Genomic DNA, 1,153,433 nt, shown 5'->3' on the forward strand with positions numbered 1-1,153,433 from the left:
GGTGACTGGCCAGATCTGTTTTTGGACAAGTAATAGGGCATACAGTATGTCTTTTTAAACACCTACTTTAGATGCCTTCAAAGTAAATTCTATTATGTAACAAGAGAGAAATAACAGTCTTTAATAAAAATGTAGGAACTAATAATTAGTCACTCTTGTGCAGAAAACCCAGATGAAGTATGTTAACACGCAAGTCCTATTCTGAGGCCCAGAGGCAAACTGAAATACTGTATATGCATATATGAGATTAATTGAATTTTGGTTCATCCCTTTGAAAAAGGACGTTAAAAATAATCAGCCTAACCTTAAGTCTTCCTACTTAAGGTAAAGCATCACTATTTTTTTAAATATATGTTGTTTTTTGAATCAAAAGAACAGACTGACAGAAACATCTGGATTTAAAAATGCTTCTATTAGGAGCTAACATTTCTGCTCTGAGCTAATGATCTATTCAGAGAAATGAAGTCTGGGGAAAAGTATCTTATCTAAATGGAAATTTTAAGGAATAATCTTAGATGACAGAAAAACTTGAAATTTAGAGCTTAAGACATTGAGGTCTCCTTCATTTATTATTAAGCGATATTAGTATAAAAGAAGGTTTCAACTGGTTTGGGGTGTCTTTGTGGTCAGTATTAGAGACACATGATAAAAGACAGTTCCTGCCTCAAAAAAGAAAAAAAATGAAATTTATGACAAAAATTAAATACTTGCTTTGTTGATAGCTCTGAATAAGTCACTAACTGTGTCTGGAAATGTTTCCCTTCTCTTCCTGCTGGCTGGCAGGGCTTTATCTGAACTACGTATTTTATTTCCAGACCTCGAGTTTCCAAACTAGGCCTTTGTAGAAGCTGTAGAAGCAGAAATCACTTAATTTTTCTACAGCAGATAGTTTTAGTACAAACTCAGTATCCCTGCTGTGTTATTTAATAGTACTGCTACAACCTCCTGCTTCTGACAGCAGGACACAGCTCTCTCAGCAATATATCTAGTTGGTTAGGGCACATGAAGATGGAACATCTCTTTTTTCATCTTTGTCGCAGTCAATACCTGGGCTTATTATATGAAATAGAAGATATTCCCACCCTAGAATCCCATACGGTCAGGCGGGAAAGGCTGCTTTCTGGATTATGGGGGGAAAGAGTGTTCAGCTTTTTGAAGGAACTGAAACATTGTAGGTACTGACCATTCATGCTTGACCATTTATTTAAAATGATGATGAAATTATTTCTGTTATTTAAAAATACTCTTCCCCTTCATTTTTTTCCAGGTAAAACTGTTTGCTGAGTTTGACCCAACTTTGCTACTAGCCCCAGGTCAAACAAAACCACATATTTTGGCAAATGCTTTTTTGTTGGAAATCGGACACTGGTACTGATACCATCTCCTCTGCTAAACAACCAGAATTCTTCCTTTCTCCATCTTTTTATCCTGTTGATTTATACTTCAGCTTCTGGAGACAGGGTTAGAAAGCCTGTAAAACATCTTTTTAGCAAAGGGGACTTTTAGCTAGGAATCCTAAGCACCACAAAACCGCAAAGAGTAAATAAATACAGGGCAGGAAAATCATCTCTTCTACAGCTCCCTGTGACATTCCTGTCTCAGAGACCATTCATTTTGTCTCTCTGCAGGTACAATCTTTGTCCTACAAAATGCTAAAATCACTGGGAAAAGCACCTGTATAATGCCCAGGAAAACCTGCTATTTCCTTAAGCTCACAGGGCCAAAGGGAACTCTTCCCCCACCCGTCCATGTCTCTGTATTGCCTCCTCTGCAGACAACTACTCAAGCTGTTACCACCTCTTGTTCACTAGCTTCCTCATACCCAATTGCATGATTCTCTCTTACATGCACAGAGATGCCCAAACCGGTCATACAGGTTCATGCAATTTTTGTCACAGTATTTATCACCTGTAAATCTAATTATTTTCAACCCTGAACTTTATCAGAACACAGTCCCTTGTCCCCTTCCAGTGAGTTCAATATATCTGCAATACAGCATGTGAAAGTAGAAAACCCTAACAATCTTCCAGTGGCACACAAGGCATGCACATTTTCTTCTTTCCTGCATGCTCCCATCTCTCCTCCCCTCAGGCAAAACTCCAGCAGCCACACCAACTCTCCTGGTTTCAGGTGTAATTATAAACCACCTGAAGGCAATCATGGGTAACGTAGTTCTTCCTCTCCTTCCTGTTGGTCTAAGCAGGCGGTGACAGGCACTGGAGAGACTGCAAAGCCCAGCAGGCATTGCTCAATGCCCCTAAGAGTAGTGCACACCAGGTGTGCTCTGAGCAGCTAGCCTACCCCTGTTATGCTGGATTTTTTCAAAGTCAGAGTAAGAATAGGTCTCTAACAACGGTATTGATGTTCTAAACAATAATGTAATTTGGATCTAGGAGAAAGCCCCTAGTGCTTGTTTTCAGAATGGTGAGTTGTTAGCTTTTTTTTTTTTCTTTCGTGTATCTGTTGTTACTTCTATTTTAAATACTTTAGAGGGACTGAAATACTGGAGTAATAAGAAAACTCCTAATTATTTGCCGGGTGTTGACATTGCAGTCTGATGCCCTCTTTCTGGCCATAGCTAGTGCCAGATGCCTCTAAACAAGGTGCAGAACCCTTGTATATTTGGAATTGCATGGTACTTTACTCTAGGGTGGTCTGGGATCTGTGGAGGAAGGCACCGTGTTTGGTGAGTACTAATGACTGCCTTTCCTGAAAGCATAAATAATGGCAAAGCTGTTGCAGTCTTAAATCAACCAATATTAAGCTGTCTTTCTCTGTCTTTCTTATCTAAAGAAATGAGCCACTAGGTGGATTTTTTGTTTGTTTGTTTTACACAGTATATGATCTTTACATATAAAAATAGTTTGTGGAGGGAGGCTAAATGCTCCTTTTAGCTTATGCAGCAGTTGGACCGGTCTCCAGCTTTGTGAGTTGGAGATCTGGATCACACAAAAGGGTGTTGAACGCTATGTAACAACCATCATTGCTAACAAGATGACTGTTAGAAAACAGAAAAATAGTCTTTAAAGAGAATGTATACTTCTGAATTTTAAAATATTTATGTATTAAGCCTTGAAAGGTAATGTCTCTAGGCTAAATGGAGACAAATGCTGACAGACCTTCAACTATCTTCCTTTATGACTAAAAAATGACAGGTAGAGCTAGCAGGTCTGTTTTTAAAAACACACTCAGGTGAGAGACAAGGAAGAAAGTTCTTGTTGTTTTCCCACCTATTATTACCATGCAGCTGATAACAGCTGTTCTTTGATACACATCTCTTTGTTTTAAAGAGAACACTCAAAAACTTAACAACCTGAGAATTATTTTTGACTGATGTCAGTATGAAATGGCAAGGTGCGCTCTCCCAAGTTTATCTAGGAGGGGATTATTCTTACTGGGTAGATCTTAAGGAGGCACAAATTGCCACACTGGTGACGCTCTCCCTAGCCCAAAACCACATTTTTCACAGCACGAACTGCTCTATGGCTAGTGCAAAACACCTACATTGCAATCGGTTGCACAGTGTCCTTCCTGGAAGGAGCTATACAAGGGGATTTAAAACACAAGTAAGAGCCATTTTATTTTATGGCTTCTAGCAAGATGAAAAAGTGTTTACCTTGGGTACACTGAAAATGGGGAATACCTACAGTTGTATCCACTAAACTATTTAGCAGTTTAGCACAACGATATCCTGTGGGAATGTGTTCAGCAGGCTAATTATATGTTACAGTAGAAGGCTTATCGAGTATTTAAATGTCTGGTTTAAAATGTTATGCTGTTTTTCCCCTTCCCCCTCTTATCATGAAAACGGTTAACTATGTACGTCCAATTGAGCTCTTCTCTGCCCTTCACGCTTCCTTCTAACTCTTTATCACAGTGATTCTCAACCTGTGGCCCAAGAAAACCTGTGTTTGGACTATCTCTGAGGCATTTCTGTAAAGAATATCTGAGGGAAGCAATAAGTTTAAAATTCACTGCCTTTTAATTCAGGTGCTTTTACTTTCTATTTTCCACAGCAGATAAGCTCAGACTCCTTCAGGAAACTATGCAGGCTTATGCTACTGTAAATCTTGGCATGAGTCCCTGCAGTGGAAGTCTGCCATTGAAATAGGAATACAAAATAGGTGGAAGAAACCCAAAATGCACATAGAGTGCACAAATATAGATGACTGACTTAAAAGCCAAAAGACTGGTTAGTCAATCTAAGCTGACAATGTCCAAAGAAACTTCTGCTCGAAGAGCTGAGCTATACAACAACAGTGGCTGTTGTATGTCAGACTTCTGCACTGCACACTGTATGGTGCTTACCTGCGGAAAAAAAATTCTTAGAAGGGTAAGCATAGGCCTATCATGACTATAGGTTCTTCCATCCCTTTTCCTACAAAACAGTACATAAGATCCTAAGCCACCTTCCGGATCCCAGAGTGGGAAATGTAACACAACTGGAGAGGAAAGAAGTACTATTTCAACAGCAAGTCTTTCCTGACATTCTTATACCCTGCTACTGACATGAAGAGTTTAGCGCAATTTGACCTGATGTCTTTTTATTTTTTCTCCTCCTTCTTTGCAAGTCTTCTCCTCTCATTTCTTACCATCTTTCTTGCATTTCTTTCCAGTTCTTCATCTCTGTATTTTCATAAGTAAATAGTTTTTTCAGAAACTAAACTCCAGAGTGAAGTTGAGGTTATATACTCTCATAAAACATATTGGAGCCAAACAACACTTTTTTCCCACCATATTTCTATCTGCTTTTTAGTATAGTATGGTATCTTTTTCATTTTTTTTCTGGGCATCTTTGCACACTAAGCAAAACTTCCTTAATAAAGTGTCCAAGATCATGCTTAAACTTTCTCAGGCTTTTTGGTAGTTCCTTATATTCTGTCCTAGCTTTAATAACCTAAGCAATTTTGATCTGTCAACAAATGCTGTCATCTCAACCTGCCTTCCCTTCCCACTCTCCAGAATTTTACTTAAAGTACCTACATCTGCTGTATATTTCAAAAAGCTTAGGCATTGGAGCACTTCCCTATCAAGGAGTTGGGCCAAGCTGAATCAGGGCTTTGAACCACCAAAAACTTCAGAAAATCAAAAAAAAGTTTTCTAACTTTGAGCAAATGATCTGCTGTGCTCTGATTTGGTGTCCTCATGGTTGAGAGGAAAGTCTTTTAGGTTTGGAGGTACCTAGACTTTCCTTTCTAGGAATTTTATGGGAGGTATATACTGCTTAATTTCTGTAACGATAGGAGCTCCTTCAGTAGGAGCTGAACTTCACCTCCTGAGCCAGCCTGCTCAGGAGGAAGCAGACAGATTATTTAACTGAAAGCTGTGTTACATACCCTTGAATGCTGGCTCGCATGCTTCCTTTATGTGTGACTCTGCAGACTGAAATACTCTGGAAACCCAGCGAGTATCCTGGCAGCCTAAGAGATTCTTTCAGTTCTACTTTTTGGTATATATATTTATATAAGATTCTGGATGACAACTGTTTGAATCCAAAATTAAATAGTTGAATCACTTTGCCACTGTCTTTAGCTTTCTCAATGCGGATAAAAGTATATTTCAAGTTATTAGAGGAGGAGTGCCTTCACTGGAGAATCTGAATACCTAACAATCTTTGCGTTTCTCTTTACAACATACCTGTGAGATAGGGGGCTGCCATTTTATTCTGGGTAAGGTTTATCATTACATTTAAGCTGCTCTAATGGCTACCTGCTGCTGAACAGGCGGTCCCACTTTGCATACCCTAGCATTACTTCCCTTAGATAAGCACCGGTGAATACTGAGTTGTCAGTGCCTGGCTGATGGTACAGCGAGCTGGCAGAAAACTTAGCCCTACAAAAAGAAGTGAATAGCTTTCTGATGCTTCAGCCTCCTGAGCCAGCTCTCTGTGCAACCAGATGAGCACCAGTGTTGATACAAAGGAGAAGCAGGACTACTCCTTTCTGGAGCAGCCATCCACCTGGTCAGATGGCATCCTCAAGAGCAGGCATAGCCTTGAGCACAATGTTGGGTGATCCTGTCTGTTGTCTAGTGCCTTAAACTGGGTACGTTTGGCCCCAGCTCTCTCCCAGCCTTTTTCTGAATTAATTATTTAATCTCTCTGTCTCTCCATGGAGGCATTATAATGCTTCCCTGCTTTAACAGGAAGTTCAGGTGAGCTCATCTGTGTTCATAAGTATTTAAATCAATCCTAAATATAAAGGTGCTTTTGCTTCAGTCTGCACTGACCTCTAGTTAAAGAATTAATGGTATTAGTTTAGTCTGACTTCTTAATTTCTAATACAAACTGGCAACAGTGTTGCCTGTCCGAGCACCAGTCCTCTTGCAATTATACCAAAGCAAATAACTCATTTCCTGTTGACTGCAGTAGGCTGCATCACAACATATTTGTGCGATAACTTTACAAGGAGTTATTAGAATTCCTGTGTGAACCTAGATCTATAATGAACAGAAATTTCTCTTGTGAAACTTGTGAGCTGTCAATGGCAGACCTTATAGCCTAATTTGAGTTCCATGATCTAACTGGAACTTGAATTGAAACTTACTGCTTGTAATCTCTCCTGTGCCATAAGAAAGATAAGAAAGCTGAAAGCAACCCTAGCCCCTCAGTTCTTGTGCACAGGACAAGCTGACTCCTGGAAGCTAACAAGCAGCAAAGTTGTCTAGTCACACAGCTAGATGGTCGTAGGATATGAATTACAGTAGGAGAACCAAGCTCAGAAGCCTCCAAATTTAAATCCATATAGCTCTGAGAAGTCTGGGAGAAGCTAGCTTTGCTTCCACAATGGGATAACTATGCTTTTTTTTTTTTCTTTCTTTCTTTTTTTCCTTTTCTTTTTTTTCTTTTTTCTTTTTTCTTTTTTTTTTTTTGGGAGCACCTATAAGTGTTTTTGTTGAGGTGTGTGTGGGGAATCTAGTCTTAAGAGCTTAATGAATGCTTCATCCTAATATAAATATGCTAATTTCTGTATCTAATCAGCAGAGAACAATAGCTGCATATAATGGCTTTCAGAGGTACCTTTTTGTCTGCCTGAGTGTAGGCAATTAGGCTCTCCCAGCTGGATCCCACCCACAGTGGCTTGCTTGGCCTGCACTGTTGGGTGGCTTCTAATTCGTCTGCTGAGCAGAAAGTGCTGCTAATCTGGAAAATATGTAGGAGAGTCCTTTGTATATCTAGTCCTTGGAATTCCCCTGTGTATTTTTAACAGTAGTGATTGTTCTCCCATCATAAAGCATATAGTCAAGAGGGACTGTATGCACTATTAACTCGCTCCCTAGAAAAGTAGGAACTTTCCTAAGAGTAAGCTTGCTAGCTAGAGATAAGTATGAGCTGATCAGTAGATGAGCTGTTATGTATAACTCTCTTTAGGAGAAGTTTTTGTTTTCTCTTTTTTGTCTGAAGCAAGTATATAGTTGGAGGCTTAAAATGGATTATTTTTTTCAAATGTTCATTACAGTACAATCTTGTCTTCTCCTGTTCTGATCCTTTTTCACTCCATTTTTTTCCCCCAATGAGTGGGTAGCTGTTTTATGTCAAGAATATACTGGACTCTAGGTCTCTATCTTGGCTGAGATATGGGAGATGCATGTATAAAATCCTTAGGTAGAGGAGAGCCTTGGCCTTGTCTTATGGACCTGGGCCTTTGTTGCATGGATGTGTTGGTAGGTGCATATGCTTGATGGAAAACAAAACAGAAGGAAGGAGGTGAGCACACTCAAGCTGGAAGATGTGTGCAGGTGTCATCAGGTGAGGCCTTGCAAATAAGATAGTTGGAAGAAGGCACAGTTCAGGGCTTTAAGGCCTGATGTTGGCTTACCAATGCAAAAACAAATTATTTCTGGAGTGGCTTGAAACCTGGTATTTAAGTAGCCTGAAGGAATTTTGTGAGAGAAAACTTAGTGTCAAAAAATATAAGCAGCAACCGAGTAGGCCAGTGCATTTATGTGCCTCATTGTTGTCTAATGGGAAGTGCTCAAGTCCCATTGCGAATCTGGGCCCTGCTCCTGTTGTATTCAAATAGTGCTCTTTGTCCTGAAGTATGTGTCAGAGAATCTGGGTGCTGCATAATTCATTTCCAATAGATATGAATGATGACAAATAATCTAGTGATTAATCTACTGTTTAAAATGTCTCTCTTTACGCTGATGTTAGCAGGCAGCATTAATCCTCATGTTTATTTTCTAATTTGATATTGTTTGGAAAATGTTTTGAGTGTTTAGAAGACTCATGAGTAAAGATACCCAATAGAGAATATAATCTGTATAGTAAATAACAGCTCCACAAACATGAAATGGACAGGCTTATAACACAGACATATTTTGAAACATGATTTACAGTATATTAAAACAGATTTCCTGTTGCCATAACTACAGTCTTTACACACTTGCATAACATCATAAACCAGTGTTTCTCTGCTTTCCTTGTACACTTGGAGAGAGATGTTGGAAAAGAAAGTTCTTGATAAAGCTGTATGTGTAGAAAAAGTTCTATTAACAAAACACTTTAGATTTTAAGCTCAGGTAAACAAATGGTGCTTAACACTCAAGTTTTTTGGGGGGGAATTATGTTGACTGTGCTCATCTCATGTGGGATATGGTAAGAGAAACAGCAGGGCAATTTGCTTGAAAGCAGAATTTAGCCAAAGTTGTATTCACCTTTCTGTTTGTTTTTGTGTGTGTGTGTGTAGTATATGATCTTAGACTTACAGGCTTGGCTACTGGTCTATTATTAGATAAATGAAAACATAGGAAAAATAAAACAACATACACCAGTACTTCACTACTACCTTTTTATACATAACTACTCTCTACTTGTATCTAATTTTGATATATAATTTCTGCTCATGGCCAGAAGGCAAAGCCAAACCTAGCAATGTCATAGTTTGCCAACAGGTGTTATGAGTATCTGCCTCTCTGCTCTCAAGTTAACTGCCTTTTCAGAGTGCGAATACTTGGGGATAGGAAGGGCTCTTGTGATATTTATGCAGTTACGCATAAAACCCAGATCTTAGTAATAGGGTGTTTTCTTTCTCTTTTTTTTCCCCTTCTTTTTTCTTCCCTTGACACTCAAACATCCTGTGTTCTATCACAGAATTCCTGTGTGGTCTGGGACAAGCTGTTTGGAGCCATATTTTTAAGAGGCTTAGCACTTGTTTATGCCATTCTTCTTATTGTAGGAGTGGAAGTCTTTGGACTGCGGCTATCAACCTCTGTTTTAGCTTTCCATCTGTGAACTTGTCTGTCTCTCTCTTCCTCATCCCTGCCCTTCATTGTCTTGTATGTTAAATTATCAGAGCCTTGTGACCAGGATGTTCTTGTTGTATATTTGTACAAAGCTCAGCAGAGTGATGCTATTGCAGCTAGGCCTACCAGGATATAAATGAAAATAATCCCAAAACCTGGTTCAGTTCCCAACAGAATATAAACATTGACTCTGGGTCTGAAGATTCACTGTCTTGCTAAAGTTGCAGTTCAATAAAAGGTATTCAATTTGCACAGTAATTGCTAGGTAAAAAGCTGTGGTCTTTATTCTGCAGAGGAAGAGTGAAGATGACTGCTTTGGTTCCTTTTGGCTTTGAAATCCATGAATAAATCAAATTTAGTGATAACATTAGCCCTTCCCAAACAAAAGGGAAGTCACTGGGCATTAGCACTCGAACATCTATGCAAGGAATTCCCTTTTAGGGATAAACCGCCAGTTAGTGATATTAATTTGGGGACATCAGCTTAAACTCTGAAGATAAAGGAATATCATACAAATCTAAAACTGTAAAGCAGTGGAAAGGGTGGCTGATATGTATTTCAATTTAGGAACTGTTTCCATTTAGAACCAGAACAACACTGATATATTTGTTAAATAATAAAGTGCAAAGAAAGGTCACTTCTAACCCAAGTTTCTATTTTAAGAGCTGGTGATCCTCTATTCTAAGAATGTAAGGACGAAATAACTGTCTCTTCTCTTGCTCCACGTCGTCAGTGTAGCTCTGTGGCTGGCAAGAGTAACCAAGGTCAGGGAAGATCAGGTCTGCGCATATATGTGCATCTTGTTACTCCATGTATATGGAGCCAATACCCCCAGTAAAGATTTTAGTAAATTCAGCCCCCCAGTATGGTGGCTTTTTAAAGTCTGAACCCCTTCTGATGGGATATTTCAGGGACAGCATCTGCCATCAACTTCTAAAAGAGTTGGACCAGTAAAGGAGCTGCCAAGTGTTGAGTGTCTGTGCCTGTCATCTTGGGATTCATGTCTCAAGAGCCCTGCTCTTCTTAGGATATATGGATCTGGACACCCCCCCCCTGCCCCACCCCATATTTCTTAGGAGGTAGATTGCTTCTCTCTTAATATAGAGAAAGCAGAATAAAAGCTCACTTACTTTCCCTCTAGGCAAGAAGTTCAAACATGGATTACAATTTAAGCCTTATTTTTTTTTTATGCTAATCTTTAAAGACCGTTAAGATGAAAGTGTTTTGCATGGACACTAGTGATTCAGCATACAGAAGGCTGACAAACATTGACGCACCATTGTGAAAACTTGCTAAAACCAGCAGTGTTCAATGAATTTGCGCTGTAAAATGAAGTGATTTGACTTAATTTTTACCAAAAAAACAAACTGTTTAGCTACTTTTGTCAAGATCACCTGGGTATGCAGTCATTTCTGCGCAGCGTAAAGCTGAGCAGAATCTACTGAAGTTCCAGAGACTATACTTAACTTGCACAAAGATACATTGATGGTCAGCTGATATTTCTCCCTTCTTGTAGATGTGGCCTACCTATAAAATAGCTAACATGAAAACTGTTATGTTATAGAAGACCTTCAGAAAACCTTTTTTGGCCATGATAATTCAAGTTATAAGAGTTGTAAACACTTCAGTTCTTTGGAAGCTAAGTGACCTATACAAATATAACCCTGACTGTGATTTGCAGGTAGCTGACCTGAAACAATTCCGTGCCTGGACAACAATTGGATAGTACACACTCCAGGAACACTTGCCAAAACTAAGGTTTAGCTGAATCTTTGGAAGCAAAATATGCTTCTTTTTGTAGTTAATGTCTCTCTGTTGCAGAATCTTATGTTCTGCAGATATCTGCTTGTCATCAGCAGTGACCTGAAACATAGAAGAATAATTCCCACATAAAGAGAAACTGAAAGTCTCAGCCAATGAATTGCACAACTAGGATTACACAAATCTGTAGCGAAGAGATACAACAGGAGTTTCGAGTTTCCCTCCAGCCAAGGAGAAAACTTTGAAGCAAAGTAACTTGCCATCACATATCAAGGGGGTTGTGTTTGTCTGATTTGATTTATCAGCTAAATATAAAATTGATATGATGCTCTCATAATTTAAGCAAGGAGCCCCTGAACGTGATGGCAAAGATATTTGTACAATATTAGAGAGCTGCCTGGTCTAAGCAGTCTTTCAACTGCACTGTTAATGTTGTGTGTGTTGATCTCTATAGAAAACCAATAAAATACCAAATTTGGCTAGAATCCAACAGAACTTGACATACATGATTCTGTAATATTTCACATAACACAACATGTACTTTAAACCCATATTATTTGGAGGGGTAGGAGCTTGTTAAAGGTGCAAAACACCAGACTTCCTGCCAAGGAGGTGATGTGAGAAGGGAAATACTTTGATTATCAAAGGCAATGACCTTTTGGTAAGGCTGTGAATGCTTCCACCTATGTTTCAGTACAAATGGCACAAGGACAGTAAACTTAGGAAAAGGAAACTTAAAATTGTTTCTTTAGAGGTGGCATGTAGAAGGTGTTGCTATCTAGCCTGAATCCTCTGATCTAACGCGTGGCAAGTGCCCTCAGGTTCCTAACTGAGAAAGCCAAAACACTAAGAAGTCATTATAAACATGGTCTGGGTGTCAGTATATTTTCCTTGTAATCTTGTACCTGGTTTATTTCTTACTGAAGCAAACTTTACTCTGCTATTACATGTCAGACGGATTCTGGGGGTGAGGCTAGGAGAAACTGGCCAGCTAGAGGAACTCTAGCTCTGGGGAGGCAGTGACTTGGGCGGTGCTGGGACCGCCAGGGATTTTGAATGCTGAGCTGTTTAGTGATATCGGAGACAGTTGTCTGTTCCAATCTGCTATAGGCAATGTTTGGGATGCTGCCGATGGCTTCTGCCTGCAGGCACATTGGCTCCCTTCTGACAAGAGCAGCTGCCAGAAAAAAATTTTCATGTGCTACCTAGAGTTCTGAAGTTTTTTTATGTAATAATCTTGAAATTTAATGTTTTTGCATGAAACTTAAAATCCTAGTGGTCCCAAATCAATATTCTGTAACTTTGGTTTGGTAACAGTAGGCTGAAAATAACCTGTGCAGCTGTTTCACTTCATGTACGAGGTGATTTTTATTTCTGGTCAATGGAGCATCATATGGATGCAAAGATGACTTAGGATGACAAGTGATGCACAAGGTTTTTTGTGCAGGAAGCCAGTGAGGCCCAAGAACCACAGCCTTTTTCAGAGACTTAATGGTATAAAACACGGGGCTCCCTCAGTTTGTGCTAAGTTGGAAGGCGAGCATGCTTAGTGTCTAGACACTGAACATCCTGAAGAATGAGGCAAAACAAAAGATTGGCAGTTAGCTTTTCACAAGGCTGTACATTGGCTAGATCCTGCAGAGATTGCTACATCAATGAAAATGATTTTACCGTGTGTAAATATCTTGAAGGAGTGCAGAACTGATTGATGCTTTTTGTTGCTTTTTTTTTTTTTTCTTTGGAGGGGGGAGCTGGAGTTAACATACTGAAAAGCTGTGATTGGATTTAAGAGTTACTGATCTGCAGCCCTCCATTTCTTTTAGAAAGGCAATAACTTCAGCTGTGATGAAAATAGAGAAGCTTGTTGATGCAGAATAAATGAAATAGAAAACTGGCCACATGTTCTGAATTGATAGTGTAATCCACAACATTCTGGATCTGTTTCCTAAGGATTTCCTGTGGGGTTATCTAAGATACATTGTTTGGGCATCTGATAAATCTGGTGTGGGTCCATCTTCCTGAGCAATTTATAACTGTATTACTCCACCTGTTGTTTTCTTTAGCAGTATTCGTCAAAGTTGTATGGGGTAGATTAAAACTTTTCCTCCAATAAACTGACTTTTTGGGAGGAGTATAAAAAGATGATGATGATGATGATTATTATTATTTTCCCCAGCCTGGATTTTTTTTTTCCTCAGCCTGGATGTTGAGTTAGATTGGGGTAGGGGGGTCTTTTCTGCATGTTGATCAGGAGCAAAGAGTCTCCCTCATTCTATCACTTCAGCCCCCTCACCTGGGGGCAGGGGGAAGGTGGCTACTCCCCTCACACTGACCTTTTCACTCAGTTTCCATCCTGTGCTAGTTCCCTCCATTTCTCTAACACTCAATTTTGTAGCTAGTGCACCTGTGTGGGGCTAGGGAAGGAGAGTGGTAGGGAAGGAAGTAAGAAAGAAGGAAGCAACAGCTGTGTCTTCTTTCTCTTCTTACCACTGTCAAATCGACTGCAAAGAAGAAATAAGTAAGTAATACTTCCTATAGCACTAGAATGAATTTCCCAGACAGGGAAAACACATTAGCTTTCCACGGAGGTAATGCATCCAGGCTAAAAGTGTGGATCACCAGGGAGGACTGCTCTCGGGAAGGTATTTGGACACTGAGGTGTTATGGAGAGACTGAGGGCAGATAAGAGCTGGAGGAACAGGAGAACTGGAACAACAAATCCCCAGCAGTGCTTACTCTCAGTTCTTTTCCTTCTTTCAACAATGACTCAGTCACTAAAAATGGACAAGATGGGACATATCATTCTGCTTATCCTACCAAACACTAAGGAACAAAGGTACAAATTCCCTTTTCTCAGCATGCAAGAATAGGCAGTTCAATCAACAAACATGGACGGCAAAAAGGTTTAAGAACTATGGCACATAAGGACTTGCAGTTTGTTGGGAACTAGTTGCCTCAACTCTGCTTGAACTCGAGAGTTCCCTTAGAGGAACATTTACGTTGATAATGATGAGGGTTAGAGACTTTTTTTTTTTAAGGAATAGAATAAATTCTATTTTATGTTATAAAGCTACCAGTGATACTAGAGACAGCTCTTTCTCTGTCATCATATGTAGGACTTCTTACTTTCTCCTCTGAAATGTGTAGTCTGCTATGATCAGAGACAGGTTATTAAATAGGATCTGGAAATTTTTCTTATGAATTCATTCTTGTTGTGAGATAATTATCATTCTAGAGTTGATCTGGCAGTCATTACTTCAGTGGAAATATATTTGCTAGCAATGCTATTGATAAGTAGTAGTTGACTGGAATTCAGAGATTCAAATATCCTTCATGAGCAGAAAAACTGCCCATTTAAACATGAATTCCACTTGATAGAGATAAGATGCTTTTGCTTGTCAAGAACATGTATAATTGCTATGTAAATGGAGAGTCTGCAATATGAGAGGTGCTGGGTTTGGCTTTTGGGGGACAAATATGATTTTTGTGAATCCCCTCTCCCTTTTTACCTTCAAAATTAGTTTCAGCAAATAATGTCAAAAAATAACCAAAAATATTGGCTGGTGTACCTTAATGGAGAGCTCGTCCTGTCATTAACAACACAGATGCAAATATTATAAGTGAGATGACATCCCATTATCAGAGAATAGTTCAACCAAGCTTTGAGGACTCTGAATAATGTAAAAACAACATACAAAATGAGGGCTTTCTGTGGAATAGCTTGGGAAGTGTCACTGTGATTAAGACTCCCATTTTGATATTCTCTTCAGTATATTTGTTTCTAAAGCACCAAGGATTATTAAACAAGTTCTTCAGTCAAAACAGATCAATACATGAAAAATAGGCATCATTCTTTCCTTGAAAACATTATCACAATCTATCAAACGTACTCTTTGTGCTGTAACCTATCCACCGTGCCTGTTGTGTGGTCAGTCAGGTAGAGCAAAGCATAATGTGCGGATGCACTGAAGAATGATTACACTTAGGGCTATTAACTCTCTGAACTAACCACAATTGATGGCCAAAGGAGTCCTTGAGCCAAAAGACCTAATTTCTTCTACCATATTTAATGGAAGTGTTTTCCTAGCATGGATGTCTGCCAGTATATTTCCCAAGACAGATGGAACAAGTGTCTGACTTGAGGCATGTACCCCCATTCTCCCCCACCCCCAAATTCATGCCCCAGTTAACCGGGATTCCTTCTTGGCTTGTTTATGCATTTTTAGAAGCTTGCTTGTCAAGTCTTAAACTCTGCAAAACAAACTCATCATGTTTATTGCTGCCTTAACTCATTTTTTTCAAAAGTTAATCACCACCAAACAAAAGTGGTTCCATATAAAGAGGTTCATCTGACAGTCTGTCCTTTCTGATATATTTTTCCTTTCTGCTGGAGCAGAAGCCGCTCATGCCTGTATTAAGAACCCTGTTTTAGTCTCCTCTCATTGAAGAACAGCCCACTGTAATACCATCTAAATGTTTCCCCTGATACTCACTTCAAAATCCTGAAACCAGAACAGCTAACACCAGAGGAGTAAAGGCGCATTGCACATGCCAAAGCATCAGGCTGGATTTACTCCAAAGTTCACATTGCTTGGTTTTCCCATACATCTTTGATCTACAGTTGTCCAAAATAGAGAGGTAGTATCCAGACAGACAGGACAGGCAATTTGGTTTCATGGTAGAATGTTTAAGGTTAGGTGCTGACATAGTGTTGGCCACGTTGCTTTGTTATATAATTGCCATTAGTTTAGACGAGGAAAGAACACAACATCTTCGTGACATACCGAGCTGGTACAGATGCTTATAATTGAAGTCACATTAACATTTATGCTTTTAATGTTAAAAGCTTAAGAGCTGAGAAAGAGCAAAGTAGTGGCCTTTCTCTGCAGGTGAGTTCCATGTCGCATTCTGCTTTGCCTTAATGCCATGAGGAGAGCATTACTCTTCCAGAATTTTTTATTACATCACTGGGCCAGCTGGGACATCTTAGTGTTGAAAGTCAAGAGGATTTTTTCACTTATCTGTGCTGAGCAGTTAAGTTAAAAAGTAATTGCTTTTACGAAACATGTAACTCAGTAAAGTGTATGAATGTCAGCTGCTGATGAAGAACTAGTTTACTGCTTGGCCTGGGTTTGTGACTGTTCAGGAACTGTCATCCTTTACTTTCTGTCTGTGTAGCCAGTGGATATACTATTTTCCATACATAACTGTAAGAAATGTTGAAGAGTAAGATGCTGCCCAAATCTAGTCTTTGGGACAAAGGAAGCTTTTGGTCCCACCTCCCTTCCCCTTGACTCTAAGACCTGCAAAGACTTTTGTTTCTAGAAAATAATTTTCCTTTATTTTTCTTGAAGTCAGCCATCAAATTAAGTCATTCACCACTGTTAATGTTATTGCTATTTCTTTCTCTCCCCTGCTCTACTTCCTGCCCTCAAAGACCACAGCTTATATCTGCCCCTGTGCAAAGCTGACTTTTGGCGTTGGTAGAAATGAGCCTCTTCCTGGGAAGAGGGTAATACTAGGCAGAGTTGGGAGTGCTGTCTAAACTGGGCTAATGTGCAGGTGTCTAAGGCTTTATCTTGACTGACCTCTGTAAGCTTCTCAATTAAAGATCCAGTGTAATTTCTGTATGCGGTCTGAATGTGAGGAAAAGTCTAATTTAGTGGAAAAGGAAGAAGAATGGGGGGGGGGGTGTAAACTAAATTGAATATTCCTACTGTGGTCTTGTCAGCTCACATAAGCTTTCTACCTATATTCCATACCTTCAAACCTTAATTAATATTTATCCACCTCGGAGGCATTCTGCATTTAGAAATCCATGATCACACAGAAGCTACAGTTCACAAGGATGCAAATAGCTAGCAGAGATCTTGAGATTCCCAGTAGCTCCTGCTCTTTCAAGCTGCTCAAAAATGTTGAGAGTTCAGGTTTTTGTTTCATTGTGGCAAACATCAAAAGAACCTGAGGATGGACAGCAGCACTTCAATTTCTGTGCAGAACATGTGATACTGAAACACCTGCAGCTCCTAGATATGGGAACTTTTACTTTTTTAATGAGACTGCTAAATAAAAAGGGTTCCTTAAACTGAGTGCTTCCAATATCAGTTTTGAGGGGATAACTCTAGGGTCAGAGTCATTAGGAACCTGTAGTATTTTCTTCATAGACAAGGAGCCAGAAATGTTCTCATAAGACCTCCAAAAGTGAAGAAACTGGCTGTGCTTCCAAAGTGTGCATATTTAGATACAAACAAGTGAAGGTACCATTGTGACTTTTAAGTATTATTGTGTTTTAAAGGCTTTGTAGAGGTAGTCAGCAAATGAGATTGTAGAAGAATTGAGTGATAAACTTGCAAAGTTTGTTGCTCTGCCAAGCAAAAAGAAAAAATAGTACACAATAACACATTTAGTCTCTTTAATTTGTTTCTGTCATCTTTACTTTCCATTTCCATTTATTTATTTACATTACTATGTAACTGTTTAGAAGGCAATGTATTTCCTTCTCTAACATCAAAGAGAAATCATGAAGTATTTCAGAGTTGTAGTTGAAACCTGAAAGGTAACATCACAACTTAACTACACCTTGAGGCTTCCGCACAGCAGTATTCCCAAATGTTTATAACTGAAAATAAACGCTCTAACCCTTATGCTTACAGAAGCAGTTTTGGAAGTGTGGACCCATGGAATGAAGGGAAGGATACTTGTTTTGCAGAGAGTGTGTCTCTGGTACAGTCATTTTGCTTGCATAGGATTCCCCAAACTGTAAAGCAACCAGTCTGGGAACTTCTGGGTACTGCAAAGCTGAATGGAGGCTACACAACCCACCTGTGAAGTTGTGGAAATCTACTGAGAGGATGACCCACTTCCAGTTCCATTTTTGCTGTGCTGAGACTACTAGCTATAACCTTCAAAACTAGCTCAAATTAGGTATTATGAGCAGCAGTTGTATCAGCTACAAGCAGCAGGGTAGGCATGTGTTCAGTCTGCAGAAACCTTAAGCCCCTGGTTTAAGGGAGCATGAGTGGCTCTGATTCTCACTGACTGTTAAATTTTCAGAACTCTGAAACAGTAGGTATCAAGCTCGTCAACTATTTAAGAATTGAATAAATTAGTAGAAATATCCATTTGAGGTGTTTTTGCTATCGTCATAGGTAAAGCGACATGTAACAGGGTCACACTAAAGTTGCTGCTAAGTATTGGCAAGGTAGGTAACAGAGGGTTCAGATTTCTCCAGCTTGAACATTAAAAGACATTTCTGTCTCAGATCAAAGCAGCAACTGCAATTCCTTAGCTGCCTCACATGCACCAGGCTAGGAGATTAAGTCGAAGACTTTATCACTCCAACAGTTTTCTTTGCTATCACATACTGCCACTCGGTACAGTACAACAGTTCAGCCCTGTAACCAAAAAATAGTAAACTCATGTCCAACCACCTGTACCCAAACTCTGAGCTAGATTCTGTGTAAAGCTGTTCCGGGCCACAAGTGCCATAGGACTGTTAAAAGGTGATGCGTTAGTGTTACTAATGTTTACTTAGGAGCATGTTCATTTGCTGAGAACTGATGGTGTTTTAGATCAACTGGTGTGTAGTGCCTTCTAAAACCATCTGTCGTCTTTGTATTGCTTTCTCTTTAGATTTTTTTTTTCTCTTCTCTGTATTTAATAGAACTTAAACCATTGGCTTAAACCATGGTTAGGCCAAGAACACTGTATTTAACATCCTGATAGATAAATCGTAATGCTTTTGTGCTGTTTTTCTCTGCTGACATTTTCAGAAGTAGTGAGGAATTTATGAAGTTTAATAACCAAAGCTATATAACTGGTAAGTCATCTTTCCCCACTACAGCTAAAAGTGAGCCTGAGGGCCCAAGCACATCTCTGTCATCTGCTTGTGTTGCTTGTCTTGTCTCAGCAAATATCTAAGTTTCGTTCTCTGGATACAAAGGGTGGGAACCATTGTGAATAATGCGATGGGTGAGCAGCATGGTCTGTGTATGCTACATGCAGCAGTACATGGGGAGACACTGCTGCAGGAGAGCTCTGCTGTTAAACCAGCTTCTGAAAGAACACCAAGCAAGGTTAAAGTTGCATGAAAGGCAAATGCTAGTGTCTTGTTCTGGGATGTTGATATTTCAAAACCACAGAGGAACGTGTTCCCGCTCAGTTTTGAGTGCAGAGGCTGTGGGGAAGTGCCTTTTCCACCCCGCCCCTTTCCTCTTCTCTCTCTCTCTCTCTCTCTCTCTCTCTCTCTCTCTCTCTCTCTCTCTCTCTCCCCCCCCCCCCCCCCCCCCCACTATTTTAAGCACAGCAGGACATGTTTTCTTTGGTAGAGTCTCTGGGGAAAAAAAAAGTGCACTTCAGTTTTAAAGGGAGTGGAAGAGATTTCTAGAGGCATCACAGGCAGCAAAATTGCTATTTGCAGCAAATCTGTCTCCTGAGTTCTCTGAAGCTTTGAACTTTCTACCTGAGGCGTTCCCCTCCCTTAATGCATTTTTTTCTCGTCTGAACAAACCCTGTTGCAACATGCCTGCCAGAAGTATTCGGAGTCCTGATTTATTTATTTATTTATTTATTTATTTATTTTCCCCAATCTTATGGGTCCAACAATGGACTCCAGGCTTTAACAGCAGATAGCACCTAGCAAAATACCTCTTGCCCACATATAGGAAAAATGCCACATCTCTCACCAGTCACTCAGGTTCACTCACTGGTCACTCCATGTCTGATTTCTTTCCAAGCTCTTCATTTCCTGCTCAGTTCTCACTGTGAGCTGACATACTATCCGTCAAATTATTCTTTGCACCATTAAGCATTCGTCAGTTTACATCTTACTCAGTAGCTACAACAAATGAAAAGTTTAGCAAGAGGGTTTCATACCTTCCTCTTTGCTCCTGATCAGTGTGGCTTTATATACCATATGCGTTCATCTCCCCTCTATTGGGGATGGTCGTACTTCCAGATTTTTCCAGGTAAGTCCCTACTCGATAGGGTTGTCCTATCCAAAGTCTCGGCTATTTTATTGCAGCTTTTTCCCATGGGAAATGGGGAGCGTTAGATTTTCTTAGTTTCCCAGTCTCATACAAAGGCACTGAGGATGTACGCATTTCCAGCACCAAGGCTGGAGAGAGGGAGGGGACCCAACTCCTGTGTCACATCATGCAGCTTCCTTCAGGAGGCACTTTGCCTGGCACACGATGGCATATATGCAGATCATCCCCAGCATTTCCCACCCCTGGTCGTTCTGACCAAACGTGGTCATCTTCTGTACAGGAATGTTTATATCTCTCCCTTCTCTCCTCCTCTTCCTGGCTGGCCTGTAGATGTGCTTGAGTCAGTGGGGCTCCATCAATGTGCTCTTGTATCAGGGAATGCTTTCTTGAGAGAGAGGGGCCTTATTTTTGAAAGTGTTCTTCCTTTTCGCTACCTACCTTTTCTGTCTTTGTGCTAGACTAGTGGTGAAGGTTTTAAGGAGTTCCCAAAGGGAATTTTTAGGAAATAGCTTATTCTGTTTGCAGAGATTCTTAGTGTTTATAAAACTTCTGTATGCAATGTTGTTGTCATGTCTCTGTCAATATACTCCCACCGCATATGGAGACTTTTCTTACCTGTGCTCTTGTGCTGTTTCCTCATCCTCGCTTATTGCCTCTGATTTCATATACCCATTGAAATATTTGTGCTTTGGTATTATTTTTTGTCTTATTTTTTCTATATAAAAGAACCATTCTTAGCTTAATATGTCAATTGATCAATAAATCATCAGTCAGACATCAATATTGGCAATGAATGTGCTAATATTTTAAAAGGTGGACTTGCATGGTCCAAGTGAGAATCCCACACAGATTTTCTTGTACACTTATTGAGAATTAGACTATAATCTTACATATCAAGCAGTTAAAGCATCCACAATACCTGAAATGCAAAATTCTTAGCTTGGGCTTCCATGTTTATATGATGTATTCTGTTTTAGCAACATTTTGAGATGCAGCAACAAAACAAAACTTAATTATCTGAGAAAGGAATGCATACACATTATCAAAGATACTGCGTTTTATTGTTAGAAAGAAGTGTTTTACTTTTATATGGGTATGGAATGTCAGATCTTGAAATTTCAGCTTTGTGATTAAAGAAGCATGTTACATTCCAGTTTGGTTTTGGTGAGGCATTAATAACAGAACCCAAGAACTGTTGGAGGCTGACTTTCAGTATCATCTAGACTTTAAGGCCAAAATCTGAGATTTCTGGTAGAAGTGCTTCTTAGAGAAGACATTAAAATCATGTTGTAATTCAAGTGGAGGAGGAATAAAAAATGCACAGTATAAGAATAATGATAATTGTGACTTGCATGTATTTTGCTACCCATAGTTGAAATAAATGCTTTGCAGTTTTGAGAATTGTGGACTCTAGTGTCAAAATCTCATGTTCATAGCCCTGAGAGATGGTCCCAAAGTCTAGATGTTTTTTTTTAATGGAGTTCAAATCAGTTTAGTGTCTTTCCTTGTCTTATAACAACGTATATAAGTGCAGACAGCCTGCGTAGCTATCTTTAGATGATACTTCAAAATACAAACAAAACCCTCTACCCAGATGACAGTCTCAGAAACACAAGTCCAAACACAAGATGAATAGATCTAAACTCCAGCACACATTTGAGACAAAGATTTAGTTCTTCCTTCACTTAGGTAAGGATTGGTTCCACTGAAGTCAAAGATATTATACCTGTTGATGAATGCATCTGTCATTCATCAGTAGTCATGCTCTGAATACATTTAGTAGTTTTTAATTTCAGCTGTGGCAGAGGAACCTGAAAGTCCTTGCTGCACTGTGGCAGCAGAGGTGCTGGGTAATTGTCAGGCCTAGCATCAGTCTGGCTTCCCTGCCTGTGCGCCGATCAGCATATGAGCAAATTGCCATTAGCTGAAGGTAACATACAGTGGTACGAACACAAAGTACTAATTTACACTTGCAACTGGGGGAGGGAGGATCTTTATATTAAACCATTGCACTGTGTGCAATGGAAACTGAGTCAGCCAGCTTCCAGTTTCTCATTCAGTAATGCTTTGGTATAAGGTATGCCTTCCTTTTTTCCATAACTCACCTATTAGAATTGTAACTGAAAATTCCTTTTTCTTATGGATACAGCAAAACCAGGCACAATTCATCTTTTTTGTTTTAATCATGATAGAGAGAGCTGCTTTGGTTGCAATTGCTGCTGCAGAAGTGGCAGGCAGCAATACACCAGTCCTGTGAGCAAAGCTGACTATTGTAACCAATGGATGGGCCCAAAATCTTCCCCCCTCCCCAAACCATATCTGTTAATATATCTATTTCTTGCCCCTCATCGTTTACACCCCACTACATACAGGACCAGTCAGAGGATTTAGGGAAAGTTAGTAAATGATCTCTTGGTTTATAGCACAGATTTAATAAGCTCTTCTGTGCAAGGAAGTCTAGAAGATTGCACTTGCTCCAGCTTCTGTTGCTGGGATACAGTGACTTTGGCACTTAGGACATCCAGTGCTCTTCCAAGTTGTGTGGACCTGCAACTCCTTTTCCTGGGCAGCTCAAAACAGCAGTAGACAGGGGTACCCTGAGACTCTTGCTTTGCCACTGCAATGGGTTTGCTTCTGGCTGTTTCTTTCAGCCACAGCACCTGATTTACAGTTCTCGTGCAGCCCAGTCCATGTGCAGACTGTATCAAAGAACAAAACGATTTTATAGTAGCTGGTTAAGGAAGTGGAGAGACCCAAATGTCCTTTCTTGGGCTGTTGCTGTGCTGGCATGGGTCCTGTAGAAGGGTAGTCTAAGTTATGCTTGTGAGGACCAAAAGGAAAATCTGACCTGACGTTCACTCAGGGAAGAGCATACAAAGAATAATATAGCAGAAGGGGTTAAAAATATTTTATTTTCGTCTGGTAGAGGAAGGAACAGATTTAGATCTTCCTCTTTAATGTTTCTATTCAACCTTATCTCAAAACAGGAATTAGGATTATTTATTAAAAATCCGTGTCTTCATTCAAGATATTCCGAATGGAAGTTATTGTACAATTTTCTCAGTTCCAGTTACAAGACACTTAACTGTGACTTACTGAACTTCAGTGGGGTACTGTGTTGTCCTGGGGCTGTAGCACCTGGTGTTTTTGCTGCAAACCAGATAGTAAGACTCACTGTGGACTATGATGCTCTTGGGCAGATTCCATAAATTTACTCATAAACCACAACTTCACTTGTAAGGTTTTTCATTTGTGTCACATTGCAGAAACAAAGCTCGATTATCCTTCCAGTTTCCCCTTTTTCAAACTGCATGCTTACTAATATACTGTACCTTAACTGTTTCCTAGGAGGAAAATATTTCCAGTAGTGAAATAGCTTCCTTACATGCTGGAGAGACTCCACGGAGCAGATCAGAAGGGACTCTGATTGACATGGATGACCAAGCACCTTCATCCAGCTACAGTATGCCTATTCTACTATTTTATTTACTCAGGGTTTCTACTTAGTCTGTACTTATGGAGAACTCTCAGTGGCATCAAGAGCTACAGCTATTCTGTAAACCACTGCACATCACTTCTTTTGTATTGCTTGTGTTTTGCACTAGTCCCCAGGGACATCTATGATGTCTCCAGTGTTGGAGTGCAAGGGGGCTGTCACAAGGTGACCTAGGAGTGGCATAGAAGAACTCCCTTGCCCTCTGCTAGAGCAAAAAGGGGTTAGGGGGACAGGGAGGAAAAGTTGCAGTTGCATTAACCTTACATGAAAGAAGTGCTACTTAGGGTATGTTGATAGGGGCTTGGGAAGGGGGGAAGAGGGAGTTCTTAGCCAAACTACTGAAGCTAAAATCAAAGATACATTAACTTCATTGCTATTTTAACCCCCAAATTAAGAAAATGTTCCTCTTCACAAGGCAGACATTCTCTTAGCTTTTGTACAGTAGCAGATGTGAGTAACGGTGGGCCTGGCACTTGCTGTGCAAGTCAGGCAGTGGCAATTATTTCTTTACTAACCTACTGCAACCCACTGTTACCTGTGCTGGAAGCTGACATGACAAAGAGTCCAGTCTAATGACTTGGGCTCTGCTACAGTCTTTCCTTCAGGTTCTTTTCCCAAAGAAGTATGTCCTTCAGAAAAATAGTCTAACACTTTTTGGATTAATTTATTTTTAAGAAATAAAAATGATTCTCCTTTTCCACTGGGAAATTTAAAGCAGCACAGTGTAGGGAAGGCTTTTTGGCCTGCAGGCAGAAACTATGGCCCTTTTCAGTTGGAGCTTGAGCAACCCAGCCCTGTCTGCCAGGCATCTGGCCAAGCCCAGCTGCCAGAAAGGCAAAGGGCTGGGTGGCCGGGCTCTGTTTCTCTCTGGCAGCTGACCTGGAAGGTTGTTGACGAGACAACTCCAGAGCCTTCCAGATGGGTGGCTGGGAAACTGATAAATTCCATTTGGGTTCTTCCAAACTGGAATTTTTCTGGAACTGTGGAAAAACTTCATGGTTTTGGCTCTCGGTCACAATTTGTGACAAATTGAAATTAAAAATGTACAAAATGGTTTCAATTTTTTTGGCTGAATGCACAGTCATTCTTGTGACTGAGTGATAATTAGTAACCTTGGAGATGGAAGTTACTATGGGAAAGAAAATAATGAAGATACAGGTATGCTAAAAAAAAATAGAAATGCTGAATTTCCCCTCTAAAATTAAAATCCTTTACAAAGATGTACAAAGAAGGGATGGTATAAACCTCTATGTATAAAAATAACATCAAACTGAGTGATAGAAACCCTTATGATAAAAAGTTGCAGGCATGCTGTTCAATGCAGGAATTAGAAGTCTTAAAATCAACCTCTAAACCAGGTTTTGCAAACAGTTATTAATATAAAATATGAATGAAACTTTTCAAAGGCCATCTTGTATTCACAGCAAATAGGCATTACCGTTAATAGTCAGTACTTTGATTAGAAAGCATAATTAAATATCACTTATGCACTCCTATTTGTCTGTTAAAAAGCAATCTCAGTAAAACCAGAAGACTCAAAAACATTTCTTTCTCAATTTCAAACAGTACAAGAATTCATAAGCTATACCAATCAGACTTTTAAATTAGAAGCTGTTATAACAGATTCCACTCGCATTGAGATAAATTGCAAGAGTGCCATCATCACACAGTGCATGGGCACTAGTATGAAAAGGAACCCCAAATAATACATTTACCTGTACTGGCTGCACAGTCTAAACAGGTGTTGTTTACTCTGCACAGATGTAGTCACAAATCAAAAATATCCAGTCTTTCGTAAGAGGCCAGAGATTACTGTCATTTAAGGGTTTAAACCTCACAGGACCTTAGCATACTCAAAGTCCGTTAATAGTTGTAGGAGTTAACAATGATCAGCACCTTGTAGAAGATGCTTTATATTTTTCAAGACTAATTTGTTAAAACTCTTTAATGTAAATTCCTAAATGTTACTTAGAAGTGAATACTGATACTCTTTAAAAACTTGAAGGAGAAGTTTATTAATATGTTCGTTAACAGCTTGAGCTATGTGCACTTTCGTAGGTTAAATTTAGTCACCAGTTATTCAGTTTAACGGACTTTCACCTGGAAGGGAATGGAATGGAATGTCTCATTGTCATCAGCTTTAAAAAAAAAAAAAAAAAAAAAAAAAAAAGTGCTTTAGGAAATACTTCTGTTTTCTCTTTTCAACAGATGACAGTGAAAGTAAATTGGATTTGAATATTGACTGTTCTGATGTATTCAAACATGTCCATGCTGTTTCCAAGACTAACCCTTTCTGGAATGAACTGTCAACATCCAACCCTTTCATACATGACATAGCTGCTTCAAATAGAAATGAAAATAATAAATACCTTTCTGTACTAAAAGAAAAACCCTATTTGTTCTCCAGAGTTTCTAGCAACAGGGACTCTTTGGCTTCCTCAGGTGATGAGCTAGATATTGATTGTCTTCTGAGAAAGACTTCAGCAAGAAGATCTGGACGATCCAAAAGTGTCTCTGACTTCCTGGATATTATTGATAACCAAAGACTTAATGCTCACAAGACAGCACCTCAAAAAACTGTAGTTTCAGATACAGCATGGCTTCAAAATGACCGTGAAGCCTACAGGATGGCTTGGTTGAGTCACCGACAGCTGACCCGGTCTTGTTTAGATTTAGAAACAATGAGTCATAGTCCTGGATGGGCACAAACGCAAGCTACAGATATTCATGTAGTTTGTAAACTGAATCATGAAGGGGGATCAATACAGCTACCTGACTCTGATATCAATGTTCACATCCCTATGGGCCACGTATTACCTGGAGAATACCAAGAAGTTGGTTTAAAGGCCATTCTTAACCCTCCACTATCACTTAACAATGAACTGTCTAGCACTGTAAGTCCTCTAATAGAACTTACATTAAGCAACCTCAACACAAGGGAAGCCATTTTCCTAGAAGTGAAAGTTGCAGCTGAAGTGAAGAACGATCCTCTCAGCCAAGTTATGACTGATATTGTATGCTTTTACAGTCTCAGTAAAGAAGGGCCTTTTAAGAAGTTACGGAACTGTTACTTTTATCAAGATACCATACAAGTGAAGCTAACAGACCTAAGTCGCGTGATGTATACAGTGATTGCAGTACAAGCAAATAAAATTCAGCCTCCAGCCACTAATATCTGGGACTATGTTCATAGAACTGTCTCAGTTGGAATTTATGGTCCCAAATATATTCACCCATCTTTTACAGCAGTTTTTACAGTCTTTGGTCATAACTACATTCCAAGAAAACTTACAATTTGTGATATTAAAAAGGGGGGGAAAAATATGCCCCCTGTTGTGTTTCAGCTGTGGGGAAAGCACACATTTCTGCTTGAAAAGCCACAAGATCTAAACATTTCTTTGATATCCTGTGATCCAGATTTTGAAGTGAAGATGGAAAATGAAAGCAAAAGTATTAAGGAAGAAGAACTGAAAACTGGTGAAATGGTGCACCAGCAATTCCTGTTTTCCATGCTAGGATCTGGGGAGATGCATTTCTTTGTTTTCCTTGTTCGGATTAAAGACTTAAAAAGTAGCCGAGTGATGCAGTTCTGTGTTACGACTCCTGATCCAGCTCCAAAATTAAGCGGAATTGTCAGTAGGCCAAAGCGCTTACAAAAACGCAAAGAAATCAAGTCTGCACCTTTGCTATTAATACCAACAGTTAAATATCCGAAGTTTCAAGATAAACGTTTAAACGTTAACACTTACGGAGTGGCTTTGAAAACTGTGTTACGTCAAAGTAAGATTGACTATTTGCTAGAATATTTTAAAGGGGACACAATAGCACTTCTTGGTGAAGATAAAGTAAAAGCCATTGGGCAGACTAAAATAAAAGAATGGTATGTAGGAGTTCTTAGAAGAAAGGTTGGTCTTGTACATTGCAGAAATGTAAAAGTGATTTCCAAAGAACAAGCTATGGATATTGCTGATAGTGAGCTACCAACCAGGAATCTTGTTGAACAAATTGCACTGCCATTTAAAAAACTGACTTACATCTACTCAGTCGTCTTATCTACAGTATCCGAGAATGTTTATGATTGGAGAGCTTTGGCTGACGTGCTAGGACATTCACATGTGTCATGGGATGACTTTAATGAGGCATATGTTGATAAGGAATCAGAAAGAGTTGCACATGTTGTGAAGAGGCTGAAGGAAGACTGCCATGCTAACAAAAAGAAAAGACTATTTCTTTATGAGCTCGTTGTTGTAAGTATTGCACAAACTAACTTGGTTATTGGGAACACATTGCCAAGAATCCCAAACTACTTAGTAGTAATGTCTGAGCAACAAAATGTGGTCCTTTATCCTTGTAGGAATGTTTACAAATGTGAATGCATTACTAGAAGTTGCGGACGCATATAGATGGAAAATGCATCCAGAATCTCTTTGAAAAAATAATACTTATATCAATTCATTCTAAGCAGCATTCTTAAAAATTCTAAGAACCTTGCTCATTTAGTAGATTTTTTTGAGTTTTTATATACATATATGTATATAAAATGTGTGTGTGTGTGTATATATATATATATGTATATATAGAATCATGATTGAAACAGTTGCCATGATCGTGGCAAGTGTGGCCTACCCAAGCAATTCACAATCCCAGTTTGAACTAGTTAACCTCATAGTGTGGAGCTCCAGTATTTGTCTATCTTCTCTACCATAAATTGTACATCTAAAATTGCTTTCTATATTTAAAGGAAGGAAAACCTAAGTAGTTTATTGAAGACAACATTTCTATCCATATGTGACAACTTCATAGTTAATGTTGCCACCGAAAAAAGATATTGCAAGAATTTTGGTACAGTTTTCATGGGGCTGATTTGGAAACCACTAAACAGCTTCTACATGACTCAATACTGTGACATGGGATCACACAAAAGTGTGTTTATTCTAAACACTGCCAGGTGGTAGGTTGCATTGTTAATAATCATATTTTACTATGTTCTTCTACAAATTTATACAGGAATCTGTGTGCAAATTAATTTGGAATTCAGGGTTATTCAGCACTGTCCTTGGCTCTGACTGAAAAGTATATCAGCCTATTTAGAAACGGATGAGAATTAAGTTGCTCATAGAAAGGTATAGCAAATGTATTATGAAAATGAGTATTTGAAAAATTCACGTTGTAGCATTTTATTTTTAAAGCCTTTTGGCTACCCCTGAAAAATAGTTGGAAAAAAGGAAGGCAGAGATGTTAAAGCTTTTAATTTAATACGATGTTATGAAGAACTCATTACAGAGCAGGCAAAAGGTGGGGCATAATTGGACCGACAAGAGGGCCCATTTTTAAGATGTATATGATTTGGGGCTGTGAAATGCAAATACAGCGCTCTGTTTTTGTAAAGCTAGACTTAAAGCTACCTATCATCTGTGTCACTTGTGGATAGAATTTACTGAATTTTTTTCTTTTTTATGTACTATATTCTTGACTCTCAGAGCAAAAGCAAACTGAACAGTTTCTTTCTCTCTGCTTTGCCAAAATGTATAGGGATTTGGTATTGTAGGCTATATTGTGTTTCTCAAGAGAGTGACTTCTTAAGTATTTTATTCTAGGCATGCATTACTGGTTTGGGATCTATGTTGAGTGTATTCTGGTTAGTTACATGAGACAAACATCTTGCTCACTAACAGTTCTACTGTTTGTAATGAGGATTTTTATAGAAAAATACTTTTCAGTTAAATCACACAAATGTCTGATTTCTGCAGAAATATTTGATATTAAAAATCTGTCTCTGAAAAACAAGGAAATTGTCTGGTTTTGGCTCTTGATCTTTCACTGAAAAGCTAATATTTTCAGTGGAACTTTTTTTTTTTCTGTTAATTGGGGCTGGGGGGGGGGGGGGAATTCCCCTATTATCTCATTAGCTGTGGTCCAAACAAAGAAGAAAGGAGAATGCAACATATCTGCATTTTACTTCTGGAAACCACTTTAATCCTGGAACCACTTTAATATGTTTGTTCTTAAAAGCTCACGTGGCAGGAGGGAGTTTTATGCTTGCGTTTCTGCATAATGGACAGCATATTTTAAGTTCTGCAGAAGGAGTAAATCCAAAGGTGCTGGCCAATGTAATTAATGACTTTCTGGAAAAGAAGTAGACTAAGGACTATACTTTAGTATAATTGTGCTGTAATTTCATTTTCAAGTTTCATGTTGTATTTTAAGAAGCTAAAGTTTGTGCCCCAAATGTTTTTGTTGGAGAAGAGTATTTTTCCTTCAGGATTCTTGAGCTTGGGAGGATCCATGTGACACTGGAATGCTGAAGCAGCTGAATGGCAGCTTAATTTTTTCTTAAGCTTGTGGGCATTTTTCCTATGAAATTATTGGCAACACCCTTCTGAGGGAAAACAAAAAGTATAAACAGAGTTACATATTTTCAAGAACACAAAACAGGCGAAAAGCCGTCCTGTCCACTTAGAAATGCAGATTAGAGCTATAAAAACAAATTATACTGATCTGATTGTGATTACTGGTGAAGGAACCCTAACAAATGTAATTGTTGTAGGCACTTCTGAAGATAGATTGCCAGGGATTAGTGGCACGTCTTACCCAGGACACTGTCATTTTGACTTCAGCTGTGAAGCTTGGCAGATACTGGAGGGAACTTGCAGAGAAGCTAGCCAGACTCACAAAGCAGCAAATTGAGGCTTATGAAGTACCTCATCAAGAGAAAAATGGAGAGGTAGCTCTGGAGGTAAGTCTCTGGTGTAACAGTGTGTGCACGCTTGCTCCTCTGCATGAACGAAGCCAGGATTTTTCTTCTTATTGTGTGTCCCTCTTTCCTTCTGTAGTTACTTATTTAATTTACCTTATTTAATTTGTCAGGTCTTCAATGCAAGGAGTTCTCATCATGTTTTGTTTGCAGCTATCTAAGATGTTTCTTTGAGGCCAGTTGTTCAGTGTTATCCTAACAAAATAATTTACTGTGGAGGTCCTAGTTTCTGTTTGTCCTGAGCTTCAGCTCTTTGGTCCTGTCCAAGGGCCTGTTATTGTCCTGTCCCTCTTCAATGTTCGCGTTACCTGCTCCATTCTTGGTGGGTGCTTCCTCTGTTTAGATTAACCCTTGCTCCCTTTGTCACCATCTTTTCCCTACCTGGTGTGGTTTCAAAGACAATGAGGAAGACCAGTCTGTGACTGAGCCACCCAATCACTCTTAGTACAGCTTTTGCTCTCTCCGCTGAAAGTTTACCTCTACCATTAATGGTTTTATATTCTATGTTTGTGTCAGATTTGTCACCATTTAGCTTACAAGAATTAAGAGGTTAGAGGCCTAGACACCATTTTCACCACTGTCCTCTTATTTGAACATGGCCAAATCCATGTCTTAATTTCATTTTTGTCATGCAGTTAATGCTATTTACCGTTTGTTGTAAAACATTTTGGTTATACAGAAGTATAATTTCTAAATGAAAGCTAAGCAATTGTCTTCTCAGATGTGTTTTAGTGCATACACATGTAAGGAGCAATTTAAGTACCTAAATATATCTCTAATGGTATTTTAGATGCCCAGAGGAATCCTTGGCATCTGTGTAATGTAGCGTGTTTGACACAAGCCTTAGGGTGGGCCTGCACCCACCCGCACCTGAGAGCTGAAGGGCAGACTATCCTCCCGGCACATCTCTGTCCAGACAGATGAGTTGCTTCCTGAGTTTCTCCACCCTTACTTTGTTAACACCAAAGCATGCAGTAGATGCACTGCTGCCCACAGAGTTATGTGCCAAGGACTTCTAGTAGTCTAGTCTCAGATGGGGTTTTCCCAGAGCATCCTCTCTTACCAGTTTTGCTGAATACTCAGGCAGACCTTTCTGCCTAAGGCCCTTGCCTTCAGGCTAGACTTGCCCTCTGCCTGCAGTATCTATTCTCTGACTATTGTAGATAATGCACATGATCCAACCTGAATTCCTTCTCTCTCGCACCTATTCATACATTCACAACAACTCAAGACAATTTCTTATTCTTTTTCTTTTCTTTTCTTTGTGGCTGAGTCTCCTGTTCCCTGCCAGACATATCTTCCTTTCCAGTGTCCCTAACCCACTCTGCTGTTCACCTCAGTTTTACCTGCCTTATGAGGGCTATCTAGAATTTCCTGTTCTGATTGTGAACCACCACCTCTTATTCACTTTCCATGGCTCCCCCTCTCTAGACTAATATTTGAGTAAAACTCCACACCTTCACTTTCAAGGTGCTGCACATTTCTGCAAAATTTTCTCTATCATTGTTGTTTGCAAACATTTGCTACTTCTTTGATCTTGCTTTTCTCTTTGGGCTATTTCATGTACTTTTTTAGACTGTTCTGAGTGCACTGTTTGTGCCTGGATGCATCTTCTTTCTTAAAATGTTTTCTCATAAAACTCTCAGCTCCACCAATCCATAGCCTACTACTTTCTTTTCAGTGAAAAATCACTGTTATTAGCTCTATTTTTGCACTATCTCATTATAAAATACTAAAATCAAAAAGAATGCGAATGCTTGTCAGTTTCATTGTGTTTGGGTTTTTTTAACCTGTTGTGTAGTGCCTAGTCCAATTTCCCAGGCTTTGCATATTAAGCTGTTGGCATGTGTGTGACAAAATCTCAGCTTTCTGAAGCAGGAATTATAGACCTGAATTATACCTGAACAATATGTGATTCCATTAATCTCCGTGGTATTTGGAAATGTTTTCTCCATAGCTAACAGACAGCAGAAACAAAATAATCTTAAATCTCTTTTTTCCAATACCTTACTCATTTACACACACATACACACACACACACATACACACACACACTTTTACTTTGCATTTAAATAGGTGCCCATTTCCATGAAGCCCATTTTATACAGGATGTTTGTGTTATGAAAATGAAAAACTTAAGCAAAGCTAAAAAGCTGAAACACAGCTTTTTTGTGTCTGAACTGTAAAAATTGTAAGTTACACCAGTGGCCATCGAAAATGAAATTCCCTTTGAAATCAGTGTAGTAATGTGCACTGTTAAAGACCCTCTGCCGTATGCCTTCAGTTGTGAAAGTGCAGTCTGTTACTACCAATTTTCTCCATCACAACAATCGTTGATCAACAGAAAGCTATCTGCATGAATGGTGCTGTTTACCATTCTTTCAACTGCTGTTTATTATTGCATACCAAGTTAATAATTTGCCCAAATTGGTAATGGACAAGCAGGGAGGAAGTCTCAGTATGACCCAAACTTAATATAAAATGATGAAATGATTTCCCTGAACAGAATTTAAAGTCTACACAGGTTTCCTAGTTTAACTGATTGTATTATTGCTCTGTCGTCTAAGCAGTCCTGCTGCAAAACAAGTTTTCCTTTAAGGTGTGATAAACAGTTACACCCAGAATTCAGTTTCTGTAACTGAACTGGAATGCAGAGAAAATATAAACAGTTAGCATGTTTTCATCAGGAGATAATAAGAATACCGTCTAAGATTTCAAATGAGTGATACTGGTCTCTCATTTGCATGGCAACATGTGTATTTAGGCACCAGTGAGACTATGAATTTGATAGGACATCCAAATCTTACAGAGAAATTACCACTTATTTATATGTTGCACTATGCACATCATTATCTCGTGCCAAGCGACCCTCAGTTATCTCATGATCTTATCCTCTCTTTGGCAATAGTGACATCATATGAAAAGGCGTGAGTCAATTGTTGATGCAACATCCATATAAACAAACATGATCAATACTAAACATTTGCTATGAAACAACAGAACTAGTTGCATAAAAAGTGTTTCTCTGCCTCTCCAAAGGAACTGCCCTCCTCTGCCCCTAAAATAACCAGTCTGCTGCCTCAAACACACCATTCTTTTATTTTCAAGAGATTTTTACATTCTTTTTGTAATAAACCACTTCCAAGATTTCCCTCTTTTCAGTGACAGTAGCTGCTGCTAGAATATAGTAGTCATATTCCTCATAAAAATGGCAAAATTAGAGCACACTATTTTTAAGAGCACATTCAACAAGCAAACAGAAACATCAGCATTTTGCTTTATTTTTATTTCACTTCTCAAGGCCCAGGATGGGCCCACGAGTCTTGTAGCAGTGCTTGTCCACACAGGTGTAAATTTAAAGCAGACTAGGTATCTAGCACAGGTATCTCACATGAATGCTCAGCATCCTCACTGTCCTGTGAATCTAAGCCTAAATTTCAGTGCTTTCTACTGACCCCTAAACTCTGGTGGATTGACCTCTATATATGGGAAGCATTGTAATCCACTTCTGTTTATAAAGTGCTTCATGGTTATTGTTCATCAGGAGGGTGAATGTAGCTACTATACTGTAATTCACACCTGTGTGGACAAGCCCACAAAGCTGTTACAAGGTTAGCACTGGTCTGACTGCTTATTGCACAGTGATTGCTAATCGTGATATTTACTTAGTGAGTATAAAAGAATCCTCATTAAAAGCATCTTATTGCAGTCTTCAGTTTTCTAATAGAAATGCTTTCTCATTCATAATGGTGTTGGTCTGAAAAGAAGAAAACAAGCAGACATGGGGGAGTAATAAGTTTTGACTAATTATTGATAGTTATCTGAAAATATTCACCACTTCTTTACTCAAAGGCTATTCTATCATCAAGAGGTTTATCTGGTTGAAGAATGTTGCTACTGTTAATATTTTTCTTAGCAGGAGAAATTTCCTCTCAAATGATCACATAAGCAACCTGAGATGCATGCAATCGGTGGCTAGCTTTTGAAGTGCTTTTCATCAGTAAATTCCAAATCACTTTACAGAGTATGCAGGTATCATTATTACCTACTCAGCTGAGGTAGTGGGAGCAGAGGGAAAACTCGGGCACAAAGCTCTGAGATGTGACTTTCACAGCATGCTGCAGTGATTTAGTTTTTTGCCTAAAATCTGCTTTGATGTAATTCAGGAATGTCAAGCACAATTCAAGTCAGCCTTTGCATTAGTGCGCATGGATGTGGAGAAGGATGTGCGCTACGAGCCTGATTTGGAGTGCTAGTTATGTGTGATAAGCACGTAGATTACTGCTGAGTTAATAATGCATTGCTGATGACCACTTTATAAAGCTTTTTATTTTTTATTTATTTATTTTTTATTCCCATCACCACCACCCCCAGGAAAAATATACAGTTGTGCTAGAGGAGAAGAAAGCTAGGTTTGTGTCTTAGGCATATTTGAGACAGATCTCTGATTGTGCAGTGTCAAACTGACCTTCAGCGTAAATCAAAGCACAGCATCTTATAGTACTCGCTATTGTCTTTTCACAAACTAGTGAAGATCACCAGATAGACTGCTGAAGTCCCAAACACTTCAGATAACCTGGTCCAACAGAAATGAGAGGAAAGGAAGCAGGAGACAGAGAAAAGGCATAGCCAGCGTTAGAAGATCAGGAAATCCCAGATTCTCCTGTTGGCTACCGTGGTTATGAAGGTAGGAGTAGGAATAGAGCAGCTTTCTACTCCCAGCACAAATGCCCCAGTGGTTAGCTCCTTTATTTTATTAAAATTTAAAATATATTGGAATAACTACTATTTTCAGCAATACATTACAAAATCTTAATTTTATTTTTTCCTGTTATCAGACAGGATATGTTTGAAAAAAAATCATCATTCTCCCTCTCTCCACCACTTTACTTTTTTTTCTTCTTTTTGCAAAACAGACTTAGTTAAAGCCAGTAGAGGCAGCTGGCACCATTCATTCTGGGTAAATGAAGATATGCTTCCCTCCTTTAGCAAGCTAAAATGACAGACTTCACTGTCATAGTGCACAGGCACTTTTTATGGCTCAAACCAAAGGCAGAAACCAGACTAATAAGTCTGTGAAACACACTGCTGGGGAGACGAGTTGGGGTGGTCCTGCCCCCCCGCTCCCCCCAAGGTTGGGGAGGGTAAGGCAACAGAAGTTGAGGGAGATGGTTACAGGAACTATGGTAGAGTGGATCCTGGAATAAACTAAGAGGTTTTAGCCTGGATCTGGAGAGAAGCTCGGAACTGTGAGCAGACAGACTTTTACCTGCTACTTGATTCTGCTAGTAATCAAGGAAATAGAGCTTTATATTGTGTATTATTTTAAAAGTAATAGTATTAAATCAAATAAATAACCAATTTCCTCCTGCATTATCCTTCAAAATCATGAAACCTGCTTTTCCATTAAAAAGGGAAAGCAATGTTTAAAAAAACTTTTAAAATTAAGAGACTTCTTGGTTGCTTCTATGTGTATATATACATGTACACACATCACTCCATATGCTTATATAACTATACATAATTGTATTTCTCTTACTACAGCAAAAGCCAATACCTTTGGGAAAGTCATAGGTTCCTTTGTGGCTTTATGCATCATCCATGCAATTTCCAATTAAACTGCAGTCTGCAGAACCTTTATTGCTGATGTGGAGTAGCAAACTAGAAAGCAGATAGCCCAAGTTAAATTTGCAGAAGCAGCAGCTGGGAAAACAATCTTTTTTGTTTGTAAACTGAACAAACTTACTCTGGACATCAGCACTTTGAAAGATATAAGGCCAGCTTGGTAGCTGAATCTTTCTGTCATAGCTTAATTAATGTCACTAGATTATTGACAAATTACATCTGCTACAGATATGCTCTGTATTTGTTAGTCATAAAATAAACATACAGTAATTTGAAGTGAGGAGCACTGGTAACCTGTTTTTTCAATTTCTTTGTTTCTTATAGGACAGTTTTTGAAAAACATGTCCTGATTTTAAGTTAATTATCAATGCTTTTAACTCTCCTGCTCTTGTTGTTGTTCTGGTTGTTATTATTTTAAACAGAGGTTTTATAGACAGATCCAGTCTTCCTGCTGCTGTTACCAGAAATCACTTTTGTAAAGACAAGAAGCATATTTAAAAGTTATAGGCAGTAATGCAGTAGGGGTACAGTATGATGTTGATTAACGAGACAAAGTGAGATATTAGCCATCAAAAGTACAATCAAACTCCAGATTAGCAAACTGCTGTTAAGTGATTGCATCACAAAAATGACCAGGGGAAAAAGTGTTTTCCTTCTGTCTGCTGTGCTTTGTGTTATACTTTCTGACATATATATATATAGACTTGGTGATAGTCATCTGAAAGAAGATTTTGTTTTTTCAATGATTTATTGTGCTAAAAATTCAAGAATTTAATAGAAATGAAGTGTATAAGGTTGCTGGAAATTTTATATGAACATGTCATATATGATAAAGTATTTCAGTGTGGTTAAGGATCAAACTTTCTTTTTTTTCTTTTGTGAGACTTTTCTACTACTGCAAAGATTGAGCTTTTTTTACCCCCCACAATAATTCAATTTCTGCAACTAAACTTTTCTGTTTCTCACTTTGCAGATGATGTGGAAACCTGCATATGACTTTCTGTACACATGGGCTGCCCATTACGGAGATAGTTACAGAGATGTCTTACAAGACCTGCAATCGGCTTTGGACAAAATGAAAAACCCTGTAACAAAACATTGGCGAGAGTTGACTGGAACTTTGATTCTTGTGAACTGCATGGATGTTTTAAGGGCAAGTGCTTTCTCCACAAAGGAGGAAGAAGAATAGAGCACCAAGTTATTTTCTGGAAAATCCCTTGGGAACTATACTGATGATTTTTGTTTGTTTGTTTGTTTCAGTTATGCTTACAAAAAAGGACAGAGCACAGTTCATTTTACCTGTGTTCATGCTGCATCTAGCCCCCCAGGCCTCAGCTGCAGCTACCTGAGATCCTGAGAGCCTGAGACAGACCTTGCCAGTGGCTGCTGAATAGGTCTTTGAGAAACAGTGGGGATTAAACTAGTGAGGCCAGCAGAAATAATTTGAGTTCTAAGAACTGATTTCTAAAAGGAGCTACTTCTGATTGCACTGACTTCTGGCCGGAGATCAGTTTTATGAAAAGAGTCATGCATGGACGAGTTCAGCCCATGAGACATAGGTTTACATTTCCAGTGGGGCATTCAAATCTAAATCCGTGATTTTCATTGGTGCCAGAAGCTCTTGACTGCAAGTCAATGGGAGCAGGGTAGCCTAAAAAACCCATAGGTTTCTTCTGTCCTCAACTGGGACAAAATTCATATTCTCATAAAACAGGAATTCAAGCAGTTATTTAGACCTGGAAAAATATAGATGGGCTGTTCAGTCCTTTCAAAACAGTTTCTAGTGGATTTTTTTTTTTTGAGACTCCAAGACAGAAACAGGCAATTTATTGATCAAAATGGTTGTTTATTGAGGTGGTTGAAGAGGTTTTGTCCCTCTTTCCACACCAGCAAATCTGCCTAGATTCTGCACAGTGGAAATTTAGTAAGCCTTTTTAAGTACATTGTTCTTCTGTCTGATCACTTGCTTATTATTACTCCGTTATTACGTAGGGAAGGATGGCTTGGTCAGTACAAAGACTGTAGACAGTTCGTATACACTTCTGTTCATCATTCTTTTCTACATTATTGTATGAAAAATATGGGAGGCAGCTATTTTCTAAAAAAAAACAACCCCCCCCCCAAACTAACAGTGGGGTGCATTTTAGATTCATTTTTTTTAATACAGCAGTTAATTCCCATTAGTCATATGCTCTAAAATAACCCTGCTTGTCAGTAAATCTTGTGATTAGAAAATATAAATGCAGAGAATGCAAGTTGAATAACAGTCACAGTCTAACTGACTTTCTTTTAATTTTTTAACATAAGCTTCTAAATAAATTATTAGTTAAAAGGTAACTCTAAAAGGTAAAGCCATTTTGAGTATCTTTAATCAAGGTTCATTGAGAAACATCAGCAAACAGCTGTCATTCTGCTCATGACAACCAGCTGAAAAGAAAATTGATGTTCTGCCATCACTTCTAGTTGACAAGACAAAGACAGATTCTTTCTGGACTACCACAAAATAGTAGAATTTCAGCCCAGAACTTGTGCTTCAGTTGTTTTCTGTCGTTAGTTGATCTCTGTTCGGGAGGAAGGTTTTGTGATTCTAAAACAAAATAGAACATTTAACCCCCCCCCCCCCCCCGCCTCTTTTCCTCTACCTGCTTTCTTTTCTAATTTAATTAAGCTTTTCCAAAGCATTTATGGCTAAAGAAAGAGGCTGAGGAAAGAGCACTTGTTCCAGTAAATGGAAAACTCACTCACCAACCAACAGATCCTTAACCATCAGGGCATGACTGAATTAGCATGCATGCAAGTCATCTGGCTTCGATAGACTTGCTCCTGATGTGCAACAGGAAGGGGAATTCAGCGCACAAAACATTGTATTTGTTGATCAAGAAAAGATGGAGAAAGAGTCAGATTATCTGAAATCTCTGTTTCAGGTACTAGCACCTATTTGATATCTTGCCCTGTGCAGTTTTGAAAAGAGCTTCAGAGAAAATATAAAATGACATTCTCTTAGTACCGTATATGTTCATGTAGAGACGAGCACTTCCTCTCTGCTTGCTTGCAGGGAGAAAATGTCTGTTCTCTTTCTCTGTTGTGCTGCTGGGTAAGGAAAAGGTGCATGCTATTTCCTTTTAAAGTACACTTTAAAGTATTAAAAATCAAAATATTGTTAATATTATAAATAAAATTTAAAATTACAAATTCAACTAAAGTTATTTAAAAAATAATATTTACTAGGAAAAACTGCATATTCTCAGGGGAACATTTTTGTTTGAACTATAGCTGCTGCTCATAGCAGAATCACAACTTGAATGAGATTTTGCAACGGTACAACAGATTACAGGCCCTGTCCCAGCATTGAACTGCAAGGAAATACTTTTTTGGCTTCCTGCAAGCAGACATATTTGAGCAGGTCCCATAAATATCTTTCAGCTTCACCATATTCTCTTGCCAGAAAATCCTCTTCAAGCGAGGCAGGCTATTCTGTCTTTACTTAAAACCCTGTTAAGCTACCATTTTTCCTCTGGCTGCAACAGCTGAGCAACTCAGCTTGCTTCTGCTTCTGTGGACATGTCTTTGCTGCTATACTATTCTTGCACCTTTAATACCACTACTCAATGTTTACTGCATGCCCTATTGAAAAAAAAAAAGTAGTCTCTTAATAATAAGAACAGGAAAATACAAAACTGAATTACAAGTCAAAATGAGGAAATGTTGCCAGAAGCTACCCATTCCTGGCTGTGTGATTCTACCCAATATGATGGACAAGCTGCCCAAAGCCACGTCTGAAGGACAGTTCAGACTGAGAAAGTGGATTGTGATCAGGGATTCATGAAGAAAAGTGTTTGGAGAGCAGAAGCTGGGTGCCCATCAGTCTCAAGGCCAGATCCTTTCGTTGCTGTGAAACAGCAGCAAAGATGTCTCTGCCTTGAACAAGAGTTGAATTTGGCCTCATAGATATAGAAAATATTGACTTAGTGAGTCAGTGTTCTCTCTAGCATGAAATATGCAGCTGGTCCTCCAAGTATATGTCTTTAAAAGGGAATTTATATCTGTCTGTGTAGTTGTGCTGTATGCTGGAGTCTTTGTGAACTTTGGTTGCTAATTGCATTCCCCATCCTTTGCTATAAGCTTCTGCTTATATGAATGAAATGTGCACTCGTGCAATATTCTGTTTACTTTAGCAGCCCACACTGGATATAAAAAAATAGGTATTAAAAACCTATATTTTATTTATTGCTCTAGTATTCAAAACCGCAAAATGCCAGCTGAGAGTTGAAGCAGCTGCACTCAGCAGCAACACACAGCTAGGAGCACATGGCTTTGGTAAACACACTCTGTTCTTGACCTTTTCTCCTTTCCTCCCACCCTGTCAAGAGAGAACAGCTTTCCCATGAGCCTGCACACATACCTCCTTGCTTTTCTGCAAAGAGGGGTAAGATTAACAGCTCCTGGGGAGGAGACAAGGAAAAATACCAGCTCCTGGTCCTAGCCTTAAGTGACCCTTCAGTCTTAGGTTTCCCAGTTTTTCTTGCCAGCACAGCCTGGGGAAGAGAGCTGTCAGCCCGTTCCATTGCCCTTTGTATATATAGGTAGAAAAAAGTGTCAACCATCCATCGAAGATCGGAATGGCTAAGTTCTTTAAACAACCAAGCAAAAAACTTAGGAGCATGCCAACTGCCTCATCACTTCACCTGCCAGTGAAAACTGGAGGAAGTATTCCTTCTGGTCTGGCTGCCCTCACCCCTGGCTGGGGCAGGCACATTCCACAGTGCGCAGCAATAAGAAAAGTCCTGCTGTCACTCACACTAGAAATGCTGTTTCTTTTCATTGAAATTAGAAGCCCTTCCTGTTATTACAGTGCAGAGGCATCTCAGCTCCATGCCATTTAATGGCACAGTGCAGTGACATATTTCTAAACTAATAGCTGTCAAAACAAGAGAGAAAAGACAAATTATTCCCCCATATCAGTTCCAGCCCTGAGCTGGGTTTGGGGAAGGTTTCAGTTCCCTAGGTTTCAATTCCTGGGTGCTGTTTTGGAAAGCAGAAGGATGGGGAAGGAAATGAAAGTTTCCTGTGAAATATAAGTAAATGGCTAGTCGACAAGCCAGTCTATGGAGATGCGCAAAGCAGCAGAACAGATGCCAGGAGCAAGCTACAGGGTCAATGCTGCGTAGCACGTTCTTCAGGGAATCATCCAGGGAATGACATGGAGGCATCAGCCTCCATCTTCCTATCAAGGCCAGAGAAGTGGAGAGAGCTGGGTAAGTGTCTCTCTTAAGTCATTTCTGTGAAAATGTCTGGCTTTCACAAATTATGCTTTAAAACCTAACCTGTGTGAAAACTAATAACCAAGCATCTCCTGAGAAGCAACTCTATTTCTTGTTTCGAGGTAATTCTGAACACCTATTTCTGAAGTACCTCTGAATTCATTCTCAGTAAGCAATCAGGCCAACAATCATTTAAACAATAGACTATGGTTTAGAAGTGCAGATTGTAATACCATGTTCCCAGCTAAACTTCATGAACCTGGTTCTTCTTCAGCTAACAGCTTGTGTCAGCCATCATGGACAGTTGAAGCAAATATGGATACAAAGCTTTACTATTTTGTTCTGTTTCTGTTGTAGCTATGAAAAATGCTCATGAAGATAATGCAATGGAGGGTAAGTGGTTTGGATTTTTTTCTTCCCTAGGAAGAACATGTAGCAAATGGTACTCTGCACTTGATTTCTTCTTCTCACTTCTAACTCATTAACCAATAATAACCCCAGTATACTTTAGTGTGAGAGAGCAAGCAGTGTATTAAAGTCTCTGGAGGTATTTAAAAAAAATGTTAGTCCAGTGAAGGTGATATCCTTTGCTACTTAGTAGTTCTTGTGCTGTCAATAAATGGCTACAGACACTATGGGATGTAGTCCTTCAAATAATCTGGAGACTATTCTTAGTATAGAAAATGTGATTTTATATTTACTGTCAAACTATATGTATTATCTATTTTTTTAACTTACAGTATATATTTTTAAACATAATAAACATGGGAAAATGATATTGTCCACTGGAATCCTTGTATGGATTTTATTGTACACTTGTAAGACAAAGAAGACAAGGAGAATAGGTGAACAATGATGGTTCTGTTAATACCAGGGAAATGCGTAATGCCTGCACACATGGTTTTCTTGTGTCTGTTAAAAATAGGAATATACACTGCTTTTAGCCTCTTATAAGCAAAAGTAACTTCTTATATTACTTCCTAAAAGAACAGAATTAACTCATTTTTGTGACAGAGCCATTTGTGGAGCTTGCTGGGGAAGGAAGGCCTTGTCACATGAATACGTTCCAGAATGTTTTATTTTTTGTTACAGAATTGTGAAAGTAAGTTTGAAGGGGTGAATCTTTGTCTGAAAATGTCGGTCAAAACTAGCATGACTTCTGAATCTTCAGAGGAGAGAAATAATACTGCTGGTTCGTTTCAATTACCCATTCATTTCAGTTTTCTCCAATCAAGTTGTATACCAGCTCCCGATTTGTTCCTAAAGAACCTTCAGTAAAGAACCTTTTCTTGTCCAGGAATACTGACTATATCTTGAAGCCTAAATTTATCATGAGGATTTCAATTTAAAAATAAGTAATAGGAATTACTATATTGACTGGTGTGTTTACATATTCATTCTAAATCTCAGGTTTTAAAATGTGAATGAGCTGGTCTGTGAAGAATAAGGATGGCAGCACAATAGTCTCAAGAGACCAGACAAAGATGAGGTGCGTTCAGCTACATCCTACAACTACATAATTTTAAACATTACATTTGTGGTAAATTCAGAACAAGATATAAAATCTAGCCTTGTCAAATAGAATACACTGAGAACAAAGAAAACCAGGAATGACATGGAGGAAGTGAACAAGCAGTGACTATTCAGTATGTCTCATAACAATGAAGTTTTCAGGCAATGGGTTTAAAAATAAGCTAAAGTACTGTTTCATACAGGGTGAAATTGTGGAATGCGTTTTTATGAGATGTTGTTGAAGACAAAAGCATAAATGGGTGCAGAAAGCAATTAGACAAATTTATTGGAAAAAGTGCCTTATGGATATAATGGTCTGCATACTACCTTCAGCTCAGTAAAACTCAGTCACATACTGGAAATGCAACAGCGAAAAATATTATCCCACATTTGCTCTGTTTCTCATGCTTTTCCCTGGAGATCAAGAGCCCGGGCTAGGCAAACCTCTGATGTCACCCTGGCTCTCTCAATGCTCTCATAGACGTGCGACTCGCACAGTCCACTCACACATCCCAGCAGCCTCGTATGCCCCTGCTGTCCTCCCTCACGGTCCCAGATGAGGTTATAGCTCATGAATTCATTCAGTGAGGACCGCAGCCCTTCTCCTGGTCCATGACCTCAAGTGCTGGGGCTGCTGGTTGGACGGATCAACAATCCTTCGCCTGGCTGCCTCTGGTGCATGGGCTCACTGACTGGGGGGGGGAAGAGTGACGCTAAGCTGTAGGCAGGGAGACAGCAACGCAGCCAGGCTCTACGCCCTGAGGGCAAGCTCCTCAGTTATGGCCTTGCCCTTTGATCTTTCTTCCACCTCAGGATTCAGCATAGCCCTGTTTCATGCATCAGAGATAATAACATGAAGGGGACAAAGGATGAGGGGGGAACGGGAGTGGCGAATTTAAACCTCACATGAGAAAGCTTATTTCTTAATTCTACTGACAAGTAGGAAGTGTTATTATTAGACCCTGAAACCATTTCATACAATGCCACCCTCTATTCTTCATACAAAAGCCTCTATTACTATTAATAAAGGAGTTTAAAAAATTCCCAGCTAATGGATGGTTTAATAATGCTGCTTATAAAGCTAATTGTGTGTAACTGAAAAGCTCTCTCTGGAGTCCCATTTGCAGGAAGGTTAAATAGGATTATCAAATCTAAAAAATAATAATAATAATAAAAAAAGCCCAATGCCTGAAGCTGCAGCAAGAAGACGTCACAAAGCAAGAGAGCTGGGACATTTTGCTGAATAAATTACAAACCTTAGTCACAGTGCCAGGAGATTATCACATAGAAACTGAAGTCTGAATTAGCTCTGTATGCCTGCAAGCATCAGGAAAGGCTTTAGGTCACAATCAGTCCATTTTCATACATGCAGATGGATCTCTCTCTACCTGGAGACCTCAAGCCAGCAGCATGACTTCGGTGACAGTCCATATACGCTGCATGTTATGATTGAAGCCTTACAGATATCAAACTGTTGTAGAAAGACGGAATCGACCTTGCCTTTTCCTCATTTTCATTTGTCTATAAAAGGCCTATGTTGCTCCATAAAGCAAAAGAGGTGGTGCAGCTGAGATGAGGAGAGTGAGAGAGCAACTTGTGAAGACCCATGTAGGAGCTTTGAGAGAGCTTCTCTGAAGCTCTCAACTCATTATACCCCATGCACAACAGCTCAGAGCCCCACAGGTCCTTGCTGTTTTTTTATCAGCAAACTCTGTTGTTACCCCTCTCTAGGCCTTTGGTCAACTGCTTGCGATGCTGGGCCCAGCCCTTAGTTTAGCTCTTTGCTCCGGAGCAAAGTCCAGGATGTCCCGATAAAGGCTGAAAACAACCTGGACACAGGCGTCACCAGCCAGAAATCTGCCAACAAGGAGCTTTAGGGGCAGGAAGAAAGAACACATCCAGACAAAAATCAAAAGAAAACACAGAAACTTGATAGTTTTCTGCTTATAGACAAGTCAAAGATGAAGGATGATTTTTCACCCTAGACAAGAGACACCTTCTCACAGATTCCTGGTTTCTTAGTATTTTATACATCAGTATTTTATACATTCTTAATGAAACAAGGTTAGAAATTTAAGTTTTGGTCTCCAATAGCACAGTAGTTAAGGCCAGTCTGTTTTTGACAGTGCCTTTAACCTCACATGGCTTTTGTCCTTTGGAAAGACTTTATAAGTAGGATTGTATTTTGGAGATTAGGTTGTGTAAGGGTAAGCACTACCGGCACAGAAACTCAGTCTGTTAGAGTCCAGGAACCATGCTGATGGAGCTTTTGTGGGTCTAACACACTCTGAAAAGTCATGTCATCTTACTTCACCAGAGAAAGAAAATATAATAAATACAGGATGTGGAAGATAAAGTAATTAAAAGCACTACAAGATATTAACTGCCAATCAACACATTTCAAATCCTCTTCACAATTTAGTTGTGTCTACTCTAAAGCAGGTGCAGAAAGGAGGGCAAGGTAAATGGAGAGAGAAAAGAGAGATTTTAATTACTTGGATGATGATGGTTATTATCTATTTGTACTATATCAATGGCTTGTTTGATGCTGAAGACTTATTGTGGAAAGATCTCAGATAAAAGAGGAAGTGAGAAAAAGCACAAGAAGCAAAGTGAAGGTATAAAAAATTATTCTGAAGTCATCCAAAGGATATCAGCAGGATTCTTCCAAACTCTGAATCAGGCCTTTTCCACTGGGCAATGCTGCCTTTATAGTTATTTGGCTTATCATTAATCACTATGCTAGTTAAAAAATATCAGTGTTTTGTCTGCGGCAAGGTGCACAGGTTCTTGCGAAAGCATTTGCTGTATCCTGTGATCTTTTTCCCTCATGTAACTGGACACATGCCCATTACAGGGCTGAAATGTGGACATCCGCTGTCATGTGTTAACTATGCAACCCATTAGACGGGTGGTGCGCTCATGTCCTGCTCTGCAGCAGGACTTGAAGAGAGGACTGAATCATGTAGATGACACCATCACATCATGGGCTCCCTTGGGACAGACCTGTAGGCCAGATGAGCTAGCCTGGATTTTGACTATAGGCCACAAAATGCCATGATCTATGAGATTAGCTAGATAGGAGATGTTTTCATTCACTTAGTGGTGCACCTCCAAGACAGGATGTTTTAGTAGAAATCCAGACTGCTGTGTTCATTTATTTCAGCCTTGGCAACATGCATATGGCCAACAAAAATAAAAGCAGGGGAATAGCAGACAAAGGCATGGATAGAGAAGAGGCGTTCCTCTGTCTTTCTCTGTAAAACCCAACTGTGTAATCACCACATTTGCCTTTAGAGAAGAAAACAAATATGCAATCCAAGCATCTTTTCTGGGCAATACCAGATACATCTTTAGAATGGGCTGTTAGCAGAATTTTGGCCAATTTGTACTAATGGAAATATTATGTCATGTTTCACTTTATAATTGCATCATTCTGAAAGTGGACAACTTTCTTTAACAGTATTATTTTCAGATGAGCTGTCTCCAGGAGACCGGTCCTTTCACAACTGATATCACTGAATATTGGAAAATAACATCCTAGGTTGGTTAATCTGAATGAGAAGTTTTGAACTTGGACCTACCTACAAGCCTCCAAACAGGATGCTGGCTTTGCATTCAGTTTTTTTCACTCAACTCCAATTATTTCTGTCCTCAGGGATATCCATTAACTCAGAATAATGCTGCTAGCTCTCTCTTTTTTTCATCAAGTGTAGAAGGGACTCATTAAAAGATGTGTATAAGCTAAGGATGCTAAGGGCCCTTCATTATGTGCAGCAATAATAGTTTTCTCTGCAACTGTTAAAATATCCCAGGTGTATAGCTACATTCTTCCGTATTTTGCTAGTTTTATGTCACCAAGTGTTACGCTTTTAGGAACAGTGTCTTGCAGCTGCTAGCAGAATAACTCTCCTTCCCCTCCCCCTTGCCAAGGAGCCACACTAAATAGCCTACAGCACAAATCATCAATTTTTTTCTGTCTTTCTTCTTTTTTTAGAAAAGGAACTTAAAATTCCCAAGTTCCTCTGCTCCTCTTCTTTACACACAGTAAGCAGGAACATTTTTGTGGGAGATCCTTATTGAAATACTGGCAGCACATGACTAAGATTGCAATGAGGACAAAAGTGCTTACACAAATGTTTAGAGAAAACCAGCAGAGTCCACTTTATTTAGTACAGAGTAACAGGCAGAGAAAGAAATGCTGAGGTTAGTTATAGAGTTCCTGGATGATGTTATTAGTTATGGCCTACGAGAATCTTTCAAAACAACTTGACTTAAAAGGAAATAAACACTAATATTGGCCATTGTTTCAAATCACAAACTAATAAAAAACAGAGTGGCTTTTCATCATTTTGGAATTATTTTTCTCTCTGTTTCAGTTAGTAGAAGATGCCTCACAGTTTCCATGCATGCATGCATGCAATAATTAAAAAAATATAGATTCCTTTTTCGAGCCTTGTTTGGCTCATATACACTATTGGAAAACATTCCTCTGTGGCTAGTACTTCTCTCAAGAAAATCAACCATCTCTGAGCACAATACAATCCAAAGTCTAGCTTGCATAATTTTGCATGCATTCCTATTTATTAACTTTACTAATGTAGGAGAGGAGGAGATGAAGGTTTAAGTACCTAGAAATAGCTGGTAGGTAGTAGGATCACTAAAGTGACCACAGTCTTCAAACTTCTTTTCTTTTGCCTATTCCAATTGTTTTAATTCCTTCTTTTTTTTGTAGACTGGTTTACTGTTTCTTCCTTCTCTGTTATATTCACATCAAGACTCTTTATGATTACTTTAATGGCTATAGTCCTGTCTTTGCTTTTTGTTACTCTTCTATTACAGCTGCGTCTCCTCCCATCTCTTGCACACATCTTTGGTTTTGATGTAAACCACGAAAAAAATGTACTGTGGAGATCTGTACTCTGATGCTGATAGGACTCAGCTGAAGGTCAAGAGATAATTTAGACCAACATATTTAAAGGGATTTATTAGTGTGCTATTTGTAGCAACTGATCCAGAGACAGCCAGAATCACTACTCTGTTATGCTAGGCGTTGCATAGAGTCAGAGCAAAAAGCAGTTGTCAAGAACTCCTTGAAGCAACTACAGAATTCAACTGTAAAGGGCACAGAGACTCTTTTCATCTATGCAGAAAGGTCACAGATGTCCACTAATTTATGACTGTCATATTCTCTCAGATCATGACTGTTATTTTATTGCCATTAGCCATGTGATTCTGCAACAGCAGTTTGAGTACCATGGACCTAATTCTCACTCAGACCAGGATTGTACACACATGAATATTCATGATCCATTGCACAGGACAAGTCAAGGTGATTGGCATAAAATAAGGAACAGAAACTCATGCATTCTAGCCCCAACTTAGTTACCTTGACTCCTGCAATGTTGAACACACCATGGTCAATATTTTCCTCATATGCCCTGTGATTTGAGGGTCCAGACTGACCCAAAAAGCTGGTTTGAAGCACTATCTGTCTGCCTGCTCCCATTACTCACTTCTCAGAGCTCACATAACTGTCAGTATAAATTAGCAGGAACAACAAATGCAAACTATTTCCAGAAATGTTCACTAAGTGGAGCGACTACTTCTGGAGGAGACTTGGAGTCCAAGCACACATTCCATTATCTTGCTAAATGCTGAAGTGTTTTCTTGGTCACTGCCCTTTATTGGAAGATACTTCTTTCAGACAACTGTGGCACCAGACCTTTAACTGGCTCTCACCTTTAGGTCCTCTGGAGGGTGCATTGCAGAGCTGGGGTGCTCCAGCATAGGGCTTTGTCACGCTGCTGTATGAGGAATGCCCTGCTGCTATTCAGTTATCAGCTGTTAGAGCTGAATCTTTAGACAGACTCCGTCAGAGAGCGCTTCTGTGCCAGCAAGGCACATTCACCTCTTAGCCAAGCTACTCTTCAGTGTCTTCCAAGGGACTCAGATAGATTTAACTTTTCTCCCCAGAACTCAAGGGGGGAGATTTCCAGCTAATAACCAAATAACTCATTACTCCTTAGAGGGCCTATGTTTCTTCTCTTTTCTATCACTAGGTCATGGGTGTATAGTCCTTCCCCTTCCTTTGCTCTTCTCTGACAAAAATTTGACATTTGTAAACCTGAAGAAGACTAATCACTTTTTCTTCTAGGCTAGTTTCCTACTGATTCAGTGAGCTGAACTGGCTGACTGTGGTGTCACAGCATAGCTCATCAGTCTTGTGAAATCCCACCTTGAATCTGTTCTTTCTTATCAAGGAGATGCCTGGCCATTCTCAATTAAAATAAGTATAGTGTCATTTTCTGGGAGATGCAAATATATCTGTATACATTAAATGTCATCTGTCACATATGACCAGCTAATTGACAAGACCATGCCTCAAACAAAGGGTAGAGTCTGTATCTTAACAAGCATATTCCATGCAGATATATAAATGGGATAAATATAGGTAGTTTATTACTGTTTTTTGACTGAGGGTATGTATGAAGCAACTAGTTGTGCTGGGGTGATAATATGTTGGGGTAACTGATTGCCAATCTCTTTCTTTAAAGGCTAGCACAACACATGCTAGGAGAGATATTCAGGTATGTAACTGTAAGCACTCAACTGGAAAGCTTTGGCTTGCCTGTTTGTAGCTGAGCACCCCACTGTTGCAGGATTGGAAGCAGCTGCTGCCTGGATGAAAGGGGAGAAGTCATGCTACACAGGCATCTCAGCAGTGTAGGATACAAAGTGAGCACACTGAGCCGAGGTGGTTAAGGAAGGAGCTACAGCCCTCCTAGGGTAGCACCATAAATCTATGGCTGGTTCATTCAGTACCAGAGGCTACTTTCAAAATTTTCCACTTCTTAAGCTTTCTGCATATAAAACAGACATAAAAGTTTGCTTATCGAACTCATGTGGCTAGTAACCGCAGGTCAGATCCACAGCTGATGTGTATCAGCCCAGCTCCGCTGATTTCAACATACACTCACTGAGGTTTTGGCCCAATGTTTTTAAAGTGATAATAAATATATACAAATGGCATAACTTATAAAGCAACACTATTATGATCGTTTTTAAACTCTTGTTGCAAATGTGCTTCAATTTTAAATAAGTGCCTGAAACAAAGTAGCAGGTCCCCTCGCCTTCCAGACCAAAATCACACTTTGTGGCACTGTGAAAGCTGTGGAGATTGCCATTGGAATTTTATCACAAAAGCCAGCAGGTATTTGGAGGCACATTATAAATGGTTTGTTGGTTTTGCTAAGCTGCTTTTATATGGTTAGCCTCTTCTGGAACACATACATCTATGAGACAGCCTAGGTAACTGCAAAATGTCCATTTGATGTCAGCAGCAGAATGCCAAGAGCACAATGAACTGGATACAATTTAAAAGCAATGAATCTGAGGGCAAAGCACACTAATTATTTTTCAGTAACACTCTTTCTTTTATATTGTGAAATTAGCTGAAAGTATGTTTAAAATGGTAATAAAAGTATATTGATATTTACTCAACTCTCCGAAGCATATAAACTGCCATTCTCATAGAGGATAAAACTGAGTCCAGTGCAGAGGGTAGGCACAAAATATTGGTGCTACTCATTTCACTCCTGATGCCTGGGCTTCTCACTGAGCCTTCTGCACACACCTGAATTCTACCCTAGATGCTCACCTTCTTCATATACTTAACTTGCTCTTTACATTGGCATTTGCCAGGCACTGAATGAAAGGAAGGAGTGCTTTTGCAGAGAGAAAAAAGCCTTGAGAAATACAGAACAATTCTCAGACCTGTCCAGTTTGGGATACTTTAATGTACTGGTTTGGGAAGGGGTATTACCTAACCCTTTCTGCACGTTTAATTATAATTTATTTTCACGCTATAACAGTAACAGTCATTCATTCTCAAGTCAACAGAGGGATGCCTAGCTGTGCACACAGCCACATGGCCCCTGGTAACACATTCTAGCCTAATTAAAGTGGAGAGCAAGAGAGAACATATTGTTTGTATTCTCTTTATTCTAAATAGGGATGTAAACTTGTTTAGACAGAGATCAGAAATTCTCTAAGCTCTGGGGGCCATGTTATCTTATGTAGTAACTAAGCCCAATGACCTCATTAGAGTTTTCACTATTCATACTGCCAAGAAATTTGACTCTATTGGGCAAGTATCTTTTTCCTTCTTTTAATGAAAACCACAAATAACCTAAGTCAGATGACTAAGTGAGCCATGTTCCGTCTTAGACTGCTGACTTACCATGTGCTAGTGTTAATTGTGCAACACAGATATAAAATGCTACAAGTTCAAAATGATAGTATTTTAAGCTCACAGACAATTGTAAAAGTTTTAAGAGACTTAAAACTACACCTATATCACAAAAAATACATGGTCACTTACTTAGGCATAACAAATTATTATTCATTTTTGCTATCTTTACCAGCTAACATTTTGTAGCAATATTGATTATTTTTCAAAGATCATTTTAAAAAGCTGAGACTCTGATCCCATTGAAATTAGCAGGTGCTGATCATCAAAATATTTGTCTGGGCCTAACAATGTATCTGTGGTCTAATAGCAAAGGTGGGAATTCAGCCATATTCACTCTTTTTGTTTAGGGAATTGGAAGGGTGACATGGAACAAATTTTAAACAATGAAAGAAAAACACTGGTCAGTGACATGCAGTAGAGGCGTGCTCCAAACAGAGCAGAGGAACAGCCTTTGAGTCCTCAGGGAGTGAATTATATGCTTGTTGCAAGCCAAGAGAGCAGGCTGAGAAAGCGAGCTGACTGCAATGGCAGGCTGAGCCCCGCAGCTGTTAGAAGAACAGATTTTCCTCTACAAACTCACAACAGGGTAGGCACAGCTTGCAAAGGGTGGGAAGGGGAGAAGCTGGATGAGGAGAGGTTGATGCTAGGACCTGTTGGGTGGCCTTCAGTGGTTAAACCATTCCAGCTACCTTTTGTTACATTCTCAGTAGAAGCTCAGCCCTATCTCAGACCTTTAGCTTTGCTATGTTAAAGGCGTCTCCATCACCATTTTGTTTCCAAAAAGAATTTGTCTTTGCCCTATAAGCAAAGTGGGTCAGGAAACCTCTCCCATCTTCACATCCACCTTCAAAACACAGGATGAGACACTGCTTTTCAAAGGTTCCTGGGTGAAGGAGTAGAAGCCTGCATCTCTGAAGTGGTGCATTACTTCGAAGTGTCTAGTTTCCAAAAACTTTGGTACAGAAATGTATCTAGAAGTATGCCACCAAGCCTAAACATGATAGCTCTTAGTCCTCTGTTTCCATGCAGGCATCCTGTGTAATCCCAGCCGAGTGGCTAAGGCCACTCTGGATGCCCTGGCATACATGTCCATGCCCTCCACTGCCCACTGGCTGCACATTATGCTGAAGAGGTAGCAGTTACTGCCTGTTACTACTAAGTGTATTAGCAAACTCAACATCTTCAAACAAATTATAGGCACTGTTTTAAGGCTTCTCTGACCCCCTGCTGAGCAGGGAGGAGAGTCCTGATGGTATCGAACTGGAATGGCATAATCCAACCAGCCAGACAAATCCCGCTGTCTGAACCCTGGTGAGCCAGTGCAGGCCTCTTCTGCCTCTTCCACAGCAACGACCCAAGGGCTGTGAGGCACAGTGAGCAGAGAGGCCAGGCTATGAATCAGATTGTGGCCTCTCACATCATGCATTCACTCTCTTTGATTTCCCCTATCTAGCTCTGTTTGGCTCTGTTCTGGGCAGACCATATCCAGCTTTTTCACACCATCTTGATTAGGGACTTGCTCTCTTTTCTTTAGTGACCAGTCATCTCTGGCCACCTCACTGCAGTATCTGTCCTTCTGAAGGTCAGAAATCAGGCTCAATCTCTTGGTTGCTAGTTGGAATTTATCAGCATTAATAATGCAAGCAGCCAACTTCAGCTGTCTTTGCAAAAGAAAGAAAAAAGCAAACCCTAAACAAACAAAATGTCATTCTGAGTAAAACTATCAGTAACTTGTTTGAGGGGAGGGGGCTATCTGATAATTCAAAATAGCCACAAATCTTTAGAATGCTGCAGCTAACTATCTTCATCTTTTTATTTTAGACTGCTTAGGTCAAATACTCATATTCTTGTCATGTTGCTGTTTGACAGTTTATTTCTTCACATAAATACCCAATTACTCCATATTACCATTTTTTTATCATCTTTCTTACATTTTTTCCTTAATTTTATCAAGGATTTTCATTACAGTGTCTGTGCAGTTCAGGTATAGTACTGCATTTGTATTACTGTGTTTATTCCACGAACTAAGATTTTATTTACGTGATTAAGTGTAGATGATAGTTTGGTATAGACATGATTTCAAATTTTTTGATGAATTGGTGGAATGTGCACTATTTTTAAAATATGCAAAAGATTTTACTAATGACCACTACAGTCTTTAAGATCATTTTTTAAACATTATTCACAGAGAAGAAAGTAAAAAAGTGAAGTTACAGGTCCTTAAAGGATGATGAAATTATGATGGAAAATTTTCCATTATGTATTCACAGTTAGCCCAATTCAATAAGAAGACTAGAAGCATCCTTATCAACTGTATATTTTATTTTTCTTGACTCTAGTGAATGCAACATGTCAAGCCAAATGAGCTAGTATGAAAGGTGTCAGTACTACAGTATGAGCTGAGAGTTATTGCAGCTACAGAGTGACTCTGAAGAAAAGGGCTTAGTTGGTCCCTTATTCATTCTCATTATTTTCACTATTATTGCTTTAAAAGCAACCTGTTAGTTATTAAATAAAGATCTAAAAGTAAGTCCCTTTCTATAACTTCTTGTTTGAAAAGTGCTGTCTCCAGAGGATAGAAATATCACAAAACTAACTTCAGCTCAAACCAAACTTCGTCTTAGCACTGCCTGAAAATGTACACAGTGTTTTTATAATATGTCCGGTAGCCCCTGGAGAGCTGATATGAGAGCAGCAGTGGTAACAGAAATGCATTTCAGAACTGATGGAGTTGAATATCATATTATCAGATGATAGTTTATTCAACGGTTTTCCTGGTTGTTTGGGATTTTTGCACTGAGTTGCCATGGAGCTTTCATTTGGCTGCTGATCTCTGTGTACAGGTTATAAGCTGCACTGTTCCAGCGGGATTTGTAATTGCATGGCATTTTGTCAGACTCACTGAACTGAAGAGTCTGTATTAGTATGTTAGGTAATAACACAGATGTGGTACTAGCCATAATATTTTGTGTCTGTTTGATATTTTTTGTGTCTGAAAGCAAAGCACAGTCTATTACTGTATGGCCAATTCCCCAGGTGCAACCTTGCATTCCTTTTGTGGTAGAGAATATATTCAAACTAAAGTCATATCCTTATAAGTGCCCTGGGTCAGAGATGTTTTATGGGCCCTCTCAAGAAGGAGACAGTGGAGAATACATCTATTCATGTTGCAAGGAAAGCACACATTTCTGGCACCATCAAAGATGGAAAGACAGGCCCTGGTTCTCAGTGTGTCTAGTGGGTGCTGCTCTACTCATCAACGTTTTATTTCAGAGGAAATAATTTAGAAACTAATAAATACAGCCTCTGCCATGAATTAAACATATTTAACAATTTATTTCTTGTATAAAATTCTACATGACTAGATTCACTAAAGAAACTTTTTATAAGGAGAAAATATTTCAAAGGAGGTATTATTTAAAAGGAAGCTATTTTGAAAGCTCTTTACATATTTATTGCTATACAACTTACAGCATTTGTTATGACAGAAAAGTCTATATTACAAGTGTGATTTTTAGAGGACTAATCAGTGTCTTATATTTGTGCATATATGTGTGTGTGGGGGTGAGGTGTGTGTATGTGCACATACAAATTGAATGCAACTGAATCATTAATCCAAAAACTGGTGTTGAAAAAGTGCTTATATCTTCCAACAGACTTTTGGGGAACTTGACCTGAAAAAAAGGTCAAATTTTCTGTATTTCTGCAACAACAATCTGCTTCCCAAAGTGTGGAGAAGTACTTTCTATAACAAAAGCAAACAAAAAGGAGACATTCCCAGTGTGTAAGACACAGGTGCCCTAAGTGCTTAGCAAAAGCCAGAATTTAAGGTAGTTGTAATGCAGCTGCAAATTGCAGGACAATCGTTCTTCTGATTTCAAAGAAGTCACAATGATTTTCAACAACTGAGGAGCAAATCTCTTAGGGTACTTTCCTTTCCTTTCTTCCTTTAGGAAAACCAAAGGGTTCTTCATGAATTCTCAATACCGAAACTTTGGCTTCAGATCATCCTCGCTCCCAGGTTACTGTGGAAATGCAAAGCCAGAAGAAGGTCTCGCTTTGCTTTACACCATGAGTAAATTCAGGCTATCAGGAGACTGCTGAGCACACTAACTAGTGTGCTGAATGCTGCTGCCTCCTCTGTCAGCTCTGCTGCTGTCCCCAGAGGGAGAAACCATGAGGGCCAGACTTAGGCCCCAAGAAAAGCCAGGAGCAGAGGTGGCAGTGTGTGTGTTTGAGTATCCTTACTCTCAAACCTGTTCATTGTGCTGAAGGAAATGGACCTAGCTCGCAGGTGACTATTGAGACTCATTTCATTGCATGTTAAATAATGTAATAAACTTTCTGTAAGCAAGAGCTCCCACTGGAACACAATTAGGCCTCTGACGGGAACGAGGAAGATGATGAAAACTATTCAATGGTGAAAATACTGTGTCAGCACAAAACTGGGCTATTCTGTTGCTCTGGTACGTGAATTGTCTGTGCACAAGATAAGACACTGCTTGTGCCTTGTCAGTTAAGTAGGTTGGATGATTTTGTGAAGAAAGCACGTAACGTCAGTGAAATGTAACCAGCATGAAAGGAATAACTGGGTGGAGTTTTGGGATGCAAGGCCACCTGTACCTAGATAACTATATCAGTAATACTATATTGACTGAGATTGCCTAGATAAAGGTGGCAGAAACACCATATTTAGATACGTATTGCATAGCAGAATTGGGACCCATGAGGAGAAAGCAATTAGGAGAATATCATTTACCTTTTAGGAGCCTCGGCCAATAAAAGGAGGCACAGGGGTGGTGAAAAAATGGGTTCAAAATAATAATAATAATAAGAATAAGAATAAGAAATTGTAGAATTAGGCAGAGAATAGAGAAGGGTGGCATCTTCTGGCGGGTGGGATTGCAGATGCCTGCAAGTGGTGGTGAAGCTGACCTGAGGACCAAGTCCCCTGGGATGCTGGAGAGAGCCTCCTCAGACAGCCATTGGACCCTCCATCAGTTGTATGTCCAAAAGACTTGGCATGAGAGGGTGGAATAAGACAAAATGGATTTGCACCCTAGTACTAAATGGAGAAGGAGAAGCAACAAAGCTTATGTGTGATTTACAAGGTTTCTTTCTATTGATGCAACTGTGAATTAACACTACTCATAAGAGAGGTGTGTTCATTAGATAATTAAGGTGTTGGTAGTTTCTTAATGGTGTGCTGCTTAATCAATACGCATCATAACCATCTAAATGGACTCCAGTCTGAAGGGCATGGTCAGACTTGGGCAGTAATGCACTGATCCCAAGGCACAGTGCTATTAGCTCTCACAATTTTAATTTTCTTCAAACCTCCATGTCCTAGGGGTTTATGATTAAGAGAATCTCAGGTTGCTTTCTTTTTATAAGACTTTCTGTTCATGTGGGTCACAAAGGAAAGGCTGCAAAATATAACCAAAAGGCATATCTAAAAGCTCAGAAGCCAGAGGGCACACATAAAGCATTTGGAATATATTTTACAGCCTTGTCTTTTTCAGTTAATCTCCTGTTTTTCTGAGGTGTAGCTGAAAATTATGAAACTCTTGGGGTAGAAAATGTTAATATAGACAGCAGTTGAACCTTCTGACATCATATTAAATAGCTTATGTTTCTGCTGCATGCTGGGAAAATATAATGAAGAAGCTACAGTTGTTAAATAATTTAAGTGCACTCTTAGATACATTTTTAGAATTGGTGAAGAAACATGGGTGACACCTGCCCTAGAAGTGATAGAAAATAATATCTTCTCAAGTGGGGAATATTAATCACCACAAGAAATGTGAAAAAATGTAAGACACAGGAACGATGTCTGATAAATCACAATATAATTGAAAATGAGAGATTTATATCTAACAAAGACATCCACTTTGGCAGCTATGTAGAAACATGGATTTGAGTTCAGCATTAAATTACTGGAGTGTATCAATTCAACCAGCAGAAATGAAAGTGTAAACAGAGAGATGAAGAGTTTTAATAAACTAATCCTTATAATAATGAATAAGTTCTCTTCAATGAGATTAATGAAAGATAAGAGAATGATACATCCAGGCAAAAACAGAAGCTTAATTTTAGAATACTAAATCCATATTAAAGGTACCCACGGGTGGATTATCAAAGGTAACAATAAAATTTTAAAAAATGTACACAAGATTCATTGAGGATAATTATTTTTATTTCCTTTGATGGGTACAGTGATTTCAGATGTGATTTTTTTTGTTGATACTGATTTATTAGTAATATCAATACTAGTATCAATAATAGAGTATCAATACTATTTCCTTAATAATACTTAAAATATTTGATCACATTAAATTACATTTTTAGTTAATATTAGAAAAATAATTCTGACTGGGAAAATATCAGAAATGAAAAATGTCAATGTTATTGGAAAGCACTTAATTAAACATTATATAAATAGAAGCTGTAAATTAATTTCTCTTGAAAAGTACCACCCCTTCTAAAAAACCAAAAGATTTGCTGATGAAACAATAATGTTTGCAGAAAAATACAACAATTTCTTTTCTAGGAGGGCACGTTAAGATGATGTGTTATTGTCATTCTTCTGATTTAGGTATCCACCCATGTAGAGTCATTAATGTTTCTTCACATAAAATAATAGATTTTTTTTTTTTTAAGAGAGATATCACTCTGCCTTTTACCACATATAAGTCTGTTGCCAATATGTTTTCTGAGCACTTGTATTATCTCTGTCAAGTATGGGTTTGTCAGTGGAAAGAAAAGGAGAAACATTAAGCTATCACATGATAGTAATGGATTTTGAATTTTCATAAGAACTTCAGCTACCAGAATTATTAAGATACCCTGAATTATGGCATTATCAATGAAATTAGAGCACACCTGTAGGCAATATTAATGATTATGCATTTGCTAAAAATAATTTTGGGACAAAGTTATTTGAAAAAAGACCAAGGTCTTGTGCAGACATTCCTCATGTTAATCCAATTGCCACTATACAAAAAGTCCTTAAAGCATGTTGTAATAACTTTTATTAAAAATGCCATTTGCTGATGATTCTATTTCTAAATAGTTTTATGCAAAGACACTACTTTATTATGGAAGATTATAGGCACATTATCATTTCTGTTCCCCAAACTTTCATGACTTGAAGGGTTCATGGATTTTTGCTCCTGACTCATTAACTGTTGCTATTTCAGGTCTCCCTCTACTTATGACCATCCTTGTTCAGCCAGACCTCCCTTTGACTCTTTTTACTTTTGTTGGAATAGCTTTTGTCCTCAGGACATCTCACATAGTCGGCTCTCTTGGCCCTTGTTCATGATTCCTGACCACAGTTAGAATTATTCCCCAATTTTTTTCCTAGATTGCTTGGAAGTCAGCATTGTAGTCCTTATCTAGAAAAGTTTTCTGTGTCTCTGCTGCAAAAAAAAAATAATAAAAATCAGCTAGTCAACACTGTCATCTCAGTGACTTCCACAGTGCTCAGAGTTTCTGATTCAAATCTCTCTTTAAAATTATGGATCTGTTTGTCATAACTTTCATTACAAATAAAATCATTATGTTGCCATGTAATTCATTTCAATGTTTTCATGAAAAGAAATGAAAAAAAAACCCACAGAAGGCTCAAGTGAGGAAACAAAAAATTTTCTTTAGCATCCTTCATCCTCCCCAGCCTCCCTCTGATGAGTCAACCCTTACAGATGAGAAATGAGCCAATTCTAAGAGCCTGAATAGTCCTATAGCCCAATTAGTTCAGTAGGACTGCCATGATTTTCATGTTAGGCATATTATAGTGCTGAAGACTGGACTGAGAACACACACAAACATTTTATATAGACTATTGAATAGAACTAGACACAGTTTTAAGATGCATGATTTATTTACTAAAATCTCTTTTACAGAGAAAATCTTCCCCTCTCCCAATTATTCAGAATTTTAGGCCAAAATTTATTAGGGAAAAATAACCATGATGGGTAAGAAAAAAAAAATCCAAAAGTATCAGAATAGTTTGTTTTGACATTTTCTAAACAGACATTTAAAAAATTTTTTTAAATGGTTAATTTAGACATTCATTAGAAAAACAAGATTTTCAGAAATGGAAAATGGTAGAAAATGAAATGCAGCTTTTTATAGTTATTAGTTTTAACATGAAAAAGTGGATTTTGAGTCTACCTGATTATTTTATTTGGTCAAGCACTGACTCACAATAAAACAACCACAGAATGATTTGTACAACTTTGCTGGTAACATTCTGGGATCCCAGGGCTGGAAGGCAGCATATTACATTCTGCATCAAGTTTTCAGGTCCAGTCCTGCCTTTGGCCTTTTAAACTTGTCAGAAGGTTGCAAAAGTGAAAATTTTACTAGAGCAGTGTGACAATACAGCTTGCATAGCTAAGGCAAGAACTCCCTCTCGGCCAACGCATTTAGGAGGAAAGGATAAGATTTTTCTCAAATGGAAGATGTATTTGCAGCATCGTCCCTTTACAAAAAGCCAGACCAAAGCAACCATCCCACGTCGTTTCTATTTTTAAATCCTTTCTCCTTCCTGTAATGTTAAATGAAGCATTTACACAATGCAATGCAGCATGCAGTAAGTAGGGGTGATAAGGAAGGGTGATGCTGTCTCAGCGAGAGGGTCTGTATTACAGTATTGATTTAACTGCACAAGGTTAACACTGAGCCAGCCCTTCTGCTCTATTCTCACTTTTCAGATCTTTAACTGTATCAGAATTTGCATCTGGGCTGAAACCTATCCCCATGACTTATGCTGTAGAAATTGCTTACATTAACTATCGTGTCCCACACTTCTGAAAGGAGAGTTTACGAGCACTCTTTGAACCCAACAGTCATGAAAATACAGTGATCCATTGTAAACTTGACAGGATTTTCAAGATGGACTAATGATTTGAACTAGCTGCTTTTGAATCACCAATTTTAGGCAATTTCAAAGGATCATGTTTCATAAAATGGTCATCTTTTAAAATTGGAAAACTTCAGTGTTACTAGTTTAGGCCACTCTGATGACATTAGATCGGTGACATGCATTTGTTTACTGTTCTTCAGTGGCTGAAGCTATAATGAAAATCATACTACAGTTCTTAGGAGTTTTAACATTCTCCATCCCTTAAACATCTAACCCTAAAGAGTTTTAAGCATATTTTCAGATAGGTTAAATTATCACCCATTATTTAGGTTCTAGAATGCCTCACCATGTCTCTCTGAAAAGTTTTGGACCTCTGTTATTGTAATTCTGGTGTACCTGATACATCTTTTCACAACACTTCAGGGAAATGAGATTTATCCCTGTTTCAGAGCTGGAGGATTGATTTATCTGAGGTCAAATAGGAAGCCTGGAGCAGAGCAGTGCACTAAAGCTGGCTCATCCGTTTCCCTAACTGGCAGCCTGAGACCTGGGCTGTCGTTCATTTCCCTGTTCTTCTGGTATAATACTGGAGAGAGACTAAAACTATTATTTGTTTCATTATTTCAACAGTTACCAGACACACAGACAAAATTTCTAGTGTTTGACTGTTAGGATGTAGGTTTTTTTTCTCTACAACTGTTCTGCAGATTTTCCTTTTCTTTTATTCTAGAGCGGTACCTCTGGAGAGGTAGCACAGTAATGGATAGAAAGATGCAGGAGACAAACTATTTACCTTTGTTCTTGACAAAGTCTGTGGTTTAGGCTAAATGACGGTTTTGATTTTGCTCACTGTAAAATGGATATTGACTTAACTAAATTACAGGTGTATAAAAAATTTAGACTGTAATTCAGCAAAACCTTTATGTGCTTAACTTCCACTGAAAATAAAGGTTTTATGCACATCCTTAAACTGTTTTGTTAAACCGACCCTTCACCATCACATCTGCACTATGCACTAAAATGGTGCTGTATTTGTATAGTACTGTATATCAACCTTACATTGTCATGTTTCTAAACATTTTATTGCCTAAATATAGAATTAATTTGTCACTAAAATGAATGTGCAAGATGTAAACAATAGATTCTTTCAGATGTATTTATTTGAGGTTTAGAAAAAGAATCCCAAATAAAACATTTGGACATTATAAAGCCCATTTTGGCTTATAAAAATCACTAGCTGTCAAACTAGTATGTTCCATTAAGCCTTCATCCTTAAAATTTTGTGGAGTGGATGTCAAAACATGGGCTTAACAGCAAACCATATAAAAATTGACTCTGCCTACTTTGACTTATATGATTATAATAGGATAAGTAGATATCAAAGCCACCGTTTTTAGGGAGGAAATGACTGTAGTCAATAATATTTATTTTGGAAATCTTTACTCCTGTTTGCCTACTTAGAAAGAATGTAGAGTAGTGCTGTTATCCTAAACACCACAGTAGCATAAGAAACCTTAAGTAAGTACTACATTTTCTTTTTGCTTGATCTATTTTTCAGTTCAACCTCAATTAAAATAAATATTAATTTAAAGGATACTATCATTCTTCTCACTTTCTACTTGCATCCTTGTTTCTACCTTTAAAATAATACTCAACCATGTTAAAAGGGAATAGAATTGAAAAGTTCATGGATCATATGCTAATAATTGCACAGTTTTACTATAATACAGTGTGTTTGAATAGGTTACCATGAAAAAAAGCAGTCAGAACACCTGGATGAACTTGACCTGCAGAAGAAAAAGTGCAGGTTTGTTATTAGGCACAGTCTAATGATAAGCACAGTCTAGCAGGGAACTGTTGAGGAGGCTGGGCAATCTCTGCTATTAAAAACGTGTGACAGAATGCCACAGACCTACCTGGTACTGCCCTGGAGAAGAGGAATGTGCTAGATGACCTTTACAGGTCTCCTCTGATCCTATTTTCCCAGAATGCCCTGATTTCTTGACATGTGAACCTGTAAAACATATTAAGTGGCCTTTTAGATTGTAAGACCAATAGAGGCATTTTGGAGTGAACATCCACCTGCCTCAATTTTTTTTCCAAAACCATCCCTTTGGTATTCATGGCATGGTTAGAATGGTTTGGAAAAGGCTGAAACCCAAAGCACTTTCCCAACTAACTCAAAACAGGAGGCAATAGTTTAGATAGGGAGGAGAAGAGACTATTTTTGTAAAATCATTTCAAAATCACTTTACAGGAGCTTGCTCTTCTAGTTTTACAAAATAGATATTAAAAAAGGCAATCAGGTTTCACAGTATATTCTTTCTGCTGGCACACTGTGTGCTATCTTGGAAGAGAGAGGGGTTATTGTTTCGTTGTTCCTTTGGACTTTTCTGTCTATACCCATACATTTGTTGTCTCTTGTCTAACTTTTACATTGCTGTCTCCTTTGGGACAGGAATATCTGTCTGTTCTGAGCATCCAGTACAACATTCAGTAGTTTGACAGATTCCCGACTGGACTTCCTAAATTCTACAGTAACAAAAATAACAGCAGTGATAACAGATACAAGGAAGGCTGGGTCCTTAATAATACAGCTGTTAATTGAGTGAAGTTTACACATTTTAAGCAAGTTTCATAATCTCTGCCTAATTTTCATATTGACTGTCATCTTTTAGTATTTTATTACACATCTTTCTCCATCTTAATCGAATGTTCTTTATGCAGTGAGACTCTTTTAGCAGTCCTAGCACATCATGATATTGTTATCAGGCTGAATGTGACTAGAACTAGCATGGACAGAGAAGAATGAACTTTAAAACCTCTTTTGGAGCCTTTGCTGATGCTGAGCTCTCACATAAGACTTCTCATTTATGCAGCTTCCTAGCATTTCTGATTAACTAGTTGGCTTCACACCACTGGAAGATGGTGAGGCAGTCTCAATTATACATGCTTATGTCAGTTCTCAGCAATTTTACACGGGCATGAAATTAATACAGAAAGCTGCATTAAGTTCCCCAGGAACATAACTCCTGCAGATACATTATACCCATTCTCCATAGTGGCCTGAACAGGATACCTGGGAGCTCCAGAAGACTGACCAAAGCTGAGGTCTAAGGACCACTGTCAATAGCCTGCTTCTCCAGCAGGGTGGAAATCTGTACAGTAACAGCAGAATCCATCTGTGCAAGATGGAGAGATTCTGTGAAACTAAAAAGCATCACAAGACTCTCTCAGTAGCTGAAGTGAGAATTATATTTCTTCTATCTTCTGCAATGCACGTACGCATAGTAAGACAAAAGAAAAAAAAATCTAGGCCCCCAATAGCAAAAATAAATTCAGAAAAGAAATCTGCAAAAACCCAACTCCATAGCACCCCATTCTTCCTGTGCAGAGGCAATGAAACAGAAAAACAAGTCACAGTAACTATGCTACTTAATATTAAAGACTTCATATACCACTTAAGAGTGGTATAGAAGAGCAACTTTCCTTGGGAAAGGTTTCTCAAGTTGCAGAAAATGTTTTTAGTCAGAACATCAGAGCCAGCGCAAATATATTTGCCTTGTCATTTCAACATTCAGGTGAGATGGAAGAAAGCTTGAGTTCAAAGCCAGAAGTGTCATGATTCAGACTAGAATTTCTGATCATATTGGCCATTTTGTGCCTCGATGACCCATATGGAAACAGAGTTTCTGTACCATCAAAGTCCTTGATACTCTGGGTTCAGTCTCACAGTCCAGTGTTTCAGAGGTGGGAGAGAACCAATAGAAAGGTTTTGGGTTAATCCTATGGCTGACCAGGACATTTTTTTAGAACTATCAAGCAATTCTGTAAGACAGAAATGGCATTATACTAGTAGAAGTAATAAAGCAAGGGTGGGGTCATGAATCACTTTGCAGTGCAAGAGTCTGATGTGTGTGATATACCTGCCCACCAGTGTGTGATACTGCAGAGCCTGGGCTAGTCCGAGATTTTCATGGAAGTTCTAGCTGCAGCATCTACATCATGCTTGTGAACAATGGATGGCCTCTGGCACACAGCATAATTGCAACAATTCTCCCGTGTTTTTGTGTGGAATGCCAGTTAATCCGTTTGCTCAGGTTTACTATCTATGGTAGGTTTTCTTGTTGCTGATCAGACTGCCAAAGACATTGCATAAAGCAATACATTATTTTAATGGGTTCTGCAACACATTAATGATAATTTCTTCAACTATATAAAGAGGCTGTCTTCTGCCTGTGGTCTGCATAGTTATACTTGTTATTTAATAACCACAGTAATAACCACAAAAACGTACTTATCAAAACAGCTTTCCTCTTTTCAGGTCTGGCTATATTATTTATCATGTCACCTGGAGTAAATCACTCCCAGTACAGTGTTTCAGGGGTGCTGAAATTAAAACCTTCTTTGTCTTTAGCATGTGTTTTGGTTTCTGTGAGTACTAATAATGAATGCATTGTCCAGAGGAAAGGCTAAAGTACTTCGAAGTCATGTTCCTATGTTGGATTTTGTGCTCAGAAATAAGTTCAATGCTTTGAAGCCAGCATTTTGCCCCTGAAATCAAAATGACACAGCCTATCTCAAATTTTCATGGCCTCCTAGCCATTAGAGGGGAAAAGAAAGAAAATTAATACACAAAGTCATGTCCCCTTCTCCATCTACATTCAAAGGTTAGAACATAAGCCCATAATCATAGGTCACTTGCAGCTGAAATCAATGCAGTGCCAGCTAAGCAAAATTTGAACACCTTACCTCCGACAAATCAGAATAAGCTGCAGTTTTCCCAGGCACACTAACATCAGTGAAGCTTTGGACGTCTATGCTTAAAAATCAATAATGTCCTTACTTTAGCTTGAACATTAGTATAGCATCATCTTCAAAGAAATGACAGCAGTAATAGAGGACAAATATTAATTATTTCTATCACTCAGGTGAAAAAAATCTTAACAAATTCTTATCATAAAGTATGCAGCAATATGTACTGCCACAGTAAAAGACTCAGCAGACTGATCTCAAGTGGTTATAAGTGTGTGGAGTGAAAGGAACAGATAATTTTACTTCCTCATTTTCCTTTCTTGATCTTTTCAGCAAGGCTGAAAAAGTCTATCTTGTCAGGAATGATAAGAAACCAGATAAACAACAACACTGTACATTACCCTGTACAAACACTCCTTTCATCTACTTAGTGCTATAATGAAAGACATCCTTTGAAAGGATGAAGTCCATATCCAGGACCTGATTCAGAGCCAAACAAACACAATAGGAGTCTTCACAGAGGCTTAAACAGATATAAGGGTGTTTATTGTCTTCCTAGAGCAAGAAATGATTATTCTGCACCACTAAGTGGATCATTTTGGTGATGATTTTAAAAAAAGAAAAGAAAAAGAAACTGTTTTCCCAGTTTCCCAGTTTGATTAAGTAGCAAGAGCAAAAATAACATTAAACAAAGAAAGATAGATGAAAAAATCCCACCCAGACTCAACATCCCTGCAACCAATTGTGAAAGACTACTGGGAACCTTGACAGATGGACCCTTGCAATGAGAATTTGGCAGAGTTAAATGCAGAGTTAAGTTAAACACAATTTCAGTTGGTGTTAGCATGATTTTTTCCTCACAGGTAGTGGCTACCCAAGCTAGCAATACAATAATTGAATTTAGTTTAACCATAAACTGAATGTGTTGAATGTGCCCCGCTGATCCCAGGGCTGAGCAGTACTTGTTGTATTGCATCTCAAAAAGTCATCATTTTAATGAAAATAAACCTTATGATTTTTTCATTTTCACTACAGATTATTGTAAAGGGACAGCCCCTTAGTACTTGCCATTCTGTCTGAATTACCACATCCTTTGGGTTTACCCATGCAACTCTGTTTATTAGTGCATGATTAACAAGAAAAAAACCAAAACCAAAACCAAAACCAAAAATAGTTGTCCTTTATTATCCTGGAACATACAGAAACTTGAATCCACATTTTCTTTTGCTGTTCTTAAATTCACCTTTGTTTTATTACTATTTCATTATTTTCTCATGACAATGCAGTGTAATATACTCTCCCCAACGCTCTCCTGGTGACTTGTTTTCATCACTGACAGCTTGTTAAGGGCATGTGAGGAAAAGAAGCTAAACTTTCTTTTCTTAGATGCTAGAGAGTGATTCCAAATACTGTTACAAAACCTACAACAGATTAACAGCAAATGCCTATTGCTGTTCTTGCAGTTTCAGTAAAAGACGATTAATACTGTCCATAAAAGTCCTTGAGACTTGAAGAAAGGATTGTGCTCTGATGCTTGTTTTTCCCCATTAAATGCATGTCTGAAAGTAGCTAGGAAATTTGCATTTTGTAAAATGATTAATTTTAGAGTATTGTATTTTTTTGCTGTGTGTTCTGGGAGTGTGCCAGTTAAATGAACACTGCTATTTTCCTATTTATAAAATAAACCTGATATGGCCTTCCTGATGGGATGTCCCAAGATTATTATAGTGGCTACAAGTTATAGGAAATGGTAGAAGAATCGCAGGGTGAAATCCCACCCTCTATGCTTTGCAAGAGACTGAAATCATAATGATTCCTCTTGGCTTAAAAATAATTCCATGAATCAAAGTGCTTTTTGCAATCCTGAAATGAAAAATGCTACATTAAAAAGTTATTATTATGAATTTTGCCTTAAAGCTGTTAAAAGCTCATATTTCTTTTGGATAGAGGTGTTTATGAGATCTTAGCTGTAATGCAAAAGCAAGTGCCTGGCACTCTCTTGAACTTAATACCTGTTAGTTGGAATTGGCATGGTTGCCCTGTAAACCACAGTTACCTCCCGCAAAGGGATCTGGTCAGTGAAAAACCTAAAAGAGGTGTATAAAGACATAATCTATGGTCAAAATAGACCAGTATATACCACATTGTGTCTTCAACAATGCATACTGACATTTCCCATAGAAAACAAGATAGAATAGGGGCATATAAGATTTGATCTTTGCCAGTACTTCTGAAGTAGTGTTTCAACTACTGGTCATTAATCGCATATGTTTTTATATTTTTGAGTTTATTTATAGACTTCAAAATCATGAAACTTCACTCTTCAGTTGGACTCTTACATCATATAAACATTTGCCAGTGTACAGATCCAAAGAAAAACAAGTGAACATTACACAGATATTAAGTACACATTGATTTTGACATGTTATTTTAGTCCCATTAATTTTGGTCACACTATCTATTGGAACATACTTTTTTGTTTAGTCAAAACAATAATGTTCACACTTTCCTTCTAGGCCAACTGATATATGAAAGCTCTGAAGTGCTGCTGAGCAAAGTAAAGGTATATTTTCTAGGAGGCTATAAAACTGTCATTTCTAGCTGAGATGTTTCTGAAACAGTCTCAATATCTCATGTTAACCATTCACGTACTGACACTGGATTACGTATGATTTGAGTTGCTTTAATTATCTCACCCTCTAAACAGTGTTTTGACTAAGTGTTATTACCAGTCAAGATAGTTTAAATGTTCGATTCTTTCCTTTCTAATGCAACAGCTTCATGTACGTCAATACCTCACCTGGAAAGCTTCTATGAACCTAGTTAAATTTATACTGATTAATTTCCATAGCTGTTTTTGAATTCCAAACTTCTGGAAATATATTTAAGCCCATGCCTGGGGTGTAAGCAATCACTGTGAGCCTCCCACAACAGCCCCGCCAGGCGCCCGGGTCTGAAACGAGGGCTGGGTGCCTGCAGGGCTGCGCTGCTCAGCCACCACACCAGCCTCCCAGCCCAGCGGCCCCCACCGCCTTTATACGCACTATTAGCCCTCATACTTCAAAGTAAACATAGAGCATATTTTTTTTTAATTATGAAAATGTAAGCATGGAAAGATGCACATTTTTTCCTCCAAAAGCTAAATGCAAACCTGCTGTTCTGCAGAAGGACATCACTATGTCTGCAGTAAAGAGGTCAGTAATTTTATAAGGGTAAAATAGACCCCTCCCGTTGATTACCTTTTCTTAATATCTGTTCTGGAAAACAAGCTGTGCGTTCACATGGCAAATTTCCCCAATTTGCCCCAAACCTACTTCAGTGCAAAAGATCTGTTCCTACATGTTTTGCTTGCAACTATTAGTTCAAAGATAGTCAGATAAATTGCATGATATATTAATGTCTTAGCATCAAATCCACAGACTAAGAAAAAAGCTCCATGAGTCAAGGAGTGCAGAAGCAGCCATCCCATTACTCAGTTACTGGCTCTCTGTTCACTGAATATCTGCTATGCTCTAGCACTAACTCAAGGAAACCAAAAAAGTCTCGAGGTAGAAGGAACCTAGAAGTCCCACAGAAACAGGACTTATATCACTTATGGGAGGTCAGAAAATACCAAATGTATCACAGTACACTTGCAGCCACACTAATATCACCCTGGGTTAAGTGTGATCCATGATGATTTCCCTATAAATACCATGGAACTTGGCACTGGTGCCTCATTCCTGCATGACTGCCTCTGCTTTAAGGAGAGATTTTACTGGTGGCCATTCAGACCACCAGACAGCACCAATTAAGAAAAAAATGCCTCTAATTTAAAAGCTGTACTAGAGTGCTAATTCATGTGGAAATATTCCTTATTGAGGGGAAGAGCAGCCCAGAGCACCGTCACGTGCTGATGGGGAAGCACCCTCAGTGGGAGACTGAGAGCAATCCCCAAAGTTATTGCTGGCCTGGTACTCCATGCGCCAAACCTTCTTCTAGAGTTATTATTTCTATGGTGGCATAGTTAGGTCACCTAAACACATGGGGATTCAAAATATATGCTCAAAAATGTAATAATATCACAGTCCCTGTAACTTTTGAAGTCTGTGCTTTTCTGTACAAAAGGTACCTACCTCATCCATATCAAGTCAGAGCATTGGAAGTGGTGACTATAAACTTCAGCTACCCTCCTTGTATAACTGCCTTTGTTCTAAGCTGAGCCTTTAAGGTACTCTATTCAAAATGCCAGATAAGGTACCAGCTGAAAGTGAAATTTCACTCATGTTTTATTATTTAAAATGATTCCATAACTGATCTCTTAGGGATTTGGGAAAGCAGGGATTACATGTTTCAGAGGTAATGCAGACCATGTTGAGGTCCTAGAGAGCTGCCCACACCATAGTTTTGTTTTGCTCCTTCTTTAAAAGGCGATGCAAAGCAGTTGGATGCCAATGCCTGCATAATGATCTCCCTGGTGACAGTGTCTCTCCCAGGTTCCAAAGGCAGCTCCAGCATTGCCGCAGGGTCTTTTGAGGGCTGCTGTCTTCCCCAGTCCTTGTGAACACTTTATATCTTAGTCATCTTTACTTCTCAGTTCCTCCTGGAATGTAAAAAATTATTTCACAATGAAGTGTTACACAGGTTTAGCATCAGGTCTTTAACTAACCTGCCTTTGTGATGGAGAAAATAGCACCTTTTAATACAAAAGTTTTTTGCAAATATTCAGACAACTGTCTGCCTACTGAAGAACTTTGTATTTATATTTTCTGCTGGGAAAACATTTCATTCTCCTATAGCCCTCACATGCATTCATGCACACACACACTAAGATCTCTTTTGAAGATAAAGGAGTAAAATAAGCAATGCATATTTATAATACACTTGTCCCAGTTCTAAACTCAGTGGCTCAGTTTACACATCTTACTATTACTCTGGCGACATTACTGAACATTAAAGAAGTTTTCATTAATTTATTAGAACAAAAGTTTGACTTGCATTGCTGGAATGGTGTAATTTTTAATAACGTCTAGAAGGACACTTTTGCCATCACAGCCTTGTTCTCTTCTTCACCATTAGCTTGCAGCTGATTTAAACATATATTGATCATTGTGAAAAGTTATTTTGCTTTTCAGAAGTATTCTTGCAAATCAAGGACTAAAATTATTCTTTTCTATGGTTCTGGTTCTAATGCAGATAGTGACGGAAAGATTTGAAATTGGGAGAAGTGGAAATACTCTCATCTTTATTCAAGAGGTTAAACAAGACTTCATTGTAAATATGTTGCAGGATTAGCAGCATATTCTCAAAAGTAGATGTAGATCCATATGTAGCAGTCAGCATCTAGCCCTAAAAGTGACATTTGGGGACATGAGAGAGAACAAGGTTTGTCTTAAATCAGCCTGTTGCGATCTGTTCACTGACAATGAAGAAATGCTGATATTTCTACACCACTCATCTCTTTGTATCTCATTTCCTATCATCAGTCCCTTCTTTCTTTTTCTCCTGCTTTATTTTCCTTTGAATTTTTGGTCAACCTGTTATTCTGGCATGATGACCTCAATTTACTTCTTATTTCTCCACAATACAGCACTGACTGTCATCCAGACTGAGCAAGTAAAAAGTGAAAAGGGAAAAGAGGATGAAATTGGGGTGCCTAGTCAGATGCCCTGAGTGTATCCTGCAGCCCTACATGTGGGCACCAACTGATTTGGCAGGTTTGGAAGAGTGACAGCAGGGGCAAGTCATTTATTCTCTCTGCTGAGGGACATTCGAGTTTTCTTGAAGAAGCATGAGCTCATTCACTCCCACTGGCCCATACATTTCCACCAATACAATCTTTCGGTTTACTTTTTCATTTGCAAATTGTTTCCTTCCCCATGGTCAATGTCTCTACAGAGACATCTATTAGCATTTTAATTATTTTCTGGTCACAGGTGGTGTGCACAATTCCTGGCCAGCTTCTATTTCTGAACAGTGATTAACCATATTTTTGTTTGATTCTATCTTAACTCCGCTTTGGGGACAGTTATTAGATAATCAAAGCTTGAACCACACAGGAATGGGAGGAGGAGAAAATCACAGAAGAAAAATGAGACGAAGTTACTTAATAAAAAGATGGGACTAAGTATGAAACTGGAAAGGTGAAGCATCTCCAATGTGTTTTGGTTTTTAATGGAATAAGAACTATAGTTCTCTTGGCAGGGAGATCAGATAAACATCAGAACTTCTCATCTACTGATGTGTTTCACACATGCTTTTTTTTTTCCTTTCCATTTCCACAGCTAAGGCTAGAATGAACCATCACTTTGGCCTCTGATCGTTCTGTTTGCGTGTTATAAGATGGGGACCAATACATCCAGAACATGCTAAGCTGACCATGCACATCTGAATATATGTGGAATAAGCCTGTCACATTCTGGACATTTCAGTCTGCTCAAGTCAACTACCCACAGCATACACGGTCTTACCTTTGAGCATGCTCATGGCAGTGAGTGCCTCCATGTGATGGTCACTTGTCCTGAACTTCCACCTACCATATGGCTATGGGTGCTGTTCCTAGAAACACTAGGAAAGCCACCAGATCTCCCTTATTTGGTTGGCCAGCTATTTTTTGGCAAAAAAAAAAAAAAAAAAAAGTTCTGATATGACAGTCCTCTCATTCTGACCCACAGAGCCTACTGATACATCCAATTCTAATGCTATATCCCCTGCACTCAAAGACAGGAAGCATGTAGCAATCCCATTTCTAAGTGATTTACTGCTACAAGATAAATGCTATTCCAGTTGTGTTATAAAATAACTTTGTATGTACTTCTGCTTCAACAAATATGCTACTGAGTTCAAATGAGCAGTGATTGGGCAGTTAGATTGGGAAATTTTATGAGGAAGGAAGAAATATTTGGATTACATTGTATTATATTATATACTTCCTTAATAATTGCTAAAAAGAATCTGGCCACATTAAAGAGCAAGCTGTGAAACATTAAGTCTCATTGTCTTCTTGCATTGTCATGGGTTGGCTAATTTTCAGCTACAGCTAACAGTAATTGAATACTCAAGTGAGGTTGTTTGTATATACTGCTTGAGCACCCTTTTGATACTGTGAAGTGACAGCCAACTACTGGTGAGGCTGAGAAACCCTGTTGTTCCTGGTGCTAGAAGGAAATCGCAGAAATTTGGAAGAAGCTTAGAATGACAGTGGTTGAAACAGAATAGTCCCCTTGATACCCTTCAGCAGTATAGACTTGGTGTCAATATGAGGAAAGATTTGCCATGATGTGCTGACTTGAGATAGGACAGCAAGTGCCAGGGAGCAAGCCAGTGGAGTAACTAAAGCCTGAGTTTGGGTTTTAAACAGGAGAAATATTAAGGCTCAAAAGTAAGGTTCTGATCCAATAAATGATGACCAATAGCCTAAAAATGTAATGGTTAGAAGACTAGAAGGATAACAAACAGAAAATAACCCAGTCTTCTAGACATGGGAGCAAGGCACTCCCCTGAGAGGGGAAAACCTCTCTGTGTCTGTTTATTTATTTATTTATAAATTCAATGGTGATTTCATACATTTGTATAGCCCGTGGAGCAGGGATCTTAAATGAGGTCTTCTCTGTCCCTGTCAAGCATGCTAAGCATTGGCCTAGCAAGTCAGCTGCACTAACATTCTCTAGCACTAACTTCATGCTGGGTTATGAAGTGTGATAGAGGACTTCTCCTCCAAACTTGGATTGTTCACTTTTGGACCTCTTTAAAGTAGGTTGTAGAAAATGATTACAGGAAATCTCTCGGAAAGTTAGTATAGCCTGAGGGTATATATAGTACAGCATCCCGCATATCCCATGCTTTACTGCTGTGAAGTACTAAAATATCTCCAGCTGAAAAATCAGTTTTCGTTAGAGCAGAAAATTGCTTTATTTCAACATGGCAGCTTTCTCTTTGTGTTGGGGTAGGGTACCAGCTCCATGAATCCTGACTTCTCATTGCTTATCAGCCCTCTGAAAGTGATACAGCTTAAAGAAAACCACTGAGATTTTCTAAGTTTTCCTCTCCTCCTAACATCTTTCTATGTTTTTTTCCAGTCTTGAAATAAACCTCTGTATCCGAGTTTCTTTACATTTAAAACCAGGAACAGCAATATAGATAAGATATCTTTGGTCAAGAGCAAACATGAGATCATCCAACAAGCCTTATGCATGTTCATTTCTTTCCATTTCTGAAAATCAAACGTAATTGATACTCACATAGCAATCCTTGGATCAGCTGGCTAATCAATATGTTGTGCTTACTCTGACCATTTGCTGCCTGACTTTATATGAAGTAGTAATCTAAAAGATCTTCAAAGCAGTTTTCAAGAGGTAGTGATCTTTTGACAACACTGACAAAAGTGACAATAGAGGCAACATGTTGTACTACCGAGTAGGAAGATTTGAGCGTAAAAAAGGTTACATGATCCAAAATAATGATAATAATAAAAAAATTCCATAGCTTCAAAAGAGGCCCTCAAATTCCACAAGACAAAAACCAATCCCATTAAAAAACAAAGAATTGAAAAAAATTACTTTTTTTGTTTAATTGGAAGGCTTCTGTCTTTTTGTTTCTGAAAGTGTAAAGCGAACTCAAACTAAGTTTTCAAACTTTCCTATGCAGCTGCAGGCCTGGAGATTTCACCTAAATGAAACAGACGGTCTTACAATCACTCATCTTCAGGAGACAGGTCATTAACTTAAACAGCAAATGTCAGGAGACTTCAGCTTAAAATCACAAAGTTCGCAGTGCAGAAAGGCATGTTCCCTTCAAATCAAACCTATATAGTTTGGGCACATTTGGGTTCAATGGTCCTTATTTTTAGCACAAATCCATTTCAAGAAATAGCTTTAAAAGTATTGGGATAAAAGTCACACATCAAAAGGACAAGAGTGGTCTAGAGGAACCATTAAAGGCCTGTGATAAACTTAGCGACTTCTCTCATTCATCTGTCTCAGGTAGCAGTGTGGAATGTAGCTATAGATGTGCTGTCAGAGATTATCCCTTCAACTCCTCATTTTGGGTGATGAAGATGATGGGAGGGGTAGGGTTATATACAATTATCCAGAAGTTTCTTATGTTGCTGAAGGAGAGATTATTTCAATTTGGGGCAAACTTTAAAACTGTTGAAGGGCTCTCTAAACCCAGTAACTGTCTGAGACTGGAAGTTCCCAAAAATCAAGTTGAAGGTAGGCAGTAATAATCATATAATGAATAACTTTGGGCATGACTGGGAGAATGACAATGAACTTCATATTAGAAAGAGAGGTACTAAAACAGAAAAGAAGAGGAGGGATTATTAATGTTCAACCATATAATAAGTTCTTATCAGACATTATATTTCCCTAAACCAAGCTGTGTAGAAAATGAGTACTATATTACTTCAGTTACAGTAGCCATTCTAGTTTTACAAGTGCATAAAATACAATAAAAGGCTACAGTCATTTGTAAATTCCAACTGAATTTTACACACAATTTATAGTACTGCACACTGTGAGGAAATAAAAAATCTTTACAGGAGGAAAATCTATTTTCCCTTGAGAGAAAAATGACCTTATTAACTGACAGCCAATACTTCTGCAAGAATCTCTACTTTTTAGTGTTCTTAAAGCATTCAGCAGATACCTTTGTACTGCAGTTCCCAAATTTCTGTAGCAGAGTGCAATAAATAAAAGCAGTTTCTCTTTCTATTGCACCATGTTTTCTATTGCAACTTGTCTATGATATTCATTAAGTAAAACTTCAGAGTTTTGCTATGAGGTAGGCAAGTGTTATGGTCTGTATTAAAAACCTTAGAAAATGTCAAAGAAAAGCTGACTTTATTTACTAGACCTTTTTATATCTGGGCCATAGACAGCAAAGATGATCCTTCAGGTTGGTCTGTGCCTATCAGGTCTGACAAGCATGAAATCTATGCATGGCAGTTTGTATATCTGAACCTTGAAAGTAGTAAATTCTCTATGCTGTATTCTTTAAAAAGCAGGATGATTCCAATATAAAGTTATTTTGTTATGAATTTAGATGGCAACGTGCATCTTGGAGAATCATAGCAACTGCAAGGTAAGTTACTCTTTCCTCCTAGAGTCTGTAAGTGCTAGCATGATATGGTCTAGAAACTAGTCAGTAAGTTTCTATGGGCGAAGGGAGGAAGCCAACTTACTTTGTCCTTGCTCGATTAGCATACAGTCTGGTTACTACTCCCACAAAATTGTGATAAGTGAATAATCATTTGGATACTTCGCACATTACAAATGTTAGAATGCTGCTGAAGTACACTGTTGCAGTAGCTTTGCTCCAGGTGGATGAACATGGGTACGTTTAGTACGTTTAGTTTGATAACAACATACGGCGTTCTAGTTAGTATTTATTAGGTTTTGATGTCTTTTCAGATTTCTTGATAACTGCCAGAGCTATTCTGGAGACTAGAGTGTCTTGTAGTAGAAGTATATGAGAACAAAAATAAATATTCAGAATCTGGAACATGCAAATCTGATATATTCATTTGTATGTAGCAGAGAGGGGAACTTATGTGGACCATAAATCTTTTGCAAACTTCATATTTTCTTCATCAACTGGAAGGATCACTACTCTGGATAGCTGATTAGAAAATATAACCATTGCCATTCGCTTGCTTTGGCAATTGTTCTGAAAAGATCTTGAAAGATTTTAAAGCCATCTACCAGCCATCCGAGGATACTAGTGATATATCAGTAAAAGAGAATACAAAACATGAAGAACTGTGTGCTACTGTTTGTTGAACACTTCTCTGTCTACACTTGCTTATGTTCTGAGACGTCTGGATGCCCTTGTATTCAAGACCCATAATAAGCTTGGACTGATTATTTTACTATTGGTTGATTATCATTTCCGTTTTTTCAACCTTTTAGTGCAACAGGATTGTGATGTTCATTGTAGCAAGAGCTGAAAACTACAGTGAGAGAGCCTAACATATCACAGAGCAGATGGAGTCCTTGGTGTGCCAGTCCTAGATGTAAGATGACTTGCTTCCCACCATCAATTTCTCCCAAAATGATGGTGGAAAAAATTAAACCTAGAAATGAGTTTTTGTCAGTGTCAAGAAAAGTCACCAAATGGATCCCAAAATTTCGGCTGTGAGATTCACCCATCGCTAGTCCTAATTTGGTTAAAAATTTTTAGTGTGCAGTGCTTAGGAGCTGAGGGGAAAGGACCCAAAACTGAAATTGGCAATCAGTAACAACATCAGCAACTACAACAAAAACTACCAATTAAGTCTGCTTTGAAAGTCAAGGTCTGAGTGAGACACTAGCTGTCTCAGAATCTGTATTTAATTGTGCAGATCAAAGTATTATTTTCTCCCCATTCATTTATAACATAATACCATTCCCAGAATTCCAAACTTGTAAAAGTTAAAAACGAGATTAGGTCTGAGGTGATCAAGGCACACTGATAGTACTCTATTGAAATTAATGGATTCCTAGTCTTCTCACTGTCTGTGTTACCATCATTTCATCTAGATGATGCTTGTATTCAAGTGCATCGTTATTCTCAATTCTCAAAAGGACTAAAAACTGGGAAAAACACATAGAATTTTCTTTGTGTATCCAGGCACGTCCTCTGTCTCTCTCCTTTCATGGCATGTCCACTTCCCTCATAGCTGATGACACTCATGCCAGAAAGGTTTGCTTACACAGCTGAGCAGTGTTCACAGCCAGCCAAAGCGGAAACATCATTTCCCTTGAATGAGCCCCAAGTCAACATCCCCATTTAGATGATCAAGTGAGAGAGCATTAGTATTCTGCACTTCTTTAACAGCACTCAACCCTGAGACCCAAGCCAAAAGAGCACTCAGGATCACACTTAACATCAAGCACATACATACCTGTTTTACTAATTTTCCCTAATTAGAGCATGAATGGGTAGAAATTAGCTAGTCACCTTGATAATCTTTTCGGGACATTACTAGAGCAAAAGGTACTATCTAAATCTAGAAATATAGTGTTTCTTTCTCTGATTTCTCTTAAACCTGCTTTCTAGATAAAATAATAAGCTGCCTTAAATATTTTTAACCTGTTTTCCCTGGAAGTAAAAGGTTAGATTTGACATCATCTAGACTGGAATTTTGAAGCGCTGTTTAATTCTGAATAAAAAAGACTCAAGTGAGATTGTAGCTGAGGAAGATTACTGTTCACATCCTTTTATGAACAGGCAGAGCATGAAAAGATATCTTTATACAGCAAATCCACATAATAAATTACTCCTTTTGACAACTTGCACTGCTTCAGCCACTCAGATTGCTTACTTATGTGACCTCAGCCACAAACACACATACGACAGAACCCAAAATAGATCCAGAAGATGAGTCACAATGTTCAGGAAGGATTTTAAAACAAATGGGACTATTTACTCTTGCAGCTGTCTGCTAAAGTTAATACTATTTTACAGTGGTGTTATTAATTTGTTCTCATTATGTGCATCTGAGAAGTTTGTTTTTGTTTCGGGCTGTTTTTTTTTTTTTTTTTTTTTTTGCATCAGGTAATTAAAACAGCAGTTTAGTTCTTCAGTGGAAATGTTTAGGGAGTAAATATGCCACACACGTTCTCAATGATCTAAAATGGGAATATTATAACTGAGACATCCTCAACAGCATTGCAGGGATTTTACTTCCTGCTTGCCAAATGACATGCAATTGCACAGTGATTTAATATAGCACTGGGAAAGACGTGGAATATAATGGTTTTCTGTCGTGACACTAGGGACACTGCATACTTAGACCAAATCTACTATGCAATGTGCATGCAAACATGTCATGTTGGTTGTTCATATCTGTTTAATATGGTGGCAATGCGGCATGACCAAAATAAAAAGTCCAGTCATAAAGTGTGACTATAAAAGTTTGTATAGAAATGTTTTTCAGGTAGATGCTGCTTAGTTTCGGTGCAAATCCTAGTGCATCCTTATAGATAACACAGGTTTAAATTAGTAAAGCTCTCCATTTGACCTCTTCCCTAACAGTATTTCTCTTCAACTAATAATGATTTTGTGCTTGTTCTTAGTAATATTCCTATTTTAGAATAGATGTCCTATTTGACTGCAAATCCAATAATGTTTTAGGAAGCCAAATTATTTCCTTAGTGATATGATACCTCTTTAATCCAAAAGCAAGGTGATGCTTCATTTTTATTATTATTATTTTTTTAAAATAAGAAGTCAATCCCTAAAGGCCTAAGCCAACTGCTCTTGACGTGACAAAATGTACATTAACTTCAGTGGAAGCTGGATCAGGCCCTGGCAGCAAAAGATAATTACTACATAAATCTTAGGATCTCATATACTTCCAGTGTAGCTAACTTAAGTAAAAAAATCTCTGCAAGAAAATTATGGACCTGATTGCTTAAGATGGTTTTATGTTAGCATTGCTCCATATAAATTACTCATAATTTATATCATGGTAAATGAGAAGTGAATAAGCCTCTAACTGTTGAGCTATAAGTGTTAACCTTTTTGGCAAAAATTATTACTGTGATCACATGCAACCCTTGTTGCCAAACAGTAGACTGAAATGAAAGTAAAGTGTAAGTGATTACTTTACTACAGTAATGTAATGAGGGCATGAGGAAAGACTTGTACAAATTTTGTTTGTATCACGGATTTAAGGTAACTGGGAATACCTGTTATTTGCTTCGCAACCTAAGACATAAGAGAAGGGCCATTTTTCACCAAAAATCATGAAAAGATCTCCATTCAACAGTGTAAATAAAGTGAACTTTCTTTATTTATTTATTTTACTTATTTTAAAAAATGTAAGAATGTCACAAAAACCGATGAGAATTTTGACAGACTTCTATTAAAGGTGTCATTAAATATATGAAGTTATTGTGGAATTCCAGATGTGTGATTAAATATTTTGTGGATTTATATATGTGCCCAGCAGACAGCAGAGGTGACTTCAGAAGGACTCATTCACTGAAATAAAATTGAGTTTTATTAATCACTTTCATTTGCTTATTGAATTTAGCATTTGCATTTGGATTAGAGCTGTTTAATTTACTAAAAGGATACTTACATTTCTGGAATGTTGCTGACCTGCAACTAAATTGATGCTGACATTATTTGCAAAAGACTTCATCCTAACTCCCTTATGGTGTTTCAGACTCCAGGCAGGCAATTAAAATAGCATCATAAATAGCACAAATACACACTCGACCCAAAAAAATCGATATGTGAATATTGAAATTAAGTGCAATCAGTTACATAATATATTTTTCCTAGCAAGATAATAATACAAAATGACTCTTGTTTATATTTTGCAATTAATGATTATGTCCTTCACTAAAGTTTACTTGTTCCCATTCTTGAATTGAGGTCTCATGTATTTCTAAGCAAAAACAAGTATCACCAGTATAAAACAAAAGATTAAAAAAAGCCATAAAAGCATCACTCATCTTTGTAGACAATGTTATAGAAATCATCATCTGTTTTTGGCATTCTGCAGGCCAGATAAGTTTTTGATTTAACCATTGAAGCCATACATGAGTTGACAGAATACAGTAATCATTCTAAAAATAGCATTTACTCCAGAAAAGACAGCTTTGGCTCACTCAGCAGGCTGTGCCTGTTACTACTGAGAGAGGCAGGTATAGTTTTGAGCTCTTCACTTGTTTGCTTTGCCTTGAGAAATTTACATTGCTTATCTTCATAGATACAGAATCTGCAAATTTCTACTGTTTTTTTTTAAAGGAAACTAGGTGGCTTTATGATGCTTTGAAGGATACTTTGCTGCCTTAGACACAGAGTAAGAGCTTACCTTCCCTTTCCCTTTGAGTAGATTTCCATGGAAACTGAACACATTGTCTCTTTCAATGTGTCCTGCTGGCTGCATTTCCTATCTACCAAAGACAACACTTTCATTAAATGTGCCCTCATAGTTAACTAATTAATAATTAGTTAACTAATTATCTTAGTTTTAATATAATCTTTTAAAAAATCTTTAATCTGCTAACTTTTTAAAAAATGCTTTAATATTTTGAATTGAATTTAGCATACTTGCAAGGAAAACAAGAAACAGTGTTCTCTGATTTAGCTTGATGCTGCTACCACTCTGATAAATTTTATCACAGTGTCAACAATATGTGATGAACTGAAGTGTATCATCAACTCACTATTCACAACGGGATATAGATTCTCTAGTATACCTTTAGTACCCTACTTCAATGTTTGGGCCTTTTTTTAGGACCAGCTGTTTCAAAAAATAATTTCCCAATTCCCTTTCTCAAAGCCATCATCCTCTAATTTGCAGGCATCACAAGAAGATCTTGTGTTCAAATTAGTTTGTCCAATCCACAACAGGCTGGTAGTGCTTGCATTGAAATATTCCATTTTAGCGTATACAGGTCCTTCTAGGGAAAGAGTAATAGGTTCTGATTACTCCCTGAGAGAGCGTTTCATTTTTTCAGACAAGTTTAGGAAAGATAAAAATGGCTTGGGAAGCAGACCTACATTATGGGATGAGTAGGCTTGTCATAAAAGCCATAATAACCAAAGAAGAACTATGCTTAATAGTTTATTTTTATTTTCTTTGCCAATGAAACCAACCCTCCTCTCCAATGGCAAACTTTGACTATATTCCCAGATCAGAGATTTTAAATTAGTTTAGTATTTGAACTACTTCGTCACGGATAGTTTTATGAAAGTTTCTCAGAATCAAAGAAATCTAAAGGTGGGCAATATCTTCAAAATTTAATTTCTGACAAGACAGATGAGAACTGTTACTTTCACTGTAGACTTCCCTGGAGAATCTGGGGAAAAACATAACCAAAAAGAACCCCACCACACTGACAACAGCTTGTTCTTATGCATGACTATTCATAATCAGGCACAATAAAGAAATTCTTGCAAGTTCAATGATCAGGACTAAAAGTAAGCCAAGAAAATATATGTGAAAGTAGAAGAATGGGACTGTTATAAACAACATATTTTCATGGCTTTTTATGTCATGGACAAAACTTGAGAAGTTCAAATAGTGTTTAATTTGAACTGCAGGTGCATATAGTGCAGGGGCAGAGAAGAAAATAAGGACACTGTCTTATGAATGCCAATAATATCTGATTCTGACACGTCAAATCTAATATTGAGCAGTTTTTACTTAACTCAGACATGACAGGTTAACCATGAAGCTGTGGTATGACATCTGAGGATATTTGTATTTTGGTAGGTAAGAGAACATTAAGAGATGTTTTTAATTAGAATGTACAAAAAGAAATTGAAACTAGAGAACAGTTTGCAAGTGATCTGAACAAAAACCCATCAAACACAGAATTTCTAATTCTGTGCTGAGAAAGAGGAGGAAAGGTGTGGTCAGGAGATTATGGATGATTATTTGAATCTGGAATAGTCTTAGAAACAGTGGTAAGACTCAGAACAATGAGGATTTTCCAAGCCAAAGAAATCATTGTGCTCAAATTAGATCTGGCTATATTCTCTGATAGTTGTACTGGAGAACATCTCGTACTCCCATGGGCAAAATGGTGAGGATGGGTGTTCCTCCATATTGTTAAAGCCTCAGGACCTTTTGAGGCAGGGAGGTCATGGCCATGCTGCACACTGAAAGGAGCACGAAGCAGCACAAGAACTATCTTGTCACCTCATGTGCCTTAAAAATGCATGACTGGTGGCATTCTGATCTCGTCTGTCTACTTCCTGCTTATGTCATGACCACACCAACCTGTTTTATAGAGAGGATAACGCACAACATTTCTGCTTAGCCTCTTCTCACTTTCTGCACAACCTCTTACTGCTGGTCATGTTGGCAAAACATGGATCACCGAGGACGACCTCAGGGTCATTGAAGCCCTGTTAGAAATGACCAGGCAAGCCTGAAAAGAAGAGCAGAGTTTTCCATCATTGTCCTCTCTGTAGGGCTAAAACTTTCAGCGAGTATGAGGCTATTGCAGTTCAGACACTGCTCGCTGCAACTGGGATATTTAGCAGGAAGTATGAACTTCAAGATAAAAGAGGGCTGCGTTAGAGGCCCGGGGTGAGGAAATGCAGCATAATCTCCCCTGCCACACGTGCACACATACTTTTAGCCACTAGGAGAGCAGCAGTGCCCCTATGAAGCCCAGCTCCCTGATGAAGCCTAGCTCCCCTAATGCTATGGAACTATAGTGAACCGGTTTGGAGTTACAAATCTGCTGTTGGATTTGTCGTGGTGAAGGCAGATGCTGCTGCCTTACAGATTACGTATTTTTCATATTACTCCTTGCTAGCCTTCCTGTGGTCTTCAGGCAATCTGCCTAGCAGGGTTTTTACTACTGCATAGGTGATGCGCATCCCCATAAGCTACATGCCACAGCAAACCTTCAGTTATGTGAATGGGAATCCCTGATCCTACAGGTCACTGTCTGTCATGGTCTCCATTATTCATCCCTGGAGATGAATAATGGCGACCATGTCGGACTAAAAAGGCCAACTAAATGGTGTCCGTATTTTCAGAATCCAGGTGTCCTTCTCTGGAAGCACACTGACAGTCTCTTTCTTCCAAAATGTCAGGGAGCAGCAGGGCAGGAGTTGCTCCGTGAGTGAGGATCATCCAGGAAGCCAGTGATCAGCCAGCAAGTCCATAGCAATGCGACAGATCTGAGGTCGAGCCAGAAGGCCAAATCAACGGCTAAGGGTCAGAACAAGGGATGTACAAGACCAGCCACAGATAAGGTTGCAACATAGTTTAGAAACAGTTCCTCAGCAAAACTGAGGCTTGGGGCAAGGTGAAACTCTCATAGAAATTGTAGAGACACACCTTTTACAATGTATGGGCAGTGCTCTGACAGAGAATGAAAATGCTACAAGAAAAGAAAAAGCTTAAAGGGAAAGAATGCAGAGTCAGAGTCTGATCTGTATTTAGCACTATTTTATTACAAAATTGCATTTACTGTTTCTACTTTAAAGAAAATTGGAATAAGAGCCTCTTGACTATTAAAACAGTTGTACTGTTGGTTAGTAAGGATAAAAGAGGATGAAAAGACAAAAAAGACAAACCAAAGGCTGTTTGGTAAGGTTTAATATCCTAGAAGCATGAAATTGATGCTGTGCTTCTTTTGGAAAAAAACAAAAGTTTTAAACAGCAGTGCGTCACAATAGGTTGCCCCTAGGTCCTGTATGATTGTCACTCCAAACAAACAGTATTACCAGAAATAGGTGACCTATTCCTCAAATCTGATACACCATAAAGAGTACAGAGTGTCTCATTTTGCCCAGCAGAATCTCTGGTAACAGCAGGCAGAGCCCCTATACCAAAGCATAGAAGTGTGGACTTTCCATCTCCTAATGGAGATGGAAGAAACAGCAAATCGGGAATCTTCAGTAAACTCTATATGCCTAGTACACGGCGCCTCAGAAGACAGCTGAGCACCACAGATAATTTGGGTAACAATAAAATATACTATTACAAATAATTGTTATTTTATTTAATATAGGACTTGAGTCTTCATGTTGTGCCTTGGAAGGAAATACATAGCACTGGGGATTGTGCCATAAAGTGTGAACAGCTCTTATGAAGTGCAAAACTTGTTTTTAGGGACAATCAACTGTACTAAATATAAAATAAAATGACTTTCTTTTAAACCCTGCTATAATAAATGGTAATTAATCTTTCCCATTAGTGTGCACATCCCACTGTCTTCTAGTAACAGTTAGACTCTATAAAGTATTTAACCCACTTTTGGAAAATGAAGCAGGTATTTGTAGTTATTTCAGGTTGCTTTAAAAAATAGCATCTGCAGAGGGGAAGAAAGAATCTCCAGACTTCATTTCTGGTCAATGCTTGGTTTATTTTGCTGGAAAAGAGCCAGCCAGAAAGGCAACAGTGCCTTCAAAGAAATTTTCTGTTCCTAGTGACCCATACTGGCCTCATCACTCATTTGTACCCCTGAACTTCTGTCATCCTTCATGATGCACTCACCACTAATCTTAACCGTGTGAAGGGACTGATATACCTCATCAATGCATTCAACTACCTAGTCTTTCACGTGTGCAGCACACAATCCTCAGAGTAAAGCTGAAGAGTCTGGTTTCCGTACTTTGTCTTTTTTTTTGAAAGTTCAGATGCAGGCAGCCCCCAGTGGAGCCCACAGTTTGCTTCATGCCTATTTTTGTATCGTTTCTGCTTGTCCTGCAGAATTTGATAAATGAGGATCTGTGGAGCTGCTAATGGAAATATGGTTATGCAGAATTAAATTGTCAGGCTCATTAATTATTCTGATTAAACACGCAAAGCCAAGCAAAGAGATTTTTTGCCCCCTACAATGAATTGTGCATAGCCATTCTGTGGGCATTTACAGTTAGGCAGGTTTCTACCTTCTCTGAAAAGATCCTTTCTTTTCATCAGAGAAAAGGTTTGGTTCTTGCAGGAACGAAATTAAGAATCTGGAGAAATCTATTTTATTACTGTTCTGTTTACCACCATCCACTGCAATAAGCAGAAGGCAGCCCTTCTACTTTCCCCCAAATACCTAGCTTCCCACACCCAGTGTGTTTTGGTGTGATATTCTAGTCAATCTCCTGAACTGAATGAATACGGAGTGTCAAAGCATTGGGAGAACTGCTCTACACTTCTCTCTGAATATCAAAAAGGCTGAATCTTTGCCTTAGGAGCAAACTCTTCTTGATCTAAACTTTAAAGGTCCATCATGTACTCCCCAGTAACAACAAGAGAAGGTCAAGAACAAAAAAGCATAACAAGCACCCCAGAATTACTACAGATGGTAAGAAACACTGTCCTGGACCCAACATTAAAGGCTTCAAAATACCTGTTGAGAAGTGCTATATTACTTCATAAATTTTGCTAAAGGCCAGTCTAGTAATTCTCTAAATAATTCCAGGAAGAAACAACTCTTCAGAACTGAAATTTTCCAAGAACATGATGTTACTTAGGTATATTTAGCTATACAAAATGTATCTCTCCACCTCCTTTATTACCTGAACACTTCAAGTATTTGTTTCTGCTGTCAGATCCCTACTTTTCTTACTCCAGTTCTATAAAGGAGTTAGACTAGTTTGTCTATGTACCTGCAGGTAAAGGGGACTGTGGAGAAGCCACAGTGAAGTTTTGTGCTGAGCCCTGGAAGCATGAAAGCTCTGATCATTTTTACCTTTTTATTGTCTAAATCAGTAAATCCCAAACTTTTGGGTCAATGGACCATGATAAACCCTCAAAACTAATTGTCCAAGGACTAACCAAATTTCTGACTTAAAAATACTGCTAAAATTACTCCTTACTGAAGTTCTACAAGTTGAACAAAGACTATTTACTGTAACCTTAAAAACTGCAGTGTGGACCTTCTTGCCTGATCAGCCAGAAGCAGGTTCATAGGTTTCAGAGCCTGTACCCTCCTCAGAAAGGCACGGGTAGAGTTATGGAAGAGAGGAGGGAGAAAAGTTCTTTCATTTGGAGCAAATACAAGAAAAAGCTTTGAAACATCTTGACTTGGACTCTGAAAGCAAGAAGGAAACCAAAGCAGACAGACAGCTCTAGCCTGATGTGTAAGTTCAGAACTCCTTCAGAGCAAGGAGTTAGCAGCTTTCACTGGTATTTAACAGTGAGATGGACAAACACCCTTGGATTTCACCAAAAGAAATCCCAGAACAAGTTTAAACTTCTTATTTCATAGGTCAGACTACTAATTTACAAGAAACTTTGCTTTCAATTTGACCTTGCAGCTGAACTTGAAAGTTTGGGGGAATGTTTATATATGGCCCTTGTTGTTTTCCTGATCCTGAATCAATAAGGTAGAATAACCTAAATTTTTCCAAGTTTACAAATACTGGTTATCTTCAGAAAGATCCTCCTTTGCCCATCTCCCCATTTTATAAGGCTCTCGAGCTTGGAGTTTCTTGCTGCAGTTTTGGGGGTTGGTTGGAAAGGTCCTTGTAGGGCTCTCTATTCTCCTAAGAAACCCCCCCTGGCACTCATAATGCAGAGTAATACTTGTCCCCAACTCTGTCTTCCTCTGAGAGAAGTTCTTCACCTGATTACTTCAGAAATGCCTGAGGACTTTTTTCAGTTTTCACTCATGCTTTTGACAGTAACTGGAATCAAAATACGGAGTCTTGCCAGAAAACCTTTAAAGAAGTTTTTGTTCAAGCGTCACTGTACTCTGACTGCTGACATGAGCCCTTCACTTGCCTGCAGGGAAATGTGATTAAGACTCACCAACAAATCAGTCCCACAAGGATTACACTCATATTCCTGTCACTAACAATGACAAGAACACAGTTTTATTGTAAGGATGAATCAAAGGTTATGCAAGAATGCTTTTTTTCCCAAATTTCATTTCCCCATTTGCCCAGTGCCGCATCCTCTTACTCAACAGCTACTAGATACAAAACCAGAAACTGGAAGCCTGAGAGCCCACTACATTCACTGCTCATAGCAGTATTTCTGTTGGTTTCAGTGCAAATTTTCCTGCAGGTAGTGAGGGCATATATAAATAGCAGACACAAATTCATTCACAGAATGAAGGCACAGAAACACAGGACCAGTCACCTGCTGCAAAACTATATCTACCTACTCAGAAGTGATGAATTTCAAGGTGCTGAATGCAGTTTTCATCCTCCCCAGGGCACTGAGTAAAGTTTCTTTGGACTTAGAGACATCAGAGCCCTTTACATGAAATAATGATTTAGCCTCAATGCAGTACGATTTGCAGGATGGAAGAATGACCTGAGATAGGACTTCTGGTGTTAAGAGTGTAGTAAAAGTTTGTCCTCCTGCTATTAAATTTCAATTGTGAAAGAGAAAGATCTTTCAACTCTTTCTATTTCCTATCTTGCAAGTGATCATGTTTATTTTACATGTATTCGCTTTCATGCTTCATATCCATTAAAAATTAATATATATATATCAGCATGTGTTTTCTTTCTCTCTCATAGCATTTATTGTTTGTTGCTTTCCATTTTAAAGGATATATTATTGAACAGACCAGATGATACATTTTTGATGAATTTTTAAAATGACAGAAGCCCGACACAGAAGTGCTGGTTAAGTAAATTGTACCTATAAATAACATCATAACAAAGGCAAAAATACACTAAACGAAGTTTACATAAATATCTCTTGATCTAACGTCTCTGTTTCTTCCCACTAACATACAGTTTATTAGCCACAGACGTACTGGGCATGGTATTTTCAAAGTCTTTGCTACATGGATCAGTAAGTGATTCCACATGGTTGTGATATTTCTTGTACAAACAGAGGATTAATGTCAATTGCTACAAGAAGTGTGAAGTTTTCTAGAAAATTTTAAAGGGTAAGCCTGCCGCTGGCCTTCTTCCATATACTAGCTGGTGTGGCAAGGAATGATGGTCTCTGATGACACATAGCTTCTCAGAAGTTATGGGCAATTGTAGTCCCTTAGTTATGAATTTAAGGGCTTCAAAGTTTATGTTCCAAGAAATTCTGCGCAACCTAATGTAGGCAAGGAAGAAATGAGCAATTCCTCATATACAATACAGGATGAAATCTTTGGCCAGCTATGCTAAGAGCAGGAAGTTCAATATCAAAAGAAATGATGGACCTTTCCAGTTACCCTATATGCTAAGATCTAGTTGGAGAGAAGAATTAACTCTTCCTTTGTTTTCATTTTTACTACCTCCTTCCTGTTTTTATAGCTTGTACATACACACGAACTTCTGTGTAATAATTGGTTTAGCGCTCTAATTTTCCAAAAGTGTACAGTTATAGGCTCTGGTCAGAGTGCCGATTTTTTTAAGAGAATGCTGACTATATGTCTGGCAGGGGTAGAAAGAACCAACAGTCTAATGAAAGAATCAGTTCAAGTGATTACTCCTATTTTCATTTTGTCTAACTAAAATTTTTTTCAATTTTAAATCCAACATCTTAGTAAGTGAAGACTTCCCTGAACAAATTTCCTCACAGTAAAACCTTGACCAGTATGATGCACACAGGACTTACAACTTGCTGCCATAAATGACCTCAGCATTTCTCATCAGGTTGCTGTTTATTTTTGATTGATCTTGCAAAAGACAACAACGCAGTCTGTGCAAATGTGCAGGAAGTTGTTCAGGTCTGTGATGGATTACTATAAGTCATAATTCACAGAATTTTGCAGAGCTCACAAAAATAAAAAGGTATTTGTTCAGTATATGTCTTCTTTACTCTATACATTTTCCTTTCCTCCCACTTCTTAGTTCCTTGAAGGCAGCACGAATAAGCATTAAAAAGAAATATTAGTGATAATTTGCATAAGATGTAACCTAAGTATTCAATGACCTTCAAACACTGGCCCATATTCAGAAACATTTGGGCTGTTTTGATGCTTAAAACATCAAAACAGATCCTCTTCTGTTGCTTTCTGTGTTCTGGGTTCTCCTCTGTTGTAATATATTTTCTGCACCATTGTCTTCCAACATGATTTTCAAATCTCATTCACGTCACTTTCTGCGTGAATGGAAGAGCATCCCAAATTTATCCCAAGTTCACTGTCCCTTACCTTAAAATCCTCCTGTTTTTTAAAGCCTTCTTTTTTGGTCACACCACCTAAAAACCACAATCTTCGCAGTTCTTATGGTCATAATTCAAAATCAATTAATTTTCCCTGGGAGTTGCTAACTTCATCCTTAATTGCTCACTAACTTCAAGGGGCTCCTGAGCTTCATGCAGACCATGTGGTCCTTCCTGTAGAGGGACTATTAGCATATTAACACTGTGTTAAATGCCTCTTCTATATTTTGGTTGTGCTATTCTATACATCTCTAAATAAAGACATTCAGTCTATAAGGTATATCTTACTTCGGAGTTGTTGATTATTCTACAGGTGATAAGAAAGCTTTCTCAGGGAAAATACATTTTTCAGCTACTAAGTTTTCTTGTGCCTTTTTCATAGAACACAATTGGGATGCACAGCCCATATTCTCCGATCTATGTGAATCTTCTGTGTTCATTTAAACTTTGTGGTTGTCAGGGGACTGAAACAGGGACAGCTGGACCATTTATGGGATAAGCTGCAGGAATGAGATGAATGTGTAAAAACTAGAACAAGTGTTCAGTAGCTATTCTTGCAACAAGTTATTCACTAGAGACTCACTAGAGCATTCAAACCTTTTACCTCCTGTGCCCACTGCTGTTAGGATTTTTATAAAAACTATAACAGAATGGTCTCATTAGACAGCCAAGTCATCATCAAAAAAAAAAAACAAAAAACAAAAAACAAAAAACAAAAAACCCCCTAGTTTTTCACAAACTGAGCTAAAAGCCTGTCGTTACATTCAGCTAATGGTAATAACTACTATCTTTTAATTTTTCAAGCATATGAAGGAAGGTCTGAATTCCAAGTGAAAAAGAGAAAAGAACAGTGAGTTTAATCCCTCTGATTTGTCTGGGATTTGAGAGGTAGGAACCACAAGAAGCACAGAGAGAATCCTATAAGCCAATCTAAATTCCTTTTTTCTTTCTGAAGCATTAGACTAGAAGAAAGAGTTTTACTTAGAGAGTCCAAAGGCTCATGGTCTTGGCCAATTAAAAACAAATAAAAATCTAATTTTCTCCAAATGTGCCTGAATTTTGCAAGATTTGCATGCAGGCTTCATTTTAATAGCACTGTGTAATTCTGTCACTTTAACTGGCGATTGCCACTGTGCAAGCAGTTAAACATATGCAGAAGTCCTTGTAAATGCCTCTCTAAAAATAGCCTTCCTCGTAAAAGATGGATTTCAGTTGGGCATAATTTATTTTCATAAAAAAAAATAAAACAGATACAGTAGTTCCCTTAAAACATTCAGTTTTTACTACCTATTGCCTTTTTCCACAGAAATAACCATTGATAAAAATGTCCTTTCAAATGATGACCTTTAAATTTGTCCATACAGAGTTAGACAGCGTATTATGAACTCCAACTACAAATTAATGAAGGGATTTTGCAAGCTATCTTATTTCCTATCCAAGGGTTAATGTCCTGATCCAGAATCCATTTGAATCAACAGAATGAAATCCTCCAGCTTCAGCTAGCTACAAACCTTACTCTAAATAACAGTCATATCCATATAATCAAGTATATGATCAATCAAAATTGAGTATATATTCACTAGAGTCACTGGAAATCCCAAATTACCTCAGAATATATTGACTTAGAATAATAGAATATAGGCTATAAATTACCAGTGGTAAAACTGAAAAAAACACATTTTCTGTATGGTTTAAAATAGAATAAAGCTGTAAATGTTGTAACTGATTGAATAGCCCTTTTAGCTAACAAAAAACATTGATTTGTCTCAGCAGTCCAAGAAAATAACATCCTTTAGGGGATAATTGATACAAGCTATTCCTTGGTTTTTGTATTTGAGATTCTGTTGCTGAGTTATGTCTTTAGATGCAAGTACAATAGACTTGAAGCTGCTCTCGTTGAATTTACAGATATAATTTCTACCGATGTCAAAGGGCTGGGTCACGTGTGAGATAGATCACATATTGTATTAGCATATCAAAAGAAAGTAAGTAGTGTAATCAGCTGTGGCATATGCTAAATATGCATAGATCACACTTTCATGAAGTTTGCTGAGAAGTTTGCTGAGACATGTAGTGTTATACTTGGATTTCATTTGAACACTTTGAAACATTTGGGTTGATAAAATTTTAAATACTGAGGTATACACTAGAATCTGCTGTCCAAGTAGATAGACGCTTCCACTCAGACATGTGCACATACACAGAATCAATTATAGTATATAAGCAATATACAATATAGGGTGAAGATGTAAGATGTTCTGCAGATGTTTTAAATACCAAGAATTTTGTCATTGGGGAATCAGCCGTTACTAGCTGAAGAATGCATTTGGTACTGTATTTCCTGAAAGTCACAATAAGACAAAATGAAAGTGGGAAGTAAGGTAATGATAAAAAAAAAAAAAAAACTTTTAAATAAAAGGTATATCCTATCTAATTAACTCATGTTAAGAAAATATAAGCCCATATTACTTTTAATATTCAAGCCGTCATGACCATGGCCAAAGCTAAGTCTGTAACCTATTTGTCTTCCTTCCTTTTGTATGATTTTTCCTTAGCAATGGACTGCAACTCAGCTTCCCCCAAAGTTAGATGGTTCTGATTTGGGGACAAGGGATGCAAAGGAAAAGTAGAAACAGTTTCCTGTATTCTATTGAATCTCCTTTGCATTTATTACAGACAGTGATTGTCTAGTCTGAGACGACTTGAGAATTTCAGCAATAGGAAAGAAGTTAGTCATCCAAAACTGGCAGGCATGTCCATTAGCCCAATGAAACAGATCAGGACTAGAAAACATAATAGATGGAATTTCTTGACCAGGAAAAAATAAAGGTTAAAACAGTCAACACTTGTAAGTACACCAGTGTGAATGCTAAACATTATTGCTGCCCGTTGTTTCCTTTTCCCACCAGCAACAAATTTATTTTTATAAAAGCAATATCATAAATGCTAAGCAATCAATATTTCTGACTGCATGATCTAAGAAAAAGCCAAAAAAAGAAAAAAGTGATTGAAGAAGCTATGAAATATAGCACCCGTAATATTCTGAGATATCCATAGTAAAAGTCAGACAAATTTTTACTCTGATACCATCTAATTCATACATGTATTTTCCCCAGTACTCTTTTCTACTCCTTTCCCATTCCAATATGTCTGAAAATGGGCAAAGAGACCTAATTTTCATTTATAGTAGACACCTTCTAATGCAACATAATACTACTTAGGTAAAGTCTCCTAAAATAGAGGATAAGTAAATTTGTGCCTACTTTAAGATTCAGCCACTTTAAGTTTCTTGTACTGGCCAGATCTGTGTAAAGTCATTCTAATGTATACAGGAGCTGAACAATTCGGTTGTCTAAGATTACACAAACAGCCACATCTGGAGGAAGAAGTAAATTCAAGATCTCCCAATCCTGTGCTCAAACCATTCCACTACAACACCTATCTTCCTTACAGAATATTACCTCTGCAGGGTTTTTGCTTCATTTGTTTTATTTTTAGTATGGAGTCTAAGGCTTTTTTTTTTCCCTACCCTGCTTGCCTTCCACTGTAGGAGTTCTAAATCTTCTGAAATACTCACTTGAGACGATAAAATATACCCTCTTCCTAACTTTCTCTAGCTCCTTTGTAAACAGCTTAATGTGTTCTTTTAAATTCAGAGGGAGACTGCCACATGTTCAGTCACAGTGAAAGCTAAAGCTATGGATAGTGCCATAAAACTACTACAATTGATTTCCAGGGATAATAAGTTCAAATTAAATTTAATGATATGCTTTCTGGAAGTTTATGAATTTTGATTTTATTATTTTCTTTTTATTACATGCTATCCAGAGAAACATTCTGTCCAAAAAAATAGTTCTTATTGTACAGAGAATGATAAGAACTAAGTGATAAGGAGTAATCTGCTTTAACTTTGAAAGCAAAAAAGAACGAGAGAGAGATACTTTTAATAGATATCAGACAACTGATTAAATGAGGATAGAGTCAAATTTCCAAATATTAATCTAATTTTAGAACTTAAGAGAAACATTGAGTTTTTCCAAGCATATATTTCAGGAATGCTTACCATAGGTGTGGCCTACTTCATGTAAAGAATGTGCTTGATAGCAAATGCTGAATATAAATGTCCAATACGTTAGATACTAAAATCTAGGTTTTAGAAATTTAAAGATCAGAAATGGAATATCAAAGTAACTTACTCATTAGCAGCTGCTCATGAAACTAGTAGAGGTTAAACTGTTTAGACTTTTGGAAATTAGAACACTTAAATTGGGTGGATATCTAAATTGGGACATATCTAAAAAAAAAGACCCCTCACATTCTGTTTCTAAATACTGATGCATAAAACCAAGTTGTTTCAATACACCTGGAACAAAAGAGGTTTCCTAGGAAAGGGCTGTTCAGAGCTATAGCTAGAGTAGCAGAGGAGGGGCTGGACTATGGCTTGCCATGGCTGAATGATTTTGGGGAGAGAAAGTTCCCCGGCTGGCAACAATCTGCAGGATTACTATCCTACTTCACTTGTGGTCAAAGGGAGACCTAAAGCAGTGACCAATTTCAGTAATACAGGTAGATGCTGGTCAGTCTGTTTCCTCTGGGAGAGTACAGTGCTGCTACTCCTGTTGGTTTTGCAACAAAGCAAAGACGACTGTCTAAGCAGAAGCACGGCTTCAGCAGACTCACTAGAGTCCTCAGCCAAAGAACAGCCACTTCAGAGCTCTCACTAACCTGGCAAAGGAAGCCTGCCTGACTCAAAATCCAAATACCTAATTCAAGACTACTATTGATTGCATTACGCAGATTAACCACTGGACATCGTTAAAATGATTGGTATTAAAACAAAACATTCTCAGTAACATATAGGAAATGTTCTTGTCCAAATACCAAACTGAAGCTTTCGATCAGCGTTTACTTTTACTTCAAAATTGGCTGAAAGCTATGTTATGAAATATTGAAATTTTACACAAATATGAAATTCTGATCTTTAATCAGCTTTCAACTGAGCACTTGCAATCCCTACTGCCTTCAGCAATAGCTGTGGCTGCCAACACATCTGAAAGACATTTCAGGAGCATGAAAGTCAACAAAAAGAGAACTGTAGCTCAACAGTCTACAGCGTTGCTTTTGCGGTGTGCAGCGGCAGTAAAGTTGACGTAATCCGGAGCCGTGGGAATCCCCCCGGCGTGGGGCCGTGCCGCAGCTGCTAGCAGCACTCAGTGATGCCCAGCTGCTCGGGTGCAGCTCTGGGGCAGAGGTGGGTACACACCTCTGAGGAGTCAAAATTAAGGTCAGGCTGCATGTGACAGCTACGGACACAGCCCAGTCGAGACCCCAGCCATCAGCCTATGAAAGTTAGCTGTGCTAAAACTGTGTTTGGTTGGACCCAAAAGGCCAAATTTAAATCACTTGCCTGAAAGACAATGATTTCTCCGGTATGAACTGAAAAGGTTTTGCTTCCTGTAAGGTGTGTGTAGTACTGTCATACGCACACCACGAGCTGATCAGAGCATATGCACATTGCAAGAAAGAGGATGACTTCTAGGAATTTGAGAAGCTTGAAATCACATGTCTTTTAGAATTTCATGAGGACAGTTCAACTGTTCAAAGAAGTGTCTTTCAAGTTGAAATGCAAATCTTGATTTTTATAGATGTACAGATTCCATGTGCTAAATTCTTTGAATTCATTTGCTCATTTTATTCTGTACTTTTCTTTATTCAATTTATTTCATGGTTTTAGTTAGATACAAGGACAGGTCTATAAGTAAGGGTATACATTAGGACTATAAGTAAAGGTACACATCTGACAGAACTCTGATTTCTGTAACAAAAGAAATTACTTTTTTGGGAAATGCTTACCCCTTGTTTGCCTCTTGTGCGATAAGAATAATTTTTCAGATTTTTAAAAAAGATTGTTTATATCAAACAATAAAGCCAGAACTAAACAATTTTTTAACACAAAAATAAAGCAAACACACTAATCTAACACAAAGAAAGAGGAACTCTTTTCACTGCATGATGCCAGAGTGCAGCACTCAGGTGACGCCTGCTGTTTTGACTCCCAACAGAATTGGAAATCTGCTGAGGGACAAGTGTTGACACTCGGACACGGAGCTCAGCTAGCCTTGCAGTGGAGTTTTGTTTTCTGCAGATCACAGGGAGTGCTGGACTGTGCCCCAGCCATTTAGTTATGAGTCTCGCATCTATAGCAGGAGTATACCACAAATAAAACACGTTGCAGCCTACTAGCCAGTAAAACATTCCTAATGGGAGTACAGGTAGACTAGCAAATGTATGCTTTGTACAGTATTTGCTTAATTAGTCCTAGGGCATAATTAGCTCTTCAGGTAGAACTGAAATAAACCTCACTTGTGTCTATTGAGCTCTGTCCCAAGGAAGGCCAATTGTGTGGATCAGCTCAAGAGATGGAAGAAACCACAGAGGTGGTTGGTAATGGAGCAAATGATAGGGGATAGGTCTTAGGTTATTGTTTCATTTAGGGAAAGCATTTTCTTTATGTTTTATTCTATGTGCTTTTCCCCCTCAAATAGTCAATAAAGAATAGATTTCCCTTGATGGAAGCATGTTATTTTTTCTTAGGTCTGGAGTATATAGTTATATCACTGCTGGCATATATGCCTACAGCCCAGATACTCTTCTGTGCTATTCTGTGCTATTTAGAGATCATGCTACTGAGAGATATGTCTCTTATGGCAAGAATTTGTAGGTTTCTCTGCAAAACAAACAAATGTAAGTTCAGTGTATATTAAGAAGAAAAAGTTAATGAAAAAGAATTATCAATATTTAGCCTAGCCAAAGAGACAAAATTGATTGATTTAATTTAAAATGCAATGCTTTTTCTTGCCAGAAGTCAAAGACTTTTCAAAGCAGTCTAGACAGTTTAGACACTTCTCTCTAAATCCCCCAGACTGCTTTGAGAAATCTCCCAGCATATCTTGCTTTGGGTTCACTTCATTTTGTGTACAATTTTTCAAGCATGAACCATGTAAAACCCATTTGTATTTGATAAATTGGGTATCAGATAAGAATAACATAAGTTTTAATAATAAATGAGCTTATCGAAAGTGGCATTTTTAGGTAAACCTGAAAACTACAGCTCTGCATTTACCAGGATTATAAATTGTGTGTTCTTCCTGCTAGGTCTCCATAGAAACACAATTAATAATTTCTTGTCTAACAGTACTGTGGAGTCTGAATATTACTACTCTGGAAAGAGCCTCTCTTAGTGAAAACACTTAAAATTCTGCAGAATAATGAACTAGTACTGCTTGATTAAAAGCGATGAGAAGATTTAAGCCACTTGAAAAATAGTAGGCTTAATGGGACAGTTCAGAAATTTTAAAAAGTGATAATGAACTCCAGGGATGTCAATAGTGTTATTTCCAATCTGCATGGTGCTCTAATTAAACTTGATGTAGGATACAAATGTAAAATACATGTGAATATATGTGAAAAGCCTCTAAATAAAGGGGACAGGGGAATCATATAAGACCATTGTTCTATACCACACAAGAAAGTACAGGTAACCATTTAGTGCTACTGGTCATCTTGTTATTTAAAGAAGTTTTATAAATGTGTTACAGGTGATTCCTCAAGGGCTGGTTGACTAAAATGTCTATGGACAACATTTCAAATCAGAGGGGAAGTGGGCAAGGACTAAAAACTTCATATTTGACATAAAAATAATAAAATAACCACTGGATTCTCTGGAACAAATTTCATGCAGTAGAGGATGCCTTGCCTCAGGACTGCTGAATTGGGACTATGTCACCAAACACTCCAAAGGACGTTAGCCCCTCAGTCAGGACCTAGATGGGCTTTAATCCTAAATAAAAAATAACAAACCATCCTCCTTGAGTCCTCATAACTGTGGACATTCCTAAACCAAAGAGACATCTCTGATTGACATGAAAAATCTCCGTGAGCTTGTGGCCATGCATTACGTGATAGTCAGGGAGAGAGCAGGGTGCCCAGTTCCTGACTCAGTCACACTGGAACCGTGAATCTGGGAGGGGGAAGCACTTGAGTATCTTGATGCTTAAAACATGCCTGAGTGGTGTTTGACCACCTCCTTATCTGATCTGGGGAAGATCTGTGTTTGAATTCCCCCAGAAACAGGTGAGAGCTGGACTAATGGCTCCCATTCCCTGAATGAATTTTCCAAGTACTACATGAAGAGTAGAGGCAGGAGAAACACTTTCACTGGCTATTTTTGTTTATTTGCTTGTTTGTTTGTTTTGCTTTGCTTGTTTTAATTTGATTTAATGTTGTTCTTTTATTTTCTAGGACAAATTTGAGTGCTTGTCTGCATAAGCTGTTGCTGCCTAGTGTTTGGAAATGTCTGCCTGAACTTGGCTTGAATTTTCATGTCTGGAAAGGGGTGACATTTCAGACTTTAATTAGGCATTGCTTTTTGCTCAGTTACCTGATTTCAGTACAATTTCTTGGGCTGCTGTGCTGCCCACCCCACTGCCCAGGGAGTCGGAAGGCTAGAACAAAGTTATTAATAATCTGTGTGCACAATTCTAGGCTTTTGATTTCACATTAAGGATTGGGTCCCTAAAAACAGCATTTAAGTTATAGTCTTACAACATTGCCAGAGATTCCAACTCCATAGCAGAGCTACCAAATTTCTCCTACCACATCCCTAGCAGGTATTGGGATGGAGGAAACAGTGGCCTTTTTGGCTTTTAAAGGCAGGGTAGAGTGGAAATAAGCAGGGTACCAGTCTGGCAGAATTACACAAAAGAAATAGCCTATGCGAACAGCTTTCAAATTTTAACTCCCCACTCTCCAGAAGAAAAATTGAATGCACTCTAAGTATATCATATGCCTTTGCTCTTCCACTACTAGGTGAAAACAATAAAATATTCTGGTTATACCAAAGGAATATAAACTTTCTGCTCTGAAAATACTCACAAATTTGAGCTCTTTTTTCCAGCCAGTGGAAACACTGGTCAGCAGCTTCCAGTCCTGCATAGTTCATGAAGGCTCTGCATCATGGAATAACACACACAGACAGATTTGGAGGCTTATTAAGATTTCCAACTCAATAAGCTTCTAAATCCCCAACCCTCTTTAAAAAGCCTGGGGTATTTGATACTAAAAAAATACAGAAGTCAGGGAATTCTGGATGTACCGTAACAGGGTCCTGGGATGAGTACAAACATTAGCTTTCTGAAATCATTAACTAGGTCTAACATTGTGTAAATAGTAAACTGTATTTCTGCTTTAGCTGCAGAAAGACAATTTTCTTTCTTTCTTTTTGCTTTTATATATCTATAATACACAGCACCAAGAATGTTCTGCACAAAATACATACAACTTTCATTTTTGTGTAGGAGTCTTTTTTTGGACATAGGCAGCATTCTTCAGTACCTTATCCCTGATTTGCTATATTACCTTATTATTTTAGTAAGCAATTTAGGTAAAAAGAGGATGGGGTATTTTAATGTCTTTAAACTTAAAATCTTGTCATCAAAATCTGATGTTATAAGCAAGCATAATGTAATAATAAATGAGGACTATTAGCACCTCACAAATAGATGAGTTTCTGGTTTTGCATTTGAAATAAACTGCTAACTGACAAAGCCATATATCTGTGAAGTAGCAAGTAGCCTCTGTAGAAGACAGATCCAACACATTAGATGCATCTCCACTGACTTCAATGTACACTACACTAGCTCCTTATTTTGGAATTCTACTTTGGATGGTGTAATAGTGTTTTTGCAAATATGACTGAAGTAATACCTAAATATGAGTTCCCTAAGTTCTTTCCTACTAAAAATACCCTTACCACAGTTGGTAAATAGCTCTTTAGAGAGGGAAGACTCAGAAGAGAAAATTCTTTAACCCAACAAGCCCCTTAAAATAATTACGGGGAGGTGGTTATCTAATTCTCAAGCCATTTAGTCCAGCAAAGATGCCTAACAGATTTGACTTCCCGCTTTTCCACTGATTTGGACCCAACCTCAGTTTTAGCTTTTCTAAGATCAGCATGATTTGCCTCACTCAGGCATGTTCAGATGTTTCATTGTGCAGAGCTTTGAGATCCTCTAAGGAAAACTCTCAATAAGCATGAAGTAGTGAAATAAAAAGTGCTTACGAAGAAAAGATGAAAAGCATTTACTGCAGTTTCTTGAATCACTCAAGTTATTCATTTCAGCATGCCCAACTTACAGTAAATTTAGTATCAACATTTTCCATTTGCACTGCTATACCATTTGGTAGATGTTATGCATGACTTGATCAGAGAGAGTCTTACTGGGCACAATACGTTGAGACAAAAGTGTAAGAGAAACCTTTTTATTAATTATGCCCATGCTGTAATTTCTTCTTCAGCTATAGCATCTGCTTTTCATGCATAAATCTTTCATTATCCTCCTAGCAACACTTCAGTACTCCAACAGTCAGAAAAAAGGTGCAACTCCATAAAATTTTCTGAGGGCAGTTGTATTTGAAAAGCAGCTGTAATTCTTGCTTGCATTCTTCACAGTACATAGATTGGATGGCTTAATAATCAACATTCTACACATAAAGAGAGAGAGGTTAGAATGATTAGGACAGAGGATGAAATATCAGTTTTTATTTAGTCAAGCTAGTAAATTAATTACATATAGTATATAGAATAAATATAATAAGTTACATATAGTAGATTACAATGTAGGGCATATAGCAAATACTGTACACACATGTACTGTCTATATACATATACACATATGTAGTACATACAGTAAATATAGCAGGAGATAAGGAACATTTCTGCTTCAAGGGGGAAGGGACACATCTTTCTTTACATTTTCTTTAAGGAATGTAGGGCTGTTGCTGTGCTCTTCAAGAGTCTTGGTTTGTTTTTCAATGCTTACTGTAAAGTCTATCTTGCACATTTTGATAAGAAACTGTGGCTGAGACACTTGGCTCTTAGCTTAGGTGGAGTATTTTGGAAGGAAGGGGAGGTCTGGACCTTCCCCAGAGCAAGTCTACAGGTTGAGGTGGGTGTGCTGACTCTCCAAGAGCCTGGGGCAGGTTGGGAAGCTGCTGCAGAGCGGAGCAAGCTTCATGTGTGATGTAAGGAACAGCCTATAGCTAGGCCTGAGAAGGGATGACAGAAATGAGGCATCCCTCAAGACCCATGGAGACCAGCTGTCATTGGTTCAGTCCTGGGAAGGTTATGGTAAATTGTTGCATTAAAAAGCAGAATTGGAAGATTTCCTACACTGCTCATTAGGAACCCTGTGGGCAGATTACTTTTCTAGCCTTTTTGTTTATTCTCACCTCCCCAACAGATCTGGCTCTTCTGTATTCAAAGAGAAATAGGTTACTATATCATTATTTCTGTGTCCTGATGAAGCCTTGCTTTAGAGGCTGGTTGCTTTTGTTAGATATACTCACAGGGAAAGCTGTGGATGGGGTAGTTCCATTTTCAAACTCTAGTTGAGTTTCAATCTTGTCACAATCACAATTCCTGCCTCCCTGATCACACCCCTATGTGTCTGCACCCAAAAATAAATATTGTTGATTTGCTTCTGTCAGAAAGATGAATAAAGGCATCTGCAACCTAATCTCCCCGGGATCTCCTTTGGCAAGATTTCTCTGGCTGTGGCAGTGACAAGATGGCATAGAGCTATTCAGGCCAGTTCTACGCATGCCTTCCTGCCTGCTTTGTCACTGTGCATATTTATGTATAACACATGAGCCATATTATCAGTGTCATGTCAGTGAGTGGTCAAAGTTGGCATACAGCAGGTGCTCCAAAAATAAATGTACCTATGACTGTCATATGCAGTATGTAATATGCTACATATGATTTTATGTGTGATTTAAAAAAAATATTGCCAAGAGCTGTGGGATGAAAATGGAAATTTATTCAAAGGAAAGAGAAAAGGAAAAGAAGGGAATAAGTAAAGGTGAGAGGAAGAAGAAAGACCATGGCTAGATATTAATTCTGAAAAATGTGTTGTAACTCAGAGAGAATGTGTTCGTTTGAGACATGAATTACTGGTTTTATAGTCCATATTCTACAGGAAGTCCATCTAGATGACTGTACTAGTCCCTTCTAACTTTAAAATCTATGAATCAAGAGACATAACAGGTAACAAATAAGCAAATAAGTAACATATCCTGAAATATTAATTCCATGTTCCTTCTCCCAAATAATTATGTCCCATCTGTTAAAGTCAAGAGAAGTAAACTACCACAATCACAATACAAATGAAAGGTAAGTGCATGTATTCTAGAGCAAACTAGAAATCATAAGACTCAGTGATATCCATCATGGCTGTGATTTTATTAAAGTATTGATACATTGACCAGTTTTCTTGAAAATTCTGTAGGTCCTAGGCTGTCTTTGGGCCATTTTACCTAGTACTTCACTTTCCAGTGTGATCATTGTCATAGTGTACATCCTGGGTCCACAGGTTTCAGTCGGATTTGGGCAGGTCATCTCCTAAATTTTTCTGAAAATTCTGGCCTTAAAGCTAAAGATGACTTTCCTTGTTTGGACTTTCTAGCATGTAAATGGCACTACATTATGCCTTCAGCCTGATGCCACCTGCCTATCCATTCGCTGATCCTTCTTTCTGTTTAACCATGCATGGTGTTGTCTTTTGGAAGCAATTTTGCACAATAAAAAATGGAAATTGTAACTGCAGGCACTCATTTAAATGACAACTGTTTGGAGAACATGTGAAATAGTTCATGTTCAAGGAGAGAACAAGTACTGCAAAACGGTGTTTACCCTGGATTTGGTGCATCATGCAAAGTAGAATTTGCCTGATGCCAGGTGGAAGGGGGAGTGATAAAGCGCTTATTTATCCAGTAAATTCTCTCTTGCTGTAAAAAGGCAGATTGTGGGTTTTGTTTTAAGTGATTGGCATCAGAAGAGAAGAGGACGGAAAGCTCCCAGAGATCACTAGAAAAAATTGTGGGAGTTTCTTTCTCCATGTTTATTTACAGCAATACTGGCAACCTATGTTTAATGTTGTCAAGAAAGTAAGTATGTTTCCTTTACTGTTTTATATTGATTTGGTCTAGAAATCTGTAGAATGAAACTTTACCATCAGTATTTTAAATCAAAAGAAAATGGGAATGAAAACATAACAGGATCAATGAATTCCTCTCTCTGCTCCTTCAGTACTCCAAGATATTGTTTTGTCCAGCTTAAGGACTGTGGGACAAAAGTCACAGTGTTGGTGAGTATAATTCTAGTAATATCAGGAGAGTGGCATCAAGTATGTCAACTGAGGATTTGACTACTAGTTAAGATATTAGATTATTAATCCTATTCTATTAGGAGTTTTAGAATCTATCCTGAGTATTTACACTTTACATTGATATACATACTCATTTCAATTTTTATTTAAATTATACATTGATTGTTCTCCTTTTTTTTGTCTTCTTTTTTCCTCTGCAATCATTAAAGGTGGTTGTAAATGGGCACATAACCGGGAAAACACTCCAAAGAAATTAAATCAAAACTTTGATCTGAGAAGAGATGGGATGAAGTTTGTGCATTCAATTAGATTATAGACAATAGGCTTATTGCCAAAAAGGTGTCATTGGAAGCACTGGGAAAGGTGTGTCATGTTTCAGAGATTCTGAACAGCAATACAACTTTTGAGCTTAATTTTTATTTCTAATGCACAAGAAGCGATCTGATCTGATCTGCCTGTGCTGATCTGATTATTTGCAATGTGCTATACTTCCTCTGCACTGATTATATTACAGATTTTATTCACTAAGATAACTAGGTTGAGCAATCAGCTTAACTGTAGCAAAAGATATTATTGGCTAATGCAGACTAGTACACGAAAGCAGCTGAGAAGAGGCGGTTAGAAAGCAACTGTGTGAATGAATATGTACAGAATATCCATTAGTTCAATTAAACACATATACCTACACTAGAATAACACTACTATGACCATAGGGTCAAACACTTATTGGTTAAGAGGTGTCATAATTAATGATGCCTCATCACCCATAATTAATTTCCTTTGCATATACATTAGGACTTGTTCACATGCTGCTTTGTCCAGAGTATCTGCCTCCTCCTGTGCACAAAATCAGTAATACTCATTTTAATGACCAGCTATTTAATATTTTTATGTTCATCTCATCATTTCTAGGGCTTACTTAATTTTCAACATGTATTTTGAAGACATAATTATTAACTGACTATGTTTGTCTTTGGTATTCATCGCTGCATGGACTTAGGGGTCATGGTGATCAAGCTTTGGGAGCTGTGGTGTCAGATCCTGCTCTGAAGACCCTCCACTTAGCTCTGGTCAAAATGTCAGTAGTACACAGGGCTGGATCTCACTTGCAATCTCTTGATTGTGCCTCCCTCACTCCAGGCTCCAGAGACATTAGAGAATGGATCTTTACAAGATCCTTTTGAGATGTCAGAGTGCTGCTATCACTCTTCTACATTTAGATGGCAGATAGCTGAACCACAAAGATCAGAATTAACTTGGATGCTCAATTTGCAAATATTGTTCCTTTAAAGAAGCAGGTAGTATACTTTTTTAAATACGAAGCACACCTTCCATTGGTATGAGCAGAAGCCATGTCTGCCAAGCACTTCTACAGTTCTGACCCCAAATGGAAGCATACTTTAGGGTAAAGGCAAATTTTTTTCCTTCTAGTTGGTGCAATATAGAGATTGCTTGCAGCATCCACAAGAAATGAAATAAGAATATAATATGTGGCCATCTTCATAATTATAAAACCCCACTTCAACACCAGAGCAGGTATGTTGTGTGCACTGAAAGAGAGAAATACCTTTTTTTTTTTTTTTATCTGAACACTTGAAGGGTGCTTTACAAAGTCTTTGTACAAGGGAATGCAACTGTGGTTGGAGAAGGGATAAAAGATCAAGATCAGTGCACTTTCACCTGATGTTTCATCTGGGTGCACAAAGTTGCGCACTCATCTGCTCCCGTGCCTTACCCATTTCCCAGTGGAGGTATCTGCCTCTTGGATTAAATTGTATCCGTAGACAAACTTACTTCTGGTGATTCCTAAGCAGATTGTAATAATAGAAGTATCACGTTATGGTAACTCTGAATTGTCTCATATTTCATCAGCTGTGTAATAGTGTTTAGATCCATGTAAATCTCTGCTGACTGAGAAATTTAGTAACTGGTAATGACAGTAGTTTATCACCAAAAGGCTACATGGGTGTTTAATAACTGAAGAAACAGTGATAGTTAGGAATCACGGGTTCCATGTTGAGCTCCATGGAGTAGGTACTCTAACAGGCATAAATGATTTTGCTTCTTTCCCTGAGCATAACTTCCACCTTTTTCCTTCCCTTTCTCCTTCGGTTCCTTATTTACCTGCTTAGTCTTCCCAATTTTTCTCAAACTTTCTAGTTCAGTTCCCATTTTAGGGTGTTGCAGAAATCAAAATGCAAGCTGATGAATTACTGGATAAATGTCTTGGTAGATGTGTCCTTACTAATCTTAGAGATGTTGAAAAGGTATCAGCAAAACTTAGTTATAAACTTCTCTACATCCTACCATGCATAGTGAATCCAAGTCAACACTTAGTTACAAGCTGTTGTAACAAACAGTAGTGGTTAACAAACGGTAGTAGTTGGCAAGAAGAAATGTAGCATAGAAAACTTGGAAAAAAAAATAGGACACCTCTATTCTGGATGTGTTGAACTGACAGAAGTTTGGAGATAAACCAGAAGAGACTGACACTGTTATTTGGACAGAAAAATTCTGTGTAGGGTGCGTTGGTATCAGGAGAGTAATCGAATTTATCTTCATAGATTTGTGTCTCGAGGGAGAATAAAATGTGCCAAAGACTTTTGGACTTGTTGAAGCCCTTATAGAAGGTTAGAAGAAGGACGATAACATATAAAATAAAAATCGTGGAGAATGAGGTCAACAAAGGTTAGCTGGAGTCATGGAAGCTACATGCCAGAAGGGACTGTGTGCAAAATGTGGCTGGTAGCCCTTCAGATGGGGTGTAGTTCTTAATTTTGGCTATGAAGAGGTCATTACAGACTTTGCCAATTTAAAGGTGGAAAAGAAAGTCAACTGTGAACACAGTCAACAGCGATCTCTGTGGGTTGATGTTGGCTATAAGCAGGAATTACCTGGACAGTAGATGCCAGAAACTTGAAAAGACAGAAGGGAGAAGTGCTATTGAATGCTATTCAGAAGAAGACATTTGGGGAGACAGAATAGAAACAAGGATATTTAATGTTCTCCCAGCTGGCGAGAGGGGAACAGAGTGAAAGGAGAAAAGTTTAAGGAAGAGAAGGAAGTTCAAGTCATTTCTTTTTGGAATTGGCTGGTGTGTATTGCCTGAAGGTTAACCTGAGGTGGAGAGTATTGAATTTTTGGCCAAATTATAAGAAAAGGATAGCAGTGTATTGGGAAATAATGGACAATCTGGCCCTTTTTTCATCTAGATAATTGTCCCATTTTGATATTTCTGGAAGTTTTGATTCATGTAATCCCAAACTGACTTCATCATGTTTTTAAAATCTTTTAATAAAAGTTTAGAAAAAAATGTTTAGACTTTCTCATAACAAAACAATATGATTCCCTCAAATGCTTTTTTGTGATGTTTGTATGATGAAAGGGTATTTTATAGGACATTTCCATTACCATTTCATAATGGAAAAAAAAATTCAGCATTTCCTGAAAGATGGAATTATTCCCTCTTGACTTATTTCTATGCTACTTCACAAGGTATTGTGCAAGTTTAACTAGAAGGAGGAACATTGAACTGATTAAAGATAAAATGAGAACAGCAAGAATTAAACAAACAAAACCAAAGCAAATACATAGAAAAAAAGATTCAGAAAAAGCCCAGAGGAATTACTGATGTCATCATTCATTCAAGCAATCAAGACAAATGACGTCAAGATTTCAGAATGATGCTTGGGAAAAAACAGCAATTGTAAAATATAAATTTAATGGCCCACACAAGACAAAATAAATACATAGAGAATTATTTCAGGCAAGACTGACAACAATATTTCTACTACCTCTATTCCTATGCTTTCTATATATTTGTTTATTGTAGCCTCATTCCTATTTCAGTCACAATCATCTCTATTACAACATTTTCTGTGGAAAAGCGAATTATTAAATGCTGCTGCTATTTAGTGATGAATATTGATAACTTTAGTAATAAAATAACACCAGACTTACAAGTGCTGTTGTTGCAAGTTATTTCTGAAATAATAATTTCTGGGTGCAGTGAAGGGAGGCTTAAGGATAACTAAAAAATGCAAAAAGTTTCAGTTAACTATGCTACAGATGCTATGTCTGCTCAGCTTAAGTAAGGATCTTGGCATATAGTTTCAAGTAAAGATGTATCAGTTTCAGCAAATATATCCTATAAGCAGCTATGGAACTTGCCAAACATGGAATGAGATTTAAGTGGCTGAAACATCTTTGTTAGACTCTTTAAGAAGAACAAATACAAACAAAAGCATATATTAATGTGGAAAAGGTAACACAAATGGTCAAGCACAGACTGAATGACACAGGAGATGTCATGTATAGGATAATATTTTTTTAACTGCATTCTCTACACTTTGCATCTAATTCTTTGCACAGTGCCTATGATCATCCCAGAAAAAAAGGGATGAGAAAACAAAGAAATATAAGAAATATGAAAGTCATTATTTTCACTACCCCACTTTAACACACACTCTGCTAATAACAGTTTATACAGACATCTCAAAGTGGAAGAGAGAAACCGAAGACATGCAGATGGGACATAGAGGAGAAATGGAAAGCTGCAAGTGGGGGGTACCGAGACAGACAAAAAAGATACTTGAAAATGGTGAAGGTCAGAGCTTAGAAATTCTAATACAAAGAGCAAGGATGGTAATTTTACTCTGGAATTATTGTAGAGCTGCTAAGGATTTGATCAAGGCCACTAACACTGAAGGAAATGACTCAGAAGGCTCAAAGGTCTCAGGAAACCATTCCTGAAGTTTATCATTGAATTTTCTTTTCTCCTCTCATATTCCTAGATTTTAAGACTCTATCCAGTATCATTTCAGTTCATTTCCTATAACCCTATAGTATATGTGACCAAAGATGAATCTGACTAGTGTTTCCACAATGACATTGCAGATATCTGGAGTGCTAAATTGGCAACTCAGCATCTACTGGGTGCCAAATCATTTATCCCAGCCTCTATAGCAGCATGTATTTGATGTAATGTATTTGCTACATAGCAATTAACAGATTTATACAGGAAGGAAATCAGGCTGTGTGAAGAGAAAATGAAATATGTATCTCAGGCCAAAATATCAGAAAAGGAAAAACTGAGTAAACATGATAAAACAAAAACACTAAGGGATGGAAAGCACATATAGATGAGGGAAATCAGGAATAAAAATGGTTGCAAAACAAATACAGAGACGTATAATGGAAAAATACTAGCTAAATGAAAAACAGGAAAAAAAAAAACCCAAAGGAAGTGACAGATTTGCTAAAAGAAAATAGAAGTATGGGAACTGAGAGTTACCACTGTGGCCGACTCCAGTGTAGCCTTGCCATGATCATCTTGGGAAGTCTCATTTGGGACCATGCTTTATTTTTTCTAATTCAATACTTTTTAGTTCCAGTGCAATTATTTGGCCTCATACAACCCAGCTCTAGAGCAGCACATGGTATTGCTGACCAAGAACCAGATACTGCTTAGAGCCACAGAAAGAACTCTCATTTCCTTTCAGCTCTGGATGTAAAATAATCAAACAGTTGTCCATGGAAGGAGTGGGGTCAAGGATCCGTTCATTTCCTTGGCTCTGTATAGTCAAAATGAGATGAGAAGGCCCTCAGAGATAGTACTTTCACTCTCTCCTCATGTTCTGCCAGCCGGGAGACAGCCATCCTACTCAGTGTTTTGCAATGCCTTTTATTTTCGTGTGCAGGCACAAAGCCAAAGTCCTGCTTTCCAAGGTCTTGTGCTGCACCATATGAACTTCATCTGTAGCTACCCTGAAGGTTTGTTACTTTTCTTTTTACTGCACTAGAAGGGGATTCACTCTCTTTTCTCCCTTCCCTTCAAGGAGTGACAAAGACTCTTCTTTGCTCTCTTCTCCTACTGCTTGCCAGCCACCTTTGGTCTGAAGTGCTCTGCTTCCTCAGGAGGGGATGCTGAAAGGCCTTGTGAAAAAGGTATGGGAGAGAGGGTGGGAAGGAGAGGATGCAGCAACAGTGGGCAGAACCAGTGGGGCTTGAGGCTGACGAATGGGACTGCTGAGGTACAGTGGCCACTTGCACTGCAGACTGGGATTTTGAGGACTCTGACTGGGAGAGCGGCTGTGGCTGTCGTTGACTGCATAGAGGATGCTCTACTCAAGGATGCTTGATGGATCAGTGATTACGATTTAAGTATCCTCAAATGATCATTCCTGAATAAAGAATGATTTAAGGATCAGGACTGATTTAGACCTCGGATGGCAGATTAATTGCCAAGTTAGGGACTATTAGACAATTTTAGAAAAAAATAAAAACAAAAACAAACATTGCTGCTGTAATAAAGCTGTTTCCAAGAAGCAGTACAGCTGCAAAAAAGGGGTTTAGAGAGAAGGGGAAGAATTAGCAGTTGTTAAGATAACTAATCAATCTGAGAGAGCTTGTCTGCCTGAAACTTGTACAAAACTAGATGCCATACTAACCTGATCTGCAACTCTAACGACAAGCAAAATGGATAATTAAGTGAGCAGAATGTAAATTCACATGTAACAGTTTTTTATAATTGATTTTTTTTCTTAGATATCTATATTGATGAATGATACTGAATGATGAATAAGCGAATCCAACTAAAGTGTGCTAGAACATGTGCTACAGTGAAAGGGATAAGATAAAAATCTATTTGTGTATCCAGTTGAATTCCATGTGTAAATACATATGTTCCAGTGAAGATGATACTACACAAAGCTGCATATAATTTTTGTTTCAGGACTGCAGAAATTTCATGTACTGTAGCTCCCTTCACATCAATCCATTTAGGAGGAAGCGGCATCTAAGTAGCTGTAATAAGTGCTCAGACAGCAACCTTTATTCCCCTCCTGGCCAGGTAGGATAAATTGTGATATTGCCCATGAGTAAGGATTATAATTTATCATCATTAAGCTATACAAGCCAAAGTCTGTATCTACAAAGTCTGCATGTGACAACAGCAATCATACTGCTCTCTTGATTCACAGCATAGCTGTATCAGAAAAGAAATCACTGCACTTCATACTAGAGGGAGCAGAATCAATAACCTCAAGCATAGCAACAGGAGTCCATATGTCAGCACTGCAGGACATATGAGAACCACAGGCAAACACAAGTTAATAATTTTATTGAAATCAAGCTCACTTGAAGCTGAGTTATATAGTCTTATTTTTCCCATACAATATATTCTTGCAAAATTTTAAAACTCTGTTATTTTTAAAGGCACACAAAAAATTTTGGCTAATCTTCATTAGTTATGAGTAGCAAATAAGATTAGCATAAGCAAAACATTTTCCCTAATTAATTTATTTACTCTGTGCATTTATGTTTTTACATAATTGCTTTCTCTTGATTAATTTGTCTGACCCTGATTATTTTGTGAAGCAGTAATATTTACATGACATCATTTAAAGTACTTACATGAGTAAAATTAAGTATGTGTCTGACAGAGGTCCTAGTTTCTATCTTGGTGGAGAGACTTTTACAGTAAGTACAGGAGATAGATAGGAAAAAAAAAATCCTTCAAGGAAAGTACAGCTCTACAACATCCTAGTTAAAGGGAAGAATGGACACGTTAAATGAAGCATCCTTGATTTGAATTGGAAATGTTTCTTTCAGAATGTGAGTAGCCATCACTGAACTCCTTTTGGGTCAATACCCATTTTTTTTCCTCCATCATTCATACTCTCATTTTATTTATTAGAAGCAATTTAGAGGAAAAGGTGGTAAATACCTGGGGCCAAAGATCTGTGGATTAGTTTTCTGAGAATTTGTTTTTCATCTGTTATACTCTCCTTCATGAGATTTTGGACACCATTTTTTTGGCAACTTTTAAAGCTATTCTGACAGCTATATTATTAAACTCTTAGTTCAGCATGCTGGAAACGCATATGTAAAACCTGATGTAGTTACAAAAAAAGGTTAGACTTTAACTGGCAGTACTTCACAAATTACCCTGTTTGCATTAATAATTCATTTCAAAAAGAAAATGCAGTTGTTTTACACTGACAAAGAAAAAGTAGTGCACTGTCCAGTGACATCTGGCAGTGCCTTGGAACGCAAGGTGCGTGAGGATGTTCTCCTTCTTCCCAAAACTTGCAGGTTGAGAGAGAAATGCTGGCAGTGGAATAGCAGTGTCTGAAACAATAGACAGGAAGGTGAGTTAAAAGAAAACAAAAAAGATTTGGGGTTTTTGAGAGTTCTGGCTTCACTTCCTTGCCTTTTCACTTGTGTGAAGTCATTTCAGTGATCATTCACTCACTAGTGAAATGAGATTAGTTAATTGTGCTTTCTGTTATATTCATTTGTCTTGTGTGTCCTAATCTTGCCAAAGGATACATTTGACTAGATAGACCCCTTGAATGCTACCGAATAATCACTCTCAACACCAGTCATCTCAGGATTGCAAGCTCTTTGTGGCTACATGGACTCTGGCTAGGTGTAGGTACAAAGAGATTCAGATTTCCTGCCTCAACAGAAAAGCTATCAAATGATTAATTATGCTAGATTAAAAATGCTTTATACAGTACAGTATCTTCTGTCAAGTCATCTAATGTGTATCTGTTACTTTTAGATTTACTTCTGTATCCATTAGCATACAGTTAAGAACAGAAAAAAAATTAGAGTGAACTAGTTCTAAGAGACCAGTTTCCTTTGAATATAAAGGGGACGAGAAAACAAAAGATATATGGAAAAATTGTGGAGCCTGACTCCACAAAAGGACAAAAGGATACTTCGTACAGTGGTGAATATTAGATTATTTTATTGCCTACGGTTCTTTACATGTCTTCTAAAACTAGTCATATCAAAATTTGGTTGATTTTTAAATAGTTGTGCTCTAGCATAATTTATTAATGTTAATTAGCATTAGCATTTTATTTTTTCCAAATATATGGCTCCCTTGATTATTTCTTACACATAGTCTCATGGGACTTACACATTGTTCTCATGGGAGTAACTCTGCTGTCTTCAAGAAAGTGACTTGTATGAAAAAGACTTATAAAAATGATCATAATGTAATATTCACATGATGTGAAAAATGGGCCTAATGTCCTCTCATTTGTGATCATATAACAGTAAGGTCAGTGGGTTAGTCACCGGTGTAGCATAAACACTCTTGAACATTAGGCTTCCACTTTCTTTACTCTGGGGAATTTATACTCTGGTTTAGATGGATGAAATGCTCACATTTCACAGAGTAGAATGAAAAAAAGCCAAAAACCATCTGAGATCAGTGCTAAAAGCATTTAAGTAAAAGTAGCAGATTTCAGGGAAGAGGGAATTTTGTGAGCATGAAGAGGGATTTTGTGTCACAGGGCTGGAAAAAAGTAGGTGTTGAATCAAGAGTGGGAGGAAGAGACGGAAAGGAAAGGAAAGGAAAGGAAAGGAAAGGAAAGGAAAGGAAAGGAAAGGAAAGGAAAGGAAAGGAAAGGAAAGGAAAGGAAAGGAAAGGAAAGGAAAGGAAAGGAAAGGAAAGGAAAGGAAAGCATGGTGTGTGGTAATCAGTCAGAAAAAAGGTGCTTGGCAGAGCTGTCTGTTGGTGTCTCAGTGCTTTTGCTTTACATAGGACTCCTAGCAGGTTGGTGCTGGAGACCCTCTTTTTATGTTCCTCTTGATATGTTTGCCTGTAAGACTTGACGGGACCACTCAGGTCACTGAGTGCAGCTTCTTGCAAGCACAGGAACCCACAGGATGATCATTTAGTCTACAGTGGTCTATATAAAATAGTCCACAAGTCCTAACTGATCCATGCTGTAAAACATTTTCTAAAACCTAAAATAAAGCCTACAAACAAGGATTAACAATTGCAGCCAAAAGGTATCACAGGAAGTGGGGGTGGAGGGGAAAGGAAAAAACAAGAGCACTACTAAAAGTAGTTAATAGCAATTCATATTCCTTAATATAACCCAGAGCATGTGGGTTATGCTTTTGGGCTGAAAACTGGATTGATCTAGTCCCCAAAGAAAGCTTTCTGTTCCCTTTGAAGCAGAGCTTTGAGATTCTTTGCTAAATTTTGGTTGTACTTGCATTCAGTTAGTTCACTGAAGTCAATGGAGACAGAGAAGATTTCTGAGACGTTCTCATTTTCATTTATTCAAGATTTGGGAATCTTGAAAAAGTATTTCTTTTCCTCTTTTTTTTTTTTTTGGTCTCTTATTTTATATTTTGACTTCATCCTTAGTTATTTAGGTCTTCAACTACAGGAATTTGGGAGGTGAGGGGCTATTGGTAAAGGATTCATTAAATAAAAATATCGGCAGGATTACTTTCAACAGTTGGTACTAGATTTTACATTCCTTGCATATTCCAAGCTCTCATTAGTTTGATGGCATCTTTTGTTTTGTTAATAATGTAAGACTGTGTCTTTATTTTTCCCTTTGCTAAATGTTCTCCCTCTATTTGCCCTTATGAGAGCAAATGAAAGATTTAGTAGGCTACTTAGTGGCCTAATCTTATTCCTAGTAAGGAAACAGTTCTGTTTTTTGAAGGGAAAGGTATTTTTCATTCTTTTCCAAGACTTCCCCTAAAAATAAAAGGTGGAGATCTTTTTAAGATGTGTATGGGCAATTCTCTCATCTGTTTTTCTCCAGCTCTTTGACCTCCTTCTTACTGTTGTTTTTTATTAATTTAGCTTTTATATGCCATGGTTATAACCTTAGTATGCAAGAGGAGAGGAGAAATCTTGGTTTTATTTTTGTTCAAAGCACAGGTTGACCATAGCTGTATCAACTAACTTGCTAGCAAAATTACCAGTACAGTTCCTGACACTGATTCTATCTCTTGGTTTACAATTTGAGAAAAGTTGGGACTTCAAAAAGTGTAAAGATTAGATTGGCTTAATATATGCAATGCACTAAAATATTAAATGGGAACTAAGTGTAAAATAATGATGCTGAATGACAATACTGCAATAACATTGTGGAGAACTCAGCCACGGGTAGTGGATAGGATAAAATTAGCTTCCAAGTTTTTGCTTATTTTTCCTGTCATTCTTCTTATTGCTTTAATCACTGCTGTTAATTTGGAAACTTTTGCAAGGTTGACATTTAAGCTAAATAGAAAATCAATTGCTAACTGTCAGCAATAAAATGATTTACTGTGACTAGTGATATATTTTTAGCTGATCTATAAAGGCTGAAGGTCTCAGGGCACTTACAGAGGTCAACAGGAATTTTTGTCATTGGTGATATTTGGGCAAGGATTTATCTCTTTGGGTTTTTGTTGTTTGTCAGGCAAGAGTTCCTCAATAGGACGGCACACTAGTGAATTCTGTGCCCTCATGAAATGTCGGTGTTATCTGAGAAAATGCTTGCAAGTTATTTGTTCCTAACTGCAGGAGGTACACTAAGTTGGGTCTTGATGTCAAGTCAGCTTCTGATGTGGTGAAATGAAATATGTGCTCAGTGTTTCCAGAGAGAGCTTTTATGACAAATGGCAGAATAATAGTCCTTGCTAATTTGTATTGAGGTATACACATTGCTGGCTTGGTGGCATCACTTCAGCAAACTGTGAATGATGTGCAAAATGGAAAAAAATCTCTGCTTTTTCTGCACTAGGAGTGAATACAGAAGAGGCTGTTGTCTGTTCTGGATTTTGGCACTGGTGCTCCAGGTTTGGCTTTTCTTTCTTAATAAAAGACTGCAGAAAACCAAAAATGCCTTCAAGAATAAAATATAAGAAATTCTGTTCCAAATATTGTCCTTCTTCTGTTCCTGTGTTTATACTTTCAAATACTACCCTTATTCTTAGAAGTATAAAACCAGACAACTCCTGTTTCAAAAAACTTAGGTATGTTTAATAAATACTTGTTTACATCTCAGATGTTCAGTATATGGCTTCTGCTTTTTGTCTCCTCCTCTTTCTTCCTTTCCCATTTTGCAAATCTCCAGTCCACAATTCATAAACCTGCTGGTATGGGGAACATAATGTGAGCTGCCTCACTGTCACTTTGGGAGACAAACAAAAAAAGGGCTGTCTTCTGTACCTGGGAATCCCTTAACTGCTTTTCTGGGATGTAAATCTTCTGTAAGGTCTAATATAAGAAGAATATTTACTCATAAAGCAATATAGAAAGTCCACTGCATTCTGTGTACTTCAGGCCTTGGCCATTCGGCTGTCTGAAGGCCACTGTAAGATGCTGAATTAAACACTACGCAAAACCACTCTGCACTGCATGTGCAGTGAATGCATTCCTTGGGCAGTGCTGTGCATACGGTATGAAATTGTGCTATGCTTTCTTAAGTGAGATCAACCGTATGGCTCATGCAAAGCAGACCAGAAACACTCAGCATGAGATCTGCTGCACCAGCACGATTCGTCTGTGCAACATCGTTTCCAAAAAATCTGCAAAAGTAGTCAAGCCTATAATGTTTGAGCCATTTCCCTCTCAACTTGTATTCTCATTTTGACATGAGAGGAGTTAGGTATGTAATGTGCTTTGGGAATAGTTGTTTTGATGCAAGCTCTGTTAGGTGAAGAAAAAGCAGCTGCATTTAAACTTGACTATCAGGAAAATGAAAAATGTGTGGGAATCGTGTAGCGATACAATGTTTAAATAAGGAGTTTCTACAGTACTACTTTAGAGAAAGCTTCATCCCTGGCCAATTCACACCACATGGAAAATAGTGTCTGTGAGTAAATCTATCATGCTTCCTTCGACTGGGACAAGGGAGGCAAGTGACATGGACCCAGGGAGAGTCCGGCTAAGGCCCTTGGATGAAGTACAAGAACAGTATGTGCCTTCTAAGTATAATGTTTTCTGCATCTAAATTGTCCCATGGTTTGTGTTGGAGGAAGGGAAGAAAGTTGGGATGTCACAAAATTTCACAGATACTATGAATCACACACTTTTTTTTAAAGTTGGCTCTTAGAACCAATGGATCACTATGGGACTTTCAGCTTTCTTTTTTTTTTTTTTTTAAAAAAGAGTGAAATAAATATTTGTAGATTTGCAGATATCTTCTGTTTAAAAGATTTATTTTTTCAGTTTACGTGCATAGGGAGTATTTGTCTGATCCTCAGAATAGAAATTTTATGGATAACAACCAGTGTATTCTCCATGCCAGTTTATGGACTTTTTTTATTCTTTGCGTATTTACATATTCAATACAAGTTTGTGATATGTATCTCAGACCCAAGCCTGGATCAGAAATTCTCTCAGTTCAGGAGTTTGATCCAATACAGGCCAATCTAGAGGATTATGGAGCTTTATAAAAAGATCTTACTGAATTTTTTTTTTTTTTAATATCTTGCTACAGGATGAACACGGGTAGTGATTCAATTGTTTAGGTTTGTCTTTAACATCTTCTTCATTTATTCCCTATTAAATGCTTTCCTCAGTATGAAGATCTTCTTTGCATTATTTATACTAATTAATTAAAAATTACAAATAATGAGTTAATTAACAGTCATTTTGAATTTGCTAGGTTGGTCTAAGGAGGTAAATCTCTGGGAATTGTATATATGTGTATATACGTGTGTGTTTGTGTGCATACACACACAGCTGAGAAGTGGCCAGTAGCTATTAGGAAAATAAATGTCTGTTTTTCAGCCTATTGTAAAAAACACTTTTTTTTCTTTTTCCTGTAAAATTATCCATTATGTTTAGGAGTACCTTTGTTCAGTAACTTGGAAGAGGAGTCAAATTTCCTCATTTTGTTTTGGGAATCCTCTTTTACAAGATTTCCAGGGAAAATATAGTTCTCTGGTCACCTTCCACAGGTTCTAGCATAGACAGTGAGAGGTGAATTTTTAGAGTGTAGACTTCTAGTTTGTTGTCATTAGCACTGAACAAATGCAAATTTCAAAACTACTGGACCAATGCTTGCAGACTGATAGTACGTAAACATGCTTATTGTGAAGGGTTTTCAAAAACAGAAAGCTTAGCATGATTAAATAACTTCCTGCTTCCACAAACACAAAGTTCTTTACAGTATACTTAGGATGAATGTATAATTTTATAGCTATTTTTCCCCATTTTTTTTCTTCAGGTTGTTCTTTCATTTCTCATAGAATTACTATAAGGTTCACCCTTCACTGAAGAAATTATCTAGTGGGGTTCCTTGCCAAGATGCTGGAGAATCTTTCTCTATTGGAAGAACACTTACGGAAGTTTCCTGGATGTCTTTTTTTAAGTCATCTTCTTTCTCTGTTCTAATGTGAGGCCACTGCTTATTGTCAAAGTTTCTCTCTGTGTCAATGGTTGGCTGATAGGCTATCTGCTAGCTAATGTAATAGCTCTTTGACCTGAATTAACTCTTTTCCTACTGTTCTTCACTTGCATCTTGGCTACTCCAGCTTCTCATCCAAGTGATGATGCACAGTTCCTTATTTTTCTTTATGTTCCACATCGTGAAGTACGACACAGTGCTAATGTGCTATATTTTAAATGATATAGGGAGGAACCTGTAAATTATACTAAAATCCTGTGAGAGAGATGAACTCAGCTTCTTGTCTAACCATAGACTGACCATCCTTTATCCCCGGTCCAAAACTTAAAAAAGTGAAGGCCTCTTGCTTCTTATTGCAAACAGTGTATATGCTGTTTTCTCATATATTTGAATTTTGGATCTAAAGCTCAAATAAATAGTGTGTGTGTCAGGGGGAATAAAGTGTTGTCAAGTATCTTTACAGGCACCAGATAATATTCCAAGACGCCAGAAAGGGATGTCAGCTGACTGGGGAACAGAGACAGCACAGCTCCGGTTATTTTCTAAATTAACTACTGTTTGTTTGGCATAGAGAAGACTTTTTTTCTTGAAGGTAGTATTAAGTATTTTGCCTTTTCAGCACTTAGAGAGAAGATTTTTTTTCATAATAAAAAGACTGCAGAATATTATTGTGTCTTAGGGCTGAAACATTTACATTAGCTCAGTGAATGTTTTGTTATGAACTTTGTGTGAGGTAAATAAATTGCTGACTCCACAGCTTAATGACCAGAGCTCGTGCCCACATCCATCCCACTCCATTCCTTCCCTCAAAAGGCTGGCTGTAAATAGGAATTGTTTTTTTTTTTTTTTTTTTTTTTTGTCAGTCTCTTGTCTCATTATATTGCTATTTCTCTGAACGCTAGCCCAGAACTCATTGTGATAGGTGTTGTAAAAAAAAGTAGGATAGACTCATTAGCAGAGCTGGGCTGTGCTTTTCCCAGTTAAGATGATAGTCTAGGACATTAAAGAAAGAATTTCCTTTCTCTGCCACAACGGTAGCCCCATCCATAGAACCACATCCACAAAAGAATTTTGGCCTCATGGGATCCAAACACCTCCATCAGGTTTGTACGCTCCATATACTATGCAGCTCCCTATGATACACAGGTATATCTGATCTGAACTCCTAAAACTCACCAAAGTCACTGCTAATTTTAGGTAGCTCCCCAAGAGAAATCCCCAAAAGGGTGTCTATTTTAAACATTCTTCCTGGCTTCATGGAGGATGTATCTGCTGTCATCAGTCACAGCTTTGAATCTGTGGCAGGTGTTAAAGCAGGTATGGGTGCCTTTTTTCACAAAATAAGAAGATGTGGAGCGATAAGAGTTATCCAGTAACCAAGGGCTAAAGATCCCCTTCATCTTTTATTTCAGGTAAAGTGAGCCTGCATGTTGTTCAGCTCTGAACTCTCTATCACACAGGCCTAGAGGCTTAATGGTCATCATAGCCTTTCCTGCTGAGGATGCTCTACTTTGCTCACTGAAGTCAGCTGGTGACTTGGTATCTTAGTGGTTAGGGTTACCCAAACTTTGGGAAGACCTTCACTCTATCCCCTCCCACAATGAATGCCTCATGTAAAATATTTCAGTACTTAAAAATTCATTCCCAGGTGAGTATGCAAGGGATGAGGCAGCAAATTCATGTTTCTTTCTGACAAAATGGATATTTCATTAGTCTAAGGGGAATAGTTTTAGTAGGAAGGACTGATGCAATATACTTTACAGCGATGTGTAGTTATGTGATTAGAACATTCCCCAGGGAAGTGCAAGTTCAAGTTTCTTCAAAAAGAAAGAGCAAAGTATGTGCATATCCAATACTGTAGCAAATACTGAAAATATTATGTTGTTGGATATAGGATGGAAATGCATGGTACCATGTTTCCCTGGGTCTTTTTGGTTTTGTTTTAATGTGGTGCCCAGTTCCATTGGTAAGCTCTCAGGGTGTCTGTTAGACTGAAATATGCAAAGAATAAAGGCAGAAAAATATCTAATTTTCTGAGGCTTTAGGAAGCATGTCAAGAATTGCGGAATTCTGTCTGTGTTTGTGTGTTATCCTTAATGTGATACAAGAAACAGAGTATATGGCTGTCTGTGCTGTTGAGCAATAACCAAGTAGGATTTTGAAGGTATTATTCACAGGGCCAGGTGTAGTCCAAGCACAGTGCATGCACAGTTAACCACAACTGTGTGGCTGCAGTCAGACCATCTGGAACACACATGTTGCACTGGGTAATGTTAAGAGCTAAGTGTCCCTTGGCCTCCCTGCTCCCATAGCTCTGCACCTGTGGAAAATCTGAAGATGACTACATTGCTTTCTTGATGAGGGACAGATAAGGAAAAAGTTAAAAGACTAGAAGATAGGAAAAAGAAAAAAGGGTTTTATAATGTATAAATAAAAAAGTGTTAGCCAATGCACCTTGAAAAAAGAAATGTTTTGGAGAATTATTTGATCTGCATTGAAATCATCTGTAATTCTCTTTAACCTTTAGTCTTTCTGTAACTTGGACAACTAGTCCAAATCAAGAGTTTCATTTGGGCATGCATTTTAATCTGTATATATAGGTACAACAAAAATACAAAAAGCTTGTCCAGACAAAGTTAAAAGGAAGTGAGAGGCTCCAGTCCAGTTTTGCTCTATGTGCATTTCCAGGTGGTAAGTGATATCTGCTAACAACTAGGAAATGAAGTTTCCAATAAGGTTAACAGCTCCAGTTGAAACAAGGATGCTTTCACTGCAAGTATCAGGCTAAACCTTTATCTCCAGAGATTTTAAAAGGATCTTGTCTTTTTTAGTTTTGGGTAAGATCTAAGCAGCTCTGATATCATGTATGTGAATACTCAGATATCTTGAAACAATTTCCCTCCACTGTTCTGTTTTTTATTGAGAAAATCTTTTTGGTTTTTTTTTCTTTTGTTTTTCCTGGAACTAACAAATACCAATTGTTTTCTGTTAGTGAAAATGAGGGAGAAACAGAGTACTCTGCTTCCTACTACTTTGCACATGTAGCTAAAATTTTCCATTAGATTTTTACTCATACAGAAGCAAGTGGCAATGTAAATATTTATTTTAATTATTCTAGGCAGATGGCTTATTCTCCCATGGTAGAGTCCCACTTCTGCTATGGAACTTTGAAATCAGATGCAGCAGAAATGAGTGCTGTAACCATCAATTTGCTAGCTATGTTTAAACAGATCAGAAACACTTATGCTTAGGATCTGTTGCTTGCCAAAAAGGCAAAGGAGTCTTTTGCATATTCCAGAGTATTAGAAGGTACTAGCCACATATGAGTTGCCCAGCACTCAAGGTTTTGAGATCATCTGATTGTCAAGAATGGAATGCCATTTAATTTACCAGTTCCTAGGATTCACTTTCAAACTCAGACAGGTGCCTAATGTAAAAGTAAATATATATTTTTCTTTAGTCCTGGCATTAACACAGTTACCAAATTTAGAAACAGGTACAGATACAAGGAAAACTACCTTTTGTAGCTTCCTGTATTTTAGATAAGTTCTAGGCCTGTGTTACAGCTAGAAATCTTTTGAACACTAACTTAACCTTGGAGCTGTGTTTCAGTCTTCAGGCAATGTAATCAGGATACTGCTTTCAGTTAAAACAATCAGGATTTGGAGACAAACCTCTACTTGTATACTCATGTTTTCCTGTAGATTACGTTAGAGTCAAATCTCCCATGCAAGATTTCTTGTAATTTATAGCTTAATGATAACGTTGGTTTATAACATTACACTTAAGGAAATGCTAGTGTCCCTTGGGTATGGCTAGCTGGAGCCATCTCCTGTTCAGATAGTAAACAGACTGTGTTAATGACTGTCCTAGTTAATTTAAACTTGTTTTTATTTATTGCTTTGGAGTTGTTACCTTCTAACTTTCCAGGTTTGCATCCAAACCTTAGTGCAGACTCATACAGTGTATGAAACCTATAATTCACATTCAGTGTATACGCTGATAATCACACCTCATGCAAACTCTGGTCTGTACAGATTAATATCCTAAGTAAATATAATTCTTAAATGCAGGTAACAGAATTCTATGTCCTCCATGTTTAATAAAAGGAGCATTAAAAATATAATTTAGGTAAATATGATTTTCTTTGAAATACCAGATTTTCCCATTAGGATTAAATTATCTTGAATCAAGTGTTTTGTTTGTTTATGCAGTAAAATTTAGGACTGTCTTGTTTTACTTGCGGGAGGAAAGGGTTATGGTTTGCTGAGGATACGTAAGCTGAACATTGATCAAATGTATTTAAGATCCACTAGAAAGTATGTCATATTTAATTTACAGACTACAGCTCTGACTAAATTAGTGAATAAGACCTTTTTTGCACTTAGGATAAAACTTAGGATAAGAATGAAAAAGTACTCCAGAAGTCTGAGTTAAGTAAATGTTTACTTAAAGAAAGTTACAAACAGAGTAAGTATAGCTGTTGTCAGGAATCCAGAAGCAGAAAGAGAACTTCAAATTTTTACTCTGTCATTAAGAATAATAAAAATTTCTCAGTCCAGAGTCCCAGTTCTTCTGAGTTGTTTCTTAACTAGCTAGCGTTATCCTGGAGTGTGAAGGAGTTCTTCTGTTGCTTTTAAGTGACCATATTTCTTAGATAAAAATTAAAATACAGAAGTACACAAAATGCAACAAAACATATATATACTTTCACTAACTTAGTGAAGATAAAATGGTTAGAAAGAAAATAAGATGAGCTCATGTAGAGAGAAACTTTAGAACAGGTGACCTATTCCCTTTTATTACTGTCTGGGCTTTGGACATAGAGGTAGTTGCTAGAGCTACCCCAATTGTACTTTCTGTGACCTACACATCAAGAAATCCTGAAGCAATTCAAAAGCTAACTTAATCTGTATAGGCATTATTTTAGGTGACTTCTGCCATATTTTAGGGATCCATTCTGTCATACATCAAATCTGTCTCTAAGCTCAGGGACTAGTTTTAAGTAATCAGAAGATTTTGAGGTTAGATTCGAATTGTTCATTTTTACTGGACATCAAGACAATGAGTAGATTGACTAAGCAAAATGTGATGGATCCGAGTTTCTTTAAATCACAAAATCTGTAGCAGAAACGTCATGTCTTCTCTGCAAATACCACTCTGACTTGAGATTCACCAGCAAACAGTACATTTGGACTGTCTGCTTGCAGGTAGGGACAGCTGAAGTAATAGATTATACAGTAATCCTTCTGATTAAATTATTTATGAATTGTGTTTATGAATGAATCTTGAACTTGAATCAAGACACCTGGAGTTTAGAATTCTAATTTAGTAATTTTGCAGAGTTCTGGCTTCCATCTCTCAGTTTAAAAGACTATTTCATATTCACATTTTTATCTCCCCCTGGCCTGTGAGAGCTAAGCAATCCCATCCCCACTAGCATCTACACAAAGTATGTGGTTGACATTTGAGGGGAAAAAAGTACTGTCTGAGGACCAACCACTTTTGAACATCAGAAGTCTCCTATCAGCAGTGGCTATATTAGTCTTCATGCAGATCCTTTGCAGAACTTGACTGATATTTAGAAAAGTTTGCCAAGATTGTTGGATTCAAGGTGCTTTAGAAGTACAAAGGAAACCCTAAATATGGAAGATTATTTTTTTACTTTTTGCTTGAGTGGGCAAATATCCATTAAAATTTTCACAAAAAAAAAAAAAAAAAAAAAAAATTGGGGCTGAGACCATGTGTGTAAAGTTTAAGATTCTGAGTATGTTCTGTAATGGAAATCTGGCATCTTTACATGGCATCTACTGTTTGAATTTTTTAAACATATGAGTAAATATATTATTTCTGACTAGGAAGTGACAAAAATCATGAATTTGTGAAGTCATGGGAAAAATTACTTTAAAACTTTCTTACTATAAATTATTTCAAATAGATTCTTGTGAAGTGTGCTGTGTCTGCAGCTCTTTATCAAGTTTCAAAGGAGTTTTTAATATGAGGGAAAATGAAATCCAGAATAGCTAACTGGGTCAGTAGGGCATCCTTATGGATGAAATAAACAGTACACCTAACTGAGCGAAAAATTTGTATCTATGCTTTCAGCATTCGTCAGATGTACACTCCTCTCTGGCAGTGGCAAGAACAGGTGGCCTTCAAGGTCCCTGTCACAACTCTGTCCATCTGCTGCAGGGATCTCAACTTCGCTATGCAAGATCTCCTTCTGGAAAACTTCAGTCATATTGGCTAGTTAAGGAATTTATGTGTTTATTTTTGGAGGACGGGTTCAGTAGATGCCTGAAACATAGGCACATGTTAGATGCCAGTTGGATCGCATCCCAACATATTTGTAGAATACGGTGAAGTTGTATCCAAGCAACCTGAATCCTTAGCTTTATGGATTACCATCTAACCCCTTTTTCATTTACTTCCTTTTTTCCTGTCTTCTCAATGCGTTGTATAGTGTATTTTTATGCTGTTTTTCAAACTGATTACTGATACCGATTTTCATTTCCTCCTTCAAGTGGCTGCAAAATACATGGATTGTAGATCCATGTGAGGAAACTGCTACTTGATTGAAATAAGACCTGTCCCATTATTGCCCATTTTTATGGACGCTAGCAATGAATTTTCAGGAAGGGACAAATAGAGAAGATGAGATCTAAGGACTTTTGTAGACAAGATCCCATGTCTGGGTTTAGTTCATGTTTGGTGGCTGTTAATGAAAGCATCCCAAGCACTGCTCTGCTAACTACTCTGTGTTGAAAGCCTATGCTCAGTGAGCAGGGGAAAAGGAAAAGAAATTAAAACAACTGGTGTTCTTTTGTATTTGCATAGCATTTTCACAGGAATTTTACAGAGGAGCTCAGCAGCCATTTTGACTCTCTCACAAGGCCACCTCCACATCTGCTCAGCTATACATTTGCTAGAAAATGAAGGGCAGTTAAGAGAGTACTGGCACTTCACAGCTATTTGGGTTTGCTCATAGGTTTATACGTCGGTAATTTGGAAACAAAGCTATTATACTTTGGATGGTGTTATGGGTTTGATAAAAGAATTAACATGATAGATTAAAATACCCTCCTCTCAGGTGTTGCAAATTGCCAAAGAAGTTGTATTTAGGCTCATTGGGTCATTTATCTTCAAACTACACAGCTGACTCGGCACTTGGGTGGGATGAGAAGTAAGCAGTTTTGACATTTAGCAGCCTGAGGGTTCTTTTCTCCTTGAGAGACTTGCATGTCAGCTACGTTAGATTTTGTCTGCTGTTATTGTTTTGAAGCAGATGGTGAAACTTCACCTCAGCTGGGTGGCTGGGACCCTCACAGCATTTAGCAAAACTAATCAATTGAATTAGAACTGATTGTGCCTGTGGGTATTGAGTAGCATATGATTTATGATTATGGTGTTTTAAATATAGCTTGTGGAAGGTACCAGAACGTAGGACTGAATATATTTTGAAAAATCCAGGGAAAAAAACAATCACTCACAAAAAAACAAACAGAATTTAGAATGAAATGAACTCCCTCCTGTTAGAAACAGCTCCATCATAAACATTTTGTCTAATGCAGATGTGCTACTGCATATATTTAGTCTACATGTTTAGTCTTCATTATATCTTGAAATTATTTAAAAAGAAGATGTGCTCTGAACATAGCTCTTTTCTGTAATACGTGTAGCTTAGGAAATGCAGATTTCAAAGCTAGAGTCTGTATTTGATGCTGAAGTGATAAGCCTGAAATAGCAGAGTACATTCAATGAGGTTATTGTATCGGCACCTCAGCAAGCACTTCTGTTCAGTTAGGCATAAAGCCTGAGGGTAAAGTAACAACCATTGTGGGATCAGCAGTTCTATTTTTAGACAGCTCTTTTCCAAATCTCATCCTCTTATAAAACAATATTTTTGGTAAATTGGAAATAATACATTCCAAACAATCTGAATAGTTAAAGCTCGTGAGTATTCATGCTGCAACATAACAGCAATATATATTCATATCTTTCTTACAAGAACATGCCTTAAAATGAAGTGAAAATGTGTTAATTCATAATGACTGTTTCCAGATAAATACCTAGCAAGGGATATCTTCTTTTTGGCTGCATAGTAATCCTGCTTAATTATGCCTCTGCTGAAACTGGGAAACATTTTAGAGAAAAGTGATTAGGAAAAGCTGAGCATCTGCTGCAAGGTGCTATCGTGAATACAATAAAAAAGCTTCCAGTTCCTCAATAGAGAGTGGTTAGTAATATACAAGATCTAATCCAAGGTGTATTTTGCAAATGGCATTTTGAGTTGCATGTTCTACATTTCCTTTGCAGGGGCAGAAGACAGCTGAGGTCTGCAACCTTACAAGAGGAATGTGGAGAATGATTTACTAAAAATAACATAGAGGATGAGTGTAGCCATTTTTAGTTCACAAATCGTCAGTGAATGTGTTGCAATATGTGTTCAGTTATTCTGAACACTCTGCTGAAATCTGCCTGTTAGATAGTGAGCCTCTCAGGAAGGGAGCATTCTGGATGTGTTAGTATAGCATATGATGGGAATTACCAGAATATAAAAATTTGTCTGCAATCCAGTATTTACTATATGTTAATCCTGAATGATGTGAGCATTCACTATTGGTACCATGGGTCTGATCATTGACATAATCATCTGTTATTTTTGTTTCCTGATGGGATAACCCAAATTGCATAGATCTGAAACATCTAAGAGTGTTTTTAGAGCACATAGTTCTTTAACCGTATTTTGTAAAGTCTGCTTTCAGTTCGGACTTATTCATGAATATTTGCTCACATTAACATTTGTGAGCAAGCATGTATCCAAGTGTTAAGCAAACTGTGTGGTTTGCAGGTGTAAGCAAAGCAAATTGAATAAAATGTCAACAGTATTTTTGGCAACACTTTCCCTTATTTTTCCTTACTTTCCCTATATATTATTCTGCTCGGACAACCTGCTCAAACATGTTTAGTTTTCCTTAGGGTAGGGAAAGTAAGCAAGTGTGCACGCCTCACTTAGCATGCTATCTGCATTCTCTGAACACAAATACATACCTTATGGGGGCATTTAGCTTTTTTTCTTGGACCAGATAGAAAACTTCCAGCTTTTGAAAGTGAAATTGCAAAAACTATGATGTGCCACAGGCAGAGCAGAGGAGAAAATAGCAAGGCAGCCCTTCTTGCCCCCACCAACCTCCTCCAAAAGCTCTTTGTCAGCTTGACCCAGAAAAATTTCCTTCCTGACCACAACATAGCACTCAGTTTGGCCCTGAATATTTGAGCTACACACTCCACCAGGCACACAATTTTTACTACTGGAAGAAGCATAGGTGCCTCCAGCCAAAATCTCATCTTTGGTTATGTCCAGTCCTCAATGCTTTCCAATAGGAGTTGGCCTGAGCTGCATATATAGATTGTGGTTGGATTTTTGTTTTTAATCTTTCAGAAACATTAGAGAAAACTCAAACAGAAAAAATTCCCAAAGAATGTGTTGACTATGGCATCTTACTAGCTGTGCTAAAGCTTAAATCACAGTATCTTTGCTAATGGAAACTTCGCATAAACAAAAGTCAGTTATTCACAGTGATCAAAGAAACACATTTTGCGGTTGCATCTAACCAAATGTTTTCTCTAAAAGGCAAACTGTTTGCCTGTTAAAGGACATGAGCAGAGACTGTTTAAATGAAACAAAACATACTTGTTCATATTTCTAGAGAGTTGAACAGCCCTTCTCTGTCAAGTGTGAAGAGCCATTTTGAGAACTGGGGCATTGAACTGTTCCTATTCCTCTAAGTTATTGGTTTCAGAGCAATGTTACAAATGCCATTGCAAGTGATAATTTTAGACCGAAGACATTATGAGGCACCCCAACATTAATATGTTGGAGAATATGAAACATCATTGAGACTTGAAATATTTCTGAATTCTCAGTAGGTGGGGACATACAATGACTGTCCTGAATCTTAAAAATTATGTAAATGATCTTTTTTTACACTACAGACCAAAGTGAATTTCATTGGTATTATTCAACCAAACTTATTTTGTGTCATAGGTAAGCCTGCCTTGTTTCCAACAATGTTTTTTAAAAACATCTCATCAAATGACTCAAAAATTGGTGTGAACATCCTAAAGAATAGTAGTGCCTCAGAGTTACTGCTAGTGAAGGTATGAGTTCTGTCCCTTTAAAGCATTTCAGAATTTGGGTGTCACTCCAGTATTCAATTAAAACAAAACATAGACTCAAAACCAAAATGCAGTGAAGCAACTGCATCAGTCAGAAGCATTTTGTATTTGATATTGAAGAAGAACCCAATCGGACTGTTCAGACGTGGAACGCAGGAGTCTGGAGACGGACTGCTCCTCTGGAGAGACGCCTCATGGGGAAGACAGATTTATGTTTAGCTATGGCCGTAGATCACTTTTATATTACATGACCCTGTCATTTAGACACAAATCATAGAAAAGAAAGTTAGGAGGGACTCTTAGCCCTCCTCTTCCTGGGCAAGGCACTATTAGTTGCTTTCCTGTCTAGACTCTTGTCATGTATTCCCTCCCTCCCCCAGTGAAACAGCATCATCTCAAGAATCAGTTTCAGTAATTAGCTGTGTAAACCCTGTAAAAGTTTTCTTTTGTCTAACCTAGATCTGGCTTGCTGCACTGTAATCCAGTGCTGTTTGTCTTATTTGTAACTTACTCATCTTCTTTCCACAGCTACCTTCTATTCTGTCAAAAATTCTTACCTTGCTACTAGATGGAGCTGTAGCAGACAAGCAGAGGTACTGTAAGGTATTCTCCATGAGTATTCTCCACATGCAGCCAGAATGACTAAGGAAGAAAGAAAAAACAGGAAGAATACAAAGGGGAGCTCCTCTGATACATGTAGCCCGTTTATATTCGTAAACCTCGATTTGATAGAAGTAGCATGTGCTAGTTCATGACAGCTGCTCTCAGTTGGCAGCAGGGTTATCTGGAGGCTTTGGACGGGTACTGCTAGGAGCTACAAGATTGTACTTAGTATTCTGCTTGAAAGGAATCACTTGTTAAAAGCAAGCCTCCTCTCTGTTTTTGAATTTGGTGGTTGGGATTTGGGCAGCAAATTGAATGAGAGCTAGAACAAATGTCTAGGATTAGGGTTAGGGTTCAGAGTTAGGGTTTCACTTCAAATCCTGGGAAAGGCTGAATTGAAGTTACTGCTGGCTTTGCATGAGTTTGCCATCCTAAATGGCAAATGGCTGGTTCTGTCAGGGCTGGGGGTATGGAAACACACTAAGATTTGTATGGGTGTAGTCTTCTTGCCCCAGATTAGAATTAGACTAATGTTTGGAGATACAGAGAAGGCTAAACTTCAGTGTAGATGGGTTTGCTGACCTTTCCTAAAGGACCCAGAATTTGTTGGATTTGGTCTATTGCTCTTGAACTAAGTGCAGTACTAGAGTTAGGATCCTAGAATAGGATATAAAATTCCAGGATAGTGATTTGGGAAGTAATGCTGTGTTTAGCAATCTCTTGCTCTACAGTTAATTATTTCCAGTTAAATGCTAGAACTAAGATTAAAATAAGGGTACAAAAATCAAGGGAGTGCTGCGCTGCAATTATTGCTGTGTTGGGAAAGGCTTTAAAGGTAGTCACATTCTCTTGCCACTTGCATTTCCAAAACTAAAGCCTGTTCTTGATCCTAATCCTTTGGTTTTGCATGAGACGGTGTACTATCAGTGACTACAACATGATATGTCCCCAGAGGTCCTAAAGAACCTTACTGGGCCAGAATAAAGTCAGCTAACCTACCTAAAGCTAGCAGTGATTGCCATACAGGCCTTACTGCATTTCTGAGTCTTCACCTACCCTGACTTCAGCTATGAATTTATATTAGATAAACTATTGCTACCGCACAAAATTCAATACAGGATTCCAGCTCTTTATAATTGCAGCATGTTATTGTGGAAGTGGAAGGAATTATGAGCTTTTGTTATTGTAGGATTGAGACAAGTTAACTGACCAAGGCTTAAGGCTGCCTTCCTTAGGACCCAGAGGAACATAATAAATCCTGGATATTTTCAGGGTATTTTGCCTGGACTTTAACACATGTACAAGATTAGGCTTCTAGTGGTATGGAGTTACATGTTGTAGTTAATACTGGAATTATAGTTAAGCAAAGGGTTAGAATTTAGTTAGGATTCTGAAATATAGGAACTTCTGAGCTGTTGTTAATTCTTGGTTTAGAAATGTTCACTAACATGACCTTAGGGCTTGTCATATTATAAGCTATTGGTACTTACAAGCAAAGTGACTATGACTTCCATTGTATTGCCCTTGAATTAAACCTGGGATTTGGTATAGGGAATGCAAGGAGATGAGGGCTGTTTTTAATACTGTTGTTAGAAAACATGGCTGGGCTAAATTTAAGAGTGGCATTATTTGGATTTAAGAGATTATGTTGAGTTTTTTGGGTTACCTTTCGGTCTTGGCATGGGTTAGGACTGAGTATTAGAAAATTTCAGGTTTTTAATTGTTGTGTCATTTTGAAACCATTGCTTTTGACAGGTGAATTGCATAGTTAAAACCAATTATTTGGAGTGAGACTCAGTTTGAGATTAAGGTGCCTGAATAGGCATTTAAATACATGTGACTCCTTGTGAGCAAGATGTCTAATCTCCTTTTGCAGTCAGTAGAGATCTGGCTAATAAGTGATTAATCTGAGACTAAACTCATAGTGCATGGTCTCAGAACTGATTATAATTCTGGGGAGCAATGTGGTAAATCCATATGGTGGCGGGGGGGCAGAATTTAAACTGGTTTTCATGACAAATACACTTCTGCAGAGGAAAGTGTCACTGATTACAGTTTAGTTGTAGGAGAAAGGTTGTAGTGGAAATTCACAAATAGAAGAGATGCAGGCTACTGCCAGTTTTAGTAGAGATTAGCAGCTGCTTTTCCATTCCAGATATAAATATAGGCTAGTGGTTTAACCCTAAATTGAAGACTGCAACCACTTTCTTATCTGGCCTTCCATTTCTAATCTATCCTGCTCTTAACTAATCCATGATCACCTAAACTCAGAAGATTCCCCAACCTCCTGGTCACCAGCCGTAAAGGTAGGCAAATGTCTTACTTTCGATCATGGCTAGTGTGACCCCTTACTTTCACCTAACTTGAAAGAAGTGAGCTCTGCCAGCTCTTCAGCCTTCTCTAAACCCAGAACTAACTTGAGAGTAGAGATCCTAGATTGCCAAACTGTAACACAAACTGTTTATTTACTTCTACAGTAACTGGTGGCAGTGATAGACTCTCACTGTGTTTTCTATTAACTGTGTCTCAGCCCTGGACTCCTTAACCCTGTGTGTCAATCTTGGTAGCCTCCAGAAATTTAGTCTCAATTTGTTCCATTAGTTCAAAACTGAACTGCTTCTACAGCTGATCACCAAAACTTTTTCCCTCTGCCTTCAAAGCCTAGATCTAACCCTGACCATGAAACTTGAGTATGCTTGATGTTAGGATAAAACTCAATATGTTCCTCAGGAACCTAGTGCAAATAGCACTAGAACTAGGTTAGAAAATCTCCTCAAGTCATGTGCTGACTGCAATTGTCTGAACTTACTTTGAACTGTAATTCTAACTATTTACTTAACTCTAGAATATTAGATTGTAAGAGATAGATATTCATTAAGCTCTTCTAGATCCTATCAAAGCTAGTGCTAAGAATCGGTTGGCAAACCTATCCACATCAAGAATTAATTGCAGACTTGTCCTCTCTGAAATTTTAAACCTGAAGCTAATTCTAAGTCTGATCCTAGTCTTCTGCCTAACTTGACAGCAACAGACTACAACTACTGAATTTCTATGTTCTCTTAGCTTCTAACAGAACTACTCCTAAAAAAAGGCTATTGAACCTTTAGAAACACAGCGAGTCAGCCCTCCATTGACTTCCAAGACTTGCTACTTATCTGCATGTCTGCCAGTTTAGTGTTATTGATTGTTTATATGCAATCTTGAACATATACAAAGCTGGTTGGTCAGAATCTCCTGAGTTTATAAACCCTAAACTTAACTCAAGCCTAAACTCTAATGCACCAGACTATTAGAGACCAAAATTCAATATGTTCTTTTAAGCCCTAGTGGAACTAGGTCATCATAGCCTTTCTGATCTCAATATTACCACAACTCATAACTCCTTTTATTTCCAAGCACTTACCTAGCCCAATTTTTTTTTCTGCATTTTCCCCTAGTTCTTTAAGGAATTAGCTCTGAATTGAGACTGGAAAACTTTTCTAAAGTTAACTCCTTTATTAACTGCAGTTCATAACTCTGTTTTGTAACTCAAACCTTAACATTAACCACAGCCTCAATCTTATATTTAACTACAGAGCACTGACCAAAATTTAATGTGTTCCTTCTAATCCTGTCATAAATTTAGGTCAGCTTACTTTTCCCAAATCACTATTAAACATGGGTCATTAGGCCCTCTGTGTTCAAACCCTGACTCTAGCAATATTTCCAGTACTACATTCTACTATAGACTCCAGCCAGGAATCCTTCTCTAAAAGTGCATTTGTTGCAGAACCCAATAATAAATACTGTTTATTAAATCCTTCTTCCTCTTTCAATCCTATACAAATGACCCCACAAATTTCACGCTCAAGACTTCCTCTGGTCCCTTGAAGTGCTAGACTTGCACTTTGTAGATCACTGTTTCGATTTGTGCCTATTTGCTGATCATCCCAAGTGCCCTTCCAGAGCTGAAGGAATCATATGCCACATTTTAAGATGTTAGGGAGGTGTCGGAGCAGCCCCAGGCAGACAGTGAGAGCTGCAGAGCTATGTGTCCTTTGACTGCAGGCAACGCTTGAGGTACACTGTGCTGGACTGTGGTAGTGTAAAGATGGACAACTCCCTTATTTCTGCTAGTAAGTTTTCACCTGAACACTAACCATTAATTTTATGGAGTGTTTCTGCACACATAGCAGGGGAGATTGTAATAAGCCTACACTAGAAAATAGGTGCATTTGTATGAATGGGAAGTCTTTTTGTGAACTCCTCCCCTTCACACTCAGGATAGATCAAAATTCCTTACCCAAAACAAAATGCAAGGTTTAAACATACTGTGGGTCTCTGTATGGACCACAGTTGTCAAATCAGCAGACAAAGAAGCTTTTTTCCAAAGCAATGCTGTTTGCCTCTAATTGTGATCCTTAATAGGAAAAGGCAATCCATATGAAAAGGGGAGGCTGATAATGTAATCAGTTTGGGAGTAAATGATGACTCCTCATACGACAAAATTGAAAGTAATGTTGTTCCATATTAACTGAGAAAGAGAAACTGCTGGATGAAAACTACAAGGCTCAAAAATGCATATTAAGGTTTCATTCTTTTTTATTTCAGTATTGAGTATTTTATTACTAAGCTGCCCTCTTTTCCTCCTCCCTCATCCCACTAAGGTTACTTGATAAACAAAGTATTTTAGTGATATCTATCTTGTCTTATAATTCTTGTCTAACCATGCTTTCTGTGAAGTCATTTGTACAAGAGGTACATGATCAGTTTCATATCTCCACCTGAGGGAAAAATCATAATAACCTGAGAATGATTTTGTAACAAACTCCACAAAATGAGTTATTAGTACATTAATGACGTCATCTTGATGTTTGACATTATTGCTTGTTAAAGAATGAATGCTTCTGGACAGGCTTTCAAACTTCTCAGCAAAAGATGGCTAAGCTATGTTATAACCTCATACTGAATCTTATTAAATTGTCCTTTCAGCAATTGTGTTCATATGATTGCAACTCTGAGCTCACTTTTTTGAGTGGTAGTGAATATTCCATTAAATTTACAAAACTGCCCACCTTGTAATTATGAACCTTTCAGCACAGAAGCAAATCAAAGGGTAGCAGTTACAGATTGCAGAATTACTGAAATGTGCAGGAAGAGTTCCAGATTTAAAAGCTTTTATTTTACCTTTAAATTCAACACTTAAATTATACCTCCAGAAAGGGAAATCTGCAAATGGTCAAAGACAGAATAACATCATGATAAATACAATAAAACACAAACACCTGAAAATATTAATACTTGCTAATGAAGAAGAGTCTGTTGCATGATTTCAAGGAAGATGGAAGTGGTGTAAAATTAACTTGCCTTGGTATTGAAAGGACTGCAGTCATTAAAACATTATAGGTGTGACTAGCCTTATCAATTGTCAGGATAATTCAGCATGCACTTTCTTGAGTTTGACCTGGGTGGAAGATATTCCTGTGCTACGACCATTGCTATCAATATCACAGCTGCAATTTTAAAAGGTAGGTTTCAATCAAAGTGATAAATATTGAAAGATAAACACACATGCTTACATCTCGATATTTCCACCTGCAAAATTAGAGTACTTAGATGAGCTTCTGTACAAACTTAGGGGTGAGCCAATTGCACCTAAAACACAGATTAGCAGCATATTAAATACCATCTTCTGTGCTACAGAGCTCAAGTGTGACAAGCATGTACATCTTGGTTTGTTCCTGAGTCATTGCCCCGAACACCTACCACACAAGCCTGGGAACAACGTAGTTCAAAATTAAGCTGAAGTAAATGCTCACTCCCTGTGGGTAGCTACCATGATCCTCATCATCTCAATAGCTCAGTGCAGCACATGAGCATGGGCAGGTAACATGTATGCAAGATGTATCAACATCAACTTGAGTGGGGGTATGAAAATAGTTTCAGGAAAATTGAACTTAGCACCAAAAAGTCTGGCTTCCAATCTTCATGCAGATCACACCACTCTCTCTGCTTAGAGAAGCTGCAGTGTTATGAAAATACAACCAAGTGGTAAATAACTCTTTTTGCATGCATCAAGACTTCCAAAATCTGTAGAGAGGCTACCTTAGAGGCAATAATCTGTATTATTTAGGATGCCAACTCATGCAGAAAACAGTCACAGACCTGACAAAATAAACCTCAAAAGATCAAGTCACTGTGGTTAATGAATTGCCCTAAAATGCATCACACCATGACACAGGCACTGTAGTCACCTGCTATGCAAATTGAAAATGAAAGACAAGTTTGTATACAACCTTCAAGGCAACACTGATGAAAGGACTGTCTAAGCAGAGCAAAGCTCCTAAAATCAGCCATGCTTAATTCTAACAAACCTTAAACTGCAAAAACCCTTGCCTGTCCTGTCTCTCTTAACAGACACATCTTTACATTTTCATCTTTCTTTTACAATTTGTTCAAGTACTAAACAAGAATGGAAGAAAATGACAATGCTTCATAGCACTACCGGCTATGTGCACTCATCTAGTTCATCTATTTGAGCCTGTATATAACTGACGACAAAATAACTGGCAGGTATTAACACCAGGCACTAGTATTCAACTGATATGTCTTCAAAAGTTTGTAACTTGATGAATATCTTATTTAAAATATGAGTGAATTCTGTGCTAACAGAAGCTAAAGATGGCCTTCGAAAGACTGGCCTTGAATGCAAATACAGAGAAAGTAAGTAACCTGTGGGACTGTGTAGACCTCTTAGTCCTAAGACACCAGCTCTGTGATCTTTTATTTCTGACCCTACCTGGTATAGAAATCATGAGTTATGCCAGATTGTCATCTTTTGCAAACTGCATGAACAGGAACTGGAATACCACCAGCATATTTTCTGCAAATTTAGAATTTGGACTAGTGGTTACAGAAGAGATTGGAGAATGTCTACACAAACTCGTGACATGCAGATCATTTTTAACAAGATTCCAAGTGACCAAATGTGAAGTTTTCCAATATTTTGGCATAAATAAGCAAATTTTCCTAGGGCATTTTGCTACAGAGATGAACTCCAGTTGCTTTTAGAAATCCCTCACTGGTTTTCAGCCAACTTCCTTTTGTCCTGTTCTATAGACTTTTATCTCTTTTCTGATACAGCTGGCAAATCAAAGAAATCATGAAGTTCCCATTTATTTTAGAAATAAATCAAACCCCTCCAGGAAGCTGTGAGGGAAAAATGCACCTAAATTTGAATCCTGGCTTCACAAGTGGCAGCTAGTGAAACTGGTACAAAACCAAATGCATTAATATTCAATAACTTCATTGGCATTGCATGTCTCATGCTTGTCTTCATTTTATTTCTGGATCATAGTTACCTAGATGTATTTTCTGCATAGTAGATGGCATAATTCACAGTGATAGCATTGCTATCAGAGCTCTACGCAGTTTGCAAATGCTTATAGTTATGCTGGGCTCATTGTGATAAAATGTCAAACAAATCTCTGTGATAGTTCTCACAATAGAGATATGTCTCTTGCTCGACCTTTTAGGCACATATTCTTTCAGTTTTTCCTGAATCTTCATTGCATGAAAGCCTTTGTCATTTTGAAGCCTGCTCTGCAATGTGTCAGCTTGTTTCAAAGCATTGACTCTTTGTGTTCTGCATTGGGTGAAAATTTGCTTCCATTTCAGGAGATGTAAGACCAACCTTTATGTAACCAACCTTTTTTACAGCTTTCATTTAACTTAATTGGAAAATGCTGTCATTTGCTTAATGGGAAATGGTAATGTAAAATTTACAAACGCAATCCAAAGGAATTAAGCACAAAATCACCACATTAAAATGCTAGCTGTAAGTATACTCCAAGCTGCCCTACTACCATGGAAATCAATGTACAAGTCATTAATAGATATATAGCTAAATTCTACCTTATTTAATTTAGTATTAAAAATAAAGTCTGTTGGTCAAAATCAATTATCATGTAAGCCATTTTAGATAAAAATAGAGGGAAGATTTGAATTGTACAACACACATTTAAGAGGATAAAATTCACCTCCGTGTTGGTCCCTAACCTCATGCCACAAACACATTGTTTTTCTCCTTTCATATCCTCTCCATCATTCAGCATGGTGATGCACATTTGTACCTTCTGTCACTCCCTCTTAAAATAACTTAATTTTCCTCATATGCTGTTCCCCTCAAAAAACTCTAAACACCACCTCTTTTTCCAGTTTTCAGTTTGCAGAATTGCTTTACCAGTCCACAAAATCCCCTTGATTTGGTTGAATCAAGCATTTATGAGGAAAAAATGCAAGATAAAAGGGAAAAGGGCTGTCAAAATTTTAAGAAACATATGCCGGTTTGTGTTGTTTCAGAAGTGTGTCTTTTGAATGGCTAATAGGCATTCTGGTGGAACCACAGATTAACTTTTGGTGCATGAAGTAATTTCTATATTTTATATTTCTTTTATTTTTTTCTATTTCTGCTCTCATTGAATTTTTATGAAATTGTTGATAGAATTTCTTGAAAGCTAGTTGTTTTATCTCTTCTCTGAAATCATATCCATCTCTCCCACTATCTCGTAGTATGTAAATCACAGCATCAAACTAGGGTTAAACCCTGTCCTGCATAATTGGTATTGCCCTTGATAAATGATGCAAAAGGTTTTAGGTGAAACTACAGATGCTGATACCAGGTTTTTGTTTTCCATCCTTTATGTATACGGAGGACCAAATCCTGCTGAATTTCATGAGTGAACCATTAATGTAAATGCTTAAGCAGTCTAACATAAGAAAAATGTCCCCCTTATTGGTCAGAAAGATTAACAACACCCCAGCTAGGAGAGCCAAGTATGCATTTACCATCCTGTTACCTTATATTTGCAAAGAAAATAACTATATAAAACTGCTCTTTCTGTGTGATCCTGAAGTCCTGGATTACTCACAAATCCTTCCTTAGCACAGGGCCCTTCTCCGGGGGCCCATATCTTTTGGCTGCAGGCAGCATGCTGGCTGCCTCCAAAACTCTGCTAGTCTCAATTAAAACATTTCAAGACACTGCACTTTTGCATTAAATAAGCAGGGGCAAAAAGATATCTCAGGATGAAGGTATTAGATGAACAGAAGAAAACTGTGCAAGTCTACACTACACATACCAAAACCCAGAAGTTTTTGGCAATTGTCTAACTACAGTGCTATCCAGACTCAAAAGCACAATAGCAAGAGGATATTAACTGTAGACTATAACTTAAGGTAGAGGCTCAGTAATTTTCCAGAAACCTTCCACAAAGCAGAAGCTGGATTAGGCATTTATTAATAACATCATAGAAAGTTATATTTGTTTCAAGAAGACTCTTTTGAGTGTAAGAAAGAATGAAATCTGGCTATGGCTGAAGACTGCTTTTCTTTAAACACTGCAAAAGCAAACATTTCCAATGATAGTCCACCAAATTGGATTTTCTTTCTGCTTTAAGAATGGACAAAAAATGGAGGAGTTTATTTTTGTCTTAAAATGATTCTCTGCTTTCCTGAGAAGAAGTTAAAATGATCAGACTCCTTTGAACTGCTTGTCATATTGACTCAATTATCACTTCCTGGGCCATGCTGTGGGCCAAACAATGGAGCTCCACAGCTTTGATTTTCACCATCTCACCTGGTTTGATGTTGCTGGTAATTTTAGCATTGTGATGAACAAGGCCCAAAGTAAGTTGAAGTGTTGTTCTAGCTCTCCTAGAAATGTTCTTCTTCCCAGAACTATTAAAGCATGTTGTGCAAAAGCTTTGTCCTTTCTTATGCCATCTGGGGATTCCCAAATGCTGACTAAATTGGCAGCTGCCTCCTTACAGCAAATGTAAAATCTTTCTGTTTCAATCTACCAGGAAAAAAAGGAATTTAAGTAAAACCAAGAATTTTATGGTTTTTTTGTTTGTTTCTTTCCTTGTTCCACAAATATTGACTGGATGGCTCAGTTCATGTTTTGCTTAGCAAAAACAATCCAAAGTTCCTGGGTTGTATTCAGGCTACGTTTGTACTTCAGGTATTTTGTACTGGTGTTTCTCTACTCCCATGGGTCAGATTCCTTGACCCCTTTCTAACAAAAAAGGTCAATTTGGATTGGCCCAGTTGATATGAAGATTAGCCTGGAACAGGGGATTTTTTCTGGCTGCACACAGAACTAAATTTCCACCTGATGAGGGAAGGGGAAGAGAGTTCTAATAGACTGTTTTACAAATCTCAATTCCCCTTCAGTGTATTAAGTGCTAATTCTGAATTAGAACAGCCCGAGGTTATGTTCAGACCAGCTCTAAGCAGCACACTAAACTACAGGCAATACAACATAGATATAGTTCACTTTCAGTGATCATGAATTCTGCAATAAGTAGATTTAAGCTGAGGAGATAATCGTACTCAGTATATTGTACATTGTGAGAGTGAACCATGAGAAGAATTCAGCTGGGTAGCTGCAGTGCTTCACACTTTTTATCTTTTGAGTCTTTAATGGTTGACCTTCACATCGCTGAAATGTCAGTAGATTGGATTTCCTCACTCTGGGAAGACCTGATTTTGCCAGTCACATACCTTCTCATTTTTACCTAATGAAATTGGGACAAAGTCTATTGCTCTTAATTTCTGACAGTAATCAGCCTCTGAACAGCCCCATCACTCTATAAAAATCTGCTGAGGATTTGACTTCTGGGTCAAGTGTTAATGAAGATGTAGATACAGCAGATGACTCTGGCAGTGACTGTGTTGATCTGTCCCTGACCAGCTTGTTCCTCTGATCCTTACCTTTGGCTTTTTATACTTGGTGAAGTCATTATGCTTTCACTTTTGACATATTTTAATTCTCTCTTTCTCTTCCTCTGCCCTCCCCCCAGCCCACTTTTATTTTAAAGTTGCAACATCTGTTTTCATGTTTCCTGTCTTTTCAAATTGTCTTCTGTGGCTTGAGTATAATGGCAAACAGGTTATGAGGAAGAGGAAAACTCTCAAACCTTGGAACTTACACAGCTGTGCACTGCACTTAAGAAAGAATGTCTCTGACATTTCTAGTTTAGGCTAACTAAAGCCTTATAAATGGTATGTGAATCTTTTATAACTATAGCCTTTAATTTCCACTTTGAAAATGAAATATTCATTGCAATGGATTATTCTCCTACATATTAAATTCTCTGGAGTGGCCCTTCAAGTATTCAAGTTGTATTTAAATTATGCTACTTTGAAATTAGTAATATTTTTATTTCCCTGTGGTAAAAATTTCTAGATATTCAATAACCTTAAGAGGAAATGATTATAGGAAAATTACATAAGCACATACTCTTGAGAGCTTAAAATGACTGTGATGATTAGAATGGAAAGAAAGGCTGTATAAGAAACCTGAAGAGTGGCCAACGCTGATAAAGATTTTCTACAGAAATTATTTTAATTTAATCTTATCTAGATATGTCTTTAACTTTTATGATAATGTTGAGACATGAGGAGTTTTGTGTTTATTTTTTCTCTAGTGAAATATATGCAAGTGATAATATGGCAAGTAAAAGCAAACTACTACTATGCGTCTTCACAGATCCGCCCCTTGTCTGTATCATGACTTCATGAGCTAGGTAAACAATGAGCTTTGATTCTCCTTCCACTTAGATGTGTACAAGTTAGCATTCAGTGAACAACAACAGCTAAAACTGTTGAAATCAGAAAATTAGGTCTGTTAAATGTGAATATTCTACGAGACTTTAAAAAAACCTTCTAAGCATGGTGTTTGATCAACTTCTGTGTCTCTTTTTTGCTAATGTTCTGGTAACGAATCCAGTTCCAGGAAAACTTGCCAAAACAGTGACTTGTAAGGGAGAATTGTTATTATTATTATTATTTTTAAAGGGAAGTTTATCCTTCGTAACTGTAAATATTCATGCAATACTATACTCATCTAGGAATGAGGCAGAATCACTCCATGTGATCTGTGTTCTGAGTCATCTGATCTAACTATTCCATGGTGAATATTTGTGTATCTATATAATATACAGACTCAAGTTTATTTAAAATGCAGACTCAGGGTTATTTAAAATATTAAATGAATCACTTCTAATGCAATTTTAGGAGCTCATGCAGTATGCTTGTGTTTCTCAATTTTATTACTGAGATTTACTCTCTATGTGGCAGAGCTTTCTTTAGTAAAATACACTTGGGAGAGGTCAGGTGCCTTTTCGTTGATAAGCAAGATTATAGAATGAGAAACATTTGGCTGCTCATATATTTTCATGGATACATAGTGGACACCCTCCTAGAAATATAGGGCCATTCAAGTGGGAAGGGACATCAAGAAGTCTCTTGTGCAACCTCCTGCTCAAAGGAGGGCTAGCTCTGAGTTTGGATCATGTTATTCCAGGTTTTGTCCAGCTGAGTATTGAAAATCTCCAAGGATGAAGACTGCACAACCCCTTTGGGCACTGAGTTCCACTGCTCAGCTGTTCTTGTGTTGATTTCCTTTCCTTATATCCAGTCTGAATATCTCCCAGAAGTCTTTCATTTACCCATATGCCGGTTGCCTCTCACCCCCGCCACCATGCACCACTGAAGAGCCTGGCTCTATCTTCTTGACAATTTCCCTTTATGCACTGGCAGGCTGCTTTTAGGTCTCCCCGAAGCCACCTCTTCTCCAGGCTGAACAAGCCTGCGCCCTCAGCCTCTCCTCACTGGGCAAGTGCTCCTGATCATTTTGATGGCACTTCGCTGAACTCACTCCAGTTTATCAATATCTTTCTTGTACTGGCAGTCCCAAAAGTGGATGGAGGAGGATATGAAAGGGGATAATCACTTCCCTTGAGCTTTCCTCCTGTTAAGGCAATACTAGATGCTGTTGAGCTTCTTTGCTGCCAAGAGATCCTCCTGGCTTATGCTCAGCTCGCTGTCTACCAACACCCCCAGGGCCTTTTCAGCAGAACTGCTCCCCAGTCTGTATCAGTGCAAGGGGTTAGTCCTTCCCCCAGTGCAGGCCTTGGGATTTGTCCTCATTAAATTTCATGAGGTCCCTGTCGGGCCAGTACTCTAGCCTGCCCAGGTCCCTCTGCATGGCAGCCCGGCCTTCAGGCATATGGACTTGTCCTGTCCCCCACCCCCCAGCTTGGTCTCATCTGCAAACATCATAGCAAGCAGCACTCTGTCACTTCCTCCAGGTCACTGTTAAAGATGCTAAAACAAGACAAGTACCCCTGTGGTACTCCACTTGTTACCAGCCTCAAGGTTAGGTATGGCCCATTAGTCACTGCCCTCTGAGCCCAACCATCCAATCATTTTTTTACCTATCTAGTTTTCACTGATCAAGACCACTGGCCCCAACTAGGATACAAGAATATTGTGGGAGACAGTGTCAAAAGCTTGCTAAAATTGAGGTAAATGACATCCACTGTTCTTCCTCCATCCGCAGATCCAGTCATATGTATTCAAAGGAGTACATTTTACTTCATTTCAGTGGCATGTCTTCAATAAAGACCAGAACAGAATCAATCTCAAATACTTGAACTACAAAAAACTATGTTGAAATGTTGTTTGGCATCAGTGATAAAAAAAAGCAGAGGTCCTTATTTGATGTAAATTGACACTTGTGATAGCTGAAACATTAGTTCAAAATATTTAATATTCCATTGTTAGGTATAGACATTAATAGGATATTGGTTGCCTCTTTCTCTCTCTCTCTATCAGTCTGTTTTAACTAGGTACCCACTGGTTTAACATATTTGCACATCTAGTTCTTAAGTTCTCAATAACTTAGTGGGTTACTTTAATACCATTAAGTAGTGTGATTTCACAGACAATAATGGAATTATATTAGCTGTGAATTTGACGCATCTTTTTCCCTTACTTCTTTTTAGTTTGTTAGACATAATTCCTTCTCAATATTTGTATGTGCATGCTACATACACAGTGACTTACTGTTCACATATATATATATATGTGCAAACATGTATTTGTAATGGTGTCAACTCAAATTTGAAAGGAACATCTCTCCAGAGTCAAGTTATATTATAAAACTCACTTCAGCTGGAATTCAGCCTTATCTCAGTTGAAGCCACTAAAAATACAAGACTGCACAAATATGTATGTGATGGTTTGGTTTTGTGGTTTTATGTCTTTGGAGAGATAAAACCAGAAATACTTTTTGAAGTGCATTGTACTGCAGTTCAAGATTGATGGACCTAAATATTATTTTATTAGATTGTATTTTATTCAGATACTCATTTTTCTGTTCAGGGTTTTGCATTCATCAATAAATTATGCTACTGGGAGGTCTCCTACTAGAGACTATAACCTTCCTCTCTTCTTCCCCCCCTCTTAAAATTAGGAGTCTTCCATTGCTTTATTTTTCTTCTCCAAAGGTGTAAAATCCTACGGTTTGCAGCTTTCTTGACAGATTTACCAAGCTGTGGAATGACCTTGGTAATCAAAATCATGCTGCATTTTTTGAACTTCTAACAATTATTTTGTTGTTTTGGAAAGAATAACACAACTTATACTGTACACCCAGTACCCCTAACCCAACAAATCTATTGATTCTTTTGTGGCACCAAAAAAAGTAAAAATGAAGATGATGTTGATTGCCCTAGGGAGCACAAGTTATTTTTTATTTATTCATCTTCGAATGGAGAAATGTCCCACTCCTGAGGGTTTTCTTTTTTTTTTTCTTTTTTTTTTTTTTTTTTTTTTTGCTTAGGTGTGTTTGTCCTTCACTTTGGGAAATTATTCTACTAAATAACAGTTTCTCCCCACTTTTTAAACATAATTAGGACTTCTCAGGACAAAGACTTTAAAAACTGAGGCCATTTTGTTGCATCATATTCAAAATCTTCCTAGCCAGGATGGTTTTTAAGAAAGAGGACTTTAGGAGAGTTGGGAATTTTTTCTCTCCTCAACAACAAAATGTTGTTTAAAAGCTCATTCAAAACCCATCATCTGGCAAGCCTTTTGTGGGGGCTGAATTGCCCAGGTGGATTGATCTGGCAGGATATTTGGAAAGTAAGTTCAAACATTTCCTCAAGGACTGAATTGCAGGAGAAATTTAATATTATTATTAAATTATTATTATTATGAAATTATTAATAAAATTAATTTTTAGGTGTTCAGATGACTATTAAAGTTATTGTTTCCGTATGGCTGATAAATTTTCAGTGCAACTTAGGCTCATTATAGATGACCATTATTTTGGCCTCCTACATATCTTGACCTCTTTCAGGATGCTTGGCAGACCTCACAGGAGAGCAGTAATTCCTCATCGTATTTTGCTTAAGCCACACCTCTGCTTTATGCAGTCACTCTTAGGATGACAATAAATACCCTGATGGTCCACAGAAATAGAAGGAACTAGTGGGGAAGGTCTGACAAAGTAGTTTTATTGCCTCAGCATTTGAGAGAGACAACTGCTTTGGAATAAGCAAAGACTTAGATAATGCATTTTGTAAGCTTGCTGTGAACCATCACAGAGAACTGATTGTTTCTCAGCCCAGTCTACAAAAACCAATCCCTCTGGCTTGTCTCCAGTACTATCTAGGAATTTTTTTTTTTCCTAAGGTAAGGAGACTTCCCAGTGTGATTTACAGCCCAATCTGGCTATCCAGACAGATATTTGGTCTCCTGAGTAATATAGGGAAAAAAAGGCCTGTCTCCTTTATTCAATCTAACCTCTTTTTGCAGAACAGACTTTTGCAGGACCATTATTAGACTCTATCTACAACTTTCATGGCTGCCTCAGCTGGGGATGCTGAAACACTCAGCACTGATCAAACAGTCCTCCCATTAAGGCCAATGGGATCACAGTGAGTCTCTGGAAGAATTGCTCTGTAAAAATCCCACATCCTGTTAGCCATCTGAGTGCTCTGGGCTACAACAGCAGGTACTGCAGACCACTATCAGTGTTTATTATTTGTATTCTAATAGCATCCAAAATGTGTATTGCTGTGCCCACACCCCCATAAAGTCAGGGTTGAATGACCTCTTTCCATTTTGGCATTGGCTTAGTACCATCAGAATTTCATGCAGAGTCCTTTACCCAAAGCATTTACTTATGCTACAACAGTAGAAAATTTGTCTTTGCCCAGTATGTATCAATAGCCTGTCTTGGGTTGACGTTTTGTATTGTGAATTTCTATTGTCTACTCTTTCTTTTTGGATTTTATACTCTGACAAAGTCCTTAAAACTCTGTATTGTTTGTGAATTGTAATGAATGAAGTATTGGAAGTCTGTAGTCTAGTTTTTATAAACTGGAAGTCTATAAACCTCCATTGTCATTAAAACGTAGAGAAACCACCTGCCTCCACAACCACCTAGGAGTAATATTGTGAATGTTTTCCTGCTTGTATTAAAGTAAACAGAAGAAAGGTCTACAAAAGTATGTGGCCAAAGAAATGATTTACTGTGTTAGTTCATGCTGATTTCATTAACTTTTAATGTGCATTTTGTAGAAAATATTCCATGCAAAACTCAAAATGACTAAAAGCCTACTGTATGAGGAGAATGCTACTAAGTGTGATTATTTAACTATATTTTTTAAATTAATAATTGACCATAAGAAAATGCAGCTTTCTTCTCATTTTATCACCCAGTAGAAAAACAAATTGTACTGTTGATACGGTTCACTCATCTAGAAAGAGTAAGCAGGTAATAGGTGGTTGGCATTTGGCAATTTTACCAGAACTGACAGGATGTTGAACTGACTGAAAAGCCTAGGAAATATTCAGGGATGAAAGAAGGCTGAACTTTACTGAAGAGGAGAGCCTGAAGGTGCTCACTAACAGCGCCGAGCAATCACTTATTATTTGACCAGATTAAGACTGATTATGGTGCACACTATCTGAATCCACAGCAATCATCTCAACCCTCTCTCTTCCTGTGCACACTTTGGATGCTTTGAGCCAAACCACCCTGGCCTAAGACGCTGAGGAGAGAAAGATTACTTACGTACTCATTCCTGGTGTGCTTAAACCTGTGTACTGCAACAGATTTAATAATGGAAAGGAAGAAGTAGGTACTAAAACAAACAAACAAACAATAACTTAAAATCCTTTCTTCACATGCTTTTCCCTTTTTAGGGAGAGGAAAGGTGAGTTCTTATCATCTCTAAACCTCTCCTTTCCTCAAGTACTTTGTAACTTTACCACTATTTCCAGAAGAGATTTTTACAGTAGTATACATCTCTTCTTTTTCCTTAGATTCCTCACCCACCAGCTCATCAGTATGGGCTCTTACTGATGTGAAACACTATCTGAAATATATAGAGAGCTTTGTTTCCTAAGATACTTCTTGGAACTTCAGAAATATCAGCACAGCAGCTTCTCCAGTTGTACAGCTGCTTATGAAAGACTCATATTCATCAGTCCACTCTTAAAAAAATCAAAAATTGAAACTTAAAATTGAAAACTGAAGTGAGTCTTCCCCAAAATCTGCACTGCACATGAAGCTTACAAAGTCTAAAAGTAAGTTTCGTTATTTTTACTCAGGATTCCTCTAGCCAGACTTTATTTTTAGTAAAGTCAGTAACCTTTATATTTGTATTTAGTAAAATGTTGCATCTTCTATTTAATAATAAAATACTAACATTCCTGTTTTCAGAGCACTTCTCCTTAAATAATAAAAATGTCATGCAATCCTCAGAATAAGCAATGTGCAATCATAGAGTGAAATAACTAAAAAGGGAGGAAAAACAGGGGTAGAAGGTAGATTAGACAGAAGAGAAAATATATATCCTTTCATATTTGAAATGAGATAAAGAGGTAGAGATATACAAAGAGGTAGAGAAACATAAAGTTAATCTGGATGACTGGCACACATGAGCTGCAGCAGGTTTGCCTATACCGAGTTTTATCTGAGCTGAAAGGGAAAGAGACTACCTATAAATAAACATATTCAGTGCCTAGGTAAAAAACGAACAAGACCTCACAACTTGCAGTTGCAGGAATTCCATTGTTATTTTTGTGTAGACAAGAGGAGAGATGGATGGAAACACAAATATCTGACCCTGATGTTGATAGTTGGCTGCCTGCATGTGCACAGGCCTAGTAATGTGTCCTTCTTCAAAGAATTAAGTTCTGTACACTTAGAAGAAACTAAACCCAACAGGTAACTTTGAACTGAAATGAAAATTATATATAACCAGTAAAACTTCTAATATATGAAAACAAGCAATACAGTGCTATTAGGGAACAAATACTTGTACTTCTGACAGTAGTCCTCAACCACATGGATGTATCTTTAAGCGCTGAAGCTTCATGTCAGAGTTCAAGCACTCCAGATATGTGTCCATGCCTCACATGATGCCAGTCATTAAGTCCATCCACACACCTGGTGATATTTTAGAGCTAACAAACTATTTTCCTTCCCCCTGTTTCCATGGAGGTTCTCAGGGCTATTTACTTGTATTTTAAAAAGAGTTAAAATATACACAATATACAAGAAGTATTTTTTTAAAAAAAGAGTTCTTAGTGAAATTAACATTAGCAACATTACTGCAGAACATGGATTCAGTTGCTGTGAAGCAATGTTTTTAGAAACCAGTCTAACTGTTTGTAAAAAATGGATGGCAGTGGTTGCTTGCCTCACTGATGTCTTCCTTATGAGTAAAGCATAACCTATGGGGACACTGTGCCAGAACTTGAGTCCTGACTATTTTTGTACCTAGCAAGGTCTTATGCAGAGTACCAATCTTCAGCGTTGGCCCCATAGTCCATGAGGACCTGAGCTCAAGCAGAGGAATTGGGTCTTAATGAAGCTAGAGACACTAAGTGCTTTAAGGAGCTCTAGAGCAGGCTGTGCTGGCAAATAGACCTTGCCAGCCTCATGAGGGCTCGCAGTGAGTGGCTTTTTGTTCCCTTCTAGTATTTAAAGACAATGCATAGCAGCTTGAAGCCTTCTGTTGATCTGAAAGCTGCAAAGTTCATCTCCTAAGCTGCTGATATAGCTTTAAGAGTTTTCTAGACATGAGAAACTGGTGTAACTAGTCTCATCAGGATGTGCATATGCATATCTATGCAAATAAAGTGCATTTTCATAACAGTTATGCTATCAAAACTGTGCTGATACCAACTTGATCACCACCTCCCATTGGCTAAAATGAGTTGCAGTGCAAAAACTGAGTACAAGATCAATATGTGTTTTTCCAAGAAGAGGAGAGACAAAGTCTCCATAATAATAATTAGCAGCTGAAATAATTAGCAGCTTCAGCTCTTTGAGACCACAGTGAGAGATTCACTCAAGCCTCGAGGATCCACTGAGTAAGTGCAGCTAAAGCAGAGCAGAGTGTGTAACCAGTGGCACAGAGGGAATTGAATCAACCATCTTTTACTCCTGTGCTCAAAGGATGAGGTGGACTAACAGTGGGCAACATTTCAGCATGGGTTCAAACCAGTGAGTGCCAGAGTGAGATACCTTCACTGCTGTGTTCCCAGAGGTTAATGAAGAAAAGACTAAAAAGAAGCTCTCTAGAAAATTAGCTTCAAAGTAGCTAAATTTAGGAAAATTAATTTAATTAAAGTGATTAGAAGGAAACAACTTGTTTCTTTTTTTTTCACTTGAATTTCTTTCACAAGACTCAGTAGTCCAACTTGTTGGAGGACTTGAGGTCTTGCCCTAACTTGCAGTGAGATGATCAGTAAAGTATCACTGAAATCAAAAGGTTTCCACGAACCAAGGGAGAATGGAGTGACCTGTCCTCATCAGTGTGAGAGAGAACAGAGTTTGGCTCTATGCTTTTTTTCCCTTTTCCCGAAGATGCTTTATAATCTAGGAAATAAAAAGAAAACTAAAGCCCAGCAGGAGGCCTCCCTGTATCAAGCAGTCCCAGGATGGCACTGAAAAAAATGTGGGTATGAAACAAAAGAAGCAGTGTCTGAGGAAGATTCTTCTTTCCATAGGCCTATTAAAAATAAGAAGTGAAAAGCTGAGTTCTATTAAAATACATTGGCAGTATTTTTAAGTAGCTGTTATTGGATCTCTGTTTAGGAAAAGGTATTCTCTACCTAATGCCCCTCACCCCCAAAAAGAAAGGTCATCTCTACTTTGCAGAATAAACACAAAATGTCAAAAACAAAGCAGCCTTTTGATAAATGTTTGCAAGTCAAATTCTGCACAGACTTAACTGGAGATTTTCTTACAAATCATTTTTCTATATAATGGAAGCCTTTAAAGAAATGTTAACCTGGAATATCATGGAAGAAAAATTAAGTATATTGGTCTAAATCATTTACTACACTGAGGGAAAATCTGCCTTAAGATTATAAGTTCAACTACAGAGAGAACCTCCCGTGCATAACAGTGCTTTGGTGACACAGAAATGCAGAAGAGTTCTTTTCCCCTCCTGCTGTACAGGATATAGCTGGCGAGAAGCTCTCATGATGAGGATGTTTCCTTTCTCCAGTATCCCTCAGCTACCAAAGTGTACCCTTTTATTATAGCTGGCAGCCAGTCTAAGTACGTGGGGCCTACTGTGGAGAATTACCACCAAAATTAAATGTTTAAAAGTATCTTAAATTCACCTTTGCAGCCTCTTTCTCTATATTATCCTATAGTACTAAGTTATACTTAAAAAAAACAGAAAAAAATGGTTTCGCAATTTTACTGGAATAAATCCTGAATTTGCTTTGTGTTTATTCTCTAATTTTCTATTTTAAATTACCATTCCTAGACATTTTATTAGTAAATAAGTCTACAGGTAGGTGCATAGGAATTTTTGTGAGAGCTGAACTTTAAGGAAATGTTTAAATAACTTCAAATTGAACAGAACTATATCACCAAGAATAAGATTTTTGGAGGCATTCTGAACCCATCTTGGATGGCAAATACACCACATGAGTTACGTGACTAGCATTTTAAATAATAAATGCTTACAATGAACAGTTCACAGATGATTTACACATGAAGAATTAGTTGCAGGAGCCACTCAAGAGGTAAATTTGAGTTGTGAATAAACTGCAGAACAGTTTAGGTATGCTGTGAACAATTTACAAAGAGAAAATAGTGTTCATTCTGTAGGTGATAGGCTCTAAAGTATTCGCTCTAGTGTTGAGCCATTTGACGTCTATATGGCAAGAGTGATGGCAGGTTTCAGAGACTGAGGACAGAGACTTCAAGAAGACACCTGTGAAGACATAGATTTAACCTGAACCTTTACCATGTTATTGAAAAGAATAGATAGAAAATAAGAATGACAATATCATGCATCAGAAAGCAGCATTTGGGTCCAGAGCTCCCCTACTTGGTAGCTTATGTGGCCCATGACACCTATTCATGAGGCGATTTGATGTTATTCTGATTTGGTGACATTTTATAGTCACTTCATGCTCTCTCTGAGCATGAGCTTGGCAAATGAAAGGCAGTAAAGAATGAGATCAAAGACAACTTCTCTGCTGCCAGGCATCAGACTTTACAAGAGACACTAGACTTGGGAATGTCAGATGCCTGTCTGAATAACTGACAACTACAAGGCAGTGAGGGCAAAAGTCATTCCCAACCAGACTATATTTAAAACTGCTAACCTGAGCAGGCTTCACATTCTGTGAAACTTGTCTAAGATTCATTTAAAAAATGCTGCTGTGTATTTCCAGGTTCAGTCATCAGCTTTTGTGCATTTTAAATGAGATTTACTGAACCAGATACTGCACAAAGCTAGCTATAGAGAGAATTATATTGTATTGATGAAAACAAAATATTCTACCTAACATTTAGCAAAGCTAACTCAGAAACCATCTGCAGTCACAAAACTTCCAGCTGGGCATATGCATTTAAAAGAATTAGTTCTGTTTATGATCTGAGGTTGTGCTTTGCTTGGAGACCTATCACAGCCTAGATTAGCTGTGCACATAATGTTAAATTCCAGTCAACACTTAGTCATAAGGATCTACACTACTATTCAAAACATTTGGTGACTGTGTGCCAAATCACCAAGTGGGCACCAAGCTCAAGGGCCAAATTCTTTACCACATGAGTATATCCTCCTCGTGCCAAAGTCAGTGGGGGAAGCTTACCTACATTGCAAGGCAGAGACCTTGACAAAGAAACAAACATATATTTCTGCAGAGAATTTTTTCTAGAACTGTGTTCTTTGTGAGTATTATTTGTTTTTATTATAAGCCAGCAAAGCTGCAGGATATTCAGAAAATGATGTGAAAATAGATATTGGATGAAATTCTGGTTCCGCTAAAGTCATTGGGAAAATTCCTATTGACTTCCCTAGGGTCAGCTTCCATCTACAGTACAGTTCCATGCATATTCTTTCTTGATGACACCCAAATAAAATGTGCTTTGCTTTCAACTCAGAACTTCTTTTTTTTTTTAAGCTGCTAGCCTTTTGAGCTCAGCATGGTAGCTGAAATACAAGCTGTGTTCTTCTCTGCATCTTCTATTATTACCTGTCATAAAGAATCTGCAATTAGGGTTTAGCTGGCAGTTTCCTTGCTGATACACAAGGCAGATGAAAATCCAGATTGTTCTTCCAAAGCTGTTTTAGTTCTATGTTGCCAATATAATAGCTTTTTGTGGTTGTGTTGGAGTGGTAAGTGGATATGTAACTCAGTCCACGCTGGCAGTTTGGAAGCCCAGTGAAGTCTGTGGGATGGACTCCCACCTAGTAGAAAATGAATATACTCTGTGATGTTGCTATCATTTAAATTCTACAGCCTGTAGTTGGATTTACTGCAGCAGCTATTTCACTCTACCTGATCTCTGTGGGAGTTTTTCAAATGACTTCAGTGAAAGCAGGACCAAGCCTGTAACGCTTAACTTCGGTAGCTGCAGATGCACCCAGGAAGATGCTGACCATTCAAAATATTTTTTGAAAGGAAATGATACACCAAAGAACCCAAAGTAGAACATAAAAATATATTAGCATTTCTACAATACCACAAGAATCTATTGAGAGACTCCTGTTTTGTCTACTGAAGACTGAGAAATGGAAGATGAAAGATGATGAGTAGGGAACAGCATCAGGCTGTTCTGAGTATAAGGAGAAACTATTTTTGTTTTCTGGATTGACCAATAAGTGCCAGTGGAGCAGGAAATGACTTGCTCCTCAGCAAGTCTTCTCAGGAGTTTAAGCTATACATGGAAATACATTCTTTATACATTGAAATACATTTCTTTGTACATGGAAAACATTAGTTTGTCCTTCATCATCTGGCATTGATTGCAAGCTGCATACAGGGCAGACAAACTGGCTGACCTATACCTTAATCCCTACAGCTGTTGAAGAAGGCTGGTATGATTATAAGTGGAGGGTGTCAGAAACCTAAATGTTCTTTTTGTGAGAAGCTCTTCCAATTTGGTTTCTATCCTGTTGGAATAAAATCAAGTTAGAATGTTTCTTTTTGCCACAGAATGTCAACATCAAGTTATAGTTGTTATTATGTATAGGGTATTTCCACATCAATCCATGAAAAATGGAAAACAAAATGACTAAGATGAAATTAAGCAAATCTTTCACATTTTTCCAATTAAAAATGTTATTGAAATAAACCCATTCCCATGCATTTTATATTTTCTTTAAAGAACTGTTCTCTTCAAGCTGTTTGACCTAATCTATTTATAGATATTGTTTGTACTGTTCTTTTTATTTGTTTCCTTTTGTATTATTGCTCAAATAATTTGAAGTTGTGATTCATGCTTATATGACAACATGAACGATTGAAGACAGTGACATCTATTAAAATAGCCAGTGTCAGAGTTTATGATGTGTTTACCTCATCCTGAGGCATTTTCCTGTGATCTCTTTGAATTAATTTAATTTGAAAAATGTTGTTCTGGAGTTAAAATATAGTGAATAATAGTTGGCTGTTTTGGGTAATGAATAACAAGAAATAAGTTCAGCCCTTTTCATCAAGCTAATTGTTTTGTTTATTTAGATAAAGGAAACTGTGTGCCTACAGACATGTCAGGAATTCTCAAGATTATACAGCATTCTCTCTGACCAGCAGCAAAGATAAAAAAACCCCATCTCTATAATTAATGTGAATTTCTCGTCACATACTTTCTGTAAATGGAGAGCAAAAAACTTGCACCAAAAAGTGCTCATATATTTCCAAACAAGGAAAGGCTGATTTAGTGGCTCTTCAGTTAATTGTAGCAGTTTATTTTACTTTAAATATGGAAGTCAGAGGCATAGTCTGTCTTTGAGAGCCGTGGTGGTTATCATGAACCGTCACACAAGCAATTCTTGCTGACTCAATAAACAGCTGGGGACCTTCCTTTTAATGAGGATACTCTCTTGATGACAAGCTCTGGGCTGGAGCATCATCATGTCTGTCCCTAAACATAGAATATTGTGCCTTAAGCTGGCATCACAGCAAAACCTTACTGACTCAGATCTGGAGGACAGCACTATCTTCTACAAGAACAAACTGCTCTACAGTAGGCACAGTGCAGATGCACAATGAGAGCTAGCATCTGAGAAGGGCACACTCTAAATTAGACAAAGAGTAAAGCACAAGGATTATTTCTATCTTACAGATCGGAAATGGAGTATGAAAATAAGAGACTTGTGAGAGGCTTCACAAGGTCTCTTCAGCAAATCTGGAACCCGAACCCACCATTTCTCGCCTTCAAACCAAAGGCACAGGAAGCTCCTTGCTCTGTGCCTCTGAGCTTAAATTATTTGGAGAATCGTTTATTTGTCCATTTTTCTGTTATTTTCAGGGAATAGCATTAAGTATTTAATAGACTCAATGACAACGAGCAGCAGAAGGATCTTTTTACGCTGCTCTGGAAATGCAGGGGTTATACATGAAGGTGTAGCATAGAAATGACTTACTTTTATATAGAAATGTTCCCTGTCACTTTTGCATCTGCTTATGTCAAACTAGTTTCAGCTGCATGTTCTTGATTTATAGTGATATAATGGAATACAAAGTATATTTTTGGGGGGCTTACTTCATGTAACTTTAAGTGTTATTACGAATCTGTTTTAGTAAATCTCTGACCTATTTCACTAGCCTTGCAGGTCTTACTCTGGTGAATAAGTTTTCTGGGTTTTCCAGGTTCTGGTGCTCTGCTTTCTTCTTTACCTATATTATATACATAGGGCCATAGATAAATAGCTTATCTGTCTTTGCATGCTAGGAAGAGTTTTTTAAAAGGCTCTGTTTAGATCCTAAACAATTAAGAAGACCTTCTAGCTGATATTTATATAAATAATTTGAATGTCTAGTTGAGGCAATAGCATCTTTGAAGGTGGACATATATTCTTTCTAAATTAGTACTGAGAAGGAGAAACATTAAAAAATTTGAAGCAATGCTAACACAGATATAATATAAAAAGACAGCCTCCCGTAAACAAAAGTGATTTTTTTTCCCCACATTTTCCAAATTGCCTGTGTTGATTTGTAACCTGCGTCTACAGTGAGGGGAACTATAAATGAATTACAAATATTGAGACAAAATTCCAGGGGTGGCGATTTTCCCTGAGGTACTACAGCTCCGAGAAACAGCTGAGGAATAAAGAGATGTATATGATGTGGAAGGTTAAGTTAAAAACTGTAATTACTCTGTAGTTAAAATATGGGTTCAGAAGACTTCTTCATACCTATTCCCACAGGCTGGATTCTTGGGTGATATTCATTGTTTCAACTCAGCCAGATTTAAAATAGTTTAATGTACTCAATGCATAATTTTAAGCCTATTTAGGTCTGTAAATGACAGCACTGCATTTGTTTGGTTGATATTGAACTGGATTTGACCACGTTAGCAAGGGACCAATTAAAACACGCTTATTTCAATGTTGTTTTGTCTTTGCCTTCCAATTGCCAAATATTGTGGAAAAATAAGCAGAAATCTATGTGGTTATCTCTAGAGTGCTATTGAAGGGAAATGAGGGACCATGACCAGAGAGAAAATACATTTTCTGTTTATTATTTTTACATGGTCTCTCTTTTTTATAAAAATACTTTTCTCATAACCATATCTATTTCTGAAATTTCAATATTTTTCATATAGGCATTTGTTATACAATCTATATTAACATTTTTTTAAAAAATCTTTAAAATATCTGTTTTTTAAAACTATGGTGTACATTTAGCATTTCATTTTCAAAAGGAAAAGACTGATTTGGGGACAATATATTTTAATAACCACTTAATTTAAATTAAATATTCAATTTTCAAAAAAAATACACAGTTTATCTCAATTACAAATTATTTCTCATACACTGATGAAGAACAGACTCATACTGAATGCACTGAAAAGGAAACAACTTGAAATAGTTGGCAGGTTATAAAAATAATTTCTACATTTTTGTCAAGATAGTATTAAAGCAGCCAAACAGATGCAAGATACAATCAATGACTTCTTCTTCTTCTTCTTCTTCTTTTTTCTTTTTTTAAATTGAGACAGTTTGGAACTATAGTGAGGGAAATTATGCTTTTGAGAAAGACAGTCTGTTCAGACCTAGTGAAACAAGAAATGTAAAAAGCAAAAGGGAGTGAAGTCTCCCAGAGATGGCTCAGAGTGTCTGGCCTAAGGCATTGCCCTTCTTCCCCTACCAGTGGTCTCATCAAGCCTGTCTCTCTGAGAGCAGCACAGATCCAATTTAGAAGGAAAATGTCAGTTCCATGAAGATAATCTGCTTTGTTCTATTGGAGACTGCATTGCTCAGAGTGACATTTTAGGGAAGGCATGAGAGATTCTATGAAGGTTTTAAAAGTACCTTTCTATTATGATCCTATTGTTTTATTTTAAGGTACTTTGATTTCCTTTCTCCCTACACTCACACACACACACACACACACACACACACACACACAGAGTTGGCATTAATATGCAGTTTTTCAGGTAGTTTGGTATAATGTCTTACTGAGAACTGATAAACAATGTCAAAAACTGTATCAAGAACACACTCTGGGGAATGAGCTTTGAATCAGAAACCAAAGCACAATCCTGTGATTGCCTTTTCAAGATGGAAAGTGCTAAACAAGGTGGAAATATTCTTGTAATAGGGCTGTTAGAAATTATTATTACAAAATCAGTCATTTACATTTAGCTAGTACTCACTCTTCTGCTAGTTGGGAAGGTACTCGATATTTTGTGTTTCTCAGTTACAGTAATTGCTGCCAGATGGATGCAATTTTAAGATAATTATTTGTAATTCTTCCTGTGCCCTCAGTATTTTATCCTGAAACAATTGCAATTAAGATGTTGCTCAGCAGTTTTTGCTGAGCTACATTCTTTTTGTGCTCACCCCAGGTTAAAATGCTACTAAATTAATCATTAATTTAGCTAAGGAATATAACTCTTCTTCTGTTGATGCCTTAGTATTTTTAACTTTTAATTCAGAAGAGTCAGAGAGCTGATTAACGGTACAGTGTGATCACAGATCATTAAGATTCAGATGCAAATCTAAGTGCACTACCTTGTTCCACTACATGCAGCTTGCAGTTCAGTCCTCATCCATGTAAGCAGAGGTCTCCTGGCACCAAGACGAGCAGAACCAAAGTGAGGGGAGATGTTGATGATGAGATCTGTTTTCTTTGTCAGATGTATGTGAACTGATCTCACTGAAACCCATGGGAGCCAAATGTTCCCAAACCCAGGGCAATCAGCAATCCAGAGGACCAACCAAGTAGGACTCAAGGTGTGTCTAGTGGTGTGTCACAAGTGCTGACTCTTTCAGATATGCTTGCTTCTCATGAGGTGGAAAGCCAGAATTCTAACAAAATATTAGAGCTATACCATATATTCATATAAAGCCCAGATGTTGTTTCATTAGGTGAAAAAAGCCAGGGTGCATTTGGTCTCTTCCTGATGTTAACATTGGCCCTAATGACATGGTCCCATGACAGTGATGTGACTGGACAGCCTTCCTAGCCAGCCAGTGGATCTAGCTGCTGTTGAAAAAAGTCATCATTGTGGAGAAATAACTGACCAAAAATGACTGTTTTATACCTGGATGTAGCATGATTTTAGTCTAGCTAAATACTCTGTGATGTTTCAGCCATGAAAACTACTGCTAAATGTTGACCAGCCAATAACCTTTATACATATATACCCAATGCAACCTGTATTTCATAGAGTAGAAAGATTTCTATCAACTGAACAAGAAGCTGGATTAGATCAATAGTTCTTTAATAAAATCATATAATATAAAAGCTAACATTTTCCTGCAATAGTTCAAGAAAAACTGTGATTTCCAGGCATATTGACAAATCACTCTTTCAACTCTATGCCCCCTGAGCTTACCATTTTTGACTCTTCTTTCATTTTCTATATACGTTTTTTCTTATATATGATATATATGATGCTTCTTATAAAAATGATTTATTTAGTTTGGCAGAGAAATGAGATTTGTGTAGGCATGTACAGTTGAAGGAAAAGCTCTTTGTAAATCATTAATTCTTATCTTTTGCCCAACATTCAAAGAATAGGAAAAGTTAAAGTTTCATCCCTGAATACTTTCATTTTTAGTTTTCTTATTATGTTCTTTATGTTTTTCTGCAGTCTACCTTAGCCACAAAAATATAACTGCTCTACAAAAGTATAATGCCACAAAAGAAAATCTGATTTCAAATCTCCTTGTGTAAGGGCCCAGATCCCCCATGCTGCATGAACTTTCTCAGGACAATGCATCTCATCAGAGGAAAAAATTACTCACCAGGAGTCAGATTCTGATCTAATTAAAAGAGTAGGCAAAGGGGAAATAGCCAGTCTTTATTCATCTGCAAAGCTATCCTAACTGGCTTCAGGTTTTTAGGGTTCTTTCCCAGCTTTTATGTTCTTCATGACTCATCCAAAGAATATGAGCAAGGAATGGCTGGAGCTTGGGCCCTGCCTTTTCCCACAGTGTATCAAAAGCCAAAAATGGGAGCAGATACAGGACATGAGGTTCAGAAGTGCTACCTTCTTGCGCGGCACTATTCTTAGGCTACAGCAGCAGCTGTAATACGGTCTGTCAGGCCGCTTAACATGTGCAGGTTTGTTCTAGCCCTCATTCAGGCCATGCTCCTATTTAGGCAAATGTGAGCTTTGTGAATCTACATGATGGAGACTGTAATGACTCTGATTCAGCAAAGCCCTTGAGTGCATATTTAACTGTACTTCTGTTAGGTCCATCCTCATTCAGGAAACTGTCATTCACAGGGTGAATTTTGAACAAACGCTTGAGTGCTGTGCTGCATTAGGGCTGATATTACTAAGATGCCTTCTAACCTTTATTACTTGAATGCACTACAGGATTCTAAAAAAGGATGGCAGATCTGTAATGTGCTGAGGTTCTAGTTAGACACTCATATCATGGCATTTTAGGTTTCAGAATGCTTTATTATGGCCTGTACTGTAAGAAAATACTTTCACTGCATTCATATTGGAAGAGTTTAATTAAATCTCGATTTAATGGATTTCTGTGGGATATGAGACTTACCCCTCAAAGTGAAGGCCAGAGATTGAAAGATGGCAGAATGTCATATGGGTTATGTAAGGCATGTAAAGAGCACTTTAATTTACTATCCTGCAGAGCCTGTTTATACATTCTGTTTATACAGCAAGCCAGTAATGATGTTATCTCACTTTTGCTTTGTTTTGATCATCCAAGGTGAATGTATTAAAACAAAAAGGTTGACCAAATCAAGATTTTTCCTAGGCACTACACCTGAATGAATGATCTGGGATAAAGATTTGTGTTCCTTTTTATTTCAGATCAGGATGCTTAATGTTCATCCCAAATAGCAGAATAAATTGGTGGAGACTTTTAGCAAGCAGAGACAAGGCAAATGTCTTTTGAAAACTGCTTGTTTTATCACAGAGGACAAGATGAAAATGAGATGTGTTGAGAAGATGTCAGTGAGATCCTTGTGGCATAGCTGGTGCTAGGAACTGTATCTTACAACTCATGTATGCTCACACCCTGGGTGGCAGTGCATTACATAAGGTGTAAAAGCTTCAATCCTGTAGGAAGGCTTCAGAAATGGTCTGCACCAAATGCTCACTGTGTCAGTAGCATGAATGATTACTGGGTATACAGAGGCACTGGATGGCAAGGCTTTTCCTTGCAGAGTTGCTGTGTGTGTGTCGTGTACTTCTCTAACACCTTTTCATAGCTTCAAAGCTTCAGGAGTGCAGCTATGAGAGGTACTATAAGGCAGGTTAGAGTGTGCAGAACACTCTGCTCCAACACTTTTAACTTACAACCTCCTGTCATCAAAAGTAGAAGTCCTCAGCAAGAGTATCTAAGATCTCTATCCCAACCTATTTCTTCTTTTCCCTTCCTGTGGCAAGAATAGTATTACCTGGCCTTCCTCTTCCTCTCACATACTTAAAACACTCATGTGCAAGAGCTCAGATGTGGTGGCAAATCTGTGTGTGTTCACAAGGGGAAGCAGGAGAGAAGAATCTGCATTACTTTCCAAATGCTCTCACATCCCATTGCCTTCATGCCTTACTGAACTGTCCAAGCCAACCACTGATTCCTCCTAAACTCCTTTACCAATGAACACTACTGACACTTTACAGCCCCGTCAGCCCCCAGTAATCCCTCCCTGTCCTCCTCCTCACCCTTTTCCAAAAAACTATGCTGCCACCATCACAAAACTGCATTTGCTATCCCAAAAATAAGGACAAAAGTGGGCAGGAAAATGTAATGTTTGCCTACACTGTTAAGAAGTATAGTGTTGGCTCTATTTTCCTTCCTCATGGAAACAAACACAATAGGTTCTTTCAAAATGTTCTCCTCCTCTGGCTATTAACATAAAACAATTGTTCAGCCCAGAACTAGAGGTTGCTGGCCTTCAATCTTGTCAGTCCTCAGCCTTTGCTTCTGTCCCCCAAAAGCAAATAGCTCCAAGCCAGGCCTTTCTTCTCCACAGTAGGGAGAATTTTTTCTTCATCCTTCTTTAATCCTGAATCCCTTGTTAATCCCATGTCAATATCATTTTTCCTTCCTCCCTTAACTGCTTTACTGTCTTCCTCCTACTAGGGAGAGAAAGCTCCATCTCAAAGGGAACTGTGCTAATAGGCTCCCACTGGGCCAAACTGAGCTCTTGGGAAGTGGATATAGTTGAACTCACCTATGGCCCCAGTAAAGAGTCTGTCCACCCTGTGACAGAAGGTAAATATTATTTTAATGATAGTCTGGTATATATATATAATATATATTATACATACTGTTTTTGAACACACAGTTCAAAAGAGTTCCTTGTAACAAATAGGCACTAGATCAACCAGATTTCCGTTCAGTTCCAGATTCCCAAATGTGTCATATCTCCTTTTCAGCCTCCTTCACAGTTGAAGGGTCTATAAAGCACATCCTCTAGGCTGACTAATGTCATTTCATCTAATTTATGCTCCCCAGATCTCTCTGACAGCCTGTTTAACACAGTGATACTACACCAAAAAATAGGCAGGAACTGTTTTAAAAGTATTAAATTTATGTTAGTAACAGATGAGCATTTGTTTTAATTCGGCATTTCAGCACTTTATATTATACTTGTGAACAGAGCTGCTGGGGGGAACACAGACCTCCAGCTCCTGCAGATTCATATGAGGATCCTCACTGGCAGGAATTTATCTGCTGAGGAACGAGGGAATCACAGTTCCTGGGAAAACTTTAGTCTTCTCTGATAATTACACTTTCCTGCTGTTTTCACAGAAACTGTATTAACGTAGAAAAAACATTTATTTAACAGGGCATTGATGTAGGATAAAAGAGACCTTCCTGATTCAGCTACAGACTTTCCGTATGATGTTATGCAAGGCATTTTAAAGATCCTGTGACTCATATCCTTGTATGTAACATGGGGGTAAAAAATTTCACATGCATCCTACCTGCCAGTGGTGTTGTAGGTTAAAATACCTACTGACTCCAAGTTGCTCACTTGTTATAGAGTTGAATCAGCATTAACGCCTTGATGAGTAGAAGAAGAGTTAGAATTTGTGAGCAGATTTCTGATCTCTTCTGCTGAAGGAAGATTATTCCCCTGTCTAATCAAATTAGTAAAAATTGCCTTAAAGGAAACAGATTTTCTCATAGTTGTAGACAGTTCTTCCACTGTCACTAGCAGATAGGTAAGAATGCAAGCAAAAGTAATTTACCACTTTTAACTAGGGCTATATAGAGTCTATCCAATTTCCACTACCCAACCCGGATCTGAAAACAGGTAAAATTGTTCATCTTTTCGTTCCACTCCACATTTAATGACTGTCACAAATCCCTAACTGCTCTCAAATAAAGACATAGGCCAAATAGTTTTAGGCTATGGCATCAGATTTCATGTGTGTGTGTGTGTGCGTGTGTGTGTTTGTGTGTGTGTGTGTGTTATAAGCCAATAACTTAGGGACTTGATCCAAGAAAAGCAATTGTGACCTAACAACCTTAACAGCTACATAAGTGCCACAGATCCTGGCTCTACTGGAACTGAGCTACCCATTCAGCAGAAAGTGTTTTGCTGGCTAATGACTTTTAAACAGACAGAATCAATGCCAGACCATTCTTGTCTTCTTCTCCCTAAGATTCTGATGAGCTTTGCTTCCCATTTTAGAACATCAGTGCATGCTAATTTGGAGCATGAACAAGTTCAGGAGTAAAGTGTACTAAGAGTTGATTTTGCACAAAAAAGAGTGAGTGTTATAAAGGCTATTTTGTCCACATTTCTATAGATAGGATGCAATTGATACACCTGGTTTTAGAATGAAATCAATGGACATCTCTTTGTAAAACACAAGGCAGTGTATCACCTCAAATGTTTAAAAACTGTCATTAGAGTGCTACTATACACTGTTTTTGCTTCAGTCAAACTTAATTGAAGGGATCCAAGTGACAAAGCAGTGTAAAGTGATGGAATCAGCAAAGTAAGGTGAAAACAGAAGGTGCTTGTGAAAAGAAGATTTGTTAGCATCCCTCGAGGAGGAATTTTACCATTTCCCAAAGGATGCCTTGGCAGAAGTCATTTAGTCGATGTCATTTATTTCAAGATAGCTCAACTGATATTGCTTGAGACTGGCTAGAAGAAAAAGCCTATAAGGTAAAAGAGTAATCCAGATTCCAAGACTGCTTACATTTCTGTTTATTTGTCCAAGACTGCCACCTTATTCAGGCAAGTAAGTAACACTGAAGTTTATGGGGAGGATACCTCTCCTTTTGGAACTGGGCCAACTTATTTCTCATCTTATAAGCAGCCATGGGATGAATTTGCAGTTTCAATTTTATTCACAATTTACCCAGGCTGAATTGGAATCAATAGCCTGAATTCTGATCTGCTACCATATGCCCAGTTCTCATTCATAATAAAGCTCTTCACAGTACTGTTTTAGAGACACATGGAATTAGAGAATGAATAAATTCAACCACTTAAATAAGATGTACTCAGCTATGCAAACCATAGCTCTATCACATGCTCAAAAGCATGTGCATAAAATCAGTCATTTCCAATGGAGAAGCTATAACCCTCTTAGTGTTTCTATTATATTTCCTCTGACAGAGACTCCTTTCCACCATCAGAGCATTATAAAAGGGCCTTAGTATAAATGAATCTTTGTACTTTAATTTCTTTTTCTTCATTGCCAATAGTATGTCATCCAATTACCCTTCATCTCACTGTGTGACTAGATTTTTTTTGTGAAGAACCATTTTTAAAGCCTCTAATGATAAAAAAGAAGAAGAAAGTTTTTCTTCAAAGAAATCAAACAGAATCAGATTGATGACTTTTGTTCGTGAATCTAACAGTTTAAATTAAAAAGTCCAAAGCCCTCATGACTGTAGTTAATTGTACTTTGGAGGTGGAGTTTCAAATTTTAACTTTCTTCAATGCAAGGAAAACTTTCAGGCACACTGAATTTTTTTTTTTTTTTTTAAGTATTTCATCATAACCCTTTCACTATGGGGAAACAGAAATACAGGAAATACATTTCAGAATCGGCCAGTTGATACAGGAAGTAAATATCCCTGGAAAAGACTGCCTTAATGCTGCAAAGATGTAATGTGCTAAAATGCATGCATGCATTTGTAATCTGCTAAAATGCATGCATGAATAGTCCCATGTGTAAAGTTAATCGCCTAAATCAGCACATAATGATGATGCAGCACCATAGTACAAATAAACTAAAGTGATTACATGGACAAAGACTGTATCTTTTCATTTTAAAGAGATAATGATTAGAATATTACATTTCCTTCCTGTTTTTATTTGAAAGGGTGCAAAACAGAGATAACTCTCACAGCTCCTCCTGTACAGTGTTATTAACTGTGAGTGAGGTCTTGCTTAGGTCTTCACATCTCTGCAGTCTGCAGATTAGAAAGCAGGCACCAAGAGTTTCTCCTCTTATGTCATTGGACTCCAGTTTTATATCCCTTTTCTAATAACTGTCACATCAAGTGATCTCCATCTAGGACACAGTTTTCACAAGGTCTCTTTCCCCCATATTTCTGACAGCTTATTATGACTGAAGTGGAAATGTTACATAAAATAAGCTGTTTATGGAAATCTTACTTTGTCACAGGAGTTCTATCCTGATATGGCATGTGATATATCTGGCTGCAAGTATTAAATATATTAATTATATCTGTCATTATGCAATTCCCCTCTTTTCACCACTGGTTTTCATAGTTCTGGTAAAATATACTCTGAGCAGTAAAATCACTGCACCTTAGCACACTCTAATGTTTATAACAATCTGACATAATAAGGATACTGTCATTGCAGAAACACCTTCCTACACCCATGTGGGTACTTGAAAATCTGTGCTTTCTCCATCCTCCCACATAAATATAGTAGCTTAAGAACTTTTATGCTGTGCCTCGATTTTTAATGCTAAGAGATGTCAGGAACCATTTAAAACAAAAGGGGACAATTTAGCTTTAACTACAATACAGCTTTCCTTTAGATGTAAAGTAGTCACTTGTTCTGCTTCTATAAACTGAGAAAAGTTTGAAAAAATATAAAGCAGGTAAAGTTTTAAGTTAGAAAACATTTAGATCCTATCTAAATACCCCTTTTTTCATTCTCAGACACCAAGAGAATATAAACAACTTAGGGTGATAGACTTTGATACCAATGTAACTCCACTCAGAGCAATGAAGTATGCAGGATTTCTACAAATGAAGTATGCAGGATTTCTACAAATGAGATCTAGATTCTGGCCTTTAATGGTGGATCTAATCCTCTCAAGCATAAATAATACACTTTTGTAGCTTATTCAGAAGAACAGCAGTTTAGCATCCCACGTCCTCTCATTACTGCAGTTCTATGGCTGTCTTCTCAAAACATAAGACGAAGATTTGGGGACGTGAAAAAATAAGTTCAGTCAGGGCCCTGCTGATTTCGTGCTCTAGACTCCAAATTGTGCCATCAAAATAACAGATAAGCCCAGATTGCCTTTCTGGATTCTGATGTCTGAGTGTAGGATTTCCATACAGGGGAAAAATTCTAGATTTTTGTATACAAGGAAAAATTCCATATATGTTATGTTTAGAATATAAAATTAAAACATATCTATAGAAAATTAGCTGTGCCCTGCAGGATGTTCATGTTTTTGAACCATGATCTAGATCATGCCCTGTTATTAGCATAAATGTTTGAGGATTGGTGATCCATATTTAGCAGAACCAAGGTGCTAGAATGAATGTTTATGAGTTACCATATTGTGCAGCACTTCTGGATTGTTAAACTGCAGTCAGAGTGGCCAAACATTCTCTGTACCTGTGCAGCAGAATTAAAGATTAGTATGAAAAGCAATCCAGTATGGTGCAAGTGGCAATTCTAAATTTCTTTGTTGTTATATTTTGCTTTGTTACTCATTTGCTTTAGGGCTGACACAGCTCTGGCTGTTGTTGGTGCAATAGGAATGGTGACAGTAGTTGCCTATCTGGGCAATAGGGTTTTGGAAGAGAAGACAGAGTTTTGCAGTGGTGAGACATGATAGACTCCAGCCCTTTTACTAATACAAGAGGAGGATGGGCTTCCTCTCGTATTTTGACAGCAGCACATGGGAGGAGGAAAGCCTTCTCACACCCTATGAAGGGGGCTCATCTTTCACCTGTCTTGGCAACATTGCGTGGCGGCACCCTGCAGCCTGCCCTGCCACGGCTCGCCGCTTCCTGACGCCAGCCCGGTGGGCGCCGGACGGAGGAGGTGTGCGAGCCGGGGGGCCGGGGGGGAGGACCGGAGGAAGGTGCCGTGCCTTGTGGCCCTGGGGCGGGGCTGCCGTAGCGCCTCGCCTGTGCATTGGGTCTAGATTCATACATAAATATAGCCGGGGTGGGCTCGCCACACTCCTCTCCCCCACCCCCCAACCCAGGAAGAGAGAGGAGGGGGGGAAATAATAACAATAAAAAAAAATCCCAGTGAGGTCATTTCAATGAGAGCGCAGGAGGCGATCAGACAAGGTCGACTTTTCTGGAGGAGGCGCAGCCCCTGAGAGCAGCGCGGCGCTGCACCCGCCCGCGCTGCCCGCCGCCGCGCCGGGCGGCAGCGGCACCCTGTCCCCGCCGCGGGGCCGGCGAGGCGGCGGCGGCACCTTGGAGAGCTCCGCAGCGGCTCCGCGCTCGGGGCCGGCGCGGCGCGGCGCGGCGCGGCGCGGTGCGGGGCCGCCCCGCCGCCCCTCGGCAGCGCCCGCCGGCTGCGGATGCGACGCTGCGCCCCGGCTGCCGGCGAAGGAAGAAAAGTTTGGGGGCGACTTAGGGCCGCGGGAGCGCCGGAGGAGAAGGCGGATGCGCGGTTTCCCCGGCTGATCGGGAAGGAAGGATGACCGAGGAGGATGTGCACCAGCAGCCAGATCATCGGGAGCCTCCTGGTGCTCTCCGTGCTGGAGATAGGGTTAGGGGTGTCCAGCGTGGCCGTGGGGGCGGTCAGTTTCAGCCTGGTCCTCACAGAGCATAAACCTCAGCTGGGAGACTCTTCTCCGGTATGGAGCGGGGTGTGTGTACGTTAGCCATTTCACTCTCTCTTTAACTCTTTATGGTGATGATCAGATCGTGCTAAGGCATCCCCTCCCTTCCCTTCCGCGTGTGCATGCTGCGCCGGGAGCCTCACTGGGTCCATTTCCGATGTGCATGGGGTAGAGTCTGCATCCTCGTTGGGAGGGAGAGATGTATGTGTGTGTTGGGGTGGGGGGACCCCTTTCTTCTCCCTCCTTTTCTTTTCTCGATTTTGCTGTAAACAATTGAACTTTCTGCAAACCCATTCTCTCACCTGGGAAAGCCTGATGCCTTGAGCATTTCCAGCATTAAGGAGCCTGGGCCGTAGCTTGCAATCTTTGAATTGACTATGAGTTTTGCTTTTAAAAAACAGCAGCCCTGTCCCTTACGACAAGATTGTCAAAAGGTGCTTTAAAATAATGTCAGGGATATGTCAGCTGAGTTCTGAGCTCTTTGGAGGAAAAAGAGGAAATGGTAAGGAAAAGGAAAGATATGTTCTCCTGATCTAAGCACCCTGAGCTTCTAGTAAAATGAACAGAAAAATTAAACACCAATAAGGGGTTAACAGAAGAAGTGTGTTCATAGAGACCATTTCTCACTTCTCAAAACCTTTCTTATTTCTCTCAGTTTGAGATATGCATGTTTCTAGGAAATATTTTCTTCCAAATGGCTATTTATATTCATGAAACAAGGAGTAGGAAATATTGAATATTTAGCCTAAACATGAGTGGGCATTTTTGAACTCTAAAGCTGTTTTGGCCAGCTTGGATTGAACAGCAGTATTTCTAAAAGGGTTGTTTGCTTTGCTTGAGATATGATGTTAAATACAAAAAACCCTTCTTGGTTATTCAACAGTGTAACCTCATGTAATTTATAGATCCATTCTGACAAAGTGTTCCATGTAATATTCCCACTATCAATAATTATTAATTATTGACAACAGTAGTGTCGCAAGTATCTGTGGCAGTATATAAATACAGGCATAATTCTGCACTCAGAACAGGTAGGTAAGATAAGACAATGAAGACAAAATAATATAGGACACTGGCCAACAGGTAATGATGCTATCAAAATCACTTCAAAAAAGGGGAGGTTTCTGGTGACTGCTGATGAAGAAAAAAGATTACTCAAAAACATGTGTCTATCTGAAGATTTAATGACAGAGGGTAGTATCCTGGGTTTCACTGAAATCCGAGTTCTGGCCATTCAGTGAGATTAGTATTTCAGGCAGCGATTGCATTTTGTGACAGTGCAATCACAGCTGACACCTTTTCATGACGATGCATATTTCCTGCACAACTGCCTCATTCATTCTTATTGTTTCTGTACCCTAGAGCTCATACTAAGTAGTCATAGATTAAGATCCTACTACATTAGATGTTGGCTCCAATGACCTTATAATCAACATATAACGTAAGAGACAGAAGTAGGATAAAAGGAAGTGAGAGAGTATAAAGAAACAACATACCAAAACTGGTTGGCATAACAGGTGGTTGCATTAACATACCAGCAGTCTGGCTGATTTGAAGCTTTTTGTGGTAGAGTTTTAGAGAGGAATAAGACAGAGGACAATGAAATGATTTTTCAGATGTTTATAGGAAATTCTCCTCAAGTGTAAGGGCAAAAGCATAGCAGGAAATTCACAGGGATTTGTTGGAATATGTAACAGGTGGGTGAAGGGTGCCTGCACTCAGAGGCAGTCAGAGGCAGGAATCATCTGCTAGGAACTGAGCAAACAACAGCAGGTTGGGTAGGCAGAGAGAAGCCACAAAGCAACTGGAAAGTGAAAGCAAGCAGCTTATTTCATGCAGCAGAGGAGATGGGAAATCACAGAGGTATGCAGAGTGCGGTGACATGGTTGTAAGGGCTTACTTATTTTGCCTTGAACTGGAGATCTTTGGTCAAAATCGTCACCATGACAGCATCCTCTTTGTACCTCTCTAGCAATTCAAATTGTCTATTAGATTGTGTTCTTTGGCCTAGAGGGCTAGCAGGTGAGACAGGACAAGAAAGGGGCCAGAGACCTACTGTCCTCCAGGCATGCTTAGGGCCATGGGTAACTAGTCCCAAACTAGTCCCAACCTCAACTCATGTAATCTACAGAATTGTAATGCTGCAAAAGTGGCGCAAACTTCCTCTCTGCCCACTGGATCCTACACTGAACTCATGTTGGCTAGATTAAAGCACATGCCTTGCACAAAGCATGTTCTTCTTTCTGATTCGCAACTGTTGAATCAAGGTTTTCCTTTGAGAAATGAACAATGAGGAAAAGAAAGTGACCTTAAAGGAAAAACTACTACTTCGACAAGCCAAGATGCAAATCAGAGTTAAGTTCAATAACGCCATGTTTACTCTAGTAATTTATGTAGAATATATTGAAAACTTTTGACCTTGTTCTATCCTTACTTATGTGGGTGGAACCATAAGTTCATAAGGAAATAGATGAAGATAGCATCACCATGGAAACCTTAACCTGAATTCCCCAAAATTTGTGCATCTTAAAATCATGCACATTCTATCTAGCTATACTTGTGTCCCTATGATGTTTTGCATTTGAAGCACATTAGCTTTCTTATTAAAAAAAAGAGTTGCTCTTTTTGTTCACAGTCTCCATTCAACCATATAATTTACTAACACACCTAACTTTAAGCATGTGAATCTCACCCATGGGATTAGAGATGCAAGTGAAGCTAAGCATGGGCTGAAGTGCTCTCATCATTGCACGCTTTGCATTATGTATGAGCAAACCAGGGAAAGTAGAGTAGACAACAGTGCAGAAGTGGAAAGCTTAAAGAATGTCTACATCAAAAATGCATGGAAATGGGAAAACAGATTCTAAATCTGTTGTTCTCACTGGAGTTGAACTGGATTGAGATAGTAAGAGTTGTTTAATAGCCGGAAGAAAACAGTTGAAGGTGTGATGGACTTCTCAAATTATCCGGAGCAAATGGAGATGGCTTTTATTTTACATCATATGCAATCTGTTCTCTTAAAAATAGGCCACAGCTGCCAATTAATCCAAAAAAAAACCCCCCAAAACAGTCAAATAATCCCATAAATACTAAGATGGATGTGTTGTTGATTTTTAGATTTAATTTTTGTTTGTTATGACTGTGTTGGTATAATCTACTTCACTGGCTGGACTCAGTTATCTCCCAGATATCGAGGTATATTTCTGAAGTCCACCATTCCAAATCAATTATGTGATGTGCCATAGAAAATATCTAACCAAAGAGCTGAACCACTAACACCAACATAGCAAGAGTGAGAGCATACATAGCAAAGGCTTTGCACAAATAAAAAACATCAGAAGATAATCTTTCAGAAAGTATTCAGATTTTTTAAAATTGTCAAATATTCTCCATCCAAGACACCACCTTAATTTAGAATAACATGGTTGCATCAGTTGTATCTATTCACACATATGTATATATATGGCTCTAATTCTCATTTCATGTCCAGAAGTGAATAAGCCCTTGCTATAAATGAGACTCTCTCACAAAGAGAGAGAGCATGAGAAAGAAAAAATACATCTTTAGTCAAATATGTCATTTATCTTCACTTACAAGGGAGATACATGATGATTCACTTATGGCTATGCCCCTCAAGAATGATAGTTTCTTCCTTCATGAAGACAAATATCTAGATGTATCAAAGTGATATGCATTCTCTGGATGTTGGTCTGCCTGTCTGTAGAGGCATAGTTATTGTTTCCATGATTTGTGGTTGTAGCACAGTGGAAGTCTGCCTGCGCATTAGAAATCTGCATTTATAGTTTGGCTACAGAAATTTTCTCCAAGCTGGCACATAAAACACTTGATTTCAATGACTGTTTCATTGTTTCATTAAAACATTAATTTTTGCAGCAGCTATTTATTACTGCTGCCAAGTTTCTTTTGGCAAAGAACAGACAAACTATTTTTTCAAAAGAATACTAAAAATTCACATTATTGTTTAGCATGTGGACAAAACACAGATGTGATCCTACTTCATTTCAACATGTGCATTGCATTTTCATCAAACTGACCATATTTCTGGCTGGCTCCTGCTCCCGATGAAATGAACTGCAGCACTGCCAGTTAGCTCAGCGGAGGGTGGAGAAGGCTCTGTATCTATGGATGAGGGAGAAGATACCAAAGTGGGAGCTTGGTCAGTTCACTCTAGCTGAGGATCTGCCTTTCAGCATTCAGCAGGTTTTCTTTATCATACACACCCTCCAGAGAGAAAGACCAATCTGGAAGATGGACTATCCAAGGGGACTTCTAGTGCCTGACTTGTATTTAAGAGGATTTGCTGACTACAGTCTGCATTTAAGCATCTGCTTAAATGTTTTGCTGAGCTAAGGCTTTAGTTAGCCTGCAGCGAAAAATATTTAATTTATTATTTTTTGAGAGGAAAGTGGTCATACTCTAAATGAAACATTTGTTACAAAATAATAATATGGAGCATCATTTGCTATTCTGGGCAGGCTCTAAACAAGTAAACATTTTTCTTCTGTGCTGTGTGAGATTTTGAGTGTTTATCCAGACAGCCAGACATTTTTTTTTTAATCACTGACGGCAGGTAGACATTCAGGTCCAGAGATCCACTTGTAAATTTCCATTGGTCCTTCTAAATAGCTTTTCCTATTTATAAAGCATGTGTGAAGGCCTAGAATGATTTGAAAGGAAACACTAACCGTATGGACTAGGTGGAATTTAAACTGCCTAAATCTGGGTTTGAATCTGGCAAATCAGGGGGAACCATAGCCCCAGCTGAGGTGATACGGCCACACATGACATTTCCAGGTCAAGCTACTAGTTCACGTTAGACACGTTTTAGCACAGTGCCTTACCCAGAAAAGCACAGCCTCCCTCTCAACACGACAGATTTGGTGGCACAGAGGGGTGGGCTGTGGCAACCCTCTATCTTCTGGTTCTGAATGTGGATGACTTGCAGACAGCTAGACAGTCCTGCCTTCACAATCAAAGCAGCACCATTAGTATTTTCTGTCCCTCTTTTGCAAAGATTATTGTGTTTCACTATGGATGTAAAAGGCAAAGCTACTATCTAAGCTCACTCTTTGCTTGTCACCATTTCCCTCTAGTCTGATGTCTTTGTTTTCCTGACTGTATTCTGTGCCCTTTATGCCTGCGCTAAGAAGGCTTAACCCTTGTCCTGAAATGCTACTTTAAAGAAAAGTTACAATTAGAGACATCTTCTCTGCTCAGCTCACCCATTAGGGATTTCAGCAATTTTCTCATTTGGGTGGAGTTGAAGCAACATTGCTGTTAAATAGAAAGATGCTTTCTAGATGTTACTTATTTCAGACTCCTGGGTTTTCTCTCTCTTCTCTTAAAGTTGTATATTCTTATTGTAAAACTCAAGTTTCATGGTTTGGTGCCCAATAAGAGTAGATAAAAGTGAAGCTGTTGCTTCTGTCTTGATGCTTTATTCTCCCAAGTGGGGGATTATTTGAATAGGTATGATATGCTTGCATTTTTGCTGTGCTATATTCCAACTTAGATTTGGAATAATTCTCCTTCCTGCATTTCCTCAGACTTGTGCATATGACTCTGAATGCAGGAGGGCTTTCCATGCAGTGTATGTAGTTTGGGCTACATACATGGTCTGTGTCGTGAACAGTAACTGGTGGTCCATAGAGTCCATAGAGAAGCCCAAGCAGGTTTCTCTACTATTTTCTACAGGCTCTCCAGAAAGTTCTTCCATAGACAGTTCTCGTTTTCTCGAGGGAATTACACTCACCATTGCTTTTGTCTCCTCAAAATAGAAGAAAGAAAGGTTAACTAGATTCAATATAAAAAATAAAAGCAATTCCTTTTCTTCTGCAGGATGGAAACAAACAAATCTTTGACACTCTGTGAATATAACTAAAACTGAATCTTTTTTTCAGACTATAAGTAAGAAAGCCCACTTTTTCTAGGAGTAAGAGAATAAAGCCAAGTCATTTGTTTCAGAGAATATAAAATAGGAATGGGTCCAAACCACAGAACTTCAACCTAAATTGAGATTTCAGCCTCCTTGCCCCAAATTTCTGGGTGTTTAGATCTGAGGTTTTGTTCCAAACCCATATTTAATATAAAGTAAATTCAAACAGGCTCAAAATAAACAATCTCCTTTTCTGGAAGGTCTTTGGTTCTTTATTCCAAGGTTCAACAGACCAAAAGGGAGATTTTTAAATGTCCATATGGAAGGCAAACACAGCTGCAATGAGAATGGCAACGGCTCCACAGCCAAACAGACACTACTGCATCACTCTGCAACCACACTAGAGCTAACAGAAGGACTCTAACTGCTATGACCCCAGTAAATCTTCCCTGAAAGGGGGACAGAAGCACTCACAGCCCATTGAGTCTCAAGAGGAGCCTAAGTAGCTTTTGTGCTTAGGAGTATCTTTCCGTAGATCTTCTAGTGATCTACCCATTCTAAAGATCTATACTCAGGAGAGGTATATATACATAATATATTAAATCCCCACCTCCCTCTGCTACTCTTGACTTAAAATATGGTGGATCATTGTAAGTATGATTAAGTCTGCAACCATAAGCATAGATGTTTAGATAATAATGTACTTGATGGAATGTTTGCATTGTAACTTCAGGCATGTTCCTATTGAAATATTTATGTTTTCATGTTAGAACTTTAGAAATAATGGGACTTGCTCACAAACAGTGATCTATGCAGATTATTAAAAGAGATTCTGATCTTTTAGCTCTATTGGAATTTTCTGAGAAAAAAAGTCCAACAGTGAAACACCTGCTTCAACAAGTCCCAGCTGAAAGTCCCTGTCTGGCTCCTAGGCCATCTTGGAGGGCTTACTCATTTAGCTTATTCTTCACAAAATGTTTTGGCCTCATTCTCTGCATGCATTGTGAACACTTGGATAATCGATCTTTATAAGGAGCTTATCTCTGATGACATATTTCCTTTCCACTCCTGATTTACTGTATTTTTAGCATAAGTGTGGTTGCTTTAACCTACTTCTGTTTTGACTTTGTTAGAAAATGTAGTTACATTTAAGAGTACAAAAGGTAGGCAAAAATTGACCAAGCATAACCAGTTATCATGTAGAAAGATGCCAGTCCTCATCATGACATTATTAGTAATCCATGGGGAAACTGTAGTCCACAGTATCTCAACAGCTGCAAGTTAAATTTAAATAAACATAAACATATTGGCATGAAGATGAAGCCTGTGAGGATAGCCAAGAATGGATACTTATCACATACCCCAAAATGGGCAGCAGAACCCCTGACTTGCTGTATTCCAGTTGGCAGTATTATAAAATAAAAGAGTTCATAATTAAAAGATAAACTGAGATAAACAGAGGAAATTTCTTCTGAGCCTGATTTGTATTCACATCCTTTTACTGGTGCAAACAAGTAACCTAATTCTTCCTATATACCTTTCACTACAGCTATCCATAGCACTGGGACTTCAAAATTTTTATGGGAAATTACTGTAGCACCAATGAAAAATTCCTGTGTGACGAGTTTATCTATGAAGAAGCAATGATCAGACTCTATCATCCAATGTCCCACTGACTTCCCAGCTTTTCTAGAGGTCTCTATATTGAGAAGTCTTACTAAGTTAACTCTATATGAGCTACATTCTAGTGCCAAGGGCATCATTAATATTTTCTCTGTAAAGCAGATTTCCACTGTTTCTGGCTGATCAGAATCCTCTACAGCCTCAAAAGAGGGCAATGAACTTGGCCTTACATTTTCAAAGCTTTTCATGAGATTTAATTGCCTGACACTGTGGCTTAAATTTATTCATTGGTTTTAATAGCAAAATGCCCACTGTCACTAATAAATGATCATACTGTTTTTTGGGCAAGACTTCTCTCTGTGAATGTAAAACAGTCATGTAAAAGTCCCCAAACAGTACTCTTTTGCTATTGCCCAAGTCTTTTTGATTCTGAGCTTTTTAATACGTTCATGCACACCAGTACATTCAGTTTCACAACTTGCTTGTCTTGTAGTCATATGAATTATAAAATTGGCAGCACCCTTCCAAGCTCCCAGTAGACTGTGTAAGAACCAGCAATACCCAACTCCTTGAGTTTCTGTTCAGTTCTTTAATTACAGGGCCCTCCCTATTTCTTGTATATATATATACAGTGTGTGTGTGTGTGTGTGTGTGTGTGTGTGTGTGTGCAGATACATGTATGTATCTATACCTAGTGCAGGTGTAAAGACAAAATGCATTTAGGGTGTATACCTTGACACAATAAAATATTACTCCTGGTAGTTCCTCAGGCACTTTAGGGACTACAGAATAAAGTAATCATTCCTGATCTGGGGGAGGTCATTACCTTAGGTCTTGCAGGTTGGCTTATTCCCTGTTTTTTGGATTTCCACTGGGAAATATCTTAAGTAATATGAGATAAGTATACAACAACATATACTGGTGGTATGAAAGGTTTCGTGCCCTGTCTGTAAAAAACAGTAGAGAGACAGCAAAATTGCCCAGAGTGGTGGGTTTTAATGCCGAGTAAACCTGTGATTTGCTTGTTGCTCCTTTGGTCCCATACAAGTCTAAAACAACTTATTCATCTCAAACAGATTGCCTTACTTGCCCTTTGGCTTGCAAAAGTATTATTGTAGAATGGAAATAGAGAGTCTTCTCACATTGAAATCAATGATAAAAAAATCCATTGACTTTAACAGGAACAGAAATAAAGCATTCTTGAAAAAAATTGTGACCTAGCCTTTCAGCTCTGAAGGTGAATTATCAGAAACACTGCTTTGGAAATGTAGAACATTTTCTTTTTTACAGTAGTTTAGGAACACCTGTTATAAGCTGATATTATCTTTGATGGTATCTTCCAGATCTTTTCTGTGAACTTTCTATAACTCATAAATTTATTTTTTTTGGCAAATTTTTCCTTTTACTCCTATTCAATCACTACAGAGAGAAATGACATTATTTAGTTTGCTTTATCAAATCTGAATAAATTAGCCTTAATTACAGTAATGTCTTGAACACAGAATTGTTTGAGGTTTCTGCATTAGTGCTGAGAAAGACAAAACACTACATGTGAAAATCTGAAATATGCCTTAAATCGAAGTAAATCTGAAATGACAGAACTTGGAGTGAAACTCTAAAATTTCACATAAAGCCTGAGTAAAAACTTACAAGGCAGGTGTGCTAGTTATGAGCTGAAATCTGCTGCCTGTGGGAAGAAAGGGACAGAGAGATCTGTCCCGCACTTGTTTTTGATTGCTATTCCAACTGATGAGATCTAGTAGCAGTTACCTGTTGTACAGTATATCTCCTGACTCATTCAGAACCACGGCCTACATTATCCAGCCCTTCCCATTATCAGACTAGTATTAAGTCCATATCTTGTGGGCAAGTGATTCAACGGGCTTAATTCAGAGCAAAAATACATCACCTCAAGGCTTATATCTAGCTATATGCATGAATTATTTGGGGTTGGGAGGGGGTAGATGAACTATGTATTAAAACTACTCTTCAACTGAAATACTGAAATTGCAAAATTTTGGAGGGTCAATGAGATGTATATGCAATATATTATATGGATCCTGAATGCTGTATAGAAAGTGCTTAATTTTTTTTCACTTCTTATGTAATAGCTATGGCTGTCCTGTGATTTAATTCTAAATCAAGTAAAGCTTTTTGCTAGAAATCCCCCTGCAGTGAAAAAAGGATGTGGAAATATCCAGTTTTAAAACTGTATAGTTACCTCCCATAGGGGCGTAGGGTTATCTTTACTAGGAATAAGCAGCATAGCTTTCTTAATAAAGGAGTTTATGAGGCATCAAAGAAATCTTCTCACATTATTACAAACACTTGGAGAAGGCCTTATTGCTTTCAACAACTACTATAGTTCCTACCACGACTGTTCCCTTAGGAATTGTTCACTAACTGTTTTCCTAATCAAACTTTTTTGGTAGGAGGAAAAAGAGACATCAGAGAAAGTCATTGGTCCTTGACACAGGTGAAGCAGACTCATTAAAATGTATTAACACGTGTTCGTATCAGCTCATGGAGGGTGTTTTTGTTTTTGCTAATCAGTTTTTGCCTAATGCTAGATGCCACAATTGTCAGATCAATTTGTGAAAGATAACTACATGAAAAAAAGAAGAAAAGCATCCTTCATGCTCTCTCTTGCACAGCAGGCCATCTAGAATCTGAAACAGCTTGTCCTGCATGCTCATTGCAGCTATGTCGACAGAGGTGCTCTGCATTTGCACTTGCATCCATGTAGGTGACTGGACTGTATTCTTGCACAGAGCTCCACTGTCTTGAAGACAACCCATCTATGACACTTCAGTGGTTCACACTGCAAGATCAGGCCAATAAGTACCTTAGCTATGCTTGAACGTATCAGAAGTGTGATCTGGATCACTGACTACCATCTTGCTAAAATTCTTCTCTGAACAAAAGAAGGGTAAAAAGGCATCTTTTGCTGGTAATGTTTTTTCATATTTGTTTACACAAGCAGCTTAAAAACAGGATTTCTTTTTTTGTGTGTGTGTGTGCATTTTTATGAGTAATCATCCTCAGGCTGACTTTGCATTCCAGTTTTTTTCTCAGATAAATGTGTTTATGGCTGAGTTATAACTTTCTGAAATATAAGGTTTGTAATAAAAATGCTGACACAGCTACAACAATTGCCTAACCTACAACAACACAGCAGGATTTAAACTCAAGATCTTAAATGATGAAATATTTTTTTTTCTTTGCAGTTTCTGCTTTGCGGCATATGTGGAATTTTGTGCGCCAAAAAAAAATCTGGACTTGTTGTAAGTTTTTCCACTACATATATAACACATAAGTATTTGAAAGACAAACTTATCTAACTTGAACTCTTTACTTGGGACTTACCATGTCCAAGTGTTTCTGATAAAAAGTGAAAATTGCAAGCCAGCAGTCCAAAAAAAGCAATTGGTACTTTTGGTTAATCAAGCAAAACAAGGCAATTCTAAAATGGCCTATTTAGATCATGCCTTTTTAAGATATGTACTCCTATTTATCCTGTCTGGACGGAAAACCTCTTAACAAAAATCTGTTACAAGTCAAGAGAAAGATCTCCAGTAACTTCACTGGATTGTATCTTTTTTTCTTCAGGGAGCCCATTTCTGTAAAGTGTGACAGCACTGTGCTACTGCCTCAGTGAGGTTGCTGACTAAGTTTGATTTTAGATATTGTAACTGTTTACTGTTTTTACTATGAAGGCTTTTTGCAACCAGAATCTCATGAATAAGCTATTTTTTTAGATGACGACAGATGTTTTCTGTTTCTTATAAGAATCAGAAGTACAGTCATTTTTCTGACTGCAGCAAAATGTTGTTATTACACCAAAAACAATTGTGGACATTTTATCTGTATGTTAATAACATTATCCTATCATAAATGATAATGTCTAGTTTTAGGTTTCTGTCAACTTGATTGTCCTGCCATATACATGGAAGTCATGTAAAACTAGCATTAGTGTCAAGGGAATCAAGGTCTCTCAGGTTGTTTTTGAACATCAATGAACTATTCTAAACTCAATTATAATGACAATCTCATATCTTAAATCATGTGGAACATAGTTTCTAACAGCTGTTTGTTCTGGTGGCCTCATGGAATAGTCGCTTCCCCATAGACTGCCAAATACAGTCTGGCTGCCACATTCTTGACGAAATCCACATCACAGCTGTGTACAGAAGTGGTCCACTGGATTCCAGTGATCTGTGAGGCTCCACAATTGTTTCTACCACAGTACATAAGTAGATATATAAAGCCATACTAAGTTACATCACATGTCAAACTAGATCAACATTTGACAGGCCAGCAGGATCTGGGGAAGTAAATAAGACAAACATTTAACAATGTGTCCATGAGGGTCCAAAGGTCTTTTGGCTTTGAGTGATTTGTGACTCAAGGGAATCCTGAACCAGAAGTGGCATCTTCTTGTTCAAAGTGATAGGAGACCTTTAAATATGTTCCATTAATTGTAGCCTACTGCATATCCTTCAAAGGTTCCCAGAAATGTTTTAGCTAAGTAAAAAAAAACATAGTCACCACACTGCCCCCTTGTAGAGCTGCATTTCAGATTTCTTTGTTGTTTCTGTTGCTTCCTTGTCCAGCGCATTCCCCTTGAAGTCCCCACTAAATCTACCTCCAGACTGCTACCTGACTAAGCAAATTAGAACCGCATGAGAGGCACAGTCAGGTGATACACAAAGCAAGAGAGATTCAGTGCAAATACATGAGGCGTTCATTCCTGAGGAGTGGTGAGAAACTGCACAATAGAAACCACACAATAGAAAACCATGACACATTCTGCCATGTTAGTGTTTTGAATGAGAACTGGAGGTCAGAAGATTTTTGTCCTAGTGCAGTCCTTCCACTGACTTGTTTTTAAGCTGGGCAACTCATTTTACCTACCTTTATCTTTTACTTACCACCATTCTTAACTCTTGTATACCAGAGGGTACTGTATAGCCTTGGAGCACTGTGGGAGCTGCAGGCGAAATGACCTTCCCCCGTTCTGTAGGTGAAATGAGTGTCTGTGAAGTGCTTTGTGATCCATGGTGCTATCAAAGCATTGAATTATGGTTAGCCTTATTTTTGAAATGAAGACTCTGTCTCTGAAAAATTTAACTGTGATGTAATCTCTCTTGTCTTTCCTGACAGATGATACTTTTTTCTGCCTGTTGCATCTGTGGACTAATTGGAGGAATCTTAAATTTTCAATTTCTTCGTGCTCTGACCAAGAAGTCTTCTGCTCTCTATTCTTTGCATCTTGCCTCCATGTCTCTTGCATGCATTGGAATTGGTGGTTGCACCCTTTCTTCATGGCTCACTTGCCGGCTAGCCAGCTATGAACAAAGGCGAATGTTCTCAGAAAGAGAGCATTCATTGCATCACTCCCATGAAATGGCAGAAAAAGTGAGTCGTGTGTGTTTCCTTATTTGTTGTGCTTCTCTTAAAAAGCTATCATATGTGTTAACATATACAATTGGCAATAGGTGTATTTTGCATTTTATATGAGAAAGAGAGTCTGGGAAATGAAATGCTGCCATTCTGTTTAAGCTTTATTATGTTGCATTGTATGAAGCTATTTTTAGGTACTGTATATTTGCAGTACATTCATTTCAATGAAGTACATCCATTTTCAACATAATTCCATTGTATAGCTATTCAAGGGCTTAGCTGCTAAATATAGCACTTCATAAACAATTGAAAGCCTTATTAATATGGATTATCATGTATTGTACTGTGAAAAAGCACAGAATGCTTTCTGTAACCACATCATTGCATGCTTCCAGGATTTAATCAATTTCTTCCTCTCCCAAGTACTCAGCTTATGAAGTAAGTTATTTAAACACACACAAAAAAACCAGAGTTTGCAAACCTAGATGACTAAACCTAAGCACCTAAGGGCATATTTAGACACCCAAATGAAACTGGTCTGATTTGCAGGGGCACTGAGCGTTAACCACCTTTCTCTGCTAAAAGAAAGCTTACCAAGGTGTCTACACACATCTTTAGGTGCTTAAATTTAAGGTTTCAAAACTAAGCATGTGGGGACAAATGAATTAATTGAATAGAATTTTTGAAATTGGCTTCTTAGCGTTAGGGGTCTGATTTATATTCAAGAAGTAAAATGTTCACTGGCATCCTGAGCTTTATGTTTGGGCTTAATGTCCTATGCCTTTCATTTGAGAAGTGACTAGAGAAGGGAACAGAAGTCAGTCGGACTGGTCATCTAAACTGCCATGTGCAAGTCTGAATTATACTTAAGTTCAACAGTCTGTATCATATTTATTGAGCCCTCTGAATAGCAGAGTGAGGATTAATTGATTCAGATTCCCAGATAAAACATGATCTAGCTGTGAATAGTCCAATAACTAAAAATGTCTTGTCACTACTCTTTGCTTTCTTAACTGAGATGAGACTCCAAGCAGAAATATAGATTGAATTCACCTTAGAAAAAGTTTAAAATATTTTAAAAAGTTAAATAGTATAGGTTACAACACTAACATAAAATAGGGTAATAAAATCAAGGGAAAAGCTAGGTTTCTTCCTTTCATTTTAAAATGAAGCAGAATTCAGATGAGGTAGGCAGGTATTACCATGGTCTTGTAGATGAGGGGCTAGATCCTACCTTTCAAGGAGGAAGGCTCTTGCCTCAACAAAAATAAAGAGGAAGCCCTGCTGAGAGAGACAGAGCAAAATGCAGAAAAAGAAATCGCCTTGGAAGAAAAATCAAAATATACACATCTGCCAACCCTATCAATTTGAGCAGCAGATGACCATGCGTAGGCGTAGCGTACAGCTCCACTTCCTTGCCCATTGATGTGCCAGGCTTTTAGACACTGAGCAGTGGAGACTGTCAGATGTGCACGTATCCCAGTTGAAGGACCATGATGCATGTGCAGAGAAACTCTATAGCATGTGCTCAGTGAGCGTGGGATGCACCCCCACAGGTGGTGGACTCACTGCACGTGTGTTGTAGAATCAAGTATGCATGCACAGTTGGTCTGATTTGTGACCTCTCAGATCTACAGCCTTTGGACCTGTTGCTGCTAGCAGGTCTGAGTGCACTAGCTCGAAGCATGCCACTAAAAATAATGAAAGCAGCTTAAAAAGTGATGTTAAATTAGGTCCTAATTAATAAAATAGTTTTAAAGTGTTTTATATATAAAGCTATTTTGTATATTAGTACTGATATACAGTAATATAGACATGTACTGCATGTGCATTTATTTGTGCTATATTTATTGTATAATTGTTATATTTACATTAGAGATTGAGGGGTATTGAAATAACCGACCTGCCCAGCTGCCCGGTGATTCCCCCGACACCAGAGTTACCTCCAAGGTACGCTGAACACTAGGGAGCTACCATGTTGTTATGTCACTTCAGGAAGTGCCACCTCTCAGAGGAAGTCATAGTTTCAGCTAATCAAAGTTGGCTGATGCTGGGATATCACTCTAAATCAGGAATGGTGCTTCCAGATGGTGACATAATTCTATGTGGTGAATGCTGCAATTCGGAAGTAAGTTGAGTATTTAAAATATTCACCCTAGTTACAGACATCCAAATGCTCCTATTTGGATGTTGCCACCATTGATTCATGCTGCTTCTAGTCTGTGTGCTCCTTCATTTATTGAATTGAGTACCATTTTTAACTTATTAATACTTTTATTCTTTAGAATAGAAATATTGGAGAAAATAAATTATTTTCAATATTATTTGAAATTCTGATGATATTCTAATAGCTAATGTCTGCAGAGGATTCAAGTGATAGAACTGTGAAAAAGAAACTTACACTTCTTGGTCACTTGCTCATGGGTAGCCTTCTGTCAGAACATTACTATCAACTTGTAGCTGATTGATCATTAACGTTAAATGGCCTTGGAGTTCTGGTTCCATTTCCCAGCTGGCTAGTATCTTCAGGCGACATCCAATAAAGGACTTACGCACCTAGAAGCAGCCAACTATAGTGCCTTGTTTCAGAGCAGGCAGCCCCAGGATTTGGATCCAGAGTCTGGTTTTAGGCATGAATGTTAAGTTCAGTACATGAGGAGAATTAGGCACCATGCAAAAAAATCCAACAGAATTGCCTGCCAAATAGAGACCTAGGTGGCCGAAAATGCTCAACATTCAGTGAGTTCACGTGTCTTCTCTTCTCTGAAGTTTATGCTTAATTCAGCACTATTGGCAAGTCCACTGGTCTGATGACCTTAGGTCTACTTTGAAGAGAACAGCACATCCCTTCTTTCTGAAAATGTGCAGCAAATAAATAAGTCTTCCTATCTACTTTAAAAAGTAACTGGTATTACCTGAGAGAGGAGGCCCCAGTGTCTCCACTTTATGTGAAACTTTTAGTTCTGGTCTCTGCCTCCAGAACTGTTTATATATCAAGTGCTATAGATTAAAAGGAGAAAGAGGGAAAGAGACAGACTGCGAATAAGGACTAGGCCCCAGAATTTATCTTCTCCCTGTGAAGAACCCAGCCACTACCCCCAGCCCAGAGTCAATCTTTTTCTTTCTTTCTTTCTGTTCATCTTTTCATTCTTTCTTGTTCTCATTCTTTGCCTTTTTCTGTCTTTCTTTCTTTTGTTTTCTCCTTCTTTCTTTTTTCTGTTTCTCTTTCTCTCTGTTTAGCCAAATAAATCTTGCTTTGCTTTCTTCATAGAACTGTCAACAAGAAGGGTGACAAACAAATCCCTTTTCTTTCCCATTTCCTCCACTTATACCTAGGAGGTAGAAGAGATGAATTTTAATCTTCTCAGGCAGAGAAGAGCTACTAGGTCTCAAGCAAATATTTTAGCAGTAGCATAATATTGGCAACGCCACCTCACCTACCTACCTGAATTTAAAAAGAGTAGCTGAAACTGCATTTTTATGTGTGCTCATTCCTGTTGGCCTCGCTGGATATTCTCTGAGGCCAGTCACTCAACAAAAGCAGTAGTACCTTGTTTCTGCATCCAGACTGAATTTGGCTGTGAAACAGACCAAGGGCTGCTCAGTATTAAGCAGTTTTGAGCATGAATTCCACGTGGCTTTGCAGCCTTGAAGGTCAGAGGAGTGCTTAATGAATGCAGGCTTAGACAGCTGCTGAGTACGTATTGTTTTGGATTACAATTTGAGACTTACAAAATCTAAATCCAAAAAAGATTTGGTTTGGGTACCTTAGGATTCTGACTCATGAGCAGGTCAACTTACTTTGGGATGACTCATCTGCTAATTGAGTAGCAATTGGTGAACAGTCAAAAATTGTAGTCTGGCATATTAAGGGAAAATCAAAATCAGTCCCATCCCAAGGCATTCAGTCTCTCCTCAGGCATCAGAGCCCTTAACTCCTATTTGGATCTAGACCTGCCTCCCAAAATGTCTATCCTAGCTAGTATCAAATGACATCTGTTTGTCGCAAGTCAGCAGAGGAAAGGGGTTGAATGGAAATGAAGACTGAATGACCATCTTGTTCCTTTGTAGGTTACCACACAAGCTTGAGTTGAGGCACGTTCAAAGGACACCATTAGAAAACTTACCCTGATGCCATCAGTGTTATATATGTGGTCTGAGAGTAACATCCAACTCCTGGACAATCAGTCTAGCAGCTTTCAATGTACCAAATTTATGTAGGAAGAAAAGAAATGTGATTTTTTTTTTATTTTACAGTGAGATTTATCAAGCCAATAAAAAATGTAAAGCTGCTCTGAATATATGGCAATCAGAGTTTGCTAAATATTTATTGCAACCTTAGGTAAATAAATTTCCAATAACATAAAATAATTTTAATTTTAATCAATGTTTTCTATTCTTGTTGCAGGAAATGACAGACAACCTAAGCAATGGTGGCCCACATCTGATTTACAATGGAAGTGTATACTAAGCGATTTAAAAAGTTCCATGGAATGAAGTATTTTCAGGATTTTCTTCAGGAAAAAAAATGGCTCCAGGAAATTGAGAAAATGGAACTATCTTAGCTTTTATGGCTCAAATGTCACAACTGCAGAACAGCACAGTTGCATTTGCCTTTTAGAAACATGTTCAAAATTTGTCTCCTACATATTTTGTGGACATACAATACTTATTCACTTCCTGGCTACCCTCTTTTGTTTTGTTTTTTTGTCTGGATAACTTTTCAGAATTGTGATAGTATTGGAAATAGACTTCTCAGATTCATCTTCTCATGAAGACTCAAAACCAGAAAAAATCATTAAAATGGACCACGTTAAACCCAATCACAGGATTCCTAAAGAAGAGGGAAGGGTGCAGAGGAAAAATGGCTCAGAGGAATGTTTTTCTCTTCCCCAGTTAGCAGCATCTGGTGTCATATGATGGCTTCAGATCTCATGGCATGGTACCAGCAATGCATCTACACAGCCTCCCTCCCCACATTGCAAATGCATCCAAGCCCCAGTTTGCCCAGTAGATTGTATCAAAAGAGAGTGCAAATTACTCTTCTAAAAGGCTTCCATTTCACATGCAGAGTGTAAACGAACAGTGTGCTGAAAACAACATCAATGTCTTTGTTTTGAAAGACAGAATGCTCTAAGAACGCCATAAATCAAAACCTCAACAATGCCTTGTTGTAAAGAAATTGTAAATATTTCTGATTTGTGAATGAAGTATATTTCGTAATTTGTTCATAAAAGATGACAAATAAAATGAAATCTAAATGAGAGATTTTAGAGAGATCTTTTGTTTTTTTCACGTTAAAAATATCTGCAAAGCTGAACCATCATGCATGCAGTTTTGTACAACACATTGAAAGGTTCCTACAAGGGTGAAGCAAGCTTAGAAAGGAGAAAAAGGAAGGTTGAATACAGGCCAAGGCCAGGACATGCTGACAATTTTACACAACCATAACAGAGTTTGGGGTCAGGGAAAGCAGCAAGAGCTTTAATTGACCCCAAATGCTGTTGTGAGACCTACTGGCTCCTGTAGTCATGAAAAATGGAATAGGGAATCTGCACCAGAACATATACAGCATATTATACATATAAAATATTCATATAAAATCACTCGTATATTACATAGTGACTCTATGATTATACTGTAAAGCCCAGCACCTCAGCACGAGTTTGAGATGTGGACATGACTGATGAATAGCAACGTTCAGTAAGTTATTTAAACCCGTGTTCCCAGACAAGCATGAACAGACTCTTACCGCCTACTGATCCATGTACTATATGGACCACATGCGTTGCAGAGAAGGATTAAGGAATTTTGAAGGTTATTTTTTTTAGACCTTCTAGTTGTAAAATATGTTCCTTACTACTCCATCCATGCTACCAAGGGTGCAAGTCTTGCTGCAAAAACCCCTAGAAATTACATTAAATTGTTTTGTGAATTTATATCATATAAAATAATCTTCAATTCAATTATCTTGAGATATTCTAGGTCTTTAACAGAATTTCACATTGCATCACAACATAGGAAACATCTGTGATTTAAGGCTCTCACTTGACTTCATGCAAATTAGTTATCTTGGATATCTAAGCCTTAGAGTAAAAAACTGGTCCATCTTAAAAGATGCCTCTTCACTTCTCTATTGTCACACAGGGCTTTTGAATCTTCCCTAAGCCCTTGACATTCTAATATGTACTATGTATATTGGTAGTTGCTAACAGGACTATTCAATTCATAAAGCATATCCATATACATATGTATCCATATACAGCAATAGCAAGAGAATTTGATGCTAAGCCATCTCTCCTCAAGGAAACTGCTCCATTTCCCAGTTCCTACTAGTCTTTAGACTGTCTACCCTACACTCCTGCCTGTTTGGGCTCTTTAAAGGCAACACTGCTTCTTCAGCCTGATGTTCCTCTTCTTCAGCAGGAAACATGGGTTATATCTGTCCCCAGCATATGCCTCTTCTGGTGGCACTTCTACTGCAGTTCTGGACACAGGTGGGACTGCAGTTCTGTCCAGGCAGGATTAGTGCCTAAATAGGCTGTAGAGTTTCATACGGGCTGAAGAAATTCATAGTAGATATAGAATCTGAGGAGATTCCCTTCTACAGTGCATCAGTATAAAGAGTATAACAGGGCCTTGACAAAGAAAAGAAAGATTAAAACAAAAGTGACCCAAATATCCATCTCAGAACTCTGTGGGTGGGGTTCATCTTCAGCTGTTTAGGACAACTCTAATATTTATGGTTTATACAGAGTACAGAATCTCATGACACCTCAGGACTAGGAATGGTTGCATTAGACCCTAAAGAATAGTTCAGAATTGCAGTTTGGAATCTGCTCAGGAAGGACATGAAAGAACAGATCATAGTATCTACCTGTTCAATAATCACAAACACTGCATTTCCCAGCATGGTGGTAACAATATAGGGTGGTGGAGGGGAATAGCTGATTCTTCTACACACAGCATAGTACTCCACTGCAACAGCTACATTCTCATGCTTTGGAAAGCAAAGGAGAATACAGTTTCAGAGGTCACACATGTTTGAAGCTTGGCTATTATTTATGAAACACAATGACACCACTTCTGCTACTTTTCAGGAGGTGCTGGAGGGAGGGAGAGAAAAGGAGAGATCTGCGCAACAGAAAACAAAAGATTCAAATGTTTCATTTCTTCTTTTGCTGCCAAGTCTGCAGAAAATCTGGCTGGTTCCTGCATTAATAAAAGCCTTGAAAATGCAAAGCTGGAATTGAGGAGATCCATGTAACAAAAGTGACAGAAAAGACTGCTGCTCCCTGAGACTGACAAAGAGGACCAACATTTTTATAAGCAAAGTAAATTACCATAATATATGGATGTACTAGGGGAAAATTTCTCCTAGGAAGTGTTTCACTTCAACATTTACTTAAGTTTCATTCCATAATTGCATGCAGAGTTCAACTGCAATGGAAACATTTTCTGAATGTTTTCATTACTGGTGCAGTTGAAAGGATACTCATTCCACTTGTCCAGCTGTATGAACAACAAAGCTTTTGATTTTCAGAATGCGGCCACCCAACATATTCACACTAGGAGGTTGAAGGTTGGGCACCAAAATACATTTTAATCTAAATAAAATGAAGCACATATTGACTTTGATACAGTTATTTCTGGTTTATGCTGCTGTAAAAGTACATTCATGCTTAAATTCTCTCAGAGATATTCTGCTGTTATTGATGAGGTCACTCCACCTAATACTCTGAAGAGGGTTAAATTACTGAAGTTTGTGTGGGGGACTTAACCGGTAAGTACTTAATGTGCATTTCAATATTTTAGGCTATACTTTAGGCTATGCTTGATATTTCATATAACTGGGGCCCCCCGAGAAGCACAGACATGTTTCCAAATTACAACAGTCAACAGTTCTTATTGAAAGCTGTGGAGAAAAAGAAGCAAATCAGTGCACATAACACACGTTTAAAAACCTTTGCCTCATTTAACCTTCACTATGTATATGTTGCATTGAGATGTATGAATTTCCCTTCAGATAGTAACAGGAGAGTATGAAGGAGAGTGGGGCAGGTCAGATACAATACTAAATTTATAATAATCACAATAGCCATAATCACAAATAGACATATTTATATCAAAATTCTCCTTGAGACAGTGATTTTGAAGATAGATTTTGAAGAAGGAATTAAAATGGTTTAAGTTATTCTTAATCATTCTAGATCTCAGGCAATTTAAGGAGTTGAAAGGGCCCTTTTATAATTTAACAGCTTAAAGATACCGAAAAGTAGACTGCTTTCAGAGTACCACATCATTCTACATATTACCATGTAACTCTTCTGCCCACAATGATTCTAGCTAGTTTTCACTTCCTGTATTAAAGTGACATCTTTAACTCCACTATGAACCTCCAGCAAGTTCCATGAGGTTGTCATACATGTATCCAGAGAGAGATCTTGAGAAATACTTTCAGAACCTGGACAAGGGTTAGCCAGACAGATTCACAATCTCCAGGAAAAGAAATGCAGAATGTCTTTTGTAAAACATAATATGATTGGAATGAACGTGCTAAGGTCATGCTAGTTTAATATCTGTAGCCTGAGGAACTCTGACTGAACTTGGAAAGTTAGTTCAGGTTTTTTCCCCCTAATTATAAAGTTGTGGAAATACTCATTAAGTATTCTTAAGAGTGAACTAGGTGGCAAGAATCAGTAGCTGGAATTGCAGTGGAAAGTGATATGTCTGGAGAGGCTTGTTTGGCTGTGGAAGCACGGTTCTACTCCAGAAAGAAGCAGCTTTGATGTGGGACAAAAAGTCCACAGGGCTTTACCAAGGCTTCTCTGAAGGAGTCAAAGAGATGACTAGGCACAGGATAGACACAGCTACTTCTGCCAGGGAACCAACAATAAGTTGTGCAGAGCAGCCTTACAATTGCTCTGTGACTCCCTCAAATGAGCCCTAAGCACATATAAAGTTGGCAGTTTGTTCGTTTTTTCTCTTATAATACATTTGATTTGCCGTATGGTATCTTTTGTGTTCATTTACCACTGAGTCACAGAAGGTTGCTTTAACAATTTTCACATCAATGTAATTTTGCTTTGTAATCAGTAGCAGGTTTTTTTTAAGAGATCTTTTCTGAAATACAGTTTTAATCCTGTCACCAGCTGCAACATGAATCCTTGTAAAAGTATCATGCAATTATGGCATGCTGAACAGGTTGCCCAGGAACATGAATTCAGAATAACGCAGTGCCCATTAAAATAATGGTTTTGATGAACTGGCATAATGTACAATGGGAACATGCTAGGAAGGAAGGCAGGAAGAGGGATCACAAGCACAACTGAAAAAGCCTTGAACTTCAAAGCATCACTACAGTGCTGCATATAATTCCACTGGCATAAAGCAGGTATATGAGTCAACACAGCTTCTCCTTGCACCCCTAGGAAAGCATGCACAGATTTAAAAGGAGCCAGGAGGCCTTAGATTGCCTGCCACCTTTCTCATATCTCATTACAAATAGCTAGCTTGAGATGTATCAAATGTTGTAACTGAGACCAGAAACCTGTGCAGCTCCTCCTCCACATCCTTAGGTGAATACTTTATTCTCTCCTTCACACCACACCATGGTTGAAGCTAAAAGGTCACATCTTATCTCTTCCCTGGCTAGATTAAAATACAGCTGTATCTATTAAAATGTTTAGTTTTGAATAATTTCTTACCTTCCCTGCCTAGAGAAGGCAAACACAGATCATTGTTCTCATCTCATAAATTGCAAACAAAGCAAATCTAAATCTCAACCATGGCTGACAATATTAAATCCCTGAGGTTTGCTCTGCTTATTGATATCTTTGCTGTCCCCTCACCAAATCAAGGCATAAACTCCAGGAATCCTTACAGTTACTATTTTGCTGAAGACTGTTTATTAACTGTGTAGCACCCTGGAAAAGTACATGTGTCAGAGCTCCTTTAGTGATCCTTACACATACAGTATAGCAGTCTAATACTGTGGTGTCAGCAGCAGAGATTTTGACTTGGCCCAAGAGTTCTGGATCCAAACCTCACAAATGGCATGGGATTCTGTATGATGGCATTTATACAAGAGATGTTTTTGTATTTATTTAATAACTGCTAAAAATATTATATAAAAAGATAACTAACACTGTTAATGTTGCAAAGTAAAACATTTAAAAATTAAGAAATACAAGAAGAGATTTTAAGACTAGAAGGCACCTTATGATCAACTAGCTTTTTCTTTTGTACAATGTAGATCATAACATTACATCTGAAAATTCTCCTATCAGTCATATAGTATCTGGGTGAACTACATATATTGAAATCTGATACGAAATTTGATCTTTGAAGACTTCAACAGGTGGAAAATCTATCCCCTCCAACTAGTAGCAGCTTTCAAAGTTCAAAGTACCTGATGTGTTTCTAGTTCAAAATTACCTGGCTTCATTTCCACAGCATTGGCTCTCATTATGCTACTGTCCTCTAAATTTAGGAGCCCTGCAGAAACTGGGATCAGTCATGTCTTAACCTTCTCTTGGGTGAGTTTCTTAAATTCTCTCAATATGGGGCAGCTTTCCAGGCATCAAATATTGGCAAGAAATATCAATTTTTTTTATTTCTTTCCTAAACCTTTTCCAATTTTTCCATGTAAACTTATTCTTCCTTTCTTGTGTATATGAATAATGACAGCATCTTTAACTACTTATCCCATTCATCCCTGTCTTAGGAAAGTTACACTGGACAAAAAAGCCAGCAGGCAACAGCTCACATCTCATCTCTTCCCCGACTGATTTGAACTAATCGGTATATTGCAAAGATTTTAAAATTGAATGAAATTTTATACTCCCTCTGGTCTTTTTCCCCCAGATTCTTGTTTCAGACTAAGAATTCTCCTAATCCTCAGCTCCAGAACCAGATACGGAGTAGCTGTCTCATCGCGGCACTGTTGAACTGAGCTCATTAGCCATGCTGAGAGGTAGGGCTGATTAACCTGAGCACAGAACCACACACATATTAATATATTCCTTCTGTACTTCCACACATTACAAATCCTCAACTCAGTAATATGTTGTGTGGCACAGACATACCTATAGTGTTTCAGAGTCATGCTTGGCTCTGCACATGTGCATGCTCTCTCTAGCTTTCAAGGCTAACTGTCAAACAAAGCTGAAAGACTACACAGAGATTATTTTTCCATCCCTCAAAAGAAAGATGTTTACCTCAAGTTAAATGGCTACTTCAAGACAGAATGCCCTTTCTCCCCTCCCTCTTATCATATACATCAGCTTTTTCAGAGTCTATGCTATGGACTCGGGTCATAACATTCTCTTGGCAAGTGATGCAGACAGAATGAACATTCAACAGAAGAAGCTCCAAGGACACATAAATATTAATTTGTTACAATTTGCCATTCAAGTCAGCATTGCAACATTCTTAATTCTGTGCTAATCCTATAGCTGTAGTGATAAGCTTGTGTATAGGCACAAAGAAACAAATTACATCCCTGTTACAAGGCTGGAAAATTTGGAAAAAAAAAAAAAGCTTTAATTCTGAGAAAAAGGCCTAATGAAGCATTGACAGGTCATACATCTAATGGCAGTAAAAGCAAAAAACCCCCAAAAAGTAAGTAAGTTTATTCAATATATTTTTAAATTCTCTACCCCGGATTTCAACAGAATTCTAAATGCTCACTTTATTCTTTTATTTTATATGCTTAGGACTCTCCTAAACTGCATAGTATCATATTCAAAAATATTTTGTTGTGAAAATTCCAAGCATATAAAAAAATAAAAAAGATTTTAAATTAATTGTGCTGTATGTAAAAAGGATACTCTATAAATGTACCTTGAGGACCAACTTCTCAAACCCTAAATTAATGTGCCTTTTGAGGACAGATGTGCTTAAGGAACTGCTTAATTATCTACTAAGAGCAATGGGACTAACGCTTACGTTTAAAGCTAAGCCTAGCCAACCATCTCAAACAGGGATTCTTTCCTGAATGAGAGCCTAACATTGAGATGAGTCCAATGACTTTCGTAATTACTCTTGGTTTGCAGTGGTATAAATGTGACAATCAGGCCCTTAATCTGCATCACCCCAAATGCTGCAAAAGTAGCAACTAGAAGTGCTGATCAAAGGCACAGAACTGATCAATCAGAATGAGTGAATTTTTAAGCACAGATTTACTAGAGGAAAAAAAGGAAAGGAACAAGCAAGAAGATTTCTACTGCCTTCTCCTTACCTTTCTGTTCACCCAGTGGTAAAACATGCATGTTTGTATCAGTCACTGCAATCACAGCCGCCATGCCTGCACAGCACCCCATGGCAGTGTGCACCTTCCTTCATCCCTGCACAGCACCTACACTCATAGTTTGCAATACATGTAAGTCTTTAAGCTGACTCTTTTTTAAGGGTTCCCCCAATGCACTGCTTTTAACCCCTCAAAAGGTTCATGCTTGAACTCAGAAGATTTTCTTGGAAGAATTTACTTTTAATTTCAAATAAATGTACATTCTGGGGACTTCCAGAATATTCATTGGGTCTGTCAAGGAATGGAAACATAACAGATCCCCAGCAGCTTACTGGCAAGGAGAAGAGGGTTTGTCAAAACAGCATATTTATTTGTAATTAAGGATCTAATTTTAAATCTCCTTCTTTGGCGACACTCACATCTTTGGCATTTACATTTTCAGTGTTTACATTAATGTCTTAAGAACAATTAAGTAGAAACTTCCAAAAAAAATTCATAACTTGGCACGCTCATGCTCAATTTGTAAATACAAGAACTTTAAATCCTTTTCTATGTAAACATGGGTAATATTTCCTACCAAAAGTGTGTGACAGCCAAGAAGTTCAATTATTCTCAACCTATAAATCAGTGCAAGACAGGTCATCCAAAATGAAGGATTGGCCTGGGCATAATTACAAATATACATGCCCAGTAAAAGTAAATAAAGAAATACCCTCTAAGGATGAAATGACATTATCTTGCCTGGAAAATTACACCGTATGTTGGAATATCACTTAGGTTCATTGGAATACAGTTGTGGTGAAAAATGGTAAGAGATCTTTTCCTCTAAAGAGTGTCCACTCTTCTCAGCTGAGTTTAAAATCAGCAAAATGCAAGCAAGAGTAAGAGATGCCACTCACTGTATGCATTTACAGTATGCATGTAGCCAGGCAGGGAGGAGGACTGGAAGGGAGAGCTATTCGGTTCCTACAATTATCTGTGGAGATTGATGCAGTTTGACATAGTTTGAACAAAGCTTATGTAGGCACCTTGCCTTCTGCTCCCAGACACAGAATGAAAGCACCTTTACATTTCAGACTCTGACACCCTGAATACACAGTGAGCAGCATTTTACCACATAAACAGTCCCAATGACTACAAGGAGGGTGACTGCAGAAGCAGATACTACTTACTGAGCATGACAGTAGCAGTGTTTTAGCCCAGATTATTTAACTCCGTCTTTTTGGTTGAATAACTCTGAGAGGATATTCATGATTCTGCCTTTTGAATTACTTCTCAACAGCTAGAGCCCATTTTGCTCATTCTGAATGTATTCAAGTTCCTATCCCCATTTTTCAGGAGTGTTTGCTGTTTCGGTAAAGGTTAAGCTGGGAGGCCCTCTTCTGTCGAAATGAAGCATCCATGATTTTCCACACAGAAAAGCATAAAAATCAGCCTGGGTCTGTGAACTACCAATTAGGACAGCCTGATACAAGTTCTGAATTTTGAGGTCAGCTTGTTGCAATATTTGTTTCAGAGTTGGGTTTTGAGGCATGGGGGTTGAACTGGTTCTTTTCTTAATGACTGTGTAAACAAAACTGAAAGCAGAAGTAGATTACTGAGAAAAAAAAAAAACAAAAAAACAAAAAACCAGCATTAGCCCAGTGCCATGTGCCTCTTCTGCAGCTGCAGGGAAGTTCAGTTTCAACCCACCCCTGTTTTCCTGTCCTCTTCCAGGCATACAGCTGGGTTGTTACAACACTCCCTGATACTGCGGGTTTGCATCTCCTCCAGCCAAGAAGGGAATTGAAGCAGTGGTCTCCCACTGCCTGACTCACTCTTCTGGCCAATGTGCTACTGCATAAATAAGATCTTGTCACCCACCTGCATTTGAAAAAAATACAAATGTTTTTGGGGGGTCGGACAGGTAATACTGTCAGTGTGTGTTACAGGAACTCTCATCACGCACCACACAGTGGGACCTTCAAGACCTGTTCTGCTTAGAGTTCAGATACCAGCAAGGTTTAAGCAGAAGCTAGACAAAGAGCCTTTCAAGCCAGGGCAAGTCAGCCCAGTGCACCACACTGAGCTTCAAGCAGCAAAGAACAATTCGTATTGAGTTTTGGCTCAGGATTAGAATGTAGTTTCTGAATTGGCACCTAAATTCATCTAAGGACAGTTTTAGCTGTTTAAATCTTTCATAGACTCTGATTCTTTTTGTACAATTCAGTTCAAACTTTTGTTTCATCAACACAGCCTAGGCTAACAACTGTTCCTGCACCTGTATATCCAGGCGTGAACATGTAGAATGTCACTGATCCTTTGCCCTTGCCGTAAGCTTCGCAGTAAAAAGAAACAGTAACTGAAAATTCCATTTCAGACTTAACTAGTAAGCATTTTTTACTCTCAGAAGGTTTATATGGCAGAAAACTCTCCAGACTTACAATGCATGCATAAAATTAACTAGTAAGAGGAAAAACGTATAAGCTGCATCTCAAGACATAAATGACTTGTGTAAGTCTGTGTTTTTGAGTCTGAGTTTTTTTCCTACTGCTTACTAAAACAAGCATACAATATTTTTGCATTTCTTTCTTAGAGTATTACTCAAAGGAATGATTATAAGCCACCACAGTGATTAGATCACCTGAGGTACTGTATTATTCTGCAAATCATCTTTCATTGTCATTATTTAAAAGATGACAAAAACTTATTTCTTCCACCTGTGATAAAAAATAATTAAAGAAAACTTTACATAAAAGAAGAGACTTTGAATTTTGATATTCTATAGCAATAAACTTGATAGAGTTAGATCATTAATTTACCTCAACTTTTTGTATGAAGCTGTTGTTCATGGAAAGCAATCAAGGGGTCAAAGACATCATTTATTCCTTTTCTTTCAGTACTTCCTAACTGAAATGGAGGCTGCATAGATTTTTCTCCCTAACATTGTAGTGATGAGCTGTTTCTCCCCAAGTTTCTGTGTTCCAACCTGTTGCCTACTGCTGTAGTACCATCATCATCTGATATATGCAAACATCTCTGTATGCTGACAACAATATTAAACCTCACATTGGCTTTAGTGAGTAATTTTTCAAGTCTCAAGTTCTCCTTACCCACATGTAATTTGGTCCTATTGTTTTGTCTACTTGAAAGAAAAGACATCATTGCACTGATTCAAAAGCAATACAACTACTATGACATGGCAAAATATGAACATTTGGGTTACTCACATCGTCTTCTCATAGTGAGATAAACTAGCTTGCTGTAATAATAACGCAGGCGTATCTCAGTCTTTATTGCCAATGGGTACATACATAATCATCTGCTCCAAAGGGAACCGTGACTATGCAAAATGACTGCTTTCATACCAGGAACACTAAAAGATGGGGTGCAAATTTAAATTAGAGAATCAAACAAACCTGCCATATTACTGGCTCAATGGCTGAAATAACACTGTGTAAAAATAATAATACTTCTAAGTAAGTAATAAAGCATATTCCATCTACAACCTCAATGTATTTAATGAACATGAATTAAGTTTTACAACATGTGTGTGAAGCTGATATTATTGTACCAAACTGATAGGTAAGCTGAAGCCAAGAGAAATACAGTAAAGTAAATAGGCCCAAAGTCAAAAGCCCAGTCATGGTTAAGGCTCTGAGTGCATTCCCTCCTCCTAGGGGTTTGGCTGTTTGGGCTATAACTCAACCTTGATAAACAGCAGTCAGGCCTTGAAACTGTTATGAATAAAGAGCTCTTTGAGAAAAAGCTGGAAGAAGCCCTAGCAGGAGCTCTACGCTTTTCTTGGGAGATGCATTTAAGCTGAGGCGCTCACTCTTGGTGCCTGTTGCAGGTATGTCTGTGCCTGGTCTCATAGCGCCCTGATTCTGAATCTGATCCTGACCTGGCAACTTGACTTTCTGGCTTGACCTTAGACCTCCCTCATCACTATGGACCTGTTGTGTTCACAGTGGACCCTGGCTGACCCAGGTTACTGTCATGGACCTGCTCTGCTCTTCCTGGTCAGGTACTGTGGGCCTGCACCTTTGTCAGTGAGGTCCCTGCCCCACCGGCCTTGCCATGACTCTCAGACTCCAATCCTGCCTTCCCTCAGGAAGCGGTGCCTGCCCTTGCTGTTCCCTGATAGTCACTAGCAGTGCCAAGTGAAAGAACCAAACTTCTTATTTAACTTTAACCATTAGGCAACATGTATTACAAACATATGCACGCATATGTCAAGATAAATACAAAGTTAAGCTTACAAAAGTGGTATTGGAAACTCTATCAATTCACAATTAAAGAAAAGACAAAAATTGTGTTTCCAGAGAGTTTTAAGAGCCTGAAAACTATTTTATAGCAACAGCAGAAAGAAAGTGTTTTAACAGCAGTAATATATGGCTTTTTACCACTACCAGTTAGAAATCTTAGAATGCTTTGCCTCAACCGATCAACAGGTCATTATATCCTTTAGCTACTTATTACCTCTCCAGTAATGACAAAAAAAAGAAAAAAAGAAAAAAAAAGAAGAAAGCCACACACCATGAACTTCTTATTTATTTCAAATAATGCTGTAATAATTGCAACCCCAAGAGGAATCTTTTTTAGTAGACTTTACAGACAGAATATTCAAACAGCTAAACTGCATGTTTCGTTGATGTATTTCAGGAAATCAGATCATTTTCCTTCAGCACATTTGAGTTTCTTCATTGATGTGAGGACTTGCAAGTATCAGAAATAGCTGAACATATTTACAAGAAATCCATTTAATTAAACAAAAGTAAGTATCTTTAAAGCCATGCAAACATGCTAATATAAATATTTACAATGTATAAATCATGGATGATGTCTGTGAGGTAAATGCAAATTATTCTAATTGCACAATTCATTCAAGCTGTCTGTAGATTTAAAGTCCTCCTTAAAATACATATATTCTTTAAATTCTTTCAGTATTAGCTTATTAAGCACCAAATATAGACATATAAACAAGCATTTAATAAACTTAGCATTCAAGCTTCCCACTCATGTCTCTCATCTTTCATGTATATTATCACGCACAGTCCTTTTCCTTTCAAAAATGCACGTAATGAAGGAATACAAATACAAATTCTATTGATTTCAATAAAAAATCTCATTCACATATATTGCAAGATTTACAAGAATATATGAGGGGACTGGAGGGTCTGTATGTACAGTATATGCAAGGTCATCCATAAGCCCAAGTAGCTAAAATGATTGCTTCATTCTCTATTGACCTGGACCAGACTCCTCTCCCCCTCATACACTCCACAGTAACTATGTTCTGGGAAGACTGGGGAATGTTGGATGGGCCCAGGAAACTGTTTCACTGGTGAGAGAATATTTTAAACTCTTTATTCAAAATCCTACTGAATTGCTCTCTTTGTCAAAGCACAGTCTAGCCTGGGCAGCTACCCTGCCTGTGGAAATAAGTGAGGCTCCAGCCCTTGCAAGCCCTTTGACATGTGCTCTTCCATTAGCATGAGCGGTTTCATCAAAGCCCCTCTCAGAGTAAAGCTGTGCGTGTGCCTGCATGTGGAAGGGCTAGGATTTAAAATGTTATGCAACCTGAGGCTGGTAGTGTGACATTTCTGAATTTCCTTCAGCACCAACACAGCCTGCTCATTAGCAAATATCAGCAGTGTCACAATACTGAGAAGTGCTGAGAGTTGTAATTGGAGGGTCATGTTATTTTTGGAGCACAGAGTGTTTTGAAAAAGCCCATTTCAATTTGCAAAGTACGCTGACGCATTACACTGCTGTCATGCTGAGTAAACATGTTAGTTATGCTTTGCGTCATCCACAATATACCACATCATCTGAAATATCAGCTGAACAGCAGTTACAATAATCATCATTGAAATCTCAATATGAACCAACAATAACCACATAGTGGCATCTAGAACATATATTTCCCAATTCAAATTCAGATAAATAGTGCAGAACTCAGTAACTGCAGTGTTGTAATTTTTGGTGAAAGGTCGTTGATATTTTATGGATAACAACTGAACAGTGGCATTACAGTAGACCTAAAAAATACCTTCACAAGGATTAAATTAAAGTGTATAAATGATTACACAGCAGGAGTTGTGGGTTAATGAGGAGGGTAGAAAAGTTTGGAGGTACAAGAAGTTAACAGCTGTCCAGATGGCATAACTGTGAAGAGGGCACCTAATGCAGACCTCCATTCCTAGTACACAGAAAATGAGAACAGCTAACAGCTACGAGAGTCTCTGGAGATGTCTCCCTTTATGAGGGAGCCAAATTGGCTCAACAGAGCCATGGCCTGTATTTGCCCCTGGAGCAGGAGTACAATGACATGTAGCTTATACTAGCTTGCCTTGCAACTAGTAGCACTTTCTGAGCACTCCCTGAGGCATCTAACATACTTCTGCTGATGGCTGCCATACAGATACATAAATAGTTTGTCAGCCCACAGGAAAGACTGAGGGCTGCTGTAGGACACAATCATAACTGCACAGATTTCTTTGGCTTTCACTGGTATGAACTCCAACTTAAAAGACTACCATGGCACTGTTTATATCACTGCCAAATATTTATTTTTCCATAATGAAGCTGCCACTTAATCTAGAATCACAAAATAATTTAAGTCAGATGGACTTTTGGAGACTATTTGGTCCAAAGTGGTTTTTTTTCCCAGTATCTCCAACAACACGGAACCCACAGTCTCTCTGGGCAACTTGATCCAGCATTTGACCATCCTAACTGTAAAGAATTCTTTCCTTATATCTATTAGGAATTTCCCTTGCTACGACTTGTGTCTGCTTCCTCTCATTCTTTCACTGCACACAGCCAAGAAGACTTGGATTCATCTTCTCCATAACTACTCATTAGGTTGCTGAAGACAGTCAGTTAATCCCCCTGTTGGCCTTCTCTTCTCTAGACTGAACAAACTCAGCTCTCTCAGTTTATCCATTATATAGTCATTGTGCGTTTGTTTCCCAGTGCCAAATATGGCATAGAGATGCATGGCTTTTACTCATTCGGAATGATAGTAATATTTTTCAACCATGTTTACATAACTGTACAGTAACCTGTAAAACTGTTGAGTGGGACTCAACTGCCTGCACCTTTATTAGTCACAGTGCTCACAGATTGCTACCTGGTTAACTCTAAGAGAGGCAGAAACCATTGCCAAAGGCCCAACCCAAATGTATTGAAATCAAAATAAAAACTCAGTCTTTGTTTTAAATCAAGACCCACCAGTTTTCAGGACCATTACATCTCTTTTCACAAGGAAGCATAACAAGGGAAGTTCTCCACACTGAGTTAACTTTGCCTGCATTTGTGAACAGGTCCAACAAATACCTGAAGAGTTCCACTGCCTTATGCTATTTATTATGCACAAACAAGAATTAGAGTCAAAGTACGCTATTTCTCACATACAAAACAGATGCACATTCATAATATATTCTTCTAAAGTCTTCAGATCTCTCTGTAGATTTCTAAGGCCAAACAAAAGCAGATCTACTACATCATAATATTTTATTACTTTACATGACATTAATAGCTACACCAATTTTCCCAGTTGTCATCATTTCAGAGAGATGCCACTCACATTTCTTGTCTCCTGTGCATTTAAAATGACAGCTATAATTGCAGATAAAATGCATTAATTATAGGTCAACTCATGGGGTCTAATTATGGTTATGTATGTGCTGTTCTGAAAAAGCAATCTCTGGAGCAAATGAGAGTATGGCAGGCATTACACCTTCCCTCCTCCACAAACAAGACACTTCCATCCAAGCCACTTGGTACATAAACAACTCTCTACAGTTTGTGTGCAACCCAGTCCTGGTAGAGCTGGCAGGATATTATCTATTGGGCAGGAGTGGAAATGCAGATGATCTGAAGGGAAAAAAAGGGCCACACTTACATCCAGCACATACCTTTGCCTTGGAGAATGCGTGTAATGTTGAGGGCCCCACTGAGGTACCTCTCTGATGGAGCAGGCACACCACATTGTCTTTATTCAAGCAAATTCCTTTGGCTTCAGTGGCAATTTGCCAGAGTGAAGACTAATGAGTATCTTGGGATTTGGTTATTGCATCTCATCTGTTTTCAGGAAGACAGTGATGGTAAAAATAATGATGAGAACTTTGTGATTAATATCACATTTAAATTTACATAAATGACAATGCTGCATTTCAGAAATTTCTCATACAGTTAAGGGATTTGGGTAAGTGAAAAGAGGATCTGAAATGAGAGCAGGAATTTGCCCACACTGCATTTATTTTTTACTGCTTTCACCAGTCTAGGGAACATTAAAACTGTATTTTTGTCATGGCTCTCACAGAAGAGTCCCTGACTCTCATGTTTTGTTTTGTTTTGGATTTTTGCTTTTTTGTTTGTTTGTTTTTCACTATAACCATGACTTCTGTTATCTTGGGATTTCTGTATGTGGGTGGATGGATGTGATGGTAAACTGCTGAACTAGTTCAATGAGAATCCTGTGAGCTGCCAAACTAAATCATGAACTGAGCAGGAAGTTAAGGGAGAGCAGAATTTTTTCTCTTTAGATTAGGACAACCTGGCAATTGCTAAAATTGTAAAATTGTTCTGTTTCTGTTCTTATGCTTCATCATTCATAGATATCATTCAGGTATAAAGAGATATCTAGCATTGAATCACTCAGAGGCAGTGATACTCAAATACTTTTCAAGATGTGGGCTACTACAGACATAATACATTGGGGATTACCCAAACTGCTGCAAATGCATTTCCTTCAGTGTTTAGAGCTGCTATACTCAAATGGAAATGGTTAAATGAACCTCTCCAGTATCAACTCATAATAATGACCACTGCCCTTTATTTGTCTGAAGGTAGATAATGCCCTTATTGACAGTCAAATATGGAAAAAGGCTCAACTCTTCTAAGAAAATCAATGACATCAGAGAGTATCTCACATAGCACATGCTACCTGAGAAGAGTAGCAGGAAAATAATAGCTCTGGAATTGTCTTACTCTGATGGCATTATTTTTCTGCTTGTTTTCAAAGAGAAATTGAGGAAGAATTTCTCCATCATTTCATATATACAATATTCTGACTGAAAATAATTAAAAGGTTATCTCTGAATTAACAAAGGATGTTCCTAGCAAGGGAATGCCAATATTTATGGACATTTTGTTCAGAATAAACAGCCAAATATTATGTTTACTCAGCCACTTTGGTTTACAAAATGAGAATGGAATTCACATCAGATATGGGGCATTGTTTCATTCCTGTAGGTTGGAAGTACAATGAGAACAACTTGTTTGATAATATCTAAATAAGTCCGTATATGATCCAAACAAAACCATAAAGTACAGCCACAAGACAAAAACCAATAACATTTTTGAACCTCAGGGAAAAAGAATGGCTCTAGCTTCCATTACATTCTGTGTAAAGGCTTTGTTTTTTCCAGATTCTTCTTTCAATGGAAAAACACATACCTTTAACTGCAGAAGAAAACACAGATAAAAGAAAACAGAATAATGTGTTACCATAAACACAGTTAGTACTCAATCTACCTGCTAAAGTTTGTAGATGATAAGAAAAAAATAACCAGATAACTAAGTCCTGATCAATCTTCCTTATACTCCTCAAGTGCCAGCCTTCCTGAAACTCACTTGCAGACATCAGACTGCAGGATTAGAGCTTTAGTTTAAGATTCTCAAATCCACCTGGAAAGATATAATCAAATATCTTGCATTCAAATGAGCAATTGCTTTGGAAATCTCTCTCTTTTGTGACAAGATCCTCAGATAAGAGATCAGGTCTCCAGGCCAAAAACATTAACACTTTTCCGTAGAGAAAAATGGTAAGAGATGCAGAACTGGGAAAGCAGCACTACAGGCTAAAAAGTCTGTCTCTTAGCAAAAATTATGTGATTTCTATAGAGTTTTGCCTGAACAAGAATTTAAGTCTAAATGTCTGAATGTTCTTTATTTCATTATAGATATGTTTTCACAAATCCACAGTGCAATTCTTTAGGTGATTTAAGAGGACACAAATGCTAAAAAGAAAGAACCCGCAGGATCAGATGATTATTTCGTCTTCTGCAGTATCTTCAAGTAGAGGAGCGATAAAACGGGATGGCAAAAAAGATATTTTCTCCTCTTACAACTAACAGCAGCTGTCTTTTCTTGAGGCAATCCCCTATGGATCCTTAATTCCTGTCTTTCCTGATAATTTTACAAAAGTTGGAGTGAAGTGTTTGCTTGAGGTTTTTTCAGAGTATGAACTGCAATGTAATACAGCCAGAGTGCTCAGTCACCTCATTTGCCCCGTTTACAACCTGTGCATTCTTCCCATTTGTTAGCACAATTTGCCAGAATCACTTGCAATGCTGCAAAAGTCTTACTGTTCCTTATGATGGCACAGGCTGCTTCCCTCCCAGTCAGGTTTCTCTGGCACCACCACCACTTGCTTACATGGAAAAAGTCGCGTTTTCATATTATCTTTGCACTGAACTAAATTCACTCACTGGCTGGAAACAGAGAGGAAAGAGTCAGCATCATACAAACAGCCAGATCCCCACAGGTCATTGTGTCTCTAAGCCACTCAAACTATGTCTCGAAAAACATTGCCTTCAATTACTAGCAGAGCTGGAGAAGGGCACCGCAGCCACTAGCTATACTAAGGCAGGCTGTCTCATTTCCATACATATAAAGACAGCAAACTACTTGGATACAATTGTTCAGTAATATATTTATAAACAAAGTGTTTTATTTTCAAAAAAGTGATTCACACTTTAGGTAATATTGATCGCCAACCAGAACAACCATTTCCTGGGGATGCAAAAACTTACTTGGAGAATCAAGGGCCAAAGGCAAATCCAGCCAGTACCCAAATGCTAGAAAATGTACATCCCAAACATTGTAACTGTCACTACAAATTATGCAAAATTACTAGCTGAAAAAATTAACATAATTGCTGTCTTATCCCATTTTTTCTTAATGTTTCTCTAAGTCATTTACTAAGTAATTTATTAAAAATTGACATAGTCACTGATGAAACAAAGCACAGATTAAATTTCGTAGCCTGCTATGCAGTTACCAGTCTTCTCTTGGATGACTGCACTTTTCAGTATCAAGGCTCCAGTGTGCCATCTAGTGGATTTTTAGTATTTGCTATATATATTTTTTAACAAACAAAACCAGTGATATAGGGACGTCTGGTATACTGACAGGAATATCTACCTTTTTTGGTTAATGTCTTTGTCAGAAAAAGCAGTATTTTTCAGTTTAGCATCCCATATCTGCTCAAATTAGACTTTTCCTTGAGAGTAAAAATTTAATTGCTTTCACATTTCTAATCAAATGAGTTTTTACTATTGTTAATAATATATCTTAAGCTAATCCTTTCCACTGATCAATTTCATATATAATTGAATTGTGGCTCTCTCAAAAAATGATTCCATAAAACTAGCCTAAGAGAATTTCTTATTTATGTCCATAGGTTGAGACTCTCAAAGGCATTTAGATGCTTAATTCTCACTGACCAAAAATGCTATGGTTAGTTTGTTTCTATTTGGGATGAGGGCCAAAGACGTTGATAAAAGCCTATTACCATACAATTTTAAATAAAATTCAGAGTCTGAATAAAGTTCCCTCAGCCTGCTAAGTATTACAGCAACAACTATCATTAAAAATAGTGTAGCTCTGAAAAACGCAGAAACAGCTAGAATATTTGAAAAACAAAATTCTGAGCATGACTCTAACTCTTCTTGTATTTTTAATACCCTTTTTTTCTAACTGTGGGACATTTGTATAAGAGTTTCTAATCTTGACAGACCTCTTCATTTCTTTATTTATACAGAGCAAGAGTTATGTGATGAGAAACCTGGGATGGATGCAGCTCCAAAAAATAGAGTCCTTTGAGGGCATAGCCCTGTTAGAGAGTGTATCTCCTGCTCCAGCATAGTGCCACAGCCACTCTTCCATCCTGTATCCATGCAGTGCATTCAATCACAGTTAAGACTTCCAGGATTTTAATGCTAGATAGAGGCTGCCCTTTGAATGAATGAGCTGCAGCTGCCACAAAAGAGCATGAATGAGCAGTTTATATGAGGCTCCTACCCAACATATGACAATAATTCACAAATCTGGAGTGAAGATGGCAATGACTGTGTTTTGGAATACAAGAAAAGACTAGCTGAGAGGTGCTGGACATGTGACTGTTGATGAATCTCCTTACTGGAGTCTGGCCTTGTTTCCATAAAGAGAAAACAAGACAAACACAAAGATAAAATAGAAAGCAAAACAGAACAGCAGTGACTGAAAATGCAGCTTTTGTTTCTGGTCCTGACTGTTACTGGCAACCTGACTGCTAAGAGGAAAACAGGCTCAACACAGTTTTATCAGCCTCTGTGAGATCTGGCAAAGGTATCAACACTGAGCTATTTAAGAAATTGCTTTTAACTGCCTTTTTGGACGCAGGCTCGTTGCAGTGCTGCAAAAAGGTCAGCTAAGACAGAGACTGATTTTAAACTGTAAGCTAATAGCTAGAAGCAAAAAGAAGATACACGACTATGAAAGAAGACAAAAAGACGAATGCCTATATGCCAGGATTTATATGTTACAGTCCAGGTGATTTTCAGAACTGAACCATGACTGGACAAAGTAACAATAGCATTTAGAGTCCTCTCTTTAGTCACAACATCTTTTATAATATAAAAGATGTTATTTTTTATAATATCCCTCAGGATAATGACAGTCCAAGAGCCATATGATGGGTCTGAAATAGCTAGGAGACACCAAGACAATGCTCCTTTTGGTTCAGACAGGCTATGCTGCATTAGCAAGCAGGGCTATCTTCACTGTATGTTCAGGCAAAGAAAATCTTTTGGTCATGTAGTATTTGAACAGTTTCAAAAGCTTTTGCATTACTTAACATTTTACAGGGAATGGAAGGATTTCTGATGTTTGATAAGACATGATATTATAGAACAATAGTATTTCTAAGGCTTCCACAATATAAAGCTTTAGTACCTTAATTAAAACTGATATACCAAACATTTCGTTCAGTAACTCCTCATGCAGATTCAATATCAGTTTAAAAGTGTACATTGACTAGTACAAGCTAGGCTGACATATTAAACTGTATTAAAATCAAATTTGATTTAAAATCAATCAGATTTAAATCAAAGAAAGAGTAACTTTTCAGGGCTTTGCACCAGTGTAGTCAAATCCATATAAAATCAAATCTTAAAGCAGAACTGTGCAACTTCATGCTCCTATGAAGTCTGACTGATCTTCTCTGCACAAAACTTGTTTTTGCTAACTAGCCCATTAGTTCCATTAGTTATAACAGGAAAACAAGCTTTTCCGCTATTACTACAGCTTGTTTTGTAGGTCATTTTGTAGGTCACTGCATCCCTTTTTATTTTATGATTTTTGTAAGTTTTATCTTTCCTCTTCCTCTGCATTTTAATACATAAAGTGTTAAAAAAATTCTCATTATTATCACAAATTAGACTCAGACCCTAGCAATAGAAAACAATTCAATTTTCTTAATATTCCCATATATGTAGAATAGCATACAAGATCGTTAAAAGCTGTAACAATAGTGAAATCCTATCCAATCTTTGTAACACAATCTTTTGTCTAAATTACTGAATGTCAAATTTAGGATCACAGGGCAATTGTATGTGTGAGAAGGGTCATTACATGCAAAATCCTTCAGCTGAAAAGAGAAATTAAATTATTCTGATCACTCAGACAATCTAAGGAGGAATAAAATAGTGTGGCTAAGAGTATACATATGGTTCATGGACATAAACCACTGTTCCCAGCTGCTTCCATATATTATCACATTTGTTGTTTTCTTCTGGAGTGCAGAAATGTGGGAGAGATTAGAGAAGAAGAGCAACTGATCAATAAGAATTTAGCTGACTGTAATACTAAATAGTACTAAGTATCCCAGGTACTTTCACACTGAAATAAAGAACTCGGGTATCTCAAAGCTGTTTTCTCATCTGTCTGGTGCTTGTTTTTTTAATGAAACCCCAAACCTTGAGGCAGGAGCACAGATGATGTACTGCTGCTCCCTGCCAAGATTAAATTTCTTCTTAGCACACACATATATATACATATGTGGAGAATTTCAAACCTAAAATGTAGGTTTGTAGCCCCAAAGATGGAAGCTCTTACTTCCATTTCCAAAAGACTTAGTGTCATCACCTCTGTTATTGTCGTCACTTTTGTCTTAAAAGATACTGAGGTGAGAACAGCTTAAATATGCTTGTCAAATGCAAATATAGATTTATTTTGAATGGTATTCTTTCTAACCTTACAGTTAAAGACTAAAGGCAATCAAAGTTGATTTGGGAATGGAATTCAAAAAATGGAAGTAGGACACACTTGCAATACTTTCTCTTTGATCCACCAACAACATCCAGCCCCTGCAGGGGCTTTTCATGTTTTCTCTTCTAATTCCACTTCTTTCAGACATCGAAAACTGAGGCCCTTCCGCCCGCTCCCGTCAGAGTTGCAGAGCTCGAAGGGGGCGCTGGAGGAGTCTCCCCCCGCCTGCGCCTCGCGCCTCCGGCCGCGCCGCCTGGCGCGACGGCCGCCGCCAACGGCGGCCACCGCCTTGGAAACCGAGACAAGTGCCCGGGCGCGCAGCCGGCTCCCCCGGGGCCCCACCCACAGAGCTGTGACGTTACGCCCCGCCCCTGCTGGGCCTGGATGACAAAACTTCCGGCTGAGGGAGAGGCTGGAGGTTAGCGGTATCGAGTTTTCGACTTGATACTCGGAAGTGCGTCGTTGTCCGAGGGCTTCCGTCACTTCCTCTTCCCGCCCAGGGAGGAGAGGGCGCGGGGCGTCATCGCGGCGCGCCGCGGGGAAGGCGTCGCTCCCGCCGGCGCGGCCCCGCTCGTGGCCGCAGCGGCAAGATGGCGGTGGTGGAGGAGTGGCCGGCGTCCGCCCGCCCGCTGCCCTGCGCGGAGATCCCCTCCTTCACCGTGGCTCGCGGCCTGGTGGGGCGCCGCTACTCCTGCCTCGTGGTGACGCCGCACCGCCGGCACCTCGCTCTGGCGCCGCGCTTCCTGGGCCGCAAGCGCACGGGCATCCGCGCCCAGCTGGACGCCGAGCTCCTGCGCTACTCGGAGAGGTGCGAGCGGGGGGCTCAGCCCGGTCGGGCGAGCCCGCCGCTGCCGCCGCCGCCCTCGACCCGCCGGCCTCCACCGAGGCAGGGGGAGGCTCCCGCCCCCCTCTGCCTCCACCCGGTGGTGGCTGTCACCTCACAGCCAGCCTCACAGCTAACTGCTTCCCCCCTTCTGCTTCCAGCCTTCAAGGTGTGCCGGTGGCTTACGACAACATCAAAGTAGTGGGTGAGTTCGGGGACATTTATGACGACCAAGGGTTCATACACCTGAACATTGAGGCAGACTTCATCATCTTCAGTCCCAGGAAAGGGAAGAAACTGGTGGTATGTAAATATGTTGCCATCTCATCGGTCCTTTTTTGTCTTAAATAATCAAAATTTTGCTTACCTCTGTCATAAAGAGGTCGGTGACTTTAGGTAGTGTTATAGCAGATATTTTCATAGTCTATATTGCGTGTCCCTAAACTTATTAAATGTTGATGCATCTTTCTAAGGATCAGATAATTCTTAAGTGTTTTGGTTTGTTCTCATTTAGTAGTGACTGGAGTGTTTAGAATGTCCTCAAGAGTTTCTTTCCTTCAAGTACAAGAGCAGTACACTAAATATAAGCCTGCACTTCAATAAAAAGTGATATATGACTCATGGAAGAGCTTTAAGATTGTTAACATTCTTATGGCAGTAGTTGAGGGATTCGTAAATTGAGAGTTGACTTATTTTTCTTGTGTTGTACTTCCTGAGATATGGCTTGTGTTCCTCTATAAATGTAATTGAGAACTAAATGTCTTCCCTTCTTGGGAAGAAAATGGAAAAAATCTGTGTAGCTCATTCATCGCTGATGAAAGTGAAGACAGATAAGGTTAAATATGCAAATATGTCACCAACACAGGGAAGGGAGTACTTACAGGTTTTTTGTCCATCTGTACTGCAGGCATGGTAGTGATCTTAGACATGTAAATCAGGCTTTAAATCAGTGTTGGACACTGGTGTGAGGAAAGAGTTAAATGTTCTGTGTAGGTATTTACTATTGCTAAATCTGAGAGTTGGGGGGTTGCCCATGTTTCTTTTTGATACAGTTTCAGTCATTCTAAGTTGAATAGGACTGTGTGGAAATAACTTTGGAATAACTTTAGGAGTAACCTGGGAAGAACTTTGGTTTTAGTATAGAAAAGTTTATGTATGAAGTAAGTTTATCTAACAGATAACTTGTGTGTGGAGAGTCTTGTGCAAAAGTGTGTATATGGGAAACTAATTGTACATTATGTGTGTCTTTTAAAGAGGTAATCCTTAATGTATCTTCATATTTTTTTTTTTTCCTTTTAAGGGTGTAATTAATAAAGTAGCGCCTAGTCATATTGGCTGTCTCATACATGGATGCTTCAATGCTTCTATACCTAAACCTGAACAAATGTCAGTTGTACAGTGGCAAGAGTTGGGGTTAAAAATAGGGGATGAATTGAAATTTCAAGTATTGCACTTAGATTCTGATGCAGCTGGAGTGTTCTTCATTCGTGGAGGACTGACTAAAACGAGGTATTGTGCCATACTAGGGCTATTTTTCTTAACTGTTTGATTTAATAGATTTGTTAACTAAATGATTTGAATTTGTGTCTTAATCTTTAAACTTTCTTGTTTTCACACAAACCTGTGTCTATATATAGCCCGTGTTGTCTTAAAGTAGACATTCTTGTGTTGAGGACTTGCATAGAAATTTTCTCTCAAAAATAAATGTCTTGAGCTTTAAAAATCTAAGTGTGCTGACCTGTGAACTATTGATTGTATAATCGGTACATGTTCAAAAATGTCTTTGCTGTCTAGCATAGCTTTAATTTTGAATATGCCTAAGTCTTTCAAGTCAAAGTGTTTGTTTTCTGAATAAGTTTTTGCTGGTATTTCCACAAACACGTATAAGTAGATACATATAGATGGTTTAAATGCTTCTGGAAAAATAAGACTACACTTGAATTCAAAAATGACATGAGAAAACACATCATTTTTCTCCTGTAACTTGTGCTTGTAGAGAGACACTGTAGATTTTCAGAACAGCTTGCTAGAAAAATTTTAAGAGTGACACCCCTTTAAGAGAGAAACAAATTTTTTGAGGGTCATTTGGTGGGCAGTAGTTTCTACCAATATGGTTATGTTTGTATCTAAAAGTACAATATAAAGATTACAGAGGCAATAATGGTTTTGGAGATCAGTGGAGCATTTTTTTTATCTTGAAGGATTCTCTGTGTTTTAGTGAATTCAGTATGAAACCTACAGGCTTTGTCCCCTATGCTTCAAGGAGAATCTTCTCCTCCTACAGTTACGGTTTAACTCTTTTCTTACTTGTCTTCCTGGCCTTTTTTTTTCCTCCCCTCCCTTTGACTCCACTGGCATTGTCTTTGTTCTAACCATGTGGACTTCGCCAAGGCAATTGCCTTGATAAAACCAGCAGTCTCTGTTGTGTATGATTTTTGGAAGTCATTGTCTGCAAGTCTGAACAGCTTAAAAAAAAAACCCTCTATTGCACAGTGTGGAAGTATGTATAAATATATAATCTGTGAGTTATTGGATAGAATAGTAGAAGGAAAAAAGGGAGTATCAAAATGGTATTGATTCTGCAGTAAGAAAGAGGTAATGCAAATTAAGCTGAAAGTATTAACTGGCTTTAGGTTTTGTATCATATTCTCTGCTTGTTTGTAGCAAAGCTTGTGTGTCTGGTAGAAATACTTTGTTTTAGCACAGCTTGACTTTTCACTGTGTGAGATGCCCTTAGATGTCTCTATTTTGGCTTATTTTCTATATTTATCTACAGCTTGCAACCCAGAAGATCTGAGACACTCACTGATGGTACAAATGTAGATGAAATTCAAAAGCTTGAACAGAAGAAAAATGGTTTGATTGACTCTGGGGGAGAAAACATCACAGAGGAACCTCTAGGTGATACAGATAATACTGGGAGGGAAAATACAGAAGAGCAAATGGTTGATGCTGTGAATGGGATATGTGATGATAAAAATAAGAAGAAGAAGAAGAAGTGTAAGCAAGAAGAACGGGAGCATGTATTGCCTACCAGTGACTCTAGTGGTTACCAGAGTGACCATAAAAAATCCAAAAAAAAGAAGAGGAAGCATTGTGATGAAGTCAAAGAAATAGAATTATCTCAACTGTCGCAAGAACCCAAAGCTAAAAAGAAAAAGGACTAAAGTCTGAAGTGCCTTTCTTGGATAAGATTTTGGACATTTTTGGTAAATTTCAAATAAAACCATATTTTCAAAGTGTGTGCTTGTATTTCCTTACTAAACAACCTGCTTTGCAAGGTGGGCTTATGTTTGTGTCTATATGTGCACCAAGAACTTTAAGGGCAGGAATTTATAAAGATGTGATAGAAACAGGATAGAGATAATATCCACCTTTCTTACTGACAGGAACGTAAGCCACAGAAGGACTGTGAAAGTATTTACAGGAACCCATGCATCACCTCTCTGTCCTCTTCCCAGGTGTAGGCATTAACCAGTAGCTGGTTATGATCTCTGCTACTCTAATCCTACATTTGCTGTTCAGTGGCTTTACTTTTGTAAGAAGGGTAGACTAGTCTCTCTGTTAGAGCTCTGGGAAACATCTAAATTCCCAGGTGCTGGGAAAAGGTGCCTATCCTCAGTCATGCTTTCTTGGTGTTTCTGCTTCTTAAAACTATCACTTGAATGTCATTTTGTGGAAAGCTTGGTGCTTATCTGTGGTTGAGGATATCTACTATGTGGAATACTTCTGGTGACAATGAGGCAAGGGCGTGTAGTTTCTGAATCTAAGTGGAGTTCACACTCTTTTTCTCAGGCTAAGGATGTTCTGTATGTGGGAACAAAGGGAAAAACCAAGGTGCCAGTGGTGCAGAACTGCAGTTTACTGTTTAATTATGCACTTCTGTTTTAGACCTGTTTCAATGCTGAATCCCTCAGGATCTGACTTTACTCCTTTGCCTAAAGAGGCAGTTGGAATATTTTGATAGGGCTGAGAATATAACCCAGTTGTCTTGGATTAGCTCTGTGATAAGGGTCCCAACTATCTTTTACTTTGGTGATTAAACAGGTTCCTTAATGCAGGCTTATATAATTGCTGTTGAAACTAATGTCCTGAAAAAGCAAACCTCTTCAAGTAACTTTTATATATTTTTATATATATAATATATATATTTTATTATGATTTTAGAAATTGACTGCCAATATCTGTATAGCATGCAGTCTCACTTAAAGGTTAAGCAAACTATGAATGTCTTAAGTCTTTCAAAACAAAGCTTTGATTAAGCAGTACTTCAGGTGGAAAAATGGTTGGATAACTTGGTTAGGAAAAAGTAGGGAAGAGATGAGAAGATTGATGTAATCCACTGAAATGGAATACTATTTACTCAGTGATTACAATTGCAGTGCGATATAGACTGATAATGTTGTTGGTCATGTGACATACTTTGAAAAAAATTTTTCACTTATATGTGTAAAACTCATTAACTTTGCAGGGTGTGAGTTATTTTAACTGTTAAAGTGCAACTCCCAACTTTTTGTTTTAGCTGTAGCTTTGAAATGTTGGTCTCTGGAACAACAGGTGCCTATTATCAGTATTTTCCACACCATTGGAATGAATGTTAATTGGAAGTTATAGCAATAGAAAAATAAGATTGTCAAATGTAAGCAAATGTGGCTTTATTAAGGACTAATTTTCCTGATGTAGGTAAACTCTTTAAGTTTTTTGAATATCTACCAGTTCTGTTAATTGTAGCTCTTTTCCATTGTGAAGAATTTTGAAAACTGCAGTATGATAGGGTCTAGGCTACTTCTTTAATGAAGGTAGGAGGCAATGATTACTCTGTTTTACCTACTGCAAGAAGGCACCACCAGCTGTTATGCAGCTTTGTAAGTAAACAGCATATTCATGGAAACTTGCTAGTCATCTGTCTGTTTTATGGGTGTTCTGAGACAAAAGATCTTGCTATAATGATTATGCTGACTCTTTTAGCTCCCTTTGCTAGATTTGTATACAGTGTCTAGTAACAGATCCATTGACATTGAACATGTTCTGGATTTAAAACCCTTGTTTTAGGACTCATTTTGTGCTATATTAAAGACACTTACAAGAAATTAAAGCTTCAAACTTGCTGAGACAAGACTTAAGTTTCTGTCTTCCAGGCTTGATGGCATGGCAATACATAAGCTTTTTTAGTTACTATAATACCATAGAGAACTAAGTTAAGAGGTTTTTTCGAAACCTTTAGGGTGAGTTTAAATGTGTTTAAGGACATCAGTAACTTCAATGCGTTGTTCTCTCTTACTCTAGAAAGTCTTGCATTTCAGCATACTTGATCTTGAAACAAATTTCTGGTGTGCAGGATAGTCTTGAGATGAGCGTGATTGTCCCTGTTGCATTCCTACATGTAACAATAGCGATGCTTGGACTAGAAGCATTTTCATTGGTGATATCTCCTGCAATATCTGACTGTGAGTTCTTCCTTTCAATTTTTTTCACGGCAAAGGTCAGATAATATATTTGTTACTAGATGTGTCTGTTAGAATGTGCCTCAAGGTCAACTGAGGACAGTATGCTGGTGTATTAAGTGTTGCAGAGAATAGTTTTAAAGAAAACCCACCCTGAAGGGCTCGAAGTCTTAAATCTACAGGACTGACCGAGGTTTGGACATAATTTAGAATCAAATGTTCTGTTAGCTTCCCTCTTTTAATTTCTTAATACAGAAGGAAGAAGTTTAGATAGGTATAGAGGATGTAACAGGGAGGAGGATGGTATGTGAGGGATTTTTTTGGTGAAGCCTATGGGAAGAGAAGGGTGGAGACAGTTGCAATTGCAGACTAACCAAGGACAGAGTCATACGACTTCCTGTTAGTCCTTAATAATCATTACAGCTCATTATTGCTTTTAGAGAAGGAAAAAACCTCCAGTAGAACTGCTGCTGTTAGTGACTGCAGCGTGAATCAAGCCAGCCAGTTTACAGAATGAGTCTGTAGAACAACAACTTGTTTTGCTGTATTCCACCTTTTCATCAGCATGGAGAGAAGGATGAGGTTCAGGGAAGAACTGAAGTTGCAGCTAGAGAGTCAAGTAACGTAGGTAGTACAAATGTTTTCAGCACTTCGAATTCTTTTGTCTGTCCACTTTTGCTGCTTTACCATTCATGCTTTTCTTACTGAAAAAGAAGTAATTGGCTACTATAATCTAATCAGCTATGCAAATAGGCTTTTTGAGGGTATTTAGCAACTTTCTGAAAATCTAATAAAATCTGTCTCAGTTCTGGATCTTATATAAAGCCAACATTTTTTGGCATGTAAGTGTGGCCAGCACCCTCTATTTTGTTTTGTTTTCCTTTTTTGGCTTGCAACAGAAAAAGGCAATTAAAATAATTTCATTGCAGGAGCTGACAATTTATGATTGCTGAACTTGCTGTTGCTCCAGTGACAGATTAGATTCTTGCTAAGTTAATGTGAAAATAGCAGTTGTGCTACAAAATAAACTTGTGCAATTGTCAGGCAAAGGAATCTACAAAGTAGCTGACTGTTTTCTGTCTTTGAGGGGGGGGCGGGGGAGTCAAGAAAAGACTTTTTTTTTAAAAAAAAAAAAAAAAAAAAGCTTTTCACAGTTGGAGCCAATGTTGGCAGCGTCGCAGTTGCACTGTTGATGTTGCTCTAGACACCGTTTTGGATTAACTAAATATAGCCAAAACCCTGCATTTTCAAAAGTGAATTGTCACTCCATTCCTGACTCTGAATCAGTTCTTTGTTGTTTTTTTTCTTAATGTAAGATTTTTTTCCAATATTTGAAATTCACAAAAGAAAAAAGCCAAATTTAGATACTTTTCATTAGAGTTTCTCTGATCATTATAAAAGCTTAACTTTCTCTGTTCCCCTGGACTGCAAGTGAAAAGTTCTATTGAATGTGGAGTTGAGCCAAGATTTTAGTATAGAGAACAAACATTCGTAAAGCTTCAAGTGAGGCCAGGTGACTTCACACTTGTTTGTATGGCCTTTTATCAGACTGCGTTCTAGCACAAATCAGTTATGTCGCACATAGCAAAGAGGGTTAAAACATGAAATTTTATTTTGTAGTCTAACTATATTGACTGTTACACTGGTATTTGAGATGATTAGAGAAAATGTATGCTGTGTTTTCCTGTTTAATGAAGTCTGCAAGGAAACCAATACTCAGTCCTGTCTGTGGATGATAATCTGCAAATCTTTTGTCTGTATTTAAAGAATGCAGTTCCAAATTACCATCAATGACAAAGGAAACTAAAACGGACTGCTGCTTCAAATATTTTGATTGTGCAGACTTAGTTTCTCAGTGTATTGCATGTCTTTGGCAGAAGAGCAAGAGCTCATAGAAGAAAGTATTTTTAGCTGTCTTTAAAACAATTGTTTTGTGCTTACTGAGGCTTTCAGTGAAATGCAGTATTAACTTTTGCTCTTTGTCTTCTTGCATTCTCTTAGAAACAAATTCTGTTTTTTAGCTTGACAGTTTTCTGCTTTTTAAAATATGCAGCCTGAACAGCTGAATGAATGAGCTCTAGGGAAAGGATTTTCAAAAGGGCCTAAGTAAGCTAGCTGCCTTTGGAAAACATGAGCCTTGATCAAATCTGCCTTTGGATAAAGAATTTGCCTTTGGCAGGATCCCAAACTTTGATAGTCCTCAGACAGTATGGACCTCTACTGCAGAAAGCACAGGGGCAGCTACACACCCAAAATGTAGAGTTTGGGTTTTTTGTTTTGTTTTTTTCCTCCTGTGTATCTATGGAGAGGTTACATGATCTGATGTGCTCAGGATGAGCAGAGTTGGCTATGAAAGAAGTGAATTAGTTTCGTGCTAATAACTATTGAAGGCATATATTTTTCTGACCATAATACTGGTTGTATTCTGCTATTTGGCTTTCAGAAATTCTATAATTTCAAGAATGGTTGAAGGATTTCTGTATCCCATAGGCATATTTTTTATAGAGAAGAAGATACTTGCTATCTTCTGGATTCATGTGAATGTGTTAATAGCTCTGAAAATGAAGCTTCATGCTTCTCCAACATCAGTAAATTTTTTTATAGACAAATCATGATTTTTGTTCTTTATCATGACTTTATAGCTAGGTCAAAGCTGGGTTAAATTGAGCTCCAAGTTTTATAGCAAGCTGCTGAATTGACCTGATGTTAAGCAATTGGGAGCACTGCAGTTCTGTCAGTGGCTTCAAGTTCCTCTGAAACTAATTGTCCCAGGTAAAGAGGAGAGATGCACAAGAAGGAATGAACTTTAGTTTTCCCAGCTTCCCACTTTGCCTATCTTCAAGAAATTTTAAAGGCTCTCCCCACTCCAAGAAATTGAGTACAGGTGATTTCCTCCCATCTCCCAGACTTATACTATGTCTGTAGTAGTGTGTTACTGCTGCTTGAGAATTACAGTTTTGGTCAAAGACACAGTTCAGCTCCACAAGGACTTCTTTGAGAAACTGATCTGCAGAAACAACTAAAATGAACTTTCTGTGAAGAGTGTTAGTGGACTAAAATGTGGCAATTTTTAGTATGTGGCAAAGAAACCTTATGAAGAGAGATACAAATTTTGGCATAAGTCTTGTTATCATTACCTACTTCTAGGGATGTATATGCTAGTGTATTTCATATGACTAGAAGAGCCTTTCTGTTGAACTGACCTTTGGTCTCTAGAGCTACTACTATATGATACTTATTAAGGGTGCATGTACAAAGATATGGCTGACAGTTGCATTTAAATTTTCTTGATTCATATCTCCTGCTCTCTTTACTACTTTAGGTTTTCTTTCTCTGGTACGTTCAATGGATGGTGGAAAATCTTTCTTCTCTAAGACTTTTTAAGAAATGTCTTCACTGCAACTGAAACATGAGGTCCCATTCAAGACTAGGATTCCGTTGTACTGCATAAATCAGTTGAAGAGAGTTGTACGTTTAAGAGGCTCTGGTAAGAGCCAGTCTGTAGGTTGCTTTGTTATTTAGAAGCTCATATTATGCACTGTTGATCCACTAGAATTCCGGATGTCAAAAGAGACAGATCTTTGTCAAATACTTTGATTTGCAAATAAGATTGCATTTAGAAATAGTATTGTGATTCTATCTACAAAACCATGATAAGTGAGCTCAACTTCACTGTTAGGTGTGATACGTATTCATACAGCATGTCAAATTTCTGCTAAAGAATTAGGTCAACAACGGTTAATGGAATGCAGGCTGTGAAACTATGGTCCCAGATCTCATTGAAAGCATTTTTTTTTTTTTTTCTTAAATTAATATGAAGCAACCTCCATTCATAGAACTGGCTGAAGCCAGAGTCTTACTGCTTTCAAAGAGAGTTGGACTGGACTATAATTGGCCTTGACAAAGCCCACTGTTTTGGCCTGTTCTTTATTGTTGCATATGACAGCATGGCCTCTTGTTTATTATTGCATATGAAAGCATGGTCTGTGCTTTTTATTTTCTCATTAAAAAATGTTAATGTATGGATAATTAAAAATCCTGTATAGATTGATCAAATCAATCTTAAAAAGCTAGAGTAAAAAGAAAGGCAAAATCTACATTTGTGCTGCGTCAATAATCCTTAATATCGCCGTTGGACGAAGTCGGGTGTACTTTGAGAATTAAGCAGCTGTATTATATTTTTGCCTCAGCTCCCTTTTTGTTTCAGATCAACAAATCACTGACCTCTGACCCTATTTCAGAATAATGTCAGTTTGTGTTAGTGCTTGAAGGCTCAGTTCTCCTCCAGAGACTTTTGTCAGTTGTCCAAGGGACTCAGAGATGATCAATTTTTTGAAATCCTTTCCTAGAAGGATGGCTATTTGTCCCCCTGCTGGAACACAGCAACAAAAAGTACACAGATGGTATAGGCAGTTGTAATTTCTTGATGGAGCCTATAGACAATAGATGGTGACTTTGTGAAGAGGGGCACACCTTCACTTCTGATATATCTCTACATTCTACACAGAGAAGTGGTTAAATACCTTTGCCTTTTAAAGAAGTTCTGTATATTGTAGCTAAAAATAAGTGCATGGAGCAGTCTGCACGGATGATAAATAGGATGTGCTGATAACTTTTGATGTGATTTCATATGTTAAACTGAATTTAGGATAGGTGGCCCACTTCTATATGTTACTACTAAATCCAATGTTCTTCCCTAGTTGTTTCAGAGAGAATACTTCCTGTTTCATGTATATAACTTCACAATTCATCTTTTCATTTAGGAAAGACATTATTGAAACTTGAACTCTGTCTCCCTGGGCCAACTGAATGATGTTAAGGGACAGTTATAAAGCTTCTGGAGCAGTGAAAATGTGCATGTACTATAGATTCAGGTGCATTTGTGAATTCTTATTTGTATCCACGTAGTTAGGGCTTTATCAAGCACTCACTGAAATATTCATATGTTTGTAGGCTAATTCTGCAGTCATTTATGCTGTCGTCATTTCCACCTCACTTCAGTGCCTAGCTACACAGTAAATTTGCAAAAATACCTTCAAAAATGATCCTAAAAGAAAGGCCATCATCATCATATTCATGCCTGATTGGTTTGTATTCTGGAAATTTGTGGCTGTCCAACATTATGATGATGAATGCTAGGAAAAGCTGTTTCAAATTTATCTCATTACTTAAATGTAGCAAATGTCTCTTCTCAGGCAAAACCTGAGGGGGGAAAAAATACCCCAAAGGTTAGTGTGTTTTTGTTTTCTGGGCTTTTTTGTTTTTGTTTTTTTTTTGGTTGGTTTTTTTTTTTGGAAAGAGTCTTGGAAATAGTGGAGTAATTAGTGTATTAGTGAGTGGAAGTCATGCAAATTTCAGAATTACACTTCAAAGAAAAGATGATAGAACAATGTTGACAAATTGGATGAAATTCAAAGACCAATAACAGCAGTGAAAAATAGAAGCCTGTTTCATAAAGAAAGAAGGAAATTTTTTCCCTTTTTAGCCAAACAGTAACTGTGGATGTAAAGTCAAAAAGTAGACTGAATGTCTTTGCAATGTATTCCTGTGACAGTTCTCAGCGGACTTGAGGAATGCTGTAGTTCCAAATACTGCAGCACAGCGAGTCATGCTTAAACATCACCAGTGAGGGACAGTAGATACAGGCAATGGTTGTTCCTATGATCAAGAGCCTGTGAAAACTTACTGAAGGGTTCTTTCTTCCAATGTCATTTTTATTGAACACATAGCAATTTTATGGTGAGAAATGTAACTAACAAGAAGAAAAAGGAAAAAAAACTATTTTCATTTTCTATAGTACTTTTAGTACAGACAGTTCCGATACTTAAGCATTGTTCTTGTATGTTTGCGATTATTTGGGATTTTTTCTTTCTAGATCACAGTTTGAATTTTCTTAGACCATTTTCCAGTTTTTCTTATGGAAAATTGAGTAAGGGAGAAGGATTCAAAAATGTGGGAGGTTCTTCATAAACCCAAATTACAAAGGCTGTAATTTCAGTTTTAGGTAAGATTTTGAAATTTCAAAACTTCCCTTAAGAATGGAAGTAAACTTGACTTCTATTCTGAGAAAATTTCTCACTTCTCTCCAAATATTTTATTTGATTCAAAATACTTCTCTTGTTCTTGAAAGTGTGATACTGCATATTTAAAAAGTGCAAAAAGAAAAAAGTCATTTCAAACAGAAAGTTGCATGTTTCATTCTAAGCATCTGAATTACATCATTAAATCGAGAGTTGAGAGCTTTTCTGTTTTTTTTTTTTCTTTCCCTCCCAAATTCCCTTTTGATGCAATCAACTAAAGTTCATACTTTTTTTAATCCCTGTCAGAAGATGGTTCCGTTAAAAGCTATTGTTCCATTACAAATTCAGACTTCATATTTAAAATCAATGTAGGTCTTGGAAAAGTCTGGCTTACTAGAGAGGACTGTTTTTCTGCAATACCACATGGTGGAGTATTGCTTTTTCTGTAGGGCTCTCTTACCATATCTGTCACTGAAGACCTCAAACCTCTGTGAGCTGGTATTTGATTAGAAGAAGTTTCTGCTAAGCATAAGAAGTTTCAGCTTCAGGGCATTACTTTATATTAGTGCTGTGGTACTGGAGCAATTACAAAGTCACTTGTCAAAATACAAAAGGTTCCAGATGACAAAGGACATTTTTCTGCTTTCTTGTACTTTGATTACTGCTGTTCCAATGTTGGACTAAATTAATAATGACTCTTGTAAATGAACAAAGTCAGTGAGAGACTACAGACTTGCTTTCTCATCTCTTGTATATAGCAAGGTACTTCTGTATTACAGTCTGCTATAAAGGATTTCTTTTAATTTGGATCATTAGGCTGGTGCTAATCAAACAACTTGGTTTTCTCTTTACTGCACTTGGGGTTCTCTTATGACATGTAAATATTTTGCATTTATTCACAACTCTGATTTTTCTGGGTTTGCTTTATCACATCTTGGTGCTGATCTGTTCTCCTTTGCTTTGCGCACATGGGAGGAAGAGGCTAAAAAGCCTCTGTCAACTTCAGTTCACCAGGGTATTTTAGCCTTCATATAAGGCCACTGCTAATGAGCAAAAGCTCAGTGTGATCACGCCAAGTCTCAGCGCTGACGCAAGACCTGGAATTAAGATTTTAAAGAGGTAATTGGAAGTGAGAATTTTCAATATATGCTGCCAACCAGCATAGTCTGCTGTGCCATGACAACGCCACTTGTAGACAAATTTGAATTATGTTCATGTAGAAAGGGTGACATCAGAGGATACGTTTAGCCCTATGCACTATACCAGTCATAGGATAAAATACAGAAACCGTCCTTGCCGCAGAGACTGTAAACCAGGACTCCCACTTGACTTCACTGTGCTACAGTAATGTGCTCAGTTATGTTTTCCTGTGCTCTGGATGAGGGATTTCTTAAGTGCTTGGCTGTAGTGCTTGGGAAAGTTAAAAGGTATCTTAATCCTTGTGAACAAATTAAAAGGAGAGAAGCATTCACACCAGTTTAATGTAAGATTAATAGACCATTTGTGAGATCAGTGCTAAAATATTGTTTAAATGACAAAGTAAATTCTTAGTTTTGTGGGTTTATGATTTATGTAGTATGATTCATAGTACTATGTAGCAAGCCCAAGATGGGGAATAGCAGAACTTCTACGCAAGGTCTAAAGGTAAAACAGGATGTTATGGTTAGGAAGCTTGAATAGGAGAGAAAAAATTTGCTTTCACTCTCTTCATCATAACATATCAATCTTTTCAGTATTGAAAGAAAAAAAAATGTATTGTCTTAATATTTCCTGCTAATTTAGGCAGCATCTTCTAGTATTACTTTGGCACTGTGACTGTGGTGTGTCTGCTCTCTAGAGGCCCTCGTCAAAAGGAGAGGAAAGTCTCTTGCTGTGCCAAAATTGTAAAATAAATAAATTCTTAAAGAATTACTACAGGGTTAAACCATAGAGTGTTACTAGCTGTCCTAAAACAGACACAAAAACGGTTGGATTCTAAAAGGGAAGACTTAAGAAATGACTGATCCTAGGGAAGATAAGTTTGTTGATCTGGAAACATCATTTCAGAAAGAAATGATGAGCAAATGTCCAATAGTTTGGAACTTATGAATGGTCATGCATCCAAAACGTGGATCTACAGCCGAACTTCTTCCAAACACATTTAACTGTGTTTGGTCTGGAAATCTCATGAATTTGAGTTGTTTTATGCTTATATTTATCAGTATTGGTTTCTCTTAGGCTGGATAGTAAATAAGTGCTATCTGGAAAGCCTTTCCCTATATTAAGATAATGTATTATTAAAAAAAATAGTAGGTTGTGCTGCTGCTCCCTTCCAGCCTGTGTTCCAGCTTTCCTTTCCATGGGCTTGTGGTGTACTCATAGGCATCGTCTCAACATGAAGAAAGACTTTAGCTGGAGAACTGTACCTTACCCAAGAGCTGGTTATATTCTGGAATAGTTAAAATTCTGGAATAATTAAAACCTAGGACTGTCAGAATTTCGAGGGAGTGGCCCCTTGATGTCTTCATATCACTCTAAATATATATGACAGATATGTCTCAATAACAAATGATCTTTCATCGTGTTCTAGTTAGTAGCAGCTACTGCAGAGGCAGGAGTGGGCAATTGAATGAGGCAAAACTATTTTTTTCTGCCACAAGTAAGGAAGGTACTTGCTTAGGCCAGGCCAAGGGCAGTCTTTCAGGGTAAGTGGCAGGAAGTGAAGGTACAAGCCTCCTGTCTGTGAGAAGGAGGAGCCCACACCTTGGACCTGGCCCAGATCTTTGAGTCTCATGTAGGTTCTGGTCAGTGAGATTTTAGGAAGATTTGGAGGTAGGGTGTGTTAGAATGTTTTGAGGTGATGACAGATTTTGGTAAGTCAGAGTATTTTAAGAGTACTTTTCACAAACTGTACCTATGTAATACAACTTTATATGTTCGCTTACCTCAAAGGTGATATTTCAGTGATCGCACCGACTTACCCGCTAGTTGTTTCTAATCTCCTGACTTTACTCATCCTTGTTTCAACTGAGGTAAAGCTGAGTAATGATTTATGATGTTTATGCTTGAATTAAGAAAACCTATGGTTCTCTTTATCTTGGTTCTGTCAAGCTCTCTCTCCTTTCCTGTAATTGCTGTCTCTTCTCCTCCAGGATTTTTAATTTTCTCTTCATAATGTGTTTTTATTAATAGCTCCTTCCTTCTCTCATTTTTAGAAGTTTCTGTTCAGAGCACAGTAGTATGTTATTTGTTGTATTTGTATAATGACTTTCTTCCAAGGCAGTTTCTCAGCTTTCTACTTATCAATTCTTCTGTACTTCTGTCAGCACTGTCCACAACACCAATTTTTGGTCCCATTCACTAGGTGCTCTGTCACTCTATTCTACTCAACATGACCCCAAAGAATTAATCCTGTTCTTTGCATTCCTCAAAGCATCACATTCCTATACATTTCTAATCAAGAATGCCTGGTTTCTGTAGCTGAAGCAGAAGTTAAGTGGGAATCCCCATCTGTGTTTAATGTGCACTTGGTACAATGCCTCTTTTTAAATGATTTCTGCCTTTTCAGAGCCAAGGGTGAAAGTCCAGCCTTGATGAAGCCAATAGGATTTTTGCCATAGAGTAGTGGGGCTACTGAAACCAATCCTAGATGCCAACAGGTTACTTTTTATCATGTTGCCTCTTCCCGATTCCTTCATTACTATTTCCTTAACAGCACTGAATTTTAATCTTAGAACATTGGCTTAAGGTGTTCATTCAGTTACCAAAAGTGGAAATAAAGCTCACAGAAGCCAATTTATTTTATTCTTTTCTTTCTAGGCCAATTTTTTTTCCTTTATACATAACTGAGAAAAGGTCTCTTCTAAACCCTCCACAATTTTATCTAGTTCTACATAATAACTTTTTAGGAAGAGAAACCTTTCAAGTTTATTAGACTTACAGTTGAAACCTACTACTCTTGCTCTGTGTGTTTTTCCTGTTCCTTTCATAATTATCAAACATTTTTACCAAACCCCCCCCATCTTCTGCTTTCCCTGATCCTTCTAACCAACCATGAATGAATAGCAAGGGGGCTGTCTGAGATCACAAAGTTTTGAGGTCAAAACCAAGATTCTAGTCAAAGCCTAGCAAAAAGGGAAAATGGCCATAATCTTCATTAGAAAGTACCAAGGGAGCCAAAAGTATTCTCTGATGGTGCTACCAGTGAGTTTAATTTTACTTAATTCTGTTCCCTGTTTGAAGATGTTGACTGAATAGCAGAATAAGATCATCTGTCTTTCTCCCAAGTAGTAGGAAATTTTCCATTCCCCTTTATGAGCATGTAATCAGGACCTGACAGCAATTGCAAGCAGTTAAAAGGTTCAGCACAAGAAGAATTGAGACTCTCTGGTCATTATTCTGCTGTAGCCTGATGTCCTTCATACCTGCACAGTAAAAAAGCTATTGCTCTTAGAGAAAGATAGACGTTGGTAAAGGGAACTCTTCATGAAATGATGTGATTTTATTTAAAATGATTTCAAGGACACATCAGAAAAGATGTGTGTTTTTGCCACCTGTGCCACAAAGTGGCCCTCTTCTACGGACACTTCAGGTGACTAGCTTTCTCTCAGTCATTTTCTGATTATTTTCATGTACCAAGTGCAATGGAAGTTACGGTTTAATTTCCAGCTGACTTCTCAACATCATGTCTTGTACAGCTTTCTCATCCCCAGGGATCTTTCCTGAGACACAACATCATCACTCTAATTAAAACAGAGCTTCCCTTCTCTCTCTTTATTTTGGTCTTGATTTTTCATTCATATTAGAATTGGGTGTTATTTTACATGTCTAAGACCAAATTAGTGGTGCATCATGTAATAAAACCCTTTCAGCCCTGCCTCTTTATGTAACATTGACTGATACAAAGGAAGGACTAAGCACCTGACATAAACTAGGTCCTATGTCAGCATCGCTCAGATAGGTCTGGTGCCAGCAAAGGTGCCAGTGGAAGTGGAGGCTCTGTACCAGGCTCCCACTTAGCTAGCAGCCTTGTCTTTAGAGCACTCTGAACATCTCAAAGCTTGCTGAGAAACCTGTCAGTTCTGCTGTGAGGCTGCCCAGTACATCAAAGTGAAGATACTAGCTCTGTTTAAAAAAAAGTGAGGCAAATGCTCAAGGACAAGTTGCAGGAATTCTCAGAGGATCACAGGTAAGAAAAAGAAAATGGAGGAATACAAAGAACTCTAAGGACCCAGAAGAATAACCGATACTAAATCCTCTCTCCTTGATCTTTTTTCTTTGTTATATCTTTCTTGTATTACCAGCTTTCTTAGTTATATTTTTCTTGTATTATCTTTCTCTTTCAATTCCATTTCCCTTGACATATAATGACACTCACTTTTATCTTTTTTTTTTCTTTAGACTTTTCCTAGAGTTCTTTCTTTCTTACTTTCTATTTCTTGGGCTCTGGAGAAAGAAAGTTAAAATACCTAAAGAGCTCCTAGTTATGGCAATGACTTACATTAGTATTGAATTAAATGCAGGAAGAAGCTTACTTAATAACACATGGGGATGCCACCTGCTATAAGGAGGACCACTTTAGGAGGCCACTGCAATCCAAAATGTTCTTTTTCTATGTGACATTGCTATTAATTTAGGTCTCTGCTTTAAACAGAAGGGCTTCTGAGAAAAAAATATAGAAGTGGAAGTAGGGAAAAAAGCATTTCTTTGCAGATCTCCTCACACTTAACATTTCCATTTAATGTTCCTGAAGAACATGTAAATAATGATACTACAAGCTTTATTTATGTGAAAAATAATTGTAAACTTCACCTATGAATGCTGAGCTTAAATCAGCGCTTGAATTTGCTCTGTAACAGGTATTTGGTACCCATATACTAATAAAATGCTCATGTTTTTTAAGTCTTCCAGTCTGCCTCTTCTGGCTCCACAGATTTCATAATCCAGTTTGACCTAGAAAAACCAGCATCTGCTTGTCCATGAGTTACCCTAAAATCTAAAGCAAGGCCTCCAACAGAGAAATTCCCAAATGATTACAGATGGAATATTTTTTACTGTCAGCATGGTCTCCTGTAAAATCAACAATCTGATCTATTTTTCCATGCTTGTAGGACTTCAGCTATTTGGTGTGGTAATAAACATCCCCAAATCTTATGTCATTGATTGTTTGGCTTCAGTGATGATGAAATATGGAAAACAAAATGAAAGAACATAAACCTTGTCTGAGATTTATTTGGAGACCTTCTGTAAAACATACCTGGCTTTTCATACTTATCATAGCACCTGCCAGAAGTGACACATTCAACCTTAGCCATGTCTAGTTTATCTTGTCAGTGTCTGCAACAGACAGGGGAAACCTTTCAACATTGTACTTCGTAAAATTGTACCCAGACTGATAAATCTGTTTATTTTTCCTTTAAATGTGCCCTGGTTTCCATAACAGAGACAGCTTGCATGTATGCTGATGAATGGTTACTCTCCCATTGCAGACCTTTATGTACACATTGCCAAGAAACTTGTTTTGTGAATTCCTCAACTCTTTTTTTTTTTTTCTTTTTTTTTTCTTTTCCAGCACCTGAAAACTTGCAACTGGCCTGGCTTGAAAGCTGCCTTGGCAATTTTATGAAGGCACTTACTTTGATAGCTAAAAATGACCTTGAAGAATGATTAATACTGTGTGGGGGTTGATGACATAAATCTGTTAAAGTGTGCCTGATGTACAGCTTCACATGCAAGAATGTTATAGCCATATTCCTGTACTAACACAGTGACATTGAACAGACTGTAGCAGATATAAAATCTACAAAAAGGAACCCCTGCCCAAAAAGGGTTTGAATGATTTTTATGAATGTTACCAACAAAATGCTTCTGGTAAGAGAATATAAACTTAATGAAAAAATAAGAAACAATGGTCTTAAGGTACATTGAGACATATTCTCCAACTCACTATAATTCTAGTGGTTGTTACTGAGAATGTAGGTAGTTGCCTCAAGAATGAAATAATTACTCTGGCATTTCAGTTAGAAGTTGTCAAGTAATGTGGATGCACTGTACTGGTTTTAATGCAGAATAATAATAAGATATGATGAAAAGGGAATAAAAGCCTAACTCAGCAGCACCAAGAAATTTCTTCATCCTCTGCATTAAATGTATCTGTGAAAATCTGTCATTTACTAATCGTTTTGGATGTACATATTTAGAATATGGGTTAATTCCTTCCTGACCTAAAAAGAAAGTAAAAATTAAAATTGTAAGCAGATAGAATAAGGAAAGATGTACTTTATACTGGACCAAAAAGAAATGATGTGACATTGCTATCCCTAACCAAAGAATATTCATGTCTTATTATTTTGCCTTGGCAACTGTGGGGAATCAGCTGAGTAATTAGCTTTGTGGAGTAGCTGGTGGGGACAGTTTCTAGTAAAGAGGTCTTATCCGTAGCTCTCACTGTGCTTAATCATAGGAAATTACAATGATGATCATTTTGCTGTATACTGGCAATGAATCTCTGCCAAGCACTGCTTTATCCCGGTATGACTTTTTTTTTTTTTTTTTTTTTTTTGCCTTCAGAAAAATTTTGGATAGGCTGATGAGGGGGTGATGAGTATCCTAGAAATACTTGAAATTCAATGCTCTATGTCAGGTCATCTTTTCCATTGCATTCATCAGCCAGCCCACTTCCAGTTAGATTCATCACTTTCACCAGCTCCTGTGTCTGCCAGTGTTATGGGGCTTCATGGCTGCACAGAGAAGCTGAGCTGGAGAAGCCTCCAACTGCAATTTTAACAATAAAATAAAATAAACATTGTCAGTGCAAATAGACTATTGTAGTTTGCATGTCTGACAGTTTGGCACCTTTCAGAGCACTAAATTAACTTAAAACATCCATCACTCTACATGCTGTGTGAGAAATAAAACAAGTACTAAGTAGGATTTGAGACTTGGTAAACTTTCTATTTAAGATGAAACGGTCATTTAAACTGACAAGAAAGGGCTGTGAAAACAACTCAGAAAACTAACTTATATCTATTTAAGACTCGGCAAATATTAATAGAACAAGCAATGGTACTAAAACTGGTGTTGTGCTCTTCTGTAAAAATAATAAAAAAATGAGAAGGCTGATTTACGTGAAACATTATAAAACCATTCTATGTCTCAGCCTTTCCTAAACTAGAACTGTGTAAGCTAAGTTTCAGCTTAAACCTTTTTTTAAGGAAATCATACCTTAAAGTATGAGAATTATAAAATAAAGCAGTCATATCTTAATCCTAAATACAGTCGCATATGTATCTTTTTTTAGTACAAATAGAATAAAGTATAATATAAAAAACATATGAGTGCAGAAGGAAGGTACACATTCTATTAAAACTGCAGAGTTTGCAGAAAGTTTAAGATCCTTAATATGGTAAAACTTTAAATCATGCTACTGTATCTATATCACAGGAGATAGATTCCTACAATACAAAACTAACATTAAACATTTTTGCTAATGCTTCCTAGCCTGGCAAAAACTTTCATATGGTTTTATGGGAGGGGAAGGTAAAAAGCCAGTTGTCATACATTTGTGAGAAGTAATAGTTCATAAATTAAAAGTAAGCTTAGCAATTCCTTTTAAAAAGATTAATTTATATGGCTCCTGACAGTGTGCACACATTTTGGCCCCATTTAAGATTTTTGCAAGTGATGCAGGTGGAGATTTCCAATAACTTTGTTTTTAATTCATTGATAACAATTTTTGGAGACCTTGCTGAGCTTTCTCTGACCTGCTGACACTGCAGAGTGGTTTTCCTCTATGGTATAGACAAGTAGTGTGACTTTTCTGACTATAAAGAAAAAGAATCATTTTACTTGTGTTCTAACACAGGAGGGTTTCCAATGTGGAAACTATTAATAAGCCTACTTATTTATCATAGAAGTTAATTTTACTGAAGTTTGAAAACAATTTATCATATTTATATTCATGAAAGCACAGAGGTTTGTTGCTAGGATTTTTACCTTCTTTATACTATCACCTATGCTTATATTAGAAAATAAAATGAAGGCTAACTAGTAATACTTTTATTCAGCCTAGAATTCTTTAGGGGTGCATTAAAAGGAGTAGCAGATTTGGATCTTATTCTAAAATCTGGAACATGGCAAACACACTTGGAACAGAGAACTAAAAATCTACTTTAAAATTGTCTGTCCTGATTTTCCATTTTCAGCCATGAAGAAAGGAGGCAAACAGGATGAACAATGACGTAGCTGAATAAATTGTTGCTTCAGTGTTAGTAATTTAGGTGTTATGAACAGTTCAGACAAACCGTCTTTCTCTTTAACAATATAAATGTGTTTTAAGCTACCAGTTACTCAGAGATATGTGGAATAGCCCTGTTCTTTTGCCATGACCTTTGCTTTTGGCATCTCTGAATCTTAGCTTGTCTTTCTTATAATTCATGTTTTGGCCAAAATAAAATATCCAAAATATACGGATGAACTAGTTTATCTGTACCATCTCCAATCAATAGACTGTCAGAAAAACAATTCAAGCAGCAGACAGAATTCTGCCAGATTCACACAGTAGCTTTAATTCCAGCTTGGAGTAGTTTTGAATAGAGGGATTTAAGTGGGGTTATATTCTGTTTTATCTGATGCCTCTGTCAAACCTTGTTGTATTCCACTTCTTCCCTGGTCATTGCAAAAAGAGATAATTTATTATAGTCACAGGGAAAGGGAGAGAGAGAAAAAAATAAACAGCAATATCTGTTCCTAAGTTTTCCTTTTCTCTAGACTTCCCTATTACTTTTCTCTCCTGTATGTTTCAGCCTAAAAGAAATAGAAGACTTCTTTTTCCTCTGTTATAGTTCTGGAATGAAGAAACAGAAATAGATGTTGGCACTATTTCTTCAAGAAATCTTGAAGAAGGTTTCTTCTGTGTGTGGTGCCATGCAAGATAGGCTGAATGACAGCTGCTAAGACTGGGCATTTTTTGAACACATCATTGCTACCATTTATAGGCTAATACTGACACTTTTCTAATGTATACCTAGTGTCTACCTAAAATGCTGTAAAATCACAGTTTTGTATCCTTTCTCTCAATGGCTCAATTTTGTATCAATTCTCTCTTTAGGCTCCCTAGGAAGTAATTATTCAGTTTATATTGCCATGTATTTACCAAATTCAGCACTGTCATATTTTGAATCCATTGTGAAGTCGCTAGGATTATTGACACAATATTGCTCTTATTTCAAGACAGGGTTTTGATTTTGAGCCTCTCACTTTCTGTTTTTATCCCCATGGCATTGTACTTAATGATGCCATCTAGAAATTCAAGCCCCTCTACCTCTGCATTCTTTGGCGTTCACTTTGGGGAAGACTGCTTTTCACATGAAACCTGTGCTTTGTAGAAATAATCCCTTCTCCCACCTGTACACTGTGTCACACTACTGGGGTGTATACCATCCTCAACCTAGACCATGACCCCAGCAAAAAGTGCCTTTTGAACACTGTAGATCACTGAAAAAAAGACCAATAGCATGTAGGAACCAAAAAATAACAATAACAACAAAAATCCTCTAGCTGGGAGCAGACTCTGATCTCAACAGAGGGCATCATTCATGCTAGTACAATATCAGTTAACCACAAATAACTACTCCATGATTTTGCCAAATGAGTTAACCAGCCTATTATGAATCAAAAACAACTAAACAAATCCAGAGAGCGATGTTTGAATGCATTTTTGCAAGGAATTCTAATGGCTCTTATCACAGTTGGAAAATTAAGAGCTTGTGGTCCACCTGAGAGAGATTTTTAATTACAAAGGCCTGTTTTTGTGATCTCCCAGGGAGATAGGGTTCATAACATAGATGAGGAAGAAGTCTCTAGCAGCAGAGATTTTTAAATGTTAGTTACATGAAATAAAAGTCCTGGACAAAGTGGCTGTAGTGCTGCGGGTCTCTATCACACCTCACACTTTTCAATCAGTGATAATTCTATCATTTCTGTCAACACTCTTAAGAATCATGTCAAAGAATCGTGTTCATTCTGTAGGTTCTGTCTTTTTTTATACTGACTAAACTGAATTTCATCCCAGTATATGAGAAATATATATATTGCATCCCATATCTAAGAAATTAGAAAAGGATTTCCAGATGAATATTTAAATGGCTACAAAGCAAAACTGGATTAAGTCAACTACAACTATTCTGTCAGGCCTTCTTGGAGGGCTGATACTACTACTGGTAGTAGAATATGCAGAATGCACATAAGTAGCATTCAGCAAACTATCCACTTAGCTGGCTATAATTTTAAAATCCTCCTTCCCTTGAGACTAGCTGTAAAATCAATGTATGACAAAACACCACCATTTAGTTTCAAAAGCACACCGACCAAAACCTCAGTGAAAGAGCTCACACGAGGCTAGATTTCAAATATGAAAATCAAATGTCTCTGCTTCTCTGTTGTCGCAGTGCCTTGGTCCTGATTAAATTTTGTCCTGTATGTGCAATCTGAAAGCATGGCTATATCCACATACCACAACCAAGTGACTATAGGCTTGCACTCCACAACTTGTCCCTGCATGGTGCATTAGCAGCCAGCACTGGTGTTTCTCCATGCCAGAGATTTGTTGCTGTGGCAGACTGAGTTTTCTCATTGAACTCATTTTTCCATTCCCATTTTTTTAAAGAAAAGCCATTGCTGTAAGAAAGTTATGTTGCAGTTTTTCTGGACAATAACAGGTTCCTAATTGCTTAAACACATGCAGTCCTGCAAGTTTCTTACCAGTATAACTGACAAGCAACCTTACGCATATATATAACAAACTCACCAGGTTTTAAGTTAAAGTAAAGTGAGAAAAACTAATTGGCTGAAAGGTAAGCATAATAAATTCTGGGGAAAGAGTGTAGCTGATCCCATCATAAAACAACCAGAATGAGAATGTGCTACATAATAAACTAAGTGTTACTGTTTTCTACAATCACTCAGGCCTTGCATTTTGATTAATTGCAGATTCCGAATTACTGAAAAAATGGCAGTTAATTACCCCTAACACCTTTGCAGGAACAGCTTGGAGGGGACTATGAAATTAGCACTCTGAAGTCTGAGTTAAATATATCATTTTAGCTTAATGGAATTTAATAATATTGTAATTCAAATGTATGTTGCACAAAATTAATAGCTTCTAATACTGAAATACCCTTATTTGATCTATCCCATATTTTATGCACACTGACTTTTATTGATTTCTTCTGAAATAACCATCACTTCTAGAAACTGATGGAGAAACTTAGGAGTGTGTATTTCAGGTTGGGTATTATCCATAAACCAGCAATTACACTACAGGTTTGCTGTGTTTGTCCTGATATTTTGGCTGGCTTTTTTTGCCCTGTCTTTAACCTCTCCCAGGCTGGTTATACCCAGGTCTGCTGTAAGTCCAAAGGGCTAAACTGTGGTTTTAAATCACAGCCTTTGGTAAAGGGCACTCCAGAGGTGTATCACCCCAGATGGAAACACCGTCCTCTCCACTTGCAAGCTCCATACAGTTGCCTTTTTGCAGCTGTGCCAGCTTCCATTAACTTTTCTGGAAGAGCAGCAAGTGCAGTTCTGTCATTTCACTATACTATGAGCAACTGTAGTATCACTTTATAATTTTAAATGGTGATCTGTTTAGTGAGTAACTAGAAATCCTGGGAAGTTTAAGAAAAGGAGGTTTCAGTAAATCCCACTCGCTCCATACTTGTATCTGTGATAGTCTTGGAGTTAAAGCTGGCCATGGAAGGCTTTATGGAGATTTTTGGAAATGTGTGATACACTGAAATTAAATCTTTTTAACAAAACCCACTGGGTGGCGCTCGGCTGTATTTACCACAGCTGTAAAATTTGATCTTCAGTTCTCTGCCAGTCCAGTTTAAAACTGCATGTTATTCATTAAATTATAATTTGTTTGGACATAGGGGAATAGAAAAATAATATCTGATGTCTATTTACAGTTTAATAGATTCTATGAAAATTAGAAATGAATAACTAGGCTAATAAAAAACATATGCCTAAGCATTATCAGATATGTCAGTTTAAATAACAAAAAAAACCCTCAAGGTAGTCAGGTTTGAAAAATATTGAACTAGATTTTACACTTAGGAAAATCCATTTACTTACTAAGGAAAAAACAGAAAAGTGTGTTACAGTACATCCATACCTCTAAATCAGGATCCCATTCACACTCTATTAGATGCTTTACAGTTTCCTAACATGATTCCTGCTTACATCATGGCAGCATAAGCTTGGCAGAGTGATCTGAAAACCAGATCCACATCATTTCTGAATCTTATATTTTCCTTTCAGTTCTAAATTCAAGATAACTTTGTAAGTCCTTAAAATAAAATCCCTTCCATTTCTGAAATATCCGAACACACAAAATGTTACAAGGCCTGGCTCTAGGTCACTTAGTTTAGAAAGAATATTCATTGTATGTGACCCATTCAAGACAGAGAGTAATAAGAATTAATTAAAAAACATGTAACATACTGTACTGACCCTGCAAAATCTGTGTAAGACTTCCAACAGAGACAATAGGGCAGAATGGGCAAGCGTGCAAACACAAATATAAGGGTTGCTTCCGTGCACATACCTCAAAAACAGATGTACTAAGAATTCCCTGAGGGATAAAGAGAAGGAAGATTTAAGGATATATCTTAAAGATGAAAACAAGTGCACGAGCATGGAAGAATGACAAAGTTTAAGATTACTTACAAGGAGAAAGAGGGTCTCAGCAACATATTAAAAAAAGTATTTATACAAAGGGTATCAGACAGACAGGTGGCATTTTATCGATTTTGACTTTTTTTTAAAAAATGTGGGAAAAAACATTGGAATGCCGAAATATATTTAGTTTCATTCACAGACTTACTTCTGCTGCTTATGCAGAATTGTTTTATCAGAATGAAATTCATCATCTATGTTTACAAATTAACAGGACCACACTGGATTCCCTTTATTTCCTGATTTTCTTAGGTTTTGTTAACCGTAATAGTCCAGTCCACAAATGAATTAAAATTTTTAGGCAAAAAAAAAAATCATTTTGTACATAGGACGAGTTAGTTTGAGCACTTAAATTATTAAAAATTTTATCAACTCTTATTCCCACCTCTTGTCTCTTACCTGTTGCTATCATTTCTGTTTTATACATATCTGTGAAGCCTTGTCCTCCTGGTGCTATAAGCTCTTTATGGGGAAGCACTCTGTGTGCTTCTGAAGTAGAAATATGTATATTCTCTTTTTAAAATGTTTTTTTCCTTAGGAGACAAGTGATAAAAAATACTCACAGATTCGCCGAGTATGAGACACAGGTAAATTTTACAAACTCTTTTGGCTTGCATTGACTCCTGATTGTTACTGTTTTTTTCTTCAAATCTATCAGAATGTTTCACACAGTAATATATGAATGGCAGGACAAAAGTAAGACAGGTAAAACCAATTTAATTCATAATGATATAAAACAGTATAGGTCTACTCTGTGAATCTATAAACTCTGCTGTGGACAATACCAATCTCTCGTTGTTATTTTGTTATATTTGTTCTGAAAACGCATTATGGCAAAATTTGTACAGTGCCATAAAGCCCCCTTTTAATATAATGCCACTTTATCCTCGTGATTCTCCAACAGTCAAGATTTCTTTGGTAGTTTTCTAATATAAAAGTGGAGAATTATTTCACCCCTGTATTACATGTAACGTTTTTGCTGACTCTCCCTCTAGCTAATGAGCAGATGCTTGTGAAATAATTACTTAGTGGAAGAAAAGTTTAGAATATAATACACATTATTACCCAACGTGCCAAAACCTCCAGCTGAGAGACTCTCGCAATACTATGTCTCTGCTCCCCTGAGTGAACTGCTGTGGCTGAACCCTGAGCAGAGGCATTGCCCCATCCATGCAGTGACTCTAGCCCAGATGTCTGTCCCGCTGACTGACCCTGCCTTGGGCCTGGTGGCATATGGAGCTACGCTCTTTCCTACTGCTTTTCAAGTGACGACTATCAGTTCAAGCCAGTAACATTTCGATCCACTGCTAACCCATTGCTTTCCCTGTCTCCCTCCAGGCCACCTCCTCAATAGAAACTTGTTCTTGAAAATTTCATCCAAGATGAAAATTTTCTCTTCTCTCACAAAATTCTCTTCTCTCACAAAATACATTCATAATGCACCTTATAAGAATGAGAATTGTGCCCAGTTGGAACTGGAGCGTTAAAAGCAAAACACCATAAAAATGTGTGTTCTTCTGCTAGTAATGTTAAATCCTTGCTCTGTACTTTGTCCTTGGCAAATACTGTTCCTGAATTGTTTTGTTTTTGTTTACTTTGTTTTTAAATCTGTGCATGTTATATTCAAGCTAGAGGCTACCTTGCTTATCAGGTGAGGATAAAATGAAAATCTTGGACTGAGAAGTAAAGTATTCCTTAGCAAGCTAAGAAAAGAAAGTCAATGAGCAGCTGGTAAAGCAATCAAGGTCCCAAGCTGAGGCATACAGCAAACAAACATGGAGTTAGAAAGAGAACTTAGCCTTTCTCTTTTGATTTACAGCAGTGTTGGAAAGTAACTTAACTAAGTGCCATGGGGCTTCAAGAACAGTTGAGTCAATGTATCATCTAAATGGTAAGGGATGTTAATTAGATTAGCAATTTGATGTGCAGACTTACAGAGAGAAATGGGTGTGCTCTTAGAAACTCATTCTTCCAGCCTGAAAATTCAGGAGAGAAGAAATTGTATATCTGAGAAATCAGTAAGGTCCTACAGAATTCCAGAATCCATATAATAACCGTTATGAAATCACTAAGGAATTATCAGACCTGGTTTTAGAAGTAACATGCCCCAAATGCACATTCTTGCATTTTTCAGTATAGACACAAAAACTGGAGCATTAAATGTCATATACACTGCTATCTTCTGTAATCTTTCTGTAATCTTTTATTCCAATATCATGTCTTTTATCAGGTACAAATCATTTCCATTTATTAATAGGTATCAAAACAGAAATGTTCATTACAAAAACTGAATTGCTATTATTCTCCCAGCCACTACACTTCACCAAAATATCTGAGCATCTTTTATATAAATCAGGACCATTATTAAAGATTTCAAAGAGTACCTGCCACTTTGCCATGGTCTACGCTGAAAAGCAAAAAAAAAAAAAAAAAAAAAAAAAAAAGAAAAAGAACAAAATTCCTGTAAGAGGTTTTTTAATCTTGTGGAACTACATTTCTCTGGAGTTTTTGGCAAATACTACAACTGATTGCTTTACTAATAAAATGGCAAGGTATTAGACCTTTTCCTCATAATCTAACTTGGACATTTTTCAAAAAGAGAGCAATTATATTCCTTCTAAAATCTTCAGTCACATTATAATCTTTGTCATTCTTTATCCACAAGTTGTCCAAGACTGTATCCAAGTCTAAGCATAGAAAATTCCCTATTGAAATTAGCATTTGAAGTGCTTATATGCGTATTTTGCTGAACTAGGGCTACAGAAAGGAGAGCGAAAGCTGCTGAGTTGTAAGCTTTTCTTATTGCCACATGGTTTCTGCAGAGGTCTCACAGGCCTGATCTTGTTTAATTTCTCAGAGGCCAAAATAGGTCTCCTATATGTCACTAGTGCAGCTACAGCACAGAAAGTCAAAGGAAGCTGAATCTTTAAACCACTCCAGCAGCTGGAACCTCCAACTTGCTATTTGGGGGAAGAAAAATTAAATTCTAAATTATGGAGGACCTTACTGAAATCATCCATATATGCAGATAAAAGCAATGCAAATCCACTGATGTCAGTGCACCAGTTTCCTTTCATTCCAGCCAAGTGTCTGGTAGAAAATCCCCTGATGTCAAAACACCAACTTTTTGTAGAAACAAACATGGTATGATACATTCTCCCAGCTCTTGGAGGGAAATTCTGGTTCCAGAGATTCAGCTATTGCAAAAGAGCCACATGACTAAGCTATGCAGGCACTTAATTTTCTTACACATCTCAGATGAGTTCCCTGATTCTTAGACTCATTGCTATTTGGGGTGAAAACAGTGTTTGGGGGCTTTTTTCCTGGGGGAGGAGGGGAACACTGTTAAAAACTTTTGCTCTTCAAACAGAGTGAGAAATAACAAATATTTGCACAGCACAGGAAAACTTCTTTCCCCATTTTTGTGCGCCCATGTGCTCACAATGGACTCCGGGCCCTCCATGTTCACATGGGTGTCATAAAATTCAGTAATTTAATCTCTGTGATTTCTATCAAACAGATAAAAATACATTTCAATTAAACTTCTCATCCAGAGGCCCTTTCATACACATTTCTGACTCTCATAACCATCCTGAGTATCCTGAGCCATCTGTAGAAGGCTCATGTACATTTAATACACGCATGGTTAAGGAAACTGTTGAAAAAAAAATGCCCTAGGCTATCTTCTGAGAAGATTAGCAAGTGCAAAACACTGAAATAAGAAACAGTCACATCAATACCATCAGGATTAGTTCCAACAGCAAGAAAAGAATGTTACTGCACCTGTGCCAGGTTTAATTGCCATAAAGACTGTGGCTAGCTTAGCTTTGATATTTTTCTCATCAACCCAGAACACAGCAGGCTATATCCATGCAGACTCAGTCTACCTCTGTATCAGTGGAAATATATTCCCACAATGAAAGCGAGCACGTTTCAGGGAACCCTTTTAATGCATTGTGAATATGAAGGTCAGTTACAGTTAGTACTGCCAAGAAGCGTGATGGTCCATTATAATTAAATTACCACTTCTGCACAGTCTTCAGTGCTGTGGACATAATGCCGAGTACATATGTAGGGGAAGGGCTATGCATGGCTTTTTTGTAACTGCAGTTACAGTGACTTATAAGCTCTGGGCCAAATTCTGCACTTCCTGCCCTACAATCCTGTTGAAATTCTCAGAGTTGTTGGCTGTATCTGAGGCAAAAATATACTTTTATAGATTATGCATGCAAAATTTGCAACTTAGAAGATCCTTCATTCTGAAACATACCCAAGGACATGAATTATCAGGCACCAGACATTGAGGAGCTGAAAATGCCAAGGTGATCTACATCATTGTTTTATTTTATTTCCTTTGAAACAACTGTTGGCTGTTTCCCCTCCTTCCAAACAGGCTATTAGCTAGCTATTACATACCAAAATAACCATGCATCACATACATACAGGTGTATAAAGTCATGGGTCCACCTGAGAGCTGCTACATGCAGTACAGTTAGGAATCTTTACTTTCTTTGACTGTTGTCATCTTACTCTTTCACACTTCTACCAATTTTACTTCCTTCTGCTCCACTCCTGTACGTATAGACACATTCTATAATAAGTGCAGATTAAATAAGAGTTGGTGTAATTCCAAAACCCCCCAGCTTTTCCTGAGAGCATCACATCTAACTAACAATGTTTCAGTTGCATATGGGTAATGTTGCTCAGTAACCAGCAAAAAGGTGTAAGAATGTGTGTATGTGTCCGTGATTGCATACAGTTAGCACTGAATCCTCATTGATGCCGGTTGTACTTCAATGGAATTACTGTAGTGTGGACCAGTCAAGGAGCTCTCTTTTATGCATTACTTGTTTTGCCATTTCTCAAAGCAGTTGGACTAGCATTCAAGTTTTAATATAGGTTTTCTGTCCAGGCAACATTCAAAACAACCCCCAAACCTGTCCTGGTTTGAAATAAAGACATGATGACCACCTGTAAAAAAAAGTTCCATTAATAGATTTCCTATTCTTCTGAATTTATTAGCTCCAGAGAAGATGGTATCTATTAATGGAATCCTACATTTGAAATGTTGAACAACAGTGACTATAGATGCTCTATATTAAGCACTTTGTTTCTCTGTTTTTGCCTGTTGAGCTGTGTGGTGCCTAGAAGACAAACAGAAGCTCAAGGAAGAATTAACACTAGTTAAAAATAGTTTTGCTTTGAATTTTATGTCATTTACAAGGGATCATTAACTGGAGATTTTATTTAATGAATATTTTATTTAGTAGTAATGACAAGATTTAGCCAACAAATCCTATGCATAATTCCTTTTTAATTGCAAAAATTAAATTTCTTGTCATCATGAAACCACATCATTTTGATGAGGTGTACATTAAAATTCAGAACCTAGGTGACTGACAGGAATTAAATATTCAGTAGCATCATATCTTCAAAAAGGTGGGCTAACTTCTGATTTAGCTCATGGACAGAGAAGTATATGAAACTCAAAATCAGATCTATGTTCTTTGCTCAAACTGTGAATAATTGGAAAAAAGTCTCATGTAATATTGCATCACTTGAGATAACAGGAGAAAAATAGTGATATTTAATTACCTGAGGAATACCCAGAACTGGCAGATACTGCCAGATAAGTTACTAGCCCAAAGACATACGTGGTGCCCTACACGGTTCTGGGTGCTCTACACCAGCGATGCTCTTATTCTGTATCTCCCTTTTATATGACAAGCGATAAGATTTTGCTACTGGTGTTGGCTAAGAGCTGCACCAGCTCTTCCTTCTTCGGCCATGCTATGTTACCTCCGCTGCCCATCTCAAGCAAGGAGCCAAGGTAGAGCTGAGATGTTAACAACGCGCTGCTCATGGACTAAGAAGTGCACGCTTACTGCCTCATAACTTTCACTGGGGGAGATTAAGCATGGTGCAATAGCATGTCAGCTGGGGATTTTTCCTTTTTTTTGCCTGGTTTGAGGTTTCTAAATATCCCTTGACTGGGCTTTTCCTCTCTGCTTATGTGATTGCTCAGTGGTGGAAGCAAAGGTGATTTAGTGAGAGGGAAAAGAATTTATTTCCTACCCCAGGGTTTATACCTACTGCATGCTATCCCGTCTATACAGCACAGGCGCAAGACTACAATCCTGAAAGGGCACTGAGTGCACGCCGCGTTGAAGGCTGCTTGCCACAAAGAAAGTCGAAGCTTCAACCAAGCCAACAAAGAGGGTAGGAGAGGTGGGCAGGGAGTAAAAATCTCTTTCACGGAGTTGTTTAACATTTCAGAACACACTACTGGATTTGCAATCCGTTTGCCAGCGGAGTCGTATAACCAAACAGACGTCTCTTTTAAGAAAACCTTTGTACGTCTGAACAGAAAGAGGTTTGTCCTCGAGCAGGAAGCCTAACGCAGGGCTTACACAGTGATATATTTTCAGCCATGTGGCCAAGACAATAAACATGTATCTTTTGATCTGTGTGGCAACAGAGTATGAGCTGTAGTTTATACTGGGACAGAATGAGAGGCAAATCTGCCAGGAGTGAGTCAGTGCTCTGGAGTGTTTCTGCACATTCTAAATTTCACCAGGTTGAGACTAGTGGACTTTAAATAAATGTCTAAAGAACACATAAAAATATTCCAGTGAGCGTGATGGCTTAAGTCCTCATGTCAAAACACAGGAACATGCAGTCTATTTTGTATAAAATATTTTTTGCTGTACTAACTATAAATTAAATCTCTTTAAAACCTGTGCTTCTGTAAGCATACATTTACTAGCAGTCTTTTCTCTTTATACGATGCAAAGAGAGGCAGTAATACCTCTCCTGGGACTGTAGAGGGCATGGCTAGAATTTTAAAATATTATTAAAAATTATCTCTTATTAATTACCATCACGTTCAAATTTGAGCCATATCCTCTGGCCATTTAATAGCAATGCTACCATTATACGTTGTCATCTTATGACATTATAGGGCTAACCGCACTAGTACATCTTTGCCTCTGTTTACAAATCAAAGTACCTCGCTCAAGCACAGCCTGCTGAAATACAGTGCTGTTAGGAAATGTGAGTGGGCTGAAGTGGGGATCCCTGTAGAGTTAACTTGGCAGCGTTTGAGATCCTGGCTCAACCTGATATTAAAAGTGAGTCATCAGTTTACCCACACAGCAGGCCCTCGCTTTGAACTTTTCACTGCAAGCAGCTCAGCAGAGGGCCAAGAGATTCAGGGTTTGCTTCTCTAATTAATTACAAACTGAAAGAAACTCCTTGTTAAGGAAGATTTCTTTCTTTCTTTTTTTCTTCTTTCTTTCTTTCTTTTTTTTCTTTCTGTTCTTCAGTGTTAAGCCATGATAAGTAACAGAAGCACAAGTCACATCTACCACCTGGAAGGTTAGTTCACAGCACGTTACTTATCTGATGCAGACTGCTGGGTCTCCACTCGAGATCCTAAGCTCTGGAACTGCCTCAGCTCCCTCAAAATTATTTCTGTATCTGCTAGGAGCTGTTTGCAGTTCAAGTCTTTCATTCACATTAATTTGGGACTCGCTTATTTTCCCAAGAAAAGCCATGAACTGTCTTGTGCTGCTCTAGAGGGCCTCAGACAGGAAGTCAGTGCTTGCTGCCCTGTGATAAGTAATGAAGTCATGGTATCGTAAAGGCTGTAGGCTGAAAATCCCTTCATGATTTATCAATCAAGGCAGGATTTTCCTTCCAGTTTGCATTCTCAATATTTAACTATTTGGAATATACCATTGTCTTCCATGCAGTATTTACTTGGTCTAGCTGTTTTGTAACAGCCCCAAGTAGCATGTAAACATAGCGTGGGGGGCTAGGGTGGACAGATTATTTCGTTTCCTACACTCTGAGGCTGTCTGCATACTGACCCTAGTTTTCTGCTGCCTTTATTTCATTCCATCAATCACATTTATACACTTTTCTGTAACTGAGGTCACTCGTCTATCTCTTTTACAACCTGAAATAAATGTTCATGATTTACATGTCACTTCTCTGATTTACAGGTACATTTTCTTGAAAGCTATCTCCACAGAAGGTACTTTTTCTTCTTCCTTGTGTCCCCCATTTAAGGAAACTTTGACATGTGGACTAAAGCTAACACATGTGGGACTTGGGCATCTAAATATAGATGCTTTCTTGAAGCAGAGCCTGTATTTTCACACAGATTTGCCAGTTTTTCCTGGTTCTTATGAGACCAGAATTCAGCATGTATTTTGCTAGTGGTCCTATCATAGCTGCATAGCCATCTGGGAAAAACAAACATTTTGGGAGTGCATGAAAACCATCAATGCCACAGTTATTTTGACTACAGAATTTCCTACATAGATATTTTTTATGTGCCTTTATATTTTCTTTTGATTTATTTCAAGATCCACAGTTTTATGAGCCCTTCTCAGATTGGTCTGATCCTGTCCACATCTATAACATACAGAATCACTGCTATTCATTTCATGATATTCATTTCATGACAATGTAGCAGTCTTGTTTCATGCAACAGTAGACTACTAAATGCAAAAGTAGTTTAGTTTTGCTGATAATCAGTTTTGCTGATATTCAGACTGTAGGGGCTTTGTTTGTTTGTTTAGGTCCTACTGAAAGCAAGGCACTGGGGTGGGAGGAAAAGAGAAATTACATTATATATGGAACCAATAGAAGCAGGGAGGAAAGCTCAACTTTAAAGAGGCTGAAGAAAATGTAAACCTTCCTAAACAGCAAAATGAGTTGGATTATGAAAAGGAGAGTGTCTCATGTCAAGTGCCTCTTCACCCTGTAAGTGTACTGTGAAATATGATCACTTTTCTTGAATAGTCTCCATCCTAACAGCAACATTCTTGAACTTATAAACACTATTAATTGTGTCAAACTTGGAATTTGAATCCAGCAAACCCTTCCTATGTTAAACTGAATGGGCCTTATTCATAGCTGGGGTAGATTCGAATTAACTCAGTATGGTTATGTTAGGCAGGATGATTTTTTCATAAATAATTCTGCATTCTTTTCTCAACAAATCCTCTAAGCCAGACATTTTGAAGTAGAGGAGCTGGCAACAGGACTCTGTTTCTGCATGCCACATGATGCTGAGAAAGTCATGCATTGTAAGAGAACACTAAATGACATTGAATTTTCCAAAAGGAAGAAAAATACCTAATATTGGATCCCTTCATTTAAACAGCTGTGTAAAGTTACCAGAGGCCTTTCCAGGCACAATTCTTAATTTACAGTGCGGGTAGAGCATTCATCTTTGGGTGCAACAGAACTTTTGTTCCTGAAGACAAGATCAGTTTCTCTTTTACATCTTGACTAAAGCATATTTAAAATACAGTGGTTTTACATGGAATTAAAGCCATGGGAATGGAGAGAAATATATCAAAAAAGTCCTTCCTTCTAAGTTTGCTTTCAATGAATGGCTATCAGGTTAACACATAAATAGCAGTCAAACCAGAACAAAAGGTCTGTTCCACATTGCAGTACAGGTTTTATTTTTAATTTTTTAATTGGTCCCTCAGCTTTGCTGGCTCAGATGTCCCACATGACAGTTCTCCATAGCAACACCCTGAGAGCATGAATTTGGCTTCAGCCTGAGAAGGAAAAGACCAGTGTGAGCATCTAGGTATGAAACTAAAATTTTAGAAAGAGTTCAGTGTTGCTTTTTACCTTTTTATTTTTGTTTCCAGAGTTGTAATAAATTGCTTAACCTTTTGATTTGATACGCTGTGTCCAGGAGGTCTTTCTAGTTATAAGCCTGCTTTCAAGGTATTCTGACAGATACTGCATACTCTATTCCTGTAGGTAGAAAGATGTTACACACAGAAACAGACTGGCATTCCTCAGAAATGCCACCAGTCAGCACCCATTTCAGATTCTGCTAGGTAAGTCAGGCTTAATGGCCTGATAAAACTGCATGTTCTACTAGCAGCGAGATGTTTCCTTTATCTAGTTCTGCCTCTTCAGAAAGCGGTAGGGAAAAAAGCAGTGTATAATTCTGCAGCTATGCCGTAACTGTAATGGAAATACTTTCTCCCCACATCGAGCAATAGAAACAACTGGTTTGGGTAGCATTCTCACTGTGCTCAAAAAGAGAGTTATGCAGCCCATTTATGGCTGTCCTGTGTCTTGCGTGCTTGTGCAAGGCAGACTACACAGCTCCACTGCGTGAGAGTGTCTGGCAGCAGTGCCAAAAGAGGCAGACAGTAACTGGCCCAAGCAAGGTGATTTGCCCTATATCAGACACATGCATCCACTCTCTAGCAATTGAACTCTGCTGCATTTGAAAAAATACCTGTATTTTTTTCTTTTTCTTTTAAAGACACAAATGGGTATTGACCACCTAAACTGAGTTGTGTGCTATGTGATGCCAAGAAATCCTACTTAAGTTTTGATCTGAGTCCCTGGGCAATGTATGCCTGAGGGCAAGGTGGTGTGTGTGGAAGAGATGCCAGATCAGCTTCGCCATCATGTTCAGAGGGGGGAAACATGTAGGGAAAGCATTCGCTATGGCCCTCAATCACTAAGAGCAGTGTGGGTGGGTTGGAGGTGGGGGCTCCCTGAGGGCTAGTGGGGAGGAGGAAAAAGCCATTCTCCACAATAACACACCGCTTCATGAATACGCCAAACGTCAAGGGCCCCAGTGCCTGCTGAGCAATCTGTCCAAATGGAAAATGGTTTCTGCCCTCATCACTCAGCCCTCCTTTGTTTCCTTTGGTCTATGAAGTCCCTGCCCATGGAATTGCCAGGAATACCCAGACTTTAGTCTAACGGCCAGTACAGTCTCTGAAAGACTATCAGACCTCAACAGGATGATCAATATCAGCACATCTCAGAAATAATACTCCAAAATAGCAAATCAGTGTTTGCGTAGCGCTTTACATTTGCAAAGTGCTTTTCAAGCAAGAATTAATGAGTATACAAAAACACTCTTATCAGAGTAGGTAGTTCACAGGATGAAATGATGATGAACAGGCACCTTTAATCCAAACCACATTGTTCAAAACAAATACTTGGTGCAAGATTACTTATAAAACTCAAGGGTAAATCAGTGATCAGCCAAAAGCAAATAGATAATGCTAAATGGTGAGTTAACAGGAATTTCCCAAACTTTGTCTGGGTGGCAAACAGAAAGCAGCTGCAGTGCAGAACTCCCAGGCAAAGTGCAGCTCCCCCACTCCTATTCAGCAGTGCTTTATCCAGGCATCTTATTTTAAGTAAGACCACTCACATAGCGAGATGTTACTCACTCCTAGTAAATGTAGCACAGTTTCCTCCCTTGCTCTTGGTACATGGTAAATAAGGTCTCATATATAGCTGATAACAGGATCCAAAAGTTTTCTTAGGAAATAAAGAGAATGTGGGACATGTGGGACTAAAAAGGAAAATGATAACTCCAGGTGATTGTCTAGCACAAGAGAAGAAGAAAAGATGAAACTGTAAGTAAAGTTCTGCCAGAACTACAAAATGGCCAGAGGAAAAGTGATCCCTGGGTCAGTGGGCAGTAGAATCCTTCGCAGGTATTGGTCCTGACATATGTCCAAATTCAGTAAGTGCACTTTCTACAGGACAAGACCATTTGAGCTCATTCCTAAAGTTTAATGTTTAGATACTAAATAGGTTGTTACACTATGGCCATCTGAGAGAATTGCAAGGAGTGCAAGTCATGACTGCTGTTTCAAAAGCCTGGCTAAAGAGTAGCAGAGTTGGAGTAGGTGAAATAAAGTGCTGAAGTAGTTTAATAGACTAACCTGACCACCAGGCTGTGACAGAACAAAAACCAGATCACTTTGATATTTCTGAATTAGCAATTCTGTTTCACATAAGAAGGAATATTCAATCATAATTTTTCTTTAAAAGTATAACCAGATGGGCAGCCACCCTAACAGCCAAAAAACATGTCTTTTGAGAGCCATTCTGGGGCATTCCATAGAATAAAACACCCCTTTCTGTTTGTTTCTAGCAGCTTTAGTTTCGGTGTCCTTACAAAGGCATACAGGACCAAATGTTACACATGGAAAATGCTGTAATGGGAATACTTGCATGTTGAACCAGCTCCTGTAAGCAGCTGAGTTACTCAAATCTTAGTCAAGTGAAGATACTGTTAACAAGTTTTTGATCTAAGTACAGATTTCAGAATAAGGAAATCAATATCAATGAGGGGGAATTTATGTTTTATGAATATTTTTCTCCACTCCTTTCTTCACCTTGTAGTTTAGGGCTAGGAACAGTTCCATTTTAGATATAAAGTGGGAATACCCAGGAAAAAAACAAGAGAATCTAACTCTCCCTCCCTTCACTTTCCCTTCTCCTCTGTCTACCCGATGCATATTAGGGTATTTCAGGTGCCACTGGTGTTTTCATGCACAAGATCTTTTTCAGGGAGGTGGAATAGACCACTATTCTCTCCATGTCTCCAATCCTTGGGTTTATTTCAGAACATTTCATCCATTTCATGTGTCTTGGTAGTCCCCAGCCCTGCCTTGGACAAGCATGTTTAAGTTTTGAGCAAAGAAGTGAAAAATGTTTTGCTTCACCATCACTGAGCCTATCTTTTTTCAAGTTCCATGAGATTAGACAAATGGCATGCAAATGTGGCTTTGATATTACGAAGAACTGAAGTTCTCATCTTTCATAATGTATGGTTTTATCAAGGAAGGTTCAATCCTAAAGTTTACTATAAAAACTAAGTAATTATTCTGAAGAAGTATACAGCTACTGGAGGTGTAAATCACTTGTAGAGGGTCAGTTTTCAGATTGTAATAGCATGTTAAGGGACGAGTAGAAAGTGGTTTTTTTTAAAAAAACACACATTCTAACACAAAAATCATGAAATGATAGGGCAAGGGCAGAAATGTCTTTTAGAAGGTAGGCAATCACTACTTATGTAGTTAGAGAAACACTAAAAAACACTTCCATCTTTATTCTTATATTCCTGTAGCCTAACATGAGAAGGTTTTTACCTGCTGCTGTAGCAATTACTATGGGAGACCTCTGACAAAGGGAACTAATCAGTAGGGATGTAGAAATAGTTTCTAGTAACTATACAGTGGATGAACTATGGAAATTACAGTCAGACCCAGGAGATAGGTGATAGCAATTGCTGTTCAGGCAGCTGAACTAGTAGCCTGCTTTTTGTTGTGACAAAGGATTATATGTTGTGTCTGTATATATTTATTCACACACATTCAGAAATACATATTGTACAATTAATAATGCATGTATTTGTGTGCATGAAAGTTAATGAGAATAATTTTGCTGGTCCAGTGCCTGACACCTTATTTTGGGAGATTTTTTGATCAAGAAAATTATTAAGGAACACCAAGCCACTGAATGGGTCTCTTCCAGAAATTCCAGGGCTTCATGTTAAGAGTGTGGGTTCAACTAGGACAAAGTTTACATAACACACCATGATTTATGTCATTTACCTGCCACTTCCCTCATATGGGAAGAGCTCCACTAACTTTAGCTAGCATTTGCAAGTCTGTAGCCTAAAATTAGGGATTAGCCTTTAAGTAGTCTGAAATGAGAAAAAGAAAAATGTTGGAGGAGTGTGTGTGTTTGGGGAGGGGTAGACTTCTATAGTAAGGAATCCTTCCTTTCTATGCAGTATACCTCTTTACAAGTAATTCCGTGATTGATAAGCCACAGTCTACCCCTAAAATTGCTTCAGTGAGAATTTGGAGGTCATGAATACCTTTCCTACTCTGTTGGATGATTTCTCCCTGAAGCTCTGAATATAGAAGACAATACTACATTATTTTCCTTCCACTTTCCCGGCTCAGCACATAGTAAAATCCTTGTCTGCAGATTTCAGGCTTTCTTTTGCATGGTTAAGTTATCAGTTTTCTGTCGGGGCTGCATTATGTTTTTTGAAGGAGGTGGAAGAAGTGGGGGAGAAGGTTTATTTTACAATCTGCCAGTTAAGATGTGTCCTAATGAATTGAATCTGGCTAACTCTCCATCCTCTATCAAGCTTTCCAGACTTGCAAAGCTTTGAACCTTGCACATGAAAGGGGGAGGTATTTATTGCAATCTGCTATGGCTGAAACTTTGCTGCTCATCTGAAGGTATCGTTTGTATTTCACTTCATAAAATAATGAACATTGGAGCTGTCTCTTGTGAACTACACCAGCAGTCTTGTCCAATTTTAGTGGTAAAGGTCATAAAAGTGAAGTGTTCCAGCAGTAAGACCAGCTCAATGGTAGTCTTCAAAGGATATGCTTCTGTCCTGGCCAGAAACTAGGGTATAAGCATATCAAAGACCTAATATCTAACAAGACCTTATTTTAACTGTATTTCCATGTTATAGTTGTCAGCTCAATCTTTGTCAAGTGTGACATTGTCAAGGAGTGACATTACTGTGATAGAAATAATATTTATGGAAATAGTTTGTCAAACAAATTTAGACATTTAACTTTTTTTATGAGCTTAACTTGCTGTTTTTTCATTCTATGTGGGTTTTGCCTTTCTCATAATGAAACAGTTTGAATTCATTTGCAACCTATTTTATCTGTTTAAAATACATTTTATGAAAACATTTAAAATAAATGTCACAGAAAACATCTATACTCAAATTAAATAGCTATTTGTAGAGGGACTGGTGGTTTCAAAAGGTTAGCCAGGTATTTTCTCCCATGAACTACTTTTCTCTCATTTACTTTTGCCATCATTCTTTCAGCCTTCTGTCCTGATCTTGCCAACCCTCACAAGATAAACAATCTTATATGTATTTCAATCAAAGAAAGTCCTCAAGAAAAAAAAAAAAAAACACATGAAAACATGGAGAAGTGGAGTACCAGCTCCACAGGTACCATATCGTTTAGCACCAAGCCTGTGCCACAAAATGTTTTTGCTGGGCCCTGTGTTGCATTACATGTTAAATGAGATATAAAATGAGGGGGACTGATGATCTTTAAATATGCTAGACCCAAAGTATCAATGAGTTCAAATATCTCCATTGAACAGGGGAGAGCTATGCCAGTAAGCGTATGGTGAAATCTAGTCCAACTACACCAACGGTATTTTTTATAAGACAAGGTATTAACTACACTGCCAGGCCTAATACACATTTTAGTAGTTATCAATGATGAACAAACTATTTGCTTTAAATGAATGAATTATTTATATGACTATTTTTCTTCCTTAGTATGTGCACACACTTATCAAAAATTAGTCTGCTTTTTATAAACAGTTGAAAATTTACCATCTGCTCATAGATCATTTCTTGCAAATCCGTTACCCATGGTTATTTATCTTATTGTTTCTGAAGGACACAAAAGTATTAACATGAGTGATGCATAAATATCCATTTCTAAGGCAAGTGATTTAATACTTGGTGGAAAATGCTTGTACCAGTTGCAAAAAATACTCTTAAAAAGCCTAAGACTTTAAAAACTGCCATATTAGGCCAGACCAAAGATCCTGTTAGCCCTATATCTTCAAAGAAATTGAGTACCACATGATTCTGCAGCGAGTATATCATGCTAGCATCCAGCAATTATCAATTTAGGGCTTTCTCCAGCAAGAAAACAAATTTTGTGAGCACTGTCAAGGATAATTTTAAAAAGAATTCAAGCCATACTTCCCACACTTACCACTTTTGATCTGTTTACTGGTAGATCCATTAGTCTGAAGTGGTTGTCATGATCTGTTGTGCAAGTGTCACTGTTAAACAGCTGCTATATTTCACCTTAGAACTGGCTGCATCTCACCCACAGCAGAAGTGATTTCTCCTCAAAGAGCTCTAGAGGACCTGGGTGCTGGAGCACCCTGTGACAGTGATGTGGCACCACTCAGCATTTTCTATGAGAATTTTCTCTTCGACTAACAAGATCACTGTTGCATAAAACGCAAACCTCTCAGAAGCAAAATCTTAATGAAAAACCATCATTATCTGGAAGATCTGTCAGGGTCTTCCAAACTGGGCAACTGTGCCTGGGGAGAATGTTTGACAAGAATAGGAGGGCAGATAGAGAGCTTCAAGGCATCTTTGAGCAGCACCATCTGCATGGAGTTTCTAGCAGAGGTTAAAACTGATGCGGAGTTTTTGTTATTCTTTAATGAAAGTCTAGTTCCTATGGAAAATGGATATTAGACCAACATGATGACAAATACTGATGCATATTTTCCACTGTCCAGACAGTTAATTCTCCTTTCTCACATTCACTTCTTTGGTTTAATCATATGATATAATAAAACAGTACTTAACTTTCAAAAACATCAGACAAATATTGAAAGCAATATGCAACCCACAGCACAGTATCTTTCCGTAGTTACAAAAAGTCCTATGCAATCCTACAATTAATGTCAGATTTGATTTCTCTTGTGCTTTTCTGTCCTTATTTCAGCAATAATTTCTGTTTTTCCTCTCTAGTCCTTGCTCAGACTCTCACATTGATGTTTTTTAATGATCACTTACTTCACTTTGTTTATTATTCTAGTTTTCACTTCACTTTGGTATTTTGTTCCTTGTTATTGTTTCAAAATTACATTAAATGTATTTTTTTCCCTCTGTTCTACCTCCCACACTCCCATATTGATATCACTTATTCCACCCTCATTTCCTCTATATTCTTGGATAGTGGTTTATGGATAGAGTCTTTAGCTGAGTGGTGTTTGAACATGGTCACTGGTTTGTTTGTGAGGTGTCTACACCATGTCTGCTTCAACCACTTGATAGAGATTTTTTATAGCTATATTGGTTTGGCAGAACTTACACATATTTCAGCATCATTTTTACGTGGAATGTTGATCTACTTTTTCTAGTTTGTTCCTAACTCTCAAAGTGGGCTTATTACTGCTACTAAGGAGTGCATTGATTACTGAATAAGTCTGATAAAGGTGATTTTAAGCAAGACTTAACACCAAAAGTTAGTACATTGGGATACACATAAAACAAATAGAAATGAAATCAAAATATTTTCAATTCCTGGCTCTATTTGGGGAATTGAAATGAGGATTCTTTGAATTCTGTTGAAGCTAATTATTTCTTGTTCTGATCTCAGGATATTTTTTCCCAGACCTATTTGACTATATTGGCTTTTCTCCAAAAACTGGAAAATATTTTTGAATGAGTGTTTTATCCCAAATTATTCCAAACATTTTCAGCTTATTATTATGGCTGATATTTTTTTGTCTCAGGTTGGCATTCTTTCTGCTCCCAGATACATTTGTTTTTCCTTCCCACTGAAAAACCAATATAATAATATAGAAGCTTAATAACTATTCAGTAGACTTGTCACTGATGTTCAGATTACAGTTTTACTGCTACGTAAACATAAACCCACATTTAAAGAAACGTGCTGCGTGGAGGCAGCATAGGTGTTGTTACAAAACCTGGTGGCTAGAGGGAACTGTTTTTCCTTCTTAGAGAGAGTGGCTCTAATCAGGCAATGAATCTTTTGCTACAGCAAAGTAGTCCATTAAAAGAAAAAGAAGATGGGAAAATCCTTGGAACGAAGACATTAGCATGAATTGAGAAGTACTCACAGTGGAGGGCAGGGGCTGGGAGATGTGTCAACGAAATTTATCATTTCTACAGCAATAAAGAGATCCTTTAGATGTCCCAGTTCAGGTCACACATGGTTAAATGTCCTCCTGATAGCCAGCTCCTTGGCAGCTGTTAGTCACTTTATGGTAATGTGGGTTACCTGGCTGCAGCGGTGGATGTTTTGGTTTCATGCATTAGGGAAGAGGAGACCCAGACCACTAAAAAGAGCAGGGAGTTCACAGAGCAGCAGTAGGTAAGGCATTTAGGGAACAGCTACTGTACTTTTAGGCCCCTAGCCAGGAAATTAATTAAGCACATGCTTAACTTTAAACACGTGAGTAACTTATAGCTTTAGCTGAACTATTTGTACATTTAAAGTTAAGCAGCTTTATGGCATACAGGCATCAAGTTGCTTAAGCTTTGGCATTTTGGCTCCAGCTGCACTCCTAGGTATGGCCACGGAGCCTGGGCATAGGCTCAGTGGGGAAGGGCTTTTGTTTGGAGAGTGTGCTTGGGCTGGTGTGCTGTGAAAACTAAGATGTGGGGAAGCCTGACGTGCACATGTCTAGTATGAAATTGGGTTGTGACCAGCTTGTGTACCTAACCTAGCAATTTGGAAGCACTCCTGGTATGGCAGCGTAGCCTCAGAGACCTATTTTTCTCTTCCCTGTTATTCACAGTCTTGTATAATGCCCTGAAACATCATGTAATAGAGAAAATTGTGTGAGGAGAAGCAAAGCAAGGATGGAAGGAGATGAGGAAGTCACAGTGATTAACACCAACCATTAGCATAACCTCAAATGTCTTTCTTAATGCTACATTATTCCAGTTATATGTGAAACTACATTGAGATCAATGAGGATGGTAGAATGTAGTATAAAACTTACTCTACTCCTCCCTGATACTTGGGCAAAACAGAGACCACAGATCTCTCACAAGCCTTAACTGTTCTTATATGGGCTAGCTACTAGAAGCCAATGACCATAGTCTTTTTAATGGGGTCACCCTTACAAACACAGTAGGATCCAGGTGTAAGCATTTCAGCAAATGTTCTTGCAGATGCACTCCAAATGTTCTCAGCTGTGCTCCAAAAGTACAATTTGCCAAGAACTGTTGAATATATCTTGCATTCAGCAGCTGCAGCTATACTGCTCAAAAAACATCATATTTGACAGCTCCTGCCTGCCTCTTGCCTACAAAGGCAGTTGGCCTGAGTATGGTTGGCCCTGTGATAACATGCTGGGTGTATTCAGGCAGGTGCTGCCCTAGACCTCTGTCCTGTGCAATCATGCCAGGACTGTGCTTACTGACTGCACAGCACACAGGACTGAGCCTGAGCGTGATCTCTGGTCTGTTAGACATACCTCATGGGTAAGTACTGAACTATTCAGAACTGTTCAGTCATGTCACATCAGACCAAAAGTCCATCTAGCCCCAGTGTCTTGTCTCTGACAGAGGCAAATAGAAGATGGTAGTGGAGAATATAATGACTCTTCCTAGAAATACTCTCGCAGTCTGCAGCAATTCGTGTTTCAGCAGCTTAACTGGATATGATATCTTCCCATTTAAAGAATTTGTCCTGTTATATCCATATCATCCTGCAGCAGGGAGTTCCACAATGTACTACTTTTGCTTTTTAAAATTACCACCTGATAAATTGCCTTTGATGTCCTCTGGTTCCACTTAAAAAGACATTAAACAGATGCTCCTTATGCAACTACTCTGCGCTATGCAAGATTTTGTAGGTTTCTAATGTATCTCTCCTCAGGTGTCTCTCTAGAGGATAAAGAGTCCTAGTACATTTAGTTGTTCTTCACATGGAAGTTGCTCCATACCTTTGATCATCCTTGTCACTCCCCTCTGTACTTTCTTCAGTTCTACTATGTCTTTTTTAAGATGTGTGTGTTGGGGGAGGGAACCATAACTGCTGAACTAGGTCACATAAAACCTTGGACGGATTCCTGGGTTTCTATTTTAATGTCTCTGAAGCCTTGGCAAAGGTTCAGAACTATTCAGTTTTCTTCCTTTCTCTCCCTTCAATAGAACTATTCCTATGATTAAAGCATACCTCCCAACCTCCCAGCTTTCCATTGTGAAGCTGGAAGAGAGCAGTTCAGCTAGAAATACTCCAATGAAGGGATCACAGCATTTGGTCCTCTTCCATCTCAGTCATTCTTCTCAAATAATATTTCTCATGAACTGATCAAATTCCATTTCAGAATAAAGCAGTGTTTTTGCCCCCACTACTCCTACCAGAAGGCTGTTCCAGAATCTCACTCTCTTGATCATAAGAAATCTCCTTTCCAGTCTACCTTTCTTCACAGGCACTTTATATACACTTATTTTTGTATCTCTTCTCTCTCATTGATGTTTATTTCCCTGAGATATTTATAGACTGCAAACATGATCAAGTTCATTATATCAGGTTATCCAAAACCAGGCCCTCCTAGTCTCCTCCTGCATAATAAGATTTCCATTTTCCCAGTCACCCTCATCAGCTCTTATTTGCATGTGCCCCAGTTTGAAATCAGCTTTTCTGAACATGTATGGCCAAAGCTGTACTCAATATTCTGGATGAGTGCTCACTAGTGCCTTGGCTAACTGCACTCCACTGGAAGTACCTCACTTAATTATTCCTAATATCATATCTACATTTTTCACATTGTAACTGTCACAGTCCTGATGTGATCAGTTAATGAACCCAAATATATCTTATCTGTGGAGAGCCTTCAGTTTATGGCAGAGATTCCTGTTAATTCCCATATACATAGCTTTTCATTTTGCTGTTGAAGTTGATCGCACTCCTATTGCTCCAACTCTCAGTTCTCCCTGCATGATGTTCTGAACCTCTCCCGTGCTGATGGAAATACTAATGACTGGCCCCCAGGTGAGCCCTTGAGGAATTCAACATGCAGACTCTCTCCAGCCCAGTACTTCCTCTTTGAGAGAAATCTGACTTCATTCTCTTTCTGCCAGTCCTTTATGCATACCATACCTCTTGAGTATTAATCCCCCCTTCTTCAGATGAACTAATAACTTCAGTGGTAAAGTACAAAGTACTTGACAGAGGTTGAATTCCTTGTCTGCAAAATGTGGCAATTTTAACAAAGAATGTGATTAGATTAGACTGATATATTACCCTAATTGAAGCCATGTTGCATTTTATACCACTTTTCGGATGCCTTCATGTATTTAATTATTTTATCCTTGAAACTGTTCTACAGTGTTCCACCTCTCTTCAGTGTCATCTGATAGACCTAGCTAGATTTTTCTCTTTCATCAATATTGGTTGAAGTGGAGAATGTAAGTACCTAACTCTGCCAGTGCCAAATGTCATATATTGATAAAAGTCCATGCCACTGGATTTTTAGTTTCATGTATGAGTTCTTTTAGTATTCTGAGAGAGGTGTTAGTCCTGATTCATGCTCACTGCATTGTAACTCCATTTGGATATGAACATTTCTATTTGTATCCCCCAGTTCTCCTCAGCTTGCCTGCCTTACATCCTCCCTTGGAAAGTACTAATTTTATTTGAAGGCATCCCTAGAATATTTTTATTGTTGTCTTCTCTTCACTGTGGTGCTACTTCTTTTTTTCTTTTGTTCCTTGTTTATATGGCCAAAATAGCTTTTATTGTTTAATTTCTTTTGCAAGGTCTAATTCAAGTTGTCTTTTAGCAAAAAGTCAATCAAACAATGAAAATGTGGAACTTCAGTGTTTTGTGGTACTTCTTGCCACAATAGACACATTATTTAGACCTTTAGATTACAAAGCCTTTTTCAAGGAAGTGTTTCCACTCAGTTAAGCATGCTACCTCTTTGGTTTGGTTGCTCTCTCTAGTGTCACCTGATTCCTGGTACAGATAACAGTCACTGGATGAACAGAAAACCCAGCACTTCTTACAGATCATCTACAAGGGGAAGAAAAGTGACACATGCATTTCCACTGATGTTTTAAATACATCTTACAGCAGTGAAAGACTAGGAGGTAATAGCTCTGTCCTCTGGGTACTGCAGAGAGCTGTAGGGTAGAATTCAGAATAGCCCTAGCAGCAAGGTGAGGAAGTCCATAGCCTTGGCATGAATATTGTGGGGAGCAAGGCCATCCATTAGAGGGGTCTTACATCTGTTGTAACAACAACCTTACTTTCATTGCTAGGTTTGCAGAATCTCTTAGTTAAAGTAATTTTAAAATATGGATATGCGTAACTGCCTGCTGAGTTCAGTGATGAGGCTGTGTTCACTAAGTGCTTTGAACAGCCCAGAATTATAAACAAGAGAGTTGAAGATAGATTTTATAATGATCTGATTCCAGAGCACAGAGGCAGGACTCATTTTTCTATTTCATTCATAACTAGAGCAATGGTTAATTTGGAGAATTTAGTGGAACAGAACTGGACATCATTAAGCTGAGGCAGAGTCTATAAAACCTGGCACACTGAGACCTCTGGCTTATAAGGCTTTAGGTTAAGCACATGTATCAGTATTTGCATGCTCTGCACCTAAATCCCATAGCTGCTATTAGAGCTCATGGATTACAAAAGCTGAGTTATCAAAGTGTTGAGTTGCTGGGACCATTCCTGCTGTCAGCTTTTTATTTACAGCATTTTGCTCCATCATCTCGGTTTATTACTGAATTTATTAACACAACCCAACCATACCTGGGAAATACATAAATGGCAAAATAGTTCTTTATCTATTAACACCAAATATGCCATCTTTGTTTACTATGTTTTTATTCTGTGTTATACTTCACTGTGGCCACCTTAAAGATACCTAGACATTTGCTTAAAATAAGTCTTCAGACAGTACGAAAGTAATCGAATGTAGCTGTGTTCATGGAGCAGTCTCTATCCCAGGAAATAACTGACATTTATAACTTTTTGCCTTCTGAGGAGTGATTTTGGGGTATTTTCATACTCCAGAAAGTTCTTTTAAATATTTTAGTCTAAGGATTGTGGGAAGGGATTGGAATTTTTTGTGCCAAGTTTTTCAAAAGGTGCATTGCCAAAAATGTCTGTGTAGGAAGAAGAGAAAGTACTTAAAATAAGGATATTCAGTCCTTCTAACACAAATTTCAACAGTTATACACATGCTCTATTTCATGCACAGAACCAAATGCCTTGCACCAACACATACACACGTTTTAATTTTCCTGATCCAGCTGCTTTACATAGATGTTTTCCAAACACGTGGCTGTTGATAGTAAAAATTTAGAGAGAACTCATGGAATCTGCTTCTCCTCTGCCTGTTTTTCCTTTATGCTCACTCTTTTCCTGTTCCAAACTATGATAGGCATTTATAGAACTGTATCTTAGAAAACAGGAATTTCCAAATCTTTCTCTGCACCGCTGCTTTCTCACCTCTTAGCATTCTCATCCTCTGCAATTATTCAAAACAATGAAAAAGTGGATTCATTTTCTCTGAAAGGTATTACACTAAGTAAAAGATTTGTGATTATGATTGATTAGAGACTAGGGGGGAAAAAAAAAGATTAGTGCAAAAGAAAGGCCTCACAGATAAATAGATCATTGTCACATACACTTGCTTACGTGGGATTTAAACATCCCCTTCTGCTTTTGGGAGCCTAACATTATACCTTGTGGAGCTAGAAAGTGAAGCTGAGTAGTAGAAACTGATTAGAAACAAACAAAAAAAATCCATTTTCTACTGTGCAGTAAGCACACAAATAGTACAGAAAGAAAAAGTAAATGAGATATTAAAATTTCTTTTGTGGTTTAGAGCTCGACCCTGCATTCCCTTATTCCACCATGCTGGAGTTAATGGGACTGCTCTAGTCTTGCAAGGACTATTTAAATGGGCAAGCTCTTCTTAGTGAGAAGCAGATCTCTTCCTTACATTTTATTCATCTGAGGAGCACAAAGGAACATACACAGAGGGAGAAATCCAGGAAACCTGCGTAAGGGGGCTCCGTGTGAGTGCGGCTGGAGGGAGGGTGCAGGGCCTCTCGCGGTGCCCCCGGCAGAGTGCCGCGGCTGGCGCAGCCCCTCGCGCCTACCCTCCCACCAGGGGCATCCGTGGCCCCCAGGAGCTGCCGTGCTGGGCAGCCACTCGCTGTGTGTCTGAAAAGGTGGATACCACCCCCTTGCTTCCAGCAAAATCACCTCTCTAACTCATGCACTTAGAGGCACCCAGGAAAGAATTTAAAATTCATCCATGAAGTCCCTTGCCTGAAGAGTCCTTCACTTTGCAGGGTGGGAGCAATATGACTGTATTAGAAATCAGCGCTTCTAACTTTTTTTTTTTTAGTTTCAGAGCTTTTCATATTTTTCTAAGCCTTCCCCCTTTCCCTCTGCAATCAAGTGGCCATCTTATTTAGTTGTGCTGGAATGTTTTGTATTTACAATGAAATGTAAATGAAGCTAAGCCTTTCCACATTAATTTGTTACCTTTATTTTCCATAACTTCTTGTTCGTTTGCTTTTGTGCATGTGATTTTTGTTTTCATTTTGTTCTAATTTGTTTGCAGTTGTTTGGAAGACAATTGTCTGATGTAGTTTGGACCACAAGTGGCTCACAGATCATAGCTGGAGTAACAAACATTTTTTGATGTTCATGCTCTTTTGGTAGATTTTTACCTTCTCTTTATTTCCCTTAAGAGTTATGCTGTACAGCTGCACATCTTGAAGAAAGTTGAAGCTTACAAAACCTCTGTTTTGATTTATATTAGGATTTGTTCTTGCACACAAGAAAAAACATGAAAAGAAAAAACCTCATACTTTATTTTGACTATATGCTTATTTAAACTGCCCTTGCCAATTAATAAAGTTCTTTTTAATTATATCACTTATTATTTCAGGTCCCACTTCAGTTTCAGAGTTGATCTTTATATTCAGGTAGGCAGACAGTCTATGTGTTGTTAAAATAGTGTGTGTGTCAGATGATATATGTGTGAACTGACTTTAAATTTAGCCAACCAGCTAAACAACACAGATTCCAATAGCTAAAGGGATTAGGATTCAACCAGGAAACAACCATACTCTATTTCGAATGATCAAGGGAGAAAAAGAAAATTATTTAGAAAATCTACTTCGTTTGAGAAAGAGATTTATATTGCATGAGTGACTTCTTTTTAAATTAAATGGCAGGCATCCTTAAACTGTAATTTACCGGCACAGCTGAATTCCCCAAGGTAACAAAGCAAACTCAAGGGCTGTGCTGAGGAATGCTCAGTAACCCGCCACCACTGGACAGCAACAAGTCTGCAGTGTCTCAGATGTGTGCAGACTCAAGAGTAGAGACATATAGCAAACTGTTCACTGGAGCTGGGAATGGAGAGATAATAAAACTCCCTTCTCTCCTCAGCTTACCGATATTTGTCTGGAAAGGTCACTCCTGACATATGTCGGGTTGACATGACATAGTGATATTTTTGTCTTAATGATGCTGATAAAGCTGAAAGAATAGCACTGTTATTAGAAGCCCTAGAAGAGCTGGGCAGGGGAGATTGCCGTCGTGAAATTCTCTGCTTTTGTTTTGCCTCTGCAATAAATTAGGTTGTTACCAGTGGCAGGTGCTTTCTTGCTTTTTCCTTCCATTTTTGATACTACTCGACTCATTGCAATTACTTACATCTTTCTGCAGAAATGCTTGTTTTTAGTAAGGCACTGATTCTGAAAGGTATTTGGGCACTACTTTAACTTAAGGCCTTCAGTAATCTCATTGACTGGAAGTTAAGTACGTGTTCTGTTGAGTTAAAGCAGGAGTTACTCAGTTCACTTAAACATTGCAAGTAAAATGTAGCAGCATCCTTTTTTTTTTTTTTTCCCCCCTTGGGCAAGGATTTTTCCTTCCTTTTCTAAGCAGATGAACCTCTTACATCTCCACATATCATAAACCTCCCTTCCAGGAGTATATCCAAAAGATCATAGAATCACAAAATCATAAAATGATTGAGGTTGGAAGAACCTCTGGAGATCATCTTATTCCAACCCCACTGCTCAACCAGAGTCACCTAGAGCACCTGGCTCAGGACCATGCTCAGATGGCTTTTGAATATCTCCAAGGATGGAGACTCCATAACCTCTTTGGGCAACTTGTTCCAGTGTTCAGTCACCCTCACAAGAAAAAAAGTTTTTCCTTATGTTCAGATGGAATTTCCTGTGTTTCAGTTTGTGCTGGGCACTGCTGAAAAGAGTCTGGCCCCATTTTCTTTACACCCTCCCTTCAGATATTTGTACACACTGATAAGATCCGCCCTCAGTCTTCTCTTCTCCAGGCTGAACAATCCCAGCTCTCTCAGCCTTTCCTCATGTGGGAGATGCTTCAGGCCCTTAATCATCTTAGTAACCCTCTGCTGGACTCACTCCAGTAGTTCCATGTCTCTCTTGTATTGGGGAGTCCAGAACTGGACATAGTACTCCAGGTGTGGCCTCACCAGGGCTGAGCAGAGGGGGAGGATTACCTCCCTTGACCTGCTGGCAATGCTCTTCCTAATGCAACCCAGGATACCATTGGCCTTCTTGGCCACAAGAGCACGTTGCTGGCTCATGGTCAACTTGTTGTCCACCAGGCCCCCCCAGGTCCTTCTCCGCAGAGCTGCTTTGCAGCAGGTCAGTGGCCAGCCTGTACAGGTACATGGGGTTATTATTCCCTAGGGGCAGGACTCTATACTTGCCTTTGTTGAACTTCCTGAGGTTCCCTCTGCCCATCTCTCCAGCCTGTGGAGGTCCTTCTGGATGGCAGCACAGCCCTCTGGGGTATCAGCCACTCCTCCCCGTTTTGTATCATCAGCAAACTTGCTGAGGGTGCATGCTGTCCCTTCATCTAGGTCATTGATGGATAAGGTGAACAACGCTGGACCCAGTACTGATCCCTGGAGGACACTGCTAGGTACAAGCCTCGAACTAGACTTTGTGCCACTGAGCACGACCCTCTGAGCTCTGCCTTTCAGCCAGTTCTCAATCCACCTCACTGTCTGCTCATCTAGCCCACACTTCCTGAGCTCGCCTATGAGGATGTTATGGGAGATAGTGTCAAAAGCCCTGCTGAAGTCAAGGTGGACTGTGTCCACTGCTCTCCCCTTATCTACTCAGCTAGTCATCCCATCGTAGAAGGCTATCAGATTGGTTAAGCATGGTTTCCCCTTTGTGAATCCATGCTGACTACTCCTGATCACCATCTTATCCTTCACATGCTCAGAGAAGGCAGCCAGGATAACCTGTTCCGTCACCTTTCCAGGGACTGAGTTGAGGCTGACTGGCCTGTAGTCCCCTGGGTCCTCCTCCTTGCCTTTTTTGAAGACTGGAATGACATTAGCCTTCTTCCAGTCCTCAGGCACCTCTCCTGTTCTCCATGTCCTTTCAAAGATGATTGAGACTAGCCTTACCACATTAATTAAAATGTCTCATCTTCTATAATTCCATTTTCTCCTAAATCTTGTTCCTGGTTCCTCTTCACCTCTGCCTCAAGTCAAAGCTTTTCTCATCTTTATGGCTCCCCACTGCTCCTGAGAGCATCTTGCTTTCAGTTCCTCACCATTACAACTAATGGTCCATGGCCAAAACGACCACATTTTTACAGAGGACACACATGTCCTATTTCTACTTGATAAAGTAGTTTGTGTGATCACAAACTGTATTTCTTTCAGTATTTGAATGAATCTATAGTGTAAGATCCAGGAATTACTTTTGCACACACTTATGAGAGAAAATTTGATGAAACAAGAGCATAAACAGAAATTAGATTGAGAAGACACTAAAATGTTTTTCCTCACTATTCATTCTGTCCTAAAAAACTGCCAGATAAATTTAAGACGGTGAGAAAGGCTGAGGTCCAAATTCAACACTTGCATAAGAGAGCACTGAATTTAGGTTTGATGGGTGATAAAAAATAAAGGAGGAATATTTATTACTTGGGCAAAATGTAATTCTCATTTTCATGCTTAGAAAGTTCATTATACCCATTCAAAGTCCATTTGCATTGCCAAAGGAATATTAAGACACTAAAGTGCAGATGAGAAGTGGCCTCCAAAAAAGGTAAAAAAAAAAAAAAAAAAAAAAAAAAAAAAAAAAGACCAGCAAGAACCTCTACAATTTTGTGCTATATTTTATTTCAAGCATCTCCAGGAGCAAAGTTCAGGGAGAGGAGGCTGGCACAAAGCATGGATTGACATATTCACAATGCAGAACCACAAATAACTTATTATTTCATAATTTAATTTCTTCAAGTATTGCAAGTCCCAAAAGACCAACTCTTAACAGCTCAATTTTCTCCATTGACTCTAATTAAGGTTTTCCTTGGCTCATGATTCTGGTGAACTCGGAGAACTCTAATTTTTTTTTTTTTTTAATCTGCTTTTCTCACCAGGTGGAGTTTTCCCTGCAAACCCTGAAACATATGAACTTTCCAGTACATTTTATAATATACTTTTGTCTATACATTTGACTGAAGATGGAGGCATTCCACAAATCCCCAAGTAGAAATCATTTTATTAGCCAGTTTGTGCACTGTATACAGGAGAATATGGGATTATTTGTTAAGAAATTTACTGCCAAAAAATTTATGGCAGTAATATAAACTCACAAGTGTCCCTTTCTGTTGAGGGGGAGTTGACTTCAGTAGCTGTATGACTGATGATGTGACAAAGTGTGATAGGGAATGCAGCTGCTGGACCAGAAAAAACAGTTCCTAAAAACAGAGATAGAACAGAAAAATACATTTAAAAGGAAATCATTTACTATTATTATTATTATTATGATGCTAAATAACAATCCCTTCAAAAAAGCAAGAAGATGACTTGTCCACAAAAGGTAACTCTAAGGAAACTCTGTGCTGAGAAGTTTCTACTTTAAATCAGGCTGGTTATTTTTGTCTTTTACTCTTTGTCATTCTTAGTTTTTTCCAGTGCCTTCTTTCCCCTTTGCTTCTTCCTGTCTTCTCTCCTCCTACTCCCCAAAGCATGGAAAATTTCCAGTTTGGATTTGAACTCTGCAGCTGGCTACACTGTCTAAAACCGGTGGAACCAAAACTCCAGATTAGGACTGTGTGAATAGTTAATGGATGCTTCTTTTCTTTTTTGATCTGAAAAAACAACCTCCCCTCCCAGAACTTTATCTGAAGTGAAATGAACCATTCTATTCAGTCTCCAAAAATGCTTTAGTTTAGAGTCTTTTAATTTTATTTTGTTTTTTATATTTTTTTTGTATTCAATTTAGGCATCTTTGATCTCAAATCACTGTTTTGAAACAAAACATTTTGTTTTCAAATAAGCTGAAATGAAGTATTGTAACATAAAAAGAAAAAGCCCCCACCTTTTTGGCCAAAGCTATTCACTGCACTTGGCAAAAATTTGTGAATAGTTTTGATCAACCTAGAACCAATTTTCTATGTCAAACAAACAATTTGTCTGGAAAAAAAATCCATATGTGCTACATATATACATATATATATATATAGTATTTGATTTTGTATATGAATATTGATTATCCATGAATGTAAGCCTACCACAGTGTGATTCCCTAGCCTGACTGCAATATGTATGATACAAATGCTCTTGTTCCCCTATTTAATCAAGGCAAAAATCAAGGACCAGAGTGGGGCAGGCAAAACTAATTCTACCTGGTCTGCCACTGATGAGGAGGGGGAAAAGGGTGGGGGGGACATTTCTGCCCCATTCTCTTTGCCACCAAGAGGAGAAGAGAAGTAGGGGGCCTGCTAATTATGAGGTAGGTCCCCTCCCTTTCCCCAGTACACTCCTGTCAGCAAAAGCCAGTGTGGCTTTTGACAACTTAAGCAAAGTCAGCAGCCAAGCTGTTTTGCTGCCTCCAGGGTTTTGCCAAACCTGGGCAGCTGTCTGCATTTCTGAGGAGCAGAGGTGGCCCTGAGTCATGGTTGTGGGCTTTGCTCTCTGGTGGAAGTGACTGAAAGAGTGGGATTCAGTTTGCCCAGCTTAAGTCTCCAGTTAATGTTTGACCTTGCCAGTCTAGGCTCTCCTCAAAGCTACTGAAGGGAAACAGGCCCTGTTGTGGAGTGAGTCACAGGTCCTGTTTCAAAAACCTTTTGGATGATATGGTCACCATCCAGCCTGGGTGTTGGCTGGATTTGTGATACAGTAACAGTCCGTTTGTCACCAGACACACTCTAATGCAGCTCTTCTAAAATCTCTAGAAAGAAAAATAGTACTTATCATATCTTTCAGCAATTATATTTCTTCTCAGAGGTAAATTAAGATGTTGCTTTTAGAGTTAGTACTGTTTAATGTTATTCTGATTTTAGTTTCAGCTATTTCACACCTATCAAATTCATAAACGTGGATATCTTAAAGGATGTTGTTTGGGTTCCTTCTGGCTTCATGATATCTGGCTCTGTTTATTGTTATATGGAGTGGTTTCTCTGTTTAGCATTTGATTTCTGATTTCTTTTTTAAACTTTTTTTTTCTCTGTAGTCACTAGCTGAAAGTGGGATTCATTAAAAACTCTTGTAAATGACATTTACCATTCAGTAGTTGTGTCTGGGAATTATGTGAACTAGAAGATAAAAAAACCCAACATGATTTGATAAAAGCATGCAAATAAAATAGCAGAAAATCATTTGATTCCTTTCTATATTGTGGAGAAAAAAGTTTTTTTGCAAAATTCTGTAGAGAGAATCACTCCACAATAACAATAGTTGGAGATATTGGTCACAGAGGTTTGAATCAAATAAAACGGGGACTCAGGCTCTGTATCCTCTCTTCTAGGTAGCCTTTTCACAGGGTGCTTGTGGGGGAGGCATGTTATTTTTTCAAGGAGAAATTTCATATTTGACTTCAAAATTCTTTTGGGATGGATGTAAGGATCTCATGCCAACTGTTACTATTATTTTTGTTGTTGCTGCAGCTCTATTTTAACTGCTTTCAGTGGAATGGCTTTTTTGACAACTGAAAGTTTTGTAAGCAATTTTTACACCAGTTTTGCTTATGACTTACCAAGTTAGCCACCACCATAAATAGTTAATATTTGGAATTCACAGATGGAGAAGATGAAAGAAGAGAAAATTAAATGGCTTGCTAAAAGATGAAGAGTGAGCCAATGGCAGAGCGAAGAGAGGCACCTTAGACCCTTGTTTTAGTGTAAAATTCCAGCCAAAACAATTCAGCCTTCAAAAGGAAATACTGTATTTTGTGAAACCGATTATTATTTTGAAGATTGTGGCTATACTATGATGCTCTTTCTGTCAAATTTTGGAATAACCTGTAGCTGCTTACCAAGACAGCCCTGTTTTGAATCACCTCTGGAGACTGATATATTTCAACCCTAGGGATAAAAATGTTACAGACTTTGGAAGTATGTGCCAGACATAGGATCACAAAAATGTAAAAGCTGGGTCCTGTTTCCAGTCAGAAAGGCTAGATATGGGAAGTCTTTGCTTGTCTGCTCTTGAAAAAGAAAAGTATGTTTTTATTGGAATCCAGTGGCCCCTTTACATTTGGTTTAAACTCTTTCCACTATCTGCATGTCAACTGTAAAATATATTACTTAGATTTCAGGGATTCAACATGGTAAATACTTACGGAAGTAGAAAGACAGAGGGCTGCGACTTCCAACCTTTCTCAATATATGAATTGACTTAGAAATGTTCCAGCGGAGGTGCAGATGCCAGTACAGAGAATTTTAACTTACTGACAGAAGTCTCTCTTTTCATAGTCATTTTTCACAGACACCTTGGATATAGCTCTGTGACTACTAGTCATCTGCATAGGACAGGCTGAAGTCTAAGGCAGGTAATATTTACACCTGGAAGCAGTATTTTTTGCAGAACAGGTTTTCTTTTTGTATCATGAGAAATTAGGTCCAAAAGAAGGGGGACTAAGATGCAGCTTTTTAGTGGGACTTTTGCTAATTAACCATTGCTGTGGTTAATCCACCAGTAGTCAGCATCCTTACATCATATCTGAGTGTTTTCTTCCTAAAAAAACTTTTAGAAAATTTCTCAATAAAAGCCGGCAGACATGTGATTCAATCACAGGCTATTAAACTGTATAATCTTCACTGAAATACAAGAGAAAACTCATTCTTTCAGCAGGAGGAACAGCAAATGGAGCACAGGAAGCCAGGGCAGAAGACCTCGGTTCTGATCTGAGGGACTTGGGCTGTCCCTGTCTGGGCTAGTCTGGGCTCACACAGCATCTCAGACCTGTTACATGATGTCCTCCCAAGGCCTAAGCTTAGACAGGAACTCTCAATTTCCATTTAAATCTCCATAGATACCCCAGTTTCTAAACTGAAAGGTACTATGGGAGACCTCTGCCAGGATGGTCGGTGTTACAAGCAATGAGAGAAATAATTTTCTGTGGCTTTTTAAAAGTGGATTGCTTTATCAAGTACTTATAAGAATTCAGAGTAAACTACAGCTATTCTGCAAACAGTGCTGTCTCAGAGGTGCTGCGTAACTTCAGTGCCATTGCAAATGAACACTCACAGCCACCTCTAAGCTTGTCACAGGGGCAGTGCTGTATTAGGACAGCTGCCAAAGGAGGGAACAAGGCTGTAGAGACACTGAAAAGCAACAGCAGAAATAGGTACAAAAAGTGGAAAAAAAAAATAAAAAGCAACAGCTAGATGGTGAGGTCATTTTCTTTTAAGAAAATACTTAAGAAATACTTAACAATACTTAAGATTTTTTTATAAAAATAATTCCAACATTTAAATTCTTAGTAAATTTTTCTAATGTTATTTCTCCATGTTAGTGTAGTTTCTTGAGCTCTGTGTACAATAAATAAAGTACTTCAGGCATCATAAATGGATCCCAGCCATGATTCACAGCATAATTAGTGCCTTGAGAATATCTTTGTAGTCAGTGAGGAAAGTGAGGCTCTTTCGGAAAGAAATTTAGAGCTAAATTAATGTCTTACTGGCACAGCTGGCTTTTGGAAGAGCTTCTCTCTCACACTGAAAGAGACTAGTTTTATAAGCTGGGCAACCAAGTGAAGTTCCTGAAATTAGGCTGTATGAATATCTCCCTAAGTGATTACACGCACGATATGTTTACTTCCATTCAGATGCTGCATTCATTGGTTTCTTCGAGCTTCAAAGCACTGGAGAACAGTGAACACTGGTAGAGGACACTAGATCCAATATTAAACAATTGATGCAGATGTCAGAGAAGCACTCTTTGACCAGAAATGAACACAGATATAGTTGATAGGCTTTGTTTGTTTGTTAACAAACAAACTGCACCATTTTAACAGTTATACAGCCTGGTTTATATAATGCATAATTCAGGATAATGCTGATCATTCCTATTGCCCTATAGGTCACTCTAAACATGTTGCACTCTTTTTCTGTGGCACCATTGTGCACTTTTGCATGGATAATTATGACCAGACATGTCAACACACACTTGATCTTCGCACTTGGCATTGATATACTTTAGGTACTGCTCTGTTTTTTGAGGAATTCCCCTTTCTAAGCCACTAGTAAGGTGGCAGGCTTTGCTGTCTGTGATTGCACTGAGGACCTGAGAGAGGCTGTTTGCTGTTGGTGTCAGCAGTGCCTCCCTGTGGACATGCATCACCTCGGTTTGGCATAGTAAAAACGTTCCTATCTGTATTTTGGGGGTGCACAGCAGCTGCAGGCAAACCACACATGAACCACACTTTTCACCTTGTCTGTGACCTTGGAAAATCTCTCCTTGCTCACTATACAGGTACTTTTGCTCTCTGACCTCCTAATTTGCTGTCACCTTCTGGGAATTTGTTTGATTCATTAGATGTGGATGGAAAAAAAAAAAGATCATGACTGAATTTTCTGGGAGGAGGTGGGTTTGCATTGGTAAATCTGTTTTGTTTATTTTTTCCTTGATTGTGTTTCTCAGTGTCTGATGGGGCTTAGTTACCTTAGCATGGGCTGCGATTGGAACGGCTATGCTGCAGGTATTTGGCTTTTTATGCTGAGCATATGTGAGTGCAGCTTTAGGGGGCTCATTTCTGTACACCTCAGAAAGGTAGTACCTCTCTGTAACGACAAAACCAGCTCCTACCTGTGCTGTGGCACTGCTGTGCCTTGATTGTGGTCCTTCCTTAGGCCCTAATGCTTGGCAAATAGTTTATCATTCCCTATGTCCTGCATGTAACACACACTGCAACCTTCCATTTCTAGTTAAGTTCATCTCTAAGCAAGGTTCTTACTATTGCTGATGTAAAAGTCAACCCCGCTGTTTGGGGAGTCAGTGTACTTCGCAGTTACTTGTGCACTTGGTTTGGTTTCTGCTTCTTTTCTGTTATTCTTCGTCTTTTTTCTTTTTTTTAAGAAGAATCATTTAAGGATTGTTTTATGTATACTATTGCCAATATTTTCTATAACCATTGAGCAAGAGCAAGTATTTTCCACATGCCTAGAACTGAAACTATTTTTTTAAGAAATAAAGAGTCACTGGAGTGAAATTTAAGAACATTATCAATGACTTGGAAGCTCATTTAAAAATTCATTTTCAGGGCTGGATTAAAGAGAAATCTCTGTGGATATATTCACATTTTCATTAAGCACACTCCCTTGTTGCAGTCTTGGTTAACAGTTATTACACTGTCAAGTCGTTATTTTAAGAATCCATTCAGGGATCTCATGCTCCAGTACAAAACCATATGGTCTATCAACGCATGCTTTTACGCTCCTCTACAAACTATGCCTTATCAGCAAAGCACCTCAAAATCTAATGTCTACATGTAGGTGCAAACCACGCCACCAGTCTTTGAGCATTACTTAAGTTAGTTGGTGATATAGAAGGGCATTTCATTGGCATGACTGAACAATTCACTTTTATAACACTTAGGGTGCTTTGATTTTGAATGCTTTTTTTCCAATGGGATAGAAAGAAAATCTTTTGAAATTTTTTACAAAGCAAACTTGTGTATGTTTATGCTCTAGTTGGGGACACTAGGTCACCAGCTTAGGACCCAGATTCAAATGCCTGCTCTGCTCCGTTTAAGGGACAGCTTTTCAGCTTCCCTTCTCTCATTCAGGAAATGGAAGGCTTTTTTTTTTCTGGGTACACTGCACTGACTACAGCTTTGCATAGTTCTTCAGTTATACAAGATGCGTGTGGCAGCTGTGTGTGCTTCTCCTTATCTCCTGGCTGACAACCAACAGCATTCCTGACAAAGGATCTCTTCAAGCACAAAATGTCTCTGCAAAAAGTTTTGATTTCTATAAAACATATTTTGCCAAAGTTAGATTTAATCAAAGCTGTTTTGATTAATCTTACTTAGCATTCGAAAGTAATGCTCAGCAACTTACAGGGTCTGCTCCAGGCTTTCTGAGTATCCATGATTACACATGAGTCCCTAGAAGAGTTTTTTGGAATCTCTGATTTCAAATACAGGAAGTCCATAAGGTGAATGAGTCCAAATTTTGCTAATCTGGTGTGTGGAAAGTATGGTTCAGTATTTTACTGCACAGCGTTTTTCCACCAGGCTGGCTTTGAGTTGTGTAGCTAATACGATTTTTTGTGTGTGAATGTTGATGTTTGATTCTACATTAAAAATTTAGAGAAAAGACTACAATAATGTGTGTTTTCTGATCTAAGTGGGGAAAAAAGTTGCTGTGGACTTTCTTTTCTTCTTTTTTCTACAGCACATTCCACAACTAACCAGTGATTAAATGCACTAGTTGTAGTATCTGGGCAGGGATTACTCATTTCATACATCATTTAGAATTAATTGCAGTCATTCTGCAAAGTCAGTACATACCCTGGATGCAAGATTAGGAGAAACTGTTTTTGTTTCAAAGTCATCTGATATTTCTGTTTTGAAGTATTTCATTTTTTAGTGCAGCATCCAGATTGTCCAGTGGTATGCAGTACACTCGCTTCCCTTTTGGAAAATAAAACGTCAAATGAAACTAAATCTTTGAGAGTCTCATGATGGCATACACTCATGCTCACCCACTTCATGCTGGAAGGCTAATGAAGTTCAAGGTTTGTAGGCATCATACAGACAGACTACTAGAGAAAAGCAAGAATATACATTTGAAATACGAGATCCTGTATTCAGACCTCTCAGAAATACTACAGCTATTTAAGTTTTTTTTTGGGGGGGAGGTTATGTATACATATCCTCTGTATGATTACAGAGACGGTCTCCTGCTCTGCTAGGTAGTGAGAAGCACTGGCTGTATGTTGCTTGATGAGGGAACAGAAAAAGAGTGAAATCCAACCAAGCTTCTCAGTCTATTATCTGCCCCTCTCCATGTAAATGTGCCATGCTCATCCTGTGTAGCTACATAGGGGACTAGCACAGCACTATAGTCTTGTTCCTGGGCATTTCAAATAGAGCTAAACTTGTAAGAACTGTTACAATATGTAGGATGAGTCTCAGGCCTGTAATATGAGTTCGACCATTTGGGGGGGAATTGTATTGTGCATAGGTCAACTTTGACTAAGTGATTGGTCCTTTTAAAGATATTTCTGAGTAAGTAAGTTTAAATGAATGAAATATTTTAAATGAAATTATCAGTATTATGATTCAGAATCATTAAGTTAGTTTTTTTAATTGTATGTTCATAGTCACGGTATTTCAGTACAGGGGAAAAATCTTTAAAGAATTTCATCAGTTCTTAGTTGAACTAAAGCAATCCTAGGCTTTCTATTTGCCTCTCAACACTTTTCAGACTTAAGGTAATTTCATATCACACTTAACTGTTCATTAAAAAGTCTAATAGAATTTTGAAGGATCTAATTACAATAATTTTCCATTTCTTTCTGGCATGCTTTGGCCTCATAATTGGAAATACTAACAGATGGATAGTCCTTGAAATATAGTTTATGCTTCATAGTTCATGATTTATTAAGTGTGCCAGTCACAATATTTTGATAATATCAGTTATGTCAAGGCCAGTGGAAAACCACAGAAAAAAAATTTGATAGTTATAGAAAATATTATTGAAGTTAGACAGAATTTTCTCAGTTTGTGCATGGAGTTTCTTTATTTGCATCTCTATTGTGTGTTTGAGCAGGCCACCAATTAATCCCATTGTGGCTTAAAACTACATCATTTCAGCCTTTCTTGCAAAATTCAGTTCATCAAACCAGACATGAATATCTAGTGTTTAGAGCTGCTGCTTCTCCTAGTATAAGTTTATATAAGGAGCTTTGCAAGAAGCCCGTCATCATCTTTAAAGGCGATGAGAAGTGGAATGACATATTCAGAGACACCCATCAGGCCAAGAGCAGAACTAGTGCTGGAACTCAGGTCTCCTGCATACCACATCTAGTGTTTTAGCACTAGACAAAACTCTCTGTACTTCAGTATGCATTTCTGGCCAGCATTTGGAAGAAGGGAGACCCAGACACAAGTCCTCGTATGACTATATAAATGGAGAAGATCTGTAGAAAACTCCCTTTCCCTTGCATATCTTTGCAAAGTCTTTGACAAATAAAGTCGTTTCCTTTTTGCACTGCGGTATGAAGACCCTCCTAGTGGGGAGCAGGCCCTACTTACTAAAAAACAGTGCATGCACTGTATTATGCACCAGATTTAAGGGAGGGTGTTTTCCTACTTCCTCTAGTTAGATTTAAACTTATTCCATCTTTATCAATACACATATTGATGAGATTGGCACTCAGAAAGAGAGAAATGTGAGTATCTTAATTTCTGACCCCTATATTCCTCTTTTTCCTCACCTTTGGATATGTGATGGGAAGCAGTCACTGTACCCACAGTCATCTTTGGTTCACTCCTTCTGCACTGAAGAAGATGAATGATGTTCAGGGAACCAGTCACGGATTTTTTGCAAGATCTTCTTTTCAGACTGTCAAAGTTGAAAATGAAGCAGGGGATTTCAGGGAAGTACAAATAGAAGCAACCCTTTTAGTACCTGCAAGGGTATTTCATAGGGAAGTAAAGATCCTTTTTGTCTGCATCCCATCTGGAGAGATAATATATGTGGGTTGTTGATGGAAGATTTTGAGAAGGCTGCTAGGTGCACGAGGAATGTTGAGCAATCTGAGAATACTGTAAAGTACAAATGGAGATTTCAGACTCTGTGGATTCCAAACCCAACCTAGCAATTCATGGCAATGGCAAAAGGCAATCCTCAGCCCCAGACTCACATCTGCCAAATTGCAAAGCCCATTTTTAAGCTACTGAAACATGGGAGCACTTAAAAAATTGACCAGATCTTCCCTTGCTACCTATGTACTGACCCAGCTACAACCTTCCTGCTTTTAAAGCAATATTATTATGTAGTCTAAGGTACTACCTTACGAATAACATTTGATTCATGTTTTTGCAGTCTCACTGCTCATGCTATTGAAGATACAGAATTTGTTTCCTCTTTGGGTGCCATATTTCCATTATGATGCAATAGCATATATTTCTATAGGACTTTTCTACGTTTTCCACTTTTATTTCACCTAGGTTCTTGTACTTCAGCATCTTTTTCAATTAGTATGAGTGAGACAAGTTAGAAAGGTTGGAATTTTGTGTGTGTGTGAGAGAGAGACAGAGAGAGAAAGAGAGAAAGTATGGCTAGGGGAGGATGAGTTATGCTTTACAGCAGTTAACAAGGAAAGGGGTTGTCCTAACAATCTATACTTACTAGCTTCTGGTTAATACTGTCCTTATGACTTAACGTGGCATTGATATTGCTCATGCTTTGGTATACAATTTTATATGTGATAACTACTGGATAAAAATGATTAATATGTTTTGTGGATCATCCTTCTGAATTTTAAAGTGAATTGCATTGAGCTTGTTGTCAGTCTTTTTGTGATTCTGCAGGATGAGCTTATGAATTCCATAAAAACAGGAAATTATAAGCAATATTGGGAAGTTTCAGATTCAAGGTGTTTGGTCCAGTGCTATGATCCCTAAAGTAGCAGTCATCCAGGTAGAAGTATGTCTGAGCCACAAACTGTTGGAAGCTGTGAGAAAATCCTGGGGAATGTACTTTCTCTCTTCTTATATGCTTTACTAATCGTTCACTTTTGGCTACTGTCAAAGAATGTGCACTGAGCTAAATGGACCTGTAGTGTGATGCAGTACGGTTAGTCTTACATTTTGGGAACACATGTCAAGAGCTTGAAGTTTCTGTTTAAATGGTTTGAAATGTATTGCCCAGAAATGACAAACAGCCCAAGAACTGTGTAAATAACTCAGCAAAAACCTTCCAACTGCCATATTAAGAAACCTGTGATCTGCTCACACAATCTGTGGGAATTAAAGTGTTATTCAACACAGAAATGATTAATTATAAATTATTCATTTATGCTAAACACACACATTCTACCTAGAAAGGAGTGAAACAAATTGTTGAGCTCTTTAAATAGCAATGATGTTATAAAGAGAAAAGGTGTTTCTTCTCTTTTACTATAGCTATAAAGCTATATTAGCTATAAAAGCTATAAAACCCATTTTGCTTCTTGTTAATAATTGTAATAATTGTACAATGAGTAACAAAAATAGAATAGTGAAAGAGAGAAAACACTAATTACAATTCTCTTAATTATATGCATCATCTAGTAGATGATCACCAGACTCCTGAAGAATGGAGAGGTAATGTTACTTTCATTTAATCAAGACAAATGTCTCTTCCAAGACCACACAGCAAGTTAGTGTCAGACCCAAAACAGTATCTGTGAGTTTTGGCTCCTAGTCATGCTCAAACTGAGGTGTTTGACTTCCCTCTACCCCAACCGTGGCAGAACATCATTGTCCCGGCTACAAGGAGCTGTTGCATCTTCACTGGAGGAGATTCCAGCATATTTTTCTCGCGTTTGGCATTGCAGTAACAAAAGGGATTTGTTAAACTGAACACAGCAAAGTTCAGTAGGAAACAGAGTTACTGGCAGGAGATCACAATGTAAGCATGTGATTTATAAATAGCTGAGAAAGTTTATCTCTTTGGATTTACAAAAACATGCTGTCATGAAAACAGATTGCTGCTATTGTAATTAGCATGGTGCATAACTTACATGAAGTTAAAGCTGAATTTGTCTGGTGATTATCTATCTGCTGCAGGCTCCCCTCTCCAAAGCATCTGATCAGCACCCAGGCTTTATAAAACAAAATAACAAAAGGTCCTGAGAACAATTGTTCAGAGATATACACTATAGACTTTCACTAGACCCAGTGGAGTAACAAATGTTTCTGCATTGTGCTTCATTGTCATGAATCTTCTGGTATCTATTTTCCTTCTCTTCTGGCTGTGGGATACAATTAGTTCATGTGAAATTGCATGCCAAAATGTCGTGTTTAATGGCTTCAGTATAGAATCTTAAATTGTCCTGGCTTTGAAATTTCTCCTTCATATACACAACGCAGGGTGGTAGGGACAGTTTTTGTCATCTGATAAATCTCAGAACCTGTTTATAAGGATTTTAAAGTCATAAATGCAATTCTACCTAGAGAAATACAATCTTAAAGCTGCCTTTTAAGTTTCCTTATGTAGAAAAAGTACATTTGGTTTTAGGAATCACTTGCTACAATGTAACAGAGAGGTTGTCTTTCTGGTATCCACACCCTCACCTTTACTTAATGAGACAGAGGATTGGGAATTTGCATCTCCAGTTCCAGCTTCTATAACCATGGGGGCCAGGATTTGCCCAATAAAAGTTAGAAATACAGATGCTCTTAAATCCAGTGTTTTGAAAGGTGTATTTTTTTCCCAGTACTCCAGGCAAAATGAGGATGTGACAAAAATAAGAATATTTAATGGCATAGAACTGAACATTGGCCCTCTGCTCTGCTCCCAAGTTCATGCCATTTCCTTTCCTGAAAATCATCAGTCCTAAATTCTGATCTGGCTGATATGTCTGATCTGAGTGATATGCTTGGCTGACAAAGGAGGTAAGTTCTACATGCCGTATTTTGAAAATCAGACCTCTTTATTCTTTCTGAAGGACTCAGGAAAACTAACTGATATCTCCTTCCTTTGATCACAGCTATACCCAGGGAAAAGGCAAGTCCAGAAGGTTTCCTCTTCTTCCTAAGCCTGAGGCAAGAGCAAATAGTTCTGCTTTGCTAGTAACAGATATTCTGATTGGAGAATGATTTCAAGACTTCATGTCTTTTTTGCTATTTTATTTGCTGATTAAAGAGTTTTAGAATGTGGTTTTATTCTCTTCTGTTATCTAACAGGTGCTGGATAGAATTCAAATTAAAAAAAGCAAAAATTATTGAAAGCCTTTGGCCAAAATCAGAGCTTAATCAGAACCAGAATCCCTTCTGATTCCTTGACTGCTGATTCATACAGTAGTAACGGATACTGCCTTCAGTTAACTGCAATCATCATTTATATCATATCATTTACAATTGAGTTAACTCATTAGAAAAAATAGATTACAGAACAAGCTTCACAACAGGATAAATATCTCATCTCATGTAAAAATGCAGAGGTGAACTCTAAGCTTTCGGTTCAAGGAGGCAGAAGCCAAACATCTTTGTGTGGGTGGAGAAGGCATGCACTGCACATGCCCAGCACATACCCATTCATGCTGTCTGTGAAACTTATTTCTCCAAGAGCAATCAGAGCCCGGTGAGGTCCCAGGGGCCATCTTTTCCCAGCTGCAGCACCTTGTGTGGCTCTGCTCTCCATACTGCCCAACGTCATCTCAGGAAAGGAAACGGCCTGAACTTTTTTAAATCTGTTGATTGAACTGTTTATTTCCTAAACATTATCAGATTTTAAAAGATTTGTTTTGGCAAATAATGACTTTTCCTGTTTTCCTGCTGAGTAAAGTTACACTGGCTCAAATTACTTGTCAAAGATTTATTTTTTAGTAGATGCTAAATATCAAGTCCTTTTTTTCTTCTTTCACTGTGGGTTCAACAAAATCAGCCCACACTGAAGGTTTACACCAGCTCTGCATAGTGCAGTATCATGTTTCTAATTTATTTTCAAAACTTCTTTGAGTAGGTCTCATTAAAGAATAGAGACAGTGTGCTTTGGAATCAGTTCCCTGATACAAGCATGCTGGCAGGCAGCATTAAATCCCCTTCTCTGGAGTAAGCCCACCCCATACCTTGCTTCAGCCTCCATCTGGTCTGTTGGCCTGCCTCTTTCCCACTTTCTTCCCTCAGGATATACCTTCCAGGGACAAAGGCCTGCAAGCCCATCTATGTCTCATATAGTTTGGTAGGAAACAAAATCACCAGTCTTGTTAGTTTGACTAACTTCAAATGAAGGTATAGAAGACAGAGAAAAAATTAATTGCTTTCTCCTAAATTTGAACTATGGCCTCTTTACAATGCTCTTACAGAATCTAAATAATCTCAGAACTGTGGTAATTACAACACCAGTTCTTCAAGATTGCTTTGTCCTGGCAGTGTCAATATGAAGGAGACTTGATGGGAATAGCTGCTTCTACATTGTACCAGACAGTGCTTCCTGAAAAGCTCTGGCTTCATGCTGTGGTGGAAATGCAGAGCTGGCTGCCTGTGCTGCAGCATGTGCTGTGAGTGAGAGAGGCACTCTGCTGTGGAGGGAGACCTTGGGGAGCAGAGAGGATGGACTCTGTGCAAGAAAAGACCTGAAGTTGAGCTTGCCCTGGTTTTGACACCTCAGGAGCACATGGGAGGGATGGAAGCTTGAGGCCATCCACACTGCCAGTAAGTGTGGTCTGCAGAGCTGCTTTAAGGGTGAACTGAGTGGGGTCGCTGAGCTAGCAGCAAGGGTACTTTTACAGAGCAAGCATTGTAACTGTTTTAGCTTCAGGACCATCCTGCCCAGCACTGTGGGTGTAGACGGTGGACATTTATTTTTTAAAAGTATTTCATCTTAATCCTCTTTGCCAAGTGATCCTGATGCACATTACCAGCTGAATGGAAGTGATTCAGTTTGGCGGTTCCATACTAGAAATCTTTCATTTACTTAGCCCTTCAAAAACAAAATACATTGTTTAACAACGAATGTGTTTCCTTCCACAGTTTATAATCTTTACCCTGTCTCACTAGCAGATCATTCCCATCTTAACTAAACAGCTGTTTGCTTGGCGTTTGTATTTCAAGGAACAACACTATAAAACTCTGGCCACATGATTCCAGAAATGTTGTGACAAGGTAGATGGCAGTGTTTATTGGCTCTAAAAAATGCTAGAACCACTAAAGAGACTTGTGAGATTAACACATGCACTATCTCATACTTACTAATCTAGTTTCAGCTAGGCTGTAGCTAAGGGCCATCTCATGAACTCTTTCCCAGTCTTAGGTTGCGCTGGTGATGATGATAAGTGAGCAATTAAACCATGGAGATAAGTGCCAGGATGGCTCACTATACATTAGTGCATCCAGGAAGTACCTCATAGAAGGGAGGATTTCACTGTAGGTGATGCAAGGATGTGGGCCATGCAATGGGAAAGCACTGGCTGTGTGGAAACTGCTGAAAATCACAGTCACAGAATGATTGAGGTTGGAAGGGACCTCTGGAGATCATCTTGTCCAACCTCATGCTTACCAACACTACGCTTACCTGCAGTGTGGAGGGCCTCAAGACTCCATCTATCCCATGTACTCCTGAGGTGCCAAAACCAGAGCAAGCACAACTTCAGGTCACTTCTTGCACAGAGTCCGTCCTCTCTGCTCAAGCACTGTCACCTAGAGCACCTTACCAGGACTGTGCTCAGACGGCTTTTGAATATCTCCAAGGATGGAGATTCCACAACCTCTTTGGGCAATTTGTTCCAGTGCTCAGTCACCCTCACAGTAAAAAAAACGTTTTTTCCTATTTTCAGACAGAACTTCGTGTTTTGCAGTTTGTGCCTGTTGCCTCTCATCCTGTCACAGATATTCTAGTCCCTTAATCATCTTAGTGGCCCTTTGCCGTATTCACTCCAGTAAATCCATGTCTCTCATACTGAGGAGTCAAGAACTGGACACAGCACTCCAGATGTGACCTCACAGTGTTGAGTAGAGGAGAAGGATCACCTCCCTTGACTTGCTAGCAATGCTTTTCCTAATGCAGCCCAGTATGCTGTTGGCCATCTTTGCTGAAAGGACATATTGCTGGCTCATGTCCATATTGCTGTCCCGCAGAACCTGCAAGCCCTTTTCTGCAAAGCTGCTTTCTAGCAGGTGAGCCCCCAGCACATACTGGTGGATGGGTTTATTCTTCCCCAGGTGCAGGACTTTGCAATTCCCTTTATTGAACTTCATGACATTCCTCTCTGCCCAATTATCCAGCCTGCTGAGGTCCCTCTGAATGGCAACACAACCATCTGGTATATCTACCACTCCTCGTGTTTTTTTTATTGTCAGCAAACTTGCTGAGGGACACTCTGCCACACCATCCAGATCCTTACTGAAGAAGGTGAACAGTTTTGGACCCTGTATTGACCCATGGGCTGCACCACTAGTTACTAGCCTCCAACAAAATGCAATGACAAATGAGAATGACAGGGCCAGCCTGAGAACCAATAAATTACTTAGCTGAGTCACCTCAGAGCTTGAAGTATTATCAAAGAAATAGCTCCACAAATCACAGTGCTTCTTCTGAAGTCAGGGCCAGAGGGAGCTGTAGTGCAGTTGCTCTCCCACCATATTTTTGGAGGATGGCAATAGTGATGACCATTGAAATAATTCAGGTATGTGCTGCCTCAGTCAGAGGTAGTGGTAAGGGAAGGAAGAGGTTATTTTACCCATAACCTCACCTGGGTAAATCATATTGTGTGATCTTGTTTGAACTGCATAAATGTTTTCCCATGGGAAACCTTGCAGTGATTTTCATTATCCTGGTACATTGTTTCATAGAAGTTCTTGCTCACTAGGTACAGCATTTTTCATAGGAAACGTATCTGTCCTTGGATACTGTGCCTTTTCATACCTAAGTCAGGCTAAGTGTTATTGAGCTTGCTATCCATTCCTAGAAGTACTGGAAGCACATACTCATTTCCACCTGAGATTGAGAGACATGTCAGGAATTCAGAAGCAAGATTCTCAACTATTATAAACCAATACAGCCCAGTTGTTGTCTTTTTGACCATTGGTTCCCAGTTCCAGTATTTACTCAAATGAAGCGTCAAAATCCCCATTCTCCCTAGTTCCAAAACCATTTATACCAGAGAAGATGGTCATGATATCTTGATTTTTCTTCTTTATCATAATTATTAGTCATGTCTAATCTATGAAACTGGATGAACATTCAGAGGATGGATCTATAACTGTGTCTCATGTCCAACTATGACAGTAGAGTGAGCAACACCCTTTGGAGTTCCAAACAATAGATCTGGCGGGACATGAAAAACAGCATAGCTGACTTTTTTTTCCTGGAAGGCACAGTTAAATTTGTTCAGTTGCAGGAAAAAGAAACAGTAGGCAATGTAATTACATAGAAAGACAATCAAAAAGTGTCTGTGATTAACATTTGTTTCTGTGTGTGCATTTGAGTATAGAATTAACATTTCTGTAACTGCACAGCAACACAAATTAGAGACCAATTCCTTGCCATGTTGTTTTAGATCTATTGTTTTTACAATGGCCACTGCTATCGTCCAATGTTATCTCAAGCAAACTTTGAGTGGTCCGCAGTTCATTAAACTGATAGAATTAGTCAGCATGTTCTGCTGAGATGGTGTGTGGTTAGCATGTCAGTTGTCTCTCTTCAATTCAGCATACCTTTCTGAAAAGGCATTTCCTAATCCCGAAGCTATAATCTCATTAGCACTCCCTGATTCTAACCAAATAAATAGAAGTAAAGACTGATTGCCTGGTCAAATCACTGTACCTCAACTCATAAACCAAGGATTTCAGTTATTAATTTACCTCAGTAGAGCTACGGTGATTTACATCAACTGCAAACAGGTCTTGGAAGCTCTTATTATCTGAGATCTATGTTACATTACACCAGAGATGGCTCAAGTACCAGTAGCAGTGGAACACAGCATAGGCTAATTTTATACCGGGAAAGCCAGGTCTGATAATCAAGAGGCACCAAGTTCTGTTTATGCATGCAAGCAAGCTTATTAAAATTAGCTTATGTATTTTGGTGCAATACTGCAGTGAAGTATATAGTCCAATTTTGCCTTGGTAAGTGTGAATATCATCCTCTTGAAAGCAAGAAGTTAATCATGCTGACAGGAGAATCATGTAATATCCAACCTCACTAATGTCTAGACCTCATGTCTGAATCTCAGGTACACTAAAGTACCTTTGTGCTTCTCTATCCATATAGAGCTGTGATAATTCCTGCTTGGCAGGTTACTGGAGGAGTGGGTAGAGGAATCCTCAATTTTTAAATCATTGTGGAAGAGGCTGTTCCAAATGCTACAGTGCTACTGTATTCACAAGGTAATAAAGTGGATTCAAAGCTATCCCTTGCAACTGAAGCATAGACTGTGCCTAGGGTTTTCTCATGCACAACTCATCCTTGGGCTCTGGCCTGTCTTCTTGGAGCTGTGGACCCCTCAGACTATTTTAAATTATGCCAAGAGACAAATTTGTAGAGGGCTGTCCTGGGTATTAGCGGAGGGGGAGTGCAAACTTGGCTTAAAGCCACCTTTGTGCCCTGCAGCTGGAACTGTACTGAGTGCTTTTGAGCTATAGCCAAGGATCTGGCCCTCTATTCATTACTGATATGTGATATGCCTGCCAGTCTCAGGAGCAAAAGTGCACTTTTTTTTTCAACTGTATGGTGTTTTTTGGATGAATCCTTTTTTTTTTCTTTTTCTTTTTTCTTGTTTCCTTCAAGGACTGTGATGGGACCACCAAAATCATTTATATTTGTGGTCTATTCAGCACTGGAATTTGTATCACCAGAACTGAATAGCTTTTACATGTGCTTGCTGCACGATGAAATTGTAGGCAAACAACCAAAGAAAATATGTGAAGATCAGGGAAATGAGTTAATTTCTTTTGTAAAGAATACATATTTCAGTATATCTTGGATCTGATCCTCATTCATGGCTCACACTCTTACACCTCTCTAGCAGTGTAAAACAATCCTTGTGCAGTTTAAGTGCCAGTACAGTTATATCTGCCATCACCATGAAGTCTTGGTGCAAGGTTTTTGACTGAGATGAAAACTGGGACAACCCTGTTTACCCCATGTCCCCTTTAAGTGACCTATTTTCTCCCATCCATTTCACCGTTGGAATCTATGTTACCAGTTCCAGTACAATGCCCCATCGTAAGTAGAGGAAATATTTGTGCAAACCAAGAAGAAGTTAAAAGAAAACATCTAAATTTTATCCTCATACCTATCTTTGATAAGGGCATTCTAAAAACCACTGGTATACGGTGTTTCTGTAACAATAACAATTATTTTTTAAAAGGAAAGCAGTTAAATGAGTATAATCTATCTTCCATTTAATGTAATACCATTTCATTTAGTAAAGTCCATGTTCTTTTTTTTTTTTTTTTTTTTTTTTTTTTTTTTTTTTTTTACATTTAGCCTCCATTACTACATGGAAGTTGTGATTTTACCATTCACACATTTCAGAATATTACTTTTTAATGTTTAAATATGTCATATGATTTTGACCAGACCAGAGTCTAGAATCCTGTAACAGGTACAGATTTGCATTTTCTGGGTACTGGAAATGGTGAAAAGAGCAGATAATCAATGGTACCAAGTGCTGATATTATAGTCTACTTTTTTATTCTAGAATTAGGTAATAAACCTCTCAGAAGTGGATATTTCCATTGCTTAAAGCTAACTTAAGGCAAACCAAGGTCTGCATTTAACAGGAGAAAGGTCTCCTCTGAAAAAATGGTAGGAAATGCCTATTAGTCATCAATAGACTGATGTCTCTTCTTGACTTAATGTTGCATTTCCTCTAGTAAAATCTGTGTTCTTCATTGCTTTCTCTAGCCCTGCTTCTAAACAGAGATGATGATGGGACTTCTCAAACCTCCTCCAAGAAGAGAGCTCAGCACAGTAGGAGCTAATTGCTGTGCACAGAGACCATATTTCCTGGAAAGTGGTAGGAACTGATTACCCTCTTAGATCACTGTGGGCGAGAAGTAATTCTGCTGCAGCCAAGAGATATATAAGTGGGTAAGAGAAAGGATAATCATGCCCTCAGATTATACCCTTGGTCGGTGACTGTGTGCTGAAAGAGGTGAAGGTACAAACTTAAAAGCACAGCCCACTCTACTATACCAGAATGCATTCAGGTGAATGTTATGTGGATTTCTTTTTCCTCCCTTCTCTCCTTCTTTCCTTTCTTCTTTTCTAGTGGTGCTGAGACCTCTAATTGCCTATTTTTTAATGTACAATCTTTTTAGCATCTTCATTTCTACTAGAAATGTTGACTTCCTTTTTTTTTTTTTAACTTAGGAAGCATTCGATCTATAAATTAATAAGTTTTTAACCAAACACTGTAAAAAGAGGAACAATTGGACAAGCCTTAGCATTTGGCTGGAAACTTTAAGACTCACTTTGAACAGCTGGACTCTTTACAGTCCTTGTGATGCAGATTAAATGAAAATAATACATGGCAGAAAAACGGCTAAATCATTTGAACTTCGCAAGTTATAGCCTAGAGCCATTTCACTACAGCTCATTAGGGAGTTTATGTTTATAATGTAATGCCTTTAAATAGATGTGATTTTTCTAAACAGGGTTTTGTAAATTAGAACTTTCCCAGGGGGCTAACCCAGTGCAAGCTGTTCTAATTGTGGAGCACATCCTGACTGAAGAGACAGGAGTAGAGAAGAAATGGTTTGCTTAAAAATGCAGTCCTGTGTATTGTAACTATTTGTGGATTTAGGAATGTCACAGTCATTTGATGTATTAATCACACTCAGTACTCTTAGGAAGCATTCACAGTATTGCCAACCTCACATATTTTGAGCCCAGAATCTCCCACCCATCCCTTCCCTCAATCTTAAGATTGTTTTAAAGATCATGCGATGTCCCAAGTCCAGAATTGGGTCTTTGGAAACAGGAGTTGAATTTGATAGGAAATGTCAATATGTCAAGACAGAAGTCATTTCAGTCTTCCTCTTCACAAGATCGTACTTAACTTCCAGGAACAGGTCTCAGAAACTTTTGCTCTATGAAGATTTTGATATAAACACATGATTTTCCTAGTGCTACTTTTTGGAATTTCTTCCTTCCTTCCTCCCTCCCTTCCTCTCTCAGTCCTTCCCTCCGCCTGTCTCTCTCTCCCTCCTTTCTTCTCTCACTCCCTCCCAATTTTCCACAAATGCATTTTTGAGACTATTCTTAGTGCATTTTCTTTTTGTTCTCAGTGAACCTCGGATGGACATAGACAGTGCATATACAGGATGTAAATAGATTTATAAAGAGAGTGTACAAAATGATTTACAAATGTATAAGCCAAAATATTTTTTAAATCTAGAAAGCCTGCCTCATATATACTTCAAGCTATGAACAAAACACAGGTCCAGTTCAGTTGCCCTTAGGTATCAATGAAGGACGAATAATTGCTGTGGTTTGGGGACATATTCACAATACTTGGAGAACATTACAGTATTGCGTTGTTTTGAAGATGTTTACTTTTCCTGGCATGTTTTCTTTTTCTGTAGCATCAGGGGAGGTCATATAGTCATACACAGTCATACATATGTAGCCATATGTTTTTCCTTGTTGATAACTTCATGTTATTGTTAATTTTAGAAAATACAAAATAAGACATAATCCTGATAATAAATTATTCAAATGTAAAAGATAAAAACAAGAACAGCACAGTACTGCATATCTAGGGAGATCCTGCACCTGATTCCTTTTCCATAATTAAATATGGGCTTGGTGAGTACTTCCATCCAATAGCTTTCTAACATTTTAGAAAAGGAGTTCACATACTCAGAGATGCTAATTCACTCTGCAGAGAGATGGGCAGGGTGGCCCACAGAGCAGTGGTTCCTCTGCCCCATGAGCAGCAGCATTCCTAGAGACATTTCCGCACTCCAGTCACTTTATCCCCAAAGTGCTTTTCCAAGAATGCCTTCTATATAATAGAACAATATATTAATTAGTTCAGGTTTTGCTATGCAAGGGAACCTTCATGTGCTCTGTCAAGAAGGTGTGAAGATTTAGAAAGGGCAAATCCTGGACTCCTATTGCATGCACCTTTTATACAGCCTCTCAAACTATGCCCCTCTCCTGAGACCCATTTCATCCTAGGTGAGGCTTTCAACATTCATGTTCTGCAGGAAGCAAACAGATTCTACCTGAAGTGCATGATAAATACACTGTTTTAGAGATGCAATGGAAAGGATATATTTGTCTGTGAAACTCTCCACAGGCAAAATGCTATGCTGAAGTCTTTTTGTTGCATTTGCCAAAGAAGTACAGGGGTCCTCTGTGTCACAGGAGTTTTATTTCTTCTTTCTCTCCTTTTTCCATCCATTGGTCTTACTCTTACTCTTACTCTTAAGAGTATCAATACTGGTTTTGGAAAGTCAGTGGGAAGTCTGCTGGAGCACAGAATACTGAATACATACGTGGCAACTTTCTCTGCGTATCTCACCACTGCCTGAGATGCTGCTGACAAGCCCTCGAACCAAGTTAAAGTTAGAAGTATTATACACTATCATTCAAAAATTGTTTAGACTTCTTCTTTTGATTCATGCCATTGCTGTATTTTGTACATCCCCCTGACCACTCTTAGCAGCTGTAACAACACTTGTGGTATTACCAGTAATTTGCAACTTATCAAACATGATTGAACCTTGTTCTTTTGTGTAAACGAAACAGAACTCTCTGGTTAGCTTTCTTTATACTTTGGAAATAGTGCAAAGGAAACCAAGTCTATATTTGCATGCCAGACAATGAAACATAACACACAGTGTATACATGCCTTTGACACTGTAATTGCTAGCTGTTGTTTAGATTCCATGTATGGTCACTGGCTTTGGCTGTGTTGGAATCAGCTGTATCAACATTTAATCAAAGTCTTATAGATTTTGGTTGTATATTTTTCTAATGTCAAAATGGAAATGCTGAGACTAAAAAATAAGTTCTTGGGGAAGAAAATGCATGCCCACTGCACTGCAAAAATAACGAACCTTAGTGGCATAAGGAGCAAAGCCCATCAGAGGTTTTGTCCATAATGGAATACAACAGAATAGGCAATTTTCAATTTGATTTACTTCTTCAGGATTTCAGCAACTTTTAATGAATGTTTCTGGAACCTGTACTTGAGACCGTACGTTAATATTGTTTCATTTATGTGGCTTAACTTGCCTAGCTCTTCTTAGATATGAATCCCGCTAGAGGGTGTATATAGCCTCTATCATACCCTGGTCTGAACCATCTCTGGTCTTTGAAAAAAATGTGCTGTTAATGCAAACTTGGTATCCACTAACTCCGATTGCCATATAGAGTCTTAATAAAAGGCACAGAGCATGAATGGAACCTCATACAGCTCTTGCCTGTGCTGCAGCATGCTCATAGACCTCATAGACAGCATAGCTAAGCTTTGGGAGCCAAGTACATAGCAGTGAATCCCCTGAGAATATTCCCTGTGTGGTCTGTGTTCAGTAAGGGAAAAGAATATAATGTGCACTTAATAGGAACAGTTAAAGTGAAAATCATATAACAGAATGTGTGTTTCTAGTTGTAAGCCCTTGCTCTATTAGTCTTACAAACCAGCTCACTTTGGAAAATGTTTGAATAGAATGAAGCAGTGCATATTTTGCCAGATAGAGTCTAGCTAATTCAAGGTCCCATGGAAATGCTCTTCCTGCTAGGAAATAAGACCTTAAAAGGTCTCAGTTTTCTATTTGATTTTTACATTAGAAATTCTTTTTGAATTTAATTTTTCTATTCTTTCCTTTCCTTCTTTCCTTCTTTCCTTCTTTCCTTCTTTTTCCTTTTTTTTTCTTTTTTTCTTTTTTTTTTTTTTTTTTTTTTTTTTTTTTTTGCTGGTGAACTAGTGGGATTAGGCAGCCCATCTCAAGAACATGTTGGAAAGAACAAGGATTCTCAGTTACTATTTGTTTCTTTTTAAGCAAATACTTACTTAACTTAAATCCAAAAGAGCAGAGGTAAGGTCTTTGTGTCTGAATGTTTCAATACATCCAAACCTATAATAGGGAAATGAGAAAATTTACAGTTACTAGGCATTAGAGAAGTCTTCCAGCATTCACAAGGAAAGGAGAGTGTAGAAGTCATGAGATAGCAAAGATGAAAAAAAAGCAAGCTGAACATGTTTAATGAAAAGCTGGGAATGCTGGTAGAAGTGAAATAATGAGTAAACACAAGCTGTTCCAGGCCTTCAGGCCATATAAGTGGGAAGTCTTTTATTGCTCACAATAGAAGTGGTAAATTATTAACCTGACTTTCCCCTTGAATATGCTGGAAAAAGGCTTGGTTTTATTTCTGCTTTAGAAAGAAAAAAAGAGGTGAAGCGAAGCAAGGTGAGGGAGGGAAAGGGGATACGGGAAATGGAAAAGGGAAAAGGGTAAGGGTAAGGGTAAGGGTAAGGGTAAGAGTAAGGGAAAGGGAAAGGGAGAGGGAGAGGGAAATGGAGAGGGAGAGGGAGAGGGGAAGGAGGGCAGGGCAGGACAGAGAGAAGAGAATGAAAGAAAGAAAGAAAGAAAGAAAGAAATCAAGGATAAAGCAAAAGAAAGACAAGCAAGAAGAGAAAGAGAGAAGGTATGAAAGAACAAATGGAAGGGAGGTAGAGAGAGAATGAAATTAAGAAATTAAGAAAATGTGAGAAGGAAAGAATGAATGAATGAGAATGAGAAAAAGAAAGAAGGAAAGAGACAAAAGGAGGGAGGGAGGGAGAGAAGGAAGTAAGGAGACAGAAGACAGAAGAAAAAGAAGAAAGTGAGAAAGAAAGCACAAGAAAAAAATGAAAGAAAGAATGAAAATGAAAAAATAAATAGGAACAAGGAAGGATGTAGGGAAGAAAGGAAGAGAGAGAAAAGAAAATAAGAAATTAAGTAAGAAAAAGAATGAAAGAATAAAAGAATGAGGAAAGACAGACAGAAAGACAGACAGACAGAAAGAAAGAAAAAAAGAAGAGAAAAGGAAATGAGAAATAGAAGGAGAGAGAAAGAGAAAGAAAAAGACAAAGAAAGAGAAAGAGAAAGAGAAAGAGAAAGAAAGAGAAAGAAAGAGAGAGAAAGAGAAAGAGAACGGGGTGGGAGAGAGAGAGGGAGAAAGGGAAGGAGGGAAAGAAGTAAGGAGGGAAGGAAGCGGATCATCTATTGTTATGTCTGTGTTAAAGATTGTTCTTACCTTCTAAGCAGTCACAAGGGAAAGTTGTCTGTTTACTATTACATGTAGAAAATTTGATGAGTGACAGACTACTTTTACTTTTGCATGTATTTTGCTCACAAGGATCACAAAAATAGGGTACATCTTGATAATTTCATTCACACAACTGAGAGTAAATTGATTTATGATTTAGTTGATTATAGTGCTGATAAAAGTAATAATGTTCAGTTCATGATTATAGCGTTATGATAGTAATTGGACTGAGAGTCTGCATGCATAAGCATTAGCTATTAAGTAATACTGAAATGGATTAAATGGTGCCAATCTTGTAATACTTACAAACCTTTTTAAAGCATTTTCAGGAAACTTCATTTATTTCTTTAGTTAAACTTTCATTGTTTCATTTGAATGTCATTTATCTCAAGAATCATTTAAAAGTCCTTAGAGATTTCAAATTCACTTTTTTTCTGTGTGGAGTTTTAGATTTATCCTCAGTCTGGATGTACTTACAGGTGGGGTTGTGGTGCGGGTCGTTGCTGAATTAGATTAATTGCCATGAGAATGTAGGATAAGAAAGTTGGCTGCCACAAAAACATAGAAGGACTTTGGAGGAAGCAGGAGAAATTTTATCAGTATGAAAACACTGCAATGTGGTTAATGGAGTAGTGACTACTGTCAATGCGATAATGACAGTAAATCCATTCGTAAGTGACTAAGCAATAACAAGACAGACAACTTTTGTTTAAGATTGGTGTTAAATGTCAAAAGGGCCTTTGCCTAGTCCTCTTGGAGAGAACCCAGTGTTTCCTCTAGTCTCTAGAGCAGGCTTTAATGTGGCTGATATCAATATAGTAATTCTGGATTTAAACCTTCATGACCAAGAGCAACATTTGGCCTGATAGCATGTAGACAGAACAAATGAAACAGAAAAAGTTTAAATAAACAACCACAAAACTCTTCTAAGACATTTCTTTGTGGACAGATTTAATTATACAAACCCAGTCAGGGGAAAAAGGAATCTCAGTAAAAGGATTTTCTTTTTTTTTTTTAGCTGAAACATTTTCATGTTTAAACATGGTTAAGTACTCTTTAAACATTTTTTTTTATGAGGGAAGCAACATAAGTAGCAGCTGCTATCACTATTTAGAAAATGATTTCTGTTGTAAAAGTCAATTTTCCAATGGACAAAAATTTCTAGAAATTCATCTTTTGGACTGTAGTGTTCCATTTTGAGTTCCTGAAAGTCTGGATGCAAATGATTCTGGCATTTTTATGTCTGAGAAATCCATAGTAGAGAGGCATTTGTGTTATTTTTCTCCCACTTTAGACTGACCAGCCACTGGAATGGCTGTAGGTTGTGTTTTGGGGCTGGAATTATTTCTCACTGAGAAGAATTTCTCACTGTACAGCTCTGTTTTAAAACTCTCTCTGAGCAAGTTTTAAGCATTCAGAAATTGAAATCTGAGTAGATGGTGCATCAGAAAAGACTTTTCCTCCGACCATTAAGAAGCCAGTCAAAAATCCATTAAAGGAAATGCAAAGCTTTTTGGTGGTTTGGTTTTGGTGGGCACTGGCTTAAGATCTGTATGTTTCACTCAGAAATAATAAGCAGTCTGTGAGTTCAACAGGGACCTAGGTAATCCTTAGAAAAGCTACAAATTGTTATGTGCTATTGAGGTGCTGGGGAGAAAAGACCATCTCTTCCTGGCTCAAATACTTTTCTCTCCAAAGCAATCAATCTCTGAACCAAAAACATAATGCAAGAAATCCTGAGGTCCTCATTTTCTTCCTAAGTTTTCCATTGATTGTCCTTAGCTGCTTTCTCATCATAATCCTTAAGTAGCTGAAACAGTTGAAGTTGGAAACCTGTAATGTAAGGTATTTGTTAATGGCCCAACCCATTCCTATAAAGGGGTTTTTTTGAAGAAAAATTAATGGCCTGTTGAATGAAGCGGAAGTCCAGGATTTGGAGAAGTGCACCATTTTTGTGTGGGTTCCTCGCATACCGTCATATAGGATGTAGTTAGGGTTGCGTTCTTGTGGGAGGATCAGCCACTCACAGAACTGCCATATTTTGCCTGAGACCAAGATGTGCTAAAAATAGGTTGAAAGAAGCAACTCCCTGGAACAATTCTGCAGCTAGACTCTGGAGATTTCTCCTACACTGCTCCCATTTCCACATGGCTGTCCAGTGCCCTGTCCAACTTCACATTTTGGACCATACTGGACGGCCTGAGATAGGCTGTACTGCACATTGACATGCAAGCATTTATAGGCATTGTGACCTTCTCAGTGCCTCCAGCTGGCAGAAATATTCAGAAATGTTTTGAAACATTTTTGAAATATTTTGAGAGCTTAAGGATACGGTAAAATGCTACTTTTACTCTAAGAGCCACAGGATTACAGCAGCTTCTACCAAGGACCGGGACCTCCAGATGGTGTCTGGACAATTAGTTCCAGATTGTGGCATTTGCACGTTTTTATCTGGAAGGTGGCTGGTGGGGTGTTTCAGTCCAATAGAGCTTCAAAGACTGAGCTTCAAAATAAAATAAGACAACTACATACAAAAATTGTCCACTAAGGCACTCAAGCCCTAAAAGTGAGGGAAAACCTGATTACAGTTAACATATAATTTAATAGTCATATACCTGATTTCAAACTAAATCACCAAGAGTAACTTGCTGCTCTAAATGATTCCCTTGATCTTTTAGACACGTGTATCATATTTAGGGCCAAGAAAGACAGATTCCATGAGTGTCATTGATATGAGTAAAGGCAACAAAAGCTCTACTTAAGCAGCATGCTGTAGCTCAGAGGAAGCAGAAATAGTGAAAATATATTGGCTTAGGCAGGAATTTAGACTTGTTGCTTTCAATGATTATTAATATTTCACTTATGCTTTATTACTATATTTTTTCTAAGAGTATACATTACTAATTAATACAGCTGAATTTCTCACACTTGAAAACATATATTGGCCTTAAACGAGCATATGGAAAGTGTCAATTTTCAATACATTTGTGTTGTGAAAAATTAGAAAACCATTGACATGTTATTAAGTTACCTTATTATACAAAAGAAAACCTCTATAAAATTTATAAAGCAAAAGTAAACAATATTTGTTTATCACTATCCAACCACTTCCAAAGTATATAAAAATAGTAACAAAAAATATAAAATATTATTATGTGTATCCTGCTTTTGACCTCCCCAAACAGCTTGATTTTTCTTTAAGTTAGATGGATATGTTTGGCATCTGCATATTTATGTACATAAAATAAAAACATAAAGCTTGATTCTTCAAGATGCTGGCAAAAAAGACCCTGGAAAAAATAATTAAGCACATACTTGAGTGGCATGTTTGAAGTAAAGCTATATACTGACATTTAAAAAGTTTTGGCTATACTTTTCAATACTTCAAGCCAAATTACTCAACACTTTGTGTGATCCAGATTTTACTGAGCAAAGCTACATCACACAGATATTTTTTGGATTTTGTTCTGAACTGTCTTTTTTTCCCTTAGTATTTGCATTCAAACACCTCTCCGGAATGTGGACAATTTAATTGTTCCAGAACAACATAGCTGTTGGTGGGAAGTCACGTTCTCGAGGGAAGTGTTGATTTGTCTCATAACTGTTGCCAAATTTGTACTGGGCTTTGAGTATCAGAGTAATAGCATTGATCTGGACATTATATTCAACAGGGAAACCAGTGAATGGCATATGGGAAGTTAAGCTCTAGGGGAGCTGTGTTTTGCACTGTCTAGAGCTTTTTCAGTGCATGACTGCATTTCTCAATATGCTGCCATAGTTAAAGAAGTACCTATGAAGGAATGAAGGTACCCATGCCCATTAAAATGGAATGTAGTATTCTGGCTCGACATGGAGAGAGAGATGAAGATTTTTATCTCAAGGCCTACTTAGGTTAAAGGGACATCAGAACAACTTAAAATATCCTGCACAGTAGAGATATTTTAGGTAATAAAGATCACACAAAGTACTTCAGTCCTTCTGCTACTCATATTCGTCTTTGTTCTTGCATGCTTCTTCTAAGTGATGATTTGATGATTCACATCACAAGATGTATAGGCTTTCACATTCATGATGTGTATGCTGGTTGCCAGTAAATTCAGATGAACATCTAAAGCATTTATTAATTAGCAAAGAATTTGGGAAGTTGCTTCTGTGAAACAAAAGGGAAGATAATGTGTTTTTGTTGTAGGCCTTCCATCTCTGCCTATTACTCCAGTAATTGTTAAAAGATGAAGACTAAAGTTCCTAGAAAACTTGATGTTAAAGAATTTGTACATATTGATATTTTTAGTTAGAACTGCAACTGGCTGAAAACCAGACAAAAGTCTCTACCGGTACTGAAAAAAAAGTGTTTAGAAATAATAGAACAGAAGGCTTTACTTCTTTCCCTGATAAATCAAGAGTAGCTAAAGTGAAATCCAGTGATCTGTAGGAGTCACAGCTAGTATAAGCATGAGGAGAACAAGTTCCTCAGAATGAGAAAGAAAAGTGAATGTAGTGGATCTGGCTTAATCATTGAGTATAGTACGGAAAATGATATTATCAGTGCCAATAATAATAGAAAAGTGTGTTTCTCTGAAACATTTGTGAATGATCCATTGAAAAATCTGGCTGTTGAAGGACAGTAAAATACCTGTATATCAAATATTCATAGCTGTGTATGAAGCATCTGTTAAACTTCCATATGGCTGAATGGTAGAGCAAATCATCAATGTGAATATATTCAGTAAAATAACAAACCATTTTCTCTCAATTTGCTGCCTTTATTAATTTATTCTTTTTATCTTCTCTTTTTGTTTCCCTCCCAATTCCCTATCGAATTCAATTAGGATTCAAAAGCATGCCAAACTTGATTTTTTTTTCTTTTTATGAAGAAGTTTGCTGGCCTGGCAGCTCTTCCCAAACTTGCCCTCTTCTGCTGTATTTTTGGTTGTGTCTTTCAGCAAATCAAAATGGTTGGAATGAAAGGACATCAATCATAGCTATTCCTTGGGATGTATAAAATACATGCATTCCAAGCCTCTTGAACAGTGTTAAGCAGCTGTGGTTAATATTTAAACTGCAGATATGTTAAATATATTTTGAATTTTGCAACATTTGCTATTCCAGTCATTAAATGAACTTTGCAGGTGTTCAAATACACTGCTAATCCTGGGGTTTTTACTAAGACTTTTAGCAATATTAAACTGAATCTCTGAAACCCAGGCACACTAAATAAGTTAAAAAAAAAAGTCTTGATAACCAAGATGAGTTATGCCATAACTGGAATATATGCTGAAGAGGAAAAAATAAAGTGGCTTAAAAAAAAACTCAGCAGCCTCATTTTAAGTGTAATACCAGATTCAACCACTTCATGTGCCTTCCTGTTTCCCTTTCATGAAAACATATTTCTTAAAGAAATAAAAATCCCTGAATATGCATTTCTCATCACAGTGCTTTGTACTGAAGCTGCTTTTGTTAACGCTAATCTCTAATCTTTTCATTGTTGTAAGATATATGTAACAGAAAAGCAAGGGGGAAAAGTGCTTGTTCCCATGAAAGGAAATGCCAAGGTTTCTTTCATCGTCAGGAGAATGCCTCCAAATTATTCTCAGTGCTTAAAATACCCTGTACTTGCACAATCTTTTCCCTTATACCTTACCTTTACAGCCTCTGACCCTAAAAAGAAATCCACAAACACTTGTGCGTTTAACAGCAACAGAGAATATCTAACTTGAATCACGCTTATTTGAATAGAGATAATTAATTTTGTAAACTGAGACTTCTCAATAGCGTCCAAACCATGACGGGATGGTTTAGTCATTTTGAAATGCAGCCACTTTCGGTGGGAAACTTACAGGAGCACCATGCCAGAGACTAAGATGAAAAATACAGAAAAATGAATTTTGGTAGGAATGTTATTATTACACAGGAGATAAACAGCGAAAGGTGTCTGCTGTTATTCCCCTCAGGTGCAGCAAACTGCAGTGTAAGTGCTGGTAAAGGGGCAGAGGCTTTTAGTGTAATTTTTCTTCTCCCATGGAACTCCTGTCTCTGGTTTGTTTGGTTAGGTTTGTGCTTCAGTCTCTGTCTGTAAAATGGGAAAAGTGGTGACAGAGCAGGGGAACTGCACCAGGTCTGGAGAGGCCCGGCCATCCGACTGCTGACTGCAGGAGGTGTCGCAGAGAGCGTTAGCAGCCAGGTGGGTGAGAAATGCCATTTGCTTCCTCGCACCAGGCCAGCCTGGCCTAACAGCCTTTGCCACCCAGAACAGCCAGACTCCTTTTGCCTGGTCCAGGTACAAGGCAAGATCTGCTATACAGGGACTATTTGTCCATATAACAAAGGTTGCTGGGTCTTTGTTAGAGCCCTTATGTAGAGCTCAGCTCTTATGGCTGCACTGCCAATAAATGCTAGAGCATGGAAGAAAGTGGGAGTTTTATGGAGACTAGTGCTTAGGATCACTTTAGGCACAGGTTTGTTCCTGAAAGAGAAGGTAGAGCATCACCCAAATAATACTCCTCCTTACTGCAGGATTTTACTCTTTCATATTCGCCTGTTTAAATTCCAATATGAACTGACATTGCTTAACTTGTGAAGGCATATAACTTTTTTAAGTTGTTTGAAGGAACAGTTAGAGGACTGACCATGTGGAAAAGCATGGCAATATATCCTTTTACCAATCCAGTATTAAAGGCATAATTTCATACCCAGAATAGCCTTCATAGATTTTTTTCTCTTTTTAGTGCAAATAACAGAAACAGTACTACAATAAATTTAGGATTTATAGTTGCTGCTTTAAAGCCAGCCTTTAAGTACTATTTTTGTTTATGGATTTAATAAGGTCATCTAGTTGAAAAAGAAGTTCAAACTTGTATGCAGTAGCCATGTGACTTGTTTAGTCAATCACAGCACAGGATATTTTAAACCCATTTTACAATGGTGTATAAAAGCTTGTCTCAATAACCATCTGGAGAATATTGAGTTTCATAACTGGTAGGAATTATTCAATATCCTCCTCCCCACAGGAATAACAATTTCAAAATCTTCAAAGACTGATATCTAACTGGAGAAAAGGTATTTAATGTTGTTAAAACTGGAAATTGTGTAGGACTAAATAACTCTTTTTGATCTACCTGAAAAATGACTTTGTAGACCAGGGAAATAGTTTCCCCAACTGTCAAGTTCTATATATAATCAGACCTTTCTTTCTCTTTTCATCATTGAATTATTTATTCCACGGTGAACCAAAAATGTCCTTTTCTGACTGGGGCTCAGTCAAACCAAGTTGATTGAATTAATGGGAAAGCTTTTGTTTTTCTTTACAAAACTTGTAAAAGGGGCTTGCCTTTTTTGTTCTCCCATTTGGGACTAGCTTCATGGCAGCCTTATGCATGTTCACAGGATCACAATGGGGAAAAGGAAACTTTCCTTTTATTGCTAAGAACCCATTCAGAGCAAGGAGGCAGAATCTTGCTTTTCCAGGAGGGAGCGGGTCCAAGTTGAGGCAGCTCTGCTGAGATTAGCAGAGATGACTGGATCCCACCAAAGGGTGATGTGGGCAGCTGGAGGTCATGATGGCACTAATCTGCCACAGACATCCCAGTGCTGGTAGATATCTCCTCTGACAGTGCCAGCTAGGACTGCAGGTTTTGCATGTTGAACCTCATGTTGCCATATGTGTAGAAATGGCTTCTTTGTGCTCCCAAAAGATCACGTGTCCTGCTATTTGTAAAAATGAAGGATATCTTCTCTAGCTACCCGTGCATATGCACACTGCCACATGCCAGATTTGAGTAAGTCTGTTCCTTTGCCGACTTTCTTGGTGCTTAATAACTAAAAAATCCTGTCCTGCTGAATTCAGCTAGCAAAGCATTACATAGTAGTCTCTGTTTCTGAAGCAAAAAAGGCTGCCACAGTAGACAATGCAATAAATTTGTAACTTACGTTTTCCCCATCTGTGGTGGGGAAATAGAAGAGTAAAAGTTTGAAAAGAATAGCTAACCCTTAACTATTCACACTCCTGAAGCATGATGTGATGCAAAGACCATGAAAGAGGCCATTTTAAAATGACGTGATTGAAATGTTGCGTTAATAATTGTGCCACCCAAAAAACTGCTTAACATTTATGCATACCAATGCAGTTCCACTCTATCCCAAACCAATTACCAGTGCTGTCTCGGAGTTCGGAGCAAAAACAATCTCACTGAAAACACACTAGTGCATGAACTTTTTTTTTTTTTAATTTGAGTGAAGACTTTTTATCAATATGAAAGGATGGTAACCCCCAGAGTAAACACTTATCTGTAAAATAGAGATTATGCACTTAATAACATTTAATATTTTGGCATCTCAAACCTCCTGTGTAGCTCAGTCTGGGAGAGCGGTGTTTATTTTCTTGCTACATGTGAAAGTTCATTCTCAGTATCAAGTTTGTTTGGTCCACTAACTTTGTTAACCTTTGCATTTACTTCTGTATTTGATGGCCTTTCATGAGCAGCCACTTTAGTAGCTAGGATAGAAACAGTTACATCAGGGTTAAAGGTCATAGCCATTATGGGATTTCGACTTAAAACAGTCACTGCTTTAGGGGGATCACAGTATGTTTATGATTAATTATTTTCTTTGTGAGAGTTTCTATGAACAAGATTATTATAGTAATATATAAACCATCTGGGCAACCTTTAATATATACCTACTTTCTTGATGAAATAATAATCAAGACTTTGTGAAAAATAGCTCCCTACCTAACTAGAACGTACCAGAGCAGCAGTGCTTTCCTTTGCCTCTTCCATGGTATATGAAGGAAGGGTAAATGGGAAAAATCAACACCAAATGTAAGTACGTGTTTAGCAGAACACATTCTTTGCAATTCAATGCAAATTTAAGAGCTTTTTAATTTTTTAATGGCATACTTCTGGCCTTTTACATATTTTAAAAACACACATGCAGATGAAATTCTCTACATGAGCTGATTTTTATCCACCACTCCAGAATGTATTTTATTGAAGTCAAAACACCAAATAACATTTTCAAAAACTATTAAAATTATATTTGTATCGTAAGAAATACATTCCCAATCACACGGTTCAGATTCATAGTGCTCAAGAGACACTGAAATCATTGCTTAGAAACAGTATTTGCTGACTTCACCAGGGTAACAGTTTAATCCTTAAAGTAATCAACTTTCACCCTCTTCTTTGGGTCTTTTGACTTTTAAGTTCTCACTAGTCTTTTTGAGAAAAAACAGTGCTAGGAGACAGCTATTATTCTCCTCCATGGGATAGTCCACTTCATTCAGACAAGTAATATCATCTTCTGTTTACACTCATCTGAAACAAGTGCACAGGGTCACCCTCTACACTCTGATGTTTTACCAAAGCAAAAGGAAAGACTCTGCAGCAGGACACAACAGAGCTCCGAAACCCGAATAACCTGGGAAGCAGACTTTGCATGCCTATTTATTTCCTGCATTTGATCCTCTTGAAAAAAAAAAAATCCCAATATCATGTCCTCAAAGCATTTCACATAGGCTGAAACACTGTAATAGAGAAGTCAGCTTTGGACGGCATTTCCTTTTGTCTGTTTTTAAAAGTCAGGGGCTATGTCCTCAGCTGGTGCAAACTCCATTGACCTCAGCTCATTCTTTGACTTGAGGAGCTGAGCATCATATTTAGTAAGTACATATTCACATTTTCAGGATAAAAAAATACTGAAGCAGTATAGAAGGAAAGAGAAAAAAAGATAATATTTTTCTTAGAATAGTTCTGGCAGAAGGGCAATCAAATTATAGGAATAAACCACAATATGTGCACAAAACAAAAATCCTCCACAATTAAATCAGTAGCCATAAATCTACTGGCTGAATAGTAAGGAAGCCAAGAGAGCTACACAAATTACTCTGACTGAGAGAGAATCTGAAGCAGTGATTCTTTGCACAGCCCGAGTCTCAAAAAAACCTACAAAAACTCCATATTATGCCCTGTTGCCTTCCAAAGCCTGATTTTGGAACATATGAACAATATCTATGAAGAGAATTGCTTCAGCTCTGATAACTTCCCAGGCTCAAAGGAATTGTGGCACTCCACTGTTTTGTAACAAGAAAAATCCTTCACCTTCAAGGAAGAAATGTACATTTTGATTTCTTGTGACCTACTCACTGACTGACTTGTCTGTTCTGTTCAGCCTCTGCTGAGTGATGTGGTCATCCGAAATAAGCAGGGAGCTGGCTGCTGGTGCCAGCAGCCTGTAATGAGACCTCTGAAAGCAAGAAAGAGAATCAGTTTGGTTACAAACCCCTAGGCACATGGCTAGCCCTGAAAGATATGTTGAGGAGCACATACTTCAAAACAAAAGCCCTCAGTAATTTAATCACTGGCCCTAAATCTGCTGGCTGCATGGTAGTTGACTAAAAAGTTTCTAAAATGTGTGCCTAGAGGATCATCTTACCAGCCACTCACCCCAATAAGTGTTAAAAGAAAGGATTTTAGCTATATGCTATCATAATGTCTTACACCTTCCATTTTTACTCATGTTGTACAAAGAGCCTTGAAGATACATATAGAAAGCCTTTCTTTTTATAACTATAAAATCCTGATGAGTATAGCATTTTTGGAATATTTGCACCACATAGGAGCAACTTCAATATTTTGTTATGCTAAAGAATGAATATAACTTCTTCATCCAACTACACAGGTCTCCTTTGCTACCTGACCTAATATCTCCTCTCTTTAGCTGAATAACAGATTGCAGAAGCTGGCTCTAAGATTGTTTTCTGACTCATACATGGGATATGTCTGACAGCACCAGGGATCACTGTGCAGTTCCTAGGACCACACCCACAGGGAAAATCTTTTTTTGCTACAGTTATGTTTGAATTGGAGTTGCTGGGTATCACTGCTTCTCTAAACTGCTATGAAATATTTGAATTCATACAAACTACATTAGGTCCCCGCTGCCAGTTTCCTGTGTAGTATGTGATAGCATTTTCCTAAACCCCTTCAATATTGGAATTACACTTCAACTAAACCCCTTCAATATTGGAATTACACTTCAACTATTGGAACTCTCTGCTCATTGATTTTGGTAGGTTCAGCAATAAACACACTGAAATCTGGGTACTTTGTCAAGACTGCATCATCATTTACTAGGTTTCAGTTTGCTAAAAATATCTGGCAGCATATATAGATCTTCACTGAAGCATTCTTGCTCAATTTCTCTTCTTCTTTTAGATTTCTTTTTTTTCATGTGTTTATAGCAAATAAAGTTTCAAGCAGGGCTGCAGCATTAGGAATAGACTATCTACCCTGACCCTACCCATCAGAGTTGCAGTAAAAACACTCCAGGTGAACTCCACTGTCAACATGCTGTCTGTCAGTCAGAGCAAATACCTTCTTTCCCCAGTCACTTCTTTTTAAGCGTGTTCTGTGGCTGCCAGCACTGTCTCTGCTAAGAAGGCAGAGAAGTTTTGCTGTGTGATTTTTTCTAGCAAAAGCTCTGGCCATCCTTGAGGTGTAGGTAAGAGAAAAAAGGATGAGATTCTTCTCATGGGTACGGATGTTGCTAATGTTTTTATTAATTACCATAGCTCATCTGAAATCAGTGAAATCTGGCCATTTGCACTAGCTGAAGATCTGCCTTAGAATGAGGCTGCTCCAGGCTGTTTCCTTGTCTGGTTCCAGTCTGCCTTATCTAATGGACAAAGCCAGGGAGATTTGCTTGGGATGGAGAGAGAGGGTTCCTCCTCCTCCTCAAGAGGTGTTCTTCTTCCCAAGGGAGGTTCTGGGACAGGGGAGGCACAGGGCTGCATACAGGATGCGAGTCCCCCACTGGGTACAGTGAGGAGTCACATTGCTGTTCTGAGCGTGTCCTAAAAACATGAAACAACTTACTGCTTGGTGCCAGAGCCTGTGTGCATCTTTGTTACATGGGATTGGGCACAGTACATGGAATTAAAACATAATCCATCACTGTGATAGTACACTAATACACATCAAGCAACAGCCTCAGCAGACCTCAGAAACCACAAACGCTCACTTCTCTAAGTGGTACTCTAAATACTGCTGCTCCATACAGAGCGTGGATGGTTTTTCTCTTCCCACTCCTCCTCAGAGCCTTCCACTGCTCTGCCGTGCACCTCTCAGATCATATCCACCCTCTTGCTCATATCCTGGTTACGAGGCACTCTACCTTCTGCACAGTTTATTTTAGAAATCCTGTCACATCCTGCCCACTCTATATTTTATCCGGTAGAGGAAGACTTGACACTCCAGTTTCTAGTAAAGCAGCGGGGGAGACCGTTTGTTTCTTACCACTGTATTTATTATGTTCAGTCTGCTGAGGGAAGTAGGAGGAACAAGCAAAAGAAATGTTTGCTCCTGTTCCCAAGCAATGTCCACTGCTCCTACTTGGCAGCTGTTAAGCCATCCTCTCCATCGGATATTAAAAGATCCTGCCACCTTTCTGCTGTCTTAGAAATTCTGACTTGGACTTTAAAGGTGAACATGTGTTCCTACCCTGAAGTCAGACACAGTTCTCCTGGTGGCAGCATTAACATGAACCTCAAAGAAACTTTCCTGAATCTAAAATGAGAGCTGCGTTCAGAGGTCTCTCCAGAGGTCAAGCCAGTCACCTCCTAACACAAAGCAGGCCCAGCCACTCTGGATTGTCACTGGAGAAATAGCTTCTCAGGCGGTGTAAATTTGACAGACGTCTGCTGACTCAGCTATGGCAAGTCTGACAATTTACACCAGATGAGGGCCTGCCCTAGAGCCTCCAAAGACACAACCCAAGAGTGTATCCTAAAAAACCTCGACTGCTGTGAGAGCTCTTCCCTTACTGGGCAACAGTGAGGTAACTTCTTTCCTCCGCGGCCGTTTGAAGTCAGCTTAGTAAATCTTCGAGTCCAAATGCAGTAAAACCTCATAAGTACACTTGGGTAGCTGCAGGGGAGGAGAGCCTGAGAGCTGGTAGAAAGAAGCAGCACATGCTACAGTGGCACCAGGCTGGTAAGCTGCACTTTCCAGACATGAGGAGCCCAATCCTGCTGCTGCCCCCTCAGTTTAAGCAAAGATTAGTCCCCTGTTATTTTTTGGGGTGCAGTATGAGTTGCAGTGCAATCAGCCCCAGCCTTCCAGCCCTCCTGCAACATGGGTGCAAGCTGCTGCCTTTTTGGCTTAGGTGACCAGAGACTATTCAAGACCTTGCTGGGCTGTGTCCAAACTGATGAGGTGAAACAGGTATTTATGTGGTGGCTTTCTATTCCATTAGAGAAAATGGGCAATACTCTGTTTCTCTACATCCCGAAGAAACTATTAGGAGAAACCAGTTTTCTTGCCCAGGGATCCAGCTCTGGTTTGGCAATAAATGCTGCACCCAGAGGAAATTATTTCTCTTGACTTTGTTCCAATGAAATGTTCATTGATGCTTTTCTTGCCTGCTTCTGGCTTTCGCACCTTGCAAATATGCACACATACCCCTAATCAGGTGCAATTTATAGTCAGACCTATGGTTACCATGTGGCTTAGCTTCTGATTATTCTTGTCTTTGCACCTGGGGCTTTGCATAGTGACTTCTCATTTTTTTTGAGCTACTGCTCAGTCATTTAATTGCTCCTTCTATTGTATCTGGAAGTAGCTGCATCCAATGCTTAACTGTAGTGATGTTTAGGTTGTCCACAAATCAGAGATCCTGAAGCATGACACAGCATGATACTTTTTCTGCTTGGCTAAATTAGGAGAAGAGGCTGATTTTTTTTTTCTATTCCTAGTAGCTTAATGCAAAGTCAGCACAGCCATTAAGAATAAAAAAGAATAGGTGAGGAGAAATAAATCTGGACCTTTAAGTACCATGGAGGGGAGATTAATGTTAAAACTGATCTGACAGCATTTTCACAACAAAAATATGGGTCTCATATTTTTCAGTTCCAATCAACACACTTCCCAGGTACTGATAAACATCTATTTTAATTCTGTGCTCCATCAGTCATTCTTTAATAAATTCTGTTTTGAAAAATATTTATTTTGTTTCAGATTTTCAGGGTGGCATGTTTGGCTTGGTATGACAAAATGAGATTTATTCCATCATGAATGTGAACATCCTGAACTTCCATTTTGTTTTGATTTCTTGCACTTCCATTTTTCTGTCATAGTAGAAGTGGTTACAATTGGTTGTCTGATCTTTACAGAAATAATGGTATGCACCATTTTTCTTTTTAAATTGTATGTTTTATTTTAAGTTCTAGATTTAAGCAAGAATTAACATAGAACCTAGGAAGACATTTTTTTTCAAGTCCACCAAAATCTCTCTCTTCAATCTCTGTGTGGTCAGACTATTGTATTCAGGATAGGTTAAGGGGACTCCATGACCTGAGATAGTGTTACTCGAACCCTGAGATAGATGAGATATCTGTGTCATAAACATCTGGTGCTCCAGGCAAAAAAATCCCAGCATGCACCATGGATTAAATAATAAAATAAATTATCTGTTAGAAACAGGTCATTAATTCATTGTAAAATTGAAGTCATTTAATTTCTTGCAAGAAAGTATTCTTAGATTTACATTTACTCTACAGCACCTTGTGCTGAAAAACCTGCAAACAGAAAAGTAGGCTCAGTTCTTCCAAGGCTGTGTGTTAGGAATCAGTCAAGATATATTAATTAACATCATACCCAGCAGCCTGATAACTTTACTCTCACTTAGGCTCCTATCCACAGCAGCAACGACCAGGGAGTGGCAGCTTTCCAAGCACTGACTACAGGCAACTAAAATACACAGCAGCAATGTTAAGTTTCTGTTGCTCAAGAACTAGAAGACTTCATAAAGGATGCATTCATTCTATTAAACCATGATTTACAGTTATTTGCCTGTCAAAATCTGTTGCATCTTTCACTTGAATAGATAAACAAACAAACAAATAAACACAACAAAAATCAGAGAGAGAGAAATGGTGGAGAAAAATGAATTCTAAGAGTTATTAAAGTCTTTCCTTCAGCTTAGCTCTGCATTGTTCTTAAAAGGAAAAGTTCATCCTGCTGTTGGTGTTATGTCAAGATGCACACAAATTTAAAAAACAAGAGCATGGGGAGGACAAGAAGACCTATCAATTAAATCAATATTGGATGTTCACATTAACAAAATTGCCTATTTGATTATTTGCTCTAGACTTTAAGCTTTTCAGTCCCATTTAGAAGCATGTTTCTCTCATAAGCTGCTTACAACTTTGCCAAGCTTCAACCCATTAGGCCTAAATTATCTGTGCCAGGACTGTGCCTCAGTTGACTTTATTTTGAAAGTTTCAGCTAAAATGGCTTGCTGGTTTGTTTGAACAAGCTTATTGGAAATATAACTGAGTCAGGAGGCAGAGTAACGATCCAGTTCTCTGCTCTGACTGCTGGCCGAGGCTGATGAATGGTGAGTGGGAGTTGGCGGATGGGTTACAACCGCAACTCCACAGCACTCCAGCTTATCCCGGACAGTGCGGTGCTCCACTGGTCCACCCAAATGGGGAGGCTTAAAGTTACCATTCAGTTTATATGCCATAAAATACACATCTATACATCTGTATTTTTATCTATCTACAGCAAAATGAAAATACACTTGGATTCTCCTCTGGAAACAAGGTAACTTTAATATCTAATGGGTATTCTAGAGCAAGGTCTGTTCAAAGGCCTTATAAAAAGCAAAATGTATCTCAGGTTTCTGGATTAGGTAGGCAATAACTCAGAAAAAGTGTGCAATTATAGGAGCTGTTAATGTTGAGGCAGAACAATTGGAGCAAGAGACCAAAATGTGTTAGCTTGAACGTCAACAGATGGAGATCGGAATAAAATAATGAAAACTGTGTAGAAATTAATGCAGATTTATATCACATTTTCTTTTACCTTGTTCACATTCTGATTTTATTCCTTTACTGTATAGATTTACATAAGCACATTTTACAAGCTCAAATATTTGGCAATTATAATTTGGCATTTATAATTTCATGTAAAATATAAAATGTACAGAATTTTAAAAAATCTAAAAGATGATGTGAAACTAACCTAAGATTTAGCTTTTATGTTCATTCAAATTAGTAATCTAGTAAAACCTCTGTTTATTCAATGTGAGACTAGAAAATACACCATGCAGCCTATAGTAGTCTATGCTATAGAATCTCAGATATAAACATAAACAAAATATATATGTAGTAGATATGCCATAAAATAAAATAGTATCTTATTATTAAATTGTTATTAAGCATTTACAGATCAGTGTAAAGCATATAAATTAAAAACTGTTTTTTCTTATATTATCTCATAATAAGCTTCATAATGAATTTGATCTGTGTCTAGCTATAATAGTCAAATATGGCAAATAACTTAAACAAGGAATGGAAAGAAATGGTCACCATTTATAAAACCATGACTGAAGCATTTTAGTAAAGTAACTTTCATTTCCTACTTAGAAGTGCCTGACATTTAACCCAATGAGCATTAACTAAAAGACTTTCGCTTCGGCAGTTTCAACTAGGTAAGCAACATGACTCTATTTGTTGCAGTTTAATTTCTTAAAAGCAGAATAACAGTGTGATTATTAAGGTAGTGCTGAAATTTACAAAGTGAAATCATGACGTTTCTCCAGGCTTGTTCCCTGTGAATCAGTTTTGGATCTTGTATTTACCCAGTATAACCTTTCAGCCCATTAGTTCAGCTGGAAAAGTCACAGAAGAGCTAATCAAATTCCAGCACAGTCTGTAACAGGTGCATTTTATAACATGTCAGATGCCACAGTTAAATGATTAAAGGACAGCTCTCTACTGAGTTTCCAAGTAATAAACACTTATTTTTGGTGCAGAAAGCACGGAAAGGTTATACCAGCTGAAACAACCTACAAACCAGCTCTACTTGTGCTTGCACATCTCAGTGGAAAGCGCACAAACCAACCCGTTCATCTCTTCCTGTTGGTAGAATTTCAGTGAAAAGCAGACCAAAAGCCTCATATCTAAGATGTTACACCCAAAATGTGAAAGAATGGTCTGCTAATCAGATTAGTCTACTGGCAAGGCAAAAGCAGCTTACTCAAAGTGTTGCACACCTTTGAAACATTATCTCTCTTTGTCTAATGGCTAAACTGCTGTGATCTGTTGTGGGCAAATCTCTGATCAAGATGTTTTTGACCCTCTTATTTCCACGCCTATTGAGTGTGTTTTATTAAAACAGGTGTAAGTATAAGCTCTTTCAGAACGATCCCATAGATCTCACAATTACAGAGGAGTTTGATGCTACATAGAAAATTAAGCAAAAAAAACACCAATACATTCAGTATGAAATTCTGTTGATTTCTTAAGGAAAGCTTTGTAGGAAAAATTCAAATCTTGCAAAATATAAATAACTGTCTTGACCTATTTTCTTGTTTGTCTGTTTGTTTGAAACCTTGCTCATTTTATGGCCATCTCTGATTTGTCCCTCCTTTACTAACAGTTCTGACGCAGCATCCTCATCACACTCTCAGCTCGGGAAGGGTATTCTAATTTCCCCCATAAACATATTTTGCTTCTCTCATTTTTCCATTAGTTACTTTCACTATCTCGTTTGTTATCTTGAGGGGAATAATATATCAGGGCTCCTTATTTGGTCTTTTCTTTCCTAATGATATAAGCCACAAATACATTAATGCTTACATGAACTTCTCTGATGTGAAGTAAGTGTGTGTCTATATTGTCCTATCAGCTGAAAAACAGGGTTTTAGGAAAAGGACAGGAACATCTGGACTTTCTATGATTTAGGGCTTTGACAACTAACCCTAGTCTTATTGCTCTAGTTTTAGATGGCAGTTTCCCACTGTCCAACCCAGTAGCAAATTGCAGAGGGAATATATAGTTATATAAACACACACGTATACCCATGCCTCAGCTGCTCCTAGCACCTTAATCTAAACTGTCAGTGAAGATGGAGTTATTCTAAGACACAAGAGTGAAATGGAGCAACAATCATGGATACATCCATCCAGGAAGATATTTTGTGCTACCACAGAGGTGTAACCTCTGGCAGAAGGGCAAGGTTGATGGATGAAAGGGGTAACACATTAACTTGCACAGCACTATTCACCGGACCTTGCTCATAAACTTGGTCATGGTGGGAGAAGTCATTGCCCTGTCTTAGATTAAGTATCATCTGTAAACAAATCTTATGTAATATGTGAGAAGTTCTGAAAAGGCAGGTCTCTTAAAGAACACTTTTACCACAATGATAGAAAGATAATGAGCAAATGAAAGGGAGGACACAGGGATAATTTTCAGGATAAACTGAGTACTCAGATTGAACTGGGTTCTTGCAGGCTTGCTGGAAGTCCTACGCATTTCCTTCTAATTCACCTGCCTGTTACGTACTGGCTATCTTCAGATCTGTAACACAGTCAGTATTACCACAGTCACAGCCACTGCCACAGTTGCTTAACATTTAAATTTGCAGTTTTGGTTTCAGTTTCACTACTAACTAGATTCTTATCTGTATAACAGAGGTCAAGTTTTACCAAAGTTATTTCTTTGAATGTAGCAGATACCATCTGTGGACATTCTACAAGTACTTGTAGCTTGAGAGAAGGAGTAAGAAACTTCCAGTGTGTGAGTTGGTATGACCCAGAGTTTGCCGTATACATGCCATGAACACATGATACCTACTGTCTCAGAGTATCCAACAGGTTATACGGTTATGTATAACTGGAAGTTAAGAATAAGTTATTAGCTGTGCTGGTTGGGTCCTAGGCAGGAGGATTCCCCCGTGTCCCTTGTAGAACAGGGATATGATGTTCACATTGACCCCCTACAACATTCAGGACAGGCATTTGCACTGGGGAAATGAAGGTAAGACCTAATTAATTTTCACAGTGTAATGAGTTTCTACTAAGGTGTATTGGTTTATGGTCCATGAAAGCTATTTCAAAGTCCTAGTTGTCCTGCAATATAAACAATATTTCTTCACCCTTTGCTCTGATGGTTCCTACCCAGGTTTCTCATGAGTGCCTACTATTATGCTTCATCACATGTCTGAATAAACCTAACCAAGCCAGTATGTCCAAGGAGTTATAAGGCACAAATAAATACCATATTAAGAAAAGAAGGTATATGCCAGTCATCCACGAGTAGATCACACCTGCAAAGCTGTTTACTAGTGGGAGAGTACTGTCTGCACCAATTTTTATAGCTCCTGATCATGCAGTATGTCATGAAGCCTCTTTATGTGCTTGGCTTCTGGTGTGGATCATAGCCTGGACTTCCACAGTCTTTCTGATTTGCAATAAAAATCACACATTATGCATAAAATCATCCTCTCCGCATTGACAGTAGAGTGTAAAATGAGTTCCTCTGAAGAAAAAGAAAGAATTTTTCCTCATTGAATTTTTCAGGTTTTGATGCTGTGGTTTGGATATCAAATAATGGAGGTTATGTTAGGTACTGCCAGAAATTTAAGAATACCTTTTTTTTTTTTTTTTTTTTTAATGCTGGAAAAATCAACTTCTTTCTTACATGAAAGAATGGGAAAGTCTATTTTTCTTTGTCAAGCAAGGCAGCCTTTTTTCTTTATCTTTTTCTCCCCTCTCCCCCCTGCCCCGAGGTTCTTCCAGCCAGGTTGCTGTTATCCCTCACACAAAACAGCATCAAAAGTAACATTCAAGGAAAGGAAGCAGCACAAGATAAATTGCTCAAAATAAAGTCTGCTACTGGAAAACGTGCTTTCAAAGTTTCTACAAGGCTGCAAAGGTTATTTTTCCCCAGTGCTGCTAGGCTGTGAGAAAAACAATATGGACAAACCTGTGTAGAGATTAATCTTTTCCAAACCTATTGCATACAAAAGTACTTTTACATAAATGCCATTCATGATTAGAAAGGTAATCATTTTAGAATCTCTATAAAGCTTAGAGCAGTATTTTCTTAATTAAGATTTAATTTAAATTTGTGTTTATATATATATTTTTTATATATATGTTTTTATATATATACATATACATTTACAAACTTTAATTTTCTCATTAGCAAGTAGTCCTAATTATACCTATTTTCTTCAAAAAAAGAACTTTTTTTCCCACAGGAATACCAATTCTCCAAGAACTTTTTTTTTTTTTTTTTTTTTTTTTTTGGTCCTTTGCATAGTACAATATCTTTGGATTTCATTCTGATGTTAATTCATTTCTTTTTGAATACTGAAATCACGCTGCCACCCTAGAGCTCTTTGTGACACTCTGTCACTGCTACTAATGCATGTCTGGAAGTGGTGTGTTTCAGAAGAATTACATTGTCATTTAAGGTGGATGGTAACACAATTTATGTTACAGACACAGGCTGTGGATATTAAGGAACACTAATGTCAGCCTGGTATTTTCAGTAGAGGAAACGGAATTGACAAATGCATTTCAAACAGCCATAGCTCATATTTTCTCTTTGAGTTGGAATGTGATTCTTTTAGAAAAGGAAAAGAAGACTGAAAATTAACTTCCTTCTCACGTCAGTTACCATATCCGTATTTTTTTACTTTATATTATGCAGTTAAATTAAAAAAATATATATTATTTATTTCTAAGTTTTTGTCCTGACACTTTATCTCACAACGTGCTAATTGCACTATCTGGCACACTGTGTTTGCAGGGCTGGACTCTCTTTGGCCTGCTGCATCTGTGTTTACATATCTTCTGTGATCAGTCAGAGGCCTGAGCCGGGGCCTTTCAGCTCCTTTCAAAACTCGTCCTCAAGGACTTTAACCAAACCCTGCGTCACTGAGATCAGTTACTCCCAGGAGTCTATCCTGCTCAATTTCTACCTTCCACTGACATTTTGACATAAATAGGCAGGCAGCCGCTCACTAGTCTGGAGATATGAGGTTTGAAAGAAGTGTGAATTCAAATGGTTGTTGATAAATTGCTCTATGAGGCCTTCACTATTAATTTCTGTCAGTAGACAGTAAAATGGCAGTGGCTGCTCAACATTGCTCCAAAAACAACACTTCCTGCTACAGAGTAGACCACGCTACACTGACAGATTGAAATTGGTCTTGCTCAATTGGCTATTGAGTGCTATCTAAAATTATACAGCTGGTGTTGAACAGAGGTATTGTTCTCACTCCACGTTACGAAGCTAAGCCCTAGATAAATAACAAAGAGGGGATCATGCCTACATATCCACTCACCAGAGCAGATGGGCTTTTGTAGCCTGCTTCTGGCAGGATTTTTCTTTTGTGAAAGAATTTCCATACATTTCCTTCTTGGAGCCCCTCCTGTTGGTTTCAGCTCTAGGAGTGGCTGACACAACCTATAGATCTGGTTTTGTACATGAGATTGACTTGGAAGCTGACAAATGGAGATGGCTGGAAGTGATTTTAGGACACAAGTGCTAAATTCTCTGTGCCATTTTCTGCTGCCTTTGGATTCTCGAAAAGATGCTATATGATGCATGGCCTGGTTTATTAGGTTTGCTTGGAAAGCAGCGGACAAACCAAGGCCATTTCCATAGCTGGTGAATGGAGACATAGGTGGCCTCCTTCCACCACAGATTTTAAATAGAAAACAAGATAATGCAGATAGAGTTGTATTATCTTTGAGGCAAAGTTTTATGCAGAGATACAAACCAGCTTGCAAGCTGACAAATAGACATGACTGGCAGTGTTTTTAGAATGCATTTTGAAACACGCAAGATTCATGCCGCATAGTCACAATGAGAACTAATTCGCTGCATTATTAAAGCAGTGCTTATCATCAAGGTGTTTATTAAATAGACAGCAGTAAAGAAGTTAAGGATCAAAATACAAGTGGTGAAAAGCTCACTTAATAAGTCCAAGAAAGACCATTAGAAAAAATGGCTATATTTGCAATGCTACACTTTACCTTGGAATCACAAAGGCACTGTGCTCCAATTAACCTATGTGCACATTAAGAGTAAGGTGCTGTAATCCTTCACTAGTGTTTGCAAAAGAGGCCTGAATGTGCTAGATACTAGTAACCATCAAATGTAGCATTAATAGGTATTCCACATTCACTGTGGTTGCCTAAGTCAACTAATAAGGGCAGAGATGCCTGTGAAGTCCTTGGAGCCAGAATCAGCCCTACCACACAAGTGCTGTGCTGCACCTAGGGAAATCCGACCTGCCAAGGAGTTGTGTGCTAGTACAACTTCTCAGCAGGATTAATCCCGGGAGCAGCAGTATTGTGTAACTTCTTTGCATATACTCTGCAGTGTCTTTATAGACTTAGACTTACCCACTCATGTGGTACTAGTTTGAGACTCCAGCACTGCGCTGGATGGTGTAGACATGCTCCTAATAATTACAAGGCTAAGTTAGCATCAAGCATCATTTTCAAGCAATAGGCCTTGAATTAGATCATGATCTTGCACACATGCCCTTCCAGACTATGAAACTGAGTGTTTTATGGAGGTTTGTTCTCACAAAAATTCCAGCAGTCGGTGGTAGTGTTAATTATAAAGGAAGCAAGTGACCTTCCCTCTTAGCATAAGAGTTTAAGATTGCTTTGTGGGAGTGTAAGAGGGAAAAAGAACTTGCGCCAAAGATGGTGAAGTACAAAGTCAGTCAAATAAATAGGCCCATTCTCAATTCCTTTTTCTTTGGAGCAGCTGGCTTACCTTCAGCTTACTCTTCACCTTCAGTGAAGGCCAACGCCAGCTGATGCAAGTGGAGAAATACAATGGCTAGAAATGTTTGCTGGATTAAAACATTAGATTAATAGTTGCAAAATGGAATTGATATTCACATGACTTCTCTTTAATATCCATGTTTTTTTAACAGAATTTCCAGCAAGGGCTCTTTCATACTGATTCCTGCAGCAGTGCCATTTGGCAACTGCTGTTTAAAAAGTGTTGTGACACCATGTGAAAAGCTGCCAATAACATTCTTGGGCAACATAATTTTGTTTCTTTTCCATATACCTCTCCCAGCTTGTTTCAGTATTAGAAACAATTGTATGGAAACAAGACTTATTCTTAAGGGCTGTATTTTCTTAACCATTTTGCCCCACAATAGAGTCCCTAATTTTGAAAAGCAGAAGCAACTGTCACACATACAACTAAGATGACTTCACATTCAAATAGCTATGGCCATTACCTGCATGTACCATTACATAATTTGCACCTACAATCATGGTGATTTTACAGCTCAGCTGAGAGTATAATTGTTCACATATATTGAATATACAATTACATGTTGGGTGATACAGAATTCTGCCTTTGTAGTTAATCTTTTCCTGCTTCTTATTGGGTATATAAATTAATAGAGATATATTACTGGTGAGAAAAGAATGTGGCAACTGCTCATATCCTTACAGTTATTTCCTGTAAAAATTATAAAGTGGTTAAAAAATAACACAATAATCATATCCAGAATCAATTAAGTTCTGTGATTTCAGGTGAAAACCAAGCAGTACTAACTTAGAAACTTTAATAATAATTGCCTTAACTTTATATATGCACTTATATATATATATGTATATATATTTTAAGATAAGAAAGGTGCAGAAAATACACCAATGGGTTTCTTGTGTTTTAAGTCATACAGTAATCCATTACAAAACTCTAGGAACTTTAGTGAGAAAATGTTATTTATATGAAATAGGAATGTCTATGACAGCAGCAACTATTAAAAAAAATAAGGTGACAGCAATGAATTGGGCCTCTTTAAAGGAGATAGTGAATTCATGTCGTACTTGCACATATGAGAGCTCCCTGGAAAAGTTGCCAATGCCCAAAAGGTCACCCCAGCATTTCATATCATTGGGGAGGCTTGATGGGACAATGAGAAAGAATCCCCTATCTAGGATGCATAGCTAATGTATAATGTTAGGTTTTTAAGAGAAATCTCACTTTGCTTCTGGAAAACAGGAAATGTGGAACAGACTTTCACTACTAAATTAGTGTTCCCTACTGTGTTACTTAACTGTACTAATGAGTTGGGGTGATAAAGACCTTCTTGTTACAAATTGATTAGAATATGAATTAGCTATAAGAAAATGGAAGGAACGTAGAAATCACAAAGAGATTCGGTTGCAGTTTAGTCATGTTTCTGAAAGTTAAAGAAGTTAGATAGCATTGCAGTTTCTCATGCTAATTGTAGATAAAAGTATGATGTCTCCTTTGGATCTAAGAATTAGAAATAGAATGGATATGTTTACAGATCACTTGAACATCAAGTGTGAATGGTCTACAAATGTATCCAGCTGCTCAGCTGAGGCTTGCTACAAACTTTTGTGAGAAAATACAGTGAAAAATTCACATTGTGCTGATCATGTTGAGCTTATTTCTTTAGACCAGACATGTCAAATGAAGAGAATAAAGCTGGACTTCTAAACTGCCCATTTAAACTATAGTGCTGATTGAAATGAGTTCGCATTGCCTGTCCAGATCCTTAATCCTAACCTCAAACTTCTAGCTAAAAAATTATAGCTTTAATTAATGACAGAAATTAAACTTTATGTAATATAATGCTTTGTCCAAATGTGGAGTGTCTTTTTGCTCATGTAACCTCAAAGACAGAGAGATTTTAGAACAGTCTGAACTTCTCTACTACCTAACTGTGCACGGCAAAGGAAAAGATTTAGTGTTCTACATGCACACACACACACGTGTGCACACACACATGCACACAGCCCTTCTCACTGACTGCGTTCGCGCTCCATGTGAGGAACAAGCATGGAGGGTGCACCACAGAGCAATGCCACATTTTAGAGATGCTGTTTTCCATTCTCTTTGCTGCATGTTTCGCAGAATTGTTGTATGTCCTCGCTAGCTCTCAGGAAGACAGCTCTCTTGCTGAGCCTACAGATTGATCTCATATTCTGCTTACCATGTAAGCTTTTTTATTCTACCAGGCCTTTCAGCCCTTCTGGAGGATGCAGGACCATTCCTCAATTTTGATGATTCCTGCTCTTTGTTCTGCAGTACTCTGCATGAGATGGAACGAGATAAACAGAGTTTCTACGCTGAAGAACAACTGTGTAGGAGAAAGCAAAGATCTTTACATGGAGATCCAACAGATCATGAATTCTCTGTTCAACTTTCTGATTGCTGTGCTTCTCCCAATTTCTTCTGGTAAGCAAGTCTAGAGCACTTTTTGCCTCCAGAGGCATGTATTCTCCTCCAGGGCACCCTTCCCTATTGTGAAAGTTACCTGAGATTGCACTGGGTCAACTCTCACTTTTGGTACAAATCAGACCAAAAGCCAATTGTCACAATAGCTGAACAGCTTAACAACTATTTCAGGATTTACTCTCTCCCTGTTTAAAAAACAGATGCAGAAATCCCAATTTCTAACATCCTATTGCATCATGCCTAAGTGAAATATCCATGCGCAGCAAAGCCTTTTAGTGTGAATTATAATAGCAAAGTGTCTGTTTGGTGGGAAGAGGACTAGGAGCAATACGACGTTTCACTCAGAACCATCTGACAAGCCTCCCACTCCAGACCCCTCCCCCCCCAAACCAAGAGTAATTTCAGTCCTTAGTACCAATCTGGGCTGGATACAAACAAGCAACCAGAGGCCTTGGGTGTTATATACCATTAAAATCCTATTGAGTTTCACACCATTATTATAGTTGAATGTTCAGTTTCTCCAATGAGATCTTGCAGTGGATAAGAAAACCATAATGGGCATATTGATATATGTCTCTACTGCTGCTGCAGTAAGTAGGCCAATGCCAATAAATAATTGCTGTGTATTTCTCCTTTTTTTTTTTTTTTTAAAAAAAAGAAGTCAATAAATTGGAGTTTCTTCTGGGTTTTAGATTTTTCATCATAGTTAAAGTATAGACTGGAAGCAAACTGCTTAGGCTAACAGTACTGCTGCTTTCAAGCCTGAGGAGGAGAAAGAAAGACAGCCACCTGTGCACCTACAAAAGTAGCTGAATGACAAATTGTGCTTGAACTATTTCATACATTGAAATCCTAATGAAAATGATAGCTAATTAATGCTGCTTTTTTAGAATGTCTGAATATATCATTTTACATTATCATTTATATATACATATACATGTATACTCCTTAACTACAAATACACACAACATAAAATATTCTGTATATCTGGTATATTTTCACATTCATAAATGAAAATGGTTTAGATAGCTTAGACAAACATTCATAAAAATAACTATTCATTATCCAGCTAAAACCTATAGAAATTTGTCATTGTTTTATGTCATTGCTCATTATATACCCCAAAATTTTAACTTTGCAGTTTTTAAAACAAAGTCTGAGGATGAAACATGAACCCAGCTGAAGTTTACACGAATCTGGCTGGGACAAAAATTTCCTCTTATGACTCTAGTTTTCAACAGTAGAGTTGAAAGTCACTGCAGAACGTTGTCCAGTGTGAGCTGCAGTTTTCTGTAAGACAGAAAATAGTCAAAAAACCATAAACCAGTCTTGCATCAAGGCATTTTGAACACTGTGTTTCCATGTATAAGCATTTGTGTTAACGCTTACTTTAAAATGTGTTCTATTTTTACACCACACTGACGATCACTTTTGCTATTTTTAAGTGTGTAGGATTTTGCAAGTCCATTCAGAGACACAGAGCAAAAGTGAAAGGCTGTCTGTCATTCCTAAGGCCCGGGCATGGGGAGAGATATCCAGTTATCTTCTGCATGTAGAAGACAAGCTTTCTCTCCAACAGACCTCATGGCTAGGAGCTACAGAGCTGCCTGCTCCCGTGGAGGTAAGTGTGCAGAGCAAAGTAAAGGTTGGTGAGCCCTTGAGCCATTAAAATCGCAACCAGAACACTTGGTGGTGCATTTCATTTCTTTCCTGTTCCTTTCCTCTCTCCATAGTTTTCCGTTTAGTCCTTCCCCTCTTCTCCTCCTCCCCTCTTTCCTTCTTTTATCTGCTCCGGTGAACACCAATAGCTGTTTCTGGAAAATGTGTTTTCAGTACCTAGAGGGAGAGATTTCTAGACTCCCAGAGGGAATCTCCATTACACTGCACAATCTCCTGTAAGAATTTTCCTCTACATTTTTCAATACCTAATTCTTCTTTCTGTGCTTCCTTTGCTTCTTTTTGATTAGATTTCCTAATATTCCTAAGTAATTCCTGCCAACCACATGGTCATATTACCCAGTATGCTATATTTCCTGCAGCATTTCCAGTTCCAGGTTTAAGCGGTAATGGACAAGCAAGAAGAGGTTTAAAAGCCACAATGTTGATGAAAAACACAGGAGAATACAAGATGAATGAGCCCTAAGTGAGGCACTTTATTTCTTAAAAAGAGACAAGAAAGTCTGAATGTAACTTTCATCTAAAGGCTGCCAACATAAGGATGATGTCACTTACTAATTATAAAACTTCTCCAAATTATTCCACTGATCTGCAGACATTGCAGATGCCAGCTATGCGCCTCCAAGCTTGTTGGTCCTGACTCCCTCTGCTAATGTTGATTACAACTGAACAGTCTTCCTGACCATTTGCTTACAAAAATGTGGGCTGGTCCCACATAGTTGATTCATGCAGATCTACTGAGTGACCAGTTCCTGTACTTGGATCATCTAAAGGCGAAAACTATTTTAATGTATTACCCTCTATTCTTCAGAAATTTGGTCCCCAGGCTAGAAGCATGACAAAAGGATTATCATTCAGTCACATGAAATTTTCTCTTTGGAAGTAGAATATCCTACTAGAAGCCTATAATTGAAGATGACCTATATGGTCAGGAGTGTATGTATAACACCTTAGGAGTGTGAAGACAGTATGCAGTTTGTAATTAAGACTTTCCATTGTACTCAGAGAGCTATTAATATGTTGCTTGCAGTAGCTGTATTTCATTACACGTTGCAAATGGATGGAAGCTTCTTGACAAGACATGATGCTTGTCATAATCAGAATAAACATGCATTTTGTGCATAAGGATTTGGTGAAAAGATATTGTGTACTTGGATTTTCCTACATTTTTTGGCTTTTTTTTTAGGTTATTTTGAGGACAAAAGAGGACAGGGAGTGGCCAGGCTCCTGCCTCTAATTTCTTTGTTTATCATGTTTTTATATTTGTTATTTAAATAAGTGACACAGGTCTAAAAGTCACCGATATCAGGAAAATGGATAAAAGAAAGAAAAAAAAGGCCTCTGTCTTAAACAAGCTCTGAACTGAGCTCCTAGAGTCCTTCAGAAATACCTATAGCTTTCAGGTTAATAGTTTTGGGAATACCTTTTCTTGCTTGGGCATATAGTTCTTCATGAACTTTGGAAGCAAGAGGAGATTTCAAACATGTGCATCTACTCCCAGATATATTTGTGTTTTATCTCTGTTTGGTGACCAATTCCGCTCCAGATTTTTGCAATAATCTCTCTCTTGCAATACTACAAGAATCCTTGCACTTAAATGTCTATCTTCACATGTTTTGATTTATATGGGAGGTGGATCTTCTCTAACACTGGAAAGATTTGTATTATATCCACGTCCTTTTTTATGTTTTGTTGTATAACAAACCAAACACACGGAAAGTCAAACAAAAACTCCTTCAGCTCTCCCACAAACCTTTTCCAAATGTATCTCAGGGGAAGGGCTTGAGTTTTCCACTCCCTCGCCCCCTTCCTGTACCGGCTGCTTATGGTATAACTTTCTTCATTAACTATGCAAGATGATTAGCAGCTTCTTCAGCTGTTCAGACTTTCAGCAGTGGATACAGTTTATCTTTCTTCGTCAGTGAAAATAGAGAGAATCTGAACAATCTGTGTTGTTTTTTGAATATTATTCACCCATTACCTTTATCCTGAGCCTTCACAATGGAAGTCCTATTGTCTTGTCTCTGCAATGTCTCTGTATTTCCGGGGCGCTTAGGTACAACTCTGCTAAGACACAAGGCAAAAGTATGGAAAACACAGATCTCTTAAAGGTATCTTGTTCATATTGCAGTGGAAAGGAGAAATATGTGTTGTCAGCTAAGCAGGACCTTTGATTCAGTATGGCATGAAGCTCTGCTTTCCAGCCCCATAGTACACACAGTGAGGACACCGTATGATGACAAAATCATTTCAGCTTTCAGTTAAAAAAGAGATTTCGACTATTGAAATTCATCAGAAATTTTGAAAATATGAACCTGAAAAGGTGTCAAAAGCCAAGAGGTAACTGCAAATAATAATAATAATAATAATAATAATATGCCTTTTCTAACTTTAGGCATTTAAGACAATCTCAAGACTTCTAAAAGCTTCAGTATAGCAGTAGTATATAGCAGTAATTGTCCAGAATAACTTTCTTGGAGATTTCTTACCCTAATTACATTTCTCAGGGCAGTGTTTCTTTATAATACTTCCTCAGGGCATCTCACTGAGACTGGCCACGTACAACTTTAACACAGTCATTTTCTGAGTGACAGTTACTTACGTATCCATGCACCTCCTCTGCCACTTTTCATTTCCTTTCAGCCAGCAAGCACCTTTCCGACTGTGTGAAGAGTGGGTTAATGTGAGAAAAACAAACTAAAACAGAAAGAGATTAAATACCCCCCAAAATAAATTACAACCAGGATCTTTTATTTCACTTTTTAAAATGTGCCAGATTTTCCCATACCATTCTGAGAAAAATGTGCCAGATTTTCCCATACTGTTCTGAGTGCTGCTACAGAATCTGCAGCCTGACTTTTTTTTTTCCCAGTCAGAAATTTCAACATGATTTTTAAAATACGGCCATAATCCTTAATCTTCAACCAGTGACTGTGAATCATCTTTAAAATGATCAGTGAGTTTTTTCTTTTTTGAACAGATATCAACAGAAAGAAAACACTTGAGGTTCTCATTTTTCTTTTTATGTCTACATAATTATAAAATGAAGAAAGCAGAAGGGATCAGAACAGTAAAGAATTTAATGTTGCTCTGTTTTGCCTCTGCAGGTTGTCTGTGATGGAGCCTGTGCACTTCCTCTTTTTGAATATCTACCCTAAGAGTCAGGCTGGATGTGGACAGGAGTCCTTACTTAGTTCACTGAAGACCTGAGGCCTACATGCCTGAGAGAGAAAAGGAAAAATCTTGGCAGATTGCTAACATATCAAATGTTAATGAATACAGTTCTCTAATTAGAAATGTCTGCAAGAACTGAGTAATAGGATCTTTTGAAAAAGTGACAGCTTTTAATTTCTTTTGTTAGTCAAGTTTATACTTTTCTATATTAGAGCTTTTATCAAATTGGCATCAGTCTTTAGGAATGACAATAATACTCAAAATACAAATGCAGTTTCTTTTGAAATAATTGGCTCTAAACTGCTCAGCATCAAGCATTTACTGGATTTAATTGTGAATTGGCTTAATATTAATTAAAATAACTCCCATCCTCAGTGTGAAGTTTCAGGAGATGCAGATGTTTTCTTCTGTGTGCCCACCTCTATTTTATACCAACCCCCCAAAGCAGAACAAAATGCTGAAGATCCAGAACAGCACATAAACATTATGTGGCCCTTGAAGTCATATAAAAGAGCCTGAAAGAGATGGTTTCTTTCATTCTTGGCCAGAAAGCGATAGACAAACAGGTAAAAAGGCAAGGAGAAAAATACCATTTACTCACTGTAGCAGCAGGAAATTCAAGCAAAGAAAATAAACAGGGTTTGAATTCTGGGCCTTTAACCTGTTAGTCAGACAGTTTTTCTACAGTTTCATTCTGTGCACATTTGTGTGCTGCTAAATGATGAAGGGGAGGTAGAGGAACTGAAGGCTTGTGGGATCCCTGGGACTCCCACAGCTATGAGCACAGCTGTACAAACACACGCAAGCTTTGTTAAGGTAGGGTGGGCAACAGGCTGAAACTGCTGAGCCCATCTGACCTATAAATCCCTTGCAAAAGCTCTGCCTAAGAGAAAGCCAGAAGTTATGTGTAAATGTTTTATCCAGCCAATTGTTATTGGTTCTCTTCCTTATATACATAAAGCCTCTAACATCCTCCTGGTTAGATAATTTTGTAAGGATGTGCTTTAAGCATCCTGCTGAATTGCTGATTACCTGCAGCGGGGAGGAACGGGGAGGGATCAGTGGGTGGATAGAGGAACTAATAACTCAGGAACTCATTCAAATGAATGTAGAGTTTTAAAGGACACATGATATATTACATAAGCTGACATAGGACTAATGGCTAAAGGAAGCCTATAAAAAAGAAAATGTGACATCCAGCAGCTTGTTTTGAGGGGAAGGATGATATCAATTGGTTAGATTAGTAACAGGAAGATTAGATTAATTATTCTGAATTGGACTGATACAGTATCTCTCTTCCTTTCCTCCCCCCTCCCTCCCCTGGTAGATCTTTCCTGCCTCTGTCTTCTGTCGCTCATTTGCTGATACAATCTCATGCGAGGACACGGCATCATAACTGTGGACTGTCCTGAATGCGTATGGACAAGCCATACCAGAGCAAGTCCCCAATAACACCTACAGTACAATTGACAAAACTATCAGCACCCTTTATACAGAAAAGAAGAGAAAAATAGGGATCTCTCTCAGACTCTTTTTTCCCTTTCCAAATGTTTCTGAACTCTGTGTGACCTCCTTTACAACTGAATCTAAGCACCTCTAAATGCACAACAAAGTTAGACAGTAGAAGGCAGGGTAACACATCACAAAGTGAAGGAAGCTAAATGAAGTATTGGGAAGCGCAACAAGCAAAGCTTACGATGAAAACTGGCCAGTTGAAACCAAGAGAAAGTTAAAATAAAACATATGGATTGGAGTATTAAACACAGTGTGACTTGTGCAATCTGCCCCCCATTCTCTTCCCCTTCACCATCCTTCCCACCACCTAAAGAGCATTTAAAGTGCAGGGGGATAATATCACACTTGGGATTTATGAAACAAGATCAATGAGAGCAGTGGGAGTAACGTCACTCCTGTAAATGATCAAAATCCACCAATTACAGGGAGGTGTTAATCCTCATCAGACCTGTTTGCTGCTGTGGCAGTATTTGAAGTAAAGCTGATCTGGAAGTGTTAGGGGATGAGCTATTCTCACAACATTTGGAGAAATGGAGGTATTTCCACTGAGCTTTCTCTAGAAGAAGTTTAAAGAGGAGAACAGAAAGGAACTGCTGGGAAGGAGGGTCAAACAGCATATTTTTATATATATGTATTGGTTCATTTGTCATGCGTGAATAGAAAAAAATTAGTGAATATTGGTTGATGAGCCTAAAATTCCCTAGCTAATTTCAGGTGCTTTAAGTACTGGAGATCTTTCCTGCATGGTTTTTGACCTCTCCAGACCTCCTCAGCAGTCTATAATAGTCTGTGCTGTTAAATGTGAAATAAATGACCAGGGTAATATAGTAACATTTTTCCTTTGTGGGTGAAGCTAATCAAGCTAATTATGTAGTGATTCATAAAAATAGATTATGCATAGAACAGGCATTTTGGTCATTCGGAGACTGTTTCTGTCTCTCTGGCTTTTAAAGCAGTAGACCCAAAGCCCTGAACTTCTCAGAAGTCAGTTTTGCTTCCCTTGAGCTGGACTGTTTTCGGCTAGAGGACAGAGAAAAGACAGAGGCACAAGGGGAGATATCGGATGGGGGGGGGGGGGTGGAGCTGCTGCTGCTCCGGGAACTGGAATGTGCCCTGTGACCCCTCCCCGGCTAGCAGTGGCTTTGCTGGATGGCCCCCACTGAGCTCTCGCTTAGGCAGAGCTGGCAGCCTGGCTGTGGTTGTTTTGCCACCCTGTTCTGTCTCCTGCTGTAGACAAAAGCCTGTGCCAGGGGTTAGTTGTGCGGAGACCAGCGTCCTCTAGAAATATCTCTAGTTACACCTCTAGGAGGTAATGAGCTGCATTATCTCTGGAGGTACTACTAAAACATGTCTTCTGGCATTGCTGCAAAGCAGAGGGACTCTTGGTTGTTGCAGGTATGTCATACAAATTAAAAATAGCAATTTGTGTTGATAGGCTTGACATACTGCAGCTTGAATGACAGAGCTACAAAAGGAAAGAGAAGGTACAAAAACAGGGCAACACTTATTAGAGTGACAAGGCTTCTTTACTGCACTACTCTTCTACAATATTAATCAGTCGGCTGGCACACAGATGGGCCTGCTTAGCATTGCTGTTTGCATTAGGCAAGCAGTAGCCCCAGTGCAAGTGGTAGTGAGCTATCGGGTCAGCCCACCTGATGGACATCTCCCTGTGACTGGCAGCAGATGCCACAAATGAAGCAGCTGATGTCCAGATAAGCCCAATAAAATAGGCAGGGTTGAGGAACCCTGGGAGATCACCAGATATAGTGTGCTCTATTCCCCCCCCACCGTCCCGGCAGAGTGGCCATGATATTCATAAAGCACAGCAAAACGTAATGATAGTGATATAACAGCTATGTGTTTTGGCATGTATTCCTGCTTCCTTGGAGTGCAGATCTGTTGATGTCATATTTAAATCCCAGTTTTTGCACCTTTTTTTTTTTCAGTCACATAGAAACCTTCCTTTTCAGAAGAATATACAATGGAAATTTGTGTAATATGAAGAGCAGATCATGAAGTTCCAACTGCCCTGAGACCTTGATCATACAAGGAATTTTGTTTTGTTGAAATACCTTCCTGAGTCTGGGCTTTGACTTGTGAGCACTTCAGCAGATGGCAAGGGGGCAATTATAGCTGAACCTCTCTAACAGAACTAGTGAAGACTGTACTGCTGATTCCTTTCAAAAAGTGCCAGGGCACAGGAGTCAAGAAATCAATGACATACTGAAAATTTCCAGCATAATCTTTTTATGCTATGTGTAGTGTTTTACTGAAGTCTTTGCTTTCTGTTCTACCAACAAAATGAAAAGGTGTAGCCTGATGATAACACAAGAACATAGTCTCCTCTCTATAGGGCCAATATAAAATTGTCAGCTGAAATTTCAGTTTCAAGTCTCTAATGCTGCTTATACTACCATGACTTCCATTCATCTCTGAAAAGTGTTACCAAATGTTGCCTGACAAAGCCACATTACCTACTGATGGAAATCAGTACTTAATGTTAATCTGAAAAAACAAAGGCCAAATGAAAGTGGATTATATTCTTTCCCCGTTTACTGTCCTGTCTCACTAGAGGTTCAAAAACTCTATTTATAACACAAAATATATTACAGCTGGTGGATCTGAAGGTGCTCTGTATGTTCAGGCCAGTGAGTTTCCAGAAGATGGATCTGTTTTCTCAGACAGAGACAACAAGGGCTAAAATTTTGGTCTATCAAAAGTAAATGCTTTTAAGAAGCCCCATTGACTTCTCTGCAGCTAAAATTTCATCCAATATACAGCTGTAACTCTGTTTTAAACAATGATCAGTGGGGATAAAGTGATTTTACTTGGAGCCATTGGATATCATCACAACATAGGGAATAACTTAGTTGCATATTTTGTAGTCTTGGTACAGAACCTTTAGTCTGCAATTTGTGATGTGTTGTTCATGCCTGGTGAAAACTGCTCCAGGCTGAGGAATCAGAGTTTCCCTCCAGAAAAAAATACACCTATCGGTTTCAAATATAAACTCTGAGATCTTAGGTGCGAAATTTGTATTAAGTAGCCATTAATTACCTTGTGCATCAATTAGTTCTTCTCATTTGGGAGCTTTCTTGTGGAGAAAAAGCAGTCATATGAAAATTCATAGAAAAGCTAACTGAAAGGGATTATACATACTATCAAAGCAAAAGTTTGTTGTTTTATCTCAAATGGACATGTGAAAATATGCTGTTTGGCAGTATTTATCCAATCCTCATGAAAAGTGGGCTTTTTTTTCAGCCTTAAACAATCTATGACATTATAAATCTTACTGATAAGAAGTTTAACATACAAATTTTTCTTTCTAAATCCTGAAACATATGAAAACATAAAAAATGTTCATTGTTTTGTAGCGTGTCTCAAAGTGGGGATTTTGTCCTGTCTCTTAATGCTCTTCCTTTGCTACTATACCATGATCAACTCAATCAGCTGGCATGCTTCATTATTCCTAAGCAATTGAGAGAAGGCAGGAAGTCACTTTGTTTATAAAAATGATGAGTTAGGCCCCTAGAAGTGCTATAAAACAACAGATAGTGAGGTGATCACGTTAAAAATATGTTAACTTCTTTTCAAGACTCAAGTTTCATATAAGAAGTGGTGTTTTCCCTGGGGAACTTTAGCTGGACCAAATCACTCAAATTGTTTGAAGTTCTCCCTGAGATCCATGTGCTTGTCTACACTGTTAATCTCCTGTCTACTTTGATGCTTCACCATGACTAACCTATACAAGGTCCCCAAGCATTTTTTAGATCATTCTGAATTCTAATAAAAGATGAGAATGTAAAATGATGCTATCTGCTGGTAGCTTGTTCAGAAAGTGTGCTGACAGTATAAGTGAACACAATGTACAGTACTATTCATACACATCTTTCCTAAGACTGCCTTTTTCCAGCTCAGAGCCAGTGGTAGCCTGTGTAGCTCTCCTGCCTGTTCCCCAAGGTGTATGTTTGTCCCTATTATTTTATGAATCATTTTCCAGAATATTAAAATAAAATTCAGAAGATTTCAGCTTAATTATTAAAGTTTATAGACTGCACATATTTTTTTTAATCTCAAAATGCATGTCAAATTCTCTCTAAGAGAGAAATGGAAGAGATGCACTTATATTATATCTCTTCTCAGAAACTAATCAGGATCCATTTGGGGAGCATAGCATTGTCTGCTTAGGCAGAAGACAGAGACAGTTCTGTCACAGAGGTCTCTTCATCAGTTTATCATGTCCAAACCTCTATGTGAGATGGGAAAAAGCAGAGAAAAGCAGCAGATGAAGTATTAGAGGTTTCATTATCCCCTCACTGTGATATGAAGGGAGATTACAATGAAGTCAGTGAGACTTCTGATGATCACTAGTACTAATAGATGGGGGAGAGTGAGATCGCCCAGATCCATGTAAAAAAGCCATGATTGCCTTTTCATAGCTCTGACTCTGTGACAGGCAGATGACACTGATGCAGCTGATGTGCCAAACTGTTACATGTTTGGTAATGACTCATTTTGCCACCCACACCTCTGAAGAAAGCATCTCCAGCAAAGCTGTTTTTCTGGACTGTGAGAAGTGGTGACAGTAGAACATGGAGTCCTTCTTAAAGGTCTGACATGCAGGAAAGTGCTTTGAAAGCTGGTGCATTGACTTAGCAAAATGCAAAGATGGCAGTGGAAAATACTACTTACCCACCCACGATCAGCCCAAAATAGCTGAAATGTGCCACTTTAGAACTGCAAATATGCTGTTTGTTTTCTGGAATACAATAGATACTTTCCGAAAGGCTATGCAGATGCTATTCATTTTTGTTTATATCATTTTATGACTGAATAACTGCAGTCATCGATCAGAACCTCACTGTTCTATGTGTATGCACTGCCAAGAGATCCCCTGCTCCAGGCTCCAGCAAGCTTATAATCCATAGTTTACAAAAAGTTTGGCTTATCCATTTATGAAAACTTTTCATGATTAACTCACACTTTATTTCTGATGACAGAAGTTCTGGGCTGATGCTCATATCAAAGGGATGACATTAGTTTGGATATCCTTGGTTATGACAGCAGTGTTACTCTGAAGTAAAATAAAGATACTCCAATTCATTGCAGTGTTTCTGATTGACTATTAACCTTAAAATGAGGAAGCTCAGAATGATTTCTGAAAGCAACCTTTGACCAACTCACTCACAGTCTTTCCAATTGCTGCTCCAAGATATTTTTAATTGGCTTTTCCACTGTGTTTCAAAGCGTTAAGCTATCTGTTACCATTTATTGGCAGCTTTTAAAAGTACTCCGCATATACAGGCAAAGCTTACAGCATAAGATAATGTTTCTTATGCATTTACTCTGATGCTTAAATGGTAGAATTTTTATGTCAGCCAGACTATTTATGAAGTACTTTGCTTAAAATGGTTTAGGCATAACAGCTTATATTCTTATTTCATGAGTTAAGGTCTTAAAAACTGATTGAAAAGGCAACTGGTCTCTTCAGTTCTTTAGACTGCAGATATGACGATCTCATGATCTTCCCCATGAAGCAGAAGATTTTGAATGTCTGGATAAGAGAGAAAATATTTTAAATGTTGAACTAAGCATAAAGGAAGAAACCAGGAAGATAATGGATAAATTTAACATCTGGACATCTCATTTGGGATGAAGCATTCTCATATAGCAGTGGATAGAATAATCTTTCTTGGAGCGGTTGCTAGCAGTATAACTGCCTGAGTGCCAAGAGGGAATTCCCCAAGGTCTAATTTTTTAATATAATCATTCATTATTGAAAAACACAAGCTGATCAGTTGCCTAAAATTAAGTGTGAAGACTCAAATCCAGAGCATCTAACTTATTTCATATCAAGTAGGAGACTTGCAAAACTGCTCAGCAAGTGAGATCCTTCTTCAGCTCATCACCAGCCTGGTTACTCAGTGCAGATTGCACTAGTCTGACTCCTGCTCTGAACTGCCCTGGTTGCAACGGCTTGCTCTGGCCCTCAGAGTTCACCTGAGAGTAAGGATGGCCCCAGCTGCAGGTTTATGCATGGAATTACCTAAATTTACCATTTCATCATCCAAGTGCTTGTCTCCTTAGGGGGAGAGTCCCTCTTGGGGAGCTGAGACAAATTTTAGTGTAGTTAGGCAAAAACGTTGGAGCACAATCAAAAGTCTGGGCTACCTAGCTAGCCCAAATGCAATTTTTTCTGTGCCAAAACTCAGCCAAGCAGACACAAGGAGCAGTGTAAGTCTTTGTCTCCAGGGTTCATTCCAGAAAAGGTGGGATAATTGTATGTTCTTTCTAAAGTGCAGCAAGATGGTTTTATTTTTCAAATGCAGTGTTTTCACTTACTCAGGAGCATTCAGAACTGTTATGTTGTGGTGTGCTTACCATAGTGTGTAATTCCTGTTTCATCAATGGAGGCTAAATAATGCAGTTGTGCTCACTCACTTTTGATACGCTCCCTTTCACACAGCTGTTTAAACACTTCCTCTATTCTCTCCAATAAAATGCAAGATAAGGTGCACACACTTTTTTAGAGTCAGAATTGAACCTGTGACTGAAGGATCATAGGAAACAAAGTGTTATGGGCAATCCCAATTATTGTCACGGAACTACATGTAGCCCAATAATTTTACATGTGAAAGAGCTAACTTTCATGTGTTTTCTTCTACAACATATAAGCTCTTGAAAGAGAGACAAATTGCAATCCCTGTAATTTCAGTAAAACACGTAGGACAGATTTAGTCCAGGACAATCTACAGGACTTTCATTCAGCGCATTTCTGCAGCTCCCTGTGCCTAATCCCCCCTCATGTCCTCAGCACTCTCTAAAAAAATGTAAGGTTCTTATTACAAAAGATCAAAAGCTTTAATATCTGCACTGTGCTACAGGAAAGCAAGAGAAATCTAGACCATCATCAGTGCACCAGATTCTTAAAATAGCAAGGCAGAAGTGCTCAGAGTATGGGAGGAAATAGCTATGCACTGTATTAAGGAGGAACGTACGTGCTGGGCTTTGTGGCTGCCCTGGAGTTCTGCAACATCCAGTGGAGCCTGAATGGCAGGACTGGCACCAAGGGTCCATCTAGCCCAGTCTCCACCAGGGACCGTTAGAGGTCAGAGAGGGAAAAGAAAGAGCAAGGCAAGCACTGTACTCCCTGCCTCCCCTAGTCTTCAGCTCTTCCAGACCACAACTATTTGCAGCCCAAGCGACTTTCTGAGGATGATGCAGTTTGTCTTTTTGGAACCCCTAGCGGATCCAAGTGATCCAGCCCTTACAAAAAAAGTCTGATGTCCTTGTTGCTTGTGGATACAGGGAATATCAGTGTCAATACTGAGATGATATTGCTTTAAGAAATTCTGCTGGGGTAAAATCAAGCAACAAAGATCATAGAAAACAGTTTAAAGGCACCTTTAATCCATTCTCCTATTTTACAGCACCTGTCTCTAAACCAGTGTTCATCCTGACAGGAATCCGTAGTCCTAGATCTACTGAAATATCAGTGGACCATGGTTTTGAATCGTATTGGGTAAAATAATAAATTTTAGTCGGTATCCAAAGCTCAAAAATAATTGTGATTTGAAAAAAGGAAAGTTTAAAAAACTGGAACTTCATTTCTCCTATCTGAGAGCAGTAGTACTGGAACGTTATCTAAAATCTGTGCATGAAATATCTACAGAAGCTGGGCATTATTTGGATTCATGTCAAAGAATCTGATTCCATAACACCTCATATAAAAAATATTCATAAGACAACAGTACTTGAACATGGATTTACTGGGGGAATGAAGAACTAAGCTGACTAACGGCATTCTCCCATGACATCTGGCTTTCTAGGCCCACATTTAGGTCAACAATGTGGATATCTGTCTCCAACATTTCAAGGTATTCATCCTCAAAACCTTTTGAGATTCAGTCATTTTAATTTTTCATTTTAATTATAGCTGCTTGAAACTTTCCTCAATGGATTACATGTAAATATAGACCACTGTGGTCTGAACTTTTGCCCTGGGTCTCCTTGAACCTTTGTAATCCTCTGCTTATTTATTTCATATAGTTAAATTGGATGAATGTTTTTGAGGATTTACAGGTGATTTTAGTAATTAATTTTACACAAGCTAAACTACAATGGAGAGATGTTTTGTAGCATCCTGCTGACAATTAGAGAAAAGTATAGTTTCCCCTCTGCAATGAAGTGTCTTGGAAGTTATGGAGACCAATGAATGTAATCCTACCAAATCAGAACATACTAAAATGTTATGAAAATATTAGTTTATTTTTTATCAAGCATGGCTCAGTCTATTTCTCCTTTCCAATGCTGGCAATTTGATTGCATACAGTGGACTTATAGATACATTCTTTTATTAAACAAATGTATTTTTTCTATTCTATTAAATTAAAATTCATTAATATTTGTTCAAAAATGTCAGCATAGTGTATGTTTTCAAAATAGACATGCTCCCAGCCCACCTTCCATCCATCATCATGGTGCTGATAAATGTTTAAAGACAAATATCACTAACAGTTTGATTTTGGTTACACAAACACTTCAAATGTTTAGATTTTACATTTTATAAAGTGTTTTCCTGCCTAAAATATTGAACCCTTTCATTCTTCCAGCTTGTGGCCATCTCCAGTTACTTTTAAACATATTACATTTCTGAATGAAGCTTAATTTCCTCCACCATTGTACTTTTCTGCTCAAAGCTTAAACTAAGCAAAAGGATCTCTCTACTTTTACCATATAGATTTTGCCTCTGTAGCCATGTAGAGATTTTCTGGAAGCCTTCCATAATTACAATTTCAAAATACACCAAGAGTAGTAATAAGCTTTCTGTAGGCTGTTGAAATACCTCTTAAACTCTTTGAAACTGATACATTTGTGGTTATTCACCTCTATTTATCTGGATGGAAGTAACAATAAGAGGGAAATTCCCATTTAGTGGAAGTGGGCTTACCTTATGCCCTTGTGGGTGCAGCCATTTACAGCACAACAGGCTAATGGATATGGGTGACCTCTGGCTACCCAGAAAGTTGTGGTGGCTGCCTTGTCAAGGTAGCTGTTGTTTAAAAATCATCAGCAGTGCATATGTACAATCACTATGGCATTTCATAGGGTAAAACAGAGTAGAACAAAACAGGAAATATGGGTAAAATATGCTGCTACCACCTTGAAAAGCAGCAGTACTTTCCTTCTGAGATAACTGTGTAGTGCCTACCATCTTAGTGCCCAGACACCATAATACCTATGCCACCAAGGGCAGCAGATCTGCTGACAGAGTGGACTGTGGTGCCAGTGTGCAGAGTTTCTCTGTGTCTCTCACGTCAGGGGACAGCGGCATGAGCAAGCAGGATTCGGTCACAGAGCCCAAAACTTCCTTAAGTCAAATGCCACCAAGACTGAAGCTGATGGCAGTGAAAAGATGTCTAGCAATCATAACAATAATAGTTATTTATGTGTATTTCTGTAGTCCACACAAACTTTCCACTTATTCAAGGAAAAAAACACCTCAATCATATTATATGACCATATTCATCAGCCTTTTATTTCCCCTCTCTTTTTTTGAGATGGATCATATGCTTCAGATCCAAATGCCAAAAAAATCCATAGGCATACAGCAGAACTGTTGCTGTTTTAAATCTCATGTATTTTTTCAACTGTAAAATGTAAGACTTTATGCTTTAGATTTTCATACAGAAAATATACAAGAGCTTTGTGGAAAATGTGTTGGGCATGCAATAAAGTGCACTATGCCAAAAGTATGGTATGTTTCTTCAGATAATCTTCCTCAGGGATTTTATTTGCATTAGTTCTGGGTTATATTAACATTGCTTTGTTAAAATATTTCCTTTCCCACTGTCACTTGTCTGTTTGTAGAAATGCTTCTTATTGGCTAACATTTTTTTTTATTATCACCTTTGCTTGAAGGTCCCATTCCAGCTAACATAATAATAGGGTATAGTATCAGGAGATTCATAAACTGTAAGACCACTAATTCTAAGACACTGCAGGCAATTTATATGTATTGCAACATAAAACCAAGTGACATGCAGTAATGCAAAAGGTGTCACAGAGCTGGAGAACATGTATATCACTCTATTCACTAATTTTCCAGATATGACAAAAATCGTCCTGGGAGATGTATATACAGTATGAAAAATGAGTTTAAAGTGTACTCTCAGAAACAAATCCTGGCCTAGGTGCAATTGTTTAATTTAACATTCTGAAGATGTGATATCATTTTTACCTAACTGTAAAAGAGTGAGCTTTGAAGTAAGACTTCAGAAAATACTGAATCATTTCCTGATTCAAATATAAATTGACTTCCAAAGTTGTCATTGCCTAAATCAGCTCTGTGTACCACCAATCTGCAAGAGAAATTCCTTATTTTAATAGATATGCAATACAAACAGATAGAGCTGTAGGGAAAGAGTACTTGTTTTCTATTTTTCAAGATTTTTGACATCAACATAAGAATGTGTTAATACATTTTTGGTCAATTGCCTTGATGCAGGACGTATTTCTTTATACTGGCTTAATCACTTGAAGCGAGATGACGAAATTTTTGCTTAACAATAATACTTTGTCATTTTATAGTACCTTTTGTTTAATGAACACAAAGTGCTTTGCACATATAGTGTGTACATATAAAAGTGTGCAGTGCTTTTTACCTACAGCTTAGTATCCTCTTCTCTGTTTTAAGGGAGGAAAAAACAGATATATAAGAATAGCTTTATAACACCATCCATCCCTGTGGAAGTGTGACCTGCCCAATATGTGCAAAATATCAGCAAAAGACTAAGATGAAAACTTTCCTGCACTATCACATCCACAAAGAACTTGTCTAATGTCAACAGAAGTTGTTAAGAAGAATGTGTTAAGGCTGTGATAGGCTGAGCAAATGTACCTGACTGCAACACTTATTGATATAATGCTTTTCTGACTGTGATAAAATTATATGCCTCAATTCTGTCAAGCTTATGATGCTATGTCTAAAGCAAGCAGTCGTTCTATTTCATCAGCATTCATTATTTGGCCTAAAAAATGTGACAATCCCTATTATTGCCAGCCTTCCTCATTCTTTTTTCCTTTTCCTTGTTTAACTTTTACTGTTATTTTTCTGAAATAGTCACTGAATTAAATTACAAGGATACTGCCTCAGGCTTAGGAAGTCCCTGAACCCCAAAAGCTGGAAGCTGGAGGATTACGCCAGCAGAGAAGCACTACACACTCGTCCTGCCCTTACACCCTTCCCCATGTTTCCTAGGTTGGCCACTGTCAGTGGATGGACCTTTGGTGTGTCCCCATATGGCCATTTTTAAGAATTGCTCTGCCGCTAAGCTGGCAATATTGTTAATTCTTTGTGCCTATCTATCTCTTTGCTTTTTACTATCTGAAGGTAAACATATGTGCAAATATTTTCAGGGGAGCGTGGACAACTTCCATGACTTTCATAAAACGAGCCACTTCTGCACTAGCCCCAGTATCTTGAGTCAGATTATGTGAAAGTTTTAGCCTGAAGTTAAAAGAAGAAGGGCAAAAAAAACCCCTTCTTGCTCACATAGCTATGAAGGACAACTTGAAAATAGGAATCCCCAGGATTCAAAAAGGGAAGTCAAGTCACAAGAATAGCTGATATTTATTATTCTTTTTTCCAATTCTTCTGAGTTTCAAATCAGGCTCATGATTTTGGAGGTCTCATTTTCTGGACTCTTTTTAAATACAGAAAGACTAAAACACTGTCTGGAGCTCCAGATTTGAATTCTCATTGAAGGAGCTGGTATTTGCTCATTTTGGGAGGACCGCTAGATCAATGGTTCCAAAACCATAGCGGTTTGTGGGCCACAGTAAGTGATCCTGTGCTAACTTTCAACAACATGCTGGGCCGAGTTTTCAATGAGATGCTTGACAATAGATGTGATCAATGTGACATGACAAACTGTGCAGTTTGAGAACTAGCACTTTAGATATTTTAAGCCAGTCTTTATTTGCTGATGACAACAACTGGCAGAAGGATTACAATATTATCCTAAAACAGTGCTGCATTCTATGCTATAATCTCTGTTAAGGGTTTGCTCTAACATCTTTCATCATACTAAAATCCCTGATTGCTGCCTCTTGCAGTTTGCTGGGTTATGTATAAATAGCATCTTTCCATAGAGATCAGGAACTTACAGCATTGTGCTTTTTCTTATCTCTTAGGACAGCAAAAAGAAAAGGGGAAAAAGGCAGGAAATAAAAAGCCAATTATATGCTGATTTGCTAATGTTATTTTTCAGATTAAATGCCACTTTCTGTTACAAAAACTGTAGCAGTTGAAGCTGTCAGTTTTCTGAATGCTTTCACATGAAGCCCTGTCATAGCAAACACAACACTGGATAGTCAGGCTCCTTAGGGGGCCAGCAAAACTTTGACAGAGGTTTAACAGCCCTTGAAATTATATCCCCAAACCTTGGAAAGCCTGCTGGTTCAGTGGGAAAAGACATAAGCTGAGCAAGTTATAAATAAACTCTTTTATCACAGGCAATGGTGTCTGGGTGACTTCAAAGGCCAAGCTAAAATGACTGATTTCTCTGAAGTTCCATAGACAGTAAGAACTTTATTGTGCTGGACAGGCGAATCTTGGTCCAGAGCTGCAATTTGATAATACAAGACTTTTTTCTTTATTTCCCCCCTCTTGTCCTGTTTTGATATCATCATTTGAATTTCTGGTAAATTGAGATCAGAAAACTTTCAATCTACATTTGATGTCAAATCTAGACTTGTGTATTTAACACTTTGATTTCCTGTGCAGACTTTCTCTAATCTTGGAGCCAACAGTATAAACATTTTAAATGTAATGAAAAACAAATCTACAATTACATACATAGCTACTCCCTGTCACCACTCCTTCTGCAGGTGAAAATGAAATGATGTTCCTGGAAGTGCTATAAACTGAGTCTTTTTTCATCTGTGCGGATGTAGATCAGTGTTACATATTCTAACAAAGAAAATGAAAGTCTGTCAGCATATTTTAACATGATTCTTTTGCAAAAGAATTTTTCTTTTTTGCTTAAGTGAGTTCTGAAAACATGAGATAGTCTTTGAAAATATCCTAGACTTCCTATTTCAAATGTTACCTAACATGTGAGCCAAGCAGGATGGATATTGGAGTTCTTCAGAGTGACAAAGAAAATATCAGAGGGCCCAAAAACACATCACTTTTCGCAAGTCTTAGCTCTATTAGCAGTGGATTGCTCATGCTAAAAATATTCCACTGTGGGTATTTGCCTTTTAAAGGCCTGAAGACACATTTGTTTTTTCCTTTCAGAGAAATTCTGCTACTAGTCATAAGCAACCTGTTCATGAGACAATACAGTAAGCTGGAAAAAGTCCCTTCCCTTTCAATATGCATATACATTGCCTTGTTTGGGAAGGAACTCGTGTTTGGTAACTAGGTGAAGAAGGGAGACAGGACACAGACAGATAAAGTAGGACAAACAGGGCAGCATCAACATTTGAAGTGATTTGCCTTGTGGTTAGTGATGCACATGTGGTTTTGATGTAAGTGTCTAAACAAAATTTGAGCATCTCATTCTTCTTCTGCCCATCTTCCCCCCAGGCCTGAAAGCTCAGCTAGTGGAATAAGGTAAAGCCCATCTTTATATCAGCCTATTTCAGAGAAAATCCTATATTTAAATGCATCTGTCACATTTCACTATTGCATATTGCAAAATTCATTTGTGTAGAGTCTGCAGGCAACTTGTTTTACTTACAGTATTCAAACCAGAATATTGTATACTTCTCTCTGTATGCAAGGAAAATCATGTCAGACACAGATACACAAAGGAAACACTGAAGCACAGAATATTGTCATTGGCAAAGCCAAGGAAAGAAATTGACCACCTGCCAATATTTGTGGAGAACCAGCGGAAGGGGCATTACTCCAAAGGACACATGCCTTAGAGTTCAGAGATGCTACAATCTTTCATGTCAGACAAAGACAAAGAAGAAATGTTCCACCTGTTTCATGTGCCAAAGGAGCAGTCTCGATTTTTTTTTTTTTTTTTTTTTTTTTTTTTTGTATCTTGATGGTAGAAAAGTATTAAAGGAGCTAGACAGAATCATATTTTCTTTAACAAACAACTCTACCACTTGAGAAAAACCCAGAACAATAAAAGTCTTCCAGGAGAAGGTAGCTCGGTAATAGACTTCTGCATTAGGTCAAACACTACACAATAAGAGCTCTACTTTTTATTTAAAAGATATTGTTTTCACTACCTGATCTCTTCTGTCTCCTCCTGATGTTGAATTTTCTGCATGTGGCACCACAAAGTGTCACAATGGAAGGACTGTGTTAAATTAGGATGTCACAGTCTGATTGTGTCAGTGGTATCACAAACTGCGCAAGAGGATTTGTTTAAATACAAAGTTGTTAAATTATTAAAAAGCAACAAATTAATTTAAATGAATTTTTTTTGGAGACACCTTGGAAAGTGCTGATTTTCTGAAAATCTGCATTCTCCATACTTCTCAAACTGGATTTCTAGAACCATCAGCATCAAATGACTTGGACTAGGAAAATGGTGTTCAGAGTATATCTCACTAGCAGTAACAGCACATTTCAGTTTTGCATCAGTGTGGTATTATGGTGACAAGTCTACTCACAATACAAACCATCCGATTACAAAGTTCTGTGCACTAACATTTTGAGAATAGGCTGTTTTTCATTTGAGTGAAGCTCCAGGACAGAGCAGAAAAGAAATCCATCAAGCATTTCTTCAAACGCTTTTTTTCTTCTTGTCTAAAAGACAGAGATACCCCATGATTGTCCTTTTATCATTCCATCACCATCTTGACAGTTCCCGGGCCATGGTGCACCTTTGCTCCTTTCATCACCCTGCTAACTTTGTGTTTTCCTTCAAGATACAGTGACTTTTTTTTCCTCACATCCCCTCAAAGATCACACAAGCCAAAGTCTATTTCGCATCATTTTATTAAATTTCTTGGTCACACAGATGAGCATAGCTGATCTGTGTGTGACCATGTTTAGGATATGGACTCTGACCATGCATCATCCATCATGTGTTCTTGCTGTTGAACATGATATTCCCTGGTTAGACCACAGACATTAAATTATTCAAAGGTAGCACAATGACAGTCCGTAAGAGGTTATTTCATGGAGTCTGTCAGCAGATGGTCGTAGCCTAAACTTGATCACTACACAATTATAATTAAAATACATTTTGGGAGGTGTTTAAGAGATCCTGCTTTTCATTTGAAGATTGTTGTGTTGAATTCCATTTCTGAATTTTGGGCTGTTACTCTACAGGCTACTAAGTTCTTCTGATGCTACCCTAATACGCTTTGGTGATTGCTTTGGTCACCAGGGCACTCACTGTTTTACATATTATACACATTTTACATTATACATAATAATTTATAGATGATACTAATTTACATTATACATACTAATTTACAAATTATGCATATATTTACATATAGATATTATAATACTATTATAACTCATTATTGTACCCTCAGCCTAGCCCTCTGCACTTTCCTTTATCATTCATAACGGATACGCTTGATACACATATGCATTTATACAAATATATAAATATATTTTATTTACAATAAATTAATATTTTCTTCTTAGATATACAGTGCAGGATTGACATTTCATTACTTGGCTAGTACTACTTAAGTTTATCCTCATGTAATCTCAATATAATCACAAAACCTGTAACAAAGTATAAAACAAAATACCCCCTGCCTCTCCCCAAAATCTTCTGAGTGACCATCCTAAAGTTTCAGATTCTCCCTCACAGATTATGAATACTCCTGTAGCATTAAAAAAAAAGAGCTTAAGTATAAAGCTGTATTTCTGCTAATTCAAGCCCTCATGCTGAACTCCTGCTGACTACATCTTGGCACTAAGTATTCAATATATGTTAAGGAAGAAGAAAAATGAAGTATTGTACCTGTAAATTTCAGCTGCCCTCCTTCCAACTTGCCTTTCAGAGAAAATGATAGTTCACGTTCTTATCTCTTTTCAATCCACTTTTATATCTTGGCCACTGGTCACATATCAGCACATCACTTAACATTTTCTACGTGTTAGTCTTGAAGGTAGGAAGAGAGCATATGATCTCCTTGAAGCCATTAACGCCCTTAATATTTCCTGCAATATCACCCTGCAAAAATCTAAAAATTTAATCAAGTCTTTCTCATTATTGATTAGTCTGTCCTGTAACATTCATGTAAGCAGTCATCTGCAAACACGTGTATGCCTTAGTGTTATATTACTGTAGTCATCACACCATCCTATGACAATGATTAAGTTTCTTACTATCAGATTTATTCTTCTGAGACTTTTGTTTGAAAATCATGAGTTTAGTGTTGAACAGCCAATCTGTATACTATCATCAAATATGGTGACAAACTAACTAACTCAAAATTACTATGAAAGTGCTGCAGTGATGGTTTTATTAGTTGAAGGTTTTAAGAAAAAGTTAAGCAGCAATTTAGTTGCTTAACTTGCTGATCTATTTTTATCCTGCAGACTCTGACTACCACCTTAATCACTGTGTCATTAGGAAAGGTAACAATTTTTATCCACTGTAATTGCACATGTTATCTAAATCAATATCTAAATTTAGATCTATATCTAAAGCTCACTGATTTCCATGAGGTTTTGCCATGCCCTTCAGTGAAATTGGCGCTGTGAACCGCAATCTGAATTTGAAGTTAAATCCTGGTCCAGATCTTGAAGATCTTTGCCTTGATTTCCATGGACTCTGAATTATGCAGTTGGTTGTATTAGCATTAAGATGGAATGGAAACAGATTTTTCCTTTTTGTAGGTGCTTTTATGTATTTTACCTGTAGGTTTGCCTGTAGGTTGGCTATTATTGAATAAGATCACACTGTAATGAGTAATCAACCTATAGCAAATCACTTTGAAACCTGGCAAAGAATGGAAAGACCACAGAGGAAACCATTGTGAGGGTTCTGATTAAGTGCCCTTATAGTAGTAAATTCTCTCCTCTTTATTTCGACCTTCCTTCAGCACCTTAACTGCCAGTTCTTTGTCACTAAGTTTAATTACAGGGAGAGGGACATTTCCTGAGAGAGGAAGTGCAGAAGTCAAAATAAATGGAGGGTAAATTCCAAATGCAGCGCCTGCCCCTGACTTGTCCTTTGGAAGTGCCTGCAGGTTGTGGGCACGCTCTATTGAGAATGATCCTTAGCCCACACTAACTTCCAGACTAGAGCCTGGACTTCTTCAGGAGGGCACTGGTTGGCTTGGACCATGGTCTGCACTACAGTGCGTACCCACTAACATCTGTTCCCAATGTCCTGTTTACTGGGACAGATATAGTTTCTAATGCCAAGCACTCTTTGGCAGCCAGTTTAGCCCTGTCATAACCTATTTACAAATCAATACCAAATAGCAAAAGTTTTAAGAGGAGGCATTCCGGCCTTGGGGAGTCCTTCTTTGAAGACTATGCCTTGTGTCTTGTCTACTGAGTGACCTTGGGCAAGTCATTTTGCTGCTATGTGCATCAGTTACTTGTCATTCAATTAAGCATAATGATGATGCCTACACGAACTCACTTAGAAAGTGCTTATAATTTATTCATAAAAGTGCTACAGGAAACTGTGTTATTCATCAGCACTGTCTCATCATTACATAAATAAGATTACATTTAATTTATGTTTATATTATTTTATTGTGTCCTCAGTGCTAGAGAGGTCTATCAAAGCATGGAATAAAATAATAATGTCCTTTTAATATGACACACAAACACACAGAAAGAGGGGAAAAGAAGGATGGAATCCAAACACTGGGTTGATGTGGATATGTAGCAAGATCTGCACATATTTAAATTTTCAGAGTGTGACATGATCACTCATGTGTCCACCCTTGCACCATGCCTTTGTGGCAGGTCAGCAAGTTTTATGAATCTTATTTTGCAGTTGGGCACGTGGGGGAGGAGAAGAGAAGTGATTTGCCAAAGAACACACGGCAAGTCAGTAGCGGAGCATGAAACTTCCTGTTTATAATCCAGCATTTTTCCCTCCAGCTGTGCCACCTCCACTTGCTTTTCTTCTTGATCCTCCCTGATCCACCCCTTCCTCCAAGCAGCCCTAGCCACACTGGCTGTGATCCCGCACTGCAAGATGCGTAAGAGGCAACTGCGGCCCACCGGACCAAATGCAGAACAGGGGCTTTTGCTCCATAGGTTACTGGCAACAGTTGGTTTCCAGCCTTTGCTGGCCCTTGGGCAATTGTAGTGTGGAATGGGTATGCTGAAGGAATCACCACATTTTACTCCCTAGCAATCTTATTTAGACTATTTCCCTCTGTTATGAACAGGAAATGGAGTGTCCAGTGTGCAGCATTATCTCACAAGCTGTAGGTTGTCAAAGGCACTAGTCATGCCTTTTCACGGCACATTTTCTGTCTACCATATAAACCTACAAGGCTTGCATCTTTCATAGGCTTCAACATTTTTATCTTTGCTCTGCAGTAGCTACTGTTATCCTTGTTGTATAAATGGAGGAGGGAGGGATAGAAGAAACAGGCTTTAGGCCCAGAGAGTTTAAACAACATGTCCAAAGTTACAAAAAAAATGTGTGGCAGAACGGAGATCTGAATGCACATCTCCTGAGGCCAAAGCAAGGGCATTAATCATCAGCTTTCTTAATTTTACTCCCCCTTTTCTTTCTTGTTTGATTTTCTTTTGCCTCCTTTCCGTCCCTGTTTTCTCTCAAATTTTGAGTTTGTTTGGGCCTTGCTGTTTGTTTTTAGAGAGTGACTTCATCACTAGGGATGTTCTTAAGATGCTTCAGGGTGCGCTTTTTACCCCCAGTTTTTGCATAATCATTTTGTCCCTTTGGCCATTCAAAAGATACAGTGCATTTGTCTGGAAAGGGCTGAGGGCTGCCGAGGAGGAGGGCTGGTCGGGGTCCCGGTGCTCTCCAACACGCGTGCAAGCCTGCTTCAAGGAACACTCTGTTTCTCAGGCAATTCCTTTGATGTTTGACAACATATTTTATTCAAGGGGTCACATTTCACCTCTAATATATTTAAGTTTTGTCTGTGGTTCAAGAATCACCATTAGGGTTGTTGCTTTTTCAATATTTTGGTCTTGGAGACCTAACAAATCTGCAGCCAATAAAAACTCGTTTTTTCTGTTATGTGCCCAAAAAATATCATCATGTAACTAACAAATATCATATTTTGGTTACGATATCAGATGGGCAGAGATTGTTACCTCCCTGCAGATTAACCTTTGAATCTGTACCGATTCATTAACTGTACACATCAGTCACCAGATTTCAGTAAAATTTATTGCAATTAAGTACTGCAGTGCTGTGGAGGCTGCATAGGATTCTCCGTTATCAGTACCATTAATGGCTTTCTGAACTGTTGCCAGTTCATTCGCCCCACCCAGCTTTCAATAATAAAATAATTTTGACAGAGGGCCCATGTTTCAACATTTTTAATAAAAACAAAATAAAAAAACCATCAGTAACAGAGTAGTAAAGTTTTCCCTCTCTTTCCTCTTTGCCAAAACTAACAGAAAGGAAAATGTCAGCCTGGCTTGGCTCCAAAAAAGGAGGAAATTGAATGGTCTTAGTTCTTATTCTTTGACTAGTAGCATTGTGTACATAGAAGACTTGACTCTTGGGCTCATTTTGACGGATCTGAAACACAGATAAGAATGTAGAAGACTAGATTCTGTGATTTATAGCCAATGATTCTGTTTAAGATCTTTCAGTACCACATAACAAATCAATGTAATTTAGAAAATAACATGGTTTCTGCCATTGACATAAGCCATATGTGAACTGCTAAGCTACTATGTAAGCCACAGCTATAAATTTTAGTCAGTAGGAGGAGATTCTTTATGCTTTTCTGCTCAAAACAATTTAATCCATTATCAACATTTTGAATGGGCCCTTGCTAAATTGCAGTCTGGTAATGGACTGGAATGTCTCTCTTACACTAAAGGAAGATAGAAGGCTGTCTTACAACCTGTCTGCTATGTAACTGACTCATTTGAGCATTTTAAAATAGGACAAAACCATATCTTACAATCCTGTTAATATGCTGCAGTCATGTACTGATAACAGATTAAAACCTGACTGATTATATTGCAAAGGATCTGTCTGAATTATAATAATGAATAGTCAGATGACTATTCCCAATGAAAAGTAGCTGTAACAAGGCTGAAATAGCAGATAAGTGGCCAGAATCTTCCCTAAAAACAGTCTAAGGTTTCAAATTCACTCTGAACTTCTTGGTGAACTTCATGCTTGCTTGTGCTTCCCTTGCGTGTCTGAGATTTTTGACACTTTGGTGGCATATAATGGAAGTGTAAAGGGTCATGTAATAAGAGTGTATAAGGTTTGTCCTGAGCATTTGCGATTTTAAATGCTGGTGAAGGTACTGTACATCTCTTTGGGCCAGAACAGCCACCTCTGACATGTATGAAGCCAAGTCTTCAAGTACATCAGCAGCTATCATGTTAGGTACTTACCTCAGTCACTCTACTCTGCAGCTGCTGTAATTCGTGAGGAATAGGTACTCTCAGAGAGTGATTCAGGCCTCAGTGCACTCAATTACTACCTAGAAGCTATTGGGGTGAACAGTTTGCTTGCCGAAGCTGCCTCAGGTAGCAGTCTTCTGTGAGGTGGGATCAATCTGTGCCTGCAAATCTCCGCTCTGTTCCCCTATACTGCAGGCACAGGAAACAGCGTACCCAGCCGTCGTGGGAGGGAGAGGATGGGATTTAGCTCACCTAACCTTATTGTTTAACACTATAGAGGGTCTCTACAAGGGACACCCCTTGTCCCTACTGATTAGACACAATTGCAGTTAAATCCCACCCAAGGCTGTGGAGCACAGAACTCAGTGGATCCATTGCTTTAAAGTGATACCTGAATGGGAAGCATGTGGAGTAATAGGTTTATTTGCTGCTGAGGCACCAAGTTCCTGGATCTGTGCGTGCCTCTTACCTCCTGCATCTCGGTGTACCTCCTCACTGCACTGTGATTCCATGCTGGAGAAAAATGAGGCACAGTCTATTCCCATTTTTTTCGGTACCCTGATTTCTAAAGAAAAAATTCTAGGCACACAGGCTGGAAGGAACTGTGACACCCTCTGCCATGGTCCCCTGTCTGCAGGAATGGTGCTCTCTAGCTCTGCAGGTTCAGGGCAATCCATTCAGTTGAAATGAAAACTTGATTGCCTTAATTGGGTCATGTGTTGATTCTGATGTAGACTTCTCAGAGCACCCTGTCCTGTAGCGGCAGAGCCCGTTGAATTAAGGTACAAAATAAGCCACAATTTCTTGAATTCTACCTCAGCAGTCACTTAGTCTGGTTTATGCTGCCCACATACACATCCCTGGTGTAGTAATCCAGCTGCACACAGCTTTGAAAAGGTGATCTCTAAATCTCTTTGTGATGTGAATAAAATAAATAGCTAGCACAAACTCAAAGTGTTTCTGGTGTGTACATTTATTTTGTTTATTAAAAAATCCTGTGCTCTTGTAACAAAGTACAGCATTTGGAAGCAGATCTAGTGTAAAGAAATGAGACCAGATTTCCTGAGGTGAGGAGATGCTAGAAGAGAACCTGAATCCCATTTTTTTGTTTTAACTCTTAAACAAACAATGGCAGAGGTTGAATATTTCTTTCTCATCACTGGTCCATGAAGCAGTTTTAGGAAATCTACTGACTGGGAAAGTATTTGGTCTGGACCTGTAACAGTGTTACTCTGGCTGTTAGCAGAATACTGGCTCTTACAGTGTGGCTGTCACAAAATATTGGTATGTGATATTGAGTGTTAATGCTATGGAACTCCAATAGCTTGTGAAGATTAAAAGAAAATTAACATTTGTATCACTTCCATGGTTCAGGCTTTCATGAAAAGCCATTTTGGTCACATGACATTGACACCATCATAATCAGCTCCTGTTTTTGCACACCGCAGAAAAAGGAGAAAGGAGAAAGGAGAAAGGAGAAAGGAGAAAGGAGAAAGGAGAAAGGAGAAAGGAGAAAGGAGAGGATTTCCATGGACTAAGTGAAGAAAATATCAAGCTCTCAAAGTAATTAAATTCAGAACCTCCCCTTCCCTGTGAAAATAACTTACACACTTAGGAAAAGATTTTAGGAGTGCTCAAGATGAAAATAGGCCTGTAGTGAAATTTTCAAAAATGACTAAAGAGATTAGGCACCTAACTGTGAAATCAATATGGGCTAGTCTAATTTGCATAAGGACTTCTGCAAATCTCACTAAATGCTTGTCTATATATGTCTAATTCCCATTAATTTCAGCAGAAGTTAGGCACTGAGCAGTTTAGGGGTCCAAGCAACAACAGGGCTTTGGAATTATACCTGGAGGAAGAAGGAAAAAAAAAGTAAATGAAGGTAATCAATACTTTTCTGCACTGCAGGGGTTTAGTTATGTAATTATACTGTAAAACACAGAGCAACAGAAAGGAAAAATTCTGACTCTGGTACTTTGTCTTTCCACTTTGCCCTGATGCATTCTTGCAGCTCCTGCTCCACATGCACAGAGGAAGACAACAGTTATATAAGCTCAATATCTCAGCCTTGCCTGGGAAATCAGGGGGACAAAGAATAAAGTTTTTTCTTGTTTTGTGAAACTATTCATTTTTTGGTTAATTTTGCAGTAGAATACTGAAGACAGCATTAGTGATACCTAGACTTTTAAAATAATGAAACCAGATATTATGTTTTCAAAGATTTTCTATCATATTATAGCCCCTGAACATTCATGAAGCTATTCTAGATGCCTGAGGAGGAGTAACAGCAAACAGTGCTCTGTGCTAGTATGACCTTGTGCACAGCTGAAATTAAGGAATGCTCTTCTTCCGCAGTTTTCTGGTAGAGTCTTTTTACCACAAGACAGATTCTTATGTCAAGCTTTCTGAGTATATTTAAGCAACTGTTATGCAATTAGATACCTTACAAGATTTTCAAATTAGCTCATTTGAAATTAGACTTTTTTGAAAATTTTGCTAAACTATGGATTCATCCTACCTAACTTCAAGTAATTAGCTGAGGGACTTAACTTTAGAACCTGGTCTCCCTATATTCTCTTTACAGCTGATGAGTGTAGCCAGTCACTTGCAACTCGAACTGTAGGAAAGCTCACTCACATTTGGGTGTAAAGGGTGCTTAAGGCAAAAAAGCTTTAGTGTGTCAACTGCTGCCTAACAGTAAGAGAGATAAATCTTGATCTAAAACTGCAAGAGAACCTGAGAACCTTTCAAAATATGGTCTTGAACCTTCAATGTCTGAAAGAAAAGAGTCTTTGTTTCACACCAGGGGGAAGTTACACAGGTTGTTAGACAGCAAACTGTTTAAAACAGAAGGATGTAGGGATACATGTCTGTCTCCTCAGTTTCACCAGAGCAAGTTCTTTTCCTGTAGCCAACAGGCATTATTCGGACTTAAGGAACAGCAGAATTTTTCCTTTGTGACTTGTATTTCCTGTTCAGTACAATCAAAAGAGTAGGAGGAGGAAGGTAAAATTTATCATTTAAAGCAGTAAGGGATATATATTTTCTGTAACAGTTCAGTAGATTTTCTTAAATAAAGTTTTCTTTGCCCAAGCTTTAGTTGCAGAGGCAGAAGAACATTCCCCCCCACACACCCCATAATAAGAGCCAAGCTTTCAAGCACAGACCAGCTCATATCTCAAAGCTACTCCAAACTGCTTGTATCTTTGCTCTCTATGTGGTATTTACTGCAAGTTTTGGTTCAGAGCAAAGCAGATAACAAATGGTTCCTCTCATTGAGTATTCCGTGGTCTTTGTGTGATGTAACATCTGTCAGAAAGTTATGGATTGATGTTTCAGTTTTATGCAGTATTGTGGTCTTTGGCCTCAGAACTAAAACCAAAATAAATGTGAGCATTTTTGGACCTTTTGCTAAAACTACGCTATGCATTCCTTTAATCTTTCTTTCTAGAGACACTGCACAATAGTTTCCTTGTTTTAGACCTTCAGCATTGCTGACATTAATGCAATTATTTTTGACAAGTTGAAAATCTTCCTGTAATTGAGTTTCTATATGACTTTAATGTTTGCCCCATTTGGAAGGCCCTGTTAACAGATTTCAAGCTGTGATAATAATATTTCCTTCCTCTATTATCAAATGTTCTAATCTGTTTTCTTTCCAGATCACCAGTGCTCGAAATGGCCATGAGATATTTTTCAAAAGGTGGAAAAGGTCCACTATTCAAAAGCTTAGGGTTTGGAGATTTTTTTTTTTTTTTTACTTGTATCTGAATGTCCCAGTGCCTCTCAAACAAAGCAGGCCAGCAAGGCTAGAAGCACAAAATTAGAATTTAACAGGACAGTATTTATTCAGCAAGTTTCATAAAATTGTAGATATTTTTTGAAAGTAGCCTCTGAAATTTATGTGTCACATATTAACTGATACAGGCACAATGAAATATAGGTTTGCTGAAAGTGCTTTTCTCAGCTGTAGATGCCATAAAAGCCATATAACAGTTAATTTTAAAATAACTTTCCCCTCTCTGTTCTCTTGCTTGAAATATTTTCCTTTGTTTGTATGATGTTTCTTATTTCTATGGTCAAGGACACATTAAAGAATGAAAAAATTAAAGACTTCAGTTTTTACCAGTATAAATTTCCTGAACTGTCACTCACAGAAGTTATTACCACAAACTCCCTCTTTTAAGGCACACTGACAATGAAGCTATCGTTTTAGTTTCAAGTTGATTTTCCTTTTTTTCCTGGCAGAGTTGCTTCAAGTCATTTATTCTGAGCTCTCCATGCCAGACTATATCCATATTACTCTTAAAAATAGACTCTGGGGTCTCTTTTGTGACTATCTGATAGTCTGGATTTAAGAGAAAAATGTCAGCCTTCAACTCCAGCTGCCACCCTCTGCTTTTGGAAAGCCCAGCTAGGGAAATAGTACATAGATATTTGAAGCAAAATTGATTTTTACCCCTCTACTCAACACTCTGGTTGAGAATTTAAGACAGAAAAGATAAAGCAAGGCATTAGTAGAAATCCCTGTCAAAACAATCAAAGAAAGGGCAGTTTCACAGACAAGGAGGATCAGTTTTAAGTCCTGCCCCTTCCAAACCCTTGTTGTTGACCTACATAAACTGGCAATCACCTGGACTGGCAGGTTTGGCAACGATGTCTACTACTGTTGAAGCATCACCCAAAATACGCATACGAGCACTCATTTAAAATATTATTCAGATTTATTATGTATTTTTAAGCATTTATGGAAGTTGGAATCAGATGAAACAAGTCATAAGGAATGATCTCAGCTATTCGTTCATTGATGCAATTATTGGCAATTGCTCTGAAACCCTTTCTCTGCAAAACTCAAGAGCAAGTCCTCTCATCACAAGTGTATAAAGCCAGAAACATAAGTGCAAGGGCATAATTACTAGGTTCACACTCTACAAGAGCATGGCTTTGTTGCACTTAGCCCCTGTATGTTTCCTTTGCCTTGCACACAAAGTGTTTAATTGGAAGAGGAAAGATCCTCCGGGAAGGGGCCAGGCTGAGATTTCCACCATGGGTATACAAGAGTAGCAGTGAAAGGTGTTAAAATTGCTGAACTAATCACTGGGAACCACTCTTCGTTTGTTGGGACTGGACACTATCACTCCTCTTTCCTGTCTCCCTGCTTCCCTTGTTTCCTGGCCACTGTGCTGAAGCAGTACACCGTGGAGGACAACTGCCTTTGCAGGAGTTATTGTCACTATTAGAGAAAAGACATCAGCTGTCCCCATATTGAGGAAAAGTATAGCCATGAGACTTTTGATGAAAGGTGGAATTATAGTACGTCACAAACCTCTTAAGCAAATGACAAAATAGTAATGTACTGTGTTTCATTGCCATCTGGGTTTCATTAATAGATTATGTTATAGAACATGTTTCCATTAACAAATAAAGAAATGACTATTTGCTACATCTGGTCAAATAATGTAAAACTAGATTTGCAAATCCATTTACCAATAATGACTCAAACTCAGCTTGCCATTATTCATGGATTCATGGTTCTGCTTATCACCAGATACTCCAGTTCATGCTTGTATTTATGAAAATGCCCACGAACCTCCCTAGGTTTGCGAGTGTGTGCCAGAAATGCACTGCTATTCAGTCTTTATTCTTTTTGTCTCATTAAAGAGAGCGATTCTTCTGATGAGGGAGCAGGAAGCGTAACCCGCTCCACGCTGCGACTGGCGAGCTTGAGAGCCTTCAGGTCTGAAACCTGAGCAGGGAAGTGAGAAGGTGCAAACCCACACACCTCAAAATGAACCCTGTGTGACACAAGGACATTGAGTTTCACACAGGTCTGGCACTGGTATTTTAAGGCTCCGATGAACGTAGGGAAAAAAACCCACCTTGCACAATATTGTTGCAAAAGATTTTGTGGTTGGTATTTTGTGCCACAAGTTTAGAGCTCATTACTTTGCTCTAATCAGTCTCTCAGTGTCATACTTACTGCAAAAAAACTCTTGTGTAGAAGCTTTCTTTCCCATTGAACTCCAGAAATCTCAAGTTATTTTTAAGTGTCAAAGGTTTCTAAATATCAGCATTTCCATTGCCAGAAGGTGCTGCCATGCAAACAAAAATGTGCAAGACAAACTTTTCAGCTTCCACTGTCTGACCCAACTGATAGCCACAAAGGCAGCTATGCTCCCCATTGTTTGCTTTTCCTATTAATGAAATAGTGTATATAATAGGCAACAGATAAAAGGGAAAGTATCTTGAGTAAAAAAGCATAGACATAAAGACTATCTAGTGCAGTTTTCAAACATCTAGTAATTTTTGAGCTCTGATGTTAATGTATGCAGTAAGGTACTGCAATGTTTACTACACTGTTTTTTGAAGCATACTATTTTAAGGCAATTAACACTTTTTCACATGATTTTTTTCTTTTTTTGTTTACAGATTTAACAATGCGTATTTCAGTGAATGAACTAGAATGGACATTCTGTACATGACTTTTTTAACCTGCTCTTACTAAATAAATTGTCCCTCAATGTCATTAGCTTTCATTGCCACCTTCTAAAATTCCTAGTCTTGAAATTTTTCTAAATTAGGATTCCCTGGAGAAGACTCCAGCTTTGAAGCACATTTATTTTAGCACTAAGAAAGATGAAAGCTACAAAGTTATTACAAGGCCTTAGCAATACGAAATATAACTTGCTGATTTTAAAAGACAGAGCATGAATCCGAAATACCGAAAACTGGGGAAGTCTATTTAATGCACCGTCAAACAGAAGAGAGAGCAACTCATCGAGCAGACTGGTGAGCTGATATCAGATTGCCACCAAATATGGTATGGTATGTTATGGTATGGAAATGAGCTAATCTGAATAGAATGAAAACATGCAACCAAAACATTTTTACATGCTGCATTAGCTGGATGAATGAATACAGCACGAATATAAATAGTGCCAGCACTGTTAAATAATGCAGATATTTCTACACATTCTGTTGCATTGCATCTGAGGGAATACTGCACTAGATATTGGTTGTATGCCTTATAATCTCTACTACTCCCCATTCCCTTCTTCTTCTAAAAGGAAATGCAAGACAGTCGTTTCCATAGTTGCCTCATGGTGCTAATTGTCATGTGATTTGAAATTTTTGACCATACACAAGGTAATACTAAATGATCTATAGGGTTACAGCTGATATATCATACACAAAAGGAAGAGAACAAGTAAAGTAGGAAGCTTCATAATTAAAGTTTCTGTACAGATAGAAGTAGTTTGCCGTATTTGCCAGAGTAGCATATTTTATTCTAGGGTTCTTATTCTTTCTTTCTTTCTTTTCTCATGACAGCATAGGTTTAACATTTGTGGGAAGGGATGGAACTGTGCCCATTACAGAATTTTGCCACTGCTTTGTGAGTCATACCTGCATATGCTGCTTTCCATGTATAAATAGATATTTCAGTCTCTATCTTAATCATGTCTCATCCTCTGTGAACTAAACTTGCTGAATATGCAGATTTCTGAATATGCTTGTGTATATGCCTTAAACAAGCTATTCTGTTTGCTGTGCAAAAGCCACAGTGTTTTTACACATATACATTCATCCGTGCATATAGAAGCTATTCTGTTTCGTATGAGGAACTTTAGATCTGATTCAAGTCATTTTTGCTCCCAATAATGAGATGTCTTCTCTAGGGTGCTTGCTGAGGCTGCATTTATAACCACTGGAGAGGGACAGACACATCAAGTAGGTGATCTGTTCCACATAGATTTCTTAGGTTTCAGTTCAATCTTTGGTTTAGCATATACTGTTCTGCTCATAGACACCCTTAAAGTGTTCTGTGCCACAACCAGGGCTTAAAGATTATAAGGTTAGGAAAGTAAAAATCCAGTGGAGTCAAGATTTCACCCTACATAACTTTTATTATATCCCTGTGATTACCTAACTAGAATGACTTCTTGAGTTTTTTTTTTTTTTTTTTTTTTTTTTTGCTCTTCCCTGATACCATCAAAATGGTCGCCAGCAGTCTAATTTGCTATGCACCATACAGGCTACATGAGAAAAACTCATCTCAGAAGAGATGATGCCTCAGAAGGAGAGATAATGCAGCTTACTTCTTCCATGAAGCTCCCAAGTGCAAGCAGCGACTGATTCATGGATCCAATTTGTAGACTTGTCCCCTTTCTCCTTTTGGCTGGCTTCCTGGCAGTCAGATGTTCTTTGTACAAGTACCTGTAATTTTTCTCTATACTTTCACATACTTCTAATTTTTCTTTAAGAAGCTTTTCCTTGGAAAAATAAGATTTCATCTAATTTTATTTTATTTTGAACTTCCCCAGCAGAAGCAACATGCAAGATGCAGGTCCCATTATATCAAAAGGCTATGTAGAAACTATTTGGGCTGCAGTGCTTCATGACAAGAAAACATGAAGCAACATGGAACTCAGAAAATGATTCTGTCAGAGTAGGATCTATTTATATACATATATATGGAAATATTTGTCTTCCACAAATACATTGGTAGTGGTTTGAGGACACTAGAATAATCAGAAATGGAAACTGACTGCCTAAACACACCTGACGGAGACCCAACTACTGATACAGACTGCCTGCCAATCAGCACTATCTTATGGATGGCCTGGGAGCTCCCTAAGACCTCGTTCTGAAAGGTGTAGGAGGATGTAACGCTTACCTCTTCCAACACATTTTAGTAGTTAGATTATTTACCTGCAAGGTGGGAGGTCTAAGTAATAAGCTCTGATCAGAACGCTCAGGCTTGAATACACAATTCCTGCATCCCCAGAGAAATCAGCATCCAGGCAGCTGTGGGGAATAACGCTCTCCATCCCTCCTGGTAAAGCTGTGCCACTGTGCAGCAAGGCAAGGAGAGTCATAGGTCCAGGGGGAAGAACATACCAAAAAAAAAAAATCCCTGTAGCCTAGCGAGCAGAGGATGGACTGCTCCTGTTTTTTTGTCACTGTTGTTTTGTTTTGCTTTTATCTCACAACAGTCTAATGTAAAATGTGTTAATACTTGCAACAGGAGGGCTTGTGGCCTCTGAATTGGCTTCTCTTTAAAATCAGTACTGTCACCAGGAGGCTCAAATTCTGTTTCTCCTGCTGGCTCTTCCCCTGATGCAATAATATGCAAAATTTTATCAATAAAATATCACAGAAAAAAAAAGATATGACTTCATACCCTTTTAATATTTAGAAAAGTTCAGCCTGTTATGCCTCTAAAGCCTCTGATACTTATCATGAAAAAAATGCATCTTTTGAATGCTTTTCTAGTAGTTCTAGTAGTTAATTCTTTAGATCTAAGAACAGCTAGTGAACTAGTTATTTTGCCTCTACATCTGATGCACATTTCAAAGCTGTCTTTTCCAAGTTTTTACTCTAAGGGCCATCTCCAGTTGCTAGATGGCAGAAGTCAGGCATAGTTGGAATAACACAGGACTGAAAGGAGTAAGGCCCTCATTAGCTGACAGAGGAAATTTGATTTTTGGACTATAAGATGAGTCTGTGGAGCATCTTCTGGAGTTCCTAGGAGATGCAGTCTCCTATGGTGGTGTTAAACATGACTCTGTTGTTTGTCTCTGCTGTGAGGCATTTCATAACAACACACTCATTTCAACACAGACATTTCATAGCAATCTGTATATATGCAATTCTAATTGGGAATTTCTCAAAATATTGAGTATGGTGGCATTACAGTAAATGTCTATACCATAAGAGTACTCATAGGCAATGCTCTGAAGACCTTACTGCCCTTCAGTCTGTCCTTATTTTTCTTATTAGCACCCAGTAAATCAGTGGAGCTGTTTTGATTTATATACACTGAGGCTGTGACCTTAAATATTTTAAGTTTGGATGGGAATGACCTTGATCCTTGAATCTATAACATACAGATTTATTAGACAGAAATTCAGGCAGGATTTCAAATGCTGATTTCTATGAATATGATTACATTTGACTTCAAAAGTAAAAAAAAAGCGGGGGAGGAGGAAAGGCTTTCAAAGTCGAGGTTCCCTGTTTGTTTGAGAGCAAGTCAGCATTACCCAGGGGACTTTATCTCTTCTTTGAGAATATAGAGAGCCCAAGAGCACAACTCGTCTATTAGGAGTGTCTCGTGTTAGTCAGTGGAATATCCCCTTTTGCATAGTTGTAGTATCAAAGGTTAATGTACATTAAACGCTTTTTAGACAAGCATTATTTATGCTATCTCTGGTCATCTCACCACTTGACCATCATGACTGAGTCCAAGTAGTGTTAGCGGTTATATTTAGCAAGCAGCTGACAATGACTCATAAACTAGGAGGGAATTTTAACCATGAAGCACAAAGGAGAACGTTGCTAATCTTCATGCATTCCCACAGATAAAGTCAATGTCTTGCACTGCAATAGACTGCATACAAGGATGCCTCATACCCGGGTGCTGAGGTGGTTTTCCTGTAAAACAAAGACTGGTTAAAAACACTATGCAGATCCTTAAAAATCAAAGGCCTCTGGCTTTATAAGTCCACTTTACCGCCCGATTTTGAAGTTTTCATTTTCAATGCCAGACAGGTTCAAAAAGAATGTCTGTTTTCATTTCAACTAAGCTAATCCATACATAACATCCTTTCCCACTATTTACTAGACTGCAGCTATCAAATGAAGATATGATGTCTGTGTTTGGGTTAGTTGGTTTAAATTCTAATGACCATGAGGTAATCACTATAATCAAGCAGAGCTTGTCTGTCTTTGGATTTGGGTCTCTTTGCCATAGGCCCAATGTGTACTTTCTAGCCTTGTCATTAAACTAACCACAATTCTGCCTAATTTTCAATTAGCAGTAAGCTTGCTATACAAAGCTGTGTGGCCCTAATTTAAAGCTTGCTTCATGAGGCTCTTTGTTCTTTCTTAACAGTTTACTAATATTTAGATAAGCAACCTCAGTTTGTAGTTGCTTTGCTGGATTGAAATTTCCCTGGGGTTTTTTTGGTGGTGGTGGTGGTGTTCCCCCACCTCCAACACCAAAACCATTCATTAACTCTCTTCATATCCCATACCCCATGCAGGCAAGGCTTTTTGATAGGGTTACTCAAAAAGAGCTTACTTTAAATCAATGCAGAAACTATCAAAGAAAAAAAAAAGTGAAATGAAGCTCTTTTAGTGCCCTAGTTATTCTGTGCATTTGTCTGTGTCTAGGGGAAATTTTAGAAGGTTTTTGTCATGCCTTTATTAGGAGAAAAGATGGGAAACATGGACAGATAGAAATTCTGAAGCAAGGAAGGGAAGAGAAAGAAACAGAATTTGGACAATTGTTCTCTTCCATTTACCTTCATTTTCTCTCTGCCAGAACTTTGATTTCTTGCCTTTGAAAATAAAATGCCGTCTGCATTTTTACATCATTTCTCTGTAGCTTGACTTGTGAAACTGTGAAAACAATATAAGCTCACTTAACATAAGTTTTACATCATGCCTGCAAATTTCACTAGGTTTTAGCGCAAAAAAAAGGAACAGATCAAAGAATAGTGACACAAATAATTAATATGAGAATACTTAAACCACAAAAATATTATTAACTTCACGCATATAATTTAACAGACCTACACTTACAAGAGAAGTTTAAAAATAACTTTGAGGATGAAAACAATGAGGAAGGAAGGCATCGTATGTGCAGTGCACATAGGTAAAATGAAGACTAATTAGATAGGATTAGGATACAAATTTAAGCTAATTAGCAGGAGCAAATTCCTGCCAATGAGAATTGGCCAATCCTGCATTCAATGAATAATCATCTCAAGGAACCCGCTACCTGGAAATTTAAAACTGCATCGGACTGCCAGGAAATAAATTCCACAGAACAATTTCTCATTGATATAAAGATAGAGAGGTTGAAGCACTATATCTTTCTTGTTGAAAATCTCAGATGTATTTTATCCTGTCATTATTAAGATATAGGGATTTCTGTATCAGGTTCTTTCCAAGGTATGTCTAGTCGAGTAACCTGTTTCTGTCAAGAACCCACTGCAGATGCTTAGGAGGGAATGTAAAAAGAAGGCCTGTTTAGATAACTTGCTTAAGAGCTAAAAAGATGAGATAAATATATATAGTGAGGAAATGACATATGAATTCTTTTTTTGCCACTTGTTTAGGAAATCCTGACTGAAGTGTTATCACAATCATTAAACATTTTTCATTTCATCCTCATGCAGCATAGATTCTTTTCTAGGAAGAGAGGCAATTTTCTTGACTCAGATAGTCAAAGTGTTGCTCTGTTTTTCTATGACCAAGTCTAATAAAGGGTTTACTGTAGGTTTAATTGTGGTGGTTTCCAGCCGCCCTACAACTGTTTGCATGCATGTAAGAGTCTTTGCTGATATCAGAAGGTTGCTCAGCCTCTGATATTAGGATATTATTCGTACTTTTACTAAAGTCTATCTCATTTCTAGCTACAAATATTCTTTAAGGGAATTAAAGATTCTTGAATATTAAAATAAAGCCGTCTGTGACTATAATCAAAAGAAGGGTTCTTTATCCATTCTTAAATTCTTTTTCAGCATAGCAAACAATGTCTGAAATGAAATCTGTGAAGAGCTACACAGAAAGTTTACTTCCACACTTACATGCTTGTCATGTAAGTAAACGTATGCAGTGAACATAGTATTACTTACATCCGAAATCGCTAATTTCAGATTTCATCGCTCGGTGGACTAGTATTCAAAAAAGGCTCATCATTAGTATAAGGCCATGATATGTTTCACCTGCTATGGGGAAACAGCTTGCTCTAAGCTTTGTTTTCTGATTTTCCGACTATTTAAACTACAAGGCCCAGGTTGTGGAACCAAATACAATATTTGCACAGACAGGCAGGCACTTATCCAGTTCTGCATGCATAGTGACGGGGAAGGAGGACAGAAGAAACTAAACTAAAAGGAATACAAAAAGCAGAAGGAACTTGCCATGAGTTGGATTCCGCCCATTAATACAGTGCAACTGTGATTTACTGACCTAAATTGGAACTCCCAGTGAACCAAGGTTTTGTAATGTCCCCAAGGATCATATTGATTTCATCACTGACTTCTATATTTCCAGCCCCAGAGCAAAGTGTGAAGTTACCAGTCCAGCCAGCCAGCAGAGAAAGCCTTCCTTCAGCCTTCCCCATGCCCAGAACACACTGAAAATGCCAATCCAGCCAGCAGGAAGTCTCTCTCTCCCAGTCCTCCCATCTGGAAAGCAGTGAACGTAGAAGCTTTGCAGGCCAGCCAAATTTGAAGTGGCTGCACTAGCCAAAAAATAACCTTCCAAGCTGTCCAAACCCCTCTGAAATCATCAGGCTAACTTCTCTGACTATCTGAAACCTCATTTTCTGAAAGTTTCTAGCGTTTCCAAAGACTTGGGTGACTATCATACATGCTTACAGTCTCCCCTGTGTAATGCAGGAACAGAGCTGGCTGTGTACCAGCTAATTCCCTTCAGTTTGACTGTTGCTTCCCCTGTACAGGATTATGTTAAATTGTGTCCTGCTGGCACATGCTCAGAACACATCCCCCATAACATTTCTCAAAACCTAATTTTTTTACCACCTGTGATGCCCTTATTTTTCACCCAGCCTGGGATTCATCATACCTAGTTTTAACTATAGCTAGAAGCTAGCTGTCAAATCAGCTGGTCTCTCAGCTTCCTGCTATAATACATGAAAATAAGTAGGCACGTCCAGACGGAGATTTACCACACCTATTTTCAACCACCTTTCTTAAAATGGGACAAGTTGTTCTTAGGAGGGGCTTAATTCTCTCTACTAACTATCAGGGAAGCTCAGATGACTAATTTAGACTAGCTGCCAAAGTTTTAAAGGAATGAAATTATAAGAATCCAGCCCCGGTCAAGGGTTGAAGAGTAAACAGAAAAGCAGCTGAAACTCTGTCAGCTCGGTCATGTAACCAGACAAACTGACTGACCAGCTGACAGCTTCCAGCCCCAAAAAGTTGCCAACTGGTTGTTTTTCACAGTTTCAAAGAGAAGTAGAAATAATGTACAATGGATAAGTCCTTGAGAGTAAAGTAATGGGGAGCAAGAGTAATGGAAAAAAAGTGGGAATTTGCATTGCTTACAAAGAGCATGATGGCAGTTGCAGGAGTTATTACTCCACTGAGTTTAGAGTTTCAGGAAGCACTGGGAGGCTTAGCAGACTACTTGCTCCTGTGTTGTGTAAATCTCCAAATATTGCTGAAATGCAGCCTCTGACTTTTTCCAGGTGAGACTATCTAAGGAAATCATTTCATGCTTTGCAAAATATATATATGCGTATATCTATCTCAAAATATATAGAGATACAAAAATATCTGGAGCCTATGCCTTTTTTATAGTTAGTTTACTCATTACCTACCTGTCTATCTTTCCTGCAAGATGATGACAGCTTGGTTGTACCTCTTCCCTGGACATAGACATACCCCTTTTAGAACAGAGCTGTGTTAGGTGCAATCCCAAGTTGAAGTGACAGGGGCCAGCTCTCTCCCAGGAAGGCACTAGGAATCTAGCTATAGGCAGGTATGGAACCACCAACCCGTACAGGAAGATGAGGTGTTTTTCATTCTTTTCCTTAACCCCTGTTAATTAGGGCTTAACTTTTCTCTGTTTCAGTCTCTCTGTTTTCACTCTGCCAACCCTCATGAGACATGACCTTTTTTGCTGCTGCTGCAGCTTCCTGACAGGCATGAATGTTTTTATTCTTCACCTCCTGAGTCCAAGTGCTAACCTGAGCAGTCTTCCAAGAATATGAAATAATTTAACAGGAATGATGTAATGCTGTGTAAGTGCACTCAGGCTTTTACATGCCAGTGTCTTGCAAAAGCCTTTCCTCCCAAAGAATAAATTATAGATGATGATGTCTGTAGCAAACCACCCACCCACACTCAGCCCTTCTCTCTTCCCCCACATGAACCTGTCAACAAACTGGACCAAAACATGACCCAATGTTTACATTGCTTCAGTCAACAACATCTGCCTTGTCACTATCGATTTGAAAAGTAGTGGACATTGCAAGCAGAAAAGCATAGAACTTCTAAGGTGAAATATTTGAATATTGCTTTAGGGTTATTTTTACCTATAAAACCACCTAATGTATTTACCACCTCAATGTGGTTTACTTAATGTGTTTTACCCAAAATTTCATTTGCCTATAGGCATCTGTGTTATACGGCACAGCATAACTATAAGCAAAGTCGAGATGAGGAAGTGGAACGTGCTCATTCATGTAAGTCTTTTTTCTTTCTTTTTTAAAGAAGAAACAAGGAAATACTTACATTTTTTCTCAGTATTAGAGCCAACAGTTTAAAAAAAAACATGCAGATGTTGAAACAAAAACTGTGATGTTTATGAAGAATAGTAACTATTGAATGAAGGTAAAAATAGAAGAGAGCAATGTTTAAAACTTTCACTGGTTCTTATTTTAGAGGATGACTACACAAAGCCAACCTAAAGAGTGGGATAGGATTTCATGTTTTATTGGCATTTGGGGAAACTTTATACTCTGTCTCTGGAAAATCAGAAAGGGAAGTGGTTGCAAGGAATCCACATAATAATGTATGGGAAAGCCAGCTAGAATTTACAAGGGAGTGGACTGTGCTGGTAAATCAAAAGGTTGTCAGATCACATGGTTCACAATTAATAATAGTGGGGTGTTCCACCAGCAAGCAGTTTCTCCATTTGCTTTTCCTTTATTACCATTTTATTCCCACTAAGCCACTAAATTATTTTGCTTAACTATCGGTGCAAAATACATGTTATTAGTAAAAACATATCAGGTATATAATGAGAAGCAAATAAGCCTATTGCAGTTTCATAAAAAGCCAGGAAGGTTCCAAACTGTAGGGTGTTTTGTTTTGTTTTTTCTTGCTGGGAAATAAGATTTTATGGCCAAATGTTATGAGAACCAAGTATTCACGAGGACCAGAGTTTCAATGCTCAGTTTGGAGGCTCATTTTTAGCTATATAGTACAATCTTGCAGCCTGTGCTCTTGACTCGGTGCCAGTTCTCCAGCTATAGTCTTAGCAAAGGATGTTTATGGACAACTGCTGACAGGATTTAACTAACAGATTAAGTTTGGAAATCTTTCTGGTTGTGTTCCACAACACCGAATATCACAAATGTTAGCATTGTGTCCCACCACATGACTCCTCAAGAGCTAATTAAGCAATATCATTAAACAAAACACATTGCCTTATAAAGAGAAAAGGAATGCCATCTGCCTATGTGATCCTGATTCCCCAAACGTTTTTTTCCTAAAACCGGTTGGTTTTGTTGTATTAATTCTCTCTCTCATTTATTTATATTATGGATACCCAAAGGGCTTTGTAAGCAAAGAACTAGGTAAATAGCACTTTGTAAAGATCACTTTTGGAGTATGGGAGGAGGCAACTCTCACAACAAATTGGGTGTCCCTGGAATCATCCTTAGGAACAGGCAACCTCATTAAAATTGGAATTTGTCAAGACACTCAGTTTTACATGGTTCAAAGTGCTTTCTTATTGGTTTCAGGCAGTGCAAGTTTATGACTCCTTTGCTCTAAATTTTAAGTAAGGAGAGAGTTCTAATGAAGCTGTTAAGTTCTGGTTTCTGAGTTCCTGATATAAAGGACCCACAAATACTCTTGCCATTGTTAGTGATAAAAGCTTCAAAGCAAGCATCAGCAGACATAGGATTTTGTCTGAGCTGGACTCTGTGTTCCCACCTCAGCTCTAAGTTGGTTTGATTCTGTGCTCCCCAAAAGGAAATGGCAATTTGTCAAAACTCATCCGAGTTTTACCCAAACGAGGTCCTTAAAATCTGAGACGTGCAAGGGAGCAAATTAGTTTTAAAAAGCAATTATATTTCTAGTCAAAATAATAATTCTAAATAGTACTTAGAGTTTGAGAAGTGAAGTATTTTTTCAAAGCTCTCAGTTCTGTCCATAAAGACAAAACTCCCATTGATTTCAATGGAGGAGAACTTGACACTGGACATTTTCATAATGATTTATACATACCTTCATATTTTTTAAAGTTATTATACATTGTATGAAAAGGCAGCATGCCATATGGCATAAGAAATTTCAGTGTTTGTTTTCAGTGAGATGTAGCAGTGGTGTTTTATACATATTTCAGAAACACCCACAAGATATAATAAAAGTGGTCTCCTCAAAGTACTTATAGCTTGCGAACCCCCTCTGCCCTATCCCATTTCACTTAATAGAATTCCTCCTTAGTACGCATGTTTTCAGCTGAGTTCTGTTACAGCAGACTTGGGTAAGAGAGGAGGTAAACACTAACACTAACAAGACTAGATGGCCATATGCACAAAGTTTTGTATTAGAGTAGTCAAAGATAGGGAATGTACAAAACAACTAGAGGAGGTTTATTGACATCTTGATTAATATTTTTCATGAAGAAGAAACCCAAAACTTTTTCACCAGTTAAATAAGACAGTGTGGTCCAAAGAATTAGTTTTTGGGTTCAGAGTAGAATGGAGAGACTAAGAATTCGTTGTATAGTTTTATAGAAAGCTGTTATTTATAATATAACAACAAACATATTAGTATCTTTTAAGTTTAGAGTATCTTTTTTTCCATGGCATTTTAATGTGTTTTTCCACCCATTAATTGTTTTAGTCTTTCTAGAAGGTTGCTTTATGTGGCATAGCATGTAAGATATGCTTAACAGACTATGCAACAATGTATCAGTCAAATACAGGAAACTTTATTACTACTGTTGATTTCTAAAGCATGCCAGATATGCTTGGGGATCTCCAAATTTATATATAAGGAAATTTAAGAGTTAACTTTGATTTTCATTTGGAGTTCAATGGGATTTGTGTATTGTAAGAACAGGGTAAAACCAGAGATATGTTGTGAAGATGCATTCCAGAACTGTTGAAAAAGGTACTTCAATGCATATTGCCGAACTAACAGAAATATTTTAATATGCCTCACAAGCTTGCCATACATACACACAAAGCATAACTGATTGAACCTGACATAGAGAAACAGCAAACTACCATCCTTAAAGAACAGTTCAAAAACTAGGGGCAGAAGCTTAATAGGAGTCAGGAAAGGTTTGGGGCAGAAATATTTCATCAAAAGAACAGCAAGCATATGGAATTTGTTGGAAAGTAAAAATAGCAAAATAAATAGCATAAATGAGTTTGAGACAGCTAGAGCAAGACGAGAACGAAAGATTCAGTGACAAAATAGAAAGTTAAAGCTAAAATACAGTCGGAAGATACTGGATTGTTATACAGCTTTCTTCTTATTGAAATCTTGAATTTGTGGTGTAATTAGTGTGCTATTCAGTCTTGAGAATCTATTCTAGCTAGCTCCTGAAATTACAGTATCTATACAGGGAAATTGTCAACTGTATATGAAGTGTATTCTGAGAATATGTTACAGATGGGATTCACAAAAGCACTCAGTGATGAACTGACTTTATTCTCATTGAAGTTAGTGAGGCAGAGTAAGCTAATGCTTTGGGAAATCCTAAATCTAGTGTTCATACGGTTCTCGTTGCATCACGCTACTGGTTTTTCCACTTGCCTGAAAGTTAACCCTAACCTTATCCTTATCCTCCACACAGTTACCTTGGCCAGTAGCTAAGCTAAACCTAGCCAGAGGGGCCTAAGGACATCAAGAGGAAATCTAGTCCTTCATCATGTTCTGTACCCAACCTTAGCCAGCACTCATTGACCATTGCCAATGAATACATGATCCTGACTCCAACATTAATCTTGGCTCACTTTACCCAGCTCTATACTTCAAACTGGCAAGGTGGTTCCCACAAACCTAGCTTAAGAGCCAAATATGAACCAAAATCTAAATTAATTTAATTAGTTCTTTCCAAATCTGACCCATATTTTCAAACCAACTCTGCTAAACTGAGGCCTAAATTTATCTAACAGGCTCTTAAACCCATCTCTCCAGGCATGGGTGATACCAACTTTAATTCACCAAAGCTTAAGTGATAAGACTGTAACACCTCATACTTCTTCAGACAAATACATCTCCATCATGTCTGCAGTGGAAGGAAAAATGGGAACACTGATTTAAAAGAAGTGTATGAAAAGGAAGTTCAGACTGAAAAGCTCTTCAGAAACCAAAAGAAACCAAATGTAGCCTTTCAGTCCTAGGCTAGCTGGAAGTTGTCTTTATATAACTGAATAGCTTTTGTGCTTGCATCATCAGTTCTCTGTAATAGGCTTTTTGATTGACAGATGCTTGCGGGAATATCCAAGAATATGACTGTTAACATGCAGTTTTGTAATAGCAGACTGCAATCAGAGACTGAGCTCAGCTTGAGTGGTTGTTGTTTATGACTGCAAGCCAAAAGCACTGGAATCCTTACTTAAACAGAGATGAGAGTTTTGTGGCACCCTTCTGGCAACAACAGCACATCAGAAGTATCTCTTCAAGGCCATGTTGGAGAACATGTAACATTTGTGGTAGCCACGTGACCATGGAAAACCTTAGGAGGAATTTTCAGCTTCTAAGTAAAACAAAAAGGGCTCATGCTTACACGATCATGGCTGTTGAACCTGGCCATCTGTAGAATGTTCCCACTTGCAGTGGCATTTCTTAAGATGAGCAGTCCATCATTACAGAGCAAACACACAATTATGGTTGCAGACTTGTTTTGACAGTATTTCCAACATTATTGCAACCTGCTCCAGAATTTCTTTATATCAGCTGGTCTCCAGAATTTCACAAGTGACTTGTTTTCTAAACACATTCAGCTGATATCTTACCTAGGAAATAAGGCTGGTATAATGTCATTTACCAGAATTATTAGAAATTGTGTGAAACCTGGATTTGCTATATACTAGCAACAATGTTAGCAACTGAGTTCTAGCATCTGCTAGAACTCAGATGATTTCTGATCTTGGTCACTTTAAGAATATACAAAAATCTATGGAAGACCTTAATGTACTAATGCTGTAACCCAGAATTACTCAAAGCACTCGGATCACTATTTGCACTAGAATTATACCATGCATAATTAAGTTCAGTATATTTAGAAACATATTTTGAAGAGCAATACTTTATTGCCTTGTAGGAATAGACATGGGACCTTTACTTTGGTTTGAAGGGAGAATTCTCATCCCCTCCGAAACCAGTACTTTGTTGAGTCCTGGAATGAAAAACTGTGTCATAAAACCTTTTGAAGACCTTTATAAATTTGTATGACATCATATGAATTCTTCGTAACGACTTACAGTAATTAAGACACTTAACAATTCTGCAGAAAAATAGCCCTGGATACCCATAAGAGATGCTTGCATATTTCTAATATTTTATTTTATCCAGTTTAAGTGACAGGAGAAAGGATTTGATAGTACAGTATGGTTTAAAGATTTTTTTGGTACTTGCTGTGATGAATCAGTCTTGATTTTGTTACCCATGAAGCCATTCCAGACTTGCACAGTCTTTATCCCTTAGAATAATATTATTTATTTGATATCTATTAGAATATGTATTTATTATACTATTCTCTCATTAGTAATCTCTTCCTCTTTTCATCATGTTTCTGCACATATGTGTACAAGAGAGCTGTGGCTGCAGGGGGTATGCATACTTTGTATAGATACCTGTCTGTACTCTCATTCTGTTGCAACCAAATATGTGTGTATTTAACAATCACTTGCTTTTAAAAAAGTTAGTGTTTAAAATCAGAAGTTACAGTGACAGGATATTAAATATTAAGACAGTCTAGAAAAGCAGTGCTTGAAGATACACATGAATACATGTTAGGCAATTTAAAAGTCAATATGGCAGCTAGTGGTAAGTATTAACTTTTTAATGGTAATCAGAAATATATTTATCTGCTTTATTTTTTTAGTTGTTTCTGTCGTAAACTTGCAGCTCCCAATCATGAACTTCTGGACTGTGACACTTTAAGTCATTGCCTTATCATACAGCAGGCCTCCAAACTTCTTTCCTGACATTAAATTCTTGGTGTATTATTATTATTTTTTTAATTAAGTAGCCTTAGAAGTTATTGAAGTTTCAGACAACAGCCCAAGGACTGTGAAATTCCAGATTTAAACACCTCCCTGGTGGAACCATGAACAGCTTGCCAATTGTAATGACATTTTTCGTAAAGGGGAAGTGTTTTTTCCGGTAGGAGTGAAAGCTGCCAATTCTGTTTAGATCTGATTATAGCTCACAGCTAGTGATGTGGTTATATCAACTCACGAAGCCATCTTTTGACCTTCTGTCCTTTTCCAAGGCAAATTCCAGCTTTTACTGTTAACAAAGTACTCTGCTTTAATTAAAGATGGCCTCTCAGGCTTTTATGAAAGAGAGAGCCATCCATTTAACTGCCTGAAGTTTCTGCTAGTAAAATATATTTACTATTTGGCCATTTTTCTGAGGAGTCTCACACTACTGTTAAACTGATATTAGCAGTGCTGCTAGGAATGCTAGTATTGAGAAATCACTACAATTTCAGTTCTGAAAATGATTTTGTTCAGATCAGGCAACACTGAACTCTTGACTGAAGTCACTCCAACAAGATCAGTGATCTGGGATATGTCAAGTTAAGCCTAGAATGGATCTTCCCCTCCCAGCAAGCAGAAATTTACTTTTGATGCACTGCACACTTGCTTGCAAAATCCATTATTTAAAAATAACTAAATAGAGTACCTCTATAACATACTGATGAGTAAACCTATGGCTGTTGCATTAAAATGTGTCACTCAGATCATGCCATCTGTCTGAGAACACATGGCCTTTCTGACAGAAAAAATAAGATATTTTAAGATGATTTAATTTTAAGGTAATTGAACTTAAAAATTAAGACATTTTAAGATAGAAAATTAAAGAATACTTTTAAAGTTGAAATTAAGCTTGTTTTCATACAACATTTACTGAGACAAACACATCTGTCCTGCATCTTTGTTGAAGTCATTTGCTAATTTATTATTAGTTAGTCTGACATTCAAGAATATAGTCAAATGAGCTAGGTTCCTGTCATCATATGGCTTTGGTTATGTCACCCAAATTTATAGGTTTAGTTACCCAATCTGGAAACTATATAGTTAATACTTTGTACTTATCTCAGGAGACTGCTGTGAAGATTCAGTTACTGCCTGTCAAGTTTAAGGAACATACAAAATCACATTATCATTTCACCTAAGCGCCTGATTCTTTGTTATTGTTGTTGTTACGGAGCTGGCCCTTTACCAACTGTGCTGACATCACCCTTGCTTCTGCATGCTCCATGAGATTTAGCATGGGTTTCCATGCTGACTGAATTGTTATAAAGGGTTATATACTAAGTATGGGCATATGTCTTCCCTACAGCAAGACCACATAAAGAAGTTTCTATTTTTCCCCCCTCTTGGCCGTTTACTCCTTCCTTTTGACAGTTTACTGCTCCCTCAGATCTATGCAATTTTTTTCAGATGCGTATGGCTGACTAGATCAGTTTCTATTCCTACTTTTAAAAATCTGTGTCATTTCCCTGATCTATTTTACAGTGCAGCCCCACAAGCCAATAAACTGGCACAGAATCAAGCTGCAGGAAACTGAGGTGGGGAGAAGAAGGTATGAGAAAGGATCAGAGAGGAAACTTCTTAAAATGGCTTAGTTGCAAGAGAAAATCCTGGTGGAACTAAATCATAAGATTTAAAACTTCCCTTGTCAATCTGCAGGGAGAAAGTTGCAAAGATATAATTGTTTGTATTTAGCTTGGTTACAAAGAAATAACTACGCTTTGCATTCACCTGTAAATAAATGCTTTAGTGACATAGCTGCATAAACTATCTGAAGAATGTCAGCATTTCAAAAGTATCTTTAAAAATCAAGAAAATATTAGACTGCATCAAGCAACAATCCTCAGAGAAAAAGTTGTTTAGGACTGATTTTTGAAGTACTATATGGGTAATTTACAGAGATCATTTACAGGGTAGGGCTTCAGTTCAAACTTGGAAGGGAACTTTGAAGGACTGTATGTATGTAAGGCAAGTTTGTCCTCAGATTAGGCAAGTTTGTTCTATACAGGAGAGGGAAAAATGGCAAGACAGGAGTTTCACTTATAGATTAGATCCCAGATTATGGTTGTTTGTCAGCCTCCTAACAGGTTTTTAGCTGAATAAAAGTGAGTATCGTCTTGGAGCTTATGAATGAGTGGGGCCCAAGTGTGGCTTTTCATGTAATTTTCTCGCAATATAAGAACTATATTTATAATTTCCACCTTATAAAATGTATTTTCTTTCTTCTTATTATTATTATTATTTTTATTTTACGGCAATCTAGTAATTTCAGGACACCTGACAGACTTTCAGGCACTTTCCTTCAAGGGTTGTTGACTTCCTTTTGTCCAACATCCTCAAACAAGATCAAGCTGCTCAAAAGTCTGCTGAACGCTCCTTACCAAGCTGCCAGGCTAGTGTGGGACTGGCTGCTGAGGGAGACATGAGTACCTGTGGCAAGCATTCATCATGGATGTGAAGTAAAAGAAGACAACAGGGGCTGGATCCAAAGGCACATGAGTCTCCTCAGAAGCGGAACTCACCTCGCTAGTCTGTTCTTCACCATTATGTCTTCTCTTCTGTATTAATTTTTCTTCATTGTACCACTGGAGGTCCCATTAGGTGAGAAGAACTGAGTGTGTAAACGGGGAAGTTAGTTAGCTTGTTGGAGGAAAGGTGCAGAACAGATAGGCAAAGTCACATTGCAGAGTGCAGGACAGGCCAAGCTGCAATGAAGGCAGTGAGCAAACGTATACCATTGTCTCTACCTATTAAACAGGAAAAAGTGTGTGAATATTTTAAGTGACAGGTGGGAAGGAATATGAATGAAAAAGGGAAACAGCAAGGCTGTTGTAGAATGGTGTAGCTGAGGTTCATTGTGCAGGCCTGGCCAAAGCAGGTGGCAGAACAGACGTTTCTAAAGTGTTTCTATAACTTTTTGTATTCTTCTGAGTAGGATATTATCAGAGTGCATGACATAACATAATGCAGTGCTGTGTAGTCCTGGGGGGGGGAACAGGGGCTTGCTCAGCCATGTAACCATTACACGCTGCCTCATGGTGTTCCATTACAAGAAAGAGTGGAAATTCACTAAAACACATGGTGGTCCAAAATGTGCACAGAAGGCAGTCACAGAAGGAGTTACTTTTATTAGGAGTAAAATTTTCTGTGTAATATAATATTTCCCAGCCTCACTACCAAAAGGGAAAGCAGAAACTAAATGGAAAATATAACTGCATTCTGTGTGCCACGTTTGTGTGTATATGCATACACACACTTACTCTTTACATGCACAGAAAATTGGAGAAAGAGGGTAATGCATGGGAAATATACTATATAAAAAGCTTACTAGCAAGAGCTACTCAACATCTGTGGAAAAGCTGACAAATTCCGCTATAACAGTTCTATTTTATTAAAAAGATTTTTTTAAACAAATTTTCAAGCAAGTCTTTGGGATCATTTAACAGCATAAAAGAGCTATTACAATGAAGGGTGCAAATACTTCAAAGCCAGGGCTATAGTCAAATGAAATCCACCATCTAGAAGATAAAGGATGTAAAGGGTTACATCCTAGTGCTACTCATTTTAGTAAAATTATTCTTACTGACTTTGGCCACAGCAGGTTTGATCATGTGGGCATCTATTACTCCTGCAGAATCAGTGAGCTCCTTTTCCTCTCTAGTTCATTTTACTTCAGTATTGACAGAAATTAGAAGGATCAGGTTATGGGACTACAATCATGGCAAGTTCCATACATTAGCCCTACTGTTCCCTACACTACTTCATCTATAGCATGGCTTAAAAATCCGTGCATTTCTGAGTACTTATGACAGCCCATTCTTATCATTTTTGTATTATTTTCCTAAGAACAGACACTGTATCCCTTCACTGGAAGTTTTCTGAGCCCTGAATATAACTTGTTCATTTTTTAAATTAACAAAATTTTTATTTCAGTCAAATCATTTGGATGGCAAAGTGACAGTGGAATTTGTGACAAACAATGCATATAAGAAAGTGGAAGAGCCTGTTAATCATGTAATTCAGTACATGAATGCTTAGTTTTCCTTTTTTCTTTGCAAGTGAGTAATATCTATAATGGCAATTAAAAATCCTCCATAGTATGATTTCTTTCATTTGTCTGTTTTCCAATATAACCCAAAATCTCAAAGGCAAGTAATTACCCTGAGCAACAAACTGCATAACTCTGGCATTGCTAGAGAGTAAACTTGGCAGTGAATTGATTTACTGTTTCATAAAGTCCCAGAAGATTCCCAGGTATATGTGTGCTTCATTATTTATGGAACTTTTTCTTTGACAGATATGAATGGTAATGTAGTTTTCTGTAGATTCGGGGTTGCTTCTGAGTTCATGTTTGCAAATCTGCAGTCTGGCCTTTGTTAGTAGATTTACGATAAGCTTTTTGTCCAGCATAGATATGATATTTGGTATGCACATTTTTATATACCAATGACTGTACTATTTTAGCAGATAGGTTTTCTTTAGATTTTAGCTCCCATTCACCCATATACCCCATAATGCTCTGCTTTTCACCAAGACCATGCTTTATGTTGCATTGAGTGTCCTCTTTGTGTTGAAATCTTTGTTACACGGGAGAGTTTCAGGCCAGTCTTTAGTTGAAGCCCTGCAGAAATAATGCCTGCATGTGCAACACATTTTAGGTTGCTTATCTGTAGTGCTCTGTTACTGGAAGCGATTCTCTCCTCATGGGTATGTTTCTGTTTTGTTATCTTCCTGAAGAAAGGATAAAGGTCTTCTATACTTGCGGGTGGCAAGGACAGTGAGGAGGCTGCATGACTGCAAAGTACAGAAGTTCAGTTTGCACCAATACAGAGACTTGGTGTTTGGGGATCAACAGAGTGCAGAAACCTTAAGGCTCTTCTTTCAGGCTCCATCAGGATATCTGGAAGACAATTAAAATTCATGTCTTTTTTCATCAAAACAAGTCAAAAGACTAGTTATTTGTAAAGTTCTTTGTTGTAAGGACTCCATCTCCTCTGACTGTTTACCCTAAGACGGTGAAATAGAGACTCTTCTGTCAAAAGAGCTGGAGCAGATCTTGAGCATCAACTAAAAGCACAGAAAAATTCTAAGGTTGGCCCAAAGAGAGGCAAATACCTTCATATTTTATAGTCTATTTGTTTTTGACCATCTTAAACCCTGAGACTGGGTGGATGCAGGCCTGATCTAAATGAAGAGGAAGGAGCAATGCAACACTGCAAAATTACTACTTCCTGCACTATGGGAGAATGTATTAATTGGACAGTGCTAATGGAAATACTAAAACCTTTCCATCCATTGCTCCCACTACTAGCATACTTTCCTTTAGCTGGAAGAAAAAAAAAAACTCCAAAATTGAAACTTCTTTAAGGAATTGGAGCATCTCTCATAAGAGGAGAAGCTGAGAGAGTTGGGACCATTTAGGCTGAAGAAGAGAATGCTCAGGGGGATATTGTCAATATGTATAAATATGTGATGGGAGGGTGTAAAAAGGACAGGACCAGACTTTTCTCAGCAGTGCTCAGTGACAGGATGAGAAACTATGGGTACCAACTGAAACATGGGAAATTCCATTTGACCACAAGAAAACTCTTCTCCACTGTGAAATTGGTTTGAACACTGGAACAGGTTGCCCAGAGAGGTTGTGGGGGTACCATGCTTGGAGACACTCAGTCCCCAACTGGACAACCAATTTTTGTGTGCTAAAAGAGATAATATTACATCCATCACAAATTGTAGAAGAAACACTAGATAGGGGTTTCTACCTCTTCTCTGTTCAAGGTGAGATCTTTGTAATTTGGCTTAGGGGGATAGTAATTATTTCTCAGCTTGAGCTCATTATACCACCTATTCTATCATTTTCAGAAAATAAAAGATTATTTTTCAAAAAGACTCTAACAACACACTTGAGCATGTAGATCCGAAAAGTCTTGTTGATTTGAAGACAATAGCTGGAATTTTGGCACAATTATGGCAGTTCTGACTTCTGGCAATGAAGTCAGTAAGAAATCTGGTCTCATGCTAAAAATGTTGGACCAAGCCTTCTATTGGTAAAGTCTTTGTCAAGATCATTTTAAGCAGTTGACACAAAAATGCTTCTTTGCTTTTCTACATAGCCTACATCTGAATTGAAGATTTTTTTTTAGACTTTTTCCAGGATTCAGTTTTCAAACTACACAGCCTATAAAACATCTAATTGTGCAATTAATCAGCAAATGGCCTGTTAATTCCCCCCCCCCCCCCCCGGAACTTTTATTGGTATATTCATTGGTAACACTTCTTTGCTGTATTTATTTGCCAGCACTTCGCTTTCCTGACTTCAAAGACAAAGGGGAAGAAGGGTTTTCATAATTCTTTTCTCAGAGCTGAGCACAGGAAATGGGGGATCTGTGCATTTTATCAACTTGTCGTCTGTGTCACTATGGCACTAGGGGAGAAAGAAATGCCATGATATCTAAAACTGAAAGTCCTAGACAAGTAGATGAGCCAAGAAGGGATAACTAAGAATTCATCCTAAAATGAAAGTTTGCTTTTCATTATGATTGTGTGGGGGAGAGGGGAAAAACTGAAGTTCGCTATAAGACTCCAGGCTACAAACTATTCCAGCCATTCATCTGGAGTCTGATCCAGCTCCCACTGAAATCAATGAAAGGACTCTTGACATTGACTTTACCAGGCATAGGTTCCTCATATCCTTTTGTGATGACATCTCTTCTACTAATCTTTAGTCTGTTTTTCATCCCACTTTGCAGGATGAATGAACATTTAGATAACCTAATGAGTTATTCTTGTATTCCTAAAACAAAACAAAACAAAACAAAACAGTAAACAAACACAGAGAACGTTGCCATAACTAGAAAAGCATTCTTAGTAAATAATTGAGATAATCTCTTTAATTTAAACTTTAGAGGATGATGTGAGTAATTTGGCTGTTGTTATTTTATTATATTCCTGAATCGGAAGATACAATGGAAGTTTATGTGGTGGTCTCTCATTCACACCATTTAATTCATGGGGCACAAATATTCTCCAAAGTATTGCTATGTTTTTGGAACCCCTATCCCATCTTCAAAATGGCATTTAGACTCCTAAGGACCTGGCTTTAAAAAATGAAGTCAGGATACCTCCATTATTTGGATAACTTGGAATATATTTCTGTGATGTCTACATTCATCTCTTAATTACTGTCGGTCTTATCTCACCACACTTAACTGCAGTTTTTTTAGTCTAAACCAATTACATAGGCTCCTTCAGTAGCAAATGAAGAAAAACAAGAAAATTCATAGACCTAAAATAGGCATTTAATATCTGAGAGGAAAATCTTCTTCTGGAAATAGCTATCTTTGCTGATGACTGAGGAAGCTTTGATGACTACCTTCAACTAGACAGTTAACTTCTAGACAGCTAAAATTAAAGGAGATGAAACTAACCCTCAGTGCATATGAGACAACATAATTCAGAGCCGAGTTTACCCATTTCCTGTTTTTCAAATGATTTATATTACTCACCTAATGCCCCTTCAGCTGTGTTTGACTAGAGCAATATATTTACCTAAAGAGGCAAGCAAGGACGTTCCAAAATATATCCCATATGGTGCTTTACACATAGTCCTTACTTCCTACTGTAAAATCCTGTATTTCTATATGAATTTTAATTTTGGTTAGTTTGGTTCCTATATGTTTGTTCTTGTAAGACATTTATATTATATTGAGAACCAATCTTTTACCCTAAAAATTTTGCAACACTTGCTTGTGGGTTCTTTTCTAAGTTTCTTAAGGGATGAAATGAAATAAAATTAATCTACTTTCTATTTAGAGACAGAAGCAACAGGAGAAAAGATGGTAAATCTAATGGTAAATCTAACAGGTAAATCTGGCAGCAGGTAAGTCTGGCAGCAGGTAAGTCTAGCACAATAGTTTTTGATTTTTTTATAAACACTTTTTGTCAGATTCCTCTACATATTTCTGAAAGAAATGCAAAAAAAATACCTTTGTCTTTAAATTGAATCTTAAAATTAGTGGAGTTTGACATTTAGCTAATCAGCTAACACATATTCATGTAAGAGAGTTATCCTGAGACAATCCTCTGATATACCACCTTTCACACTGTCTTTCCTCTGTTCTGTTCTTCACCTTGGACACTGGAAACATTAATGCCTAATAACCCTAGGTAAATTGCTTTCTTCATCTTCATACCACTTATATTTTACATCAGTACTTTCTACCTCATTAAGTTTGTCTTCCCTGAATATAGCCCTCCAACACACCCTTTCCAAGAAGTCTGTGTCACTTTTCTTCATTTCTTTTATATAGACAAATTTATGGACTTTATGCTCTTTGGTCTTCCTATTTTCAGCATCTTCCCTCTGCTATTCTTTAGCAAGCCTTGAATATTGCACAAATACATAAACAATTTGCTAAATAATTTTAAGCTTCCAAAGTCAAACAGTCAATTTTTGTAGGAAAATGTATTCTTTACTGTGGATAATTTTGCTACTGTCCAGTTTAGTTTGTTCTGATAAGTTTTTTTTTTTAAGAAATTCTCTACAAAAGATGATGGTGTCTCAGATAAGGGTGGTCCGTCTGCAAACTGGTCGGAGGCCAGATTCATGGAGCTTTAAGGTCATCTTAATACAATGAGCTGAGCAGAAGAGTGAAAACACAGGTGAGAGGAGTATCATTATATCTGGTAGTCAGAGCACTTTGAAGACTGGTGGAGAGAGAAATGTTGGAAGAAATCAGCCTCCTCCTGTGAAGTTTGTTGCTTCAAAGATTTTATATATAAAACTGAGGAGACCTGTGTTCAAATTTCAGCTTATATGCTAACCCTCTATATGTGACATGGCAAGTCACTTCAGGCAAGATACAACAGTTGACACAGTTGCCTAAAACGGGACTCAGGCAGAAGCAAAGGGCCTAGATCAAAAATTGCAATCCAAGAAACATGTACTCAGCTGCCACTTCCCGCTGAAGACATCTAAATTCACTGCGTATCTTTCATTAATTCTTTAAATGGCTACAGTCTGCTTTGTTGCATACCTAAAACTGATCTAGTCTGAAAACCTCATTGAAAATATCCTGATTCAAGTCAGAAATTAGACTGAATCTCTGCCCAAATCTCTCATGGGATCAGGTCTAATTTATATCTTACTATCTAATAGACAAAGACACACAAAGCATGTCAACAAAAGCAGGCCTCTCCCAAAATGCAGTTGTGATCTATTTATCTGAAACAAGAAGAGCAGAAGGATTCCATTTTTCAAATAACGACTTGTTAATTATGGCACTTATCAAGAAAGTGTCAGATTAACACTGATCTCCTTTCTTAAGCCCAAAGAGATTCAAACCCATATTTCATACTTAGCTATGACATTCCTGGGAGCAGGAGTTATCAGCCACCCTTCCTATGGCAATTATTCCCTTATAGACAACAATTCAGGATTCACAGGATCTCCTAGAAGGAGTGCGACTCAGTACTTTAATGATTAAGGTTCTTTTCTGGTAGGCAGAGTCTTAGGCTCTGGTGCTTTCCACCAGCTCCAAGTATTTTGTGCATTGGTGGCCTCATATGAAAACCAGCAGCAGTTCTTCTATTACTATTCAGAGACAATTGTCTTTATCCAGGTAATGCGTGGGAAGCGTAATGCTTAGCTCTGGATTTGTGAGTCCACTGTGGGAACTACTTGTAATTATGAGCAGCAGCTGTGTAATTGCCAAGGCATCCTTCTCTCCCTCGCCTTCGCACAGCCTCATTCAGAGACTGGGCAACCTGGCAGGAGCATGTTGCCTCACACCAAAGGGGCACCAGCCTCCCCCCCGCCCTGCTCCTTCTCTCCCCGCCCCCCCCCCCGTCCTGCTCCTTCTCCCCCACCCCCCCCGCCCTGCTCCTTCTCCCCCCCCCCGCCCCCCGCCGTGTGCTCTGGGCCCCTGGGAGCATGGGAGCTCCCTGGGCTGGAGTGGGTCAGCCGTCCTTCGGGCAGGGCTGCACCTCAGCTGCCTGACTTTGCCTTAACTGTTTGGCTCCGGCTAGAAACTTTGATGCGGAGAGATCAGGATTCAGCCAATCGAACTTGAAACCAAGTATTTAAACATCAAGGAGATGCAGGTATGGGGACAAGGAGGGGAGGAAGTTGAAATTACTGGTGTCATATAAATACATGAAACTCTGTAAAAATATTTACAAGACAAAGCTAAGCTCAAGATAATGTTTTTTGGCCCTTGTAAAGCTGACTCATCAATATAATGGAGTATATTTTTGGTTACTTTATTTTAACTTTCTTTTTTACAGTTAATATTTACCAAGTCTCTAGGGCCTAAAATTACCTCAGCCTTTTGCTTCAGGTCTACAGCTGCAGTTTCTTGCCTCACCATAGTAACGCCTGGAATGCAGTGTTGTGTTTCCTTTTCTGTTCAGAAAATAAGGGAAGCTAAAGTAGCAACTACCACCAAGAGACAGATAAATGCCTTTATAAATGACTAATTAATATTTTAAAGCTGCATTACTGTGTGGAAAGTAGGTGACTTTTAGATACTTTGATACTCCAACAGGCAATAACTCAACTACAGTACCTGGTGTATCTTATACTGTCCTCAAAATATATGTGCATCTGTGCTTATCAGATCAAGGCAGTTAAGATTAGTTTTACAGAATTAGTACAGAGAAGAACCATTTGGCTTTTCAAAGCAGCCAGTGATTTGGAGATTTTCTTTATTTGAAAGTTTAATATGAAACGTACAAGAGATTTGAATTCCAGCTAATCAAGTTGAGCCCCCAAACACTAGGGCACTGTATGTCTTGGGTTCTTTTTGAAAATCTTGGCCTATTTTTACTTTACTTTAAAAATTCTGAAGCAGAAATAAAAGCTGCTTGTCTCTGAGCCAAAAATTATATCTTTCGAACCATGCCAAGAAATGAGGTAGAATAAGATGAGAAATGTTATAGGCCCAGAGTTGATAGGACTTGGCTTTGGAATGGCTTCCAGGATCCACCGCATTATAGTGCCATATGACTAGAAGGAACTATAAATATTGATATCTTTTGATACTGTATAACAACACCTTTTTGTTATATCTCTTATTATTCAAGAAAGTCATAGTAACTTAAATGTCATATTCTGTATTTCTGAGATCAAGATTATTTTTATACTTCACATTTGAATGCAGAAGTATAACTAACTGCTATTTTTCTTTTGGCAACATCACTATAACTTAAGCTTGACAAAGTTATTTCTCAGTTATGAAGACAGGACTTGGACACACAGAGAATGCTGATATCAGAGCATAGTACCATGGAAAACAAGTTTCCTAGTAACATAAAATACTGCTGATTATTTACCCAGTCTCAAATTTTAGTAAGGGTCAATGACATATATTAACATATCACATGATCTCTAACTGATACAATGGATCATTCTTTTCTTCAAACAGCCCCAGAAAGATGGAGAAAATAATATTATTTGTGGCATTATTTTACTCTATTTAGAACTGAGCCTGTGCTTCTCTCCTGAGCAGACAACCTACAGCTTCCTTAAAGCTAAAAAGGATTAGCATCAAATTGAAGAAGCTGTGCAAATGAAGTCTGCATTTAGAGCTGTATAACTTTCTTTAATCATAGATGGGTCAACCCCCTCAGTGTGCAATTCAAACAGAATAAAATTGTGCAGTTAAGTTCTCGCAGTACCCTGCTGTTCAACTTACCTGTTGGATGGATATTGCTATCAATGAAGAAAGGACATCTGCTCTTCTTGGCATTCTGCTTTTGAACCATTGTAAATTTCCCGAACATCACAGAAAGATAAACTAAAACTGAATTCAGACTGGGCTGGAAATTGCAGGGTTCCAAGAGCTGATGCATGTCCTTGTCTCAAAGGCAGCAACATCTGTCAGAGAAGCAAGACAGACAGCTGCAGGCACTAAGGGAGTCTAAACTTAATCTACTACCTCATGTCTGTTAAAGTCTTTAGACTGTTTTTTTTTTTTGGGGGGGGGGGGGACTGTTTGTTTTTTCTGGGCAGAGCCTGTCTTTGGCTTAGCCTTTGGTTTGTCTTAATCAAACCCAACTCCTACAATATAAATTCCTGTTAGCTTAGTGATGGTGCCCGTGGAATAGTGGAGAAATACAAAATGGCTTGTTATGAATACTCTGCACCAAAATATTCAAGAAGCTTTTTTCACTATATGTGGACCCCTTATGCCATGAATATTGATGGGATCACATCCTTGGTCATTTTTATTTTGATCCACCATGAAAGCTATCATAGAAGAGTGGTTTCACAGGACAGCTGATCAGACATCAACATTTCACTGGCAGAAAGAGTATAAAGGAGTTGCTAAAATTGCATCAATTCACTTCACATTATATCTTTATTCAGAATGGCTGGGACAGGTAGCAGAAGGAGGAAGAAGCAAGGTGCCAAACCAGGACCTAACACAGAAACATCAGTGGAGTAGCTTTGGGTTTGCAATGGTATATCCTGAAATTAGAATGTGGTTAGGAGTTGGGGCCTTTTTTAATTAATAATTTAGGGATAAGAAATGTCATTGCAGAACTTTGCTATTAAAATGTAAGAATCAATAAGATGGAAAACAATTTACTATTCCTACTGTTTAAGCATTAAACACTTACATACCCATGTGAGAAAATAAAGAGGTGAAGCAAGCACTGGTATCAAATACTAATTCAGTTGGACCAGATCACTGTTTGCTTTCTATAATAAACATCTCATATTGAACTTAATTACCTATGATGTGTACGGTACTGCCAGCTACACTGTAACTCAAGTCACTCTATAGTTTGCTTGCCAAGACTTAAATAATTTCTTTTGTAATGTACCAGATTGTAGCCCAGAGGGGGGGAAAGAAATCACACTATATGAAACTGTGTATCTTATTTTCACACAGTCCTGGACTGGGACTTTCTCATTTTGGACACACAGCATATGATCCTATTTCCACTGGAGCTGAAAGCAAAAACAAAACAAAACCACACTGATTTCAATTCAAGCAGAACCCAATTCATACTTCGTGGACATGTCTGTAAATAGATATCAGTTGACTGAACCTTTGCCATATATTATTATTCACCAACTAATCTAGATCTTTGAAATTCCAAACAATCATTCATCCTCATCACACCTCTTTGTGGTATTTTTGCCCAATTCTTTTAGATAGAACATAAGGCAGATAATTAAGAGACTTATCCAAACAATTCAGGGGAAGTGGAAAAGCAAAATTCCAAACACTGGAAAAAATCAGGGTTTGGCGAAGCCACCATGTTGCTAAAGACTCGCACAGGCCTGTGCCTCGTCACCTGACAGAAAGTAGAAGATCTGGTGTCTCACTGTTGGGAAAGATCACCTCCAAGTACCTCTAAGAGCTCTAAGTCAAGCTCCCAGATTGCTATCTTGGTCCAAAAATGTGTTAAGTGTTTCTGGGTTTGCTGAATAATTGTTGGATAGATAGCTCCTTCCTTGGGCAGACTCATCTTCTTACTGACATGCTTAGCTCATGAAAACTCCCCACTGGAACAGGTTAGTGATGCAAAAAGACTAACCCTATTTCTCTCTATAGTCCACTTTGCATTGGACCCTTATCTGTGTCCCTTGTGTCTGAGAATTATGAGAGAGACTTTGATTACATGACCATTTAGGACTGGGCAAAGGCCAAATATTTATCTTACAGATATGAGTTAACTAGGCCGAGAGCAGGGACATGTTTCCTACACTGATTTCAGTAAGTTATCAGATCGTGCAGGTAAATTGACATCCAAGAATTTCCCTATCGGAAAGTCCTATCTTAATTCATTTTATCAAGGGACTCAAGATAAGGGTGGTACAGAAACAGAGATGCGAAAATACTGGCGAGAGGAGATCAAGGAAAGGTCCCGAGACTGAAGAAATCTTATCTCTGAATTTCCTGACCACTTCTGGCTTAGACTGCATTCTGAGTATTTCCTCCTTGTAGCATTTAGGGCTGAACTTCCTCAGTTGTGCTTTCTTTGCAAGAAAAGAAAAGAAAGGAAAAAGATGAGTAGAAAGGAAAAGAGAAAAGCAAAGCAAGTAGGAGGAGATAGAAAAGATAGTATCTTTCTTTAGGTCAATCTGTACTGGAACTATGTTATTGTTGTAACGTGCAGCTCCTTTTTCTTTTTTCCTCTCCAAGAATTTTTCAGTATGCGTGTAAATAGCAGCATAATCAGGATAAAGGGATAAATGCCAGTCCTATTGAATAGGATGTCTAAGCTATAACTGATTTCAATGAATGCAGTACTGAATCTACCATAACCTGACACTAAACAAGCCATCTTCTGAATAAGCAATTTTTATGCCTTTGTCTAGCTATCATCTAAAAAAAATCGAACACATCATAACAAAGTAAAGAACTGCATTATTATAAAATCACTGGGGTGAATTATAATAGTCTGCAGAGAACACAGGACCTTGCTGGTTGGTCCTTTCCCTGGCGCAGGCTGGTCCCTCAGATCAGACAGGAGAAATAAGCATAGGCCTGTAGCTTCACCTCTGCCCTGACTTCTTTGGTACCATTTCAAATATATTTGTCTTCCAAAAGCTAACACAATAAGCAAACATCAAGTCAAGGATTACCCTTAATAGTCAGACCACTACTATTATATTTACAACCACTGAATAGGAGATTCTTCTCTCTTTTTATTTGTCATAGACAAAGACATAACCTAAAGTAACAGCTGGTAAGCAGGATCTGGGCACACCAATGTTATTTTCTCCAGTAGACTTTTCTTGAACCTTTAATAGTTCCCACCAATCTACCATGCTACTCCTGCTGGCAGAGTATGGGTAATATGCCCATAACCTAGTGTGCTTTGGGAAGACCACGTCATGAAGGTCACTGTTTGGATTTAGAGCAAGGAAAACTCCTTTGACATGAGTACAGACAGCAGCTGGCTGCCAACAGTCAGCCATGGCTTGTTTTATAAAGTTTCATTTTTATAGCGAAGCAGAGCACCTACAACTCCTTTGGTCTCAGCGAGGTCTGCAGGAGTGTCTCAAGGCCATGTGACAAAACTGGATGAAAAACTGAGATCCTATCTATTATTGTTATTTATTGGGTTAATTTGTGATCCATTGCTTGCACTATTAACTCTGCCTATTGAGTTAAAGGATAATCTAGTAGTTATCTAACATTCACGACCTGCAGGCCAAAGGTTTTAGCCTCACACTTCAAAAATAGAAAGCTAAAAAAGTGCTGAGCACAGCTTAAGATAACAATAAGGCTCTTTTAACAGAGTGACGCATCCTGCCTCAAGAGAAGAGTGGAAAAGGGTTAAAGTCTTTGTTGAATTCAAGTGCATCCAATTAAATTATATCAATGGAGAATATAGTCCTTTTAAAGTCAACCGGGTAGAATCTGATATGGAAAAAAATACTATACTTAGATATAGCAGAATGTCTAAGAAAAAATTATTATAGAGAATGCAGCAAAATCCTAGATAGTGCAATGAGCAGGAAACACTAGGTAGCAGAAAGCTGATTAAGTACATGTCAATTGGAAAACCTTTCCTTGGACACTCAATCATGCAGAGTCCTGGGGAAAGTCCAGAACAAGAGATCTGCATGTGAATAGCCAGGAAGGGGGGAATTGTACCCCTGCCTTGAAGACACACTGTGAGAGAGTGCAAAAAACACTGGAAAATAATAAAAAAAGAGAGAAGGGTAAAAAAGGAGAAAAGATAAGCAAACCACTGAAAAAAGAGAATGAAATAAGGCCACTCAGGAAAGTTCATCTGAGTAGGAAATGACTAAGCTACACTAATTTCAAACAATTCTAATTCTGAATGAAAAGGTATACATTGTTTTTTTGTTCATATTAACCAATCCACTTGAACAAAAAATGAATTTGAGCTAGCTTTCCTGAGACATTCTAGGAGCAAGCCCTAAATTAAACATTCAAAAAGGAGAAGAGCTAGTGTAATAAAAGACACTATTGAGTCAGTCAGTTGCAGGCCAAAAATTCCTATTTCAAAAGGCCATTCTTGAAATAGTAAAAAATAGTAGTTTGCAGACATTAACTCTGGAAGTGATGGGAATGGCATTGTTTAATGAATACAAACATCATTTGTATCCCTGCACCTATGAGAGCAAATGTAGTCTTCGTGCATACTTTTTATTGTCCTTGAAATGCAGGTACATGACAACTTACAGACAAATACAGCAATCAGACAGCACAAGGCTGCCACAGAGATGTTGGAATAATATTTACTTTACATACAGCGCTGTGCATTTAAGTCAGAAGGAGAGGATCTAATATGTATGTCATTGGATGTGAATTTATTTTGTGCCTTCTACTGTACCGATCGCCAAGGGGCACATTCACTACTAATACTTCTGCCAATGTGTTTTGCATGCAAATTCTTTAAGACTGTCTTCACTAAGAAAGCATAATCTGGATTTCCTGGTTAAACTGTTAACTACTGAGATTGTATCTTGAGTCTCACAATGTGCACTAGTTTTATTAAAGGCCCTGAACCTAGCAGTACATGAAAAAGTGAGAATTTCACTCTGCTCATTTATGGTTCTAGAAAAAAAACTTGAATATTAGACACAAATAATGTATTGTGAAGAGTCCAGTATCCAGAGGCAAAAAGAAAAACAAAATGCGTTATTATTTTTTAAGTCTCAAAATTGTGAGGTGCTCGTTTGGAAGCTGGTAACATGCCTGTCATCTCTAGGGTAGTACATAAACTGTGATGAGGCAAAAAAGAAAATGAAAATCTTGTGGATTTTAGGGACAATCTATAATTTCACTGGAGAAAATAAGTTTCAAACTACTTTTACTTTGTTTTACAGACAAGATTTTATAACTTTATTCACATGAAAGTGTGCTTATTCAGGCAAGTACTTTTATGGGTTTAGTTGCCCCTTTCCATTTAGCCTATTGACATTATTATTGATCCATCCCTTAGGACAGCTTGGTTTAGGGTTTTTTTACATCTCATGAGGAAGAAGAAAACACATTTGAGCTGTGAAATGGGCAAAACAATAGTTTCACCCTGCCCTGTCCTTTTCCTCAAATTCATAACCAGTTAATTCACACACAGAAGCACCTAAAAAATTCAATGAAAACTTTCAGCATCAGCATGGAAGTAATAATCCCTTACTAGCAATGATTAGAGGTGTCTAGATTGTCATTTTTCCATTATGTGTTATAGTCAGGCAATGGCTGAGTATTTGGGCGGCTGTTCCTAAGCCACTAATTCATCATAAATATTTGCATGAATGACTGTGAAGAAAGGTACCCTTAGGTAGATAATTTACTCTTTCCTTTCTGCAAGTGTACTGCTTGAAATCTTTCAGTCATTTATTCAGAGGATAGCTACTACTGTTGAGCCATCCAGGTTGTCAGATACATAGTCCCATTATTAGTCAGCCCCATTATTCCCCCAAATATTTGTTCTGTGATGTAGTCTGCCCAAAATTATATTATCCATTGATGCAATTTTTTTCCTTCTCATAAAGAAAAGAGTAAAACAAGAACAGAGGCAAAGAAATGGTCTCTGTGCTTCAGTGTTGAAGAAAAAAAAAAAAAGCTTCTATGTTAGAAATGATTGTAAATGGTGAACTGGCTTGTACTTCGGCCAGCAGAGAGGCCTAAATAGCAGTGCTGAAATCAGAAATTGGATCTTCAGTTCTTGAGGTCCAGTTCTGATATTTTCATGTGCTTACTAATTATAGCTATTTCAATGCTTTTCTTTTCAGTAGAAGGAATAAAAAGGTAAGTTTCAACCTGAAAGGAATATAAGATTGTGAGCCAAGAAGAACATGCAGAGCGCAGAATAGATGTCAAAATGGAAATCATCATTTTTAGGTAAACCCAAAATTTAAGGTATCAGAATTTTGCCTGGGATGGGAATCTGTCATTCAGTTAGTATTGCTGCCTGGAAGTATGTGACCCCTTCCAGCATTCCCATGGATTTCTGACCAGAATGCACTATTTATAAATAGTAATTTGCACACTAACTTTTCAATCAACTCCAACAAGAAGATTTAAGTTATAAGAATACTTTGGAGATTCAGGACCAAATTAATTTGAGATAAAACAGGCAGTATTCACTGAAAACACTGAAAGTGTGCCTAGTCGTAATAATGGTGACTATGATTCACTGGGTTTAAACCTTAATAAATGTCAGTCTAGTGATTCTGTTATTTAGCCGTCACTCAATACACACTGGCCTTCAAACATGTTAAAAGCCAAGCAGATCTTCATCAATAATGCCAAAGGATGAGTTAAAAGTTCCACCGTTTGTTCATGCTAAAGGAAAGCCTCAAATAATTCAGTACAAATTATAGCTAAAGATTCCCATGGCTCACTCTCATCTGGTGCCTAGCAACGAAAATATGGTGCTCCACATAGTTGCAGGGACATTGTGCCAACATATATAAAGGTTATGGGGTGGGAGGGTTAAAGGAAGGATGTCAGTCATATTTGGGGGAAAAAATGACAGCAGTGGCTCACCAGAAAGTGTTCTGACTGACAGTCTCCATCATTATCTTATTTCTTAGTATCATAGTCTGTAATTAGAGTACAGCTGATGTGCTGAGAAATATCTTTTCCACTATTTACAGAAAAGAGAGAAGCTCTTATTCAAAACCCAGCTGGGTTTCCAAATGATATTTCTTTCAAGTCCTATACTAATTTCCCAAGATATTTTGCATTAAGAAAGATGGATAGGCTTCTAAACCACTACTGTTTGTTAGTTCTTGAATACATTTCTATTTCTATGTTTATATTTATCAGTCTAAATAAAGCATATAGGTGTCATTTGATAAGAAATACTGTGCTTGTCTTCTGAAATCCTGAAACTGCTGAGAAAAAACTATGAATTTATTTTATGTGGTACACTATTTAAAATTACTTACTTGACTTAGAATTATAAACAGATATATTTTATGTTACAGCTAGCTAGCTACATCTTAGTTGTGGTCTTTCTTCATTAATTGGCAGACATCACTTTTGCCAGCAAAGTGCTTTTATTTATATGGATACAATGTCATAACTGAAGCAGCAGAAAAAGCTAGACCAAAACACCTCAAAGCCCCCCTACATTACAAGAGATGAGATTTATAGTACCAGAGTGAGCTCACATAAACACAATTACCACATGAACTGTCTGAGAAGCAGATAGCTCTGCCTACAGCAATTATCAAGGGCCTCCTTACCTTTTCTTTATCATGTCTCATACTGTATCATGTCTCACAAATAATGAGACCGCAGCATTCCCTGCAGAGCCGTTGAGACAAGAAAATAATAGAAGCAGAAAGCACTGGCAAATCCTCTCTGTAAGTTAAAAGTTTTGCAGTTTGGCACAGACTTTAGCAGTGATATAATGAAGTTTGTACTTACATGATACATGATCTAAAAGGAAGACCAAAAGTTAAGAGCATACGTCTTTTGGGGGTCAGGTTTAAATTCCCAGGACTTTCAAGACATGAAGAGTGAACAGGCTGACTACTGAAATATGAAACTCAACATTATCATCATGTATATCCATCACTTTTGTTTGTTAACCTATCTGGAATGACAGAAATTAGAGGGAGAGTAGTGGTGAGCATCTGGCATGTACTGGAGTAATGAAGGCATCTTCAAAAGGACCGTATTTTAAAGAGTCCATACCAACAAAGACAAACTAGAATGAATTCCTTTAAGATATAATTCAATCATTAAGTGACTAATTTAATGAAACATGTGGAATCTGTTTGCTCCCTTAAGAACCACTGATTTTATTATTTCAAGCATTACACGTGATTCTGAGCCATGAGGACTCAATATATCTGACCAGCCATTGAACAGATGGAAGTTGGCGCGTGCAAATTTGTACCAGCTGAAGAGTTGTTCCAGCACATGCAGATTTAGCTCTGTCAGTTGCTAACTATCTCCCAAGTGACAACCAGTGTTCCCTGAAGTTGCTAGGTACTGAGGACATGCATACCATGCAGGACCTCAGTACCACTCAGTGACTCACCTGCCTGTTTCTGTTAGTATCCATAACAGCTCTATGTGAACATCTGCGTAAGCCATTTACTTTATAAGGTAAGTCAATCAACACAATGGAAAACACTATATTGTAAAGGATCATCTTACAGATGAGTTTAGCCCAATTAAAGAAAAGTTGAACTGCCCATATTGGTCTTCCCATTATTTCTTCATAGGAAAAGGGACATGTCTGGGGAAACTTTGACGTACTCATTCAATCCTCACTGGAGGTTCCTCGAGTTTTAGAGTTAGCACTCTATAAGAAGGATGTCATGTTATACACCTCTGCCCGGTGTGAGTGTCTCTCTTTGGGGCCAGCCTTGGAACAGGAGCAGGAGACATCATGTCTTGCCACAGGAACTTCTAGAGATCTTGCTATCTTCTCCTCCGCAGAGACATCGTGAAAGGTCCAGTAAACCACACCAGCAGCCAACATATCAAAACTCTTCTCACAATCGCTTTTGGAAGAAATCTCATGAGAGCACCAACCACAGATAATTTATAATGCTGTAATTAGTGAACTCTTCTAACCTGCTTGTGATTACTGCATTTTGTGCTTAGCCTTATGTTAATAATGAATTTTGTTTCTCAGCTTGCTGGCTAGGAAACTCTGCAAAAATTGGCATGGGGGATTTAAGTTAACTCCAGACTAAAGTTCTGAAACATTTTCTGACTGATCAGACAAATTAAAACATTTATTGGTGGTTTGAACATAGATATTTTGTTTTACCTAAACAAATAAAGATGTATTTTGAGAATTTCAAATAAAGAAATGTCACTTAATATTTTTAAAAAATCAAACATCTTGTTTCAAAATTTCAAAATGAGAGTCATTTTCCAGATTGCTTTTAGGTGAGAAAATTCAGTAAAATGCAGCAGAATTCAAGAAAATGTGTTCAACATGAACAAGTCTTTAACCCCTGGAGATCTCCCAGCTCTATTTGGAAACCTGATTTACACTAAAATCAGAAAACAAACCCCTTGTTCTTTATAGACTAAAATTAAACCCAGAAGCAACTCATACAGCCAAGTTCTGCTCTAGGAATTCAACCCCAAATTCTCTTTGAACCTCTTTAAAATAAATTGCCTGGTTTGGTTCATCTTTAACATTAAGGAAGCCATTGCTGCTCTGTTTACTAAGTGAAACAGTAATATTGTAGTACCAGACTCCTGGAAGTCTCACCAAATGTGCAATTAATAGGAAGGGATACAACGCAGATGAGCTGCAGCTGCTAGTATTTAAAATTGTAAATACTGTGAATCTGAACACACTTAACTGCCCACTTTTAAGGCAAGTAATGTCAAACTGCAATTTTAAAGTTCCTCATGCTCCAAATAAAACATTTTATTGTTTATATCAATATTATGAGGCAAAGCCAGCTACTGGCCACTGGATGATGATCAGGGTGATAAGGAATGTCACTCTATCTATTTTGGACAATAAATTAGAATCTAAAATGGAGAGTGGTCTTGCAAAGCAGACTCTCAAGTGTTCATAAAATGGTCACAGAAAGTGCCATTATTTGGACAAAAGCATCCAGAAGTTGGTTTCCATATCCTCAGGAAGAGTGAATAAATCATTCATATTGTAAGGAAAAGCACCCACCATTGAGGATCAGTAGGGAAATATGCTGATATCTGAACAGAACCAGAGCTAAGGGAAATGACAGAGAAGGCAAGTATGCCTGAACCCTGTAGGCTGCTGTTACCTAGGGCACCTAGGGAACATATGGGAGCAGATGTCAGCTGTAGAGACCCTAATGAAAGGAGGGACGCCTGCAAGGTAAGAGCAGTGTGTGTCTGAGTGCTGCAGGTGCCTAATGGTATGGCTCTTCTGGGGACTCTGCTGGGTGGTGGAAACACTTGGCTGTTAGTCCTAAAATAATACTTCCCTTATTCCCTGGAATGGGGCAAATATGACATGATTTTTAATGTAACATTTATATTTTAATAGTGCCTGGGGGCAGAATTTGAACCCACCTGTGCACAAGCACTGAACAAAACACGCAAAAAGTGTTCTTTGTCTCAGGAAACATAAATCCTATTAAAACTTCCTGTTCTCGTTGGATGATATTTGGAGGAATGACAAATAGCAATGTGACCCAAATGTTATTTATTTAAAAGTCAGAATGTCCCCTCTGAGTCCAACCAAACTATTTACAAAATTCCAGTCTGCCACAATTATAACCCCTTTTTCAAAGAATCATCAGAGAACCACAACCCTTTCAGCAGATACACAACCCATCCAAACACATGCAAACAGAGATGTGCACTGGAACAGAATAAATCCCTCTGTAAAGCTCCCTTTATTAACACTGGGACAAGAAATTATTCAAATACTAGAAGACTGTAACCCTACCTCTAAATTTTTCTTAACTAAATTAGATATCAAAGTCTCTTTCTAACAGTTATGTGGTAGCAAAGAAGTATGACCAACTTCTTAAATGAAAGGAAAATCACAGCCCCCTGCTTAAGTTAAAATTCAACTTCAAAAGCCTGCTAAAATTAAGCTTTTGTTCCTAGGCTTCCTCTCTGGCTGCTCCTTGTATTCAGCCCTAAAGTTTCTAGAGCCCTGGTTGTCTTTCCTGGGCTTAATCCAGTCCTGATGGAGGCTGCCAGAAGTCCTTCTCCCCTTCCCTCCCCTCCCCTCCTTTCTCAGGATAGTCGTCTAACCCAGACACAAGCTAAATGATGCTAAATGTAGGCCATTGAAAAAACTGATTTTGTAGTTATCTATAAGTTACATACTCTGCGGAGTGCAGAGGTACTGTGATGAGCACCTAGCAAAAACATTAAAGGCCCAGAGACAGAGCACTTCTGAATATAAAAATGTTAACTATATTAGTCTCAGCTGTAACTGGACAGGGGACACAGTTGTCTCCCTACAGCATATCAGCTTGTCTTCTGTTCTTCTCTCTTGCCTGAGTTATTAGGCATGAAGTTACATCAATGGTGTATGACAATTGTAACTGTAAAATGTTGGATATAAATAAAAACTGATGTGCATGGTGTCCTTGTTCATACTGGTAGCAGGGCTGTAGCAGCATAGACATGTTCCCCTTTTCCTCCTTCTCACATCCTAGCACACAACCAGCAGTATTTTTTTGCAAAGTGCTTACCTAAAATAAAGTTTAGTGGATATCAATGAAGAGAATGATAAAATTGAGCTCCAGTGGTTATAGAAGTCATGCAATTTATGATTTTGCAGTGAAGTATCAGAAAGATAAAAATCTTGGTGGAAAGTCAAGTAAGTGTTTGTTCTTGTTTATAGAATTTTTTTTTTTTTTTGCCTGGAGTTTTATCTTGAACAATAATTCTGTATTCAAGGTCTCATGTGAGTGTTCTACATGTAATCTCATTATCTTCCTAACGGAGAGAGTAGGAATGTAAATATAAATGATCTATGTTTTTTGACTTAGAAACCATGGATTTTGTGTTTTGTGTGTTAAACTGTTTTGAATCTAACCAAGCCTGTTGTGAACATTACAATAGAAATCCATTTGGGCAAAATCTTTTTATGTAGTAGTATGATATCCAACTCCCAGAAGCTCAGTTCTTCTAGTCGGTAAGGTGATTTCAAAAGGATAAGAGTATGTCTTTCTGGGATAAGTATCCAGAAGTTTAGTTCTTTAGTCTATGGGAGCATACTCCATATAGAGTTTGTTTCCCTGCACTTCATATAGCTGCTCTCCCTGGCAAGATCCTCCTGGATGTTTTGTAAGCCATACACATATTTCTTCCCACCTGGCTTACTTGAAGGTGATCTCTATTATCCTACCTTTCTTGGGTGAATAATGGATGAAACTATATGTATTTAGTTGTGTCTTTGCCTGTGCACAGAGAAACCTTATTTGTCTCTGCTGATCCATTTCTCAGCTAGATCAATTTACACTGCCTGTGCTTTCTAAATTTGCCAGCTAGGTCATGTGGCTTGGCACGTGTGCTGGTGGCAGGCCGTGCCCAGAATCTATAGGACCAGCTTCTGAGCTGTCATCCTGCTGTAAATCAGGGAAATAATGGATATTACTTCTGAATTACATCACTTAGCCAATACTAGAATCCTGGCCTACTGATTTCCATAAACTGTATCACTCAAAATTATTCCTCCAGGGAGGAAGTCATTTCATTCTTGTTCTGTCTTATTTCTCCTCAGAGTATCCTTATTGAATTCATGCAAGCATCCCACTGTAATGGGCTGATTACAAGGGAAGAAATGTATTTTATCGTGAACTCATGTGCAAATATTTCCTCAGTTAACACATTTCTCAGTTCCCATTAGGATTAGATCATTGTACCTCTAATATTTCACAAGAATTTGCTGCCTATTTGATAAATTGAAAAGATGGCATCTTCTCTACCACAAAGTTCTTTGCCCCACAAAAGAGCTGTACTGTAATAAATAATAAATATACAGTACAGCTTCCTTAGACAGATTCCAAGAATTTTATATGCTGTAATTTAATCTTTAGAAAACCAGAGGATATTAAATGAACTAAACTGTCTTAGCCAGAAATCTCTGATTTGGGCTGCTCTTTGATGTTTGTATCTGAAAATCTTTGATGTCTTAAAATTGTTTCAGAAATTAGAAAAAAAATCTTGACTTTGTAAATCATTTTGTGATTATAGAAATGACAGTATGATGATGAATGGCACAGAGTTTACAAAAAGGAATCATTTCTCTGAATATTAAGTTAATCAAAAGGCAAGACTGTCTACCATGAGCTCCTAGTGCCTCAAAGATCCTTTGGCATTCCAGATGCACAATGAAACTAAAATAGTTTAGCTTTATTATGAGCACCTTTCCACATCTGCAATCCTGTTATACAATAAAGTCTTGTTCTTCTGTAGCAAGATTGCACTGGTTCTTTTTTCTTTCTTTTTTATTATTAATTTGAAACATGTGGGCAGAGGGTAATCCAGTAAGCCAAAGGCATTTCATATCAGAGCTTTCATACAATCACATGTAACGTCAACCATCTGGATGGAAGGATAGATAGAACTTGTTTTATATCAATAGATTTTAAATGATAACAAGGAGCAAAACCAGTAGAGTTGAAATAGATTTTTATATATATATATATATATATACACATATATATACATATATATATTCCCTTCTAAGAACATAATATTAATAGTATTCACTTGAACATGGGCCCATTGATGGAATAACAGTTTTTGCTATTAAATAAAACAGCAAACACTATACAATAAGGAAGTTCATTGTATTTGCAACACTTTCAAAGTATAGCATTGTCTGTAAGGGGATTCAAATGATACATATATAACATAAAAGAGAACAAGTGGTATGCATATACATGTGCAAAAAGAGAGATTTCTGTCAGCAGCATATTTTTTTGATTGGTAAATAAATGCTATTTTGAAATTCCATGAAACTTGTGATTCACTAGGCAATTAAAAGATAATAATTTTAAAAACAGATGTCTCTATTTTGAGCAAAGAGAAAGCATTACCTCTGAAAACACATTCATTTATCGTTTATTTTCAAAGTGAACTTCAAAATTAAATTAAAGTGTTTGAAAGAAAAAAAAATTAAACAGACATCTGAAAGGAATAGAATCTATTTATAATTTTACCTTTTTGATGTCAAAAGATATCCTAGAGTAAAGCCTTAAGGATATAAATTCTTCTTAGAGTTAGAATAGAGGAATGCAATTTTTTAAGATGGATAATCCAGTTTCCAGGTTTTGTGGAAACCTGATAAAAATTCAAAAGTTCATGCATCGACTCTAAAAAGACTAAAACCAAGAACCAATTCAAACACTTCAAAGTATTTACAGTGCTGTGAAATCCAAACTGTTAGCATGTGGAATACTATGTATGTTCTAAAAACTCTAAAAACTGAAATCCAGTTGTCTGGATTTCTGTACAAATTGAAGCAGAGAGGAAAATATATGACATGCAATATCTTTGCCAGCACAATACACATTAGTGAGTTTCCAAGAAGATCTGAACACCAAATGCTGGAATTATATTCTGGCTGGTTGAAAAGCTTAGTAAATACTAGTAAATAGTAAATTAAAAGAAGTGCTATTTTCTAGGCTAGTTGTTGAGATAGTTAATGATTTGATAGATTGATTGATTGACAGATTTTTGTTTGTTTTTTCGCTTGTGATTTTTAAGCATTCCACACAGCCACCTCCCTTTTATAGTTATATAGAGTTATATAGTTATATAGAGATCATTTTAAAGAGAAACAGGTGCCATAGGCCAGCAAATCGCTTAAGCACCTGACAACCTCAAGTTATGATCACACTTGAAGTGAATGGGGCTACTTCTGTATTGGTATCGATGAACACAAATATGTTTTTTGCTTTGACTAAATCATTGACTAAAAAGTTCAGACCTGTTCTTTCAAAATATTCTTCTGTATTTCACCTGTACTTTCTCAGTTGCCATGACCAGGAATAGAATCAGAAGCTTTTATCTGCCATATCTTTCATTCCAAATAAGTTCTATGCTGAAACATTTTCAGATCCTGGAGACAAAGGAGCACGTTGTCTCCTCTTTAGAGGAAGAGATCAAAGCAGCACAGATTCAGGTTCAGCACAATGAATTTTCTTGTGGTGTTCTTGAAGGAAAAAGTCATGAAGGTTCAGAACTCTGAATTACAACAATCACAGGATCATAGAAATGTTGTTTGTAATGGACTTTTGGAGGCCTCTAATCTGGACTCCCACTCAAAGTGGGATTAGTGCCAGCACTAGATCAGGTCAGACATGGCTTTATGCTGTTCTCTCTAGAAAAATTCCAAGGGTGGAGACTGCCCATGCTCCTTGAGCTACAGCGCTGTGAAAAATTTTTTCTCGTGGCCAATCTGAACATCCCCAGCTGTAATTTCTGGCTATTGTATCTTGTTACGTTGTCTGCCACAATCAAGAAGCACTTTTTTTTTCATCTTTGTAGCTATCCTTTTAGTACTTGCAGGTTGCTATCAGCTCATTCCTTAGCCTTCTCTTTGTCAGACTAGACAAGCCCAGCTCCTTCAGCTTCTCTTCATGACCATCTTGGAAGTGCTTTACCGGATCGTCTCGTATCTCAGCACCCCTCGTGTTCCAAGGGCCCCAAGCTGGGCTTTTTGTTCCACCTAGAGCCTTATCAGTGCCACATAGAGAACAACTTCATTGGTTTGCTCACCGCACTCTCCCTAATATAGTCCAAAATATGGTTTGCTTTATTTGCAGTAAGAGCACTCTTCTGGCTTATACCCCACCTGGAGTCCATCACAAGCCCATGCTCTTTTCAAGGATCTTGCCTCAGCCAGTCATTTCCCAGCCTCTACTGATATAAAAGGTTACTCTGCCCCAGGCACAGGACTTCACTCTTCTGCTTTTAGACCTTCATGAAGTTTCTGTTGGTCCAGTCCTCAAGTTTATGAAGGACCCTCTGGACAAAAGTTCTCCCATTCATCATGTCAATCATTTCCCCTAATTAGTATCACTTGCAGATTTACTGAAGGCATATTCTATATCACCACTTACTTTACTGATGGAGATACTGAACAATATGGGTCCCAGTACCAAACCATAGAGTACTCTGCTCATTACCAGCCACCCATTGGATCTCAAGTTGTTGATTGCTACCCTTTAAGCATGAGGGTAGAGCCAATTTTCAATCCATCTAACTGTTCTTCCAGCCTATACTTCCTCAGCTTCCTCATGGAAATCCATAGTGGGGACAGTACCAAAAGCCTTCCTGAAGATAAGATATTCTTTGCTCTCCTCTTGGCCGTTCAGCATGTCAACTCAACCACAGAAGCAATCTGGCTGGTCAGGCATAATTCACCCTTGGTAAGTCTGTGTTGTGTGTTCTTGCTATTTTTTCATGTGTTTGGAAATGGATTCCAAGGGGACATGCTCTATGATCTTTACAGGGACTGATGTGGCCTGTAATTCCCAAAGTCCTCCTCTCACTTTTTTTGAAGAGGGGCATAATATTTGCCTTTTTCTGACTGTAAGAATTCTTCCCTGATAACCACGCTTTTCCAGAGACAGTAACCTTACCATCACTTAGGCCAGCTCTTTCAGCACCCTCAAGTAAGTCCCATCCAACTCCCTTGATTTGAAACTTCTCTAAATAATCCTTACCCTGTTGCTACCTCATCATTAGCTTACCCTCTCTTTCTCAAACTATACTGGTATACATAGAGGTCTGGGAGTAGGCCTTGCCTGTGAAAACTGAGACCAAAAAGGTGAGGTGCACTTCAACCTTACCTCTATCATCCATCCCCAGGTTGTCTCTCCCATCAGACCTACATTTTTTCTGAACTTTCTTTTGCTACTAGAATATCTGCAGAATTTCCTCTTGCCATCTTTTATGTCCCTGACTGTTTTTAACTCCAAGTGGACGTTGATCTTCCCATTTTTTTCCCCCTGAAGTACCTAGCAAAGTACTATAGTCAACGGTTCTTCTTTCCACTTCTTGTATATTCCCTTTTTGTGTTTTAATTCATCAGGAAGCTTCTTGTGTAGTCAAGAGGAGAACTTACGAGAGTTCTTACACAGGTCAGATGGATGCATAAGGCTGCACTGGTCTGTGATGTTCCACTCATCACTTCTGACTTGGGAGGCTGAAATAAGGGAGGATTTCCATAGGCTGATGGGCAAAAAGGTTCATGTGGCTATGCGCTCTGCACAGTCCCCACAGATGTCTTCATGGTGCTTTTCTGTAAGTGGTCTGCCTAAGTAACATGGAAAGTAATATGGAAAACAGTAGCAGATAAGAACTGAAAAGCCCAGGTTCTGGAAGGGACCACTGGACCTTCTTGTCTTCTTTTCTGAGTTAGTGTCAGAGAAATTTTCTCCACCGGAAAAAAGGTATGTTTAGTTTTGAACATTTGACTTTATGTCAACTTAAGTTCCTTTTTTTTTCCCTAGATTTTGGAGTCAATCTTTAGGCTGACCATATAGCAATAGGCTCTATCACGGACTAGTAGCATATATGTACTATTATATGTGACTATATAGCACATATGGCTTTAGCTTCAGGATGGCAGTGCAAGTTTTTGCTTGTTTTCATCCCTCTGAGCAGAACCATTTTGCAAAAAGCCTAATATGAATAACATATGCTGGCCAGTGAGAAATTATCCTGAATCCATTGTCACTGGGAAGAGGTCTGGGTGAAATAAGTCTCTTAGTAATATTATGCAACTACCCAGGTTAAGCTGTTTTTATCTGATGGTTAGTTTTAGTTTAATTAATGATGAGATGATGGTTTTGAATATTAAATGACTACTAACTAAAACGCCATGTTCTCCCAACATCCTTAAAAAGTCCTCTCTATGTTTGTCTTTGAATAACAAATCAAATAATATTAATACTTTAAAAAATATATGATACAATTAAAAATGGATGTGGTTTAAAATAGTCTGAAAAAATAGTACTAAACAGTAAGTAAAAAAAAAAAAAAAACACAAATGATGTGATTGCTTCAGAATGCATTAAGAAACTCCCTTTCAACATAGACTTAGAGGAATGAGTCAAGAAATCCTGGAAAAAATCTCTCATAGCAATAAAGACTAAACCAAAACCACCATGGCTAATCTTTAACATCCTAGGACACTCCCTTTCAATGAATACTGTGTACTACTGTACATCCAGAGTTTAATTCACAAGGCTAATTTTCTGCCCAAACTAAGTAAAATGGGATTTATATTTGTCTTCTTTTTTCTTCTGAAAAGTAGAAAAGAAAGTAGATTTGCCCAATTATTCAGTCTTTCTGGAATTATAGTTAAAAGAGATTGTTCCATTCCTAAATTATTTTCTCTGGATCTGGTCTCACAAATGAGATAATCCCAGTGAGGTTTAGCTTTGAAGGCAAAAGTGACTGAATTGACTTTCGCTGAGCTTGGGAGCCAGTATTGCCTAGCAATTAAAGAATTAAGTTAGCAGTCAAGAGATAGTGGTTTTATTCTTAGCTTTTCAACTAATGTCTTTTGGTAACCCAGTGCAAGTAATTGAATCCACTTCTTTTCAGTCTACCTATTTGTAAAATGATGCACTTAGATGTTTTGCAGGTGTATTATGTATTTGCCTGTATATGCAATTTAGAATGTTCTATGAGATGTTTGAATGGAAGCCAATATGAAAAGATAGAATAACAAAATAATATTAAATCTACAACTACACTTACTCCAGTGCTAGCAAAACATTCTATAGACAGGACCCTACATATCATGTGATTACAGAGTTATGGGTTACAGCAAGTAATTGCAGATTCTTTTTTAAGTGCCTAAATTGCACTTATGGTGTGGGGGCTACTATAAACGTAAGAATGAAGTTGTCTCTCCACCATGTCCATCGTGTAAATGTATCAACACTATTGTTTCCCATAGCTAGTTGGGGAAAATCCCTAAACTGTTCAGGAATTCCCTGAAGTTGGGCAAAACTGCAGTAAAGATTGCCTGGAAGGGAGAAGATGATGTGATGAAGCAGTACTGAGATCAGGGATGACTCTGGGAGTTATAGAGAATAGCTGGAGTACGAGAGTTCACTCTCTAACCTGGAACATACACTCAGGTGCGTTTTTTATTTACTATTTACTTTTAAAATGTACTATATATTTATGTTTTCATTTAGTATTGCACCCTCAAATCACTGTGTTCATGAATAGCACTACAGTAGTTGCTATAACTTCTAGCTGTCTATATTATCCTGTTTTCCCTTTAACCTGACAGAAATGGGAATTTAAGAAATGAAATCCATTTTCAATTCCATGAGTTCTGGACTTCATTTCCATAAATGTTCCAGAACTATCTCCAGCTCCCTCGTAAATCTCTACCCCTACTGGTGCAGTAGGGGAGGATTCATGTAGGCAGTGAAAACAGTGTGTATTCCCACCTCCTGCCTCCCCTTCTCCAGCCAGGCTATGTTTACCCCTCCCTCCTTTTAAAATATACTTGGCTATTATGAACTGCACAAAAGCCAGTCTTTGCCTGAGATTCTGGTAATGCTCAGGGATCCCAGTAATGTCTGGGATTCCCCTCTTACTAGTCACAGTACAAACATAAAGGAAGATGCAATTTCAGATTCAGATTCTGTGATTCTTCCTTAATATCCAGGATCAGTTCTACTTTCACATGTATTAACATGTCCAACTGCTCCTTATTTAGTTCTAAAAACCTTCAACACATTCATGATAATTCTACATTGTGACTGCTGGTAAGCACCAAACTGTGCAGTTCACTGAGATTTCAGTTCTGTCACAACCTGAGATACATAGGAAATAAAAGCAAGTACAGCAAGTGATGCAATAACCAGCCTATGGTAAGGAGGAGGGAGTGCTTTGATGTGACTGCTGCAAAAAAGTTCCAGAGTCCTGACTAATCGTTTGGCTCTAATAACCTGAAAATATTCATACATATTATTTTATTTTTACCCCAAACAAAAAAATAAAATAGAATGGCTTATCGGTTATGCAGTACAAGTCAGAGTCAAGAAACTATGACACAATTGTATATGAGCTGCTTTGCTAAATAAATATTATGACTGGGTACCTGCAAATTAGATATTGCTTCAGTTCTAAGGGAAATAAACAAAGGAAATTCTAACAGTATTTAAAAGCCTACATGTAAGTTTGCTAATAAGTAGTTAATAATGTAACTGGAAAAGACAAGCTTACACAAGATTTTGAGAAAGCTGAATGCTCAGCTTTCTCACCTTTCTTTTGATCAACAATTTTGCCATCTAAGTTGGCAGTGAGCAACATCTTCCATCATTTTTGAAACATTTTCTAATGAAAATGCAGATCCAACATTCAATCTCATACTTACCAAAAATGTGAAAAGTAAAAATGTTTCATTTCAGCTTTTTTTGAATGAAAATATGACTTTTTCACTCAAAATTACTCTTTAGCTTCAAGACACATGACTTTCTTTAAAAGAATAAAATGTTTTATTACTGCTCAATTCACAGAAGACACATTTCTTGAAAAGGCCAGCTTAGCAGGAAACAAATGTAACATGACATTTTGATTTGCCAATACTTTCCACCCTTTTCTTCAAAATTTCGCATAAAAAAAAATCAATTATTCCTAACTGCTGTACCTGTAGATTTTTCTTCATTAACATCTGGGAAAACAAGAAGGCTCAGACACTTCAGGTGAAAAATATTAATCTAATGAACTTTTATTTAAGCTCAGCCATGACTGAATAGATGTATCAGCTATGTTCAGAAACTGGATTCAGTTCAGGACCCCATAGAGATCCACTGAATTATTTTTTAGAGGAGATGAACTTAAAAACGGCCACAAGTTACAAGCTATCAGAAAACACTAATGCAGGATCACAGATCACATTGACAGTTTTGTGGAGTGCTGCAGTCAAATTAGGCAGTCAGACTCTAAGAGCGTGCTCAGATATACATGACAACCTCGTAAGAAATAACATTTCCAAAGTAATCTATGAAGACATGAATGAACTATCTTCTCTGTGAACACAAGTAGTACAATTAATTTCTGCAATGGCAACTCCAAACTAAAATTCACCCTGGGAGGAGAATTCAGTCTGCTCTGACAAGAATGTCCATCTGAGTGGTAGGTTGCTGCTGCTGTTCAAAAGCCAAGAGTTTAAACTAGCTCCCTGGCAAGCCTTAACCTTATCTTCTTGACCTGAGCATTGGAGTTCGGACATTACATGTGTACTAACAAAGTCATCAGTGGCTAAAGGGCTGTGTATCAATGCTTGCACTGCTAAATAAAACAGGCCATGGACCTTTTTCTGCCCTTGAGTTGTGGTGCCATGGCATGGCTTATACCCACCTACTTAAAATCTTTAGTGCTCCTAAATTCTCCAACAGGCAGGGTGACTGCACCCAAACTGTTTATTAGAAATGGTCCTTGGCTTGTGTTTCCTTTCAGACAATGCCCAAGCATTGCTAGGAGAGTGCTATTTGGCAGAGGCCCAAACCATGCCAAGGGGCACGTGGATAGCAAAGCAGTATGCACAGCTGCAGGCCAATTTGCAGGCCCTTGTTCTCCCCTTTTTTATTTACTCATATAGACTTAGTCACTCAGACTGACTGTGGGTGATCATGTACGGAAGAATGTCTGTTATTGTTGATGCTCAAGCAATTTGTGCGATGCTTCTACTCAGTCAAATCAGACTGCAAACAAGGACAGCAAATGCTTTCTAAGCATCATTTGATTAAAATAGCCTGAATTAAATTTGTCAGGTTTGAAATAGAAAGGACATTCTTTCCTAATAAAAAATTCCGGATCTGGAGCTAAAGCAACTTTGTATGTCTTACCGTATTCTTCCACGTCTTTAGAACTGGCATCAAATATGCTTCCAAGTACTTTGGCTATTGCAGTCTTTCCTTGCCAAAATATCTTTTAATTTTATACATTTGTGTAATCAGATATCGGATGACCTTTGTGTAGTCAGAATGTACTAGTATTTACAGGCTGATCCAGAAACCTTGCTATACCTGTGAGAAGGATTCCTTACGGCTTGTGCAAAAAATACTATTGCTCCTAAATGCTGTTGAGTCCTACATAGAGTGACTGATGATTATCTTGGATATCACAGATGATTGGAGGTGTATTAGACTGGCAATTTTCCTACTGTGATTTGGGCATGGAAGGTATTAGAAAAATACTCTAATTTTCTTCCCTGCACATATACACATATGAATCAAATGAGTGAGTTTAAAAGGATATGATTTAAGAAAACACTTTGGGGATTTTCACAGGCTCAATAGCCTGTAAAAAGTATCCATTACTGATTTAAATAATTTTAATATTGATATTAACAAGATTATTACTAATAATATCATTAATTGTTAAAATCAATTATATTGTCCTTAATGATATATTTTTATTTTGTAATTCAGTCACGATGGTCATGTGTAGAGGAAAGGTAGGGGAAAACACATTGTTTTCCTAATCCTTTGAATACCTAATGTTGCCATGATGTGCAGCAGAAACTTGAAAAATCTGGCAGGATAGATTTTTGAGAGGGGTGTACTTTTAGATACCCTGTTGAAAACCTACCCTCATATAGCAGACTATAAATTGTAAACTAAAACTAAATATTATAGTTTGCTTATACATTTAAGTAGCCAAATTCCTTAAAGATTCTATCCATGTTTAACCTTAGCAGTGAGCTAAACAAAGTTATGGGAGCTCTGCGCTGTTGTACTAGAGCGAGGCCTGAGGATGGGTAACGCTAACTGCAAAGGGAAATGGATGATACAGCTAAAGAGAGAAAGCAAAAATCAGACAAATGGGGAGAAGTGGGAATTTTGGGGAAAGACAGCTGAACTTAAGGAAGTGAATGGAGTATGAAACCCAAGGACGCAAGGCTAAAACATGTTCCACAGGGAATCTGGGACTAAGATAAAAAGCCTAAGAACTGGAGACTGAAGCAAGAGGAGTTTAGGAGAGAGGTAGTGGGACAGTGAATCATAATCAGAAAGACACAGAACATTGATAAGGATAGACTGGAGGGGTTAAAGCAGGTTGATTCTAATTTTTCAGAAAGCAGAAGTGCTAAGTCTCATTCCCTTTGTAGACTGGAACAGTCTTCTCCTCAAAAGTCCTTGCTGTCAGCAAATATCTATGAAATCTGCTGACAAAGTATACCATCTTCCCTCTAGTTTACAGCATACAGGAGAAGATAACATTCCTCTTCATAGGCCTAAAGGCAGCAAGTAGCATGCTGGACCTACAGATTTCAGATCTGCCACAGGCACATGTGGGGATAAAGTGATGGAACACAGGATGGAATTTCTCATTTTGCAGTTGACTTAAAAAAAAAAACTAAGGAATTACAATAAAACTGGTATGCATTTAAAAAAAAAGTTTGTTTGCAAAATCAAACCCTTGAAGTTAGAAAGTAATTAAAGTTGCTTCCATTTTGTTAGTACAGACACATTCCAGATATACATTAATAAACTACCTGATTAAATATATTGTATATAATACATAAAAAAAAATTTATTCTACTCACGGAAGAGCCAAATGCTTGTAGCTGAATAGCTTAATGGGATCTTCATAAGGTAAAAGGGCTGTATAACAGAAGTGCTCGGAAAAAATAAACCCTAGATAATGAGATTGGAATTGTCTTATCAGTCTTTACTTCTTATTCCCATACTGGTCTATTTCTGTTTCCTATCTGCAAAAGGATACAATACTAATTCCATCCACATCTATCAAGCTCATTGATATGGTAGTTGATGAGGCATGAGAACTATCTTAGAAAAGCTTAGAAATTATTAATCCTATCTTTAAATCATGGTTTAAATAATGCAGAAAAATGAAGGTCAAATACTGAACAATAAGTAGGGAAGAAATTGCTGCTCCTAACATCCTCTAATCTGCTCACAGAATGAAATGGAAATTCAGTGGGAAAGATACTATGTGATCTTGTAATTAGAGCCTATTGTCATGAATACGCACAAAGCCACAAACTGTTAAGAGGTTATTCAAGACCAGCAATGAAAGAAATTCCATACCCCTGGGGGAATATCAAACCCAGAAGTTAGGAAGGCAGTGGGTGGTTCAGGGACTTGGCAAAGGCGACCTATTCTTTAGGCATGAGCTTCTGTGTAGATCTGCTTGCTAGCTGCAGGAGATACACCTGTGAACTCTAAAAGATGAGCTGGTAATCTCTATCCAAATTCTAAAAATCAAAACAAAACAAACGGTTCATCCTACCAGACAAAGGCACTGTAAGTATCAGAAGAAAGATCAGAAAATGAGTAGCCCAAAAGACAAAACGGCTCATTCAACCAAAGCTGATCCCAAAAAATGAAAGCTGAGTCTACTCCACTCTACTACAGGATTTTGGGAATGAATCTTGGTCCATCATCATGCATGATATATTTATTCTGTTGATAAAAACAAACAAACAAATAAACAAAATCTTTCAGTAACTACAGCTTTCAATTTGACATTTCCATACATTTTACAAATTGTGAGAAGTGGAAGAAGAAAAAGCATTAAGAAATGGCTCTAATATCCACTTAGATAAAAATAAAATTAATGAATTATAATAATGCTTTGGGAAAAAAATCAAGACTCTTAGGTAAACAATCCATATTTTTTTTGCATTCCATTTTCCACAAACAATATTTATACACCAAAATCAAGATGAAAGGAACCATGTTTAAATAACATTACATTTTTCACACACACTGATAAAAAGCCAGGAAATTCAAAGTTAAGGTTGACATTCTAACCTTAATACATGTCCTGTTCTCAATCCCTCCCACCCCCAAGGTTATGATTAAGGAATAAAGTGTCATTCATAAAATTTTGCAAGCATGATGAATCACACCACACCCTAACCACAGCTATTCCCTTTGTTTGTCTATGATTTATCCCAAACTTTCCTTTCAAAACTTGTTCTTCACCATCTGGCCCCATATGGGGAAATATCAACAATTACCTCTTTAAACTCCTCAAATGGTGTGTAACACAACTGTAAATAGAAATGAATTTCACTTTACTGGCAATATGTACCTAGTTTTATTAGCTTTTGCCCAAATTATTGAGTTTTGCTAATGATTTCCTGTGCCAGGGAACAATGATGTTACTGAATGTCACATCTTTTCAAGAAGAGCCAAGCCCTGAAGCTTGATCTTTATAAGCAGATGCTTAAATTCAAATTGGAGTAGTATTAAAGACAGGCTTTTACATGGTGATGCTTTCAGGTAGTCAGATACAGGATCAGTGCCTAAAATTACTTCTGGGACCAGACTGTGATGCTCTAGTTTCACTGCGTGTATTCTGGTTTCAAAGCAGAACTGATACCTAGGCTTGACAGGTAATAATTCACTTATCTTGTGAGCAGAGGGTACTCACATCATCAACATAAGGAATAAAGTTAATTCTTATACTGCCTAAGGTTTTTGAGAAAAAAAAAAAAGTTGCAGTGAATTCTTACAGACTGAAATTCTAGTCACTGCACACAAATAAACCCAATTCCCTTTGCCCATACTCTCTAGATGTATAACTTACTGGATTCTGGTTTAGTGCTTATTCATAGATTCTTTACTCTAGGGCCAAGATTCATCCCACCTGACTGAAAGTATCTGAACTAGATCCCAATCTCCCTAAGTTCCTAGTATAATCCACAAGGGGAGACAGACTTCTAGTTGACCGAGTCCACCACAGATGCTCACATCTCTCAGGAATCACAGTGTCTCCAGGATAATATGATACTTGGACAAGAGCCAGAAATTAGATAATATGACTCCATTTGCGATATTAATTTTGTCTTTTCTGAGGCAGTCAACCAGCTCTTTCAGCATGTAAGACTAGCAGAAACCAAAGCCAGATAATCTTGTCCTCCTCTCTACACTTCATATATCAAAGGCTTTCCTAGTTGGTCCAGCCACCAAGACCCTGCTTCCTCTCTTCTACATTAGCTTAAACTTTTAATTCAGCAGTTCTCCTCCTCTCTGGTTTATTTGAAAACCACTCAAAACACTGCTGACCAATCTACCCTATACTTCTGTTGGACCTCATGATTGACTCAGACAGAAATTCTTGAAGTTTAAATTCTGTCACCATCCAGTGTTGCCTGTCTGTGTAATCTGCTAATGTATTGAGACTTCAGAGGTCTCCTTTATTCTTCCAGCGATAGATACCTGATTCAATCACATTTTCTTCTGCTTTTGTCTGCATACTACTGCATTCTTCCAGCATCAGAATAACCAAGCTTAAACTAACTTTGCTTAAATCCTTTATTTTGTATTAAATCTTCAGTTGCACCTGCAGCCACTTCCTCTGCATCACTAATTGAGCAAGTGTCAAGCTAAGATATTATCCAAACTCTGTCCAGTTCCTTGCAAGCTGTCCCTATCTCAACACATATACACTCCACTGATGTGATCTAGTCTGTCAGAAATGTTAATTCAACAGGGCAGGAACTGTTTGCTCTGCTGGGGTAGTGAGGCCCTGATCCAAGGGCATTACTATAACTTTAAAGATTAATGGCAAGATCAGACAGCTGCCATGTCAGTAAATTGGAAGAGACAAAGGTGGAAGCTGTATTAGCCCTGTTAGGCACTGTAACTGTTTCTGTTATTCAGGCCCATTTTGAGAATTAAAGCAACTTTCTGGTTATTAAGGGATCAACTAAAGGAGAAAAGATTTTTCCCATGTTGCAGCTTAAAAGGAGAGTGCGTAAATATTTTTTTTTCAGCTACAGATCTAGCATTTGTGCCTTCTAGATTAGACTTAGCAGCTTTCAGCTCCTTGCTTATTGATTCATGTTTCACAGACAGTGCCCCCTTATATCAGCATCCCGGGAGCAGCACCGACTTCCAGCGAATATTCCAGTAAAGCACAGGTTTAGATTGTTAAAATCAGTAACATCTCAAACAGTGCGCTAAGTCGTTTGAGTGGCTATCTTCTCCTGTGATTGGCATAGGGGCTCAGCACCCAGATGTTTCCACAGGAGTACACTGAATTAAAATATACTTTTCCTTCATTTCTGCTGGTCCAAAGGACATTAGATTTTTTAAAATAAAAATACTTGTTAAAAGTATTTATTTCCTGAATTGTTAATAAGTGGGGCATAATTAGGGATGGGCAGAAGGATATATATGATTCTCTGAGAGGGCTAGTAGATCAGAAAAGCTACTGTGTTTTGGGTTGTAATCTCAAATCCCACAAGAGTATCTAGAACCATACTATAGATATTTCTGAAGAAAAATAAATACACAAATGGCTGCAGAATGGCTTGAAGATGTAACCATCAGTCTGTACTCTGTATCTGTAAGCATTTCGTGAGTGAAAAAAATCTTTATGATACAGCAGTGAAATGCAGAAGTAGGATGTGAGGTGTATGAAGGAGTCCTAGAGCCAACTCTCTGTATGCTTGGTTAAAACAAAGCTAGAACACATATGTGAGTACCTAATCTGGGATAAGAAAATTCCAGAGTGTAAACCTGTCTCTCATGAAAATTTGTCCTGTTTCCCCACATCATTGCACCGTCTATGCAATGAAAACCTGTCTTCTGCAGTGTGGATATTCATTATGCACTTGCTCACCTTCACTTTCTTCGATGTGGTAAAAATCGGCAGATATGAATTATGTTCAAAAAAACCCTCAAATCACAGTTCATTGAGTTTATTATACACACTTTAAAACTATTAATATAAGAGGAAAAACAACATTTTTGCAAAAACAACTTAAGAGGAAAAAAAAGAAACAAAGCAGCAAGAAAGAAAAAAAAAAAAGCAGTTTGACAAAAGGATTCGCCTTGGCTAAAAGCCTTCACTCTGTCCCAGCTCTAGTGCTTCCTTTGAGGACAGGCACAGCCTGCACTAATCTTTCCTGTTGTACGCTGTATTTCTTTGTAATGCCATGCTGGCTCAACAACCTTATCTTTTTATGTTCTTGCAATATCTGGTTGTCTTTGCAATTTGTCTCCTGCAAATACCTGAACCTATAGATGTGCGCTTCTTCCTGAAGAGACCAGCGTGAAGGGCTGCTCTACCCTTCTCTAAACGGCGGTTTCCCACATGACTAGAAATTTGGGTAGAGATTGATACACAGCAAATTTCACATTTTCTCTTTCGTTTGTTTCGTGTTCTGAGGTTTTTCCGAGATAAGCTTGCACTGTCTGATCTCACACTTCCACTGGCATATGCCCTTAAATTTTATCTCCATATATTTAAACGCCTGCCATATTAGAGGAGCTGAAATAACTTACGTTCCTTTGCAGATCCATCGTTTAGCGGATCCTTTTTTTTTTCTCTCCACGAAGTTTTCTTGTACAACACTCAATATTTGGAGTTCTTCAACTTACTGTTAGTTTTGGATGCTCTATAGTTACCACTTTTCTTAACGGATGTTTTACAGCTCCTTTTTGCTTTATCAGTTCATTCGCCAGGTGCTCTAATGAAGCATATGCATAATAGATAAGCACATCTCTGACCTCCTCTCGCCCTATTTGCTAAGAAATCTCACAGCGTTGGTAAGAACAAAAGCAGCCTCCCCTGCTATTTGTTTCTTTATGCGGTATCAGGCATGCCATTAAATCCCTGAAGCAGTCGCAGAGCCACCAGTCGTCTGCAGCAGCAGTAACGTTGCCGGCGGTGCGGCAAGAGGAGCGGAGGTTCACTGCCGCTCGGGAGCCCGCGGGCAGCAGAGAGGTGCCTTGGAAAAGGGCCGGCGCCACCTGTGCGAGCGGCGGGGCCGGGCCGGGGCCGCGCACCTGCGCGCGGGCGGAGCGGCGCGGAGCTGTCCAATGTAGCCGGCCGGGTCCCTCCGGGGTGGGCCCCGCATCGCCCCCGCCGTGCCGCGCCGCCGCCGCTGCCTCTTCCCGCCGCCTTCGACGGCGCACAGCTGGTGCAGGAAAAGCAAGCGGAGCAGGGTGGCAGCTGAGAGGCAAGGGTCTTCCCAGCTGCATCTCTCCCGGAAAAGGGGGTATCTGGTTTGCTCGCCCTCTTGGAAATGACGGCAGATCGTGGTCCGCGATCGGAAATATCTGCAGTCCTGTAGACAAACGGGGAGGATTTTCGCGGAGCCGGATCATTCGGCCACCCCTACCCGTCTCCTTTGATCTGATGGACTTGGAAATCCCCTTAGAAATTAAAGACTAATTATGCCTAACGCGGGAGTAGTAGCAATGCATGACAAAGACGAAGATTAGGGTTCAAGAGGCAGTGCAAGAGTAATGGCCAGCCACTCGTAAAAGCACGGTGTGCACAAATCGTGTGCCAAAGAAAATCGATCCGATTCAACCTGGGTGTGTCTGACACTGCAACGGATTGTGAGGGCCAGCCTGTTTGTTTAAAGATAGTCTGTGATATGGGAGGGTGAAGACACAACCCCTAACCTCCTCCAGCCTCCCAAGACAAAACCAAAACAATCCCCTACCTCCGTCCCCAGGGAAACCTCGATCAAAGAAAGGTATTCAGCGGTGTCGGGTGTGCAGGTGTGTTTATATGCATTTCATGGTATTTTGCGCTGTCCCCGGCGTTATCAGCGCACGCAGTCAGGTTGATTCCCATGTTCACCGCCGGTGACAGGGACGGCTCTGCCCGAGGTGTGGGTAAGGGCGGCCGCTGCCCTGAGCAGCACAAGCTTCCTCTCGTCTCCTGGGCGGGAGGAGGGAGATTCAAAGCAAGTGCTTTGAAATTCCCTGAACCAAAACGAGCTTTAGGAAGCAGCCTTTTACTGCCGCTCTGGAAAGGTGCTTGAACTTTAGTTGAAGGGGATTTGGGAGGGAATAGAGAGGCGATTCCAACAGTTACTACTGGGAATGCAATATTGGGTCCCCTACAATGCTTACTTAGGCTAATGGAGGTCCTGTCATTCAGCTCCCATTGCGCTGGGATACAGGGTAAACATTTCCCGGTGACCCTCTGCATGCAGGTCCCCTCTTCAGGACATCATTAAAAGCATACATGCACTTGCCTGACATCAGTTGTCAGGCTCGCTCTCAGGGTTCAGAGATCCCGACAGAAAGCAGGAAAACAAGCTCAGTGGAGACCCGACTCTGCTGCTGCGGGCTTTAAAGAGGCTGAAAATCGTTTGGTTGCGGGCGCGTAAGAAGGGACAAAAGTGCTCAGCAGGTAAGAGCAGAGGGTTTTTGCCAAGAAGGAACTGTCCTTGATCGCTGTGACAGGATTGACTCGCTGGGGACTCCTCTCTCGGGAGCATCCACGCGTCTCCGAAGGGGCTGCCTGTCTCCTCTCATCAGCATCACGGAGAGAAATTTTACAGCCGCTCTTTCTAGTCCTGCTAATCCTGTTAGCCGTGTGGTTATAAATATTAACGCCGCTGAGGCTGGGGATGGGGGACCACATTAAGGCCTCTCCGAAGTAAGATGTCAGCCAGCCTCTTCCCAGCCCACCAGCGACCGGGGCTCTTGGATGAGCTGCACGGCAGAGCACATCAAATGCCGTGCCCGGAGGGGCTGCTGGACGCCTCGGTGCTGGACTTTGTGGCCGACCTCTCCCTGGGCGCACCAGAAGGGCCCCCGCGGGCCGGGCCGAGCCTGGGGCTCTACGAGTTCCCCCCCGGGCCTCCTTTCGGGGGCAAAGCCCTGTCCCTCCGGGAGGGAATGGCCAGGGGGCTGCCCCTGGCTGCCTTCGGGGAAGGAGATCCCGAAGACGACGAAGAGGAAGAGGAGGAGGGGGAGAGGATGCAGAGCGCTTCCCTCTTGGACCGGCCTAAGAGAAAGCGGGTTATCACCTACGCCCAGCGCCAGGCTGCCAACATACGGGAGAGGAAGAGGATGTTCAACCTCAACGAGGCGTTTGACCAGCTGAGGAAGAAGGTCCCCACCTTTGCCTACGAGAAGAGGCTCTCCCGGATAGAGACGCTCCGCCTGGCCATAGTGTACATCTCCTTCATGACTGAACTCCTGGACAGCTGCAACAGGCAGGAGGGCAGCTAGGGAGTGCGGGGCCCGGGCGCGCAGCGCGGCAGGGCCCGGGCGCGCAGTGGGCAGCGAGGGCGGGGGGCGCCGCCGGGCACCGGGCGCCCCTTCCCCTGGGCACACAGCGGGAGGCGCCTTGCTTGGCTTCCTGCACCGCAGCGTGGATGAGGCACCTGTGGACTCCAAAACGAGGAGTACTGGGGCAGTGTGCTGTTGGAGGGGGCGGGGGGGGGGGGGGGAAGAAGGAGGGAGAGGTCCAGTATCTGCAGATTTTCTAATATATATACAATAAAATTTGCAATGGGAAGAAAGAAAGAAAAAATACAGGGTTGGGGGCCTTCTGGTTGTTGTTGCTTCGCTCGCTTGCTTGCTTTAAAATTCTGCAGCTTGCTGCCTTCGAGCAGGGGTCGGACGGGGCAGGAGAGGTGGTCCCGTTTGTGGAGCGGCTTTCGAGCGGATTCAGTTGCCTGCTGAGCTGCCTTCCAGGGACTAGAAAAAGCTCCGCGTGTGCATTTTAGCCTAGCGGTTTTTGTTTTTAAAAAATAAACAACTCCCTTTTCTTTGAAATCCAGCCTGACAAGTCCATGCCGTGTATCACAGGGCGAGTAAAGTGGAACATCTGGACAGAACGGTTTGCTGTCAGGATTTTCTTCTAGGGACCAGTTTTGTCCTTGCTTGTGAGCGTTCAATACTATTGCTAGTGCGGAGCAGAAGCGCTGCAGAAGGAGGAGGGCACGATGCCGTGCGGGATGGCGGTGGAAATGCCAGCAGCACGCCAAGCCGCGCTGGAAAGTCCCCGGAGAAGCGGAAAGGTGGGAGCGACAGGAGCCTGCGTGGAAGAGATCTGTGCCCCTCGTGCGAAAGCAAACTCAGAGGCTTGTGGGCTTTGATTTTGAGTGGGTCGGGCAGAGCCATTCTTTCCCTCTGGACATTTTCCCCTAAGCCCCTTCACGTTTCATTGCTGGGAGAAGAAAATAATAATTAATAATAATAATAATAGTAATAATAATAATGATGACGTTAAAATGCCGGAGAAGGAGGGACGGAGGGGGAGGAAGCCCCGGCCGGCCGTACCCTGGGGATGGAGATCCCTGACGGGGCTCCGCCTGCGCGGACGGGGCGCAGGTCCGGGGTGAGTCGTTATTTTGGCATAGGAAATACACCAAATACATTAAATATCGATCACTTTACTGGTGCCTCGCAGGCCGGTTGTTAGCGGGGGCAAGCGCGGCAGCGAGGGGTCCGTGCTGGGAGCGGGGCCGGTGGCCGAGGCCAAGGGGCCCCGCGGTGCTGGCCGGCGCCGCTGGCCCTGCGCGGGCAGCCGCGCTCCCGCGGGGCTGGCGGAGAAGCGCTGCGCGCCCCCGCCGCGCGCCCCCGCCGCCGGCTGTGCCCCCCCCTCGCCGCCGCCGCCGCCGGGCAAAGCCGCGGCCCCCGCCGGGGTTTGCAGTGCGGCGTGGCAGCAGCCTGCGCGGGGCCTAGCGCAGCCTTCGCTGCGGCTCCGGACTCTCCCAGGCAGCGCAGCGGTTCAGCGCGGCGTCGCAGCGCGGATTCTTATCTCCGCTACGTATAATCGTCGTGATACTAGCCAGGTCAGCAGAGTTACCCTGGATCTTACCTAAGATCTAAATCCAGCCCTGGTATCTCTCTGATTTCTTCCCTCATGCTTTTGCTAGCTTATGTGACGATTCTTCTTCTTTTTCTCATTCCATTCACTTTAGTATCACTGTCATTAATTATCTAATACCCTATATTAATGGTCTGATATTCTCTTTCACTTGTTTCCTTGGATCCCCTTTCCACTTGTTTTTGTTGACCTTCCTGACTCCATACAATGCATCTGCTCTCTGGTTGTCAGAATGCTTTTTTTCCAAGAGGCGGTCAGACAGTTAACACAGCTGGATACTCTCTAGAAGCTGGGGTGTTTCACCTCTTCAGATTTTTTTGAAGCTGGGGTGTTTCACCTCTTCAGATTTTTTTGTCTTGTTTTTTTGCTAAAAATAAAATGAGAAAAAGGAACTAAGAATTAACAATGTTCCAACATCAACAACTGTTCACACGACCCAGATGCATTTTACTGTTGCCATTGTGTCAGGCAAAAAGACAAATTCTTTAAGGACACTGCAATGTGCAATTCAGTGTTCATTTCTTAACATTATTTCTCCACAACCTCTATATAACTATGCTTTCACAGGACGATTATATATCTTTTCATATTTTTTCTTGCCCATGCCACTGGATAAAATTAGAGCTCCATAACACTCTCAGTCTTAAGTTAAGAGATTCATAATGTAAACATGTCTGTAACAGATAATTCAGAAATTATTGGTTTTCTCTTCTTGGTTTAATAACAAAACATTGGAATGTGTTCAAGATCCAAGTTTTTCCATATTTGTGTTAAAGACTACAGAGAAGCAGAAAGAAAATGTTACATTTTATTTTTAAATATGAATCAAAATCTGAATCCTACATTATAAATTCTGATTTGAAATGGTCGCTGGAAATTTTACAGCAGTAATACAGAACGGTAGTGACATTCTTATTTAAGCCACTTTCTCTAAAAATTGTATAGTATACCTATTATTTCTAAAAATAGAAGTATACCCTTCTGCCTGTACATAGCTCAGTGAAACAGCGGAGTACCATACCCACCATCAGCTTCCCCACGAGGATGTATATAAAGTCCTGGGAGCTCACTCTGCTAAGAAACATAATGCAATTTTGGAAACACTGCGGACAGGTATCTCGCTGGCTGACAAGAGAGGGGGCTCTATCCTCCTCTCATCCCCGACAAAATAGGATGGCAGCCACGAGAAGTCAGTAAAACCCTCACCCTAATGAAGTGAGGGGCAAAACTGCTGCTACCTTCGGTGAGGCTAGGGTTTCACGCACTGTAGTTAGCTTGCTCAAAAGCGCTGCTGCCACCAAAGCTGAAGCCAGTCGCAGTTCCCGGCCTCCCTAAAGCACCATGCCATTATCACCGCATTAAGAACAAAAACTGACAGTGTCAATTACTTCTGGAAAAAGATAATAATGGGGTTTTTAAAGCCTTAAAGCTGTTTGAGCCTATCCCATTTTTAGATCCTGTTCTGAGGCGGGTTTGTTTATATTCTCTTTGCCCACTGAAGGCTGCCTTTCGGGAGAAAGTTGAGGTCCCTTGAAGTTATCAAGTTACGATTAGTATTCAGACACGTAAACCAAATAATAAGTCTAAATGAAATCATATTTGAGAAACATTACCAAGCTTTCTCAGAGAAGTACAAATAATCAAACGATTTTACAATCTATAGTCAGACTGATCTTGTTTTACAGCTTCTCAACCAGAAAGTAGATTTAGGCAAATTAGTGCTGGAAACAGAACAAAATATTATGATAGCATTGCAAACTCCTGCATCCACATTTTGACCAGCTACTACAGCCCCATGATTGGTGTTTATTATCGCATTTGTCAGCGTTTCCATTATAAACACACTAGTGTGGAGGGTTTATAACTCAGCTATAAAAATTCCCTCCAGGATGAAACTTGATAAGTGAAGTCTTAGTCCAACAGCACTTTTTTTTTTCCTTTTACAAACTTTAAAATAAATTAGTTTTTGAAGTCATGGGGGTATGAAGCAAAAGCGATGGAAAAGAGTTTTTGATTTATTTTTGTTCTCCTTCAGATCAGTGGTGTTTCTCAAAGAGATTTTCTATGCAGCCCTTTTGGTCCTTTCAATGAATTTGGACCTTTTGATTTTCTTAAAATTAAAAATAGTTGAGATACTGAGGCTTAAAATGTGGCTGTTGTGCATACCGAGTTCCCGTTTTCATAAGAATTTGTTGTTTTTACTAGACTTGAATCCTACCTATCCACAACAATGACAACCATGCTCTCCTGTTACATATACACCAGAACAGTTACAAGGACGCCTAGGTATGCTGAATATAATCTATCTGCAGTTCAGAAAAAAATGTTGCATTTTTCTAAAAAGTTGCTGAATTTAATCAGTCCAGAGTACTCTGTCATGTGAATAGTTGTTCCCTTCTGTGATTTCAAAAAGAGAGATAAAGACCCTCCTGCTGATTTGACTCTCTCCTAAGCTCTGAAACCAGAAAGTTAATAATTGTCCATGTTATTTCCAGTTCCATCTTGTCTTACTCCAAACCTTACAGGGATTCAAAGAAAGGTACTGCTTTTTATGGTTTTCCACACAGGAAGAAGAAAATCTGTGTGGAGGGTCTTCACCATACATAGATGAACTGAGAGAAAGAGGAGAAGTTAATTCAGATGCTGATATTTCTTTTTTCTTATTTTTTTTGTTTCTTCTACTTACTGTAGCATCTTTAACTTCGTTAGCGAATTCTGGCCTTTGAAAGTTACACTGTTATCAAAGAGTGGTGAATATAGCACAAAAGTACAATAATAAATAGTCCACACCAAACACCATCACTGCTTCAAGAATTCAGGCTTCCATGGGACAGACAATCTTTCTGGGCTGGATAAAAAGATAATTTAGCGAAGGTTTTCAAAAAATACAGTGCCTTAGGATCATTCATTTTCTGTATGATCAACATGAGATACTACGTTAAGGTCCCAGTTGTCCAAAGGTCAGTGATGAAAGCAGTAAGGCCCTTAAAAAGTCCTGATACCACCTATAAATATCAGCTGTTATCCTGGTTTTCTGTGGTGAAATGAAGGAGTGTAGCAAAGCTAGCCATTTTCTCTTCAGCTGTGACTGCACATAACAACTGCATTCAGTGCTGCTGGAAAACCCCAGTGTATTTTATAGCGCCCTGACAATCTTCCGCCAGCTGCCGTGTCCTGTGCAGGCCTACCTTTCTGTGGAAACCCGGACGGAAAGGTGTCACTGCGCAGTGTGAGGAGGAGCCACCGGGCCTTGCTCCCGCAGCCGTGGAACCGCTGGAACAGGTCACGCTGTCTCCACAGACTGTTTCTGAGGCACACCTCCAGCTGCAAAAAATACCCACCATAATACATACAGTGAGTGATTACAGATATAAAGAGAAGTTTTCCAATAAACAGAAATTTCTGCAAGTGCAAGCAAAGCCCCAGCATAGCCTTGCCCCCCCCCCCCAAACTGAGAGCTCATGGCTCTTTGAATTCTCCTCCCACCCCTCCACTGCTCCGCTCCTCTCTCAGCTGGTGAACAGAGGGCCCCTGCAACACAAAGAATGTATCCTTTAAAAACACATTTATTTGAAGAATGAACACAAAACCTGGTAAAGCTAGATCCAGCCACAGCACATCAGATTTCATGTTGCAGTAGTGTGCTATATTTTCTATTAAGGCTGGCGCCAGTGATCACATTCTGCCATTCAGTCCACCCTGTGTGGTTGTATATTTGCTTAATGAGGATCTGAAATCAGCTCCTTCACTTAACCGACAGTCTGCCAGAATTATGCCATCTTTCCAAATGCAGAGATCATATGATCCATCTGTTGTCTGCAGCCATGCAAATGGAAACACTTTCCAAAGAGAAATGTGGGTTGGCCCCAAATGTATATAATTACCCAAATGCTGAAGTGTTTCAGATGTTTCAAGGTGCTCTTGGACCTGATCTTGGCCATCTAAGCTCCTATGAAGTCTTTTAGAATAATGTACATAACTGAGGCATGGAGTTGGCAGGAAATTTTCTGAGTACAGGAATAATTTAAAAATTATTCTTAAATAACTATGAGCTGAATCAGAGATTTAAGACTAAGGAATATCATTTGGTAGATTTGGGAGTGCTTACACTTTTAAATTGTTCACATTTTTTGTTCTTAATAATATTATCACATATTAAGCAAAAAAAAGTAAAGGATAGCCCTTCAGTGAATTTATCGGAAGATGCTTTAATCTATTTTTAGTCATATTTTAATGATATGCCAAAACACTGTAGCAACTCTGTAGCATCCTTGAATTTTGTACTGCAAACCACCAGATGCAAGAGAAGTTGTAGGATGGTGAACTACAGTCATGGAAAAGAAAGAAAAAGATGACTGAGAGACTGTGAAATGAAGGGCTATCTGAAATCCTTCCCTGCCTTACTTGAAGACACGTGGAATTCATTTCATCCTACATCTGAGCCAGTTTAAATTTTCTTCACAGATACCTTGGATGTTGCCAAATATGATTAAACTGATAGTTTAGATCCTCATCAGGTGCCACCTCCTTGACACACAGAACCCAAATTTTAATCATGAGCAAATGAAGCTTTCACAAAAGGACTGATAACTATGACTTGAACTAATAAACCAGACCTCAGTCAGACGGAACAGGCAGTTCAAGTCCTTTTGCTGAAAACGCCTTTACCAGTATAAAGGTAATAAATTTGGAGGCATATCATTTCCAAAAACGTAGACATTCATCATATTCTCTTTGAAAGTGGTAAAAACACGAATATTTAGTGTCCTATTGTCCAAATCCCTTGATGGACCAAATGCATAAGCCAGTTCTCTGACTGGAGAGCATTGTGGAGTATAGAGTCAGTATTTTTACTTCCAAACTGAAAAGGCTTACTGAGTTGTTAAGAATGGTGCAGAAAGTAAAAAGCTCTAGTGAAGTTTCTTTCAAGTCTACTTTCCTTCCCAAAAGACAATTTCATGAAGCTGCAGTTCATTAGAATTATTTATTGGGAGGGTCTTATGAAATTCTTCCATACCCACACAAACACCCAATATTATTCCAAAGATTCAGAGTATCCTTAGGGATGGAAAGAGGTGGCTTTATGCTCAAAGTCTTTTCATTTACTGAAAACAGCCATTGACATATTTTCAAATGCTGGGAAGTCTGCACAGAGAATGGTAAAGCTTATCTTGCAGCAGCAGTGTGGAAACATCAGCTGCACTGTGGAGGTTTCCTCATCAGGGATGTCTGAGGGGAAAAAAATGAGCTACATTGGCTGTGAGCTTTCTCTACTGTATGCATAGTGTTGCTACACCTGTATGTCACTACTCTCCTGTATTTATATTGTATCTGGGATGTTGCTATGCTGCTGTGTTACTGGGGAGCAGCTAACACACTCTCTCCAGTTTTGGTGTCCTTGCAATAGCACCTAATGCAATGTGGATTTCACATACCATTTTTGATGCTCTTGAGCAAAGTTTAATGGCAACTTTTTGTCATATAATATTTTAATTTGTCATATAATATTTTAAAAACCTCTGTGACAGGGAGCAATGGAAATCTTTTTTGCCTCAATGAACAGCTTGGGAGGGCTATGTATGAAGAAATGCAATAGCTTCCACAGCTACAAGGAATGAAAAAGCATGATCTTCTATCTCTTTATAGCAGTATAGTTTGCTCCTGATCTACACTCGGTCTGTGAGAGTAGGAAGGGCTGTTCCTTGCAGTGATGGCCAAATGACTCTATTGCCTTCTTCCCTCCTCTCTGCGTGCTTTTGGTTTGACCGTATATCCTTCATGTGAGCAATTATGAACCACCTCCTCCTTTCATTGCACATCTGATTTAGTGTTAAGAACTTGATTTCCTAACTGAGTAGCTAATCTTAAAACATGGCTTTTTTCTTCTTTTTTGGATAAAATTTTCTACCCATAGTGAATTCTGTGTGGAAATGTTAAGGCTCAGACAGTTAACCTGCCAGCTACACTAACAAATCAGGTAGTTTGACATCTAGACCAGATAATTCGTTCCCGCAATGAACTAATGACATGAAACCATGGATGGAAGGATTTGGTGTTGCAAAATTCTACCTGCCAAATAGGAAGCTATGTTGTCCTCTTGCAAGAGACAGCCTCGTCTGGAATGCTGCTCCAAAAATGAGAATCTGGCAGCTGTTTCACTTTGTGCAGTAACTGACACAGTGTTATAGGAAAGAAGATGTAGAAAACTATCTTAGCTGATTGAAATCAAGCCAAATGATACTATGCCATACCACAGTCACTCAATTACATACATTGCCTGTAGATAAAGTTGTAGTTACCCATAGTGGAATCTGGCCAAAAGACAACATCGTGAGTCTTTCCAAGACACTAAAGGATTTTCACTGACCAAAAGTTCAGCATGTTGGCTGATAATAACTAGGTTGAAGGCCATTTGGGGATAACCAAAATAGATCATAAATGTCACTGTAGCTAGCTGTATGGCTGTAAGCCATTGCAATATAATTGATCAAACTTATATCTGTCTGAAAGGAATGATGACCGTTTTATTGTCTTGCATCAAATAATCCCCATTCAGCAAAAATTCCAAGAGAGTTACTTCATTCAAAGTAAGCAAACATCTGATACAATGACTAAAGGGAAGCAGTGCAGTAAATGCTGTGAGGTTGGAATTTGCATCTATATTTTCCTTCTTCTTTTAAAAGGCATATTGTTGACCACTATATATTGCTGCAGGATTATGAACTCAAAGTATAAACTCCACAGTTTCATAAGAAGTCTTTGCTATATTCTTCTGCACATCCTCTGCTTTTTAATTAATTGCAACATCTGTCACTGAGAGCTGCATTCTCCCATTTGCAAAGTGTGTAACACCAAAGAATAACATTAGATCAGACATTAGAAAACCTCATAATCTGCTTGAATATAAACTGAGACATAAAACTGGATGAAGTTTAGAGTCAGGAGAATATTTTGGAATGAAGCCTCTGCTCTGACTTTGAAAATCTGGGCCATATTTTACTGTTTAGGGCCCAGACTCTATATATGTACCACTGAACTCAAATCCTCTTTGCACTTACTAGGACAACATACTTTCACAACAACATTTCTGCCATGCAGCAAAATGTGGATGTTTTTAAGACTGAAAAGAAATCACAACTTTCATACAAAGGATTATTTTTAATTATAGAAAATTCCACAAATTCATCTAAGGAACAATCACTGACCCTTTACTCCAAAAGCAGCCTCTCTTAAATATTTCTCTCTATTCAACAATACTTTCAGGCTGGACCTATTTTCATGTTTATGTTATTTAAAGTTTAATTGATCCATCTTAGGGCTTGATCCAAAGTCTGCTGAAACAGTCCCTTTGACTTCAAAGGGTTCTGGAACAAGTTCTTAATGAAGGCAAACATAAATGTTCTAAAAGGAGAAACAAGTATTTCTCTGCTTCTGAGATTAACAATTTTTAGTGCTGCAAGGTCACACAGTAGACTTTGGCATGAGAATATGTTTGGTATAGATACTTTTCAAGGCAGAAGCAGGAGCAGTAAGGTATTTTACAATACAGCATACAGATTGCTTGCCTGGATGTCATAGATAGATAAAATAGATAGATAGATAGATAGATAGATAGATAGATAGATAATACACATGAGCAGTGTGTCTCTGTGTGTGTTTGTGTGTGTTTTACTACGTTAATTTACATTAGCATGTGAATAAAACACTGCCTTTTCTGAAAAAATGCACTAGGACTTCTGTAACCAAGATTTGTGTTCTAGATTTGCTTCTTTGTATGACCTGTTATACGACCTTTGGTTAGTTATTAAAACTAGGGCATGGTCCTATGAACAAGTCAATCTCCAGTGAGCAAGGCACCCTGGCTAATTAATCATCATCCTGTTCTCTACAAGAGGTGCTATAATGTGTGGTAGATCTTTAGGCATCACAGTGTATATGACAGAATAATTATAACCTCCCCATTTAGAAAGAAATGTGTAGACCATTATTCCACCCTGACAGCCTTCTCTGAAGGAAAATGCAACTTGACAGAGAGTGAAATACACCCCTGCTCTCTCAAAAGTACTCTAGCACTAGCAAGCAATAAGATGTCCTTAGAGCCAAGGTAACTGTGGAAAGTATGAGATGGGTGTTCATTTCTGTGAACTTTCCCCCTCTAGGCTCCCCTCCTCTGTAGAGCTATAGTCAGCCCCTGTGTGGTCTCTGGGTGGGAGGAGGAGGAGGTGGACAGGTTCCAGCTTCCAGGCCTGGCATCCAATCAGGCTACCAATCAAAAAAACATTTTCATTTGCCTAGGAGAGCATATGTGTATGTTAGGATGACCTTCCAGGCCCTTTCCCTCACGCTATGCTTTGCTGTCTGCCTTAGAGGTGAAAGAGACCCTATTACCATGCCTAATGAACTCCTGTGGGGTCGTCTGAGTCACTGTTGTTTCTCACATGACCCTTTTCTTCAGCTTCCTCTCTGAGATCCCAAGTGCAGCTGTTAGTCAAAAGGAGACCACACTGATCAGGGACCACTGGGGATCTTTCCCCAGGCTACAGACACTGCTAACCAGGGAAGGGCCTGCTTGAACGCTGCAATTCTGACTCTAGGAGTCTATCATGAATCGCGGGAGCTGTGAGAAGGGGTTGAGTCCACCCCTAGGAAGCAGGCTTTGTGGAATGCTTTATCCATCATCTGTGCCTGGGTTACTCCCTCCCCCACCTTGGAAGAAAAAGCAGAGTTTGTGGCTAAAAAGGCCTAAGGTTTTATGGAGTTTCTGTGGGCCAAGTGTATTGAAAGATTGAACACATAGATTTGAGTAATGTGTGGGAGCAAGAAGAATACAAAGAAGGTATATTTACATAGTTCAGGAAAGATGGAAGAGATGGAAAGTCAAAAAAAAAATCAAAGGAGTTGAAATAGCAAATAAGCTCCATTATTAATATAAATAACTATTATCCCCTGGAGTGTAGATAAGCTTGTTTTACTAAGCAGTCTTTTCAGCTTTAGACATGAAACCACAAAAATAAAACCCAGAGCCGTAATTAGGGGCAGAGCTGCACAACAGCATTAGATATGCTGATCTCTTGTGGTGGGAAGGACTTGTCTTCCCTGCAGTGCAGGAGAGGCTTCCACTCAGGCTTCCACCGAGGTACTCATGCTGTGCTTAAAGACCCCCATCCACTGTCATGAATTAACTCTGGAGCTGAAAAAAAACATATTTAAATAAAATATTTTATATTAAAACACATGTTGCTAATAATTTTGGATCTTAATTTATTAGGACGTCTGTCTCCTATATGGGATTGGTTGTGTGATAATGAGGACATAGGTATTTCCTGGCCTTGCACTGAGGAGAAAATCGGCCAGAAAGACTAAACCCAATCCAAACCAGAGCAGACCCAAGGTGCAGAGCCGCGCAGCGCTCCCCGCCGCCGGCCCGGGCCCCCAGGAGCGGGGAGAGCGAGGCGAGCCGTGGGCCCAGGCGCCCGGGTGCGCTCCGGACAGGGTAGGTGCGCTAGGAGCAGCATGACTTCCCTTCAGAGAGGGCGAAAAAGCCCTTGTCACATACTCCTGTGCCAGAAAGCCGTTATGACTTCAGCTCAAAGATCACATCACAGCTCTAGACCGAGCTTAAAAAACAAACAAACCATTGCAGTCATTCTGACAGGGAAGCTGGTTCACTGAACAATTCCCATGATGTCTTCCCCCTTTCAAGAGCTTTAAAACGAAGCAAGAGGCAAAGCAGGAAAAAACCTGCGGCCGTGTCTCCGTGGAGGGTCGGCGTGCCGGCCTGCCCTCCGCCCGGAGCAGCGGGCTGCCCCGGCCCGGCCCCGCGACGCCGGCAGCAGCACTCCTCGGGCGTGAGTTTCTGCGAACGAGAAGAAACGCTTGGGGCTGATGGAAACACAACAGCTTCGAGGGCATCTGTGTCTTCTAGATAACCCGGGAGCGGGCGGGCAGCACCTAAGTCCCGCGGCAGCGCCGGTGGAAGAAAAAAACCAAAACCAAAACAAAAAACCAACAGCCTGAGCGGACTCCGCTGCAACACGAGCACCGCTGATGTGCGCGTTGCTCAGGCCTGAAACACGAAGAGGCAGCCGAAGAGGAGCAGCTTGCTCACCTGGGGGCCGTGCCTGCGGCCACGGCGCCGGTTCGGCGGGGAATCGTGCCCCCCGGTGGCCGCCAGCCGCACAGCCCGGCCGCCGCGCCCCCGACGGGGCGGCCCACGCCCCCGGCCCCGGCCGCCGCGGGAGCGCAGCGGCACGCACCGCGCCCGCCCAGCGCCGCTTACCGAGGCTTCACCGCCTGGGAGCTAGTCTGCACCCTCAGCTGTACGAGCTGCCGCGGTGATGTAGGAAGGAAACACAAAAAGGAGGGGAAAGAACCGGAACACAGCTCGTGCTCTGGGATGCCTCATCTTCTCTCCGCCAGTTCGCTGCTCCTGGCTACGAGTTTGTACCAGACCACTGTGGCAGGTCTCAGGTAACTTCCTCATGTGCTTTGAATACGGAGCAAACTGTAGCATAATCGCAAGTGTTCTCTTGTTCCTTTTGAAGGGACCAGGCCTCGACCAGGCTTTCACCTAGCATCTTTAGGAATTAAAATGCTCTGCTGTGGAAATCAGCGGAGAAATTTCAATTGGTTTCAGTGGGCCTCAAAACAGATCTGGCCTCAAAACAGATCTTATCGTACAGCTCCTAAGGAAATGACAAACTGGAGGCTTCCACATTAACGAATTGGGAGTCGGAAAGCCCGTCTCTCTGTGTGCATATACACATTAGTTACATTATGGAATATCCCCCAAAATCCCCACCAGTGAAAAAATTTTGCATTTTACCATAATGAATAGCTTTTGTATGTCTATGTAGCATCATTAATGTAGAACTGCCTATTGCAACTCAGTTTTCATGTGTGTGTGCACACATTACACACATGAAAACTGTTGTACTTGTGACTAGCAGATCTTGCATACATTAGTTCTTAAACTTGCCCACTAATTTATAAACAGGCAAACAAAATAAACACTTTCATTCATTCTTAACCAAAAAACAGAGAAAGAAGCAAGCTGACAGTCCAGTCCCCTCCAAAGCGGTGAGATTTTCTGCCTGGGGCTAATGTAGGGCCTGCTTATCCCAGCCTCAGACTGTCTGACGGGGCGTCTGCACAAAGACCAGAATACTGCTGGAGACATCTCATCCAAGTGCTTCCCTATGATCAGCCATGAATTTTGCTTCAAGGGAAATACGATCAAGGTCACACTAACCACTGCAGCCCAGCTCTTTCAGTCACTCTGTTAAGGTTTCATCTTCCTAGGAGTTTGTAATTTATTTAGGTCCAAATTCACACCCACACCTGTAATCTAAGTGGTTACTGTAACAAAGTTAGGTGTTACTGCACAGATGACAGAATGATGGAGTTTTCTCTTCAGGTTGTCCTGGCAGTGCCCTGGGTAAGGGCTGATCCTGCAACACATATTTTCCTTAGATGAGGTTCAGGAAGGCCTGCCAGAATGGAGAGACCCATGCAGACCTGGAAAGGCCTGGGAGTTGCTCGCATCTCTGCTTGCCACCTCCGAAGAGCAGAGAGGGGCTCAGAGCCTCAGGCCATGCCTCTGCACGGCAGAGAACAGGCCATGGCAGCCTTCCTCCTGTGCTCCAGAGCAGCCTGCAGTTCTAGCAGAGTGGCTTTTGGAGGTTCAAAAAGATCATTTAACACTGCCTGAATAAACAGTGATTACTGTTTTAATGAGAAATGCAAAGCCCCTCACTCCACTCCCCACCCAATGTTGTGTATTTCAAAATAAACCAGAAGAAGTTGAATTGATTTTCTTTAAACCCTGCAGAGTGCCCGTTCCCCTTCCCTCCCAACACAAGCACATGCACGCACACTTCAAACGACCAACAGCACACACACTCACAGAAATACACAAACACACCCCTGGAACACGTACGCACAGAAAACCCTGTCTCTCTCTCTCTTTCTCTCACACACACTCATGCATACGAATCTCTGACACATCCATCCCCTCTCCAGCACCGACTCTCTTTCTGCCATACACGCTGGCACAAGGCAGGGTCACTGCCCTCTGGCAGGCCTGCACAGAGGGTCCAGTGGGGGGTCCCTGGGGCTCAAAACCAGCCCACTCCCACCACTGGCACAGTGCAGGCCACCCAGCTTCTCCAGTCCTGTGGTGGGTGCTAGTGGCAAGATCATGGGCTTGGTTTCCTTTGGTCCTGAGCGCGCGACCTGTGAGAAAAAGATAAAACAACAACAACAACAAGATGATGGGGTTTGCTGAGTAATCATCACTTACACAGCAGTGTGCAGGTCCCGGGTAGCGCTGTACATATTCTGCTGACTACTGCTGGTTGCTTTTGCTGCAGTTGCCTCCTCTGCATGCTCTGTTCCTGACCCTCAGTGATCAGGTGGCATTGCACATCCCGCTTGAAGGTCAGCCCTGACCCGGGTGAGCCATGCCTCTTGCTGAAGGCCCAAGGCCAAGTTTGCTGATGTCAGGCTCCACCTTTTACGCGTGGTCCTGGTGTCCTATTCCTGATTAGGTAACAACTACTACATTTGATTTTGCACTCCAATGTTTTTTCTGTAATAGGAAGGGGGGAGAGACAGCAGAAGGAAGGCAGGAAAAAAGTGACAAGGCTTTTGCCAGCCCCACTTATGTAGTTCCCAAAAAGCCTGCTGCCAAAGCAGAAGTGCATTGTGAAGACAGGCCCTCTTTATAACGCTTGCCCATAAGGAGCTCCTTTTCTTTCTGAGTCTCCAGGGCTGCCTAGGGATGCTCACTGCCACAGCTTCCAGCCTTTGCTGGGGGATGACACTGTCCAACATCCCAGAGGAGCATCAGGGCTCTGGGCACGGCCAAAATAATTGGTGAGAGGGAGAGGGAGTGACAGCCAGCTCTTCCTACCTTGGGGGGAGCAGCTGTCGCAAATGTAAGACCCAGATCTTCCCACGTGGGCTGTGGTGTTAAGGTGGAGGGACAGGCCTATCGGTCACTCCACACATGGCAGGGGGACTTGTTCCCACGCACGATGGGTCTGTGTGCCTGCACGCTTTCCCTCTTCTGAATGTCACCCCTCTGCTTCGTTGCTCGCTCGCTGCGTTGGCTCAAAGGCCGAGATAGCAAAGCCCACACGCTGCCCAGCGGTTCAGCGGCGAGGCAGCGGCCGCCCTGTGCCGACGGGCGCAGCGGGCAGCAGCCGGGTCCCCAGCCAGCCGGGCCGGGCCGGGCCGGGCATCACCCACCGCCGCGGGGCAGCGGCTCACCCGGCCGGCGGCTCTCGGGGTCCCGGCCTCTCGCAGCGCCCGCAGCGGGAGGCCTCTCTGCAGCGAGCGAGCCCACGCTCAGGGGGGAGCGACGGCCCTTTCCTGCCGGAGCCGAGGGCAGTGCTCTTCAAGGAGCCCCGTTTTGTCCCTCTCAGCGTTATCATTTCTCTGTGATTTCGCTCGCCCTTTTCGTCTTCCCACCTCCAGCACGGCTCGGGGAGCGGCTGCGCTGCCCCGGCGCTTGCCCCCTTTGCCCGACCCAAGAGACGCTGCCAGGCCGGCGCTGGAGGGGAGCCATCCTCTCGCGGGGAGCCGCCGTGCTGCACCGCCCCAGTCGTTAGCGGGTGGCAACGCCGGGTTTTCTGTTCCAGGCTTTCCACGTTTGAGCCTGAGCTGTTGTTCAAAAGACTCAGCACCTGCTCTGTGCTGCCAGCGAGGGGAGAGGCGGCAAGAAGGCGGGGGAGGGGGAGAAAATGGCTTTGGCTGCAAACATAAAAGAGAATTTAAAACAAGTAAGCTGGGTTCCCGGGAAGGGCCGGACCTGGGCGCCTGCGGGGAGGCAAACTGAAGCGGGTGCTCAGCGGCCGGAGGCGAGGCAGGGAGGCTCCGCACACCCGGCTTGCCAGGTCGGAGACTGCGGGGACTCGGGTCCTCCTGGGTTTCCCTGCAGAGGAGCTCGGGGACCGCTGCATATGTATAAAGCCAGCGTTTGGTTTTCCCGCTGCTTCCACCTCTGAAGACGGCTTTCTACGAGGGCGCCCCTGCAGCCTGACTGGGCAAGGCTGCCCCGTCCTCCCCCTCCGGCCCGCAAAGGCTGCGCTCCCGCGGAAAGGGGGACCCCGAGGGGCCCCGGGGGCGGCAGCGCGGCGTGTGCGGGAGAGGCAGAGAGTCGGGATGTCGGTGGATGCTGCCCCCCTCCTCCCTCCCGTCCTCTGAAAGCCGTGCCCGCTGCGGCGGGGAAAGTCCGAGGGATGCAGGCTGCCCTCCGGCTGCCGAGGGCCAGCCGCCCCCGAGCACACAGAGCCAGAGGCCGCTCCCCCCGCGGAGCTGTGCGCAGGGTGCGCGGCCACCCCGCGCCGCCCCGCCCCCCGCGCCCCCCCGCCCGGCCCAGAGCGGAGCGCAAACCGGGGCAGCCCGAAAAAGGAACCGCGGAGAGGGAAAAGGAGAAAGGGTCTGGGGCAAGGATGTAAGTGTGTGTGTGGAGGGGGAGGCTAGACCACTTGTGAATGGCTTGAAAAAATAATTGGGGGAGGGCGTGGAGGGAGGGAAGCGGAAACTTTCCTATAAAACTCAGCAAAAGTCCCTCCTCTCCACGTCAGGCCAATGACACTGCTGCCCCCAAACTTTCCGCCAGCAGGAGCTATAAGAACCTCCAAGTCTTCAACTTTCTCCCAATCCCAGACACCTCGAAGGGGCTCCAAGGAGGGATCGGGAGGGATTTTTTTTTGGTTGGCGTTTTTTTTTCTCTTGGATCCTGATGCCGTCCCCCCTCCCCCCAAAGTGAGGTCCTCCCCCCCTCCCTCCCTCCTCCTCCTCCTCGCAGGCCAGCGAAGCAGCCGATCAAGGGGGAGCTGGCGGGTTAGGTGCCCCCCTCTTCTCCCTGCCCTCCCCCCCCTCCCGGCCCGCTTCTTGTGTCTCCCCCCAGAGATGATGCAGCAGGACGAGTCAAACTCGCCAGTCTCCCCCGCCGACGACAGCTTGAGCAACAGCGAAGAGGAGCCGGACCGGCAGCAGCTGCCCAGCGGCAAGAGAGGGGGACGCAAGCGGCGCTCCAGCCGGCGCAGCGCCGGCGGCGCCGTCGGGGCCGCGGAGGAGCCCTGCAGCCCGGCGCAGGGCAAGCGGGGCAAGAAGTGCGGGGCGGGCGCGGGCGGCGGGGGCGGCGGCAGCAGCAGCGGCGGCGGCAGCCCCCAGTCCTACGAGGAGCTGCAGACCCAGCGGGTCATGGCCAACGTGCGGGAGCGGCAGCGCACGCAGTCGCTGAACGAAGCCTTCGCCGCCCTGCGGAAGATCATCCCCACGCTGCCCTCGGACAAGCTGAGCAAGATCCAGACCCTCAAGCTGGCGGCCAGGTACATCGACTTCCTCTACCAGGTCTTACAGAGCGACGAGCTGGACTCCAAGATGGCAAGCTGCAGCTATGTGGCCCACGAGCGGCTCAGCTACGCCTTCTCCGTGTGGAGGATGGAGGGCGCCTGGTCCATGTCCGCATCCCACTAGCAGGCGGCGTCCCCCCCCCCCGCATCCCCCCGGCAGGAGCCCTAGGTAAGCGGGACCCCGGCTCGGCGGGGAGGGCCGCGGGCGCCGGCGGCGCCGTGGGCCGGGCACGAGTGGCCCGCGCCCCCGCGGCGCCTCGGGGCGGGGGGCGAGCGAGGGCCCTGCCTGTCCTGCAGGGCCCGGCCGTGCGCGCCGGCCGCGGAGCGGGGCCGCGGAACCTGCGCCCCGGGCGGGCCCGAGGAGCGCGGCGGGCCGCGGGCCGCGGGTGCGGGACGCTGCCGCAGGCCCGGCCGCGGCGAGGGGGCGGCGGGGACGCGGCGGGGACGCGGCCCCCGAAGCCGGACGGGGCCGGCCGAGAGCGCTTTTTCGCCAAGCGCTGTGGGGCCTGCCGGGCTGCTGGGACGGCTCCTAGCGCAGCTAGTATTTTGAAGTGAATCCACGTCCGCTGCGCGCTTCCCGATGTGCATTTCCTACGGCCCCAGCAGCCCCCTTCCCCTCGGCCCTGATACCGCTAGCTGGTCGAGCTGGGGTGTCCCGTAGTCTTTGCACCGCATGCACGACAGAGGCACACGCTCCCTCCTTTTCTGCGTTCATGCACGGTATATACGTTTCCATAGAGAGAGAGAGGTATAGATATATCTGTCTTTCATTTCAGTAACAAGCTTTCCGCCCTCTCTGGGTTTTTGCAGATGACATTGTTCCCACAGAAGGAGAAAATGGACAATCTAGAGACTCTGAAGTTGGATACCATTTTTGCTTCTTGTCTAGAAAAATATACCAAGGATTTCTTGGAAATTAGAAGAGCTTTATCCAAATTCAAAGCAGGGCGTGGGGAGCACTTAAAGAAAGAGAAAGAGACAAGGGCTTTGGACAGTGACTACCCGTTGGGCGTCCGTACAATCCACACATCTCTGCATTCTGATAGAAGTCTGAATCGTTCGTTTTTTTTTTTTTTTTATTTTGACGAAGAATGTTGGAATTTAACTTTTTTTTATTTGCCTTTTTTGCATGCATTCCCAAGAGGTCGTGCCTATGAGCCACTGATGAAAGGAAATACATTACTGTGGACTTTCTTCATTCTTGAATGAAACCAACCAACCAACCAAAAAAAATCCCCATAGAGATGAAAACTTTTTTTTTTAAGGGGGGAATAAGCTGGGCTCAAGCTGTTATATACAAACCTACCCGGTTCCTAACTTTTTTATTATTATTATTTTTTCCTCTGAGAAAAAAATAAACATTTTATTTATTTATTGATGACCCATGTTAAAATGCAAATAGATCCGGTGTCTAAATGCATTCCTATTTTTATGATTGTTTTGTAAATATCATTGTATATTATTTTTCTGCAATAAATAAATAAGATTGAAATTTTAATAACCTTAAAGCTTGGTCTCTCTGAAAACTCAGGGTTGGAACTGGAGATAAATACCTGCTTGTTGAGCTGTAAAGACACCCAAGAGAGAGGGGGCACTAGTATAAACAAACCAGGCGAAAAACGCAAATAAACTAGCTACTGACAGACACAGGCATGTTATTTATAGAGACAGCTTTATTATTCTGCACTGAAGCTCGCTGGATTTGGGGGCAAGATATATCCCCTCTTTATCCATCTCTCCCTCATTCAATCATAATGCCATGCGATGCAGAGCTACGCGGGGAACTCTCTCCGTGCAGCCCAAGCCCCGGCGCTGGGCTTTGCAGGCTGCTCGCCCTCGAAATGTAAGGCTGGAGAGGGACCATTCCCCGGGCCCTGGCGCAGACGCTTTTGTTGGTATCCCTGAGGACGAGGCATCAGTTTTAAAGATGGCAAAGCGGAGAGAAAGCGAGGTTGAAACAGGGAAGTGTCCAGAGAGCGGGATTTTCCGGTGGAAGTGGTGTTTGACTGTTCTGCTCTCTAGGGTTTTATTTAATATATAGAGTAGAGATCAAATTTGCGCTGTTCAAAGCATAGAGGGATAAGCTAACCAGCCCTCTTCTCCTTTTCTACACGTAGGATGCATGTTGCCTCTATTTCTTTTCACGGTATCTTTCACGGGTCCCCAGTATGCGGCGAAACCCCAGATGCAAGCGAGAGGAAAGCTCCAGATTTGAGGGCTCGGAGGGAAGGTGAAAGGGAAGCTGCTAACCCCCCCACCCCCAAAAAAAAAGCCACCCAAAAACAGCAACAAAAAAGCAAACCTCAAAACTGGACAGCTGATCCCGCCTCTGCTGTCACTTGCTCATCTCGCAGTGCTTCGCAGCCGCTCTGCGCCCCGGGATGCGATGCCTGGTGCCCCGCGCCTTCTGCCCCTCCGATGCTGCGGAGGGTGCGCGGGCGCGCAGGGGGCCGCCGCAGAGCGCCCGCCCCGGCCCTGGGAACGCAGCAGAGCCCCCGCTCTGCCAGGGACACTGCCGCCGGGATTCATCCAGTGTCTAGGGTAAATAGGATGGAGTGTTTATCCAAAACAGAGCCTGTTTGCGTAGCTCAGGTTGGGCTGACCTTCTTGCCAGAATGTTTTTGTTTCCATATCCACATATTGCCGTCTATTGCTGAAATAACAGTATTATGAATTTAATATCGTGCATATTTTAGGCCAGTGCGCAATGTTTACAGTAGAGAGCCCGCAGCGCTTGTTTGCACTGACGGATTAGAGAGGACTTGGAAATTGGATGGGGGCTCTGGTGGTCGCAGCCCCCCGCCCCGGAGAGGAGGGGGAGCCGGCTCCCGGCTGCCGGGGGCCCCCTGTGTCCCGCCGGCGCCCGGCTCCGCAGCTCCGCTCCCAGCACCTCATGCCCCTCGGAAAAGCCAGTTGCGATGAGCCCCGGCCGCTGAGGAGAAGGTAATGTTTGTCCGTGTTATGGGCTGCAGGGAAAGTGAGGGGCACGGGAAGGAGGTGCGGGGCTTTGGAGCTGAGGCTTGGGGGATTTTCGTGGTTGGGTGGGGGGGATTTGGTTGTTCCCTTTGGGGTAAGAAATCTCACCAGGGAAAGGGAGAAAACCGCCCGAAGTTTAAAAAGCGAGGAGATCGGAAAGGAACGAGGAGATGAGCTGCTCCATGCTGAGGGGAAGGCGCGTTTTATGGACGGGGATATATGCGAAATATAAAAGAGGAATCAAATGCATTGTAAAAAACACGGGCCAGGCTCTGCTCGCCCTTAGAAACGGGCTGAGAAATCCCGAGCAACTCCACTTGACGGGCTTAACTCTCGTCGTAACAAGCGAGCCGCCTTTGGCCCTGACTGTGCTAAGCCCTTTCCAGCAAGCTGAAGCACACGGGGGAGAAAAACCCTCACTTTCTGTCCATGAGGCTCACGCCGCCCCCGGGTACCCCAGGTCTCCTCTGGGACTCTTCAGCCGGGCTCCCCTCGGGCGCCGCCGCCCCGAGCACCCGGGCGCTCAGCCTTGCCACCGGTGCGTTTTCCCGGCTATGAACCGTTGCCTTCCCTTCATTAACAAAAAAAAATCATAAAGAGGAGATAATCCTGGGTTTAAAATACAAACGCAACCTTTCCTGGGTTGGAATAGGGGACTGCAGAGGCCTGGTGCTCCTAAGGCTTGAGCCAGAAGTGATTAAGTCACAGTCAGGCTTGCTGAAGAACAAAAAATACATGTATATTTATTTGCCTTCTGGGAATTTTAAACACTCCTGCGACCAGAATTTTCTGATTGTGCCGCTGCCTTTGGGAGTCCTGACTGATTTTGCTTCTCTCCCCGAAGCATCGATGTGTCCCGTCTTTTCACAGAGCAAACGCGAGCGGAGAAGCGGTCCGGGTCCCCGCGGCTTCCCCGCCTCGCCGCGGCCGCGCCGCCGGGGACCGCGCAGCGCCCGGCTCCGGGCAGCGCCCCCGGGGCGCGGGGCGCGGAGCCGACGCGAGCCCCGGCGCTGCTGCCCGCGGCGGGTGCTCGGCGCTGCGCCTCCTGCGGGGCGGCGGGCGGGGGGCGCCGGCCTCGGGCCCCGGCGCATTCCTCGGTTTGGCAGGGGCCGCCCCGCTGCTTTCTCCAGGCCGGTATCGGGTTCCTCCCGGGCGTATAATTTCACTTGAAGTCCTGCCCAGGAGCCCTTCAAAGTGCGCGCTCGTCCCGCTCCCATGATGTCCGGCGGTTTTCCCTGCATCTGTAATTTTAAACAAAACAAACAAACGCACGGGGGCCAGGGGGTGGAGGGGGCACGACAAATGTCGCGCAGACGCCAGCAGCAGCGGCGGGGCAGCGCGGCTCACCTGCGGCGACGGCACCTGCCGGGCGAGCCCGCGGTGGGGAAGGGCGCGCTGCCTCCGGGAGCCCGCGGGGGCTGCGCCCGCCGCGCCGCACGGGGCTCCCCCCAGCTGCCCCCGCTGCCGCGGCCGGCGGGCCCGGGGCGAGAGGGAGCGCTCCGCCATAAATTAGCATCTATGGGAAGGGGAGGGAGGCGGGGTGGCGGGAAGTCTAATCCACTCCGCAGAGAGGATCCGGGTGGTGAAGGCAAAAAAAGAGGCGCACACATCCACATCCCACCAGGACTCGTTTTATTTGCTCAGCAACATAACCTGCCCGCAGTAAACATGGCACAGGATGTATTTTACATTAGCTTTTGCACCAGCTTCTTTCGGCTTCAGTCCACTTAATGTTCTTGGCAAATCAAAGCACGTGTCCTTTGAAGAAGGTGTGTAATTGGAGTTTAAGGCATGTATGGAATTCCCAGATGTCTATAAAATAAGAAGGAGCATTTGGCAGGTCACTTGAAGGTGGAGCAGGTTAAAATCACTTGTACAAAAGTTCCCCTTTTCTTTTTTAAAAGCAAACAGCCTGCCATTTATAAGGACCAAGTGATCGGGATTGCGGGAGGCTTAGAGAGGTTTTACAGAACAGGAACAATAAAGCTCCGGAGACATAATGATGATGATAACACCCGTCGAAAAAATCCGAAATAAAGCTCAACACAAGAAAAAGAGATCAGATCGAGGGAAAATCTGTCCTTTCTCCCAGTAAGTCTCTGTCTCCTTCGCCCGCTTAGGAGCGCTTGAACCCCCGTTATTTAGGTAACGTTCATATCTTCTCCGGCTCTTTGCCGCTACTTTTATAACGGGGTAGCATCAAATCTGCAGGAACTTTAAGAAACTTCTCTTGTGCTCTGCACGGATACGGGCGAAAGAGGATGTATTTCACTCCAAAATAATCCTGACGAACCACATTGAAATCAGCACGGCTGTAATGATAATAATAGCAATTAATAATAGCAGAAATAATAACGGAATCGGGTTTGGACGACTGAGCGATCGTCATCTGGCCTTGGGAGCTTTACCAGTGTTCGTGCAAAATATTAGCAAGAGCAGGAATGTGGATTTGCTTGGGGGGGGGGGGGGGGGGCTGCTGCAAACCCTGTTTGCTGCGATGCAAAAATCCCGACACAACATATTTTGGTGGGATGGGGAGTTCTGCCTTCCTAATCCGGGGCAAACCTGGAACCGGGAGGGGGGAAGGATGCTCTCAGGAAGGGTCGGGGTTGCCCCCTCATGTTTAGGGTCGCTTTGTTCTGCTCGGGACGAGGCAGAGTCATTAAACAAGGAGTCGAGAAAGGAGCAATCCACACCGTTGCAGCCGTGGGGGAAAGGGGAGCTTCAGAGGGGAAGGGATTTTGACATGTGAAAAGTTAAGCAGGTACCTGAAGGAGGTTTATTTTGACCAGATGTTAGAGCTTTTATGAAAATGTCACGTGAAGCGAACAGATGTACAACTTGCAAATGGAGCCCCGCCTTGTAAATACTGGGAAGGGAAAGGCTTGCAGAAAATCAAACGTAAATCATTCCTGCTATTTTATATCTGTGTGTATATACACATATATATCCAATATGTAGGTTATATTTAAATATTCGTTTTTATTTGTTTGTTTGCTGGAAAGAAAACGCAGATGTTCGGTCCCAACTTGCTAGCTTCTTCCAGTTTGCCGAGCCCAAGTAACTTTCCTCCTTCCTTCCTTTTCTTCCTTCCTGCCTTCCTTTCTTCCTTCCTTGCTTCCTTGCTTCCTTCTTTTTCTTTCTTGCTTGTTTGCTTTCTTGTTTTCTTGCTTTCTTTCTCTCCTTTGTCTTTCTTTTTCTCCCTTTTTTCCTCTCTTGCTTTTTCTCGCTCTCTCGTTTGCTTGTCTCTTTCTTGTCTTTTTTCTCTTATCTCTCTTTCATTCTTTTCTTTCTTTCTTTCTTTCTCTCTTTCCTATTCCTATTCCTTTTTCTTTTTCTTTTTCTTTTTCTTTTTCTTTTCCTTTTTCATTTTCTTTTTCTTTTTTCTTTTTTCACTTTTTTACTTTTTTACCGTTTTACTTTTTTCTTTCATTCTTCCTTGTCCGCCGACCCCCTCCTTTAGCCTCGGGACCGTTTGATCCTAAGGAAAAAGTATCGGATCTCTGTTGGGAGAAGAAGCTGAGACTAATCAATTGCCTTCTTTTTGAAGGTGGGTAGAGGCTGCTGAGGGGCGTGAGGGAGCGCGGGGCTGACAGCCCGAGCCCCGCGGGGCGCGGCGGAGGCAGGCGGCGCTGCGCGGCTCCGCGCCGGCCGCCGCGGCGCGGCGCGGAACGGGCAGCCCCCGCGCTGGCGGAGCCGCCGCGCCGCGGAGCGGGGCAGAAGGCAGCAGCGCCGCGGCTCCCCAGGAAATTAAAAGCTGTCCTCAGTTTGACATTTCCAGAAGGGCACTGTCAGCCCCTCGCCAGCTGTAAGCCCTTCAGTCCCGGGTGTGTTTTATTCGTTTTGTATTATTTTTACTCCTTTCCAGAAGGTCCTCGGGCTTTAACTTAAAAACTAGAGCCCTTGCTACATCCACGGCGTCAGCGGCTATCACTGTCGCTGTTCGCTTGCAGGTAGGTGGGGGCGGGTCGTGTCCCTCTGGAAGCCACCAGCCTGGAGACACACGGCCGGCCAGTGACCAGGGCCGGTGCCAAGAGAAGCAGCCACGCTGGAGCTGGCGGAAGGCTGCGGTGTTTGTCGGACTTCTGCAAACACCTGCCCATCTTCTAGGCGTTTTATTCGCAGAATATTTCGATGAGATGTAAATATGCCTTGCTTATCTCTGCAAATGTATTTCTGCAAGCGGGTAGCCAGCTACATTTTGACCTATGTATTTTGAATTGCCGTGGAAGCTTTTTTGTATCTGTATTAAATAATAGAAAAGATCCTGATGAACTTCGATGGACAGAAATGAACTCCGTCTTTTTTTTCTTTTTTTTTTTAACGCAAACGTTTTCAAAGGCAAAAGGGCTGACACTGAGCACAATAGTTTTAAGAATGCAGGAGTATATATTGCAGCTAAATAGATAAAGGTACTGCCCATAATCTATAGCATCAGTCTAAAAATCCCTTGGGATTCTCGATCTAGATTTATTGCCTTTGCGCCTCTATCAGATGATCTTGTAAAAGGTTTAAAGTAATGCAAATACAGGGTTTTTGAAATAAAAGACTAAGTGTGGAGTCCTTTTTCCATTCTTATCCATCGATGGTACACGTGATGCACTCAGGTTATTCAGCTGTTACCACACTTTTTGGCAAGATCCAATTCGTCTTGTAATATTTCATGTAATTTAGAAAAATATGGGAGGATGCTTTTTGCATTTTGTCCCGGAATTTGAAAAGAAGTAAAGCTTTTCCGCGCGTGTGGAAGTGTACGTGTTCCGGACACAGAGACGCAAACACACACACACACACACACACACACACACACACACTTGCTTCTGAACCCTGGAGCTATCAAACATGTTTAGTGACTGAGTGAGATGCTGTCTACGGAGGGGTTGTTGATGTAGGAGCCAAATTAGTGTTAATTTCAAACAGGCGGCTCATTCCTCCTTGGAATCTCAGCACTTTCGAAGTGCTTTGCTTTGTTTCATATTTAATTACTGGCGATGGAAAATATATCCATTTCCCACGTAGAAAAGTTAGCTAATTAATTAGCTTTCCTTTCCTTTCCTTTCCTTTCCTTTCCTTTCCTTTCCTTTCCTTTCCTTTCCTTTCCTTTCCTTTCCTTTCCTTTCCTTTCCTTTCCTTTTCTTTTCTTTTCTTTTCTTTTCTTTTCTTTTCTTTTCTTTTCTTTTCTTTTCTTTTCTTTTCTTTTCTTTTCTTTTCTTTTCTTTTCCTCTTTCTCTCCCTCCCTCTCTCTCTTTTTTCTCCAAGCATCCTGGAACACCTTTCATCTTCAAGATTTTTACACCAATATAAACCAGATCCAGAACAGACTCCCTTCCCCCAACCCCTCCGTCCTCAGATCTGAACTTAAAACATATATCATAGATCAGTTTTCATGCAGCGAATTTAGGCATAGTCCTCGACCTGTATTTTCAAAGACATTCTAGGCTGGAGTCTGCAATGTTTAATCCAGTCAGCTATTAAATGTCCTCCGGCTTGAATCAAGAATTTAAACAGTCATCTGTGCTGGGGATAATGGCAGTAAAAGCAGTTTGGGGTATAGTGTGTGTGGCGGAGTCGGGCGCATGGACAGAAGGACAAAGATTATGTCTTTGATTTGGAAAATTCCTGGGTTTTAGGAGTTCTGTCGGAGTATTGGTGGGAGATAACATGAAAGAAACCCCTTTGCTCGAAGGCATGGTTTTAATGGGGAAAAATGGTCCTGTTAATACCTGACAGTGCCTGACACTCCTTTCTTCTGCTTGCCCGGGCCGTAACGTGATACCTGCTCTCCCCAGCGCTGGCCAGGCCCGGCGCGGGCTGCCCGCTGCCCGAGGGGGAGCCCGGCGCGGGAGGGGGACGGCTCCCCCCCGGGAGGGCTCCCCTGCCTGTCCCCTCTCCAGCCTCTTCTTGAGACCCGGGATTGGAGAGATGGGGGAAACCCGTGGGTAGTTTAGGCAGAGAAGCGTTCCCCTCCCTCCCTTTTTCCTCCCTCAACCAGAAAGTCGATAGCCAAAGTTAGCTTCAAAGATGGATTTAGGGATTGGGTGGATTCCTAAAATCCTGCAAGGCTTGAAACCAAAGACGAGAAGAGCAGGGCACGAGGAAGAAGCTCAGCTTTTGATTTGATGAAGCACGTGTCAGATTCTGCAGTTCATGCAATTAAAACTCGCTTCTGATCAAAGGGCTTCATAAATCACCGGGAGAAGTGAATCGGTCAGAGACAGCTGTCTGTGAGCAAGCGGGGGGCAGCTGCCTATCCCCACTTTTCAGACACTGTCATCCTCTCCCACTGCCTCCGAGGAGTCTCGCTGGGAGTGGATTTTTCCTGCTGCTTTATGAGGACTTGTTTTATTTACGAAGCCATTTCAGCAGGAAAAAAGAGATGGAGGAGTTCACGACCATTGTTGACTATCCCAAGGGCAGAGATATTACTTTTTCCTTTCTGATTGGGGAAAAAAATGCCAGATGCTAAGCAAATAGAGACAAAAATGATTTCCCTTATCCCTAAGAATGAAGTATGAGATTCTGGGTCCTCTGCACGGGGCTCAGCCCCAGGGCAGCCCTGGGCAGAGAGCGGGTTTATGCCCAGCAGCTGCTGGCTCTGTCCTCAGCCAGCTCCACTGCTAGAAACGGGGCAGTGAAGGAGAGAGGTGGAGAGGGAAGGGGGGAAGGGAAATGGCTTTTGCAGCCAAGTGAAGGTGAAGCCCCTTTGCCCTTGGAAATGTCCCTGTGAGCGGAGCGCTGGAGCCAGGGAGGTGCTGCGGCTCTGTGCACACCAGCCCCTGTTTGTGGGTCTCTGGGGTAGCACGCACTGTCCCTCCGTTCAACTCCCCACCTTCTTCTTTTGTCACAGTTGGTGTGTTATAGGACTTTACAGCTTGAGCGGCTGCTCTTTGACACTGGAATTTAAGGGAGAATCTATAAGTGGTCTCAAGACACTTGTCCAATCTGAAGTGCTTTTTGGTGTGATTTATGGCAAAAGGCTCTTTTCTGACACTTCCAGAAGCCAAAGCTTTCACCTTGCAGAAAACGTGCTTGCAATAGCCAGGGCGAGTTTGTGCCCGTTAGCTGCTCTGGGGTAATAGGATGGGGATGCAAGCCCAGTAAGCAGTCATTTCATAAGATCTGACAGCAGTTTCAGTGGTTTCTACAATGGTTTCTGCCTCCCTCCAGCAACCAGGCAATTCACAAACACATGCTGAACCTATCCTGTCTCTCTGGAGGGATGCAGGACGCTCCTCTTGCCTCTTGCCTCCAAATCATTCCTTTGGGTTGATTTCTTGCACTTTGGTCTGGCTTTCAACCTTCCTCTGCCCAGTTTGCTCTTTGGCCAGCTGAGTCATGAGTCTCTGGATGTGGAAATCCTTTTAATACAAGGATTCTCAGAGGTTTCCTTGGACAGAGGGCAATTATGAAGAGAGAACTTGAGACAGGGAAACACAGGATGACACACGGCTTCAGAGCACATCATTTACCATGAAGTTTCCCAGGCTAGGGCAACAGGCTTGAGATTCCCTTGCCAGAGATGACTTGCAGATAAAACATCAATAGGCCACAGAGAACAAAAAGTTTGTCCAATAATTGTGCAATGGGATGGGCATTATCCAAAGAAGTAGTGGAAGCCATTCTAATATGTGCTTCTCAGTGGATGGTGGAGCCCAGTCTGCATTCCTGATTCTCATGAACAGCAGGAAATGAAACCAAAAATGGATAAAAATTCACTGTGTGGTGACTTCTTCCATGCATTTCTTGGCAGGTGGACTCAGATGTTTGCTGTGTCAAAGAGACAGCAAGAGTTTTCCATATGAAATTGAAACAGTCTTTTTCCCAAAGTGAATGCATCAGTAAAAGCAACTAACACTGAGCTTGGCTAATATTAGGTGAGGAGAAGAATGTCACCACATTAGGGTTAGCATCGCAGCAGCAGCTGGCATCTGACCACTTCCCTTCTGGAATGTCACTGTGATCCAGGAAGGCTGATGCGCTAAGATTCTTCATGGCTGTGATCAAATTATTCCACATGAAATTGAAACAGCAAACAAACAGAGAGGAGGGGAGAGGGAGGAAGGAAGAAAGGAGAGAGAAAGAGAAAAAAAGAGATAAAGAGAAGGAGAGAGAGAGATAAAGAAAGGAATAAAGAAAGAGAGTGAGAGAGGAAGTGAAAGGAAGGAAGGAACAGAAAGAAGCTACATTTAAAGAAATTTTCCTAAACACAAAATTAGAAGTCTGTGTATAGACAAGTGCATAGTTGTCAGCATTTATCTGAAAATTCTCAAATGAAGCTTGTTACCTTTGTGTAAGGTTAATGGGGAGGGGAAAATAGAACTTTACTTAAATCCACATTATTTCAATGTATAAGTGTATCTGTTTCTTGTAGATGATTAATGGACCAATCCTACTTTTTCCTGGTTCGTGCAGAACTGATCTGGATGCTCTGAATCCTAACTATAGGACAAAAGAAAATTTAATATATCTAATACTGGCAGTTTGACGCTCTCCTCTTTTAAAGAAAGGCAATCTTGTTCCTCTCTTACATCCTATGGTGGCCAACCATATCGAAAGACTTAAGATTGCCTTTGTCCTGCTGCATGCATATTTTCCATGGAATGAAAAGAAACTTCCCCAAACTTAAAACCTATCAAATGTTTAGCATCTGAAGAATATTCATCTTTAGGAGCAAGGCCAAAAAGTCAATAAAAATTTAATTATTTCTGAAACATATGGGAGCACTTACAAGACTAAAAATGTGATACTGTGCATTTGTACTGGGAGAAAACTCAACAATATACTTTCATATTTGCTGATCAAGACTGTGTGCCCCCCAAAAGGCAACATAAGCCACTGGAATTGTAATTAATCCTGACACACCTAAAATTAGTATTTAGACATGTAAGTGACCAGGGAGGGATTATCTGTAATGATAGATTGGTGCTGAACTTCTATATGCAGGAAAAAACATATGTTTATCATTTCTATGTATAGCCAACAAGAAAGAGAATATTTGTATTGATAAGATTCTTGCTGTCTGAAATGAGTTATCTGCCTTTGCATAGGTATGGGAAGAGAGCAAAAAAATCCCAAACATCTTCTGAAGAGACAGAATGGAAATCCCAAATTCTAAAGTTAAAAATAGCTTGAATGTATCAATTATTAGTAATGTCAAGCAGAAGGCTGCTCCATCTGATGGGGAGTTCTTCTGTTGATTTCTCAGGGCAATGAGTTAGGCTGCTAGTGAGTTATTTTAGCATATCCAAAGGTAGGTGTTAAATAAAGGGAAATTCAATCTGCTAGATGTAGGACACTGACATGGAACAGTCTAAGAAGTCCCTTTACTCTGATATGTTGGCCATGCAAGACTTCTCATTTGTAGGCAGCGACAGTTTCAAAAGTGAGATTGCTGTTTCTGATGACACATATCTGAGTCTGCTGAAATAAAGCCACACATCCATGTCCTCACTCTCACTATTTTAATTGAGCAGAAGAATAACAATAGAACACACCTAAAATAATATACATGCAAAGCACATTCTATTTGTTTATCTAATCTCAATACATTTAAGCTTTCAAGCACTCATTTTTCCTTTACCTCTTTTGCTGATCTCACCAACACTCTGGTCACTAACCTCTTTTCTCTAGGACAACTTATTCCTGGCTACACATATGCAATAAATCTCTTCCTCTACTCCTTTTTCTCTTTCTTCCATCCCAACACAGAACAGCACATAAAGTGTATTTCTGAAAAATAATTCTGGAGCAGAGCTAGATTCAAGTTTGGATGGCAGTGAAAAACATAGTTTTCCAGTTTTCATCCAGATACAACACTTGCTTCTAGTATTGGCAGGTCCTGAATAGCAGATATTCAAACTGTGATGTCTATCCGGAAAAGACATTGTCTACTAACTGGTTAGTAACTGGCTATCAACTTTCTATTCCATGGAGACTTGTACAGTTGGAGGTAGGGCAACTAGAACACTTTGGCTTTATAGGGGCTTTGTTAGTCTCTTAAAGATGAAAAATAAACTCTAAAATTTTTTACACGCACCATTACTCCCTCCCTTTCCCCTATCCTGAATTTGCCTGAAGGCAGAGTATAATTTATAGGATTTATTGGTATTAATTTGTGAACCCTTACCTTGCTCATACACAGATTCACCATCGTTGAGTAATGCAGGCATATGAGATGAATGCCAATATCATCAATGTAATCTACCATAAGGTTATGCATGTTCTATGCCCTATAAGGGCAGAGGAAAAAGAAAGCCTACACTCAGAACAGCCAGGAAAATCAGGCAGTCCAAGTTTAATTTAAAGTTGTATCCTAGATTTCCTGCAGAACATGAACAAGTTCTTAGGGATTAATAACACTTGACTTACACCTTACATAGCTTACTTCATTAACCTCTATATATTCTGAGTATCTCAGATGGAAGATGTTATCTAAGTACAAAGTATTTTATTTTGTATTCCAATGTGTGATATCTATACACCATATATATTGACTGTATACATTTTATCTCTATGGAATACATATACACCTACACTACTAGTTATATTCCCATTAGCATAATACATGAAGATGATTTAAACCAGGCAGGTTTAATAAAAAATCATAGCAGAGAATGGAAAAGAGTGTGAATGTGCCATTCTGAATATTTGCTTTTAATTCCCCCACATTAAAGAATTCAGGTAAACTAGGTAATTCTATATTAATGTTACATTAGAAATAAGAAATATATTTTTCCTCTAAAATTTGTAATATTTCATTCATTCTTTTCTCCTAAACAAAGACGAAAGCTAATTCAGTTTGAACCAAGTAGACTTTACTAATGTTACCTTTATCTATATTGCTTGTAGGTTAAACATAACCTAATGGTTCTAAGAAAGTACGAACTATTATGCCTGGACTTTTTATGGGAACAGTCAAGCTGTATGCTACACTTACTGGGTCAAGCTCTGACCTTTTTACTCACACACTGAGTAGCATCTCACTCCATAAATAGTCCCACTGAAGCCAATGGAGATGTTAATGGAATAAGGAGTTACTCACTGTGAGCTGAGGTCCCAGAACTACCCATAGTAATTCTCGTTTAAAAAAAAAAAAGGAAGCATTAATATCTACAAGCAGTGGCAAGCTTTTGGCAAGGCAGAATGGGTTTCCAATGTAACCAAGGAAAAAGGATTCACAAAGTAGAATGTGATTTGTGAAGTGAATTTTGTACCACATGCTGCCAGTAATAATACATCTTCCCGTCACTGCAAGAAGTGAATAATTTTTGCAAATTGTGATGTAGCAGGGGAGACCGTGACCTCTTTAACTTCTTTCCAGCAGAAGGAGAATATGGGCAGTATGATTCAGTTAGCAACATCGGACCTAATTGTCCACGAAATTAATTTTAAATTAACCATTACTTTTTAATTAATTTAGTCATTTCTCTTGGGAAATCTTCAATAATTCAATGAAGTAATATTTGTATAACTTTCTAGACTGGACATTTTGCAGCCTCATCAACTACAGTGAATTTGCCTTTTCCAATGTAGGCTATAGATCTCACAGCTGTATTAACAGAAGAATGCCTCTCAAAAGCTGTAGCTGAGAGATGTTAACTGGTGCTTATTTGAGACTTCGTGCACTTTTTTCTGCTTTAAATCTCTTCTTCCCTTCACCACTGTTAGGGCCAAGAGTAGCTGCATTATGACGAGAAGAACTGTGTTGCCTTAACACTGTGGGATTTTATAAGTTCTTATATACAAAACATTTTCATTGTATTCAACTGTGGTACAATACATGAGAGAACAGTGGAAACAACCTTTTCCTCCATGCTCACCTCTCCTCTAGTTTATGGTAGTGTTTCTGTATGGAGTGAGAATCCTACAGAGCTGCTCTTGAAGACTTCACTTAACTATTAACATCCTTTCCTGTGCTTTCCCAGGAGCTACCTTGAAACTGTGATGATAAAAACAACGAAATTTCCTGTCTCACAATTTAACAGTAGTCCATTTTGGTCCCCTTGGGGATCTGAATAGATAAGCTATGCAAGCAGAAAGCCTTTCTTTCCCAAGCTAAAGGCAAACAATTTCTTTTGGAAATCTGCTCTGTGAATGATGCAACCAGATTTTTAAAATGGTGCTGAGAACAAAGCTGGTACAGACAACCCTCAATATATCTGGCTGTCAGTACTGCCCAAAGATTTTGCCTCTTGAAAACAGTCTTGTTTTCTTAGTACTTACTTTTCTTACCCAGATGTTCACGAGTAAGCAAAATAAGCTCTTCCCTGGGACTATGATGAACCAATGATAATTTCTTTTCATCACGGAAGCCTGGTTTAGAGATATGAGCAGCAGGTTTGCCAAGACCACCTGCCCCAAGTCAGCTTGCCAACCCTTGGAGAACAGCAGGGCGATGGCCTGCTGGCTCTGCGTGGAGTGGCACAGTAGGCATCAGCAGGGCACACCAGGACTGCAGGAGGGACACTACAAATCCACTAGTCCTGATGCCTGCATGGTCATCTGTTCCACAAGGGCTGTAACCACTGCTTTCAAGCCTAGCAATAAAAGTAGTAACTGAAGGAGACTGGTCTGGGACAATGAAGCTAGATATTGTCCAGCTTCACAGACTGTGAATTCTTAAGCTTTATGGATTTTATCTGATAATATCAGCCAGCCCTTTACAAGTTCTGTTCACTCAACTTTAGCAACATTTCTACTGCAATTTCAGGGATCAGCTCACCTCTCTTTTCCCTCCATGGGAAAGGCTAAGTAAGAATAATCAATTACTGGTGGAAACAAACCATTTTCGACGCAGTATTTTCTTCATCACTTGCTGGTGTGGGATGACTTCTCACAAGTTGGGATACATTTATTACGCAGCAGTTCATTTTTATGGGGAGTATATAAGGGAGTGGGGCATTGTTTCAAAATGTTTACACATACCCCTAACAGCAGACAAAAAGCTTTTTGTACTGATATGCAAAGATGATGGACATAGTTTGTGTTTATTTGCTACTATGCTTCATAAAGATATCAATCATCAGCCCTGTACTGAACTTTCTTTTTCTATGTGTAACATCAAGAGGGAGGTTTAAAGCTCTATAACCTTTTCTCAAGAACCCTACTCTTGAGTATTTCTGTTTCTTGTTTTGCTTTGTGGTCACTAACCACAGGAGAAATTTGTCTTTTTTACATATGCTGGAAATAATGTACTGCCCTTAGAAATATTAAACCACACACAAAAAACCCCCCCTACGTTAAAGTAACATTACGGGTCTGCCTTAAACCCACAAAAAGCCAGGAAATTGAGAGTAAAAGCTGAAACACTGATCTGACACTCCAGCCTTAATTTACCTCATAGGGTATAGCTACAGCCAGTGTCTCCAGTGAGGTAGTGAATGTTGTGGTGTGGAGTACCAAGCACTCAGAGCACCAAGTACCTGTAGCACCTAAATGCAATAAACTGAGCGAAATACAGATTTACTAAGGGTAAATTACAGATCTCATTTTATACTCAGCTTAACTCACTAGTATGAATGGACACACTCAGTCTCCCCACAGCCATTGCCAACTCTCCTGCTGGCCTTCCTATTTTGGCCAGTGGATTCTTCTAGCTTTAGACATGTTCTGCTGGACAAATGATGAACTACTCTGCACTCCTAGGGTTTACTTTGTTGCTGCCAAAAAGATCTCAGCAATCACTCAGTCAGGTTTGCCCTTGCCTCACTCCATCCTATTCTGGTTCCGTTCTACTTTGTGTGATGCACAAGCCTCTACTCTCTGGAAATGGTGCCCCTTAAATAAATTCTATATATTCTTCTGGACCACAAAAGGTTGAAAGAAAAGGCTATTGAAAGTACACTTCTGCACTCTGGTATACGTAGAATTAATACTACGCAAGAGCCATATTAAAATCATCAAACCATAAAGCCGTAAACCATAGAATTAGGGGTCTATGGAAATGTTGCAGGCACATGTGATGAATCCACAGAAGTTAGTGCCAAGCACAGAGGAACAAAATCTCAGTTGTCTGGGCTCTCATGGGTCTTGCCCTGGTCTTCTTTCACCAGCTGAATTCCATTATTGGTCAACAGAAGGTACCTGACCTGGTGGTACCTTTAGGCACATCCTTCATTTCTAAAAGGACAGATGATTACTGCTAAAAAGGAAGAAAAAAGCCCAAGGGCATTTCTCACCTGAGAAATTTTCATTTTCACATATGATTTTATCTTTCACTACATCGTAATCCTTGATCTGGAATTTGCTCACACAGGAGGTGGTGGAAGCAGACAGTATCAATAGGTTCAAAAAGGGATTAGACAAATTCATGAACAATGTGCCCATAAACAGAAACCTATGGAGTGGTGTGCCATTAAGATTCCTAATGCAACAGTTCTGGATGCTGAAGAAATACAAGGTGAATGGGCTACTAGACTCATAGAGCTGTTGTCTCTGAGATTGAAAGTGGACTAGATAGACAATGGCTCTGACCTAATACAGCATTACTAATGTTCCTATTATTTAACTAGCCAAAATGGTAACAAATGACTGTTTCATACTTAATTCTTATTTATTGTTCTAATTTCCTGTGTGAAAAGCCTTTTCTTTTTGATAGACTAAACCTCAGGTAAAACTATGGAGTAAGAATTGTCATAGCATTGCTCTGCCTCAGGAGCAGTGCCAGGAGGAAAAGAGCAAATGGTCTGTGCTTCCTTTATTCTTCTGAATTAACATATCCTTGCTCAGTCTACTTTGCATTTAGACCCAGGAAAAGGGATTGCTGTGTGCAGCACAGTCCTGGCCTACTACATACGCTGGCTTTTCTCTGTCACCAAGTAGATAAAGAGAAGACGGGAGAGTGAGAAAGTGTAACTTTGCTTCTTCCCTTTCTTTGCCAGTCGTCCAGAGGAAAACTGAACCATTCTGGGTACCAAAATCTGGCCTCATCCTGCAATAGATGTACTTGAGACAGATGTTTCTGAAAAGTAGATGGTCTGGGCCTGACAATAAAATATGGAATAGAATAGAATGGATAGGATCATGCTTGGTTGAAGACTAAAAACACCCATTCCCTGAGTGGTTCAGATGAACTGGGTGAATTCATCTGAAGATGATGAGATGGTCCTAGGAGTCTTGAGCAGATATGGAACTGTAGCCACCTTTCCCTTTCTGCATTGCTACCTGAGAGTAAGGTCTCCACTAGACAGAAAGCTGTCCCTAAGAAATGCTGATACAGGAAAGGAAATCCCAATGTGAAACCAATTGAGGATCACTAACTTATTTTTTAGTATCAACAAAGGTTGCTAAAAGACATATATATCTATCCAGGCCTATAACCAGTCACATCAGGGGCAAAAGTTTTGCTGTGAACACAGTCTAGTTCGGTGGACTGTTATAATGCTAGCATTCTGTTCATAGACTAATTTGTAGAGACAGGTGGTTTTATTAATTAAGGAAGAAGAGTGGGAGAATTAGTAGAGAGCTGACCAGTATTTTACAGCATTTATTATCTTCTGTAGTATATTTATCATGCCACATCATCAGCTCACCTGTAGCAATCAAAATGAAGCTTTTTCACCATATCAGTGCAAACTTGCCAAATGCTTGAAAATAATTCCTAGGCTTGTGCTTGCAGACCTAGGTCTTCATGAAAGTCACCAGGGCTGGGATGATTTTGTTGCTGAGATCAGATGAGATTGGTGCATGGAATTTAGCCAGTCTCTAAGCACTTGTAGTATCTTATGCTACCAATGAAATTACCTCTGTGCTCGCTTAGGCTAGGAGGCTGATCAGCATTAAGGCAGAGGAATTCATATGATTCATTTGAGGCTTATGACTTTTGCCACACATTGATAATGGAAAGCATGGTCATACCACTATTTTAACTTGTCCTCTTGGCATTATCTTCAGTTGTTTTTCTTTAGGGCTTTCAAGACGCAATAATCCCAAATACCTCTCAAGGAAACAATAAACTGCTTGTTGTGACTTTACTTTGAACAGGTTCTCCTGCAGAGTATCATATTTAAGTAAATTGCCATCAAGTACAGCAAGTAACACAATCATTCACGTTCAAACAGAGCCTTTTGATCATATTCTACAGTGCAATCAAGAATCACATGAGGATTCAAGTATGCACCAATCTCATTCAATGCTAGCTAGGTGACAGAGAAAGAGGAAAATTAATTGTGGATGTCAACTAATTGGCTGATGCATTAACATATATTTATACACTTAAAGCTTCCACTAGTTTTATATATTACTGTATACAATTGTAAAATGTTCATGTTCACAGTGCTCTGCAAAACTTTGGTTACTCACAGCTGAAGGATTGTTAACATTGTTTCCTTCCTTCCTTCCTTCCTTCCTTCCTTCCTTCCTTCCTTCCTTCCTTCCTTCCTTCCTTCCTTCCTTCCTTCCTTCCTTCCTTCCTTCCTTCCTTCCTTCCTTCCTTCCTTCCTTCCTTCCTTCCTTCCTTCCTTCCTTCCTTCCTTCCTTCCTTCCTTCCTTCCTTCCTTCCTTCCTTCCTTCCTTCCTTCCTCCCAGTTCTCTCAGATCAGAAAAGGATTTTGAGCTTTTTATCCACAAGGCACATTAAGGTCACCAATTGGGAATTGCTAACTGATGGGTTAATTGGGGAAACTTATAGGCTCCTGTAGAACCTCAGCCAATAATTTAGCTGATGGATGTAAGAAGGGGCAACAGATGTGGAGATGAAACCTTTCAAAGAATGCATGGCACTGGCAGAGCACTGTCTCTGCCCTTATTTAAATTACAAATGGGACAACAAACATGACAAGAAAGTGAGAACTGATGCTGTCTGAAAATAACCCTTGCTTGAAAAATATGCATATTAGAAAACAAATGTTTCTTAAGGAGAATATTCACCCTGAATTCATACAGACATAGGAGCAACCTGCAATTATAACCTTGACCACTGTTACTGCCACTCATTTGCAAACAACTTTGTACATCCCTCCATGAAACCTCTTCTTCCTCAAGTGTTTTCTTTGAACTGTCCTGCAAGGTAACCTTCTCTCCTCCTCCAAACCCCATCTCCAATTTCCCTTTTTCAAGGTTGTCTGCTGGAAATTAACCACTTAATGATGGTTTTCTCAAAGTGTATGTAGAAATAATGGTTGTGCCTTTAATGCCCCAAAAGGATGTTTTTTGACTACATGGTTCTATTTTTCCTGTTTTTCCTTGACCTCTCCAGTTATGCAGGTTATGGACGAAAGCCTGAACTAAGGGGAGTCTCATACTAAGACTCTATACTCATAACTAAGTAGGACTCCCATTGACTTCCACTGTTGGCAGAGTTTTACTTAGAATTTGGACAGCATGAAGCATTCATGAATATTCTAGTACCAGGAAATATTATTGGTAGGCTCTTATCTCTCATCTCTGTCTTTGCTAGGCTATTTTCCTTACTCTTGGATATTGTTTATGTCAGTTTGGGAACATCTGCTTTGAGCCCAACCTTCAGAGTATAGGAAGGCAACTCCCACCACCCTGAATCCTGAGAAGAACAGAAAAGAGTGAGAGAAGCACTCTTTCTTTTTTTTCTGGACATTAAATGGAGTTTGTAAAGGAAACTGCCCATCTAAAAAACCTGGGCTGAAATACATCATCCTCTGAAATCCACTGGAATATCCAGTTTCGATGATTTAGTGAGTTTCCTTAATGAGGCACATATCCTCCATTTCTTCCCTCACTAGTTTTCTGTTTGCTGTCGTTCTTGCTCTGTTTAAGACTCCTCACAGCTATATGCCTAGAGGGCTAAGTAATCACTGACTGAAAACACCACAAGCTCATTTTCCATCTCCCCCTCTTGTTGAGAGAAGGAGGAGTTGAGGTGGAGTGACCCTCCCCTGCTAGCCTGGCTCTTGTTTTCCATCCCTAAATGAGATTGGCCACACTGAGTCTGGGCATAAAGGGGGCAACTTCACAAAAGTGGTTCCAGGACTCCCTCCTAGCAATGCATAATTAGCTCTAGCTGTGGGGATAACAATGACTCTGCTTTTGCAGAACCCATATATAATCATTTTCTAGGATGACTATACATTCCTTTAACCATTTAGGAGTGAGAAGCATGGTGTGGAAAGGTTTTTCCAGTTTTACAGTAGTTTGAATCTCTAGCTGTTTGGTGTTCTTCTCGGCTCTACTTTATTATGTTTGATATGGGCATTTTGGGGCAGGGAAGGAATGCAGGGGCTTGTATCCAGGCTGCAGTCACGCAGTTGTGGTTGCAGCTGGGCCAAGTCATAGAGTACCTCTTCCCAGTCATCTTTATTGATTTCCCCTAGTCCTTACGCTATTCTTTTCTGCTTCTCTATCCTCTGTCACTGTCCTTGGAGGAGGTCCAAAATGATCTGGATCTAAAAAATTAACAAAGTAAAAGTGTACAAGTGAATCGATAATTTTTTTACATCTACGACAGAGACACTATGCATATTATTGTGCTTGCATGTTTTAGGGAGCAATAACCTCTGGGAAACGAGAGGAAGAGCAGCTGGGCATAGGCTCAGGAACAGCTGTAGCAGCACACTTGACTACAGCTTAATTTCCAGCCTCCAGTTCCTCAGGTTGTATAAGACACATCACACCTACACACTGACACCAAATACATTCCCTTTGACATCAGCAGGAGCAGGAGTGGATCTGTGAACAATACTGACTTTATGTTAAGCTCTGCCCTTGAAAGCTGGGGAAATCAAACTTTTTTCTTGGAAATGAGTCAAAACATGAATTTACTTGAGATTGTAAAACTGATCAGTGATGAAGAATTGTGAACCAACAGAATAGGATGTTCCACATCAGAACTGAAATATGTGTGTGTGTATATATACATATATATATATATGTATATCTACATGAATATATGCGTGTGTGTGTCTGTGTATGTATACACATGATAGCCTAGGCAAAAGGAGAAATAACTGTGGGCAGATACTGGGTGGCGCAGAAAGATTAAAAAATTTTGATTGTTATATTATCTTAAAGAGAAGAATTTAAAAGTTACTGCCCTTGAAATGTGCTTGGCTCTCACTTCTTTACACTTACATTTGGGTTTGATATCAGATACTTTTGAAATATTATTCACCTTTTCTTGATTCTGCTTAGAAGTTTTTACTAATTTTTAAGTAAATATTTTGGTGCATTTCTCCACAGTGAGATCATTTTCTTGTTAACTACTACCGCATTTTTCGTGCTTCAGTAAGTCAGATCTCTGTCTTTATCTTTCTATTGTAATGGGAAAGTTTATGTATTTCTTCTGAATTGAATGTCACCTAAAGCAGATCAGTCATCAATAGCCTATTCATCTTGCTCCTGTTATTATTGTACTGAACATCCCAAATCCTCGGTGTATCTGGTACCTCGCTTTCTCCAGCCTGGAGATTCATCACTCCAACCTGCCAAGTGTTAGACTTCTGCCTTTTCTTGGAATATACTTTTTCAAGAATCCTGGCTTCTGCAAGGTTTCTCCAAAGGGTAGCACTAGCTGGGGTAAATCCTTGGATTCTCTGCAGAATCAGTGTTTGTTTTCCTGGATCTGCGCAAAACGAACCTTAAGAAATGACTGAGGTTTCTTGCTTTGGCTTGGTTTGCTTTCATTTGGTTTGACTTGGTCGGTGGAATGTTTTTCCAAAGAGCTGTATGTGCAATACTCTGGCTTAAATGCAGCCACATTTTGATCATTCTGAACCTCTGTAAACACCCCAGATATCAAAGAAATCTGCCCAAACATATGTAGTTTAGAGTATATAGGAGAATTACCCCTTAAATAAAAAAGGCAGCTTACACAGTCCTGAAACTGTCTATTCCTCCCGGTGGGTATTTGCGTTCCCTGGCCCAAGCTCCATTGCTTTAGGGTGGTGTCTAGTATCCACCGAGGACGCTTCCCCTCCGCTCTTCACATAGAAGGAATATGCAATAGCCTACCTCTGGTAAGGGAAAAAAGAACATACAATGCTTTCTACCTGCGGTCCCTTTCTTCCTGCAGTCTCAGTTCTACCTTCAGAGACAGGCAGAGAGGCAAAGACAGAATGACTAAAACCCCATCCAGGTCAAAGGGACTATATCAGACGGCAGAGATTGGACTACATGGGACACCCCTTTGCTTAGCCAGGCCCGAGAGGCCAGATGAGATAGAGTACACAGAGCATCCTAAACACCCAGAGGGAACAGGGATCTTCACTTCCCTGTACCACATAAAGAGGAGAGGACTATGGACCTGTGCCTCAGTAACAAGAAGAGGAGCAAGGACCTTTCAGACTTGTGCATTACCAGATGGAGCAGAGGGAGAGCGAAATTCAAATCTCTGCTGAGCAAGACAGTGCCCTTAGGAAGAGCAGAACGTAGGGCCAACAGTAGCAGCCCTCATGATTCTCCCCTGTTCCTCAGCTATTGAACCGTGGCATCCTCCAAGTTTCCTCTTAGGTGCCTTCAGCCTTAACCCTCCCTGCACTGACCTCGGTTGCCACAAGCCCTCTTCATGTCCTGTTTATTCTGCTCTCTCTTTTCTCTTTGCTGCAAGTCTTCCTCCCTTAAACCTTTCACTTGCTGAGGAGTCATCACATGCTTCATTTATTTTCCTTTCATCCTCTCAGTTTTTGCTGGATTTAGATTAAATTACTATTGTAACTAATGCCTTCTTTTCTTCAGTTTTCTCCCAATTTTCAAACAGATTCAAATAAGCTCTGAATAAGGAGTAATTGTAGCAGTGTGTACTGTCACTCAGATGTGCACAGGACACATGCACCCAAGCAGACAACACAGCTTGTTGCCTATTCAGTTTACACAGGCACAGGGTAAGCCTCCCAACACACTCCATGTTGAGATGTATTTTTTTCCAGAAGACCTTTTTCTACTTGTTTCCCCAAGGCAGCTGTGGGACCAAGGCACTAAACAAGATAAACAGTGAAGTGACTGCAATCATTTTCAGGATAATCAGTGTGATTCCCTTCTCTCACTCAGTTCTAGTCTGAAAAGAGGTGCAGAGGTGGTTTGATTTGAGGGCTACATGTTGCTAATTCCTTTTTTCATATGTCTCCAGTGTTGCAGTTTGTTAGATATTACTACACTTAGGGTCATGCTCATTTTCAGAGTGATCAGAGGTGGATGTTAAAACACTAAATAATAATAATAATAATAATTTCCTAACTCTAGAGCTCTGCTTTAATATCCCCAGCCAATGTACTGCATTGTTTTCTTTGTGGTAGGGAAAAATTCTTTGAGAGAGAGTAAAAAAAAAAACTAGCACACACTGAAGATTTCACCTGCAACATTTGCTTTCCAAATCTGGGGTATCAGTGGTGGTCAGCTGTGATATTATGCACAAATCCCCTGCAGATGAAACTGAGAAAACCTTTTCGATATTATTTTCAGCTCAAGTGGTGACAGAAAACATTATGAATGCAATAAACAGAAGGAGAGGGAAATGCAGGCTTACACAGCAAGGCAGATTTACATTTTCCCCAGCTCTTTGCCAGCTAACAAAAGTACATCTCTGACTCTAGGGTCCACTTTTATTGGAGGATGCTTCAGAAACCTCGCTCATGCATCTGGCCAAATTTGGAGTTTGTAATAACCTTTGGCCCCCCCACCCCTTGATTTTAGAGAAGCTAGAAGTATTCTGGATACTCATTTTAAGCAAAGGAATCTCTCAAATGAAACAGGTGTTGAAGATGAATCATTTTATTTGACAGCTTATATCCTTAACCCTGGATGGAAAAGTTGGGTCCAAATGAAGAACAATGAAATTTTATATTCTTTTTATTATTATTATTATTTTGATGATCACTGTCCATAGGATTATTAGTTTGCAAATATTAATATTTCTTTATCAAATGAGGATGCAACAAGGAAATGTTTGTTCTTGTTGCTGTTTGTAGACAGAGGAAGTCTTGATTAAAACTCTGTTCCTTTCTCTCCTTAAAGTTCTTGTTTCTTCACTTCATCTCTGACCCTTCTCAAGCACCTATCTATCTCCTTGGTCTGATTAGAGTTGCCATTCTTACTTTAATATCCTCTCACTATTGTAAATACATACCAGTGGTAGAAGGTTGCAATTTCCTTTGAGGTTAAAGTTACAGACCTAGGGTTTACCAAAAGAAGCTTACCTACCTTAAGGAAGGCCAGGGAAGTAAGGATCATGGTCACGCCCTGTAAAGTACCCATTAATGAAAGATAACAGCACTTCTGAATGACTAACCATCTCCCACCTAGCTGTGTGAGGAATGCAGGCAGTGAGCTGAGAAGACAGGGAAAGCCCCTGATGAATGTTGGTGGTGCAGTTGGATGGGAGCATCATTGCTACCTCTGAGCCCCACACCATCCCTGTGTGAGGTGACCAATGTGAGGGAGCACACCCTGAAGCACAGAAAGGAGGCACAACAGCTACGAGCTCTCAGCTATGCTCTGTTATAGAGAACAGCATGATGGTGCAGCCGCCAGGATCTAATATCTAAATGAGACCTAGACATACATATGTTTAAAAGGGTTTCCAACCTCTCACAAGATTTCTTTCCACAGTCCTGCTGAAGAAGCTTTTCTAGCTAGCCAAAGGGTTTGACTTTCTATGAGATCCCACCCAAAATTGCGTTCATTTGGCCTGTGTCATGAGCCTGGCAACTTTGTGTTGTGTGGCAGAGCAGCAAAAGCTTTGATCCACTGCTTGCATGAGAAAGAAATTGAATGCATTGATCTCTTTGCAAAAATGAAGTTTTCTTGGATAAGCCTGAAGGTTTGCTGGGCCTGGCTCCTTCCCAGGGGGTTTTCTCTGATGTGAACTAGAACCATCCCAGCTCCAGCTCTAATAACCTAGCATATTACCCTTCCTCTGCACTTTGATATTTATCACAGTCACCTTTCTAAGCCCAGAAGCCACAGCCTGTACTCCTGCTTACTAACCTATGAAGCAGTTTCACTAGATGAGGTATGCCGGGGAAAAGCAGATCAGCACCAGTACCCCTGGTGTACTTCTAATCTGGAAAAACTCTGAATTCTGGTCTCAAAGCTCTTCCACAAGGGTGGCTTTGTAGGGTGCTGAGTGAGACCATCTCACAGATGGCTTAACTATGACAGAAGAATACATGCCAATTCTGACCCATGGTCAGCATCCCAGAGAAAAAAGTACTTTTGCTTCAGAATTGTCTGCTGCTTTGACCCAAATGTAGTTTCTCTTCCTTAAAACCATGCAGGCCCTAGAATGAGTCTGGTCAGGTTTCTAATATATCATTAGACCGTCTAATATGACAGCCACTATCCTGTCATTGTCTAAAAGCCTGTCTAAGTGGAAGTGACATTTCAGGAGAGGTAGATCCTTTCTGGAATGTCATATATTAACTCTGTGCTGGATCTCGTGCCATTAAAAATCTTCAGGGATATAGAGATTCTTGCTAAATTTGGGGGTTTGGTTAGAGTTTTGCAGTAGGTACATGAAAACACAGAAAAATACGTAGAAAAAGATCTGTGTAAATGGGATAGATACAGTATGAAAACCACAATATTCAATAACTGTTCACCCTGTTTCACTGAAGGGGCTGGAATATAACTCATGAAATGGACTCAAGACATTGTGGCTGGCTTTGAAACTTTAATTAGCCAAAGCATGATCTCTTTAAGGAAAACCTTGGTTGCTTTTAGTTTTTTGTTTTTTTTGGGGGGGGGGGGGGGTAAGGAAGGAGGACTCCAGGAATTCTTCTGAATTCTAGAATGACTAAATTAAGCAGCTTCTAATCCACTGAAGGGAAAATATCAGGAGGAAAGATTGTTCCAGCTTTTGCAATAATGTAAGGGTCTTTCTACTGAGCTATAAGATAGAGTTTCTCTAAAGCTCTTTTATTTGGAACTAAACTTTGATTGAGGAAGAAATCAAAGAATTAATCAACATTTTTTTCCTGTACCAAAGGGAGTCCAAAAATTTGAGAAGTCTGTGACAGTTTAACCTCACAATAACAATACTTCAGTATTTTCAGAGGGGGTTAGGGGGGTTGGAGGAGGATGGGAAAAGAAGTGGTTTTGGCTCTTAGGTTTTCATGTGATTCAGATGAAAAGAACCTAGACCATTTCTCTGTGTAATGTAAAATCTATTTCTTCCTTTTACCACATGGCATACATCCTGGGCTGCTTAGAAGGTGCATGAAGGGAGTGCAGATAGGGAAGAAAGGTCAGGAAAGGCATCTAAAGGGATGGAAGTTGTCAAAATGAACAAACTGCATGTATTTTCCTCTATGTAGAATGTGCACAGGTTAAGAGACCGAGAAAAGAAAGAAAACCTTCCAGCGTGCTTTGTTTCTCATATCTGGCTTCAAAGCCAGATGCAAATATTGGCCAAAGAAAGTATATAAATTCTGGGGCCTGTTCAATGGGAGTTAGTGATCCTTTTCAAATTCATAACTCAGACTGAAAACCATCACTCATGGAATGCACTCCATTTGGTGAAAAACATTCTTTCCAGCTCTATTGAAAGAAAGAAAAAAAAAAAAAAAAAAAAGGAGAGGCAGCTAGGCCACGTTGTACTAACATGTATAGATGAAGCCATAGCAGAAGTGGAACAGCAGCTTCATAGCTAAAGGATAACATACTAATTAAGGTTATCTTGATTTGGGTCATTGCTTGGCTAGCATGTCCTCATGGATTTGCATAAGTAAATTTAAAATATTCTGTTATATTTATTTTGGAAAAACATGTTGAAGAGAATGAATTTCTCTAAAAGGAGTGCATTCTGGGAACTATTGTTTTCATCAGATAAGGTTTTTCTTGGCTAAGCTGATGTAACACAATAAGAACAGTCACAAAGGCTAGCACTACCTAACCTCCTTAACACCATTGCCGCTGCATTTATTTAATTATTATTGCTACTTTATAGGATTTTCATTAAGGTTAGCAGTGAGAAAAATCACCACCAGGGTTGCCAGGGTCAACAGTCATTTATGGGAACTTGGTCAGCTTCTGTGAGTTAGTATTTGGCACACATTTAAGAGTGTTTTCCCCCTATAGTTATCCTCACATTTTGACATTTCTGTGGCAATTTTCTTCTAAAAAATCCCATTCTCTTTTGACATCACTTATGTCAGAAAGTAGTCTGAAAATAAAAGCTTTAGAGATGTATATGAAATTCAGGTTAGTCAACTTTGTCATAAAGATTGACCAAAAGTCAGCTATAGAAAACAGTAGCAAGAATCCACAAGTTTTCCAAGCCAGCTCACACATGTTCAAGGAACATAAATCCCTTTGTGATTTTGGAATATTCCATTTCATAGAATAAATGGATTAGAGACTGGATTAAAAAAAGAAACTTCGAAATGTGAAGTCATGGCTTCTGTGCTGATGTCTATTTGCTGAAAAGTCCAGAGGGACCATAAGCCTGCCATTCTTCACACCCGCCTGACTTTGAACTGCCTTGTATGTGCTTGGTGACATGCTAATCCAAGCAAGCACTTGGGCTCAGAGGTCTTTTGGTGATCTAGGTGCACTGTGGCCACCCCTCAGCTGAAGCTCACTGCTTCTAGCTACACACCCCAAGAGTTGGGCTAGACTCTCTCAAGGCCAGTGCAGACAATTATTGAAGTCTAACTTCAAGGAGGCCAGAATTTGCCCTGGAGGAAAATCATCATCAGGCTTTAAGTTCAATGGAGCTAAAATAGTATATACAGCTAAGACTCAGCCCCCCTGGTGTTTAGATTCCATGATGGTACATATATTCATAGCTGTGGTATGTACAGAGCTGGAGATAGACATATATGGAGCATTATAGCACTCTGGACTCAAGTAATTTGGCATGTGAATAGGTAGCTAACCTAAATACAGCCATGGCAGTTTGGCAGATATCCATCTAATCTAATTTATCTTAAAATACAATTCTGCTTTGTAAAATGACTTCATTAAAGTGGCATCTTCAGATTCAACAAGCTCATTCTCTGCATGTATTTGGTGGCTTAGCTGCTTACTTTAATGACTGAAGTTCATTTTTGTCAATCACACTCTTAATACCTCCGCACTGAGGGAGAAAAGAATATGTAAAAGTGGCATCCTGGGAAGATCTCTGTAGCTCAGTAATTTCCAGGTTAATTCACAAGTGATTGGGATTCCCCCCCCCACGCACCTCATTACCCCTGCAGATTCAATTTTATACATGAAATAGAGCTGCTATTTCTTGCACATGGATCTTACGTAAGAGAAAAGTAAATTCAGATCAAAAGAATGTTGAGATAAATCACTCATACAAATAAATTGTTCACACTCTTACTCTCTTTAATGACATTTTTTATTTGAGAAACTACTCCCCAGCATGAATAAAGTGTTTGCCATCTAGCCTTTAGCTAGAATGCTAATACAGCTGCATTCTGATTTGCTTTGAGCATCATTAACAGCATTTTAAATGATGCTGAAGGGAGTGGAAAACACTGCTCTGTAACTCATAGGTGTGTTTGCCACAAGTGGCAGTGGCAAATATCTTCTGAGGAAAACTGTACTTCACTACCAATAAGCAATCAGTGTTTCCTTGAAGAACAATATAAGCTGGTTCAATAATTGGAAAGGCTTCACAAAGATGAGACTAAAATACAAAGACAATAAGAAGACAAAGAAAATGGTACACAAATACAATAATAAAAATCACAAAGACAATAACCTATCAATCATCTTTTTAAAGCACAGAACATTCTCCAGAACATTTTATGAGCTACTGTTCTATTATCCCTGTACTCTTCCCTGACCTTATAATATACTTTGCATTCACACTTTTAGTTTACATTTTCAAAACAGTATTGTCATCAAGCAGATTTCAATCAAGAAATAATATTTTTTCAAATGTAAAATGGCTAAAGTCTGCTCTTCAGATTTACTGCAGTGAATTGCCCAAGCCAGCCAAAATACGTTCTGGGGCAAAATGACGCACACAGATACAAACAACAAAAAGCACAAATCTGGCTCATATGGGAATATCTTATCACAGAGGTTACACTCTAATTAGACCAGATGAAGAAAGCAGACAGAAAACTGAGCCAATAACGATGCTAATGGTGCAACAACATGTATAATGCAAACGATAGGATGACAAAAACAGAGCAACAGAGAGATACATACATAGAAATACAAACAGCACTATTGTTCAGCCAGGTCGGTTACGTTTGTCATAGAGACTCAAATTTTACATGTTAAGAGCCACTGCTTATTCCTTTCCTACACATACTAAAAACATACACTTACTTACAGATACAGTCACAAACAACAAATCAGATGTCTTTGGAAATGTCAGGAATATTCATTGTCAGTGATAGCTCTCTTCCTTAGTGGGTTTTTGTTTCAATAATAAATCTCTGTGAAAATGCAGGCATCCTCAGAGTTAAAAGATTTAAACTCCAAGTCCTCTGGAGGTCTCATTCACAGCTGACTGAAATAACTAGAGTTTTATTTCTGTTTCAGCAGTTCTTGGTCAGGCTGTTGGCATATTGAATACATGAGAATGAATTCTAACCAAAATTTTACTCCTCAAAGTCCTATTTTCAGGCACTCTCCCCCACTGAAGGCAACAGAACTTTTTGGGTAAGAACCTCCTAAACTGCATCCAAAAGCTAAGGAGTTTCTGTTGGTCATGGTGAAAGCACGCAGGAATGGTACATATGCACAGTGGATGAGATGCTGGGCTGCACTGGTACTGCTGAAGGGATCAGTTTTACTAAACTCCTTTTTCAGATGCTTTCGTCCTGCTCTGCTTTCTTGGCTTACCTCCTCTGTGTGTTGCCATGTACCATTTTGAAGATCAGTTTGCATAGCTGCTTTCTTCTTCTTCCCTGTTATTGCCTGTGCTATTTTTTTCACCAGCTTTGAGGCAGCTCTCTTTGCTTCTTGGCATTATTGAATAAACAGAGTACATTAAGGATCTATGTCTCTATCCAAACTTGGAACAAACTATGAGGCAAGAGACAGAATAATCAGTATCTTCTGCTACTGCAGAAATGGTAACAGTAGATAAAGCTGCTACAGTAGAAAGAAAGATTTTTGGGCCAGGCGCTTTTAACTGGTATTTCACTGTCCAAGAGCATGTTCCATAGTCTCTTCTCTTCTGGTGGATATGTAAAGCAGAATAAAAATAAGAAAAAATAACTTCTGTTGATGAACTGCTAAAGGTGAAATACAGGTGACTTCTCTACCAATGGGTGTTTTTGTAGGTAAAATATGCACAGATGATCTCTTCAATTTACATTCACAGATTCACATTATTGTTTTAAGGCCTCCTTCGCATTAGCTATCATTGGTGCAAAGGGCCTAGAAAGAAAATGCAACTTTCCCCTCATGGTTCTCCTAAACTCAAGATGACTGACTAGGAACAAATCCTTCCACCTCTGTTCCCACAAAGGCTCTGAGTTTGTTGAGGAATAATGGGAGCAGCTGATATAGTCATCCACAGTGGAAAAAGAAACATACTCATAAACCCAAAAAACCAGGGCAGCTCTCCTAGTCTCAATGGGTGGTAGCAGGAGGTAGCTCTAAAAGGAAGTCAAATGCTTTAGTTTACTGCAGAAGTCCTTTTAACTTCATGCTAAACTGGGACAGAGGCATACACCTAACTGAAGCTGCAGGGCTCTACATTTAGAATGATCTCTGATGAAAGGAAATCAAATCCCAAACCTATTGAAGTCAATGGCAAAATTCCCACTGACTTCAATGGGAACAGGAGGCAGCCCATGGTCATTACAGAGCTGCTAAGAAGTTAAATTTATTTAGGTCCAGATATGACAAACTTCTGTTTGTGATGACTTCTCATAGAAGAGATTCTGGTAATAATAAGCTGACTTTGGTATTTCCATTCTAGCAAAAGTATTAGACCGTTCATCTACACAGCTCAAAATGTGCTTAAGTCATTAGAAAAAAACAGGATACCACACCCAGTTTATGAAGCACAGATTCTTAATGAAGCCACTCTTGAAGGAACTCAGATTGATTTTCACAGAGAATATTTGTTGCTAGAAAGCATGGATGTGAACGTAGAGATGTTTTTGCTGCAAAATGTATAACAAGCTGAATACAATAGATAGTTGTCATTTTCAGACAGTTCTGTTGCTGCTGGTTTTGAAAGTTGCATGTAAACAACAGAAGAAGATTCATAATTTTCATTACGGGACTTCTGTTAAAATTAAGAGCTGCAAAAGTTCAATGCTTAGTATCCTTGAAAGGATGGAGGACAACATAATTCCTCTCTCTTTGCACAAGCAATAGAGGGCACAGTATGTGATGTAGTTTGCATAGAGTTCCCATTTCAAGTTTGACACATAAGCAGCCTAGCGATAAACTGCCCTAAGTGATGACACCAGTGAAAAGTTAAATAGATAGTAAAGCACTTGAAAAAGTTGGACTACTTATATTATTGCCTCCTGAAAAGATGCTGCTAGGACTTCTGCACAGCCCATGGAAGTGGCTCCCTTCTGGACTTTTTTTTTTTTTTTTTGGTGAACTTTTAAAGTTCTCATGCATTTCTCCAGCCAAAGTACAGATTAAAGTAATTTCAGTACTGCAATTTGAGGGATGCCATAACATTAAATTACACCCACTTAAATAATTACATCTCTTTAGCTACAAATGATAAAATAAACGTATCATGTTTAGTGCGTGTACTTTGCATGCAGTCATATAGCAGTTGACATGCAGAGTCTTTCCCAAAGTAGGAGAGCGAAAAAAGCCCTTCTGGAAATCTTTACCATTACATTAACATATTTGATTGTGGGAAACAATAATTCAAATGAGGCAGAGGTTATGGTAGAAAAATAAATGAAATCAAATGGGAATAACCTACAGCTAGAAGGACAAGTTTCAATCAGTGTACTCTATTCTCATTCTTAACCTCTATTAATAGTTAAAAGGAACAAGATTATCTGTTGGCTTTATGAACTTCTCTTTACATTTTTGCCCTCTCAGGACCAATAAGACTTTTCTCATGCAACTTTATTTTTTGTATATTCGTTCATGTTAGCTATGACATACACAGAAAATGTGTGAGGTAAGGGGGAAGCAGATGCCACAGCACAGTGTAAGCAAAAGAATAATTCCACAGACAAAACAAACCAACTCAACAACAGGTAGTGAGGGCTTTTCCTCAAATATTTGGTGCAGGTAAACTGAAGAATATCTTCAGGCTATTAAGAGCTAACCAAAATATCAGTAGGGATCCTACCCATTGCTGTTTTAATCCACAGCACAGGACATATCTACTCCTGGCCCTCCTCAGTGTCCAGCTTATGGAGGACACAAACTGCTACTCTACCTCAAAAGGCAGAGCTTCTCAGCCCAGCTAGCCCAGTGGTTGCTCACACTTTGTGAGTTTAGCCCTGCTGTTGTGACTGAGAGTGGTTATGTACATCTTCACAAATAACTCTCCTATTCCTCCCTGTCTGCTCCACACCTGGCTGCTTCATAAAATATTTTTGCTGTAACACCTTTGGAAAAGAAGAGAGCACACTGAGACGGTGCTAATCCTTCAGCCGTCATGGGCAGTTTTCTCCCCTTTCATGTAGCAATGTTAGAAATACATGGCAGCCTAAATGCAGCTCTAGATTTGGATTTGGATTTGAAGCAGGGCAGTATCTAGTGGTTTACCTTAATATTCTTGTTTAGCTCATTTTAGATGTAGATCCTGTTGCTGACATTTTGGAGGAAAACTTGACTCTCATTTCCTCAAAACTGCCTTTGGCCTCTGGCACTGTAATTTGGAGTGACAACCTGTTTTAGGACTCACAACTCCAGACAGCTGACCCAAATCTGCATTATCTGTAGGGCCCATTCTGTCAGATTTTCTTTAAACACATCTCCAGCATTAGCCCATGCACAAAACAGCTGGAGAGATTTGCTTCTGCCTTTTCTCTCATGTTTAGATCAGTCAGTCTTTGGAAAAAACATAGCTTCAGATCTTGGCTGCAGGGGGTTGATCTATCCTCTCCAGGGTGAGTGTTCAAAGCAGCCAGGAGAGACTTTGAAACTGGGGGTACTCAGAGCAGTACCACCTTTTATGGCCTAGCTAAATATTCATTGTGAGAGTGAGAAAGAGTGCAGGCATGACTGTGCAGTGCAGCGGTCAGGCACTCACTCCCCCAGGGGAGCAGGGGTCCAGTCCCACAGCAAGCAGGGCACCGCTATTAACAGCAGCTGTGAAGCTAACAGGACTGTCAAACATGGTCAGCAGCTGACAGGGTTCTGGGGAAGAAATATCATCTTGGGAATAACCTCATGGCGATGTTTCCAAAACCTTCTGAAACAACAAGAAAAGGCCAGATATTTTCCTTTGTCTCCATCCCCCAAGATTTTTACCTCATGGGATTTAAAAAGAAAAGATAAAGCAACATGTTCTAAAGAATGGAAGAAGCATTTGAAAAACTAACATTTCTGATCTCCCAGAAATCTTGAGTTCTGACCAGCTCTGCTCAATGTCCTGGGACTAAGGCTTTCTGCAGGAAGGGGAGAGGTTGGGGAAGGGAGGAATGGACACATTACATTTCTAAGATTGTTACTTCAGTCAGTTTAATGCCATAATATCTATTCCAAAAAGATACTTTGGATTTGTGTGATTATATAGACACGCATCAGACCTCACACTGGTTTGTTCCTGGTGGAAGCCAAGGATACAGATACTAGATACTGTCACAGATATTATAGGCATGGACAAAACAAAAAGCAGAAGATTAGAGAAATATATAAAAACACCAGGTAGAAAAGCATACTGCATGTGTCTCAAATTGCACAGCATGTTTCTAGAGCTGTCAGTCTAGCATCCCTCACATGCACATTAAATTTGGTCTAAAAGCCAGCAAAGCAAACAGACATGCTGCTGCCGACATTCCTCCCGGTCTCCCAGCCACACCAGCTCAGTCACCTGTGGGTTTTTCTGACTCCACATGCAATAACTCTTCCAGTCTGCTGCCAGGAAGCTTGATGATAATACACTGTTATGGAGAATTTGCAATGGTTATGGAGGAGAAGAAGTGGGAGAGCCAATGTGATCTATGTATCTGTTAACCTCTGTTACTTTAGTGTGACTTAGTACATTCCCTTTATTAAGTACTCTGCCACTTGTGAATTAGATTATAGAATTACACAACATACTGTGTAGCCTCTCCCTGGAGTAAATTTTCCTTTAGGTTTCTAGACGTGGCTCCCACAGTCCTTAAAATTCCTTTCCTGTAGATGTGCAAAGCACGAAAAGGTGATATGTGCTGCGCAGTTAGGATAATTCTTCCTATAAGATGGTTTTGCTTCTTCATTGTTTTTGAATCATCAACAGGCACCTGAGATTGAAGCTCAGCAGACACTGTTTACTGTGACTTTATTCTAAACTTCCCTCTGAGCTGCTTGGACACCAGTGTCAATACCATGGTTAGCGATTCATTTTCAGGTGTGACTGGTAGACTCAGATCTTCTCTGGAATTTTCTCATCCTTCCTCTACTCATCTGTAAGATTCCCAGAGTGTGATACTGGGCTTAGGTCTTCTTTTGTGGATTCTTACAGGAATTTTCTCTTCAGCAGTTTATTCTGATTCTGCAAGGGGATGAAAGATGTCCCAAAAAACCTTTTGAATCATGTGCTGGTGCTCTACAGTGTATAGACCCTGTCACCATGGAACCACCTGGTGCACAATACCCACACAAGTTTCACTTGCTGTGCTTGAAATGCACACTTGTCTCCTGCTTCTTGCTTTCCTGTGGTTAGAGTAACATATTTTGAGCTCAGCACTTCAGACTTCCTAAGAGAGCCTTACAAGAAGACACACTCCACAATTGTAGTCTAGCAGGGATTATCCCATGACCTTGTGCCACACTGCTTCCTTCATGCATTGAAGAAGATGCCTAAGAGGTCTGTATACTGGAGGCTCAAGTGAAGTATGTGTCAGAAAATCACTAACACTACTCAAAGGAAGTCTAAGTAGGGAGCAAATAGAAAGAGTGTTGAGAAATCACCTGTTCAGCAACGGGTGTTTTTTTCCAAAGTCTTGACTCAACTTACAGTGCGAATAAGGACTTTGCTTTACTTTCTTTTATGAGGTTTTGGTGCATGTAGCCAGTGCCTGTTGTGACATGTACATTTATTGAACCTCTAAGGTTAATACGGGACATAAGGACTGGGCCAGTATGTCTTTGTTTGATAATAAGAACCACAACCTTATGTTTATAAGCAATGACAGTCTTGAGACAACTTCCTCCCAAATCCCCTGAAGCATCATGAGAGATCTGAAATGGGTCAGTTGTTATCCCTTACACAAGTGCAGTATTTATTGACATTTTTGAGTTCTTTATAGCCTACATTCAAATCACATCAGCCAACATAGCTAATATGATAAAGGAAAGGCCTAGTTCCTGTGCATGGATTTTTACACAACCCAAACAATTCTCTCTGTTTTGTGAAGGTCATTGAAAAACAAGGAGCAAGTAAGAAAAAAACACAAAGAAACTACAGGATATGATTCATAAAAATCCCACGTCTCCTCCATACGCTCATACAGTCTTCTTTGAAAAAATAAATAAATGTTTTTGTTCTTTAGCAATGTTCCAGTAAGTAATACGCATGCCAGAGAACAAGCAGGCTCAAAACAATGAGCTAAAATTAGAAGAGGCAGATTCAGCATAGCATCTAAAGTCACAAATACACAACACTTACTTTATAGTGTGAAGGCATCTGGAAGAAATATAATCACATGGACTGTCTGGATGCTGGCATTAGGACTGTAGCTCAGGAGGTTCCTCTGTCAGCTACAGACTCTTAATGGATTTTTGAACAAGTCTTTAAATCCTATCTGTGAAAGGAGGCAAAAATTTGCATGCTTTTGTGGCTCTTGTAAGGATGAAACTCAGGGTGTTTATAAGGATCTTGGATTATTTTGTTGCAGGCCACTGAAATAAGAAGATCTCTACCATCCTTTCAGTTTTGAGGAGTGCTAAAAAAAGTGATTCAGTCTGGGCCATTTTGCTATTCAGAATAAGTATACTTCCTATTGAAAGTGAAAAGAAAAAGAGACCTGGTGTACAGTAGTACTATTAGTTAGTACTAATACCAATAATATATTTTCCTGCGTATTTTTCCCCTCATCTAAAGAAAAAAAAAATTCTATGCAGCTAGATACTTGCTAGCCATCATCAATTCTCTCTTGGCTTTATCAGCTCAATCAGTAAACTGCTTATACTCCCATGGGAGGTCTGTTTAGCAGCACCGAAAAACAGCAAGATCTAAATAGGAGCCGGGAGAATCATGATTTGTGGGCTAGTACCAGTGCTTCCATATTGTGCCATCAATCAGTAATCAGAGAATGAGTTATGTAGACCTAAGAAGGAAAGGAGAGCAATCATGAGCACATGATTGCCCAGGTGTGGCTACCATTACAAAGGGGGTTCAGGAGGAGCTGTCTGACACCACTCTAGATTTACATCCCAAGTGCAGATGCAGGCTCCAAAGGAGGCAACATGAGCGATTGTAGGTCAGTGGAGATGGAGAGTTTTTCTGGCATCAGATATTCCTTAAAAATTCCAAAGGTTACACTGCAAGGAAATACTACACTGGGATGATACTACTCATGAAATAATGTGCTTGGACATTTTAAAAGATAACTGGAGTCTGCATATTTATTTTTAAAGCTTTTGCAGTCTCTTCATTGTTTACAGACGCTGTTCTCAAGGTATGGGCTCAATCTTCAGTATGAGCCCAGGTGCCCATTGCAGGCAATGGCTGAGGCAGAGCTGGGACTGGTTCCTACTGGCTAAGGTAACACAGACAGAGCTGCTACACATCAGGTCTAGTAACCGACTATACACATTTACATGTTGGCGATCATCATCCATATTTACATTAGATTTCAGAAGGAAGGATGAGGGTGGCTGAGAATGAGAAAAATCAGCTAGAGATTTCATTTTGGTTTTGTTTTCTAAGAATTAGTTATTATTTTTCCTGTGACAGTATCTAGAACAGAGAATCATCTAATTTAACACTATTCATATTCAAGAGCAGGTTAACTGTAACACTGATAAAAATGTTAGACCTTTACTGATTGTGTTGCCTAACACATCTGAAATTGAAGAGCAGAATTTAGACAAAATGAAAGGCAAGAGAAGCTGATAAGACATTATTACAGAATATCCCATTTATGTTTGTACCCTTTGTTACCGTCTGAGAGTCCTGTAGAGCTGCATGTAGTTATGCTGGGACTGTGTGTACTGGTCACAGCTACAGTCAGGTACTGTGAATATGGATAGTGAACTGTACTGAGCTGAGTGAATATACATATTTGCAAGGCACAATTTAACCTTTATTAATTGATTGATGTATTTGTTTTTTGATAATGTCTAATAACTCTAGCATAGACTAATATTTAATTAGATTAGATAGTCAAAGATCAATGCATTCAAAATGATGTAGTATGTTATTGTCTATAGATAAAATATTCCACAAAAAAGGCAGCCTGGGATCTTCCCAACAACGCTCTATTTAGTTATTTATCATCTATGAAGACATTAATGCGGCAGTTGCAACAGGCTGTGTTTTTTTTGATGATACATGGACAGAGAAGCCTAGCATGAAGCAGCAAACAAAGAGTAGCAAGAAAGCTAAAATTTTCACAAAATCCTGGACGCATACCATTGCTCAGTGGCCAGCAAAGTGCAGAACTTCTTCATCTGGGGCTTTTACTGAACCTGGTTCCTTTTATAGCCTAACCCAGAAAAAGATGTAACAAGAATCCAATGACTCATTATTTCCCAAGTTTCCAGGCTGCTTGTAGAGAAAATTAAGTACTGTACCTGGGCCACTCTGCTAGCAAAGGGAAAAATAAAACCCTTCTCTACTAAAAAAGAAAAGAAAAAATATTCAATAGCATTCTGAATACATCATCTTCCTCTGATTTGGAAGGGAAAAGAGGCAGAAATTAGGAAGAAAAGCAGTGGTTCAACGTCTATTTATCTAGCTTTTATGAGACTATATACCCTTTCTGAAGAGAAGCCATCCAACTCGTGCTACTTCTTTCAAAGCTGCCAGTGGAAAGAAAGATTTTTCATCGGGAGGAGGATCTCCAGGGGAAGCAGTGAAAAGGCATGAGAGAATGAATCTGGAACAAGTCACTCCCACTGACCTACAGGAGATTCCTAGAAGTATTGTTAGCCTGAGGGTTTCCAAAAACCCACTCCACTTCTCAAAGGCAAGGTCATTTCTGTGGCAGGTTGATTTTAAAACAGAATTGGTGTTTAACCAAAATCTCTCAGAATGTTGGAATGTTTGAAATAGTCCCAGGAGAGAGGGTTTAATGCACAAAATGCAGGTGAGGCAGCCAGAAAGACATGATGAACATAATTTATCACAGGGCTCTGCAATTTATCACAATGGTATCACAGGAAACAGGCAAAACAGAGAAGGAGATAGATAGACTGGATAGATTAAGCTCCTTTGGGCATGGAACTTTTTTTTTTTTTTTTTTTTTTTAAATATGCCAAGGAAATTACACAGTGCAAGACCAAATGTTCAAACAGTATTTTATTGATTGGTAAAGCGTCATGGGTTCCTGGGGCTTGGGTCCTTTCCCCCGCAAAAGGAAAAAAACATGTAATCCTGAAGAGTGAAAGTAAAGTAAAATTATAGGATGTTGTTTGTTAATTTTGGTTTTAATCCACCTCTGAAGCAGCTCTGGATATGTGGCAGGAAGCAGGGATTTGCATGTGCAAATCAGCTGTCTGTCCTTCCAGCTACCCATCTGCCTGCTCGGTTTTGAAGTTTGGGTGCATGAAACTCCACATACAGGAGCAGCTTCACAGGCTAAATCTGCGAACTACTTTTGATGGCGTGCAAGTGACCAAAGTGTGCCCACAGGCAAATATAATCCGTCCTTACTCCATTGCTCTTGTGTGCCTTCCTAAAAACAGTCTTGTTGTATTAGTGTAACAGCTCCAACTTTTACAGCAGCAGGGCTGGCACACTGCAGTGGTCCGTGCTGCAGTATACTGGATATTCCCCACCTCCCACAAAGCAGGGGCCTTACAGCTTTCAAAAGAGTGCATGTACTATTTAAATTGTTTCACTGGGAGGAGAATTATGTGTTCTGCAGCGCCTCAGGACAATGAACCAAAGGAACTATAGAATATGAGCTTGGTGTTAAAGCCGTAGCTCTGCGTTGCTGTGCTTTGTGTGGGTTTTAGTCTGCTATGTAACATTACTTTTACATTAACATTTGTGGTTCCTTTTTTATGCACTCCAGCTTCATCATGCTCCACCCTTTATATTTTAACAGTCAGATTCCTATGATCCAACCAGGGTGGCATGTTCAAAGCTCCACTTCTTTTCAGCGCTGATTAAAAAAAAAAAAAAGGAAAAAAGCTCAGAGTATCAAAGAAGTTTACTTCAAATAACTTTTATTCACGCTAGGACAAGACTATAGCCAAAGAATTATACAAAACACAAAACAAAAGGGATTTTTACAACTCAATTGAAGACTATTTCACGCCACTCCAATGCTTGTATATCTATAATCAACAAAGTTTTCAAGCACAATATTACTTAACATTACTCATTGGATGCTTTCAGATACAAAAATGTATCAGGAGTAATAACAATAATCCACAGGTTCCTTTTACTCATACAGAAATTTTACTATTGACCTTTAAAAATTTTGCCCTGTGGGTTGGTCCCACTGATGCTTTCTCCCTTAGAAAATTCTCTGGCTGGAAAGACAAAGCACAGATAAACTTCTAGTGCTCAGAGCAAAAGGACTGTTTTTTATCATAGAAACAGATAGCAACATCAATTTCAAAAAAAAAAAAAAAAAAAAAAAAGACGTTTCGGCTGTGCATCCCCAGACCGAAAAGGCAGTGTTGTAGAAACCCACAGCAATAAGCTTGCCTTGAAAGCTTTAGTCATGATTTCACCAGGTATTGCTTTATGCTTTCCTACTGCATCCTAATGTAGAATATTAAGCCAATCAAGAAATTTAAAATAGCAGTAAATAAAGCAGCAAGAGAGATGAGCATGAACTTGTTCCTGTGACACATGACAAATACAGCCTTCTGAAGCCCGCTGAAATCAATGGGAATTTGCCCACTCGTGTCAATGCTCTTTCAAACAGACTTTTCTAGAAATACTCAGACTTTTCTAGAAATACTAGAAATAGGGACGTGCAGCTGAGTTCAGATCTGCACCTGCACTTCCTGCAGTTTAGGTGTGGCAAAGTTCGGCTTTCTTCACTAGCTGCCTTCCACATCCTACCCAAAGCCTGTTAGGGAAGGGCTTTCAGTGGTCTTTGAACCAAGGCATCCTTACGGCTCTGCTATTGCAAAAGTGCCTCTAGCCATTCACACACACCATCAGGGAGGGGATAATGTGTGGAGATTTAACGCAGACTCACTCTCGCTGCACTGTGCTGATGCCCCTGGCTTCATGCTGTGTGTGGCTCTATACCGTCCGTATAGGAGCATGTATTCCCCATAATTTACAGCCCAGCTCACAGTGGGCTCCACAGTTAACATCCAAATATTAGTGTCTTTGCGCAAAACAATTTATATTTCACTGTAAACTGTTCTCATATACTGAACCACAGAGCATGGCACTAGAGCAGGACAAGAGATCGTGTAGAAGAGATGTGATATTTTCTGGAATGTCCTTTTTGGTGTTAGCTCTGCCTGTGTGTTATTTGGGAGAGACTAAAGCTGAGCTAGTGACAAGATGTCATGGGATAAAAAAACCTTTTGGACCCAGTAAAAAGATTACATTGTTAAAAACAAAATGGGTCCCTTCTGTGGCTGGGGAGGAATGCAAGTTTCACAATTTATTTTTTGAACAATCAGCAGACAGCCAGCTAAATCATACTCATAAAATACCACTCCAGTTTGGATTTGTCACAGAAATGAAGCATTTAATTGCTGCTAGAAGTGACAAAGATAAGCTATGCTCATTCCCACAGCAAGGAAAGAGGCATCTGTCAGGAGAAAGACCTTTTTTTTCTGGTTCTGTGTGCTACAAGGGCGAATGCAATTACAGGTAAAAACCAAACTGAGTGACATAGCACAGTAAAAGCTTAAGGTATAATTAAGAACCTAAACTCCTCCAACTGCAGGTTGAAAAGCAGGTAGCAGAAGGCTGATTTAAGAGACATTCTTTCCCAGCAGGTTCCCCCCTATGAACACATTCTGTTTTACTTCCATATGGAATCTGTAAAAAAAAAAAAAAAAAAAAAAAAAAAAAAAAAAGTACAGCTCTATGGTGACCTTTTAAAATAAAACAACTATGCACTGTTACACTGTTTTTGGAAAGGCCACTATTGGAACACCCCCCCCCCCCCCCATCCCCTCTCCCATTCATGTTACACAGTGTCTTCTAGGGGCTTATTGCTTCTCGGGCAAATACACAGGATACACTTCAGGGCAGCACACCTGGCTGTTGTGTATAACAAAAATTTGTATAGTGAGATTACCGCCTGTGTGTGCGTGGGCATGTTTGTGAGAGGGAGGGGTCATTTCCTAAAGAATAAATGTTTGCTGGGCACCTACTTGCCCCTGCAAGTTAATAGAAGTTAGTTGCTTAATAGCCACTAGTGCCTTTGGAAAAGTTCCCTCTAATTCTTCATCCCAGACACATTGCCCTGAAAGTGTCCTGCTGTCTGTCTGCACAAATTAGTCAGTCTCTACATTCTTGTTCTCTACAGGACTTCTGGTGTTGGCTGCAGCAAAACCTTTCTAATATTTCATCTCCGGTTATGACTCTCAGCTTTTTAGGGAGGCTGCACTTAGATAAGATACCAAATCAAATACCACATACTCCAGAGAGGGATTCATTTAGCCACTTGAGTTCAACTGGCAACATTTTGTTGACTTTTTTGCAATGTAAAGAAACAGCCATTTTTGTTTACATAGCAGCTATTTATATATTTCTTTTTATTTTAGGATGTTGATTTAAGATATTTTAATGATTTTATTTTCCTTAGATTCACTTGCCTGGAATTAGTTACTTCATTTTCACTGAAAGTAAAATTAGGAAGGTACATAATTAAAAAAAGGGACTGATTTTGTCATCTTTACACTGGCGAAATTCCCATGAACTTTGATTACGCACTAGGAATTTTGCCTGAAGAAGGATCATATAATCAAGCATTTCATTGCTGCAGATTATATTAAAGCCAAACGAGCACACACAGAATTCCTACACACAGTCTAAAAATGAATTGCAAGACATTTAGTTTTTAGCAATTCCAAGGTTTACTATTCATTATTGTTCCCACTCCAGCCTGGGTAAAAGCATTAAGCTGGATAAAAATCACTTTGTCTTGATATCCAGCTTCATGTCACTCTAGCTTTCAGTTTCTAGTATGAATTTAAAGACCTAAGAACATAAAAGGAGTCCAAAATCCAATTTAGCTCAATATTCAAGCTGCAATACTAGGGAAGAATGGAGAATGGAGCAAGCATTTTTGTGGTACTTCCTGCGACAGCATCTCAGATCCTGAAGAGCTGTGGCTTGGGGAATTCTTGATCCAGCGGTGGAGTGCAAATTCCTACATACTTCTCCTGCAAGGCAGGGATTTGCTGCTAATGGCAATGGTTGTCTGGGGGTGGCGATGCGGTGGGATGTCCTCCTCCAGGCCTGCAACCCTCCTGCACACCAATGTCAGCTGAAGCGTCAGCCGCAGCACTGAGAGCTCTCTACCACTTCTCCAGCTTCACCTTTCCCTTGGACTCACTCAAAGGCATCACCAGGCCACATTATTTATCCATTTCAGACCATTTTTGGAAGTAACCTAAGTTCAGATGTTGATATTTTGGCAGCCAACATGAAATATCTGGGATTTAATTTTCGGAGGTGTCAATCTCCTTAGCCTAAGCTGAGGTCCATGAGAGACATGAGACTCTGACTTCTATCAAAAACCAGCTCCTATGCCACTGAATTTGGACATTAGAAATGAAGAAACATGAAATTAATTCACTTTTCTGAAACTCCTGCAATTTGTTGTCAAATCAGGATAAAATTGGACATTTTTAAGAGTGTCTATGTGAATGTTTTCCTGAAAGTATGGCTAAAATCACTGTTTAAATGGGAGACATTTTAACAGCAATCCATAGGGAGCTATTCATGGTAATAAAAAATACTGTGAGAAGAAAACAGCAGCAAGTGAAACTGCCCTCTCGGAAAGCCCAGGTCTGCTTTGAAGGAAGTGTTGATATTCACCATAAGCCTCAATCATTTCCCAGAGGGCTGTATGGTGCCTTGTAATGACATAATCAAAAAGTAATGGTGTTCTGGACTTAAAAATACAGGGCCTGATCCATCTCCTGGTGAAATCAAAGAGGATTTTGCTATTGACTTCAGTGAGAACAGAGTTCTGGATACAATCTGTGCGCAGTTTATTTGCACATTTGCTTATCCCAATGATTCTAACTTTAACCAATAGTATGTCTAGATACATGCCTGTGCACATGCGTGAGTGTGAGTTTATAATGTGGTTAAATTCAAATTATTTTGGCATTTTAAAAGCATTTCCAGCTACAAAGGACAGCTTTAGCTGATTTCCACCTCAGAATACAAACTTTAATTGGTAAAGTTTGTAACTCACATTTCAAGCTGCAATTCATGTTCAATTTCATGCAAGCTGAAAGACATAAATAGATTTTGCATTTGTGGGGTTACTTTTAAACTGATCCTACTATTCAGCCAATTAAAATATTGCAGCCATTATTTCAAAATGTGAAAGGCTTTACAAATTACCCAACTCATCAGCTATGGTCCTAGGTTTCCTTGAAGGGAAGCTTCCTTGATGACCACAAGAAAATCGCAATAAATGGCAAGTAAGATTGCCATCACAAGTTTGCTGAAAATACATGATGAACTCCTGATTGCTTTAGTCATGTGAACAGTCCCTTCAGAACAGTCCAAATTCAGGCAAGGTGATTTACACCAGGAGTTAATTTAGCCTGCTAGGACTCTGTTACCAAAATGAGCATGATTTTGTCTTGTAAATGGTGGATAGAATTTTATTTTATTTTTTAACTGAGAGGCATACATTCATTTTAGAGCAAGCCTTTCAGAATAAAAGTTTACTTTACATTATAGGAAATAACATTCCTTTTTTAGATTTCCCTTTTCAAAGCATGCCTCAGATTTCTAACTTGTAGCAGAGAGCTTTTGTATAAGCAATAAAAGTCTTTAAAATTAAAATGCTAATCGTAAACAAACCCAAATGCATGAAAGATATACTCTGACTGCATAACAAAAGAGAATTATATAATTCTATTTGAGTGAAATCTTTCATCTTTGATTTACAGCTTTGAGTCTGCCTATAACTGAAACCATATTGTTCCGTATCTTTCATATCATAGCCTTTCCCAAAATCTTGTTTTAATTAAGGTTTCTTTCAGATTGCAGAATAAAAAGCATGACAGTCTTCACTTATGGCTTTAATATATCCTTTGAGTTTGGAAAATATATAAAAAATGAACATCACTTGCTTTTAAAAGCTAAGCGAGCTATGAAATACTACAAGTATTCACTTTAAGGTAAAGTAAGACATCTCCCAGGGTTCATTAGGTGAGAAAGCTGTAAACAAAGTAAAAGTTGCTGTAGCACAATTCTGCTCATTTGGAGTACGCTAAATACATGCCCTATCTCTTTCTCTGATGGTAAGGCAACACGTGTAATAGTTTAAGCGTTCATTATCAGCTAAAGGCACAACTCTATGTTACGTTCTCAAACATGGATTTAAATAGCTAATATCACACTGCAGGGAAATCTTACTGCATTTTGGGGATCCAAAATAAAGCTAAACCCTTTGAAACTTTTTAAGCAACATCAGCTCTCTTGGTTCAGGACTACATAAAAGAATCAGTTTGTATTCTTATGACGACCTGTAAAAAATACTCCCAACACAACTTCCACAGAAACACCTGAGCTTCAAATGAGCTGCACACAGATACTTAAGACTGCTGTTCTTAGAGTCAGGACACAGAAACATTTCGGAACAAACTAAAAATACATTTGAAAAGCCATCCACTTTTCAGAAACTACTTGATCTCTGCTGCACATCTGTTGAGAGCTACTGTCAACTACGGAGGGTACCGCACTTTTTTTTTAAAGGCAGAAGATCGCTTATTTTAGAGAATCATGAATGTGTTTTTATGATATAAAAGATTATATTAAATGGAGAGGGATCTTCAGGAAAAGGGAAAATAAAATAAAGCACCATCAAGCACAGTACTTTGGGGGATTTATGGTACAATAAGAAATGCTTTCCCTTTAGCTAAAATCCCTCATCTTAATTTACACACCTCTCACTTATCCAACCAAGAATTCATCACAGGGCCTAAAAAAATGGCACAGAAAATAAGAGGGCTTTGTTTTTTTCATTACACAAAGCAAAGAAAACAAATTCTATTAACAGTTTAACACAGTATGAAAAAAATTACCCAGTAAAAAGTGTCAGAAAGTGATTCATGGAGTTTACCGAGTATTTTGCTGGCTGTTGGGATTCTCGTATCTGTAATCTATCATGTAGAATTTTATAATATTCTATTTCGCAATTTATGTTGGTGAGCGGGTCAAACAGCATATAAAAAGCATGCTCTGGGCTCCTTCTCCCAAGCCTGTTTTACTGTAACTTTAGAATTGTAGTGGTTACATTTAAGGAATCTTTAGGGCCCTTTCATGTCCATCCAAAGAACAAGTGAAGCTGCTATTCAGAGTTTTGTGCCCAGTGTTTATGTTCCATCTGATCTGTGCCACCCAAGCAGCAGACAAGACACGTCTGAGGGTGCTTTGGGGGGATACACAATGATGTCACCCACAGGAAATATCAGGAAGGACTTGGCACTTCACAAGGCTGGCTCTTCTTCCATGGGCTCGCCAGCAGCTCTGTAAAAATAAACAGGCAATCAGAATACGGCACAAGAGTACACAATGACATTGTAGATTTTCATGCATAATCAAAGCTGATTTTTCAGCTCTCTCTGATGTTTATTTGTGTTATTCGGTTATCCATAAATAGAGTTTCTTTCCTAGGAAGTATAAACAAATGTCAAGTGGAAAAACATTTTAGATCCAAGCAATCACTGAAAATGTTCCTGTTTATATTAAAATATGTCAGAATATTTTATAACTTTTGGTCCAGAAATGTACATGCTTTGTGTCAACAGAGTCAAATAATTTCATGAAAAAAATAGCTGTGATACTTCTATTTTACAAGCATTTGCAAGTAAAAATACACGTACGTAGTTTTTCAAATGGTCCCATACCATTAAAACAAAATAGTTCTTTAGAAGTTAGCAATGTTTCTTCTGGGTTTGTCATACCAGCCCTCCGATTTTTGATTTTGTGCTTTCATAAAGGCATTGACTGGCTGCCCGCTTGCCTGAAACTTCTGACACCCAATTCTGAATTTGCTTAGCAGATCGCTACCATGGAGCGGGTTTCTATTAATAAGGTCTAATCAGATTATACATATATTCTTTATTAGAAAGCATCTGGTCAATATTCAGCCTAGGAAAGATAAGCTCTTAAAAACATCCAGTAAGAAAATGATGGGGACGTATGCTGAGCTGGAGCAAAGTGCCATCATTCTTTGTAGCTAACAAGTTACTGCACCTGAGGATTGTGTCAGTGATTATAAAATGGAAAGCTTCTGAGACCATGGTGAGATCTCACTGTTGAAGGGCATGAGAACTTGGACATAACCATTTTTCGCCTCAGCCCTGCAGAATACCATATGAAAAATGAGCTTAAAACCTCCTTAAAAACAATGACTTCAAGCAACTTTGAAATGAAAGGAGGGCAAAAAGTAAATACAAATAAATAAATAAAACAGACATTTACTAGTTAAATCTCACTTAATGACTGACTTCAGTAAAACATCACCCAGAAAGTGCATGTTCATGAGAACCCGTGAAAAAAAAAAAAAAGTAATTAATGCGGGCTTGCATAGGCTTTGGTGGTTTATCCAGCAAGGAAGCCAGGAATTTTAACTGAATCTGGACTTTATTAAAATCTTTCCCAATGAAAAATTCAGCAGTGTCTCTTTAAGTGATTTTATACAGATTATTCCGTTATGATTTGGAAAGATCATAGCTAGCATGTTGAAAAATAAGTCAGATGAATGATACATGAAAAAAAAGTTTTTCAGCCTACTCACTTTCCAAAGGGTTATTGACCCCAAAAGATTATTAATCTATAAATCTCAAATCCTTTGTCCCTGCCCACACCGCGGAGGATTTTTCGTGTGCACGATAAGCGCTGCAGGCTCGTGGCTGCTGCGCGCGGAGGTGAAGCCGGATCTGCAGGCAGGCTGCAGCGGGGGCCGCTCTGCTTGGGCAGAGCTGGGGCGGGAGCACCCCGCTGCCCGCCCGCAGCTGCAGCAGATCGCCACTCCCCCCCAAAAGGCAGAGCAGGCCAGGAGAGCTTAGCAAAACACACACAAAAATATTTACTGAAATCTCTTTCAAAAAATCACTATCATCACTGTCTTCTCTCCTTTTTTTTTTTTTCTTTCTTTTCTTTTATTGTTCCAGCTTGCAGCAGAGACCACACAGTGGCAGCAGGGTGGGAGGGAGCCCAGCTTGCCGCCAAGCTCCTCGGCGGTGACTGTGCCTTGGTGGACCACTCCAGTTGCCAGTGGTCAAGCTGGGTGCGAAAGTCACTCACCGCCAACCTGCACCCGCTACAGCTTCTTGCAAAGAGTCGTTCCTTGGAAACAGGGTAGCAGGTATAATAAAGACATATGTGTCAGGTGGAGAGTTCATAATTATGTTGTATTGTTGCTGCTTTGCTGACCGCAAGCTCCCGGTTTCTCCAGTCACTTTTGGAAGACCTGTATGTTCTCTGGCATAATGCAAAAGCACAGTAAGCCCTTGTTAAACATCCAGGACCTTATGGGTCTGTCTGAGAAGAGAATAATCTGGAAGTAGATAACAGTTCTAGTTTTTTAGGTTCTGCTGTAAGTGAATGAGAAGAAATAATTGTCTATGGATTTCAGTTAGAGATTGCCAGAGCAGGAAGGAGAAGAGCTCCGGAAAGCTTCTGGAAGTGCAAGTCGGAGTTATTTATAAGGAACTAGGGAAGCGGTACAGGCACCAGTCTGTTACATGCATTTGGCTTCTGGGGGTGACATTCCCATGCACACGATCCAACTGAGAGATGATCTTGTTCAGGATTTGAGACCTCGGTAATTCTTCACTGAGGAGGGTGACTGTGAGTGCCAAGACTGACCCTGGGTGCTGTCCCACTCTCCTGAGGCAGCCAGAGCCCGCCTGCCAATAGAAGTTTTTATATGTAAGTGCAAGATGCAAGGCCCTTTTGGGGATCCTGGAGGAGGCTACAGCACCCTGGCAAATCCAACCATCATGTCTCCATGTGGGTACCCCAACAGCTTTCTCCAGTCCTTTGAAGACTTATGCAGTAGATGCTTTAACTGCAGATTATTAGCATCAGAGATGTCACCGGATCTATCCAATGGCTTATCATTAAATCATACATTTTTACAGAATAATGGCTTAGGCCAGAGTTTTGTGTGAGAACTAGTGAGATTTTAGGGCATTTAGTACAGAAAGAAAAACACTGTAGTCACATAACATTAAGTGGTAAATCAATATATACCTATTCTGCTGAAATCAAAAGTTCCCCAAAGAAAAATTGAGGGGCAGAGTTTGACAAGCCAAATATATGTTGCCTCAATTATGTCATTGTTAGTTACATCAGTTCAGTCAGTCTTCCTGTAGTTGACAAGAAGCTGGCATAAAAACATAAAACAGGCAAAAATATCATATTGTATGCTCTGACTAATTCCTCAGAAATGTGCCTGTGAGCTTGGGTCTGATCTGGATTGATTCTGTGCGGTTGGCAGATCCAGGAGGACACAGACTGGGACTGTGATGATTGTAGAACCACAACTGCAATTTTTCATTGTAGCTTCATTGTGGCTCATTTAAACTGCATGTTCCTAGGAGCAGAGCCTTCTTGCATTTGGTCTGTTTATTTTGGTGTGCTATAAAGAGTGCTCATCTGTAGATCTATATAAATACAATTCATACTATTGCGCATTGAAATAATCTCTTTGTAGTTATTGCTACACAAAATTATTCCATTTACACCTTAAAATGAAAGAAATAGTTGAGATAAAATCCTGCCATATGGATCAAATCTTGCAAAATTTGTGACATTTTATGTACTGCTCTGTGGCAATTGTGAATAAAAGGCTACCACATTTTTTAATGAGAATATTATTTAAATTATTTCATATCTACAGGTTTTTTTAATTCAACTTTTAAGAATACAGATAAAACCCTTTACATCATCCAAAAAAGTAAATGCTTGTCTTACCTTGTTTTATAAATTAGAATTTCAGAGATTCCTCATACCTACATCATCAAACATGTAAAAATAAAAATTCAAGGTATGACTCCAAGTCACAGAAACCGCTAAACAAAAGATAGATTTTCTGGTGTGGTATGGCTCTTTTATGGCATGATCTGTTCCTAATTTAACTCAATGGTCTCAGGAAAGATCATTGTAATTGAAAAGTGATCCTCTGGTAGAAGAGAAAAAAAGGTGCATTTCTATACTGTGGAGATGATTTGGAGAGTGTCTGAAGACATCATATTAGAGATCCTGAGTAAGTGTATATCCTAGTAAAAATGGACTTTGTATGGATCAAAGGAAAAACGAACCGAAAGCAAAAGCCACCATAGTTTAACAGCAGAATAAAGCAGAAGAAGGTAAATACACATACAGTCTCAAAAGAGGAAGTCCTGTCCAAATAAGGCAAACCAAATAAAGCATAAACTCTGGCAAGTTCAATGTAAACCCACAATGAAGCAGGCCAAAGGAGATTCTGAGGAGCAATATGTTACAGGCATAAAAGCTACTAATTAAAAGATCTTTCAAAAATATGAGAAGAAATGATCAAAGCATAAAAGGAGCATCAAGGAAGGTAGACCACAAGAGCAAAATGAGCTATTTTTATCTGTGTTCACTAGAGAAGTGTCAGGGAGCTTTTGTTATTTGCAGATGAACTGTCTTAAACTGAATCAGCACCAGAACAAACTGATATATTAAACATTACCAAATGGCTAAAAGCAGATGATAAAAGCAGATGATATTTGTCCACTGAGTTCTAAAGAGCAGTGATGAGGATGTTTCTAAAGAAATAATTATTAAGCATATTCTGCTGCTTAAATCAGCCTCCATGCCAGAAGCAGAGAAGGTAAGAAATGCAATCCCTCTTCTGGAAACTGTAGGAGACACAGAAAGTCTGCACCAGGCAAATTGATAGCAACTACAATCAATGATAAAATTAGTAGTCATTTAGATAATAATAATTTGGTGAAGAGTTAAGGTTTACCTCTTAGAGAGGAATCAAGCCTTGCAAATTTCTTAGGGATTTCTGAAGGGATTGAACTGAGAGAGATAAAGGGATACCACCATTCAAAGAAAGTTTGCCAACAGTTTTATCCAAGTGCTTGAAGAACTTGGGTTATAAGAGAAGACCCTCTCATAGATTAACAATCCATCAAAAATTGGAAATGAAGAATAATACTGGTCAGTTTTCACCACAGAGGAATGCTCCCTAGCATCTCAAAAAGACTTGGCACATGTCTTTTGGCAACATGTCTCAGCACATGTTGTGATAAGCATGAAAGCATAACACCATTTCTGACCGGAAGACTAAAGGGAAAAAGAAGGTAAATAAACACAAATTAAAACACAAATGGTGTGTGTGGGGGAGGCAGCTTTAACTGTTTATATACAGTGATGTACTATGACTGAAAGTCACTGGGAGTGGAATAGAGAGTAACAAAAAAACAACAAAATACTCATATCAACAAAATACCTATTTATAAATCCGTAGCGTGCACAACACCTTGAATCCTGCATGCAGTTCCTAGCCCATTTCAGAAAGAACTGTAAAAGGCACAGAAAGGGGCAAGAATAATGCTCAGAGGTAAGAAATGATTTTCCTACCAGGAGGAGTAAGTAAAGGAGGAGCCCTGAGATAGCTGAAGTCTTTAAAACCAGAAATGGGGCAGAGAGCGTGAATAAGGAATGAACTGCTTTTATTTCTCACAGAACAAGAACTAAGGGGCACTCAGTGAACTTATCATGTTTGAGGCAAACAAAAAGAAGCACAGTGCCTGATTATATTGTGGAATCCCTTATCTGAAGGCCAAAAGTGTAAGCTGGTTCAATAACAACTTTGAAAAATTTATGCCTAGATAGGTATCCTGGTGGTTTTTACACAGGACATGTCAGATACAACTGCTGACTTGTCCGCTGAGATCTAAAGATGAATCAGGACAGGGCTGGCTCCAAAATTCCTCTATTTCTGATTCTTTTTCCTACACACATGCTACCAGGGGACTAGAGGAAGGTGGGCTACTGTCTGACCTCACATGGCCATCTTCAGCTCTTCAGCCTGGCTGTGATTTCAGATCATGTGGGTTACAGCCAGGTAGGTTCAGGTTATTCAACCCAGCTGAGGTGGATACTCAAAACAGTGAAATGCTAAGTGAAGCTTTATGAATTGACACAGAAACACAGAAAATGACCCTTGGTGATGGCTAGCTGTACCCCATAACCTAACCAGTCATTCTAGTGTATAATGTGTGACCAAAACTGCAAGTGGTAGCTCAGTAACATTAAGAGAAATATCTAAAAATCATGCTTTGTTTTCATTTCCATCTATGCCAAGCTGAATGAGAGCTATAAAGTCAAATTCTGTTAAATGTTATTCTCAAGATTTACTGTTTGCTTTAAAAATAGTAAGTGCCAGAGACCTCCCTCCACACCCTTTTATTTTTCCATTTTAAGAAGAAATGTACAGAAGCGCCAATGTATCAGGGACAGCACTGTACTGAACATTTTCACAGCAAGATTTCTGAAACAGATGTCTGGCCAAAGCAAAATTCTAATCAGCTAAATCTGCATCTCACTTAGAGAATAAGCAGTTATCACCACACAAAAGTTATGGCAGTTGGAAATGTTTTATACGGCATGCCTGTTCCTTTAATCACATCTGTATTTAAATCTGTGTTAGCATCATGCATGTTTTCTTTCCTATCCATGAACTGTTTTTTATATCTGTTCTCTTCTGAAGTCTATAATCAAGTTTCAATTAGATCTTAAAATGCAGAGTTGTGCTTTGGTAAAATAAAACACCAAAAGCATAGCAGCTTTTCAGTCTTCTTCATTTAGCATGTCAGAGAAAATCAAATAAAAATAATAATCCACGCTGTCACTTGAAGAGAAGAAAGAAAAAGAGAAGAAAGAAAGAGAAATACTTAAAATGGGCCTTAGCCAGGAGCATTTTATCCTTTATTCATCAGTGGTAAATGAGTCAGATATGAGTTGGCCAGGAAAAGAGCTGCTTTACCCAAAATCAGAGTTTAAAATGAGTCATCTCACTCCAAACACCAATATATTCTCCAACATAACTGGCAAGAGTTTCCTGCAAAGTGGCTGTTGCTCCTGCTGTCTTCATCTGGAGGCCTGGCCATCCAAAGCTGAAGTCAACAGGATCACTACCACCAGTTCAGTGAAACGAGGTTAGAGAGGCAGATCAGAATTATTAGCCTGGCTGACCATGGTGTGAATTAAGAAAAAGTAAATGGGCTCTTGGCATAATGAAGGCACCAGCAGGAGCCTCTCTAGTTTCAGGAAGCCTCTTCAGGCTGCCCTGCCAGCCATAGCACTTTCTGCTCTGATCTTGCCCTGCCAGCCACAACCCAAACAAATACTTAACGCAAGGGCTTGCAACAGGTCTTCTGAAGGTAGCTATGTGGCCTGCTTTTACCACGGCCCTTAGCAGGAGCACTCAGGAGCCCTGAGGGCACTTGAAGTTGCTACAACCCTGTCATTTGTCACAGAAAGGGACTGGAGAAGGAGTATTGCATACTTGGTCTTTAGTTATAACCAATGTAACAAATGTAAAAAAGTAAAGTTGTGACTCATCACTACATCACTCCAGTTTGTGTTGGTACGTGTCTATGAAATGAACGGTATGTTTCTATGAAATGAATGAAATTATACTGGCATGAAGCTGGAGTATGCAATCGTGAATCAGTCCCTGGACTCGTAATTCCATACAAGAGTTTCATTCATGTTCAAAGTGCAGCCAGCTCCTCTCGGGAGACTTCCCACAGCCCAGAGGCCTGGGTCCTAAAAATCAGACCTGGCGGGTGAGCGTTTTTGATTCCCTAACACTCTTTTCATTCAATGGGAAGAAAACAAAGTGAGTGATGTCCCAAAGTCTCAGAAAACCTAGCTATCAATTTTGGCCCAGTGGCATAGAGTTTATGTTGTCCCGTCACTCACTGACGGCAGTCTGGTTTCGGGTACTTCTTTGTGGATTATGAATGTGGAAACAGAATTAGGAATGCATGCATGTAAAGGTTTTTTGTGCTGCTGAAAAACCCCTACAGCACCACAAAAGGTATTTCAAATGAAGCCATTTTTCCAGAGAACAATTCAGCATGATGGATTCATCCCTCTAAGAGTCCAGAACTGATGAAGTGTAATGAATCTGTCAGCCACATGAATTCTGCTTGTGTACATTTCAGCACATCCGTTCTCCCTCCACCGCCATTTCTCTCAGCTCTACTTTGAAATTCTGTTTTCAGAATGGGTGGAAACTGTCATAGGTTATCAGAAGGTAGGTAATAAATACAGCAGTTAAGTACAACATTAATCGAAGTGTTATTTTGTCAAGTCATGTAGGATCAGTGGTCGCGCTCAATGACTGTAGTTTTAGATGAGTGGAGGCTCATAACAAATACAATTCCTGGTTATTAGAAATAATAAATAAATAAGCAAAAATTAACTGCACCCTTTTTCAGACAATTTAAAACTTAGCTTTGACTATGTTAATGAAAACTTCTTTATATTTCAGAATGATGCACACAGGAAAAGACACCTAACTTTTCTGTCATTGGCTAACAAAAGTATCTTACAACTCTCACAAACTTATTTGACAAACCTTTACATTATTACTTAGCTGAGTACCGATTAACACTCTCACAAATTTAAAATATGTGTCCTGTTCATCAATGGATTCTTCCCTAAGCATTTATGGATTTTGTTTGTAGTGATATTAGCATAACAATAGCCATATAATATTAAAACGCAATTACAATACAAAAGGTAATTATGCAAATATTGAAAACTTTACAGGCTAGCTCTGCTTCCTGTGGGTCCTTTTGAGCCACATCTGTTAATTTATTGACAGATCAATGTTCTTACTATTGTGAGAGACATACACTTCCAAATGTGTCTATGGTTTTTAGCTGGCACTAAACTATTCCTCCTGGATGCTCTCAGTTGGCTATCAGTTAATTTCTGATTAAAAGAGACAAGGCAGGAGAGGAGAACCAAATCAAACAAGTAGCTATCGTGATGCACAAGCCATGGATCCTTTTGGCTCCACTCCCACCTCTTCTTTGCCTACCCTCAGCTCCCTCCTTTCTCTCCTGTTGCTGTGCAGTTCAGCGTCACAGCATGCAGGGAACTGATGAGTCTCCTTATAAGGCTTTTTTTTCTCCTTTTCTCTTCCCTCCCCTGTTTTCTCAGGATGATGGAAACTCACTGATTCCACTGCATTTTGGGTCTTCCTCCAATGGAGAAAGCCAGGAAAGTTTGTCCTTAAAATGAGTAAATAGGAAACTCCAAAACTTCTGGAGTGACTTTTGTGACTCCAGCAACTCTTTGAAGAAATACTGTTTTGCAGATGATATTATTCAGTGGCCACCAATTTTTTCATATCTAATTGGCAAAAAACACAACAGGAGTTACCATATCATTTTAACAAACTGTGAAACTGAGAGCAGTCAAAAACAGTTGACAAGCTAGGAAAAACAGCATTTTCTTCATCGGGTGGTGTGTCTTTAGTGTGGTACATAGAAAATATTGGCCCTGATTCTGTTCAGGATTGCTTTGAGTTTTATACTGGCACTGTTTCATAGCTTCCAGGGAAGTAACTTTTAATGTTTATCTAATATCATTTAAAAATGATTTAAGTCCATCATTTTTAAATTTATCTCACCATCTGCTAAATGCCTTTGTAGAAAGTTAAAACTATGACAGGTTTGAACATCTTCCAATAAGAAGAATGTGGTTATTGCACTTATCAAGTCAATTTTTTTCACTTCAATATTGTGCTTTTTATATAACAGGGAGCTTTAGAGATATGGAGAAAATAAGGCTCCTGTACCATCATGAATCTTGGTGAAGAACTATACATTCTGAAAATACCTATTGGCATAGAATGCTTCCGTTTCTGGTGACCAGCTAGAAAAAACACAAATTCAGGGACCAAAAATTCCAGGTACCCCAGTTATCAGATAACTTTGAAAACAGTCTTAATCTAGGTGACCTATGCACCTCACATCACTGGAGCATAAAGCCTTGCTATCTGCCATAGTGCTGTATACTTACCTGCTGCCTCCCTGAGGGAAGCACTGCTCAACATCCACCGAAAGAGAGGCCATAGCAGATACAGTTTCTGTCTCCTCCCTCTCTCGTTTCTGGGTCTCAGCCAGAGCGCAATCCACTGGCACAGAGTATGGCTCCACTGACTTCCAGTACTTGCCTAAGGAAAACATACATAATAATTTACGGGAATTTTAGCTAGCATGGTGGTACAAGCATAGCAATCACTTAGTCCAGCATTGGATGGTTATAAATTAAAATCACTGCACTGTAAGCAGTGCAATTGAAATTTCAAACTGCAGCGAAGAAGTATATTTCTGGACTTAAGAATGCCAAGTTGGAAAGTGTTTTCATTCCAAAAGGCTGTGTCACACCCTTCCTCAGAAGGTAATAAACTGGAGGAGTAACATGAAGTCTAATGAACTCATATTGTCAGACAGACTATTGGCTTTATCTACACTAGGTGAAGGGAGTTCGGGCAGGGTTAATACTTAGAAGCTCTGATATCGCAGAGAGTGAATGCATATACAACAATAAAGACTAGAAAAATGAACATTATTGTACTAAGTGCTCACACAGCACCGTCTTAAAAAGGAAAAAAGTCAGAAATGCCAGCTCAGACTGAAGTGATGCTGCCAGAACAATCAGATTTGTTAGTCCTGGATGTTCTTTCTCCTCCAACCTCAGGGCATATACTAGAACAATAATTTATTTAAAATTTGCATATATGACCTGGCTGTTGCTGGAAAACTGCCAGATATCGTAAGGAATCGAGCTTTCTGGTTTGATGTGTAAAAACACAGCAGCGAACTGGAAGAATTAGCATTCTCAGCTTTTTGCCTGCAACAGAAGAGGACAGCAAGAAGCTTCACCAGTAAAACAAACAATAATGCGCAGGTGAGTCATAATGAACATATCAAATGGTCCACTACTGCAGCGCTATGCTGAAACAGAGGTTGAATAGTGGCAATCAGGTGAACAACTAAGAATTTACATACATATTTTTTGTAGTCCAGTATTCCACTCAGCATTCACTAATTGCCAGGTGGGTGACACCTGGAAATTAGGAGCATTAGGGAGGCTGGGAGCTCTGGACCAGCACTTTTTCAGCATTTAGCAAGAAGCTTCCAGCAGCTGCTACAGAGGCTGGGTCAGGGTATTTATCTGGGAATTAGAGGGAGGGTTTCAACAGCTGTGAAAGAGAAGGGATCAAGTAAGGGACTTTTCCAAGGGCTAAAAGGACGATTTTGGCAGCTGGGCAGTGGGCTGAGTCGAGGTGTTTATCCAGTGGGTAGCTGGAGGCTTTGACAGCTGGGAGGCAGGGCCAGTGGTAGTGCTGTCTGTTTGGCCAAAAGGCTGCTGAAAACTACCTCTTTGGTAACACAGCTCTCAACACAGTCTCAAGCTTTTCAAAAGATGAACTTTTTCCTCCAGTGAGAGAGCAGCTGTCAATAAAGACTGAAAATGTCTTTATTCAAAAATATCAATGCAAGATGAAAGCCCTAGTCAGTCTGCAAGAACAACCAGCAAGCATGGCCAGTGAGTTTCTTTGAACTATAATAGTGTGCATGTTTGAATAGTTAGCAGAATCTTTAAATAACAGAGACCTTCTGGGGATAAAATGTAAAGTGTATTAAGTATCCTACAAAGTTGAGATCAAGTGTTAGAAGGCTGGCTTCAGTCCAAAAGCATGAAAGCCACAGCTAAAAAGTTATGTACATAACAGTAGGTTCAATGATTGGAGCCTGGCAAATTTTATAAAAACAAGACAAAAATATTCTCTATTACTACTGTGCTTAGAGACCATATTCTCTATTCATTAAAAATACACTAAAAAACAAACAAAAAGTTATATGGGCATTCCTCAATGTTCTCACAGATCATATGTGCAAAAGTCAGCCTTTGCAATATACACCCAATTCAAACCCTATAATTTATGGGCTAAATGTTCGCAGAGTGGGTGGGGTTTTTGCTGCAGAAACAGATGTGCAAGAAAATCAAATCTGTTGGCATGGGAATAATACCCCCTCTTGCCTATAAAAGAAATGAACCCATGTTCACTGCTGGAGTTTTCAAGGGCTCTTATTCATAAAATAAAATATTAGTAACCAGCTACCACTGTGTTGCTCTCCTGCAGCAACAATAAAACAGCATCAGTGAGGATTGCTACATCGCATTCGTTCATTCACACATGCTCACACACCAGCTGCCCTCTGAATCCTGACTTTCTTGTAACACTAAAACTCAGGGCCAATTCAAGCACAGTAGTGGGCTCTCTGTGCCCATTTAATTGCCCTTCACTCCCAAGCGATCAGTGATTTTTCTTGTTTCCCTGAATTGAGAATTATATTATAAGAGGGGCTTCAGTGATAAAGAGGGATACCAGAGTTGGGCCAGGAAGCAGGTGGCAGCACCTATGCTGCAGTGGAGGGGTCTTGGAGAAGCGGAATACAAGGCAGGGTGTTTGTGCTTTGTGGGAGGAAATTTAAAAGCAATCCCAGTTAGGAATAGGATCCAGGTAGGAGTGGGTACCTCATGCAAAGAGAGCTTTCTGATGCTTGTGAAAAAAAAGATGGTAGATTTTTCTTTAAAACCAGAAAGCTGTACCTTACAAACACGTTAGAAGCAGAACAGCTGTGAAAGCTTCTTTTTATGGAGAGCAGCATTCATATGTTGTTGTACACAAAGCATACAGGGCTTGCATGTGTTTGCAACTGGAGGATTTTCAGGCAAATCTTGTGGAATGGATATGCAAGGCACTGCATGCGGTTGCAAAGCAGCTTTGGTAGAAACCCTAGGTATGATGTAGATTGACAATGAGATTAGCTCAAAACAGAAGCATCTTTGACAAACTGCTCGCATCTCCAAAAATGGCATTTCTACTGCGTTATAGTGGAATGTGAAATTCTACCAATCCCGTTACGTTCATTGAGAAGAATATCGTGGAGCTCAGAGAAAGAATGAACCATACTGCTGGTTTCATTCATACAAAACTTGAAGAACAATCACTGCTTGCAAGAACAAACAGTGAAACTAAATCAGTCTTCTAGATATGCCTTGCCTTTCAGCATGAAAATGTGCTTAAGTCTCCCTCAAAGATTTGTGGGAGCACTGATTATTAACAGGAAATAATAAAAGTGAATGTTTCTGTTACTGTGACAGGCTTTTGTAATTGCCTTTTACTGATGGATTTGGACATGCTGTACATAGCTTGCTTGAAAAAAACAGTCTGGGGCTGGTGCACAAGCTAGTGAACAGGATTTGTTTAGAAATAGTATATTACATGGGTATGGGAACTACTACCCCCAAATGTATTACATTTCCAGAAGAGCCTTAGATCACTGTCACAAACAAAACATTTCTACAAATTCCATTTCTCTTAGAAAAAAGTTGTTTTCTCTCATTGTCTAAGCACTGCACCTTCAATTTTTTGAAGCAAACACAGAGGAGGGGCATTTTTTTTTCCAAAATATTACCGATAGTCATTATCAAAGTTGGATCACAGAAATAGAGACCCAATATAAATGTGATCAGTTGTCCCAGCAAAGCAGGCTTTCTCCGTATTTCATGAGGTGCTAGTCCACAGCCTAATACTCCTCAGCCTGCATAACTCTCCATAATGTCTAGCACATACTGGCCTCGCTTAATTCCATCTAATTATCCATCTTGCATAAAAATGCATTAAACTTCCTCAATGTTCCTTTCCATCACCCACTCCTTTCTAATACTTGGAGACTTGTATGGTGTCTCTCTCCTCCTAGTGATTTCTTAGGCAGAATGACATGTACATAACATTTTAGATAATAAATGCAAGAAAGGACAGAATGCTGTGTATAAATAACTCCAAGCCCTGAGCAGCCTAACTTAGGTGCCAGAAGTACAGCCAGTTTGACTGCCATGACTGTACTGGTTCTGCTCAAACTCAAGCTTGTTCCAAACAAACTAAATTAAGCTGCTCTGCAGAGCTCTGGGTTTGGGTTTGTAGACATATGTTGTATCTTTCTTTCCGAGTCTATTTCTTCTCACTGAACTTCTGTCATTTGCATGTATTTCTAGATGCGTTTCTAGAATCTTTTCCCCCCCCCCAAATTCACTTTCTTTTGGTGTTTTGGATTAATTTTTCTTCAAATGTGTTTTATTCCAACTGAATTGTATATTCTCTCCTCATGTTTGTTATCTCTTTTGTGCCCTGTGTATTAGTTTTCTGTCCTTATTATTATTTGTGAATCAGTTCTACCTTGCATAGTTGCATAGTATGTGAATTTCCTTAACTTGCTGATTCCTTCCATATCATTAACAGATCATTAACAGGATATTTTAAAGAAGAAACCAACTCATGAGGTACCCTATGACACACCACTCAGCAGAAATGACATAGTAGAATTTCTTATATTCAGCTGATTTACTTATAGCTTGTGTGTATCTGAGTGAGTGTCTGATGTGAAGGATGAGCATACATCTACAATGAATTTTCATTGTCTCTTTACAACTGAAATCAGATTGAGAGCAAACCACTGATAATGCATGATGTTCCTTTTAAATCCTTCATGTATTTTATAAAGATGAATCCCTATTATTTGTGAGGCATCTGATATGAAGTAAATAATTTTTTATCCATTTGCTATTGTTAAGAAGCAAGCAAAAAGTAGGAGTCAGGAAGCTACCACCACCTAGGTAAAATGGCAGAGAGCAGATTAGAAAAATTAAGGGAAGTCTCCTCAGGTGGATTAAGGTAAAGAGAAAAATTTTAATTGAGGTCAGGCCAATTGCCCTAAAGCATTTGTTTAGAAAAGGATTGGGGCCAGGATACAAAAGTGAAGTAGTCAAGGACTCTTTGCACCAGAAATAGAATAAATTCACAACATATCTGTTAGTGTTTTTCCATGGACCAAGGTTCATTTTAAGCTTTTTGATTTTATCTCAAACTCCTATATATCTTGAAGTGAGTAACTTGTAAAGGACTACACAAGCAGAATCTACAGAAACTATTTGTTACATCTCTAATTTACCTGTCTGTTTCTGTCCCTCACTGATAAACATTTATTTTGCTCAAGCTGCTCTGGAATGGAAAGATTAGGGAATATTCAGGAAACAGAAAGCACTAAATAATTTCAAAGACTTAGTTCTTCAGTGATAAATATCTAGCAGGAAAAAAAGAGATACCAAAGAAACAAAAGCAAAAACACACATATACTCAACATAGCATGTGGGTTTACATATAACACACTTGCCCATACCTTTCCCTGAAACAATAGTTTAATGTCTACAACTTTAATGATATTAAAAACAAAACAAAACAAAACAAAACCTAGAACACAAATTCAGAAACATACTTTGAATTTCAGTGGTCTTTTTTAAAGAAGCTATTGCATTCGTATTGGGGATTTGGTGCACGATATCTTCTGGGAGAGGCTCCAGCTGCAAGAATAGAATAGAATAATATAAATTTTAAATAAGCCACAGGGAAGTAAAGCAATCTGAAACAATCTAATCCTCAGGAAAAGCTTAGCCCAAGAACTGGTTAACATTTTGCTGGTATCAGTTCGAAAAGTATAGCCATGATTTTGTTTTCTGTTTTTCAGCCATGTAATTGAATTCCAAGGGGCTTTTCTATTGGCTGCAAGACTAATCTATGGAGTCTCTGAAGCAGGTGCATGTCTGTGTATTATTCATTTAAAAAATGCTAGTTATTTGTGTAATTTTTGTAGGTTCCTCACAAACCAAATTCCACTGTGTCTGTATACGCAGCTGGGCACTCCAAATAAAACCTTGCTGAAGCCACATTGGAACCAAAGTGCGCACTCTATTATCTTTTTTTTCTCCAGTTTTATTACTCCTAACCATCTTACACATTTTAAGATTTACAGAGGAAAACCATAAAAAACAGCTGCTGGTAGTAGCTTTGCATTATTTTCAAATAAAGTAGTAGATAAAAAACTGCTTATGTAGATCCACAGTAAGAGTTCTCTAAGTAAGATTTTTTTAGTCAACTGCATTTTTATTAGCCAAATGTACTTCTATATTCTTTGGGTAGGGCTGCATCACAACAAAGTAATGGAAGACTGAGTGCAGAGTTACTGCACAGAGTAATTTCTGCCCTGTGGTTAATACGAGCCTCCCTTTCCCACTCCTCATGAAGGAAGATTAGGTACCTAAATATCTTAAGAAATCTGATCCCTGGACACTTGACATATATGCACATTTTTTAACACCTAATTTGCCATATAAATATCTCCCTCTTTGTTTCAAATCCTCATCTATAATCTGGGAATAACAGTATTTTTTCTATCTTGCAGTGGTACTTCAGGAAATGGGGACATATTAGTATTTTTGTTCTGATCATTGGACATGAATTGGTCCTAATTTGGGTACTGGCGTTCAGGAAATATAAACTTATAATTGTACTGACCATCAGACATGACTGTATCCTGGCAATTCATGAGGACTACAACTGAGCAAAATAATCTATATTTTGAAATTCATCTACTTGTGCTTTTTTGTCCACCTTCCAAACACACTAGAGGCAAAAAAAAAGTCTCTAATTCTCAAGACAAATGAATTTCAAATTGACATACACAATTCATAGAAAATAGTAGACCTGTAATTTCCTATGTATGCTCCCCAGAAACATTTGTACATAAATTCAATACAAGTCCAGAAATAACTATGCAAACAGCTCTTTGAATATTTATGAAAAAGAAAATAATTCAAACATATTTATTGAAAACACCAGAACATATTAGATGGGATGTCAAAAGGATTATAGATATTGGGGGATAGGGAGGAAAAAATAAGGTAAATTACTCAATCTGTTCAGTATCAATCATTGGATTAGGCCTAGTCTTGACCTCCTGAGACCGAGTGTATCATACAGGATGGTATGATCCAGCTGGGGGTGTGTGGGTTGAATGTGACCCACAAAACACTTCTATCCAGTCTGGAAACTTTTTCTCCTAGAAAAAGGGTAAAACATTTTTGTGGACATCATTCACCCTAATAGCTAAATAGCTTCCTGTACTGTAATAATGTAATTCTCCTCTAACTGTGCTTAGAGACCAGCGAGCTTTTCCTCTTCTCCACATAGGATGCTAAAGCTGGGCATGGAGACATGCTTTCTCCAGAGCCAGGAGTAGGAGCTGTGTCAAGGTAGCCATGGAAGACTAATATCAAAACCAATCTTTCTTTCCTAAAGCCAGTCGGACCATCTTTGATAGAAGGCTTCTATACTGCAGACAAAATTCCTGACTTAAGCACGCATCGGCCTACTCCAGACTGGGTCAAGTGAAGCCCACCTGAGAAGCTTCTCCTGTGAAGTGAAAACTTTGGTTGCCATCACAGAATCACAGAATGGTTGAGTTTATCATCTAGTCCAACACCCCTGCTCAACCAGGGTCACAGCATGTTGCTCAGGACCCTATATAGATGGCTTTCGAATATCTCCAAAGATGGAGACTCCACAATGTCTCTAGGCAACCTGTTCCAGCGCTCAGTCACCCTCACAATAAAAAAAGTTTTTCTTTATGTTCAGATGGAATTTCTTGTGTTTCAGTTTGTGCCCGTTGCCTCTTGTCCTGTCATTGGGCACTGCTGAAAAAAATCTGGCACCATCCTCTTTACATTCTCCCTTCAGCTGTTTATACACACTGATAAGATCTCCCCTCAGTCTTCTTTTCTCCAGGCTGAACAATCCCAGCTCTCTCAGCCTCTTCTCATATTGGAGATGCTCCAGTCCCTTAATCATCTTAGTAGCCTCTTGTTGGACTCGCTCCAGTAGCTCCATACCTCTCTTGTACTGGACTCTCCAGTACTGGACACAGCACTCCAGGTGTGGCCTCATTGGGGCTGAGAGGTGGGGGAGGATCATCTCCCTCGACCTGCTGGAGATGCTCTGCCTAATGCAGGCCATGTGATTATTTCCTTAGACTCCTGTATGGGATTGCAGCTGGAAGATTTTCTTGTGGCTACAAACAATAGCACTATGTTTTGTTTTCAAACAGTATAAATCACTCCATTATGTGCAGTGAACAAGTGTGCCAGAGGTAGTGCTGGTAGGACCTGATTGGTCCCAACTTTACTCAGTTACTGAGGAAAACAGGCTGCAAAGGAAGATTGTTGCTATATAGTATGTATCAGAGATTAAAACTGAGAGAGTAATTACAATGAAAATCAAATACATTTAGAATTTTTAAATCAGCTTAATTTCACAATCTTCATAGGTTACTCTGCTTGATTACTTGCAGATATCTGGGGGGAAACTGCATATTTACAAAAATGCCCACCAACAGGTCAAGCTTCACATATTTTAGAACATAGATTATTTGCTTAGTAATTCATACCTTCAGTTGTGCAGATAAATACCACTTGCTTTTATCTTTCATTATTTTCTGCTTAACGTAATCTATAAATTGGCCAGGAAGAGGGCAAAATCCTGAAGCCCTGTTGGGTCATACTTGGTGCAGGAACACAGAAGAGGAAGTAAATAGTACCTTAAGGTTCTGTTTTGACAGTTTCCTAATTCTTAAGACTTTGAGGACCAATTCACTCCCCTGAAGTAGGACAGAATAGCTCCAGACTTTAACAGGAGGAATAATTGTACAAGGTATGGAATTGCCAGAGTCAATGCCAGACTTGAGATCTTGCTTTTCTGTTTCAGTACCTTCCCTGTCCTCTGCAAGCCACTTGTACTAAATAGCAGGCTGGGGTCAAGTGGTATAGAAATAGCTAGAGCAGATTTCCTGTTAAAAGAAGGATCTTTTGTTGCCTCTTTTTCAGAGATGAATTACAGGAGCCAAAAGTTGCCTTCATTTTTCCTAATGTATCAATGATACATCTTTATTCAATAGTGCAGAAATAAATTGTTTGACACAGAGGCTAAATTTGAATATCTCAGTGTATCAGCTGAATAGTTAGAAATGGCAGAAGTATTTTCAGAAATCAGGATAATCAATGAATCACTAAAGTAAAGAATAAAAAGGGTCAAATGCCTAAAAAATATTATTTCAAAGCTGGACAGCTCTACTAGCAGATCTGTAGATGATGTGTGTATAATAATATTTGATTATTTCCTGAACTCCTTTTTCACAACAGTTCCACATAAGTTTCCAAATTCAGCTTCTGCTCCAGACATATTCTGCCACCTCATCCCTGGTGGTAGTCAGGCAGGACCTTGGACCCTGTTCCATGTCAGGGAAAACTTATCAGGCTCTAGAAGTAAGTTCATTTCATTGAATACCCTGTTCAACCCAGGTGCAGTACTCTTACAAATACTCTGTAAAAATAAAGCCAATGGCTTATTGCAGCTATGTCTATACATTTTGGACTGTCTGTATCAGAGAGAATGATTTCTGTTGGCAGTTATCCACTGTTTGGATACAACTATATAGCCGTAGGGGTGTCCCTGGAAAATATGAGCCGTTGGACTCAACAGTGAACAAAAGAAAATACTCTACACCTGCCATATATGGCACTATCACCTTCTCTCCTACACTTACTGGCATTCAGATCATGAAGTCTATTAAACCTAGAGTAAAACAGAATGGAAGCTGAAAAGAACACTGGAAATATATTGTCAGGAAAGAAACCTTTCAGAGAAGAACAGCTCAAGTCAGTGCAGAAATAATCAAACCGCTGGAGAGACAGTTTGGACCAGGTACAGAGGGTCCCTTTTTCAATGCTTTTATACTGCTGAATTGGACTTTTGTGCCCGAAGTAGCAGATGAAAGTAGAAATTATGTCCACTAATCATTTTCAAAATAGGAAAAACAATGTAAATGGGCACCAATCACTTGAACATCCAAATGCTGCCAAAGCCACATCAACAAATGTTTGAAGTAGGAATTAAGGATGGAATTTTCAAATGCCCAGAAGGTCCACTGAAATGATCCAAGGCAGTGCAGAGAGGATCTAAAGCTCTAGCAACCTATACCAAGCTGGAAAATCAGCTCTAGCAATATCTGCACTGTCCTTAGCCCTGTCATGTTTTAAAGCACAGAAATTAGCTTCAGCGAAGACTGTTGAAGGGTACAGTTAGAGATAATTGACAAGTCAGGCAATTGCAAGCATAAAGTAAGGACCATGGAGAATTCTGACAGAAACAGATGAAGGAGAGAGGGTAGGCCATGTTCCTCAAGGATGCCTAGGCTTCAGAGAGAAATTTTATAAAGTCCTTTTACTGAGATATGCTGAGCCAGATGTATATCAACACAAAGATCTGTCTTTTTTGTTCTGAGCATTGCCTATGATCATGGAGGACTAAGCTCAAAGATCCCCAAGGTCCTCTGTGTTGTTATATTAGAGAACTTCTTTAAGTTTCTGCATTGTTTCAATTATATGTAAACGCTTTACACAGGTTTTTTGTGATCCACTGTTATAATGTGGTACATAAATGACTTAGTTTTCGCTAGGCAATATTTCCAAGGCACAAAGATCATTAGCACCTACCACTCTCTGAAAAACAGTAGGTGCCTTGCCTTGGAAATATGTAGCTTTGGAATCCAAATATTTTCTGTTTCCTTGGCCATACTGCTTCCTGACTAGCACTGCCCATTTCGGTGACTTTGATGTTACCATGCTGACCTCTGGTACATATTTTGTATTGCTCCATTTTTTTCCCCCTATCTAATTTTCTATTTCTGGGCCCATTTTCTATGTTTATGCAAGCAGCACTTGACAGATGACTTTAATTCAGCATTAATTATTTGCTAAATTGTAGGAATCAGATTAAGAAGGAGGATGTGAGATTGTGACCAAGCTTAACATGCAATTTGAAATTGATCTCAGGCCATATTCACTTACATGAATATTTCCATTTTGGAAAGAGAAATGCTTACCTGTTCTGGCAAATCACCGCATTTTAACGCAGTCCAGGCCATCTTGGCAGACTCACTGCCTAGCTGGCAAGCAGCTCCAGATTCACACTGAATTCCACAAAGGGGAAAATGTCAACTTTTCATCATCCGAAGGAAAGCTGCAGAGTACAAGCTTTCCTCTTAAATTGCCATCCCCTCCTAAATTCCAGCTCAACTGATTGCAAGAAAGAAGCACATACTTCACACACTGCAAGAAAACTGCCCAGTATAAGTTTTTAAGCATGCTTGGGATCCAACCAGTCACAATGTTTTGTCAAATTCTGTTTCAGACTGAAATTGAAGACAGAAGGGTATACACCAGAAGAAGTTAAATTTAGTCATTTAAAAATGTTTTTGCACTTAGCACCAAATTCAGCCATGGCCACCACAGTCAATGAGAGCAGACACTCGTCCTTCATTTCAGGGATCCTGCTAGGCAGAACATGCTCTGGACTGAACTTTGTTTTTTCCTCTGTGCAATGGAGAGCATCTGAGATTAATTATCACTTGTTATAGACCACAGCAAACCTGTAGACAGGTCAGAGGCACCATGATGTTAGACAGATTTCTGTGTCCCATGGAAATATACTGCCTGGCTGCTCCAAAAGAAGTGAAATGAAGGAAGAACTAAATCCCAGTTTTCAAGTCAAAAGATTTTGTACTCGAAGGAATCCTTCCTCATTCTCCCTGGATGCACAAGAACATCCAAATCAATGCTGTTACATTGGAAATGAGCTGCTAGATTTAGGATACTGAACTCAAAGAAAGCTTGACCCTGAGGACTTTTTAGATACAAATAGTACCTCTTCAGAAAGAAAGTGGAGGAAAGAAACCAGGACCTACGTCATTACAACATGGCCCTGAATGGGATAAAGGAAGTCTATTTGGCACTGAAAGACTCTAGGATGGACACAGTAGCATGGAATTTCTATTCTCCCCAACAAAGAATTTGATGGAATATTCAGCCCTATTTTCATACCCTGGAAGCATGGAGGAGAAATTTACTTCTTGGGATAGCATTTAATAACATCTTAACATTTAATTATTTTTTAAATGAAGCAATATATATACATGTATGTTTTAAAAAGATGTATTTCAAATTATACAGATGATCCATGACAGGAAAAAATAAAATCATTTAAAGATCGTAACAATGATTGACAGAACTGAAATTTTGAGCACAGAATTACATTATCATCTCAAAAATGCCAAGGTTTAGAAGTAAAGTCTCTTTTTTAATTATCTGAAACAAGCATTTCCTTTGTTTTGACAGGTGCCCATTCAATTGACAGGTTCTAAAATCATGCCGAGAAAATGCATAGGGATATTTTAAAGCAACTTATGCCCATCCTTCCTTTTTAACTGCCAGAAGGATTTCCATGTTTTCATTTTGGATTTCAAGGAATCCAGCTGCTTAATCTCTTCTCACCTCTTGGGAAGATTTCCTTCCAAGGAGATAACCTAGGGTGCTCCTAATTAGCTCTACAAATGGTCAAAGAGTTTTTTCTCAAAGCTACATGGAGATTTCCTGCTTGTGCATAGAAGTATGGATGACAGAAACTGAGATCTCTAATTTTTTAATTTTTATATTTTTAATGTAAACTTTCTGATTAATAATATTATCATTATAAAATTTATCCTTACCTTTACCTCTGTAATAAACCCTTTTTTTTTTCATTTATGAAAGGATTCAGTTAACCAAACATAACCACACGGAGCCATTTCAGATAATATAGAATGTCCTGCCTGACCTCCAGGTGCCACTCAAGAAGTGTGAGCTCTCTGAGTTCTATGTTATATCTACCAGTCCTGTGCAGATATCCTGGATATGAGCAGGGTATCTAAAAAGGCACTAGGCATCACTGTTCAGAGAATAGTATTGGGTCAATTACCAAAATAGGTACCTCAGAGAAAAACAGCAATTATTATAATCCCACTTGTATTTATGCACAATTTCCAAATTACTGTTCAAAAGTACTTCTGTAGAGAAGTTCAAAAGTATTTACTAGACACTGATTGGGCTGATAGCTCATTTAAATTCTGAGCTCTTTCAAGAATAAGAGACCCTTTTAATGTTTTTATTTGTTAGTCTTCGAAATCAACAACTGCATGCAGGAATTTCCTGTGCCATGCTCAAATTATTTAAAGAAGATAAATTTGATAGTTTATTCTTTTCCTAGTGGGTCCACTTGCATTTATTAAGAGAAGAGTAAAAAGTTATCCTGATTGATAAACAGATCACTTTTCTACAGGGTACATGTAGTCAAAAGCAAAATACATCTATTTTGAGTGTCAACTTGTTCTTCATCTTGGTATTCAGAGACAAATGAAGTAAAGCAAGCATTTCTTGTTTGTAAGTCTGATGTTACCTCTCCATATCAGATCAGCTCCCCATGAAAGATGGAGGTTGCTGCTAGTTTTGTGTTCTATGATATTCTGATAACAAGACCTTTGAAGCAGTGAATTGCTGTATTGATGGGAGTTGGCCAAGAACAACAATAAAAAAAGAAAAAGTTTTCAAAAAACCCTGCAAAATGTTTATGAATTCTAATCTTCAGCACATGAATAAATACATCTGACAAACTGCAGAGTACCTCACAAAGGCCTTTCCCAACCTCTCTAATTTGAGTTCAATTACATGCGTAGTGTTTAGAAGCTCAAGTTCATCTTCTCCATGCTTTGAAACTAAACTTGCACTAGATACCAGTAATTGTAAAAGTGAAAGGCAGATAATAAGTTATAATTATCCTATTAATCATCTGTAAAGAATTGTATTCAAGGAAGACTGCATCCTCAAATTATAATAACTGGTGGTTTGAAGGAACCCATTTTCTTCTCTCCTTGGCAGGAATACACTTGGAGTTTGCTGTGCAAGTTCATGAATATTATGGTGAAAACAAGCAATGTATGTACTATGGGCCATGTGGTGTACATTGCCATAAATCCATGCATGTCAACAGACGTGTGGATTTCTAACTGCTAACTAGGTATCAGACTTCTTCATTAGTGTCTGCTCCTCAGCAGCACCTTTACTTATTTTCTTAAGCAAACATCAGTTTCTCATGCTGAAGTTGTTAATGGCATCCTCTCTGGAGTCTTTTTCTCTTCTTAGCAGCCAGAGTGCATATTTTCTCTTTGAAATTCCTCTGCACCAGCACACTGAATGCATGTCCCTGAAGACAAAGCTGTAAGAGCCCGTGAGAATAATGCTTCCTGAACGAGAAGTTTCGAGTTATTAATGATCATGTCCTTTTTCCAGGGATTTATAAATGGCTGTGTGCTTACTTTTGTCTTCATTCTCAGTTATTAAGTCTCTCCTGGAATTTGCTTTGCTATATTTTGCAAGCAAGTAGATTCAAAACTAATACAATTTCCTAGGCTGTAGTTACTCTACTAGGAAATGGAAGAAAGTCTCAATTCTAGTATATGTATCTTGTTCCTGTTTTTCACAGTAGGTATTTTTTCTGAGATAATAGATAGTCAGTGACAGGAAAAGTGGTGGTCAGGTGTGGTATAGTGTTAAAACACAACAAGCCTTTTCCATAAATGGGTGGCACCACCAAATGGCCATAACTGGATAAAGGGAGCCAGGCACCTACACAGAGGAAGACACACTGCATCATTAGCATTAGTTACCCAGTGAGAATGGGTTTAGAAGGGCTATGAATGCCTCAAGAAACTTACTGAATCCTGACAAGAAAGATCATGATAGCGAGTGTGAATAATAGCGCCCAGGAACAGAAGCGGATCAATAGAGCAATAAGATGCATTCACTAAGATTTTCAAATGCCTCAAGCTAGGTTTCTTAATTCATTTTTCAGCACCTAAATAAAAAGTCCAACACTGAGTTGAGCAGCCATTTCAAAAGTGCGTGCCAGCATATACTCCTTATGGGACTTGTCAAAGGTGACAGCAGATAAAACAGAGTAAACTTAATTTTTTGTGAATGTTTCTATTCTTCTGTAGAGTATGAAAGATCTTCTGAACAGGTCTAGCGGTCTTCACTTCTGTATCATTTTCTTTGCCTTTCTCTCCACATTAGACTTTTGTTAATTTTTAGGTCACCCTACCTGCTTCCAAAAAGAAAATATAAGGAGCTATTTGGCATTGCTTACTTGCCATCTAAGTTTCTTAACACCAATATCTGCTCTTCAAGAGACTCAGTTGTTCCTTTCCCTAAACCAGGTTCCCTATAGCTTATCAACATCGCAGCTAGTTCTCAAGAGTGAGCATAACCTGCATAGCCACGTTATATAGCCTGTTGTAAATGTGCACCTGGGCTGACATGCAGTCCAAGATCAAGATTTCCTTAATCAGAAAAAGAAAAAAAATAGAGTATCTATGGGCTTCCCCCTCCCCCCCCCTTTTAATGATATTTAAAGAATATACAAATTTTGTGGCTTAAAGTTAGGGGAAAAATTTAAAGTAGGGAAGGAAAGGTGCCTGTTCATTTCGAACGTTAAAGACTCTGGTCTAGTCCTTCTTAGAAATTTCTGTGGCAATTAAAGAATCAGTGAAACTAAGATTCACTAGAGGAGGGAGCTTAAAAACTCAGCAGCTAAAGGGGGAAACATTTCTGACAGATGGTGACATCTATCCATGTCCACTACTGAGAGGAGGTTTGAGGAAAGGATGTTTCTACCAAATCCTTGTTGCTTTGATTCTTTCCAGCTAAGTTTGAGAACCTTGAGAACTCTTGAGATTTGAGAACCTTAAGAGTTCCCTAAAGAAAAAAAATATAGAAAGCTGTTATTCTATTCATTGTATGTATAATGAAAAAATAAGCATAAAAAATCTTTTTCATGATGGGTCATAAAGATGAAAAAGAAATTAACAAGGGCATTTAGAAAATCCTTGATAGGTTACAGGCAATTTCCATTGCAAGATACAATATGTCAGATCAGTCTCACAGGCATGAAGTCTTGAACTTGAAGGGAACTAGGACACTAGCTTGCAATTTGGCACTAATTAATATATTTGATTGGAGATACTATTTAGCTATTGCCGCTTCCCCTGTGGGAGAGGGAGGTAACGTAATACCACACTTTATAACAAGATCCCACAGATTATGGCCAGGGAACCTGCGACAAACTCGCAGTTTACGGATAAAAACATTTGTCCTTGCATAAGTGATTTTGTCTGCATCTTCTGCAGGTTTATTATTCTCATGACACTTATAGGAGAAAAGATATTCCAGTGGACAATAGAACCATTTTTCACTAGCATGAATGCTTGCCTTCTGTTTTTGTACATAAATAGCAGATACTCATGTTTACCTGGTGTGATGATCCATTCTCAAAAGCTTTTTAATAGTATATTCAGTGTTTGATAACTCCTGGACAGCCAATTTAAATTACATATAGACCAACCTGAATCTTCATTTTTATCTCAAAAAAATTTTTTTTGGATGTCTTGGGCACATTTTTGTTATTGTTTTTCAATTTCAAGAGCCTCTGAAATGTGTTCCTCCAGATGGCAGTTGAAGAAAGTGTCAAAATACTGGAAAAAATGTTCCTTTCTATATTCAGTCTCTAACATTAACAGGTGCCTTGCAAAAGCTCATTTTTCCATGCTAGTTGGCTGAAAATCTGATCCTGATAGATGATATGCACACCAATGATGACCACTGCTGTCAAGTCTGGTATTCAGCACAACATCACCAAAAGCAATTTTAAGGTATTAAATCTTACTCAGAACTGGGAATAATTTAGGCAAACACTAAGTGTTTCATATAATCATCTTATTTAGATGTATTTATCTAAACCAAAATAGGCTTTCAGCTCATTTGAGGTCTGCTTATTTCTAAGACATGTACAAAGGGCACGATTTCTATACCCAACAAAAAAAAGTCTACTGCTATTGTTTATTACAAGAAAATCAAAGATAGGAGTTTCAGCAAACTTGGACCATTCTCTCCACCTTCCTTGATTTATGTTTTACCTCATTTCCTAAAAGGGCGTTTATACAGGCTTCAGATGCATCACAGATGGCGGTAAGGTCATGTCCTCCCTCCAGTGCCAACACGACACGGCCATCCGCTAGCTTCAGCAATTGCTTGGTTAGGTGACCAAAACCTGGTATTCAAATACAGTAGTGCAAATAATTAAAGCAGAACAGATATTATAGGCATGTTTCACATCTGCTACATGAGAATGAGGAAAACTCAAGGATATTGCACAGGGAGCACGGGATATATTTAGTCCAGTATCCTGTTTCTAACTGTGGCCCACACCAGATGCTTTGGAGTTAGGTATATGGAAGTTTGTATGAGGCAGATGTGAGATAATGTCCCTCATGCTAATCCCTAAGAGCTGGAGATTAGTTGAAATATGAGTTTCTCTCTCTCTGCTTACTGTCATTAACTACTGTCACCCTGGATCCTCTTACTACTTGCACATTGGTGTAGCAAACACCCATGTTATTTAGAGATACCTGACATGAGTCTGGCGGAAGTCTCAGTTATCATATCATCAATATGACAAATAATACTTACAGTTAAAATATATTAGAATTTAAAAATGTGTTTTTTTCATTTTAGATGATGAAGTTTTTGTGCAGAGATTGCTTCCTTCTCTGTATTTGGGTTTGATTCTAATATACAACCATGGAGTGAAAAACAGTGGAAATGTTACATCTCAGCTCCATTCTGAAGTATTTTTGGAGGCAGCACTAACAACTGGATCAGTAATTCTAATTCAAGGTTTTGATAAAGGCTGAAACTGTCCAGAATTTCCCAGAAAACTCTACCAGCATCCCTTGGTCCTGACCCACAATGTTCTAAGATATTCAGCATGTCGGTACTTCACTTTCTGTGGTGATATACAACTACATAAATACTACCATAAAGATTACATCTGTGATCAAGTAAAATTAATTTATTTTATTTTTAATGACAAGACAAACTGTATAAAAAAATGGTCATTTGGAGAGAAGAGATATTTTAAATTTTGTGGTAGTTTCCTAGGACAGCTGTTGTTTTGGACTAAACTTCTTTAAGTGAGCAATAATAAGTGAAGTTTTGAAGCTACTGAAGTTAAATACCCATCACATCTTATTCTTAACTTTTCTATCCATCTGTTCTGTTCTAGTTGCTCTGCTCTTGGTCATCACTACTCATTCCGGTGCATTTCATAGCCTTAAAAAAAAACACTTAGAAGACACCTAATAAAGCTCAGGCTCTATAAAGAGAGGAAAATCAGTACTTTTTTATCATGTTCCAGTGAAGAAGGTTGCCAGAAATTAAAAATTTTAAAAATTACAAGCATATTTTCTAGGGAAATTTTCCCAGTCACCAACTTGAGCCCTGACCCTCCAAACAAGCAAATACATTTAGCTGATAGGACTTTGTCAAGCACGTACATAACTGTTTTTAGAATAGAGACCTTAATGATGCCATTTTTTCCTAATTGTTCTGAAAAAAAAATCTACTTGCTACTTAATCTATAGATGATCACAGAACACGTGTGGTAAATATTATTTCCTTATGCCATTCCGCAATCTTCTGTACTATCTAAGAACTGCAGTTTTGATTCTAGCAAACTACACTGTGGTTCAAATTACATACAGGGTTGAAAACAAATAAAATCTTAAATCTCTCATTTAAGCACAAGCTTTCCTCATGAACCTCTCTACAAAAGACCAAATTTAGACAGGATAATAAAAGTGAAGGAAGGAGTGGAATGAGGATAACCTTTGATCTTTAGCCAATTTCTACTTTCTTTTACCTGCAGGATTTATTTCTGCCTGCATGTTACACATGTGATTTTCAGATCCACAAGAAAAGAGTGCCAGCAGCATAAAGTGAGTCGTACATATAGATTTTAAAGGAAATGAAGAAGAATGAATAGGCACAGACTTCCCACATCCACAAACTCTACAACTCACCCTTCAGGTCTGTGAGAAGCCCAGCAGTACTTTTAAGACTCCATTTTCCCTCACATTAAACAGGTTTTGTTAAGAGAGGAAAGTTCTACAGTATTTCCCCTGCACATTTTGAAAATATTATTTGGCCACAAATGCTGTTGTAGCCACACCTTAATTTTGGGGGCATGTGTGGCAATAAATTTAAAGACTCTCTCGATGCCTTTTTCTTCTTATAGACAACCATACACGATATATCTGATAGACATGATTACAATGTTAGATTGTCTGCTTGCTTTCTTAATGGTATTCCTAGTATCAACGTTATAATAATCATTCCCGGCTGAGTCAGGAAACACGCAATGAGCCATACAGAAAGCATCTTTTCAGACAGAGATCCTGGTAGCAAGATAAAGTGTTGCCAAAGCAAACCAACATGATGGGGTCTTTTCTTCAGTGTAATTACCCAGAGAAAGTAAAGGTGACTTTCTAGAAGGGGAGGAAATTACTTTAGCCAACAGACCCAACGTTGCCCATGAGTGAATGAGTTATGGAAATTCTTAACAAAGAAACTTGGATCCTGTGTCACTGCAGCAACCTAAGGAAGATATTAGTCTCCTCGAGGAAATCCCCTGGAGTGCCAAAGTAACAAAATGGGAAGAAAGGAATCCCATTCAAGTAATGGTTTTAAGATGGGCTGTAGTTCATGCCAAATAATTAAGAAAAACAAAAAGAAAATAGTAACAAGCACCATGAAAAGAATCAGTCATTTCCCCTGATATAAGCAGATTTGATGCCCTCAATTAACTCTAATGTGAGAAAGGAGTTGGACAAGCATTTTGAATCCGCCATCTTCCAACTTACATGAATCTTCAGATTTCAGTGGCAGTTCTTGGCCCTTCTGCTGTGACGGACAGCAAAGGTGCCAGCTGTGATGCTGTCTTTAAAAGATAATTTCAGTTTGGATTTACTATATTCTGAAACTGTATGCTTTTTCTGTGGTGCATAAGATTTATAGGTTAATGACATTTTATAAAAACAGAAAAAGTTCAAGTATGAAAGAAAAGTCATGCTAAAACATCAGTGCTTGATTTTCAGTCCAGCCTTAAATTGGCATTCCCTTTTCTGAGGCTGTAATTTACTGATGCAAATGACTTCAGTCCATTCAGAATCTGAGTCCCTGACTCAATAAGAGACAGATATTACTCAAGTCTTGAAATAGCTTGAGTAGTATCTACAACTATCTGTGTCCAAGAGATGGATACAAAAGTCACATGCCATTAAAAAATGAAATAGCATTTAAAAATCCAACAATTTCAGTCAATAGGTGAAAAAAGATTAGATGTTCTGGGGTATATATCAAATGTTATTGCAAATGTGCTGTCTCAGTGAACTTCTACTTCAGAGAAGCAGCACGATTTTTTTAAAATTAGGCTCGTGTTGTGTGCCAGGAAACTGTGAGCATGGTTTTGTGCCAACAATTATTTTCAGACATAATTTTAGTAGTTTAAATGTTAAAAGTACCTGTTTCCTTCACAGATCCAGTATTTAGACATCCAGGGTGGAATTTGCAAAAGCACTTAATATTGGCTTGCTATCATCCTAGTGAAGACAATGATAAATGTTCAATTTACACAAGGAACAGCACTAAAATGCTACTAAGTAGTTTTGAAAAATCCTACTTGCTAATTGCTTCACATTTTGCTGATGAAAAACTGGGGGTGCAACTGTGCCTCTAAGCAAAAAAAAGAAGACTATATTATAACTGAAATGATTATAAGACCCTGTTCAAATATGAAAAGCAGAAAATGCAGTATGCTCTTTTTGAAAACCTACAGTTGTGTACATTGTATACAAAAGGACAAAAAGCACAAAAAACCAAGACCATTTAAAAATATTGCTACTTTTTAAGTACTAACAAAAACACTGATGCAGCAAATTTACGGTAGTATTTGAGAAATACCGCTGTATATTTTCTTTCTGACTTACTATTTACCAACCTGAATCAATTTTGCAAGAGCCAGATTTCTATCTATTTCTATCTATTCCAAGAGCTGCTGATTTGCTGTCCATTTTTCATCTGTGCTCCTGGATGCAAGTAATTGTGACAGAAGGTAACATTCGAAACTGAGTTACAAACTGCAGCTCAACCATTTAAGTAATATATTGTATACAAACAATACACAGACAGACATATACTCATAAGCCCAGAGTAGCATAATGAAACTATTATGTTGTGGATCGCAAATTATAAATTTTATTTTCTAGTGTATGATTTGAACTTCTGTGTTATTTTGTATTGTTACATATTGGAGAAATACACAGTATGGAAGCTATCATCTGATGACTTTTGAAGTGAAAATACAAACTTTTAAAATGAAGACATTTAATATATTCTTTATTTATACCCTTTTCCCTCCTCCAATACTATTTGCAGAATATCTACAACATTCAGCCTTATATTATAGAATATTTTATTGTGAGAAGGCAGAAAGAGAGAAAGCTAATACTGTGTTACACCAATGAGCAAGCTGCCAGACTATTATTAAAGGACGCAATGTGCTGATCACTTGAATGACCATCTACTCAAATAAGTGAGCTTTTATTGGATTGTTTGATGCCCCAGTATAACAGTAAGAGTCCCAATTTTCTTGTTTTTGCAGCAGACAGCCTCCACGTATGCTCCTTCTAGTTCTGTCAAACAGCAAAATATGATGTAGGAGAGTCTTCCGACTGCCTCATTCAACCAAAGGTGTTGGACTTACTTAAAAACAAGAGAAAATATTCAAGCCTATAAAAAGAGAGCACCAAGGCATTCCAATTTTCTACTTTTGTTCCTGGGGTATCCTTACTCTGATAACCTGAAATAGAGAGCAGTAAATAGAGAGCAGGTAAAAAAATATTTGAACCGGGTCAGTTCTCCTCCAATGGATTCATTACACAATTTTATTTTGTACTATGGCTAGATGAGCTAAAGCTAACAAGTCGGAGTTTGTACATATAGCCTCTCATTTTGAGAAGGAAACATTTGAGAATGAAGATTACTGGTAAATGTTTTCCTCTCATCCTTTCCTTGGTGGACAGGGAAAGGAATCACATGGGAGGGGACACTCCAAAGAAACCTTGCAGCACTCCTGGTCTGCATATACCATAATATACACAGCTTGATTTGCTCTTCAGTGAATGTGCAAAACCCCAGTTAATGGGGACTAAACCTGCCTCAGAAGAAGATCGACCCCTTCCCTCTCCCCCACTGCACATAAGGAGAGCAGATGTCTCCTGTACAGTCGCTCTTTGGGCAATGGCAGGCTTAGCAGAGCCATTTTGCACAGGGGAGGTACCTGGTGGAAGAACAAGGACACGTCAATGACTGAAAGGATGGCGAAGCTTTGGAAAAAGCCTCAGTGAGACTCCTGCTGCAATGGGCCCCCAACAGCTCTTCCAGCTTTAGCATCTTAAAAGCTACAATCTGACCCTAAATTACAGGCAGGGTTCTGGTGAGCAACTTTGGCTACTCAGAGTAGTCTGAGAGGAATACACCCAAAACACAAAAACTCCACAGTCTCTGTCCTGGACCTCCAAGCATGTATTTAACTATTATTTACTATCTTTAATGACTTTAATCATGCTATTACTCTCTAATTTACTTGAGAATGTGTTTTCCTCTCATTAAAACTGTTGTGGTGATCACTGCCAAAAGTCTACCCACCAGTGTTCTGCACTCCTTCCCTGTGGTACCTTCGTGACCATTTGATTAATTTTCATTGATATTCTTCCAACAATAGCATCTAAAATTAACTGGGTCAGTTTTTACATAACTTCCTGAGTCATCAGGCTACGTGTCCTAAATAAATATGCCCATACAGAAGTCAAATGATAATTTACCCTTCCAGCACTGGCTGGAGCCAGAACATTTTGCAAAGCTTGTGTTCTATGATAAGAAAATATGTTATATTCTCAGGTCTAAATTCAACACCTTTTATTCAGTCAATGCTTCATTTGGAAAAGGTAGAGGTTTGACTTAGTTGGCAGGATCTGGCCCTGAGTGAGGGGGAAGGGGAGATTTCCATGCCAAATACCTTCTCATGAAAAACGTTTTCCAAACAGCAGAAGTTATGAATGTTAGCATTAAGGTACCTGAATTTCAAAGGAAAATATCTAGCCTCCAGGCATTAGCTGCTGATTTCTTGCTTTTAATACCATAGAAGGAAGCTCAGTAACACTTTAAATTACATGTCTCAAGCAGGCATTTAATTTAGATTAAATTAGACAGTAATTGTACGTTAAATAAATACCAATTTAGAGAAACACATTTTTAATGGATTAACAATTTATGTAATAGATATTTTTATTGCATGCCTGTTAGTTCTACAGTAATATGTTTTTCATAATTAACTGCTCTTTAGCTGCTATACTGAACATAACTTATTAAATCTCTATTAAGTACATGCACTCAAGGATACACAGGATGCCTTCCTGAAAACCGAGCAATGCAAACCTGTCTCACCCAATAGGTCCTGGGAGGAGGGAGCAGATAGAGAGGGAGAGAACATCTTGCCAGCGCTCAAAAGGATGGTCTAGACATCTTCAACTCTCTAAAGATATGTAGGCAAGTAGATCCCATAACTGATTGCATTTGAATAGTCCTCCAGGAAAGAGGAACTTGTAGACCTCCACCACATAATGGCAGCACTGGCCATCTGACAAGATGTTCATCAGAGAAAACACATGAAGGAAGAAGCTTCCCCATAACTGCTCTGCCAGCTCATTCATGCTATAAAAGGGTTTTCTTCTGTATCTTATATTATCAGTTAATAGGCATTTTGCATCATCTGGGAAGGGTAATGGCAGTGCACAAAATGAGGATTATGCATTTAGAGCTGTTATAATGCTCTCGCATGGACTCAGAAGGAAAAGGTCTACCACAGATTTCAGCTGCAGGGGACAAAAGAAGAACCTTTGGTTGTTCCCAGAACTGGTAATGGTTTTGGCTGGACATTTTTAGCTCTGTTCTTACTACCTATTTGCTCCATGCCTTTCTTCTCATTTTCCTCACATTCTCTTCATCTCTCCCCCATGTCACACCTAGCTTAAGTAATAACTTCTCCACTGTCTTGCCTTCATCCCCCTTTTTTTCATTTTGCTTCCTGTTGAGCAAATCCTCTACCCAGTAAATCTGGAGAGGGAACAAGATTATCCATCCTACCGATTTTTTCAAGATTTCTTTTGGGAACATGTAGCTGTTCAGCATCAGAAAGAAGCAACTTACAGGGAAAGGGTAGAACTGCAAATAGCTTGGTGGCGTGTCAGAAACTCAAATTCAGATCCCTCTTCTAAATCAGGCTGTCGTTTTTTCTTGAGGGAGTGTTCTCTGTGGGATTTGGGGGGGGGTGTTTTGAAAAGAGATTAAAAATCCTTCGAAAGGGATTTTGTGGGGGTATCTTAAAAACTGACATACATCAGCTTAAAATCCATCCCACATACTGTGAAACCTGCCAAGCTGATAGTGCAGTTTGTAGCACTGATATCATGATAGCTTCTTCCAAATCTGATCAGGTTGTCTGATTAAAACTGATATACAATATATGCATCTGCTGCTACAATTTACAGATGATTATACCTCCAAATCTAAGTCCAGACTCAATAAAGGATTGGCTAGAAAACAAGACATCCAATAAAAAAAATTCAAAGTGTGAGGAATTTGTTTCTAATCCACACTGAAATGAAAATCAGATACTAATATTGACTATGCAATTAAATCAGCCATGTTGATTAAGTTTGGAAAAGGTTATTATAATGCTACTGCCTATAAAATCAACTTGACATTTTTTAAATACATGGAGTTTCTACTGTTATAAATCAGTATAGCTGAAATGTGGGCACTGAGTTATGACTGAAAACAATCCTATGGGAAGATCTAGCTTTATGTTTTTTAACTGATAAAAAGCCAAGTAAGTTAATTTTGAATCAACCCAAGAGACTAACACAAAGGATCTGATTTAAAGCCTGTCACTCAGAAGCTGAGAACTGACTGCCATTTTCTGAAGATGGTCTACAAAACTCTGCCAAGAAAAGCAGCATGGACTGAATGTTCTTTCCAACATATACAGTTTCTTGGAGTCTATGAATTAAGGCTCTCACTTTGTCATTTACTAACCCTATCACAGCAACAAATCACATTAAATTAAGGGTTAGATCCTTAGCCAGTGATAATCAGCATGTACCATTATCTGAAGACCTGGCCTCCAGATGTGGCTCGTTCATTATTCTAAGACTAGGGACACAGGCACAATAGGCATTGTAGGGATGGGTTCTTGTAGATTGATAGAGTTGAGATAAATACTGGATTTTCTAACCCATTTAGTATCAAGTCTTCTAGTGAACTCAGTATAAGTATCAGAGGCCTAGTGCTTCTCAGAATTTGGATCATGTTGTTTAATAAACATCATTTTATAATATCAGGAGGGAATAAGGCAGTGCATTTTAAAAGGATTACAGAATATCTTGAATAGTTACTTACATTCCCCCTGGCCTTGTGCCTGTTAACCCCACCTGACACATACTATAATCACCCAGAAATGCACTGCCTGTCACCACTTATTGAAAAGGTAATGTGTAAAACTCACTAAAGGAAATGGTATTGAAAGTAAGTTTGGGTTTGACTCCTTACAGTCTTCTGATTAATTGCAATTTCCAAGTAAAATACCTTGAGCAACTTTCTATTACGCTGTTCTGTTACAAAAATGTGTAAGAATAAAGGATGTGATTTCAGCCCGTACAACAGGCTCTTTGTGCCTCTTCATACTACTAAAAGGACATACAGATGCTTGAAAAGGTGGGTAAAATCCCACAGCGTAAAAGAAAGTGTGGCTACCATTTGAGTGACGTGGGTGGCTCTACACAGCCTCCTTCCCAGATGGAGAAGTCATGTCAGAACCTTGTCAGACATGTTATTATACAGCAGAGCTTGTGAGATCCTTAAGCTGCTGGGAGGACAGAAAAGGTGGCACAGAACTACATGTGCCTCAAATGAAGGTGGGTGTGACATCACTTTACCCTGAGTCACAGTTGGGTGAACACAGTTGAAAATATTTTTACTTTCTGTTTCCCTAAATGAAATTTGAGACTTATCCTCATCACAGCTATGCAAGATTTTCAAAACTTAAGAGTAACAATTTTTCAATTTTTTTTATTCTGTAGACATTAGGGCCAGATTCAGATGGCTCCATGTACAGAAGAGACTGTGATCTGGGATAATGTTAATTGGAGTAGGAGTGGCCTCTTAGTTCCCCATAACACTTTCTCCCTGAATACACATGTAAGAATAAAAGCTTTCCGTAGAATACCCCTTCCCTGTCCTTCCAGTCTTCTGAAATACTCATTTCTCAGAACAATCAATCCATTCTGTGAGCTTCTGCGGCCAAATGGTGATCTATTAACTACCACTTGAGAACAGATGCTCCAGAAACTCTCCTGGAATTTTTCACCCAGTGGGTTTCCACCTTATCAAATGATGAAATAAGAATGAAATTGCATCCTTGCAAGGCCTGAGTGAAAAATGCCTTCAGACAGCTGAGCAGTTATGCAGTACTACTTTCTGGATTTTCTCAGAGCAAGCGGCAGAGAATGACCTGATTTTTAGGATCTGTAGATAATGAAATGGCCACTCTCTCCCCTGTCAGCATAGTATGAAAGCAGTATCAAAGGCAGACCTAAAATAATCAGTAATCTCCATCCAGCAATAGAAACATCAAGACAAACAATGAAATTTCTGTGCTACACTCAGGTCTACACCCAGCTAAGCAGTGTCAAGGTAACTTGAGGACTCCAGATGTTGTTGCAGCTGCATTACCACAGCCATCTTAGTCACTCTCCCTTGAAGTGAGAAGTTCAAAATCAAGCAAAAATCAGTCAGTCACTCTGTGAGGATAGTGTTTCTTGAGCAACATAAGCAATTTCTTTTTCAAGGAAAAGCAATATATTGGCTTTTCTAAATGGAGACACTGAAAATCTACTACCAGAATAGCTACTGTTTCTCCCTGCAGAGTTTTAACAACTGGAAGTATAAGAACCTGCTGTCAGAGCAAAGCTCAAAGCTCCCTAGTGGCTCCAGAAACTTAGCAAACAGCATATACTGAACTACAACATCAGGATTGCATTTGCTCTTCCTTCTGACAAAGCTGAAGAGACACAGCAGCTGAAAGCTTGGACAAAAATTATGCAAACATAATAGTAAATTCATTTACAAACCTTTGACAACAAAGGCTTTTAACTGTCTCGCTGCAGATAAACAGAGAAGCTCAACAAGGAAAAGTATCAAATTCAGAACAGCTTCACATATCAGAACATGAGGTCATCCTCTCAGAGAAGGAGACACTTCTCAGTCATTCTCAATTTTGGCAAAACTGCTGGTCTCATTGATCTCCATTCCAAAAGAAACATTCATTTTACCAAAATTTTAGGATCCTCCCATTGTTCTTATCTAAATTTTACAGCTGGCCAGTATGATAGAATAATTAATCAATTAATATTAATTACACAAGAGAGAGAAAGAAAGAGAAAGAAAATACAAGATGAGACACGGGAGAGTGGGGAAAAACATAAATGTGTGACGGGTCAATGAATAAGATTGTATTACTAAATAAGATAACAAATAAGTGTATGTTTGTGACTGAAAGACAGTATAGGCATATAAGGGAAATTACTGGATGCCTGAGTGTCTGAGTAAATGAATAAGAACAAAAATGAGTGTGAATATGAATCTAAGCAGTGTCAAGGAGTTAGATTTTCCTATGACCATCATGATGGTTAGAAAGTAAGGAGAGCAGAGAAGGCTTATACTCTTATTTCTGCAAATAAATCCAGAACATCTCTGAATTCTCCTTTGGGGATATACTTTTGTATCCTTTGCACACAGATGGACTGTGAGAAGGTTCTACAGCTATATTAACATAGAAACAATTTAACGTTTGTCTGCAGTGAACTCTGGACACATTCACATCAGTGAATGCCTACCAACTTGGCCAAGGTCTAAATAGGCAGCTGGCACTGAATTGAAAGCACTGTGTGTTTGGGGTGACAGGTTTGTGTGTGTAGGCAAAAGTGTTAGTGACAACACTCATAAATAAGGGAGTATTCAAATATGCAGGTATCAGATAACAAGCTGGTCGCCTGTGAGCAAGCACATCATATGCCATTTATTCAGACATACTGTGACACTATCATAGAGACAGAAACAAAATCTGAATTAATCCCACAGCTACAATGGCTTTATACCTCTGGAACTGTGGGCAAAATCTGGCAAAGTGAATGCAAATATGTCTGTTTCTTTAACCACAATAAAATAAGTTTAGAAATTGTAAAGGAAATCCACATTAAAGTCCAAATGCATATTTGGAGATATGTTTTATCAATCAGAATAGATTTTATAGTGAACACATAACAATTTCCTGAACTCATACAGACTCAAAGAATCAGTAGCAGTTGCTATTTCTAAGCTTTAAGCTACTTCTGTGTCTTCCCACACTATGCTTTGTTTTAGCAGGTCATCATAAATAAACTCAAACTACTTTTCTATATATGTTAGTCTTTAAAGGAAGCAGAAAGCACGGCTTCCACCTCCCTCACACATCACGCGTGACTCCGTCTGAGGCTGCTTCCAACAGCAGCCAGCTCCAACACACACATAGCCTAACCTGGAACAGCTCACAGTTCCTGGAAGGAACAACGATTACCAGCAAAAACCATTTGTTTTCCTTTCCTCTTTCACCTACTGAGAACTCAAATAGTGAAATTGGCTGTATTTCTTATAACACTTGCAAGGTCCTAGTGCTCAGACATGAGTTGAAAACATGACTGAGCACAAGTGCTTGCACATAGATAAAGAATATTTCCATAAAGAAGATTTCCAAATTAAAGATGACTTCTAGTGATGGTAGCTCTTAATAATACACATTTATTTAATGCTAAAATCTATGCAATTCAGAGTAAGACCTCTATGTTGCCTTGTTTAAAAGGTGTGAGATCCAACAAGCTGTGCAACCAGCAGGGCTCATACATGTGTGAGTGAGCAGGTGTGTGTGGCCACAAGCAGGAATGTAACACACACACACAAGGGATGTAAAAAGACATGGCTTTTTGCTCATATCATCCTGTTTCAGTTGCCCAAAAACCAGGCAGGAATAGTCTGTGTGATCCCCTAAAACTAGGGGCACATGGTTTACTTCTTGCACGTACTGTACTGGGCCTTCCTAGATCTTCATTGTGTCTGGAACTGCTCAAGAGAAATTTGGCTCAATTTGACTGTTGTCAGTTCTATTGGATTACTATACAGTGCATGTGATTTAATATTTGGATCACAGCTCTGCCTGAATGTCTGCTATGGCTCTTTGTGACCAGGTGCAATGTGTAAATGACAAAGATTTACCTTTGGCTTGCTGGCTGATCTTACTATGGGGCTATTAGAAAAATAAATACATTTTTATTTAATCTGAAATTATGATTGGAGAAAGAAGAAACGTAGTGCTCTGCAGTGCCATTTTTATATCAACTCTCTTAAGAATGAAGCTGGTGCTGTTCAAGCTTGCATTTCATTATAGAAAAGAGGATAATAGAAAAACAGAATAGAGAATAAATGCAGCGGAACATTTATTTTTTAAGATTGTAGGCAAACACTTTGAGGTGCTGGTTTATGGTTGCAATTTTAAACTTGCCCTCTCTGTATTGAGGAAAGCAAAGGTCCAGAATAGTAGATGTTCATGTATTTAACAATTCTATCATAAAAAGTATGCAAAAGGAGTCTGGATAAAGGTTGCACAAGCAAACATAAATCTCACTTGGCCTAACTTCAGAGCAATTGACCTTACAACCCAAATAATGTTCCTTTGTGCACAGTTTTTATACACAATTTCTAGATTCACTGTTTCAAAGAAAGAGCATGTAAACAATTTCAGCTGAGCTTAAACTGAACAACCCATTCATCCTACAGCTGGATGAAGGTTTGCGCCAAACTGGTAAACTTGTTTTGGAAACACTCTCTATTGATGCTACTTTTAGATCCAGATTCAAAATGTCGATTTATTTATTTTCATATGATATCTTAATTAGGAATGAAATGAGGAAAAGATAAAAAATAATTTTTAGCAGTTCATTGGATAACAGAGAATATAACCGGAAAAGGTAATGACACTTTGCCAGCCTGAGGGTATTTCCTTGTCAGGCATCAAGAGACTGCTTCAAATAAAGTTTTGAGAACTTCTCCAGGAAAAAGGCAGAAGAGACAACATAGGCAATATAAATAAAATAGCTGCTACTCACTCTCCCTGTTATTACCTAAGATCTTAAACTTTTGGTATTTCCTTTTCCTATAAACAAAATTTCAGGTCACATTTTAAAAAGTTCAATACTTAGAGCCCACATACCATTTCTATAATTGTGTTCTAGGTGATATCTATATTGCAACTGTGACAAATCCCTTTGCGTGATTAAAAATGTTGAAGCTCTTATTAGACAATTTACCAAAAATGAAAATGTGTTATCCACATCAGTAGTGCACATTAAAAATCTCAAAAAATCCAGCTCCAAAGGGAATCTTGGCAAACTCTGAAGACCATATGTGGGAGAGGCAAGTTTAACACGTAGTAAATATCCCAAAATCTGCAATTAGCCCTAAGATAGTCTTCAAATCTCACTTAACTTGACAGCTTTTTTGGTCAGCCAAATTTGGAGAACTCCGCTATGCTAAATCAGCCTCTGGGAGCTCCACTGATGATATAAGGGATTTGTGCTTTTAATTCAGACACCCAGGTCTGGAGTTTAAAGTTAGGACAGTGTTAAGACCTTTCAGAAGAGCCCAGAAGGTCTCAAACTCTTTGCGAAATTCTCCCTGCACTTAAGTTAGAGGTAAGTATAGCTAACCTTTTATACATCATTAGAATTGATCGAAGTATTTGTTACAGATAAATTTATTCACATAGTGCAGCCCTGCTTCATGTTCATAAAATTGTTTGGGAATTTATCAACTAACATTTGCCAAATGTTAGGTTCGGCTTAGAGTTTGTCTGCAAACTGCTTATTTTGACCACTCAACAGTAATCCTACATTTTATATTAGTGCCCAAAAAGGGACATCCTTTAGTATCTGTTCTCTTAATGTATAGCTGAAACTTTATATACAACATAAGAGGTAATAATTAAGATAAAGTGATGTGTAGCAAATAGCCAGTTCTCGTGATCACACAAATATCCAGGAATCTTTGAAAAGAAAAGCCACTCCTCAAACATTAATGAGAATATAAATTAGAACCTGTGAATGTTTCTCAATAGGAAATAACAAGCAAGAAGAGCAGGGATGGAATGCATGCGTTTTAAAAGTCAAAGAAATGTTTACTGGAAAGATCAGCACTTGCATTCCCATTCACCTGGACCACTTACCCCTTTTGCAACCTGGTAAAGCAAATGAGTCGATACAAATCAAGATGACTTAGTAGAAGAACAGCAAATGGCCATTGTAAAAGTAAATGCCAGAGGAAAAAGGATGCCACAAAGGCCCCAGTCAGGCAATTTTTTGCAGGCAGATTTAACTGGTTTATTATGGCCAGACATCTTTAAAGTCAGACATGCCATTTCACTTAAGAAAATAGCAAGATCAGATCTGAAAAGAATAAAATAAAATAGAATTGTAATTTGACCTGTTACAAAGTTCATATTTGGAAAAGAAAATAATAAAAAATTTACACAGTTTTTCATGAGAATCAGTCTGTTCTTCAACCAACCTTATCTGATAAACCTGGAGTGTTATTTTTTCCTTCGCAGACATATTGTCATTATTTTCATCAATTTATCCTGACTGTCAAGCAACCTTCCAGAAAACTGTGGATAAGCTGAGAATTTTTACAGTCCATATTCACTATCAGACAAATCATTGCAAAGTTGCATTTTCCCCTTGCATGTTGGACAAGACTGTGAGGCAAGCAGATACAGGTGTTCAGACATTTTCATTCTTCTTCTTTCTTTCTCTTTTTAATGTAATATTTTGTCATTTACTCTGGTGAAAACATTATGGTTGGTAAAGTAAGATCAAGCAATAATTCTAATTTTTTAAAGCCTTTAAAGCAGCTTTTGAGAAATATAGGAGTTTAGACAGCACATTTATTTAGTTTTAATTTTTGTGCTGTCATACATCAGCACTGAAGTCCTGATTTAGAACACATGCAGCTTTCCTTTGAAGTTTTGGCTGCTTTTTTAACAATGGCAAAAAAAATATAAAGAAATTAAACAGCAGCAAAAAAAAAATCATGAAACAGGACTTTTGTGCTCTTGATTTATATATTGTTTTTCATGTTTGTTTAAAAAAAGTTTTATTTTCAATAATCTTTCATGGGAAGCTTTGCTCTGAAACACCTTTATTCTTCTAACCCATTTCTTCTATGTTGACCTTTCTCTTCTCCTTCTTATCCCTCTCAATCTCTCAACAGAGCTTTCTAATTTCATTCAGTAGCAAAATGAGTTTGTTGGATTTTTTCTGGAAGCAGAAAAAGTAGAAAATACACAGTGATATGCTAAACTGAAGCTTCTGAATGAAAGCAATAAATATTCCTAGTAAACCGGGCCCGCGCATAAGAACAGCTTTATTCTGCTGGTGCTTGCTGGCCTCCTCCTTCCCTGTCTGGGTTGGTAGCAGTGTACTTCGTCCTTCACACAACAACGGCATTTTCCAAAGCTGCACATGAAAGCAGCCATTTCTGTTGTTCATTTTTTGTCCAGTGTGTTATAATGAATACAAGCCAATGCCGTATTCATTTGTTCTGTGGCCAGCTTTTTCCTGTTACTCTGCCTCCCTTTCAACTCAAAGACTAAATAAGATGCCCAGTCTTCAAGCAGCAACAAAAACACCACAATTGGCTTTATAATGTTTTTCTCCTTAGGTTCTTCCATTTTCTGGAAAATTTTAGGGCCTAGTGTCATCTAAAGGTACTGATGTCATGTGCTGCTGAGACCAGTTTATCTACAGCCTACTTTCAAAACCTATTGAAAGTAATGTCAAGTCAAAACAAGGCCTAAAAGTGTCCAGATGTTTGAAATACAATTAAAAAAAATAACAATTTTTCATCATCAGTCCAAATATGTACATGTGTACAGTACGAGTGTGCATGCATAGAATTATATGCACAGGACAGTTATGATAGCTGAGGTGGCTGGAGAAGCAGAGACTGACCTATGGAGCTTGTCTGAGGTACTGCAGGCAGGTTAACAGCTCCAGGAATTTACGGGAGACCTCGTCATTTATGATATCTCTTCCCTTGCCTTCATCATCTCATACCCATATGCTTCCTCCGTTCTATTACTCCTAACAGTGACATAGTGATGGTACTGCATCTGAGGTGAAAGCCTTTTCTGTGCTAGAGCTTGTTCATAGGTTAGTGCAAAATTGTAGGATCATTAGAATCTCATATGACCAACACTGACACCCCAGATTTACCTCAAACCAGCTTTTCCCAGTGAAGTGAAGCTTATCGCACAGACACTTCTAATGTATTAGTTCCAAAATACCTCTACTATAATTCATACTCAGAGCCTGAGTAAAGTTTGGCTGAAAACAGAGGGTTCTGTGCTTTTGGTTTTTTTTAATGAAATTTAACTATCAGTTTTAGCGACTCAGTCTATATTCATAGAATACTTGATTATGATTTCATTCTTGCTCTTATTTTAAATAAATAAAACATGATCTTTACACATCTTGTAGAAAATTATGCTGGTTGAGAGAAAACCTTTGACCTTAACAGGCATAAGGATTCTTCTCCCCTCTCTTTAGCTATGGAAATATTAGCTTTCTTTTCTCTGATAGTCTTCTAGGCTACCTTCTACTCAATGGACGTAGAGAGGAATTTCCCCAGGAAGGTCTGTTGCACCATTTTCAGAAAGGATGAACAGCTCTTTGGCATTAAACAGCTCTCAGTATTGACTGTAGTGCACAAATCTAGACAGATAGCTTAGTGAGATGTGTAATGTTCAGAAAGCTAAACTTAGGAGAGATGAAGCTCATCCATGTTTCTGGAAGACTGTGTACATCAAGATAAGTGAAATTTATTTTCATCTATTAAGGTCATGCTTTGGCATCATGAATACAGTATGTTCAATGAGAAGCTCTTCAGATAAATATGGAATTAGTGTTGAATTGTATTTTGATTAACCAGTCCATTCCTCTGTTAATACCTAAATAAAAATTACTCTTTTACTCTTTCTAGATACTTTGTAAGTTACAGATCTCTACCTTTAAATTCTTTATTTTCTTTATTTGAGCAAGTTATAATAGTAGCATAATCATATAGTATTGCTATATTAATTATGTAATTACATGTAAATTGTTTCCAAAAATAATTTATATCTGATAATACTATATAATACAGTATAATATATTTATAATAATCATTCACAGCTCTTAAAGTAGCATAGGTATTTTTATACAGAAATTATGGAAATGATGTAGAAATTATGGTGGTTCCACTCCTCATAACATGGAAGAAGGCATATCAGCTTGTCATAGTAATAATCCTTTTAGCTTTAAAGCCTAGTCACTTATGAACATCTTGCAGAATATTTCCAGATTCATAAACTTTGAAAATAATTATATGCAGAGAGAGGATTTCTATGCCAAATTTGTTCCATTACTCCCAGTAATAATTCCTTAGACTACACTTCTCCTTCTGACTCAAAATATTTGTTATCCTATTTACCCACTTTGCACCTTGCTTTCTTTGGCTAAGATACATATCATCAGCTCTTTTAAGCTCCTCTCAGTACTTAGCTCACTATTCCCCTATTGCATTTTTATTCCATTGTTCTATTCCCTTGAGTATATCGGCAGTTCTCTGCTAATAACAGGCTAAAAACTTTAGATTCATTTTTAACTAGTTCTAACTTTCAAACACGTATGCATTTACCACAGTAGCTTTTAAGTATCCCAGGAAAAAAAAAAAGAATTTGGTCATTTGTTCAAGATTTTTAAATGTTAGGTCATCCAGTCAAAAGAAAAGCTCCAGCTAGGATGTCTAACACCTAGCCTCACCCTCTTCACAACTGGAATTTCCCAGGCTGAAATACAGGCCCTTGTCCTCCTTCACCATGCAGGTATTTGCTGCTCTCAAGCCCATTCTTTTAGATTACAGCAAATGTCTAAGCCAATTCAAAAAAGTGACCTTTGAAAGAGAGGAATTATTGTTTGCTATAGAGACTGAAACTGAAGCAAATGAAAATTAAATCTCTAGGGGCATGCTCCAAAAGTGAAGTCTGCACAGATCAGTCCCCAAATATAGCAAGTGGTATTAGCCATTCATTTGGAACTAAAACAGAGGGTACATTCAATAATATAGTGATGTAATTATAATAAAATAAAAATTAGTTGTGACAAAAGAGGTCTCTTCTCTTAACTTCTTTGATTGTATGATCATTTCTGATATTCTTTTAAAGCAGACTCTTTACTAATTGTGCATCAATTTTCTTAAAAGTTAAGGCAACATTGAGAGTAAAGTTATGTATTTCCCAGATGCACTGTGTTTTTCACTATAGTTTTATTAAAATAAAATATACGCATAGGTACAGAGCAAGGACACTGTTATCCAATGCACTAAATTAGGTAGCTGAGTCAAGAATGACAACAAAGGAGACCAGATTTTGAAGAAAAAAACAGGTTACTGAAGACGTAATGTTTGACATCTGTTATATGATACTCTAATAGTAGTCAGCCAAAGCCAAAAGAGTGCTATTGTGCTTCAGATGAGATATATCTAGAACAGTGCTGACTATTTGCTGAATTACATGTATCCCTCAATTTTTGTTTGAAGTATATGTCTTACCTTGAAATGAAGGAGAAAATATTTTTTACTTTGTCTCTTAAAAATATTGGGTTTAAGTGTGGCCAGTTCTGATGGCTGGTGCACACCATGCTAGAGGTTGTTTTATGAGCAAAGTGAGAAATACTTCTTGTTTTGCTAGAAGGTATCCAATTCCTTTGAAATCAATTATAACATTTTTATTGACTCTAACAAAACAAAACAAAAGATCAGACCAATAATGTGTAAGTCTTTTTGAAAATTTTATACTGAAAAATGAAAATTAGCACTATTTTTCTTGCTTTTGCTTTCTTTTCTTAACCATGCATGTTAGGTTGCAATACAATATGGAAAGTCTTTGACATACTCAATCCAAATGGAAAACACATTTTTTTATCTTATGTTCTACAGTATCTTTTCCCCTTCCCTTCCCTTCTCTTCCCTTCTCTTCCCTTCCCTTCCCTTCCCTTCCCTTCCCTTCCCTTCCCTTCCCTTCCCTTCCCTTCCCTTCCCTTCCCTTCCCTTCCCTTCCCTATTCTATTCCTTTTCTCTATTGCTCAACTTTACTATGTCTGTGATAAACTACTAAATTTGGTGAGGCAGATTTAGTTTCCCATTCTTTTTAAAAGCACTACCTAAAAACTTATCTTCATTAAGTGCCACTGGGAGTCTGGCACCACATAACTAATCAGAGATTTCAGTAGCTTCATGTCCATGTGATACCTCAAGTTCAAAGAAGACCAAGACATCCTGATTGGTGCTTTGTTTCACTCAAGTTATTAAAACTGCCCAGACCCCCTTAAATGTTTTTTAAAGTAATCCTCTTTATTCCTCATCAATAACCTAAACCATTATAAAAAAGCTAGATAATTTTCAAATTTGCAATGTGATTAAGAAAAAAATGATGATTCTTAACTAAGTGGAAAGATTGAAACTCCTAGTGGATGCAACCATTTCAGATATAATACTGTTTTCCATACTGCTTCAAGATTTTTGCTTTGGAATTTCATTCAACTTTTGTGACCTTGATGTTTTTCCTCAAAAGGCATGCTGGGAAATTCCCAGAGGTGTGTACTATGTGTGGGAATGTATACAACCAAAAAGGGTCAGAAGAAAAAAATAATATGGGTCATTAGATATGCACTGTCTTCATGTATTCTCTACAAAGCTACAGCTGATGAAGCTGACACCACTAGAAAAATAAAGTTTTGTTCACAAGGTCATATAAACATCACAATTTTTTGGATAATTCCTTTGATGTAGCACATCTTCTAATTCAATTACGAGTTTTGAAATCTTATCACTTGATCAATAGATTTTCCTTACTCCTTTTCCCATGGCTTGATAAAAGTTTAAGACAACTGATTACTTATGAGTTTGGCCAAATGAAAAAAATTACTTTTAACCTGTTTATGTTGCATTTTAAAGCTTTAATTTAAAACTTAAAACTATATTCCACTTTTACTTTTCTTCTAAGATGCTTTGAAATTGTGGAGGTGATATGCAACTGCTTACAAGCTTATAACACACAATTTCTTGAAATTCCTGATAAACTTATCAGTATATAAAGCAGTCACATTCAAACATGATTTTACTGCAAATAGTTCTTCCAATGTAAGAACTATAAAAGGTGCTTCCTGTATTTGGAATGAACTATAACTCTCACCTGAAAATAAATGATTTCTTTACAATAGTCATGTCTGAGATAGATAATGATCTCTTTACTAGTAATAAAGGAGATACAGGTAGTAACAGTTGGATTTGGTTTGTTATAAATCAATAACTTTTCTTTTCTGCAAAAAATCTTGAAAGAAAAATATTCATTTTTTCCTAAAGTTTTTGTAGAAATTATCATTTTTGACAGAAAGAGATAAGAATGTTTTTGCTTTGTAATTGAGAAAACTCTCAGAAAGAAATTCATATGAAAATTTTCTACTGGAAATATATTTGTGGAAGTGCTATTTTTTATCTAAATTTTATTTTTAAAAATGTGATTATTTCTTTTGGCAGCATAAAAATCCTGTGCAGAAAACTGCAAGTTATTCTTCACTACCTTTTAATATTATTTAATGATAGGAAAAAGATGCAGAAGAAGATACACAATATGCCTGAACTGTAGTCATATATGAAAACATAAATTATGTGGTAAGTGATACATGTAAGTAATCACCTTTTCTTACATTGCACTCACTGAAATCATATCTGACATATGTAATCACACATAAAAATTAGGGAAATTATTTTGAGCCTAGCACTATCACAACCCAGGCATTTCATTAAAGACTGCCTGCTGTTTTTAAATGGCAAAGCTTATTTTTGTTATTTTTCTTTTTGAGATTGTTAATCCATCTTAGGTGGGTAAAACCAGCTTTTGAAACCAGCCATCATAACCAAACTGTACCTAAAAATTTTGGTCACCATATAGGTAAAGAACCAGCCTTTTTTTTTGCAGAAGGTAATCTGAGACTATGGATCAAGATAAACAAATATTTAACTCAGGCCAATAATTGTTACCATAAGCAGAAATGAGGAAGTAACTGAACTTTGATTAACTTGCAGTATTTTGTTGCTCTGGACGTGTATTTATGTTTAGTTTTTTATTCCTAATTGGCAGAAGTTCATCAGAGATCTTTCCTTGGTCAGTTTTACCATATATGAATCATAATCAGTGATGGGGGAAAAGGAAGGAATCTGAAATAAATGAACTACTACTTAATGCATTTCAAATGGATTTATTTTACAGCGGATCTATTCCTTTTTTTTTCCAAGTTAATTCTATAAAACTTCAGGAAGTATTTAACTGATTTAAATAACAGATTTTTCACATAAGTATGCATTGGAAGAGGTTTTTAGTTTGTTTTTTTGTACTATACTAATACTTACGATACAAGGCACGGGCCATGTAAACATTACTTATTTTAGTAAATCGTAATCAGATTGGTGGAGTGGTCCCAATCAACAGAACTGCCCAAAGTGAGTAAAAGCCTGTGGGATTAGGACCTACATTCTTGCATTAGCAGCAATTTTATGGCAATTAGTTGGTAGAGGCAAAAAAAAATTCATTGAACAAGTACAAATGAAGGTAATTTAAATATTGAAAAATGTAGGGATTTTTAAATGTACTGGCAACTTGCATTATTTTATTGCAGATTTCATGGTACTTAGTGTTTGCATTAAAACTGCTGGGATCAAGAGATTACAATGAAATCTCACTGTTTGGTTTATAAAGAAAAGGCTCCAGGGAAAACCTTTAAATATGAAGGAAGTATGTCCTAAGAGCTCCACAGTGAAAAAGAACTCTAAATATTATTTTAATAATTCTCATGGTATTTTGAGCATTACTTTTAGAATTGGTAGTGCTGATATTCTATTTGGACAGTTACTTAAGGTGAAAACATCCTGTGTGTGATACTGCATAATATGTGATGTTTTTGAAACTACTGCCATGAGTCAGTGTTTCAAGTTTGATCACATAAGTAAGCATTCATTTCCCTTTATTCACAAATAATTGACAAATTTGTTATGAGTTCTTTCTTTGTAAGTTCTTTTCTTTTGATTTCCAAACGGAAGCCAAAATTAGCTTGCACTTCATCTTTTAAAATTTCATAACCATTTTATTTTATATGTTTCCTTGGTTAAAAGAAAACACAACAGCAACTAAGACAATTGCCTGGGATCAAAGCTAAAAATACCAAGAAAATCTCTTGAGATCAGTGAGGAATTGCTGGTGCTGATATCAGTCAGGTCTGAAGTGTACTTGATACTGGGATAGTGTGAAAAAGATGAGTTTGCAGACCAAAAAAACAGATGGCCCCTTATCACCCCGTGGGGCTAGACACACAAGAGCAAACTTCAGAGAGGCCTTACCTTTACCCTGTCTGTCCCTATCAGGAGAGACTGTTATATTAAGGGTTATTGCCTCTCTAGCTCTCCCTGTGATCAGCTTTTGAAGTCCACGGCCAAGAGGCCAGTGTGAGAATATCACCCCAGATAAGAGGTGTTTGCTCTGTGAAATATTCAGGACAAGAATCCATGGGCCTTGCGATAGTTCAGCAGGGAACCACAAACTCCAGCTAATATCTTCTAATCCCTGTTGGTTTCAGAACTACCCACCATAAAAAGCATAACTGGCTGTTTATTTGTGCAGGCAAGAGATAACATCTTAAAGTTACAGTCTGCCTTAAGTAGCAGAGATGTGAAGCCTGAAGAAACGAACCATCCAAGCTCATAATCAAAATTGTGTGTGCTCCCTTCTTCTCTGTCTAATGAGATGTAAACATTTTGGCTGGTGTTTCTTTTGCAAGATATTAATCAAATATATTGGTTAGGAATCACAAAGGATAGTCTGGTCTGCAAATTACATGTCTTCTTTTATAGCATTCTGAAGCTGTGAACAATATGTTAAAAATTTTCCCATGGTGCAACCAAGTAAATACTTGTGGCACATTTCTATTTATTACAGAGAATAGTTAAATTCTAAGACATAAATCTTGCTCTTCTACTAAAGGCTTTACAAATTCCCAAAGACAAGCCTAATTCCCAATGCGACGATGCTATAAAAGATCGGACACTTTATTATGGAGAAATCCACATTTGGAGATGTTTTTCAGCAATTTTCTCTCAGGACCCAATCCTGTGAAAAGCACATTCAAGTTGCTGAACACTGTGTCAAGCTCCATTCAAAATGCAGAATTTCAGAATGGTCCTAAAGTACTTAATTGGCCACATTTAAATTGCAATTTGACAAGATTAATACTGCCTTATGCAGAAAAAGTGCCTTTTCCCTTTCTTCATTCCATTAAATGACAGTCTTTTGATTTTAATAAGGAAAAAGAATTCATAAGTTTAAAGTTCAAAATGGAGAGAAGATGCCACCAGGTTTATCTTTTTTGCATCCTCACATCAGGTACTGTCATTAGCCAGTGTCACTACTGTCGCGGGAAAGAAAAAATAACAAGAGGTAGGTGAAGAGATAAGGGAAGATGACTGAAAAGGGAAAATAATTCTTAATGGCTCTGTGGAACCTCTTTTTTCCATTGTAATCTATCCTCCGCCCTGTCCCCAACAACTACCCTAAATCAAGTAACTGGCATCTGATGTATTCTGCAGATGGATCGGCACTGTATATCTGGAACATAGCATACAGGTGGTTTTTCACTTGCACTAGTTAGTTAACTAGCCAGCAGACACATCTTCTATTTGTGGGGCAGGAGTGGGAAGGGAAAATGGAAATCTCTCCTGGCCGATTTACAGAAGGAAAGACTAAGTGAAAGAGCAGGTCAAATAAGTGCTTACTTATTAATATTTCTAATTGCTTTCGTTTCCTGCTTCGGCTGTCCTTTTCTGGAAAGCACACTGGTTAACCAGAAAATCACTGAAAGCACTGGGCAATAACAAAACCAGTGCTAAGAGTTTTGAATCCTTCAGACGTCTTTTGAATGTCTATTCAGTTAGAGATGAGTGCCCCACATGCTGGAGATGAGGATTTCTCTGAACACAGCAAATAAGGTGAAATGTTCACTGATCTAATTCTGTTTCCTTTGGTTCAAATGGTAGTCTAAGCCATTGACATGTGCTTTCGTGACAGCTTGTGAGAGCAGATTCCTCAGACCAACATCAGAATTCTCCATCCACCACTTTCATACATTTTTTCTGTATTTCTCCAAATTGTAATCCTCTTTTTAAGAGGAAATGTACAAAAAAAAATCTTTTCCTCTTTACCTTTACCTTTTACTGTGCTATATCCTAAGAGGATGCAAAGGTTTTCCAGTAAACTCTTCTCTGTTCAATTCCACAGGTTACTCTTTCCTCATAGAACAGGATTTTGGGAATTTTCCAAGTTTCATATTTATTAACGTAAATGTAGTGTAAATGTCAATAATGCTGGAATCTCTAGCAAAGAATTCTGAACTGAAAGTTGCAGTGCAAGAGGAAACTTCAGGGGTAGAAATGCAGGAATAGATGTAGCATAATCTGACATGGGAGGCTGGGCAATTCAATGGCTGTATCCAAGCCATATGAGATGCGGCACCAGCCAATGCTAAGGGATAGGAGGAGAAAGAGATCAAAATGTTTCTTCCCTCAGTAAATACAATGAAAATACTCATGACTGGTGGAATGTCACCAGTAAGCTTGTCATCTGCTTTGATGAAGTGTACATGTGCCTTTTGTATTTTATCAAGCAACCATTCAACCTGCATTCAAGAAGTCACCCTAGAAAACAAACAAACATGGCTTTCCAAAGTGATCAACTGGAAGCAAAGTTTTGATGCTATGTGTTCATGCTGCCAGTCATTGGATTCCCTTACATTTTCTAAGAAGCAAAAGGAGCAAATGGAAAATCTCTGATGTGAATCAGGAGATTCTCCAAAGACACACGTTACGAATGTCCATTCCTCCACCTCCAAAGTCCCTCAAGATACACTCCCCAATCCCACTGCATAACCATCTTATCATCTCCAGTACATCAAAAGTAAGCAAATGATGTTAACCGAAATCAATCTGTGAACCCAGAACTCAGACAAGAAGGCAGCTGTGGCAACTGAGTAAATTTAACAGTTTTCTGCTAACAAAAGGTATCCTCCCCTTTCTCTCCCACCCTCTACTCCCCTGCCTTGCACTAGCTCTCTCACCCATTGGTCCCTCCATAAGCCAGTTTGGCTTGATGACCTAACAGAAATCTATCCACCTTTTTTGGCTGGATAAGTTTTCGGAAGAGCTGATGAGTTAATGTTGCATTTATTTAATGAGGGATTGGACAAGAAGCAGAGTCTGTGCAAGGTAAGTAAAGGACAATCCAGTAGTGGAAGTGGTATGCCACCCCCCACCCCCTTTTTCAACAGCAATGAGCTGTTAGAGCAGCTCACACCATCTAGTGGAACTGCACTCTGGAGTAGTTAGGGCCAGACTTTCCAAGGTCATAGCTTCTTGGACTGACAGGTGAGTCAAAAAGGCCTTCTTGCTTATAAAGAGAAGAAATTAGAAATGGCATCATAAAAGCCTGCAATGCTATTTTTAGAGACTTGAACTGTGTTTAAACCACTACCAAATCAAAACTCTTATTCTGTTTAATCAGCTGTGAATTTGCATGCTCTTTCTTTGCCTGTCTTCCTTTAACATCTATATTACTTTAGCCAGTAGTCCCAGTTAGGACTGAAACTCTTTCACACTAGATATTCTACAGTTAGGAGAATATATAGCTCCTCCCCAAAGACCTTATAATCACTCTATCCTAAATAACTCACAGTCAGCCCACCGTACTGTGCAGTAGGTAGTTATAAGCATTTTTGGTGGCTCCTTTACAAATTAAAAGAAAACTTTTAGTCTGCGGTACTTGAAATATTCAGAATTGCCACATAAAATATTTTATAAATATTGAAGTTGGCACTTAGCAAACCTTTCATTTGACATATAACTGAGGTACCAAGCTTAGATGCAGATCAATTCTACATCCAAATTCAGTGATATTCAGTTCTAGCATTTTCCTTTGGTCTGTTTTTAACATGTATACTACATATCAAACACAGCTGGAAATTGAAAGATTCCAAGATAGAGTAGGACGACTCCAATGATTCAAGAGACTGTTGATAAAGAACCAGATCATTATGTTTGGTGCAAAATTATTTGCTAGAGAGTGAAAGTAACATTATATAACACTCCTTGAAAATTTATAGATCTGATCATCAGGCATAATTTCAGACTTTTAACCTGATCTCTATAGAACAGGCTGCAAAATTTCACTAAGTGATTTTTACATCGTCTCTTGTATCTGAGTACACAGCAGCAGACCTTTTTGTAAGGATATTACAAGAACATTATAAGTGTTTATAAGTCTCATTTAAAGCATCCAGGTGATGGTAAAGGCACCGTGGCAGATCATTCGTTCCAGTGATCAATTACCTCATTAAAATGTGCATGCTACTTCTGAATTTGTCTGTCCTTAGATGCTACATATTTTACCTTCCTATCAGGTTGCATGCCACATCCAGAAACCTCATTATCAAAAACATTACCCCCTGTGGGAAGTTGAAAACTGTGATCAACCATATGAAGAGCAAAGCAGAAATCAACAGGACAGAAACTCAACTTCAACCTGTTTGCTCCAACTTGTGTTCTGAAAAAGCACCAGTTCCTACTATGAGAAGAAGTATTCCTAGAACGGAAGACCTTTATGCTATGTGTAAGTCAGCAACCCTTTTTATCTTTAATTTCTACCACTTGAAGTGACATATCCTTTCTAAATAAGTTGATGTTTAGAGCATTTATTGTTTCCTCTGTCGTGGTTAATCAGACAGACTGTGGACTCTTACAGTGAAGTCTTCTAAGCCTTACCTGCGGAGGGCTCAGGAGGAGGAAAGCTCTTTATAGCTTTACCACGTATTTCATTGGCCCCACTTGAACAGAGTGTCTCACGGCATAATGTGACTTTTGATAAGTTAAGGAAGTTATTGCAATTTGGCCAAATAGAAACTTAGTAAGTTGCAAATTCACTTAATAGGAGTCAGTTACATTTTAGATACTGGATCACAAATTTGGCATAACAGTAAACAGGTATCCAAACCGACACTGCAGGATTTACTCCTTAAATGCCTGCAGTGGTATCTTTTCCTACTGCTAATTGCTGATCTTATTTTGCACTCTGGTGTCAAATAGCATCCTTGGAATAACAGGGTAAAACAACAGGAAAACTCTAGTAAATCACGATGGCCCTTAACAAATGCAGTGCTCTGGGAAGATACGTACCCTGAACAAAATCTTAAGTGTTGTCTGACACTTCTCTAATTACTTCATTCTTTTTATGGAATGATCACCATTTAATGAGCAATTGTGTTCAATATTTACTTGAACAGTAAAGTGATACCAGGGACCTTATTGCAGGCATTATTCTAAGAAATGATCTATAAAACAAGGAGAAAGTACTTCAGATCAGGATAATGTTACAGGCAGAAATTCAAAAGTCAGCAGAGCTAAATTTGAAAACACTGCACTTACAGGATCTAACAAACTGCAAATTTATGATCAGATCTGGCAGATCTTTTTCAGATCTGTACACTTCAGAAAATTGAAATGGCATGATAACACCGTATAATTTAACAACGGTCACAGAAATTAACTATAAAATAAAGCACAGAATATATCAGCTCAACTTGCAGTAGTTCCACCTAAGCATCATCAGGATGAGATGAAACAACAAATTCATATTCTTCAAGCATATCCTTCCTATCCTAAATGTAAAATCCTTTTATCCCCTATATTTCTTTTCCATTGTTTTTCTTATATTTTCTCTTTGATACAATTTTTTACTACTCCAGTACAAGAAGTGTATTTTGTACAGTTATGTTTTCATAACATTTAATATTTTTATTGATATTTTGCCCATTACTTTATTTAAAAAATAGTGCTATTCTAATAATAAAAAGGAAATACTAGGTTAGTAAGAAACTGATGCATGTTTTTCTTTTAGCTGATTATAGTTTATATTAAAATTAAAGTACCTTTATGGTCCTTGATCTAAACAAAGGCCTCCCAATGATATCAATAGTCACTCTGTATAAAGATCAAAAACAAGTATACCTGGTTGTAATTTAAATAATTTTTTTACTGAGTGTTGAATAAAACAGATAGTTAAATATCTATAGTCATACAATAAATAAAGCTTAGCTAGTGAAGGATAGTGATTGAATATATGAGTTTGCATAAGTTTACATCTTTACAGTATTATAAATTGTAGAATGAGTTAGTCTCTCTGAACAACCAGAAATAAATATTATTTTTCTAAGAGTAAAGCAAATAAATAAATACCTATGTACACTCACGTATATACTTATTGATGTTGTAAACATTGTTAACACGTAATTAGGACATGCCTATGTTGCAATTTATTTTTTGTTACATTATATTGACATGAGGCAACATATTCCTTAAGTTTTTAGGGCAGATCCTCAGCTGAGGAAAATTAGCAATGTCTTTTAGTTGTACCAGTTTACACCAGTGGCTATTACTGTTCTCTGTGTACGCATTTGCAAGCAGCACCTTTAGTAGCTAGTGCTGCGTCGTGAGATCTGCCAGCTCCACAGAGGTGCCATCACAGAGGTGTGACAGCTTGTGGTCAAAGTACCAGTGGACCCCTTAGAGAGTCCCCACTGGTGTACCCCACTTCTTCACGTAGCCTTTAGCAACCAGTTTAACCGAGCAGCATTGATGCGGCTATGCTGATACAAGGATGGACTTGACTGACATAAATAGCTCCCATTTTTTTCTTGAATTATTGCAGTTAGCAAAGTCAAGTTTGAGTCACGGGAGAGGCGTAGCAGAAATATCTGAGATAAGCTGCCTGAGGATCCCTGATAATCTGCTGCCAGACCCTGCCGGAGGTGGTACCTATCACTGATGCCACACACTAGGCCCGGAGGGCTACCTGAAAGAGCTAAACTGCCACATGACAAGGCCACATTACACTATCAACAACCTCTCTTTCTTTTCCTTTCCTTCTCATGTTAAATGTGGTGTAGCCATGATGGCCTAAGGACACAGGCAAAGGAAAGTTTATGAGTGGAGAAGATATTTTTACCAGAAAAACTGGTAGAGTTGGAAAGTGACTCATTTTCAAGTACAGCACCTTTTTTAGAAAGACCTTCTTCAGGACATAGGGCTTGTGCATTCAGAAGTTTATCTACTGTTTCCAGTTATGCTAGGTGTTCTGATAAAAGATATTGTCTATAAAGCTTGCCTTTTCTTACTGAGGTATTAGGAATATAGCTGGTACCAAAGGCCTAAGAGCTTTCTGGCAGCAGTGAATTCCTCCATATGCCACTAGTTATCTCAAGTCTTCAAAGCCCATTTTGCAACAGATTATAAAATCCACTACTAGACTTATGCACATGGACTCAAGTATCTGTTCTGAGTTGTGTTTGTGTGGGTGTGTGCATAGGTACATATAAGTGCCTTTTGAAATAGTAGCACTTCATTGAACATAGGGATTGGAATAAAAGATAAAAATAGGTAACCCAGAAGAAATGTGTCCGACAAATTCTCAAGATTGGAGGGTGAAAGAAATTTTTTACCTAATTCTCCTTCTCTTCTCTACATTGAATCAAAAAAAAATCACTTCAAGGCCAGATAAAAATTACTTAAATACTCACTAGACTAGTGAAAAACTTTCTGCTCAAAAAAAGTCAACAGACAGGGAGGAACTGTAAAGGCCAGTTGGAGAAAAAGTTCAGGAAAGAAATTTGAAAAGTGCAGAAGGAAATGACAGATTCAAACCTCCTTTCCAATCTTTTTTAAATATTATTTTTTTCAGTGGGAAAAAAAATTAGCGATTTATATACTGGAGTGCCTGCAGATAAATTAGGTGAGTGAGATATCTTCTAGCTCTATTATCATTGTTCTTTCTTGGCCGTTTTCCATGCTTACGCTCTATTAGAGGAGATGAGGATCATCTCACTTTGAGAAAGCCTGACTTGCATATCAAACGTAACACTGCATTGAAACCAGCTGCAAAGATCTGTAGGAGTATTTTGTTGCTACGGTATTTGTTTAGTACTCAGAAACCACAAATGGTCAGTCAACTAGATTGAACATAATTACAATAAAGCAAAAAATTAAAATACAAGGTTAAGAGAAGTTAAAATTTACTCCTCTCAAACTGAATAGATGTAATGGACCAAATTATTCTTTATGCAATTCCATTGACTTCCATGTAGTTACTCTAAGGTTGTAATTTGTCCAAACTGTTTTCTTCATCCTTCACATTTATGACTGGGGAATACTGATTGGATAGTACTTTTTAATTTTTCTTCTCTGTGAATGCACTCTGAAGTGGAGACATAAATAATTCCTTATCAAGAATTTAGTGTCTCTCTAACACTCTTTAACAGGCAAGGTTAGTAGCTAAGAACCTAACTTCCCTCCTTTGATGTCTATGTTTTCCTAATTTATATGTATAAAGTTTGTATTGCATCATCAGAAATGAGAAAATCCAATATATTAAGTGTGCACAAAGTGCTAGAGATTTATAAAGAAAGAATTTTTACACGTTAAACCTTCACTTTACATTTACTTGCTTTGGATATAATTTCTGATTCTTATAATGAATTATATCAGAAATTTGCATGAACACCTATCTGTAGTCTTTAATATGAATGTTTCTCTTCAGACTTTAAATGATTTTTGTTATAGACTGTTCATTTTTCTACATACCACATATAGTATGTTATGTTCTGAGAAGGTATGGTGGAATGTAGAGAATTTTATTTTGGGGAAATAATAAATTCTTTTGGCTCTGTACAAAAGGCTTTATTCATCCCTCAGGTGCATGATCATTATCTGGGTCTATCTGGGCTTTTTCCTTAATTTAAACAAGAGCCACCTACTGTAAATCATCTTTTCTGGCTTACAGACACATGTGCAACCTTGCAGATGTGCAGCCTCTTAGATTTAAAAATGTACTATCATTTCAGACTCTATGAAAAGCTATGAAGAGTTCATTAATCCATTCACAAATGAAAATTAGCCTAAGCTAATTCCAATATAAAGCACCCTTTCTTTGTTGTCAGGCTGAAATTCAGTTTATCCTGAGAGGAAAATATGAAGCCTATTGCAATTTATAGGCAAGTTGTTGAAACTGCTATGCCAGAAAATCAGGTATGGCCCCTTAAGCATGCATTCTCAACTGCAGATAAATATCCAGTGCTACTCTACACAATAACTATTTTTAATCACTTGGAAGCTCATCTCCCTACCATATAAGCTCACAAAATGATGTCTCTCTCCCAGGAACCATACTGATGAAGAAAAATGACAAGCAGCCTATGGAAAACCCTTTCACAATCCTTTTTCGTGCACAACATTTGATTGAAAAATGAAATACACATACAAGTAATACTCCAACTTGTGCTACTGTGTTTCTTTCTTCTCTAGTGTAACCACTGCATAAGGCTTAAAAGCTCTGCAAAAGCTCAATACGTATTACTCCAAGCCACAGAGACATTTTCGTTCCTTCCCATTTGTAAATTAGCACCCTTGTGAGTGTGTTTCAGTAAGGCCTTGCACTGCTCTTTGCATTCTCACTTTCCACAGCACGCCAGTACGAACTCTCAGTCTAGCTCTTCAGCTATCTCTTTGTCCCTGGTATTCAGGGGAACCTGTAAATTGTGCAGTTAAAATGAAAATAAAACATATGTGGCTCATCCCTACTCCTCCTGAATTAAATGAAAAAATGCCAACTTCATTCCAATGACCTGCAATAAAAGGCGGAGGATCAGAGGATAAAAGCCCTCTGAGTTGGTGTCCATTTGCGCATGGTGTCAAATGCCGTTAGCTCTCATTGACTTCTCTGGACTTTTCCCCAGGCATTTGTTATTAGCACCAAAGATCAATATTTTATAACTGTTTTTATACCGATATTATGGTATTTCTTGAGAATATATATACTGAAGAAAGTTATGCACAGTACTAAACAAGGACACCATTTTGTGTCAAAGCATGGAAACTGATTTATATATAGTGACGTTACATTGCACAGCACTGTACAGGCTTTTACTACATTATTCAGTCTTGCTTAACACCCCAGCTTCACAATCATTTTCAGAATATCCAGTAAGAGCTAGTGACTTTGGAGTGCTAGACAGGAGACACCTCAAGTAGACCTGTCCTTTAGAAAGCATTGAATCTCTGCCCTGAATACACTTTCTGGAAGACAGAAATAGGCATTCAAACACTGAGGCACCCAACAAAGTAGTCTTTTTAGAAAATTTTGACCTTTGTGAACACTGATGTAATTCAGGATTAATACCAATAGATTTGAACAGATTACAACAAAAGAGCAATATGAGATTGGATTTAGGCCTCCAAAGTTTAAAATCTCCAATATATTTTCAAAGAAAAATAACTTACTCCAGCATTTGGAAAACAGGGCCTATTGAAAAGCATGAAACCTCTGAAATGCTATTTGAATGCCAGAAAAGTAATACTTTAAAAAGCCAGGACAAAAATGCCAAAAGGAACAGAAAGGAGTGAGCCAGCAACATGAACATGTTCATTTCTGCACTGCTCCATGAGCCATATGGGACCCTAGAGTACTGTGGCTATCTATGAATTTTAATTAATGGGCAATCTCTACCTTCAGTTACATGCGTGTAATCTCACAAAGTAGATATATGTACATAATTTGGACTGAAAATAAGGTTCCTAGCTAGAAGGGATGCCAGCTCAGAAGCATGCACCTTATGACTAATACCTACATTTGGCTGTAACTTTATACCCGCCTAACGGAGGGTCATGGCCTTCCACAGCATCGAATCCTGCTGATACTAGGACAATCTCTGGATCAAACTCATTGGCAGCTGGCATAATCACAGTCCTGTAGAGTGAAAAAAAAAAAAGCAGTTGCAAATTTAAAGAACTTATGTCTTCATGATATAAATTGCCACAATTTCAAAAATGCACAATGCGACAAGATTTTATACATCAAAGACATTAATACTTTCCTTTAATTAAGGCAGTTTTCATTATAGTTATCCAAAAACAAACAAACTCCAAGACTTTAATTTATTTCTTTCTATACTCACTCTTTTTTCTTTTCTCTATTTTAGGGGAAAAAACGCAGGTACATGCGAAAGCCTCTAATATTACACACACATCTGTGCCTGTTTTATCCTGCTGCCTATAAAAAGCTGCCTCTTCCAGGGAAGTGACTAATGGTTTACAGAGAGCGCTCAAAGCCTGAGTGGAAACCGGGACTGCTCCAGTTAGTGTGAACTTGGTGCGAATTTGAACTATAAATTTCTTTTGGGAAAATGTTTGCTTTCCAAACTTTTTTTCCTTAACATTTTTAAATGTTTGTCGAGGTGGGGGGTGACTCTAGCAAAGGAAAAACATGAAATTCCCTTAATCAAATCCAGACTATGTTGTCAAGCCTTTCCAAGGTCAAGCATAACAGGAATGTGACAACCACAAACTAGTGACAGCAACCCCTGCTGGTGTCAGTAAGATAATTCAGTTCCTCACAGTCACAAAGATTCCACTTTTTTAACCCCTTCCTTGACAAACTCGATGATTTTTCCTGCTGTTTTGTTTCAGTTTTTCTCCAAACTCAAAGCATAAAAAAATGTATTGAAGGAAAAGATAAAATTTTGCATTCTGTATCCATAGGTGCCTTCTTTCAAGCTGACTTTCCACAGTCAATGCCTCAGGATAATTTTTACACTAGCATGACAGACACAGAGCCTGTAATGACTGTGTTAATGAAGGGAGATGTCATTAATGTTAAAAGACAAATATACTAACGAATGCTCTAATCTAAATGTATTAATGCCAGGAAATCCCAGTTTGCAGTGGTCAAAGTCTTAAGATGAGCTTTGCCTATGTGCAATATTATTTGTCTTAGTTCAAGTAATATTCATTCATTTATTTATTTATTTAATAAGCTTAGGCAAAAGAGATTATGCTTTTGTTGAAAGATTTAGATTTTTTGCGGAGAAAAAAATAAATTAACTCTTTAGTTTGTTTTCAATTTATTTCTTAGACTGTATTCTATGACCTTTGATTCCCTCAAAGGTATTTTTAACATTAGGGAAGTGTTCCTTTTACTCTTTACTCAGGACAATTTTTCTGGCCATTACACTGAAATTGCACGAAGAAAGTCTGTGTAGCAAAGTGATATACAGGACAGTTTGTGATATAGTCCTTTTTTCCCATGTCATTACTAGGCCTCTTCTGAAGTATGGATTCAAGTACTGAGTATTGCTCTTCAAGGAAGACCTAGACCAACTTGAGAAAATCAAGAAAAGAACAACAGGAAAGGTGCGAGTTCTAAAAAAAGTGACCTAAGAGGAAAAAATGATAAAATTGTAACTCTTTCGTCCACAGAACATGAGAGTAGATATGATAAAAGTCCTCAAATATGTAAGTGGTTGTTGCAAGAGGAAAGAAATAACCTTTTCTGCCTTTCCACTGCAGTAAGACAAGAAATAATTTCAACAAAAAAGATGGAGTTCATAAACTAGGAAAGACTTTCTAATAGGTAGGATAGGTAATCATTGGAATAAAGTGCTTAAGAAAATTGAAGAATCTCCATCTCTCTGAGATTTTTAAGAATAGGTTAAACAAACACTCATCAACCTTGCTACAGGTTCAAGGTGATATGGCCTTGAGGCAGGAGGTGAGAGTACATCTTTTCTACCTCTTTTTTCCTGTAATTGTATGATTTATAGTTGTATAATACACACACTCCACACATGAATAGTTACATTAAACACTACACTGACTGAACATTTTTGCAAATTTAACTCCCCAAAATTAGGGAACAATATCAAAAATAAAGATCTCTCATGCAACCATATCTTATCTTTCTTACGTACATACCTTCTGACACTCTTTAATTATATGTTCATTGTCTCAAGCAACACCTGCTTCCCAACATCTGCAACATATGTGGCATGGATCTTGATTACTGATGAGGACTGTGGTTGATATGCAATCTTCATCTGTCCCCACAGCACCTTATATCTTATGCACTGAAAGAAGGAGGGATCCTGTGGAGAACCCTCCCTATCTGCAGCCACTTGAGTTTTACCCTCCTCCTCTCCATTCACTTCCTCAGATTCCAGTCAGGCTCTGTTTTTTTTTCTTTTTTATGCCAAATACAGTGGCAGCACCTTGAGCACAGCATAGCCAACATACAAGAGTGTCAGGGGATGGAGCATGTTCAGACCAGACAGAATCCTTGGAAATGCAAGTTGCCAAGCACTAACAAACCTTACCAGGCTAAAGCAGAATGAGATTTTTCAGAGCTGCATAATCTGGTATCTTAGATAAAATCTACAATACCCCTACCACATTTCAAGGCCTTGCTTAAAAGCATAAAAGTGCCAGCAGATTTTTTATAACTTGGGCAAAATAATGCATTTTCCCCCAATCTCATTCTCAAAAGCAGCAAAAAAAAATATAACTACAGTTTCTTACAAAAATTCCATCAAATAAATACATCTGACATGGAAACTGTTAGCCAACCTGGGTAAAATTAGCAAAATTCTAAACACCTGGAGGCAAGGTCTTACAATACAAAGCACCAGGCATCGCTATTAGCACCATTTTTAAAAGCAGCAAATAGTAAATGGTAACATAAATCCATACAGAAAGGCTATATAGAAATCTCCAGCTAAAGGAAAGATAAGGCTATAAGGGTAATAAAGGCTATAAGGATAATAATGCCAAGAGCATTTAGAATTAATTGTTCTGATACTATTTTCAGTAGTACCTGAATTTATATGACTAAAATAAAACCTAAGAAGGCTCTTCTGAAACAGAGAAAGAAATCTTTCTTCTAAAATGTACGTATAAGTGTCTGCCAAATTTCACCAGAAAAACGACTCCCTACTTTGCTGTAATTCTGTCTCACGACTTGTGACAGAACTTTGCCGGTGCGACCCTGCATTTTCCATACTAGAAGAGCTAGTCTCAGTGTCCACAAGACCCATGTCATTGCTTGTCTCTCTTCCATCTGCCGTAATACTGAGAGACTTGGAATGTCAGAGCCCACCCAGCGCTATAGTAGTCTTGTTGATTTAATACTGAACATAAACTCCGAGTCCTTTCTTTACAAAGGCATTATGGAAAATGTAATCTGTTTGCTGGAGCAGAAAGCTTGACTCTGCATTCCACTGAAACAGCCCAGGATGTCTGCGGTCCTTGTTACGGCAGCCAGGACTGGTATTTGGGCTTTCAGAAAGGTGACAACTGCAGGTCTCTCAACTGTGGAGACATCCAGGGATTTAGGGACATCTAGTGCCTCAATCTGTAGTCCAGTCCTCCTCTGCATTAGCCAACAGACATTTAAAGTCGTGCCTCTCTTAAATAACTAATCCGAGCTCTCTGCTCAGAGAAGAGCAGCTTATTATCTGGAAGGGATCATGAGCATTTAGTTTTGGACCGCGTGCAGAAAGGACCTCTCTAACCTTTGCCTGGCCTTGGCAAAAACTCCTCTGCAGCACAAAACACACATATGTAAATTCCTTCACGAATGAAACAGATACTTTCCTGTCTCGTGAAGTGCTGTAAGGAATCATTAGTTAAATATATTATTTTGTATATATGGCCTAAGTTTCACCAAGACATAAATAAAAGGTTTGGGGATTTACCACTTCTCAGACTTCAACCTTTTCACTCTAACTGAAAAAATCATTCTTAGAAAAACTTTCTGAGGTTGGCAATTGTAAAGAAAACCTGTGCAAAGATCTAGATTCCAAATCCAGGTAACCCAGCAGACTTGAAGATCCATCCCTTTTCCTTACCCAAATGCAAGCTGAAGCTCACTTCTCCTCCATACACAAGCTTCCCTTGCCTCAGGAGAGTGAGGACTGTTGAACAGACAGCTACAGCCCCTGATCCTGCACTGCCTCAGCCCCGTGGGCCTTGTGGGAGAAGAGACCCCGCATCTTGCTCCTTTCCCATCTTACACTCTGGAGGACACAACAAGGTGTGAGAAAGAGAAATGGTCCACAAAGTGCCTACTCAGGAGCGCCGTGCACCATAGCAATTCTCTTCTGAATTGCCTATGAACAGAATCCTCTAAATCAGCTCATACTAGACAATGTGCTCCTTTTTTAAACATACAAGTAACATTGGTCATACGCTAGCAAATATTCATGTTAACCTTCACAAATTCCTCAGATCAACCCTGTGCTCAGAAGCATGACTGCAGCTGGCAGGATTTGTTACGGTGAAAAGGGTCAAACCTCTGCTCCAGAAACCCTTTGCAAGGGTACGTAGGCAGACTGTATTCAGACTTAGATAAGAGCAATTATTGTCTTGTCTGTAGAAGGATTGAGAAATATGATTTGGATTCTGACCACCAAACAGGCACAGACTGGGGACTGAGAGATTGTCAGCTTTCTGTTTGAAGCCAATTGGGCTGCAGGGGTTACCAGCAAACAGAAGTTAATGCTAGGATGTTTCTCTGGTGAAATGAGTAGTTTTTGTCAGAAGAGAAGGAAATTTTATTCTTCCACTATGACTCACACTCTCCTTTACTTCCATCTCCAAAGAAAATAAAACACATAAAAGAGATAATTATTTTCTACAGTCCTGAATCATATAGAAGTATAAATATTTGGTATAGCATAGTCACCTAATAATGAAAGCAGAGTTACAGGGGTATTTTGCCTGGCTGGCTGTTTCTTTCTTGTCTCTCATCTTTTCATTTATAGGCATGTCAAATCCTAAAAGCTTGAGCAGCTTGATCACAGGAGTTATTCATCCATGTTAAACCATACAGCTATAATGAAACTGTGTCCTTCAGCCCAAGGTAGGGCAGCTCTTCCTTTAAGTCTGATGGCACTGGGAACAGAGTATGTGTCTGGGAAGCTGAAAAGATTCTCTTTTGTCCCGCTAAGGAGATTTCCCCAAAGAATTAATATGTTCCATTTGGGTATGCTGCTGTCTGCAAAGAAGCCAAGGGATGGGTTCCAGTTGGGTGTAGTCCTAGAGAAAATATCAAGCATGTGATCCCTCCCCTCCCCACCAATCTGAACATCAGACGCAAGACATTAAAGAGATCCTACCAAGGGACTCTGGTTACTTGATCTTATTCCTTTTATTCTTCCATTCTATTTTTGTACATTTACAGCACATGGCTAGGATGCTCCCAAACATTTGTTCTCCCTGAAGAGATTGCAGAGAAGTACCCAATCCAGAAATGGCTCTGCAAGTACCATCACACAGAGCTGGAAATCTCCAAAGAAAGTTAAACTTATGCAAATAGCTACGATTCTTTTGCTGTGTTGGTACTTTAAAAAGGAAACAAGCAGGAAAATCAGCCCAGGAGAGTAATTTACATAACTGAGAAAAAAAATCCACACTGTTCTAAAAGCATACATTGGAATGTCTTAGTAACATAAATTATTTGCTCTTTCTCTAAAATCCTTAAGTGTTTTCATCCAGGGATATTTAAGTACTCTCAGAACATTAATACATAGAAAGGCCCAAGTCTTCAGCTGGTATAAATCAGGATAGCTGTTTTGGACTGTACAGTCCTCTAAAGCAAGCATTTCTTGTACCCACTTCACAGATGAATCACTAAAACTGAAAGCTAGTATAAGACTTGATTAAAACTACTGGGCTGTCCCTGGAAAAAAAATAGAAAAGAAATGCAGAAAATTCTAAGTCCACTGTTTTAACTACCAGAAAACATTATAAAAGCATTATTGTTTATTCAATTTCTCCAGACCTATAGTTCGCAATAAATATGTATACAGTGCATGGGTGCTATTAGAGTGAGGTTTTTGCCACCAAATGGAGATCAGTCTCTTGTCTGAAAGAATGTAGGTCTATCTACAATTTCTCTGTTTCATGCCCTGCATATAAAATAGTGTGTCAAACAATCACTATGTTGTCCTGCCTTAAAATTACACAACTTTAAGTATACTGTTGAATGCACACTCATATGGAGAGGTCAGAAAGAATCCAAACAATTGCCCCGACAGGTATGTGGAACTTATGGTATCTATTATTTTTATGTGTTGTTTGCACGTATGTTTTAATGTAACACAATATCAAGTAATGTCTATCCTCACAGAAAATTGCATAGCATTTCTTTACAACTACTGGAGATATTTTTTTTCTCTATCAGTAGTATTAATTGAGTTTATATTAGTGTCCACCTAAATTTTGGCTTACCTTCATGACATTTGTTTATGCCAGTCCTGCCTTTAGACCAAGTTCACCAAGGCCAAACCTGAAAACTTAACCTTCCCCCAAAACTCCTTTCTGACTGTCATTTGATCATCACTTTTGTCTCAGACTTTTCCTCCAAGGTGTGCCTAAATCTTGCAGATTTTGTCTATATTAGTTTCTAAGATATATCTTTTATACATCTTTTATCTTTATAGTTTTTCTTTTTATATCTTTTCTTTTATCCTTATAGGTGTTCTTTATATGTTTTATCGTTTTATGTCTTCTCTATCTTTTATAGTCACAGCCAAAATTCCTGTCCTGACTATTATTTTACAGTTACATTATTTGCTTTCTAGAGATACAAAATATCTTTTTCTTTCATTTTTCAAGGGGCAAAAGGTACCACATCAGTACAGCTTCACTGTATACCATGCTCATTTCTATGGGATTTACTCATGATATTAAACTAACTGTTTAAAGGGTCTTCAGGGGTGCACTCAAGCTAGTAAGTTCAAACGTTAGACTTGTGGGAGTGCCGGGAATTAAAAGTTTTAGAAACATGATCATCTTTGCTTTTTTTTATATTGGCTTTTGAAGACATTTACAGGGCCTAAGACTGTTATTTGTGGGTTCCATTATAAATTAATAATTATTTTGGCATTCTGCATGCAAGTTTCCTAAATTCTGTTACAGCTGGAATTGCAACATCTTATACAGTCAAAAAGTATAAGAAATACTGACTACAATATCTGCTGATCTTCCAATTTTTTATTATTATTTAGAAAGGTGGTTTCAACATAATTACAAGGGCTCTTCTGCATTTGATCTACAGTATGTCTCAGTCAGATCCTCTGAATTAATATTAAAAGAACCAAAATAAGAAAAATTGTTAGCAGCCAGGACAGATATGAGAAAAATATTACTTTGTGGTTTTCAGAATGCACTTAAAAATTAATAGTGTTGTCAAATAAAAATATCCAGCTTCTAGAAGATATGGGCAAATGTGGATATACTCACAGTGTACATTCACATCTGTGTTCAGAACTGAGCAAATTCAAAGTTCAGTGACATTAAACAGAAGGGTCTGAGTTAGTTAAAAATTGAGGTAAGTTTGCCCAAAGGCTATGGGTCTATGTTTCCATTGAATGATTATACAGTCAAAGAAGAAGTTACCCTGGAGAGACCAAATGTGTAGGCACTTACTCCCATCTGTCCAACACGCAAATATAAAGTGTTACATGGAAGTATAGGCCAAGAAAGCACATGCAGTAGCAGGATATCTCCTTGTGGAACATTTTTACCCTGAAAAGGTGAGTAACGGAGTAAAAGATTTTTTTATTAAATGTTCTTCTGCCTATTTAGTGTCATATCTGTGTAAATACTTGCATGATAAAAGAAATATTTTCTATATTTTTATTCTTCATGTCTTTTTCAGACCTCAGTTTAAGCTGGTTGGTAATCTTCTATCTTGTGCAACATAAATAAAACTTATTTACTATGTTCTGGCTGGTGGCTGAAGGATGAATGTGGCTTCTAAGAGTTACACAGCTAAAGATGATATATGAGAAGAAGGAAATATAGGTTTCATTTGCAAAGATGAGGATTCAGAATAAAGTATACTGCTTGACTTAAAATAGTATCACCAATACTAGAAAAAAAAAGAAATAAATATGGAATCCCACCATTTTTAGTCAATCATTTTCCTATTAAAGCCATCCTAACATGTATGGGAAATGGTACTAGCACATATATAAACACAGCCAAATGTTATCCTCAAGCATTACTTAAGACAGCATTTAGCTTTCATGGTGCAATATGTACCTATCAGAAAATCAATTTGGTGCCCATTCTTTATTATTACTTTATTTTATATAAAAAGTAAATCTTTAGAAGCTTTTCTGCCATAAAAATAATAATGCCATTTAAGGGTATTTTAAGTTTTCTATTTTAAAATTTGGATGGCTGTAACATGGAGCTTAGAAAACATATTGCATTTCTATCAAGCTTGAGTACAGTACAGTATATCCCTTTTGCTACAACTAAATAACTATCAATTTTGCTTTCCTGTTAAGTCATTTCTTTCAGCAGTATTTTCTCAGAAAAACAGACAAAAGTAGACTTGGCCTAAAACTTTAACATAATAACCTAATAATACTACTAAAATGGTTCACTGCCCCCAGAAAATCTTGTTATATAGTAAAATGATTGTTCCTAAGATGACAAAAGTAAGTGTTATAATAGAAACAGTTAAGCACATAGGTAAAAATTTACCACAATGTGTAGCATTTATAGAGTTCACAAAACGACTGACAGCACAATATCCTATCTGAGGAATTTGGTGCGTCTATGAAAAAGTGTATTATTTTGAGTGTATTTTACCATTTCAGTGTACTCTTTCCAAAGTAATTGACACCACGAAAATTCCTTAGCAATCTAAGAAGAGTAGGACACTACAAAAGATAGTGTAGTAGCTATTTTACTTGCATTCCCAGCAATAATGGAAAGGCGATTGGGGAAAAGATGGAAACGGGCGATATTTTAAATAAATTAAAAAGAGAAGAGGGCTTTCATGCTCCCAAGAAGAGGGGTCAGGTGTATCAAGTTTGTCTGTAGGTCTAAAATCTATTCTCCTCATTTACAAAAAACTCCAAAAAAGCTTTCTACTTTGGCCTATAGCATATGAGACAATTATCAGGAATAAAGAAAATGTACTACCTAAAATACTATTGAATACACTACAGCTCAGTTTGCAGTGTTAACAGTCCACTTATGTCACCACTAGAGTGATTACTAGAGAAGTTTAAAATAGTTTTCAGTACTTGCAAAAGTAAAGTGTGGAGAGGAAGGGAGGGTAAATCTTCTATAAAATGCCTGGGGGGTTGGGTTGGAATGGTTACATTTTTCATGGGAGCAATAGGTTGAGCAGATAAAAGATATAGAAATCCCTTGGAAAAAATACTTTTACCACAAAATTTGCTAAATTCCTGAAAACTGAAGTTTGCCCAGAAGGGGAATTTTTTCCACTTTTTAAATGAAAAAACTCCAAATATTTTCTAGAAATCAAATTATTCATGAAGGTTATGGTATTTTGCGAAAACGTAATTCTATGCATGCTGCATTTGGCAGAATGGTTGTGAATATGAAATAGATGCAGTTGTCTTAATTTTTTTCTCATATGTCTCTACACATTCTCCTCACTAGTGAATACACTGAAAGCATTGTTGCAAATGCTCTCTTTTCTGTTATCTTATATTTCTTTCTATTTACTTATTACTACTTTAAGAGCTATTTTCTTTGTGTGTGGTTTTCTGTCTTATCTTAAATAGCAATTTCACAAATTTCTGGATAGTCACTATTATTATACATTATATTGTCACTATTCCTTTGAAACAATGATATTCAGAAAATAGCTGTTGTGGCTAATCTGATTTTTTAGCTATTAAGAGGTATTCTTTCAGAGGGAAGATACAGATATACGTCATCTCCTCTTATTTTTTCCTGACTAGCAACATATAATAGTAGAAAAGAAAAGCATGGACAACTTCTTGCACCCAAACCAAATTAACCAACAGGAGGTCTCTCTGATCTAAAGAGGGAAGATATTCATGGTACAGGCAGCAACAGTATCCAGCACTTTTGTATTAGTAAATATAGGGGTGTTTGTTTGTCTCATGTTCAGGAGAACTTTGACTCTCTCATTGGAATTTGGGCCGCTTTAGCCCATTCCATTATTCCAGTATATATTTAAACACACCAGCTGGGCTCCATTTTGACAGCCAAAAACACAGCATCCCTCATATAACATGGTATTATACAGTACAGAAACATCAAGTCTTCTCACTTTACCTCCGCCCACACACACCACAAAATTCTCGGAGAGAGGGTATTGGTGGCAGTGGGGGAACACTCACACTACAGCGGCAATCCCTATGTACTACACCGTCCTGGAAACCACTGCTTTTTCTGGTGCAGTTTCAGCTACTGTTTAGTTAGAAATGTGATCTCCTGTTGGCTCTGGGTACTTTGGAGGGATCCTGCCTCTCTTATATTGTCCTACCCCCTTTCTTCCCTTGCACTCTTTGCTCAACAAAATACAGGAAATGATGATAGACTCCAAAGACAGAGAAAATAAAATGTCGACACTTAAAAAGCAACTGAATCGAATGTATTTAGAAGGACTGAGCTCACAAAGGAAAGTACCAGACCTTGGTCAGGGAATAGCATCAGGTAGGCTAACATTTTAAAATATTAAACACTCTCTTGTAAGAGTGTTACACTTACAACCTTAAGAGTGAAGGCAAAGAAAGGACTGGAAGGAATTAAGGCTTAGGGAAATATGGAGCCCAGTATGATATGTCGAGGAAAATGGAATTTTGTTATTGATTTCAGTGGAATCTAAAAAAATAATTCTTTATACCTGAAATTCAAGGGGGAGCATTTTCATATAGAAAAGAACTCTACATGTTAAGGAATCAGTGTCATAAATAGAAAGCTTAATAAAATAGAAAAGTAGCAAGGGAATCTGCTTTAAAGCAACATCTGAAGCAGAAAGCAAGATGGTCAAGAGATGCAGTGTCAGCTTCAGAGAAACTTCAAAAAAAAAGACCAGTAAATTCCCATTCGTTGAAACAATGAAGAAAACAAAAAACACATCTGGAAGGAGAAAAAAACAGGAAAAACAGAGAGCGCTGAAAATAATGATTGAAGGTAACACTGCAGAATTCAGGAATAACATAACTCATCCATAAATACTTCACAGTTGGGGGGGGGGGGTTACAGGCAAGCAAAAGTGAATAGCAAAGCACTTGAGATCTCAGTCCAAGAAACAAAGCATAAAAAAGCAGCTACGCTGCAATGTGATTTAACATTTTACTTAAACCTCCATTGACTTCAGGGAGCCAACGTTTCTCCTAATAGATTTTATGTGGTATCTGCAAAAGATATGTAGAAAGTCTTGTGGTCCTAGATCAATCACAACTGTTTCAGTGGTGCACATAGAAGGTGGCTTTTATTTGTACCAGGCAACTCACAGCACAAAGGCAGTTCCACTCCCCCAGGAGAGTCATACTGATACAATGGAAATTCATTTGCCAATACAATCACTTGCACCAACCCTTTGTGTTGCCAGCATCTCTAAGAAAGCCAGAGGAAAAGCAAAGGTAAAGTTTGGGATCTAGCAGAAGAGCATCTAAAAATTACATTTTGATGTTTCTGAATTTGCCTTTCTCTCCTGAACTTGTGCCCTTGGACTTCTACAAAGTTGAACTGCTCACACCTCTTTTAATCATTTTTTGATCTTATTTGGAGTGGTAAATTGGATAGTCTCTTCAACAGCATGAAACAGAAAAGGCTTTTTCTACCATATGTTACAGTAATAAAACAGAAAGCTGTTTCCCATTATTGGCTGGTCCATCCTCATGTAGTCAGTTGCCTTGGAAACTGAGATTGATCATACTTTCAAGAAAATGTAAAAAGGAACTGAATCAGATAGTTCCTTTTTTCAATGTCTATCTCCACTTACAATGTTAAAACTAGCAACAAAACATCCTTAATCCCACTTCTAGCTTTATTGTTGTTGCACTTATCTCTCGGAGTGACAGTTAATATAAGTTAGATCACATATATCAGTAAAATAACCATGAAGTTTCAGAAAACATTGTAAGAAATGTAAGTCAAATGTACATTGAAATAGACTTCATTAAAAAAAATGGTTGTTGTTCAAGATTTGATAATCTGGATGACACGATATCTAGATATCATGTGATTAAAAATCTTCATTGTATCCAAAAACTTGAACTTTTACTGAAGCCAGAATACATTTGATAAAACACTCATTTTCCAGTATTTCACAGGCCTCTTCAGAAGTTCATAATCATTTATCTCCTAGGAATTTGAATGTAATTAGCTCTAGTGTGCTTACTGCAAATAAGAAAAGTTACCATTTATTTATGGAATTCTTTTGTCATTTTAAACTCCTTGTTATAAAATTGCCAACAGAGCTTGTGAACTGTGCAAAGGACTAGTTCAAAAGCAGCACTTTTCATGCTGTTGTCTTTGGATTATGAACAGCAACTAAAACTCTGCAAAGATCTCTTTACTGCTTCAGTTCTTCACTTCCAGTTGCCAATCTGTGTTTAAAAACAAGTAATTTTACACCAGCTGAGAAACTTGGCACACTATTCCCATCTACTCTTCCTTACAATCACTCTTGCAAGATAAAATTGCCAAACCTGTCACAGGGAGCTGTGCAATTACAGTGAACAGGAGGAAGTTTTTATCATTCTTAGTGGGAGGCGATCCAATAGATTTTTATGTTGTGGCCCCTAGAAGAAAGGCTTGAGGACTCCTGGCACCTAAGCAAAAAAAAATTTGTCAGCCATTGATCATGAACAGCTAAGGAAAAATGTACTTATTAAAATTTGTAATCTTTCAATTGTTTGCCTTTAAGATAGTCCAGTCTCTAGAATAAAAAGAGAACCCTAAATTAGTGTAATGTTAGGCATAGCTACCAAAAGGTTGTCTGTATACATAACCATCTAAGTTAATTTTGATTTTAGGGTCCTAATTTCATCACTTTCTGACTTTCATGAATTCATAACAAATTAATCAAATAATATCTAGAATTTATTTGATGATTTTTGTTCCCATTTATTGGACAAATCACTTCTTTCTTGCTGTTTATCCAGCTCTGTAAACTTGACAAATATTATTAATGAACATTATTACATGGTGAATTTTCTTATGTTGTGCCAGACAAATGATTTGTGAGTAGTTTTGATATTATTTGCCCAGTATAGCTTTAAAAAGACGTTGCAGTAACACAAATATTATTTTACATTTGATGTAATAGCCTTTAAATCATTAATAAATTCTTTATTTTATTTTATACCTTGAATTCTAATAAAAATAAGAGCTCTTAAATTGTAAATCTTGAAGTTTAATTCCAGTCTTAGACAGACAGTGTGGCAATCCTGGCAACCTATCAGCCCAAGTGGGAACCCAGGGTCACGAAGGAAATGATTATCTTTGAAGAGACTTGACTGTGGAACCTGACACTGGTGAAGTCTTGCTTGTTACAACACAAAGCAAGCCAGCTTTCCCACCACCTCGTTCCTCTGCTTTCTTCACCAAGCAGGCAATGATAGAGATGAGGAGTATCAAAGTGCAAAGAACACTTAAAAATAAGCTGATTCTGCCAAGGCTCATATTTTCATCCTCTCTCTGGCTCTACCCCATCTCTTTAAATTCCACTGAATCACCAAGGAGAACTCTGACCTGGTCATGAAAAAAATAAATAAATAAATAAAATCAGTGACTAGACCAACAAATCAGAAGTACTCTGCAGACTGGAATCTAAGAAGTACTCCTTTTAGCAGGATTGCTACTTACTGATGAATGCAGCTCAAGAAAGGCTTAAAGCCATTAGGAAACTGCTGCAGTTCTAGAATACCAAGAACTTCTAAAATTCAGGCACATAATGTACAGACAAAAAGCACTTAAAATCGAATAAGGCATATGTTGTTTCATCAGCTACAGAGCAGACATGCATCTTCCAGTTTGGCTCCTTTTTTAATTGCAAACAAAACCAAATCCTGATGTGCTGTTCCTACAGAATTGTGCTCTCTCCTACTGTTCCTGAATTCTCCTTCAGAGAAGTAAAAAAAAAAAAAAAAGCTTTAGATTTTTTTTTACTTCAAGGTCTCATATAAATGTAAATAATGATTTATTTTTAAGGGGACAAAGAATTGTTATTAGGCTGGGCTATTGTAAAAAAAAGCGATGTTCTAGGTCATATGTATAAAAACACAGGTTTTGTTTATGTTATTATCCATGCATTCAATTTTAGGCTCAGTATAACTTTAAAAGGAAGTATATATTAGCAAGAAGAGACCTCAAGGGATTTGGAGTTTGGTTCATATAAACATGTAAATGTTTTGATGTTTATTTCAATCTTATCTATGCAAGGTCACCAACACTATTATAATACCCTCTTATAGAATATCTGTTTCTAATTCCAGGATGAAAAGATTCGCAAAGTTTTGCTTTAACCTTTTTAAATACTGTTGAAGATTTGGTTTATTCTGAATTTGGATTGAGGGTATAAGTTGGATTGAGGGTATAAGTTGGTTTGCTTTTGTGTTTTTTTTTTTTATTTTATCCAGACCAGTTCCGCCATGTCTTGTATAAATCATTATAGTCTTGTCTCTCTCACTTCATTGGCTTTTTGCTTCCATCTGTTTTCTCTCATCTTTTCCTCTTCTCTGTCTCATCTGCATTCTCTTTCTACTCTGTTTTCTCTCATCTGCTTGCTCATTACTATTTGTCCAGCCCTCTGTTTTCCCCTTTGCTTCACAATTATCTAACAGAGGTGGAGAATGAATGAGAACTGAGAGCTCCATTCTGTGAGATGCTGACCACTTTCAGCAAACTTTACCTTTCTTTTGTTTTTTACATGACAGTCCTGGATGTCTTCACTACCCTAAACACATTACTTTTCTGAATGTTGTCTGAGGTACATTATGTTGTTATTCCTGGAAGCACTAATTTATGCAGGGGACATTGGTACTTTTCATAGAAAAGTGTAACTCCCTAGTGTCCTACCTGCTCACAGGTAAGCACAGTATCATGGTATGTAACTTACTAATATCTAAAGGGAAGCAGTAAATATTTATCATTATATGTTATTGTATATGTGGAAGAACATTCATGAATGTGCTTATTTTAATGTAAAAATAATTAATTTCATGATGATGCTGCAATACAAGCAAAAATTAGAGTTTTTGAAATTACAAAACAATTGATAGACATGTGTTTAAAACTTTTTAGGATCAAGATCCAAATACCTATATTATTCTGTCACTGAAAATGGCTTAACATGGCAGGCTTAATTCTGCCCTGGATATACCTTTATTGTCATAAAGGTGAATGAATATCAAAACTCCTTTTTCTAAGGCTATAACCTGGCCATGGATGTTTAGGTATAAACATTAATTCTTAAACTCAACTCAGTCAGAAACTTCCAGCAGAAGTCACTTGAAACTATTTTTTTTTCTTTCTTAAAAAAGAACAACTCTTCACAAATATTCAAAACTATGTAGCAAAGTACTGGACTTCCAGAAGTGTGGATATGGACTTACTCACACCAGGGGCCTTGAAAAGTTGCTCATGTTTATGCACTTTACCTGGTGATCTCTCCAGTGTATTCCCTGGTGACAAAAGTCCCCAGCTGTAATGCCAAGGGGACCTAGGCACGATCATCACCTCAGCATCTGGCCACCATTTAAAGGGAGTGAAGGTATTTCACATAATCACCTGTACATTTCTATTTCTCAGGCTTGGGAATGCTGGCTGGACACTGAGCTAAACTACCAACATCAGTAAGGTCCAAGCTGCATTCTGTGCCCCATTTTCTCAGGCACCTCCTCCAAATAAAATACTCCTGAAGCAGGAAAGCTGTCATATGTCTTATGAGACTTACCACCTCTGCTGTTGTGCCAGCAGAACTGTACACTGGCCAAGGCTTTCGGTCCCCAAACCCTGCCCTTCTGGTGCTATCCCAGGGGATATTTTAAAGCACTGGAGAGGCAAACAGCAAGATCCAGTCTCTCCCCACTATATTACTAATATATTACTAATTACTATAAGCTAGTGGAGGATGTTTCTGAAAAATCTGGACACTTCTAAAACTTGCCAAAAGTTACAAGCAAGATTTAGAGAGGTAGCTTTCATACCGCCTTGATTATGAAGTCCCTATCTGATTTCTATGATCATGAAAACTGTGAAAGGTTTGAAATGGAGAGTGGAGAAAGGATTCTCCCTCTGTTTAGAGCAGTGTATTCTCCACTGAGTGTCAAAAGGGCCAGTGACAGAAGAATTTGGCCAATTTGGATTTTATCTAGTAAAAGTAGCAGTGTTCATTCCAGTCATTCCACACTCCATGACATATTGTATTCTAATTTTTAATGATCAAGTGCTAATATGGAGCCCCATCAGAATAAGGGTCTACTGAGAGCAGGAACTAGTTCTTTACATTTTCACAGAAGCTCTATTCTGAAAGCTGGCACCTGTGCCACAACCAAAGCAGTATTTCTCTTGCAATAAAATGCTGGAGGCATGAACCTGAGTGATTTGGAGCTGTGCTATTTAAGAGCAGATATTCAGAACAGCCTTTTTGGAAGGCAGCCATCAGAGTGTACTGTATTACAGAATAAATCACACTGAAAAGATGCTCCCTGTCAAGCTGGAGATACTTTTAGAAAAGATCAATTACAGATACCATCACATTTATGTGACTATTTCTACCTCTGTTAGTGACACAAGCTTATTTCATACACACTGGAAGATCCCAGATGAGTTCCCCTAAGATTTCACACAGATCACAATACCACAAGCTCTTAAATCTAGGGGAAAGGTCTCATTTTTATAGCACAATGAAGTACAATTAAGGCATGATCATCTTCTGACAGGTCTGAAATGATCTCCATCTCAGCTCCTTAGGGAATGTGTTGAAATGTGGCCATTTAAAAGATCTCTGGCCAACATTTCAACTGCTCTGAACTCTCATAAATATTATCAGCTTTAAATTTCTGGAAAGGGTCACTGCTGAGAGGTAGTCCCTTCAGGAGTATACAGTACCACCTGACTGAAGTACAACCTCATCTCAAATTATTATTATCATGTATTTTGGTTTAAGTGCAGCCAACAGTGTTGGCTGTGGAAGGTGTGATACAAGGATATAACAAGAAGTGTACAAGCAAAGTGGCAAACCTCCCACTTACTTCATCAATACACTGAAGTGGATACTTCGCCTAGGGATACGGCTACACTGCACATTGCAGCATGAAACAAATATGTCTGTGCTAGTTTTAAAATGCTTGGATACTGAAAATTTTTGCCACAGAAGGGCTGGGTTCCATACAAGCTATTTTATCTTGCTCAGAAAAGGTAATTTATCCCAGTGCAGTATATTAGCCCACATAAAGCTTCTTGCAGCCTGAAAGATTACCTTGGAAACAGATATAAACTACTTACAGTATGTGGGTTTACATTTTGACACTGTGCAGTATAGACAAAACTAATTAGCAAAGGTACTTCCTGAGAATTACATCTTCAGGGGTTGCGTAGGTAGCTGAAAGCTGGATTGAATATGTCTACATTTTCTTTGCAGGTATGGAAGAATAGGCACAGTATGAGACACTAGCTTAGGACAATGTCCCTAACCAGATAGGCATGATATCATATGGCTAACTGAATTTTCCCCAAAAGTATGTGAATAACCATTATGCAGAACAGAGATGAATTTATCCAGCAATGCCATTCAAATCCAGATGCAGACACCTACCCTTAGACACCAACAGTATAGGACTCTGCCTGTGAGCTACGAGTCTAACTTCCCATTATATTTCATGGATACAGAAGATTCAATTCAGTTTCCTATATAAAGCCATCCAGAACCATTTGGGATGCAGGGGGTTGTCCCTCCTGGCTGCCTGCTGGCACTCCAAAAGGACACAGATCTCTCATGGATCCTGTGCCATGTCTGTCACCATACCTCAGCTCCGCTAGTGCTTTTCACATGGCACTAGACATGCATGTTTTGACAACTGAATCAAGGTCCTAGTCAGTACAGTCAGTGATGTCTACAGATTTATCAAATAATCAGTATATGTCTATGCTTGAGGGTGAGTCAAACAGATTTGGTTCTCTAGATTTGGCTGACTGCATTGGCAAGGGCTCCGTAATGGGAACTAAGACACCTTGCTTGCAGGCAGACACCTGCATTGCAGGCACATGGCTAGATGTCTGAATTTGGCCCCGAATCCTTTTCTGTTTGGATGTTTACATTTAACAATGAGCTAATAGAAATATGAACCTGAAAACCACATCATCAACATTGTTGAGTAAACCAAGATAAAGCTTCTAGCAGGGAAACCATTCTAACAAACCTCTTATTAATGCTATTCTTCACTTGATCTTAAGGTACCACGTCAGAGAAGGATTCCTGGGTAAAGAATAGAGGAATTCAAGTATCTTGTTCTGAATAAGTCATCTCTCTTCATCTTCAAAGCAGAAAGGACATAAGGAAGCGAGTCACATCTGTATGATCAGAAATTTTCAACTCAGATCTCAAAATGTAAGGCTGCTTCCCACATTTTCCTTTAGGGTACTAATACAAATTGTCTCCACACAGCAGACAGAACCTTCTGTTTTCCCTCAATGGCTCATACACTGATGCTTTTTCAGTACAAAAATCATAGTCAAATCTGGGCAGCTAGTATTCTTATCATAATTTATAATGATAATTATCTGAATTTTACTAAGAATAATAATATTCATAAGCAGCATGGGCATGACAAGGCTTAGCACTTTGCTAATTCCACAATCCTTGCACAATCTAATATGCCACAGATAGTATGGAACTGCACTTTCACAAGAGCTTCCGTTAAATAAAAACTTACTTGTTTTCTAGCTGTATAATGGATGAATTATTAGTCCATTTTTAAGAGGCCTAAGATAAGACTGACTGCAAATTCAAAGTAATGCTTCATGCTTCAGTTAGAACAAAATTTTATTTCTGCTAAAAATGTTTTAAGCACAATAACAAAAGAGAATTCATGGGAAGTGTTCTGCATTTTTTTTCATTTTTTTAAAGAATCACTGAATTTGTGTGCATTTTCCTGTGTTTCATTACAGCACTATCAATCACTGCAGTTATTTTGGAATACTGTACATATGAATTAAATTAAGGCAAGAGAGCTATTAGGAGAAAATATGCAACTAAAAGCACTCCCCACTTTTTCTTAATCTTAAATCTGACCTTGTTAACAAGCAGGTGCAAGGCTTCACACTACAACCAAAAACAATAGAGAATCAATGCTTCATTTTTTCTCTAATTGTTCTTTTCTCTAAATTGTATTAGCTACCATTTGTTTTATGTGGTATTCACGATTATTCCTTTTTATTCTCTTCAAGTTTATTGTAGTCATGGAAATAAAAGTGCAATCCTTTGATCTTCTACATCACACAAAAGTAATCTATGAGAATATAGCATGTGCCATGGTATGAGAAATGTATGCCGGTTGAATTCCTCAGTCAAAAGAGTTACCTGCCTAGGGTATCCTCTAAGAAAGTTCTCTGCAGTGAATTATTCTCCCTGTTTTTACTGACTACAGCAATGAAATCTCACAGCCAAAAAGCCACATGTATATACATTCGGTAGGTAACATGCTTATTAACTCTTTCACAGTCCTTTACCAGGATAAACATATGATAGCCTGTCTGAATGCAATCTATAATTATATAAACAGGTACAGCATCCAATTAAATCTTCTTAAAGGGTGTTATCTTCTAGTTACCATCTTGTCCTCACAGTACATAAAAATCTATATAATCGACAAAAAATGCAGCGCTGCCAAAACATATGTTGCAGTCACTGCATCTAAAAGTGACTTAATTAACCCAAGTGATTCAATCTACCTCTTATTTAAAATTTCTAATATGATGTAAAGGAAGAGTAATGAAAATCAGAATCAAAATCTACCCTCAGAAAATTTAAACAGCAGAGTAGATGGATACATTAAAAAAAGGACATCTAATAATCATTTTTTAAATCTGTTATTTCAAAGATATAGGAATTTCACAGGATCACTGGTTAGGAGGCCCAGCATTTAGTCTTGGCTCAGCCAGTGATTTGTTGTGTGGTCTCTATGGTGTTTTGCAAATACATAGCACAATGCCATTACATCAGATAAAGACTAGTTTATGAATATTTTTGTTATACTTTCTTTTTTAAATTGCACATTTACAAGTAATTTTACCTAAAGTCTCAGGTGGAAATTATGAAAACATGTAGCCCTCCACTACCTATATAAAAATGATCTTTTCTAGTAATAAGAGTTGTAGCACCTTAAAAGATGTTGGAAACCTTGAAAATAAGTGGTTTGAGCCTCCAGGGAATTTTTCCCTGCAATACAATGCTTCCTCAGTCACTATCCCCTGCTTGACTTACACCACCCACCTAAGCTTAATACTCTATAAAGTTTGTAGACAGATGTGCAAAGGTCAAATTATATCATCAGTAGATTGTATAATTCTATTCCTTCTATTGAGGAGATCAGTAGGCATATCTGCAAAGGATGAATTAAATCACTAATAGATTTAATTGAATTTAATAGATTTATTTAAGATAATCCCATTTCTCTTAATCAAGAAATCTTTCTTCTAATATGCTATAATACTATCATATCCTCATATGTGTGTATATATATATATTCACCTAAACTCCATTAGCTTCTATAAAATGCAGTGAGTCTAGCTAAAGCACACTCACACAAGCATTACGGCCCACTTAACCCCATCTTGCCTTCGCATTGACACATCGCTACAGCTCATAGCTATGCTGCTTCTGTGCAAAAAAGCTACCTTTTTTGGATTTAACAAAACATAAAATGTTCTATGCAATTTTGTTGAGAGATTCAGACTGTATCTGACATGAGCAACTATTTCTTCCGAATATACTGTTTATAGCAGCAATAATTCAAACTTTGCTTTACTGCAAATAGCTCAAACTATCTCTAGCAAGCATGGTATTCAGAAGAAAGTTTTCATCTCTTTATTTAGTTACATAAAATGAGAGCAAAAAGAAAAAAAATCTGATATTTAATAAAGTGCGGAACATCTGCCCATCTGCAAATATTGCTTATGGGAACTCTTACATTTTCACACTATGACAATTACACCACTATTTTCTCACAAAACAACCTCTGGTATCAGAATGGAAATCTTTTTTTTCCTGATAATTGTAATGAATTATGATGTTTTCAAAAGATATTTTCTCAGTCCAAAGAGAGATTCATTAATGCTAATAAAATGCGCATCAAGATATAACAAGCTCCCTGTGATGTGGACAATGAGTTTAACAGGTTAAAATTTCACAAAATGATGATTAAAATATTAAAATGTGCTGCTTTTCATTAAAGAATTTAACCAAATTGCCATTCTACCAACATAAAACATATTAAAATGACAGGGCATAAGAATGGGAAGAAAAATAATAAGCCTTCAGGCTTCTTAAATAGGAGTCCTTAGTGTTAAAAAATCTTCCATTATACACACATAAAATTCGCTTTGTAACATATATTTTATTTGTAAAATAACATAAGGTGGAACTATCCTGAATTACAGCAGCTTGCTTTGTGAAACAGTGTTGCCTTAAGGAAAGGACCGAATATCCTGCAGAATGTATCTTTGTGACATTTCTAATTTTTAAGAAGGAATCCAAGACATTTTCAAGCTATTAAGAAAAGCAGAACTATTACTGCCATCAAAAAAACCCAAGCAAGGGAAAAAAAAAACAAAATAAAATGCTCACAGAGTATACAGCATCAGAACTGATTTTTCAGTCCTTTCTAATTTTCCTCTCAAGCTCGTGGAAACAGAGCTTGTGTATCTTGATCTGAACTCCACAGTTGGGGTTCCACTACCAATTAATATTCATCGCAATTTCTTTATTACGTGCTAGTGTTGGTAATACGGAATCTGGCTCATACTGACCAATATTATACACCTTCACTAGTCTCAGGAGGCCCAATCCTGCAAATATTAACATACGTGTAACTTTACTAAGGTAAGTAACCTGACTGACTTAATAACATGGAGTTAACCTGCAAATATATTTATCTATGCATCCAAGTGTTTGCAGGATCTGTCCCAGGTTTCCCAACAGCAGTCTTCCCACGGACCTCAGTAGCCTGAAGTCTGAGACAAGTCTCTCCCGCTACAGTGTGTTTAGATCTGAAAACTCACTCATGCACATGAGTTTAGCTTCCCCCCCCCCCCCCCCCCCCAGCAGCACCACCAGCTGGAGCAGCTAAAGAGATTAGGACCAAACTCTGAAAATAATTATCCTGAAGAGAAAAACTCACAACCAGCATTGCTAAAATACCTCGACTGTTGCTTGCTGTTACAGTATTTCACAGGAGCCTTTCTGTTCTTGCAGAATATGTTACAAGCTACCCTCAAGACATGAGGCTGGCTGCGAGGAGTCAGTTCTGTAGGGTGTCAGGTCTGCAAACACACCATAGGGGTTTCCTCACTTTTTCCCACTTCAAAGAAGCATTAAGAACAATTTCTCTTTATTACAGATTTTAACTAGATTTCTTTCCCCTGTGATGATAAATTAGGCATTTGTTACGATTTGCCTTCTTTCCACCTCTAAGAATAAATGTCCCCTTCTGCTAATCAGACACAAACAAAATGTTTTGAAAAGTAATCACTTGCTAAAAAAAAAATGGAAATTGGGCTTCTGTGTTGTGAGGAATGCACACACATAGCACAGTGAAATTTAACACTGGTAAACGATCTGACTACCTCAAAGTGAAGCTTTTGCCTTCCTACAGTGGCCTTTCACCCTGCCCTTTCCTCCAATCTGAGGAGAGCTGATGTTGATGGAACATATAATGGCTCCTTTCCTGTGTAGTAAAGTCAGCAATAAAGCTCAGTAATTAAGGTGACCGGGGAGGCCCAGCCCAGCAGGCTAGTGGTGTGGCGAACACTTTTAGAACTTCAAACAATATCAAAGTCACTGAAAAACGGGCTAGTTCAGGACTGGTTTGAATTAAGCCTCACTTCCACACGCACTTTTCAAATCCAAGCTCAAACAAGAAAGCCAAGGCCTTCTGGATTTCATTAGAGCCAATTATCTTATCTGTTTCATCTCAGGCCTGACCCTAAGGCTGGCAAACAGCTATTCAGTGCGTTTGTGTGGTTGTTTGAGAAAGCCTCCAGTCAGCCAATGGCCTGAGGAACTGCTAATTAAAACACAGTTGCCCCCTGCCTCTAGTGATTAAATATTTTCAAGCTTTTGTAAATAATTTTTCCATTCTTTGCCCAAAGCCTCAGAGGTCCAATACATGCAGCAATTTTTTTTAGTTTGTCAAAGAGTACTGCTGGAAATAAAACTATAATAGAAACTTAGGAAACTCTTACATCTTGCTTCACTTCCGCAAGTGACATTCTACAGACTCGCAAAACATGCATACTGTTTCTTATGAATTAAATCTTAATAAGCTTATTCTGCTTGAAGTGATACAGCGTATAACAGGTCTTACATTTTGTCAATAGTCATCATGTTTCATCAGATGTCAACATGATATGTCTGCTCATGGGCTTAATGAGACCATATACACCGTAGAAGTGATCCTGAGGAATATATACCTTCCTGAGAGAGATGGACAGAGAGTGGATCACACTTCCAAAGTCTATTTTGGGAAGGACAGGATCCTATCAGTAGTATATCCAGATGTTTCATTTGAAAAGAATAGTCTCAAAATACAGGTCCCTGTCAGAGTGTCCCCAAAAAAATCTGGTCATTAAAATTTGCATAAGAGACAAACAATTGCATGTCTTTCATCTGGGCCAGAGGATTCAATCTCTCCATCTCCCCTTTCAAGTGTTGGCCCTGGGAAGACCTCTCCCTGCTTAGCATCACAGCAGAGGACCAGGAGGGAGACCTGGTTCTATCCTCGGTCCCAACCACTCTGCCGGGTTGAGTGACGCAACATGTCCTATGCACCCACCATGAACAGTGCTGGGTGTGTACACCTGGTGTGTAATATGATGGTGGGGAGAAGTAACATATCCTTTTTTTTGTTTTGTTTTTTTGCCCCACTCTGGTAGCTTTGCCAAGCAGTACATACAAAAACTTGTCTTCCAAATTAACCTTGTAACTCCTTACATCTTACTATTGTGCTTAATAAAAATAAAAAATAGATATTTGTATAGCACATTGGAGTCACATTGGATTTTTCATCAGAAAAAAGCACAGAAGGCTGATACCTATACCTGGCGTCACAATCTGGAAAATCAACTTCATAGGACTGAATGACACTGAAATAATTAATAAACAAAATGGCAGAAGCTTAGATGTCACTTTAACTGGTGGAAATGTTAGCACATCCTGTATTTCAGAGACATGCTGCAGAAAAAAATTTGCAAAATTTAGCCATTGCTGTGATGTGACTTCCAACAGAGAAGGTCAAAGGCAGCACCAGTCCTTGTCTGAGTGACAGACAGAAAGATGGTTTTGCCTATAAGGATTGAAAGTAGGAAGGGCTTGGGGGTAAGAATTCAGTTACGTTAGGTTTGAACTAAAGGTAGACTTTAATAATCAGTATATCAGAATATTATTCTAAATTTTCATGATGCACAGAAGAGACAGACCAGAGACATAGATCTGATGTAATTGGCTGAGAAATAGTAATTGAAGTTGCACTGTGGATGAACTATCCTCTAAAGAGATATAAAGAAGTAGGAGAAGGAACCAAGACCAAAAACAGAATGTCGTGAAAGTACTGAAGAAAACTGAAGGAGGAAAATGTTGGTTCCTCTAAAAGACAAGTTAAAGGAGCTCCTAGAAATGCTGAGTGGAATCCAGGGATACCAGGCATGGGAGCCAAGAAAAGACAAATTTTCAAGACAAAGATCATCAGGGGCACTAGAAGTAGATGACATGTTAAGGAAGAGCAGAATGAAATACAGACTGAGCTTTGGGCTATAAGGAGTTTATGCTAAGAACAGTTTCAGAGAAACGGAAGGATGAGCTGCTATTTTAGAGAAGGTCTAAAACTGAAGCTGAGGATAGACAATAATACGTACACTCACACCTTGGGGATAGGGAGGGAGAAAGGAGCAGGGGTGAGAAAGAGAGGTTAAGAGTGTTTCTTTTCTTTTCAGTGAAACACAGTTATATCATATGGAACAACAGCCCTTTAGGAGTGGAATTTGATGTTAAATAGATGAATAAGGGAAGGGAAAAGCTTGTGCTTGGCATAGATCAGCCGATGAAAAACAGTGATGCCCCTGGTGCCAAGCAAAAGAGTTAGAGAAGAACAGATGAGGGGCAACACTGTGATCAGAGGCAGAGGAAGGAACTGTGGGAGAGGAGGGGAGTTAAAGCTGTTGTGAAGAATTTGGTAAGTAGTCAAACAAATGACTCTGAGAGAGAAATGTGAAAGGAAAATGGCAGGGGAAACTCTTAAAGAACGCAGTATTACCTATGTCTAGTAATTAAAAGACTATTGCTTGAATAGCCTAATAAGATAAATGCTTACTAAATAAGCCTGTACATTGGGGAAACAAATAAGATGAAGTGAGTTTATTTCCATTACTTTAAAGTTCTTAAACTTGCTCTGCAAGGGCATAAAGGACCATATAAACATTTCCATTTTTGTTCGGTGATTTTTTCCACAGGTGCCAATGACTGAACTTGACACAGAGCAGGTCAAAATTAACTCAAGAATATTCACACACACTGCATGTTTCCACTTTCAAGGACAGTTGATACTTCTTAGCAGTGGTCCATCTGATGGTACAGAGTTGGAATGAGATCATTGCCTTCCTCATCAGCTGGAAATCACAGAGTCTTCAAGCTGTTACAAATTCAGCATTTCTTTTTCTGACTTTGCTTGCAGTTTCTAACAAGAATTACATCAAAAAATGTCGGTAGCTCTTTTAAACACTTTTTTCTTGTAGAATCTGTAGTTTTTTTCTTGTAGACTTGTAGTCTACCTGGTAAATAAGCAGATAATAAATTGTCATTTTCAGATCCAAGGTGAATTATTTTTCATAGAGAAGTCATCAGGTGAGGGATAAAGCTGATGTTAATAAACCATAGAGAATGAGAAGTCCTTATCACAAAGGGATGGAAGTACTTGTAGAGGTTTAACAACTGTTGTTTCTTAATCTGGAGCATATGATAGCTCAGTATAGGGAGCCAATAAGCCCCCAATTTCCTATCAGCCTAATTATGCAGGTTTAGAACTGTTTTTAATTCTTTTCATTAAATATACGCTTTTACTAAAACAAAATATTTTTGTACATGTGCATCACTTTTTTGATATTTTTCAGAGGGAGACATTTTTCAGAGTGGGGAAAATAAAAAAATATATATTCCAAATAGCCTGACAGCAAGGGTGCTAACTTCAGGTGTGATGAGGTCAGGTTCAAGTCTCTGATTTGTAAGAATGGGGAATGAGAAAATGTTTTCAATCACTCAGGGTTGGGATTTTCACCTAAGATTTTTCTGCTTCCTAGAGTGATGTCCTCACCATGAGGCTACAGAAGAACATTGTCATGAAAGGGTTTGAAATGCACACTTATTTTCTTGGAAACTTTCAAATAGTTTTGGTTTTGTTCCAGTGTAGAAGAAAATCACATGTCAAAACCACGGACAGTTGCTACTTACTGGAACTGCTGTCTTTAGTCAGCTCTACTTAATAATGCACATCTGCACAGGAGGGAGAAAGCAGCAAAGTTCGATGAATTTTCTGAGTGAGAGAAAAGACCCAAAAGCTGCATCTTCCCTCCAGCCCTCCACCTTATACCATCTGACATGCATGTACTGTGTACTTCTCCTGTCTCATGGTACACAGTACATGCATGTCAGATGGTATCAATATGACTATAAAGATTGTGACAGGCAAACATATGAATCAGCTAATCAGACACAAATCAATCAATACAAATACAAAGCTTATTTTGTTTCAAGCCATGACAACAATTGAAAATGCTTGTGTATAATCTTAAAGCTTCGCTTGCTTAATTACGTCACATGTAGTCAGAATAACTAAGATCAGATTCTGCCACCCTTACTCAGTGAATAGCTTCTGCTTTCACATACTCTTTTAACCAGAAAGATGACTCTTCCAAGAAGCTGCTTATTTAGTATAAGTAATAATACTACAACTTAACCTTGAGTTATGCTGATGTGCAGAACTTAGAACGGCTTTAGCTAACGACACAGGTGACTGATTCACTGCTAAATCCTGACCCTAGTAGGAGCAAAATTGAGCATGTGTGATCATAGGACAAAGATCGCACTTTGCATGAAAAAAATACAAATATGACAAACATCGTAACTCACCGTATGACTGAGCATTTTTCTAATATGTCTGTAAGAAACAATTCACATCTAGGAGCTTGAAGTCTGATGGTTTCCTTCACACTGAGTAACAATTTATTTTTCAAGTAGCTACATTTACTTAATGGGATTACTGGCTGCCCAAGCAGTACTGCTAATACAAGATGATCATGAGTCATGGACCTCCCTGAATTTTTTTCATTAGATACTGTTTTTGAGAATTTGTATTTTCATAGACTTTTTAGTCTACAAGACTAAAAGCTGAATTAAAAAGCACAATGAAACCCTCAGATTTGGGGGTCTAACTACATCCAGTATGGAGAAACCTTGAAAGATCTTGCAGCACTGAGTTAAGTGCTATTCAGCATTATTCACGATTCCAAAATCTGGCTCTTGACAGATTTTTCTACTTTTCTTTGGAATTACTGGAGCTTTGTTTACCAGAATATAGTCTCTATGAAAAAGGCATGTTCTTTTCATTCAATTACTCTATGGGCAAAGTGCAGCGCAGGTACACAAAATCATTAGAATTAAAAAATATCTTGGAGGAGTAACTAGTGCAAAAGCATGAGGGACATCTATAAGCACAGACATGCCCTGGAGGTACACACACAAATTTACACAGAGACACAGGTGCGTGGGCACCTCACGATACTTCTTTGCAATGCTGGTCACATTTGAAAGGAGGAAAATAAAAACTCCATTTCTTTTTTCTTCTTTAAGTATTAAAAGAAGAACAGTGGAGGTCTCATTAACTAAGCTAGCTAAAGAAGGCATGAATAAGAACTGTGTAGCTGAAAGGCCTCTGTTTCTGCTGTTCTTGAAACAACACTTCTGTCTGATTCTGGATAATGGGCTTTTAATAAAAATATCCACCAAAGGAAAACAATTAAACAATACATAAAGCACCAGGGTGCAATCTAGTGGTTCTGTTACAGTCTGGAGCTGTTCCAGCGGAGAACATGTGGATATTTTTTACAGGCTACAGTGTAGTTCTCAAAAGTTATTATAAAGCAACAAAATTTAAATTGGTGCTGGACATCTACACAATTGCTCAGTGTTGCTGTAGGACTTTTAATTCAGACCAAAAACTTATCTCCATCTAAATACCACAGATATTTTGACTTTCAGGGTAAAAAAAATCTTCTGTACTGTTGCTGCTGTTTAATTTCTTCCAGGATGTTTCTGGTGATATTCTCACTTTTCCATCACAGTATTTAACAATATGGCAATTCTTTATTCCATTCGTCTCTATTTTTTCACTTTTCTGGCTTGACAAAAACTGGAAAACAGTTATATTGGAAAAGAGCTCAGGTACATTTCAGTACTTTGAAAACTGCAGACCATGTATTGCTTGGGGTTTTAATCAAATAGTTTTTAACCTGAACCACATAAACTTGACACATGCCATATTTTATTATCCTTTCTCCTCCACCCCCTACTCTGCCACGTCAATAAAAGAAACTGTGCATCTGTAGAAAAGTAAGCCGACACTAATTAATTTCTGTAATGAAAGATTTCATTTCTATAGTCCCAGTGAATGAAAGGAGCGTCACATGTATTTTTTTAAATCCTGGTACAGTTAAGGTGAAAGTTTAGAGTAGTTTGGTGAGAAAAAGTTGGATTTTCCAAATAAAAATAAATAAGTAGGAAGAACAAGAGGTCACAGGATATAAATAGTGTTGCCAGTTTTAGTTTTATGGTGAACTTTGAAGTATAACAAAATGTTGAAAAGCTGTTTATACCAGCATTTCAAATACTTTTAACCCTATTTCTCCATTTCCTGAGAACTCTGTCTCTATCCCCACAATATAAATCTGAGTGCCCTGAAGAACTGTCAAGAAACAGGAAAACAGTGCAAAAATTTACTATAATTACACACACTCCAAAGCTATTCAAAAGCACAAATCTTCAGGACTATTCAATATGCACATATAAAACTTACATACTAAGATGTTTGGAAAATATTATTCCAAGCAAACTTCTATCAAAAGAAACTCTTAAAGCACTTTTAAGTCTTCTTTTTTATGGGTGTTTTGTCTACTTATCTTTGAATTTTCCTAAGATATTTTCCATGACAGAAGGCGGAAAAAAAGAGATTTCTGGTTGAAGTGTTATTTTAAAGACATTAGGCAGAAGGGGACAAAATCAGAAAAGAATAGCTAATTGCAAATCTAACTTACAAATCTGAAGAATACTATCGGTGACCGAAAGCAAACTATATACGTACTTACAGAAACCACTATATAGATAGAGCTTCCATGAATGCGCTCTGTTTTGTTATGTTGTTCTGCATAAAAACCCTAGCTTTTCCAAGTAGTACTATGCCCATGAGAATGCAGGATTGTGAATAATTAGCACTCATCATATGCCCATCTGCGTTTGGGTAAATCATTATCTTCCTCTTTTACACTTGATTCAGATATTGTGTCTTCTTCTTTTTGGAGTAAAGTGCCGAACATATTGCTGTCAGCAAACAGACACGAGAGGTAACAATAACTGAGATAATCCTCACCAGTTACTATAAAGCAAAGTATTGAGAAATAAATAATTTATTTCCATTCGTAGAGATGAATATGGCATTTTGCTAGTCTGAGACCATTACTAATATAGTTAGCTGATAACACAATAGATCAAGATTCTGAAGATCTTACTTCTTCTATCTGCTTCTAGTTCTTTTCTCAACTCATATGATGCCAAGCAGCTTATTTTGCTTTTTTGTTTCCCCCACACGCCTTTTGTCTTTTTCTGTCTTTACACCACAGTTTTCTTAAATCAGACACTGTTTCTTACTACATTTTTTAGTCCGAGCCTAACACAATGTAGCCTCATCAGCAGCCTCTCAACATTACAGAACTAAAAATAATAGCACTAAGTTTCAGATGATTAGAATATTTTTTTAAAAAAAAGTTTATTACTCAAACACTATTCATTGATGGTTATCACTATATACCACTCTACTACTTAGTTTATTTACAATATAGCTAGGTACAACTACGAAAAAATGTTGTTTTTGTTTCCCAAGTTCTTTTGTTATGTTTATAAAAAAACAATGTTTCTACTCAGTCAGAGAGTTATACAATATTGCAGAGCAGTAATGGCAAATAAAGCCATAATGATATTGGAAATAATATAAATCGAGGGTTCGCCCTCATGTGGTGTATTTAGTTCATTTCCAGAAAATAGAAGAGCTTTGGAGGTGAGCAATTAAATTAATTATGCAACTGGATACATTTCTAAATAAAGAGAGATTGAAAAGATCAGAAATATTAATTTTCAAGAGAAGACAAATAAGAAGGGACATGACATAAGAAATAGAAATGTATTTAAGATAATAGTTAATATAGAAAGGAAAGAATGTGCACTTCACCTACACATGAACATATGGACTTTTAATGAAATTGGAAGACTATAATTTGAGATAAGAAAAAGGAATTTTTTTTTCAGACACACGTACTGAAGATCTCAATACCTACAGATCAAATGAAGAAAAAAACTTAACAGGATGCACAAAAAATTAAAGCTGCTATCTCCACTTCTTTAGCAAACAAAAAGTTCTTCAAATAAAGTTTAGGAGAAATTAAAATAATATATATGAATATATCCTACATATGTGTACTTATATGAAACTACGTAAGGAAAACATGGGAATATTTCCTTTTAGTTTTCTTTTTAGGCTTCATTTATGACATTGTAACTTAAAAAGTCAAGAAAATTCATGATTAATACCTATGTTGAAACAGAGTTAAAAAAAATATATTTGAAAAAGAGCAAAAATTCATTTATAAAGGGTTTTTTTTATTAGATTCAAAAATAAATGTCATCAAATCAGAAAATATAGAACTAAGACTAAAAAAGGAGGTGCGGTTGGTCAGTATACATCACTGCAATCCCTCAAATAACCATAGCTATGCACTGTAAGGCCATAATACTACAAAGAATATTTCTTAATGTTTTTGATCAGAGATTAGACTACAGTCATTTTTAACCATTTATTTATTTTTTCTCCCAAAACAAGCACTGGGAACTGTGAGAAAGAGTGAGGATTTTCTACATACCTTTATTTTCTTTCATTTTTACACTTTAACGTGTCTAGATTCAAGTATGACTTTAGCTTTGAATTTCCTTTAATATAATTATTTTGGAGTAACTATAATTTTTGAGATGTATTTTAAATTAAATCATCAATATAGTATTTCATTCTTAACTCTCTCTTAATTTCCTCTATGTCACGTGAATTTGCTCACCTTAAATTCAAATCATATATATGACTGCTAAAAATCGAACTTGATATTATCATGAGCTATTTCTAATGTTTCCCAGAAGCGCACACACACACACACACACACACATTTTATTTTAAGTAAGCTTTCTGGCCAGGTTCACTGATATGCTGTGGTTGTTCTGCGCTACGCTGGAGTGGTGCAAAGCAGCCAGAGCGTACTGGCTGGTTAAGCTAAATTTACAGCTCCTTTGTTGAATGAAAGCAAAGCAGTTGGAAGGCACACCCCAGTTCCTTCTGTCTCCTGCATCTCCCCCACTCTTCTGAACAATCACATTTGTTTCCTCCTGCATCTGCGATATTCTGCTATATAAAAACACATCTCCCTTTCTGTCCTCTATAAACTCTAAGTACATACAGGCACATGGGCACATGTACAACACAGACCTGTGCCTCTGCTGCCTCCTTTACTGAGCACATCTGGTATAATGTGCAGCTTATGAAAATAATTATTTTAACATGAGTAGTTGATCATTGCTGTTATTTTTTCTCTAACTGTTGGCAGAAGTTAGTGGATTATATTCTCATAAACTCTCGTGTAGAATCACCATCTTAGAAGATAGCCACCATCTTCTGTTGTTTTCAAAGAGGTTAAAGTGAATTTAGCTTATATAGGTGAAAGTGAATGATGAAACAGAGCTCCCTAGGGTGAAAGATATTTTGGTCCTTGAGAATAATGGAAAAGAGCTGTGCTTTTGTCTTATCACTGAGAAAAAAAAGAGGTGGCTTCCCTTTAAAAAAGGACATTCTTTCAAGGATTTTTTTAGATAGACCAGTTGTTTAGCTATAATAAACATCAAACAAAACTTTTCTGGCAAAATTAAGATGTGTATTGTTTTCATTATTGCACTTCTTTTTCGTTCTATGGAAGCTTCTGTCTCCCACTTACATTTTTACTACCTCTTTGTACTTAAATTGAGCAAACATTTCCTTAGAAGAAATGGAAAAGAAACAGAAGGAAAAACATATTTTCTTATACATGGAAGTCTTCATCTTCAAACTGGCTACAACTATTTAAATTTGATTTTGCACTAAAAAGAGTTAGCTTAAAAATGCAATAAAGACTCTTCACATTGTACTGAACCCAAAATGGCAGATGCAAACCAGAACCATAATTCTTCCGGTTTCCCACTAGACTCCCACTGGAGCCACTCTCTCAGCATGCTTTTAAAGTGATTATTCTGTGTTATGTCTCTAACTCATCTTCAAATGCACTGCATTTTTACAGATGAAAGCTGGGGGCAGGGAGGGGTCCCTATTTCTCAAAAGAAGTAGAAATATTTTCTAGAAAAGTTTGGAGGAAAGAGATTGAGGTGGAATCTCATTCAATTACAACAAGATTTAGGTAAAATAGATTTACCTAGTGATTTATTCAGCTGAAAATCACAAATATTTACCTACTTAAGTGTGTACATGCTTGTACAGTCCTAGAAATAGATTCCACTCTAAGAGCTGTGTTCGTGATACCAAATATATTATTCATCTATCATATACACCTGATTATGAGCAAAACTCTAGTGGCAGAAAAAATAGCCTTGGTCCCTTTTTCTGTGGACATAATCATTCAGAAGGTTCTCTGCTGTGAAATTTGGCAGTCAATCAAGCAGTAATGAGCTACCTAGAGTCATTATTGCCAACACTCCAAATATGTGCTGGGTGCAACTGGAAGAAACTAGAGCTCTGCTGGTGAGAAAGTGAAGGTTATGTGTACCTCCTAGGGAGCTTTAGGTGATTTTAATGCAAATTTCTCAATTCCTAAGGACTCAAAGGATTAGGTTCTTGAAGATGCCAGAAAGCAGGAATCCCCAGTTATTCTCAAAGCAGACTCCATTCCTCTGCAAACTCACGCACACCTTGCATATGCTGAAGAGGAACATCACCAACACCATCTCTTACTTACCATTACTCTTACTATTCTGACCAGATGCATAATAAATTACTATCTGGTTCATCCTTCATAATTTACAGAGTTTTGTGTTCAAAGTTCAAAGTTGCATGCAGTTTGCTTCACTGATCCCCATTCAAAACTGTCAGACCAGTGATATCACATCCATACCAGAGTGCACTACAGAGAAGCCAAGCTCTGTGCCCAGGGAAAAAGGAGCTTAGGGTGAAGGAAAACCTGGTGTTTCTGCTCATTTGGATAAAAGGAAAATAGCAGTATCTGTTGCAATCAGCATTATGTTTCTCAAAAATAAAAATTAAAGAATAGCAATTAGCTATTTAACATAATGTAGAAATATCACCTGCATAATGCAAGCATGAACTACAGGATTAAATGGATGCATTTAAAATAATAGTATGAAATTTTGAACGAGCGGCAATTTTTTTCAGGGAGATCCTAATCGTTACACTGAATGTATCTGCTTTAAAGGAATTATAACTAATCACTCATTATAATGGTATGACTGCAAATGATTATTCAGTGTGTAAGTTAACATGAATTATGTTCTCCTGAAAAGTCCTGCTTTGTCCAGGCAAAACTGACACTGGTTGACATTCTCTTTAACTCTGAAGTACAGCAATATGCACAGCAGCAATGTTAGCTACCCTCAACTGTTCACGAGTATGCCCTATATTAGACCTGCAAAGAACAGATTTAGAAAGGTATTATTAAGCCGGGTATTTGTTACCACGATAGCAAGGGTGTCAAATATGGCAGTAGTCTCAGTTATTCAAGTCTTCTGTTCAATAAACTGAGACCAGCATTGCCCACAGAGTTAGATGGCCATGTTACTTATATCATTACCAGTGTAGGTCGAGCCTAAACCAAGAATTTTGGAGTGATCATGCCAGATATTAACACCAGATGCTAAAACCAGTGATGTAAACCATCCAGTACCCTCACTTCCAGAAAAATTCAACAAAGAATAAGGCAGATCTTGGAAAGAGCTTGAGGCAACATTTAAGTGTAGAAATTTGGGGCCTACCACCTTAAGCTATTTGTTTAGACTCTTAAGTACAGGCAAATGATGTAAACAAAACTCAGACCCATTTCACAAAAACAGCGTGATATGGTGACTGCTTTAGGCCATATCTGTGCCTAGGGCTTAGACTTTAAATTCATGTGTATTGTTATGAGATCCTCTGAGTACTTATTTATGGACTACCAAAGAGTGCTCCAGGAAAAGATCGGAAATGAGCTTTATACTTTCCATGGTATATTTTTGATAGAATATAGGTCAAAAACTGTAAAAGGTAAATGCACTGTTTCAAATTACAAATTACATCTTGGAAGTGATCAGAGATACTTTAGTTGTTTCACTGCCGTTCTTACATGTCAGTTTTCACTAAAAGAAGGCTGTGTTCAGATATGTAGTATTTGAGGGGCAAGAGCTCACTAAACCCTTTCACAGGACTGCTTTACAATGAAAGGAAATGATGTATGTAAGACAGGACTGCTGAAAGTATAAAAGGGCGTGTTTCAAACTGATTCTATCTCCACTAGTCCCATGAAAATAGGACTGATTATGATGCATCACCTATGAAAGAATGAAATTTCATTTAGAAAGCTGTTGAAGGCAAAGAGAAATACAGCATAAAACATTTGATATCATCCTTACTGATATGTTTCACAATTATTTACTTCTAAGTAACCAATACTTTACTGTCCTATACATAAAATGCCAATTGGTCAAATTTGTGAGGATCATAGTGAGATTTTTATCTTAATGAGGAATGCTGGATTTGGACCATACTTCACATTGCTTTGTATCTGCTATGCTTGCATGTAACTGCAATCAACATGAACAGTAAGTATTTTTCCTGTGCCTGGTATAACTGCTTACACTTAGATTTTGTAGGTAGGGAAGTAAGCAGCTCAAAGTCAGTTTACCATCATGATATAACTATGACAAAATGATTAAATGATTAAATCATTAAATACTTTTTTCCAATTGGGTGACAACAACAGTTGAATAACCCATTTATTAATCCTAATAAGTTTTCAAATACCAGGATTAAGTTAGTTTCACCATGGCTCTTCCTCCTTTTAGAATTGCAGTAGCTGTTACTTGTGTGCTTATGTTCTATAACCAGTTTTTGTAACTTTAAAAGAAAAAAAGTACCAACCTGAATGCTGTAAGATATTCGACATCTCCCATAGGAGGGTCCAAGCCACCTGTCCAAGCAATATTTATATTATACCCTTCACCAAGACCACTTCCAACCTACAAAATAGGAAGAAGATACCAGAAGGATTGAAGAAGAGGAAGAGGAAGGAGGAAAAGAGAAAGAGGGAACAGCAATAAAAAGAAAAAATTCTGAAGTGTGCTTTCAAAATAAACATCAAACAACATGTCAGATCAGCCCAGCTTTGTTTGACAAGGACTGCTCTGGGTTATACACTTGTTCTACACTGGTCCCCTGGTCCCAATGGACAATTTGGTAATCTGGTGTAATTTAAAGAACCAGAGAAGGATGAGAAAATTAGGGGTAATCATGCAACGCAATTACCTGAAAGATACAAATAAAAATGGGACTCTAAAGAAATAAACCTAACCTCATTTGGGGCTCCACTGCCAGGGAAGAAGTTGCCTTCATCATAGCGATGGAGGGAAACATACAGGATGCTGGGGTCAGCATAAAAAGCCTGCTGTGTACCGTTGCCATGGTGAACATCCTAAAAGAGAAAGAAAACAGATGACAAATGTAATAATGTCCAACTTGGTGTAGAGAGCTCAGTTCTGCTTTCTTTTACCTTCTCTCTCTCCCTCTGTTTCTCTCCCTCTCCCTTGCCCTCCTTTTGTCTTTCCCTTTCCCCCTCCCTTCACCACCCCATACTTCCTGAACTTTCAGGCAAATTACTCTTTAATGCACTCATTTTTTAAACTTGCTTCTAAAAATCAGGAAACCATAGTGAGCGTGCCCTGGAGACTCCAGATGAGCAGTCATTGAGAAATCCCAGTCCTTTTGTACAATTAGATATTTATACACCGGCTCTTTGTACTCCTTGCCTCAGTGATGGAATCTAGCATCCTGTTTTATAGAGGAGTTTTATGACTTATTAACTGCCAACAGTTCATAACCCCTCAGGCTTAATTAACTAGCCTCATTGGCCTCTGAAGAAAGACTAATGTTTAAACTACAAACTAGTATTTTGCAGAAGGATCTATGGTTTACAGAGCTTTTTCACTATTCTTGACAGAACACTAAACATAAGTGTATTCATTGATTTGCCAAGTTCCACTATTGAGGTCAAAGGCTTTGCAACCAGCTGAGTAAATTGGCTTTCTTGAAACATTCAGTTCAGTTAGCAGTCCCTCAGCAGTTAGATCCACATCAAAAGAGATGCCAGATGCGGAAAGGACTTCATACTTCATTTTTGCAAAATCGTGACGGCAACAGTTGAAGACATCAGCATATGAGTTCAATAGCTATTAAATCACCTAGTAGATACGATGGTGCCTTCCACAGTCAAGGAGTGACCTTGGCCAGGCTCCATATTTCAAACATTATATAACCTTAGTGAAAAGAAATTCTATGTCATTAAAAAAAATACTGAGAAAGAAATACTGTCAGTATATCTATATGATAAAGGCTGATCATGTGGACTTTTCTCTTTTTTTTTTTTTTTTTACAGTTCTATTATTGTATGCATGAAATTTTACAAGTGAAATGTAAAATCTACTTGCCCTTTGGCAAAGGAAATTTTTTTGTAAAAAAATGTATAAAACCTTTTTGTAAGTTTCTGCACAGAGATTTGTAAGAAGCTGAAAAATTACATATATTATCAATTCTCCTCCTTTAGTCAATCCATTTAAAATTTCCAATTTTAAGACAGCATTGAGAAGAAGGATAGACAAAGTACTCTGAAGGGCAATAGTACTTCTCAGACTATATTTATTTTACAAATGCTATGAAGTCTGAACTAAAGTTAGTATTAGAAAAACAATAGTCACTTTTTCCTCCAGATGTCTAGACTCCAGGAAGGTTCAGGTTAGGTCTAAACTGCCAACAGCACAGCAAGCACTACCATTGCTTGCACTCTTTGCCAGCTGAGGTAGTCCATGACTTTCATCCATATTGCTCCAAGCTCTCTAGATTGATCTAACCTCACTCATGCTGCATTGTACTTGTCTTGGACCTCCTCTGGGACCTATCCGGGGTAATATTATATGGATTACTTATCTTTTCTCAGTTGAAAGTGTTTGAAACAACATGAGGATGAAGTCATAGCCGTGTTGTATGATGCTGAGCTTAAGTGTAACTCATCTTGGGGGGGCGGGAGGAGCACACACTATTGTGAGGGTGTTGGAGGTCTGAAGGCAGCCAGTGTAGTGTTAGAGGTCTTTGAGTGGCAAATGAATTCAAATATGGCATGCAGACTAACCCCAGAACCACATCAGTTTTCATCTGGGGCCAAACTAATTGGTTTACTCTAAAGCAGACCCCAGGTCACACTAACATACATGCAAGTATGGATGATCTTGGGACCAGAAATGCAGGAAAAAACTGAAAAGCTATGTTGATCATATAGATATATCTGCAGAGAATATACCTAAAAACATAAGAGCACTATGCTTTGTGATTTTAGATTAGTCTTTATTTTCCATGCATATTGGGGTATTGGGGGCTTGGCATGGGGTCTAGGTTTCTTGCTGCAAAAGTTTTCAAATGACAAGAAAAAAAATTTAAATGGTCAGGCAGAGCCTTTTTCTGATTGCCCAAATCTCAAAACTAGCTTTCTTGTTTAAACTTTAACTCCACCAAGGATGTCTATCTTTCGAAGAGCAGTAATTTCTCTTGTTAGACAAAGACATCTGTGTTGTTTAAGACTGTGTATGTTAGTTATCACGTGTGAAATGTGTTCAGATTCTGGCCTTGGTAGATCAAATCTGTTCAGAGTGTATAATTCAATTCAAAATTGGAGATTTATTCATATGGTGGAAAGAGGAAAGCAAAGCTGACAGACCGAACTTTTACTTTATAAACTTTTACTTTAGTGTAGAAAAAAAATGAAGGAAAGATTAAAAATTAAAAGACTAAGAATTTATATATGAACACATGTAGCAGCTATGAAGATTACTCTTCATTTGTAACTAGAGTACAATTTAACGTATGGGACTGAATATTATGTTCCAGCATTTACATTGTAGTAACATGTATAGCTGCCAATCAGCCTAAGGTCCTGCTGTGCTAGTCACTGTCAAAATATAGTCTTAAAGGTTAATTTTAACTAATTTTAAGTCTAATTCCTGTAATTCCAGTCTTTCTTTCAGATGTCCAAAGTTCTCCTCTGATGGACATAAAGACATCACTATTAACTTATTCATTCATTGATTCAGTTTAGATTGTAATTTAGCCATAGTTTGCATATATAAGAAATTTTCCTTATGCATTTTTATGCATCATTGCACTGACCATGGAGCAGACTGGGGACTGGACTGTAACTGCTCCAGGAATGAAGTAATCTGTGTCAGCCATATATTTCTCCCCTTTCACCAGCTGAGTTATTCTGGCCAATGGGATAGAGTCAGAGAGAGGCTGACTGTTCCCTATCTACTTTCCCAAGTAAGGATAGGCAGCTTCACAGCTAATTACTTACACAGGTAATGATTTGCACATTTAACTTTGCATTGCAAAATTGAAGCTGAATTCCTAGGTACTTATTGGTTGAGCAGGTCAAATGGAAATGATTTCTTTTTCTGACTTGGTGAATGTAACACCTACAGTCAAAAAGACTTAAAAACATTCACAAAATACAAATGTTGAATAACCTTTTCTTATTCAAAAACAAGAGTAAACATAGAATTCATTTTTGGTCAGCATTTACTATAGTAAAACCCAATGAACTGTAAGATTCAAAGCAGCAAATGGACAAAACATACAATGGAAGTGATTTTTTTTCACAAATACTGGTTTCTTGCAGTTGATTATTGTGTTTCTGGGTGATAGTAAAACACTGAGAAATATCTGAAAATCTGAAAAACTTCCTCAGAATATCTGTTACCCATATATTTATTTTATCACTCATTTTTCACTTGCTGTTTCTTTCTCTCACACTCGCCCTTTCTCTGTTTCTCTTCAACAACCAGTATGTGTGTTTAACTGAACAAAAGTGCTAGATGGTAAGGCCATGACTTCACAATAAGATTTAATTATGAGTGCAGATATGAACAAGATTTAGACTATTAAGCCCTGCACTTCAAAAACCCTTTAACATATTTTGTCTTTAAATCTTTTATCACCTGCAAAAATTAATTAAGTGCAGATGTAACAGGTTAGGTTTTGATGCCAGGGTTCATTTCCTGTCTATGCTTTGTCAGACACCCTATTACACCTCCTCGTGAACTGTAGGAAAACAAAAATGGTGCTCATAAATCAGCATTCAACTTTCCTTGGGCTGTGGATTGGGCTGATCCTTTAAGTGCAAGGCAGAGCTCCAATTCATTATTCATGAAAATAATATAGACAACATGCCAAATGTCATCTGCATTTAAATAATCCATTTGTTAAACCTATTAAGTATTGTGTAAGAATGCCTTCTATTAAAATACAAGATTAATCCAATGAAGCTGATTTTTAATCATGTAGCTTTCCTTCAGGGAACCATCAAAAACTGGCATACGTGTTTTTAAAACTTCTTAGAGGGAATGACCTGTTGATTTGTTTAATAATATTGAAGTTACACAACAAGTTGAACCATTGCTAGCTGCGGGAAGTGGCCAATTTGGTTACCAAAGCAACAACATTCTTTAAGCACATCTGACTATTTAAAGTTTGTATTCTGTAGGGAAAAGTAAACTTGAGTTCTGTAGGGTTATTTTAACGGTGGAAGTATCAATTCATTTAAGGACCATAAAAGTTGCCCTGATCTGTGCCTTCTTCTCATTAAATTGCAGTTAACACCATTAAAGTGAAACATAGATGTTTATGGCTTCAGTACTGCCATCCTGGCTTTAATGAGTTCCCAAAATCAGAGGAAATGCACACCTTTATTACTTGTAGGTATTAAAAGCAGGAAAGCCTGACATATAAATACAAATTCATTATCTTTCATCTAGATGCACTGAAAGTATGGTGCTTGCAAGAATACATACCAGATCTACAATCAATATCTTGCCTATATTTAGCTTGTCTCTCAAGTATTTGGCAGTAATTGCAATCGAATTAAAAAAGCAGAACCCCCTGTGGAATAGAGAAGAACAGAAATAAGAAAGCAAATCAGTCAGGAAAACAGTTATAAATAACGTTCAGAGCATTTTAAAAAATGCTATATGATCTCTGAGGCCATAAATCTGCTTCTGGGGGTACCTAGAAAGCCTTTTCAGTCATCTGCTAACAATTACAGTTCTTCAGAGACATGCACAATGCAGGTGATTGCCAGTAACCTTAGTGCTCCAAGATGGGCAATATTCCCTGGTACTTACATGGCTGTTGATTCTTCAGCATGATGGCCTGGGGGCCTTACAATAGCAAAACCATTCTGTAAGAACAAGATAGGTTTTCAATTATCAGCCTAGGGGAAAAAAAAAGCTTGACTTGGTGCAAAATAGAGCAGCAGGCAGACAGGATTGAAATCTATTAGGGGCTCTTGAGCACATTTTTCTGTTCAATCACTCTTTTATATTTTTAGCAAAATAATATATTTGAGAAAAATGTCATATAATATTATATAAATACATACGAACATACACACATGCACATGCACGCTCACACAGCATGATCAAAAGTGGAGGGAAAGGCAGGAAGAGAAAGCTGTCATTATCAATTCTGTTGTCTAGAATTCACACTTAAAAGGGAGCAGAGACCATTGATCCGCTCTTGTTCTAAATTCATGTAGTCTACCATTGCTTGAGCTAGAGACACTTCAAAGTAAAAGTAGCTTGAGGTATATATTTTAAATGATTAGTCAGTATTGACCCTACCTCCTGTATGGACTAAATGATAAATTCAGACACACACATGCAATTCCTAAGAGTAGAAAAAGAGGACAATGAATATCCCATATTTCTGCAGATCATAAATTAAACTAGGGAACCTGCCAAGTTTGCAAATTTAATGGATTCCCTAAAGTCAATATCTCACACACATTCTGGAATTTTATAGAAATTTTCATAAAGGGCAGCATTAGGATCAGTGAAGATCAAGGAATTTTTAGCTTATAGATTCATTGAAGATAAAACAAAAATGAAGTCCTCCCTCTCCACAAGGTAAAAGGAAGATGTAGAAATACTGACGAGGCAATTCTGTTCAAAAATGCAGATTATGTATTCAAAAACAATGTACCATAAGGGACACAATATTCAATCCCTGTTACAACAGTCATAATCAGTAACAGCACAATTAAGCTATCAAATTTACTGTTTGTTTCAACTGCTCAGACAGTTAGTTCTCTTTCGTGTTCAGCTATATCCTTCACATCAAATTAATGATAATTAACATATACATAAAAACAAGAAGTTATAATCCATGCATGATTAGATCAGCCAAACACATTTTCAAGCGTCTTCACACAAATACCATATGTATATATGGCTACAGAGACTAAGTTCTGCATTATCAGAAGGGAGAGGAGAGAATGAAAAAGGATGGAATATTTCTATATTTTAATAATCAGTTAGTATTAAATTAGCCCAGTTAGATATACCTAAGCTAGTGATATGTGAGTGTTTCAATCTTCACTCATCTAAAGCAAACACGATAATCACTGAACTTTCCTCTCCCTCGCACAGGTGTAAATCAGGAGGAACACCATGGAAGTTAATGGATTTACATTGGTGCCTCTGAAATCTGTTTGCTTTGTAAATTCTTATTCAATAATATTGAATAATTGAATATTCAATATTATTAATAATTATTAATACTATTCATTCAATGTGCATCTGTATACCTACAGTTCTATAAATCTGTGTGTGTGCATGCACAATCATCTACCTGTGTTGTTTGACTGGTATTTAATTTAGCAAACATATACTACCAGGCTGTCTCACATAATTTGCTGCTAAACATAATCCAAGCAACCAGCTACAAAGTTTTGTAGAGTCCTACCCAAAGATTTATCCATCTATAGCAAACTTAAAATGTAATGAAAATGGAGTACATCTGTAAAAAGTAATTTTACTGATTGTCATTTAAAGAATTTGGGGGATTTGACAACATCATGCCTTAATTTGTATTAAATGTCCACACTTCAAAGAAAAACTTAAGATAGAACAAGTATATACATTCATGTTTAGGAATGCATTCTGGGTGGTTGAATAGAAATTGCCAACAGATCAAACACCATCAGTTGAAAAAAAATGAAAAACAGTCATGAAACCAATGGAAAAGATAGATACACATGCTGCTGCCCAAAAGTTCATCATGGCTTTTTTTTTTCTTAAAATCACAAATCTTTGGAATCAGTTCTTGTGTTTTTCAAGAAAAATTGGACATGCAGTCTCTATGGGCTCAAAGCAAAGGGTAAATAGAAAGAAACCTACATTTAACATATTGAACCCCCCCAAGATTTTAGTCTTTTGATGTAGGGGCTAGTGTTGGGGAGATTCTTCCTGTCACATAATTTTTGAACAACAAACTTCTATGCTGGTAATCTAAAATAATTCAACTGCACATATTTATTTTTGCTCAACCTATAGAGAATAGTGACCTATGAGTACACAAGCTTCATGTCAGGTCTTGTGGACTGCACTATTCAGAACAAAACCAGGTTTACGCTCTCAGTTAAACCATTATTCCTTAACACTTCAGATGTTTTTGAAGTTCCTTTTCACACAAAGTATGACTTAGACATTAATTCTGTGAGGTATTTTTTTTCTTCTAGCTTTTATGAAATCATTAAATAAATGTATGTTAGGAAAAGTAAAGATAAAGAAGCAAAAGAACACTCACACAAGAGGGTATTACAAAAGACAGAGCGTCATCATAGCTGTATTTTGTTCTCTGAATATTTGTAAGAACTTGGAAAAAATCCCTACAAGATTTACAGCTGCCCCTGCTCAGCTCACAGCTTATTATTGTCCAACTTTATCAGAAATCCCGAAAGATCGATATAATTGAGATGATTGTCTCTGAGAGGACTTCATGGGGGAATATACAGAAGGAAAAAATGGGCACTGTGCTGTTTTTGAGCGCAGGACAGATGCTCTTCAGGCTTCTCTTTTCTGTTTTATTATTTCGACAAGTTTCATTACAGCTGGCTAATTTTCTGCTCTCAGAGCTTAGCTTAACTACTCCAGTTCTCCATGAGCGTGCAGGACATGTACATTAATATTGTGACTATATATTGTGTGTTTTTACATCACAATCAAGTTGACTAATCACATGGGATTCTTTTTTAATACAGTGCATATGTTATGTTGATGATAAAGCATATAACCAAATTTTATCAAACACTGAAAACTGGTTATCGTACCATACTGTGTTAACAGCAACATTCATGCAATTGATAAAACACTTTTTTTCTCCTACTTTCAAGCTTTGCACAAACACACTCTATATTAACACAACAGAATGTGAATTCATTTATTTAGGCAATATTTAAATATCAGACAGTGAGCTCAGAACAATAGACAGAAAGGCAAAAATCTGCTTAAGAGACAGAAAGACTAACACAGAGCAATATGTTGAAAATGAAGCCAACACACATAAATTCAAAGTATTTTATACAGAGCCTTATTTATCCTAGGATACAGACACCTTTATATATAGACATATATATAAAAATATATATATATAAATATATATTATATATATATAAATATATATATATATAAACTGACTGACAAATATGAGCATTCGAAGGATTCATGTCTGTGTCATTATATGCTTAGCTCTAGTTAAAATTTGACGATAAAGAGTAAAGCCCCAATAGAGATATCCTATGATCTGTGCATATTTGGACAATGAACAAAGAGAAGTCTGCCCAAACTTTCAGTTTATAAGGAAAGTCCATTGCAAATAGACCCACTTAGATGGATCTTCAATGGAAATTAAGAAAAAATATTATCATTTTTCCATAGTAAGGTAAGTATCTTCTTTCATGGCTCTAAATACATAGGTGGATGCTTGATTTCCAAAGAGCAGAGATGGACATCTGCATACTTCAGCCTTCTTGTCTTTAGTGGTACAGCTGATCCCCTTCTGCAGCTGGGCTAGCATATTCAGCTACATCATACTTCAGCACCCACTATACCTCTGCCTTAACCTTTCCAAGACAAGCTGTCAAGACAAAACCATAATGCAGTTGCTTCCTCCAAGGTTAGGGACTGACCTCTGGTGTTTCTACAACATAATGAAGTAAAACATAAGCTGGGCAATTTTTCCCTAGAGCAACACGTGGTGGGCAAGGTGCAACCTCACTCTGCCCATCCCACAACAGGAGAAGCTAGCTCTGCCTACACTTTTAGTGGATCAAAAGCAACGCAGCCATTCTGGCACCCAAGGCACACTCAGAAGCCTTGCTGAGAAACACCACATACTAGCTTCAGCCTGGTGCTAGACTAGTAAAACAGATGGCTTTTGGTTGGTTCAGAGGAGAGTTACTGGACAGGTAATGCTTAATAACAATATTTTAGATCTTTGCACCATTATTTTTCACTAAGAATAGAAGAGATTCCTTGCTGTCCTACACAGAGCAATACAGCTGTTTTGTTCTTTAACATGAATTCACACAATGGCATTGTATGACATGTTCATTTTTTTAATATCCCCTTCCAAAAAAATCCCAGTCCTTTTTTCTTCAGTCACAGTCATCTTCAGTCTGCTGTCTTTATTTTGTCCAGTGTAAGCAGGTAAAAAGTAAAGGTAAGATCTAAGATCAGATCCCAATAAGGGCCTGTGACTGGTGATGGGATTTGGGAGGCAGTGTTCCCTCTACCTAAGTCTTTGTGGAAATGAACCCCAGCAGGCACTCCACTTACCAAAGCAGCGGAAGATTCAGGTTCAATTCCTTCTTTAGGCTGAGATTGAATTTGTAATTATTCTTCCCTGAGCTGTTTCTATAATTCAGTTCCATGGTCCATGAAGTAGATATAGAGACACATCTCACAGCCTAAGTGAGTTTTCTAACAGTAGATCCAGAGTCATACTGTTTAGTAGCTCTTTTTCAGACTAATGAGTCTAACCTAATCTGCAGACTTGCAGTCCTTCAACAGAGGACAGGAAAAAAAACCCTGAGCCTCTGATTTAAGATAGGACATTTTTATATGGAATTTAAAAACGGATCCCTTCCAGTTGAAAAGAGAATGAATTGAAGCTCATCTTGTGTTTGAAGTTCTAAACTCTTGTATGAAAGAGCAATGCCCTTCATTCCAATTATTTAGAAGTTCATAGCTAAGTGCCTTTGAAAAATGGCTGTCAAAAATTTGGTATGTGTAATTCCTAGCGAAGACCAAGGTTTTCAGGAGAACATTGTCCTTTGCATTAGCTGATTGTAGCTGTGCGGGTTGTTTAGGGCAGCTTTCTCAGGAACCTCTTTTCAATTTATAGGGAGACCAAGCACCTAACTAAGGGTCTGAATTCTGTACTACAAGCTCTATATCCCAAAGCCACCTGCTGAAGTTTCTGTTTTCTACATTTTTTAACCTAACATGTTTTAATCTATCAAACCTTTAGCTCTTAATGATAACATTGCTCAAACATGGTGTTCCATTGTCATCCACTTGTTTTTAATGGAAAAGTTTTGGTTTTGCTTTAATGTGCACAGAATTCAGAATCAGGAGCAAATAACTGAAGCTAATGCTTCATTTCTTTGTAGAAACTTCTTTAGTTGACTATAACGATCCCTTGGAACTGGTACCCTGAAGAAGGTAACGGTATTCCTCTCAAAGTCACTTCTGCTGTAACATGATCCTGACCTATGCCATACAGCAGGGAGGGTAAGAGTAAGAGTGAGGGGTGTAAGGCTGAGACAGGTACCTGTTCAGGACAATTTTACAATTTTACAATCCATGCTGCCAGAGCAAGAGTCAGTATCCAGCCCTAGAGGTCTATCCATGCCATGAGCAAGAACCCATGATTTAACAGAGTGGTATTAGCAGCATGTAGATTTACCAAGAAAACAATAATGGACATGAGGGAATACCATTTTGTCTTACAGAGGAAGCTAGCAGTGGCCAACAACAAAAAAATGGACATTAAATGTTTAACTCTGTGACAGAAACAAAGAGTTCCCTGTCTGCTTTCTTGAAGTTCTGAAAAGATATAGCACTGGAGAAAAAACATGAAAAGCTTCTACTTGTAACCTAACATAAATACGACTGCGTTGGCCTGTTCAGCCACATGTAGTGAGCAAAAGCAGGCAAACAGTTTTAAAAACAGAGAGGTCATGGAGATAAGATGTGTACCACACATATAATCAAAGTTGTACTGCAATATGAAATAATAATAGTCATTCAGCTATAAATACAACCACAATTACTGGGATAAAGTATCTAAGAGATGGTTCCATATAAAATTTTGTAATTTTGTAACTTTGTAAAAGCAAAGAATATAAAGTACTGTCTAAAAGGTTGTATTGGCAGCTTTGATTGATGGCTTTTATCCATCACATCTCTAACATTAGTAAAACAAGTATTCATTTGTTACTGTTTCTTACATGCCATGCGTTGTTAAAAATGCTGTTCCCAGGCAGCGGGGAGAAATGCCTCCTTTTTGTGGCTGCTTTTGTGGCAGATGTGTACATCTGCATGGCGGAGGGCACACGTGCACAGTGCTCCTTTCTGCATGGGAGCCTGGGCCTTCCCTGGCAGCAACAGAGGGCACACGGACAACTGTATATGGCAGAGGGAGAGTTTGGTAGGGCAGAGGGTGAGTTAAGGAGATTGAAACAGAGGTAGGACAAAATCTGCAGGAGTGCCATCCAGGAGGCACCTGAGCATAGGGCACTTCCCAGAAGAGAGATTTTCCTGGGTACCCAAAGGAGTTGTGTGGGGTTTTCTGCCATTCAGGCAGGCATGGAAATTTGCTGGCGTGACACAAGACTGGAGGGAGGACACCATGGCACCAGGGGGACATTGGTCTTCAAGCCCTTTTCTTTTATTCTGGCTTTAGCAAGACATTTCATTTTAGTTTTTGTTCTAGTAAAACATAGCAGTAGAGCTATGAAAGATGACTGAGGAAGGTTTTTATATAGAATACTAGAAAATAAAAAGGGTTTTTTTCAATTAAGCTCATTTTGCTTATTCATTAGATTAGTACAACTAACCTGACAATGTTACTTCTATAGCCTTGTGTGACAAAGGCCTTGAGAACAGTGATAACTAAGTGCATTTTGAATGATAATTTCAAGTTCAATTTAAGTTATCCAGAAATCACAAAAAGACAGCAGAGTAACAATGGCCAAATGCAGGAGATTTATTTTGCTTTTGATTCAACCTGACATATCAATAAGAACCATCCCAGGAACATATCAGATTCTGGTTCTGAGGAAATTCATTTCAACCGCTTTAATTCTGTTAAATGATCCCTGACTACCAACAGGGCAATTCTACACGTGTGTGCACGTGCGCATACACACGCGTGCACACACATGCACACACACACACATACACTAAGGAAGAGAAAGGGGTTCTGCTTGTGCTTTCAACTTGCATTCAGCTGAAATCAATGTTCAAGACAGGCTCAGATCATGTCTTCTTTCAACTAATTTGCCCTTTTTCTTGAGTATTCTTTTGCAAAATTGCTTATTCAATTATTCAAATCTCTTTTTTAAATAGGGAATAACCAGACAAAACTTACCAGCTCTTGATAATTTATTGCACAGATCTCTTCTGTTTCAAATTTGTCAAATTAAAAATATACGATGCTTATGTGTTTTTATCACAGAACGGAGTGTTACCATTGCCAATGTTGACATATTTAAAGGATACACAAGGTAAACTAGAGAATAATCCTTATTATGGGTGCTGTACTTAAAATAATTAATTCCAGCTTATAGTAGTATTTAATGGGGACATCTGAGACTGAAGAAAACCATTTCAGAAATGTTCCTGTGGATTTTCAGTAGTTCCACAGTCTGCTCTGGCACCGAGTTGCCCTTTGTGATGGAAAGTCATCTTCCCTTGCAAAAAGAGGTTCTTATTAGGTATATTCTTTTTTAATTATGTCTGGTTGGAACTTTTTTTTTTCTTAGTCTGTTGTAAGACGTTAAAGGACAGCCAGAGAAATGCACATTTTGTTACTAGAAAACCAGTTAGGACACATTTACTAGTTACAAAACAGCATGCAGTAAAACAACAATTAAAAGAACAAATAATATTTTGAAGGACTTTACTCAACAAAGTATAATTCTAAGAAAATTATCATACTAGCATAATCAACTATTTGAATTTCAGCTGCCTAAAAGTATTATTAGTCAATTAATAAACACCTAATATGTAGTAGCAATATAAGTAAGTTGTCAGCATCAATATGGATAATTTAGTTAACCAAATGGAAGTACCAGCAACTTAAAGTCTTTCAGAAAAAACAATTATTTAGCAAAGCTAAGCCCTAAAAGTAAGCTTCCATGCAAGCACTAAGAGTTACAAACAAAATCTGAAGTTCAAGGGAGCCCAAAGATGCAGAAAATCTTCTCCTTTCTTTTCTCCTGAAACAGATCTGACAGGGGGGTTAGTGGACCTGTGTAATCCTAGTGCCTGGGAGGGAGGTCAGAGGAGCACCAGAGCAAGCCTAAGGGGAGCAGTTGGTGCATATGGCCATGGGTCGGGAAGGAGCAGGAAGGCAGGGCAGGGCAGCATCTTTCCATGCCAACAGGCCGTAGATGACCTGCTCCTGAAATCTCCATCACTATTACAGAGCAATTCCTGGGACATGCTATGAGCTGCAGAGCTGCCTTTGGTCCCTACAGCGCATGTATTGCAGCCCGAGCCTCCATATGCGCTCTTTCCATTTCCAACATACTCGTAGCAAATCTCTCTTTTCTTTTGACAATGTGAGAGAGCAAGGGCATCCTTAGAAGGCAATCATTTTCCATAATACCTCCAGGAAAGAAACTTGTCTCTGCTGATGCAGATTTTTTAAGGCCCTCTTTCTGAAGGTATGGTGCTTAACCATTTTATAGGGGATAGAGACAAAATCTCCAAGTTCATGAGATATACTACATACAAGAAATCATATATAGGGCACAATCTGTATTACTTCCCCAAGACCCAATAATTATATACCGTAAGGTTTCTCTTTTCTGTTGAAATTACTTACTATGTATATCTAATGATTAAAATGGAATGATATTCACCCAGTTCCATATATTCCATTCCTCTAAAGATCTACAGTCAGCCAGCATAGTATCAAAAACTGACTACATAAATCTGTTGCGGAAATGAGAAATGGGGAGAGGTGAATAGAGAAAAACAGCTAGACAGGGTAACTGTGGCACTGATTCCATATAACAGAAAATCTTCATCAGCCACCAGCAAGCTTCCTAAATTACATAAAATCCAAGAAAGGGTAACTTTCATGCAATCTTTAGATTCATTTCCTTTAGTAATATTGCCAAGATTGCCTTTCTTACACATGTAAATAAACAAATGAAAAAAAGAAAAGCATAGCACATGACTCTATAATATCATATTTATCATACTACTTATTTCACTGGTGTGATTCCTGTTTCTCTGTTAAAAATTATCTCTGAAGTGTAAAAAAATGAATCACAGATGAGTGCTCATTATATGAGCAAAAAATCCTTAATTTTGATGGGTAATTTTACCTACTTGATATAATCAAAAAAGAAACATCCAGATTAAGACTCCCCACATAAGGGATAATTTGTCTTGATAAAAAAAATCCAAAACATTAATTTACTATTACAGCAGCAGTAGAATTTCAGTAAACCATATTGTTTTACATCCTTAGGGCTGTCATTCTGATGTTTTCGCCATTAGTCAGGGAGATCAAAGAAACCTGATATCTCACAAGGGGTTCGAACTACAATGAAGAGAAACTTGCTCTAACTCATGGTCAGTTTTTGAATACTGTCCAAATCAGATGAACAAAATGTTGTTGTCCTGAGAAGAGATCTGTGTGAAATGGGACTGCTAATCTCAGGAAGTTCAGCATAAACTATAGAACCTTTTGCCTAGAGTACGAGTTTGACTCATGCCCAGCTCTACAATGAATCTCCCAAGTGCTCTGTAGACTTTGGCATTTGGTTCTGTAGTCTCAATCCTTTTTTTAGTGGCATGTATCTATACTACGAACCTGTTGTTAACACTCTTGCAATAGCAAGCAATGTCAGTAGAGACCACGGACTGAATAAGCATGGAAACTGAAAAGTCCTTTCCTTCCTAGAATGGACTTTAAATGTCAGATGTCAGTCAATACAGGGCAACTTATGTTTGTTACTTTATGTTATAGTTATTGCATTGAAGACATTTGTCTCTAGTATTGTAAATCCTTTGTTTTTCAAATTAATTGAACACATGTTCTATTCATTTTAATTCTAGCAAATCAGGTTTGATTGTTTTTTTAAAACATATATATTGATTCCTCAAGTTGTAAGAAATATTTGGGCAACTCATCCCCAACCCCACTGACAAATGTGATAATTTTCATATCAGAAAAGCGCCTTTTAAAAGAGTGACATTAATTTCTCATTTCCAAGTCTTCTTGTCTCAGGTTTTGTCTGTGCTAGAAAGTTTTACAGGCTGAAGTTCTGAGGTTACCCTATGTCATCACAGATGTTTTGGAAGATGGCACTCAGATTCAACCTCTTTCTCCAGTGCAGATAAGCCAGGGTCTCCTCTGCAGCTCTTTGGAGCACTGCCCTGTGGGAAGGCCTTCCTGCATATTGCAGGACTGCCTTTGTGAAGTGCAGGGTATGCAGCTCTTCTCAGGAAACTGTGGGAGTTCAGAACAAGTCTCTATGTCCTGTCTCATAATGTAATTTTTTTCTTAAGATGATGCCAAACTGACAGTGCACCATCTGACAGCAATCCATGGTTGTAAACTTCCAGGGAACAATTGCAACATTTTCTACTGCTCTCATCTCGCTGTTTACACATTACAGAGCTGTTGTTAGATTACACACAACTCTTGGAAGGCCTTTTTTGTCATGCAAAGGTTCTGAAGTTGGGGCAGATCATTGCAGATTCCCATCACAGTTTCCCATCCAGATTCCCGTCACAGTTTAATCCTCCCACTCAGTGCTCACAGTACAGGCCTCAAGTGGTTGTTCCATATGCATATTTGCTTAATGAATGCATATAGAAGTGGTCAGTTTCACTTACTTCTCCGCAGATCTCCATAAGTACATTACGAAATTGGCTTTTCCCCTATACTTGAAGCAGCTAACCAGCACAACGCACATGTTTCTAGAGGAAAAGTGGCAGCAAGATGGAAAAGCAAGATGTAAAGTCCTAAAGGCAGACTGGAACACAAAAATCTTCAGGCTAAAAACCCAGAGCTACCGAAAGTTTGATCCTGAACACCATGCAGGAAGCCCCAGGATACACTGCAAAAATCTTCCTAAGTTTGTTTACCATGGGAGGGTGGATATTGTTGGTATCTTGCCAGCAAATCTTGCTTTTGTAAGGATGCAATGACAAAGCAAATGCAGGGAGACTCCGCCAAAACACCCATATCAGGAGCAGTGTGCTCATGGAATTTCCACTAGTGTGCCTTTCCTCTGTCAGGCAGGCCTGAATAACTTCTCCACAGGTAACCTTTCCATAACAATATTTCCAACAACCTTTCCTAAACTTTCCATATTCTTTCACTTTAAATTATAAATACCACATGCAGATTGCTACTTCATATAATTGGCATACTAGCACATAAATCATTAGACTTCACCTCAGAAGTATAGAAGCAGGTTAGATAAACACCTGTCAAGAATAGCATGGGTATTCCTGATTCTCTTTCACATCAAAGTCTTTCCATTCCTATTTTTTTAATGATTTAGGGTAAGCTAACTGTTTGGTACATCTATTGGACAGTTGCCTTTCCTGTCTCTCAGCTGGAGATTGTATAAGACTGTCTCAATTCTCTCTGCTCTAGACAGAGATTCAGATTAGGATCAACAATAAATTTAGAGTAAACTACAGATTAGCATTAAATTTAAAAAATCTGTTTACAGACTGTAGCAATTTCAGTAGCAATTAAGGTCTTAGAGTGGCTAATGTTTGATTCTTTTCAGCTGTCCATCACACACATATAAACAACCAAAAGCATTCACACAGTGTGAAAGACACCGTAGATGTATAGAGATAAGCAGTGAAAGACTCTGGTCACGTCAGCTGCATGTAAGGCATATCTCATTATTCTTATCAGAATTTGCTTTTACTTTCTCTTAAAGACTGAAGAGTGTCCTACATCTGTCCAAGTTAAAAACTGGCAAAAAAACTTAGTGTTCATTATTCGCATTGCATGGGAATAATGCACTCTGAGTCGTATAAAGAATCCTGTTGTGCCTTAAAAAGCCTAATGGTGATGGATTGGCCATAAGAAAGGCTGCTAAACAAGGTGCATGTCGATGTGCCTTGTCCTTGCTTCGGGGTTTCAAAATCCATATGTGCTTGGTTTAGTACCTAAATAATGATTTCAGTATCTGAATATGAAAGTTTAGTAAACACATTTGATTGACTCAAAGATATAGTAGTATATTTCACCCAAACATTCTGCTGTTTAAGTACTATACACACTATGTATATAGATTTTTATTTTTATATATATGTATACACACACACACACACACACAGAGAAATTCACATAGGCACCCATCCTCTAATATGTAGCTAACATATTTTGGCTGAAATAAAACTGGGATAGAAGAAGAAAATCCACAACTTTCATTGTCTTTTGGAATTAAAAAAAAATCACAGTATAATGTTAATACAAAAATATTTATTTCTTTCTCCATTTTGGAAACAGGACTGAATCCATTAGTATTTGGACTGGAAAGTGTATAAACAATTTCATTAAGGAGACATGTTAGCTCCAACAGTGTTTATTGGGGCCAGTCTGCATTCAAACTGCATATGGTGTACCTTTAAATAGGGTTGTTAAAATACCAAATAAAATGTCAAAGTCCGTCAGGTCTGGAGCTTTTATAAATTGTTTAGACTGGGGATAATTTGGGTTTTGTACATCATTCTTTGCAGCTCATGTAGAAAGGAGATAAAAAAAAAAGTAGGGCATGAAGAACAATGAAGTGCAGTCAGTTTGAAGCTGTTTCATGGAAAGGCATATTCTGGATCATTACTCTCCTAATCAACAATTTCCCTCTTCCTCCGTAACCTGCACGCCCACTATTTACCTTTCCTCTCTTTGGGTGGCATTCTGAGGTTACACACGTGGCTAAATAATCGTATTAAAAACTCACTTCAAAGGGCAATTCCACAGCAGCCTGCCAGATAGGTACACACTGCGCAATTTTGTCTGGGGCTACAGCTCCCTATCACCTCGGCAGGCTGCAAAAGTGCCTTGCTGTATCGACGGCAAAACTTCCCCTTGCGGAGCCAAGGCTGGGGGCAGTGGGATCTGCCGGCTGCCCCCCAGAGCTGCTGGGGCTACCACGCCTTCGTGACCATCCTCCTCCCCGCGCCCTTCCTCCACCCTCCCCGCCGGCCCAGCCTCGCAGCCGCTCCTCCTCGGCGTCTGCCCGTGTGCTTTCCCACACACAACGCAGCCCAGACCTCACCTTCAGCTCTCCGGAGGCCACTCGGGAAGCCAGCTCGATGACACAGCCCACAGCCATGCGTGCAGCCCCGGCCGAGTGCAGCTCGTTCCAAATGGTGTCACTGTCCACCTGAGCAAACAGTCGGCCGGGAGAGAAGAAAGAGGGAGAGAAAGGGAAGGAGAGGGAGAGAGAGAGGGAAAGAGAAAACAAATCAGCGAGGGAGGGCTGGCAGAGTGACAGCCAATGTACAATAACATTAGTCTTCCGTCTTGGCCAGCTGAAAGGCCTTCTGGACATGGCTTTGCTTATACTTTTTCTCTACACGGACTTCTCCAATGGAAACACATTCCTGTCATGCCTCACTGCCATTCCCTGTTTAGATTTCTCATTACAAACAGCATTACATCGGCCGGATCTGGCCTACTTATGGGCCCGTCAGACGCGGCGCAGGATGCGATGTACGCTGAGGGTCCTCACTTAGGCTTAAAAATAGGGAGCTGCAAGTGCCAGCACAAAGCATTTAAAAGAAATCTGTGGCTACTGGCTTGAGGAGGCGTCACGAAAAACTGTGCCGTATTAAAAACCTACTGGTAGCCGAGATCATTATATGTTTGAAAAGGCAATAATAGCTTGTGTTTCACATACAGACAGAAGACATTTTTAAATTACTGAAATCAGAATTTTTTTTTACATGAATTTCAATACTATTGCCATAGATAGAAAATAGAATAGAATAGAATAGAATAGAATAGAATAGAATAGAATAGAATAGAGCAGAGCAAAACAAAACAAAACAAAACAAAACAAAATAACCCCCATGTGCTATCTCCCGTTTTGATGAACTGATAAATTTTGACTGAAAGGTTTTAGTATCTAACACTTTATAATAGATGAATGCAGTTTATTAAAAGCAGAGAAATTTTTCTTTCACACATTCTAAATGAGAAATTGTCACGCATGAAACTTTATAAGAATAGTATATAATAAAATATTTTAAAGATGACAAAGCAGACCTGCTATACAACTACAATCAATATGCTAAAATTTTATTTTGAAGTCTATATGTTTTAGTAATTATTTATTTGCAGAAACAAACAAAAAGATATGCAGGAAATGTAGTATATCCTTTGTACGATTTTATGTCAAGCAGAGATGATAGACTGAGATAGCCTGAAATAGTCATCCATGCAGCCAACCAGACTTCCTTGATGCTCCATGGGAAGTACATTTAATTATATCATACCACACAAATTTATCATGAAAAGAAAAATGTTTAGGGATAGACAAAATAGTGTGGCAGATGCTATCTGGATAATTTCCAAATACACTGAGACATGTTTTTAGTTTGAAGCAGAAGCTTCTGTTCCTAATTTCTAAAAAGAAAAAAGAAGAAGAAAAAAAGAAATCAAGTAATTGAAAATGGATGCAACTGTTACTTGACTCTGGAGGTTTTGAGGAATTCTCTGATTAGCCAGTTGAAACAGAAAGAAGCTTGATCTTCTCTACACCTGTCAAATGTCTTCACCATTACAGTTACAATAATATTATATTTCAGCTACTAAAATGATCTTATTTTCTGTGATAGAGTTCTGTCCTGAGTTTTCTATCATTTTTATCAGTTTTGTATGCATGCAACAGAACAAATGAAAATATTCATATTTAGAATAGATTTAAATAAGAAGATTGGGTTTTGCTTGCAAGGTTTAGAACAATAATAATAGTAACAGCACACTGTTTTCATCTGAGGATCTCAAAATGTTGAATAAACACAATTAAGCACCATCAGCTAGACACAGGATGATTTACAATATTTGTTTTGCACATTGGTAACCTGAGATTTAAAGAAATGAAGTAGCTTTCCCAAAGACACACACAAATCAATAGGCAGTTCAGGATATTAGAATGAGAAAAAAGAAAGAAACCAAGTAGTAAAAAATTGATGACACATTTAACATTAGGCAAAACTTCAGGCTCTTTCTCTGTTGCTTTAAAGCAACTGTGAATCAGTTCTTCCTTTTTAAAACAAACAAGGAAATAAAGAAGTAGAGGTCACCGGTTAAATCAATTTAATCAAATCATAATAAAGCTTGAAAAATACTGTGCAATGCTTCCTTTAAAGAAGTTTTAACAAGAGGGCTGGGAAGAAGTACTTTCTTACCATTTTTATGGCTAGCAAATTAAGGTTAACATGAAGGAGTGGCTGATGAAAATGATTCAATGGCAGCTGCTCGGTACACCAGGACACGAGCAGGATCCTGCATCCTCAAAGGGACTATGATTCATTTCCAGGAAGGCCGATTAAGTTAAAATTGTAACCACAGCCTGAGAGTACCCACCCTTCAAGACAGTTGTCTGCTCTGACACATGAGAAGGCAGTTTCTCCGACTGCTGAACACTGTGTATTGGCAAGGGTACGGCATTTATCATTTTCTGCTTTCAACTGAGAGTGAGGAGACTGAACTGGGACAATAAAGCCAAATATGTTCACTGCAAAATTTCCCTCAGACGACTTGAACAACTGCTACCTAACTTTAACTAACCTTGACAGAAAATGGGCAACCAGGAAACAAAACAGCATTTGCCGAGGAATTTTCAAAAACGACCATCTAAACACACACAGGAAAGTCAGGATATTTTGGCTGATTGCTTGGGATAGTACATGTATCAAATCTTAAACTCTCAAAGCCAGGGGTAGCCCATTCAAGCTGCATATTTGAGTGTACAGTAATTATAATACAGGAAAACTAACATACATATATGAGTAAGTACCATGGGAGAGCACAGCATTATAAACTTAGATGTCAGATCTATTCCATATTCATGCAAAAATCAAACTGAATTTCTGAGGAGCACCTCCTTTAAAACAACCCAGTGAAACTTTGATCTTACAGCCAAAGGTCTTGCCATGCCACTCATTTCACTCCATTTTATATCTCTACTGCTGTTAGTGCAATGTCTTGCCTTGCCTAAAATGTTTCAGGTGCTTAAACAGAGATTTTCTTTTTTGATGTCACTCAGCATTTACTTAGTAACTTGCTGTTGAAATACAGTGGTATCAATGGCAAGCCCATTAAAATTACAGCTATAAACTAGTCCCGTTGTCATGCTGTATATGAAATACAGCTAAATTCTACTAGATATGCTTGCTTTATTCATAGGAGATGAAATGACTGGAACTTATATGAGTAAAGGGAATAAGATTAGACTCTTTGTGGTTTCTGGTTCTACTTCATGTATATATCAGATATATCTCACGATATTTTTAGATGCTAAGTATGCATGAACTTGTGACAAGTGTGATACTTTCTGAATCACAGTCTATGAAAAAATCAGTCAGAATTTAGTAAAAAGTTACTTTTTCCTCTAAGTGATTTGCAGTATTTAATAAAAACTCTCCATTAGGATTTTTTTTCTGAAAGTTTCAAATAAAATGTACAGAAAATATAACATTTCTAGTACATGCTAAGATTCTCATACAGAATCTTGGCAATTTTTGCCTGTTTAATTTCACATATTCTTAAGGTACGATTCCTTTTAAAAATTGACAGGACAGGGAAACGTTCTGAATGTCTAACCAAAATGAAAAAGAAACATTTTTAAAGCATCAAAATGTCAGTTTTAAACTATAAGCATACTGCATGTTTTGTTATCAAAAAATCTATCACTACAGCAGCTCTTCAAAGAACAAGGCTTGTGCATGATAGCCACAAGAGCCAGAAAACACAAGCCCTATCCGAACACTAAAATTTTTAACACACATATGGATTTACTTCACTCCGAGTTTCCTGAATGAGCACTGCAGGTTGTAGGTTTTTTCAAGCACATCTAGTATAGCTCAATCATTGGCATGTGTAGCAAAGCTAATACTCTGTAAAGCTACAGATGATAGAAATTAAGCTACCTGTCCCTGAAGTGGATGTGGAGGCATTAAAGAGGAAAGGAATGACTTAAGTGAAAAGAAATGTAGGTAACTTCTGCTGACTGAATGCAACTAATGTTTCAAGTGGCGTGTGCAGAAATTCCCTGCTTTACACTGCGAAAAGAACATAGTATGAATGCTTCCTACAAGAAATATCTATGTGACAATTTAAGCTTCACAATGAAAACTTTAAGCATACCAAAAATGAGCTAACAAACAAGTTTCACAGCAGAGATGTTTCAGCAGGTAGAAAGCATGCAGTGTACCACCTCACAGCTGGAATATTTCATATTAAGACAGAGTGGCTACTAAGCCTGAAAGTTACCAGCTCCTTATATCTTGTTCACATTGTAGTATTGGTATGTGAAGGTGGAGAAGAAAGATATGGAAATACATCTGAGAGGGAAAGATTGTTTATGTAAAGGCTGTTCTGAAATCACCGTGGTTACTGAAACTGGAAATGCTGCTTATATTTATCTGGAATTTATCTGAGATGCAAAAAAGTGGCATGAACAACAATTATAAAACATTTTTAAAAGATTTTTTTATAACTGCCTTTTGTTTTATCTGTCCCTTCCCCTGCTAGCGAACCTCCTCACTCCTCATCCTGTTTTAGTCTCCCACCCTCTGGAAACCTCCTGGGATCTGCCTTATTGTCACTGGCCACAACTCTCTCGACCAGATATTCTGCTCACGATCTGATGCACCTTTCCATGTTACACACCCTGCACGGTGTAGTCATCTGTGTGAGTTATTTCTCATCTTTAAGTAATTTTTATAAACTCTGAAGCTGTCTTACATATACATTTACTGATAGCTGGATCACAATATAAAAGAAGACCAAAGCTATTGCTTTAGGGTAGTTTCTGACAAAGCATCCTAGAGTATCCTTTCTCTCTCTCTTTCTCTATCACACACACATGAGCTTTCAATTTAACATAGGTGCAGCTTCTGCAATGGACTCCTGGTTCCATTCAGTGACCACTCCTAAAAGGAAGTGAAAACATACCAAATCTCTCATCCCATTCTGGATTCACTGCACAACTGTTGCCACCAGGAAAATCAAATGCATTCCTCCAAGAGTTACCACTTGGAACTAGCAGAGGTCCTGTACTTATTCTCTGAGAACAGTGGGAAAATGCAATTTGTTGTCTACCTGTGCATGGAAATATTGACCAGTGACAATCCTTTGATGGCAGTGATTGTATTCTGTGTGTCCCATATCTTAGACAAGAAACAAAAAAAGTAGCAGTTCTTCACAGTATTTTAAAAGGGATTTTTTTTCTCTCTCTCTCTTTAATGAGTAGGCATCAGGCTCAGCTATTCTTAGATGGAATTTAATCCAGTTCGCATTTCAGATGGATACATTTCAACAAAAAAAATCTGGAAAAAACCAACTATATAACTCCTTAGATGTACATGATTATAAAACTAGGAAGTAAATAAAATCTAACGAGCCAATAACAATGTAGTCATCTGCAGCAAACAAACAGATTAAGCAATATGTGAGAAAGAATATAGAAGAGTACAGACCTCTTTTGTGATACTGAAATTTAATAGAATTTGCATATTGCAGAGTAAATTCCTCTGCTTTAGCTTTAAAAACATTTGGAGTCTTATACTCTTCCACTTATGCCAGAGCAAACATGTTTCCATCACTGGAGTTTTCAGTTCCCTGGCAAGAAGATAGAAATAGAATGTTTTCCTAAAGTGTTGCAACCTCTGAAAATTGCGTGTGGCATTTTGCTATCATTTCCAGCAAGGAGTATGCCATTCTTGGAGGCAGTTGGTGCCAGCAAATACTAGTGCAGAGGTCTGGAGTAGCTTGCCTGCGACTATGAGCAGTGCAACGTCCCAGGTGTCACGCTCAGAGCTCTCCCCTCCCGCTCCTGCAGATTTACTGGCGCTCATTCATCACATCCACGATTTCCACTAAGAATCAAAAGATCCTCCCCATGATTCTCAGCTTCTGTTTCATCTCACCATGACTAAAGAAGCTAAGGTGTGCACATCATACCCAAGAAACAGTCTCTAATGAATGGCCTGTCATCCACATCTCTCAGTAAGGAACAAAGGGGAAAAAGTATGTATGGCTGACGTCTCTTCCATAAATCCCACATACAGGAAGTGTGAAAGTGGGCTACTTCAGGAAAAATATGTACTTTGAGCTTCCTGAATTTCTACTATAATTTTCCAGCTGTATGGGAGACTCGTTTTGCAAAGGACTTTTCAACTACTTTAATCTAAAATGCTTGCCACATGGAGTACCCAAATACCAACATTTCATACTTACCTTTCCAGTGTGATTTTCAAATAAATTGTGAAGGTGATGCTATCTTTAGATCCCAGTGGGATGAACAGTTCAAAAGTTCTTCACAAATCATTTCGTAAGTAAAAAATGTGGAATTCACTTGGGCTGCATTGGCTTCTCTGTTGTGTTTGTATAATTCCAGTAAATGAATCTGTCAGCAGTAATATTCGTGGAAATACAAGTTTTTAAAAGAACTTCAGAGGATATTAATGAACTTTAGAGGATATTAATTCTGACCCCAAAAGACCTTCTTTGTGCAACAAGGAATGTGGATAGTACATGCACCTACAGTATGTAGAATATTTAACATTTTTCTAGTTTTAATTGCCAATAGTGGACTAGCTTTTAAAGCAATTATAAATCAGTTAACCTTCAGAAAAAATCCATCAAAAACTTTCCAAGGAGAAATTAATCCTTGAATGTGGGTGATTACAGATTGTGGTGGTTTAGCCACTGGGAAAATAAATGCAGCACTCCTACTTTTATATAAAGTGAATTCACCTGAAGATTTGTAAAAAAGAAAGTAAATATGTGAAATTTTTATTTAAAAATAGCTTCGTATTCTAAATGAGAATCAGAAAAGAATCAGGATAAGTCAAGCTAAGGCCTGAAAACGATAATATTGTCAGAAGAAATATTTTGATTTAGTTACTCTCCTAAACAAACTTTTATGACAAGTATTCAGAATCTCTGGGTCTCATAAAGCATGCATTAGACACCCAAAAGGAACTCAAAACCTTAGTGAAATGGTGATGTGTTGACCATTGGTAGTGGGAATGGAGGGAGGATAGCGTGGATTAGATGTGGATTAGAACTTGTTTTTAGAAAAAACTCATAAATAAAACACTTAGGCCCAGATTCATGTCTCAGATATGTGGCATATATCACCAGATGCTTGTAAAAATGTTACTGCACTTGCAGGCCTGGTCCTGAGTACTCTGTTAATTTAACTTGACATTTGTTTTAGTTTTTAAAGTATTAGTGCGCGAAAATGCTTGTGCAATTGCCTTCTTATGTTTGATCGTGCAGTTTCCAGGAGTTCGTAGGCAAATGGATAGAACAATGTGTATTTACCCATAATGCATAGAATCACAGAAAATACAACTTTCATGTGCAGAATTCAAGCTTTCTGTATAAAAAGTTTGGCCACTTGCTGCTGAACATTTTTTTCCAGTGCACAGCATTGGAAGCTTTCTTTCTGGATGTAGATAACGTTCTTTCTGTCAGAAGCCACCATGGAGCTATGCTAGAACCCAGTGTTTATTCAGATAAGCTGTACATGAAACAGAGTACAGTACAGTACAGTACATCTTCAGAGAGTTTTTCTGCTCAAGTTGTAGGCTAAATTCTATCAATAAGCATTTGATATGTTTTTAAAGTACAAATGTGAATTCTGGTTTATTTACAGAATTCCCATCAAATCCATACACGTGTGTGTAGTTCTGAGGACAGTGAACACTTGCATTTGTAAACTGTACATAAGATGTTATCCCATTATTTACATTTAAGTTACATGTATACTGTTTAATATTTTTGCAGGCTTGTGTCATAATACTGGCTTTAGGCAGCTCAATATTTTTTTAGGGAACACACGAAATGAAATAAGACGTTTAAAGAATGGGCTTTATGGTAGTTCATTAACTTCACAGTAATTTTCTGTGCTCTGTGTGCTGTATCTTTGTTTACATTGAATCTGGACTAGTATCAAGGAAAAAAAGTTCTCTGTTAAAAATCAGAAAAGGTTAGTATTTGCGCACAAGTTTTCAGATTACCACCCCTTAGCTCTCTATCCTCCCCTGCTGCAAGATAAAGCAGACTGAGACATTTCTAAAACAGACCTGCCTGCAGCAATGCCAAGGAGCTCTCCCTCTCTCTATTGAACAGTTTTGCCTTTCACTACTCTAAACATCAAGCTATGTAGTGGATGGCACAGGGCCACCTCAGTGCAATGAAAGGAGAAGAATAGGGCAAAGAGTCTGCCCTTTAATGTGAATGGATTGTTTCCTTTTTCTGTGGCCACCCTACTGATAGATTAAATGCAGCATCTCCCTCCCCCTACCCGAGAACAGACACCATTACACATACCAGGTCTGCAGAAAAATATCGCTGTACCTCTGTAGATGAAGAATATCAAGTTATTCCCTGCTCTGATCATCCAGATTCACTTTATCACACTTGCCTGACCTTTTTTTTCTTTAACTAATGTGCCTAAAATTAGGAATTTTAGTTGCATAAACTCCCTATCAATGGAGGGAAACAAGCACCTCCAGCAGATTCTTCAGACCTTAGGTGGAGCGATTCTTGCTCTGGTGGTGCGCTTGGCTCCTTAATGACTGTACAGGCAAGCAAGGGTGGCCAGGCTCCTGCTTTCAGTGTTTCAGTGATTTGTCTAAAGTTAGAGACATGGAGCCGGACAAGGGAGTCTTCTGAGTCATGCCATACTATTGTTCTGAACTAAAAAGAGGTAAATGTAGTTTTTCTCTCATCCCCCTATTCCTTCTTCAGGTTGTCTGCTCAGTTTGTCAGCTAGAAAAACTACAATTCTCTACGCATAAACAGCCTGAGTAAAGTGTAATATTCATCGGTCCGGTAATACAAAACATAGTCCGGTGAATTGTCAGAACTGGTAGGAGTACACCAGCTGAAAAGTGTGTTCTCCATAGTAGCTGGGAGGATATTACACCTTACTCCTCCCATCTTGTGGAGAGCCCAAATAGGTTTATCTGGAACTGCTCTAGGTGACTGAGCATGCAGATGCCTGAATGCCCTGGGAGGACAAACCTCCAGCCGTGCAGGGCCCTTGCCCAGGCTCCTATCTCCATTGGCCATGAGTCATGCCTTCTGGTGGCTCCAGGATGGCCTTTCTGACTACGGATTTTAATGTCTTCAGCAGAAAACATTACACAGTTGAAGCTTTGTAACTGTAAGCTCTAAAAAGTCACGCAAAATATATCAAAGTAAAATGTGTTTGTGAGTTTGTTCTGATTAAAATCTTGGAATTTCTTTATAGATGGTCGAGCTGTCAGAGAGGCTTAGGAGGTAAAAAAGTCCTTTTTTCCCAAGAAGTCTCCTCAAAACTGCTCCAAAATATTATGACTGACAAATTTCAGTAGGTTAAAAAAGCTGCTTGTACTTTGCAAGCACTTTGAATTAACAGGTGACTATATTGGCAACGTGGTACATTAATGATTACACAATGGAAGGTATCCTATTGGGTTGCTGAGCTTTTAGGGATAACAGCTTACTTGCCCCAAACAAAGAAACAGACATATTTTTGGTTGATATTATAAAAGAGCTTTACCTATTTGGGTACAGCCTGGGATATAGGGGAAAGACACAAGTTAATTGTAGCACCTGAGTGGAGATGATGCTTAATCTGAGTGCCCAAACCGTAGGCAGTCTGCTTTCTTAACAGCCAGCATTGGATGTAGATATAAGGAGAGACCCCTAAACAGTCTGGGGAACAACCTCCTCACAAATACTTTCTTAATTCTTACAAAAGGGCATGTTGGGTACCGTTAACTTTTATACAAATAAGAGGAATGCACTGGAGTCCTAATTTGTAACTGCTCACAGTTCTTCCTGCCCCTAGACTGGAAAGATCAAGGTAAGAATGAGAAGTAGCACAAAACAACATATTGCCTGGATAAATTATTTAAAATTGTCCACTAATTATCATTCATCTTGCTTTTTTTTCCTGTGTGTCCAAGGCAAAAAGTAGTACTGGCCAGCTACCACAACAAGGAATGCCAAGGAGAAAATCAAGAGTAGTGCATGTGCGCACGCGCGCACACACGCATGCATGCATATATTTAAATATACAACTATGTGTAAGTCTTTAACTCCTTTGATGTAACATTCAGAGAATTCAGAAAGATGCTTCAAGCATTTTGAAGGATTTGTAAAAGTATAGAAACAATTTTATAGCTTTACTTTTATATATATATATAGTTACAGGCCCAAATTCTCTTCTAGTATGAAAGATCTAAGTTATACTAAAGCTAATGAAACAACACAGCTCATCCCAGAAGAAAATCTGATTCCCCTTTCACTGCCACAAAAGCAAAATTAGAGGGAATGCAATGCACTTTCCATAAAATGTAGCCAGCTTAGCCTTCAGATAGCTCAATATTTAGCCCACGAACCATGCTGTTCAGCTCACTAAACATTTATTCTGTATAAGTGATTTCTTGCAGGGTGGTGTTCTTCCCCAGCTCCTTCTCTTGCAATTTAAAGATCTGACTTTGCACAGTACAGATTTGGAGCAGTGTCTTGGTTTTTTTTTTTTTTTTTTTTTTTTTTTTTTTTTTTTGAATTGGAGAACTGCCCAATTTCATATGATAAAAGTGAAATTCTCTCCTGTCTGCAGGGCAATCCCCAGGGAACAACGTATGAAACCCAAACTTAAATAAAATCATATCCTGTTTGCAAACATCATATTCCCTTTGCTTCTCAGTAATCTGGACCCATAAACCCCAGCACAGCTTGAGAGCCCATTCCTCATCTAAACAAATGCCATAAGCCCCTTTATACTTTTACAACCATGTCAGAAAATAATATTGACTGCCAATAGTGATGTGATTGGAGTTGCCTCCTCTGAGCCATAAAAGAAGCAGTCTGTTATCAATTTCTCTAAATGCATCAGGGGAATTATGGGTCGGTTCAGTTCCAAGTTATAAATGACAATTCAAAAGCCGCAAAAGTGTTTGAAGCTGGGAGCCGATGATGACATTATCATAAAAGCCTGCTCTTCTTTGCTTTTGTGGGTTTTTTTGCCTATCAACTAGACAAAAAAATATGGCTGAGAAATGACTTCAAGATTTCTTCACACAGCGGCAGGTCAAACAGGCAGGAAAACAGTCACTATTTTTAGTGACAGACTGAGGCAAGGAGATGAAACTTATTCCCATTAAAAGTAGATTTCTGCTTCTTTTATTGCCATTTTCTCTGAGCAACAGAAGGGGAGGAATTGGAATGGGTGTATGCATTGATCAAATAATCAACTATTTCTCTAATGGCTGTATACAGACGAAAAATTGTGGAATTGTCTGATCATCCACAGAACCAAAAAGTAACTTGTGATTATTCTCCCCATTTGGCCATTTTACCTGCAATCTACCCATCTTTCCTGGAATACTCTTCACATTCCAAACCTCTGACCAGCTGCAAGGAACCATCTCTTGTTATTAAAAACCCTGGCCTTTAAGCTGTTTGTCTTTCTCCAACACAAGGAATTTCACCCCGCAGTATTTAGGACTGCTTAGGAATAGCTGGTCCTGGAACAGTGTCAAACTTGAAAAAAGAATAAAAAGCATTATTGCAAAAGGGAGGTCCCATACTTCAAGGGCTGTTGTACTGCTGACCCTGGCTAGTCCTATGATAATGAGCCATCACTGAAAGAAAGCCTATTATTGGCAAATTTATGAGGTTAGATTTAGTCAACATTTCTTTCTCTCCCTGTGACACCTGTGCAGTTTGGCTGTTGGTATGAGACAGCTTCATTTTCATAGCTGGAGAGATAAATTTATTACTTGTACAGTTTCTTATAAAACTGTGTAGCTTACTGTCTGGTATTCTTCTGAAAGCTTTGAATATACCAAGTGAAAGTCACCAATGACCCTGACATAAGCAGTCACTTTCACTGCCTGGAAGAAAATTCATATGGATGAAAAATATTTACAAAATAAGTAAACGGTAGCTTTATATGCAATTTGCACTGAAGTGAAAGCTTTAGAGCAATGATGAAACAGGATCAGAGAATATAGGAGTTTTTCTATTTACACTGTCTTTCATTTACTTTGCAAAATTCTTGAAAGAACTTTCTTTTACTATAACCATAGACAATATTGAAAGAAGAGGAACTCTGATCTTGACTGCAGCTTCTTGGCGCTATTGAACAAAACGAATAATATTATGGAATTCAGAGTTATGGAGGTTGGTTGGGCCTTCAAGTTTTTTGGCAGAAATGCAAGCCATCCCAAGACCATGCTAGTACAATCTTTATAGCTCCTCAGGCATTCACTGCCTATGGAGCCCTGGGCTCCAGCACTCGCTCCAAGAGTTGTTTGTGTTTTGCCCAGTGATTTTTTCATGTGAAATAGGTAAGCTGTCTCTGGAGCAAGGCTGAGAGCTAAGACTTCACATTACCTGTAAATCCATTGTAGATAGACCACAGACTTAGATAAATGGCCTTTAGACCCTTCTTCCGCTCTGTCTTATGGGCCCAGGAGTCCTGAACTGTTTTCAACAGCGGACAGCTTCAGTGGATCATGTGAGGGGTCCCCAACCAAAAACAGTCTGCGATCGCCTCAATGGTTACAACACCCTCCCCCCCACCAAGAGAGGGTAGATCTGCTATTAAATCCAGCATGGCAGCGGACATAAATAAGCCTGGGTTTCCCATCCCCTCTGTGAATAGTCTAACCGCTAATCTATTTCAGAATAGAAGGGCTGCATAATGACAGCCAGCGAGGTCCCCATATGGTTAGGAGGCAATACGATCAAAGAGCTCTGAAAGCCATTCTTCAAGAGACAGTCATAAATGGAAGAATGAAAGTTTTTTTTAAAATAATACTCTTTCTCACTGTATTTTTTAGCAAACAAGTAATCAAGCAAGCAAGCAAGAAAAAGAAATAAAAGAGAAGAAAAAAATTACATTCAGACACTTCTATCCCGCCCCCTCACAGAGACTTCCCATGACCTAAACCATGATCTGACAGGTTTACATTGCTTACTGCTTCATATCCTCCATCATACTGAAAACTACTAACTATCAATGCTCCTTTCTTTCCACCATCATTTTCAAAAATATGTAAAGGGATTGCTTTCCACACAGGGCAAAGTGGCTCCCTTTTCCAGAGCTCATTTGAACTAACAGACAACTAAATATCAGTAAAAGAGAGCTCCTAATCTGATTATTTACCTTGAAAAGGTCATAACCCATTCCTTTAAAAAAATCTCATAGCAAACCTGACAATAATAATATGTAGGAAGGCAAACCAACTAGAAAAAAAGTAAATAAAGGATGTATTTCTACAACATGTTCTTTAATCCAATTTCCATTATTTTAAATCAGAAATAAAGCAAACAGCCACAAAAAAAGCATAGATAAATTTAAGTGCTTAAAAAAATGAAGTTACACTGAGCATTTCTGGCTTGCATTAGCTTTACAATGGACAACATACTTTTCTTGCATTACAAAAAGAAATCAAAGTGCACCCCTATTCAAGATTTTTACAACAGAATTCATTAATGCCTCAATAACCTGTTTCAAAGAAAAAATCTTTTACATTTTTATCTTTTGAAGAATACCACTATCATTTTTGCATTCCAAAACCTATAAAATCTCTTGTTCAGTTCTCTAAATTTCCTAATAATGGCAATAACAGTGGGAAAATTGTCTTAATGACAATTATTTTCACGTTTTTATATATAAAAGTGTGTGCATGTGTGTGTGTGCGCGCGCGCGCACGCACACAGAGGTGCATGTGCACATGCATGCATCCACACCTATGTGTAATGTTAGTTAATCCACATACGTAAATGATCCCCACATTTCTATTATAGCAAGTTGTTAATCACTGAGTTCACAATCTTAGCCAGAATCCTTAGGAAGCATAAATCCACATTACAGGACCTGGAATAATTACCACCTCTTGATCTTTTGTTCTTTAATTCATAGTTCAAAAATCCTCAAAAAATTTAGAAATAGTGAAAACTAAAAAGGAAAATATATTTATTTTTGTTAAATTCTTCATATTTATTTTGTCAGCTTCAGGCTTCATGATGCCATCTCATTAAAAAAAAAAAAGATTACTGTAGTATGAAACTCATCCTTTGTGAAGGATAAAAGTAAATAAAACAAGTTGGTGAGCTATAGTAGAGAGAAGAAAAACATTGCAAGATTACATTGGAAGTTGACCTATAGCTCCAATTGCACTCCAGAGATTGTGGGTTTATTCCTGCATACTAAAAAACAGTGAATGGAAACTAAGATATATTTACATCCTCCAGCCAGGCCATCAATAGCCAGTAATATCAGCATTTCGCTTTGATATTGCTGACATCAATAAGTAATGGATCCAGCTGGATGAAAAAGCGTAGAATGCCTCTGTGTGGGGGAAAAAAAAAAAAAAAAAAAAGTAAGTGAAAAAATATATCTCCCTCAAATTATCTTCACTAGAATTTAACATGAGCATGATACAAACTTCAGTAAAAATTCTCCATTCTAATTTTTTTCAGTAACTTAAAGCAATTCTTTTCCTAGTTTTGTATCAGATTTTCATCTGCGAATATGGTTCATTGAGCCCTAACACATATTTGCAAGCTTTTATCTCAGAATGGATCAGTGTCAAAACAGGACATAAGAATGTTTAGTTATTGAGTTAATTTATCAGCATCTACAATGTTCTAGCAGCTATAAGCAGTTTATGCTTATGCTAAAAGTGTTGCTATTTTTTTTTCTTCTCTCAGAAATGCAAAGCTATATCTCCTTTTAAACAGTCCATAAGACAGCTTCTTCAAAGTCCATTCTCCTATAAACAACTATACCTGCATAATTTTTCTCAAAAATAAAGAACTCATGCAAAAAGATACAGGGCATCTAAGAAACTTACACATCATCACAACAAACTATTTTCCTATCTAACTGTTCCATAAGTTTATGTCAACGTTCTGTCTTCTGTGTCTTTAAAAACACAGTATGATAATGGCTCAGGTTTCATCTCTACATTTATTATTAGCTTCTGAAGACTTTAAATTGATACTGCAACAATGCTAAAGAGATCATGAATACATTTGTTGTATGCTGTCCCTCTTGCAAAGAAAACAGCATCTACTTACCCCAAGTCCCCCACAAGGCAACAAGGAAAAGAGTTTTTGAGACACGTTTCCTATATATTAAAGAAAGAAGAAACAATAAGCATTGTTTAACAAAAACTGGAACAGTAATCCCTCATTAGAATAATTCTGATTTCTAAATTTTTATATTACACAATCAAAATACCATACATTAGAATAAAAATATTAATAATACTTAGAAAACAAATCAGCCATGGGACATTGAAATTACTTTTTTTCAACAGTGGCAAATCTTAAAATTGGTAAGCACGTGGTTCCAAAAGAGCATATACGTAATGATCCAATCTCCACAGAAAGTCTGAACGAGGGCTAGTAGTCATCACAGCATCGTTCGCTGCCAAAAAGATAAGCAGCTAGTCTAAGCTAGTCATCTCAGCTTCTTCTGCAGTCAGGGAGGAGAGCTAGGCACCTCTATTCAGCCTAGATGACTGATGGAATTAATTATATTTGAGAAGTGCCTGTTTCTTTTCACTGACAACAGAAGGAGCCTCATTAAGCTTACAGGGAACCGAAAACTAATTTCTTAATTTCACCTATCCAGAAAGTTAGCTGAGCTGACTCCTGCTCTAGGTGCCTAGCTCACCCAGCTCCTTTGAAAATTTCAGTCTTTGTCTTCCTATCTATGCAAAAGTGCATTTACTTGCACTCAATCAATATATCCATATTTTTTAAATGTAAAATGAGATACTATTTATTTCAGTATTATGCGGTAAATAGATTCTTCTAAAGGAAACATAAAAAATTAATAAATAGACTTAAAGCCTAATTTCTTGCTTATCCTGATTTATACATTAGACAATATGATTGTTTTTATCATAATATTTATCCTCCCTGTTTATTCCTTCATATTTTCTTTTTTTAAACCACGTAACTCACTGTTTGTCTTGATAAGAGCACTATTAAAACCGAGTAAGGATCTCAGGATTTGATGCAGTTGCTGTTCAAGTGTAATTTGATCCTAAGGCAGCTGTGGAAGAGAACATACACTTTTCCCCTGCCGTATCACAGAACTAGCTTTGTAACTCTGCCATATGGAGGAAACGTTAGATAGTGAATCACTCAAGTTACCTAAGACTAGTCACCCATCACTAAGGAAGAGACAAATGCTACAGTTACTCATGTTTAACAGGTGCCAATGAAATGTATAAAGATAATTATAAGCCATCATCTTTGAAGTATAAGAGACTAGACTGCAAGGTCTGAGATGAAGAAAGTGCTTTACACGCCGAGTAAAATCCAAGATACATCTTTAACTGGCCAGAGGTCTTTGATCAGTTTGCACAGTGCTCAGGAGAATCCAAACAAAGCCTCCTGCAGAGCTACCAGGGGAAATGCAGGTGTGGCAGCTATGCCGAGCATCCTCGTACTGGGAGTGCTAATGGCATGGCCCCAGACATACAAGGATATAATGGCTGAAGGAGCTTGTCAGAGCAGAAGTCTAGGAGGATTTTCCAGATCCCTTGCTAAGCAGATCCAGTGACCAATGCAAAGAGCATTTTTTCACTTTTTACTGAGGTGAAGAACAAAAAGTCTCGAACAGATAACTAAAAATTAGTGCTGTTGAAGTGTTAGGAGAAGTCAATGTAAGCTGTAATGTGAGATAAAAGAAGGCATTTTTAGCATATTGAATGACTAGACCTGTTTTCTTAAATTCCACTGCACAGTTGGGACATAAGAAAGAACAGATGAGTTCTCATTTATCTCCATGCAACTGGGCATATTGTGGATGATAAACACTAATAAAAACAAACAAACAGAAAGTTAAGAAAAAAAAACAGATGGTGAGGCAAGGCACTAAAACCGATCAACAGATAGCACTAAAACGGGTGAAAACAAGCACAATGGCTTTTTAATATATCAAGAAACTTGCTAGGACATTTGTTTCTTATTGCACAATAGTCAGAAGAGCAGATAACAGAGTTTATAGAACAAAAGAAACACCAAAATTTCTTGGAAAGATCAATGTGTGGAAAGGTTCCACTAAGAGAGAGTGAGACCATCACCTATCCATCTTCACAGAAAGAAAAGCTCTCCCAACACTCCTCACCAAAAATGAAAAGCAGTAACAAAATCAAACCTTGAAAATGAATCAACATGGGTAATTCCCATGACGATTGGAAATGATGCCCCAGAAGAACCTGGTAAATACTCAGCAATTTCCCTTCCCCACCCCAGAATACCTCCAGAATTAAAAATGAGATCCTGGGATATTTCAAGTAAGGTAGAAGGAAAATTTAAAAATCCTACTTTTCTGGCTTTTTACTAGGACAGACATTGCAATCAACAGCAAATCATATGAGAAAAAATGACTTTTTATGGAAGATTGACCACAACAATTTACACATAGAGCTAGAAAAAATACCAAAGTTTTGTCTTCTAAAATGCCAACTCACAAAGGCAGGAGAAGTGGTTAATCAAATTTAACTGTTATGACATCTATCACTGAGGTCAGGAGGCCCCTATGGAAGTTCAGGAATCTGCTGAGGTTATTGACAACTGAGGACTGAGAGTCTGATGAGCAAGAAAAGTGATGGGCAAAAAACTCTCTCAAAAGAAAAAAAAGAACTGAAAAGCACATTAACTTGTGAAAAGGCACAGTTCAGCAATGTGAGTTTGAGGAACCTAATGGTTTCCTGGTATCATCCCTGGAGGATGAAGCCATTTCTGCTAAATGGTCGTTTTTTGACTGACTTGAAATTGCAATGTAGTTGCAGATGCTCTGTGAATGCTTCCTTTAGCTGCACTTTAAAAACTGCCTCGCCATTAGGGATGTGTTGGCAGCATATGTCTCACTTTCACAAATTTGTAATCATTGGAAACTTGCTTTTAGAAACACTTTCTCAATTATAGTTGGAGAGGGAAAAAGCAAACAAATTTTTAAGACCTGTTTGGAAACTGTTCTGCCCTTGAGCTTATTCAAAGAGGTTTGAAAGGTTGTGTTCTGTCACATAAACCCATAATGCGAGCTGACACACAGTCTCCATATTAGTTTCCTTCATGTCAAGAAAATGTAATGCAACATAACATGTTGCTTAACACACCGCAATGAAACACGATCAGTCAAAAGCTTAACTGCTCAATAGTGTAAAAATTGAAGTGATCATTTGCAATAGCTGCATTTGTAGGCCCTGATTCAGGGCAAATAAAGTCAAGAGTTCAAGACAGTTTATATTCTGAAAGCATTAAGCACATGAAAACTAAAACTGTGTGCATAATTCTCACTGATTTCAGTACTTTACAGCCATTTTGCTTTGCAGTCTTCCAGAGTTTTTTTCCTGAACATGGACAGTAAAATAAGCATATATTAACAAGTAGTTAGGACAAGTGAGTAGGACATTACTATCCTTAGTCATACCTAAACTTCATTCCCCCAATCGTTTCGTTTCTGTTTGAAAGATACAGTAAGTGCTTTTTAGCAACAAAAGGGCTTCAAACAATGCAGGTGGATTCTTCCGAGCATAGAGAGGAAACAAGCACTTTTCCGGAATGCAAGTGGAGAACAAACTATGCCTCTGTCTTTTGGGAAGGGATGGTTAGGTACCCTTTTTCATTAGGATGCAAAGCCATTTTCTGATGGAACAATGTCTGTGGAAAAAATGCACTTTCATCAAAACAGAAATGTTTTATGAAATGTTGTTGTTATTGATGACATCTTTGAACAGAAACTTTTCCTTTAGATTTTTCTCCTTTGCAATACATCATTTTGAATTTTTATACTATACCAAAATGTTAATTTTAATGTCAGTATTGGTTACATTCAACGTCCCTGAGCTGGGGACAGTAAAAGGTGGAACAGTTACATTTCATTTTGAGAAAATATAAGAGACAATTAAGTTCCTTTATATAAGAGTCAGAAAGCTCAAATGATTAAAGCCTCCAGCCAAAACAGAGACACATGCAAAAGCATGTGCGAAGAGTGTTTCATTGACTGTTGTCTTGGTAAAAGGCTGTGAGAGAGACAGCAGGAAAACATCCTACAAACAGAGACAGAAAAGGGTGTTAAGCCAAGGATACTCTCAGAATATATGGTAGGAGCGTGATCTTGATACAAACTCAGAGAGTAAATATTTTGGACTGAGTAACGAATAAGAGAGGCAAAGAGTGCTGAATAAAAGAACTGTGAGCAAAGAAAGGATTTTCTGAGATTAGATAAACAAAGCTTTCTACAGTCTTTATACATAGGCAGGAATGAAGTAGGAGAACCTGGGTGCATTACTTTTTTCACCCCATAACTGAAACTACACACTGCATCTCATATGCTAGTCAACCTCTGAGATCCCAAATGGGTGCGATATTTTATATCATTGTATGTTTTATTTAGTAATATAAAAATTAAAATGAAATGAATCAAAACCAATAAAATCTATATGAAATGCTTGACTCTATCAAAATGGAACATTTTGACAATGTTGATGAACCCAAATCAAAATACTTTCAAATTTTCATTTTGCAGGAATTTTTCAATATATGATTTTTGTTGGAAAAACTTGTTTTTTTTTTTTTTTAAGGAGGAATCTCCTGTACATAGATAATTCAAACTCCTGTCTTAATGTATCATAGTACAAGTATTTTTAACCTTTTATGATGTCTTGTCTAAGAAGGTATATAAACTTAGATAACGCTGTGATGGAGACATTTCTATTATCTAGCCTTCACTGAAGCAAGTCTGCCTTACAAAAGAAACTCTTAGCATCAGTTTCTAAAGCAAACTAATTCCCACATTTTACCAGAAGTGTGGCAGCAATCTCTTTTGATAGCTAGTATTGGTTTTGTTTGGTTTGTTTTTTATTACATCTAGGGAAAACTCCACATCTTAGAATGAGTGTTATAAAAATAGCAGAGATTTCTAGTATTGCATCTAGTGTGTTGGGACATAGAGGGCAGGATTTTAGTCACAGATTATTTCCAAAATGCACTATTGTGTTTCTTTTGACATTCGCTGTAGAAGTTCTGACAAGATGCTCTGCTTTGTGCTACAGAGCTGAATTTAACCCTATTTTTCTTAATATAAAAGCATACACTGAGTGCTGGTATGCATAGACATATTTCACATGACAATGCTGTCAGTTTTCTGATATTCTGTATACCCATAGGTCCATTTAATATATTAATATGTTTTTTCCTATTATTGAGAAAGGTATCATATTCAGCATAATGGGAAGGCATTAAAATAAAGTTCACATCTTAGCAAGATCTAAGCATGGTATCTGTACTCAGTGCGGCTCAGATGATGGTTGAAATAAAGCAAATGAGAACAGCAAACAAGCAATTCTGACAAGCAAGTGTATCTTTAACTCCCATTTTCAAATCAAAGAACACAAGGAGACAGAAAACCAACTGTGTTCCAAATTGCCATTGCCCTCTGATGGAGAACAAGTTACGATAAAGGGTTAACATTTAGATGATTTTGAAGCAAATGTGGAGAAACTTCTATTGCTGTTTTCCAGCCTGTGCATTTTGCTAATCTATATTTGGCTTCCATTGTAACATTCTCATTCCACATAGCAATGCATTTGGAAAAAGTGAATTTTTGTCACACTGCTTGCCAAGTATTTTAAACTGACACCAGCTATGACTAATGACAGTGCTGGAATGTGCTGTTCTCAGTAGAATAGAGGCCTGTACAGACCTAGGAGTTTCCTGGGGTCCAGCTTCTGTCTGTTCAGGGGGCTGGTGCCATACAGCAGTGAATGATGTTCAGAGTGAACCAGCTGTATTTCCTCCAGACTGGCTTTTCGACCTCGAATTCGCTGAAAGAAAACAGCAGAGGCCTACAATATTCCACTGACAATATTTCGGGAAAAAAAAGTAAAGGTCCAAAATAACATTCAGTATGATTAATAATGGGTTGAAATTGCGTCATGCAGGAATGTGACACTGATTTGTTTACTAAAGTAATGCTATATGAAAAACAAATGCGTGTGTGGTTTATCACAAATGCTTCACTTACGTCTTAGCAGAGTTAACTTAATCCAAGGTTTCACATATAAGGAAAAAAATCTCCCTCTTTTCTATATTGCATTAAGAGATAGAACCCAAAAGGTGAAGTATTTCGTAAGTTAGAAAGTTGGCTAGACAACTTCAAGTTTAAAGAACAAAAGCTTATTCACACCTGTAAACTGCAGATGTATTCTGAATGAGGATTAATGTGTTTTGCCATATGACTAGTACCAGCGATTTATGTTGCTGTGAAGAACATGATCACAGTGAGGAGAGCCAGGGAGAGGAAGAGAATTAGAGTTTAAACACTTGAATAAAATTTTTCTGTATCTTTTTTTCTCAAATGTATGTCTGATCTCCCTGGATCTTTTTTCTGTCACACATGCTGACTCACTTGCTTCCTTATCTTTTTTGTAAGTATAGTTTCTTTCTTTAACTGTTTCTCCAGCCTGTATTCTCCCCACTTAAATCAATATTAAAAAATCTGGGACTTCTTTCTCTAAACCCCTTGAAATACTATCAGTTGAGGAAGGAAGGAAGGAAGATAGGAAATAAGAAAGAGAAGATAAAACTAACAGTTTCTTATTTAGCAGATCTGTTCCTAGTATATATTTGGAGTTACACATGGCCATAAAAATATTTACTTCTCCGCTTCCGTTAGTGTGGCGCAGGCTTTGCAGCTACAGCAAAATGAAGTAGATTTTGTTCAGGCTCAGGCATAATAAACAGCACTGTCAACAGAGTTCTGATCCCAAGATCATTTTTACTGTTGATACTGGACAGGGTAGAGAGAAAACAGACTGATTTTAAGGTCTCAGATTCTCTTTGCAGAGCTGGTCACTAGGAGCACTTGGGGCAAAGTCTCTCAGGAGTGAGAATGTGAATCAGCCTGACTGTCAAGGTCTACAGATACAGAATTTCTCTAACTAGACCATCCTATTTTTACTACACTGATTAACCTGTTACAAAAATACCACTCACAACTAGTTTTCCTAGAAGCTAATTCATCATTCACACTATATCCATCACCTACTCACATGCATCTGAAAGCACCAACCTCTTCTCTGCACTATCAGAAGAAAGCAATATTATACATATTTAAAGAGAACATGCACTGAGGAAAAAAAGCAGTCGTCTGGGATGGTTCAGAAGAACCAGGCACAATTTATATTGAGTTACGCAGTGGCATTTTTTTCTGAGTAATCAGGAAAAATTTCCTAAGAGTTAGATCTAGATGACTGTGGAACAAGCTCCCCCAGGGAAATGGTGGAAGCCCTATTTCTCGCAGTGTTTAAAACTTAACTGGACACAGCAATGGAAAAAACATTTTAGGGAATGATCCAAGAACTAAATGACTTAACAAACCTTTTTTTCATCTCTAATTTCTTCAGGCCTCTCCCAGTCTCACATGAGAATTTAGCAGTGCACTCACATCCTTTTAACATGCAGTTGCACAATCAAACTCAGCACATTATGTTACCTCATGCAGTCAGTAAACTCCATAATAGTTCTTCTCAGTCAGATAACATGTTTTTCTTCACAAGTGCGGTGACTTGTAACATTTATTTGTTCATCCGTTCTCACTAAGGACTGTGTTTCTAATAAATTGCTTTAAAATATATATACCCAATTCTCCACAGAGAAACAGGGAAGGGAGGATAGCTCTTAGGACAGCTAAAACGAGTATACAAGAAAAGTAAAGAGATATTTGAGGAAGGTCACATCAAAGAAGCTTGAGTAACATACTCACTCTCCAGTCATATATTTTCTACAAGTTATATAAAAACTCTTCAAGACATGTTTAAAAGAGTTCATTGTCTGGCTCTTTTTATAGTGCTGCTAAATGCCATATCACTCTTAAAAGGACCCACAGATAGACATGAGTCTTATGATAGGGAGCTCTGAGGTATCCTATGGAACGCAGTGCTTTGCGCCAATGGGGTAGGGTCTCGAAGTGGCCCCCAAAAGGGCCAGAGAGCAGGAGAATTTTGCCGGTGAGCTATGTATTACCCAGCGTTGCCAGCCAGATTTTCCAGAGCAGAAACAGATTGTGCAGAAACAGGTCTGGTGGGGAAATCGAAGAGAATCAAAGAGAATGCCCCGCTCCCCGGGCAATGAGTTCGTCAGGGTGCAGCCAAGGGCTGCAGCTAAGAGGGCAGGCACGGCTCAGAGCTGCCATTTCTCCGCTGCTTCTCCAGCTCTAACCTCGAGCATCAGTGAGCAAATGACAGGAGAATGGGGAGGGAAAACAGTTCACACATATGTGCCTGTTTTGGCATCCCCCCTCCTCATTTGATGTTCCTTTCATCCCACCCTTGGTATATCTCTGTTTGTTGAGCCATTTTCAGTAACATTAAAATTCCAACAACCCAAGGTTCCATATAGAAGGGAAAAATAATGGTATTAAAAGCCTCTAATAATTGCTAAGAATAATTCTTCTTACATAACGATGTCAGATCTACAAAAGCACATGTTGTAAGTCTGTTACCAGAATCTGGAATCATACAATTTCAGTTATGCAAAGCAACAGTTTCTAGCTCTCACTGGCATGAGCTATCCGACAACATAACGTATGCATTTTTATAACTTTAGGCATACACTTTTACCCATCTCTTTTTTTATTTCAAAGTGTCCTTTATTTTTATTGGCTGTGGTAGTATCAAAAGCCTAAAATGTAGTAGAAAGCAGAAAATTAGCATAAAGCCAGTGAAAAAGATGTTCCCTTTCTTAGAAAACCAGAAATAACATAGCAGAACACGTAAACAGTATTTGTTTCATTTGGAAGGAATTTGAAAGGGCTTTTTTGGTCATATATCCCTAACGAAAGGCAAGTCACTCTTCTCTGATGTACATGAAATTTTTTGTGTTTATTTTCTCCCCTCACACATGCAGTTCTCTCCTCAGCTGGGGCATCTCAGGAGAGCAAAATACTGCATCTGAGTGCTTCAAAAACCATTCTAGAATTAGAAAGTTATTTTTTCCACAGCAGGAAAATACTTTCACCTTTCTTAGAATTTAAGGTCAGAAAGGACTGCCTGCTCTGGTCTCCTGTTTAAAATAGACCATTAAAGTTTCTCACAGATAACCTCTATTAACCTGAAGATTTTGGTTATGCTTTCAGCAGACTAAACTCTTGCACCATCAGAGATTGAAAAAGACAAAAGTGACACTGTCTGTGTTTCTCTGCTAAGCTAATAAGACTAGTTGACATAGCTTAAGCAGTATTTCTCACTCAGGTCTCTCAGTACAAGGTGTCTATTCCCGTTACTGCAGCTATTTGTATGGATATAGCATCTCTGAAATTCCCTCGTGCTATCTAGTTTGTAAACAAGGTTTTCTGAGTCTTTCCTGCCTTTCTGAGACTTCTTATTGTTGTTTAATCCTCTACTGTTTTTTTAAAAATACTTCCAGATAACATTAATCTTTTGGCCAGTCACTACACGTACATCTTTCTCTCGCGCGTGCGTGGAAATTGCAAGCATCACTCTCCCATTCATGCACACACATAGGGATGCATTTATTTTCTTTTTGTGTTTTACAGTACCTAACATGAATAGGTTCAACACTACAAGGTTTTTTTTAGCTCTTAAGTGTCTGCATGGACTCTCTTTTCCCTTATTGCTTCTTTTGTGGTAAACTAAGAGTCAGAGTGTGGAATTTCTTTTATTTATTTCAGTCCATGAAATCTGGCAAACTCACGTGTTTTTGAATTTTAAATTTCTCCATTCTGACCCCTTCAGTCCATGAGATGCAGACAGCAGGAGCTGCAAGGTGTCTCCCTAATACAGAAAACTATGAAAATTCAGATCAGATTCCATGTTGAAAAAGAAAATGTTGCTGGACCATGATCCCTACAGGAAATAGAGGTGGAGGCAGTAAGTGGGACCACGTATACACTCCTCTTTTCCTTTCTAAAGCTGTGCTGATCAGTATAGCCTGATGTCAGTCATGTGTGCATAAATTATGGCCCCACAGGAACTATGCAAATACTTCCTCTCCACAGAACAAGTAGAAAGCAGACACCACTACCAAAATATAATTCAGTCCTCCTTTTGTCCCAAAGGTAGGGCAGCTATGCATTGCTCTTTACTAAGAGCAAGCCAATAGATGTTTTTACACCAATCTTTGTGTCTTTTAGTTGCCCTGATCTGGTGCCACCCGTTGACATTGGACTATTCTATGTCCATCAGCCTTTACCAAGTGCAAAACAGGCTTTTCAAAAAACAGAGGCAAAACTGTTAATCTAATGCAAAAGTATTGTAATAATTTTATTTTACCAAAATATATTTTATATACCAGGACTATAAAAAAAAAAACACTACAGGAGGAAAATGACTGCATTTTCTTGCCCTGGGCTCAGTCTTTAGTAACATTATAAAACTCACTAAGATAATTCTCAGTATTGGACATGATCTAAATGTTTTTATTTTTCCTTTGTCTTGTGAAACCTGATGAGGGAAGTGCTCCATCCATTTAGAAGAGTGATGGGATTAAAAAACAAAACAAAAATGAAAAAAACCCTAGAACTACTTTTTTGATTTAGCAAAACTCTTGCAAACTCTTGTTTGAATAACTCTAGAGCTCAAATACCTATGGATAGAAAGACAAAATACAGTCTGGAGAAGCAAGTCCTTTTGGCTGTGTCTGCAGCAGTAAATTGACCAGTGCCAGGAAACATTCCCAGGCAGAGGAACACAATCATCTCTACTATTAAATTGCTAAAGTGGTCCTTCACACCGTTTTGGCTGAGGAGCAACTAGCGTTCTCCCAAACAGCTCCCAGACATGGTTTGGTTGCTGGCATGGGCCAAGGAGCATTCCTGATAGTATGAACATGGGCTTTTCCATGCCAGTTGGCTTGAGCGGTGGAGAACAGTCCCAGGCACTTTAAATTTTGTAGTGAAGACACAGCTTTGAGTACCCCAGTCAAACCTTGTTATGATTTTACCAAGTTATGTTTAAAATAATCATGCTACACATGGGGCTATGAGAGGAGTATATGTGGGGCTGATGCAGTGCTCACTGCAGTTAACGCAAGTCACCCCTTGCCTGGTTGGTGATGACTGGGTTCTCCATACACATGAGCACGCTCCTTCCCAGGGCCACAGACCTGAACTTTGTGAGAGGGTTAATCCACACCACATGATTTAGGAACCAGGTCTTACTCCCTGGTGTAGACAACAAAGATTGTATAGACATTGATTGTTCATTTGTATAAAGGTTTCTTCTAGGAAAACAGGGAGGGCCCCGCTGACACACAGCTGTGGCTAAGGATATGTATAGTGCACGGTGCAGCGCAAGGTGAAGAGGTCGGAGCTACCTCTGACTGTACTAGCTTGGTATTGAAAATACCTCTTCGGATGAAAAGTGGAACTGCAGCCTTGCTAATTCACCTGCTTCCTGGGCAATCTCCGAGCCAATAATCCTAGCAGAGGTCTTTGCTAACATACTTCTGTCATTAACAGTAGGGCTTGCCAACTAGTGCTGACTTCTGTTGCATAGAGAAATCCTGTACTACTTTTTAATGAAAAACTTCATGCAGGTTCACAGTGACTGCAGTTTCCTGAATGGCTGTTGCAGGTTGATTCTCCTGAACTGCCCTTCACACTTGTTGCACGAGGCAATGGACATGGCAGAACCCGACCAGCGGGTCTCCCTGCATTGCCTCACTCCTTCAGACCAAAGCTCAGGGAAATTATATTAAGAATTTACATTAAGAAATATTAACCTGCATTCAGAAGTCAGCCAAAGAGATAATGCAGTTGTTTGTGATGCTTCGGCTCTGCATCCCTAGTGTAGTACATTCTGCAGTGGAGTTTAATGGTGATAACCTATTATTTCTTGAATAATGCAATAACCTCTCCTTTAGAGATCCAAGTCATATATTCAGCTAAATAACTTTTCTAAAGAATCCAAGCACCACTGAAGCAAATCAGTTCAGCCTTTCTCATTTTGAAAAGCAAGCATATTTCAGGATGTGCTTAGTGTCAAGCAAGTGATAAAGAGAATTCAGTGAAGCAAAGGACAGATTAGATCATCAAATGTAATCCTTTCTTTAGCTATATAAGAGGATCAAGATACGCACCAGATCTATGTACCCTATTCACACTGAAGTACCTCGAAGTTTTATCATCACAGTTTTCATTTTGACAGCTCTTTTCACATTTCAGCCTCATTTTAAAACAGACAACAGAAGTCAAAATTAATTGAGTGCCATTTGACATAGTGATTTACTTCCTCTCTGCCCGCTCGCTGGAGTTTGTAGGACCTAATAAGCTATATTTCAATTTATTAAATTGTAGAAATGTAAGAGGAAACTTTAAGTCTTCCAGGAAACTATTGGATTGCATGTACCTCAGAAGCAACCTATACCGTTTTACCAGTTAACACCTTTTTCAGATTCCACACCCTTTGCTCTTCAGCAATATCTGTTTATTATTGAAAAAAATAATACATGGTAGCACACTGCATTTTATTGATTCTCTTTCTTTTTCTTTTCTATATACTATGGGTCCTGAGTCTACAAGGCAACTAGGCCTCCTTTTAGTAAAGCACTCAAGTGTATTTTTAACTTTAACTTACTCCCTAAGTATGTGATCCCCTCACTCAAACTACTTGTGTGATACATGGCCCTAAAGACCTTCCTGGAAGAAAGTCTTCTTGAAGACTGAAAAATTATCTGAGCTTAAAAAAACATTAGCCTGTTAGAGTGCTGCCATCTAGTTAGAGGAGTGTATACAACAAATCCATTTACAGTGCTTGCAATACCTCAGAGCCCAGTGTGCTTGGCTCCTTACATTGCAGCAAATCTTTGTGGACAGTCACTCATTCCCCAGAAAAAGAGCTATTGTACAAGTTACCTCGGATTTGTAAAAAAATCTAAGTATATAAAGAAAAGTAAATCAAAAAATGGAGTATATGAGCCCAGGCAATGGGTGGGATCCTGCAAAACATAAGCAAACAATTCTTTTCCTCAACAGTAGTTTGCACTGAGCTTTTTTAAAACCAGTGCTGCAACGCAGTAAGCACCCCAACTGCCACATGCTTTTGCAGAACTTGGCAGTGGCACAACCACTCACAGGAAACAGTAAGTAATAGGTAAAGATTTCTTTCTCAGTAACCAAGGGCCTGAGAATGAACCTGGGAGCCCACATTCAACTCAAGTATAATGCTTTAATCTACAGTTTTGTGAAGTAAATCAAACAGAAGAAAGTTCCACAGTTGCTCTGATATTGTCTAGGAAATTGGGCTTAAATATCTTGATTTTTGACTCGGTACCCATTTTACTTCTGACAAATGAAAACGCTCATGAAAACAGGCTTTATAGCTTGAAAGAAGACAAGATGCAATGTGCTTATGGAGTGATAGCAACTACATTAAAAAAATAAAAGTGTCCTACGCTGTTACAAAATTAAAATTGTTAGCTTCTTGAAGAAATTAAGAATTGTGTTGTTGGAAGGACTGTATGTGCCATTTGCTACTGCCCGTCTACTCTCCTGTCTCAAGGTGAGGATCACAGTTATGTCTGGATTTCATGTCCTGATGCTTGTGGATAAATGATTTCCATCATATAAATTCTCTGCTTGCTGATTGAGAAGTGTGCTTTCCTAAAATGCACTATTTCAATATCGTCAACTAATTCCAAATAACTCCCAAGACAAATAACTCTATTATTACAGAAGGAAGACAGATTTAGAATTTAATAAATTTGTCCTTTACCTAAACAAGTAAACTATCTAGGGTGGGGTTTTTTTGGTTTTTTTGGTTTTTGGTTTTTTTTTAATTACCTCACACTTGTTTAGCAACCCAGTTTCTTGCAGCCTTGACCAGATGCTTTGTATCCTTCCAGCATGCTCAGGGTGATTAGTATAGTTGCCACACATACACTGGTGCTTCAGCATCAAACTGTCATACACAACACCTTCAGCACAAAGACAGTACAATAAGAAACAGTAAGTAAAACAAATGCAAGTTATACAGTCACATGCCATGCATATTACAGAACAAGTTGATTTTATTTGTCTGTAAGAGCAAGATGAAAATTCTGAATCTTAATTCACCTTAACTCTGGGAGACTCCAAATTTAGACTGAAAAGATGCATCTTGTCTCATCCTGAAGGTAAAAATGAACCCCAAGAAATTATACTAATAAACTCAATTAACTGTACAGAAAAAGGCAATGGGTAGTCTCATGTAATAGTTTTCATGTCTAGAAAAAAAAATCCATCGAATTACTGAATAATTTATTTTCTCTTTCTCTAGTGGATAGTTAAGGCTGTAGTCAACCTGTTTATAACAAGAAAAGGACATATTTTCATTGCAATGTATGGAGAAATCCTTCAGAAAACCCTTTTTTAATATCTTTTAAAATGACAATACCACTTTGCTTTTATACTGAATAACTAATACTATATTAATTCCAGATCTTAAAGCATATTGTATATACACTTCAGAGAGTTGCAGCCATGGCAGCCAGGGCCCTTTTTTCATTAAAAAAAAGAGTTCCATCCACTACTGAATTAGGACCAAATCCTGTTGTTAGATGGCAGTGCAAGGTTCCTTTTCAATTTTTTGCTTTCATTTATGCAAGGACAGAACAACTTTATAGGGGACAGCTATCAAGATCACATTCCTCTGTAGCTGTATGTGGTAGGAGAAAGAGGATTCTAGCCATAGGCTCAGAGCTAAGCTAACCTTCTGTTTTCAAGGCTTTCAAACCAGGTCTGAGTCACTGAAAAATAATTTTCTTTACTTACTCATTGTTTGCATTTTCCTCAGAAATATCTGAAACAAAAAATATTTTCCTTACCACTGTGAACCATTTTTATCTGGGAAAAATTTGGATTTTTTCTTCCACTTACAGTTGAAAGGGACTCAAATTAAAAATTTCTCCAAGTTACAAAATCTGACCTTCAAAACCTGTTTCTTACGTGCCACCACTACTCGGGATGCCAACACACTTCTGGGAAAATTGTGTTAGCCCGCTACTGAAAAGTCAGCCAGCGAAGAAAATACAAAATTAAAGTCCAGATTCAACAACGTGCTCAATACCACCCTTATTCTGTAAAGTCCTTGAATGGGTATTGAACTTTAATAAAGTGTTTAAGAACTCTGCAGAATAGGAGTCTGTTTACATTGTGGGTAATGCAAAGTTAAGGTTCTGAGATAATTCACTTAGAAGCCAGAAATTTTAAATTATGCTGCTCTAGTATTTATGCTGCCATATTACTTAGCTCATGTACTTTAGATCTGATCCTCTGGGATCTTCTTATTTAAGCCAAAATGATAACATGGCAATTATGTTTATCATACGGAGAACACAAAAACAGTATCTTGGTGCAGCATGACTAAGTTTATGCTGAATTATTATCTAACAAACTGAATAGTGCGTTAGCAATAAATTCTTATACTTACTTTCTTGGTTTGTTTTATTTTAAAGAAAAAAAAAAGAACCAGTGAAAATCTGGAGCTAATAAACTAATACAGCTTAAAATCTCTGCTGGCATTGCCAAAGCAGTTAATAATTTCCTTTCTGTGCAGTTATTTGCCTTGTGCAGTTTATAAGCTTCACTGCTCTATCATCAGGTCTTACAAGTTATTTGAAATAGCAAGTGTGCATGTAAATAGGTGAATGCTTATGTACCTTGCTTTCCTTTTCTTGGCACCCATAGTTTTAACTTCTAAATTCTATTGCAAATTCTGATTGTATAATTTGCCGGTGGTCATTTACAGTTAGATAAGAAACCCATTCCTTTGCCCAACAGAGAAGGTAGCAGACCGGATTTTCTGGAGTGTATAGATGCTAAATGTACAGGCACGCATCAGGATTTTCAACAAGGACTTAGAGCAGAGTAGGCACTTATCTCCAATGGATTTCAATGACAGCGCTTGTTAAATGTTGACAAAAGTAGTTGAAAGTATCTCCTGCCTGCCATTCTTTCAACCAGCATTTTATCCTAATTATGAATGTTCCCTACAAGGTTAGATTTGCATAACCCAACCTTCAGTTAAAAAAATAAAATATAAATGTTGTAATATGTTACTTTTATACAGAATCAAGATGCTGTGTAATAACTGCACTTTTTGGTAAACTATATCAGGGTTGCAATTAAACAGTCATTTTGAAATAAAATGCTGAAACTACGTATTCAGGATGCCTCCTCTGGCTGATAAAAGAATAAACATCCCTTTCTCAGTGGTGGCAGCACTACTTCACTAGTATGTTTTCCAAAATAGAATATAACTAAAAATGTAATTTTATAGCGTGTGAAATCTTTTGTCCAAATCAAAAATCATGTTAACCGGTTTAGATCACTAATGTATGACATCCACTCCAAACCTTTAAGTAGTAAGATATTCACACCAGTGAGTATAAAATTTATTTCTTAAACAGGATTAATTGATTTAAGAAAAGTCTGAAATATATATTTTCTTTTATTGCAGCCATCTAAATTGATTTAGGATGTGCAAGTAATTCAGATGTGCGGCTGCTGGTCACACAGCACATGCGCTTGGTACAATACCACAATGCAGCAGTAGAGCTTATTGCTAAAAATAGCCTGTAGGATTTCCCTAGCAAGATTCAGCCAATAATCTCCCCACCCCCACAAAAAAGAGAGAGAAAGAGAGAGGGAGACAACTGTTTTCAATTGCAGACTGCTGTGAAATATTAATAAAAGATGGTTACTCTGTCTCTCCAGAACAAATGCCTACAGCCAGATTCTGCTCTCAGATTCCTTGTGTAAATCTGAGCAGCTCCACTGAGACTGGTGGATTTATTCTGGATTTACACCAATATCACCAAGGTCAGAATGCGGCCCTGATGACAGACTGGAATGGTGACACCACTCAACCACATAACGATAGAGGACACAGGACAAAGGAAATTGAATTTGCATTGAGTCAGAAAAAGCAAGGTCTTCCTAGAGGCGACTCCCTAACATTCATTCTATCCCCAAATACTTTATTTGGGTCAGCTTCTTTTAATATTGTTTTGAAGAGAGGGAGCCAGATAGAGACTTAAAAAATCATTGGCTAGCAGCATGCTTTGAAGAAATGTCAGGAAGAACAACAATATTAAAAAAAAAAAGCCAAGGGGAGAGATTCTAATAAATTATTCAGAACAAAAATCTAAACTAAATACTAGCAAATCTTCTGTAAATCTTCTAAATGAACATCAAGTAGATTTTATATTCTTTTCCATCTTTATCTCATTGTGTTGTGTACATACTACATATATACTGCCTAGTGCTCTCACAATCAGCATCGTTATGATTTCCTTCAGATTCCCTTCAGATTCAGATTATGATTCCCTTTGGTTAAGAACATTTTTTCTCGTGACTCACAAAAATATAGGCTCATTTTGATCCTGGCATAGTATTCTGCCACAACAGTTTTCCTCCTGCTTTTTTTCTCTTCCAAGAATATATTGTCTTTAAATAGAAAATAAACAATAAGGAATAATTTAAGGCAGGGAGGGGTTTGTTTGTTTGTTTGTTTTACACAATAACTTATAAGGCTTCAGTCTGGTCTCACTTAGTGCTGTACTAGATTTTTCTCCCTCTCCACCCATTCCTTGCTTCCATGTTTATACAAATGCTGGGTAATGTAGCAACTCTTGTGGGCAAAGGCTGGCTGCATTTTGTGCTCTTTTAAAGAGGCAAAGCACAGAATCACAGATTAATTCAGAGTGGAAGAGACGTCCAGAGGTCTCTAGTCCAAACCTCTGCTCAGAGCAGGTCAACTTTGAGATCAGACCAGGTTGCTCAGGGCTTTCATACCATGGGATGTTGGAAAGACTGAACAGGAATAAATAAAAACTGGGTCTGTGTCATATCTTTCTTCCCACTGACTAATGAACATATGCTAGGGCACTGCCCAGACACAGAAAAAAATACACAAAAATAAAAGTGTACCCTATCATACCATTCCTTAATAATACATATATCTCATATTATTCACAGAAACTGTATTTCAAGGTGTCTGAGCATTATTACACCAAAGATCATCATTACACCAAAATCTCATCCAATCAAAATAGATATATTTTCAATGCACCCAACAGCAGTGATATAGATTATAAAAGTAAACAGGAAGAGAAATAGACAATTTTATTAATTCAGGGAATGAGAGTGCAGGGTGCACAATCAGTTTCAACAACTCAGATCCTAGTTCAGTTTATGCCCTTGCAGAGCCAGTAACTTTTGAGCCACCTTGCCATTTCAGCTAAGTTGAAGAGAAGCCTAGAGAGATGTCGAAAATGAGGGGATTTCTCTGAGGAGAAAGGAAAGGCTTTCTCGTGAGCGCAACGGCCGTGTGTTCTGTTGGACCTGCAGACTGGGCAACCAGTGGGCACTGGCTGGCCAGTTAGCATACATATGGCTTGGGAGCAGCTACAGCACCACAGTATGCCTTCCTCAGCCACTACATAATGGATATAAAAGGGAGATGAAGGTACAGAGAGCAAGGGAAGACACAGAAGCAAGAAGGGACTGAAGCTGTGAGAACATGGGAAAGGAACTCAACAGTTAACTGAAAACCTCAGTTGTAATAAACTGCATTTTTTCCTTTTTCTTTCTCCAAATCCCATCTCTATTGTTCACATAACAATGCTTTTCTAAAAGGACAAGGTTAAACTGTATGCCTGATCTTAATACAGCCCAACTGTGCATGTGCACCATCTGCATTTCCACATGCAACTCTTGGGCATCTAACACCTTATCAAGCTTCCTGTGTCAAATCTCAAGTGCTTTACATCTGGTATGCCCCCATTACCTGACATCATCTCCATTCAGTATCTATCCCACATCATTTCATTCCTTCTCTTACTCTTCCATCTCAACTTCATGTTTTCTTCCTTAATCAGTGCCACTGATGCCACAATTCCCCAGGTATATGTTACCCCACTGGCTCCAATCCCCTTTCCAAGGACTTACACTGGGAGGTGTCAGTAAACCTGAGCAATCAGATTCAAACAGCAGCCTTTAGATTTGCAATTCCATTCAACTTTTCCAGTGGAATAGCAAATTTCTGAATAGGATATTGAAACCTACACACAGTAAACTTGCTCTAGGTGTCTTCAGTCAATCTTTTAAAATGAGTGTAAAATATCTTAGGGACCCTATGAATGACAACTAGAGAAACAGTGGCCTTGCTTAACAATCCCCTCTACACACAGCTGGTCTTATTGCTGAACCTAATGGAAAGTGTATTAGCATGTTTCTCTTTATACAGTCCAAACATTTCTTACTCAATAAGTGAAAGGCCTAAATTGACAGTGTATTTACAGAAGAGGAAATTATGTCTTTCATCTTTGAATGTCACTTGCATCCATTCACCCACTTACTTTCTGTGTTCTAAGGCCATCTTTTTTCTTTTGCATTTTTTTATTTAAAATAATAAATGTAAAATCTTAAATGTTGCTTTCAAAGTCCACATTCCACACAGAGGGATGGGACAGCACATTGTCTAGTGCACAGCCAAACACAGTGCCCATGAAGGACTCCACCCCTACATCAGTCCACAGTCACGGTCTCAAGAATTATAAGCTTTTAGAGCATGGCAAGTTCTGTCAACCAGTGTGAAGGAATTAATACTTATGGCAGAAACCTGAATAAACAGCATCTCTGGGTACTGTTACTCCCCCTTTTTTGTGCACAAAGTGAAACTTTGCTTCTAACCATGTGGTAATGTCACGCTGAGATTCGTGCTGTTAAAAAGTTGGATCTCTTGGAAGGTTAGGGTACCTATAATAAGGAATATATTATGTGGTCATTTTCCTCCCTTTCAGTGAAGGCTTTTGGGGTCCTAATCACTCTGCTTTGGACAACCTAGATGATACCTATATGAGATGCTCCCTGAGTGACTGGACTACCCGGTGCCTGACCAGGAAAGCTTTTCTCTGTTGAGTTTTCACACAACTGCTGAGAGACATCAAAGTTATAGCTGACATCACCTTCCAGTCAGTGCTACAGCTTTGCTTTAGCTATACTAAAAAAAAAAAAAAAAAAAAAAAAAAAAAAAAAAACCTGCAGCATGGACTGACTTGTCAAATGAAGATATTGAGAGTTATATTGCAGCTTCACTACTTACTGGTGGTCTTTCTTCAACTTATTGGTGGTCTCATTACAAAATAAGCAACAAGAACATGGAGAAAAGAGCCACAGGATAGGGAAATGAAAGAAAAAGCTATAAATGACTTAAAGGCAGAAAAAAATGCACCTGTTGCTATATTGCCAGAGCCAGTCAACGATAATAATTTATGACTGTGTGAATATTAACCCTGTGATTTATCAGCTGCACTGGCTGACTTGATGCCAGTACAGCGTCATAAAACCAGGGACCAGTGAGGCTAAAAATGAATGTATTGCTGCAGGAGGTATTCAAGGCATTTAAATCAGTTGATCCTACATGAACAAACGCATTTGCCCTGCCTATTAAAAGCAGTCTTTAGGGAATCCTACCAGTTGTGTAGACATGCTGGCTGGGCTGGTCCATTGCTGGGTGAGGTAATGTGGAATCAGCAGGCAAAGACGGGGTCCTGGAAACAGGCCGATGTTTATCTAATCCCGCCATGCCAACTGTAGCCATCTGAGCCTGGTAGATTTGCAACTGGTGGACACGCCGATGCGCCAGGAACTGCTGTTGCCAAGAAAACAGCACAGTAGAAAGAAACGTGAGAAGGGATCAAGTAAGACACTGAGGGAAACATGTCAACAAATTAAGTTCATTAGGTCAGGGCTGTAATAAACAGTGTGAAAAAAAATGCACCTAAGACCTAGTCAATAAATCCATTCAACAGATGTTTTCACACTGACAGTGTGTGCTGCTGACTTTGCCGGAGAGTAGGTGATGGCAGGCAACCTGTCAGTTCTCCCTGACAGAGGAAAAGACGGCTTCACACACACAGATTTATAAAAGACTAAAGGTTTTTTTCAATATATAATATGATGTTATAACATGCACTGTTATGCTCCTACACAGCTAAATGAAAATAAAAAATTCCTGTAATACTGAAGGCTAAGAGCAGTGTCCTTATAACTCAGTACCTAATTTGCTGAGCAAGTGTGAGGCAAATTTCTACAGGGGACTCACCGGACTCTTTCCAGAGCTGCCTGGAAAACAGGAACATTTTGCATGTAAGCTGTCACAGATCATTTAGAAATTCATGAATGGTTACCTGAGATCCCACTTAGGGACCATCTTTTTTTGTCGTAACTGCTGCTGGCTGTAGGCAGTGCCAAACGCTTTAGTGAAAAGTAGGCAGGTGTGCAAAAGATCAAGACAGAGTGGAAAGGCAGATTTTATCCTCTATTTTGTTTGTCAACAAATGACGATTTTTGCTGACATGAAAAAAGCTGAAAGTCTGGCTCTACTGAAATCAGGAGAAGCTTTGGCCTTCACTCACTCCACAGAATAGGATTGCTTCCCAAGTCTTTTTTTTCCCCCTCCCATTTTTTTTTTCCTATTTTGTACATATAGACCTAGAACCTCAACTGAAAGTGTATGCAAAGGTGAGATATTTTCTAACCAGTCTGCACTCTAAATTCAGCTGAAATTCAGATCTCCATCTTAGAACTACTGACTTCATTTATCTTCACCAGGACCTGGTATATATGCAGGCATACATGGATTTTTTTTCTTCCTGAACCCAATAACATTTAGTAGCGCCATATGGTCCTGTTCAACACAGCAGGTTAGGCTGCTGGGGGCCTGGCCTGCCCCAGGAGGTGTCCAGAGAGGTGAAGCAGAGCTCACGCTGAGTGCGAAGGCAGGGGGAAGCACTCGGGGAGTACCCCAGTCCCTCGCTTGCTGCAGAATGAGCCCAGAGTTTGTGGGAAGCGGCAATGTCTATCCCCCATACTAAAAAAAGAAGTTTCCATAAAAATGAGTGCTCATCAGTAACAGCTAAAATGGGAACGAATGCTTCAAAAGGCAACCTCAAAACCCACGTTAATACCTCCTCTTCAGTGAAAAGACTTGAGGCCATGGGAAGGGTAAAGCACCTGGGACCTTGTCATAAGTGACTAAATATAGAAAAAAAATATGAGTAAGCAAGAGGTTTTACAAGAAATGGTTTGGGGTCATAAACCATTTCCCTTTCTTCAATACAGTCCCCCAGTTTTTTTCTTTTTAGTATTAACGTATGCTGACAGGAAGCTGTTATGTATGCCAGGAGTTATTTGGAGGTATCTGAGAAAGTCTACGTAGCCCCTTCCTTATGAACACAACATAAAATAGCATTCCTTCCTAAACTGCCTAAGTGCCCTAGTACTTTTATTTAGTTTCACTGATGGTTTTAATTGCAGTGAATTTTCAGAGGGGTATTTGTTGTGCTCCTAGGTACACACATCTTTCGTAATCTTTGTTGCAGATGCATGTGAGTGGGGAGGAGAAGCAAAGAATTAACTATGGATGCATATTATCATGTGGAATATTATGCCTGTGCAGAACAAAGTTAAATAAATCCCTTTGTGAGTATACAGCATTCATTTTCCTCACTGCTGGTTTAGTGCTCAAGAGTAAAGTCTCAAGTGGTATTTTGCTGTCTGTGGCACCATTGCTGTCTGCATCGCATGGTCACATGGTGACAGCAGCACTAGCAAGCAGGTATCTCCCTGATGTTAATCTATTCACCAGCTCCTACCCACTTTTCCAAAGCATTATGGCTAACTAAGTGGCTTGGAAGAAGCAATACTCCTGCCTGCTGGAGCCTTTCTTCATCACACAGAGCTTGTCTCTCACCTACAAGGTCAGCAGAGTGATTATTTCTGCTGCCCTCCTCAGTCTCATAGGTTGCATTAATTGCATTAATTAAATAGATAATATTTGTATAGCTTTTCTGTCCAAGGGACTTTTGCTATTGGTTTTTAGTGTTCACACTAACTAATGATAATTAATTAATTAAGCCCACTTTTCTGCTAATTACTAGAGTGTAGAAGACAAAGGGGATTGTTCCCTATTGGAATGCTCTTCAAGATAATGTATCTTGCCTCAGTGTATTTTGACAGTCTGCATTAAATAATATTAATTACATATCCTGAAGGAAGTCTGTTTGGAAATATGGCTTTCAGTGAGGTTTGAGGGGATTTGCACCATGCACAGATGTTTCTGTTTGGGCTGTCCTCAGTGCTGGTAGACGTTGAGCGCTGAGCCTTTAGAGCTGTCTTTTCTGCATTTTTTTACTTTCAAAACTGAACTTCACTTGTGCAATATCTGCACAATTTTTTTCAGTGAAGCCATAAGTTAGTTATTCAATCAATATCTAAAATTTAGTCTATTCAGGTCTCTGACATGAAAGAGTCAATTTAAGTGAGTTTATCTGATCTTTTCTGGCGTCTTCAAGAACAGGGAGCAAAACGTGATACACTATGAAATGTAGTAAATAATTCAGAAAGATGTTCTTACCTATGCTTTTAGAAAGACTAGGTGTTTCTGTCTACATAGTCTATGTGCCTATATTGAGGCACATGAATAAATCAGGATAAATCTTTTTTTATAATGTTACTCAACCTGTATGAATTTCACCAAGAGCCAGCCAGCTATATATTATAGCAGTTTGTCAAAGACCAAGAAGAGAGCTTGCTCCTGCTCCCCTGTATTTTACTTCCAAAGTGTGTTTTGTTTATATCATTCTTCCCTCCTCAAATTAAACCAGATACATACCTAGAACTTGACACATGTTTATCAGCATAAGCTGTCAAAGAAAGGAGAAGAAATCCATGGAGGGTTGGAAGCTGAATGACACCTGATTTAATTTCTGAGGTCACAGAGAATGGTTTACCAGTGAAAATCTTTTAAAATTTTGTAAAAGTGTGGTAGTTTGTCTCACAGGGCTTACACTGGGGCTGGCTTACTTCCTCTAGTAATTTCCAGACCTTTTAACTGTAATTTTAAAACTCTAGACATAATCAAAGTTTGGCCTTGTTCAGATTTTAGCCAAAATTTTAGGTTAAACTCTTCATTAGGTTTCATTTTACAGATAACAGGCATCCATGACATGCATATATATTTTCCAGCCACCTATATATTTACATTCCAAATGTTTGAGATACTCTCTATCACACAGACAAGTGGATTAATGCAAAGAGTAATGTGGATAACCAACACACTTATCTGGCTTCCTAAATGCCCACCTGGCCTCTGGAAAGGATTAACGCAATACAATGAATTCATCTTTGGGTTTTATGCGCAGCAGCACTGCAAACATATGTCCATCTCTCCAGCAATATGACAAAAGCAGCATTTGCACATCTGCAGGGTTAGTGATTTGTGTGAATATATTTGGAGCATTTCTTTGGTAACCCAAGCCCTGCCTGCCCTGCGTGGAGCCTGCTAGTTCCAGGTGCCTGAGATTAGTTCATTAGTAGAGGCAGGCAATTAGAGCCTCATCTACCAACCCCAGAGTGAGTTGAGAGCTACTCATCATTTTCCTTAGGAGTTGGTTCAGGCCTTTCAGTAATTATTTTGAGGAGGGTTTTAGAATCAGTATCTGAAGAGAAGATGACCCTTTTAGAGGCATGGGAGGTAAATATTTGTTGTTCTCCTAGTATTACTGTGAGGGTTGTGGTTTGGAAGGAGCTGGAATCATTTTGGGTTGGTGTGAGTGTTCCTTTTATCTAGAAATGTGGTTCCTACATCTTAGTGCTTAATGTTTTGTATATTCTGAGGATTTTAATGAAAGCTACTTACTTCTAATGGCTTTGTGAACCAGTGTCTGGTGATGTGCAAATATATCTGGTTGGATCCATGCTGCGTGACAAAACATAGCTGAATTTTCTATGAATTATTGTTCCTTCAAGTTATTTTGTCTGGCACAGAAAAAATAATAATACTGGCTCTCAGACATAATTGTTTTTCTTGACTCTCCTAATAGTCTGTTTGCTTTTCTATCTCTGTTGAATATGGTGATATTTAACTTGATCAGTGTTAAGTAAACCTTTAGATTTAAATGTGTGTACCATAACTGTAATGATTCTCTTCAATACTTATGCTATTGCTCTTTTTGCATTGTGATAGAATATTCTCTTAGGAGAAATAAATCTTGATTTTTCTGAAGAGTGAGCCTAGTCTTAGTAGACTCTCATGTATTTACATCCAGGGTTTATTGCTACCTGTTGATGCGCCTCTAATGTGTGAAGCATGGAATGTGATTTAACATCTATTATTTGTTAAAATTATTCATATGTTACCTATTTATGCCTTCCCCTGAAAAGCTTCAGTGCTACTAATCTTACAAGCTAAAACAATGATGATATTGGCTTGAATATTGTGATTTTTTTCTCTCTCTCTCTCTCTCTCTCAAAGTCTTTCTTTGGGGTCTGTTCTCCAGTTACTTTTCTTCTATAACTTTCACATTGTTTTCTGAAAATTACACAAAGACCAAGTTTTACTGAAGAGGAAAGGTATGTACCTGTTTCAGGAAGCTTTGCCCTAAGTGAGGCTGAAAACAAAATCTTCCCAGAGGGAAGACTTGCAGCCTTCTAAGTACTTCCTCCAGCTCCTTCCTTTGAAGGCTGTTTCTGACACTTGCTCTGCTACTTTGTCTTGTGCAGTGGCTCATGTCAGCAGTCATACTCTTTCTGCCTCTTTAAGGCCCTTGCAGCATTGCAGGAACAGAAAACTTCATGTTTCTTTTCTTTCCCCCCATCACTCTCCTTGCCCTTCTTCCTTCCCAGTGCAGTGCTAGCTGAACACATGCAAGGGCTACCCAAGCCAGCCACTGGCTGCATCCAGCAAAACAGCCTCTATTTGCAGCAAACAAAGCTCAGTCCTGCTTTAGGGCACCTATGATGGCAGCCTGTGGCCAAAACCGCATCATCAGAAATCTGCTTCAGCCAGAAACCCTGAGCAACCAGGAAGTTCCTATAGAGAGGAAAGGTAGTTAACAGTGCTCCAGAAACCATGGACCTCATGAAAATGCTAATAGAACTGATCTTGGTTATGCCTGGAAGGGGAAGAAAGCTAAAGAAAGTAATAAATTCCTAAACAAGGACTGTAGGGGACAAAAGTGGGATCTAGGTAAGCAGGAGGTCTTTTAACCCAGGAGTTCTGTGAACAGTAGTTCAAAGAAAACAGTAGTTTTGCCCATTGTCCTCAAACATCCGTAACTGGCTCTCAAGAACTGAGCAAGGGTAGGTCATGAGATCTGAAAATACTTGTGTGCACAAATGCGGAAATGAAGGAGCGTAACCTAAAACGGATGTTAGTCTGAGGTATCTCTAAAAATGAATATGTTGAGAGGCCTTTTAAATTGTTCTGTTACTTGGAGAAAACAGATGACCAAGAAACCCTGCTGATACTATTTTTCACAAAACCATATATAAAGACATAAATTTCCATGTCCATCATCTTCTCTAAAACTTGAAAAATTCAGGATGGCCATCTGAAATATAGAGTGACTCACAAATTCAGGATCAGCATTTTATGGAAAGTAAATAAACAGCAAGTATGGACACAAGCACACTGATAGAGTAAGTAGAAGGGTTTATAGCAAGAGTGGACAGGAAGCAATAAGGTCTCCAGCCTTGAGGCATTTGGGTGTAATGGGTCACAAATGATCAGGACTTCTATAGAATAGGATTTTCTTTTGCCGTAATCCAAGGAACACAGAGTTGACTGGAAAATAGTGAAATGAAGAGCAAGTCTTATCAATTGAGTGTTGGATGTGGATGTAAAACTAGGGTATGAAAGTCACATCCCAGTACTGCCTGCAGTCCTAGGCAAATTATCTGTTGCCTTGTGCAGCAGTGCTATTTTGTTGTATACCACAACCTATGCAATCTGCCTCCCCTTGCCTCCCTCAGGACTGTGGAAAGGCTGCTGCCAAGGTATGGGGTGATTATATGGGGGGGGGTCCCTTCCATGGTGACTGCCCAAGATATGATCACCACCCTTAGTTCCCGGAGTAGCGAAGTAGACATTTTAGAGCTCTCTGCTCTTTTCCTTCCACCCTTCCGTTCTAGGGCAGGAGCACCTTTTGGACAGCAGAAGGCATTACTAAAATGGCAACACTTTTGTCTAGGGGTTCAAGGTGGAGGGGAAGAGGAAAGACTAATAATGGGATGACAAGGGTGTGCTCCTTTGTCAAGTCATGTGAGAGAGGACACATTCCCCATGTTGGGTTATGTGATCAGATGCATAGGTCAGGGCTGAGGTCACAGCCCTTGTCTCTGGTTGTAGGATGTAATGGTGGGGTCAGGACTCTACCTCTTATTATTGCCCTGGGAGGTGAGTAGATTGCTGACCTGTGACCAGAAAGGGAGAGACAGTGAAAGTTTCCCCTTAGACAGGGAGCTTCCAAAAATCTGAGCCTCTAAAGACCCCTAACAAGGGCCATCCTGGCCAAATGTAGGTAAGGAGTCAAGATGGCCGTGTGCCCTGAGAAGTCTTCAGCTGCCTTTAGGAAGGAAAATGAGTTGATCAGTAACTATGCTGGAGCAAGGAGTGATTACAAGGAGGGGAGTAATGGGAAATGGCATCTGGGAGTGAGAGTGAGGAGGACCCTAAAGATGGAGAACTTTCTGCTGGAGGGAAATTCCAAAGGTATTGAGCTGCTGGTTTTACTCAATGATTTCCCTCTCCGGTAGGATCTCCTTCTCCATTCCCGACATTGGCAGGTACTTGACTTTTGTCACTTCTACTAAAATGCTGACTCTGCGGTGCGTGCAGCATACATCCAAAGTAAATGCAGCACCTCCTTGAAAACTTGCGTTCCTGGCTGAATCTTTTCCTTATTCTCTGACTCTCCTGGAGATTTAATAGGTAAATAATTGGGGGTACAGTAGAGGGGGAAAAAAGAGTATCTAAGTATCTTGTGTGTTGTGGTGGGGTTTTATTGTTTGGTTTGTTTGTTTGTTTGTTTGTTTTTTACTTCTTAGAAGATTCTGGTTACTTTATTACTTTTACTAGAAATACCACAAGGCTTTTCTGAAGTTATTTGGTGCTTTCCAGAAAAGGAATACGGAGAAGTGCAGAAACGAACACTAATAGGAAAATGTCGTCTGTGTTTCTTGCCCTAACTTTCAGTGCAGTATTGGCCTCTTTTACTTTGATGTAAAGAGTAAATAGGCTACGTAATCTTTTTAGCACATGCTTGTTACAATTGCATAATCCTAGTAGCTTTCCAGCAGTCATTCAATTAAACTGTCAGTTGACCAAAACTAATTAATGAAAAAGCACCTTTCCCACCTATTTCTTTGATCTAGGAAATATCACTGCATTCTCTTTTTAATAGTACTGGCAAATCATGATGGTGTTACTTTACGCAGGACACCCCCACCACCACCCCCCCCAAAAGTTAAGTATTGTTAGTTTGGCCTTTATGCAGAGGAAAAAATAATATCCAGGCAAAATTCAGTAGTTCTTGCCAAAGAGCTGTTTTCTACGTGCTTCAGTAGATTCTGCTTTGGTTTTATACGAAAGTCTGCAGACTTCAGGATTTACTCTAATAAATGGAACTTCCTTTCAGAATTTGCTGTAATAAATGAACTTCCTTTCTCTAACATATTCATACCAAGAGTTATATAAGTTCTTCAAGCACATGCAAACACACATTTGCAATAAATGGAAATTACTTGGGCCAAAATATAAATAAAAAATCTTGCATAACCCTGTTTAATAAACAGCCCACGCACACTAACAAACAAGGTGTCTAAGGATAAAATCATCAGGGCATATAGAAGCCCTTTGCAGATGCTCCCTGTTCTGCCTGCATATACTTCCACAGAAGAGAGAAAGCATCAACTGACCGTATGGTGAGCACATAGAGACACAACCAAGGGATTTTACCAACTCTGTCACCTCCATTGTTCATTGCATCTAAAGCACGAACTGCACTAGGCTTTTGTATTGCTGTTGTGCACCACAGTCCTTCTGTGTAAACCACCCATTTCTGCTGTCACCTATTTGACAGCAGAGTTGTAACCTGATGAATATTCTAGTCCTTTGCTGGACTTCTGTCCATCCTCTAAAGATTTCAGAGGTCACAGTTTACTTGAATGTCATTAAAATGTCAACAGACTTCCTTTCTCCAAAATATTCATAGTAAGAATTATGTAAGTTCTTAAAACACATGCAAACACACACTTGCAAATACTCCAAATTGTTTTAAAAAGTTATTAAAATTATTTTCCCTCTCAGATGTTCTGCTTCCCATTTCTTTTACTTTTGGCATACAGAGAAATAGTAATTATATAGTGACATAGTGATATGATTTGAGACCTTACAAAATATAGGACTTGAATATAAGGTGAAGCATGCTGAAGGATGGGAGAATGGATGCTCTAATGAAACAAAACTTTTCAGACCTATATATTCTATATATAGGTTATATAGTTCTATATATTTTGTAGAATAAATCTTATTTCAGCAACCAACAAGAAGTATAGCATGTTATACTTGTTTTTTTTCTTTTGGAAGAAGATCAAATTATTTGTAAATTGAACAAAATTATACTGAAAACCTTAAGATTACTTCAAAGTGTTTCTTGAAACCAGGGACTTTCCTATTACATACTTCTCAGCATAAGCTTTACTGCCTTTAACAAGGCGAAGACTGCCAGCATAGGTTAACTAAAAGCAGGGAAAAACCTGTATGTTCATTGATGTAGGAATAATTGGAGGATATAAAAATGTGGAAAACAATATGTGCTCACACAGCACTATTTCTATAATGCAGACTACAAAATAAAACAACATTCAATTTCTCATTCTTTGAACAAATCTTGGCCCTCTAAATGCAAAGTACATTTAGAACAGTTCATAATGCTTAATATATTTTATAGCAAGGATGAATTAATTTATATGAACTTTGAACTTGCTCAATCACAGTGTATTTCAGATATGTCCCACTGGAAAAAGAATTTGGGGGTAGAGTGCTGTCATAAGATGCTGTGTGGAGAATGGGAAGGGACTGAAAAGGAGACGAGAGACAGAGAGCAGCGTTATAAAATCCAAACAACTGAACATCATAAGCTTTGGTCTGCTCCCTTCTCTTGTCATCCATGTTTCTTTACAATAATGCTCTCTGTTTTCTTACTGTTTTTAAGATTTGAAAGCTATTATGCTTGTATATTCAAACTGCCTTCCATGGTCATAAAGTCAAAAAATGTTTCTTGTCTTTATTCTTTTTCCAACAAAAGCTGAGGTTTCTTGTGTATTTGCATGTCTCCAGAATCCTGAAATATCATAAGATGTGACAAAAATTGCAAGAACTAGAAAACCTGAGAAAGACTACAAAGCCAACTGACAGGAGGAGAGGGACAAGTAAGAATACTTCTCTAAGTATAGCACTTCTGGAAGTGGTTCATTGGATCAAGCTACAAAAGGGTTTTAGCACAGCAATAGCAATCATATTTTCTCTATCTGAAAGAGAGCCCTATCCTAAATACAGAGGCTTAGCTTGCAGGGAAAAAAGTCTGTATGCTTAAGAGACCCAAGAACCTAAAATTAGACACTGAACTTTAATGCATGTTTTTTACCTGGGATCTGTTGCCCTTTACTATAAACCCTTTCAATACAGTAGAAAAATTGACATTCAAAGTATATTGATTAAAACTTTAAAAGCTGCCAAATATTGAATCAAAAATCACTTTCTTCTTCTGAAAAAGGGCCAATTTTTTCACAGGATGGCTGCTTAGCATTTAGAATCACTAGTTCTTTGCTTTAAAGGCCAACTAAGATGCAGTGGTAGCCCGGTTTGTGTTTGACAATAGGCAACCCTGGGAACTGGCTCTGTTGTGGTACCACCCCTAAAGCACCTCCCCAAGCATGGCCCGACAGCACTTCTGGAAAGAAGTCCACGTGCCTGAGAACATCCTGGAGTTGGTAGCCTGAGAAGGCAGACAAAAGCAACCTGTAAGGGGCAGATGAGCAAGCCAGGAAGCACAAGGGAGGCCTCCCAAGAGTTGCACAGATGTAGCTAGAGCAGTTCCCAAAAGAAAGACAATCCATTGAGATGCTCACCTCCTCCACTAATAAATTCGTAATGCGTTGTAGGTCTGTTTTGGGGTCAGAGTGTATTATTTACACTGTCAGTCTAGAGAGACTAAAGAGACCAGGTTTCTAGTGGGATATCTGAGAAGACAATTTGGCATTTCATTGGCTCCTTCTCAAAGCAATGCCCACAAAGAAGGGAAAGACTGTCTTACAGCTAGGCAAAGCTTGAAGAGGAGGAAGGAAAAAAAAAAGAGGAAAACACTGCATGAAATCAATACTGCAACTTAAATTATGTCTAGTGAAAACTGTGGGGGGGGGGGGGGGAGAGAGGGGGAATCCTAAGAACCAGTCAAAGCAAAATGCTAATTCTAATTGTTCTATTTAGTTGGCCTTGTCTTGTGACAGGTTCGTTATTATGCAGATTTCCTATCTGCCACCTTCCATGGGAGGACTTACAAAGTGAAGTTATGCAGGTAATTCCCCTTGCTTCTTACCTCTTTATTCCTAATTATGTTGGACCTGTGTTCTCTCAAGATAACATTATAGCTGTCCCCAAAAGCTCTGGATTTGGGGCCTATGACAAATGAAATCATTTAGTGCTTGGAGATTTTTTTTTTCTCCTGTGTTGCAGAACTGTAGCTACTAACATGCCAAAAACAGGGCTGTACTTGCTAATTCTATGCCAATTGATTTATTCCTTTTAAAATCTTTTCATGGGAATAACTTCATAGCTTTCCTTTTTGTCTTCAGATAGATATATTATGTAATGTCACATGGGATGTATTTTTTCTTTTAAAAATACATATGTGTTTTCATAACCTGCTATGCTTCTTGCCTTTTCTCATCGCTATTTTTCACAAGGCCTCTTTTCTTCCTCTGTAATTGTTTTGCTTATATGTATGTGTACATATCCCTTGCACCATTCAATCCTATTAAAGGATATCATGAAAATAATCTGTAATTCACCTGCTATGTAGAAAGTATTTCATGCATGAGGAAACTGAGGCGTAGAAAGACTGTGAACTGGGATTAGAAATCCTGAACTGTAAATCCATCCTTTAACCATTGCATCAGAAATAACTGCATTACTCCAACTGGTTGTTTTAGCTCGGAAATAATGCAGTGCTGTGGCCTTCGGTGTTTCTTATTACAACAGATAGTGGTAGAGATACAGTCAGAAGTTGTTTTGTCTGTGCTTGGTTTGGAAAAGCGTAGGAGAAAGAGGTCAGAACAATGGAATCTATCAGATATCACAGCTGTTAGGTATTGGAAAGTGACAATTTAAAGCAACTACTCCACAGCTTTAAGGTGGTGGCAAAAGGGTTCTGGAAACACTGGGTAGGAGCAAGAAGGGAGATTATCTCCATGACATAGAGTCATCATGGGGAAAGGCCCAGGAAACTTTTCCTGTTGTATCTTTAGGGTCATTGTACTTAGTCTTATTGGGAGAACCCATTCTGTTTCCTTTCCAACCTCTAGAAAGGATTAAACACAGTTGGAGAAATCCAGAAGGGAAGCTGACACACAAAGCAGTGCATAGAGCCACAGTGGACACAGCGTTTCAAGTCCACCCTGATTCCTAAGAGCTGCGCCAGCAGCACCCTCAGCTGGGTGATCCTAGAGTGCTCCCCAGGGCTGACACCCCACATCCACGCTTTTGTTAGAGGCTGCCTACAAACCTCATTGCCCACAGAAGACCTTTTTAAAAAGAATGGGGTCATCAAATGTATTTTGGTCCCTGGCAAAATCACGAACCTGAACAGAACACCTGAAAGCTTTGGGGCTGGGTGCAAAGTGTCAGATCCTGTCAAACCAGCAAAGTGCATTCTGTCAGTATGCTAAAATACAGGATGCACTTGATGGTTTCTTCCCAGGAACAACATGGGGTTAACCCACACTCAGCTCTAATATCAGCAGATATGCTAAGATGTGGCAGATCTAGCCCTGAACCCATCTGGAGAGCTAACACTATCCAGAGGTGTACTTGCAGACAGTGAACTCCTCAACTCCTTCCCTCTCTCCTCTATAAAATTCCTACCTTAACTGTGGGTCTTAGGGTTTCTCTTTGCTATTCTCAATAGACAAACCTAATTAACAATTAAATGCTTAACAGCGACATTTGAAAAGGAAAAAGAATAGATTATGGCTGAGCTGACTTTTAGTAACAATTCTAGGAATACCTCTGTTTTCAACATAAAAGTTCAAAGAGCCATTTGGATATGTGAATTTGGACTTTGAAATGTGCTATACACATGGATACAATTTAATTCGGAAGAATCTGACTGCTGCTACCTGGCCTCTTTTGCTTATTTTTAGTCAGTCTATGGAGAATTTGGAAGCCTTTTCTTTTATGGCTGGAAATATGAGGCAGGGTTGTTTTTCGTTTTTATTCATGTGGGCTGTGAGGCATCAATCTACGCTATGTCCATGTTCCCTTTTTTGTTGTTTTTGGTTTTTTTAACCTGGATTTAAGCCCTGATGACTCTTGCTATCGTACAACAGCATTCCTGTAGGAATGATTTAATTTGTAATACAAGGAATTTTATAGAATATGTGCTGTGCTATGCTATGAGTTTTCTTTTTTCTTTTGTCATGAAATTATAATATTTCTATTGACTATTCTGTAAACTTGTTAATCAGCTTGAGACTTCTTCTGATTTCAAGTATATCCAGGACAGAGTCCTGATATTTAATGAAAAAATGTTTTGAAAAGTTAGATTCAATATGGCTTCAGATGGAAGCATCCATTCTCTGCTACCTCATCTAACCTGTAGTCTATTTTTGTGTGTGAGAATAAACAGTTACTGAGCTCTGTTTCAGAGCTGGCCATGTTTCGGTATTAACATTAGCAATATCTGGAGGCGCAAAGTATTCATTCAGTGTGAAAAGTGCTGTGTGAAGTTATGCAAGCTAGTAGAGCCAAACTCTTTTGAAATTAGAAAAGTTTTGCTACTTGTGCAATGACTGCTAAGAGTGAAATTCGCCTTATTACTTTGGAAATAACATACTACAAGTTCACATGGCTGGAAGAAAAATCTGCACTAACTTATGAGTAGCTGCCATCTGACAAGGTCTGAAGGTGTTGAGATTTTAGGGCCATTGAAAATCTTAGCAAAAAAAAATAAGGGGAGTCTCTGGGACAGAAGCTAGTTGGTAGGTTCCTCTTGGCCAATATTGGGCATTCACGTAATAGGCACCAATCTTTATCCCCGTAACAGATGCAACAGGACAACAGAGGGGAAAATACTGTGGGTCATGTGTTGTAGCTAATGCATTGCATGAGCCATTCCCTAAAACACCCGGTTTTCTCCCCAGACTAAGAAAGGAAGCTTAGGGTGACTAGTGCACACACTTGGTGCCTAAACCAAAGGCGTGAGTTGTCTCACCCAACCTTCACATTTTAATGAGAAAGGAGGGAGTGAGAGGCCCTGAGCAGGGGGACATGGCTGGCTCCCTCTGGCTGTGGAAAGATTTTTGGCTCTTGTGTCAGTCCTCTCCCAAAAGGGGATGTAGCCAGAGGATCCTCCCCTTTTCCCTTAATAAAAAGGTTACAGACATATGCTGCAGAAATAGCTGCAGCAGTAGCTGAAAGCTCTGAGTGACACTTAGGTTAAGTTGTCTTGTTTTGGGAAGATTTGGATCTCTAAAGTTGTTTTGTTTTAATATTCATCCTTTGAATTAAAACTTAATTCAAGTAACTTAAGTATATAAGCCATCTCTGAGGAATGTTGTCTCAATCCTGTCTCTTAAAATTCAGAAATCCTACTTTTTCTTCTGTTACTGATAAGAGCTTGGTTACTGGTAAGAGCTTGGACCAATCTTTTAACCTCTCTAAGCCTGTGTGTCCTCTTATCTCATCCTGACTTTATCTGTCCTAACTACTGAGATTTCAAGGAGTTTGTCCTTTGCTATGTGAGGGTTCAGTGCTCAGCATTAAGGACTCTTGACTGAAGCTGTGAAGCTAAGGCACTACTGTAATACACTTAAAATACTTTAAAAAAAAAATGAAAATCTTTCTTCCCCATAAAAAACTGAGTTTCATTTAGTTTGTTTCAGCATAGTAATTATATAGGTCCAATTGCATTTCATGTTATATTTTTATATAAAGATTAAAAAAATAGAGAACGATATGAGGAATTAAAGCAAAAGGACAAAGAGAGAAGAGAAAGTAGATTGGGGTCTGAAGAACAGGGATTCAACTTTAGAGGAGACAAATCATGCAGGCTACATGGATGGGTATCTGGATCCAACCACTGGCTCTTTCATGGCTTAGAAGTGGCCAGAGCACTTTAAGTAGGAGCTTGATCCTCCTGTAAAAATTCCCTTGAAAAGTCAGTGCCATGTGAATGAATATCACTGCACCACCGCTGTGATTTTTGGACATTCATGCTGTACAATGTTCTGTCGAGTGATCCCCCAGGTCCCCCTTCAACAATTACTTTTTTAAAAGCCTTTAAATTAACCTTTGAATGCCTAGGTTTCTGAATCTATGCTGTTTTTGGAGGATTTGTGTTTAACGCTCCATTATAAAATGGTATGTAATCTATTTATTTGATGCTTTCCAAAAAACACAGCAATTAATTGCTGTAGCATAGCTATGTTTGTGGTAGCCTAGTAGTCGAACCAAATCAGCTGAGAAAGCAGGGCTGATTCCACCCCAACTGTGGCTCCCGCTCAATGCTGACCACAGTAACCTTTTTGGGAAAAGTCACTTCCATCAGTCAGGCCACTACAGGGCACTGGCCGCAAGGCAGCAAAACACTGCTTGGAATAATTCTTTGCAGATGCCAGGAACCGGAAGTTTCTGGGAGAAAAATGAAAGCCATTCACTCTTCCAATGACACAAGCCTTTGATACCACAAAGTCATTTGGACAGAGAGCTCCAAGGTCAGGAAGGCATGTAAAGATTGGTGATTAGAGAAATACTATATCAGCAAAGTGTGGCAAGCTATTAAAAGAAACTGTAGCTTTTATGATTGTGTTGCTGAAGCTTCCCCAGGGCTATTTGTATTAGATATTGAGTTAAGCGTAACTTATTTAGTCCCAGCATTCCAGAAAACATTTTGATGTCAGCTACTGAAGGAAAGTAAACACAAGGAGGAGGAAACAGTACTGATCCCAAACAGATAAAAATATTGTAATTTAATTTTGTGAACCCATGCATATTAGAGCATTAAGAAAGAGGAATTCTTAAAAGGTTTCCTTAACTTAAAAGACTTGGTTGGTAGAGGTATTTAGTCATTGTGCAGCTGGGGGAGGAAGAGTGGACAAACAGAGATGATTTATCACCTTGAGTATATGCTATACCCTGACAAAGCATGAATGCAGTTTTCTGTAGGCAACGTTTTCATCTACAGCAGATTTTATGCACATGTGTGATTCTCATCTAATGTGGGCTTGTGGGTATGTTATGCTAAACTATTTGCTTAGCTGGGATGTCTGTCCAGTGCATGTTCTGATGGCTGTTGACAGGGATTTGCCTGCATTGTATTGAGAAATTAGGGACCATAATTTAGGAATAGCTTTATGGCTCTGGAATTTTGGTCACTAAATTAAGAGTTCATAATGTGATATAGAATTTGATTGTCAGCACAGATTGTAATCTCGTAGGTCAAAAGCTACAGAGCAGTAGTCATATTTCTTTAAATTTCTTTTAAAAGAAGCCAATAAATCCATAAAGGAATTCTGCTCTTGAACTCTCTATTCTCTCAGATACAACACCGCAAAACCAAGAAAATCCCAGGTATAAATGTAAGGTCAGGTGTGTTTTTCTTTGATTTGCCAGTAATTACAGTTTATTTAGGAGCGGGGAAGTGGGAGAGCTGAAACCTCAAAGCCAAGTACAGCTGATCCCCATCACCCAGGAGAGATGCACCTCAAGAACAACTTCTCGCATAAATTTTTTTCAGGCAGTCTTGACTGTGCTTTGATTAACAGGTTTTTCTTTTTTCTTTTTTTAGTATTATAGGAAAAAAGGTCAAAGTAGAATAACTTTCATAACCTTACAGATATCACTCTGTAGATGTTACTTCTCCAGAGATGCTGTCTGAGAATTGCTATGTACTCCCTACTAGCTTGCTCTGGCCAGAGGTATTAATGCCACTTCGCTTGGGACCTGGGGAGATGCCAGCCCTTCCATTTCCTTTTGTCTCAATAGAAGAGGGACATCAAGACAGTAAAGACCATTGAATACGGGGGCTTCTCCTGATTAGCATAGTTCAGTGCCCTGATGCTGGTGCTAAAAATCCAGACGCCTCAAATAATGAAATTCTATGTTTCTTTGTTCAGCATAGGAAAAAAATATATATCATTTTTCTTCCTCTTCATCTCGTACTGAAGATCTATCTCCCTTTTCTCCTTGCTATGTATTTTTGCTCTTTCACTTTCACTGCAAAGAAATTATTCATTACAACAAGAGTATTCCAACTCAGCAGGTTACGTATTAATGACCAATTTTTGCAGACAGAGGATCATATTCCATTTAGAGTGTGAATGTTATGACTAGTTACCAAACTTTCCATATAAGACTTAGCAACTGAAGATTTTCTTTGCATATCTTCTCCCTAAAACATACTAGTTAATGCACAGACTTGCCCCTGATATTTTTTAACTTAATTCAGTCTTACATACTTGCCCTAATTGTTGACATATTTAATGAAATGATTCTGGTATATGAATTCTCTACTTCATAAACTGTAATTTCAACCCTATTGCATCTTTAGGCTGTTTTTAACAGCAGAGTCTGTTACTCAGGAATATAACTATTGCATTTTGTATCTTAAGGAAAACTTGAAACTTTTTGAGAGAGACAGCTAAGACAAAAAAAGGCTTATTTTGTTGACTACTTGACTTCAGAAGATTAATTCATGGCTTAAGAAAAACAAAGCGTAAGTGTGGTTTGTTCTGAAGCTAGACAGAAAATAAAAAAATAATTTTTAATAGAAGAATCTATGTCTGGCTATGTCTGAAGGACTAGATACAGCCCAATCAGATTTAAGGAGATAAGAACATAAAGATGTATCTTACTGTGTCAGACCAGTCCATCTAGCCCAATACGGTCCCAGATTGTGGCAATAGGAGATGTCATTCAATGAGAGCACATAAGCCTGGCTACTTTCTGCAATTCGCCCTCCTTGTATTCCCCCAGCATCCACAATTTTTGCATTATAGATGTTAGAGATACATCCCTGCCCATTTCCTTTAGTATTTGTTTATGACCTTATGCCCATGAAACTGTCTAATCCCTTTTTGAACTGCTGGTATCTCTACAATCTCCTGTGGCAACAAAGTCCACAATTTTGCTACTTGCTGTGCAAAGAACAACTCTTTTGTCTGTTTTAAACTGATCTCCTAATTTCAACAAAAGTTCTCCAGGCCTAATACTGCAGGATTTGGTGAATTACAATTCTTCATTCACTTTGCCTACTGCCCTCATGATTTTGTAAACCTCTTTGAGAGAAGTTATTTTGTAGCAGAATTAGTGACGTTTAACCAAGAGAATTTGTGCTTTTTTTTTTCTTTTCTTTTTTTACAGCCTTCCATGGGTGATAACGTGGCCCTGCTTCTCAGCTGTACAAATTACCTTTCTGCTCAGCATTTTTGAAAATGCTGCTTTAATTGATGTTCCTGCTGCAGGCAGCCTGGTGGGTGACCTGCTGAGCGGAGCGAGATCACTGCCTCCTCCCGCCAGGCTCCCTCCTGCCTCGCCGTGCCCCAGATCTGTCCCCTGTTCTGAGGGCCAAGGAGAACCTGGCACCCAGCTGGGAAAATCTTATTATGTAGGTGATATTCACCAGGGGACCATTTGTGAGGTGTATTTTAGTTTTATTGAAATGTCCTGGTTTCTACTGCCATGGATTTACATATAAAAAAGTCCCACATTTAATAGATAGTTATGCATGAGCTTTCCAAGTATTTTTTTCTACAATTCTGCTCTTACTCTACACACTCTTCAGCCTGAGTTTCTTTCTCCCTTCACTTCTTCATTCTTCCGTATTATATCCACTGGGAAAGGATGATGTCTCTTTGCAAAAAAGATTAGTGTGTCTGCTCCAGTGTTTGTAAGTGGTATGCAGTATGACTTTAATGCAATTATAGTCAAAACAGAAGAGACAAACCCCAAAGGTAAAGATCAGCACCGGAGCTAGATGTTCAATATTAAATACATTGGAACTTTTTCTTTCTAATATTTTCAAGTAGGAAATAAATCTCCTTTCTGTTGAAAGACAGTTCTGCCTTTGAAGATAGAGTAACGTTTACATAAATGGTAAGGCCTTCTTTAATGTAGCTTTCATTATCTCCTATGTTCCTCCTTTCTCTGAAAGCCGAGTGACTGATGTCAAGATCAAGGGAGTCAATCAATGTAGATACACTCCAGGACCCGGATAGGATATAAATCACCCTAAGTCCTAACCATAGTAGACACCTAACTGAAGGACAGAAGTTTACATATTCACTGTCCTTGTGGGGGAGGCTAAATTTCCCAGTCACTTACCTCATGGGAACCCCTCATTCATTAACCAATTGGGGTGCTTAGTATCACTTATCAAATAGGCTAATCAAAGTTTGAGAGAAACCAGCTCTTGACCACTTCTTGCCCTTAGAGCACTCCAGGGCCACCTCCTGCTCCTAGACTTTTATCTAATTAAACTTAAAGAGGGGAAAATTAATCCATGGAAGAAAATGAGATAACAGCCACCATAGCAGACCATCTCAGAGCCTGGTTTGGCTTTCATCTATTGCTACCTGACAATTAACTCTTCAGCAACACAGGAACCTTGTTTTATGGGAGAAGGATCTGTCCCTTAACACAACGATGGGCTTTTTTTTTTTTTTTTCCCCCTCATTATTTACTCTCCATGTTGCAGCTCCTCTATTTGTCATGGGTGTGAGTGAACTGAAAAGGTCATCCTCTACTCTCCTTCTCTCACGCTTGACTTAGTGCTGTTTTCACTTGCAGAATACAAAAGTGAAAACTGTAATTTATTACAGTACTAGCAATTCAAGATGTTTTGCTTGGATTATGTGCTTGCAATTGGTTACCAACATTCCATCCTTTCTTGCTTTTGTTGGCTACTAGTTTATAACCCTCAATTTCATTCTCTAAATCTGTGTTTAAAAAGACATTTAACAACACAGTTGGTTTTTTCTTTTCTTTTTCTTTTCCTTGGAGAAGTGTGGAGTGTTTCCTTTACAAATTCATTGCAATTTTTTTATACTGCTTGTGTTCCCGTTCTGTGTTCCTTTTTTCTTTCTTTCTTTTTTTTTTTTTTTAAACCATTTGATTGTGGAATTTCTGAAGTCTAAAGCATCTTCCTTTATGATTACTTGAGTTTTTTAACAACTGCAACTTTGGCACTGTGAATATCAGAAATAAGTTAACTAACTTACTGCTGTGTTACTAGAGTTACACTGCCAATGGAGAGAGTTGCGTTTTACAGGGTACGTGGGAGTCCCAGGCTCTGATTGTGCTTGTGTGCCTGGGAGGAGGCAGCGAGCCAGGCTGCTCCTACAGCAGCACCTGCTGGGCACCGATTCGGGGTGTGCGGGGAGCTGCTTCAGCGGAGGATCCCCCCCAGGTTTTTGGGGTTTTGTGGCATGGAGGTAGCAGCAGTACTGAATTTTAATTTTCTTTCTAAAAATACTCTGATAATTTTAAAGACTGTGTTTGTATATCCAGCTTCTTTAGCAGGAAACGTTGGATTATAATGTCTGTGGGACAGGCACATATGGCCAAAATTAGAAGTCCTGAGGAAATCCCACTTACACTCTACACTGTCTCAGTGTTGTAACTTGCACCTTGAGGCACTCAAAGGTGGGTAAGTTAAAGTAGCCCCACTTGGACTGCTGTCTAGAGAATGAAAACTGGTTTAAGTTATGACATGTTTATATTACTTTGAAATGGGCCACTGTTGTTTTTTTTTTTTCCTGAGCCTGAAAACCTCATGTGTATCTATAGCTCTATAGCCAGTAGTAGTCATTAAATACCTTACAAGACTAACGTTAATATTGTCAGTATGCAGTTCCTAGCACTTAATAATGGGGATTCTACAACTCAGTTAATTACTTGCAAATGGAAGTTGTAAAAGATAATAGGGTTCAAGCCTTTTCATTTAAATCAGAAGGAAGCCCAAACCAAGCTTCTCTGTACTGATCTCTTCCAAGCTTTGGCAAAATTTTAGTCTGTATCAATGCCTGAACTAATAGCTGCCCTTTCCTTTAGCTACCTGAACTAGTCCATCAGACCTACAAATCAAGATTATAACCTAGAGCTGTTTGCTTATGGAGGGGACATTAGTAGGACTTTAAAGGGAGATAAGCGAGGCTGTGAAAACGAAATTGGGTAGTCCCCTCATGCTATAGGATGTTTTGCACAAGGTAGGAGTGGGCTTTTGCTTGCTCGTCCATGCCAGGCAGCGGAGGGGGGTATGTGGCACTCCCTGGCCGGCGGCCCCCTCATCACCCCCCTGTGCCTTCAGGTCTGGTGCTGGGGTTCTCCAGGACCCAGTTAAACTGAGGTATCAGTTAAAAATATCAGCTGCTCTGCAATGTGCACTGGACCCACTGGGAACTGGAAAAACCTATAATCGGGAAACATGCTAGAGAGAGCAGTTCTGCACTGGCAAGGGGCTAGGCTGCAAGCTGTAACAGCTCTTTTCCATCTCCAATTCCTACATATTTAATTTATATAGGGCATTGAAAATTTAAATTGTAGCAAACTTTGGTCACTATGCACAAGAGGCAGATTTGATCCAGTGACCCCAAGGCGAAAGGCTCTGTGTTTGATTAGCACCCCCTCACAAAGGCAGTCCCTCGCTGAGCTCCTATGTCAATAACTGAACGCCACTCACCTTTGCAAGCTGCATCATAATGTTTTCAGCAGCCTAGTTCCCAGGCATTTCGCAAGCAAAGGGAAATTCAAGTTTGTGCTAGATGTAAAAATGGAACTTCTTTGACACTTCATGTCTAGATATTTAAGAAAAAAATATTTTTGAAGGGGGGAGAAGGAGAAAAGGTTGGATCATGACTCAGTGTTTAGGAGGGTCTAAAAGGTGCTGCCCTAGCAAAATATACTAGGCACCACTCCTACACTGCTTTTCCCACCCTCTCATGTGACCAATTGCTGGAGAAAATTCTTCTCCCACTCTCACTGGCAATTCTACCTCTTTGACTACGTTGCCACTAGAATGTGTGTTGGAATCCCACCCTGTATCCAAAAGAGTCTTCATCCGGACACTAGTGAAACCTGTAAGTGAGATTAAAGTATTTCTGCAGATGTTTTTTGTGCATGCACAAAAATATTTACACAAGCAAAGAAGGTATAACACTGTCTCCAGCTAACACTGAAGGTAAAAATTTGGAAATAACCAAAAATAAGTTACATAAAATAGCAGTTGGAGGTCAGTATTTGTACTGGAGGTGGTCTATTTCTTTCTTTTTTTTTTTTTTTTTTCCCTTTACCTACAAGCCAAACACCACTAAGCCAGAAACCACCAACCAGTACAGTCTGACAGTAACAAGATATTAATAGCCCATGGAAAAATCAACATATAATTTTATATTATGCTACTTACTACAGTCCCTATATTTTTTGGTTCTGACCTAACTAACTCAAGAAAAGGCAGCAGTGACATACAATAAATGTGCTCATTTTAATTTGTAATATATTCAAAATATCGTTGAAATTTCTCATTTGTGTTCAACGCACCCTCACTTCAAGCCTTGTATTACAGAAAACTAGGAATTTTACATATGCTTTATGTTGTTGTTGCTTTTTGCTTCAACAAACACTTCATCCTTTAATACACAGAGAAGTATAAAATAATCCTGGAGTATACAAAGTGACTTAGAGATTCTGCCACATCCCATACCACTTAAGAGGACTGTTTGGGCTTTGCTCTCCATCATTAATTATATGGACTCTTGTGATACACGTAAGCTTTTTCTTTCTTTCTTTCTTTCTTCTTTTTTTTGCTTACACAAATATTAAGTAAATGCTGAAATATTTTTCATTAGATGGCAGAGAACACTTGTATTTTACTTGCGTGAACCTTTGAAGAAGTCATGCACGTACACATAGGCATGTAGGCGTGTCCAAAATTAGTGTCTAAGTACATCAGTGGTTTTAAATCTTAAAATTACCATACAGAGGTTTGTATATACAGAAATGATGAATGACCAGAATTGGGTTCAAGCAGGCCTAATGTCTAAACTAGTCCCTCTTCATTTCTATGCATACTCTGTAATTTTCTACCAAAATTTTTACTATTGTCCCTTCTGTTCAGATTCCTCCTTTATCATCAGTGACTTGGAATCTATTACATATCCTAATGGAGTTTAATATCATCCTCACTCACAGACCATGAAATATTTTTAAATGATATATAATCAAATCTCTTGATGTCCTCAAGTACCAAATCCAGCAAGTGCCAAATCCAGCAGCAATTAAGGAATTTGCTGGTTAACAACTTGACAAGAATTCAATCTGCGTTTGACTGGCCTCTCTCTCATTCTGGTAAAGGTATGCAAACAGATTAGCAAACTTTCAATCAGTGTCTCTCAGTGGCTTGCCTCTTGGAAGGACTGAAGCCAGCTCATAAATATAAAGATATTTCTCAATTTCAGGAGTGTCAAAATAGCAGCAAGAATATTGAGCAAAAAAATAAGAATACAGACACAGCTCCTCCAAAAACTAACCCCATAAAAATAAAAAGCAAGCCTGAAAGAGTCCATTCAGCAAGTGGTTTGGAGGATAAGATGTTAGATGTATAACACCATTCTCCCAGGCAAGCTGGGAGCTGCAGTCAGAGTGCAAAGATAAAGCTTTAGGTCAGAGAAGAAATGTCAGAACTTCTGAAGAACTTTGAATAATCCAGGTTATACCCTGGAGTTGAAGGTACTGCTAAAGCTAACCAAAGGTGGATTGCAGGCTTGCTCTTAAGAATCTCCAGACATTCAAGATGCTTTGCTGCTGTTTATATTCTGATGCTGAAGCAAGATTAGACACTTGGGAAAACACTGTTTTAATCTACTCCACACTGGTCACTAGATTGGAGTGAAGTCCTGCTGAAAAGTTTTAAAACTAGGCAACAATACTGGAAGTGGAGCCAAACCCGCAGTGTTGTTTCTAAGGCTTGGGGCTCTGTTCCAAAACTGCTGTCTCCTCTTCTCAAGCAGCATAGTTGTCAAAAGAGGTCCATTTAATACTAAGAATTACTATGATTCGGGAGTCAATAATTTTTTTTTAAAGTGATAAACCCTAAACTGCCCCATGAATTGATCTACTTTATGTTGCCATGTAGTTTGTCATCTTCTTTTTTTCCACATACTCAAGTATTTCATTATGTTCTCTCCTTGAAACTTGGAGGATTTGGGTTTCTCCCTCTCCCAAGACAGTTATCGTTGGCCTGCGCATCAAACAACTTCTAGTGAACTCCAGCCACAGAACAAATACACTACCTACCAAACCAAAGGCGCCCTATTCAAATCACAGTCCCATTTGGCAGCCAGTTCTTCTCATACCATTATACCCAGAGCAAGCCGTAAATCTTTTGCCTTGGACACTACTCACTACCTCAAGTGCGTAAAACTAGTTATTACAACAATTTTAGTAAAACGATCAGCTGCTAGAAAGGGATTGTACTGTAGGTGTAACACATTTTGCAGACTTAGCTTTGTATAGACCCATTTTTTATTTCTCAAAATTCTTAAAGTGCTTCCTTCTAGCAAACTTGAAGCTTTTACTTCCTTGGACCTGCTTCTGCTTTTTTTTTCCCTCTTTTTTTCCTCTCTCTCTCCTTCCCTGTGTGGTCTCTTGCATTCTTTGTGAGCTCAAAAACATATCCTATGATTTGTAGAAACCATCACCACACATAATTTAATGTAAAAAAGGACCTCATCATTACTGCCTTAGGTGAAATATAAACTTGAAAATGCCAGATCAAATTCATATCCATTGAGATCAAAATCTCATTGAACTGTCATAGGACTTTGTTTAACCCAGAGTGGTTTTGTCTTCACGTTACCTTAAAAACAATTCTTGATGTGATTGAAGGTATGGGAAAGGAATATCTCCTTAAAACATCTCCACAGTATAACTGCCTGAATAACTGTGCAGTATAAGGGTTTTTTTCCCCTCTATATTGAAAATAAAATACTCTTCTACTACGTTAGTACATGTTCAGTGGAAAGCATGTTCTGAACTGCAGCCTAGCATTAGTCCTCCTCTGTGATATGCATCAGAAGTTAGAGTTCAGTATAATCCATTGGATGGTAGACTATTCACATCCTAGTTTAGTACAAAAACAAAAGTTTTAGTAAGACATTTATAATCCAAATGGAGTGATCTGGAAGTATATATGTGGAGCTTTCACTGCAGTTGACAAAGGCACATATATATTCCAGGCAGGTGAGAGGGCAGCTTTACCCCAAAGGCTCTGCTTGCTCTCTGTTACCCCAGTTACCATTTGCACTGCTCCAAAATGCCTGCTAGAACTGCCTCGATAATGCAGGGGAGTGAGAGAGTGAGAGAGGAGGGAGCAGTTTAAAGTATTTGTTTACAAATAGTTTATTTCCATCCCCAGGGCTATATAAAGCTCTGTGTGTTACTTTCCACCTTCTGAATTTGGTTCAGATCTATTCGATTGCCTCCTGCTTTGAGGTAGTTTTGCTGCCTTCTGAGTTAACTTGGGGAAGGGTTTTTTTTGTTTGTTTTTTTTTTTTCCTGCTGAGGTCTCAGATCCAGCTAACAAGAAGTCCTTTGCCACAGGGTAAGAGTGAAACGCCATTAAGTCATAATTTCTTTTCCACAAGTGTAGCAGGTATTACTAAGCTGCTTACTTCCTAAGGCTCGCAGGCCTGAGGAAGGGAAGAGGTTAGCCCCAAAAGACTGCCTTCCTTGGACCGCTGTAGCTTAGGTTGAGGTCCTTGTGTCAGAAGGAGAGAACAAAGGTGAATTAAAACTTGTCCTCCCTTCAAAAACAATATAAAAGCTCACACTGTGTGCCTAAAATGAGACAGATCATGTCCCTGCACGTACAGTATAGGCATCAGCAGGCTGTTTTTCCTGCAGTGCGTCGCGGATTCAAACCTGAGGATCTGCTGCTTTCTCATCTTGCTCTGCTTTTGTATGCTCCAGCTAACCTTCCTGCAGCTCGTGCTTAGTCACAAACAGGGTGGGGAGCCTTTCCCCTTAATAAGCCATCTTCAAAGGGAGGCTCAAGTAAATCTTAGTGACAAATTTAAGAAATGGTAAAAAATCAGTGGGGAAAAAAAGCTATTCCCATAAATGTGCTTTCTAAATAAAAGAGCACAAGATATGTAGAGGAAATCAAGGTCTGAAAAAGTAGTTACACTCGCTTAGAGTAAATACAACACAGCATTTTAATAGACAAGCAGAACCTCTGGCTAGCATGTTATTTCTCAACCTTTCCTTTATTTTATGTTTAAAATTACCCATATTTTCTCTTCAGATCCATACTGTCTAATAAATTAACTTATCGAAATATTAAGGCCACAGGATAAAAGTAGACCTTTGACTTTGGTTACATTGCTTATGGCTGCAATTCAGGTAGTCTTGATTTCTGCCAGTGTTGTTCCTCAGGACTTGGACACACTTAAACTGCTCAGAAAATCTCAGTTCTTACACGTATCTGGTTAAGCTGTTGGTCGCAAAGAGATAAGCATATCTCTTTTTATTGACAAATGACTTCGAACATAATTTTGCAAATATGATGTTGTGTCTATGCAGCTCTTTCATAGGGACCATGGGCTTATGTTGATGTAACATGGAAGAATTTTGTTCCGAATGGGATAGAGTTTATCTGTAAAAACAATTCCCGGACATTCAACAGAACTACAGGAAACTAAAAAGTTAACTAAACTGTAGCACAGATGGAGCAAAGCTGATACCATTAAGTAAATGTAGTTTCTTCAAAATCAGCAAATCAGCAATTTAATTTGTATCTCTCAGGCCATACCTGTCACAATAAAAATGAAACATTAGCAGAAATAACTTGCTTGCTACTCAAGAGCTATATAAGCACTATGTTGACTTCATATTGCACGCCTGGAAAAGCTTGTGCTTTTTTCTTCCAGCTTTGGAAAGCTTCTGTAAGGAAATCCCAAATTGCGTTGGGATGGCAAGGAGGAGAGAGAAGGACTGATCCTGACAGCCACTGCCGCCAAGGGAGACATCCCCATAGGCAGCACAGCCCTTCAGCAGAGATTCAGGGTCTTCTGCGTAGCCAGTGAGGTTAGGCACCTCGCAAGGCTGCTTAGAGGGACCAGGGAAAAGTGGAGAGCTCCTGAAAGCTTAATGAAACTGTAAAACACTACTTGTGAATCTTAGACCTCTTTTCTTTAGAGCTGTTAGTATTGTACTCCTACATAGCTATATCAGCCTGTCGTAAATGAGACAAGCAAGAAATACCTTTCTACTGCTCTCCAGGCCTTGCAGATTGCCAGTTTGGGGACCTACCACACTTTAGAAGAAGCTCTTGGCAGTAAAACAGAAGAAATAATGCTAAAATAATGGGTTGCCATAGAATGTGAACTGTAAACAGAGTAAAGCATCCTGTCAAGGCAAGGAGGCTCACCTTCTCCACTTGCAAGGCCCCTTTCACAGGAGTGTGGAATTAGCTGGCTAGTGTGACACAGGAGTAGGATTTACCCAACCCATGTTGTCACATCACTGGGGAAAAGGATTTAAATCAGATGCAAAATGAAGACAATCTTTAATATTTCAAATTTAGATTACTAAAACAAAACTGAAATCTTAATTTTGCTTTGACTATGGATAGTACTCTAACACACTACTAGATGACAGGCAGATTGTAAAGAAATGTTTTACTATGGCCATTACTATGGCCACACACTTTAAATGGAGTCTATCGTACAATATATGCATTACAATTGTAATACATATACAGCAAATGCATTATAAACCACTGGGCCCAAACTTAATAAAGCAAGATGCCTGTTAACATAGGCAAAAATGAAAGTGTATCTGAAAGCACTAGCACTCCAATTCCATATACTCATGCATTTTTGCGTGTAATTCAGTAGTGTAAATGCAAGTTTAGGAGGGGGAGGAGATGTTTTTTCAAGTGATCTGCAGCTTCTGAACTTCTGCAAATCAGGCTTTGAAAAATGTGGTATTCTTTCCACATAGCCTTCTGGAAGGTTCATTGCTCCTAATTTAAAAACCACAGCAGCAGCAGGAGTAGCAGCCTTATGGATATGCGGGACAGCCCCTCTGTGTCCTTCTCCTCCTCCCCCTCCCAGTTTGTCATTTTTGGACTTGATTTGCCTGTTCTTGCCCAGCTCCTCTGTTTTTTCCCCTATTCCCAGTCTTCTCAGTATCACACTACAGAAGCCAATCTATTATCCCCAGCTTTTCTTTTTCTTTCTTTTTTTTTTTTTTTTTTCAGTGGTGGAGGGGGTTGCTCTGCACAGACTCCAGCCTATCAAGTTTTTCTTGGAATGCCTCTAGTTTCTTTTAAGTAGAGCTATCATCTACACTTGCTAAGTTACAACACCCTAAGGACTTGCATAGTGAGTTATAATCTACGTTATCCATAAATCATGCAAAGATGCATGCATGCTGCTTGAAATGCTTGTGCATACATTCATGTTCACACCTGAATATCTATATGTATGTACACAAAATAAAAGGTCCACCAAAATGTATAGATGTCCAGGCAATTCCTCTACAATGTTTTGTTTGAAGTTCTTTGGTTGAGAAGCATGTAAATATATGAACCAGTATATGGAGAGATGGGAGCATGCATATTCCCACACCTGTTAAGTAAGTGGGAAGTAGTGTCATCTAGTGGTTAGTTCAAAGCTAAATGGGACAGGAACTGTGATTCAGTATGTATTATTTACAATTCTTTTAATTTGTGCATTGCTGTACGCTGCAACTTAGATGAAATCAATTTTGTTTCTTTGTGTCTCACTAATTCAGTGCTAACTGTGTGATTAATTTCTTTCCAGAACTGCGTTTAAAATATGAATGAAGTACTGTAGTCTGTTCTAGATTTTTGTCAAAAGACTTGCATTAAAGCTCTAATTTGCAGGTACTTCTGACACAAAAACCATGGTAAGGTGCTAATACAAAAGCTAACTTCCACCTGAATCCAACATTATCTGTATGATTACTTGCTAGATAGAGTCTTAATGAGTTACACTTTTATCTATTACCATTTCATCTATTAAAGAAATTGAAATCTACAGAAACACTGAATGAAGAACTAAACATACTATAATGGACCAGTTACAAATAGAGCTCTTCCAGCTGCCCTTCCTAACCAGCAACTCTAAAATAACAGTGATGCATATCTTAAGTTTCTGCTAACAAAGCTGATTTCTGACCAGAAGGCTGGAGTATTCTTTTTCATCTAGTAAGCCCCGAAAAGTGACAGTTCTTCTTCATATCCCTAATATTTCCTTTTCAGCTCACCAAGGCCAAAATGTCATCTTCCATTGTAAAACAAAAAATCAAAGCCAAATGGTAAAAATGCAAAGTTTTGGTTAAACAAACAGTCAGTATTTCAGTGGTTTTATCTGCAGCCTGCAGAGCAACTAAACAAAGCCAAGATATTGTCCATCTCTTTGACAGACAAAGAGCCTCAGAGGTCCAGAATGACATGCCTGGGGCTGGCACGTGATTAGAGTAATTAAATTAAATAGCAGGAAGCATGTTTTCCATATGCCATTGCCTGGCCACACACAAACTGTAACAGTAAATCTTTTATATTACATTGGTTCAGGGAAATGTATAACCATTTTATAAATGTGTGATGCCCACAAAAATAAAGTTAAAGGGAATATAGTAGCATACTAAATAGGCTCCCTGGCTTTGGTCCTTGGTCTGAAATGCCAAACAAGTTCATTCCTTATTTATTTTTAAAGGTGCAGCTCAAAATGCCCTCAGGATGTGAATATTCAGGAAGCATTACCAGGTTTACATGGAAGGATAGTGCTGCTGATCTGATTCAGAGGAAAAAAAGTAAGATCCCAACAGTGAAGTTAAGAGAAATGTCTTCAGTATCTTACAAATTGAAATTCTAACACATTTCTGTCAGTCTTTTGCAATAATTCAGTGCTCCACAGATGTATTAAAAGAGCATTTTTGTTTCATTTCCTTTTTCCCAGCAATATGACTTGAATGTGATTTTTGTTTTCATGGCCAGGTGTTACAAGATACAATGTGTTTATCCATGCCATAATGCAATCAGAAGAATTGCCAGGCAGTAGAATCATCTATCATCCTTGATTTTATTTAGCATTGAGTTATTAAAATCAGCTAGAACACTTACCAATCTATTTGCAACTAACCTTCCACTAGTTGAAGATGCCAAATTAAATCACTGGTGGTTTTGTTTTGTTATGTTTCTTTGCATGGTAAAAAAACCCTTCTCAGCACATGCAAACCTGTTCTTGAAAGTTAATTAAAACTGTATGCTTCTTTCTGGTAGAATATGCACGGGATAATTTCCTGACTATTTTAGATATTTCATCTTTTGCTTTATCTGTTTCCTTAACCCAGAATGCTGAAACAAGAGATAACAGAAACCTCAGTGCTTCTGATTTCAGGTCCAGCACTAAACTAAAGTGTTAAGTTTAATAATTGATAATTATACAATGAAATCAAAGTACAATCTTCCAGCTGGAAAAATAAATGTAAATTATGTTTAATAAGTAGTATAACAAAGACGATAGAATGTTGCTATTCTTGGCACAATCTCTAGTTATTATAATATTTCTCAAATTATTAAAGTGAGATTCAAGATGTCATAAATATGGAGACTTAAGGGTTGGGGTTTTTTTTCCTTCTACTCCTTTGGATGTTCTCTTTACTAACTAATCTCCATTATTTGATCTGGAAAATTCTTGTTTAACAGTGAATCTAAGGTAATTAAAGGAGACAACAATCACAGGAATGTGAAAATCAGCATCTCATGTTTGTAGCGGCTATAAGCAGTAAAGCTGGCAGAACTTTCTTTTTTTCTGAACAATGTTTTTCTTAACTCTCTGATCCCTCACTTCTATTCCCTGAAAGCTGCAGTGAATTTTGGTTCAAATTGTTTGGTCTGAACAACCTATAAAATGTGTTAAAATCATCAGTTAAAAAGCAGAGCAATTAATGCCTCATTACAATCTTGTCTGCTAGAAAATGAAAAAAGGCGCAGAGCAAGCTCTTTGCCTGAACCTAGGCAGCAAGAAAAAGCCGTATGCTGTGGCTGAAGCAGCGCCGCTGTATCGGAAGGAGACTGAGCTGCGAGGCAGCTGCTCTCCGACCCAAGTGCGGGTTCTCCAGCCTCACTTCAAGATGTCTCGTAAGACGTGTCATGACTACTTCTTCCTCCCCTCCAGCCCCCCTGTTACTTCCCACAGAAGCACCTAACCGAGGAAACCCATCTGCGACTCCGGCCCCCGCTCGAGGCCGGCTCCGGGCTCCCTCCCCGCTCCCTCCCTTGCAGTGAGAGGCAGGTCCATCCAAGCCGAAGCAGCAGTAACTAAAGGCTCGTGGCCTTTCTAAAGCAGTCTCCTTTTTGCAGCACCGCTTGCCTCCCCATATGCAGAAGGGGGCGAATTCAGAGCACTGTGCGGGAGGAGGCTCTGCTGAGCAGCAGCCAGCCGCTGGGGCCGGGCCAGGCAAAGGGCCGGGGGCTGCTAGCCGGGAGCTGCTCACAGGAGCAGGGAAAGGCAATGGCAGCTCCCGGCATAACTGCTACTCTGCCAAATATATTCTTGGAAAGCTACTCTGTGATTTTCACACTCTGGTGTTTCTTCAGCATCACCCCATTGAGGAAAACAAGCTATGTTCTGCAAGGAGTCTATTTCCCTGTGAACCTCCACAACTGCTCAGTGGCCCAGAGGAAATTATGCCTATAGAATGAACTCAATAGCATCTCTTTGCCCTTATAATGCATGTAGAGCTATCAAAGCAAGTGAATTTCAGTCCAGTGGCTTATGCTGATATTGAAGAAACTAATCTTGTCCCTGGTGAATTGCTCAGGCCAAAAGATTTATAGAGTTTTGTTTTTCCTGTCCTGGTCCCTGAAAGTATCCATCCTATTCTGTATTCCAAAGATCTATTTTTTTAAACCCTCAGTGCCCCCTCCAGTACAGCACTTCTCAGAAACTACTCAACACAGGGATGAAGTATGGCAGCCGTTTCTGACGGCAGCAGTAGGGGAGATAGTTGTTCACTAGTGATGCAACAGCATTGCAACAGCGAGCTGCAGAGAAGGAGCTTAGGCAAGTACTGAGTCTGTTCTGGTAGCAGGCCAGGTGTGAGATGAGTATTTTTCAGCTTCTAATTTTCCACAGAATATCTAGGCTGTGCAGTCAGCTGTGAGGCTTGAATCTGCTGGGTTTGTTGGGCCCACGGACTTATTCCAATGAATGAAGCTTTTATAGCATAGAAGAGTGAAATACACCTATATTGGTCCTTCTTGACAGAAGTTACTGTTGCATTTACAGGATTCTGCAGGCTGAATGCAACCAACCTCAATGGGATTGTGTCGCTCCTTCCTGACTTGTCCTATGTGGTGTTATAACTCTACCTCCATTTCCAAACGTCTCACCTGAAAATTCTTTTTCTTTTCATTTATTTAACATTCATATTAAAGCAGGAGAAGGAAAAACTGAGAAATATCAGCACCACATAGATAATAACTTGCTATGCATCAAGTGTTAAGTGTTTTTTCTTCTGACACTCTTAGCCCCTAGCTGAAATAATCACCCAGAAGAAGAGCAAGTAGACACAGTAGTGTTGATCCTGTTAAGAAGATGTAAAAACCTTCAAAACATTTTTCCGTCTCTGTAACATGCCATATCTGGCTGTAAGACAATACTCAGCCTTTTGCAATGATACTAAATGTGCAGGTGACCACAATAGCAAGAAAGAGAACCACACATTTATTTCGTCGTATAATTTTCCAGATAAATTCATCCTTTCAGGCTTAAGTGAACCACTTATTCATGGCCTCCAGGATTGGTTACTGAAACCCAAATATATGATGGAAACTGTGCTATGAAACTTTTTCTTTGTGGTGACCAACTGAAGCAAACCTTTACAACACCAGCTTCATGAATGCAGTGCTCTGGTGGCTCAGGCATCCCCCAGAGGAGAACCTTCTGCTTGTTCTCTGAGTATGCTTTATACAAGCAGACTTCACTGCCTGAAAAAGTCTCGGTGTTCGATGGCTGCTGTAGCCACTTGCCAGTGAAGCAGTGTGAGGTTCAAGAGTGCAGTGACTGGGTCTTTCACAGAACCGGACCCAGAGGGTGCAACCTGGCATGAGCTGACCATGCGCATGGGCTTCAGGGTGTTAACTGCACAGTGCAAAAGTCCTGTCTGATCAAGCCATCCCTGGCTTATCTTCTCGCTGAATCACACTGATTCTTGCAAACCCACACAACTCAAAAATGAAACGGATTTAATGTGTGTTGGGTTTTTTTTCTTGAGGGAAAGGGGCAATGGGGGTGAAAGAGAGGATTATTTATTTCACATGAGGGTCTAAGCTACTATAAAAGTGACAGTACCTGACTTGAGAGCATTCAATTCAAGCTTCTCAGAGAGGACTTGGGAAAATATGTAAAAAGGAGAGACAGCACTGGTGCTCTGAGCAGTCTGCCTGGTCAGTTTGTTATCCATCAACACAGATAAATAAGTCTCCACGTTCATTCTTAGTCTCTCGCTGAAGAAATGAAGTCTCGTTCCTTTCCCTTTCCTCTTGCTAGTCCTGCTTTGCCAGTGTTTGTGTTCTCCTAGCCTTCCTGCAAGGGCTGGAAAGTTTTATGAAAACAGTCTCTTTCAGAGAGCACAAAAAGCAATGCTGCATGTATTTTAACTGAAATCACTAGCCCTAACAAGGCCTACTCTCCTCCAGAAACGGCCAGATCTGAGCTATTCAAGTGAGGTATCCCTGGGTTGAGCCTGTGGCGGTGACACCTGTATTAGTGTTGCTACTTTTATTTTTCAGTCAGAAATATCAACAGAGACAGCTTTGAGGATCTCTGTAGAAAGTCAGTAGCTTCAGAAAACTAAAAGCTACACAGAAACTGATCTAGTTTATTAAAGTGGGGGAACTAACCAGAAACTATGACAAAAGACCTATAAAAATGAGAACAAAGATGTTCTGAAAAGAAAGGGAGATATCAAGAGATATGTTGTTAGGCTTTGGAGCCTTTGACGTCCTAAGGCAAGGTTTCAAAAATGGATCAAAACGGGTGAGAATTGAAGGGATCTTGATCACCATTTGTCTCTGTGTGCCGTCAGGTAGCTGGCTTTGGCATAGCTCTTAAACTTGTATTTTCGGTAAAGCAAGATCTAGGAAAATGATCTAGGAAGAAGAATGATTAGCCTTCTCAGTAGGTATCCATCCTTCTGGGCATAGGAGGAGTGCATTTCCCAACAGCAGGATGTTCCTTCTGCCCAGTGCCCATTTTGGGTCTGCTAAATGCACTGTAAAAGGGATCTGGTTTAAAAATCTGCCAACTGCCGCCTCAAAATCCTGCAGCGCTCTTCTTGATGGGTGCAAAATCAAAAGACTAAGGAAAGGCCTGGAGACTAACTGAACCCTCCATGTTTCACAAGCTTCTTTACAGTGAACCCGAGCGAAGGCTCCTTAGCCCTCACAATTGCTGCCTTGCTGTAATGTCATAGCTGTACTTTCCACAAGCTCCTTTGCTGAGGAAATACAGGCAAAACGAACAGAAAGACCTCCTTGGTCTCCTGGGGATCCAAAGGTCACAGGCCAGAACATGAGAGGAGACAGATTATGTACTGCTTTCTACATTAGAGCACCTACGTCTCAAAGGTATTCAGGCTGGGCTTCTCTTCCAGGACATTAAACAACAGAGCTTTATTAAGGTTTAGTCAGCAGTATACTGAGGACACAGTTATTCACACACATATTTTAAGGGAAGGAAGAAAATGAAAACGTGTGTGTGTATGTGACAGAGGGAGAGAGAGAGAAACATTCAGAGGTCAAAAGAGAATTCTTCCAAAAACGAAGCATCTAACAAAGCAGCTTTCCAAGAACACATAATCCTCTTCAATGACAATAATAAAAAAATCATACTGTCTGATACAGGAAATGATGAATTGCCTAATGGTATGAAAGTAATATCAGCTGACTGTCAAAATGTGAAGTGATAATTACTAGGCTGTGGACTTAGAAACTTTCAACTCATGCTAGTTATGTATCCCTGATTACGGAATTTTGCCCAGTGTTGCCTCAGAGGTCTCCTTACATGCTGCTTTCCCTGACAGAAGGGACTAGTAACAGTAATCAAGGTGCTATACCTCAAATATCTGAAGGAAGAAAACAAGCATAACAAAATTTTGGGTCAAAAAATAAAAGCAGTATGAACATTATTCAATGCAAGTATCCGTGAAGTGAAATAATTTGTCACTTCATAATGCCATATGGTTGCTCAAATAAATCAGTTCTCAATTTCATTATGTAACAAAATAAACCTTGTTGTAAACCGTCAGTTGCAAAAGCCAATAGGTGAGGCAAATGAAAATAACAAGCTCCTTGGCATTCATAGGAAAGTGAATTTGATATGATCATAAAATCTTGATTGTTTTCGAATCCAACTAGAAAAGGAAAATTACTTGGAAAAATTTTCATTCTGATGCACTCTCACATAGAAGCAACATAAAGAAAAGAATTATTCTGCCTGTAGCATTTGCTATAGATCTACATTTTTGACTATCACAGTTAAAAGCATGATACAGATGGACCGAACCTCAAGAGTAAAGAAGACGGAAAGCTATCTAAATATTCAGATGGGGCTTCCCCCATGTAGATGAATCAAAAATTTTCACATGCTTCTTGGATCCCCTTTCCTCATTCTGGGGATAGTCTATGGCTCAAATTTGATTCAAAAATCATAATGCCAGCTTATATTAGTCAGGTGTTGTTCTGGGACTGTGTACTGATGGAACTGAAGAAGGGCAGAGCAGTACAAGGTTACTGCCTCTCTTACTTTCTGCACAGTCAAAGGAGATAACTAAGGTAGCCTAGAAAAAAGAAGGTAAATTAAGCTAGTATGTTATGGGACTGTTGTTACTTTCTCATTTGTGGAGGGAGGAGAGGAAATGGAATGTTTCCTTAGAAGTCTGACAGTGTTCAAAAATTAGACTTCCATCTCACCTGTCCTTCTGGGTCGGAAGACCCAGCACTCTAAGGCCAAAAACGTACCGTGCTGTTAGCTTGGAAGGCCCAAACGTGCAGAGGGCACACTGAAGAGAGCATCTTCCAAACAGCCCTTATGTTTCAGGGCTACATACAGCTAATTTAAGACAGCTATGAAAGATTAAAACAAATGCTAGGAAGCCCCGCCCACCCCCCCAGCTGAATTCAAACCATCTCATTTAATCAGCTAATTAAGGCACTGAACCACTTACAATAAGTATCTGGTCTATCAAAACAACTCTAGTTACTAAGGTCCCCACGTAGCCATAATAAAGAATTAGGTGTTGCTGAAGAATGATTGCAAGTTACCAAGCTAGTACCCTTTTCACCCTCAGCTGATGCTGAGGCAGCCCCTGGGTCTCCAAGAGCTCAGTGTGCCTGCATGCAGAATGGGGAGATAGCCACTACAGGCTACATTAGTTATGGGGCCAGAATCAAAATAAGCAAAAGGAGCCTGACACTTGAGCTCAGCAAATGGGGATTAGAAACCTGGATATGCTAAAAAAGATTCCCTTTCCCAGTTCTGTTTGTGCATATAAGTAAGTGAAGGGGGCCCAGACCCCAAGAGTCTCTACTGCTCAGCCTTTTCATTAGCTATGCATTTTGGCCCAATTTTTTTTTTTCTTTCTTTTTTTTCTAATTCTAAATTAGGCTCAGTTAAAATGAGAGAAAAGATGCAAAGCACAAAGTCTTTCACATGCAATGGTAAATCCCACAAAAAACAGTGGATTGCACTAGAAAAATACAGAAGATAATTTTATCCATGATGATGATCTGTTTGCCTGAGGAATAATTCAGCATATAATGTTCTGATCTATAATACTCCACTGAGAAATGAGGTACCGCTACCACCCAGATGATGAGAATTGCATAAGGAAATCAGAAACTAAACAAATAAATGAAAAGCAAACAAACATCCCTTAAGTGGATAAGTAGGACATGCTGCTAGTGGGACAGAATACAATAAGGAAATTAACTTGGCTTAACTAATTCTGGCTGCAAATTGTAAAGTGTTCATAAGGGGGAGAAATAAGTAAACATTTTTAGATTGGTCCTTAGGACTAATGTTTATAAATTTTACCTTAGAATGCCAGTGAAGACAAAAACAGGGTATAGCTGGATTAAGCAACAAGGAATCTTAGAAATCCTGATGATGATGACGACGGAATGGAAATAGTGCATGAATGAATTGTTGAATAGAAAAGATGAGTGGTGGTAGTGTCTAAAAAGCTCCTGCTTTGCTGAGGAATTCAGCTTTTAATCCTGTTTTGTTAATGCCAGAAGATGGGGGGGGGGGGGGGGAAGGCTAATGTTATAGTAACTACAGTCCAGGAATGAACTGAATATATAAATATTATCTTGAATAAAATCTTGAATATATAAATATTATCAAGCTTTTTCCCTCATTTAGTAGTAAATGTAAACTCTAAGTAAATTTCTTAGCAAAATTCTAAACTGGCACCTACACTAGTTTTATTTTTTGGACAACAGGGAGAAATAAGCACTTGCTGTTCCAAAAAAGATGCCTATGACTCCTGGAAAAAATGTGACTTGTGGATTGTATCAGATTATGATTATTTTATTCAATGTGGGTGCTCTGATGCATGGTAAATAAATAATTTAGAAAAAAAATAGATATAGCCTCCAAGACAGGAATTTTGAAAACTGAAAATATTTAAGGCTGCTCTTCTAACTCTGACATGAGTAATTGAACAAAAGACATCTCAATAAAATCACTCTTGGTAAGAGAATTTACAGACACCAGATTCCAAATATGTAATAATCTATAGGGCAAGTAGTAGAATGTTTTACTGTTAATGCTACTTAAGCTTTGCTAAGCTAAAACTTGACTTTTTTATCTAGTAATTTTCATGTGTTAGTGATAAAACTTTTTTTTGCTGTTCTACAGCTGAAAATAATTTCATTGTTTTTACAGAAATACATATTCTTACATGTTCATGTGGCTAAAAGCATTTTATTTTAGTCAAAATGCTACCAGAATCAAAGTAGTTAAGAGCCAATGCAATTTAAATGAACAGTTAAAAGGATTAGATAGAATGCAACAATTTTCTGAACTCTTGTGGTAGTAATAGAGATGGTCATGTATATACAAACTATGTTTCTCTCTGTAAAGCTGAAGCAAAGTTCAGGAAATGCCGCAAACCAGGAGAGCATTTAACATCTTTGAGGATATACTTAGGTGCTTCTCTGAGGTAGGATTTGACTCTTTCTTCTATAACTGCTTTAAAGTCTGCAAAGTTTGTGGTTCCCCCCTCCCCAGCATATTTATAGGTGGCCTCTAGTTTTGCAAAGGTCTTGAAGAATATCAAACAGGGGAGCTCAGTTTCAGATGAATACTTTTTGGGTTCTCGATGGACTTTAGAAATGTGATGCAAATGATTTCAGTTCATCCAAATTTTGGATAATTAGGAGCCAAGAACTCGGGATTCACCTTTATCTTTCCCAAATGGTAGTATTTATGATCACATGGTCAAGACAAATGCCACGATGGGAAAATGAGCATGCATCAATAGTATTTCCACATTCACTAAAACTCATAATGGTTGATGTAGGATAAAACAAGAGACCAAAAATAGACTTTGTGTAATCATTGTAAAAATAGTGTAATAAAAACCTTGCTCCTGAAAACTTCAGTTGTTTCAATAATGTGTAGCATACACATTTAGTTATACAAAAGCAAAAGCACAACTAAGTTATCAACTTTACACAAAGTCAAATATCTGAAAGGGGATCTTTTAAAAAAAAACTTTATTTGAGAAAGGAAGAGACTTATATCAGAAGGCAAAAAAGGGAACATACAAACAGAATATATTTACAACACAAAACAAGAGATCACCTCTAAGGGTGTAAATTATAATAAATACAGTAGATTTAAAATGTAAGAGACAATTATCAATTAGAAATGTGGTTGTTTACACCCAGTTTTCCTTTTCACTGGTTCCAGGTAGTTTCTTTACTTTAATTTTATCCAAATTTGAAAGATTCTGAAGTTAAAGTCCACTAATGTACTAGGGTTTGTCACCTGAATGACATTATAAAAATATCTTTTGTCCTTTGTGAATACATGTCTTTGAAGTGATATCGTACAAAAGTCTTCTCATTTGCAAGTTCCTCCCCAAATAAAATGTATCTTAAAAGATGCACCATCCCTTTTTGACAAGGCTGAAGTTAGGTTTCAAAAAAAAGTAAAATTATACAGAATGGGAAAAATATATACTTTCATCTCTACATATGCTTCACTCTTTTGAAAGTGAATGTGATTTTTCAATCCAAGATGGCGAAAGATTATTATTAAAATACGAAGTACACATAAAAAACACCTGCACTTTGTCAATTAATAAATCTTTCCTACAAAAGATGATCTAATGTTGCAGGAAGCCTTTCATTTTATAGTGACTATTTAGTCATTTAATTTGTTTGGAGATCTTTTTAATAAAAAGGATAATGTATCTTTAGAAGTTGTAACATTTTATGAGAGATTTAATAATATTAGAGCAAAATGTAAACAACACATGCTAATAACGTATAGTAGAACAATTTCTACATTTGGCAAAACAGCTATCTCTTTTGAAACAGGATACTGCACCTTAAAATACCTTAGCTTTAGAAATATAAATATTTTTAATAGAAAAAAAACTGACAAGGATTCCAGGTCAGTTTGGGATTATCCATATTAAAGGGGTCTTAATACAATGAATCTTTAACTAGCTTAACAAAAGTAAACCTATAAAACAAGGTAAACATATCAAAAGGGAATATGAAGGAAATGTTTCACTGGAAAGCTTCCTTAACAATTTCCCTACTTGCTTTGTTATTTTCTTTGACAATAAATCAATTCATAGAGTGCCTTTAAAAACAGAGCGAACACTAGCCGGTCCCCCTGCCTTACATTCCTCAGCACATGAATCACTTGGGCTTCCTGTTTCCATAAGGCATTTCCTGCTCCCCCTCGCAGAATCACTTTTCTGCAGGAGAACAGCAGGGACCTGACAAAGCAGCCACTTAAACAAACAGTGCCTTCCACGGCACCCGGCATTGCTCTGTCTGATTTCCCAGCAACCGAACGGACCCCAGCTTTCTGAAAATGCACGCTGTCCCACTGCACTTTGCTTCCCAGCATTCGCAAAATGCTCTGCAACGATCTGCGTTTTCCTTTTGCCAAGCTGGCATTTTATATGCAGTCATTATTTTAGAATATGTCCATGAGACCTAGCAATAAAGATTATGCAATATTGTACGATTAATCTTTATTTAAAAAAATAAACAAGTGATTGCATATCAGATAATAATAATAGTTCTGTGCTTTTCCTGCAGTATCATAGTATCTGATTGGAACCTAATGCTGCATTTTGCTCCTCGCCAGTATTTGCATCTGCTTCATTTGAGGATGTCTCTGTGGACAGTATCATCAAATAAGACAGAATGAAAAATAAACTAAGCAGTGCAAAAAAGAAAACAATGCAATTTTTAAACAGTGCCTTGCTTTGCATCTTTACATCCACCTTGTATTTCTAGTCTTCTCTAAATTATACTTTATACACGAGCCCAGGACCACTGATATAGCAGTCAGTACCTGTCTACTGGGGAGAAAATACCCTATTGTTAACAGTGTTCAAGACTACAGTATGATACATTATATACAGATAGATGAAAGCAAAAGTCAGAGGATTCAAAATCAGAGAACAAGACTGTTTCATCAGTCAGGTCTGGAAACTAACTCCAAGAATTGCTGATCTCAACAAGCTAGGTGATACAAGTTCCGTTTCACTAGAACTAAGCGATGTCATGACAATCCTGGCCTAAGACATATTCTATTTATTATGCAAAGATTTAGATAGAGTAATTGACTGCAACAGGTATTTCTCTCAACTAGTGGCCTTAAGGAAGAGCTTCACTATGGTTTTAAGTGTGCATACAACACCTCTGCCGCTGTTAAATTCCTTGAACAATAAACTGGGATTTGCTAGTTCAGTGAATCAAAACACAATTGCTTATCAAAGCCTAGAAAATGCATGTGATGTTCAGATAATAACCTTAATGACAAATCCTGGAGCTAAATCTTTGCCTATTACCTGTTGCATAAAAGCAGCTTGCTCCCCAGATTCCATTTGCTGGGTTTGAATATCCTCATCACTGTCGGGCGGCTCCTCTTTGACTTTCACAGCCCCCACCTGCTGTCCTATTCTGTCATCCGCACCAGCACTGCTGCTCTCAGCCCTAATGCTGGCACCACTAGCAGGAGCTCCTTCTTCCTGCATTGAGGGATCTCCATGCAGCTCTTCTTCAGCTTCCTCCAGGTGACTGCCAGGCTGCTTTAGCTGCTCAATGGACTTGGAGAGCATCTGGAAGGAGGAGGAAGGCAACAGTTACTGTTTTTGCTGATGGCAAACACTGAGAATTACTAGATTTGCACTGATAAAAATCAAGCTTCCACAATAAAAGCAGGTAGCTACGCCCCTCTAACAAACTAATGTATAGGAAAAAAAGAAACACGGTTAAACAAAAACTCACTTGTTAGCCTGCAGCAGAAAATACCATATACGTAGAGAGTGCTATACAACAATACTAAACTAGCAATAAGGCAGAAAAATGAAAAATCATTACACATCAGTCACAATGAGTAAGTAATATGGTTACAATTTTGCTATAAAGAAATTAGGGAGTGTTCACACGAGCTTCTCTACCAATTAAAGCCTGAAGGCACTAATGTCCAGCAAAGAAGTGGTGACAAGGAGCTGGTGTTGTCATCCCTCATGTGGCACAAAGAGGCTCCCTGGGAAGACTACAACTTTTGTCATACACAGGTATCTCTTTCAGCTGTAGTGATATAACACAGCTACCCAGACAATAGTGTTTTTACACAGGTAACTGCTAGTATAAAGCTTTGCTGAGGTGCCACATGCCTCGATCGTGCAGTCAAATATAGTTTATGCTTTCCTATTTAAGATTCAGCAAATGTAATCCAAAAAAAGTCACCCTCTGCCCTGCTGAAAGAGACATAAATCAAACACACGCCTAAGCATCTGCAGGATCAAGTGAGAAATTATCATTTATTCACCTGCCCCCTAGCCTTGATTTCAAGTAAAAAAAGATTTGTATCACCAAGGTCAAATATACTGAGAGGGAAAAAGCATCTTTTACGATTATACTTGTATTCTTCCCTTCTTCTCCCTCCTGTGCCTCCCCCCAGCTGTGAAGTCTTTCAAACTGAGTTTTAGCTAGTGATATATGCTGAGTTACTGGATTGTTTGAGTAGCTATTTTGGCACAAACCATGGATGTCGTAGTTCTTTGCTTCATTCTGTTTGCTAATGCATATGGAAAAATGCTGCCCCAGTGCAGGGCAGGTTTGTCATGTGAACTAAGAGCCAGAGCCTACAGCCAAATACAGGAACTCGCACAAAGCCAGCAGCAAGAGCTGGAAGATCTGTTTGTGCAGTTCCAGGTGATGCTCTGATGCTTAAGGCTAATATCCACAGTGGAAGTCTACAGGCTTCAGTCACAGAAATCCCTCATTTTGGAGGTAAGGGGAGCAAAATGGCTTACTAAAAAGGAAAAAGCAAAAATCCTTTTCCATTTCTGTAGTAACTGGCAAATCACAACACATCTCCTTCACGGTGCAGGTGGCATTGATATAAGCCAAGCAATACTTATTAGTGCAACTAATGCAAACTGTCTCCTTTTAATCAGTCTGCAAGATTTCTCAGATCAAACCCATAAATCTTTTACAGTTGTTTCTTAGGGGATGATGCTGACCAAGAAGGCACTGAAGCTAGCTACATGTATTCAGATCGGGTACACTAATTTCTGTTGCTTAGTCAGACACCTGTGGGTGATCCTTCTCCATTCCTCAAGCAAGGAAAAAAAAAAAGGGAAGAAAAGAGTCTGGCTGCTTGGCTGGCTGACTAGCAAGCAAATACAAGCTGAAACATCTGTGTGACAGATAATCATATACAGCTACGAGAGTCACTGATGCTGATCCATCTGTAAAACGTTCCATATGCCAGTTACTTGACATCAGGTGGGTTATTCTGGCAGGAGAGCCAAGAGAAAATGGGTGCATATCCATAGCAAAGTTAAGACACATATTTAGCTCATTACTGCTCTCCTTTCTATTACGCTTTTTCACTTTTATGTCACCCTCTTTCTCCTTCATGCTGCTACATGGCACAGATCTTCAGTGCTGCCGAGCTTTCTGGTGCAGCACATTATGTCCTGGAGTATTTAATTTATACATGGAACACCCTCAGATGCTTTTTCCATGTAATCAGAGGAGTGACAGAAGCATGTAAGGTGCTATGGAGACTACAGTGGTAACTGTGTACATTTTGATTTGCAGTGGCATGCTCCCACACCAGTAGGAGATTTGCTCCAGGCTTGAGTGGCAGCAGGAGCTAAGCAAATTAAACCGTGTAGAACTCTGTGAAATTAAAATGTATATATACTTTCAGAATAGATTTCATAGTGCATAAATATCATCATCTTTTATGCAGAAGCTTATTAAAAAAAACTTAATTCTCAATTCTACCATCAAGTCACAATGTAAAGCTGAACCTCAGCTACAATTTGCTGAACTTCAAGGAGTTCAGAGGGAAGTGGAGAAGGCAAGGGACTATGAGGCAGTACGGTCATTTCCTCTCCTACAATAAAGCATGATAAAAAGAGGCTGAGGGCAAGGGCAGAAGCCAAAACCAGTAAAATCACCCTGCTGGCCAGTCTGCTAAGCCACAGTTGTCCCATTTCTCCATATCAGCACCACGCATCAAACACTGCTCAAGTCCTTTCACTGTGCAGTTGGATGCTTCTGCTTAAACTTAATGTTTAAATCCTTCACTTTAAATTTCAACTTACCATATATGTATATTTTTTTGAATCTATCTGTAGTTAAATGCAGGACTTTCTGTTGGTTTAAACACACAATTTTGATTTTGAAAAAGTGATTGCTTAATCTGAGCTCTACTAGGAGTATATTTAAAAATAATAATAGAAGTGTTTTATCTAATGAATTCAGATAGAACTGTCTTCTCAAACCAGCACATATTACTTTTATAGCTATTCCAAGCAAAAGAGTCACCCAAAAAATAACTTCATGCTAATGTAACCTATATTTTTTTTTCTTTTTATTTTCAGGAAATTAAACTGTAAGGGATATGCATGAGCCAAAGTAAATAGTGGCAGCAGGAGAGGAAGCATTTACAGAAGTCAAGTCTATTGTATAGCTGTAAGAGTCTCACCAAAAAAAGACATCAAAGACAATCTAACCTGCTTGGTTGTACAGAAAAATGGGAGACTAAGTATATATAATCTGGACACTGCAACAGACCATTTTGTAAGTTTTTCCGTTGCAGCCATTGTCTTTTTATCTCCTCTGTAATGACAAGCTCATGTAAAACACATCATTTCCAAAGACATTTTAAATAAAATGTCTTTACAAAGAGACAAAGGACAGAGAATAGTCCAGCAATAGCCATGACATATTTCTTTCCTTTATAGATTGTTCATTTTAAATACACAGCTGTTGTTTCAAAGAACTCGTTCATATGCTTATAGAACACATTTTTTCTCCTTCTTTCCTATGGCTATCAGTTTGCTTTTACTAGCTATGTATGTTGTTAGCTATACAGAATCATCCTGGCACCTGCTCACTGGGCACCACTAAGGGGCTTATTTATCTTTCAAAATAAGTCTTTTCCATGTGGCTTAGATATTAGTTCTCAATAAAGGAGAAAATGCTCTGGCTATTTTTTCAGGTTCCACACATTTTTTGCTATTGCTATAGTTTTGCCCCCCCAAAACCCACTATTTATTAGAAATATTTGAAAGAAGAAATGTGTGTCTCACAACCTCTCACCTTCAGAAGATGCTAGTCAGAAAGGTTCAGCTGGAAAGCCTGAACCTCAGTTGTGACATGTTTAATGAAATTACGCCCATTTACTCCAGGTGAAGCCTGGATCCAAACAGTCTTTGATATTTCATTAGAAAGCAATCAGAGCAGTAAATGAATAATCTGGAGTTAATTGTCTCTGTAAAATACTCCTATTGACAAGAAATATCTTCCTAGTTTTTTCCATCAGTAAATCAGTAGAAACATGCATATTATTTTTTATTAATAAATATTGAACAGTTAGCATCAGCATCCAAAACAGTGAAGAATTTTCATTCCTTATACATTTTTGTCATTTATTTTTTCACCTCACAGTCTTGCCCAATCACTCTTTTCCTATACAAAGATATTCTAAACTTCAATAAAACTGAAATTCAGATACTCCTTATTTAATCTTTAAAATTCTCCAGGCTGCATCCATATTTTAGTTCACACTGCAAATTGCCCCATTATTTTAATTCTTACTACTCCAATACAAAGAAGGATTTTACCATAGAAATATATTTGTGAATAGTTAAAGCCCTATAAATATATTCTAAGAACACATGCAGGGTTCCCATATTGAACAAATGAAATCTTGGTCCCAGCGAAGCCAGTGCTAGCTTGTCATTGGCTTCAGTAGAGGCAGGATTTTACTCATCACATGCAGTGATAAAAATAACCTTTAAAGGCAGAAGGCTCCATTCACTTACTGCTCACATTATTAATTCTGAGATTTTCTTGAACTCAGATTTCTGCTAGTGGATTTGCACTTACACTAGCTACATCAAAATTCTTTTTTTCTTTTTTTTTTTTTGTAAGTGGCAGGGTCAAAGTTTTTTAGATGCAGAGATACGTACATAACATCAAGATCTTAAGTTTTTTTAGGTAGCAGCAGTCTTTCAGTACCTGATTGCAATAATTTTAACTGGAGTTTTCAGACACTGCAGTCTCATTATTGAGCAGAACGAAGTTCAACAATGGTGATCAAAGGGCCTTATGAGGAAATAAGCTGTCATTTGAACAGAAGTATATTAAAGCTGACAACAGCAAAGTCGATCTTCCCAAAGACAAGTGGAGTTCAGGTTACTGGACATTCATTATTATTTTTCCCCCAGAAAGCTGGGACAAGGGTTTCTACCTACTTTTGGATGGGATGTGAACATTTGCATTTGAGCTAGAATATTTTCAGAAGGTCGGTGTACTAGATCCCACAGGTATAAATGTCAGACTTCAGTGGAGATGTATACTGTTTCCAACATCAAAAATCCGGCATCTGACAGCTGATCAGAAATAATCCATAGGGGATCTTGTCTTTGTTAGTAAGGACAGAAGCACACCTCTTGGCAGTGATTTGTTTCTTTTCAGAATGGAAATGATCCAGGGAACTCTTTACCTCTGGTCTATGTTAGATTTTTGCTTGTTATCACCCTTACAGCAGCTCTGGCTTGCTCCTGAAGTATATTCTTTTATCAAAGAAAAGAATTGCTTTTTTATACAAGATATATATAAAATTGAGGGGAGTGGGGAGAAATTGTTGCTCTCTTCCTCTTTTTTGCTGTTACAGCAAGATTTCGCCCATATTTCCAATGAAAAAGATCTAACCAAAAAGATTTTTCAGTGAGTGCTGACACATGCCATATCATCTTAGGTCAGGGTGAAAATTAAAATACTGGATTCTGTTGAAATATATTAAAGCCTTAAATGCTAAAGTTCTAAACATCAGGAAAAGAAAAAGAAAGGAGGAACAGAAGAGAAACTGAAGATATTAAAACTTGTTCTAAGCTCTTAATCAATTGGCATTTCACAGTCTTGTCATCTTAAAATCATTTTTGTTGTCTATCAAAAACTTTTAAGAGAATGTTTGAGTACTTTTTACTAAATAAAGCATTTTTTTTATGCCCAGTAAGGAGGGAATATACATTTTTGCGGACTTCACCGTATGGCCTACGTACAGAAGAGTAACAGACAGAACAATGGAAAATAATAAATGCATGTATTCCCTTGATGCAAGTGCAAACTTCTCCTAAGAAATGATAAGCTGGGCCATTGCTTTGCTCCCTGGTCTAGGACACCCCTTGTTTTCCAGGCTGACTGCAGTCTTTTTAGTTTCTTATCCAGTCTAGTTCTTGGGAGGTTCAATATATTCCTGGTTAAACTAAAATGAAGCTACCTAATCTCTTTGTATGATTCATATCTGATTTATTTGACTCAAGTTTAATTTTGACATTCAGGACAAATGTATCTATCTGTCACATCACATATCCCCAAATGTTACAGTAAAATTTATGTCAATAAGCATATGATCTAACAAAAACATGTAAGTTTGGTTCTTTCCCTTGTGAGGAATGCAGGAACAGTAACTGATCACTTTGCAGTGAATACCCACAAACAGCACAAAGACTCAGTACTTTACTACTAGAAATTCTTTTCTCTTCAGACAGTTGAGGGCAGGTGAAATGTTTTCAAAACCTGAGGCTACAAGATGAACATATGCCATCTTGATTAAACATATGGAATGCATACTCAAAGAAAAGCCAACTGGAGTCCTAGTTGAGTAATCAAAACACCCAAGCTGAGAGGGGTTAACATGCGAGGATCAGCCCTGAACTTTGAAGTTTTCTGGTCTTCATTTTTCCTAATTAAGACAAGATTTAATAACCAAACCACTGTACAAACTATGTACTTAAACGCTAGGTTTGCTTCTAATTTTGTTGGGAATTCCTAGTAGATTCCAAAGAATCAGTACCCCATGGGAAGTTCACCCAGTAAGGTGGACTGATTTTTTTTTTTCATTTTCTTATAGGTACCAGGGCTGAATGCCCACTTTTCACCTTTTTTCCCCTTGTCATTGCCTCTTATATAAACTTATGAATTAACCCTTAAATAAAACAAGAAAAGGAAAAATGCACGATTAATATATCCTTGAAATATTCTAAGAGCTCTGTCAAACAACTTCTGGAAAGTTTTCTAGTAAGTGCAGAAAAAAGTTCTTTAGATAAAAGCATTTAATTACTTGCATGTCTACATTTTAGAGCAGGAAACAGCATCACATTTGTTGTAGAAGCATTGGCCACTGATTAATATATCTACATTCTGCTGCTCTTTGTTTATTAGTGGATGGTCCCTTTTGTTTTTTTGGTTTTTTTTTTCCACTAGAATAAGGTATTACTCTATAGGGAAACAGGGTAAGAATTCAACTCTATATCTGATGTTAGAAATAATGCATGCTTTTCGTTCTCATTTTTTTGGTATTGAGTTTTATACTGCCATGTAGATAATAAACATCAATGTTACTAATCAAAGAGAAGGAGTTATTTTAATGAAAGCTGATTAATTTTTTTCAACCGATCAATAAATTTCTTACCCAAAAAAGATAAATTTAATCAGCTGACTGACTTCAAATGAGTTTTATACATACTCCAGATACTATTCCGTAATGAGTAAGCTTAACATATGACTCGAAGGCATCTGAATGGAATGCTTTCTGAAACTGGAAATGGCAAATAAAAAGTCAAATAGGAATTCAGTAATTTTTACGGCATCATTCACGTATTCAACAGGAAACCAGCTGTGATTTAAAACTGTGATATTATTTGATCTCTATTTCATTGAATTATATTTTCATCGATGTCAGCAACCATAAACTAATTTTGTATCATTTTTCAGAAAGCTGAAAATGAAGATCTATACAAATGCACACAAAATATGCATAAACAAGGTACTTGTACAATAACCTGTCTATTGTGAGCGACCACATAGCACTAATACTGTGCTTCCTTATTACTTTTCAATCTTTAAGTTTAGTGGAAAGTCCTTACTTTGGGAACTCACCTTATTCATGTGGATCTGTTGCTGGTACTGTTTTTGCTTCTCCAAAAACTGTTGATGTTGCTGCTGGATAACCAGCTGGGCCAAAGTACTCTGAGGAAGAGGAGCTGACTGGGTTCGATTCAGTGGCCTGTGACGAGGCAGTTTGTGGGCAGCTCTTATGCCAGGTGAGACTCTTTCCTTTGCTGCTAAAGGAGACTGAGGATGAAGAGGAACCGATCCTGCAAAACAGCAACATTTCACTCCAGTGTGAAGAACAAATAAACTAATAGATCTAATAGAAGAGAAATCTCTCAGTAAGAAGCAGGGGAGCATACTGCAGAAGTCTGCATCGGCATTGATGCAGTGGAGCATATATCATATGCCTAGCCACACTGGAAAGTTCAACAGCTGCAAATGAATGCGATGAAGTAAACATTTTCTCTTTTCTGTAATCATTGAATTCTTTCATGGTAAAGGACTGGAGCAGAAATCACTGAAGTGGGTAAACAAAACAAAGACACTGCACTGCACTAATGTCAATGACAAATAAAATGTCATTAAAACACCTAAAATTAATACTGTATTGAAGCCTTGATCATTACCAGTCACAAGAAGCTTCTGCTGTCTCATTTGTTCTTTCAGTAACAGATGTTGCAAGAGAGCTTGGTGGCTGCTATTTGGCTTTCCCTCCAAAGCAACATGGGGATGAGTTGAAGCTGGAGGAATGTTCCCCCCATACTGTCCAGCCAAGGCCACTCCTTGTCTGAGCGTCTGGGTCTCTCCCTTCTGCTTTTCTTTGAATGACGATGAAGCCTGTCAGAAAAACAATGGCATTGGTAAATGCTTTTCATAGACCCAGTCTTTTATAACTCCACATAATTAGATGGTCTGATGCCATACTTTTAAATATATATATAAAAAAGGTTAAAGTCTCTGCCTTATGCTTTGCCTGTGAGATGAAAAGGGAGGAGCAGCATGCCAGTTAAATTTAACATCATGAGAAACTGAGTAATGGGATCACTTGGAAAAAAAAATCAGTAATAAAAGCCAAAGCAGCAGGAACTACTGATCAGAACATTATTAATGAAATGGCAAGACTGAGACCTATATTTAAAATCATGAAAGATCTTTCCACAGTCTCCTGTGCAGGAAAAGAGAGGATCAGAGGAAATAGTTTACATTGAGCTTGCATTATGCAGGGATTGTTTTTTAACATAATTTTCCATCAGACAGCAAGTTAGTCAGTAAAACAAAATAACTACCTGTAGTAATCGTAAGCTATTGCCTTTCCTGGAGCGTTTCCTGACTCCCTAAAGGACAGCACAGATGTGAGTTATCCTCTTTGGAAAGTAAATTTTTATAGTAAAAAATTCTGATCTACTGAATCATCAAGAGCTCTTGTGTGCGTGTGGCATTTTAAAGTGCCCTTATAAATTGCTTGGTTATTGATTGGAGGCCTAATTTTGGGAGGCTTTGGTCTAACAGAAAAATATGTTGAGGCCTGCAGGTTACCACTAATGGAATGTCATGGTAAAAAACAGTAGGTCTGATAACTTGAATTCCACATATTCTAATGAGGCAAAGTAGGCTTTCTAATTAATATTTTTGGGGCATATGCTTACTTCACACTCTGCCATCACCCTTCCCTGAAAAACACCAAAGTAAACTTTACAATTTACAACTCCTTATTCTAGCAACAGAAATAAACATTACATTGCATAAATCAACCCCTTCGTTTTTTCAAATGCCAATTTGGTGCTAGCTGACCACATCAAAAGCTCTTAGGATTTGAGTGAGAAAATTAAAGGTATTTTCATTTCCTTTGTTAATGTTATAAAATTTCTTTGAACCTAGTTATATGTTTTGTGAATTAGCTAGGAAATTTTTGATGACATGGTTTGGAAAAGTAAGCATTACTTTTCATGATCAGTTCAATTTTTCCATTCCTTAAAAACAATAATTTGCTTATAAATATCTCATGAAAGGCTTCTAGAAAACTGATTTAGAGCGTACACAATTTTCCTCCGAAATGTCACTATCTGATCTTAAAAGGCTGGACTGCAGCAATATATTATTGGTGAGAACACTGCATGTACTGAAAAAGTCATAAAATGACATGAAACTTGAACTATATTTAGCACTGGAATTAAGTAGAACTTATTACAAACCATAGTAGGCTGCATATTGTTTTATACAGTGGAAAGTTTTATTTACACAGCTAGAATTTTTATAGAAGTTACCAATTCATATTCTATGAAATCTAAATTGCTAAAATTTCTTCACATTTCATACACTGTTGTGCAGAACAATCATATACTTTATACTAATATTTTTACCATTTTTGCTGGAAATTGGAAAGGGTAGAATTTTGACTAGTGACAACATTTTCCATTATTTTACAGGGCCCCAGATTTCACCTCTAGATTACTGTGACTTTGTCTAGATTTAAAGATCCTTATCCATCAACATGGATTGCTATCCATACCATGTCTGTGGTTTTATGCATTTCATACACCAGTTGAACATCTCACTACAAATAAAGTTGATTGCTGCAGCTTGAACAAAGGCCATATGAATGTAACTGGTCAAATAAATACCAGAAGTTGTTTCCGTATCTGCCTATTTTATTGGTAATGTCTGATAGTACAACCCTCAAATAACAAACCTACCTGCAGGAATACCAGATACTTCCCCTACTATGCTCCATACAAGCCTAGGTTACTGCTGGAATCTCACTGTAAAAATAGTTACAGGAGTTGTACTTTACCAGGTACCATCAATCATTTACCCAAAATCATTTAGTATAAAAGTTCAAATTGTATGACCTCCTCATATGCTATACCTCACCATGTCTGAAATCAGATATCTGATTTGCAGATACAAATACAATGCATCTGGCCTGTACTTAGCTAAGCTCCATACTGGTATTTGTTTATTTGTTATTAAGAAGGATTATTGCTTCAAGTCATGGTCTTAAACTTTCAGATGTTGCCCATGCAAAGAAAGGGGTGAATGGCTTACATCCCCAAATGCTAAAAAAAAAAAGAGAACAGGCAGAAAGTAGGTTTCCTAGAAGACAGAAATGCTTTAAACTTGTCACTTACACTGATGTGCGATTGTACTGCTGGAAGTCCCAAGGTAATGTTGGGCAGAGAAGGGGATGTGTACAGACTCAACAAGTTCACTGATTCTTCCTGTATCAAAAGACGTTGCTGTGAAACCAGATGCTGGAATAAAGGAGAAAAACAACAGATGTATAATCTCCAAGCTTTTTATCTTGGTTACTCTATCCTGGTTATCCTGCTACATTGAAAGCCTGTTATGTATCATACATTAGTTTGCGTCCCATTGGGGTTCCAGATAAGAAAAAGTACAGTACTGTCCTTCTAAAAAGGCTATTAATATTTCCTGTCTTAAGAAAACAAATGGTATTTGTCTAGGATTATGCCTTAGTTAGTAAGTCAAATTCCTATGCAAAACCAAAATCTTGAGGATGCCTAGACCATCTCCTGTCTCATCACCTACACTTTCGCTACTATAAGTTCAGTGGGAATTTAGCCAATATATTCAGGACTATAAGACAAACCGTAAAGCACAGTTTGCCTTTGGGAACAAGGGAGATTCATCCCCTAAGGTATATGAGGCTATATATAGCCAAATCAAAGGTGTCACTGAATGTGAATGTATTAGACCTTTACTTACCATGTCTATTAAAATTTTTATTGTAAAGTATGAAATGCAGCTCACAAATAGATAATGTATTTTCTAATTCTGATTGTGATATGGGGATATTTCAGTTGCATTATTTAGTTCTATTTATGTGGGAATTTAGGGTATCAACTTAGGCAGAATTGCCACACCTTCCACTTAAAACAAATGTACTCTGTCCCTCTCTCTCTATATATGTATATATAGAAATAGTGTCCCATCATTCTCTGATGGTGGGATACTCCCACACAGCTTTCCTAATTCCGTTCAACTAAAAATCTTTAACACTTCTTTTGAATCCTTGTGATATAATTTTCAAGGACATGGAGTTTCCGATATATTTTTAATCACTGTCAAATAAAAATGGACATGCAACAAAGATCACCCATTGCCTTCCCATTTTAGATTCATCGGAAAGAAACATAAAAAGTTACATGACCACAACAGGAATCTTTTTGAAGCCTTTGCCTCTCTGCTTTAACAGTCATGTTTTTCAACATGTGGTCTAGTATAGTTGCTTGAATTACACTTTCTGTTTAACTCTTGCTTCCCTCCCAGAACTTTAACACAATAAGAGCTACAAAGGTCTTATTAGACTTAGGAACTCTGGCATGATATGGTCCCCAAGGGAACAACATCCTTGAAAAAGAATACCCTGTGTAACAGTATGACACAGTGACTGCTTTCTTCCCAAACAAAAAGCATATGGGACTCCAATAATAGACCACCTCCAAGAGGGATACTGCACACTCGGGCTTTGACTAAAGTAAATATAATAACTTGTCAAGCATGTTGTGGGGAGCTGTAGATTTTCCCCTGGACAAACCTGGAATATCAATTAACTCTGTAAAATACTTTGTGCTAATACAATGCAACTTCAGACCATCAATGAAAAGTGGTTAAGCGCAAAAATACAGGATGTTATTCCAAAACATAACCTTTCTCATACAGTTTGTTTGGAGATACGACCTATCACTGAGACAATAACAGTAGAAGTCTATCTCAGTAATTTTCTCTTGGTACCTAGGGAACGTCAACAGATAGTATACGAAACAAAGAAGCTTCCCTTGTATATTACATTAATTCCTGGCTAACAGTGCCTTGCCTTGATAACATCCACCTTTGACCATTATTAAACCAAACATGTCCAGACTATGGAGATATTACTGAGGGAGACTACAAAAATTTAACTGAAAAAGGATGCTGTAGCAGCTGCAATGCACCTTCTAGAACATCATCAGATTTGTACTGACTGCAGTATCTACACAGAGCTACCCCAAAAATACATGTTTCCTTTTTGGTTTTCAATACGCCACTGTTATATTCTAAGATTTGAATTAGCAAGTGAAACAGTGGCAGGATTTAGAGAAGCAGTAAAAGTCACTCCCACCGCATTAAGGCCAAGCATGATTGCTACAAGAAGCAAAATCAATTGTGTTATATAGCATGAAAGTTTAATGTTAAAAATATGAGTTTATTAATTAGAGTATTTACTTCCATTTTGTAACCCTTCTATTAACTGGTCATTTTTGTTTTGGTAAATAACTGATTTAAAAAAAACCAAACAATAAATATTTGCTTAAATGCCAGATAAACCCTGTCTCCGAAAATGAGTTTAGGAGTCCACCTGCATGGATTAGGGTCCAAAGTAAGTTGATGTACAACTACATGGCCCCAGCTGCAGCTTCTCCTTTTACAGTATTGACAATACGCTGAGATAGTGGCACAGATTTGAGATGCCAGCAGTGTCATTTGGCAGCACAGTGGCTAAGCCATGGTCCTTCTTTATGAACACCTGATGATCTGGATTGGCAACTAAAGGCAACTGCCCTCCAAATACTTACTCTCTGGATTCATGGATCCTGCTGCCTGTTGCTTAAAATATCCTGTCACTGTAGTTACTTTCTTTCTTAAGACAGAAGTATAATAACTAAATATAGCAGTGCATGGTGGTGCACTACTATATCTAGTTATTGTACTCCTATTTTGCTACCTGGGCTGGATGAGAAGCGAAAACAACTATTTCACATGTCCACGTTACACAAAGTGATGAAGAGGATGTGGTTTGCCTTTAATACTTCTAAATTGTGGAGCTACAGTAACGTTGTCGTGGCTTTGAATATTCACAGTTAATTATTTCTTAAAGCTTCTTCTTTTGTTGCTGGAGTTAAAAAATGAAGCAGAATCTTTCTACATATATTCGAAGCAGACCTCCCCAGCTCTTCAGAAACTTACACACTTTGCCACTAGCCATTTGCAAAGAGTACCTCATACAGCTGAGCATTTGAAACATAGGGTTACATAAAACAAGCATGTGATTATCTGCCTTGCATGTCATTTATGTTTCCTGTATAATCAGGTGATATTCTAGGAAATGCTGCTGTTCAAAGCGCAAATGAAAGAGCAAGAACATGACCTGAAGCCCACTGACACCAGATGGAATCCTTCCTTCGCCTTCGATGGCTTTGGACCGGGCTGCATACACCTAACATTAATCATTTCGCGTGACCTAGGCAGGTTGTCCTCTGAACTCAAGGGACATGCTGTGCAGAGGCTCAAACCTGCTTGCATTTCTCATGCAAGTAAGATTTAGTCCCAGCACAGTAGGTGACCTGAAAGTGTATGGCACACTACCAGAGACAAATAGCTGCTGCGGTGAACCTTGATGCTGCTGGAGACAACTGGGCCTAATAAAAACAGCATTTTATTTATAACGTGCAATTAAAAACTTGCGTTTAACTTCCAAGTTTCATATAATGAGACCAGTGTTTTAACAAAGCATATGCTGAAAGTACTGGTAAGGGAACTGTGATAGTAAAGTATTCTCTGCAAAAATGTAGCATTAGCAGTGCACCTTTGTTCATTCAAAAAAATGTAAATGTCTGCCCATCAGACTGTCTGCTCCACTGGGTAAACCACTTTAAAGTCTAGCTATTCAAATGGATATGGCAAAAATACTTTAAAAATCTGTTTCTTTACTGATAATGCTCTAATTCTGTCTATGTACTACAGTGTGATCATTTACGGTATTGACTCATGTTTTTACTGGTAAATGGCTCTCTGTCATAGCAACCTGTTTCCCCCAGCAAAAAGTGTTTTATTTGCTGCCATGAAAACCACGGCTATCCACCCACTCAGATACGAGCACAACACTTACTGCAAATGTCACAACAACAATTATGAAACAACAGCGATGTGAGTCATGCAGAATTACAGCAAAACAAGTGATATTTTAGGTTATTTTAGAGCACTTATCCTATTATTAGAAACTTCTGTACTTTGTATGTCTGATGAAAAATTGATTAGATATATAGCCTTTGAGAGCTGGCAGCAAATGTTGAACTAGAGAAGAGATATGTAGCAGTTTGGTTACTGTTAAACTACCAAATAAATCCCACTGAAATTAAAATGTACTGAAGTTGAGATTTATGGAAAAATGTTTGAGCCCACAGCACCACAGCATTAACAATCAAGTAACCAGAGAGGTAAAGAAATCCCTGACCGGATCCAGAAATGGAAGTCAGTGGTTTCAGCTTCTTAGCACACTTCCAGCAAGCTCAGTGACTGACTAGCACACGGAGCCAGCTTCTAAAGGAACTTTTTAGGCTCATTTGAGCATTTGTTGTGTGAGGCTAAAACTTCTGTTGCTTGGCATAGCAATGACAAATGATACGCAACGCAGTGTCCTAATAATGAACAGAATATAATCCTGCTGGTTCTAGCTACAGACTTTCAAAAGTCCCCAAACAGAGATTGCTAGTCTGATCAGATTGTATGTGTTTCTGACTGTCATTTAATGCTGTGGGCAAGTGTCCAGAAACTAAAATATGCAAAGTAACAAGCAGTGAAAATCAGTTTGAGACATTATTCTCTTTCTGTCTTGTAGTAGTAACTCTGATCTCCTCAAGTCAATACATGATCCAATTGGATATGATTTCCTGTTTAATACAGCATTAATGTCTACATATTACAACTTTCTACTTCTGTCTAGAACATTCACAATTTTAAAATATACTATTTAATCCTACCAAACTAGTATCTGACCTAATCTGAATGTTGTATCTTGCTCTGCACCATTTACATTTCTTTGCAATCACATACAGAGGGGCTATGAGGCAAGACCACATGTTAGCCATCAATGCAAATTTTTTTTTCTTTTTGGTTACGGGCCAGTGAGAGGCTACTAATCAGTGTGCAGAGGTCACCCACCTGCCCCCTGGATCATAGTTCACACACACAATTAATTCATTATGGGGAAAAGTCACTGCTGGAGGTTGAACTGCCCATTCCAGGTTTTTTTGAGGTGAATGTCCTGCCACTGACCTGGAGAAATAGCTCCATTAGCTAAAACTCTTTTAAATCACATTTCCTTATACAATTTTTCTAACATAAACATTATAAAGCAACAATTAATAGAAAACGTTGCCACCAAAGCAAAAATGGCTGTACGTATGGGTACCGGATAGAGAATATGTTTGGATTTCATTCTCTCTTAGAATACATTTATTGTCCCTTTACAGTATTGCCACAGATAAGCCTGACCTAGGTATGTCTGTGGTAAATGAGGTTTCTCACAAATGATTTAGCACCTACATGCCTATTATTATAGGCATATATGAACAAAACAGAATAATAAATAGTTACAGTTCTTTCTGTCCCTGGATTCGTCCTTAGGCCTAAAGATCCAGCTTTATGAAAAACCTATCAAAGACTCTGGGCATGTCAGTTATGTGGATAAGTACTGCACAGATGAAGAAACTGAGATACAGTAAAACTAAAGGCAGATATGAAAAATGACTTAGTCACCTAACTCCAATATTGGAATTAAACAAAATTACTTCACCAGGCCTCTGAACCTGGAAATGCCTTAACCCATATGAGCTAGAGTCACCAGTGCCTAAGTCACTCTTTCTCACATGAAAGTCCTTCATTAGAGTTCTGCATCGTGCACCTCCTCAGACTGTCCCAACAGATAAGCCAGATGCCTTGTACCTTCCACCTACAGCAATCTGAGATCCTGAAAATAGGTTTAATGCTTTACTACCTCATCCAGCAGTTGGTCCTAAGACCCCGAATATTGTTGCGACTGTTCATTCCACATTCAACTGTCCTTGCCATCAGTCTACAGTGTCCTGGTACCCTGACAATCATAACTCCTTTCTAAAGGAATTTCTCTCTTTCCAAATCTAGAAGTCTGAGCAGTTATCTAGTCAATAAAGAGTATACACTTAGTCTTACCTCAGCTTGAATGTTAGCTGGCAAAACCGGGGTTTCATTTTCTGTTATACTACCAGTCGGACCATTGCTTGGGGAACTGGGACCTGATCCGGGAGAGCTGCTACTGACTGAGGATTCTGGAAAACAAAGTATGCATACATGAATTCATGGTTCACATAGAAAGGCAATGCATGATCTCAGTGAACTAACTGTACGTTGTTTATGGCATAGCTTTTTTTATTTTTTTTGCAGCTGAAGAGTATTTGCCAGTCATGAATAAGCTATTTACTTACATTAATTTTCTTAATTTGTTCTCAATTTTTTTGATTTTGTTTTTACAATACTTACAAAGAAAGAGACTCTTGTTCTTTTCCCTTCTGGTCTGTCTGCTTCAGAAAGGGTAATTCCCCACCCCACCCCCCCAAGATGGTATGATACTCAGCAGCAAGCAGAGATACAGGTATGGAGCATGCAATCAATAAAAAGAAAAGAAAGTCTTTTCTTTTTAATTGCACACTGCCCTGCCTCTGTAAGAGATCAAAATGACAGAGATAGCCAGCTTGCAAAGGTCATGATAACATGTCATCAATTCATGAGGCCTACTGCCACTCCCTTACCGTTTGGAAAGGGTGCTGGAGTAGTCTGCTGTAAACTAACCTTTACATGAGAAAGTAATAATGATAACATACACACCACTTTCACTACATCTTTGTCACAAATAAGAAATACAAAAAGGCTGTACGTTATCTTGATTAAAAATTCCTGAATTCTGCCTAAGATAAAGGAGTATGATCTAGTTGTGTGTTGTTGTATTAAACTGTTCTAATCCTATACTGATATAAATGAAAGTTCTGTACATGGAAAAGATTAATAAGGCTAAAGATAGAAGAGTGTGGCACTAGTAGAGATAAGACTCCTTCATGGGATAGCTTTAAATGAAAGTCTTCAAGAAATTAAAATAAATAATATCTAAATATGGCCATAATTATTCTGAGGCTACTTCTTTGCTTCTTTGCTCTTTCTTTCTCAGTCCACTTGCAAAAATATGTCCTCACTTTCACCGCAATTAGCATGAGATTTCCTAGCAGCTTCTTGGACCTGTTGCTGTTTCCTGCTAGAGCTGGCTTCAATTTACTGAAGTGAATCAGTATCCAAATATACTAACTGGTCAGGGAAATTTCCTGCATTGAGTTCTCACTGGTTTTATCGGAAGAGTAGAAACACAAACTAAGTAATTTTTTCTTTTGAAAAATTATAATAGCACTTTTTATATAAATACACATTTACTCAAGTGCTATTTTCTGTTGGAAGAAAAAAAACGAAAAAACATTTCAGCCAGAAATGTTTCATCAAAATCAAATAATTGATTAAACGTTTGATAAGCCTTGATTATGAAAGGTATAAAATGTCATATAACATCATAATAGTAACAGTGGCTGTCTGTAAGCCTCAGTGTCATTGACACAGCCATGAGTAAAACAGGTATTGACTTTAGTCTGAGGTTTCTGCTCTAGCAATGGCTGCAGAAAAAGCTCCTGGGATAAGTATTTTACTTTATACTTTACTTGCAAGTGTACAGAATACAAAGAAATCCACCACAATTAAGGAATAGGAGATCAAGAATCTCAGAAGAGTTCCAGAGAATTGAAATAACAAATTAGTTGTAAAAAGTCCTAATCTGGAAATAATTTATAGGGAAATCATCTTATTTAGTTACTTTGATGCTTACAATCACATCTATGTCGCAGTTTTACATCTGACGTACTGTGAAAAGTTGTTGTGAGAATTGCATCTATGGGGACCCTGAAGGGAATTTGCTTATGTTGCGCTGTATCTCCACCTTGGTGTGGCGTTAACTGTGATATACCAAGTGAATCCAGATATATCTCTGATAGATTAGTAATTGCTGGTGGTATAAACATATGGTCTAACTATAACACCACTTGAAGCATGAAGCTACCATTTACTGGTATAAATTCATAGCAAGCAATATCAGAGTCAGCCAAATACATGGATATGTATTTCAAATACATGGATAAAGCCTCGGCAGCTTTCTATTCCTACGCACTAAAAAGATATGACTTCAGGCTGCTTGGGAGCTGTGGTGAAGTGTGCAATTCTGCAAAATAATACATGTGATATGAATCACCACTCTATATATCAACATGAAATGTGAAAGAATGCTTTGGTATCTACTGTTAATTGGCCTGTCATTTCTCTTAGTTCAAGGGCAAGAAAAATACTGAAAACAAATACTACTTCATGAAAAAAATTTACTTTGCATTTTCCCCTTTTTAATCTTCCATATACATATTCTGTGTTTTTTACATGCTAAAAATTCTGTTTTGATTACTAACAGTATTATCTGCTACAACCAAAAGTTCACCACTAAATATTTAAGCATCTTCAACTTTTTCTATTTAAAAAACAACTTAGTGAGTCCTTACATCAAAAACAACTAGCCTTGACATTTTCAAACAAACAAACAAAAAAATCCAGGAGGAGAACATCAAACATATGATCCCAAAATGGTTCTGGATGAACCTAAGGACTATTACATAGGCCTTTTTTGCACCTGCTGTTTGCATTTTCATTCTCCACTGGAGAAAGAAAGTGGGAGATGCAAACCCCAAAATTTTGACAATGTACAGAAGAAATAAAAAAGGGGAACAGACTATTCTCTTTCTTTCCTCTTTTAATGTCCTTCTTTGCTGACAGGTTACCATTCATTAGTTCCTGTACCTGCTGTTGGAAAATGCTGGTTTCCAAACCGGTTTAAGAACATGGTTTTCAAACAGCAACTTTTTAGTGAGTGGTAAAAAGCTGCAGATTTATACGTAACCATTTCTTTAAACCAGTTACCTTTCCAGCAACAGAAAAATAATGGCTAATAGCATGGTTGAGAAACAATTTGAATTCCAGTATAGCACTTTGGGGGTTATTTTATGCATGTCAGCTAGCAGTTGCAGTTGACACAGAATTTTTCCATTCTTAATTACCTGTCACCTCAAAGAGTCTCTTCTTGAATGAACTAACAACATTTCCATCCTTCCTCCTGAGCAAAGGACTGCTTCTCCTTTCCGTCACCTTTTGTTTTAACCTTGAACGTACCTTCAAATTGGGCTCTGAAGCTGGAAACAGAGAGAAGAAAATGAATGATTACAAATCAGCGTATTGCTTCACCCTGACACCACTGACCTACAGGGTCCTTCCTATAGGACTTCATGGGAGCCAAAGAGAGCTCAAAGGCAGAAATTTTCCTACCTCCTGCTGCCCCTCATACAACTCTATTTTAGATTGGGGAACAGAAGAGAGAGAAAGGGGGATGAATAGCTCCCAAGCCCAGTACTGTTACTACTTTTGACCTCACCCCCATTTCACCTTTCCCTGATTCTCTCTCCTCCACAAAAAAACAAGTTCAGAATGAACTTGTATTATCACACTGTCTCTATTACCAATCTGAGTTAAATCTAGGAGACAACAGAAAAGAAGACAGGAGGACACTCTATTTTGTGCACTATTTCCTTGACTTCAAAGAGAAATAATATTTTTTTCTCCCCTATCTAGCAATCTGGGATTCTTATTCTACTTTATAATGTTACACGGATTAAAGAATGTGAAGCTAAGCTATGAGGAGCACATTTTAAAAAATGTTTGAGAAAATCAACAGCACAAAACTTACTAACAGTAAGGCTTGTACTTAAAATTTACTTTACTAAGCTAGTGTTTGTTTGTTCTTTTATCTGCCTCTAAACATTTATGATTCCTCACATATTCTTCTTGAATTCAAGCAGAAGACACTAGGCTATTAAAGCAAAAAATTTCAGTGGCTATGCTGAAAAAGATAAAAAGGAATTTCAGTAATAAATCATTGAGTTAACTTCTTTTCCACCCTAAAGAAATGGCCATTACTCACTTTTCTTCTCATCCCATTTCAACTCTAATATTACCCAAATATCAGTATGGAAAACATTTTTTATTTTTCCCTCACAGTGCAATAGTAGGTACTATGACTTTTAGCAGTTCATTTATTGATTAGTATTAATTAGAGGTTAATGAAAGTTTTATTCTGCATCATTTTATATCTCTTGTAGGTGAAAACTTGGATGTCAATACAGCTTGGAACTCAACCTTATAATTGGATTATGGTCTGATGACAGAAATAGAAAGAAGCCTCCATTGGTGCCTTTTGATTTCTCTTAGAAATATAAATTATGACAAGATTTGCTGGCAGAACATTTCTTGGTCAGCAATTTTAGGCCCAGAACTTCAATGTTTTCTGAATAACATACCAAACAACTGGATTTATTACAGTGTCCAAAGAACATTTATGCAGAAAAATATATGCTCTGAAAAGGCAGAAGTAGGATTGATTCCCAGAAAACCTAGGATTATATTGAATGCACCTTGGGCAAGTTCCACCTCTCTTTCCTAAATGGACAGTCTTTCACCATGTGAAGACAAGGGATGAAGCTCTGCTGCACTTTTTATTTTGTGATATTTTCAGCATGATAAAATGTTTCACGTACCCGGTTATCTGTTCTTATAAGTAAACTCGCTATCAGATAGACTACTAAGAGCTAGTGAAAGATAACTGTGGAATAGAACTTGTTTATATTTCTCTTTCTGGAACTGAGACTTGGCTGAGCAACATTTCAAAACAGAGAGAGCTGGAAACTGGGATCAGTTCTCTCTCCTGTGAACATGCATAAACCCAGCCCCCAAAAAGGAGCAAGAGTTAGCAGAAAACAAAATAAATTAAATCTTCACTCCATTCAACATTTTACCATTTGGAATAAGCTTTGGAATAAGGATTCAACCCCACACTTCTAATTCCAATCCTTGCCCGGTATGTAATATCAACACATTTGTTTCTTGCTGTCCCACTTGTTCCCTCAGGAACAGGGACATTAGAAATGCTTATGACAGAGCAAAGGAATTGCCACCCTGCTCAGAGTGCTGCTAACTGTTCTGTAACCTCAAGGCTCCTTCCATCTGCAGTCATTCACTTGCCTTTGTCACATACTATGTCGCTCTTGGCAAGCAGTCCCTTTTAAATGACCTATGCCTTGAGCACATTTCAGAGAAAGAGGCACAGGCTAGCAAAATGCTGGAAATCTTTAATGATAAAATTGTTAACAAGAAATTTCAGTTTCATCAGTTACTACCATGACTAAGATCAATGGTCACCACAGATATCACTCAAGTATGATGACATTTAGAAGAAAAGGTAGTCATCTATTCTGCTGATTCACTTTGCACTGTACCCTTAAAATTTAGGAGAAGATTTCCACACCCATGACAGACTAATGTGATACAAATCCTCTGCGATATTCACTGCAGAGAAGCTTCACTTCTACGTGAAATGTGTTTCATGCTCAGTCACAGGGATTGCCTTTCTATTTTTACCACATTCCCATCACATTCTGCAACTCAATAAATCATATAAACAGAGAAAGCACTTTGATGTGAATGTCTGAATTTATGAGCCAACTGAGAAGATAGCCCTTGCATGAAAGATGAAGTCTCATTTTTAAATGGAAATAATCAATTTTAAAATGAAAAGGCATGGAGAAGAGTGAGTTTAAAACTATAAAATAAAAACTCCTGATAAAAGACAGAGTCAAGGTTTGGAGGTGTGTGTGCCTGAAGTACTGGCATTCCTGAATGTCTCCCATGAGACACTTCCAGCTGCTGACATGATACCAGCTAGGACTTGGTGGCTGGAAGTAAAAATTTGGATTTCAATGTACTAAATAAATCTATCCAGTTTGAGGATGTCTGCTCCAATGAACAAAATGCAGAACTGGAAAGTGGTTTCTTGATGCTTATCAGTGGCTGAGGCACTGACATGGTGCATGGCTGTAGAGGTCACTGTGTCAACCTGCCCCACTGAAGTCGAAGCAGAATTATTGTTGACTGATATGGATTATATTAGCAATCCTATGTACCTCAGTACACTCCTGCATGAAGGCAGTAATAACACTTCTATAACTGTCAACACTTCAAATATTTAAAAAGGCAAAATTAAATATTTTAAGCTTCAAGGATAGAGTTGTGGATTAAAATTATAGATGGATGGATGGATGAAGAGATAAATAGACAGATAGATAAACATACCCCCCCAAAGCTCATTACTGATATATGTGATTGCTTAGAAATTGTTTTAATCCTTTGAAATGCATGAGCAAAGGGCGGAAAACAAATTTCTTTAAACACTGTTTAAATTACATTGACCCCCTAATATTTGCAGAGCATTTAGAAAGCCTTAGTTGCAAATGGTGAAGAATTATTATAATTAATCTGGTTTGATATTTTAGCTAGTGGTTCTTTGAACGGGTCTACAGAGGGTATCACTCAAAATAACTATTTTGCATTAGCTTCTTCTGTGGGTATTTTTACTGCACATTAAGAATAACTTTGTTGAGTTTACCTAAATCCTTTGCCAAAGTTGACTATGCTAATCACTTAAAGACATTCATAGTGCAGAATAACCAAATAACTACTGAGTCTTAAATTTCACTCACTGGCTTACTGAAGAACAGCTTCCTCATGTAGATACAAGCCCTTAAGAATTAACCTTTTTATGCTGCATTAATACCACAAGATAATTAAAAAGACCCCTATGTAGCCTATTACTCTATGCAGTGATTCAACCATAAATCAAGATACTGATTCAGCAAGAAAATGAATACACATGACTAACTTTCTGTACACCAGACATCTCACTGAAGTCAAGAATTCAACACTAGATTAATTCTAACTGATACAGGAAGATGCAATTTTCACTTTCCTGAGGTAATAAGCCCTTTCTAAAGCTAGGGAGGATGACATTCCTAAAACAGTCTAAGTCATGGCTCTTCAGAGTATATGTACCAGAGTAGGAGAACACAAACTGGAGAGATACCAAAATCATCCCTTCTGGCAACAGCAGCAATGAAAGGATGCTGAATGAGGTGAGGCTTCCTGGGTTAGATTTCTGCCACTTAAGCGGGCTAAATCATGTCACCAAGGAGCCGGAATATCAGAGATGAGAAAAGCAACAAGAGCACGTGGCTGGGAGCCTGGCAGAGCAGGAAAGCAAGAGTGCACCTTTTCATAGCAACAGGCTGCTCAAATGGATTATTCATCTAAAATCTTGCTAAGAGCCAGCATATATCAGATACGGCTCTAACAGGTCATTATTAGACTAGCTTCTTTGCTACACAATCCTCTGTGATTCTAATATATTTAGCATTTTGTGACAAGTAATCTCTTCCTAGTTAGGGAAATGGAAAATACATTATTTGAGTATGTTTTGTAGGAAAGAAAACCAAAAGATACAGTGATGTTCTCTGAAGCTCATCAAAGACCATGTCACTGATATTGATGGGAATCAGCTGATGCCCCTTTGAGTAATTCACTCAAGTGGATTTCAGTAAAGACTAAGTTGAGAATGAGTCTCTATGTAACTCTGCAATACAGTTTGGAATAATGGGATGTTACAGTATTAGGGTGTGTGCAGTACCTCATCATTATTAGCTGGCTTAGCATCTCTTTTTAGTGCCGTTAACCTGAAGTGGTATTACACTTTAAATGGTTGCCTACTTTAAGTGGCCAAAGGCTATGAAAGATACACACAGTGTTAGTTTAAATGACAACAGAAGATATCATAAGCAACACAATGGATCAGTTACCTAACTCCCTGGCATGACCTGCAGTTATTTCTACAGAACTGGTAATTTTGGTCCTAGATAAAGATGAAAGATAATGTCTGGATGAATTCTGTCACCTTTTATGGTGGCTTCACATAGCGGGAAAGAGGTTAGTGGCCATATTGTTAAAAATAGCAAATATACAGACTTGCACATATGTACATATTATTTCATCACAATCACCATCACTGGTGAAAGAGAACTACTCTCTCCTGAGTAACATGATATTGAGAAGCAAGCATGAGAGACAGGAAAATGATACAGTGAAATCATTATGTCATATACTACATTTTGCTTAAACATTAACCATTTGCAGATATTAGCATTAAAGAATATAGTCTGTGGCTAAACTGCTCCCAAATGAGCTGAGCTTTTTTGACAGGGCTTTGTTTCACTCTTTCTCCTTATTAAATACGCTGAGGTATTTAAGAAGAACGGATAAAAACACTTTCTACTCACGGGAAGGGGACATATAAATGAAGGGAATGTAAAAGATAATAATGTGGTACTTTTTGATGGTTCCTGGAACACAGTACTACTTTTGTATCAGAAAAGCATGTGCCAACTTCAAATCAGCATTTAATGAAGCCAGACAGGAAATGGGGGATGGGGGATGGTGTGTAGTGAGCAGGTCCTCATCTTGAGGCTAAAGCCATATATAGGAAACCTGAAGAACAGAAAGTGAGCTTTTGTCCAGGCTTAGAAAGGCTCTAAAGTGAAAGCATTTCCTTTTATTAGCTGGTAGGCTGTCTTAAAAAAGTTGTGGGGCAGTAGAGGTAAGTGATACTAAATTTGGCTACAAGGATTCCAACAGCAGCACAAGCAACAGAGGCAAATTCTGTATATTTTCAAGATTTGCCACACCTTACGTGAGAAAGAATTTCTCCTTGTTGCCCAGACACCAACTGTTATCACTAAGATCATTTTGAAGTAATAACATGGACTTCTCTAAAGTGTCTCAGTCAACAGAAATAAGTAGTTTAGCTCCGATATTCTGTTTCTTTCTCTGCCATTTTTTACGCTGTGAAGAGTCATATATTAAACTGATTTGCATACACTCTACACTGTACACTATGCAAAAGTTATCCGAATATCTTTTTCTGTTGTTTTTACTGCCTCGTGTCTTACAAGCACTAATAAAGGAAATTACATAGTCAATGAACTCTTTTATTTGAGCACATGGGTTGTTATTTTTTGTACTGTTGTACTGGGGACCCTTGTACAGACAGGACTCTATGGCATTATGTGACAGTGGCAGTCTGTTCCTTAGATAGCTTAAAGTCTAAGTACAGGACAAAAGGATGATGGATGGGTACAGATCATTGGAGGTACAACAGACAGTAATGAGATGGTTCTGGCTAGCATGACAGTGGTATTTTCAGTGTACCAGTGGCTTAAGCTTTGTCAAGTTTTTTTGCAGCACTGTGGCAAATAAGAGTTTCCTAAAAGATACTGAATGTGGTAATAAAATAACTTTGAGTTCTCTACGGATGTTTCCCTTGAAGCAGGAAGAGCATAGTGAGAGAAAACATATTGTTTTAAAATTGAAGAGATGAAGATATCCTCTTTTTGTTGCATTTGTTGCATAGCACAAGTGGGTTCCTGGCCCATACTGCAGGCTCCCAGTCACGATGGGGATGCACATACACAATAAAGCCGGCTAGGCTGCCTGTCTATGCAGTGCCAGCACTGGAGACTAAGGAAAAGGTCAAATCCCACCCCATTACTGTACCAAGAAAAACAGTTGAAAGAGGCACTTCTAAGATTCCTAAGAAGGTAGTCTGAGGGTAGTTGGCTGGGAGAAAAACCCGTTCAAACAGGAAAAAGACCAAATTTTCCCAGTTTCCCCCCTCAGTGATGTGGGCAGTGCAAAAGGCACAAGATGCTCCTATCCCCCATCAGAAAGGATAAATGAGAAGATAATCTAGGCTTCTTCACCAAAAATATGACTACAATCAAAGTCAGGCAGAAGGCTCTAGAGAGGCAGAGAACATAGGTCAGGAACCAAAAGCTGCTTCCTGCTCCCTCAGTTGCTTTGTGGAGAGTTGCCACCAAATTTGTCCTTGTGAGAGACATCTGACACTCTCACAGTCCTTCCTTTGGCTACATGAGGTTCTAGCAGACATGTAAACAGTCTCTGCTCTGCTTGGAGTTTCTGTCTTCTGCTCTGATTTCCTGCAGGCAGCCACATACTGTTTCAGCCACCTTCATGTATCTGAATATATTAAACATGGGCAAGATGGGCAATGGCTTTTTGCTTTCATATGTGACTTACTTCTACAGTAAAACCCCACCTTCAAATACAAGACAATATTAGAGAGTAAACACATGGGACAACCTCTACACTAGCTGATGGACTGGAAGATACCTGCACGCAGTATAGTCCTGTAGGTTCAAGGTAATTTAAATTGCCTTTTCTCAAAGAGTTTTAAATTAGATTCATGAGACTGAAAGCCATTTACACCATTTCTTCAAAAATTCTTCCAGGAACTATATGGAACATCCATGTTACTGGTCCTGACCTTTGGGTGGTCCCAACGAGACAGGAACACCAGATACAGCCATGTAGAATGAAGATGTTTTGTTTATCTGGCTTGCATCACCTAATGTGTTTTCAGCATATACAGAGACTGTTTCCTGTACTACCATTTGCTTTAAGGGGAATGCTAGTCACATGTGAAACCCTTTAGTTCTTTGCTTTATTTTAGTTTTGTAAAAGGCAGAATGCTTTATTTACTCAGACTAAGGTAAATATCCATTCCCTAAATAAGAAAATAGGTTTAGCGAAACACATGGTAAAATAGCTAATTAGATTAGAAGGGATCCCTCAGCCCTTCAGCTGTCTTCAGGCTAGGGAAGTAATTTTAACAAGATTAGCAGTTTTTCATTGATTGACTAAAGAAGGTTGAAAAATGAAACATTCCCTAAAGCCACTTTAAATATCTAACTTTTCCTTTAATGCACTGCTATCAATATGGAAACATAAAATTTCTGTTTCAACACCCACGCAAACAAGTATTATCTTTCTAGGAATGCTTCATTGAATTAGGTATAGGAATTATTTAGTGTACTGCTTGCATTTAGCCAGAATTAGGCAGCTGTAATTTTTTTTCATGAAAAGCTGATCTATATAATATATTTCCTTATGTTGATAACTCTATATAATATATAGATATATTATAAGATATAGTTATAAGATAACTTCTATATAGTATATTTCCAATATATTGATAACTCATCTGTGTGTCACCTGTGAGGCCAAAGAAGCAGACTCTCGATAGAATTCTTAGCAATTTCTACTCATTTGCACCATCTCTTTGCATGTGCACAAACTTGGCCCACATATGACTGCAACAGCAGAAACCCCGCTACTTTGAATGAGGCTATAGTTTCCCTGGGTTCTCTGTAACTCTCTAGGGAGTGGAGTCCTCATTGCGCTTCAGGTCTGCTGAAGCCATGGCATATGATCGCTATGTCACATGCAATCTTAATCTCCTTCCATGTGAACTGGTGGAAAAAAATCTTGAAATATAGAAAGAACAACAAGGATATTTTACTATTAATTCTTATCTTTCCTTTTCATTCTCAAAATCTGTTATTTTTGTGCACTTTATAGCATTTATGGGAGCTAAATCACATTTTAGTTCTAAGGAGCTGTAGAGGGGAAGGACGATGGTGAAGGTGGTAATTTAGTAGAGAGCATCTCTCATTTGAATGGTAAGAACCAAATTTAGACATGCATGACTGGCAGTCCTCTGGGATATGTCTTCACTGCTTATTCTTGTCCCCACTCTGGCCCTATACACCAGGCAGTTCTAGCAGGGAAGATGTAATGGGAATACAATACTGTACTTTCTTCAAATATAGCAAATCCCACTCTTCAGCCTATATCCTTCTTCAGCATCCACTGAATCATTACTTTTGCACAAGCAAAATTACTTTCTCTGGTGAAGAAGTGCCAGAGACAATCCCCTAACCCCAATAGTCCAGGCTTTTGCAGGGCCACAGATTGACCCCCTAATATATGATTTATGTTTTACAGAATAATCATGTTCATTTCCCCAAGCCCTATGGAAGAAGGAATTCGTTAACAGGGTGATTAAATCCCAGGGATTTTAATCTAGGAAAATATCCAACAGTGATAAGTCACTGATGGCAGGCAACAAATTATAATGTAATATTTCTCCAGCCTTTAGAAATCCATGATTAAACACCATCACTTTCTCCCCAGATTTGAGAGGACATCAATTTCATTGTAGATGAGAGCTAGGCAGGTCTAGACTGCTGAAGCATACTGTTTAGAGCTGCCCAAAGGTAACACAGAGCAGCAGCATATAGGGACTCTGCTACAACGGTACAGTATGTCAAGAAAACTAAAATGTCAAAAAGCAGTATATCTTGCTTTCCTAACAGATGAGAAGTCTGGGCGAAATTCAGCTGAAGGATGGGAAGGCACAGCTCCACTGAAGGCCATGGAAGCTAAATTTGGCCCCAAACTTGTTTTGGTTTTTAAAACATGTTTGTGTAACTTCTGTAGGCAAGGTTGACTTTGTGAAAGATCTCTCCATGTTAACTGAAGTGAGGAACCCCCCCACACACCTGTTTAAAGCCTTAATTAGACATTGATGCCACACCTTCACAACAAAGCGGAATCAAAAGAAGTTACTTTTAGATAGGTTCTTTATGCTCTGGGACGCAATTCCAGTCCTCTACAACTTAATTAGCTAAATATACAATGTAACCTTCCATCTGGTAGAGTAATTTAACAGGAATAATTGTGCACCACCATAACTCAACGAGACACTGAGGAAAACCATTGAAATGCTATTTCCTTTCCATTGGAAGAGAATTATGTACAATTTCAGCATGCTTTGCATTTCTAACAGTTAAAGCCAACAGGGAGGTATCACTCTCATTTATATTGCTTTCCCATGAGAAAATCAAAAGCAAAGTACAAAGCTTATGCCGTTGTTCATGAATGGCTCTGTAATACTTACTTGGCTTTAGCCAGAATATGTTATTTGGCAGCTAAAACCTTTAATTAGAATTGTGGGTTTGAACAGAATTTTTAGTGAAACTATGTTTTGCAGGAGTTTGGAGAAGTGCAATCTTTACTAACCAACATATTCTATTTTAGATGATCTGATACCATGTGATTTCCACTTTTCATTTCTCTGTTTCTCTCTTTTTGCAATCTTTTAGATGTTCTTTACTTTTCCAAAAGTTTTCAACTGTCCTTGCCCTTGATATGGCTGTCTCACAAAAATCCAACAGGAATGTTTGCCACCGACTTCAAAGAGTCTCAGATTTTATACATACTATTTTGAAACTTAATTATACAAAAGGGAGAGACTTTCAAATGCCCATTAAAACCATTCCACTTCATTGTCAATGGACACTGTGCTCTTAAAATTCTTTATATATTAGGACTGCTCTGTGCTCCTTATTTAAGCTATAGTTCCTTTAGATTCAAGTGTAAAAAAGGTGTCCAGTACTTAATTAGTTACTTAGCTAAAAAGTATGCAAGCTACTTGGTAATTTATAAAATGTTTCTGAAAACATTCAATGTTTGTGTAAGAAAAGCTTTAGGTATAAAGTTAGCAATATCAAAACACATGAAGTAGAATTTTGTAACTCCATTTTGGCTATGTACAGGCAAGTAAAAGAAGAGTAACTGAGAAGTTAAGACAGTAGTTAGATTAAGACTGCATAATTAGTCTAAATGTGTATATACCAGCCATCAAGATGGTTCAGTACCCAACACAGCTGAGTAATTATTTGACAAGATATAAGGTGAAGTAAATACAAGTAGTAGGATTTATGCTAAGACTCCAGAAGAAAAAAAAGATAGAAAAAAAACAAGTCCAGACCACCTTGAAATTAAGTAAGAATAATCATCCAAGAATAATAGCTTGGCTTCCTGCAATTAAAAGTAAGTGTTAAATAGACTATATTAGACGAATAATCTCGCACCGATGGGAAGACTATGACGTTCTTTATGGGAATCATCCTAGTGATGACTCCTGTTGAATCCTGGTGCAGGCCTCAGCAGCTTTCGCCATACCAAGACAGATCAACGCAAGTGCCTTAAATACCAAACACTGTCACTAAGCCTACCCTAGCATTCATTTTTATTCGGTTTTAAGCTATCTAAAACCATTTTCCCTCTCATCCAAGCTAAGTTGGAGTGACACTGCATTCATTCTCTCCCTCAGCCTAGGAAGCTACAGAACACTAATGGAACCAAGGTGACTGCAGCATAGCACCGTAGCTACAACAGTATTACATTCCTTTAAAGCTATTGGGCTCCAGCGGGCTGAGCTCTGCGTTGGCCTGCTCATTACATAAATCCGGAAGAAGCTGTTAACATCAGTTTGCTTCAGATTCATTCTTTAATTACAAGTGAAAGTCTCTTCTCTTTCTCAAAACTCTTCCTACTAACTGGGCCCGCTCAACTTATTGATAGCGAATTTAAGAAGGCTAAAAAGTCTATCTGGTAATTAGTTACTATATTGAAAGAGAAGTCTTGAAGAAAAAGGACTGGGAATCAGGATACCTCTTTCTTTTTATTCCTGTTCTGTGACAAGCATTGGTGATTTCCTTTGGGCAAATCACCCTGTCCAGGTTTGTCAAGATTGTCCATTAACCTGGGCAACCAAAGACTCTCAGAGGTGGGAATGTTTAGCATCTCTAAAAAACAGTATGGATAAGAACTGTATCATGTTTGCCCTCTTTCCCTGCTTTGAAAACCACAGTGCCTCTCCCATTTATTGTGCCTGCTTATAAACTAGGAGAAAAATAATGCATCTCTTTACTGAGGTTGAATTCTTCATTTTTGGCAGATAGGTAATAGAGGATTTGTGATCCTCTAAGCCATTTCTTTTCATTAAAGACCAACAGAAATTCAGCTTTCTCATACACTGTTACTTCACAGGAGAATGTTTTCCTAGAAAATGCAGAAAGAAATGGAGCTAAGTGGCAGTTGAGTCATGGAAGGGAAGGGGAGAAAAACTTTCACACACAAAATGTTTTTCTTTTCAGTTTCAACTGCTCCAGTAGATTAGTGAGTCACTAAGTGCAGAAAGAATGATGGTAAGGAAATATTCTAATTAATTTCTTTGAAAAAAAATTACATCTGCTGAGTTCTCCTTCAGGAATCTTTCACTCCCATTACACAAGAGCTATGCTGTTATTCTACTGCCTAATCAGGTTAACCTAATACAGTTTTTACAAAGTGATCTTCATGACTGTGCAGCACAGCCTCCTTCCTCTCTTTCATCACAATATTAAACAGTCCTTCATCTCCTCTTTTTTTCTGTATGAAATTACATAATTTCCCCCCTCCAAGCAAGTATCTTGCACTATTTGAAACACCCATGCCGTGTTTCCATTGAGCATTCTTCCAATGTTTGGGAAGTGAGCTACAAACATGTTCTCAAATAGTACCATCCCGACTGATCTCTAAACAAAATACAAGTTGTAAGCCTACAAGTCCATGAGCAAAGAAAGAGCCAGCTGGCATAAAATCAAAATAAATGGAAATATTGATCAACATTCCCATTCTATCATGATTATGTTAAACTCATAAAAGAAAAAGTTTACACTTGATATACTGACATCCCCAGGAATTTCTTCCAACAAAAGCCAAAATATGAGGCAAAATGCAGAAATTCCGTCTATAGGAAGATTTTTAAAAAGCATACAGCTTCAGTTAGAGAGTTAACCTTTATTGGAATTTACTGGCTTTCGCTGGTTTGCATCAACACTAGCACACAGAAAATGAAATGTTACAGATTCGAGAAAATGCAAACATTCTGGCCTTTTGCCAGAACATTTCTGCATTTATTTCAACAAGGTAAAAAAAGTTTTCTTTGAGAAAACCTGCTGTCCTATGAAACCCATGTGGTTTGCTACATTTTTTTTAGTTTTATAGCAGCCTCATGAAATAGATGATATTTTCACAGGTAGATAGATACAGAATTATGGTCCTCAGTAATCAAAAGTACCTCATATTAAATGACCAGGTTTTCAAAAGCACACAGCTCCCATTAGAGCTCTTACAACGGTCAGTATGAATTTCAGAAGTGTTCAGTAACTGGCAGGAATTTTCAGACCTCTCTGGGTGATTTAGAAGCATGAGTCTCATTGAAAATTAATGAGCCGTGTGCTGCTCAGGCTTTTGGGTGCTTTGCAAAAACCTCTCACATTATAACTGGTATCCACGGCAAGGTCTTGGGCATTTTTAAAATTTGATCTTATGCTATTTAGGCCAAATTCTGCTCCCAACTACAGATGTACAACTTCTCCTTATGCTATATTTATCTGTCCAATGAAGCAATAGCTCCCCTTGCTCTGCTCTTTTTGAAAGTCTGTCAACACAGAGCATCTGAATGCAGCTGTGCAAAGAGCTGCATATCCTGGCCTCTAGCCCCTAGCACAGTCCCAATCCTCCATGCAGCAAAGCTGCATGAAGCCTACCGCTGACAAGTTCTGCTATGTCTTGTAAGGAAAGCAGTGATCCACATGGCTAAGGGAGGTGTGCAGTAACCATCGTCACTGCATTAATACGTTAACCCTGGTGCCTAACTGTAAGCACACAAACACCAAGACACCAAGCATTTCCCCAGTTACCTATGTATCACATTACTCTAGATGCTAGAAGAATAACAGCAGAAGCTGCATGGAATATTTTCTCTTTACCATGGTCTATCTGAATTCATTTTAAAAAGATTAATAAGGAGATGCCTCTTTAGGACTAATTAAGTAAAGGTTAAATAGATTACTGAAAAAGAAAGTAAGTAAGAAAGACTCATGATTTACAAATCCTGTGTGACACTTAGCATTCCCTTAGTACTGAATAACACATTAGGATGTCAGAAGCAAACCGCTCAGCTTTGCTTTCCGTTAAATCTGATCTTAAAGTAACCAGTTCAATCAGAATTATCTTCCAAAGGCATTATATTAAATTTGGAGAAGGTATTTCTGTGTTCTTTATTATGAATATGGAAAACAAAATTGAGAAGAAAACCAAAACTGATTAAAATCTACAATAGGTATTCCTTTCTTAAGGCTAAAAAGAATGTAAGGTTCACTTTCATGTGAATTATTGACTTCACGCAGGTTCAGCATCACAGAGGGTTTACCGGGAGCCAGTGGCGATAAGCATTCATAGCCCAAAGAAAAGGAAAAGAGGTTCACCCTTGTGGCAAAGGTCAGATTTCTGCAGGCTTATAGCCTGTCCGTATATATGAGTGTTCGTGGGACATCTTTGTCTAGTAAGGTCCCATGAGGATGACACAGGCTCCACGATGTCCCCTCTGCCTGGAGGATGGCCCTATAACCGCCCAGATCAGATTAGGGTCATTTGACTTGTGTCGATCTGGTTCCTGTTGCTTTTACTCTCAACCTGGTGAATAATCATTGGACCCTTTGTGGGGATGTTGCTGAAGGCTGGAATTACCACTCTAGCATGAGCGACTGAACGTGTAAACAGGATATTTAACAGGGTTGCTATTTTCACTGATGCAGAGAGCTATCAAGTACATTCCCTTGTTACCATAAAACATGCTGTACACTTCATTTCTATTTGCTTATCAGAATCACTACATAAAAAGATAAATTAATGCTCGTCATAAAAACAGTTATGCTAATGACTATATTACTATTTGTCTATTTATTCTGCAGACATCTTTTCAGAGAGTCATCATGTCCTTTGTTCAATTTTGTAACTGATGCATTGCATGCTCAAATATTTGGAATAACATATAGAAAACATCTGGATTTAATTATATTATAGTCCTCTTATGCAGACAATGGGAATTGAATTAAGGAATATTTTGAAACCCCCACAGAGATATAAAAGTATTAGCAGCTGCAGGAGAACTTTACTGTTACAATGTTTGAAAATGTTTTGTTTTACAGATCAACAGTCTGACACATCATAAATATCAATCATAATATTTAAGATCTGTAAACATGAGGGAAAAATTAAAACTTGCATTTCAAAAAAATGTAGATGAACTCACAGCATTTAGAAGACGAAGGGTGTATCCTTTTGTTTAAAAATTAAAATGTATAGCCTATTGGCACAGAAAATATATCTTGTACCATGGTATTAAGAAGAAAAACCACAGAAAGGCATATTGCGACAGAATAGCCTGAACAGTATTTTATAGAATCTTGTTATAATGCCACCATGTTGTACAGAAATCACATGGAATAATTCCGCTAGAATAAATTAGCAGTTTGCTTTTCATTTTTTCATTCTTCTAGAAATATTTGGGGATATAATATGAGCTTAGGGAGTCTATCCTGAAGTATTAGATGCAGACTGGATTTTCTTTCTGAGTGTATACTGGTTCCAAATGCCACTTCTTTTCAAGTCAGTACCAGTTTTGCTGTTAGTTTTCAATCTCTCAGTGGCTGAATCACATTCAAAGGCAGTTAGCACAGTCGGGGGCCAGCCCTTCTCTTTGAATGTAACTGTATCACTCAACAGCAGGCTCATGCAGTAAGAGATCTAATGTTTTCTTTTCTTTTTCTTTTTCCCCTCTTAGTGTCTCCCTGCATTCTTGGATACTGGTCACTGTAACAACAGCCTGAGACAACAGCCACATGGACTCCACCACCATCCCTCTAGCATTCTTTATGGTGCAGAGAAAGTCAAGTCTACAGTTCACCTGCTGTCACAACACAAGGCTCAGTCGCTAAATCGTTTAAAACATTCTGAAATGTTCAAATGAGTATTTTCTTTGAAAATATTAAACATTCCTACATGAAGAATTTAAAAAGCACATATAAATGTGGGTGTGTGTACGTTTGTGCACATATGCACACAAACTTTGGCAGCCAAAGTTACAAAATATAATATTTAACCAATTTCTCCTCTTTCCATGAATTCTCTTCAAAATATCCTCAAGAACTTTGTCGAAAGACAGCCTACAGTGTGAAGATAGATACTGTATCTACCATGGAAAAGAGATAGAGTTATTAAACCCAGAAGTAATAAAGTAACACTCAGAAAAAGAAAATAATACCATAAAAGCTTCCTGAAAATGATGGTCTACTTAGAAACGAAGTTTATCAGGATTGAAGCTTGTGCTAACTGTTAGCATTGGGAAATACTGGCTTTTGACATCATATGGTCAATCTAACCTGGAAAAGATACAGGCAGGATTTTTGAACTTTCCTTGGGAATCCCTGTGAACTTTCTCTGAACAGGCTTTGTGGATTATGAAATATGCCTTACTGATGGACAGCCTGGTTAAAAGGTGGGAGAACTGCTGGGTAAGGGGTTTGAATAAACTACTCTAACTCACCCGTTTTACGAAGTGGAAAATCATCCTTGGCATCCTGTGCTCCTGGTAAAGTGTATTTGTATGGTGGCGAGGCCCCACTCAGGGGTGGAGAGCTTTGATCCAGTGAGGTATGGTGGGCAGCCCTGCAGCAGACACAGAGAGGTCACAAATTAGCAGTCACTGAGGTGACCAGCAGTAACTACCTACACATGTTGTACACATGTCTCAGCTGTGTTTATATTCTTGTTTCTCTAAGTGTGCACAAACCACAGGCTCATGTAACTAATTTCACTTTTACAGTAAGTTATGGAACTCCTCGGGATTCCTAAGAATGTACTTTTTGCACTCATTATAGAAGTCACATAGGATGACAGTCACGTTGATCTACAGACAGGATCTGTCGCCAGATTGGGAATTGACCATTTTTAGATGGTTGCATTTTAATACGAACCAGCTGAAGCACAGCGAAAGCCATTTGAATCCTGTTTATTATGTAAAAACAGAGGTACATTGATCCAGCCTTTTCTGTAAGAAGGTGGAGAGCGCTTCAGGGCGGGGGTGCTTGTACAAAACTAATCCAAAATATGGAGTTATTATTATCTCTTGAAAAAATACAGACTAGTCAGGAGTGGACAAGGAAGCTAAAACCTTGCCTTTAGGTTTAGTTGGTAGGTTTTGTGACTGTACCACGCTGCAACATATAACATTTATGTCAGCAGAGAAGTTCCAAACTGAAGAGTTTTTTCTGACAACTGTTAAATGAAAGAAATAATGTGGGCAGACCTTTCTGAACATGGAAACTGTAAATTGCAAAAGAACTGCATCATTTGGCCCAGAGACAGGTTTTTTTGTTTGGTGGATTTTTTGTTTGGAGGGGGAGGGAGGAGAAAGGAGGGAAACTTTCAAACTTTGCATTTATCTAAACATCATTTTATTTGGCTTCTTGTGGAGTCTCTCCCTGTCTCCTTCCAATGTAGTGTGGTTAATCAAATAATAATATGCCTCTGTCAAAGACAGGCACTAATGTGAGATGAAGTACTACTTTCCCTTGTGTAGTAGGAGACATCCCTCCACAGAGCTCCTAGTTCTTACTCATCTGAAGACTCAGAGCTAACCTCAGACTACTAGGCCAAAAATCTTACATGCTCCAGAGAATCTTGCATATTATTTGGAAGAAATTATTAGGTAATGTAACTCCACTAGAAACAATGTAAGCATATATTAAATCATGTTATCACAATGCTGTGATTAGCTCAGAATGGAAAATCCAAGGGCAAGCCTTCAATAATTCTTTTCAAGAATTAAGAGCAAGCACTAGATCAAAATCTACATGTTTTTTTATTTGTCCTATTACAGGTCAATTTGGAGGTCACATTGAAATCTTTCAGAAATGCAGCCAGAGTTCATTTTGTAGGATTGCCTTAAAAAAATGTGTCTGTTGCAATATGGAAGGCAAAAAAGCATTAATTAATGACTGTAAACCGTTAGAACATTAATACAGCCACTACAGAACTCAATAAAACCACTTGTTTCAGTGTTCTAAGTAGACTCTTATCAAGGCCAAGGCATCATCAGAATACAGTTTTGAATATTGAAATCCATCAGAGTAAACAAAGGTAAATGACCTACCAGCCTTCTCAGAATCCTTGTGAGTTACTTATACTATACAATTAATTGCACTAGAAGGCAGCATATCTTCAAGAAAAAACGAGTTCTCTGATTGATTCAAAATCGAAGTGAATCAACCACAAAATTGTGCTAAGTGCAAAAATTGAACAGACTTGGCAAAACGGCAGGTGTACTTGGAAAACTTGTGACGACAAACTCAGGAGATGAAGCAGTTAGATTTATACAAATTCCTGACACCAGCTTGTTCTGTATGGCTTTCAGCTCATCACCTGCCAGTGAGTACTCTTCAGTTCAACCAGATATATTGCACTTCTGGCTTTTTTCTAACTTTTTGGTTGAACTTCTACCTTGCTCTGGAGGCAGACTCGCAATATCCCCGCTGGAGAAGCAAGCTGATGTGCAATTTTAGCAATAAGGCAAGGAAACAGCTTAACACTGAACATACGTGTACCAGAGCTTGGGGTGGCGGCTCATGGAATGAGTCTTTCCATTTGCTGGAGAGTCTTTTGTTGCTGATTTACTCAACAGGAACTCTTGAAGTTTCTGCTTCACTTCTGTACTGGCCACTGCCCCTAAGACACACAGAATTAGAGAGTTCTTATCTGCACTGAAAAAAATATTTTTAAACAAAACAAAAACCAAAACACAAAAGAATGCCCATGTCTTGCTGCTGAAAGTGTTGTAAACTATAAAAAGCATTGGTAGAAATCAGTCAAAATGAGATAACATTTGAATTAAACATTTTTCTGTAGAAGACTTAAGTTGACCATAACCCAGAAATACAGTGAAGTCATAAGGAATATTTCAACAGTAGATGAGGCCATTTATCCAGGGCCAGATGTATCTAAAGAATTTAAATTATTTCCTATTAATTCCCAAATATAAAAGCAATGATAGAACTAAAAAGATAGTGACAAAAGGTCACTTTGAGTTAGCAGTGAAGAATGTTTTTCTTTTAGTAAAGTAATGGTAACAGCACAGCAAATCTGCCCTCAGAATACTGACTTGATTATAGGTAGAACATGACAGAAAGACTCATCGGTGAGCCTTTTTATTCAAGCTACTTAAGAGCCTGTACCTGCAATGTCTGGAAGATGAAACACAGTCTGAAACATGAGTTGTAGTTGATAACCCTACTCTTACAACACTGGAACATAACTGCAGAAGGACACAGCATATTTTGACCTCTCTTGGGGGCTAGCTCGATAAAGTGGAATGAGTAGAGCATGCCAATGTCAGCTTAAAGTGCTGGTCCTTGCTTCCAGAACTAGGTATGCTTCTTTACTAATAATGATAATATTTTATGTAAAAAAGCATAAAAAACCAAATTTTTGTTCAGTTTTCCTTGTATAGTGATAAAGAAGGGAAGTAACACCACTCAGGATGACTGATACTATAAGTATTTGGTGCTACAAACTTACCCCACCCTGACACAGCAAGACTAGCTGGCCAGCACGTCCCCTATGACCTGGCTCCCATAAAAACCTCTCCTCCCCTCCCAGCTTCAGACCCTAACTTCCCTCCCAGAACCAACCTTCCCTGCCCTACTCGTTAAGTACAGCAGCAGCAGCACATGCTGGGGCTGGACCTGGGGTTCACTGGTGCTGCTTGGATGGCTGGTACATGCTGAACGGCCACCCGGCCAGAGGGGAATCACTGAGCTCACACTGCTGCTTTTCCTTTGGTGGGAGCACTAATAAGACCCAAATGCTTATACAGAGGCAGACTTCCATAGCACTTTTAGGTTCATTTTGGTTTTGGGTCTTCTTCCACCTTCCCTCTTCTGGGTCAATAGGCTGGTGGTTTGAAAAGTTCTCAGTGTGGCAGGGAGCAAGGAACCTGGCTAGGCCAGGCTGAAAAGGACAAAGAAAAAAAACCTCACATTGCGAACGCTCTTCTGGAGAGCATTTTGCAGACAGAGGACCATATGCACCCCCCACTCTCACCTTCCCCCCCCCCCCCCCCAAAACAACTCCCCACCTCCAAAACCTAGACAGTGGAAGTTCTTTGAAAGCTCTGTTTGAGAGTCATATGTTGTCTTCATGGATTCATTATTCACCAAAGTAATGGAAGCCTCTTAATTTCTAAAGCATACAACCTGTAGTATATCAACAACTGTCCAACTGATACATTTTTCCTCCCAAGAAGAACAGGCATAAGTATATCACCTCTATGAGCATAATGTACAGCTCTTTTCTGATTTGGTCTTTGTTAGTCAATACTTTGTGCTCATTTATCAGGGCAAATAACAGTATCTGCTTGTGGCAGCTTCAATTTGAATACCTTCACAATGTATTTCTACAGTCTGATTTTTAAACTGACTTCACTAAAGGGAATTATTTGTATCTGTCTCCCTCTAGTGAGCATCAAATTCCAACAATATCCTTTATTTCCGTCCTTTGCCATGCATCCGTCTAGCTATGCAAGAGCTAGAAATAACTATTGGTCAGGTGTCATGAAATGGTATCAGGAACAAACGTAAGGCAGTCTGAAAAAGTACTGTTTTTGTAACTAACGCAAAAAAAATCAGATGTCTCAGTTGAAGACATTCTTAAATATTTTATTATATTTTCAGTCTCAAAACAATGTTCAAATTACTTCATCAGCAATACGATTGCTGTTTTGTAGTGCCTTCTGCACTGAGAAATAAACTCCTCAGAGAGAAGTGAAGCGAAACCTTAGGCTTTCAAATTCCCTTTCTATAAAAAGAAGAGCTAGATTCTTGAGAGGCGTATCTACAGGTCTGTCAAAATGTGTTTTCCTACAGTTCTCCAAGCCTGCACGCAAAATAATAGGGTGTTTTTGTGGGTGCCACAGTGGCTCTGCCTTTTGGCAAGCACAGCTTTGACTTCCCTAGCTGCATATTTCACGCAGTTAATAGACTTGCTTCAGATTCCTGTTCTTTGTCCGTTTCAGCTGGGAGAAGGTAAGGGAATATATTATCTTTCTTATTAGGATTCATGGTGCAGTGGCTCTTACTTTCTCGGCCTCTTTCTTTGCCTCTGAGGGGCGGAAGCTGTTGTTCCCTGCGATGCCTCTCCAACTCCTGCTCTTGCCTCTGCTGCTCCAGTTTCTGCTCTTTTTCGAGGAGTTCCTGCTGTTGTTTAATGGCTAGGAGTTCCTGTTGTAACTTGCACAGAACAAAAAGACATGAGAAAGTGCAGCTTGCACTGTTTCCTAGGTCAGTGCTGGCCAAAATAAACCCCTTCAATAACTGAATATCAGCACTTTTATTTGTGCTTACACTTCTTTTTACCTCTTAACCCACTTTCCCACTCTTTCAAGTGGGATAGTGCATTATCACTTCCCACTAAAGTCAGCTCTAAAATCAGGTAGCAGCTTGCTGCTGTGGTTTCACTTCTTTCTCTTTTGACAAAATGGCATTGAAACTGCACGACATTCTCAGTTTTTGCCAGTGTATCACCAAATTCTGGCTGCTGTGCTCAACTGCATTTGTCAGCTTCATTGAGCGGAAGCTTAACACAGTAATATAACGGCAACTAGACCTTTCAGAAGGGGAAAAAGTAAAAAGAAAGCCAAGATCATAAATTCCCAGTCAAAACCCATTACAGCAATACTATCATCGTGCATGTAATCCCATAAAACATTTTCTTTTTACATTATGGGAGACAGCTCAGGGAAGAGTGAAAACACAACATTTTCAGGGCCTACCTTCACTTTACAGATGTTAATATTATGCCCTTGTTTATCAACTTGATTTGTGGGCACAAACTGAAACAACAGCCAAAAAAGCAATCTTTTAATGCACTCAAAATTGCACATACAGAAAAGAAAGACATACTGAATACTGACTGAAAATTTGGCTAAAAAATAGGTAGTTTGATTTTCTGTGGATGCATTGGCTTCATGCAACTGATGACTCTAATACTACTACCTTGGTTTGCTGCAAGTAACTTGCAGGTAGGTGCTACTAATTTTGCTTGAAAAGGCTTCTGTCACCCAAATTTAGATTAGTAATCTCTCAATTTCCACCTCTAAGTCACAGTGAATCTTTCAGGAACACTCCCTTTTCATGTCAGCCTATAAGCATATTTAGTTTACAGATAAGCTGAGGGATAAATGAAAAATGTTGCTACCTTTATGTGCTCCTGGAGCTGGGCTTGGTGCTGGCGGGTCAGGTTTTCATGCTGTTTCTGAAACTCTGCAATCAGCAGTTGTTTCTGAATTTGCTGCTGCTGCTGGATCAGGAGTAGTTCCTGCTGTAGCTGCTTTTCACGCATAATTGGGTCCACCATGGGAACCATCATCCTGAGATCAGTTCGCAAGTCTAACGGTGAGATAGGCTCTAATCCCACGGGAACTTCCGATTTTACGTCCACTGTGTGAGAAAAACAACAAAATACATACATATATATATATATATATAAAATCTATAACTGGAGAAGCAGAACTGAGATAATGCCTACTTGAGAAGAGCATATTTTCATTTAAAAGCTCCTTCAATATATGGAGCTAACAAAACACTAATGCAATCTATACCATATGCAAACTTTACACATTTCTACTAGCAACCTGAGATTTTACAAACTATCTTATCATTTTCTTTCCTTTCTCTAGAAAAAGTATTCTCAGATGAATATTCTCCTTAGCTGATTAATGAGAACTCCAGTTCTAAAACCACGTCACAGCCTAACCGAGCAGTATTTAGTGAGAACTTCCCAGGCACTGTTAATGCATAACAGTGAATACTCAGGGTACTTCCGCAGTGTGAGATGAAGGCCTTGGAGTACTCACTGCAAGAGATTTTACCTTAAACAGAGAAAGCTGGCATGCAGATTAGCTGAGAACGGCATTACACATGAACAGCTACTGGATGTCACATAGCTATTGCATGTGAAGGAAATAAATATACCTAGGTTTCTAGCAAACACACACGGCAATAACACACAGAAAATTGTAGGAAAATAATTGTACAAACAAAAGTTAAAAGTTTTAATACAGCTTTTTAGAAAGTGACCACCATGCTTGGAGTGCATCAGACATAACACACTTTTATAGGACTCCTAAAGAGTCCTCCTAAAGTCCTCCTAAAGAAATGAAAAGGTCTCGCTAAAAAAGGATTGTTCCAATTTGCTGCAATAATGGTATATATTGTTAACCCAGCATTAAAGTAGCTAATGAAGAATCCTGTGGTTTTCCATCGCTTGATTTAAGTCTAAGGGACTAAAAAGCAGAGGAGGAGAGATATTTGATGATTTTCACTAGAATACATGTAAAGCTTGAGTTTTCATATTAACTGAAGAGACAGAGGACAACTTTAGCTGTTACAAAGACCAGAGCACAAACAAATAACATTTGTAAAAAGGGGAGACAATTAACAGCAAAGTCTCTGACAAAGCTGAGCTGCTCTGATTCCATCCACTAGAGGACAGTGGAACACAAATACATTTACTACTATTCAGCTATTTTCATAGAAAAATACGATTATTATTAATTGGAAAGAAATGTGGTGTTCTGAAATGGCCAGGGGTCAAGACTCTATCCATATTTTCTCCTTTTTCTCTGTTTTACCTGTCTTTGTTTTTCAAGAAATAACACAAAATGAAAAAGAAAAAAAAAATCTGGCAAACAGGGGCAGTAAAGCTGCCGAAGTTGAAATTGCAGCAAATAGAGCTGAACTCCAATTGCACAAGAAAATCTATTAGCATGAAATAGACAATAATTTTTTTAAAAAGAAGATACGAGGCCCCAGATCTCTCCAGCTGGCCACATTCTTTTCTTGTCAATATTCTGGAAACATCAAATTTTGTTGGCCTTTTTTTCACTCCTAGTAACTGTGGCTGTAAACCTCAAAGCATAATTTGCCTTGTTAACCCGCTATACCAACAGAATGATTGTGCCTAACTGCTTACTTTTGTTCTGAGACTAATCACTAAATTATAAAAAATCACCTTTAACTTACAAAAACTATGCTTGATTATAAATAATTGCCCCAGACCAAGAGAAAGGGACAGGCAACCCCCCCAGCCTTTCATCCAATTTATTCAGCAGCAATCCACATTCCATTTGTCTAGACTAAATATAGCTGCGTTTATACAAGAAATCAATAGTGCTTGCAGAGAGCAGAGCAAAGACATGAATATTTCATCAAACTCAGAGAGAAACGGCAATCAGCAAACTGACAGGTCTGTGGAGGCTGACTGCCCCTCCAGATAAGTCCTGGTACTTGGACAATGGCTTATTGCCTGCAAGTCACAATCTTATCATAGGCGCTCTTCTATTTTTAACATTAATTGCATTGTAGGTGACAAAGGCTTATCATGTTTAAAGTGGAGAGATGGATTTTCTTACATCTTCTGTGACAGGATAATAAGCCTTACTAGGAGCAATAATAGTAACTAGAGCTCTGCAAACCCTGTGTTTGCAAACTGAACCCTGCAGGGTTCGATCTGCAATAGTGTTTGCAAACTGAACCCTGCAGGGTTCGGTCTGCAACCACCCCTGCAGCTTGGTTTGAGATACCGACTATGAATCAACTCCTACAGGTTTGCATGAAGATTCAGTCCGATTATTCTTCCCATGTCTGATGAGCATCCCACTTCTTAATTTCCAGAGCACTTCTTTGTACCTACGAGGGGAATCTTCAGATTTTTCTAACGACAGAAATTTCCTTCAACAATTAGTAAAATGCTGTAAAACTCAAATCAGGCTTAGTTTGATGAGATTCAAATTTTCAGGAATTCACACTCTCTAATAACAAATCTAATGTTGGAACATTAATTTCATCAAATTCAGCTTCATTCAATAATGTGGGGGGAAAATAAACATGTAAGTATTTCTAGAGACTTGAATACATAGAAATCAGTACATAATATTTCATGTCAATAATTATTATTAAAAAGACAATGTTTACTGACAAATAGAGACAAGCAGTTATTTACTGTCATAAACTTTGTTAACAGTTAGCTTATCTCCAACACTACTTATAACTGTTGACACAGCAAATACTAGCTTTTGGGGGCAATCACAGTCTTAAAACTATAATAGTTAACAGTTAACTCAGCAATAGGCAACCTCATCAACCAAATACAACTAAATGATTCTAAATAAGTAACTATAAAATCATCAGTCAAACTGAATATTGTGCTACTGTCTGTTACACAGTCCTCATGCCACAGGCCATTTACATCCTTCTTACTGCTTATTAACTGACAGGAAAAGGACAAAGAAGCCCAGTAGAGTTACATCAGTGTAAAAAATGTGTAATGGAGCAGAGAATCAGAATCAGTGTCTTTAAGAGCTTTGCTGAAGCATCTTCCTCCCCCCCGACCAACACTATTTTAATTCTGGAAAGATCAAAGGTGATGCAGGATGTTTATTCTCATGAGTTTTTTAATGCTTTTCATCCACTCCACGCTAGAATACATGTATTTTTTCAGGTAGAAATGGAATGTCTTAATTTGCAGTGCATTCAAGTTTAAAACTTCACAAGAAGCAGCGGGATGCAGGATTTTGCCATCAGGATTCATCAAACTATTAGCCAAAGGAGGAAATGGATGCGTAATGAAAGAAAATATTAATCAGAGTTTCATAAAGGCTAATTTCACCTTGAGGAGTCTTGATTCGCAGGATTTCCTGTATCACCAATGCAAAGAGACTCTGCAAAGTACAATTTAAGAGTAGGACCCTACCCTAGGTTCTCTCCCCTGTGGTCTGGAAGAGCTCCTTCCCAGCTTCTCTGGGGGCTACAGAGGCAGCCCAGAGTTTCCTCTCTGAAGTTAATTAAAGTTAAACTCTCCGAGTTCAAGTTAGCCACGGCAAATACTCCAGGAGGCAGCAGAACATTAACTCAAACTGTTACTGAGAGCTCAGTGGTTCCAGGAAATATGCCAAAATTTTAGTAAAAAAAACCATTATTTTTCAACGAACAACATGCAAAAGGCATGTGTATTTATTTTTCCTAAAAAAAAGTATTGCCTTTATCTTGAAACATAACAACAGGAATAGTCTCAAAACAACTTCCGTATCAATAATATTCCATAGACAGAACTTCCTGCAGTGGTTTTGCCATTCTACAGACAGAAAATAAGACACTTGCAAAACGGTTATTGAGTATATCAGGAGGCTTGGAGCATATTTATAAGGAGGTAAAAGAGCTTGTTTTAACTCTGGGGCTTTGTTTTTTTGAAACCATTCCTTAAAATAGGAATCTCTGAAAAACATCTCTTTCATTGAGAGATGGCATTTCCAGCTCTGTTTCCAGTGACTAGTTTCAACATCTGCACATTGGTTACATTCGAATATACAAGTCTTCTGAATCACAACTGCCAAAAAAAAATACCAGAAAATAAAACAAACCACTTTCTTATCATCATCTCTTCGAAGGGCAATCTTCTTTTTCTCTGGCAATTATCTTTCTTGGCAGACATTTATGTCATCTTTAAAAACAGGAACTTAAAGGAGGGGTGGTGTAATTAGTTGAACAGTTGTCATTCTTTACTTGAGACGTAATGAAGAAATCTAGTAGATCTGCTTACCAGAACATCTGCTAACTAGTACATTTATAGTTTTTACTTTAGAGGAACTGTGTTAATTTTTGGAACTGTAGGGACTGAAGTTAACTAACGCTTTCAAATGGAATTTCGTATGTAGCTGATTATGTTGCTGGGATGGCAGAGCAAGATAGACCGGATAGAAGAACAGGGAATGGGGCAGGTTAGGCTCTTTTTTCTGCTTGCTTATCTAAGGCAGCATTTTACTTCAGAAGTGGTTAAGGTTTACGAAGTGCGCAAAAAGAACTACAAAAGTTGGAATATTAAACTTTTAAATGCAACAAGAGACAACAAACAGAAGATAAGCTCCTCCAACTGGCAATTTCACTATTAAGCAATAAAAGCATATTTCTGAAAACAGACAAAAAATGAGTAAAATCTAGATGACTCAATCTATCAAGAAATGGTCACGCTTTATCCCAAATATCAATTCAATGAAATATTACACAAAAAAGACAGAACTCTATTCTACAAAACAGGCCCCACCTAAAGTTATTATTGAGTTGTATAGCACTTTCAACAGGTTTCATATGCTTTTGATAAAATAAAAACAAATCAGAACAGAGTTTTGCACATTTTATGTAAAAAATACAGCCTTCACTTAACCTCTTCATTCAAAGAAAGTGCAAAACCTTCCTTTTTCAGGATTGACTATCAGTAAATCATGACATAATCAGAGCACTAAAGAATTTACAGAGAAGTGTTCTAAATAGTGGAAAGCATGGAAGATCCAAAAAAATGTAGACAATACTTTCAATTTACTTTCCACTTTAAACTTAGATTCTCTAGATTTGTCTGCCACCAAATGAAGGACTTGAAAAGATCCATGGATATCTGAAAAGCCATAATGGTGTCTTGAGACTTAGAGAGGAGCAAAGGATTGAAAAAATGAAATATCATAAGAGGCTGAAAGTTGCAGGAATAAGTAACAGAAGGTAGCAGGAAAACTTTGACAAGTGAGGAAGAGACAAGGTAACTGGCAGGAGACGGGGTAGAGAAGGATTTGCCAGGCATTGAGATATAGCAGCTAACCAGACATGAAGCACAAGGAAAGGAATTAACAATTTCTGAGCCAACTGAGGCAGAACTTTGAGAAGCAGCGTTACTGAAACATGGCTCACTCCGTAATCTAAGAGCAGTCCTGGCACACTGATAAAGTGGCACTGCTTGACCTCACAGCCAAAGTAAATAAAGAACTAGTGGAGCAATGTGTCAGTTGTGAGGATGCTGGGAAATTAAGTGAGCAATATGGTTTTGAATAGCCATCGATACAGGGAATAGAGTCGGGCAGGAAAACTAACGGGGTTCAGCGTACAAACTTATAGAAAAACTCCTAATTTGGAGCCCATTCATCAGAGGAGAGGTGCTTTGTAACTTCCTGACTTCGGTGGAAGTTGCAGCCATGGGAGATCTACGTTGCAGACTCCAGGAGCTAGAAGTTGAAATTTTAAGAATTACTAGGGACTTCAGAAGTACAAGTCAGACAATCAATAAACTATGAAAGGTTAAGTTAGCTCCTGCGGGATGCTTTTATCATTCCAGCTCTGGTAGCTAAAATCTTGTACCTCGATTGCCAGCTGCTATAATCCGTCTTTCCTCTGTTGACGTCAGTACAGGCAGAGCTGCTTTAGGCCACCTGAGAAGCTTGATACTAAAGCTTTAGGGGTGAAAAACATAAGATGGCCTTGAGAGCATATCATTTTAGTATCCTTAATGGAACAAAAGCATCCAGATTTAGGATCACACTTGGATTTTGTAATATTTTTTTTTTACAATATTTAAAGCCAACAGAAATTATCATCTACTCTCACAATCATGGTAAAAGGATGCACCTAAACTAAATAATCTGCCACTTAGATTTTACTGAATGTTTACAAATTTTTTTGTTTAATTACATTTTCTCAATCATAGTCCAGATTTTGCTTGTCAACAGAAAAGGGAAAAAGAAAGAGGACAGCATATGCAAATGGAAGAGTCCTCTCAAAGGCAACATAATGACTTTTAGTGGCTGTTAAGTACCCTACCGCAATTTGTACTTTGAAAATTTTGTGACTAGGAAAGGAAAAGCACAAGAAACTATAAAACATTTCAGAGCTGAAAAAATACTCTCCAGTTATTTTCTTGGATCAGCCTTAAAGAGTCAGTAATTATTTAAATAGTACTATCACAGAATTAGAAGTATAAATGAACTGTCAAACCTGATGAGGCACTCAACTGACTTTACGGTATTAAGAAGAAATGTAATAAATTAGACTAGAAATGTAGTCCTCTTTGTTCTAGAAAAAGGATTTTATCATGATTATACCTTTTCCCTATTTCTTTTAAGTGTTTGCATACATGTCATAATGAGAAGTAAAATAAATGCAAACAGCGATCTGGGCTTTGATTTACCATTCTCTTATTTCCCCAGGGCCTGAAAAGGAAGCTTAAACAACCACAAACTTCTAAAATATCAGTGAGAGGCCTTGAAATACCAACACTGATGTTACAGCTAGCTGAATTTTTTTAAAAAATCAAAGGCTTTATTAAATTGTTTTACTAAAATCAGATTCCTTCTCTGCAAATATGGTTTGAGTCAAAGAGTCATAACAAACACAAACGTAAATGCCATCTAATTTGTCATATGCAAGCAGATTTTATATGTTATAGTGTTTGCTGTTTCTTCACTAGTGAATACATGAGCAATAGTTCCATTTGTTAACCTGCCAGAGTTCATGCAAATATCAGGCCAACCACTGCTGTCAGAGGCATAAAGGCAAATGTGCCCAGTAAATCACATCAGAATGTGAAACACTTCCAAACTCCAACCTGGGATGATCTGTTATCAAGAAATCCAAGCTGAGCTATATTTGGGTTTCTGAGTTACTTTATTTATATATCAGCTAGGAGAGCTCTTACACATGCGTTCCCTACACCCGTCAACACATAGGCAAGCTTTCACTTTTCAGAAAATGCCCTTTTCATATAAAGAATCTGAATATTCTAAATTCTGGATACTTCAGCTGCAGGCAAGATAAAAATAGGCCGAAGATAAATGTGGATATAGTTAAAAATGTAGAATTTCTATATAACTGTCAACTTTCTTCTCAGCTCCAAAGTCTATAACATACTAGTAGCAGTATTAATTAATGACAATATATTGATGTTAATGATGCTGTTGATATATGGTATCAGGTTAGTCTACTGGATGATAATGTGCCCACCCCATGGTATAAGTGTACCAGAAAAGTCAGGGGAGAACGCAAATAGCGTTCTTCCAATTGTGCATCCTCTGGGCATAGATCAGTACCACTGTAAACTAGATCATTACTGAAGACACCAAATAAGGTTTGACAAAGTGGCAATGCCACTTTCTATTTGCAGACTTAAGTGGGTACAGTCTGTCTCCAAATCAATAGATGCCAGCTTACTGCTATCCTCTGGTCGCTTTGTTAAAGCTTTAACACATGGGTGATGTAAACATGTGGGAGTGCGCTTGCATACATGCATAATTCTTGCCTAAAATGTTCACAAAAAGCATAGAGGAGCCATGATACAATGTTCCATAGCTTACCCTCACTTCCTTTTTTAAAGCAGGAATAACGGTAGCTGCTACATACACATCAAAAAAGGCCTTTGGCTGCCTCAGTGTTACACGCATTAAAAGAGAGTGTTCCAAGTCCTCCAGCTTGCTAAAGACGAACAAAAGGGCACCATGGGGTTCTCCAGAGACCTGCTACAGTCTTCACCTGATCCTCCATTCTGAGACAACACAAGGCTGCTTAAGCACTACTAAATATATCTGGAATGTACCATTTTCACTTACTCTTCTTCCATGCTCTTCTCCACCTGTGAATGCGGCAGGCATGTCAGTGGCAATGCTGGGTTTACATCTGCTAAGGACTTCCCAGATGTGGGGACATCACTTGTCTACTCCCAAGTGGACATAGAGAAAGAAAAGAGGGGCAGAAAGTTCTTCCTCAGAGCTACGGTACCAAAAGTAAACAGTTACCATGTGGTATGCCAGCAGTTATATCCCTAAGTATCGCTGACCACCGTGCTCATGGCAAATTAGACTGTGGGTAGATGTCTGCTGAACCAGTATCCGCAAGTCACTTTGCTGTTTTAGATGTGTGACAGCCAGTGCTCCAAATGAAACTGCTGGAAGCCAAGACACAGTGCAAATCTTCCAAAGGACTGTTGGCAACTTTGCATTTCAGGGAAAAAGATGAATGACCCAAAAATATATCTTAAAAGGCATATTTTCCAATCCCTAGTTTATTTTTTTGGTTTTTGTAGCTGTATGTGTTCTCCAAGGTACTACAATATCGAGGGTCATCTTTTTTCTTCCTTTCTACTGCAGAACAAAAGTTGACATGCACATGTAACTCACTAAGATCACAACCTCTCAAGAAGTTGTCATACCCAGGAAATCAAGAAGGACCTTCTATTATTCCAGTGCTTTTAATAAATGTTTATGGAACATTCTGACCTGTGACAAGCATGGTGCTAAAAATGGTTTCTGATCCCAAGCGCAGAAAAAGGGAGAGACCAAACTGAAATTGCACACAAAGCAGGGGAAAAAATCCAACAGAAAAATAATAACATTTTTTAAAGAATCTTTTCAATGGGAGATTAGATGAGTCAGAGACTGGCAATGCAATACTACTGACTGTACTAGCTCAGAAATAAATGCTGTGCAAAATTACTGCAGATACTTATTAACAAGATGTACTTGTTTGTATTATATGTTTATTCCTATTCTGCTGCCCTTCATACCGCCTTCCCTTTGACTGTAACAGTCAGGGAAGTCTATCTTCCTCTGCTTATACAAAACAGCTAGTACATTTGCATAGTGACTGAAATAAAGTGAATAAACAATAACTGATCACTGGCTTGTGATTTTTCACAAGCCCACTCCTTGGAATATTGATACCTAGGAGCAGAAGAGACTGTTACAGCAAGAATGGGAAACATATATATAAAAAATACAGGGAAGGCAGGAAAAAGGAGGGAAAAAGAAGGGTCAGAAGGATGGTGTAAAGTGAGGAAGGTAGAGTTTGTTAGACTGCAGAGTTGAATTAGGAGTGGCAGAAGATGAAAAGGGACAAACTAACATTGGCAATACAGCAGATGGGAAAATTATGCAGCAGACAGACCACAGAGTTGGATGGATTACAATGTCAAAAGGAGGAGAAAATGGGCTGCTCTAAAAAAAGTAAAAGGGGAGTTTCTCAGGAAGATCCATCTCAGCTTGATGAAAGGGTTGTGAAGGTTTTAAAGGTCTTGATTTAAACTATTTTTTGCTGTAGACAGGGCATATCTTTCAGAGAACAGCCCTGAGTACCATGCAGATGGCCTCATTTGCATTACTAAATTTTATAAGACAGGCACTTCAGTAAGAGATTATATAAAATATCATACAAAAAGCATTATAAATGCACAATCAATGAAATATCAATCTTCCAGGATGTTTACTTCTATTTTTGTCTCATTAATGTGAAGACACTTTCGATTTTATAGTGCACAGATTCAAACCACAACCATTTTCAGTAAATAATCACATAAAATCTCTCTCTCTCATATTCTGCATTTGAGATTTGGGGGAGTTACCTGAAAAAAAGGAGAGAGACATCTCACACGCACAGTACTAATCTGAATATTACAGAACTCTTCTATATTATAATGAAAGGGTTTCTTGGCAAACACAAGCATTTTAGATGTTTACTTCTGAACTCGAGCAATATTCTTAAACTGAAGAAAACCCCAAACTAGAGCTATGACATCTAGTCCATGTAATTCTGTGAAATACTTAATGATGTAATGACATACTTAATGACTGTAATTCTTGTCATTATTACACTGTTTATCTGAATTCTTCCTTTCCTATTTTGTCTCTTTTCACCACAGTAAATGATATAGATTCTACTGGGTCCATTTGTTTGTTTACATTGTGTTGACTATCTATCTGCTTTGATTCTTTAAAACAATATGATGTAAATATGCTCCACCAGTTCAAAAGATTTTGGATGGTCAAAGCAACTTACCACTAACATAGCATTCCATATGACATAAATAAAAGATATTTCAATTTCTTTTACAATTATGTAAGCTAAACTTATTATAAAATATTGTTGTTTTGTCCTCTCAAGACAGATCTCTGAAAAATTCTCAGGAATGTAAAGACATTATTTCAACCACCAGAGGGAGTCAATCTTGTTTTTTAGGTCGACTAAAAATTAGATTGAATGGAAAAAGTACTGAAAGGGCAAGAAATTGCTAACAAATACCCTTGTTTATATCCACATATATGTACACACCAAATATAAAGAAAATAAAGCTCAATTTAGTATGGGATTCTGTTCACTAATATAAGAAAATTACCCTAACTTTTTGCTTTAAGTGTTTATTAACAAATCCTATTAGTATGTTTTACCCATATGACTTCAGATTAATCAGATTTTACAGAATCAAAAACAGATAACTCACATAATCAGAATCATACTTCACATTTCCCTCCAACTTAGTATTCTTTCTTTATTTGACTTCGACTCACTGACCTACCTTTAAGTCTGTTCCAGGCATATGCTGGCTCAGTTCAAAACTGTAAATACAGCAGGTTGCCTTCAATTTATTTATGATTAAGTCACCTTGTGAGCATGAAGAGTACAGGAAAGAAACCAACATTTCCATTAACTTTGACAAACATTTGTCTTTGCAATTGTTACACATCGGAAAAGCAAACTGTAGGAATTTTTATCAGGCTGGCAGCTTTCTAAGTACTGATACATTAGCTGGAGACATTTTCCATAAGTACTATTCTCAATTAATTCTAAATAATTTTTCTGCATTCTGCAATATTCCAGAAACTAATGCAATAAGACACTTCTAAGAAATGCATCCCTGTTATGTCAAAAGAAACAACAGCCATAAAACAATTTTACACAGTTCTGATGCAACTAGCAAGTGCAATTCAGAAAACTGGAAATCCAAAAATTATTACCTATTTTTGGTTTTCTGCATTTCAGTACATACATTTCTTACTAGTGGGTTGGTTGTTTCTCTCTTCATCTCAGCTCATCTGACAAGCAATAAACCAGTCAAGCCAGAGGGTATTTCTTCAGTCTCAGATGAGAGATTCTTTCTGAAGCAAGTTTTTCCAGAAGTTAAACTTCATGTTAAGGCCTCATCCTATGTCCATTAAAACCAGTGGGAACTCTTCTCCAATTTTAAACTCAAATTTTAGAAATTTTCAGGTCAGGCCTGGAACACACACGCTTCTCTGACTGCTCAAAATCAAGCATTCAAAATCATGCTTCAAGAAACTCCTAAGGTCCTTTGAAAATCTCAGTCTAATCATTTAACTAAAACCTAGTCATACTGAAACCGCACCCCCCTCTCAACACATTAATCATCCAGAGTAGAAGTCCCCTCTCATCCAAACTAAGAGGAAAAAATCATAGCATATTTCAGTAAGAGGCATATTTAGTACTGTTGACTGGGCTTTTAAGCCTGGCTGGAAATGTCATTACAAACTGAAGTTTTGCAATATAAAAGGCAACAAGAAAGTAAATGCTCTATTTCTGCATTTTAAGCACAACTTTTTTTAATTGATGAGATATAATTAGTGGTAAGTTATGGAATTATTACATCAAGCATTGCATGTTAAGGATTGGGAGAAGATGTCAGAGCAACTAATTTACAATTTGCCATGGAAAGGCTGTAATGCTGAATTTAAGGCAAAGAACGAAGAGAATTTGGTATATAAAGCCATAAACACATTCATTTAATAACTGACTACAATCTAACCTGAAACTTCATCAAATATACTTCAGAAGGCTGGATCCTAGATTTTCAACAGAGTATGTTAGTTGCTGTAGTAACATCCCTTACCAGGATTTGTTCAACATTATTTATTTTTTCTCAGAAATGTCCATCTGGTCCTTTGGGTTTTGCTTCATTTCCATAAGGAATCACATCTCTAAATTTTAGAAATTAAAGGTTTTTTCCTCCTTTATCACACTGGTGCATTTGACAAATCAGCTGTTTAAAAGATTAAAACCTTTATTTTAAAGGAACTATTTTCTTTGGGAATATTATAGTGTGCAAACTCTACAAGACAATTTGTTAGATAAAAGCACTACAGCAAGACTATGAGTAAAAAATAGTGAGCCTGACTCATCCCCTACCCATATTTTAAATATTCAGTGATCTTTTTAATTTTGAGTTTTCTTCTCTCTTATTCAAGGTATTTTAAAAGTTATCGGGAAGTGTTTTTCAATGGCTTAAATTTATTGACAATAATATAATTAAACTATATTAAAATAATCAAGAACAAAATGCAAATCATTGCTGAGGAGTCCAGAAAAATACAGCTTCACTTCATATGACTTTTTATATTCTATCATGGCACAGTTAAAATTCTTAGAGTTATACTGCTAAGGAACAGACCTTTTTTGTGGCTAATGAGATTATTTATACTAATTTTTATACATACTTTTTTTTTAGTTTTCTTCACTTCATTAATATCTGATAGTAAATAACTGAACTGATATTTTTACACAGTTTTGGATTTCTCTGTACCCAACCCTGGCCCACCACTCTCTCTGTTGACTGTTAAGTTTAACAGGTTAAATGAACACTGAGACCATCGTGGTGTATCAATATAGCATGTTTAATGCAATGTTACAGGAACTGAAACTGAAGAATATACTCTCTGAAGCTGACTTATCCAGGCTTACCAAAATAAAACACCTTTTCCTAGAACTATCACAAAATCTACACAACAGGACTACTCATCGTTGTGGTCAGAAGCACTCTTCAGAAAGTACAGGAATAAGGGAATCCGGATACAGCATAAATATTTAGAGAATTACCAAGTGTCAGTCTACCTGAAGCAAGGGAGGTCTCCAAATACAGGCAATGAAGATGCCATTGACTGCACTCATTCCAAGTGTGTGAATACTGGTCCACCAATTCAGAGCTATGCGCCTGATAACACACCACAAGGCAAAGCTGATACCTAACACTATCTTTCACATCCTGTCCCAAAATGACAAACAGACTAGATCTTGGTTCAGAAAGAGCTCATCACTTATGCACAATAATATCCCATTTCAAAATGAAACTGATGGTCAATAAACATGGAAAAACACTTCCCAGGGATGTACCTTAAATCCTTTCTGAACACATGTAAAATGAATGACTCACCTTTCATGCCAAAGACCATAAAAAAACAGCAGATGACTTTAAAAATGGGAACCTACCAAATGGCACTCTCCACTACCCTCTTCATTCAAACATCTGCAGAATTTGCAGCTTCTTTGATAGGGCTTTACTGGTTTACTTCACCTCATCTTAGATGCCATTCTGGTAAAGAATACGGTGATTTCAGCCTGGGATGAAGCTATAGAGATCACATTACTAATTACCAGGAGGCTGACTTCAGGCAGTGCCACGCTATAGAGATCACATTACTAATTACCAGGAGGCTGACTTCAGGCAGTGCCACGCTATATTTATCAGCCACCTATGAAAACGTATGGAAATCAAATGCCATAATACCGCGTGATTCCTGGTCACCAAGTGGAGCAACTGTAGATCCTATACTCTCTGGAACAAGGAGCTCAAAGTTGTTTTGTTAGTCAACATCAACATATATGACTCATGTCATACACAATATAATTTTGTGCAAATACATTTATACTGACAGCATTTCGTTATGGCATTAGGCGAAGATCCCACCACCGCTACTGTTGACACCCTTTCCACTGACCGTAGCAAAATATTACAGTAAACAGTTAACAGCAAAATCACTAGGAATCATTTGACATCATTTTTTGAATCATTCAACATCATTTTTGAATCATTTTATACATTTTTTGCTGTCATCAGCTTGAAATTAAGATTACTGAAAAGTATAATTTTTGACTGGAAATTACTTCTGACAATGGGATATTCAGCTTTTCAATCCTGTATGCCGGCCAATGAAGGTAACGCACATCTCTAGATACTCAGTTTAAGATGACGATAAATGGAATACTAAAATCAACAAGAAGTAATACTCGTCCTTTCATGCAAACCCCACAGTGAAACCCATTGACACTCCTGAGCATCATGAGCTCATGACCATAACCAAACGATGGCCTTCCAGAATCTTCTGAAAACAGGCATGAAATCTTGCAAGTCATTCTGAAATCTTGTTCAAGGTCCTAAACTTTCAGAACTGAGTCAAAATCCTGAGGCTCAACAGAAAGAAATCTGCAACAGTCCAAACATCCTAAGAACGCACCTGTGTGTGAACTACACGAAAGAACCTGAGAGGTCAGTGCTGAGAAGCAGCTGAGCACACTCTGCTCACTGCTCCAGAGCATTGCAGAGATACCAGCTAATGCTCACATCAGTTGTTTCTATCTTCTGCCTTTCCAGGCTGGACCTGCTCATCATCTTTCCCTCGTAGAAAAAAAAAGGAAACTAAATTACCCACCGAGACTTCCAGTCCTTTAAATAAACCCCTCTGCTAAAACCTTACGTGGCAATTTTTTCCTCTTCTGTATGTTAACTTCTATGTGTTTCTGACTTAAAAACACTGCTATAACCATGAGATTATCCTGATAATGCCAGGCAGGCTCACATAGCACAAGCTTCAATGCACTGTCCACCCAAGCTGGAAACTGCTGGCTTTTCCAGTTACCCTATCTATCAATCTAGGGAATACATTAAAACAGCCATCAAACTACCTTCTATAACCTCCTAGAGAAATTCACTGAAATTGCCATCACAAATTCCCCCATTATCATTATTACAAAGACAAAGAAAAAATTAGTTACTTGTAAAGCAAACGCCAGTCTGATCTGAGATGTATTTTTTCTGAAATAAACGTTACTCAGTTCTAAGAATTTGCACAATTCATTTCCTTTGCTCTTCCTTGACAATAGCTATTTAGAAGAGATCTATTTATTCCCCAGAACATTTCACAGTTCCTGTTTCTAGATGAGAATCATATTAACAAAGGGTAAAAGACACAAAAATGTCTCAAAAAAGCAAGACTGAATTCTCTAATGTTTGCAGTGTTGTTTCCACAGGGGAAAAAAACAACAGAAAACAGATTTTCAAAGGCAGACATCAATGCAGTAGCCTTGCAAGAGCTACTGATCCTTCCATGAACTTGCTAAAATGGAGAGAAGAAAGTAAAGAAGGTATTTAAGATGAAGTGAATAATTAGAAATAATTATACTATCCTATAAGCAATTCATAAATAAGTGTCAAAATGCACTTTTTTCCAAGAAACAGATTTGCAGCTATTTCCCAGTAAATGATTATACCTTTCCTTCATCTATTACTGTCACATTGGATTACAAACCCTATTTCCTTCCTGAAACACACTGGACTCCATCTTAAAGTCATTTCAAGGTGATATATTGTACTTTCTACATACAAAGCAGAATTCACTTCCTAGAGATCCACTCAGTGCATAGATACTAGTCTCGTCTTATTACATAAGTTAAATATTTTCTGCGCAAACTAAACAACCTATTTTGTATTTCATACAGCAATATCTACAGCCACAAATATAAGCAAATAAATACAATCCTTCTTACAGAATACAGAGGACCACAGCACAAATAGCAAAAAGAGGAAAGGGACAGACACATAAAATATTTAAATGGATTATGTAGTCAAACGCAAAGGAACTTCTTGTGTTTCAAACAGATTCTGTATATTTTACTCCCTTCCTGTGCTCTTTATAAGCTCTTCACCATCACCCCCAAGTACTACTCTGACTACGAAACCTTCTCTTGGCACCTCCCACTGTGAAGCTGTAGTGGTAGTGGCCGTTGAACTGGTGGTATATGTTGGCATGGACACGCAGAGCTGTTTTCATCCCTTGCCTGTGGTTTCCTTTTCCACAGCAGGCTGCCCAATATTCCAGGCACAGTCTGAACCAGTATAAACTTCCTGCTAAATTACTGTGGTTCCAGTCCTCAGCCCGACCGTGGGCACCAGGGACTGAACCACAGTCTCTGGAGTACAGAAGTATCAACATGCTATTGCAGCTGCTGAGTAAAATGATTAATGCATTCAAATACCTATATTTTCTAGCATGGTATGTTCTTAACAGTTGTATTAGGCTTTTTGGAATCTGCAGCTTGCCCTGCCATAAAAAAAATAAAATAAAAACACAAATCCACTGAAGGTTTCTTCTCAAAATATTTTTTTGCCACAATATATATTCCATTGCATCTCTGCATCCCATTAAAACATGTAATTTACTTGAAAGCAACATTATTTGAAAAACTGTCCTTGAAAGTGAAATCTTTGACATTCTACATTTATATTTATAAATATATGTAATTGCTTATGTCTGTATTTATATTTTAATATTTTTATTTTATTTTACAATTAAAATGTGTCACAAAACCACAATTGAGTTAAAAGCTACAGTGGCATTGCTGTCAGTGCTATCATAAAACAATCAGACTACAAAAGAAGAGAAACTGAAGAAGGCGGCAACATCAACTTGTATATCTCTGTTTACCGAAAACTTTAACCTGCAAAATTTGTGCAACTGATATACTGAGCTTTATTTGAAATTTAGATTTGAATTTTATTTTATATATGTATGAACAGAGCTGGATTAAGAAACTGGCACTGTAAAGGCCAAGAGCTGCAAAACAGAGAAGCATTTGATCATACCAGAATGTAGTATTTCTTCTCATACAACGTCCTAAGTTAAAGGTTGTGATGGAAAGCTAAAGAAAAATGACCTAAGTATAGTCATTGTTCCTGCATTTGAGAGGAGTATGAAATGACGCCACAGAGAGGTAAGCTGCTTCACACTGTGCATAAGCTCCATGTCTCTTCTCCCAGCAATTCTCTTCAGCCCTCCCAAGCATGATTAAAATAATGATTGATCTGCTATCATAACCTTCTCCCTGAAGAAGAGGAGGAGCTCCCTGTTTCTGCTGCGTGAAAGGAGGTGACAGACTTGCTAAAGTCATTCTCAACTCATCTCTAAAGTCACTGTAAATACAAGTGGTGTAAGACCAGGTCATAATGACTGAGTCACATAAGATACATCCTAGTGATGGCCCAAATTGCCTTAATAAATCAATATTTATTATCAGAGCCTATAAGAACTGAGTGTGAGTACTGTGAAGCAAACAGGAGCTGTACGCAGTAAGTGCACGGAATGATTTCTTCAGGGATGAATATGAATCCTACACCCCTCACTTAGCTAGTAAAACCTAATCCTGTATTTAATACAATTAAGCCAATTAACACCACACAAAGAATATTTTAGAACTTGTTAGGTTGGGTAGCCTAGTGCCTTGGGAACAGTCTTTCTGTCACAACAGTGATAAAACCAGCCTTACATCAGGCAGAACTTTGTTACAGCACAGTAGCACCACTTCAGCTCAGAAAACGTCCCCTGATAACTGATGTTGACAACTCCCAGCCATTTCTGTGACCGTTTTCACAGCCTGTAAAAGACAGAGCCACCAATATGAAGCTAAGAGTATTTAGCGAGTTTCAGTCTCAGTGAAGCAAACCATCTGGCGAGAATTCTCAGTCATCCAACCACGGGGCCGTTAAACTGCTTTACTGAGGCTGGCTGCCACCGGGGTTGTACACTGGGGGCTGGGGCCAGGAGGGCGGTCTGTGCATGTTTTACTTGCCACTTCCTTTACCTGACTGCTACACAAACCTCTGTTCCCCTACTGAAATACTGATTTCCCTGTTGTACCCTCTTTTCTCCCATTGCCCACTGGATGAGCTGGCACAGCACGGAGTAGGTACATCGAGGTAGGACAGAGGAGTAGGAGTCACGCTCTCAAAACTCTCGCTCTTTCTAAGATTCTGCCAATACTTCCTTGCTTATAGCTGGCTTTATGGCAGCAGCACACCTGGTAAGAAAGGGGAAAAAACAAAATCTGTCTTCTTTTGTGATCCAGAAGGGGTACATAGTAGATGTGCTTCCAAGAAGTGAGTTAGAGAAGAAGGGATGGAACAAAAAAATGACTAGGATTTCATTATGCCAGGGCAATGGAACAGGACCCCAAACTGCTGGCATACGGCTCGTGGCTCTAATGAACCACAGCACCAAAGCAGACTGTAGAGTCTGGGTAAACTAGACTGAAATAATCTAAGTCTGCCAGCTGCTTCTCTATACTAATGTGCCAGTCTCAGTATTGCTATTCTGATGTGATAGACACATTTTAAGGGACAATGGGTTTTAAGTCTCTCTTTAGCCTAAAGACGTAAATAAGGACCAGAAGTAAGTAAGTATTGCTTTCAGTTGAAATTCCAGCAAATTTTACTCCCATTTTCCGGATGGCTTCAGATGGCCATTAACTCTTATGAGAGTACTAACCTGTACAACACTTCTCTAATTAGTCCAATCATTTTACACTATTTTGTGATCTCTGATTCTAGTAGAAGCATACTAAGCCATAATGAACCAGATCATTTCTTCTGAGAGAAAAACTTAACTGGGAGAAAAGGCACTAAGGGAAGTCATGTGTTTAACCCCATCTCTAGTAGAAACAGAGGTGGGCCTTCAGTCAAACACATGTACCAAGATCTGCAAAATTTTATAGTCTTTATCGAGATAAAAAGCATTTGAAAGAAAATCTGGGCCTTTTATGTTAATTCCTAACCCTTCTCCTGTCCCCTTTGACCCATGCTCTCCAAAAAGAGTTCTGCTTAGAGTCAGTCTGCCAATACTTCCCAGACTATGGCAATCCCCTGAAAGTAATTCTACTCTGCATGTTCACGAAAGGATAATTGGCATATACCACATAGCCAAATTGAAGCCTCTTTTTGCTTTCCCTCTGTCTGCAGAGCAGGAAAACAATGGCAGCAGTGAAAAATCTACTGGCAGACATCATACTTATTCACACACAGAATGAAATCTCCCTCATATGGGCACGGTGCAATCTCTCTCTTATGCAGGCATATATACTTGCATGCATACAACCCAAAACCTGGTTAATCCCTTTCGAAATTTCCCTACTACATCTTAATATTTGGATTGATAAACAATAATTTGGTGGCTGTGGCAGTCATTAAATGACTGTCTGGGTTTTACACTGCAACTTTCAATTACCAATTTAATCTACCAATGTGATATCTCAGCATTTTTTGTGAATATTGAGTAATTCTCTAGTCATAGATGCTACAACGCAGTATTACATGCAAGTCTGCTCTAATGCAAGTTTCCCATCTGAAAATCACCATAGGATTTGCTTTTCCAATCATATTAATTAATCCTTCATTGGATTAAATAGCTATGGTTTGTTATTTGCTATGCTGTTAGCAAACAGCTGGGTCTTACTAACTTCAGTGCAGTTTGTGTGCAACTTGATATCATATCCATCACAAAACCCTCTTAAAGCTTAAAAAATGGTCTGTAATCTGAACATCCTGTTGCATGGCATGTTTAATTTATAAGCACTTTCATCTGTAGACAACATTTTCCCACATTTTTGTTAGCAGTTTTGAAACAAAATTACAGATAACAGAGCAGTCAGCTCCCCTGTGATAGTAAAGATGCACAGCAGATATCGTTGCTCAGACAGGTATACAGGAGACAGTAGAAGCTACATACAATTCTGCATTCAACAGCTCGTTGTGGATAAATGATAAAATGATACTCTACCAGTGAGTATAATTATGCACAACAAATAGCTGTACCACTTTTTATTTTAAGAATATACCACAAAATGGGGAGAGCCACATGCTGTTATCTGCACTTCTGTTGGTGACCATTTCATTGCGCTTCTATAAATATTGCTTATAAGCAGCTATAAAGACAAAGATTTAAAAATAGGTCGGGGCATTAGCAGCAGATTATACTGTACAGGTGGGAAACGATGATTTCTGGCACAAGTACAGATTGTGTCTGTGTTCAACATGTGGGAAGTCTCCATCAACAAAAATCAGCTGCCACCAGTGCTGAATGAATTCATGCCATTTCAGAGCACAGCATGAATCTTTGATACAACTCTGTTGTCTTCTGCAAGATATTTCTATATCTCGAGGGAGTAACAGGTCAGGAAACAGAAACATTTTAATGTGGGTTGTGGGAATAGTCCTGTGATGAGAGATCATTGCAGGTACTGGGCTAAAGAATGCAGACAATCACACAGATGAGAGATATCCCGCTCCTAGAACACACAGTCTCAGCTAGGACATCAGAGGTGTGCAGTGCCCCTAGGGGCAATGTCCCCAGATAAAGCTAGTTTATAGGTTGAGAAGAGCACTGTTGATTGTTCCTGAGGACCTTTTTTGCACTTTTTCTCATATACCTGGTGTGAGATGTGCACCAGGTTAAGTTCTGGCCACTCCATTTTCCACCAGAAAATTCCAATTGCTCTCACAAAAGGTACAAAATAAGAACCCTGCCTGTTCCCAAGATGCGTCTCTTGGACACATCATTCTTCTGTCCTTGTCCTCTTGTCTTGCTTGTTCTCCTCAAAGAAAACATAAGAAAGAAGGGCATGGCCCAAAACTAACACGAGAGCAGTCACATTCTTGCTACACTTCTTGCAGGTGACTGATGACTCTTTAAATGCCAGTACTGCCTCATGGCTTACATGCTGGAAATACTTTAATAATCTTATCATATTACAAAGTTCAATACAGATTTATCATCAAGGAAAATATGACATATTTTAAACCCTTCCTCTCAGTGATATAGTTTTCAATTAGCTTTCCATTCGTAGCTACTAACATTCCTCATTCCTTTTGTTCTTGCTTTCTGTCCCCCATAAGACAAAAGGAAAAGGAGAAAAGAGCAGGAGCATTCATAGATCGATTTACAGAGCAGAAACTGAAGCTCAAACTAAGACTCAAAATATAATACAGCTAAATTCCCCTCTCTATTTCTGTCAGGAAGAAAATACAGAGAGAATATGCAGGACATCAAGAAATTATTGCTTTGCAGAAAACCTTAACTCACAGAGAATTATATACAGCCAAATCTGTTAATACACAGTTGAAATCAGTTCAAGATTGCTCTGTACACCTAAAGATGTATGTATTCACAGAAAGGTCCCCTTAGGATCCAAAGTTGCAAGAGAATGTAAAGATTCCTCACATTGTTTTCAGTCACTGGTCAGGATGCCAGGGCCATGTTCTTTGGCAGGAAACTATGTAGTGAAATGCGGAAACCATAAATATTAGCAGAGATCAACTGGCTGTGTAGAATTGTTGCAGAGGCAATCTATTCTATCAAAAAATGTTTCTTCATTCATGTGGAGCACAACTGATGTGCTTTCTCCTCAAGAGATTTTTTATTCTCTAATAATTTAATTTAATGCAACATATTGGCTTTTTGGCTATTGTTATTAAGTACTCAGCTCTGTTAGTCTTCCTAACATTCAGTTTCATAATGCATCAACTGGTCTACAGAATTTAAGAGATAATGTTAGTCATAATATGGAATTCAACTGTTTAGATGCATATTTAAATAGAATAGAGTTATTTTAACTAGATTTTAAAATGACACTAACTTTAAACAGGCACTCAAGAATAAGAAAGCTAGCTTTATGGCTGTTAGTCTACATCACATATTTAATCACCAATGCTTTGTTTTTCCATAGGGCTCTTTGCCCCCCATTTACTCTGCAGCTGCCAGCCATATTCCCTGCACTCAGCCAGTTCCTAATTCTCAGCTCCGAACATTCACCACAATCTCAGTGTTCCAGTTTATAGCATCTGACTTTTTTCTCTTTCCCACCCAAGGAAAGCAGGAAGAGTAACTTTGCAGAGCAGTGACAGATGTCCTATCCATACTTGGATTTGGATTCAAGAGCAGCCAAGAACTGAAACTGCTGAGCTCTGAAATGAAGCACATTCAGTGCAGGTGAAACTTTCAGCTAATCTATACCATTCTACAACTTATTGCACAAAGAAACTGTGATTTTACCAATTGGCCAGATGTTTAGAAAAATGAATAAATAAAACACATTTTTCTAATACAACTTTTCCTTGCCATGCCAAATTCCAAAACTTTTGCTCCTGAATACGTGCACATTTCATGCTCTTAAAGCTCATCAGAAATTTTAATCTGAGTAGGGCCTACAAGCAGCAGCAGCAAAGTAGTTAAGGTGTCTTGTCACAGGCACAACACATATGCTGCGCATGCTGTGTTGCAAGCTCAACCTACCTGTAGTAGACCAAGCTGCAAAACAGTATTTGGGCTAAAGGTCTATGAGACTACCTACAAAACCCCACTGACTGCCAATGGCCAAGCGAGCCTGAATCTAGACTTTTTGATGTTGGTTTTTGTTTTTTCTTACATAAGCTGAAATTTTTCAGAAATACAAACAAGTCAGCAGCTTCAAGAAGATACTCAGCCTGGAAACTTTCAGCAGAAAAGTTTGATAAGATCTAAGTAGCCCTACCAGCCTTGTGTACTACAGGCAAAGCCTGTCATACCCATGAATATTGAGATTAGAAAGTTAGGGGGAAATTCTGACTACACTGAAGGGAATATAAAAATCTCACACATACTTCAACAAGGATGACTTATACTCCTAGAGGACATACTTTTAAGCAATGATCTCAAGGATTTTTGAGATTTATTTCATTACACAGGTCTCGCTCTTCCTCTGATTGAAGTCAACTGCAAAACTTTCTTTAACTTCTAGTTTAACAGCCAAAGTGAGGAATTATTTCCAAATTCAGTAAGGAAAGTGATTTACTTCTGAGACAAAACTCTGTGAGCTCATTATATAAGAACGTGTAATCTATGAATAAATACTTCATGCAATTAAAAATCTTAAAATTATCCGGGCACTTACATGTATAGCAGCAGAACCAAAAAAAGACTTTTTCTTTTTTTCTCATTCTTTTCCTTTTTTTTAAACAAAACAAGAGAATTTAGTTTTTACTGTCCTGAACAAAAAGAAAAAGGTAGAGTGCTAAAGCCCTGGTAAAGCTTTTTACCTTGTTTATTCTTCCCCTAACAATATAATTTCACCAGCCTCCAGTGGCTGCTTATTATAATAGTATCAGTGCTCTTCATTGCAAATAAAGATGTTCACAGTAGCACAGATTGCATTTTCAACAGCTATTGGTCTTCCATTCCTTCTCCCATTGAAAGAAAGTCCTGCACTTTTGCAAAACAGAGATCTAGTGAAAAATGGGATTTTGGAAGAAGTCCTTTACTCTTAAATCCAATAAAATCCATTGACGATTATTGCCTTGGTTGGAATGAGTAAGCATTTATAGGACTGTGGACAAAATTTATTTGGGGGGAGATTCCTAGCCCAGGAGACACACATACACTGTTATTTTTCCCTTTGTGATACCGAGCTTGGAATACATTCCAAAATTTACCCTAACCAAAATTATTTTAAATGTAATCCTATTAACCTGTTTTAAAATAGAATTTCTAAATGTTTTTCCCTTTCCTGATGAAGAAAGCTAATTTGATCTTTGGCCATTCTTCCCTGGAATGAAACACTACTTTACTCAATTACTGAATACACAGAAAATTTCCCACATACTTACCATTTGTCTGAACTGATGACATCAATAAATATCTAGCTGCCTACAGCCAGAAGACAGGGTACCTTCACTGACTGAGATGGAAACTTTGCCAATCTGTGCCACCTTTAACATTTTACTAGATAAAACAAAATGAACTGGAATCCACAACCCCTGCACTTTTCTGGGACTATTAAATGGATTGTGAAATCACTACTGCTGCTGATTTTCTAAAAGTGAGACAAATTCAAAGCTTGAGTGCTATAGTGCTCTTTTTGACTGTATCTCAGACTTTCTTCTGCTTTCTGAACCAAGGGTTCTCTTTATTCTTTGGACCTTCTGGAGTGTAGTAACTGAGGAAAATTCACCTATGTCCTTGCCTTTCACTTCTATACTTAATATCAGCAAATGCCATTAAATAGTGAAAAATTGCTTCTGTAATGTTCTCAAGAAAGCTAGAGTGTCCAACAGTTTGTATACTAAGTATTAGTGCCACACAAAACCCAGGAACCTAGTTCCGAGATCACTCCAGATAGGAAATGGCCAGAGTTCCCTAGGGTTCCAAATTCTGAGATGCTTTTAAGTGGGTCTTGAAAAGTCACTGAAAGCCATATGCAGTCCTATCTCCTGCAGCCACAGTGGGAAAGGTGTTACTCCATTGGTTCTCTGTGCAGAAAGTCTATGCTTTATGAATGCAATACTTCATTAAGTCTCCTCATGTCTATTGCCTATAGGGAGCACATAATTGTGCACATAAAGGGCAGACTGATTGCTAAAATGAAGGTTGTGTAAATAATCTGGATGGGACAATGATTCCATCCCTTTCACTCTCATGGGTGCTTACCCCAGCCATCTCATTCTTCAGGAATTTCACCTTGCAAGATGAAGCATCCTTAGGTGATTAGATCCTATGTAAAGGGAAATGTAGGAAAGTTTCACATTTCTCTATGATTCTACATATTCTAATGATGAAAAAATCTACTAGCTACTCCTTTCATTCATATTCCTTTTTCTTTCATTGGGAGCATAATGCTTCCTCACTCAGCTGTCATACTACAGCTTGAAGACCCTGGCTAGTCAAGAGAGGCAAGGACAAAGATATTCCTTATGCTTTCTGACAGCCTCTCTGTAAAAAGGCCTAGTTGGGTCAATCTACTGAAAGCAAACAATATTTCCCTTCATTCTTAAAAATATCTATTTTTTTTACTTGCCAACTGCAGGTTCTGGATATTTGTCCAAGGACATTGGAAAGTCATTTCACAGGGATCAACAACGAGGACAACGTATTTTGATTGGCATCAACAACCAGGTTAAATTCAATCTGGTGCTCCAGAGATGAAGTTCTCAAGATTATTACCAATCCCCTGAGCTAACCATGCATTCCTCCAAAATGAACCTGTTAATTCTGCCTTAAACTCACTTACATTGCTCACTCCTCCCACTGATTTCAGCAGAGTGCTTTACATTCTGAGCACCCTCTTCTACAGAAATTCTTCCTGGATATCTTATTGACTAGACAGCACACCTGTATAAATTCAGTCCAAGCCTTTGCATTAGTTATGTTCTTAAACTGCTGACTGGCAGAGATCCCATTGCTTTCCTTTGAGAGTGCTATATGCAGGGTACCTCTTTATGTTCTAGTTAGCCTCCTTTCTTTTAAGCTATGTAGGCCATTCATATCCTTTGTACCACAAATAGAACTGATACAGTTAATTGAAGGCATCCCTGCTGCTGAATTTAGCCAGCTAGTCTGGTAGTGTGAAACTTCAGAGCAAGTTCCTATAATACGGAATAAAAAGCTACTTTAATTTCCTCTGACCCCATTAGGGGCCAAAACTTTTTGATAGAAAAGGTTTTTTGATATGCGAGGAAGAAGTAGTTTTACTCATCCAGTAATATTCCATGTTTCTACTGTTCACTTCTGGCAGAAGCTATACATCTTACCGGTATACAAACACCAGTATACATGTATCCTACCAGTATATAGAAATAAGTAGGAAAAGTTAAATTTTCCAAAGTAAGATTCCTAACTGAACTGCGGCAACAGAAAAAAAATATAACAATTTAGGGAAGGTTTTAAAGACATTTAGTCACCTAAGTCATACTTTAGATGCCCAGGGTCAGGTCTCAGAAGATGCTGGGCATGTAGATGCTTTTGAGAATCCCAGTCCAGCACAAACCCCTTCCTGTCTGAATGCTTTTGAAACATATATCTTAACTAATGGAGGAACTCCAAAATTTAAATGCTATTCTGTCTCAATAAGAAGACCAGCAGTGCACCTGCCTATACACCTAGAAGAGAAATCTCTATAACCTTCCATTTCTACTGGAACTTTTAAAAGGTGGTATAGTTATAAATTTTTTGTGAGTGCTCAGATTACATTGGAAACATGCAAGCACAACACTAATTCCAAAACTGGAGAAATGTCAGCACTTTCTTTGCTACTTCTTCATTTATGTGTAGCCAACATTTACATTCACCAGATTCAACTGCACTATCAAATACATTCTTTCCTGGGGAAACAGGAAAGTGGTAGTGCTAGTGAACATGCTAGAATACATAAATTGATCAAATAACTTAAAAATCTGAAGAAGAAGGTGAAATTTACCTGAACAAACTTTGTATTATTTTTCTTGTAAAATGTACTTTCATAGTGCTTCCAAGTACTTCAATACTTCTTTGAGGACATTCAGAAGCCTGGGATTTTGATAACATTGTTTCCATTTTAAATGCACCCTATTTATAACTTCCCATGCTACAATGTTTTGCCCTTAAATACTACTGAGTTTGGAAGTCTTGACCCCATTTTCTAAATTGCTTTTCCTAATTTAAAAGAAAATGTAATGATTGTTTTTGAAGTTGGGATTGTAAATACATAAATGTTTTAAGATTTTGGATTATTTTCTTTTGCTCTTATCATTTAATACGACCATGTTTCTGGATTTTTTTTTCTAAGTCATTAAACCAGAAACTGCAGTGGTGCCTTTCAGTAATTTGATGGGAAGGGGGGAAACAAATTATAAATGACTGAGTTATTTAATTTAGAAATAGACTTCTCTGAATCTTGATTAATTACTTCCCATATAAATTTCCTAAGGATTACAGTATATACAACATCTGTAGGGGGAAGTCTGAGCAAGGTTGATGAATTTGAGCTGATTTATTGAAACAGGCTTCAAAAAGGATTTACACTAAGCACTGTGGGGTCTTTTCCATTGCAAGCTTGCCTCTGTAGTAGCAAGTTGTGGAAACTTTCGAGAGAAGAGGGGAAAACGAACCACCTGTAGCACACTGCAAGTGAATGACAGCAGAGTGCTTTCCTCATGCCCTATGCCCCTTTACTGTTGGCACCATGCAAAGTGGGGTTCCAGTTCAAAGATGTAGAAAAAAATCTCTAGTGGGCTATCTAGCTCTGTCCAGAAACGTGCAATATATATTGGAGAGGTGCTCTAAAGCAAAGCCCTAAGTTCAGAAGAAACATAGAGACATATCTATGAGTTCTTTTTTCCATCTGGACAACCAGATACAAGTCCTTGAACACAAGCTGGAGGCATTTGATGTCTACGGACCTTCAACACTGCCTTGACTATCTCAGGTTGAGGGAAGTAGATCCCAAAAACCTGCCTAAGCAAAGCCAACCCAGACACTCCTGAATATTTCCAACTGTGCCATGATACTGTTGGGGGTTTTATGTTTTATTTAAATGAAGGCTGAATATTAGTCACGTCTTTTCATGTTTTTCAACACTATCATACACTGTTGGTAATGCTGATAAACAGGATGATTACTGCACTGAAAGGCCATTTATAGAAAAGTTAGTTAGCACAGATGGGGTGAAATTATATATATGTTGTCTGGACATCTGTGTCATTTATAGAGGAAAACCTAAAATGACTGATAATTATCCATTTTAGTGAAGCAAATAAGGAAAGCTTATTCACTGTGTAAATAATATAGTATGCTTTTGGCCCCCCTCCAGTAAAACTGTATAGGCAACAAACCTTTAGGCTTGCACTGGATACTTTCTGATTCGTACATAGGCACAAAGTAGCCTTGGCTTTCTCCCACAGAGAATCTATAAAAACAGTATCACCCGAACAGGTCATTGGCTAATTTCCACGTTTTACATAGACTCATCTATGTGCTCAATGTGCTAAAAGACAAAGTCTTCAGGTATCGCAAGTTGTTTACAAAAACTAACAAAAATCGTAGCACATAAAAAGAAATCCCAGGAAAGAGCTGAAGGAACTTTGGATAACATTAGCTACCCTATACCATCTAAATTCTAAGTTATACCACCTTTTTCAATTCGCTACTGGTGTTCTCAAATCTGTATTGTTTATGAGGATGCTCATGTGTTCTTCTGCTGTTATTTACTTTCTCAAAGTATTTTCTGCCCCTGTAAAATTACATAATAGTCAGAAGATGACAGAAAGACTTCCCTAGGACTTTTAAATTACTGTCTATCATGAGCTGATTTTGAATGCACTTCCAGTCACAAGCATTTTATTTAGCCTTAATGGTGATGTGTCCTTAGAGCACAATAGTTTATTTCAGAAATGGCAATAAGAAAAATGAAAGGTGAAGTCCATTTCAAACATAACTCTCTCCCCCCTAAGACATCAGTTTTCCTATGGATACTGTGTGGTATCCATTATTTTTAAAATGGCTTGTTCTCCTCTAATTGCATTCCAGATAATTATTTTTGCCAAAAAGAAAGATTTTCTGTGTTCTTAAAATAATTAGGCCTGATTGCAAATCAAATTATCCAATTTCAAAGGCTTGTTTCCCTCTCTGAAATGCCTGTTACACACAGACTGCAGATGACTAACCCTTGTGTCATCCCATGGCTTTATTAGGAGAATATTCTAAGTCCTTCACTTTCTCTGTAATCAGAACTATAATTTCTTCAGGTTATTTTAAGACCAAGCTACAGCTAAAGCAGGAAATTCAATTTTATTCTGAGCTCCAGACATGTCGACACAGCAAAGCAGGGCTCCAATTTTATAGGCTATCTTCTTACATAAAGCCTAACACTGGTATTAAATCTGAGTTCTCTACGAGATGCACCATGCTGGCTACTATCAGATAGCTCTCTATTCGTGGAATGAAGAGTGGCACAAATGTTTGTTTTGATAATCTGTTTATAAGCTACTCTTGTAGAAACAATATAGGTTCAGTATGGCCACTTCCTTCTGCCTCTCTCATTCATTTTTAAATGAACAAGGAAGACAATCCTGTACCCCAATAAAAGAGAAGGGGGAATATAACAGCAATATATGGCCTGAAATGACAAAGCAGCAAGCTCAGAGCATGTGTTTCCATTTAGCTCTTCAGCTTTGTTACTGGTATTTGTTTCAGTAGAAGTCTAATAAGTTGTAGAATTAATTCTACTGAGGCAGATTATTTACTGCTAATTATGTTAAGACACTTAATCATGATGTAAACAGTTGTATTAATAGTATAAGGAAGGTACAATCATCCTTCAAGACTATCCACCTTTAAAATGCAAAAACATCTAACAAAAGCTTTAAGAAGACATACAAAGAACTTTGGAAAACTAACGTGTGATGAAATGTAAAAGTAAATTAGCAGTGACACGGCAGCCATGAGGTTTTCTTGAGGCTGTGGAAAAAATAGAACATCGTTAGTACTCCACTACTTTTCAACAGCCTAAAGTGGGCCTCACAGCTAAAATGTCATCTCACGTTTGATTTTCTATTGCCAGGATATAACTTAATTAACTCTTTTTTACCTGTTTGCTGTTTAGAACCCAGCAGAATATCATCCCTGCTTTTGTTTAACAGCTTCTCACCCTCCTCGAGAGCCTGAAGTTCCACATAAATAAGCCATTGGTCATAGCATTAACCAGTTCCCTCCACATACACCACCTTACTTTCTGCATTGTTCCTCTTTCTCTGCGCTTCTCCTTTCTCATTTTCCCCCATTAATGAAACCTGCCTCCCAAATTTATCTTCCTGTCTTTCTTGTCTTTCATGCTTCCTCTCCATTCTGTTCTCCTCCTACTCTGCTCCCTCAAGTTCATTCTAAAATTGTGTACTAAAAATTAAGCAAAAAGTAACTTACAAAAGAACAGCTTACTGCTCCAGGATTAAAATATTGTGCTGAAACAAGACTTCCCAGTGAGAAACCAGATCTGCTCTTTTCCTGTCTTTCTAACTAGCTTTCATATCTGTTGCTTGTTACCACTGGACCAGAGAACATACTCTAAATCTATTCTTATTATTGTTATACTAGTGTGGTGGTTATTGTTATTATTACTATTGTTGTTATTATTATTACTATTAATACAAAGTTGTATATTTATAAAGCTTTAGAAACTAAGGACTAGGTTATGTCCCCAGTGGGAGTTACCCGAACATGAAAGGGAGGAAAAAAAATGAAATGGAGCTTCCTTCTTTCCATTCTACTTCTTCTCCCTCTGCAGAGCTCAGAAGCTATAGGTATTATATGGAATCAGGATTGTAGCTCACATGATGAATTTGAATTGGTGTTCACATTTGAAAAGTTTTCTTTAACACGACAAAAATCAGGAACTTTTACAAAAATTAAAAATATTAAATCTAATGAAATCAGATATAAATGTATTTCCAAATCACGACTGATCCTAACTCCAGCTTACAAGGATCTCCAGCATACTGATCCAAATCAGCATCATAGCTTTACTCTAAAACCATATAATGCACCATAAACAAAGAAGACCCATGTAAGGGTATGGCATATCCTTCAAAGGCCAGTACAAGGGTCAGGAAGGTACTTCATGGACTGCAGAACTGCTTCTTTGTGTGCTTAAGTTAGACTGTAGACTTACATGCTGTATTGATTCCAGGCTTTTGTTATCTGAATATCCATTCTCTTATGTCATTCCTATTACAGGAGTTCTTATGTCAGCACAAATATTTTAAGAATGATCATGCCCAAAGAGCAAGCCAAGGCTCTTTCACATATCACCAAACGATATATTTGGTTAATTAGAGGGTTTGCTTTCACTACATCTGGCTAATGTTTTTACTAGGTGAGCACAGAATTTAGAGGAGTGAATTTCATCCAGTGACTTCACAACATGGCTCGTTTTAATTCAGAAATTAAAGCAACTCTTAATAGTGACCACAACTGAGACAGAGAAACAGCTACCACTGAGCAAATGCAGTCCTCTGTTCCTCATATGAGCATCAGCAAAAAATAACAACAACTCATTGAGTTTTCACTCACTCAAACTCTTCAAATGGGTATATCCCTGGCTGTAGGTAAAGCAGGCATAAGCCCAAAGGTTTAGTGTTCTGCATGAGAAGATAATAACTGAAAGTAATGAAAAATCGGTCAGTTCTGCTTGGTAAACAGAAAGTAAGGAGACATATCAGTACTATTTCAAAAGGAACAGCTAAGCAAAATCAGGAAGTATCTCTGTGTTTCCTTACCCCTCCCCAATACATTAGCAGTTAAACATGCAAGACTAAGTGTACCCAGTGCTCCGGCCACAAGAAAGCCAAGCCTCACGCCACACAGCTCAGGGAAAGACATGCAGCGAGATGTCAGCTTGGCAGGTTTTAGAGGAGCATTGAAGCATTCTGATTCCCTCCACGCTCCCTCACTGGAAACTAAAGCTGTAAAAGTGACTGCACAGTGTAAGAGGAAGACCGAAAGAGAGTCTAATTTCCAGAATTAGGGACTCTGAGTAAAGACACACAAATAACATCTACTTGTTCTCTTTATAATGCAACTACTGCCAATTAATTTACTAAAGAGCAAAAAAATTCTTCTACCTGTCAGTACTGCACTGCCGATACCTACAATGGATCACTGTTTCTCAGGTCTCCTGACTAACAGACACACGAATCTGGTTTAGAACACAATCAGGTTTACATTCAGAGTCAAGCAATCAACTGGAGTGAGGCTGACAGTAAATCATTTCCTCATAACTGGTCGGAAGTTTTTGCCATCAGACTCCCAGGAGAAGATTACAGCTTCCTCTTCCTCCTTTCCTCCCTCTCTTCTCCATCCCACTTCAGTTTTACCTGTTCAAGTGGCAGGATCTTATACTAGAGCTGTTGCTTGCCTTCCTGTCCTAACTTAAGAAGCCACCAAGGAACTGGAATTCTGCAATTTGCAGGGTTCTTGTAGAATGACTCAGTGATGTTTTGGTCACCCTAAAAACACTGGAAAGGAAAGCTGAGGTAGCAGCTTTGAAATAAGCCTTTGAAATTGCCATTAAGCATCTTCAAATTCACTGGAATCAAAGTTCAAAGTGTTCCCTAAACAGTGCATATCATTGTAGATGCTTTCCTTCCTTGTATATAATCTCTGGGTGTTCCTTGGAATATCTATATGATTTATAACTATCTGCACAAGTGGCTTAATTCTAACATACCCCTAGTCCCCAATTTTTCAATCTTAATAATCTTTAACGATGGTTTTTAGGTATTTTTATTGCTATTACCAGCTAATTATGGATTCCATAGTGAAATACCTGTAAGCATTTTAGTAATATATCCAAAGTTAATCTCAAACACTGGGAAACATGCTAATTAATAAAAGGGGATACTGTTTGTTTCCAGTGTCTCTCTGAAATCAGAACAGTAAGCCAGCAAAATAATATCGTGCATGTTGCAGAAATGCTATTGGAAAAAAAGAAGAACCACTAAAGACAGTTCAACGAGAACTGATCACATTTCACAGAAATGCTATCCTCTGCACTTGTTTTCTATCAGTCACTCACTTCTTGTAATTCTCACCTAAACAGGCTTTATCAGGATCCAAACCAATGATACACTGGAAGAAAATTTTATGACTCTCAGGAACCATATATAAGGTTTTCACCAAGCAGAGCAGAAGGCTCAGTTAAGTATTCTTTGCCTCTAGTGAAGCTCACTTCTCCCTGAATAAAGACAAATCATCTTTTGCCTCACAAAAATATTTGGCTTTTTAAAGATGAATTAAACTTTTTTATATTAAATGACTCTATTAATAGAATGCTACTAAGACGGCAAAGTTAAGCCCTTAAATAATAAAGCCTTAAATAATTACATAAATTATATAAAGGAAGCAGGCCGAAACCTCAAGCCCTTGCCTGTTTAATATCCTTACCCAGAATTAATGGATTTGGTATCTTAAATGTGCTATGCTTTAGTTCCCATCTACAACACAGCAACAACAATACACCTCATTTCACAGGAGGTGTTATATGAATATATTAATATTTGGGAAAGTTCTATAAGGTGATCTCATGAAGAAATTAATAAATTTTGCATGCTGGATAAGATATAAGGAGTGAACTCGACAATGGCTGTAGCTAGACATGGAGCAAGGAAGTTATAGAAAAGTTTCCATCTTTCATCTCCCATGGATGAAATAATGTAAGGCAGAGGTCCTGTAGGAAGAAAATGTAACATAGCTATGCAGTCCCTATTCCTACTGGCTTCTTGCACCTATGCCCCTCCTCAGGTTCTCCTTGCACTCTTTGTTGCTTCCATCCTCCCTCCTCCTAGCTCCTATTTTTTAGAAAATCCCCCCTTTCCCACTGCGTCCCGATTCCTCAGTAGTCTGAGTCCTTAACCGGACTCACTCTCCTTGGTTGACCACATGGTTCCCTCACCAGCCACAGTTATCTTTTTCCCCTTTTCGCTCTTATGGTTCCAGTTGCCATGCTTTCATCAAAATCTTGTTGATGGAGGTAGAGCAGTATGAAAGGCAGTTCAGGATAGAATAAGCTCCTACTCTCAATCCAGGTACCCATAACTGGATGAGGTCTGCTTTCAGCAGCCCTGTGTTGAATAACAAGAGGGCTATAAAGGATAAGAATGCAACATGTTCATTGAAAATAGAATACCTTGACATTTTATTGGCAACACAATAGCAAAACTTGATCAGCACTTTAAATCTGGCCAACAAAAATAGATTTTCATGGAGAAACTGAAGAGCTGCCTTTCAGCCAAGTTCCTGACCTAAAGCACAGATCATCAAGTACCTGATCTAAAGCATAGGAAGCACTAGAACTTCTCATAAGAAAGAGTGCTGGAACTTTTTAAGTATAGTTCATTTTTGTCTAGCTCCTTTCTCAAAAATGTTTGAGATGTTTTGGCCAAAAATAATGAAATAAAAAACAATCAAGCCACATTTTAGCAGACAGCAGAATGGCATCTTCATAAACCTCAAAAATATTTAGCTGCATTTCCTTCAAAATCATACAATTTAGTAGCACATCGCACTAGTCTGAAAACCTTAAAGACAATCTTGCTTACAAGTAAACCTCAACATTTCTGATCACTGCTACAATGACTATTGTATTCTAATCCAGTACAAAAAATGTGGCTTTAATTCACAAGAAAAAACAGCACATGTATACTTAACTGTAATAATGAAATAGCCATTGAAGATGAAAGAAAAGGCTTACTGGTTCTTTCGTGTTAACAGATGGTTAAAAATAAAGGGAAACATGTAACTTCTGTGACTTGATAATCTTTCCATGTTAGTATCCTAAAATGGATTCTCCCCTGGCAGCTGAAAAGCTCAGGTAATATAAATCCAGGTAACTCATAGTTACAGTCTACCCAATTTAAGGCCTCCTATAAACTTGTCAGTCCTGTTGTTTCCTAAATATTCAAATAAATTCACCTACAAGTTCTTTGTAAAGATGAAACCAGAAATTCATTTCTACTCCTACCAGAGGTATTTCCTCAAAATATTTGTTTCAGATTTAAGGAAAGAAATTTTAAAATAGCACTTTCAAAGGCTTCAATCAGCTTAAGAAAATGAACTTCCATCTAAGTCAGTGACACCATTGGAAAAAGCCCTTACTGATTTATTATTATTTATTATGAATAAATGAATCATATTAATACTGCAAATTTTACGTATATTGCTACTCCTATAGAGTAAAAATATATTTCTATACAGTCTTTCCAGAAAGTATTTTGCTAGCATCTTTCCTGTAAAATCTTTGCTATAAGGTTTAGTACTATCTAACAAAACCCTACAGCAAACATCGTTTGTTGATGGTACATTTATATCAGCTCTTATAGAAGCTTTCCCACCAGGAGTTTCAGCTGAGATCAAGCCAGAAAGGTTCTCCTTTAAGGAGGGAAAACTCAGTTCTTGGAAATTCTGTTTCTGTTCAAAGAAAGAGGTAACTTTAATGTTTGATCCGTGTAATGTTTGATACATACTGCACTCAATAGGAAACACTCTGAGAACACAGTTAATATCTTGAAGTCCTGAATACTTACCACCACACAAACTTTTCAAGTATGATGAGTCAAAGATCTTGTGACATTCTACTATGACAGAGGAAAGTATCTGACTTCATCATTTTACCATAGTAATTGTAATTATTCTGAGGAAACAATTATTACGAAATAATTATCCAGTCTTTCAATTTTACTTAACTCTTTAAACACAAAGAACTTTTTCCTAATGTGACTTTCTCAGAATTTGTCAACAAAAGGTAGGCTACAATGACAGACTTATGGAATGAGGTCAAGGTATAAAAGGTTCAAGGTATAAAAGATACCATTTCAGACTGATAAAGAATACACGGGTCTCTAAACATCACAGCTTTAAGCATACTGTGCTTGTCTTCTTGGATCAGAACCGGAATAGTTGACAGCTTGCAGGAGAAAGTCCATATGGTACTAAATATGCTTAACACATTATTTTATTCACAACCTTACTTCTCAAGAACTGATTTTCAGACTTAGAAAACTGATGAACTATGGCCCTTACCCCAAAATGACCTCTATACATGTCCCGGGGCTCTTACCAGTGGCATGACCACAGTGTAGTAACAAAACAGGTATGATAGCTTTCATTTACTTCCCTGCTTACTTGTGGCAAGATAACTGCCAATATAATTATCTTATTTCTCAAGGAACAATGACTACAGTATAGACAGATGTGATGAAAGAAATGTCTCAGAATATGTAGTTTTGCACAGGCTTGAGGCTCACCTGTGCACAGCAGCCCTGAGGCCTCAGTGCTGAGGATAAAATATTTTCAAAAAGACTGAAGTACATCAATGTGTGATTTTGTTCTTTCTATAACAGGTAAGAATACTTAATTTTATATCTTCGTTCTCCTTTACAAATTAGTAACAGTATGCAAACCTTCACACATATTTTCTTTTGGCCTAAGCACAAAGTGAAATTTCAAATCAGAGGATACTTTTTTTGAAAGACAGGTGATTAAATGAAGATGTCAATTTAATCCCAAACTTTGCCAGCAGCCAACAGCCATAACTTAAGATCATCAGTTTTGGAACAGCAATAAATTTTTAGATTGTTTTGGACAAGCAGAGTATCTATCAGTGTGAAAATCTGATCAACATTCCTCATTATTCAGGAGACACACCAACACAAAATGAAGTGGACTGGAACTGGCACCCAGCTAATGGTCAGAGAGCTGTTCTACATATTTTATCAAGGAAGCAAACATGTCTTAAAGGAGTCTGCAAGAAAGCCAAAAGTTACTAATACCAATGTAACTAAGACTCGTTCCTGTTTTGTGATAATAAATTATCCAATTAATTTAAGTGAATTCTAAAAATTGCATATTTACACAAAATGCAAACGAGACATAAGTCACATTTTTCAAATTATAAAATATTTTTTTAAAGTTTTGAGGGTTTTTTGTTCAGTGATTTTTTCCATGCATGAGGACAGATTTCATAACATCAAAGCAGAATCCAAGCATTCCAAAGGTGTTATGAAGTCCATAGCTTTGCATAAATTGAAAAAGAGAACAAAGAAAAAATGCCAATAAAAATAACAATTAAGAAAAAAAGTTGACTTACTCTTCTTTAACTTTGGAAAAGGTCGATATGAAACAAGGATACTGTCAGTCAAGAAGGTGAAATGAGTAAACAGTGATAAGGATTTTTACGGCAGAGACAGATGCCTCTTGGCAGATAAATATATGAAAATATTTATGGACAGCTCATTCAAAATATAACAAACACTAAGCATTGAAATGTGCCACGATGCATGCCAAGTAACTAGACTTTTCATCTTACTGCCATTTTCACTCACTGGAAATCTGATGGGCTGTAGATAGTTGTTTATTCTTTGATCTAAAAAGTCATAGTAAAGGTGAAAGTGCCATCTTAACATTTTCAGGAAATTAACAGCCTTTTTATCAACTAAATTTAGTCACTTCTGATTTCCACAATGTTCCAATGGTTTACTATAGGGCTTTGTTCTTTTTAAAATGCATAGGGGCCTTATAACTAAACAAATCTTACACATATATAACATCCTTCAGGCCAAAGAATTCCAAGCCAGATTATAAACAGTTTCACCTTCTTTTCTCAGTCATAGAGAGTGTGCATTTTTGCGTGGAGGGACCAATATGTCGTTATTACAATGTTCAGCACCTTTGAGCTTTTCTGCCAGTGATGCAATTCAGGGAAGTCCAAGAATAGGCATCAGCAAGCTCTGCTGGATCATCTCCAAAAGAAACAACCTGTAATTTTTTGCAGCATGTGAGACACAACCTTCCCAGCCTAGGGGAAGACAGATGCACAGGTGACAAAGAAAAAGATCATGGCAAGCCCCGTGCAGAAAAAACAATTAAGAAGTACTAAATTTTCTACAGGCTGCAAGCACACAGCTCTATATGTAAAGTAAACCAGAATTAACATTTCTTAATGGTCTACCCTCAAAAGGCTGCGCCTCTCCCAGTAACAGTTCCCTCTAACTTCGTGTTGTGCATTTGTTACATCTGAGTGAAATGAGCAGTACCCAGCAAATTGCCAGTATTCAGGCGTTAGCAGTAACATTTGCAGACAGTGGAGTGCAATGAGCCAAATTACTCCAGGAGGTAGCCAGTGTCTGCTCCTCAGAGAGAGATGATAGGCAGTTATTGCAGATTTCCAAGGACCAGGACCTTTCTAAGTGATCTCAAGTCCGGGAGGGCCAGAGGTATCCAATCTATGTAAGGCACCATACTGTCAGGCCTGGCACGTGGGGCACTCCTTATTCTGAAGGGTGGCCACTGAGTGAGACAAAGATATTCTTCCAATGTTGCCATCTGACTGAAGAGGGAATCTGGTTTTGAGCATGCAGCCAAGGAGGGGTGAGAAAAAGATGTGCCAAATATAAAATCAAATCCCTACCACTGCTGCCCTCCATCACACAGTATTTTCATTTTTTCTTCTATTATCCACATGAAATAATACTATCAACTATCTTATTAAAACAGAGATTTAAGAAAGATGAGAAAATTGATAGCTAAGAGGTATAGAAAAAAGGTAGGGAAAAGAGAGAAGTATTAACTAAGCATGGTGCAAATGGCTGAAAGATTCAAGTTCTGATCTACCACCCAGTGGATCCCATCCACTACCGGTTAGGAATCTCAGGTACAGGCGATTTTTCTAATTCAAGAACAGACTCTCCCTCACTTAACAGTAGCTGAGCATTCTGATGGCAGTAACAGCTCAAGGGTGTAAAACAGCCGAGAACAAAATGGAAATGGAAATGATGTTCTTCTCCTTCTTTAAATACTCATATATTTCTTAAAGCAAAACAAACCAAACATTTCTACATGATTTGGTCAATATTAACTCAAACAATACTTACTACAGATATTGCTTGTAATAATGAAAGCCTAAACTAAATACCCAGAAAACTATAACTGCCTACTGAATTATATGTTAGACAAGGAAAGATAACAAAACTACCTACTTAACGTTTTGTCATATTGCTTTCATGACAGACAGAAAGCACATTAGTACTGGAAAAGTCACACATCTGCTTAATGATCAAGTAAGTGGTATGGCATTTATAAAGATCCAAACATACCTGTGCAGTTTTTCACCATTACTCAATCACTTTCTCTCACTCACTCACTCACACTCACATATATATTCCACCACTTTTTTAAAGAACTTTTTGGTCTTTCAGGCCCCCTGTGTTTATCTGAGGGCATGGTGTGACATGTTCTCTCTTTGCTGGGTTACAGAGAAAACATCCTCTCTATAAATTTTAAATTGCAAAACAAAATTTCCAGTGTTAGGAAGTCCCAAGGACATGCTGAACTAAAGAAAGAACAAAAGTAGAACATGTTCCTGACATGACCTAAACTAAAACTGTATTGTTTTGAAAGGTTTACAGCTGAGGGCCATGGGATGGTTACAGCACTCGAATGAAGAACTGACCTGCATCAGTTCTGCAGTTCACGTTCCTTGTCCCTCCTTTTCCTTCTATCATGGCCATATTAAGGAACCGTTCAATTTAAAGCAGGCCCGCACCCAGCCTACATGAGTTGTTTCATTAGAGGGAATTAGTGGTACCCAGCAAATGGCCACTATTTCGACACCACCATGTAAGATTCACACAAGGTATTTTGCTTATCAGCAACCTAAGGTCACATGTTCAAAAGGCACCATCCCAACTGGGGACTAAATAGAGAAGGGCTTCTTCCCTGTCTCCAGAACCAGTAACAGCGGGTGACTCCACCATCTGATTAAAATAAAGTGACTTTATGAACTTGCTACTAAATGGGGTTTTAAACTGAGTGACTAATATAAGTGACTAATAATGACATTTTTTTACCCTTAATCTGGACAAAACTGCACAATAATCTTGGAAGGAAAGTTCTATATATGTAATTTTCCCAGTAAATGAATATATATCATGAAACATAAGCATTAGAAAATATAACAGGTAAGATGATCAAAAAATATGTTTGTGTCACTCAGTCTAGCCCTGTGAATTTTATAACACAACTGCATCTAATTGGACTCCATCATGACTCCATTTACAACTCAATTTAATAAGTAGCTGAAAAGCTGTAGTTGGTGCTTTAGGTAGTGTTTCACCCTCCTACCATAGTTATTTGTCTCTGCTCTCAACAGCTCTTACTTTTAGAAAAAAGTTCTAAGATCTAAACTAAACTTTGCTTTGCTTTGCTTCAGGCTATTATTCCATGTTTTACCATCTTTTGAGAACAAATAATTCCCTTCCTTCATTTATATTATTACCTTGCAGTTATTTATAGCCTGTGCCCATGTCCCTCGAGTTCTCTCTATTATAGACTATAAATATAGCTCCCTTAATCCCTCTTCATATGTTTTATCCTGCAGTATTTGTATCAGATTTGTAATCTTTATAATTTCCTTTCATTTTAAACTCTTCGGATCAGAACTACACACAGTATTGCAAATGAATGTGAAGCATAAATACTTTGTTCATTTTAGATATGATCCATTTATACCGCTACGATTGTGAACACTCTAGTCAAGGTTGAAATGCATGAGCTACTGTGGTTGCTTGCATTTCTGGCGATACCTTTACAATAAGTTGTTTTGAATTTAAAATTTCTCATGTTTTGTCTGAGCTTGCAGATTAATCTTACAAGAGATTTAGCAAAAGTTATTTTAGCCAAATAAGAGTCATGTATGTAATTTAAAAAGAAGAAAGGGAGAGAGATATTCTTTCCCCATATGTTCTTTCAGAAACTATATCCTGTCAACAGTAACAGCTGAGCCAATTTTTGTTTAGATGTGACTTGTTTTAATCTTATCGACATTTACAGAACAAATCAAGTCTGATGGAAACTGACTCTGTAGTTTTGCAGTTATAAGCTTTGAATTTTAATTACATGAAAACTTTGTAACATGGAAGCATAAGAAATTTTTTCAAAGGGTTAACAAAATGGTGACCAAAAAGGGGCCAGAATTCAGTACTGCTATGACCCTTTGTGTCAGTTAAGGATCTGTTCCACAGACTTTATCTAGACTTTCAAAAAGTCCTTCACAAGGTGTCTCAGAAGAGTTTGTGTTCTGTAAACTTCTTCGAGCTTTGCATGAAGTTACAAGAATTCTATCACTGATCAGAAACAGTTTTAAAGATAAAAAGCAGAAGGGAAACAAATATTCCTTTTGAACTTAGAAAAAGGTTGATAGTGCACTGAGGCTACAGGAATCACTGGTTTAATATAGGTCTGAAATAATGGAGAAAAGATTGTGTTAAAACTACAGATGAAACAAATCTCATTAGGATATTTCATGGAAGGCTGTAAGGAATCCAGAGGTCCTCCTAAAGCTTTGCAATGGGGAAACAAAAGAGAAGATTTCATTTGTTTTTGGTACATGCAAGGTAATTTCTATTGGGAGGAATGAGTGGAAGTATACCTTACTCATGCTTTATTAACCTTAACAAACTTTAAAAACAGATGGCTGTCATTGCAGACAGCTCAGTGATAACATGTGCTCTATGTACAGCTGGATTCAAACAGGGGAACAGGAAGTACAGAAAGTAGGGTAAAAGTATGTTTTCATATTCATCAATGAGGCTTTGTCATCAGGAATATTCCATTCTGATTATCCTATCTCAAAGGGAACCATGTCAGAAACAGGAAAAGGCTAATTGGATTTAAGATGATTAAGAGCTCGGAAAGACTTCCTTCCATAAGAAGAAAGTGGCTGATTCTCATTTGAAATACCATGCTTTTTTGCTACAGTCCTAAAATGGCACACACTTTATTTACATCCACTTTAGCATTCGTCTGTATATACTGGAAGAGGAAAATAACGTGACCATATTATAAATGAGAATTACTGACATAACTATGGGCCTTCTGGGGAGTGCAAGTAAGAGTAAGCTAGATTTAGAGAAGAAACATTAGATGATGTACACAGCCTTTCTCATTTGCAAAATGTAGCCACTGGCTTCTGGGTAGACCTTATAATTACATTCATAATCATGAAGTTCAAACATCTGAAAATGTTATCTAGTAAGAAAGTGCAATTTTCTCTTTTCGACTGACATTTTAGACAATTCTAATGTCAAGTTCTGACAGCTGGAGAAAATACTTTATTTCCTACATAAATGTTTGTAATCAGTGTTTTCGGTTCAACATTTTGTCCCACTCGTGATTCGTGGCTGTCCTCAGCTCAGTAGTAAAGACTTTCATAGCAATAGACCAGCAATGAAAAAAAAACCTTTGCCTCCAGATCTTGTACCCTCTAGAGGGTGAGAGATCGTGAAGAGCACGATCATTTTTGAAGAGTTCTGATCCCCCACCAAAAAAGTACACAGTGAATATACATCAATTTATCAAATTATGTGCATTAAACTTGAGTCTGCATTCAGTAAGAAATGAGCAGCAACAACTGGAACAATTACAAGATCCTTTTGACCTGTTTGCTAGCATGTCAGCATCGCATATTTTGGTGTTGGTTTACCTAGGTACTGGTATCAAATGCTTTCATAAGTAGCAAATAGGGAGCAGCACCAAATGAAGGAAAACTTTGCTCCCATAACTTTAATTCTGTTGATTTCCAGATTATCTAAAAAGGTTGAGGGCATGTGGGAGCATTCTTCAGTTACAAAAATAAAGGAGAATAGGAGGGGTTACCGTGGAAGAATGTTTGGCAAAACATTTTCTCCACGAAGAGATGATTAAAAAAAAAATGGAGCAAAAGTTGCATGCAAGAGCCATGTAGGCTTTCCTGGAGCAGACTGTATACATGGCACTTGATCAGGCTGATATGGTTTGGGGGTGCAGCTGGCTGCTGCTTCCATTATACTCACATTTGCTGCAGGTTGTTGAGGCCCATACAGATATCATTTTATATTGCCCACTTAAAGCTAAACAATGTATACTTGTAGGGCATTTCCCCCTTCATACTAACAGATGAAACTTATCCTAGAGATAATAAAAGGTAATGATTGGCAGCTTCATTGGGACAATATTAGCATAAACTCTACTTAATGGAAAAGTGCTATGTAGTTAACTGGAGTTTAACAAGGTGTTAACTGGGTGTGAAATTTTAGGCTCTGTCCTTTAAATGTTGACAAGAGTGAGGGATGTATTTTCTAGGCACTGAAGATATCTCAGGCAGCAGTTTTACATATATTCAGAATCATTGTAAGCCATAACACATTGAAGGAAAATATCCTGCCTTCTTTCTCCCATCTCTGGCCCATTGGGCCCTGATGACAACCCCTTCCTTCCCTGCGCTGGAACAAGCGTCTGCAGCTGCATAGTAAACATGGGGTTACGCTTTAACCTGGGCCGGTTGTTCACCCCATCAGTTCCAAGTGGACACATGAATACCTGTGCCAGTACAAGGGACATGACTGTTCAGCAGAGGAATCAAAGGCCAGGAATACAGAGAGGATAAGACTGCTTATTTTTCTTCCCTGCAACCCTAGCTGTTGTCTCTAGAGATCTCCCTCTCTCCCACATACTGAGACCTTACGTCTCTATGTTCAAATACATAGTATTCACATGCAGCAGGAATGAAGAAAAAAAGAAAAAGGAGAGAGAGGGAAATGAGAAAAGTAATAAAAACGGGATTTGTGAAGTCTCACTCTTCTTTTGGAAGTCGATAGCATGACACTAAAGTTTATTTGGTAGCTAATTGTTTCATATGTTGGCCTGCATCTGAAGTTCCTAGTCACTACCATAGTATTAGTATTCTCTAGAGGGAGTAACAAAAATGGGTCCTTAAGAATGACTTCCTGAAGTCTTCAGGAATAAATGCGTGCTGCTGCAGTCCTTTAAATATTTGCAGATGAAGAATGGCAGATAGATAGGAAGTTTATGGGATGTGTCTTTTGTGTGCTACAAGTTCTGCAGGACACGGAAAATCACTTAGAAAGCCTGAGAACACTCATTCAAGCTCATCTAAACTACATTTGGAGACTCCAAGCTCCTCAGACTTTTGACAAATTTTAGTATGGTTGTTAAGGTCAAAATGTGCCCAGACAGTGAGGGGAGAAGAGGTAAAATTTGGTGCGAAGTGTATGCATATACATTTGTAATTGTATACGCATACTGGCAAAAAGAGAGATTCATTCTGTCTGAGATGATACTTAAGAATTTTAGCCTAAGGGTAATTCCTATTTAGAAAGAATTACCCATTTCTAACCGTTCATTTTTTGAACAAAATAGCTATGTCAGTATTACTATCCTTATTCATCCAGAGCATCACCATTACTTAATTTAGCTACTTTAGCATTCCTTGTTTACTTCTTCGCCTATAGCTCTTTGTTTTTGTCATTTCTAATCTCCTTTCCTTCTCTTTAAAGTTTTTCAGCTGCCCCATTATCGCCCTGTATGCTTTGGCACGAGAGGAAAAAAACAGAAAAGAAGCACAAAGCTCAGAAAAGAAGCACAAAGCTTATAAAACTGCCTATTAGGCAACCAGAAAAGGCAAGCTAGAGATGGCGCAGGTGGCACAGTGATGGTAATTCATCGTAAAAGCCCTGGAGATATTGCTCTGCAGGTTCTCTAGGAATGCTGAGCTGTATGCAGGGGTGGGAGATTAGGGATGGTGAGATGTAGCACAATTTGTAGCATGTGCATAAACAGACTTGGTGTCCCACACCTCTCCCTCTATCAAATGAATTACTCATTCTCATTAAAAAATTGAAAAATAGTCTGTATGATGAAGAGGGGAGCAATCCCTGAATACTACCTTACTGTGTGACTACTTACAAGAATAAAGCAGCCCTACGTTGTTTTTAACAACTTTTGCTGATTCTAAAATATTCTGATTTCGCCACAGGTTTCTCATTATGTTTTTTGCTTTTTTTTTTCCCCCACAGCAACATTTCTCATTTCAATTAAAGTTAATTGTTTTCATAATTGTTTTCACCCAAAGTTTTCATTTGCTTTCACTGGTAGATAGCATGTGTTCTTCAATCACCTACAGTTTCCACCTCCTACATAATTCATTTGCATCTTCAGTTCTTTCCCCAGCCTCCCTCACAGCACCATTTTAAGATAGGAAGTGCTTGCATTGCTAATCTTTGCACTTTTACTACTCCATTTATAAAATTCTCTAATATTTTCCTCAAACCACTTTCCATCCTGTCAGTAACTCACCTCATATTACTGGAAGAAATGCAGGTGAGACTTATTTCCTATGGAATTGCTTCCCTTATCAATTCTTAAAAGAAACAGCAGAACAAAATGTCATTCTTTTTTTTGAAATAGATTCTGTAGGAAAAACAGTGACAGCAAATGATGGGACACCCACTTTCTGACACGTGCATGAAAAGGAGTAGATCTGCCTTCTGAGCCTGGAGCAGTTTTGAGTGTATGCATAATGCAGGCTGGTGAGCATCTAGCTGACTTCCAAGGTAAAGCGTTCTCCTGGAATTTAGGTCCCACTAGATTTCATCAGCTGCTGTGCAAGAATATTTAGGATCAGAATTTTGAGGCATCTAAATCACTTCTACATCTAGTCTTTAAACAACATATATCTAGCTATGAAAGTAGATTTGCTCAGATAAAGACTCATACTGACAATTTGTTTTTTTGCTATTTCTTACACCTCTTTATGTACCTCAAAGTATTAATTCTGTCACTATTCATCTCAGCATAAAAATCCACAAAGTCTGGGGATTTTATTTCAAGTTTCTTGGTGATAATGCCATATGTGCATTTCTGCATCTCAAATCATAATGCCAAAAACAAGACCAGTCCAGAAGTTTCACTTCCTTTGTACCCCATAGGAGAAAAAAAAAAGGGGGGGGGGGGGATAAGCCTGGGTAAAAAAAGCATGTTTTTCAATAAAGGTGTTGATCTAGGGATCAAACAAGTAGATAAAGAGAACCAAGAATTTTTTTTTTCCTTCAGGAAAGGGTGTTGTGAAGAGCTAAATAAAAGGCCATGATTAACATATTTACAGCACTTACACAGGAGTAGCAAAGACCAAAAGGAGTTTTTATATAAGATTTGGAACTAACAGTCTGTGTTCCGTGCTCCCTCTCATATTGTTACTGCTGGACACCAACAAGGTGCTGGCCTTGTGCACCGAGAAAGAAAAGGAAACTTGGATTAAGAACAGAACAATTGGGGGAAATTATTAAATTAACATTAAGCTTTCTCATCATTCCATTCCACACTGTGCAGAAATTGAATAGCTGTTATTCCTCCCTGTGGTATGCATACTTCAGCCACATGGATCATGAGAGAGAACAATGATCTGTGATTGTAAAAACATGATTTATAAAATTGGCATTCTAAACGGATTCATTGTGTTCTCTATCTTGTCTCCTTTCGATGATATTCAGTTTCATTACCTGAAGGAATGAGTTATCATTAGAATAAGCCATCCTGCATTTCAAGCATAGACATCAACAAAGGGCTTTAATTCTTGGAGCTCTTGTTGTGTTTGTACATTCCAGAAGCAGGAAGGAGTTTACAAGCAGGAGACAAAAAACAAATAAAACAGATGTGTTGGCTATGCTCAAATAATAAATGCCAGAGTACCGTTACAGTAATGTTAGACTGCAAACCTCACATAAAGAACTGCTTACCATATAATGGGAGAATTTAACAGTAACATGTATTTATTCAACTGTATAAAGGCTTCTACTGCCTTTGCAAGCCTTTTTATATGAGTAACATTTTGAAGTAGAACAAATTAACTGCCCCTTGATTATATCCAGAATATGCACAGAGGTAGAAACAAGCCATTTATTTAGTGGAGGAAGGAAAAAAAGAAAAGATAGAGTTCATTAGATTATTATAATCCACCAGGATTTCACTGGTTTATAAAGTGCCAGCTTCCTGAGCAACAATTACATTCAGAGGCTGCAGCAACATGCAGCTGAAAATCTCCTACTTTATTTTTTTTGTTGCTCTACATCAAACAATCACTAAAATCTTGCTCCTACTTACACCTATACAACCACAAAGATGCCAGTGAACTTCCTTAGGGCAGAATATGCCTTACTGCATTTTGAGTGATGCTCTGTTTTAGGAATCGAGTTTTCCTCATAAACAGAAATGTTTGTAAAGCAGCATAAAGAACGGTTTGCTAAAAACGTGTCAATTTGCTGAACCCTCCCATAATGTCTGTACAATGCATTTACGAGTGTAATTAAATAGAAGACACTACATTTATGTAATGAAACTAGAAAGGTCCATGTTGAGGAGCTGCGTGCATATGTGCCATGTTCACACTGAACATGGAGCTTGACAGTGCCAGCCCCTAAAAATAGACGGCGGATATCCTTGCTCTCCTCAGCAGCCTGAATCCCCTGTTCTTCCTGGTGTGGGGCATCACTTTGGCACCCCACTCCCTCCTCCTCCAGAGAAGTGAGTGTTACCCTGAGGTACCTCTTTTTAGCAGAAGTGGAGGAGATAAAGAGGCCGTTGCATCTGCAGCAAGCACACATTTTAAACAATATCATTGCCCCTTAGCAAGCAGTTATCATGTTGTTTTGGCAGCAGGAAGGAATCTGTGGTTTTTCTTGAATGTTACTCTTCTTTATTTAAACTACCAGAAATAACACAAAAATGACAGAATGCTCTGTCTATAAATAATCATTCCGGTGTACAGTTATATTAGGAGGTAACTCAGATGGCATGATAACGCCTAACAGGCTAATCTTAGACCTGTAATGCCATAAGATGAAAATAACTAGGCTAAGAATAACTGACCCAGAGGAGTCATCCTGTTAAAGGGATCCACAGAACAGGGCATTTTATATGTTCATTTTTTTCACAATAATATCTGTCAGTTACTCTCCCTGGAATGTTTTGCATCATACCCATTGTATAAAAATAAAACAATAGTTGCTGGAAAAAGTTAAGATGCAATGACATCTGAAACCTTCCCCATTACCTACCCACCAAAACCTGACTTCATATGTATATGGCACACATATACACATACGTACACAAGGAGGGATGAATGTTTGCAGACTATCTAGCTGAATGTTCTGCTTTATCACAGCTTTTCTTATCTCTGTAAAGACTGTGCAAAAGAAAGGGGCCATGCAGTTGGTGTAGAAATAGAAGTCTGATTAAAGTTCTGGCAATAGAAACAGTTATTCCTCATATCCAACACAAATATTAATGAAATAAAAGGAATCTGTACACAGGTTTACATGAAGAAAGACTCTGGTTGAAACCACATGCCTTTAAGTGCAGTGCAAACCAACACGTATAATAAAGGTGAACAGCTAAAACAATAAATGGCTAAAGTAAAAAACTCTTTTCCAAGAAAGTGATTTAGCCCAACACACCAAGAGAGGAGAGCTACTGTTTAGTGCTGGTACTGGTGAACCCTCTGCAGAGCTATTGCCTGAGATAAAACATAGATAATTTTTTTGTATCTGTGTAAAGTTGTACATTACCTAGTTAAAATAAGCAAATAATTGAAGTTTTTCATGAATATCAAAAATTTAAATAACTTTGCTTTCTGCAGTCTCTCCACAGGAACAGAAGGTTTTGTATGGCCAGGAAAAAAAAAGGGTGGGGGGGAGGGAGAGTGAAGAGAAAAAGTATCAGTTATGGGTGCAAGAACTTGCCCTGAAGTCAACATAAACACACTTACACAAACATGTATGCATGGTCATCCAGACACACAATAGATATGACACATGAGATAAATTTTACCAGATTAGGGTTTACTGAGGGAAGACGGCTAACGGGACCTGTGGCCCCACATACAACATGGTGCATGTAGCACTGATTCTGCCATTTATACCAAAGTGACACAGCTTGAATTTCTTGATCAATGCAGAGAACACTGTGACTACATGCACTTACTACATTGGTGAAATTGCAAGTATTTTGCAGCCTGTAGGTAGGCTGAATCAATCAAATTAATCATTCTGAATCACTATATTCTCTTTAGACTACTTTTGTCCTACAGATTTATAAGCCTGACCAGTGTTATTTTCCTTATTTTACAGAGGGGCAAAGTGACATAAGCGGGATTACATAACTTGCTCAGGTCACCTGTCAAATCGGTGACAAACCAAGGCTTTAAATGCAAGATCTCCTTGAACTCCTAATTTTTCAACACACAGTTCTGGGTGAGAAGTAGAGGATGCCTTGTCCAATACAAGTTCAGGTGGAATTTAGGAAGGCCTATGGAAGGGTATATGTCAAAATATGGTGAATGAAGCAAATGCAGCAATCTTACCCTTTGGCAAAACAGCACAGTGTATTTTATCACCAGAGGTTAATAATCTTGGCTTTACTTCTTGAAGTCACACATCTGTAGACTCCATGGCTGGGTAGGTTGTTTCCTCCCCTTCATACAACTGAAATCTATCTGATGAGTATAGCCCTGCATCAGTTATTTGCTACATTTTGACACGCGTTCCTCTGTCAAAACACTGGGCCAAATGCTTTTATTGCTGGACCAAATGCTTTTATTAAAGAGGTGATAGTTTGTTATTTATATTATGTTAAAGTAAGGGGCCAACTGAAACCTAGGGTCCATTGTGGCATTGCAAACACATGGATTTAGACAGTCTGGGTAAAGCTAAAGCAACAGCACAGCTAAATAGTACCATCTTCCAAATAAGAGGCTTTAGACACTAAATTTTTTTTTTTTAATCTTGAAAACACAACAAGTATGATACCAAATAAGAATGTATTGGCATCATTTTCTAAAATAAAGATGCATAGTACTTGCTGCTGCATTTTAGAGCAATAGTACCATATGGGAGAATCTAGCTTAGCCTTCTCAAGATAGCTGAGATTGCTCTCTGCAGTAAGGTGTAGGTGTCTGTAAATTATACAGCTTCTTGAGTCAGTGCCAATCTAGATTGCTCCATTCATAATTAGACTTTTGATTGGTACCTATCCAGATCATCTCATTCACAGTATGATTTACAAGCAGGGATGGAGACAGACAGGCAAAGCAGTAATTGAGGGAATACCAGAAGAACTGCTTCACATGACAGGCATATTTCCTGTGCCTGCTATTGTCAGAAATTCCTCAGACAGTCTGCTTTGCAAATATGGATCCACTGGCCACTGAATCTGTCTTCTCTGGGGCTGACTCCAGCGCACTTAAAATTAGAGCTGAAGAATACATGCCCATTGCATCTGAAAACTGGCAAACTTAAAAATCCACTAAGTGAGTGCTTATGTTGTGCTTATTTCAGGACCTCAGAAATATCAAGGCTGCAAGCTGTGAATGTTCAGGGACCTGTTCTCTTTTTAAATATGTGCAACTTTTTAATCTGAGCAAAAGTTACATGTATGTAAACAAAGGTAACTTTAAAGTAAGGACATTGCAATTAGCAAAACTGAAATGAATGATTTTAGCTACTCCTAATACCAGAGCACATCATCACACCCTGGGAAATTCCTTTTTCCCTTATATGCAGCATAGGAGACAACATATACAAAATTATCAGGCCTAATCCTGCAAGACCCTGAACTCGAGAGAGCTGAAGGTAACTGACAGCAGCACCAGACTTTGTGGTTTCATGTGACATGAATTAAACTGCAGACTAAGTACAGTGTCAACTATTTGCTGTCTAGTTGTGTATATCAAAGGCCAACAGAAACAGTGAAGGATATTTTGCATTCTACAGAGCATATATATTTAAATTTCTCTTACCTGGATAACGATCTTGACTCTCAATAAAAAAAACCAAAACTCTATTCTACTTTGTACTACAGAATGTTATATGGGGCTAATGTAATATCAGATAAAAATCAAATGTTACATGACATCCTTGTCTCCAGTGAAGAAAAGCAGTGCTATAAACTTACAAAAAATTCCCGCCTTTTCTTGTGTTTCAATTGAGAAAATTGCTATTACTCAAGCAGCAGTAGTTGGTGGTTAAATGATACCATAATGAGCTAACAAAACAGATTTTCACTTTTGTAGAGATAAATCCAATTTGATGTATTATTAAAAAAATAGGGGAGGAGTGAAAAGCAGTCGCTGTTACTTCTCTGACCAATACAAAAGCACTGGACACCTGCTGACCTGTTCAGAAAAAAACAAAGAAAAGCAGTAATTCTTGAGCAATGGGTCAACACTGTAGAAGGTTTTGCAGAACTATAAAGAAACTTTCAGAGAACCTTCTGCTTTTATCCACTATATTAGCTACAGCTTAGTTGTTCACATTTGTAAACAGATCTTTCACCCTATTTCTGTCCTTGAGAAGGGAACAGTAATTGGTGACCAAAATCTAATCTAAAAAGATAAAGAAATGGTAAATTATTTGAGAGGACCAAAAAAATCTCCTAAAACTTCCAATGCAAAAGAAACAAACCAACCCAGCACCTTTTTAATGCAGGAGGAAAACTGCCAATCCTAAACATTACCAGCTGGAAGTCTTCTTTCCCTTAGGGATTCTCATTATTTGAAGCTCCATGTAATAGTTTTTCAATTTCTCATTCCTTCCTTCAGTCTATAGCTACTATGAGGTAGCCTTGGCTTTCTATACTGGAAAGCACTAATCATAAGGTTAAGACACATCTAGGTCTTTCTTGATAGGAAAGGTATTGCCACCTGACACAATCTCTCACAACCATTTATTTTAATATCTGAAACCACAGTTCTGCTCTACAGTTGTATGTAAGAAAAACCAAACAGAAGTACAACATAAGTTCTATACAGCAGGAAAAGAAACAGACTTTTTTTAAAAAAAGAAAAACACCAACTGACCAAATAAACAAACACGAGCTCAACAGGTGTACCAAAAGAGGCAATACTCCAGGAGATCTGTGGTCTACAAACATAACCATGCTTAACAAGTGGGAAGCACTGCTAACTTTTGTAAAAAAAAGGAGGGGGGCAAACTAAGACTAAAGTGACTATTCACACTGTAGTCTATGTACAGGTCCTCTTTAAAGCCAACTATATGAAAAACAAAGTCAGAAACTTAGGACTGAAAAATATACAAAGGAGCTAACATTGTGCCTCAAAAGACAGATGTTCAGCCCAATATAAACAGAACTGGAGTTCCCAGAGTTTAAGAGAGAATGGGCAAATGTAATCTGAAATTTAGACTTTTTTAGTCCGTCTACATTGACATTTTAATTGAATGGCTACAGTTCTGGCTTTATTCATCCTCAGTACCTCCTGTGCAGGTCTCAAACACAGCTAACAAAGAAACTAGAAAATATAAGAGAGCTTCAAATACGTGAAGAAACATCCAGTGTTTTATCAGAGCAGCTTTGAAATACCTTCATTAAAAATACATCCAATTTACATTTCAGTGAGTCATTACATCTGACTACCACTGCCAAGTTCCCAAATATTTTTAAAGTAAGGAAATAAGCCATGCATATTACAGACACAGACTGGCTTTAACGTTTTTTAAAGCAACACCATTATGAAAACGGTAAAGGATTAATATAAAAAATCCCTTTGTATGTAAACTTGAGAAAAGGAAACTCACAAAAAAGACCAAATCCTGTTTACAAAATTAGATACGAACAGAGCTGCCTATGATGGGCTCTAACTGCAGCCTCCTGAAATGGTCTGGTCTGATGAAGCCTCTCTGTGAATAAGCCTGTACCACAAGCCCCATTTTGCAGTCACAGAACAAAACAAATAAAACAAGTAAGGAATTGCAAACTCTATTTCAGTTGATAGCTTTTTGTTCTTACTAGAAAGCAGCAGACTAAAGAAGACGGACCCCCCCCCCCCAACAAAAGCAGCAGCTGGTATCTAAACACTGTAGATAGAATTATTTAACAATAACTTATAAAAAAGCCCACAGAAATCAACTCAGTTCTTTAAAGGAGGGGGCTCGTTTTGTTTTTTTTTCCAGTTGTGGCAGGTTGCATTTTCCAAGAAAGTCACCACTGAGGCAGAGGAGCGTGCGGTGTTGAGCTCTTACCTGAGCTGATCATACTGTGCATTCTTTGCTGAGCCAAGAGCTGCTCCCGTCCAGAAACCCCATCTGAGGAAAAACACGATTCACTCTCGTAAATTGTCTGCAGCATATTCCAGCCAGGCTGTACTTCAGCTACATGTGAGATTCATCACTGCACGTGTACAGGGGCGTCAGGCACGACCCTCGGCAGTCCTACCTCCTCCAGCGAGGGTTGTAAGATAAAACACTTCAGTAATTAGCAACGTTTAGGGATCTGTATAAACAGCTATGAGGAAAGAAAGAAAAAAAAAAGCAAAATCCACTTTACACAGCCCCAGTCTGCCGCAAAAGAAGAGGAAGGACCCAGTGGACTCGGCACCCCTGAGTTGTAGCAGTTGTGTTCTGGAAGCCAACAGCAGGTGGAAGAAGAAATGAAGAAATATCTTTGTGCTTCAGTCTTTGTTAGGGGAAGGGGGGGGGGGAATAGAGCCTCTCAAAAAAATGAAACCGAATCAGCACCGTTCCCAGGGACGAGGAGCCCCTCGGGGTCCAGCCACGCTGCCCCCGGACCGCCGCGCGCTGCCGGCTCGCTGGGGGCTCGGCGGCGCTGGCCGCAACTCCTGACACCGCATTTGCATATGAATCAACACCACCGTGGCCCAGAGGCGGCAGAAATAGAACAATGGCTGGCCTGAGCCAAAAATAGGTCAAGCATGGCCGGGTGACTGGAGCCTGCATTAATGCATTTAAAAATACCACAGCAAACACAGCTGTCCAGTCTCTGTCTTTCAGACTGCGATCCTCCACTGCTCGCCCTCGAGTGCGATTAACCCTTTGCCCGCTCCACCGGCCAGCTCCTGCACGGGCACGCGAGGAGGGCACAGCGCCCGTCCATGCCACGCCACGCCACGGAGGGAGGCGGTGAGGGCACGACTGGAGGCGAGAGACAGCCGTGCTCACGGCGTTTCGCCGGGGTTCGGCTCTCCCAGCCCCCAGCCCTCCCCTCCCCAGGGAGGATTTTGTGAGGAGCGAGCAAAACGCGAAGGCCTCTGTATTGGTTCTAAAATAATACTGGAAGCTTTTGCTCATAATGTGGTTTCTGCCTCACCCACGCACAGCAATCCTGGTGTGCTATTTTTGTTGCCTGTTTCTCTGGCTACACTGCAGTTGGCTTTAGCAGCAGAGTCTCGCTGCTGCTGCCTTTTCGATACAGGACCCGCAGCCGGCTCAGAAGAGGCGATTTCTGAAACTGCTGGGGGGGGCTGCCGGGGAAGCTGAAGGTGGAGGGACATGTTAATGAGGGAGCTGCTTTGGTACTTTCATTTATGAGCAGCATTTCCATTTTTAGCACACTTGATACAATTCTTATAGTAAGTTACCAGTTGTGGCACAGCAAATGAGACATGCTCACATACTATGCACCGTTCTGTTGACTTCTTAAAATTTGGATGGGGCTGAGCAGCTCGCACTTATATTTAGAAGCACCAGGCAATTTGCACCGTGTCTTTCTCAGTTTTACGAGGCAACGGACTTTCAGAATTGTAGCATTTGCCAGCATGTCAGACTACAGCACCACGCTCCTCTGGGTCTTGGCAAGGCTTCATGCATGCTACAGCAAATTTTTCATAACGCTATTTCAAAAGTGGCAGATTTTGTTTGCTGATTAATAGACCTACACCTAGAAATGGCAAGATTCATTTCATTGTTAGAAGTGCTACTTTACTTCTCTGGTCCTGCTGTGCTATAGTGTTTGCCGCACAGGTGACCAAAACCTCTCACTTCCTAACTACGTGAATACCACATGGTGGCCAGGCACCTCCCAAAGTGTTGAGTACCCCTCCATGTTCCTACTTTCGGGTAGTGGCAGTGTCAACAGCAAAATGATTGCTCACTAAAGTAAAAAAGCCAATGCAGAGCTTGTCTCAGGGGTTTCTAGAAGATCCAGAAAACCTCTGGACTACCTCAAGCATTTCTTATTCTTGAAGATGCAAGAATACCGGACAATATTTGAGGCTCACTTCTGCCTTTTGGCCAAGAAGCGAACTGTCTGCTCTTCTAACACGATAGGTGGTGGTGAAGGGCATTCTTCTTTAATTTCTCACAGCCCTGATACCAAAGAAAACATTCACAATACCGAAGTTCTGTCATATTCCTTTGACCTCTGGATAATTTATGGAATTTTGGAGGTCTGCGGCTCAAATCTCCTCCCTTCTTCCTAAACCGTTTCTTCCTCCACATGCCACATCATCTAATCCTGCTGAGAGTTATGGTCTGGCCCTTCTGACAGATGGAGACTGCAGCAGCTGACAATGGGATTTTCCCAGTAGGATCCCCAAGTCAACACCCCTCTCTCCCTGCCTTTTCTCCCCCTCCCACCCTCACCGATTTACCACATATACATGGTAACTCTGCTTTCCTCTGCCACTTTGTAAAGAGGAAGAGCCCTGCCATACAAAAGGTAAAGGGGAAGGAGGTACTTCTGCTGTGGAAGAATTAAAGCTCTGCAGACAGTATAAACCCAACCCCCGCTGGGGCAAGGCCAGAGGCAGGAGCAGCACAGCAACAGGTAGGGTGTTACAGCGCAGGACTAGTATCACACGTATCACGGTAATATTAACGGCTGACAATTTTTGATATCGTGAACATTTAAAGTAATACTCGCAATATTCTCATGGCAAGTGCCATAGGGTTAGCTTGGGTTCAGACTACTCAGTAATCAAGTTGATTTGGTGTATGAACCGCTACGGTTTGTTCCCCAAAGGGCTACTTTCTCCATCTCATTCACAGGGATCCCGGCACTGCCTCTGGGAGACCTGCTTAGACCACTGGGACCTGAGGCTGGAGCGTTTCAGTCTGTAACCATGTTAGGAAGAGAACAACTTACATTGAAAGGAGTGAGAAAGTAAAGGTTCTTTTATCTCCAGAAAATAAATATATCCCATCTTTTGTGGGAAATGTTTGGGAGATGTTTGACAAAAGTACAGGGGGACCACCAGAAGAAACAGAAAGCTTCTCTAACATAGACAGAAATAAATAAAAAAAAAAAGTGGAATTGCTTATGCCTTTGAGCCAACAAGAATGTGACTCTGTTTAGTGATTCAGTGCCTCAAAATAATCAGTCTCATATTACAGGGAAACACTGCAGGAATAAGTAAAAAGAGGCCGTAACACAGAAAATTTTGACATGTGGGATCCTGGTATTAGGTATCCATATGTGTTTTTATGTTCTTATAAATGTGGCTGCATCTTTTTTAAGATAGTGAACATTTACAGATCTGACTTCAGATAGCTCAGTGACTGAAAAAAAGCAAACTGCTTTCAAGAGCAGAAATGTGCATCTAGATGCTTAGCTTTAAGCACTCTTAATTTCAGCATACGTATTTTAAAATGGCAGACATAGATGCTATGTTAGCAAATTCACAGACTATAATGACTACTGCATTGTGTTTTATATTTTAGATTATATATAAAAATTATGTTAAAATATTTACTTATTAAGTCAATCATCCTAAAGGTAAGGCTTTTACAATCTGAATTCTTCCCCCTCGCTCCAATGTATAATGGACCTACTTCAGAAAAGCTACATGCTTAACTTTAAAGCACTTGTGTAAATCCATCTCTTTTCAACATAATGTTTAAGCACATGTTAAATTCTATTGATTTCAATAGAATTTAAACACATAGTTAACACTTTGCTGAGTCAGCCCAGTCTGTAACTGTATGGTCACATGATTTTATATAGCTTCTTTACAGTCCCATAGGGGAAGGATAAAGGGTTCATGCCTGAAATAAATCTGTTTTTTATTTTTAAAGCTATGCATGTTATAAGGTGACATTTTCATACAGGGACATGAGTTTTCTGTTCCAGTTTTTCCAACACATTTCCTAAACTTCGAGAACTTTAATGACACTAGAGGTAAGAGTAAACTGTTGAAATGATTTAACACTGCTGAGGTGACTCTAAATGCAATCGGCAACTTTGTGGAAAATGTAAGGCATTTTAGTAGCACTACGATATCATTACAGTGTGTTTCACAATGTGTTTCTCTTTTGCTTCTGAATTGCTAAACCAAATAAACATAAGAAAATTAAACTGGGAAACAGCATTAATGCAACATTAAGATGAAGAAATTAAGCACTCAAAAATTAAAAAGAGCTAAGATTTCTACTACATTATTAACTCGGCAACATTATATTAAGTAGTATTTTTCTGTTCCTACTTTCCTTGTTAAGCACAAACAATATATTACCGTTTGTTTTTTAGCAAATCCCATTTATCACTCACATTATTCTGAAGCAGAAACGTCATTATTATTATTGTAGTTTCGACTTTTGCAGTTTCTTACTTGTAAATTAATTAGATTCTTCTGCCTTATTAATTTTTGTAGATTTTTGTGTCATATAAAGTTATATACAAAATTAAATTAAAGAGGTGTTATTTAGCGTCTAGTCATATACTCAAGTTAGGATATCCCAGGCTTACAGGTGTCCCATACAACCCTACTTCAGCTCCTTTCTCATTAGACAAGTATTCTGTGAGAAATCATTAAGTAAGAGCACCGATCAATATAAAATATTGCATAAACAAATGAGAGCTATATTAACTTTGCCTGGGTAACAGTAAATCTGGCATTTTTCAGTACTGAAGTTTTGAGTTCTCATCTCCGCAAACTAAAGAGCTCCTAACTTAATTTTTTGTACAGCTAATTTCTAGGATTAAAAAAAAAAAGGAAAAAAAACCCCAAAAAACATTGTATAGAACAGATGTTTCTGTAGACACAGTTCATTAGATATCATTAGTACCATGTGAAACCCAAACACCCAGCATAAATTACTACAGCTTATGCTAGAGGATTAACTGGGTTAATGAACAGCAGAAGACTACTATCCCAGAGAAGCAGATGGTTTGAAGGTAGAGAGAAGTCAGTGGAGAAGTTCAAGCAGTTTGTTTTCTCTCCTTCCTAGAACTAAGGGACAGTATCCCTACTCCAAGCCCCTGGAAAAGTAAAAATGGATCACTTAATCCATGTGGTCTGTTTGGAAAGATGGAGTGCTGGAATGTCTCTGATTAGTTTTCTATATAGCAAGTCTTTGGCATTCCCCGTGCAGGAATACATGTTGCTTTTTCTTTGCCGTGTCGTGAACCCACAAGATGGGCATTTTTCAAGTGAGGAAAAGAAAGCTGTAATTTTAAATATGCTTAAGCTCAGTTCAAGCCTCAGAGGAATCTCCTGGGACAAAGCAAGGCATATCTATAGCTTTAGGAGATTTTGTAACAAACAATGGGAGAATAAAACTTCATAAAGTTTTGAGGATGAGGAATGCTACACTCGATAAATGTATGGGCCTCTACCATCTCTACATATAACAATACAGGGAGCCTATTATCCTTCTCATGTAAATTAGCTAGGGGTTTTTTGGATCTAGCTCTCTTGGCTGCTTATCGCTTCTTTCTCCTCTTAGAATATGTCTTTCCATCCACACAGATAAGTCCACTAAAAATTAAATCCTAGATTCAGGACAATACCTCAAAAACACATGCTTAATTGTAGGCACAAGGCTAAAGTTAAGCATATGCTTAACTGATTCAAGGGTATTTTCCTGAATCACAAACCTCAAATAATTGAAAAAAAACAGAGAAAGAAAGAAAGAATACTTACGATAGGAAATATGTACACAATTCAATTATTCTACTGATACAGTTATTTACCAGTTCACAACTAAAATTTAAATCATTTGCAGCAAGACTGAGGTAAATTCCATACAAACAATACAAGCTATGCAGCCAAAAGCAATGTCAGGTACTGACAAATAGATGCCTCAGTCCAGCAAAGCACTTTGGCCCTTGTACAATAATGCAAATCGAACCCGCAAAAGGAGATTTGCTAGGTCTTCCACAGTTCTGTCCAGCTCTCTTGGACAGCAGCCTGTGCACGTGTGCCCTGAGTCTGACATGTCTGGCTGCACTAGACACACCTGGACTAACATACGTAAACCAACCCTAGAGCACGTAACTTATGACAGCTTCCAAAACACACTGTGTACTTCAGGCATTTCAAGCTTGTTGCATATATACTGAGCAGATAACCTGTACCTCCACACGAAAATTTGCACAGGATTTCCTGATGCCTGGTAGCCTCGGAGACCACATCAATAGACCTGGACCCTGAGAATTCCTGGACAATAGAGTCAGGTCCCTATGGCTGGAGAATCAAGATGAACAGCATCTCTAGGTTACAATATTCATGGGTTTAAGTGCATTTTTGGATTTAAGCCAAGAAATGTAGGCCATGCTCGCTGTCTGGAGAACTGCACTGTGAAAAGCAAGGGCTATGCAAAGGATCACAGCAGAAGATAGCCAACTAAATATGAGCTCCTAAGATTACACTGTGACCAAAACAGCTAATAAAATCCTTGGATGTATAAACAAGGTTATATTGAGTAACAGTGGTGAGGTGATACCCATATACCAAGGAGAATATCCTTGGGATACTGTAACTTGTTCCAGTGTACTTACTTAAAAAAGAATGCTGAAAAACTGGGGATGGATAGATTTGCTACAACAATAAAGAAAGGTTTGGAAAACCATTGGAAATTGGAAACTCAAAGGCCTGAGATATGTAGTTTATTGAAGAGGTTCTGAGGTGGCTTGGCACTGTGTATATACACAGGGCAAGATGTCCAGTAGTGTAGTAAAATGTCCTTTATTTTAAGAAACAAGGCTTTAAGAAAAATCCATGAAATATAAAAATTCAAGCCAGAAGTGAGGCATACATTTTAAACATAAATTATAACCATTGAAGCAACTTATAAAAGAGTTTTGGGTCAACAGTGGCCCTGTCTCTGGAAGGAAAGCTCCAACACCTCTACAGGACAAACTCAAGGTAGGTTTTGTTGTAGAACTTATACAAGCCAGACCTGGTGAGCATGGGGGTGTTTTCCAAGGTACTAAGAACTAGTAAGAACTATTTACTAAGTTATAGGAATGCTAAAAACTAAAAAGTATAATTTTTCACACTCTCCTGAAAAGAGGAGTTGCATTATTTTTATATTTTTAATCCAAAATACATTTCTTTTCCTATGAGACTTGATCATTTTTACTAAAGTAGCACAATGGATTTCATTGTAAACATCTTGAAAAAAATGGCTTTCTGAAAAAAACAAAATGTTTGCTTTGCTTTGCTGTTCAAAGCTGCCCTTCCAAGTCAAATAGAGCTTAAAAGTATGTATAAGGGTCTTTCTAAATCCAGGCTTGGATACACTGAGGGAGGAGGTGGCGTTTTGGATTTTACCCTCTATCAACACTACTTACAATAGCGTAGCACTTTTCCATCTCATGCTACAACCACATTGCACAACCCCCTGTGTAGATTGGGCAACAGTTTCTCTGTGAAATTTTGAAGCAAGTCAGAGTGAGTTTCTGTTAAACATAAAACAATTTACACAGTTAGAGAATTGCAACTACTAACCATTGGAAGCTTAGCCAAGAAAAAATGTTTTACATAAAGCACTAAAAAGGCTTACAATTTGCTATGAAGCCTATCCAATAGACAAGGTGAAACAATTGGAGAGGAAGTGGACACCATGTGCCCACCAGCATGCAGATGTGGGCACTTGCAGCTCCTGTTTCCACGCTTCCCTCCTCTGCCTCTCTGGCTCCAGGTTGGTAGCAAGAGGCAAGTGCTCAAGCTCCCCAGGACAAAGAGCAAGGCTGGATCCAAGCTGACTTAGTATTATTGGATGTTTCTGAAGCAATAATTCTTGAGTTGTCCAGAGTTCCTCAGTAACTGGAGTATTGCAGCCCAACAATTTTTTGGATAATGGAAAAAGAACTGTTAACAATAAACTGCCAAAATGATCTGAGCCTGAAACCACTCAAAAAAATAAAGTTCCGTGAACATGCAGAAGTTAGACATCCCTATCCCAAACACATTTCTATCAACCATCAAAAGTAAATATGCAATTGCTAAAAAAATAAGCACAGAAGAGAACCGATAGTTTGCAATGAAAGCATAGGATATTTGGAATAGCATATGTTGAATCCATGTTCACACAACACTCCCATTCTAATCCTCCCACTCTAATTTATTTCTTGCAGAAGAAAGAACTTAGGAGGTGAAAGCTCCTGTATTCACTTCAGTCCAAAGAGTTTCTGTGAAAAGGCAGTCCAAAGATGAATGAATTAACTAATAAAAAATAACCTGCAAATGCTAGAGTCCCAGTGCCATAACAGAGATGACAGACCATTTCACATGGGCTTAAGCTTCTGAGCAGCCAAAATGCAGAATCAAACTTGTGACCTGGGGCCCGTTCTAAAAATAACACAGCTTTATGAAAGCCATCTAAGCACTTTCTGGTGGTATTCTGTTGATGGTACTCAAGAGAAAAGGCTCACAGGATAGTTGACAATGCCATAAAAAACAAGACTTTTCAATCAACAGTCAGAGATTTTAAACTATCAGGAGTCAGGTCTCAGGTAAGTGACCAGTCACAGATGAGCTGGCCTGTATCTGTCGGGATTGCACCTCACTTCCAGCCTCTTGCCCCGCTAGTTAAAACAGCTACTAATGAAATAAACTCCAAAGAATATTTTCCTGCAGTTTAGAATATATTTTCCCATTTCATGTCTGAAATTAATCAAAGTGTTACCATTAGTCCACTTACTTACACTCTGAAAAATTGGGTACACTTTCTGCAGTCCGCAAAATCCTGCTACAAACAGGGAAAGTGGCATTTTTGGCTAAATGTAACCTGTGACAAAAGCTAGACTGTTCAAGGCAGCAGGTATCACATATGGGCGATGTCCAGGGAAAAAAATTGCGCCTAGCTTGCCTAGTGTACCCTTAGCCTTAACAGTACTAACTCCGCTCCTCATATCTGCTGGAATTCCAGAAAAAAAAAATGGAGGCAGCTCAGACAACTAAAAAGTGCATACATGCTTTGTAAGTGGTTTGCTCACTATGAGTAAGGAAGTTTTTGATGTCTCAGAAGATAAAGAAAAGTAACTAAGCTATGAGCCTGGTTTTGTGTACTCTCACAGAGGGGTGCAACAAAATTGGACATCACCTTAACCAAAAATAGTTGTACTGTAATAATAATACAGCCAAAAAAGCCCCACATAAGTAAATTACTGGTGTGATGAAATGAGCTTAAGTTTGGTCACACTTTCTTTTTTCATTTAACTGCTAGTATAAATGCTTCTAAAAATAGCACCTTTATGCTTTACAATATTAATTAGCTTACCATTCTCAACAAATGTCCTTCTCTATTCTCAGACCACAAATATGACAAATCTTACATTTAAAGAACAATTTCTTTGAAGTAAACCAGCAGAACCGGTTTTATCTAACCAACTTCAGAGAAAATGCTACTTTAAGCTATCTTACCACATTTTTCTCTTTAGGTCAGTATTTACAGGTGTACAAAAATGTGTCTCTCCCAGAGGCCCTATGGGGGGGTATATAAACAATGTAAACAGACAAAGAATGCATTTTCAGCTATTGGTGTCACAAATGGTAGTTGAAATACTAAAGTGAACATATGTTGACAAACCACATAAAAAATTAAGCTGAAAGGTACATAAGCAAGTTGCTTGCTTAAAACATGTGATGGTTGAGTATTTTATCGACTTGGGGCCTAAATCATTATGTTCACTTTTGTTTACTTCGTGTCCTCTCAGACACAGCAGAAAGCCTCTAGCAATCCAGAGAGGCTGGATGCTATTCTAGGACCCATCAGAAAATGGATGAGTTGGGAAGCTCAGCAACTGGCTATATTTGCAAAAGGAAACCTCCAAGACTTACCTACCAAAAAGAATTTCTGGCTAGAATTATACTTAGGATGGTTGCCAAAAGAAATATTTTGTCAGTCTTTTACAATACTGTGGCTTTCATCTAGATTTTTGTCAAACAAATTATTTAGCATTGAAGACACCAGCAGCCAACAATCTTGGTAACTGCTTTCATTTCCCGCACTCTTTTTGTGGCATTCAGCAGTTTTATGGTACTTGGTCTCCTGTGTCAAGGATCATAAGCTTATTACAGGACGCTTGGGGGTTTTCTGTGTACTGTCTTGGAGGGAGGGGAGAAGGGAAGTACAGAAGTGGTCAGTAGACCCTTAATAACTACACATCCTCTATGCAGTCATCTGCAACTGCGCAGGGCAGGACTAAATGACCTTGGTACCTCCTTCAGTCATTCTTCTCAAGTGTCATTGTGAAATACTGTGTTTCTAGGAATGGCATGAATCAGACAGCAGCCATTTTTGCCCAGCACATTTTTGGAAAATTTAAAATAAACCAGCTGCTGCAGTCTCAGTGCCGCTGCACTGCTGATCAGCAGAAGAATGATATCTGCCTTGATGGGACAGGGCAATACCACCTGAAGGAGTTCCCTACACTCTCCATTGCTCTCCTCTCCCTGCCCAGCATGGCAAGGTTTTACGTGTATTTATTCATTCATTCTAAAGGAAACCAGATCAGTTCTCCAATGCAGCTCCAAAAGCACAAGTGAGGAAAGCAAGGCCATTTTGTCCTCACCAGTTTCTCTGTCTCTTGAAGGCATAACCGCAGTGACAGGACTTCAAAGCCCTTCAGACAGTGCTATCCTATCCCAGAACTCTATGCACAAGTGGTCTTACAGGGTTTCAGGAGGATTTTCATCTTGAAGAGCTCGATACCTCACAGAAAGTCTATACTGCCAAGCCAATATACAGCACCAACATAACTGACTACCCAAACTAACCAGCATCATTTAAAGATACGCGCAAAGTTAACAGTAGGCCTATTTTGAACGCCAAGGAAAGAAAAAGTCATGGAACTCCATAAACAAAGCATTTGAACACCTCCACATTTCTAACAATTTGTAGTTCTGATGGTACAGATCTAAATTACATTATTTTAATAAATAATTTAGGTCTCATTTGAAAATGAGAACATTATTCTTCAATTAGTTTCTAGTGCAGTACAAACTCTGCATTTTCCAGTCACGCAGAAAATGCAATATTGGGTTAAATAACTTCCACAAGACTCCTGCTTATGTCTTTACTTCTTGTAAAATTTCAGACTAAATTTATTTTAGACTGACTTAAGACTTAGACTTAACTCCCCAGTCTAGCTAACACACAGTCTCCTCCACATCTTCCAGTGTGCACATACAAAACTCTCTCAGTCTGTAATTTTCCTGTCCTGGCGGAGGCAGCAATCAGAGCGTGCCACTTGTGCCGTGAGAGGACACAGGGGCGTTCCAGGCTGCTCTGACGTCAGAGCAAAGGCTGATAAACAATCTATACAATTTGGCCACTTTGTTTGCTAAGCTTTACATTTATTTTTGTCTTCTGAGCAAGAGAAAAAGGCTAAACAGTAAGGCTTATTATATGCTATTCTGCTCAACACACGGACTTGAAGTGGACTAGTATTGCCCATCTTGACATTTAACACCACCATTCTCAAATCTTAATTTTGGATACAAGATATGACTATATTCAGTCTGACTCAAAAGAGGCTTGGATCCTCGTACTCTTCAAAAGCTCACTGTCATTACGTGATTTCACACAGAATGGAACAAACCAGGCTGAACCCGTCTCATGCCATTCATGATCATGCAGAGCCAATAATCTATTTCTGACTAGCATGGATGATCCGTTTCCATATTTGACAAGGTAACATTAGTCCCTTTACCTGAAGCAATGTAATGCTTCACTGGCAGAAAGTGAGGCCTGCAGCCATCTTAGTTTGGCAGTGCCAGGAAGGGAACTTGCATTTCATTCACATACAGAAAGAAAATACCCATTCAATACATATATTCAATAGTGGATTTTCTTGTGTATTTGATTTTTTTGCTTATAGGCTTCTATTTTTTTTCTGGTGGCAACATTTCAAAGATCATCTGATGCTTTTTACATCCATATGTATTTATCACATATTTCTGAAAAGTGCCTTTATATGGGGGATGGTTAACCAATGTTAAAAATTCAACATATAAAAAAAAGGATGTTCTCTTGAGCTGAAGCCTCTGATCACAGATTTCACAGTGATCAGAGACTACATATATTTTCTGTGTTCCAGATCTCAGTCTGTAAAATAGGAATCAGAACAGCAGTATATTTCACATTAGTATTTAGAGGACAAGTGCTTTAAGGTGCTCAACACTGTGGAAGTGGAGAACACATAAATTCTTTAGGCTAAAGTATTTTTGCCAAAATACTTCTATAGCACAGTATCAGTTAGGAACTGGTAAGCTGCATTTTGTCACAAGGAATTGGCAAGGCTCTGTTTCCTATGACTGTCAATGCTTTTTAAAAACCTGTGTTGTTTCACACAGCTATAACCAAAATAAAATTGCATGTGATTTCCCAAAACCACAAGAGTTGCTGGCTTTTTTATAAAGTAGAAACAAGCACAAAGAGCCTATGTTTTCTTTCATTTTTCAAAAGCTTTTTGTTTTTACTTGTGTTCTTTTAACCTACCCTGATCTTCAAAACATTTTAAGTAGTTCTGTAAGGAGAACATTTTAACTTGCGAAAAATCGTGGCCAAAGGAAAAGGTTTGTTATACCTCCCTCTAGGTTCCCAGGTTTACAGCTTAGCAACATTTCCATTCACAAAGAGGAACAACATAGTTCAGCAACAGATGTTGTGGCAAGTGATGAATCTCAAATATTAAATGCCTGATGTTAAAGTCATTCTTTTCTACTTCTGCTCAAAATGATTCTTTTTTTTTCCATTTTTTTTTTCCTTAAAAGCATGCAGGCTCCGGTCTTAGAATCTGCTGCCCATTGAAGGATTGATGAGATCAGTTGAAGGACTTTTCTGTCTATTCGTTTGAAGCTGTGGTCATATACACCTGTTCCATTTACTTCATCTCCAGCATGGACCTGGCATGGTCAGTTAGTTTTCCTTCTATTTTTGGCACAAGGATATTTCAACAGTGATTGATTGTGATGAACTGCCTCTTCTCTACTAAACATTAATCTAGCCAGCCCTCTTTATAACCTTCCCATGATTCTGGAAACCTCAATCCCAAATAGGGATAAATATTTCCATAGGACTTTTCTTTTTAAACTGACTAGAAAAACAGTCTGTGTATAGTTGTGGGATCCATGTTTTTAAATGTAAACCTCTCCTTCTGATTTTACTACACCCACCAAACAGGATGGTGTTTTCCAAAAGAAAATTAGTAACTGATGACTATTTTTCCAACACCTTCCTTTCTTGCTATTATTATCTCTTCAGTTATTGCAGATGCATGACTGTCTTTCCTGTTCTCCTCCTTTAACTCCATCTTTCATTTACTACTGAAATGTTGACTGACTTCATGGTTCACTTCTTAAAATCTCAGGAAAAAAAGAAGAAAAAAAAAGGGCTCTCTTATTTGTGAAGAAGTGTCCAATACAGGGCTATTCTCCTTCCCACCACTAACTTAAAACTCTCATTCTTAGGCTAGTATAAAGAATTGAGCTGATATGCTCAGAAAACCACTGACATTACCAGGCACTATTGTTCTTTTCTTCTACCTCTGAATATGTATGGCGATTATGCAAACATAAAAGATATTTCCATCCAGGCAGAAAAAATTAGTTGAAAGAGGCCTCTTTGCTGTGATAATGAACATAAAGTGTTCCCCTCACACATCGGACAAATGAAGGGGTTGGGGCTTTGTACTCTAATTGTACTTTCATTGCAATTGCTACCACCTCAGTGCTACTTTCCTGTTCTTCCAGAGTTTCTGAGACAGTCCACAGAGCCACTGCCTGCACACTTCTGCAGGATGAGCTCTTTCACTGACCTACTACAGGCTAAGAAAGCACCCCACAATCATTAGAAATCATATTTATTCCAAACCCATTAATTCAGACCTCATTTCACAGAGTTTTAACTGCCATAATCTCTGCATGTTGAACTCAAAAAGCAAATGCAAAGTACTCCTCAAAGAACAGTTGACATCAAACATTTTTTGGGTCTCCCATTCTTTTCTTGCATAAATAAATGTCTCTCTCTTTTACTGTTTTCTCTCTCACATATTTGTGCCTGTAATTTTTATACAAAGTTCTTCACAATCTCTTGTCCCAGAAGTTTCTGATCACTAATTCTCTGTTTTAATCTTTTCTGTATATATTTATCATTTTATTTCACAACTTCTTTTCTTACTCTTTGATCCACATCTTACCCTGCAATTTCTTTATTCTTCTTGTTCACAGCCTGAACATTCTTCATCAAATACAATTCAAAATGTGTTCCTTACCACTTGTTTTCCTACTGTACTTGCACACTTTCATCTTTCCTCAGTCTACAGAAATGCTTCAGAATTGTTTCTCTCAACTGCTGAAATTCTTCCTTTCAGTTCCCAAATTCAAAGAAAACTTTAATCATAGCCAATTTTGCCATGTCTACCATTCCATTTTTTGGAGAGGATAATGGTGGTCATAGCATTCATAATTCATTTAATGCCATGTTTTAAGTTTCCTTGCTGCTAAAATTTTGTATCTTCCTTCCTGAAAATGTCCAGTCCTTTACGTGCCAAAGAAAGGGGAGAGACCTTTCCTGTTTTTTCACCTGCTCAAATAACAGAGGCAACCCTTGAACACTTTTCTTTTCTAAATCGGTGTAATACCAACAGGCAGACAATAGAAAGCACCAAAACCCATCATTTTGCTATGATCATAAAGACTCAGCATTTTAAAGCTGATAAAAGAACACTGACAACATACTGTAAGGCCTGTATACTTAATATTCATCACTTGTAACCATCTTTTCAGAGCCGGCTTTATCCTTTGTCATACAGAAAACAGAGAGGTAGGAAGCCCTGTTTTTGGCCAACGTGAAACAAAGGTAGGCTTTTTATTCCATGGGAGAAAACACTGTTTTCCCACAGTACAACATAAAGGCAGTTGCATGCTGAATAGAAATGGAGGAGGAGTGGGGAGGTGGCTGCAGAAGAGGGATAGTTACTATGGAACTTGGAAGCCTGCTAGAAAAACAAACAAAGAAAAACTGCAGTTTGGGAAAAACCATGTTGTGTATCAGCCTGACACTGACCAAGATACAAAGACTTAAAAGCAACGATCAACTTCACCAAACAGGATGAGCTTGCAAAGCATATAGTGAAGGTCTGTGAATATGTTTAGGACCTATTTTTAAAAAGTACAGACGTCCAACTTTCCAGCATTTCTTCAGCTTTCCTATGCCTAGCTTAAAACACACTCAAGACAAGCAAAAGAACATGGCTTATTTTAGCACTGTTCATTTAGTCAATTCAGCAAATCTTTTGGCTAACACCAGGATAGTGTCTGCAAATCTGCTACCACCTTTTCATGGTTCCTCTCTTTCCCCTCAGTCTGCATCAAGCTCTGCAGACCACATACATTTCAGTCATAAACTTCCTGATTTGACAACCTTATTTACTAGTGCATTAAGAACCCACCAAATCCCCGTATTTTTATTTCAAATGTATGTTGGAGGCTTTCCTCATTCCTTAGTTTAAAAACAATACATATGGATGGTGCCATATAAATAATAAGAGACATTACTTACAGGCTTGCTTGGGCTTACACACACATAGGACTGAACGGATGGCCATAAAATCAGTCATCTAAGCATCTAAGCTTCTGCAAGACTGGCACCAGTACTCCTTTATTAGCTGAATATTGATAAATATCATCAAGCATTATGCCAAACAGTAAAAAGCTGGGCTACTTGAATAAAAGATGTACCAGTAGCAGGGAAATTTTAAAAACAGTTCATCTCAGTGACTCAGTCTGTTTTTATGATAAACCAAACCTTCTAGAAGTAGCAATAACAAATGTCTGTGAGGTCTATCATTCTACCAAGCCATTCAACCCTGGTGTTTACAGGTGCCTTGTACCAATTAAGCAAAAAATAGCAAAGAAATTACTAGGTTATATTAAAAGAAGAGCTTAAAATAAACATTGCGAGCTAATGTTAGAGGTATGCAATGAACTAGGTTAGGTCACACCTACAGCATATTGTTGCCTGCAGCTCTGACATCTCCTCTATGAGCTCTACAAATACACTGCTAAAGCTGTTGAGAAGAGCATCAGCAGTAAACCTTGCATCAAGCCAGCAGTCTCTTTGCTCCCTCCTCACTTTCCATATATGGTAAATATTGATAAATACTTTATCAATTCTCCAGTCTGTCCTTATTTTAGGCAAATCTTAGCACTTTAGCTGCAGAAGTTTATTTGGACCACTTGCCTTATTTATGTGAGAGTGAGAACCTACTAGTCCAGCAAAATTCACCTCCTCAAGATTTTATCATCTTTGTTGCTCTTATATTGAATACATGGCTAAAGATATGACTGTTGTTGTCCTAACCCCTTCCTCACAAACATAGTCACATCATATCACAAAAGATGGTGTCACATCTAAAATTAGAAACAAATCTCAGCTGTGATGATTTTAACACTGAGCCTAACCTTGAGAAATGCTGAGTGCCTTCCAAGAGGTACAGAGGTACAGGAAAATAGATTCAAAGCTTCTCAGCAGCTTATAGACTTTGATTGCTGAACAGTTTATTAAAAGACAACAGTTAAATGAAAAAGATTGTGAAACAGAGATGGATTTAGACTAGCTACTCTGGAAAAGCAAAGTAGAATAACTAGTGATACCCATTCACATATAGCACTTGGAGAATGTTTTTTATAAAGACTTATATGCTCTTTAGTGTTTATAGTTCAGTTTGAAATCTAAACTCATGGCTGCTTCAAATTATACCAAGCCCTTCAGGTTTGTGGGCCTCATTTGACTCACAGAAAAATAATGACATTGCATATTAAAGATGAGCTTTAACTGACCCTCCCTATTTACTTCAGTGTATCACCTGACATGTTCTATGAGATCACAAGCTATTTCTAAATTACACCAGAGCACAAAAGTGTGGAAAAAACTGACATTAGAATGTGAAAGATAACAAAGCCAAAACTGTGAAGCTAACAAGACACTTCCTAGTCCCTACGACTTTGCCATTTATTGTATTTCTCTTCCCATTCTTTTCTGTTGTATTTCTACTTCAAGTGGAAACTTTCCACACAGTTCAGTAACTACCTACCAATTTTCATAGCACTTAGTATGGTTAACATACCAGATTAAAATGATTATAGTCATTTATAACAATGATGCCATGAATGAAAGACGACTAGTATGTTATTCCAAATTCCTTTCATTAATAGTATCCATTTTTATGCAAGTTAGCTTGTCTATAGCTATTTGGAATAAAATTTGATTTATTTCTGTTTAGGCTGGGAAACAAGGGGCAAAGATATATTGTGGCATGAGGCATGAAATTGGTTTTGAAAACATATCAGATCAATGGAGTAATTATGGCATCCATATAGGATGTGCAGTATATGCTTTAACATCTCTTTTTTAAAAGCTTGTTTTGTTTGGTTTACACTGTGTCAAAACCTTTCAAATGTATTTATTACTGATTTTCTGACAAGATACTGAACATTACGTGTATGAAGCTCTGAGTGTCTGACTTCCTAGAGGGACTTTGAAAGCGGCAAATGTAGATCACACTTTATAATAATGTAAAATACATAGCTGATTTTTTTTCCTGGAGCCAACAGGAGTTTCTGTCATTGGCCAAAGTAGCTGGATTCTACCCCTGCATCCTGTCCAAAAGAGCATGTAGAACATATAGCCATGTGAAACATATATGTTTACCTCACAGCATAAGGTATAGTGAAAAGATTCGTAGGCCTTTTCTTTACTATAATTTACTTTAGTGCAGAAGGATAACCATTACAATATTGAACAGAGGCAAGTGCCTGAAAACCTGCACAAAGACCATACAGACTAAGTAGGTCCTTGAAAAATCAAAACCCTACTTATCAGAGTATATATTTCATACATATACATACATTTATATGTCTATATATAAAACATACTACATATTCCCTAATAATCCTGGTCCCCAACTACAGCAAGATTTGGGCTCTCACTCAAACTATTCAGCGGCTGGTGCCCTGGTTAGGAAGCCATCTGTGCTCGCAGTGTTCATTGTTACAGAAAAGGAACCTGCAGAACAAAAGCTTCAGCTGCTATATTTCTATTCCAACCAGCACCAGAGTAAGACTAAAAAAAGTCCCATGACTTTCATCACTTCTGCCTATACTTCTGGTCAGTCCTGAAGTTCACACCATTATTTCTGCATACTGCTGCTTGGGAAACTTGGAAGTGAGATACAGAAAAGTTCATGAAGAATCCAGCTTCGCATATCATGGCTTTCCCAAGACGAGGATCTAAATTCTTCAAAGTATCCCCCCTGCCACCTGCAATCTGACTTGAAAGATATAGCATTTACTTGGTGTCTGTGCAAGCCAGAGGAAATTGCCAACTGTCACCTACAACCGATAAGCCCCCAAAATAGAGTAAAATTGATCTCACAGGGAAAAATGGTTTAATTAAGAGGGGAAAAAATCATTAAACTGAGAGGAAAAAAGCTTGTTTACTTCCATTGAAAGGCTACAAATTAAAATCCCTACACTGCTTAGAAATAAAATATGTGTTCAATACAAATGTTTTTGTTTTCTCACCTCGAGATAAGAACTGACAGTGCAATTGTTAGCAGAATTACTGCTTCAATAAAAATCTGCCAACATAAATTGTTCAGTTATTAAAAAAAAGTGCATTGTCTATTACTGTTTCAAAAGCTTATCAAACTACTAAAGGCCAATTTCATCATACTAAATTCAGTGCAGTGGCTTGCTAACTTATTACCACAACTAATTGGAAAACATGTATGAGCCTGGTTTTAACATGCTATGCAATGTTACAATCCTTCAAAGGACTCAATGGGGAAAGCATGCATCTGGGTAGAAACAGCTGCTCGTGTCAGGTATAATCCCTTTCTTATCATAAGAAAGTATAACACAAACATGAGGCTCAATGATCCTTTTTTTTATGTGAAAGAAGTCTTTTCCCAAATATATATTATTTTCTAAAAATGATAATTCATAATTTTTTCAGTATTGCCACAAGTCATAAAGAAACATCAACTTGTACAGCAGTATATTGGAAAATGGTATTTATTTCTTGGCAGGAAATTAGCACTGAACTTATGATTTCAGTGTTTATATCCCGGTTATAATCAGTTATTCATGCAATCTAAAATTAACCTAATGAGTATGTATTAGCCTTCTGACTTAGCAGCTTTTTATTTCCTTTTCTATCTCATATAAATTGTATTTATATTGTGTAAATGAAACAATAGTGTTTTATAAAAAATAAGCTATTTTGTTTAGTTTTTTTTCTTAGCCATAATAACAATACTGTCTGATTGTACTTTAATGGAGAAATTACATGAAGGTGTCATGTCCCTTAAGCACCCATGGTCCAATGTTTGCTTTGTCGGGGTAATAGTGTTACCAAGCAATGAGTTCCTGGCTGGCCTTGGCAAGGAGTCCACAAAGCTCAATTATAAATGGCCAGAACAACTGTGTAACTAGTGGCCGTATCACTGGAAACAGTGGCATCTACTCAGCTGAAAAGCCCTGCACCCTTGAATGAGAGGCTGGCTATATGGCTGGACAGTCAGATTTGTAGGTGCGCGTGCTGCGGGTCGTGGTATCCAAGGAAGTCACCTCTTGCCAGTCACCAACCTCGACAGCAAGTGTTCGGTCACAGGTGGACCCTTGAAGTTGAGAAAAGGAGACAAAGGACTATAGCACCTGTCAAACTATAGATCTTCATGTTTTCACAATACCTTCCCTAATTTCACAGAAAGCTTTTAGTATTCCTCAACCATCTGTAATATAGCAGGACCCCTAAAACCAAGCAACCGATGCAACCTCTCTTGGGAAAATCAAACAGATTACCCACCATTTGACCCATCCATTTCACTGTCTATGGCATTCTTTCAATTACTGTTAGTCAATGAAGATATTTTAGTCTTTTGACCTGCCTATTTTCTGCTCTCACCTTTTCCACAAATAAGCATGTAAATTGTTTACTGAATTAAAATAAAACAGTATCTGTAATCTGTTGCATTTTGTGTTTTTCCCCACAGTACTGGACACTACGAATCCAATATCCTATCTCTAGCTTTTCTTGTAAGCATTTTATATTTTCTCAGTCTTGCGTAACAAGCAGCATGGCTGCAAGCGTCAGGTAGGAGCTGGCATTGCACTGTTTTGACTATTGTTACAAAAATCTGTCTTTCATTAGAGCTGTCTAAGAGTTTACCTCTCATAAAAACATCCCACTGGAACTTAAACATACGAACTGTTTCATTGCAGAGAAATTCCTTGTTGAAGAACACCATGTAAGGATCTCTTATGAACTCTTAAATACAAAAAGCTGTGGCTTTTGCAAACACAGAAGCATAAGCTCTGATATGCCACAACTCCACAAATGTACATGCAACTACAGACAGTAATTGTCTGACCTGAGCAGTCAGGTCCCAACTGGGCCTGATCCAGTGAAACTACTGCCAAAACTAACCCAGCAGATTTCTTTTTTTTTTTCTCTCTCTTTGTTTACTTTCAACATTGTATTTCAGTTAAAGGATGAGAACAACTGAAGCAGAAACAGAACACTAAATAGTGCTAAATCCTCAGAGGCTGCATAGAAATTATCTGGAAAAACATCGTAATGAAAACACAGTACTAATGAATCTTACCTAGTAAGAAAGGCTTGAGAACAAGAAGGCATCCTTCAAAAAGCTGAAGTTGTGCCCAAATGAAAATCATAGAAAGGATCATAACCTCTGGCAGATTCAATACAGGAACAGAAAAGAGAGCGAGTATAAGCAGCAGCTAGCAAAATGACTAATACTTCTATCTTCAAACACATAAGGAAAAGGTCTGACAGAGAGTCTGCAGCCCAGTTAATGCTCAGGATATAAAAACAGCATCCAGAGAAGACAAGGTCATTCCAGGGAAGCTAAATGAATTATTTGCATCCACAGTGTATACCTCACCTAGAAACAGTGAAAGCAGTAAGCAGTGAAGTGGTAAAGCCTGCTGATGCTAGTAAGGACAAGAGCTAACTATGCAGGATAGCCCAAGAGATTTCTGATGCTGAATGACTGGGCAATAAAATGGTAAATGAATTCAAGGCATGTAAAGGTAAAGTGATGTGCATAAGAAAAGCAAACCTAATTTCACACATAAAACAACATTTTCCAAGCTAACCCCAGCCACTCAGGAGTGAAATCTTGGAGCTGTAATAGTTCCACACAAAAAAAAATCTGCTCAGTGCACAGGAGAAGTCATAAAAAGAATATCAAATATTCAAAAATGTTATCAGGAAAGGAAAAGGAACAAACCTGACAAAATCATCACACCACAGCTTACCTCTATTTTGACATCTAGTGCAGTTCTGGTCCCCTCATCTCAGAAAGGATATAGTAAAATTGGGAAAGGTTCAGAGAAGGGCAGCAAAAGGATCATTTAAGGTATAAAATGACTTCTGGATGAGGAACTGGTTAGTAGGCCAGAAGTCTTCAGTCTGCATTAAAAAAAAATTATCCAGGAAGGATATGACATATCTGCAAACTCATGAGTAGCATAAAGATGGTGGACCAGGGCCGATTTTCTAATTTCTTTAAGTACAAGAGATAAATGGCATCAAAAGAAATTCACAGAAACTAGCTGCAGCACATGCAAACTATGTGCTTTCTCACAGATTAGGTAGTAGAGCCATGAACTCCTTGAAAAAGGATATTATGGGCGCCAAAACTTTACATGAGTTTAGGAGATTAGAAGAGAAATCCATTAAACTTTACTAAATTCACAGAAACCACTCCTGGTTCAAGAAGTCCCCTGAGCTGAAAACAGCTGGAGGTTATGAGATTACTCAAGAGCATGTTCACCCTGATCTTCCTCAGATAGCTGTTTACAGCTACTGCTGGGGACAGGATACTTTGTTTTGTGGGGTGCTCTATCACAACAGCATAATAAGGGAGATGTGTATCACACAGCAGCGGGACATTTTCTAACACCATTTTGGAGAGTGTAATTTTTGAGACAGCAGCCTATCTGCCATTCAGATTAGTAAAGCATAGATTTAAAGGCCTTTAGCCAAGGCCACCTTATGTTTGTTAAAAGACTGTTGCTGAAATAGAGGTGGAGTTTGTTGGTTTTGGATTTAGCCAAAAATAAACACAGTTCTTATTTTCCTCACAAGTCCTATTTTGGGGGTTCTGTTACAGTGTCTCAAATGACCACTGAAAGCACAGCCACAGCCACAACACAGAACAGGTCAGATGTGCCCTACCTCTACCCATCCCAAGGGCTGCCGGCAGCACATCCAAACGAGATAAATTACTCTATTTATTATTACCTACTACACATGAGCATTGCAGCTGGACTGCCTAAGCACTGCAAAAAAACGGTACATCGTGGAAGTGCCAGCCAAATGCATGGAACGAAAGCCTGCCCAAACACTCTTAGTCCAGCCAAGGGAGAAGACCCTGTTGCTGCCGAGAAAAAGCATCTAAACTGCAAAAACAGATCATCTGTGTGTTATTGGTGTAAGAAAGAAATAGCACAGGGTAAATTAGCCAAGCATGGGGAAAAAAAATTGTGCAAACTTCCTGGGAAAAGGCACTGTACAAACATCTGTGGACCAACTATAAGCAATGAGAGATTTGGGGTAAGGTTTTAACATAGTAAAAATGACTAATATTTACAGTGTGAATAAAAATGAAAAGGATATCTTAAATACACTGTATATTGAGAAAAAAGAAAGGAATACGTATTTCATTTGAGATTCAATTTTATTTGACACTGTGTTCAGACTATGTAGAAGATATGTATTTGTAAATCTTCAAGAGATTGAAAACTTCATGAGTATGATAAATGTAATGTAATTTGAATCAAATGTCTACTATGTCATTCTTCAGATAGGCTGTGCCTTAGGGCACAGTAGGCTAACGTTTGACACTTAGTTTGCTAAATAAGCGATCCCCGTTCATTTAATAGCATCTCCAGCCAGTTAAAAGAAAAAAATGACCCATAACACTATACTAATTATTAGCTGTCATGCCATTAAAGCCTTATGCTTAGTGCTCCACAGAGACAATGAATCATGTATTTGTATTTTAGACAGGGAAGTGGTTGCCTGGTAGCAAGGATGCTCACACCTGCTGCAAAATAATTGTGGGGAAAACATTAAAAACCAGAGAAAAACAAAAACTTTATATTCACTTAAATTGAATTTAGGAACTTGTTGGATTTCTACAGGATAGTAGTAGAGAATTACCTCCTAACACTGCATTTCTTTGTTTCTGAAACTCACCACTACTTCACTTGGCAGCATGGTTCCTAATAGTCTGAGGTGAGATAAAAAGATATGAGTGCAGACTGTGACAGAGAAAGTGTTTCCTTTTATTCTGCTCAGAGTTGTACTAGTGAGTTTGTAAAGATGAATCATGCCCCATATGCGCTTCAAATAATCAAACACAGGAAACCTCCAAGTAAACAAAATCATTCTCAAAGACTGAAGGTTCATAAAATTGTACTTAAATCACTGTTTAAACTGAAATTATGATTATCTGCATGACTGAATCCACAGTGGAGATGAAGATAATTTCCACAGAATGTCCCATCACAAAAAATCTCTAAGCAAAATAATTTTATCTACTTATTGCCTATTGACCCAAGAACACTTGCAAGTGACTCCCATCATGCACCACTTACTTGTCATACACGCTTATCACGAATCCCTTGTATATTACCTCAGACTTTCTCCAAATAGCTGAATTCAGCAGCTACAACTGTAGGTAAGAATTTAGCTTTTCATATGCACAGGTATATGTGTCTGTGTGTATACATGTATGCATGAAAAATGAAGTGTTTATATGTGGTTTATACATATATATATTTATCTTGCAAGGTTCAAATAAAAGCTTGAAAACACTATATAAATAATCTTCACACTAAAAAAAAACCAAACACATAGGGCCCTCCTAAATATATTTAAATAATATATAATTATTTAGTTAACAGCTTCAGAGCTGACCGATTTTTGAGGACTGACTCATGGCTTTTATTCTGGGTTGGCAAAATAGCCTCACTGTCTCTCATACATTTCCTTAATTGGACTATGAAGTCAGAGTGGAGCAACATAAGATACTCTCACACACTTACTTCCAGGAATAAGGGATGAGGGCTCGCAAAATAGGCACAATTTTCTGCTAGGTAGTGCTGACTTTTACCAACAGGCTAAGCTAGTGGAAATAAACCTTTTTTTTTAATCTGACAGTGAATAACACCACAAAGACTCTGTTTTCTACTGTTCGGAGAATGCAGAATATTTTGACAAAAACAAACACTTTTAAAATAACAAGTCTCTTTGTCCTTCAAGCAGAGCTTAGGCAAAATCATATTGGCCTGCTTATTTACCTAGTAGCTGATTAAAAGGAATTGCCTTCCAACTGCAGGTAGAGTTCAGGTCATACACACTGGCTCAGCTACAGATCACACAAAGAAAATAAAAAAGCACGTGACACACTTCTGTCCATCTGAATGTATTCACTGGTGAACAGATTTGTGCTATGAATTCAGTTGTCACAGTCCCTCCAGTACAAAGCACTGCCCACCTACAAGAAATTAAAAGTTTCCCCCATCTTAGGCTTCTCCACCCAGGGACCTTCTGTATGTATGTGCAAGTATGAACATACAGCTACACATATACACATTTTTACACTACGTATGTTCCTTAATTAACAACTGTTGTAACAGGGAATATAGGAACATTAAAGTCTGTTGTACATCATAGACAAAAGTTCATGTACTTTACTTTTTGCCTATTACTTGGATAGCTGCATTGAAAGGAAAATATCCTATCCTCCCAAGCCAACTTGAGGCAAATGTTTACAGTTTATTACAGTATGCTTCTAACTCTATAGAGGACTAGGTATTCAAAGTGTGCCCACTAAGCAAACAATGAATGGCAATGCTGTATGAACTGCTTAAGTGAAAAACTAGAATGAGTTTTAGAAAAAATGTTGAAATATTTAAGGTCTGGTCTTGTCCCTATTGAAGGCAATGACAAAATTCCTTTTTGCCTTGGTGATCGATAAAGCCTTATCTGAACAATTTTGTTCAGACCTTCAGCAGAATTTTAGGGAATATTTTGTGCTTGATTTATAGATTAGCATTTATCTCCTCTCATATATGTGTCCCTTCCAATTTATATTCAGTATTAATTCTTTCACAGTTATAACATTCTCTATTACCTTCCTTCCCAGTAGTCAATGAATAGCCTTTAATTAAAGAAGTAAAAAGAGTACTGGATTAATAAGCATTTAAAATTTGTTGGGGGAAGAATAATTTAATTTAAAATACAAATGCTCTTCTTCTAAGTCTCATCTTCCAGCTTCTCCTAGGTCTTTAGAGTGCTGCCGTAGAGAATTCAGTGTTGTTGAGAAGCAGATCATCTTTCTGCTGTACTCTCATTCTCTACATCTACAAAAACACTTAACTACACAAGCTGTAATTCCCATTTTGCTGGTGATGCCAGTGACATAAGTCTTGCTCAAGCTTTTAGAGAATACTGTTTCTGAGATAACTTTCTGAGTTTGTTATTTTGAGAAAATGACCCTTTCTTTTTCCACCTCTTCTTTGGCAGTATTCTCTCACATCTCAGACCCCAGTTGCTTCTTTTCACATTAAACCTTTCTGCAACTTGGCCTCAATTTCACTGGCAGAGCGTAGACCTGCTCTCAGCTACTGGGAACTGCTTCTCTTGAAACGTATTCACATGAAGCACCTGTGTTTTTCCAAGAAAAATATGAACATGCTTTTAATACAAATTATCACTGAGATTATTAATGGTTATCATTAAGGAGAGGAAGTTTTATGGATAATGCATGTTGGTATGTGCAAGTATGTGCATACAGTCTCGCATGTAACACTTCCCTGTATAGAAAATAACACAGAAGACTAATTATTATATTCTTTCTCTATTATTATTATTTAATAATTATAATAGTAATAATGTTATTTTCCTAATTACTTGTTGAAGCCCTAAGGGCTTTTGCCAGTCTATCCTTATTTTGATACTTTGGGATTTGCAAATATGCCACTTGTTAATGTAAAGAGAAACAGTGGACAGAAATGTACTCACAGCATTGAAACAAAGGGCTGAAAACCAAAAGCAGTGTGATTAACATGACGAGGATTAGCAGTGCTCTTCCCACTTCTGCAGCGCAGGCAAATGAACTGGAGCAAGAATAATCGCAGACAGCAACCAGAGTGAGGTAGCAAGCTAAGCGTGGTTAATACTCAAAACCTCTTTTTCACAAAGACTTTAGGAAATGCTTCTGCAGAAATGAACTATCACATGAAGAAATCACATAAAAATACACTGTTAAAAATCTTCAGAAATATAAAGAGAAATCTCATTAAATCTATACCTTCTTAAATAATTTCCCAATTGACACAAAGCCCGCATGGAGTTGAATCCAGCAAGGGACACGAAGGGCAACAAGAAAAGCTTCTACAGGCAGGTCAGCAGCAAAGGGAAGACTACGGAAAATGTGGGCCCACTGCTGAAAAGCACAAGGGAACTGATGGCAAGGGACGTGGAAAAGACCAAGGCACTGAAGGCTTTCTCCATCTCTGTCTGTGTTGGCAAAACTTGCTCGCAGGAACCCCAGGCCACTGAGACCAGTGGAAAAGGCCGGAGGAAGGAAGACTGCCCTCGGTACAGGACAATCAGCTTAGGGAACATTTAAACAAATTGGACACATGCAAGTCCACGGGACCTCATGGATGCACCCACCTCTGCTAAGGGCGACTGGCCAGCGTCCTTGCAAGGCCACTCTTGATTGTCTTTGAAAGAGCATGGTGGTCAGGGGAGGTTCCTGAGGACTGGAACAAAGCAAGCAAATGGCACTGCTCTCTTAAGACGGGCAGGGAGGAGGATCTGGGAAGAACAGGCTGCAACACTTCACCTTCATCCCTGCAAAGATGATGGAATAAATCATTCTGGAAACCATTTCCAGACATATGCAAGACAAGAAGGGGGCTGGGAGTAGTCAGCACACATTTACAAAGGGGAAATCATGCTCGACCAACCTGACAGCCTTCCGGGATGAAACAACTAGGTCAGGACACAAGGGGAGAGCAGTGCATGCTGTTTATTGCAACTTTACTAAGGCATTCAGCTCTCCCTCCCATAACTTCCTTGTTTACACAGAGATGAAGTACAGGTGAGGTAAGGGGACAGTGAGGTGGACTGCAAACTGGCTGAACTGCTGAGATCAGAGGGTTGTGAGCAGCAGCATGACATCCAGATGGAGGCCAGTCACTAGTGGTGTGGCTCAGGGTTTGATCCTGGGGCCAGAACTTCTTCATGAATGACCTGAGCAACAGGACAGAGTGCACTCTCACCAAGTTTGCTGAGGATACAAAACTGAGGTTACAAAAATGAGCTGCTGATAGACCAGACGGTTGTGCTGCCATTGACAGGGACCTCGACAGGCTGGAGAAATGGGCCAACAGGAGCTTCATGAAGTCCAACAAAGGGCAATGCAAAGTCCTGCAACCGGGGCAGGAATAACCCCATGCACACGCTGGCGGTTCAACTGGCTGGAAAGCAGCTCTGCAGAACCGGATCTGCAGAAGAGGTCCTGGTAGACAACAAGATGACCATGAGCCAGCAATGTGCCCTTGTTGCAAAGAAGACCAACAGCCTCCTGAGCTGTATCAGGCAGAGCATTGCCAGGAAGTTGAGGGAGGTGATCTTTCCCTTCTGCTGATCACTGGTGAGAAACATCTGGAGTGTTGTGTCCAATTCTGGGCTCCTCGGTAAAGGAGGGACATGGACATACCAGAGCGAGTTTAGCAAAGGACCACAAAGATGATTAAAGGATTGGAGCATGTGTCATATGAGAAGAGGCTGAGAGAGCTGGGGTTAGTTAGCTTGGAGAACAGAGTGCTCAGGGGGGATCTTATCAATGTGTATAAATAACTTTTGGAGGGGGAGTAAAGAATTGACACAAATGGCAATTGACACAAATCAAAATATATGAATTTCTGTTTAAACATAAGGAAAAACTTTTTTGCTGTGAGAGCAGTAAAAGACTGGAACAGGTTGCCCAGAGAGGTTGCAGACTCTTTATTCTGGAGATAATCAAAACCTGACTGGACAGAGCCCTGAGCAACCTGCTCTAGCTGACTCTCCTCTGAGCAGGGCGGGTGGACTGGATAATCTCCAGAGATGCCTTTCAGCCTTAATGACTCTGCAAGTCTGTGATCAATTCCAAAAACTGAAAGAAGAAACTTCTTCAGCGAACTCAGAACCTACCAAAGAGACCAAATCCTGTAACATGCCATGCATGAATGGACCTTTTTTCTCCGAGAGAGAGATACTCCATCTTTTGTGGTACACCAAATGAGTAAGGAGACCACTTGAACACCTCTCAATGCAGGACTTAGGCCTTTGATCTCCACTCACTAGTTTGCTATTTTTATAATTACTCAATCTGTTTATTTATGTATTTACAAAAGTGGGCCAAGAATTGACAGGTTTATTTAAATTTTCAAATAGCCTATTTTGGTCAGTTTAAACCAGCTGCAAGTCCATGCCACAAGCGGACTACCTGTTACAGACCTAGCCCTGCTGATTTAAGATATTAGTGCTCCCATTGCAATCTAGCAGCTGGACCCCACTGCCTGCAAAACTCTACTAGTAGAAGACATTTTAGATCTCTCTTTTTCACTGGAATAGGAGGTAGGTGACCTATCAAGATGTTCCAGAAGATTTTGGCTTGAGTAGAGAAGTTGCACAATCCCTCATTCTGACAGAGTGCTGGAAACATTGAGCACCAGAAAGAAAGTAACAAACAGCCGGCAAGGATAATAAGGCCTTCAACTAGCATATCTGCTGGTAAAGTGAACACAGCCATGAACTAAACCAAAACAACCTTAGCTTAAACTGGACAATCACTCAGAGCTTGGTCCAGGTTTAAATACAGACTTGAATCTACTAACTTAAAAACAGAGCCTTAACAGTTCAGTGCAGAAATTCTCATGTGGATAATCACTTCCCTTCAGTTGCACAGAAGTGTGTTTTTATAAACTACCTATGGGGCAACACTGTTATGATTAATAATGATCAGAATCTGTTATTTTACCTGAGTTATTTACAACTGTGTAAAAACAGGAGGAAAAAACCTTGGTGTTTTTCTGAACTGATGCTCTTGCAACTCTCAAACAATACTAACCCTCATTTATAGAAGTGTTGGCACCAATAATTTTGGAACTTCTACACACATTTCTATTTTGGGGGATAAAAATAAGTTTTGTAATAGCTTCTATTTCTTTTGAAATTTTATGTGGCAAATATTTACTATAGCCATGCTAGGAGATTGAAAGTGACTTTGATTTGTTGGCTTTACAGCATTGCAACATCTAGTGATAAATAATGCACTTCCTGCCAGGTCTATGAACCCATGCAAAGTTATTTTTTAAAGGGAGACAGATGAAACTAAAGTCAGGAGAAGACAGAACACCCTCAGGATTGCGGTCATGCCCCTTGGTCTCCCCCTCCCTCAGCCCTTCAGTGAGGCACACCACTGCACACAAACACGTCGGGAGCGGAGTTATGCAAGGTCCTGGCTCTGCTACACGCCAGGGATTGCTCCAGACCCACCACAGCTCCAGGGCACTGAACTACTCTCCATCTCCAGCATAGCCCTGGCAGCGGACGCAGCTATTTAGATTCCATTCATTGGTATTACAATCTTGGGATTCCACTTGGAGTCCAACACATGCTGCAGCACCAAAGATAGCAAAGCTGCCTTCATCACTGTAGAAGACTGCCAGATACTGGCAGGGACAGCATAACCCATAGCCCAAGCCCAAACCCTTTCACACTGCTTCGTGAACTCCATGCTGCAACCTATGTACTGCAGGTAAGGTGGCTTCTCCAGGAGCTACTGAGCTGCTCATCGTGCAGGCAGGGTGTGTGGTGAAGATCAGCAGCTGTGTCAGCAAGCCATTTGCTGGTGCCTCATATGCTCCCAGTTAAAGAGATATACTGATGAGTTCAAGTTCAAACATATGACCTCACCACATGAATGAACTCATAAGACAGCATGTGTATTTTTAGGATAGAATTTTTGGAAGTGTTTGACACTGGTCTAATTCTATTCCCACTGATTTCACTCGTACCATTCTAAAGATTCTACTGTCATTTAAACCATGGGAACATGCCAGCGGCTTACACACTTTCTTATGTTGTAGCATCTTTGTTTTTTTGTTGTTTTTTTTTTTGATCAACAACATTCTTAAATTTAAACTGATTTATATTTTAACAAGACTTACTTTTGAGAATAAATTATTTTTCCTTCCTTTTCTCTCAACCTCGTTCTGCTATGAATGCAGATCAGAGTTTTACTGACTCTGGAAGGTGATGGAGTCATGCCAGTTTACACAAATTGGAGACCAGCTTCAAAATGCTTCATATTGTTAATCAGGATACCACACTATGTTCTAATGAGAGACAGGAACTTTTCAGCAGCAAAATCAGTATTTGATTTTGTATCTGACAATCTGTCCCTTCATGTCAATCATATAAATAAAGAAACTGAAGAAAAAGATAACACATCGACTCAAATATAAATAGCCTCTGGTTCACCAAAACCTTTGTGGACAACAATAAAGTATTAAGTGGAAAAGTAAAGCAACTTACAGTAATTAGATTTAGACTGCTACTTAAAGAAAGTTGTGACTTGACACTAGTAACTAATTTTACCTTCCGTGATTAGTGAAAGCTGCTTAGTGTTAAGCATGTTACCTGTTGGCTCCGGCATGATTACTGTCTCACAAAAAATGCATTATTAATTTTGCTGCAGATACAAAATAAGTATTCCACTACTCATATATTCTTAAGCTCTTCCATAAACTGAAAACCTCAAGACAGATCTTTTGTAGAATTTAGGAGCTTCTGTTATTCAATATGAACTGAATTCTGCAAGAGATTCCGAAACTGTGGTTTTAGGATACATGTTCTTAGAGATAAGAGAGAGATAACTGTAAAGTGAACTCAGGCATCTTACAGTCCCAGCCAATAACGTTACACAAAAGCAAAAATTATGAGGAAGTTAAAACATGCACAGACTTTAGTTGATCTTGAGACTTTATGGAAGGGGTAGGGAAATACTTCCCACTTAATTTAATTTACTCATGTGTCAAATTATTTGATTGCTCTGACTCAAACATGAATGAAAATTAGACATGGCAGAAAATACAAAAGACAGTTCCATATTGACAGCGTTTCAGGTTGGGGTTGACAAGGTATCTAATTTCAAATTGCTATTAACATTGGCACATCTCTTCTCCTCAGATAAATATTCCCAGGAATTCTTTCCCACCAAGACAGAGTAAGTATCAGCAACTGCTGCCTTATTTGTGCAGCCCAACCCAGAAAAAGGTAGGTAGCACCTCCTAGACACCTGTTCGTTCATTACAGTTAACAATTGATTCACAGAGGCCCTGGCAATAGCATAAATTCATAAAATTCGTTTCAGCTGTAGATGCAAGTGGGTGCAATTCCAATTTGCTCAACAGAACTTCCTTTTTAACTATGGCTGTACGTGGTCCCTAAACAGAATTTGAAAGCTAAAGCTCTCTGGTATCTCTTCTTAAAGGAGCACAGAATTCCTCAAGGACAAACATACTAATTTTGCTGTAGATTGAAGGCATAAAGAAACTTCCCTTGGCAGGGAGAGTCCACCAGCGAAACGCTGCTGCAGCCACAGATATTGCTTTGGAAATGGATAATGGGAAATCTCAAATCATTTGTATTTAGTTTGCAGGAAGCTCAACAAAAAAGGAGTATACATCAGGGCATGTATTGAGGCCGTAAATTCCAACAATAGCATCTGCTCCTGGGGGTCCTGTAAGCCCCTCAGAACTAAAAAGTGCCTATGCCCCTTCTAGAAAATATGAGAGAAGTAATTCTTGCAATACTATGTTCCTTTTCCCTTGGGAGTAGTCCTCTTTTTTCACCCCTTCCCAAGCTAAGCTTCAGTGAATGCACACCACAGTTCACATCCTGCATGTTCACACCTATGCCTAGACTGTTCCTTAGGCAGCTGAGAGATTTGTGGTTCTCATTCAGGTGAGCACAGAGTATATAGCAAAACCATTCTGAAAGAGGAAAAATACAGCTGTTTCAACATGCTGCTTTATGATTTACCTAGGGCTGCATATGGCTTATTATTTCATGTGGCATTTTCTTACTTATCTAGAGATTTCTACAGCTGCTTTATTGAGTGTTCAATTGGATTACACAGGTGATCTTGATCCAGACTGGGTCTCTTGATAATGTGCACAGACTATGTCATTTTATTATTTGGGGTTTACAATCATGTAAATGAGAACAGGGACAGGCCTTGGCTCCTGCCTATAAACACCAGAACCCTTTATATTTATGTCTCTTTTATGATGTAGTTTGAAGTTAAGAGACTAGGACCATCCCCACAGGTTGCTTTCCCCTCAGGCACTGATTCTAAAGCCAGCGACTGAATTTACAGGAGAAAAAGACCTTTGTAATCTTTTCAGACTAGATCCCAAATGGGCAAACTGTTAGAGCACATTTTATTTTCACAGACTGAGGAGTCCAGCAACCATGATGGGCATGTGGAGCCCCTGTAACCTGTACACACTGGTTCCACTTCAGTGAAACCGAGTGAAGTGGAACTGGCAGGTTTTCTGAAGCTCAAATAAAACTTAGCTTTTCTGTCCTAATTTAACTGAGTACCTGAAAACTTCACCTATTCAAAGCCTGTCTCCTCTGCCATCTGCTGGAGCCCTGCAATATTAACTCTGCTACACTGCACTATAACTTTGGAAATCTACCAGAAGGAAAACATTATTATTATGTAACATAAATTAAATATATAATCAGATAACCATGAAGAATACTATACCCTTATCAGGTTGATCTAGCATAGTGAGCAAGCTTTGATCTTGGATACAGCAGTTAGGCCCACATTCCAAATCAAATAAATAAGGTTCTTCTAGGCCCTTCAAATAAACGAGGATTAAAGTAAAAGTTATTGGTCCGAACTGTACTGCTGCTCACAATAATGCATAACCAGTTACTCTTCTGTAGTCCATAAAGTTGCCTGAGAAGTATCCATTTGTAATTGCTTGCAGACTGCTACATTATTTTCCTGTGTGTTTTTAAAACAAGCGTCAGAAACAAGTGTCAGAGAGTTACATATAACCCATATGCCTTGCAGACTCCTGTAAAAGAGTCTGTATACATTGGCATAACGTGAAAATGCATTCTGAGCCATAAATTTCAGGATCGTTTTTACAGGCACGGTGCATCTCACTGTAAATCAAAACAAAGCTCTCTCCTATACTGAACGTGCCAACGTGTCAGTCCTGGTGACCAGCCAGACTCACTGCTGAATTGTCATTGGCATGACTATAAATGGCAAAAACAGACAAAACTTCTACAAATGCAACTAGACCTCCTTAACCTCGGCACATCAGACCTCCCAGAGGAAAGCTGTACCGAGGAGGCAATCTCTGTCTGCAGCTGAGGCAATTACTCCCTTGACAATGCAGGAGAACCTTCCTACTGCTGTTGGTCTCATCTGAGACAAAGGGTGCCAGATTTTTTTTTCTGAAACATTTGGGAAATGATCCCATAACAACAACGAGACGCTTCAGCTCCTTCAGCTCCCAATGACTTTAACAGAGACTGACTATATCTCTAATTAAACCATGATTTTCCACATTTCTGAAAAGGGGCAGAACAAGTAGAGAAGCTAGAGCTCAGGTTGTCCAGTGATTTCATTATATTATTCTGTATTTGGCTCCTTATAGTTGTAAAAAAACTTAATAATTTTCTCATCCCAGCTGTTTGCCTCCAGTAATTTTTAAAGTGTGGGGGAGCAAAGCTGCAGTTAAAACAACTTAGCCAATACAGCTGTTTTGGAGAAGAAATCTGAGAGGAGGGAAAAATCATTTCGCCCATGCAAAATTCTCATCACTAACACTTCCAGCATGCCATGCACAAGCTTAGAAACAGGAATCAAAATTTGCCAGAGAAGTCATCCCTTGATCAGAGAAAGACCTTTTACTGTTCCCACTGAATAAATTTTTTGCTGAATTACAGGTCTGAAAAGCACCATCTGCATATGGTGCAAAAAAAAGTTTTTCTGGGGAAGGCAACAAAATTCCTTGTTCATCAGGTACAGTCAGACCTGCTTTGAGCAGGTTATTGGACCAGATGAGCTCCTGAGGTCCCTTCCAACATATATTTTTCAATGTTACTATGACCTGAAAAAGGCCAGTTCAGCCTACATCTGACTGAGGCTCTCCTTGAGCTTACTAGCTGGCACTGGCAGAAACTTCTGCCAAAAAGGTGAACCAGATCATGAGAATGTCTACTGGCTACTGGCTGTCAACTGGTGGAGTTGAGCATGAGCAAATTGATGTAGTTGAGTGGTTGGATCCTAGCAAGGCCTAGGCAGGCTAAAGCAAGTGCATTGGGCCAGACTGTTTTTCTTCCCCAAATTCAACATTATGCATACTCAGCTTGGAGACTGTTTCTCCAATAGGCAAAGTGCTACCAATTGGCGCAATCTTGCCTTTTCTCAAGGCAGCAGCTCCTGTCCTCCTCTGCATGCCATGGCTTCCAAACCCCACTCTTACCACCTACCTATGGGCCAGCTCTGAGCGTGGTTATGCCAACCCAAACCTAGACGTGGGAGTTAGGATGGGAATTAAGAAAGTTGAGTAATGTAAGTGAGAGCAAGGATTATGAATGGAACAAGAGCAGTAGGGGGCTCTTACTAACTGGGAGAAGGGCATGAAGAAAGCAGAAGACAGGAAAAGATGGTGGGAGCGTAGCAGGTTTAAAATAAATAATGAGAAGGAAATAGAAATGTGGCTATGAGGGATAGGGCAAAAGTATTTAACCACAAAACTCTCTTTACAGAGCCTGTAATACAACTCAAGATTCTTGAGTGCCAGCATTCTTCTATGATATTGCAAACATCTATGAAACTCCTGAAAAAGATCAGTCTTGCCCCCATCTAATAGTTGATCTGCAGACAGGACAAAATTTCCTTGCTCATTCTTGCACTTGCAATCATGGTGATTACTGTTAGACAGATACCTATGCCATGTGGTAGTTTTTTTTCAGTATGGTCTTAGAAAAACCTGGCAATTACATACAAAAATCCTAAGAAAGCTGAACATTCCAAGGCTACGAAATGAGCCAGCCTTTAATTACAAGGTTATGAGTTTAGTTTGTCCCTTCCCACAAGACTTCTGCATGATTCGGTAAACAGTATGGACAATACTTGGGAAATGAACCACTGAAATAAAGCGAATGTCACCTGCAGGACTACTTCCTTGGGGATTTTTTTGTCCCCCATCCACCCCGTTTTTTTACAGGGTTAGGAAGTTTTCTGTGAATGAGGTGAGAAACTGCAAGTAGAGAAAAGTTTTTCTCTTGATTACAGAAGCTGAACAGTTCTTGAGAACTGCCCTGCCATACAGTTTCTGTGTGCCCACAGGCCAATCACTTAGTGCATTGGACAGCAATGAGTAGCTTCAAAATAGATTTGGATTGGAGCTGACAGACCATCAAATGTACAGAAGTGATTTTCTTTTAAAATAGGTACACTCTCTTAGTGCCTCTCTTTTCTATGCAACTAAGTGATTGACTAAGGTCAATCAACGTGTTCGACTTCTTTAGCCTTAACACAGAACAGAATTTGGATTTTTCATTTGCGTGAAAGACTAAAGGCATGTTCAAACTGCATGTTTAGCTCAAGCATATGCCCAGGGCTTGGTGAGTCACTTCTGGGCTGTTAAGCACAGTCTTTCAGCTGAGACTGGAGTAGGTTGTGAGAATTTTCCTCTCTAGAGGGCACTGAAAACCAAATTAGCCATGGGTTTTCTTTATACTGGAATGACACTGCGTGGAATGAAATTCCAATGCAACACGCAAGTCTTTAGCAGAGAGGTGATAATCAGCGCAGCTCTCCTGTACAGTCTGCTGCCACATAATGCCAAGTGATGGTACCACCAGCATCTAAGACAGAGGGAGCTTATTCTCTCCTCCCTTAGCAGAAATTATAGGTCGTTTAAGCTAGCTATTTGCACAACCACTAACACAGTAAAGAGGGAGCAACCAGAAGCACTGCCTTTTAGCTGTTAATTGTCATGGTTTCTGTTGGGCTTATTATCCACATTCCTTGCAGGAAGGGAGCTCATGTTCCCTCAGGAAAGCTGCTATTCCACTATGTAAAAGGCAGAGCACTCATTTCCAGTGGCCGTGCTTTGAAAGAAGAAAAAAGGTTCACCTCAGTTCTGTGGAAGAGCATAAACATCTATCTTGATGCTGTGGATGACCAGCGGATGGAGGCAGGCTCTTGAATCCCTGAGCACGGTGTTAATGCTGCAGAGAGGGACAGGATTGTGCACATACCTCTGTCCTCAGTAATTCCTACTGGCTAGCCGGGAACAGCTCTCCACAGAGCTCCCTGATCACTAGGGAACCCCTTCTGGGACTCCTAAGTCTCTCCATGGTGACAGAGAGCTTGTACACCCTACTCCAGCAGTACAAGAGTTACACAGTGCATTACTTAGCTTTAGCTGCCCAGATCCTTTCTTGGATATGGCATTTAAGCCAAATTTATCCTAAGTTGCTCTTGTATTTTCTGCCTGTTTTCTGAGTGAATGATTTGAAATGACTAGCCTGGGGTTCCATACTGATTTTAGGCTGAAAGACTTATAATTGCAACTGAATTCGAATGGATCTTATCCCATACAGAAAGCTATAATATTACTTGAAATGTTACACTTGAAATGGGCAATAACCACCATCGAAAATCCTACAGGACATAACTAATTATGTACCCAGTGCAGGGTTGGAGGGAAGGTGGTAAATAAAGTTAGAGCATTATTGAAGAAAGAAAGAATAAGACATACTTCAAAGTAACCTATACAGCTAGACCATCTATTGAGTATAACCAACCAAGCCAGATTCTTTAAAAAAAAAAAAAAAAAGGAAAGAAAAAAGAAATCATGATAATGAAAACCACAGACTATGCGTAAGAGGAGAGGAAGCAAATTAAAGGTATATGGACAAACTAACTGCCGTTTAACTCTACTGTTTTAGCATTCCACTAACTATTTTGCATGGGTATCTCACACACTTTTTAAATACATATGATATATATAACATTTTTTCTAATTAAGTATATCTATTTCCACCTCACCAGGAAATAGAGGGCTGTCCTCTTCCAGATTTTATATTGCACTCCTTTTTAAACCTATGTTAATACATACACCATATTTCTAAAATCAAATTATAAAATTCCCTATTTCCTCTGTTGAGATATTAAATCCTATTTAAATGTAGTAGTGCTTTGTTCTCCTACCTCATTACATCTGATTCTGAAACGGTTACACAAAGATAGTTATTTATATATGGGAGAAGCACAAACTTCCCTCCCATCTCCCCCATTATAAGGCTCATAGAGCCCTCACCTGGTACTAGATTTAAAGTGACAGGTGATAACGTAGAAGTAAAAATAACTTGCCAGTATTCCCTTCAAAGACAGACAATTATCAGTTTAAACACAGGGATGATCTGTTCTTAATTACAGAGAGTTTAAATACAATATAGTACAAATACATATGCCCAAGGACATAGAGATAAATGAATATATGCATACACACAGACACACGCTACTTACCAAAGATTATTTTAGTCAGAAATCCAAATGAAGTTGGGGCTAACATCACCTTTAATTAAAATCAGCTCAGTAAACCTGATACTGGATTTCCAGTACTAAATGGAGGTTTACAGGGCTTTAATTAGGATATAAAGGCTCTGTTCCCAGTGGAACAGATCCTCAGTAAACTCCTCTGCTATTCCATTATCCCCAGCCCAGCATGTGTCATTAGGTGCCTCTGTCTATTTTAGCCTTATTAATGTGTTTAGGCACATACACCAGTGAATTAGCTCAAACCGGTCTAAGGTTTCAAGATGAGGGAGCCAGTCATATCCATCATATCAGCTTTACCTCTCACCTTCCAGAAAAATAAATACTGCAGACCAACCCTGCTAGTTTCCTAAGTAAACTACTCTAAATCTATAGCAGGTTTTATAATAACATATTGCATTTCAACAAGTTTATAAAGCAAATAGGAAGTTTCAGAAGACATCCATAGATCAAAATCATTCACTTAGGTTTTGATTTACAAAACAGATTGCTATCAAGGCTAGGAATATTTCACCTTTGCAAACAAAAGTAGTTCAAGAAATATATTTTACTTTTTAAGTACTCTGTACTCTTGCTCCTATAATTCTATAAGAAAAATGCAGTGGCAAATTCAGATAGAAGAATACTTTAAAGAATTATTGCTCTAATTTTTTTTTCTCACTCAGTGTTGCTTTAAACAGGCATTATTAAGCTTTATTAGTTCTGACTACTTTCCACCCAGAACACCCAGTTTTTACAATGGCCTAAATAAGAATATGTTTTGTCACCAAAAATTATTCTATGTTCTATAAAATGCCAGGTGACTATCAACTTTCAGAAAATGTTTCAAAACCACTTGGAATTCATGATGGCCTTGCTCATATTATTATTTAATTAGTCAAGACAAAATTTACTTTGGTTGCACTCTGAATGTTTAATTTTAAATGAGGAAAGTACAACGATATAATAAATGTAAGGTGGATGTTGATCACTGAGTCCAAATACATTAATTTTGATGCAGCCTGTCACAGTGATACTTCAGGGGAATTTCATACAACTAAATCCCACGCAGTCATAGTACGTGGACGACTTCTTGATTGAGAAATTGCTTAAATCTGATTGTAGACACAGAAAGTTAAGAACTTAAAATCAAAGTCAACAGGAAGAAAAAACTATGATGACTTGAGCCCATTACCTGTGCACTGCTGTTCTGCAGGCCACCAGAGGTTAGGGGTCACTGATTTAGGACATCTATACCCAGCAGTCTCTGCTGTGCCACGATATAATACAGTCTGAGAGTCACTAATTTGGGTACTGGTAAGAAATTAGTTCTAAAACCTATCCAGGAAAGGTCTGATGAGCCACTGGGCTAGTCTGAGCTGGGTCCCATATCACCACAGATAGTCTGCTGCTTTAAACCTAGCTTGGACGCTTATATGAGTGCTTCAAACAGAATAGGTCACAGTATATCCTCCTTCAGCACACTTAATTAAGGCTGATTTGAGAAACTTTAAGACTCAATCATGCATAAGACACACAGAGCACATCGCTCTATCATTTCCCTTGCTTTGAAGAGGACAGAAGGTTGTGCCCTGACATTTCATCACCACCTTTCCCTTGTTGCTAAGTGGAGAAGTGTTATACCACCTCTCTTCCACTGCTCAAGCTGTTAGTAAATCACTGCCCTTCCCTAGTCCACATTTTCTTGTGCCATTCGGAGACGTCTATTACACCCACTAGCAAGGCTCAGTGATTCTTCTCACTGGCTAAAATGAAGGTCAACAGTTTGGCTAGAGGTGCTGGTTTATCCCAGCATTGGGATCCATGCAGAAAATGGTCTATGAGGCCTTTTTTCATTTTCCTTTGTATGTTCATTTTTCTTTGTACTTCCATTGTCATAATCAAGCAACCATTTTTGTATGATCAAAACACAAAGAAACTTGCAAGTATGTATTTTTTTTTTAATTTGGGAGAAAGAAATCTAGTACTGATGTTAATATGCCTTCTTTGAATATGTTATTGTCTACTGATCACCTGAATATTGAGATAGAACACAGGGAACATTACACAGTCTTGGTTTATCTTGGATAGCTTTTTAATAGAATTGTATTCTTTTTCATACAAACATAAATACATATATATTTGTGAAAGCTATGATAATCATGCTGTGATAATTTGGAGAACATAGAGAAGCAGCACTTATCAAAATGCCAGTTAATCCTGAAAATGAAAACCATCAGCAGAGAAGCTTATTTCTGTGAGACCTGCTGAAAATGAAAACAAGAAAGGGTTAGGGGTTTAGGATGATATGAAAACCTACTATCACAAAGATATTTGTTTGGATTCCTACTTATGACACAAATTATAGCTCACGGCCTAAATTGTAGCACCTTATCCTGTATGGCCTAACATGATGAAAGACACACATTTCTTGCCAAATATGATCCCTTCAGGTTCATAGGTAATTACTGGTATTTTGGCACATGACCACGTTTCACACTATCCTATTAAGAGCTGGAAATAGAAATAAAAATCACCAAAATTTTTAGCATATTCAGGAACATGCAACTACATTAAAAAATCTGCATATTGACTACAGCCTGACCTCTGCTCTCTGTGCTGCTACTAAAAGCTGATTCTTTTGTGCTAGGTAATATACCTTTCACATATAAAAAGTCAGACTCTGAATCTAAAAAGAAAAGATAGATGAAGGGGAAGGAAAAGACTGAAAAGTATGGAAGGGCAGAATGACTTGTTCAAGGCCGCTTAGCAAATGAAGAGGAAATGCAAATGAAACCAGGTCATTCTGATTTCCAGTCTCCTGTTCTAATCACTGGATGATAGTGTCTTCCCCAGCTTCCTTTTATAAAGTTCTCTACGCAATATGTATTATGCATAATTAGCTCAAATATCAGCTAGAATCTTGAAGGATCGTTAATGAATGAGGTCATAAATGCAGTGGATAACAAAAGAGAAAATGAGCAACATATGGCTCCATCGTATTTTCAACTTTTAATTCTATAGTACAAACTTGATAGTAAGTCCATTCATATGGTAAGAACTCAAACTGAGTACAGATTTCAATTTTCATCAGAGAAGCTATGGCACTTTCTGCCATTTGAACCTTGCCCTGTTACAAATCCAGAAAATAACACTCAAAATATTCAGGCAAGAGCAATAACAAAAATGTTGCCCCAGTTACAGTAAAGCACTTAGAAGCACTGTTTGAATGTATGAGATAGCAAATGAATATTCTATTTACTGGTGTGAAGTAATCGAGAAAAATGTTGTGAGCATTTAATTATTGCAAAGAATCCAGAGAATCTCAGACATTAATTTTAAATATTCAATTACCTATTGAACAAAAATCTATTAGGATGCTGTCGTGACTGTAGAGGCTGCTTGTTAACTCTCCAGCATGGCAATAAAGCCTGGGCAATGAATGTAATTGTACTAGGGATCAAAGAGCTGAGCTCCTACTGAGAAGCAAGTGTATATGCTGCCAATATTTCATCATTCAGAGTCACTTTCCCTCCTCTACCTAATATGAAAGCTATAAAAACAAAACAAAAAAACCCCCCTGAAACTGTTATTGTTAAAGCCAAAAACTAATTAGTCATTGCTTCCCAGAAGTGTTATGTGAAAAGTCTCTAGAAATAATGGGCTGCATTCTCAAATTTTATGGGTTTACTGAGTCTAGTGTTCTCTGGTATTTCCTGTTTCCCTTGCTAGGGAAGATTGAGTCAAGTTTACAAGTCATCTTGAATAACACACAAACCTTTCAATAAAGGCAATAATTTGCAGATTCATAAAGCATACACATGAAATAAAGACCAGGGTGGTAAATAAAGGCAATGGCAAGATTTTTGCTATTGTTTTTAGAATTCTCAGTATCATTAACCTTCTAGCAGCATGAGTTTCTGTGGAGTTAGGTGATGCACTTTTAATTATTTTTCCATTGAAAATATCTGAGCTTGAAAGCAGTAATACATGAGATTCCAATAGGGGGGGGAGGGCATAAATTCACATTGGTCTAAAATGCTAAAATGCTATTTATATATGTTAATGTACACATACAGCAGTTAATAGGCTGCTAACAATATTGGGAACAATGAACAGCTTGCTTCCTCTACTTGTGAGACGTTTTAGCCAAAGATCTCAAAGCACAAGAATATAGAGGCCGCTACACAATCCCTAAAACACCCACCTATGGTGTTCCTCAAGCCATGAACATCTGAACCGTACTCCAAACAATTAACAAGGAATTACAGACTCCTTTCCTTCTTGGTAGCTGTGTAGGAAGCAGGGTTAAATGTCATGGCTCCTAAGCAAAGTCCTGGGATGATGATTCAGACTGTGGCCCCATTACAATCAATGACTTTATTGCCATTGACTTTATGATGTCAGTATTTCAGTTCCTGAGATCATTTAACTGTCCCAAATATTTATCACCTTGTTTTACAACATAGCTGAAAGTATCTCGAAAAGAACTGCAGCCACAGTGTTGTGATCAAACACTGCTTTAGTGATGACTCAAAGAGAAAAATATCATCTTCTAGAAAAATGACAATTACTGACTCAGTACCTGGGTGGGTGCACAACCCCAACCCAAACTCACTTATAAGATCTAACAGCGTCATAGTCCAAGTGTGTATAGGCTGCCTTTAAAAATAGATTTTACTTTGCCTTTAGATATGTTTTACACAGTAATTATGAAAACAAACTGGCCGAGAAAATGCTCTTTCAACACACAGGGTATTTTAAAGCTCTGTCTATATCCATATGCAACTGTGTTTGCCAACTTTTCACTGTACTGTTCTGCTTTTCCTTATGCTAGCGAAAAGATACAGACTCTCCAAGGACAGTGCTCAAGGAGAAAACACCTTTGATATACTTGATAAAATAAAATATGTGCATCTGCTTGCACTTGCATAACGACCATCCATATAGTAAGGATAACATGCATAACTTGGTTAGATTAGCAACATTTTCATTTTTTTTCTTAATCTTGTAGCGTATTCAGCTGTCATAGACATGAGTCTGAATCCAGCTCCACCGAGGTAAAGTACACTCTGCTGCCTCTCATGTCAATACAGTAGATGTAGCAGGATCAGAAGAACACATTAGATGATTAAAAAAGAGACATTAAGCTGGCCAACTGGGTTGATCCAAAACCCGAAACAGATCTGTTAGCAAGCCAGAAATTCAGCTTGCATCTTTTGCACTTTGACTAGATGTTTTTGTATTTGCTGACTATTAAACTGCATAAAAAGTACCTAGAGATGCAGTAAACTTCTAAAGTTTTGGGTAAAACCAGGTTTTCTGCAGTAAACATCTGTATCTCAAAGATGCCTTTATCCTCAAACTTAAGCCTTCACTGATGTTTTTGCCAGCCTGACCTCGGCCTTAAGACACTATTAGGACACACTTAGTCCTACCCACATTATATGTATTGGGTAACTTTCCAAATACACGGTACTCTTCAGTAATTTCATAAAAGCAACAGCTCTGTATTTGTTACTCTGGCTGATGGACATTTGCTAAGTGAAGCACACATATCTGCATGCAAATATGGGGCATCACCTGAGTTCCTCATGGCTTCTACATGGTCCTGCAAAGACCAGACGCAGAAGCACTTGGTCCCCCAGCTCCTAATCAGAACTGCCTCCATTTGGTGATCTGGCACAATAAGTGCAGTCTTAATATGTGACAAAAAGTGAGAAAGACATAAAATGTCTATGTTTTGTTTTTAGCACACAGAGCTTTTGGGCTTTAAATGTTCATTAAAAATATGAAAATATTTTTAGAAATGAAATCCAAGATACCTGTTTTGAATAAACTGCTGTGTTCTGAGGTAACTGGATTGTAAAAACAAATACGAGTATTAATAAAAATGTTCCAGCAGCTTAAATCTGTTGTAATTTAGTAAATTACAGTACACCCACCCAGTAGTCTTGTGCTATAAAGTTACTTGGGACTTTATACCAATATATTTCTAGCAGCAAACCTCTACTGCAGACAATTTATTTGACCTCTTTCTAGCACAGATCATGTTATATATAATACTGAAACTCTTTATGCTCCTAAAAATAGTAATGCAGAGATTCTGAAATGATTAATGACAGTTAAGACTGTTGAGTTTGATGTAGAAAAATAAAAGAATGTATACAGCCATCCATCTCCTGAAACCTGCAAGATTATTTTTCCTGTTCTTGGGTGAGGATATTAAATTTCATAAGAGCTCTCCCCTTCCAAGATTGTCAGAATGTCAATGGCTTTATCCAACATTGTCCTAACATTTAGTGTAAGTAAAATACATAACTGCCTAGAGGTATCAAAACATAGGCAGCCTTTTAAGCCTGGTTTTCTAAAGGTATAAATAGGCATGCCAGACATGAGTTTATTGTGAAAATCTTGAGACTCCATGACACTGAATTAACATTTCTGTAATAGCCATATCCCTGCAAAGGATTCCTCTGCCCAAAGTATTTGCTGACAAAAACACTATGATACAAAGATCCTTCAGTCTTTTTCTCAGTAGACCACAGCTCTATGTTCTTGAAAACTCTTGTTAAAGATCTAGCAATGATACAGTGAATGCTTGGAATTTCTTTACTTTCTCCATTTTAAGTCCAATGTTTTCTAACAAATTGTATAGAATTAAAATGCTGATGCCTAGAGTTCCTGTCCAGAGGACTCTTGTGCAGCTAACAAAGAACTGCATACTGTCACAAAATTCAGAGGAAGAAAGCATAGCATAACACAACTGCTGTGCTGCAAAAGCAGGGAACAACTGACATTACCAGAGAAATACACATAAACACTATATTCTAACAGGCTGAACACAAAAGGGATTGTGCACCTCCACCACAGTTTGCAGAAAGGCACCTAAGGTGGGCACGCTCAGAGTGTGATCCAGACCACCTATTCCAATTGACTAGGGAGGGAAACAGACTATCCTAGAGTAGACACCTAATTTTTAGATAGATTGAAGTGAGACGAATTGTGTTCTATGTATCTTAATTTCACCTTTTTTTTTTTGGCTGGCGGGGAGTGTTTTAATTCATTTTTCTGACTTAGGAAACAGACAAAGTTTGTACTGGTCAGACTTGTTCTGCTTCCTAACCAGTGGAAAAGCCACAATATCTAAAAGAAAAATACATGTTCAGATCACTGAGCCTACTTCGGTGACAACTGAATGTCAGCTGTGTCTTAAGGATATTTATTTTAGCTTATTTCAAAGGGACTTTACTCAAGGTGAGAATCATGACCCTCCATTTATTGGAGACAGATCACAGCCTGCAGCTTCTTGAGCAGCCAGAAAAGTGCTCTGAAGAAGCAGAGAGCAGACAAGGAGACTTGCAGCTATCCCCACTGGGTCTGCGAATTCATCCATCAAAAGCCCAGCATAAACTTAGGACACGTCTTTTTCTTTCTCACTTATTATAATAGCTTCTAATGGAGAACATCATTTAAGCAGACACTGGAATAGCGGGCAGCATGGTCTCAGCAAAAATCATCCATATTGGATGGATCAGCAGATGTGCAGGTGAGATTCACAACCTCTTCTGTAGGAATGGGCAAAATTCTTGGTCATTGCAAGACAGAGCAGAAACCTTGATGATCATCATTCTCTTTCTTTTGGTCTCCCAATATTGCAGCCCACCATTTAGAAATTTCATTGTCATTGAGAACAAGGTGGAAAATAACCTGACAATATAGCTAAGAATTAGTTCACAGCCCATTTAAGATCACAGCATTGAGATGGGAAACAGCAACAGTTGTTTGTGTATGGGCATGAGGAAACTAGGAGTCAAGAGTGTTAAGAACTTGTTGCTGAAAATTTAAACAGCAAAGCAAATCCTGAGAACAAGCCGGGATCACTGATGTGTGGTAGGACATGAAGTTGCCTTTCATTCCAAATTTGCTTGGTGCTCATTCCTGGTAATGTGCAGATGTCATTGCACTTGCCGAAGAGCTTTCTTGTAATGAAGGACTGATTATACATACCATTAAAATTATAAAGATGCTGCTGCAGGGAATCTGAAGGACAACAAGCTGAAAGCTATTACTGAAAGAACAAGAACAGAATTCATTTATTGTTCCAATTCTGCACAGGGATTCATCATTCAAAGAAATTTTACTGCTCAAAATCATACCATTTGTAAGCATCCTGGATCTTTAACTCTCTTTTCAATACCACTGTATCTGAAATGCTCATCATTTCTATTTTATGCCTTATTGTTTCAACATATATTAATTTAAAAAAGCATACATGGAATATACATGTTTCCTTTACTAGATCCTGGATTTTATAAGAAAAGAGTTCAGGTATAAAGGGGAAAAAAAACCCGAAGCTTTTAAAAATAAATCTGGTGAAAATACTTCCCACAATTCACCTCTGATTTAATATGTCTTTAGTAATTGTTTAAATTGTTTAAATAAAATACTAACTTAATAGTCATTTAATAATTATTTTGTACCAATTAAATTTTCATCAATAATTACTTAATTAAGCTAAGTAGGCGTTAACTGCATTTACATGGCTTTCATTAGCGCAATTTAATACTGATTTAATTAAACTCTTGCAACATTTCAAATACAGAGATAACAATTGTAATTCTTCTTGAAAACACTCTTAGCCATAAGCACCTTTATGCATATAAGCAGTGCCTTTGAGTTCTACTCATTTGAATGAGGTCCTATACAATGTAAGTAAAAGTAGTCCTCTCTTTTCTAGTATTAAATCTAACCAAGGAAGATGCAGTTTTTTAATAGGCACTTTATTTTTCTTTTGTCTGAAAGCCAGCACTTCGCTGGTGGCACACTTTGAAATTTCTGCAACCTATTCGTGTAATGGTAGTTTTTCTCAGTGTGCCATGAAATGTATAACATTTCCTACTGAAGAAGGAAAAAAAATATGCTGAAATTTCTATTTACATAAAGCAACAGCTTTATCTTTGGGGGCCATCCTTGCAACTATGGGGTCATCTTTACCACTATCCTTTTTATTTCAAGATGATAATTCCGTACATTTTTATATCTTTACAATGGTTCACAAGTACATTATTCTGTATTGAGATGCTGGTTTTCAATCTTAAATATTTTTATTTTATTTTAAAATTATATTTCTTGTACTTGATTTTCTGGAGTCCTATGAAGATCACAAAGCAAGAAATAATGCATAGATATATTTTGTTTAAATTCTTTGTGCCAACTCATATGAACACATCTTTCCTTCTAGAACAGTGACAGCCCCCCAAAAAGCCAACACACCCACATACCTTTTCTTCACCTGAAATTTGAATATTTTAAAATCATTAGACTCTGCTAACAGGAGGACTATCTATGGCTTGGTTTCAAAATGACTTAAATAATTCTAGCACCTTTAACCAACAGAGTTTTATGTGTAGGTTCTAGCAATAACACAGCTCCCATCAACTCCTACAGTGACATTCACTGGAATACAACTTACATGAGAAAAGAAATGTGTGCACAGTAAAATTTGGGAATGCTTAGGAAAAGGGGGGTGGGTATTTTCATCTGTGCAGGCCACTCTCTTACTGCCTGCATAGGCATTTGCACCACTGTGCTCTGTGCACTTTGGAATCTCTAAGTGATACTGCAAGAAAATTATAAATCAGACTAATAAAATCCATGTTAAAATGCATAGCTTTATATAATAAAATCATTTTTGGACATAAAAGTATGTTGAGAAATGATTTTTGGAGGAAAAAAAAGCAGACCTAACATTAAGATTTTAATGAAACAGATATTTTACAAATTATTCAGACTTTTTGATGGTTGAGTTGTCTTGTAGTTCAGCTGAAGTCCGTATGGTTCTCAGAGAAACTGCAGCCATCAGAATAGAAGATTTGGGAAAAATCTAGCACTGATCTAAAGCTCCAGTTCTGACAAGAAACTAGTATATATCTCATGCATACCTTCTGTCCTTCTGTAGATTACATATTTTCATGAGCATAAATTATGCAGGTAGATGTATTCAAACAGTTTATCCACAAGTTCTGGTAACTCTCAGTGTCATTACAGTTTGTTAAGCTCTAACATACATTTTGTTGGAAGCTATACTGGGCCAGTGATTAAATATAACACAGGCACTAAACCTACTCTTACAGTAATAGCATTTTCAAGGATAATTTTACTGTACTTACAACTACATAACCTAATAAGAAAATCAGGCCCCATTTACACGGGCCATGATAAATTGAAATTAACTATGTTAAAATGAAAAAAAAATCAGGATAAAATATACTAATGGACTCTTGCAGTTATTCTGGAAAGAAGTGTTATAAACTGGAGAATTCAGAAATGAGCCAATGAGCAATTTAAAAGTATCAAAGTATTTCAAAATACAGTTACAGCATTCAAATAGCCTTAGTTGCACCATGCATAGGATGTAGCTGAGCAGAGCAGCTGAATTTGAAGATGGAAAAAAAAAAAGCCACCGCCATCCCCATATTTTCTGTTAAATGTTTCTATTAAGTTTCTATTCAAATATTTAGTTCATTCTTGAATTGCCATGCTTCAGGCAGGTAAAGCATGCCAGGTTCCTGCTTAGCTGTTTCAAATCAATATTCATTATTGGAATACATGAAGAAATACATGTACAGATCTCACAAATTAAAAAAAAAAAGTTTGTCATGATGAATATGTATACATATAAACACACGTACAAAAGCATCTTTTCTGACTTTGGAGACAACTTCCTCACAACACGAGGAGGCAAAGCAGAACAGTCTACATAGCTCTCTAGACTATTTTTTCAGTCATGTCAGGCAACGAGGGCTCCTTCTCCACCCAAGGAGCCCTGAGCTATCTACCCCCAAGAGGACCAAAACATGTCAGCAAAAAAGTATGGGGAGGTCTTACCCTGGGTTTCAGAAAGCAATAAAGTCACATTGGCAGGGCTCAACATAGCACTGACCAGCAAAGATTCTTTGAGTTTCAAAGCTCAGTACTTGATTTTGCTTTCTGGTGCACCTTCTTCACAAGCAGACACATCCTGCGTCCTGCAAAGAGGCCGGGCAGCCACAGAACTAGCTCAACGGAACAAGCATGTGCTAAACAGCCAACAATAAACCTCTTCAGCCTTTGCCAGGAACCACACACCTCTACTTCAAAGAAGCCGTGTTAATATCAGAAAGACAATTCTGGCCCTTGTGAAAATATTCCAAACAAGCCTCCTATGTCTCTTTCTTCTGTTTTTTCGTTAGAAAATAATGAAAGAAAGTTTCTTAAAAAAATGTGTAGGATATTTCTCACTAAATCTCTATGATATATAAAAGATGAAACATCTTTAAGGACATTAACCTTATATAAGAGTGAAATCAACTGCTCAAATATGAAATAAAAAGGAATGGAGAGTGGAAAAGTATTTTGCAAACACTTGAATGTTTGCTGGCTTTGTTTTATCTTAATTGAAGTCAATATCCCTTACTGAATGTCATTATTTTATTATTAATAAAGTACATATTAAATGAATTAAGGACTGCACAACAGACAAAAAAAATCTCTAAATGAGAAACCACCACAATTAAACAGCATTAAACAAAAGAATTTTATTTGGGAGAGGGTCTGGCAAGGTCATTCCAAATACTTTACAATATTTTTACCCTTCATTTGAAAGTATAAGATAGATAACTGCAAATGACATAACATCTGAACGATAGGCAACACTGAATGAACTGTTAAGGCTCTGTTCATTTCAAACAAATGTGTTGAAACACATTTGAAACACAAACAAAACAAAATGTGTTTTAAAACCACCAACTGAATTGTTACAGATACATGCAGAGCAATTTCACTGAATGAGGGCTTTATCTGGACAGATTAAAAATTTGTAGGGGTCACTGACACCAGGCAACTAAACACTAGTAATGGGAAATTTAGTTATAGAACAAGAACAAATGCTTTTTAAAAATGTGTGATAAACATGTTACTTAAGATTTACCACTGAGGACTGGTCTAATGTATTTTCTCCAATATTTTAAGAAACAGAACTTTCAAATATTTCAGCTTTCTTATCTTATTTGGGTTTTTTTGGCATATATCTGCATGAAAAGCATAACTTTTTTTTTAGGAATACGTTTATTGGACGGCTTCAACAAAAATATTTTGTTTTCAAAAAAAACATATCTATCTTTAGTGCAAAGAATTTCAGTTTTGAAATGTAAAGATACAAGGATCTGTTCACTTTCTTAAATAAATAAGAGCAACATGCACAGAGTGAGAGTGCAGAAGTTGCAGAGAAATCTAAATGAGAGTCAACAAACTACACAATGCATGATCTAATGCATAACTCATAATGCAGAGTTGCCACTCTGTTCTAATTACTTCTGCATTGACTAATGCTTGTCAGTGTGTAAGATCAATAGGCTTGAAAGGTTGCCCGTCAAGGATTGTTCCACCCAAAATATGGGTTTACAGCTGCAGAATTCAATTTATGATATGTTCCTCTTGCCATTCTTCCTTCTCTCCATTCAGGAAATATGTTGATATCCCTTAAGTGGATATGAATATCTTCTTTATTATGAAAAAGTCATGAAGAACATCACAATTCTTCATCCATACAACATGACCGATTAAATTAAGCACAGGTTTTTTTCAATTAAATACCTTTTTCTCTCCTGATACTAATTCTTGATATTAAAGAATATAGGTTCTTTTACAGAAATCTAATGAAGCTCTTCCTATAACAGATTTAGAACAACATTTCAGTCACTAGACTCTCCTAGCCCTAATACATCTTACCCACGTTTTTTCAGCCTTACCTGCATAGTATACTATGGGTTTCAATTCTGTTCTACGTAGGCTAGACACTACCCTTCAACCAAAACTCTGAACATGCTTTGGCAAAAATGAATTGATGTAATCAATATCACAAAGACATGCGATTTGATCTCATTGATCTTTGCTCAAGTCGAGTGTTTAAGGTTTTACTTCATTAGATAATTTTTAAATGTAAAGTACTACAAGGTAAAGTGATGTGACTTACCCTGGAGTAGAATGCAGTCAAATTGAAGGTGGTTCTTAATTTTTACGGAAAATTATTTGCTAGTTGTACCTTATTCCCTGTGAATGCTCCACAAATAGTACAGACATAGTCAAGGTCTTCATCCTGGAGCTTTAGATTATCTTTTCAATATTCTGATTTTATAGAAAAAGAGCTCAGAGAAAGGAGAGAAAGTATAGTAAGATCCTGCTAATGACTCTATCTGGCATGTGCTTACCAACCCTATCTGGTATGTGCTTACCAACCTGGTGAGCAGAGCTTTAAATTAGGAACAGCGTAGGGAGGGAGATGATGATGCACAATCAGGTGAGGAAGTGGTGGACAGGGTTGCAAAGCAAAGGGTGCAGGCAGATGTGGACAAGACAGATCTCAAAGCCAACAAGACAGTGCAGAAATGGTCCCACTCCAAGTGTATGCACACAAATAAGGAACTGACAAGGGGACAACATAATGATTCCTTTTCTGGGAAATCAGCACAACTGTATGTATGCATGAAGCGTGAGGAAAAGAGAGCAGGAATCAGAGGTCCACATGGGCTCTATGGAGGCATATGACGTCTACAGAGGACTATGATCTGATTGGGATCACAGAGACATGGTAGGATACCTCACACAACTGGAGTGCTGCCATAGATGGATACAGGCTTTTAGGAAGGGCAGGCTGGGATGGCGAGGAGGGGGAGCTGCTCTTTATCTGGGAGAGCAGCAGGAATGCATGGACCTCAGCCTTGGGATGGGTGATGAGCCAGCTGAGAGCTTATGGGTCAGGATTAGCAGACAGACCAGCATGGGTGACTTTGTGGGTGGCTGCTATAGACCAGCTGATCAGGAAGAAGTAGTAGATGAGGCCTTCTTCAGACCACTGGAAGATGCCTCATGTTTACAGACTCTGGTTCTCTGGGGGAGGACCTGAACCATCTTCATTCATATCTGATGGAAGGGCAACACAGCAGGGCACAAGCAGTCCCGGAGATTTCTGGAATGTATTGATGTTAACTTCCTGACACAAATGATTAACAAGCCAATGAGGGTAGGGGCTTTGCTGAGCCTGATATTCATAAACAAGGAAGAATTTGTTAGAGATGTGAAGGTCAAGGACAGCCTTCACTGTAGTGACCATGACATATGGTAAAACTCAAGATCCTAGAAGGAGAAAACAAGACAAATAGCAGGATCACAACCCTGGACTTGAGGAGAGCAGATTTTGGTCTGTTCAGGGATCTACCTGAAAGAATCCCATGGGAGATGGTCCTGAAGAGAAGAAGAGTCTATGAGAGCTAGTTGCTTTTCAAGAATCACCTCCACTAAGCTCAGGAAAAGACCAAGTTGAGGTGCAGGAAGTCAAGCAAAAGCGGCAGGAGGCCTGCATGGATGTCCAAAGAGCTTCTGACAAAACTCAAACATAAAAAGGAAGCATACAAATGATGGAAGCCGGGGCAGGTGACCCAGCAGAAATACAAAGATAACATCCAAACATGCAGGGATGTGGTTAGGAAAACCAAGGCCCACATGGAGTTGAATCCAGCAAGGGACACGAAGGGCAACAAGAAAAGCTTCTACAGGCAGGTCAGCAGCAAAGGGAAGACTACGGAAAATGTGGGCCCACTGCTGAAAAGCACAAGGGAACTGATGGCAAGGGACGTGGAAAAGACCAAGGCACTGAAGGCTTTCTCCATCTCTGTCTGTGTTGGCAAAACTTGCTCGCAGGAACCCCAGGCCACTGAGACCAGTGGAAAAGGCCGGAGGAAGGAAGACTGCCCTCGGTACAGGACAATCAGCTTAGGGAACATTTAAACAAATTGGACACATGCAAGTCCACGGGACCTCATGGATGCACCCACCTCTGCTAAGGGCGACTGGCCAGCGTCCTTGCAAGGCCACTCTTGATTGTCTTTGAAAGAGCATGGTGGTCAGGGGAGGTTCCTGAGGACTGGAACAAAGCAAGCAAATGGCACTGCTCTCTTAAGACGGGCAGGGAGGAGGATCTGGGAAGAACAGGCTGCAACACTTCACCTTCATCCCTGCAAAGATGATGGAATAAATCATTCTGGAAACCATTTCCAGACATATGCAAGACAAGAAGGGGGCTGGGAGTAGTCAGCACACATTTACAAAGGGGAAATCATGCTCGACCAACCTGACAGCCTTCCGGGATGAAACAACTAGGTCAGGACACAAGGGGAGAGCAGTGCATGCTGTTTATTGCAACTTTACTAAGGCATTCAGCTCTCCCTCCCATAACTTCCTTGTTTACACAGAGATGAAGTACAGGTGAGGTAAGGGGACAGTGAGGTGGACTGCAAACTGGCTGAACTGCTGAGATCAGAGGGTTGTGAGCAGCAGCATGACATCCAGATGGAGGCCAGTCACTAGTGGTGTGGCTCAGGGTTTGATCCTGGGGCCAGAACTTCTTCATGAATGACCTGAGCAACAGGACAGAGTGCACTCTCACCAAGTTTGCTGAGGATACAAAACTGAGGTTACAAAAATGAGCTGCTGATAGACCAGACGGTTGTGCTGCCATTGACAGGGACCTCGACAGGCTGGAGAAATGGGCCAACAGGAGCTTCATGAAGTCCAACAAAGGGCAATGCAAAGTCCTGCAACCGGGGCAGGAATAACCCCATGCACACGCTGGCGGTTCAACTGGCTGGAAAGCAGCTCTGCAGAACCGGATCTGCAGAAGAGGTCCTGGTAGACAACAAGATGACCATGAGCCAGCAATGTGCCCTTGTTGCAAAGAAGACCAACAGTCTTCTGGGCTGTATTAGGCAGAACATTGTCAGCAAGTTGAGGGAGGTGATCTTTCCCTTCTAATCAGCACTGGTGAGACACATCTGTGCTGTGTTCAGTGCTTGGTTCCCAGTATATTCTGGAGCAAGTCTAGCAAAGGGCCACAAAAATGATTAAGGGATTGGAATATTTGACATATGAGGAGAGGCCGAGAGAGCTTGGACAGGTGAGCCTGGAGAAGGCAGCTCAGACGGGATCTTATCAATGTGTAACTGTTGGAGGGAGATTAAGGTAGATGGAACAAAACTCTTCTCAGTGGTGTTCAATGAAAGGGCAAGAGGCAATCAACACAAATTGAAACACAGGATGTTCCATTTAAACATAAGAAAAAGACTTTTTTGCTGTGAGAGCAGGAAAGACTGGAACAGGTTGCCCAGAGAGGTTGTGGAGTCTCCATCCTGGAGATACTCAAAACCCAACTGGATGTGATGCTGAACAAGCTGCTCTAACTAACCCTGCTTTGAGCAAGACGTGACACTAGATGATTGCCAGAGGTGCAGTAGCATTTTGTTGTAGTTGGCATGCACAGCAATCCTACCCTCTTACTCCCTATGCTTGATCATGCCAGAATTGAGAATGGCCAAATCATGGACAGAATTTTGTGCAAAGGACAAACTTAACCTCAGAGCCAATAGGCCCTTTTAATACCACACTGCTTTTGTTAGACCAAGGGAGGTGCCACGGAGGCTAATTATTTTTGCTGTTTTTATCCATAAGCATTACATTTTTCAGTGTTCACAGAGAAAAACTTTAGTTAATGAGATCCATAAAGATTCTTTAATCAGCTTATATTGTGAAAAAGTATTAAAGTCTCCACTTTCACAACAGGCACACGAAATATATAGTTTTATGATATATTACTAGCACAGGAACTCACCTCCCCCTTCTCCATGAACCACCTGCAATTTTTAATAGTCATGTATCACCAGGGTACCAGAAACCCATAAAAATTTAACCTGCCAATTAACAACTAGGTGAAGTTCCAGCCTTGTACAATATTTTGATTGCTTCCAAGAGTATTTCACAAAATATAGAAAATATTTCCATAAAATTGCCAACCAGAGTTTTGATCTGATCTATCCAAAAAAGAAGGCGGGGGTCAGAACGTGGGCAGGAGAAGAAGTATTATGTATTACAAAAATTCCATCTCTGCTCATACAAGACAGTAGACATGCCAAAGCCAACTCTGTAGAGGGAGCAAGGCAGAGAGGGGGCAAGGTATGTTATATATCTGTTAATCAAGGCATGAAGTATTGTGCAATAATTTTCATGCTCTTTCGCAGTATCACATCAAAGAAATAAAAGGTCAAATAACATTATCTTGCTTTTCAGTAATTCTTTAAAAAACAAACCACACTTTTCAGAAATACATAAATCTAAGTGCAAAACAGTTTCATTCACGCAGACCTAGACTGGGAATTAAAATTGGTTTACATATCTTGGCTCTGCTGTTATCTTCAGTAGACCTAGCAGTGTTATTAGACACATGGAGAAAAATTAGGAGAGGCCAACAGAACAATGCATTCCTCAAACAATACTTAACTGTTTAAAATGTTATACTTAACAGCAGAGCACACAGAAGTGGCAGCCTAGGACACGGGGTGATGGCAGAATAAATCTATGTTCCAAGACATCTAAGAAATGTAAAGTGTTTTACCAATATCTGTGTTAAGACCTGGACAAATAAGGAACAAGTAAAAACACCAACCTCAAAGAGCTAATGTCTAATTATAAAGTGAAATTCAAATGCATACCTATAGTAAAGAATCCATAAGATGATATTGATCACTAACTATAATAGGTACCAACCCATAGACATCAAACTAATCACTGCTGGGCAGTTTTTGACCACACCATTTGCAAATGAATACAGGATCTCCTAAACATGAGGAGCGAGATTATAAAGCATAAAATGTCTATCTAAAGGTATAACAAATTGGTATTGAATGCTATTGAGCAAACAGAGTGAGAGTACATGTTGGCTACTGAATGGAAGATGCCATGAAAATGCAGCAGCAAATAGCAGGAGAAAGTTGAAGACAGTAAGAGGTAGCTGGAACTGCAAGCATTGAATTTCATGGAATTAAAGCAAATGAAATTATTTAGAGGGAAGATATCCGATTTCAAGAGGATGTGAACAAATTTATAGTGGAGGCAGTCAATCTAAAGATTCTCATCAAAAAAGCTCTCATCAAAAGCACAACAGAAATTGAAGGAAGTTGATAGTTGTGATGAGCCAAGGCTCAAGCTCAGAGAGCAGGCATTAGGATGAGAAAGAGGATTAAAACAACAGAGGACAAAAACATAAAAATGGAGGCATTCAGCAGCTGTAGCAATGAAAAAAAGGGAGCAAAGAACAAGAAAAGAAATCACAGGCAAAGGGATGAAACTAAATGATGGGTGGAAAAGAATTTGGATTTACATGACATTTTTCTATCATAAAGATGCAGGTACTGCAGAAAAACCTATTCCATGGAACAAGAGGGTTACAACAGAGTGTACGGCTGCATTCACGAGAGACCTCCAAGGCACTGAAGGAACTGACTGAAGAAATAGCTGTGGGCTTCAGGACAGGTTTGAAGAGTCTTCCAGCACATAAGAAAACTGTCTAGCTTCTGCTTAGTAACTCAGTTTTCTTAGCAAATACTTTGTATCTCATTTGTGAGAATTACAATAAAATAAATATTTGTAGGAGTCAAGAGAGAAATGAAGTGACTACCATACTGAAAGAAGAAGAAGAAAAAAAAAGAACAACCAAAACAAACCAAAAACCACTATGAAAGCCCAGAGATCAAACTTTTTCAGACACCAGCTACGAACCCTAATTAGAAACATTCTGATTTTCATGTTAGTTTTATCTACTCTCATTTTCATTTCATTCACAGAGAAAAGGGGATCAAAATCATTCACGAATGCAGACTAAAATAATATTTTGCATCAAAAATGCCAAGATGTAAAGTTCAGATAATATCAAATTTATCATTCACCTGGTTCTAGATCTATATATATTCTAAAATCAAACACACATTCTGTTACTAATCATCAATCCTTTACATTTGCATTAAAAAAAAATCCAGTTTGTATTCACATTTTTATAGGAATAATATTTTAAGAAGGAGCTCTCTTAAAGGGAGTTCTGTTTTTTCAGGAAAGGGGGATCAGAAGCAATACTGTGTTTCTGGTTCTCCTCAGACTCTGCTATTTTAAGTACATCTAGTACATAAAATCTGGAGGCTACAATCTCGAACAATATGAACCGCCAAAGGTATACTGAAATCAAGACAAATTCTACTGCACAGCACATGGCTTAACTGTGCTTCTTATATAAACAACGATCAAAAGACATATCTTTTCTATTCTAAATATGCTCAGTACTTAGTATGTTCAAAAAAAAGTTTTAATTCATAACTTTCATTCACTTTAATTCAAGTCATTTTATATAACTTTTTTCAAGCTTTAAGGGCTGGGTATATAGCATTATGTTTCAACTATAAGGACCGTAATTCTACATACAAATCATAATATTCTTATTATCATCAATACAGAGCGTCAGTACATAACATATGTCTTGGATTTGAAAGCTTCCTATCCCTCCTTCTCAAGATTAAACTAAACAATCCTAATGGTTCACAAACAATAATTTACAACAAACACCACTTACATTTTTAATAAATTATTATAATTTAGATAAGACCAACTTAATACATGAAATATGACAACGGCCCATAAAATAAAAATTCAACTTCTACTTCTGAATTTCTAATTTACAAATTATACAGGATGGAAACATAAGCAAAGCTAACAATTTAATATCTTTATTTCGCCAGGAGGGTAGCATGTGTGTTAGATTCATGATGGGGCAAGAAAACTATCTCCAGGAATTCTGCTTTGACTTGTGGGTGTCCCTGATGCCACTTCAATTTAGGCAGAGTATGGACCAGAAACACAGCTCTCATCACACCACTGCAAACTAATAAAGAAAGACCAAATTGCCCTTAGTAAAGGGCACTCTTAGTGATCAAACCGCACAAAAAGTAGCACAGTCCATATTTATCTGCTGTTTCTGTTTTGCAGAAGTCAGGGGGGTTCCTATTTCTGATACATGTACCTTAGATCATGACCATGTCATTTCATGTTCAGGAAGGAAAATGGATTTTTCAGCTTTACCATACTCTTTTACTCAGTGCCACCTGAAGAACTGTAGAAATTAGCTCTGCCACACACCAGTGACCTGCCTCATCATTTTTCAGCTTCATAAACAAGTCAAAAGAAAAGGAAATCTATTTTTTATTAACCAGCTTCTAAAACTAAGTCATTTATGCTTCACTCTATTGAGACCTCTAGTCAAAGGAAGAGAAAGCCAACTGCAATAAGTTTACCAGTAGGTTGCTTTATTAAAATCTATAAGGCGAAATTTTTCAACACAATCAAATCATCATAAAATATGTTATGTATTTATGATAAATTAAACTGTTACTGCACTCCTTTTCACTGTAACACCACTCTTGGGAGCAAGGGATTTTGTAGGTTCCAAATATGTGTTATTGTAAGGTGCTGTTCTACTTAAGGTTAAGCTGCATTTTCCATTATAAAACCCCATTTCCAGGGGTTTATTACTTAGTCATAAAAACCTGCTTGGGGCTGAAATATGGTATGTAAAGACTCAACTCAACAGCAATTTTTTCAACAAACATTAAAAAAAAAGCCTCAGTTTAGCTATTTTTAAATTAGACAAGTGCCAAAAATTCCAAAGAATCCCATACCTGCAGAGATTTGACTCCGGATCTAAAGCAAAGCACTGAGCCCCTAAGGCAACAAAAGCCAAAAATCCTCTCCCCAGCCACCACCCCAAGCGAACTTGTCTGCCTAAGGCAGCCCACTGTGCCAAAGGCAAAGCAAAGCCAGTCAGTACCAACAGGACCGCAGGCAGCCTAAGAATGGTACCGATACATTCAAGCACTGCTCTTTCCATACTCCTTTAGGAATATTTAAACTATCCCTCCAGTCTCCCTCCTCTGAACGCCCGTAGTGCTGGTGGTAAAATTTCAAAAATACTCTAATGAATTTGCCTTGATTTGCTTTGCCCCATTAAGTTAAAGTAGCAGAGGAACAGATGCCCAGGGTCAGCCTCCGGGCTCACGCAGCTCCATACCCAGCCTTAGGCAGCGGCTCACAAGCAGGTACCTAGGAGAGACTAAGAACAGAAGCAGCACACTGGTTTCCCAGCCTCCAGCTATTTTCAGCTCAACAACATCTTGAGCCAGATGTGCTTTCTGATGCATTTAAAACGTTGCAAGATCAACAATTTTACAGAGTCACTGTACACAGAAATTCTGGAAATTTCTTTAGAGACTGAATCTGTGTAAAAGTTCTTCACACGTAAAACACTAATGATTCACAGTGGTTCTGTCTTCCATGCACAGTCAGGTACGTGCGTGCACGCAAGTATGTGAGCACACATATACAACAACTCAGTTGATCTTAAAAAGATCTGACTAAAAAGGCAGGGAATACCAGGTTAAAGCAACTTTCATTTTAATGCCTTTGTGCATGGGTACTGTAGTTGAACCTTCCACTGTACAATCACAAGCTATTTTTTCTACAGGACTTATGACATATTTGCTCAGAGCAGTCACTGCTCTGTTAGATATTTTATTCCTTCCTCTTTGTTCATTATGCAGTTTTTACTCGCACCTTATTTTTGCACCGCATTCCAAAGCAGATATAAGGAAGGATTTATACATTTCCTTACCGGCTCTTTTGTGATTCACACTGCAGCCACACGCTAGATTTTTTTTTTTGCGAAGTCCAGTAACATGGGCAGTAGATTACTTATTTACCAAAGAGGAACCGCAGCACTAGAGTACTGAAGTAAAAAAGAGCCACTCCTTTTGGTTGTCTGATCTGAGACACCCACGACGTACCTTTTTTCTTAAAAAGTAGTCAGCATTATACAGCACTCAGAGCGGTCCAACTGCAGCTACTATATGCTGCATCTGCAGCTGTGAATCTTCAGCGCTTCTGTGAATGACACAAGCATCTCGGTGCGGCCACCCAGAAAGTGACAAACACACAGCTAACAGAATGATTTTTGTAATGTTTTACGGGAGCTTTGTGACAGAAGCAGGGACCCGGCTTTGCTGCCTGCACGGGCCTGCACCATTCATCTGCATCATTCTGCAGGCCCCGAGTGGGTGGCCGGGCGGGTGAGCACAGACACCAGAGCTTCGCAACTCCTGAAGTAGCTGGCAGCAGAAAGAGATGATACTTCCCTAGGGGGATGAGCTGGCCATCTCTTGCCAGCTGCGTTCTCTGATACGTCACTGTATTCACTGACTGCATAGGAACAACTGGACGACTTCATACGCCTCAGGACACGCTGGCAGGAGAGGTCCCACTCACCCCAGGGTGGAACAGAACCCAGCCAGCAAGGCAATGCTAAATTGCAACACAGAGGTCACCTACATCTTTTATACACTAAGGTTTAAGATGTCTCTACCAAAGCAAACTTCTCAATATAGACAAATTACAGAGGGATAGCTTATTCCAGTTAAAAATCGCATTGACACTAGTCACTGCACCACTATCAATATCAGTGTGAGAGTCTTCATTGAAACCAGAAAGTCAATGTAGACAAACCTCACCATTTTTTAGATACGTACGTATTAAGCATAGTGAAAGTGGAACGTGGCACACACGGGTGATTTAACTGGAGGTGTGTTTCAGTGAGCAAGTCTGCCCCAGCCTGCGACACACAAACACATACCCACCACTCTCAGCCAAAATGGGATGGCAATATAAGTTCTGAAAGATTATAAGGCCCCTTGTGAATGGTTAAGTGGGGATTATTTAAAGACTTAAATACACAGAAACCTGACACACTCCTTCTTAATGGGCAGGCAGACTGTTGTTTATTTAGTTTTTGAAATCTAGTCTAAATTAGGCCTTGAGAAAGAAAAAAGTAGCCTAGCTTTCAATTAGCAGATTGTCTTCCACTGTTCAAGGGATAATTTGAGCTTTAGAGAAACATGTGTAAGAAGTAAAAATAAAACATAAGCACTTCCTCATACTGTATATTGCTTTGCATAAATCTAGTTATCTTGTGGTTCACCATTGCTATTAAAAATTCACATGTGAGGTATAGTTTTAAGTATATCAACATAGAACAAGATTGTATTTTACTAAATCTCACTGCTTTCTATATCAGACATTAAATCTTTCAGTACTGCCCAGCTTATTAGCAATGGACTAGACAAATCATGATAAAATTAGAGTAGTAAACAAGGAAGCTTCCACATGAAAACTGTACAGCTTAAGGAATATGTCAGTGGATAGCAATAAAATATTTTTATAACACAGAGTGACACTGCTTAGTAATATCAGTACCAAGCTGGAAAAGTTGCCTATTTTAGGGATACCTATTTTCAAAAAAAACCCTTAGATTTTAATAAAAAAGCAAATTGTAGACATTCAGCTTATTTGGAAACAAAAACACTTTCAAACTTTTGTTACAAAATCTTCCTTCACAAAGAGATTTCCCCACACACACACACACCAGAGTATTTAAAGCTGAGTTAAAAACTAGGCATGCAATAGTAATTTGCTTTTCAAATTGACTGATACCTAGGTCAGAAGAAAAAACACTTTTTTTTCTCTTTAGTGATTAGCATGAAAGAACATCTGCACACTGCTCTCATGAGCAGAAGGTAGCAAGAGGGAACTTACACAGGCCCTCAAGATTAATTGAGGTTTTAAACCGATACGAATTTTTGAGTTTGCAGTGTACTTCAGGGACAACAGAGGGCAGGATGGTTTTCCATCAAAGATTCAAAAAAGTGAAACAACTGAATAAATACTTTCTTCATAAATACACCTCCTCACAATATTTTTTTTAGCTTTTAAAATATACGTTTTCCCAATACTGTGCACAAATACAGACTTGTTTGGTTTCTGTTCTAATAGGACCAAACAATACATCCTGCCTTGGTCTGTCTGTGTACATATGTACTTTAGAAAAATTCAGAGAAAATGAATTTTTCTGTTTGAAACACAAACAGAAATTGAAATCAGTGTGAAATTCACGCTCAATGGCTTCACAAATGCTAGCTATTTCAGTAAGCAAGTAGCAAGCCAAACTATCACGCAGTTACTCCCTGCACTGCAGACTTCTTTCACAAATTTCAGACTCCTGCCTTTCTGCTGAATTTGGCTGAAGTGTGCCAAGCATCAGAAGGAAAGGCTGACGGCATTATCATTTTAGCCTTGTTCCCTCAGAAATACAGGCTAAAAGTCCAGAATTTAAAACTGTTCTCTGGTTGCCATACAAATGCTGACATTAAAGGAGGAGAGATTCTTGAGCTGCATGATACATTTTTGCTACCATTAAGGAAAATACAAAAATTTTTAAAGAATTTTCATATATAATGTATGCTCAGCTTTCTACTCTCCTTCAATTTTAGGTTAAAATTCATTAAACACCTCACTATTTCAGTCCTCTAAGCTGTCCTGCATCCCTTTGAAATCCACACTGTTCTTGTGAAATTACATTACTTTGTCTCAAGAAAAAAGCATAGAGTTGTGGACCTTATGCTATCTTAGCTAATTCAGTAGAAGTTTTCATTGATGCCCACTGAAACCAGAATTCACCTACCCTGCAGATTGCATCTGTACATCACTGTCTGCTTAGGGTTAAACAACAAATGAAAAGGTAGCTAGATTTGACCGGCTAATTCAGTCTGGGAAAAAAAGCAACATTAAATTAAATGAAAAAAACATTTTTTTGCTGTCCTTTCATATATTTCCTGGTAAGATAAACAAGTCCTTGCTTATATCATCATACCATTTTTCACCATACAAATTTCAAAAGGCTGCACTAGTAGAAGTGAGCCTCGCAATGGTCAGGGTGCTATGAAATGAATAAGTACTCAGTAATTAATATTAGAGAAGCAAATAAAAGAGATATCAATGCACATAGAATTACTTCACTAAAAACGTCCTCCCTCTCATGCCATAACTCTGCAAGCCCTACAGTCCAGGCCCCTGCTATAGCTCCCCGTCAGCACTGTTACCAGTTGAACGAAAAGGAAGCCTCTGTTGGCCAGAAGAAGGCCTGTCTCTGCTGGAAGTTGATTTGCCTTACAAATTTAACCTTACATTTGCTTCCTTTAAATCTGAAATTTAACTGGGGGAAGCTAAGAGCATGCATCTGGTTTTCAAGAAAGAACGCCGGTGGCAAGCACTGAGATAGTGATATAGACACAAAACACAAACACAAAATGACTTTCTCTCTATCACAGGTTCAATCTTCCACCTCCTCCATAAACTACCATTCGTCAGGAACATACCTGAGGAATACACTTTGATTTGAAAAGGTGCCATGCTTGTCAAACAGTGCGCCGTATGCCCCCTACTCCGATCCTAGAGGGGAGGAATTATACTTTCCCAGTAGCTGTCTTAATAAAGAGGCCTTGAAACAAGACACTGAGTACAAAGAACCCACAGCAACTAAAAAGCAAATTTAACACTGCTCCTAGGTTTGTTCTTAAGAGGAAAGACAAGGTGGCATTGGTGATAGGCTTGCTGGCTTGGACTTGCAGCAGCAAAGAATCTGCAGAAGGTCCAGACCTCGCACGAGCTGCCCAGGCCTCATGACAAGCAGCATAGGGGAAGGACACCCTTCCCTTATCCACCATGGAAGGACAAAGCTGGGCCAATTGCTCTACTCTAGTTCTTGCATTTTGTTTGTTCAGTTTGTTATGTTTGGGGAACGCATTAGTCGGGGTAGAGTTCTTTACTTGATACATCAGTCTACACAGAGTTCAACTAAAAGCCTAAATATTTTAATTTGCTGAGTGCCCCCAGCTATTTAAAGCTTGCTGGAAATCCCACAGCCTGTTCTGCAGAACATGAGCGGCCACGGCGGCCGCTGTGGTTGCAACGCTGGCAGCAGGTGCCCTCAAGGTTAAGCAGGGCAGTCTCTGTGCCCAACTCTGCCAGCGGCCAGCAAGGACAAACCCATCCCACCACCTGCGTCCGTAAGTCTGACACACTCAAACCCAACAATCACAATGCCAGAGCTGATACTGTTCCACTGCTCTATATTTTGTCAAAACCATCAAAATATCTTGCCTCCCAGTGATTCCTGTGAGGTAGTTACATGCAGTAATAGAAGTGGCTGATGTACTGAAAACCGAACCTGCACAGACAGTAAAAAAACAAACTGAATGTTATATGTGAACATATTACTATATTTTCCTATTTAGTTTTAAAACCTTTGTTTTCAAAGAACACAAAACTTCTGCAAAATATACCTTGAAACACTACTGAATTCAATCAACTCGCAGCAGAAAGGTCTCAGACTATGTAAGGATTTTGGTTGCCATAAATTTGGATTAAATGTTTATGAGTCAGTTGAAATATTGCAGATAGGATCTTTTTTCACTATAGGGTGCACAGATACAGTGTAAAATCCTCTAGAAGTATAGAAGATTGTGGATTTAAAACATGATTATTTATTTTTAGATCGATATATTATGGCAGTGGTTAGAGGCCCCACCTGAGATGGGCACACCATCAAGCAAGGCACTGTTAAAACAGAGGGGGAAAGAAAGAAAGACTGAGGACTCTGTTGGGCGGAGATAAAACAGATGCGAAAGTCAAAAAAGGGGAGAAGCAGTATATTAGCTCTATAACATAAATAACTGAAACAAAGTGACTTGCCTAAAATAATATTAAGTATTTACGGCAGTGGAACGATGTATCCTAAGGGCCAGACCAAGTTTTTAACTAATGTCAGTCAAAGAGGACCTGGACGCAAAAGTGGAACTAGGACATACTCTCATTTTAATTCAAATATTGTACTCTATAACCTTCCCTTTTCAATCCTCTTTAACAAAACATCGTATCACAGTGCCACAGGCAGGAAGATGCTGCTTTATAAGCAGGCTGTTAAAAAAACTGCTGCTTGAAAACTTCCCTAGAGGTAACGCTTGCTGATTGTTCTGAGCAGATGAAGTCCAAAACCCATACATAAGCTACTATGAAAAAAAAAAAAAAGGCAGCAGGGTGTTTCTGTAGGGTGCTCTTTTTTTTCTCTCTCTCTCTAGTTTCGGTTGCACACCACTATGTGCTCTCTGCATCAAAACATCTTATAAATCTGAGTTTGCTCTGCTTCGTGGCTTGTTAAAACACACTTTCAACTCATCTCTCCTGTAATCCCCAGTTGTGCACATACCATACACTGGTTAAATTAAATGCATATTCAGTAAGTTCGCTCTGTAATTATTTACTTGTGCAGGAACATCTTGCTATTTTTACACCCTGAAAAGTTTACCTTTTTAATTAAAAGTCCACTTCTAGACATTTAAGTAAGTGAGATTACCAGGATACGTAAAGATGAGTGAATTATTTAGGTTCCTCTGTGTTCTGAACAGAGCAGAAATCCTTTGCAAATGATAGTGTGCATATATAGACTAATCTAACAGGCAAACACATCTAAGCTTCTGCAAGCACCTGAAAACTTGTATTTCCCAAGTTGGCATGCATGAGTTCCCACCATGGACTATGTAATTTTCAAACAGCAAAATAAAGGCTTTAAGAACATGTTCAAAGAAATAAAAGGAAAAACAAGTCCTGTTTTTTCATCCATGCTAGCCCCATCCCATCAAATACCGTGAGCGCTGGAACGGACAACCTTGGCTCAGCGCCGCAGCCCGGCAGGCACCAAGCGGCACTGTCCACTGGCAGCAGTGCTGCTGAGCAGAAAACTGGCCTGCAACAGAAAACTGCTACTTGACAGGTTTGGGAGGATGCATCACTGCTATGTCATGCAGAATCTGAGGGGACAATTAACAAGAAGCCTATCATGGCTTTCTCTTCATATCCCGAAAATCAGGCGAGTTCATATTTCAAGTGATACTCCATGCAAAGAGGTAGACCTCAAACATACTCAAATATTGAATTTAGTCAGAGAAGTGGGCTGCCCAGCTGACTCCCTTTCCAGTCGCATTTCTGCTGCTCTAAGCTCCCAGACCTTTCCAACATTGCCTTTCTACTGCTCTTTCTGCTACTACGTGAGTAGTCTGGGCTGCAGCTTCTGGAATGCTCATATGCAATTATTATTTAATCAATCTTCTAAAGTTTTCCCCAGCATTACAGCTGGCATAAAGTAAGTGGCAATTTTTAATACTTTATAGTTCCACTAACGCTAAAGAGAAATAAGAATCTTTGTCACTGGCAAATTTTAAAGCGTGTTGCAAGCAAGGGAAATAAGAGTGTCTTAAAGCAAAGCCTAATTGTGGAATCATGGGAAGAGATAGGCTACCTAACATCAGAGGTTGCAACCAGTTCCCTCTGGAGTTACACATATAAAAATATGTGTCTGAATAGGTGTGCACAGAAAAACGTGTGATCATGCTTACTCTTTGTTTGGATATCTATCTGATGGCAAATTGAAAAGAAACAGTCCCTGGAAAAACAAACTGTCACAAATTAGCTGAGTGTCACCAGGAGAGTGTCTGTCAAATACTTTTAAATGACCCAAATTAATTTCAAATACTTTTTTGAGGGTTTTTTTAGACAGTAGGGGAAAAGTTTTGAAAATTGTACCTGAATCCCCTGAGCTCCTTAATAATACTTTGTCTGTATTTAAAATATTTTTGGAAATCCTTGAGTACATTTCCAGTATATCAGAACTAAAAAAGACTATCAGATACTCTTATTAGTCAGTAGGAAAAGCCAAAACAGCCCAGTGGAAGGGAGAAATGTTATACTGATATGATTATGAGTCATTGCAGTTTTGGTTGAATCAGGGCCATTTATTTGAAAATCTGCTGCCCCAAAATGTTTCCTCATTTGCAAAACCCTTATTTTTTTTTTAAACTGGATATCTTACATATAAATTTGTTTCCATCACTTTATGCTTAGGAATTTTCTGTTGGCCCTTGTGTAGCATGATGCCTGTAACATCCAAAACAGAGGGCTCCAGCATGTCTGCCATAAGAAAATATACTGGCTTGCTTTATTTTTAAACATTAATACAGTTGGCAACCATGAGGACATGAATGACATGATTTACCAGTCTGTGGGCCAGACAAAGGAGGATCAAAAGATTATCTGCAAGCAAAGAGTCAACATTTCAAACCGAGGAAATAGGAAAAGAAAAGGCTCATCTGTACACAGACCAAATCTTTTGAACAGTCCAAGGTGGGGAGAGAAGAGAGAGGGAACTCTTCTCCGACAGCTCCCTCTACAGGGGTCAGGATGCAATCCTGGAGAGCTTGTTTCACTATCAGAGGTTATTTCCTCAGAAACGTGTCTTTTTTTTTTTTTAACCTAAGTAAAATATCTGAACTCAAATGTCTACACTTTGAATGAATGTCTAACTTTGTAGTTTGAACCCTGGCTGTAAAGCGGACTGGCAGTACAATACTGCCAGTATCTCTGTCCTCTGAAACAGCGGTCACTGGTTTGACTACAGCACAGGCAGCTTGTGAGTGAAGAAGCTGCACTCAGCAGCCTCCCTGAAAATGTTAGTCCTTCCTTGCACTTCTTCCCAGGCCTGTGTTGAGGCACACCTCCCATTTGAGAAACACTCCTCAGTTATTCACCTCAGGCTTCTTCCAGACCTGCCTGCAAATCGTAAAAGAAACTGGAATCCCTGCACTCCAGGAGGCGTTCCACAAGACCTGGAGTTCTGAATACTTGGCCTTTTTCTCCAGGTTTCCAGATCTTCCTAAAAGCCATCAGACTCTTCTTTGCCGTGAATATCCTACAAACTAATATAAATTGCCAGGAACGAGCAGATGGGGACAAAACCACATGACATGTCTACTGGTAAGCTACAGACCACAGTCTGGAGAATTCAAAAAGCATCAATTATTCTGACTTCTCTCTTTCAAAGACATATCTGACTCCTTCCCACACCAGCCCCCAGGGAAGAAACAGTTGCGTCATTCTGCTCTGAGCCCAGCATGGAAAGTGAAGGACAGCTTCAGTTGTACCATCCAGCCAGGGAAAGGAAAAGAGAAAAAGCAGAACCTGAACCAGTGTGGGAGTTGAGAGGTATATTATAGCCAAATCAAACACTTTTTTCAAAAGCTGGAACAGAGCACAATCCCAAATACAAATGAACCCTGCTGATTTTATGATCTGCACAATGAGGATTATGAAAGTATCACTTCAAGGCCATGTACCATTTATAAATACAGCACTTGAGCTGCTAAAAAGCCATGGCAATACTAGATAAACGTATGCTACTAAATTAGTTCTTCTAAAGGATTATTGTTACGCTGTGAAGCCGAACTTTGTAGATTCTTGTTCATTCTTCCTAGTTTCTCCTCTTCCGTACCCAAATGAATATTTTCTAAACTCAGTAAATAGGAAAACCAGTCCTTTCACTCAAGTATTTAATCAGTCAGTCCTCTAGTGAGTAACAATAATGAAAAGAAAAAGTAACCAAATGGACAGAACTCCAACCAACAGCTCCCCCATCAGCAAATCCAAAGGAGGTTCAAGAGAAGCAAAAAGTGAAGTTGTTTTCTGATTCAAAGGCACTATGAACTAAAAGGTGAAATTTTCTGACAACAGCAGGAAAATTTTGATAAAATGCAGAGACTTATACTCTTAGTACAACCGTTGGTACAGTTTCTGTTCTGTAATGACGTAGTATTCTATAACACAGATGATGAGTTAACAGAGTGCATCTTCTTCCACTTAAAAGTAATTGAAAAGAATTTTGTACTCATCTACAACGTAATGCTTAAACCTACAAGATAAAGGTTTTCATATTTGCTGTACAAACTAAGAGGTAAATTCCACTGTGGCTGTGGCTGAAGTACAAGCATCAATTTCTGCAGTAGACGACAGCACAAATTGGAAAGCGGAATTTGACCAGTGGGTTTACTGCTAGAATCACTGAACCACTCAGGCTGGAAGGGACCCTGGGACATCTCTTGCCCAACCTTGTGCTAAAAGCAGGGTCAACACTCAACTCAGATCACATTTTGGGGGTTTTATGCAGCTGTTCATTTGAAACATCCAAGCATGGAGTTTCCCCAACCTCTCTGAATAATCTGTTCCACTACTTAATTATCCCCATAGAGATTTTTTTCCCCTTATATCCACTTGGAAACTTTTCTGTGTCAATTTATGGCCACTGTCTCTTTTTCTCTTGCCGGGCACCTCACTGAAAAAGCCTGGCTCCATCTTTTTGGTAACCTCCTCTTAGATACTGAAGGATGCTATTACTTCCCACTTTTATTCCTGGCATTGTGAAAACCATTAAGTCTCAGGAACAATTTGCTTTTCATGCAGTTTTTTATATTCTTTATATTTTGTATTATTTTTATAGTTACTTGGCAATTTTTTTATACCTACCACACATATATTGTTTGTATTCAGCTACACACTCCAAATGAACTTGTTTATCATGAGGTTATGTAATTCATCACATAGATATCTCCAAATGTCTGAGTTGGCTTGTGTATATTACACAGTATGTAGATATAGCTACCTATCTTTTGCCCACATATCCTGCCTCCATACCAATATGGCACTTCTTTGCATTTTAGAAGCATTTCACCTGTACTTTGTGCACTGATTTTCAGTTCTAAAACAGTTTTCAACATTATGAAATTCTGAACAGCTTCAAATAGCGATTTGCTGCCTTCTCTTTTTTAAAAAGCTCAAATGTTTAATCAAAATGTTGTCTTCTGCTTTCAGCCAACTGTCTCCCTTATCCACCCAAATATGCTTATATCTCATGATTCAAAGAAGTGATACATTAATAGTATGGTATAACAGCAGCAGGCCTAGAACATGAATTTCACATTTGAAAATGTGAGATTCCCAAGCTTCCCAGTGACACATGTAAATACATTCTTCTAATCCTTGGGAAGATCCAATATGCTGAGCTTAAAAGAGATAGTGTTATGATTCAGAAAAGTGATATAGTTATGATTCAGAAATCTATTTTAGTTCATTTAAGATTATGTTTATGACACTCTCTAAGCCCTACCTTTGAACTAAGGTACTTATATCTTATATAAGCAGAAAAAATAATACCTCTAATGCCATTTACAGCCCTCTAAAATGTTTATTGGTTTCCCTAATACTTGCAAAGTACATAAAATACTCAGTTGTGAAATGGAGTGATTTAAAGCTTTTAATAGTTCTCCAGAAGGAAAAATCTGTATAATTTGTTTGTTGCTTTTCTTCTTGTAAAAATCATACCTACTCTGATTTCAAATAGATGAAACCTTGCTTCAAAACAACTCATATATACTGTGTGTAGATTCTGGATTCACATTTACTGGCATATATTCTTATGCATGCCACTTCTATACAACTTAGACTAACATACAATTATAATTCTAAAGGAACCAATTCATGGATTCCCATATATCGTCCCTCACAAGGACATCTCACAGCAAAGGCACAAACACAACACTCAATTTTGATCTCAGAAGAGAATGAACAGCCAAATACATCTCATGTTGACCTTCCTTTTTTTTTCTGAAGAACATATTACAGCATATTCATGGAGCTGCTTTTTATGTTAGAAACTTTCCTTAAGCATAACTTTAATTTTTCAGTCAACTCAACATTTTTGATTGAAGATATGTGGCTAAAACCATACAATTTGAAAATCTCAGTGTAGTTAAGAAACAACTTTTTCCTCGTAAGTGAATCACTGATAGTTGCCTCAGTTCAGCTCTTCCAGGCACAGAAGATATTTGACAACAACCCACAGTGCTTTGACTTGCGCTTTTAAATTGCTCTATGGAATACCTCATACAAACATTTCTGATTACTGCGAGAATCTTCATCAACTCATTAGTTGTTAGACATATTAGGAAAACAGTATACCCACTCAAATAAATATTTGTAGATATGTATCTGAGATAGATGCATTTTACTTTGTCTTTTAGCAAACGCCATCGTGGGGAGAAATTGCCACCAATTGTTTCCTATGGTGGTTAGGCCATTCCTTTATTTTAATTGCTTTCAAAATCCTTAACTGAAAACTAAAGTGTTACACCTGACATTCACATTATGTTGTATTTTTCTTTCATAAAATCCATGTAGAATGAAACAGAAAAAATAATATTGTTATATACACGTATATTGCCATATGTGCACTATTATTTATATAAGAAAGTCCACATGCTTATTCAGGCATCTCAAGAATGCTGTACACAATCCTGTGTGCAGACTCAAGCACTCAGTCTACAAGAAAGGAAATTTGTGTTTGCTTTCATAATAGTAAATCAACTTAACTTGAGGGACATAGCAAAATTCTTTCTTCCCAGTCACGTGCTAATTACTTTACTATATTAAACATACAGAAAACAAACTGTCCTTGACTATACAGCATTATTTGTAATCCCTGACTTCCAAACACTAAATATGAACCAGCCACAGCATAAACAACCAAAATCCTACATATAACAGCAACTCTGTTGGCCCAAATACTTAAACGGTGGCTGACCACCAGTTTTTCAAATGCTTTTTGATTACTGGTCATTGAAATTCTTTGTTATCAACTCTTGAGCTTTCAAGAATTTCTGTTCTAGCTACTGTGGAATTTTAAATCTCCTTAGATTTCTGGGAATAAGAGGTTAAACATTTTTCAAGAGGTGTGAAGAATGAAACATGTCTGTCAGTGTCCGTCTGCGGACAACTCTTCATTTTTTACAGTTAAAAGCAGCAAGATAAAACTGCACCACATTAGCAGATCATGTCTTCTTCAAAATTATACCATACAGCATAAGAGGAAAGATGCTGTAGGCTTCTAAGAATGCAGACACTGGCAGGCTTTTTTGTTGGTTTTGGTGGGGTTTTTTTTCTTTCTTTTTTTTTTTTTTTTTTTGCCTTTAAATTTAAGATCGATATCGTTACAGGTAGCTGAATCCAGTGGGCTTCAGGACCCCAGAGGATTCCTCCTGCTCCCTGTGCTGCCCTTTGCTGCATTTTGGTGTCCTCGGGTCCAGCCAGGAGTGAGGCTGAGCATGTATTTCTAATACCCACGCTACACACCACACACGTACAGCCAGCCATGGAGACCAACGCAGAGGGAGAACAGCGTCTTCACCGGCACCCACGCAAACACAACAGCTCTCACACAAACGTGACCACCTCAGACAGCTCGACCCTGTCCCTCCTTCCCGGCTGGTGAGCACTGAAGTCCAGTGGTGGAATATACACAGGCGCCAATGGGTCCCGCCAGCAGCTGGTCTCCAACATCCGGAGCACCCCGTAGCTGCCCTCAGGGCCGGCTCTCCGGCTGCTAGCCCCAGGACCTCGGAGCCCCTTGCGCTGGGGCTGCCCCTCAGACCTCTCCTCCCACTTCCGTGGCTGGAAGGGCCCTGGCTCCACACACGGGCTTACAGCAGAGCACACACTCACGCCAAGGGTAGGTACAAACAGGATATAGTGAGGATATAGTATAGACCGCAGTGATCAGGCACGGGGCTCAGTCAGACAAGCGTACTGACTAGCAACCTGTTTACAGGTGACAGGCCCCCTTTATACCTTTTCCCTCCATTTTCCCTTGCATGTTCCTCCCTGACCCACCCTCATCCCTCCACCTTTCCCCACACTTGATCCTTTCACTAAATATCCCATAATGCCTTGTATATTCTCAAAATCTCCTTAAAATATCCCATAATAAATTTTATATAATCCCCAAATATTGTCCCCAGCAACCCCTAGAAATCCTATACCTCTTTAGGCCGTAACTGCTTTTAGTTCCCATGGCACCCTGGGGAGAGGTTTCCTCTGGTCAACTCATCTTGGAGGGTTTCCCACCAGGGACAGGGTCTGGCCTTTGAGAGTCTTCCGGGGTGCTCACTTAGCGTGCTTTGTCTTCACCAATTAGGTTACTAGTGTTACTATCGTATATGGCTACCGCTTCTCCGCTGGTCCTCTCTGGGTCTCTGTGGTCACTGTGATTAGCCACTAATCACACAACCTAACAGATATTGATGTAAGGATCCTTTTCAAAAGTGATTTTGTTTCTATTAAAAAAATCATAAAAACTTAAAATTGATTTCAGACAGCCTGATCTCCTCTCTTGTGAAAAACATACGATAAAGTGAACATTCACGTTCTGGTGAAAAAAAGTTACACTTTAGAAAATTTCATAGCAATAGGTAATTATGCAGGCAAGATTACAGCCCTGGTTGCAATGGGACAACTTCTAAATTGTCAGAATTATGAATATTAAATATAGATGTATATAACATAAATGTATACTCCCAAACACACAGGAACTCCACATACAAGAGAGTCAATGAAGTCACCAGGACTGTGCAAGAGTGTAGCAAAGCTACTGTCAGAGACTTGCTATAAACAATGGTAAATTTATTAATAAAATTTCAACAGAACTATTTTCATGTACAAGAGCTATTTTAATAAGCAAGCATCACAGACTTAACACTTCTATCGCATGCTCCTCATGACAGAGACTTGGCATTTGTCACCAGCATATTTACTATGATTATGTCACATAATAAATGGGCTAAGATAGAAGTAAAAAAAACCTGATTACTCTAAAGCTTATTTAAAATACAGGCCTTCATTTTAATGAAGTCAGGATTTCAGTTTAAATATTTAATTGCTTAGGGAAAAATCTAGTCTAATAAACACTTAATTCAGAGTTATATTGAGGATCAAAGTCGGTATGCAACAGCAGCTGAGAGAAGGATTTTACTGATAAGAGCTGCAACACACAGACAGAATGAAGAACTCTGCAGCATTAAGTTTGCCAAAACCTTTTATTTTTTAATTCTAAGGTTTGGGGGTTATATCATGTTTATAACTATTTAGCATGACTTTCATACTAAGAGAGGAGCCAAAAGTAAAGTGTCATAAACTCCAGAATAATGATTTTCATATATTTTTTAATAAAAAATAAATTCCATCCCAAAATGTAGCCCATTGGATCTGAGCAAGAATCAGCACAATAGCAAAAGCAATAAATCTATTAACAATTTTTGAAAATTTACTTCCAAGTTTCATGATCCTAAACAGAAATAGTATATTTCTTAACATTCTCATCCATAGATAACTGGAATTTCAAGGAACAGCTGAGGAATGTTAATGATCAATAAAAGAGATTTACCTGAACAGTTCAAAGTTGGGGAGCAGTACTATATACATCCCTTTCAGAACTAATTTTGTGTCAGTGACTTCGATTACTGAAATGTCATTAGTGGCACCCCAGTTCTCACTTACATTTCACTTTTGAGAGCACTGGTGTGATAAAAAATTGATATTTCAAATACTATAGGAACAGTTTACTTCCCAAGCAATTATATAATGCAGTGATTCCCTCGAAGAAAAAGCTTGGTGGGGGGAGGGGAAGGCAGCTCATAGCAAGAGAAAAGATCTACCGTTTTTGGTAACAAATTTAATCTTGTTGCAAGGTTCCTTGACAGAAATATTGGAACCTGAAAATCATATAAAGCATCAGTTTCTGTCCCTCTATATTCCTAAAGCAGAAGTCATCTGTTGGTATTTGTATATATCTGAAACTCCCAAGCTGGTACACAATTATTCTTTAAAAGTAAATCTAGTTATTGATGATGATGCTGTTAGTTGTTATATCAGGCAATCTCTATTACAGACAACCATGCTGGTTTTAACTTCTCTAATCCTGTTCCTTTGATGAAAAGGAGCATAATTGCTTGGGTCTTCCACTGCCATTTATGCAGAGGAAGTTCATCTAAAACAGTTAATTCCAATCCATACCTTGAATAAATATAAGCTATAATAAATAAAATATATTTCAAGATTGGAAGAGAAGTCATTTTCAAAGCCCCCAGTTTTCTTATTCAAGGATTTTGGTTTACACTTATTTGTAACATGGATATTTATCTTAACAATGACCCATTTAACATTTACATTATTTTTAAAGCTGATACAGTACGCACATACACACACATACACCCCCCCCCCAATCAAGTTTATTATTGGACTCTAAAGAAAAGCAGTTCTGAGTTCAATTATAGCCTGACAATTCCACTGAGCTTAATGAGATTGCAAGAATTTTATCTGAAAGCAGAATATCACCAACTAGATTCTAACTGAATTTAAACAGAAAGTATTGTTTTAATTATGGAAGTGAATTTTCACCACGTCTAGCTGCCTTACTGAGAACTAGCATGCATTTCCAGCATCACATTAATACTGATATCAGCCATACTGAAATCCTTAATCCATAGGAAAAATAAAAATATACTTTTTCTGTAATAGACACAACCTTTGTGGGGAAAAAAGTAGACATATTTAGCTAATTCAATGATGGAACACATTTGAGGCATCAGGAGGAACAGTGCATAAACATATTTTCAGTTTTGAGCACATGAGCAATCCTATTGATTCATACAGAATTATTCATATTATTAAGATTTTATGCATGCCTCCATAAATTGCTGAAAATTGAATAGCAAACATCTTAACTGTAGTGGATCTTCACTTCTAAGAAAGCAAAGCAGTCAGATGTGTTTAATAAATCTGGTCTCTTTTACTTGTTCCTATGCATGAATTTGCATAACCTTCAGAATCTCCAAAATTTCCTGAACATATTTGGTTCCTTAAAAATGTATTTAGTTTATTTATTCATGCCCCCTCACAAATTTTCCAGGTACCTGAATACAAAATATGTAAAAAAAAGACGTAGAACTATGGTGAATACTGATTAAAAACCAGAAATTTAATTCAGAAGAAAAAGCATCATATAAGAATAGACAGAACTGGCTATAGAAATAGGATTAGAGTATTATATATTATTTGAAGAAATCCAGCAGAGACCACCTCTTACTGAAGGGTGAGGAAAAGATCATAGCTTAAATTAGAGATAGCCACTGGAATAAGATAAGCAGAGAGGCTGAACTGAAATTGTCTCATTCCACAGCCTTGAGCTGGTTGTGACTCAGACTTTCTGCGGTTCCTCGTGTAATCCTTTCTGTGCCTCAAGCTCCTGAGCCTTAAGCCTTAATACTGCGTTCTGTCCTTCCTCCCAGACGTGTGTTCCGCAAGTGTTTGTACAGCAACACAATACTAGCCTTAGCCCAATGCAAAAACATCCAAGTAGAAAAGTGATTGTTCAAATCTTGCTCTGTATTAAGTTAAAATGTAATACAAGCAAAAGTTTCAGTTAATAAAAAGTCTCTGTAATAACTGTTAATCATTATGCATTAAGCCTATTTTTGTCATAATAATATTCATTGCAATGGATAAGCTGATTTGCTAGTAAAGTGGATATCACATGCACTTCAACAGGATTCCTTTATTCACTAATAACACGGCCGTTATTTTAAAGTGTTTCCAAAAACATTAATGCACAATGTTAATCTGAAATCCATACCTCAGTTATTTTCACGAAGCAACTGGCAAGGTTTGTTTAGGAAGTTTCATGCCAAGCTTCAGAAGTGTGCACTCTAACCTTCTTCAACACATAATTCAAGATAAACACTTTCTTCATGACAGATGTTTCAAGAGATCAAGGAGTGGAACAAAGGCAGAGAGTGACATGAAGCACAAGTTCTGGACCATTAAGATGAATGGATAGATTAGCTGGAAAATTCATAATGAAATGTTAGGCTAGCTGAAGTGGCTCTGTTTATGTAATTACAGCTTTGGTGCTTAAATGATAGGAAGCTCTAAACAACTTTACATTAGTACCCCTGTAGGAGCACATCTGTAGTATTTCAATATTCCTGCCCATCAATGCCAATTAGAGCAATTCACCTGACATCTCATTAAAGGTTTTTAAGTGTCATCTACTAGAGGACAAATAGTCATTAGGCAAACTGTTATGGACCAAATACAATCCTTATGCAAAACATTCCAAACAACATTCATGAGTATTGCCAACAAGGGCTAAATAAAAGTCAAACAAGACAAAATAACTCTAATTGAATGCACTCTCATACAGCACAATCCCCATTTGGCCCACACGTCTGATTTACTGACAGATTGCAAGACAAAATGTTCTGCTTGCTTTAAAAAAAAGTGCTCTATCCAGTATATCATAGATATAAAAATTGAGAGTGCAAGTCTTTCTGTTCTTTGCCCTAGAAATAAAAATTAAGCAACAGTTTACATTCAATAAAGCCCACTACTGTCAGGCCACCCTTCTCAATTAATGTTTCCAGCAATATTAATGATTACAATACTGATTGTAGGGGCTTGCCATGAATTAAAACCTGGCCAAGGTTCTTCTTTTAATAGTGATTTATGATGTTCTAACTGGCACAACACACACTGAGTTACTGAGTGATTACAGGAGGAAAATTATCTACATGAGTTTAGCAAAGCTGGCTCTCTTGGAATACCAGTTAAAGGAAAAGGATAGAGGAAAAGAAAGATTCCTTGAATTTGCACAAATTCTACTACTCATTAGGAAATCCAATGAAGGTTAATCAGAAAAACTGGAATATTTTACTAAAATGAAGAATATCCCAATCCAAGACTTGCTGAGCACAGACTGTTGCAGGACTGCTGTGTGTAGAATAAAATGGAACTACTCAGTGGTTTCCCATGTTGTTCTTCTATAAAAGTGAATAATCTACTGACAGAGATCATCCTATGAAGCAGAACACCTGTCCACAACCTAATGATTACCTCTTTTTCTGTTTCACAGTCACATCATTTCCTTAGAGCAAAACCACCATTAGCTCATGACGAAAGGCAATTATGTGCACAATATGTGCTGAAAATGATAGGAATGCTGGAGAGAATGCCTTAGAGAAATATTTATTGACTCTCATATTCCTGCAGTAAAATGTGACGATCAGTTGGCCCCTTATAGACTTAAACTCCAGGAATCTACCTCCCCCCCAAAAAAGAAGAACAAGGAACAAAAATATCCCAAATATTAGCATTAGTCTGAGCTGCAGTAATCATATAATGCATTTTCAGTTCTGCTTCAAAAAGCCATGTCCTACCTGCTGCTATATCAGTGGCACAGAATGACTTCTGAACTTGGCAGTCACAATTCCTGTACAGAACATCATTATAAAGGACATTCTGTCATGAAGAAACAGTGATCACAGATACTCATTCCCAGGTTGGTATATCAGCTCCTTAATTGCTGAGGGACTACGTAATAGTTCAAGACATCTTTGCACAAGTAGTTCTCCTGCACAACAGAGAACCCACTACTTAATCATATTAAGGACCAGATCTAAAACAGCATGTAGATAGCTAAAGTCTCCCAAAGTCCAAAACTCCAAAGAAACTTTTTCTGAGCTCCCATAAGCCTAAGAAGCACCAAAACATACCTAGCACTTTCCTTTCGGTCCAAGTATGCTGTAGGTACCCTCTCTACGTAAACCACAACTTCTTTGGCCCAAGCTATTCAGCACTTTGGTTGTGTGTGATCTCTGACTAGCCTAGAAACTATGCAGAATGGCATCTAAATCATCCGATTGGTAGGCATGCTCTGTGCATACCTGATTTATACCACCAAAATTAGGCCTCTCAAAATGCAATCATAGTGGCTTTCTTTTTCAAGCATAGCTGTTGTCTCTCCTCCCGCCCCCAAATGATAGTATTTCTTCAAGAGTCCAGCCAACTTTCATGTGAAAACCCAGTTCAACAGAGAGTAGGAGACCTGGGTGCAGCTCCCTTCTCAGCTGGAGGGGATCCAAAGTATAATTCCCGCTTTCCCATAAAGCACCTTAATTCAACAGGCAGTTGGCTACTTTGGGTGGCACAAGAAAAAAGCAAGCAAGAACGTGCTTTACTTTGGCCGAGTAGTTAGGGAAGATCTGGATTCTGATGTTTACCCTCATGATTATTTTTATTTTTAGTGTTTCATATGAAATCCAAAACAGTCACAGGCCTGTTTCAGTATTTTTTATTTAAGAAATTACAACACAAATTTAAACTCTTCAGTTGTATCATACCTCTTCCGAGCATCTCTTCGGATCCTGGGCAGTGAAACTTCTGTTTGCTGTAAAATCTAACTGTCAAAGAAGCTGATAAATACAGCTTGCAATGTGATTAGAGAGAAACAGTTTGTTCCAGTCATACAGGATTCTTGACTTGACATCCCAGTTAAAAAAAACAAAGTGACCATAAAAGCATTTCAGAGCCTTACTTTGGTATCAAGTCAATAACATACTGAATTTTCATTTTCTAAGATGAAATAATTATAACAACCAACAATTTAGCTATGGCAGTTCCTTACATTTTCTATAATTTCCCTTTCATTTCTAGATTAGATTAGATAAAAATGTCCCAGATTCATGAAAGCAAACCCTGTTATTTCAATGACTACATAGCTCCATATCTCCAGCATTAAGTTCACAGTATTTCCTGTTGGTGCTTTAAAAGGGAAAAACAAGGCACCTTGAATTTGTAAATGATAAAAGACCAGCACTTCTCACAAAAGACCCTCCTGAAGAGAGATGGATAAAGCTTCGTTTTGTGCATTCCAATACCAAATTACTTCTCATAACAAACTGTTCTGTTATTCTCACAAATTTTTTCTTATAGCAAAAATCATTCAGCTTGGTTCATCAGGGTCTTGAGAAACAGGCATTTAGCCTGGTGTGTGTTGCTCTGCAAGGCTGTGTAGTCCAGTCTAAGGCCTGATCATCCGGACAGCTTAACAAATCAGACTGTTTTCTCACAGCCGAAGTGCATCAAACTGGAAGAACTATCGATCCTTTGGGACTTGCCTGGAGCGCCAGTTGCCCTCCCGGTGTCGACTCCCGTAAGGGGAGGAATGCATTCCCGCAAGGAGAGCCTGCCAGTGCTAAGCTAGCACTCGCGCTTGGACCAGAGCACTGGGGAAGGGAGAGGATCAGTCTTTCAAGAAAAAAGAAAAGCTGGCTAGAAGTTCTATGGCTCTCCCAGTAAAGGACTGACACACAAGAAAAATCCTCTCTCCCTGCATAGCAAGGGAAATGGGGCATTAAATTGCCTTTGTAAAATATAGATAAAGAAAAATCTTGGGGACAATGTTTCTTTTAGCAGCTTGAGTAAACTCTTTTGTCCTGTTAACAAACAAAACAGCTAAAAAACAAAAAGCAGGTATGAACTACTCGAAATCCATATGATATTACAAATGCTGAATTCTCTGACCTCCTTTTGGTTGCTGCCAGGTAGCTAGGCCAGAAACAACATGTGATTTCCTTTTCCCAGTTCAGAGGAATCCGAGTTAAGAGTTTGCAAAAGGTACAGAAGGAAGATTCTCATGCTTGAATTTTATTTAAATGTGCAGTTTAAATTTGCTGCTGTTACCAAAAATAAGTAGCTGCAAGGCACAAACTCAGTAGTATTCAATGAATCTGGCTAAACATTCAATAGTACCAGGTTCTACGATGACAGCCTGGCAGATCCCAGGCCTTTTTCTGCAGGGGATCAAGGAAGAAGTTGGCTTGTTAAACTTTCTGTTACAAACAATCTGCTTTCCAAATCACTTAGGTACTCTAGAGGATGCCATTAATTCAGTTTTCAGTGCTTTATTTGCTTTTTATCAGCAGTATGTATAATATGGCATTCCTATAAGAACTTACTGAAAACAAAACAATAATAGGACTAACTCCTCTTAGTTTCTCATTTATACCATTTGACCATGAATGTAAAAGGCAATTTATCCACTTTTAAATCATTCTGTACTGGTGTAAACGAATTCAAATGTTTCATGCTAATGAAGAACTGATCTTTAAAGATGCAATAAATCTTTTTCTGAAACCATATGCTGATGAGCATTTACTTCATTTTTTCTCCCACTAGTATATTATTCTTATTCAAGGAGATGGGAATTGACAGAAACTTTGCAACAAATTGTTTTTGTCATCTTTTGTCTTAGCAAGCAATTGTGCCCATAGGAATGCAAATGTTCAGTTCCGTTTCCAAGACGCAGTGCCTATTAGTTGCTGAATTCATTTGCAAAAGAACTTTTCATCTACTTTACCTACTCAATACCACTGTATTGCATAGTCTTTTTTTGTCATTCCTTTCTAAAGGACCAAATTGTGAGAATGCTACTACAAATAGACATGGTTTAACTATCTGCAGTAGTTACTGATGACCTCTTTACCTTAGCTTTCCTTTATTACCAGAAGCAAGGTACCATCGAATAGCTGGAAAAATCAATCAGAAGAATGCCAGCAGGTAGACAATACCATCAAGCAGATGTTTATACCATACTATAGAACACAGCTTAGTATAAAGAATACTTGGAACATGTTTTAATATCTTTATATATTTTTTTGTTACAGAAACTATTCTCTACATGTCTAGATGAGATCTTCAAAATGCCTTAAAAAGGAGTAAGAAGCCAGGAATTCTTGTGGTTTCATTCCAGTTCTGCTACTGACTTATTGTGTGGTCCTGGAAAAGGCATTTATCCTTTCTCTGAGTTTTACTTCTCACATATGGTGATATTAATATGCAGTAGAAGGTAAGGCTGTATCATATGTGAAGCTGAGAAAACAAGTTAATATACATGGAAGAAAACTCAGAAATATATTCATCATTATATATGCCATTTTAGCAGTAGATGAAATTATGTGCAGTATGAAAAGTATAGACAGATGAAAAGATTACTGTGAGCAACACAGGGTATGAATATGAAACCCAACAGCTACTCCATGGTATTCACCTGTGCACACATTCTTACCCAGTAATGTCTTGACACACACTTTCTTGCCTTTCCCACACAGGAAAAGCAGAGCCCACGAGAAGTTACCATGGAGTGGTCGATACATTGCAACACTGTGCCTAATTCAGCCATGCTATCTTTTGAGTGTATCACTCATAATCTTTACTCCCACTGACTAGCACCTTCCTCTAGGAGGAAATACTTTGAATATCAGAAATTCCTTTCATTATCATTATGTTTGGCAGACTGACAGAGTTATCCTTTGGGCCAACAAAGACTTTCTGAGCTTGTGAACCACAAAACAAGCCTATGGTATTTACATGAAGAGTATACATGAAATAACTCTAATCTCTGACCTCTACATTTCAATGGAAATAGTGCCAATTTAGTGTATGTCTGTCATATGATGTGATTTTTCAAGTTCAACACAACTCAGTACAACTTACTCATACCATATCTAAGTTTGATACTCTTGACTTCGAAAACATGCAGTGTGTTCTGGAGAGCCACTGCAGTAAGCAACATAAAGATTTAGGGACAAGAAACATTGTACACACGTAGAGTACTATTAATTTCTAAGACTGCCTGAAAGGGCACAAGTTACATATTATAGGACTGAGGCTTGGTAGAATGGTTTCTGAATCTTACTAAACCCTACCAGATGCTGCTGAAAAGAGGGCTCTAGGGTCCACTCTGAAAGACAGTTCCTTTTCATACAAAAAAGGCCTTGCAGACCTTCTCCTGGGGAAAAAGATGTTTTTGACACAGTGCAAAATTTGAGACTTCGAAAGTGCTCTCACTTGGTCCAGGGATGAAATGGATGCATTTAAATGAAAAAAAAGAAAGAGACTCAACCTCACTCAGTAGCTTCACAGCTGGACATTCCAGTGCCAGCCTGAGAGGTAACCAGGGCCACAGCTGAATGAGGAAAGGTGGGCTACTGGATGTTCTCGGGAGGGCCAGTTCTCTTCTAGACTACACAAACCTCTCCAGATTGAAGCTGTGTTTTAGGTTAGGTGAATTAGCTTTTTCACTAAGAAATTCTTTATTAGATCCACTGAGAGCAGCTTCTTAAGCCCTGGAGGAAAGAGTCCTATTAGACTCCTTCAAGACAGAAAGCAGCCAGAAAGTCAGGAAAGCCATGCATTCATCACAACATAGTTAAAGTGATTTTCTAAGTACTCCACTACAACAAAATTCACATGCAGGGCTTGATTTAAAGCACACTTATTTCACTGTGAAGATTCTGTTTAACCTACAAAGGTCAGGGATGGTCTCTAAGCCCGTTAAAATACACTAGGACATCAGCCTTAGGGAAATGCTCTTCTCCTCCTCCCCATACATTCTTTTATGTATGGATAACTAGCCTTTTTATAGAAACTGTGAAAAACAATCATACCTGAGATGTCACAATTTACCTTAAGGTCCATGAAGAAGCCTGGAACAGCAGTGTAACAAATTTTTAAGGTAGCAAGAAGGACAAATCATATTTCACACTGGCATTTCTAAAGAGATCAATTTTATTCTGACTAACAAATCCCTGTAGTTCCCAGGAAAGACAGCTGGACAAAAGGACTCATTTTATTATACTTTCCAAATGAAGAATAGCATTCACACCTAATTTTGGAGAAAATATAAAGTGACAGGATTTCATTATTACCTACAGGATTTTGCAGCCATCAGAAACCTCGGCATTAAAACACAAGTACTAAAATAAAATGTTTTCTGATGCTGTTTGGAAAGCCTGTCACCAAGGCTTTCTATTTTGCTGAAGAGAGTTTGTAGCATGTAAAATGGAATAGTTCACAGGGAAAAATATGCTGTTTAGTACCCATTTTCATATAAAATTCATATTCATTACCTCTCTGTGATGAAAAAAACATTCAAAGAACATTTTATAGTTAGGTAATATTTTAATGATAATGATAGTGCAGTTGTAATATAAAGGAGATACATCCATGCCATAACATTTAGATTTAAACCTTTCCCAAGTTCGAGCATGTGTATTTGGTCTGCTTCTTCTGCAGCTAAGACATCTGCTTAGAAGACGCAGCAGCTTAACACTTGCTGCTTAAAGCACTTCCTTAGGACCTCATTAGTTTTCTCAGTCATTGTTGTGGAGTTGGTATAGCACAGTGCCTAATGCTTTTGCTTCTGCCTGAAAGAACAGACCTTACAGCTTCAGCCCACTTTATCTTAAAACTACTTTAGAAACATTAATATCTTCCCTAAGCACATCTGTGAGAGAAGTGGGTATTAATATCACTGCGAACCTGATGCAGAGATTTTGTGACTCATTCCGAGGTCTTAGAGTCCATACTCATACAACAGTAAGAAAACTGAAACTGCCTCGTTGGCAGTCCCCTCATGAAAGCACAGGTGGCCGTGGCCAACACAAACAGCAAAATGGGATCCAGTGGATGCTTCATTTACTTACAAAAGCAACAACCTGCATCACGAACTGCCTGCATTGCCTTGGGATTACATGTCACTAAAAGGTATGAATAATAAAAATTTAGCATTTTTTTACACTATGCATGTGGGCCAGTGCACTGTCATTTTTCTAGTGTATCATTCAGTGGAAGAGAAGTATGTGGAAGAGCAATTCAAAAGATTCTTGTCTTTTTTTGTAAACAGACAGGTAAGTTTTTTGTTTACAGAAAGATGAGAAATGAAAAGAGATATCAGTTTAAATTATAAGGGATGCCTGTGATCCCTGTCTCAATCACAGCCCAGACCCATTATTTCTCACACTTAACTTCTGTCTTTCTTCACAAAAAAGCTGTAATGTACAGCAAAAGCGATATGGTCACATAACTGCATCATGAATGGAAGATATAAAGTTTGTTGGCACCCTGTACGCCCTGTTACCCATGTAACACATGATAAAAATTAATAAAAAAGATCAAGTCTATGAGAAGGCCACTTTATTTTGAATGAGCATCTTAGATAACAAAGGTTCGTTTCATTCTCCTTGAAAATTTATATTACAGGCAAACTTTCTCAGCATTGAATCTTTGCCTGGAGACATCCATTGGGCAAACTTGTTTCATTTGGAAACAATACAAAGAGAGAGCTATTAACTCCGCCTGCAGAGCTGACCTAACGCAACGCATCTGCCACCCTCCTACACTAGCTCCCCACTTTGTTCTTAGATTTCTGCACATTAGCTACTGTCACTGCTTTCCTCCTACTTCCCGAGAGCATGAAGCAAAGTTTCATAAACAGCAAAGTGTGTTAATTCAAACAAAATACAGGACAGCAGTTCTTTCTGGGCAGTAAAGTCCTGTCTGCATATTTTAGCTGTTGCATAGTTGTTACCTTTAGCCCATAAACTTAGAGATCAATTCAAGGTCAAATTTAGGTGTTTAGCACATGAAACTATGATGTCCCTAAAAGCAGCATGCTTCATAAAACACAATATTTTGTTCTGATTTAGGGTTTGTTTGTTTGTTTGTTCTTACTGGCTGGTAATTCTTAATCTGTTTTCTAAGTAGAGTTATACAGGACTTTCAAGCTAAAAGTGTAATTTATATATTCAGAATGCAAGACTAACATATTTCTATACTCCAAATTCTTCTACTTCCCCTACTAACATCCACATCAAATGTGCTAAGTTTATATTTGCTAAAGAGCAGAACCTCGCCACTAAAACAAGGCCGTATTTATTCAGAGCTAGTATCAAACATCTGAAGAAGTTTATGCAGACAGAGAGAACTTCAGTTATACAGATTATTCCAAATAGTTCTCTCATACTGAAAAGCATTATAAAGTTTACATTCAATTGCACTGAAATACAATTTAATTTAGTTTGTACTGCTCTGTCTCCCTTCTAAATGTTAACTGCTTTATCGCAGTGAAAGTAAATTGCTAGGATAACTTTTTTCTTTATCATCATCGATATTTTACATTATGTCAGACAGAAGCACCACTGTATAATGTTAAGAAAAAACATACCAAGATAATTAGAAGAACACTAAAAACCTACAAGGGAAATCACAAAGTAAATAGTTGCTTAAATCTTTGCTAACCTGAGTTCCCCCCACAAAAGTTAGTTTAGAGGGGTGACTGGGTCTGCCCTCCCTCCTCGCTTGCATGCTGCTCATACCCAAGATACAGCAAATAATGTCATCAGTTCCCTTCAATTCCATTACAAAGGATTAATTTGCACCCAGGGAATAAAAGGTTGCGACAGTAGCTTTCAGATCATTCAACAACAAAATCCGCCATTTACAAAAAGACTCAGAAGCACAGGGGAGGAGCAAAAAGTCATTTACTTGGCATTCTTTAATTCTTTGTGGTACAAAAAGAGTATGTCATGATTTATGGCTGAATAGCACATTTATTTTGCTCACAAGAAAAGCCTTTCATAACCTGCTCATTTCTGTGGCACTCAGGAGTTATGAGATCTAAGTCTACTCATAAATGTGGTGTCCTGCTGAAAGCGATCTGATAGTCTTTCCATTAAAAATAGTTCTGCATGCTGCTGTGTTTTTAAACTGCAGGCCAAAATGCTAAAATACCACAGTTTTTAAAAGTATGCATTAATGATGATGCACAAAATTAGCTACTAGTTTTTGGTTTTTTTTTTTAAAGGGGTCATTTATTGTTAATTAAGCATTCTTTTCCTGATTTGATTACATAAAGAGTTGGTTTGTAACACAATAGCGTATGAAGGTCAGTATGGCTACAGGAGAAACCCTATATGCTGTGACAAATCCAATAACCACCAGGGTATTTGGTTCATAGAAATAAAGCATTTCTTAAAATATTTTGCTGATTCGCTAAGGTATCGGGAGACATTTTGTGGACTGTATAGTCTTCTCTGAAGGAGACAGATAACTGTACAGTGAAGTCGTCAACAAATTTGCTTAGGGGGTGAAAGGCTAGCGTGTGCGAAGCTCCTGGTGCACGGGCAGGCGGCAGGGATCGCGGTCCTGCAGACAGAAGTGGAAGGCTGGAGGGGAGGAGGGGGATGAAATGAAAAGCCACTTCTGACTACCGCTTTCTCATCCTCTGCTTCTACTGGCAGAAAGTGAAAAAAAGTGGTAACTAGAATTTTTGATTGTTTGCTAGACTACCCAACAAATACAAACATACACAAATTGTCACATCTTCAGTTTAAAAAAAAAATGGCAGGCATGAAGGAAACTGTTCCTGCTGTATTTCAGAAGGCTAAAGCTGAAGTGACTGGTGGCAGGGAGGGGACCATCTCCGCGAGCACTGTGCAGAGCAGCACAAACACCCGGCACTGGGACAGGGCGGCAGGACACAGCTGCAGCCCCCTCCTTCCTCCTTCGCTCCCCCGTATTTTGCAGCTTCACACTGCCCGCGCTCAAAGTTGGGGGCAAATAGGCACAAACTTCCAAATACACCTTGTGGAGCACATTGACTAGTACAGACAACAGTATGTTTAAATCTCAAACTAGTAAGATAGGAAAAAATACCATCCCAGAGGAAAAAAAGAATAATATACTCCAGAAAATAGTTTCAACTCCAGGTAAAAGTTACTCATTGCAGTTATAAAGAAAGTCTTTTGGCTCCCTCTAGAGGTTCCTACCTGCCTCTTTTAATTCATATCCTGTTCTCTGGTAAGGGAGGAGGACTGTATGATTTTAACTTAGCTGGACGTGCTAATACTACATTTTACAATTTTGGGGAAGAGCTGCTTTTTTTCCCATGGGGAAAAGGTATTTGAACCTTTCTTTTCCCTACCCTGAGAGCAAAAATTCCACATGTATTTTTTGTTCTTAAACCAGCATAAACTTTAAATTATTTGTGAGATAATAAGCCAGCTCAAAGCAACTATGCCCCTGTCCTCATAGTTAATATTCTCACCAGCAAACTATGATCTGAACCATCATGAATTATTTCTTCTTCAACCAAAACCATCTGTTATATTTATGCATTCCATCACTTCCAGGTTTTGTTGTTACTCTCGTTCTGAATAGCCTTAAAACAAAATGTCATTACTATTCTTCATTTTGATTTAAAATAGCAGCACATATTTGTGTTTGGACCCTATCAAACAACATCAAGCAAAGGAATGAATGAGCTAGCTGTGAATCCTGTTCCGCAGGTCATTACCTAGTTAAATCTGGACTGGAGCTTACGCTTTGATAGCATACACGGAATAACGCCATTGCATTAAATTAAGACAAATAGTAACATAAGAAAAAATAGCAGAAAAGACAAGCAATGGGAGTTTTGTTTGTGACGGCGCAAGTGATACGCATACTACACACAAAACCCTTCTGGTCTCTAAACAAACACAGAACAAGGTAACAAGGCCTAAGACTACGTGGGCCTCTTTCCACTGCCTTTAATACGCAATATATCTTGCTTCTTACAGCACGCAGGTAAGACAAGTTAACAATGCAGTGTTTAAAGAAATTCTGGAAATGTGTTATTCAGTCCTTTCTAACAGTTATAATCTCAATATAGACTCAAAAATATCCCCACTGGCTTGTTTCCCTGAAGAGTGTGGGGGGGTCAAGCTTGGATCATTTGTATGAATCCTTTATAGAGCTGAACAGTTCAATTTGGGGTGCTCAGCATGCTTGGCATCAGCAGAAGTGTAAGATGTCAGAAGTATTTCTAGAACAAGCAGAAAACAGAACTAAGCAAAACAAAGCGCCAGCACCAAAACCAAGCAAGCTAACAGGTGTAATACAAGAATAAAAGCAACTCTGGGTATTATTAATTCCATCCAAATGTTTTCCCTGATGTATGTAATTTGCTTAATTCAAATCTAATCAAAAGTTTTGAAGCCTGTACTGGGAAACGCAGCGCAGCCTCCCAAACCGCTACGCTTCGGGGGCTGCACAAACCAAGCCGAGCAGCAGCCCAGCAACAACAAAGCTGCTGCCTGCATGCCCACGGCCCTTCGGGGGATTAGCGGGGGGCCAGGCTCCCACGGCCGCACCTGCAAAGCTCCACACTATGACATTAGCTAATATCCTGCATAAATCATATTCCTTCTGTTTTAAAAGCAAATAAATAGCTGTGCGTGTGTCCTTTGACCTTCACTGCTGGGAAACCTGTGCAGTTTATCTTTATGGCAACAAACTACGCTCAGCTAACCGCTGCTGGCAGGGCGTCCCTCTACTGTTTGAGTACAAATGAAATTCAAAGCGGCTATACCTGTATTTTTTTTTTTTTTTAATCCTTAAGAAGTGGAGGGAACTTCAAGAAGTGTGAAATAAGGAAATTTAAAAATATATAGTGAACCATATATATGAACTATACAGTGAGAACTGTAAGAAACCCCTCATAAGGCATTTATGGTATACCATAAAAAAAAGTCCAAAGCATACATCCGATTCAGGAGGCATATGAGCTTTTGATCTATATTTCATAATACGAAGACAGATCCAAATGCAAATTTAACCCTGCCGCAATTTCTATAGTTTACTTAACCACAACATTTTATTCAAACTCAGGTTCAGACCCCAATTACAGGCTCAGTCTATGCACAATAAACCAAAGAAACAGGCATTTGTTCTTCATCAGAAACTTTAGAATACCAAAAGGATAAACATTTTTGCATAATAATTGTATTTTTAGTATATGGAATAATATTAACCAGATAGAACTATTACTATCTACCAGACCTTAAAAATGATAATGATTTCTGAAATAGCTTCTCCCCTCAGAGGGTATCATTAAGAAATTAAAAATAGTTAACTTAAAAAGAGTATAGAATGACACATCATACTGAAATAATGTGGTTTTTTTGAACCTCAGTTCTACCATAGATCCTTTAAGTCAGTATCTTGGGAATTACTGCATCTAGACAATAAAAGCTAGTTCTTGTTTTTTAGTAAATCACACATAACTGCATTCACTGTAGTGACATGACATAGGACCCTAGCTAATTCTTTTAACACATTTAGATTTTTAACTCTTCAGCTACTGAAACATTGTTTTGCAGTGGTTTTGCTAGAAGCTTCTTAAAATTATTTTTGAAATTAACGGTAGGGAAGAAGAAAAAAAGCAATGTGAAAAAGATGATTTTGATATCTTCTGACACTTTTTAAGTGGGAAATAATCAATATAAACTACTAGAAAAGGGAAATCACTAGGGTTCCAGTATAATATTTATTGACCTCAATTATTTTTGATTATGTCATGTAGTTACACTACCACCCGTCTCTAAACAGTATTTTGTTTGACACCTTTCAGCACTGAGTATACCAAGTTCACGTCTCATAATAGCATCATTTTCTTTTCATGTTGTCACTAAATTTTACTGTCTTAAGTTTCAGATGTGACAAGAAAAGATTTCCAAAATTCCTTGGGACTATGAGAGAAATGTCCATTTTAAAGCAGGTTTGATCCTCAAGCTGCTTCACATATATTGACTTCATCAGGTGCTCTATATATCATTCACGTACAACGCTCACTCGAGATGGAGCCCTGAGAGCTTAGGCATGAGGAGGTCAAATGATTTGTCTAAGATCATACTTAACTGCAGCATTCTTAGGAATGTAAATGCAATTTTTAGATTTAACCACAAGACCATCTTTTCCTCTCTATTTTATGAGATAATCAACAGTATATATAAAATATGACCTTTCATTACATCACTAAAACCCAATTGATTGAGCAACATAAGGCAACAGACTTCTTTCTTTCTATTTTTCTTCTTTCCCTCTACAAAATTTCCTTTAGATTAGATTGGGGGAAAAAAAAGTTAACACAAAAATTTGGTTCAGCACAAGTCTTCCCTGAAAAGCATAAGGGTATCTGATAACCTGCAAAATCTCAATCTGGCTTCAGGCATGCATGCATTTTAATCAGAATCTGAAAGGTATTTGCAGCAATTTACATGAATCAGCTTAGATGGTGGTTTTACTAATGAAAATGGAAAGAGCAATGGCCATGCAAAAGGTTCTCTGAGGCAACACTAGGGGGACAAGAACAGTCAAAAACTGGTGAATCACTCAGGTAAAAACTAAGTGCAGCATATTCCCTTTTTTCCATATTTGTGCTGGGCTTTTGTATTTTTTGAGCAATGCTCCCTGGTAAATGTTTAGCAGACAGCAAAAACTTCTACCAAGAAAAGCAATAAGCATTAGCAGTATAATAGACAGCAAAACAGATCTTTTTTCCTAACTGCTCTATTTATTAGTCCTCTTGATAAGTATTCCATATTTATTCAGAACTACAGATTAATCTGAAGCTGGATTTTCACAGTACCATATTTTAACATAAATCTGATGGAATTCCCTTGCCCCAATCAATTAGAAAGATAAAAAACTACTTCTGGAAAGGGTTCCTTGTTTAAAACTTAGTTTGCTGAGTAAAGGTCATTCTCAAGTAAACTAAATAGAAGACAAGCAGAAAGTCTGAGACAGCTTCTTGTCCCATAAGTACAAATGAATTTTAAGTCAATACTGTTGGGGACATGGTTTACAGGAGCTCCCTTGGTACAGGACTATGGTTTTGACAGATCTGCTGCTCCCTCCTCCATTAGGAAAGATCTTGCAGCGCTACCAGAACTTTGAATCTGAAGAAGTGTCCAGGGAGCTGAAAGCTGATGTTTGTTCTCACCACATCTGTAGCACTAATGCACACAACACAAGGCTGCTCTTAGGACAAAACTCAAATGTCATTTGAAAATACTCGACCTAGCAATATGGCCAGCAGAGGGACCCATAAGGCAAAAATAGCTCATACAGCCCAGTGTTGCTGATGAAATTCAAATTCAGAGGGTACTTTTCAGATGGTTACAGACAGTTGCGCCCTGCATAGCCCTCTTCCACAGGCTTCCCACAGCCTTTGTACAAGCCTTTACAAGACATCTTTAAGTCTACTGCCCAGTACACATATCTACTTGTGCCCTATTCTCTGAAGAGTTTTTTTCATCATTCTCCCTAACTCCTTCAGTCTGTGTGCCATTCTTCTTTAACGGGGGTGACTGGGAAGCGTAGTGAGTGACTTGGCTTGGATCTTGCTGTCTCCTGGCAGTTTTGGTGGCAGGATGAAGAGCTTGTCCCCACCTGCTAGGTCGTAACAGCTCAGAGTTCAAGCCGTCTGTCATCTACACTGAATTGGCTCAGTTTTAGACTACATTTGCTACAGTGACACAATTTAACTAGTTTTATCTTTGTTGATGAGCTATCACATTCAGCAATACCCAGGCATCTCTCAGTCACAGGGTCACTGCCGCAGAGTGGCTGCGTTGTATCAGACTTACAGCTGTAGGACAGAACGCAGCAGCCTTCTCCCAGCGTATTTACAGGAGCATCTTAGGAAACGAGAAGGCAAAAACCAGCAGAAATACTCATCCAGTCTCTCTAGCCAAAGCAACGTTTAAACAGAGCAAGCTATTAATACTACCTAGTAAGCACACGGAAGACATATCTCAATACTCCTTTACCTTATTATAACAAAAGACAATACTCTGTGGTTCTAGCTACAATATTAGATCTGTCATGTCACCATAACAAATTTAGAGCAAGGCATTAGGTAACTGCTTCGGTTCACAGTTTGCACCACGAAATGCTATTACATGCCTTTATTTTATAGTCTGTACCACTATACCTTCTATAGATCAGGATCAACACTGCTTCCTGTATTCAAAAAAATCAGGTAAATATAAAGTTCATTATCTGGCAACCATAACCACAATTTCATAGACTAGGAAAAAAGCATGCCTTAAATCTGTCTACTCTCTATTCTACAGAATTATAAGGAAAGTCTGGAAACCATCTTCTCACCGAAATAAAATGCTTGAATCCTGATATGCTGGATAAATACAGTGTTTTATGCCTATTTCAAGGTGACCTGAAACACCGCTGAAAAGTAATAGAAAAATTCTCTAGTAATCATCAGTAAAACCAAAATAAATTCATAACTAATTATCCTGAATGAGAACAAAATACTACGTTTATGACAAGCAAGCATAGAAAATCATGAAATCACTACATGAGTTGTTTAAGGAAAGCAGTTTTAAGAATGCGGGATGGACTTTTTTACCAGAAGACATTCTTCCTGTTTCAAAATAGTGACATCTTAGCAGTATTAATGCTTTTAATTTCAGGAATCTATCACTTCTTAGAATGGCTGGTATAACCAATACCACCTATAAACAGCACCCTGCACTGGGATGTACCTGTACACTGAGATTTACCCCAACAGCTGTGCACAAAATGCTTCAAATGGAGCCTCCAAATACTAAACCAGCTGACTGCACAAGATCAGCCAATTCAATGTCATTTTGAAGACACACTGGAGAAAACACCAACATTTTGTACAGAAGAGGAACAAATGGTTAGCTCATACAGTGATGATGTACAGGCTCCTATGTGATTTTGACCTGTTCTAACTGACTTTTAATTTGCTCCTACATTTTTATTGTCACAAACATTATTGGAGTTTAAGTTTAAGTACAAGCTTTCTTAATAAATGTCTTAATCTCTTTTTAGAGTCATACTGATAATTTGGAAATGAGTTTATCCAAAACCAATTTCAGTTTAGACTCACCCATAGTAACGCCACTATAAATTCTAGCAACCAACCACTTCTGACCAGATTCTTGGTTAATATAAATTGAATAAAGCAAATTTAGACTAGATATGATCCATGTGTCTTTGACATAAAACTAGAGAAAGTTCCAGACATCTGCCTCAACAGGATTTTGTTCAAAAAAACACTCCTACATACCAGTTATAAATATACAGAAGGTTATATATATTTATGCTAGAAACATATATCTGATAAGGATGACCTTCTCTGCAGATTGAATTGGAAGTTTGTTAGTGGGAAGGTGGACTGTGGAAAACAAAAAGGGTGCAGACAGAATTTTCCTAGATCAGGGCTTACGTTCAAAGAAAGGTCTACAACAAAAAACAAATTGGATCTGGCTTGGTTTTCATTTGGATAGTTAATAAATATGGAATTGTGCCGTCTGTATGTAAAGCAATGTAGTTTAACTATCTGTGGCTGTACTTACAGCATGATCATCAGCTGCCCACATACATATGCTATAGAAATACAGTACAGCCTTTAGTTCATCAAACACATGGGTCTCTACCGCCTGAGTGAAATCAAAGTACATGCTTGCTTTCTCTCATTAAAGGAGGAAAAGCAACCTGTCCATATGTGAGATGGAGTTCCAGCCAGGAGATGGCAGCAGCACACGTAATGACTACGCTGGAAAATATTTTAGAAACAGAACAATATCTGAAAGAAACATTTCTGCAAACTGTGTCTTGGGCACAGTCATTTATTTTGAGTATATGCCTTTATGAGCACAATTCCAACATCAATTAAAATAAAAAAGACAAAAAAAGCATTTCCCAGGATCCCAATACTTAAAATCACACTAAACTATCACATTTGGGGTTACTAATATTCACTAGGGGGAAACTGTTAGTTCAATACTATGTATGGCAATTGAAATTAACAGAAGTGATTATATGGTTCCTATGGCAATAATTATTCTGTCTTTTTGTATGTACATAGTATTTTCTGGGGCTCCTAAATAATAAGTGTGGCTGCAGCTTTACCAGCTGCCTCCCTGACATTTACTGCAAAACCACAGGAATTGCATTTTCTAAAGTAGCACCCTTCCCTTCCTCTTTTCTCTCCATTGATAGGTTCCTCTGAAGTCTGTCCTATGGCTTTTCAGGCTGGTTAAACAGTACTAGGAGTCTTTGTGGAGCTGTGGTATCTTTTCTCTGAACTAAGTACTGCAAAATACTCCGCTGGTATTCTCATGATCACAGCTATAGCTACTGCAGTACCCTGCTGTCTGGGGGGTGGCAAAGGCAATAGTTCTGTATTCAAAGTTCACTTCCTGAGTGTAAAGGAACAGTAAAGTACACAAGTAAAACACGTTTCGGGTTCAATATTACTTATGAAATTTTCTCAAATTTTTGGCCGCATCTTTTCCTGTTTTCTTTTGTAGCCCATTTTCTTTTGGAGGAATGCTTCCTAAATGTAAATAACGGAACAAAATGTTCAGTCAATATTCAATAAAGCTTCAAAAATATGGAAAAAATAAAAAATTGCATATAAATATATTAGAATGAATTCCGAAAGAGTTCTGACAGCATCAAAACCGAAAAAAGGGTCACAGAACAGATCTTGGAAATACTAGGAAAAAAAACCTCACATCATTGTGCTATTTGCCATAGGCCTATTTAAACTACTGATGAAGGAAGATGGGAAATAGGATGGCATTTGACCATCAGGATAATGGAAAAGTCTTTGGAGAGGGACAGTATTTTGTTTGACTGTTTTTTGTTTAATATACAGAAATTTTGAGTGATGTTTGTACATACATTTGAAAATACCTAAGGATAGGAAAAGTGAAAGAGAAAGACAGGATGATGGAGGGGCTTTAGAGTAGGCTATGAAGAGGGAGAAGTTAGGAGGAGACCACGTTTAGGCCACAGGAGTGTGGCTGGACACAAACTTAGAAAAGACTTCTCAAAGTGACTGGAAAGAAGAGATATCTGCAAAGAAAGACTTAATAAGAGATGGGTGAAAAGAGAAGACTGAAACTCATCTGTCTTATTTCAGATATTAAGACCCTGAGCAGAGGATAAAGCTAAAAAATGGAAATAAAGATGCCGAATAAACTGTCAGCTGCAAGGCCTGGCAAGTTCTTCAACAAGGAAATATTCTCCCAAATTAATGGGAAGACATCAAATATATTATGGTCATCATGATATCTTTGCTTTTCTTCGTGAGAAAGTGCATACCCCTTGGGTGGTGTGCTGCTACCCTTGCTCTGACCACTGGCCCAGCAGCCAGAGCCCTCCCTGCAGACAGCACCGAGGCGCAGCCTCCACACACCGCGATGGTCTGGAGAGAGCAGCGAGGAGAGAGGAAGCTGGGTGGGAGCTAAAAAGCAAAATGTGATAACCTGAGATCATAATGCCTGGCAGCAACGGTCTGTCCTAAAAGCCAAAAAGATGAAAATACTAAATAAATAAATAAATAAATTGGTATTGGCAGCAACAGGTTTCAGTGAGCTGATCTGGGAAAAGCTGGCGAACTAATCTTACTTTCAACAACATACTAATGCAGCAAATATTTTTCAAATGTAAATATGTCAAAACATAGTCTTATAAAGAATAGGCATTTTCTTATTGTACTATTATCATACTAAGACTTTATTTTGTAAAGAGATTTAAAAGTTATTGAAAGAGTCTTCACAAAAAGTAAGGACTTTTTTTTTCTCCTTTCTTTTCTTTTTCATATATTGAACCCTTTTAAACGAAGCAAGGTGGGATATGCTAAGGACTTATCTCCATAGTAGTCATTTTGGAGGGAATCAAAATTTCAATAGGATATGAAAAACTACTTAGAAAGGTATTTCTGAATTTTCTCAGGAGGGGGGAAAATAACACAGTTGTTTAGTTTACCATATCAAAAAGAAATTCTGTCATTGATTACAGTGCACTGTGGGCTTAAAGCTAAGCAGGAGAGATCCTAGTTAGTAAACATCATCTCACTCATTCTTAAGAAGCTTAAGAATTGCCACCATCAAAATACTTGATTTAGTCTTTTTGAATAACCAAAATAACACATACATGTTAAACACACGCAGTAAAGAAGGACTAATCAGGAAAGGTTTTTTAAACATTTTGGGAAAAAAGTATTAAACCATCTTAGAGGCTTTATATTTGCTAAGTCTCACCTTCAGACCATCTGTATGGATATTGCTATAAATAAGAGGAGGAAAGGAAAGTCTCTTTTTGTAATTTTGCAAATTTTAGGTAATAATGATGAGCTTAGGAAATAATCTCAGTGCTCCAGGTTTTTTTCAGTATAGCATCAGTACTAATTTAAAGCAACATCTGTAGGTTTCTTTCTGCATTTGATGATTTTCACTGAAGGCTGAAAAAACATTACTTCCCAATCAGTCATCTACACAAGTATGTGCAACATTATGCAGGATTTTATTCACAGATCATCATTAGAGATTTGGGATAAAATGCTGATTTCTCAGACTAGATATGATAGCTTACATATCTACACTCTCTAAAAAGAAATCAAGATGCAGAGCTTCTTAGACATCCCAGCAAGTTCGATGAGATCTTGACATATCATTGAAAACAAGAAAAGAAAGAAAAGGAGTATAGGAAATAAAAAGTTATTCGAAGGATGCAGGCAAATGTAGAAATGAAAAGATGTTCTCATTAAAAACTAACACTCCAAAAGGAATAGTCAGCTCTTCTGATTTGAAAACTTACACAGAATAGTAAAGGTTAAGCCACTTTTATGTAACAAACTAGAGCATCTAAAATAAGAACCAGTATAATAAACCACAACTTTACTTTCATATAACAGTTATTCAGATTGGTATAGCTTTACAGTACACCGAAACACTGAATTAGATAATATCTACTCCTTTATGTACTTTCTATAGAACTAAATACGCTTTTGTCACAAAGCAATGCATTCAGCTTACACTAAGAAGAACTGTCACCAGAAGAGAGAGACCAGCACAGTTAAAATGCAGCAAAAAATGGCTCCAAGGTGCTTTGGGTCATTTCCGATGACATCTACCAGCAAAGGAATAAGGGAAGAACAATTTGTTATAAACATGTCACAGAAATACGAACAAGAGGACACTTAAAAGTTGGCTGTTAACTGTTTCTCTTTAAAACTCACAAAATGTCATCTAGAAAAAAAAATCTGAGGATGTATTTTTTTAATGCCAATGTAATGGTAGTCTGGAGTCGAAACAAATGATTTATTCCCCAAATGCCATTTTGATGCTAGTGCTGTGCACCTTGAACTTTTGTTAGATTCGTAAGGGTAAAGGGAATTTTCTATTTGAAGAGCTACTTACTTTCAGTGGCTACTCTGATTAATAGATTAGAAGTACCAAAGGGTTTTGGTTCTCACCAGGGAAAGCATGGTGAGCTTTGTGTGCTGGCACCCAGGTTTGGCTTAGCTAGTTTGTTTATCAGTATATCCTCACTGCTGAGCAGTCATTTCTGAGGGGACTGTCCTACAGGCAGAGCCACTCCTGTAGCACAGTGTTTAGCACATTTCTTTTCATCTATAGATCTCCAGTGCATTAAACGTGTAAGCAAGCATTTATAGCCTCATTGTAAGTGAGCCTTGTCTCTGACTGTACAACAAATAAGCAAAGGTTTCACAGTGCTTTTATACATGCAACCCAGACAAGCAAAAGTACCTTTTGCTAATTCTCCCTAGGAGATCTTTCATTGGCCAAAACACTGGGGCCACTGGGTCTACACTGAGGCCTTTGTTGCCTTTCAAAAATGCTAAGTATCATCAGAGGCATAAGTTTCTAGGTATTTATAGGTCAAGACTTGAAAAGTTACTAACTTAGCATTTCTAAAAGATACAGACTGTCTGATTCAAACCATTAATTTCCTAAGTGAACACTTTCCAAAGGCTAGCACCTGCTAGCCCCTTCTAAAAGGAAATGCAGTCCTCATGCTAAACAGTAATTCATCTGTAAGTACAAATGGAAGTCTGCACTAAATACATGGCTTGCATATACACTGTACATATACAGTAAGTTTTACTGCTACACATGAATTTTTCAGAGCATGGCCTGTAACATTTCTCAAAGAGGAACTGTATGCTTCAACATCACTTGTATTCTTGATGGACAAAATGTGTGCATCAAATGTTGTAATTAGTCTAGATTCAGCAGGTTTCATTGTTAGAAAATAGATCACAGAGAAGATGGAGCTCCATTTATTTTGAGTGGTGAAATTTAAGCTATAATTGCCTAATTAAATTTCAAAGCACACTGACGAGTGTGATCAAACTCCATCTGAGTATTTACTAATACAAGCATGGAAATGACCCCTATGAGATCTGGCAACCTCATTAGTGATGAGCAATTAGGAAATAAAAAACTTTAAAAGCTTTAATAAACAGAGAGTGAACATTATGGTCAATCTCAACAGCTGTTGTGCTTTTAAAATTTATGAAAATTTTGAAGACTTAGTGTATGTTATAGTACATTTCCAACATACCCACAACCAATTCCTAAAACACAGTCTGAATTTTCTGAATTGAAACAAAAGGTCTTGAGAGAGACAAATGTAGCCCTTCCATTCCTTTTTGAGCAAAATATTTGAAATCAAAAGCATTCAATTTATGTTATTTAATGCAGCACCCTCTGATTTTATTTTACTTAGGCATTTCAGAAAGCACAAGTAAATTCAAGGACAAACTCAGTAAAAGGAATTAATGCTATAACAGCTAAATTTTATGTGTATTAAACACAGACGGGAATGCAAAATACAACATTAAATACCTCTGTTCCTGTTACAGGGCACAGAAAAATTAGCCACCTGAGAGGGTCAACCACAGAACTAGTGCAAAGAGCAAGAAACAGCATAAAGCTGGCTAACAGGAATCTAAGATAAACAGTGTCTGGGCCAGCTTGTCCAGTTCTTCACAATTAAAAAGATCAGCTTAACAGAATTTTAATTCCAAATACATGCACAAAAAAAATCCATGCTAGTCCTTCAACATACCAAACACCACAAAACACTCCTGAAAATATTTAAAGCAAATACCAGGTTTTTGACATACCTGACCATGAGCCTCAAAAGCAACAGTGTTTAGAAAGAGAAAGAGGGAGAGGAAGAGAGACCAGGGCACACGAGAGCAACCGCAGGAGTTGCCAGCATCCTCAGAGAGAAGGTGTCAGATGAAACAGGCCAGATGATCTTTGTAAATGAACACAGCTCTGTGCTGTACAGGAAGGAAAATGAACCACGTTCATTCCTAGGAAAATTCCTTCCAATCCAAAAGTCAAACCGCCAGTCTAAGCTGGACGTGCACTGAGGACTCACCCCCCAGGGGACTCTTTCCAGAATCCTGGCTTTTTCTCTCCTTCCTCGCTTTGACCGAGCAGGTCACTCAGATCAGCACGTCTACTTGACTGGGCCCCAAACCACCGCTGAGTTTCTGCATCTCATGATTTACACCACCAGTTCCCAACTAGTGAAACATAGCACAAAACCTAGGTATTAACCTCCCCACACCAGAGCTGACTCCACGCAGCATGCCAGCTAAGCTGGGCTTGTTCACTTAGGCTACCTAGCTGTGATACTGGAGGTGCGAAGGCTGCGATTGGCGGAATGAAGGTATAATAGACCCAGGGCAAGAAACACGAGGAGGCAACAGCAGTGCAGCCTAAAGGCAGCAAAAGACATACAAAGAAGAGGCATTGGTATGAGCATGGCCGGGGGGAGCTGCAGCAGTCGCAGGATGGGAGAGGCCAGGAGAAGGCCATGCCAGCAGCCAGATTCAAGTTTCCAGAAGCCTGTGAGAGCTCGTTTCACCTCCAGAGCTTTTACATGAGCAAGGAGCGGCTGCAGGCAGGGAAGTGGCTTTATATCACTTTTCGAACCATGGGCACTGTGGGTGGGTGGGTGGGTGGGTGTGGTTTTTTTTTTCTATTTGGGGCAGAGGGGTGGAGAATCCAGCCCGTAGCCTAGCAAGAGAGGCAAAAAAAATCCTGTCAATTATATTGGCCTGAAGACACTCCAAAAACTGTTTTTCCCCCTTATGCCTCTTCCTTTAAAAGCTCAAACGCAGCAGAACTCACTATAAATTATTCATTTGAATATGAGAAGATCCTTTGTTGTCCATTATTCATCCTTCCCTGCTGCTACGGAAATCAACTCAACAGTTTGTGACTGGGTGTGACTCCACCTGTCCCATTCGGAAACCTTTACTGACCTTCCTGCTATTTCTTTACAGCATGGCTGTCCTTTCAGCAGCACAGCTTTCCACCATCTTTAACTGACATATTTTTCCATATCTCTAACTGACATATTTTCTGAGAAGGAACAAAGCAATATTGTAAAAACAATCAACATTTACTACTTGCATTTCCCATCACTGCATCTTTGGTTTCCAGGAGCAAACCAGAAAGTGTCTTTATGTTCTGCTGTGTGATTTTCAGCAGTACTGCATTATTCTTCAGCAACTGTGAGAAGCTGTTGAAGTTCAGAAAAGGAAGAGTACCATACCATATAAAATGGCAAACGATGCCAGAGAGAAGACTAAAACACTACCAACTATACACACAGGACAGGAAATGTAGTATTAGACTATTATTTGCTTCATTTTAATCCCACCCTACTAAGAGCCTTTACAGGCTATTTATAGTTATAATTAAATGTGCTTGGTTTGTCAACATCCTCTACAATAATTCTAGTAACAATTTAATTACTAAAAACTCCTTTTGCTTTTATACCATTAACATCGGAGATTGATAACAAAAGCGCAGGATAATTAGATGGGGATATTTAAACCAAATAGAATTCATGCATTTATTACACACTTGGTTGACTGACTAAAATTAGGCAACTAATCTGAATATGAATGATGAAAAATAACAATGATGAAAAAAACAATTAAAAAACAATACAGAGATAAATGCAATGACTTTTCTCTTTTTAGCCCTAAGTGCCATTTCTATTCCTGATTATGAAAGCAGCCTAATCTGATTTCCTATTTGGTTTGTGGCTGCAGGCTGCCAGGAAAGCACATTGTTAATTGATCAGCAGAAAATATTTCATTTCTTTTCATTTATGTTTAGGCTTTGATCTTAATTTCTCTTGTGATTTCTGCCAGGATTGTTTGTCATACTTTAGAAAATCCATGAGCCACACAGGAGATGCTAAGCTTATATCCAGGCATTTGGTTATGAATAATCTTCCTATAGTCTAATTTACATAATTTTATTGTTTTGTGGATTCTTCCCATGCAGATACATTACTGCCAGTGCAACTGTACTTAAACTCATGTCAATGGAGTCTGCTTCTGAGAGTTATAGTTTGCATATAAAAATCTATTCTGAGCTGAAATATGGCATATATCACAAAGTAATGCCTCAGAGGAAATTCATTTCAAAGAATGTCAGGAGGAAGATCAGTTTGGCTATATTAACCTATTGGAATGCAAAATAAAAACAGAATATGGTGATTTCTAGAGCATTTCTTATAGCTTAAGACTCTGTTGTTTCGTTTAATTTTTAGCCTGGTACTGCATGCAGAATTCTGCCTTTGGGTCTGGGATGTTCAAGAATTATCAGTTGAAACAGGTAATTAATATCGTGTTTAGAAAGAGCAGTTTTCAGTGTCAAACAATGTACTGAGAAAAGATGTCAGCATCATTTATTAAATAATTGAGCTATTTTATGGAACTTTGTCCATTCTAAAAACCTGCTACTTTTCAGAGGTGCTAGCACCAGGAATACCTGTTAATGAGATTCTAATATCTAAAACATTATCAGCGTTGCAAGAATATTTTCTCATTTCATCGCCCAACACTGTAACTGAGAAAAGACCTTTAGATTCTGTTTATTATGTTACTATATGTTACTTTCTTCTGAATTACCTGCATGCCTCACAATCTTTGAAAGTGTTTACTGAATACCAGTAGGAAGCAGGAAGAACTGCTTTTTCAAATACAGAAGAGAAGCACAGGGAAGCTGAAGCCAGATACACAGGCCTCCCACCACTTAAAACACAAAAACCCTTTTGTTCTTCTGGAGTACATGATTTGGGCTCCGTAATTCTCAAACAGTCCTCAAAACACAGTCTTCTCCACTCTGAGAAGCTGGTTCAGGTTGATCCCAGGCCAACGCAGCCATTGGAAAGAGCAGGCATTAATGAAGGAGATCCCCACAACAGCTCCTTGAGAACCAACCAACCAGCCTTGCCTTCTTCCCACATCTTTACCAGTCTTCCAGATCCATAAATGTGTCTCAAGGCCAGCCCCGAGCCCAGGCAGCCAAACTCCAATAGGACAAAATACGCTTAGGGCCCTGACATTTATTACCACCTCAAAAGACTAAATAAAATACTTTGTCCCTTAACCTTGAAGATGCAGAGTTCAATTTTACTTGTGCTTTAATTGCTAACTTTGTTGCACATGCAGAAAAAAAAAGAGAAAGCTGAAAAAAGTATAAATGGTTTAAGTAATTCAGATATGATTGCAATTTGCATATTTACAGTATATAATTAAAATATTAAAAGGTAATTCCTAATATAGTAAGGATTATAATTTCCACTATAATCTCAGGTATATCCGCAAAGCATTATATGGACAAGCCTCCTTCTTGCCCTGCTACTGTGCTGATGCAACTAGCTTCCGAATGTTAGTGTGATGCCAAGCCTGAGTTAAATGTGACTTCTCAACGCAGCATATTAGTTCAGCACTGGCAAACTTGCTGCCAAAGTTTCTAAATACAGTTCCCACATCCTTTGCAGACAGTCTTTTCACTAGTAACACCTTTGTAAACATATTGTTTTAATATACTGTTTAACCTAATGCTAAAGGGAGTAAAAATATAACAAAGAAAGTTATTTAACATGAGAGCTTAGCTAAACCAAATGTAAGCAAGGAAGTGCTGTAAAGAATGATACTCATCACCTCACCCCATTGAGGCCAGCTAATGGAATTTAAGTGATCCTTCGAGGAGCAGGTAATTTTATGTACTATGACAGCACAACAGAATAAGAAAAAGTTTTCAGTATTTAATGAATTTTCTGGCTATTCATGTTTGAAGCTCTCTACCTTTGTATTTCCTTGTGTACACATATTTTTGTAATGTTTGTTTCCATGCTTTGGTGTATTTCAGTTTTACTGACAAGTCTTCCCTCACGAAGAATTCGTTCTTCCTTTCCCTTGTGCACGGCATCCTCCTGGTGGGATTTCCTCCTCGCTGGAGATTCTCTGTTTTGAGCACAGGAAGTCAACAATTTATTTTGTTCAATGAATTTCTTCATATCAGTTAAAAGCTCTGCTGGATACAGACAAAACATGAAGCAAACGATGTTCTACAATACCTACCTGGTTCTCAGGAGATACCTCTCGGTGTAATGAGAACAAGACTGTATAGTAACTTCATATGAAACAAGCACATGTCTACTCAGTTAACTAAACTAATGTTACAACAAGTATCCAGACACCTGAAGTCTAAATTTCATGCTACGGCCTTCCCATACACACACTATTTAAATTCTCAAATGAAGTCATGCAAAAAAGGAAGTATTCATGGATTAACTGTATAATACTCCTTATACTAGAGCAAAATTTTCCTAGCATGGGAAAGCCTCCAGCCTAAAAGATTAAAATCAAATACTCAAGGGAAGATTCCCAAGTATTATATGGCACAAAGGGATTGCCAGTTTGTAGGTACTCAGATATAAATGCACAGCACAGGAGGTTAAGCTACACTGACGATTTACAGTATTCTGAATATGCTGTTTAGCCACTATTATTGTAATGGGTAGAACAGAAAAGTTTCCTTGAGTCTTTTAAAAATGTAGGACTGAGATCTTCACACGTACACATGAATGCCTTTTTCTACTCACATATAAAAATTGCACGTATGGAACATGTTTCTGCTAACACAGATCTAAACTGATAAAGTCTAAAAGGTTTGAATATTAACTAAATTTCAGGGAGCTGGGGATACAGAGTACATTGCAAGAGCGAACTCAAGTTCTAATAACTGATTTGAAAACCATTTAAAAATAAGAACTAAAATACAAACAAGGCATAACCCTCCTCAGTATGGCAATGCACCTGGGCACAGTTTAAATAAACAGACAAAAAAATAACCTTGAACACATCCATTGCCACTCTTGCTCCCATAACCACATTGGTTCATCTTAGCTACTGTAAAACATTTTTGCTGTTCTCAGCAACCAAGGCTTAACGTAGCTGAACAAAACCCAGCTGTGTTCATTCTGCTTCATAAATTATCATCACCAGGCAGAGAAAATTGCAAAAAAATCAAGTAACTGCGACTCTCTAGCATTTGCATTTTCATAAGGTTTACAATATAATTAGAAGTAAGGGCCCAGACACAACCCTAAAATGCAAGAAGCACTAAGGCTTCTTGCATTTTAAGGTGTTAAGGCTACACTAATACTGAGGTACATTGTTCCAGTATCACATTAGGAAGAGAGTTTTTGTTCTGGAGGATTTTTGGAAGCAATCTGGTACGTTTTTACTACAATTTTATATGCTCTAGCTTCACACTTTTTAATTTAAGCTTTCCTAATACTTTATAATGTTTTTTATAGTTTAATTTTCTCTCCTTTTGGTATTTAAAATGGCCAGGTAAGTTATACAATTCTTTATTGTTGTTACTGATGTTTCTATGGTTAGAAATATCTTTAGAATATACATTTTGAAAATGCTTTCTTTTACCAATAATTTATTTATTGTTTCCTTCTGTATTTTAAAATGTGCTGTGATTTTATAAATATGTATTTTTCCTTAGTGTCACAAATTATGCACAGTATTTTAGAGCATCTTTAAGGGCATGATATTTCAAACATTTAACACTCAGGAACAGTTCATAAGGTAGTCACTGAAGATCACTCTGTTCATAAAATTACTCACCAGCATTCACATTTTCTGGATCAGGACCTAGGTTCTGTGTTGCTGCATAGCCCAAACTACATATAGGTGACATCTATAAAAACAGTATCTACAACTTTTTTTTGCCTTATCCTTAACCCTCAGTTGGAAAAATTTTCAAAATAAAAACTCAAGTTAGGTAAAATTATCTTAATATTATCAAATTACAGAAACTCTCTTTTTGTTTTGGATTTCATGTGAGTTCATAGAATCTTGATCCTATGAGTAATGTACTTTGATAGTATAATAATGTAAAAATGTTGCATGGGTTTGTAGTTGAAAGCTATAACAGTCTGGAGAGGACTCCTTTACTTTAAACTGGATGACATTTACAGCAATGAAAGGCCAATGAAAGCTTTTTTCAGAAAAAGCTAAACAAACTCTTTGAGTAACTTTAAACTAGAGGTTGGCAGCTGTCAGTGTTAATGTTTTATTCTGCTATTGCCTGGAATGGGGGCATGCCAAGCTCGCTGTTTTTTTGCTGTTCTGAAGCTATAGTGAATGATTATCATTATGACCAAGTGTTTCCACATAATGCAGAAATGAACATACAAACTCAAGGTAGCTTCATCACATCTTACAGTACAGTATTTATGTGATATTGTACTCTTTGATAAAATACACTGTACATGCCAAAGGAAACTAGAGAAATTAGTCTAGGAAACTAGAGTGTAATCCAGTCTGAAGCCTCCTATGTTACCAAACAACAGAAAAACAATAGGAAAAAAGCACATCAAGATGATTTTCCTAGTCCTATTTCCTAAACTGAGGTTGTTTTTCTATTCTTATATTTCAGTTAACAGATCTCACTATAAACTCCTATCTCCCTCTCAAAACTCCTAATATATTTTTCTATTTTATGTAGACTGCCATGGCTACCACATTTTGCTACAGCACCCATTAGAGAGAGACACACATTCATTCTTCCTACAACATGCACATCTTTAGGCAGCACTTAGTGCTTATGAATTATGACTTCTAAATCCAGTAAATAGATTTTGGAAAGTTTTAGTCTGCTTTCAGCTAAAAAAGCATTCAAAACAGAGCTGGAAGAAAAATGTGATTTTTTTTTGTAAACACTGCTTTAATATAGTACAACACAAATGGAGTCTGTCACATTACAAGTCCCAACGCGCTTCACAATTTTCAGCAAAAGCTGACAAAACCCTATCGAGTGAAATGTGACATAGAAAACAGATTTTTTTTTAACCATTATCTCGTATATTAAAATAGTAGTTGAATCTGGAGACAAAAAATAAGGCAAGTTCAAGAACACAGTAGCCATTAGAACTGAGATTCAGAGGTCTTGAATTTGGGATTAGAAGTTGGCAAAAGTCTCATTTCATGGCAAAAGGAATTTATTCAAAGAGAATATTCCAAACTGTCTTTTGCTACATTAGCTGCTTGCTTACAGAATATTGTTAAAACACACGTGCTACATAAAAAATAGCTCTAATAATAGAAACTATGGACTAAATACAAGCAGAAACTACTAATACAATTTCTATAGAGATGCCTGTATGAAAAGCAACAAAGGCACGTTTTCTGTATCTGGTCTACATATGTGTCCAGAACACCTACATGGAATATTGTCTCTTTAATACCTACAATCCAAGTTTCCTTGTAAAAAGACATCTTTTTGTTTTAACATTCTTTTCAGAAACAAAAGGAAAAAATAAGTGCTGAAATTTTTATAATAGCATCTCCATTAACTTTTTTTGGAAATATTTGGGACATGAAGGACAGCAGTAAAACACCCACCACATTCAAAGAAATTATAAGGAGAACTAGTTACTATTCCCAAATATTCTAAGGTTGGTTCTTTTCCCCACCACAAACACACACGCGCACGCATGGCAAGTTAATATAAGGCTTGGAGCTAGAAGGGTAACAATTACAAAATATTTATATCTTTAAAACTCCAAATATTCTACATGCTGATATGCAACACCATACAGGAGTTTCTTCATGTAATAGTGAAATGCATCTTCCTCTGAATAAGTAGCACTGAATGTAATAGGATTGAAGTGAAAATATCCACATACAGCTGAGAGTTCAAGATAAGTTTCTGTCTGACACTTAACTATGGGACTTTTCATTCTAGAAAGAAGCATGTTTTGAGTAACACTGAAGATGGACATATTTGAGTATTACCAAATGCATCTGTTGTTGACATCCCAAACAATATGCTTTTATTGTCTTTGCTAGGATGTTTTCCAAGCCAGTTCAATGTATAAATTAAAAGACCAAAAGAGTACGAATCTGTCTTTGAATATCATCCAATATCTACAGAATTATTCCCTTGCTGAAGGATATTCACATGGGCCAATGTATATCACACATGAACATCTGTGTTACTATTCCCAGGCCTTCTAGGCAATGGAAAAGTGGGTGCTTTAGCTCCAAGATTTTAATACTATGTCACACATATACACAATATTACACAATAACAAATACAGTAGCTCTGCTCTTGCTTGAGCATAGCGATGGACAGGAATGTAAGGCACTGGGATTTCTGTTTGTTTCTGAGTTGTCCAGAGCAAGCATCCCATTACAGATCGTTCTTTATTGAAAGGAAGATTTCAGCTCTGCTGAGCTCTGCTGCTCCTAGCACAGTCTCAAGCTTGCACCTTATAAAGTCTTCCTTCTCAGTGGGAAATAGCATAGAGTGATACTGGGAATTTTTGGTTCATTACAGCTACTTTTTGCAACATGAATGAAAAGCATATGTACATAATGCAAAGTATGAATTGTTTCCACTTCAGTATCTGATGGCACATCTGGCATGGATGGGAAAGCAGTAAGCACCAACTACTGATATAGCAAATATCTGCAAGAAATGCGTCCAGTACTTGTACTGAAGAGCAGTAGGACAGTTACAGCCACTCGCTGATTCCTTATACTATTCCTTGTACTATATACTACAGCAAACATTAATTCTATCCCTCACAGACCTATGTAGCCCAGAGGTGTTCAAGAGGCTAATCGTTCAGAAACCATTCATTTTTGTGTTCATCTAACGCCATGCACAACAGAGTCCTGGCCTGTGACTGAAGCCTTTAGGTGCAAGTGAAGCACAGCTAACAACCACCACCTGCTTACTTGTTTAATTACACTAAAATACAATTAGGCAGAAAAGTGGATGGAGAATTACTGTTGTGCCAGCTCTTACAATACTTAGTGTTTTTTTAATCTTCTTGCTACTAGGAAAGCATCTCTTTGTTTAATGAAAGTTAATCATTCTGCTAATTAAAACCAAGTAGGTGCATCACAATTCCTCAACGCCCTGCATGAAGCCAGAAGTTAAATGGTGTTTTCAAACAAAACCCTAGAAGAGAAATTGTAGCCACTGAGGTGTACAAACAGACACATGCACACACATCTCTGTTAATCTTACCGTCTGGAAATGTTTAATTTCTCTTCAAAAATGAGGCTAATACCCACCAGAAGCACATGTATTTACATGCATACCCTGGTTCTGCAGGCAGATTCCCTTTCTTGAATTCATACTTTTAAAAGCACAGAAGGTGTTTAATAAACCTAAATTACTCTGATACACAAATGTACGTATCTAAAACACTGGCCCTCAGAAACTTTCATTCGTCACTTAAACACATCTTCCTCAACCACTTCAGGATGGGAGTATTTCCCAGGATGACTTACTCTAGGAGTACCAGAGTTGTCTGGCCCTACTATCACATGTTTGCGTATTTCAGATAACAACTCAGCTGATGCATAAATCTAAGAGGTGCAGGAAGCAAGGATGCTTGTACTGCAGAATCAGGTCTGTATCACTTCGGGGCAGAACAAGTGCTGTTACTGCCAGCACCTGTAACATGGCCCTCTTTGCAGGCCAGCCACTGTACAGCAATCTCTTTAATGACAGAGGGAGTACGTTTCACCACAAGCTTGCACATTCCCTAGGATCCATGTAACCAAAGTCAGATTAAGTTTCTGAAGTTTTCTACTAGAACAGCATGCTGATAGTCCCATGTGGGGGGGGGGGGGGGTCAAATCGCACACAGTGAATACAGAACAAATTACTGTATTGGCTAGTTGAATGCATGCATGAAGCAGAAGCACAGAAGCAGAATAAACTGGGGAACAAAACAGCCTCAAAAAGAAGTATTTTTTACGAAAGCCAGAGTTTAATTTGTATTCACTTACTATTATTTGTATGGGTTCAGCATGGTCTCACAATTAAATGTCATTTTCAGTCTGATTCTTTTCAGCAAAGAGAAAACCATATTCACAAGTTCGAATACAAAAGTAAGGGCATTTACTGTTTCGCTACTTCAGCAGAAGTGGTCAGATTTTTTATGAGGTGAGCAAAGATCAGCTTCAGTGGGAGAGAAGAAGTCTCAAAACTCTTCACCAAACCAATATTTTATAAAACAATAAACTCTCCTCCATTTGCTTGCTCCATGCCAGCCTCCTCTCACAATAAAAAAGCATGTAAAAAGTGATCCTCTTTTTGCAAATTTTGAAAAGTTCTGGGAGGAAAAGCACTTTCTGATCCCATTCACACCAGTGTACACAGTAATTCCAGTGCTTTTCAACCTACAGCAGCATTAAATGAACAGAACTAGATTAAAAGACTCTCCTTCTCGACATCTGAGAAGGGTGTTAAGACCACACAGTTCAGAGCTGAAAAGCAGCCAACGGAAAATGATCACTGTCAAATCAAAGAAGTGAGATCCTGGACGCATGGGACCACAAGCCAGCCCCCGTGGCCATGCTCAACAGCATCTTCGCGCCTGAGGAACTGCACTGAAATCAAGGGACTGCACTAGAGCAAGATACTGCTCAGTAAGAACATGTAAGAACCAAACAACCAAAAAAAGGTGTCTAATTTTCTCGCTCTTCAAATTGCCCAAGACTGGACATTATAGTAGATCATGTCTTCTTGTTGTTTATTTTTAAAAGTACCAGCAGCTAATTGCATAAGAAGTAGTTAGGCCACCTATTCCAGTCAGCTGAGCATGAACAATTTATTTGTCTCTTTAATCTGATTCTGCACACGCAGTCTGAGGTGTCACTGCACTGAGATGAAATTTAACTGACATTAATATTTTAAGTTTGTATATTTATACTTAGAGCTTAGCAGTAGGAAGGTTTTACCAGACTCTTCATTCTAATGACAGATAAGGTATGAATGCACTTTGCACACATGAGCGTGAGTTAGCTTCAAACTACCCAATAATTGTGTCACTACAGAGTATGAGGATCAGAAGAATTTGCGTATACACCTACCCTGCAAAAATCTCTATTCTGCACCACCAGGCCTCCCGTCGCTGCCCCCAATCCCCCAGACCTCCCCCACCCCATCCAGCCCTGTCCCCATCTCAGCCCAGCCCAGGGCCATCAGTCGCTGCCCCATGACGCTGCAGCGGCACCGGCTTCAGCCCCACCGCAGCCCGGCCCCTGCCCGTCCACAGGCCCCCTGGCCCGCACCCCAACACCCACCTTGCCTTTGTGGCCACCCGCAGCGGTGCCCGACGCCCCCCGGGGCTCTGCTCCCCCACGGCACGGGGACGGGCCCTGCCCCACCAGGAGCCCCACAGTGCCTGACAGCTACTCTGCACATAAGACCTTAAAGCTGCTTCAGGTGTGTCTAGGTCAACTTAATCAGACTAACTGCAATACAGACAAACACTGAAGAATGATCATGTACTATCTGCCTGATTTCTCTAGAAACTATCAATAAAATAATACAAAGATAATTATCCCTGTTCTCAATGGCTTTCTTGATGTCTACAGCTACTTGCCTACAGCAAAAACAAAGTAGCAGAACTGGCTGAGGAAAGCACTACCATCAAATATATCCTTAAGCAATTCTGATTTTCAGTATAGTGAGAATAGAAAGTGAGAACTTGCGTATCTGCTTTCTTGGCAATGTCAAAATAATCTCCACAATTCTAGACTGCACGCAAAAGTAAAAGAGTTGAACGTAGGCACGATGCCACACGGTACTGCGCCCCTGAGAAGGAGGGCTGCGTAATTTTGCTGTAGGAGTCAGAGGCTCACATATGCAGAGTCCACAGAGGCTGTTCTAAAACAAACCTAGAGAAAACAGCATTCTCTGTCCTGTACTACGTGATTGCCTTCTCCAAGTCTCACTGTTTTCACCTGCCCTGCAAAACTACTTTTTGGTCTGTATTGTCCCAATCAGTCCCCTCTTCTGCCTCTTTTCCTGATGTTTAGCTAACCCCCTCTTCAGCAAGTCCATGGAATTAACACAGCACTTGTAAGATACTGCATAAAATATGTTTTGCTGGTATGTGGCATAAGCACAGATCAATCATTATCATGAGCAGATCACTGAGGTCCAAAAAGCTGCTGACCATTCTAGCGAAAGCTAACAGTAACTCGATAAAGACAGAACTTTCAAAGGAAACTACATTACAAAGATTGTACCACAAACACTGACTTCCTTTCCAAAGTATTACGTGAACCTCACTTTAGCAAGAAGAAATCAGAGTTTGCCCATTACGAAGCTCAGCACAGCATGGCTAAAAAAAAAAAAAAAAAAAAAAAAAACCTCTAAACTGGAATTGTGCTGAATGACCCTACTTCAGAAGCCCACCCAGAACAATACAAAAAAAGCTTCCAGGGAAGAGTTGCTGGAGAACAATATACAGATTAAGTTGGTGGCAGACTTGGTTTAACTTTGGCTGGTTCCTTAAAACTTGTAGAACAGGCTGCAACCATCTGTGAAATAAAAACATAATTCTGTCTAAAGGCACCAGAATGTGATCAAACAGGGATGAAAAAATCCTTTAAAAAGAAAAGCAATCTGCTTAATGCGGATGATTATATTTTGCTTTTTCGGTATAAGACAGTCTTTTAGTTCAAGAAAGAAGGATGCAGCATACAAACCAGATGTTACAAAGAGATCTTTCCTCATCACTGTACATAAAATATTACTAAAACATTTTAAATAAACAGTCAGTTTATCCTTGGATATTACCTTAAAAGCATCAAAAAGTTTCACTGCCCTGGTCTAATTCTCTGTAAACAATAATGTTAGAGTAGCTTTACACCTGAGGAAGTGGAGATATGAGAAGCTGAATGTCTCAGTGGTCTTGTATACTAGCTTAGATTTTTATTCCTAACCCAGAGACTGAATGCCTTCTGGAAGGCTGAAGATATTGCTCATTTGAGTCAGGTGAAAAGTCTCCCAGTAACTATAATCCCCAGTGATTCAGAATCAGAAGTAGTGCATTTCTGAATTAAAAATAAATTAAGAAATATTTACTCCTGAGAAAGATCAGGCAGTATTTTCTTACCTTCCATACTAATATTGCTTACAGCTCCTGGAGAGAATTCTTCTCTTCATCAACTCTCAGGTGGAACTGGCCATTTTCAAAGGCTTGTTTTAGCACCTTGCTGCAAAGAAAGCTGCGAAGCAACAGCTCCGCAACAACACGGCCCTCCGATAAAGGGAGGTATTTATTTAGCAGTCTTATACCATCTACGTTTAACAAACAGGAAGCCCACTCTGTCTACATCAGTGGTTCCACAAATAGACACAGACTTCTTGCCTCTTCTTGACCATGTTTTCATTATGTGGTTTAATACAGCTACCATCTGAGAAAAGAGATCCAACGCTCACAGCAACTAGCAACATGTCACAAACAGAGGACTTTGTTTCAAGTAATGCTAAAACAAATAGAAATTTATGAACAGGGTAGCATATTTTTCCTAAACCTGTCACAGAGGCCATATTTTACAGATTTATTCAGTAAAAGACAGGAAAAAAAAAGAAAAAAAGAAAAAAAGAATCAGGAGTTCTGTTAATTTAGAGAGTCTCTGAACCAATCATCTTTTCAGTTTCTTTTATACTATCTTAAGGTCAGGTTTTCTGGACACATCTAGTAACAGCAGTGGTAACGCACTGGCTACAGGTCTTGGCTTCTAAGCCATTGCACAGAGAACTGCCCCACTCACATCTGGCAACTGCCCCTTAAATCTTTTTGTTTGGGATATGATATTCTGCTAAACACCCTGGGATAACATACTCTGCTAGCTCAGCCTTAAAATTGCATGAAAATTGCTGATTCATCTTCTCCAAGGTTTAACTATGAGCTGTTTAATTTACATTAAGAATACATCTCTTCTCCAAGTAAAGACCGTACCTAAAGCTCAATTAGCAAACTCCAATTTAAATTCATACTGGAGCTAAATTTCGCCCAGGCACTGCTAAGTAGTACTTCCTTCGGGAAGCTTTGCTCTCATCTTCCTGTGGGAGATACAGTATTCTCTATCATTTTACTCAAGATGATACAGAATCTTTTCAAGATGCTTTTCCAGCTGCTGAGACAGAGTGCAGTGCCTGGCACCAGGTCTAAAATTATCCAGCAGACCTCAGTAAAATTACGTAATTCTAGTCTAAGGAAATAAACATAAGCTAGAGATAGAGAGTACATAAATACAAAGTTCCCACACATCTTTTTTCTTGTTCTGTATATGAAGAGTTTCCTAAAGAAAGCTACTATCTGGAATAAAAGTAAGTTAATCTTCTACATCCAGAAGACACGTATTATCTTTAGGCAAAAGGGAAGGAGAAAAGCCTTAAAATTCCACACACTACTAATTAAAACAGTGTATAGGAAAGAAAAAGGACACCCGTTGACTTTCAATCACATCACTAGGGATAGGCCAAATATATAGTTTATTTTAGCAAATGTGGAATTGTTTGTTTGTTTTCAATCTGGAGAGCTTTACACTTTACCTTAGCTCCTTGGTACATCTCAACACAACCACCACGTTAAGTATGCGACACCTTAGAGCATGATATTTGGAATTATGGAACTATTTTAAGATAGCCATTATTAGCTAATAAAAAAGGTGTTGTTGCTATCTTGAACCTGGTAAGTGGGCTTGTTAATAATTAAAGCATCACTATTGTGTACTATTTACATAGTTGTTTAAATCTGTGATCACATTCAAAACTCAGAAGACTGAGAATACCCTTGTGTAATACAAGATGCTGAGTTTTATCATTATGAGGAGTCCACTTGATACATATTTTGACTATATTGCTCAAATTAATAACACTTTAGAAACACAAAATCTTAAAATACTGCACTCAGGGATCAAAATGCTGTTCATAAAAAAGTGCTTTCAAATTTATCAACAAAAAATACCATGAATGTTTAATTCATTTAAATTTCAAAAGATTTATCATTTTTGTTTACCACTCAGGATTTTGGATTTTTACATGTAAATGCAGAGAAGACCATACGATACATCTTATCTTCCCACACATTCATACTAAACATCTGTATTCAACATCTGTATGTCTTGTGTCACAAATTATGACACTGATGTGGAAAGCCAAAGCAAGGTTTTATGAGAGCAAGTTTTTGTTTACATACAGTAAGCATAAATATTTGCCTTCCAAAGGATGGAAACAGACACAATTCCATGAAAGAAAAAAGCAGCACTATTTAATTCACGTTTTCCTGTTTTCAGATATAAATACATTTTTAGAAAGAATGTTTCAGAAATCAGAGAAAATTATGTGTAGTATCAGAACTAATAGTCTTCTGAAGCTATTGCATCAATGTATTTTAAAGAAAATTAGAAATTTCTATTAAAATTCAGTTTGATTTAATTCATGCAGTTAAACTTAAAATTGTTATAGCAAATGCTTCACTGCTCTGCAGAATACTAGCTCACTCAGGCACTGTTAATATTTAGAAGAAAATTGCAGAAGAGAGAAAAAAATGGAATTACGCTTAAAGAATTATTGTTGCTATATTATATGTATGCACACATGTGTGTGTGCATATACACAGACACACAAAGAAATAAATCTTATCTCCATGACAGTCCTCTATTTCTCAGGGATGATATGTCACAGGGATGTCACAGGATGATATGTCAGGGATGATATGATATAAATAGTAGTATTGGGGTTTGAAATAACCCAGGTTTAAAAGATCTGTATTTCTTCACATTCAGAAACCTTGTAAAGAAAGGATCAAACACTAAAAGCCTTTGATACTACTGCATTGTCCTTTAGCAAACACTGACTTCCATAGGGTAAATTTATGCCTAGTATAATTGCAATAAAACAAATAGGGCATAGCTAGGATCAATTTGATCCTATTCTTTCTGTAGGTAGTGTTATATTCTGTAGGTAAATTGTATATCTGATATCTTTCAAAGAGTTAAATACATTTCCTGTCAATGAAATGACTGATCAACACACAACAAATCATTTCATAAACATGAAAAATCAGAATACATATCTCTGCTTGTGCAGGCTACTCCCTCCAACTCCACAAGAGTGTTTTTACAGGTCCCTAGATTTAACCATAATTCTGAAAAAAAGGGATATCTTTAAAGAACTCTTAGGCATGAATTCAGTATGGTTTTAGATAGTCGTGAATTAGAATAGTGTGCCATTGTCAAGCATTTGCCAGTACTTGATCAAACATCCAGCAGTTGTAAGACTTGAGCACACAGCCACTGACCTATGCTATGTTGTCTATTGGAACAGCAAACTCCGGAGCCCAACTCTGAAATGCCAATTCCCAGTCTATTTTACAAAGACATTCCTTTCAGTTCTTCAAATCACAGTTTTGTAGTAGAACAGTTTTTTTCTATAAAGCAATACTTGAAGATTTTTCATAGGGAAAAAGTAAATATGCAACAACCTGTCTGCACATTACATCCGGAATGCAACTACAACTAGGAGTCTTTAGCAAAAAAATGAAAAATCTGTGATGTATAAATAATATGTGCATGAGAACAGGGCTTCCAGGGATAATATTTCACTGCCTAGCTCAATTAAAATAAAGGAAATACATCCAAAAGTCTCTCTGAACACTAAACACATTTTGTCTTAATGTTTTTCCTAATAAAACTTCACTTGCAGATAACAGAATTATAGAAACTTTAGCAAGAAATGAACAGTCTATTCATTATTTATTTTAATTTTGAAATAAATTCTACCTTCTGTTAGATATAAAGTCTGATCTGAGCACTCTTAAATCAACAGAATCTTACTGGCTTTAAATCTTAAAAATCTACCTACAGTGCTATAAATCAAGCATTGACATTTACAATGTTGGTGTACAGTTACTATTACAAGAATAAAAATACCATGCCTGAGACATAGGAAAATTTAAGGCAGAGCTCGCAAGAGAACTCAAATCATCTGATTCTGTCAGTTACTGTACTTTTTCTTGTGATATATTCAAAAAACAAGAAAAAATTGGTTACATTATCACTAGGAATCCTAGTATCACTAGGAATAATGTCTTTAATTGCTTATGCACTTGTGCATAAACAGAAGGATTATTCACCAGTAAAATTCTACACCAAATCATTATACATCTTCACTGAAGTCAAAAGACTTACAGTAGAATCCATCCGATAGAATGCAATCAATTGTCAAAATATATGTTCAAGTTTTTTGGGATAATTTTGATTGAAATAAAAGCATTACAAACAACAGTATGAATAACCCATTTTATAAATCCTTAAGTTCTTTACATAGATCTAAGTTTTTCCAAAACACTTTTTCTTTTTTCCCTTGTTAAACTATCCTGAGTATACGAAATATGCCTACGGCACAATAAGCAGATCAGGTCCTAGTTCCAGTTCATTCCAGTATTACACAAGTCTGAATGTGATATTTTCCAAGAGAATACTACCTCTAAGTCTTTGCAATTTTTTATTACCTTAAAATACTTCCCTGAGATTGAAACATTTTCTCCCATCTGTCAAAATATTGTCAGCAGAATAAAGCTGGTAGTAATTTGTCAAAATATTTAATTGCAGAAACTATCTTAAAATCAAGCCCAACTACTTCAGCTACTTAAAGAGAATAAGCTGTCAAAGAGATAAAATGTTTTCAGAACACTTTGAAGGATTTTGCTATATTCATGATAAGAGTGTTTAAGCAAAGGCTAATGTAAGCAGTAAAATATATAGACAGTGAAAGCTGAGCTTCCTTTTTTTGCCTAAAGGTACAGTTTACCATATATAAGTTGGATAATGAAACTTTTACAGTAAGTGCTCTGGAGAAGCTATACATTCCACTAGACAGACTTCCTCTCATCATTTATACCTCTCATTTGGAAAAAGAAACACCTATCCATGAAGATTTTTCCTGATGGATTGCTGCTGGAAAGCAAAACCAGCAGAAATGCAGTTTCATGACTATACTTTCAAGCTTTTGATATACATATACTACAAACATAAAACTCTCACAGAATATTAAGGCTACAAAGATAAGCATTCTGAAGTTACACAATGTTGGATTAGGATTGTCTTAGACATTTTAACTTGTTTGCTTTGCTTGCATGTATTATGGTACAAATTTTAAGTGTTCATATGCTGCTTTTTCTTAGGACCCTTATATCAGAGGTGGACGCAACTCATTTACCAAGCTGTTATGTATTTTCTTTCCTATCCACTTCTTAAGGCTCTAAACTTAGCTTACAGAACATTATCTACAGCCTCCTCTGAAAACAAAATTATTCACATCTCCATTGGGTTCCCTAAGATGTTCATGAAAATCACTCTGCAACACATTTCACATTTTCAACACCTTTTCAATATGAAAGAATCCCCTACACTACAGACGCTGAGTTGTCAGCTTTCTTTTCAGACCAGTTTTATCCCGATAGGCCCATCTGCAGGTAAGTGCCCTCACCCCTAGGCCCAGTTTCACCACTCTGCATTTTGTCCCTATTTCCTTGTCCAGCCAGCACCTCTACCAATCCCACTCCCAAGTATAACTCCCCCTAATAATCTCTCTGGTATCGCTTCAGTCTCCTGTGGATGCTTTTTCCTAGTTTACTTGTCTCAGACCATTAAAGCAGCTCTTGCTTCTTCTGCCTTTAAGTGAAGCAGACTTTTCCTTTTCAAATGTCCTCTCACATTCAGCAGGCTTTTTAGACCTGAACAGATGCGTTTCCTGAAAAGTATCTGCTGTCAGCACACTTCAGAACTGAGAGAGATTTTTCTGCAATTGCAGCTTGAATTTTTCCAGGCTGCATTATGTCCAGTCAAACATATGCGGCAAGGAGCCGTATCTTCCTCAGAGAGCACATAGAACAAAGGTGCCTGAATTTAAAGCAGAGGAGTCAACAGCTTTTATAAGTTTGGCAAAATATTTCAAAATGAGCAGAAGAAAGTAGTTTTCCTTAGCTCTGCTGTATGCAATGGCTGAACCATTTTGGCTTGAAGCAAGCACTAGGAGTATTTGCAGCAAACACCTAGCATGGAATATTTCATCCTACACAGGTAAAGCATGGCAAAGACACAGGCAACTCAAAAAGGAATCTCAAAATGGTAAGTGCTAGGCAATCTTGTAACTGTCAGTACTGTCAGTCCAGGTCTGCCTGTCAGGGAGGCAATATATGCATAATAATGAGAATGAAGTGAATCCATGTAATGCTCAAAATGGAAATTCAGGCAAAATTCTATGCGCACACAGAAGTTTTAGCTTAAGTCTTTTCTACATACTACTTCCCCACTATTCTACAATTTTCTTAAGCAGTAGCATGGGAAACCACTGTTCACTACTACCACAGGGAAACAGTCTTCTTGCGATTTAAGAGCTGGTTTGAATACCTAATTCTCTTTAGCATCCATGAAACACACGGAAAAACCACAGAAATGCAAACTCATTTTTGTGGACTTTGGTGCAGGCAGAACTTCCATATCTCACAGTAAGGGTGACAAACACAAGCATGAAACTCAAACATGCTGCTCTCTTTGTAAGCAATTTCAGGACTCTCCATCACTTCATGGAAAGAAGGTCAACCCTCTATGACTTAATATATTAGCTAGTCGAGTTAATATAGCATGCCTTTATCTGTCAGTCTTTCAACTAAATTTTGCTTGGCCTAGTCCATAGCTTCTCCAAATAGCAAGTCATTTTAGTGCCTCTGCAGGCATAGAAAGGAGCTTGGAAATACTTCCCATTAGGAAAAGGAAAAACAAAAGCCCTAAGATATATAGTCTTTGTCCTTACAATATTTATGATAAATTTCAGTGTCCATAAGACCTCCTGGAAGTCTAGAACTAAACTGAGTAACGGCTGCCTGCCACAAACACACACATGTTTTCTGCCAAATTGCAAGAACTCACAGCCCAATAAATGGGAGGCTCATACCCGTTTCAAACCATATTTACACTTTTCCAATTCTGCACAATACTTCAGTTTTTGAAGGTACTCCATGCAGTTTAAAACAGTCTTAAGAGCCCTTTTAAGCTCTACAAACCTCCCCAGTTTGTTTCACATGTTTTAGAGCTATAAAGAAGTCCTGCATCAGATCCCCCTGAAACATGCTTCTATTTACATACCTCATTTTAGTTCACCTCAAGACTAAACTGGAGCTTGAAAAGGTAAAAGGTCTTTTGTAAAAGACAAAATCCTCAGCCATTCCTTTAAGTTTGGGCTTCTCAAGAGCTTCTACCTAGTGTTAGAGGGGCATGGCAGATGTAAATGTTATTCACTGAATATTTAATACAGGGCTGCCAGCCATTTCATGCAATATGAATTTCCCATAAAATCTTTTATTCTTCTTTTTGAAAGCACAGGATATATAACTTTCTCAAGATGTTCCTGCTATGATTATGTACTCAGAGTTTCTAGCAAGCTCCTCTGAAAGCACTTGAAGTGTAAAGAAATGTCTGATAACAGAAAAGGATGGACTCCCTGGTTTGGGTTTAAGAAATACTAGTGAGAAGAAACTCTCTCTTGAATGGCACTGTCTGTCAAAAACACTCCTGGTGTGAGCAGGGGAGGTGGACCAGATGATCTCCAGAGGCCCCTTTCAACCTCAGCTAGTCTGTGATTCCATGATACAACGTAAGCACTAGTCTTCTCCAGAACCACACCTAACGGTGTGTGAACCCACACACGTTGTTCTGTAAAATCTCTGTGCCAGAAAAAAAAAAAACGCACACACCCCAAAAAGCAAAAACACAAACAAAAAAAACCCCACACCCACACAGCAAAACCAAAGCTTAGCTAATTCATGTTATATAAGTACTTTGAGAAACCTGGACTGGAAGTAGTACGTACCCAGTGCAGTCATTTTCAAACAGTAACTGCAGAAAGACAGAATCTGTAGTACATTGCCATAAGGTCTGTGGAAACAGGATTTGACCTTCAAGCTATGGAAACTATTTTTTAGGTAAGCCTTATCCCAAGATAACACCGTAACAGACACTGCCAGAAAAGATATGTTTTGTGCCACTAAACTATAACTTGTCTATTATAGCAGCTTTGTAAGACACTTACTAAAGCTAATCTATTTTTACAACAAATACTGTTTTTCTATTAAACCTGTTCTCTTACACATCGGTTTCAGAGAGTCAAATTTAAGGGATGAAGAGAAGGGCGAGATATAACTGACTGAACAAAAGGCTTAATTTCCCTGAGAGAAGTCAGATTTTTAAGCTCTTAGAAAAGCTGCTTATAGCTATGTATTTAAAAAAAAAAAGAAAAGAAAAGAAAGAAAGGCCACGGTGTCTAAAATGACATACGGGCCAGAATGTCTGTACCTCAGCTATTGTTTTCAAAAACTCTGCTTATGTAGATATTTAAATGACTTTCAAAATACTGTACACTGAACTCTTCTGGAAACAGAGCCACATATCTGAACAGTGATCTGCTTTACAGATCTGGTCCTACTGTTATCCCAGACATTAGACAAATCTGGGACCAGTACTTCCTAGAAGCTGCTCAGCACTAACACAGGTTAGAATACAGCATGAGAAAGCTTCTCTGTCCTTCATGCATCTGAAAATGGTTTCCAGGATTAGTTGCTCCATCACTTTCCCAGGTATCAGTGTGAAGCAGACAGGACTACAGTTCTCCGTATTCTCCTTCTGGCCTTTCTTGAAGATACCAGTAACATTTGCACTCTTCCAGTCCTCAGGAACCTCTCCCCGTCACCATGACCTTTCAAAGATAATCAAGAGTAGCCTTGCAATGACGTTCCTTAGGGCAAGTCTTAACAATAACAAATGATTCAGTACTGAGGCCTTTTCCATGTCCCCTGCCACGTGTCCCTTGTGCCATTCAGCAGCAGGCCTGCATTTTCCCTAGTCTTCCTTTTGTAGCTGATACATCTGTAAAAGCCTTTCTCGTTGCACTTCATGTCCCTTGCCAAATTCAACTCCAGGTGGCCTTTGGCTTTCCTAATCCCACCCCTGCACACTCAGACAGTGTCTCTATACTCCTCCTGCTTTACCCACCACTGCTTCCACCTTTTGTATGCTTCCTTTTTATGTCTGAGTTTCATCAGGGGCTCCTGGTTTATCCACGCAGGCCGCCTGCCACTTTTGCTTGATGTCCTTCATGTCAGGATGGACTGTTCCTGAGCTTGGAGAAGGTGATCCTTGAAAAATCAACCAGTTCTCCTGAACTCTTCCTCTTTCTAGGACTGTATCTGTTTTAATTGTGTGTTTCTGCAGCAGAATTGTACACAGATAAGACACTTGTAAACAGTCAGTAGAAATTGTTACTACAGATGTAGAAATGGTCACGCAGGACACTCTTTGTCGTTAAGATATTTAGGAGATCATTTGTAAATAGTTTAAGATAATCTATAGCAATGGACCGTGCATGTGCTGGAGCGGTCACGTAGGATCATAAACCACCTGGATTATAAGAATTCAGTGGAACTGCGGTTAGGGGAGTCTCACCCAATTCAGCTATCGCTTGGATTGAAGACGCTATTGCAAGGACCCACCATCCAGACCAGGAACTGACCTTTCTGTTCAAGAGATTTGATGGTGAGCATCCATGCAATATATTCAACTTTGGGACACTCCAGTATTTTATCTGCTTCTTTTCATTGTGTGAGCCTATGACTTGAAAAGCCATCACCAGTGAAAGATCCTTCATAACCTATGATTCGTGTTTATTTACCAGTATCACTACTTTGTAGGCACCTGAAACATCAACAGACCAAACAAATTACAGATTCAAACAAAAATACTATTATTACTGTATGTGCAGTCAGTGAGCCAGATCAAGGCATTAATGTCAAACAATTGGCATATATATGAATGAATTAGGTTCCATTTCCCTCTCCATCACACATTTATATTACTATACTATTATGATGATCTGAAGAATGAATATTACAAGATATATATACAAAGTACTTCAGGCATACCCTTACAAGGCATACACTTGTAATCAGATGCTTCAAATCTCATTTTGCAATAAGGGTACATAAGCAGATCATTGCCTTTATAAAAAAAGCCACAGAGAGCCACCTACTTGGCATCTGTGTTAAGGCAGCAATTATAATTTGATTGATACATAACTAAATGAAGAAAACAGATAACTAGAGGAACATTATAGTCGTTACACAAATATACGCATAAAATGTGCATAGTTCTGCAAGGAAAGATACACTGTCATTCATTTTTATGAATGCATCTGTTCAGTCTTTTCCCTTCTCTACTCCTGATGATGCTGTCAACTGCCCTCCCCCCCCCAAATACAGTAACAAGTAATTCTGTAAGTATTCCATAGGTATTTTTAAAAGGTATAACTTACAAGAGGACATGGATAGACAGATTTCAGCATAGGTTGCAATGAGTAGTCACTTAGGCTTTTCCAGACAGTTAATTTCACTCTTAATAAGCTGCAAGTTACTGAAAAGCCCTCCATACAAGGTTCCAGTCTCCATTTCCTACAAATAAATATCTGAGTAATAAATTAATTTACAAAAGAATTGAGAAAAATGTTCTACTATATAGAACTACACAGAAAAAGTAAAAATAGATATATTGTGCAAAATTATAGGAAATAAAAATGGTTAGTCACACTTACTGAACTCGGAGATGCCCAAATTTGATAGATCCAAAGTAATGAAAATCTTTATGTAAATTTCTACTCCCTTAGCTGCTTCCATCATGATCTTGATATTGTACTATACAATTCCCCATGAATTAAAAATAAGTGGTTTTGACTGCATTGAGAAGGTTCTTACCATATTTCAGCTCTTCTTCAGTTGTATGAATTGCATTATGAACTTGCAACTCAATGCTGAGTTACAATATTTACAGTATTACAATAATTATGGAATTTATTTGTGTGTGTGTGTGTGTGTGTGTGTGTGTGTGTGTGTGTGTGTGTGTGTTGTTTTTGTTTTTTGTTTTTTTTTTAAGATATCACTGTACCAGCTGCAAGGTTCCACAGTTGGAAAATCTCTGCCTACAGCATGAAAACATAACTTTTCTCTGATTAACTCTGACAGTCAGACTTTTTTTTCCAAAGATGATTTTACAAGAGTCAAGACTTCAAAAGTCAAGATTTAATTTGCTAGTACTTCAGATGTACTTAGAGGTCTGGACACCAATTCATATACTTCACTGCTTTTGGCTTTGATTGAGTTAACCTATTAAGGAAAATGCACAATTTTAACTTTCAGACCCCCCAAACAGTGTTATTAGATGACAAATTGCTTTGTTGAATCAACCATCTCAGAAAAGTCCAGGAAACACAGTTACATTGTTGAACATATTTTCATAATAGCCAAAATGAAAAAAATCATTTTATTTTCAGTGCTCAGACATTCTGCTCATTTACTTCTCCCAATCTGATATAGATTTTTGTTGCTCCTTGTCAAGTTTATGAACAGATAATATTCATTTATAAAATCAATTCACATTAAAGGCAATTAGATTGGGAAAGAAAAGATAAGCAGTTACGGCCAAAGTGGTGTTTTTAAATATAGTAAAAATGATTAGTATAAACTGAAATCAGGCACAATGGACCTATTTAAAAAGGAATGTTCCATTCTTTTCATTATCAAGCATGGAATAGGTTTGTGGTATGAATGACTGAATTTGTAATACTTCTGTGGTTTCAGAGCAGAAAGAGTGAAATGCAGATAAGTATTTGTCAAACACAGATGTCATATTAGGATGTATGAGTAACTGCAATCCAGTATTGTACTCCTTATCTACATTAATACATGAACAGGAATGAGGGAGAAAGAGGACAAACAAAATAAATAAATAAATAAATACCCTTCTCTCCAGGCTTTAAAATCATCCTGTGTGGTTAAGACAGTCATAAGGACTGATAATATGCATACCAAACATTTTCCATCTGACTCAATTCACTGCAGTGAAAGAAGTAATTTTGAGGAAAAAAAAAACCCACAAACTTTATCTGTGTATGCTCACAATTAACTATCTTAAAGTAAACAGAAAAATGATGTTCTTAAAATATCCTGTATGGAACATGATCTAGCAACCTATAAAAAGTTGCCCATCATACCCAGATATACATCTATCCCAAAAGTGCAAACAAATCAACTTTGAATTTTCTGACTCACAAATAAAAAACCTTTTGTATGTAACAGAAAAAATGGAAAAGTACATATTTTCAGCTGTTACAACTTAGAATTCATGTCTAGTTAAAAAGATACTTCCTATCATACGAATATTTATGGGAAAAGTTTGTATGAGCTTCATGGAAGATGTAAAAAATATATATTTTTTTTATAATATATATATAAAATGTATATTTTTAGGCTGACACTGAAAGGAAGCAGACTTCAGTCAGCAAGATGCAAACCCAGGACTGTGGCCTGGGGAAATGCCATGGCTGCACATCACTTTAACACAAGGAACAAAGCATATAGCTGCCTGTAATGCTTTATTCATTGAGAACTGTTACTCATGATTCAGTGAAAGTTGGGTACCATTACTCTAAATAGACCAAAGAATGAAGTGATGTTATTGTCCTATGAGGACAGCATTGTATTTTACTTCATTAGCATTTCCTTGTTCCATTTTGTCAAGACTTCAACTTGGCTGTAGTATTAAATATGATCATCATTTACTGCAATTACTTCACACTGCTATTAGCAAGTCTGGCACTTGAATTCGGAAAAAAAGAAATTCAAACCACTAGACATTAGTTTGTACTGTTGTAGCTCCATAAGCCTCTGAAGTCGAGAAGCCATGAAGGTTAGTTTTAACTACAAAAGGTAAAGTCCATAATACATTTCCTAAGTCTTTATGACTCTTTATATGATCTACTCCCAAACTGGGATTATCAATTCTAGTCTCTGGCTCAAGAGAATTATAATGGTAAGAGATAGGTTCTTCCCACCAATGCCAGTCATAAGTCCCAGCTGAAGCAATGGAGAAGTGTCTTTTTGTTGTATTTGGGAGGGTGAGGTTGTTTTAAGACAATAGATCATTCCTCTTGTCAGCCATGATATTCAAGGCAAGAAATGCAGAAACTGCCAACTCTTGCTCCTGAAATTTGTGTTCAGGGAAGCACTATCTTTTCTACAACTATCAGCAGCTATTGACTATTTGGAATGAGAAATAATCAGCAACTCCCTCAGCAATTCCCAGACGAATGCACATCCTCCCATTCCCTCCATCCCTTTACCACATTAAGAAAGGCTCAGCTTCATGTGAAGGCAGATAAATGAAGAAACGGGAACTGTGGGATATACAAGACATACTTTCCAAAGCATCTTGCTCCCAACTGCTGCCAAGAGGAAGGTTACTGTTAATTTGTCTTCTGCTTGCCCATAGATTTTTCCCAATTAAAAATGTAACCCATAGTCATCAGTCATCTCTGCTTTTGGGGGCCATAGTCATTTGTGCCCTGCTAACTATGAAGTGCTTTACAAAACCCTACAAACGAGCAGTAATCAAAAGCTTCACTTTGTAACAAACAACTTGTTAGATTCTATTTGTGCCACCTGACTTCAAAGGGAGAGATGATTTTTATCAATCAAGGAAGAACAGAATTTGTATGCAGACAGAATTAAGCTATTGGTGAAGCACGCCAGCTGAACGCGGTATCATTAAACAGAGGGCTGCATCTGAGGACTAAATTAGGCATAGGGAACAGGAGGGAAAAGAAAAATCTGCAACTTGAAATGTGATAGGGTCCATTTACGCTACTAGATGAGATTACTTTTCTCTACAATACATTACCCAAAGGCACTTCCAAAACTGAGAGAGTATATTACATGGTCCTAATCAGAACTTTTTTCTAAGTAGGTCAAATGTTGAAACAAAATCCTGAAATCTTATGCAGCGTTAAAAAAGTCTCCTGAAAGCAGTACAGCCAAGGTGCTAATCACTTTTTAAAATATAAAAAACCTTCTGCATAAACATTAAATGTAGCACTTTAAAATGCACAGTCATACACCTGAGGCTGTTCTTTCACTGTCATTTTAATTCAGTTTTTAATAACCAACTGAATTTTAATTAGATGAATTGCTTTATTTGCATTTATAGTTGTTTAACTTCAGATTGACTTGTTTAATGTTTAATTTTTTCTGACATCAGGTCATTCCGACTTCCAAATGGTCAGGCAGATTTAGATTTTAGGAATATGCTCTTTGCTAAAAAGAAAACGAATAAGCTGAGATAGTTTTTTCCTGTTTCTATTTATAACAGGCACAGTATATTTTTGAATGGCTTTGACTGAAGATGAGGGAATGAGGAAAGACAGTGAAAGTACTAGCAAGACTGAAGCAGAAATAGCTTTACTATCAAACTTCGGAAAAGACAATTCTGACTTCAGGTTCCAGGTAAACACCAGTTACACAGTGTCCTAAATAACTGTGCAAATTCCAAACAATCTAAAGTCTCTTAACTAGAGACTAGTTTTTTCTAGCCATTATTTTAAAGCCTACGTGAAGATCGTCCATTACTACCTACATGCCTTCTTCCAAAATTCAAGGTCAAACTACATATGCATAGGTTGATGGGAAGGGAAGGCAGGACTTGCCACAGATTTAAATGGAAATACCATTAACCTCTTGTGAAGGTATATGCAATAAAGCTTTGCCTGTGCTCTGGGCTAACAGAAAGCTGTTTAACTGCAATTAGGACAGCACTGAACCCTAGCTGCTAAGCAATAGGGTCTATCAGCTCGGGCATAGTACCACGCAGCTTCTTGTAATCACAGAATGAAGACAGAAAGATCTCCCACCTGCAGCATGGAAACGGTAAACTCGCATCTGCCTTAAAAGGTCATACTGGCTTATTGATGTTACAGCTATCAGTGCAGAATTAGGATTATGAATTCTGCTAAAGTAAAACTGATCAGGGGATGAAGGTTAGAGGCAGCTGAATGAATTCTGAAGCCAGCTGAAATATTTGAAATACAACTTCTTTTCATAAAAATGGGATGGAAAGAAGTAGGTAATTTGTTGTACTGTACTTTGGACTTGAAAATAGACCCAGACTAGCTTCCTGGCCCAAGAAGAAGTTGCAGCTTTACCACCTTGGAGATCAGCTGCAATAATGCACTATATTCAACTGTTCAACAGCTGAATTTTTGCAAACTCTTCTTCAGAAAGTGCTTCACAAAAATGAAAGGAATTTTTAACTGTTCATGGGTTTGCCATATATATATGTATTTTACACACACACAAACACACACACACATATTGTCTCATTAAGGAATAAAGAAAAGCTTTCAATGAAAAAACGGCTTGGCAAGGTAAGTTACTGGGTCTTATGGAAAAAGTAATAAAATACCATAGTTTCATGCATATAGCTTGCATTCCTGTTAAGGTAGTTCCTTGCAAATAAGACAGTAGATAACCAAGCTCCTCATATAATCACATAAAACCAAAGAGAGAGTCTAGGATGCTATGTTGCAGAAGAAACATTGTCCCAGGGAAGAGTACTGGAAGCAAGAGGGAGAGAGAGACGAGCCCACCGGCACACACAACCCAACATTACTGTTCAAGTACGGGTTTGGTTTATTTTCTTTAAATACACAATCTGTAGACTGTATGTGACTATTGGCTGCGTGTGTAAATGTCATACAGTAATAATATAAAACACTTTAATCCCATTTTGCTATACATTTTGGTATAGGAGTTTATTCATGCAAATCTTCATGTTTGACTAAGCTATCATGTTAAAATATCTGCAAACAGCAATTTCTAAGAGCAAAAAATGCCCGTCATTTCTAAAACATGCTTATGACCTCACATCTTAACACTCAAAACTTTATTTTTCTTAAACAATGTGATATCTGCCTCAAATAATTTGGTTATACTCCTCTTTTCTTCACTCTTCTCCCTATGAAAAGGGCCATGAAAGGAGGCAGAATTGTAATAACAAACAAGAGCTGAATAATCTGTTCACAGGTATTCAAAAAATTGTGCTATTTACCTCCAAATAATTTATTCAGTGAATAATTTCTCTTCTATTAAAGCAATGTTATTAAGTCCTGTAATTTTTGTGTCTTCTTATTTGTACATAATGCATAGAATTTGCAAATAGATCCTATGTGAAACAAAGGAAAACAAACCTCCTGAGTCATTCAACAATCTCTTAAATAAACAGCAGCAATAACAATCCCTTATATGAAAAAGATTTAACAAATTCTAAAAAGTTAATGAAAAATTGCAATTACCAAGATTATAAATTACAGAATCAGCAGCAGGACTGTTTTCATTTATGAAGCCAAAAGTAATTATAAATAATGAACTAAGGGAGCTCTAGTAACAGCCTTGATTAAGAGCATCAAATGAGTAAGTGAGCTGAGCACAGTTTTAAATATGTAACAGCACTAAACAGTGGTCAGAGTGATAATAATTGTCAACATCTGCGGTTTCATTGTAATGCTACAACAAATCCAACTGCAACTATGGTGCTTTTTAAGTTTTCTGGCTGAGTTGTAACCTTTCCTGCTTCCTCTGCTTTCAAATATAGATGTGCAACGATCATACCCCGAAACAGAATATTTGACAGAAAAAAATGATGAAGAATAAAATGGACTTATCAGCATTTATGTCATAAGAGCTGCCATTCTAGAAAAGAGCTCAAATAGGAGAAATGTTTTTCAGCCTCTATTAAAATATAGTTATTTTACAATTTTACTATTTTTTTTACAATTTTAATTTTTTTACAAATTTTTAATTTACAAAAAATAGTTATTGACAATTATAACTCTGTTCCTACAGAATTAGTGCATACTATTAAACCTATTTCTGTTTCACTTCATCCTCCACCAAAACTTGCTAGAAAATTGGATCAACACCACCAACTTTTGGTCAATCATACTTCTCAATGAACTCCATTATTTAAAATTTCTACTAACTCTCGAAACTTATACTGCCAAGGCTACATGTTGCCAATATCTCAGTTCTAGAGGAAGTAACGAGAAGTGTTCAGAGAAGCTTTAAAAAGTTACTACTTCCTACAAGCTGCAAACTTTCTAAAACTGACTAATTTGGCTTCATAATTCCAATCCTTCTTTTGCATAAACAAAAGTGCTGGGAAGTATTAAAACTCACTTTTATGCTAAAGACATGACTGAAGTTACATTTTTTATAAGCATGGGAGCTCAAACACTCAAGATGGGAATGCACCATGGAAAGATAAAAATTCTAATCATTGCCCAAATGTTATTTGCTCCCCACAAGAACTACAGGAGACCATAAACACAGTATGGACCTTCTAAATACCTGTGATGGGGAGTGAGATTACCAGTGTATGAAGCAAAGGAATGTGCAATTGCCACAGAGACATTCAGATGGGGCTCCTATATATTTTATCCCATAAACTGTGAAATTCTAGACATTTTAATTTCCTTCATATGCTTTCAGAAACAAACACATAGATACAGTGATATTAAAGATCACACATCCCCACCATTCTTCCCTCAAAAAGGCCACCAACGGAAGTAATATACAATCAGATTTTAGAAATCTTATTTAAAATAACCTGGATGCCGTCCCACTCAGGGGAGCAATAACAAACACAGTATACTAACTTGTATTATAATTAATGTATAAAAACAGTAATTGAAGGCTACTTTGACTGTTATATGTTTGCTATGTATCAGAAATTTGATTTTAAGAACTGATCTCCCTTTTTGTAAATTTTTTTCTTTTGTCTATGATATGGATGCAGAAATGGTACTGTTTTAAACTGGCAAAATTTATTTAAACTGTGTGCATGTCCACATGTGTCCACATGCATGTGTGCATGCACGTGTATCTTGGGCTCTGGCCAAAGTTTTGCAGATAGGCAACAACTGGAGTATCTTGCAGAAACAGCAACTTTTTCCATAACATGAACTCTGCATAGCCATGTGATTTTCCAGAATCTGTAGCATATAATAAATACAGAAACGGTGCACAAAAATGTCACCCTGGAATTATTTTACACCTGTTTTCACAGTGTTTTGCTCACAACCAACTGCAAGAGAAGAACACAAACTAAAGGAAGAAAACAGTGTCTAATAATAACCCATACTGGAGACAGATCTCAAAAAGTAGGTTTCTTGGCTTGGAATAATCCTCCCCTGCCACCCCCAACCCGCCAATACTCAGAATCAAATGAAGTGCGTTAGTTTCAGTTCATTAAGGGACACAACATCTATATGAACAGTAAACCTATAGTTGTTATGTCTATTAACACTAATAATGAACAAAAGTATACTATAACCACTGCTTTGAGATGAAATGCTGGACTGGGAACACTGGTCTTAAACACTGGAAACCTTCAGGTTCCCTAAGGTTAGGCTTTGTTAACACATATTGTCAAGTTTTAAAGTTTCTAAGCCACTATGGCTACTCCTAAGACCAGTAAGAGATGGCCTTGGGAACAGCACTAAGCAGATCTGAATGGTAAAGAGGAAACAGAACTGACAACCCAACACCTTAAAAATTAAATGACAGGTCCCTCAAAGTATTTGGCTAGATAGTCATATCTTTAAAACAATTACTTTCTGCCTCCTATTATACAAGAACTTTGGTACTAACATTTTTCAAATTTTCTCTACACACAGAAGAGCTAGAAAATTATTTTTAGCCTGGTTTCCTAAGGAAATGAAACTTATCCGTTAGTCCCTCATCACAATAACTTCTGAATTCACAGAACGATCTCTGCCGAGTCTGACAGAGTAAAAGTCTTAAACATGTTAGGTTCCCCAGCATTGGCAGCTGAGAGAGGAAAGAGAATTTATTAGTGCTCCAAGTGTGGGCTTGCCTTTTATTAGGCATCTGGGAAAACATACGGGAGCATATAGCCTTATATGCTTGACACACAAAGCCAGCCTGCTTTAGTTCTGTCGCCCCGGGCTGCAGGTGGAGTAAGGGGAAAGGATAAAGCTGTTTTGTTTTGTTGGCTTGTTTGCCTTAATGAAAGCTGTGGTGCTCACACATCTGCATAATTCCAGTTCACTTGCAAATAGAAGTAGCATGGGCCAGATCCCTCACTCGCATCTTGTCAAAGGTCTGCCAAAATGTTAAAAACTAGCGTAGATTTCCTGAGGAACTGGCTCCAAACGCTGCGAACGAGTGAACATTGAACTACTGAAATTTGTTAAAAAGGGGAACCAGAGTAAATTTTGAGGACTTCTAGAAGGACCTCATGTAGCTAGGTAACTGCGCAAAGGAATGATAATTATCTTCAGTGTAAAGAGCCAGAAGGCAATGTTAAGGGTTAACCTCTCTTCAAAATAAGCTTATTTTCATTTGTTCGTCACTTCAGTAAAAACAAATTACTTGCTAATTACATTCATCTTGTTCAGATGATGGATATGAGTGGCCTCAAAAAGCAGGTTCTGCAGTCATTACTACTCCATAACTTGTTCACTGCTGTTGGACTCCCCACCCTCGCCCACTTACAGGACTTACTTATTCTAAAGCATGTTTTATTGCTGGCTCTCTTAAGCCATCAATTTTAAAGATAAATTATGTGAAAGCCTTTTTATTACAGTAAACCTGTATCTTATGACAAGAGCAGCTGGGAAATAAAAGTTTGCTCCTAACTGAATCTTCATGAAATGGTCCTCAATTTTTTCTTCTACAAGGCTCAAATGGAATTACTTCTACTGCTTTTCAGACTAAATATAGCAATTTTAAAATGTTATGTTTATTAACCTCATGGAATTTCCAATGTATTTGGTTTAATATTTTTATCTTTTAAAAGTGAATATCCAAATGCAATCAGAAAACATAAGTCACTTTGAAAATACACAATTGTAAAAGTTGGAAAGTGTTAATGTGAACATGAAGCAACTTCTCACTAGAGTGCTTAACATATACATTAAGATAATATTAAGGTGTTGACACCATGTCTTGAACAAAGAACCTAAAATGTATTCTCAGCTTTTTAATGATGCCTTCCCTAGGAAAAAAACCACCCATTATTGTTTTTAATAGGAAAAGCATCATTAAAAAGCTGCCAATACATGTTATATAAAGCTACTAAGTAAAAAAATATACTGAAGACACAAGTCAGCGTATCCCACTAAATCAACAATGCTATAAAACAGATCCTGAACTTGGTGTGCCTTTCCCTAGTTTTGGGTATATTTAGCTACATCACAGACACGTTATGAATATGACAACAAGAAACCATCGTTAGAGCTGAAACCCCAATTTCAACTTCTGGTTGTATCCTGAGAATCTGATCTAACTCAGACTCAGACCAGCAAAAATAGGATTAGAGCCTTGAACTGTAGTGGACTCCAAACACCAGGTCTGTACTTCATACAGACTTTACGTACAATTAACAATTTTGTGAGCATAAGCACAAAAGTAAAGTTTCTTTCAGCCTTGAATACAAACCTCCACTGTCAGACTACTTCATTTCAGGTTAGGTAATGTATTTAGTAGTGAAATTACTGAAAAAGGTTTGTCTGTTTGTTTATTTTAATATGTATAAAAACATTTAACAGAAGCAGGGCAAAAAGAGCAAAGGGGGATATCTGCAACTGTGCTTTAGCCTATTATTTCCAATTATTAACTATGATAACAATTATTACTAATAGGACCTGCAACAGCAACCATGAAATCATGAAATATTTTCCAGCCACCAAACAGCAATGGCAACCAACGTAGATTGCTTCAGGTCTGTGACAGGATGTGAAGGACTACACAGAACATGATACTAATTGGGACAGATATCAACTGATTCAAAAAAAACCTCACTTAAACCACTTCTCTGACCTTTCAGGCTTGCATTTTTCTTTAAGCTGTTATTATTACTTCAGTCCTTAGCTTGCAAACTACCAAGGGACCTACCTTCTGACCACATGAAGAAAACTGGCTGCTAAGGCAGGAATGTTATATTTCTTATAATCACGAAAAACTAACATAAATCAATATTTATTATCCAAGCTTTAATCACTGAGCATCATTTCCAAATCAATTTTCAGCTTAGCTCTGAAATGAAAGGAACTTACCAGTTAGGGCGTACATGGTCTCATTTATGTAGCTCATGGTGGTTTAGAAAGCTAGCAAGGCTGTTCTAATATTGTAACAGATAAAAAATTAAAAGCAACAATGAAGGGAAGTGGTTAGTCAACTAGCTGGTTCTGCTATTCCCTCCCACTTCTTACAGCAGCACCTAACTCTGTGGGCTCATAATTCAAGTTACCATACCAGTTCCTTCTTTCATCTGTGAAAAAACCCCAAAACAAAAAGAGCAAAAAAACCCACCACAAAACACATGCAGAAATTTTGCAGGATTATTATAGTGTTTCAAAACCAGATGTCCCATAGCCATAGTCATAATAAGATACCAGATACAATATCCAAGCAGTAAAAATCTCTACTTACTTAGAGAAAAAACACTGAAAAAACAAAATTCCACCTCAGTGTAGTTTTTTCTCATCGCTGCTTTGAACTGAGGTTAATAAAACGCAAGCCATTCTGCATTGGTGGGGATGAAAGAATAAATTAGCTGTATATATCATTAGTTAGGTTACCTAACAGAATTGATCCAGCTGGCTTTGGAATTTACAGAAAGAGCAATTTTTAATGGAAACTACAAGAAGCCAGAAGCTATTACACAACACGGAGTACCACACCACAGGAAGGGAAAAACAACAACCACTGCTCTTGGCACTCTTCCAAAACACAAAATTAAACCCAAAGGTTCCAATTCAGTTATGCAAACCTCATTCTTACCCATGCAAGTTCGCATTTTGAAATAAGACTAACTTTCTCTCAACATGCATATTAGTATTACCATAGGGAGTATCACTGTTTATGCACTGAGTTTTCAGAAAGTAGAGATCACTTCCAGTAGGAAATGATGCACTGAACATTTTACATGATTTCCTGCTGAATCTCACAACTCTCCTTGCCCTGAGGCATAATTCCTTGTAAAGTCACAACCACTTGCCGCTTGCTGTGACAGCAAATCATCAAGCAAATTTTTACTAGTTAAATATGAGATTGGAAAAAACTGGCCTATCGGCTTCTGAAAAGCAACACTTCCCCAGAAAAGTAGTGGGTGCAATTCTCCCACACTTGTGTTTTAACCACTGCATAGGCATTTACACATTTGTACATGAACATGGAATGCTATCTAATGAAATATTCATAGTCTATAATCACTTTTTACAAGTAAAAATGACCATGGGTAATAAGAGACAGAAACGAGCTAAAAATGATAAAATTACTTTCTAATTAATATGTTTAAAAATTTTCTTAAAGCCACGTCTCTAAGTGTATTTTCATATCCGCTCTGTATGCTTCTAGGTTTTCATTTCCCTTCCTGCTGGGGAAAGCAGACAGGAGCTGGAGCGGACAGACCCTCCAGAACTTGGAGAAAACTTGCGTTTTTGGGTGACTGTGAGAAAGGACTTTGTTCAGTAGGAGGGAAGATGAAATAAAAATGTGGACTGGGTGATGCTACCTGTTTTTGAGTATCTCCTGGCATAATAAGCAACCATCTCATGCAATTCTATTCACAAACACATCAGACTAATTCCTCAGGGTTTCCACCCTCCCCTACCATCTCCCCATTAAAAGGCTGTCCCACAATTTCATTTTCTCAATGGTTAAAAATGTTTCTCTGATTTCTAACATATGCATACTCATGGCTGGTCTATAACTATTTCTTCTTACACTAAAGCTGTCCTTTGGCTTAAATATATCTTCTCCCTCCCTCGTAATGACTGCTCCAATACAGATAAATCTGATCCTGCTAGATCTGGGACAGCTTTGAAGGCTTTCCACTACATTCATTCTTGTAAATTTGGCAGGGGGGAGAGGAGGGTGGTGTTGGTTTTTTTTAGACACGTTCCACATGCCAAGAAAATGTGTTCTCTTAAGGCTTTTTTTAATTATTCCTTTCCATTTCTGAATGCATTACTGCACTGTTTCATCCAAAGTCAAAGTCATTATCTCATATTTTTAACATGTATTGCAGTATTTATGTGCTATAAACATTCTCTGTGAAAGAATCATCATCCACGTGAACAATTTTCTCCTTTATGTCCTCAGACAGGTGTCATTTTTGCATGTCTACTGAAGAGGAGAATTAGCCTCCCTTTCTCCTCACTTTTCAGGATTTGTCAGCCTAGTTCTTTAAAATATATAAATACATATTTGAATTACAAGAGTTATTGAATTCAAGTAATTCCTAGCATAAGAGATTTTCACATTGTCACTTAAAAGTATACTCAATTTTTAAATCCTTGCTACATACAATATCATATTCTGCTTACTATCTGTGAAACCAGAGGCACGTTATTTATGTTTTTCCAATATAAAAGATGAAAAATATAACTCTATCGAGGATGCGTTGTCTTGTTATTTTCCAAGTGTTTGTAAGGCTTACTAAACAGATCCTTGTCTTCAAGTCAAATACGCTAACTACAGTGCTTCATTTACCTCAAAGGCTAAAGCATTGTGCAAGGTGGCAGCTGGACAAGAAGGTATTTAAAACACTGTTCAACACAAGCGAAGGTAACTGAGTACTAGATGTGCTAGCCCAGCCACAAGAATCCTATACTTGCATTTTCTAGTGCTGCCTAAATCTAGTGCAGTGCGACCACACAGATTATGCATGAAAAAAGAGTCAGTCAAAGCAAGAGTTACCTACTTCAGAAAATCCTCTGGGCAACTTTACATTCTTTCCTGAATTTCCAGCTGTGGGTGGTCCAGAAATGACAAGTGTAATATACTGTAGAAAGTTGTCTGAAGTATGATTCAGAACACAAGTCAATTTAACCAAAGGACAAGACCCTCAGCTGGAGCAGATGTGTACTCCTTTACTGACTTCAGTAGAACCAAGCTGATTCAGCCTCATTCACTGATGCAGGAAAGAAGATGACCTTATACAGTACTTCTATCTATTCACTGATCAGTATAATATTTTGTATCCTTTGGAACCACAGATTAACCCACTCAATTTAAGTCCAAATAAAGCAGGTGTTAGGTGGAGAAAACTGAAGAACCACCACAGAAGTGATTTTTTTCCTTCCAGCTAGGCTTTTACATAAGTGCCTACTGACATTAACATCATCACTACTTAAGTACCATTATCAAGATATGTATATTCAAACAAATAATTTCAGAGAGTCAACCAAAACATTTCTGTAAACACAAATCAACAAGGGAGCAGTGCTTTATTTATGTTAACTATATCCCAAAAGATTCAAACTACATTTAGAATAACCCCCAAAAAGTAGCTCTCAGATGATCTCCTTAGTTACTAAATAAACAAACTGCCATTCAAACCCCCTCACCATGAAAAGCTTTCAACACTTCTCCTGAAGATCCCCAAATCTGTGGTCTCTTGAATGCATATGAGAAGCAGAGCTGCAGATCCTATCAGTATGCCCTGCACGCGACTCTCCCTATATCGGCTTGTGCCTTTCTACTGATTGCAAGTAACACTGCGTGAGATAAAGCAGTTACTTAAGTAACAAGAACAGAGCTAAATTAATAATGCTATGGATTGCATCATATAAAGAGGATACTATCTTCTTCTCTAGCAGAAACAATAAAAAAAATCCTCTGAACATCTCCTGAAATCTCAGCATTCATTTGCAAACTGGCTTATCAAGCATGGGTAAACTTAAAAATAGATAGCAGATGCAAGTTATTCTATGGGGATAGTGAGGTAGCATAAAGCTTTTTTCATTAATCACAGCATCTATGCTGTGATATATATATATACACTGCCTGGCTAACATGCCAGGCACATCAGGGCACCCCACATATTTTAGTATAGTTAAGTAGAGTGTCTTTTCTTCTAGTCGTTCCACTTCTGCAAGTGCAAACACTGCTGTATTTGCTCCAATGCATTTACTATGTCAACAACAGAACAGCAGAAAATAGAGCTGGATTCTTCATTTTGAAAGATAAAACATGAAAAAGTAGGAAAACTTGTTTTATATATTAAATATGAATTTTTCTTCCAGTATAATCCATAATTATGTAAATATCAAGCCAATTTCTAAAAATCATTTTTGTTCTCTTGAGAAATCATTATAGTTCTCCTTCCTATTTAAAATAAAAACAAATATCTAAACTGTTCCAATCCTCCTTTAGACCAGCTGTTATGTTTTGCTGAAATACCTTGAGGAAGTGCAACTTTTACAAATTTGGACAGCTTGTTTCATTTCCCTAGCTGTTTCTTTATATCATCTTTGCCTAAAGGCAGGGTAGGGGGAGAGATTTAAAAAAAAAAAAAAAAAAAAAAAAGTGTTCATGTGGACAAAACATCAATGGTCTCTTTCTAAAACTGACCTTTAACTACTAGACAAAGTCATGGTAAAACAATCACAGACAGACCAATTAAATGCCAAAGAGGTGCTATTATATTACCGTAAGGTCCACGAAGAGATCCTTCAGGTGTAATACTCCAAGCTAGTTTCATTTTTGCTGCTGAAATACTGAAAACATTTACATAGCACCAGGTAATGTCTCCTCTACTTAATAAAAGGCACTGTAAAGCTCAATACTTTCTTGTTGCAGTAGTAATTCTTTAGGCATAAACTAAAAAATGGTAGAGGCATAGGCAAAGCAGGACTTTTTTGGAGTACTAGTTTTGAAATTTGGAGCTTTTCCTCAAACTACAGCCACAACGTCTAGCAACAGAAAAAACAGGCGTACAGCCTCCAGGGCTAGTGAGCTCCAAGGTAGCTCTGCCACTCGGAAGTACCAGAGGGAACCTCTGAACTGCTTTCATACACACCTGCTCCAGAGCCGTTCAGTGGACTGGAAAAGCTCCTAATTCAGACTCAGAGTGCCAACACTGCCCATCACAACACTCACACAGCCCCTCAGCTACTGCCATGTGGCTTATTAGCTCAACTGCAGTGAGACATCTAACACAGTCATAGGACTTTGGTGTTCCTGCAAGTTCCTCTGACTAGCACAAGTCGTCCGGGCCCCTGTTCCTAGGGTCTAGGCAGCACTGCCTGCACTAGCCCTGACTGGGGTTAGGAAAGATCCTCCAGAGGGAAGCTTTAGAGTTATTCACATTACAGGGGACAGCAGAATCGATCCCAGCTGTACTTTTTGGGACTACTTGGAGGCTCCTCTAACATACAAAGAAACTGAAGCTCTCACCTACAAAGGAGACTTCAAAAAGCACTGATTTAAATGAGAATCCTCCACCCTCTTCTGTGTTTTACTAGGAGAAAATTCACTTTAGAAAACTAAAGGAGTACTTTCAGACTCCAGAAAACAAATGTAACTTCTGTCTGGATCAGTGCTAGTATGAACCCTTCAAGCTGTTCCTCGATGGATTCACTCCAAGAAGGTTCAGTACTGCCTCCTTGATGAGTGATAGTCACAAACAATTCTTTCACGTTCTCTATGTTCGTATGTTATTTATGTTCCACAGGCAGAAGAGAAACCGTATTTTGTAGATATTTGTTCTTTTATCATGTATTCTCACTGCGTGAAAAGATTTTGAAGATGCCATAACTTCCAAACCTATTTTTAGGGCAAGTTAATTTTCCTAGATAATGCCTTTTCTTATGATCAAATATCCCATTATCTTTCATTATGTGATATGGCCAATTCTCCACAGTTAGATTTTAAAAAAACAGATTACTAAAGCAATACATGTCAAGCTGTTACAAAGGACTGCTTATTTCAAGTAAAACTCTTGAAGTGAGATATATTATTCATTTTAAGACACTAACACACCTTTTTTGCAAATTAAGTTTCTTAACATACACCCGTCAAATTACAGAGATGAGCATCTTATGCACAAGGCCAAACCACTGATGGCAAAAGCATAGTGGTTTTCAATCTATCATGCCGTGATATCTCATCTGCAAAATGCTTATACAACGCAAATTATCAGTTTCACAGCTGTCCACAGGTATTTCGGCATGAAATAATATCGCCTTTTAAAACATGTCTTCTAACAGCTCCATGTTCTACACACACACACTTTGTACTTCATACTATATTCTAGATGCTTCCTTTATTGACAGTATGAAAGAAGACAAATCAAGCATTAGGAGCTGTTTATGATAGAAATGTTAAAAATGACTGTCACAGGATGCTAAGAATGAAAAAAAATTAAGATTAGATCAGACAGAATGAGATCTTTTGCCCTCTCTTATTCTGCACATTTGCTGTAAGAGGGAGCAGCTGTGGAAATAAGCCAAAATAGTAGAATATACAAGTCAAATCTGGATGTAACTTCTCACCTGTAGCTCCTTTTAAGGTTTCAATCTTTAACATACATATTCCAGTATACGCATGTATAGCATGCATTATAGCATGCATAAACCAGCCCAGTGTTTTAAAGACTCTAAAATCAGACCCTCAAAATGTGACTCAAAAAATAAAAAATAACAAAATCTCTGATCATTTTGAAAAACATTGACTTGGTACATCTGAAAAATTTACATGTACCAGAGGGGAAAATGGTGCAGGGGATAACAGACTCCACGTGTGGGTGGGGAGGGAGGGAAAGGACAAGTGCTGCTGCTTTGACTGTTTCTACAACTACTCTTTATCATTCTTTCAACATATGGCATGGATGCACAAAGCGTTGAATGAGGAGTGTTTTGGATGGAGCTTTTTTTTATATCACATGAATAAACAAGTAAAATAGAGTACTAGAAACTTCTCTACTGAGAAAACACCCCATAAAACACTTGTCCCCCCTTAGCAAAGAAAGTACCCTCCACTTTTTCTCCAAACCCAAAATAAGAATGATCAAAAGAGCATACTGTTTATTTTAGGCAAAAGAGCTCAACGGGACTATTCCATAACTGCAAAGATTTCACAGCTGGCTGCAGTGGCTAGATATATGTTTGTATTCTCCTGCCTTTTTTGCCAATGGTTCACCTACCATTTCTAAGTTTCCAGGATACATCTGAAATCTGTATTAGAGTGAGAGCTGGACATGTACCAGACACAATATCTGCATGCTTCTTTCCACAGGAAAAAAAAATGGGTATGTGACCCAGGCAGGAACTGCAGTTCCTGCACCAAAAATTACCCCTGGAACGGATCTACAGGAAGATCCTTAGAGTCATTCTAAACTTCTTTTGCTTTACCTTTTATGATTAAAAAATAGCACCAAACTCTGCATACACACTTCTGCGTGAAAGTGTTAACAGTATAAAGACTACCTTATCTCCTATACGCTCCTTTTTTTGGCACCACTTTAGACACAGAGATCATTACTGGCTTATAGGAAACTGACCTCTCTTTTTCAGGGAATCACAAATGCAGGAGCTAAAGTTACTATATTTACCTTGCCTCTCATACTTTCAGCATTACAGAGAAAACATTTGAAGAAACAGAGGAAGAAATTCCCCTAAGAAATCTTTTTTTCTCCTTTTCTCCTAATTTCTCAGTAATTTTCTATCTCTTTTTTGAAACCTTCCTTTACTCTCTATTTCTCCCCAGCACCAGCAACACAAGTAGTTTATTCAGACACTAATCTATTCAGGTTAATTACTGAGTGATGCTAAAAAAAGGAGAAATTGTTTAAAAAAAAAGCATATAGAGAGATTGTGTGCCTAACGCCAGCTGAATTGCCTAACCTCCCCTTGGCTTTCTTTCCTAAATTCTGTATGTCTGTCTTTTGCCAACATTTCTTCCTCTCCTGAAAGGCAAGTCCTGCACGTTCATATCCTTCTTACGGACAGCAAGTGGCATTTCAATTTTTGAAGTGCAAATAATTCAGAAAAGAAGAAAAATTTTCACTCCCAAATCAAATGAAAACTGATTTTGCTGTGGAGAAACTGTCATAACATCTAATATTTTCAAGCTGGTACATCCTGAGAAGTAAAATTTTAACAAAGATTTTATTTTATATAAGAACTCTTGAAGCTTTCAAAAAAGCTGTACACTGACTATGTAGAACCTGATGAGCAGAGCAGCTTTACATGGATTTCATTTGGTAATGCTTTTGCTTTTAGTTATTCCAAATCTAATTGTAATTTAACCTCCTAATTTCTTGTTCTGCTCTTCAGTATAACTGTTATGTACACCAACCTCTAATTGTTTCAGGAGAACCTTAAAAAATGTTTAAGGGTAGAGATTTTGAGAGACTTGGTAGCAATGTGCACTCTGTTCACTTTATTGTAAAGATATCATAAGCTAATCTCTTCCATGAAATAGAGCTACTGCGTGATTTCTTTGGAAGAAGTGTGGAGGAAGGTTTTATTCCCCACAGAACAACTTTAAAACTTTTTTTTTTCCTCTTTTTCTTTTAAAGCAACACCAACTTTGCTATGATCTACTGAAACATGGAAAATTTTGTACTACATTTCACAAGTGACTGCACCAAAAATCGTTTTCCAGTACCTTTAAGCATGCATATCTAGATGCTTTCCCAAATAACCTGAGTTCCAATGTTTTCCTCATTCCGGATTCTAACAGAAGATAGCTGCATTTGGCTGTCAGGGTCTTTAAATAGTACACAAATAGTATAGTTCTGCAATATACCTTTCCTGTAGGAAAAAAAACCATGTAATTATCACTGTGTTTTATCCTGTATATCTGTGTGTAGTCCAATATAAAGAGTCTCTGTTATCTGTACTGTTACAGACTACAAAATGTGCACCTTTAAGGCAGTACAGCAATTAATCAATGATGATGCTTCTTTAAATAACTTATAAAAAATGAAAAAAAATCAGTCAACTTTTAATGACTGCATCTGTAGAAGAGTTCGGGGCACTAACCCACAGATATTTCTCATCTGAAATTTATATTTAGGCACATAATTTCTTTTATCTGTATACCAATTTCTCATTGTTACAGAACATACGCTCTTCCTCAAAATAACTTGCTATTTTTGTACTATTACTCAGCCACATACTTCCACAAAGCTGCAAGTGTTACTTCAGATAAACTTGGTGGCTTTTGGCTTGGTTCCATGTTACTTTGTAACAGCTTTAATAACAGAGGAAGAGTACCTAATGAAGCATGCTCCTGTACCAGCTCCACCAAACCTGAGCTTGCTTTGAGGGATGGCAAAGAAACCAGTTGTTTATCAGTCCCCAGTGGACTGGGAGGAGAGGAAAAAGAACAAGTTCTTGCATATTTTCCCTCTGGCAGAAGTGCTTGAAACAGGAACAGTATCATATCCTATCTCCTGGTAACTTTAATGACTTTTTCTGCTATTTTAAATGCTTCTGGGTGTAAAATAGTCGTGGTCCCAATTGTAAGTTCATCTCACAAAAGGTGGATGAAAAATAATGCTAAACATCCACTAGATCTGACAAGTATCCTTCCATATCTTTGAATCTATCATACATTCAATTACAGCAACTTAGACTTCAAATGATTTAGATAAATTCATTGATTGTATAACATCTGAGCTGATTAGTGAGCAAATGATAATCTAATGGCACTACTACTGCCTCTTCCAGGACTGCATTAGCTGTCATCATGAGCACAGCAATGGGATTTTATCCCCCCTCTCCCTCCAATCACAAATATAACCATATGAGAGAGATTTCAGCAAAAACAAGCTATGTTTTACCTCAAAAAGTAATTTATTGCAGTCATAAAAATATACAAATTGTGCATATTTTTGTGACATTTTTTAAAATATAGATATCTCACGCACATCATATCAAAATAAAGTACCCCTGTTCTCAAAAAGGAGGTAGCAGCTTGTTTCCTGTGGAATCTGAAAAATCAATTGACAGACAGTCTATTTATCCATTATGATCACTATGAAAGATTAAAATATGTACAGATATATATGTAAAGGAATTTAGCATGACACAGTACTAGAAGATAAAGTACGATATTTGTTTTCTATTCTAAATATGTGTATATTGCTTACCAACTCTATGCTTTATTCCCCCCATCTTATTTAACTATTTTGGACCACACTATGTAGAGCTTACTCATATAAAGTAATGCACGCTCATGCAAAATCTCTCTTGTTCAATCACAGCAGTCATACATGTTCTACTCAATGCTGCTAAAGTCTAAAAACCCCAGAATTTATTATACAGTAAGGACAATTTTATTATATTGTAAATCATTTCCAATCTAAAAACATATTCCATATCAAACTAATTTTGACCCTAATAACTTATAGAATCTAAAGTGGATTCCTGATTCTATAAGGCTAAGTCTTAAAATCTCTTGCTAAACTTAGTGTCTTTGGGCTACGGGTAATTAACCTTTCCTTACAGCTCCACTCTGAGGAAGCTAATAAATCTCCATCCTGATACATCTTCTGTGTATTTTGAAGAACCAGCCTTTGATTAACCAGAAAGGTTTCCTTTGTTTGGAATTTTTTGGAGAGGAAACACATTGCTTTTAATAGCTGCTTAAAGCTACTGCAAAAAATGTTGTGGACACAAGAATCCTGAAAATCAGGCACAAATGAAGTTGCTTCATCATACAGTGATTGCCTCATTTTCTGGATGCACAGCTCCAGTCCAGCAAAACCCTAGCTCTTAAGGTAGTTTCAAAACAGCCAATATAAATATATAACCTGTGAAATTTTGTGAACTTTCTCTGAAATGTGTCTTAACACTTCTTAATTTCTGAGTTTTTAATCTATTTTCCCACAGTTATATGCTCTGTGTATAGAGCATACAATCATTACCCTGCAAAAAATAGTCCTAAACAGTTTGTGAACATAAGTAAAACTGTCAAGGCAAAAATGAGTTGTCAGGGAAGTAACCTGCAGCTAGGAAGCACCGAAAGAACTGGCAAGGGGAAAACACACCCAGCTCTTCCAGAGGGACCCAAAAGAAGAACATCTGACCGTTCTGAAGTTTATGATATTAGCCATGTATTTAGTTAACAGATATAAAACTATTTTTTTACAAATATATTTGTAACAGCAGTGTCCTATCAACATTAACTATCTTGTAAGCGACAAGGGGAAAAGGGGAAAACAGAGAAAACGGGAAAACAGGGAAAAACAATTCCTACTAAGGACTGTTCCATGTTATACAACTCAGCAGGATGCAAAAAGCTCCAAGAAGGAAGTTAGCTTTCTGCTACTGAGAGGCAAGCCATGTCTCTAGATCCTGTTGCGCACCAGGTGCACCAGGCTACAGGACAGGACTGAGCTTTTGTTTTTACTTTTCCGCCTTCTACTGCATTCCGCATGCTACTGTTCAGTAAATTACCCCGCTTACTTAAAACTAGCGGAAAAAAGGCAAAAAAGAGTAACTGCCATGCTGTTTTAGTCATCAGAAATTCTCTCTCTCACCAAGATAAACTCTACCTTTATCCCCATAATTATCTGTTTGGGAGTAAGATTACTGCCTCATACCACAAGGCAGCAGGGCTATTATCACTTAATCATTATCTTTGACTCACTTGCAGCCACACAGACATCATTAATCTTGAGTATTCCTTGCCCCTCTATACCACTGTATCTACTATCACATACTGGGAAACTAGCATGTTCCATCTCTGAAGAAGCTCAATGAAATCACAAACTGAAAACTAAAGCCAAATCTACACAAGAAATTTTTGCTGCTTTAGTACTGGTGACTAGCAGAATCATTCTTTTCAGTACCACACATCAATGCATACTTAAGGAATTCATCTGTAACACTGTAGTGTCTTTTCACTGGGCATATTCTGATGAAGAACTACTTAACCAACAAAAAATTAACTCCAACCACACAATAAGCAGCAAGAAAGATAGCACATTTGTCTACATGCATGTAAATGATCTTATAATCTGCAGTAGGTCCAACTGCAAATTAATAAGTAATACAAGAAAAAGTAATAAGGAAAAATAATTAAGAAATTCTGATCTTTGTCTGTATGCTTGAATCACACAGCTTGGTTTAGATTTAGTGCATTTAATTAACAAAAATCCATATAGAAATACTGGACCTACATTTTAGACTGAACATACTCTAAAAGTGTCCATGTTCACAGCTGGACAGAGCTAATATTCAGTTAGTGTAGATATTCATTATTCAAAATGAGTAAGGCTGTACATCTAAGAGAGCTTTCAAATTACTTGATATTATTCTGTCTGTTTCTCTCCAGTAATGATGAGATAAGCTTGCATTATAATTTTTGTTTGTTTGCTTTTGAACAGGGAAGAACTACAAAAGCTCTTACCCCTAAAAAATTATGAAATAAACAAAGATAACGTGCAACAACATCAAGTGTCTTTTAGGCAAGATAAGAGCAATATCTTGTCTTCATCAGTGGTCATATGCAGATGTCTCGGGAAGAGTAAGACCAGGACACATATGATACCCCCTTGAACACTCTTCCAGACTTCAAATATTTTCCTGTCAAGGAACTTTCTGAGGCAGATATGATTGCCATGTATTAAATAACCTTCATGGATTTCTCCTCATGTACTTATCTAGTCAATCCTTGAACCCAGATAAAAATTTTTGCACTGGTGATGTCCCTGGCGAGGTGTTCCACCATTGCTGCCTATGAAGAACAACTGTGTTCAGTTTGAACCTAGCTTCTGCTAGCTTAATTTGATACCTTTTAGTTCTCCTGGAAGGGAGAGAGGACAACCAAGTTGCACCAGCCACCTCTTATGCTATTTATGATTTTGCAGACTTCTTCCAAACCTTTTCTTTCCTCATACAGAAGCCCTTCCATAACTCAGATCATCTTCTTGCCCCAGCTAAATTATTTCAAGTTCTACTAAATCTTATCTGAAATAAAAGGAACAAAGCCACACACTGTTTTGAGGTGTGGGAAAACGCTAGGTTTATGCAGTGGCATAATAATGTCCTCAGTTTTGTTTTCTATTCCTTTCCAAAGGAATTCCAAACATTTAACTTGCTTTTCCGAGTGCTACTCATAGGGTATTTTCACAGGAGTATTACAACCTTGAGATCTCACGCCTGCGTGATCAGGGTTGTCTGGGAGCTCAGCACTTCATCTGTAAAGTTACAGTTGCTTTTCCTCACATGCATCATTTTATATTTACCTATGTTGAATTTTATTTGCCACTGTATTGCTCCATCAAACTCAAAAGGTTTTTCTGCGATTCTTCACAGCTGTTTCTCATCCTTACTAACCTAAACAGCTCAGTATTACCCGCAAAATTTTCCTATCTTACAGCTCATCTCCTTCAAAGCGGAATTATGAAATGCTGAACAGCACAGGTCCCAGCAAAGATCCCTGCAAGATTTTTAGTGATCTTCAACATCTACCACAACTGACCATTTATTTCTGTTTATTTATTTCCTAGCTTTTAAGCAGTTTCCTTCCCCATGCACCCCACCCACAGAAAGACCTTCTTTCACATACTAATTTAGGCTCCATTAAAAGCCTTTAGTGGTGTATTTCACAAAAGCCCCTTGAAAATACAAATTGCCTATACTGCCCAAGTCACCTTCATCCACATGATAGTTGAACCCTTCAAAAGAATTTACGCTTTCATTAAAGTCATGATATTTTTTCCTGAGTGCACCCTATTTGGCCAGGTGTCCTCTCTTCTGTTACTATAATCTCTCCTGACTTACCCAGTGCAGAGAGGATTTGGGGGGAAGAGGGTCAATTCCTTCACTGAGCTGAATCAGCACAGTTCTTTTGGCAATCAACATTACTATGCTCACTCAGACCAATCACAAACGTAAAGTTTCACCTACAATATTAGTTGGGCCAACACCACACTGAAATACCTCAAGAGCTAATTCCACGCATTTGAATCATCAGAAAATGAGGACTACTATAGTATTTGAATCATTATTCGACTTAAACATCTACGGCTGTGTACTTCAGTTTTCCTATGGCTCATTCCCAGCAAGTTTGTTGTCAAGCTCTGCTGCACATTTATAATTTTGATGCATCAGCCGCACATCAGAAAAACTTTCCTGGTTCAGGATCATTTGATCATTCAGGATCATCATTTGACCTACCATGAAAAGGAACCGTTCTCTGGACGAGAGTCTCTATATAATTATCTGTGTAAAATAGGGGCTGTTCAATTCCTGTGTCACATATTATTGTGTGCTATACCATAAATAGTGCAAAGGCAGAACATGTGATGTTTTTTAAAGAAATGCTTCAGGAAATTAATATTGTCTATTAACAGATGCAGTCTTCCTCACAATCCTACATTCACAAGGGAATAACCCAAGGACTTGTCAATTATAAACAATTTAACAGATACTGGAAATACACTAGTTTGAAATGCAAAGAAGTATTAGCAGTTTGAATATCACATTTATTGGTAAAATGTATCTTCATTTTGAGTGTATATTTTTATATCACAAACTAGACTTTGTTTTCCAGCTACACGAAAGCTAACTTTTCATATGTTCATATTCAGCCTGCTGTTACAAAATACTGATCAATGCTGTTAGTTTGTGCAAGCCTTGCATCCTTTGCCAAAAAAAAAAAAAAACAACAAAAATAAAATGATAGTGAAACAAAGTTCAGAATTTTGCGCTGTTATTAGGAATATTTGAAAATTCTTTGGAAATAATAAGTAATCTTATCTCTCCATGCACCCAGGAGATTTTCTCAATGTATATATAAGAAGTATTTACATTTCTTTTACCTCTAAATTGTTAACTTTTTCAGTAGCTCAAAAAAAAAAATGAGCAGGAATTGAAAGATACGGAAACTCAAGTCCTATGAAGCCACTTCCAACAGAATTATTTTAATTTATTCAGGATAGAAATGCAAATAAATCTTTTGAACATATACGGAGCACAGAAGATTGCCATGAGACTTAAATATAATTATTGTGACATGGGGTGGGGGGAATTGAGAAAAGTATTAACTTGACAGCTTAGAAAATAGACATTCAAAGGATGTAGTTCATCAGATAAGCACTAACAGAGGTCACATTGCCTTTAAATCGAAGAGTAGCAACAATAATTTTCAAACTAATATGAGAAAATCCTGCAAAATAATACTATTCTTTCATCCAAAAGCTCAGTATGCAGAAAGGTAAGGTAGTAAAAAAAAATAATAATAATAATGATAATATTTTTACTGTAAGAAAGATGACAGAAGTTAGTATGTCTTATTGTTACTTGAGGCTGAGAAGGCCTTGGATCAGGGCCAACCGTCTTCTCTCTCTCCCTCCTTTTCCATCTTTTTTCCCACTCCCAAAGCTTTTATATGTAAATAAGGGAAACAGGTCTATAGGATGTATCAAGCACTTTACTTCTACCTGAGAGGAACAAATACTTACCTACTCAAACATTTTAATCTCTATATATGCATAAGAGAGTGGAAGAGCATGAACTTACAATCAGGTATAGCACTAAAACTAACACACAATACACACAGAGTGAATTTGTTAATGCAAACTATCATGGTTAATGAAATTACCTAGATATTCATCAAACTAAAACTACTGAAAATTTAAATATTTAGTGTATATAAGAAAAAGACCAGGAAAAAGATGACCCTTTCCTCTTCCATTTCTTTTATCATCATAATCCCTAGATATATAGAGGTAACAAAAGAATAATGTGCACTTATTTCTTTAGGCATTTGGTTATTTAAAATATTTAACAGTATTAAAAACTATGGAGGAAATTATTTTATATTACTTAAATAATTTATATTTGAAGTAGTCTCACATTAAAAATATTGACTCCAATATTGATTACTTCAGGTATTAATTAATGGCTACATGTCCACTCTAATTAATAATAAAATTGTTTCATTTACTTAAATTTATATAGAACACAGTGTAACATGAGAGCTCCTCTTTAAAGGCTAGAAAAAAGCAACCAAATAACAATACACTTTAAAAGATTTTCTGCACAGGAAGGAACCCTCGTCTAGACATACTACCAAATAATATAAAAATCTCAACTCTTTTCTAAGAACTAGGCTGAGACCAGCTCTTTTCAACACCATCTGGCTTCTGGTCACTAACCTTCAACAGATAATAATGGATCCTCTCCCTTACAAATACTGACCTACTTTAAATCAGAAAAATAGGCCAGAGAGAATGCCAAATCCCACTTCTGCCATATTCTAAAGCCAAAACGGCTTTAATTTAAGAGTCATTTTAAGCAGCATGATCAGGTGTGACATGACAATATTCTTTTGAAAGGCCTAATGCAGCAGTTCATTATGAGAAGAACCTAAGAGAACATGTTAAAATGCTATCACAACATTCATCTGCTTGTACCTTAGACTGGTCCAGATATGATGAAAGAAAGCAGGTCTGTATGGAATGAATGCAAATACAGGCAGCGGCATCTGGGTAAAAGCAGGAAAAGACTAAAGCTGCAGCTGCAGCTTGCTATTCCACCACTGGTAGATCTGACTTAAGAGAGTCACTTCTCCCTACTATTCCCACCAACCTGTTGCTTCCCCAGCCACCACCAGATGCTCCCACTCCCTCAGTTGTGCTGGTTTTAGAAACTGTTCAACAGAAGTGTTGGCTTTAAAACACAAACAAACAAAAAAGCCCATCGTATTTCATGTGTCTGGTTTGAAAAAATAGTTTAACAGAGAGGACATCAACTTTCAACAGGGAAAGACTTCAGGAATCTTTTCTACCGCACCTATGCCCGCAAGGCCTGGCAACATGGAGCACCTGCGATGTCTGTGTCCATTCCGGCATGGGTAGCACAGGTAACCCAAGCAACTGGGAAGTGCAGCTGACGTTCGAGAAGAGGGAGGTATACAAGGTCTTTCGGGAAATTTTGAATTGTGCGTTCCACTTCGAGAGAGGTTATGAAACTGCTCTGTGCTCAACTATGGGGGCGAAGAGCCTCTGTTTCGTGAACGTTAAGGTCTCAGCCTACCTCATAAATATAAATTTCCAAAGGAAATGCATGTCATTTGAAAGGAACGGGAAAATGCATAGATCATTTTCAATAAACACATCAGGGAAGACTATGCAATTCAAGTAAGGCCCTCTTTGGGAAATGGAAAATAAGTAGCCATCTCTCTCACAGTCCCAACGACACAGCACCCCAGGCAAGCCCAGAAACCCCACGCTGTGCCATGCCTGTTCGGACAGTGAACAAGGCTTGTTTCGGAGTACTGCCCTAGCCAGCAGGCCCACGCGCGAGAGAAGCGCAGCCACGGCTCTACTTCTGCTTGCTGAAACACAAAAGGGCTCAGCAGCTCTTAACCATACTCACAGACTGCTCTGTACTTCAGGCAGATTATAAATTACAAATTAGCAGCTGAAGTGGCTTGGGGCAATTTTTCAGTTATACTATGTCACGGTTTGAGAAATTCTACTGGTTTCAGTATGACGGTAGTGTGGATTTCTGGGGACGTGAGCAAGAGCCAAATTTGGATCAGTAAATGATTATGCTTACTGTAGCACAGTGATTTTAAAACGGAAAACAAATGCACAATAGCATTTTTAGAAATTTTGTCATAAGAAAAAATTCTGAGGAACATAAAAATACATGAAAACAATCCAGATTTACTTTTAAAGAAGAGTAGTTAAACCAGTTAAACTCAAGTAAGGATACTCAATCAGGATTAAGTTAATTCCATGCACCTTAATTCCCTTCCAAAATAAACTAAAATAAATTAAATTAAGGCCACTGTAATTTTGAATGCATGCTGAAAAAGGATTTAATGCAATTTAACTAGTCTACTTCAATTCACAATTCTAGGTAATGCAGATTAATTTTCTTGAGTGTCCGTATGTAAACAAGCCCAAAGATCTTGGAAAAGATATCACGTAGAAAAACCTGGCTGGTTTTAAGAACATACACTGAAATGTATGTAAGGCCCCCTTATAAAAAGTATTAGCCTTTACAACTCCCTCTGTTTTCTACTTAATTTTGTTTTTTAAAAGGAGCATTTGCATTTAAATTATTAGAATTTGGGATTATTTTTGGAATAAAGCATGATTTCTCTTTTCTGATATTATTATAAATGGGGACAAAGCTGTATTTTTAGTCTAATATTAAAAGAAATCACAGAGGGAGATTTCCAGCTAAGTCTTAGAAACAGTCAGAATATTCAGGCACTTCTGCATATCTGCATATTTTTATAAAGGAAATAAATTTAACATTTTCAAAAAACACAGATTTTTTTTTTATCCTTACAGAGAAGTGATGCACAGTGTGAAATCTGTGGTTATTTTGCTACTCTCAATGTTTAACCTTCTTTTCTTATCTATATAATGGCATAAACCATTCCCTTAAATATAACAAAGAAATATCGGTAATATAGTTCCATTTACAAACTCGAGCAGGTAGTAAAATACTTTTTTTTATTATTATTCCCTGCCTACAGGAAATGCCAAGATCATGTTGCTTACAATGTTTCTCAGGCCTCGCATAGTTAGGAAGAAATGAGGATGAACAGAATTCTGATCTAAATCCGGAGGTCTATGGATGTGACCTGCCCACCAGCACGACTATGGCCCAGCCCCCTCAGCTTCAGCTTCCTTTTCTCTGTTGAAGCCATGCCTGAAAAACAGCCATTTAAACACTAAGAAAGGTGAGGCTGTGCTACACTGGAACAAGGAGGAATCCTGAATGGATATCCAAATACTTGAACATATTGAGTATCTCTCAGTAAGCAAACCCATCATCTCTTAAACTTGGTAGTGAGTTCATTTAATTCAATTAACTTAATAGCCTCCATGAAAAATCTTACGGTACACATGCACACGCTGCAAAAAGTTGGGCAAAACCATCAAGCTGGGGCAATGCTACCTCCTATTAGCCTGTCCTCACTTCCTCTTCAGCATTGCCTTCCAAAAATTTCCTTCCCTGAAGGTCTACATGTTGAGCTTCTCCTGCAAACGTTTCCAAAGGCACTTCACCCAAAATGTACCAGTTCAGCAGAGGCCTCGTACTTAAATTATCAATAGTAATCTAATTGCTGTAATGGATTACCAGGTGTATTCAGACAAGGCAGTCTATGTATCCTTCTGCTCAGAGATCTCTAGCAGAGAGAAACTGGCATGCAGCTGAAGACTGATTAGAGACAGCAACTTCTACTTGCACAGCTCTCTGCTGAAATCACCGCAGTCTACACTTTAACATGATCAGTTTTAGACCTGAATTTAAACAAAAGCTAAAGATATTTCAAGCAATTAAGAATCAGTTTGACTTAGAATTATTCCTGAACTTTAATGAAATTAAGTTGTTTCAGTAAAAATATAAGTGAAAAACACTGGGATGACTAAATTCTTTGTTGTAACATCTTTTAAATGAAATATTTAGATATTTCACATGGCATTCAAGAAGAAAGTTACTTGAATTTCAAAAGGTTAAAGTTCAACTGCCAAATCTAAACCATATCACAATCTTCCCTTGTTACTCTTCCTTCCTTTAAAATTAACCAACTCCTACAGAACAAATGATTTACTGCAAATCTCTTTACTAGTGCAGCATACTTCTGCTTTTGCACTCATGCAGATCTGCTGAACAGCACAATCAATGTAAAGTCAGATTTCTGACTGATATTAATCTTCTCATCAGATGAATGGGAAAGAGAGACAAACAGTAGATACGCAATCCCTTATTTCTCTCCTCTACCAAATTCTTAATAAAGGAAATGCTGATATCCCAACCTAAGAGCTCAAGGGATCTCATTTCCCCTTCCTCCCTTACCCTCCTGTTTAGGAGTGGGTATAATTATCCTATAGTAAATACACTAGGAACCATTTTTAGGTCACTGACAAAATATTTAAGTGAAAAAGCCTGGAGCAATCAAATCATCAGAGAGCTTTTCCTACAGCTAGGATGATCTAAATCCAGACATTCATCAGTTTAAGACTGCATGTCATGTATACTGCTACTTAAAAATTCATCTGCACAGCTTTATCACTTCTCCTGTCAAAAACTAATAAATTCACATAATTTGATTTCCACCTAAAACATCTCAGAACCTGACTACAAGTGTTACTATTTTAAGACCCACTTGTAAATTGAACTTGCAATCATGTTCAGGCAAGGACAGATTTGCAAGTCCTTAAATCACTAGTTGTTTCAGCCAACGATCAAACAGACCAAGTAAGTGCAATTTAAAAAAAAAATGTAAATGAATACATTTTCAAAGCACTTCTGAAAGTTATTTTCATACTGAAATGCTTCCAAAAAACTTGTAACCTAAAATTCTGCTTGTCATCAATTAGTATAAAAAAATTACAGGCCACAAAAAGACTGATTAATCTACTTCCTGCAGTTCAAATACCTCATGACTCATGGGCATGGCAGGTGCAAAAGAATTAAATGTCAGAGAGAATGTCACACTACCAAACGGAGATAGCTTTGCATTGTAGACACATTTAAGTATAAGCCTTTAAAATCAAAACAAAACAAATCGTACCCAACCACCACTTAGCTAGTTCAGTTCTGGGCCTGATGCTACCTTTGGAGATGAGCTGGAATTTCTGCATGATTTCCCACAGAAGGCTTCAGTTTATAGGCATCATCTTATGATGACGACAATTTGTCTGGAGGATATTGAAGTTGAGGATTTGGGGGAATCGGACGAAGCTGGAAAAGAAGTTCTTGCTGAACATAAATAAAGTTTTATGGAGGAAAAGGTATTTCATTCAGAAAACGTAATTATTCATTTAATTAAAGCAAATACTGCCAAGGCAAAGAAAAAAAAAGTATCAGATCAAGAAATCAAGTTCTTAACTAAATCCAGTTATAAAAAGTGTAAGAAATTGATAGGAGAAGGACATGGAAACATCTAATCATGAAATATGACTGCTTATGCCAGCTGTATGTAATTTGTATCAGCTGCCTGTAGAGTAAGCACCTTAATCAGTGCTTGTTTTCAAACACTTTTGTTTAATTCAAGACCCATTTCTGGATCTTCTGCACAACTGTGGTCATCTGACATCATAGCTTACAAATCTGATCACTGCTCTCCAGTTTTGTACAGCTCAGCTTTTGCTAGGATAAGTCCTAAGAGAGTTCACTTCTTGAAATACATTCCTTCTGCCAGTATTTAATATAATCATCATATTGAGACTAGTTAGATAAGTATTATATTGAAGAGTGATTTATAAGCACATTGCTCGAGCTGCCTAGAGAATGTGTTTGTTTCACCTTAGGTTTCCCCAGCAGCAGATTAGTACACCTTATAAATAGGGAGTTAGGATGATACTCTAGGCTGCTAAAGTCACATTAAAGCCCTTCATTCGGAGCAGAATTCCCCATCTTGGATTGCTCCAGATCAAATGAAGTAGACTTGAGCTTCAGTTTCTCACATCCTGGACTAGTAACTTAAACTCCTAAATCCAGCCTGAAGGCAGGTCCCCAAGAACAGGCTGGTGACCTGTGGAACCTGGCAAGCCCTGGAAGAGGTCTTGATTTCAATACCATCAGCTAAGCAAAAGTGCTGCAAAGAACCCTGGGTGAAATAACATGGGCTTTTGTTCTGATATACACTTGCCAGGTATCTTTATGACACACTTCTCGTATTTTGTATGGTTCTTAACTCCCACAAACTTCCTCCAGAAAAGTCCCATTGATCATTGTGCCGTTGATTTCATTTAAAACATTCGTTCATTGATTTCAGTGGGACTGTTCACAGAAAAAAAGCACTGCTGTACAAAAAACGCATGGTCATAATCTAGTTCCTATCAAACACAGCTGTGAGCAGTTATTGTGCATGCCTTTGAATTTAGCATTATGTAACCTTCCTTTGGCTTAACCATGTGGAGAAATATTAAAATAAATTAACATTTTACTAGTTCTCTAATTAGAAATGCCTGTTCTAAACAAATATGTTTATCAAACAGTTTGACTAGGAAAATACATTTCAGTAGCTGCAGTTACCCAAATTACATGCTGTCTAAAGCAAAAAGGGCAAAAGCCATCTGGCTCATATAACTTACATTTTCTAGACAGCTTGCAGCTGGTTCTGATTAAGCTGCATCTCGGTACTCTCAGAGATCTATTTTTATCTCTGCAAGTTTATTTTTAGGGCTCACACATCCAAGGCACATGGTGTTTACATTAATAAATGAACAACCGCCTACAGTTAAGAAAAGCTTTGTGCAATTCTTGTGGCATAGTCACCGTCACATAACATAGATGGAAGGTTGAATAAAACATCATATGTACTAATTAAAAAGGACTTGTCCACTTTCTGGCTTTTTACAGAACTGCAGAAAGCCTCTCTGGAGAACCTGAATGCCAGGAGGAGGACAAGCTGCTAGACAACAGACTGATTTACTTCAGTAATGAAAGTGGTTTGGGTGATTGTCCTAGCAGGGGAGTTCATATGTCCTGTCCCATCCTTTCTCAGAAAGTCTCTTTTTTTATATGGAATCTACAGATTGCCCAGACAGCTAAACCTTGTATGTTATGCAGCCACATATATCAGCTAGCATAAATACTGTCTCTGCCACCTAAGAATATTAATATAAGCAGAAAAACAATGTGTAGTTCAGAATGACTGACAGGTTCTCTTAGAGCCCTGGAACTGTAAGAACAGAGGATGCTGGAAGTTCAGGAAGCATTAGCAGACCTACTTGCAGAAATTTATATATATGCAGTTTACACATGTTTTTTGACTGTAAAATGCCAGGTCCTTCCTGTACTATCAAACCCTTTCTTTCCCAAGAATATTAAATCCACACACCAGAAAATGATTCAAACTAGGACATTCTTTTTTAATTCTGCATTTTTTCATCCCATGGTACAGACCTAAACTACAACAGCATACATCTCGGAAAACAAAAAAAATACCAGTAACTACTTACATTAAACACAGCTAACACTAAAGCTAATCCACAAGGCAATTTTAAAATACTGATTCCATTTTGCATAGACTATTGTGCATAGTACATGTACAGAGTACATGTAAGAGCGATAGTACTCTTACACCTCTGATCCCGAACTCTTCCAAAGAAAAGCAGGCAGCTGCATCAGCCCACATGGGTTGGCAAAGGGAGCTGCTAGTGGTTTTAGTGAGGGTGTGCTCCCAGAGTTAGGTTTTGGATAAAGTTCTCTCTCTCTGCTTCTACTCTTTGTGACAGAGCTGAACAGAAGAGCTAAAGCACTCAGTGGCTATTTCAGGATTTTCCTGTCTTAGCTTTCACTTACTTGAGAGTACATCCACAAAAGCTTGTCCAGAGCAACTGCTGAACTATTTTAAGGCAGGAAAAAGGAGATTTATCCAGGATCTAAGGCAACTTTTGAGCAATATAATAGTGCTGTCTGTGTCCACCACAACTATGGAAAGCTAAGTTGGGGATATTTAAGTGAGCTATATTCATTTGACCTCACTACAGGTGTACTCCAAGGCTAGAGGAACAACTACAGGCACTTTAGGGGAAGCTGTGAAAAATATTTGATGTTTTTTCTCTTCATGCAACTTAAAGCATGCATACTGTGCACTGGCCTTTATTGCAGGGTAAAATGAAATCCTTTCTCTGCTGCAATCAATAGGAGCTCTGCTGTGGACTTCAACTGGGTCAATGTGTCACCCTAAGCCTACAGTACTCTCTCAGATTAGCTGGCCAGCTCCCCCTCCCTGCTTTTTTTTTTATAGCAGGGGTTCTGCTATGCTTCTTCCCACTAAATAGCTTCTCTGGAAGTACAGTAATGGTGTCATAATTCAGACTGAACTCCCTCTATTCTGCACAAGGGGATCTGGTTAAATCAAGACAACACAAGCTGCATGTTCTAACAAGACAAAGGAGATAATGCTGCTCCAGAGTTAGAGCGCTGTTTCCTGAAATGTTTAGCTTTTTTGCCCCCCTCTGACTAGCAACTGATGTGATTCACAGAACACAGAGCATGCACAGTAAGTAACAGGTCTCCACACTTACAGAAAAAAACTTATTTTCTACCACTCTCCAGATCAATAATCCTTAATAAATCTTCCATTCACACAAGATCACTCTCCATTACACAGTGTAGGAAGAACCAAGAATACAGATAACATAAAACATCCATAAATGGATGACAAGGACTTTCAACTTTGAAAAAATGTGTGAACATATTTCTGGAGAGGACAGTTGCAGCCTTAAACAGCAGTAGGCAGAGGGAAGCCAGGTGTGAGCAGTCGTGATCACTTATTCCATGGCAATGTCATACAGTCAGGTGTTGAGGAGAGAAGGACCTGGTTAATCCACAATCCAAATACCTCAGAGTACATCTGCATGGTATCTGCAAATTGAAGGTTATTAAGCAGTGAGATATTAATACACAATAATCACTTGCACAATTTCACTTCTGGGCATTACTGTACAAAAGAATTTTTCCCTTCAATTTTTCCCTTCTACACACACTTTCAGAATAATAACAACTCAAGTACCAAGGTCAGACAAAGCACAGATTTGGAGTGATACTATCAAGAAATTACATTTCTTAGCATAAACAACCCTTTAGATAAAGTTTCATGAGTCAACCTTATGGCATGATAACTTCTGGAAAGATAAAAGTTGTCTCAGATGAACCAGTTATGAACAATGCTTGTGTGGCTGAAAGAAAAACTGAATGACTGAACAAAAGAACATACAAAATTTGCAGATAAAAGCAAGTTGGGGGAGTTGCAGGCACTTTAAAAAAAGAGGATCCAAATTCTAAATGATTTTAATAAACTGGAGAAAAAGCCTGAAATACATAAGATGAAAAGATGCAAAGGCAAATGTAAAGTAATACATTTGGGGGAGAAAGCAAAACCAAAAAACAATAAACAAAAAGCAGAAAAATAAAACAATGAATAAAAGGAGGGCAACAATAACCCTCATCCCCATTCTGCAGTAAATTGCCCTAAAAATTGAAGAAATTAACAGTGGAAAGTTGTTCAAAACCAGACAACTCTCCTTGCAAAATAACACTAAGAGTGTTTTGGAGACTCAGATAAGAGCATATTGGAGAAGTTCAGGAGACACTAGGTAAATACCCCATTCTATTCAGTACCGTCACCTGGGAAATAATACACGGTTTTAGGTGGCAAACTAAGAATCTAAAGGAGAAAACTGCAGATAGTATGAATTTTTAAAGTATCATTTATGAGAAAAAGTTAAAGAAAAGAATTAGTACAATCTAGTAAAGAGAAGACTGAAAAGAAACACAACCATCATCCTAGTAAAAAATTTTTGAAGAAGCTGGGGTGGGAGGAAAGGATGGTAGTGATTTAGGATAGGAATTCAGAAATATTTCTAACTAAAAGGGCTAAAATGGCTTAATACTTTGTTTTGGCAGAAACTGCAAATGTGTGAAGACCAAAACTTCAAAGTCAAAACATGTCATGTTGTGGCATTCATCAGGTTGCCTTCCTTTCTGCCACAATTCCCAGCCGGGAACCAATACTTATAGGAGCCCTAACTCTGGAACAGACCTCAGGGCAGACATCACCAAGGCCACACAACACAGCCCCAAGGACCGCAGTCTTCACCAAAACTAGGCACTTCCCCCTAGTCCTCTGACAGCTGTTCAGCTAGCACATTTCTGTCATGCTCTGTCAAAACTTGATTTTAGTAAGAATATGCGTAATCTAGGGATTATAAGTCTTTCAAAATCCTCTCCCCCTGCCAAGTGTGAGCAACATTCCCCACTGAGGTCTTTCATGTTGGTCTATCTCAGATCAAGTCAAACTTTAAACAAAATTCTCAGAGACTACAAATCTTGCATTTCTAAAAAGCAATGTTATACACATAAGTAGCAGAAATATAAATAGAAAAAATAGGAATCTTGCATTTCTAAGGATAATCACACATTGAAACTAGACATAAAGGGGGACTATGGAATCCATTTCATTGTCAGTTTTTAAGACAGGTGTTTGTCTAATCGCTTCAAGAATGATCAAATGTTTTTAAATGAAGCCCTTAAGCAGGTTCGAACCATGAGTTCCATTGGTTCTCCAGGACCTGGATTCATCCCACAGGATGTAGAGCATAGATCATCATCTTGAGTAAGGGCTGGCCTCCAAAACTAAAACCATATCTTGAGGTGCCTCTTGACCTTCACTTGTTAAATACTACAAAGTAGTAATTAATTCAATTTCTAGATTAAGACATTCCATACACTATAACATTTCAGGCTTTGTAATGAAGTTTTGAAATTGTCACCAGCTTCAAAATTAAGGTGCTACAAAATAGTCCTGCTTTTTGTGAGTTACCTAATCTGCAAATTACCTGTTGTAAGTGTTATAATTATCACTGTAGAAACACTTATTCTGCAGAAACACATCTGGCTGCTAGAGACAAAATTAGGAGGTGGTGTGTGGGTGGAAAAAAAATGAAAAGTTGGCAAATGCCTTTTTGAGGGTATTCAACATAGTCAACATTTATGCAGCTAATCTAATGAATGATCATTATAAAATATAGATATTATAAATTCACATGTGAAAATATTATTTGCATGATCTTTCAAGAAAGCATGTTTCACTTTAATTGCCTTGTGTTGCATAAATATTAATGAATATGGAAGTAGCCTGATGGATGGATACTGAAATACCACTTTAAAAGTGGTACTCTGTATGTCAGATGTTGTGAACTTGCTGGTCTTTCGTTTTAGCTATGAACAGAGCTGAAGAATGAAAATGTCCACTGAGCCTCCAAATTCTACCTGGACAGAACTGGGAAGTCTTAACATTTGGAAATCAGGATTAAGCAGCAGAAGTGGAGATGTGTTAAGTTCTTAGTATTTTTCTCCAGGTTACAGAGGCCTAGGTAATCTTACTGTTCTGAAGAATGATCATGTTTCTTCTCAAAGATCACTCACAAGTTTTTTTTCCAAATGTAGTACATGAGTTAAACACTCGTTTCTGTTCTGTATGCCCCTGCACCTTGCCAATACCATTGTCTGTGTGGCCACGTAATAAACCACACTGAGGAACCAACCCAGGCTAAAAATAACTCATTTTTTTCTTGGGAACAGTTCAGCCTGGATCAGTTCCCAAAGCTGGCCACATATAGAAATATACCTGGCATGACTGAGGAATCAATGAGAAGAGTGGGAACAACTGGCAGGCAGTCACAAGAGCTGCTTATTTGGGCACGGCCACTGAAAAAAGTCACTTCTCAAACTGCAGCCTCACCTTCACGGCTTTTCAAAATTTGCAGTTCCTCTGGTCAAAGTGTCATGTCAGCAGGTCTCTCTCCTACATTAGAGGCAGCTGCCAACTGTCTTTTCCCTCCCCACACTAAGACAGACACACAACAGTGAATCTCAGCACTGAATTATTTAGTAAGTAACTGAAAAGAATCAGCTATCTGATGAGTAAAACCACCCAGGAATAAAATAACTCTGCAATCATGCAGGAGACCATGAGCATCTTCCACACTGCTTATGCTCTCCTCACATAAAAAGAACACTGCTAACTGCAGAGAGAGTTTTTTCTTATTTATCTGGACACTGAAAAAGCAATTCCCCAAATGCAGATGTGACGATTGACTAGAACAGAAATGAGGAAAGCAACTGACCTGTCAAAGGGAATACTGCAATGAAGGACCTGAAGAGACCAAACTTTAACCTATCAGTTCTTTAATTAGCTCTTAAAACAGAACACAACACTCCAACACCCCAAAATCCAGCATGCAGGACTGTTCGTTGAAGTAAACAATGTTTGCATAAGACAGAACTGGACTACCAGGTATGCCAAAACTAACCAAATGAAACTTAGATGCTAGAAAAACCAAGTATCAAGAGTAAATGCAGACGTTGCACTTAACAAAATGTGACCAGGTACAGCTGTGCAAAGGGAGACTGGAGCACATCCCATGGTGGTCAGCATTCAGAGACCTAGAAACCCCTTAGCTTCACAGTAAACCCATATATGTACGGAGCCACAACAACCAAAAGGCACAAAACAAAGTAACTAATTCAGAAAAGTAGCACAAAATCCATGGATTCCAGAGTGCTGTATCTGACACTTCTTCTGGACCTTTGCACAACAGGGAGCTGCAAAACCACACAGAGATGAAAACAGTACAAGCTGGAAGTCAGCAAAAGCTTTAAAGAAAAAGAAAAAGTTCTTATTTTTTCCCCTCAAGATATTTTTAAAGGAAAAATGTAAGGCATTTGTATTCTGCTAGAGGTGCCAAAGGTACAGCACAACTTAGATATTCACTTTATTATTAAACACTATGATTGTTTTGACAAAAGCAAAAAACGCCTATGCTAACATAATAGATATCAATGCCTATGATTGTGGCATATACACATATAGGAAAATATACCCAGTACGTATCAAAGCTGGTTAAAAACACCATCATTCCCAGCTAAAAAAACCACCAAAAAAAATCCCAAACAAAACAAAGACCAGCCACAGCATTAGAGCACCACATTTGCATTTATTCCCGCACTCATGTGACAAGTTCCCCCCTCTACTTGTAGGTAGAAGTATCACTGCAATCTTACAGCAGAGCCTCTATCAGCCTATCGCTTTATATTTTGTGATTAGTCTTCCAGTGAACTCCAAAGTTTCTGGAGAGCCTTAAGCCCGTCTTCCCAAGCAGTCATGCAATAGTTCTAGCCAGGCTTTACTGGAAAATGCTCACTGGCAGACTTCAGCTTAAGCCTTTCAAATGAGAAAAGACTGGGCCACATACAGTGTGACAAGTGTGGAAGTGTGGAGTGTTACAGCTCTGAGGGCATCTTCCAAGCCTCCTGCATGTGTCTCAGTGCTAGTCTCACTGTCTGACAGACCAGCAGGCTCCAGCGATGGATCTGCTTGGTCCCCAGCCTTGGCCCCAACTGGTTTCGCCTCCGCGCATTTGAGATAGGATTGATCCTCCACACAGATGTATTAGGACTTCTTATAACTGAGACAGTCTATAGAATACTCTTACATATGACAGTCCTGATGGATAGGTAGGAAGTTCGAAGATGGTAGTGACCAAAAAATCAGTGCCTTCGGTTATGCAGAATTGGATTTCAGCATAATATATGAAATCTGCTGAAACTGAAAATGTGGCGGGGTCAGATCCTGACTCGGGGGGGATTTAACAAAGACAAAAACAAAAACATCAAACTCATACACCTAAGGAAGGCTTTATAGTTTAGATTAAAGAGGTTGCATGTAATGAAGCCAACTTTTTGTAAAGCAGAAGATGCTCCTGATCTTGCACTTGCTCTGTGCAAGTTTCCTGCTACCACAGTACAATTTAGAACTGCAGGCAGCAAAGAAGTAGAAGCAGACACTGTTAAGTATTTCTCCTGGGAGACTGGGAAACAACGGCTTCCCAAATTTACTTGGAGTGATGGCAGCCCTCCCATTCAGTAAAAACACATGAGTATTTTATCATATATTTAGTCACAATCAAAGCAACTTCTAGAGGCCTGGCAAGATTTATAGACTGTAAAGACAAGCCATGTAAAGAACGAAGGCTGCTCATTACTATCTGAAGTCTTTCAATAGTTAGTTACCAACACTGTTGAAAAGTGGAGCCCTAATTCTAATCTGAATTTGTCTAGCCCCATCTTCCAGCCACTAGATCTCATTAAACCTTCATCTGTTAAACAAATGTCTTATGTACCAGAAATCTTTTTTATGTAGGCACTCATATACCAAAAATCACAACTGTCTCTTAACTTTCTCTTCAGAAGAAGAAAACAGACTGTTTCTTCTTTCAGTAAAGTATATTTTCCAGACTCCATTTTATTTCTGTAAACTCTTTTTCAAAGTCCTTTTTGAAGTGTAGCTATCAGAATTAGAACCAGTATTCTCACAATCATTTTATGCAGTTAGTCCAAATGAAAGCTGAAGGTAAAGTTTCACTTGAGCCTATGTCTCTTCTTTGTATTGAAAAGGACATTAAAACATATTCATTTCAGAGTAATACATAGCTTCTCTTTTCTCTGCTCACGCCTCCCCAAACACTTGATTTGGCCACCAAAGCAAAAGCACTTGGCTCTAGCGTCATAATGAAGCTCATGTGTTTTGTTGGCTACCACGGTGAACTAACTTCACGTTTTGTGATGCAGGTTGTTTATCATGACTTACAGGTCATAATAAAGCATTCCAGTGTACAGACAGACACTGAAAAACCAATAGTGGAGGGCTATCAAGACGGTCAGGGACCTCAAGCATGTGACCTATGAGGAGAAGCTAAGGAAGCAGTGCTTGATGTGTCCAGTGAAAAGAAGGCAAAGGGGGAGGTCTAAGAGCAGCCTCAGCTACTTGGACAGGAGTTATAAAGACCGTAAGCCAAGCTTTTCTCAGTACTGTTAGATGACAGTAACAGACTCAATGGCCATGATTGCTAACTTGGAGGCCCAGGCTTTTCCCCAGGAGGGCAGTGCAGCACTGGAGGACGGTGCCCAGAGAAGCTGTGCAATCTCCAGCCCTCAAGTTTTTCAAAATTCAGCTAAACAAAGCCACCTGAGCTAGTGTTGGTGATAGTCCCACCTGACCTCTAGAGGTCCTTTCTAATCAATATTTCTATAATTCTCTTCTTCTTAAGTGCTTTGCTTCTTTTATTTGGTTAAAATGCATATTTTTCAAAAGAATCTCCTTTTCCAAGTGGGATTATATAACTATATATCCAAATTCATTCCAGTATAATGGATGTTAGCTCTACTAGAATTAATATTTTCTCTAGATAACTGATAAAAATACTGAATAATAATTAAGAATAAATTCTTGCAGAAATCTACAAAGAAAATCTTTAGGGGATAACAATTTTCCCCGTGTACAATCTTTTGAGATCTGTTAGCCAGTTTTTATTTCATTTAATACTATAATGATTTTGGATAGTGTTATTTTTAAACAGATTGTCATGCACCACAGAAGGCTAATTATATTCCTCAACAATTATCTTTATCAAACTAGCTTTCTATCATCGAAAACATTAACCATTTGTTTGAAAACTTTTTTTTTCTTAGAACCATGTTGACTGACATGAGTTACAATACTGTATTTTCATTCTCTATAGAATGCAATATTCTGATTTTCCTTTCCTAAGATCATTCAATATATGAGAGTATATTTATGTACTTAAAGCATTTATATGGCATTTGCTTTATTTTATAGTGTTCTGAAATATATTTTAGAACATTTTAAAAATCTGCTTAGCTAATTATTGTAATTGTATGAGTCTTGCATGAGACTTACCTATTTCCGTATGTTTAGCATTAACAGGTGATGGTTAATATTTTAATATTGGTGGACTTACAACCTATTTTCTTGTTGCTGAGATAGATACAAAAACATAATCCTATTTAATTCTATCTCTAAAAGAGAAATATTCATCGCCTCTTCCACAGTTTAACACCTTTTTACACTTTGAACACCATCACAGGGCCAATTCTATTGAAAAGACATAAATTATATCTTTCATTTCATGATAATCATTTAAGATGATTCCTAATAGTAAGTTGCTATTTCTAGTGTATTAAGTGTCTAAGTGAACACTGAGAATAAGGTACTTACTTCAAGTGAGAAAAAGTTTGCACCTCTAATTAAAAAAGCCATTCTAAAGAATCTTTACATGAAATCAGAATGAGCTTCATAAACAAGACTGAAGTAAAAAACTTTCAAGGATTATCCCGGAGAGATTATTTAACTGGTAAAAGCAAAGCAAAGAGATCTCAAAAAGCAAGACCTGTGCTTTGGCTACACAGACCAACTTCTTTTATGTATTTCAATAAGCCTGATTTTTTGGATTATTATTTTTATTTTTTATATATTAAAGAGCTGCAGTAGTCTGTCACACATGTATTGTGATATAATGCAATTCCTATCTATTAATCCTGAAAGACAGTTGGCCAGATTCAAATCTGGCGTAAATCACTGCAACTCCACTGTGCTAAGTGGGTGCAGTTTGATTAAGTGAATTTAATTAATAAATTAATTTAATTCTGCCTTTATTTAAATGGATCATTTTTGTTCCAACCAAAAGGAAAAGTCATCTTAAGAAACAGATGCATTTGACTCTTTCTATATGCAGTCAGAGCCCAAGAAAGCATTCAGGCACTCAGTTTCATCAGTTTCAATGCAACTTAAATATCTACCGAAACAGCTATACCTATTTCAGTACAAAGAAGAGATTTTAGTCTTCTGGACTTTCATCTACTACTTCCCTTGGGCTAAAAATTCTATTAAACCTTTTTACAAAACAACTGACAAACCATATTTAAAACATACCTACATATAGATCATTCATCAAAATATTCTTCATCTGTTCATGGCATCTACTGCTAGTTCACTGATGGTTACTGGACTGTAAAATAACCTTTCTTTGCATTTTTACACTAAACCAGTAAGGAAATACAAATTTGGAGCATTTTCTATATTTAGTAATGGGAAATAGGAGGAAAGAGAGTCATGAAAAAGTACAGCAAAGCAGAACAAAAAAACGGGGAGTCAGCTTTGCAGAGAGGTAGAGCAAGCTATTCCTCGAGAGGAACAAACAAATGCCTATTAAAGAAATTCAGAACTAAGATGACAGAAGAGTGATGCAAAAGTAGGAACTGGCAGAATTCAGCACAAGGCTCCTCTCTGTTCCCACACACTTCACTAAGAAAAGAAAAATCACTTTCTCATTGACTACAGCAACAAGCAGCTCTTATGAGGTACCAACAGCTTGAAAAATAAGCACTGGTACTGAAGAACAGGAAAGAAGTGTGAACGCGGATTTCAAACAATAAAAGAGGAAATTCAAAGAAGACCAGCAAAGGGTTTCTAAGTCTAAGATTTCTACATCAATAAAAGGCACAGAAAAACCGTTGTCAAAACACAACACGAAACATTCTCCCGAAACCAAACTGCATTAAAGTCCAGAGAATTAGAGGATTCAGTCATGAAAGAAATTGTTCATTTCAAAGCCTCTTTAAATTTCCTCTTAGAAAAGCATCTTAAATTGGTAGTGGTTGTAAAACTATAGCTAGTGTTACTTCTTCTGGAGGGTCTGCCTATCTTCATTCTCAGAGTGGGTTATTTTTTGATTATTTTTTTTTAAACATACTGAGAGCTTTTCTCACACAAGTAACTGGGAAATTCTATGCTAACAACCATTACTGAGCCACAATAAATAAAATTAATTCAAGTCACTAACATTTCTAATGGTCTAAATGTTTAAAAATATAATAATCATTTTTCTATTTTTTCTTGGAGAAAGAAAACTAAACAGGCTGTTTCTTTTTTTACTGTTAAAACTTTCAAAGTAGTATTTCAAAAATATTAAACATCAATAACATCGACTGGGCTTTAAACTCAGTAATGACAGACATTAAAGAGCTGATTTCACCAAGGTGCAAATATATAAACTTTACACATTTTGAACATGTTCTATTTAGCAGTAGGCACATGTTGATATGCTTTTGGAAAATCAGCATGATCCCAGGGATGTTGAAAAGGTCTCTCATCCTAATCAGTGACCAGCCCTCTGCAGCATCATTTCTCATATTTGCAACAGTAAGAGAAAGAAAATGTTTTGTGAATTTACTGATACACTGTATATGTGGTTTAACACTGGGGGACTGTGATATCAGACACTGACATTTAGCAAAAGCTTGTAGTAGCTAGAAAACTGCTGGACAGTTCAGAGTTTCACATGTTTTCCTTTTTTGCCATCTACTAGTATTATTTGCCCTTCTTCCTTTAAGAGAAATGATTCTACATCAAGTGATTCCATGAAAAACTTCAGGTGGTTTCAACAGAATTGAGTTTTTTCTATCATTTAACTGTTTCAGTGTTACAGGTTTTAATTTCAAGCTGAAAAACAAAACACACAATACCTAATCTGAAAGAACTGATTGGCAGGAGGGGGGAAAGATGAAAACCTAGGATCTTCCTGTCCTCTGTGATCTTTATTTTTACAGAAATACTTACTGCCCATCCTTCTACATAGGTGCTCTTTCTCTTTGAAAAAAAAAGAAATACTGGGTAAGAAATACTATATTAAGTTAACAGATGCTGTAAACAGAATGACCTCCTGTCCAGAAAAATAACAGCCTGGGCAAAGGATAGAATACTTAGAAACTGAACTGGTGGTTCACACAATAGATACAGCCCCGCAACCCAAGTAATGGAAGATGTATTTCAAAACATTATACAATCAAAAAACCAACTAACTCCAAAATATATCTGTGGATATTAATTCACCAGTGGGGTTTTATTTATTCAATATTAGAGAACGAATAACAAAAGTCTCTCTCAAAACAATAGGTTAACTATCTCCTCTAAGAGCGTATTTTCTTTTTTTGCCTAATGCTTTTATGTTCACGAATCTGTTGAGATCTGTGCAGATGCAACGGCAACAGGATGTAAACATTTCCTTAATGATCTTACATTTATAACAAGCAAAGCAAACAACCAAACATCAGCACCTTCCCCTGTTGGGATTCAGCATTTACTTTATAGCTCTACAGATAGCCAGAGTCTGGTCCCTTAAGGTTCAAAGACTTGAGATCAAATTAATAGGTAACACTGTTGTCACAAGTAGATGTTGCTACACAGGAGGCCTGTTCATTGCATCATACAAGGTACAGAAATACTTAGGTGCATTGGTGCTGAAAGCAAACACAACCCAAAGAGGTTCCTCAGATAACATTCAAATAAAGCATGCATAACTCTTGAGTGTTCCACATCTGGTCTTTCAGTGGTCTTGTTGGACAATTTAAGGCCAGTATGAAGGAAAAGGTGTTCCAAAGAAATAAGCATTTCCTCCACCTATAGCACCACTGTACAGAGCTTCTAGCCATAGTAATGTCTCAAGCACTTACACATCGCATCATTGTAAAAATATAAAGAAATTTAGCATTGCACACAGTAGTTGAAACTTCCTACAGCATTTTAGATTTTTGTTAATGACATGAGACATCCACAAAGCAGGCTGGCCTGTAAAATTCACTTACAATGTAGTGCTACTTTACCAGTTTCTCTTTCTTCTGTGTAAATAGCATGTATGAATGTACATGCAGAAACTATTTATATATGGGTTAGTTAAAGATAAAATGTAAAATAAAAAAAAAATAGAATTGCTTTTCTGTTGTGGCCTACAGCCCGGACCTAAAATATTGAAGTTTACAGTACATTATGGAAATTTTCACTGGTCTTATGTACAAGGCGCACAAATTATTATTCAAATGAGGTAACATCCCAGCATGCACAACTGGAAAAAAATGAATACTCTCACAATTAAATGGCAATGTTTACAGTTTCCTGCGTAGAAATTATTTTAAACTACCTTAACTATTGGCTATAAGAGAATATAGCAACCTAGACCCTAAAGAAGTACACAATATTCAGGAGGAAAGAGTCAAGAACACAAAAGCCCTACTCTAACACTATTCAACAGATCTCCAGCAGGCTTTTGCCATTTCAACTATTTGCCATAAATTAAAAGACTGCCTTCTAAAGGCTCACCATCACAGGATCAAGCTGCTCATGTCAGCGCCAATCCAACTGATTTTTCTACTTGGATACTAGGGATACTTCATCCACTATTGCAGTGTCTTAGAAGTGAAAGAACTATATCTTAGTATCAATATTTCTAACCCCAAGTTAGATGTAACTGCCTTTTTATTTACTCATCTCCTAAGGTTCACCTTGCATAAAAAACATCCAGGGAAAAAAAAAGACAAAGATGAAAAAGATGACAGAGAAATATTAACCAAACAGGGAAGCAGCATCTTTGAAAAGGATCGACAAGTGAGAACTCAGCTAATGTAGATCAAATTAGCAGATTCAAGAATTTTATCTTCTAAAATCTAATAATGAAGTATTAACTGCTCACAGAAATGGGAGGCCTTCCCTACCACTCAGCCTATTACAGAGACTGCATTGGAAGCAATAGTTTGACTGACCTCAAAAAGGTGCCAAAACACTATGGAAACCATGTCTCAAACCCTAGACAGGGGACAGAAGAGATGCCAAAAGAGAATCTCATTGTCTGTTACTCCACAGCATTCATTTTAAGCAGGATGTGAGACTGAAGTCTACATAAATCCTGCCTCATTTCAAACAGTTAGCAGACTCTCACTCATTTTAGAAACACACTGTAGTTAATGAATGAGAGAGAGAAGCAAATCACCTTGTAGAATTGCCTGTATTTCTCCACTTACTAGCCTGTAGATACCAGGAATCAGAGTTAAGTGCCTAAAACGAGACAGTAGGTAACACTTGTCTCCTGTGCTGTTGAATTGGGAAGATGTATACTTTCTGGAATCTGTATCATTAAAAGGGAGGGACCGCGTGAAAGAAAAATCAGGACCCTGTGACTGATGTTGTCCTTAAATACTGTAACTCTGAGATATTTTGAAATGTTTGATGAAGCGATTTAGACTTTTGACACGCAAACTCTAATGATGTGTTGTTCTTCATTTTTTAAATGGCCAATATGAGCATCTCAGGCCTGAAAAATGCAGCTCCTAAGGGAACAGATCTGCACTTTACCTAATAAGAGGCTATAAGAAGCTACAAAGTCATGATTTTTCATATTAGATGGCTAGACAGAACTCAAGTATGACTCAGTATGGCAATTCCTATCTTCTATAATGCAAAGTCACTAGTCTCAAATTGGACATCCAGTTTTAATTCTCATGACTCCTTAGTTCATCTCCCCACTGTAAATTAGAAAAGTAATACTCACATCTCACTGCAGTGTAGGTAGGGTAATTCATTAGTGTGTGTGTAAGCACTGTGATGGTGCAGTGATAGCTCACGGGTAAATTAGGACTTCTGACCTCAAAGTCTGCTCTGAATACTGGTAGCAAATAAGAGAGGGGGCAATATACTGAAGAGTAAAATTGTACGTATATTCTCATTAAGTGACCACCAAGAATTCTGTGCATTGAACGACTTACAAACCCCTTGGAAAAGAAATAACATGTCAACATGCAATTTAGACTGTATGATATTGCACACATATCAGGGAGATAAATTAAGATTTCCCAGGCTAACTTAATTCTGGCATTTCCTAACTCCAAGTATTTGACTTTTTAACCTTAATTCTCTTTCAATATTTTTTGTACATAGAAGTTACTACTAGGTACAGACACTCTGAAGTCAGTCTTATTCACTTTAACAGAACTCAGATTTCATTCACTCTGCTGATTGTCAACCTTTAATGTAATTTCCAAAAGGTGCTAAAACTTCCCTAATGAGATAATAAGGTGATAAGTACCTTAGATAAAATCCTGGCTCCATGCAACTTGCTGCACTGTTCATACATCAATACAACAGTGAAAAGTCATACACGGCAGGCAGTGAGCCTGCTTCCTTTCTGAATGAGGAAGCAGGTCCACAGACTAGTACACACAAAAGTGTATACGTCATCCTATATTGTAAATATGTAAAAAACCTGAAAAGTATAAAAGATACTTCCTATACAGCTAATATCTCTTAGCAAGGGACAGAAAACCAGTTTAGAAGAATGAAAGTTAGAATGGATGAATACAATACATACATGTTCCACACAGGTCTGTGAAGGAACATAGAGAGACTGAAGTCTCTGTTTATACTAAAAATTAGAAGTAATGCAAATTCACTCCAATTAAAAGCAGTGCAAATTCCTTCCAATTACATACTGTTCAAGCTTACTGACAACTTTTTTTAAATGAAGTTCTTGAAAGTGCTAACTAACTATGTGATAATTTTTCATTCAAAATAGACAACCCACTATTATCCTCACACTATTGCTAAGAGTTTCAGCTATTTCCTAATCCATCACTTCCCATCAGCAGGAGAGATAAAACGTCAAAAATTATAATTACCATCGTGATCACTAGTTTTGTAACTATTCCAAAATATTTATCTATTTCTACTTTCCAGTGGAATGCTATAAATATGGGCAATGGAACGTAACTGGTAGATTCATTAAGATATCTGTGAAGTTATAAAGTTTAGGAAAAGCCTTTTGACTATCCTACAGTGCTTATTGTGAGATCAGTGTTGTTTTAGTTCAACTCAACAGTAGTTTCTTTTTCTACAGATCCACTTGTATGTCAAAAATACTTCTCTAGTTTTAATTAGTTCAGTGTGAAAACAGATGAAGACTCACTACAGTACACACTGAAGTGTTCTCAAAATTGTTGATGGGACTCAATTAGGGACGCTGAGATAACTGAGGATATTGAAAGTCTAGTAAGAATGGACCTTGAGGCTAGATTTAAAGGTATTTAAGCACTGGACTCCTCCTCCTGAAAACAATGGTAGTCTAAATATCTTTACAGATTCAGATCTCTCTGATTATGCTCAATGTTTCTCCTTATTGCATTTGGAAAAATAGCAGACATGAATGCATACTTGCAATCTGTTTTCTGATAGCAATGAGAATATATTGGAATTTTTTTTTTTCTGTGAGAGCCAATTTCATTTTTTGACTATGAGTTTCAGCAGACTACATCTATTGCAAGATAAAAAATGTTAGAAAGACACCAAATTAACTGGAGTATCTTGAGATCTGAACTGTACATTTAGGAAAGTACAAGTTTATTTCATATGAGCCACCACTGGGATACACATAAAACACAGGCATACTTTTCTACTGAGTATCCCATCGTACTTTGTATTGATAATTCACTGCATGCACCAAATTCCCCCGGGGGTGGGGTGGGGGGGAAGCATAGCATGAAACCCAGCTATGTTTTACTCCATTAACATAAGAGCAATTATTCCCTGTTTTCAACAGTACAATCAACAATTCTCCAAAAGCCTTGACTGAATTATATTTCTATGAGATGGGGAATCTAACAAATACATACCACTTACTAATTATTACAGTGTTTTCCCTGATTCTGTTATACTAGCTGCTTGCAAAAAGCCAAAGCAGGCAGAAAATAAGCCACCTGTACCAACAGTACCAGAAATAGACGCTTGAAGTGTGGGTGAATGAAGTGCGAACCATATGCGACGTTGCACAGATTTGAATTGGGGACTCTCACTCCTCAAAAGGAGAGAAGTCAAGGCGTGTTCCATATGTAATATTTTTTTTCTTCAGAAGTTTGAATATTGGCTACAGCTACTAATAGTTCACCTTCTGTCAGGTGAGACAGCAGCAGCTCATTCTGCAGGCATCAGATAAAGCAGGTATACAGACCATTGTTAATTATGCATCGATAAAGATGGAAGCTCAGCACAGAATGGCCAGTATGGACAAATATAACTTTAGAGTAAAAAGAAAAACAACAGAATGCCATCTGCTCTCATTCTTTGAACAATGCAGTTATGTAAAGGCAGGTAATAATTTAATGATTAGATAAAAATATTAAGAATTAAAATACGTTTTAAGATGCCAATTCATGTCTAATCATGATTGTTTGGTTTTTTAATAAACTCTATGAAAATATTAAAAAGCATTGCAGACTTGTACTGGATTTATAATTCAAGTGAGATAAGGAGCCCAGACAACAGCCTTTTTTTCATGTATAGCCTTTATTCTGTTTTATAAGACAGTCAAATCTTATTAAGTGCAGCTGGCATATGTGTTACTTGCCAAATCCATTCTTTCATATCATCAGCACAAAGAATTCTGCACACTGTAATACAGGACAGTGTTCTTCTGCAGGAGAGAGGTTAAAAAACAAGGCACAAACAAACTGACCTGGCTGTGTTGTGGAGCTCATTGCTGTTGATAGAATGATAGGTTGTTTACAGTGCAAAGCCAAATCTCAGCAGAAGTTGTTCAGATTTCGAGGTTCTGCCTGAAGTGGGGTGAATCTGAAGACAATAAAAAAGAAAAACCACCTTAGAGCTATATATTAATAACATACTGTTTTTTCAAAAAAAAATATGATAAATACGACAATCACACTAAAAAGGAAAAAGCATTTGAAACTTTTCTCAGACTAGAGGTTTCTCCTGTCATGTAAATTTTCTCTCTAAAAATCTAGAGCTGATGATCATAGAAAACAAGACTAAAGCTAAAAATCCTCAAACTTCAGGACAGTCCAGATTCAGATATAAACTTGCACTGTAGCATGCCTATAGTCACAAAACAATCTTACAAAGTAAAAAGGACTGGTCATTTCTCTTTCTACAAAGATGAGAGAGTTATATGAACTGTAGAGTTTGAAAGACTTGAGGAAGAAATAGATGGATGGCTAAGCAATGGCCAATTCACAGTTTTACTCTTAACTGTAGACATTTGCAGTTAGCACTGGAATGTGAATGTGCAGAAACAGATCTGCATTCAGAAACCTCTCTGGAAAATGTACTTAATCTCCAATGTTTACACTGCTTATAATATAAACTTGTTGAAATAATTAACATAGCTGAATGGATCTCCCACTACTAGCTAATGACATTTCTGACACCACCAAGAAAGTTGCTAATAGTGTGGGCTGCTTGAGAGTAGGACAAGGAAGTTTCTGTAATTTGGCTGGACTTTTCTCACAGTCCTGTGGCATACTTAGTTCAATGCAGAAGCAAAAGAGGCAGTGTTTCTCTAATACTTACATCTGCTGAAAGTTTAAAGTTGCAAAGAAAAAAAGTTTTCAGGAGACCAAAATATAATTCCATTCAAGCATGATATAAACAGCATAATGGGAGAGAGGAGAAGGTTGTAGTGCATTATGATACTTTTAAACTGTGATTATGCTATTCAGCCCCTGCTCCTGATGCATCTAAGTAGTCAAAGATATTTTTAGCACTGAGTATTTTAGCAGCTTTTGTCACGAGTTCTTTAAACCATCAATTGCACATTTGGTTTCAAGTTGAGTTCAGCCAAATTTCAGAGAATAAATTACATTTTAACTAAGTATAATCATTTAAATTTTGCATCATTATCATTTGAGAAAGGGAAATCACTTATTTAATAAGTAACTTCTGCTTGTATGTGCATTAAAGTAGCTTGCTCAAATAGGCCCGATCTTTGGATACATCCAATATTCCAGCAGATAGCATCTGTAAAAGCCAGGATTCATGACACTTCGTGCAAATCCTACTTATTTTTCCTTGCTTACCTCATGAATCAAGTTTCACTACTTTTAAAAGGGACAACTGTTAAAATGAACAGACTCAATTAGTTAATCTAATCCAAACCTCTGTTTGCGCACATCTTTACCTTAACTGAGACAGGTGAGTTATACATACAGCTCCAAGAAATGTTAATGTAAATACAAGAAATGAACAAATCAGGCTAGTAGAGTTAACATCATTAATTAATTTCATAAAGCTCATTACTATGTTAGCAGCTGCACTGACAATGAAGAATATTTTCCAGTGAATCCAACTTCCATTCATTCGTTACCCAACCTCAGAGTTCTGACTATGTGGTGTCTCAAAGAAAGGGAAGAGAAAGTGATGGATATTAATGTTTAACTATGGCCTTTACTACAATTAATTTTCAGTAGAGATTTAGAATTAAACAGAACAGAAAGGTCTGGGTGTTAGGATTTGACCATGTTCTAACAAAAACACTTTTCTGATCACCATACGTAGAACTATTATTTTATCTAACTTCACTTCATGTAGACCCACCCACATTAATAGATATTTTGAGCTATTATAACCACAGAGCATGCAGTCAATTGAGACTGCAGGATCAAATGGCTAGGGAGTAGCTTTCATTGCATGTAAACAAATCTCTACTTTCTCCCCAGTAAAAATATTTGCATGTAATTTGGGATTGTTAAACCACTAATGCTGATTTTTCTGTTGAGATCTAGAAAGATCAGTAAATATGTTTGGCATACACTTGTTAGTGCAAATATTGACATTTCGCACCCGATCAATAAAACAGCCCTATCTATCCTAAACTACTGGGTTATGGATACCAGTTTTGCTGACAATCTTTAGAAAGAAGCTTCGTCATAGCTCTTTAATGCTCTCTCTTCCACAGCAAGGAAGATCTACTCTCGATAGAGGAAAGTCAGGTTAGGGAATACTTAAACAAACTGGACATACACAAGTCCATTGGCTCTGATGGGATGCACCCACATGCGCTGAGGGAACTCACCAATGTCATTACAAGGTGACTCTTGATTACCTGTGAAAGCTAATGGTGACTGGGGGAAGTACCCTGAGGACTGGAAGAACACAACTGTCACTCCTATCTTCAAGAAGCAAAAGAAGGAAGATCTGGGGAACTATAAGCCAGTCAGCCTCACCTCTATCCCTGCAAAAGCGATGGAGCAACTAATTTTGGAAACCATTTTCAAATATGTGAAGGACAAGAGTGTGATTGAGAGCAGTCAGCATGAATTTATGAAGGGGAAGTCATGCTTAAACAACCTAATAGCACTCTAGGATGGGATGACTGGCTTGGTGTACAGGGGGAGAGGAGCGGATGTTGTTTATCCTGCCTTTAGTAAGGCTTCCAACACTTTCTCCGCTAACTTCCTCATTGACAAACTGATGAACAGACTAGATAGGTGGACTGAAAACTGGCTGAATTGCCAGGCTCAAAGGGTTGAGATCAGCAGCAGAAAGTCCAGCTGGATGCCAGTCATTAGTGAAGTACCCCAGGGGTAAATACAGGAGCCAAAACTGTCTAACATCTTCCTTAATGACCTGGGACAGAATGCACCCTCAGAAAGTCTGCAGATGATACAGAAGAAGAGTTGTTCATACACCAGATGGTTTCGCTGCCATTCACAGGGACATCTACAAGCTGGAGAAATGGGCCAACAGGAGTCTCATGAATTTCAACAAAGGGAAATTCACAGTCCTGCAACCTGGGGAGAAAAAAAACCATGCACCAGTACATGCTGGGGGCTGACCGGCTGGGCGTCTCCATGGACAACCAGTTGAAGGTGAGCCAGCAGTGTGCCCTTAGAGCCTCCTGGGTTACTTAAGGCAGAATACCACCAGTTGGTCGAGGGAGCCTTCCAAGCCTCAACCAGCCACCAAGTCTTCCCCTCAGCACTGGTGAGACCACATCTAGAGCGCTGTGTCTACTTCTCAGGTCTACAGTACCAGAGAAACATAGACATACTGGAGCAAGTCCAGCCAAGGGCCACAAAGATGATCAAGAGACAGGGGCATCTGTCACAGAAGAAGCAGAGAGAGCTGCAGTTGTTTGGCTTCAAGAAAAGAAGGCTCATGGGATCTTATTAATGTGTATAAATACCTGATGGAAGGGTATAAATAAGACAGAGCCAGGCTCCTCTGAGAGGTTGCAAAAACTGAAATGGAGAAATTCCATTAACAGAAGGGGGGGGGGGGGGGAAGGAAAAAGCTCACACCCACACACTTTAACCATGAGGGCAATCAAACACTGGAACAAGTTGCCCAGAGAGGTTGTGGAATCTCCATCTTTGGAGATATTCAAAACCAGTCCTGAGCAACCTGCTCTAGCTGACCCTGCCTCAAGCAGGGGAGCTATACTTGACAATCTCCATAGTGCCATCCAACCCCAACTATTTTATGATTCTGTGATGTGAAAGGGGAAAGAAAACATGACTTCCAAGATCACCATAGACAGCACTGAATATTCATTGAGGCTAAACTTGCTGAGAATAGCTCCTGTATAATAAAGCATTCTGCTGGGATCCCCATAAAAAGATTTCTGTTCAAGAATTTTGTAGATTCAACTGCACTGGTAATTTTATATTTTTATGAAGTGACAGTTGGCATCCATCCTGATACTCTATTTCTATATATTTCTTGTAAATGCAAAGCTTTCATTAAATAGAATGTTGTTGTGCAGGCTCAGTTTTAACAACTCCTTGCAAATACAGTACCAAGCTCATATTGTCAAAGCTCACATTCAGAACCATGAAAAATTCTACATCATCATTTACAGAGTTACATCCACAATGCAGACACTCATTCAAATACACTTCTAATGAAAGGATGACATGCTTCATTTCTTTCCTTTTACCAAAGGAGTGTCATATTGTAAATCAGACAGTATAAACTGCAGTGCAACATACATTTTAATGTCAGATCCGAACAAAAGAAAAAACCAGAAGGCTGGCTATAGTAGATCAAAATTTTATGAGGAGTACTGCAGTCCTTGGGAGATGCATCTGTACTCAACTTCGGGCAACAAAAACAGCATATAGCTCCTGATCAGTCAAATCATGAGGAAACAAAGGTATCTGCACTCTGTAAGGCACTACACATTAACTGGGGACCAAGAATAATAATTCATCCCCATTTATTACCCAACTTATCAACTTGGCATATTAAGATATAGCACAATATATGGCAAATTAACTTCTATCTTCAGATCCATCACTGGAGGTGACAACATGCATCACTGACTTGCATTTGCTCATCCAGAAACAATGATCCCCTCTCTTTTATCTTCAAAGAAAATTCAGCAGTTCATGTGCTCCAAGGACTGATGCAGCTTTGAAACTGCAACAGGAACGGTATGAGATGGAATTTAGATCTTCATGCCCAATGGCTACCATGAACCTTATGTTTCTCATGACTATACATAGGTACATTTTCAAACGAAAATAAGAATTTCAAGTTAATGTCGTTACTTTAAACTATCTTCTTTCTCTGTTGTTCCCAAAACTGTATTCACCGACTACCTTTTTTTCTGTCTTGTGCCTATACTGCAAAATTCCTTAGGGAACTGGGTTTCTGAAATAGGATACACTGAATACAAATTATCAGAATTCAGATGAAACAGATATTTCTACTTACGTTTCCCACTCCCCTAAGATGAATTTTTTATGTGCACTTGTGAAATGAATTCATAGGCATATAATTTTCAAAACTATGTCCTGGAGTTATCTTCCAGATTTCTCTCTTCTAGGACTTTTTACTCAACTCTAAAATATCTCTATTTGTAAAGGTTTTCAGAAAATCATTATGTAAAAATTCTGTATATAAAATATGTAACAATATACTCCAACAAATAGCAAAAACAACAGGTTGGCACCCCTAATAATATATCTAGTAACTATAGATCATCTGCTGGATATTTTGTTTTAAAATAGCTTCCAATTGCTTACTGACAAAGTTGTCTTGTATCTGAGATCAAAATGCTTTAGGCCATTCACCTCAAGTGTCACAAGAAAGGAACAATAACAACTTCTCCCCACAAAAGCTTCTGTGTCAAAAAACTAAGGGTTTAAAACAGACATCAGAATTAGCATAAATCCTGTTGTCTGACAAGAGCAGTTAACAATAATTTTTTTTTTAATAAGACAGCTCTCTGGAGGGCAGGGGCAGCAAGGTGGTTAAAAAACAAATACTTCTTCCAAATGACTGACATTTTGTACAAAAATCTTGAATAGATATCCATATTTAATAAAAACCAAAGGAAAAAAATTAGATCAAACTTCACATCTTAAACAATGAAAGACTGGAAGCCAAATTACAGTGAACTTTTACTAAGGTGAACTTCACTCATGTAAGTAGAGAGCTCCAAAGCCAACCCTTCTAATTTCATGTGAATCTTCAAAATTTGGTTAGAAAGTAAGCTGCCATAGGAAAAAGGAAAAACAATAAGATCACGTGTATTAAATGTTGGTGTGAATTTTAAACAAGATGGCCTTAAAAAAAGACATCAGCTCAAAAAAAACCCCACAAAGCTTGTTAATAGTTATATGCTCTTTGATTGCACTTCTATTTGGTTTACAAATATAACATAAGAATAAGATAGACTAAACATGATGCTATGCAGTGTAATGCTATTAGGCAATGACCTTTATAGGCAAGTACAGTGTAGATTTACTGGCAGAATTATCAAACAGAAACTCCAGCCCAAAAGATGTTTAGGTTTCTCACTGCTTCCAGTGGGAGTCTGGGATTTCTATAGAGCAGCAAAGCCTTCATTATCCAGAATTCAGTGCAGTATTGAATATTTTTACAATAAGGCATACAGGTATCTGATTCTTAATTGGATATCTACTTAACTATTTTTGAAGTCAATAGAAATTTTGCACTACATATCTTTGTAGGTCTGTTATTAAAGAAGCAATCTCACAGTGAGTTCTGAACAGTGATACTGCTTTACTTCCCCAAAGTCATCTTTGACACGCAGTCCGTAACAGAAAAGGATGTCTTACAGAGCCCCTAAGGAAGCCTCAGTGAAACAATCACAAACATACAAGTATACTGGGTAGCAGGAGATGCACAGTGTCGTGCAAAAAGGAGATTAGTCAATATAGTCCCTTCGTTTCCCACTAAGAGCATACAGGCTGGATAGTGCAGTCTTTCAACATAGTATCAGCTACATGACTGCAAAGCCACCAGCCCCTCCTCCTACCCATCTAAATTGGGCTGCCTTTGCTGGATTCAGAAATTAAAGTCAAGAAATTCACAATCTTTGTTTTGAAGAGTAAGTTATATCACCGTATTTTTCCAAATACTTATATGCAATACTTAGCAGTTTTTACCTCACAGATGTTGCAAGCAAACTACTCATGCAGTTCTAAGTGGGAAATCTCAGACATCTCTCTAGTAAGACAAACTTTCCCTTCTGAAGCTCTCTTAAGCAAGACAAGAGAGTCATACATCCTTATATCCCGGTCAATCTCTTTTACATTCCCCGTGCTCTACACAGAGCTGAAGCAAGTAAACACATCCAAATGGCAAGGTGATGAGGATGATGCTTTCAAAAATAACTCTTAGGCCTCAATCATCAGGATTAGATAATATGCTGCTAAGCAGCTGTTTGGGCCTCTGCTATGCCAGTTACAGCATATTGGCACAAGCTTTTGCTTGGTTTCACAGTGAAGCCAACTGGAAACATGATCAAGCTGAAAACAGCCATTTTCTTCTACCAAGGTTATTTTCAGCCTCATCAAGACTTTGATCTGGTCACTACGCAGTTGTGCAAATACTTCTGTTGCAACAGTAACAGCGTAAGCTGTCCTGCCTCCCTCATCCACATCAGCCCCCTAGTTGGGGAGCACACATCAAACTGTGCCCTCACATACTGAAAGTGAGGTACAAGATTCATCCTACACCGAGTACCACCAGGCAACACCAAGGACCTCCCCAGGGGAAGGACTGGTCTGCATGATGCTTTCATAGCAAAAGGACAGAATGTAAGACAGGCTGGCCTCTTTCTGTCCACCTTTCCAAATTTTATAATTACTAATTATGCTAGGTTTTAATCAGCATTGCTTAATAACTTGATGGGAACAAAATGAACGTGACTTTCACTGGAGGAAAAAAACTGACCAGAAAACTGTGAGGTCACTGAAGCACAGATCTGACTTCTATTCTCCCTGCCCCTTATCAGCATTATAAAACATAAATATGGCCCAGATTGTATCACCAAGATCAACATATGTAGGTACTTCCACAGAGGAAGTGAAAGGTTGTCCTATTCAGCTTTCCCAGAGCCCTGCAAAGGGACTCTGCAGGAGTCAGGGAGACATCATGCACTCCTCAAAGATTCTTCACAAGTCCTGGTGAAAAGGATGGAAGTACTGAAAGTTAATGCTTTGCTATGCCCTGAGAGTAGCTGGCAAGGAAAGATATTACTTCCAAATGGAAGAGATGGGGCCAGCAAGGGACAAAATATCAGAGACATGAAGACATCCCATGTATAGGAAATTCCATTTAAATATAAGAAAAAAAACTTTTTTCCTGCGAGGGTGATCAAACACTGGAACAGGTTGCCCAGAGATGTTGTGGAGTCTCCATTCTTGGAGATATTCAAAATGCAACTGGACACCATCCTGATCAACCCACTCTAGCTGACCCTGCTTTGAGAAGGGAGGTTGGACTAGACAATCTCCAGAGGTGCTCTCCAGCCTCAGTAAATCAGTGAGGAGCTCCAGAATTCATGCAAAACAGCCCTTGTAGATTGTTCTCAAGTGAGTATAATCCCTTCCCCATGCACAAAAACATGGAGAAACTTAAATTAGATGAATATTCAAAGAGAATTTTAAAAAGCATGTCTTTTAATTTTTCTTTTTTTCCACAGAGCTGGACAAAGTGAGCCACTACAAGAAGTTATACAACCCAGATTACATTGAAAGAAATTTCAAGTTCTAAATTTCTTTTATTGTGCCTCTCCTCTTCTTCCCAGGACTCCCAAAACTAATTATCCGGGCTCCTGGGAAGGAAGCCTCAGATAGTACTCAAGCATCTAATTTAGAGATGCTTTGTAACAAACTAAGAATGTTCTTAAATTTGCCTTTGAAAAGTTTTAAGCAGACTTCTGTGGAGAGCAAGGGCAGATTTAAACCACAGCAGGAGTACAGAGATTTGCTTAAGCAGTGTGAGCTCTGCACCACCTACCTAACCTGTGCTAGTCAGCGGGTATTTGAGAGAGGCAAGACTTCACAAATCAATAATTTATTGTCAATATCAATTATCATCAGTAACAAGTTATCCAAAAAAGTCTTACAAGTTGCATGAAAGGAAACAACTCTACCGAAACCAAAAGAACAGACTCTCGCATATCTCAGTCCGCTGTGTGTCCAAGAACATCCATTTCTCTGAGAACACAAGAGATTACATGTAAACCATGATAATGATGAACAGGAGGGAAGGAGGGAAGGAGGGAAGGAGGGAAGGAGGGAAGGAGGGAAGGAGGGAAGGAGGGAAGGAGGGAAGGAGGGAAGGAGGGAAGGAGGGAAGGAGGGAAGGAGGGAAGGAGGGAAGGAGGGAAGGAGGGAAGGAGGGAAGGAGGGAAGGAGGGAAGGAGGGAAGGAGGGAAGGAGGGAAGGAGGGAAGGAGGGAAGATCATAGCCTGTTTATTCTAGGTATGTATACATACAGAATAAACTAAAACCACTTCAACACACTCGTGTTCTTAATAAACTGTCACACAAGAAAAAAAAGGGGTGTGTGTGGAATATAAGTTTAATCTTTCAGGTTGTAAAATAAAACTTTTGCTATAAGTTCAAGCTAATCAATATAATTTAGAGCACTGGCACTAGAAACAATTTTTCTAAGGAACAAGAAATACACATGTAAATGCAGCCTTTACAAAACGGTCTGATCATCTAAGCCTGTAATATACAGCCCACAGTGATTCAGCTTCAGTTCATTTACCTACTCCCAACCTTTTTCTTAAACTGAAACATGCTTCAGGTGCTATTGAACCTTGCTGCACAATGTTGTAACTAACATACAGCTATGGATAAAGAAACTGAGGTAAAAATGTATTTTTCCTCTATTTCTTTTTTTTTCTATCTTTTCAAGTAATGGGCAGCAAAACAACATGTTTATTAGGTTTTAAACTGTGTTTTACTGAGTTGAGCAGCACATGAATATTTCACAGCAAGGGTACTTTATAATTAAAACACGTCAGGATATCAAAGCTTCTTACAGAATTGTAATTTTGGACTTAACACGTTTATTTAGAACAACAGCACACATCTCATGAAACAACAGGAATCCTTTGAGAGTCTGTCTGTCTTAGCTAATCCAGACAGCTAGTCTCTGCCTATAAAGAAGAGAAAGCCTGCCAAGGGCATCTCAGACACCTGACCTGGGTTCTGAGTTGCCCTCTGAACAAGTCAGTCTCTCTCTCTCTTCCCCAGCTCTCAAAGGAAGCATGAGGATATGTGCTAGTTAAGTTAAAAAAAGAAAAAAGCTTAATGTGTAAGTATTCCCAAATGTTATAAAAACGTTTGATTTGGAAACATCAACAATTGTTTGGATTCATTTCTCTTAGGTATATTACAATACTTTGAAGTTTTTTCTGTTTTTAAGACAAAAAAAAAAAAACTTTCTTTCCCTCACTGAAAGAGGCAACTTAACTACTTCCTCACTATACAATAACTAAACACTTTCATTTGATCAAAAAGATAAAAATAAACAGCTGAGGTCATCACATTACTAGCTTATGTGACACTTTACTAGCTCATCATCCTCATGTGTAATCCTGTGATGGATAACCTTGTTTTAGGCTCTTTTTTTTTTTATTTTCTGACTGATCAGCCCTCTCTCTCTCTGTTCTTTTTTAAGATTTGAACAATTTATACTTTCTGTTCATCTTATAAGGCATTTAAAATACTTGGCGTTTGCTTGAAAACTCGTTTTCAACTTTGTAGAAGTTTTACCACTGTCTTCAATAAGATTAGGGTGAAATTACAGGTAAACATCTTTCATGTTAGTTATGTTTTTATGTAGATATTAGCATAGATAATCAAATTCAATAGCACAGACAATCAAACTCAGTAAGACCCAATCTGCAAACAGTCCATGTTTTAGAGCTCAGTGTGTCTCTGGAAGTTGTGCATTGACATTTGGTTTGGATGAATCCAGAAAAACCTCAAGGTAAATCAAGAACGATATTCTACTTCTTCCCACCCCCTCCACATATTCCACAAAGCTGTTCATGGTTAGGCCAAAACTACTGTTGCTACATCAATTATGACCCAGATGTCCCATCCAGGAAGCAAAACTTTTAGTAAGATACTCAGTACTCCACTCTTACGATTCACCTCTAAAAGTGATGAAAAGTTTTCTGACCTGTGATGAAATGAAAGAGAGCTCTTACATTGTGCTTCAATGGTCTTGAATTGGTACATTCCTGCGGACTGTTGAACGCAGGTCTCAAACATGAGCTTCTGAAATCTCAGTTATTTCCATTCACCCCTAAAGACACAGTATTCAGTTATGGATACAGCCTTCAGTGACACTGGCATATTCAAAAAGCTGTACAAGTGCAACTTTGCTCAGATTTAAACTTCTGTCCTCTTCTATACTTCAAATATTTCTGAGCTTGGAGAAGTCTAAGACACTCATGACATAAGATATTACTTTAGAGGAAAAAAAGTGAAGAGTTTCTGAATGTTACAGCTTATCAGTCATGTAATACTTAAGCTGAGAAACAGGTATTTGAAATAAATGAAATCTAGAGAACCTCAAATCCACAGTCTTACTTGGCTCTTTAAGTAGCTGGCAAGTCTGACTTCCACCAGGCAGAAAATTTTCCAGAAAATAAATCTAACATAAGAATAAGACATGCAGAATACAGACTCATGATGACTTCTTTATAGATTGAGAATCCCAAGATTACAAAGCAAGAGAAGCATTTAAAATTGGTAAAATGAAGGCCAAGAACTGTGGCAATCATCTTCAAAAAGTGGTCAGCTAGCTTCATTACATAGCACACACAAGCCCCAAGTGAGATCAAGATCATCTTGTGTTTATACTAACAGAGTTTCTGCTGCAAAAAATTTACCACCTCAATCAGCAAACCAGGCACAGGGGGGACAACAGGCCTTAGAGGCACAAAGCACAATGTCCTCTGACAAACAACATCTTTATTTTAAGAAAGAGGGTTTTTTATAAAATGAAAAAGTCAGACTAATGAGGGAAGCAAAGGAGTGGGGCTACAGTTACATACAGATTCTTAGCAAGTTTAGTAGAAAGTAGAAGTACGCTGCATGTGGAACACTGTCATAACCATAATCCATTATACTACATGTTGCCCACTGTTACTATGTCATGTGTTCAAAGTGACTGAGTCAACATTTTCCATTTAAATCTGTGTTGAAAAACTGGGTTTATCTGCTAGACATCAAGAAAGATTTTTGCCATCCATACCACCAGGAATCCTTTGGGTTTTGTTTCTTAATTAACGGCCAGGTATTTTTCTGTTCATTGAAAATAAGTTTCAGATAATTTTCCTTAGGAAAAAAAATATGGTTGGCCAGAAAATATATCAGCTGAGTTTTAAGATATAAATCCATTATAAAAATCATTCTACCTGCTCTTAGTGAATTTATCTCAGCTTGGAAAGATTTCACACTAGCTTGTACATATATTAGGTTTCAATTGTGGCTTCTCAATGTCCAGAGCGCTATTCCCACAGAGTCTTTAATCATATAAGCAGCTCTTTGCATTGTTTGAAGAGTAAGAAAAATTTTGTTGAGCTAGTATTACAAAATAAACCTTTCGGTAAAGCTGATGCATTGAAGCACATTTACATTGGATGTCTATTAATGGTGGATTTCTTTACAGCAGAATGAAACTTCCTATAAGACAAGTTTACAAGTAAAATCAAGGTTTGTTAGAAGATGCTTCAGCAAGAACTGAGTGACACAAAAAAGTTTGATTAACACTTGGCATTTTCAGCAATGGAATATAAACCAAGAAAATATAGTCTTTCTGCATCAGGTAGCTAAATTGGATCTCAGGTAGAGGTCTGAAAAAAATATTTTCATGCAGAATTAGTTTTCTGTGATTTCACCAATGTCACTGGAAAAATACACGTTTGATAATTTAGAAGTTGGTATTACAACAAATTCTTCATGCAGGAACTTGCCAGTCACAATACAAAAGTCTCATTGATGCACCTGGTTGATGAATCCAACTCAAAGCAGAATTTCGCAGAAAATTCTGGCCCCTGCTGCAAAAACACATCTTCCTTTAACAATAGCACTGGACCAAAATAATGTGAAAAGCTAACACAACACTCATAAAGCCCATGGAAAATAAACCTTGTCCAAAGGAAGTAAAACAAACAAACAAAAAACAAAAAACCCCAAAGCTTGATTTCATTCTTTCATAAAGATTACAAGCTCAGCCAACAGATACCCACAAGTTCTGACCTCCGCACAAACTTGTCCGCTCTCACTCACTGCATGAGGTTTGAGGGAGAAAACCTCCAACCAAGACACACAAAATCAGCTGGTTGATTTTTCCCATGAGATACTGTATGTAGGTATGTACATGTTTGTACAAAATACTTGTTGCTTTGAGTTAAGCACAAACTCACACATTCGTAAATCTCAGATATAAATATCAAATCAGATATCAGTTCCAAGAAAAAGGCCAACAAAGCCGTTTTATCTAGTGACAAGCTGGAGGTAAATCTCCTCACTGAAGAAAATAAATTCTGTACCCACACTTCTGCATCTACTTGCACATATACCAGAAATAATGGACTTATTAATAAGAAAGGAAACTGAGTCACTTGGTGATTATGATTTCAACTCTGGAAAGCTTTTTTTCTTCCTATTATTTCACAATCAATAATCTGAACATGGATGGGACAGACCACATTTGTGAACAGAAATGCTAAATTTAGTTAGTTATTACAGGCCCTTTAAAGAGACAATTTTTTGTTAAGGATATGGATTTAGAATTCTCAAATGTGAAAGAGGGTTTATTTTTATCCTGGAGGAATGAACAGGTAGGCAGATGTCAGCCAGTCAAACGGAATCACAGAATCCATTTTACGCTTCGGTGAGATTGTATTCCACTTGCTGTTCCCTCTAAAAGAGGTAGGAGAGTAGTCAAAGGAAGGCCTAGTCTTTTTTTTTTTTTTTTTTTTTTTTTTTTTTTTTAAAGGAGTATTCATTGTCCTTAAAAATGGTCAGATTATGTGGTACTTTATCTGTGCTTCAACAAAATATAATCACATGAAGATTTTTTTATCATAAATATTGGATAATATTCTGATATTAGTTACTGCTGTGTAACTTTAAGACGACAATAAAATTTAAAACTGAAGGGGAAAATGTTATCATCTAAAAGTTTTTTCAGCTTGCAGGAGCAATTTTAAAATCAAACTGTCAACTGTCAAACTAATGTAAACAAAATTAATGTCAATCAAAATAGGACATTTCTTAAGCCTTTGGGACTCAAACAGAAGTGCACAGACAGATTAGCAAAGGCACAGAGATGGGGAGGAACACAATAAATGCTGGAGATGGAAACAGAACCTGGTTTCCACCACACTTTTCTCCAAAGAAACCTTTTACTATCTAACATTCAGCAAGATGAATGATCCACTAATGTGAGAAAAAACATCCAAAATTGGAGTTACAAACTCTAATTCCTTATACAGGGTTTTTTTATACTTTAATTCCAGTTCATTTTTAATGTAACCATAGAAACAGTGTTTGTAAGTACACTAGCAGGGTTCCTCAGTGTTTACAAGATATTAAATACAGAATTTAGCAGTCTGGTTTTAGGGAAAAAACAGAGCTCTGCAACTGACAGAAATACAACTTATACTTTTTTTCTTAAACCACAGTTCATTTGCATCCATATGCAATTTTATTCTATCACTTAAAATCACCTGTCATTCAACCATAAGTCACTTTGGTAACTGTATTTCTATAGCAAAGGAGAAGTTAATGAAAGCCTTCCCAGATTTTTTTCCACCCGGGCAGGAAGCATAAGGGGAGATAATTAAAATTATAGCGTTACATTTGGATTTACCGCCAAATCCTTGTAGAAAGCAAATACAGATGCACAAACAGCAGCAGGTTTTAGGCTGTTCTGCTGGCGGAGCTCCAACAACCTGTCTACACCTGTGACAGCTCCCAGCGCGGCAGAGCTTCCCCCGGCAGAGGTGTAACTCCTTTTGTGTTCTGAGAACACCTACCATACCGCACATTTGAGTAGAAACAAATTTCAACAGAAGCTTTATCATTGTGTTCAAGGATATTATGCACGCCATACCACACAGACTTAAAAGAGCAAATAAACATCGTATTTCACTATTTTCCAGTATATCCAGGTTTGTTCGAAATAATACAAAAATAGTGTAATTTTAAAAAAAAAACTTTAATAGCTTGGTAATAAAAATCCCTCCTGACCTTCGGGCATGTGAACAACCTCATGTTCACATTTTCCAATAAAAAAACAAAAGCAAAAGCAAAAAAAAAAAGCCAACAAAAAGCCAACTAACACAACACAAAATTTTGAAGCAAGAAGAAGAGTAAAAAATACGTCCTACCTTACAGGAGAATGCTTAACCTAAAAAGCCACAGCTAAGAGAAAATTTCAAGAGAATACATTAACTGCAACTATTTACTAAATAATGAATTCCTAAATAATGAAAAATTTTTAATTAATGGTGTTATTTTAATAAACAGTTAAAATCAAATAAAGAACACACTCAGTAGAATGACGATGCTTTAACCGGCAATACACAGTTCAAGCTCAAAATGAGTAACTGTACAACAACTACATTGTCCCACAGCGGGAAGAAGCTACTTTCCTTGTGAATATGAACATAAACAACCCTAACTATAAGCCTGTGGCCAAAAGATCCTCCGTAAAACTGGATGAGGTCTCTCAAGAAATGAGTTTGGTGACCTCATCTCCTTTCCAAATCCACTCAAATTCTGAGTGAGCCAAATCTCAGTTCATTTCAGGCTCAGAAACAAGAGCCAGGAAAACACAGCATATGCCTTCTTTCTAGTGATCTCTATTCTAGATAGAGTACAATTCAGAGGCAGTATCCAGGATAGGTGATCAAATAAATTTCTGATTAATATATTGGTTCTAAGTTTTTTAAATGAATATTAATATATTGCTTATTTAAAAGAACATAAATGACCTAGGTAACCGACTAAAAAAAAAAACCACACCAGAATTAGTTTCTTGGAACTAATATTATTGCATACAACTAACTTAAGTTCATGTTTACGATGTTTCTAATTTGGGTACACTAAAAGAAAAGAATTAATTCTTAAAATAGCTAGTTAATGCTTCTGCTAGAAACTAAAAGCTGGTATAGGTGCTAGTGTGAGGTTTAATGCTGATTAAACAGCTGCTAGTGTGAATTCAAGAGAAGCCTTGCCCGTGAGCTGCAGTACTTCTAACTAACTCCAAAAAAATCCACAAATAATACAGTACACACACAACTGAACCTACACTCAAGTACCACACAGCCTTTTGACTTTTCAAGGGTAAAAAAATTGAACTGCAAATGCTGCACCATCACAAATATTGCACTAGTACATTAAGGCTGTTCAGTTTATAACCTTACAAAGCGCTTTTTTTTTTTTAATTTCTAAAAGATAAAATAGATGCATCTATCTCATTATCACTGACAACATCTTCTAAGGCTGGCATGCTCCAGTTTCAAGTCACAAGACAAGGTAACAATTTCCCCTTTTTTTTCAGTTTGGTTTGGTTTAAGTGAAAAGAAACCCCTTTTCTTAGGGGCAGACAGTTGCAAACAGTCACGGGGAAGAAAAAAAAAAAAACAAAGCTAAGAAACAGAACAGAAGAGGACAAGGAAAAGGTTAAGAGAGTTTGCTAGGGTGTCAGGAGACAATCTAAGAAAATGAATGACAGTTTTGAGTTTTATTCCAAGGTATGCCTTCAGCTAAAATAGTCAATCATTGTGATAAAAGAACAAGGGAAAGTAGCAATAAGTATAAGTTGTAATGGAGTTCAAAAATGCAGAATTTTCATTCACAAACAAATGGAGGTATGGCAGCATCAGCTGAGGGGAAAAAATAGGAAAAAGAAACGAGGTGCAAGGCAACCCATGCAGTATGCAAAGCAAAGAATCCAGTTTCATTTTTGACGTTTAAATAGAGCAAGATAGCAGACCCCTAAGTTTCAGCTAGAGAAAAGCATTTTCAGGGAAAGTGGAAGTAGCAAATACATATTAATGTAACTGTAAAAACCTGATCTTGACGAAGTTAACAGGAATGTTCCAGTAGTGTAGGATCAAGGAGATCCATGGTATCCATTCCAAATACTCTTCCCCTAATAAGCAAAAGAAATTAGGAACTTCTATCCTTCAAAAATATTGGGAAGATTAAGCTGAGATCAACATAAGTTCTAGTTGACCGTGTGCTGTAGAGTGCCCCAAAACATCTTAAGATACTGAATTCATGAAACTGCATGGGAAGTAGTCAAAGAAAGATGATTTTGGAAAACAGAGGCTGCACAGTGAAATCAAGCAAATAACTGAATCTGAAAAATTGTATTGGCATTGTACACCTAAACTTTTTATAGTTCCAAACTTAAACTTTATCTGAAACTATTCCTTTTTGTGATGTCCTAATTATTAAGTTCCCATACAACTAAGAGGTACTCATTCTCATATCAGAGAATTTACATATCAGAGAATTACTTTTTGTTCTCATCCTATCACTTGCCTATGGTTTATGCATGGCCAGGGCAGCACTATCAGCCATTCATTGACAATATATGAGCTAACTTAACTTGCCTATTAGAAAACAAAACATGCATATTACTTCCAATATCTCTGCTGGATCACCCAAATCTAGTTCATGTGATAAAACCCCTTTAGAGCAGTGAAGTGAGGCAGTGATATCTCAGGCCTAATATTGCCCATTTGCTAGCAAATTGAAAAGTTAAAACATAACTATTTTTCACTCAAATAAGAAGGGACATTGGTGAAGGTGCTGAAAATACTCCTTAACTCCTGTTTGATGTAATGAACATTGTGTTCGATGCCTACCTACACTCATATTACAGGTAGAGCCTTGATGCAGCAACTGAGATTTCCATGCACAGGGTTCCACTGGAGTCTGTCCCCACACTTCACACTTTGTTGTTATGTAGTAGCCTTCTCTCTTTCAATCCTTATACCCAAAATTCAGAAACTGACCTTGTCTATAACTTGCACAACTGTTTTTGACTAAGTGACTCATTTTACTTCTCCTCCCCCAGCCAGTGAAAACATTCATACAGCTCTATGGTAAACTGCATTATGAAACTTTCTTTCTGCTTAATTAGTTTTCACCTGGATCAGACCCCTGACCCAGATCATTACAAAGCTGCACAACCACTTTTGCCAACAGGAAGCACATAGGCAGCTACGGGCAGAAAACAAGCCATGTATCTTTACGTAAAGCCTCAGTATAAAGATAAGCTGAAATCACATTCTAATATAGTGACTTCTATAATATGACTACACATAGCATGATTAGTCCTTACTGGAGAGCAGGGGGGGGTGGTACTGCTGTAAGAGAAGGGTATAATCAGAGCAATTCACTTTGCAGGTAGACAGAGTAAGCAGGAGAGTCCTTTCAAAGATAAACTTGTATCTGCTATAAACAGAACAAATAGTATACTGGTTACAAGGTAGTTAAACTACTTTAGTTTTGTAACACACAAATATTTCCTGACATGATTCAAGTTTTAGGCAATAGGCACTCTTTTTTCTGTATTGTCCATCTCAAGGTTTCATTATCCATGGAACATTATGCAGGATTACCCCTTTCTGAATGAGATAAAGGGATGTACTTTTGTCCCCTTACCTTGACCAAAACAAAGATCTTCATATGCAGGCAAAAAAGCCAGTGTGCCAGGACTCAGAGAAAGCGCTTTCTGGCTTTGCTTGTTCTTGTTTCAGTCTAATGATTAAGTGTGCTAGGTAAAAGTAACACATACTGAAAACTTAACAAAATGTTTTTTCATGATGCATTTGATATAACAAAAGAATTAGTAAGTTCAGAAATGAAAGCAATAGGCTTTTATCAATTGTCTCCCTCTTACCAGGACAAAAGACTACTTCTAGCATCTGTACAAAAGCAGATAGAATGATGACAGTAATCTTAGAGGACAGTTCAGTATTGCCCAATGACTGTTTGCTGCATCTATGTGTACTTTTAGGTCCATTCAGCAAAAACAGCAAAAATTAAAAAATGTTAAGGGCTTGACTAGCATACCAAGTATACGCAATTCCAGAGACTATGTTATTGGGGGTGGGGTCCCCAGCAGGAAATCCAGTCCACACAGAATGCCAGCACTGATCTGCAGTCTCTATTACTGATTACACAAAGGCAAAGTTACTACAGCAACATTTAAGAGAAAAGGGAATTAAGGGTGAATTAATTTACAGCATACCTTATTCACATCAAGCCAAGATTTCAATGAGACTATTCAAGCTCTTGATTTTCCACTGCAAAAATATGAGGGGGAGGAAGGGGACAAAGTAAAGATCATTCTTCCAATATTTTATAGAAGTCTTTGTGCCAGCACACCATAAGTAACCAGAATTTTCCAGCTATGGGAGAAAGCAGAACAGCAGTTTGCTGGCAGCAAATGGATAGCTTGCAGTCTAGCTGCACACCTTCTCCAAATCAGCCCCATCCTATAGTAAAGTGGTGGGTGGGACCCAAAGGAGCCAGCATTGCCTCTTGTCTGCAGACCACTCGCAGAGCTCCTGCTGCCTAGATCTTCTGCTTATTAGGCACATGCATACTTTGGTTCACAGACTATAACCTGACAAAGATTAACGGATCACCTCCCTTCCACCTAGATTTTGATCTCGTGAAAGAAGTGTGTCTTTATAGTTAAGTTCAGAAGCAGAAGAATGCAAGAACAGCACACACAACGCAAAAAACCCTTCAGCACATGTGTCTACTAGACATTTACCTTCCATGTGGAAAAATATGTTGAGAGCTTCCAGACAGCAAATTTATTCTCCTTCTGGTTTGCACATAACTCTTGGAGGATTCTGTCTAGACTAAGAAACACATATTTTTGCTTTCTAGGTTAATGTGAACACTGCATTGCTCTATTCCCCCACGTCTGCTACAGCCAGCTCCCTCCTTCCATCCCCTCATATACATATTCAATACCCTACAAATAACATCTACATTCATAAAACTCTCTCTTGCTCAGACATTTTTACCACTGAAAACTGTTTTCCATATGTTGAACGAGTTAAATTTTACTATCAGTAATAGTTTGGGAAGCGTCTTGTGGTTTAGTCAATTATCTGAAATACTAAATTTCTTAGGCCTATCATCACACCAAGTCAATATCTAATTAACTTGGGGTATAGAAAAGGAACTGAAGTTTTCAAGAAAAATACAAAAGCTATATATAGAGGTATGTGTGGTTTTTTCTTTAAAAAAAAAAAGGTATGAAGGTTACAGGGGGTGCTGTACTTTAGTCTTCATCAACACATGTATATGTTGTCCTCCTATCATTTTCAGATATCCAGTAGCAGCCCATTTGTTTTGAAATCAAAAATACTTCTAATGCCATTTTCAGTTTCCTACTTAAAAGCTGTTCTGAGATTAAGACACAATGAAAACTTCCTAAATGCGGCCAATATTGAGTTAACTAACTCTTCTCCTATAGCTTCATCTCCTCTCCAGTTCAATCACTGTAAAATCCTAGTGGCTATCTGATCCTCAATCCTTTTCATTTATCTCATATCTCCTACTTACTCTCTTGTCATCATAATCTCATGCAATCACAGCCCTCTTCCAACTCCAGTTCTTCTAAAAAGTCATTTAGAAGATCCCAATTTCTATTTAAGCAACTCACTGTTAGCCCTAATCTACTCCTTAGACTATTTATGAACTACTGATCCCAATTGCATAAACCTGATTCTGCTCTTGCTGTCATCAGTTTCATTCCCTTGGAGCTGGTGATGAAAATTAAACCGCAAACCAAAGTGCTTTGGAAAATACTACCGAAAGGATTTTACAGATATGGACAAGTCAGAAGCTTTAAGGCAGGACTGGAAGTTCTTATGACAAAGATTCCCTGTTCGTGAGAGCAGAAATAATTACTGAACATCACTTTCCACTGCCTGAAAGACTGTTTCACTCTAGCTTAGGAACAGGTAGCAAGAAACTGATTTAGCTTCATGTTGACTCAGTTCTCAGTATTTTACACATCATTGACTTCACGATGCTGAATGTTATACAGTAAAACAGGGCTGAGATGACTTCACTAACACAGAAATTTTTATTACTTTATTTACATTATTTTTGTCCCATGTATGTATAGAAGAGTTTGCTTATTCTTTTACTAGTATCTTCCCCTCAAGAATTCACTTCTGGCCCTTTATATCAAAGCTATATATATCTTTTGAGTTCAAGTAATTTTAATTCAAAACAGCACTAAAAGATGGGAGTCTTTCTCATGGCTTGCCTACATACCATACTTTCCATCTCAGAGGCAAAAATCAAAAATTTCTTTGTAAAAAACTGGCTCAAAATTAACAAATTGACAAGGTTCACTTACAGGAATTACTAAACCTGAACTATGGAGATAGTTCTTCAACACAATCACATACCTGAAAATTGCAATATACCATTAGGAATATTCAAGGGAATATCTGCACAAATATGACTATCAAATAGCTTACTGAGATGTCTCAGCTCCTTTCAGTGGCCACAGTGGACACTCCAGAAGTCAGAACCATGACTAATGCTTTAAGAGCATAGTAGACTAGACGGAGCTGCTAACTCAGTGACCGCAATCAACCGTTCCGAAGTCTTTTTCCAGTATCACTTCCTCCAGCAATCAAACTCACTCTGCCTTGCATTGCCACATCATTCTCCTGGACACTGGATTTGTTCTACAGATTGCTTTGATTATGGTAGAATAGTACACAATAAGAACACTGCATCAAGAGCATAAACAGTGCAGCTACTCAAAAGGAATAAATGCACTCTGTTCTTCTCTTGTTCAGACGCACTAAATCCATTCTTTATACCCTACTGGTTAATTACATTATCCTTACAAGCATCAGTCATCTGCAAAATGGTAAATTAAACTCAAAATATGTATTTTTATATTCCATTTTCCTGTATATTTCACATCTTCTATTCTATACATGATGCCCATTGCATTACTTTAGCTCTTCAAAGGGGTTAGCCTAGTATTAATTCAAACAACTACCTTTTGGAAAGGGTCAGTGCACTCATTACAAATTATTCTATTCACAATTCTGTCATCTTTATCTGCCTCTTGGCACTCATTAGCTGCACTTATGCAAGTGTGAATATATTCATAATGCATATTCTCAGAAGTGCAGAGTTATCACGTAAAAGAAAATCGCAAGGCTCTTATTCAGCTACAATGCAAAATCTGACCTCCATTTTGCCCCATGTGCCTCTAAGAAGGAATAAAAATATAATTGCTGACACATCTGTGTTACACAATAAAAGGAAGAGCAAATTTAACACCTGAAATGCACTGGTTAGGAACACCAAAAAAGAACCTGATTTACTCTCCAAAAAAATACCATGTTTATACGCAATTACATATTGCTGGGAGCTTAAAAACACAGTTTGTAAACTGACCATTACAAATAGCATGATTAGGCTAATAACGCCCACGTGGAGAACCAGATTCTTCCATCAGAATATCTCCCATAAAATTAAGTATTTTACTTGATTGTCTGGGGCAAATGTTCTGATAGCTGTTGGGATTGAAAGCTGTGACATGCTGGAAGAATCTGGTTCAAGTGTCACATCTTGGTATAGGTGCTTAGCAGGAGAAGTTACTCTTGGATAACATGGAGCTTTACAGGGAACTCTTGTACTCAGGAGATATTACCAGTTCAAGCTACCTCTCACTATTTAAATTTTCACCTTCAGTTTAGACCCATCTGAACAAAAGAGCCCCCAAGCTGGCTACAGTCAATGCAGTTCTTCTCTTCCTACTACTCACATGTTCCCTCTTATCACCTTAACTTGCCCATCCACTCATCAGGCCTTACTCCCCAGGTGCCCACTATTCCCACCAATCTTGTGTGTCAGCCCTCACTCTAACTTTACAGATATCCTCACATCTTAACCCTTTTCTCTGATCCCATTACAGAGCCTTAGCAACTACCTTGCCACCGTACACCTTTGTTTACACAGCTTTACTGTTAGACACATCTATCAATTAACTTCAATTAATATTTAGGTATTTTCCTTTCTCAGACTAAGCTTCACCAGTTTTCTAAAATCCCTTTCTTTAGCAGCACATTCTCCTTCCCACACGATACAACTCATACTGAGTCTCCTAGTTGTTCATCCGGGACCACGTTTAACCCGGCTTTCTCTAACCAGCTTGGATCAAGCTAACACTTCTCTTGGTTACCTATGTCAACCTCACTGATGTTAATAGGAATGAATCTGTATATTCCTGTAATTTCCTTACAGACATCAGTCTACAACTTACTATTTTTAGTTGCTAATAATATTAACAAAGACGGTCCTGTTTAGATGTGCTCCCCAGCCATCAATCCAAATATTCCGATTTTAAAAAGTCCTTTCTTTTCCCAAACTGCCCACTGATGTCACCAAATTCTATGATTTGTCTTCCCTCATCTATGTGGTTTTTTATGACTGCTGCCAAAGGTATGCCATAGAGTTCCTTAATCTTATATGGGTCATATTCACCACCAAAGCTCAAAGGAAAGGCATAAAAGAAAACTGAAACTCACAAAATACATCCAAGAGCTCTGCTATCCAGGTAATGTGTCATCACTGATTTCTTCAAAAGGTCTTTTTGGATTGAAAGCACAGATTAAAAATTCTCAGGATGAACAATCTCTGCTCCCACTAACCTAAACAGCTAGCCCTCTATCAAGATTTTTAGAGGAAATGTGTATGTGTACATTTAACCTCCCTATATTAAAAAAAAAAAGTCACTGGGTGTGAGTTCAAAGAATAGTACTAAAATCAAGCTGATTGGAAGATGTCAAAAACTACTGGCAGGCATCTTTAAATTTAGGCAGATACAGTACAACTTTTATAGGTCACTGAAGCCTAGTATCTGTCATAGATACTTTGAAAAGTACAAGTCCTTGGTTTCAGTTGGACTACTTGGGTATATAATGTTTTGCAGGACCAAGGTCTAGATTATGAAATTGGAATTTGAAAGGAACATATTTCAAAGTATAAAAACAGGTTTAACAGACATATGTATTTCTGATAATATAAACTCCCTGTATGGATTTACACATTTCAGCATTGCTTCCAAGGCTTAAGAAATCTGGTTACTAACTTGTTCAGTGCATTTTATATTCCATTTGGTGGTGCTAAGTGTGTGACACCTTTCCTATATATTAGTTGGCATTTAAAATAAATGTGAAAATAAATGAAAAATAAATGGTACAGACAAAAAATCGAGTTACAGAAAAATGCGACTGAACAGGTTCCCACCATCAGTGGTATAAAATACTAATGTATGAATAAGCTAGATTTTAGAGTTGTTTAATAATACCACACTAATGCCACAAGTATTGGATGATACATTACGTGCCACACCATCCTGAGCAAGATTTCTTGACACTATCAGAGAAAATGTCCATAAACTGAAGCAAAAAAAAGCAAAAAAAAAAATCAGAGCAATCTATCTTTAAAAAGCAAATGATGTATGTATTCAATAATACTGTACATATGTATGGTAGTAATACACTGTATTCTTTTCACAAAATTGTCATGACACATGCTTTAAATAAATAACAGCTTAAAAAATTAATTTAGCAAAAGCAGTTTTGCTGAACACTGTTTTCAGTACCACAAGCGTTTTACTAATAAGTCCTTTTATTTTAATTAAATTAATTTAATTTTAAAAGAACATGACACATATTTTGGAAGGAAAGAAGTTCAATTTCAAGCCCTGTGAAATAAAACAAATGAAAATGGCGAAATATTCAAAACTGCAGGTATTTAAATACTTCTACAAAAAATACTGTGTTTGAGTATTCTAAGACAAAAGATCTTTCTAGCTCATAGAAGCACTTGTAGATAGGAGTCAATTCTCTATGAGAATTTAAGCTACATACACAGAAAAAATAATCCCAACCAGTGCAACAGGGATTCCTCAGAGGGTATGACTGTGATATGGAGACAAAACACTGTGCAAATTACTCCAGGGAAGAGTTACCAAAGTAATCACAGAATCACAGAATGGTTGAGGTTGGAAGGGACCTCTGGAGATCAGCTAGTCTGCTCAAGCAGGGTCACCTACAGCACCTTGCCCAGGACCCTGCTCAGATGACTTTTGAGTATCTCCAAGGATGGAGACTCCACAGCCTCTCTGGGCAACATGGTCCAGTGCTCAGTCACTCTCACAGTAAAAAAGTTTCTCCTTATGTTCAGAGAGAACTTCCTGTGTTTCAGTTTGTGCCTGTTGCCTCTCGTCCTATCGCTGGGCACCACTGAGAAGACTCTGGCCCCATCCTCTCCGCATCCTCCCTTCAAATATTAATATGCATTGATAAGATCTCTCCTCAGTCTCCTCTCCTCCAGGCTGAAGAGTCCCAGCTCTCTCAGCCTCTCCTCATAGGAGAGATGCTCTAGTCCCTTAATTATCTCAGTGCCCTTTTGCTGGACTCGCTCCAGTAGCTCCATGTCTTTCTTATACCAGAACCGGACACAGCACTCCGGGCATAGCCTCACCAGAGCTGAGTGGAGGGGAAGGATTAGCTCACTTGACCTGCTGGCAATGCTCTTCCTAATGTAACCCAGGATACCATTGGCCTTCTCAGCCACAAGGGCACATTGCCGGCTCATGGTCAATTTGTTGTCTACCAGGACTCCCAGGTTCTCCTCTGCAGAACTGCTTTCCAGCAGCTCAGCCCCCAGCATGTAGCAGTGCATGGGGTTAATCCTTTGTAGGTGCAGGACTCTGCACTTCCCTTTATTGAACTTCATGAGGTTCCTCTCTGCCCATCTCTCCAGCTTGTGAAGGTCCCTCTGAATGGCAGCACAGTCTTCTGGTGTATCAGCCACTCCCAGTCTCCCAGTTTTGTATCATCGGCAAACTTGATGAGGTTGCACTCTGTCCCATTATCCAGCTCACTGATGAATAAGCTTAACAGGACTGGACCCAGTATTGACCCCTGGGGTACATCAGTAGTTACTGACCTCCAACTAGACTTTGTGCCACTGATCACAACCCTCTGAGCTCTGCCATTCAGATCCAGGATTAGCTGCTCCATCACCTTCCCAGGAATCAGTGAGGCTGACTGGCCTGTAGTTCCCTGCATACTCCTTCTTGCCCAAAAAGGGCAATCTTCAAAAAGAAGATTGGAGTGACATTTGCTGTCTTCCAGTCCTCAAGCATCTCTCTTGATCACCATGATCTTTCGAAGATGATTGAGAGTGGCCTTGCTATGACATTAGTGGGCTCCCTCAGCACTTGCGGATCCCATCAGGGCCCAAAGACTTTTGTATGTCCAGTTTTGCTTAAGTGATTCCTAACCTGATTCTCCTCCACCAAGGGAAAGTCTTCCTTTCTCCAGACTTTCTCCCTGGTCTCTAGGGACTAGGATTCCTGAGGGCCAGTCTTACCAGTAAAGACTGAGGCAAACAAGACGTTCAGTATCTCTGACTTTTCTGTGTCTTTTGTCACCATGGCTCCTGCCCCAACCAGCAACGAGCCCACAATCTCCCTGGTCTTCCTTTTGTTACTGATGTACTTATGGAAGCCCTTTTTATTGTCCTTGACATCCCTCACCAAATTAAACTCCAGATGGGCCTTGGCCTTCCTAGCTCCATCCCTTCATACTCGGACAACATCCCTATATTCCTCCCAGGTAACTTGTTCCTGCTTCCATCTTCTCTATACTTCCTTCTTCTGTTTGAGTTTTGCCAGGAGCTCCTTGTTCATCCATGCAGGTCTCCTGCCCACTTTGCCGGCATTCTTGCTTACTGGGATGGACCATTCTTGAGCTTGGAGGCGGTGATCCTTGAATATCAATCAGCTTTCTTGGACCCCTCCTCCCTTTAAAACGATTTCCTATGATATTCTTCCAAGCAGGTCCCTGAAGAGGCCAAAGTCTGCTCTCCTGAAGTCCAGGGTTGCGATCCTGCCTTTTGCCCCATTTCCTCCTCTCAGGAACCTGGATTTCCCCATCTCACGGTCACTGAAGCCAAGGCTGCTCCCAACCTTCACATCCCCAACCAGCCCTTCCTTGTTGGTAAGTACGAGGTCCAGCAGAACACCTCTTCTCGTTGGCTTCTTTATCACCTGGATAAGGAAGCTATCATCGATACTTTCCAGGAACCTCTTGGATTGCTAGTATCCTGCTTTGTTGTCCCTCCAGCAGACGAATGAGTGCTTTTACAATCTAAACAAAAAACTATTCAGAGGGAAGAAGAAAACAGTTGGGAGAAACAGAAGAATTTCCAAAACTGGTAGTTTGAAAGATGAATTTGAAAGACAAAGTTGTATTTCTGAAAAAAAATTTATGCCAGAAAATTAAAAGCTTACTTGGGAGAAAGGGGGAAAGAACCACTTGCTTTTTCATTTGGTTGTTTGTTTAGTTTCATAGCAACTGTAGGTGATTTTCCTTTTTGAAAGTGTGAGAAGAGATAACAAGAACTGTAAGTTACATTTTTAGAGTATCTTAAGTGATTTAGAAGACTAAGCCTGAGCTGAGCCCAAAGAACTTTGGGCTCTCAAATGTATATGCCAATTTTAAAAATTGAACTGGGGTACTTTTCCACGGTATCATATCTATCCGTCTTCATAGTCAGATTTGATGGTGTATTTAATCTAAGTGAGATCTGACAGAAGGACCCATAAACACCACAGGAGGAAGAATGAATTGTTATGATCACTCCAAATGGGGAAAAGAAGTGTCCTCCTCAAGTGATAGCACTGTACTTCTCCTTAGATCTGCAGAGAATCAGCAGTGCTATCAACAAGATTTAAATAATGTCTTGATGGATATGAGACAGCTCTGTAGTACTTTCTGAATACTGTATGTTCAGCTGGTTCCCAAAATGTTCAGTTCAGGAAGGAATATACTGGCATTACTTAATAGACAACTTTCCAGAAAAAAACATTTAAGAAACACGAAGTTTGTTGTCACATTGCCAAGCTATCATAACCCACGTTCTCCTTAGCAAATCTCTACTAAAGCTTTTATGTGAAAAGCAGCGATACAGCTATTTCATTACTAAAGGAAATCCCTTGGCACAAGTCAGGGATCTAGAGTTAGGGATAATGAATATGGTGATAAGGAGAGCTGAAGGCCATATATGGTTATCTCTGGAAGACTACATGTCAGGGTGTATAAATGTGCTATCAATAAAATTTCATGGTTGCATTAGGAAGTCATACCCCAGGACCATGAATAAAGTCAGGTACTCCAGGAGAAGGGAACATTCTGACTTCAAGTTTAAAAAATTTCACAATATTTTACTTTAACATCCAGAGATTGTCACCACTGTCCTGGGTTTCACATCACAGCTGCCCATTCTATGAAATTCTGTATAAACATTCAGAGGATGCCACCAGTCCTGGTAGTCTATTTCAGGGGCATATTTAGTGGAGTGCCAGAATAATCTCCAGATGACCTCTCCTGCCTCAGGAGAGGCATATCCTAGAAACAAGTTCTAAATCCTCAGATCCCTCATACAAGTTTCCTGGATTTCACTGAGTTCCACAAAGGTACTCAGGCAGAACTACAGCAAGTTTGCGTACTAATTTTGTCAGTCAGACAGGAAGGAAGTTCAAGGATAAAGATACATGGGTTCTGCCTAACAGACACCTGCTCTTTTAGACACTTGCTGGACAACCTGCCCAGACAGCTAAGACACAGAAGCTGACGCCCCAAGAAGTCAGGACCCTCCCTCCTCCTTCATCAGCCCAACACTTGTTCCTACATGAAATCCCCTCAGAGAGGCAAAAGTCGAGACTAGGTACATTGTAAATTCATCTGATTCAGCAGAAGTGAAAGTCAGATGTAATAGAGCATATATCCCATCCAGTTGCCGATCCCCAAGGATGCCAGGAGAATTCATACTTATCTTGCCAACTATATCAGACAGGAGAAGATATGAGTGTTACTTACAACCATCCCACAACTGCAGAATGAGATAGAAACAAGGACCTGCAACCTCACCATGCAAGGCAGACAATGAACCCTGGCACTGAAGTAGCACCTGTGAACTGTGAGCACAGTTCTAGAAATGCCAGCTCTCCCAGCATTCGTGACCTCTACTAGAATGGCCTGTTTGCTGCCCTTTAGAAACCAAACTACTTAAGGAACACAATACAGGAAAACTTAGGAAATATAATACAGCAAAAAATGCAGTAGGAACTCCAGGCTTGATTTTAGTCCAAACACAGCTGTCGTACTCCTAGCATTGCTATGCCAACTCTCTCCTGGATGCGGCTAGAACTTATCATCAAATGAAGCACCTTTGTCATAAAGAGAGAGAGCACAGCACTGCTAGTTTCAAGTGTCCACTCCAGTCTGAAGCAGGGAGACTTGAATCAGGAGTGTCTTGATCCACTTTATCACTTACAATTTCAGTCTAGAAACACCCACAACAAAGATGCAGCATTACCAAGTTGCTACAAACTAGTTTTCTCTCACGCCACCCTCTCATACTTCTGACTCCCCTCTCCAGGATGTATTTCACCATCTGCCAAACTATGAAGATCACCAGTGACTGACTCCAGAAACCTGTTCACTCTCCCTTATTTTAAACACACATCCTGCCTCGTGACTATGCTTGGTGGTTGGATGTTGTTTAGACCTGCTATCTTCACCACGAGCAGGCAGAGGAACAGAATTACATGGGAAATTATGCACCTGGGGAACAACCAGGGATCTAGGGAGCAAATTCTAAGCCTAAGCTAGTTTTGAATGTATAAAATCGGCAGAACCAGCCCAAGACTGCTGACTGTCCCTTCTAGGACCATACACTCATGCTGTTTAAGCATATGCCACTGATACCTCTAGTCAGGCTAGGAGCACCAAATGCTGAAGATGGAAACAACAGAGAGGCATGAGTACAAGTTCTGTATTGTGCTTGTCCAGAATTGTGTGCTGTGAGCTAGTAATCACTCATACACTAAACGATGGAAACTTGAACTTCACTGTTTTTAGACACACAGAATCACACACAGAATGGCTGAGGTTGGAAGGGACCTCTGGAGATCAGCTTATTCCAACCCCCCTGCTCAAGCAGGGTCACCTACAGCACCTTGCCCAGGACCCTGCTCAGATGACTTTTGAGTATCTCCAAGGATGGAGACTCCACAGCCTCTCTGGACAACATGGTCCAGTGCTCAGTCACTCTCACAGTAAAAAAGTTTTTCCTTATGTTCAGAGAGAACTTCCTGTGTTTCAGTTTGTGCCTGTTGCCTCTCGTCCTATCGCTGGGCACCACTGAGAAGACTCTGGCCCCATCCTCTCCGCATCCTCCCTTCAAATATTTATACACATTGATAAGACCCCCCCTTAGTCTTCTCTTCTGCAGGCTGAAGAGTCCCAGCTCTCTCAGCCTCTCCTCATAGGAGAGATGCTCCAGTCCCTTCATCATCGTAGTAGCCCTCCACTAGACTCACTCCAGTAGCTCCATGTCTCTCTTGGGGAGCCCAGAACAGGATACAGTACTCCAGATGCATCCTCACCAGGCTGAGTGGAGGGGGAGGATCATCTCATTCGACCTGCTGGCAGTGCTCTTCCTAATGCAACCCAGGATACCACTGGCCTTCTCAGCCACAAGGGCACATTGCTGGCTCATGGTCAGCCTGCAGTCCCACCAGGATCCCCATGTCCTTCTCTGCAAAACCGCTTTCCAGCAGCATGGGGTTAATCCTTTGTAGGTGCAGGACTCTGCACTTCCCTTTATCGAACTTCATGAGGTTCCTCTCTGCCCATCTCTCCAGCCTGTGAACGGCAGCACAGCCCTCTGGTGTCAAGTCTGTGTTGCTTTAGCTGTCACCTCCTACCTGCCCTCAAACCTTGTCTACATGCAGACATTCTCTTGTCCAGTAGCTGGAGTTTCATGACACAGGGACAAGAAACATCAGAAGCTGCAGACAGAGCTGGATGGTGGCTGTTCGCATGTCTTGTGATTTAGAAGAATACACTCATTATCCAGCAGGTGTCTGTGACTTGGATGCTGAGCATGTCAAGCCTTGTCCCAGGAAAGGATGATATCTTCTTTTTCCTTCTTCTCCCAGGAAGACTTGTCCCTCTTGAAGACCCAGAGGAATTGATACTGACTCACTAAGATTCCTGTACATCAAAATTCTGCAATGTTCAAGCCAGGAAGAGGAAAGAAACTGGGACAGGACTGTCCATACTGGTTGCCTGTGGTTAATAGAGAGCTATCTGTTTAGTGATGCAAAACAGACTGGGACTCACGCTGCAGTAGAGACTGGGAAAAAGGTGTGGCAGAAGATGCAGAGAAAGAAAAAGTCCTTACAACAGAGACTTCACTGTTAGATTTAAAGTCTCACACTAGCACAAAATGTGTCGATATTGGCTCAGTGTGTGCCCTTTAGTGTGTATATGTAATATCACTGTGATTGCCCATGACTACATGGTAACTAGGCCAACATGCTGACTAGCCCTTTCCCCTGGATAAGGCATTTGCGAGAGGAAGAATGTTAACTAGCTTAGGGCTACAAAGGACTTGAAAGTGGCAACACATAAAGCTACGTGCAGAATATTGCTGACGCAGATATCTTGCAATATTCCTGGATTCCAGACCCCTTCTTATGAGTTATGTTGATAACAAGTGAGGAAGTAAAAGTAGTCTATCTTCTCTTTTTTGAGGACTGCAGGAACAGACTATCCCTCTGCATCCGCTCTCCTCCTTACCTCCTCTCATGTACGAACAAAAGCCATCCTCCAAGTCATTCCTGCAAAAGCCAAAACTCAGCAATGAAACTGAAAATGTTGGTTCTGGATTGTTCTGTTTTCTCTGAAGACAGACCAGGAATGGCAATGGCAAACAGGAGAAGGTTTGGGCTTTCTACAAGACTGAAAACTGAATCCACACTTTCAGCAGTTTCAGGATATAGCCTACTCCTTTTTGCCCACACTGAATATACCAACTGTTTGATGAAATTTTCAGAGGCAGCGAAAATATGTTCCTCCAAGACCCTTTTGTAAAACAGAATAGAATAAAACAGAACAATGGTAGTTCTAGAAGAGGTGCAAGTCTCAGTGCAGTACTCACAAGTTGAAAAAATTACTATTTTTTTTCTTTTAAATCTAGTTTATTTCTATCAGGATGTGAAAGAACTAAAGATGATCCTTTCTGATCAAGAAATCATCAGCAAAACAGACTGGGACTTCGAAAATTCCAGAAACAATCACGCTTTGCTATTATTTGCTGCTATTACCTACTGAGGCATAAGGTGCTCGGCTTTGTACATCTTACATATTCCCAGTAGGATGTGAATACAGGAATTCTCCCATTAACAAAAATGTGGTACCTTTTCTTTTCTATGAGACCCTACTCATCAGCTCTTTCAATACTAATCTGATCTGTTATATGTCTTACAGCTACATGAAAGCATTGTTTTTTTCCCTCATGAAATATTTAAGCTATCGGTATGACTCTTGACCAAGTGAGAGAGAGAAAAAAAAATGAAGTTCTCTGGAACAGAGCCAAGAAAGCCTGCAGTGGAACAGTTCTGTAGTGACCTCTTACAGCTTTTAGAGTGAGTTGGGGCAGGATGGATATGAAGACTTCTTTGATTACATATTCACTTCCTATTGCTCCCAGGTGATACTTCTTTGGCAGCAGTGCTGGTTGGCTCCAAGTATTTTCTAGTTATCACCAACCAATATGATCTAGACCGTCCAGCCACCTGTGTAAGCCTTTATATCCAAGTCCAAAGCCTCTATTTTCTTCCTGGAAACAGTCAACTTCCATTTTAATCATTTTAATTAATATTTTACTGTCTTCATTTTTATACACAATTCCTAGATGGACAGTTATGTTTATCCTTTTACTACAGAGTTGCGATAAAATAGGCAAAGCTTCTGTTAGTTTTCTGATGTATTGCAAAGAAAATCAATTAACATAGAGGGAAATTACAGCATTCCAGTTTATTATTATTAGGAAATGGGAACCATGGCGCTGAGCAAACTTGCAGTTACTATCCCAAAGAGCTTCCTAATCTATTCCAGATACAAATTTTTTTTTTCTCTCTCTTAAATTTCCATTTATTTCTTTTGGAAGCACTATTCTTAGTGTGAAACAAATACATTTTTTAAATACGGATGTAGAATGAAACATAAATGGCTTCAAGTATCATATGTTATGTGACATCAATGTTTACTGCCCTCACGCACATTATACTTTGACTCTAAACAACAAACCAACTGGAAAATGGTTAGAAACATCTGAATTCCAAAAAGGACTTGATTCTGAGAGATTTATTTCCTAACCTATCTTCTACACAAAACTTACATGTATCATTATATTTCTAGTGATGCCACAGCCAACACTATTCTATTATATCAGGATAAACCTAAAGAAGTCAAACGTGTCATATTTCACCTCTGAAATTTTATGATTTTCGTAATAAAATAATATATAAAATATAATTTCTGTATTACAGAATAAAACAAAAAGGTGAAAACCTAGAGTTGCACACTGATTACTCACATTCATCCTATAGCTTCTGATGAAATATTCCAGACCAAAAAGTTAATTTTGCTTTAAACAGGGCTTAGTTTTCCCATAAACTGAAATTTTCACAGAAAAATTTCCACAGAATTTACATTATGCACCAAACTTTTTAAATCCCCCAAAGTATGAGAGCCAAATTGCTATTAAAATTCTGGGCATTTGGATGCCAAAATGAAATTAGGTTTAATTCAATTTAGTTAGACTGAATTGCTAGCTAACATATTTTCAACCTGATACAAGTCAGATTCTGTTCACCTTGGTATGTGTCAGTAATATCAGCTCCATTAATATCAGTGTAGTTAATTATCACTTTTGCATAACTGAAGTAGGAATGTTAGTGAAAAAAAATCTATAGACATGAGAATACTTGCTTGCACGCGAAAATCTCTGAAATTCACTAAAATCCAGTAACTGCTTTAAGGATGAAAAGCAATGTGCTCTGATGTGTGTCTATAGCACATAATCCACATCACATTGGTATGCATAACTTTAAAGAAACAAATACAAACAAAATAAGGTAGCTCAATTCTGGCCTTGGGGATCTGTATATGTAGCTGCCATTAACTTTAGAATATAACTATTCACCATAAATAACATAAATCCTTTCCTTATCTTCTTTAATATCCTGGAGCAAGGAGTTGGGTAACTATATGGTATTCTCTTTCAGAAAGGAGAATAATATGAAATTACAGTATACATACCACTGCAAAAAGGACCTGAAATATACGAGATCATATGATGCTTTAAGTGAAAGAGTTTAGCCGAAGTATCACATAACTAACCAATTTCATGCAAGAAAATCACCCTCCATCACAGTAAGCAAGGAGATTTTACTCTGAAGGTTTTTTTTAATCTAGATTTTGTTTCTTTTGTTTAGATTACATTTCTATGACCTTAAAATATGAAGAATATGTCTATTCATTCTCTGTCCTGAATTATTTACATTGAAAACACTGAAAGGATACATTTTTTTTCTCAGTGTGATAATGAATTGATCCTATTTCTTCTACATTATTTCTATAAAAATGTATTTGGATCTTTCCGCCATTTCTATGCATAAAACCTAAGTTATTGTCCAAATACTACTTGAAAAGAAAGACTCTCAGTTGTGTTTCATGTCCTCTCTCCGAGTTCAGTACCTTCTTGCAAAGACTTTAATATAAATATCCCACAAAAAGGAATGAGGAGAAATGACACAAACAGAGAACTGTTCTGAGGGTAAGTAAATGGGAAGCAGAGTGAGAAATGACACTTGATTTGTCACTACAAAGTTAATCAGCACTTACACATTCCTCACATGCAATGTATGCACTCTGCATAAAAACCGCACTCTGCTGCAGCCCTGAAACTGCAATGAAACAAATCTTGTGGAAGCAGATCTGTTGTTGCTTTGTGGCCTGGAAAAGAGTATTTCATTCTCTAGACACCCAAAGAAATCTCCTACACACACAAAGTGCACTGGCACTTTGTTTGTACATATTCAAGAAGACACTGCAAACTTGTATTTAGTCATTAATAAAAGAAAGCAGTAATGGAGGGGATAGAAGCATGCAGATATTTTGATATAGGAGAAAGTACCTGCAGTCCATGTAAAAATCTTTTAAAATTACTTAAAGGTAATTGACAAGAGATGCCAAAGAAGAATAATCAAAAATTATTTTTGATATACTTTTGTAACTCCTTAACTACTTTGGTGGTCTATCTAAAGCATTGCAGTCTCTTTGAGCTGCCCTAATGAGTAGATCAGTGCAGAGAGCGTTTTAACTGCTGCTGGCTGCAATCCCAACCTTCATGCACCCTGCCGTTTCTGCCTCTGACTGGGAAAGAGAGGACTATACTACAGTCTTCCATACTGTTAAGTCTCAAGTCTGAACATGGAAGCAGGCCTTTCACAAGCCCTCCGTGGCATCACATCTTTTTTTTAACCTGATAAAAACAGCCCAGAGAGAGGTGAAAATTTCTTGTGCAAAGATGACATCCTGACCTCATTACAGTCAATGGCAAAATCTCCTCTTAAGTAAAATCTTTGCACTTAGCAGTGTTGGGACTTTGATTGCAAATACCACTGGCCTCAATAGCAAGTTGTTTAGAAAATATCCAATCCTATGACCTTCTTTTGTAATCTGCACTTATTTAGTAATCTGAACCAGTATCAATGGCATGCATCAGCATAAGGAAAAAGAAAGAGTGGTTTATCAGCTCTCAGAAGTGCCACAAGTCTCATCACAGTAATGGTCTGGAATTGCTCCAGCCCGGTGTAGATCACTAAAATGCAGTAAAAACCTAGGGCTACACACTGATTAATCATATTAATCACGCATCTTTATCAGGAGTTTCTGATGAAAGATTCTTGGGGGGGGGGGGGGGGGGGGAGCTACAAACTTCATTTTCCAGTCAAAGAAAAGGTTTGAATTCTTCTGTTTACCGTGACTAAAAGACAACAATATGAAATATCACTCTCATATCAGGACTTAAATTTTTCTTTTGGAGGAAGAAAAAGAGTATACTCAGAGGGAGTGGGAGACAAGGTGTATGTGATGGCATACAATAAATACAGATCCTTTTTATTCTTCCAAGTGATTTTGCATAAGAAACCTGGATTCACTGAAAGCAGCTGAATATCCCGTTTGGTGTCTACTTCATTCACAGCTCCTTTTAAGAGACCAATATGTCTAAAATAGGAGAAATAACATCTCTAAAAGGCTTTACTCAGCTTTTCTTCATTAAATTATATTCAAAACTGCTCTATTTTATATGCAAATCATCTACGCTCAGCAAGGAATGCACACATGCAAGAGAACTGGATTGCTAGGCCACTACTACAGATGGCATCAGTAAATTAAACCTAGATATATCATTTATAATCTCTTTCTTTGGCTGGCTCTTGCTTTGGATTCCTCTCCAAACTATTCACTCTGTTTTAACATTGGTAACTGAAGTGATTATTTAATTTACTGACTTGTTATTTTGTTTTTGTTTAACAATGGGAGGGAAAAATCCAGTTTCTCAGGTCTTTGTTTCTCGGCCACATTAAGCGAACATAAATCAGCACTATCACTGAACAAAGCGGTCCTAACTTTTATCACTTATTCCCATATCTGTGCCACCTCATTCCCCTGGACTGGCAGATAGAGTCACATATTAAACTGGATAAGAAAAGAGATCCAGGTCAAAACTAATGTTTTTCTTTTTCCTAGATGAGTTTTAATTTCAATTTTAACAGTCTGCTATTCTTGCCACCATGTAGCCACGATAATGTTTACATTGGCACAGAGGAGGTGAATAAGAACATGGCATCAACAAGTCGTTGGGAGCCATAAGGTGGATGTAACCACTTCAGCAGCAGTGCTGACTCACATGAGTTTAAAGTGATAACGGAATTATGAAATTATTTACCCCAAAACATCAATTTCAAAATTGATGAGTAGCATGTCATTTAAAGTTTAGAAGCTAAAGCTTGGTCATATTTTAGCCAAATATTACATTGAGTCTATATGTCAGATCCTTCCCATTATCCTCTCCATTCCTCCTTATACACTGCCCTCTCTTTAATTTAGCCATTTGAGTTTCTACCCTCTTTTCTTTCATATCATTCCTGAAATCCCACTCCCATTCATGATGGGAAGATATACACAAGCAAGATGGGAAAGATGCCACAGACCACCAGTAACGGTCTTCCTGTGTTTCAACCAGGAACAGTTGATTTCAAATATTTAAGAATTGTATGCACACTGAAAATCTTCAGGCTGAGAGAGGGACTTCATAACAGAACTTACTATTGTCACATTCATCTTTCTTCTATTTTGTTCTTTTCATCCACCACATACTGTCCTGTTGCATCTTATCTACGCAGACCCTAATTCACTCTTTGACTGTACTAGTCTTAGTACACACAATGCTGTCTCTAGGTGCTACTGCAGGTCAAATGAAAGGTAACATCTCAAATTAGGCTAGCCTAAAACTAAGCTAACTGCAGTACTTCAGCCAAAATATTAAAAATGTTCATATTTCACAGACAATATCTCCAAGAACTCAAGTATATCAGCTTCTCCATGCAGTGTTGCTGTGGTTTCTATGGTAGAAGTACAGTTAGTTGACAGCGAGCTATCTTCAACCTCTCAAATACTTTTACAAAAATCCCTAATGTCCATGAATGGATACATGTGAACTGAGGACAGTGTACGACTCTGCAGAATCTACCAGAACAAGATGCACAGAAGCCAAGAAATCATTCCTCAAAGCATCTAGAAAGACTGAGGCAACATACTCTCTGGAGTTCATAGAAGTTTCATCTATGATCAAGGTAGCACAATAATCTAAATCTGGGTGTATTTCACCTGAAAGGGATTCAAATCCAGCAAACCAATCTAAAATAACTGAACGGATTTTTTATCAGAGAAAAACAGTGTTTTGCTTGTGACTGAGGACAATGCCATCAAAGATAAATTCAACTAAGGAACCAAAAAGAGCTTAATACATCTATCCTTACTCTCTGCTATGTGTAGGAGAGGAGAGGCACAGATGAGGACATTTGAAAGTTAATTTGAATTCAATGATATATTGTAACTATATGCCCAGGGAAATATTTCTTAAAATGTATCACAAAAATATCTATGCTTAATAGTGACAACATAAAGGTTATTTATTTTTCTAAAACCATCTTAACAGGCACTTTGGTAATCATTTTCAAAATCAAAAAAAATTAATTAGAAACTTTAAAGCAAATATTTCAGTTTTTCATCAAAATAAATGAAGTTTAATTTCTCACAGAGTTTCCAGTGTTCTATGTTTATGCACTACTAAGTTTGTGAGGCTTTTTGTCAGCAAGTATAGACCATATCCTATATTGATTTATACCGAAAATGTCTAGTGAAAAAAGATGAGTGCTTTGTATTTAGATCAATAGCAGGATATTTGCAGGCTGTAAAGATGACACATTTTTGTTTCATTGTCAATAACTGGGGGGGGGGGGCGTTTATAGGACATGCACACTTATTTACAATTTATTCTTGTTATATTATTAGCATCTTATTCAGTTACATGTTGGTAACAAAATGAAGTGGTTCCCAAATCATTTCATCTAGAAATTATCTTTCAGTTTTGATATAGCTGCCAGTAATGGCATAGGAAGGCTCTCCTTGTCATCAATGGCCATAATATCTTTCATCTCATCAGTATATAATCAGAAACAGTCACACTTCAAGAGAAGCTACACTTCTTTAGCCATGCAAATTTCCCACCCATTTTTTAAATTTGCCTCTATCTTAGCTTCAATAGTATCTAGTAGAAATCAGCACCACAGATACATTGTATAAAAACTGATTTGTGCATTTTTACTTCATGTCTCCTACAAATATCCTTCCATCAGTTACCATCTTGTCTGGTCTGGTCTGTAAACTGAAAGGTCCAATCTCTGCTTTCTTCTAAGCATTTTCCTAAATGATCTATAAATCCTTTTCCACTACGACACATCTCTTTTAAGAGACACTGAACTGAACAAACTGCATGCTATTAATTGCAACCGCAGCATCATAATACTCCCTATATTCTATCTAAATCTTACATTTCAACTTTGGCTAATATTTTATTTGTGCTCAACTATCAAGCACATTTGAAAATGGATGATAATTTAATTATCCCTTAGCTTTTTCATGGACAGTTAGTTTGGAAACCAACAACGTATGTAAGTTGTTTGAATGATTCCTTCCACCATGTTTCACCTACCTTTGTAAACAGTACATCTCATCTGCTCTAATTCCACACATACAGTTACCTTTGCAAAACCTCCTGGAATTCCTTAGGCTCTCACTTACTGTGACTGACTTCAAGCAATTTATGATTGCAAATGCTGCCTCTGTTAATGATTACATTAACAACATTACTCCATTTATTTCTGTCCTCTCTCTGCCTGTTAAACCAGGCAATCCAACAGTTAAAGCAGTAACTCAATTAGTACAAATTCAATTTTCTGCTCCGCTTCAGGCCTCCTGCATGACTTTGGTCAAGGCATGCAAAAAAATATATAAATTGCAAGTCGGCTTTGTGGCCCTGAGGTTCAGGACTGCACCTTGGCCGTGTCCTCACTCTGCTGCAGTAGATGAGATTGAACTCCAGCTCCTCTCTGCTCCCTACTTACTCTGATTTTATGCAAAGGAAAACTGGGTGCACAAAGGGCAAAAAGGAAACCTGTGGCAACATCCAGCCAGGTCCCTGGTGTGGATGACGCAGGTCAGCAGAGCAGACATAACCCACATAAGAAGATCCTTTATAAAATGGGACGACCATTCCTCGTGAAGATCTGGTAAAGATGAAGGATTTTGAGATATTCAATAAGTAAGAAACTATTTAAATATCTAAAATAGGTTGCTGAATTATTTAATGCTCATGATTTTGCCGTTTAGAGTTTGCAACAACAGAATGAATGCTCTCAGATTGTATGTTCTGTGTTAAAACATTTTAGGGGGAGTTGGGAGGATTACACTAGCCGTACTTTGAAAACTGAGAAATTCTTTCCCATCCGTTCTACACATTTCTGCTGAACATGATTCAATACAGTATTCTCAGATGAGCTCCTACTCTTTAAGAGACTAACAACATAGATTTTATGTTTCAGAACACTGGAAAGTAAGGAAAAATGTTGTTGCAGTTCCTGGTGTGCATGCATTTCATATTCTGTTCATGATTGTAGCAGCTTTCCTAACAATCTCTTCAGTTATATTTGTAGAAATAATATATGTAAAAAATAGAAATTTCAAAACAAACAGGTACTGTTTTAACTATTGAATATTATTTTCTGCTTCAACACACTGATCTTTCCATTTATACTATGTTTTCATAAAATACAGAGTACCCATTTATAATGTAAATAAAATGGCTTCAACTTCAACATCCAAATTTCACTTAATTAATAGCATGGCTTATTAAATGATGTTGGTTATATTGTCTACCAAAAGGGCAAATATGAAAGATTTAAATGGTAACTGTATCTATTGTATGCTGTCAGCATACTCCTCTACCTTGAAGTTACTACAAAATTTCTTTTAAATCAGAATCAAGATAGCAATGATTATCCAAGACAGATTTTCCTGAAAAGGTGTAATCTGAAAGGTCTACATTTTCTACGTATTTAATATTCACACACACGTACATATATATAGACAACTGAACAGCTGTGTATCTACCTGTCTATGAATCAAGTAAAATGCCTATTATCTACATATCTTACACACCAAGTGTAGTTACTATATGCATGCTGTTTACTTTCTATTTGGAATTTAGCACTTCAAATTTTTTCCTTGGAGATCTTGCCGCAGTTCACTCACCTCTTGTGAAAGCAAGGTTTCAGTTTAATAGCTAGAGACTTAATGGTAACTGTCAAAAACATTAATAACTAGAGTTTTGTATAATTAAAGCCCTAGACATACATAAATGTTGTGCTGTATCATTTTCTTCACATGCTTCTATGAAGGAGATATTTTAATATATGTAAGGAGTATTAAAATAAAATTCCAATGTCACATTACTTCCCTACTCCAAAACATCTAGATTCAAGAACTTTTTCTGACCAGAACAATTGAATAAACTGTATTTCTAGTACCTAAGCTGCAAATTCTTCAATGCACATAACAGCTTTTATTAATTTTGTGGTCTCAAGACATTACGGTTCTGCTCAATATCTTACTCACATATTTTCAGAACCTGCTATTTAATATTCGGTACATTTACCAGTATGAAGTTTTATGATTCCTCTTTACCCAGCACTCATTAGACTTCATCTAGAATACTGCATCCAGTTTTGGGGTTCCCAAAGTAAGAAAGATAACTTGGTTACAGTGAGTCCAGCAGATGCCACCAAGACAGTTGGGAACTGGAACACTTGGGCTATAAGTACAGGCTGAGGAAACTGGGCTTGTTCAGCCTAGAGAAGAGCTGGCTTTGGGGGCGCCTAACAGCAGCTTGCCAGCGCCTGCAGGGAGGTTACCAAGATGATGAAGCCAGGCTCTTCTCAGTGATGCATGGCAGAAAAACAAGAAACAGAGGTCATAAATTGAAACTGGGAGGTTCTCATTCGATATGAAGAAAAGAAATTTTGCTATGAGCATAATTAAGCATCGGATCAGATTGCCCAGACAGGTTGTGGAACCTCTTTCTTTGGAGGTTTTCAAGACCCAACTGGACAAATCCCTACGTAACATGGTTTGAATTCAGTGTTGAACCTGTTTCGAGTGGCAGGTTGGACTACAGACCTTCCAAGGTCTTCCTTTCAACTCGAATGACTCTGTGATTTAGTGTAATCACAGACTTACAACAAGGAAATAAAACTCCCAGTTGGGCCTGAATACATACTAGGACATATCAGTCAAGTTTTTTTATTTTTAAAAGAGAGAGAATATTAGCGCTTTCAACAAGGCATTAATGAGACTTCATCTGGGCACAGCCTATCATTGTGGTCACCTTTACTGAAGAAATAAATTCAGATTGAAAAGGATACAGAGAAGGGCTCCAAAGATATTGGAGGAATAGGGACATTCTTTTATGCAAGTAAATTAGAAGGGTTTGACTCAGGCTGGCAAAACGAAGGCTCGGAGGATGTAAGATTTCTGTTTTAAGTGCATCAAAAAGTAAAACCAGGAAAGCTATTTGACAGTGGATATTCAAACAGCTATAAATTGACCCTATAAATCTATTAGCACACCTACCTATATTTCTCATTGCAAGTCCATCAGCATTTTCATACCCCTTCTTCTTATTTTAAAACATGCTCCAAGGTCAGTCCCTGGCTGTTACCTGTTGCACAAAGTATGCTGAGATAGGCTCATCTGCACACCAATTCATTCACAGAATTTCTAGCTGATGGCATACATCAACACCAATGACAAAAGTTCCTTTTGGGAAAAAATGAGAAGGTGTGGGGGGGAGATAGAGACAGACAGACAGATAGAAAAGGGAAAGGAAAAGGCTGAGAGGAAAAGGACAAAAAGGAGAAAAGAGAAAGAGGAAAAGGAAATGGCAAAACTGCCCCCAGTGGCTAGCCAGGAAAAGAACTGACAGTCTCCCCAACAAGCATCCTCTTCTAGGTGCCCTCTCCAGTGCATCAGGTGGTCCACCATAATACTTCTCCCACAGTAACTACACAGATTTCATCACAACCTGTTCAGATTCCCTATTGCATGTTTCCACTGATGTCACTATTAGCACTGATCGGAGTACTCTGATCAGGAGCAGGTGTTGCAAGCTGGCTGACTGGCTGTTAAAACTTGGGTATGCATCTTATTCAGTAATACTTATCACATACTTACATTACTTTAAACTAAAAGTTACAAAACAAGGTGTGAGAAAGGGGGTGGGGAAAAAAGGGTGACTCAACACCAGTGGCAATCGCTTCCCATGGGAAACCTGACATAACAGTATCAGGGTTTGCAGGTGCAAGGTTATGAGAATAACAGTACAAGAACAACAGCCCGGGCAGAAAAAAGGAAAAATACTGCCACAGCAGCTTTGGAAAACACTGCCACAGCAGCTTTGGTGAAAGGTTACAGAGCTAAGCTGCAAGTAAAAGGCAGACTCAGAGCAATAGAAGACCCTTAGCATTGCACAGGTTGAGGCACCTGAAGCACTGTGCAACACACCACCTACTTCATGAACAAGTTCAGGTTCAAGTCTTCCCATACCTTGGATACTCACAAGGCTGACTTAGTACCTTACTGCTTCCTATTTCTCTGGTGGACAAAGCACCATCTTTTCCTCTGAATGACCCTTGTCAACCTGTTTAGTAACACGTTCACTAGACAGGGCCTTTTCAAGACTACGACAGCATGGCAACAAAAGCTGGACTCATTCAGCATCACTGCACAGAGTCACACCTGCTCAGCCTGAGTCAGATTCAGAACTCAAGTCTGAACAAAGCCCCAGGAATCAGAGTTATCCATTCTAGAGAAAGAGCATTCTCTGCATTTTGTCAGCTGTGTTCCAGAACAGCCTTGCATGGAAATGTCAGACCAGCCTAAACTTTGGAATTAAGTATTTTTAGCTAAAAAAGCATGTATTGATAACATTGGGAATGGGCACATCCAGCAGAATGCAGAGTAGAGCCAAACCAAAGTCCAGTGGCAGGCCTAAAGAAAAGTAGAAGCAGTAATGGATGCTTCAGAAAAGGCAGGCACTCTTGTTTTAAGGACATATCCCTTATTCCTTTTATTTGCTTTTACTAGTTTTTTTCGTAGTTTACTCATTTGTAGCATAAGCATTGGAAGGCAGGACGAACCACTCAAACCTTAGCAGAGCAAAGCAATGTGACTTCTGTTTAAAATATTTTGGTTTCTGACAGCAGAAATGTGCATTGTTACAGAAATTTGGTATACGTAAAGTATAAAGTCCAGAATAGGGACAATTCTCTTATTGTATTGTTCCAGACCACACTGTAAACCTAAAATAAAAATGGTGGCTGGCATTGTATTTTAGACTGCTTTGCCATCATGTTTTTGTATCAGTTAAAACATATGTAGATTCTGTGCTTGTATGGTATGGTAAGAAAATCGCATACAAAAAGGAAAACTTCTGCAAAGGTGAAAAGCGAATGATCACTGCACACCAGTACTGCTGCAAAGGTTCTGTGAATATCGTTTGCAAGGCGGAGAGCTCACAGTAGCAAGGCAGCTATTTCTGGCATAACAGTGAAATTTCTACAGAAAGGCCTTACTAGACTGTCTGAAATCTTCATCTAGTCTCAGCAGCCAATAAATAGCGGAGAATTCCAGGGTCTGCCAGCTCTACCTGGCTGTACTGATGGTCTTTTTGAGCTACAGAGAAGCTATATGAGGAAGACTTCATAATGATGTGGTACACCTAAAAGGAGAAATGAACTAAGACAAAGTTTCAGGGCAAAAACAGAATGAAGAGATACATAAACCAGCATCTCCTACTCCAAGAGTGAAGAACTGGCAACAATTAAAAGAAGTACTGTAAGTAGTCATCTTCTTACAGGCACTCCTGAGCTACCTCTGCAGAAGACTGTTTGATTTCCTCAAACAAAAATAGTTATATTTATGTAGTAGCTTTAAAACCAAAGTTTTCAATTTTCCAATAAATTATTGGAAAAAAAATAAGCATTTGCTCCCTAGTATCTGCCTAGCTCATATAGCGTATAATACATCAAAAATGCTAAAGAGAAGTAAACATCTGATCTCGAAGGCTGTGTAACGGAAGTTTCCAATTCTCCTCACCTGTTACAGGAATTTCAGAATTGCAAAAATCCTTCTTGCCAATCTCAATTATATAAGAATCTATGAGCAGTCAAACCAAATCAAGCCAAAGATCAATTTAGCCCCGTATCTCGTCCTGAAGTAGTGAACAGCAGATGAATAAGGAAGAGCAGAACAGCAGTGCAACAAAGTAATGGCATCTCCTTGGAATACTCTGCAGTCTCCAGAAAGTTTGCAGGTTAGGGACTTCCTTATGCAGAAGTGTTATCTTTGTGCTTTCTAGCCCTTAATAGTTTTTTTTCCTATTATTTTTTCTAACTAGTTTTTCAACCAATGTTAACTTTTTGCACCGATTTTTTCATTTGCATTTTTTTGCATTCTTTGGCAAAAAAGTTACATAACTACATATAGGACAAAATGGAGAAGCATGGAAAAGTTTGGGTACGTCCTCATGGGAAAGTTAAATAACACTTTGCAGTTGAAAGGATTTTAAAATGGCTTTGAGCTGTTTAAATATTATTTTTTGTATGCTAGTTAACCACTGTCTGGTTGCAATTTTTAAGTCGTTTCAAGATGAAAATGTGGAGTAATTTTCAATGACTACTACCTTTACTATGAAATTATTTCATAATATTATAGATTTTGTTATAATATAGTCTTAACACTAAAACAATCTTATCTTGTGTGCGCTGAAGTTCACCATATAACGCATTCATTGAAAGTAAGTTGCATCAATAAGCGATAAATTCTTTGGTTGTATATGATCATTCTAATCTAAAAGCTTAAGGCCTAAAGGAACAAAAGGAAAGCTATTTCGTGAAGTGATGTATGTTAGCTCTAAAAATATCTTACACTTTAATTTCAGTAAACAACCTAACCTTAAGATTCAGCAATACAACTTTCTCTGAAAAAAAATGCTTGCTTTTTCAGAAATCATCATGGAAATGTTGAACTGTGACAAAAATTGTTTTATTATGGAATAGCTAACATTCTGTCTTTAACAGTGAGTTACTTTTTTTTTTTTTTTGAACTATGAAATGTGTCAGGTACATTCCTACCTAAATGCAGCGACAGAAAGAACGTTTTCCTGTATAAATAGACTTGAAGAGATTGGAAAACACTGTTAAATACTGGTTCTTTTAACTTCCATTTCCAGTGAAAGTTAATTTCACATAAACAGCATATACACAGGCAGAAGTTTTTATAAATCACCTAAAAATTCCCAAAATATCTTGGAATGTAAGTTCATGGTTTTATTGGTTACGACAAGATGCTCTGAAGATACAGCATATAATCCCCTGCAAATCTGGCTCAAACCTCTTTTGCGAGAGGGGGGAAAAAACCCTCGCTCCTGAGAGATAATAAACTCTCTAAGCTACATGATCAGATATGTTTACACTATAAACCAGAAGTACTTTGTGTTACAGTTTGTTTATGCACACCCAAGGTCACTGCAAATTAGCTAGTTTGATGAGTATAAGACGGTGATACTACATAAGCAGTATAAAATGGTGATATCACAAAATGTAACTTCATTTGCCAATTTGGAGGTCACTAGAGTACATTCCACCTTTTTTTCATTTTATATTGGTTATAATAGTTCAAATACAACAGGATTTGACTATTTTCAAAACTAAATTTCTTCTATTGAGTATTAGGAGAATACTAAAATACTGAGCATTCCAATTACATTTAGTCATTCTTAATATCCATGGTAGGTGACACCAGGATTCTTGCCATTTTCATGACTGTTAAACTTGAATTCGATCAACATTTTCAGTATGTAAATTACATCTAAACAGGCACTTCTATGGGACTGTCTAGGAGAGTGAGTTGAACAACTGAAAATGATTTCCCATTTTAACTGCTTTCTAGAAAGTACATAATTTTTATAACTGAATCTCTTTTTAATGTTATCTTATATTAAGAAATTAGAAAAAATACATACCATTCAATTATAACATTATCTTTTTTTCAGGAACCCCCCCCCCCAAAAGTAATTGCACCAAATTAAGCATGTATTGGGACTTTCAATAACCAAGACACTATTTCACTTTTGTTTTTAAACTGCTTTCAGGACAGAAAGATGCTGCAAACCGGAGATACAGAACAACTCCCAAATTACTGTGCCTGACTAGTCATGGATCGTTCACTATAAACTATATAAGCTATAGGTTTATGGGAAGCCAAACACTATTGTTTTTGAAAGCAGCATTTTAATCTCAGATTGAAAATACCTGTGTCCATTAGACATTCTCATAGACTTTGATCCCAAATAAAAAGGAATCTGAGATGAGAACAGTGTTTTGTGTAGGGTTAACCTAACGTATTTCTGCATTTTAATGAACTTGGTCACCAAGAAGTACAATGGAGTGTTTTTCCTCTTTTTGGAATTCTGAACTGACAACAATATTTTATATAAAACAGAGATAGTTCAATATTTACATGAAGGAGCTGGCACCAGTGGTAGGTAAATATGACCAACTGCAGCTTTTCTCCAGGGTCACAACATATTTTTCCCAATGTTTTGGATCAAATCTCTGCCAATATAATCAAAAAGAGGTGTTAGACCTGTGCGTTATTTGCATCATTGCTTGTGGAAAGGAATAGTTGAGACCTATCTATATGTCTTGCATATACCGATGCAACTTAAGTGTGTGAAGGGAAAAACTGCCTTCCTGGAATGCTTTGGTATTATGACAGAGAACACCCAGCATTTCTCTCTGAACAAAACAGGCGATCTGGGTACAAAAAAAGAAGTGGGATGAGGAGGCCATTACTACAGGAAGGTATTGGACATGACAGAATAATTAGACACAAAAAAAGAGGAAAAAAAAGTTTGAAATAGCTTCAGCAGATCAAGGAAGGCTGTTGGGGTGCAGCAGGAAAGAGAGAGAGAAACAGAGAGAGAGAGAGAGAGAGAGAGAGAGAGAGAGAGAGAGAGAGAGAGAGAGAAGAGAGGCATTTGAAAAACCTTAATGTGAAATATCCTCCCTTTTTGTTCACAGAGTTTTCAGGAAAGCTTACAGGCCTTTGTAAACTTGCAAATTAAATCTTGAATAGTTGTCATAAAACTATTCTTCTGTCACGGAAAACAAAATGCCATGGAACTAAAGCTGACAATGTTGACAGACAAATATGTTAAAAAATCCTTGATTTTATGCCTGGGCTTATTCTGTGCTGTTTATGACAGAGATCCTCAATAACTCTTGCATCAGAAAAGAACATTCACGCATTTTCATATGTCAAAAGGCCTTCATAGTATGCTTCATTACTCCTCTCAAATTTAGGCTTGTTTCAAATACTCCTTTCCTATTTCATTCTCTTGTGCTTCAACAATGTTTTGGGGCCTCTTCAGAGCACTTAAAAATTCAAGCTGCAGGGGGCTGAATGTAAATTTTTTAAAAGATGAACACAGGTTTTATGCATTGCAAGTAATACCTGTTCTTTTTTCCTCTAGTCAGAAGCACAAATGATTAATGATTCCTATTATATTCCATTTTAGGTTAAAATTCAGACATTTTAGGCAACTCAGAACAGTTTTACCACGACCAAAAACGAGCCACTCTGTGCCAAGAGTCGCTAACCTGCAAGCTCCTTCTCGGGAACGCGCACAGCTCCTAGCCGTCGAAAATGCCTTTTCCTAAAAGTAAGGGCACGCGTCTCGAATACGCGGCATTCCTACCTGCCTTCCCCTCACCGCATGTCACCTTGCTCAGGTGTCCGCGGAGGCGCGGGGAAGCCGCCTCAGCCCCGGCCCCGCGTCCGCGAGCGCCCGGCCCGGCCGCAGCTGCGCGCCCACCAGCGCGGTGCCGCCGCGCAGCCCCCGGGGCGCCCCGACTGCGCGGTGACCCGAGGGGGCTGGCGCGCCCTTCCTCGCCGGGCCACAGCCCAGCAGCGGGTTTCTGCCAGCTCCTCAACTTGCGCGGACGCTTTATTAACGCAGGCGGCCGGCCGTGGCACCGCTCGGCACAGCCCGGCAGGAGGAGGGTGCCCGCGCAGAGCCCCCCCCCCCCCCCCTTCAAGGGCCAAGTGAAACACCACACACAGCAGATGCACAGAAAACTCCTTTTTCATCCGCGCTCCCACGAAACAAAACTTGCCGGGCAGTAACTGCCTCACACCGACCACCATCACCACCTTAGCAATCGGGAGCCACCCAAGCGCCTCGGGATGCTGACACAGCCGAAGTTCCCAAAAGCTCCCGAAACACCCACCGAGCTCGGCACGGGGAGGAAAGGGAAGCGGCCGCGCTCAACTCCGCCGCGGCCGGGACGGGGAGCGGCGGCCCCGCGCCCGTTAACGGCCGGAGGCGCCGCCAGGCAGGGCCGCGCGGGCGGGGCGCGTCCTGAGGCGCCCGCGCGGTGCCACTCACCTTCCCGCGGCGCTTCCTTATCTCTTGGCTCGCGGGCTGTAACTTCCAGTCCTTCCCCCAACTGCCATCTTCCAGGGGAGTGGGAGGGGACGGGGACGGCGAGGGGAGGGGAGGGGAGGGGAGGGGAGGAAAAGTTGCCGCGGTCGCTGCGGCTACCGCCGCCGCGGGGCTGGGGGGCCGCGGCCCCGGCGGCAGAGGGGTGGCGGGCGGGGCGGGGGGAGCGTGTGGCGGGGCGGCGGTGGCAGCTGGCGAGGGCTGGGCGCTGCGAGCGCAGCCCGCGGCGACACGAGGAGGATTGACTAAAAATAGCCGCTCGGCAGCGGGAGGCGCAGAGGCCGCCGGGCTGCGCCGCGCTCCCCGCCGCTGCCGCTGGGGGGGCGAGCGCGCCGAGCCGAGCCGAGGCGGCAGCGGTGGGGGCAGCGCCGAGGGGCGCCTCGCCCGGGAGGGCGCTGCAGAAACGGCGGCGCGGGGAGGGGGCCCGGGCCCCGCAGGGGCGCTGCCTCCCGCTGCGGCGCTGCCTCCCGCCGGACCCGGCCCTGCTGCCCACGCGGGAGCGCCGTCCTGCGCGGCCGGAAGGGCTTCGCGCTCGGGCCCGGAGGGCAGGGCTCGCACCGCCGTGCCGACCGCGCCGGCTTTGGCCCAGGCCCCGGTTTCCTCCGCGGAGCTCACTGGCTCGTCACCCGGCCCCGGAGAAGCCACTGGGTTACCTCGTGCCTCTCGCTGCTCTTCCCGGTCCTAACGGCCCCAAAATAAGCCTCGAGGGAGGACGTGCGCCCTGCGGGGCGGCTCCCCCTGCGAGGGGCCGCGCTGCCCTTCAGGGGGAGGGCGGCGAGACGCCGCGCAGGCCCCGGCCGAGGCCTCCGCCACCGTGGAGACCCGCGCGGCGCTGCGCGATCCCCGCGGGGCGGGTGGGTTATTCCCCTCGGGCTGCGCTGCCCTGGAGGTGTTTCGCGTTTCGGTAGCACTGTTCATCCGTGTGCTGCTTTCCCCACTCCCATCTTATTATCCATCTTGGTGTCGCTGAGTATTCTCGACTAGGGGATGAGGGTGGTCATCTTCCTGAACGCACATCAAATTTCTCCTTTGGTAATTATTATCACCAGAATTCCCTTTTCTAATACTCTTTTATATGGAATATGAAGCACTTTAGGATGTAGAATCTGTTTTAACTGTGTTCACTTCCATCTAAATTTATGGATGGATTTTGCCATTATTGGGAAAGAAGGGAGTGTCTCCTTCTCTTTCTCCCCTTCCAGGAGAAGGCTAGCCTCAAAGCAGCATAGTTCTTGGAAATCAAAGCAATCCAAAACTTCTGTTTGCAATCTGCCAGAGAAAAGCTTTGGAATTTGTGTTTACATATATTCCACTTATTACTGTGGAAGTTAAATTGTGTGTTTTACTCAAGGATAATATTTCTGATTTTTTAAGATTGATTGTACTTGTTCTTTCCACTGTGCTGTTTTGAGATGTTAGCTTTTTTTCTGAAACACATGCTTAAAATTGTTGTTTCCAAGATTGATGAAGACCTAGTTAACACTGAAAGGTAAAGCCGGTGGGTAGAGAAAGAGATTTAGAATTTGGGGCCTGAATGTCATTGACTTCTCAAGGGATGTAAGAGATGAAAATTCAAATGTGGTAAGCAATTCGTGTGTGTGTGTATCCCTCAAAATAAATCTCAGTTCTCAAAATTAGATATAAAGCTGCTTCTGTGTATATTTCAGCTTGGAGAGGAATCTGCTTTGTTTTGTTTTGTTTTTTAGTTGGAGAATGAATTTTAATAGTATGTTAAGTCATGGAGTACCATGATGTGACAGATCTAAGTCCAAATTGGCTAATCAAATCACATAACATTGCTTCTCTGACAAATATATGTTCTTCAACTTGAGCTATACTTTTACTTCAGTAGGTACGCTTGTCCTCTGTCTACACAAAGGAAGCGTCAGCATTACAATGATATTCAAAAAAGTAGTCACTATTCTAATGCTTTGTTAGGAACTCCTAAGCTTATAGAGGTAGAAGATGACAGGAAAATGTCTCTGAGACACCTTCATGTTTTGGTTACTATCATGCTTGCTCTACTCCTTTTCACTCAGTGCCAATAAATATAGTCAAGCGTTGCATGGTAATATCCAGGCGTCCTTTATCTAGCTTTTGCTAGATCTAGTATTGCTATTCCATTAATATACATTACTGCATTACCTAGTGCTAATCCTACTGACCAAAAATGAGTTACAGACTTGACTGATGTATTTTGCTGGAGTGAATGTAGCTGTTTTTTCAAGTGTAGTGTTCCCCATTTTATCACTGTCTTTTTGACTTACTACAAACATTTACTGAAAGACATGGGGGTGAGAAGAGAATGTGGCAAGCCTGCATCGTAATTTATAAGTTTCATTTATAAAGCCTGAGATGAGGCGTTGAATTCCTTAAAACAATTTCTTCCCTAAAAAGAGACTTGCATCATCCTCGTGGCTTCATCTTTGTCACATTGTGAGCACATGTCTGCTGACCATTAAGGCTTCTTTGATACCTCTCATGTATACTCTAATTTACAATAATTGGGTTTTCAAATGGAAAAAAAAACATATATGTTTGTGATGCAGAAGATGAGTAAGGTTGTTGATGAGAGGGCCATGAAAGGTTTTGTAAACATGCTGAAACAGAAAAGCTTGTCTTTCCCCTAGCTCCTCACTTACAAGAATACATTTATCAGGGACAGTAAGAAAAAGTCCATAATAAAAAACTTCATGTTTCATCTTACATTCAATTTTATGTTCTTCCAACTGTTTCCTCACATGAAAAGACTGAAGGAACTAGGAGGATTTAAAAAAAGCAACTTTTTTTCCTTCTTTTTATCAGTCAAATAGAAGGACTGAAAATACTGAAAACAGTGAAAAAACTAATCCATACAAAACTTCATAGCATTTGATAAACTCTTTGCCACATTAACACATATTTTATTACCATTTATACTGTGGAAGAGTAGCTTGCTCTCTCTGAGGTCCCACGCATTCACTGAAAGCTAGTTTAGATATCAAAAAGACACAGAGTTGTGACAGCTCAGGAAGCCATGCTTGAAACAAGGAGAGTTGACCAAAGCATTGCCGTGCTGAAGAATTTACAGGCTTTACCTGCACTGCAACCTGGGTCCAGGACAAATCGCTTGCTACAATACTGAAAGGAAACATGTAGGATGTTCTTTACTGTTACTATTAAAATTAAGGTGATAATCAGCTATGCCCCTTTCCAATACAGTTCATAGGTTCACAAAAAGTTATTTTCCCATTAGAATGAACAGAAAAGATCCTTAAAATCTAACGAGCAAACTGTACTTGCAGTGTGCAAATGCTTATTAATGTGGATCTGAATAAGATGAAAATAACGCTTGTCAGTGAAAAACATTGAGGAATGAACAAAAGCTAAGTCTGCCCCATTAGTTGATGTTATATGCCAGATCTTGCTGAAACGATTAGTTCTTTTTGATGTGTTTCTGTTCCTGGACTGTCAGACAGCAAATCCTTTTCATTATCTCTGACAGTCAAGAGGCTTCAATTATTCTTCTCTGGTGAAATCTTGCAGTACAGCTATACTTCTAGTTGCATCCAGAGCAGTCTGACAAGATGTACTTTACAGAGATGATTCTTAAATTCACCTTGAAGTTCAAGGAGGCAACCACCTACTTTCTGAGTAAGATGAATAAGCACCCCAAACTTCACTGTTGTCCATGCTTAAAAATCTTGTCCAGTTTTGAATGGAACTCATGGTCCACTTTTTATCTTCAGAGTCCTGATAAATACAAGGCATGCTGTACTCCTCTTTGGAAATCAATACTAAATGCTTTTTATCTGTCACCTTATAGGGCTAGATCCTTCAGATGCTTCATTCAGATTGTTTTTAAGGGAATGAGGTTCCTGAAAAAATCAGCTGGTACCTGGAATTTTATGGAGAACATCTGTGTACAAAGTACCTAAAAGTGTGTCCTGTTCTGACCAGTGCTGTGAAATTCCCTATATATGTTTTATATATATATTAATGCTTACAAGAATATCTGTTCTCACAATTACTAGTATTTTACTGAGGAAATGTACATTAATTCCTTCTCTAAAATGTTAAGATTTGCTTCTCTAAAAAAAACATTGGAATTTGGGGGGGGGGTTCTAACTTACTTGTACTGTTTGTTAGTCTGACTGAGAATTAATTAAAAGGTCTTTTTGATGAGACTGCTTGCCTTTAGTATCTTGCTTGATGGCTCATAAAGATTAAAATACTATGTGTTTCAGAGTGAGTATAATTGTTGGTTTTGTTTATAGAAAGTGTTTACTTTTTTCTTGAAAAAGAAGAACAGTGGTTTAGCTGATCAGATAGTTTTGCACAACTTGTAAAAAAACACTTAACTGCTACAGAAGTAGGCAATCTAAATAAATCAATACAGATGCCAACATTTTAAAGATAATAGGAATTTTTTTTTACTAACATTAAAAAGAATGGCTTTATATATACTTAAATGCCTTGTGAAAATATATTTCCTGCACAGTGGAGATATTTCATGTGTGATTAGCGCTCTCAGTCTCTATGCTTTCAGGAATGTCTACATTTGATAGGACTATTCAGGTGCTTAAAAGTAAACATGTTGTTATCCCCTTTGTTTAGTGCCAGTGGTTAGCCAGTGTTTGGAAATTTGTGGGTTGTTTCTCAGAAACATGATAGAGTCAAATGGTTTTGAGCCAGTCCTGTACACAGAGAATGTACACAAATCTTACTTCCTTGAGCACAGTAAGCAGTGAAATGAGTGATAGATCAAAGATTACTTTCTCAGAACTCCAAGCTTTTATACAACCTTTATGCAGCAGTGCTGTGCCCCAAAAGTGGTTCTTTCACTCACTGCTAAGCAAAGGTTTTTAAGTGCCCCCCTAATGCTGTGCCATAATGAGCAGCAGCTTAGCTGAGCCATGCAGAACAGGCGATCATTCCCATAAAAAGAGGATCCAAGTCAAAAGCTCATAGCGAAGTGGATGTCTGTGCAAAGATTCCCTGACAGCTTTAGACTAACCAGAGCTGAGCCCTTTCCTCACTTTCTGATACTGCCCTTCAGTCTTGATGCTGAATCCAGTTCTGTCCTGATCCTGAACACCTTTGTCTGACTCTGTTGCAGTCCTGCCTGCTTTTTGTTCACATCCTTTTTGTTCCCTCTTTTCTGCTACTGAGGTGCCACATTTATCTACACTTTGTGTTGAAGAAATTGATATGTCCCATTATACTGGTGCAACTGACATCTCAGGTCTCCTGACTCTGTTCTAATTTCTGTCTCTTTGCTTTTTCTGACCTAGGACTCTTACCTGAAGTCATCCTGATTATGGGACTCAGCTATTGTCTTTACCCCGAGTCTGGTTCAGTTCTAGCAGCAAGTTCTCTCACTCTATGCCCTGTTTTCATAATCCCTGTGTTTTCTTGCTTTCTCTTTAGTTTCCTTATGTCCTTGTTTATTCCTGCCATACCACATATAGTTCCACCAAAGGAGTGCATTTGTATTCACACCTCATGATACAAATCTCAGATTACAGGACTGAACACCTATTTCAGCCTTATCATGCTGATCCATGATTTGGAAGGTCGCGTCTATTCTTTCAGCTCTTACTAAGCTAGCACGCATTAAAGTACTCCTTCACTTACCCTGAATAGAAAATGGATTTTATCCAAACAAGCATGGATCATAACTATATCAAGAACTGCCCACAGATCATAAATATATATGGCTTACAAAATTCCAGTATGCATCAGTCTTTGTAAAAGTGTTTAGTAATTAAAAAAAATTAAAATATCCTACCTTTGCACTCGGTATGTCTTATTTATTCCTTCATAGTCTATGTTAGAAGATAAAGAATTTTATAAGCGAATTTGTTCAGTTCCTAACTGAAATACTCTTTTAAAAATAAGATACGTCTAAGTTGAGAAGAGGAAGTCTCTAAGGAGCAATCTGACATTAAATCTGACTAGCTCATGCTTATTTGGGTGGACAATTGCATCTGTTTTTGTCACGCACTTATTACAATTAACTGCATTAGCAGATAATAGCTGATTCTGAATGAAAGAGTGAGCCTGAAATTACACAAGTCTTTCTCACTATAACTGATTCATCAGGTAGGATTTTTTTCAGCTTTCTGCCTATCATTCATTTTTTATTATCCCACGCTCTATAGTGATGACTGAGTTGTGATGAGGAACAGGCAGAGGTTGCTGCTGGGAGCCTCTATCAACAAGCTTTATGCAGGCAGCTTGGGCATGATGATGATCCATTGATGACCAAATACAACCAACAGTATGAATATCTGAGCAAATCTCTCCCCATGCTGGGAGAGGGGAGGGGAAATGATCTGATGGCATTAATATTCACAGCATATTATATATGCTGTGACTTTTTCTCTCTTGTTCTGAGATGTCAATCTCCAGCAGCTTTCCTTGCCAAGATCCCATAGCTTGGTTAGAAAGAGGGCAATACGAACCAGAGTGCCCATGGAAAGAGAGCTTTTCCTGCAGTGTTCTCAGCCTTGGGAGGGGTTATCACTGACTTGGTTTTCCCACTGGGGTGCATGACCATGTGCTGTAGATGTTTGTTGTTGCTTTTGTTGACCTAAACATGGATTCCATTGACATGGCGGCACTGTAGGGTTTAGCTCCGCTGTTAAACAGTTTGTCGTAGACAATTAATTACACAGGCATAGGATAATTTTGTAATTATATTTGTTATTAACAATAAAATATGTATTTCTTATTATTGACTTTCATGACTTTTGAAGGCTATTAGTGAAATAAAAATTGAGACATAACTCCTAGGAAGGTGGTGAAGAAAGAGAGGGGCTTAGTCCCCCTTAGCGCTCATGAACTATGGCAAAGGCAGCATATGCTTCTCTCAGAGGTATTGCTGTCAGGCCGTGTAGCTCCTTTTTTTACTTCCATTAGCGCTGCAGGCACCCTGATATGATCACTTTCTACTTGGACATAACCTTGTCAGCTCCCTTTTGGTATTCACATGTTATCAGCCAAATAACACTAGTTTCTGAAAATGACCAGTTCCATTTACATTTCATAATCTGTTGAAAGGAAAAACATTTGTGACTGAGTAAGAGAAGGAAGGAGCTGTCAACCCTGTTTTGTGATTACTGCCCACAAATGTTCTCACTTTTTACTTTAAAAAAGTGTTCTGACAAAAATATTAGCACTAATAGTACAGTATGCATATGTTCTCAGAGTATAAATAGTGCAACTTCATCTCATGAAATAGCTAAGGACTCTATCCAACGACTGTGATGAGATTTGAGGTTGTTCAGCACCTCGCAGAAGGCACTCAGCACACATGCAGAAGGCAACAGGCTAAACTTCTGGTCACATGAAATGTAAAGCACCATCGGTTCTTGTCAAAACCAAGGGGAGTCACAGAACTTCAGTGCCTGCAGCATCAAGCCTTCCCTTCCCTAACAAACATCAGAAAACATTTCCTTCTCTGTTGCACTGTATCAGCATCGTCCAACAGGCACATCCTATGAACAGCAGCATCCAGCTTTTGCACAGGAAGTGAAACTTGTTCGCTCCCATTTCTGGCAATACAGAGAAATACCTCGACAGAGCAATTCTTCCCGTTCAAATATAGGAGCCTAAATTAGGTGAGATGGATCCCACCCAAGGTGTCTGCTCTCTTTTACTCATTCTTTACCAGGTTTCTTTTTATTACAGGAAGTCTTGCAGGTGATATTTTATCAATCCAGTTGACAGAAAAGGCTTCTCACATACAGACCATCAAGGAGAGATCAGTCTACTCTTACATAAATTCTGGATTCCTAAAGTTAATATCCAATTATAAGTGGATATGCCATCAAGCAGATGTATTGTGTTCAAGTGTATGAAACAGATACATGCAGTGCTTTGTAATTGCAAAACTACAGTATGAAGTGGACACTGACGGTACTAATGGATTCAATTTAAAAAATTGATGATCTCACAACAAATCTGAGAGGCCAATATGGTTTGTATGAAAAGTCAGAAATGAAAATTAACAAGAGGTATCCTGCATACAAAAAAATAGTACTTCACCTATTTTTAATATTCCAGTCTAACGTTCTGTGTCCTCTGCTGTGTTTCATACTTTTATTTTTGGTTGTTTACCACAACTATTCTCTCTCAGCTAAAGAAATTCAGGAAATGTTGCTGACAAGAAGCCCACATTTAACTTTTATCAGCCTACCATTTCTTTTGCACATAACTGAATAATTCTATAGAGGTCACACATACTCACTGTACTGCATGAGTGCCCAGTTTCTAAAAAAATTCACACAATGTATTGTACCCTGAAGAGAAAAATGTACTTGCTCACTGAATACCACCTATTCTGTGGGAGTAAAATATTCAGGGTTTTGGAGGTTTAGTTATATCTTTCTTTGTGGTAACCATTATTAGAAAGAATGGTACAATATGGCATAAAATCTTATAATATACATAAGTATATATAAATGTGTAAGTATATATAAATGTATTCATAACATTTAAGCATACACACGCAGATGTATTTTAGGTTACAGCTGAGAGCGGGATCGTGTGTGTGTGTGTGCGTGTGCGTGTGCATGTGCGTGCGTGTGTGTGTGTGTGTGTGTGTGTGTGTTTGCATGTGTGTGAGGTGAAAGATTTTTTCTCAGGCTGCTGCAGCCTTTTCCCTTAAAAAAGAGAATTTAGGAATATAGCAAAATTCACCTGTGCATAGCCTTTGAAACTCCTGCTATTCCACCGGGTTTTAGTACTAGAATTACAGAAGTAGAAGAATAATAGAGAAAACCTGCTCTTTCTGTATTTTTGCCTTTTAAATGTAGGGCAAAGGAACTATGATCTACACCCTAAATCTTTTATGCATGAAGTATAGCTACTAGAGAATATTCAGGTCTTTTTAGAAATAACAGTAAAAGAATAGCAGTAGCATAATTGTTACAAAACTCATATTTTACATGCATATTTATTTATGTTAGTCTGTTCAAATGAAACAAGTATCATGTATTTTTTTGATAAGGAATACAGTAATGCAACTTAAGTAATCACTCCAAGTTAAACTCTGGAAAATCTTAAACTCATCTGTAAAGTTTTATATTAAGCAAAGATATATTGAGGGGAAAGTTTCTATCTAGTGTTATTTGTAAAAACCAATATATACATTTGTCTGTGTGAGTGTTCATCCTATATATTACATAAATGGTCAAAACTATAGCTGAATACATCAATGATTATTATACTAAACAACTTAATTTTCTTCAGGAACTGGGTGAAACTATAACAACCATTCCTTTTTTGATCAGTGTGTTGGGACAGGTTGGCAACTCAAACATATCATGATTATTTTTTATTATACAAAAAAAATCAAATCATTCCAGTCCTCTGTACTCGCCTCCACACCTTCCCAAAAAAGTTGAGAAATGTAAAGTCCCTTAAATACGATATGAGGAAGGACTGTTGTCCATTCTCTAGCAAGTCACTTTTTGGCTTATTGCCAAAGCCTAACAAAGCTATTTTCAGATTTGTCATTTAGTCATTTCCTTTAGAAAACATTCTGATCCCAGTTCCAATAAAACTGTTTATATGGGGATTATTTTGATGCATGCACTGGGAATCTGAAAGCAGAAAAGTATTTCTGTCAGCAGAAGCCGAGGATTGGTCTCAAGTTTAGCATCTCAGTGCTTCTTCACATTATGACCAGTGGCCACCTCTGATTACAGTGAGAAAGTAATCAATAATGGTCTTTGTAAAACTATCCAGAACATGTCAGGTCTGCTTATGACTCTTCAGACAATGACTGAACAAAACAGTGATCACTGTCTTTGATAATCGTAAGATCCCTGGAATTTGGCTTATTCCCACTGTTCTTTCTAATACCAAACTTCCCGAGTACATTCATCCAGTGTTTTTGCTATTGCTCTTTACCTGCTCACTGAGATCACCTGTCATCATGATATGTTTAAGTTGTCAACCTGTCCCAGTACACTGCTCAAAAAAATGAATGTTTGTTATACTTTCACCCAGTGCCTGAAGAAAATTATCAAACAACTCTTTAGGATTTGTTTGTATACTGAGCATGAATATCTCACAATCATCCTATGGATTTTTGGGCCAGTGCGGAGGCTAATGATGCAGAAGCAGATTACGTATATCAGCGACTGCAGGTGGTCTTTAATGACACCCTTAGAAGCTGAAATACAAAGTAACAGCTGTGGGCACCTAGAGGGCAAGAAGTTCAGCAGTGATTTCCTCAGTATGTAGTGCTAGATCTTGGGGTTTATACCAAAGCCTTTCAATATAGGTACATGGAATTAAGCATCCAAATCTACAATTACTTTTTTGAATAAATATGAAACATTCAGCCATCATGAACATACTTTTCCCTTCTGATTTCAAAGAAATACAACAACTTTAAATCAGACCATTTTTATCTGGCTCCACAGTGCAGTTATTGTATAGCTTGCTGAAGAACAGATGTGATTCCAGGAGTCATGCTAAGGATTCTTCATCTTCCAGATTACCTAATGGATGGTAACTTCCAGATGTGAAAGGAAAGATATCTGGAAGTCACTTACTTTAGCATTGGCATCAAGGAACTGGAGGGGTTAAATTTCTCCTCCTTCTTGAAGAACTCCTTTTTGATCCAGATGGCCTTTTTCAACAACCTGACACTAAGAGCAGAAATAGTGACTGAATGGAATTAAAGCCTTTCCCCTCCTCAGCATCTTTGGAAATGCCATTATCTGTGACATGTACATCTTTTTAATATAGGAATTTGGAGGTCAGGCTTTTGAATGGGTAGAGTTTAGAAATACCTATGTCCTTATACATTAATAGAGTGCTTACCCTGAAGGACAATGATTTATTGAAAGACCCCTTAAAGTGTTTCTATCTAAAGATGGAATTTTTACCATGGCATTTTATTTTTTTTCAGTTTTTAAAATCAAGTTCTGTCAAAGTCTCCGTATAAATATTAGCTATGAATATATTGCTCATTTTATCTTTAAAGGGGATATTTTTCTGTATTTTCCTATAATGAGAAGTATCTGAATACAAATAGGAGAACAAGTGTGATGATAAAACCTTCAACAAACATAATCCTCAAGATTATTTTCCTGGTACTAAAAAGGTCTGAAATTGTTGGTACTTCTTTTCCTCTTGGAGGCTCCATCACAATTACAAGTATTGGAAAAAGCTCTAAGATGAGGTGGTGTACTCCCATAACAAACCCATAACTTCAAGATTATCTTTTGAGGTAACTAATTTTTTTTATTCTGAATGCATACACGCAAACATGGCATTTTCTCCAAGTTTGAAGTAGTCCAAGAAAAATAGATAAACATTTTGTAATATTTTATTACATAATTAATTAAATGATTGAGAAGGAAAGAGACTGTTAGACAAAATTTATTCATGCACAGCAAATCAACCTCTAAAGTTAAGATGAGACATAAGAACTCAGGTCAGTTAGTAACTGATCAAATCAAATGAAAAAAATGTAGGCATGTTTTATTTTGCTAGCTAGTGGGTAAATTAATTATGTATACCTGAGACATCCTGTGATCTTCTACCCTTTAATATTCTTTCAGTGAATGAAGGGGAGAGTGCCTGGGAATATATAACCCTGTTTGTGGAGAGCTGCAATATGCAGGATACTGGTCCTCGTCTCAAAACAGTATTTGAGTAGAGTATAAATGAACCAAATAAGCCTATTGTTTTCCCAAATGAGGCAATAAATGCTGATGTCTTAGAGTATAGAAACAGTACATTTATTTTCACATTTGTGAAATAGCAAGCATTTATTTGGATGCATGTCATTAGGGCTAAGTGAATGGTCTGTAACCAGACAGAAACAGAAGAGTTACCCATTCAGAATTCAAGGGCTTAAGCTGTATTGCTCAACATAGAATTTCACAAATATTTCTGAATATTTTATGATGTTTAGGAATGTGCATGAGTTCATATATCTGCTAGTTACATAACACTGTCACTCTTACGAAAATAGAAAGTACAAAAACTTCAGCTCTGCAAAAAGTATAGCTGCCCACAATGTCCCAGTTTATGAGTTCAGTCCTCCAACGCAATGAGCACTTTGGTTCCAATCCAGTAAACTACTCAAGTATCTGCTTAACTGTAAGCACGTGAATAACTATGTTATGTTAAGCTGCTACTATAGCTAAATAGAAGTCACAAGGTCCTGATATTGTAGATGACATCTTTTCTTAACTATCTCTTTGAAATGTTAGAATTAGTTACTTATCTCACTGGGTTTTTATATACCACCATTCGTAAGAGCTAGTCTATAACCTGCTATATTTGAGTGTGAAATGACTAAAAAAGGGTAAATAGATTTTTTTTTTCCCTCTTACCAGTTGCTTTCAGAAGGAGATGCTTCCAGGTGCTTGGAGGGGTTATTAGAATTTGGAGTGGGGGCTAAAGGAGCTATAGTTTCCCTGGCTCCACTAGCTGCATATAGTGTAACAAATGCTGTGTCTCACCTAACAGCGAGATGCTGCCTGGAGCCTCTCCCACTTCTTCACTGAGCTTCACAGAAAGGGTGACTGCCAAGCTCATCGCTCTTTCTGTGCTGGTTAGTAGAGTGAGACTGGCGCAGTCAAAAAGGCTGATGCTGCACTCGTAAAATGTGACATTCAGGCTGTTCCAGCGTGTTGTGCCTGGGAGTTCCTGTGAAAGTTCTAGCTGACCCAGCCAGGACTCCTTTCCATGGCCATACGATTCCTCTTCTCTCTCTTCTCCCCATACCATTTGACCTCTTATCATCAGAAACAGTTTAAAATCCATGTCAGGTTTGGCCTTTAATGACATCCATGTAGTTTATCAGCATGTGAATTGTGGTTTGTGGTGCACATTATTGTTATTATTACTAACACTTCATCACAGTTCATGAGTCTCACATGATGAATGTGGGCCACTGTCTCATCCCAGTTTCTGTGTGCCTCGTGAAGCTTCTGCCTTCATTGTCGCAGTCTGTGCCATTTGCTTTCTTGCTATCTATCCATCCATGTATAATATGACACATTTCCAACTGTAATCTCAGTATGAAAACACTGAGAGCTTTAAAATTTTCATACGTCTCGAGAGCACTGTAGATTAGTTTTTACGTAAAACAATGCTCAGATGGCTGTCACAAAGAAAGTTAAAGCAAAATGTCAAAAGCTGTAAGGAAAAAAAGCTGCACATGGTAGATACAAGATTCAGTGCACGGTAACTCCCTCTTAATAAACAAGCAAAGATCTATTGGAAGGAAAATTTCCCTGCATTTGAAATTTAACTGCCAACCATCCACATCCTACACATAACTGTCAGAAAGGATGTCTAAATCTGTCCTCATTTATAACGTGTGTTGTGACAAGATTTGACAGTCTCTGAAAGAGCTATAATTGCCATCTAAACATCCAGCATTTTGTCAACTGCGATCATGTTTAGGGAAAGCGTTTATTTCACTTAAAAAAAACTAGCATTTTTTCTTCCTTCTGAATGAGATGACAGATTTTTTTTGCTCTTCTCATTAGGGGCTGCAAGTCAGACTTAAGGACTTCTTTTTTTCCTTTTCAGTATTTTTCCAGTTGCAGAAGTTGGAACTTTTCAGATTAAGAGAATGATTATTTTGAAGAAACCAATAGCACTATAACAAACATATCATAGGTATCTACAAAAGTATGTTGGTATCTATCTGCATAGATACTGATAACATTGAGAATTTCTGAATATCTTCTCACCTAAAGAGCTGATTTTGATGGGCACTCTGCTGAGCATCACAACAGGAACCAAGGTGAAAAAGAGGAAAAGGTGTCCTCAAATGTACCATTTTATTGCACTGAATAAATGTTATGTAGCTTTACTCCACTCATATAGTCATTCTAATGCAGCTGCAGACATTGCTCCAGGATGAAGATTTGGAGTTGTCGGTGTAAGAGCAGAAAGAATGTTTTTGATGGAGGAAATGTGATCTGTCTTTTGGGTATTAATACTCTGTATAGGTGGGACTACAACTAATGCATAACTGATTAACTGCCCTGATGGTTCAGAACTATACAAACTCTTACTGGGCCTGAGAGTTTATGTTGCAATTGCTTTCATGAAGTAGTGAGCAGTAAAAGTCACCAGTACTAGAGCAAACACTCCCCAGAAGTGTTGTTTTAATTCACTCTGGCAGTGTTCACAATTCTTCTGTGTTTATTTACCAGAAACAATCCAGCAATAAAATTTTACTCACAGAAATATTCACAAAAAGTGAACAATAAGCTGTTCTTTTGGAAGTCTTGGTACCAGAATGAGTACTTTTTCATATGTGATTGGCCAGTGACTGATGCAGCAGTGACATAGGAGCAGGATTACATGTACATGTCCCCAAATCCTAGATTTTTCTTGCTTGCCTGGTGTGCCCTTGCCAAGTGCACTACTCCTGAGAAGTGTATGCCACATGGAGTGTTTGTACTGTGCTACTTTGGGGCTTTTAAGGAAATACATGGCAAGCTCTTCCTCTGTTGGCTGAGAGGGGTCAGTAAATATTCTAAACTTTTCCTCCTGGCTGAAGTTGGACTGTGAAATGGACTGTGAAACCAGAAGAACAAGATTTGCTGTAGAAGTGAAAGCACTAGTTTGTGTAACGTTCACACACACACACAGAGACACGCACACGAGTGTCGTATTTACATAATTACTAAACGCTGTATTCTTTATTTAGCTGCCAATTAAGGCTGTCTTACACTCCGTCATTACTGATTCCTTCTCACGCATACAATTCTACATAATGTGTGTCAACAGTTACTCCACGCTATAAGCTTTGATGTTAGCGAGGATAGCCATACCATGCAGTCATTCCAGTGCTCAGTTTCAGTTCAAACAGTAAGTCATAAATAATAATCTGACACCCACCAAAGAGCCAGTTTAAAAACAGGAATAAAAAAGTTCTTGCATAAGCTAATAATTACTATTAATCAAAACCACTTTCTTAAAATTTACCTAAAAAAGCAGTTCAACATCCATGAATGTTTCATGGCTTTCAATAAGACCTAATGAACACTCCCTTGTTAAAGAATATGCTTAAAAGAATAGAATCAGTTCATATATCCATCAGCTTCTACATATTAATAATGAGATATTTTATTAGGAATATCCTTAAACAATGGAAAGCTTATTTCAGGAAGCAAGGAAATGTAAGTATGGATCGCAGACCTGAATTAGTTATCTGGAAGTAAGAAGTTACTGTTACTGGTCTATTAAGATTTGCTTGAAGTTAATTTTTGCACATAAATCAGACTCTATTCTTTATTAATTAGAGAAACTAATAAGGTGTCTTTTTGCACCTGTCTCAGATTATGTAGCATGTACTTACTAGGATCTTTCCAGCATCCTAGTATTTCAGTGATGCTGCTTGCCTAGCAAAGCAGGTCCCCTAGCTCACAGTATTTCTCTGTTGGTCACAGTGCAAAAGAAATTTGGAGTTCTAGGCTTAGGTAGCTGTTGGGGTCAGTGGAAACTGGAGAACAAAATGTTAGAAATGTAGGCAAATGCAGACATCCAGCAGCTTCAGGTATCTTTGTAACTGAAGATAGATGAATGCCTCAGGTATTCCCAGCTCTTAACACCTTCCAGAGTAACAAGAGTTTTGCCATCTCTCTGATGATAATCACTATGCAGTCTTTAAACATTAGCATCCTGAATGACCTAAAACAAAGTATGGGAAAGGGAAGCTGGAAAAGATAAATGCTAGCACAAGAGGAAGGAATAGAAGACCTTTTTGTGGGAGCGAGGAGAAAAAAGAACCTAGAAGACGTACAGAAACCTTGGCAGGGAAAAAAATGGGATACTGAGCTGGAATTTTAGGAAAAAAAGCACAGGGTTGTGCTCTTGACAGGAGGTGGACACATAGGAGGCAGGAGATTTCAGGAAATCTTTGAAGTGGACAGGAAGGGGAAATGGCACCCTAGGACCTCAAGAGAAGATGCAAGGAGTCTCTGATGAATGCAGTCCTTAGCCCCTGTAGCAACTGTGAAGTGAACGACAGAAACCTTTTGGTCTTAGTAAGGGTCCAAAAATTCAGATTTTATGGTCATATGTATTGCAAACAAGTATCTATTAGGAGGATTGATAAAGAAAATTAAAAGACACATTTTACAAATTCTAAACAAGTTTTATTTCTTTTCCAGTGAAGAAAAGGATAGTTGTGTTCTTTACCGGTAAATGATGAAAAATTTTTAAAATATGACTTGTTTACCTTTCTCATCAACTGTAAGAGGTGTGTAGTATAGGTATCAAACAAATCATTGTTTGCTTTGCTCTGTCTCTTGATTTTTATGATTCCATTGTATATCTGCTTACTCAGATAGGATCACATCCTGGAATGGGAATAAATCCAGGAGATGACAGCAAGCAGAAGGAATTTTTGTGAGGTTCTTTCTGAGAGCACTCCCCTACATCACTCTGTTAAGGTATGCAATTAATACTAAACTGTAGATCATACTTCTAGCCTTTCCAGTTGCTAGTTTGGCCCTGGGGTTCATGTGTCTGGTTAACTGAGCAGGTAGAAAGGTAACACCTCCGGTGTGTGTACCTATGCAGCCTGGTCAAGGAACACAGTTAAAAGAAATCCTGCCTACGCTAAAATAACATCTTAACTACAGCTAAATAAAGGGCTTTGAACTTAAGAGCTTCCCTTAAAATTGTAAATAGATATGAAAAGTGTGAAAGAAGCCTTATAAAATACTTCTTTGAAAATTCTGTTCTGTACTCTTTGGGAGTTTTAATGGCTCTGGTCTTAGCAATGACAGAAGATAACTGTGTTCCAATGCTAATGTTTATGTGCTTGTTACTCCAATATAAGAGCCTTTAGTAATCATTATTTGCATTAGCTTTTTGGATCAGGAACATATTATGCCATTTCTTCTGAGTGCACCTTTTTCCTAATACTGAACAGCAAGCATTTAGTTGTAAGAATCAGACTAAAATAACTGTTTTGACGCTTAAATGGATGGAGTTGTGCAGCTCTGAATACTAATCAGCTGCAGGTAAAGAATGTTTCCTCTTGTGGGAGTTTGCTAAATGTGCTAGCTTGAGCTAAAAATAACCGGCTGACCTGCCCTCCTCACAATAACATTGTGGAACTCATTTCTCCTTGCATGACTGAGGAGCGGGTGGTATAGTTTATATCGTCTTAAGGCAGAAAGAGGTTGTTATGCTCGTCTAGAAACTGACTTAATACTAAAATACTGTTGTTTATGTATCACATCTGGGAAAGCTGCTTTGAGAAATGGTACATGCAGATCGTTCAAACAGAAGAGTCAATTCTGGAATTCTCCGATTGTCTTTGTAACAAAACACCACTGTATTCTACATGATTAGCATTCTCTTATGTTGCTATGATACACAGATGCTAACTTTAAGTGAAATGGTGCCAGGAGGCTAACGGCCATCGGAGCAGCACAGAGGGCCTGACATTAGCTATCTCTTAGGAAGTCTATGAGAAAGTCTGTTTTGCTGCCTGTCAGAGGCCTCAGCTAAATGTCCTTGCAAGGAAGCCCCCCCCCCCATGCAAGATAAAAAGCTGATCTTGATAGGAAGGGAGAGAAAAAGACTGTTCTCTAATCCTCACAAAAGTGCTGCAGAAAAGCAAAAGAACCGGGAAATACACAGAAAGGACATCAATAAGATTTTTAGATTTGAGGACATATATGAGCTAGAATGGGCTAGTAATGGATTGACAAATAAAAAATATTTAAACCAGAAAAAGGTTATCTGAAATGTCTGTGTTTCTCAGATGTTTACCCCACCTTTATTCCTCCATTACAGGATGACTTAGTTGCTATTTGAAAAAAGGGTCACCTTCGGTTTAGCCATTTTACTGCAGGGAATGCAGTTGCAGTTGCTCCTTGTTCTTCAATACAGTGGAGCCAGTAGTTTGTGACTATAAAAAGGTGACTATACAAAAACACTGGCAACGAGTTTGTTTTGAATTCTGCTCTGCAGTTGGTCTGTGTAAGGTGAAACTGTATTTCATTTAAAAAACAGTTTCCAGAGTACAGATACAAGAACACAGTTTGTATTTATCACACTTTCAGGTTTCTATGTGAAATTTGATAAACTGGAAGTGAATATTTTGATGCCATGAGTCAACAATATTAAGTGTAATGCAATATCTTTTCTTTAAAATGCTATGAGTGCTGGATTTTAGAAAGTAAAAGATAGTGACCACAGAAAAATAGAGCTTTAAAAACCTCAAGATGCTATCTAGCCCATGCTCTTATCTCAGGATCAGCTGTTGAGAGAGGTTTCACTTTGCTGTTGCTCAGAAACCTCCAAAGATCACACAACCTGCCATGACATCTATTGTAGTACTCAGTAATCCTTACCACTAGAGCGGACTTAACTAATTTAAACCTTCCTCTGATGCCTTGCAGAAAGATCTAGGCCTTTCAAAAGTGACTTACCACAGTCTACAAGAGGGGCACTTGCCTATCCCTAGCAGAAAAAACTAACCCAGAGCCACTGCCTGATAACACAGCCTCCACAGCGAGCTTCTGGGGATTGCCACTGAATGCTGCGCATACCCTCAGCTCATGGAGCAGCACCTCTACAGCTCAGTTCCTCCCAGATTGGCTGCACCCCATTTGTATGCTAACTTTCTGTCTTGGTAACGACAGAACACACTTTAGTTTACTGGTTTCAGCATAGCCCATCCACTATGTTTTATGACAGCAGACAGGCTGATGCTAAGACAGTGTAAATAACTACATATCAATTCTCAAGGAACTGACGGACTCAGATTGTACTTTGAAGAACTCAAAATGAAAAATTGTGTGTAAAATAAGCATAAAACATAGCTAGCCTTAAGAACAAATACCACTCACTATTTTACTTTTCCTCTGTGAATATTTCTGTATATGTCCTTATTATCCTTATTGCATATTCATTTGGAAAGCTGGATATGCATATTTCTTTGCCTTCCTCAATTAACAACTTCATCATCTAGATTTTATCTTTTTCTTTATCGTTCCATATATTCAAAAACAGAATAGAGGCTCCCAATTCCGACTTTTTGTAGTGCTTTGGATCGACTCAGACTCGCAGATCAAATGCCCTAGTACGTTTCTTAAAATACTGTTTGAGGTTTTTAATTCTCCACATATTAAATATAATATAAAATATTAATTATAGATAAAGCTAATTAAGCCTGTCATCACCAGTGTATTCTCTGCGCTGGAGAACAAACATGTCTTGTTTGGCTCCTCTGTGATGAAGGTTATCAGAAATAGAGATTGGCTTTGTATAGGCATAATTCTGAAAGACAAGCTCCTCTTTCCCCCATTCCTCAGGTGTATTCACATTCATATGCACTCCCTCTGCTATATTTTAAGCCCCAAACTTCTTGTCTAGTCACCAGTGAAAATGAACAGTACTTCATTTCTTTCCTCTTTACAAGTCTTCTACATATTTGAACACTTTTATTATGTTTCTCCACAGTCTTGCATAGCCTAAAAAATCCAATTATTTTTTCTTTTTTTTATTATAGGGTTACATTTTCTGCAACTGCACTTGCTTTCCTGTAGATTCTCTGTTTCGCACCACTTTTTGCAGAGTATTACCCAGAACTAGATATAGAACTCTACCTGAAGACTGCTCTCAAAGGATCATTTCACATGCCTCATATATATGATAATCTATCTAGAATTAAATGTCAGATAAATGAATGTGATAAGACTAGACAGTTAATGAAAAAATAAATGGTCCATGCAGCACTTCCAGGTTGTTCTTCAAATTTTGGTGAGTAATATGATGCTATTTCCAGGTGACAATTTGGATTAAGAGAAGTAAGTAAGAGAATTATGGTCAAGTTCAGTGGAGAGAAACCTAAAGAGGTGGTCTGATCCAACTCCCTACTAAGAACACAGCTAACTTTGCTCCTGTATTTTTTTTTCAAGAGGAAAAAAACAAATGGTCTTATCACAAGGATGTTCTAATATTGTGTGTAGCACTGATGGTGCCCGTATGATGATTGCACAAATCTGTACCTTCCTATCTGTTGTCTATCTTGTAATGCCTTATGCCAAATAAAAGTGTTGCTCAAATTTGAAAAAAAGCTGTCAACATTTCAATAACAGATACGATGCTGGACTCAGGGTCAGGAAACATATGTTCTTGCCCACATTTGCCTCTGTTTGGCTGCTGACCTTGGACAGCTTTGTGCACCTTCATCATTACATTCAACATTTCCGATGTCCTATTTAGGACCTATAAACTCCAAAGGACAAGAAGGAGGTCTAAGTCATGATGATTGAATCACCAAATAATTTAGGCTGGATGGGACACTGGAGGTGATCTAGTCCAATCCCTGTTCAAAGCAGGCCCAATTACATCTGGTTGCTTGGGGAATTGTAGAGTGTCTGTGTAGAGCTTGTGGACCATGATTTCTGAACTCTTCCTACCTCTTGGGGATTTTAATATCTCTTAGATGTTTTTGCCTGTAAGGGACCATGAACCAATCAATTTAATTAAGAACCATATTCCCTAAAATCAAGTATCTTGAACAGAATAACTCCTGAGTCTTCAAATACAAATCCCATGCAAATATAAATCATCTTGTCCAGAATTTTGTTTGCTTCAGATAAAACTGTTAACCATAACTTTTGACTAAATATTACATGTTCTCTTTGGTTTGAAACTTCTGTTTTTCCGAGAGTTTTTCTGTACTCTCTTCTGAAGAATGGGATTGAATAAAGTTACTGGCATATTCATTTTTTAAAATTAAATAGTAAAATGACAATCCTGACCCCTCAGTAGTAATTCCCTATACTCCTTGAGTCATTCAGACTCAGTAATGATTATCTTTTGCCAAAGTTATTTGACATTTCTTAGAAGGAATTTGGTATGTAAATTTGTTCAACTGTGACCTCTCTGAGGAAGGAAATAACGTAATTGCTGGTCTCAAACAGCAGCTTCCTACAGATGTGGCAAATTATAAAGAGATTGAATAGAAGAAAATTAAAGGATGGAAATTTTGCAATTAAAAGTATAATTTCTGGAAAATGAAGGACCCTCTTGGAAGGCTTGCAGTCAGATATGATAGTGTTTCACATACAGCACAGAGCTTAACAAGCTTTGATTTATTTATATGAACAGAAACATTTTTTAAAAGTTGTAAACATGTAACCTGATAGACTAATTAGTCATGCAATACAGCATTGCTCTTCCATAGTTTATTTTCATCAGTAATATTAATCACTGCAGAGCAGATGTATTAGGGGCAACCCAAGGTTAAAACAAAGGATTCAAAATAATGAACTAGAGCAGTACATGATAACATGGAAAACTTCTTGATTTATAATTCTGAGAGTCTGTTGTAGGTATCTGCATCAACTTCATGCAAGTCTATTTGCCTTTTAATCAGACAGTCTCTGATCATGGTGATCTTTACTTTGCATTAATTTTATCTGCTTTTGGAGGTAATGTAACTGTGATGAGAGCCAATTAGTTTTGCACCATCGAGAAGGACAATGAATTGTGACTTGGCAAAACAAAGATAAAATTAACCATTTGCCTAAATGAAGCTATTCATTGTTGTTTTCTCATAAGGCTTGTTCTGCATATGTTCAGCTCCATGAACAAGATAGCTGAGGATATGCAAGTCTACCTAAAGTAAGACATGTTCTGAAATTAACACTACACTAACGTAGTAACACTGCCCGGTAATTCAATGCTAATTTTCCACAAGCCATTAGATCTGTGTAAAGATTCAATTTCACACATATGAATAAGTGACACAGTGAGAAATAAGCTAGTATTTCAGTTCTTGTGGCTAATGCTTCTTAAATGAGAAGTGAAATGATGAAAGATGCTTTTTCCAAACAGGTACAACACCACCATCTTTTTAAAAATATTATTGAAAGCCTTTTTCCCAGGAGTAAGACAAATTGCATGCTGGAATGAAGCAAACTGAAATCACTAGACAAAATTTTGCGTCTATTTTTGTACTATTATAACAGTTACCTTCAAGAAACCTAACATGCAAGCTGTATAGCTTTACAGAAACATAACTATTGTTGTGATACAGGTAAGCTGTTATTCATATTTCATGTGCAAGAATTATGCATTGTAGAATTACTTTAGGGTAATATCATATTTATACATGACACTGGCAAAAGAATACAAAAACCCCACAGATTTCCAAGTTACTGGAATGTGTGTCTACTTTATATATATATATATATGTATAAAAATAGATATATATAATATATATATGTATATATATACATACACAGAAGGTGGAGAAGACAGCTAAAAGGGAGATGTTCAAATTTAATTAAAAGCATTAAAGAGTAACTAATTAAGAATAGTAAGGTTTCTGTCCTTGTCAAATTGGGTGAAATTAGTCTGAAATTCTAGCATTCACAATCCTTGAAAAGGGAAGGATGGAAAACAACAAAAGAAAAGAGGGGGCACTTTAGTAAATTCAGAGATTAGGTTGGTAAAATCATAGTCATCTAAGGAAATCTAAGGAAAAAATCGATATAAGGAAAAAAAACAATCTAAGATCAGTCTAAAGAAAAAAGAATTTAATGAGAACTAGTGTTTACTCAGATAAATGATATTAAATACAAATATAAGCACACATATATCGTCCCAAAGCAGAGAAAACATAGTAAGTGTAGAAGAGACAAACTAGTTTAAATCATGGGTTCTACAATAAACTTGAAAATTAGAAGGGACCATATGATGAAAGATGGAAACTAGGTTAATTTCTAAGTAGGAGAATAAAATAGCACAAATAGGCAGAGAGAAAATCAGGGACACAAAATTAGATGCAAAAAAAAAAAAAAAAAAGATACAAAAGGTAACAAGAAATAATTTTATAAGTAATAATAACATGATAACAAGGAAAATATCAGTCTACCACTGAGCAAAGAAGGAAAGCTAGCTAGAGGTAGCACTCAGAAGGTCAACATGCCTAAAGTCTTTTTAAATTAAAATGTCCTTACTAAAAAAAACAGTTGATAGTAAAGGCCTAGCAAGTTAATACCAGTAACAGAGGAGTAAGTTTTCTGCTTTGGAATATGGAAGCAACAGTTAAGAGGCTACTTAAGTAATTTCAAATTTTTTAGATTAGCTTGATCTGATGAACATCATCAAACACATGAACACCTAATCAACAGAATTGTGAAACTGTAAATAACTGTATTTAGAAATCCGTAAAAGATAGAATACATACTAAGAGTCCGGAAAAAAGGTTTATGTAATGCCTATGTTTAAAAAGTAACAAAAGAAAGACTGATAAAGTATAGAGCAGTTAATTTAACTTCAGTCTTCAGTATAATTATGACAAAAATCAAAGAAGCGTTTTGTAAGACCCAGAACTGTAGAAAAAAAGAGAAGCAGCCAACTGAAATTTTTACAAATTATGTCAAACCGATCTGATTTCCTTTACAACAGCCCTTGTTGTTGTGGGGAAAGCATCTGCTTTCCTAAGTCTTGGTGTAATAAGGTAATCACACTGTTCAACAGAACCTCATAAGGACATTAGGAAAACACGGTCCAGATGAAACTGCCGAAGGCTAGTGCAAACTGGTTGGGTAACATACCTCAAACGATGTTTGTCTATGGTTCGCTGGAAACTGCAAAATGGAAGCATGTAACAAATATAAGGATGGCCTGTCTCATGTTCTATTCAATGTTTTCCTCAACCAGGGTAATGATTGTATCTGGGGAAAACAGAGACCTAAAAGGAACCATAAGTTCACCGGAAGACAAGATCAGAATGAGTTTGACAAATTAACAAACTAATCTGAAAAGAAGATGAATTTACTACGCTTGGACAGAAGAGTGCAAAAAAAAAATGATGTTTAAGTAAAGGTACTTTAAAAGAAGAGCTAAGAGAGGCAATTGATTAGAAGCAGAGCATGAGTTAGCAATTTCATGCTGTTATGAAAAAGCCAAACATCATCTTGGAATCAATTAATAGAAATGTAGATGGCAAGAGATATAATATTCCTGTTCTGCTCAGGTAGATTGATTAAATTACTTTCCAAAGTCACATCTACTCCTCTTTACAATTCTACCGGGTGCACTGTTATAATATTTGTTCTATTTCAACAAAACAACTTCCCTTTAAGTCTTTGAGACATTGATTTGAGACTGAAATTTTCAGAAAGGCCTAAGTATCTAATTACTACAGCATTCAAAAAGGTTTGAATGCCAATGACTACTGAGAAGTTCCTGGACCAGAATTCTGCTACTGTTTTGTATATTGAGAATCTAGTGTTGTCTTAATTCAAGAAAAATTTGAGTCACTTTTAAAACTGAGTCAAAAAAGTTTAGCAACTAATATTTGAATTAGCTTAGATATTTTTTCTTAATTACCTCTATTTGTAGTATATTCCTTAAGCCCAATTCAAAACCCAAATGATCAGCCATGTGTGCCTTTTTGTGGATGATCAGTCAGGCCCTGACTTATGCCACAGAAAATGGCCATTTCCTTCCATTTCAGCTCCCTCAGTTCCAATGACTTTTCCTTCTACTTTGAAGGATCTTCCCTTTGAAACAAAAATTTGAACGGAAATTTTCAGAGATTAGGAGGCTAGGAGAACTCCTGTGTGTGAAAAATAATTCCCAGGCCAAATATATTAAATATTTGAATTTGCTTTTTTATGGACAAGTCCACCATTTCCATCTAGTAACAGACTACTACCATTATTGGAATTATTAAATAGGTCATTGTTAATGATCTTACTGTCAAAGTAAAATCCAGCGTAACTCTCTCCATAGGTTTTATGCAAGATACTTTAAGCCATAAATAACACTTAGAAATTCAGCATAAATCATAGCACTGACAGCATGAGACTTCCAGAACACGCCACTTTAAAATTTGCTTATCCTCCTACTGGGATAGATAAGTACTTCAGAGACTGGTCATTTTTCCTGTAGTGTGATTTGGTGATCTGTAAAAGATACCAGTGAATAACCTGCTTTGTACTCTGTTTAGCCATTAGGACATTCACCTATATTCATTCAAGTTCACATTTTTCTGCAATAGCAGGGGTTTGAAATACTAAATATTTAGAGCTATTAAGTACTCATTTGAATATATAATCATTACTTCAGATTTATACTTTGACTAACTAAGTCACTTTTTGCCTTCGCCTGTGCGTCAGTCACTTGTGACTTATGGCACACTGTAGATTGTTAAAATATATACACACATTCTGGATATAACCCATACTTTCCTCTTTTGAAAGTCTGTTTTTGCTATTGTGTAAGGATAATAACAACTATGTTTTAGTTGAAGTTCTTCATTGCTTAAAGCCCGTGTTTTACTGATAACTCCTGCTCCCTTAGAGAGGCATTTCCTTCCCTTTGTCTTCTGTGTTTGTAACACAAATTTGGAAATGCCCCAGTCCACCTTGATTAAAACAGTTGATGCCTCTCACATTTTTTGAATAAGTCATTATTTCAGGTTTATTAAAAAATATTACTGAATAAAATTATTTTTCAAAAGTTCTTAGAATTGTTATTTATCAGAAACTTTCATACCTTAAAAATATTCCTGAAACCAGTGAGAGCTTAGGCTTATAAAGGAAAATAACATCTTCCATAGCAGGTATTCAGTACTTATATTAATTGATGTTAGAAACAGTAGGCAAAAACCTGCAGAATGAACCCATAAAACTACAATACGTTCTGTTTTGATATAGAATGTTTTCATCTAATGGGCAGATTAGGTCTATTCAAGCTCCTTATTTTTATAACAGTAAGCACAAGATTACATGCAATGGATAGCCTAATGCTGAGAGTAGTGATCTGGACAGAAGATAACTGTTTCGTAGTGTAGTGTTTCTGTACTGAAGTTTAAGTAAGAAAAGAGAAAGCCGTCTCAGGTTATAGACTTGAGTAGTTCCTTTTGAATACAGGCATTTTTGTTGTTGTTGCTGTTGTTAATTTCGTTCAGCACCATGGAAAATGAATCTGCTCGAAGAATGAGGTCTTTTATTCCAACATCTGGAAATCTATTTGAGGCTGTGTACCTCTGGAGGGATTCTGCAACACGGGGAAAGGTACGGTGGTAGGTGCAGCAAATATGTTAAGTACAGGGGGAAAGAGGGAGACTTGTTTTTTTGATTTGAGTTGAATTTACATTTTTGACTATTTATTTCTGACTATGACAAATTCCCAATGTGCGTTCATATAGGAGGGTTAGGTCAGAGAGATCCCATATTAACACAAGATGAAATGTGGGGAAAAAGCAAGACAGATAAAAACCTAGAAGATTATTATAACTCACTTGGTAGTTACTTTAAAATTTAGCTTTTCCATTAAGATTTTTGCCTTTCTTAGTGAACCTCTATTAAAAAAAACAAAAAAACAAAAAACCACACACTGTTCTTCATGCAGTAATGAAAAAACTGCAAGTTCAGCTGTTGAACAAGTAGAGTTTGACATTGTTCTGAGGAGTCCTAGCAGTGATAAAACAAAAAAAAATTCAATTAATATTAATACATAGAGCAGTTATCACCTGTAACTAAATGCTTTACAGTGAGAGTGCATTAAACTGGAACAGCTTTGGGCCCCTTAAATTCTCTCTGAAGATAATAGCAGAGAAATCCAGCCCATGGTAATTCACTTTAAACTCATGCTTTCTGCTATGAGGATGAAGTTTCCTGGACCCTCCAGTGTAGACACCTGCCAAATTTGAAAAAGAACCACCTTGAGTTTGCACTCAACAACCTAAAGTAGCTGGTAGTTTTGTTCAGAACGTGTTTTTCTGAGGAAAAAATGAGGTAAAAATGTATACATCCATGGAAGAGAGCATTCATATAAGGGAGTTAGAGTGAATTTGAGTCAGGAAGAGATGGAAGAAGCCCTGGTTATGAGGTACTTTTGAGCCTGAAGTTTAGAATTTTAATACTTTCACTAAAAAAAAGTACAAGAACAGAAAAGGAGTAATCACCAAACCTCAGGAGAGCACAGTACTGTATGGAAAGCTTTTAAAAGCATTAGAACCAAACTTGCAAACCCTGAGAGTTCTCCTGTTATATAATACACCAGTATCAAGTGTCTGTAGCTCTCAATGTTCAGTAGGAAAAAGAGCAGGCTTCCCATGATCAAACTTTTAGTCCACTATGCCTGATATTCCCAGTTAGTTGCAATGAAAAAGAATGGGGATTTTGAAAAGAAAAAGATAATTCATGATCTCACATAATGAGGTAATGATAGAAAGAGATTGTATATCCTGCTTTGACTTCTATTGTCTTAATAAATAAGAAAAAGATAGGAAAGAAGAGTTTTAGTCAGAGTTGATGGAAGACTCATTTCTTCTTGGATGTCTTTTTCCTTAACTATGTTGTTTGAAGCAAAGTACATCCACCTGCTTTCTTAAGAAGTGATACATGTTTATAAAGAATAAGGAAAGATTACTTATATATATAATTTAAATAATGACACATTTTTGCTTAGCAAATACCTATGAAAACTGAGACATCACTGCTTCCTCACGTGTCTCCTCGTGTCCTGCCACTCTACCCCCACAGTGGCACTGTCAGAGTGCAACTCTGGGTCTCAGCAGCTTCTGTACAAAGCCCAGCAGCTTAAATGAAACCATCATGGGCAGCAGTTTAAGCAAGGGTGGCCAGGTATGCTCCAGTCGGCTGGCTGCTGAGGGCTGGGAACCTTCAGAGAAAGATGCTAACAGATAGGAATATCTGTAAACATCTGAACTGGATTTCTCAGGACGTGTATTTGGGAGAATATAGCATATTCTACAAATTCATCAGAATTTAGGCATCAAGCCCCCAGTGTTTGGTCTTCGGTGACTGCATACGTCTAACCAAGAGTTACAGAAACACTGGAAATTAAGACACTCCCAAGGTTAGATTACAGGTACCTAAAGTTAATAGTTTGGTGACCCATCTCTCTAGTCCATGTAGACTACATACAATCTCATATGCCTTTTTCAAATAGAATACCTAAGATGAAAACACATATTACTGTACAAAGGTATTTAACAGAGGATTTCCTTACTTTATTTAAGGCATTTAAATTGTGTGTGAGATAGATGTGACAATTTTCATGATCATCCACAGAGAGTTTCTATCTCATAAAATGAAAAATAGATCTGTAAATAGCTTGGACTAGTTCTTGTATTCTCTTGGTCCTTCCAGTAATCTATTATACTCCTCACACTCATCACACTAAATTCAGTTGGACAAGGATATTGGGTTAGATATGTATGAATAAAAACACAATACTGCATTTTGAAACTATAAATATGACTTCTTCAAAACTTAAATTAACTTCATAAGACTATTCAAGTTAAATATCAGACATCGTGTCTGTGGAAAGTCTGAACAGCAAAAAGTGTATTATGCAGCAGGACTGGGTGCAGTTGCAGTGGGGACAGGAGACAGTTCCTTAGACTCTCTGCTATACCCCCAAATGTCTAGCCGCTTTCAAAACTAAAATCTGAACAATACTGAACACCATTTAAAGTACATTAGGTAAGCCAGAAAATAACATTTAAGTCTGAGCTGGGGCCTTTTCCCAGTCCACTCTAAACCAAACAAACAGTTAGCATATGGTACACTGTGCATATGGATTAGATAGAGCATACACACATCTGTTCCCAACTCACTTACAGGTGCTGAAGTTAGTGAGCCTGATCTGGCCTGAATCACTCAGTGTTTTGTCACTGGCATCAGTTACAGCAGGATGGGGTTGTTCGCCAAAGTGTTTAAAAGCAAAATAAAAAAGTTTACACACTATTTCCTTCTCAATATTTTTAAATCCTTCTCTGTCCTTTACTTTCAAAGTATAGCAATTCGCACTTATCAACCCAACTTTGAACACTTTCTTTTAATCCTACCTCTTGCCTTCCTGTTCACTCTTCGTTATAAGCTCCATACTCTGGACTCCTTATTTTTCTCAGTTTTCATCTATTTAGATTATTTCCTGTGGTGAACCATACCATAGCAAGATTTTGATTATTTATACAGTAATTTCTGTGAAAATAGTGTTTAATCATCTGTAGCTTCACACACTAAAAAAGAACCAACCAAGCTGATCTATACCTTTTCCAGCTACCATATGTTCAGTGCTTGAAAATACGTCATACTGTGTATTCATTTCCCTCCCATTGTGAGTAAACAAAATCTGAAGCACTCAGTGATTTTTTTTTTCTGTCCAGAAGGGAGCATTATATCATCTAGTCTGATCTTTTCTATGTATCACAAAACACTTTCTATGACACAGTAGTCTCAGCCTAAATTTTATTTTGATTCATGTATTAAATATCTAGCTTAGATAGACCAGCATTTGGTCCACCAGCAATAACGGCTGGTGTTTTCTTTATAACAGGCTATGCCTTTCATATGTACATGCCTGCCTGTCTTTATGCCTTCTATTAATGTTTCACAATTTATAGTTTTACAAAGAAAATTTTATAACAAAATTTCTAGCTTATTTGGTTTTAAATTTTAGATTTTCCAACTGAAAATCACAGTTCTTGATCAATGCTGCATTTCAAATGTGTGTTCCCGAAGCATCACAGCACATCATTTGAGACTGTTATTGAAATTCTTCATATAGTTCAAATATACATAGGAGGAAAGGGAAAGTCTTTTATGAAAAGATTTCCTTATAAGTCCTAATATTCATAATGCTGTCCATTGACTCTCTTAGTTGTGAAGTATACTGCGAGTCTCAGAAACGACTTTCTGTTAATATGGAGGATGTGTATTCCTCTTCGTGAGCTTTCTTTGCATGTGTAATCCAACATCAATCTGCAAAATTAATCTTTGGAGAGCCCTGAGTAACCTGGTCTGACAACTTAGCTGACCCTGCTTTGAGCAGGAGGTCGGACTAGAACCCTCTTGGGTTCCCTTCTAGCCTGAATTATTCTATGGCCCTATGATTTTCTTCTCCACAGGAAAATATCTTTTCTACAGTCATCAGTCCACTGGTGCTTATGTTTATTTTTGTCTTATCAGGTCCATCTATGAAATCACATTGGTAGCAAACCTCCATGAGAATGAACCAATCACTGCAATTTGTGTGAAGGGTGGTGGAGGTCAGTATGGAAGATACTTGGCTTAGTACAGGCCTTCATTGACTTGTTTTGACTGTATAGCCCAGACGGGTTGTCCCTCTAAATACCTAACTGCATTTAGTGGTATCTGCAGTAAACCTGACCTCAGGAAGAAACTGGACTATAGCTTTCATCTACCATGTCAGTGTAGTAGTATTACTTTTCTAATGGTAAAATCCTCTAGGTGGTTGCACACAGGCTGTGAAGACTCTCCTCTTAAATCACTGCTGCCCTGCACAACCAGAGGGCACAGTGCAAAATTGAGAGCACTAAAATGGAGCTGAAAGACTGTTATTTTTTGCAATTCTAGTAATAGGAATTTGCCAATAACTTTTCAAAGTGCTTACATATTGGACCATTCCTAGTTGCTCCAACAGTTTGTCCATTTTTTGTATAATGAGTACCAAACTTAGGAACCTTAATAACCTGATCTGACAGAACCACACTTCCTTGACTCAATCCGGGATCAATGCAGTGACACTATACCATCACCTGGTGACTCTTCATTCACCCCTAAATTAATTTGGTATATAATTCCTCTGTATTGTGTCTCACATTTCTTTCTGAAGAACATGGGGATATCTTATCCTTAAAGAGGCAGCAGTTCTACAGAGCTCAGCAAGCATAGGTAGCCAGAACAGTTTGCTATGAACCCACAGTGTTGGTACAAACAGACTGTAGAAAGTAAGAAGAAACAGCTGCATTGCAACAGCAAATATTCCAGCAAAGGGCTTCAAAAATGGGTGCAAGTTGCTGAGGAGCATCAACCAACATCGAGCACTTGACATAGCAATAGCAAGAATACTAGAGATACATTCTTCAGTAGCTACTAACTAGTTTGACTCCAAATTTGGTGAAAGGGGAATTGGCAGAGGGAGTTTGAGGGGTCAGAATTGGGCCTTTCTCAGCCATCTCAGATTTATAGAAAAGAGTAACCTTCAGGAAAGCAAAATCTCTGAGTCATCCCCTCTGAAACGCATTTAGTTCAGTGACCTGACTCTGGGAAAGAATATATAAAAATCAGGATAGCTGTTATCACAGCTTGATTTACTTTTTCAGCCTTTATAATGTAATGCTAATCAAGATGCTGCTGCTGAAGCCTACATTTAATAAAAAATGATGGAATAAACTGCCACCTAGAGTTAAAGCCTTGATGTTAATACTGTGTTATGTGTACATTCAAGATAGACAACTCTAATAATACAATATTCAGGACCAAGTCAGCATAGTCTTTGAACACTAGCAAAGTGAGCAGAGAATTGCCAGGGATTACAAATTGAATCTATGTGCATAATTTCTTAACACATATTAATCTATTTAAAAATCACTGCAGAACTGGAGATCATTATTAGCATATGTTATTCTCACCCTCTTTGACAGGAATGTTCTAAATATAAGTGCGGATCAGTAGACAGAACTAGTATTATTGAAAACAAGGTGCCATTTTTTTATTTCTTGGCACTGTCACTTTCAGTCCATTGGGACTGCATACATGTATATATCAGCAAGTCTCCACAATTTTATCTGCTGGTTCATATTATCATATATTATCTACACCTGGTAGAAGAATTCTGAACATTATTTTCATATTTATTTTTAAACTAAAATATTATATTGAACAGATCAACTAACTTTTGAAAATGCTGGCTTAATCTTGTGCCCTCCTGCAGAAAATCACTACCTCAGAGCAGCAGTGGCAGCTGAGCACAGCAGTTAGTCTTGCCAAAAGGTCATTGTCCAAAAGACTCAGAGTCCTGACTCCTGTGAATACCTAGCTTCTCCAGACACTGATGGCTTTTGGCAATCCCTTGACCTCATATAGCACTTTATAAAGATTTTATATAAACAAGTTATCTTCCTATTAGATATACAACAAATATATTAGAGAAACATACAAACCTATGACAGAGAGGGAGATGGAACTCACGTTGTTTTGATACCTTCCCAGGGCACTAACTACCTGTCTCTCCTTTCACATAGCACAAGCTTATTACAAACTCTTTTTAGGCTAGTTTTCTAATGAAATGAGGTTTACCCAATCATGCTGTGTGTCTACAGGTCTGGAAGCCCTTCCTCACTATCTTTCAGACCCAAATCACCCCTACAAACCAAACTGGAAAGAAGACAGTTTAATTCCTACAAGCTTTCAGAAATGTGTGGTTGAGTGGGGGGGCGAGGGGGGGAGCTAAATTAACAGCCACCTATAAAGGAAAGGCCAACAGACTTAAGTCATTTTACATTTTGTTTTGCAACCAGCTGATCAGCTTATGCACAACTGCACATTAGAAAAGTCACATACTAGCTCTTGTCTGATTTGCAGTGTAGAGGGTAAGGTTCAAAGGAACATGAGAAAGAATTAGCTCTATTGCAGTGGAACAATCATGGAGAGAGATGGAGGCATTAGGAATAAAAGATAAATCCATAGCAAACTAAAAATCATTACTTCTGCCTTCAACATAAAAATGTGTGTGCTTATTATGGTTTCTGAATCCTTGTCATCTTTTCAAATAAGAGATTGTGACCACTCAAATGACCAATTAAAGTGAAATCCAATCAAGAAAATAGTTATAGATTATCAAAAACCATATGCACTTTGAATAATCTAGTGTGCACAGTACTTTTCCAAATGAATAAATATCCAGTTAAAATTGTTATCTGTGAAGAATTCACTCCAATGGGGAAAAAAACCTCAAAACTTTGTACTAAAAAGTAAGATTCAGCTCACATAATCTGAAGTGTTCTTGGCAGCAAGCCTGTAACCAAGGACCAAAAAGACAGCAAGGATTATATTGACATCCTAGAAATCTTTTCTGAGAACTCATTCCTGGCAAATAGAGGTAGATATACCCGACACTTGGCCTGCACACTGGAAGTGCTGTTACTCACATAAGGGTCAACAACTTGTGCAGCTGGCATTGAAAACAGGGATTCAGCTTTTAGGAGCATGAGACCCTCTTTGAGGATCGAGCGCTGCTAGAGACTAGATCCATCTGATCAAGTGTGGCAAAAGCATCTTTGCCAACTGGCTGCCCAACCCGGTGAGGAGAACTTTAAACTATAAATGATAGGGGAGGGAGATCACAGCCCACAGTCAAATGAGGAAATGGTGGACTTGACTGGCAAAGAAAGGGTGCAGGGAGATGTGGACAAGAAAGTCTTTCAAACAACAAAACAGGGGAGAAGGAGGTCCACCCCAAATGTATGCCCACAAATAAGGAAGTGACAAGGAAACAGCACGATGGAAGAAGCTCTGTAGCGGCCCGAAGGGAGTCGTTCAGGACGACCTCCCTCCCCTTGGGGCCAAACGACCAAGTTCGTGATGCCCTTGAACTGAATTAAGGTGAAACGACACCAGCCAACCAGTTTTAAGATTTATTAACACAAAGATAAGGCATGTGGTCAAATAGTATCAGCAAGCTAGACAAGTCCCATGCCACACGTTTCAAACAGATTCAACAAAGGAGAGAGAGGGGGAGAGAGAGGGGGAGAGAGAGGGGGAGAGAGAGGGGGAGAGAGAGGGGGAGAGAGAGGGGGAGAGAGAGGGGGAGAGAGAGGGGGAGAGAGAGGGGGAGAGAGAGGGGGAGAGAGAGGGGGAGAGAGAGGGGGAGAGAGAGGGGGAGAGAGAGGGGGAGAGAGAGGGGGAGAGAGAGGGGGAGAGAGAGGGGGAGAGAGAGAAGACATCACCACCCATGGATCCAGCGACGTCCCGTTGGTCCTCTTCCTTTGGGAGTCTCAGCAGTGGGGGTGGCTTCCGTCTGGTTGTAGGTGGGTCCTCTTCACACAGCTCGAGTTGGGTACCTCCGAAGAGGGACCCCGAACAAAGAAATCCCTGGATAATTATACCTTCCAATCTAAGCTCTCCACCCCTCACGCGGTAGTTTGGACCAATAGTAATTTTCTGGGTCTGGGGTCTCCTGCTCCTTATTGGATCTCATCCTTGTTCCTAGGCAGGCTGTTTTCTGCTGTAGTTTCTTCCACAGGTGTGTCTCCATTCCTCGGGTTCTGCTATTGTCTCTCAAGGTCCTGACAAAGAGTTGGTAACTCCAACAATTAGCACTGTTTCAGATGCAAATTGCTGGTAACTCCCTTATCGTTCCCGCCTGCACCAGCTCTGGGGCCCTTTCTCACCGAACTAGGGAGTGCGGCCTAAGGCTCCAGCAAATTCAGCCACTCATGCCAAGCAAGTCTCACAGAAGTTGTATGGCCTGCCTGCACCCCATGCACCAAGAAATGTTTAAGGCAAAAAGATTCATTCATCGGTCTGCCACAAGCTCGCGTACCTTTTCTGGGAAATCAGCACAGCTGAGCACCTCTCTGAAGTGTCTGAACACTAATGCATGCAGCATGGGGAACAGACAGGAAGAATTAGACATCTGCAGTTGCAAGCCTGCAATCTCATCGGGATCACAGACATGTGATGGAATAGCTCATACGAATGGAACACTGCCACGGATGGCTACAGGGTGTTTTTAGGAAGGGCAGGCTGAGATGGTGGGGAGGGGGAGCTGCCGTTTATGTGGGAGAGCAGCAGAAATGCATGGAGCTCAGCTTTGGGATGGATGATGAGTCAGCTGAGAGTTTATGGGTCAGGATTAGCAGACAGGCCAACATGGGTGACATAGTTGTGGCTGTCTGCTATAGACAACCTGATCAGGAAGAAGTAGATGGCTGTTCTTCAGACAGCTGGAAGAAGCCTCACATTCACAGACCTTGGTTCTCATGGGAGATTTGAAACACCCTAATATCTGCTGGAGGGACAACACAAGCGCGCACAAGCAATGGAGTACACTGATCATAACTTTCTGATGCAGGCAATCAAGGATCTGATGAAGGCAGGCACTCTGCTGGACCTGATACTCACAAAAGAGGACAAACTGGTTGGGCATGTGAAGCCTGGAGGCAGCCTTGTTTGCAGTGACCATGAAATGGTGTTCAGAATCCTGTAAGGAGAGAACAAGACAAATAGCAGGATCACAACCCTGGACTTCAGGAGAGCAGATTTTGGCCTGTTCCAAGATCTGCTTAGAAGAATCCCATGGGAGATGGTCCTGGAGAGAAGAAGGATCCAGGAGAGCTGATTGATTTTCAAGCGTTACCTCCTCCAAGCTCAGGAACAGTCCATCCTGAAGTCCAGAAGTCAAGCAAAGGCAGCGAGAAGCCTGTACGGATGTCCAAGGAGCTACTGACAAAACTCAAACATAAAAAGGAAGTGTACAAGAGGTGGAAGCAGGGGTGGGTGACCCTAGAGGAGTACAGAGATACTGTCTGAGCATGCAGGGATAGGGTTAGGAAAGCCAAAGCCCACCTGGAGTTGAAAGTGGGACATGAAGGGCAACCAGAAAGGTTTCTACAGCTATATCAGCTACAAAAAGATGATTAACGAAAATGTGGGCCAGCTCCTGCATGGCACAGGGAACCTTGTGACCAAGGATATTGAAAAGGCTGAAGTACTCAAAGCCTTCTTTGCCTATCAATCCTATTGATAAGGCTATTATCATAAACAACAGATAGAGAGGGTCCAATATAATTATGTCATTTTCTCCTAATTAGGTTTTACTTTTTTGGACCTTTTCAGTGTTTGTCTTTGCATGTCAAGAATAAAGTTTGACTAAGTATGCCTGTATAAATTTCCCGGTAGGCAATTTTACCATATCTGACTTGAACAGAACTATTCAAGGTTCTCTTAGTTTCAGTGACAATACTTGAATTCATTTGGAAGTGATCTCTCTGAAATTAATTTTATATCCAAGCTTTCTGCCTTTGGAATTCGGCCTTCTAGTCCACCATCAAAACTGAAATGCAAGAAACATGCATGTCAGTAAAAACAATTACCTTTTCCTCATATAAAGCTTTGTCAGTCTAAGGTACTGCTATAGAACACCGACTTTTAAAAATAAAAATAACAAAAATTAGATATTCATTTAGAAGCTTTCATGTTCATATTGCAAAAGCACTAGCAACCTCAATCCAAACTGCCACAAGGTGTAGGACATACAGACAGGATAATATGGTCCATTTCTCAAGAACATTGTAATTCCTTTTTTCCTCCAGCTTTATCTGAATAGTGTTAGACTCCGTTCAACTCTCTATACCACTTCTCCTCAACACCTATCATCCTGACCAGAAATTATATTCCCCTAATGCCTGACAGTGTAAATAAACCTAGCAACTGCTGTACAACTACTGTAATGTAGCTGCTTTTGTGCATCTTCAGTGTATTGTCAGTAACTGTATGCTGGAAGCAAGCTGTCTCTCTCTCCTCTGTGATAGTTACAGCAATCTCAAATCCACCAGTAAATTCTGTTTCAGACAGTACCTGACATGTTATAACCATATTGCTTCCCAGTAGAGAGCTGTTGTACAGCATTCAGTCCGTTACTAGCGCTTTAGAAGCACTTGTAGAAGACATGCTGTTACTGTTGCTATATCACAGTGATCATGGTTTTTGAAGACCCGTGATGTCATTAATATTAAATCAGTTAAAAAAAAAAAAATTGCACAAAACATATTACAAAACATCAGATGTTCAAAAAGTTGTATCTATTTTTGCAGTTGAAGTATTGAGTTCTCACAGTATTGGGAAACTGTGCAGTTCAGTTTATATCAAATAGTTATTGTGTTTAAATTATACAGTAATAAATGATTGCTTCCTTACCTTCAACAACTCTGCTCTGTTTTTAAGCTTTTATTTCCTGCCTCCCTCCTGCACAGCAATTTCTTTTCTTCCAGTCCTCTTAATTCTGTAGAGCTGATGACTTCAAAAAGCAGATTTGGACACCTGCTGGCAGTTAGTCTTTTCCACATGCTTGGAAATGCTTGTTGGGTTTCATTGTTTGTCATTAGCATTTTTTTTTCCATAGAAGAGGAGGAGGTATTATAAGGAACATTACTCTCTGGTAATTAAAGGGTACTATTTTTCCTTTTGAGTGGACCTGGGGTACTCAAACTTAACATCACTTAGTATTATTTGAAAGAGATGTGGTATGTGATATTTTCTAAAAAATATAAATATGTAAGTTATATTAGAAGCACATGGATCTTTGCAGATAGTCTACACAGTGAGGTTCAAGCTACTAGATACCTCAGCTACAAAAGTGACATTCATCATAGCAGTCAAAGTCTACAAGGCCTCATAGATGCTTAGGACAAACAGAGTGAACACTTGGACTATCCATAAACGTATGATTCTTTCCTAGTAACTGCTCATTACAGAGTTCAAGTGAAGAACTGCTTCCATCTAAGGTATTTATAGTCAGGTTTCAAGTACTTATGCACTTCTGTACTTCAGTTTAATGATAGACAGCGATGAAAGTATTGAGAAGCATGCATCTTTCTCCAGATGCCTGAATACCTTCAAGATCTAGTTTTCCATCTGATCATCCATATCTTTGACATATGCAGAGCCTGGGTTCTAATTCCATTAGTAACCCAGACAGCCTTTGTTCAACAAGCAGCCTGAATACTTGCAAGATATGAAATAGGATGTAGGATGTATAGAAATAAACTGTAATGACCAAGGTCTAATGTGAAGAAACACATCCTATGACCTCCTCAATCTGTGGAATTTTGAACCTTAGTTCCACCTCAGAGCACATAACAAATGGTGAAATAGCTACGTACAACAGGGCAAAAAAATCCAAATTCTCCCAAACTTAACTTGTGTATATGCATATCTCTACCTGCCAAACACAAGAATTGTGCTTTGCTGTATATGAGCTTTTTTTGGCTATCAGGAATGCAGAAAGTATTGTTAAAGATGTGGTACAAATCATACCTAAGGAATGAAAGGGAAACATTCTGGGAAAAAAAACACATACAAAACCAATACTATTCTAGCTTTGATAACATTTAAATAAGAAGAGCTGTGGCTTGATTCATGAGTCACATACTTTGCCAATGTCATCTTTGGTTTTGGACTAGTGAAATCATGTGAGCGACATTTGAGATAATGCTGCACTGAACAGAAGTCCTTGGATACTCTGAATATGTCTCCGACTGCAGAGATCCTCAATATTGCAATTCAGAAGTCTAACTGCAGAGCTTAACTAAAACCAGTTGTCAATAGCCTGTTCTTATTTCTGTTGTCACTGAATAAACAAATAGCTAAAGTAAGTTTACAATGAAGAAAAACACAGTACCCACTGTACCAGCCATTCCGTAGAATTCTTCTTTAGAAATCCTAATACTTTTAGCCTGTGCTCCAGAAGAGATGCAGAATTAGTTTGGACTAAGTCCTTGCTTAAACTCTTATATCTAAGGTCACAAGTTGGGCCAAGTTCTATTTCTCTAAGCACCAATCAACAGTGTTTTCAGTTAATAGCTGGTGTTTTTATTTAAGCATTTGGTAAAAATCATATCTTCTGATAGAAACCAGTTAAGACAAATAATCAGGATAAAGTGTCTCTGAGCTGGCACAGAATGTAGGAAATGAGAACTGAAAGTTCTGAAGACTCAAAGCAAAGCTCCCACCACGACAGCAAAACCAAGACAACACAGGCTGGATCCTGAGGGTATTTCTATGGTGTTTCACAAGCAGAAGGTCTGCTCTAGAACCCCAGAGCAGCACTTGGTTACCGACAGCAGCGCAGCATTACTGAAAATCACTAGATGGTGCTAGCAGAGACTGGTTTACTCATCTGACAGAATGAGAAGCTTGCTTTTGAGAAGAGTGCTTAGCATTAGTGAAATTAGATCGACAATCAGATTTCCCTGCTCTTATTCTGTCATTTCATAGGTTCAGAACTTCCACAAAGCAAACAAAACCAAAGAGCTGTGATCCGGAGCTATGCTAGTCAGTGCAGAATGGGTGTCTAAGCATCCCTTATGTTATACTTCTTGGGGGCAAAAACATGCAGCTGCAGTTTTTAAACTACTCCACATTAAAGCATTCCTTGTACAGTTCTTCTGAGGTTTGTTAGCCTTAGAAGTTTCATATTGAAATGATCCTTCTGTGACATGAATTCATTTCCCTAACCCAAAATATATTTGGCACCTACTAGGTGCTTCTGCAGGAGGCAGAGAGGTCTGTTTTCAAAATGGGTAATTAGGTTCCATGATTTGACTTGTTTTATTGAAACAGAAAATTAATCTTATGTTTTAGCACATTCTAAAACAGAACATTGTGCTCTGCTTCCCAGTACTTCTTGCAGAACCCCCCACAATAAGCAGACCAATATTACAATTCATTACCCGAATATAAAACCAACATCATCTGTCAATTGAATTAAAAATCATCCAAGACCCAGTAAAATATAAGGAAATACCCAATGCCTTTGCTTCTCCTAGCTAGGCACATTCGTGTGTTTCACTCATTACTTTTTCATTTCTTGCTTTCTCTCAGGCTACTGTAGAAATTTAGATCATGAAACAAATTAGTTAGCAGGCTTCTAGAAAGGGAAATTGTTTTATTAGCTCTATGCTGAGAGGCCAAGCAGGCAGGTTTGGAAGAAATAGGTTGGAGGCAGGCATGGAGAACTGTGGGTTTTTGCATAATTTTGCATTCATTATAGGCAATGGTAAAGGAATTAAATTTCAAATAGAGTAAAGGCAAGGTTATGCCAAGTTTTTCCTTAGTGTTATACAGTTACAGAAACTCAGCAGGCTGAATTGGACATTTGTGGTTTCTGGCAGACAGAAATAGTACAAGTATTATGCAATCCCTCTGATTCAAAACACTTTCCAGTTTGTCTAATATAGGGTAATAAGCTGTAAAGAGCAATACTCAGTATATTAACTTAAGCTGATACTTAAATAAATGGATGACTAGTGTTACTAAACCAGGAAAGAAAATTCATTGGCTAAGTTCACTGGGATTTCTATATCTGTCAGCAACTTCTCAGAAAAAACAAAAGTCTCCCAATACTCTTCCAATATTAGATGATCAATGAACAAGAATGTCTCTCTCTTCCCATTTAGTTGTTGGCATGATGAGATCCAAGATTGAAATTCACCATTTGCTCAATTTGTAGACAGACTTTGTCTTCTAAGAAACAAAAGAAATTTCAAAACAGGAAGTTAACACACTCAATAGACTGAGTCATAAGCCATCAAGGAGCAGCAAGAGCAGAGTTGCTCCACAAGGGAAGCACAGCACAGACAGGGCCAGGCCCTCATCAGCCAGGGCACCTCCACAGCACCAGAGCTGGGCAAGCAGAGCAGAAGCAACAGCAACAGGTCCCATCAACCATCCAGTGATCATCAGGCAAGGTAACAAGTCAGGTCCAAGGTCAACCCAGGGAATTTAAACAAGTCAAAAAGCCGCCCCCCCCCCCCCAGTAACCCAGTAGCAAGCAGGATCAAAACCAAGCACACCTACACCATAGCTCAGGCAGGGACCAGTGACCCAGGCCAGAGCTTAAATGGAGCTCCTGGGCCAGTGGGCAGCATATGCATGACTGGAGGTTCCAGGTGAAGCCAGTCAGGGGATTCACAGCCCATTAGTGCACGCAGGGCCCTGAGCCAGGCATAAGCCATCTCTCTTCATGCACAGAGGGAATTGCTTTGGTCACAGCATTGCAGATACCTTGCTGAAAAAACTTACCTCAGAAATACTGTCTTGAAAATCTCAACTGATGTAATCAAAGAACTAGCCTGCCCCGACATCTTCTCAGAAAGAGAACTTCTGACAATATTTTAAAAGGATAATTGGGCATAGGTATACATTTGTAAACGTTAGCAACACCAACTGGAACAAAGACTGTAGAGAAAATACTTGCTTATTTTCTGTTAGTTATCATCTGTACTGTAACAGAGAATGAAATTTTTAGTCTCTGAGAGAGAAGCAATTCTAACGATGAATAAAGGACAGTAATTCTTGAAAACATTTTGCCAGAAATGTTATAGTTGTGTTATTATGGCCTTGTTGTGTTATTATGGCCTTGTTGTCTGTTTGACAGGCAGCAACTCTATTAGGTATACTTTGTGACTTTTAAATAATTTTATGAATTTATACACCTATTATTAGCTTCCTCATCTGATTGAACAGATTTTTATTTTTAATATTTAGTCAGTTCTTATGCTAAGCATAAAGGTAGAGCCATCATTGTGGAAGATAAAATGCTCTAAATTAGGTCTCCCAGGGATTGTACGGGAAAGAGAAAGAAGACAATGTGATTAATAAAAGAAATTCAGACAGATTGTTATAAAGTTGGCAAAATAAAGAATCTTAAGATATTTATGCACTAATGTTAGAAGCTTGGGAGAGCAGCAGAAACTACTACAGATTTTCATGAATAAACATAATTATAATTGGATTGACAGAGACAATGTCGGGAGCACTTCACAACTGAAATGCACATCACTCACACCCAGTACTCAAAATCCAGGGACTGAAAAACATCCACAGGGACTGTGGAAATGAAACCTACGGTATTGTATGCTTGGAGCCATACATTAAAGGGTCATCTCTGGATACAGATCTAGGAAATATGATCTGGCTTCACACTAGAAACAGTGATTCAGAGGCCTGTTCTCCTTCAGCATTTGTTGGTCTTCTACTTTTGTACTAACGAGAATCATATAATTAACCCAATATCACTTTGGGAGCCAATGCCTTATGCTGAAATACATGGGACTCAAAAAGAAGATGCTCAGAATTGCTTGTATATAGCAATTGCTCATGTTTTATATATTAAAAACATGAAAAAAATATGGAATAGAGTGAAAAGGTAACTTAATCATTTTAACTTCAATTTGGCTCTTTTTTTGTGTGCTTTTCTTAGAAAATGAGCATTACGAAATGGTTCTGTTTCTGTAAGTTCCCCTTCTGGTAACTTCAGAATCTAGTATCAATTACAGCCACAGCATCGAGGTTGTAAGTTGGTAAACTTCCTTAAGTTTAGTGAAAAATGACACCTGGGGACAGAAGAGAGATACTATTAATGATCCTTGAAAGAAACGTATGAAGAAAGCAGACATTTTCTATTCTATTTAGCAGAAGCCACTCGGCCAATTTACATGTACTGGCCTGCTAGTCAGCACGTGCGTAACCCTGAGCTAGTCACAGCACGTGCTTTTTCTTGTACAGCACACAAACACTGATCTGCCCTGCTAGCAGGTCAAATAAGGTAGATTTAGTATTTGCTGGGTGCTAGGGTATTTAGGTAGCATTTACAAAAGCTGGAGACATTGGAGATATCGTCAGGGAGGAGGTCAGCTAAGGTCTTGCAGAAGACTAGAGTTCTGCAGTGGGTGTGTTGAATGGACCTTGGGGAACATGAGATTATTGTGAAAGTATATGCAGGACAAGGACATAAATCCAGAAAACCAGACTTCATATTTTCCACTGCTTTTGAGTTAGCTTATTTTGTTTCTTGTCATTCATAGCTAGGGTTTGAACAGAATTGTTTTTAGCTTAACATCAAGAATGTTAAACTTTGTGACTCTACGTTTTGTGGAAAGACCTTACAGGAGCCTCAACTGCTTCATTTTGAAATCACATACCTTAACTGAAATAGCAAGATGCTGTATCTTTAACAGGATAACTTTTCTCCATTATGCTCTTTAGCCTTTGGATTTAAGTAGATTTATATTTAGTTACAAAATAACTTGACTATAAATATGATTTTATGATTGCACTAGGGAATGCATTCAATGATCCTTACTGTTTTGAATTAGACTCTGATCATCAACGTTTTTTTATATGAGTTTCTATAGTAAAATATTTTACAAATACCAGCATGCCAAATCCTCCCATTCCATAAAAAAATTTAAATTCTTGTATATGTTCACCATCATAGGCACAAAAAAAGAGACATAATCAGTCTTTTTTTGACTGCTGTTTGCCTTTAAAGCCACATTTTCATACAGGTATGATGATATTTCCCAAAGTAATCTCCATAATTAATTTAAAGGAGGTAACCCTTAGAACCTGGAAAATCTGTTGCCAAATCAAATGGCTATCAATTGGAAAAAGAGCTACAGTAAAGCTCTCCCATCTCTTCTTCTCCCAGTTTCTCTACTAAGCACAGTTTAATAGAGAAGAAAACTTCAGCTTTTCATCTAACATTCTGAATGTGTGTGCTTAAGAAATAACAAGAAAAGACCAAATTACAACTTACAAAACTATTTTATAATAGAGTTAAATCCTGTGCCAAAAGGAGAGCTTTTCACAGGCTACAGCAAACAAAAAAAAAAGTCTAAACTAGCATGTAACTGTAATAATGCCATAGCTATGGGTGTTCTGCATTTTCCCTTTTGACTTCTTTGTCCGGTTAAGACATGCTATTGCTGTGCAACAGCAATACCTTGTGAGCTCCAGGCATTCAAAATCACAAGTCAAAATCATGGGTCTAGTTTACAAATGACCTAAGATTATAAGTGATTTTTTTAATCTCCTTTGATTTGATCACATTTTCAGGGTTCTTTTATGGAAAATCAAGATCATCATGTAAGTATAAATACATTTAAGAGCTTTAAGAAAAGCACCTGATGGCCTGAGGCATGTGAGAATCATGGGAGAGGATAAACTTTTATAGTACCATATATTATTTTGCTTAGAAGTACCAGACAAATGGAAAGAAATAGTTGTGAAATATCAAGTGAGGCACATCCTGCAAAGTTTAATGTGCTTTCAGTTCCTTTAAACTATGCCATCCAGAACTCTAGAGACCTTTGAAGGTGGCTGGCAGCACTTGGTCTCTCTTAGCCTGTGTAGATTGGCCTGTGACTTTACATAGGAAAATAGGAAGCTTTTTCAAATCTATCTTTAGACATTTAAAACAATCAGACCTCTGATTGTATTTCCCCAGACCATACAGGGATCCCAGAGGGAGGAACTCAGGGCAGTTGGGCTGGATGTACATCCCTGTAGCAGGCTCTGCCTGCTCGACCCTGCTCGTCTGCCCATAGCAAACAGCTACACAGGTTGTGTTCAGGTACCAGGTGTGCTTTACAACCCTTAAACAGGTAGCCTCATGAAGCCAGCCATTCTAGGGACTTAGGTCTATAACACCAAAGGCTGCATCTGAATGGAGGACTTGGAAACACTTCCCAGCTCAGTAAAGAAAGAAGACATAAGGAGAGGCAGCTATGAATGCTAAACGTATCATAACATGATAACATGCACCATCCAGTTTCAGCATGGGCCAATGAAAGGTCTCTTTTCCACATCTGGAATATTTATAAAGGCTTTCCTCAAGGCGGATTCTCTAGTTTCTAATAATGTATGAGCTTACGCTACAACCTTTCCTTTAATCAGGACGCCAGTAAGATTTTCTTCTTTTACTTGGCCATTCTCATAGCTTTGTAGGAACATATCTATTTTTAGAACTCTGGTCCTAAATTAATTTGGTTGGAATTAGCCAAAGGACTCAGAAGTATTAGTATTAGGAAAATGAGCGTTATGAAAAGAGACAAAGAGATAAACATGCATGTTTGGACACATGCACACTCACATACACTTACACACTCAGAGCTTTTTTATCACATAAACATCAGTCTAAAAACACAGTTTAAGACATATGCCCCATGAGTCATCTGCATGTTATACAACCGCAGCTACCTAAAGAACAGCTGACACTACTTAGTTGGTTTGGAAAACTTCCCTGTAGCTTATGAAAAAGTTGAAATATAGCATTAAGTTTATATAGGAAAAAAGACTACTTTTATAATCTTAGCAAGACACTTTAACTATGTACAAGTCCTAGGATACTAAAAGATTCCTTATTTGCTAAGTAACAGCATGGTGATCTGTAATAAACAGTAATATGATATAACATGTCAAAGTTCAAAGCCTCAGTCCTTAAAAACACAGGATATGCCAGAGAATTATGGCCCTACTGTTTTGATTTAATCAAGGAAGCTTGTTTAGAGCATTTTTAAAGACATTCATGCATTTCAAAGTAAACAATTTTCTGAAAACAAAACAGGAAATAATCTGGTTCTCTTCCCTCCCCCTTTCCACTTTGCAGCACACCTATTTAATATTACTATAAAAACATATACAACATATACAACATATTAATTCCCTCATCAGAGTATTCCTTCAGTATTACTATCAGCTGTATCATATTTAAATGGAAACAGATTTATTTTCCATAGGTTTCCTGTTTTGTGTTTAGTATCATCTAACATGATTAAAATGTGCAGCCTTTTAAGATGTAAAACTTGAACTTTTGGTTTTGTGGAATCAACTCATGATTATACATTCAGTTTAATCTGGTTAAATCCATACTGCTGGCAAAAGTGTGGCCTGTGCTCCTGGACTTGCTGGACTGCTCCATCTTGAAAGCCGCAGTGCTCGTAGCAGCACAAGGAAGACAGTGGGTGGAAGCAGCTGGGAAGACACTGGTGGCAGTGAATTTGTGCCAGATTGATGTGAGCATGTAGGCATGGCTGCAAGCCTCTTATTTAAAAGGTTTTAGCAGCAGAGATGTAGTTTTATCTGTTTCTATGAAGCATTTAGCATTTATTACTGTAAAAAAGCATATTTTTCTCGTAACAGTTATCATTTTTAAATAAACAACTTATAAATAATTATTATGAAGAAAGTATTTTTTTTAGTATGATCATTGGATTTTAATGGGAAAACTGTCAAATCAGGGCTGATGCCTACCCATCTCAAAACTGATCTTAAGACAATCTATGATCTATATCACAGGTCGTGTTTCCCCTTTTTCCTCTTTAATAGAAAGGCCTATTCCAAATACTTATGAGGTCAGTGAAGAGCTAAAACTTACCCCTTCCTCAATAATCTAGAAATACATAAAAACTGGAACCATAAATAATTTTGGTTTTATTGCACTCACAACGGTAAATATTCCTTTACAGTCTTACACATTAAAACTGAGGCTACTGGAAAAGGATACAAGGAAGCATGTAGCCTACTCTATGCCCCAAACCCTGAAAATTAAAGTCAGTAATCATCGTAGTAGGCATATGCACCTGAACAAGCAAAATGATACCTTAAATAAAGCTCAACTCTTAAAATTAAATGTCATTTTTAATTGGAAAACAAATCACAAAGTGCCACTCAAACTATTTCATTCTGTACATTTTAAAAGATTTTTTTTTCTGCATCCCTTTTGCAATCTTTTAATCAGCACCTGTGTATTTTACATACATGATCAGAATGTTAAGTACAAAGAAAAAATATTCTGTGGAAATAGATGTAATTTTTCCTTCTGTAGCTCCAGTGCAGCAAACCAATTCATTCCAGATTCATTCCAATCCATTCCATAGTTGGACTTTTTCTGTACATAGTGTAAAGATTAAAGAAAGAATTTACAAAGCTATGACAGCTTCCGTGTAACTAGCTATATACATTCCTGTGAATAAATGCAGCTCTACTCGCAATGCTTACCTAAGGTATGAAAAGAAAGGTGCTTTTCTTTATTACATCAGAAATGAATCAGTACAGATTCTCTTAATTTTTCCAAATAAAAAACATCTTTTAATGGGAAGCTAAAAAATTAGATCACTAAACTACATTTTCTCTATACTTTATTTATTTTTTGTGGAGTTAGGGGATGAGAGAAAGTTAGATAACAACAGTTCACTACTTTCTATTCCAATCTTTACATAAGGATGAAAGGACAGTGAAGAATCACACTCTCAACCACAAACACCTACATGCTATGGGACTCCTTCCTTGGGGGATGGAGCTCTATCTCTTTATAGTCCATTTTGGGCATGGAGTGCTAAAGTGATAAAAAGGTCTTCTGAGTTCTAGAAATCTGTAGATTTTTGAGAAGAATATTGATGACTTGTTGTTTAAAATATTAATCTGCTTGTGGAGCAGTGTTTGGGATACAACTATGCAATCCCCATCAATAAGCAGGGGTCAGAAGATGTTTAAGTGTATTTTGCTCACAATCCTACAGATACTTACACTCATGTTTGCTTTCGTTCTGTAAGTAGAGAGATTGTAAAAGTTACTCCAGTAGCTAAGTTAGCAGATACAAAAGTTTTTGAAGGCTTTGAAGGTTTTTGAAGGGTTTTGAAGGTTTTGAAGTTTTTGTGGATGGATTGTGATAAAGAAAAAATCTTAAAATTGCGCTAAAAATATATTATTCTAACTCGTTCCTGTTTCTTTCCCTGGCATTTTTTTTCTAAATGTGTGTGTTTATTGGACTGCTCCAGAAAAGTGAGATAAAAGATCTAGTGCAGTTGGTTTATGTTTTGTAACTGGAAATTCTTTGTTCCAGTCATGCTCTGTGACTATCCTCAGACACTTTGGACCTCAAACTAGACAACTAGCTGCTGTTTGGGTTTTAATGCTGGAGGCACTTCAAGATATTAATCAAATAAGTTCTTAAGTTCTTAATTGCATCATGCATTACACTGAGGAAAAACTTGATGTAACTAATATTGTTCTTAATTGGCAAGGTTTTAATTGACGAGACTAGTAAATCTTTTAAAATAACAGTATTAAAGTCAGCAGTGTAATATCAGAGTAGGAGAGAACACAGGCTTTTTATTTGCTGTTTCTTTTTCCTTCTTCACCTTCAAAGCACTGTTGATTTTGGAGAAAAACAATTTGTTTCTTTTTTTTTCTGGCAGTTATTTCATCTTTCAAAAATGAAACTGTGATTGTTGTAGGAACCTAGCAAGAGCAGTTTTATAAAAGGATGTTAATCTATCTGTAAAAATCCCAAGTCTCTTACCAGGATGATGACTAAGCAGACCAAAGTTCCATTCAAAACTGCACTGCAGACTCCTGTGCGTAGCTGTTTAAGAGAATTCAGCTTAGTCTGTAACTTTGCCATCTCAGTTTTGACTCTGGAGTAGTCTGGGTCAAGCGATGTTTATACTCAGTGTTTGCAAATAACATCTATGCCAAAATATTTTAGGTTTAACCTGAGGATATAATTTGACTGCAGCATGTGTACTACTTGCAATTTGAGGCATAAATAAGACTGAAGCACTGTATGCTTAGCTTGAAGGAAAAGTGTTACACTTTAAAACAACTGACATCAAGGAGGAAGGGAAAGAGGAAACATGCATTTTAGGCTTACAAATCTTTTTCAAGTTGGCATTTCAAAGGCATCTATTTCAAGAGAGAATGGAAATTGTCAGGAAATTATGGGACATTCATATGGAGAATTTCATAGTCCTACTTTAGGTTAACCTGGATGATTAATACCTAGGTGTGTAGTCACTCTGCAAAAGCCTATCTAAGATTAAGCTGATCCTTCATGACCTTAGGTGCATTGCTGAAGCCACAGGTGTATGTCAGCAGCTGTAAAATCAGTTGTTCTGATTCTTTCACAGTGAACTGTGGGAAAACCTGTCTGTCTTTCTGGGAACTGGATGTAAATTATGAGATGGGACAAGTGGCAATGAGTCTTATAGCCTCACTGCAAAGTGAAGGGAGAAGCCACACAGGGGAGCCGGGCTCCCCTTCACACCTCCCTGTCCAGCTGGCTCAGGTTGATAGGTGAAAGGCTCTTGTATGTGAAGAAAAAGGGGAGTACTGGAAACAGTTGAGTAAGAGTTGAAGGTAGCAATATAATGCTTTTCAGTCCTAAGTGGTTTGCAGTGGTCCTGCAGGAGGCCTCCCAGCTTCTAGAGAGGGAGTGTTAAAATGAGGAAGAAACTTTTTTTTCAAAAAGTAATGATAAAAAAAAAGAAAAATCTTGTGAAAATCTTGAGCAAAGAAACAGAATCTTGTAAGATAAACCAAATGAACCATAGAGATAGTAAGAGGTATCAAATCTTTAGTCAAGGACTCATTTTGTACATAAAATATAATCAGTGAAAGACTCTTTCTTTATGTGGCCTCTCTGACTGTGTGTAACTATGAGGATTAGGAGTGCCCTGGGAACTGGTTTTTCTGGTGGAAGGAGGGGCCTGGTAGTCCTTTAATATATGAAAAACAATTTGGAGCTGACATACAACCAGTTTTCCACCCTCTTTCAGGGGACCAGCAACTGACTTGTGTTGTAAAGTACATAGGAGAGAACATGCCAGGTCTGATTTCAACAAAACTGAAGAAAAGGTTATCTTCAAATAAGTAATGACTGTTGTACTCTTCTGTATTGTCTTCTTCCTAATATATGGCAAGCAGCATTTCATTTTAGGAGTTAGGATTTCCTGAGGCTCTTTTTGATGATTAAATTAAATCTCTGCTTTTTGCAGTACTATTTTACATTTGTCTTTGTTATGAACAAACTGCTACAAGTGGGAAGCAAAACAAACTAATAAGAGAAAGAAACCAAATTGCAAAGTGACCTGAAGGGATCTGAGCAGTGAGAACTTCAGCTCTGAGAGTGTATACAGCACTAATAAACTCCTTCACCTGGAGAAAATCAGCAACCAGCAGTGACGCACAATGGAAGAAAAGTATAAGCCATCCAGTATGCTCACAGTTTTCACGAAGTCCTACAAATTAATCATAACTTACAATATTTAGTGTCTTTCTTAAAGTTGCTGGAGCCATGTCATTAAATGCAAGTAGAAATAATCTTCTAAAAGGGTTGGTATACATTATGATTGCAAACCAAAGCCTTAAGACAAGACTTGACTGCTTCTTAAAGGTTCAGGAAACAAGGAAAATGTAACAATTTTTATTTCCAAACTCATGATTCTTAGAGCTTGGCTAATGGCTGTGAACACCTGGGGTTGCTGATACTACAGTCAGAATATTTATTTCATCCTTAGCTATTCCATTCTTCACCTTTTTTTCCTCCCCTCCCTCCTCCATACATAAGCAGATTAACTGTATCAGAAAAGTTGTTGATTACAGATTAGGCATTTAGGATTCTGTGGAAAACATTACTTGCAGGGAAAAAAAAAGTAAAAAGTTTTAGAATAACTTCTATCTCCCTCTCACTCCCCAAGCTATTGCATTAAACTACAAGGGTATTTATCCTCTACTCAGCTTTTGGTTTTAAATACATTTCCTAATTAAAGAACCTCTCACAGCATGTGTTAGCTGCAGTGGAGTTAGATTTCTTAGACTTCCCAGGATAGTATCTTCATCTGTTTATTTTTTGTAAAGAGGACACTGCCAATCCCAATTTTGCAAGATACAAATACAGTAAATTGAGCTAACTTTTTTAATGCTTCCTATTTGGGCTTTTTTCACTAACTGTCAATCTTAATATGTGGGCATTGTCCACCAAAATGTTTCGATATAACCAGTTTCGTGTTCTGATATCCTATTGGCCTTGGATATCTTTATTTTGATCTTGAGTCATTTGCAAAATTCAGTATCACTGTCTAGTTTTATTCTGATTATAAGTAATTGGACTGCCTCTGGCAAACAGTCCCACTATTCCTTATTCTCTTTCTTTAAAATGCAGAGTTTCTTTTCCTTTTTAAAAACTACACAGCAACCTGTTTCAGGTATCCATATGCCTTACCAACTTGCCTTACTGTTGTCTCTGAGTTTGCGAAAGCAAATGAACTGTTTCTTTTTACTGTTCTCATCTTTAGTGAACGTTATACTGCCTCTTGTTTTAATCCAGATTTTTTATTACTCAGTCTGTCATCCTCTCTTTGAAAATGCTTGGGGAATTTTAACTTCTAGGATACCATGTTACAGAATTCTTCTTTGTGGCCGTCATATCCTTTCTTCCTCTGATCTATGTTTAGATAATTCCTAAACTGATCACCAATATTTCTTCTCCGACTAGCAATAAAGGCAATATGTGATCTGAAAATTCAGGATCAAACTTTATCTGATTGTGACATAAACTTAAATGCTTGGAAAGATAAGCTCGTGCTTTATAGTGATACAAATAAATTATTCTTAACAGAAAAGCAAACACAGTCCACTGTGTCTCCAGCACTGAAAAAAAAAAAACCCTCATGTACACAAATTCTGTTTGCAGTGTGTTCTAAAACTGGCCATATATATGCTCTAGAAGATACCAAGAGAAGGTACCTTTCAGACCTGTGGGTCCTTCAGCTGGAATGACCCACCTGCCAGCCACATTCAGGAGTTCAAATCTCAGAAAAGAAGATATTTAAACCCTTTGCAACAAGTAGTTGCTGTAATCAGGTCAATCATGGGTATTAACAATACTTTGAAGAGGAACAGAACTATCTTAAAACTATAGAGATATGTTCTCATGACCTCCAACTCAGTTGAAAGGAGGGAATGTGGTCATATACCAATTGTATAGTGAACATTCACTTCAACAGTTTTATTTTTAAACTAATGAATGATTCAGATAAAGAACTGCACTGGCTGCTTTCAAATGAATTTTCAGAACTAAGGTGATATTTCTAAGGAGTTTTGTTTCCTGTCTTGATATCTGTGGCAGCAATTTGCAAAGAGCAGAGGAAGTCTTCTGTTTGTATGCATTATTTTCGCAGAAAATTAATGTCCAGAAGCTAAGCGGCTGAAGACTAACATCTATGTCACATTTCTGAGATGACTGTAGTCATGCCATTATGGACTTCTGAAAGAAACACCACTATATTTTTGTGACTGTTTGCTTTGTATTGAGAAGAATAGTTTATCTTTATTCTGATGACTGCTTAATCCATGTCTGTCCTAGTTGGTGGCAACTGCTTAAATAGCAGAAAGTTCACTACAGTTAAGAAATGTAGGCTGGCAAAGGCTTTGAAAGGAATTTCAGCCTCCAACAAACAATTTTGAGAACACGACCAGATTACTGAAAATATTGCATCCTTATTGTAAAGGATGAAGCAGGAATTACACCTGATGCTTCTTCAGTACTTAGTTATCTAATGCTCAACATTCATTTGTCTAGATTGGACCTTTCACCTTCACCTTCCATTTTCTGTCTGCACTGCATCTCGGTAAGCATTAAGAAATCAGAAAGTGAATGAGATCTTTCATTGCAAGTTGTAGATTGTTATCTTGATCAGAAGCAAAACTTCCAGCAGCTCACACCAAGCTCATACCTTAGAATAGGTAACATCCTGGAATAAAAGAATATTCAAATTTCACACATAAAAGACACTCTGAGTTCTCCTTTCAGTCATGTTGATCATTTTGAGGTCATTCGATTTTACTTGAAAGCAACAGAATTGAACCAAAGAATACAGAATTTCTTTTAAACAATGACACTGAACACTTGAAACTTTTAATGACTACACATTCTTCAAACTCCCCATCCCCTCAAAAAACCCAAACCAAAAAAACTAAACTCCAACCATAATGCCATGCTAAATCATAAACTACCTAAACAACAAGAAGATATAAGTCAAACTTCTGTTTATGTCAGTTAATTATGGGCAATCTAGGCTAGTTTATAATACACAGAAACAATTCTGTAAAAGATGACTCTAAAGAAAGATTAAAAATTTCAGGCTTGCTGATGATGTGAGAAACAGTATAGTAACCATTCTAATGAAACTGCTTAGTAAAGCAAAATTAGTCTGTTGTTCATTCACTCTGTCCCTCCCCCAGCCTTGACTGTTATTTCCCCTTTCCTTAGTCTGTGCTTGTCTTCTAGTATAAGCCAAAAGCACATATCCTTTTGCTCCCCAAATGGAGCCTACTGCTGTTTTAGAGGGTATCTTACTGGCAATTAAGTCATTAATTTAATTTTTTATAAGCTGGTGAGTCAACAGTTATTTAGGTTTTGGGACTGCACTCCTTTCACTACAGGAAAATATTTTGTGTTCTTTTCTGTTTCATTTGCAAGTCAGCACAGTTGCTCTTTTATTGCTATATCTTGCCTGTGCCCCTTCTTCTGTGTGTGTTGCATCCACCCCCTCACACTTGTATTTTTGTCTCTGAGCATTCCTTTCCACTTAGTGCACTCAGTATGTCTCACTTTACAAAAATCTTTATCAACTTTGTTCTAGATAGAGAGCCTGTAGGTGCTATCCCTATCTCCTCCTGCTGGATCTGCTTGGGATGTGTATCTCTATTTCAGATTTTAATGCTGCATTTACCCGTAATTTCAGTAGATACCCCTGCAACTCCCCCTCCATTCTCTGCAGTGAGATTTCGAAATGTGGATCTAGATCATCAGACAATTTTCTTTGTTTACAGTCAGTGAAAACTGTGATCAGTTGTAAAGAACACTAAGTAGTTTGACAATGAGTAGGAGTTGTCTTGCAAATATGAAGTTATTTGCAGTCTTGAGCCTTAAGGCACTACTGTCTCTGCCTCTTCCTAGGCTTTTAATTGAATTAGGCACTCAAATGGGTCTGTGGGAAAAAAAATTCTCTGAAAATTTTAAGAAAGGACTGGGTACAAGAACCCTCTGCAACATTTGTATTTGATTATATGTATATATACTTGCCCTAAAAAAACTCTCTGCAGAGCGCTTATGCCTATATTTAAGCGACAGGAAAAATAATGAGTATGCTGTTCTGCCTGGATGAGCATGGCTACATTGTTTCTGGTAACTAGGGTAGTTCAATCGCAATGGTGGTACCAAGCTACAGTATAAAGAATACACAAGGATAAAGCATAGGGAACATGACTCTTGTGAATGACTCATCAAGTCTAATAGTAGTATTGTCACTTGAAGATGGTCTCAGGAAAATGAGTGTTCAAGTGCTTCTGGCCTACCAAATAGCATTGACAATCCTTTTAGTAACTGTCAAAGCCTTGTTTCCAGCCCTGCTCATATTTAGTAATTCTGCCCCCCAGAGTTTTGCACATGCACTTGTTCAGTTTACTACAAGAATGGCAAGATACAATGCAACTATTTAATCCCTCAGTGACAGACAGCTTTCTTTTCCCTTCCTCCTTTGTGCTGCTCCCAGCAGCCTAATTTAACAAGTCCCGGATATCACTCTCTTTCCAAGCTGCTGCTTTCTGTTATCTGCTCTCTGTGGTGCTGCCTCTGTTTTGCCTTGAGACTACCTTGGTGTGGCTCTGTCCTTATTCATTGCCTCCTTCCTGCTGCTGCAGTTACACTGCCTTTGCCTTTTGAAGTGGAGCTGGTAACCTAGAATCAGAATAATGGATTGTAACATGAAAAACTACTTTGCATCAATATTAAGGCTATGATAACAGGCATAAAAACAGGGAACAGTTTTGAGTACCACTCTTTGTAGGTTTATTCCAGCAATATAAGAATGGAGGGTGCTTCCCTGACTAGCATGTTGTTATGTCTGCTGAATCCCAAGCAGAAGTAGGGGCAAATTCAAATTGAAGTACAAAATATTAGTTACTACTTCATCTTGATGACAGAAAAAATAGCTGCGCATGTAAAACTATGCTCTGGAAAATTGTTTATTTTGTGTGTGGGGTGGGGGTGGGGGTGAGAGAGAGAGAGCGCAGTAAAGGGGAGGGATGGGACGACCTAGGCTCCAAACTGCTGCTGAAGGGTCAAAAGTGCTGCTACCTCTGTGAGGAAAGGAAACGTGCTGGAGGAGCTGAGAGAGCTTGTGAATGATAAGTTACATCAGAACTTAGAGTCTCTCTTAAAAATCCACTCAGAAGGGAGTGAAAAAGACCTTTGTGAAATAAGAATTTTCTTAGAGCTCCCTCGATTGTTTGAAATAGTTACATCAGAATTTGAGACATTAATGAACTACATCCTACAGTATCATTCCTATTGTTCATTCTTAGCCTGTAACCTTTAGAAATACAAACATCAGTAACTTTTGCATGAGTTTTGCATAAAACTGTCTCTTCTTTTTGCACCTACCACACTCAGGATATAGGGACAGATTTGTAATAAGTTTTCAAAGGAGATTATGTCATTGTCTATTTTGAAAACCTTATTTAATGTGTTTAAGCATACAAGGTAAAGAAATGCAATGCTAACAGACACTGTTTTTTACTAGAACATCATCTTGGTTCAACTACAGGAAAACACAATGTCACTATCATTTTTATATATTCATGAAAATCATGAGACTTTCACATCCTGTTTATCACTTACATTTTATAAGCTCAGTAATTTCTCTTATCAGTGGATGATCCTGTGCCTCACCCAGAGAGTGCATTTATGACTAAGTGACATGACAAACTGTGGGTGTTTAAGTATTTTGATTCTATTCCTACCCTAGCTAAGTATTTGTTGACGTGCTCACACTCCGTTTTTACATAATTACACAACTGATGATTTGCTAAGCACTCTATTACGGCTCCCTTCAGGGTTTCTATACCACAGACCTGAGCAACAGTGCATTTTTTAGCTGAGTGCAATAAAGCATGATGAAAGCCATGAGCAGAGAACTATAGCCATGTACATGGGTGTCTTCCACACAAATATCTATAGCATATGTTTTGCTTTTATATCTATCTAAACGTCAGGGGACCAAAGCAATGCAATCAAATTGATTTTTCACAATTCTCATTGCTCAATGTTTTTGAACAATTTTTAATTTACCAAGATGGTGAAATACCATATGCAAGACCACTGCATGGTTCTGATATTGTTATCCAAACTGTTGAAAGCACAGTTCCGTGTGCTGTGACATTTGGATTTTCTGTGAGGGATCAACTTGGAGAAAAGAATATCACCAAGCATTCAAAAATACAGACTCAGAAGTGCACACCTTACCAGATACTTTAAAAAGAATCAACATTATTTTAAAAAAGGCAAATAAAGCATTATGAATTCTGAGGGGCTTTTTTTTTTTTTTTTTTTTTTTTGAAAGTGAGATTCACATGACTAACAGCTGGGTCTTCAACAGGGGAAAAATCAGTTGTTTGAGTAAAAATGAAACTCAGTAATACTCGTGAATAAAACCAAGAAGTGGGCAAACTTGAATGGCTAGTTTACATTTCCTGGAAAAATTAGAGAACTTCTCCAACACCCATCAGCCATGAGAGTAACCTGTACCTCTTTGCATCTCTACAATTAACAAAGCAGGGCTTTGCTTTTACTTGGGAGGGCAAGAAATCCTAAATTGAATATTTTTTTTCCACATTATAGTAGTAGTGTTATTTTTCTGACATCTTCACTACTGGTCATTCTCCTTTTGCGCACAATTTCTGTTACCAGCAATGCACAGAATACCAACTTGTTTCTACTTTCCTAACAAGGTTAACTAACCTAAGATTAACTTCATAACATTGAAGCCTGATAGGAAAAACAGAATAGTGCTTAAGGAAAAAGCACCAAATTTAACACAGAAAACCTCACATTTATTCAAATATTGAGCTGTCAGAAGATGCTCTCTCAGGAGCAGTGACTCGCTAGGTTGGTACCTATACAAGGCCCCGATTCTGAAAAGACGTGCTCAGTTCCACAGTTTAGGCTACTACTTAAGAATAATATAGGTAATGATAAAGCAAGCACATATGTATCTCACTTTCTACATATCTAAAGCATCAAAAGACATGCAGTCCTGCATCCATTACTGGTGTGTAAGACATGCCGCTCGATCAAAAAACATTTAAGAAAATATTTGAATCTGGGTCCTCAAAACTGTCGTCTGGTGCCAAAGAGCTCAGAGACAAAACACAGCTGGGTAGGGACAGGAAAAACACAAAGCCTCACTAGAGACTGGGTTAAAAAAAGCAGCCCGCTGGTTTTGAAAACAATGTTACAAGTTCTGCTCTCCTCAGCTTCTCCCTTCGGGCTGGGGAGTATTTCAGGGCGGCCCGTCAGGGGTAACCGGCCCCGGGCCTGGCCCGGCCTCGCGGTGCCTCCCCGGGCCGCCGCAGCGGAAGCGCCGGGCAGGACCGTGACGCAGGGCCATGGGCGCCGCGGCCCAGGTACGGGCGCCGCGGCCGGCGCGGGGAAGCAGCTCGGCTGTCCGCTGCCGGGGCCTAGGCGGAGAGGAGAGGCGAGAAGCGGGGAGCGGAGCGGAGGGGAGGGGAAAAAGCGCGGCCGGCCGGCCGGCCCCGGCGGGGGCGGCCCCGCGGCCCGCAGCCCCAATGGGCGGGCGCGCCGGCAGCAGAGCGGCGGCGGCGCACGTAGCTTCCCCAAGATGGCGGCCTCTCCGGACCGAGCTGCGAGGGCGGCTGCGGGGCTGCGGGCCGCGGGCGGCCGCTGAGGGCGGCGGCAGGGAGCTGGCGGCGCTCGCCTCGCCTCCCCGCAGCCTGGGGGGGAGTCTTCCGCGCGGCCGCGAGGCTTCGCCATGCTGCGGGGCTAGAGCCGCGGGGACTCCGCAGCGGGGTAATAATGTTAGCAGAGGTAAGAGCCCCGCCGAGGCCGGCGGGGGCTGCGGGAGGGGGGGAGCGGGCTCTGCCTTCGCCGCGGCCTCCGCGCTCTCTCTCGGTGGCGGCCCGCTCCCCGCGGCGGGCGCGAGGGCAGAGGCACTGTCCAGCGCGCAGGACCGCCGCGGGCCGCCGCGCGTCGTTCCTGCGGCCCGGCCCTTCCCCTCCGTGGGGAGGGGGAGCGGCGGCCCCGCCACCGGCCGGCCGGGGCGAGCCGCCGGGAGGCCGCGGTGCCACCCCGCCGGCGCGGGCGGAGTTGCCGGAGCAAATACCCGGTGAGGCGGCCCGGCTCGGCCCTGGGCCTCGCCGGGAGGGTCTCCGGCCCCCCAGCGCGGCGTTGGGCTGCGCCTCCGCCCACGGGGCGTGCTCCCCCCGGCGGGAGCCTCGCACGGGCTTTGCGCCCGCCTGCTTCCTTGGGGGTTGAGCCCACCGCCCCGCTCTGCTGCCGCTGACATTTCTGGCCGTCGGTGATCGATATAAGTTACCTGTCTCTGTTCGCTCCCCCCCCCCCCCCCCCCCAATCTCCCCGTGTTTGTGTCCAAAAGCTACTGGACAGACATCAGGCGTTAAGGTGTGAGGTGAATACCGTGTGTGTGAGGCTCTGTCAGAAGCAGAAATGGCTACTGTGTCAAAGGCTGTGCGCTCAAACCGGGCAGGTAGTGGTGTGTGAGCCTCTGTGGGTGTGACTCCCCCTGTAATGACTGTTCTCTGTGAAAACTGATTGATTTTCTATATTATAATCCCTCAACAAGGCATCTGTCATACGGATGCTTCTCTAACGTGATGATGATTGTCTGTATCACCTGTTTTGTAGTGTTTTGTAATTTGTCATCTTACCCTGCAGTGAAGGGTGATTTGTCCAAAATGAAATTATCCCAAATTTTGCACATCGTATAGCACGAAGACTTGTTTTCTGACACCTGAAAAACTTAGTGTGGCTTCCTTGAATGATAGTTTTAAAAAAGTACACTGAAGCTTTTGATTTGCATCATTTTAAAGTTTCTGGACATTAGTTCTCTGGTGTGATGAGCTCTCACATTCCCCCAGGAGGGCAAAATTTGCCAAGGGACTTAAACCTATAAAAATACATGTTGAATTTTCGCACATGGAGTATTTGGTGGGCGATCTGGGTTAATGATCAGCATGAAATAGTGTTTAGCAACTGTCGTGATGCGTAGGCGCTGGTCGTAGTAAGTTATTTAAGTTATTTTAGGATGGCCTAGAACATTCTGGGTCAGTGCCTCGTACTTTCCTGTTCTGTTTGGGGATGTCTGCGAGTGCCGATTCCAAGAAGGCTCCATGGAAAATTTTTATCTAATAGCACTGGTATTGCAGTGTGGATGAAACTTGCTCTCTGGACTTCTCGAGGTAGAACTTCAAGGCTTATCAAAAGAGCTTATGCACACGATTACCGGTCATGATTACACAGCCTTAATACCTGGAGGACTGGATTCTGATGTCCTTTACTTCTAGCTCCTGTGTATAAAATGATTGTACGCAACGTGTTTCAAAATGACGTATTCCAGGCCAGCTTTCTGCCAAGCAGATAACTTCTTAAATTTTGGAGAGGGCAAGCAAAGTTGCAGGCTTTTTTTGCTTGCTTTCTTGCCTGAAAGGTTGCAGGAAGAAGTTCTTTAAACAATTGCAAAACAGCTCTTTTGGGGGAAACATCAGTGTGTAATAGTAATAAAAAAACAACTCTTGACATGAAGTGGAAAGAATCCTTTCCAAAGTGTATTTTTGGGTGTTTTAATGGTAACCTGATAGATAACCACCTTGTAAAAACTGCATGTGGTCATGCCCACGAACTCTATTTCACCCTTTGCAGGAAGACTTGCAGATTACTTCAAGCCTACTAATGTATATGGTATTCTATAAGCACACTAAATCTCCAGTTTTAATTGCTTTTATGTATGAGAAATAAAGTGGAATGTATTGTGGACTGACATTAATGCAGAGCAATAGTGAAAAGCACATGTGTCTGTAGGCCGCCTACATTTATCTTAATATCTATATGTAATACCTCCTAAAACGTAGAGGCTGCGCAACTAACTTTGAGGAGGGGAAACACTGGACTGCCAGTAATTCTGTAGGGTTTTTTTTTCTGTCAAAGTAACTATTTTATTTAAAAACATATAGTGAAATGAGATCAAAAAACAATTTGCTGGATATTCATGGACATATGTAGTTTGCTACTGCCTGGAATGGCACTGACGTTTTTTCTTAGATTCACTGGAAATCTGGAAAAAAACTGCTGTAACTTTTAGTTTCAGAAATCAAACGTATTTAAGAAAAATGATGCAGAATCTGCTTTACAAAAGGCAGAATCTGCTTCTAAACTGTTGTTATCCTGCAACTGAAATGTAATTTACGGTTTCTCAAAATCAATTTCCTACATCTTTTGAGTGTATCCACATATGCAGGCCCCAGCGGATTTAGTTAAGTTTTGTTTGGATGCAGTTGTCGAATTAAGACCTTGTAATCAGTAATTTCAGGGGAGGATCATGATTCTTATCAGCAAAAAATACTAGGTGTATTTTCTATTTGGACCTTACTGCAGATCTTATTTTACTTACATAAGAATCACATTGGTGGATGCCAAACAGATACTGCTTTTTCTTATTTACCTGTCTAGCAAAGACTCTTCCTGAATTTTCCATCTTTTTGTCTTGGCTGCCGAAACTTTCTTTTTGAAGTCTTGTTGAACGCATTCTGTTTGCATCTGTTCAGAGTGCTGCTCCGATGATCATTTCCCTAGGCTGTTGCGTTGATCTTCTTGCATCTTGGCTCTTGTTCCCCTTTCTCTCGTTCATCAGATGCATGGTCCCTCACTTGCTTTTCAAGGCGATGTGGCCTGTTTCCATGTGGCTTACTGTTTGAGCACGCAGGATTGGCTTCCTGTCATCAAGCCATGATGGACACAGGTTGCAGTTGTGTTTCTTTTGTTTTCAGATAACTGTCTTCACCAGTCTTGACTCTCATGCAGTAGCAACTGCATTGCCATGACCACGGCAGGCATCTGGTCTTTCAGAACTGTGGTTTGTGCTGATGAATATTGTCTCATATTCTGATGGGAACAAACATTAAGTAGGATTTAAAAGGAAGTTAGCTTACAAATAAGTTTTAAAACAAGTTTGAAATTGACAGCCTGCGTTGTCGAAGTTTGCAGCCTCTATGGAAGTATAACCTTTAGAAAAAGCAAGGTGGCTGTTCCAAAGCTTTTTGTTTGTTTGGCCCGGTTGTTCATTAAACTGTTTTAGGATGCATGCTTAGTGATGACTTCCTTCAGAATTTATCAGTGGCTAAATTTTCTGACAACTTTGTCCATCATCTGCTTAGCAAGAGAATATTTTGTTGCAGTCAATAGCTATGGACAGTTGAGAAGCTTTCTGAGACTTGACAAAGTAGGAAAACCTATTGTCTACAACTAAAAATGAGATGTAGAAAAATGAGCTCTGACATGTTGAAATTTCTTGTTGTTACATCCGGTCAAGATAATTCACTGACTACAGGTAATATTTCCTTTCAGTTAAATAAACTGCTTCTTATTTATATCAGATACTTAGCAGGTTTTTTAAATTAAACTTTAATAGCTACTAACCAATGAGAACTATTTTTGAGGAAAACTAAACTAATCAGCCTGACCTTGAGAATAAATGTTGATACAGCAGCTCTTTTCAACTTGCTTTAGAATAATAATGAATTTGCCTGACTGAAACAGGAGCATATTGCAATGTGTGTGCTAGTCTGACTCGGAAAGGTTCAGGACAAAGCTAACTGTTCTATATGCTATAGTATTGCTAATTTTTCTGTTGCTTGATACACAGTTATGAGAGATCACTCTGATGTTTCACATGACTGAACTATGATTTGCTGGCAGAAACAACTTCAAGTGTGTAGACAGCCAGCCTGTAGAAACAAGTTAGCTTTCTGTCCTTGTGTGAAACTTTCGTGCAAGGGCTTCGCCTTGATGCTAGTGTTTGGTAGCCTAGATCTAGGTAGAGGTTCAGCTAAAAGCCCTTGGAAAGTAAAATTCTTTTTTTTTTTTTAATGTATTCTCTAAACCAAGTCTACCCTACTGGCTGCTGGTCTGCTTTGGGTCCCTAATTGCCGCTATGACAGAGCTATATAATTCTTTACTCTGTAGAGTGTCAGTTAAAAATAGCTAAGGAATGGTAAAATTAGGAAAATAACATTAACAAAAATACCAGGAACACACAATGTTGTGTTTTTAAATATTTTACTAACTGTAATAAAAGGTAGTGTCTCAACTGTCAGGACCATTTGTACAGTATATAATTGTGCCTAAACTGCTCCAGGTTGTATGCAAAGGTCTGCAACAATTATAAAGCATCAGTCTGTGTAAATTCTCAAAACAGTGTGGAGAGTCTTAAGTTATATTAAAAAAATACTAAATCGTAGTAGCTTGTCTGGTTAGATAGCTGAAGGAGTTTAAATGGTGATTTCCTATGTCTGCTAGCACTCTAGGAAATTATCCCTGTTTAAAGAAGTTTGTCCCTCTCTCCCCACCCTTGCAAAGATGACAAAGCATGTTTTCTTGTGAACTAACATTAGGGGAGCTGCTATTATTAGAAACAAGAAGCTATTGGTGTTTTATGTAAGTTATTGCCAACACTTAAAGAATTAGTGTTTTGAAGTGCCATTAGCACCTTTCACTATAGCTTGGCCAAGTGTACCAATTATGGATTAACAGAAAAATCAATTAGAATTAGCATTTTCTGTTAGCTGAAAGAGAAACTTCAAGAAGTATAAGGGATCATGACAGTAGCCTTAATTGCTTGTTCTTTGGGGGTTTTTTTTTGGCTTTCTTTTTTCCATAAATCTCTGATTTCTGAATTGAAGAAATGAAGCATTGTTTCATGATGTAAACCTCTTGGATTTTTTTTAACAAGAACACTCTAACCTTCTTTGTGTAATTTCTACAGTATTATAGCTTAACATGATGATGGCATAATTGTGATTATAAGTATGAGGTGATACTTGGACTTTTTTTTTTTTTTGATGTGAGGTAGCATAGGTGGTAGGTATGTTCACCTAGGCGACTCCTTTTATGACTGTAGTTTGTTTTGAAAATATGTCAGTTTTATCCAATTAGAGTTCAGAAATCTGTCAAACACTTTATTCTTGTTCTGCAGAAGTAGCAGCTGTAAAATTCTCAGAGGTTCAAGCTAGATTTCTGAAGAATTTACAGTGTTGATTGGCACCATGATTTCTACACTGCAGGGGATGTGATCACAACTTCACAGTTAAGACTGTGAGCAGAGCGAACATTATTCTTCTATTTAGACCTTTGGAATTTTACAAACGTTTAAAAAGTCCTACAAAATTTCATCTGGTTTTGTTCAAGTGAGACTTCCTGAAAATGCAGGGATTTTCCTGCAACAGAATACAGGGTTCGACTGTAGTGGTTAGTTCAGTAGTGTTTCGTTTTGAAGCCATTTCACCAGTGGATCTTAAACTTCTTGAGTCTTGCTGCTTTGCATTTTTTTCCTCAGACACCAAGCACGAGATTTGATAAGACCTATTTGAACCTCACCAGTGAGCCAGGCTACCAGTTGCCAACAGAAGGAGGAGATAAGTCATCTCTTCTTGCTCACTCTCCACAAAAGTCCCTTCCAGCATCAGAAGACCTGTATGAATGATGTAAATACTATGCTTTGGTTTGGTTATGAGAATTTTTGATATTCAGAAACATTTAATGTCAAGAACTGCTTTTATTTCACAGGTGGACATAGTGCTAAGTTTATTAGAGCAAGTGATAACATGCCCTGACTAAAAGTTCACAGGTACATGTTGCCTATAATGTTGATGTCTAAACTGCTTAATTCAGTGTTCTATTTCAGTTGGATACATATTTAGAGTTTTGATTCAAAGGGGTGGGGGGCACTGTGTACATTTTCTATCCAAGAATGTTCATGAATTTGAGAGATGGTTCACTTTGAAGAGTATTAGTTACTAATCTGCATCTGTGCTTTTGTTTTAGTGGATCTTTCTTGTTTTTCTTTTACCTCCCCTGTCTGTTCCTCTGCCGTTCTTCCCTCAATCCCGTGATTCTGGGAGGAACAGGACGATCAGAGTTCTATTTTATTCAAATCTGATTGTGTCATACTGCTATTATGTCATAAATATCTCTATTTTAAGGTTGTGTGTTTCTGTTGTTCAGTGTTTTTTTACAATTCTAAGGAATAACTCTACTCCCCACTTCTGCTGGTGCCTTATAAGGCAGTGTAGGTTAGGCTGTCTCTTGTGATGAAAGGGGAAGAACTTGAGCAGGAAGTTTAAATTGCTGCATATCCTGTAGGATACTCTGCATTTCCACTCTTCTTGTTGATGCTGTCAAAAACCAAACAGAAAATACTCTAGTTGTACATCATCGAATTCTTATTATAGCTGACCAACTAATTGTGAAACAGTGCCTCAGACTTTAGATAATTTCTCTCATAGCTCTTCATCACTACAGAAAGCAAAGGGAAAGAACTTGTCTAATGCTCACTGTCATCCTATATTCAGAATTTGGCAGTCTAGACTATGTGGTTGAGTTAAAAATCTGGTGGTATATATTCTTTAGAAAATACATGTTCAACCTTTATTATTTTAGAATGGACAACTGCTGTGAAGTTTTGCTGATCATAAAAATGATCCTGGGACTGGTTGAAATAGAGATATGATGAAACCTTGCTCGTTGCCATGTTGCTATTCTAAGAACTGCTGCTGCGGATTGAGCACAGATGTCTCTGATTAGTATTGGATCCCTTCGTTTCTGTGACGCCTGAAACCTATTCACTTAAACCTTTTTATTCTATTTCCTTTATATAGCTTATTTTTTTCCATTTATTTTCATAGTTTTCCTAAATTTTGTAATATTTTATAATGTATCATCTTAACTTTTCTGAAGCATACATAATGTTTTTTTTAATGTTTTGAAAGTAATATAATCAGTAATACTGCTATGTTCCTTATTCACCAAAGGAACTATTTGTGCTTGAAATCAGAACACCTGTTTTTTGGTGTTTCTGTTGTTTCTAAAATGCTATGCTGAGCACTTTTCCCAGCATATTTTGGAATATTCATCAGGGTGATGAAAGTGTTAAATCCTGTGATTTAACATCTCAAGAATTACAGATTTAACCTGTTGTTACCTATAAAATAACCAAATGGGAATTATTTCTTTATTATGGTTCTTACTGCTTATATATAATTTTAAAATTCTTGTGGGTGAAAAAACAAATTGTTTTGTGTGAATATAATTTTCAGTGTTTTGATAAGAAAATATTTCTTTACAGTCTTAGCCTGCTAGGAAAATAAGGCTTTAATTAAAGTTTCCACACTAATCCTAGCCTTCCCTTTCATAGTTGAGATTCTTCTTTCTAAATTGATTATGCTGTTGTAGTTGTGTTAAGCATAATTAACTTTCACTCTATGTGTGCGTGCATTTTGAGGCTTTTTGTACTTGTGATGTGCTTTTACAGGGATAAAACAAAGTAGCTGTGCTGTTGCTGCTGCATGGAATAGCATACCCAAATTAGTTTATGGATGCCTTCACCTCATTGTCTGTGTGGCTCTTTGTTTATCACTTGCCTTTCTCATGTGTTTCCTTCCTCTTTATTTTTCTTCCCTATATGTCTATCTTTGTTTTCCTGCTGATGTAACTGGGTAAACCATGTATTTTTTTCTTAGATATCCTGCATGTATAGAGGAATATAAGGCACTGAGATTCCATTTCACATCAGACCTAACTGAATCTAGTTTGGGCTGTTACTAAAGGGCTCCCGCTCCCACCAGGCACAAGTTTCTCTCCTCTTCTTTTTTCAGGTCTAGCAGCTAAGCAGCAACCATGTGAGGAACTGTTTTAGCTTGGTGACCCAGCCTCCTTCTGGAGAGGGCTGAGGCTGGGAACCAGGAAAAGTTACCAAATCAGTGGCTGCATGATCCAATGTGAGGGAAGTGCACAATGCTTTCTTGCATTTACTGTTGATTAGATCTGAAATGAATCAATACCCAAAATAATTCCTTTCCTTTTGAAAACAGGAAACTTCTTTCCTTCTGTGACTTTGGAATGTGTCTGTGCCTCTAGAAAAAGTTAGGAGTGAAGTTAGCTACATTCACTTTGGTTAGGGTTTTTTTGGTTTTGTTGTTGAACAAGTGACAGGGATTAAGGTTTTTAGGTATCTTAGGGAATTTTGTCTGTCTGAGACCTGGATACTTGAATGACTTAAATAGTTTTGTCTATGCAACTGTTGAGTGTCAATCTATAATCTTGAAATACTAGTGACAAGGGTTTCTGATTTTTTTTTTTCAGCTGTGTCGAAATCCATTGCAAATATTCCATGTCCTGATCCTGGAAATGCTCGTTTGGGAATGAAATGTTCCACTGAGTTTATAGAACTGTCCCTCTATGTAAATTTTATTTGCAGATGATCGCTCTTGCTTGCTTTCTTTCCATGGCTTCCAGTGAAGAAGGATCTGTAGCAGCTGCCCTTCACTCTCCGTGTGCACCTGCAGTGTTGCAGTGGGCAGGAGGCAGTATATGCCTAATGGGGTCATCCAGGAAGTGGTTGGTATAGTACCTCCAAACTGTGATTGTGCTCAGTAGAGGAGAGGAAGACTACTGAGGCCAAAAGGTCCATCAAGGACACTCAACAGAGCTAACAGGCTCTTGGCTTATGTAGGGGCCAGATGGACGGAGCCTTGGAAGAGATTGTAGGAGGCTGCTCCCTGCTCGCACGTACATGTTTTCTTCTGAGCTGCGCAGTGCAGCCCCTGTCAGCAAATGTAGCAAAACCACTTGAGCCAAGGCCTGTGAAGTTTCTTAAGGGTTGTGGAGGCAGCAAACAAAATGGTTTTGCCAATGACAATATTCAGGAAAAATCAAAAGCACGTGGAGGAGTAGGAGAAAGAGAGACAGAGTAACCATCCTTTCCCCCAAATTGTTGGCGAATCAGATGTCACTTGGAAGTGAGTGGGTGAAGCAGACAAGTCTTAAGGATTGAAGGAGGGATTGCGAAAGGGGATATTAAACGCACGAGGCAGAAAGCCTGAGAATATTTTATTAATCTTCCTATAATGTTTAATCACTTTTCTCCTTTACCCTTCCCAGATATTTAGCATATTTGTGATCCTTATTAAGAAAGGAATAAATAACATTCTTCATGTACATGCCATGCTAGGAGCTTCATATACTTACACAGGGCATAGAAGGCTGTACCTACAGCTGCCAAAGAAACTGGTCATCATTATTCCAGTCTGGTTGGAGAGATGTTCTCTGCTTTTGCAGAACAGGTACTTTTGATTCAGAAGGTATTGAGGGCAGTGTAAAGTCTGTGTGCTGGGCCCACTACCTTGCTGTGAAACAGCCAAATGCAAGTTTGACTTCCATTCTACATTTGGTAAGGTCATGATAAGCTAGGCATGGACTCTTTGGCTTGGATGGAGCCTCAGGAGCCCTCAGGATCATCTTTCAGGGAGCAGATGTACACCGCAACGCCCCTAATGCTCTTGCTTAGAAAGAAGCTGCCAGCTTTCACTTTGAGTTTGAGGGCAGAAGAGTAGAAGACATGAGTCCTTTTGATGGGGCCTGCTCAGATGTCAAGTATTGTAATCCATTAGGTCTGTGTAACAGCTGTGTGGTAGCCCTTGTGGTTTATATAGCTGTAGTTGTTCTCCAGTGGGCTGTGCACCTGGTGGGAATGTTGATTCTGTCAGTTGCTGGGAGGCCTATAGAAAGCAGAGACCTAGCTGACTTTGTCAATGTCCCTGCACATTATCCAAAAGGAAGAGGCCTTGGAGCATGAGCTCAGCCACTGTTTTGCCCTTTCCAAGCCTGGTTGATTACTGGGTTTTCAAGACTCTGCAAAGTGATGGCCACTTGTCTGAAAAGAGGGACGTGGTTGTCAGACTTTATGCAATCATTGAAAAGTCATGTTGCCAGCCCACAGAAGACAGCTTCTGTGATGCCTGTCTGCATCTGCAAATTGTATATCTGTTACTGGTTGTCTCATGTTGGGGAAAAGGAGATCTGGAAAACAGACTCAGGGTGTCTTCTGAGAAGAGCTGCTGTAGTCATTCACCCCATGTACTTCGGGTGGTTGAACAGCAGGCAGTGGTGCATCATGTGGAAATGACCCAAGCAGGCAAGAAAGTTTGTGTGTGAGGCCTTATGTGAGTATATTGTTGAGTGTGCCTACAAACTATGATCACCTTTGTAAAACAGAAAAGGACAGCCCTTTGTAGAGGGGCTTGTAGCCATGGAAGGAGAGGCTAGCAGGATAAGTTTCTTTCAGATAATTTCAAACCAAATGAGGAAATAGACCTGTCTATCCCAGGAGACCAGACCGAATCTATTTTGTAGTAACCCCCACATGCTGCTTATGGAGCCTTGGCATCACCTGCTTTGGCCCACTGATCTGTTTCTGTTGTGCCATACTTCTTGTTAACGTAGGCATAACCAAGATGAAGCTGACCAGATGCTTTTGGAGCCATCCTTTGGTGTAAGTTTGTGAAGAGACAAAGACTGTCTCAGGAATTTTGTGACATGAAATTCATCCACATAGTCAGAACTGATGACAGAATGTGTGCATGGGTGTTGGGAGAATTTTCCTCAGAATTTTCATTGTGACAGAAAATAGAATATATTTTTAAAGCAGTTCTAAAATGTTCCTGACTCTGTTTTACTCACCATAAAATACTTCCAAAGTATGTAAATTCTTAAGGCAAAGACAGGAAAGTAATAAAATATAAAATAGTATATTTTAGTATGGTTGAAGGTGTTTTGGAAAATATTAAATGGTAGCAGGCTTAGTAAAATTTCTTAATGCAGAATACTGTCTCTTATCTAGGTGTTGGGGGGATAGTGATGGATGGCTAGGGTTGTCGTATCACCTGCATAGTGAAGAAACTTGGATAGCAGGGGTATAGTTACTTACAGACAAACACTCTAGTGTCTCTGCGTGGAACCACTGTGTGAGTAGATCAGCTAATTCTGTTTGCCTTAAATTACAGTGTCTGTATCAAATATTCACGCCTACTGAACAACTTCATTTGCTAATCATATCACTTGAGCAGGTGTGTATATTACGTGATTATGTGGCTGGACATGTATCAGTATCATGTATCTTATGATGGAGAGGATAGGAAAAAAAAAAAGTCCTTGTGTGACCTGACATGCCCATGAGTTCTTATATGTTAGTTATGTGTATTTATTTTAGTTAAGTGACAGGCCATCCTTGGAAATGGCATGTGACAGATGAGGCTTCAGGGCAGCTTGTGAGCTGTGACTGCTCCACTGGCTACTGTACTAAGATGCTGACCTCTGCTCCTTAGCCCCTACGAGGAAAGGGAAGGGTATTTGCCTTAGTGTAAGCTACAAGTCTGTAGGAAAAAGCATTTTCTGCCTTTCATCTGCAAGCACAAAGTGAGAGAAATTTTACTTAACTCTTAAATAAGGACATTTTTGCCGTACTCTCAAAATGCTTCTTTTTTGGCAGGCACTGTCCAGTCTACAAAGAATCAGGCGTCAATACCTGGTTGTAAAAATTGCAGCCATCTTCCAGTATTGTGTGTTGCTGAATAATTTGGCGACGCTGAATTACTCTTTTTCACTTGCATCATTTTATACAGCTGGATGATATTCTGTCCAGAAAAACAGCTGTAAGAAACTGGAAGTTTTGATGATCAGCTTTGTAAAGGCTTTTGTCATTCTGTTACAACATCTGTTTTCACAGTTATTTAACTTGTTTTCATCCAGTAAGCATGTTTCATAGGAAGTTTGGCCTTGTTAGAGTTCAGATGTAATCTCAGAGGCTACTGGGAATTTGTAGTGAAATAGTAGTTGTACCAGGGTTGCTGGTTTTTCTAACTGGAGAAAACCAGCATTTTAAAAAACTATGGTAAGTTTAAACTTAAGAAGGAAATAGTGGAATAACATCACAACCTTGGTTCTTGTATTCTGTCGGTGGAATTATATTTGTTCTTAAAAATGTACTGTACTTGCAACTTGTGATTATTCATTATCTTGCTGCAGGAAACTTGGCATCTTGGTGGTTCATACTCTGATCTTCTTTGAGGTGCCTTTTTTCTTGCATCCATTTCATTTTGTAATTTAATTATCATACTAGTTAAAAAGCACTGCATACTTTAAAAAAGAGGAAAAAATATTGGGGAACTCTCAGTAAATTTTTGAGAGCAGAAGCTGGACATTGTGAAGGGGATATCATTGCATGCAGGAATCCAAACTGAAACTAGATTCATGCTACTGGCACTGATTATTTACTTATTTGTTTTAATAAAAAATATCCACAAACTTCAAAGTATCAAAATCAAGGAATATGATACTGATACCTGGTTCTTCAGATTGCTATGTTTAGGCTGTAGATGCCTATTATTGCGTTGGTGGTAGATGCATAGGAGGCTACTGCTCTTGCTTCTTTATTTCTAAAGATGAAGGTGAGTGGGGGTGTAGTTGTTTTTTTTGTTTTTGTTTTGTTTTTAAGTTTATTACTTCACAGTCACAAAAATGGGGATGAGGAATATGAATTGGGAGCACAAGTTAACTTTTTAAATCTAACATTCCCTTTGTGGCAGGTATAGCCAGTACATGGCTTCAACACCTGGATGTATTTGGTTCTGGCACAAAATCCCATGTGATAGCGTTGGATATCATGCATAAATTTCCAGATGTATCTGTGTCAGTGGATTGATAGTACCTGGATCTAGTAATACCAATTTGAATCAGTCAGGATATCATCCTATTTGCGTTAAATCAGTCAAAACATACCATTTTCATGACAGTCGTGAGATGAGATGAGATAATACTTGTCCCAGCATAAAGTTGTCTGGGATGACTTGTTTTTGTGTTTTTGTTAAGGGGGGGGGCTAAACATGTTGCATTTAGTAGGATAAACTTTGAAAATAGGTTTATTGTCTAGTAAAATAATGTCATAGAATTATAGGGTCATAGAATAATATAGGTTGAAAGGGGCCTTTGGAGGTCATCTAGTCCAGTGTCTTGCACAAAGTGGGTCTAATTAGCTCAGTTTGCTCGAGGACTTGCCTAGCTGAGTTTTGAACATCTCCAAGGATGGAGATTCCACAACCTGTTTGAGCATCGGTTCCAGAATTTGACCACACTCCAGTAAAAATATCTTTCCTTGCAGCCTTTCCTCACAGGATATGTGCTGTAGTTCCCTGGCCAACTTGGTGGCCCTCCACTGGACCCACTCCATGTCCATGTCTTTCTTGTAACAGGGAGCCTAAAACTGGACATAGTACTCCAGATGTAGTCTCCCAAATCCAAATAGAGGGGAAAGATCACTCCCCTGGACCTGCTGGTTACACTCTTGCTGATACAGTCCAGGATGCTGCTGCTGTTCTTTGCTGTGAGAACACCCTGCTGATGTATGTTCAACTATTGTTCACTGAGACCCCTGGATCCCTCTGTTGAGTGGCTTCCCCTACAGTTGGCCCCAGCCTGTGTTGTTGCATGGAGTTATTCCACCCCCAATGTAAGACTGCATTTGTTATTGTTGAACTTCATGAGGGTTCCTGTCAGACCATTACCCCAGCCTGTCCTGGTCCCTCTGAGCAGCAGCCCTGCCCTCCAGCATATTGAACGTTTCCCCTGGTTTGGTGCTGTATGCAGGCTTACTGAGAATGTGCTCTGTTCCATCATCCAGGTTGTTAATGAAGACATTAAACACTGTTGGTTCCTGTATTGATCCCTGATGGTCCCCACTAGTTAGTGGTTGCCAGTTGAACTTTGCACCACTAATCACATCTGAGTCCAGCAGTCCAGTCAGTTTTGCACCAGCCTTATCCGTGCACTTATCCAGCTCATATCTCATGAATTGTGTGATAAGGAGACTATGGGATACTGTGTCAAAGGCCTTGATAAGCGCAAAGTATACAAACATCCAGAGCCCTTCCCTTGTCCTCGGCAACAGTCACCTCATCATAGAAAGCTATCTGGTTGATCAGGTGTGATTTGCCTTTGGTAAATCCATAATAGTTGCTCTGAATCACTTTCTTGTCTTTCGTGTGTTGAGAAATGGCTTTTAAGATTTGCTCTGTAACGTTCCTGGGGACTGAGGTGAGGCTGACTGGCCTCAGGTTACCTTCTTGTCCTTCTTGAAGATGCACTTACGCTGCTAATGTATTTCAAGAAATCTTTTCTGTTGCCGTTCAACTCCAGCTGAGCTTCAGCTTTTTTGACCCCATTCCTTAATATGGGTTACAGTACTACCTATAGTCAAGGTGCAATTTGACATTACAGCAGAGTAGCTAAGAAGCTCAAAGTGGTTTTCCTTTCTCAGCACTAATGTTTACAGTTTTTCTCCTTCATTTTCATAAAGACAAAAGAACATTTTTTTTTACTGGGAGGAAGGTGGATAAGGTGGAGGATGTCTTTTAACTGCATGATTTCACTTACCAAAATAATCCGTTGAAGAGGTGTGACACAAATGACTGTAGTTAGAGATAACAACCTTGACCACCAGGGACAATGGAGAAATTAATTTTCCTTCTCATTGAGTGTGTCTATTTCTGGAGAAATCCTTCTAGCAATTATGATAGATAATACGAATTACCTTCTTTTGCTTGTATCCCTTTACATTTATAACCTGACCTAATAAGGCAATTAGAATATCTCTTTATATTTAGCCTAGACTCAGATAAAACACCCTAAAGTTATACTGCTAACTTAGTATTTTAAAACAACTTTCTCCTAGATAAGGAGAGTTCTTTGTTTGGCAATCTTTAAATTATTTACTACTTAAAAACAAACAAACAGAAAAGCCCAGTAAGTACTGTCATGTAAATACTGCATCCAAGGGGCTTTCACCTTTAAGTTAGCTATGAAAATGAATATTGTATTTCAGAGGACTCTGAAGGTTGTGCTGCAGGTAGCAAATAACAGATTTAAAATAATAACAGGCTGGTTAACGAAATGAACGAACCTTTCACGTGGCTAATTTTAGAGTCTACAAAAGCCAGGGTACTAAAAGATTATGCGGTAGTTGTGACTACATCTTTCCACAGTAAACTTAAAGTACTGGAGTAACTGTGTCTGTGTGTGCATATACAATTTTAAATCACAATAAAACATACTTCCTGCAAATAAGTCATTAAAATGTGTGTGGTTTATCAACCTTCTGTTTAGAATGAACTTCTTGTATAAGGAGCTTGCTTGAGAATATCTGTTTGTTTATAGATACTTCTATCTGCATTTGATGTATTTTTTTCCTAAACTATCCTACATTGTTTTTAGTGTGATCATTGAATCATTCAAATCGTTGGAGCTGTTGGCTTTCACACTTGAGTTATGGTTGCTTGACAATCAAAAAAAAGAAAATTTGCAGCTGTAAGATATAGAAGATTTATTTTGCAGTTCTTAATAGTTTAGTGTGTACACATCCCATGTTATAATTCCAGTGGGTTTTAAATGCATCTATGGTATATACTTTTATGTCTTAGAAGGGTATCTTGATGGTGGTTACTACATATCTTATCCATTATGTAGAATAAGCTTTTCTTCCTTTGGAATTTAACACTGTAACTTACTAACCTAAGTTAACACGTAATGTGGCCACAGTATTAAATAAACTAAGAAATCATCATCTGACAAATTTCAGAACGTGTAAGGGTAGAGCATGTCTTGAAGGAAACAAGGGAATCTCTGTTTCACAGAGGAGGAAGATAAATAATCTGAATGTGATTTCTCCCTCCGTAAATTGTCATCCCTTGCACTAATCTGTTGGTTTCCACCCTACCAGCTCATTCCCATCTGCTCTCTAATGCTAGCAATAGTATTCTTGCAATCACGCTGTGAACTGGATCGCAGAACTGGCAGGTCCAGATTCATCTGGCAGTAAAATAAAATAAATAAACAGTTATTTTCAGCTGGATCAGTTCTATGATGACATTCAGCGTGTGGCCACACATCTAGTTCTGGAAAAACTGGGGGGCAGAGAATCGGGGAACGCATGCCCTTTCCCTTTCCTCAGCTCTTCGTCTTTCAGGAGCAGCACTGAAGTTATGCCAAATTAGCTTCATTATGGACATCTACAACATTAACCTATTCAAGTAGGCATGTGTTAATAAGGAAGCAGAGAAGAGATAACAAATGCTGTGTTGGAAGCTTTTCTCATTAAAAAAAAATGTATTTATTTATTTTTATGTAGCAGTTGTTGAGAAATTCTCTTTGGTATCTTCATAAAAGAGATACTGGTTGCTTTTTAAGAAAAGTAGTCTATGTTTGTTTGAACTCTTATCTATCATCTCTCTCTACTTTCTCCTCCCTCTCAAGGTCTTGGACAAGAATTGGCTGTCTTTCAGCAGTTGGCCATATGCTGTGCTGTTATATATGGGTTTTTTTTAATTATTAGTAGTAGGTATAAGCTGATATGGATAATGGAATAAACTGGACAGTTTAGTGGAGATTTGAGTTCAGCAACTGCTTATTGCTTGGCAGAGAGGCTATGTAGTTGAAGTTACTGCTGATGTGTACCCTGAGCTCAAAGCTAATGAAATTTTATCTTCAGAAAGCATAGCTGTTAAATTATGAAGAACTTTTTAAAAACATGCCTTATGTGACTTTCTACGATAGCCCTGAGCTCCGCCTGCAAATTTTAAAGTAGATAGGATGTAAAGAGACGGTCTACTAGAGCTGGCTCTTATGGCGAGAGACTGATTTAATGTATTGTTGTTGAGAGAAATCTTGAGAGTGTTAAGGGATGCAAATTGTACCAGAAACAGAATTGATGCACCTTTGGATTCATTTTGTAGGATCAGATTTCTTTAGGACTGAAAGAAAGAAAACATTGCCGAAATGAACTTTGAAGTAAGTCCTTGCTGGGAAATTAGGCAAAAATGTAGATAGCCTAAATGCTGATTAACCATAAATCAGGAACAAAATATGCAATAACAGGGTTTCTTGCCTAAAGAACATGTCACATCATTATTTTTAGCAATTTAAGAAAACAGGCTTTTTAGTTGGTAAAGATTCTTGGGGCTTCCCCCGCACTTCTTCCCAGAGTAAAAGCACTAGCAAAACCTGAAGTAGATGTAATCTGTTTATCCAGAAGCTGAATGTAAGACAATTCTAGCATAGTATAAGCTTATTTCATTTGCTTGAATTCAAGCTTGAGTTAGAAGGATTATTTTATTTTCTCACATAAGGGGGTAGAATGTAGCTAAGGTGATCCAAAATGTTTTGATTCTTCTTGTCTGTGTTCTGTACTTTTGACTTGCATCTAACAAGTGTGGTGTGGATTGTTATAAAGTTAAAGGATTACTTGTTTAAATGAAGTTAAAAATGACTTGAAGTACGTCGCTTACTGTTAGATTTAGAAAAGTAGCTGAAACTGATTTTATCTCCTGTTTCCAAGATGTTCAAGTGCTTCTTCTAAACATAACCAGAACTGCATATCCTTTTAAATTAGGATATGATTCAGAATTAGGCTTTTAATGAAAGCACGTGATCAGAAAGTGTGTGTGCATCTGTGGAGGTGATCTCTCTGTGTTGTCCTCTCCCCCACCCCCAGTTACATACTTACTCCACTTTCAAAATAAATTACATGAAATGAAGTTTCCTTTCCCATTCTGTTGGTTCTGCTGCACAATAAAAAAATTATTACTGCCGTTAGGAAAAATAAAGGACTGTTCAAATTAATAACAAATAAACCTTTGTAACTTCATGTTATCATCAATAATGCTGGCAGAGCACGTGCGAGAAAGGGAAAAAAGCTGAACTCTTGATTCCCAGGCTGAGTTCATACTGTTTTTTGCGCTTGCAAGCAAAGTTTGACATTGAAAATATTTTCAGTTTCTGGCAGTGCAGTTACCAGTTTTAGTCAGAAGACAGTTCTTTTTCTTCATGAGCTTTATTGCACAAATTGATAATATCAGTAATTTTGCCATTTTTACCTTAATCTGAGTATAGCAAACAGTCTGTTTCTATTTCAGTAATAGATTTTGTTGATCTCTGTTTGGATGAAAACTGAAGTTGACGTAAAATGTACAAAGCAGCTTCCAAATTTTTTAGTTATTGTTAAACTAAAAGTACAGTATGTATGCACTTCATGAACATGTTAAAATATATTTTCATTTAAAGGTTCACACTTTTAAAAATGAGCTTATGCTTTGTAGAAACAGTACAGTAGTTGTGGTTTTAGGATATAGATGAAAAGTTACTACCTCTCCATATGAGCTTTGTCAGACCAGCTTATTGAAGTGTGAGGGAGGGTAGGGGAAAATGATCTTGAAAGCTTTTCTATCTCGAGCAGTGTGAGAAGCAGTAGCCAAATCCAAGCTAAATACAGTTAGACATTATTGCTCTTGGATTAATCCAATTTTTAGTCTATTAAACAATTTGACATACAAAGCATCTGTTGAGCAGCGAAGGGCGAGATGAGGTAGAGAGAGGACAGATGGATTCTTATTTAGCAGTTTTCAGCTTGTGTAACCAGGAGGGATCAACAGGAATACTGCAATTTTTTGGGAGAAATTGTTAGGTTGCTTGACTTCTTAAACTTGACATCCAAAATAATTGCTTAATACTTTTTATTTAAAAGATGACTAGCTTATGTTTGTATCTTTCAGTATTTTAGGCTTACTTTGGAAAAAATAAATCTAAACTTAGATCAATAAAAGCAAAATAGACTATATACAATTTCTTCTTTTCTTAAAAAAATTTTTTTTGAAGAGTTTTCTTTTGAGTGCTGCAATAAATTGTTTTATAGACTCACTACAATTATTTTTACATAGCCTGAAATAGGAATGGATCTTAGGATTTTATTTTGTCTGATCTTTTGGGGGGAAGGAGAGAAAAGGGTGGAAGGAGATGGAGGAAGAGGTTAAAACAATAGACTATTAGTGATGTTAGGAAGTTAGGATATGCAGAACTGTTTCTGAAATTCCACTTGACATGGCTTTCACTTGATTGCTATAACTTTGGCATATAGTGAGAATGTAACAACAAAGATGTTAATGGTTTATTTCACACTAGTTAAATATTTCTCCTAGCAGTGTAGCATAACAATTTCACTGTAGACGAAATTGTTACTCCAGTTAATACAGCTTTCCAATTCTGCTTGTCACACTAGTGAAGACAGTAATTTGAATCCTAAAGTAATGTTCCTAATCACTTGACAAAAATGACACTTGTCTTAATTAAAGAAAGGTATATAGGTAAGCAAATTCCATTTACACTCAAAATTGGAAGTCAAATTAAAAGGCAGATGTGTGGAATTAATGGAAAATTAAACTTGACATCTGCTGTATATGCAATCCTTGACAATTTTTTTCTTAACGTGAGTCCACAGGTAGCATTAAGTATGTTTGGCAAAACAGAGTGTTTAGAAAAAAATGTTTAAAACTACCCAGATGACACAATAGTTTGCTTATCGATGTTAGAGAAATGTCAGCTAATGCCATTGTTTAAATGTTAGTGGAAAAACGTAATTGGATGTACGTAGTGAAAGAATTGTGGGTAAAGCATGGTTTTGTCTTTAAATGACCCCATTTCAATGAGCAGACTATTCTGTTGCAACCACTAAATTTGAAAACAATCACAAATGACTCATCAGAAGTTGTACAGGCCTTTCAGATACTATAGCTGTAAGATTTAAGGTGGATTCTGCTGAAGTTTTAAGACTGACAAGGGGATCATTGCAGAGCCCAGCCTTTTTGTGTTAATGTTGTGCCTTCCCCCACCGCGCCATAAGGACTCTGTCACGAAACGTGAAACCACAGTTGGTGTGGGTGTGTGTATGTGCACGGACGCGCGTGTAAATATGGGGAGAGCCAAGTGCTGGGAACAGTGGGAGTGGAGTGGGAGTGAAGTAGCATCTGGGGTGTCACAAGAAGGAGAAAGCATGCCCACTGCCTAGGGGCAAAGGGAAAGAGAAGAGAAGGAGTACGTGGAGGCTGGTTGTCTGAAGTAGCCATATTTTACTCTAAACTAGAAACAGTTATGTATCTAACTATTGGTTGCAGTTGCAAACCAAAATTGACAGCACCAGTTCAAATCCAAACAGAGCAAGGCTGTACTTACCTCAAAGAGTCTTTTTGGTGAAAGCCGTATCAAGGGTGAGGGTTTTGCTTATGGGTGGAATAGAGGCAAAGCTCTGAAAGCTTGTCAGCTGGATTAAGTGAACAAGAAACCTATTGAAACTACTTCAAAGTATAGTAAGGCATGGATACGTTTGTCACTGGGTTAACTCATTGCTGTGGTTGTGATGGTGCATTGTATCCTTGCCAGGCTCCCATTGATTTGCCTGCAAAATGGTCTCGCTAATTCATAACTAGTAAATCATAATATGGAAACCTGCGTGCATACTAAATTACAGTGGGACTTTTCTTCACTTAGACTGTTGATTTAAGATTGTCTGTCTGGCCTTAGTACATAGTTTATAGGCTGTGAATGTTGTGGATTTACATACCATGGCCAGTCAGGTGGGAGCTTAAGCCACGTGGTAAATCTGAGCTAAGCACTATTAGCAGTAACAGTGCGCAGGAGGGACTGTCAAAATCCTGCTTTGATCAGAAAGCAGAAGCCAAAGAAAGGGAAAGCTGATGTATATAACAAAGCAACTTCTTTATGTACTACTCTTAGTGGTTGGCTGCATCCCTTGGAAAAATTTTAACTGGGAAGATTGGACAAGGCCTGGTTGAGGGGGGAAAAAAAAATTAGCAGATGTTAGTGAGACGTGCTAACGTTTGGTGATCTGTAAGACTTGCCGAGCTTGTGTGCCTCTTCTAGCTGACAAGACTGTTTAGTGTGCTGTTTGGACATGCAGCTAGCCCTTCACTGCAGTTAACGTTTAATTGTTAAAGCAAGTCCATAACATGGGAGGAAAACTATAAAGTGGAAATATGAGGCTATGTTAGCCCTTTGTGTGTATGATCTAACTGATACCCTGCAGAAATTTTTCTTCATAAGACGTTGGAAGTGACAGATCAGAAGTGGTGGTGGTGGAGTTGACCTGTGGCGTGTGTACCAGTGCAAATGTGGCTAGAACTGATGAGGGGGAACCACCGTTGATCTGGAAAATCCTTTCATTGTATGAGCATGTTTGTACACATACAATATATACATACACAGGTATGCTAAAGGATTAATGCCCTAAGTATCTCTCAGAGTCTGGGTAGCTGTCCAGAAAGCCAGTAGCTGGTACTAAGACAGTTCAGTTATGGAGTTTGCCCTTCAGCATAAGGCATATCAGCTTCTTTTAAAGGGTCTGGATATCTGCTATTTCAAAGCCAGTGTGTGCCATCTCTTCAGAAGACTGGCTTGTTCTTTCTGTCAGGAATGACAAGTGTTCATCTTATAGTTAACTTTAGTAAGTCTAGACAGAGTTTCTGCAATCTGTTATAACAATCTTAAAAAAAAGTTGACTTTATAAATAAAACTTTGCCTGCAACATTTGGTTGATTTTAAGTACCCTGACTAGTTTTGTAGTACGCATTTGGTTAGTACAAACTTAGTGGAAAGTGCTACAGAACTAGTTAGGATACTTAAATTAGTGTAATGTTTGGACTTTCCTTGCTTTTAATAGCTGATTTTAATATCGTAGTGTTTTAAAAGGAAATTTAAATAATGTGTTCAGTTTTGTCTGAGTCATATTGCTAGAGTCCCTTTAAAAAGCACTACGGGAGATTTTATTTGGAGTCAGCCGAAATGGGACCATTCTGATGACTAGATCCTTTTGAATGCCTTTTGAATCAATAAGATTATACACCACTTGCCTTAAGCATGCAAGAATTCGGCCAGTATCTGTTGTACTTAGTATGGTGTACCAAGCTGTGCAAGTTTTAAGAAATCCTATTAAAATACCAAATGAGATTTGAATCTCTGTAGCCATATGCTTAATTGCAAAAATAGAGCATAGGACAAAAGGTCGCTGTTTTATCTATTAGAGTTAGAACTTTCTTTGATAATTCTGCATTCGTCCAACTCTGAATATGAATCCTGCTATCCAGTGTAATGAAGTTTTGTTAAGTCAGGTAGAATGTTTATCCTGCATTTAGAACTTAAACTTTTTTGAATAGTACCATTAAGCATCCTGATATTTTGATATACTGATTTTTTTGATTTAAAAAAAAAATTTCTTCTGTGTGCATATTCCCTGTTGCTTGTAGTACTCTGCAGAAGTTTTAAAACAAGTGTATTTCTGAGGGCATAAATTAGAAGAATTTTGTTTATGTGTTGTAAGGTAAACTTCTAATGGAAGTTCATGTCTTTTTATTGTTGTAGTTGCCAAATCTTTTTTAGGTTAATGTCCCATTGCTTGCCCTCTTTTCCCCTGAAAATACAGTTTATCTGCATTTAGTTACTATTATGAGTCAACAAAATCATCTATTCACTATGACCAAGAATTTTTATTTATCGTAGCAGAGTTCTTCAGCATTTTAACTGTATGGGTAATGTATATTTTTTTTATGTGCTGCTATAGTTATGTTATGCTGCCAAACCTGAACTGAAAGATATTTGTTTTGTAGTGACAGTATATTTTAAATTATTTTATTTGTAACGGGATAAGATGAAAAGAAACATAGCAGTTACTTTTAAAGAAACCTCTGACTCCTTAACTGCTTATGTATTGTCACTGTATACTTCACTGGTGCTGTAGTAGGGGAGTCTGAAACATGATGGCTACTAAACAATAGAGGGCACTTCAGATGATACTAGTTTTCAGATGGTTTGAATACAGTCTCAAGTTCCCACATTTGCAAGTTGAACCTAAATTTTGCTATGCATGTACGAAGCATGGCGCTTTTTGTTGAGTAGTAGAAATAGATTTTTTTTCTTCTGTTTACAGTGCCTCTGACAGATTTTCTGCAGAACATAAGCTTTTTCAAAAGTTTCTAATTCACAGTCTTAAAGACTTTACACTATAAGGAGAGAGGTGCTTCTTTCTCTTCAATGTGTGGCTCAAGATGACAGGAGAGAATTAATACCTTGCTTGAGAGAACGTTTTATTGGGTAGAGTATGGGAATATTGTATTTAAGGCTTTTTGTTGAGAGATCCAGCTTCCTAGCTACAGGAACTGAGGATGGAATAAATTAGGAAAGAAACTAATCAGGAAGAAAATAGAATTCCATCTCAATATACCTTAAACTTGGAATAATTGAATTCTTCCTACTTTATTATGGTGATTACCATTTACATCCGTGAAACAGCTCTCCTTAGAGCTATGATTTTGGTTTTGGGCAGCCTCATGTCTTGCTTTCAGAAAAGAACTGAGGCTGCTTTATGGAGGATCCTTATGTTATATTACTTTTCATTGCTCATAAATCTTAAATCTTTTTTTGTCAGGAAGTTCATTTTCTGAATCCAACGCCCAAAGTGGAAACATGAAATCTAAATAGACCCTTTGAAGAAATAAGAATTGTAGCTAAGCTTCTACCCTGCTCCATTTTAAAAGCTAAGAAGGAGCTCCCTGCAAGTATGGTGTTCAGTCCCTGCTTGTTTTCTAAATGTTAAACTGCAAGAGGAGTATATTTAAATACTTCCTTAGTGTTACTTGTTGACATAGCAGTTGTCTGAATTTCCATCAGGGTGTCATTTGATCACTGGTCAGAAAGGCATAAATTAGACAACAAAAAAAGAAAAGTTGAGAACATTAGAGCTGGAACAGTTTTGGTGGCCTATAAATACTTGTCATCATCAGTTTCACACTTTTGGGACTTGGCTGAAACATGTTTTCCATATTGCACTATAGACTAGATTGAATTAAATTTATATAATCTTTGACTGCATTGCAGCATTGTGAAAGTCCAGAACTGCTGTAGCTTGGTTCAGTCCAGTCTTCACTGCCTTGCTTTTTAGATTACCCCAAATGTATATATTGTTTGCACTGTAACCTATATCAGCACAATAACCTGAATCTCATTGCTTTGTTCATACCTTTAATGAATCTGCCAGAGCAGGTGAAGATTTGTCTACTGAATTATGTCAGGTGTCAGCCTAGAATTAATTTACTTCTTAGACATGAAAAGCAAATAATGATGTTACATTATTTGTGATCGAAGACATTTTTTTAAATAGCCTTTGATATTTGTTCTGTTTTCCTGTGCCAGTTAGAATGGACTCCTTTCCCTATTTTATTGTACAATTCAAGCTACTTTGTTTGTAGTGGAAATCTTTGAAGGATGGAGAAGGAGATGGATATTAACATGTAAAGGAAGTTCTGGAAGTGTTGCTGAAAGTTGTTCATTGTTAGAATGAAGTTGTGAATGCAGCTGAAGGCAGAGAAATGTTTTTACCAGGTATTTGCTGATAAGCATGACAAAGCTGATTGATTGTAACTGTGTACAAACAAATTCCCATGAGAGTAAGTGCAAGATAATTTGTTTGATATAGGAATTAAGTGTCTGCCATAAATGTATGCATAATCATATTTAAAAACTAATTGCAAACTTTAAAGCCCTGTTCATACAAGAGAGTCATGGAATAGCATACTTTTTTTTTTTTTTAATGATTATAAGTCAGTCTGAGGTTAGACGTAAGACTTAGGCTTAAGGAGAACCAATTTAGTATATATTTATCACATCAAGGCTTGAAGCAGAGGTGAAAAGTACAGCCGTAGGCCTAAAAGTATTTGGTAAGATTGTGCAAGCTACTAAATTAAAATACTTTAATCTTTTTTTCAATCTTAAAAAACAAACCAAAAACCACAGATGCTGTAGCAGTTGACTTCAGCTGCACAAAGTGCTTTTCCAAGCAGCGTTTTTTTCCCTCCGCCAAACATCAGTCCTGTCTGCTAAGCAAACTAGCAAAATCTGTTTCCTGCAAACATGATAATGCCTACATTGAAAAAAATGTTTTTCCAGGTTCTCTTTTTCTTTTGATATTTAATTTAGTTTTTTTTAATGGAATTGTATTTAAATATTCTAAAGAATTGTTTGAGCACTCTTGATTTTTGTGGTAAAATTTGTTAGTTTTATTAAGCAGTTTCTTAAGCTTCCCTCTTTTATTTTAAGAAAAAAATAAAGGTAAGCTTGTATCAAATATTTGGTGCACCTGCTGACCACTGCATGACTTGACTGGAGACAGGGACACTTTTTGGTCTTGAAATTGCTTTGATCTAATGAAGAAACGGCATTCCTTGCCTGTGAAAGATTACATGGTTGTGCAAAATAAGATTGCACAATTCTCCTTCCATTCCGTTACAAAGTCTGCATTTTTCTTGAAAGTAGTGGAGAATTTCACAGAAAAAAAGGGATATCAAGAAACGGAAGTGCAGAAAATGAGGACAGAGAAGAAAAGGGAATGACATTTTAAAGGGTAATAGTTGCATCAGAAGTGGGAGATGGGTAACTTAATAGTTGGAAGAAAAATACTCAAATATTGGTTGAACTGGACTACTAGCTCACATACTAGTTAATAAAAATATCGTTTTAATAAAAAGGCCTTATTTATTTCATCAAACAAAACTTCTATTTCATATCTAGTTAAAATGTATCAAGATTTTAAGAAACTAGAAATACTGCTCTGGAGAATTTAATATTTTACAGATACCATATTAATTGTTCTTCTGTATGTTCTTGTTTTCAGACCAGTCTTTCCATATGGGGATGGGGAAGTCTTGGCATTGTGCTTTTTCTAATAACTTTTGGACCCTTCGCTATATTTTACTTTGCGTTTTATATCCTCTGCTTTGTGGGTGGGTAAGTATACTACTTAGTGTTTTGTATAATTTCCTATGAAGGTAAAACTAGAATGTGCATATTAGCAAAAAATTTGCTCTGAAAATCTGCAGGAGCTTCCATGTAATAAATATTTTCATATTTGAGAATCTCTTGCTTCATGAGCCATTTTTTTTTCTTGACATCTCAAATTTAACCAAAATAAATTTTCTGTTGAATAGTGCTGCTCATACTACCCTTGCCAACACAAAAACATTTCTGATTTAGGAAAAGATATTAATAGCTATTTGTAATATGATGATCAGGGGACAAATATTCACATAACAATGTTATCTTCAGTTGTTTTTTACTTTCTGTTACTGTGTCAGTTCTTTTCCCAGCTATTTATTACATAATTATTATGTCCCATGAAATATTATTTTCCTTATCACAATCTTGTTTTCCTAAATAAGATATACATTTAGATGTCACTTCATTCATGAGGAAAACCAATGGTTTTTCTAGGTGTATGGAAACGGTAAGTCTATATATGGCTACATTTTGTGCAGATAAATCAGTTCAGCAACTATCAACACTTCATACTTTAAGCTATTTTATCTATAGACAGCAAGGGAGCAAACAGGAGATGTTTTTATTGTCTTTAAGATAGTTATTACACTGTGTATTATAATGCCTGCCTTACAACATGTGTAGCTTTATTTTTAATGTCAGTCTAAATGTTTCGGTGGGATACTCCTACTTCTTCTCACACATACGTCTATTATCTGCAGCACAGTAATGTTTCTTGGCTCTCCAGAAACCAGCCTGACTTCCAAGTGGATGTTTACTATTTTTATTTTTTTCTTTGTAAAACCATCTTAGCCTTCTTATTGGATGTAGTACAGAATGTATACCTGTTTGTCATATTTAAAGGTGTAATAGAATTTAGTGGCTAGAATTAGAGACTGTGTGCTCAGGTTTTAACTGCATTAAACTTTGGAATTGTTTTTGAGAATTCACAATAGTCAATTTACTAGAATGAGGATTTGGTTAGAGTAGAACTAATTTTTCAGTAAATGCCTTTGTCCTGTTGAGTCGAGACAAAAGTTCTTCCATTTTCTGTTTTGTATTACTATGTCTTTAGTATTTGCAGTATGAAAAATAATATGAGATTTAATAAAAAATTTTATGCTTAACCTTTCTTTGTGCTCAGTTTCAATTGCTGGGCTTGTCAAAGCTAACAGACAAAGGAGTCTCTCATAGGGTATGTTTCAAATCAGCTAGTTTGTCACTGTGAGCCTGTCTTTGGTGCCTTAGCTTGCTCATTCTCAAACCAGCTCTCATCTCTCTTCGCTATGTTTCGTTTGCTGCTTTCGTTCATTTTTTTTATGTAGTCAAATGTACATTGATCTTCTCAAGGCTAAATTCATCTGTGGTGGTATATCTATTAAAGCAGAACTTGTATCCATCTTCCTAGTATGTGTTTGTTCATGTAGGTAGATATTAAATCTTAGCCCTTCCGGTAGAATGCTATTACTTTTTTGGTTTAATGTATGGATATTTTTGGCTAAGGCTGTGATCTGCTCCTTTTTTATGTTGTTAATCTTTTGAGAAGTGTGACACGTACTTTAAGCTTTAATAGTCAGTATGCAGAGCCATGAGTACTAACTAGGTCAAATAGGTTTATGTCAAAATTATTCTTTTCTTTTTGAATTTATTTCCACCAAGTTACGCAAAATACTTAGTCCTATTCCTCTTACAAATGCAAACAAATATTAATGTTGTAAAGTAACTCTTTCACCTGTGATTGGAAATTATATATTCACACCAGCATTTATATAAACTAAGAAAATAAAAATCTAACTTTTTTTCATGTTTATGATAGCTTCCTTAGTACCTCACTTACCCTTATCCTGAGCAAGATAACAATTTGGATGTGGATTTTTAAGCTATAGTTTTATGTTGATATTTTAAATTCTTACCAATTTGGCAAGCAGTTTTCTAACTTTCTGCACTTGCTTAAAAATGGTGGCCAGTCTCAAATGCTTCCTGACTTCCACTAGCTGGGAGTCTCACTTCTGTCCCATTTTACAGTTCAGGCAGGAGCAAATGTGGAATTGCAGTTGGTTGCATTCTTACTATTGACCTAAATATTTAAAATACATGCTAATAATTTGCAAATGAAAACAATAGTGATGCCATAGGTATATCAGCATAATCTGTTTCTACTGCCACTTTTGTTGTGTGCTAGTTTATTTTTGCTGTACTTGTGTGTATTTCCTTTTACATAGATGACTTACAGTAAATGTACTATTGTTTTCTGTATGCACGGAGGAATACTGAAGCTACTTGTGTATATTAATAAAACTTTTAAATCAAAAGCCTTTTTTTTGTTTAACTTTTTTTTCCCAAGACTAATTTACAAAAGCTTGACTTTTTTAGTTTTGTAGTACATCTCTCTTCAGTTCAGGATCTAAAAAGTTGTCACTTCAGGGAATTAAGTTCTTTCTACCAGAAGCAGGAGGCAAAAGATCGATATTGTTTCTGTAACCTGTAGAGCCGAGACTGTTGCAATGTTTGAATGTTCATGAAGTACTTTCTGCCTCTAATTCAAGTATTGGTACAAGCCCATTATCCTGAGTGCTGGGCCTGCCTTTTATCATCTCCCTTTTCTTTGTAGCATGTATGTTTATTTCCTTACTCTTTCTCCTTCCCTTTTTGAATCCTAAAGGCATTGGTGGCAGGGGGCGCGAAGTGATCTGTGGCTCTGCCAGCATTCTTAGGCTTCTGATGTTGGCAGAATTGAAATTTCTTGGACAATCAATCACTTTGCGACTGTAAGGAATTTGTTCTGTCCTCAAAGATCGTAATTAAGAACATTGATTCACATCCAAATGTACGTGCCTGGCTGCCTGCCTTGATGATTCTAATTGCTAGCCAAATTGGGAATGGTTCTGAAGCTGCTTTTTGACTTCCAGAAGAATTCAGCTGAGGCTGTTGCTTTTCAGATTTGAGGGGAAAATGATAAATCTTTACCTGTTGTTAATTTTTCTCTGTGAAAAGTTGGTCTTCCAATAATTTTTGGAAAAACTTTACAAACTAAATTTAAGTAACCGACAATCTCTCCCTTTTTCTGTTTTATTCACTTGGAAGAAAGTCTAAAATAATTTGTCTTTACTGGGCTGATTATCCTCTAGTTATTGACAAATTAAATAGATAGTAAAGAATTTCCAGCACAAGTGTTTGACAGTTATACTGGATGGTTTGGCTATGTATACTTTCTAAAGCACCCAAGACATTAAGTCAGGGAATAAAATATATTGATTTCAGATACAGAGGCAGAAGCTCCTAGCATTTCTAGTTAAAAACCAAAATACTTAAAGACATCTAAGATGAGTATACCTTTGAACTATCTTGATAGGATATTGTATTTTTGAATGAGTCATTAACTTCAAGTGTGTCATATTATAACATTTGAAAGAAAACAGCTGTGTAATCTATAGCTAGTTACTTCCAATGCTTCTATCCTTTGAATAAAAAAGAGAAGGCACATCCGCTTTCTAGAAGTTGCTAATATACATTTGAAGTTAAAACTGTTTTTCTGCAAAAATTATCCCTTGGATAAACTGGTTCCTTTAAATACAGGGTGAGGTTTCTAAGCAGTAGATTATATATATATTAAAAAAAGCGCTATTTTTAATGGTTTTATTTTTAAAATTTTGATTAGTATTTAGCATAGTGAAGCTAATATTGAGAAATCAGCTAAGCAAGTTTTTTGTCCTCAAACTGAATTACGATGCTAATAGCACCATTGCTGTTAGGGTTTTAAAGCTATCTGGAAGCAGCTGGAGCAGATGAGTAGTTAAAGCTTTTTTATTTTTTTATTTTTATTTTTTTTTAATTTCCCCCCTTCCTTAATTGTCCTTCAGTCATTTGTAGAACATATGCCTAGCTGGCAGGTAAAGATGGTGCTGTAAGCTCTCAAGCAAGCTGTGTATCAAGTGAAATTTTCTTCCTTCTGCATTGTCAAGTTACTCATAATTATTTTAACTTTTTTGTCCTGGAGTTATGTATGACCATCTCCCTGCCCTTGAATTACTGAGCCTCTGGAGTACTTAAAAGAATGGTTCCCAGTCTGGGAATTAAAATCTTCAGATGGGTTATTTCTGGTGAATATAGGTACATTGGTAGGATTTCTGTTCTAATCATGTAAGTAAGGATATCATGCATCGGGGAGCAGTCTATATTAAAAAAAAAGTGTGTGTATGTGTATATATATATTATATATATGTATTATATATTATTATATATTATATAATATATATATATATAATATAATATATATATATAATAATATAAATAAAATAAATAAAAATTTCAGCACACTTCTAGCCTGGAACATCTTTGTGAGTTTCTGTGGTCACAAGTGTGGGTCAGTTGGTCACTTCCAATTGCATATTTTGCAATGTATGTTTAAAAAGCTATGCATGTTCAGCCTTTGCAAGGCTAGTCTGAGCAGCAGTTAACTTCATCTTCTCATTGTTTTTCATGCTTAACTTTTCAAAGTGCTTTGATTACATTGTAACTGGAGGAAAAAAAGAAGACTGCACAGCTGTTAGGTTTTCATCTGTTTCTTATTTATGGTGTTATGGCTTTGTGGTGTGTGTGTTCCTGCCCTCCAGTCCCAGTGTCATAAGCTGTGTTTATTCCTTTTTTATTTCTGTTGCATCAAACTTTTTGTAACTGTTACTTTTTCCCTCATGCCTTTATTTATATCATAAATAGTCCTGCTTAATTATAAGTTATAATTTAAATATCATTGTGGACTTCTTGGGGAAGAAGACAATAAATTTGTGGTATAACATGCTTTTAAAATGACTGGTCCAGAAGTGCATGAAGTCAAATTTATATACCAATTAATAAACCTTGTGTTTGACTTCAGCTGTCATCTAGACTTTTCTTTGGCTAGCTGTTCTTATGCAGCCTGACAGGAATACTTCCCCCTGCCGCTCCCTCCTTTGCAGCTTATGATAATAAGTTCCATGTCAGAAACTTTTACTTCTTCTCATTTAAGCATATGCAACCAGTAGCATTACTACATCGGTTTCCTCCTGGTCTGTGCTTCTGTGTCTTATACTACAATGTCATGGCCTGAATACATCTCTAAAGAGTTTAGTTCTTCATGGTGCTGAAGTAAAGGAATCTTTGTAAAAGTGCAGCCAGACTAACTTATATATGTACTCCTTTTTCATTGCACTAGTATTTATGAAGATAGATGGCAGCTGTCTTAACTTCTCATCATGCAGAAGGCTCTCTAGTATAGATTGTGCTGTGAAGATCTCCTCTGTGACAGGAATTGGTGCTGATCCTAATACAAGACTGAGAAACTTCATACTTGATATCATGTCAGTGATTTTGAGCAGCATGCTACACTGTGAAAGACCACCTTTCTCAGAGAATTAAAAACGAGAATCATTATATATTATCAGTTTATAACGTGTTGTGAAATATTTTCTAGAGGAAGGAAAAAAAGACTTTGTTTTAGCTAATCTCTCTTTTTCCTTTTTAGGGGTTTTGTGGTTACTCTTTTATTTGGAAAAAACAACTCAGAAAAATACCTTGAGCAGTGTGAACATTCATTTCTTCCTTGTACGTCTGTTGGGATCCCTAAGGTAACAAGAGATTACTAGTCTGAACTTCTAGATCAAATTTTATAACTTTGAAATTTAGACTAACATTAATAATCCTTTTCTGTGTAAGAATTCAAAATGTACCAGTTTCCTAAGATATATGATCCAACTTTCACGTTTTGAGTGAACTTTCTTTCTGAGATGCAAAACTATGTGTGAAAGTGCAATGCAAGGTTTTTCCTTTTTGAAATACAGGCTTTTTAAGCATTTATAGAAAGTTTATTTTCACTATTGCTCCTGGCTTCGCTATGAGAAATGAGTAAGATATAACTGGTTAGTATTATCTGTTAGGAAATTACTAAACTTACTTTCTAGACTATGTGTTTTTGTGTTATTTTTGTTTTGTTTGGATGCCAGCTACTTCTTGCTTGTTCTCACGTGATTGTCATCACTATTTAGGATCCTTCCGTTGTCGGGTTTTTATTCTCTCCAGCTTTGATTCTTTATGATCAGAAAGTTGCTAAAGTCTAGATTTGGAGCACTTCAGGGAGGTAGAAGTCACTGTCTTTAAGACCAAGCAGAAATCACGGAAACGTGTACATAAATGTAGAGGAACAGTGGGATGCACTTTTCCACTCCGTCATCTTTTTTTCTTGTTTATTACAAGAGGCAAATCGTTCTGGTTGATGGATCTAAATTCAGGCTTCCTAACTGGATAAATCTGCATCTCTTTGACACAGAATAAATTCTTACTATCCAAGAGGTAGAATTACTAGGAATTCTTGGTATACGAGCCTTTACAGGTTCAACAGTTCAGAAGCTTAGATGTATCTTGGCCTAATCAGCTTGAGCTATTCAGAAGAGGAAAAAAGAGTTTCACCAAAAGATTGCCAGTTATGTCATGATACTTAAACTGTTTTGACTGAAACATCCTTCTCCTCCTTCTTAACTGTCAGGTATTCAGTGGAGTCACAAAACTCATGGCTCTCAACACTGCATGTTATCTGTGAGAGGGGGGTTTCAACTCTCTTATCAGTAGCACATTGAAGGAAGATTTATTTTGGGATTCAGCAGTATGTTTTCTAGTCACAAGTAGTTTTTGTGCCTGATTCATAGCTCAGTTGGTAAGTTGCCTTTTCATATAAGCCTTCTTTGTATCTGTGGAGATAAATCTGGGCCTTAAATGTGTTCTAAACTTTAGAGTGTCTTTACTGATCCAAATGAAAAAATACGAAGTTTAAAACTTTATTGCTACAAAAGGACAAGTCAGCAAATAAATAATTTTGTTCCTTTAAGGGGGACCTGTTCTCCTTTCAGGGGCCTAAAGTCCTTGATTCCCCAAATAGTTAACATTTGCTTTCACGTTGCCTTGAAATATTGCTGTCCTCTCTGTTTAAGAAATGTTAACATATCAAAAACCTATGATGTTCAGTTTCAGGGAGATCTTACTTGTTATGAAAAACATGTAAGCTTAAAAGGAATGAGTTGCTATGTAGCCCTCAGTGCTTATGTTATGTATTGTGAAATGTTGGTACCTCTCATATTTTCTGAGAGCAGAGTTATGAGAATTTTTTCTGTATTTTAAACTTATTCTACACCTCTAAAAACCTTTTTACATTATGTTACTTCTTTAGGCTCCATATTTATGCATGCTGTGGTCCCTTTAAATAGGATAAAATGTCTTTCTTTGCATAATCCTCACAATCTTGGTGCTTTGACTTCTGGTTTGAGTGTGGATTATTAACACATATGTCATTTTTTTCATCTGACCTACCCTGACTAGTCTGTGGATTGAAGTTTTGTTGTACAAAGGTATTTATTTTCAGCTCTCTTAGTAAATGCTGTTTGAAGCTGTTCTCCAACTAAAATATTTGTCTTCTCTAGTAGCATTTTGTGTTTCTTACCACTCTACCAAAATAGCATTAGCTGGTTTAGTTGAGCTTTTCAGTAACAGTGATAGAAGAGATGAGTCCTAAGCTAATCCAAATAGTATAGGTTTCCTTGGAGTTCCTGTTCACCATTTTGTTATTACATTTCTGCTGATTTATCTTTATTGGAAAGTAATATTTTCAACTTGAAATTGTTTTCATTTTTAAAACTGTTGTGGCCCTAGCTGGTCTTGAACAGCCAATATCCTCTGTAGTGGCTAGCATATAGGTTATGATTCTTCCATGCACCAAATCCAAACTGATTTTGCTTCAGCCTTAAATTCTTTTCTGGTGTCGTATTTTGAGGAGTAATATAATGATGTGGATTCCTTATAAGAAGCTTTTTTTTCCTCCCAAAGACAGTGGGGTTTTTTTTGTTTGTTTGTTTTTCAGGTAAAGTGTTCAAATGCTTGATTTTAAAGAAACTGATTATAACTCAGAGCACCAAAAATGTGGCTGAAAATAATGTAAAGAATGCACCTGACCTTAAGTTAAAATGTAGGGTTTGGTGCAGATTCATTTGCCCAGTTGTTACTTGTTATACATAGTAGTGAATATATAACAAAAGCTTCACATTAAGGAGATCGGATTATGCAAGTCTGATGGACGATTAATTACTTTTCTGCTGTTTTTTGTTTGCGTGCAAGCAGACAGGTTTAAGAATTAGGATTAGACTTAACTTTTGGAAGTCTCTATTTTACATAACTTTCATGTCAGGAATATACTAAACACTGTAATACACTGGTTCTGTAAGCTGTGTATCACCTGCAGATCTGTATTAAAATAATGTTGAATAAAAGGTAGAGCCTTCTCAACTGTTAATTAATATGCCATTTTCAACAAAAATTTAAAACTTTAACAGAAGTGTGAAATGTCTAGTTAGTATCATAATTGTCATCTTGGATGTCTCACCCAAAAGGCAAGGAGATTTTTCTGTAGGCTAGGTGCACTATTGACAATGGTTGCAGCACTTTCTTGTATCCTTGTCAAATTTGAATGATCAGTGTTGTAAGTGCTAGGTGCATACTTGATTCCTGACTAAAAATCTCTGAATCCCCTTTTTGAGTCAGTGAGTCATATGCTATGGTATGATTGAATGAAGACTTGAAAATCTCCTGTGTCCTGTCCAGTCATGGAAGTCTCTCTGGCCTGTGACTGCAAGTATATGATTTGGGAAATTGTAGCATACTCTAAATGAAACATTCTTCACATCTAGCATAGTTTTAACAAAAGACTTTAAAATAACTATTAGTGCAGCAGAGCAAAACTGTGAAGTCTTTTCTGTCACTAAGTCTACATGCTTGTGGAGCCTGGGCTTCCATGTACTCAGTGCTCTGTCTTTGTGGAGTGTGTCTCATGTTCCTCAAATTAGTAATTCCTGCTAGCTTGAAATGAAGCAAGTAGGAATCAAACTTAATAACAACAAAAAAGTAGTATTCATTTTTCCTAACTAATGAATTAATACTGGTGGGAGGATGTATCAGTCCAATATTGTGTGTATAGTGCCAGTTAAATGGGACAGTTTCTTTGTGTAAGTTGGGTGCTTCCTTTAAGTCCGTCTTCTAAATTAATGGGCTTAAAACTGCTAATGCTTGCAAAATGAGAGCTACAATGAAGGAAATTGTGAGTTGCTATAGCTGCATTGAAGTTAAAAGCGCTTATTCTAAATTTTAGATGTCTTCAGACATACCAAAAGCAAATGAAATTATTCTGCACATGCATAAACCTCTCGCATATGGTCTGACCTCATAGCTAGCCCTGCTTTGAGCAGGAGGTTGGATAAGATGACCTTGTGAGGTCCACTCTGTCCTGAATAAGAGCCTATGAACATTCAAATTGTATCAGCGCAGTTCTCTGTGTGCTTTTTTATTTATTTTTTTTTCCTAGGACATTTTCCAAATGTGGCTTTATGCATGCATTCTTCAAATTTAGAGAGGGGTTTTTTTTGACAGTTTTCTTGGGGGGTTTTAACAATGCTATGGTTAGTATATTTAATCATTCCATGCTGTATTGTCTTGGTATTTTTGATACTGTCAAGACAAAAAAATTTGTGAATTTATTACTGTATAATTGGAATATTGTTAGAATATGAATCAATTTTCTTAGTATGAAAATGACTTTGAACAATTGCCTTGTCTTGAAAGTTAAAAATGTACAGAATTTTCCAACACAATGAAAATGTTCCCTATGTTGTGGTACAAAATTGGTTAGGTAGAAGGGGAAATGTTTTCTGTCTTTGGGTATTTGACTGCTGTTTTGAGAGATGCTGTTAAGTGATTTGAATGAGAAATGCTGAGAGAGAGAGAGATGCTGAGAGAAACTTAAAACAATAAAATGGAAAAACTTGATATTCGGTTTATAATTTTTTCACTTACAGTTTCTGGCAATTCTGCTGTATTTCCAGTATAATCACAATTTTTCTCTCTATTTCAAAGAATAAAACAACTTGAAATTCTTTGAACAATAGTGTAGGCTACTGGGCAGTCGTTTCTCAGAAGATAAAGGGGTTATTGCAGGTTTCTTTTAAGTTTGCAAAAAGGAACTGGTTTAGTCCACTCAAAGTAATGCTGATAAAGTGTGTTCCTTTTCAGTACGTCACTTACCAAAAGTTTTCTTTGATCAAGTTATTCCTGGACTTAACTGCTTTGAGCTGCAAGCCTCTGTAGGAAATAAACTTCATTTGTGCCCACTCCCCACCGTTACTTTTCAAGCACTTGTCTGTCAAATAGTAACAGTGGCAAAAAGTATTTTTTCTACTGGGATATATAATAATCTGAGATGGATAAGGAAACTGAGACAAAAATGAAAAATTACCTGCCAGAGGCAGCACAGGGAGTTCATAATTAAGTGTGGAACTGTAACGTGCAAACTGTCCTGTGCTGCTGTTAGTTCTGGTGCTATTTTGTTGATCTTTGAGTTTTATTACCTTTTGATCTGGTGTTTTAGTAAACCTCCTTCTTTACAGTAAGGAAGTAGTAGTTTTCCAGGTTTGTTCCTCATCATTATTTACTATATACTAAACAGTATGGATATTATATCTGATATACTGAATAAAATATAATCAGAAGCAAAATGTTGTAGTATAAGCTTGTTACTGCAAATATACAAGTATCATAAAACTGCAAAGTTAAATTTTCTAATCTCTTTCAAGTGCATAGAAGAAATGAAATGCGAAGCCAGACCTATTAAGATTGACAGAAGACTGACAGGTGCAAATATAATTGATGAACCTTTGCAACAGGTAAGAATTATTTAATTTATTTTTATTTTTGCAGGTATTGAGTGATAGCATGTATTATCTAAGTAGTTCTGAGACAGACAGAGGTTGGGAAATAGTCTCACAGTTGAGAGTGGCAAGTGAAGAAAGTTGAAGGATTGATCAGGATATTGGAGAAAATTTTTGTCTGTGTTTTCTGTGTATTAGTGTCTAAGCAGAGTGGTGGTGAATACATGCAGACCAATATGAAAAAGAGTGTTCAGTATATGAATTGTGGAGTCTCATTTCCTATTTCATACTGGGTAGGAGAGTGTGATTTACTACATGAACCTTTTAACAAGACTGCTATTCTATTTTAAGGCATAAAAGCTATTTTATATTTTGTCATGTAGGATGTTGGTCTTTCCCACCCTGCTCCCTTGTCCCCCTTTTCTTTTTTCAGGTAATCCAGTTTTCTCTGAGAGACTATGTGCAGTATTGGTATTATACACTAAGTGATGATGAATCATTTCTTCTGGAAATCAGGAAGGCTCTTCAATATGCACTTGTTCAATTTTCTGCCAGGTAAGATTGTTTGTTTTTGCTTCAATACACTGGCTAAGCAAGTGGAGAAATAACTGGATTGTATTGTAACAGACAAATGATTTAAATTTATCTGTTGACATAGTTCGCTGAATTTTACAGAAAGATTGTGTAATATTTTAAGATAATCTAAGAGAACTGCGGTTTTTTGTTGATCCCATAAGGAGTGAAAGGAGGTGATGTTGTTAGTCATGGTCTTTTCAAAGTGGTCCTTTCAGCATTTCTGTAATGTCTAAATTCACTCAATAGCAATTTTCCTACAATTTAAGCTTGAATTGCATGAATCATCACCCTTTTTATACAGTTCTGTTTCATATAAACAGCAGTGCTAGTCCAAAGGTAAGTCAGTCTGAAAGCCTCAGTTCAAATGTTTATCAGCTCAGATAACTTTGAAAAGTGGTCTTGCTCCTCAGTATGCAAAAGCACTGCAATATTTTCAGAGATAATAGTAATCTGAGGAAGGAAAGAGTACATTATATATGTAACTTTTTTTTTAATAGGGTTATTTGGTTCAGGACAAACATGGTTTATTTGTCCACCTCTTTCTGTTGGTGGTTAATGAAGTAGCAGGAAGACAGGGTCCATGTCTAGGAAATTCTCTATCTTCTTTACTATGGCTGATTTGTCAGCCTAGATAGCCACGTGTCATTATATCCCAATACTTATTTGTTAAGTAATGATTTCAAATATTCATCCTACTGTGGTGACTATCTCTTGTGTCTTCAAAAGAGACTGTGAGTCACTTTCAAGGTAGTATAATGTTTAGCAGTTTTTGAGGTGTTGTCCCTTCCCACCGTTGACTTGAAAGTACATATCCTTGTGCTCTTTGTATAAGAATGGTCAAAGATGGAGAGCTAGGTTTAATGCTAGGAAAAAAAATTGAATTAAAATCCTATTGTCCATTGTGAAATAATGGAAATCTTAGGAAACAGAATGTTGGAAATACTGAAAATTAGGTTAAACAAAATGTATGGCAGTGCATTACAGAAAACAGTTCTGTGCTTGCATGAAATGGACCTGGCTGCTCAACTCCAATGTTTCTGTCTATGTTTTGAAATTAGTTAACTGGGCAGGCAGTGTAAATTGTTGGTTTTGTGTCAAAGCAGTTCAGGTTACTTTCTGCCTGTAGAAATCAGATCAGTCTCACAAGGCTGCTGCAGTTGGTTGTCATTATTAAGAGAAGTTGATCCAGTTTATTTATAATGACTGTAGTTTGATATAGTGGTAGCATTCTCTGATCGGTTCCATAATCTCTAATCTCATTTATCCTGTGAATTTCTGGAGACAATGAATAGGGCAGAATTATTTTTTTCGAGTTGCGCATTTGCAGGAATTATGTAAGGCTGCCACCTAGTGTTCATACATGATTTATTGGCTGCGTGGATGGTAGATCTTGATTATTGATGGCTTCGTTTAGCTGCTCTTCAAGGCAGCTCCACTTTTGCTTACCACAAGCAGATTTGTGTTAGGCTTCCCTCTTTTCTAGAGTTCCTTATGCCTCTCTTTTTGAAGGAATAAAGAGCAGGTGACAGGGAACAAAGCAGAAATTAGTTATACCAATCACAAAAAAAGGAGATGTTGTAGAAGGTTCTTGCTGTAACAAAGTAGGTATTTGAGAGAGAATAAGAACTGAGAGGATTCAGATGGTGTAATACTTAGAGTAAAAGCCATCCTGAACATCTCGCTTACTAATGCTCTAAGGGAAAAGTGCCTTTTTGTTTTGGCTAGTAAGGCATGGACCTCACCAGAATATCTCTGCATCTTTCTCAGACCACTGATGAAATGATTTTTATGAAAATCTAACAGTGACTGTTTTCTGACACTTCTCTATATATGTTGTCAGTTTAGACATTCATGCTAACTACCTCTCATGTAAGCTGTGGAATCAATTGTTTATAATATCAGGTTGCTTGTAATTTCAAGTGGTATGTGTGTTTTCTTGTATGTGTATATACTACAAATTCAGAAGAAAACGATTTTATGTCTCTTCCCAAATGGTAGAAAATATGGCTGGAAAAGGCCTGGAGAGTCATTTAGTTTTAGGTTATAAATGTTTACAGACAGTTTATAATATAATTTTTTCACAGATGTTTGACAATATCATGAATCAGTGCACTGCTCCAAATATTAATGTTGACCTTAAAGTAATTCAAGTGTAAATATTAATGTCTAGATGTGACTGCTATTTTACAATATTTTATTTGTTTTCAGTAAGTAGGCAGTTAAGAGGCTGTTTGCTTTGTTTTTCCATGTTTACTATTGCTGTGCTTCTTGGTAGGGAGGAAGGAGAAGCAAAAATTTGTATTTGTTCTTTGTATTAAGGATAAAAATTAATTTTCATGGACACCTTTTTCTGGTAGGTCAAAGGAAACAGACTGGCAGCCTTATTTCACTACACGACTTGTTGATGACTTTGGCACTCATCTTCGAGTTTTCAGAAAAGCTCAACAAAGAATAGCAGAGAAAGGTGATCAGATGAAAGGTAATGACTTTGGTATTTCTTACTTTGAGTCTGAATAGGTAGATGTCTTACATGCGTGAATTATGATTAGCTGTATTTTATAATTCAGATTTTCTATCAAATTTCTGATCTTTATAGAAAAGTATCTTTGTTTTTATTTTCTTTTGTATAGACCAAGCTGAGGAACTTGTAGATACATTCTTTGAGGTTGAAGTTGAAATGGAAAAAGAAGTCTGTCGTGACCTAGTCTGTACTTCTCCCAAAGATGAAGAAGGTGTCTCAATATTATCTTCTCAGATTATTTTCGTATTATAGACTGAGTGAAAATATTAGCAATTGCGTTAACAAAATGGAATATACTCAAATCTTAGGTGTGACTTTCAAAGCATGATTATCTACAATACACATATTTCCTCTTATTTGTAGACATTAATATTAATAATGAGGTATATACATATGTAGCTATTTCTCTTTTCATTGGAAGAATTTTAAGGTAGAAATATGTCTTCTGGGAGGTGGGGGTTGGGTTTGTGGATTCTTGATTTTTTTTTTGTTTATTTTTGTTTTGTTAGATCTGTCATCTTTATCATTACTTCTTAGTCTTCATTAAACAGTTCGGATTAAGTGAATCAGTTTATTTTTTAGGGCGATTTTGAAGGAGAAGAAAAACTGTATATGTTAAATAAGGAAAATAAGTTGGTGGTATTTGGTTCTTGGAATTTGGCTTTTTTGTTTGTTTTGTTTTGGGGTTTTATATCAGTGCTGCTTATATTAAGGCAAAAGGAGTAACTGTAAGGCTTGAAACATAAGGATATATACTACTGTATATTTGAATTTCATTTTAAGGATTTATGTCTTGGTTTTTATGATATCAGGTGTGAAATAATGTAATATAAAATTGTGCTGAGGGGCTTTCTGTTTGTTTTTCTCCCTCTGTAGGATTCCTAAGGGATCTTTGTGAGGTTTTACTGTATATATTGCTACCTCCTGGAGACTTCCAGAACAAGATCATGCGATACTTTGTCAGGGTAAATACAGACTCTAAAAGTCATGCTAATTTCTTGGATTAATGGTATAAAAATTTTTAGATCTGAGATGCTCATTTTATAAAATTGGTCTAATTTAGTGTTAGATTATTTTTAATGCAGTGCAATTTTGAAAAGTATTTGTTAGCACAGAAATATTCATGTAAAATATCTCTGAAGTTTCTTCTAGTGCTAGCAGTGTTAACATAGTATGATAAAATGGCTTTTGTTTTTCCTGAAGTATTAGCATCTTTTAATGTTAATTGGAAGGTAATATGCCAGTGACTGTTGAATGATATCTGTAATTACACGTTTGGAATTTTTTTCAGCCTCTGTGTTGTGATTTTTGAATTGTTGTAGTTCTGTTAGCTTTACGAATAAATATATAAAGATATGATAACTTTACTGTTTTTTATTTTTCAGGAAATCCTCTCCCGAGGAATTCTTCTTCCATTAATAAACCAGCTCAGTGATCCTGATTATATTAATCAGTATGTCATATGGACGGTAAGATTTATAGTGTTTTGTTATTTCCAGAATTCACTTTACTTGTGTTCCCTCTAATCATGGCAGGTAGATGTCTAGTAGAAATTTTACCAGTGTAGTGTTGATTAAATAGTAAACTCATGGCTGCTGTTCATAACTTTTTAAATATTATCTGCATTATATGTACTGTGTATTGTGGTTCTTTGCCAAATAAATGACTGGAAGTGTAAAGTTGAGTTCTCTGACTTTTACTGTAGCTCTTCAAGAAGTATGGTGATAACCTTGAAGTTTTTCTTGTGCCCCTCCCCCTCATATACTTTAAAGCTTAAAAAGCCTCCAGAATGACAAGTAAGACTTCTTGCTTCTGTGAAGGAATCTCAGTTTTTAGGGATATATGTTGTAACCCTTAATAACTTAATTGAACGGGAGGAAACAAAGCCTTTACTTCAGTATTTCTCTAAATGCAGTTGAAACAAAATCTGCTTTAAAGTCATAATATGTAGTAAAATTAACATAAACAGAACGTTTGCATTTTAATTAATGTTATTGTCTGATTTGTAATGAATATTGAAACTTGTTATTATAGTTTATCATCCTTTCTAGGTTACGGGGAGAGAAAAAAAAAAACCAGCCTGACTCAAATTCCTTCTACTTTTCCCCATATATTTCAGTTTCTTGTGTTATACATTCAAGAACTATGCTGAAAACACCTTGGGATTTCGGAGTCAAAAATTCTTAAGTACGAAATAAAATACAGGTTTACATTTGCAGTATGCCCTCCATTCCAGTTGGCCCTATTTTACATAAATGTTTGCACACTGCTTTTCCACAGGAAGCTAGCTTTAATATGAAAAAAAGACTGGTGCTCATATGGACCCAGCTTTTCAGTTTTCGTTTCCCATTTCCTCCTACGCATCTTCTTTATTTGTAACTTGGCCTCATTCTTTATTTACTGAGCAGTGCCCCCAGATGCATCCAAAGATAGAATTCTTAACTTTTATAAAGCTTTTTGTTGTGATGGTGCTGTCCTGAATATTAATTTTCATAATTCTTTTCTGAGATGAGGAGGTAATGTGCTGGCAAAGAGATAAGAGAGAATAAATTCTTTCAAAAATTCAATACAAGTTTTGTGAAATTAAGATTGTTGAAGAAATTAAGGTCAGAAGTAGAGCTGACTGAAATAAATTCTGGTTCTTATGGGACCCTTGGACATAAAAATCAGGTTCAAACCAGAAAACGCACTTCCTGAAAATGAGAAGTTTAATTCAGTGTTTCTTGACATGCCATAGTTTGGTACTAATTCGCTGGCAATAAAATGTAAAGCTTAAATATAAAATCAGGAGTTTATCAAAACTTGTGAATTTCACAGAGAGAGACATTTTTACATGTTTAAAGCTTCTACTGCTATTACTTTTTAAAATGGAGGTAATTACTTTTTAAATGGAGGGAAATCTATGAAGGTTTTCCATTAAACTTGGTCATAAGTATCCACTCTTTTCCGTTCAGCTTGCAATTCATACCATTGCACTTCTGCAGTACAGACCAAATGTTGTATTTGCATATATAAGCGAGCATTTATGAAAGATGTGAGTGCAGTGAGTTTTGCTTTGAATGGTAAAGGCAGCATCAGAACTCAGCCCTCTGGAGCTGTATGCACATGCTGTAAAGCTGCCAACCTTCCCGTAATCCCCATGTTGCATTCACAGCACAGTTTCCAGTGATCTCAACAGCAAGGCAGACTTTTAAAGATGTTCTTCTTCACTAACGCTACTCCCTTTGAGTCCTTACAGCAGGTTTATTCTGTTGCGATACTCGGACAACAATCCTGCTGAAAAATAATATGTATTGAAATAGTTTAAGGGTATTTGCAAGGATATCTGAATTAGGGTTTCAGAGGTGATACTAAATTTTTTCACTAGGTTGTGGTTACGTTATAGAATGTTTTAGTTCTTTCTATAATTCTGTATCTTAAAAATCCATTGCATTAGGAACATGCTGGCTTGCAGGGAACCTTAGCAAAGCTGAAATGTTTTCAGTGGTCTTATCAGTTTTTGCCTACTTAACTAAGGAGATGGGTAGTAGCAGTAGGAGGTTGATGGGTTTTGGACAGACCTATGTAAATGATACGCTTTTCAGGTAGCTTTGTAGCAGTATTTGTTAAAAACAGAAAACGATAGCGTAAAACTGGTTTTGGCTATGTGCATGCTTCTTCTTTCTTGATCCATTCCTTCTGCCAAGCTTGATCATTTTGCCCAGTTCTATCTAACTTATCCCTATCTTACCCGTTTCTGTTGTTTACCTTTTGTCGTTTACCTTGTCACCTTTATTTCGTTCTTCGCTAAAGTTTTCATTTCAATTCCACTTTCCATTCTTCTATTTAAATGCTTATCATCCATCTATTTAAATGCTTATGGGCTTTGTACAAGCCTTACCCAGCCTCCTTTGCCAGAACTTCCAGTATTTTTGCCCAGCCATTCCCATTTCTTTGGCTCCTGTTGTCTGTCCAGATCTTCCCAGAGGGTAGTTTGCTTCAGTGTTATATTTTGCTCCTCTCAGTTTCAGTAGTCAAGACTGCTCACTCTGTTCTTCATGGGTCTGGCTTTTGTCTGTCATGTCTCTGGCTGTCTGGGCTGGGTGCCTTCTTCCTCTGTGTTATCTAGGCGTAGTAGGAAGATGAAGATCCCCAGTGAGATTTCCCTTCCTCTGTGCCTTTTCCCAGACTTGACACAGCTCGTTATAGGGGCTTGGGGCTAGAGTCCATTCAGTGCAGAGAATATATAAAGAACAAGCTTTGGCAAGCATATGCTAAGCAAACTTTGTCCAGATTCATGTATGTAAGGAGAGAAGAATACTTCTTATTTGTGAGAAATTATCTAGAATAAGTCTCTGAGACAAAATAATGGAAGAAAAGGTTGTTAATATTTAGCTGAACGAAAACTTCAGACTCTTTTTCCATAGTTTTGTTTCTTACAGAATAGCTGAATGGTATGGGCTGAAGTGTCATAAAACAAACTAATAATCCAGGAAGAGAACTTGAGATAAATGCACAGCGTGTAAAATTTCTATCCCAAACAACTGCAAAACCGCATTTTATTATGGGACGTGTTAGTCAGCTCTATGGGTGGGACTGATAGCTCTAGCTGTTTAAAAACTAAGGTTTTTTTTTTTTGTGGGGAAAGCGGTTCTTCCTATGAGTCTTAATTTTTCAGAATAATGGTGTCCAGTTTCAAGGGTGAGGTTTTTGTTTTGTTTTGGTTTTGATCTTTACTATTTCTACCCTGGAAAAAGTGAGCCAGATTACCATGATTCAAGTTCCTACACTATTTAACGCAAAGACTTTAATTTAACACTGTTTTGAGCAGAAAGGTGGACTAGATGTCCTCCAGAGTTCACTTCCAACTAAAAATATTCTATAATAATATTAAAAGAGCCTTATTCTTTGAATTGAGAAAAAGCAGTTAGGTCTCTGGATAATAATCCAGTTTTTCCAAATTTCCCAGATTATCATCCAGATAATCATCTCCTAAAACTGGTCATAGAAGAAGAGGGGAACAAGTTCTTGAGGTTTGAGATCACAGTACATAGTGCAGGAAGGAATCACATGGCAGCGCTGGCTGTAGCTTAGGGACGGGCAGCTTGTGTTTGGCAGCCAGGACTGCTCTGGCGGAGGGAATGACTCCATTGGCCCTCAGAACTGGAGAGTACAAATATAGATAGATGGCTTGCAGAGGTCCTGTTTCACTTGTCTTTTGGACTTCTGAAAATTTTATACTTCTTTCAAAGTTTATCTAGTTTGATAATATACAAATAGCCTCAAAAGGAAGGTTTAGAAGCATCAAGATTTCTTTTACAGACTTCTTGAAGCAAAATATGACTTCCTTGGGGAAAGTCATTTGCTCTAAAAACATGCGTGTCTTCAGTGAATTTGGGAAGTCTGAGCATGAAAACTTGTTTTCTTCCCTTCTATATCAACTGATCTAATAAAATGCTGCCTTTAGTTTTACTTATTTTACGTGAGGTTTTCACACAAATATATATACTAGTAAAATATACTGTGTTACAGTTTTTGCAATGATTTGATGAGGACCATAGGAACTTTTATTATTACAATATATCATTATTAATACTATTATTAATCTTTATTCATGTCTAAAGTGAAAATTAATATCTGCTCTTAATTTGGATTTGCATGGAAGGTATAAATGTTGTACGGGTGTCATGGTCTTGATCTCCAATTCTTTTGAATAGGAAATCTTGGAAAGTTAATTTGTTCAGATGTATTTAAAAAATGAAAATTTGGAAGGTTAAATCCTTGCACAAATTTTTCATGTTAAGGTGAATATCAAAGCTAAATTTTGAACTATGTTCTCAAAATACCCCTTTGCAATGCTGTGTCATTTCATGAAAATCATCTTATATGTTTTTATCTGTTCTGCACTATTCACATGGTAAATTGTCTATATGTTTCAGATCCGTGATTCCAACTGTAACTATGAGGCCTTTATGAATATTATTAAATTAAGTGACAATATAGGCGAGTTGGAAGCAGTGAAAGATAAAGCAAGTGAAGAACTGCAATATCTTCGATCTCTAGATACAGCAGGAGATGGTTAGTACTGTATGATTTTACAAAAAGTTGAGTGTTTACCAGCATGATCTCTGGAGAACATTCCAACAACTCAGAAAATATAAACGCTTTGTTACAACATAGTATAAAATATTTTGTTATTTAAAAGGAATTATATATGCAGAGTTCAAATTTGGACCTTCTTAATGTGCTTAAAAGACAGGTGGTTTTTACCCCCCCCCCCCTTTCTTTTTTGTGTGTGTAGCACTTATCTAGTACTTGTCATTTTTCTTGTATAGACTAGTTTGCTAGATAAAGTTATACTTCCACTAAATTGAAGCTCGCCTGCCTGGTGGTTCTGAATTTCAGTACTGTATATGTTAAGCACTGGTCAGGTAACAGTTAAACTCAAGAGGCAAAAAAGAAAAATATTTCTTCATATTCACTTCATCAGTAGAATATTTAAACTTAAAAACTGTACTTCAAAGTTGACATATTCTGTTCATTCTGTTTCACTTTTTGCTTGTTTGATATTTTTAGAGTATTCCAGGACAAGAGTCTGTTTACTATTCTGTCTTTTTTAATCCTCTTGTTTTTACTTTCAGATATCAACACTATAAAAAATCAAATAAACAGTTTATTATATGTTGTTAAAGTATGTGATTCAAGAATACAGAGGTTGCAGTCAGGAAAAGTAAGTATTTTACAATGATTTTAGTTGTGGAAGAGTGAAGTTGCAGGTGACTTAGTTCAGTCTAGCTTTTTAACTATTGCAGTTTGAAACACACAACTTTAAGTATACAAGTTGACTGGACACATCATACAATTGAAGTTACTCTTTTGTATTTGCAGTTTTACTATGGAAAAATATTCTAAAAATTCATGTGTTTAGAGATTTTATCTTTTGGTTTCTAGCTTTAATAATTTAAATATGTCAATACATTTTAAATTATTCTTACTATTTCAATATAAGAGTTGAACTGAAATGTTCTATAGATGATGAATGAAGTGTTTGTGAATGTAGATTCAGTTCTTACTTTGCTGCTACTGTGTGTACGTTTCGTACCTTAAGTTTACTTTTTGGCAGAGTTCTCTTTTCTTGCTGATAAAGGTACACATGCTGGTTATTTACAATATTTTGCAGTGCCTTGCAGACTTCATGTGTTGTGTTTTGTCAAGTATGTTTCCCTCTAGTTCACAAAAACCCTAAGGCAAACTGGCTGTTAAATTTAAGAACCTAATAGTGTGTGTGTGTATGTGTGTGGTTTGGGGTTTTGTTTTTGCGGTTGGTTTTATTTGTGGAGGGGGCAGAGAGAAACATATAAATACGGTATTTTTGACTTTTTTTAGTTTCTTGACTCTCTTAATTTGACCTGGATGTGGCTCCAAGATAACATAATCTTGTGCATATTGGCTGCTAAAATGTTTAAAATGCTCTATGACTGGATCCTTCAGCACTACTCTAACACCAAGAAATGTCACATTAATAGAACAAAACTGGACAGAGATGAATTCAAGTTGTGGTGACCTGCACACGCCATCAAATTCTGAAATTAGTTCATCTCATGAATTCATTTTCATGCTACTGTCACCATTGGTGAGAGATTTGGATTTAATTTGACATGGATAGCACTACAAGAAAGGCAGTATTAAAAGCCAGCTTTCCAGATAGCAAAAGTAATCCACGCTGAAGATACAGTTATGAGAAGATAACTTTGCAATCTTGGTTTTCACTTATTAGTGACTGTGAGAATAGTTCAGCTGCTTTATTGTCTATAATGTAAATGTATTTTTCTTATGACCGCTTTGCGGTAAGCAAAATTTTTAGAAGCCAGCTTAAAAAAAAAAAAAACCCCTTTGAACACGCTGTGTTACAGGAAATAGATACTGTGAAACTGGCAGCAAACTTTGGAAAACTTTGCACAGTCCCTCTGGACCATATTCTGGTAGACAATGTTGCACTACAATTTTTTATGGGTACGTATTAATTTATCTGATTTGTTGTTAGTTTGTTTTCGTAAAGCATAAGATACAAGAATGTATACTTGAAATTGCTAAATATAAATATCGGTTGAGAGCTAAATATGTATAAGCTCCTTGCCAGAGGGAACCAGAACTTTTTTGCATATGAGTCCACAATTAGCTGTTCAGAACTTCATATACTTCCGAAAGTTCGTTTCAAGTTTGCTTCAGTACTCATCCCTCTGTAAAAACTAATCATGCAGGGTTTCTTGGTCTGTCAATTAACAATTAACAATTTTGTTGTGTTTAGAACAGAATCATTGCAAGAATTGCTTAGAATTTCATAATTGAATGACTCTGAAACTTAATCACCATTGTTGTTTACTTTGACTTTTGCCAGCCTGTTAGAAGCTAAGACTGTAGACATTAGATTTAAGTTTTGAAGATTACAAGGCTACCAAAGGTTCCTTAAGTGAGCACCTAAAATAGAGCAATAATCTATGTACCATTTTAGGTTTATCATATTAACGGCAGATTGATAAATGAATTACAGGTCAAGTAATTTATATTTAATATTTCTTAATGCTTTATTCTTTCCTGTAAATGAATCGTACTGAGAATATTGATCAGTTTTGTTGACGCTGATAGTCTTTTTAATGTAGTAGATGCACGTGATTTGTTAGAATTCCAATTTGAGCTTCCTGTCAACTTGTATCATGCTGCACAAGCCTGTATCCACATGATAATGACTATGATTCAGTTTTGACATGTGTGTTTTAAGATTAACTGGCTAGTTCTAGACTGTGCTCCAAATTTTATTTACTGGTTATCACCAATATGCATATAGTACTTGATTTTTTTTGAGTCCAGATGACAACTATTCTAGTCAATGCTGTACTTAATGTTCAATATGTAGTCAGATCCTGGAATTCTGTATTTAGTGAACATCTCAGCAAATTCTTATTCTAATATGTGCACTAACAATTGTATTTGCCGGGTGGGTGTTTTTTATTTTTTGTAGATTACATGCAGCAGACTGGTGGCCAAGCACATCTGTTTTTCTGGATGACAGTGGAAGGATACAGGGTTACAGCACAGCAGCAGCTGGAGGTATTGCAAAGCCGGCAAAAAGACGGAAAGCACCAGACTAATCAAACCAAAGGTCTATTAAGAGCAGCCGCAGTTGGAGTTTATGAGCAATATTTATCAGAGAAGGTAGGAGTAACTTAAATTTGAGTTGTTTAAAATATACTCTTTCTACAAAAAGTTGTCTATTAGTTATGGCTATGTTAATATGAAATGGATTTGATGTAGCCCAGGTTGTTTATGAATTATCATTTAAGCTATTACTGCATGTCTCCTCTCCCCTTACACCAAGCAGCGAGAAAATAATTTTTTAGTTGTTTCTTTAAAAAAAAAAAAGACTTGTGTTGCCAATGACTGTCCTATCAAATGCACTGGATGCATTCTTCAAAAGCTGATTTTCTATTTATAGAGGTGAAACTAAAGAAAATGTGAAGACAAAATAAGGAATAGTAATTAGTAATAAAATAGTAATAGTTCCCTCTGTGTTCTTCTTTCTCCCTTCCCTTCCTTTCTGCCCCCCACACCTGATTAAGAGGAAAAGTTTGCTACAAAATGCAACCCACTGTTTGTGTAAAACTGGGTTAAAGCTGAGTTTTCAACTGAAACAACTTCCTGTGCATCTACAACTGTCCACGTAAATTGCTGAAGTATCACCCTGTTAGGTGTCCTTTGTCAAGCTAAACTTTAATATTTCCAGTAGCCTTGTAATAATGGAGTTTGCATTTCAGTGGAAGCAAACCCTTGTCAACTTCTGTTAACAAAGCATTGTTGTTCTGAATCTGTGTATGCATAAAAACCACCTCTCAACTCACACAAAAGCTTCCTTCAGCAAATTATCCCTCAAATCTGTTGTAGTGTTTCTCTTTCTGCATTATTTCCTTCACTTTGGTTTTTCACCCCAACAGTATGTTGACATGGTCTCCTTTAGACTGTCTGAAGCTTGCTCTGCTGGATTTTCAGCTGAGCGAACACTAGCAAGTCAGAAAACACCTAATCCCAGAGCTATTGCAAAGCCGATAAACCCAGCCTCTCAGCTGTGCTTAATAACTCGAGTGGGCTACACTGGGTCTGGTTCAGTGCTGGCTGCTCCGTCTGGTACAGAAAACTGAGAAAGGACGTGAACTCGGGGCTGTCTAAAGGAGTGCCTAACAGGCAGTAGTTTGAAACTTGTCATACCAAAGGATGACTGGGAAGCTGATGGCTGGTTAGGATGCTATCCCTTTTGGTAGTTGTAATAGGGTCTACATAAAAAAAGTATTGTGATTACCATGCCTGGTAACCTCTGCAGAACTTGACAGAGTTGACAGTTGATTAGTCTTTCCTCAAGTGCTTTTGGTCCTCATCCATTTACTTTCTAACTAGCTTCTTCATTTCTGAGTCTGGATCTTACTACTTGTGAATAAATAACTTGTTTTCGAGCCTGAGTAAATCTAGCTTGGATACTCAAGCTAATGAGCATAATGCTTTAAGGTGACTCTTAGTATTTAATCCTGGAAATTCTGAATTTGAACACGTATTCTTTGCATCTCATTGCAGTTCTTTCTGGCTTCTCTGTGTATTCTAGACAGTTCTGGAGCTAGAAATACCTATCAAGAAGAAACTGAGTTTGCTTGCAGAATTGTGGAATTGTGTGTTGGATTTTATTTGTGAAAACAGAAGCTTTTTTATTTTTATGCTGCAAAAGTTGACTTAGATCTCTATGGCAGGCATCTCCGAGAGTTAATATTGATGACAACTTAGTAGCAAAACTGGCAGAAACACTGAACCATGAGGATCCAACACCCGAAATCTTTGATGACATTCAGAGAAAGGTATACTCTATTCATCCTGTATTTCTGAGGAATTGTTAAGGCTATTAAATTTCACTACAGCCATTGGTCAGGAGGAGAGAACTCCAATATCTGAAATCTCAAACTTGTTTTACCATTTTTCTATTTTGTAAAAATCATATTATAAATTGCTAACTTCTGCTTAGTCATAAGTAGCCTGTGGTTTTAAAAACAATGGATGGAAGGAGTAGGTGTCCAATGTGAAATTAGTCATGAAGCAGAACTAAAATTGTGAGATTATTTTTTTTATGCACCAATCTAAGAAAACGTGCCTGTGTAGAATAATAGCTAAGTGGTACAATATTAGTCTGTTTTGAGGTCTCTTTTTGAAAGCTGGGTGTAAGCATGTTACCAAATTCAGTATTGTACCTCTACCGAGGAGTTAAAATAGCAACATAAATACTGAACACGTATGAAAAATACAAAGTGTTGTCGCTTTCTCTTCAAACAAACTTAACAAAACTCGGATTTTTGACTGTTCCGTTTCAGTGTTTTTCTGCAAGCCTACACAGTGTGGCTCTCAGAAGCAGTACATACCAAAGATAAAACTGTAATTTTCATACTTGCATATGTAGATTTTTGTCACTCTAATATAAGTATTTAAATAGGAATGAGTTAATGATTAGCATTCCATCAGCAAATTACATATCCGATCTAAGAGATTTTTTAAAAATTCAGGTCATTAACTTAATGTTCTCATTTACATTGAAAGTTAGTGATACAAGCTATAAAACTTAAAATCCGTATGTTATACTAGAGACATGCATTTAGGCCTAATGAAAACACCTTGTAAAATTTATATTGCACGAAGTAGGTTACAAGGGCCTTGCATGTGATTTCTTTATACCGAAGAGAGCATGAAATTCTCATGTGTTGTAATAGAAATTGACTTCCTCAGACCTGCATGAAATTTTTTCCCATTCTTATCACATGATAGTACTTGCTATATTTCTTTGTACAAAGTTTTCCGTTAAAAATTCTCACCATTAAAATACGCTAACATGAATATCCTAAACATGTTTGGATTAGTTTCCACTATATATAAATAAGTATGTCTGTTTATATATATGTGTGTGTGTGTGTGTGTGTGTGTGTGTGTTTGTGTGTGTGTATTTTTTAACAGTACTTTGTAGGAATCAATTAGTGAAGATCTATTTTCTTAAGGCTATTTTCTTAAGGCAATTTTCTAGGGGTTTAAAATATCGCACAGTGTCCCTTTTAAAATTCTTATCTACTTAAATTGCCAGTTGGCTTTGTGATAAACCTGGTTTGTGTAACTGGTAAGTAGGTAGTTGTGGGACTGGATATGATGATACTGGAAAAAAGAAGATAGCAATATCGCAGGAAAGCAGTGAGCTGCTTTTGTGGTGGTGTGGCTAAACCTTTGCAATGTAGGGTTTGATTGTAATGGCTGAACTGGAAACTTTCAGAAATGTGATGTAGTATGTGGTCTCCCCTCCCTTCTTTTCCTTGTTCTTACCTCCCTCCTTAAGTGTGTGCAAATCTACATTTATAGTTCATCAACAAAGTAGGGCTCTGAGAAATAAGCTTTGTGAAATGGTAATGGCTAAATATAGTGCAATTGGGATAAAAGGAGAGTAAGGAAACATTTGTACTTAATGTGCTACTTTCCTTGCTATCCATACATATTCTTGCTGGTAAGAATGATATTTTCTGAGACTGATATACTTTTAATGGAAATGTAATGAGAACTAATGGTGTTAAGACAGCCTGCATTGAAATTTCACACAATTGGAGTAGGGTTTAAAGAAAACCCATACACAAGGAATAGAATGCACTGATCTATGTTGATCAAGTAGAATTTATGGAAACTTGTAGGATTAATGAAAAAGTTGGTGAATATTCCTGAGGTTAGTTTTTTTTAATTTCAATAAGGTATACGACTTGATGCTGCGAGACGAAAGATTCTACCCTTCATTCAAACAGAATGTATTGTATGTGCGTATGTTAGCTGAGCTGGATATGCTGAAGGATCCTAGTTTCAGAGGATCAGATGATGGTGAAGGAGGTGAGCTCCTTATCTGTAAGGGGGATTTTTTTTTTTTCCAGACCATTCTTTTTTCTTCTTTAATATGAAAATAAGGATACTGTACATATTCTTTCTGAGAAATCAAATAAAGTTCCTATAGTATCTCTGATTTTTAATATTAGTGTATTCTGTTTGTGCTTTTTTATAAATTGTTTTGAAAATCAAATGCTTTTTTCCCCTATTAAGTTTATCAACTTCATTTTTTTTTTTTTTGTTAAGTCTCAGCACATCTCAGTGTGTGGCTAAAATAAGTATGTGACTCTGTCACTTGCATTTTTTATCAAAATATTGAGGTGCTTCAACTTGCTAGGTGGTTTTAATACATAATGACTCAGCATCTAAACATAGAACTGAAAAGTATGTAGGATGTGTGGGTTTTTAAAGCTCTTTGAAAACCTGAAAACCTAGGAACTCTTTTTTTTCTCTCTCTCTTTTAAGTGATGAATTGAGCTTGCAACTCCAAGATGCTGTTTCTTGGTCATATGTAGAGCTAGGGAGCCTTCACTTCTGGAGTGTTCATTTTGTACATTTTTTCCGATGTATTGCATTCCTTGAAATATCTTCTGTATTTTTTATAGTTTAGCTGCCTTTGTGCTCTTCCCAATAACATAGTGCCTAGAGAGTAATTTTAACATAGCTCCCTTTCTACACACAAATGCAGTTTTTTTTTCTTGAACCTCTTAAGGTACAGTTTTGAATAAATTGAAAGGTATTTCTAGGAATAGAAATAACTAAAAATTGAAGGAGGATTGTGTGCTTTACTACCCTCTAGTGGTATACTTTGTTAATGTCTGAAAAATCATAAGAATTAGAATTGTAAAGATCAGCTTTGATCTTCTCACTTTTATTTCTTTCAATATTCAATTTATTCACTCCACCATAATTTTAGTTTTGAAATGGTCCTCTTGATGGAGCCTCCAATGTCTCTGCAAAACCTAAATTAATATACACAGTATTCAATAACACTTTTTCCATCTGTGTGTTTGTTCTCATATTCTCAAATTTTTACCTAACTACTGTATCTTGTTCTTTTTTGTTGGGTGGTTTTTGCCTCTATAGTTATTGACCAATTTTTGTGAATATAACACTACTAATATTTTCATGTGCTAGTTCTGTTCCATAACTTTTAATTTGTTCACTTGACAATCTTTACTCTTCTAAATTCTTTTTAAAAAATCAAATGGAATTCTGAAAAAATTTGCATGGTTTTACCTAGGTCATGTAGAGGTCAGGTCATTCCCAGCTTCAAATCCCTGTGTGTGTAAATTTAAAAATCATTAACAAATATTGGGTGCAGTCCTGCCACTAAAAGCTACCTAAATAGAATAAAATGTTAATGTACTCTTAAAGTGAATAGGAACAAAAGTAAGTCTATCCCTTATCTGTCAGTCAGGGAGCATGAGCATTCAGTTCATGTTTTCTCTAGAGATAGAATATCAAAAGAATCTGAAGTCTCTGAGATTTAAGCAAACTTCACATGGAAAGGATTAAAAAAGGAATTCAGAGGATGCCTGATGGTATTTTGGAATTTATTGCTGGCATTTGGTGTTTACCAGCTTTTGGTCTGCTGCTAGCAAGCTTAAGTGCAGCATGTACAACGCAAGCTACTATTTGGAGCTATTTTTTGTCTTTGTAGGGTGGAAATAACAGAACTAGTAGTTTCATTTCATTTTGTGAATGCTAATGTGGCTCTTCCCTTCCACATATGTTACAGTGGAGAGGGAAGAGGAGAGTTTATTTCTGTGCTTTTTTAAAATTGTTTTTGTTTTTTGAGGGCTTGTGCAGGAATTTATATACACTGTGTGTGTATCATCTTCCTTGCGGATTTTTGTTTGTTTTCTGTTTTGTTTTGTCTTGTTTTAATTATACTGCCATGCTGGTTTTGATATGTTGAGATTCTAGTATGTGGAAGAAACCAGATCCTTCCAGGGACCTGAACAGGTGTCCTCAATCTATCGAATTCTCTTAAAAGCTGTTTTGCCTTCTGAAGTAGTGTGATGCAGGCTGCCATTGTGTGCATGGTGGATAGGGACACTCATTGTTGTCTTTTAAAACAAATTATTTAGTATTCCTGTGTTAAATTGAATTGTTACTTGTATGATGCTGTTGTATACCTCATATAAGAGCCTCAGGTAATTACAGTAACTTGTTCTTTTGTCCCTGTCTGCTCCTGCACTCTTGTATCTTAGCTTTTTTTTTTTTCCTTATAAATGCTTTTGGGTAGAAGGGCTAGCTGACAACAGTTCTATTGAATAAAATTCCAGTAATATTTTTCATTTTCAAAATTAATAGAAGAACATTTTAATATTCAGGCTGAAGACAGCTTTTTAGATCTGTGTTTTCTAACAAAGATAGTAAACATTTGATCATTCCAAACTCTTTTTTCCCTGCACTTAGTCCCAAAAAGTCAGCAAGTCTAAAATCATTCTTCTCATTAACTGAAGTACAAATCCAATTGAAATCTTAACTGCTAAGCTGTCTCCTTAGCAATTTAATGTGATGATATGATTTTTATTATAAAATAAAAATTAATGCTCTCTGGAGTATTTATTTAATATAGACATATGTAGTTGCACACACTTTCCTTTATATGTTTTTATTGGAAGCTTTAAGTGCTTGGATGCTGCACACACCACTTGTCCAATGCTACGGTTGTCCAATTTTTGATAGTGTTTTGTCTTTGCAGTTTTTTTTTCCTTGTGTGTGGCCTGACTTTGGAGAAAATCTAACTTGTTTTTCCTTTCCCTCTTCCTCACTACTCCCAGAATCCTTTAATGGGTCTCCTACTGGCAGCATAAATCTGGTAAGTGCTTTGTTTTTTGGTTTTTTTTCGCAATAGCAGAGGTGTTCTAAAGTTGTTTGTATTGTGTATGTGTTAGGGAGCTTACTGCATTACAGTTTAATTTCAGATAAAACCTACCTTGCTGTTAAATCAAACTGAAATAAACCTCAGATATCAGTTAATTTAGAAAATAAACCTGTCCTTTTTGCACTTCTACATGTATTTCATGAAATACTTGCACTCTTTTCCTGCAAGAAACTATGCATTCAGCTACAATTAATTAATTTATGCAAAAAATGCTTTCTTATCAATGTTCTTTTTTTAAATAGGCATGAATTTGGGGTTAGGTAGTGATAGGTGAAAAAAATCCTTTGAAATCTCAAAGAATTAAATTCAAATAAACTCTAAATTGAGTCTTTTAATAGCATTTTTGTATTTTTTCAAGATAGCACTTCATTGGGAAACATACAAAAAATCTGGGTTTATCTATTCAAAGTATGAATATTCATTTTATAACCATATCGCTTTCAAATTCACATTTTGGTGTACATTTTTTAAGCAGTTTTTGACTACGTAAGTTTGTCGGAACCCTTTCTTTATTACATACATGGATCTAAAAATTTGATAACATGCCTTTACACATACTGCATGGTTTTGTAACTATGAAACTAGTTGTATACTTTTCACTTGTCGTCTTTCAAATGGTTTGTCCCTCATAGATTTTATTAGGTTTGGAATGTTTCAAACTGAAAATCAAATTATTCTCATCGGAGAGTTACAATTGAACCCTGCTTCTCTTGTGGCTCCATTTAATACAGTTTTAAGAAAAAAGAGAATTCTTTTAAGTCTTGTAGCTTTAGAAAGGTATGAGACCTACATGCAATTTCCTGACTTATGTGCTTCATAAACAATTCTAATTCATTCTGGGAGGATTCTGTAGCTCCTTTGGAGCTCCAGTGCATTAATTAGATCACCTTGCTCTACATGCAGAGGAATAAAATTTGTTTTGTAAAGGAATTCATTTAACATAAATGTAAACATGCTCTTGTGGGGACTTTTTTTTTTTTTGAGAGCTAGGATGTTTTACTATATTGTTTTCTATTGTTTACATTTTAGAATATGAAGAAAAGGGGTAAATGTTCAACCAATGCAATTTGTACAAAATCCTTTTAGATTATGCAGAAGAAAAGCTTACTTTAGCCAGTTTCTTTTATATATTTACGTAAAGCAATGATAACATTTCACGAAAGAGCTTTTTAAAATTGACTAAGCTTTTAAAAAAGATATTTCAAGTTTTTCTTTAAAGAATTCTGGCATATCAAAGTATTTTATGGGTAGGGATTCACCTTTGCTGTAGCTCATTTGGTTAGTTTTTATCTACTGCTTAATTTCATGTGGCCTTTCCAAACTAAGCTAGAAAGTCTTAAAGCCTTTATGAAACACTGTTGCATTACAGACCGGTATTTGCACAGGACACTTCAAAGTCTTATTTTTGTTCTGAAAAGTGTATTTCTAGAATACTGCATTTATTATTTTTGTAGAGAGTGAAGGACACTTTAGCAGAAATGTATATTAAAGGTCTGTTTATGCAGAAGAACCTTTGCTTTCTGTAGTCTGTATTGTTCAGGGTTTTCAGTGCTTTTACAGGTGTTTGAATATTGGCAGATTAGTTTTTCCTGGCAGAATTCCATGTCAAGAATAAATGTCTGTACTAATAGTATAACTCCCAGTTACATAAAGTAAAATAGACCATGGAAAAGGTTACTTCAGAAGTCAGCAAATTTCTGTACTTCTAACTAATGACAATGTATTAAATAAGATGGGGTTGTGGTGTGATACTTTTGCTTTGTAATTAACTTGCATTCCAGGGAATATACCTCGTGTTTAGCGATATCAGGCATTTAAAAAATGTTTTGTTAGCTGTTTAAGTCTCAACTATTTAATTTATTTGTATTAATTGTTGCTCTATAGTGCCTTGCCACAATAGTTGAGTATTTGCTGAAGTTTACCTTTTAAAATACATCTCCTGCAGTTTATACTTTTATTTTAAGATTAATTGGAAGAGAGGCTCAAAACTATGTTTGAAAATTCATGTATGAGAATTTATTTTACAAAAGCAATTTCTTAATTTCTGCCTTTGATTTGATACATTTATCTGCTATATTAAGCAAGTAGGGCACCTTTTCTGGGGTATAAAACCATTGTGGAATAGATTCTTGCAGATTTCATCTAAATGGATCCATTAGGTGAGCTTCATTTGTGGTCTTTGCATTGAGCAAAGAGAGGTAGTTGTGCAGATATTACATATTCCAGACCTTGAAAGCAGAAAAAGTGGCTGGGTTCAGCTTCTGAAGGTCATTAATAAATACTAGCTTGATTTCCCTCACACACCCACATTTGCATTTCAGGAGAAACTCAGCTGACAGTGTGGCAATAAAGAGCAGCAGACAACAGTAAACAATGACCCCTTTTAAAAAGTTTGACAATAGTACAGAGTCATTACTTCATAGCAAGCGAAAGGGTTAGAGCAGTCGATTGTTACTTATCTTCTATAATATCTCTTACTGCTAATCAAATCCTAGCACTCTCTTAAAGGGTATCAAGGCCTTACCCAAGCTACTGCAAGTTGCTGCCATTCATCAGTCTCAAATGTTACACTGCTCCTTAACAGGAACAGCACACCATACAGGTTATTGCTGTCCAAGGGAGGCTTACAAAAGAATGGACTAGGTTAGAGAAACGGTCTAGTCCTGTATCCAACAACAGCCAAAAGCAGATGACTCATGAAGATTGTAAGAGCAGTCCACTCAGTGATACTTCCCCAGAACACACTCGAGCCTCCAGTAACTTACAGATCTAGGACTTCTTGAGGTAAAGATGCCTGTCCTTAAAATATTTATTCATCTGTTCTCCCACTGAGCCTTTGTAAATTTCTAGCATCATAATATCCAGTAGTAAAAGAGATTTCTCAAATAGGTGGCTTCTACCTTTTTTTCTATCTGAGACTTTCATACTAGTAAGTCTACAAGCTTAGTCATAAGATGTGAGGGGGACTGCTTATATCTGTACACATCAAAGCATAATTAGTGTGTTCAGAACTTTTTAACTGTGCCACTTCTTCAAGGTTTAGATTTTATAACAGAAACGTTCCTCCCCATGCATTTTGTGATAGAAATTTAGCTTAGGGATCAGAGGTCAGCTGAAAACGTGGTGATGGAGGCAGAAAAGAACAATTTCCTTTAGAGAGGAAATTGCTCCTTTTAGAGTGGAGTCCTATGGTGAAGATGAAAAAAAATCAGGTGGGAAAGGGACGAGCAAAGTCCTTAAATTTATATTTTCAAGTCCAGCATGTTGCGATCACACAAGGTTGGATTATTTTTAAGGAAATACGGAAGTGTGTAGAAACTTTATTGATACATTTTGAGAAGTTGGGTATGGCTATGGCACTGCTACCTAAATGGTTGCACTGCATGTAACTTCCGGTGACACTTCAGTGTTAAAGTGGCTTGGTTAAACTGCGGTATCAGACTACTGTGAAAGATACATGGGTAGTCGCATATTCATTCAGAGTGCATATCTTTGAGAATTTCTGAGTAAGATCCCTGGAGGAGTCAAGATCCCAAGTCCTTAGTTGTCTTAAGTGTGTTCCATCTTTGGCCCCTTTAAACCCAGTAATTTAATATTAGGTGTGTCTGTGTCCAAAGGCCTATCCAAGTTTCTCATCCAACGATTTTGCACAGCAAGATTATGCTAAATGTTAATAGACAGATGTACTAATTTTAAATAATAGAAAAGATTCTTTAAAAAGAGAGAAATCCATTAAGCAGGTCCCAGATAATTACTGAATAAGGAGATAGGGCATCAGCCTAGCTGAAAATGTACCTCCTCATTTGTTATAAGGGAAAACATTTGTGAGGAAAGTGCTTGTTGTTTTTTTACACACAGCAGAGTTGTTCGATTTTTGCTGCACCATAACTTGTTCAATGTTTTAAGTCGCTTGGAAGAAAATAGAATAGTATAAAGATATAATCAAAAGATCTAAATATTGTAAAACATGTATCTTCATAGCTATATTATATATTTATTTGATGCTCAGTAAAAAACTAGATATAGCTGTACTTTTGCGATTAGAATTGACAATGACAAATACGCCACTGATCAACTGTGAAGAAACTGTGGGAAAAATAAGGTGCCCTACCATTTGTGTAATAAGGTTTTAGTAGCCAGATAATAATACTTATTTAATTGTTACAGTGCATTAAGCTATTCTATTCGTATTGTGAACTGGGAGTTTGAAAATGAAATAGATCTCTTGGTAGTGTCTATGATCGTATTCTCTTTCGCCTGTCCTTACTTCTCTGCTTTCTCCCCCACCCTGCAGTCCTTAGATGACCTCTCAAATGTCACTTCGGATGAGACAGTTCAACTCCATGCATACATCTCAGATACTGGTAAGTGAATCTGCTATGATGGTTGCTTGCTGCTTTTCAGCCTTTTTTTTTTTTTTTTTTTTTTTTTTAATATACTACCGGCCCTTTAAATTCTCTCATTTTGTTTTAAAACTTCATATAACATTTGAATTCATATTTCCCATTAAGTCCTTGTAATGAAAATCCTTACAGAATTGCTGTTACAGTTGTAGACTGTATTTCTGTACTTCAATGTAATTTAATTTTTGCTGCATACATTACTTGTAATTATTTTTCCAATCTAATTCTTGAATGTTTACTTCTCTTGCTATAGTATCTTCCCTTATCTTCTTGTGCTTCCTCATTGACGTAGCTTCATTTGAGGTAGTTACTTCAACTTGAAGTAGTTACAGTGGTGGCATTTTTAGATATTTTTGAAAAATTCTGACTAGTAATAAGTTAAAATTTTTATTTGCATGGGAGCAGATATCATTTGCAAATGGCCTAGATGGGCAGGATTCCACTAGGGTAACTAAATTGTGAACAGGTCTTTTGATACACGTTTTGTAGAGTTCACTATGCAACAGACTTTTTTGAAATTATGTGTTCATATAGCAGAGATGTGTTATGAGCAAGAATTCAGCTACTTGACACTTTAACTCTGCTATTTTAACCCAGTATGAAAGAGCATGTACAATCCAATAGTCTTTATGTAATCAGTTCTCAGCCCTCTTCTATCTAAATTTGCTATTCTGAGAAGTGAAAAAATCCAAAAAAAGTTAAGTTTCAAAAGTTAAAATTCAAAGTTAAGATTCAAAATTTTGCTTTTTTATTTAAAATGATTCATGAGATGCTTATTTTCTGAATGAAACTTAGGAGTTGGATTGTTTTGGTCTTTCTAATGAAAAAAGTAAACTTAAAACTACACAAATAATGTCTAATGTATTATTTTGATGGCAGCACGTACTGATAACTGTCAGCTTGATTCTGTCTGTCTGTAATACCCCAGCTGAGTGAAAGGATACTTAAAGGCTTAAACTGAAAGATAGGATTAAACTGGATATCTCCTCTTTGTCTTCACCTCATGCTTGAATGAGAAATAAAAGTCCCTGCCTTGTGGATGCTGTGGACAGTCTCTCATCTGTGTGCAGGATCCTTTCCTCTGCCTGTTTAATATCCTTTAATATGCTGGTGGGGGGTATACCAGACCTTCTTCATCATCTTTGAGGATTCACCTTGCTTTGTTTTGCAAAATGAGTGCTTATTAGGAGGCTGTTAAGTAATTACATGTTACATGTTAGGAGCCTGTTAGGGGGCTGCTGCTTTCTTTTTCTGCCACTTGTGTCCTGAGGTAGTACTCCTGAAGGTGCAATTCAACAGTGTCTCTGGCTTGTGGTCTGGGGGCAGCATGGCAGAATGGTCAGCATGAGATTACAGGATGGGGCTTGCTCAGAAGCGCCTGTGGCTGCGAAGGCTTCCACGTTCAGTTCTCTGGATGGTCCTTTGGCAGCATCCTGACTGCCTGCTCTTTTCTCTTGGGGTTCACCATTCATCATTCTTCATCTAGAGGGTAGATGCCAAAAGAAAGGGTGGTGAAATGCCTTTACTAATGTGCACGTTGCTAGTGAGTAATTCTTACATTATCAGCAATTGCTCTTCTCCTAAAGGTGCTTACTGGCTGCTTATGCCTCATTCAGCCCTCTACTTCAGAGAAGTCAATAGTGGAAGGACAGCACAGCTTAGAGCTATGATTTAAGAAAAGTGCATTCTATAGAGCACCAGTGCATTGAGGAGTTTGCAAAATGTAATGAAAAAGGATTTTTGACTTGCTACTGAAATACTGTGTTACTTGGTGTTGGTTCCATACTTAAAGATACACCGTGTTGCCAATTTAAATGTGTATACACAATTTAAACTGTATACACAGTTAGTTCTAGGCTATTCTGCAGACTAAATGGAAATTTTTGAAAAATAATTCTGTCCTGGGGATGGGAGGAAAGTGCAAGAGAAAATTAAAACGTGCAATGGAGAACAAAGGTACTTGTTTCTATTCAAGATAGCTATCTCTGTTTTTTTAATCTATCAACTGACTCCATAAATGCATGTGCATGCATATATATCTATATATATATGCATATATCTGTATATATATATATATATACACACAAATGTAATTTCTGTTGACTTACAGAAACAGTGTCAGGCTTACTTTTGTTATTGTTGATAACAAACTACTGAAGTTAATAACAAAACTGCTTACAATGTTCTGCTTGTTAGCACAGTCTTTTGCATTTAAAGGTTACTTCGGTAGATTTTTTCACAGTACAAGTAGAAAATACTTTGACTGCTGGCTGTAGAATTTCATCTGGTTTTAAAGTTGTTTTTCACCCATATCTTGAGTTCATTAGTCTAAAATTATTTTTAATAAAATCTATTCACTGTTCTTAAAAATTGAAATGTTTTCTATTCTTTGTCTGTGGTTAGCATGTCAGTGAAACTTGTCTAACATTTAGGCTGCTTAATCTCTGTAGATTAAACCTAAGTTTCCATAGTAAGTTTCTGGATGGTACCACTTACAAAGTGCTTTGGATAAAGGGATGGCTTACTCTTCTGCTTACATGTCCATTTTTGTCTCGAGTCTGTCATTTCAGACATTTCTTCACTTCACATTTGTGTCCTTTCGTCTTCCTTTCTTCTGTTTGTTCCCTTTTTATTTTTGTTTTTAAACTACTAGTCTATGCTGACTATGACCCATATGCTGTGGCAGGAGTATGTAATGACCATGGCAAGACATACGCGCTGTATGCTATCACGGTCCATCGGCGAAATGCAAGCAGTGAAGAGACATGGAAGACATACCGGCGCTACAGTGACTTCCATGACTTTCACATGAGGATCACTGAACAGGTAACTCATCACGCAGAAACTTTTTAAGGTTTCTTTGAAAGGTATTTATTTCTGTGTGATAGTATGGCACGAGAACTGCTTTCTCAAAGTGAATTGAGATGCAGAGTTGTAGTACTACATTATTTTGCATTAAATTGGATTTGTTCCATTATTTATATCACGTTATTTGTACTGAGCAGTTTACAGGTGCACCTCTGTGTAGTTTAGTAACTGGTGCCTATATAATTGCTCTCATAAAAGTAAGTGGAACTTGAAAGGGATTTGTTTGTTTGTTTGTTTTCCCTTTGCTTAACTTTATTTAAATATATATGTTCAGATGGAAGTACTGTTTGTCTGGAACAGTGGCATAGTTCATTTGTGGTATTTGTCACAGAGATTAAGAAATAAAAACTGAGCTTGGGAAATAGGCATTTAGGTTTTAAGTGAAATGTTAAGGATCGGTGGACTCTTAGAAGGGACAGCTGTTAGCAGTTCTGTGTACTGCTAGACAATCCATCCTTTATTGCTCTGCTTGTATTCTCAGACTCTTAACCCCCATAAAATGAAAGAAGAAAAAATAGAGAGACTAGTAATTCACCAGCTGGTATAAAGTAGGACCTGCTGACATGAATAAGTGTCAGTAATGCATTGCTTTTAGAAGAAAAGAGTAAAATGCTTTTAAACCAAGTCTTCGCAGCATTTAGATTGACCGCATAAACCTTTTAACTAGTCAGAAGTGTTGGATTGTAGCCCTAAATTCTGTGCAGGTAGGTTAGCCCTGTAAAGTCAAAACAATAGTAAAAACGGAAATAGCATTATTAAAAAGCAATCATTGTATTGAATATTTGTTTAATTATAAACAAAAACTGACTTTTATTTGAATTTCAGATTAATTTACAGTGTGCTGTCAATAAATTTGAAATATGACCTTTTTGCATTTCTCTTGAAATTGATTCTTCTTCTAAATTAATCCACGGATTTGAAGAATCCCTGATCTGTTGAAACAGGCGTGGGTTCCCTGATCTTATAATGAGTTCATGTTATGCTAATATGGGGCAGTCATTTAAAAGTGACTACAACTACCTGACTGGAGGGAAAAAAGTGGCAGGAGCAGCACATTTCAAAACAAGAAAGCTCAGAATTTTTTCATTGCTAAATCCAGTTTCCTTGAACTGAATTTACTGGGAAAAAAAATCTTTCTAGGACATTAAGATATCAAAAAGTAAAGAAATTCTTTTAGTTCTTTGTAGTAGCTCAGAAACTCCAACAATTTTGCTTTGGTTTGACAATAAAACTGACATTCCTGTTGAGTTTCTAGGTACAGGAACATCACTGGTGCACTGAATATCTCTCTTCTTTTTGAATGTATGTCCTAGATGTTTTTCTAATTTGACTTCTTAAGAGTAAAGGTTACAGTCTTTTATTTAAACTTAATAGGAAGGGTAGAGATTATTGTTCATGTTTCTCCAAGAAAATAGTACTTGGTCCAAAACAGAATTGAAGTTACCTGTGCATATTATCTGTAAGGGCTTTTTTTCTTTAAATTACTGTGTAGGTTCACATCCAATTTTTTAGTTAGTAATTTAATAAATATCATTTGAAGCTTATATTTGTATTTAAAATAGAGGTTGTTCTTTGCATACATTGCTTCTATTTAGATACAAATATCCCAATAAAACCTAGATTCACTCTTCAACTTTTTTTCCTGCATGACATACATCCAAGGGAATGGGATTGGTAAAGTTGGAAAGTTACTCTTTGCCTCCTCCAGCAGGCCATACTGTATACAGAGTTTAATAATGTCTTCACAAAATGACACTCTGCAGGGACTAAAATGGAGTCAACCACTCGTTTAATGTAATTTAAATGCAATTTTGTAGTCTCCTGTGGAGAGAAGAGTATACCGCCTTTTTCCAAGTTGGTTCTTTAAGCCCAGATACTGTAACTTTTTTCTTTCCCCCCCCTAAAGAATCTTACTTATTATTTAGGGGAAGTCTGGATTTTGTACTAGAATATAATCCTGATACTTCAAGTTTTATTCTTGCCACTTTTATTTCTGTGGGTCATAGCAGAAAGGTTATGTCCTTCTTCAAAGTGTTAGGGACTCTTCTTTCTCCTCTGCTTCACTGGAACACCTTTGCAGTGTGTGGAACTATGGAACAGCAGAAGACACTTCAACGGTGCTAGTCACTGTCTTTACCTGAAGCAAAGGCACAGGTAATGGCATATCAAGCATGGTGTGATAGCCTGTGAGTAAATCCACTCCATCTGCTCCAAGAAAAAAAAACTTTGCTTTTGAACAGTTCTTCAATCAGTAGAGTTGATCAGGAGAGGAAAGGGAAGATGTTTTAGAATGACTTGCAAATTCTCTTGATGTATAGTCATATCCCTGCTAACTTCTGCCTAAATATCAGTGATAAATCTTGAACCAAAATCTTTTTGTGATGGCCTATGAATAATTTGCACAGAACTAGCCTATAAGTAAATGTGTATTTCAAAATAGTGTTCTGTAATCACTGGAACTGAATATCACGTATATGTTCCAGAGCTAAATTTTGCTCTTGACAGTCTTCTGACAATTTATTGTGTGCATTTGTTCTTGACTACTTGCCTTTCAGTTGGACTTCTCCAGGGAATATGAGTTATGGGATTGATGCAGAAATTATTTGTCAGGTGTTATATGGCAAAGGAGATCAGATGATTCTAACGGCTCCTTTCATTTCTGAGCTTACGTGGTGGTATAAAATTATCTTAAAGCGGAACAAAAAAAATCCTTTTCTTTCTCCTCTTTTTTTTTTTTTTTTCTCCCCTAGTTTGAAAATCTTGCAAATATACTGAAACTTCCTGGCAAAAAGACATTTAACAACATGGACAGAGAGTTCTTGGAAAAGAGGAAAAAAGACTTAAATGCATATTTACAGGTAGGCTTTTATGTTTCAAGAGGATTTTTCTATATTTTTAAGTTGTGTTCTCAGTTGGAATTTTTTTCTGAGGTATAAAACTGCCTAGCAGTTCTTGTTTTATGCCAAAAAGGCTGTTGTAGGTGTGCCAGCTGAAACTAAATGCCAAATTTAATTTGAGTAATGCTAGTAAATAGAAGTGACATAGATCACAGATAGTTCCTGAAGTTATTACAGGAAGATGCAGGTGCTCAATTTTGAGATAATGATGTCCAGGGATTCAGAAAACTTACTAATAGAACAGAAATAATTCATCCAAATAAATTAAGAGGAGATATAGCCTAGGTAGTATACTATAGGAGGTTTAAGCTTGGTATTAGCTAATAAGTTTGTCTCTTCTGTGCTGTTTTGGTTTCTTTTCAGCCATTTCTGTCTTGACTCCTCTGAGTTGGTGAGATTCCAGCTGTGTTGACTTTTGAGCACAGGCTGCTGACTTCTATTACGCTCATGTCTGTGGTTACTGTCTTTTGTGCTGTAACGTAACAATTGGCACGGCACCCAGGCTGAGTTGTGTGAAAGAACCGCATAACTTCTCCATTCAGATTGAACCTCTCTCTGCCCAACTCTAATGAATTCTCTTCTTTCATTTTGTAGTAATTTCTCAGGCATTTAGTGCTAAAGTGTACTGACTGACTTGATGGACATGTAAACAGACTTTACAGATACTGTCTTAAGAATTTTATTTAGAAATAATGAAACTGAATAAACTATTGTGATATGAAAGCTGCTCTTTTTAGAGCATATTAACATTTTTCATTTGTGAGATAAGTGCTTTTTTTATAGCAGTATATGTATATATTTTAGTTACTGCTGTTTTATGCTGGTGAGTTTTAGAAGCTGTTTGAGTGGTCATAAAGATGTGTACTTTTCTGCATGCGGTTATAATTAACATATTTGTTAAAATTACAGGTGATGATGAAGCAGCAAGTTATTTCCACCCTTGGAATAGTGTAATGCTTTAATAAAATTTAGAGAATGAATGAGAAAATACATTACAAGATGCAGTGTCTTTGTATAGATATATAAATTTTGATTGTGCATGATAAACTTCTGATGAAGTGCATGGTATGGCCTTCTTCATTATTCTCTTTATTAAAAGTGACTTAAAACTTCTTTTACTCAGCTTTTGTTAAATCCTGAAATGATGAAAGCTTCTCCAGCTTTAGCCCATTATGTGTATGACTTCCTGGAGAATAAAGCCTACAGCAAAGGGAAAGGAGATTTTGCACGGAAGGTAAGAATGTTATGCAATATCTATAAAACTTGAGTGGAGCATTTATTAGTGTAATGATTGCATTGAACACGGTGGTTATGAAGTGATATTTAACAGCTATATAGCACTTTACAAAACAGCTTGCAAGTGAGTTGCATTACTGTTGTGTGAGGGAATGACAAAACGTCTCAGAAAATGAGAAGAAATAGAACCAAAAATTTTACCATTTTTATAGCAGGTACATTTATTTGTGTGACAAAGAAGTAAAACTTTCAAATCAGACTCTGTATAATGCACTAAGCCTTTTAAAAAGCGCGTACATTGCAAGTTACTTTCTGTCAAAAACATCTGTGATATTTTTTTGTAGTCTCATTCCTTCTAATTTCTTTTTCAATTCTTTACTCTATATTTGCTGCTATTACCATGCTCTCTGCTCTTCAGCCCAACAGAGGAAATGCATTTCGCTTCAAAAGCTGCTGTTATTTAGCCATTGTAAATGTTCAGAGCTATTGGTCAAATACAGGCATCTGAGCTGTGCATCCTTTTTGTTATGCACCAGAACTCTTTTTTAAAACAAATAATTCTTTCTTCAGTTGACCAGTCCATGTGGGCAGCTGCTTTGCAGATTCTTATAGATTCTTATAGTTATTTCTAACCTCTAGTGATTTTTATATAGTAAGCATCTGCAACTATATAGTTGCTTCAGATTGTTCTAGCTATGTTCCTTAAACATTGAACACTGAAACAGAGTAAAAAATCCTCTTGTTTTAGGTTTATCGGAGTTTATGTAATGACTGAATAAGATTTGCTTTCCAACTTTATTGGGTTCTTCACACTCTTACCTTTGTAACAGCGTTATATTAGAATATATGCCTCTGGACTGAATTTAAAGTATATACTGAAAGAAAAAATTGTAACACTTTATGGAACTACTTTTTGTTTGTTTGTTTTATGCCTGGTACTTGCCATGATAGTGAAATGTAGTACTCTGATGCTGTGAAAGAGGCATGTTTCAAAGGAGATAAGTTGAAAGCAAGAAATGAAACACATCTGGAAAAAGTAGGCTTGGAGAGGAGAAAGTTCATTAAATGGCAGGAAAAGGAGAAAATTCAAGCTAATAAAAGCCAAGAGACTGAAAATGGAAATGAACCAGGAAAAAGATCTCTTGAAAGATGTCAACAGTTTTACAGTAGGGATTTAAGGAAAGAGAAATATAAGTGAAAGTGAAGCTGAAACTTCTCTGCATTCTGTAATGAACTTAAGCAATAAGTGTTGTTGTTTGTATTATTGTCCACTAGAACAGTGTGATACTTCTGATAGTGTATCAATATACTAGTGTCCTCATAGGTTATACAATTCTGGTTAAACATCTTCCCCTTCAGATGGACACATTTGTAAACCCACTGCGTAATTCTATGAGAAATGTATCAAATGCAGTCAAGTCTCTCCCTGACAGCCTGGCAGAGGGAATGACTAAAATGTCAGACAACATGGGTAAAATGTCAGAAAGATTGGGACAAGACATAAAGCAATCATTTTTCAAGGTAAGAAAATATTCAATACGTACTAGTGAATTACTAAGAGGCTAGCTATCACCACATTTAAACTTATGTTGTATATTATGATGAAGAGTCAAGAATATAATATAGTGAAGTCAAGTCACTAGATAGCAAAGCAAAAAGTTTTATACCTACACCTTTGTCATAAGGTTCAGCAGTCATCATACTTCAAACGTGGAGTGCTCTTTGCTATTAAGTAACACATTAAAAGATGAAGCATGAATCTTGAAACTCAGCATTAGGAGATAACCTCTTCTCTGCTTATTCCATGCTGAATTCTGTTTTTAACTCAATTTTCTTTCTGCCTCTCCGGCCATCTACTGCTGTTATCTTTTCTTATCTAATATATTCTTAAATATAACACCTTAAAAAAATGAAGAGTGATAGCAAGGCATGCTACCTAGAAGTTCTGTGAAAGTAATAGTCTTCCTAACACATCCCTCTTACCTGCCTTTCCCTTGCCCTCTTCTTTTTGTATGTAAGTATGAGCATAAGCTCCTCTGGTCAGGAATTGCTGCATTTCGTATTAGCAAAACAGTTATATGCAGTAGATGTAGAACAGTAACAGAGATGAGTTAATGCTTAAACCATAAAGGGGAAGAATGAATCTTGGGCTTTCTTTGGAAAACAGTTATTTTGGAGAGAAAATGATTGGGTCTGGACTTTCTCATTGCTAGTACCTTTGCTGTTGTGTGGGTAACAATCTATCTGCAGTTATACTTATTGATAAATCCGTAGCTAGGCAGGAGTTAAGTTCTAGAAGAAATATCAGTCCCATGTGGATTTATAGATATTTTTCAATTGAAATACTAGGCACTTTGGAAAACAAAGGATAAAATTCTCAATTTTGCTTCCTGCTTTGGTACAGTTTTTGAATTTTGGCTTAAATACGCATGTGGATTGTTTTAAGGGTGTTTATAACTTTGATTGCTATAGGAGAATATGTGCAGACTTGATCTGCTGGAAGAGAGAATGAGTACTGTATATTTATCTCCTGTAGCATGTGACTTACTTTTGACTAAATGTTTGGTTTTGGTTTTCATAATGAAATTGGTTATGAAAATTGATCTGATTTATTGGCATTCTACAGTATTTTTTTCCCTTTTAAGCATTACTTTTTTTCATTATAGGTGCCTCCTCTGATCCAGAAAACCTATTCAGATCCTGAACATTGCCGTGTTGCAGCACCAATTGATGACAACGTGAGTCTGACTCATGTCCTTTCAAAGATGACTCCTCTAAAACCAAATTAGTGATTTGCTTATTCTGTGTTAAGCTACTTATTTCTTGTTTTCTGATACTATACTAGGCACTTACAAACAGTATTTAATTTTTTTAGGAAATTGATATAGTTCCTTCTGAAACTTAGCATCTGTTTTAGTATGGAAATGGTTTGCACAATAGTACAGTAACTTACAGTGTATGTACTACTGTTTCTGTGGGATTTTTCCCCCACCCCTTCTTCCTACTGATGTCCATTCAAAGATAGTGTGGGGCCAGAATGTCAGCAGCACTTTATGGAATCTTATTTTTGAGGTAACTTTTTAGGTAACGTTGGTGTAATAGGTCAGAAGTAGTTTGATATGTTTTTATAGAAAAAACTTTGAAATATGTTTCTAAATAATAAACCTGCATTATGTGGATGCCTAAAATGCATAAATGAGTAATACTAGAAACCTGAAAATGAAGTTTAAGCTCTTGATGTTCTCATAAGCTATGGTATTTTGCTACTGGTTTGACCGAAACATTGATCATATATGTGAACACAATTGAAAAAAAACCTTTTATCCTTAACTAGGACAGAAAGGCCATAAGATTACCAGTGATTATATGCAGTTTGCTATGGTCATAAATCTGCACCTGTTCTGCACTTCACATTTCTTTTGGTCACATCAAAGCATTCCAGTTTGTCTGCCTGTGCATAACTGCTATGATGGCTTGGTAAATGTCTTTTTGCTTGAACAATGTAGAATGTGAGTTCTACTGTTTTTCTTTTACCATTGTTTTTCCATATATCAGACTATGTGTCTGTAAATTGTTTATTACAAATGTGTATCTTCAAACTGCTGAAGCTTCTTGTTTTTCACAGGCAAAACAAAATAATATAGGTTAAGTACATGAACAGCTTTTCCATAAATATTTCATTGATCTTTTGTAAAATCAATAGAACCCAGAATTCTTGATTGCAGCTTTTTAGCTTCAAAGTAATATTGAAATCTATCTCTCAGAAACACTTGAAAATGATGTTTTGTAACCTTTCAACTGTGAGCTGCTATTTTAAGGTATGTTGTTCACAACTTAGTCAGGCAAAATTACACCAGCTCGTTGAACAGAATTTTACGTTTCTTGTTTCTTAACCTTTGGGAAGCAATGCTACATAGGCAGTGTATAGCCCTATTAAATCTCCAACTGAATTATGAATCCCCTGTCTGTGTTCTGGTTGTACCAGGAACATAATTTGTGTATGCATTTAAAATGACAGTTCTGGCCCTATAAACTCACTCTGAAGATAGATGTACTTATGTCGTCTACCCTCAAAAAGTCTATGCAGCTGTGAGTTCTTGTTATTTTTTCCATGGTAACATTACCAGTATAATGCAAACAAGAGTAAAATGAGCACAGTTACATTAGCTGCTGAAACTACTCTCCCAGGTACAGCCACATCAGATTTTAAAATATAAAACAAAACACTGAATCTTATGCTTAGAATGTAAAAATTGCAATCCAAAAACAGAGAGAAAGTGTATTCAGTCCTAATGAATTTTGCCGAGGATTTAATAAGTTTGTGGTTCTAACTTGATATTCTATGAATTTTTAGCAGTGAGTATAAAATTTAAATAATCACAACATATGCATTTTATATTTTTAGATAAACAAACTGTGGTCTCTTGTGCAATACAGCTCTCTCAAAAAAAAAAAAATGCTATTTTCCCCACCCCCAGTAGTTTGACAATGTGTAAACTTGTATTTTTGTATATAAGCATGTGCCATAAGTTGGATATGAAGCTACTGTTGTTTCTATAAAAGAAAAAATAAATAATATCAAACACAAAAATCTGATGTTGTCATACTACAACACTGAGTAAACGCTCCCTCATATTTTAGTATTTTTAAAATAATATGAATGTTGACAGTTACTGCAATTATTTCATATCATTACGTGTTTTGGGATTTCTGTTAAAGTTGTTTGTTTGTAAACCAATAATCTATGTAACTTCTTTTACTAAATAATAAAATGATGATGCTTTTCTTAATCTGCAGTCACAAAAGCACAAATTTAAGTGAATTCTACATAAAAAGTGGTTTATAGAATGGCCTAAAAATGACATCCCACTGCTGAATTTGGCAGCATTGCTTCCATAAGAAAAGGTACCAAAGAAAAGCTGTCTCAAGAGCAGTGCTTGGGAGCGCTACTACCTAAGGAGGAAGTTGGACAGGCTCTCTCTTTACAAAGTATTCGCTTGTGTTAACTTTGCTCAGCTTTGGTGAAGTAACTGTTTCTCTTTAAGTGTCATTTTTAAAATTCAATGGATTTAAGCCTAGTTTATCTGCTATTAGTCATGTTATAGAAGATGTATGGAAGACTTCATACTATAGTAAACACCTAGAGCAAAATGTTTCTATCACTGTTGTGCTTATACTGAAGCATTCAAACTGTGAAGTAGCTACGTAGAAGCATAGCTTTCCTGAACTGAAATAAAAGTTTACTGATTATATTTTTGTTCACTTGATCAGGTGGATGACAATATTCCACTGAGAGTAATGCTGCTCCTTATGGATGAAGTCTTTGATTTAAAGGAAAGAAATCAGTGGTTAAGAAGAAATATAAAAAATCTGCTTCAGCAACTTATTAGGGCAACATACGGTGACACAATTAATAGGTACTGTTTTTCTTATGTAGAACTTTTGAGTGAGTGATGTTATGTAGGCAGTGTCTAGAAATCCTTTTTGGTACTATTAAATTATGCTGTTGTAACTTTGTATGCTTCCCCCTTTACAGAGGATCGATAATCCAAATACAAATGTGGTGGAAAATAGACATAACCACAAAATACTGCCAAAACAGAAATTCCTGCAGTACTTGTATGCTAGAGAACTTCCACAATACCTTTCACAAATTTACAAGAGTTCACATTTCTGTGAAAACAACTTAATGCTGATGCTGTCTGTGCTTTTTGCCCTATATTTTACATAATCCTTTTTGCTGTTAATACTGTTTATTACTTCCTTCACGATTCCTGATTACATCTGTTTGGTGCTAAAAGTGAGACACTAGCACTATCAGACTGGGTGTACTATATTTATATTTAATTCCTATGCTGCAAACGTTAAAAGATGGAGGGGGAAAGGGAAGGCATTGTTACAATGCTCATTCTGCCCTTCATTATTATATATCTCCATGAATCAACACACATCCATTCTCATCCATATGCAATGCAAATTAGTAGTACTAAATGTCACCTTTCTTGCCCCTAGCTTAGAAATTCATTATCTCCAGGTTTTCTCTTCTAATTGTTTGTTTCTGAAATGTAAATAAAGAACAAAAGATGTTCTAGAAACAGGAGCGGCACTAGATTGTCACTTTGGTTTAGTGCAGTGAATCTAAAGCTGTTACTTTCTGTGAGGTGAACAATAGCTTCTCAATGCTTGCTTCAAGAAGTTCCTCATTGTAGCATTAACTTTTCCCCTTCACCAGCATACATCTGGCAGTTCTTGTGGTGCCAGTTGTGATGCAGCCATGTAATAACAACAGCACTGGCTCTGTTTCAGATGCAAACCTTCCTAGAGGCCAGATGACAAGTGGCAAGCACTTACTTGGAGAATTGTGCTTCCAAAAGCTTGCCACTCTATTGAATGACTTTCTGAACATTGTTTGTTGTATTCAGGCTGTAGTATTACTAGCTGAATATGTGTACATTGTACTGCTTTCTTATTGCAGTGACTTAAGTGCAGGACTACATTGCTTCTAGACTTGGTACTATTTACTGTTCCCAGGTTCCTCTGGTTCAGTTGCTCTAGCAGTCAGACCTTGTTCTAGCAGATCCTGTAGGTTTAATGTCATTGTGCAGCAAAATCTCTTCTCCTATCGCTTAGAAAACTAGATTCAAATAGTGTTTAGGAAAATGGTCCTGGGATTATGGTGACATGCAGATGTTTGTTTTGTTTCCGTAAACATATTAGTTTTGGATATTGAGCCATGTGTATTTGTTGATGAATGGAAATCAAAGTTTATGGTCAGTCCATATCTGTGTTTAAGATTATGAAGTAATTACCTGCATAAGTACAATAATTCAGCTCTTTAGTTAAGTTCTGTGCTACCCAGTACAGAAGCAAAACTTTTGCCCATTGAATTTGTGGAGAGCTCTACAAGCAAAACAAACTTACAATGCTCATGTGAGATGCAACTCTTGTTTTCCAGCCTGTTTAGTAGTCTTACACTTGCTCAAATATTAAATACAAGCTTTAGGAGTCTCCTCAGGCTTCTTGAAGAAGGCTTCAAATCTTAGCTTTAGAAGTCTTCAAAGAAGAGAGACCAGTGAGCTTATTTTTTTTTCTTGAGACTCAATCTCAGTGTTTGCCTTCCTAGCGTGCAGTTTTATAGAACCTACTTACAGAGTTGGAGAAAAGCTGAAATATTAGTTTCCCCTAGAATACTCTGTAAAATGCTATGCTTATTTGTTCTCTTTTTTCACAATAAAATGAGAGACACCGCTGACCTGCTGCTTTGATTTTTAGAAAAATAGTTGATCATGTTGACTGGATGACATCTCCTGAACAAGTAGCAGATGCAGTGAAGCGCTTCAGGTATGTCTTTTCTGATAGGTGTTAAATATGATATACTTGTCAGTTGATGTCTAATGTCTGTGTATCCTTTCTGTTGTTCTTACGTGAGAAAATTATTGTTACTGAACAGAATTCCAGTGAGGAGCAGACCATGCTTTTTAAGTGTCTTAAGAAAAATAAGAACTTTGGGTTTGTCTTCCTGAAAAGGTGGTGGTGGTGGTTTTTTAGCCAGTCCTGAAGTGCTGTAGTAGTTGCAGAAGTGCTGAGTTTCACCATATTAGTGGATGAAGTGGCTTGTTTACAGGAAGCCATGTGCATTCCTTGTGCTAGAGGGCAAACGATCACTATTACTATAAAACCTAGCTCTAAGTTAATACATATTGCCTACATGGGCAAATGTAACGACTGAACTGAGCTCTGAGTTTGAAAGTGGTGAAGACTCTATGACTAGAGTAATCCGTTGATTACGTCGTTCCCTCTCCGAAAAGACTTAATGGCTTCTGTGATACTTGTTGAGCAAGAACATTTATTTATTTATTTAAAGGGGATGAGATGTAAGGTATGAAGTAGGATGATCTAGTTGCCAAAGGGTCATACTTCACTGGACATTCAGTCATTCTTTAATAAAACCGTGAACAAAAATGTGTGCATCTTACTCAGAAGAAGAATGTCACTCACTAAAGTGAAATAGCTTTTCAGACGGAGGTATATATTTTGCATGGCTGTATACTACACTGAAACTACTTCATTCAGCTTTAGATTGTTTACAGATAATGCAACTTTCATCAATATAACTTGCTAATGAAGCAGTTAATACACCTAAGCCTATGGTCTCTGTGGCAATAGAAAGTGATTAAAAAAAAAAAAAGAAAAAACATATTTTGTGTAACAAATATTTAGTGCTTGGATGTTTTTGGAAGCAGATTGGTGCGTAACACTTCCTTAAAATTTTTTTCATCTGATTCTTGTACTTAAAATGCAAGGAAAAAGTAGCATACAGTAACCAGTAATATACTGAGTGTATTTTACTACTTCGTTGTGATTTTCTTTTCTCTTTCTTTTTCCTCCTCTAATATTTGAAATGTTTGTTAGGTTGTATACAAATTACTTTCTAATATAATTTTACGAAATAGCTTTGAGGGATTAGAAAGAGCCTTTCATGAATTCTTGATAAAATTTTAATGTATTTTGACAGATTTGCTTTTATTACAGAGATGCTTTTTGGCCCAATGGCATTTTAGCAGAGACTGTTCCACGGAGAGACAAAGCTATTAGAATGCGAACAAGAGTAGCAGGGAAAACTAAGTTACTGGAGGTAATGCCAGGTAAGTGAGTTTGGAATTGAAGCCAAATAATCCCTACCATATATTGTGGCTGGAATTAACATCGGTATTCTTGTTGAATGTTGAAATATTGAGAGGAAATGTTGACTTATGAACTACATTTAAATAAAAGGTTTTTAATTATTAAAGCATTGAAGATTTTTACGTATAGTTTGATACTGCAACTGCAATCTTCTTAGAACCAGCTCTGTATTTAGTTTCACTCGAGGATTTAAGTTTTGTATATGAAATACATGTATTCTAGCACAGGGTGATTTCACTGTAAAATTTCACATACATGGCACAAAAGTGAAGTAACTTTCAGAGATTCTTCCTGTTGTCTTCCTGCTAATTTTTTAGCTTAGCTGCGCTATGTACAGTAGAGGCAGTGTAACTTTAAATTCTAAGTTACATAATTAGGAAGAAAAAACTCTGAGCAAATTGAAAGACTTAACATTCAATTTGTTTACTGTTAACCCAGAGGTAGAAGTTTAATTTAACTTCTGTGTAATTATCATTTTTTAGATGAACTGAAGCACATCATAGGTGCTGAGACGACACGAAAAGGCATTCTTCGGGTCTTTGAAATGTTCCAGCACAGTCAACTGAACAAGAGAATGGTTTATGTGTTTCTGGAGAGATTCCTAGAAACCTTATTTCCACAAAACAAGTTTCATGAGCTCTTCAACAAACTGCATTCACGGTCAAAGCAGATGCAGAGGTATAAGCAGAGACTACATTCTACTCAAGCGCCTTCCTTACAGAAGAGGTGACACTCCAAACCTATTAAGCTGGTGTATGTTTGTCCTGGACTAATTACTTGGGCAGATGCTCTGGGGCTTCAAACTCACATGCTGTTATTTCTGCACCAGTCTCTTAGTGTCACATATTAGATTATTAATGCATCTGTAAGACCTGTGGATCTTCTCATCTTCACCTGTAATTCAACCACTACCACAAGGGTTTGTGTGTCTTAAATGATTTGGTGCATCTTTATGAAACATTGAGAAGAATACTGGTCCATTATGTAAGAATGTTGGTTCCTTCTGCTCCTGAGTCGATGTTTTGCCAGCAACGAAAAGTGCCAGACTGTTTGAGTAAAGCACAACTGCAGTGAATATAATGGAGGAAAAGGATGTTTTGGCACTGGGAGATAGTGCAATGTGTGAGAATTAGGTGGGGTTGTTCTACATTATGACTGTTGAGGTTCTGTACGTCTTATTTAACATTCCTTTAAAGGCTGCGCTAACAGGAAAAGCAGTCTCTGGAATAGCAGATTCGGGGGAAGGGGAGGTATAGGATACCTTCCATCACAAAAGTACATTTATTAAAGAAAGGTTGAGATAATGTGGCTTTTATATCACATTAACTTCACCTTTTGTATTTTGAAAAATAAACTAACATTAGATCTTTTGGGAGTTTTAGTAATGAAAGGCAGAGATGCAGTAAAAATCTTTATTTTGATTATTCTGTAGCTTTAAGGGCCATATTCTGCTCTTATAGCACCTGACATACATTTTGCATGTAACTTCAGTGGAGAAGGGGCATCATAGTCACGTTCAGTTGGTGTATTTGAAGATATGTCAATTTGATCGTTGTAGAAGGAAGGGGGGGACCTGTTTCAAAGAGGATAGACATCACGTTAGAAGATGAGGAAATTGCACTAAGAAACAGTCTACACACAACTCCCTGCTAAAATCTGAAAATCTTTTGGGTGTAGAAGACTATCCTACTTAATTTAAAGATTCCTTACCTTTTAGTGTCTAAGCCTCATATGGAAAAATGTTAGAATTAGTTGGTTCCTCGCAGATACAAGATTTCATTAAAGTCATATGCAAACATTTGGAAATTCCTGAATGCATCTCAGTGTATATATGAAAATAAAAAGGAGATAAAACTACAATATTTTTTTAAATAATCTTTTTTATTTTTTGCATAGTGTAAAATTTTAATAAAATTTTGACATCAAAGCCCCACATCCATCTGTTTAGTTTCATCAGAGAATTTATGTCCAGTTAAGAATAATTATGTCAAACTGAATAATCCTGTTTGGCCACAGTACATCTCAGTTTGTGTTTTCTTTTGCATAGTCCCCAATTGTTTATGAGCACTACTATCCAAGAGAATAGAAAGTAATCCTATAGAGTCCTTTTTTTTTCTCCTTCTGAATGCTAAACATCATCTAAGATTTAACTATTGATCAAGAATCCTTATAGTGATTTTTGTCTAAATGGGAACAAATGATCCTTTTACGTGAGGGAGAAATATAGGCCTTTTATTTTATGCAAGTGTTCTAAGAGGTGAAGACAGAAGGCCCTCAAAATGGGACCTGGTTAAATTGACTGAATCCTATGCATAGATAATTTTTTCTCATGGACTCTATTCATGCAATGTAGCCTCTTATACTACTTATTGATGATCATATTGTATTGTTAACATTCTCATACAGTATGCATGGGCTCAAGTGCACTTGTTTTTTCTTTATCACAGAACTAAAGACTGTAAATTAAATCCCTGCCTTTTATGATTTCCAGGAAGACAAGTCGGTAAATGTGTAAGACTCTCTGCCCCTTTCTCTCTGCAGGTTCTGTAGAAGTGTGATGATTAAGTGCTGTTGAAATTAACACATTTCTTGAGTTCCTGCATGAAGTAACCAACATAGCCAGTTCCTGTTGTTTACATGCCTGTATCTTCCTCTAAGGTCAGGGTGCTGTAGCATACTTGACATCTGACTGATAAAAGATCATTCAGCAGCTGTTCTTGGTGATATAGTAAATATATCATTGATCCTACCAAATCTTATTTATGTCTTTTAAATCACAAAATTTGTTATGCAATATGAAAATGGAAAGTTAAAATATTGTTTTGTTAAATCTGTGGAACCTCTTATCTATCTATAGGTACCATGATAAATTTCAAGAGAATAGTGGTCATGTGGAAATTTGGTATTTTCTTTTAGTTACCTGGTACATTTCTGTACAAAAATAAAATAATATCTCTAGGAATGTGAACTGAACATAATTCAAAATGTTTATTAAAGGAATTTTACTTAATGAATTTATTGCATATGTATACTTATACACACACGTATATACATGTGTGTATATGTATATATGTATTGAAGTTCTGTATTTCATTACAGAACGTGGCTTCCTAATTCGTTGGTGCCTGTTGGCAAGAACTGTCAGAAATGAATACTTTTTTTTGTTAAAAGTTCGTATGTATCTTTATTTAAATGGTTTACATGTTGCCCATTTAAAATATCCACCGTGTTAACCTGTGCGGTCCATTATCCTATAAAGTCTCCAAAACTGAATGTTAATATACAGCACTTAAACTGTCTGGATGTATCTTCTGGCCTTTGGGTGCTGTGACTGGCCACTGAATATTGCGCCATTGTCAACAAATGCGCTTGTTTTAGCCTTAATTATTTTTAGAGAAAATGAGCAATTGAATATTTCATTTGGTTCATCCTCAAGCTTGTGCTGCTGGTGTTTGCTAGAACTAAACAGTAAATTTTAAGTGCTACCAGAATGTGTACCAAAATAAAAAATATATGAATTCCACAATCTAAATTTTAATTTTGTGCAATATTTTCATTTAATGCATGTGTATTTGAATAACTGTAAAATAAACGAATTTTTAATGTTTTGAGATTTAGGTTAAAAATGTTTTCTCAGCTGAACAATTTTGCATTCTGTTGTTGCATTAGTTTATTTAAGGACTTGTTTTAAAAGTCTTATTTGTTACTCCTTGTTAATTCCCTTGTTCTGAATGGTCTTTGCTCATCTGAGCATAGCTCATATATTACAAGGGAAAAATCTAAAGAGCACATCTCATGAATATAGCTGTTATAAGTTACTTGTGCATATCATTGTACAGTAAGTGTCAGCTGTGTGCCTAATTGTTCTATTGATGCTTTTCCCCTCCCTTCCCTCTCCTTTTCTTTTCCTTAATGAAGAATGAACATGAAACAGGCTGCCATGGTCACTTCTACTGAATGGCAGAGACTCTGAATTTTTATTTGGAGTTTGCATTTATGTTTTGTCCAATAGAAAGCTAAAAAAAAATACACTAATAAAGTATTAACAGGATTATTATGAGTCTTTAACTGTTATTCGTTTTTTAAAGTAGCTCTCACTAGCAGATGTATGTTCCTTAAGTCTGGGAAAATATCAGTACAGGTAAATATTGCTGTTAGTGCCATCAGAAAAAATCATTCCTTGGTTTTAAACACTTTTTAGACTAGTTTTGCTTTTAACAAATGAATGACACCTTTTCTTTTGAGGCCAGAGTGTTCCACTTTGACATGTGGGGAAATAGAACTTGTTACTTGAAACAAGTTTATATTTATTTTTCTTCCTGGAGTATTACTGTAAGAAATAGAAGACTTAAAACTTGGACTTAGAATTTAATTTTGACTAAATGAGACATTTGGCCTTGCACGAGTTTTTTCCATTCTCTTCCACAAATTCAGAAAACTGGTTATTGGTATAATGTTAACTAGGGCTTGATTTAGTCATATAAACTGATTACTAAGTATTAGTTACTAGGAATATTTTTATTACATTTGCAACAATAGTTTTGAGGAAGCAATTCTGAGGGTAGAGGATGCAAAAATTTTCCTTCAACAGAAAATTTTCTATCAGTGTTTGCATAGTGTCTTATATTTTAGAAGGCTATGTGCAGAAACTGTAGACTTCTATGGTGTGGTTTTTTATAATTTTTATTTTTTGTCTTTTTTCCCCTGGTTTTTGTTTTCTTTTCTTTTTACTTTTCTTCTCTTTTTTCTTTTTCCTTTTTTCTTTTTTTTTCCCTCCCCCAGCCACAGCTGGGTATACCATGGGAGCACAATTGTTGCCCTTGGTACATTTACTCCAGCTGTTTCACATTGATCAAAAAGATGTCTTGAGTTGTAGAGATGTTAGTTCTCTTATTCTAGGGTAGAATGTTTACTATTTTCACTAACTTAAATGCTTTTGCTACAAGATATAGATACATTTCAGGGATTTTATTAGTTTATTGCAAATTTTATTTGTTGGGGCTGTTACACTCGTCCTGGGATAATTTCATGGCAAGAAGTTTACTCCATGATAAATTTGTCCAGAAGTTTTTAACATTATCTGCATTCGCTGAATGAGAATAATAAATGCCTGTGACCGAACTGTCCACTCTAGCACATTGTCTGGTTCATGTTGTTTTTGATGTCTAATAAAAGAGTGGGGGTTGCTAAAGCTTTTCTAATGTTAAGCAGCCAACATCCATCTACACTGACATATAACTCAACTATAAACCTCATGTTTTAGCTCTTGGAGGAAAGCAACTTATGTAATGAAAACAGTCCATTTTTACTAAATATTTCAAAACAAATTAAGCTTTATTTTCATGAAACACTTTCATGAAACATCTGTGCCACTGCAGTTTCCCTCCCCCGCCGTCAATGTGTTCAAATACTTTTGTACTGAAGTATCTCAAATACCTGTTTCCTATACAGTGTCTCTTTAAATTACTGTGGCATGCTGAGATTGAAAAAATCTGCGTAAGTCAGTTTATTTGATACCCAATTCAGAAAGAGCTAACTGGAATTCTTATTTGACATTTTAGAATTAGAATAGCAAATAAGTTAATTCTGAGCTTAGGTTTGAGTATTGACCTAGATTATACATAAGCTATTGACAGTCAAGAGCTACTGGGGGAAAAGAATTTAGCTTTCGAAAACTGACTTGTTCGTATCGTAAGTTTTAGAAATGAGTTCTTAGCAGTCATTTAAATCTTTGTGTTTGGATCACTTTCTGAATTTTCTCAACAGGAGATGAAAAACATTCTAATTCTAAATTAAATCAAGAAATGCTTATGAAATTCTCAATTATTAAAATCCTGGAATTTTAAATGAGAGGGATTAATAAGATTGTGAGTGTTAGGAGCACTCTTTTTTTCATTAGGAACATGTTAAAGAAGTTTGTGCAAGTGCTTCAGTTACTTCATTTGCAAAATGGACAGAAATTGAAAGAAAATTTTCCTGGTTTTTTTTTCCACATTAAAATAGGCATTCAGTATTGAGATAAGTACAAAGCTTCTTAGACACCTTTTTGCAGAATTCATCACAAACTAGCAAGCTACAGGTTTCTTTTCAGCTGAAGGTGAAGTTAGAATTTATGAAAGAAAACATTTTCCTTCTAAGTTTCAAGAACTTCATATGAAATGTTGCTTTATAGTCTGTTTTAAAATTGGTTTCACATCTTTTCCTTTGACTGAAAATTTCACATATCAATTTTATATTATCTGTGCTGATTTAAATCATTAGCTTCCCAGTGTTCCCTAAAGTCATTTTGCAGGCAAAGTAAACCAGGCCTGCTTATACCTAATGTAAAAGCAAAAGAGCCATTTTGGGGAGAAAAGGGTAGGAGCTGCCTTCTCTCTTGGTTAATCATGTCAGCAAAGTGAAACTAAAATGTCCTTCACTTTGGAATTCATCAATTTCTGACTTTTCACATTGCCACATAAAGGAAACAGGCCTAAATTCTCCTATATATTGCATATGTAAATAGGAACCTAAAGATACTTTCCTTATGTGTAGGTTGTAAGTGATGTAGAGGCTTCCAGTGTACAGTTGTATTAAATGCCTTTTAAATGTTGAATATTCTAACAATTCTGCTAATAAATGCAATAAATGCAGCCTGCAAAAATGTGGGTTTTACTGACTGTGTAGAAAATGCTTTCTCAACTCTCTGTGATTCTTTAGAACCAAGATATGGGCTCTTACTAGTAAAGGAACTTTTTGAAATACCTGAGCAGTTAGAAATAATTCTGTTGACTGCTCTACTTGCTATAGAATCCTTCCTAGTCTTTTCTGTCAACACTACTGATATTACCAAGAATGTAGTCTCTAGAAGATGTTTTTCTTTGAGCTATAGGAGGTGTAGCAATATTAGTAAAGGGCTGTTTGTTTAGATGGACTCTTTGGGTCAACTGTACCGAGGACAGTAAAATGCATGGATGGTGCTATGCAGAGTGTTAAATGTTATTCTTTCCAGTTAACCCAGTAATTAATTAACAATAAATAAATAAAATGACTTGGGCAACCACTTGTTTTTTTTTTTTGGTTAAATTTTTGGTATTATGGTATTTTATATGGCAAGATTTTTATTATGGCAAAGGCTGTACTATGATGCAAACACTAGATGAATCCATTGCACGGTAATCATAACACGTTATTGTAACAGATTAAAACTAGTTTGTATGGACTAGAGTGCAGGTGTGTACTGGACAGGAAAGCATGCCTCAAAGTGTTTCTAATTGTTTGGGATGGGAGAGAGAAAATATTTTGTGTATCTAAGCCACCACCAACAAAGCAATTAAAGGGGCATGTAAAGAGATGTCACTGTCAAGAATTTGAATCTCTAAACTTGTATGAAAACTACTTTTTTCTTTCTGTGCTATAGCTGCCAGTATTGGTTGAGCTCTGGTTGAAACAATACATAATTTGCTAGCTCATTAGAATTCCAACTGGCCTTTAAAATCTAATTCACTACAATTTGTAGAACTCATACATAAAACTGTTTTCCACAGTTAATCTTATAATTGTTTGTCTTGTAATCAAAATGGAATATGTCAACTTCTCTATACCATATTTAGCATGTTGAATTGAGACTACTGCATAATACTGGAAATTGCTGTAATACAAGTAGAATCTGTACAAATTGTAGCTTTTTACTGCAGTTATACAATTTTTTTTGCTTTGTTTTATCTCTCAGCTATTCTAATTATAAAAATCTTAGTGGATTGATCTTGGACAGTTTGCAACAAAAATGGCATTGTAGGAGTCAGCTGTACTGCATATGTGTTCGTTTGACTTAATAAAGGAGCAGTGTCGTTTCTGCCATGTTTTGAGAATGCATTCTTGAGGAAACATTTCTAACTCAGGGTATTTTTGGAGAAAAAATAAAATGGCATAGAAGTATGGCTGAATTCCATTGGCTAAGTTCTATCAACATTATTAGTTGAAGCTTCTAATGCAGATCTAGGATGTGGCTTCCTGCAGAGTGCCCTCTTTGAGGGGCAAAAAAAGAACAGGAGCTACTCTTGCAAACTTGCGTAACAAAAGATGAAGCAGTATCAGTGAGCCCAGGGTTCTCATCCTGCTAGACCATGCTCTGCCCAGACATTCTGTCCATTTTGCTAATGTCCTTTATGCAAAGAGAAAAGCTAAACAATAAGGACGGGCTCCACTGCGGGTGACATAAGGACTCATGATTTGATTAGGTGGAAGGAATAGAGCTCTATACCAATGCTGTCTCCTACACTCTTGTTCTTAGCAGATACAGAAGTGCTATTATATCAGATTAAAAGACATCCATCTGACAATGCTCCCAACATTATAAAGGAAAGTTACCCCCAAAACACATTTTTCCCCATTGGCTTTGTAAATAAGCAGATTTTTATGATGATATCAGACAATTATAGTATTGATGTGATCTGGGGCAGGTGCTTAAAGAAAAATGCTTAGATGTAGGATCCTAAATCCATAGTTAATAGTACTGGATTGATAATTCATATAGAAGTAAAATGATGGTTACATAACTTCAGCTGTCTATGTTTAAAAATCTTTATCCTGATTTTTCTTAATGCGTAGAATAAAATCCATTTTTGTGGTCATCAGAACCCCTTTATTTTAGCATTTTGGACTAGAATTTATAAGAATCCGTAAGGAGCTATCTTTTAACTTTTTTAATTATTTTAATCAAAAACGATTGTACTGATCATTGATTTTTATGCTATCAGTCAAGTGAAGGTTTACTGAAATGAAAGGTATGTGCTCTCATCATGGGCTCCTTAAGCCGTTTTGTCAAACACAGTAAAACTTTTTAGTATCTAGTAACAATATGAGAAGTACAATATTCTCAGGGCTTCCATTAACTTGAAGAGAATAAACTGAAACTAAAGCACTGCAGAAAAAAAACAAATTTGAGATGGGTCAAGATACCTCAACTTCTGAATTATTTTGGAAGCTCAAACAAAAAACACTTTAATCTTTCACATCACTAAAACAAATAAGACTGTAGATAACTAAACTTTTAAGTTCATGAATGGCCATTCCTTCACTGGTCTATGTTTTTTTTTTCCTTTGGTTGGTTGCATTTGGAGTTTTTTTGGTTTGGTTTGTTTTTTTGGTCTAAGCTTCTTGTGCTTCTCTCGCACACTGTGTGTTTTTCTGACACTTAAACCTTCCACATTAAACACTTCACATCAGAAAAATACTGTTCTACAAAAAACCTCCCATTTCCTCTCCCATGAACTGTTCAGGTAGTTTCACAGACTGTGAGAGTTACCCTCCAAATATGCCACATGCATATTTGCATGCCACACAGGCAATGACTTTAAAACTGCTTTTATTGACCACATCAAAAAATTAGTTAAAATCAAATCTCTGTTGGCCAGTCAGCTCAGCTAGTAAATGACTGTCTTTTCATCAAAAGATAAAAATGAGGTACCACCACTAATAATTGCCACATCTACCTATGCTTTTCTCTGAGTAATTTTTGCCCCCCTCCTTTTTTTCCTCCCATCAGCAAATACCCTGTTACTTTTTCTCACATCTTCTTGCCTTTGGCAATGTTAGATCCTTGTAGAGTGCCTCCATCATAGGGATGTTTCTGTGCTTGTAGCTTACACCAGGACAGGGAGAGGATTTTTTTACCCTTCCACTGATTTTTACCACCAAAATCTAAAATCCATATGTTGCTTGCTGTAAAAACTACATTCAGCAGTTCTTTTGTTGGGACCTGCAAGCCGTCAAAGTTCAGAATCTCTCCTGGTTACTACTACTCTTAAGCTAATTCTAATTATGTACATCTTCATAGAGGTATAGCTTGAAAATTCATTCTTGTTTTAAGAATAATGAAAGCAAAATATGCAACAGCAGTTTCTGGCAGATTTTACTTGTTCATTCTTGGAGCCTTTAGAGAAGGGAGAGACAGCTGTATTTTGTGCACATGTATAATTAAATCATTAAGAAATTATGCATCTTTGCTGCTGCTGTGAAAAACAACTTCTAACATCAGGAATGGTTTAAAAAAAATGGCTAGAATACACTCGTATGTCTTTTTCAGTGACATTGTGAGTTTCCAGATACTTGGAAAGTTTTCCATGAACTTGCTCTTGAAGTATGGACAACAGAAATACCCTATGGTAAATGGTGCTGTGGATCCATGCATTTCTTAAAGAGCATTGAACTAGGTATAAAGTAGAGAGGTTGTGTCTGTAGAGAAGATGTGAACAATAAATTGTATTTTGTGGAATTACAGACGTTCAGAGCATGAAGAATACCTTGCCAGAAAGAGAGTAAGGAACCTGAGATGTTAAAAGCAAAGAATGTCTTTTCATTATAAATGCAGGTAAGGACACAGAATGAAATCTTGGCTAACTGAAGTTGATGACAAAATGCTGTGCAATGAAATCTTAATTTTACTGTCTTCAAAGCTGATCTGGCCATGCATGCTTTTGCCCTCTGTGTGCTAGCAGTTCCTTCATATGTTAATTAAGAAATGCATTGCATTTGGGAGTTTTATCTCTGGGTCTGCCTCTTATGGGCCTGAAGCAATTTAACTTAGAAGAAGCTTCTCTTTATTGTTAACAGTTCCACATACCAGATAAATTCTATTGCTAATAGTAATAGCCTGCTGCATCTGTTATGTCATGTTAATTCACAGAATACCTATTGTGAAAAACTTGCAGGGATCATTACCTGAGATTTTCTATGTTTGCTTAGTGTAACATGTCATGTTTGGGAAAAAAAAAGGAAAAAAAAGTCTTTTATTTTAATTGTGTATGAAGCAAAGCAGATATTTCTAGTCTCGTTTGTGTTTAGTAGGTTTTGCTGTGGTAACTGTTCAGTAGTCTTGGAACATGTAAGAGATACTGTTTTTTGTTAAACTAAGCTTACAAAAGATATTTAAACAGTTCCAAGTACACTGAAACTAGATAAAATATCATTTGAAATTCTCTTTGTTTCAGTTGTATAGTCAATATTTAACTATTGCTTATTCCTCAGACATGTTTGTTGTAAGCACGAGCAGAGCATTATGCTTCTGAAAGCAAATTTACTTAGAAGGAGTTTGCATTCCCCAAGTGTAAGGGTGGAATGACACGTGCAGTAAGGTAGTTGTAGATAGGCAGTGAAGTCACCGAGAGCAGTTTGGAAGAAGTGGGATACAGGAGCTGAAACTCCTAATGTGACCCCCTCTGAATTGCAGAGGTTAAAAAAGACATCAGGCAGTGGAGTACTTGGCTCTACATCCCTTCTTCCTCCCTTCCTCTCACTCCCTGAACAGTGTTTAGGTTATGGGTTATGGCTTCAAAATTTAAGGAGCTTGTCAGTTGGCTTGATTTGTTGCTGGTGTTTCACAAAAACAGTTGGTCATATGAGACGAACACAAATATTTAAGAAATATTTCTGAATTTTGATCCAAAACTTCATAACAGCAAGTTCCAGAACTCTGTTCTCATTTAACCTAATCCTGAACCATGTTCCACATCCACATTCCCCTTTCCTTACAAAGCATTTTATGTTCTGTGTTTTTTTTGTTTTGTGTTTATCTGTGTATGATAGACGAATAGTGCCTAAAATCTTTTTAGTCAGAAAAAGGTGATTGTATATGTCAGTATGAGCGGTGCATGAGGTGGCATAGTTGTAATGAAGAAAAACTGATGCACAGCAGGTGTGCAAGGAATAAGCAAAAAAAAAAATTTATTATGATAATGATCATGAAACTGAAGGCCAGAGAATGTGAACTATTTGTAAGACCCCTGACATTTTCATCAAGCGCTCTTCTGGTACATGCTTGCCATCATCTGTTCAGCTGCAGGGACTGTTCAAAGCTGAGAGATGTGAAGGCACGCAGCAGCAGCCTGGTTAATAAACTGCTTCTCTGTTTATAAAAGTCCCCCAAACTTCATGATATCTAACAAAACTCAGAGTTTTTAAAACTGAATGAAAGGTAGCACGTTAAGTATTTTTCCCTGAAGCTTTTGTGATCTGTACCCGGGAGCATGTTTGGGGTTGGTTCGTGTTTGGGGGGCAGGAGTGAGCGTGTTGCTGAGCCCTGCGGCATGGAACGGAATAGGCTCTGCGAGCCGAGGGTGGGCAGGGTGTGTCCCTGAACAGCAGCTGGCAAGCAACAGCAGCCATTTGCTCTGAAATTCTGGTATTTTGGGGAAAGAGGGCAACACCTGCTTTGAAAGGTACTCCGTGGCCACAGATCCTACCTAACACATCTATAGATGCTTTTGTTTCAAAACACGGTCTTTTGTGAAGTTATTGGGGTTGGGAATATATATGGAGGTTGTCCAGGCTTTAGCAGGCAGACTTGGCATAACTTCTAAAATATGTCATCCTCCCAGAAGTTGGGGGGTTTTGTTAGTTTTGTTTTTGTCAGGGACCTCCTTGGCATCTGAATCAGAGCGAGAGAAGAGATCAGTTTTTTGCAGATTGATTTGCTCCAACTGTGCAATAATTTCCCCACTTGGAGAGAAGCACGAGGTCCCAGTTGTGTGAAATCTGCACTGAGTAGGGAAGATCTGACAAATCTCCTGTGACCCACCTTTCCCGGAGCAGGCTGCCTATACAAATGCCCATGTGCCTGCAGGCTCCACTTTGTGGTCTTTAGCAGGAGCTTCAGTGCTCTGGTGAGGACTTCGATGCAGCTGCTCCCACAGCTCTCTTTGAGAGGCTTCCCAAGCAATGGGAGAGCAATTCTGTTTCGTGTTACATTGTGGACCAGCTATAGCTGTCTTACACTCTGCCTAAACATCATTCCTCCATTGGCATATCGGGGTGACAGTAACCTCCTCCTGCTTCCTCTCACCTAAATCCTCTCTTTCATGGGGCTCCGAATGAAGCTGATATGAAATCACAGCCCTGCTTTTGCAGAGGCACAGAAGGAGCCTGTGGCTCTGTGGGGAATGACTAAGCCTATTTCGCTTCACTGCAGTGGTTCCCAAGAACTGTAGGATTGGGCTCATGGGTTTCAGTTTATGCTCCAGAATGCAACTATTAAGACAGACTTGAGTGCTGCAGATAACTAAATCCATTAGGATACCATCCTGACGCTACTTTAAAACATTGTGTTTAGTGCTGCTTATTGCCCCAACTAGTTTCAAGAAAAAAAAAAAAATTAAATTTGATCCAGCTGCAGTCACCCAAACGCCTAAGTTTTAGGCCATAGATTTATGCTGCTTTTAGGTAGGGTAACTTAACTTATCTGACTTCCTTAATGCACTGCTCCCTCTCTGTGCTGGTTTATTAGCTAGCTGGTTTACACCTAGACTGGTTACATCTGTGCCATGCTGAAGTCATTCTTGTGCAAAGAAAGAAATTCTTATTAAAGGAGTTTGATTTAACAGAGAGCTCAGGAAAGTCAAAGCGGCTATTTCAGAGATATTGTGGAAAGGTGCCTGAGGTGTATGCTAAGAGTTTTTACCCCATTATATTTAGACCATTAATTGTATTTCTAAATATTTACCATCCTATCATTTTGTTATTTTTTTGATACATGTCATTTATCTTTTTTACCTTGAGCTTTTACCTTTTTACTTTATGTGAAGATTTAGTAAAGTCTTCTCAGAGAAAACCAAATGACAGAATTATTATTATTATTATTATTATTATTATTATTATTATTATTAATTTTGGTGAGTGTATCAGTCTTGCCAAACCAACTCCACAGTAGTTGGGCACTTCTACCCTCTTGGAAAAAAATTCTAGCTACAGGTGTTTTTTCTTTTTCTATATGGGGGTTCGGGAAGGTCACAGAAGCATGAAATCTATCCTGATTCGGCTTAGCTGCTAATCACATATAGAGAAAGGAAAGTGTGACTGAGTATTGAGTAAATATCAGTTGGCACCTGTTTTCACAATCTCAATTTGTTTTTCTTCTCACAGTGTATTACACCTCTTAATTTAATTTGTGACTGGCCTTTTCTCCTCCCAGCTGTCCAGGACTATAGCACACACGTTCCAGCTGGCGTTACCAGGGGCTTAGCTTGGCCCAAGGACCGAGCCAGGCAAATTACCCCAGTCCCATGGACGCACGGGGTCTCAGCGCTCTCGCTGCCTTATCTCACTTACAAGCTGGTAACTTGATTCTCTGGATCTGAAATGGAGTATGCATATTTCAAATACCTTTAAAAAGTCTTTCCCATCCTAACTATGTTGTTTTGGGATTAAAGAGGACTTTCGGTAACAAAGTGGCCCATTCAACAGTTTTGCAATAATTGCAATGCTAATGTTGATTTAGGTTTGTTTTTTTTAAACAGGAGAGTTCCTAATGGTATTTGCAGAAGGGTAGGCTGCCCGGCAGTTGTACTGTTAAAAGGCACCACGTGTAAGGGCTGCAATCTCCTTCACTCCCATGCGCAGGCACAGAGAAAGCAGCAGGTCTGGAGAAATCCAGCATTCCACCCCCATGGCCCAGAAAAGTTTAAGGCAGTCCCAAAGTGACGTTCAAAGAAGTGGCAAATTTAGTTTCTTGGACCTCAGGCTATGATAGCTTAATCCTTCCTCTCTGTCACAGTTATCTTCCAAAATAAGATGTGGGCTGTTTGGCAAAATTAATAGATAGAAAGATCATAAATTTGCAAGATGCAGAAGCAAGTGTTATCTCCAGAGTTTCCCTTTGTAGAGGATCTGAGTGTTTTAGGTCAAGAAAGAAGAAAACTGCCTAGCCCTGTTCTGTCTGAGCCAGTGTTTCCTGTCTTTTGTCAGCTCTGTGAATTTATAAAGATTACGAAGTTTGAATATAGTGTTGCATATTATTAAATAGTTTGTTAGTTTGTTCTTCAGAAGTTAATCTAAATTATCAGTTCTGACTACCACTGAAACCTGTTAGTTCAGGGTATTTCCATCCTGATAAGCTTGCAAAGTCTTTGCTAAGCTTGCAAAGCTCATCATCGCTATTACTAGTTTGCTGCTATTATTTCAAGGATATCCCTGCTGCTATTAAGTTTTGCACTTTTACTCTGGGGAAAGCCCAGTGCAGTAGTATATTCTCTTTGTTAAATGATATTGCTTCTTTTCCTTTACAGGAGTTGTCCAAAAGAGTGAGTATTAGCAGTTGTCTTTGATTTAAGTTAGATTCAAAACGTATTTCTGAAAACAGATCATTACTACTACACTGAAGAGATGCATGAAGGTTTTTTTATGACTTTATGGGAAAGTATTGAGAAACATTTAATTTAGAAGCAATTCTAGTCAATCCACTCCCTGGTTGCAGATGGTGTCCACAGAGCAGGCACCAGACACAGGGTCTCGTAGGTGGAAAGGGCAACGCCTGGATGGGAGTTGTGGCTGAGCTCTCCCTTCTGCCAGGTCATGTGGATGGTGCAAGGAAGCTCTAAGAATATTACAGCTCATTTCTTTGCTCAAAGACAATAGTCCTGTTTGCATTAGGAGTGTCCAAAGGTCATATTTAGCTTCAGCCAGTCTGTCCCTTCTGCTCTTCTTGTTCAATTTCATGATGCCATGTGTCTAAAGATCATGGTGAGTGAGAGAGCGAACATATATTTAAATGTTACTCTCATTCTGTAGGTATCATGTGGATGTAAGAATGATATTTGAGAGGAATAAAAATTTTAGTCTTCAAGTTTTGATTTTTTTTTTTTAGTTAGTCTTAGCCTGTACACGCTGACCATGAGGAAGTTTTAGAAAAGTCGCTCTTGCCAGAGTCAGTTGATGCTTGAAGCTTGAAAGTTAACTCACGTCAAGCCTATCATCATCTAGATTATTGTAGCACTCTTTTTTCATAGCTTTGACAAGTACGATCTTATCTCTTCAGAGTGATGTCACAAAGACCATATTTTTAATTTAGACCATTATCACTTCCCTGCATTTAACCCTTTGCTGTTTCAGAGTGCCTAGTCCATACAGTCTCCCAGAGCCTATAGAAGTGTTAAATGTGATGTGAACAATTAAACTGCAGAGAGATCTTATAATAAAGTCTGAAGTGTCTGATTTGCAAAGTTTTTGTGTATGGTATTAAAAAAAATTCAATTTGCTCTAGACTTTTTTCAAAAAATGAATGTCCCAGCTGTACTGCTTTATAATCCTCTTAGACGTATTTCTCTATATACAAGACATGTTTCTTCAAGCAAGTCTGGAATAAAGATTTGGGTGCCCAAGTGAAGTCTGTCTACTTCTGCTGCAGCTGAGGGGCACCTCAGCATGGTCAAGAGACGTAAGCATGCCCATGGCAGTTTCTTCCTAATCTCTGAAGTGCAATCCAGGAGATCCATCTGCCAAATGATAAAGGTCTGTATTGCTGACATCCACTTTACTTATAGTCCCTGATATGTGACGATATCATACCAATGAAATTGGAAGCTTTTGAATCTCCATATACTCTTTTTCCTATCCCTTCCTTTCTCCTATCTCCTAGTCTTACAAGTTTGCCACAATAGAGCTAGCAAGCTGACTATTTTTTTGTTTATGTGCCTGTATTTGTTTGGGTTTTGTGCAGACTGACGCTCTTTTGGGTTAGGAATCTCCTGATAATAGGGTCCTGTCTCAATATGTTTTCAGCTAAACTCAGAAAGTGAAAGGTTTGAATAAAATATTGGAGCAAATTACTGAATTGCTGGCAGAATCTCCTTCCCCTAAATTTTCCACATTTATTTCAACCCTTATATTGAACCCTAACTCTTCAGAAAGGCATAGAGCTGATGCGGTAAGTTATCATACTTTGTTTGTCTACTGCTGTTGACAGAAATTTCTTGTAAAACTCTAGTATGTAGAGGTTAATCTGTGAAGGCTGCTGAATTTCTCTTCCATTAGCTCTTATGAAGGAAGCTGCTCTCCAGGATTGTCACACTGAGATAGAGAAAATAAAAGTGAAGCTTGGAAGGGAAGTAATCACTGGGGAAATACGTTTGCCTAATGAATGCAAGATGGAATTGAATTTCCAAAGATCATTCTGTCTCCTGATGAACTTCTATTTTTCTAAGTGCAAAGAAATTCTGAAAGGAAAAAAGAAAAAAAAAAAAAGATTAAGGATGCTGGCTCAAAACTAGGACCACTAAAACCAATTTTTCTCTCCCTTCCTGTGATAAAAGGGAAGCTGCTGTCCTGACTGTTCCACTGCCAGCACACCTTGAAAAGTCAAGTTGAAGTGTTGGGGGGGGGGGGGGGGGGAATGACAGACTTTTGACAGAACTGTGTCTCTGTTACAGAATGTCCCTACTGTGTAGATACTGAATGTCTGTATGATTTTTTTTTTCTGTCTGAAATGTACAACTTAAAAAAAAAAAAAAAAGAAAAAAAAAGAAAAAAAAAAAACACTCCAAAGCCACTTTGGGAAAGACTTAAATTTGAGAGGTGAGAGGTAAAAATATCTTTCTCCTGTAACACAGGGGTAGTTAGTTTGTATTTGCATCATGCTGCTACAAGTGTCACATGTATTTTCAAATAAGCTCTTGTGGGAGATTGCCACCATGGTGAAACTTGTGCTCTTCAGCCCATTGAAAGCCTGGTTATGTTAAAGGTGCCCTAAGTCATGGCCTGTAGTTCCAGCTCCTGCAACTATGTGATTACATGGTTTTGTTTTTAAGGAAGGATCTAATTTTCATACATACGAATACACACACGCGCACACACACACAGAGATAGGTGTGTGTGTGTGTAAGTGCTGGGGGACATCACTGAGACATAACCAAGGCTTCAGTCTGCACAGAGTCTAAGGCAAAATAGCTTCAAGAGGTGGAACCTGCCCTGCGTTTCTTCAGTTGCTCTCTCACAGCCCCACTGCCCTCCCCACCACGGTAGGGGGCAAAATGCAACGAACCTTTTTGGTGCAGTAAAACTGTCTTAGTGGCTACTGTTGAACAAGAAGGAGAGGACCTGTGCAGCAGCTGTTGTCCCTGGCAGCTCTTGCCCCTGTTCTCTGATGTTATTATAGAGGCCCCCAGCCATGGTATCTGAATGCCTCAGCTCTGTCTATGCCCACTTGGATCTTTCTGCATGGCCTAGACTTAAATTGGCTTTTGAGGTCTTTTGGTGGCTGATAACTGTTGTTTTTTTCAAGCTGTCTTTGTTAAATGTGCCCTAGAAAAGGAGATAAAGACACTCTTTTAGTGTTTAGGTTTTGTAAAATTGCATTTTTATGTTTCAGTGGCCTTTAGGCTAGACTATGGCTATTTTTGCTTATTCATTTAATACTTTCACAAATGATTTGATTCTTATTTTTCATGAGTTCCTGCAGTACTGTCTCTCCCCCCATGCTCATTATTTCCCTCCCCCATCTTTTAGCATGACTTTACAACCCTTAATTCAACATTTTGTGCAGCTGCAGAGAAAAATAATGAGTAGTTGCATGGGAGAAAGAGAACATTCCTCAAGCAGATCGGTGGCTGCAGATATTGCAGCCTCCTCTGTCACCGTCTTAGAAGGCTGAGGAAGGGCCTAGTGCAGGTGCGATTCCTTTTACCTGTGCAGGAAGTTTGCTCCCTCTCACTTGCACTGTCAAATGTATCTTGCATGGCCATAATCTAGCAGTAGAGGGCTGAAATACTCATTATCTTTTATCATTTCTTTTTCGAACTGATCCTTGTTTATGCTTAAGGCAAAATTAAACAACTTAGATTAGACATGCTTCACTACCAAATCTTCTGTTTGTTAAAAGCAACTTTGCCATCTCAAGTTTTTATGGCTGATGACCTTAACACACATGGATGCTTTCCTGAAAGAGTAATCATGACTTCACTTTTAACTGCTCATTCTTGCAACAGTATTATATGACGATAAAAAAGTAGGAACTACGTGACTGTAGTTGTTGCCTGTCTTGTACCTGTCTGGGTTACTGGCAAACTTGCAGATAAATGAAATGTTCAGGTGAGCACACTTCTTTCAATGGTTCCTAGCAAAATCAGAGAATCCAAGTAATTAATAATATTTGAGTTTCTTAAGACAGAAACATATTCCCTTTTTGTTCAGATAAAAGTGCTATTAATAACTTTAGGTATACTTATTAATAAGTTTACATTTTATGTAAAGAATCTTTTAAAGAAATACTTAAATACTTAAATTAATGAATATCTAGCATTTACTGAAAAGATACCTGAGGCTTTCCAGGCACAACTTTGCCTAATCTAAAGCCACTGAAATATGATTTAATAATTTTACTATTTTTCAAATTTGAAGCATACAAAAAGATACTGTACATTCCCAAACTACATGTTAGTAAAATGCTTAAATAATCATACACACCTCATTTTACAGATGAAATAGTTGACATCATTGCCAAGATTTGTGTGGCTGCTTAACTTGGTGAATTCGCTCTCTCTCATATTTGAAATTCAGGCATGTAACATCATCTTCCCTTTAGCCGATCTCTGCACTCCAGAGCTAAGGGAACTGAGAAGCAAGTATAAAAATACACCCTTTCACCATATATTTGAGATCATGCCTGTACTATTCCTTCTAGCTACTTATTATAATGATCAAATTGGGGTTGGGTTGGTAATGGGCCTGGGGCATCCCTTTGACCCCCACGCGTGAGCTCCGGGGCAGCGCTACACCCTGTCCTGTCCCGGCAGTCGGAGGGCACCAGGCAGCCAGGTGCCCAGCAAAGGGGAGAAACTGTTCTCTGCGCTTCTCAGAAATGGTTTTGTGGTCCGTTTTAAACCTCTCTATAATTTCAGTCATATTATGTGTGCTTTAGGGGACAGATAAGAAACTAGAAGAATTTTTTCTCCATGCCTTCCCTGTTGTCCCTGGTGGGGTGCTTTTTTAATAGCTCAGAGAAGCACAGCTTCTGTCATATGTTAATATGCTGTACTTATTAGTGACAGCCTTCACTTGATAGGTCATCAAGCACTGCATTAGCTTAAAAAAGAAAAAAAATAAAGAGCATTCAAATTTCTATGTTATATAATCTAAATTCAAGAGAAGAATTTTTATCTATTTTTCTGGTAAGCTAGCGTGATGATGATGCCCCTAAACGTTTCCTCTTGCAGAGGAATGGCTGAAAGGCTGAAGAGCTACTGGATATGCAGAAAGTAGGTTCCTTGTGGGCATTTGTGTGTCTGCATTTAGAAAGAGGGAGGGGTTCTAGCAGCGATCATAACAAATTTCAGCGAGGGCATTTCCTGACAGGTTGACAACTGACTGGCTTTAATGACCCTCAGCTTTTCTCTGGGTCATTAACTCTCCAAGGTAGTTATTAATCCCCAGGACATGTCTTGGGTCTCAGTGTTCGGTGCTTAAAGACAAGACAGTCACTTGCAGATATTTTTCCTATGTAGTATCCAAAATACACATTCAGCTGACTCTCTTTTTCTGTCCAGATGTTCCAGTGTTTTTCAGTCTCCTGCAGAAATCTTCTCTTATCTTACTGATTTATTTTGGCCTTGTATTGGGATGGGTGGTTGCTGCTATTGCATGTCTGCAGGAGACTGAAGGTTTCCACACCCTTTAGTCTTGGGGCCTTCACTTGCACTTCATTAAACTAACTGCAAATGTCCGTGCAATATAATTAGTGTTGTGCTTTGGAATGTACAATTTATAAGCTTTTTTCTTACATTCTGTCCTTTATAGTTACTGTGTTGTACTTATGCCCAGAACAACAGCCACTTACAGGGAATGTAGAGACTGATGCTCTTAGGGAGACTAGTATAAACATGTCCTTGGCCCGTCAACAATTAATCTAGTATTTTGGGAGCTAGGGGATGAGAACTTGTCCAGTTCAAAACTTACAGCATGGCTTAAATGGATGATGCCCCACAGAAATGCTCTTAGGTTACTTTTTTATGCTCTCATTTCCTTTAAAATATGACTGCTTAAAATTTTCATGGGGAGGGTGTGTTGAAGGTGTTGAAATTTTCATGGGTGGGTGTGTGTGTGTGTGTGGGTGGGTGTGTGTGTGTGTGTGTGTGTGTGTGCGCCAGAAGGCACAGCTGAGTCTCACAGAAAACGGCCCATTTCTGCTGTCAGCCTTGTAGGTGCAGAAGTACAAGAACAAAACCACCACATTGGAAGTGGCATGTTTAAGGCAAATCCTAACAATGGATACATTGCTGAGCATTCATGAGAAACCTTAACTTTTGATGCTGTTTGTGGATGAACTCTTCATTTAACATTAAATGCTTTCAAATCTTTAAAATCTTATATGCTTTATGACTACCTGATTAGATGTTCGCTGAGACTGATCTCACAGCTGTAGTTACAACTTGCAAAAGGCAGCTCATTTTCGAGAGGGCCTCGGTCTGGAATACATCTCCAAGGTGCAAAGTACCAAACTGTCAAGGATTAAATGTGCTACAGCAATCCCTACAGCAAACACAGACACTGGCAAAAGTTATAAGGAGGCCTGGGGCTGTCATGCCTCGAAAAGTTCCCAGCAAAAATCTTTTCTGTGATGCATTTTCTGCTTCATGAAAGCTTCTCTAGTACCCCTGTGCTCTTTTCTGTGCCTGTGGAAGAACAGAGCGTCCTGAAACACCCAGAGAAGTGCTGGGCTCAGCACAGACAGTCCTAATAAGTGGAAAATCTTCATGGACCAGTGCTACCTTGAGTTCAACAGGGATCACGGACTTTGCTATGGTAAATGTCTCATTTACTTCACTGAGGGTTTCCCTTAGAGTAAGGCATCGCAGGAGGGATGAGGCTCTAAAGAATGAACTACTTCCCCCTTATTCATGGAAAATATATCCAAGTTTTTCTGCAAATCAGGGCTGAGGTGCTTTGTAATGTGTTATCTTTCCAAATACCTATTCCAATACTTTTGTGTGTATTCAGATATCTAGTACTTTTGTATCACTCCAGCTTCTTCCAGGAAGCAAAATTTATGGACTGATTCCCATACAAAGCTCCTTTGTATTAATTTTGTGAGGAAGGCAAACCACACCTTTAATAGAGAAATAAAAGGTTTCCATCACACATATTTCCATTTAAAATAATCTGTCTCTAAAAATAGGCAGTCCTGAAAATTAATTATAAATAAAAGAGCAGTTACAAAATAATAGTGTCTACCAAGAAAAATTTTTAAACGATATTGTTTTCAGTCAAAATAGCCTTTGTCTCTAGAGATCAGTGGGGTTTTTTTTTTTGATTTTATGCCCATAACAAGCCAGTAACTGCCAGTATAAAACCAAGTTTTTTTTCTCTGTTTATTCTGTGGGAACACGAGTTACGTGTCCGCTACCAGAGTGTCTGTGGAAACGGCACAAATACGTAACAAGATTGCCACCTCTTGGGAAATGCTTGGAACGGCAGCTGAGGGGAAAGCACATATTGCAACTTGGATTTCTTTTTTTTCCTTTTTTCCTTCCCCCCCCCCCCCACTTTTTTCTTTTCTTTTAACAAGTCCAAGACCATCAGCAAGTATTAACGTCCTGCTTTCTAGCTCTGTACTAGTTAACCACATGCCTGGTCAAAGACAGAGTTCCTTTGCAGTCCCTAATGGCCCACAGAGATGGGATATCCCCACAGTGTGGGGAATCTGGTGTAATCCCAGCAAGGATGTTTGTCACCTTTAGCCAGCTCTCTGCCCCCTTGAAAGCCCTAATATACTGGGGGCTGAAATAATAATAAAAAAATTAGGATATTGAGTAATTATAGGTGTGAAAATTGTAGCCAGTTAGAGCTGCCTTTGGCTTCTTAAAAATTGAAAAACTGTAGTGCCTTGAATATTCCTTTGGGTGTAAGAAAAGACAAATGATTTCCTTAAACTATCTCTTAGAAAAGCCAATGGTCAGTAATGTCAATGTTTAATAGTAACATTTAAGCTTAAGAATTTTTCTTTTAATTCCCCAGTGTACCTGAAAATGAACCTAACACAGATCCTAAGCATTGCCGTGCTATGGCGATAGGGAAGGGGTAGCTGTGTGCATAACCACAAGCAATCCTGGGGCCCCAAAATCTAAATCAAAGAGAATTTCAGGTGACCTCATTAAAAAGTAGAAACCACAATGTTGGCACTGAAGCACTTCAGTGATTAGCTAGGATAGTATTTTTTCAGTGTAGCAAGCAATGCCACAGTTTCTTTCCTCCTGCAGATATTTCTTTTTAGAGGCAGGCATGTAGCAGCTGGCATAAGTTGGTCTGAAGAAAGTGAGGCTACAGCCCTTAGGGCAGCCAGCCAGAGGGGGAATCGGGGGTCGGGGCTGGCAGTGGGGGGACCTGCCGCCTCCCTGGCCTCTCCCTCCTCAGCCTGTCCACGTCCCTGCCGGCAGTTTGCCAGGATCCTGGCGACTCCATGGCCATCTCATACCTGAGCAATGAAAAGCAACATGCGCGCTCCCGTAAAACAGCTCTTCTCTTTTTTTAATGAAGTAATGGTTGTGCCATCCCTTGGCCATTGGTGCTGTCTGTAACTGATCTCTCCGCAGGGGCAGTAATAACAGAGATAAGCAAACAGATTGGCCCCTTTGCACTTTTTGCGCTGTTTTCATAAAAACATAGTCGTCTTCACCAGTTGTCCTGAAGGGGCACACGTACTGTCAGCTCGTACCCAGTGTTTTCTGCCATTGCGGTGCCACTCAAAATGCCCCTTCTGTTATAGCACTGTAGTGCACGGGTCAGTCACGAAGACTGAAGCTGCTTCACTGACCTTTCCTCAACTGTCAGGGAAGAGCGGGTCGACCATAGGGAAGTGGTGTAGTCGTACATACAAACTAAGGGTAAATGCACTTATCCATCGCATATGAGAAGTGGCTACCTGCTATATCATCCAAATGAAAGTACATAAACTCCATTTACATTAACTGCCGTATGACTACGTTATTGTGTTGCATTTTATTTTTACCTTGTGCCTTTCTTTTGTATCAATGCCCATAGTTACCTGGTTGTCGATCACGGCACTTAAGGAATGATGAGAGTGACCTGAACTGGTATCCATTCCATGCAGTTGACTGAAAGCCTGTTATGATATTAGTCTGCAATATAGAAAAACTGCAGAAGAAAAACTATTCATGAAAAAGCTCCTTTCAGCATGTACTTTGTTGATGGAGTCCAGAAAACAGAAATAATACTGTGAGTGCTCATTACTTGCTGCTTGTTGATGAAACAAAGCAAAAGGAAGCCGTCAAGTTTCTGGGAACATGACCCTTCCCATGGTCACAAATGACTCTGCTTTTGTCTAACTTTCTGTTTGAAAATGAAGCTAACTTTCTGTGAGGTACGTAACATGTGAAGACTCTGGCTAATATCCTGTCTTGTAAGTGCTATTGGTGTTGAGGAGACCAAGCATGATGGTCTAAAATGTGTTTAAACTAATTCAGTGACTGTATTAATAAGGATTTCCAAAATCCTGCTTTGAAAAAGACTAGGGTTTGAACCAGTTGAGCTAATGGTTCACTGCAGATACTGCTTTTATTAAAATAAAAACACAACTTCAAAAGTGTAAGAAAGAAAAATGTCCCCATGTCACCATTTTGGGTGACTGTGCATTTGGCTGAGGGTACGTAATGAGCCACTGACACAGCAAGAAACAGAACAAAAAGTTGTCCAAATTCCTTGTTTAATGAATCGAGCCCCATGCCAGAGGCCGTTAATGCTCTCTGGTGTTTTGTGTGACAGTGACACCCAGTCACTCTGGCTGTGGCGGTAGCTCACTCACTTGGGTATAGCTGGTTGCGTACAGCCACAGCAGAACAAGGTGCAAATACACTGTTTCCTTCCCAAAGCTGGGTCAAATGGCTGAAGGGTAGCTACATCTACCGTTATTTATCTACTGGGAGTTGGACTGAGCTGACTGACTCATTTAGCCGAGGTCATTACTAGCATTTTGCAGCTGTCTCAATTACATCACTAAAAGGAAGATTTTTAGCTTCTCAACCATGAAGAGCTTGTAAAGTAATGCATTAACTCCTATTAAACTTAGTGCTTGTTCTCCTTTTTACAGGATTTGCTTGGTGAAACAACAAAATGAAAGTATATGCCTGGAGACAGACCTATAGCGCTAAGTATTACTGCTGAGAGTTTGAGGAGAGCTGCCAACTAATTAACACATCCAAGCAGCTTAGCGTTCCCACTGAGTTACAGCTGCAAAGGAACTATTCAAAGAGCTGGTTCTAAGCACAGTGGGGTTCTGTGTCTTTTTCTAAACTTCTAGTATGTGAGCAAGTGATGAACTGGAAGAAGAAAAACATTCAAATAAATGCTTTTAAAGGCCTTCAGGAATTACTTAAAAGCATCCGTTCCTCTGAATATTAATTTATGTTTAAAAAAACCAACTTCCTATGAAAACACTGGAAGTGTGTTGAAGAAGGAAGGGATGATTTACCATGGGGTTTTCTTCTCTAATATTTAAGGTTCTGATACCTTCTTAAAGTCAGATTTTTCCCAACTCCTATTTCATCACCTGAGATCCGGATTTTCAGAAGTGTTCAGTAATCAAACTGGTGAATGCCTTTGAAAACACAACCCTAACAGCTTCTTGGTCATTGGGAAACCTGGTCTGTGATTTACTCCCTGAGCACGGCTGGAGTTTGTCCTCGAGGAAGATTTGGACACACGTATGAATGGGCCTTTCTTTTTCAGTGATGCACCAATTAGACATGAAATGTGGCCTTCATAAGCACTTGCAAGCACACGCACATCTCCTCCTGAGATGCCAGATACCTGTCAGATCTGCCTTGGCAGTCTGGCTTCTCCTCATCAGGTCTTATATACAACAGCTTCACATAGTAGTTTGAATATGTGGCAAGACCACAGACCATTTTTTAAGAACTGTCCTTCATGTATACAGGGCCCTGGTAAGTCTTTTGGCATCAGAGCACCAGCTTCCTGTCCCCAGGACTCCTTTCTTTGGCCACCTGCCTGGATGTCGATCTGATGATGATCCTCGTAGATGGGTGCTCACGAGCAAGCAGCTCTCGGGAAAGACTCTCCCTGAAAGCAGGCACTGGCCTGTCACAGGCAAGCACTGAGTCTTCACTTAAACTGAACAGCACCACAGCTGTTTTTATTTCAGCTCTTCCATTCTGCCCTTTGCTGTGGATGGTGCTGGGGGCAGCCGGGCCCCGTAGCTGTGTGTGACCCACTCCGTGAAATGGCTGGGAGCGCTGTGTGTCTGCTCCTGCCCATGCCTGTCCTGCACGCTGCTCGTGGAAAGGCTGCCGGCTGCTCCAGCAAAAATAATCTACCGAGCGTGCTGAAGAAACAGCATAGCCATACATCAAGGTGCAAAAATGAGCTGCTGCTTTTCTTTGCCGTCAAAGCAAAATTAAAGTTTTCTTTCCTCCTTTCTCTTTCAAATCAGGCTTGTGAATCAGTGTTGACTCACTGACCAAACCACCATTAAAGCTCACAACCAGGTTTCGGAACTTCTTAATGCGTGTTTGCTGTTAGTACACTGTTTAATGAGAAATTCTTTGGCTGACACTCCTGCCCTAGATGTTAATTTATTGCCCTCTGTGGAAAGCACTGTGTATTGCAGGCCTGTATTAACAGCTCTCCAGTTTGATGAAAGCAGTCTCTAAAATTCAGTTCCCTGGATTTTCACATTTTTTCCTCAAGGAATACCAGCAAAGATCTATTGCATGCTCTATTACTTTAACTTTTAGTAATAACCAAATAGCCAGAAACAAAATAAGTGTTATGTATCATTAGTACAGCCCAGGTTCCATAACTGAATGTTTAGAAGTAGGTAAAACTCTGTGTTGACTCAATTTTTTTTTTCTTCTTAAGTATTTTTTTCATAGAAAACTTGTGTAAAGTATAAATGCTTGAAGTCAAGTTCAGCTGCACCCTGGTTGTTTCTCCCTCGACATCTGATATGCTAGATCTTTTGCCGTATGTGATTATAACACCCATCCAGGGCCTTGTAGATTGCAAGGTGAATCCTGAATTTAATGGTTTTAATTTATACAGTCTTTTTAAAAAAATTGCTCTTCTGCTGGAGAAGATAAAACATGTCAAATTAGAAACCAGAAGAGCTCTTTAAGAAGGCTTAGCCACATAACTTTGCTTTTCGTACGGACATCTACAGCTACTACAGGAGTAAATGTCGATGGTAGAGCTTTAAATTCATTAGCATATGAATGACGGACTAATACTGCCACCTGGTGAACAATGAAAAGTGACCAAATTCCTACAACCCTGTACTTCATGAACTGAAAGCAATTCCTTGCAGTTTCCACAATTACATCATAACGTAAAGTGTAAAAGAGTGTTTTTTAAAAGCAGATATAATTTTCTTGGAGATGAAGCCTGAAATGATTTTGATGCTTGAAGTGTTAATAATAGACTGCATTTAGGTTTCTGTGAAAAGGCTTGACTATTTGCAAGAGTACTGCTGCAAGATGGTATGTACTCGCTGACTGACTTTTTTGAGATGTGCGATTTCTGATAAAGGCAGTGGAAATTAGTTTTCAGGAGTTCTTTGAAAATTCCTTGTTCTGTATCTGTATAAACCTGTTTGCTAGTCTGCACATAGGGATAGCATGTCCACTGAATGCTGCTCTCGAATGCCATTTTCGCTGGCAGGAATTAGGGATCTGACAACAGGAAATCAAGTCCAGATGGGTATCTTTTTTTGTTTTTGTTATGAAATAGCTACTTTAAATCTGAGATTTTGATTAGAAATGTTAATCTGTATGTTGAATCTATCATCTCTACGGTGATCTGGGGGACCGCTTTCTTTTCCTATGGGAACTGTTTTTAACATGATGAAGTTCTGGGTGATTTCAAGTATTATCTTCATCAACAATGACATGCTCAACCAGGTAGGTTAAACAGAAATTGAGTTTCTCCATCATAGTCCAATAGCATAACATTGCACGAATAGAGCTGGGCACTGTGGCTACTGCAGAGCATTAGGTGTTACTCAAGGGCAGAAGGTATATACAGGATACTCAGTCCTTTGACTTCCCTGTACAGCACCACTTCGGTGAAAGTAAACAGCTTTTTGAAGGTAGCTTGCTTTAAAAGATACAAAACAGGAATGACTTCAGGAACATGAAAGAGAAAGGAAGAAAAAAATTGCTTCTCTGTATTTGGCAGCAGTCTTTCTATCTTTCTTTTTTGGCCATCTGAAACACACATTTGAGATCAAAAAAGTTACTGGAAGCAAGTGCTTGCCATCAATAACCTTGATGTGTCACACTGCTTGCTTCCTGCTCTGATGTATTTGTTTTCAGTGAGGAGAGAGACTCTTGAACAAGAAAATGGGCTTTGGTAGTTTTGTTCTGTTTGCTGAATGATTTAGAAAGCGATTTTTTTAGATCTCTCTCTTATGGTTTTTGTTGATTTTGGTAGCAATTCTCTGTCATTCCCCTTTTTACACTCTTGTTCACCCCCTGAGAGCTCCTTGCTTGTAGTCAAGTGCAAATAAAGGCTCCCTTGTGGCCCAACACATGCTGACGAGACCGTGTTGTGGGATGGCTTTGATTTAGCTGTATGTTGTCATTGTTGTCTCTCTCCTCCACTCTGAATGAATCCCTTTGGTTAATTTTACAGGGGTTTGAAGATCTGTAATTGCTCTGCTTGGCAGGTCCCTCTCAGCCAGAAATAATGGAGCAGACTCTGTCCTGAGTGCCTCAAAAACCACTTTGGGTCTGGGTGAGCCCCTTCTTGAAGGAGGCCATCGCAAATTGTTCTAAAAAGGAAATGCAATTAGGGAAACATCAGCCTGAGCATTTAGATGTGAGTCCTCAGGAAGACCAACTAACAACAGATGCACAGTATATTGCTGACCTCTGGGATGAAAAAATTGCACAATTTAGAGAAAAAAAGCTTTGGTGACTAATGGAAGCCTTTAAGTAACGTTCTTTCCCAGCCCAGGAGAGCTGGCCATGTAAGCTTCGCCAGAAAACTGCCTCTGAATTGTATCGTAGCCCTGGTAACTAACCAGTTCAAAGGAGGAACAAATTATAAAGCCTTCAAAAGGCTTTCTGATGTTTTATCTTTACTCATACTGTGTTGAGGGTGAGAGAGTATGTGTACTCTGGGCATGTCAAGAACAGGGAGAGAGAGCTTGTGCTGGTGCATCAGTAAGTGTGCTGTGGGTATTTTTCTCAAGAGGCTGTTCTGTTTAATGCACTTAGTCATACTCCTGCCAGGTTAAATTTTAGATATAAACCCCAGAAACTGGAATTTATAATTCAGTTTCCTTGTTGTTACTTTACTAATACCCCCTTGTGAATACCATGCATTTGTTTTGAAAGCAGGGTCTTTCATGATATGATCATATAACACCAACCAGTATGACCTACTGATTTGTTTTATGAGTGTGCTCCTTGTATAACTTTTCCCTTTTGATGAGTGTCAGTGTATTTAGAGTGAAATGGGAAAACACTAGGCTACAAAGAGTTAAGATTTATTCAGTATGCCTAAATGAATGTGGGCTTTTCCTTTACTCTTTTAACAATGCTTTACCAAAGCCGTAGGATCTTGTGCCCAGAAATCTGCCGAAAAAGCAAAGTAGAAAACGGTGAGGATCCCTTGGATTTTGGTGTGCACCATTTACAGGCACAACACCAAACGCACAAGCTCTGAGAAGACAGGGAGAGATACTTTTCAAACCTGGGTTTTTTGGGTGCCAGTCCAGGTCTCAGCATGGGATTGCTCAATTCAGATGAGCAGAAAGGCCATTGGTGACTGTCACTCATCCACGTGGAGCTGGACCGCTCATGGCTCCTGCTATGTTTGTTTGGCTGCGCAATCAGATGAAAGACATTTGCCTGCCGGGTGGTAAGTCAGACCAATGGCTTTCTGGATGCTGCTGAGTTAATGGTAGTTTTCTGGGGCTAAGGAGGCAAGCTTTTGTGTCACAGCCCTTTCCCAAAACACCCCTCCTCTGCTCCCATCCTTGTCTGTTAGACATTCCCAGCTTGCCAGCACTTGCGGAAGGTAGTGTTGGAGCTGTTTGCCATCATGGCACTGTAGAGAAGACCTCGTTCAGCAAGTATGAACCCAATCAATCATGACACTCCACCCCTGCCAGGGGTGGCTCTTCTTTCTTTCTCTGCTTGGTTGTCTGGGTCCTTATTGAAGGAGCAGGTTCATTCACTGGGACTTCTTGCAGGTGAGCTTGTAATACTGGCTCTGCAAATTTAATACTGGCTCTGCAAAAAAAGCACTTCATTTTGAGGGGAGAAAAAAAGCAAAATTAAGTGAAAGTAAAACCATTGATAGGTTTAAAATGCTCTAGTGTGTTCTGATAATTTTGCTATTTTTGGTGTTATCAGCAGCTTTGGCAATTTTGCTTTCCATGTCCTCTGTCAACATCTGTTTGATCAGCCATGGGCAGTCTGTCTTTTTGGAAGGCGGAGGAAAAAGACATTCAGTATGCTTTTTCAAGGCTATTACATTTTGTCCTTTCCAATTGAGATATTCCTTTGACTTTAAAAAACTGAAGTCAGACAGCAACTAGTGACTGTGGTCATTCTTGGCTATGGAAAATTTACTGAAGGTCAGGTATGTGCACCATTTCTTTCAGGCTACTTCAGGCAGCTTGCTTCAGCGCAGTTCAGATGGTCAAAATCAGAAGGTTAAATTTTCAAATGTAGTGTAGAAGGGCATAGATATTGACTAGATATAGCCACAAATAATCACTTGTGCTGATGGGAATGCAAGGAAGAATCACCTTGATTTCTTAACTTTGACTTGTATCCTAGTTGCAGCTGAGATTTCCTTGCGCCTTTCTTGTTTATATGCAGTCTGTGATTCTTTCTGAATGAATGAACAGGTTTATGTTTTTGTAGTATTGCATTTATTGTTTGCTCTGTTGAAAATGGTGTTATAATGTTGGAAGCATGTATGGTTTAGACTGACTTTCCTGAGCTGCTCTTATCATGCTGTGCTTATGCTTTGACCTCCTGTAAGTGCTTTCTTGTATGGCATCCGTAATAATCCTCTGTGACTCTTGATGTGAGACTCCCAAGATTTATTCCCACCCTGCCAGGATTTGCTGAGAGATGCCAGGAGTGTGGGCCATTAGCTGGTGGCTGATGCTGTGTCCGTGCATGCCTACACCAGCTGACGGCTGAGAGTCAATTCTTTTCCACTGCTAGATGGCATTATATCTTGAGGAAGGAAATGCTATATGACTCTTTGTGCTTAGTTTTATCAACACATCTTTTAATGATGTGCCAGGAGCTGTTATTTTCAACTGGAACCTGTATTTTTTTTGTATTCTGGAAATACCTATTGACTTAAATGAGGTGTGTTATTACCATGCCTCACTACATAGGGGAAATTTTATCTCAGATTATTTATAATTGCTGATTTGTAAAGGTAATCTACCACCTTATGCTTGAAGCTTGGCTGTATAATGATGTGCTAACGGGTGGAGTTTTGAAAAGTTTTTATTGTGTTGCAGAACAATTCAAAAAAGATGCTAGTTTGAAAAGTTTACTGGGTGGAAAAGATGGCTTGGATACTAGAGCACATACCTTCAAAGTGAAATCACCCATTCACACATCTTAATAAACTCTTACAGGCTAATACAAAAACTCATCTAGTTCCAATATAACCTTGCTCCATTTTGGAAAAAAAAAGAAGAAAAAGTTCCATGAGGAGCAAAGAAGAAAATTTACGCCTTCAGCTGACAGAGGCTTGGCACAGTAGGCTAACTTCAAAGTGTGCTAATACTCTCCAGAGATCAGTAAACATGATTAATATATAGTCTGTGGGATTCTGTGTGTGTGTGTGAAGTTACATAGACTTCTAAAAACAAAAACAACTTTTATATTTAATGTCTAATGCATTCCATCTGGTGGAGTGTGTATCAATATGTTCCTGTTAAGGGCCAGATTAGGGACATAATGCACATGCTGAGTTGTAACTTCATCTGCAAATAGTGCAACAGTGCTATTCTAATGAGGAAATCATCAGAATATGGGTTTAAATGCCCCATATCAATATATTTAGAAAAGCAGGAACATGCTGCTCAGGTTTGCTCCTCAGTGCCATATCTACTGGCCTCCTTCAGCAGGCAGCCTGGGGAAAATGAAACTCTGATATTAATTTTTATGCTGCGGTGGGTCTCTTCTGTGTCAGACTATGTGGTCTGTGCTCGTCATGCCAGTGCGGCTTTACTAGAAGTTCCTCCCCATAAGTCCCATCTCCTGTACGCAATTTCATTTAGTTTAATGGGTGATACATCTTCTCATCAGCAGATGCTGGGGGCATAGAGCAGTGTACGATGGAGCCTGTGTCCAGTTTGGTAATCACGTCCTGATTCAGGTATCCTGAGTCATCCAGTCATATGTCTTTCGCTTTCTTTATATGCCAAAGTTTCTGGGTTTTGTGCATTTCGTAAACTTTAAAGAGTCTCTTTTGGCTATTCATAGGACGGTTAAACTCCACTCTTTGCCCCATCTAGCAAATAGCACAACCCATGCCGTACTGCTATTTCTGTTTTTTTGGTTGGTATAGAAACCTTGTGTTTGTAAATGACCACATCATCTTCCTGCAGTTCTTTTATTTACTTTTAAAATAGTGGTGGGGGAGGGGGAGGGGCAATAGATGTTTAATGTATTTTTTTCCTTCCTGCATTTCTCCCTGAAAATATATGTGCCAAAGCTATATACTGTTAGATTGTAAAGTTTCCCTGTTCCTTTTCCTCCTCTCTGCAGCTGTTGAACAGTTGACAGCCAGCTGTATCTTAAAAGGAGAAGTTTGAGGGCGTATGGGAATTTATCCTGGCATCGTTGCCAGCTCTGCGTGCTGCCCCGCTAGGGTGTGCTGGGCTTCGTGCAGCCCGTGCGTGCTCCCTCCGTCTGCCCCACAGTAATTGCTGGTGGCTCGGAGGACACAGCCTTTCCCTATTTTTGTATAAACCATTTTGGCTGACCTGTGCCAGTCATCCTTTCATCCACAGGCAGTTGTCTGACACAGTCTGTGAATGAACGCAGTGAAGGGTGCTTTAATTTCTTTCATTCAGCCTACTGCTCCTTTGGCGAGAGCTGCTGTGAGATGCACGACATAACCTGTAAAAACCAAACAGTGCAATACTGCGGGTTTCAACCTGAAGTCCACAAAATGCTTGCTTGCAACCTGCAAAGAATTGCTTGGTAATGTAGTATGTCCTTACGTCAAAAGGCGAGGTAAAATTTCGTCCTTCCTACTAGGAGTGGGATGTAACTAGTGGCTGTATCAGCGATCAAGACGGTGTGTTTCTGAAAGGAGAGGAGATGGTTTCCACCCAAGGGGAATGGTCGGTGACACACTCTCTCTCTCCAGTTATTTTCTTACATCTGTGGCCTGGTTGGGGGATTGGCTCCAAACTTCTAGGCCCGGTGACCAACAAGTGGGGCAGTTGCACTGGTACCAAACACCTGACTGTAGGATTTATCTACCCCAAAAAACTCTCTGCCATGGCTTTTTTTTTTGTCTGTGTCCCTGTACCCTGTAAGCTCAGAAAGACAGAGGGCATCTTGCTTTTTCTTTCTACCTAATGTAGTGGGAGTCCAGTCTGGCAAAGCCTGCTCTTGCTGCTGGGATTGACATGATTAATAATAAAAGGTAATCTCTTCCTTTTATTTTGTGACACTGTAAGGTGGCGATGGTAGATACAACAAACATATTTGTCCATGGTAAAAGTCATTTCTGCAGTATTCAGCTCTATGGAAGTCCTATTTGTCTGTTTTAAATCCAAGAAAATAGACTCCAAGAGAGATCTCAAGACGGTGAACGTGACTGTTGCCTCAGTACAGTAGTAATTAAAGTAGAAATTTTAATCTTAATTATTTTTTAACAATTTACATATAATTTTCTTTTCAGGTAGGTTTGTTTTCCATGCCTTCTGGCTCTTCACAGCCTACTTTTCTGGAATGGAAACAAATTGCTAGGGGTTTTTTTTAGAAGGTTAGTGGATCACATTGATTTCTAAAAGGTGTTAATGGGCTGCCATAAGTCCTATCAGATTTGTGCTGTCTGCGCTGGCCATTCAAAGGCTGCAGTGTGAAATTCCTGGTGGGATCCCACAGTCTGGCTGCAGTGAAGGTCGCCACGGTTCAGCTAGGCAATGTGCCTTTACCATGGCTGTTAAAAAAAAGGAAATTTGGAAGTGTCAGTGGATGTTCACTGATCAATTGGTGTTAATACAGCTATTTCCTCGGGATCTCCTTTCTGGTACCAGCATTTAAAGCAAATCATGTTGAGGTGTAGATGTCGTGCCCTGGCTCTGTGTGCCAGGAGAAGCCGAGCAGGTGGGTTTTATGAAGGCTTCAGTCTGTTCCTTACTGATCCACTCCTGCCTTGGGCCAGGCAGTCAGGGTGCAAAGACTGGGAGGTCTCAGTATCCCTTTTGGCCGTATCCTGCAGTCCCAGAAGAAGAGGCACAGCTCTCTGAACCTCAGATGCCCACTTAGAAAGGGCCCCTGAGCAGGATGGAGCTCTTTCTTCCTGACTGTTTTACCAGTACTACCAGCAGAAGGCATCTGGGGCTGAGTTTCAAGGAGGCAAATTCTTGTTCATCAGGCTGAAGAGCGGGATTGCTGTGGACCACCGAATTCCTTCTTGCAAAATGGAAATAAAAAGCTTCTAGAATGTTTTCAGCACCTCGGGGTCACCAGTATTCTTTGTGAGGATTTAGCTGAGGTAGTGAGGTATTATATAGGGATTTTTTTTTTCTGATTCATGGCATGAAGTTAGAATAAAAAAAGCACTACGCACTCACAAGGATTTGGGCTTGCTAGAGTTGACTTGTTTTTTAGCCAAGCTGTTAAATTTGAAATTATACTTTTTAAATGTAATTTTATTGTTCTGTAATTTCACCATGGATCAGAATACTAAAACCCTTTTATATAACATGCTTGGCAACATGTTTTGTAATTGTGCATCTGTTTAAGATCCATTCAGTGTGCTGAAGTCTTATGAACATTGAATGCTTCGCTGAATAACAGCAGGCAATTCAGAAATCTGTATATGCAGCAGCTTTTTCAGTCCTGTTGTGTTGCCTGGGCTTGCACAAACTTCAAAATGTTTCAGGATTTGGCTCAATGTATTGCCTGGCCAAGATGTGTAGGATGTGAATATTTAGGGTTTTCACTGGGGACTTTTAGCTTTAACAAGGTAATATTAATCATTTCTAAAGGCTGATGCAATTCATATCCCATCAAAACCAAAGGAATTCTGCATGCAATATTCATATGATCAATAGATCCTTGCTTGATGGAATTTGTCTCCTGAGGATGAAATTAAAAGGCTTGAGACATTATTACAGAAATTACTACATTATTACTAATTACTAATTATTACTACATTACTAATTACTAATTAGCAATTAATTGCTACATTACTAATTACGAATTACTACTACATTACTAATGATTACTGCAGCATGTAGTGAAGTTCTCCACAATCGTCAGGAATCTGTTAGATTGAAATACTTTCCCCGGTGCCATCTGCTATCCTACTCTTGATTTGCAATGCCTTAAACTGTCCTAGGCTGCAAAGAGTTAATTTTTAAGATGTTTTAATTAAGTGTTTCCCCCCTTTGGATTTCACAGTAGTCTATCAAAGAGAAACGCCACAATGAACTAAATATTTTGGAAGATATTTCTCCTCTGGGAGACGGACATTTACAGAAATTCCGGACATGAAAATGTCAAATGTTACTCATCCTCTCTGTGGCTTTTTATTCCTTTTTGAAGTATGTTTGCTTCCACTTGGTAGCTGAGGGTGTCACTGCTTGTTATTTGATATGCCGAGCTGGGGCGCACAAAAGGATGACTAATCCCATTTACTGGAATTTTACAGTTTTCAGCAAGGCCGCAGTTTCCATTTCAAGCTTTATAGTAAAAGCAAAACACCAATTGGCAAGCTGACTTCTGTTATTGTTGTAGTGAATTAATATGGCTTAGTATTACAGTAAGAGTCCTTTTTAAGACTACTCTTTGAATTGAAAGGAAACTTGTATTTAATTTTTTTTACAAGAGGCAGTTTATAGTAATAATATATATAGTACAGAAGGCTCCCTGTCTCTTCATTAGCAATACCCTATAATACTGTGCCATTTCAACAGTATTCTCTCTCTCTCTGTCTTCCTCTCTCTCTCTTTAATTTCATGGTTTCAAAACCAGTGGATCAGATCGAGGCTGAAATAAATATCTTGTTATAATGATGTGACTCTCACTGTTATCAGTAAAAACTGCATACATCCATTGTATATTGAATAATTTTTGCTCAATGTTCAGCAGATCTAAGAGAAAACCTCATAGTCACTATACTAGGCTTTTTTGCAAAAGCCTTTTCTTCTTCCAGTTTTCCTAACTCTTCTACCACAGTGTTGTTTCTAGAGTCTGTGTGATGGCAGCTATAGCAAGTCTTCAAAAAATGGTCTGAGCTTATTGTGACAAATCTGATAACCATTTTATTTAAAAAGAAAATGAATTCTAACATAGCCATCTTTTGCATACAAGTCTGAGCCCCTACCATTTATATCTTTGCTAGTCCCTTCTCCCTAGTCTCGGCTTATTCCTGTCACTTTTTCCTCTTTCCCTTTTTGTTCCAGTGATTTATATTATCTCTGCTTCCATATTAAAATCTCCATAATACACTTTATACCCAACCTGTGACCCCCTTCATAGTGGACCAGTACAAATTGGCACAGCCTTGGGAATAACAACATAGACACAAGTGTATTAAAATAAGATTAAATTTCTATAGAAATAAAATCAAAGTTGCCTACTATTTCCTTTATTTCAGGTTCTAGACTATCTGGTATTTCTGGAAGCCCCAGCTTCTGGGTCATGTTCTTATCTGAGAACCTCACCTTCTAGGTAATGAAATGAACTCTAAGGACTTGAAAGCAAAAGTCGAAGAGAGAAAAACAGTTCTGTATTTATTGCTTTGGAAATTTCATTTTTAGACCAAATCTATGATTGTTCTTTGAGTGGGGTAAGGAGGAGATGCTCATGCCTGCAGCTGGCAAAGCTAGAAAGATATAGGTAACAGCTGTTTCCCTGTTGTCATTATTGCAATAAATATTGGTTCAGACCTTCCCAATACAGAGAGGAGAAGCAAATCTGAAGTCTGCCTCAAAATGAGTGGGACCACAGCCTCAAGATGTTGTTTATGGGTGAATCAAGGAACACTCACTCGCCCAACCATCATAGTGGCTCCATTCCTCTGTCTACTGAAAAAAGGAGCTAATGAGCTGGTTGTCCTTCAGCCCTGATCATGTCAGGGTTTTTTTTTAATGATTGCACAGATTTTTCCCCTCTTGTCTTCTTGGCAGTATGTCTGAGTAGCAAAGTCTCCTGGACTCTCTTTTGTGATGTAAGTTGAGTTTATTCCGGGGACTGACAGATGGAATCTGAAAACGGCACTATTTCTGATGGAATCACAACCGTGAACTACCAAAACACAGATTATAGTGGAAACCTCTGGATATACGTGAATAACTGGCCTAATCTGCAAAAACAGCATTGGAAAGAAAATTTCCGTTGTGAATTTAGCAGGCTCTTGAAGCCTGAAGAACTCTATTGCTGGTAGAACTGGGAAACTTTGCAGTTTTTGGAGACTGAACACATGCTTTGGCCATGTGCCAGTTCCACATGGGGTAAGACCAGACGGGCTGCCTGAGCACTGCTTTGGAGATCAGAAATCTGGACCATCTCTATGGCAGATACGTCTGGGCACAGCCTATCTGATCACATAGGTGATAGAGCAACTCAGGATTTACCATGTTGATCTGCTAGCGTCTCTCATGTCTCAGGGGTGAGGGCTTGGCTGCAACAGCATTCACTGTCTTGTGCTCTTAGCTGAGTTAGCGCCAGCCAGTTTAGTGGTCATATGGTTCAGTCCCCTAGAAATACCGCTGAGCTCACCTGACTGATATTTTGTTTTGATAATTGTAATGGCTCTTTCCCATATAATACAATTTCCTCTCACACATGACTTTGTGTCCGAACTAAAGGTCAGATTCTCATCTGGTTTAAATCAGCATGGCTGTGCTGATTTTATGCTTATGTATACTAACTAATAAGCTGGAAAATTACTAGCACTGTTACACAAATGCGCATAGACTCATAGCGCTGGGGTCATCAGTGACATTAGTAAGAATGTTAAGACATTTTGGAATTCGTTAAGACATTTTGGAATTCTTATTTGTGACGTCCATAACTGAGAATTTTGAAGATCACCACACTGTACTCTTTACGGGTGCCTTGGACTCTGCTTTTAGTTAGATATCAGCTTTTTATAAGAAACCGTCTTCATCTCCATCCAGTTCCTGTACAAGCTGTTCTTTGGAGCAGAGCTGCTAACAAACCAAACATCCTAAGATCCCGGGTCTTACTTGTATAACTTTTTATTTTCTTAAATAGCAGTTTCAAAGCCCTTCTTGTTTGTAAGGCAACGAAGACACAACAGAATCACTCTTGCAACAGTGTACTGTGAGTGCAATAAGAAACTACCAGTGATGTTGGCGTAACTTTCTTCTCAGTTAAACACTGAGGGAACAGCAGATGAAACTGGGAGTTGTGCCATGACAGACAGTGGATTGTCAGCAGCTGAACCGCTGTCTAGAAATGGAAAATATATTCTCACATCTTCTGCTATTCCCCGCTTACAGAGGAGAATAGCAACAGAACTGCCTCCCCCACTTATGTCCAGAAAGAGTACTTCTCTTCTTCCCTTTTCCTTTCATTTCCCAAACCGGACTCCATTAATCCTGCCCTCCACATCTCACAGAATCGTTGGGGTTGAAAAGGAGCTCTGGAGACCATCTTTCAACCCTTCCCGCTCAAGCAGTATCAGCTAGAGCAGGTTGCCCAGGACAATGCCCAGTCAGCTTTTGAAAATCTCCAAGGATAGGGATGTCACCACCTCTCTGGGCAACTTGTTCCAGTGTTCAACCACCCTCACAGGAAAGATGTGTTTTCTAGTGCTCAGGTGGAATTTCTGGTGTTTCTGTTTGTACCCAGTGTCTCTTGTCCTATTCCTGGGCACCACTGAGCAGAGTCTGGCTTCCTGACTCCCTCCCATCAGATACTTAGACACACTGATAAGATCAGGCCTTCTCTTCTCCAGGCTGAGCAGTCTCAGCTCTCTCAGCCCCTCCATGTGACACAGGCTTCAACTCCTTAATCATCTCTATGGCCCTTCACTGGACTTGCTTTAGTAAATCCATGTCTCTCTTGTACTGGGAAGCCTGGCGCTGGACACAGCACTCCAGGTGGAGACTCATCAGTGCTGAGCAGAGGGGAAAGATCACCTATCAGGTTGGTTAAGCATGACCTCATCTTCATAAACCCATGCTAACTAGTGCCAGTAACCTTCTGGACCACCATGTGTCTGTAAATACTCTGCAGTATTAGTTGCTCCATTACCTTCTCAAGGACCGAGGTGAGGCTGACCAGCCCATAATTCCCCACGTACTCCTTCTTGCCCTTCTTGAAGATGACAGGAGTGACATTTGCTCTCTTCCAGTCCTCACGACCCTCTCTCAATCGCCATGACCTTTCAAAGATAATTGGGAGTGCCTTTGCAATGACATTGTCTAGCTCCCACAGCACTCGTGGGTGCATCCCATCAGGGCTCATGGACTCGTGTCTGTCCAGCTTGCTGAAGTGTTCCTTAACCTGATCCTCCTCCACAAAGGGTAAGTCTTCATTGCTCCAGACTTCCCCTCTGGTCTCTGTGGCCGGGGATTCTTGAGGGCTGGTCTTATCAGTTGAGACTGAGGTGAAGTAGGAATTCAGTGCAGTAATGGGCCCACATTTTCCCTAGCCTTTCTTTTGCTGGAAATGTTCTTTTAGGAGCCCTTCTTGTTGCCCTTCATGTCTCTTGCCAGTTTCAATTCCAGGTGGCTTTAGTTCTCCTAACCCACTTCCTGCATGCTCAGAGAGTGTCTCTATATTCCTCCAGGTGACTCCTACTGGGTCACCTGTCCCTGCTGCCACCTTTTGTACCCTTCCTTTTTCTGTTTGAGTTGAGGCAGGAGCTCCTTGCTCATCCATGCAGGCCTCACTTGATTTCCTGCTTCTTGACCTGGACCTTTCTTGAGATTGCTGGAGGTGATCCTTGACCATCAACCAGCTATCTTGGACCTCTCTTCCCTCCAGCATAGGGTATCCCATGGGATTCTTCCAAGCAGGTCCCTTAAGAGGCCAAAGCCTAATCTCCTGAAGGCCAGGCTGTGATCCTGCTTTTTGCCTTGCTTCCTCCTTGCACAATGCTGAACTCATGGTTGCTGTAGTCAAGCATGACCCTCACTGCTTAGGTATAACTCACTGCAACACCTGCCTGTCACAAGTGAGATGGAGCCGCAGTCCCCAATGCTGCTCTCGCTGTGCCCAGCTGCCCAGGGACCTTTTCTTACTGCCCACATGACAGGGACCTTTGCATCACCACAGGACCCAGAGGTGCTCACACTTTCCACCTCCAGGACGCAGCTGGAGGTGCGGCTTTCACCCTGACCCTCTGCATCCTCCCAGGGCAGGGAGCTGCAGTCCCTGGCACAGCTCTCGCTCTCCCAACTGACTGAGCTGCACAGGGAGCTTGTCACTGGCTGTGTAAAAGGAAAGGGTGACCATGTGGGTCACCAGCATGAACATGTTTCCTCACAGGCCAGGCAGCTGCTCTCCTCTCCTAGGGAGGCAGCAGACTGCAGGGTGGAGGTGCTGCTGCACCCTGAGGAGGGATACTCCACCTCCTGCCCAGAAGGCAGCCCTTGAACCTCTTGCCAGGGGAGGTGACACTGCTGGTGTCAGGCTGCTGCCGGCCCCCTGGCACTTGTGTCCACAGGGAAAGCAGCCCCAGATTGCTTGCCAACAGTTCTGAGCCTCAACAGGATGCTGCTTCCTCAGCTGCCTCCTGGACCACCACCTTGTAGACTTGGATGAGGACTCCCCGTCCCTGGGAGCTGCTCTCTCTGGTCTTCTCTCACAACACGGGCCTTTGCCAGCAGCAGGCTGTACACCATGCACCCCTGGCCATGGAGACACCTTTGCTGACCTCTTCCTCATCCTCATCCCCCACCTCATCCTCTCCATCCTGCAAGTGAGGGAAGCAGTTTTGAGTCTGGGCTCAGGGCCATCTCTCCCTAAAAGCCAGTCCCTGCACTCCTCAGACATGCCAGGGGGAGACCATGATCTGCTCTGCAGACACATACACGCACAAACACAAAGCCTCACATGCCGGAGGGAGGAGCTACAGCTCCAAATGAGCCCTCTCTGTCTTCATGCCTCCAGCCAGGCTCCTGCAGAGCCAGCTAGGCCCTGTGCGAGCTATGGAGCTGCCTGGGGAGGCTCGGGTGAGTCTTGTCTTCACCCCCCACCTCCATCCCAGGAGCTACCTGCTGAGTGGAAGAGGTGCTTTCTCAGAGTCCCTTTCTCCTCCACTGCCTGCAGGGACGGCGGGTCAGGCCATGATCCATGCAGGTTGTGAAAACAGGGGCAGGTCTTACTCACAGAGGCAGAAGGTCACCTAGCACTCCCCTGTTGGTGCTGGTGCTGAATGGGGAGGGACACCTCCCCTAGCATTCAATACCCTCCCACAAAGATGGCTAGTCCTGTGCTCTGGGTGCTGTGAAGGGGTACAGAGGGTGGGACACAGGCCTGGGGCATGTGCAGGGATGCCTGTTGGGAGACTGCCCCTGGTGCTGAGGCAACAGGAGCCAGGAGGTGCAGGGGGACTCTCTCTTGGCACTTCCCTGTGCCTCTCCCAGGGTCTTCCTTGTGGAGAGATGGTGCTGTGCTGTCAGAGGCATGGGAGGAGGGAGGCAGAGGGAGAGTGAGGAGCACAAGGGAGAGAAAAGGAGAAGGCAGGAGGCATGAAGAAGGCAAGAAGATTCAGGACAACTTCGCCTGCTCTCAGCATTTCCAGGGAGGGCAGGGGCAGAAATGACTTCTGCCAGCTTCACCCAGGGTTTTCCCCAGCCTAGTGCTTGGGAGCAGCCCAACATGCTGCAGCCCCACCAAAGCTCTCACCTGTCCACCAAGGGATGCAACTCCAGGCTCCAGAGGTGAGAGCGCTCCAAAGGCTCCTTCCTTCACGCTCCCACCCTTAGATTTCCACCATCTGCAAGTCCAGCAACAGGGGACAGAAAGAAAGAGATGCTTGGTGCCAGCTCACAAGCTTCCCTTAGGTCCCTCCCTCACCCAAACTGCTTCACTCTTGAGTGGCTCCAGAGGTAGTCGCTAAGCTTCCAGTACCTCCCAAACACACTGAAGCCCCCACCAACAACCCTAGGAAAACAACTGTCCCCTCCTCAGCAAGCTGAACACTGGTCTACTTTTGGCCAGGCATGGCACTGGATGCTCTTTGACAGCCACAGCCTCCCTTCACCCAGGCACATCTTCACCAGCAAGGCAAAGGGCAGACCCCAGCCAGGATGGCCATCTGCCTTCTCATCATCACCATCACCCACTCTTCAGAACCAGCACACTTTGAATTTTGGTAGGTTCTGATGACCACGCTGTTCCCCAACCCTCCTCCTCAGAAACAGCTTCTCCCTTAGGCGCTCCCACTCTGAGGAAATGTGCCCACTTGAGTGCTGCTCTCACGGGCTCATTGAGCCAAGCCTCTGGGCTTCCCCGCACCTAGCTCATGGGACACACACTTTGGGCCTGTTTGCTTGGCTGAGAATGGTGTTGGGAGGAAGCACAGCAAGATTTATCTGCGTGTGCTGACAAATGGTGGAGGAGAGGAAAGAGGGAAGGCTTTTCCACTGAATTTAACAACACCTAATGGACATAGACACAGTGCTGGAGCTTTGGCATAGGCATCCAAAGGTTTCCTGTTCTTCCTTTCCCCTTCAGGGAAGAAGAAGAAGAAACCGGACAAGGGCCACCCTAAACCCATTCCCCAGGGTGTTTCTCTGCTACAGAGAGATGGAGAATGAGCTAATTCTGCTTCATACTGGGGAGGGTTTCACTCTGCCCCTGTGTTTTCACCTCCCCTAGTCTCTCAAAAGCAACACAAGAAGAGGAGCGCATCAGGTATCTCACATGCTGCCTGAACCCATAGCCCCCGACATGGGAGGAAAACACTTCCCACCCTCTTCTCTGCTAGCACAAGACAACTCGGTGATATCCTCTCCTCTCTCAAGCAGAGATTACTTCTTGGTGTGAGAAAGGGCAGCTATTTTGCATCTCCCAAGCAGGGGTGCTCTGCCAGAAGACTTTCCCCTTCTCCTTTTAGGCAGGAAATACTTTGCCCCAATACCCTGAAGCACAAGGACTGGCTGAAGGGAAGAGAGAGGTCCCTGAAAAGGTCACAAAAACCCAGAGGAGAAGAGCCTTCACTTGGAAGTTAGACCCCATTCCTGGGTCTCAGAGCAGACCAGCGGGGATCCTGGCTCCTTGTCTCCTTCAAGGTCCCTCTGGCCACTCAGGTTCCTGGGCAGTGCTGAAACCCTGGCAGCCCCAACCTTGTATCCCCACAGCCCTCTCTGTCCGCGTGGGGCAGAGGGAAGGAAGCAGCTCTTACACTGTCCAGCTCACAGGCTCTCACTGCTCTCGGGACACTCACCCGAAGGCCCTCGCTGCCCTCCTCCTCCCAGCCCCATGAGAGGGGTGTCATGCTTGCTGGATTAGCTGGGAGGTCCCGCTGGAAGGTGCCCCCAGGTCCCCCCCCACCTGCTTGTCCCTCCAAGCTGCCCCTGCGGAGGGGACGAAGCTGGGCCTCGCGGCAGCTCGTCCTCCTCTTCCTGCTGGCCCTGCACACCTGCACCTATACTCCCACACACATGCAGTGGGTCTCAGCCCTCACAGGGTCTCTTCCAGGGCAGGGAAGCCCTTCCTGTTTCTCCAGACCTCCTGGAGTAAGGTCCCTCAGCCCTGTCGCCCACAGCTGTTTGTGCAGCAGTTTCTGGGCTGTGCTCCGCCATCTGCTAGCTCGAGGCTCCTGACACAGTCATCCATGAGGAAAGCAGCCCCGGATCACCTGCCTCCAGCCTTTGCCACCCACCTCCTCAGCTGAGGTTCAAGGAGGCAGTTTCTGCACCCAGGACCTGCCCCTGGGGTCCCTGGAGGTCTGACGCAAGCATGCTTTCCAATGTCAGGATTTTTGGAGCTTGGAGGGTGCCCAGGGGGAGCTCGGAGGACCTCTCCAGGCCAGAGCTGCTGCTGCAGGACCTGCCCCTGTGCTGCTCTCTGGCACCAGTCCTACCCCAGGGGTGTAACTGAGGGTTCCCTGAGGTCAGCTGGACCCTTGTGCTCCTGAGGGGTCACCTGCAGGGAGATCCTCTCTGACCTCTGCTCCTTAGCTACCTTGGGCCACAGCAGTGCCCAGCTGGGTGCTCACAGCTGAAGAAAATGAATATGGCCAGCTAATTATTTAAGAGCTGATTCATTTTCTTAAAGAGAGTTCAATCCGTATGATGGTTATAGGAGTACTCTGCCCAGGTATTTTAATGTCAGAAGTCTGCCAGGAATGAATGCTCCAAAACTGATCCATGTGGATTCATACCCCCATACCACACACTTAGTTACTCTACTGAGCAGATTTTGTCTTTTCCTAGCTTTTTCCAGAAGGTGTCACTGTAAGGCAGTGACTATCAAAATATCTGTAGATGTAAAAATAAATGAGTGAAAAGGCTTCATGGCTCTTTTCTTGCAGTGATTATTTAACTCCTAGTAAATCAACATGAACAGTTTAAAACATTAGAAGGGGAATGTGAAATGGCAGCATCAAAGTTTCTCCGTAGTTTGAATTTACAGTCTGTCTGAGAACATTTCATCCCAAAGAAAATCCAGCTTCTCAGCCCATTAGCTTAATAGCTGAGAGTGTGAAATCACTAAAATGACTGAGCAGTTTTAAAGCCTCATCTTTTAATGATGATAGTCTGTGTGTGTACATAGGCACACATCTGAGAAGCACATGTGCACGACAGTGAAACATGGATGCAACTTCGTAATGAAAGACTGCAAACAAAAATATTTCTTTTCTAGGTATTCGTTGAGATTGAATTTGTTTGCAGACTTAAACTTCTATTGGACTGCAGGTCTCAGCACAACAGAGGCTATTACAAAATTAATGGGTGACACAGATTTGGAAAATGTTGCTAATATGTCCAAGGACTGGAATGTTGTACTGCAAAGGCAGGTGAGGTTGAGGGCTCCAGCTATAGGAATGGGATAAAAACTTATCAAAATGAAATGCAAAGCCTCACACATGGGAACAAGAAGTCAGATGTGCACTGATAGGCAATGAGTGAAGAGGAGAAAGCTCAAATTATGGCAGGAGACTAGTAGGCTGCAGGTATGGTCTAACATTGAAAAATATAAGTATGGTCTAGGATAAAAAAAAAGAGGTTTTTTTCAGGGAAGCCAGACGCGCTTTAGCACCTTTGACCCAAGGTGTGCTGAGCACTCACCAGGAAGGCTGTACACTGTTCTGATTGCTCACCTTTGGTGGTGGTGAATATGGACTAGAAGTGGAAAAGCACTAGCAAGCCTGAGGAAGTCAACTGTAGCATGAAAGAAACATTATTTAGAATGCAGGAAAGAGGCAACACAAAAACTAGGAGAGGGAAGTGGTCATTTGAGCTGTAAACTAAGGAGATGGAGTTCTCAGGCACAACCCCCTTCTAGATACTGTATATTTAACTGTAGCATACGATATACTTAATTACAATACAAGACTACAGTTAACAGTTTGGGAGGGCTTATTTCCTAAAAGTATTTCAATTCAGTGAAATAATCATATGCAAATACTGGATCATTCCTTTCATACCTACACTCTCCATGGGGTAGGTGCAGCCCCATAAGTAATGCTACATTACATATCCCCTGTCTCTTTGTATCTGAAATTTGAATCCACACAGATAATACAGACTATCTGCTCTGGTCACTGTCTTGTGCAAACCCTCTCTGCCAGGAGCAGGTTTCGGGCAGCGGCGGGTTGATGGCCTCCTGGGTCCAGTGGGAGCAGGATCCAGCTGAGTGGGCAGTGCCCACGGCAGTCCCAGTTTCACTTTGGGCAAACTGAGTTTGTGGCCCTTTGGAGTGAAAAGGCTACCTGAAAGAGGGGCATAAAGTCATCATCCTCCTGCGATTTTTTTTTTCTTCTTTGAGGGCAATCAACAGAGTGGAGAGAGGAAAAGACAGCAGGAGGGAGAAGGGAGTGAGACAAGGCAAGCATTTGAGGTATGTCCCTGAAGGACCCTAACAGGGCAGAGTTTCAAGTACTCATTTTTACAACACATTCTTAGCAGCAAATTTTCTATTTAACCGATGTGTTGACAAATCAATCCTGATTTGAATTTGTACATTGCTGTGACTCTTCAGGCAAGTCTTGAATATGTAGCCAGATTCTTAATATAGAAGCAACTGGAAGTAGGTCATTTCTGCTCTTCAAATATCATAAAAAATCTCCACTGTGTTGTGGAATAAAGGGAAAAGTCCCCCCCCCCCCCCCATCTTTTAATCTTCCCAGGTTTCTGCTGTGCAAAGCACTCTATGAAAAAGAAATTGGCACCAAATAAAAAGTTATTTCCTTTTTCCTTCGATTTTACTCTTCACCAAGACAATATTAATGAAATCCATCTATTTACTTTGTGGGATCCTAGTAACGTACCTTTTCATTATACCATAAATAACAGAGAAGTAAGAACCTTATGACTATTAATTTTAAATCAAAGTTATGGGTTTTATAATGGATTCCATAATATAGATTTCAAAGTTTACAGTAGTTTAACCATAGACAAACATTGTATCCTTCCCTCCTTTGTAATTCAGCTGCTCTTTATTTTCTGTTGCAGATTTGTATGGTTTAAACATCTGGGCCTTAGGAGTCATTCCATGCCTGTTTGTCTTATTAGAGGGTTTGGTACTGGAGTTCTCCAACTGAATGCCAGAGTCCTTGCCTTTGTTTTTCTCAGTGACGTACACAAGAACTTTGAGGTGGTGTAAGAACAGAGGGATTCATGGCTAATAAATACTTCATCTCAATGGGGGAGTGTTTGAGCTGGGCTGTTAGCTTAATTCTAACCATAAGGAGCAATAACCGCAGCATACTTCGGGTGGGAGAAGACATCAATCACTGTCACTTTTCAGCAGAGGAAAAGAGCAGGGAGGGAAGAAACTGGGGTAGATATCAGCTTTTGGAAACTGTGATATAAGCTTTTCATCCATTCTTTTTTGGATTGTTAGTATTCTGAACTGCCATCTGACACCCTTCATTTCTGTGGTAATGTCACTCTTATTAGTAGGTAGAACAGGATGATTACTATGAATATTCCAAAAAAGGCTGGCTACAGACAGGTTATTCAATTGTATTTGAACATTGCAGGAAGACTCTTACCCCTATGGCCTCTGGGTGCATAAGGAGGTTTTCCACAGTAAGTCCCCTGACATACAGGAATTGAGATACCTCTGTTGTGCTCTGAAATTTATTTCAAATCTTTCAGCTAAATGAGAAGTACTTCCTGTCACAAGTTGACATGCTACCATATCAATCTTCCCATAGTATCAGAAGCTTCTTTCTCGTGGTCACTTTAAGCTTTGCTTACCTTGCCATTAGTAGGCAGTGAGAAGATATGCTTTTAAATCAGCATGAAGGGTTTATCAGGAGGAGTGATATCTCAGCTAATTCTTCCTGATGCAGAAATGATTTGCTTCTTTTAGTAAGTTTTCCATTCACTGTTTTTAAAGAAGAGAAATGGAGGGTAAATGTGCTATACCTCTCAGTAATGAAAATACCTTATGAGAGCAATTTTTGTTGTGAACAGCAGAGCTTTGTTGGCAGGGTACTGCAATCAGTTTGCTGTGAGCACAGCCCGTTCCCTAGCATTTTATCCATTAGAGGTGAGCTCCTGGCCCTGCTGAAGTTAGTGGAAGTTTTGTCCTTGACTGAAGGAACTCACAAGGTCACCTTCAGTCTCTATTTTCCTTTCTTTCTTTTTTTTTTTCCCTCCATTCCTCAGCATTCCTATGATTATTTGAAAACTCACTGACACTGTCTCTTCCTCTCTGGTAATCGGATACTATGTGTATCCGGGAAAATCTCATCTTAATCCGCGGCATCACTGCTGCCATTGGCATGGGGAGAGGGGCAGCTTGGACACAGTACCTCACTGTCTGTGCCCATTACCAGCACAGGAAAGAGATCTCATATATGTCTTATTTATTTAGATGGGAGACTTTTTCAATTGGAAGGCTTCAGTCTCCTAATTATATTCACCATAGCTGTTCTTTCTTGAAGCTATATTGTGCCACTTTGAAGCAGCTGAGTTTTTGTTAATAAAATGTGTTTTCCTCTTTATTTTGGAAATCTGTTGTCATTCAGATGAGCTGCTATTCTTCTGTTAAACCTCTCTCACTGCCTCACTTCTTTGAGAGCCAGCTGACTCATTTAATAATACATAAATGAGAATGAAATGAGAAAGGCATTTGCTCTCTGTTTTCTCCTAATCATTGTTACTGAGTACATGTCAGCTTCAGATTTACACCAGAGCCAATTTGGAATAGGAGGAAAACTGAAACAATCCACCAGAATCTCCTAATTAAACTTTTTCAGTCTGTTGTATTATTTTTTCCCTTTTGATATAACTTTTCAATTTTTAGTGGCTTCCTCAGGTTGGAAATGTCTGCTTGTTCCTTTTGTAAAAGCATGGGTGAAATTCCTGTACCCTGATGGTCACATCTAGTTTTGCCATTGACTTCAGTGGAGCTAAGATTTTTTTCTGCATGAGAAAGAACCCTTAATATCTTTTGATAAAGTTTTTTTATTAAAGAAAAACAATAAAAAAGGCATAGATTTTAAGGGAAATAAAAATAGTTTGCTAATGTCAGCATCTTCTTTTCCAAGAAAAGTATTTTCTAAATAGAACTTTTTAATTGAAAAAGGGCTTTTTTCTTTTTCTTTTAATTTCAGTCTGCCTGTTTAAAATGTGGTTGGTTGAATGGTTTCTCTCTTACCTTTTGTGGCTCTTTCTTTCTTTTTATCTTCAAATCCTTGTTTTTGTTTTCAGTTTGTTTGTGTTTCATGTTTGTCTTCTTAGTTTCCATTTTATAATTTCTTGTATATAACTATATATCTATATTTTTCTCTTTTGCTTTCTGCATATCTCTGCACCACAGGAGGTCTTCATTCCATTTCTTTCCCCACTCTTTTCTCCTATCCTATTTTATACTGCTGCCATATTACTGAGGAGGTGACTAGCACCTCAGAATATACTTAAGAGCACCCTTTTACTCTTCCTTCCTGAAAACCTAAGATTCCTAGTACCACTGTCTAGCATGCTGCTGTTGAGAAAGGCAGATAGTCAGCAGGCTGCTACAGACTAACTTGCTAACAGTGATACTCATAAAAATGTAGCTGGGCAATGTGAAGCACAGCTCTTGAGACGAGTATTAATAATGTAGGCGTTGCAAGAAGATAGGACCATTAACCATTGTGCTTGGCTTCAGAAGTGGAGATACTCAGTAAGGGTTGTGCTCCAGTGGAGAGCTGACAGAAGATACGTGTGGAAATCCAGTAGAAGTCTGGGAGAATATTGAAGGGTTTTGTTGGGTCTTTCTCCACACATTTGTGTGTGCAAAAGTGTTAAACGGCTTGGGTAAGGTAACAGCTAAATTTTGGATAAATGCATGGCAGCCAAGATTTGAAATAGTAGTGAAATAGCAAAGTGGATACATCTATAGAAGATGGAGAGCCAGAAATCTGATCCAGTCCACTGGGGCATCACTGATAGTACAGCTCCCAGTGATTACTGGCAAAAAAGGCACTCTCCGTTGCTTGAGATTATGACTGGGTGCACACCACAAGCTCTTCTGATTTGACTGAGCCCCTGTCAGTAGCCTTCCAGTTAATGATGGTGGAGGTCAAGAAATAAGACTTACCCTTGCCTTAGGTCTTAGAAAGTTTAGTTTCTAGGTGTTTGATTTCTAGTGTTCCTAATGCATAGTAATGGCATAGGATTCATCTTAACACACTAGTGCATGTGTGGGTTTAGCAGTTGTTTGAATAACAACAGCTAGAAGTCAGACGACCTGTTCCGAAAGTGGGAATTTCAATACTAAGCACTTTTCAACAGGAGAGCATTTTAACAGCATTTAATATGTAAAATTGATAATCTGCACTCAGAAGAGTGCTCTCGTGGTCTTCTCTAAAGTCTTCTGATACAGGCTGCTCTTATGCTTTCTACAGGTAATCTGATGCTTTGTGCCTGTTATTTAAATATTTATTGAACCTCAGAAAATGTGGCTTTCCAGCATAATAATTTGTGTTCATCACCCAGGAAATGGCAAACCAGATTTGCAGTCTGTGATCATTTCCAATTATTATCGTGAGTTTTTATATGAAGTGGAGCAAAAATAATGAGCGTGAGGGTACCTTCTCCAAAACCAGCCTACAGCTTGGTTGTTCAGACATTCTTTGAGGAACTAGGTGATGTAGATTTAAATGTCCTGAATAAATGGAAGCGAAGACCCCTGTAGGTGGAGGAATACTTTACTTGCTGAACTCCTTAAATCCAGTCTGTGTTTCTTAGGCTTTTACCACAAATGCTTGGGAGGAAGTGCTTTCTTGAAAAGAAACTTGCCTTTCGATCTGTGAAACCTTCTTTTTAAAACAGTTCTTTTTTCTTTTAGCAAGAACAACATATTTATTTCTAGCCTCTCTGAATCGATTTGTTTCCTTTAAATTAGTCATGATATTTTAAAAAACCCTACAATTTTCTAAGCACATTTCTGCTTAGCTATTCATTCGTTTCTTGCAATGCTAAGTAAAAGGTGACTAATTCTTTAAAAAAATTTTTTTGCCTTTCTTCTGAAACACAGAATACAAGTGACTTACCAGATAAACCTGCTTACTCTTGGAATAATCTTTGACTAGGAACATTAAGGGAAAGCTTTAATGTGTCAGTGTGTTTGCTGCTGAAGAATAAATAATTCTCCATCCCTATACTGTATAATAATGCCCTCCCTCCCATCACCGTTGCTGTCCCTGTCCCTGTTCCTATTCCCATCCCCATCCCTGCCTCCAACTGCCCAGGTCTCCTAATGAGCATTATTACCGACTACTCATGAACAAAACAAATTAGCATCAAGAGATCTAACTGATTGTGTCAAAAAGGGAATCCAAACCATATACTTAAATGTTGTCTGGAAACATTTTTTGATACTTTACTAAAGCTGAAGGTCGGTTGTTTTGGCACATCTCCCATAAGCAACCATCCCTCACTCCTTCAAACTAATTTATTAGAACAGTTTGGCAGGATAATCTTGACAGACTTTCAATTCAGTGTCATTAGTTTCAGAAGCACCAGCTCCCTTACAATAATAAGGAAATTAATCTTGGCATCCAAATTATTTCCACCTATTCCACACTGGATCTCTTCAAATGATTACTTCAACTAATTCTCTTGTAATTCATGTGAGTTACTACATATCTTTTAATCCTATCAAGAAGAGAATAGCGATTATTTAGTTAAGGCGCTCATTGGAAAAATGATCTAAAGTGCACTCTGAATCATTAAACAAAGCCCATAATTGAATTATGTAACACTCAGGAGAAATGTCTTTGCCTGTTCCAAAGGGTCAGCAATGAATATCTGTTCAAATGTATTTAACTTTGGCCATGAACACAAAGAAGGATATTTTTCTTTGCCTGTGTTTTTTACTTTTTCCCATGTTACCACTGAATTTGTTCAAAAGTTTGGGATTGGTTGTTTTCTATAAAAAATTGATATCCAATTGTAATTCTTTTAAACAAACTGAAGTGTCTGCCAACAGTCAACTTGTCTTGATAACATAGCTTGACTGCTGACCTGGTAATCAGATTTAGTCTAATCCTAGGTGCATTTTAAAGTCAAACTTTTTACTGTATTTATGTATGTGCTTTTGAATATATAAACTGATGCATTAGTGCTCTCTAAACCTCCATTCCCTCCAGTTCCCTAAAGAGACTGGTTGTCCCATTTGAAAATTTGCCTCTTTACCAAGCACTCAGTGAAAGTCAAGATACTTGAGGCACATTTCAGAGGAAAGATGGGAATCTGAAGGGAAGTGCTGAGAGAGTCTTGAAAAGATCTGAACAGTCTTGCAGGAAGAGGATTCATCTGTTTATCTGGCAGCAAGTTACAAATCACAACTTGTTCCTCTTGCGCATGTAGTAAGAATAGTGCAGCACCAAGTCACAGGAGAGAACACAATGACTGGACCTCTAAAACCTGTTTTCAATATTTCACAAGCGGTACGCTTTTTTCCCCTATTTCTTAGTTCTGAAAATGTTGTGTCCAGAATATTAAGCCCTCTAAGGCTTTACCTTAATATGTAAAAGGGAAATTTAAACCTATTATTAATACTAGCTTGGCTATACGTCCTCAGCAGTACAAATATTCCGGTATTTAGTATGTGAAAACAAAATAGCATTCAAAGAAACAAAAAAAATAAAAAGATATATTCACATGCCCCCTCTCTTAGTGCTTTCAAAGAGCAATTTCATAAAGCTGAAAACAATTAAGAGCTAAATCATTTGGGAGAAAGCATTTAAACAGAAAAATGTGAATGATAATTGGGAGCTGCTTAGGAATATTTTACTAAATGCCCCAAAAGCCACAACTGAGAAACAAGACCATGTTAGTTTTTTAAAAAAACCCACCCAAACAAAACAGTACAAAGCAAAAACCCTGACTCAAAGGGAAAGTGGAAACAGATATGAAACACAAAAAACAAACAAGGCAAAATGCAAATTTATATAAAAATGGAAGAAAGGAAAATTTAACAGTAATATGAGTCAGAAGGTAGAAATTGTTCAACAGTTGTAAAGAAAAAATCTCCATAAAGAGAGCAATCTAGACAACTTCAAGACTATAAGAGAGACATTTTAAAATATACTAAAAATAAATCTAACAATTATTTTGGTCCATTGCTAGAAGAAAGTGATAGAATTGCCTATAAAGATAAACAGGGGGTAGAATTGTTCTCTAAATGCTTTTTTCTTTATCTAGAGAAAGAACCAAGAGATATAATCACAACAGCCATCCAGTATTTAAGGACAACATCTCAGACTGGCTATTCAAACTGTGTGTTTTAAAATCAGCTGTCTTGGTAAACATCCATCTAAATATTTGTTCTCAGCTAGATCTGGGAAAAATTAGCCTTGTACCAATATTTTAGAAGAGTAACACAAATAGTTGGCAGGATAGGGGAAGGATTCTAAACATCTAAACAAAAAATTAAGAGAGAGTCCTATTATTAGTATCAATCAGCATAGCTTTCCAGAAAGCAGCTTTTGATATCTTCCTTAAAAATTTTAAGTTTTATTAAACGCAATGGCACTGAAGTGTTTGGCATTTGGCATTTTGGTCAAGTATTAGGAGGGATAACCAGTAATAGGGCATAGATTAATACCTCAGAGGAGGTCTAAAGGTGTAAGTATAATTGAGGAGCTGTCATTAAAATGACAAGTTTCCAAAGCAAGGGTGGTGGTTCTTGGCCTTTACACTGATAACATTTTCATCCCTGATACAAAAGAAAATATGAAAATAATTCCTGACAAGGTTTTCAGAAAAAATCAAAAAGAAAGGGTCAGAGTACTGATACAAAGAGAGAGAGAGAGAGAGAGAGAGAGGGAGAATGGGAAAAAATTGTTTTCCTGTGGCTAAATGGAAGGTCATGCATCTAGGAATAAAAGGTGACAGCAATACAACAGAGGAGCTAATGACTGAAAAATGAGTGGTGATCCTGTGAGTGAGCTGCTGTTCTCTGTGGCTGTGTTGGGCCGCAGGAGCATGAGGAGGTAAGGTCTGAGGTTGTCATGCTGGAGAGGGTGGAAGAACCAGAGGGTCCGCAGGCAAGGGACAGAGCACGTGGTATGGACGGGAGGACTGCAGCTCTCCTTGTCCCTCTCTGGCTTTGCTGCTGCTGCTGCTAAGGGCCATAGGAATGATGAAAGAAATAGAAAAATGCAGTTTATACTGAAACCCTCCAGGAGCTATTTAGCTTATCACAGAGATGAATAAGGAGTAACTTGATTGCAGCCTGTAAATATACATGTTGGGAAAAGGAGTTTTAGGATAGATGGCTCTTCAGTCTAGCAACAAAGAATTCATTAGTACAGAGAGGAAGCACAGTCATGGGTTGTCTGTTGCTGCAACTCAAGTCAAGCCTGTTTTGGGAATTAGTCCTGGGAAGTCCTGCAGTCTGTGAGAGGGTCAGACTAGCTGGTCCCTGACAATCGATGGATCTATAAAGATGGAAACAAGAACCAAGACATCCACAGGGGGAGGGGAAACGATCTACGCAGGTCTGAAAATATTGCTGCAGATATCACAACTCAAATAACATTTGGAGAGTTTTACTCTAATGTAATCCATCTCTGCAAAAATGACACATCTGTTTCCACTTTCTGTTCCTTATATTATCTTTGTAACATCACTGTAGACTCCATCTGGAACTGAAATTCTCTTTAATTTTTTTAAAGAAGTGATCCTGATAAAATCTGGCATTGTAATGATTTGGAGGCAAGGATAAGCTTGGAAAATGGAACATTTTCTGTTTCCTGCCCGTGTAACTATGGTCCTTCCCTCTCTGCAGACACACATGGTACAGATATATACAAATATGAATGCACTAGGCTGTATACATATAACATTGTGAATAAAGAAAAAATAGACTAAGAAAATATATCCTTGCTTAGTGTTAATAACATGCATACTAATCCTAAAAAGAAATTAAAATGTACTCTTGGAGAAATATTTTAAATATTAATAGGTGTGATTTCTAACTGTGTAGTAGTAACAGTTGTTTTACTGTTCCTGATTTTTGTTGCTTATGTTTTGAACCCCTCTCCCCCCAGTTGGCTTTGTAGTGAATCCAGGCTGCTGGGGCTCAGTCTTGTCTTTCTGCAGTTTAAAGGAATTTTGCCATTGACTTCAGTAAGAGCCAGCACTACTTTTACTTTTGCTTTGCAGCCTCTTTTAATTTCCTTTACCATGTGCATTAGCCCAAAGGTATTACTCCTGCTTCTGTTATGTGAAGGACCTTTCATTTAACCCTTTCAGTGGAAGAGTGAATTAGATTTGTTGTGTTTAGATAATTAATACTGAGGGGAACTATTAAGCTGTATCCTCAAGCTGTTTGTGTATATGCTTAATTTGGGAAAATATATTTGGAAATGTAAAATGGTTCTTTGTTAATAGTGTGTGTGGGATCTTACTGCACTAGGAAGAATGAATAAATGTGATTACTGGAAAACCTGTTTAGTCTTATACTGTGTTTCCACTAGAGGTCCTAGTACAAAGGCTACCAAAGTCAACGGTGGCTTGGAGTGCAAGTATTCTTTTAGTGCCTTTGGTTTAGCAATGCCAGTGACTTATTAGTCTTGATTCACTTACGAGGCTAGGGTGGCTATCTTTCCAGGAAAAAATGAGTGCAAATGTTTTTGCTAAGGGAAAAGAAGGTAAAGAAAAGCAAAAAAAGAAAAAAAATTTTTGAAAAATAAACCCACTGAATCGCCTTTAAAATCAGTGGGAGTTAATCAAGATGCTCTTCTTGTAACTAACCAAACTGTCTTTATCCTTTTCCAGTCTGGTAGTGATGCATTACGGACTTCTTGTTGGGCGTGAGAGGGAAGAGTAGGAATTCAAGTAATACTAATCATATGTCAAAAGTTTGAACTTGGAGTGAAAAAGAGCAACTCCAAGGAGGTCTGATGACCACTTCTTGGCCAGATTCATAGCTTAGTTTAATTTAGATGTTTTTATGGAGGAAGAGAAGGAAAATATTTTGCAGTGTCACACACGGTTATAATGGACCTATCTCTAGACTTCTGTTTCTCCTTTTGTTTCCTTGTGCTTCTGTTTCCTGCCTCAGGTTTGGGAAGGAAATGCACTGCAGCTCCAACACAATGACCTAGCTCTTTACGGCATGCATGAATGGTCTGAGAAATTCTTCAAGGCAATGGCCTAGCAACATCCTTTCTCTCCCTATGAGAGCTGGCAATGCATAAATCACCCTTAGGACTTTTGAATCACTCATACTTTTTCACAGTGACTTATATGTGTGAGGACAATGTTTGATAGGTATTTCATCTGATAAAAAAGATGTCTAAGATCATGAAGCCACCTTCATTCTTCAGCTTTCCCATCAAGAATCAGTTCTGTTAACTGCCCTAATATTTCTAAGCATGCAATGGAACTGACATACCTACTTGATGGATACTTTATACCACAGTGTTCCTGGATAGCAGACTAGTACCAAATCTAAGGCAAAGAGAGGCTTTTTGAGTGATTTTCATGTGCCTAAATATCTTTTCTAAGCAACTGTTCGGCCAATAATAATGCCATCAATCCATTACACAATTCTTCTAGGACTGCGACATTGTTATTGAGGTTAAATTTCTTCAGCCTTTGATCTAGGTGCTTCCCATCCTTCCAATCAAATCTCTCTCTCTCTCTCACCTAGATAGCTATCTCTCTATGCAGCCTTGGTTGGCTAGTCATATTGGTGCATGTTCACAGTGATACTGCAGATTTCCCAAGCTAACAAAGCAAAGTGGGTGTGTATGTGTGCATGTAACATCAGTCCTGTATGTTAACAATTGCTCAGCAATCAGGAATGTTGTATGATTCCCTAATAGGCTGGGCGTACG

The 1,153,433-nt window shown here is 38.3% G+C and overlaps 7 protein-coding genes and 2 long non-coding RNA genes across 21 annotated transcripts; 7 read left to right on the top strand and 2 right to left on the bottom strand.

Annotated features, from left to right (window-relative positions):
• Positions 1-2,276: 2,276 nt before the first annotated feature.
• MACC1 (MET transcriptional regulator MACC1) lies at positions 2,277-41,918 on the top strand. 2 transcript variants are annotated; one of them, XM_026105142.2, is made up of 5 exons: positions 2,277-2,424; positions 23,340-23,454; positions 25,696-27,734; positions 30,035-30,223; positions 36,840-41,918. In XM_026105142.2, the coding sequence occupies exons 1-5, from the start codon at positions 2,422-2,424 to the stop codon at positions 37,053-37,055; spliced, it is 2,562 nt and encodes an 853-aa protein (XP_025960927.2). In that variant the 5' UTR covers positions 2,277-2,421; the 3' UTR covers positions 37,056-41,918. The 2 variants fall into 2 exon arrangements, with proteins under 2 accessions (XP_025960927.2, XP_025960926.2); XM_026105141.2 differs by lacking the exon at positions 2,277-2,424 and adding an exon at positions 2,563-2,686.
• Positions 41,919-162,730: 120,812 nt separating this feature from the next.
• TMEM196 (transmembrane protein 196) lies at positions 162,731-180,842 on the top strand. Of its 5 annotated transcripts, none has more exons than XM_026105112.2 (5): positions 162,731-163,016; positions 173,730-173,786; positions 175,666-175,920; positions 177,782-177,855; positions 180,314-180,363. In XM_026105112.2, the coding sequence occupies exons 1-5, from the start codon at positions 162,852-162,854 to the stop codon at positions 180,318-180,320; spliced, it is 558 nt and encodes a 185-aa protein (XP_025960897.1). In that variant the 5' UTR covers positions 162,731-162,851; the 3' UTR covers positions 180,321-180,363. The 5 variants fall into 5 exon arrangements, with proteins under 5 accessions (XP_025960897.1, XP_025960898.1, XP_025960899.1 ...); XM_026105113.2 differs by having other exon boundaries at positions 162,731-163,010; XM_026105115.2 differs by having other exon boundaries at positions 162,734-162,998.
• A 22,057-nt stretch (positions 180,843-202,899) lies between these two features.
• POLR1F (RNA polymerase I subunit F) lies at positions 202,900-206,521 on the top strand. Its single transcript, XM_026105144.2, has 4 exons — positions 202,900-203,264; positions 203,441-203,582; positions 204,580-204,788; positions 206,056-206,521. Exons 1-4 carry the CDS (start codon positions 203,047-203,049, stop codon positions 206,444-206,446), a joined length of 960 nt encoding a protein of 319 aa, XP_025960929.1. The 5' UTR covers positions 202,900-203,046; the 3' UTR covers positions 206,447-206,521.
• Positions 206,522-395,778: 189,257 nt separating this feature from the next.
• FERD3L (Fer3 like bHLH transcription factor) lies at positions 395,779-396,351 on the top strand. Its single transcript, XM_026105152.1, has one exon. It carries the CDS (start codon positions 395,779-395,781, stop codon positions 396,349-396,351), a length of 573 nt encoding a protein of 190 aa, XP_025960937.1.
• Positions 396,352-412,529: 16,178 nt separating this feature from the next.
• TWIST1 (twist family bHLH transcription factor 1) lies at positions 412,530-414,830 on the top strand. Of its 3 annotated transcripts, XM_064506334.1 has the most exons (3): positions 412,533-412,729; positions 412,875-413,491; positions 414,133-414,830. In XM_064506334.1, exon 2 carries the CDS (start codon positions 412,877-412,879, stop codon positions 413,444-413,446), a length of 570 nt encoding a protein of 189 aa, XP_064362404.1. In that variant the 5' UTR covers positions 412,533-412,729; positions 412,875-412,876; the 3' UTR covers positions 413,447-413,491; positions 414,133-414,830. The 3 variants fall into 3 exon arrangements, with proteins under 3 accessions (XP_025960778.2, XP_064362404.1, XP_025960777.2); XM_026104993.2 differs by having other exon boundaries at positions 412,530-413,491; positions 414,099-414,830; XM_026104992.2 differs by having other exon boundaries at positions 412,534-413,491.
• Positions 414,831-416,176: 1,346 nt separating this feature from the next.
• LOC135327481 (uncharacterized) lies at positions 416,177-463,483 on the top strand. Its single transcript, XR_010387652.1, has 2 exons — positions 416,177-416,265; positions 461,779-463,483. It is a non-coding gene; the product is annotated as an uncharacterized LOC135327481 (long non-coding RNA).
• HDAC9 (histone deacetylase 9) lies at positions 458,278-764,396 on the bottom strand. Its single transcript, XM_064506335.1, has 26 exons — positions 764,255-764,396; positions 743,644-743,706; positions 691,171-691,412; positions 690,053-690,194; positions 687,519-687,645; positions 685,466-685,587; positions 669,453-669,584; positions 666,475-666,590; positions 660,633-660,755; positions 658,131-658,341; positions 657,550-657,767; positions 649,926-650,195; positions 609,143-609,320; positions 602,468-602,601; positions 594,371-594,491; positions 588,724-588,773; positions 573,674-573,781; positions 560,463-560,518; positions 560,133-560,220; positions 555,593-555,712; positions 555,163-555,260; positions 519,463-519,581; positions 486,472-486,605; positions 475,018-475,102; positions 469,691-469,844; positions 458,278-460,129 (listed from the first exon to the last, which is right to left on the bottom strand). The coding sequence occupies exons 1-26, from the start codon at positions 764,334-764,336 to the stop codon at positions 460,090-460,092; spliced, it is 3,333 nt and encodes a 1,110-aa protein (XP_064362405.1). The 5' UTR covers positions 764,337-764,396; the 3' UTR covers positions 458,278-460,089.
• Positions 764,397-783,403: 19,007 nt separating this feature from the next.
• On the bottom strand, positions 783,404-964,853 carry LOC135327480 (uncharacterized). Of its 3 annotated transcripts, none has more exons than XR_010387651.1 (4): positions 964,465-964,853; positions 926,486-926,611; positions 915,744-915,859; positions 783,404-789,401 (listed from the first exon to the last, which is right to left on the bottom strand). It is a non-coding gene; the product is annotated as an uncharacterized LOC135327480 (long non-coding RNA). The 3 variants fall into 3 exon arrangements; XR_010387649.1 differs by lacking the exon at positions 783,404-789,401 and adding an exon at positions 845,622-846,485 and having other exon boundaries at positions 964,465-964,851; XR_010387650.1 differs by lacking the exon at positions 783,404-789,401 and adding an exon at positions 845,622-846,485 and having other exon boundaries at positions 926,514-926,611; positions 964,465-964,849.
• Positions 964,854-1,021,080: 56,227 nt separating this feature from the next.
• On the top strand, positions 1,021,081-1,104,836 carry SNX13 (sorting nexin 13). 4 transcript variants are annotated; one of them, XM_064506336.1, is made up of 26 exons: positions 1,021,081-1,021,130; positions 1,047,146-1,047,258; positions 1,052,786-1,052,888; positions 1,057,926-1,058,015; positions 1,058,434-1,058,555; positions 1,060,934-1,061,055; positions 1,061,207-1,061,308; positions 1,061,974-1,062,062; positions 1,062,483-1,062,566; positions 1,067,016-1,067,154; positions 1,067,718-1,067,806; positions 1,068,990-1,069,089; positions 1,070,096-1,070,289; positions 1,071,867-1,071,971; positions 1,073,886-1,074,018; positions 1,076,805-1,076,842; positions 1,081,203-1,081,272; positions 1,083,965-1,084,137; positions 1,086,930-1,087,037; positions 1,088,200-1,088,310; positions 1,089,672-1,089,833; positions 1,090,979-1,091,050; positions 1,093,584-1,093,729; positions 1,095,585-1,095,653; positions 1,096,845-1,096,957; positions 1,097,480-1,104,836. In XM_064506336.1, the coding sequence occupies exons 1-26, from the start codon at positions 1,021,113-1,021,115 to the stop codon at positions 1,097,725-1,097,727; spliced, it is 2,913 nt and encodes a 970-aa protein (XP_064362406.1). In that variant the 5' UTR covers positions 1,021,081-1,021,112; the 3' UTR covers positions 1,097,728-1,104,836. The 4 variants fall into 4 exon arrangements, with proteins under 4 accessions (XP_064362406.1, XP_064362407.1, XP_025960813.1 ...); XM_064506337.1 differs by having other exon boundaries at positions 1,083,998-1,084,137; XM_026105028.2 differs by lacking the exon at positions 1,021,081-1,021,130 and adding an exon at positions 1,021,290-1,021,551.
• Positions 1,104,837-1,153,433: the final 48,597 nt, after the last annotated feature.

This window comes from Dromaius novaehollandiae, chromosome 2 (assembly GCF_036370855.1).
Source record: "Dromaius novaehollandiae isolate bDroNov1 chromosome 2, bDroNov1.hap1, whole genome shotgun sequence".
Classification (NCBI taxonomy): domain Eukaryota; kingdom Metazoa; phylum Chordata; class Aves; order Casuariiformes; family Dromaiidae; genus Dromaius; species Dromaius novaehollandiae.

What these genes read in the sequence shown, in the direction of transcription:
- SNX13 (XM_064506336.1), top strand. An exon ending in AGCAATATTTATCAGAGAAG is followed by an intron (nt 1,070,290 to 1,071,866) that starts GTAGGAGTAACT and finishes TCTCTATGGCAG; the next exon opens with GCATCTCCGAGAGTTAATAT. An exon ending in TACGGTGACACAATTAATAG is followed by an intron (nt 1,093,730 to 1,095,584) that starts GTACTGTTTTTC and finishes TTTGATTTTTAG; the next exon opens with AAAAATAGTTGATCATGTTG.
- TMEM196 (XM_026105112.2), top strand. Translation starts at nt 162,852, where the DNA reads ATGTGCACCAGCAGCCAGATCATCGGGAGCCTCCTGGTGCTCTCCGTG. An exon ending in CGGTATGGAGCGGGGTGTGT is followed by an intron (nt 163,017 to 173,729) that starts GTACGTTAGCCA and finishes TTTTCTTTGCAG; the next exon opens with TTTCTGCTTTGCGGCATATG. An exon ending in CCCATGAAATGGCAGAAAAA is followed by an intron (nt 175,921 to 177,781) that starts GTGAGTCGTGTG and finishes TATTTACATTAG; the next exon opens with AGATTGAGGGGTATTGAAAT.
- MACC1 (XM_026105141.2), top strand. Translation starts at nt 2,633, where the DNA reads ATGGTACTTTACTCTAGGGTGGTCTGGGATCTGTGGAGGAAGGCACCG. An exon ending in GGAGGAAGGCACCGTGTTTG is followed by an intron (nt 2,687 to 23,339) that starts GTGAGTACTAAT and finishes ACTGTTTCCTAG; the next exon opens with GAGGAAAATATTTCCAGTAG. An exon ending in AGCACCTTCATCCAGCTACA is followed by an intron (nt 23,455 to 25,695) that starts GTATGCCTATTC and finishes TCTTTTCAACAG; the next exon opens with ATGACAGTGAAAGTAAATTG.
- TWIST1 (XM_026104993.2), top strand. Translation starts at nt 412,553, where the DNA reads ATGACACTGCTGCCCCCAAACTTTCCGCCAGCAGGAGCTATAAGAACC.
- FERD3L (XM_026105152.1), top strand. Translation starts at nt 395,779, where the DNA reads ATGTCAGCCAGCCTCTTCCCAGCCCACCAGCGACCGGGGCTCTTGGAT.
- POLR1F (XM_026105144.2), top strand. Translation starts at nt 203,047, where the DNA reads ATGGCGGTGGTGGAGGAGTGGCCGGCGTCCGCCCGCCCGCTGCCCTGC. An exon ending in CTCCTGCGCTACTCGGAGAG is followed by an intron (nt 203,265 to 203,440) that starts GTGCGAGCGGGG and finishes TTCTGCTTCCAG; the next exon opens with CCTTCAAGGTGTGCCGGTGG. An exon ending in GGAGGACTGACTAAAACGAG is followed by an intron (nt 204,789 to 206,055) that starts GTATTGTGCCAT and finishes ATTTATCTACAG; the next exon opens with CTTGCAACCCAGAAGATCTG.
- HDAC9 (XM_064506335.1), bottom strand. Translation starts at nt 764,336, where the DNA reads ATGATCCTTTCTATGATTTTCATTTGGGCACAACTTCAGCTTTTTGAA. An exon ending in TTTTCCACTTCGTAAAACGG is followed by an intron (nt 669,585 to 685,465) that starts GTGAGTTAGAGT and finishes CTCTGTTTCCAG; the next exon opens with CTTCAGAGCCCAATTTGAAG. An exon ending in CAGTACAATCGCACATCAGT is followed by an intron (nt 658,342 to 660,632) that starts GTAAGTGACAAG and finishes TTTTTCTGACAG; the next exon opens with GCTTCATCGTCATTCAAAGA.